General features: G+C 38.6%; 2 protein-coding genes and 3 pseudogenes across 2 annotated transcripts; 2 read left to right on the top strand and 3 right to left on the bottom strand.

The window, feature by feature from the left end:
* Nucleotides 1–11137: 11137 nt before the first annotated feature.
* Nucleotides 11138–102674, bottom strand: LOC119036730 (septin-2-like; annotated as a pseudogene).
* A 93282-nt stretch (nucleotides 102675–195956) lies between these two features.
* GMDS (GDP-mannose 4,6-dehydratase) lies at nucleotides 195957–907124 on the top strand. Its single transcript, XM_037128689.2, has 11 exons — nucleotides 195957–196276; nucleotides 335616–335660; nucleotides 349134–349221; nucleotides 350683–350792; nucleotides 495388–495580; nucleotides 496435–496539; nucleotides 524658–524785; nucleotides 754607–754725; nucleotides 808945–809041; nucleotides 906398–906466; nucleotides 906687–907124. Exons 1-11 carry the CDS (start codon nucleotides 196175–196177, stop codon nucleotides 906747–906749), a joined length of 1119 nt encoding a protein of 372 aa, XP_036984584.1. The 5' UTR covers nucleotides 195957–196174; the 3' UTR covers nucleotides 906750–907124.
* LOC119036727 (zinc finger protein 24-like) lies at nucleotides 508581–509695 on the bottom strand (annotated as a pseudogene).
* Nucleotides 756196–760799, top strand: LOC119036707 (60S ribosomal protein L4-like; annotated as a pseudogene).
* Nucleotides 907125–917019: 9895 nt separating the features above from the next.
* FOXC1 (forkhead box C1) lies at nucleotides 917020–921260 on the bottom strand. Its single transcript, XM_037128688.2, has one exon. The coding sequence runs from the start codon at nucleotides 920397–920399 to the stop codon at nucleotides 918762–918764; it is 1638 nt and encodes a 545-aa protein (XP_036984583.2). The 5' UTR covers nucleotides 920400–921260; the 3' UTR covers nucleotides 917020–918761.
* Between the last annotated feature and the right edge of the window lie 232173 nt (nucleotides 921261–1153433).

Genomic DNA, 1153433 nt, shown 5'->3' with positions numbered 1-1153433 from the left:
GTGAACACTGTCAGTTCGACTCCCAGTTGGGGCGCATGCCTGGATTGCAGGCAAGGTCTCAAGTTGCGTGTATGTGAGAGGCAACTGACTTTTGTTTCTTTCATACATTGGTGTTTCTTTCCGTCTCCTTTTTCCTCCCTTCCCTTCTTTCTTTAATTAAATAAATAAAATATTTAAAAAATAACTTTTGGATAAAAAAATCTCTTTATTTTTAAAAAAGAAATAATTTAAGCCAGTGTATAATTTCTCTTTGGCAACACTAGAATAACAATTAGCATAATTATAAAGATAAACACTCAGTAGCTACTTTCATTCAGGAGACTTTCTAAGATCTAGCTTACTTCTATTTAATAGGAAGTGCTGCTTTATTTTATTTTTTACTTTACACAAATACTTTTGGTTTTTCAAATGCGTTCTTGGATATATACATCCAAACTGTATCTATCTAGATAAATGGTAGATAGATAAATTAGTTCTATAGATCTATCTATGTTTATGTATTTATAGATATATATATAGATATAGATATAGATATAGATATAGATATATAGTCTATCTACCTCTATGTCTCTATATAAATAGAGATATAAATATGCATACATACATACATATATATCTTAGAGATATTGTGGGTTTGGTTCCATATCACTGTAATAAAGTGAATATTACAATAAAGTCATATGAACTTTTTCATTCCCCAGTGCATATAAAAGTTATTTTTATAATTTACTGTAGTCCATTAAGTATACAAAAGTATTCTGACTGAAATAACCATGTTTATACCCTAATTAAAATATACATTACTGCTAAAAAATGCTAACAATCATCTAAGCCTAGCAAATCATAATTTATTTGCTGGTGGAGTGTCCTGCCTCAATGGTGATAGTTGCTGACTGATCAGGGTAGTTAATGGTTGCTAAAGGTTGAGGTGGCTGAGCCAATTTCTTGAAATAAGACAACAGTGATGTTTGCTGCATCAATTAACTCTTTCACAAATTATTTTTCTATAGCATGCAATACTCTTTGATAGAATTTTACCCACAGAACTTCTTTCAAACTGCAATGATTCTTCTCAAAACCTGCCACTGCTTTACCAACTAAGTTTATGTAATACTCTTTATCCTTCATTGTCATTTAAGCAATCTTCACAGCATCTTTACCAAGAGTAGATTCCATCTCAAAGAAAAGTTTTCTTGCTCATCCATGAGATGCAACTCCTCCACCCTTACAGTTTTTTTAATACTCACCTGAGGATATATTTTAGAGAGAGGAAGGTAAAGAGAGAGAGATAAACATCAATGTAAGAGAAACATCAATTGGTTTCCTCCCATCTGCACCCCAACCAGAGGATCAAATCTGCAGCCTAGGTACGTGCCCTGTCTAGAACCTGAACCTGAAACATTTTGGTGTATGGGACAAATCTCCAACTAACTGAGAACCAGAGCTCATCCCTTAAAGTTTTATCAAGAATTTGTAGCAATTCAGTCACATTTAGGCTCCCTATCTAATTCTAACTGTCTTGTTTCAACCACATTTGCAGTTACTTCCATTTAAATTTTGAATTCTTCAAAGTCATTCCACAGGGTTAGAATCAACTTCTTCTATAATGTTGATATTTTTTACATCTTCCCATGAGTTATGGGTGTTAATGACATCTAGAACAGTGAATCCTTTCCACAAGGTATTAAATTTATTTTTCCCAGGTGCATCAGTGGAATCACTATCCATGGTAGCTATTGCCTTACAAAATGTATCTCCTAAATAATAAACTTCAAAGTCAAAATTACTACTTAATCCATGGGAGGTAGAATGGATATTGTATTAACAGGCATAAAAACACATTAATCTATTTAAATATTTCCATCAGAGTTCCTGAGTGACCAGGTGTATTGTCAATGAGAAGTAATAATTCAAAAGATCTTTTTCTGAGCAGTATGTCTCAAAAGTGGGCTTAAAATATTCAGTACAATGTTGTAAAGAGATGTGCTACTATTTAGGCTTGGTTGTTGCATTGATAAAGCACAAAAATGTAGATTTAGTATAATACTTAAGGGCACAAGGATTTTCAGAATGATAAATGAGCCTTGGTTCCAACTGAAAGTTACCAGCTGCACTAGCTCCTTACAAAAGAGTGAGCCTGTCCTTAGAAAATTTTAAGTGGCATTGACTTCTCCTCTTTAGCTATAAGTCCTAAATGGCATCTTCTTTTAATATAAGGCTGTCTCATCTTCATAGAAAAAATGTTCAGTGTAGTCGTCTCCAATGAGCTAGGTCTTTTTTATTATATTTTATTGATTACACTATTACAGTAGTCCCATTTTCCTCAATTAGTCCCCTGCACCCTACCCAATACACCCCCTCAAATAATCCCCCACCCACCACCCTGAAATCATCAGGCAGTCCCCACCTCCATTGTTGATATCCATGGGAAATGCATATACATTCTTTGGCTACTCCATTTCCTACACTCTATTTTGCATCCCCATGGCTGTACCATAATTAACTTTCTGTACTTTTTAAAAAGGTTTTATTTATTTATTTTTAAAGAGAGGGTAAGGGAAGGAGAAAGAGAGGGAGAGAAACATCAGTGTGTGGTTGCCTCTCACATGGCCCCCAGTGGGGATGTGGCCTGCAACCCAGGCATGTGCCCTCACTGGGAATCAAACTGGTGACCCTCTGGTTCGCAGCCCGCACTCAATCCACTGAGCTACACCAGCCAGAGCACCTTTCTGTACTTCTTAATGCCCTCACCTCTTTACCCATTCTCCCATACACCCCTCCCATCTGGAAGCCATCAAAATATTCTCCATATCCATGATTCTGTCTCTGTTGTTCACTCAGTTTTTTTAGATCAAATTATTGAGAGGTATGCATTTATTGCCATTATATTGTATATAGTTTTGATCTTATTCTTCTTTAAAAAGTCCCTCTAACATTTCACATAATAATGGTTTGGTGATGATGAACTACTTTAATTTTTTCTTGCCTGGGAAGCTCTTTATCTGCCCTTCAACTCTAAATGATAGTTTTGCTCAGGAGAGGAATCTGGTCTGTAAGTCCCTGTTTTTCTTTTCTTTTTTTAAAAATTAATTTATTGTTCAAGGTCTTTTCCCATTTTTCAATTGGGTTATTTGTCTTCTTAGAGTAGAGTCGTGTAAGATCGTTGTATATTTTGGAGATTAAACCTTTGTCTGAGGTATCATTGGCAAATATGTTTTCCCATACAGTTGGTTGTCTTTTCATTTTAATACTATTTTCTTTAGCCATGCAGAAGCTTTTTATTTTGATGAGATCCCATTTGTTTATTCTTTCCTTTGTGTCCCTTGCTCTAGGGGACATATCAGTAAAAAAGTTGCTGTGTGAAATATCTGAGATTTTCTTGCCAATGTTCTCCTCTAGGATTTTAATGGTGTCACGGCTTCTATTTGTCTTTTATTCACCTTGAATTTATTTTGGTGTATGGTGTAAGGTGGTGCTTGAGTTTCATTTTTTTGCATGTAGCTGTCCAGTTCTCCCAACACCATTTGTTGAAGAGGCTATCTTTACTCCACTTTATGTTACTGCCCCCTTTGTTGAATATTATTGATGGTAGAGAGTTGGGTTGATTTCTGGGCTCTCTGTTCTGTTCCATTGGTCTATGTGCCTGTTTTTATGCCAGTATCAGGCTGTTTTGACTACATTGGCCTTGTAATACAGTTTGGTGTCAGGTATTGTGATCCCTCCTACTTTGCTCTTCTTTCTCAAAAGTGCAGCTGCTATTCGGGGTCATTTATGGTTCCATATAAATTTTTGAAGTGTTTGTTCTATGTCTGTGAAATATGCCATTGGTATTTTAATAGATAATGCATTGAATCTGTATATTGCTTTGGGTAGTATGGACATTTTGATGATGTTAATTCTTCTAATCCATGAACAAGGTATATGTTTCCATTTGTTTGTGTCTTCCTTGATTTCTTTCTTCAGGGCTGTGTAGTTTTCTGCATACAGTTCTTTTACCTCCTTAGTAAGGTTTATTTCCAGATATTTTATTTTTTCTTTTTGCTATATCAAATGTGATTTTTTCCTTGATTTCTGCTTCTGCTGATTCATTGCTGGTATACAAAAATGCCTTTGATTTCCAGATATTGACTTTGTATCCGCTGTTTTGCAAAATTCATTAATTAGTTCGAGCAGTTTTTGGATACAGTCTGTAGGATTTTCCATGTACACTATCATGTCATCTTCAAACAGTGACAGTGTTGCTTCCTCCTTTCCTATTTGGATGCCTTTTACTTCCTTTTCTTGCCTGATCTCTGTGTCTAAAACTTCCAATACTATATTGAATAGAAGTGGTGAAAGTGGACATCCTTGTCTTGTTCCTGATCTTAATGGAAAAGCTTTTTGTTTTTGCCCATTGAGTATGATGTTGGCTGTAGGTCTCTCATATATGGCCTTTATTATTTTGAGGAATGCTCCCTCTATTCCCACTTTGCTGAGTGTTTTTATCATAAATGGGTGTTGTACCTTATCAAAAGCTTTTCCGTGTCTATTGATATGATCATGTGGTTTTTGTCTTTGCTTTTGTTTATGTGATGTTTTAATTTACTGATTTGCGAATATTGAGCCATCCTTGCATCCCTGGGATGAATCCCACTTGGTCATGGTGTATGATCTTTTTGATATATTGTTGGATGCGATTTGCCAATATTTTGTTGAGGATTTTAGTGTCTATGTCCATCAGCGATATTGGCCTAAAGTTTTCTTTCTTTGTTGTGCCTCTATCTGGTTTTGGAATTAGGATGATGCTGGCTTCATAAAAAGAATTTGGGAGTTTTCCATCCTTCTGGATTTTTTGGAATAGTCTGTGAAGAATAGGGGTTAGCTCTTCCTTAAATGCTTTGTAGAATTTTCCTGTAAAACCATCTGGTCCAGGGCTTTTGTGTAATGGGAATTTTTGATTACTGCTTCAATTTCTTTTTTTTTAACCTTTATTTTTTTATTCTTTGTTCTGTTACAGTTGTCCCATTTTTAAATTATTTATTTATTTATTTAATATATTTTTTATTGATTATGCTGTTACAGTTGTTCTATTCCCCCCCTTCATTCCCCTCCACCCTACCCCCCGTTCCCACCATTACCCCCCTTTAGTTTATGACCATGTGTCTCAAGTTCTTTAGATTCTATATTTTTCATACTATTCTTGCCCCCCTATTTTCTATCTACTGTCTATGCTACTTATTTTCTGTACCTTCTCCCCCCTTCTCCTCCTCCCACTCCCCTGTTGCTAACCCTCCTTGAGATCTTCATTTCTATGTTTCCACTCCTGATCTAGCTGTCCTTTTAGTTTGCTTTTGTTTTAGGTGTGGTTGTTAATAACTGTGAGTTTGTTGTCCTTTCACTGTTCATGTTTTTTTTAACTTCTTTTTCTTAGATAAGTCCCTTTTAACATTTCATATAATAAGGGCTTGGTGATGATGAACTCCTTGAATTTGATCTTATCTGAGAAGCTCTTTATCTGTCCTTCCATTGTAAATGAAAGTTTTGCTGGATAGAGCAATCTTGGTTATAGGTCTTTGGAATTCATGACTTGGAATACCTCTTTCCAGCCCCTTCTTGCCTGTAAGGTCTCTTTTGAGAAATCTGCTGACAGTCTGATGGGAACTCCTTTGTAGGTGACTGTCCCCTTAGCTCTTGCTGCTTCTAGGATTCTCTCCTTCATTTTAATCTTGGCTAATGTAATGATGATGTGCCTTGGTGTGTTCCTTCTTGGGTCCAACTTCTTTGGTACTCTCTGAGCTTCCTGGATTTCCTGGAAGTCTATTTCCTTTGCCAGATTGGGGAAATTCTCCTTAATTATTTGTTCAGATAAGTTTTCCACTGGTGGCTATGCCTTTCCCCCTTCTGGTACCCCTATCATTCCGATGTTGGAGTGTTTAAAGATGTCCTGGAGGTTCGTAAGACTCTCCTCATTTCTTTGAATTCTTGCTTCTTGACTCTTTTCTGTTTGGCCAATATTTGCTTTCTTCTGGTCCACTCCATTGATTTGAGTCCCAGTTTCCTTTTCATTGCTATTGGTTTCCTGTGCAATTCCATTCATTTCAGTTAGTTTTGCCTTCATATATTTGTCTAATTTGTGGCTATAATCAACCAGTTCTGTGAGGATCCTGATGACCAGTGTTTTAAACTGTGTGTCTGAGAGTTTTGCTATTTCTTCATTGCTTAGATTTATAGGCTCTGGGGCTTTGAGATCTTCTTGGGCCATTTTTGGTTTGTTTGCCCCCGTTAAGTATGAGGAGCTGAGCCCTGGACTCCCACGTCCCTGGGTTGTGACGCTGTATGTGGAGGTGGTGTCAGAGCGGGGAAATGGCAGCGCCCTCTGCCGCCACTTGCTGCTGGGGCTGCTGGCTCTCATCCAATTGCCACTCCCTCCTTGTCTATCCACACAGGAATGCGGTACCACAGTCAACCTGCAGCCCTGCTCCCTCGCTATTTCCCCGAGATTGCTTGCTGAGTTGCCCACCAGGTCCAACCCCGCGCCTGGGTTCCATGCACCCGAGTTCGTCTGACCGAATTTTTCTGTGCTACTCCACTCTGCCACCTGCTGGTTTCACCCCTCTTACCGGTCAGGCTGAAGAATTTGTTGTTATCAGACTTCCGAAAAGTTCAATTTTCTGTGTTCAGGCTGTGTTTTCTGTTGCTATCATTTAGTTGTCTCTAAACTTGGTTGTGCGAGGAAGCAAAGCGTCTCCATCTATGCCTCCATCGTGGTGGAAGTCTGATTACTGCTTCAATTTCTCTTGCTGTTATTGGTGTGTTTAGATTTTCTGCTTCTTTTTCATTGAGTTTTGGAAGATTGTATTTTTCTAGAAATGTGTCCATTTCCCCTAGGTTTTCAAATTTCTTGGCGTACAGTTCTTCATAGTAATTTCTCACAATCCCTCCTATTTCCGTGGTATCAGTTGCAATCTCTTCTCTTTCATTTCTGATTGTGTTTATTTGTGTCTTCTCTCTTCTTTTCTTGATGAGCCTACTTAAAGTCTTGTCTATTTTGTTTATCTTCTCAAAGAACCAACTCCTAGATTCATTGATCCTTAGAATTGTGCTTTTAGTTTCTGTCATCTAATTCTGCTCTAATCTTGGTTATTTCCTTCCTTCTGCCTGCTCTGGGCTGTCTTTGTTGTTGTTCCTCGAGTTCTTGCAGGCATAGGGTTAGGTTGTTTGTTTGAAATGTTTCTATCTTCTTTAGATAGGCCTGTATAGCTATAAACTTCCCTCTCAGGACTGCCTTCACTGTGTCCCATAAGTTTTGGGTTGTTGTGAGATCATTTTCATTTGTTTCCAGAAACGTTTTGATTTCTTCCCTAATTTCATTCTTGACCCATTCATTGTTTAATAGCATATCATTCACTCTCCATGATTTTGGGTGCTTTGGGTATTTCCTTTGTAGTTGGTTTCCCATTTTAGTCCCTTGTGATCAGAGAAGATGCTTGGTATGATTTCAATATTCTTGAATTTTTTGAGGCTTGTTTTGTGTCCTATCATGTGGTCTATCTTTGAAAATGTTCCATGTGCATTTGAAAAGAATGTGTATTTAGCTTCTTTGGGATGAAGGGCTCTATATATATCAGTTAAGTCCATTTCATCTAGGGTGTTGTTTAATGCTGCAATATGTTTGTTGATATTTTGTTTGGAAGATCTGTCCATTTTTGATAGTGGGGTGTTAAAATCCCCTACTATAATTGTGTTGCTGTCAATATCTTTCTTGAAGTCCTCTAAGATTTTATTTATATATTTGAGTGCTCCCGTGTTGGGTGCATATATATGTTGTTAATGTCTTCTTGGTGGATTCTTCACTTGAGTATTGTGAAGTGACCTTCTGGATCTCTCTTTTATGGCCCTTTTTTTGAAGTCTATTTTGTCTGATATGAGAACTGCTACCCCAGCTTTTTTTTCTTGTCCATTTGCTTGGAAAATTTGTTTCCAGCCTTTCACTTTTAGACTGTGATGGTATTTTATCCTGAGGTGGGTCTCTTGTAGGGAGCATATGTGTGGATCATGCTTTCTTATTCACTCAGCTGTTCTGTGTCTTTTTATTGGAACATTTAATCCATTTACATTTAAGGTTATTATTGATAGGTACTTATTCATTGCCATTTTTGTACCTGTGTTCCTCTCAGTCTCTCTCTCTTCCTTCCTTTACTTAAAGCAGTCCTTTTAGTATTTCTTATAGAGATGGTTGGTGGAGGCATATTGTTTTAGACTTCTTTTGTCTTGGAAGCTCTTTATTAGGCCTTCTATCTTGATTGAGAGCCTTGCTGGGTAAAGTAGCCTTGGTTGCAGGCCTCTGGTTCTCATTACTTGGAATATTTCTTGCCATTCTCTTCTTGCTTGGAGTGTTTCCATTGAGAAGTCAGTAGCTAAACTTATCGGGGTTCCCTTGCATGTTACTTCCTTTTTCTCCCTTGCTGCCTTTAATATTCTCTCTTTGTCTTGGAATTTTGCCATTCCAAGACAAAGGGGGTCTCTTTGTGTTTCTCTTGTTTGGGAGTGTCTGTGATTCCTGGATTTGTGTGACTTTTTCTCTCATCAAATTAGGGAAGTTTTCCATCATTACTTTTTCAAATAGGTTTTCTATCCCTTGTTCTTCTTCTTCTCCTTTTGGTATCCCTATTTTTCAGATATTATTATGTATCATATTTTCTTGATTTCATTCAATCCCTCTTCATTCTTTCTGAGCCTCTTTTCCTTTTTTTTGCTCTTTCTGGGAGTTTTTTTTCTATTTTGTCCTCCAGCTCACTCATCTGATCTTCTGCTTCATTGATCCTACTTTTGATTCCTTCTACTGTGTTCTTCAGTTCAGAAATTGTATTCTTCATTTCCTCTTGGCCTTTGCTGATAGTTTCTATTTCCTTTTTGATGTTGATATAGTTTGTGGTGAGTTCATTGTAGCTCCCCTGTAGTTTCTGGTAGCTCACTGTGAGCCTTTGAATTTCCTGATAACCAGTGCTTTGAATTCAATATTTGATAGTTGACTTGCTTCTATTTCATCTAACATTCTTTCTGAGACTTCTTCCTTTTCTTTCATTTGGGGATTGTTTCTTTGTCTTCTCATTGTTTGTGAGACTCTTCTTGTTAGCCTCAGCTTCTTAAATTGATCTGTTCTGACTTCCTGGGTTTATGGTGTGAACATCTGTGGTGAAATACCTGTGAAATTCAGTGGTGCAATCTCCTTCAGGTATCTTGATATTATCTGCTTCCACCTACTCATGTGTGTGTGTGTGTGTGTGTGTGTGTGTGTGTGTGTGTGTGTGACAGTTGGAGGGGGAAGCAAAATGGTTTATGACAGCTGGAGAGTATTTTATGGTATTTACAGTCACAGTCAGTAGAAAAGAGATAGAAGATCTTTAGGCTATATATAGTGTTAACCATAATCTTCAACCCAACTTGCCACTTTTAAGAAAGGATGGACAAAAATAAGTCTCTTGTTGGGGAGGGGAGGCTGGTGAGTTGGATCTAGAAAGCAGTGAGGTTGTGGGAGGTCAGATTTTGAGGTAAAGTAAGAGTAAAGAATAGTCAATAGGTGTAGTGTGTGAGCAAATAGAGTTAATCACTATAGTAATAGAATTCAGGAACCTGTAAAATGGGCTAAGATTTGGGAGATGTGAAGTATTTACAGTTGTATAGAACAGCTATTATTTACAATAATATTAAAGCAACACTCATATTACAGACTCTGTGTGGTCTGTCTGAATAGGGGTATAGAACTTTGGGTAGTGCACTAAAGGAAAACAAGTGGCGTGAATTATAGAAAATTAGCATGCAACGTGGAGGAGAGAACAGGGGAAACCTGTCAAATGATACAATATAACAAGCCAAGGCAAAGAAGCCTATACAGAAAGAGGAGGAATACAAAGATACTACTAAAATATAAACAAAGTGAGAATAATGAAAATAAAAATAATAATACAAATATGCAGCAACTTGTGGCTTCTCTGCTGTAGCACAGTGAAATTTGTCTCTCTGTCTCGACTGTTGGGATGCTCCCTCTTTGGGTTCCACTCTGGTCTTTTCACAGTTCCCAGTTGTTTGAGTCCCTTGTGGGTAAAAGAAAACAAAGCAACAAACAAACAAATAAAAGCAGGAGAGGGGAGGAAAAAGCATTAAGTTTGGGAAGAAAGGAAGGACTAAAACAGGAAAAAAGAAAGGAGAGGAACAAAGTACTGAAAGATAAAGCAATAATAAAATTTTAAATATATGAAATTACTAAAAAAAAGAAAAACAAAAACAACCCCCCCAAAAAAACCCCAAAACTTCCCTTCTTGGTTTCAAACTGTCCAAAATGGTTTTTCTGGTTGCAGCAGAACCTCTCTGTGGGCTGGGGTACAGGCGCGCACCAGTCAGGCTGCCAGACTGGGGTGCAGGTGCCTGTGCTCCCGCCAGGCTGCCTGGGTCCCGCAGGATCTGGCAGGGTCCTTCCCAGTCCTGTGGCGGGACTCAAATGCGTCCGCCCCTCCTCTGGATCGCTGCCATGCTGGGTGGGAAGCAAGCCAAGCTGCTCTTGCAGGAGAGTACCTCAGCCCACTTTCCCAAAAAAAAAACTTCTCCAGAAAGCCTGCCTCTCAGCCTAGCCCAATCGCCAGCCAGACTGGTGAAAGACAATGCACCTCTCCATTCTCCTGGGCTAGCAACCACAGAGTCCCCAGTTGAACACGGCCCTTTGTCCTTGTTACCTTCTCTGTAAACTCAAGCAGACAGGTCTCTGCCTGGTGTTTCCCAGCCTTGCTTATATGAGGAAGGAGGGAGCTGGTGACCCAGCTCTCTCCCCAAGGACTTTACAGCAGTCCCAAGGCTCCCAAAGAGTCTGCCATAGCCCCGCCAGGTGCTGAGCTCCTGAAGAGTTCTCTGTGGCCTTCCCACCGCCCCTCCCTGGCAGTGGTTGCCTACCGAGGCCGCTGGGTGCCCGGGCTTCTGTGGCAGACACCTCCAGCACTGGTCCCAGACCAATGCCTCTGGACCCCGACCTCGGGGGCAGCAGCAGGGCCATCTATCAAAGGGCGCCGGCCCCTGCCGCTCTTGTGTTTATTCAGGTCCCCAAGACTCCACTGACCTGCTGCTGTCTGGTCCTTCAGTGTCAGTCACAATCTCTAGTGTCTTAATTTCATAAATGCTGGGGAACTGTTGCTTGATTGCGCTGTTCCTTAGTAAATCTGCCAGGATTCTCTCCCATGTGTATGGGAGCTGGAATCTGCTCTTCTTCTGGAATCCCATCTTCTTTACCAGGAATTTCACAAAGCCCATTGCCAACACTAAAAGAAAATTATAATTATTACAATAATAATAATATAATTTGGAAAATATCATGGAGAACAGTACAATCTAGGGAATAGAATCGGGTGATGTCTACAATAGATCAAATAGAAAGGAAGTGGACCATTGGCAGCCTAACTTTCATGATATGGATACACAGCCAAAAATCTCAGGCCAGGTCTCAGACTGGCTTTCTGAGCTGAAGAATGTAGTCAGCATTGCTTAGTGTTAGTTAGATGCAGATGTATATATTAATATGGAAATACAGTTGATTCTTATTTTCAGTACACCTAGTTAGCCAGTACTGAACCCATGTGCGTGGGGTAAGGCAAGGGTGGGTTCCTCCACGCCTCTGGTAAAAATATTTTTGTCAATGGATCAACACATAACCTTGTTTTATGTGTGTTTCTGTTTAAAGACATCTCCTTTAGCAAATAGTGCTGATCATTGATTAATTAACATTGAGTTCTAGGCTGACAGCACTATAACTCATACCTAAATGAAGTTCATTTAACACTTGTACTTTCTCCTTGAGGTACATCAAAGCCTTCTTGCCCTTAGGAACACTAGAGAGTGCTCTGTGTGGGGGCCATTTTAAACAGTAAAATTACTACCAAAAAATTGCAAAAATGGAGCACTAAATAGACCATGAGAAGGACATTTGTTCACAGTGTGAGATGTGGGGGCAATTTTGCCTGCAAAGTAGCCCCATCTATCATGGATGAAAGTGAAACTACCAAGACATGATCTGCTTGGGGAGGAGAGGTGGTCAATCCCTCAGAGGAGAAAGACCAAGAACCTCTTCTTCAATGGCTTTTATTAGGTTGTAATACACAAGAATACAGGTAAAGCTCATCAATCAATGTCAGGTAGCAAGGATCAAACGATAAATAACATTTCAAAGAAATCTTAGGGCTTAATCTGAGTCAGTGTCTGTCGGGTAAGGGGGTTGCAAAAACTTTGGGAGACATACTCAATTCCTGCTCAGACCCTTATCATATGAATGAAAACACTCTCAGCAGAGCAGGCTTCACAGGACTTGGTGAATTCTTTTTTTATGCCCGATCACCCTGATCCTGCTCTATCCTACAAGGGGCTGCACCGCTTTCCCCATTATAGGTTTTTAGGCTTAAATGGATTAGAGCCAGGAATTGCTTCTCCCAGATGAAAATGGAGACTCAAGATATTTCAGAATAACTGGGGGGTGAAGGGTCATCACTCCCTCTTTGTTGCAGCCCCCTGAGTCCTTTCTTGATGGCCTCCCATGTGATCATGTCTGGCTTAGGTTGCCCCCACTCTGAGGGGTCTTACCCATCATTGACTAACCAACCAAGCACTGGGGGCCAGAGATGAATGAAGCAGAAGCAGAGCTTCTGCCAGGGAGATAAGCTTTTTCTCCTTAGTGGCTCACAGTCTGAAGGTCACTCACTCAGCCTTATCCATGGCAGGTGGTTACAACTCCTGAAAACAGGCAGACCGGTTCCCAACAATTAGGTTGATTCCTAGGCACTTTATTTTTCTTGTTGCTATATCAAATAGAAATTTTTTGATTCCTGCTTTTGCTGCTTCATTGTTGCTGTACAAAAATGCCTTTGATTTCTGAATATTGACTTTGTATTCCACTGTTTTGGCAAATTCACTTATTAGGTTGAGTAGGTTTTTGGTGGAGTCTGTAGTATTTTCTATGTACAGTATCGTGATGGGTAGACAATGACAGTTTGCTTTCTCCTTTCCAATTTGGAAGCCTTTTATTTCTTCTTGTTGTGTGATACTCCAATACTATGTTGAGTAGAGGTAGTCAAAGTGGACATTCTTGTCTTATTCCTGATCATAGTGGGAAAGCCTTAGTTTTGGCCCATTGAGTATGATGTTGGCTGTAGGTCTCTGGTATATGTTCTTTATGTTGAGGAATGCTCCCTCTATTCCCACTTTGCTGAGTGTTGTTATGATAAATAGGTGTTGTACCTTATCAAATGCTTTTTCTGCATCTATTGATATTATCATGTGATTTTTGTCTTTGCTTTTGTTTATGTGATTTATTACTTTCATTGATTTGCAAATATTGTAACATCCATGAATCCCACTTGATCATGGTGTTTGACCATACACCATGTATTTGCATGTATTGCTGGATGTGGTTTGCCAATATTTTGTTGAGGATTTTAGTGTCTATGTTCATCAGCAATATTGGCCATAGTTTTCAATCTTTGTTGTGTCTTCATCTGGTTTTTGGATGAGGATGATGCTGGCTTCATAAAAAGAGTTTGGGAGTCTTCCCTCTTCTTGGGCTTTTTGGAAAAGTCTCTGAAGAATAGGAGTTAGCTCTTCCTTAAATGTGATATAAAATTCTCCTGTGAAACCATCTGGTCCAGCGCTTTTGTGTGATGGGAGTTTTTTTTATTACTACTTTAATTTCATAGGCTGTTGTTGGTCTGTTCAGGCATACTGCTTTTTATTCATTGAGTTTTGGAAGATTATATTTTTCTAGAAATTTGTCCATTTCACCTAGGTGTTTAAATTTCTTGGCATATAGTTCTTCATTGTAATTTCTTACAATTCTTTGTATTTCTGTGTAATCTCTCCTCTTTCATTTCTGATTGTGTGTATTTGGGTCCTCTCTTTTTTTCTTGATGAGTCTGCTTAAAGACTTGTCAATTTTGTTTATCTTTTCAAAGAATGAGCTCCTGGATTTATTAATCTTTATATTTGTGCTTTTAGTCCCTATGTCATTTAATTCCGTTCTGATCTTGGATATTTCCTTTTTTCTACTTGTTCTAGGCTGTCTTTGTTGTTGTTCCTCAAGTTCAAGTCATAGAGTTAGGTTGTTTATTTGAAATGTTTCTATCTTTTTAGGGAGGTCTGTTTTGCTATGAACTTCCCTCTCAGGACTGCCTTGCCATGTCCCATGGGTTTTAAATTATTATGAGTTGATTTTTATTTGTTTACAGAAACTTTTTGATCTCTTCCTCAATCTCATTCTTGACCCATTCATTGTTTAATAGCAATCTATTCAATCTCCATGACTTTGTGTGTTTTTAGCTTTTTCCTTGAGGGTCATTTCTAGTTTCAGTCCCTAGTGGTCACAGAAAATGCTTGATATAATTTCAATTTTCCTGATTTTGTTGAGGCTTGCTTTGTGTCTTATCATATGGTCTTCCTTTGAAAGTGTTCCATGTGCATTTGAAAAGGATGTGTAATTTGCTTCTTTGCGATGAAAAGTTTATGTATATCAGTTAAGTCCATTTGATCTAATGCATCTTTCAATGCCACAATATTCTTGTTATTTTGTTTGAAAGATGTATCCATTATTGACAGTAGGGTGTTAAAATCCCCTACTATAATTTTTTGCTGTCTATATCTTTTTTGAAGTCATCCAAGGTTTTCCTTATGTATTTGGGTGCTCCTATGTTGGGTGTATATATGCTTATAATGTTTATGTCTTGTTAATGGATTGTTACCTTGAGTATTATGAAGTGTTCTGGGTCTTTTTTTATAGCCCCTTTTTTGAAGTCTATTTTCTCTGATATGAGTATTGCTACTCTGGCTTTTTTTTTCTTTCCATTTGCTTAGAAAATTTGTTCCCAGCCCTTCACTTTCAGACTGTGTGGGTCTTTTGTCCTGAGGTGTCTCTTGTAGGCAACATATATGTGGGTCATGATTTCTTATCCATTAAGCTATTCTATGTTTCTTTATTGGAGCATTTAATCCATTTATGTTCAAGATTATTATTGATAGATACTCATTCATTGCCATTTTACTTCCTTGGTATCTGTGCTCCTCTCTCTCAGTCTTTTTCTTCCTTTTCTTAAAGCAGTCCCTTAGCATCTCTTGAAGTGCTGGTTTGGTAGAGGTGTAGTGTTGGAGCCTTCTTTGTCTGGGAAACTCCTTATTTGGCTTTCTGTTTTAGTGGATAACCTTGCTGTAGGGAGTAGTCTTGGTTGCAGGCCATTGCTGTTCATTACTTGGAGCATTTTTTGTCATTCCATTCTGGCTTGTAATGTTTCTATTGAAAAGACAGTTGGTAGCCTTATTGGGGTTCCCTTGTATGTTACTTCCTGTTTCTCCCTTGTTGCCTTTAAGATTACCTCTTTGTCTTGGAATTTTGCAATTTTAATTCTGATGTCTTGAAGTGGACCTCCTTGGGTTCCTCATGATTGGGGCCCTCTGTGCTTCCTGGATTTGTGTGAGTTTTTCTCTCATAAAATTAGGGAAGTTTTCTCTCTTCATTTTTTAGCCCTTGCTATCCCTTGCTTTTCTTCTTCTCCTTCTGGTATTCCTATTATACAGATATTATTACATTTCATTTTGTCCTGCATTTCCCTTAGCACCTCTTCATTATTTCTGAATCTTTTTCCCTTTTCTTGTTTTTTTTTTCTGGGTGTTTTTTTTCTACCATTTCTTTCAGCTTGCTGATTTGATCCTCTGCTTTATCTAGCCTGCGTTTGATTCTTTCTACTGTGTTCTTCAATTCAGAAATTATATCCTTCATTTTCTTTTGGTCCCTGTTGATAGTTTCTATTTCCTTTTTCATGTTGATATAGTTTGCAATGAATTCCTTGTATTTTCCCTTTATTTTGATAATTCTCAGTGAGCTTATTGAGCTTCTTTATTATCATTCCTTTGAACTCAATATCTAATAGTTGACTTGACTCTATTTCACTTAGCATTCTTTCTGAGGCTTTCATCTTTCTTTTTGATTGGGGTTTGTTTTTCATCTTCTCATTGTTTGTGAGACTCTTGTTGTTAGCCTCTGCTTCTCAGATTGATCTTCTATGGTAGAAAACCTGTGAGATTCATTTGTGCAGTCTCATAATCTCTTGAACTTGCTGTTCTTTAAATACCATTTATGTTGGCTCTCTGGATGTAATTGGATTTTGATTGTAGTTGGATTGTTCTTTTGTATGTCCTTCTCTCCAGTTGGTTGATTGAGCATCACTCTGGTCACCATATCTTCTATGCTGTTGTGTAGGTGTTGCCAGAAGAAAACCACAAAGCCCAGGGAACAAACCCATATCCACAAAAATATCTCCACCCCCCTGCAATTTCAGTAACAGAAAATGAACCAGTATTAATAAGGGTGTAAAGAGATTGAGACTATTACCAAAAAAGGGGAGAATAATGTATAGTAGAAATTCTAGTGACTTAATATGCACAAACTTGCTGGACAAGCAATGAATGTAAAAAGCTATGCAGGAAATAAATATCACTAATCATGGAGAAGACCACAATGAATTTTGTCTTGGTAGCTTTTAGTATTTACCACTTTTTTTTTCTTCATCTGCCTCTGGTGGTGTCAGAGGTTGTCAAATATTAGTTGACCATAGAGATCTGAATTTATTTCTGGGCTCTCTATTCTGTTCCATTGCCAGCTCTTAAGCCAGTATCATACTGTTTTGATTATAGTGGACTTATAGTATAGTTTGATATCAGGTATTATGATTCCTCCTACTTTGTTCTTCTTTCTCAATATTGCTGAGGCTATTAAAGATTATTTTTAGTTCCATATAGATTTTTGAAATACTTGTCCTAAATCTGTGAAATATGTCATTGGTATTTTGATAGGGATTGCATTGAAGCTATAAATTGCTTTGGGTAGTAAAGAAATTTTAATGATGTTGATTCTTCCAATCTATGAATATGGTATATGCTTCCATTTATTGGTATCTTTCTTAAAATCTTCAGTGTTCCATAGTTTTTATGAGTACAGGTCTTTTACCTTCTTGGTTAAGTTTATTCTTAGGCACTTCATTTTTCTTGTTGCTATTGTAAATAGGATTTTTTTCCTAGTTCCTATTTCTGATATTTCATCATTAGTGTATAAAAATGCCTTCGATTTCTGAATATTGACTTGGTATCCTTCTACTTTGCCAAATTCACTTATTAAGTTGAATAGTTTTTGGTGAAGAATATAGGGTTTTTATGCACACTATCATGTCATCTGCAAACAATGACAATTTTAATTCCTCCTTTTCAATTTAGATGCCTTTTAGTTCTTTTTCTTTTCTGATCACTATGTGGCTATAACTCCCAATACTATATTAAATAGAAGTGGTGAAAGCTAACAGCCTTATCTTGCTCCTAATCTTAGGGGAAAACTTTTCGTTTTTGCCCACTGAGTATTATGTTGGAAGTAGGTTTCTCATATATGACCTTAGTGTTTTTTATTATAAATGGGTGCTGTACCTTATCAAATGCTTTTTCAGAGTCTATTGATATTATCATGTTTTTTTGTCTTTCATTTTGTTTATGTGGTGTATTATGTTTATGATTTACAAATATTGTACCACCCTTGCAGCGCTGGGATGAATCACACTTGATCACAATGTGATCTTATTAATGTATTACCAAATGTGGTTTGCCACTATTTTGCTAAGTATTTTAGCATCTATGTTCATCAGAAATATATTTATTTATCTTATTTAATTATGTATAGATTATTGTAGACAAGAAAATGAAAATTTGAGGGCTAAGTGACTACCTCAAATCTACACATCTAGGAGGTTGGGACAAGGGGTCCTCTGACTATGATTGTCCCCTCTCTATTTCTATATTGGATTTCAGTAGAGTGATTACATGTTTGCATAATTTGAACAATCGGTAACAATAATTCATTTTTTCATTGATTGTAATAAGACTAGGCAAAAAAAGACTGAGGAATAGACAAGTTGTAAACATTTAAATGCAAAGTTATTTTATACATTACCTGATTGGCAGTCAGGGAGCAGCAGGGTGGATATATACCTTCTTTTCTCCATGGATATACCTTCTTTATATCTATAACCTATAAATAAGCTTTCATCAACCCATTTCCCCCTACAGCTCATACTAACTTAATTATAACCTAGGTGCATGAAGCAGCTTTTTGCTTTGTTACAATGAGCACTGTGGGGCATGTAATTGAGTCTCCATGACATCTTCCTGCATTGATACCTAAATTCCATCCTCAATGAATGTGCTAAGGATGGAAGAAATTACACTGAGATAAAATGCAGTTATCTCAAATAACCCAGTCTAATTAATGTGAGTACAATGATGTTGGTCAACAGAAAGGAATAAGATGGTTCTGGATACCTTGTATCCACTAGGCCTTATCTATGTGTACATCAACATCAAAAGACAATGTTTGGCATTGAGAAAATTTAGTAAGACAAACTATAAGTATCCTATCCACACACACAAATTGTATGAGATGATTTCCCAATGCTTCTTTAACATATTACAGGTTCTGTATTAAGTGGTTCTCATTGTAAATAACTTTGTGATAGGTCACTTGTCAAATGAGTTCACTACCTGTCCTACCTCTGAGAGTGGCTGGGAAATGAAATTATATTTTAATAATTTTTAGTTATCATTATCATCATCATTAATGTATTATAACAGGCATGATACTTTTAGCATGGATCATATAAAATGTTTTATATGAATTCCTGTGTCTAGGTGATATCAACCCTTTAGGGGTTGAGAAAGATTTATAGCTTATTAAATTGCTGACACATGTTTATAAAAATGCACTAAGGTTCAGGAATGCCCTTATATCTCTTTGTCATAACTTTGCCCACTCTTCACACTTCCACACACCTAATAACTTTATTAAAATGTATCTTCCCCAAACCTCCCAGCCTATGGCAGGTGCTCAATAAACATTGCAAGAAGAAATAGACAATCTTCTATAACTTTCATATCCCTACTGTTGTGAAGGAAAATATTTAAGGAATTAGTTGCCTCAAGGGTACCCCAAAAAGGTCTTCCTTATGGGAACAACTTTAATATAGGATTAATAAGAGCAGCTCTGGAAATAATGGATCTGAGGTCAAGTTTGGGCAACACCACATATGCTGACCTCTGAGAAATAGTAGAGGCTCTGAGAAGTCTACTTAGTAGTTAAACCTGGAATTTACTGTAAGACCTTTACTTTCTTCTTCCCTTTCTCCTGCCCTTCTCTCTCCCTCCATTTTTACCTCCCTTCTTTCTTTTCCTTTCTCCATCTCTCCCTCTTCTTTTTCTCTTTCCTTACTGTCTTTATATTTTCAGCGCATAACACAAGACTAGTTGAGAAGAATTCTCTCTTTTTTGGAAGTTTTTAATTTTATTCTTTATTGAATTTATTGAAGTTAAATTGGTTAATGAAATTATATAGGCTTCAAGTACACAATTATGTAATACGTCATCTGTATATTGTACTGTGCGTTCACCATCCAAAGTTTAGTCTCCTACCATCACCATTTATCTCCCATTTATCTTCTTCTGCTTTCCTCCATTCCCCTTTTCCTCTGGTAATCACCATACTGTTGTCTGTGTCTACGAGTTCTTTTGTTTTTTGCTTAATCCCTTCACCTATTTCACTCAGTCCCCCAGTCTCATATCTCCCTCCCCTCTGACAGCTGTCAGTCTTTTCTCTGTATCTATGAGTCTGTTTCTACTTCCTTTGTTTATTTTGTTGATTATATTCTACATATAAGTGAAATCACATGGTATTTTTTTCTATGACTGGCCAACAGATATATGAAAAGATGCTCAACGTCACCGATCATCAGAGAAATGCAAATTAAAACACACTGATACATCACCTCACACCTATCAGAATGGCTATCATCAATGAATTAACAGACAAGTGCTGGCAAGGATGTGGGGAAAGGGTAACCCTCATGCACTATTGGTGGGAATGCACACTGGTACAGTCACTGTGGTAAGCAGTATGGAGTTTCCTCAAAAAATTAAAATGTAACTTCCTTATGACAGTCCCCCTTCACTTTGGGGGACTTATCCAAAGAAACCTGGAACACTGATTCAAAAGAACATAGGGTGAAAAGGTGAAGGGATTAAGAAATAAAAACCCTCATAGACACAAACAATGGTATGGTGATTACAAGAGGGAAAGGTGAGTGGGGGATGAGGCGGAAGAGGGTAAAGGGGAATAAATGGTGGTGGAAGACTTGACTTGGAGTGGTGAACACACAATACAGTATACAGATGATGTATTATTGAATTATATACTTGAAACCTATGTAATTTTATTAACTAATGTCACCCCCAATAAATTCAATTAAAAAGTTTTTTAAAAGAATATATGCATCATTATGTTCATTGTAGCTTTGTTTACAATAGCTACAATTTGGAATCAACAGAAGTTCCCACCAGTAGATGAGGGGATAAAAAAAAAGCTGTGGTAGGTACATTTGCACAACAGAATACTACTCAGCCATAAAAAGAAGAAAATCTTACGTTTTGTGACAGCATTGGTGGTCCTAGAGGGTATTGTGCTAAAAGAAGAACTATTTATAGAAGAATTCTAGTCTCATAAATGACTTGCTACACAAAAAGAACAAGGCCTCCCTCAGATAGGCAAAGACCTAACATCTCTGAGAAAGATCATGATGCATGTGTCTGCTTTCCCCTTTGTAATACTGGAGAGTACTTGCTTCATAAAGATATGAGGATGCACTAAGTTAGTACATGTATGATGATTAGAGCAGTAGTACCACACATGGTAAATACTCAATAAATATAAGCTATTGTTATTTGTTATTATTATCATCATTAATTACAGAGGGTACAGTGGACCAGATCTGAGTGTAACTGCTTTGAAATGCTAGTTGGCTTTATGTTCAGAATACTTTTCTTGGTGGCAAACATTTTTGAGTCAACAAAGAACTTGTGCTTTTAGGACTGGCTATTTTTAACATTTTTTTCAATGACCTCTTTCACTATTACATGGTGGGTGGGCAGCTGTTTGCAATTACTGCCTTCTCTGTAGTCCACAGGTAAGCCAGGGTTGAAGAATCTGGCTTTTTTCTAAATATTTTCAAGTAACTTGGCAGCTGGACCATACCCAATGGAAATATGCTAAAGCAGATGGGCAGAATGAGTCAGAGACACAAGGGTGACTTATATTCAGGAACTACCGTCACCACAGTTATTTTTTAATTGAATTTATTGGGGTGAACACTGGTTCACAAAAACCATGTAGGTTTCAACTGCACAACTCAATGGTAATTCTTTAAAAACCCTGCCTGGTCCACTCAGGGAGGGTAGGTGGTGAGGAGGAGTGTCTGGAGGCCATTTCAGTGGTCTGCTTATTGGCTTGTTGTTGAGAATGTTGTTTTTCTTTCCTGGGCTTCTCCATTCTTTACTGGTGTGGCCAGAAGATGAGTTGGTGCTGAACAGAAAGGCCTTCTCAACTGGATAGGAAAGAAAATGTCCTTCCTTGATTGCTACAAACCTTGAAACTGAAGCTTGAGTTCCACCACATAGGATCAGCCATCAGTGAGAATGTGTATGGATTTGAGGGGGGGCGTATTTTGCTTGGTTTTAAAATCATGAGAAATTTAAAACAAGGAAATAGTTAAGTAAAAGACTTCTGGTAAATATGCCTTCTTTTCACCATAAAAGGTATCAAGCTTTAAAATATGGAAGAGACAGTTTTGGAAAACTCTTTATTTGAAAAGAGCCCCCCACTCATTAAATCCATGGGCATTCATGTTTACTGTCACCTCCTGAATGTGTCTCTCTGGAGATTCCTGAATTTCCTCATCCAGCTGTGTGTGTGCTCACACAATTTCATGTACATGTATGAGGTATGTATGCCCACAAGTGTATATGTGGGAGGGTGTTGGATTGTGGTGTGCACACATATCTCTTATGTGTGTGTTGAGTGTAGTGAAGATGTGTGCTATGTGTACATGCATTGCATGTATGTACCTGTACATGGTGTATATATATTGTGATATGTTGGGGATGGTATGTGTTGAGTGTGTGTGATGTATATGTGTATGTGCAATGTGTGTATATAACAAAGGACAGATGTTCCTGGCACAAACAGGAAAGATTTCTACCCCCACCAAAAAATCTGGTAACTCATTTCTATGCCATCATCTATGGTCACTGCAAGGTCAAAGCTACACACTTACTACATAACACAAGGAGAAGATACCTACATATCCTATGGGCACACATTTGGGGAGACTAATAAAAAATACAGATTAACTGAAAGTTACCAACTGGTTTTTTCTGCATTTTCTGTTATGCTGGCTATGTCAGTGACTGTCAAATATTAAAATAGTATATATTTTCTTTAACTACTTTTTTCTAATTTGTCCATGTTTATTGCCTTGAAACAAATAAGGAAAATGTTGAGGAAAGAAGATAAGATGGAGAGAAGAGAAATATTTAAAACAGAAAACAGGGATTAGGCTAAGAAAACATTTGTTGGGCAACAGTGCCTGAATGTGCTACACTCTAACCACCAGAAACTCAGAACAATTGCCTGTGTGTAACTGAAGATAAATGAATTAATGGCTTTAGCACTGTCATCACCACCTCACTAATACATTCTTGCCTGTGGCATGTTGGCCAGCTGGGTTTGCAGGTTTAAACCTGGTGTGTATACCTATCCCCTGGTAAAATGTGTTGAAGTTTCCCCACATGCAAACTTTTACATAATCGTTGCATGCTTTTGTGCTTAATGAGAATAACAAGATATTCATGGAAAGAAGCCCCAGGTGATCTGAACAGTGGTTTTTCAGATAAGATCTTTTGGGGAGAAGTATTGTACATAATCTGTTAGACACAGCTCCTAAATTCATGACCCTATTCCCTTAGTCCTTATTTTCCCTTAATTCTTATTTTCTTTGAAATGAAAACAAATCTAATTATTTTTACCAAACAGCTGACTGGCATAAATGATAGTAGCAAGCATTCGAGAGATTTTGCAATTACGTTGATTTTTTCACAAAATGCTGCACTAAATAAATTCCCAATCTCCATTTCCACCTTCTAGGGATTTGAAAGAGGTTTAGTAGATTCATTCATGGAATGTTACAGCAAGAAGGGACTTTAGTGATCATCTGGTGCAAACACCTCATTTTTGGATGTGAAACTAAGGCCCAAATGTATAAAATGCCTGGATTGATGGGCCTCTGCAGGTTTGCAGAAAACTAGGTTGGGAACTGAAAACATACTCTCTGCACCCAGCTGCCAATGCACCTGTCAAGGATGAGTGCACAAGCAATGGAGAGCAAATGGGCTCAGGACAGTTTTATCAAGGTGGGAGGGGACCTCTATTACAGAATTCATTTAAAGAAATGCTTCTAAATGAACCCACTTGCAAGTATCCATCCCTAGCCACCTAGCATATACCCACCTTCTTGTACTAGTGCCAGAAAAGAGATTGTATGTGATTTGTCGTTAGCAAAGCTGTGAACAGGTGTTAAATAGTGTCTGCCCAAACAGATCTCACTCTTAATGTGTTTTCTCTAAAAATAAATATTTACAGAATAAGATACCCTTTTCGCTCTCATTTGAGGACATCTGTATCAAATTGACCTGAATGAGGAAAAGGGAGAAAGTATTATTAAGGTGGATTCTTGAAATTAAGCATTTTTAAACTCCTATGAAACTTGTGTATGCATTTTTCTTACTCATAGAAAAAAATGAGAGCAAAGTTTTCTTCTTTGGGGGAAGGAGAAATTAGCCAATATATTACAAGCTCAGAGCACAAGACAGTTTGCCAAATACAGACTGGTCTGTTTGCTTTATTGCTTTTGAGATTATGTGGAAACAATGTGGATGGCAAAGGGCAACTTCTTTCTGTGTTCTGTGCTGCCTAAAAAAGAAAAAACAACATGGCGTAAGAGCTGAATGTCAATATACCTCAATGAGCAATGAGCAATACCACAGAGACAACATTTAGATACTTTAATGTTGACCACAGGCCAAAAAAGAAAAACCTGAAAGGCAGAGTTTGCAAATATCTCAGTGATGATATACAACAACATATACATAGACATCTTTATTTTTTTATTCCTCAAAAGTTTCCAATAACTGGTCGCAGGCCTCATATTTTGCTTAGAATTTTTCTCCTATCCTCTTGGTTTATCTAATCCTACATATACTCAAGACCTCATTTCAAATGTGATTTTATCCCAGATGCTTTTTCTGCCCCTTTATTTAACCTAGGTTTCTCCTACTGCAGGATCTCATGATATTTGGTATGTTTCCCTAAATTAGCATAAAGCTATCTGCCCTGCTAGACTGGAAATTACCTGAGGGTAGGAAGCAGGTGTTTCCCATTCATGACTGTCTCCCAAACACCTAGAAGAATACCAGGCACATAGAAAACTCAGCACATATTAGTTGAATGGAAAGATAGATGCACACTCTCTCTAGTTTCAGAGCCTGTATTTAATATGCCTCCTATCATACCTATTTTAACAATTTCTCTCCACTGCAGCAGTCTTCAATAGAAACGTAGGAGTGTGGAGAATAAGGCAACCTGGCTGTTGCATTGGCAAAAAAGTTAAGATTTCCTACAGCATTGACACATAGAGAATTAGATATACCTTGACATAAATCTTTAAAATCTTGAGATAAAGTGGACCCCCAAATTCTAGCTGTACAAGTCTTTGAGTCAAGTACTATTTCTGTTTCATTTTAGATCCCTAGCAGATTTCCAATAACATTTTATTAGTGTTCATTTTTCTCAGACAAAATAAAAACACTTTTAGGACTTCTGGTCAACATGGCAGCATAGGCAGACATGGCCCACCTCTTCACACAACCACATCAAAATTACAACTAAAATATAGAACAACCATCACTCAGAACAATAAGATATAAAGTTGAATGGAACTCTGACAACTAAGGAATTAAAGAACCCACATCCATCCAATCGGTAGGAGGGGAACAGACAGGAACCAGGCTTTTTTCCACATATAGTAGATAAAAATTTGGGAGGAATATCTTGGGAGTGAGAGGTACCAGCCCCACATCAGGCACCAAAGCTCAAGATTCAGTGCCAGGAAAATAAGTCCCCACAACTTCTGTCTGCAAAAACCAGCAGGGATTGAGCCAGTGAAAGAAACTTCTGGAGCCTTGTGCAAATCCGCTTAAAGAAACCACACATAGACTCACCTACTCAGACTCACTCCCTTTGAGCTCTAGCACCAGTGTAGCAGCCTGAAAAACACCAGTGGTACACAGAGAGAAACTGAAGTGTCTTGCATCAAGGTAAGCAGAGGCCTTTGTACCTTTATTAAACCTTCCATCCACAGAGCCTGCAAGCTGATGCCATATCTAAGACTACATCAACTTGGCTAACATTGTTTGACCTGCATTGGAGATCCCCAGAGACTCCACCCTTCCAACTTATAGGCACACCCAGCTTCTTTTCAATATGAATGGCTGGTCTTGGCTCATGCTTCACAACTTTTTATATCCTCTCAAACAAACAACAGATGGCTTCAGTGATCCCCAGGCCCAGCACTAGCAGTAACCAGCCTAGATTCACAACTTGGCTTCACCTGCAAATCTCCAAGCTCAGCACAAATAGCAGCCATCTCAATTTGCTTTTTAGATCAGGCAGGGTGGTCCCGGACAAAACACAGGATGGGGCTGACCTTGGTCTGCACCACCCAGGAAACCCCAGGGCCTGCGCACTCAGTGGACAGCTTCATACCACGTTGGAATGCCAGAACCCTGCCCCTGCAGAGCTGATCCTCCAAAGAGGGCAGAGGTTGGTGTGGCCACAGCCAACCTTTGCAGCTGACTGGCCTGAATGAATACCTTTCATTGATCGGCCAACTGCAACCAAGAGGAGGGTGCACTCAGCACATATGAAAGGCATACCTCATGTACCCAGCTTGGATGATAGGGGAGGCTGTGCCACTGGACCCTATAGGACACTTATTACATTATCCCACACACTACTAAGACAAAAAGTCATAGCAGTTCTACCTAATATAAAGAAACAAACACAGGGAGGCTGCCAAAATGAGGACACAAAATTTCAAACAAACAAACAAACATGGCCCAAATGAAAGAACAGATCAAAACTCCAGAAAGAGAACTAAACAAAATGAAGATAAGCAATCTATCAGAGGCAGCGCTCAAAATACTGGTTATAACACACACACACATACACACACATATTGGTTAGAAGGATGCTTAAACAGCATCCTAAACAACATAAAAAAGACTCAGTCAGAAATAAGATACAGTAATTGAAGTAAAGAACAATTTACAAGGAAATGACAGAAGAATGAATACAGCCAAGAATAAAATCAATGATATGTAATATAAGGAAGCAAATCAGAACAAGAAGAAAAAAATAGACTTTAAAAAAAAAAGAGGATTGTGTAAGAAACTCCTGGGACAATTTTGGGATTTCCAACATTTGCATCATGGGGGTGCCAGAAGGAGAAGAGAAAGAGCAAGCAATTAGAAATCTAACTGAAAAAAATAAAGAAAACTTCCCTAATTTGGTGAGAGAAATAAACATGAAATTCCAGGAAACACAGAGTCCCAAATAAGATAGATGCAAAGAGGCCCAATCCAAGACACATCATAATTAAAATGCCAAAAGTTAAAGATAGAAAGAGAATCTTAAAAGCAGCAAGAAAAAAGGAGTTAGTTACCTACAGCAGAGTTCTTGTAAGACTTTCTAGCTGATTTCTCAAAAGAAACTTTGCACACTGGGATTGGCAAGAAATATTCAAAATCATGAAAAGTAGGGACTTACAGCCAAGATTGCTCTACTCAGCAAAGCTATTATTTATTTATGTATTTATTTAAAGCACATTTTATTGATTATACTATTACAGTAGTCCCATTTTTCTCACCCTTTATTCCCCTCTGCCCTGCACCACCCCTCCCACCACCATTCTCCCTACTTAGTTCATCTCCTTGAGTCATACATGTAAGTTCTTTAGCATCTCATTTACTATACTATTCTTAACCTCTCCTCATCTATTTCATACCTACAATTTATGCTTTTTATTTCCTATACCTTTTCCCGCATTCTCCCTGCTCTCTGTTCCCACTGATAACTATCTATGTGATCTCCATTTCTGTGATCTGTTCCTGTTCTCATTGTTTGCTTAGTTTATTTTTGTTTTTGTTTTTTTTAGGTTCAGTTGTTGATAGTTGTGAGTTTGTTGTCACTTTACTATTCATATTTTTAATCTTTTTCTTAGATAAGTCCCTTTACCATTTTATATAATAAGGGCTTGGTGAAGATGAACTCCTTTAACTTGATCTTATCTGAGAAGCACTTTATCTGCCTTTTCATTCTAAATAATACTTTTGCTAGATAGAGTAATCTTGCATGGACATCCTTGCCTTTCATGACTTTTAATACTTCTTTCCAGTCCCTTCTTACTTGCAAGATTTCTTTTGAGAAATCACCTGATAGTCTTATGGGAACTCCTTTGTAGGTAATTCCTTTTCTTGTTCTCTTTCTATCACTTCCCCTGCTGCCAAACAAGTAAACTGGGCCCTTGTGGTGCTGGTTCCCAGGTGGATAGGTTTATATACATTCTAGAACTCTGTGGGTCTCACCAACAAACTTCCCTTTGAGCCTGGGAGTTTCTTCTGCCAGAGCAACCCCCACAGATTTTAACAGCCAGCAGTTTTGAGGCTCTCTTTTCCCATGCCAGAACTCTGGGTTGCATCGTGTCTCACTCCCCAGTTGTCCCTCCTGGTTTATCTGCAGGAAAATGTGGAACTGCCCAGACTGCGAGCCACCACCTTGCCTGCCCCAGTTCTCCAGCCTCCACTTTGCCTGTCTGGTGATCCAGCTGCTGCCTTGCTATGTGTTCTCTCTGCCCTGGCTGTCTATCTCCACCCCTCCTTACCAGTCTGAATGAATGTTTCATGTTAACTCCTTAGTTGTCAGATTTCTATACAGTTCAATCTCCTGGCAGATTGGGTTGTTTTTTGCTTTTAGATTTGTTGTTGTCCTTCTTTTGGTTGTGCAAGGAGGCACAATATCTACCTGTGTCTACATCTTGGCCAGAAGTCACAAGGCTATCATTTATAATTGAAGGGCAGAAAAAGAGCTTTCCAGACAAGCCCTGGCTGGTGTGGCTTAATGGATTGAGCAACAGCCTGTGAACCAAAAGCCTGCTGGTTCAATTCCCAGTCAAGGTCACATGTCTAGATAGTGGGCCAGGTCCCTGGATGGGAGCACACAAGAGGCAACCACATATTGATATTCTCCCTCTCTTTCTCCTTCTCTTCCCCTTTCTCTAGAAATAAAGAAATAATTAATTAATCTTAAAAAAAGAGCTTCCCAGACAAGAAAAAACTAAAAAAGTTCATCATCACCAAATCATTATTATATTAAATGTTAAAGGGACTTTTGTAAAAAAAAAAAAAGTAGATCAAAACTCTGAATAATAAAATGGCAAAAAGTACAAATCTATCAGCAATTTAATCTAAAAAAAGAAACTAAGCAAATAAGAAGAACTGAGACAGAATCTTGGATACAAAGAGTGTTTTGATGGTTGCCAGATTGGTGGGAGGCATGGGAGAATGAGTGAATAGGTGATTGTAGTTACAGAATAGCCATGGGGCTATAAAGTATAATATAGGAAATAGAGTAGCCGAAGAACTTATTCTCATGACCCATGGACATGAACAATGGTGTGGGGATTGCCTGAGGGAAAATGGATACTGGGGCAAAGTGGTAAAATCAGGACAACTGTCATAGCATAATAAATAAAATATAATGTAAAATATTAAAAAATAAAATTAGGATTTTATATAAATATAAATAAATAAATAAATAAATAAATAAATAAATAAATAAATAAATGTGATAGTTACCTTGGACAGGAAATGGAAGTAAGAATGATGCTTCTAGTATACTCAGACATGAGAGAAATATTGTTTCTTCCTGTGAATTAAACTTAAATTTCCAAACAATAGAGGTCTGTAAATAAATGGTCTGTAAATAAAAAAGTTATCTGTCAAAAAAAACTCAACTTTATATAACATTAATTTTTGCAGGCCAGGTTTGGCTTATAATGTTAAAATTAGATAAATTATAAATTACCTTGACTTAGTCAATAAATTGTCCCCTCTAATATTATGTCAGTGCTAAACAACTAGTATCTGGTTGTGTGAAATGGTCTAATTACTCCAGAAACAACAATCATTCTCTGTAAATGTATTACAAATCATCAAGGGCCTCCCATAACTTCTGCATTGGGCTTTATGAGGGCATTATTGCCCAAAAGTATTACCTTAATGTCAGTGAACTAATAAAGGAACAAATTGATCATAGAAATAGGGGGACAGGCAAATTGTTTCTGTCAAGGACCAGGGAGTAACAATTTTAGGCTTTGCAGGGCTTTCAGATTATGTTGCATATACTCAACTCGGTCAACATAGTATGAAAGCAGCCATAGACAATATATAAATAAATAGGTGTGCCAGATTTCAATAAAATTTTATTTATAAAATCAGATTGCAGGCTATGTTTGGCTCATGGGCTATAATTTGTCCATTCCTGAACTGAACAGTCCATTGATCCAGACAACATAGGAAACTTTCACACAATTTTCTGGTAGTTTAAATAGAGAAATGATGGAAGTATAGACTCATTTTTCAAAAGATGCACATACCAAATTTTAAAAAAAGAAAAATAAACAAGTCTTAATTGTCAATACCATATCACACTGAAAGAATTAATATATAAATCATTAAAAATATAAATTTATACTTATACAATTCTATAATATACTTATCAAATTTGTAAGTAAAGGGAGTTTATGCATACCTGTGACTGTATTACAACAAAGGTCATTCATTTGAACTGTGGAATTCTGTGATAAATTTTTTCCTTTAAAATAATTCTATTTGGTTATTTCTTAAGGTTGAAGACAATGACCTGGATAAAATTTTTGAGGTTTTGATATTTAAGGTAGATTAGCTTCATAAAAAAAGAGAGAGTGTTAATTCATGACAAGCTCTGTTCTGGGCAGTGGAAGAATTCAATAATAAAATTAATGTATAAATGTATCAAATATCTTAAAGGCACAGATTATATTTCACTCTAAATATAGCATTCATTTGATGCTCAATATTTAATGGACTAAGTGGATGCATTTTTTACAGTTTGTAAATGACTTTTTCCTGAAATAAAATGAGGGTAGCTAGATCAAATATATTTAAACTCATCATAATGCAGCATTTTAATCAAATTAAGTATCTGATGCTTATATTTCTGATGAAGAAAAGAGAAAGTGTTTCATTTTTTCTATGTTCTGGAAAAGTTTGTGTAACATTATTATTGTTTCATTCTTAAATATTTGGCTGTGGCTGGTGTGGCTCAATGGATTGAGTGCCAGCCTGAGAACGAAGGAGTCACTTCTTCAATTCCCAGTCAGGGTACATGCATGGGTTGCAGGCCAAGTCTCCAATGATGGGGGAGTGCAAGAGGCAGCCACACATTGATGTTTTTCTCCCTCTCTTCCTCCCTCCCTTCCTCTCTCTAAAAATAAATAAATAAAATCTTTTTTAAATACTGGGAAGAATTGTCCAGTGAGAACATCTCGACCTAACTTTATTTCATATGAAGGATCCTAGAAATCATACTTCATTTATAAATGTAATAATAACAATAGTAAAATGTATACTATTATAATAGGACGAAGGTCTACATGATATCAGAGTCACCCACCTCTAAATACCCCACATTGTACCATCCAACACTCACTACTCACCCCCTCTTTTTATCTTATCCCTGTGAAGTAGAGCAGTATGGGACCCTAGTCTACCACAGCTTTACCTTGTAAATCCCCCAGCACATCTTAGCTGCATAATGAGTAATCATAGTACAGTGGAATAATTACCAAAATAGACTGTTTGACATGCATCCCTCTCAGCCTTGTATTCCAGAGATTTAAATCTTGTTAGAATAAAAGTTGCAAGGGCCTATGAATTGGTCAAAATAAATCACATTCTTACAGGATATGAAACAACCCTAGGATCTCAGGGACTCCCTCCATCAGAGATACTTCACTTGTTCACAGGGCATGACCATTTCAGGTCCTCTCCAGCTATGCTTTCCAGGCTCTTAAGGACTCAGACTGATGGAGCTGCTTTGCTTGGAGCTGTATCACTTATCATTAGCACAGAGTAAAGAGAAGCACAGGGAACTGTGTGCTGGCTGCTAAAGCTTCTGCCCAAAGCGGCACTCATCACTTTCATTTACATTTCTCTAACTGAAGCAGGACAAATCCAAAGACAGCCCATGAAAGCAGGGATCTACTTGTGACCAACAATACTCCCATCAGATTTAGAGCAGGGATTCTCAATGTCTTGGACAAGTTTCCTAATCTCCCTAGGCCTCCACTGTCTCAACTTCTAAGACAATAAAAATAGTATGCTTTTTACAGGGGTCCTTTGACTATTTGCATTTAAGGTGCATCATACCAGACATATAGTAAGCACTCAACAATGTTAGTTATTGCTATTATTTCTCACTGGATGCTATAATTCTTAATGGAGGTGGGGAGGTTAGAAAAGGAAAGAAGGAACAGATTGTGAACCTCTCTTCTACAGATTGGGGGTTTTCAGTGAAACAAAAGCATTTCCCACCAACACCACCCCTAACACTCATATGAGTGCACATGCATGTGCAAACACACACAAATATGGAACTTGGGTTCTACAGAAGGATTCTTTAAGTCATACTGCCTCTGGAATCTGTCCTAGTTCTGATCAGAGCTGCTATATGGGCCCAGGATTGCTTTAGGCCCCAGATCTTGCATATCAGACTGCTTATCAGAGGGCCCATATTCTTGTGCTGGAGCAATCTCACACCAGTGAAGAAGCATGTTTTCACTCCCCTTGACAGTATGTCATTGATCTCTTTCATTGAAAGAAAACACCTCAATAACACTACATTGAATGACTCCATCCAAGCCCTGCTCTTAAGTTCAATAGAGTGGTCTCTCTCTCCCTCCCCCTTTTTCTCTCTCTCCTTTTCTTTTCAATGCCTTTGGCTACTTTCCACACATAACACTTTTCCTTTTGGTGAAACAGTGAGTCTTCTGAGGACCACTCCCCACCCCTTGCCAAGTTGTAGTGCAGCCCCAGCTGATTTCACTGCATGAACCTGTCCCATTTCCAGGCATGACTGCAGAGAGTGCAACTAACTGAGACCATGGGGCTGGGCACCTCCATACTGGGGCTTCTGAGAAATAGGAACATTTCTCCCTTCAGAAGCACTACAAGGTATGAATCTCTTTTTCCCATTGAAGGATACGCTGCCACTGTCATTTATCTCAGGAACTCTCAACCTCAGCTCTATTGACATTTGGACTAGATAATTTTTTGTGGTGTGGACTGTCCTGGGCATGGAGGGATGTTGAGCAGCGTCCCTGGCCTCCACCCACTAATGTCATAGCACACCTTCAATATGACAATTCAAAAAATTCCAAGACATTGTCAAATGTCCTTGGAGACCAAATTAGCCCACGTGAGAACCACTGCTTCTGTGAGACAGTTCCATCAAAGTTTTCTGTCATTTGCAACAAACCGAAACCTGTTACAGAACATGCGAATGATATCCTTTGGTCACCTCTTAGAAATAGTTTGAAAGTGAGATGATATAAATTCAAATTCCATTTATGAACTTGATGTTTGCTTGTTCTTCAAGAATTCATTTTAAATAAAGGTAAAGTGGAATTATTTACAAGGTTCTAAAAGCAACAAAAGTTTCTACTTTGAAGACCATGTTTAAAATACTGATCTGTGCTGCTGTGAACATTGTGGTGCATAGGTTCTTTGATATTGATGTTTTAGGATTCTTAGGATATAATCCTAGCAGTGGGATTGCTGGGTCAAGAGGCAGGTCAATTTTTATGTTTCTGAGAAAAATCCATACTGTTTTCCATAATGGTTGTACCAGTCTGCAATCCCACCACGAGTGAACTAAGGACCCCTTTTCTCCACACCCTCTCCAACATTTGTTCTTTTGTTGATTTGTTTATGATAGCCATCCTGACTGGTGTAAAGTGGTATCTCATTGTGGTTTTAATTTGCATCTCTCTGATAGCTAACGATGTTGAGCATCTCTTCATGTGTCTCTGAATGTTCTGTATGTCCTCCTTGGAGAAGTGTCTGTTCAAGTCCTTTTCCCATTTTCTAATTGGGTTGGGTGTCTTCTTAGAGTGGAGTCTTGTAAGTTCTTTGTATATTTTGGAGATTAAACCTTTGTCTGAGGTATCATTGGCAAATATGTTTTCCCATACAGTTGGTTGTCTTGCTAATTTAATACTGTTTTCTTTAGCCATGCAGAAGCTTTTTATTTTGATGAGATCCCATTTGTTTATTCTTTCCTTTACATTCCTTGCTCTAGGGGACATATCAGTAAAGAATGTTGCTGCGTGGAATATCTGAGATTTTCTTGCCAATGTTCTCCTCTAGGACTTTAATGGTGTCACAGCTTACATTTAAGTCTTTTATCCACCTTGAATTTATTTTGGTGTATGGTGTAAGTCTGTGCTCAAGTTTCATTTTTTTGCATGTAGCTGTCCAGTTCTCCCAACACCATTTGTTGAAGAGGCTATCTTTACTCCATTTTATGTTACTGCCCCCTTTGTCAAATATTAATTGACTGTAGAGAGTTGGGTTGATTTCTGGGCTCTCTGTTATGTTCCATTGGTCTATGTGCCTGTTTTTATGCCAGTACCAGGCTGTTTTGATTACAGTGGCCTTGTAATACAGTTTGATATCAGGTATTGTGATCCCTCCTACTTTGTTCTTCTTTCTCAAAAGAGCAGCTGCTATTTGGGGTCATTTATGGTTCTATTTAAATTTTTGAAGTGTTTGTTCTATGTCTGTGAAATATGCCATTGGTACTTGAATAGGTGTTGCATTCAATCTGTATATTGCTTTGGGTAGTATGGACATTTTGATGATATTAATTCTTCCAATCCATGAACAAGGTATATGTTTCCATTTGTTTGTGTCTTCCTTGATTTCTTTCTTCAGGGCTGTGTAGTTTTCTGCATACAGTTCTTTTACCTCCTTAGTAAGGTTTATTCCCAGATATTTAATTTTTCTTTTTGCTATATCGAATGGGATTTTTTCCTTGATTTCTGCTTCTGCTGTTTCATTGTTGGTATACAAAAATGCCTTTGATTTCTAGATATCGATTATGTAACCAGCTGTTTTGCAAAATTCATTAATTAGTTCGAGCAGTTTTTGGATAGAGTCTATAGGATTTTCCCTGTACGCTATCATGTCATCTGCAAACAGTGACAGTTTTTCTTCTTACTTTCCTATTTGGATGCCTTTTATTTCCTTTTCTTGCCTGATCTCTGTGGCTAAAACTTTCAATACTATATTGAATAGAAGTGGTGAAAGTGAACATCCTTGTCTTGTTCCTGATCTTAGCGGGCTGTAGGTCTCTCATATATGGCCTTTATTATATTGAGGAATGCTCCCTGTATTCCCACTTTGCTGAGTGTTTTTATCATAAATGGGTGTTGTATCTTATCAAAAGCTTTTTGCATGTCTATTGATATGATCATGTGGTTTTTGTCTTTGCTTTTGTTTATGTGATGTATTACATTGAATGATTTGCGAATATTGAACCATCCTTGCATCCCTGGGATGAATCCCACTTGGTCATGGTGTATGATCTTTTTGATATATTGTTGGATGTGATTTGCCATATTTGGTTGAGGATTTTAAAGTCTATATTCATCAGTGGTATTGGCCTGAAGTTTTCTTTCTTTGTTGTGTCTCTATCTGGTTTTGGAATTAGGATGATGCTGGCTTCATAAAAAGAGTTTGGGAGTTTTCCATCCTTCTGGATTTTTTGGAATAGTCTGTGAAGAATAGGGGTTAGCTCTTCCTTAAATGCTTTGTAGAATTCTCCTGTGAAACCATCTGGTCCAGGGCTTTTGTGTGATGGGAGGTTTTTGATTACTGCTTCAATTTCTTTTGCTGTTATTGGTGTATTTAGATTTTCTGCTTCTCTTTCATTGAGTTTTGGAAGATTGTATTTTTCTAGAAATGTGTCCATTTCCCCTAGGTTCTCAAATTTCTTGGCATACAGTTCTTCATAGTAATTTCTTACAATCCCTTCTGTTTCTGTGGTATCAGTTGTAAACTCTCCTCTTTCATTTCTCATTGTGTTTATTTGTGTCCTCTCTCTTCCTTTCTTGATGAGCCTACTTAAAGGCTTGTCTATTTTGTTTATCTTCTCAAAGAACCAACTCCTGGATTCATTGATCCTTAAAATTGTGCTTTTAGTTTCTATGTCATTTAATTCTGCTCTAATCTTGGTTATTTCCTTCCTTCTGCTTGCTCTGGGCTGTCTTTGTTGTTGTTCCTCGAGTTCTTGCAGGCATAGGGTTAGGTTGTTTGTTTGAAATGTTTCTATATTCTTTAGGTAGGCCTGTATTGCTATAAATTTCCCTCTCAGGACTGCCTTTGCTGTGTCCCGTAAGTTTTGGGTTGTTGTGAGTTCATTTTCATTTGTTTCCAGAAACGTTTTGATTTCTTCCCTAATTTCATTCTTGCCCCATTCGTTGTTGAATAGCATACCATTCAGTCTCCATGATTTTGGGTGCTTTGGGTTTTTTTCTTTGAGGTTGGTTTCCAATTTCAGTCCCTTGTGGTCAGAGAAGATGCTTAGTATGATTTCAATATTCTTGAATTTGTTGAGTCTTGTTTTGTGTCCTATCATGTGGTCTATCTTTGAAAATGTTCCATGTGCATTTGAAAAGAATGTGTATTTAGCTTCTTTGGGATGAAGGGCTCTATATATATCAGTTAAGTCCATTTCATCTAGGGTGTTGTTTAATGCCACAATATCTTTGTTGATAATTTGTTTGGAAGATCTGTCCATTTTTTATAGTGGGGTGTTCAAATCCCCTACTATAATTGTGTTGCTGTCAATATCTTTCTTGAAGTCCTCTAAGATTTTCTTGATATATTTGGGTGCCCCTATGTTTGGTGCATATATGTTTACAGTGTTAATGTCTTCTTGGTGGATTCTTCCCTTGAGTATAATGAAGTGACCTTCTGGGTCTCTCTTTATGGCCTTTTTTTTGAAGTCTATTTTGTCCGATATGAGAATTGCTACCCCAGCTTTTTTTTCTTGTCCGTTTGCTTGGAAAACTTGTTTCTAGCCTTTCACTTTTAGTCCGTGATGGTCTTTTGTCCTGAGGTGGGTCTCTTGTAGGCAGCATATGTGTGGGTCATGCTTTCTTATCCATTGAGCTATTCTGTGTCTTTTGATTGGAGCATTTAATCCATTTACGTTTAAGGTTATTATTGATAGGTACTTATTCATTGCCATTTTTGTACCTGTGTTTCTCTCTGTCTCCCTCTTATCCTTCCTTCCCTTAAAGCAGTCCTTTTAGTATTTCTTGTAGAGTTGGTTTGGTGGAGGCATATTCTTTTAGGCTTCTTTTGTCTTGGAAGCTCTTTATTTGGCCATCTATCTTGATTGAGAGCCTTGCTGGGTAACGTAGCCTTGGTCGTAGGCCTCTGGTTCTGATTACTTGGAATATTTCTTGCCATTCTCTTCTTGCTTGAAGTGTTTCCACTGAGAAGTCAGTAGCTAACCTTATTGGAGCTCCCTTGTATGTTACTTCTTTTTCTCCCTTGCTGCCTTTAAGATTCTCTCTTTGTCTTGGAATTTTGCCATTTTGATGATGATGTGTCTTGAAGTGGGCCTCCTTGGGTTCCTCTTGATTGGGACTCTCTGTGATTCCTGGATTTGTGAGACTTTTTCTCTTATCAAATTAGGGAAATTTTCTCTCATTACTCTTTCGTATACGTTTTCTATCCCTTGTTGTTCTTCTTCTCCTTCTGGTATTCCTATTATTCGGATATTATTACGTTTCATATTGTCTTGCATTTCTCTTAATCCCTCTTCATTCTTTCTGAGCCTCTTTTCATCTTCTTGCTCTTTCTGTGAGATGCTTTCTACCTTGTCCTCCAACTCACTAATCCTATCCACTGCTTCATCTATCCTACTTTTGAAACTTTCCACTGTGTTCTTCAATTCGGAAATTGTATTCTTCATTTCCTCTTGTCTCTTGCTGATAGTTTTCATTTCCTTTTTCATGTTGATGTAGTTTGCAGAGAGATCATTGTAGTTCCCCTGTAGTTTCTGATAGCTCATTGTGAGCTCTTTGAACTTCATAATAACCAGTGCTTTGAATTCACTATCTGATAGTTGATCAGCCCCTATTTCATCTAACATTCTTTCTGAAGTTTCCGCTTTTTCTTTCATTTGGAGATTGTTTCTTTGTCTTCCCATTGTTTGAGACTCTTCTTGATAGTCTCTGCTTCTAAAATTGATCTGTTCTGAAACCCTGGTTTTATGGCATGAACTTCTGTGGTATGATCCTTGTGAAGTTCAGTGGTGCAGACTCCTTGAAGTTTCTCGATGTTCTTCATCTCCACCTACTCTCACGCTGGTCCTCGTGCTGGTCCTTGTGTTGGTCGCCTACCACTGCTGAATGTCCTGGCTCTAGTAGCTGCCTCCTCAAACACCCAGGCCCGTTACTACGGCTGCGGCACAGGGGCTGGGAATGTCCCGGCTACCATATCTGGCTCCTCTGCCGCCCATGGCCCTTGTTTTTGAAGTCTGTTTTGTCTGATATGAGTATTGCTACCCTGAGTTTTTTGTTTTTTGGGGTTTTTTTTTTGCCTGTTCGTTTGCTTGGAAAATTTGTTTCCAGCCCTTCAGTTTCAGTCTGTGTAGGTATTTTGTCCTGTGGTGGGTCTCTTGTAGGCATCATATGTGTGGGTCATGCTTTTTTATCCATTCAGCTATTCTATGTCTTTTGATTGGAGTATTTAATCCATTTACATTTAATGTTATTACTGATAGGCACTTATTCATTGCCATTTTTGTACCTGTGTTCCTCTCTGTCTCTCTCTTTTCCTTTTTTTCCTTAAAGCAGTCCTTTTAGTATCTCTTGCAGAGCTTGTTTGGTGAAGGCATATTCTTTTAGACTTCTTTTGTCTTGGAAGCTCTTTATTTGGCCTTCTATCTTGATTGAGAGCCTTGCTGGGTAACATAGCCTTGGTTGTAGGCCTCTGGTTCTCATCACTTGGAATATTCTTGCATTTTCTTGCTTGAAGTGTTTCCATTGAGAAGTCAGTAGCTAACCTTATTGAAGCTCCCTTGTATGTTACTTCTTTTTCTCCCTTGCTGCCTTTAAGATTCTCTCTTTGTCTTGGAATTTTGCCATTTTGATGATGTTGTGTCTTGAAGTGGGCCTCCTTGGGTTCCTCTTGATTGGGACTCTGTGATTCCTGGATTTATGAGACTTTTTCTCTTATCAAATTAGGGAAATTTTCTCTCATTACTCTTTCGTATACGTTTTCTATCCCTTGTTCTTCTTCTTCTCCTTCTGGTATTCCTATTATTCGGATATTATTCCGTTTCATATTGTCTTGCATTTCTCTCAATCCCTCTTCATTCTTTCTGAGCCTCTTTTCATTTTCTTGCTCTTTCTGTGAGATGCTTTCTACTTTGTCCTCCAACTCGCTAATCCAATCCACTGCCTAATCTATCCTACTTTTGAAACTTTCTACTGGGTTCTTCAATTCAGAAATTGTATTCTTCATTTCCTCTTGTCCTTTGCTATTTTCTATTTCCTTTTCATGTTGATGTAGTTTGCAGAGAGATCATTGTAGTTCCCCTGTAGTTTCTGATAGCTCATTGTGAGCTCTTTGAACTTCATAATAACCAATGTTTTGAATTCACTATCTGATAGTTGATCAGCCTGTATTTCATCTAACATTCTTTCTGAAGTTTCTGCTTTTTCTTTCATTTGGGGGTTGTTTCTTTGTCTTCCCATTGTTTGAGACTCTTCTTGATAGTCTCTGCTTCTAAAATTGATCCATTTTGACTCCCTGGGTGTATGGTATGAACTTCTGTGGTATGATACCTGTGAAGTTCAGTGGTGCAGACTCCTTCAGGTATGTTGATGCTCTTCTTCTCCACCTACTCTCACGCTGGTTCTGGAGCTGGTCCCGGCACTGGTCGCCTACCACTGCTGAGTGTCCCAGCTCCTGTAGCTGTCTCCCCAGGGCCCAGTCCCATCACTATGGCGACAGCACAGGAGCCAAGAGTGTCCCAGCTCCCGTAGCTTACTCTGCCGCTGTCTGGTGTTTCAGTGTTGGTCACAATCTCTGGTCTTTTAATTTCATAAATCCTAGGTAACCGATGGTTTATTGTGCTGTTTCTTTATAGATCTGCCAGGATTTTCACCCATGAGTACAGGAGCTAGAATCCGCTCTGTCCTACTTTGTCGCCATCTTCCCAGCATCTCCTATGATGCACTTTTTTTATTTCTCCTCCCACAAAGTGTGTTCCTTTTTCAAAGAATCTTTTGTTCACTTGATAGTTGAAGAAGAATATTTCTGGAAGGAACAGATGGAGGGGTATGAGAAAATAAGACTGGCATTCAGTTCACAAATGTTGAAGCTGGAGGATGGTTAGAGGTAGGGGAAGTTCATTGTGTCATTCTGTCTAATTTAGTACAGGCTTGAAATTTTTCATAGTGAAAAACTTGTTAAAGTAATTTCTTTGTACTAACTTTTCCAGGATCTGCCTATATAAATCCTTTTCATATTTTAATATTAAATTATTAAAACTTTTTTTATTGAGCCCTGGCTGGCATAGTTCAGTGGATTGAGTGCAGGCCTGTGAACCACGGGATCACAGTTCGATCCCAGTCAGGGCACATGCCTGGGTTGCATGCCAGTTCCAGGCAGGGGACTCACGAGAGGCAACCATACATTGATGTTTCTCCCTTCTCTCCTTCCCTTCCTCTCTAAAGATAAATAAAAATTTTTTTAAAAAGTTTTTCTATTGATTTATAAAGAGTATTGCAAACATACTCTTTATAAAGACTTACTTTTCCTTACTTAGGAAAGGAAGTCTTTGTAAAACAGTTCCTACATATTTTTCCTACTTCATTGTTTAACATTTGGACTTTTGAAGAAAATTATTTATCTGAACTTAACAATCTTTGTTTTATAAATTCTAAGTTTTATGTAATAATTATAAAGTCTGTTCCCGTGTCAAGGTTTTTTTTTTACTTTTCCATACTCTCTTTAGTACTTTCATTGTTTTAGTTGTTTTACATTTAAAGCTATTGTAGATCAAGAATTTAAATTGAGCTAATATTTAAGACAGGGATCCAGTTTTTAAATTTATTTATTCTTAATTATATTTTATTGACTATGCTATTACAGTTGTCTTGATTTTTCCCCATGTGCCCTCCTCTACCCAGCATGCCCCACTCCCTCGGGCAATCCCACACCATTGTTCAAGTCCATGGGTCATGCGTAGGTTCTTTGGCTACTCCATTTCATATACTGTATTTTATATACCTATGGCTATTCTGTAACTACCTATTTCTACTTCTCAATCTTCTCTCCTCTTCACACATTCCCCCATAATCCCCTCCCATCTGTCAACCATCAAAATGCTCCCCATATCCATGATTCTGTCTCTCCTCTTCTTACTTACTTTGTTTTTAGATTCAATTTTTGATAGTTGTGTATGTATTGACATTTTATTGTTCAGACTTTTGGTCTTATTCTTTCTCTTAAATAAGTCCCTTTATAATTTCATATAATAATGGTTTGGTGATGATGAACTCTTTTAGTTTTTTCTTGTCTGGGAAGCTTTTTATCTGCTCTTCAATTCTAAATGATATCTTTGCTCAGTAGAGCAATCTTGGCTATAGGTCCCTGCTTTTCATGACTTTGAACATTTCTTGCCAATCCCTTCTAGCTCACAAAGTTTTTGTTTTAGTTTTTGTTTTTTGAGAAATCAACAGACAGCCTTATGGAAATTCTCCTGTAGGTAACTAACTGCTTTTCTCTTGCTGCTTTTAAGATCATCTATCTTTAACTTTTGACATGTTATTTATGATGTGTCTTGGAGTGGTTCTCTTTGCATCTATCTTGTATGGGACTCTGTGTTTCCTGGAATTGCATGTATATTTCCTTCACCAAATAGGGATATTTCTTTCTTATTTTTTCAAATAGATTCTAAAATTCTTGCTCTTTCTATTCTTCTTCTGGCACCCCTATGATGTGAATGTTGGACACTTGAAGTTCTCCCAGAGGCTGCTTACATGATTCTTGTTATTTTTGGATTCTATCTTCTTCTTCTTCTTGTTCTGACTGGTTGTCTGTTACTTTTTTATGTTCCAAATAATTAATTTGATTCTTGTCTTCATTCACTCTACTGTTGTTTCCCTCTAAATTATTCTTTATTTCAATTAGTGTATCCTTTATTTCTGACTGGGTCTTTTTTATGCTGTTGAGGTCCTCACTGAGTTCCTTGAGCATCCTTATAACCAATATTTTGAAGTTTGCATCTGATAGATTGCTTATCTCCACTTCGTTCAGTTCTTTTTCTGGAGTTTTGATCTGTTCTTTCATCTGGGCCATGTTTTTGTTTTGTTTTGTTTTGTCTTGTCTCTTCATTTTGGCAGCCTCCCATATTAGGTAGAATTAGGTAGCCTCCTGAATTAAGTATAATTGCTATGACTTTTCATCTTGGTAAAATGGTCTAATGCAGTAGGTGTCCTATAGGGCCCAGTGGCACAGCCTCCCCTATCACCCAAGTTGGGTACTCCAGGTGTGTCCTTAGTGTGAGTCAAGTGCACCTTCCTTTAAAGTTGAGACTTGGTTGCTGTTGACAGATCAATGGGAGGAATATACCCAGGCCAGTCAGCTGCAAAAGTTGACTGTGACCACTGACCACCAACCTGTGCCTTCTGTGGAGGAACAGCTGTGCAGGGGCAGGATGGCGTTGCTCTGATGTGGTCTGTAACTGTCCACTGGGTGAAACTGCCCTGAAGTTTCCTGGGTGGTGCAGGCCAAGGTCAGCCCCTACCCATGTTTTGCCTGCAGGCACCCTTCCTCATCTATAAAGCAATCTTATATGGCTGCTACTTATGCTGGGCTTGGGGATTCTCAGGCAAAGCCAAGCAGTGAACCTATGCTAGTTGCTGCTAGCTCTTGGCCTGGGCCACTTAGCAAGAAGTATGGAGCCCAGGGGGGTCACTGAGGCAGGCTGTTGCTTGTTTGAGAGGATTTAGGAAGTTGTGGAGCATGAGCCAAGACCAACCAATCATATGGAAGGGAAGCATGGTAGGCCCTTAAGTTGGGTGGGATGGAGTCTCTGGGGATTTCCAGGGTGGGGAAAACAATGTTAGCTAGCTTGGAGGAATCTCATATATGGCACCCACCTGCTATGTGACTCTGTATGGTGAGGGCTCAGAACAGGGACAATGGTCTTTACCTGCCTCTCTGTCTGGGAGAAAGTTGTCCCCCAGCTCACCCCTTGATGCCAGGCTCTTCAATTCCTCCCTATATGCCACAGGTGCCTTTCAAGCTTCCACTCCAGTGCTGGAGCTTAGATGAGTGAGTCTAAGTAAGTCTGTATGTGAGTTCTTTAAGAGGAACTACCTGGGGCTCCAACAATTTCTTCCACTTACTCAATCCCTGCCAGTTTTTGCAGTCAGAAGAAATGGGGACTTATGGTCCTGGCACTGGATCCCTGGGCTGAATGGCCTGGTGTGTAGTTGGGACTCCTTGCTCTTGAGATATCCCTCCCAAATTTTTACCCACCACATGTGGGTTTGGGACCAGCTCACTCCATTTCTATGCCCCTCCCAAGAGTTTAGATGCATGTGAATTCCTTAATTTCATAGTTGTCAGGCTTCCATTGAACTCACTTTTTGACAGTTCTGAGTGATGGTTGTTTTATATTTTAGTTGTAATTTTGATATAGTTGTGTGAGGAGGTAACTTTGTTTACCTACGCCACCATCTTTACCAGACATTAGGGATCCAGTTTTACTTAGTGTTCGTTCATCCTGTTGTCTTTTTCTTTTTTACTTTATTTATTCTCTTGTTGTCTTAACATCACTTATTATATCACTCACTTATTCTTCATGGATTTCACATTCCTGTTATCAAATACTAAACTCCTGGTGGTATTAGAGGCTATTATTTCACCAATGCCTCCCACAATTTATCCACTTGGTATAGTTAAAACCCATAACTTCTTTCTCTTATCCTATTGCATTATCTATCAAAAACAGAATGCTAAATAATAATGCTGATTGTAGATATCTTTTTCTTGCTCCTAACTTTAATGAGAATATTTATATTCCCCATGAAGCAGTATGCTAAGTTTGAGGTGGAAACAGATATCCTTTTTTTTTATTAAATTTTATTTAGTTACTTTTCAAGTACATTTTTTTTAATCTGTTTCTCCCATCCCACCCCACCCCCCGCCCGGTCTCCCCCCACCCTCCCATTTCCCCCCCCCCCAGTCCTCATCTCTGTGTCTTTCATACTTGTTCCTCAAAATCCCTCCCCCTTTTTCCCCTTAAGTTCCCGTCCCTCTCCCCTCTGGTCGCTGCCCACTTGTTCTCTATTTCAGCGTCTTTGTTTTTATTCTGTTTGCTTGTTTGTTTTATTCTTTAGCTTCCTGTCAAAGGTGAGATCATATGGTATTTTTCCTTCAATGCCTGGCCTACTTCACTCATCATAATGCTTTCCAGTTCCATCCATGTTGTTGCAAAAGGTAGTAGCTCCTTCTTTCTCTCTGCTGCATAGAATTCCATGGTGTATATGTACCACAATTTTTTGATCCATTCATTTACTGATGGGCACCTAGGTTGCTTCCAACTCTTGGCTATTGTAAATTGTGCTGCTATGAACATTGTGGTGCATAGGTTCTTTGAAATTGATGTTTTAGGATTCTTGGGGTATAATCCCAGGAGTGGAATTGCTGGGTCAAAAGGCAGGTCAATTTTTATTTTTCTGAGAAAATTCCATACTGTTTTCCATAATGGTTGTACCAGTCTACAATCCCACCAACAGTGAACTAAGGTCCCCTTTTCCCCACACCCTCTCCAACATTTGTTGTTTGTTGCTTTGTCTATTATAGCCATCCTGACTGGTATCTCATTGTGGTTTTAATTTGCATCTCTCTGATAGCTAACGATATTGAGCATCTCTTCATGTGTCTCTGGATATTCTGTATGTCCTCTTTAGAGAAGTGTCTGTTCAAGTCCTTTTCCCATTTTTTAATTGGGTTTGATGTCTTCCTAGAGTGGAGTCGTGTAAGTTCTTTGTATATTTTGGAGATTAAACCTTTGTCTGAGGTATCATTGGCAAATATGTTTTCCCATACAGTTGGTTGTCTTTTTAATTTAATACTGTTTTCTTTAGCCATGCAGAAGCTTTTTATTTTGATGAGATCCCATTTGTTTATTCTTTCCTTTATATTCCTTCCTCTAGGGCACATATCCGTAAAAATGTTGCTGCGTGGAATATCTGAGATTTTCTTGCCAATGTTCTCCTCTAGGACTTTAATGGTGTCATGGCTTATATTTAAGTCTTTTATCCACCTTGAATTTATTTTGGTGTATGGTGTAAGTTGGTGCTCAAGTTTCATTTTTTTGCACGTAGCTGTCCAGTTCTCCCAACACCATTTGCTGAAGAGGCTATCTTTACTCCATTTTATGTTACTGCCCCCTTTGTCAAATATTAATTGACTGTAGAGAGTTGGGTTGATTTCTGGGCTCTCTGTTCTGTTCCATTGGTCTATGTGCCTGTTTTTATGCCAGTACCAGGCTGTTTTGATTACAGTGGCCTTGTAATACAGTTTGATATCAGGTATTGTGATCCCTCCTACTTTGTTCTTCTTTCTCAAAAGAGCAGCTGCTATTCGGGCTCGTTTATGATTCCATATAAATTTTTGAAGTGTTTGTTCTATGTCTGTGAAATATGCCATTGGTACTTTAATAGGTATTGCATTGAATCTGTATATTGCTTTGGGTAGTATGGACATTTTGATGATGTTAATTCTTCCAATCCATGAACACGGTATATGTTTCCATTTGTTTGTGTCTTCCTTGATTTCTTTCTTCAGTGTTGTGTAGTTTTCTGTATACAGGTCTTTTACCTCTTTGGTTAGGTTTATTCCCAGATATTTTATTTTTCTTTTTGCTATATCAAATGGGATTTTTTCCTTGATTTCTGCTTCTGCTGATTCATTGTTTGTATACAAAAATGCCTTTGATTTCTGGATATTGACTTTGTATCCTGCTGTTTTGCCAAATTCATTAATTAGTTTGAGCATTTTTTGGGTAGAGTCTATAGGATTTTCCATGTACACTATCATGTCAACTGCAAACAGTGACAATTTTGTTTCCTCCTTTCCTATTTGGATGCCTTTTATTTCCTTTTCCTGCCTGATCGCTGTGGCCAAAACGTCTAATACTATATTGAATAGAAGTGGTGAAAGTGGACATCCTTGTCTTGTTCCTGATCTTAGTGGAAAAGCTTTTAGTTTTTCTCCATTGAGTATGATATTGGCTGTAGGTCTCTCATAAATGGCCTTTATTATATTGAGGAATGTTCCCTCTATTCCCATTTTGCTGAGTGTTTTTATCATAAATGACTGTTGTACCTTATCGAAAGCTTTTTCTGCGTCTATTGATATGATCATGTGGTTTTTGTCTTTGCTTTTGTTTATGTGATGAATTACATTTACTGTTTTGCGAATGTTGAACCATCCTTGCATCCCTGGGATGAATCCCACTTGGTCAGCATGTATAATCTTTTGGATATATTGTTGGATGCGATTTGCTAATATTTTGTTGAGGATTTTAGCGTCTATGTTCATCAGCGATATTGGCCTGAAGTTTTCTTTCTTTGTTGTATCTCTATCTGGTTTTGGAATTAGGATGATGCTGGCTTCATAAAAGGAGTTAGGGAGTTTCCCATCCTTTTGGATTTTTTGGAATAGTCTGTGAAGAATGGGGGTTAGCTCTTCCTTAAATGCTTTGTAGAATTCTCTTGTGAATCCATCTGGTCCAGGGCTTTTGTGTGATGGGAGTTTTTTGATTACTGCTTCAATTTCTTTTGCTGTTATTGGTCTATTCAGGTTTTCTACTTCTTTTTCATTGAGTTTTGGGAGATTATATTTTTCTAGAAATGTGTCCATTTCCCCTAGGTTCTCAAATTTCTTGGCATACAGTTCTTCATAGTAATTTCTTACAATCCTCTCTATTTCTGTGGTATCAGTTGTAATCTCTCCTCTTTCATTTCTGATTGTGTTTATTTGTGTCCGTTCCTTTCTTTTCTTGATGAGCCTACTTAAAGGCTTCTCTATTTTGTTTATTTTTTCAAAGAACCAACTCCTGGATTCATTGATCTTTAGAATTGTACTTTTAGTCTCTATGTCATTTAGTTGTGCTCTGATCTTAGTTATTTCCTTCCTTCTACTTGCTTTGGGCTGTTTTTGTTGTTGTTCCTCGAGTTCTTGCAGGCGTAGAGTAAGGTCATTTGTTTGAAATGCTTCTGTTTTCTTTAGGTAGGCCTGTATTGCTATAAACTTCCCTCTCAGGACTGCCTTGGCTGTATCCCATAAGTTTTGGGTTGTTGTGAGATCATTTTCATTTGTTTCCAGAAACTTTTTGATTTCTTCCCTAGTTTCATTCTTGACCCATTCGTTGTTTAATAGCATACCGTTCAGTCTCCATGATTTTGGGTGTTTTGGGTTTTTTCCTTTGGGGTTGGTTTCCAGTTTCAGTCCCTTATGGTCAGAGAAAATGCTTGGTATGATTTCAATATTCTTGAATTTGTTGAGGCTTGTTTTGTGCCCTATCATGTGATCTATCTTTGAGAATGTTCCATGTGCATTTGAAAACAATGTGTATTTAGCTTCTTTGGGGTGAAGAGCTCTGTATATATCAGTTAGGTCCATTTCATCAAGGGTGTTGTTTAATGCCGCAATGTCTTTGTTGATATTTTGTTTGGAAGATCTGTCCATTTTTGATAGTGGGGTGTTAAAATCCCCCACTATAATTGTGTTGCTGTCTATATCTTTCTTGAATTCCTCTAAGATTTTCCTTATATATTTTGGTGCTCCTATGTTGGGTGCATATATATTTATGATGTTAATGTCTTCTTGGTGGATTCTTCCCTTGAGTATTATGAAGTGACCTTCTGGGTCACTCTTTATGGCTCTTTTTTTGAAGTCTATTTTGTCTGATATGAGAATTGCTAACCCAGCTTTTTTTTCTTGTCCATTTGCTTGGAAAATTTGTTTCCAGCCTTTGATTTTTAGTCTGTGATGGTCTTTTGTCCTGAGGTGGGTCTCTTGTAGGCAGCATATGTGTAGGTCATACTTTCTTATCCATGACGCTATTCTGTGTCTTTTGATTGGAGCATTTAATCCATTTACCTTTAAGGTTATTATTGATAGGTACTTATTCATTGCCATTTTTGTACCTGTGTTCCTCTCTGTCTGTCTCTTTTCCTTCCTTTCCTTAAAGCAGACCTTTTAGTATTTCTTGTAGAGCTGGCTTGGTGGCAGCAAATTCTTTTAGACTTCTTTTGTCTTGGAAGCTCTTTATTTGGCCTTCTATCTTGATTGAGAGGATTGCTGGGTAAAGTAGCCTTGGTTGTAGGCCTCTGTTTCTCATTACTTGGAATATTTCTTGCCAATCTCTTCTTGCTTGGAGTGTTTCCATTGAGAAGTCAGTGGCTAACCTTATTGGGACGCCCTTGTATGTTATTTCTTTTTTCTCCCTTGCTGCCTTTAAGATTCTCTCTTTGTCTTGGAAGTTTGCCATTTTAATGATGATGTGTCTTGAAGTGGGCCTCTTTGGGTTCCTCTTGAATGGGACTCTGTGAGATTCCTGGATTTGTGTGACTTTTTCTTTTGTCAAATTAGGGAAATTTTCTCTATTTACTCTTTCAAATATGTTTTCTATCCCTTGTTCTTTTTCTTCTCCTTCTGGTATTCCTATTATTCGGATATTATTACGTTTCATATTGTCTTGCATTTCTCTTAATCTCTCTTCATTCTTTCTGAGCCTCTTTTCCCTTTCCTGTTCTTTCTGTGAGATGCTTTCTACTTTGTCCTCCAATTCACTAATCCAATCTTCTGTTTCATCCACCCTATTTTTAATGCTTTCCACTGTGTTTTTAAATTCAGAAATTGTATTCTTCATTTCCTCTTGGGCCTTGCTAATAATTTCCATTTCCTTTTTCATGTTGATATAGTTCACAGTGAGATCATTGTAGCTTCCCTGTAGTTTCTGGTAGCTGATTGTGAGCTCTTTGAACTTCCTGATCACCAGTGCTTTGAATTCAGTATCTGATAGTTGACTTGCCTCTGTTTCATCTAACATTCTTTCTGAGGATTCCTCCTTTCCTTTCATCTGGGGATTGTTTCTTTGTCTTCCCATTGTTTGTGAGACTCTTGTTAGCCTCAGCTTCTTAGATTAATTTGTTTTGACACCCTGGGTTTATGGTATGAACTTTTGTGGTGGTATGCCTGTGAATTTCAATGGCGTAGCCTCTTTTGGTTATCCTGTTGTTCTCTGCTTCCACCTACTCAAATATGCAGCAACTTGTGGCTTCTCTCCTGCAACAATGTGCAATTTGTCTCTCTGACTCTACTATTGGGAGGCCTCTTCTATGGGTCCAGCTCTGGTCTTTTTATATTTTCAAGTTGATTGTGACTCTTGTGGGTAAAAGAAAGAAATAATAAGGAAAGAAATAAAAGGAAGAAAGAAAAAAATGGTAGGGGAATGGAAGAAAGAGCAATAAGTTTAGAAAGAAAAGAAAAAGAAATAAAGCAGAAAATCCGGGAAAAGAGGACAAAATTATGGAAAGATGAAACAGTAATAAAGTTTAAAAGAAATAACAGATTACTTTAAAAAAGCAAAAAGATAAAGAAAAGGAATGGAGAAGGAAGAAAGGTAAATAAAAAAAAGAAAGAAAGAATAAAAATAAAACAAAGTAAAAAAACAAAAAACGCACCAAAATAATCTCTCAAAAACAACCTCAGAAAAAGGAATGTCACTTGTTGGCTTCTAACTAGCCGAACCAGTTTTCTGGTTGCAGTTGGCTGAGGGTCGATTGTTGTGATTTTTTCAGCCAGCCCCTCTAAGGATCCAGACACTTGGCGCCTCTCCCCCAGCTCCCTACAATGGGGAGCTAGGACTTTCTCGCAGCGCTCCCCTTCCAGGGGTTACTGCCATAGTCTGGTTTGCTGTGTTTGCAGGCACCTGCACTGGCCTAGTTGACTGGTTCCCTTGGGATTGAGCACAGGCCTGCCCCCGTTCAGTTGGGAGGCCCCAGACCCTCTGCCCAGTCCTGGGCTCGCTGCCAAGCTGGGTGTGAAGCAGACCAGGCTGCCGTGTCTACTGGATTCAGAGCCCCAGGCTGCACCTCTGAGTTCTCCTGGGCTGGCAACCACAGAGTCTTTGACTGGGGCCCTTTGTCCTCCGCACCCTCTCTGTAAACTCTATCAAACAAGTCTCTCCTGGCCCCCCACCTTGCTTGGCCAGAAAGGGAGGGGGTTGAGGGTCTCAGCTCTTTTCCCAGGACCCTTCAGCGTCCCGGGCTTCCAGATAGTCTGAGGGGGTTAGACTGGAAGCCGGGAGCCGATCTGAGGACTGGGCGCAGACCTAGAAACTCTGTGTGCTCATCATGGCACGCTGCGTGGTGTGTATCCCTTCTGCTCCTGTGTTTGTCTGGGTCCCCTGGCCAACCTCTGGCAAAAAAAAACCCTAGGGATGTAGCAGCACCACGCCGGGTGCTGGACCCAGAACTGTGTGCAGGCTGAAATCTCCCTCTGCTCCCCTCTGGTTGGGTCTCTTGGCCGGTCCGGGCCCAAAAATCCTAGGGAGGGAGTTTTCTGGGCGCTGAACGTTGGCCTAGGCGCCCTCAGGCACTTGCCCAGACACACTGCGTGTGGAGCGACTAGTTTCCCAAATTGTGCGCAGGCTGAAATTTCTTCCACACCTCTTTGCCTGGGCCACTCGGCCTGCCTGGCAGAAAAATTCCAGGGAGGGAGCCGTCCGGGCGCTGAAAGCTGTCCCAGGAGCCTTTAGGCACTCTCCCAGACACAGTTCCCACCAGGCACTGAACCCCCGAGCTATGCACAGACTGAAATCACCTCTGCTCCCCTCTGGTTGGGCCACTTGGCAGGTCCCCGGCCCAAAAATCCTAGGGAGGGAGCTTTCTGGGCGCTGAACGTTGGCCTAGGCGCCCTCAGGCACTTGCCCAGACACACTGCGTGTGGAGCAACTAGTTTCCCAAATTGTGCGCAGGCTGAAATTTCTTCCACACCTCTTTGCCTGGGCCACTCGGCCTGCCTGGCAGAAAAATTCCAGGGAGGGTGCCGTCCAGGCACTGAAGGCTGTCCCAGGAGCCGTTGGGCTCTCGCCACAGGGCGCTGGTTCCCCTACCCTGCACCGGCTGTTTCTCCCTGCTCCGTCCCAGAGACTACTGTACCGCTGCTGTCTCCCTACCGTCTCGTTCCTCCGTGACCGATGAGGTTTCTGGTCTCTTATTTTCATATATGCTTGGCAACTGCTGGCTTGCTGGCCTCACCTCCTCCGATCAGATAGATTTCTGTCTCTTTTGTACTAGGAACTGGTATCTACTCCGTCCTAGTCCACCGCCATCTTGAAACCCCCCCCCCCAGATATCCTTTATATTAAGGAAGTATACAATTATAGCTCATGTCAAACTAAAGTATTCAACTATTGCTAATTTCCACTCCAAATTTTCAGTGGCTTAAACAAACAAAAATAGAGGTTTTGCTTTGTTTTGTTTTGTTTTGATTTGTTTTAATGACTCAAATGATAGTCTACCATAGATCATAGAACACTAGAAGGGCTCTGCTCTCTGCTGTCACTCAGGGACCCATGCTCCTCTATACTGATAATCCTATCTCTCAGAGCCTTAGAATCCTCCTGGAGTCTCTTCATCAGGATGCCAGAAAAGAGGAGAAACATGTAGGCAATTATATGATAGATGTTCACAGGCAAGGCCTAGAAATGGCTGATATCATTTCTTTCCACATTTCATTGAAAAGAATTCCTCTATGCAATGAAAGCTGAACAATGTTGCCTATCTTTGTGCCCAGGACAAAAGGGAACAAAGTTCAGTGATTTGTTTTTCCTATTACCATCCACCTATATGCATATTTATGCATATTTGTACAAATATGTGTTTCAATGTATCAATAAGGACTTGCTAGGTTACACAGCAGTAAAAGACAACCTAAATGCCTCAACTTCTTTCTACTATAGATCTATATACCAGTTGAGGGTCAGAGGACTGGCTCTACTCATCCCACTTATTCAATGACTCAGATTGATGCAGGAACCAACTAACATGTGTTTCTATGATAGCTTTAGTAGGTCAAGAAAAAGCTAGAAAATATGGCACAGCATTCTCTTGACTAAAGCAAGTCACATTGCCATGACTAACTGCCAGGACAAGAAAATGTGATTCCCCCATGTACTTGGATACAGAGAGGAGCCAAATATAAGTGAACAATGGAAGTATTGTCCCACTTAATACATATAAAACTATGAATCAGTGTTCTAAAACCCATATCACATCTAAACTATAACTGTTTTCATATATATATATATATACATATATATATATATATACACACACATATGTGTGTGTGTGTGTGTGTGTGTGGTTGGAAAACACTGAAATGCAGCTCACTCCAAAGATAGGATAAGGTATTTAAGAAAATATTAAAATCTTGCTTAACTTGGCCATTATTAATATCATTATTCACTAAATTCAACAGTCTGTCTAGAAAAAGTGTATCTGCATTTGTTTATTGTGAAATCCATAAGTCAACCTCAATGGATTCAGCTAAGCCATTCCACAAATCTCTATTCTTGGGACTAACATTTACCATGGCTAAAGATTTTAGTTCAGTTGGAATTTGTCAAATACCATAGGCCCAAACTAAACTCTGTTAGCAAAGGTCAAGATTTGTGGAAATTAAATACAAAAAATCATAAATAGCTACATTTTCAATAACCTTCTTCAAATTTTAGAAACTTGTTGGGAACTGCTCTGCTTGGTTTCAGGAGTTGTAACTACCCCCCCACCCCCCCAGCTAAGGATGAGCGAGCAACTTCCAGAATGCAAGCCACAGGAGACAAAGCTAGTCTCTGGTAGCAAACACTGCTTCAGCTTACTCCCCTGCCCCAAAGCATGGTCAGCTAATTAATGATGGGTAAGACTCCTCACATTCAATTTCTCTATTTGCAATCATTACTCAAGATCTAACCAGAATTTCATTGGCTGTTGGTTGAGCCAGAATAGGTCAGAATGAGTTCAAAGTGCTATATGGGCTTGATGATTTTACATTTGTCAAATACATAGGGGGTATATCATAGAATAATTATTACTTTCTATCAGTATCCTTCCCCCACATTTTGTTTCTTCATGAGTGATTTCTGGAAATAGTGACTCTGCTCTCGATCCTGGAGCACATGATCTGGGGTAGGCTATAGAATCTTCTGCTAAAGAGGGATGGGGAGAGCTTTGGGGGATTCCACCTTAATTTCTGGAACTCCATTTGCTCTCCTCTGCCTTTTTCTGGCCTCCATATGGTTTACCTATATCTGCAGTCTGTATTTTCCCCTTACTTTCCCCTTCAGCTAACATTTACTGAGAACAGCTATGTCCCAGATTCTGTGCCAAATCATGAAGATATAAAGCAGAAAAAAATGTACTCTACTTTTGAGAAAGTCAGAATCTAGTAAGAAAATGGAAATTTAAATGAACTCAACAAATAGAAATTGCTCCACAATGCTTGGAGCACTGCAAGCACTACCTCATTTACTTTACTTTTTCCAGATTTAATAAAACTAGCTCAAGTTTCACCTAGATTATCAGGAGTGGCAGGATCAAAAACATGTATTTTCTTGTCCTCTCCTGGATCATCTGAGGATCCCAGAAGTCTTCAGCACAGTCTTGTTTTGAGTAAGGAAAGCTTTGTCATCTGCCAGCTGGCTCTTCCTGGTGACCTGGTTCTCACTGCTCCCAACCCCCACTCTCCTTCAGTACTGGCCCCTCACTTGTCGGCATTGCTGATCTATGCTGCAGCCAGTGGGGTTCTTTGAGAGAGATGCTCTGCAGATTTCTCTACTTCCTCTGTGCTAAATCCACATGAGACCCCATTATCCAGTTTCCTATGGCTGTGGCTCTAGGTACTCAGGCCTTCCAGACACCCTTCCTGCATTCTCTTCCAAGATTCCACATCCCAGAGGCACACAGCTTCAGACCCTTCCTGGAGTCCACCGTGACTTGAGGATCCTTCTCAGTTCTAACAATACACTGGACTTATTTCTTCTCTTTTTCAAGCACTGTTGCTGGGACCGACCCAGATCTTTGGAATGCCTGGCAAGCAGGAAGACCTCTTCCCAGATAGTCCAGCAGCACATTTTGTGGGCTTGAATTGCGGTTATAGCTTACAGTTATGAAAGCAGCACATTGCACAACTTCAGGAGTGGGATGGCTGGGTCAGAGGACAAATGCAACACTTAATTTCACAAAGAAACTGAAGGCTTTCCAGAATGACTACACCAGTTTGCACTCCCATTAGCTACACTCTCTCTCCCAACATCCTTGCCAACACTTGGGTCATCCATCCTTCTAACTATTGCTATTCCAATAGGTCTGAAGTGCTTTTCATTACTAATATTTCCAGAGCAGAATGATCAATGACACTGGGCTTTTGTCATTTATGCATAGTCTGTCTTAGTCATGAATCTATGCCTTAGATAAATAATAATTTGGAAATAAGCTTAATCTATACAGTATATTTTTCATGATTTTTTATCGTTGCTCAAGTACAGTTTTCTGCCTTTTCCCCCCAACCCCAGGTCAACACCCCAGCCTCCCAACTCCAACCTCTGTTTCCACCCTCCCTCCTTGTTATTGTCCATGTGTCCTTAATAATTGTTTCTGCAAACCCTTCCCCTTTTCCCCTGAAATTCTCTCCCCTCTCCCCACTGGTTGCTGTCAGCATGTTCTCAATTTCAGTGTCTTTGGTTATATTTTGCTCATTTGTGTGTTTTGTTGATTAGATTGATTAGGTCAAAGCTGATATCATATGGTATTTATCTCTCACTGCCTGGCTTATTTTACCTAGCATAATGCTTTCCAGTTCCATCAATACTGTCAAAAAGGGTATGAGCTCCTCCTTTCTTTCTGCTGCATAGAATTACATTGTGAAAATGTACCATGGTTTTTGATCCATTCATTTACTGATGGGCACCTAGGTTGCTTCCAGCACTTGGCTATTGTAAATTGTGCTGCTATGAACATTGGGGTGTATAGGTTCTTTTGGATTGGTGTTTCAGTGTTCTTAGGATATAATCCTAGCAGTGGAATTGCTGGGTCAAAAGGCAGGTTCATTTTTAGTTTTCTGAGATAATTTTCCATACTATTTTTCATAGTGGTTGTAAACAGTCTGCAATCCCACCAACAGTGCACTAGGGTCCCCTTTTCTCCACAACCTCTCCTTTACTTGTTTGTTGCTTTGTTCATGATGGCCATTCTGACCAGTGGAAAGTGGTATTTCATTGTGGTTATAATTTGCATCTCTATGATAGCTAGTGATATTGAGCAACATTTCATGTGTCTCTGGATCCTCTGTATGTTTCTCCTTGGAGAAATGCCTGTTCAAGTCTGTTGCCCACTTTTTAATTGGGTTGCTTGTCTTCTTAGAGTGGAGTCATGTAAATTCCTTGTATATTTTGGAGATTAAACCTTTATCTGAGATATCATTGGCAAATATATTTTCCCATACAGTTGGTTCTCTTTTTACTTTACTACTTTTTCCTTCAGCCATACAGAAACTTTTTATTGTGATGAGATCCCATTTGTTTATTCTTTCCTTTATTACCCTTGCTCTGGGGGACATATCAGTAAAAATGTAGCTGAAATTGATCTGAGATCATGATCTATTTCATCAGATCATGAAATAGATCTGAGATTTTCCTGCCTATGTTCTTCTCTAGGACTTTAATTGTGTCATGGCTTATATTTAAGTCTTTTATCCACCTTGAATTTATTTTGGTGTATGGTATAAGTTGGTGCTCGAGTTTCATTTTGTTGCACATAGCTGTCCAGATCTCCCAACACCATTTGTTGAAGAGGATATTTTTACTCCATTTTATGCTGCTTTTCCCTTTGTCAAAAATTAATTGATCATAAAGACTTGGGTTTATTTCTGGGCTCTGTTCTGTTCCATTGGTCTATCTGTCTGTTTTTATTCCAGTACCAGGCTGTATTTGATTACTGTGGCCTTATAATACAGTTTGGTATAGGTATTGTGATCCCTCCTACTTTCCTTTTCTTTCTCAAAATTGCAGCAGACATTGGGGGTCATTTATGGTTCCATATAAATTTTTGAAGTGTTTGTTTCATATCTGTGAAATATGCCACTGGTACTTTAACAGGTATTGCATGGAATTTGTAAATTGCTTTGTGCAGAATGGACATTTTGATGATGTTAATTCTTCCAATCCATGAACACAGTATATGTTTTAATTTGTTTGTGTCTTCTTTAATTTCTTTCTTCAGTGTTGTCTACTTTTCTGGGCACAGGTCTTTTACCTCCTTGGTTAGGTTTATTCTTAGATATTTTATTTTTCTTGTTGCTATATCAAATGGGATTTTTTCCATGATTTCTGCTTCTGCTGTTTCATTGTTGGTATGCAAAAATGCCTTTGACTTCTGAATATTGACTTTGAATCTCGTGGTTTTGCCAAATTCATTTATTCAGTTTAGTGAGCAGTTTTTTGGCAGAGTCTATAGAATTGCCTATGAACACTATCATGTCATCTGCAAACAATGACAGTTTTGTTTCCTCCTTTCTCATTTGGATGCCTTTTATTTCCTTTACCTGTCTGATTGCTGTGGCTAAAACCGCCAACACCATGTTGAATAGGACTGGTGAAAATGCACAACCTTGTCTTTTTCCTGATCTTAGTGGGAAAGATTTTAGTTTTTGTCCATTGAGTATGATATTGGCTGTAGTTCTCTCATATATGGTTTTAATTATGTTGAGGAATGCTCCCTCTATTCCCACTTTGCTAAGTGTTTTTATCATAAATGGGTATTGTACTTTATCAAATGCTTTTTCTGCATCTATTGATATGATCATGTGATTTTTGTCTTTGCTTTTGTTTATGTGATGTATTACATTTATTGATTTGTGAATATTGTGCCATCCTTACATGTCTGAAATGAATCCCACTTGGTCATGGTGTATGATCTCTTTTATGTATTGCTGGATACAATTTGCCAATACTTTATTGAGGATTTTAGCATTTATGTTCATCAGCAATATTGGCCTGAATTTTTCTTTCTTTGTTGTGTCTTTATCTGGTTTTGGATTAGGATGATGCTGGCTTCATAAAAGAATTTGAGAATCTTCCATCATTTTGGATTTTTTGGAATAGTCTGTGAAGAACAGGGGTAAGCTCTTTCTTAAATGCTTTGTAGAATTCTCCTGTGAAACCATCTGGTCCAGGCCTTTTGTGTGTCAGGAGATTTTTGATTACTGTTTCAATTTCATCTGCTGTTATTGGTGTGTTCAGGCTTTCTATTTCTTCACTGAGTTTTGGAAGATTACATTTTTTTAGAAATTTCTCCATTTCACCTAGGTTTTAAAAAATCTTGACATATAGTTCTTCATAGTAATTTCTTACAATCCCTTCTATTTCTGTGGTATCAGTTGTAATCTCTCCTCTTTCATTTCTGATTGTGTTTACTTGGGTCCTCTCTCTTTTTTTCTTGATGAGCCTTCTTAAAGGCTTGTCGATTTTGTTTATCTTTTCAAAGAACCAACTCCGAGATTCATTGATCCTTAGAACTGTGCATTTAGTCTCTGTGTCATTTAATTCTGCTCTGATCTTGGTTATTTCCTTCTTTCTACTTGCTCTGGGCTGTCTTTGTTGTTATTTCTTGAGTTCTTATAGGTGTAGGATCAGGTTGTTTATTTGAAATATTTCTATTTTTTCTAGGTAGGCCTGTATCACTATGATCTTTGCTGTCAGGACTGCCTTCACTGTGTTCCATAAGTTTTGGATTGTTGTCAGTTGATTTTCATTTGTTTCCAGAAACTTTCTGATTTCTTTCTTGACCCATTCATTGTTTAATAGCATGCTATCCAATCTCCATGAGTTTGAGTGTTTTCCTTAAGGATGCTTTCTAGTTTGATTCCTTTGTGTTCAGAGAAAATGCTTGATATGATTTTAATTTTCTTGCATATGTTGAGTTGTTTTGTGTCCTATTATGTGATCTATCTTTGAAAATGTTCCAGGTGAAAAATTAGCCTGAAAGAAAGCCAGCCTAAAAAATCCGCAGTTTAGCCTGGCTGGTGTGGCTCAGTGAGTTGAGTGCCAGCCTGCAAACAGAAAAGTCACTGGTTCCATTCTCAATCAGGGCACATGCCTGAGTTGCAGGCCAGTTCTCCAGTTGGGAGGTGTGTGAAAGGCAATTGATCTATGTATCTCTCACACATTAATGTTTTTCTCCCTTTCTTTAAAAACAAATAAATTAAATAAAAAAACAAAAATATTCCATGTGTATTTGAAAAGAATGTGTATTTTGCTTCTTTAGGATGAAGGGCTCTATATATATCGGTTAAGTCCATTTCATCTAGGCATTGTTCAATGCCACAGTATATTTGTTGACAGTTTGTGTGGAAGATTGGTTCATTTTGACAGTGGGGTGTTAAAATTTCCTGCTATAATTGTCTTGCTGTCGATATCTTTCTTGAAGTCCTCCAAGATTTTCTTTATGTATTTGTGTGCTCCTATGTTCGGTGCATATATATTTACAATGTTTATGTCTTCTTGGTGGATTCTTCCCTTGAGTATTATGAAGTGACCTTCTGGGTTTCTCTTTATGGCCTGCTGTTTGAAGTTTATTTTTTCTGATATGAGTATTGCTACTCTGGCTTTTTTTTTCCTTTCCATTTGCTTGGAAAATCTGTTTCCAGCCCTTCACTTTCAGTCTGTGTAGGTCTTTTGTCCTGAGGTGGGTCTCTTGTAGGCAGCATATGTGTGGGTCATGCTTTCTTATCCATTCAGGTATTCTATGTCTTTTGATTGAAGCATTTAATCTATTTACATTTAAGCTTATTATTGATAGGTACTTATTCATTGCCATTTTTCGTACCGACGTTCCCCTCTCTCTTTTACTTCCTTTTCTTAAAGCAGTCCCTTTAGCATCTCTTGCAGAGCTGGTTTGGTGGAGGTGTATTTTTTTAGACTTCTTTTGTCTGGGAATCTGCTTATTTGGCTTTCCTTCTTGATTGAGAGAGAGCCTTGCTAGGTAAAGTAGCCTTGGATGCAGGCCTCTGGTTCTGATTACTTGGAATATTTCTTGCCATTCTCTTCTGGCTTGGAGCTTTTACATTGAGAAGTCAGCTGCTAACCTTATCAGGGCTCCCTTGTATGTTCCTTCCTGTTTCTCCCTTGCTGCCTTTAAGATTCTTTCTTTGTCTTGGAGTTTTGCCATTTTAATGATGATGTGTCTTGAAGTGGGCCTCTTTTTGTTCCTCTTAATTGGGACTTTTTGTGTTTCCTGGATTTGTATGACTTTTTCTCTCATTAAATTAAGGAATTTTTCCATCATTACTTTTTGAAACAGGTGTTCTGTCCTTTGCTCTTCTTCTTCTCCTCTGGTATCCTTATTATACAGATATTATTATGTTTCATGTTGTTCTGTATTTCCCTTAACCCCTCTTCATTCTTCCCTAGTCTCTTTTTCTTTTCTTTCTCTTTGTGGGTGTGTTTTTCTACCTTGACCCCCAGCTTACTGATCCCATCTTCTGCTTCATTGATCCTGCTTTTGATTCCCTCTACTGTGTTCTTCAGTTCAGAAATTGTATTCTTCATTTCCTCTTGGTCCTTGTTGATAGTTTCTATTTCCTTTTTCATGTTGATATAGTTTGCAGTAAGTTCACTGAAGTTTCCCTGTAGTTTTTGGTAATTCTCTGTGAGCTCATTGAGCTTCCTAATAGCCATTGCTTTGAACTCAATATCTGAGAGTTGAGTTGCCTCTTTCATTTAGTATTCTTTCTGAGGCTTCCTCCTTTTCTTTCATTTGGGGATTGTTTCTTTGTCTTCCCATTGTTTGTGAGACACTTCTTGTTAGCCTCTGCTTCTCAGATTGATCTGTTCTGACTCCCTGGGTTTCTGGTGTGAACTTCTATGGTAGAAGATCCCTAAGGTTCAGTAATGCAGTCTCCTTAATCTCCTGCTCTTGGGCTCTCATTTATGTTGGCTTTCTGTATGTCTTTGGGTTTTGATTTTTATTGGGCTTTTCTTTGGTGGGTTCTTTCCTTCAGCCGATTTATTGAGGGTCACTTCATCCACCATGTCTTGTATTCTGTTGTACAAGTATGGACAGGTTGTGTTGAAGCTGATTCTTCTGTGTGTACAATGTTTTGAGGCTTCTCTCTCACTCTTGTTCAGTTGTTTGTTGTGGGTAATTTCCCCGCCATTTAGTTGTATTTCCAGATCAGTCCTAGATTGAGGTCAGTGTGGCTTCCACTCCCTCCTTCACCTTCTTCCTTTGTTATTTGTTGGTGGTTTCTTTGTTGGTGGGTTTCCTCTTTCAGCTGGTGTACTGGTGTTCACAGCTCCCACCTTGAAGTACTCTGGATTGGTAAAGTAAAATTTGTCCCACTGTCTCAGTTGTTGGGATGACCTCTCTTTGGGTCTATTTCTGTTATTTTCACAGCTCCTGGTTTTATTGTCTCAGTTATAGGAAAAGAAGAAAAAAGGAAAGAAAGGAAGGAAAAAAGGAATAAAAAAGAAAATGAAGGAAGGAAGAAGAAATAAAAAATAGAGAAGAAAAGAAAGGAAGAAGAAATTTTAAAAGAATTTAAAAGGAAGGAAGAAAGAATAAAAAAGAAAGGAAGAAGGAATAAAAAGAAAGAAGCAAAGAAAGGAAGAAAGAATTGAAAAAGAAATAAAAAAGCCTTCTTCTGGCTCTAAACAGGCCAAGTCAGTTCTGCTGGTCTTCTTGGCTGCATCAGGCTGAGGAGGAATTGTTTTTGCTTTTCTCCCTTTCTGAGCCACACACTCTTCGCTGTTGTCCAGCCTCTAGCCCAGTTCCTCCATTCACTCTCAGGCCCCCAGTACCCTTCTGCACCCAACCTAGGCCTTCAGTCCACCAGTTGTCCTTGAGGTTCACCAATTAGGGGCAACTCACACACCACCTTCTTGCTTTTTGCTGTCCTAGATGCTAGGGACTCTCAACATCCCTTCGGCGTTGTTCATTCCTCACACTGAGTCAAGTCTTTCCAGGAACTGCCAACTGCCCAGCCCTGTACCACCCCTCTGTGGGGCATTTCCACCTTCTTCCTAGAGAGCCAGTCAGCCCTACAGGGCCCTGGGGGCAGGGGCTGGGTGGGAGGTCCTCCATCCCCAGTGCTTCAGGCATGGAAGTGACAGGCAGCCACTGGGCTATGAATTGGGTGCGCACCGTCCAGGGGCTGCAGGGGTAGAGGGACAGGAGGTGGGGCTGCTGCTGCAGAGAATTCCCCAAACAGCTTCCAAGTGCCTCTTTTTTCTCTTTATTTTTGAAAAATTCCTTCTATTCCAGCCCCTCAGTCCAAACAAGCACCTGGCCGCTCACACAGCCCAGCCTGGCTTTCTCCCAAGAATCTTGCAGCAGATCTGGTGGGCACTGGGGCTGGAGCTGCAGCCACCCTGGTCCCTGCACTGGTCCCAGGGACCTTATTGTCCTTGAGCACTCTCCTTACCATCTGATTTTTCCAATGTTCTCTACAATTTTTGGTCTCCAATCTTCATATATGTGGGGATACCATTGGTTGTTTACTCTGTTGCTCAGAAGATAGGATAAGTATTTTACCCATGCACAGGGGAAAGTAGACTTTGCTCCCACCTAGCTTGCCACCATCTTTTCTCTGTATATGATATATTTTAAAGTAAGAGATAGCTAACCCTGCCCCTTCTGGAACAAATATGAGTTCTTTTGAAGAACCCTAAGGGCATTGCTTCCTTGCATCTTACACCATATTCAGTGCCTTCCCACAACACACTCCTTACTGTGAGGTTAACCAGGAGCACTGCAGAGACAGGTGCTGAGGAGGAATGGGACAATGGGTGACATAAGCAGAGGCTTTGCACTGAAGTTCTAGAAATAAATAGTGATGGTGGGTGTGGAATAATTTGAGCACACTAATGCCAGTGAACTGTACACTTAAAAATGACTAAAGTCATGAACCTTATGTTATTAATATATTACAACAATTTTAAAAGTCACTGTGCTTGCTTTATGGAGAAGAGGCTGGGAAAGCAGTAGTGGAAGCAGAAAGACCACTTAGAAGGTGACTGCAATAGTGTAGGCAAGAAGCACAGGTGGACGTGGGCATGGTGGTGGTTCATTAAGATCAGGGGCCAGTTCAGGGTGTCCTAGTACCACCCACTTTACATCATTATGGTGTCCCTGAAAATGAAATGTTGTGTGCAAAAACACTAAGAGCCAATTTTCTGGAGTTTGTAAATGGACTTAAAAAGTTATGCTATGGAGTTCCAGCCAAGATGTGGGAATAGGTAGAAATGCTTTGCTTCCTCACACAACAAAAAGAATGATAAAAAAAACAATTTAAAAACAAAACACAACTGCCAGAATATCAAACTTCATGGAAGTCCAAAAACCAAGGAGTTAAAGAAACATTCATCCAGACTGGTAGGAGGGGGTTGAGATGGGCAGCCAGGCAGAGAGGACATATGACAAGGCAGCAGACCATGAGCATGAAGTGAGGGCTGGTGGGGCAGGTAGTCCCACATTCACATGCAGATAAACTGGGAGGAACAATCGGTGATCAAGACAGACCATGCAGACAAGGGTTTCAGTGTGGGAAATTAAACACTCAAAACCTCTGGTTGTAAAATTGTGTGGGGGTAGCAAAAGTCAGAGACACTCCCAAACTCACAGGAGAGTCCCTTTGAGAAGTCCACAGAGTCCTAGAAGATACACAAACCTACCCACCTAGGAATCAGCACATAAAAGGGAACAATCTACTTGTGGTATGCAAGGGAAATAACAGAAAGTGGGGCGAGAGCTGAGCAGTGGCATAGTTCCCTCCCCCACAGGCAGCACCACAATGCAGCAAAGAGGGTTGCCCTGCCCTGGTGAATACCTAGGGCTCTGCCCCTAAAAACATAAAAGGGGCACCAACACAAAGAAATATGGTCCAGCCCTGGGTGGTATAGCTCAGTGGATTGAGTGTAGGCTGCAAACTAAAGGGTTGCCGGTTCAATTCCCAGTCAGGGCACATGCTTGGGTTGCAGGCCAAGTCCCCCAGTGGGGGCCACATGAGAGGCAACCACACATTGATGTTTCTCTCCCTTTCTCCCTCCCTTCCTCTATCTCTCTAAAAATAAATAAAATTTTTTTAATAAAAAAGAAATATGGCCCAAATGAAAGAACAGATCAAAAGTCCAGAAAAAATAACTAACTGACAAGAAGATAGACAATCTATCAGAGGCAGAGTTTCAAATACTGTTAATCAGGATGCTCAAAGAATTAATTGAGTTCAGTTGAAAATGAAAGAAGAAATGAAGGCTACACAAAGTGAAATACAGCAAAATATACAGGGAACAGTGAAGGGAAGGAAACTGGGACTCAACAATTTGGAACGAAAGTAAGAAATAAACACCTAACCAGAACAGAATGAGGAAATAAGAATTCAAAAAAGTGAGGAGAGCTGAGGAACCTCTAGGACAACTTTAAATGCTACAACATCTGAATCATGGGGGTGCCAGAAGGAAAAGAGGAAGAGAAAGAAACTGAAAACTGATTTGAACAAATAAGGGAGTAAAACTTCCCCAATCTATCAAAGGGAATAGACTTCCAGGAAGTCCAGAAAGCTCAGAGAGTCCAAAAGAAATTGGAACCAAGAAGAAACACACCAAGGTACATTATAATTAAGTTACCCAAGATTAAAGATAAGGAGAGAATCATAAAAGCAGCAAGCAGAAAGGAGAGATTTATGTACAAAGGAGTGCCCATAAGACGATAGTCTTATTTCTCAAAAGAAACCTTGCAGGCAAGAAGGGACTAGAAAGAAGTATTTGAAGTCAGGAAAGGCAATGACCTACATCTAAGATTACTCAGCAAAACTATCATTTACAATGGAAGGGCAGATAAAGTGCTTTCCAGATAAGGTCAAGTTAAAGGTGTTCATTGTCATCAAGCTCTTATTATATGAAAATGTTAAAGGTATTTATGTAAGATATAGAAGAAGATAAAAAAAACAATGAACAGTAAAATGACAATAAACTTACAACTATCAACAACTGGACCTAAAAAAAAAAAAAAGGAAAGAAAACTAAGCAAGCAACGAGAACAGTAACAGAATCACAGAAATGGAAATCACAAGGAACAGTTATCAGTGGGGAGGGAAGGGGAAGAATGGGGGAAAAATACAGGGAATAAGAAGCAAAACAGGTAGGCATAAAATATATGGGAGGAGATTAATAATAGTATAGGAAATGGAGAAGACAAAGAACTTATATGTACAACCCATGGATATGAACTAAGGGTGGGAAGAATGCTGAAGGGTAGAGGTTTGTAGGGCAAAGTGGGGATAAAGTAGAGGAAAAAAAAACTGGGACAACTGTAATAGGATAATCAATAAAATATACTTTAAAATTTTTAAACATAAAAATATAAAATATTATACTACATGGCAACACTTATAATCCTGACAAATTTCCTAAAATATTATTACAACACAGTAAAATATGTCTATATATAAGTAAAAATATTAGAATGTAAAATGTTTAAAATATCCATTTATGATCTCTAAATAATTTATTTATTTATTTATTTATTATTATTAGCTGTCATTATTAACCATCATTTGTTAACTTGGTTTGTATGCTGTAACATATAAACAGTTTGTTTACATTGGGTCATGGCAAATACCATGCTGCAATGAATTCATTAGCTTAAAAAATGTAGACAAAATTTACAATAAAAAAATAAAGCTACTTCCTGCAGCTACCTCCTACAATAAACTGCTTCTAGTTATAGCCCCTGGCTCTTAGGAACTAGGGCATAGACATCTTGGGATTGGGGGCAGGATTATTCTGTCTACTACAATGCTGTAGATAGAAGCAGAGAACAATGGAAAGAACTTTAGTTTTTCACAATGACACTGTGCACTTAAGCCTGAATTTCTTACCTCTGGATTTTTTACTATGTGATATAATAAATTTTCAAATTGTTTAAGAAAAAATGTTTTTTTAAGTATTCATATTAAGTTACTTTATGGCTTACTTTGTGATATTAGCAATACCTTTATGCTGTCTGGTTTTGTCACACTGATAGTTCTCATGTACATTTACATTTGTGAACAACAAAGTACAGACAAAAAAATTTAGATGAGTTAGAGCAATGATCCCAGATAAATAGGGAAAGATGACTAGTTTTTTACAAGCTACCAAATTATGATAAATACTTAGAATATTTTAAAATTAATCTATACTATTTAAACACGTTTTTGAGAAGGAAGAATGACTTGCCATATATATTTAAGGGGTTGTGGTAAAAATGCAGGCTAGTTATATATGGGCTAACCCATATTAATTTAATATGAAAATATACTATATCATATTTTTCTGTTTGCTTTTTCTAAATATGCATCTAAATTAGATGTCTCAGGAGTCTTTAATAAAATATTGTGTTGCTTCTGAACAGAAAGGAGCTCTGGGGAATGATGCTGAAGAGAAGACAAACAAGGAAACTTCAGAGTGTGGTCTGCTTGAAAGCGGAATTAAAAATAGCCACAAGAAGAAAAATGAAAATTAGAAAAAAATGTAAAAGCATCTTTTTTCTTTAATCTCTCTGTTTTACCCTTTCCATATATTATTTAACACAGGTGTTGCCATAATAGGATCTCGATTAACACAGCAGATACAGAATGAATGAATGAATAAAAAAATAAATAAATGGTTAGGTGGCTCATCACTTGGAATCAGTTCTATGGACAGTAAAGAGAATAGGAGGTATTTTCAGGAGCATGAATAGTTTATAATAATTTACTTCCTCATCCTCAGCAACAGCCACACATCCCCATTACCCTTAAGCAGATCTAACTGCTATAAGGATCACCAAAGTCTAATTTGAGGCTATCTTTTAATGTAACCACATGAATTGTATTGGGTTTTTATTTTGTATATGTTATGCATCAACAGAAAATATAAAAATATATTTATATACCCAAAGACTATTTTTAAATATAGTGGAAACAAAGTAGACCAATTAATGTTTGAACAACAGTGTAAAAAAAAGTGCTCATTCAGTTAGGAAGTGGAGTCCAAATACACACTACTTATTTAGTCTTCATCCTAGTACTGACTCAATTAGAAACATGTTTGCATACTGTAGGCTATTTAACCATTCAGGACCTCCATTTCCTGGACCAAACAGGGTTGTTTCAGGTGGTTGTTACAGTATCTCTCAGTTAAAAAAACTGGCCACCATCACCTTAGTAATAGTTTGAACTAATGTATAAATAAATACAAATGCCAAGCATTCCAACTAGAAGAAACAACTAAGTACGAAATCCTGGGCTATTCTCCAAGATTCTTAAAACTTACTTAAGAGTCCAAGGAGACAGAATTGCTGAAAATAAGTTGTGTTGCCTTGTGGATGCAAACCAAAAATATGTTTATAACAAAAGTATTTGATTTCTGTGCTCGTACAGACATACTTCTAGCTATCTACCCCAACTTCCAATATTACAAAAATTATTTTAAAATCTAAATCTATAATTCATAGTTTTTTGAGGTTTGTTGGGGTAGGGTATTGTGGGGTTTTTCTTGGGGAGTTCACCTTGAAATTCTAAAATCTTGCCTAGGAATACAGACCCTGTCTTTGAGCGTTTGTGCTACTCTTTAACTTACATGCATTGAAACTTTAAATGTGGTAGTATCATTTTATGCAGGATTAGATATTTTAGCTAATCTAAAAACAAAAGTATACAAAATTTATGATTCCATGGAAATTTTCCTAAATCAACCTTCCCCCCATTTTAAAAGCATTTGGCTTACTGTAACAAATGGTGCTTATATGTATTTCTTCCATGCAGCCCTTATTGTTTCCAATCACTCTATTAAAAAAAACAAATGCAAAAGAAATGTCAAATACAACCCCATTCCAGAGACAATAGCAAAAACATTTGGCTAAATTGAGTTTCAAAATCAAATGTGTGGTTCTCAACACATTTATTGAAAAGCGAATGTTTGCAGTAAAAGCATATATACAAACATAAACATCAGGGTCTTTATTATTAAATCAATGTAACTACATTAATATAATAGTGTTTTGTCAATAAGGAATAAATTTAAAGTGCAATGAATCAGATCCTCACTTTAAACAGTAATATTAAACTTATTTTACACCAAACATTTAATGAATGCTTCCAACAAAAAGCTAATGTAAGTGTTGCCATTGTTCCTGAATTTATCTCCATATTTTAAAATATGGATATATTTTTTAAATTAAAGACAAAAAGTTGGGACCAGAGGTGGGGAGAAGAGAAGATGGCAGGGAGGTAGGAGGGAGCAGATTCCACTTCCCCCTACACACGGGGGAAAAAAACCTGGCTGATCTACAGAGGAACAGAGCAAATAGCCAACAGTACCCAGCATATATGAAAACAGGAGACCAAAAATTGTAGTGGACACTGAAAAACAGACAGTAAGGAGACTGCTGTAGAACAATAAGGTCCCAGGGACAAGTGTGGGGACCAGGGCAGCTGCAGCCCCAGGCCCACCACCCAGTGGGTCTGCCACAGAGTTCTTGGGAGAGAGCTGGGTCAGCTGCTCCCTCCCCAGGCAAACAAGGTTTGAGCAGCACTGGGAGAAACCTGGTTGCTTGAATTCATTCGCAGAGAGGGGAATAAGGACTAAGTGGCAAACACCCAGGGGCTGTGAGCACCCACTCATAGCCCCCTGGGAAGAGTGTGCACCTGAATTGTGTGACTAGAGGCAGCCTGGCCAAGTGCACCTGCAACTCGGGGAGAGAGTGCTTTGTGGAAGGCCGGGAGCCCACACCTGTAAACCCAAGGAGAGCATAAGCTCCCAGAGCCAACACCCAAGCCCCTGCAAAGAAGCTCCAGGCTAGCTTTGGGGAGAGTACTTGCCAGGCTGACTGAGTGCTGAACAGGGAGAAAAGCCATACCAATCACCCCTCAGCCAGCTACAGCCAGCAAGACCAGTAAAACCAGTTTGGCCAGTTTGAAGCCAACAAGAGGTTTTTTTTGTTTTATTTTTCTTTTAAAGTAATTTTTTATTTTTTAATTTTTATTATGTTTTTATCTTTCAATTCCTTTTGCTTCTCTTTCCTTATTTCTGCTTTATTGCTTCTTCCTTTCTTTCCATTTTTTCTTCTTCCTTCCTTCTGTTTCTTTTTTCTTTTTAAATACCCACAAGTGAGACAAAATAACCTAGAACTGTAAAAAGTGTCCGGAGATGGACTCAAAGAGGGGGCATCCCAACAGCTGAGAACTGTGAAACAAATTTCACTTTGCTATTACAGAGAAACTGCAAGTTATTGCGTATTTGTATTATTATTTTTTCATTATTCTTACATCTTTTATTTTAATAGTATTTTTGTATTCCTCTTTTTTCTGTTTAGTCTTCTTTGCTTGACTGGTTATATCAAATTATTTGACAGGTTTCCCCTATTCTCTCATTTAGAGTGTATTGCTAATTTACTGTCCTTCACTTCACTTGTGTACCATTAGCACACTTACTCAAGATCCTATACTCCCTATTCTTGTTGTCCAGATCTCATAGATTCTGTCATATGATTGTTACTCTAATATTATTGTAAATAACAGCTGTACCATACAATCATAAGTACTACCCAACACCCCTCCCAGACCTTAGCCAATTTCAAGGTTTCCTGAATTCTATTACTATAGTGTTAACTCTATTCTCTCACACACTACACATGTTTACTATCTTTTACTCTCACCTTACCTCAGAATATGACCTCCCACAATCTCACTGCTTTCTAGATCCAGCTCACAATCTTTCCCTGCCCCAAAAGACTTATCTTCTCTCCATCCTTTCTAAAAGTGGCAAGTTGGGTGGAAGATAATGTTTAACACTATACACAGCCAAAGGATCTTCTATCTCTTCAGTACCAGCTGCTAATGTAAATATCATAGAATACTCTCTTGCTCTCTTGAAGCATTTCCTCCTACCCCTCCAATTAATCACACAAAAAAGAGTAGGTGGAAGCTGTGAACACCAACCAGGATAACCAATGAAAGAGGAAACCCAATAACAAAGGAACCACCAACAAATAACAACAGAAGAAGGGAGTGGAAGCCACACTAACCTCAATCCAGGACCTGTCTGGAAATACAACTAGTAGTGGAGAAATTACCCAGAACAAACAACAGAACAAGAGCAAGAGAGAATCCTAACACCATGTACACACAAAAGAACCAGCTTCAACACAACCAGCCCTGACCGGCAAAACAGGATACAAGAGGTTGTAGACAGAATGATCCCCAATTAACCAGATGGTGGGAAGGATCCACCAAAGAAATACCCAACAACAATCAAAACCCAAAGACAAACACAGAGCAAACTTAAACAATAGCCAAAGACCAGCAAGCTTGGGAGATCAAGGAGACCACACCACTAAATCTCACAGGTATTCTACCACAGAAGTCTACACCATAAACCCAGGGAGCCAGAACAGATTAATTTAAGAAACTGAGGCTAACAAGAAGAGTCTCACAGACAATGGGAAGACAAAGAAACAACCCAAATGAAAAGGAGGAAGCCTCAGAAAGAGTGCTAAATGAAAGAGAGGTAAGTCAGCTATCAGATACTGAGTTCAAAATAATGATAATCAGGAAGCTCCATAAGCTCACAGCTAATTACCAGAAACTACAGGGAAACTACAATGAACTCACTACAAACTATATCAACATGAAAAAGAAAATAGAAACTATCAGCAAAGGCCAAGAGGAAATGAAGAATACAATTTCTGAACTGAAGAACACAGTAGAAGAAATCAAAAGCAGGATCAGTGAAGCAGAAGATAGGATCAGTAAGCTGGGGGGCAAGGTAGAAAAACATACCCACAAAGAGAAAGAAAAGAAAAAGAGGCTAGGGAAGAATGAAGAGGGGTTAAGGAAAATGCAGGACAATATGAAACATAATAATATCTGTATAATAAGGATACCAAAATGTCCATACTACCCAAAGCAATTTACAGATTCAATACAATACTTATTAAAGTACCAATGGCATATTTCACAGATATAGAACAAACACTTCAAAAATTGATATGGAACCATAAATGTTTATGGAACCATAAACGATCCCGAAAAGATGTTGCAATAAAGTCCTAGAGAACACATGCAGGGAAATCTCAAATATTTCAGGCAATATTTTCACCGATACATCCCCTAGAGTAAGGCACATAAAGGAAAGAATAAACAAATGAGATCTCGTCAAAATAAAAAGCTTCCGAACAGCTAAAGAAAACAGTATTAAAATGAAAAGAGAACCAACTGTATGGGAAAACATATTTGCCAATGACATTTCAGACAAGAGTTTAATCTCTAAAATATATAAAGAACTCACATGACTCCACTCTAAGAAGACAAGCAAGACAATTAAAAAATGGGCAAAGGACTTGAGCAGACACTTCTCCAAGGAGGACATACAAAGGATCCAGAGACACATGAAAAGATGCTCAGTATCGCTAGCTATCAGAGAATTGCAAATTAAAACCACAATGAGATACCACTTTCCACTGGTCAGAATGGTCATCATTAACAAAGCAACAAACAACAAGTGTTGGGGAGGTTGTGGAGTAAAGGGAACCCTAGTGCACTGTTGGTGGGATTGCAAACTGTTACAACCACTATGGAAAACAGTATGAAATTTCCTCAGAAAACTTGAAATGGATCTGCCTTTTGACCCAGCAATTCCACTGCTAGGATTATATCCTAAGAACACTGAAACACCAATACAAAAGAACTTATGCACCTCAATGTTCATAGCAGCACAATTTACAATAGCCAAGTGCTGGAAGTAACCTAGGTGCCCATCAGTAAATGAATGGATCAAAAAACTATGATACATTTTCACAATGGAATTCTGTGCAGCAGAAAGAAAGTAGGATCTCCTACCCTTTGTGGCATGGATGGAACTGAAAAGCATTATACTAAGCGAAATAAGCCAGGCGGTGAAGGACAAATATATGATCTCACCTTTAACAGGAATCTAAACAACAAAACAAATGAATAAAATATAACCAAAGACACTGAAATTGAGAACAGAATGACAGTGACCAGAGAGGAGAGGGGAGGGAATTTCTGGGAAATTTTGAGGGGAAAAGGAAAGGGTCTACAGGAACAAGTATAACGGACACATGGACAAAACTGGGGGGGGGGGGGGTGAAATGGAAGGAAGGTAGGGAGGGCTGGGTCAGTTGGCTGGGATGGGAGTAAAAGATAAAAAAAGTGTATTTCAACAACAATTAAAATTGTTAAAGCAGACACTTCAACAATTTTTTTAAAAAGTTGGGACCAGAGTTATTTACAAAAACATGTTAGCATCACAAAGATTTATAAACCCCATAACTTTCTTAAGTATATTGAAAATGATTTGTACAATACATGATCCTAATATATATCCACTCTTATTCAAAAAAAGTGTCACATATAAAGTCACATTTCTGTGTAAGTCATAGGCAAAGAGAAGACATTGAATTTTTAAATAGTAAATCTTTGCACCAGCCAGACATGTGATTTATTTTTATGCCATACTTACCATAAAAGACACAATGTTGGGCCTACTTTCTCCTGACGAGAGTACGCCTACTTGAATTTGCTTTTCCAGTATATTTTCCTAAGCTCCAAGGGCCCTTCTTTTGCCTCTGTAACTTATTTCTTTAGCTCATTTCTTCTACTGCTCACTTTTATTACCTCTGTAACTTTCTAAACAAACTTTCTCTTATAATTTGTGTTCTTGGCTTTAAGGTCTTTCTTTGTCAAACTAGAATCAAGGTCCAACTTCACCAGTAACAACTGATGCTGTTTTGTTACTGATAACATATGGTGTCATGACCCAGATCAGCTCATCACCCTCTCACAGCAGAGTCAATCCTTTGTTAAAATGTGCCCTGTCAACGCTGAGATGGAAGGTAAATCTGCCCTCTGGACATGAAGTCACCCACCCCCATGACCACCCCAGCGACAGGTGGGTGACCAGAGTTGTCTCATTTTGGGAACCCACCTTCATCTCCAACTCCTGAAATGAGACTCAGCGATTTAACTGAACTTATTTCTAGGACTGAACAACTGAGTCAATGAAATATGGGTCAACCTACCAACTTCACTTTTAAATACAATAATTCTATATCAAGATGATGATGATTCACAGATTCCAGCCTATCCCTACTTTAGAAAAATCAGCTAACCGTCCTTTGTTCCAGTCTTAGATACCATTCCCTTATCTCCCTTAGATTGGTCAGGGAGAGACTTCCATACCCTATATGAGCAGCGATGATGGCCTTTGTCAGCAGAAAGTAGTTACTGAGGACTGATCATCCTCTCTCATCACCATAAAAGATTTCAGGGATGGAAGTCTCTGAGGAGGAAATGAGACAGGCTAGTAAGCCAGGACAAGTGGAACGAAGAAACTGAGACAGATAGTTAAACAGTCAAGCAGTTTACAGCCATCTAGTAAATCACAAAATCCTATCTTCTGTAACTAAGGTCACTAAGAGTAAATAGTTTACACTTCAGCTCCCCAACCAGAGAGTAAATAAATCACCCTATTCAGGGAGACACAGAACAAAAATTCATCTATGCTATTTATGCCAACCACACCCAGTACAGATGAAGTTAGGGAAATAAATCTCATTCTGATAATCAGCATAAAACTGATGAATATTCTATTGAGATACTCCCCTAAACTCCTAGTTTTTAAAACTCTCAAGATGAAGAGCCCAATGAGCTAGCACTCTCTCTCTCCCCCTCTCCCCCTCTCCCTCTCTTCCTTTCTCACTTTCCTACTCCCTAGAGTATACCTGATCAAGAGTCTTCTTTTTGAGTACTTTCCTAAGCTTCAAGGGCCCTTCTTTTGCCTCTGTAACTTGTTTCCTTAGCTCAATTCTCATTCTCATAAAAATGAGTTAAAAAAGTAAACTCATTTTTACAATCTCTGTAACTTTCTAAACAGTCTTATAATTTGAAAAGAAAAATGAAAAAGGATGTGGACACAAATAGCCTTACTCAATTAGGCCACTAGGTGGTGGTATTGACTATACCAAAACAGCCTAACCCCGGTCTGTTCTTCTCATTGTTCCAAGGTAACTCCCAAGAAATACAAATGAGTTAATCTTAACTGTGTTTGAAAGTTTCAAAATCATTATTCCTTCCTAGCAGAGACTACTGTGAATGCCCTTTGAAAATACTTATGATCCATCTCTTTCTCTTAGCTCTGAGTGTAGCCTTTCATTTATTTATCTGATGATATGCACTTTATCTGTCCCTTAGTTAGAAAAGCACTACTGGGTTTTTTGTTTGTTTAATTATATTTTATTGATTATGTTATTTCAGTTGTACTGATTTCCCCCCTTTTCCCCTTACACCCAGCACCAGCAACTCCATCAGGCAATCCCCACACCATTGTTCAAGTCCATGGGTCATGGGTAGGCTCTTTGGCTACTCCATTTCATATACTATACTTTACATCCCCATGGCTATTCTGTAACTACCTATGTATACTTCTTAATCCCCTCTCCTCTTCACAAATTCCCCCACACCCCTTTCTATCTGGCAACCATCAAAATGCTCTCCATAACCACGATTCTTTCTCTGTTCTTCTTGATTGATTAGTTTGTTTTTTTAGATTAAGTTGTTGATAGTTATGTATGTATTGACATTTTATTCTTCATACTTTTGATCTTTTTCTTAAATAAGTCCCTTTAATTTATTTGGTTTGGTGATGAAAACTCCTTTAGTTTTTTTCTTATCTGGGAAGCTCTTTATCTACCCTTTGATTCTAAAGGATGGCTTCATTGGGAAGGTCAATTTTGGCTATGGGTCTCTACTTTTCATGGCTTTGAATATTTCTTGCCAATCCCTTCTAGTCTGCAAAGTTTCTCTTGAGGACTCAGCTGACAGTCTTATGGGAATTCCCCTAACTGCTTTTCTCTCTCTCTTTAATCTTTAACTTTTGATATTTTATTTATGATAAATAAATGTTTGACATTTTATTTATGATAAATAAATAAATTTATGTTTTGGAAAAATGTCCAAATGTCTTGGAGTGGGTCTCTTTGCATCCAACTTGTTTGGGACTCTGTGATTCCTGGACTTGCATGTCTATTTCCTTCACCAAATTAGGGAAGTTTTCTTTCACCATTTTTTCAAATAGATTTCCAAATTCTTGCTCTTTCTCTTATCCTACTGGCACACCTATGATGCAAATGTTGGAACACTTGAAGTTATCCCACAGGCTGCTTACACAATCCTCATTTTTATTGGATTCTACATCCTTCTTCTTGTTCTGATTGGTTGTTTTTTGCTTCCTTATCTTCCAAATCATTGATTTGATTCTTGGCTTCATTCACTCTACTGTTGTTTCCCTCCAGATTGTTCTTTAGTTCAATTAGTGTATGCCTCATTTCTGACTGGATCTTTATTATGATGTTGATATCCTCTCTAAGTTCCTTAAGCATCCTTATAACTAGTATTTTGAATGAATAGTTTGCTTATCTCCATTTTTTCTGGAGTTGTGATCTGTTCTTTCATTTGGGCCATGTTTCTTTGTCTCCTTATTTTGGTAGCCTTCCTCTGTTTGATTTTATGTATTAGGTAGAACTGCTATGACTTTTTGTCTTGGTAGAGTGGTCTAATGTAGTAGGTGTCCTGTACAGCCTAGTGACACAACCTTGATGCAGACCCTGGCTTGTGGGGTCCATAACATCGTCGATGAGACACAACAAATTCACACAAACTACCAAGTCCTGTGGAGGAAAAGGGATGGCATGGCCACTCTCTCAAGAGGAGAGAAACTTGACCCTTGCCTTGACAAGCTTTTATTGCTATTCTGGGCACATTACATGATGGTCCTCATTTACTATGCACAGGTTCACTTTAGATGGTTACCTTTTACAGAAAAAACAAAAAAAAGGAAAGAATGTTGCTAATTATTTCAAAGAGAAGGATGTTGCAGACCAAGGGGAAAAGTGGTTGAACCAGTTACACTCCATACTGGGGAGGTTTAGCACAGACTTTAGGAAGTTACAGTAAGAACTTTCTGCCTCAATTCAGGGTGAGGGATTTTTCGCAAAAAGCAAGTCTCAGTGTGGCATAGGTAAAATGCAGGCCTGATGCCCCACAGGAGAACCTATACATAGGTATTAGTCCTGTCTGGGCCCACACCACACAGAACAGTCTCCTATACAGCCTTCTCTATCACCCAAGGTGGGTACTCAAGGTGCACCCTTTATGAGGATTGAGTGCACCCTCCTCTTGTAGTTGAGACTTGGTTGCTGTTGGCAGGTCAATAGATAGGATTTATATAGGTCATTCAGCTACAAGGGCTGGCTGTTAACACTGACCACCAACCTCCACCCTCCATAGAGGATCATTTGTGGAGGGGGAAGGTGTGGTGCTCCAACGTGCTCTGTAGCTATCTACTGGGTGCACTGGCCCTGTGGTTTCTGTGACAGTGTAGGCCAAGTTCAGCCTCTACCTCTGTTTTGCCTGGAGTAACCCTGTCTGAGCTATATAGCAATCTGAGATGGCTGTTACTTGTGCTGGACTTGGAGATTCCAAGGTGAAGCCAAGTTGTGAATCTAGGTGGGTTGCTGATAGTGCTGGGCCTGGGGCCATTTAGCAAGAAGTATGGAGGCTGGAGGCTCACTGAGACCAGCCGATGCTTGTTTTAGAGGACTCAGAAAGCTGTGAAGCATGAGCCAAGACCTGCCATTCATATGGAAAAGCAGCTTGGGTGAGCCCATAAGTTGGGTGGTGCAGAGTGTCTGGTTTCTCCAGGACAGGGCTAACAGTGTTAGCCACTTTGGTGGAGTCTCAGATATAGCACCAGCCTGCCAGGTCTCTGGTTCTGTGTATAGAAGGCTCTGAAAGGGCTAACAACTTTTGCCTGGGAGAAAGCTGTCCCCCAGCTCTCACCTTCTTACCAGACCCTTTGTTTTCTCTTTGTATGCCACTGGTGCCTTTGGGATAGGCTGCTACCCTGGTGCTAGAGCTCAGAAAGAAAGAGTGAGTCTGAGTAAGTCCACGTGTGGGTTAAGAGGAACAGTTTGGAACTCCAGAAGTTTCTTCCACTGACACAATCTCCACTGTTATTTTATTTATTTATCTTTAGAGGGGAAGGGAAGGAAAGAGGGAGAGAAATATCAGTGTACGGTTGCCTCTCGTGCGTCCCCTTCTGGGAACTGACCTGCAACCCAGGCATGTGCCCCAACTGGGAATCAAACCGTGATCCTCTGGTTCACAGGCCCACGCTCAATCCACTGAGCTACACCAGCCAGGTCTCCCCACTGGTTTTTGCAGCCAGTAGTAATGGGGACTGATCTTTCTGGTACTGGAACCCTGGGCTGGGGGTACTGGTATGGGGCTGAGATTCCTCACTCCCCAGATATCCCTACTGAATTTTTATCTACCACATGTTGGTGTGGGACCTGCCTGTTCCAGGTCTTTGCCCCTCCTACTCTCTGGTTGCATATGGTTTCTTTCATTTTATATTGGTCAGTCTTCCATTCAACTTGATTTTTGGCAGTTCTGAGTGATGGTTGTTCTGTATTTTGATTGTTTTGATTTAGTTGTGCAAAGCGGTGAACCCTGTTTACCTGTGCCACCATCTGGACTGGGAGTTGAGAAGCAGCACTGTTTACATTGTCCAGGAGTGAGCTTTGGAACTATATGGAAATAGTCCTACAAATATGAAAAGCATCATATGCATTAGAGAAAAACAAGAACAAGTTCACATTTTGCGTAAGAAATATTAAAATACTACAGACTGTTTTTTAATTTTCTCCTTTTTTTAATTACCAAAGTTTTCAGGTTTTCTCTACATATGCCTTCTAGTAGACATTGTTAAAATGCTAGATCAGTTATTTATCCCTGTAAAGTAGAGCAATATTGGAAAACTTTTTAAAGAGCCAGATGGTAAGTATTTCTGGCTTTGAAAGCCAAAAGACAAAACTGAGGATATTATATGGGTTTTTATAAAACCAATTAAAAAATGTAAAACCATTCTTTGCTCAAGAACCATACAATACCCACTGGCAGGCCAGGTTTGGTCTGTGGTCTATAGTTTGCCAATCAGTTGTTAGAGAGTAAACACTATCATGGTATGTATGCATATTTTTCAGGCAAAAACCATAGACTATCAGAAAAATAGACTCTAGCCTGTATATTATGTTAAAATGTGCCTATTTAAATTGTTTTTCTGTTTAAACCCTGCCCATTGATGTATACAAGATCTGTCTAGAAGGTATCCAGCCATGTGATATAAAATATAGAGACATTTATTGAAGATAAAAGATAAAAAAACATTGTATATAGAGCAAGAATGCCTCATTCTACTTCAAAGTAGGCATCTTGCATCCTCACACAGTTCTCTCAGTCACCATCAGCTGCCCTATTATATTTTCCTTAATCTCATCAATGGTCTAAAATCTCTTCCCTTTCAAAGGTGCTTTTAGTTTTGGGAAAAGCAGAAGTCACAGGGTAGCAAATCTGGGCTGTAGAGGAACCGAGTCACCTGGGTGATTTGATGTTTAGCCAAAAACTGCACAAGAAATGATACATGAGCAGATGCGCTGTCATGATGAAGCTGTTAATCCTCAGTTGTTCATAGCTGCAGCCTTCTGAATCATCCAAATAGCTTCTGCCAAGAAATGTTCAAGATTAAAGCAAAATCTGATGCAAATTCATTGCTCTACTTGCTTAGTCATTTTGAATATGATGGTCTCATAGTTTACTTGCTGACTCAGTGGATTCTACTGCTCCCACTGACTAGTACAGTGAAATTGTCATTGTTCACATATGTGCATTCCAGTCCACTTTCCTTGGCCACCAGGTTACATAGATGTATCACAAACCATTCTCATTATATTAATAGTGGCTGGACTTTTTCTGGACAGACCTCATATATATTTTTTTGCACCTAAGTTAACACACCTTTGACATAACTTTTTTCAGATCTCTAGGAAGCTTAACCACCTTTAAGAGAATGCATAATCTTGTTGACTATCCTTTAATCCAATCCTGGCCTTGCATTCTCCCACCTCATGTAATTTTCCTATGTTCCCTCCTTAATTCCAAATATATACATGAGAAAAAAACAATTCAACTGTTATTCTAGGAAAAATTTTCTCAGTCTGTGAAGATCTGCTTCCAGTTGTGTTCTCTGCTTAGCTCAAATAAACTCATAAGTATTTTCTACAGATTTGTATAGTCTTACTTCAACAAGTTATATAGTAGAATTTAATACTAATTTTTAGATTTTCAAAGATGGCAGCGAGGTAGGTGGGAGTGGAGCCCACATCCCCCTGCACACAGGTAGAACACCTAGCTGATCCTCTGAGGAACAGAGTGAACAGCCAACAGAATCCCAGCATATATGAAGGTTGGAGGCCAAAAAATTGTAGAGGACATTAAAAAACAGATGGTAAGGAGATTACATTGGGACAGTAAGATCCCTGTGGCCCCCAACTCCACACCTGACTCAGGATCCTTGGACAAGAACCAAATCAACAGCTCCCTCCCCTGCCAAACAGGGAGGACAGAGTGGCACCAGGATGGACTGGATGCTTGAAGTCACTGGGAGGAATAGGGACAGAGTGGGAGATGCACAGGGCGTTGTTCACCCTGTGGGACTGTGGACACCAGCTGGGTCATTCCCAGAGAAATTGGGGATGACCCCAATTTCAGGTTACACCTGGAGAAGGGAGAAGAGTTGGGCTGTGATGAACCCTGACCCAGATAATGTCCAGTCTGGTTGCAAAGTTGGGCTGTGTCAGAGGCTGGGGGCTTGTTAAGAGTGGAAGGCTTGAACAGGAGGATTTTATTCAAAAAAAGGCTCTCTGTTGCTGTTTAGGCAGCATTCTCGCAGTGGCCACCCCCACCGCCATGGCTGTGCCCCGCAGCTGCCACCACAACTGAAGCTGTGCTTTCACTGACAGAGCCACAACCATGGCTAGCTTGCTAATAGGAAGGAGGAGGCACCCCCCACCCCCCGCAGAGAAGAGCAGCAGGGTTCAGAGTCAGCAATCCTCAGAAAGACTTAACTAAGTGGGGGAGCTGAACTATCCTGAAGAGACCTGGAGAGTGTCTAGAAACTAGGACAGCAAAGACTGAGAAAGTGGTGTGTGAGTTCCCCCTAATTAGAGCACCTCAAGGACAGCACAAGTGGTGGATTGAAGGCACTGGCCTGGCACAGAAAGGCACTGGGTACCTGGTAGGGAACAGAGGAATTGTGAAGATTGTGGCCCAGACATGGCCCCCATCCTCCCAAAAACATAGAAAAGGAGAAAAACAGAGTCCAACCCCCCTCAGCCTGAGGTACTCAGAAAGACCACCAGAACACGCTGGAAGGTTTAAAGTCAGCAGGAGGCTTTTTTCTTCCCCAGGTGAGACAATAAGACCTGGAGCAGTGAAAGGTCCTGAAACAGATCCAAAGAGGGAACACAAGGCTAACCCCAACACCTGAGAAACTGAGACAAATTTCACTGTTCTATTCCAGTGAAATAGAAGAGAACTTGCATGTTATTATTTATTTTTATTTTTTCATTATTTTTACTTTTATTTTACTAGGTTTTTATTTGTTGTTGTTATTACTGCTGTTATTTTAAAGCACAGTACCCTCTAGGTCCATCCATTTTGTCACAAATGGCAAGATTTCATTCATTCTTTTTTTTTTTGGCTGTGATATTTCATTATATACATGCACCACTTCTTTTTATTAATATATTTTATTGATTACGCTATTATGGTTGTCCCATTTCACTTCTTTATTCCTCTCCCACCTGTACACCCCCTCCCACCTACATTTCCTCACCTTAGTTCATGTCCATGGATCATATATATAAGTTCCTTGACTTCTACATATGCTAGACTATTCTTAACCTTCCCCTGTCTGTTTTTTATTTACAACTTACGCTACTTATTCCCTGTACCTTTTCCTCCATTCCTGCCCTCCATTTCCCCACTGATAACCCTCCATGTGATCTCATTTCTGGGATTCTCTTCCTGTTCTAGTTGTTTGCTTAGTTCATTTTTGATTTTTGTTTTTTAGGTTTGATTGTTGATAGTTGTGAGTTTGTTGTCATTTTTCTGATCATAGTTTTGATCTTCTATTTCTTAGATAAGTCCCTTTAACATTTCATATAATAAGGGCTTGGTGATGATGAACTCCTTGAACTTGACCTTATCTCAGCTGCCCTTCCACTCTAAATAATAGCTTTGCTGGATAGAGTAATTTTGGAAGTAGATCCTTGCCCTTTCAGGACTTCAAATACTTCTTTCCAGCTCCTTCTTGCCTGCAAGGTTTCCTTTGAGAAATCAGTTGATTGTCTTATGGGAACTCATTTGTACATAACCGTCTCCTTTTCTCTTGCTGCTTTTAAGATTATCTCCTCCTCTTTAATTTTGGGTAATGGAATTATGATTTGCCTTTGTGTGTGCTTCCTTGTGTCCAACTTTTTTCGACTCTCTGAGCTTCCTGGACTTCCTGAAAGTATCTTTCCTTTGCCAGACTGGGGAAGTTCTCCTTCATTATTTGTTCAAATAAGTTTTCTATTTCTTGCTTTTTCTCTTCTCCTTCTGATACCCCTATGATTTGGATGTTGGAAAATTTAAGGTTGTCCTGGAAGTTCCTAAGCTGCTCCTCATTGTTTTAAATGTTTGTTTCTGTTGCGGTTGAATGTTTATTTATTCTTTCTGGTCCAAACTGTTGATATGAGTCCCAGTTTCCTTCCTGTCACTGTTTATTCCCTGTACCTTTTCCTTTAATTCACTTTTCATAGCTTTCACTTTTTCCTCTATTTTGCAACCATACTCAACCAATTCTGTGAGCATCCCTATTACCAGTGTTTTGAATTCTGCATCTGATAGGTTGGCTATCTCTTCATCACTTAGTTGTTTTCTTTCATTGGAGCCATTTTTTGTCTTGGTGAGCCTGTTACATAGTAAGGGGCAGAGCCTTAGGGTAGGGCAACCCATATGACTGTGTTGTGGTGCTACCTGTGGGGTAGGGGTATAAGAGGGAACAGAGCCACTTGTTCAGGTCTCTGTAGGCTTTCAGTCACTTCTACCGCTACCAACAAGCAAATTGGGCCCTTCTGGTGCAGATTGCTGGGTGGGTGGTTTTGTGTACATTCTAGGACCCTATGGGTATCTCCAATAAACTCTCCTATGAGACTGGGAGTTTCTCCTGCCACCACAACACCACAAGTTTTTTTCAGTCAGAGGTTTTGATGCTTTATTTCTCTGCACCGAGACACTGGGTTGTGAAGACTATCTCACTCCCAAGTTGTTCCTCCCAGTTTATCTGCATGCAACTGTCAGACTGACCAGTCCACCAGCTGCCATCTCACCTGTTACACTAGCCACTGCCATGGCCATCCTGGAACTACAGCCGCCACCTTCCTGCACATCCTCCACCCTGGCTCTCTGTCTCCACCCCTCCTCCTGGTCTGGATGAATGTTTCTTATTTAACTCCTTGGTAGTCAGACTTCCTTGCAGTTCAGTTTTCTGGCATTTTTGGTTGTTTTTCCTTTTTAAATTTTTTGTTTTCCTTCTTTTGGTTAGTACAGTGTATCTACCTATGCCTCCATCATGGCCAAAAGTCCATTAAAGCCTAGTATTTTTTTTTTATTTCACTTCTTTCTGTTTGGTTTGTTTGTTTTGTTTGTTTGATTGCATTGTTTGACTGATTTGCCTAGTTCTGTCTTTCATCTGTATTTTAATTTTTCTTCTTTCACTTTACTTATGTTTCAATAGCACACTATTCTAGGCCATATACTTCCTATTCTTGTTATTCAGATCATATAGTTTCTGTCATATTATTCTTGTTCCAGTATTAGTTTAAATAATTGCTACTCTGTATATTGTAAATACTACACAGCACCCTGCCTGGATCTTAGCCCATTCCACTATCTTCTGGACCTTTATTACTGTTGTGGTTAACTCTATTGTCTTGCATACTGTATATATTTTCTATCCTTTTCTCTCACTATATCTCATAATATGACCTCCCACAAGTGCTCTGTTTTCTGGATTAAGCTCACAATACTTCTCCCCTCTAACAAGAGTTTTACCTCTTTTCTACCCTTCCTAAAAATTGGATAGTTGTATGAAATATCACAGTAAACACTATACTTATACAAAAGATCTCCTATCTCTTCTCTACCAGTTGGTACTTTAAATCCTATAGCATAGGATTTAACACTCTTTGCCTTCCCCCTCCAAATGATCACATAAAAGAGTAGGGGGGAGCTGTGAACAGCATATGCCTGCTGAGAGAGAGAACCAACCAAAAAAGAACTACCAACAGATAAAAATGAAAGATGGCAGAGTAGTGAGTGAAAGCTGTACTAGCCACCACCCAGGACCAGTCTTGAATTACAACTAAATAGTGGAGATATTATCTACAACAAAAAACTGAACAATGATGAGACAGAAGCCTTATAACATTGGAAAGACTGAAGAACCAGCTTCGATACAACCTGTAAGCACCTGAACAATAGCATGCAAGATGTGGTGGGTGGACTGACCCTCAGATAACCAGCCAGAAGTAAGGACCAACCAAAGAAAGACACAACAACAATTAAAACCCAAAGATATACAGAGAGTCAACATAAACAAAAGCCCAAAACCAGCAAGCTCAGGAGACTGCACAAGTGAATCTCACAGGTCTTCTACCATAGAAGTTCATACCAGAAATCCAGGGAGTCAGAACAGATTCATTTGAGAAGCAGAGACTAACAAGAAGAGTCTCACAAACAATAGGAAGGCAGAGAAACAATCCCCCCCAAAAAGAAAAGGAGGAAGCCTCAGAAAGAATGCTAAATGAAGAAGAGGCAAGTCAGTTATCAGATACTGTTTTCAAAGCATTGGCTATCAGGAAATTCAATGAGCTCACAGAGAATTACCAAAAATTACCAGGAAATTACAGTGAACTCACTGCAAACTATATCAACATGAAAAAGGAAAGCAAAGGTATTAATAAGGACCAAGAGGAAATGAAGAACACAATTTCTGAATTGAAGACCACAGCAGAAGGAGTCAAAAGCAGGCTAGAAGGAGGACAGGATTGAATCAGTGAGCTTGAAGACAAGGTAGAAATAGACTCCCAAAAGAGCAAGACAAGAAAAAGGACTCAGAAAGAACAAACAGGTGTTAAGGGAACTGCAGAACAACATGAAAGGGAATAATATCCATATAATAAAGATACCAGAAGAAGAACAAGAAATAGAAAACCTCTCTGAAAAAGCAATGATGGAAAACTTCCCTAATTTGATGAGATAAAAAAAGTCATACAAATCCAGGAAACACTGAGAGTCCTAATCAAGAGGAACACAAAGTGGCCCACTCAAAGACATGTCATAATCAAAATGGTAAAATTCCAATACAAAGAGAGATTCTTAGAGGCAGGAAGGGAGAAATTGGAAGTAACATACAAGGGAGCTACAATAAGCCTAGCAGCTTTCTTCTCAAAAAAAAATTATAAGACAGAAGGGAATGGTAAGAAATATTCCAAGTAATGAAAAACAAAGGCCTGTAACCAAGACTATTTTATCCAACAGGGCCCTCAATTAAAGTGGGAGCCCAAATAAGGAGCTTCCCAGACAAAAGAAGCCTCAAAAAATACACCTCCACCAACCTAGTATAACAGGGCACAGCCAAGAGGGGGCCTCCCAAAAAAAAGGATTTGGAATGGGGTCCAGAACTCAAGGTGTCCAGGAAATATTAAGATATCATCACCACCCCCCCAGGTGTCAGTTGGGAGAAGGGACCAATAGAGCAAGGCCATTGAAAGCTGTTTTGCATAGCAACAGTTTTGCAGCTAACCTCTGGAACGGTCATTTAATAGATCTATAACCTTTAACTGGTTTCATAGATATGTTAAATAGCTGTGATCATGCTTTGAGCCAGGGGGATGGATGTGACTTCCACTCAAGACGTAACTAGGGGCAGGTCCCCTGAATTACAGCCACTGTGTGAGAGCTTGGAGTTGATTGGCTCCACGCCATGGGGCCATGCCTGCCCAGACTTACTATTGCAGCCCAGTAAAGCTGGGAGAATATGGGAGTCCTGGCAGGTGTAACTGGTTGTAGGAGGAGTTGGAAATGGGCTGCAAAAGAGGACTGGTACGAGGATTTAAACGCAGATGTGGCAGCCATTGGAGAGAGGAGCACATGGTTTTAGGCAGAGTGAGGACCCTCTCTTGCCCCAGTGAAAGAGCGCCACACAGCTTTGCCAGAGTGGGGTCCCTTGCAGCTTTGGTAGAAGAGGCCCGTGCAGCTTTGGGGTGCTCTGTTTGGCTGTGTGGCCTGGGAAGCAGGAGAGACTTTGCCTGAAAAAATGGGTACAAAGAACTCTTGCCAGTGGACTGTGAGAAGGTGCCACATGACTTTGGACTAATTGCAGATCCTGCCTGGATAGTGGCAAAGCTGACAGTACCACCGGCCTGGAAAAACGGACATGTATTCTTTTCCTGATTTATGGTACCTGGAGTTAGAACAGGGGGAGAAGGGAGCACTGTGTGCATAGATGGATACCCTAAAGGACTTTGATATTTTAATGGAGATGTTAGGTTTAAATAGCATTAAATAAATATTTCTTTTCCTTTTCACAAATCTCTGACATTGAGAGATGTCTTTCCAATTGGTAGCAGACAGACGAGCCCAGTATTAGTATACCGTCCTTGGGAGGGGTCCCTGTTGTTCTGTAGCAGTTTTTGACATCCCTGGGTGGGTCGAGTATTGCCCCCGACCCTGACCTCTGTTCTGTAACACTAGCACTGCAAGAAATGCTAAAGGGACTGCTTTAAGAATAGGAAGAAAAACAGTGAGAGAGAAAGGAACAAAGGTATGAAAGCAGTAAAATGGCAATGAATAAATAACTATTAATAATAAATGTAAATGGATTAAATACTCCAATCAAAAAACAAAAAGTAGCCAAATGGATAAAAAATTATGACCCACAAATATGCTGCCTACAAGAGACCCACCTCAAAACAAAAGACCTACACAGACTGAGAGTGAAGGGCTGAGAAAAAAAAATCCATGCAAATGAACAGGAAAAAAGCTGGGATAGCAATACTTATACCTGACAAAATAAACTTCAAATCAAAGGACAGAAAAAGAGACCAAGAAGGATACTTCATAATACTCAAGGTAAAAGCCATCAAGAAGATATAAATATTATAAACATACATGCACACAACATAGGAGAACCCAAATACATAAAGAAAATCTTGGAGAACTTCAAGAAAGATATAGACAGCAACACACTTATACTAGTGGGGGATTTTAATACCCCACTGTCAAAAATGGATAAATCTTCCAAACAAAATATCAATAAGGATATTCAGGCACTGAACAATTCTCTAGATCAAATGGACTTAACTGATACATACAGAACCTTCTATCCCAAAGAAGCAAAATACACATTTTTTTCAAATGCATATGAAAGATTTTCAAAGATAAACCACATAATAGGAAACAAAACAAGCCTCAACAAATTCAAGAATTATTAAAATCATAGAAAGCATCTTCTCAGACCACAATGGCCAGAAACTAGAAACCAACCACAAGGAAAAAACTCAAAAACACAGAAAGTCATGTAGATGAAATACCATGCTATTAAACAATAAATGGGTTTAAAATGAGATCAAGGAAGAAATAAAAAACTTTCTGGAAGCAAATGAAAATGAACCCACAACAATCGAAAACTCATGGGACACAGGGAAGGCAGTGCTGACAGGTAAATTCATAGTGATACAGGCCTACCTGAAATGCAAAGAAACATTTCAAACAAACAACCTAATCCTACAACTACAAGAACTCAAGGAAGAACAACAAAGACAGCCAGGAACAAGTAGAAGGAAGGAAATAACCAAGATCAGAGCAGGGCTAAACAACATAGATACTAAAGAAACAACTCTAAGTGTCAGTAAATACAGGAGCTGGTTTTTGAAACGAGAAACAAAATCAACAGCATTCAAAGAGATTCACCAAGAAAAAAATAGAGAGGGCCCAAATAAACATAATCAAAAACAAAAGAGGAGAGATTACAACTGGCATCACAAAAATAAAAAACAATATGCCAAGAAATTTTAAAATCTAGGTAAAACGGACAAATTTTTAGAAAATATAATCTTCCAAAACTCAATGAATAAGAAGCAGAAAGCCTGAACAGACCAATAACAGCCCATGAAATTAAAGCAGTAATCAAAAAACACGCAGCACACAAAAGCCCTAGACCAGATGGTTTCACAGGAGAATTTTATATCACGTTTAAGGAAGAGCTAACCCCTATTCTTCAGAGACTTTTCCAAAAAGTCCAAGAAGAGGGAAGACTCCCAAACTCTTTTTATGAAGCCAGCATTCTAATCTTGATACCAGATAAAGATACAACAAAGAAAGAAAACTTCAAGCCAATATCGCTGATGAACACAGATGCTAAAATCCTCAACAAAGTATTGGCAAACCACATTCAGCAATACATTAAAAAGATCACCTACACCATGATCAAGTGGGATTCATTCCAGCAATGCAAGGATGGTATAATATTTGCAAATCAATAAGTGTAATACATCACATAAACAAAGAGAAAGATGATAATCACATGACCATATCCATTGATGCAGAAAAAAGCATTAATAAGGTAGTGCACCCACTTATAATAAAAATAATCAGCAAAGTGGGAGTAGAGGAGCATTTCTCAAGATAATAAAGGCCATATACCAAAGACCTACAGCCAATATCATACTCAATGGGAAAACAATAAAAGCTTCCCCACTAAGATCAGGAACAAGACAAAGATGTCAGCTTTTACCACTCATATTCACATAGTATTGCAAGTCCTAGCCCCAGCAATCAGACAAGAAAAAAAGCAAAGGCATCCAAATTGGAAAGGAGGAAACAAAATTGTTATTGTTTGCACATCACATGGAAGTGTACATAGAAAATCTTACAGACTCCACCAAAAAACTATTCAACCTAAAAAGTGAATTTGGCAAAACAGCAGGATACAAAGTCAATAGCAGAAATTAAAGGCCTTTTTGTATATCAACAATAAAATATCAGAAACAGAAATCAAGAAAAAAATCCCATTTGATATAGCAACAAGCAAAATAAAATACCTAGGAATAAACCTAACCAAGGAGGTAAAAAATCTGTAGTCAGAAAACTACACAACACTGAAGAAAGAAATTAAGGGAGACACAAACAAATGGAAACATATACCGTGCTCATGGATTGGAAGAATTAACATCATCAAAATGTCCATACTGCCCAAAGCAATTTATAGTTTCAGTGCAAAGCCTATTAAAGTAACCATGACATATTTCACAGATATAGAACAAATATTTCAAAAATTTATATAGAAATGAAAGACCTTCAATAGCCTCAGCAATTTTGAGAAAGAAGAACGAAGTAGGAGGGATCACATTATCTGATACCAAACTGTGTTACAAGACAACTGTAATCAAAAGTATCCTGGTACTGGAATAAAAACAGACAGGCCAATGGAACAAAACAAAGAGCCCAGAAATAAACCCAAGTCTCTATGGTCAATTAATATTCGACAAAGGGGGCAGCAACATGAAATGGAGTAAAGATAGCCTCTTCAACAAATGGTGTTGGGAGAACTGGACAGCTACATGCAAAAAAATAAAACTTGAGCACCAACTTACATCATAGACAAAAGTAAATTCAAGGTGGATAAAAGATTTAAAAATAAGTTGTGACACCATTAAAGTCCTAGAGAACACATGCAGGGAAATCTCAGATATTTCATGCAGCAATATTTTCACCAATACATCCCCTAGAGTAAGGCACATAAAGGAAAGAATAAACAAATGAGATCTCATCAAAATAAAAACCTTCTGCACAGCTAAAGAAAACAGTATTAAAATGAAAAGAAAACCAACTGTATGAGAAAACATATTTGCCAATGACATTTCAGACAAGAGTTTAATCTCTAAAATATATAAAGAACTCACATGACTCCACTCTAAGAAGACAAGCAAGACAATTAAAAAATGGGCAAAGGACTTGAGCAGACACTTCTCCAAGGAGGACATACAAAGGATCCAGAGACACATGAAAAGATGCTCAGTATCGCTAGCTATCAGAGAGTTGCAAATTAAAAGCACAATGAGATACCACTTTCCACTGGTTAGAATGGTCATGATTAACAAAGCAACAAACAACAAGTGTTGGGGAAGTTGTGGAGTAAAGGGAAACCTAGTGCACCGTTGGTGGGATTGCAAACTGTTACAACCACTATGGAAAACAGTATGAAATTTCCTCAGAAAACTTGAAATGGATCTGCCTCTTGACCCAGCAATTCTACTGCTAGGATTATATCCTAAGAACCCTGAAACACCAATCCAAAAGAACCTATGCACCCCAATGTTCATAGCAGCACAATTTACAATAGCCAAGTGCTGGAAGCAACCTAGGTGCCCATCAGTAAATGAATGGATCAAAAAACTATGATACATTTTCACAATGGAATTCTGTGCAGCAGAAAGAAAGTAGGAGCTCCTACCCTTTGTGGCATGGATGGAACTGGAGAGCATTATGCTAAGTGAAATATGCCAAGCGGTGAAGGACAAATACCATATAATCTCACCTTTAATGGGAACCTAATCAATAAAGAAATAATCAAGCAAAATATAACCAAAGACATTGAAATTGAGAACAGGCTGACAGTGACCAGAGGGGAGAGGGGAGGGAATTTTAGGAGAAAAGGGGAAGGGCTTGCAGAAACTAGTATAGAAGACACATCAACAATAACAAGAGGGGGTGGAAAGGGGAGGGAGGTGGTGAGGATTCAGGGGGTGGGCTACAATTAGAATTTTAAAAAGATGTTAATTAAAGAAAGAAATGCAATAAATAAATAAATAAATAAAAGTAAAAGTGTAAAACCTTACATTGCAGGAATAAAAACATCACACCTACCTTGTTAACCAGCCTACATTTCAAGTACTGGTTTCCTGAGGAAAAAAAATCACCTAACGCAAAAATGCCAGTTAAAATTAAATATTCCTGAAAACTTGCATCTGTACAAGTTTTTAACATGCTAGTTAAGAGGAAACAAACTTCTTTTGGTACAATTTCCTTTCTTGACACATTCAGTGAGGAACAGTGACAGTGTTAGGTAAAGTGATAAGATGAAATGATTTTGAAAATGTGTCTCTCTTTTTCTATTTGTAAAAGCAAGGCAAGTGTATTATAAAATACAACCTCAGAATCACTGTTGTTTACAATTGAATGGATTTAACATTAATTTTTCCTATGTGTATATTTTTAAATTATAAGTAGTGTAGCATACATACTGTTTAAATCTTGATTTTCATATTTAATCTACCGTGTTAAATTTTTAAAAACTACTTAATTCCAATTTATAGGTGTACGATAATTATTTAATCATTTCCCTATTTTAACAATATCTAGATTAGTCCATTTTTTCACATACATTTCTTTGAATAGCAAAAATAATTACCAATCTTTAATATTTTTAAAATATACAGGGTAGCACAAATAATGCCCCCTTTTTATTACAAAATCTCTTATTACAAAATCATAAGCATGCAATTCTGTAACATAACAATGTCACACTCAAGCACACTATATGACATTTTAGGCAAAATGTTCAAATTGCTATCCATCTCATGAGAGACATCCACACACCCTACTGAATGCACTTAAGCAGGCATTACTTCTGCCAGACCCTGTATATCATTATCAATAGGAAATAAAAATCCTGGACCTAAGATGAGAAAATTTGGTCCTAAACACATTCCTAATGCTGACACATGAGGGGAGTGAGGACTAAGGTGCTAGAGAGACAATAGTCAGAAACATCAACAAATAAATAGCCATAATGCTGTGCACAGTATGTGTTTTTCAGTAAATGCCTTAGTTAGAATGTCTTTAAAAACTCAGTGTTAATGAGTTTTCATTTACTTGTTAAAGCCTTTCCATTTAAAGTTTATAATTAAAAAAAAAATATTAGCACTGTAGGCTTTAAAATAAAGATTCCTCTTATTTCAGACTTTGAACTGTTCAGTGAGTGCTCCTGAGGCCAGGACAAAGAGGCATCAGGAGCTGGGCTGCTGCTGATGTCTCTCCTGTGTGGAGATTTGAGGGACTAGTGAACTAGTCTGTAGAAATAGCTTAGAATAAAATACAAATTTAGCTTCACAATTTCGTTTTCTTCCTTTTACCAGGATCATAGAATATTCTGCAAAGTGACTAGTTAGTAGGAAAGGAATGATATAAAATAACATTCTTACTCAATAATTATTTTATCTTTGATTTGGCAATATAGTCAGAAATATTCTCAAAAGCTTGGTTTTTAGAAATGAAAGAAAAAAACTTGAATAAGTATGCCTGTGTGTTGAGCCCTGATTTAGAGTTTGGAAGGAATTTTAATGTCATCCAATCCAATCTCCTTTTTCTACAGATGAATCAACTATGGCCTAGAGAACTAATGTGACTAACCCAGAGTCACACAGCAAGGAACTGACAGGGTGTATGCTTAAGACAAACTTTATAGCTTCAGGATTAGAGCTACAAACAAGTTATTTTTCTTTCAATGAATGGGTCTTTACATAGACTCACAAGATTAGGGTAAAATACAAGCTAATTTGAATGCCTTCTAACATTGTCCAGAGACCCATTAAAAATGGGAATTAAATGATACAAATCTCTCAACTCCAGGCAGGTTCTGGTACAGACTGTAGGGAGTTGTGGGGCACTAGCTTTGCTCACCCAGCCTGCAGATGCCCAGAAACATGAATCCTGCCTTCTCTGGATGGAAACAAGCCCTACTCTGTCCGAGGGTCTCCGATCATGGCACAGACAAGCTGCATGTTTCACTGTCCCAGACAGAAAGTCACTGGGCCCCACCTTTTGTGGAATCAAGGCAAAGGACAAAGGAAATCAGGTATTTCAGGGTGGGTTCTCTAAATACAAACAACAGACCTAAAACAGAAAATAAATAAAAGCCTCTCATACCTTTGCATATAAATACATCAGACTGCTTTATTATAGTCAAGTCGCATCAGCAAGTATTGTTTTTAGGTTTAGGGCTTTTACTTTATGGGGCACTCTGTGACCCATAAAATAAACTTGTAGTACACAGTGGTATCTGCTCAGTGGGGTTCCAGGCCACTAAAGTAGATTATCCGTGGGCCCCCTATTGAGATGGTCTCAACTTCTGGGTTCTAGGTGACTAGAACATTTTCATTCTACTAAGCCATGCCATCTTCTAACCCCAAACCTCTTATCTTTTAGCCTCCCCACTCACTGACCCATCTATTCCAGAAAGAAATAAAATAGGAAGATGAATTTTTAAATTTTCACATTACTTTAAAAATAATTTTCTAATATGAAAGCAGGAAAATGCCAACATTATGCCAAAAGCGAGGTGCAAACTGACTTGTAGGCAGCAAATACGGAACCATCCCCTGCCATCTGCCCCAGCAGGAAGCCCTCTTCTCTTCCACAGGGAAGGGAATCCATATGAACACTCACTAGTGCCCCCTAAAGTGGACAGCCATTATCCTATATGCCTGGAAAAGCACCTCTCTCTTCCGAAAAATATTAATTCAAAGCATGTAGCATAGTAGGGGCTGCTATCACAGTGTCCCACAATGTGTCCCTAAACATCAGCTGGGCCATCCAGAACCCATCCCAGGACTTTTTTTAGCTGCAGCTTTTTTCCTTTGGTTGCAAGTTGTTAAAGAACTGAGCCTGAAATTCCTCAGGCCCTAACACTGGCTCTATGATAAAGTCTGTCTGGAGTAGGAGAAAAATGTAGACTCAGAGATAAGAGTTGAGATATGAGAGAAGGAGAAAGAGAGAGAGGGGGAGACAAAAAGACAGAGAGGCCAAACAGCTCACAGTCCCTGATTCCAATAACCTCTGGCTTGGCCTTGACCTAGTCAGTAGTAAACTGATGATATCCTATATTGCTTAAGCAAGTGTGACTTAGAATTCCAGTCACTTGCAACCAAAGAATTCTGACTGAAACAAAAAATCCTGCAGGGGCCAGTCTGTCTATCATTGTGATGCAGGCAGGAGTTAACATGTAGTTTAAAAATATAGTAGTGTCACTCCCTGGACAAATAAAAGAAGAGAGTATACCTTATTCCTTTACACTTCCTATCGCAAGAGGTCATCTCAGCTATTGGCATTTAGGAGAGATGGTCTTTGCCACATGCTGGTCTTCTCTTGTGGGTCCCTGTGCCAGTCCACTAGGGCTGCCATAACAAAAGACCTTAGGCTGAGTGGCTTAAACACAGAAATTTATTTCTCATACTTCTGGAGGCTGGCAAGTCCAAGATCAAAGCTCCAACAAGGTTTAGTTCCTGGTGAGAGCCCTCTTCTTGGCTAGCCAGTAGCCACCTTCCTGCTGTGTCTTTACATGGCTTTGAAGGGAGGAAGGGGGGAGGGAGGGAGGGAGGGAGGGAGGGAGGGAGGGAGGGAGGGAGGGAGGGAGGGAGGGAGGGAAATAGACATATGGAGAGAGAAAGAGATGCACTTTAAGCCCTGATCTATTAAATAAGGGTTCCACCCTTATGGCATCATTTAACCTTAATTACCTCCAGAAAAGGCCCTCTCTACAAATATAGTCACATTGGAAGTTGGGCCTTGAACATATTAATTGTGGAGGAACATAAACAGTTGTGGGGTAAGTGATACAGAGATGAGACCAACTGTTGTTGAACAGTTTATTTCAACAAATACAGGGGGCAAAGTTATGGTCAAAACAGATACAATTTGATTATAATAGAAGTGTCCTCTGGGACCTCAAGAAACACTCCCTCCATTTGCAGAGTAAGTCTAAGTCTATCTATTAAAATTGCAAAGGTGCTATCACAGGACAGAAAGGACTGTTTTTTCAATCCAGGACAGGAGAGTAACAGGTAAGGGCTGTAAGATAAGAAAAACTGTGGGTTATTTGAAATGGCTACCTCCTGTGTGGTCAGTTTACTCTGAGGAAAAGGTTGACTACAGGTATCTGGTAGAGACTTCCACCAAGATGGAGGCATAGGTGGAAACACCGTGCCTCCTCACACAACCAAGTTTAAAGACAATAAAGTTTTAGTAACAAAAAATGCAGCTAAAATACAGAAAATTGAACTATATGGAAGTCCAACAACAGCGAACCCTTCAGCCAGACTGGTGAGAGGGGTGGAGCCAGCAGTGGAGAGGGGTCAGGCAGGAAAGATCCCCCAACCCAGGAGTGTAGGCAGCCAAGGGCAGATCCCAGGTGTGAGGTAGCAATGGGAGGACCCACTGAGGGCGCAAGGTGGCAGGCTGACCATGGTCACACATTCACATGCAGATAAACCAGCAAAGGAGCGAGCATTGAGACAGACCATGCAGGCCCCAGAGGCAGGAAGCAGCAGAGGGGACCACTATTGCCCCTCTTTGACCCTGCCCTGACATACAGCGTCACAACCCAGCAAGCTGGATGGCGCCACCCTGGTGAACACCTAGGGCTCTGCCCCTCATACATAACAGGCACGAACAGACCAAAACATGGCTCAGGAAGAACTCACAGCCCCAGAGCCCGTAACTCTAAGTGACCAAAAAATAGCCAAACTTTCAGATGCACAGTTCAAAACAATGGTGATCAGGATGCTCACAGAATTAGTTGATTTTAGTCAAAAATTAGAGGAACAAATGAAAGCTAAACCAATTGAAATAAAGGGAAATGCACAGGAAACCAATAGTGATGGAAAGGAAACTGGGACTCAAATCAAGGGAATGGACCAGAAGGAAGAAAGAAATGACCAAACAGAAAAATATGAAGAAACAAGAATTCAAACAAATGAGGAGAGGCTTAGGAACCTCCAGGACATCTTTAAACGCTCCAACATCGGAATTATAGGGGTACCAGAAGGGGAAGAGGAACAGCAACAAGTGGAAAACTTCTTTGAACAGATAATAAAGGAGAACTTTCCCAATCTGGCAAAGGAAATAGACTTCCAGGAAATCCAGGAAGCTCAGAGAGTCCCAAAGAAGTTGGACCCAAGGAGGAACACACCAAGGCACATCATCATTATAGTAGCCAAGATTAAAATGAAGGAGAAAATCCTAGAAGTAGCAAGAGCTAAGGGGACAGTCACCTACAAAGGACTTCCCATCAGACTGTCAGCAGATTTCTCAGAAGGGGCTGGAAAGAAGGGGCTGGAAAGAAGTATTCCAAGTCATGAAATCTAAAGGCCTACAACCAAGATTGATCTATCCAGCAAAGCTTTCATTTAGAATGGAAGGACAGATAAAGTGCTTCTCAGATAAGATCAAATTCAAGGAGTTCATCATCACCAAGCCCTTATTATATGAAATGTTAAAGGGACTTATCAAAGAAAAAGAAGATAAAAAGATGAACAGTGAAAGGACAGCAAACTCACAGTTATTAAGAACCATACCTAAAACAAAAGCAAACTAAGAGGACAGCTAGATCAGGAGCAGAACCATAGAAATGGAGATCACATGGAGGGTTAGCAACAAGGGAGTGGGAGGAGGAGAAGGGGGGAGAAGGTACAGAAAATAAGTAGCATAGACAGTAGGTACAAAATAGATAGGGGTGAGGGCAAGAATATTAGGGGAAATATAGAATCTAAAGAACTTGAGACACGTGGTCATAAACTAAAGGGGGGATGGTGGGGGAGGGGTGTGCAGGGTGGAGGGGAATAAAGGGAGGGAATAGAACAACTGTAATGGCATAATCAATAAATATATTTTAAAAAAATAAAATAAATTTAAAAAAAGGTATCTGGTGGAAAAAGTAACTATAAATGGCTAATGAGGATGAAAGATGACCATCTATATTTATGATAATTCATGTTCAGTGTTTAAGGATATGGCAGGCTATTGGGCCCTTTTTCCTTCTTTGGAGCACCCTCATTTATCTGAATTGAGGAGATTTTCTTTGTCTTCATGTGTATGTGTGTGTGTGTGAAAAAGAAAGAGGAAAGAGAGAGTGAGAAAGAGAGAGGATTTTGCAATTTTGTCCAGTTTACAAGATATACAAGTGTCCTTGTCAGTATATGTTTGGTTGGGGTAGTGATCAACTGACTATGTGTATCTTCCAGGCAAGTTGAGTTAGGATTCTGTCTTTTTTTATCTAAAGCCCTTTTCAAAATGTTCTGCCAGATGCTGTAGTCCAGCTAAAAGGCTAGTTCCCATTCCAAATTCTGTTTTTAAATTAGAGCTTCAAATTTAGGCTTAACTCTGTTGAAAAAAATGAGATGAGCACTTTGCTGTCTTATCATCATTTTATTTAACCCCCAAATGTTGTCCAAAGGCATTTTTAATCTCTCTTAAAAATCTCCTATAGTTTCATCATTTTTGTTTGCTTGCACAATTAAATTATGGTCCAATAGATTTCTACTGGAAATATTTCAGGTATGGCTTTTAGGAGACTTATTGTACATTTTTGGCCTTTTCTTCACCCTCAAGTCTATTGAGGAAAGAGAAACCCTGTAGGTCCACTTCTGGGTTAGTCGAATCAGCTTTTATCTTCCAGGATTCAGCATTTGAGGTGCTGGTCAACACATGTGCACATTGATATAGGTCAGGTAATCCTAGGTCGTATGCCCTCAAAAGCATTACAAATTCTTCTGTGACTGTTTGCTCGTCTTGTTTGGGTTTAGGGGAATCTTTTATTACAGTTATTCATTCATCTCTGGTTCAAGGTTTAAATTCTATAGTTGTCTGCTTACCTGAATTGTGAGAGAGGTGGATATTTAAAGGCAAATGGCATTTTGGGTGTTTGGACTGTTTTTGGACAAGAGGAAGATGATGGAGGAGTTGTCTGAAGCACAACAGGAAGGAGTCAGAAGGGAAACCAGGAAGGGAGAGCCGATACCAAAATGAATACTTTATTCTCGTTTCACTTTACCTGATTGCTCATTATTTTTGGTCAAAGAATCTTTAGTGAAGCCATTTTTGACTCAGCATTTTGTTTGGAGGCCTCTTCATACCAACCAAAAATGCTGCCCTTTGGGTATTAGAAATATTATTCCTCTTTGTTCTTCTCAAAGGAATCATTATATTCAAAGAAAATGTTCCTAAGAGTAGCCACTCAAGGTCCAAATCATCTGTGGTGAAGTTATGCCATTCAGAAAGGCAAGCACAAGAATTAACATTGTAGAGAGTGTATATAAGAACTGGAGTTTTTCCAGGTATAGGAGAGGATTTAGACTGAGACAAGCCCTTTAGAGCTGGCAGCAGTCGGTAGGAACATAACACTTATGCACCCCATGTCTCAAGCCCCCTGCCTGACATTGGCTGCCTCCAAATACAGATCCAACAATCTGTGTCCCCAGACTGTGTCTACAATCTGGGTCCCTTTGGCCCAGAAGGCAGAAAACAGCAAGAACACTCTCTCTGGGTCAAAGCTAAGCTCTCAGGACACAAAATCAAGACAGAAGGAAAACCTTATTCAATTTTATTGGTAATCCACAGCAGTTTGTCCAAGGAGATGCTGGTCTGGTGAGAATTGCAAAAACACTAGTCTGTGGGGTCAGTTCACACAACAGGCTTATAGGGTATATGCTTGGTTTTCTACCCTGTGATTCTTCTTATGACAACACAACACACACACACACACACACACACACACACACACACAGAGAAAGGGATGAAACAAATGGTTTGATTACACCAAGGATGACCAAAAAATAAAAATCAATAAGAAAACCTGAGTACCAACCTGAGAATAAACAGCCAAAAACTTAATGCAGAGAGAATGAAGTTTAGACCCAGTGCTAATTACCATGCCTTCGGTGTGAGCTTCAAGGCATAAAGGGCCTCTGGGCGTTCCATATGGCTGAACACTGGACCCACAGCAACAGTCAGTGCAGACCGCATCTCAGTGGTTCCTTCACTATAACTGTGGAAATAAACAAATGCCAAACAAATAAGAAAAGCAAAGACTAGTTATTCAGAGCTTGCTATAGGAAAGGAATCCGCCCCCATTATGTGTGTTTGACAGAAATTTGAGACAATCAGAGGGACAGGCACATTTTATAATGGAATAAAGTGAAGTCTTCAGGTGTGCCCTGATTGGAAGTTGTTGGCCTGGAGAAGCTGGAGCCAAACTAATGAGAAGTGGTGTATCCCATGTGATTGGTTAGAGGTACAGATTTGGATCTTTCTGATTGGTCCTAAATTGAAAACAGGGGCAAAAGTTATAGAAGCTGTCAATTATTAATCAAGTTCTGGCCATTTTTGGCCATTGCTACAGAGGTTGCTTGTTTTCCTGAGCTGGTTTCTGCAGGTTGTAGGTCAGAGATCTACTTTTATATCATTGGGTTGGGCCATTGGCCATTGGGTCAATATGTTCAATGTCTCAGCACGATCCTTCAATCCATCGATTCTGCTCCTCGAAATTTGTCCTACGTGGATGAACTGTGTACAAGGTTACCCATGACCACATTGCTTTGATAGAAAAAAGAGATTAAAAACTACCAAAGTATCTATCATCAGGGCACATGATATATAAGTGAGGGTACATCAGGGTAATGGACTACTAAATAAATGTCCCCTTTTTGGTATTCCCAAAGCCCATTATATATCGTTTATCTCCCACTACCTATTTATATGTCATGCTTTTTAATACATTCTTAAGGACTCAAAGCAAATTTAACTTTACTCAGCTTTGTGTCTTCTCAATAAATATTTGTCAGTTGAGATGAGACACAGGATAACTGTTCTCCAAACAGAGGATAGGCAGTCATAAAAATCAGTGCAGAGTTTAAATTTCTCTAATAGAAAAGCACAGTAAGTCACAGCACTGTTTCTGAGGAATATGTTTATTCTGCCATGATTTTGCATGTTAGAAAACATTTACAGAAAGCAATGTGGCTATTTAATTCAAAATAATAAGGTTCCTGGGATATTACTTAAATAAAGAGGTCAGCAGAGTTTGTCTCAAACATGTCAAGATGGTAAATATTTTAGGTTTTGAGGGCTACACTGTATCTGTCACCTAGTCTTCTTTGTTTTTGTTGTAGCTGTTGTTTATTTTGAATCACCTTCCAAAATTGTAAAACCTTTTGTGTTTCTGTCTGTATAAAAACAAGTCACAAGCTGGATTTGGGCCTAACAGAACCCTGTGTAAAAGCCAAAATTCACTGACTTTCTTTTATTCTGAAAAGAGTGTTTGGGAGAAATATCTAAGAGTGAATATCTAAATATCATTGGAAGGGCATAAAACAGACTTTTTCAGGCAAAGAAACAATACAAGAAAAGAAATTAAAATGACTGCTGTAAAAAAAAAAAAAAGAATCTCCAAACTTAAAGAAAAGTATTGTAAGGGTTTATTTCAGCCAAATTTTGAGGACATGTCCAGAAGCAAGATCTCAGCAAATTGAGATTGTGCTCCAGAGAATGGTAGTTTTACAGCTTATTTCACATATTAGAATTGAAGGAGGAGATGTAATGATAGTTACATGAAATCCCTTGGTAGTAGATTAAGGGGGTAGGAAAGAGCAAAGTGGGGAAATCTCCAGGATTGGATAAAAAAGAAAAATGGAGAAACATACTTCTTTTATATTGGTAGATACAGGATAGTTAATAACATTTGCAGCCCATAGAGATGGTATTTGGGGAAGAAGATAACAATGAGGGGTTCTGTGCTCTGTGCTATGGTGCCTGCAGTTGTTCCATCAAGGGGTCTTAAAAAAGAAAATTATTCTGACATTTTTTTCAACAATAGTGCTTTATTGATGAAAGGTTAGTTTTAATGGATACAAAATGGCTGTGTAAAATAAGTTTTCAAAATATATTTCTATAGGTAAAGAGTATCTCAGAGTATTCTTAGTAAGAGTACTAAGTATACTAAGAATACTTAGTATTCTTACTAAGAGTATTCTTAGTAAAAGAATAATTATCTAATAGCAAAAGTATTTCAGTTTGCTCAACAAAAGAAAAAGGGTGTAAAGGTGTAGGTCCACCCACACCCCACAGCTATCATTAGGTGCAGGCAGCTCCAAGAAGCAATTTTGCTCACTCACACGCACAGAGCTTACATAGACAATTTGCAAATACCCCCTGCCCCCTTTTATTAACACCATTAATAAATGCCAAAAAACCCAAGTAATTGGCCTTGAAGGTCTTTCAAGTCATGGAACACTTTTTTTTGGTAAAAACTTTGTGCAATGTGCCTTAACCTAAGGCTTTGGACCATTCACAGTTGTGTCATAGTGTTATAGAACACAGGCCCCGAGGCAGGTGACAATATCCTATTTATCACCGAAAGGACCCCTACCGGGTTCGTTATGTCCACTGTCAGATAGTAAAGATTTATAAAAAGGAAAGGAAATGTTTATTTAAAGCTATACAGACTTAAAGTAGTAACCTAATGTCTTCATTAAAATATCAAAGTCCTGTTTGGATACCCATAGATGCCCACAGTGCTTCTTTATCCCTCCCTGCCCTGATTCAGAATACTGTACCTGTGGAAAGGAAGTAAATGTCAAGGATCCAGGCTGCTGGCACCGTCAGCTGTGTTGCCGTCCAGGCAGGATCTCTGATTAATCCAAAGCCATGTGGCACCTTCTCACGGCCTACTGGCAAGAGTTCTTTCACCCTTCTTCCAGGCAAAGTCTCTCCTGCTTCCAGGCCACGAAGTCAAAGGCAGCATCCCAAAACCATGTGGTCCTCTTCTACCAAAGCTGAGAGGAGGTGGAGTCGCCACTCTGCCAAAGCCGAGTGGCGATTCTCCGCTAAAGCTGTGTGGTGATTCTCTCCACCCAAGCTGTAGTCCCCACTCTGGCAAAGCCAGGTGGTTCTCTTTCTCACAAGGCTGTGGGGGTCGCCACTCTGCCAGAAGCACATGGCTCTCTCCTTGCACTGCCACAGCCACGTGGTCCTCTCCCCTACCAAAGTTATGCATGGCTCTCTCTCACATGGCTGCCCAGTCTGGGTTTAAATCCTCTCACCAGTCCTCCTATGCAGCCCCATTTTCAACTCCTCCTACAACTGAATACACTTGCCGGCACTCCCATATCCTTCCAGCTTTACTGGGCTGCCACAGTGAGTCTGAGTAGGCGTGGCCCCATGGCATAGAGAGCCAATTTTCACCAAGCTCTCACACAGGCGCTGTAACTCAGGGACCTGCCTTCCAGTTACATCTTGGGTGGAAGTCACTTCCATCCCCTTAGCTCAAAGCATGGCCACAGCTATTGAACATATCCATGCATCCAGTTAAAGGTTATAGATGTGTTAATTGACCATGCCAGAGGTTAGCTGAAAAGCCATTGCTGTACAAAACAGCTTTTAATGGCCTGCTCCATTTGTTCCTTCCCCCAACTCACACCTGGGGGGCATCTTATATGTCTTTCTAATATTTTCTAGACACCTTGAGTTATGGATCCCATTCTAAATCCCTTTTGGGACCCCCCCTCTTGGCTTCACCATATTACAATAGTGAAGGGGCTAAGTTAGCAAGTGCACTTTTGTAACAAAAATCTTTTGACCTCATTTTATTTTTTGGCCAAAACAAAAAACCTTCTTCATCCTCAGATTAAGCATTTTCTCCAGGGGGTGGCATTTTTACTCCCTCCCCCAGTTACAGCAAAATGAAAACAGTGAACCAGCACCTATTCCTTCCAGGTTCCCCTTCATCTGTCGGTTTCTTTCTCAACTTCAGTAGAAATGCTGAAAAATAAAAGCAGGCCCTGGATCATCAGCACCCTCGGAGGGTGAGACAGAGTGAAGGACAGAGACATGCCTGGTGGGGAGGGAAGGGTCAAAGCCATAAAGCATAGAAAACCCACCAGTGGCGGCACCTGCAACCAAGCTGTGGTGCAGATTTGAAATGTCTTTCATTTTCACTGGATACATGGAGAAATTTGCATTACAAATAATGAAGGAACCAGTGGTGTGGCTAAAAATAGGGCAGACAGTCTGCACATAAAATAAAAAAGATCAGTGCAATTTGCCTCCCTTCAGAAAAACCATTAAAAAAGAAACAGTTAAAGGAAAGCCAAATCAAAAAAAAACCTGATTGGCACTTTGGGCTTCAGAGGACTGAAACCTCAGGATCTGTGACAGATCTGCATTTGGCACTCACCCACCAAAGGACGCTTGATTTCCACTGCTGAGGCAGATCTTCTGCACCTGCAGTTACAAAAATAGATTAAAGTACAGTAAAAATATACAAAGGTTAGTTTCTGAACAGATCAATCGCTAATTTCCTTTTAAAGGTATTTGTTAATATGAGCAAAAATAGTTTATTGATTTTGTGTTGGTAAGAATCTTAGTGGCACTGTGAAAACTGCAGCTCTTGGATACCCTTTTTCCATGAGACCAGTATTAGTGGAAAACACCACAAAAAGTGGCTATGGCAAGTTCTCTGTACAGTGGTTTAAAAAAATAACCTAGTGTAAGAATCCAGAGATTACTAAAATTTACCCCTAAAGACCTGTTTTTAAAACACTTTTAAAGTATAAACATGTATCTCATTAGATAATTCTATTGTTTCATTTGCTAAAAAGATATATGTGCAGATGAATGAAAGGTATTGAATTATAGCAGTAAAACTGGTTTTAGGTGTTGGTCTCAAACAGAAGCAAGGCTGGGAGGCAGGGAAATACCTCCACACAAGCTCTTGGGTGAGCAAATGATTCCATACCCTACTAAGTAGGGTGACAAAGAAATGGTTTTGTGTCACTAGGTCCATGTTTCTGTACTATACCACTCAGGAACATTCTGAGTAACTATGAATGTTCTGGAAACAAACCAAGAGTACTCCTCCAAGACTTGGTTAGGTCAGCCAAGTCGTATTAACATACTGCCTGACCCCTGGAAATCCATTCTAACTAATGTTAGTGGTTACATAAGGTGGAAGAAAGTGAAAAGGCAAAGTTCACTGACAAAATATAAAGTCTACCTTCTATAATGAATACAAATGTTAGAAGTACTTCATATAAAAGAACACATCAAAATTTTTTAAAAATTAAATTTTGACCTGGCTGGTATAGCTCAGTGGATTAAGCATGGGCTGCGAACCAAAGGGTTGCTGGTTCGATTTCTAGTCAGGGCACATGCCTAGGTTGCGGGCCAGGTCCCCAGTGGGGACCACATGAGAGGCAACCACACATTGATGTTTTTCTCCCTCTCCTTCTCCCTCCCTTCCTTCTCCCTAAAAATAAATAAATAAATAAATAAATAAATCTTTAAAAATAAATACATGAATAAATTGTCGAGCCATAGGCACTGTAAAGTGTAGATGGGCACCTCTCCAACAATTTCCTGAAAACACAGAACTGGATGATTCATTCAGAATATTTATCCAGACTTTTTCCAGAGTGTTTTCTCACACGTGGTGCTCCTACCGCAGGGTCGCCGTTGCTGCCCTGTATCTGCAGCTGGGCCTGCATCCTGGTGATCATCTCCTGAATGCCGTGGAGCTGAGCTTCCTTTTCTTACAAGATCTGGTCTTGGTTCATGTCCTCATTTTCCACTTTTCTGCCACCTCTCCTGAGCCTCTCAGAGCTGAAGTCCTGGGCCACCTCCTGGAGGTCCTGCATGTGAGTTATGAGCATTGTCCTCAGCTTCAGAAATCTGGGCTGGGTTCTCCACCTCCAGAAATCTTGTGCTCTGGGTTCTCCACCTCCACCATACCCAATGTGTAGAGGGGTTTTGACCTTCTTGCCTTTCCCTTCAATCAGTTGATTGGATCCAACCACACAGAAGGGGATACTGCCCTTGGGAAACCGGGTCTGCTTTTAAAAATCTTCATCTTCATCTGACTCTGCATCAGGAAAGTGATAAATTTTGATATTGTGTTCTTCGATTTCATCCAGAATCCTTTTATTTAAGTGCTCTTGTTCCTTCAGGGTGAATGTGTGGGCTTTGGCAATGACAGGCACAGTACTAACCTTATTGTGTATTGCCTTCATGAACGCAACATCTTAGGGCTTCAGTCTGTGTCCAAAGGGTGAGATGGAGTAGAAGCAGCAGTGTGCCCTGTTGTCCACCATGTGTCAATGGTTAAGGCTGCTCTTATCATGCAGGTACTGCTCAACTGCTCCTCGATGTAAGAGATGATGGTCTTGAAGCAATCCCTGCAACTGATGGTGTCACCATAGCCACGTATGTTTACCACTGTCAGGTGTAGCTTGACCCCTTGCTCTTCAGTCTCAACAGTTGAAACCTCAATTTGGACTGTTCTTTTTATTTTCTCTGAAGCTCTAGGTATGATTCTTTCTGGGTAGAGAGCCATCAGGAATAAGCTATTTATGAGTAGGTTTTCCTAGACCTGATTCGCCAACCACCATTAGTGTAAACTCAATACTTTTTTTCACTGATTTTCAGTGAACTTGCTTGGAAAGATTTGCAAACCCAACATAGCCAGGAGTTTCTGGATTTATAAACTGGGCTGGTTGTTGCTTACACATTTTTAATCAAGTTCTGTCAATCACAGAGAAGATGTAGAACAGGAGCCAACTGACCCCACCACAGACCTACCCAGTGCCTGCCATCTGCTCTACTCTGACATTTTAAGGTATGTTATCCTGGATGCATAAGAGCAAAGGACAGGGCTCACTTAAGGTAAGGTTAACCTTTGCTAAGTAAGCTGCAGGCTAGAAAGTGACTGCCCACCATGACCTACCCAGTTAGGAATTTGTAATCAGACCATCCTGTGTGGATGCTTTGGTCACTGGCTTGTCAAGCCTGCCATGAGGCCTGCTGAACCTGTTGGGTTCGTTACATAGCCCCTTTTTCATTCACACAACTGAAATTTTAGAATCAGAATCATCTGGAGGACCCATTAAAACCCAGATTGCTGTGGAAGCCAAGTTCCCAAGTGGTACTAATATTTCTTGTCCAGGACCACATTCTGAGAACCACTGCTGTACAGATGGAATTACCAAATGAAAGTCTTAGAGTTCCTAATTTTTTGCAATCTTTTATATGCTGTATCTCCCCTCAGAGATACCAGTGTATTAAGTACTTCACAGTCTCACCCAACTCACCCAACTCACGACAAAGGAAAAGAATGTTGACAAACCGAAAGCATCCCCAGAGGAACAGCCCTGGAATACAGCAAGATTTTAGGAGTGTGATCCCTTTTTCAACTGAGAATCTTTTGTACCCTGCTCTCCACCCCCAGCCCTGGTGTTAAAGGCTGCTGACCTGTAATGAACTGGAATGGAATATGGTGACAGTCTGTGTGTCCTCTGCAACTAGTTCAGCCAGTCTTCAAGGGCCCTAGGCTCTGAGATGATCTGAGTTTTGATCCTTTCTTTTTTTTCTATTTTACATGCACTTATTTTTATTCTATTTACATTATGCAATTATTGTACAGCCTATAAAAAGGACAAAAGCCTGATTCCTCCTCCAGTGCCAGGCCAGAGCTAAGCTGCACAAAAGAAAACAGTACAATAAGTTACAAGAAGAGTTTGTATATCCTGTATTAATCACAGTGCCTGGCACACAATGTTTTTAAAGCTGTATATAAGTGTATTACCATGGGGGAATCTCCTGTCTTTGAAGTAACCACACAGCTCCCACAGATGAGGCCTCCTTAGTTCAATATAGCCTTTTCTTTTGAGAACAGAAACAAGGAGATTTTGAACAGGTATGATATGGATTGCTTTTATTCGATAAAAGTGAAATTTTTTTTGGCATTTTCAACATAGTTGTTTGAAATAAACTTTATTAGTGCCAGAAATGCACCACACCTAGGCACTCTGCTATCTACTCTTATAATCTAAAAAACAGCCATATTTTAGATTCAAAACCTGGAAGTTGGGCTTCCCATGTGAATTGACAGCATCTCCCTGGCCTGCTTGCTCTTCTTTTCCTGAGGAATCATGGCAACTTCTCCAAGACAATATCCTGCTTTAGTTCCTCCTGACCTTGGCCTTGGTTGTGGTTGCTGCTGACTACTCCTCTGCAGGACCAGAAAGCTCCTTCCTCTCCACAGCCCATCAGGCCCCTGTGGCTAATCACTAGCTAACAGACTTCCCAGACTGGCAGGGCTCCTTTTAGCTCATACTGCTCCAGGGGGTTACCAGGTCCCAAGGAGCAAACACTACACCAACTTGTCCACCTAAAGACTCACCTGCCTGCCCAACTCCTCAGTGTTGGCTTTGAAGAGCCACAGGCTTAGGTTGAGATTCATCTAGGAGAGAATGGCCTTAATCATCTCCCTCTTGTACAACTAGGCTATAGTTGAAGGCATTCTCAAGCACCAGTAACCCCTGCCTGGCTAGGAAATTAAGGTGACTGGTATTTGTGCTCAGGCTGGCCAAAGGCAATGTGTTTTCATCGCTCTGGTACAAGCAGTAGGGAATACCATGAAGCTCTCTACCTACTCCACAGTGCCCAGGTGCAATATCCTGGTATGGTTTGTATCTTTGTTTTGCCTTCCACCTTTAATTGTCCCTTTTTTCTTCTAATTAAATTAGTCCTCAATTCCTTTTTGATGGATTTAGGTGTTGGAGTGACCTGTTAACACGTGGAACTTTTAGGCATCATCCTTAACCACACTGTATGTGGTTTTTTTTTTTATTTCCCCAGAGCCAAAGACCAGCCTATTTGTTTAGTTAATGTATATTAAACACTTAGAACAATACCTGGTTCACAACTTGTGCTATACAAGTCTCCTAAACACATGCTTGCTCACAGTATACTTTTGGAACAAATGAGTTCCTGTGAATACAGACAGAGAAGCAACTTTTTAAGAAAAGGATATTCCTTTAGGGTGTGCCTTAAAGCATAGGCTCAGGAAGTGGGTGGACAATTGTGTTTGTGTTCTACCCTGCAGTTGTGAGCAGTACTTCCAGTTAAAACAGCCTGGAGGGGACAGAAGTGTGAGAGTTGGTGGGGGATCATTTTTTAAGTATATTAAGCAAGTCATTTTTTTAAAAAATATATTAAGCAGCCAGTGGAGTGACAACATTGGTTATTTTCAGAAAAAAAATGCAGAGGGAATTAGCAGCAACACTGTATCTGCTCAGCAAGAAAGGTCTAAAAATCAGAGAAGCCACCATCACTTATAGGGAGGAGAAAAGAGGCTTAGAAAACTGATAGCATGCAATACCACAGAAAAGGACAGTTATCAGCTATAGGTAACACATGAATATATGAAAGTCTCCTGCCTTTCCCATACCTACAACCAATCTGACAGAAAGGACTGGAGCCTACCAAAAGAAGCAAAACTTTCAAAGCACTGGGAACCAAGTTTAAAATGAACGAGGGCTCATTTTAAATGATTTAGTTTCTATCTCTTTGATAATATTACTTTTGATGGTGTACTCAAATATCAGAAAATTTTTAGTTTCATAAAACAGCTAATAAGCTTAGTAATCAATGTATGTAAAAAGTGGTTGTTTCAGGAACTGAAAGTATGACCCACCTTGACTCTAGGAGACCATAAACAGTTCCATCTTTGTGCCTCAGGAGGACTGTGAGCAATTCAAGATGATATCTGAGCAATTGTACTCCAGAGTGAGATGACCACCACCCAGGACACAGATGAAAGAATGCTGAAGCTTTTCATCTGATTAACTTCTCCCCTGAATTCCAAACCACTTACATACACTTTTCTTCTCCACATAGAGTCAGTTTAAAATGGAATGTGAGATGGTCTATTAAGGTACAAACCCACCATCTTCTCAGATTGCTGACCTCAGATTGCCAACCACCTGAATAAAGCACCCATAAAGATTCAATCACTGTCTCTGCTTATTGAATCTGGTAGGTGACAGGCAGCACAAACACCAGCTTTTCCAGTTTCACTTTCTAGTTAATTAAAAATATATATGTGTCCAAGAACACTGTGAGGAACTGCAAAAGTAAGCATGGACATAATTGCTACTCTCAAAAACTGAGGCAAATTTTGCTCTTGCTTTCTCGGGAATCTGAATATCTCAATTGGTGTATACCTGGTATCATGCTTCCAGTCAGAAATTGGCCTTTTTTTTTTTAGCACCAGCACTGTAGGAATTACTGCACTCTAGTCCAGGTACCCTCTCCAGGCATTGTGGGTTGCAGCTGTTCAAGTTCAGACAGGTTCACATAGGATTCAGGCAGATGGAAGAAAATTCGCAGAGTCATCAGGATGCCTGACATGCCTTTATTCTGGAATTGCGTGGTCCATGCACACCTCAAGCCACATGTTGCACCACGTGTCACACCATGTGTTGTGCTGTGGGACGCCCCAACTCCCTTATGTACTAAACAAACATGAAGCTGGCAGGGTGCCAAGATATTATACAATAGAGCTTCATTCTATGCATTCAGGTTCCTACTCAAGGTTATACAAACACTGCTAAGTTATGTTTGCCTGGTCATCCGGGTGAGGGAGCCTGGCTAACTCCGTTTTCCCTATAATCTACCACATCAAGGTTCCTCTATGCAAGGGTGTCTTCCATAAGGGTTCCTTGGCAAGGAGGGCAGAGCCCTGCACCCAGCTGCCGCAGCAGCAGTACAAGTTGCAGCACCAAGCAGAAAATAAGGCCACGCCTGGGTACAGTGGCTGGTCCAATCCCCGGGCAAGTAAGGCCACCCATGTGAGCCACACCCCCAGTGGGCCCCAGTGGGAACTGCAGCCAATGCATTATTATGCTCCTCCTAGGAATGCTTTAGAGTGAGTTTTACACAGACCTGTCGGAGTCCAACCTACTTAGGCTTGTCCTTTAAGGTTCTTAATACAAAGGGGAGCTGGTCCAGCCAGCTCCATGGCCTCAGTAGTGAGCCACCATGAGCCATTCCACATGGAGGAGCCAACCAACACCGGGGGCCACTCACACTGCTGTTCTGCCCCAGCACAGATGCCCATCCAGATCACGTTCCACAAGAAATGTGTGTGCTGCTCCACTGGTGCTGTAACCAAGTCCAATTTGAGACTAAAGCAGGAGAGATACACCATGGGGGGGTCAGCTGACGTGCTCAGGAGGAGTTCAGTGCATGCTGATTGGTTAGCCACTGAGGCATAGGTATGAAGCCAGTCCATTAAGGTGTTACTTTGCACCCCAGGGGTGAAAAGACAAAGCAGTTATAGACACCAATAATGGCAAATTATGACACTCAGGCAATATACAAGCAAGCTTCTGGTCAGCTAATAAGACAGTGGCTGGAAGAGGGGGACTCCCTGGGTGAAAATACCACACCTTTTTGTGTCTCAACTCGGGGTTCAGCATTTACTTGCAACAACAGTGGAGAACTCATAATGGGCCATCAGGATATCACCAGGGAGAAGCATTACATGGTCTGCTGGCCCTGGGTATGTCACCTTTAAGATAGGGGCCATGTCCCAATCACCCAGGGCACTATTTGAAAGTTTATCTCCACTACTTGTCTCCGAGGGGCAACAAGAGCCACCCTATGAATGGGGGGGATTGATTTCCCAAGGCTACAACCAAGCGGCTATTGCCCTTGGGTGCAGACAATAGAATACTTCCTTATTTTCCCATGCCTGGTTTCAGCAAAGCATGTCCCTTGACAACTTTCAATGATTAAGAGTCACCCATAGGCAGCATGCAGGTTCTCCAATGCAGTGACCACCACCCTTTGATTCATGTGGCGCACACCCACACATGTGACCACATACGTATACCCCTCTGAACTAGGCAAGGACCCAACTATGCCAAGCCATCAGGTCAGCGGTACCCGTCCCTGTACTGCCTGCCCAGTAGTTTCTACAGGCCTCCAGTGATGTTCTCATGAGCAGGCCACATAGGTCTCACAGGCTTCCTGTACTTCTGCAAAGGTGACAGGTAATTCCTAAGCTTTTATGGTAGATCACATGATCTTCTGTTCAACATATAAGAGGCAATAGTATAGCCATTGTGCAATTTCTCTTCCTGATGGGCTGACATTCACCATTTCCAGCCATTGTACCTTGGCTAGAGTGTCAACCTTATCATTCCCAGGGTGTATGCCCAGTCACTTGATATACAGTGATTTGTTTCTAATGGCCTAATTCTCATAGGTCTTGCCATAATGCTTATCCCCAAAGTGGCCTATGCATATCCACCCATTTATTTGTATGCTATGTAGAGATCCTCAATGTTAGCCCCTGGTATACCACTCAACTATCTGTGCAAATAGTCAGGGGTGGTGCTTCATTTGTAGCCATGAGCCACATGGCCCATAGTTCTGCCTACAGGCTACTCCGACCTACTCCACTGCCAAACCAGAGTGTGTCTGTTTAACTACCATCACCATTCATGGGGATGGCAACTGAATGGGGTGATGCTCAGCATACCCCAGCAAGGAGCCTCAACAGACCCCCACAAAGGGCACAGGATACACTCAGGAATGGGAGACACCTAAACAATATATTCACAGGGGGCAAATGCCCAGTACTTAGGGCAAACCACATGTCCTTCACTTTTTCTGGTCCCTGCCTAACCCCTATTCAAATCTCCAAAGGATATTTCTTACCTCTACTTAGGAGGCTGGCACAGCCATATGGCCCTCCAGACACACAAGATGGGCCTCTTGGGTCACAGCCCTGGGATTTTTTCCTCATCACCTTTTTCTTCTGGGGCTGCAAGAAACGTTGTTTAGCTCGCAACCACACAGAGTTGCTCTTTAACTATGACACACAGGGAGCTTAAAACTCCTTTGCTCCCAACTGCTGCTGAATTCCCTTGGGCTGCTCCCAGCTGTCACAGGCTCTGCTGCTCCAGCCACTGCTGCCCCTGCTCCATCATTGCTGCCTGCCCCCATCACTGCTCCCAGAACAGAGCTTTCTGGGCACCAACACTACCACCCCCAGAGCACCTGAATTGGGCTGCAGTCCTTGGGCCCAGTTGCTCTTGGCAACTTTGTTTCAAGTCTGTACAAGTCAGGGTATTTGAAAGCGGGAGCTGAAGCAGAGATTTCCCTCCTCTTTCTCCAAATCATTCACTACAATTGGGAAGGGGGACCGTCCTGACTCTGCAGTTTGGAGGTCTTCCTCCAAGGCATGGACCCAGGCTTCCACACTCTCACAAAGTTTGTAGCTGCCCTGTGTCACAAAGTGCAGTTTCCATCACAGCTTACAAAGCTGTAAGAAACACCCAGCCCAGGGTCCTGGTGGCGGCCCTGGCACTTGGCTCCTCCAGGGTCTCCCCTACACCTGCAAGTCTTTCTCTACCCTGTCAGGTACACTACCAACATCAGGCCACTCCTGGGGTGGGGGAGCCAAGCTGCTAGGAACCCGGCCACCAAATACTACATGCTGGTGACTAGCCGCACTTCCAGGCCTCCCTCTGGGGGTCCCGAGAGCTCCTCCATATTCATATCAGACTGCCAGGAATCCTGCCAAAGGCACCAATTGTGTTGCAACCATTCAAAGCCAAACAGGTTCACGTGGTATTTGGGCAGATGGAAGGAAATTCTCAGAGCCACAGGAATGTCTGATATGCCTTTGTTCTGGGGTGGGGCAATCCACACTGTGTGTCGTGCTGTATGATGTCCCAGCTCCCTTATGTACTAAATGAACATGAAACCAGCAGGGTGCCACGATATTATACAACAGACCATGCATGTGGTCTATGCATGTGGGTTCGTACTGAAGATTATATGAACACAGTCAAGTTACGTTTGCCCAGACATCTGGGTGAGGGAGTCTGACTGACTCCATTTTCCCTACACACCGTAGGATTGATTGAGAAAAACTGAAACTAAATGATGATGTAATTTACACATGTTAGTGAACCATTAAGCAAACAATATATTTGGAAAATAAATACCATAAGCTTTTACTAACTATAAATTTTTTTGTATAGTACTAGTAAAACTGCCAAGAATAACCAGCCAAATATGGGTCTTTTAACAGATTCTTTTCTTCTATAATTATAGCACTCACTGATCAGAAACTGGAAACATTGGTGTTCGTGCTGCCTGTCACTACCAGAAACAATAAGTAAAGACAAGGATTGAACCTTTATGGGCACTTTATTTAAATGTCCAGCAATCTGAGGAGATGGCCTTGTCATCTCATTTCAAGCTCACTTTTTTATAAGAAATGGTAGATAAGGGGTTCAGAAAATAAGGTTAATTGGATGAGAGTTGTAGTCAGAGGTAATTTTCCTAGTACTACATCTGTTGGTCAACCATTCTTTATCTGCATCACAGTGTTCCCTCTATGGGAAAAATGGTTCAGATGCCATCTCCATCAAGGGCTGAATCGCCTGTTGACTTCCTGAAGGCATACATTCCAATTCCTAGAATAATAGCTTTCCACATACATTAATCGCTTAAGTCTATCAACTAAGGCTAAAATCGTTAACCTTTGAGTTCTCCTATAAGATCTATTTTCACTAATCAAACTAGAAAACTGAATTTGTGTTCCATTTGCCTGTATACACCAAAGCCCAATAAAAAACAAACAGGAGTGCCCTGGCTGGTGTTTCTCAGTAGATTGAGTGCCAGCCTGTGAACCAAAGGGTCACCAGTTCAATTCCCAGTCAGGACATATGCCTGGGTTGTGGACCAAGTTTCCAGTATGGGTCATGCAAGAGGCAACCATAAATTGATGTTTCTCTTCGTTTCTTTCTCCCTCCCTAAAAATAAATAAATAAGATCTTTAAAAAAAAAAGGAGCAGGACTTCCGCCAAGATGGAGGCATAGGTGGATAAGCCGTGCCTTCTCACACAACCAAGTTTAGAGACAACTAAATATTAGCAATAGAAAACACAGTCAGAACACAGAAAATTGAACTTTTCGAAAGTCTGTTAACAACAAATTCTTCAGCCTGACCAGTAAGGGGCGAAACCAGCAGCTGGTAGAGCAGGGTTGCACAGGAAAACTCGGTCAGACGGACTCAGGAGCAACTGAGCAAGCGACCGAGCAAGCGACCAAGCGAGCAACCACGGGGAAACAGCGAGGGAGCAGGGCTGCGGGTTGACTGTGGTCACGCAGTGGTGCACGGATAGACAAGCGAGGGAGTGGGCAATTGGACCAGGACCCAGTGGGTCCCAGCAGCCAGCGGCAGGGAAGGCACCGCCATTTCCCTGCTCTGACCCCACCTCCAAATACAGCGTCATAACCCAGCGACTCTGAGTGGCCCAGCCCTGGTGAACCACCTAAGCCTCTGCTCCACACCCAACTGTAAGAAACAGCAGAGGGGGCTGCCATTTCCCCGCTCTGACCATGCCCCCACATACAGCATCACAACCCAGTGACCTGGTAGTCCAAGGCTCTGCTCCTCACACTTAAAGGGCACAAACAGACCCAAAATGGCTCAAGAAGATCTCAAAGCCCCAGAGCCTATAAATCTAAGTGATGAAAAAATAGTAAAATTCTCAGATGCACAGTTTAAAACACTGGTGATCAGGATCCTCACAGAACTGGTTGATTATAGCCACAAATTAGACAAATATATGAAGGTGAAACTAATTGAAATGAATGGAATTGCACAGGAAACCAATAGTGATGGAAAGAAAACTGGACTCAAATCAATGGAGTGGACCAGAAGAAAGCAAATAATGGCCAAACAGAAAAGAGTCAAGAAGCAAGAATTCAAAGAAATGAGGAGAATCTTAGGAACCTCCAGGACATCTTTAAATGCTCCAACATCCAAATTATAGGGGTACCAGAAGGAGGAAAGGCACAGCCACCAGTGGAAAACTTATTTGAACAAATAATAAAGGAGAATTTCCCCAATCTGGCAAAGGAAATAGACTTCCAGGAAATCCAGGAAGCTCAGAGAGTACCAAAGAAGTTGAACTCAAGAAGAAACAAATGTACAGTATTGCAAAATAGGTGTGCAATGAAATTATACATGAACAGTTATCCTGGATCTTCAGGAAAAATTATCTTATGAACATGCAGATAATTTTCAATAAATCTCCATTTTAACATTTTAAAAATTTGTGAGGTATATATACAGGAAAACATAAATATATAGTACAGCCGTATTTGTGAAGTCAACTCCTATGGAATTCATTCTAGGTCATAAAACAGAACTTGGTTTGTACCCTAGAAGTTCCCTGTGTGCTCCACCCGATCATTACTTTTGCTTCAGACATTGTCTTCTTTTCTTTTACAGAAAAAGGAACTTCTCTGTGCATGTCTACACAGCAAAGTTTAGTTTTACCTCTTTCTGGTATTTACATGAATGGAATCAAAATGCATGTATTCTTTTGTTTCTTGCTTCACCTGCTGAGTCATGTTTGTGAAATCATCGATGTTTTAAGGAGTACCTATAGTAACATTATTATTTCAGCATTGGTATTCTGTTGTATGAATATATTATATTATAATATATTTTTTCATTCAAAAAAAAAAAAGAAGAAACACACCAAGGCACATCATAATTATATTAGCCAAAATTAAAATGAAGGAGAGAATCCTAGAAGCAGCAAGAGCTAAGGGGATAGTCACCTACAAAGGAGTCCCCATCAGACTGTCAGCAGATTTCTCAAAAGAGACCTTACAGGCAAGAAGGGGCTGGAAAGAGGTATTCCAAGTCATGAAATCCAAAGACTTACAACCAAGATTGCTCTATCCAGCAAAACTTTCATTTAGAATGGAAGGACAGATAAAGTGCTTCTCAGATAAGATCAAATTCAAGGAGTTCATCATCACCAAGCCCTTATTATATGAAATGCTAAAGGGACTTATCGAAGAAAAAGAAGTTAAAGAAACATGAACAGTGAAAGGACAGCAAACTCACAGTTATTAACAACCACACCTAAAATAAAAGCAAACTAAAAGGACAGCTAGATCAGGAGTGGAAACATAGAAATGAAGATCTCAAGGAGGGTTAGCAACAGGGGAGTGGGAGGAGGAGAAGGGGGGAGAAGGTACAGAAAATAAGTAGCATAGACTGTAGATAGAAAATAGATGGGGGGCAAGAATAGCATGGGAAATATAGAATCTAAAGAACTTGAGACACATGGACATAAACTAAAGGGGGGTAATGGTGGGGATGGGGGTGTAGGGTGGGGGGAATGAAGGGGGGAATAGAACAACTGTAACAGCATAATCAATAAAAAAATTTTTAAAAAGAGCATGCAGCAAAGAATATAAGTGCTTAGTTTTAGTAAGTGGCCATGCCCAGAGACATAGGTGAGCTAATGCTCAAAGACCTGGCTCCCAGATGGGCTCCAGGGGATGGATTATACAGGAGGAAAATTGTTAATCGTGGCGAGTAGTGTCCTGGTCAGGGTCCTTGGTCTCTACTGATTGGCTGGCACTGAGGTAGCAGGTGGTCAGTCAACTGGTCCTGATATCAGCCATGGGGTCACTTCATGCTGGTTTTCCTGTTTTTCTAGGACTTGGAGCCGAAACACAATTGAGGCCTAGATGTTATCTCTAGTTTGGCCAATGGCAGCACCAAAAGTTCTTTATTCATCATTGGCCCCCACAGGGTAAAGAACTCTGGAAATATCATGCATAGACCCACCAAATGTAAATCAAAATCACACACATCAGTGCACATACGAAAGCCATACTATGGGTCTTCATTAAGACAATCCTACCCCTTTGAAGTTCCAGAAATCAAAATATATAGTATGGCCTCTTGAACTGGCATTTATAAGAACTTTTACCTTCAGGAAATCATAAAGCATCTAGTGACTTATTTAAACCAGTTTGAATTCAATTAAATGAAATGTGGCACACTGACTATCAGGGATAAATCAGCCCTCAGTTTATCAAGTAATATAGGAAGAAGTCTCTCAGAAAGGATTTTAGAGTAATCTGTTGCTTGTCTGATAAAAAGGGACTTGCTCAACTAGTATGCACCTATTGTTTTTTGCTTTACACTTTTCTTTATTCTTTCTGCCCACAACATTGATGCGATGGCTAGAGGATAAGCAGCCATCTAAGTCCCTGAGAAAGGAAGCCACAAATTAATCTCTCTTTGGTCAAGCGTCTTCAGCTGGGTTTTATTGCAGCTGAATGTAATCTTAAAAGTCTCGGGCTAATTCTGTTTTTTCACTTCTTCTTAAGTCTATTTTGTTTATTTATATTTTATAGAAAAGAGTATTTTCTTTCAGGTTTTCAAACTAATTTGGATTATAGTTTTTACTTGATAGCATTTTCAATATCCCTATCTGGATTACCTTTATAAAAAAAGATTTTATTTATTTTTAGACAGAGGCAAAGAGAGGGAGAAAGAGAGGAAGAAAAATAGCAATGTGGTTGTTTCTTGTGCACTCCCTACTGGGGACCTGGCCTGCAACCCAGGCATGTGCCCTGACTGGGATTTGAACCAGCAACACTTGGGTTTGCAGGCAGGCGCTCAATCCACTGGGCCATAACAGTCAGGGCCCTTTTTTGATTCTATATATTATTTAAAAATTATCTCAGCTCCTGAGTCATCTACTCTTTTGATCTTTGCCAAGGATTAGCTCTTAGATTTATCAATTTTGTTTTTCTGTTTTTTAATTAGTTAATGTGTTTTTCTTTGCAATAATTTTATTCTGTTTTTTCTACAAATATACGTTCTTTTATAGATGCATGCATTGATTATTTGCTTTTAATATTCAGTTTCTTGTTTAATAATAGAATTATATAAGGCTATCTTATTTTTTGGCACACATTTAAACCCCAGTCATAATTTTTGATAACTAGTGTTTAAACTTTTTAAAACACATAATGTATAATATAATTTTTAAATTGTTTTTTAACTCCAAAATTTACTTGGCAAAATAATTTGTGTGTGTTTTTTCCTTTTGCATTATAATTAATTTCTAAGATTACTACTGCATTGGTGTCAGAGAATATGTCCTGTAGAAGTTCTCATTTAAATTTTATTGAGGTTTTCTTTGTGGCCTATTACATAATCAATTAAAATATTATGTAAACATTGGAAAGAATGATTATCAAACCCTAAAAATTACACACACACACAAAACTGTTAGAACTAATGAATTCATCCAAATTGCATAATACAAAATAAACATGTAAAAGTTATTTTTGTTTCTCTACCGTAACAATGAACAATCCAACAGGAAATTTAAAAAAATTATATTTACAATAGCATCAGAAAGAATAAAATACTTAGAAATTAACTTAAGAGGTAGAATACTAGTATACTAAAAACTACAAAACATTGCTGAAAAACATTTCAAACTACAAAAATATGCAGAATAACATCTATGTTCATGAATCAGAAGATTTAATGTTGTCATGATAATACTACTCAAAGCAATCTACAGATTCTATGTAAACCCTATCAAAATCCCAATGATGTTTTTGCAGAAATAAAAAACAATTCTAAATTGTTTTTGAAATCTCAAGAAACTCTAAATAACCAAAAACATTGAGAAAAAAGATGATACAGGATTGAACATAGGAATGAAGATATTCTTTCAAATCTGTATTTCAGGTTTCTTCAAATAAATTTCCAGAAGTGGAACTGCTAGGTCACAAAGCAGTTCCACTTTTAATATCTTGAGAAAACTCTATACTATTTTCCACAGTGGCTGTACCTGTCTGCATTCCTACTTTTCTTCACATCCTTACCAACTGTTGTTTTTTAATTTTTGATGATAGCCATTCTCATAGGCATGAGGTGATATCTCATTGTGGTTTTAATTTTCATTTCTTGGATGATTAGTGATGTTGAGCATCTTTTCATGTTTATTGGCCCTCTGAATGTCCTTTTTGTAGAGTGTCTATTCAGGTCTTTTGCCCATTTTTTACCTAGATTTTTTTTTTGGTGTTGAGTTGTTTGAGCTCTTTATAAATTTTGGATATTAACCCCTTATCAGACCTATCATTGGCAAATATGTTCTCCCATTTAGTGGGTTTATGGTTTCATTTGCTGTTGAAAAACTTTTTAGTTTGATGTAGCCCCATTTGTTTATTTTTGTTTGTTTATTTCCATTGTTTGAGGAAATATATCAGAAAAAATATTGCTTGAGAAATATCTGAGATTCATGCAGCACTACTTAACAAGAACCAAAATTTGGAAGCAGCCTGAGTGCCTACAAGTAGATGAGTAGATAAAAAAGCTGTGCTACATTTACACAATGTAATACTACTCAGCTGCACAAAAGAAGGAACTCTCACCTTTTGTGACAGCATGGATGGACTTAGATAGTATTATGCTAAATGAAATAAGCCAGTCAGAGATAGATAAATACATGATTTCATTGTTATGTGAGATCCAATGAACAAAACAAACAAACAAACAAACAAAATAGAAAAAGATTCATAGATACAGATAACAGACTAAAGTTGTCAGAGGGGAGGAGAATGAGGGACTTGCTGAAAAAGGTGAAGGGATTAAGAAAAAAACCTCATGGACTCAGACAAAGTGTTGTGATTACAAGAGGAAAAAGGAGGTGGGGGGAGTAGAAGCAGGTAAAGGAAGTTAAATGGAGATGAAAAGAAACTTGACTTTGGATGGTAAACACAGTACAATATACAGATGATGTATTATATAGAATTGTACACATAAAACTATGTAATTTTATTAAGCAATGTCACCCTAATAAATTCAAAAAAAGAAGATAAAGACTCAATATGTACTGTTTCTAAATTACTACAAAGCTATAGTAATAATCAAAACAGTGTAAGTACAGACAATAAAATACCAACAAAATAAAACAAAGAGCCAAGAAATGAACCCTGACACCTATGATCAGCTGATTTTTGACAAGGATGCTAAGACCATTTAATGGGGAAAAATAGTCTTTCAACAAGTGATTTGGGAAAACTGAATATCCACATGCAAAAGAATGAAGCTGTGCCTTACCTTATACTGTATGCCAAAAAAACTAATTCAAAGTGGATAATAGACCTAAACATAAACTTAAACTCTTAGAGGTAAACATGGGGGAAAGCTTTAAGACATTAGGCTTGGCAATGATTCCTTGGCTGTGACACCAAAAGCACAGGTAAACCAATTTAAAAATAGAATTAAAACTTTGGTTCATTGAAGAATGCTATCAGAAGCATGAAAAGAGAAACCAAAGAAAGACAGAAAATATTTTTAAATATGTACATAATGAGTTTCATATCCAGAATATATTAAAAAACTCCTAAAACTCAACCACACAGAAAAACAAGTAATACATTAAAACTGGGCAAAAGACTTGAATTGGCATTTTTCCAAAGAAGATACAGATGGCCAATGAGCACATAAAAAGATGCTCAACACTACTAGCCATTAAGGAAATTCAAATAAAATCACAATGAAATATCACTGCACATCCTTTAGAATGACTATTATATATTTTAAAAAAGGACAATAAGTATTGGCAAGGATGTGGAAAATAGAAACCTTAGGCATTGCTAGTAGTAAAATATTACAGCCATTGTAGAATAGTTTGGTGGTTCCTTAAAAAAAAGTTAAACAGAGAATTACAATATGATCCAGCAATTCCACTCCTAGGCATAAACCCCAAAGAATTGAAAGCAGGGATTCAAACAAATATTTGTAAGCCAGTGTTTATGGCATCATTATTACAATGCCCAAATTTAGAGACAAAATTGTTTATCAAGAAAAAATTGCCCTGGCTGGTGTAGCTCAGTGGATTGAGTATGGGCCTGTGAACCAGAGAATTGCGGTTCAATTCCCAGTCAGGGCACATGCCTGGGTTGCAGGCCAGTTCCCAGTGGGGGACACACAAGAGGCAACCATACATTGATATTTTTCTCCCTCTCTCCTTCCCTTCCCCTCTAAAGATAAATAAATAAATAATTTTTTTTAAAAAAAGAAAGAAAAAAATGAAGGGTGACAGTAGCAGCATCATCATGGTAGCATAAATTGTTTCTCTCTTCTCCCCACCCCACTTTTTATGACTAATTACACATCCATAACCAAACAAAAATAACTCTGCACATTACAGCAAGGGAACAGGAGGTTTCTAGTCCACCTGTGCATCAAAAAATAAATGAACAAGACCTTAGGAAAAAACTGAATCCAGGGGAGGGGTCAAAGCTGATCACATCCATTCACCATAATCTGGGGTTGGGGGTGGTGGGGGTCCCAGAGAGTGCAAAAGTGGGAAGATACCCATGGGTGAGAGAAAATTTGTGGAAGGCCAGCTTGCTGAAGGAAGATCCCAGCAAACCATCAAAGTGGAATAGCAACAAGTTTGGACACAGAGGAGAGGGAAGAACTAACCAAAGTGCCTTACCCCAGGTGACAACTTCTCCCATGGAGGAGATAAAAAACAAAAGTGGTGAGTGGCTACCCAGCTACCTACTCTAGCTGTGTGGATAGCAACTGAAGAAACCCATTTCTTTCCAGCAACATTTGGATCCCCAAAGAGGAAACTCCGTGACTAGAGGGTAAGGGAGAGAAGGGAGAGGAAGCAGTCAAGAACAATAAAGGGCAGAAAGGAACACATTTGCTGTTCTCTACTTCAGGATTTCAGCAAGGAGTCTACCCACAAACCTATAGATGTATCCCACTCAAGGATCCCCTACCAGGCATGCGGGTGCTCCCAAGAACCCAAGTGCTAAACCACAATTCCCCTTACTCTGCTGTCTTATGTATGCTCCAAAATGTCTCTACAAAAGCAAGCTCTAGTAGACAGTGAGGAAGTTTAGACAAGCCAAGGCCAGTAAGTAAGGGAGAAACTAGACATGAGCTATACCTCTACCCTCTGGAACACAAAAGAAAGCTTTCTAATAGCCAGCTATTGACTTCTAAAAATCCAAGAAGACATAACCCCTTAGTTAAAAGGTATCTGTTACTTCAAATGCAAAATTATAAATGCATACCAACAAACACCATGAAAAATAAAAAAAAATTTGATATCACAAAAAGAAAATTATAATTCTTCAGCAGCTGACCTCAAAGGCTCAAAATATTACAATCAAATAATAAAGAATTCAAAATAGCTATTCTAAAAAAATTTAGTGAGGTAGAAGAGAACTCAGAAAGGCCATTCAACAAAATTTTCAAAAATTAATGAAAAGGAGTTTTTTACCAAAGTAATTGAAATTATAAAAAAGAAAAACAAACTGAAATCCTAGCAGGGGTGTCCAACCTCTTGGTGGCTCTGTCTGTGCCAGACTGGAAGAAGAAGAGTTGTCTGGGGCCACATATTAAATACATTGTGACACATAATCACTAAAAGAAAAATCTCATAATGTTTTAAGTAAATTTATTATTTTGTGTTGGGCTGCATTCATAGCCATTCTGGGATCATGTGACCTGCGGACTACAGGTTGGACACCCCTATGTAGAGCATTATAAAAAGGGCAGATTAGTTGGGGGAAATAATAAATGACCTGGAGAATAGAAATATAGATAATTTAGTTAGAAGGTGACAGAGAACTAAATGTTTTTTAAGAAACCCTAGTAATCTATGAAAAAGGAGGTGAACATATACAATGGGGTAAAGACAGTCTCTTCAATAAGTAATGTTGGTAAAATTGAACAAATGTGCAAAAACAATTAAACTGGATTTTTTAAACACCATATATAAAGTTAAAGTCAAAATGTATTAAAGACTTAAATGCAAGACCCAAAAACATAAAACTCCTAGAAGCAATATAGGCAGTAACCTCTGACATCCCTCTTAGCAATGTTTTTGGATATGTCCCCTCAGGCAAGGGGAGTAAAAGAAAAACAAGTAAACAGTTGGGACTACCACAAACTATCAAGTTTTGTCCGATGAAGAAAACCATCAACAAAAGAAAAGACAACCTACAGAAAAGGAGAAGATATTCACAAATATTGCATCAATAAGAGGTTAATGTTCAAAATATATAAGGAACCTCTATAACACCAAAAAGACAAATAATCCAATATAAAAATGGGAAGAGGATCTGAATAGACATTTCTCCAAAGAGAGCTTACACATGGCCAGGAGACATATGAAATCATCACTTATCATCAGGGGAATACAAATTAAAACCACAACAAGATAGTACCTAACACCTGTCAAGATGGATGCTTGATAAATAAACAAATAACAAGTGCTACTGAGGATGTGGAGAAAAGGGGGTCCTTGGTTGGATTACAACTTGGTATAGTCCCAATGGGAAACAGTGTGGAGGCTCCTCAAAAATTAAAAATGGAGTTGTCATATGATTAAGCAATTCCACTTCTGAGTACTTATCAAAAGAAAACAAAAACAAAATGTAAATGGATTAAATGCTCCAATCAAAAGACACAGAATAGCTGCATGGATAAGAAAGCATGACCCACACATATGCTGCCTACAAGAGACCCACCTCAGGACAAAAGACCATCACAGACTAAAAGTGAAAGGCTGGAAACAAATATAACAAGCAAATGGACGAGAAAAAAAAGCTGGGGTAGCAATTCTCATATCAGACAGAATAGACTTCAAAAAAAGGGCCATAAAAGAGAGACCCAGAAGGTCACTTCATAATACTCAAGAGAAGAATCCACCAAGAAGACATTAACATCGTAAATATATATGAACCAAACAGCACCCAAATATATAAAGAAAATCTTAGAGGAATTCAAGAAAGATATAAACAGAAACACAATTATAGTAGGGGTTTTTAACACCCCACTATCAAAAATGGACAGATCTTCCAAAGAAAATATCAACAAAGACATTGCAGCATTAAACAACACCCTTGATGAAATGGACCTAACTGATATATACAGAGCTCTTCACCCCGAAGAAGCTAAATACACATTCTTTTCAAATGCACATGGAACAGTCTCAAAGATAGACCACATGATAGGGCACAAAATGAGCCTCAACAAACTCAAGAATATTGAAATCATACCAAGCATTATCTGTGACCACAAGGGACTGAAACTGGAAACCAACCCCAAAGGAAAAAACCCAAAACACCCAAAATCATGGAGTCTGAATGGTATGCTATTAAACAAAGAATGGGTCAAGAATGAAATTAGGGAAGAAATCAGAAAGTTTCTGGAAACAAATGAAAACGATCTCACAACAACCCAAAACTTATGGGACACAGCGAAGGCAGTCCTGAGAGGGAAGTTTATAGCAATACAGGCCTACCTAAAGAAGATAGAAACATTTCAAACAAACAATCTAACTCTGTGCCTGCAAGAACTCAAGGAACAACAACAAAAACAGCCAAAGCAAGTAGAAGGAAAGAAATAACCAAGATCAGAGCAGAACTAAATGACATAGAGACTAAAAGCACAATTCTAAGGATCAATGAATCCAGGAGTTGTTTCTTTGAGAAGATAAATAAAATAGACAAGCCTTTAAGTAGGCTCATCAAGAAAAGAAGGGAATGGACACTAATAAACACAATCAGAAATGAAAGAGGAGAGATTATATCTGATACCACAGAAATGGAAATGATTGTAAGAAATTACTATGAAGAACTGTATGTCAAGATATTCGAAAACCTAGGGGAAATGGACACATTTCTAGAAAAATATAATCTTCCAAAACTCAATGAAAAAGAAGTAGAAAACCTGAATAGACCAATAACAGCAAAAGAAATTGAAGCAGTAATAAATAAAACTCCCATCACACAAAAGCCCTGGACCAGATGGTTTCACAGGAGAATTCCACAAAGCATGTAAGGAACTGCTAACCCCTAGTCTTCACAGACTATTCCAAAAAAAAATCCAAAAGGATGGGAAACTCCCAAACTCCTTTTATGAAGCCAGCATCATCCTAATTCCAAAAGCAGATAGAGATACAACAAAGAAAGAAAACTTCAGGCCAATATCACTGATGAACATACATGCTAAAATCCTCAACAAAATATTGGCAAATCACATCCACCAATATATCAAAAAGATTATTCACCATGACCAAGTGGGATTCAACCCATGGATGCAAGGATGGTTCAATATTCCCAATTCAGTAAATGTAATTCATCACATAAACAAAAGCAAAGACAAAAACCACATGATAATATCAATAGATGCAGAAAAAGCTTTTGATAAGGTACAGCACCCATTTATGATAAAAAAAAAACCACTCAGCAAAGTGGGAATAGAGGGAGCATTACTCAATATAATAAAGGCCATATATGAGAGACCTACAGCCAATATCATACTCAATGGGCAAAAACTAAAAGTTTTTCCACTAAGATCAGGAACAAGACAAGGATGTCCACTTTCACCACTTCTATTCAATATAGTTTTGGAAGTATTGGCCACAGCTCTTAGGCAAGAAAGGGAAATAAAAGGCATCCAAATAGGAAAGGAGGAAACAAAACTGTCATTGTTTCCACATGACATGATAGTGTACATGGAAAATCCTATAGACTCTATCCAAACACTGCTCAAACTAATTAATGAATTTGGCAAAACAGCAGGATACAAAGTCAATATCCAGAAATCAAAGGCATTTTTATGTACTAACACTGAATCAGCAGAAGCAGAAATTGAGTAAAAAATCCCATTTGATATAGCAAAAAGAAAAATAAAATATCTGGGAATAAACCTAACCAAGGAGGTTAAAAACCTGTATGCAGAAAACTACACAGCACTGAAGAAAGAAATCAGGGAAGACACAAACAAATGGAAACACATACCATGTTCATGGACTAGAAGAATTAACATCATCAAAATGTCAATACTACCCAAAGCAATATACAGATTCAATGCAATACCTATTAAAGTACCAATGGCATATTTCACAGACATAGAACAAACACTTCAAAAATGTATATGGAACCATAAACGACCCTGAATAGCAGCTGCAATTTTGAGAAAGAAGGACAAAGTAGGAGGGATCACAATACCTGATATCAAACTGTATTACAAGTCCACTGTAATCAAAACAGCCTGGTACTGACATAAAAACAGGCACATAGACCAATGGAATAGAACAGAGAGCCCAGAAATCAACCTAACTCTCTACAGTCAATTAATATTCGACAAAGGGGGCAGAAACATGAAATGGAGTAACAATAGCCTCTTCAACAAATGGTGTTGAGAGAACTGGACAGCTACGTGCAAAAAAAATGAAACTTGAGCACCAACTTACACCATACACCAAAATAAATTCAAGGTGGTTAAAAGATTTAAATATAAGCTGTGATACCATTAAAGTCCTGGAGGAGAACATTGGCAAGAAAATCTCAGATATTCCACGCAGCAACATTTTTACCGATATGTCCCCTGGAGTAAGGAATATAAAGGAAAGAATAAACAAATGGAATCTCATCAAAATGAAAAGCTTCTGTGTGGCTAAAGAAAACAGAATTAAATTAAAAAGATGACCAATTGTATGGGAAAACATATTTGCCAATGATACCTCAGACAAAGGTTTAATCTCCAAAATACACAAAGAATTTACACAACTCCACTCTAAGAAGACATCCAACCCAACTAAAAAATGGGAAAAGGACTTGAACAGACACTTCTCCAAAGAGGACATACAGAATATCCAGAGACACATGAAGAGATGCTCAATATCGTAAGCTATCAGAGAGTTGCAAATTAAAACCACAATGAGATACCACTTTACACCAGTCAGGATGGCTATCATAAACAAAGCAACAAACAACAAATGTTCGAGAGGGTGTGGGCAAAAGAGGTCCTTAGTTCACTGTTGGTGGGATTGCAGACTGGTACAACCATTATGGAAAACAATATGGAATTTTCTCAGAAAACTAAAAATCGACCTGCCTTTTGACCCAGTAATTCCACTGCTAGGATTATATCCCAAGAATCCTAAAACATCAATTTCAAAGAACCTATGCACCACAATGTTCATAGCATCACAATTTACAATAGCCAAGAGTTGGAAGCAACCTAGGTGCCCATCAGTAAATGAATGGATCAAAAGGGAGGTGGGGAGACGGGGTGGAGGGGGGGTTGGGATGGGAGAAATGATTTAAAATAATTTTATCTAAAAAAGTGGCAAAAAATTGTGTTACATATACACAATGGAATTCTATGCAGCAGAGAGAAAGAAGGAGCTACTACTACCCTTTGCAACAATATGGATGGAACTGGAAAGCATTATGCTGAGTGAAATAGGCCAGGTGTTGAAAGACAAATACCATATGATCTCACCTTTAACAGGAAGCTAAACAACAAAATAAACAAACAAGCAGAATAAAAACAAAGACACTGAAATAGAGAACAAGGGGACAGTGACCAGCGGGGAGAGGGAAGGGAAGTTAAGGGGGAAAAAGGGGAGGGATTTGGAGGACAAGTATGAAGGACACAGAGATGAGGACTAGGGGGGGCAGGAAATGGGAGGGAGGGGGGAGCACATCGTGGAGGGGGGCTGGGATGGGAGAAATAGACAAAAAACTGTACTTGAAAAATAACTTAATAAAATTAAAAAAAGAAAACAGAAACATTATTTCAAGAAGATATATTCGCTCCCAGGTTTATTATAGTATTACTAATAATAGCCAGGATATGGAAGCAATCTTAATGTCCATCAATACATGAATAGATAAAGAAAAGGTGGCACATATATGGAATGAAATTTTAGCCAGAAAAAAGAATAATATCTTGCCATTTGTGACAGCATGGATGGACCAGGAATGTATTACGCTAAGTGAAATTAGACAGTGAAAGTCAAATACCATATGATTCCATTTACATATGAATCTAAAAATAACAAAATAGTATGGAATTATTTTAGAAAACTAAATGTGGAAGTGCTTTTTGACCCAGCAATTCTATCATTGGGATTATATCCTAAGAACCCTGAAACAACAATTCAAAAGAACCTATGCACCCCAGTGTTCACAGTAGCACAATTCACACTAGGCAAGTGCTGGAAACAACCTAAGTGCTCATCAGTAAATGAATGTATAAAAAACCATAGTACATTTATACAACACAGCAAAAAGAAAGAAGGAGCTCCTACCCTTTGAGACATCATGGATGAATCTGGAGAGCATTGTGCTAAGTGAAACAAGCCAGACAACAAAAGAGAAATACCATATGATCTCGCCTATAAGTGGAACATAATCAACAAAACAAATAAGCAAGCAAAATACAGCCAGAGACACTGAAATAAAGAACAATCTGAAAGTAATCAGAGAGGAGGAGGGAGAAGAATAATAGGGGATAATGGGGAGTGCATAAGAAACATGTAGGAAGGACACACGGAAAACACAAAAGGGGTGAGTTCAAGGGTGGGAGGCAGGGATGGCTGGGGCAGGAGGGCATGGTGGGATGAAATTTGAGAGAAATGTACTTGAACAACAATAAAAATAAATAAAAATAAATATTTGTTGGGATATACAATGAATTTTTAAAAAATTAATGAAAAATTAAAATAGCAAAAAATAAAAAACAAAACAAAATTGAAACCCATACATAGATATGAAGAACAAGCTGCTGGTTGCTAAAGGAAAGGAGGGTGGAGAATGGACATTTTTTAAATGATAGAGGAACAATATATAAATGAGTTCATTAATTAAATAAAATTGATATAAAAATAGAATAATCAGAGGGGGAAAAAAGGAAGATGGAGCTTGAACCATACAGAAAAAAATGAAGAAACCCTATGAGAGCTATGGGATTTGATCATAAAGACAAATACAAAGATAATAAGTAATCAAGAAGGCGAAAAGAGAAAGAAGTTGGGGAACTTGTTTTTTTAAAAAAGTGCTGAACTCTGGCTGGGTGGTTCAGTTGATTGGAGTGTGGTCCACATACCAAAAGGTTGCCAGTTCAATCCCTGGTTGGGGTATGTATGGGAGGCAACTGAGTGATGTTTCTCTCTCACATCAATGCTTCTTTTTCTCTCTCTCAAATCAATGAATATATCCTCAGGTGAGAATTTAAATATATATGTAAATATATATATATAATATGTATATTATATATATAATATGTATATGTAGTTATGTTGAGGACTTCCCAAACCTGGGGAAGGACTTCAACATACAAGTTCACCAAGCTAATAAACACCCTATTATCTCAATGCAAGCAGACATTCTCCAAGACACACTGTAATAAAACTGTCAAAAATCAGTAATAAAGAATCTTAAAGACAGCCAAGGGGAAAAAAGAAAGTAACCTACAAAGAAACCTCCATTAGGGTACTAGCAGATTTCTTGGCAGAAACTTTATAAGCCAGTAGAAAGTGGAATGACATATTCAAACTTTTGAAAGATAAAAATTGCCAGCCAAGAATACTTTATCGGGCAAAGTTATCTTTCAAATATGAAAGACAAATACAGGCTTCCGAGACAAAAGCTGAGGGGCTTACCTACCTTGCAAGAAATGCTTAAAAAGTTCTACAAGTTGAAATGAAAAGACACTAATCAGTGACATAAAAGTATATGAAAGTACAAACACTTTGGTAAAGATGAAAAATAGACAAAATGTAACTGTTAGAATTGTACACTAATCACTTCAGTATAAAGTTTAATAAAAACTATTAAAACTAACTGTATTTGTTAGTTTGTTCTATACAAAGCATAAAAATATAAATAGTCTATAAAGTTTAATAAAAACTATTAAAACTAACTGTATTTGTTAGTTTGTTCTATACAAATCATAAAAATATAAATAGTCTTTTTGCTCTGCACTTAATATTGCAATTTTATTTGCAGAGTAAGTCTCTCTATTAAAATTAAAGGGGTATTATCACAGGGCAGAAAAAAACTCTTTTTCAGTCAAGGGCCAATAACTGTTATTTTAAGCCAAAAACAGTAACAAGACACAAAGAGGTTCACGACATAATGATGAAGAAGTCAATATATCAGGAAGATATAACAACAGTGAATATATGCATACCCAATACTGAAACAAGTAAAAATACATTGCAAATACTAACAAATCTGAAGAGAGAGAGAGACAACAATACAAAGACAGTAGGAAACTTCAGTACACTACTATTAGCAATGGATAGGTCATCCAGACAGAAAGTCAACAAGGAAACATTTTAATTAAACCATACTGTATTCTAAAGGTACTTAACAAACAGACATATATGGAACATTACATATATCAGTAGCAGAATGCATATTCTTTTAAGTGCACATGTAACATTCTTCAGGATAGATTATATGAAAGGACCCAAAACAAGTCTTAGCAAATTTGAGAAAATTGAAGTCATACCACCTATCTTTTCTGGCCAAAAAGGTATGAAACAAGAACTCAACAAGAGGAAAGCTGGAAAACCTACAAATATGTGGAAACCAAAAAAAACACTCTTCTGAATAACCAAAGAATCAAAGAATTTTTAAAAAGTTAAATTGCCTCAAAACAAATGAAAATGGAAACAAAATGTATCATATTCTATGGCACAGGTGACAAGGCCCAACAGGCCAAATCTGGCCGTCCAGCTTGTTTTATCTGGCCCAGCACCTTGTTTCTACCCAGCGGCAGTGCCGAGCTCCTTGCCCCTAGTTAAGGACTAGTTAAATTTATACAGTACCTGGAAGGCAACAGCAAGGCTGATGTGGCCCCCGGTGAAAATGAGTTTGACATCCCTGGTCTAAGGGATGCTTCAAAACCAGTTCTGAGGAGAAGGTTTATAGCAATAAGCACATATATTAGAAAATTAGAAAGATCTCAAATAAAACTAATTTTATACTTCAAATAAATATAAAAAGGAAAACAAATTAAGCCCAAAGTTAAAAGGAAGAAAATAATAAAAGTTATAGTATAAATAAATATAATAGGGACAAGAAAAATAATAGAAAGGATCAACAAAACTAAGAACTGTTTTTTATTCTTATTTTTTAAGAGCTGTTTTTTTAAAAGATAAACAAAACTGACAAATCTTTAGCTAGACTAACCAAGAAAAAGAAGACTCAAATAAAATTCGAAATAAAAGATAGTACAGAAATACAGGGTCAGGCACACATACCACCCCTTTTTAATTACACAAAAATATTTTATTATAAAATCATAAGCATGTAATTCTGTAACATAACAATATTACAACCAAGTGCATCATAAGACACTTTAGGTGAAATGTTCAAATGTCCATCTCATGCAAGCCATTTACGTACCCTACCAATGACACACAATGGCGTTATTTCTGCTAGACCCTGTTGGGGACTGCTCTGCCTGGTCTCAGGAATTGTAACTACCTCCCATGACTAAGAATGAGTGAGCAACCTTTGGAATGCGAGCCATAGGAGATAAAGCTTGTCTCTGGTAGTGAATGCTGTCTCAGTTTCCTCTCCCTGCCCCTAAAGCATGGTTGGAAGTCAATAACGGGTAAGACTCCTCACAGAGAGAGGAGCAACCTAAGCCAGACTTGATCACTTGGGAGGACATTATGGTAGAACTCGGGGGGCTGCAGCAAAGAGGGAGCAATGGACCCTTGCCCCCTGGCTATGTGACATAGCCTGATTCCCTATGTCCTCTGGGAGAAGCGCTTCCTGGCTCTAATCCACTTAAGCCTGAAAACCTGATGGGGAGGGGTGCAGCTCCTTGCCTTGCTAGAGTGGATCCAGGGAAATCTGGCATAGAAAGAATTCCTAAAAAATCCTGCCTGCTTTCCTAGGAGTGTTTTTATTAATATGTTAAGGGTCCGAGCAGGAAATTAGTATGTCTCCCAAAGTTTCTGCAAACCGTCTTTCCTGACAGACTGACTCAGACTAAGCCCTCAGATTTCTTTGAAATGTTATCTACTGTTTGATCCTTACCACCTGTATTCCTGTGTATTACAACCCAATAAAAGCCCCCAGAGGAAGGGGCCCCTGGCCTTTTTACTCTGAGAAACTGGCCACCTCTCCTTCCCAAGAAGATCATGTCTCGGTAGTGTTTACTTTCATTCGTGGTGGACAGGGGGACTTGAGGGCAAAGACGTCCCCACAAGACCCAGTATATAGGATTATAAGAGACTACTATGAAAACTATATGCCAACACATTTGGTTAACTGTAAATAAGTGAATAAACTCATAACAACATATAACCTACTAACACTGAATCAAGAAGAAATAGGAAGTCTGAACAGACCAATAATAAGTGAAGAGATGGAATCAGTAATCAAAATTCTCCTAACACAGAAGACACACAGGACCGCAGAAGACTCCATAGCTGCACTGGTGAATTCTGGCAAACATTAATGAAAGAATTAATGACAATCTTTATTAAACTCTTCCAGAAAATTGGAGAAAAGGAAACACTTCCAAATTCATCCTGTGAGGCCAGAACTATCTTGATACCAAAGGTAGATAAGGACACTATGACAAAAGAAACCTATAATGTAATATTACTGGTGAATACAGATGCAAAAATTATAAACAAAATATTAGCAAGCCATATTCAAGAGCACATTAAAAAGATTACGTGCCATGAACAAGTGGCATTTATCCCTTGGATACAAGGATGGATCAACATACACAAATCAATAAATGTAATACATCACACTAATATTATGAAAAGTTAAAAACTACATAATTACTGTAATAGATGGATATAAAGCATTTGAAAAATTCAATATACTTTCATGATAAAAACCATCATAAGTATAGATGGCACATACCTCAACATAAAATGACCGTATACAACAAACCCACAGTTAACAATACGAGATCTGCCCAGAAGGTATCCAGCCATGTAACATGAGAGATAGAGACATTTACTGAAAAAGATACAAGATACAAGAAACATTGTACATAGGATAGAGACAACTCAAGCCCCTTCAGAGTGGGCACCTTGGGACCTCACACAGTTCTCCGAATCACCATCAGCTCCCCTGTTGTATTCTCCTGAATCTCACTGAAAATCTGAAATCTCTTCCCTTTCAAAGGCGATTTTAGTTTTGGGAAAAGCCAGAAGCTGCAGGATACCAAATTTGGGCTATAGAGGAGCTGAATCACCTGGGTGAGTTGATGTTTCACCAAAAAAACTCTTCATGGCACATGATGCATGAGGAGGCATGTTGTTGTGATGAAGTTGCCAATCGCCAGTTACCCATATCCATGGCCTTCTTAATCATTTGAATAGTTTCTATGGAGGGACATTCAAGCTTAATGCAAAATGTGATACAGATTTGTTGCTCTACTTTCTCATTTTGAATGTGATGGCCACACAGTACACATGATCACTCAGTGGCATTTACCACTCCCAATAACTAGTACAGTGAAGTCACAATTGTTCATACATACAAATTCTAGTCCACTGTCCTTGGCTGCCAGGTTACACCAATGCTGCACAAACCATTCTTGTTATATTAACAACAGCTGTACTTTTTCCAGACAGACCTCATCATATACTTAAGGGTGAAAAATTTAAAGCTTTCCCTCTAATATATGGAACAAGAAAAGGATATGCACTCCATCACTCTTATTCAATGTAGTATTGACAATCCTAGTGTGAACAATTAGGCAAAACAAAGAAACAAAAGGCAATTGTGTATCTAGAAAATCCCAACACTCAACCAAAAAGCTGTCAAAATTAACCAACAATTTTAGTAAAGATGCAGAATATAAAATCAACATGCAGAAATTAGTTACAGTGTAGAAAGACCTGGAGAACATTATGCTAAGTGAAATAAGCCAGTCAGATGAAGACAAATACTCTCTGATTTCACTCATATATGGTATCTAATGAAAAAACAAACTAACAAGGTAAATAGAGACAGACTGAGAGAGCAGGATGAAGAGGTTAGTGGGTGCAGGGATGAGCAAAAAGGAAAAAGGACTCATGGACTTGGACAACAGTGTGGTGATTGCAGTGGAGGGGGAGATGTGTAAGGTGATGAAATGGCAATGGAAAAAATGGTAAAAATATGAATTAAAAATTGTTTTCATAATTAAATTAAACAAAGCAGAATGGAAGAAGAAAGTTATAGACATAGACGCTTCTTTTAGTTCTAATTAAATTATAATGTGCTTTTGGAAAAAATTGGTTGCATTTCTGAACACTAGGGATTTTCAACTTTTTCATCTCATGGCAGACATAAACTAAATACTAAAATTCTGCAATACATCAAAAATATATTTTTAACCAATCTAAAAAATAAATATAATTTTGATTCACTCACACTGACAGCTATTGTAGTGTTAGCTATTGTTACTTTTTTATTTGACAGTTTAAGGGAAAACAGCTCAGTGCCCCTAACTAAATAGGTATTGCATGTTTTAAAAATCTTGTGGTACACCAATTGAAAATCACTGCTATACACCAATAATTAAACATTTTTAAAACAATGAATAAAAATATCCCATTCACGATACAATATTGTTTGTGAATATTTTATTCACAAACAATAAAATATATCAGGAATAAATTTAATCACAAAGTGTAAGATTGGTACAATGAAAACTACAAGACAGTTGAAAATAATTGAAGACACAAATGGAAAGGCACTCTGTGCTCACAGATCAAAAAAATTAATAATATTAAAATGTCAGTACCACCCAAAACCATCTATAGACTCAATGCAAAAAATAACAAAGAAACTCCTCAACATTGGTCTTGGCGATGATTTTTTTTTTTTTTGCATATGACACCAAAAGCACAAAAAATAAGAGCAAAAGTCAACAAATGGTACCACCTCAAATTTAAAAGCTTCTGTACAGCAAAAGAAATAATGAATAGGCCAACTACCAACTACAAATTTGTAGAACATTTATTCAAACCACTTATAAGCTAAGGGGATAATATCCAAAATATACAAGGAACTCCTACAACTCATTAACAAAAAAAATCCAATTTAAAAGTGGGCAGAGAAACTAAATAGACATTTTTTAAGGAAGATATGCAAATGGCTAACAAGAGCATGAAAAGATGCTCAATATCACTGATTATCAGGAAGACGAAAATCAAAACCACAATGAGATATTACCTCACATCTACTTGTTAGAAGGGTTATCAACATGAAGACAAGAGAGCAAGTGTTGGCAAGGATGTGGAGAAAAGGGAATCCTGGCATGCTGTTGGTTGGACTGTAAATTGATTCAGCCATGATGGAAAGCAATATGGAGGTTCCTCAAAATGAAAATGGATCTAGCATTGAACCAGCAGTTTCACTTTTGGGTACCCAAAGGAAATGAAAATGGATTATTGAGCTGTATGCACTTTCATATTTATTACAGCATTATTCATTATTCCCAATATATGTAAACCACTTAAGTGCCCATTGATGGATGAGTGGTAAAGATGTTTTACATATGTATACATTTTATTTATATACATAAATATGTAATATATATATATATATATATATATATATATATATATATATAATGCAGCCATAAGAAAAGACATCCTACTGCTTGAAAAACATGGTTGGAACTTGAGGACATTGTACTGAGACAAGTCAGACAAAGACAAATACTCTATTATATTACTTAAATATGGAATTTTAAAAGTTCAAACTTGTAAAAACAATAAAATTGTAGTTTTCCAGAGGAAGGGGGAGGAGGAGTTAGGATAGATGTTGTTTAAGAGTCTAAACTTACAATGATTAGTAAGTAAATTCTAGAGATCCAATGTAAAATATAGTGAATATGAATAACAGTATTGTATTATACGTAGCAAACTTCATAATGTTCTTATTCTGTACATCTTTTATTTTGCCTACTTGACCTGCCAAAATATGACATATTAGTGAAGCCTCCTAATACTAGTGTCTCCGTTTCTCTTTGTATTTATAAGTGTTTGCTTTATTTATTTATTTAAAACCTCACTGGAGGACATGCTTTCATCCATTTTAGAGAGTAATGTAAAGAGAGGGAGAGAGGGAGAGAGAGACAGAAAGACAAGGACAGTTGCCCCCAATAAGCACCCCGATCAGGAATCAAACTTACAACCGAGGTATGTGCCCCGACCAGGGATTGAATCTGCAACCTCCATAGCCTTTTGGTGTACCCAATGACACTCCAACCAACTGACCCACACACCAAGAGCTTCTTTATTTATTTTAATGTAATAATATTAAATGAAGTCAGGAAAGGTTTTTCCAGTGTGGAATAAAAACCCTTATCAATTAGTTTTAAATTAACTTATTTTCCTGTTTAAAGGTGTTGGCCAGAGGACAAATTTTTTTTATGGCTTTGAGAGAGAGAAAAAAGAGAAGAGGAGAGGTGACACAAGGAGAGGGTAGAAGAGAGCAGGAACGTCAATATGAGAGAGAAACATCAGCTAGCTGCCTTCTCGGTCACACCCCAACCAGGGATCAAACCCACAAGCTAGATATTGGTCTTGACCAAGATTTGAAACTGCAACCTTTTAGTCTACAGGAATATGCTCCAATCAATAGAGGCACACCACCTAGTGTAATTCTACTTTAACTTTTAATTGCAATCCATGCTTTTTTCTTTATGTCAAGGTAACCGATATTTTAAGTATTTTAATTTTATTTTTTGTCATTTTAAGTGTGCTTCTTATAAATAGCATACAATTGGATTTTAATTTTTAATCCTTTTTGAGACCGTCTTTTTGATAAAGAAGTTCAATTATTTATATTTATTGCATATGTAATTGATATACTCAGTTCCTTTCTGCAACCATGTTGTTTTTAATATTCTGCTATTCTTATTGTAGGCAATGTTTTGAGATTTTAAAAACTTATTTTTTATTTTGTGAGATACAGCGTGTAGAAAAGAAACACATACACAATTTAATGAAGCAACTATTGTTAGCATCATAGTAATCTCCATTATGTCACTTCCAATAATTTCCTCCCACTTCAACCAGAGGTAACCACTTTCATGATTTTTGCAATAATCAGTTTCCTGCTTATAGTTTTTTCCATATGTGTATGCACTGTTGAAAGACATCATTTAGTTCTGCCTGTTTTCAAAATTGTGTAAGTCAAATCACACTAAAAGTCTCTTGCTTTGTCTTGCTTGTCACACCTAAAAGTATGTTTTAAGATTCACTTAGGTTGTTATATAAAATTTCAATTAATTCATTTTTATTGCCATGTAGTATTCCATTGTATGAATATATCAAAATTTATTAACATACCTACACCAAATTTGTGTGTGTATTATGTGCAGGGTATATTTTTCCCTTTTTATTTAACTTTCCCTATCCTATGTTTTGAAAGTATTTTTATATTTTAAGTATACTTTATTGATGATGCTATTATAGTTGTTCCATTTTTTTCTCCCTTTATCCCCCTCCATTCTGCAACCCCCACCCTTTAGCAGTACCCAACACCCCCCTTAGTTCATGTCCATGGGTTGTACATATAAGTTCCTTGCCTTCTCTATTTCCTATACTATACTTTATCTCTCCCTGTGTATTTTCCACCTGTTAATTATGCTGCTTATTTCCCGTATATTTTCTCCCATTCTCCCCCTCCCCCTCCCCCTCCCTGCTGATAACCCTCCAAGTGGTCTCCATTTCTGTGATTCTGTTCCTCTTCTAGTTGTTGCTTTGTTTGTTTTTTTGTTTTGTTTTTTAGGTTCAGTTGTTGATAGTTACGAGTTTGTTATCATTATACCATTCATGGTTTTGATCTTTTTCTTTTTCTTAGATAAGTCCCTTTAACATTTCATATAATAAGGGCTTGGTGATGATGAACCCCTTTAACTTAACCTCTCTGAACAGCTCTTTATCTGCCCTTCCATTCTAAATAATAGCTTGGTTGGATAGAGTAATTTTGGACATAGGTCATTGCCTTCCATGACTTGGAATACTTTCCAGCCCCTTCTTGCCTGCAAGGTTTCTTTTGAAAAATAAGCTAGTAGTCTTAAGAGCATTCCTTTGTAGGTAGCTGTCTCCTTTCCTCTTGCTGCTTTTAGGATTGTCTCCTTTTCTTTAATCTTGGGTAACTTAATTATGATGTGCTTTGGAGTGTTCCTCCTTGGGTCCAACTTCTTTGGGACTCTCTGAATTGTCCTGGACTTGCATGTATATTTCTTTCACCAGAGTGGAGAAGTTTTCCTTCCTTATTTGTTCAAATAAATTTCAATTTCTTGCTGTTCCTCTTCTCCTTCTGGTACCCCTATGATTCAGATGTTAGAATGTTTAAAGTTGTCCTAGAGGTTCCATAGCCTCTCCTCTATTTTTTTAAATTCTTTTCCCCCACAAGTTGAATGTTTTTATTTATATATTATAATTTGTTTGGCACATTTTTTACTGTTGTTTAAGTACAATTGTCTCTATTTTGTCTTCACCATCCCCTGCCACCCTGGCCATCCCCACTTCCCACCCTTGATCCTACTCCACTTTGGTTTTGTCCATGAATTCTTGTTTCTTCATTCTGTTCTAGCTGGGTGCTTATTTCTTCCTTTTGTGCCAAATCATTGATTTGAGTCCTAGTTTCCTTCCCTTCACTGTTCGTTTCCTGTATATTTTCCTTTATTTCACTTTGTATAGCTTTCATTTCTTCCTTCATTTTGTGACTGAACTCAATCATTTCTGTGAGCATCCCCATTACCACCGTTTTGAACTCTTGCATCTGATAGCTTGGCTATCTACTCATTGCTTAGTTTTTTTTTTCTAGAGTTTTGAACTGTTCTTTCATTTGGGCCATATTTCTTTGTTTTGATGCACCTATTATGATGTAAGGGGCAGTTTTAGGTGTTTATCAGGGCAGGGTAACCCATTTGACTGGGCTGTGCACTGTATGTGGGGGAGGGGTCATAAAGGGAACACTGCCGCTTGCTCACTTGCTGATCTTTTGCCCCACTTTCTGTCACTTCCTTTGCTTTCCACAAGTGAATTGGGCCCTTCTGGGCCTGATTTCCAGTTTTTTGAGTTTGTGTTCTAGGATCCTGTGGGACTCTCCAATGGATTCTCCTTTGAGACTGGGAGTGTCTCTCACTTTTGCAATCCCCACAGGTTTTATAGCTCTGGGTTTTGAAGCTTTATTTCCCAATGCTGGAACCCTAGGTTCCTAGGTTTTTCTCATTCCCCAGTTGTTCCTCCCAGCCTATCCACATGTAATTGTAGGAAGTCCCATCCACCAGCTGTCACCTGGCCCACCCATCCACCACCTTGCCATGTGTCCTCTCTGCCCGGGCTTCCTGTCTCTGCCCTTTCTACCAGTCTGGATGAAATGTTTCTTCTTTAACTCCTTGGTTGTTGGACTTCCACGCAGTTTCATTTTCTGTCACTTCTTTTTGTTTAGTGTTTTTAAAATGGTTGTTATTTTTCTTTTGGTTTTGTGAGGATGTGAAGCCATCTTGGCTGGAATCCTATGCTTTTTTTCTTAAAGCTCAATTATGAAACAACACTAACTTGAGAAATTGCCTGCATTCCCTTGTTCATAGCAGCTTTATATATAATAGCCAAGGCATGGAAATAGTATATATGTAAATCAATGGGAAAATAGATTAAGAAAATGTGGCATATATACTGTGAAATATTGTTCAGCCATAGAGAATTAATAAATCCTGACATTTAGGACAAGATCACTGGATCTTCGGTTCATTATGCTAGTGAAATTAAATCAGACAAAGACAAAGACTGTATGATCTCAGTTTATGCAAAACCCCCCCCAAAAAAAAACACCTTGTAAAAAAGAGATTAGATTTGCAGTTACCAGAAGCAGAGTCAGGGCAAGGCAATTAGATGAAGGTGGTCAAAAGGTACAAGCTTTCAGTTATAAGGTAAATACATGTAGGGATATAATGTGCAACATTATGGCTATGTAACCACCACTGTATATCCATGAAAGTTGTTGACAGAGTAAATAAATCCTTTGTACCTATATGAGATCATAAATGTTAACTAAATGCTTTTAATTATAAATTTACTTTTAGGTATACACATATGAATTTTTATTTCTCCTTGTGTCCACTTGGTAAGCAATATTTTTCTAGGGGATTTCTGAATTTCACCAAAGTTGTAAATAGAATATAATTATTCATTGTATTCCTTATTATCTTTTCAATATCTGTATAACTTCATTTATGTCCCACTTATCCCCTTCATATTGGTATCTTTAACTTCTATTCATTGTATTAAATATATTTTATTGATTATGCTATTACAGTTCTCCCAATTATTTCCCCTTTCCCTTCTCCACCCAGAACCCCCATTCCCTCCAGCAATCCTCCCTCTTAGTTCATGTTCGTGGGTCATGCATAAAAGTTTTTTGGCTTCTCCATTTCCTATACTGTTCTTAATATCCCCTATTTTGTACCTACCAATTTGTGTTTCTTAATCCCTGCATTTTACCCCACCCCCCTTCTCCCCCTCTCCCTCCCAACTGATAACCCTCCAAATAATCTCCATTCCTATGGTTCTGTTTCTGTTCTACTTGTTTGCTTAGCTTGTTGTTTGGACTCAGTTGTTGATAGTTGTGAATTTATTACCATTTTTTGTTCATAATTTTGATCTTCTATTTATGATGGCATGCTAAAGGCTCTATTTTATTATTCTTTTCAAATAATATGCTTTGTGTTTTGCTTATTATTTCTATTGAACATTTGTTTCTGCTGAATGCATTTCTGCTTTTATATTTATTTATTTCAGTCCTTTTAATTCTGCATGTATTTTAGTTATTATAAGACATTAAATTATTGCTTTGTACAGCCAATATTTAGTCATATTTACCCTCATATTATCCCTTTTCATTTCTTTAATTACTGTCCTGTGTTTCCATGGTTCTGTAGTGTATCAGTTTTTTTTTCTTTCTGCTAAATTCCCCTTAGTATTTCTTTTAGGGCACACTTGCTAGTGATGAATATTTTCAGTTTTATTGCCTTCATTTTTGATGAATAGTTTTATTTGGTGTAGAGTTCTAGACTGGTCATTATTTTCATTAGCACTTTTCAAATGTTTTTCCATAAGTCTTTCAGCTTCCATTATTTAAGCTAGAAGTCAGTTATCAGTTTTTGGTTGCTCTTACAAGAATAGTGTTTATTTTATCTAGTTGCTGCAAAGGTTTTCATTTGGTCTTTGGTTTTAACAGTTTGAGTATAATCTGGTTAGGTATAGTTTTAAAAACTTATCTGCTTTTGGGATATGAGCTTTCTTTGTTATCTTTCATTAGTTTCAAGTAATTTATAGCCATTATTTATTAAAATATGTTTCTGACACATTCTTATACTTTTCTCTTTTGGATACTTCAATTGTAAGAATACATAATATATTCTTTTCTGTTTCGTTAACTCTTTTTGCACACTTTGCTTCAGTCCACGGATTTTGTATTTACTTTTCTTTTGGTTTTATGTCATGAATCAGCTTCTAAAATCATTTATTTAGTTCATAATTGCAGCTATTATATTTTCAGCTCTAGTATTTATATTTGCTTATTTTTATGGATTCGAATTCTCTGGTCAAATTCTCCATTTTTTACTAGTATATAGACATATTAATTATGGTTGTTATTTTAAATTTTATTTCCAATAAGTCCAATATCTGTGTTTTCCTTAGGACTGTTTTTATTGTCCTTTTTCTCTTGGTTTTTTTTTCAATCACAAGGTATACCATGCCTAGTAATTTTTTGCTGAATCTTGTGTCCATTGTGTATGAAAATTTTTAGAGGTTCTAGAAGAAGGTGTTATCTTCCTTCAAAGAAGATTTGCTGTTTCCTTTGCTGGCAGATAAATTAGAAAATTAATACTCTGTTCAGATTTGGAACCAAGGTGACTATAGGCTTAGTATACTTCTAGTTCACCCATCGCTCTTTGGGCTTAGCTTTCCAGGTGTTCCAGCTAAGGACCTGTGGGAGCCTGAACTATAACACTTCTCTCAGCACTTAATGATTACTAAAACATTTGCTCTACTTTCAGATAATTTTATTTGGCCCGTAGCCTCCATCCCAGCATAACCTGAGAATTTGTCAAATGTCTTGAGAAAAATCCAACAGAGTATGGGGATCAGTTTCCTACCTCTCTTTTTGCATAAAAATCTCATCTGTAAGTCTCTGATTGTGTCTTTGTAGTATGATACTATGAAAAGCTCTACTGGATTTTCTGTTGTTAATAGCAATCATTTCCTCAGTCCCTTTACCTGAATTCTCAGTCTCTCCTTCTACCCCCAGAATCAACAGAGGAAAAGAATGACTTCATACTGTCACCTTAGTTCTCTGCTTGGTCTTCCCTTCTCCAGGATTCTATCCCCTTAATTCCAATTTGCCTTAGTAGCACATTGCTGCTTTCAAACATATTTCTAAACTATGCATTTATCTGACTTTTCTAGCTGTTCTTAGATGGAGTATTGCTTGATTCAAACTATTCTGTCATACTTGGAAGCTGGTTACCTTTTTGAAACACACTTTATTATATTCTTCTCCTCAGTTCAACTTTCTTTTTTTTTAAGATTTTACTTATTTATTTTTAGAGAGAGGGGAAGGGAAGGAGAAAAACAGGGAGAGAAACATCAATGTGTAGTTGCCAGTCAAGCATTCCCCACTGGGAACCTGGCCTGCAACCCAGGCATGTGTCCTGACTGGGAATCAAAAAAGCAACGCTTTGGTTCAGAAGCCCACACTCACCAGTTATCCATCCACTGAGCTACATCCACTGAGCACCAGCCAAAGCTCAGTTCCAGTTTCTTATTGCCTACAGAATAAAATCCAAATTCCTTACCACTTCAGACTAGTTCCTTTTTACTATCTGGTGCTAGTATATAGATCTAGATTCATCTCCTTGTTTTTCATTTACACTATAATTTAGTCAAATGAGTCAAATTCATTAGTCAAATGAGTCAAATTCATCAAATGAGTCAAATTCATCAGTCCTCAAATAAATCATGCTTTTACTTTTTAAGCATTTTTATATGCTATATATCTTGCTAAAAATTTACTTTCCATTTTAACTCATCTAAAGTTAATATTGGCCATGAAGGCTTATCTTTTTAAAATTACTTTATTGATGTTCAATTACAGTTGTCTGCATTTTCTTCCCAACACTATGCCCCACCGCAACCAAACCCACCTCCCCCCCTTGCTTCCACACTCCCGCTTGGTTTTGTCCATGTGACATTTATAGTAGTTCCTGAAAACCCTTCTTCCCACTTTCTCCTCGCTCCTCCTCCCTGACTATTATTAGATTAGATTAGATTGAATTCTTAATTTCAATATCTCTGGTTATGTTTTGTTTGCTTTTTTCTTTTGTTGATTATGTTATAGTTAAAGGTGAGCTCATATGGTATTTATCCCTCACTGCCTGGCTTATTTCATTTAGTATAATGCTCTCCAGTTCCATCCAGGTTGTCACAAGGGTAGGAGCTCCTTCATTCCACTGTGTAAATGTACCAGTTTTTTCATCCACTCATTTACTGATAGACACTTAGGTTGCTTCCAGCACCTGGCTATTGTAAATTGTCTTGCTATGAACATTTAGGTGCATAGGTTCTTTTGGATTGGTGTTTCAGGGCTCTTAGGATACAAGCCCAGCAATGGAATTGCTGGGTCAGATGGCAGTTCCATTTTTAGTTTTCTGAGGATATTCCATACTGTTTTCCACAGTGGCTGCACCAGTCTACATTCCCACTGACAGTGCACTAGGGTTCCCTTTTCTCTGAATCCTCTCCAACACTTGTTTCTTGATAGGTTTATGATGGCCATTTTCACTGGCATGAGGTGGTATCTCATTGTGGTTTCAGTTTGCATCTCTTTGCTGGCTAATGATGCTGAGCATCTTTTCATATGTCTGTAAGCCCTCTGTATGTCATCCTTAAAAAAATAAGTGTTTGTTTAAGACTTTTGCTGGTTTTTTTTAAAAAATCATTTTATTTTAATTGTAGTTCAAGTACAGTTTTCTGCCTTTTACCCTCATCCCAACCCAGGCCCCCAGTCATCCCTGCCTTCCTCCTCTTTTCACCTCCCCCATGTTATTGTCCATGTGCCCTTTATACTTGTTCTTGCAAAATGTTCATCCTTTTCCCCTCTCCCCTCTGGTTACTGTCAGCCTGTTTTCTATTTCAGTGTCTTTAGTTATATTTTTCTTGCTTCTTCTTGTTTAGGTTCCTGTTAATGGTGAGATCATATGGCATTTGTCTTTCACCAACTGCCTGGCTTATTTTACTCAGCATAATGCTTTCCAGTTCCATCCATGCTGTTGCAAAAGGTAAAAGCTCCTTCTTTCTTTCTACTTCATAGAATTCCATTGTGTAATTGTACCATAGTTTTTGATTCATTCATTTACTGATGGGCATCTAGGTTGCTTCCAGCTCCTGGCTATTGTCAATTGTGCTGCTATGAACATTGGGGTGCTTTCGTTCTTTTGGATTAGTGTTTCAGGGTTCTTAGGATATAATCGTAGCAGTGGAATTGCCAAGTGAAAATGCAGATCCATTTTTAGTTTTCTAAGTAAATTCCATACTGTTTTTCATAGTGGTTGTACCAGTCTTCATTCCCACCAACAGTGCACTAGAGTTCAATTTTCTCCACAACCTCTCCAACACTTGTTTGTTGCTTTGTTTGTGATGGCCATTCTGACCTGTGTGAGGCTGTATCTCATTGTGGTTTTAATTTGCATCTCTCTGATGGCTAGTGATACTGAACATTTTTCATATGTCTCTGGCCCCTCTATCTGTACTCCTTGGAAAAGTGTCTGCTTAAGTCCTTTGCCCACTTTTTAATTGGGTTGCTTGTCTTCTTAGAGTGGAATCATGTGAGATCTTTATTTATTTTGGAGATTAAACTCCTGTCTGAAGTATCATTGGCAAACATGTTTTCCCATATGGTTGGTTCTCTTTTTATTTTAATACTGTTTTCTTTAGCCGTGCAGAAGCTTTTTATTTTGATGAGATCCCATTTGTTTCTTCTTTCCTTTATGTCGCTTGCTCTAGGGGACATATCAGTAAAAATATTGATGCATGAAAGATCTAAGATTCTCCTGTCAGTGTTCTCCTCTAGGACTTCAATGGTGTCACGACTTACATTTAAATCTTTTATGCATCTTGAATTTATATTTGTGTATGGTGTAAGTTGGTGATTGAGTTTCATTTTTTTGCATGTAGCTGTCCAGCTCTCCCAACACCATTTGGTGAAGAGGCTATTTCTACTCCATTTCATGTTGCTGCCCCTTTGTCGAATATTATTTGACTGTAGAGAGTTGGGTTGATTTCTGGGCTCTCTGTTCTGTTCCATTGGTCTATGTGCCTGTTTTTATGCCAGTACCAGGCTGTTTTAATTACAGTGGCTTTGTAATACAGCTTGGTATCAGGTATTGTGATCCCTCCTACTTTGCTCTTATTTCTCAAAATTGCAGCTGATATTCAGGCTTGTTTATGGTTCCATATAAATTTTTGAAGTGTTTGTTCTATGTCTGTGAAGTATGTCATGGTACTTTAATAGGTATTGCATTGAATCTGTAAATTGCTTTGGGTAGTATGGACATTTTAATGATGTTAATTCTTACAATCCATGAACATGGTATATGTTTCCATTTGTTTGTGTCTTCCTTGACTTCTTTCTTCATTGCGTAGTTTTCTACATACAGGTCTTTTACCTACTTGGTTAGGTTTATTCCTAAGTTTTTTATTTCTCTTGTTGCTATATCAAATGGGATTTTTTCTTGATTTCTGCTTCTGATGTTTGATTGTTGGTGTACAAAAATGGCTTCAATTTCTGGATATTGACTTTGTATCCCACTGTTTTGCCAAATTTATTTATTAGGTCAAGCAGTTTTTTTACCGAGTCTATAGGATTTTCTATGTACACTATCATGTCATCTGAAAACAATGACAGTTTTGTTTCTTCCTTTCCAAATTGGATGCCTTTTATTTTCTTTTCTTATCTGATTGCTGTGGCTAGGACTTCCAATACTATGTTTAAAAGAAGTGGTGAAAGTGAACAACTTTGTCTTGTTCCTGGTCTTAGTGGGAAATATTTTAGTTTTTGCCCATTGAGTATGAGTTTGGCTGTAGGTCTCTTGTACATGGCCTTTATTATGTTGAGGAATGCTTCCCCTATTCCCACTTTGATGAATGTTTTTATCATACATGGGTATTGTACCTTATCAAATGCTTTTTCCCCATCTATTGATGTGATCATGTGATTTTTGTCTTTGCTTTTGTTTATGTAATGTATTACATTTATGTATTTACAGATATTGTTCCATCCTTGCATCCCTGGGATGAATTCCACTTGATCATGGTGTATGATCTTTTTAATGTATTGCCAATAGTTTGTTGAGGATTTTAGTGTCTATGTTCATCAGCAATATTGGCCAGAAGTTTTCTTTCTTTGTTGTGTCTTTATCTGGTTTTGGGATTAGGATGATGCTGGCTTCATACAAAGAGTTTGTGAGTCTTCCATCATTTTGGATTTTTGGAAATAATCTGTGAAAGATAGGGGTTAGCTCTTCCTTAAATGCTTTGAAGAATTCTCCTGTGAAACCATCTGGTCCAGGGCTTTTGTGTGTTGGGAGTTTTTCCATTACTTCTTCAATTTCATCTGCTCTTATTGGTGTGTTCAGGCTTTCTGCTTCTTCTTCATTTAGTTTTGGAAACATATTTTTCTAGAAATTGGTCCATTTCACCTAGGTTTTCAAAAGTCTTAGCATATAGTTCTTGGTAGTAATTTCTTACAATCTTTTGTGTTTATGTGGTACCAGTTGTAATCTCTCCTCTTTCATTTTTGATTCTGTTTATTTAGGTCTTCCCTCTATTTTTCATAATGAGCCTGCTAAAAGGCTTGTCAACTTTGTTTATCTTTTCAAAGGACCAGCTCCTGGATTCATTGATCCTTATAATTGTGCTTTTAGTCTCTATGTCATTTAATTCTGCTCTGATCTTGGTTATTTCCTTCCTTCTACTTGCTCTGGGCTGTCTTTGTTGTTGTTCTTTGATTTATTGTAGGTGTAGGGTTAGGTTTTTTCAAATTATCTTTTTTAGGTAGGCCTGTATCACTATGAACTTCCCTGTCAGGACTGCCTTTGCTATGCCCCATAAGTTTTGGATTGTTCTGAGTTCATTTTCATTTCTTTCCAGAAACTTTTTTATTTCTTCCCTGATTTCATTCGTGCCCCATTTGTTGTTCAATAGCATACCATTCAGTCTCCATGATTTGGGGTGTTTTGGGTTTTTTTCCTTTGGGGTTGGTTCCCAGTTTCAGTCCCTTGTGGCCAGAGAAAATGCTTGGTATGATTTCAGTTTTCTTGAATTTGTCGAAGCTTGTTTTGTGTCCTATCATGTGGTCTATCTTTGAAAATGTCCCATGTGCATTTGAAAAGAATGTGTAGTTTGCTTCTTTCGGATTAGAAGCTGTATATATATCAGTTAAGTCCATTTCATTTAGGGCATTGTTCAATGCCACAATATCTTTGTTGACAGTTTGTTTGGAAGATCTGTCAATTTTTGACAGTGGGGTGTTAAAATCCCTGGCTATAATTGTGTTGCTTTCAATATCTTTCTTGAAGTCCTCCAAGATTTTCTTTACGAATTTGTGTGCTCCTATGTTGGGTGCAAACGTACTTATAATGTTTATGTCTTCTTGATGGATTTTTCCCTTGTGTATTATTAAATGACCTTCTGGGTCTCTTTTAGTGGCTCTTTTTTTTTTGTAGTTTATTTTATCTGATATGAGTTTTGCTACCCCGGTTTTTTTCTTGTTTGTTTGCTGGGAAAATTTGTTTCTAGCCCTTCACTTTTAGTCTTTGTAGGTCTTTTGTCCCAAGGTGGGTCTCTTGTAGGCAGCCTATGTGTGAGTCATGCTTTTTTATCCATTCAGCTATTCTATGTCTTTTGATTGGAGCATTTAATCAATTTATGTTTAAGGTTATTATTGATAGGTACTAATTCATTACCGTTTCTTCATACCTATGTTTCTCTCTCTCTCTTACTCTTCTCCTTCCTTTCCTTAAAGCAGTCCTTTCAGTATTTCTTGGGGAGCTGGTTTGGTGGAGGTATATTCTTTTAGACTTCTTTTGTCTGGGAAGCTCCTTATTTTGCTTTCCTTCTTAATTGAATGCCTTGCTAGGTAAAGTAGCCTTGGATGCAGGCCTCTGGTTTTGATTTTTGATCACTTGAAATATTTCTTGCCATTCTCTTCTGTACTTTGAAAAGTCAGCTGCTAACCTTATCAGGGCTCCCTTGAATGTTCCTTTCTGTTTCTCCATTGCTGCCTTTAAGATTCTCTTTGTCTTGGAATTTTGCCATTTAAATTCTGATGTGTCTTGAAGTGGGCCTCTTTTTGTTCCTTTTAATTGGGGCTCTCTGTGTTTCCTGGATTTGTGTGACTTTTTCTCTCCTCAAATTAGCGAACTTTTCCATCATTACTTTTTCAAGCAGGTGTTCTGTCCCTTGCTCTTCTTCCTCTCCTTTTGGTATCCCTATTACACATATATTATTATGTTTTAAGTTGTCCTGCATTTCTCTTAACTCCTCTTCATTCTTCCCTAGCCTCTTTTCTTTTCTTGCTTATTGTGGGTGTGTTTTTCTACCTTGTCCTCCAGCTCACTGATCTGATCCTGTGCTTCAGCAAGCCTGCCTTTGATTCCTTCTGCTGTGTTCTTCAGTTCAGAGACTGTATTCTTTTGTTTTGTTTTGTTTTAAATAAATTATATTGATTATGCCATTACAGTTGTACTATTCCCCCCCCCTTCATTTCTCTCTACCCTGCACACCACCTCCCCCACCATTCCCCCCTTTAGTTTATGACCACCTGGCTCAAGCTCTTTAGATTCTATATTTCCCATATTATTCTTGCCCTCACCCCTATCTATTTTCTACCTATCATCTATGCTACTTATTTTCTGTACCTTCTCCCCCCTTCTCCTCCTCCCACTCCCCTGTTGCTAACCCTCCATGTGATCTCTATGATTCTGCTCCTGATCTAACTGTCCTCTTAGTTTGCTTTTGTTTTAGGTGTGGTTGTTAATAACTGTGAGGTTGCTGTACTTTCACTGTTTATCTTTTTATCTTCTTTTTCTTCGATAAGTCCCTTTAACATTTCATATAATAAGGGCTTGGTGATGATGAACTCCTTGAATTTGATCTTATCTGAGAAGCACTTTATCTGCCCTTCCATTCTAAATGAAAGCTTTGATGGATAGAACAATCTTGGTTGTAGGTCTTTGGATTTCATGACTTGGAATATTTCTTTCCAGCCCCTTCTTGCCTGTAAGGTCTCTTTTGAGAAATCCGACTGGCAGTCTGTTGGGAACTCCTTTGTAGGTGACTGTACCTTTAGCTCTTGCTACTTCTAGGATTCTCTCCTTCCTTTTAACCTTGGCTAATGTAATGATGATGTGTTTTGGTGTGTTCCTCCTTGGGTCCAACTTCTTTGGGACTCTCTGAGCTTCCTGGATTTCCTGGAAGTCTATTTCCTTTGCCAGATTGGGAAAGTTCTCCTTTATTATCTGTTCAAATAAGTTTTCCACTTGTTGCTGTTCCTCTTCCCCTTCTGGTACCCCTATAATTCGGATGTTGGAGCGTTTAAAGACGTCCTAGGGGTTCCTAAGCCTCTCCTCATTTGTTTGAATTCTTGTTTCTTCATATTTTTCTGTTTGGTCATTTCTTTCTTCCTTCTCGTCCACTCCCTTGATTTGAGTCCCAGTTTCCTTTCCATTACTATTGGTTTCCTGTGCATTTTTCCTTCATTTCAGTTAGTTTACCCATCATATGTTCCTCTAATTTGTGACTAAAATCAACCAGTTCTGTGAACATCCTGATTACCAGTGTTTTGAACTGTGCATCTGAAAGTTTGGCTATTTCTTGGTTGCTTAAAGTTATTGGCTCTGGGGCTCTGAGTTCTTCTTGAGCCATGTTTTGGTGTGTTTGCACCCCTTACGAATGAGGTGTGAAGCCTAAGGTGTTCACCAGGGTGGGGCAACCCAGGTTGCTGGGTTGTGATGCTGTACGTCAGGGCAGGGTCAAAGTGGGGCAATGGCAGTCCTTTCTGCTGCTTCCTGCCTCTGGGGCCTGCATGGTCTGTCTCACTGCTGGCTCCTTCGCTGGTTTTTCTGAGCGCCAATGTGTGATCATGGTCAGCCTGCCGCCTTGCGCCCTCACTGTGTCTGCCCATTGCTACTCCTCGCCTGGGATCCAGCAACCACTGCCTGCTCCTGGGTTGGGGGAATCTTTCCTGTCCGACCCCACTCCACTGCTAGTTTTGCCCCTTTTACGGGTCTGGCTGAATGGTTTGTTGTTGCCGGACTTCTGTATAGTTCAATTTTCTGTGTTCTGGCTGCGTTTTTTGTTACTAAAACTTTGTTGTCTTTAAACTTGGTTGTGCAAGAAGGCACAATGTTTCCACCTATGCCTCCATCTTGCTGAAGTCTCCAGAGAGATTATATTCTTTATTTCCTTTTGGCTCTTGTTGATAGTTTCTATTTCCTTTTTGATGTTGATATAGTTTGCAGTGAGTTCATTGTAGTTTCCCTGTAGTTTTTGTTAATTCTCTGTGAGCTCATTAAGCTTCCTGATAACCATTGCTTTGAACTCAGTATCTTATAGTTGAGTTGCCTGTATTTTATTGAGCATTCTTTCTGAGGCTTCCTCCTTTTCTTTCATTTGGGGATTGTTTCTTTGTCTTTACATTGTTTGTGAGACTCTTGTTGTTAGCCTCCACTTCTTAAATTGATCTGTTCTGACCTCCTGGGTTGCTGGTGTGAGGTTCTATGGTAGAATACCTGTGAGATCAGCAATGCAATCTCCTTGATCTCCTGAGCTCACTGGTCTTGGGCTGTTGTTTAAGTTTGCTCTGTGTTTATCTTTTGGTGTTGATTGTTGTTGGGTCTTTCTTTGGTGGTTCCTTCCCTCTAGCTGGCTAACTGAAGGTCATTCCATCCACCGCATCTTGTATTCTTTAGTGCAGGTGTGGGCAGGTTGTGTTGAAGCTGGTTATTCCATGTGTACAAGGTTTTGAGGCTTCTCTCTTGCTCTTATTCAGTTCTTTGTTCCAAGTAATTTCTCTACCATTTAGTTGTATTTCCAGGTAAGTCCTGGGTTATGTTAGTGTTGTTTCCACTCTCTCCTTCACCTTCTGTTGTTATCTGTTGGTGATTCCTTTGTTCTTTGGTGTCCTCTTCCAGCAGGTATTCTGGTGTTCACAGCTTCCACCTACTGAAATCATCTGATTTTTCTATGTCTTTTACAATTTTTAGTCTCCAATCTTCATATATGCTGGGATACTGTTGGCTGTTGGCTCTTATCCTCAGAAGATCGAGTAGGTGTTTCACCTGTGTGCTGGGGGTAGTGGAGCCGGTAACCACTTATCTCACCACCACCTTCCTTGAGCACTTTTCAAAGTAGTTCTCCTCATTCACAGAACTCTAACCCTAACCAGGTCCAAGTGCTGCAGCACCACTAGGTGAGTTCAGGCCACTGCCATCACTCCTCAGATACACTTAAGCCTTATATTAAATGCCACTTTCTCTGTTAAGCTTTTTCCAGTGCTCCAATACAAGTTAGATGTTCCTTCCTTTATACTTCCATGATAATGCTTCTATCTTAACACTTGCTTTATAATATCTGTTAATGTATGTATATTCTCCAGTAGACTCTAAGATACTTGAAGGCAAGTATGTAATATTATGATTGCATATACCTTCAATGTCCAGTATAATGCCGAACATATAAGCTCAGATTTAGGAGACCTGGTTTTATATTTTTCACCAAAGCCTTTGATCTTTTTTCTACTTGTAATCCTAACCATTCCATTTCCCCCCTTGCCTTTCATAGCCAAACTTTTGCTACAAATTGTCTACTGCTGCATGTTAATTATTTCAGTTTCCTCTCTAGCCAATATTTTCACTCCTACTGAAATTTGGCAAGTGCCCTCAGTACTTTACAGTAACGATACTCTTGAAACCCCAATAATTTCATTGTGATTACATACCTTGTTTTAAAGTAATTTGTATGCAAGACATATAGTAGATAAGAGGCACATGAACATGTGTTCAACATTACTAACCATTAGGGAAATGTAAATCAAAACCACAATGAGATACCATCTCATACCTGTTAAATGTTTCTCATCAAAAAGTAAGAAATAACATGTGTTACAAGGATGTGGAGAATAAGGAACTCTGGTGCACTACTGATGGAAATGTAAACTGATGCAGCCACCATGGATGACAGTATGATGATTCCTCAGATAAAAATTAAATACATACATACCATATGATCTAGCAAATTTACTTTCCCACATTTATCTCAGTATTATTTACAATATCAAAGACAAAGAATCCATCAACATTTAAGGATGATTACATTTTAAAAATAAGATATTATATACATAACAAATTTCTCAATGGAATATTATTTAGCCATAAAATGAGAAAATGCTACCATTTTTGACAACATACATGAACCATGAGGGCACTAAATTAACTAAGATAACTCAGACAGAGAAGAACAAGTACTATATTATCTTACTTATATGTGATGTGGAGTCTAAAAAAAATAGAGCCCATTGATACAAAGAACAGATTGATGCTTGCTAGACATGTGAAAGGCAAGGCTCAAAATGAGTGAAGTAGTCAAATGGTGCAAACTTTCAATTATAAGATATATAAGTCCTGGGGATGTGACTGGTGTTTTATGTATTTGAAAGTCCAGCAGAGTGACTGGTGTTTTGTGTATTTGAAAGTTGTTAAGAGAGTAAAAGTTGCTGAGAGGTAAAAGTTCTCATTACTAGAAAAAAATTATAACTTTGTATGGCAATAAATGTTACCTGAACTTGTGCTAATCATCTCACAAAATATACGTATATCAAATCATTGTAAAGCAGACCTAAAACTAATGCAATGTAATACATCAATTATATCTCAATTAAAATCATTTGAATGTAATTTCTCTGGTAGACAGTTAAAAATTGATAGTAGAAACATAATGGATATTTACATCAGGCCTTACACTTACTAGGTTAGACAACAATTGAATGTAATCTTCAAAAGCCTTACCTCAGTCCTATCTCTCTCTGTCTTCTCTGTATCAGCTAAGACTGCTGCTGATCATCATCTTTACATCCCTTCCCTCAGATTGTAACAATACATCACTCTTGCACTATTTTGATTCCACTTCTATGTTAAATAATGTGGGAATAAAACAGACTTCAAAGGGTAAGTGATGAAAATATGATTGGCTGTGACCAGTTGAATAATGAGCAGTGCAACTGTAGTTTTGACCATGAGACAGCAACAGGATCACATTATAGCCTCATCACAAAGGTTTTCAGCTAGCCTGTTTATGGTCACAGGGAGTTTTGCCCTTTGCAATGTCCATGGTCAAAAGTAGAGGCTGAATATATGAGTATATCAAGTTACTGAGTGAAGAGCCCTGATGTCCATTTGGGATTTATAACAGGTAAAACCCAAATTATTAGAAGGTGGGGCTAGAAAAAAAAGCAAGTAGAAGAATGAGGAGGAAATTTCACTAGGTAATAAGCTAAAAGGTACATCAGTTGCAAATCTGAACTGTACATTGGTCACAATGATCAGACATAAGTCAGGAGGGAGTAGAAAGAGCTGCTCCATCTCACAGTGTTAGACATAAAATTGCTGATTGAAACTCCTAGTCCTACCTAATTCATTCCCACACCAGGATAGGTAATAGGATATGATCTGGTGCTGTGTACATTACTCTAGCTTCCCCTTTTCTTCCTATTCCAACTGTGGGTATTCTCCCAATTTCTCTATTTTTACCCCCTCCTCTTTTCATCACCACTCCTCAGAGTTTTATTTGCCTAGCTACTCTCAATTACCTCAGTGCAGATGTCTCTGTTTTGAAGGCTTCTAAGAGTCTTTGAGTTTATGAGATAGCCCAGTGTTTATCCCTGGCCTACTCTTTGTATTAAGAGTCATATTCTTCTAACTTCCTACTACATATTACCACCTAAATGTCCTTTTTTATATCAAAATTATTCTTTTCATCTTTTTCCTTTAACTTCTCCCGACTTCCATATTTCTTTTATTACTTAACCAGTCTGTGCTTTTGTTTTCTTATCTTTAAAGTAAATAAAATGTTGTTTTCCATATGAAGTTGTTATGAAGATGAGAAATAAACTATGTAAAACACCACAATTCTTGGCACATAGTCACGGCTCAACAGTGATTCCTATTAATAAAAGTAGTACATTTATTTTCTTGGTATCCTGATCATTTAAGTTTATAGTAACTTATCTGTGTCACTCGTTTTTTTACATTCAATTAGGTATGCCAAGATCTTTCACGACAAATAAAATACTACTAGCCTTAACCTCTGCTTCAGACTCTTTATCGTCCTGCATTTTACTATGAAAAAACTTAAGCATGAAATGGCAAATTTGAAAGAGTTTTATAGCAAGCATTCTCATACCAAACACCTAAGATTCTACTATGAACATGTTACTACACTTGCTTTATTATACATAACTTTTCATCCATCAATTTTTATATATTTCCAAGTAAATTACAGACATCAGTACACTTCCCTCTATGTACTTTGGTATGCATGTCATTAACTAGAGTTCTATATTTGTTGACAGTTTTCTTTCTGTGATAAAACTTGCATATGATTTAATATACAAATTCTATTAATACATTCACTAATATTTACAAATGAATATAATATTCAAGATATAGAATATTAGCATCACCCCAAAAACTTTCCTCATGTCCCTTCTCAGTTGTTCCCCACTTTTCATCCCAAAAGCAACCATTGTCATGATTGTTTTCCACTCAGAGATGAATTTTCTCCAGCTCTATTAATTAGTTCATATAGCAACCTAGATATTAAGTAGTCTTCATATTAGTTTCCCCGCCTCAACTGAAATTACTCTTCACCTATCATAATTCACCACTCATCTAGAAACTAATCTAAAACCTCATTTCCTCATGCTACCATACCAATTACCCCATTTCATAAACTGCCCATTGCCTGTGAAGTGCAAGATGCTAATAGAAGTCCTTCCCCAATGTGATCACAGCCTATTTTGAGCTTCCTCTCTATAACACTCCTGAATATAAAACTTTTGAACCTCTCTCAAGGACATATATACTGCCTTGGGTTTAGTTTGTTGTGAAATGTTCCCTGAAGCACCTTGAAGACTACAGCAATGTCCCAAACATCTTTATATTACACAATATGTGAGAATACTTCCTTGTACATAATCTGACAGTCAATAGATATTCATGAAATAAACCAATGACAAATTTAACAAAAAAAATGAATAAAACTGAAAAAGGGAATGAATGAATTGAAAAAGGATTTTCTTTAACTATCTGACACTACCCTGGCACTTGCATTAGTTATATTTACTGTCTGTCTTTTAAGAACATGGTGAGGAAGGCGTGCAAAAATTCCCCAAAAGACTTGTATAAAATTTAGAGACAAGAGAAAGAAAGACAGCTGGTGAGCAAGAAGGGGAATCCTTTGAAATTTTTTATTAGGATTCTAAAGTGTAATCTTATGCCACTGATATAAAGATTGAAAATTTTATTTTTCTAAGTTGTAAAGTAAAAACTAATTTTCTAGTTTCCAATGTAGAGCTCAGAAGAGTGGATCTCAACATTTGCCTGCATTTTAGAAGCACCACAGGAGCTTTTAAAATCTAATGTCCAGACTCCACCCTCAGCAATCCTAATTCCATTTGTCTAGGGTTCACCCAGGCATCAGTATGTTGTTAGAGCTCCCCAGGTGATTCTAATGTGGAGTCATCACTGCTAGATGAATGGTTCTTTACACTGAGATAGCACATTTACTGCCAAAGACCCAGTGGGAAAGGAAAGAAAAAAATTCCTAACCACAAAATAGAATTAGGGGCATTAGTTTTTACTATTTCTGGCAGAGTAGAGTATGTGTGCACCATGGAGAAGAAGGGTGGATTTTCCAACAGCTATAGGTTCTCAGAAAGCTGGGCCCTTACATTTAGAGCTGGAAGAAGCAGCCATGCAGGAATCACATGGACAGTTTCCTGCAAACACAATTGCTTCAGGCTGTCCCAGGGAGAGGCCATGAGGCTAGACTGTTCAGTCATGTGAGGAGTTATGAGGAGAGCAGGGTGGAGGCTTTGCAGGGAAAAATAGCATTAAACTTTTAAAAATATATAATCAGAACATTCACATAATGTATGTACAACATGGAGCTGGATCGTGGTTCATGGAAGGATACAGAATTGAATACATCTGTGAAATTTCTGTCGATATCAGTGCTCCTCAACCCTTTCATTCACTTCATGACAATACAAATAGTAATATAGTTGTCCATATACTGTGTAAAGTGAGAGATGATGAGAAGGCATCATTATAGCTGTTTCTTTTGAACTCCAGTGTTTTTTTAATACCCTTCCATAATATCATCAGTCCCTGCAAGGCTTATTGCTCCCTTATTCCAATCTCATTACATTCTGATCTGCCCCTCCTCCTCTGTCAAGCACTCCATTTCATTTATTGTATATATTTTTATGTGTATGTATGTATGTATGTATGTATGTATGTATTATGAAGTGTGCTGTGTTGCTTTAATTTATGTAAATGCCATTGTTATATATTAAATTCTATTCTTTTACTTTGTTTTCAGAAAATACTGTTTTCTAAACCCTATCCATATTGTTCTGTGTATTTTTTTAATCCTCACCCGGAATACTTGTCAACTGACTTTAGAGAGAACAGAAGGGAGGGAGAGAGACTGGGAGAGAGAAAAGGAGAGAAACATTGTCTTGCATGCACCCCAACCAGGAACCAAACTCAAAATTTAGGTACGTGCCCTAAGGGGGAATCAAACCTCTGACTCCACCTTTTGGTTTATGGGACAATGCTGCAACCAATTAAGCCACACCATCCAGAGCAGTTCTGAGTATTTTTAATCCATTAACCCATGGAACTCACATGCACATTTCACCTACCCACTTCCCTGCTGAGTGCTCAGATTGCTGCCAATACCTTGTCACCAGGAAAGATTACTCTTTTTCTGCACTTGAGGAAAATTCCTGTACTTTCATCAACCAGAATTCTTTTAAGAATACTTCTTTAAGTCTAACCATCTCTTCTTTTGAGTTTATTTTTAAATCTGTTGTTAAAAATACAAATGTTAAATCATAATCCAGTAGAATTTTTTATATCAAGTATTGTATTATTACAAAATAATAATGAGTCCTTTCCTCAAGCATACTCTCTAGTATACTTATTCTATTATTTTCAATAATTCCATTTAAGGACTCACATTATAACACTACTAAACTTATCCAGTGAACTTCATTTTATCCCATTTTTATGAAGATTGAAGTTTTGCTTTGAGTTCTTAAATTTTATCAGTGCATGATAATGTATATTTTCACACAGCCCTTAGAATTTTCCTGTCCCAAGTAAAAGTCACAACTTTCAACTTCCTTTGCATTTGATGCCTGATACTTACGTCTCTTTTCTCACCTGTGACAGATCAGACCTGTTGCAGGTTGGAAGTCCACTGTTGGGAAAGACAATAGTTGGTTTCTTCTCTTCCTTTGCAATTTGGCTTCTACCCTTCCTCCCCCATCTTGCTGACTGTGGTTTCTGATCCCTCTGAAAAGAGGATGGAGGAAAGAAAAGAAGAAGCAGGAAAAATTTGCCTTGCATGCTACTGCCAGAGTTGCATTGCTCTCTGTATCTAGCAAATGTTTAAAGCTGGATTCTTCTCATCTGCAGCTTCCTTGTTGTGGGTTATATACTTTCATTCTGCTCAAAATTAAGATTTTTGCCTCAGCCCCTGAGCACCTGGTGGTTCACTTGCAGACTCTTTTTGCTGAGTGCCTCTTGTCCCTCTAGGAAGCCTTTGGGTGATCTATGTCAGGTTCTCTGGTTTGCTCTGGCACAAGACCTACACTTGCTCTTTGGGTTCCACACATGCACCTCTTCCCTGATCAAGTCTGGGAGTGCTGTCTCAATCTAATGCTGCAAAAATCTCTGACTTGCTTTCCTGAAGTTGGAGATAACCAGCTCCCATGTCTCATATTGTCCGGATAGGAGGCAAAGGCCAGCCCTCTGTGTCACCTGTACTGCAAGGAACACACATCTCTGCTGCCAGTGATGCCCCTTTCTTAGCTTCAGGATAGTTTAGACAATCTCACCATTTTGGAATGAGATTTCCACTTGGAGAGAGGATAAGACTCACAAAACATTAGCAGTTCTCTCCAAAAATACCCTTCCAATTTCTTTTAGTCACCACTTAGTCCCTTTGTGGACTTGGTATAAGTGAAGTGCACTTTGTGCACTTGGGATTGAGAAGTCATCCAACTGGCTTTCTGTCTCCTCCCTTCTCTGTGTCTTACAAAGCTTCAGAATTCACTCTGGCATTTAGTGTCCAGGTCTTAGGGTATTAGCTGAAAGTGAGCTTGTAACATTCTGGTGCAGGTATGTTATGCTACACCTGCTGAGAGGCAAGTTGACAACTTTTGAGGAAAACAACAGAGATGACAGGAAAACAAATATACATGTACTGTGAAGACTGTAGTCCTGCTAGTGTATGATTGTACTGCTGGCACAGCCCCCACCTGAGGTCTTTCTCTGAATAGCATACTTTCTTTGAGGTCAACATTAAACATTAGGTACATCTCAACTTCTCTTAGCAGCCTTGGTGTAGCTAAGTTATTCTAAACTTAACTCATCCCTCTGAAGGCATATTCTATTTTTTTTTGCCAGTTTGCAGGAAGGAAGGAAGGGCCAGAGCGAGGTTTTATAGGAGTACTATCCTGGGCCTTCACCAGAACTGAAGACAGCGGAGGCAGTTCTGGCAACAAAGGGATGCCAAAGTGGAGCCATGAGCAAATGCAAGATCCAGTCGGGAACCACAAGGTCCTAGATGTTGTGAAGGAGCATTGCCAGGCTATTGGGAAATAATTGACAGGTATGGGAGACACTGAAGTTGACATATGAAGCAGAGCAGAGAATACGCAAACAAGAGCTTGAAATTAAAAATAAGAAAAAGAGGAATGACAGTTCTTTATTTGTGTGAATTATCTGGAGGTTAAAAATAATATAAGAATATTATCTTAGTATATTTTTGCATATTTTGATCAGTTTCTTAGCTGTACCTGTTTATAATCCTAGTCAATGCTACTTCTGTACAGAATTTTATTTGGTACTATTAATATTTTTTTTAAATTGCTTATAAACTTCTAGAAATAGGTGTTTTATGGTTAACACCCTTGAGAATGTTTTGAATCCTTCCATTGACTTTCTCTATAGATCATATTATTTCAAATTGAGAAAGTGTTGCTCTTTCCACGGGACCTGAGGCACCTGACAAGCTCCAAGAAAATTCTGTAAATGCTGGGCACTCTCAATTTCAGTTCTTTTAGTACTGAAATGTGGACATATTTTTAGTTACTTCGGTATTTAAATGTGTAAATGTTTCCAGGCATTGAGTTTTGCCCCTGTCCCCACCTCTCATGGCCTTGTCTATACCCTGAGCCTCAAGACCATCAGATCTCATCTCACCAGGCCCTTTATATGGCAGTGTGACACAGGCACAGAAATCTTCTAGAATCTGACCTCCATAACTCCCTGCGGATTCTTTTATCTAATTTTAATTCTCATTCTTTCAACCTCCTCAGCCCACTCCCATGTTCTTTTTAGAACAGCACTGTGCAGGGGAATGATAATGGAGCAATATATGTAATTTCAAATTTTTTAGTGTCCACATTAAAAAATTAAAATGAAACGGATGAAGTTACTTTTAATATATCTTAATTTGATATATTTAAATATTATTTCAATATAATCAGTATAGAAATCAATGAAATGCTTTATCTTTATTTTTATGCACTAAGTCCTCAAAATCCAATGTGTATTTTACCCTTACAACACACCTCAAAATGCTCAATAACCATATGTGGCTAGTGGGTCCCCTACTGAACACAACAGAACAGCCCTAGAACCTTGATACTCAAAGTATGGTCTACAGACTAGCAGCAGTGTGATCTGGGACTTTATTAGAAATATAACCAGAGGCATTGAAATTAAGAACAATCTGACAGTAACCAGAGGGGAGGTGGGAGGAAATAATGGGGGGAAGGGAGGAAGGGTTTTCAGGAACAAGTATAAAAGACACATGGACAAAACCAAAGGCAGGTAGAAGCAAGGGAGGGAGGTGGGGATATCTGGTGTTGAGGGGGAATGGGGGAGTAAATGCAGACCACTGTAATTGAACAACAATAAAATAATTAAATTTAAAAAAAAAGAAATACAGAATCCCCAGTTTGGCCAAGATTTCCTGAATTGAAATCTGCATTTTAAGAAGACTCCAGGTGATATGGCTATACATTAAAGTTTAAGAAGCTCTGGTCTGGAAGACACAGTTAGTCCTCAGTAAAACCCCCATTCCCTTTACTCATCACTTGGCCTTACTGAAACTTGGCCTTGATCTGTGGGCACTGCTTGCTGTGCAGCTCTCTCAGATGGTATGTTCTTTTGTGCCACATCTTTGTTCCAGTGGGCCTATAGGTGAGGTGGATTCCTCTGTCCTACCTCCCTAACCACTCAGAGCTTTGGATCTCATATTGGCAGAATATTTCATCCACATGCTCTCAGTGTTGCTGCTGCTGACTGAACCCCAGGTCACTCCTCCTCATTCCTGTCTCTCTGTGTTACTCCTGCATGACTTGGTGATTTTTTTTATCCAACAATCCATTCAATGCCCTGGCTCCTTCAGTTGTCTCTTTTTCTCCAAAGAGCTTGTCTTCTGTTCTTCCTCAAACACCTGTTCTCATGATTAGAGCCTATTGTACTTTCTCATCACACACACAAAAAAAACAAAACCCAAAACTCTTTTCACACCATAAACTTGTTTTCAAGCAACCCCTCTCTAGCTGCTGTTTCCTGTTTTCATTCTCTCCTCCTCTAGAACTCCAAAAGCCCTTCTACTTCACCAGGACCTACCATATATCTACTATCCCTCATTTAATCACTTCTCTCCTTGTCGCAGTTAATTGCATGGCTCAGCAGCAGCACCACATTATTCCACACAATGCCCTATCTCTCTAGCCTGGTCATATCTTCTTGCCAAAATCACAGTTCTTGTAAAATACAACACTCCACCTAGGCCATGCAATTAAACATGACCCAGGAAAAACATGTAATTATGCTGACTGGTCTTACTTTAAATACATGATAACTAACAGAGTGATCCTTTCATGTTGCCAGGCAATTTCCCTAGCCTATTCACTTTTTTCCTTTCCTGAATGATTCTCACACTCTCTCCTCAAGTTTTCAACACCCCTCCCCCATCCTCACTCTTAACCAATGGCCTTACTTTCTATTTAACTGAGGAAATGGAAGCAAACAGAAGAGAATTCCACAAGTCCCACTGCCACAAAACATGTATATCAATCTATGTGCACATCCTGTGTCCTGTTATATAGGCTAGTTGTCTAAGGTAAGGCTGGCTTATGCCTGTCTGCTCCCTGGGTGTCATTTCTCTTGTCTACTCAGGGACACCACTCTAGCAGATCTGCCTCCTCTCTCCGATGTCACTAGTTTGCTCTTTCCTACGTGGATCATTCCCACAAACTACAAATTTGCTATTATTTTACATCACCCTGTGTCTCCTAGTCTTTACTCCATTTCTCTCCTTCCCTTTATAGGAAATCTCCTGAACAACAACAACAAAAAAACTACCTCCACTGTTTTCAATGCCTATCCCCTTGTTTTTCTTTAACTCCTGTCAAGTACTACTCCATTGAAACTGTTTATGTCAAGATCACTATTCACTACCTTTTTGCTAAATCCAGTGGCCAGTTCACAGTCTTTATTGTATTCAAACAATTAGAAACAGTAGACAGTTGAGTACTACTTCCTTAAAATATTTTCTTTTCTTGGCTTCCAGGACACCACACTCTCTTGATGTTTACCTGTTGTTTGTTCCTCATTTCTCCAACCTGTTAATATTAGAAAACCTCAGATTTCAGTCTTCAGACAACTCTTTTCTTTCTATACTTATTCTTTTTTTATGTCACAAAAATAATAACTGACTATTCTCATCTTGTACCTCCAGCCAGTTCCTCTTCCCCGAACCCTAGACTTGAATATCTTACTACTTGCTCAACAGTTCCATTCAGATATCTAAAGGGCATCTCAAAATTTGTATGTTCCAAACTGACTTCATACCTCCCACCCACACTTATTCCTTCCCACAGTCTTCTCCAGCTCAGTTGACAGCAAATCCATTCTTCCATCTGATCAAGCCAAAACCTTGAGGTGATCTTTGACTCTTCTTTCTCCCCTCCTTATTTCTAATCCTTTATATATATATTTTTTTATATTACCAATTACCCACCTTACACTCCCCTTACCCCTAAAATCACCACTTGGTTGTCCATGTCCTTGAGACATTTTTCATTTTTGCTTGATCCCTCACCCCCCAGCCTTCTCCCCCACTAGCTGTCATTCTGCTATCTATGTATGAGTCTGTCTTTATTTTGCTTGTTATGTTTGGTTCATTCATTAGACTCCATATATGAGTAAAATCATGTCTTTCTCTGACTGGCTTATTTCACTCAGCATAATGTTCTTTCTTCATGTCCATCCATAGTGTTGTAAAGGGTAGAATTTCCTTTTTTAAAATTTTTTTATTGATTATGCTGTTACAGTTGTTCTATTCCCCCCTTCATTCCCCTCCACCCTACCCCCCATCCCCACCATTACCCCCCCTTTAGTTTATGACCATGTGTCTCAAGTTCTTCAGATTCTATATTTCCCATGCTATTCTTGTCCCCCCCATCTATTTTCTATCTACTGTCTATGCTACTTATTTTCTGTACCTTCTCCCCCCTTCTCCTCCTCCCACTCTCCTGTTGCTAACCCTCCTTGAGATCTTCATTTCTATGTTTCCACTCCTGATCTAGCTGTCCTTTTAGTTTGCTTTTGTTTTAGGTGTGGTTGTTAATAACTGTGAGGTTGTTGTCCTTTCACTGTTCATGTTTCTTTAACTTCTTTTTCTTAGATAAGTCCCTTTAACATTTCATATAATAAGGGCTTGGTGATGATGAACTCCTTGAATTTGATCTTATCTGAGAAGCACCTTATCTGTCCTTCCATTCTAAATGAAAGTTTTGCTGGATAGAGCAATCTTGGTTGTAGGTCTTTGGATTTCATGACTTGGAATACCTCTTTCCAGCCCCTTCTTGCCCGTAAGGTCTCTTTTAAGAAATCAGCTGACAGTCTGATGGGGACTCCTTTGTAGGTGACTGTCCCCTTATCTCTTGCTGCTTCTAGGATTCTCTCCTTCATTTTAATTTTGGCTAATGTAATTATGATGTGCCTCGGTGTGTTCCTTCTTGGGTCCAACTTTGGGACTCTCTGAGCTTCCTGGATTTCCTGGAAGTCTATTTCCTTTGCCAGATTGGGGAAATTCTCCTTTATTATTTGTTCAAATAAGTTTTCCACTGGTGGCTGTGCCTTTCCCCCTTCTGGTACCCCTATCATTCGGATGTTGGAGCGTTTAAAGATGTCCTGGAGGTTCCTAAGACTCTCCTCATTTCTTTGAATTCTTGCTTCTTGACTCTTTTCTGTTTGGCCATTATTTGCTTTCTTCTGGTCCACTCCATTGATTTGAGTCCCAGTTTCCTTTTCATTGCTATTGGTGTCCTGTGCAATTCCATTCATTTCAATTAGTTTCGCCTTCATATATTTGTCTAATTTGTGGCTATAATCAACCAGTTCTGTGAGGATCCTGATCACCAGTGTTTTAAACTGTGTGTCTGAGAGTTTTGCTATTTCTTCATCACTTAGATTTACAGGCTCTGGGGCTTTGAGATCTTCTTGAGCCATTTTTGGTCTGTTTGTGCCCTTTAAGTGTGAGGAGCAGAGCCTTGGACTACCAGGTCGCTGGGTTGTGACACTGTATGTGGGGGCGTGGTCAGAGGGGGAGGGGGAAGGGGGAAATGGTGGCACCCTCTGCTGTTTAGTACTGCTGGGTGAGGAGTAGAGCCTTACGTGGTTCACCAGGGCTGGGCCACTCAGAGTCGCTGGGTTATGACACTGTATTTGGAGGTGGGGTCAGAGCAGGGAAATGGCGGTGCCCTCCCTGCCACTTGCCGCTGGGACCCGCTGGGTCCCGGTCCAATCGCCCACTCCCTCTCTTGTCTATCTGCGCACCAATGCGTGACCACAGTCAACCCGCAGCCCTGCTCCCTCGCTATTTCCCCGTGGTTGCTCGCTTGGTCGCTGGTTCGGTGGCTCACTAGGTCCAACCCTGCGCCTGGATTCCACGTGCCTGAGTCCATCTGACCGAGTTTTCCTGTGCAACCCTGCTCCACCAGCTGCTGGTTTCGCCCCTTACCGGTCAGGCTGAAGAATTTGTTGTTAACAGACTTCCAAAAAGTTCAATTTTCTGTGTTCTGGCTGTGTTTTCTGTTGCTAATATTTAGTTGTCTCTAAACTTGGTTGTGTGAGAAGGCATGGCATATCCACCTATGCCTCCATCTTGGCGGAAGTCAAATTTCCTTATTTTTTATGGCTGAGTAGTATTGCATTGTGTAAATATCCCGTAGTTGCTTTATCCACTCATCTACTGATAAACACTTGGGCTGCTTCCATATCTTGGTGATTGTAAATAATGCTGCAGTGAATATAGTGGTGCTTATGCTCATTCAAATTAGTGTTTTGGGTTCCTTCAGATGTGGTCCCAGAAATGGAATCACTAGGTCAAAAGAAAGATCCATTTTTAATTTTTGAGGTATCTCCACACTGCTTTCCACAGTGGCTGCACCAATCTGCATTCCCATTAATAATGCAAAAGGGTTCCCATTTCTCCACATCCTTAGCAGCACTTGTTTGTTGATTTATTGATGATAGCCATTCTGAGAGGTGTGAGCTGGTATCTCACTGTGGTTTTTATTTGCATTTCTCTTACAATTAGTGACGCTGAGCATTTTTCATATGTCTATTGGCCATCTGTATGTCCTCTTTGGAGAAGTGTTTATTCATGCCCATTTTTAATTGGACTGTTTGATTTTTTTGGGTGTTGAGTTTTGTAAGTTCTTTATAAATTTTGGGTATTAAGCCTTATCAGATGTATCAGCAAATATGCTCTCCCATTCTGTGGGTTGTCTTTTTATTTTGTTGATTGTTGTGGACCGCTCTGCCTGGTTTCAGGAATTGTAACTTGACCCCCTGTGGCTAAGGGCAAGCGATGACCTTTGGTATGGGAGCCACAGGAGACAAAGCTTGTCTCTGGTAGAAAATGCTGCCTCAGTTTCCTCCCTGCCCCCAATGCTTGGTCAGAAGTCAATGACGGGTAAGACCCCTCACAGCGGGGGGCAACCTAAGCCAGACATGATCACTTGGGAGGCTATCATGGAAGGACTCGGGGGGCTGCAACTAAGAGGGAGCAATGACCCTTGCCCCCCAGCTATGTGACATAGCCTGATTCCCCATGTACTCTGGGAGAAGGGCTTCCTGGCTCTAATCCCCTTAAGCCTGAATACCTGTTTGGGAGAGGTACAGCTCCTTGCCTTGCTAGAGCATGTCCTGGGGAAAAATCTGGCATCACAAAGATTTCCTGATAAACCTATGAAATCTGCTCTGCTAAGAGTGCTTTCACTCATAGGTTAAGGGTTCAAACAGGAAACCCTAAAACTCTCTGCCTGACAGACTCTCAGACTAAGCCCTCAGATTTCTTTGATCCTTGCTGCCCTGTATTCCTGTGTATTACAACCCAATAAAAGCCTCTAGAGGAGAGGGCTCAACACCTTTTTCCCCTGAGAAACTGGCCACTGCTCATGGCCTTTTTCCTCTGGGAAAATGGCCACCTTTCCCACCCAAGCAGACCACATCATGTCTCAGTTATGTTTACTCTCATCCGTAGTGGCTGGGGGGACTTGGGAGGAAAGTCACTGCCAGTCGACGGATTCCTTTCCTGTGCAAGAGTTTTTAGTTTGACATTGTACCATTTGCTTATTTTTTCATGTTTTCCTTGCCTGAGAGGATGTGTCTGATAAAATATTGCTACGAGTAAAGTCTGAGATTTTACTGCCTGTGTTTTCTTCTGGGATTTTTATGATTTAGCGTCTAACATTTAAGTCTTTAATGCATTTTGAATTTATTTTTGTTTGTAGTGTAAGAAGGTGGTTTAGTTTCATTTTCCTGCATCTATCTGTCTAATTTTCCCAACACTATTTATTGAATAAACTATCTTTAGCCCATTGTATGTGCTTGCTCCCTCTGTCAAATAGTAATTGACTCCAGAAATAGAAATAATAGTTTATTTCTGGGTTCTCTATTCTGTTCCATTGATCTATGTCTGTTTTTATGCCAGTACCATGCTGTTTTGATTATTATGGCTTTATAGTATAGTTTCTCATTAGGTAGCTCAATTCCTCTAGCTTTGGTCTTTGTTTTCTGGATCACTATTGCTATGAAGGGCCTTTTGTTGCTCAAAGTAAATTTTTGAAATACTTGTCCTAGTTCTGTGAAATACATCATTGGAATCTTGATAGGAATTACATTGAATCTATAGCATTGCTTTGGGTAGCATGGAAATGATGTTAATTCTTCCTATTTATGAACACGAAATGTGCTTCCACTTAGTTGTATCTTCTTCAATTTCTTCAGTGTATTATAATTTTCTGAGTACAGATTTTTTTATATCCTTGGTTAGATTTATTTCTAGGTATTTTATTCATTTTGAAGCAATTGTGAATGGGATTGTTTTCTTAATTTTCCCTTCTGACAATTCATTATTGGCACACACAAATGCAACCGATTTCTGGATATAATGTTGTATCCTGCTATTTTGTTGAATTCATTGATTAGTTCTAGTAATTTCTTGGTGGAATCTTTGAGGTTCTCTAAATACAGTATCATGTCATCTGCAAATAAATAGTTTTACTTCTTCCTTTCCAATGTAGATGCCTTTTATTTACTCTTCTTGTCTGATAACTATGTTTATGACAATCAGTACTATGTTAAATAAGTAAGGTGAAAGTGGACATACCTGTCTTAGTCCCAGTCTTAAGGGAAACACTTGTAGTTTTTGTCCATTGAATATGATGCTGGCAGTGGTTTTTTCATGTATGGCCTTTATTATGTTTGGATATGTTCCCCATATTCCCACACTGCTGTGAGTTTTTATCATAATAGGTGCTAGAGTTTATCAAATGCTTTTTCTGCCTCTATTAATATGATCATGTATTTTTTGTTTGTTTTTTTATGATATGAACCCAGATTTATTTTTTTGGTGGGAATTTTTTACAATTGTTCTTCAAGTACAGTTTTCTGCCTTTTCCCCCTACCTCTCCCCACCACTCCAGCCCTCCTCACCTCCTTTTCATTTCTACCCCACCGTTATGGTCCATATGTTCTTTATAATTGTCCCTGTAAACCCTTCACCCTTTTCCCCCATTATCCCTTCCCTTCTCCCTCCTGATCACTCTCAGCCTATTCTCAATTTCAATGTCTTTGGCTATACTTTGTTTGCTTGTTCATTTTGTTGATTGGGTTCCTGTTAATGGTGAGATCATATGGTATTTGTCTTTCACCACCTGGCTTATTTCACTTAGCATAATGCTTTCCAGTTCCATCCATGCTGTTGCAAAGAGTAGAAGCTCCTTCTTTCTTTCTGCTGCATAGAATTCCCTTGTGTAAATGTACCATAGTTTTTGATTCATTCATTTACTGATGGGCACCTAGGTTGCTTCCAGCACTTGGCTATTGTAAACTGTGCTGCTATGAACTTTGGGATGCATAGGTTCTTTTGGGTTGGTGTTTCAGGGTTCTTAGGATATAATCCTAGCAGTAGAATTGCTGGGTCAAAAGGCAGTTCCATTTTTAGTTTTCTGAGAAAATTCCATACTATTTTCCATAGTGGTTGTACCAGTCTGCAATCCCACCAACGATGAATTAGGGTCCCCCTCCTCTCCACAACCTCTGCAACACTTGTTGTTTGTTGCTTTGTTTATGATGGCCAATCTGACCTGTGTGAAGTGGTATCTCATTGTGGTTTTAATTTGAATCTCTCTGATGGCTGGTGATACTGAGCATCTTTTCATGTCTCTGGATGTTCTGTATGTCCTCCTTGGGGAAGTGTGTGTTCAAGTCCTTTGCCTATTTCTTAATTGGGTTGCTTGTCTTCTTAGAGTGGAGTCGTGTGAGACCTTTGTATATTTTGGAGATCAAACCCTTGTCTGAGGTATCATTGTCACATATGTTTTCCCATACAGTTGGATCTCTTTTTATCTTAATACTGTTTTCTTCAGCCATGTAGAAGCTTTTTAGTTTGATGAGATCCCATTTGTTTATTCTTTCCTTTATGGTCATGTGGTCTTTATCCTTCATTTTGTTTATGTGGTACATCACATTTACTGATTTGTAAATGTTGTGCCAATCTTGCATTCCTGGAATAAATCCCACTTAATCGTAGTGTATGATCTTTTTGATGTACTGCTGTATTCCATTTGCTAATATTTTGTTGAGGATTTTAGAATCTATGTTCATCAGGAATATTGGCCTATAATTTGTTTCTTTGTAATGTCTTTATCTAGCTTTGGAATTAGAATAATACTGGGCTAATAAAATGAGCTTAGGAGTGTTCCCTCCTATAAAATTTTTTGAAATATTTCGAGAAGAAGATGTATTACTTCTTCTTGGAATGTTTGGTAAAATTTACCTGTGAAGCCATCTGGTCCAGGGCTTTTGTTTGTTGGGAGTTTTTTGATTACTGCTTCAATTTCACTAGGTGTAATCTGTCTATTCAGATTCTCTGGTTACTTGTAATTATTTAGTAAATTCTGATTACTCTTCATTTAAGATACCTCCAGGTGCAACTACTTCTCACCATCTCTACTCTAACCATTTTGGCCCATGTGTTTCCTGGATTATTTAAATAGTCTCTTAATTTTTCTTCCTGCTCCCTACTTCCCCCTATTCTATTGTAAACACAGCAGCCAAAATGACCTTTTAAAAGAGATGGAGTGAGAGAGACAGAGAGGCAGAGAGAGACAGACAGGATAAGTAAGATGGATGTCACAGTCTTAGATGTCACATTTCAACCTAGGTGCCATTTTTGATTTGTTAGAAACATGTTAATAAGTATAGCTACACTTAAAGGAAATGATCACAGAAAGGCAGAAATCCTAGGAGTTGGGAATCTGTGGCCACCTTGGAGATTGCCCACCACAGTGATCTTCACGCTCTCTTCTTTGGCTTCTTTTCTGTTTTCTGGGGAAGCCAAATATGCTGTCAACTCAGAGCCTTTGCCTTTGTTTTCCCTTTGCCTTGAACACTTTCAATCCAGATACCTGTATGGCTTACTCCTGTACTTCCTGTAAATTCTGTTGAACTGTAACCTTCATAGTGAGACCTTCCTAACCAAAAAAATTTACAATCACAGCCCTCTACCCTAACATCCTGATATCCCCTTCTCTGCCCAGTTTTTCTTATTGTTATCTAACATATTGTTTTACTTATTTATATTGTTTACTTTCTAAATCCTCTCACTACGGCAACATCCCCTGAATTTTCTCTTAGGCTTTCAATCTTGAACTCCTTTTGTAACCAAATGAGTATGCTATTAAAAAGGTAAATCTAACAATTATTGCTTCACATCCTAAAACTCTTCATTGACACTTGATAGCTTGACACAGTTGTCTTATCGGTTGGCATAAGACTAAACCTGGTTTGGTATTGACATCTAGAAAGACATTTAGAAATAAATGGCTATGCAGCAGGTAATGCTGGTTTTCTACTTATATTTCTATGCTCCAGATATTTCAATGCCATTTATTTTTTATTTTTTAAAAGTATACATTTCTCTTTTATTTTTTTCTTTTGTTTTATTTTTTAATTTATTTTTTTATTGATTATGCCATTATAGTTGTTCTTTTCCCCCCTTCATTCCCCTCCACCCTACCCCCCGTCCCCACCATTACCCCCCTTTAGTTTATGACCATGTGTCTCAAGTTCTTTAGATTCTATATTTCTCCTACTATTCTTGCCCCCCATCTATTTTCTATCTACTGTCTATGCTACTTATTTTCTGTACCTCCTCCCCCCTTCTCCTCCTCCCACTCCCCTGTTGCTAACCCTCCATGTGATCTTCATTTCTATGGTTCTGCTCCTGATCTAGCTGTCCTCTTAGTTTACTTTTGTTTTAGATGTGGTCCGTAATAACTGTGAGTTTGCTGTCCTTTCACTGCTCATCTTTTTTATCTTCTTTTTCTTAGATAAGTCCCTTTAACATTTCATATAATAAGGGCTTGGTGATGATGAACTCCTTGAATTTGATCTTATCTGAGAAGCTCTTTATCTATCCTTCCATTCTAAATGAAAGTTTTGCTGGATAGAGCAATCTTGGTTGTAGGTCTTTGAATTTCATTACTTGGAATATTTCTTTCCAGCCCCTTCTTGCCTGTAAGGTCTCTTTTGAGAAATCAGCTGACGGTCTGATAGGAACTCCTTTGTAGGTGACTTTCCCCTTATCTCTTGCTGCTTCTAGTTCTCTCCTTCATTTTAATCTTGGCTAATATAATTATCATGTGCCTTGGTGTGTTTCTTCTTGGGCCCAACTTCTTTGGGACTCTCTGAGCTTCCTGGATTTCCTGGAAGTCTATTTCCTTTGCCAGATTGGGGAAATTCTCCTTAATTATTTGTTCAAATAAGCTTTCCACTGGTGTCAATGGCATTTATTTTTGAAAAATAGTCCACAACCACAAACATAGTAGCAGTCTTCAAATAAGAATGAGAGAAATTGGAGTATAAATAAATACCCACACTCCCTTGTCCTCATGAAATAACTCTGAAGTGCTATTCTATGTTATTTCCCAGTTTTCCTACATGATTAGGCTCAGTCACCCACAGCAGTAGTTAGCTTGGTAACACACCTTTTATTTGTTGCCTTCTGTTCTATTACTTTTTCACTCCCCTACTGGTGTTTCCTGCACCTCTCAAATAAAATACTTGCATTCAAATTCTGTCTCAATATTTGTTTAAGGAAGAATCCTAACCAAAACAAGGTATTGGGAGTGTCATTACAACTGGGTATCAGGAGACTAGGTAGCTAAATGCCTTGCAGTGCATGGGACAGCACAACCCATCTGATAAATTGTGCCTCCCAATATTTCCATAATACAGTCTGCCTCCCTAAAATGGCAAATAAGACCTACCACTATCTTTTTTCAATTTTCCTTTCCAATCTCATTTCAAACTTAACTCGTTAGGTTAAATTCTTTGTTTTATCTTTGGATGTCATTTTTGTTTATTTTTTTTTAGATCTAATTCTGTCATTACAGATTAAATTTAGAGTGGCAAAAATAAAACAACCCAAAAAACAAAACAAAAACCAGTCACTCACACCTCACCTAGTATAATTCCTAGATTCATTCCTGAGACTGGTCCTCCAGGTCCTCCCTGATGATTCATATAGGGTTTCTGAAGAAATATAAACGTCTAGGGATCCTTAAAGAAGCCATCGTGCCTGGCAATTGTCTCTGAAACAGACTATCATAATTGCTCTAGAATGAAACACAATTGATCTAGTTTTATACAATGTGGGTTTTCAAATGGCAGAAAGACTTCACCATCATGTTCATTATTATTATTTTTATATAACTATCTTTTTTAGAAAGATTTTATTTATTTATTTTTAGAGAGGAAGGGAAGGAGAGAAGGAAAGAAATATCAATGTATGGTTGCCTCTCATGTGTCCCCTGCTGGGAACTGGCCTGTAATCCAGACACGTGCCCTAACTAGATATCGAACCATAGTTGTTTGGTTAACAGGCCCACACTTAATCCACTGAGCTACACCAGCCAGGGAATCACCTTCATTATTATTGTAGAGTTACAGCCAATTACTGATTACTATATCAAATTATGTTGTTCTTCACTAGTGCTTTATTTTATTTTATTTTATTTTATTTTATTTTATTTTATTTTATTTTATTTTAATTTCACTACTGGAAGGATAGGTAATAGAATGGTGCCCCTGGCTTTTTTTCACCCAATCAAATTTATGATCTTTTAACACTTCTTAAGGCAGAATGACTGAGATTTTTCCTGTCTTGACTTCTGATAAGTACAGAATAAGAATTAGAGTGTTGGAGAGCACCTTGAATTTTACCTTGTTCCATTTCTGTTTTTCCTGTTACCTCTTCAGGGTAGAGTTATCTTACTTGTCATCAAAGATCTGTAATGATTCATATGAAACTACTTCCTTTAGTAGTTCACTCCTGCAGCTAACAAAGCATTAACAGCTAGTTATTACAGTGCCTGGTATATAGTAGAAATTTAAACATATTTTCAGAGTAAAGGTTGACTAAATAAAATGTTCAAAGTTTAAGTTTAGGTCCCTTTAATCTTTCTGGGACTACAGCAAGAAAAAAATTGCTCAGCGTTTTTGTTAAAGCCCTTTATCAGGCTTGAAGAAAACCTTAACTGAAGAAGTCTTTTCTCGTGACAAGAGAAAAGACTTTTTAAAAATTATAATGGGAGTACTTATTTTGTTTTTAATTTTTTATGGCAATTCTTATTACAGTCTTTTTATTTTATGCTGGGAGAAATATTGAATACAATAAACTGAAAATGCTGCCATGAATAGAGTGAGGAAGAAGAAATAAGAACATTACTAAACTTAAATGCCATAATTTAAATGAATAAATTTTAAGCTACCCCCCTAAAATAAAACTAATAATTAGAATAACAGCACTGTCTGTTTCTCATCAACATTCAATATAGTAAGCATTTATTAAACATCTTTTCAATGTGTTTGGGGCATATTTAAAGAAGGAATATGCAAGTAGTGCTTTTGAGGAGCTAGTAGCTTCAAAAGTATTCTTCTTTATTAATAATTTCTTAATTCATTAAGAAATCAGTTTTGATTAATATAATCCAAGAAGTCTTTTGCAGTAAACACTAATTTCTAGTGTTTACAAACCTTACAACTTTTAATAAAGAGGCAGAGAAGGACAGTTGGGAAATTTTTTTAACTAAGAGTTTCCATTCACTTTAAACTGCCCCTTTCCATTGTTAATTCCCCCCCTAAATACTGTCAAAGGTCTATGCTGGATTCCAAAGGAGTTCATATAAATTTTCTGTGTGGAAATGGAATTCCCAGCCTAGTAGAGAGAGTAAATGCTTTATAACATTTTCCTTTAACTTATTTTCATGGCCATTTACACTCATTAAGTAGCATTTTATGTGACTTTTTTCAGCCATTTAAAAAAAGGCTACATCTTTTTACAAGTTGCAACAACCATTCTTAGATAACACATTAAAAGATTCTGAACAAAATTCTACTGTGGCAGTGGTGGAAAGGTTGTTCCAACGTTAGGTAGGTGTCCCAAAATTCAACTTAATTCTGACACTATTTACCAAGAGGTAACATCAGATTTCACAGGTTAAGGGTTTGGGCGCACAAGACTGTCCTCCATTTCAGACACTAAACACAAGCCTAGGTTGTTACCTACGATTCTGACCAACAGGTCGGATTGGAGGTTACCATGTTCACCTCCTTATTTTCAATTAATGGCCAGCATGGCTCACAGAACTCAGGGAAGCCATTTATTCATTGGATTAGTAACTGATCACAGTGCAGCTGCAGGTTCATACCATGGGTGATATCAAATGAACTCTTTTAAGATTCTGGAGGCTTTGCTAGAAATAAATGATAAAGATTTATTCAGGGGTCTTAGAGTTTGTAAACTGAAAACACAGCTAGGCAAAAACTCAGAAGTGTTCCAAAGGAGAAAGTGAAGAGTTCTTATGGTAAAAAAGGGCATTTTTGAAAAGAGTCAGTCCTGCATACTTAGCCCTAGGACTGGTCGAGCATGGTTATCAGACAGATATTGGGTGGTCTGGATGATGGATTCCGTTAGATGTCAGGTGATCTGGATATGTAAACATTTATTCCTTAGTCCTTTAGGGAGTAATTGGGTGGTTATCTGGAGTTCAACAGATATCCCAGGCTAGTTAAAAAGAGAATAGAATTGTTTCCTCATGCCTCAACCTATTTGATGTTAGTAATTTAGCAGGTTTACTATGGTTATCACATTTTATTTCTTTACTCTCTTCTTCAATGACTAGATAGTGATCCTGGGATCGAAGGTTCTTCATCCCACTCCCTTTAAACATTTCTCTTAATAAGCACATGTTTCTGTGATTCAGGGCTGTTCTAACAAATTCCATTTTATTGACAGCAAATAAAGATCTGGTCACCAATTCCAATGTGTGAAGGAAGAGTTTTCCCATACCACCAAGCAATTCTTGGACACCAGCTGGGTGTCCTACAATTCAACTCAATTCTGACACAATCTACCTAGAGATAGTATCAGATTCTACAGGATAAGGGTTCAGTTCTACAAGACTGCTTCCCCTACCTCAGCTTCAGACTCCTGTCTCAAGTCCAGGTTGTCACTAGTGCTTTTGATCAACCTGTTATAGATTGGAGTTTCCAGTGGCTTCTACCATGGGTTTGATCATTTTGCTAGAGCATTTCACGTAATTTCAAAAAACATTTTATTTGTTAGATTACAAGTTTATTATAAATGGGTATAACTCAGATGGAAGAGATGCTTAGGGCCAGCACAGGGAAGAGATATAAAGCTTCCATCTGTGTTCTTTTCTCCAGTTATACCACTCTCCTCAAATCTCCATGTACTCACCAACCTGAAAGTTCCCTGAATGTGTCCTTTGGGTTTTTATGTAGACTTCATTACATAGGCTTAACTGATGAAACCATTGGCCATTGGTGACTGATTCAATTTCCATACCCTCTCCCATCTTCAAAAATCAGGGGTGGAACTGAAAAATTCCAAACTTCCATTTGCAATTAGTTCTCCTGGCAACCACACCCAACCTTAAGTGCTTTCCAAAAGTCACCTCATTAACCCAGTTGTGGTGGAAAGGGGTTTATTATGAATAACAAAACAGCCATTTTACCTTTATATGGAAAATAAAACAAACTTTATGACAAAAAAATGCTCCTACTGCTCTTATTGGTCAGGGAATTTCAAGGATTTGGGGAGCTGTGAACCTGGAACCATGGATGAAAACCAAATGTATATGAGAAATATATTTCAGTCATCTGAATGACTAAATATATATTTATTATAAATCATAATATTACACACATTTAATGAGAAGCACAAAATGCAAACATTTTAAGGTATTCATTTTCATATTTTAGATCAGATTAATTTATGTTTCATGTGTAAATGTAAGAAACATTCAAACCTGTAGAGAATGTTTGTGAGCTTATTTGAGCTTAAATGACAACAACTGCCAGGTAGCAAAATTCATTGAAAAATGCTCTGGAAAAACAGCAGTTTTGCACCTTACTTTAAACATTACAATCAAAGGAGAAGGCATAAGGGGGTTACATGAAATCCACTGGTGATAGGCTAGATAGGCAGGATAAAGCAAAGCGGGAAATCTCTGGGACTGGATACAAAATAAAATGATAAGACACTTCTTTTACACAAGTGGGTACAGGACAGTTAACAGTCAACTATTGTCATGATAACAATAACAATGAGAGGATTTGTGGTCTCCCTCTGGTGCAGTACCTGTGCTTTGAGGGGTCCAGAAAAAAGAAATGTGACATTCCAGAGGTATGTTACTTTAGATGTAGTTGTAAAGAGACAACAGATACATACAGTTAAAGTAAAGACTGACCTTTGTTAGGGAAAAATACTGTCCTAGGACATGTCTACCTGTGGGGGACCCCATCCCACAGTGTCCCACGTGGTCACAGACGAAATGAGGCTACCAACCCAAGATCTGCTTGGGGAGAAAAGGTTGCCTAATCTCTCAGAGATGAGGAGCCCAGAGGTCCTTTCCCCTGAGGCGTTTATTGAGAATGACAGGTGCAGGGGTATGCAGCATGCATGCATAGCTCATTAATCAATGTGAAGGCTACAGTTAATGCAAAACAGATAATGTTACAGGTAACAATAGAAGGAACACAGAGATTAGCCTCAGGTTAGGGTCTGTTAGACATACTGACACTAGATAATCATTAAAGCAGGGCTCAGGAGTTGTCTTGCCTGCCTTGAAGTTAAACACCTGGTTATTCGTTATCAGGGCTGTAGCAGAGCAAGCTTCAGTGGATACAATGCATTCTTTAGGCCATATTTCCTACAGGAAAAACCTCGGTGCTAGCATGGGGTCATGCCAACCTCCCAACATTCTCCTCAAGATTTACTGGCTCTTATTCAAGGCCTGGTTCACCTGGGGTCTACAATTCCCGTTACCACACAAAGTGGTCTCCAACAACTACCCATCATGAACTGCTTTTAGTTAGACATTTTCATTTGAGACCATACTGGGGAGGAAAGGGCCAGAGGAGAAGGTTGCATAAGGCAATGGTAAACAGACTAGGATGACAGGGTGGGCTGAGAAGCTGAAAGCCTCCAGAGCACATGGAACTATGGGTGAAAAGACTTGGAATAAAAGAAGGGCTCTCATACGGGCTCTCTTTGGCTCTCGGACTCTTATTCCTCCAGGATACCTGGATGGTCATGCTGCAGCTGCCTATACTTCCCAATAGATGGTTTTTGGATGGAAAGGAACTCCAGGCACAGCTTAGGATAGGGCTGGCCAGGCAGAGGGTGGTGGCTTTATTCTTTGGGTGTTCTAGAGAAGACAGGTTCTGAGGCAGAAGCTTGTCAGTCGTGCACAATTCTGTAGCTTTTATATTTTGTGTTGTTTTAGTTTGTAAACTAACCCTATAGAAATAAGATAAAAAACTAACTGGGGGAAATGATAGAACTCAGTTGTTAAGAGTTTAGCTGTAATTGATGGGCTTAAGTGATTAAAGCTACAACTAAGAAGTTAAGGAGTTTAGCCTTAATTGATAGGCCTAAGTGACTGTGGTATTTTGCTGTGTATAATGCTCACTTTTTGCCCAAATTTTTGAGGGGAAAATAAGTATGTGCATTATACATGGGTAGTACTAGTTCCTTATGTATATAAATGTTTTAAATTCTTTTATTTATGCTTATGTGCTAAAACTGTGACTCTAGAAAACAATAATGATATCCATATTAAAAATAATACCCAGGAATGCTATGATTGAGTTTGTGTCTAAATATATTTAAATAAATAATTGAATTAAAAAATTAAAGGTTTTTTGCTGAGAGTTTGAGCCAAATATGTGGGTGGGCACTACACACAAGAGCACATCATACACAGCAAAATACAATAATTCATCTGGAAAAGCTGTTATTCTGAAACCGTGAAACTTTTGAATAAAGACTTCTCCTTTATCACCAAACCTTTGCCTTCAGAATTTTGCCTGGAGGGTAGCAGTGGTGAGCAGGACCCCAACTGCTATTTGGTAACAATCCTATGTGGCTACTTCAGGTCTCTAAGTTTCTAAGTCTTCCACATGGGCCTCCCCTGAGCTTGTCAGGTTTTGCCTTTGGCCCTTTTCTTCCATACAAGTAACATTTCAAAATACAAGTATTTGAGATTTTGTTGCTTAATTTAATACATGAGCTTCCCCCTGTGGAAGAGTTTAATGGAATTTTTCAGGATTAACTTGGAAGATATATAACATTAAAGGAAATTTGCAGTAATATTGTTAGCTTAGTATATCACAAAACAGTAGTAATGTTTGGTTTAATTTATGTCTTGGTTGATTCAAATTCATGCTAATTATAACTGAAAGGGAAATCTGGCTTCATCAGGAGGTAGACCATAATTTTTAATGAATGATCATAGTTTTCAGATTTAAAAAATAAAAAACAGTAATTTTTCCCACCACCCTAAGACCTTAGCTCTTTCAGGTGAAGGACTGTGTCTTAGTATCCATATGCTCAGAAAATAGGGCAGAGATGAGGTCCAGGGAAAGCATTTGCTTCCCATTTAATTGTGAGACAGTTAAGGATAAGGAACTCTTCTGAGATGACAACAAGGCAGGGTCATGATCTCAGATTTTCTGTATCCCTAATGAAATGCATTTTGTTCTCTTAAGCTGCTTCCTAATGGACCATATTTCTATTGGTCTATTAATGTTTCTTCTTAGGTAAAGAAGACCCACTTTACCCCACTTTTATTGCCCCTTGGTCCAATGGATGGATAGAACAGAACTTAGCTCCAAGTTTTTTTGGCCTAATATTTGAAGGAAACTTTTTTTTTTTTAAAGTCGTGTGTTTTTCTTTAGAAAGGAAGAGAAGGAGAGAGGGAGAGGAATGTCAATGCATGGTTGCTTCTCTGTGTGCCCTGCTGGGAACTGACCCCTGCTGGGAACTGGCCTGCAACCCAGGCATATGCCCAGGCATATGACCTGACTGGGAATTGAACTGCAATCTTCTGGTTCACAAGCCCATGCTCAATCCACTGAGCTACACCAGCCAGGGCATTGAAGGAAACTTTTGACTTCTACCTCTACATTTTTCTTCAGTCCTAGGGAGGAAGTCTGATGAATTTGATTGTGATTTGTGAGGAGTTACTGGTTTACTGTGCCTAACAGCAGGAGCTGGGCTCTTTACTTTTTCTTTCCCTCTGCACTCAGGCTTTGCAGGGTGTCATCTGCCTCCAGCTCCCTTGTGGTAAACATACCTGACAATAAACATCCCCCACCTTCTTAAAGCAACAGGGCAACCCACCATTATTTCTCTGTTTCAGCTCTGCCACCTCCTGCTGGGTGGATAAATTGGTGGGTAAGTCCATTCTAGACCAAGACTCCAAATAAGGAGGATGGACGGGGAAGGGGTGGATAGCAAACTTCTAGCTGGAACCAAATTTTTCTAACAGTTTTCTAGAACAGGGTTTTGTTGTGCTCCAATCCAAACATAATATGCTGCACTGGACTCTCATGTAATTGTTATCCTTGTCTGAGTGCTCTAGCAACAGTCAATGCTGGAAAAAAGGGAGTGACAAAAGATAAGCTACTCCAAATAACAGTTATAACTATGTCAGAAGAGTTATTTATTATTGTTGTTTTTAGTAACTTTGCAGTATGGACAATTTCACCATCTACAAAAACAAACAACATTTTTAATAAATCCCCATGTACTCATTCACAAACCCTGACAACCATTAACTGATGTCCAATATTTCTCCATCTGTACTTTTAAGAAGTCTTTAAACCATTAAATATCCTATTTTTTTCTAATGGCAAATGTAGCTGTCACTTTCTTAGGCCACACAGCCTAAAGTGGATGACAGTTAAAGCTTGTGGTTAGCAATAAGATCAATAAGAACACAGAAACATGACATCACCTTGTTCCCCTTTGCTCCCAATCCAACAGTAGCAATGGGATTCCAAGCCCCCTAACACTGGGATGACCTAGGAGGTTCATGTATGGTTTTTCTTACCATGGCACAGATGTTCTTCTGTCTCTTAGAGACTTTAAGGGACAGTTGCTGTTGCTGGCATCAGCACAAGCCTTTTTTAAATAATTAGTTTTTCAGACTCACAGCAATATTGAAAAGAAGGTATATAGACTTCCCATATACACCTGCATAGCTTACCATATGATCAACATCCTCCACCAGAGCTATAAATTTGTTAAAATTGATGAACCTATATTGACACATCATAATCCCTCGAAGTCCATAGTTTATGTTAGGGTTCATGTGTAGTATTGTACATTTTATGGATTTGCATAAAAGTATAATGATATGTATCCACCATTACAATATTATACAGAGTATTTTCACTGCCTTAAAAATCCTCTGTGCTCTTCCTATTCATTCCCTTTCCCTCTTCAACCCTTGGCAACCACTGATTTTTACTGTCATCATTGTTTTGCCTTTTCCAGAATGCCTTTCTGTATGTATGAGATCCTATGGTATGTAGCCATTTCAGATTGGCTTCTTTCACTTGTAATATTCATTACTCCATGGCTTTAATAACGTTCCTCCATGCCTTTTCATTGCTTGAAAGCTCATTTCTTTTTAGTAATGGATAATTTTTCATTGTCTATGTATACCAAAGTTTATGTGTCCATTGACCTATTGAAGGACATCTGGGTTGCTTCCAAGTTTTGGCCATTATGAATAAAGTTGCAACAAAAATCTATGTGCAGGTTTTTGTGTGGACATAAGTCTTCAACTTATTTAGATAAATGCCAAAGAGTGTGATTGCTGAATTGTATGGTAAAAGTATGTGGGCATCTGACCCTATCTATAAACATCGAGAATGAGAAGCTGCCAACACCAGCAGTAAACAGCTATCCCAAGACATAAGCAGGCCTGTGTATCTACAGGTTGTTGAACTCAGCAACCATTTTATTTGATTGTCTTTACTTGTCCACTAGTGATATTCATCAAAATGATGGTTATACATGGTCTTTTAGTTTTTCTGTATGATCCAACTGTTTATGATTATTGACCATGTATAACTGTTAATATCCATTTTATGGCTTACATAAATGTTATACTAGATACAGAATATAGAAAAGTGAGACAGATGGCAAAAATAAGATCATGATAGTTAGTTCACAGGACAGAAATCATCCACTGATGTGGACTCCAGCCAGTGGTGTCCATGGTGTTGTGGATGTGACAAACAAATACAGACTGCAGAAGTCCTGTGGAGAAAAGGGATGGCATGGCCACTCTCTGAGTGACGGAGCACCCTGATCCTTGCCTGGATAGACTTTTATTGCTTTTCTGGGAGCATTACCTCAAGGAAGGTTTTCATTCGTCATTGTCAGGCAGTAATGATCAAACAATAGATAAAATTAAAAGAACTATGAGGGCTTATTCTGAGTCAGTGTCAGTTAGCTAAAGGATCATAAAACTTTGGGAAACAAACTCATTTCATGGTTGGATCCTTATCATAAAATTGAGGACATTCTTAGCAAAGCAGATTTCACAGGATTTTATGCATTCTTTCTTAGGCCTGATCACCCCAGGGAACCACCTGTTCCTGCTCAGGGCTGTACCTCCCTCTGGCATTGTTTCAGGCTTAAGTTAGGCAGGGGAAGTAAGGCAGCCAAGAGATTAGCAGACTTCTTGCAGATAGAATGAGGACTCAGACTATGTCAAAGCCAAGGGGTGAGGGTCCATCACCCCCTTTTGCTTTAACCCCCCAAGTCCGACCATGCCTGTCTTAGGTCGTCGCTTTCTTGAGAAATCTTGCCCATCATTGGCTAAACAGTCACCAGCCCAGGCAAAGCAGGGTGAAATAAAAGGGGGCAGAGGCAGCACCCCTGCCAAGAAGATAAGTTTTGTCTCCTTAGTGGCTTATGGTCCCAAGGTCTCTTTACTCAGCCTTAGCCATGGGGGGTTACAGCTTCTGAAACCAGGCATGGCTGGTCCCAAGAATCTACTATGTGGGTTTGTCTGTTTTGCAATGAAGGGCCATAATACCTGACTGCCTTTTATTTACCTACCCTTCCATTTTGAAAAAAATTTAGCCTCAAGTCACATCCATGGTTAATGAATTTCACCACCTACAATGGTCCACCTTTAAACAACACAGTGTTGATACTGAGACTTCCTAGGAATGGGCCTTCCTAATGTTGTCATAAATTGATGCATCCTTTAGTTTGATTCATGACCCAAAGGGGAAATTGTGGACAAAAAGGAGGGGTCTATGGAAAGTAAACTTGCAGTGTTATCTGACTATAGATTCCTAACTGAACAATTCAAGGTGGATAGTCATGCCCCAGGCATACAGCTTCTTAATAAAAGGTATATCTTTGACTTCAGCAAACTCTGTCCATTGTTTTTGTGTATCTAGTTTAACACACCTTCTAAATAAGACTGTAACCACTGTCAAGAGAGCACACAGTCTTGTTAACTATCCTGTAACCCAATCCCTGCCTTGCTTTCCCCCACCTTCATGTAATTTTTCTTGTGTTTCCTTCCTACTCTCAAATGCATAAAAGAAACTATAAAATTATTATTCTCCAGAGCACTTGAGATTTTTAAAAAAGATTTTATTTATTTACTTTTAGAGAGAGGGAAAGGGAAGGAGAAAGAGAGGGAGAAAAACAACAATGGGCAAGAGATACATCAATAGGTTGTCTCTTGCACATACTCATCCAGGATCTGGTCCAAAACCCAGGAATGTGCCCTGACAGGGAATTGAACCACTGACCTTTTAGTTCACAGGCAGATGCTCAGTCTGAGCCATACCAGCCAGGGCAGCACTTGAGATCTTGCCTCCTGGCAACTGTCATCAGTTTTGGCTCGAATAAACTCATAAAAATTCCCTATACTTATAAGTGTTTCTTACAATGACACATATAATAAGGGAAGTTCTATAATCTTTCTGTGGTGAATATTTATATAAGTTACCAGTGAACTGTTGGCAGCACAAAAGAAAAGAGCCTAAGGGTACATTTGGGGATGTTAGATGCAGATAGAGAGATTATTAGATGATGAGGAAGGAGAATGGAAAAGGAAGCTGGATAAAGTTTTCTGAGGAAATGGAATTCTCTTGGGTGGACAGAGAAATCATTTGAGAGACAATAAAATCTTTCTTATCCAGACTTTATAACTTGGCAGCTATGATACTCACTTATTATTTATCACAACTATAAAAGGAAGAATCTCAAACTGATACCTGACTAAAAGGTCCAAGTTTCTGTGCACATCAAACCCAGTCAAACGTGAACAGGAGTTTGCAGCCAAGGAAACAAGTGGTTATTAGTCATGGAAATGGTACCAAGCCTGGAGACACAGGTGAGCCAGTGCTCTAAAACTTACTTCCCCATGGCGTTCAGGGTATAGGTTACATAGGAGGAAAAATTTTTTTAAAATACATTTTATTGATTATGCCATTACAGTTGTTCTATTCCCCCCTTCCTTCCCCTCCACTCTGCACACCCCTTCCCCACCATTCCCCCGCTTTAGTTTATGACCACGTGTCTCAAGTTCTTTAGATTCTATGTCTCCCCTACTATTCTTGCCCTCACCCCTGTCTATTTTCTACCTACTATCTATGCTACTTATTTTCTGTACCTTCTCCCCCTTCTCCTTCTCCCACTCCCCTGTTGCTAACCCTCCATGTGATCTTCATTTCTATGGTTCTGCTCCTGATTTAGCTGTCCTCTTAATTTCCTTTTGTTTTAGGTGTGGTCGTTAATAACTGTGAGTTTGCTGTCCTTTCACTGCTCATCTTTTTTATCTTCTTTTTCTTAGATAAGTCCCTTTAACATTTCATATAATAAGGGCTTGGTGATGATGAACTCCTTGAATTTGATCTTATCTGAGAAGCACTTTATCTGCCCTTCCATTCTAAATGAAAGCTTTGCTGGATAAATTAATCTTGGATGTAGGTCTTTGGATTTCATGACTTGGAATACTTCTTTCCAGCCCCTTCTTACCTGTAAGGTCTCTTTTGAGAAATCCACTGACAGTCTGATGGGAAGTCCTTTGTAGGTGACTGTCCCCTTATCTCTTGCTGCTTCTAGAATTCTCTCCTTCATTTTTATCTTGGCTAATGTAATTATGATGTGCCTTGGTGTGTTCCTTCTTGGGTCCAACTTCTTTGGGATTTCCTGGAAGTCTATTTATTTCCTTTGCCAGATTGGGGAAATTCTCCTTTATTTTTTGTTCAAATAAGTTTGCCACTCGTGGCTGTTCCTCTTCCCCTTCTGGCACCCCTGTAATTCTGATGTTGGAACATTTAAAAATGTCCTGGAGGTTCCTAAGCCTCTCCTCATTTTTTTGAATTCTTGTTTCTACATTCTTTTCTGTTTGGTCATTTTTTTTTCCTCTTTCTGGTCCACTCCTTTGATTTGAGTCCCAGTTTTCTTTACATTACAATTGGTTTCCTGCACATTTCCATTCATTTCAATTAATTTAGCCTTCATATGTTCCTCTAATTTGTGATTAAAATCAACCAGTTCTGTGAGCATCCTGATCACCAATGTTTTGAACTGTGCCTCTGATAGGTTGGCAATTTCTTGTTTGCTTAGATTAATCGGATCTGGGGCTCTGAGTTCTTCTTGAGTCATGTTTTGATCTGTTCGTGCCCGTTAGGTATGAGGAACAGAGCCTTAGTTGTTTATCAGGGTGGGGCCACCCAGGTTGCTGGTTTGTGAAGCTGTAGGTGGGGGGCGGAGTCAGAGGGGGACAATGGCGGTCACCTCTGCTGCTTCCTGCCACTGGGGCCTGCATGGTCTGTCTCACAGCTCCCTCCTTCACCGGTTTATCTGCGCGCAAATGTGTGACCATGGTCAGCCCTCAGTGAGTCCGCCTGCTTCTCCACACCTGGGATCTGCCTACAGCTGCCGGCGCACCTGGGTCGCACACTTGGATCTTTCCTGCCTGACCCCGCTCTGTTGCTGGCTCTGCCCCTCTTACCGGTTTGGCTGAAGGGTTCCTTATTGTCAGACTTCTGTGAAGTTCAATTTTCTGTGGTTTTGGCTGCATTTTTGTTGCTAAAACTTTGTTGTTTTTAAACTTGGTTGTGGGAGGAGGCACAGTGCTTCCACCTATGCCTCCATCTTGGCGGAAGTCCATAGGAGGAAAATTAATAATAATGGTGGCTGAAGGAGTTGGGTCATGGGCTTTGTTGATTGGCTGGGGCCAGGGAGTAGCTGATCATTGTGTAAGGTCCTGATGTCCTCCATGACGTTGTTCTCTCTCATTTCATGAGGATGTGGTTTGTACGATCATTCCACTTTCATGGACCTGTGCTGAAACACAACTGAAGGCAAGATGTTATCTTTAACTTGACTGAAACTCTTTTTTGTGGTCCACAGATCTGAGGCTTTGTTAAGACAGTTTGATGGCTGAACAGAATCTGATGTCCTAAGGACTTAATGACTAAGGAAAGGAGTGGACAAACAGAAAATAGAAAGGGTCATATTAAAGAAATTGAGTTTCTGTGCAATTACACATTTTCTAGAAAAGTTGGCTCAAAAGAAAGATATGTAAATGCTTAAAAGTTACTCAGCAAATAATAGCAGAGCCAGGGATAAAATTGAACTCTGTCTGACAGTAATGTCCATACTCTTTCTGTTTCCTAAAGTAATTTTGCATTAAGTCAACAAACAATTATTGCATGCCTATAATATGCCCAAATCTGGATGAGAGGATATGTTTCAATAGATGCTGCTAAACTACCTTCAACAAAGTAATAGTTTACATTTCCACTTACATTGCAAAAAAGTGCCTGATTCTCAAGCCTATTCTCAAACTCAATAGCCAAACTGGAATTCTTCAAAATTTTGTAAGTGGTATCCTGTTTTAATTTGTATTAAGTTGAGCACCTCTTTGAATAGATGTTTTACCATTTTTAAATTTATTTTTGTCAAAATCACCTTGTCATACATTAAATTGGGTGCCAATATGATATGTACAAGCCTTAACTTTGGGCTTCAGTGAATTTGACCTTATTTGAAAATAGGGTCTTTGTAGATGTAATGAAGTTAAGATGAGGTCAAACTGGAACAGTGCAGACCCTAAATCTAAAGTGACTGGTGTTCTTATACAAAGAAGGAAATTTAGACATAAACACACAGTGAGAATGCCTTGTGATGACGGGCAGATATTAGAGTGATGCTTCTCCAAGTCAAGGAGCCCCAAGGATTTCTGTCAAGTACTGGAAGCTAGGAAGAGTCAAACAAAGATCCTCTCCTAGAGCTTTCAGATAGAGCATAGCCATGCTAACACCTTGATTTCAGATTTCTAGTCTATTGTGAGAGTGTTCATTTATTTTAAGCCACCAATTTTGTGGTACTTATTAAGGCAATCCTAGATTAATATACTACAGGGGACTGTTCCATGTGGTATGGTGAATGTAGCCCAGCCCCTGATTTCAAAAAACTGAAGGGGAGCGAGGTTGGCACACAGCACCCACAGATAGGTTCTCCCATGGGGAATCAGGCCTACATTGTACCTAGACTGCTATGAGACTTGCGTTTGCTAAAACTCCCTCACCCTGAATTGAGGCAGGAAGTGTTTACTGCATATCTTTAAAGTGACTTCCTAAAATCTATGCTAAACCTTCCAAGGATGAGTGCAACCAGTTCAACCACTTTTCCCTTTGCAATTGCAAATATCCTTCTTCTTTGATATAATTAGCAACATTGTCTCCTTTGTTATTTGTAAAAGGTAACCACCTAAAGCCAACCTCTGCATAGTAAATGAAGACCATCCTCGATGTAACATACCCAGAAAAGCAATAAAAGCTTGTCCAGGCAGGGGTCAGGCCCTCTAGAGAGTGGCCATGCCGTCCCTTTTTCTCCACAGGACTTCTATAATCCCTGTGAATTTGTTCATGGCAGCCCTAACACACAAACCCCTTAGGCCAGTGTCTGCATCAATACACTGTTCCACAAAAGGTCACTTGACTGTAATTTTGGGCTTAGTAATAATCTATAGTACAGATGGAGGCAACACCAGGATTTAAAAAATAATTTAAAAAATAAATATGGATAAATACAATGTTAGTTCTCTACCATAAAGCCAGGCTTAGAAAAGGAGCAAATATTTAAGGGTTAGATGGGTAAAAAAAATCTAAGAAAACAAAACAACAAACTTGTTTTTTCAGGACACCTGGACTCAGGAAGGATAGTTAAAGGAGTGGATTCCCAAACGGTGAGCCCCATATGTTATACCTTTTCTGTCACTGTGCCAAATGATTGCATGCTCTTAGTGGCCATTAATGTTCTATGGCTACCAGCTTCCTATCCCCTCCACTGCTTGGTGGCCTGCAGATATATGTTAACAAGAATACACTGAGTTGTAAGTAGCAGAATACTCAGTTAAAATGGTTTAAAAATAAGAAAATTAATGTCTCACATAACAAGAAGCCAAGAGATAAGATGTTTCAGGAGTGGTTACTATAGCTGCTCATTATGGCAAGGTTCTCAGTCACTTCTCTACAATTTTTGGCTTTTTTCTCACAGTCATGAGATGGCTGCTGCAACTTCAGGCATCATATCCTCACATAACAATCCAAAAGCAGAAAAATGAGTTTTCCTTCGCCTATTTCTTTTCAGGGAAGAGAACTCTTTCCAGAAGCTTTCATCAAACTCTTTCTTGCGATAGGCTCTGAACTCTTTGGTCTTTAGTTATCAAAGACAATGTGATGATGCTTGTCTACGATTAGCCATAGTTACACGGTTTCGGAATGACTACATATGTTTGATGCCTGGCCTTATTAAGTAACCAGTGAATAAATAATGCACCAAAATAGCATTGATTGCTCAGTCAAAACTGCATCTGGAATCTGAATATGGATCTTATTAATATGAAATTATATAAAATAATTATGCTGATTTTTGAGGTTAACATATTTTATGTTTTAATAGTCTCTACAAATGACTCCCCTACTCAGCCATACATCTGAATACTCATCCTCTAGTGTATTTTCCACCCCTTGAATCTGGGCTGGCCCTTATGACTTGCTTTTGATTAATAGAATGTGACAGAAGTCACACTGCATGACACCTGCATGAACCTTGCAGCTTCCATCACTGTGAGGAAGCCCAAGCTGGCCACACAGAGAGGCTGCATTGAGAGAAAGAAATGCCCAATAAGGTCAAGCATGCTAGTCACATCAATCAGGGCATGAAACATGCGAGTGAATAAGCCTTCTTGGACTCGTAGCCCAGTCATGCCTTCAGATGATTCCAGCTCCAGATGCCATTTGACTACAACCAGAAGAGGGATTTTAAGTGGCAACTCACCATCTGAGGCCAGTCAACTGACAGAACTATAAGTGAAAATAATTTTTTTTTGTTTAAGCTACCAAATTTGGGGACTTTAAAAATGGGGTGTGGTGAACTGACCCTAGGGCTAATAATTTCCACCTCCTAGTATTTATGCCTTTATGGGCTCCCCTTTATGAGCTTTGATGCTCCACTGCATCAAAATGGGATCTGTGATTTGCTTCTAATCAACAGAATATGGCAAAGATGATGGGCTATCACTCCCTTAGGTTGTTATATAAGACTGTCTCTGAGCATACTGGAGTGAGAGATTCTTTTCACAGGTTTGATTAAGTGAAAGTCATGTTGAGGAAGTCCACAAAGCAAGGAACTTCACATGTGATCTCTAGGACCTCAGGCTGGCTTCTCTGACAGCCAGCAAAAAGCCAATATCCTCAGTCATACATCCAGAATGACATGAATTCTGCTATCCACCTAATGAACCTGGAAGCAGATTCTTTCCCTGTGAATCTCCCAAATAAGAACACCCCAGCTAACATCCTATTTGCAGTTATGTGAGGCCCTGGGCAGAGAACCCAGCCAAACTATGCCTAGACTCCTACCCAGAGAAACAGTGAGGTAGTAAATAGGTGTTGTTTTCAGCTGCTAAGTTTGTGGTGATTTGTTATGCAGCAATACAAAATTAAAGCAAGGGGTGAGTGTATTTTGCATGAGGAAAGGATGTGAATTGAGTGGCCCAAGGAAGTCCTGAGGTAGATACTTTCCAAAAAAAAAGCCACTATCAATTCCTCTGGTCACATTCATTGTGTTTCTTACATCAAGAGGTAGAATCCAGTTCCCTCTCCTTGAGTTTGGGTTGGGATTATTCAGTGTTTGTTTTGATCAATAGAGTGTGATGAAAATGATGTTCTGAGGCTCCAAGGTTGTCTTAATCTGCCTTGAAAATTCTTCCTGGGTCTCTTAGAATCCTTACTTTTGATATTCCTGACCCAATGTATAAGCATACTAAAAGGGCTATGTGGAGGGACCACATTGAGAGGACAGATGGAGAGAGGCCTGGTCATCTTAGATTCCAGCTGAGCCCAACCATCTAGACTTCCCTGCTAAGGCACCAGACTGTGAGTGGAGACTTTTTGGGACCTTTTAGACCATACTGACCATTATGCGAATACTACTGAGTGATTCCAGCTGATGTTACAAAGAACAAAACTGTCCAGCAGAACCCTGCTCGAATTACTGATTTACAGAATCATGAACAGTTTGTTACATAATAGTAAGGCAGGATATGGTTGGGTGTCTTTGAGATGGGCAGAGTACCATCAATACTAACATGGAATATCTCATGTGGTGGTTTGGGAGAGAGGAGGGGACTCAATAGCTGAATAATTTCACCGGTCACATATCATTGGATAGGCTTGCCTCACATGTCTATGTCAGTCCTTCACTGAAAAGGGGCATAAAATTATCATGGTAAGTTTGGACTAATCAACATTTACCCCTGGTGTTCCTTTCTCTGAATACTTGCTGAATACTCCTTCTGTTGGGAGTAAAACCATAGTGTCTACATAACAATTATCTGCTGCCACAGTCATTGTGCCAGGATAAAAGCTAAACCTGTTTTGTCTCAACTACCTTCATTGTTCACAGGCAGCTGAAGGTTCTGTCCCTGCCAGTGCTTGTTACTCTTCAGTGAGGTTCTCCAAGGAGCAGCTTCCTTTCTTAGAGCTTATAGTTTGCTGTGAGACCTTGGGAAAATAATCTCATAGCTGTGTCTGAGGATTATTTAAGGGATCCACCTTCAGTCATGTCAAAAGTGAGTTTTCTCACTGATGATTATTAGGGCATAATCCAGGGCACAACCTCCATACTCTTTAGCCATTCTTGTATTCTACAGTAGATTAATTCAGTCATGCCTCTCAGAGGTTGAAGGAAGTTCTCTCTTGGTGGGAAGGAAGGAGCCATTTAAGAAATTCACTAGTATCCATTTTACCGTTTCCCCTAAGAGGTCTAGCAAATTCTCTAATTCTTAGAATTTGTGGTTCTTGCCTTTATAATCCTGTGTTTCTGTTACCTATATAAACTGGGACCCCAGCCAAGACCTTTACTAGGCATATAGATCCTAGAAGGAAGATTGGAAGCTATTACTTGTTGAAGTGGACTCAGCCTGGAGGAGCATAACATTTAGGACAGCATCTTGAACATGTTAAACATGTTAGTACAAAAGGGTAAAGTTTCTCTGGAATGAAAGTGCTTAGAATTAGAAAATGAGACCTAGATCTTAACCTTGAGGGAATTTGACATATTATAAGGATCAGACTAGTAGCCAGGAACTGGCAAGTTTCCATAGGCAGTTAAAGGTGTTTTATTTCCTAATCTAATTTAAAGTATAGTGTATTACTTTATCTCTAGTGTTGGTGTCATTGGACACTTATTTGCTATTGACAAGGCTTTAGGAAATATTGCAAAGAGAAGAGTGAGCATGTATGTGTTCTCAAATCCGGAGAGGAAAATGCAGAAAATAGGAGCCAAGGAAGACTTACAGCTTCACATACTTTCCTGTGGGTTTTATGCCACTTATGGAACAACAATGTTTTATGCCTTAAGTGGTGATTGTAATTAGATAGTAAAACAATGATCCCAAAACTCTGCACCCTTGACATTTTGTGAATTAAGAAATTAAGATTATCAGTGTGAAAATGTTTCCTAATGAATTAGCTTTCTTTCTTTTTTTTTTTTTAAAGAAACTATCCAAAGACTTTAATTGGATCCTTGCCCTTCCCAGGCACTTATCCCCACATATACATACAGTGAACCAGACAGGGAGGAGAGTCTGTATTCAAGACAGCAGAGTCCATCCCAAAGACAAGGCATGAATTAGTCTAATGGACCATTTTCTGAAACTTGCATAACACTGCACTACTTATAGAGAGTTTTCACCGATACTATCTCATTTAGCTCTTAAAGAGGTCAGTCCTTGAGTAAAGAACAATAGCAGGTGCCACAGGTCTGGAAGATGGCCACACGACAAAAGCCCAGAGGCATGGGTTGAGGAACCACTACTGAGATGCAGCTGTGGTGACTACAAACTGTTTCAAAAGAGAAAGGGCTGTTGCCCTAAGAACATCAACAGAAGGGTCAACCTGGTCCTTGGTCACTCCTTGAAGAACTATTCTTAACGGGTGCTTCATAAATGGAGCCAGGCAAAGAAGACTCTCCAGGTAGTAGCCAATGCTGTGAAGGATGCTACAGTCAGGTTTCACAGATCCACCATACAGGAGGCCATGCTGATAATATAAGGTTGTTCCTGTTTGGCTTATTTCAATTTGAGAACCCTTTATTATTTTGTGCAACAGCCTTATGAAGCTTGCTTCAAAATCTCAGAGGCCAGGGTTTTCTCTGGCCCAAATCTCAGAGTAGACAGAACCAGATGCTGGTATAAGAAGATACAGCAGAGAGAGTGCATCTGAATTGCCACGTGTGCACTCTCTGCACAAGGCATGGGCGGCCAGGGGTGGGGGACGATGGCTACTTCAGACAGGTGCAGGGTTGCAACCTTATTGGCAGCGGTAGCAGCTGTGGGAATTGGGGTTCCCTCGCATAGCCCTGGAGCACCGCAGCCCCCACCACTCCTGCATGTCCACATGGTTTGGAACCTGAATTAGCTCTTTTATCTCTACAAGTATTACCTCAACTAAAAAATTGAAAGTTAAAAAAACAAAAGATGTGGAGGCAACATGACTTTAGGCATACGTGCTCTACTACAGATGGAGAATACACAGGACACAGAACTCATACTTCTTACACTCATTTGCTTGAAGAAAGAGAGCTCTTAGATGGAAAATTGTAAGAGTGAGGATATGAGAAGTACACGTGTTCAATTATTTTGAATACGTTTCCCCTTTTTAAAAACATGGTCTAAAAAACTTGCCATAGTGTAATTTCATTAGTGGAATGATATAACCCTAAATTGAGGTGACACATTTTGGAAAGTTCTTAGAAACTTTAGAGCTATCTCATCACCTTGTAATTTTGTTTCTAAAACTCTGGTGCTTCTGCCATAAATTCTGGGAAAGGAAACTTACAATTTAATTTTATTCCAGAGAGAAACATAGTGGAAAAGATGGGGATCTAAGTTGCTTCATCTGCAGTGGAGTTGGATTGTATTAGATTTTACTTAAAAATTTACCACTTCTATCTTGATTATGTCCTGAATTAGAAAACTGATATAAATTCTGAAGTGGAGGGGAAGTAAAAAGGAAATTTCTTCCCTGAATGTTTTCCATGCTACAATGCTTCTTTCTCGATCCTACTTACACACATGTAACCATTTCATTGATTCTTCAATGTTGGTTAAGAGCCCTCAAATTGGAATCTGAGTCTCGTGGGTACTGCTGTGCCAGAGTGTTGAGTGGGGCACAAAAACCACAGTAGGCATTTCAAGTAGAAAGAGATTTAGTTTGAGAAATTCTGTTTACAAACTCTTTGAAACAGCTTAGCATTTTTTTAGAAAACTAAACCCACAATTAACATATGTCCCAGTGATTATATTACCGAACAGAGGTCCAAGGGGGGGTGCAATACTGGACCCACCCAGGGATGCCAAAAACTGCTACAGAACAACAGGGGCCCCTCCCAAGGATGGAATACTAATATCTACTGGGCTCTTCTGTCCGTCGCCAATTGGAAAGACATCTCTCAATGCCAGAGATTTGTGAAAAGGAAACAAAATGTTTATTTAATGCTATTCAGGCCTAATGCCTCCACTAAAATATCAAAGTCCTTTAGGGTATACACCTACACACCCACACACCCACCCACCCACCCACACACACACACACACACACACCTCTCCCTTCTCCCACTGTCCCAACTCTGGGTACCATAAATCAGGAAAAGAGCACACGTCCATTTTTCCAGGCTGCTGGTATTGTCAGCTGTGTTGACCATCAGGCAGGATCTCTAGTTAATCCAAAGTCATGTGGCACACTCTCATGGTCCACTGGCAAGAGTTCTATGTACCAAGTTCCAGTCAAAGTCTCTCCTGCTTTCCAGGCCACTCGGCCATAGGGGGCACCCCAAAGCTGCATGGGCCTCTTCTACCAAAGCTGCAGGGGTCAGCACTCTGACCAAAAGTGTGTGGCTTTCTTCTTCACCTGGCCACAGGGATCTCCATTCTGGCAAAGCTGCATGGTTTTCCCTTTCACCTGGGAAAGAGAGGGGCTGCACTCTACCAAAACCACATGGCTCTTCCTCTCCTGGCCGCCGCATCTCAGTTTAAATTTCTGCGCCCATTCTCCTTTGCAGCCCCATTTCCGACTCCCCCTACAATCAGTTACACCTGCCAGTATTTCTGTATTATTACAAGTTTACTGGGCTGCCATCATTAGTCTGGGCAGGTGTGGCCCCATGGCGTGGAGCCAATCAACTCCAAGCTCTCACGCAGGCACTGTATGTAACTCAGGGGACCAGCCCCCAGTTACATCCTGGGTAGAAACCACTCCCTTCTCCCTGGCTCAAAACTTGGCCATAGCTATTCAATATATCTATGAAACCAGTTAAAGGTTATAGATAGGTTAAATGACCATTCCAGAGGTTAGCTGCAAAACTGTTGCTATGCAAAACAGCTCTCAATGGCCCTGCTCCATTTGTCCCTTCCCCCTGAGGGGTGGTGAGGACATCTTAATACTTCCTGGACACCCTGAGCTCTGGACCCCATTCCAAATCCTTTTCTGGGGCCCCCCTCTTGGCTATGCACTGGTACAATTATATTCTTGAGCAAACTGAAAACCATAGTCACACAAAAATGCTGAACATGAATGTTCATAGAAGCTTATTTGCAGAAGTCCCAGACTGGCAATGGCCCAGATAGCATTCAGTGAGTGAAGGGCTAACCAAATTATGGTACATGCACACCACAGAATACCACTCAACAATAAAAAGGAGTGCTCTATATCAACTTGAATGGATCTCCAGGAAGCGCAAGCTGAGTAAAAAAAGCCAATTCCAAAAGACTGAAAGCTGTGTGATTCCATTTATAATACTTTTTGAAGTGACAAAACTTTAGAAGTGTAGGACAGATTAGTGATTTTCAAGGGTAAGAGATGGGGTTATAGAAGGGCATCATGGAGCATTCTTATGTTGTCAGAGCTATTTAGTATTTTGACTTTGGGTGTAGATGAACAAAGCTACACATGTGATAAAACAGTATAGAAATAAACAGACACATACATGTACAAATAAGTCCAAGTAAAACTGGGAAAATCTGAGTAAGACTTGGTGAACTGTATCAAAGTCTGTATCCAGCTTGTGATATTGCATTATGCTTTTTGAGGATGTCACCATGGGGGAAATTGGGTTAAGGGGTACCTAGGATATCACTGTTATTTCTTTCAAACATATTTCAATCTACAATTATCTCAATAAAAAACTTCAGTTAAAAAATGTAGGAAGTGGGTGAATAGAAGCATGGGCTGTTGATGTCAAGGGCAAACCTATAAGGCAACCATATAGAACTAAGCCAGAATTTAGGAAATTGCTGCCACCATCCCTCCAGCTGACTCTGTACTTATGAAACTTGACACTAGACACACACTTGGAGTCTGGTTGGCAAAAACTCTCAGGTCAGTCTGATAAGAAGTGAAAAGATGGCTCCTGTTTCACTTACACCTGCCAGATTGAGGAGGAACATGTTTGATGGGCAGAACTCAGTTTGTTTCCAAAACACTATATGCAAAATCATGTGGGAAATGTGGGTTTTAGCACTTTAATTTTTTCCAAATAGAATATGGAATGGGAATTGAAAGAGCTAATCATGATAGTTACCATAACCAGCCACTAGCAATGTGACCTTGGGCAAGTTTACTAATCTTTCCAATTCTTAATTTCTATAAAATAGAGATTATAATCATACCTCATAGAATTAAATACAATATAGTACATCTTACATGCTCATTCAATGCATGCTAACCATCATCATTGATTTTCCAAACTGAGGTATGGTGAAAGAAGATTAGCAGATGTTCCACAAGTGAAAGATAACAAAAAAATAATTAGAAAGGAGAGAAAAAATAATTTGGAGGGGAAAGCAGAGGCATTACTTTGGAATAATTAGCATTTACTCAATGTCAAGAAATGGGAAACAAAGATGTGAAAAACACTTACTCAACATATTAAGTATTGAACAAAATGGTTGATGCTATGGACATTGTGTCCTTTCAAAATTCACAGGTTGAAGCTATAACCTGTATTGTAATGGTGGTGTTTGGAAATGGCAGTCTGGAGGTAGGTATATCATGAGAAGAAACCTCATGATGGGATCATTGCCCTTATAAGAAGATACAGGAGAGAACTATTCCTTCACCATGTGAGGAATAGCAAGAAGATGGCCTTTTGCAAGCCAGAAAGAACCAAACAGGCCAGCACCTTGATCTTATACTTCTCAGCCCCCAGGACTGTGAGAAATACATTTCTGTTGTTTAAGCCAGGGGTCCCTAATCCCTGGGCTATAGACAAGCACTGGTCCCTGGCTTGTTAGAGACTGAGCTGCACAGCAGGTGCGCAAGTCAGCAAGTAAAGCTTCATCTGTACTTACAGGCACGCCCCCTCACTTGAATTACCACCTGAGTTCTTCCTCCTGTCAGATTAATGGTGGCATTAGATTTTCATAGGAGCTTGAACTCTATTGTGAACTGCACAAATGAGGGATTTATCTAGGTTGCACACTCTTTATGAAAATCTAATGCTTGATGATCCGAGGTGGAGCTGAGGTGGTGATGCTGGACTGGGGAGTGGCTGAAAATACAGATCATCATTAGCAGAGAGGTTTGACTGCAGAGAGACTATAATAAATCAGTTGCTTGCAGACTCATATCAAAGCTCTATCAGTGAGTGGCAAGTGACAAGCTGCATCTGGTGGCAGGCTTTAAGCCAGAATCCAACACATATTAGTCCTCAGGTGGCCCACCCTTTATTTTATTTACCATTTCTGCCCATGCCTCTTTCCTGCACTGTGTACTTGTCTCAGTCACAGTTTTGTTAAGCCCACAAGGTAACCCCAGCCAAAATGAGTGAAAACAAGTATCACTGGAGAGCTACTTTGGAAAGGGGGAAAGACCCAATGATGAGATAACAGAAGATGCTAAGACTGCCAACAAAAAGAAAGCTGCATTTAAAAGAATCAGGAAAACTGAGTTGGTCAATTTATCAGCATATGCACAGATGGAGCATCTGCCGTGACTGCACAGCCTTCTGGTTTCACTACTTGGGCAATGAGGTCGCATCTGAATGTGAGTCTATGCACTGTGTCATCCATAGAGAAATGATGGCTAGCTGAAAAATGTCACCTGAACTTAACAATGTTTTGCAGGATGAGATTAAAATTATCAACCACATTAAAGTATATGTACTTAAATTACGTCTGTTAGTGCAGTTCTGTGAAGAGATGGATGCGGAGCATACACATTTTCCTTTATACCCAGGAGTGAGATGGTTTTCTAAAGGTAGATCTCTGGCCAGAGTTTTTGAGTTATGAGAGCTGCTCCAGAGGTTTCTTTTAGAAAATAAGTCACCACTGGCAGCACATTTCAGTGACATAGAATGGGTTGCAAAACTTACTTACTTGTATGACATATTCAACCTGCTCAATGAACTCAAGCTGTCACTTTAGGGGAGAACTACAACTGGGTTGAGGTCACCAGAGAAAGTAGCTGCATTCAAAGCCAAACTGGAATTACTGGGGTGATGTGTTAACATTGGGATTTTTGACCTGTTTCAAACATTAGCAGAGATTTTGAAAGAGACTGAGCCAGTGCCTTCTTTCTCCCAGCTGGTGCATGAAATCTCAGCTTTCAGAAGAGTTTGAGCGTTCCTTTCAACCACAAAAGACCTCTAAACTGGGAAGGAATAGAGCCATGACCCATTTGTGAATAAGCCAGGTGAATCAACTTTGTCCGTGCTAGAACAGGATCAACTGCTTGAGATCTCAAATGATGGTGGTCTTAAAAATATGTTTGAGATAACTTCAAATCTTCATACATTCTGGATTAAAGTCCATTAAAGGTGGAATGTCCTGAGATTGCCACAAAAGCGCCGAAAAGCCTGCTTGTGTTTCTAACATCCTATCTTTGTGAAGCAGGATTTTCTGAAGTGACAGCAATCAAAACAAGATTACAGAGTAGACTGGACATAAGCAACATACTTTGGGTGTCACTGTCTCCCATCACCCTCAGATGGGACTGTCTAGTTGCAGGAAAGCTCAGGGATCCCACTGATTCTGCATTATGGTGAGTTGTATAATTATTTCATTATATATTACAATATAATAGTAATAGAAATAAAGTGCACAACAAATGTAATGCACTTGAATCATCCCAAAACCGTCCTCCACTCTGGACCCATCTGTGAAAAAACTGTCTTCCATGAAACCAGTCCCTGGTGCCAAAAAAGTTGGGGACAGCTGGTCTAAGCCACCTAGTCTAACTTATTTTGTTTTAGCAGCCTGAGCTAAAGTTCACTTTTATCCATTAAGAGATGGAAGTTTGTGACCTTGCCCTTGTCTTCATATTTTCATCATGTTTAAACCAGTCCACCCCTTTCTGCCCCCTCCAAAACAAACAAAGAAGAAAAACCTCTCTTCCCTCTAGATGCTAGAGGGAAACATTCTCCTACCTGTTATGAATTTAACATCCCCCTGACTGTTATGAATTTAATTTTCGCTCTCCCAGCCCATTCATATGTTAAAGTCCTAACTCCCAATAACTCAGAATGTGACTATTTGGAGATAGGGTTGTTAAAAAGGTAATTATGCTAATACGAGGATTTAGGGTGGGATCCAATCTATTATGACAGGTGTCTTTATAAGAAGAAGAAATAGAGACATAGGCATACACATAGACATATATAGAGAATGCCATGTGAACATGAACATGGCCATCTATAAAACAAAAAGAGAGGCCTCAGAAGACACCAATCCTGATCTTGGACTTGGAGAACTGTGAGGAAATCAACTGTTGAGGAAATCAACTATTGTTTAAGCCTCCCAGTCTGTGTATTTTTATGACACCCCTAGCAAACCAAGGTACTGTCCTAACACCTTTCTTTAGAAAAGTTTTTAGAGAAATATCCTTTATTTTTCAACTTCTGCTGTATCTCTGAACTAGTTTCCCTCAATATTTTTTAATTATTTTACTTACAGGCCCTGCAATATTATCAATTTTCTTTTTATGGGTCTTCTACTGTCATTATTCTTACTACGCAGGTAAATGTCCAATATTCGGTAACATGATAGGAAGTCTCACAGCTGCAGGATAAACTTGGCATGTACTCCCATCTTTTCAGCAATTTTGGGGAAAATGTTGAATAATTTATCTGCAAGTTAATCTAGCAGATTTCAAAGATATTACTTGTTTATAGTGAGTTGCCCTAAATGAAAGTGTTTACTCTCCTCTACAGTAGGGCTTTTTCATTTATCACTTAGACAGCCTTCTATTGCTGCATGTAATACTTATTCAGTCGTTCTCTGTATGACATGAACAGAGAGGCAAGGTGTGAAACCAAAGATAAGACTATCTATACAGCTAAGGAGTACTCCTGAAAGGCTGAGGGGACAGAGATTTTTAGTTTAACTCTGAGATTTTCTGCTTTTGGGATTTAAAGTCTAATTCGTATGTTAGATTGAGTGCTCTCCCAGTTACTTAATCTGTGACCTGAAATAATGATATTATGTGCTATGAGCAGAGTAGTGGAGATAAGGAAGTTTGTCTCCCCGGGTCAACTGCTCAGGTGTACACACCTGCTATCTTCCCAGTGTCTTGACTCACCTCAGCTCTTTTCCCTGCTCCATGTGCTGTTGCCACATGGAAGCCAAATTCAATAAACTTCAAGCTAGGGCCCCACCTAACATTTGTATTGCTTTTTGTTTTTTTGAAGTTGGTTACCTTCAAATTTATTAACCCATGCAGTCTTTTTGGCACTTCCTTATTGTGTATGGGGGGGGGTAGGACCAGAGACTTTCTTGTGTCTTGTTAGTCCTCTGAACTAGAAGACTTTTAATACAGTCCCTTAACACCTTGGACCTAATTTCACACCTCTGGGAAATACGAATAGCCAAAAAGCTAGGGTAGAAGTGACATTAGTTATTCCTCACAATCGTAATTCCCATTCGGGGGCCTTGTAATGCTAGCGCCCTTCAAGGAACAAAGCAGACTCAATAAAAATTGCAACAGGTTTCCAGAAATAGTTTATCAAAGCCTTTGACCCAAGCCCATGATGTCCAGAGTTTGGAATTCAAGGTTTTCTCCTAACAGGAAGATCAGTCTATCGTTTCTTCCAGCACACTCCCTAGGCTAATTATTAGGATCCCTGGGAAATGCAGAAGGCGGCGAGATAACGTAGAAAGAAAAAATGTGACGTATGCGACCAGCTTTCAGCCCGCTCCCACCCGCAACGGCTAAAATCAAGTACCACTTCCGGTCCTGATGCTTCGGGTTAGCAGGACCTGGAGGCTCCGCCCTCCGGCGCCCCGAGCCGCTCGCGTGGCTCTCAACGGCGGGCGGGGCCTGCCGCAGGCACCGCCTGAGCGTCAACGGCCTACGCGGTGACGCGATGCGCCCCTGGATGCTGCCGGGCCGCCCAGCTCCTGGGCCCGCCTCCGTCAGCCCGGCCCTTCCCACTGGTTCTTCAGAGTTCTACAGTCAGACTGTGGCATCTGGCAGCGCGGAGCGCTCAGTTTCTGCAACCTCGGGGACGCAGCTTGCGCGCCGCCGGCACACCCCTACTTTCTTACCCCCGGCGCCGCTGCCTCAGCTCCGCTCGCCTTCGCGCTGCCCTGCCCTCTGCTACACGCCCTCAGGGACATGGCACAAGCTCAGGCACACTGCTCTAGCGCTCGGGGCTCCGGAGACGGCGAGATGGGCAAACCCAGGAAGGTGGCTCTCATCACTGGCATCACGGGCCAGGTGAGTGCGGAGGCGGGCGCCTGAGCCGGGCCTGCTGCTGCCAGGGCACGTGCTCTACCTATCCCCGTGCTCTGGCTTCCTAAGTTCCTGGAACAGCCTTTTCGGCGTCCCGGAAGGCGTGCTTTGCTCGAGAGGTCGGAGGCAAGGTGTGGCTTGTGGGGAGTGTGCTATTTGCAATGAATGTTTCTGATGCTCCACTGGGGTATGGGAGCGTATAGTCTGCGTGGGACGTGGTCCTCACACCTGAGCAATTAGTGGTGACTGAAGTCCTTGTTTTTACAAGTCCTCTCGGGTGCACTTGGAATTTAGTTCTTTGCGCATCCTAGTGCCTTGGAGGGAAAACCATAGTTTATTAACGTAGGGAAAAGTATCTGTATGTGTATGGAGTCACACTGGGGCTCCTTATCTGCTAATAGTTGGGAAGTAGGGAAGGAAGTTTCTTGCTGTTTTGGTTCCACCTCACCAGATTTTCATATAGAAAACAGAAAATGACAAAGTAGTGCTGTGGAGTTACAGACCAGGAAATGCTTTTTTCTTTTTTCAAGCATACTTCACAGAAACTTTAAAATTTCACAAACTTCTGAGATTCGTGTTCACACATACCAGGTTTCCATTTCCAAAGAAATGAGTTTTCTGACTGAGGTAATCACGAGAGGAGTCCTGAATGCCGGAACCTCACGTGCGGGGTGAGACCATGGCCAGTTTGTGACAGCCATCCCTTAGAAGTATTGCTACAGGTAGGGACTGAGTACTGTGTCCTGTCAAGCTATGCTGTTTTTCATTCAGTGGCAATGAAATAATTTTGTGTATTTTTGTTTAAAAAAATGTAATGGCTGTGCCCCCGGAGATCTGGCAGTAGACAGTGTTTCTGTAATAAAGGTGACGACAATAGCTAATACATATTGTACTTATGTTTTAGTCAACTGACTAATGTTATTAACTCATTTAGTTTTCACAACTGCTCTCTGAGGGGGTATTCTCACCTTACAGATGTGGAAACTGAAGCCATGGGAGTTTGATTTGCCTGAAGTCAAACAAGTTGCCTGGAGACAACTGGGAAGTGTCCAGTCAGGATTCAAACTGTGTTCTCAAAGCTCTCCAGCATTAGAGAGAAGTTGAAATTAGCCAGATGTAGAGTCAAAAAAGATTAGACAATTTTAAGGACTGGATATCTGATTAATTTCTGGTTATTTCATGCATCTGACTTTGTTTAAGGTAATTCCAATATTCAAGTATTTGAAAATGGTGGTTAGATTATGGATTTGCGGTTGAGAAAGAGAACCCTTAAATCAGGCAAGGGCTTACTACTGTCCATCTTTTTCTGATGCTGAGTACTCTTCTGCAGGTGGTTCCCCCTTTTCCGGTTTCTTAGATTAGGTCTGAAGCTTAAATGTTTACTAAGCTTACATGAGCTCTTGAAGATAAATTTTTTTTTTTTAGTATCATGAAGAAGTTAACATATTAATGTAAATCATTGGTATGACTTAACACCAATTTAAGTGACCAGCAGTATGAATCAATGCAGTTAGAAATGGAACCTTATTTAGAGCTTTGAACACAGCCTTCTGGTTAGTACTGAGTGATAAGAGATGTGCCCGCCCCCCCCCCCCCCCCCCCACCAGCTCTAGTCTGTCTTGTAGATTGCTAGGGGGACAGTCTTCCTTAAGCACATATTCAGCTTGCTACTCCCTGACCAGACATCTTTGGCTCTCCATATTATTTTCAGCTTTAAACTCTTGCTTGAGTTTTAGTTTCCTTTTAATCTCTGCACCAATCCCACATCCTTCCAGCATCCACCTTCTGCATTGTACCTTTACTTGTTGGGTGTTGTGTTGGCTTCTGTAGCCCCTGGTCTGTATGGAATTTTGTAGCTGCCGTATAAATCCTTGATGAAGGAATTTACTGCTCTGCTTTGCATTTATCTTCTAGGACACTGAGTTCCAATATGAGTATCAAGGATCTCTGGAGGACTTTGAAGTTAATATGAGGGGTCCGAAAATCCATACCTTGTCTATTTTAAAAATAATCTTGGTGAGGGCTTACTGAGCTACTCATTCTGCTAAACATTTGATATGTCTACTGAAGAGGCAGACAGTTTTTATCCTCATTCTTCATCTGGTTAAGTAAGGTTAAATACGTTCCCTGAAAGTACACACCTAATACCAATTGTCAGAACTGAGATTTGAACCCAGGAGTTGCTCTAAGTCATTTTGTTTGATGTGTGTGGTAAGCCACACACATTAAATTACAGCTGTGTGGAGGGGGGTAGGGGGGAGAGAGAGAGATTGTTGAGATTGAGATTGTTTTACTTTAAGAAGAGCCCTCAAAAGAGGTGGAACCTCTGCTCTGGCCCTTAAGGTTATCATGGCAATTGTGCCCAGACAGGCTCTTAAATGGATTTATGAATTCCCAAATGAGAAAAAGTGCAGATAGCCAGTGTGCCCTGTCTGTTCTACATCACTAGTATTTACTGTTAAGACTATACTTTCAGGGATCATTTCTATAGTTTGTTGCTAGTATTTACTCCCAGGCTTCTTAGTCTAGCTTTCTCTCTGCTATGTATTCTTGACAGAGTAGTCGTGCATCATTATCCAAAGTGTTTACCTTACTAAATCACCTTAAAGAAAACCAGTGTGTGGCTTTGCATTACAGCTCCATTGTCTAATTATGCTTGTTCTTTACTCATCTATGGAACTCGTACTGTTCTTTGAATACTGTCACCTTGTACATCATTGGAGTTGTTATCTTGTGACCAAACATCCTCACAAGTCTTACTCCTTTTAATTCCACTAGAAGCCTCTGCAAATGCTAATTCTGTTAAAAGCAGCTATTCTGGGAACTGTATATGTATTTATATATGCAATTCCAGTTGGCTACAGGTAATTTACTATCTTATTTTTTTTGTTTCTAAACTGCTTTAGGATGGTAACTCTGAATGGGCTTTCAAAAATGCTGAACTTTTCCTGTTAAAAGAACAGACTGTGTGTCTGTTGTGTTCAAGGCTTGTTTTGATGCTGCTGGGAATATGAAGAACTGTAAGATGTCCTCTCTGCCCATTAGAATTGCACATTCTTTGAGGAACTTAAGACGATGTACATGAAAAGATAATACACGTGAAAAAATCAGTATTGTAAAAATATATTAGGCTCTGAATGAATGGTTCATTCAACCTCAGGAGTCTAGGAGAAGCTATTGAATGCTAGAAATAGCAGGGACTGTTGGGAGTGAACAGCATGCATAGGAATACAGAAAAGGGAGAGTTTCGGGGGACACTGAGGAAAAAATAGTAAAACCAAAGGAAATTAAATTATTAGGTTATTTATGCATTTGCTCATTTTCAAAATAATTTTGAGGTGGCTTCAATAAAAATAACACATCACTAGACCATCATACAAAGAATAAAAGAAACAGGAATCTGCAGTGAAGGCAATAGAAAGATGCAGGTAGTGTACTAAAACCCAAAGCTGAGGATAGCTGCTGTCAGAAGGGCATAAAATTCATCTTTGACTTTCGTGACAGTTAAGACAAAGTGGGTAGGTGAGTGCAACATTTTATTAGTACTAAGCTCTCAGTGGAATAACAACAAAGTCAGAATAATATGATGCCCGATGTGTTCCATAGTAGTTTTTTCAAGTAGGCAGAGCCATCTTCTTAGGACACTCTTACTACTCCCTAATGGACAGTGAAAGCACACTTTTGGGTAGGTGGAGACTTCAAAGAATTAAATAGCTAGTGTTTGGATTTTCCCTTTTCTAATACTTATATCAAGCTGATGTCTGCCAGGAGGGCCGGCAAGTTGGAACTGTAGATTACTTTGTCTGGTATTTTTAATAGTAAGGTTAATGTTGGTGTTTTACATGGAAGCATATGACATGGTGAGGTCCTTCCCACCTGCAGGTAGGCCTAGAGTTTCCTTAGGAAGTGGTTTAGAGCTGGTCAAACATTTAAGCAAGTACCAATTCAAGGTTCTGGAGTTGTACCTTGATGCCTGGAGGACAAAACATTTATCTTTAAATAGTTGAGAGTTAGTCATGGTCAAGAGGAGTTAACTTGTCCATGGTTGGAAGACAAGTTTTTGGTAAAGACTTGCATAGATGAAAAAGATTGACTCTGAGTTATTACGGTTAGATTATTTAAACCATATTACTTTGTTTCAGAATTTTAATTTTATGGCTTTTTAAAATTTTCACTAATTTCACCGAGTTCTTCAGCTTATTCTAGCTGCCATAAAACAGTCTTTTAGTTACTGATGTTCATTGTCTTGCAGAAAACTTGCCTGGAAACTGTAGAAGTCTGTACAATTGGGAATAAAATGTTATGTTGTACTGCTTCTTAGCTGAGTAGTAGTAAGGCATTGTCAGGGGAGAATTGGATAGTATATACCTGACAGATAAATTGCAATTTAGGAAATGAAATGATTTGTTACAATTTCATATTTAAAGGACTTGGAATATACCCATTTCAGGGGAAGAAAATAATATGTCCAGTTAAGTGTGATATAGTTCCTACTATTTTTGTACTCATATTAACCACTAAAAGAAAAAAAGAAAAGATATTCCCTTTGCATACATGTTGTGATTTTATAAATGGAGTTGTTAATCACCATTATGTAGAGGAAGAAAGGAGACTGAAAAAGTGTGATTTCCCCAGGTTACAGAGCAAGTGCCAGAGTTAGGATTAAACCCCAGATTCTTGTCTTTACATTGTCTTAGGACTGTTCAGCACTGTCCTTCACTAACAACAAGAAAGAGAGGCTGCTTTGAGCCAGAAAAATTGGAGTAGAAGACTATGTAGTAGTAAAATGTATATTATAGAAATAGAGTTGCACAATAACAAATGTACATCTGGATGAGTAATCAAAGCTATTTCAATATTTAAGGCAAAGGTAACTTTGGATAAAATTTAACATCTTATTGTAACAATATGTGTAATTTTGAAAGATTATGAGGCTTACTGTAATTACATAAGAATCTTTAGTATTTGATCTACAGTGGAAAACTAATAACACTATAGGGACTAAACAGAGGTTAACTTTAGATAACCCATTCTTCGGACATGCACTGTTCATTCAAGGCCATATGCTGTCCCTGAGGTGGTAGCTTGTCTCTAGTTCCTTCAAACTTATTGAGCACTACCTTGTCCACTCATGATATTGAAAAACCTAGTGCTGCATCTCTCCATATTTGGCTGGACTCCAAGCTTTTTGGTCTTGAATGGTTTTCTTTGAGGTGTAGAGTTCTGAACTTGCCTGTCCTTTGAAGCAGTCTTTTCTGAACCTTTGTTGGATCAAAATATCACTAAACCTAACTTACTTGGCTGTGATTCCATGTAAAGAATTAGGCTGACTTATGGAGAGTTCCAGCCAAGATGAAGGTGTAAGTAGTTCCCTTTGCTTCCTCGAACAACCAAAAAAGGAGGATAACAACCAATCTAAAATCAATAAACAACCAAAAACACCAGAAAATCAAACTGCAGGGAACTCAGACAACCAAGGAATTAAAGAAGAAACCAACCACAATGACCAGACTGGCATGGTAAGGCGGACCGAGCTGGCTGACTCAGAAAAACCATGGCGAGGCGGCTGAGGGATGGGGCTGACTACAAAGATTGGCAGAGCTGCAGGGGAGGGACTGACTTTAGGGGTAAACTGAGACTCAGAGCTGACTGTAGGCTAAGGCTGGGGCTGCTGCAGTGGGAGATACTTCCAGTCTGACATGAGAGTCTGTTGGAAAGTGCTCTAGAGACAAGCAGACAAGCTGCATTATTCCCTCTCTGGCCCCTCCCCCACAGACAGCACAACAAGGAGGGTTTCCCTACCTGGGTGAATACCTAAAGTCCAACCCCTTACAACTTTTATCAGGTGTGCCAAGACAAAGAAATATGGCCCAAATGAAAGAACACAGCAGAACTTCAGAACTAAGCAGTGAGGAGATTGCCAGCCTATCTGATGGAGAATTTAAAGTCCTGGTAATCAAAGTACTCACAGAACGGATTTAGCTTGTTCGAAAAATGAAAGAAAAAAATGAAAGATACCCAAAATGGAATAAAACAAAATATTCAGGGAACCAAAAGTGACAAGAAGGAAACCAGGATTCAAAGTAATGATTTGGAACAAAAGAAAGAAATAAACATTCAACTGGATCAGAATGAAGAAACAAGAATCCAAAAAAATGAAGAGAGGCTGAGGATTCTCTGGGACAACCTGAAACGTTCCAGTATCCGAATTATAGGGGTACCAGAAGGAGAAGAACAACAGCAAGAAATTGAAAACTTATTTGAACAAATAATGAAGGAAAACTTACCTAATCTGGTGAAGGAAATAGACTTCCAGGAAGTCCAGGAAGCCCAGAGTCCCAAAGAAGTTGGACCCAAAGAGGAACTTCTTGTACCAAGGTACATCATCATTAAGTTACCAAAGATGAAAGAGAAAATCCTAAAAGCAGCAGGAGAAAATGAGACAGTTACCTACAAAGGAGTTCCCATTAGGCTATCAGCTGATTTCTCAAAAGAAACCTTACAAGCAAGAAGGGGCTGGAAAGAGGTATTCAAAGTCATGAAAGGCAAGGACCTACATCCAAGATTACTCTATTCAGCAAATCTTTCATTTAGAATGGAAGGACAGATAAAGTGCTTCTCAGATAAGGTCAAGTTAAAGGAGTTTATCATCACCAAGCCCTTATTATATGAAATGTTAAAGGAACTTATCTAAGAAAAAGAAGATAAAAAATACGGATAAAATGACAACAAACTCACAACTATCAACAAATGAACCTGAAAGAAAAAAGCAACAAAAATAAAAACTAAGCAAACAGCCAGAATAGGAACAGAATCAGAGAAATGGAGGGAGGGAGGGAGTCACATGGAGGGAGTTCAGTGGGGAGGGGCAAGGGAGGAATAGGGGGGCAAAAGTACAGGGAAGAAGCATAATTAGTAGGCATAAAATAGATGGGAAGAGATAAAAAATGGTATAGGAAACAGAGAACTCAGGAAACGGACAACCCATGAACATGAACTAAGGGCGGGGGGATGCTGCAGTGTTGGGGGGGGCAGAGTGGAGGGCAGATAAAAGGTGAAAAATTGGGAAAACTGCAATACCATAATCAAGGAAAAATACTTAAAAAAAAGAATTGGGCTTAGGGAGTGAGGCAGCATGTTCCTCTTTAACCAGGATTCTGGATACCTTTTAGAGAAATACTTGGGTGGAGGATACAGAAAAAAATTTACTGACATTGGTAGAATGAATATGTGTGCCTGGCAATGTACTAAGCGTTTTATATTATCTCATTTATCCCCAGGTGGTACGTGTTCATTCTTTTACCAGACAAGAAACTGAGACTTGGAGAACTTTGCCTAAGAACTCTTAATGAACTATTTTTTCCTCAGAATAGACTATTCTTCTCTCCCATGTCAAGTCAGACTAGCCCTGTTGGGTAGTTTGTTGACAAACAGCAGAAGTTCTCAAGAAGAAAGTTGCTTTTAAAAGCTGCTATGTATGTATATTTTGATTAGTGCTTTACCATGATCATGAAGAGATATTAACATTATTAGCTTGTGTGTCAGTATGAAATAAAGATGGGGGAGAGAGGTAGAAGGCTGTGTTTTCTGAGGTCTATTGGAGACTCCTGGTGGCTTCTTTCCCCAGCATTTTCTCAGTTCTCTGAGGATTTTTGCAGTAGGAGATGAAACTGGTTAGAGCAAAGTGCCTGTCTCATAAACCTCTGTGTCTTCTGGGTGGGGGAGGTGGTTGTCAAGTGCTGTTAAGACAATTCATGAAATCCAACAGGTACATTGCAGGGCCTGCAGCCTGGATGATGGGTTGCCTAAATGAAATTGACTGGAGAGCTTGCCCAGAGCCCTGATGAGCACATGGATAGTCCCAGTTCTCAGATGGTGTAGAAGGGCTTGTGACAGGCTGAGATGCTTGATTTTGTGGCTGCTACAAATTGTTCTGAAGGGCCCTACAAACCTGCGCACTGATTTGAGAATTATAGCTCCTAATTCATTTGCTATGCCCTTAGATTCATTACTTCCTTTCTTTTTCTTTAAAGTATATTTTATTACTTATGCTATAATAGTTGTCCCAATTTTTGTCTCTTCCATATCCCCCCTTCTGCATTTCCTCATCCTCGAGCTTCTGCTGTACCCCTTTGCCCCCTGCTGCCCTTAGTTCGTGTTCATTGGTTGTACATATAAGTTCTTTGACTTCTTTCATTCCTATACTATTCTTAACCTTACCCCATTTATTTTATGCTACCAATTATGCTTCTTATTCCCTATATCTTCCTCCCATTCTCTTCATCCCCCTCCCCACTGACAACCCTCCATGTGATCTGCATTTCTGTGATTCTGTTCCTGTTCTAGTTGTTTGCTTAGTTTTTGTTTTTGTTTTTTAGGTTCAATTCTTGATAGTTGTCAGTTTGTTGTCATTTTACTGTTCATAGTTTTTTATCTCCTATTTCTTAGGTAAGTCCCTTTAACATTTCATATAATAAGGGCTTGATGATGATGAGCTCCTTTAACTTGACTTTATCCGGGAAGCACTTTATCTGCCTTTCCATTTGCTGGAGAGAGGAATCTTGGATGTAGGTCCTGGCCTTTCATGACTTTGAATACTTCTTTCCAGCCCCTTCTTGCTTGTAAGGTCTCTTTTGAAAAATCAGCTGATAGCCTAATGGCAACTCCTTTGTAGGTAACTGTCTCCTTTTCTCTTGCTGCTTTTAAGATTTTCTCCTCTTTAATCTTGGGTAATGTGTAGGACACCATTCTGTGTGGCTTGGGCCCAGCCCCCAGTGGCAAACATTTACTACCAAGTAACTTCCTAAAATCCATGCTAAACCTTCCAAGGACCAGTGTAACCAGTTCAACCACTTTTGCCTTTTCATTTGCAAATATCCCTCTTCTGTGATGTGATTATAGGCCTCCTCTCCTTTGTTTTTAAAAGGTAATCACATAAAGCAACCTGTGCATAGTAAAAAAAAAAAAATGAGGAGCATCATGTAATATGCTGAGAAACCCAATAAAGGCCAGTCACGGCAAGGGCCGCGTTTTTGCTCCCCTTGAGAGAAAAGCGGTGCTGTCCCTTTTTCTCCACCGGACTCAGTAGTCCATGTGAATGTCTCATTTCACCCATAGTGATGTGGACACTGTGGGCCGGTGTCTGCATCATAATGTAATTATGATGTGCCTTGGGTCCAATTTCTTTGGGACTTGCTGAGCTTCCTGGAATTCCTGTAAGTCTACTTCCTTTGTCAGATTAGGGAAGTTCTCCTTTGTTATTTTTTCAAATAAATATTCAATTTCTTGCTCTTCCTTTTCTTCTGACACCCATGTGATTCAGATGTTGGAACATTTAACGTTGTCCTAAGAGTAGCCTCATTTTTCGGAATTCTTTTTTTATTCTGTTCTGGTTGGATATTTATTTCTTCCTTCTGCTCCAAATGGTTGATTTGAGTCCTGGTTTCCTTCTCTTCACTGTTGGTTCCCTGTATATTTTGCTTTATTTCACTTTGTGTAGCCTTCATTTCTTCCTTCATTTTGTGACCAAGCTCAGTCAATTCTGTGAGTATCCTGATGACCAGTGTTTTGAACTCTGCATCAGGTAGATTGTCTGTCTCCTCATTGCTTAGCTCTTCTTCTGGAGCTTTGATCTGTTCTTTCATTTGGATCATACTTCTTGTCTCGGTGAGCCAGTCTGGATGTATGTTTCTTTAACTCCTTGTTTGTTGGAGTTCCATGCAGATTGCTATTCTGGCAGGTCTGGTTGTTGTTATTATTTTTTAAGTGGTTGTTACCCTTTTTTTGGTTGTGTGAGAAAGCAAAGTGTTTCTACATATGCCTCCATCTTGGCCAGAACCCCTCTCAGTACTTCCTTTCCTCAATGCTACTGTCCTTTCTGTAGGGTGGGGCTTGTCCTTGCTGTTTCGGCCCAGATTAGATTTTTTTAGGAGACTCAGAAGTCCCCTATTCTAGATTTTTGTACCTGTATTATGAATAAAGAAGTTTGTCTAAACCTTAAAGTCTTTTGGCCTGCAAATTGCACTTAGCAAATACTTTTGACTTTTCTTCTGGTGGGTTAGTTTGATCTGAGGAGGTCCTTCCTTGACTAGAGAGTAGCTTCCCTTATCTTTTGCAGTAAACATTACATTTGGGCTATTAGCAGTTAATTGCTTCATACCTATCCTAAATTTCCAGGTAGCAATTTTATTCCATGCTTAATTAATTTTTCTGCCAGATGAATTACGTTGTGATGTAAGTCACCCTCTACTTAGTAGTAGAAGTACTAGTAATCATAATTAATTCATTCAACAAATGTTTGAGTGTCAACTATGTGTCAGGCACTCAGGATACAACAGTGAACAAAACAGACAAAACATTTTAATGTTGATGTTCTAGATGTTAATGGTGATGAGGATGATTATTATAGATTACAATAATTAACATGTATTGAGCATTTACTTCAGGCCTGGCACTATTCAAAGGGTTTTCCATTTATTAATTTACTGAATCAACAGCATACTCCCCAGAGATGATTTTATTATCCCCAAGGAAGACAGAGGTTAAGTATATTGGAAAGTCAGATTTGAAATGTAAATCCCAGTAATTTTATTTCCTATTGTTTGTAATAGTATCAAGAAATAAATTATAGGGAGAAGTTAGTATATTGTATCTCACATACGAAAACAGGATAATCAAGAGGTTGTTGCAGTTGTGGAAAGGTGGGTTATAGAAGTAAAATAAGTATGTATTCACTACTACATTATTTTATTTTATTTGTTGTGTCTTTTGAGTCATATCGCTAGTTAATTCTTTGGAGGGCCTGTATTGATGGCTAATGTTGCAAAGTTGCTGAAGGCCAAGATTCTGTGTTAGAGCAAGAAGAGGGGCATTAGTTAGATTTCTCGTCCAACTTGGGTTTATATTACTACTTAGTCACTTATGAGCTGCATGGTTTTGGGCAAGTTATTTACCTTTGCTACCAGGTTGGCATAGTAATCCCTACCAAATAGAAATAAACCTGGCGGGTAATACTGGCCTTTGCTTCATTTCTAGAGTGGACCTTTTCTTCACTGGGTTAACAAGATAATAAAAGTTGTCATGAATTCTATGAAAGGAAGTTGAATGTGGAGGGTACTAATATTTAGCTTTTCTTTGAACAGGGAATCTATTATCTAGGGACAGAAAGTTCCACAGCATTTGGAATCAACCATAAGGCCAAAAGATTTGACATCCTGTGAGTCTTACAGACTGAAGGTGCAGAGCGGATCTGGGAGCCCTATAAGAGGATTGTCAATGGTAGACTTCTCTCTAAATCTTTCTTAAATGGATTTGCAGTAGTGGGATGAAAGGTTTGGCATAATTGGAAATGGGAAAGATGCCTTAAATACTGTCCTACTTTGGCCCTGCCTGGTGTTGCTCAGTGGATTGAGCACCCAACTGTGAAGCAAAGGGTCACTGGTTCCATTCCCAGTCAGGGCACAGGCCTGGGTTACAGGCCAGGTCCTCTGTGTGGGGCATGTGAGAGGCAACCACACATTGATGTTTCGTTCTCTTTCTCCTTCTCTTCTCCTCTCTATGAAAATAAATAAACAAAACTTTAAAAAAAAATAGCTGTCTTACTTCGATTAAAGGCTGTTATGTGGTAGAAAGTTTTGTTTTTTTTTAATGTCCTTGCATTACTAGGTATTAATTGATTACCTGAGGAAAGAGCTTGGAACTGATGAGAATAAGAGGCTGGGTTTTAACAGCAGTTACTTATTTAGCCATAATTTTTGCTGGGTCTCATTATTAATCCATAATGGGAAGATGATCTCTAAAATCTGTTTAGAGTGTAAAGTGCCACAGCATTAAGATTGAACACTAAGTTATAACTGATTATGTGCAAGCCAGCCTTATATTGAAGCAGTATAATCATTTAATATCAATTTTAAAGATGAGGCCAATAGAATTAAAAAATGAAACCAATGACTATTAACTTTAGTAAATTTACAGTGAACTAAGAGGAAATTTAAATATGAGGGCTTTTTTTTTGCCAGAATTTGTAAGGTTAAAGTAAAAAATCTGAGCTGTCTGCTCTTTTAAGTTACACCAAATGAAATCCTCCTCCTTCCCCCCAAGGAAGGATTTTTAAATTCCTTCCTGTTATTTATTTATTTTCTGAGTGAAATTTTAGAAAATATAAGTATATTCTGATTTTAATGTTTAATAGTTGCGGTTTTATTTATTTAGTAAGTATTTGCTGAGATTTATTCATTGGTGAGCTATGCACTGGGAATATAATCACCAGCAAGATGGACCTGATTTTGTCTTCAGGGAGCTGATAGTCTACTGGGGGACAAACAATTTGACAAGTAATTTTATAACATGTTAAGTACTATGATAATAACAAATGAGTCAGTGGATCACAAGAAGACTATCTCTTTTAAAAAAATGTTCTGGCCCTGGCCAGGTAGCTCAGTTGGTTAGAGCACCATCCCCATATGCCAAGGTTGCAGTTCAATCACAGTCAGGGCACATGCAAGAATCAACCAGTGAGTGCATAAATAAGTGGAACAGTAAATTGATGTTTCTCTCCCTCTCTCCCTCTTTTTTTCTCCCTCCCTCTTTCTCTAAAAAAAAATCACTAAATAAAAATAAAATACTCTAAAGCAGGGATGTCCAACCTGCAGCCTGTGGGCTACATGCAGCCCAGGATGGCTGTGAATGCGGTCCAACACAAAATTGTAGATTTACTTAAAACATTATGGGATTTTTTTTTGTGAGTATGTGTCACAATATATTTAATGTGTGGGCCAAGACAACTCCTCTTCTTCCCGTGTGGTGCAGAGACACCAAAAGGCTGGATACCCCTGCCTGAAAGTAACATTTACTGAACATCACTCACCTTGGAAGTTTCTGGTTGTGTATGCCATTGTATTAAAAGGGTTAGTTGTGAGGTTTTTTTATGGGAAGCTGAGCTGCATAAGGACTACCAATGTGCTCTTTATTCTACTTTCTGACATAGAAATATTTTGCATTGTTTTATATTCAAGGCGTTACTATTTTTACTCTCATTTTGTCTGTCTTAAAAGCTGTATTTTCGGCATTTAACATTTATTCCAACTGGACACCTTACCAGTTGTGTCATCAGCTATATTTATGCATGCACAAAGGAATCATGTAGCCCAAGTGAAGAAGTGTTTGATGAGTTCTTATCTTGTGATGACATTCCCAGTATAGTCCCTAATGGTGAGTTAGTGTCAGCCTGGAATTAATATTTGTTTTATGGTTTTACAACCAATTTTTGAGCCAGTACAGTCATGAACTGATTAATGATAGGAATATGTTCTAAGAAATCTGTTGGTCAGTGATTTTCTTGTTGTGAAACATCACAGGGTACACTTACACAGCCTAGATGGTACAGCCTACTACAGTGTTAGGCCATATGGTATATAATCTGTTGTTTCTGGGTTACCAGGCTGTAGACTGTGCTACTTTCAAAGCATGAGATTAAATTGAGCACAAGAAAAATGATGCAATTAAGATATGTATGAGACTACTGCCAATGTAACATTGCATACTGTTTTATAGCAACTTTTTTTTAACAAATCCATTTCATGATTTACTTTTCAGTAAGTTTAAATGCTTCAGGGGGACAGAATTACATGATCTTGTGCAGTTGTCTGTCACTAGTCTCTAAGTGTGCTTGGGAAGAATATTCAAATTATTGGGAAGAATATTCAAATTATTATTGTTGTGCTGTTTCAACTATAACTTGGGAACCTGAAACTGAAATAAAATTTGGGGTAGCTTCTGAGTGGTGTGATGTGGCTTTGTGAGGTTGGTCAGTCTTGTGTATGTGGAAGAAAAAAGTATTGAGTGAATTTCTTAAGGGTGAATGGAAAAATTTGGGGAGATTGTTTTTGAGGGTATGTGATAATACATAATAGATATTTCAGAGAGTTTTGATTTACATTTCAATATTTACCTTGAAAAGGAGACATAGGATTTGGAAAAAATTGAACTGCCTTTATTGTTTTTTAATTTTCCCTTGGAGCTTTTTCATTAACTATATTGTGTGTGTGTGTGGTGTGTGTTTTTTACTTAGCCTCTCTCCATTTTGGTATTTTGACTAATTTAGAAAATTTTGAATAATTTTCACTTATATAGTATATTCTCTCCATTGAATTGTATTCTCATCTTTAGTGATGTGTGAACATACAGATTTTAAAGTGTTTAAGCATAGTCCAAAATTTGTACTATTGCCAGATTGTTATTATGGCTACTTTTTTATTGTAATTGCTAAAAGCAAGGGAGTGTTTTAAAGAATTTATTTATTTTCAGACAGAAGGAAAGAGAGGGAGAGAAACATCAATGTGTGGTTGCCTCTCATGTGCCCCAGGAACCTGCACATGGCCTGCACCCCAGACATGTGCCCTGACTGGGAATCAAACAGGCGACCCTTTGGTTCACTGCCTCTCACCACTGAGCGATACCAGCCAGGGAACCAAGGGAGTGTTTTAAAAGGAATTCATTTATCTGGACCAGGTAAATAATTGGTAGTCCAACTGGAAATCTTAGAAGATTCTCTGTGTATGGCACAATTAATAGTAGAGGGCTTAAGGTTGGGTCCAGGAAACCTGAAATTACTACTTAGCTCTTGGAACAGTGAAGATCACATAACCTGGGTTTTGTCTTTTCTTCTCTTAAATCTATTGTACATGTCAGGAAATAGATGTAAATATACATATAGAGATATCTAAGTGTTTTTGCTTTCCTGGGTTAAAATTTATAGCATGTGTAATGGGAACTAGGATTTAATAGGACATTGTTTGTGTTTGGGAGGGGTTTTAGGGATTAGCCTGCTGCAGGACCCTGAAGAGGAAGTCACCTGTTGGCTCTTGGAGTGTCATGAAGGCTGTCATGTAAGAGGTGGCAATGTTCCCATAGCATCTTGGAAAAATGGCTGTAGTAAATATGGTAGCAGAGGCTTCTCCTTAGGGGATCTGGGAAGGAATGAGCTTTTGAGGTTTATGAGATAGAGGTATATATTGGGTTACAGTTAGTTTTGTCTTATACAAGTATAACTGAGTATGCTTTGAAAGTTTATTTTATTTATGTAATTCGACAGCTTTTTTCCTGTTTAGTTGTAGTAAGGTTGTGTTAATATGCAAATATTTTTGTTAGGGATGATTTTGGAAAAGTATTTTAATCCTGGCCCTGAAATTGAGAGAGAGAGAGAGAGAGCTGTTCCTAAAGGAGAGGAAAGCCAGTTAAACATGGATTTGAATTCTGACCTCTGTACTTACTGGGGGCCACAGGCAAATTTCTGCATTTTTCTACACTCTTATCTGTGCTAGCAAGTAAGAACCTACTTTAGAGTGCAATGAGGATTCAATTGTAAGAAAGTGTATTGTGCAACTGCATTCAGGAGATGGGAGCATCATAATCCTAGAGGATCATTTGGTTTTAGGATTCAGAGTTCCTTAACTCCTGACACCTTATTGGATTATGGCACTTCTTTCTTGTTCCGCCCATATCTGCAGTGGAGCCACAGGCACCCGCACTGGCTTTCTGCTTCCGGGACTTGTGCTGTTCCCCTCTTCTTCCCCTGGCCACCCCAGCCACCGAATTTCCCCGGGAGTGTCTTGCGGCTGTGTGGCCAGTAGCCTGGCCCCCATTGTTGACTGGAGGCCCCTTTACCCCATTCCCTAGACATTATATCTGAGCACCCACAGGATGAAGCTGTCAATAAGAGTCTAGGGCTAATTCTGGAGGGCAAAGAGGGAGCTCTACAACCCTGCTCAGTGAGATCTAAGTAAGCCATTTGATGCAGAAAAACATTATTAAGGTTTACTATTAACACTACATATTATGGGATTCAGGAAGTAAATTTGTGTTCAACTAAGTGCTCTTTCTATGGAGAAATGGGTTGCAGGTTTCAGATTGTTGATTTGCAAGATATTTTTGGCAGGATTTGTTCAAGCATACTCTTTTGATCTGTTACTACCAATTCAAAAGCCCATCAAGCAGGTTGAAACATGACTGCTGTGGGGGGTGTGAAGGCTGCTTTCTTTCCTTTTTTTTTTTTTTCTTTTAATTGCACTCTGCTGCAAGTGGCTTCTTTATCTTAAACACAGTTTTTCCTTTTCCAAAAGGGCTCAGCTATGTAGACAGGGGTTGGAGTGGACAGTGAAGAAAGAGGGAGAGCTTATAAATTAGAAGAGGGAGAGAGGTAGAAGTAAAAATAGATCCTTTTAAATCGGTGATGAGATACAAATATTTAATGCTGGGTAACATTGGAGGTAAAGCCTTCTTATATCCAAGAAGAGCCAAGCACAAACAGGTATATGCCCTTTCTGGTTTTTTTTTTGTGTTTTTTTTTTAAGGAAAAGTGCTGAAGGTGAATTGTGCCTCTGCTACTAAGTGGGTACATTTTACCCCACTTAGTGAGGTGTCCAGGTTCAGCACCAAGTTTAAGTTGCTACTTGCTTTCCTTTTATATTGTGCTTCCCAGTGTAGATGCTTCACAGGCCTGGGCCATGCACTGAAGAGAAAAGGGCCTCATGTGGCAATGCCTTGGCTTTTACCAAAGTACAGAAGTGTGCATATTTCCCATATTGCTTGGAAATGCTGCCCCAAACCGAGAAGGTGGAAACAGGTGTGAAGGCCTGCATTTGGGGAGCTGCAGGTGAGTTCTGACTAGCCTAACACAGGTGGCCATGCCCAAGAGGGATCTGGCCCTGCCTTTTTCTCTCTTGCTTGTGTTCCTCTTGAGATGCATCTGCCACTGTGACCCAGACTGCACCTGTACAAAACAGCCCTGTTTTGTCCACTCAGTCCTTACTCGCTTACTTTACCCATCTTGGTATTTCCAGCTAAGGTTTCTTTTTTCTTTGTGTACGCTCTAGGAAGTAACTGAAATTCTCACCAGAATCTGCTATAACTCTACATTTGGAGTTCAACCAAAAGAATATTTTTTCTTTTTTAAAGATATAATCTTTATTATATTTTTTTCATTACCATTTAGTCCCCTTATACCCCCCTCCCCTCAACTTTGTTTTTCTTTTTGGTGTTTTGATCTTGAATTTTAATGCTCTCCAAAGAAATTCACCTTTGCAGCTAAAGTAGGAACCTGTAAAGCATAGATAGCTGTTGGTGTTGGCTGCACAGTAGAATCTTTGGGTAACTTGAAGAAGTCTTGGTTCTTCACCTATACAATTTAGTGGGTTTAGGGTGGGACTTCAATTGGGCATTTTTAAATAAGTTTCCAGTGATTCAAACGTAACCTTGGGTAGAGAGCTACTCATTTAAAGGAACTGTGATAATGACTTGAAGATAAAAGGATATTTTTCCCTTAACATTTTCCCAATTATTAAAAATAATAACACATTTCTACTACAGGAAAATTAGAAAATACAGGGTATAAAATGTCAGGGGAAAAAATGGAACCAATATTCTTAATCACAGTACTCAGAAATAATCACTGGCAGCATTATTATCTTTTTTTCACTGTTTTGACTAAACTGTTTCTGACTTGTTTCTCTGCTTTTCAGCAAATATTATTGGCCGGGAAGAGGATATGGATCTTATAGTGGATCTGGAGTCTTTCCTGAATGTTTCTTTAGGACTCAGCAAATACTGATTGAGTACAAGGGACTGTAGGGAACTGTGGAGCACACTTCTGGGTTCAGGGATGAAGAGAACCCCATCTTCAAGATCTCTAAACAAATAACCCATGTAGCACCATTTTGGCCTCTGTTACAATTATCATGGATGTTTGCTTGTATATTTAGTTCAAATGTTATTTGTTCTTATCAGTTTTATATTTTCAATGAGAATGATGTGATTTAGGGGAATAAATGCAAATAAAATAATAGTTTAATAATTTTAACATGTATGTAGAAACTTAAAAACCTGTGATATTGATTGAAGATTGCAATTTCAGATATTCATTGTTACTATTTCCTTCTGAGTGGAAGGTGGTTGTTTATCTTTGTGGTTGGGAATATTGCTGTGGGTATATTTTTCAGTTAACTTTTGTTAATGATGTCCTCATGAAAGCACTTTATTAACTTGATTTATCACTATTTAAATTTAACTATAACACAGTAATGGCAAAATTTAGTTGCACCTAAAAGGTTTAGAACAGGCCTTCCCAAGATGTGCCACTTTGGCAAGTTAATTATTGTAAGTTGAATGCAATTGAGACCCTGAGGGCTCACAAGAAACTTTTCCTTTTCCCTGAAAGAATTTAAATTAGGGTCCTTGACCATGATGAGTGATTGCCAGAGAACATTTTATGACCTATGTGTGAGGACCCTCCAAAACCAGAATTTTATTAAAAGTTGTATATTTATTCTTACATGTTTAAATTTCAGTTACCATCAGAGTACTCCCCACTTGATGTAACACACCTATGAAGATATTTTCCCCACTCCTCCAAATAGTTTTTAAACTTGTCAATTTTGATGATTTTAGTGCTTCTGCCTTTTTTTGTTTCACCTCCTTCATATAGGTAAAATATATATATATATATATATATATATATATATATATATTTTTTTTTTTTTAGGACTTTTTTCATTCTGAGAAACAAACAAAAAATGTTGCTAGGTTAGAGATTGGGTGACTAGAGAGGGTGGGGCATGGGATCATGGCATTCTTGGTCAAAAAATGCTGAGCACTCAGCTTGGTCTGGGCAGGTGTGCTTGTAACATACCCACCATGAAATGGTCAGACATGTTGAGTCTTCAAAAAAAAATTCACTGAAGCTGAATGCAGCCTCTTACAACAGCACCATCTGGTACACTGATACAGATGGCTTTGTAGATCACTCACCTAGCAGCAGCCCTACCTTCAGAAGACAATTCCATTTTGGGGGCAGAGGGGAGGTTCTCCCTTTGTATAGGGCCAGGCAAACTGCTAATTACTGAACATCTGCTGTTCTTATCCTGTGAACCTTCCTCCCCTCAGAAGTCCCAAGGTGCCTTACTTCATCCTTAGCACAGAATGTCATACATACTTCATTTTCCCTTTTTGTCTCTGAACCTCTCATGTATGTAGGATTCCCACATGAACATTTATAATGAAATTTGGTTAATTTCTTCTCACGTTGATTCAATTATTAGACACTTGCCAAAAGAACATTGATGGGTAAGGGGAAATTTTGTCCTTCTCTTTTTAATGGACAATTAACATGCAAATCTAACTCCTTGATTCAACTAGTGATTGTGATCTTACAGGTTTCCTTATAGCTTTGACATATTCTTCGAAAGTTTGTGGACTGCATTTGGATAGAAGAGACTCTAACTTAACAGGTTTTAAATTATCTCTACCCAAGAAGCACGATTCTGCATCCAGAGCCAGATCTGAGAGAAATCAAGTATGTTGGCAAGTACCTAGAACAGGGTGAGCACTGATTTCTCTTTTTCCTAGGTGGATAGAGATAAGAGACTCCTCACCTGGCACAAGGGTGAGGTTCTATCTGGATTTCTCAGTTGGTTTTCTGTTGAAAGTTGGTCTTGTGTTATGTAGACACTGTGAAATGTTGGAAAGCACTAGTTAAAAAAATAGGATATAAATCTTGACTGCTAACCTGGCTGGGGAAACTGGCTCTTGTATAATTGTTTTCTCTTCCCCTCCTCTTGTTTTCTTCCCTGTATTTTTTCTTTTTACAGTTTTTTTCTTTTTAAATCCCCCACCCCACTACTTTCCCCCACCTTATTTGGGTTAGGCCTGCAGGAGTTAGGAGTGGGAACAGCTTATCCTCTGGGCCCAGAGTTCATATGCCAGGAAGTGACAGTGACAGGAGAGCTGTAATGGTAGTCTTTGCCTTCCTCTGGTCCTGGATGATTGCCTTGTGGGTGGTAATTGTACCTTAGGAGAGTTTAGAAAGCAAACAGTGTAATCTTATTTAAATAGCTCTGGAAGGAACATTAATGGTGTTTGTAGGTCATGGTCCAGATGGAAATGGGTACTTTCTTGAACCCACCCCTCTCATTTCACCCTTGAAGCATTTCCTTATTCTACTGTTAGGCTTTCACATCATTCTCTTTAGATTCTTAGCTTAGTGTATAATTAAGGTACTTTTTTACTTCCTGTTCGGTGTTATATGGGTCATCATTGTTGTTCTGCAGCAAACACACTGATCCAGATGCAAGCTGGAGAATTTAAAGGTTAGCAAACAATTCATCACATCACACAGCCCATCAGAATGAGCTGTAGGAGACCTGTCATTTAGGGGCAGGGCTGCCCAACTAACAGAAAGTATAAAATAAGGGGTTATTACTTCTGCCCCTCTCTGTCCATTAAAGTCAACGTGAGAAAGACTGAAATTGTATAGATGTTCAGATGGCTTCTCTCCCAATACTTGGTTCTGTGGCTTTGAGGCAGATACTCTTTGGTCAGTCTCTTTGTGCCTCAGTTTTTCTTTTGTAAAATGCGAATAATAATTCTACGTACCTCATGAGGTGAGGGTTAGATGAGATAATGCATGTTAAGGACACAATGCCTGTTACATAATAAGTAAATATTATTTTTTTGACTATTCTGAACATTAGTGTACCTTGACTCAGGATTCTTTCCTTAAAGATATGCTATAATTTTGACAGGAATACTTAACTAACTCTTCATGTCCAAATCAACATGTTTTTATAAAGGTACTCGACATTAGTCAAATGTTGTACTCATTTTTTTCTTAATGAGCATTTGTTTTGACATACAATACCAAACTTGTACGCAAATATTTCTGTCCACCGATCCCTTTTGCTCCTGTAACTATGAATTTACATATAAAATAGTTAAAACTACTTGATAAACTTTTTTTATAATAAACATATTTCTCCTGTAAGAAGTATCATTAAGATTTTTAATCAAGAAGCAATTGGTTGCAAATTGAAAATACTCTTTAACTTTTTGGTGTGTTGCAACTTTCTAACATCATAGTCCAATGGAAAATGCCTGGTTGTTCAAGTCTAATAGCCAGAGGTCATTGTTGTCCCATAGTCAACAGTCTGTTTTAGAGATCCCTGAAGTGGAAACAGAATTAAGAAGAATTGCAGTAATCCAACATTTCTGTCAGTATCCAACATCCAACATTTCTGTCAGTAGGGGTGGACAATTTCTAGGGTTCAACAAAAGGCTCTTAGAAAAACTATTCCTCTAATTATTACTGTTGACTTTGTTGCAACTCGAGTTCAAAAGCTGTATGGAGGCAGAATCCTTACTTCATGGCTAATGCCTTTGACTGAGTGTATGTAGGGCAGGATTCAAAGAAGTTAAGGAAAAATCCCTCTCACCAGAACCCCCAACTCAGAAAACCGTTCAGGGAAGGAAAGCCTCTGCTGTGTTCTCAGAAGTCAACAAGGACTGGCTAAAACCAGATCATACTAAGATGGAGAAAAATGGACCAGAGACAGACCTCAAAACTCATTATACCATGATTATAATGAAAACTGACACCACAAGTAGAAGGAGAGGTTGCTGAGGGGGACAAATGCCATGGCACTTCCAGAATGGACCTTGTTAGGAGCAAGGCCCCCTCCCAACCAGAAGGTGGAGTCAGAATTTGATGCCACAAGGTTTAGAGACCCCCTGTACCTCCCACCTTTGCCCCCCCCCCATCTTGGAAACATAAAATTCCAAGAACTGACTGACCCTGCTCAGAAGTTATTCTTGAATTGGCCTGCATCTACTTGTCTGCATGCTTTTCACTTCTTTCACAGCACCTTAGCCTCTTTCTTTTTCTTTACCTGAATAAAACTTGCTTTATTTTCACTCTGAGTTGTTCTCACAATCTTTCCTGGGAGGGTTCAAGGACCTGGAGGTCTCTTGACATGCCGAAGGTCCTGGACTGTGCAGAGGTAGGGCCAGCCCTAGGCTTGGAAGCTGCCTTGTAACAGATGGAGTCCATTCACATAATGGAAGATAATTGCTTTATTAAAGTCTACTGATATGAATGTTGGCCACATTAAAAATACCTTTCTGGCAACATGTAGATTGGTGTTTGGCCAAATATGTGGGTACCATGGCCTAGCTAAGTTGACACAGAATTAACCATCACTGTGTCTTTCTCAACTTTATCATGTTCTTGTCTCTTCATATTGTCCCTTATAATCACTCTGGTGCTTGTTACATCCCGTCCTTGCGAGCAAGAAGGGTCGGAGACTGCTGGGTAGTCAGAGGTGTTTTATTGGCCAAAGTTTCAAAGTTTTACCTGCGCAGGGGCGAACTCTCGGGGTGCCTCCGGAGACACACGAGTGCCAAAATGACTGCAAATGAGAGTCGCACCAAGCGCTCACAGGTTAGGGCTCTTATAGGGGCCGGCAAGCAAGCGGGTTCACGGAAGCAAGGGTGGCGGTTAGCAATTGGCTCGGGGCTATGTCAGGGCTCGTGGTCTTTCTAATGAGTGGACCGTGGAGCTCGTGAGCAGCTCGAGCTCTTACTGATGATTGGATCGTAGAGCTCAGGCCATGTCTTGAGGTAAAAATTTTCCCCTAACGGGTGTCCGAGAGATTACTTCAAGGCCTTGGCTAAACTCCCTGAAACATCTGCCCACGGCCAGGTGTGGTTTTCTGCCTAAGTCTAAAAATAAACATCTAGTTTAAGCAAACATCTCGGCTCTTCTCCTCACCCCCTAACAGTGCCCACTGATCAACTTGAAAACTGCTTCTACTTGAATAATCAACTCTCAGTCTGCTCTGACCTTCTCAAGCAGTAGGGCATTTCTTTTTGTTCCTAATTGGCTGGTAATTGCCTCTATTAAAATATTATTACCTTGTTGATGAGCTGTCTTCATTTGCTTGTCTTACCTAATAGAATGAAAACACCTTTAGGAGTAAGCTTCTGCTTACTCCTATGTTCACAGTTTTCAGGGCTTACATTCATGATACATGCCTAGTAATTGTGTAATGAATTAATGAGTGAATGGAGATGTTTAGGCTAAAGAGTTTGAGGCAAGAAATGACATTGGAAACAGTTGGTGAGGAAGAAAGCACAGATTTGAGAAAGTTTTAAAATTGAGGAATCACCAGTCACAGCAATAGAGTAAGATCCCAGATTCCCAGGGGGAGGATTATAGATGCTGAGGGAAATTAGTTCTGCCCTTAGATTAACTAGAGCACTAGAGTGAACCTCTGGGAAGTCAAAAACTCAATACTATAGCATGCTTTCAGTGAGTGCTGCTCTGATGATTTCCTGAGAATTTGCAGCTCTGATATCATGACCCCCACAAAATGCGTTAGCTATATCTTATCACACTTTTTAGAAGATTAGATGCTTCTTATTAGTCAGTCTGGGCAAGTGAGCCCTGTCAGATGTCTGTCTCTTTTGTTTTTTCTTGGAGAAAAATTTAGGTGGAATTATAGTATAATTTTTTATTTCTTATTTAAGAAAACCTATCTCTTATACATTTTTTTCAACATTCATTTCTTTTCTTTTTTTTTTTTTGATGAACCTTCACATTGTTTTCTACAGTAGCCACATCAGTTTACTGTCCCAGCAGCAGAGGGGTCCCTTTCTTTACAACCTTTCTAACACTTGTTATTTCTTGTCTTACTGATTATAACCATTCTAACGTGTGAGGCAGTATCTTGTGGTTTTGATTTGCACTTCCCTTATAACTAGTGATATTGAACATTTTTTCATATATCTGTTGGCTATCTATATGTCTTCATGGGAAATGTGTCTGTTCAGGCCCTCTAATGTTTTGTCATGGGATTCTGTTGTTGATGTTGAATTATATTAGTTCTTTATAAACTTTAGATATTAGCCCCTTATAGAGATAATCCAGGGAGTGCTGGAGTACTGCACTCCCATTCTGTTGGTTGCCTTTTTGTTTTGTTAATGGTTTCTTTTGCTGTGCAGAAGCTTTTTAGTTTGATGTAGTTCCATTTATTTATTTTTGCTTTTTCTCCCTTGCCTTAGGGGTCAAGTTCGCAAAGACCTCTCTGAGACCAAGCGCCGTATGTTTAGTGCCTGTGTGTTCTTCTATGTGTTTCAGGTCTTGTATTCAAGTCTTTAATCCATTTTGAGTTAATGTTTTTGTATGGTGTCTGGTAGCAGTCTAGTTTTATTCTTTTGCATATGGCTTTCCAGTTTTCTCAACACCATTTATTGAGGAGACTTTTCTTTCTTCACTGTGTGTTTTTGGCTTGTCGAAAAGTAGTTGCTGTGTATGTCTTGTGGGTTCTTAATTCTGTTTTATTGGTCTTTGTATCTTTTTTCCTGCCAATACCATGCCATTTTGATTATTGTAGCTTTGTTTTGTAGTGTAGTTTGAAGTCAAGGACTTTGGCATTGTTTTTTCTTCATAATGACCTGGCTGCCTCTTAAAGGGGAACTGCTGAGTTTCTTGCTTACCCTGTTGTCATTGGCTATCAAGTGTGTGCTTTAATTTCCCTTATACTGCACAGCACATTCTGAAAGTAATATTTGTTCTGTTTTGTTTCTGCTTGGGATTTCTATAATGTTTCATAAGAGTTTCTAATTAATTCTTTTACTCATGTTGTAAAATTCACTAAGATCACTTTGTTAAAATAGCATTTTTGATGACACTATTTTAAATAATGTATAATTGTATTTAAGGGAGCCTGATGATTACTAGAAGATACAGTGCAATCAAAGTCAAATAGAGGGATAAATTGCGACATTAAGAGTGAGAACCAGAATTCTAAAGTCAGGCATAAAGCTGGGAAGTTAACTATATGCCACACTCCTATACCTCCTGTCTTAGAGGAAGTCCATGGGTTTTTCTTTAAGTTGTATTGCAGCCAAAACAAAGAGGGGAATGCAATTACTTACATAATTTATGGCATTTGAATAAAAAAAGAAGATAAACAGGCTGCTCAGAAGCAGTATTTGTTGTACAGATATCAGAGTGAACTTTTTCATTTATAGATCCCTGTTTAAATCAGTGCCCAGAGGTGTGGTCTGCCCACCATTGTGGTCCTCATGCTAACTGAGACTGGTCTGTGACGAGATAAGAGAGGATGAGAGTAACTTAAGCTTTTAAAACACATTGACATTCCTTTGACATTCACATATCTGATCATTTCCCTAGTAATTCACGTTGAATTATATTCACAAAAGAACCAGTTTATGATGAACTAGAAATTTAAAACGATTAACAAGACATACAGATTTCACCACAGCTGGTTGAGAAGCATTGATTTAGAGGAGACTGTGATGCGGGATCACAAAGTTGTCTTCTCATTGGACATACTGTGCTGTTGGCTGACAGTAGTACTCTGAAGTTAAAGCTGTTCTCTAGGGACTCAAGTTTGCAGGTCTCTTATAATGTGGATTTTACTGAGTTTTTTCCTATTTAAAAGTTATTTATTAATTTGAGTAGGTAATAGTTCACCAAATTTAAAATACAAAAAATCCAAATAGTCAGGTGTTCAGGGGAGTCCTTTCTACCCCAGCCTTTACCTCCCCATTTATTCTTCTCAGAGGAGTTACCTATGGCCTGTGTCTGTGTTAGCTGTATTTGAGTGTCAGAGTGAATGTACTTGGTATCCTTCAGACATTCCTTTGTGAGAACTTTTTGATGTTTGGATAAATGTGGGGAGCACTGTAGATCCAGAGTTAACTTTTCTATGTTGGTGAACAGATGTGTTAGTGGCGATGTGGGCTTTTGGTTCAGTAACTTTGGTTCTTGAGTTCTGCAAAGAGAGTTCAGAGCCAAGAACTATAATGCAAGAGCTGGTTTATTTAGAATGCAAAACACAAGTTCTCTGGAAGAGAAGATTCAAGGGTGCTGCTCAGAGAGCTGGGTATGCTTTTTAGAGCAGGGGTGTCAAACTCATTTTCACTGGGGGCTATATCAGCCTCATGGTTGCCTTCAAAGGGCCAAAATAATTTTAGGACTGTATAAATGTGACTGCTCCTTAACTGTTGAGTCGAAATTATGTTTGGCCCTTTGAAGGAAAGCAGCCATGAGGCTGATGTGGCCCCCGGTGAAAATGAGTTTGATATTCCTGTTTTAGAGTCTTAGAGGCAGAAAAAGTAAGCCAGCTGGGCTGTATGGGCTCAGGAAACAAGTTACAGAGACAAAAGAATGAACGGCCCTTAGAGCTTGGGAGAAAGAAAGCAGAGATACATGTCTGAAGAAGGAAGGTGCAAGCATGCTCTAGAGGGAGCACAAGCACTGGGTTCTTTGTCTTAAGGGTTTTTATATGTTTTTTAAAGACAGGGGTTTTAGGGGACATCTTGGGAGGATCTCAATAGAATAGAATCAACTTTCTAGGTGTGCCTTTTAATATGCTGATACATCGAAATGAGTGTATAGAGTCAGGGTCCTGTTCTCTACTGATTGGTCAGTGCTAGGGTAGGAGTTGCTGGCCATTTCATCTGATCCTGATACCAGCCTTGGCTTGGCTTTACTGGTTTTGCTGCTTTTCTGGGCCTGAATTTGAAACACCACTGAGGCCTGTTTTCTGTAGATTAACTAAAACACTGTCTCTGTGTTCAACAGACTTGAGGCTTTGTTCCTAAGATTACTTGATGCCGATCAGAACCTTTTTGTCCTGAGAGCTTAATCCAAATCTGGATGCTGATGAGACTAGTCTGACTCAGCTGTTTCACATTCTCTATTCCACTTGCCAAGGAATTGTCCTGCCTTCTTACTATCCTGCCTCATATATAGACCATTTTCATCTGCTTCAAATGAACAGTTCTCTTTTAAAGTAAATGTGAGAAGAAAGAAATTACAGTCTTTTGTTTACTCACTTACTGTTGTGAAAGTAGTAGACTCTGAAAGCTTACTGATTGGGATAAGCCACAGACCCAGAAGGGAGTTGGGTTCAAGGGCAGTCAGTCTCAGGTTTTCAGTGAGTCTTCACTGTGGCAAGTAGAAAAAAACTGGTCTTAAGACTCTATTCTAAGGCCCTAAATTTTGACTTAGAATATAGTTGTAGTAGTTTTAATCTAGAAGATTTTAAAAGTGAACTTTACATAATATTGGCTATGAAATAATCTCAGTGAAAACCTGTAGAGCATCTAATTTCGAGCAATTTAAATTCTTATTAATCTTTTGAGATTCACCCCCAAATGTCCTGAAATGTAGCCTGAGTAACTGAAGGCATGGGCTTGCTAAGTAGGGGAGTTAAATATTCTCTTTTAACAAGGTATTCTAACAACTATGATGATAATTAACAGGCTATGTATGCTGATGAAGCATACACAGACTGTAGAAAGTGGAATGGAAAGCAGCATCGTGTGAGATAAAAAGCTAAAGCTCAGGATTTAGGTCAGATTTTGGGACATTGTGACCTTGAATAAACTTTACTCTCTGTGAACCTCAACATCTTAATTTATCGAATGAGGATAATTAACATTGGGTTTATAATAAATTATGTGGCATTTATAATCTGAAATACTTTAAAATGAACATACATTAAAATATATAAACCATTGAAAATTACAAATATGTATATTAAAAAATTGAATGTATCACATAGGAAGGATAAAAAGGCAATATAATATACTCTACTGTCTGAGGTAGATTTAAAAAAAAGTACCTACTTTTCATTCCAGGATGTGAAAGTATTTGCAAAAGTGAAGCATTAATTTCTGGCAAAGATGGGCTCATAATCCAGGAAACAGAATGTAACCAAACTACTTTGTAATTTCTTAATGATCTGCTGTAACTGGTTTGCCTTCATCTTGCATTTACTGTGGGCCACAATGTTTCTGTTCTTTGTTTTTCCTCATTATAACTAAGATGAGAGGGAACTTACATTGATTTGAGGTACAGAAGGATGGGAGTTTTTGTGGTTGTTTATCATCTCCTTTAACCTTCTAATTTCCAATGGATTTTTCTGAATATCTTGGTATTCAGACGGACTTGTTATAACCTTTAACTTTCTTTCCTTTTTTTCCCCCCCGAGGTTTCCATTCCACCCCTGAAGATGTTTTTAAAAATGAGATAAGTGAGAAAATGGGTGGGGTGATTGTAACACCAGTGGGAATGTACCATTCCATAGTCCATGAGTTTGACGCTTCAAAAGGCCAGAGTTTACAGTGGCAGTGTTTGCAGTAAGGAAATTTACTGTTTGAAAGGGCAGCATATTGAGAAGATAGGAGTTCCAATCCTCAGATCCATCTTCAGAAAGTGGAGAACTCAGGCTTCTTTCATGTCAAGGCAAGGGAAAATGGGCAGGGCTGTTTTTGTAAGAACTCAAGCCCTAAGAACAACTCCTCTAATGATTAGTATGTTTAAAGCAGGGGCTACTAGCCTGAAGGCCATGGGAACAGCACAGGCCCAAACAGGATGGAGTCGGGCCAGCATTTCACCGTTACAGGAAGGGTGGTCTAGTGAGAGGTGGTGAGGAGACTTAGGGGTATCCCCACAGGCCATATGTAAATATTGAGTTTTACGAACCATTTCTCAGGTTTTTTTTAAACCTTAGACCATTTGTTTTCTATCAGTTTGTTTTTATGTCAATATATTTTATATTGACACAGCTAAGACCAGAGTCTAAATGAACTTTATTAAAATTGTGCTTGGTTTTTATTATCCACAGCAAAGCTGATTTTGTCTATCCTCCTTTCAAAGGAGAATGTGCAGAACTCTTGTTTCTTGGCAGGCTTTGGCTCCAGCTGAAAATATTACTTGAGCAGCTGTGTGTGCATGACCCTGAAGGGGCTGAAGAGTTTTGAGAAGACTAAGTTAAGATTCATCTTGCTGTCAGTGAACTCACTTCCTAGTACCAAACTGCCCTGAAATTTCAGTTATTAATACTGAAAGCCATTTTACTAATAATTTAACTACTATTAGGATTAATAATAGCACCTAAAATATATTGAGTGCTTTTATGTGCCAAGCTCTGTATGTGCTAAGATCTTTGCATATTTAATCCTCACAAGGCTGCCATCCTTTTCTGAGCCATTTGCAAAATTTTTATAGAAATAGTTTGATGATTACTATTTAAACCAGGGTTGGGAGATTTTTCTCCTACTTTACCATGGTAAAAGGTTTAATTTAAGAGCAGGTTGATGATAATGTATATAACCTTTAAAATTAAATAACAAACCACAAATATAAACGTTTACCTAACATTAAAATATTATATACAACATGGTATTATATTTTATTACATAAATTTTATGTTGTATTATAAAAACATTACAGTGTATTAAAATATACTACAGGCCTATATTATGGGATAACACATATTATAACAATGCTCTGTAGTTCTTGGTGTAGTTGAGATTAAAGTGAGCGGAAATAAAAAAAAATACATATAGAAAAGAAATCAAAGGGGAAGGGCATTTTTCTGTAGTAATGGAATTGGGATTGTTGTTGAGAACAGAAGAGAAGTAGAATGAAAGCAAAGGATAGAGAGGTAAGAGGGAGGTGGAACTAGAGGTTTAGAAGGTTTTTGAAGCAGATTAGGAGGTGTCAGTTTGGGCTTCAAAGAAACTAAACACATTGATTACTATCTTTTTCTACTGTTGAGCTGCTTACCTACTTACTACTTAACTCTCAGAGGCTTTCCATGGGACAGGAGTGGCACCTCTAATCCACATCCCTCTGCAGTGGGTGGAGTGCTGCCTGGCCCTCAGCAGTGTTTTAATGAACTGCTAAAGGCAGATGTGTCCTTCGAGGCTCCCAGCATCCTTGGGCAGATAGACACTACCTTCCTTGGTCTCCATGCACAATAAGAGTGGAATCAATATACAATTATATTTTATTACAGAAATTTTATGTTGTATTATAAAAACACACCTTTACTTACACTCACATACATACCCTCACATACCCCTCCATATAATCTTAGAGGTTCACAGGTTTCCTGAAGCACTTGCATATTCCTCTGATTAAGTTGGAATCTGTTTCATAATAACTTGAGCCAGTGGAGATGATGTTTTTCTTAAAATGTTCAAACTAAATCACCATAAATGTAGGAATTGTAAAACGATTATAGGGTATCATTCTCTTTACAGAATTGTAAAACATTGACATATTTCTGAACCTTAAATACTATAAAATTAGAAATTAGTAATGTTTCTATGGGCCCTAGGGGTATCCTGGTAGGAGTGGGAGGCATCTGGGAGCAGGTGATAGTTTAGGGCAATTTCTTTGAAAGAGGAGTAGGAATTAGCTGGCAACAAGGGCCTAGTGGGGAGGGGTCATGCAGTTAGAGGACTTGCACAAGGAAAAGAAAGGCAAGGTGATAAATGGCCATAGTTTGAACCAACTAGAGCAATTGAGTGTATTTGGAGCCTAAGTTTCATGCAGTGTGAAAGGGCCTCTTGAAATGGGATATGTGTGATTTTAGTGATCTTGTTTTATCCTTAGAAATAAAAATTTTATGTATGATAATTGACTGAGCAGATCTAAATGAGTTTCTTTTTTTTTAATATTAATTCTTCTTGGGTTACATACCCTTTTGACTCAAGCCTAGATTTTTCCCCATAAAAAAGCACGAGGGCAGTAAGTGCGTGCATCTGCATACATACACGTACACAGGCACACACACGTTTACTTACACTCTCATACATACCCTCACATACCCCTCCATATAATCTTAGAGATTCACAGGTTTCCTGAAGCACTTGTATATTCCTCTGATTAAGTTGGAACCCTGTTTCATAATAACTTGAGCCAGTGGAGATGATGTTTTTCTTAAAAATGTTCAAACTAAATTACCATAAATGTAGGAATTGCAAAATGATTATAGGGTATTATTCTCTTTACAGAATTGTAAAACATTGACATATTTCTGAACCTTAAATACTATAAAATTAGAAATTAGAAATGTTTAAAGATAGATATGTTCTTTTAAGTAGTATACATTGTCCTCTTTTAAAAATCATTTAATAATCCCAAATCCTTTATTTTTAAATATTTTATTTATTTATTTATTTTTAGAGAGAGGAGAAGGGAAGGAGAAAGAGTGGGAGAGAAACATCAATGTGTGGTTGCCTTTCATGTGTCCCCTGCTGGGAACTGGCCTGCAACCCAGGCATGTGCCCTGACTGGGAATCGAACCGCGATACTCTGGTTCGCAGGCCCGTGCTCAATCCACTGAGCTACGCCAGCCAGGGCCCAAATCCTTTATTTTTTATTTATATTGTCTTATCCTGAAGTAATTTAAGGCTGTTTTATTAAATTTTCAAATATATACCAGTGTAGAAATCATATTATTATAATGAGTCTCTGTGTACCTCTCACTTAGATGCTGCAATTATCAACTTGTAGCAAAATTTATTTTATGTATAGCTGTATATTTTTCCATGACCCACTCCTCAAGTTTTTTATGGTTAATTCTGGCATTATATAATTACAGATGGTTATATTTATTGTAGTATACAGTAAGTCCTACATACTCTTAACACTGTTGATAGGTTTTGCAACTTTTTGTGAAACAACCTATGAGAAAACCAATTTTAGCATAGCTTATTAAAATTCCCACAGCATCTTACCAATGTTATAACAAAACAACTTTGAGATCATCATCAGGAGCCATTATTCTATTAAAGGTTGCAATTTACTAGAAGTGGTAATTGGATTTTCTAATTCTTCTTTAGATGTTAGCTGAAATGCTTCTGAAAAGAGCAGCTTGTAAATATTTGGTTACTGTGAAGTTTGGGAAAGGCAAAATAAATGATCATTTCTTTTTCTTTACCAGTTTTTATTTTTATATTTATTTATTTATGAACAATCTTACCTACTCAAAGCATTTATTTATTTAAAAAAATTTTATTGTTGTTGAAATTTTCTGCCTTTTGTTCCCACCCCTCCCCACCACCCCAGACCTTCCCATCTTACTCCCCGTTTCCACCCCCACTTGTTGTTGTCCAAGTGTCCTTCATAATTGCTCCTGCAAACCATTTGCCCTTTTCCGACATAATCCCCTCCCTGCTCCCCTCTGGGCACTGTCAGCCTGTTTTCAATTTCAGTATCTTTGGTTCTATTTTGCTTGCTTATTTGTTTTGTTGATTAGGTTCCACTTAAGGGTGAGATCATATGGTATTTGTCCTTCACCACCTGGCTTATTTCACTTAGCATAATGCTCTCTAGTTCCATCCATACTGTCACAAAGGGTAGGAGCTTCCTTTTTTTTTCTTTTCTGCTGCATAGAATTCCATTGTGTAAATGTACCATAGTTTTTTTTATCTATTCACTTACTGAAGGGCACCTAGGTTGCTTCCAGCACTTGGGGATTGTAAATTGTGCCGCTAGGAACATTGGGTGCATAGGTTCTTTTGGGTTGGTGTTTCAGGGTTCTTAGGATAGAATCCTAGCAGTGGAATTTCTGGGTCAAAAGGCAGATCCATTTTTAGTTTTCTGAGGAAATTCCATACTGTTTTCCATAGTGGTTGTACCAGTCTGCATTCCCACCAACAGTGCACTAGGGTTCCCTTTTCTCCACAACCTCTCCAACACTTGTTGTTTGTTGCTTTGTTTATGATAGCCATTCTGACTGGTATAAAGTGGTATCTCATTGTGGTTTTAATTTACATCTCTCTGATAGCTAGCGATATTGAGCATCTCTTCATGTGTCTCTGGATCCTCTGTATGTCCTCCTTGGAGAAGTGTCTATTCAAGTCTGCTCATTTTTTAACTGGGTTACATGTCTTAGAGTGGAGTCCTGTGAGTTCTTATATATTTTGGAGATTAAACCCTTGTCTGAGATGTAATTGGAAATGTTTTCTCATACAGTTGGTTTTCTTTTCATATTAATGCTGTTTTCTTTAGCCATGCAGAAGCTTTTTATTTTGATGAGATCCCATTCGTTTATTTTTTTCTTTATGTCCCTTGCTCTGGGGGACATAACAGTGAAAATACTGCTGTGTGGAATGTCTGAAATTTTCCTGCCAATATTTTACTCTAGGACTTTAATGGTGTCACAACTCTTATTTAAATCTTTTATCCACCTTGAATTTATTTTTGTGTATGTGTAAGTTGATGCTTGAGTTTCATTTTTTTTTTGTATGTAGCTGTCCAGCTCTACCAACACCATTTGTTGAAGAGACTACTTTTACTCCATTTGTGCTGCTGCCCACTTTTTCAAATATTAATTAGTTGACAGTAGAGACTTGGGTTTATTTCTGGGCTCTGTTCTGTTCCATTGGTCTAGCTATCTCTTTTTATTCCGGTAGCAGGCTGTTTTGATTGCAGTGGCCTTGTAATACAGTTTGGTATCAGATATTGTGATCCGTCCTACTCTGCTCTTCTTTCTCAAAATTGCTGCAGCTATTCAGGATTGTTTATGGTTCCATATAAATTTTTTGAAGTGTTTGTTCTATGTCTGTGAAGTATGCCATTAGTACTTTAATAGGTATTGCATTGAATCTATGAATTGCTTTGGGTAGTATGGACATTTTGACAATGTTAATTCTTCTAATCGGTGAGCATGGTGTATGCTTCCATTTATTTGTGTCTTCCTTGATTTCTTTCTTCAGTGTTGTATAAATTTCTGAGTATAGGCCTTTTACCTCCTTGGTTAGGTTTATTCCTAGGTATTTTATTTTTCTTGTTGGTATATCAAATGGGTTTTTTTTCCTGATTCTGCTTCTGATGTTTGATTATCGGTATACAAAAATGGCTTAAATTTCTGAATATTGACTTTGTATCCTGCTCTTTTGCAAAATTCATTTATTAGGTCAAGCAGTTTTTTTGTGGAATCTATAGGATTTTCCATGTACACTATCATGTCATCTGCAAACAGTGACAGTTTTGCTTCCTCCTTTCCTATTTGGATGCCTTTTATTTCCTTTTCTTGCCTAATCGCTGTGGCCAAAACTTCCAATACTATATTGAATAGAAGTGGTGAAAGTGGACAACCTTGTCTTGTTCCTGATCTCAGTGGGAAAGCTCTAAGTTTTTGTTTTTTGAGTATGATGTTGGCTGTAGGTCTCTCATATATGGCCTTTATTATGTTGAGGAATGTGCCCTCTATTCCCACTTTGCTGAGTGGTTTTTATCATAAATGGGTGTTGTACCTTATCAAAAGCTTTTTCCGAGTCTATTGATATGATCATGTGATTTTTGTCTTGGCTTTTGTTTATGTGATGTATTAAATTTACTGATTTGCGAATATTGAACCATCCTTGCATCCCTGGGATGAATCCCACTTGGTCATGGTGTATGATCTTTTTAATGTATTGCCAATAGTTTGTTGAGGATTTTAGCATCTGTTTTCATCAGCATTATTGGCCTGAAGTTTTCTTTCTTTGTTGTGTCTTTATCTGGTTTTGGGATTAGGATGATGTTAGCTTCATACAAAGAGTTTGGGAATTTTCTACCTTCTTGGATTTTTTAAAATAGTCTGTGAAATATAGGGGTTAGCTCTTCTTTAAATGCTTTGTAGCATTCTCCTGTGAAACCATCCAGTCTGGAGTTTTTGTGTGTTGGAAATTTTTTGATTACTTCTTCAATTTCATCTGCTGTTACTGGTATGTCCAGGATTTGTGCTTCTTCTTCATTCAGTTTATGAAGACTATATTTTTCTTGAAATTTGTCCATTTCACCTGGGTTTTCAAAAATCTTGGCATATAGTGCTTAGTAGTAATTTCTTACAATCCTTTGTATTTCTGTGGTATCAGTTGTAATCTCTCCTTTTTCATTTCAGATTGTGTTTATTTGGGTCCTCTCTCTTTTTTTTTTTTTGATGAGCCTGCATAAAGGCTTGTTGATTTTGTTTATCTTTTCAAGGAACCAGCTCCTGGATTCATTGATCCTTAGAATTGTGCTTTTAGTTTCTATGGCATTTAATTCTGCTCCGATCTTGGTTATTTCCTACCTTCTACTTGCTCTGGGCTGTCTTTGTTGTTGTTCTTTGATTTTTTGTAGGCATAGGGGTAGGTTGTTTATTTGAAATGTATGTATTCTTTTTTTAGGTAGTCCTGTGTCACTATCAATATTCCTGTCAGGACTGCTTTTTCTGAATCCCGTAAGTTTTGAATTGTTTTGAGTTCATTTTCATTTCTTTCCAGAAACTTTTTGATTTCTTCCTGGCTTGACCCATTCATTGTTTAATAGCATGTTATCCAATCTCCATGAGTTCGAGTGTTTTCGAGTTTTTTTCCTTGAGGTTGGTTTCTAGTTTCAGTCCATTGTGGTCAGAGAAAATGCTTGGTATGAATCCAAATTTCTTGAAGTCGTTGAGGCTTGTTTTGTGTCCTAATATGTGGTCTGTCTTTGAAAATGTTCCCATATGCATTTGAAAAGAATGTGTATTTTGATTCTTTGGGATGAAAGGCTCTATATATCAGTTAAATCCATTTCATATAGGGCATTGTTCAGTGCCACAATATATTTGTTGATAAATTTGTTTGGAAGATCTGTCCATTTTTGACATTGGGGTGTTAAAATTCCCTACTAAAATTGTGTTACTGTCTTTTTCTTTCTTGAAGTCCTTGAAGATTTTTTTTTATGTATTTGGATGCTCCTATGTTGAGTTCTTCATATATATTTACAGTGTTTATGTCTTGGTGGATGATTCCCTTGAGTATTATGAAGTGACCTTCTAGGTCTCTCTATGGCCCTCATTTTGAAGTCTATTTTTTCTGATATGAGTATTGCTACCATGGCTTTTTTTTTCCTGTTTGCTTGGAAAATTTGTTTCTAGCCCTTCACTTTCAGTCTGTGTAGGTCTTTCATTCTGAGGTGGGTCTCTTGTTGGCAGCATATATATGGGTCATCCTTTGTTTATCTATTCAGCTATTCTATTTTTTTTTGATTGGAGCATTTAATCTGTTTACATTTAAGGTTATTATTGGTATGTACTTATTTATTGCAATTTCTTGGTACCTATATGCTTCTCTCTCTCACTCTTCTCCTTCCTTTCCTTAAAGCAGTCCCTTTTGCATCTCTTGCAGAGCTGGTTTGGTGGAGGTGTATTTTTTCAGACTTCTTTTTTCTGGGAAGCGCCTTATTTGGCTTTCCTTCTTGATTAAAAACCTTGCTGGGTAAAGTAGCCTTGGATGCAGGCCTCTGGTTCTGATTACTTGGAATATTTCTTGCCATTCCCTTCTGGCTTGGAGCATTTACTTTGAGAAGTCAGCTGCTAACCTTATCAGGGCTCCCTTGTATGTTCCTTCCTGTTTCTTCATTGCTGCCTTTAAGATTCTCTCCTTGTCTTGGAATTTTGCCATTTAAATTCTAATGTGTCTTGAAGTGGGCCTCTTTTTGTTCCTTTTGATTGGGGCTCTCTCTGTTTCCTGGGTTTGTGTGACTTTTTCTATCATCAGATTAGGGAAGTTTTTCATCATTACTTTTTCTAACAGGTGTTCTATTTCTTGCTCTTCTTCTTCCTCTTCTGGTATCCGTATTGTACATGTGTTGTTACATTTCATGTTGTCCTGCATTTCCCTTAACCCCTCTTCATTCTTTTTGAGCCTCTTCCTTTTCGTGCTCTTAGTATTTTTTTCTGCTTTGCCCTCCAGCTCACTGATCCGATCTTCTATTTCATGGAGCCTGTTTTTGATTCCTTCTGCTGTGTTCCTCAGTTCAGATATTGTACTCTTCATTTTCTCTTGGCCCTTGTTGATAGTTTCTATTTCCATTTTCATGTTGATGTAGTTTGCAGTGAATTCATTGTAGTTTCCCTGTAGTTTTTGGTAATTCAGTGAGCTCACTGAGCTTCCTGATAACCATTGATTTGAACTCCAAATCTGATTGTTGACTTGACTCTATTTTATGTAGCGTTCTTTCTGAGGCTCCCTCCTTTCTTTTCATTTGGGGATTGTTGTCTTCCCACTGTTTGTAAGATTCTTCTGGTTAGTCTCTGCTTCTTAAATTGATGTGTTCTGACTCCCTGCGTTTCTGGTGTGAACTTTTGTGGTAGAATACTTGTGAGATTCACTTGTGCATTCTGCTTGATCTTCTGAGCTTGCTGGTTTGGTGCTCTTGTTTATGTTGGCTCTTTGTATGTCTTTGGATTTTGATTGTTGTTGGGTCTTTCTTTGGTGGGTCCTTCCCTGCAGCTGGTTAACTGAGTCACTCCATCCACCTTGTCTTGTATTCTATTGTGCAGGTGTGAACAGGTTGTGTTGAAACTGATTCTTCTGCGTGTCTTATGTTTTGAAGTTTCTCTGTTGCTCTTGTTGAGTTGTTTGTTGTGGCTGATTACTCTACCATTTAGTTATATTTCCAGATCAGTTCTTGGTTGTGGTTAGTGTGGCTTTCACTCACTCCTTCATCTTCTTCCATTTTTATCTCTTTGTAGTTCTTTTGTTGGTGGGTTTCCTCTTCCAGCAGGTATCCTGTTGTTCATAGCTCCCTCCTATTCTTTTTTTTGTGATCAGTTGGAGGGGTAAGGCAAAATGGTTTTAAGACAACGGGCATGTATTCTATGGTATTTAAAGTACTGGCCCATAGAGAAGAGATTGGAGATCCTTTGAATATGTACAGTGTTAATAGTGATATTTCACCCAGCTAGCTACTTTTTAGAAAGGACAGAAAAAAAAAATAAGACTCTTTTTAGGGACGGAGGATTGTGAGTTGGATCTAGAGAGCAGTGAGCTTGTGGGAGGTCAGATTATGAAGTAAAGTGTCAGTAAAGGATAGAAAATAGGTGTAGTGTGTGAGAGAATGGAGTTAACCATGACAGTTATAAAGTTCAGGGTCAGTGAAGTGAGCTAAGATTTGGGAGGGGTGTTGTGTAGTATTTACAATTGTGTGGAACAGCATTTATTTGCAATAGTAATGGAGCAACACTCATATGACATAATCTATGTGTTCTGAATAACAAGAATCTAGTTTTTAATTAGTTGGTCTATACCATCTTCCAATGGAGACTTTTTTTAAAGGTATTATTATGGACTCATGGAATTAAATATTTTTTATTTGTTTCAGTCCACCATATCTAGGTCAACTTATGTCCAGTATAACTTTTTTTTTTTGGTGTCTGTGTTTGTTTGACGCAGCCTTAGTAGTCTTTGGTTCATTGCTTTCTGGTATGATGAGACTGTCCATGGATTTCTGCAACTCCAAATCTGGTATCAGTTATTTTTCCAAGGTACTTGAGGGCAGGTTTATTTTAATTTTGAAAGTCTTTTAATAAGTAATTAATGCTCAATGGTTTATGCTGCTGCTGCTAGAGTACTGATTTGGGTTGAAGATGCTCAGTGTAGGGAGCGTTATCTGTTTACCTCTTTGTCATACATTTAGTGCAGTGTTTTGCACATAATAGAAGCTTAATAGATATTTGTCAAATGATTGCGTGGGATGGTTAATTTGACCAAAACTGTATAACAGCAGGGGTTCAGTTCTTCTCCCCCTCTGACTTTAAGCTTGAGTTCTAGTGTCACTCATGTTTATTCTCAGTGATGACCTGCATACCGTAACTGAGAGAGCTGAGTCTGTTAGTCTTCCATATCTAGTGATTTCTCCATCACAAAATGCCTTTGCATCTACATGTTAAGAGTCTCTAAAATTACCCCAAAACCTTAGCCTGTCACTTCTCACTTCCTATTTAAACTACAGGGTCACCATCACAGCTTCTTGCTGATTATCATCCCAGGTTCAAATGTGATGGCATTGCTCACATGTGTATGAAAATGAAATAAGAGAAAGCCCCTAATTTTGGCCTTCCTGTGGCCTCTAGGAGGCCCCTTTTTACTTTCTAGGCTGCAAGAAAGAAAGGCTTCTGAGGCTGCCTCTTAGGGTTGCTCACCCTGTGACCCTGCTGTAGTGTAGCCCAGCAATCTCTTCTAGGCCTGCCTCAGTTTCATTTTGTATTTTTATACTCTGCATGTGCCCCCTCCTTATAATAGACCTATTTGTGTACCCCTATGACAATTAATTTTATTTGCTCTTTTATTTCAAAGTGCGTTCTCTTAAAATACTTCATTTAATTTTTATAACTGCTCTGTTAAGATCATTGTGTCTGTATTGTTACTTCATTTTGTAAATGAAGAAAATGGAAGCCCCAAAAGCTTAAATTGTTTTAGGCTTTCTGTTAAAGGCCTAATATCCAACCATTAGTAAATGACACATTAAGGAATTAGAATTTAGAGCTACAGAATTTTTTTACTGTGCTTCACTTACTACTATAAGTCAAAGCCCTCCTTCTGCAAAATATTTTGAGGCATTCTCCAGTCAAGATTGTCTGAAAGGGGAGAGGGAAGGGAATTTAAGGGGAAAAACGGGGAGGGATTTTGAACAACAAGTATGAAAGACACAGGGATGAGGACTGTGGGGGGGGGGATGGGAGGGAGGTGGGGAGACGGGGCGGGGGGGCTGGGATGGGAGAAATTGACAAAAAAAACTGTACTAGAATAGTAGGGGAAATACAGAATCTAAAGGAAAAAAAAAGATTGTCTGAAATGGCTGTACTGAGTTTTTTTTTGCCCCCCTTATGATGAGCTTTTTTGTTGGCATTAGAGTTTTATGAATTCTAAAGCAGTGGAGAAGGATTTGTAGTGAAAACTCATGCTCCCTATAAGTGCAAAATAGTGGGAAATAACACTTGGGGGCGACTTTTCCCGCACCCCCCCCCTCCGGACTGCCGCAGATGAAAATAAACAAGAAAAGATGTGATCCGCTTGAGGAGGAAAGGTGGCCAGTTTCTCTGAGGAAAAAAAGGCTGTAAGGCCCTTCCTCCAGGGGCTTTTATTGGGTTGTAATATTCAGGAATACAGGGGGCAAGGATCAAACAGTAGAGAGTCTGTCAGGAAGAGAACTTTTAGGGTTTCATGCTCGAACCATTAACATATGAATGAAAGCACTCTTAGCAGAGCAGATTTCACAGGTTTTTCAGGAATTCTTTGTGATGCTAGATTTCCCACCCACCCACACCCACACACATGCTTGAGCAAGGCAAGGAGCTGCATTCCTCCCTGTCAGGTATTCAGGCTTAAGCGGATTAGAGCCAGGAAGTGCTTCTGCCAGAGGGCATGGGGATTCGGGCTTTGTTAAAGGGGGGGGGTAGGCGCGCAGCGAGTGAGGGTCCATCACTCCCTCTTTGTCACAACCCCCCTGAGTCCTTCCATGAAGGCCTCCCAAGTGATTGAGTCTGCCTTACGTTGCCCCTGGATGTGAGAGGTCTTACCCGTTGTTGACTTCCGACCAAGCTTTGGGGGCAGGGAGGAAACTGAGGCAGCGTTTGCTACCAGAGATAAGCTTTGTCTCCTATGGTTCACATTCCAGAGGTCACTGACTCAGCCACAGGGGGTACAGTTACAATTCCTGAAACCAGGCAGAGTGGTCCACAACAATAACATATGGCGGGAACCTTAAAAATTCCCTGTCCCTGAGGTTCTTATGTCATCTGGAAAGGAAGTAACCTTAGGGAAGAGAAGTTAATGACAAGGTAAGTTAATTACATGAGCATACAGAAGAAACAAGACCACAACATATTTTTCTTTCTAAAATTTTTATTTTTATTTTTTAAATTTTTATTTATTTAGTATTAGAAGAGAAGGGAAGGAGAGAGGGATAGATACATTGATCAGTCGCCTCTCACATGCTCCTAACTGGGGTCTGGCATGCCCTAACTAGGGCATGTGCCCTAGACTAGTAATTGAACAAGCAACATTTGGGTTCGCAGGCCAGCGCTGAATCCACTGAGCCACACCCACCAGGGCTCTTTCCAAAAATTTTAAGTGATTTAAAAAAAAACAAGTAGTTATTCAGAAAATAACTGCTCTTTTTAGTTTTTAATCTGACACTGTTACAGTCTGAGGTCAGAGGCCATGGTGGACTGCATAAATCCAAGATTATTTTTAGGTTATTCTTAAGTAGTAAGGTCAGTGTTTCTAATTTAGTTTTTCAAAAAGTTAATGTAACTTTGGTATACTGAAAAAAGTGACAACTAAGAAAAAGTAAGCAGGCCTTTTTCAATGCAAAGGTTACCATGGATGTTTTCTCTAGCAATTACAATCTCTAGAGCAGTTTAATCATTTTTTATTTGCCAAACATAAGTTTGGGGCTGTGCAATTTTCATAGAATATGCATGTTTAAGCATACATTTTAAGTGTCTGAGGTGTATCCTGTAATCTGTGTTATTGTTTAGAAATTGTTCTTGAAATTTTGTCCCTTTAATTTTTTTTCCATCAGGCAAAATTCTTTGAAATGGTAGTCTTGCAAATGCTTGTTGCTAAACCAACATGTTCTTTAAGGAGGGAAAATCCTAAATTGGTAACATGGTTATATGCTTGCCTACTTAAGTCATTGGGAAAGACCTTTTTAAACTCTGAGTTTCCCCTAAGTAGAAAATAACATTCAAGCCACCTAAAGAGTTAGTTAATTGAGGTATTGCTATTTTTCAGTTGAGTCCAGATGTTAAAAAAATTCATATTGTATAACTTTATTATATCACACAATATCACATCAAGTTGTTTTTTTTTATTTAGTTGAATTACTGAGAAATGCAACACAGGTTTTAAATGAAAAACAAGTAGGTATTATAACATTAAAATTCCCTACACAATTCTATTGTTATTTAATTGCATGAACTGTAATTCAGAAGGGATGGGCTTTTCACCAAAGAAATATGTAACTTACAGGAAAGTTTTATGAGTTTATTTGAACCAAATTTTGAGCAGATGCCAAGTAGGAAGATCTCAATGGATTGAGAAAAATGCTTCAGAGAATGGCAGTTTTATAGCTTATTTTATATACTTAGTACCAAAGCAGAAAATACAAGGTTACATGAAATCTGTTTGATGGTAGTTTGATGGTAGTTTAAGGAGGTGGGAGAAAGCAAAGTGGGGAAATGACTAGTTTTGGATGAAAAATGTTGACAAACCTGTAGAGAATTTAATATGAGTTTATTATATGAGTCAAACAGATTGCACTTGCCTGGAAGCAAGATCTCAAGTGGTCCAGGGAATGATAGTTTGCAGTGTCTTCCATGCATTTGAAGTTCATGTACCTACGGAGGTCATGGTAAAAAAATTACAGTGTAGGTAGCATGTATCGGAGAGATACATTCACTACTAGAATGTGCTGAAATGTAAAAAAAAAATAATAATAAACACTGCCAGTTTGCATTTATTATATTTATATAACAAAATACATGATTTTCAGTTTTAATTACAATCTAGAAATTATTTAAAAAACTATAAAGACAAAAACAATTTTCAAATAATGGAAATATGGATATCACTAAAAAATACAACCCAAAAATGTCTACATTAATTAATCACAATCTTCAATAGGTGGCTTTGTAAACAATATTGCTATGATCAAGTCATAAATACTTTTCCAAACACTTGTAAGATGGTTTTGATAAGCAACTCATTTTAGATGCATAGCACTTAACATGTCTTTTGGTTATAGCATGTGTTATAACCAAATTGACAACTTAAACATTATGGCTTAACATTAGTCACATACAAACATGCAGCTTGTCATTACCTTGAACCTCTGCACCCAATATATATAACAATATTTAAGAAAAGAGTTTGTATATTTCAGATCAGCCAAGACCTTTGCATGGTTAAGGAGGGAACTAAGGAAGATTACATTGAAGTTGGAGAAAGCAAGGAGAAGATCAGATAACAGGGTAGTCCACAAGATTATGTGTTCTCTTATGGGTGGTCAAGCTTTAGCTAAGAGAGGTCTGAAAAGAGGTGTGTAAACTAGATGCATGGAAAAAATGGATAGGACTTGCTTACGGCAAAGATAAACCTTTTACCAAAGAAGTTTTATTTCTGGGCCATGACTACTTATTATGACCTACCCAGTTAGGAATTTATGATTACATCACCCTGTGAGGCTACTCTTCATAGAACCCCTTTTTTTTTTTTTTTGTCCAAAAATGCAAAATGGAGGGATATGTGCTTCCTTTACATTGGTGAGTACAGGAGAGTTAATACTTAACATTTACAGTACACAAAGATGGTATTTGGGCAACAAAATAGCAATGAGGAGTCTCATGTTCCACTGCCAGCATTTATGTCTTCGAAGGTGTCTGGAAACGAAAATTACTCCCATATTTCAAAGATATATTTTCCTAAATGCATAAGAACGATGGACAGGGCTTACTTAAAGTAAAGACTGATGTTTGCTAAGGAAGCTTGAGGCCTGGAATGTGACTACCCACCATGACTTGTCCAGTTGGGAATTTATTATATGAATTTATGATCTGACTACACTGTGGTTACTTTGGACCACTGAGCTTTTCAGGCCCTCCATATGGCTCCTCTGAGCTTGTCAGGTTTATTATATGCCCCTTTGTCATTCACAGGTTAAATGATCAATTATTGAGTGTTTAAATAAATTTTAAGGGATTAAACTTGGACAAGTGATAGGAAAGTTGTATTTTTTGAGTGATTATGAGTTATTTCTTACAAGGCTACTTAATTTAAGTCCCTACTTTGGCTTACCTAAAAGATTAAAGTCAGTACCTTAGTCTTGTTTTCCAAAGGAATAAATATTTTATGGGAATTTAGAATTTTGTAGTAACTTTTTTTGGACTCATTTTCATTGATGCCTGTTCTCTGATCCTGTACACCAGTTGGTTGTATGAATAATAACATGAAAAAAGCTTTTTAACTTTGCTTATTTTCTGAGAATTAAAAAAAATTGCCTATTGCTTTACTCAAGGGAGGGGTTTTACTAAAGCCCTATTTAAAACATGCATGGCTGCAGGCACCAGATGCTGCTGGGAACAATGCCACCTCAAGGGGGAGCCCTTGCACAGCGTCTCACACATGGTGGTTGAAGTTTATCAGAAAGGGCCAAGAGCATTCAATGCTCAAATACAGCAGGTGGAACACATAACCCACAAACTATACCCCTGGAGAATAAGCTCAGGTGATCTGGAAGATTGTGCCACTGAGCCCACCAAGACATCTTCATCATAAAACCGTCAAAGCAAGTTTGGGAAACATAGCACATCTACCTAACACACAGAGAACAGATGGGGAAGACAAAGAAAAATGTCCCAAACAAGAGAACAACAGAAATCCCAAGAAAAAGAAAAGAAATAGATAAAATGGAAACAACCCAAATACCAGATGCAAAGTTTAAAGTAATAGTTATAAGGATGCACAAGGACCTTTGGGGGAGAATGGATGATCTCAGGGAGAACTTAAAGAGATAGTAAGCATTAAAAAGGACATAGAAACTATAAACAAGAACTACTTGGAAATGAAAATTACAATATCTGAAATGAAGAATTCAGTAGAAGGACTCCACAGCAGGTTATGTGAAGGACAGGATCAGATCAGTGAACGAGAGGACAAGATAACAGTCTATCCAAAAAAGAAATGAAAAAAAAAGAAGCTTATGAGTACAACATCAAGTGTAATGATATCTGCATCATGGAGGTACCAGGAGGAGCAGCTAGTGAGCAAAGGATAGATATATTGTTTGAAGAAATAATGGCAGAAAATGCCCCTAACACGATGAAGAAAAAAATCACACAAGTTTAGAAAGGACAGAGAGCCCTGATCAAAATGAACCCAAGGAAACCCATACAAATTAAAATGGCAAAGAGTAAAGACAGAGACTCTTAAAGGCAAAGGGAGACAGTTAGTTACCTACAAGGGAGTTCCCATAAGGCTCTCTTCTGATTTCTCAACAGAGATACTTCAGGCCAGAAAGGATTGGCATGAAGTATTCAAAGTGATAAAAAGCAAGAAAATGCAACCAAGAATACTCTACCCATCAAGGCTGTCATTTAAAATTGAAGAACAAATAAAGAGCTTCAATGACCTCCCCCATGGAAAAAAAAATGAAACAAACAAAAAATAAACCTGAAGGAGTTTATTACCACCAAACCAGTATTGCAAGAAATGTTAAAGAGCCTACTTTTGGAAGAAGAAGAAATAAAAGAGTAACATAGGTATAAAAAGTGAAATGGAAATAAATACCTATCAATAATAACCTTGAATGTAAATGTATTAAATGCTGTAGTCTAAAGACATAGGGTAGCCTAATGGATATGAAAACATGATCCATATATATGTTGTTTATAGAAGACCCACCTCAGAACAAAAGATTTATACAGGCTGAAAGTGAAAAGATTGAGGGAAATATTCCATGCAAATGCAAAAGAGCTGGGGTAGCAATACTTAGATCTGACAAAAGAGACTTGAAAACAAAGGCCATAATGAGACAAAGAAGGTCATTACATAATGCTAGAGGGATCAATCCTACAAGATGACATAAGCCTTGTAAACATACAAGCAGACAATTTAGGACCACGTAAATATGTAAAGAGAATCTTGGTGGACTTTAAGGAAGAGATTGACAGCCAATCAGTTATAGTAGGGAATTGTAACACTCCACTGTCATTAATGGATAGAGCCTTCAGACAAAAAATTCAACAAGGAAACAGTGACATTAAATGACACACTGGATCAGATGGATTTAATTGTTCTTTACAGGACGTTTCATCCCTAAGCAGCAGAATATATATTCTTCTCAAGTTCACAAGGAACATTCTCAAAGATAGAACATATCTTAGGACACAAAGTAAGTCTTAACAAACTCAAGAAGATTGAAATCATATCAAGCATTTCCTTGGATCTGTGTGGAATGAAATTAGAAATCAACCTCAATAAAAAGACCCCAAAACATTCAAATACATGGAGGTTAAATAGCATGTTATTAAATAATCAGTGGGTTATGAGTGAGATAAAGAAAGAATTAAAAAATTACCAGGAAAGAAATGAAAGTGAACACACAACAACCCAAATGTATGGGACATAAGAGCAATTGGGAGAGGGAAGTTCATAGCATACATGCTTACCACACAAAGCAAGAAAAATCTCAAATAAAGAATCTAACCTTACACCTAAAAGAACTAGGACAGCAGCAAGAAACAAAGCCCAAAGAAACGCATTAATGAAGATCAGAGCATAAATAAAATAGAGACTAAAAAATCAATACAAAAAGATTAACAAAACCAGGAGCTGATTCTTTGAAAGGATAAGTAAGAATGATGGACCAGACTCATTAGGAAGAAAAGAGAGAATGCCCAAATAAATAAAATAAGAAGTGAATCAGAAATAACAACTGATATCACAGAAATACAAAAGATTGTAAGAAAATATTATGAACAACTCTACACCAAAAAATTGGACAACCTGAGTGAAATGAATAGATTTCTAGAAACATAATCTTCCAAAGCTTTATCAGAAAGAATCAGAAAACCTGAATAGATCAATAACTAATGAAATTGAAGTGGTAGTCAAAAAACTCCCAGCAAACAAAATACCTGAACCAGATATCTTCACAGGTGAATTTTACCAATCATTCAAAGAAGAACTAACACTGACATTTCTCAAATTATTTCATAAAATTCAGGAGGAGGAAAGACTTCCAAGCTCTTTTTGTGAGGCCAGTATTATCCTAATTCCAAAATCATATAAAGACACCACAAAGAATGAACATTATAGACCAATATAGAATGAACATAGATGTTAAAAATCCTCAAAAAAATACATTAAAATCCTCAAATACTAGTAAACTGGATCCAGCAATACATTAGAAAGATTATCCACAATGATCAAGCAGGATTTATCCTGGGGATGCATGTTTGGTGTACATTTACAAACTAATACATGTTATATATAACACAAACAAAATGAAAGATAAAATTCACATGGTCATAATCATAGATGCAGAAAAAGCATTCGATAAAATTCAGCACCATTTATGAAAAAACATCCCAACAAAGTGGAAATAGAGATATCATATGTAACTCAACATAATAAAGGTCATATGTGAAAAATCTACAGCCAACATCATACTCAACAGTTGAAAACTGAAAGTGTTCTTTTTAAAGATCAGAAATAAGACAGGGTTGTCTTTTTTCACCACTCTGATTTAACATAGTACTGGAAGTCTTAGCCATAATGAGTAGACAAGAAGAAGATATAAAAGGCATTTAAATTAGAAAGGTTGAAGTAAAACTGTCATTATTCTCATGTGACATGATATTATACATGGAGAACCCTAAAGATTCCACCAAAAAAAATATGAGGCTTAATAAATGAATTTGGCAAAGTAACAGTATATAATATCAATACTTAGGAATTAATGGGATTTAAAAAAATTTTATTTTATTTATTTATTTTTAGAGGGGAAGGGAAGGAGAGAGAGAGAGAAATATCAATATATGGTTGCCTCTTGTGTGTCCCCTGCTGGGAACTGGCCTGCACCCCAGGCATGTGCCCTGACTGGAATTAATGGGATTTTTATACACCAATAATGAACTGTCAGAAAGAGAAACTATGAAAGCAATCCCATTTACTATTGCAACAACAACAAAAAGTAAGGTACCTAGGAATAAATTTAACCAGGGAAGTAAAAGACTTATATTTAAAAAAACTACAGGACAGAGAAGAAAGAAAGAGGAAGACACAAGTAAGTGGAAGCATATACCATATTCATGGATTGGAAAAATGAACATCCTTAAAATGTCCGTGCTACCCAGAGCAACCTGTAGATTCAATGTAATTTCTATTGTTTGACAAATCTAGAACAAATATTCCAAAAATTTATGTGGAACCAAAAAAGAGCCTGAATATCATCAGGAATCTTGAGAAGAACAATGCTGGAGGTATCACAATGCCTGACCTCAAACTATACTACCTTCCCTGGTTGGTGTGGCTCAGTGGGTTGAGCACTGACCTGCTAACTGAAAGGTTGCTGGTTCGATTCCTAGGTTAGGCACATGCCTGGGTTGTGGGCCAGGTCTCCAGTTGCGGGTGTGGGAGAGGCAACCTATCTGTATAGCTCTCGCACATCCATATTTCTTCCCCTCTCTTTCTTCCACCCTTTCCCTCTCTCTAAAAGTAAAATAAAAATCTTGAAAAAGAAAAAGAAAAACCATACTACGAGGCCATAATAATCAAAACAGCCTGGTGCTAGCAGACGAACAGATATATAGATTAGTGGAATAGAACAGAGAGCTCAGAAATAAACCAATGCTTTTATGGTCAATTAATATTTGAGACAAGAGCATACAGTCTCTTCAATAAAGGGTGTGGGGAAAACAGGATTGGTACACGCAAAAAAAATGAAACTAGACAACCTACTTAAACTATATACAAGAATAAACTTAAAATGGATAAAAGACCTAAATGTAAGTCACAAAATCACAAAAATCCTAGAAGAAAACACAATATTTTTACTGATATATCTCCTTGGGCAAGGGAAACAAAGGGGAAAAACAAACAAACAAGTGGGGCTACACCAATTTAAAAAGCTTCTGCACTGCTAAAGAAACTATCAAAATGAATAGGGAACCCACTGTATGGGATAACATATTTGCCAGTAATACATGAGATAAGGGTATAATTTTCAAAATGTACAAAGAATTTATACATCTCAACACCAGGAATTCAAAAAGCACAATTAAAAAGTTGGCAAAGGACCTGAATAGACAACTTATCTAAAGAGGGCACACAGGTGGCCCATTGATATATGAAAAGATGCTTAGTACCACTAGGCATCAGAGAAATGTGAATTAAAACTGCAGTGATATATCAATTCACACTTATCAGAATGGCTACCATCAGTAAATTGACAAAGTGTTGGCAAGGATGTGCAGAAAAGGATAGACTTATGCACTGTTGGTGGGATTGTAGACTGGTAGAGCTACTGGGGAAAACAGTACTGGTGGGATTGTAGACTGGTAGAGCTACTGGGGAAAATAGGTTTTGGTAGACCTCCAAAACCTAAAAATGGAACAACTTTTTGACCCACCCATTCCACTTCTGGGAATATATCCTAAGCATCCAGAAATACCAGTACAAAAGACTCTATGCACACCTATGTTCATAGCAGTGTTATTTACAATAGTTAGTATCTGGAAATAGCTTAAGTGCCCATCAGGAGATGAATGGATAAAAAAGCTGTGGTATGTTTACACAATGGAATACTAATCCATGCAGCAATAAGAAGGAACTCTTGCCTTTTGGGACAGTGTGGATGGATCTGGAGACTCATGCTAAGGGAAATTTGCCAGTCAGTGAAAGTCAAATAGCATATGATCTCACTTATATGTGGTATCTAATGAACAAAATAAAATAATGAACAAAATAGAAAACAGAATCATAGACATGGAACAGAATGATAGCTGTGGGTAGGGGCAGGTTGTGGGGACTGGATGAAAGAAGATGAAGGGTTTAGGCATAGAACATATTACATATGAACTATGGACACAGGCAGTGGTATGGGTATTACCTGAGGGAATAGTAGACTGTGTGGAGGTGGTCAAATGGGGTAAAAGTGGGGACAATTGTATTAGAACAAACAATAAAATACAGTAAAAATAAAAATAAATATTTACACAATAGAGTACTACTGCACTTTCCACTTTCCCCTTTAGACACATAGCAGAGTGAGGGTTCTACTTTCACTGAGATTAGGCTCTTTTCTCAGTTCAGAAACACCAAAAACATCATGAAGAGTTAAAATTATTAATTCTACTAATGCACCTTTTAAATAATGGTCCTTTTCAAGAGCAGATGTTTATGAGTTTATGCTAAGGCATAGCAGATTGTTTTAGATTTATATTTTACGATAAAATATTTTCGTATGGTAAAAAATAATAACATGTAGGGCAGATATCACTATGAATTGGTCTTGTCTAAAGTATAAAATGCAAATTAGAGGATTATAGGAGAAAGTAATTGATAGTCCTACCACAACAATTTGAAAATAATCTGATGTTTTTTGAAAAAAAGATACTATATCAAATATTCTTGCCATGAAATAAGTTACTACTTAAAATAAGTTTATTTTAGTTACTCAAGCAAGTATTTGTTGAGCATTCACTATGTTCAGGCCCAGTCCTATGCCAGCAAAAGCCAGTGGATCCCTCGCTTTCAGTAATTAAGTACTCTGGCAAGGGACTTTACGTGTGCTTCTGAAGAGAAAACTTTTCCTATCACTTCTGGAATGGTGAGGTGTGGGGCAGGCATATAATAAATAAGTAAATGAACCATTTTGTTTACTTGTTTATTAATACTATTTAAATTTGTTATCAAGTTCTTAAATCTTTTTAAAAAGATTTTATTTATTTATTTTTAGACAGAGGGGAAAGGAAGGAGAAAGAGAAGAAGATAAAGATCAGTGCATGGTTGCCTCTCATGTGCCCCCTACTGGGTACCTGGCTCGGAACCCAGGCATATGCCTTGGACTGGGAATCAAACCAGCAACCCTTTGGTTTGCAGGTTCGCACTCAATCTGCTGAACTACACCAGCCAGGGCTTGGTATCAAGTTCTTGGAAAGAGATGAACCACATGTGTTATGAGAGGGAGCAAGGTATCTTTTCAGAAGCTGTGTCCAGAGATGAAAGTTTAGAAGGAGTGTCCTCTGACCCTATCTCTTTCTCTCTTAGGAGCAATAAAATGTTTTCAGAAAGCCCCCAGCTGACTTCCTTTCATGTCTCATTGGTCAGTATAGATACACAAATGTACTCCTACCCTATCCATCCATTTGGTGTTGAGGTACATTGGGTAGGAATGGATTAAACACATTTGGGATTTTTCTTAAAAATTTGATAGTGAAAAAATACCAACCACTGCACTTTTGTTTAATAATAGCTAAAACAGAGGTGTCAAACTCATTTTCACTGGGGGCCACATCAGCTTCACAGTTGCCTTCAAAGGGTCGAATATAATTTTAGGACTTTATAAATGTAACTACTTCTTAACTAGGGGCAAGGAGCTCGATATTTGGCCCTTTGAATACCACCTCAAGGATGATGTAGCCCCTGGTGAAAATGAATTTGACATCCCTGAGCTAAAAAGTATTAAGCATTTATTATGTGCCAAGCTAAGTGCTCACAGTACCTTATGTGCATTATTTCATTTAATCCTTTTAACAGTATGCTAAGGCAGCTGGAGAACCTGAGGTGTATAGAAAGAAACTTGGGCAATATTGCACCTTGTGCTAGGAATGCTCATCTAGCACTCCCATTCCAGACCTTGTGTTCTCCAAGTGCCACCAGTTGAAAATAAGAAATATATATTTGAAATACTCTCTATATATCTTAATATAATGAAAAAGGAATCGATCTAAATTGATCCAACTTCAGTAGCTAGAAACTCATTTATATTAAGCTTCTTGTTTCTCTACGGTGTGGAACAATTATCTCTGGAAAAAGTCCAGCTATTGTTAATACAACAAGCATGTTTTATGTTAAAATTTGGTTGACTAAGGTTGTATTTGCCAAATTTATCCAATATAAAGTTACCCTTTTGCTTTTTGTAATTAACAAGTAACTTGTGAGAATTTATTGGTATCCTGTTCCCCACCAATCTGTCACCCTATGATTTTAGTATCCATTCTTGCCTGAATAAATTATTACTACCTTGACTGACAAATGGTGATTATTCTATTTGAATCACTTCATAGTTATTATATGGTGATATTCTGATAAATTGTGTTCAAATCCCTAAGATAGATGTTCCCTTAATTTTAAAGTATATTTATCATTTTTTTAACCAATTTATAGAGGTTTGAACAAATGCACATGTTGGTAATAATATAAGTAATTTAAGCAGCAGAAATTTTTTTCAAGTTCATTTTTAAATTTTATGTGTTTGTATGTGTGTGTTAAAGATATATTTCAAAATTTGAATATGGTTGTTATCTTTTTACTTGGCATTTGTAGAATCTCAGAATGTACATATATTGGTACCTCCTTGTTACTGAAAAGGTGTTGGCTAAGGACACTGGCCTGTTGTGCAGAGACTGCCCCCTGCCTCCCCTAAAGGGAAAAGAAGTTCAGTAATGAGTCATAGAGCCTAGGAAATGTGAAACACCTTTGGAAGGCAAGGATTAGCAGTATCTGTCCCCACCTCAATATATGTTAATTCTAGGTTCAATACTGGGATATTTAAAATAAAACCAAAACCAACTAAACACAAACCTTGCCATAGGCTAGCACTAAATATTGCAATTACTTAATAAAAAGGATACTTTAACAGCAGAATTATTAGGAAGTAATCTGAGTGGTAGAAGATTTCATAGAAAGTTTAGTATTAAGCCATGGGCTTATCTGACATTATCTTTATTTCTTTTCTTAAATTTATTTTTACTTTTTGCCTGGTGCGAGTCAGGCACTCACACTGTTAAGGAGCACGTTCTCACTAATAGCTAGGGAGAAGGAGATTCAAAAGTACTGGTAATCTTGAAGTGACTGAAGGGGTTTCAAAAACTGGGTTTGAGATTTAGTTTGGTAAGATACTTGCTCTGGTCCTTGTGACAGGACTGCAGGGACATGTTAGTGATTGTGCCAGCAGCTACCACATAGTCATTTTCTATGCTATTGAGAACATCAGATCACCTTAATCTAAGACACCTTTTATTTCTTCAAATGAGGATGGTGACAGTGTGCTGATGGACATTTCTCAGCTTTCTTAATGTGGTCCACTCTATAGGACTTAGAATTCAGTTAGTGATAGTAATTTAACAAAAATGTGCAGGTTTTACTGAAGAAAATAGTAAAAAATGGTTTTCCTAAAATTGTGGTTTCTCAAATGACCATATCTTGGACATACTATTTTCTGAAGTGCTTTTGCTTCCCTTTGGATATTTCAGGTATTGCCAAGCTCTTCCACTTTCTGTGCTGTTATCAATGTATAGAAACAGTTATGTACACCATTCCCAATAAGCATCTAAGATTTGTGGGCTGTGATCAGTATCATCTCTTTGTGGCACTATAAACCAGTGAGAAAACTTGTATGCACCTCATTGGTTCAACACTCAAGGCATTTCTCCTCTGACTGTAGGATATGTGGACTAAGGATCAGGAGTAGTAGCTTCCTTTTTCATTTTGCTAAGAATTTCATATTTATCTCTAGATGAATTGCTCAGCCTTTCTTTGTGAGAATTTTGTCATCCATATAACTGGGAATAGTGAATGTTGTTAACTAGCCATACTGTTCATCTGTAATATAGCTGGAGAGAGAGTAGGTTATATTTTTAAGATGAAAGATAGATTCTTTCTAATGTGGTAAAGGGAATACTAGTCTACCTTCACCAGGTCACCTCTCCCCACCCAGGTCTTTCACGTTCCTGGAAAAAAAGCTACTAAATTGGCAAACTATATGCTTAACTTCTTGATTCCCTAGATTTTATTTTTGAGAAATGCTCTCAATTTTTTTCCAACTTAGAGAAATTTACCTATGTAACTCCCCTTAGTCCTTAAGAAAATTGCTGCTGGCACTGTTAATATTGTTGTCCTCCTGGGAGAACCTTCAAATGGGAAGACCTTCTATTGCAGAAGAGGAGTTGTTTTCATCTGACATGAAAACCACTTTTATTTTTATTTAATAATGGGATGTAAATTGTTCTCATGATTAGTATTCATTCCATCAACACATTTATTGCATATCTTCTAGGAACGAAGTAGTTCCAGCAGCAATGCAGATAAGGCAATAGACAGTTTGAGTCTTACTTAATTTTTGTAAGTTTGGTTGCAATTTGAAACAATGTCATTATAAGCTCAATATTTTGTTGTCATTGTGGCACAGACAGCGAGTTAGTTTTTTGTTGCTGTTTTTTACCATTTTTGTCTTCTTGCTAGTAAACACAATCCTTATTTTATTTAGAATCAGTTTTGTGCTTACTTAAAGGATGACATTTTCTAACTTCCTTTGTCTGACTGTACACCTTAATTCTGAGCAATGAATATAAGTGAAAGTGCTCTGTGTGACTCCAGGAAAGACTGATTAAAGGAAATTGGGAGAAATGCCCCTTACAGTCTTTACTTTCCTCTTTCCTGTGACCTAGTTAGTATGTGGATGTGATGTTTGGAGCTCCAACAAATATTTTTAAAAAATTATTGTTATTCTTTTACAGTTGTCCCAATTTTTCCCCATTTGCTTTCTTCCACCCAGCCCACCCCCCATTCCCACAGTCAACCCCCACACTATTGTCCATGTCCATGGGTCATGCATTCATAGATGTTTTTTAACAAGTGTTCTCCTTCTTTCCACCATTATCTCGCCCCCTTCCCTCTGGCTGCTGTTAGTCGGTTCTATATATCCATGGCTCTGGTTCCATTTTGCATGTTAGTTTATTTTGTTCATTAGATTACTTATAGTGAGATTATATGGTATTTGTCTTTTACTGACTCCCTTATTTCATGTAGCTTAATATTATCTAGTTCCATCCATGCTGTTGCAAAAAGTAGGAGTTCCTTTTTTTTTTTTCTGCAGCATAGTATTCATTATGTAAATGTACCACAGGTTTTTGTTCTGCTCATTTATTCATGGGCACTTAGGCTGTTTCTAGCACTTGGCTATTATAAACAGTGCTGCTATGAAGCTGCTATGAACATAGGGGCCATAGTTCTCTTGAATTGGTGTTTCTATATTCTTAGGGTATATTCCCAGCAGTAGAATAGCTGGTTCAAAAAGGAGTTACATTTTTAATTTTTTGAGGAGATTCCATACTGTTTTCCACTGTGGCTGCACTGGTCAGCATTTCCACCAACAGTGCACTAGGGTTCTCTTTTCTCCACATTCTTTTCAGCACTAGTTGTTTGTTGATATATTAATGATAGCCATTCTTCTAACAGGTATGCAGTGATATCTCATCACGATTTTATTTTATTTTTTTAAAATACATTTTATTGATTATGCTATTTAAGTTGTCTCAATTTTCCTCCTTCACCCCCCTATACCTAGTATCCCTGTACCCTCCAGCAATCCCCCTGCCACTTAGTTCATGACAATGGGTAATGCATATAAGTTCTTCACCTACTTCACTTCCTATACTGTTCTTAACAGCCCGTGGTCTAGTTTGTGTCTACTAATTTGTATTTCTTAATCCCTGTACCTTTTCCCCATTCTTCTCCTTCCCCCTCCCAACTGATAACCTTCCAAATGATTCCATATCTATGAATCTGTTCCTTGTCTGCTTGTTTGCTTAGTATGTTTTTTAGATTCAAGTATTGATAATTGTGAATTTATTGCCATTTTAATGTTAATCATTTTGATCTTTTTTCCTCTATAATTCCCTTTGGCATTTCATATAATAATGGCTTGATGTTGATGAACTCCTTTTGATTTTTTATGTCTGGGAAGCACTTTATCTCACCTTTGATTCTAAATAACAGGTTTGCTGGATAGAGTAACCTAGGTTGTAGGTTCATGCTTTTCATCACTGTGAACATTTCTTTCCAGTGCTTTCTAGCCTGCAAAGTTTCTTTGGAGAAATCAGCTGACAGTCTTATGGCTATTCCTTTGTAGGTAACTATTTGCTTTTCTCTTGCTGCTTTTAAGATTCTCTATCTTTAACCTTTGGCATTTTAATTATGATGTGTCTTGGTGTGGTCTTCTTTCTGTCCGTCTTGTTTGGGACTCTGTGCTTCCTGGACTTGTATATCTATTTCCTTTGCCATATTAGGGAAGTCTTCTTTTATTATTTTTGTCAAGGAAGTTTTCAATTGCATGCTCTTTCTCTTCTTCTTCCGGCACGCCTATGATTCAGATGTTGGTATGCTTGAAATTGTCCTAGAAGTTTCTTAGCCTATCCTCTTTTTCCTTCAGTTTTTTTTTTTAGTGTGTGTGTTTATTTTTAATTATTTTTTTTCTTCTTGCTGTTCTGATTGAATGCTTTTTCATCCTTATGTTCTAAAGTGTTGATTTGATTCTCAGCCTCATCCCCTTCACTGTTGGTTCCCTGTAAATTTTTCTTTAGTTCACTTTATGCAACCTTCATTTCTGTCTGGGTCTCTTTTAAACTGTTGAAGTACCCAGTGGGTTTCTTGAACATCCCGATAACCAGTGTTTTCAACTCTGCATCTGGTAGGTTGCATTTTGTTAAGTGTTTTTTTTTTTTTTTTTGGAGTTTTGTTCTGGTCTTTCATTTGGGCCATATCTGTTTTTTTCCTCATTTTGGCAGCCTCCCTGTGTTCGTTTTCATGTATTAGGTAGAGCTGCTTTGACTCCCTGTCTTAGTGTCTTGGTCTATTGTAGAAAAACATACCTGTAAGTTGTATGGGTGGAGACTTAGGTAATTGCCAGGGTGGGCCAACCTGTGTCACTGCTTTGTGGTTCTATGCCAGGGCGGGCTAGGAGGACAGGGGACATTGCTGTTGCCTGGCTTCTGGAGTTTTGCCCAGGAGGAAGCTGTTTCCTGGCACTCAATCTGTTGCTAGTCACTGTAGTTTCTTTCCTTATGCCACTAGTGCCTTTACAGCTGTTGCCTTGGTGCTGAATTCCAGAATGGGTGAGTCTGTGTAGGTCCTAAGTCTCTGCAGGCCCCTTAAGAGGAGTCTCCTGAGAATCCTGCAATTTCTTCCACCACCCAACACCCATTGCTTTTTACAGCCAGAATTTATGGGGTCTTTTTTTCCTGGCACTATAACCCTACACTGGGTGGTCTGGTCTGGTCCGGGGCTGGCATCCCTTGCTCCCTAGGTATCCCTCCCAATTTTTATCCACTACATGTGGATGAAGGACTGCTTGTTCCCATCTCTGTACCTCTCTGTGCCACTTTGTGTTTCTGGGTCTTTCCATGTGTCTCCATGTCTCCACTTGTCCTACCCATTTGGATGAATGTGGCTCCTTTAAATCCTTGGTTGTTGAATTTCTATATAGGTTGGTTTTCTGACAATTCTGGGTGATATATGTTTTGTAGTCTAGTTTTAATTTTTGCTAGTTGTGTGAGGATACGAGGTGTATTTACCTATGCCTCCAACTTGACCCTCTCACTGTGGTTTTAATTTGCATCTCTCTAATGGCGAGTGATATTGAGCATCTTTTCAGGTGTTTATGGGCCACTTGTATGTCCTCCTTAGAGAAGTATCTGTTCAGGTCCTTTGCCTAATTTTTAATTGTATTATTTGTCTTCCTGGTGTTGAGTCATATGAATTCTTTATATATTTTGGAGATTAAACCCTTGTTCGATGTATCGCTGGCAAATATGCTCTCCATACAATCAGTTCTCTTTTTATTTTGATGATGATTTTTTTAGCTATGTAGTAGCTTTTAATCTGATGTCATCTCGTTTGTTTATTTTCTCCTTTATTTTTCTTGCTCTAGGAGACATACTGGCAAAAGCATTGCTGTATGTGATATCTGAAATTTTATTGTCCACGTTTTCTCTTAGGACTTTTATGGTATCACAACTTATTTTTAAGTCTTTTATCCATTTTGAGTTTATTCTTGTGTATGGTGTAAGTTGGTGATCTAGTTTCATTTTTTTGCATGTTCCAGTGTAGTTCTCCAAATGCCATTTATTGAAGAAGCTATTTTTACTCTGCTGTTTGCTCCTGCCCCCTTTTTCAAATATTAATTGTCCATAGAGACTTGGGTTTATTACTGGGCTCTCTATTCTGTTCCATTGTTCTATGTGTCTGTTATTATGCCTGCACCAGGCTGTTTTGATTATAGTGGACTTCTAGTATAGTTTTATATCAGATATTGTGATCCCTCCAACTTTATTATTCTTTCTCAAGATTGTTGAGTCTGTTTGGGGTCTTTTTTTTTTCTTATAAATCTTTTCAGTACTAGTTCTAGATCAGTGAAATATGCCAATTGTATTTTAATAGGAGTTGTATTGAATCTATAGATTGCTTTGGAAAGAATGGATATTTTAATGATGTTAATTCTTCTAACCTATGAACATGGTATATGAGATGTGTCCAGAAGGAATCCAACCATATCATATGGAATATAGAGACATTTACTGAAGAAGATACAAGATACAACAAATATTGTATATAGGACAGTGATGCCTCAGTCCCCTTCAAAGCAGACATCTGGAACCTCACACAGTTTTCCCAGTCACCATCTGTTGTCCCATTGTAATTTCCTGAATCTCAATGATGGTCTGAAATGTCTTTCCTTTCAAAGGTGATTTTAGTTTTGGAAAAAAACCAGAGGTCACAGGGTACCAAATCTGGACTGTAGGTGAGCTGGGTCACCAGGGTGATTTGGTGTTTCTTCAAAACACTCTGCACAAGATGTGATGCAGTCTCCTTGTCATGATGAAGCTGCCAATCACCAGTTGCCCATAGCTGTGGCCTTCTGAGTCATCCAAATAGTTTCTATGGAGGAATTGTCCAGCTTAATGCAAAATTTGATGCAGATTTGTTGCTCTGCTCACTCAGTCATTTTGAATACACTGGCCACACATACACATGCTCACTCAACTGTGTCTTTTGCCTCCACTGACTAGTACAATGAAGTCACCATTGCTCATGTATGTGTATTTCAGTCCACTCTCTTTGGCTAAAAGGTTACATAAATGTTGCATAAACTATTCTTGTTATATTATCAATGGCTGGAATTTTTCTGGACAGACCTTTCATATGTTTTCATTTATTTGTATTTTTCTTGTTTTGTTTTTTAAGTGTTCTATAGTTTTCTGAGTACAGGTCTTTTACCTTCTTGGTTAAATTTATTCTTAGGTACTTAATTTTGTTGTTGCTATATTAAATGGGAGTTTTTCCTAGTTTCTCTTTCTGATAGTTCATAGTTGGTGTGCAAAAATGCTATCAATTTCTGAATGTTGACTTTGTATCCTGCTATTTTGCCAAATTCACTTATTGGGGTGAATAGTTTTTTTGGTAGATAATATAAGGTTTTCTATGTAGTGCATCATGTTATCTGCAAATAATGACAGTTTTACTTCTTTCTTTCCTATTTGTATGCCTTTTATTTCTTTTCTTATCTGATCTCTGTGGCTAGAACTTTCTGTAATATGTTGAATAAGATTAGTGAAAATAATCACCCTTGTCTTGTTCCTGATCTTAAGGGAAGAGCTTTTAGTGTTTGTGCATTGATTATGATATTGGCAGTAGGTTTTTCATATATGCCCTTTTTATGTTGAGGTGTGCTCCCCCTATTCTCATTTTGCTGAGTGTTTTTATCATAAGTGGGTTCTGGATTTTATCAAATGTTTTTTCAGCATCTATTGATATGGTCATGTGGTTTTTGTCCTTCATTTTGTTTATGTAGTGGATTATGTTTGTTGATTTTTGAATGTTGTTTCATCCTTGCATCCCTGGGATCAATTTCTCATGATTATGATGTATGAGCTTTGTGATGTATTGCTGGATCTGGATTGCGAGTGTTTTGTTGAGGATTTTAGCATCTGTGTACATCAAAGATATTTGCCTGTTGTTTTCTTTCTTTGTTGGGTCTTTCCTTTACCTGTTTTTGGAATTAGGATAATACTGAGCTTCTAAAAAGAATTTGGGAGGGTTCCCTCCTCTTGAATTTTTTAGAAAAGTTTGAGAAGGATAGGAGTTAGTTGTTCTTGGAATGTTTGGTAAAGGGCATGAGTCAGAAAAGCCCACCTGGGGTGAGAACCCAGAGCTATCCAATAGCAAAGGAAACGGCATTTTCAATGGGAACTCATATTTCAGATTTGGATATCTGTGCTTTTTATGTTCCCTGTTCTACTATCAAAATATTTGAATGAAAAATGGACAAGTTTCTTGAAAAAGAGAATTTGCCAAAATTGCCTCATGATGTAACAAAGCATATGAATAGAAGTATATTTCTATTAAAGAAGCTGATATTGTTGTCACAAACCTTTTCTCTTAACACATGAAAACATGCAAAAGCCTTCCTGAATAAACAAAATCGCTGAAGGTTTAGACTGAGCAGTGAAAAAGAATCAGCCATGTAATGATCTGGGAGAGAGGGTTTTACACAGGAGGAAACAGCCAAGTGCAAAGCCACCAATGTAAGAGCCTCCTTGGTGAGGTTGCTGATGTGTGCTGGGACCACATCTTTCAGGATCTCCTATGAATTTGGCAGACTGCATTTTATCATAATTTAAACTAGAAACAAGTGGAAGGTATTAACTAGAAGAGTATTATAATCTGATTGGAGATTTCACAAACCTATTTGGCTGCTGCATGGAAGATAGACTGCTGAGGGCAACCATGGAAGAAAGGAGACCACTTAGCAGGTTTTAGAATAGTTTGGACACAGGAAAATTGTGACTTGGACAAAGGACATGGTGAGAAAATGTCAGAAAATGGAATATATTTATTTTGGAGGCAGAACGTATGGGTTTTGCTATAGTATTGGGCTCGGGAGGTGAACTTTCTAATGAGGGTGTTTCTCATGCAGCTAATGGTGGCTTAAGCAGAGGATGAATAATGTAGTGTTTTAGACCACAGACCATACAACTCTGAGTTGGTTGCTTTAGCTCCCACAGTTATTAGTGGTGTGACTTTGACCAGGTTATGCTGTAATTTCAGTTTCCTCATTTGCAGAATGGAGATCCACCTTGAATGTGGCTGGAAGAATTAAATGAGAAAACGTACATTAAAGTGTTTACAACAATACCTAATGATCAAATAATAAATGGTGAATACATATTAGTCATTACTAATTTCCTAAGTAAAACATCACACATAAAAAATGTCTACATTAGAAAAAGCTTTTTGTCAAAACACACATACTATAGATCAACATTTATCATGGTCAGCATAACTTTAGGCCTTGTAGTACCCATGTAAGAGAACAGACAGCACCACCTACACACACACACACACACACACACACACACACACACACACACACACACACACAGAGTATGAGCTAAATAAGAGGGCTGCAGTCATGCTGTAGAGATATCTAAGCTGTTTGCCACATGTTGGCAGTAGAATAAGGAGACTGATTTTCTAACCTGACCCAGAACCGTCAAAACAGAAATTACCTCCATCTGCAGAAAGGACAACATAAAGGTGATAGGAAAATGACCTGTGCTATAGGCTAGCTCACAGCTGATGATAGGAACCTAAAACATGATGTATGCTCGGCACTTTTAGGGGAAATGCCAGAAATTATGAGCCTACCAAAACAAAGACAACCTAAGGTACTAGTTTCGTCACTGTGGGAAACAACTTTCTTTAAGAATGTATGTACTAAAATTAAGGAAGTTGAAAGTCAAGTTGTTCAGTGATATCTCAGCTGTACCTCAAGAGAAATCATATCCTCACCCCAATGCCCCCAATGTTAAATGCTGATATGTGTTAGTCCCATTATCTTAATATAATTTATATTTTTTATTTTTATAAAATTCTTTTTTCAAAAAGAAATTATGGGACTATTTAAAGATTCACATTTCTTGTGCTCTGTGCAGATGTTTCCCTCACCCTGCCTTCCACCCTACTGCCCTTGACATGAAAGGGCCACTGTAAGGGTTTCTAACAAAATGTATCATCTAGGAAGAAAATATGACAGAATCATTGGGATCAACCCAAACTACTTGCATTTCTTTGGTAGATCAGTTAAATGCTGTTTTAAAAACACAAAAAATTCATTTTAAAGTCAACCACTGTCTCCAGATCATTACAGAAAACACTGTAGGGACGTTTCAAAAGTTTTTTAAAAGCTCTTGACACATAAAACAAAAATTACAGTCTAAATGTCAACAGTGTTCACACAGAGCTTCACAGTGGGCCTACTGTACTATGTGTAAAGAAACTTGGCATTTTGTCTAAGAATAAGTCAATAACAGAAATGCAATAATAAATGCCTTGGTTTCTTGCTATTACAGGACTCTCTACTGCCGACTTGCACTGAACAGGAGCATGCAGGTTTAAATAACAGCTGGCAGCAAAATCTGACAGGGGAGGCAGTATTATTTTTAAATTGGAGAATTGTTTTTCATATATTTCTTTTCTTACATGTTCTTTGCCAATTTTACCATCATTTTTCATTCCAAAACTGAATACATGTCTTCAAAGTGACAGGGAAGTCTACATTGAATCAATAAATGTGACTCCCTCCAGCCCCCCATGGCCTCAAATAACTTTAGTACATAAGCATCAGCCTTTTATTAATTTGACAAGCCTTCAGAAATGAGAAAAAGTAATTTATGTTGGCAATTTGATTAACAGGCTTCCATGAACACGAATTCCTATAAAGTTAACAAGTATGAACCATTCAAGACAAACCAAGAAAAGTTCTTAGAAACCTTTCAAATGAAAAAAATAGAAGAATACTTTTGGCAAAGTGGGTGCATAGTCCTCATCCAGGTGCTTTCGCTACTTTATTCATGCTGACTTTCTGCAGAACCTGTTAAGTGTCTTAGGCCAGACTTGCTTCTGTAGGACTGTGCTCATGATTTGGGGAACCTTCTTCATTTCTTCCTCTGCTCCAACCACTCTATTTGCTATGGTGCAGCACAACTCATCTTGATTGGAGTAAGAGGAATTTCAGGTCAGAAGCAGTATATTCTATTGAGATTAATCACAACAACCTTGGTACCATGTTAAATTCAATAGCACTTTCTGTGCCTCCCTTTCTTTGTCAGGATGTAAGTCACAAGTCCACTATCTGAGCCTGTGGGCTATAATGACTATTCCTACCACACCTGATTTTCATCACTTAGCTCACACACTGACTGACACACTGACTGACACACTCCATGGGGGCCTCTGAGAGGCTGTTCATACTCCCTGTAGGGTATCTGTGCTTAACTCGTACGTGAATTCATGCATTTTTTCTTACTTTATTGGAAGCCTTGCCATTGGGGTTGTATTCCATTAAGAAAGATTGCTAGGTTATTTTGAATAAGTCACTTGCTTGTTATTTAAAAATATCCCCCTTTATTCTTGGTAATATTCCTTGTTTTGAAGTCTTCTTTTTCTGATAATAATTAACCACTCAGTTTTTCTTATAGATAGGGATTGCATTGTACATCTAAAAAGGTTTTTTCGTTGATTTTAATAACACACAGTGGCCTAATCTATTTATTTAGAAGTTAGACTCCTGGAAATCTTAGTTGTATGGAAAGTAGCTTTCACTTTTGGGAAAAACAGTTTTCTAAATCATTAAAGTAAGGGCTATATAACACAAGCACTTTGCCCATAGCAAAGACCTTCACTTCTGTCTCAGTGATGCCTAACTGGTCTCCCTGCTCCCATCCTTGGTTTCTGTGAGCTGTCTTTTAAGTGTCGATCATTGACTCTCTCTCCGTCTCTCTCTCTTTTTAAAATATATTTTATTGATTATGCTACTACAGTTGTCCCATTTTCTTTCCTTTATTCCCCTCCCACCTGTGCACCCCCTCCCACTCCATTCCTCCCCATTAGTTCATATCCACGGATCATACATATAAGTTCTTTGGCTTCTACATTTCCTATACTATTCTTAACCTCCCCATTGTCTACCTTCTTCGTATCGTTTATGCTACTTATTTTCTGTACCTTTTCTCCCTCTCTCCCCACTCACCCCGCCCCCCGCCCCCCCCCGCTGATAACCCTCCATGTGATCTCCATTTCTGTTATTCTGTTCCTGTTCTAGTTGTTTGCTTAGTTTGTTTTTGTTTTTGTTTTAGGTTTGGTTGGCTAATAACATGTGAGTTTGTTGTCATTTTACTGTTCATAGTTTTGATCTTCTTTTTCTTAGATAAGTCCCTTTAACATTTCATATAATAAGGGCTTGGTGATGATGAACTATTTTGACTTGACCTTATCTGGGAAGCACTTTATCTGCCCTTCCATCTAATGATAGCTTTATTGGGTAGAGTAATCTTAGAGCTAGATCCTCGCCTTTCATGACTTTGAATACTTCTTTCCAACCCCTTCTTGCCTGCAAGGTTTCTTTTGAGAAATCAGCTGATAGTCTGATGGGAACTCCTTTGTAGGTAACTGACTCCTTTTTTCTTACTGCTTTTAAGACCCTCTCCTTATCTTTAATCTTGGCTAATGTAATCATGATGTGCCTTGTTGTGTTCCTCCTTGCTTCCAACTTCTTTGGGACTCTCTGAGCTTCCTGGACTTCCTGGAAGTCTTTTCATTTTTCATTAAATTGGTTTTAGGAACATCTGATTACCAAAGAAACAATACCATGTATTATAGGCATGAAAGTTAAAAACACAAAGCAAATTAGACTAAATATTTATCCATTGTGACCAATAAGAAATGAACAATATTATATTTTGTAAAGTCTTTTATTCAATATAGGAAATTTCATTTTCAAATTTCATTTTAAATATTAAAAAATGGAAATTGCATTTGAAATGAATACATTGTTAGAACTTAGGATTCAACTTCATAAATAAGGATACTATGTTCTCTATTTAGGGTAGCAATGTCAAATGTTTGCCTGTATTATAGACTTTATAAATGATTCTTTTCTGTCTCTTCCCATTTTAACTAGGAATGTTCTTAGAAGTAGATAAAGGCACCTTACAGACTAGTAATAATTCTTCTGGTTTGGGATCCATGACCTTTGTTGTGTATGCAGATGTGAAAAAGTGTATATTGCTTTGTGTTTCACCAACTTGATGAGAAGTCTAATGTAGTATAGAAGGTATATTACTTCTAGTATTTTCCAGTTTCACACAGTCATAATTTTCTGATTCTGTATGTACATTATTATATCAGTACAATAAAATTTACTTTACTTATCCTTACCTTCAGCTCTACTTATCCTTATTGCTCAATTCCCTCATTCTTTTTTTCCCACCCAAGAATATGTTTATTGATTTTATAGAGAGGGGAAGTGGGAGGAAAGAGAGAGAAACATCCACATGGGAGAGAAAAATCAATTGATTGCCTCCCATATGCTCTCTGAGTGTGACTGCAACCCCTAAGGTTGGTATGTGCCCTGACCGGGAATCAATCCCACAACCATTTGGTGTATGGGTTGACGCTCTAAATAACTGAGCCACCTGGCCAAGGCTCTCAATCTTTGTTTCTAATAAAGTGATCTTTGGGACAGGATTAAAAGTTAATACAACCTTGGACCTTCTAGTCATTGCAGAGTCCTGTCATGCTTTCATATTGTAGCAAAAAAATAAACAGATTGAAATTGTGTCATTGAAGGGGAAATAATAACAGGGCCCTCAAAGGTGCTCTTAGTATTGTAGACATATATAATTTCCTAACAAGTACTTTTTCCTATTATGAGGCAGGTAATGATGAAATACCTGTTAACAAGATAGCTCCCTTTCCAGGAAATGTGAACATATCCCAATTTCTCCTCATGGTCAAGAAAACTGATCCTGTAGCTTCAGGTGAAAGTTCTGCATTCTTTGATCTTTTCTCAGCCAGTCCTGGTCACAGCTTCCAGTGGCTGCTGAATTTAGTATATTCCATGTTCCTTCTCATCAGCTGCTACGGGTGAGGAGCATGTGGGGAGATGGGCATCACTTCCATGTTACTCACAGGGACAAGAATGCTTGTGCAGCATCTCCCTGATGGTAAATATCAGAGCTGCAGTTTGAACCCATGCCTTCTGACTCTGAAGCTTACATCCTTCTACTAATACCCTTGTTATTTCTTATAGCAGTTTTTTGAAAAAATGAATGACTGAAACTTACATCTTTTGGCCCTGCAGAATGAGGAGAGATGAAGAGAAAGATGGCCTAGTTAAGCAGTATTTTACTTTGTTATCTCAACTTTGTCATAGAAAAGCAGTGTCAGGATTTGCACATATTGTGAAACGATCACCACAGTAACTTTAGTGAACACCCATCACCACACATATTTACAGAATGTTTTTGTTGTGGCGAGAACTTTTAAGATCTACTGTCTCAGCAACTTTCAAATATGCAGTACAGTTTTTAAAAAATATTTTATTTATTTATTTTTAGAGAGAGGGGTAGGGAGGAAGAGATGTGGAGAAACATCAATGTGGGGTTGCCTCTTGTGTGCCCCCTGCTGGGGACCTGGCCTGAAGCTGAGGCATGTGCCCTGACTAGGAATTGAGTCAGTGATCCTTTGGTGTGTAGGGCGCTCAATCTACTGAGCTACACCAGCCAGAGCACACAGTACAGTTTTTGTCAGCTATTGTCACATGTTGTACATTCCCATGTCTTATTTATTTTATAACTAGAAGTTTGTAGCTTTTGACTCCTCATTGTATATCTAAACTTAATATAATTTATTTGTTAATTACTGTATGTTGCTGTGCATAATGAGCTCCTGTGTATGATGTGCACCTGTGGCTTTGTGTGCATTATACATGGGATTACTATACCCATTATTATACCCATGGTATGCAATCATGATAGCATATATAATGCACATCCTTATTTTTCCCTCAAAAATTTGGGCAAAAAGTGCTAATTATACATAGCAAAATATGGTATATAATTTAAAGTGGCATTAAAGAGAAACAAAGTAATGCCATTGTTTCCCTCACAATGCTGTTTATTGCCTTTAAAGTACCTAGAATCAGGAAGTTTTTAAAATTAAAGCCTATTACCTTGGTTAGAATGTTTCAAAGAAATGGGACACTTTTTTTTTGTTGTTCTGAAGAAACGTCCGGTGACAATGTCCTGAGCCCATGTCTCACCTTTTGATCTGTTCACAGCAAAGTCAGAGCTTCTCAAGCCACAGTGTTTCCCTGTGAAGACAAATGGTGCAGAACCAAGCAGGTCTTTCTCCGGGATATGTAGTCGTTTTTATAGTCCTGGCCATTGGAGTGGTCAGGTTTAACAACTTAACTCAAGACCACACAGGGAGCTGGAGAAAGAGCTGGCAAAAAGAACGTCTGCCTTCCAGCCAAATAGTCTTTTCCTAAAACTATCTACCTTCCTCAGGAAAATAGTCTTAAAAGCAGCCTAACCTCCACCAAGAACCTGGGCTGGAAGATGAATACAGCCATCCTTTGAGACTTCTTATTCATTTACTGTTTCCACTGCGCAAATTGTGCACTCTGAATCACCAGGATGAGTCAGGAACACAGGGCACTTTGATGTGAGGGTGAGGAGTCTCTGAAGCCATGCCTAGTAGTGCACCTCCCAATAAAATCAGTAGTGAGGAGTAGTTGTTATAACATATGTGTGAGTTTGCAAATAGCTTTACTTTATTGTTCAGTTTTATTGGTTCTTCATTGAAGGGATCGCTGAAACTTGGAGGAAGTTGCTTCTCCTATGAAGGGTGTTGGACTGCTGCTGGACACAGAAGCTCACCTCCCTGACCCTTTTACTAGTTAAAAGGCTTAAACTGTCATTGATCTTTTGGCAAGTTCCATTTAGAGCCAAGTTTCTTTTATAATCCTCACCATCCTCATCATTAGGATTTTCATGCCAATTGTCTAATATTCTCTAGCTGCTAGGCTATATTTTAAGATAAAGGTTTGCTTTGTGCATATTCTGCTCTTACAGAATTTTGAGTACCATAACGATCTCTTCAGGAATTCTTTTGATTTACTAATTTAATGTCAAATAGAGAGTCATAAAGACTAGTGTTCTGTAAGCTTCCTCTTGTTACTAGAATATGCCTCCAAACTTTTTTGTTTTTAAACTGATGTCTTTGAGCACCTATTGCTACCATCCTGTTAGAAGTTCCATTTGCCCCGTTTTGAAGTGTCCAGACCTAGGCAAGAGATAGGTAAATAAACCACAGGCAAGCCTGCTGTATTCTACAGTTACTTTGAATTTTTTTTGGATTCATCACTTAGTGTAGGTGGCAAACACTGTTGAAAAGACAAAAAACAGTTATAGAAACCTGCTATGGTACATGTTCAGGAGTGATGTCCATGCTTAGCAACAGTGTATTTTTATAGGTGCTTCTGAGTGGACTCATGCCTTGTGATCTGTACAGAGTTAATAAATTTTGCTAAGTGTAAATTCTCTTTGGTCTTGGCACCAAAAGTAAAACAGTGTAGAATCCAAGGTTGTGTGCATAGAACAGGTGTTGATTAGTGCAGTGAGGGAACTAAACCACCAGGTGGCTCAAGTATATAGCATCTGCACTTAGTCCTTGATAATTACACTGAAGTTTTGCAATTGCTTTGAGCTTCACAGAGACCATATAGTAAACGTCACTGTGAGAACTGTTTTCTTTTCCCCACACATTCTTAGAATGTTAAAGTAAAAGATTGCCTATTTGAATTCTGTTACTGTTAGCATTTATAAATTTTTGGCTCCAAACACTGTTTTGCTTAGATTTACATGAAAGCTTGAACATTATTCCTGTTTTTGGCTGAAGTGCCCCAAACTGTTATCTTAGAATTTTATGATAATTTTTAATCTGTTTGTTGCCATATATTGTCCACAGTTAAAAATAAAATGAATGGGTATTTAATTTTACTTATGAAATTTAAACTGTCAGCATGGTTTATATTGACTTATTTTATGCTTCTATTATATAGAAAATAGAAAGACACACAATACCTGAGAAATTGAGACATACCTTTTTGGTAAATTTATTATTGCTCAAGAAGAATTTAAAAACCTGTTTTATTCCATGAGAAGGAAGTTGCTCAGGAGCTTTCCACTAACATTAGACAGAAAGGATTAAAATGCCAAAACATTTGCTTTATTTTAGAATATATGTGCAATAAAATTTAAATAAAATTAACCTTTGGGGTACATTTTTTTAAGCAGATCAAGACACAACATCTATTTTTTCTTTTTTAGTTCTTATGCTTTTTATTTTTCAATCACAAATTTCCTGGAGTTAGGCTTTTTCTTTCTGTTAAGCTTAAGGCATTGTGAAAAATAAAACACTTCTTCAAAAACTTAATATCTAGTTTTCTGTTATCTAGTTCTTTTTCTTTTTGATTTGACATTTTTTTTCAGACAAAGTCATTAGGTGCTATTATTTCTGTTACAGAATAGGAAAGGGGACAAGAAGGTGAAATTGAAATCAAGTTTTTTCCTTTGTACTAATTCCAGTTAGAATTTTCATGAAGATGAAATATGTTTTTAAAAACATGGTTTAAAATTACCACAATTTCTTTACTCTTGTTAACTCCAGGTAAGTATAATTACCCCAAAAAGGAAACCAAAGTCTTTACTGATATTATTAAACATGTTTTCTTGTCCTTTTCAGTGAAGCAAAGACTGATAATTCCAAAGAGTATATAAGGAGTAATTGTGACTAAAGAGTGGACATCATTGTACTGCACAGGGTCAGAAGCAGTGTTTACTGTGTCTAGAAAGTCTTGATATATGTTCAATAGACTATACTAAATTTCCCTTCTGTGTATGGTTAGCCATGTAATAACCAAGAGTCTTAAACAGCAAATCTTTGTTAAGGTATTAGTTTTTGACAAGGAAATTGATGTGATTTCAAAAAACTACTACTGTGTGTGATCAGTGCAGAGGAAACTGTGTGTTTGTTTTCCCCCACTCATAATTAGGAAAGTAAAACAAAAAAGTGTGTGTGTGTATAGCACTTTTTAGCCCTAGTTATTTTTTTATTTGTACTGGTAGCTTGCTATACAAATGGAATCTTTTTTTATCACAATGATAAAAGAATTGGAGATATAGAGCAAGTTGATTAATAAGTAAAACTGTTAAAAAAATACTTAAAGATATAGTTTAGTGTTATAATACTTTTAGATGCAATATTTTTTGGATTGAAGCAACTGTATATGTGTGTGTGCTTAAGGAATTTACATTTCATAATCATAGAGAATATTTTCCCCAACTTTATTTTTTATATTTCTTTTTAAATTTTTTAAAAATTAGTTTTGCTTTTTTGCTTCATAAATTACAGTGAACATTTCCATTAAGCTTTGATATGAAAAGAACTGAATTATAGAATACAAAAATATCTCGATCAATAGGTGCTTCCCTTCATCCACACAGTCGAAACTGCTCACAGAGTTGAGCTGAAGTCTGGATTTCCTGAGGTGTGGAACTACCAACTTAAATTGCCTTGCCTCATGTTGAGTTGAGAAAGAAAAGTCATATTTATGTACTTTTTAAAAAACAGTACATACACTAAGTTTCCACTATTTCAGGGGTCATTGTGGCCATTTCATGTATATTTGATGCCTTTCTAGTCTTAGAATGAAATTCATGGATAACATCTTAACTGAGCATGTTATTTTTATTAATCCATGTAATGTTTTTACTAAAGCCAAAAAAGAAATAAAAGGAAAGTGATTTGTAAGGAGAATTTGTTTCTATATATAAGTGTGTAGACACCGCTGCATTAGGACCTTTGATGAAGCACTCAGGTGCCTGCCTGCACCTAACATAGAATCCCAGATGTGCTGGCTACAGATGCAGTCTGTGACACCTGTGGGTGGCAGTGGCAGTGGCAACTCAGTTAATGCTAGTGGTAATGCTGTTGGTGACATCATTTTTTAAAATGGTCCAATTTCATTAAATTTGGAATAAAATTGTAGTTTTCCTTAACACATATTTTGTGCCTATTTAAAAACCTGTTAGGTTCCGTGCTCAGAAAAATTGCAAAAGCTTGTTCTTGTCCCCCCTCCCCCACTACAGGAATATCCAGCAGGACTTTTGAGAGTTATGAGGGACGCAAGACCATCTTTGTGTATCCCAGGCATTGAAGCACCTCTGACATTCCACCGGCTAAGCAGTAGCACTCCCCATTGATTGTGTAACCAGATTTCCAAAACCTCTTTTAGCACTATGGGAATGTAGGTTGAGAGGTCCTGTGGTAAATCTCTACCAAATTACCTGGCCATGTTCATTCAACAACATTGTTAAGAACCTATCTCTTAGGCAGTGGTAGGTGCCAGAGAGTAGAAGTTGAATGATACTTGTTTCCTTCCTGTGAAGTCTTGTGTGTGAGAAAAAATATATATACAGTGTAAGGGGAGGGGAGGTTATTTGGTCACTGGTGGGATCCAGAAAAAAAATCACGTGGATCATTTGTTTCCTCCTGCCATTACATTACTTCCCATGTATATTGTGGCGGGTCCTTAGGATCATGGCCAAGAGGACACTGCCATTAGGAACCATTGGGTGGGAGTTCCAGCTGTGCTCCTTACATGAAACGAGACCTCGAACAAAACCTTGTTCAAGCATGGGGTTGCTCATCTGTAGAAGTGAGGAAAATGAGATATCCTGTATAATGAGGTAACTGTAAAAATTAAATGAGAATTGCCATGTAAAGACAGCACAAAGTCTTATAGAAAATGAGTGTGTAGAGGATTGTCTTTTACCTTTTTCTTTTTTTTTTAAACATGACAATGAAAACCAGCAATAAATGGGGTTAGGGTTACTCTAATAGTAAACTGTGTGTGTGTGTGTGTGTGTGCGTGTATGTATGGTTTTTTTTTTAAATATAAATGTTTAAGAAATAAAATTCCCATGGCTTGCAATCTCAGGTTTTCATTCTGTCTTGCTCTTTTTCCCCTCCAAGATTATATTACTGGAAATAAGGTATAAATTAAAATAAAAAGCATTTTGTGCTTTTAATAAAAGTTGCAGGTTGAGTGTTTTCAGTTGGCTAAATTGCCTTCCTAAGCTTGATTATATCATGTCTGCCTTGAACCTGAGGAGGAATGGAGATTGGAGTAGTGGGAAGATTTGGAGGAAGAAAGATGCCTATTGTGAAATACATATGAAGCTTATTGAAGTCTGCAAAATATTTATATTTGGTTACATAAGTTATCACATAATATCACTGAGCTCCATCATTTAAAAAGAGAACTGCTAGCTAAATACTGTCATCAGCTTAGTTGTCATGGAATCATGAGTTAGCTCGGTCACAAAAAGTCTAAGCAGAATTGATCTTTGTGTTGTAGTGGTTGATACTTATAGTAGAATATCAAAGCCATTTCCCATAACCAGTGGGTTACAGATTGATTATTATTTTCAGATGTGAAAGTATTTTTCCAGTCCTCCAGAAGAGTGTACTTATTTCATATTCTGCAAATGCCATCAAAGTGAATATGTTCTAGAACTATATTCAGAGCTATAAAGGCAGGAGATTATGAACTGCCAAGTGAGCAGTGTGCCATAGAGCACTAGTTCCCATTCTTGGTTTCTAAATAATATGATTTTCTGGGCCCTATCCAGATCTACTTAGTCAGGATTTCTTAGGGTGGGGCCTGGGGTCTTTGTTTTGAATTGGCTCCCTGGTTGATTCTGACAGATGTAAAGATTGGGGAATCACCATTATGGATTGGAAAAGTAGCCCTCCAAAGGTAAGATTAGCTTACATTTCTAGTTGTCCATTGGATATTTCTGCCTGGCTGTTTTCCCTAAATCCTGAAGTCAACCCAGATAAAAAGAATAAAAAGTAACATCTATATTACTGACCACTCACCCTTCACCCCCAACTCCTGCTATTGGTTTAAGTTATTTCCTGTTGCCCAGGCTCAAATCATCCAGTCCCTTTGGATGGTTTTCTGCTCCCTTCTTTTCCTCAGACCAGTTTATCAACATAAATTCTGTGTCTTTCACTTTTTCTGCACCATCCTTGTCCCTTCTCAGCATCACATTTCCTGTTCACGTTCTTAAGTAACCTTCAGCTGGCCTTTGCAGTCTCACTGATTTCACTGGATTTAGTCTTACCACTAATTTATATAAATAGGAGGTCTGTGTTCTTAGAACATCATGCTGATAGTGGGTTAATATAAATGCTTTAACCTAGCATTTGAGCACTTCCAGAATATCATCACAGTTTTATCTTATTCATGTATCATAGCTTTGGCCATCATGGACAATTGACTATTCTTTCTCCCTGCCTCACCTTTTTCACATACCCACATTGTTTCTCCTGGGAGCGGTGTCCTTCTTGGGACCTCACCCTGTTGCTCTCTCATTTTGTCTTGATCCAGCTCAGTGTCAGGTACTTAAGGAAGACTTCCTGGTTCTTCCTTTATGAGATGTGGTGTCACCCACCTCGGAATCATCTGAAGTGTGTTATAGTTAATCGGTTGTTGGCTTATCCTTATAATTGGACATTAAACTGTTTGAGAACCTAGACTTGCTTATCTTGCTACCCCTGCAGCATTTAGTAAAGAATCTCAACCATTGTAGGTAAAGCAATAACTATTTGTTGAGTTCTTTATAATTGAAATTGCCTGGAAAATATTGTATTGTTGCAAAGAATAAGAATTGAAACCTCTTCCTTTTCCTACCTCAGTAATGAACCCAATTCATATCAAGGTAGAACATTTATTTTGGAACTTAAGGGGTGGTTGATTATGGGACCGCTATAGAATAGTTTCAGACATTTCACTGAAGCAGCTGGAGAAACTAAAAGAAGGCTCTTGATAGTGTTTTTATACAGTATTTTTTATACAGTAATTTAAAGGCAGCTTTAAATTACTTCTGTTTGACTATTGATGAGTTTTAACTAAATTGGACTTTGTGTTTGAGGAGAGAATTCTGAGCACTTAGGTAAAATAATCAAATCCATGCTTCAGTTGTGTGCAGTGCAAGGGCCCTCATGACCCCATCACTTTAAATCCTCCCTCTTCTGTGGAGATGGACATGTTGCCTCTAAGAATGTGGCAGGCTGTCAGCCTGAGAGAGAGCAGCCCAAGTGTATAGGCAGGTAATTTGTCAGTTATGAATGGACCAGGATTAGGGTGCTCTTTGTGTCAATACTAAGTTCAAACCTCTGTAAGGAGCCTGGAGACTTTCTTCTTTCCTGAGCAAGTTACTTTTGGGCATTGTTTTCTAGTGTCTTAGAGGCAAAAATTCAATTCAGTGAATCTACAGTGAGGGTGCTGGTTTCAGGTTTTAGTAATTGAAAACATTTAAAAAATAGTAACTCCTTTGAAAAAAGCAATTTCAGTTTGAAAACCATTGCTTGTTTCCCCTAATGTGGGTGCCATTTTATATTACTTATTACAGTGAAAGAAAGGCAGGTAAAGGTCACAGCCCAGGGCTTAAATCTCTACTGTTTTACTTGCTTCACACGTCATCATAGTCAGAGTCTTTTGAACTTCATTTTAATCAGTGTTCTCTTCTGAAAAAATGGGAATAATGAGGGTACTGCCCTCACAGGCCTGTGGGTGGATTAAACAGAATGGTGAACAGTGAGCACGTAGCACTGTAGCTTTCAGGAGGACCGAACCCTGCGAGACATTTTTGTGCTTTTTCCCACTTTGTGTTTTGTCTAAGGGCTTGGCACCTCTCCAAGGAGTGGCGTGGGTGTGCTTGGATGAGAGTCAGGCTTGTGACTGTGACTAATGGGACCACAGGTAAATAAAATCCAGATAACTATGAATGCTTGTCAAGTGATACATACAAAGAATGGAACTTGTTTCACAAGTACGTTATAGGTCTTGCTAGTCACTGTGATTTCATCCCAGACCAGTAGGGTGGAGCAGTAGAAGAATCTGAAGGCATGAAAAGTCTGTCCTTCACCTGTGTCAGGAGTGATTTACCAACTGACAAGCTGACCTTCTCTCCTGCCCCAGCGTGGAAAGAACCAGCTGAAACCAACTTATTTATCTGTTTCTTTTGTGAACTTGACTTGTGAATAAAGAATATCTCACGTCTTAACTGATGTCATTGAAAAATCAATGAAGCAGACATGATATGTAGTTATAAAGTACAATAAAGTTATAAAGTACAATAAGATTACTGAAAGTAGGAATCATTTAGGATATTTTAATGAGCTGGCAAAGTTTTTAAAATAATTATTGTTTCCAAACATAGAGTTTCACTACTGTTTAATAGCAGATAGCACTTTTAGTTTAAAGTATCATTTATCATATATATAACATTATATATGAATATGTATACATGGACATATATTTATTATGAATTGTGAAATACCCAAGTAAAGACTCTTTTAGTAGCCCATTTGGTTTGAACACTGACAGCTGGGGAGCACTAGAACATACCCACCAGTAATTTCAGTCCTGCACCTCGATTAGTCAGATCTTGATATAGACTCTTACATGTAGGCAGATGTGTGGTTTTTAGTTCTTGCTTGACAGAATGGATTTTTTTAAAAAATTAGTAAACAAACCTAAAGAATGGTAATCAGTGCATATTAGAGAAAATGCTTGAAGGCAGCTGGAGGGGACAACAAATACAGAGCTGAAGTTCTTCTAACATGTTTAATTTATTATAGGAAAGGCTAGCTAATACGTTGTTTCCCTAGAAGTAAGTAACTGTAAGGGCTTATTACAGATTCTTCCCCCTGTTCCCTTTCCCCCATCAATCCAACTTGATATTCAAATGCTTTAATGGAAATCTTTAAACAGTGCCCTTGGCATTATTTTGGGAATCAGCTGAACTGAATAGGTACACTTATGCCAAGTTCCACTGATTGACACTTTTGCTATTTTATTTTATTTATTTATTTTTAAATATTTTTATTTATTTATCTTCAGAGGGAAAGGGAAGGAGGAAGAGTGGGAGAGAAACATCAATGTGTGGTCGCCTCTCATGTGTCCCCTGCCAGGAACTGGCCTGCAACCCAGGCATGTGCCCTGACTGGGAATCGAAACGTGATCCTTTGGTTTGCAGGCCCACACTCAATCCACTGAGCTATGCCAGCCAGGGCCACTTTTGCTATTTTAAAGGGATAGGCCCAGTCCTACACTGCAATAATATAAACAAGTGACTTTTGAATTGCTATGCAATTGATATAACATCATACTTAAAACATTATAGTGGGTCCCATACACTTTGTAAGTGAGCAGCTTTAATTTTTCTACATTCTCTTCATATGCACACTAGGTTTTACATAGTGAAGTTCATTGGTTCCCAATGCCAGTGTGCTGTGTTAGAACCACCAGGCAGCTTTGATAATGGCTGCTTAGGTGACTTGAAGCCTATTAAGTTTGAGAATCATTGGTAAGGGTATAACCCTGTATTGAATAAATAAAGTTTTAAGAAATATATGTTAGTTTATTTAATTTTTTGATAGATATCTACCAAATTTATATAATTCTCAGTTTTTTTTCAAGTATACATTGGGAATAAGAACAATATGGAAGAGTTTTGGGGGACATGGTAAATTGTTTAAACAGGAGTGGTAAGAGTGTGAGTATATGTGAGATACTCTTAGACTCTTCCGTGTATAGATCTGCTCGTTATATAGATGTGGGCTAATGTGTTTTGAGTGGAACTTCATTTTAAATTACAAGCTGATAAGGCCTAAGGAAATTGAGTTGTGTATTTAATAGGTATAGTGTCACCATGGCCCCACTTGTCTCAAAACGGCCCTAGGTAGCGTATCAGCTGGAATTATCTGTGGAGGCATTGTCTGTTGGAAGAAATTCAGAGTATCTTTACTATTGATGGGGGAAGTAGATAGAATGCATGTAGGGTAGAATAATGGTAGCAGGAGAAATTTAATACAAATGTTGGTAGTTGTGGAAATGAATAAAAAAGGGCGTTAAAATATTGTTGGTTGAAGATGTAGTTTAATTCTTCTATCTGGTTGGATCCTCAAAGTTGATACCTCAATGGCTATCTATTTAGAAGTAAATTAGTTTGATAAAAATATTTGATCATTGCATAATATGAATATATCCAATTATAAAGTACAGTATTTTCAGGAACAAATGATGATGCATATGAACTTCACTGCCTAGGTAAGTGCTGAACATTTTTCAGAACCCAGGTAAAAGTCTTGAGTTAGCCTGAGTTAAAATTGGTATTGCCCAATCACCCACCCTCCTTGAGCTCCAACCCCCATAGAAAGGCAGGTCTGTGAGAGCAGGGACCTTGTTTCTTTCACACATATTGCAACTCCAGTGCCCTGAACAGTGTCTGGTACAGAGAGACACATAAATGGATGATTCTAGAATGTGCTAAATACTGTGAAAAGGAAAGCACTTAGTGGTGGTGTGCTGGAGCAGTGTCAAAGACTGGCCTGCTTACCGTTGTGCCATTTTGCAGTGGGACAAGTAAGCACAGAAAATGAGAGACTCTTACAGTAACATGATGGAGAACTTTAGAAAATATATTTTATTGATTATGCTATTACAGTGGTCTCCCCTTTATGCTATTACATTTTTTCTCCCCTTTATCCTTGTACTCCCCGCACTGTACCCTTCCACCAGCATTCCCCCCCTTACTTCATGTCCACAGGTCATACATATAAGTTCCTTGGCTTCTCCATTTCCTATATGATTCTTTACCTCCCCCTGTCTATTTTGTACCTACCATTTATGCTTCTTATTCCCTGTATCTTTTCCCCCATTCTCTCCCCTCCCCCTCACCACTGATAATCCTCCATGTGATCTCTATTTCTGTTCTACTTAGTTTAGGTTTTGGGTTTTTTTTTTTTTTTTTTTTTTAGATTCAGTTGTTGATATTTGTGAGTTTGTTGTCATTTTACTGTTCACTTTTTTAATCTTCTTTTTCTTAGGTAAGTCCTTTTAACATCTCCTACAATAAGGGGTTGGTGATGATAAACTCCTTTAACTTGACCTTATCTGTGATGCACTTTATCTGTCCTTCCATTCAAAGTGATAGTTATGCTGGATAGATCAATCTTGGATGTAGGTCCTTGCCTTTCATGACTGTAAATACTTCTTTCCAGCCCCTTCTTGCCTGCAAGGTTTCTTTCGAGAAATCAGCTGACAGTCTTATGGGAACTCCTTTGTAGGTAACTGTTTCCTTTTCTCTTGCTTCTTTTAAGATCCTCTCCTTCTCCTTAATCTTGGCTAATGTAATTATCATGTGCCTTGGTGTGTGGTTCCTTGTATCCAACTTTTTGGGGGCTCTCTGAGCTTTCTAGACTTCATAGAAGTCTATTTCCTTTTCCAGATTAGGGAAGTTCTCCTTCATTGTTTGTTCAAATAAATTTTCCATTTTTTGTTCTTTCCCTTCTCTTCCTGGCACCCCTCTGATTCAGACGTTGGAATGTTTAAAGTTGCTCTAGAGATTCCTAAGCCTCTCCTCATTCTTTTGAATTCTTGTTTCTTCATTCTGTTTCAATTGGATATTCATTTCTTCCTTCTGGTCCACACCATTGATTTGAGTCCCATTTTCCTTCCCTTCACTGTTGGTTCCCTATATATTTTTCTTCATTTCACTCTGCATAACCTTCACTTTTTCTTTTGTTTTAGGACCATACTGAGCCATTTCCGTGAGCATGCTGATTAACAGTGTTTTGAACTTTGCATCTGATGAGTTAGCTTTCTCCTCATCACTTAGTTCTATTTTTAGAGCTTTGATCTGTTCTTTCATTTGGGCCATATTTCTTTGTCTAGGTGTGACTTGTAAGGGGAGGATTCTGAGGTATTCACTAGGGTGGGGCAACCCATGTCCTGTTGTGGTGCTGTATATTGGGGAGGGGTCTGAGAGGGAATAACACCACTTGCTGGGCTGTTGGCTAGCTTTCAGTAACTTCCCCTACGACCCACAAGCAAGTTGGGCCTTTCTGGTGCTGATTCCTGGGTGGGAGAGTTTATGTACATTCTAAGACCCTTTGGGTCTTGTTAATGAATTTTCTTGTGAGGCTGAGACTCTCTCCCACCACTGCAATCCCCACAGATTTTTACAGCCAGGGCTGTTTGAGGCTTTATTTCCCAATGCTGGAAATTTGGGTTGCACAGTCTGTCTTGCTCCCCAGTTGTTCCTTCCAGTTACTGCATGCATATGTGGAACCACCCAGTCCACCAGCCATTGCCTGGCTCTAAGTCCTCTCTGCCCTGGCTGCCTGTCTCCGCCCCTGTTACTGGTCTGGATGAATGATTCTTCTTTAGCTCCTTGGTTGTTGGACTTGCATACAGTTCAATTTTCTGGCAGTTCTGGTCATTTTTGTTTTTTAAGTTTGTTGTTGCTCTTCTTTTAGTTGTGGGAGAAGACAGAGTGTATCTACCTGTGCCTTTATCTTGGCTGGAAATACTTTTGATTGAGAACATTTTTGACCATTGATGCTATAATTCAAATTTCAAGCTTATGTTTTGTAGCTTTTTTAAAAACCCATTTTTAAAGAAAATTGTTTTAACTGAATTTTACAAAAGAAGAGTTCATTGATAGATTGGAAATTGTTTTTAAATGCTCCATTCATCAAAGATCATTTGAGGAGCACTTCACTAGAAAGTAACAGATGGTGCCAGTATTTGTTTTGAAATCTAAAGGTATTGGAGAAGGTCTTTCTAGATAGAACAGACTGGAATAAATGCAAAAACCTGAAAGTGGCAACAGGCCTAGTTAGATTCTAGGACCAGGAAGAAGCCAGGAGCATAATGAGTAAGGGAGTCATGAGGGATGTGGTTGGGTAGTAGGCAAGGGCCAGATCCTTTTGGCATATTGACCTTGATAACAAGATTGGGTTTTGTTCTAAGTACTAATACTTCTTCTTTTCTTTCTTTCTTTCTTTCTTTCTTTCTTTCTTTCTTTCTTTCTTTCTTTCTTTCTTCTCTCTCTCTCTCTCTCTCTCTCTCTCTCTTTCTTCTTTTTTTGGCAAGGAAGTTGAAGGAGATCACTTTTACAACATGAATTTAAGGATTAAGAGTAGAAGGGAATGTACCAGTAGGAGACTGGTATAGTAGCCCAGGCAAGAGATGATGGTGGATTAGATAGGAGTATGGATAGGGGAGATGAAAAAAAGTAGACCAATCTATATTTTGAAGTTGAACTGATAGGATTTGCTGATGGATTGAATTTGGGGAATGAAAGGAAAGGGGGAGTCAAGGATGAATCCTAAGTATCTTGATCATTCAGATGAATAGAAATGCTACTTATTGAATGGAAAGATACTTTTTGAAGAGAGGGGTGGATGGGAATTAAGAATTGAAAAGTATTATCTTCCTTGTTTATATGTGTCTTTTTAATTAATCCCTTTGAAAGTGGTATTTCATAGATCTGTTTTATGTACTGTTATAAATGAGTTGGAGAGGAAATACCTAATGTAGTGGGCTTCTTGGACTCTCCAGCTGGTTTTAATAGTTTAAAAATATTGGAGAAATAAATCATTTTTGCTTATGAGATATTTTGGAAACTTCCAGAAAAATTCTTTGGCACTAAGGGGAGGATTTATTTATTCTAAAGTGGCATCCTGCTCTGTATTTATTTAATAGGCATGTGTTTATATCTCAACTCACTCTGCAAAGTTACTCAAGCAGTGAACTATAGATATGTGGGCAGTCACGTAGCTTTATCACCACAGTTGTCACTTTCTTAAAGCAGGGAGGACAAAAGGGAAGAATTCAACTTGCATATTAACTTTAAGTCCTGAACTTTATTTTCTTAACCATTTTTGTTTGCTAATACCTTTTTTTCTTACTAAAATCAAGTGATAATAACGTCAATTTAATGATCAAATTTGGGACTAGCGGCCGGCCTAGTCCAGGAGGACAACTGAGAAAATGGATTAGCTCTGGTGTACACTTTTTCTCGCAGCGTGAGAGTCTCTCCAGAATGGTGGAGGTGTGTTTTATATGGTCTGGGCTCTGGAAGGGGAGATCCTGATGTTATTCTTTTATTTCCTTGAAAGAGGTCCTTTCATATTTTGAAATGTGCCTAAATTTGTCCAACCTCTGGCATCTTTGCCTACACTGGTGGCCAGTTTTGACAGTTCTTTGACTTTCAGTGATTCGGTCCTGCACCTCTGAACAGTCCAGATGTGCCCCAGCTGCTGTCACTCAGACCCGAGACTGAGAGGAATTGTTTACTACTATGCCTGCAGTTAACCTGTGTTTCATGCTTCGCCTTTGTCAAGAAATTATGCCACTATTATATTGTGTCTTCCTCATCTTTAAGTGTGAGTAGGTGGGTGTGTCACCCACTCATGCTTAAATTTTATTTCTGTTTTTAAGTGAGAATTTAATTGACTTATTTACTTGGGATGTTAATAAAAAATTTGAAACAGAACCTTAAAATGATATACTTTTTTTTGTATAAATCTTTTGTACCCTCTGTGGACCTTGATACTACAACTTGCAATCAGATTTTAAAGATACTTTGAAGTTTCTTGTATAAAAACCACCTGCCTCTTTTTACAAAGGAATTATCATGGGTTTAAGTTGGAATTGTTCCATAATATTTGTGTCATATTTTATGCCTTTATGATAACCTTCTATGTATACTATAGTGGTTTGCTTTTATTTTTCATCTTTTGTTCTAGATGGGAGTGTTCTTGAAGGCAGTTAGCACTTTTATTCATTGTAGTCCACAGAGAGTAAAATCGTCTCTTGTACAAAGTAATTATTCAATGAAAGAATGTTGAAAGATTTCCAGTGATTTTGTTCTGATAATGGCATCTCATGGTATAGCTGTCTTTTAACAACAAATGTTTCCCAGGGTATGTTTTGGTGTCAGAACATCATTGTTAGTGGAGGAAGTCAGGGCATATGCATGTTCAGACAATGGAAAGGGCAGTTACGGGAAAATTCGGTTAAATCCCAACTTACGGTGCCAGCTATGCTTTTATCTATATCATTGTCCAAATGTTTTAGCTTCATAGCTTAAGATTGAAACCTATTCTACTTCCCTGATTTCTTCAGGTTTTACTACTGACCCATCCCTTTTAGCAAAACAGCTTTTTCCTGCTTTATTGAGACCAAGCCCGTCCTTAGGTGAATCATACCTTATCCCTTTAAAATCTCACTGTGGTTTGATGGTCCTTCTCTTCTTTGGTCCCTGAGGAGGAAAATACACCTATTTCTTACCAAGCTAGACCTCCCAGCTGTATTCTTTTTTTTTTTTCCAGCTGTATTCTTTTTACCCCAGACTGTTGTTCTCTCTGGGTTCTGCTCCATTTCTTTCATATCCTTTTCTATTGCTCTTCTTTCTACTTACCTACAAACTTTGTGAGCTTGTCCATCTTCTAAAATTAAATTACTTTCTTTGACTTTCCTCTCTGCTTAGGTTGCTTTCCTATTCCTCTGCTTGCCTGATGGCCACACCTTCTCAAGGTGTGCCCTCTGTGTCTGGCTTTTCACCTGCCTGGCCCTTGCTTCTGAGCCTTGCACTGTGGCCCATGTTCAGAGCTGCAAGCAGCCCTAGCCCTGGGAATTACTAGTCTTGGGAAAGGGGCTTCAGCATTTGCTTCTAGGCCCACTCCCACTTTAATTCCCTGGGGTGGGCATCTGAGAAGGAAGGGTGGGAGAAGGATCTAGCCTTAGGGTTATTTTCTCCCACTTTTTCTGCTTTCTCTTGGTACCCTCATAGTCCCCTCTCCTCACTCTAAACCAGGCAGATTAGGGCTGACTCTACATCTGGTCCCAAAGTAAGTCATTATATGGTTTCTGTGAATGTTCTCCTGCTTCCTAGGAACCTGAACTATTCCCTAACTCACTCCCAACCCCCCACCCGCACCAATTTCCTACAAAGTTATTTTATCAGACATTGTGTTAAGAAATTTATTCTTTAATATTTGCCCCACTTCTTGAAGATATGTGTACCCATGCCATAGGTGAAGTGCAGAAAAGTGGAATTCACAGAAAAGTTGAAGTCACACAGCCAGTAAAACTCAAACCTCTGACTTCAAAATCTGTGTTTTTCACCATTGTTGCATTGCCTTATTATAGTTTTCTAATACTATTCTCTTAATAATGAGATAAAATTTTAAAACAAAAGATTTGGGTAACATGTTTAGGAAAACCGCTAACACCAAATATAGTGAATCAAAAAACTGTACTTGAAAAATAACAATAAAATTAAAAAAGAACCTATTATGTTTTGATACTTTTTTTGTTAATTAGCAGAAATAAACTTTCATCCTGGGCTGATTGGGGTGGTGAAGTAGGCAGCCCTCTCCGTGATGGGGAGGCCTGTCAGAATCAAAGGTTACTAATGTTGCATTTTGCTTGGAGCCATATCTGTTGCCTTCAGCTGCTTGAGGACAAATAAAGCATATTTGCTCCAAGGCACTTTTGTGTGCTACGGTAATGTACTAGGCAGCTTCATGGGAATGTTGCTGTTGCCTCTGTTTCCTCATCTGTAAAATGAGGGTAAAAACAATACTATAACAGACGGAGGTAATGGTACTACAAACTTTGTAGGGTTGTTTTTGTGGACTTGTGAGTTAATAAGTATGAAGTGCTTAGAACATATTTTGAGCCTATTTAAGTGTTAGATATAAAATAATTATTACTATTATTTTTAATAGAGGCTGTTATTGGATATTTTATTTATGCCAGTTTTAGAGGGGCAGCATACCTTATTTTGTGTGTATGTTAAAACAAAAAGTAGGTTCACTTCTCAGGAGTTCTGTACCTCCAGGCTTGGATACTTGCAGTGTGAATGTGATAAGAAAGTCAAATTTGAGTGGGGCAATTCACTGAGTGAGATGATGCAGCCTCCGTGTCTGCTTCTTCACAGAGTTGAAGTGTGGGAATTCTGCTTTCTTTTTTTTTTTTTTTTTTTAGCTTCATTAGTGCCTTTAGGAATATTACAGAGTAGGGGGTGTGATGCTTGTTTTGCTTAGCATTCTTTACATGGAAACACCTGTCTCAGGTAGCACATCTCCTTGGCAAAGAATTTCCTCCAAGTTCAACAAGACCTGGATTTAATTCTGCCAAGCCCAGGAGCCATGTTTTTGCTATTCTTAAATTGCTTAAATTTGCTGGACTACTTTAAAGGTTAATAATATTTTACTCACTTAAACTTGCTATTTTTATATTGCTTAAGATGTTCTTTTTTTAGAGTTAATGTTTTTCAAATTAGCTTATGTTAATAACTAAAACACCTTTTTCAAGAAGCAAAAATACAGTTATTTCTTAGGTTCCCAAATTTAGCTACCACGGAATTGGGGAGGTCTCTGAAATGGTTGCATTGTGTCCTGTGTTACTTTGCTAGCCTGTAGGTGACCTTAGTCAGGAATTAGTTCTCTGGTGTGGCTTGGTTGAGCACAGAGAATCTTTTCACAAGGAAGGACTTTGTAGCCTGCCCACGGGTCCTATTGTCATCATTGTTGGACACTTGGACCCCAAGCCTTTGAAGCTTCTGCCCTCCCCAGAGACAAACCTTTTGCCATTTCCTATATTTTGCATATGTCATTGAGCTTTTAAAAACTGACCACCTTTCAGTTCTACTCCGATTTGTTACATTGCTCTTTGTCTATCTAAACAATATTTAAAATGAAAAGTAAAATAAAAAAATTAGGACAGCCATACCCTAACACAGAAGAATCTTATTTATCCTGAAAAACTGTGAAGCATTCTGCAGGTGTAGTGTGTTGTGTGTGTTTTAACGAAATGGGTGAGTTTGTACATGAAGTTCTAAATTTTTCTGTGTAAGACTTGAAGCTACCTTAGTAGGAAAGAATGGGATTCAAGAAAATGCTTTATCCTTTTTTAAAAGTACATTTTGTAAGCATTTTACTCATCTAATCCCTCAAACTTTTTGAGGTAGGTAGTTCACAATTTTGTTCATATTTCTGAGATCTGAGACCTCTGAACTTGTAGCATCTGAGCCAAGAACCTTGCACAGAGAAGATGCTTAATAGTTATTAAATGAGTGAGAGTCCAAGGTCATATGACTAGTTAACTGTTAGCCAGAAGTTTTTACTTTGTCTACACTTCATAATTATATTGTATTGAGATCTGGGATTGGAATCCTGATTTGCACCTTTCCTAGTTATATGGCCTGTTATGTAACCCAGTTTGCTCTTAGGCAATGGTCTTTAGGGTGAGAGGAAATATTACCCAGTTCTTGACACCCTCAGGTGCTTGAACTAATCTAGTGAAATGTTAGCATAATACTAAGTGTGTGTGGAAACCACCTATTTAATAATCTCAGAATACACGGTTTATTTTCCTTATGCAAACTGCTACTGCAGTAGTTCATAAACCTAGATATTTTCCTTTATTTTTGATCATGAGAATTACTAACAAATACAACCTTTATACACAATCCTGTCAGTTCTTTTTCCCTATGTAACTAATGTAAAACAGAACTTTCTGTTTGTACTGTCTGTATAGCTTCAGTGTTTGCCCAATCAGTTTGAATTAAAGTACTTAACATTAAGGGAAATGGGTACTTACATATTACACTTTCTTTCATGTCCTAAGTCTTTACTTTTTGAACGCTTCTAAACTTATGACTGTCTGCAGAGTAGTGAATCTGATGCTTTCCCACACTGCTTACCTCCTTTTAAAAACATGGAATCATCTGGTATTAGTTAATTTTAATCAGTCCATCAGCTGGGTGCAGGTGGCTCAAAACTGGTTCATTCCGAAGTGTTACCTTAAACTATGCACTTATGCCTTAACTCTTTAATTTCTTACTGTGAATGAAAATTTCTACCCCTTCCCCTTTTAAAGAAACTATAGTTATCAGTAAGTGGACATGAAGATGTTGTTTGTTTAATTCTGAAGGACTTTAAATCTATACATTTTTTTTAGAATATATCTGATTGTTTTCTAAGTGTTGATAAGTCATAGTCTTGTTATTTTAGAAATAACCTATAACTGCAAGATTTCTTTTCTTTTTTTTGCCCCATGAGTTATCCAATATGGTATTTTAAAATGTCTAATTTTTTATTGTTTAATATTAGTTCCTTGTTAGGAACTTTCTAAGGTTTTCTGTAGAAAGTGGTATATTATCAGTTTTTATAAATGTCCCATTGATGTTTAAAAGGAAGATCTACTTTTTATATATAAGTTACAAATTCTGATACGAATCCATTAACTCTATCAATTATATAATTCCAATCCTCTGTACTTTATAATTTTTTTCTATGGAATACTGAGAGGTGTATGCCCTTATAGTGCTGTTAGATTTTGTAGGACTGATTTTTCATGCACTTCTAATAACTTTTGCTTATTATTATTTCAGTTCTTTTTATTCTTTCAATGCAGTTATATGTAACACACAGAAGTTCATGACCGTTACATCTTAATTAATTGTTCCACTACGAAACTTTCATCTTAAAATTTACTTTGTTTTATATTAATATTGCTACCCCGCCTCTTCCTCTTTCTCCTAGTCCTCATTCTTCTTCTCTTCTTTTTAAAAATCTGGTTGATATATAGCCAAACTGGTTATTTTGAGAGGTGGTATCTGATTTTTCCTCGCTTAATTTGAGATTTTATCTTTGATAAAAGATAAAATCTGAATCTAAGCTGAGTTAAACTTAGCTCATTATAACAGATAAGTTTGGAGATTTTTCTGCCCACTAATATTTTATTTTCAATGTATTTTTGCCTGGTATGGGGGGTGGGAGGTTTGTTTTTCATTAAGTATATTGTCTTTTTTTCTTGTGTTTTATACAGTGTTTGAAAGTTACCTATGTTTAATTCTATAATCTGAGAAAGCCTCTCAAATTTGTCTGCCGTTTGAATTATTTTTCTCTTCTTTATTGTGTCAGTTTTTGCCTTCACTGCTCTCAGTGGGAATTTAAACTTTTCTCTTGCAATTTTTTTGTGACCACAAGCTTGCCAATTTTTTATTAGCCTTTTAAAAATATTTTTTATTTTGTTGATTATGCCATTACATTTGTTCTATTTCCCCCCTTCGTTCCCCTCCACCATGCACACCCCTCCCCCACCATCCCCCCCTTTAGTTTATGTCCAGGTGTCTCAAGTTCTTTAGATTCTATATTTCTCCTACTATTCTTGCCCTCCCTCCTATCTGTTTTCTACCTACTGTCTGTGCTACTTATTTTCTGTACCTTCTTCCCCCCTTCTCCTTCTCCTACTCCCCAGTTGCTAACCCTTCATGCGATCTTCATTTCTATGGTTCACTCCTGATCTAGCTGTCCTCTTTGTTTGCTTTTGTTTTAGGTGTGGTCGTTAATAACTGTGAGTTTGCTGTCCTTTCACTGTTCATCTTTTTTATCTTCTTTTTCTTAGATAAGTCCCTTTAACATTTCATAAAATAAGGGCTTGGTGATGATGAACTCCTTGAATTTGATCTTATCTGAGAAGCACTTTATCTGTCCTTCCATTCTAAATGAAAGCTTTGCTGGATAGATCAATCTCGGTTGTAAGTCTTTGGTTTTCATGACTTGGAATACTTCTTTCCAGCCCCTTCTTGCCTGTAAGGTCTCTTTTGAGAAATCTGCTGACAGTCTGATGGGAACTCCTTTGTAGGTGACCGTCCCCTTCTCTCTTGCTGCTTCTAGGATTCTCTCCTTCATTTTAATCTTGGCTAATGTAATGACGTGCCTTGGTGTGTTCCTTCTTGGGTCCAACTTCTTTGGGACTCTCTGGGCTTCCTGGACTTCCTGGAAGTCTATTTCCTTTGCCAGATTGGGGAAGTTCTTTATTATTTGTTCAAATAAGTTTTCCACTTGTGGCTGTTCCTCTTCCCTTCTGGTACCCCTATATTTCAGATGTTGGAGTGTTTAAAGATGTCCTGGAGGCTCCTTAGCCTCTCCTCGTTTTTTTTGAATTCTTGCTTCTTCATATTTTTCTGTTTGGTCATTTTTTCCTTCCTTCTGGTCTGCTCCCTTGATTTGAGTCCCAGTTTCCTTTCCATCACTGTTGGTTTCCTATGCATTTCCCTTCATTTCAATTAGTTTAGCCTTCATATGTTTCTCTAATTTGTGGCTAAAATCAGCCAGTTCTGTGAGCATCCTGATCACCAGTGTTTTGAACTGTGCCTCTGATAGGTTGGCTATTTCTTCATCACTTAGATTTATCGGCTCTGGGGCTCTGAATTCTTCTTGAGCCATGTTTTGATCTGTTCGCGCCCATTACATATGAGGAGAGGCGCCTTAGTTGTTCACAGGACGGGGCCACCCAGGTCACTGGTTTGTGGCTCTGTATGTGGGGGCGGGGTCAGAGAGGGAGCAATGGGGTCCTCTCCGCTCCTTCCCGCCCAGTCCGCTCTCGGTGGGGGGGGCGAGGCACACACCACCTGTTTATCTGTGTGCAAATGTGTGACTGTTGTGAGCCAGCCGCCCCGTGCCTTCCTTGGGTCTGCCGGTTGCTACCCACACCTGGGATCCGCGCCCTGTGCTGCCTGGGCATCTGGGTCAGGGGATCTTTTTTGCCGAAACAGCTCCGCTGCTGTCTCTGACCCTCTCACCAGTTTAGCTGAGTGGTTCACTGTTGTCGGACTCCGTCTTGTTCGATTTTCTGTGGCTTGGCTGCGTTTATTGTTAAAACTTTGTTGTTTTTAGATTTGGTTGTGCAAGGAAGCTAAGTGTTTCCACCTATGCCTCCATCTTGGCAGAAGTCTTCTCTTGCAATTTTAGTTTCCCCTTATTTTATTCACCTTCCTTTTTACTTTATCCTATTGTCTTTTTAAAGAACTTTTTATTCTTCAGCTTCCAGTTGATATTCAATATTATCTTAGTTTCAGGGGTACAGCCCAGTCATTAGACATTTATAACACTTATGAAATGATCACCTCAGTAAATCCAGCATCCATGCTGAATAAATTCATGTTGAACAAATTACTTAAATTCTTTCTTCTTCCCCTTTCCTTCTTTGTTTGTTATTATATTTTCAATGTGTGTAAGGTCTCATTACTCCATTTTATTAAGCTCATGAGACCCTGAAACCTGTGTGACATTATCATATACTTTACTCCTCAGATTAAAAGTACAGACTCCTGAATCAGGTACATGAGTTCTGAATTCCTTGACCAATGTGTTTTTGTAATTTTTAATGTTTTCTTTTTGACTGATATTTAATAGTAATAACTTTTGTCAGTCTGATACGTATTGATCTTTAGAATTTTAAGTCCTCCAAAAAAGGTAACTATACAAATGGGTGAATCTTAATGTAAATATGCTTTTTTACTTAGCTTAGAATATTTAGTAACAATCCAGAAGTAACAAGACTTTCTTACAATTACATTGAGAAAATAAGATCCCCTTTTCTATTGCACCATTAGACAGCACACCCTAAACTAGCCCAGGACTCTCCAGGCAGTAACTGGGAGTTGAGCATTGCCAAGTGAATACATGATTGAGCTTTCTCTGAGTCTGTATTTGAGGATGGTGTTTGGCTAGAGGGGGTGTGAGTTAAAAATAACAGGTCCTGACAACTGTTTTATGAAAGTAAAGGGAAAAGTAAGCTACTCTCAGTGGCCTCATTGAGTTATAGTTGTGATCATTAGTTTCTTGGTGCCTCTGTTTTCCCAGAAGAGTTTTTAAACTGTTTTTTTTCCCCAGTTGCTTGGTTGCATGTACTATGGTTGAGTGAGCTATTTCTTCTGATGATTTTAAGCTGTTTTATATATAATTATATGTGTGTGTATGTATGTGTATAAACTGAGCTTTTGGTGAACTATTTTTATAGTAATGTTTAGTTTCATTCTTCAGTTTCTCAAAGTACCTTCCAGTTCTTAACTTGTCCCTGATTTATGTCTAGTAAATGTTGCACTGCCTATGTTTGAAATTAGCCTAGATGTTAAGAATGAGAATGAACTTTATCTCCCCCTCCGAAAGTTGATTTTGATGTCTACAATGAAATCTACAGATTCTCTCAGAATCCCAGTAGCTTTTTCAAATACTTTATCTGTGACTTAAAACTTTCAGTATTCTCACCCTGTAGTCCCTATTTTCTACATTGTGTCTTGTTAGTATATCTAATAAATTAAAATATCAATTATTATTTTATTAATTTTTTGACTGTGAAGATTTATAAATTCATGAAAATTGAGAGTGAACTTTTTTCTTCTAAATAATCAGAACTAGAGGTTCTTTCATTTTGCTCTTGCCTGAAGTGATTGTATTAAATATATATTTAGAAAGAGTCCTTGTTTGCCATTTATATTGCCCCATTTTTGAGGGTTTCTTTTAAAATAAACAGTTGTGCCCTGGCTGGTGTAGCTCAGTGGATTGAGCGCGGGCCTGTGAACCACATGATCGCAGTTCGATTCCCAGTCAGGGCACATGCCTGGGTTGCAGACCAGTTCCCAGCAGGGGATGCACAAAAGGCAACCATACATTGATGTTTCTCTCCCTCTCTCCTTCCCCCTTCCCCTCTAAAGATAAATAAATAAAATCTTAAAAAAAAAGAATAAAAACAAGTAGAAATATTTAAAAAATAAAAATAAAATAAAATAAACAGTTGATGTTTTCTGGGTAGTATTCGAAGAATGCAACTGATTCATTCTATTTCAGAAAGTACAGGAAAAAAAAGAGAAAGCATAATAGAAATCTAAATTTGTTGTTCATGAAATTAGCGTAGTTAGGGATTTTTCTACAAAGTATCCTCTTTCTGAACAATATGCGAATACAATGTGCAAATTACTTCACATTTATATGTAATTCCATTGGCTAAAAGCTGGCAGGTGAGACATTCAAATTATGTAAATTTTCTGGCTCCACATTCTGAGGTTCATGTTTTATTATCAGTGAAATGACCCTTTGCTTCCCTCCCAGTTTCTTCTACTAATGAACATTAGGCCTTAAAATAGTACAAGTGAAGCTGTCAGTTATGAAGATAGTTTTGGTTTTATATACTGCTATGGTAAGTAGCAATCTTCATACTCTTCTCTCCCTACAGTTTGTAGAGCCTCAGCCTGAAAAGGGGAAATGGGAAGAATCAGAACATCAATATTGCTGATACCTGTGTCCTTCTGAGGAAGGAAGGAAAGAGGTGGAGAATGTAGAAAAAACAAAGATGGAAGAGGCACTCTATGCAAGTTTCTGCTCAGTGCAGGGGCAAGAAATGAGCCCCAGGAAGTAGATGCATGCTGTTGTCTCACTCCTTGGCTCAGCATTAGCTAACAGCTGCTTTATAGGAATTTCCCAATTGATGGGACCTTATAAATACTACATTCAAGGCTTGCTAGTCATTTGTCACTTGTTCATTTAAAAACTACTTATGGACTACTTGCAGTGTAAATCTAATATTTTTAGTAGGCATTGGAGATACAAAGAGAAAAAGACAAGAATTTTGTTCACAAGGAATAGACCGATGAAGAGAATTGTGTATTTGCAACTTAACAGAGTAGGATATTGCTGAAATGAAAGTATATGTGATTTCGATGGGAGCCAAAAGTGAAGAGCAGCTAGGGGAATTCTCTGAGAAGGAACACTTGGGTGAGTCATTCTACACTGGCTAGCTAGGAGTGTGCTAGTAGGAAGAGGATGCAGGTAAAGGTATGCGGAGTGTATTATGTGTGAGGAATAAGGGAATGCGATGGTAATATTACAGAAAACAACTCAGCCGCTTTCAGGTGTACAGAGTGGAAGTTTATTTTCACATGCATGTGCAGACCCAGAGGAGTCAGTCTCCAAATTCTGGGCCCCAATCAGTGGGGAACAATTGTCTATATAGGGTGAGGGGCGGTCTGCCACTCAGACCATTGTTTCTGGTGGGAAAGCAAGAAAGCAGAACTGCTGATAAGAGTTAATACGAATTTCTTTGTTCTTACTCCTCAGTTACTTAGTTATGTGCTTTCCCTGATCCTGTTGACTCAGCTGCGAGCCCCCTCCTGGGCAGGCTATTAGCCATTACATTCATACTATTGATTCAGCGGCTAGCTCCCCTCCTGGGCAGGCCAGACAGTAAGAGATGAAGTGCAATGGTCAGGGATTTGTATGTCTTCCTATACAATTATGGGTTTTTCGCTTGTTTTTGTATGGAGAACCATGAAGTTAAAGAGGGGTTGATTCTGATTCTGGTAGCTTTTAAAAGACCACTCTGGGAAGATTCTGGTTAGCGATGCATTAGAGTAGGGAATGAGACTATAGGAGAAAGTGTTACCGAACAAGAGGTCCAAGGCGGTTGGGGGGGGGGGGGAGACAATATTTGGTCCATCTAGGGATGCCAAAAACTGCTAGAGGACAGGGGCCCCTCCCAAGGACGGAATACTAATATCTACTGGGCTCTTCTGTCCGCCGCCAATTGGAAAGACATCTCTCAATGCCAGAGATTTGTGAAAAGGAAACAAAAATGTTTCTTTAATGCTATTTAGGCTTAATGCCTCCACTAAAATATCAAAGTCCTTTAGGGTATAAACCTACACCCACACAGCTCCCACTTCTCCCACTGTCCCAACTCTGGGTACCGTAAATTAGGAAAAGAGCACACATCGGTGTTGCAGGCCGCTGGCACCATCAGCTGCATCACCATGTAGGCAGGATCCCTCGTTAATCCAATCATGTGGCACCTTCTCACGGTCAACTGGCAAGAGTTCTTTCTACCAGGTTCCAGTCAAAGTCTCTCCTGCTTTCCAGGCCCCCCAGCCAAAGGGGGCACCCCAAAGCCGTGAGGGCCTCTTCTACCAAAGCTGCAGGGGTCCACACTCCACCAAAAGCATGTGGCTTTCTTCTTTACCTGGCTGCAGGGATCTCCATTCTGGCAAAGCTGCGTGTTTTTTCCCTTTCACCTGGGAAATAGGGGGTCCGCACTCTGCCAAAACCACGTGGCTCCCTCTTTCACCTCACCAAAAGAGGGTCCTCACTCTACTGAAATCGTGTGGCTCTCTCCTACATGACTGCAGGGGTCCTCACTCTGCCCCAAACCGCGTGGCTCTCCCCTCACCTGGGCAGTTACCCCTCATGTCCTGGAGCCCATCTTTTACAAGCTCTCACATAGCCGCTCCCACTCAGGGGCACAGCCCCTAGTTCCATCCTGAGTCCCCTCTACTCCCTTCTCCCTGCTCAAAACTTGGCCACAGCTATTTAACATATCTATGAAACTAGTTAAAGGTTATAGATATGTTAAATAATCATTCCAGAGATTACCTGCAAAACTGCTGCTATGCAAAACAGCTCTCAATGGCCCTGGCTCTATTTGTCCCTTCCCCCTGGGGTGGAGAGGGGTGAGGACATCTTATATGTCTCTCCAATATTCCTATACATTTTGAATTCTGGACACCATTCCAAATCTTTTTTTGCCCCCCCCCCCCGGCTGCACCCTATATCAAAAGGACTACAATAGTTCAGATTAAGGTTTACAAGACGCTAGAGAGGCAATATAGAGAAGAGAAGGGAAATAGGTGTGATTTAAGTATCAGGGAGACAGAATAGAGTTTATTGATTTATTGAAGGGCATAAAAGGAGGCATCTGGGATGACTTTCCTATTTTGTCTTGAGCGACCCGGGTGAGATTATTGATGCCATTAACTGCATGATCAGCCAAATGAAATATTGCAACAAAGATAAATTTTGAAAAAATGTCCATAAAATTAGGTATCTAGGAAGTCACTGATGAATTTTTAGAAATAGGAAAGGTTAATGAATCAGTCACTTTAAACTTGTGTGGGAGAAGCAGTGACCTAGAAGATACAGAATTGCTGAGCTGTTTTGATAATGCAGTTGAGATCTGATAATCTTTATTTGTAGAGGCATTGGGATTTTTTCTTGGTCTGTGTCAACTGTCTTGGGTTAGGAACAGAGAATGTGTATTAGAGGCAGGAAAGGAAAGAGTGGAATGGAGTTTTAGTCAGTAGGTATAGCATGCTGGCAAGGTCACAGAGTTTTGGAGAATCTGCCAGCATCAAAGACTAACAGTAAGCCTTTAATATCACACCATTCCCCCAGGTGATCAGTCAGCTGTCTGGTGGCAGATTGATTACATTGCATTGCTTTCTTTGTGGAAGGGCAACATTTACTGAAATATACACTTACTCTGGATACACATTTGTCTTCCCCGCACACAAAACTCTTGCCAAAACTACCATTCATGGAGTTGTAGAGTGCCTTATCCACTGTCATGGTATTATAGACAGCATTGCTTCTGATCAAGGAGCTCACTTCACAGCAAAATAAATTCAGCAGTGGGACATTGTTCATGGAATTCACTGAATTCTTTATGTTTCGCACCATCCTGAAGCAGCTGGCTTGACAGAAGAGTAGAATGGCCTTTTTAAAGACTCAGTCAGTCTGCCCTTTAAGTGCCAAAACCTTGCAGGGTTGGGGACACATTCTCCAGAATGCTGTATATATTCTGAGTCAGTGTCCACTATATTGTTGTGCGGAAATGAAGCGACCAGACACCGAGGGATTCTGGAGTACGAGGTTTATTCCTTTACGTGCACGGGCCCAGAAGAGTCAGTCTCCAAATTCTGAGCCCCGAACAAAGGATTCTTGGGGAATATATAGATCAGGGGTCTTCCTGTGTACGTGACAGACATGGGGTACAGAAACAGAATGTGATAATCGTTCTATCCGTGGGGGTGCTAGTTTCAGTCCTACTGACTATCCGGCTATTTGCTTTCCCAGTGGGGGTGCTAGTTCCAGTCCTACTGGCCATCCGCTCTCCAGACAGCCCCATCGCTCTCCTATTGCGCCCAGGGTCCTAGGCGAGCCAAAGTCTCCTGGGGCTTCCCCTTCAATATGATGCTGTTTCTTCCATGGACAGTATTCACAGGTCCAGGAATCCAGTAGTGGAAATGGAAGTGGCCTTACTCATTATTACAGTACCCTAGTATTTTCCTAGCAAAGTATTTTATTCCCATTCTTGTGACTTTATGTTCTGCAGCCTAGACACCTTAGTTCCATGGGAAGGAATGCTTCCACCAGGGGTTACAACAATGATCCCACTGAACTGGAGGTTAAGATACCCAACTGACCACTTTGGGCTCCTCATGCAAAGAGGGGAGCTATGGTCTTGGCTGGAGTGTTTGATTCTGACCACCAGGGGAAAGTTGTAACTGCTATTCCACAATGGAGGTAAGGAAGAGTATCTTTGGAATACAGAAGATCCCTTAGAGCACTGCTTAGTATTATCATACACTGTATTAAGGTTTATGGGAAACTACAATCCAATCCAGGGAGGACAGCAGAGGCCCAGGAATGAAGGTATGGGTCACCCTACCAGCTAAAGAACCACGATGAGCTGAGGTGCTTGCCCTGGGCAAAGGAATACAGAAGGGTTAGTGAAAGAAGGTAGTTGTAAATAGGCTACAATGACATGACCACTGCAGAAACAAGGACTATAATTGTTATGAATATTTTCTCCTTTTTTGTTACAAATATGTGTGTTCGTGTGCATGTGTATGTGCATAAACACATAACATGTACATATACATATATTATATGTAAAACATATATACTATATAGCAAATATTTTTGTTTCATCCATCTTTTATTCCATTATGTGACTTAAGATATATTGACTCTAAATCATAGTATTGAAATGTTAATTTTTTATCATACTATTTAACTTACGGACTATCCAGGAGAGAACAAGCCTTATTCAAGGATTTTATACCTCTTCTGGGGAAGGGTTAGTGCATTTTCAGTTGTACATAGTATAGTTGTTTTATGTTAGGCTAAATTATGACTTTATTATCTTTATATGGAGATTATTTAGGTTTAAGGACATGTGATATATATTGGTACCAACTTGATAAGGGGTGCACTTGTTTCTTTTTTCTCCCTTTTTATTGGATTTATTGGGATCACATTGGTTAACAAAATAACACAGAGTTTTGGGTGCACTATTCTACAACACTGCCCTATTCATCTGTACACTGGTTTGTGTGTTCACCACCCCAAGGAGTGCACTTGTGATGGTTAATTTTTATTTGTCAACCTGACTTGGCCATGGGGTGTTAAGACATTTGGTTAAACATTAGGTACATTTGTGAGGATATTTCTGGGTGAGATTAGCACTTGAATCTCTAGACTGAGTAAAGCAGATTGCCTTCCCCAATATGGTGTGTCCCATGTTACCAGTGTACGTCTTGAAAAGAACAAAAAGGCTGACCCTCTTGCAAGTAAGAGGGAACTTGAGCTGGGACAGCAGCTTCTTCTAACTTTGGACTTGAACTGAAGCATTGGCTGTTCTCGAGTCTTGAGCCACTAGGCTTTTGGACCGTGACTATAGTTGGTTCTACTAGGTTTCCAGCTTTCTGACAGCAGATCTTAGCACTTCTCAGCCTTCATAATTATGTGAGTCAGTTCCTTATAATAAATTCCTTTATACACACTCATATGCTTCTGTTTTTCTGGAGAACTCTGACTGATACAAGCTATTCAGTGTTTGCCTGCCCTGCACTTGAAAATTCCATATGAAATGGTTAGCTTGGTGATCTTACTTTTTTCCCTGGTTATTTTTTTCTATCTGAGAGTCAGAGTGTTACCGAACAAGAGGAGGTCCGAGGGAGGGGCAATACAATATTTGGCCCACCCAGGGATGCCCAAAACTGCTATACAACAGGGGCCCCTCCCAAAAACCAAAATACTAAAATCTACTGGGCCCTTCTGTCCGCCGCCAATTGGAAACACATCTCTTAAAGCCAGAGATTTGTGAAAAGGAAATAAAATATTTATTTAATGCTATTCAGGCCTAATGCCACCACTAAAATATCAAAGTCCTTTATGTATACACCTACACCCACACAGTGCTCCCTTCCCCCGCTGTCCCAATTCCGGGTACCGTAAATCAGGAAAAGAGCACACGTCTGTGTTGCAGGCTGCTGGCACCGTCAGCTGGGTCACTGTGCAAGGTCTCGAGTTAATCCAAAGTACTGTGGTACCCTCTCATGGTCCACTGGCAAGAGTCCTTTGTACCCAGTTCCAGTCAAAGTCTCTCTTGCTTTTCAGGCCCCGCAGCCAAAGGGGGCACCCCAAAGCCGCGTGGGCCTCTTCTACCAAAGCTGCAGGAGTCCGCACTCCACCAAAAGCATGTGGCTTTCTTCTTCACCTGGCTGCAGGGATCTCCATTCTGGCAAAGCTGCGTGGTTTTTTCCTTTCACCTGGGAAAGAGGGGGTCCACACTCCGCCAAAACCACGTGGCTCCCTCTTTCACCTCACCAACAGGGGGTCCTCACTCTGCTGAAACCGCGTGGCTCTCTCTCAATGGCTGCCGTGCCTGGCTCTTAAATCCCAGCACCCATCTTCCTCTGTACCCCTATTTCCGACTCCTCCCAAAATCAGTTACACCTGCCAGTATTCTGTATTAATACAAGTTTACTGGGCTGCCATCGTTAGTCTGGGCAGTAATCATCCCATGTCCTCGAGCCAATCTTCTCCAAGCCCCTACGCAAGCGCTGTAACTTGGGGGGACCTGCCCCCAGTTACATCTTGGGGGGAAGTGACTTCATCCCCCTAGCTCCAAGCCTGGCCACAGCCATTTAACATATCCAAGTGACCGCCAGAGGCTATAGATATGTTAAAAGACAATGCCATGGATTAGCTGCAAGGCTGTGGCTGTGCAAAACTGTCCCTTCCCCCCCAACTCACACCTGTGGGGGTGGGGTGAGGACATCTTATATGTCTCTCCATCATTCCCATACACTTTGAATTCTGGACACCATTCCAAATCTTTTTCTGGGGGGGCCCCCTTTGGCTGCACCCTGTATCAAGAGCAGATGACATAAGTACATATTCTTTTCCCTGGTAGTTTTTCTAGTCCCTGCTCATTGTTAGGATAGTTTTTTATTGACAATCTGGGCCACACACACACACCATCATTGAATACCATATTTCACCGTGTATAATGAGCACTTTTTTGTCCAAATTTTTGAGGGAAAATAAGGATGCGCATTATACATGGGTAGTACTAATTCTGTATCTATATAAATGTTCTTAATTCTTTTATTTATGCTTATGCATTAAAAGTGTAACTCTAGAAAGCAATAATGATATCCATATGCGTAACACCATGGAATATGATACTTGGTTTTGTTGAACTTGCAATGACAAGTCCAACGAACTTGCAAGGAAAGCAGTTTTGATTCAGCAAAATGGAACAAAGAGCAACTTATTGTTATCGACGGAGTAAGACAGATGATACTGATTGTTATCCACTTGATAAGATAGGTGATGCTGACTTTATTACTGTAGGATGAACAGCATGATATTTTTCTTCATACACTTTAGGCGGGAGAAATTCTTGGAAAATCCTTTGGAAAATGTCAAAATGGTTTTTGTACCCTGCAAGCTTTAAGATAAAAGTTTAAATATGCTAAAAAGCATGACAACAGAGTTGCCAAGAGACTTCTTGGACCTCCTCCCATGGAAAGTGCCATCAGATTGTGGAGGTGACAGGAAGGAAAGCTTCTTCAGATGCCAAGACAAGGCGGCAACATGAGGGAAACCTTCAAAGTAGCTGGAGGTGGAGCAGGAGGTCAAGACCTGGATCTGGAGCAGGGTTGTATTGGGATGTCTGTTTTGACCAAGATGATATAAGAAGAAGGTGAAAGGATTGCACAAGAAAAAAACATTAATGATTTCTCAGGGAAACCTAAGTGGTACTTTAACTTTATGAAGAGAGAAGGTTTAAGCATGAGAGCACAAATGAAACTTGCCCCCCAAATTCTAGCAGCCTATGAGGATCAAGTTTTGGAATTTCATTCTTATGTTATCAGTCTTCCAAAGACTTAAAACTTTGAGCTGTCCCAAATTGCCAATGTCGACGAGGCCGCACTCACATTTAGTGTACTATCAGATAAGACTGTGGAGGTCAAAGGAGCAAAGACCACGGATGTTAAGACTAGTGGTCATGAGAAAACACATTTCACTGTTGTTCTAGCCTGTTGTGAAGATGAGACAAACCTACCACCTGTGATCATCTTTAAATGAAAACCGTTTCCGAAAGAAAAGATTCCACGTAGAGTTACTGTCCATATGCATGAATGAGAATGGATGAATGAAGACAGTGTGAAAACCTGGTTTAACAAGGCCTGGTAATGAAGGCCTAGAAGATGACTTGAAAAACCAGCTTTGCTTGTTTTTGATAACTTGAAAACATATTTTATACAAAGTGCAAAAGCAATCACAACGGACTTGAAAACCCAAGTAGCTGCTATAGCTGGTGGGCTAACCAGTCAACTGAAACCTCTTGATGAGTCAGTAAACAAGGCCATTAAGGCCCTAATGAAGAAAGAGTAGATGTTGTGAATGTAGTCAGCTAGTCATGATTTAACACTTCCGGGCAGAGTTGAGGAAGCATCCATCACCCAGGTTTGTGATTGGATCCTAAGATCGTGGAACAGTGTAAAGAAGGAAGTGGTTGTGAAATTGTTTAAAAGATGCAGCATCAGCAATGCTATTGATGGAACTGAGAATAACGAAATTTACTGGGATGAAGAAAAGTGACTCTTCAGAAGACACCGGTAATGTGGAAATTGAAGAAGACAGTACTTCTGATATTGACAGTGACCAAGAGTTCTTGGCCTTCTATGATGTATAAATATCATATATTTGTTACCAGTACATACAATTTCTTGTACCTTGTATTTGTTCCTGTGTTTTGTAATAATTTGTTACCTAAAAGTTTTTGTACCCTAATATGTTAAAAATAAATGTTAAAATTTCTTTATAATATGAAATACAAGTATCTAAATATAAATAAAAATTGAATTAAAAAATTAAAGCAAAAGATGTTTTTCTGAAAGTTTGTGTACATTATACATGGCAAATACAGTACTACAGCTACACTAGCCTCACCCTGGCTGGTGTAGTTCAGTGGGTTGAGCGTGGGCCTGTGAACCTAAAGGATTGAGGTTTGATTCCCAGTCAGGGCACATGCCTGGGTTGCAGGCCAGTTCCCAGCAGGGGATGCAGGAGAGGCAACCATACATTGATACTTCTTTCCCTCTCTCCTTCCCTTTTCCTCTAAAGATAAATACATAAAATGTTAAAAAAAAACAAAAACACCTAGCCTCTGAAGCATGTGTTATAAGTCTTGATTGGACATCTGAAGAGCTCAGCATGGTCATGCTGGGATCATTGTAAAGATTAGAGAGTTGTATAAATTGATGGGTGTTGGTCCTATAATTTTTATAAGTTTTTTAAAATTTTTATTTGTTGATTTTGGATAGAGAGGAAGTGGGTGGAGAGAGAGAGGGGGAGGGAGAGAGAGTGTGAGCAAGAAATCAATTTGTTGTTCCACTTATTTATGCATTCATTCAATGGTTTACTCTTATATGTGCCCTGACTGGAGATCGAACCTGCAACCTTGGTGTATCAGGTCGATGGTCCAACCAATGGACCTTCCTGGTTAGGGCCTAATATTATATTTTATTTTTAGATGTAGTCATAGAGCATGTGGAGATCAGTGGGTGCAAGCACAGAATGTAGGAGTGAAGTGAAATTGCAGTGGTCCTGGAACCTGGAGATTAGGAGGGAATTGCAGGCCCCTGGGAAGCAGTATGAGTTAGGAGGACACATACATTACCTCCACAATTTCTGTCTCTTCTCAATGGGGGCTACTTTTTAGATGTTACTGATTTAGTAAGTTTCAAATCTGATCATGTAGCAGAGCACCAGGAAGATGTGTCTTTGTGTGTGTGTGCAGAACATGAAAATCTGGTATCTTTGATTCTGTCATTTGAACCAGGATTGATTTTACTAGCAATAAATATAACTATTTTAAGTGCGAAGTTTAATATTTTAATCCTAAATACATGAGCTTATAATATACAAAAACAAACCTACTCTTATCTATTAGCAATCTCTTTCTGCTTGCTTGTAGCAATAAATAGTTTCAAGCTCCAGAGGTATAAGAGAAAAAATTATGGGAAAGAACTTCGAGATCAGATGTCTGTTATTTTGATTCTCCCTACAGAAAACCAGTCTTAATTTGTGGAATGCTCATGTTCCTTGAGAGAATTTGAGAACCACTGAACTTACCTAATTAGTTCCTTTGCTCCAGTTCAAAAACTGGCCTCTCTACACTGACTTACTCAAGATTCAAAGGTCACATAGCTGTTGTTAGAACCATGACTAGAACCCAGGCATCCACAGTTAGTTAGGTGTGCTTTCCATCCTTGAAAATGGGCTATTTTTTAAAAAAATCAGCACTAGAATGTATATCGTAGTGTGGCTCTGGGGCCAAGTTCATGTCAAGATTTTCCCTCTGAAAGCAATGACCTGGTCAGGCATAGACAATTTCCTGTGTCATTAAGATGTTCCTTGGCACAATATTATTTTTCTTGGTGAATATATTGTGGTATAAAACACACAGAGCCAGCTATCTGATTTTCATAAGTAAATTAACTATATTATAGTTTATCTGTGGCAAATCTTGCTTTTAAGGTTACTGACAGCAACTCCTGTCATTAGTGACTTGTTTGGTGGAGGTCTTGGCTTTCTTTTCATCCTGGCAGCCTGAGTCACAGCTAGGAAGTTCTTTGAAACCAAACCTTTAGCCCTTATTTGTGTTTCAGGGTGAGTTTGGGAAATGGCAGCTTTGTGTAAAAGGATTCTTTGGTTTCTCCATTGAGGTCCCTTATCTTTTTACCAGCCAGCCCCCACATGGGTTCTTTTTCTGAGCAGAGAAGTTGGTCTGAGGGTCATGGTGGGTAACTGGGGTCTTCCCAGCCATCTCTGGGTCAGGGCTTCATATGTTGCTGGGTCAGCTTTGTTATGTTGAAAATGAATTTCCAGATCCTCAAGTATATCCAAATGGAAATAAAATCCTCAAAGAAACACTTCGAAGCCCCTTGAAGGTAGTGCTCTATCTGCCTTGTTTATAAATTATTTCCCATTGCTCATCCTGTTTAGGATAGTGGATACAAAAAGTTCCCTGTGAATACCTATCACCACTCATGTCATTTATTATTATTTAAATAGCTTTTTTCAGTCAATGGGTCAGTCAACTAACATTACATAGAATTAAAGATGAATTATACTCTAAAATCACCTTAGCATAATACTTTTGACAGTTTATTAAAAATGTTTTGAAGAACAATGGTCTCCTATTATTACATAGTTGGCTCCAGGATAATGTTTTTCATATCTCTTTTCTTCTTCCCTTGTAAGTTTTATTTTTAGCATGTGCTTAGATGTTAGCTAGCTAAGTCAATGAAAACGCCACTGGCAGTGCTGTTTCTGCTTCAGTGCTGGCTATTTCCCCCGTTTGGCAGTGGAGAAAGACTCCATAGGTTTAGTGTTTTCTCTAGTTGTCTTGCCTTCAGAACATACGAGTTGTGCACCATTACTGTCAGTTCACTTTGAGGTCTTCTCCTTAAGTTCTATGAGACTAAGTTAATAATAAAAGCAATTTAAGCTTAATAAAGGTTTCAGAGAGGTACAAGGTCTCTGTTTATTCAGATCGCAAGATTAACTAGCATTACATATTTAGGTAAATCATATTTATTAGAATATTTGTAGTCTGTGTTGCTTTAGCAAATTGAGTTGTCTTTAAAGAATTCATTAAAAAATATATATAAAATTAACAAATTTAGGGTTTGGCATCAGACATGGGCCAACTTATTTTTATTTGAGATGGTTTCCAGCTGTGAATGAGGCCCGTGTGATGCTCACTCATCAGGTCTTAGTGAAGATTAAATGAAAGAAGTTGTGTTTCTTACATGCTTGCACAGCACGTGGACACTCTCCATAAGTGTCAGCTGCTATTGTCATTCTTCTGGTGAAGAATCAGTGTCCAAAATTTTCTCTCTTCAGAGTTAGTTCAGATGTACTATCTTTACAAAAGCTGCACTGTGTAGAGATAGAGCTATTGTAAACTTTTTTTCTTTTGTAAAATTTTTTAAGAAAACACAGTACTGCTTGTTTTTTATAGGTAGAGACACTTACATTTGTCTTAAAGTTTATTTAAAGATACATTAATATTTAGGCTTAAGTAGATCATGTTACCTCTTATTAACTGTAAAAGGATTAAGTTATATTTGTAGTCAAAGAATTTTTTGTTGACTCTTACTCATTTATACTCCTATACATAGTTATAATAAAAATATGATGTTATAAAATTCCATATTTGCCTATTTGTACATATGCTTACAAAGAACTTTTTAAATTGATCAATTATTTATTTACTTTTTGGAGATGGGGAAGGGAGGGAGAAAGAGAGGGAGAGAAACATTGATGTGGGAGAAACATTGATCTGTTGCTTCTTGTAAATGCTCTGACCGGGGACTGAAGCTACAACCCAGGCATGTACACTGATTGGGAATCAAACCAGAGACTTTTCACTTTGTAGGACTTTGCCCAACCAATTAAGCTACACCAGTCAGAACACAAAGAACTTTTTACAATAACTTTTCGGATTACATTTAAAATATATCTTCAAAGTTGGGTTTGGTTTAACTTAATAGGTGAGAGATTTTTAACTTAACAGAAGAGATTTTGGTTGTCTTTTGTAAAGTGTCAGTATTCTACAATATTGAGGGAAAATGAATTAATTTTTAAAAAAACATGGCTAAGTACCTGTTCATTATTGCTTGCCTGGGGCCCATATCAGTGATCCTCCCTCCACCTCTTACTATTATTATTTATTATTTTTTTCCTGTAGGGTTACCTTGAAGATTCCTGATACAAACAGCTGTATTTGTCACAAATAACTAAGGACTTCTGCAGGACCACTTCATTATCTCTGACAGGATAGGGAATGAATTAAGATAGATGTGCTAAGGGAGAGAAGCACCCATTTATGGGTAGGAGAAGGAAAAGCCATAGTTACTGGGTCTACTGGTTTGAGTCAAAGGTTAAGGAGAGTGATCAGAAAGGATTTTGCTAAACCCTCATCCCTGCCATTTTTTCTCCTCACAGTGAAGGGAAGTCAGGGCAATGATCTTAGTAGCAATCAAATGTCAGCAGACATCCAATGGGAATTTTTACTGAGGATGAGGAGGGACATTTGTGATCTGTGATTCTTTCAGACCTTGGAAGTTCCTACATTGAGTCTTCTGAAGCATTATCATGTGTGAAGTACCATTTTATTTAGGCATCCACATGGTGTGTATTTGAGTTTAATTGGAAATTTTGCTTCAAACTTCCAATTCATTTTTGAGAGAGAAAAGAAACAGTTGTCCCAGGACATATATGCTTTACTTTGTGTTGTATTCCTACTGTACTCTAGAAAGTGTTTTCTTGCATACTTAAGGACTCCCTTCCAGAGTTATTTGAATATGAACTGAGACAGACTTGATTTCTGTGTTTCCACTATGAATACATAAAAGTCTGTTTGTTTTTTAATATTATTAGTACTCTGAAAGGATGATGAAATTTGGAAGGAGCAAGGTGATGAAAAAGGCCACTGTGGGAGTTGAACGTGAAAGAATGGAGCTTTCAAAGAGGAGGGAAGTATTGATGTGGTTTGAGGGCTGAGGTTTGTTTTTGTTTCAGCTACCATCTTAGAGACAATAGTGAATCAGAACTGTATCAGTCAGGCAGGTTTTAATGCCCATTTCCAAACAGAGATGTCTCTCTTAGATACATGGAAAGGCCAACATAGACAGCCTATTTGTTCTGCTTCTCATTTTACCCTTGTGGACTGAAGGAATCCTGCTGAACAGTGCCAGCTTTAGTTTAGGCTGAAACACATAATTGTATTGGGTAACAAAGGAATTTAAAAATTCCTGCCCCCCCCTGCCCACCCCATGGCTCTCTCTCACAAAACAGGTTCATGGTGAAATACTTTTGCAAGTGTTCCCATTCATCTCCAAGTGATGCAATATGTGTAGTGGCTTGCAGTTCTGAATTACTGAAGCCCTAATTCCTCTGGCAAGTTTGTCTTCTGCAGATTTCCTTTTGGCAGCAAAAGTACTCACATGACAAGATGAGCATTGGCATTTCTGGTCAAGACAATATCTGTGTGCTGAGATTTGCTGTAGGATGGGTGATCTTGTGTAGTCAGAACACCATCCTTGGTCAGTGGGCTGAGGTATTACTTGACTTTTTACCATTTGCTTGTTTCCTGGATCACTTAAAATCAGTCTGAGACTGATAGCACCCCTTGTACCACACGAATTACCATATCATAATGTCTGTATTCAGAAAGAAGAGAAAGAGTTTAAATGCTCTTGAACACTTGGAGCACTTGTCTTAGGGGAGGTCTCTAGAACCTTCCTGCCTTAAGTGTGGTTCACAGATGAGTAGTGTCCCTGACAGAGAGCGTGTTAAAAAATATTTAGGGGGTAAATATTACTTCTGTCTCTGTGCATGAGAGCGTTCTAATTTCTACTCTAAGATAAGAAAAATAATCTACTTTGTTGGTCACATGAAATTTTAAATTTTTTGATTTTTTAAAATATTAAAGTGTCAATATAGTCTTATTTTAATTATTATCAAAGATATATTCTAAGACTATATTTTGAAAAACCAAAGACTTAGTTTATCATGAAAATTGGTATTTGATTATGCGCCCAATTCTTGTTAGTTATTCATCGTTATATTGAGCATATGCTATAGAATGACATGGTAAAGCCTAGCTCTGTCCGTTTTAGGGTTTAGCAATCTTACTAGATTTTCTTAACTCAGAATGAGTGTTTTTATTATTAAAAACACTTTTTTCAAGTTTGCAGTAGTAGGTATATACATATCATTGAATTACCTCAGAAAGATATTTTTCGAGTGATTGAAAAATTTTTCTGCCCCTACTATTTGTCCTTCACACTTTTGACTTGAAATTATGACACAAGTTACAAATATGTGGGAGCCAGTTTTTAAGGTATTGAATAGTATATTTAATTTCCTAAGCCCTGGATCAGGAAGTGGTGTTGACTAAAAAGGTTTAAAGGAAGAAACATTGTACCATCTATTTAGATTTTTCTTAACGTTTGGCAACAACTTGTAAGGATTCTACCTTGAATCTTTTTTAGCTCGTTTGATTTTGTTAATGCATTGGTTTAAAATATCTTTTCAGATCTTTTCAAAATGTGCCCATTGTATTTAGTTTCATATACATAAATTTCAACTCATTTGTTAAATCTTCACAACCTTATTAAAAACACCTTTCAGCAGGAACACTTTTCTTACCCTCCAATACAAGAAAAACAACTTGATGAAACTGTTGCTTAAAAGGCAACTTTCATTATGGCTATTCTTCTTGCACTGCATTTTTCTTAAGGATGTGGTATCCCCACAGCTCCATAAATAAGGAACTCCTGAATTTGAAAAATTTGAGACAATTATGTTCTTATTTTCTGCTTGGGACACACTAATTTTCTCTTGCCAGTCAGCTGCAATTAGGTTGTAAGGTTGAGTTCTCATATATTGGTGGTAAGGAAGTCAAGTGCTTCCTTTTAAAATAGGGAAACCATTTATGAGAGAGATCCAAAATAAATTGTGGGTATTTGGCCACAAGGTTTAGCCACAAAATACATTTCACCTAAATGGTAACTACCTTTGAAGTCAGTCTGTTTCTGATTTAATTTTTGGAATCTGCCCAGTTTTCCAATCTCTTTATTAATTGTCAAATTAAGAGAAAAACAATCACTTTTTGTACTTTTTATTTCATTTTGTGTTTCATTTATTAAATATAACTGCTGGGAAATAAAAAAGGTAAAATCTTGGTTATACATGAACTTTTAATTGGTAATAATAAATAACCTTATGATTAGAATCATCCTTATTGTGTTATAGTAAACATATAGAACCTTATTTATATCAGTTAGTATTTTTTTTATGTTGACAACATTTACTGAGTGCCAGTGTTATGAAAGGACCTGAGACTAAGCATCCCACAAAGAAGAGCCTCACCTTTAGTTTGAGAAATTATTTTAAAAATAAAGTATGATTACATATAATATGAATTGAAAAAATGAAATGTTGTAAAAGAATCAGTTGAAGTAAGCAGCCTCTTTAAGGTTTAATGCTAGGTTGAGCTATATAAAAGAGGTAAAAAACCGTAGGTAAACTGCTGAATACATTTTATACAGTTCATTCTCTCAGCCTACTGGAGTACTCTTGGAATTGACTGGTTTGGTGTAAACTAAACTTTTTTTCCCCGTTTCCTCAATAAGAAGCTTTTATTGAACTCACTTTTAAATCTATAAAATTCATCATAGGTTTGGGTCTGGCCAGACGTTCAGGTTGCTAAATGATAAATATTTTGAAAAATTCAGCTTTTCTCTGATCATTCATGTAATTGTATTTCAGTGCATGCATTTATTGATGTAATTATTAGTCATAGCTATAAACTTAGAATTAGTTAAGAGAAGTTTTGGGTGACTCCAGACACTAAATGTTTGGAAGTTTAGTAGTCCGAGTTTAGGTGGAAAAAAATCTTTTAATGAATTTAAGTTGGAAGAAGAGTTGGTGCATACTTGTGGTCACTGACTTTCTTTTCTATTTTATGTGCCAAAATCAGAACTACAGATCATGACCACTTTCCAATATTTTAATTTAATTTGAATATAGGAGTGCTTTTCAAACATTATTTTTGTGTTAGTTAATGAAAGTTATTAACAGCAATCAGAACAGAAAATTTAATATGTCATTTTGATATTGGCCAGAATTTCAGAAATAGAGGTAAAAGATTTCCCAAATAGGATCAGTGTATATAATATATTCACAAGCCATTTTTTTCTTTTAAGTCCAGAAAAACATGAACAGGGCCAACATCTCAAGAAGAAAGACTAAATGTACTTTTTTCCCCCTGCTTTTGTATTTAAAGTCTACCATGAAATATAAAATTTTTTAATTTAAATTTTCAGTAAATGCGATTATGACTTGATGTATGCATCTTTGGGAAGAATAAAGAATACTTATGTTAAAAAAACAAAAGCAGTCTCAATAAGTTCTCTTTATACAAAAGTATTATATAACAAGACAAAAATCAAACTGTGTAATAAGTCGCTCTCATCACACTTACCTATAGTGCTCTATTCTCCTCTTAGAGTACGCTTTTTGGTGCATCTTTTCAGAAATATTTGTATGCTCATACCAGTACAGGTTCTTTTAAAATTTGCATAAATGTTATACTCTTCATACAATTTTGCCCCTTGCTGAAATAAACATTCTTGTTCACACACACATATAGGACTTAGCAAAAGTAGGTTTACAATTGTTTGTATGGAAAAAGACATGCAAGTTATGGTTATTATACTACCTTTCCTAATTCAGGAGAATGTCACAGTGGAACAGTGCACTTAGGTACAATCCTGTAAGTGCTCAAATTGCAGGCCTTTGTTACTTACATATTCTTGTAGTCTACTCTTTTTCTTGTACTCACAACTGTAAACCTGCATTTGCCCGCCTTTGTGTATAACTGGGTAAAAAGTATGGTACTAATTTCTCATTCCGATTTATGTTTATTTCATTTTGAGCAGTGCTCAATATCTTTGAATATTTATTTATTGCCAACTTTTACATGTATTCTTTGTTAATTGCCTGTTCATAATTATGTTTCTTTTCCCTATATGGACTATTTGTTTTTCTCCTTAGACATTCTTTGTATAGGTAGGAATTAGCTCTTTTTGTTATATTGAAGATACTTTTTTCCTTCATTTTCTCACTTGCTTTTTAGTTATTTGGTATTTTTGGCCCTATGAAATTTTTATCTTTTCTGTAGTCAGTGATCATTCTTTTCCTTTATAATCTGGATTTTGTATCCTGCTTCATATATTCCTTGCTCTAAGATTGCAAATACATTTATACATGCTTTTTCTAGTAATTTTAAGAGTTTATTTTTAACTTTTGTTTGCTCTACTTGAAGTTTATTTTTGTGTAAAGAATGAAGTAGGGCTGTGGCTTTAATTTTTTCTTAAAATGGTATTTTCCAGCAACATTTATTTAATAATACATCTTTTCTTCATTTGTTGAAATGTGCCTTTATCTTTTACTACATTTCTGTATGTATTTGGGACTATATCTATGTTTTGATTGTACCATTAATGTCTCTGTACTTGTATTCTATCTTTTCATAATACATAATTTTCATGACAGGATTCCATCTTTCCTACTAATCTTTTTCAGAATTTCCAGGTTATTCTTGTATGCTTATTTGACTCTAGCATATAATTTTGTCATCTTCTGTCCAAAGCTTATAACCTGTCATTGAATCAAATTTAAGGTTAGTTAGGATATAGTGAATGTCTTCATAATGTTAAATCTTATAATCCAAGGGCAAGGATTGATTATCTTTCAGTATCTACAAATACCTTCTGTTTATATATGATTGAAGAGCTTAAAGCAGTCTTTATATGGTTTCTATTAACATCTTGTTAACTTTATCTATAGATATTCTAATTTTGTGGCTAGTATAAATAGCATATTTCCCATAGTTTAATTTTCTTGCATGTTATTTTTCTAAATATATCTTATTGATAATGCTCTTGTAGTTGTCCTATTCCTCCCCTTTATTCCTTTCTACCCTGCACACCCACCCCCGCCCACCTGCATTCCCCCCACCTAGTTCATGTCCATAGGTCATACATAGAAGTTCTTTGGCTTCTATATTTCCTATACTTTCTTAACTTCCCCCTGTCTATTCTGTACCTACCATTTATGTTTCTTATTCCCTGTACCTTTACCCCCATCTCCCTTTCTCCTCTTCCCCAGAGATAACCCTCCATGTGATCTCCATTTCTGTGATTCTCTTTCTGTTCTAGTTGTTTGCTTAGTTCTTTTTTATTTTTTAGGTTCAGTTGTTGATGGTTGTGCATTTGTTGTCATTTTACTGTTCATAGTTTTGATCTTCTTTTTCTTAGATAAGTCCCTTTAACATTTCATACAATAAGGGCTTGGTGATGATGAACTTATTAAAGTTGACTTTACCTGGGAAGCACTTTATTATCTGCTCTCCCATTCTAAATGATAGCTTTGCTGGATAGAGTAATCTTGGATGTAGGTCCTTGCCTTTCATGACTTCAAATGCTTCTTTCTTGCTTGCAAATTTTCTTTTGGGAAATCAGCTGGTAGTCTTATGAGAACTCCTTTGTAGGTAACCATCTCATTTTCTCTTGCTGCTTTTAAGATTCTCTCCTTATCTTTAATCTTGTGTATTGCAATTATGGTGTATCTTGGTGTGTGCTTCCTTGGGTCCAACTTCTTTGGGACTTTCTGAGCTTCCTGGACTTCCTAGAAGTCTATTTTCTTTGCCAGATTGGGGAAGTTCTCCTTTGCTATTTGTTCAAATAAGTTTTCAATTTTGTTCTTCCCTTCTTCTTCTGGCACCCCTATGATTTGGATGTTGGAACATTTAAAGATGTTCCTAAGCCTCTCCTCATTTTTTTGAATTCTTGTTTCTTCATTCTGTTCTTGTTGGATGTATATTTCTTCTTTCTGGTTCACACTGTTGATTTGAGTCCCAGTTTCCTTTCCTTCACTATTGGTTCCCTGTGCATTTTCCTTTATTTCACTTTTCATAGTGTTCACTTTTTCCTCTATTTTGTGACCACACTCAACCAATTCTGTGAGCATTCTAATTATGAGTGGTTTGAACTGTGCATCTGATAGGTTGGCTGTCTCTTCATTGCTTGTATTTTTCCTGGGGCTTTGATTTGTTCTTTCATTTGGGCCTTTTTTGTGTGTGTGTGTGTGTCTAGGTGGGCCTCTTGCATAGTAAGGAACAGAGCCTTAGATATTTGCCAGGTTGAAGCCACCCATGTTTCTGCATATTGGTGCTGTATGTGGGGTAGAGGCCTAAGAGAGAACAATGCTGCTTTTCAGTCACCTCCACCACTATCCACAAGCAAATTGGACCCTTCTGGTGCTGATTCCCGGGTGGGTGTTTTTCTACATTTTAGTACCCTGTGGGTCTCTCCAACAAACTCCTGTGAGGCTGGGAGTTTCTCCAGCCACCTCAACTCTTATAGGTTTTTTTGGTCAGAGGTTTTTGAGGCTTTATTTTTCTATGTGCTGGAACCCTGGGTTGCACAGTCTGTCTCATTCTGCAGTTGTTCCTCCTGGTTTATCAGCACATGAATGTGTGACCATCCACTCTGCCAGATGCCCTGTAGCTTGGCCCCAGTCCTCCCACTTCAGCCTTGTAGTGAGACCTCTCCACCCAGCTGCCTGTCTTCCTCCTGCTACCTGTCTCCACCCCTCCTAGTGGTCTGGATGAGTGTTTCATCTTTAACTCCTTGATTGTCAGAATTCCATACAGTTTGATTTTCTGTCAGTTCTGGTTGGTTTTTTTTGTTTTAAATTTGTTGTTTTTCTTTTGGTTGTATGAGGAGGCACAGTGTATCTACCTATGTCTCCATCTTGGCCAGAAGTAATTTTCTTTCATATTATTTTTAAATTGGAAAACCCTTGATTTTGAATACCGTATTTTGCCATGTATAATGGGCTCCCATGCACAATGTGCACATTTTTGTGCACATTATACATGGGATTATCATACATATTATTACACCCATGGCATGTAATCATTACACCCATGTATAATGTGCATCCCTATTTTTTAAAAAAATTTTTGGGCAAAAAGTATGCATTATACATGGTAAAATACAGTAATAATTTTATAACCATCAATAAGAGTCTTGTTTTTAGGTATATAGTACATCATCTGCACTGTAATAATTTTATTTATTTATTTATTTATTTATTTATTTATTTATTGTCGTTCAAGTACAATTTTTCCCATTTCCCCCTCTCTCACCCCTCTCCCCCACCCTGTCCACTCCACCTCCCACATTCATCCCCTGCCTTTGTCTTTTTCCATGGGTCCTTTATACATGTTCCTTGTCTACCCTTCCCCGTCTTTCTCCTATTATCTTCCCCTCTCCCCCCTGGTTACTGTCAGTTTGTTCTATATTTTCATGTGTTTGGTTATATTGTGCTTACTTGTTTATTTTGTTGGTTAGGTTCCACTTACAGGTGAGATCATATGGTATTTGTCTTTCACCACCTGGCTTATTTCACTTGGCATAATGCTCTTCAGTTGCATTCATGTTGTCGTGCATGTAGGAGCTCCTTTTTTTCTGCTGAGTAGTATTCCATTGTGAAAATGTACTTTCTCATCTAATTGCACATACTAGTAGCAAGAAGCAACTCTTAGTCTTTTAAATACTTTCCAAATTGACCAATAAAGCATTCTGAATGCATTTAATTTGGTTATAAATAGCCTTTTTTTAGGACTGTACTCTTGAACTTTGTTTTTTGTCTAATAAAGGACTTTAAATACCATTCTTATAGAAATAAAACCAAATTATATGAAGGGAAAATATTAAATTTAGTTTTTAAAATAAAGATTTTTTTAATATATTTTTAGAGAGAGGGGAAGGGAGGGAGAAAAATAGGGAGAGAAACATCACTGCTGAGTTTCCTCTCACATGCCCCCTATTGGGGACCTGACCTAGAAACCCAAGCATGTGCCCTGACAGGGAATCAAACCTGTGACCCTTGGGTTAACAGACCAGCACTTAATCCACTGAGCCATACCAGCCAGGGTAGATTTGGGTAGTTTTTCCACAACATTAGTATTTCTTATTAGAAAACTACAGGGTCTGGCAGAAATAATGCCACAGAGTGTGGTTGGTAGGGTACATGAATGTCTTGTATGAAATGGATAGCAAGACATCAATGGATTTGGACATTTGACTGAAAATGTCTTATGGTGTGCTTGAGTGTGATATTGTTATGTTACAGAATTACATGCTTATGATATTATAATAAAATATTTTTATGTAATAAAAAAGGGGTATTACGTGTGCCGGGCCCTGCATGTTTATGACATTGACCTATCAGCTTGTTTAGGGCCCTTAAATATGGTGGATTTTTTATGAAATGATGTGAACTTTAATTTGGAAATGCCAGTTTAGTTCAGTGTTTCTCAAAACTCTTGATAAGAAATATTTTCAGAAGTACTTTTTGAATGAATAGTATGTATTTAATTTATCTTAGGAAAAATTATTTCCCCCATCTCTATTATGTTTTTATGTTTGACATTTAGTTAGAATAAGGTTAAAGGCAAAGCAAAATTATTAGGAAAAAAGTAAAAAAAAACCAAAAACCCTGCATAAATTGTAGAGCTCTTAATGAGTGAGAGAGGTTGATTGAAATTTGGAAAATACAGTTTTAGATTACTAATGTTGTACATAAAATTTTCAGAGATCAAGAGCAATTTTCTATGTAATTTTAACAGCAATGCTTAATAAATAATACTACAATAATAGTAATGCCAATGATTATTGTGAACCGAGATTACACTAAGAGCATTTTATATATCATTTCACATACAGATAAAATTTGTCTTTCACCCCTGGCTGGTGTAGCTCAGTGGATTGAGCACGGGCCTGGGAACATGAGTATCGCGGTTCAATTCCCGGTCAGGGCACATGCCGGGGTTGCAGACCACTTCCCAGCAGGGGACGCATGAGAGGCAACCATACATTGATATTTCTCTCCCTCTCTCCTTACCTTCCCCTCTAAAGATAAATAAACAAAATCTTAAAAAAATTTGTCTTTCTAGTTTTATAGTCTCAAAGAAATGATGCATCTTACTTGCACATGGTCATATAGCTAGCAAATGGCTATCCTGTGTGTTTATTGTAAATGTTATTCTCAAAATTCACTCTGATTATTTCATATTTACAAGACAAAATTGTGTTTTGAAAGTTATATTTCCATTTGATGACCTTCAATAAAAATAAAATTAAATAGCCTAAAGCTAATTTTACTTTATAGAGAAAACTTTACAAATGGATTGTCAGAGAACTCCCTGGTTCATCACTCAGGCATCGCTGAGGGAAGGTATCACTGTGCAAGCAGTCCAGTTATGTTCATAGTCAGAATGGCTGTATATTCAGAGTAGTTAGAAGCTGTGAACTTTAACTGTGATCTATTTTTTGTGGTAAGGAAAGAGATAACTTACATTAGCTATCATATAATAATTAATTAAAGAAGTCCTGCTATACTTAGAAATATTTGCTAATCATAGCACCTTTGAGTTTACTGAAGTGATTAGATTCAATAAATATGGCCAATATCTTAGCAAGTTTGCAGAAAGATTCAGTCTATTCAATATTAGTTAGCTTCAGTTGTGAATTATTAATCTGAAATAATTGCTTCTTATAGGTAGAAATAATTTCAGAATTTATTTCAAAGTTCTAATGTTATAGATGGGAAACTTAAAGCTAAAAGCAGTTAAGTGGTTTTCACACAGGATAGTGTAATTACTTCCAAGTAATGTCAGTTGGATGCTGGAATCCATATCTATTGAATTCCATGGAAATAGTTTTATATTGGTGGGGGAACTAGACTTCAGAGAGAGGGGTCCCACTGAGTAAAATTATTAATTTATTTTAACCTCTGCAGGAAGTTATGATTTCATAGTCATTCTAGTCCGTTTCTACCTAATAGTTAGTCTTTTTATACCTGTTTCTAAAATAAAATTATTGGTAATATATACTAGTTGGAAACAGCATTTTCTGGCAGAAATAACAAAATACAAAGTTTAAGAGTGTGTCATGCCAGCGTTTGCCTTGAGCACCTGTTATTATTAATAAAGTTTCAGGGCTCAACATATCTAGCAAACTGAGTTAGAGGATTATCTAAGTATTTCTTCTTATTCTCAGGATATAAGATAATTTCAAGACACTTTTAAAAAAAGGAAAGAAGGAAAACTCCCAAACCAAACAACCTTGGGACTTAGGTACCTCACACAGCTTTTGTTGGGATCTGCCTTGTGTACTCAATCTCCCCACAGCTTGTAAAGTCAGTTAAATATAGTCATAGCTGGGTTCTGTGGAACAGCAAATAGGAAAAGAAGGGAAAGCTGGGGGCGTGTTGGTGAAAAACAGTTTAAAGTAATTTATTTTGACACTTTTTAAAGGCTTCTTTGTACTTGCACTTTAAAATAGTAATTCTGTTTCCTTGAATCCATGCAAGAACATAAAATAGACTGGATCCAGGAGAGCTGGCGTGGGAATATTTTCAGCTTTGTTACCGCTGCTGTTGAGACAACTACTCCATTCTCCCCTGCACTATTTTTGTTTTTGTTTGTGTGTTTAATGGACCTAAATTCAGGTGACTGACATAATCCTTTAGTGCACCATCATTTCGTATGCCTGTTCATCCAAGTTTTGTTGTTGTTATACTGTCTACCTATAGGTTTCCAAACAGAAGGAATCACTTAAGTGACCCAATATTTGGTAGCAGTTTGGTTAATAAATAAAAAGGTAAACACATCTTCTTTTCCTTATATCCATTTTAATGAAATTAACTAAATTGTTTATCTCTTCAAACCAAACTCCTGGTTCTTCAATGATTCTTCACAATAAATAAGAAAATTATTATCTACTTTTTTCTTGTTCCTTAATTACTCAAATATAAAGCCTATAACCTCAAACTGAGACAAGCAAAAGAACAGCTTTTTAAAAATCTTTTCGTATTGTCAAGATTTTGGTTTCCTCAATGGTGAAGTAATTAGATCTAATTGGTCCCTGAGGCCCTCTCCATGTCTAATTTTATGATTCACGACTGTTGCAATGGTGCTTTGGAAGCCCTGTGTGCCAACAGTACCTGAGGTGTTGCATCTGAGGGGTTTCAGTGTAATCCACACAAGCAGTTTCTTATTTTCTATTGTGTTTCTACACATCCATGAATGTTGCTCTCATGGACTTGTCAACTTGGAGGTATTATTGATGCACAGTTCCCTAAACTCTACTTCTTTAACGAAACTAATGCAACACACCAGAGTATGTCAGCAGGTCTTTGAGAAACCTTACTCTCAACTACCAACTTCTTAGATGTGAACACAAACCCAGAGACCAGAGGATACTTTTAAGTTTTGTATTTATACTCTGCTGCCCTACTTATGACTTCAAAGTGCATGTTGAGTCACTGAATAGATCTATTAACTGGAGGTTTTCACACTACAAATCAGAATTTACCACACTCAGTGTAGTCACACAGGATTTAATTTATTTTGGATCACCCCTTCAGCAAGGAACTTAAGATTTTATTGCTCTAAATGCTTTTGAAACATTATTTACCCTGTTGCTCACTCCAACATCTGACAAAAATGTGAAAGTGCTTCCAGGAATAGTAAAAATCTGTTTCAAAACACTGGACTGAAACAGCAAGGTTAGTTCTATGGCAGGGGTGCCCTGCCTTAAGAATGTCTAATATACAACAGCCTTTATAGAGGCTTTTACACAGGATTCTTTTAAAAAGGGAATACTCCTAACATATTTCAAATGTTAGTCAATATATAAAATTTTATTACGACATCTTGTTAGCAACACATCTATTTCATTATGCATAAAATCTAAGTACTTTTAGTTTCTAAGTTGCTGAATTATCTAGTATGCTCAGGGGAATTTCTCTAAAGCATTTATTAACCAGGCTTGGGCAGTCTTTATATGTTTTTCAGGCCCTTAGAGAAAAGTTCTGTATTTGTAGCATGATCTGCTTTGTAAGCATCTTATTAAGAATTGGATTGTGGTGAAAAATACAAGATGGTTGCTATTCTCATTTGATAGTGGTGATGGCATGCGTATATGTGGGAAGGGCAGGTATAAATCCTTAAATGTAGGGAACTCCAGAATGATGACCTGGGAAGGATGCAGAGGTTTCTGATGTCTTAATGCCAGACTACAGATAATTAATTCTAGAACTTCAAAGTTATAGACATCTTATGTCTAGGTCTTTACTCCTGCTTTTGGAATATTAAAAAAAATAACTTAATACTTTTGGATTGGAAAGTTTAGGTTCAGAATCTCATGCGTCTTTTCTGTGCTAGCAACCATGATATGTACCACTGAAATTAGAGAATCTGAACATGTGTGTGTGTGTATTTGTGTTTGTGAGATTGGTTTTCTAATCTAATGAGTTTTCTAAACTAACCTGGAGCCAAACCTCTTGCATCTGGCCCTGTACACCCAGGAGACAATATTTCTTTGACTTGGCCATCCTAGGGCCTGATATCAGGCCTCTGGTGTCTGCTTCTAAAATTTAGAACCTGCTGAAATTATTCATAGTCAAACCTAACCTGCCCTACCCGCCTTGCCTTTTTTGCAAAAATGTCAATAAAGGCTCTAGCCTATGCTTTCCCTTTGCTCCTGCTTTTTGCCTTCTTATCTCCCTGAGGTTTTCCCATGTGTCCCTGCATTGTATGCTGAGCCTCCTGTTCCTAGGACCTGCAAGTATTAAACTTTTTTCTGAGACTTTCCTGTGGCTGCAGCTAACTGACCATCACATAAAAGATTACAAAACAGCTAATTTCACCGGTAATTTTATTGAAATATAAATAATATACAACACTGATTCAGTTTAAGGTTTATAGCATGATGGTTTGACACATATATATTTTGAAATGACTACCCTAAGTTTGGTTAACATCCATCATCATAATAGACCAAGAAAAAAAAGGATTTTTTTTGTCTTATGATGAGAACTCTTAGGATTTACTTTCCTAACAACTTTCATATCTATCATACAGCTGTGTTAACTATAGTCATCCTATTGTATATTATATTCTTAATACTTTTTATCTTATAACTGGAAGTCTGTACCTTTTGACCACCTTCATTCAATCCCATTCTCCCCCACCCCTTGCCTCTGGTAACCACAAGTCTAATCTCTTTTTTTCTATGAGCTTGGGGTTTGTTGGTTTTTTTTTTTAAGATCCCACACATAAATGGAATCAAACAGATTTGTTTTTATCTGACTTATTTCACTTAGCATAATACCCTAAAGGTCCATCCATGTGGCTATCTTTGGCAGGATTTCCTGTTTTTTATGTGTAAATGATATTCCATTTAATGTGTGTATATTACAACTTCCTTATCAATTTATTCATTAACAGATAGTTTGTTTCTATGTCTTGTCTTTTGTAAATAATGCAGCTATGAAAATGGGTATAGAATGTTCTTTAACATAGTCAAAATATCTGATTTTGAATCTATACTTTGCTCTTTTCCTAGCTGTGTGACCTGTTTCCTCATTCTTAAAATCGGGGTAACAATCATACCCTACTGATTGTTAGGGTTGTTCAGAAGGCTAATGCTTATAGAATATTTCTATTGGTTCTGCCCTGTGGTAAATATGGCCTGTTATTTTTATTATCAGTTATTCTTACATATATTACCACAGCTCTCTTATCTACTACATTTTCATTGCTTGAAACAAAATTAGTCTCTATAACCCTCTGACTGGACATCAACAAGTAATTGACACATGAATGAAGTAAAAAAATACATATGGCAGAGAAGATTGGAGGTAGGGTATGAAATGCCCATATTAAAAATACTTATTTTTCCCTGGTTAGTGTGACTCAGTGGATTGACCGAAAGGTTACTGGTTTGATTTCTGTCAGGGCACATGCCTGGACTGCAGGCCCAGTCCCTGGTGGGGCATGTGAGAGGCAACTAATAGATATTTCTCTCCCTTTCTTTCTCTTTCCTTTCCCCTCTCTCTAAAAATAAATAAGTACTGTATTTTGTTGTGTGTAATGTGTACTTTTTTGCCAAAAATTTTGAGTGAAAAATGAGGATGTACATTATACATGGGTGTAATGACTACATAACATGGGCTTAATAATTCTGTTTATAATACACACAAAATGTGGGTGTGCATTATACATGGGTGTGTATTATATACTGCAAAATACAGTAACATCTTTAAAAAAACATTTGTTTTCATTTGGTTAGGCTTTGGGGAAGGGAGGTGATAGTTCATTGAGAGTTTTGAGTTCTCTACTAGAAAGTTTAGGTTTAATCAGATGGACCAGTAATTTCTAAGCTGTTTTGAAGAGCCCCAGGTTGCCTGGAGGTGCATCAAGGTTTGTTAAGGGGCTCGAGTAGGAGGTGTGACACAGAGGAGAGTGGGAGGCCAAGTAATGGACGGAACACTCACCTCTCCCAAATCTCTCCACAGCTACCCCCACCCCAAAGCCAGACAGTTGTGTGGTAATCCCTTTTATGTGTTGGATTTCTGCTTAAATTTCATTGTAAGAAGAGTTTAGTTGAAGGAGCAGCACATCCTACTTACCCTGGTGTGCTGGGTGTATGATGATGGCGTAGACACTGGAGGCAGGAAGACCAGGCCAGTGACCAAATAAGGTGGGTAGAAGGAGATGGCAGCTGAGAATCTGAGAAGCACTCTAAAGGAGAGCTCACACGGCACCCAGGTTCACAAGAAAGAGTCTGTAGTGCTCTTTGATTGGTAGTGTGGGAAGGAAGAGCCCATTTGTGTTTTGTGTTTTAAGACAAGAGACCAAACTGATTACTAAGACAGGTTTTGATATATCAGTTGCAGATAGGGCATTGGCATGTCTGCTGGAGATTAGAACCTGTGAGATTAGAAACCCAAGGACATTGAACTTTATTGATCAAATATGTACTGCATGTCACCTACCTAACAGTGTGATGGTCATGTGAGTATGTTGAGCCTGTGGGTCATGATGAGCAATGCAATTGTGGTCTTGTCTTCCTGGATCTTGTAGTATAGTGGGGAAGGCAAGTAACCCATTGTCACTGGCACATAATGAGACATGTGACAACAGCTGTGAAGGAAAGAACTATGTGCTTTGAGTATTTCTGGCAGGAAGGGGATCTGACTCATAAGGTGGAGCAAATCAGGAAAGATTTTCTGCAGAAATGATTGTTGAACCAACATCTAGAATTATGGAAGTTACAATAGTGGATATGTGAGAGACCAGGATAGTCAGGAGAGTTGAGGAAGAGGGAGCAGCCTGTGAAGCTCAGGAAGGAAGGATTATGGAGTACAAAAGATGTCAGTGTAACTTGCTGGCAGAGAGCACTGGGAGGAAGGACAAGGTTGACCTTGAACCTGGTAGTTTGTGACAGCCAACTAGAAGTGCAAGAGCAGAAATTCTGTTTTCTGAACTTTTCCACACCAGCCTTGTCTGACCTTTTGTTTGCTACTCCTCTTTCTTTTGGGTCTTGTATTAGTTTTCTAGTGCTGCTTTAACAGAGCATCACAGACTAGATGGATTAAGCAACAGAAATTTATTATCTCACAGTTCTGGAAGCTAGAAATCTGAGATCAAGGTGTGAGCAGGGTTGATTCCTTCTGAGAGCCGTGAAAGAGAATCTGCTCCAGGCCTCTCCCTCCTTTGGTAGTTTATTGGCGATATCTGGCAATCTTTGGCTTGAATAAGCATCGCCTCAATGCCTGCCTTCATGTTCAAATGATGTTCTCTGTATGTGTGTCTGTATCCAAATTTTGTATTTTTGTAAGTCATATTGGATTTAGGATCTACCCTACTTTCATGTGACCTGATCTTAACTGATTTCATCTATAATTATTTTATTTCCAAACAAGGTCACATTTTGAGGTACTGGGGGCTAGGACTTCAATACCTGAATTTTCAGGGGAACACATTCAACCCATACCAGGTCCTATTTTTAGCATATCATTATGGTTTTAGAAAATGCTCTTCAAATATGAACATGAATTTTCCCCCTTTTTATATTAAAGCCTAAAAATGAAAAGATAAAATTGAAACTGGCTTGTAGTAAACACAAGTGAAATCTAGATAATAAGGTCTTTGTTCAAGTGCCATAACTTACCTCCACCTTAAAAGAAAATACAACTTCTTATTGTTGCCCATTATCCTATTAGACAGTTGCTGCCAAATGGATATTATTAGCTTGAAACCAGTGGAACCCAAATTTATGCTAGGGTAAGAAGGGTAGTGGGAGAAAAGGAAAAAGGAGGACACAGAGGCAAAGCATAGGATACAACCAAAAGTAAACCCAGACTTCCTGGCATGGAATTAGTATTTGCAGAAGGTGCCAAACAGACACTTGGAGACTGTGGTGCTACAGGGTGTGGCTGCTGGATCATAAAATAGCTGTTGGTAGGTTGTTGTCAGATGTCCAGTATGTGGAAGGTGGCTTCCAGGCTACCTGGTCATCTTCCTTTCCGTCTTGGGTTTCCCAAGACTGGAGACCTATTGTCAATTCATATGAACACTTTTTAAGTGCTGTTATTTTTTCCTCCTTCCTCTGTATTCCTGTCTACTCAGAATCTGTATTCAACTATAGTTCACTGTTAGTTTTATGAAAGCTAAAATTTATCTGGTACGTTTCCTCCTGTAGTCACATAAGCTGGTAGCCATTCTTGCGGGTTAGTGGCTATGCTACACAGGTTATTAAATGTTTTGAATTTCACCTCTAGTTTAACATAATTTTTTAAATTCAGTTATTATTCTAGTTATGCATTTGGGCCTAAGAAATAGCCTGTAGCCCATTTGGGGCATAGAATCTTAGGGTTGGAGGACGTTTATTAGTTTTTTGGGGCAACTTCTTCCTACAACGGTCTAACAACTGGTTATCCAGTCTTCCCAAGAGTATTCAAATCAACTAGGAACTCCTTACTGCAAAACACCATGGAGGGCTTTGTGCTGAGCCAATCCACCCCTTTTTAGTATTTTATTTTTGTTTTCATTGAATTCTTTGTAGTTCATTTTTTGTTTTATTTTAGCCCTTCAGTTACTTGAAGGTATGCTATTTTGTTTCCCCTTTGATTGTTCTCTGGGAACATTTATTTTATTTTTTTATGCCATTTCTCAATTGTCACCCTCTAAAGCCACTTTAGCTTGTTTCTGTCCCTGAGAAAACTTGAAAAAATTACTTTTTAGAGGTAGTGGATTCATCAGGGTAGAGTGCAGTAAAACACACTGCATTGTTTTAACTGGGATGGTAAGCTCAACTGGTTACTTGTTGTATTTTCCAAAGCATTGTATTCTGTCACTTGGAATCACCCAGAATTCAGGTTCATAGTGTCTTAATCACCTCACCTCAAATGACTTTCTTCTTGCAACATTTCTCAAAAACCTTCAGTTGTTTTGTATTGGTTTAATACAGTTTATACTTCTTTGCCTGAAATAAATGCCTTCTAGAATGTGTCTTAGGTCAGGATTTTCCAGATTTTGTTAGAGGAATACTGGGTCTGCCAGCTGTTAAAAGCTGTTCTCTTTCAACACCAGCCCTACCTCTCAGAGGAATGAGGATTCAACCAGAAAATAATTTGGAAAATGCTGCTTCTAGATCCCCCTCTTGCTGATTCACAAGGTACTTAAGGTTTTGAGAGGTCTTTCATACTTGTATTAGTTTCCTAGGGTTGAGGTAATAATTGGACACAAGTGGATGGCTTTGAACAACAGATTTATCCCCTTATACTACTGGAAGCCAAGTGTTGTTGGGACCATGCTCTAGCATGGTCCAAAGAATGGATAATCTATTCTTTGCTCTTCCATTGTCTGATGGTTGCTGGCATCCCTTGAAATGTGGTCACATCACTACAGTCTGTTTCTGGGGTCTCCACAGGGTTTTCACCTCTTCTGGATGTCTTCTCATCTATCTGTGTAAAATCTCTCTGTGTCTCAATAAAGATTAAAATAATTTAATCTTCGGACTTCCGCCAAGATGGAGGCGTAGGTGGAAGCACTGTGCCTTTTCACACAACCAAGTTTAAAAACAACAAAGTTTTAGCAACAAAAACGCACTCAAACCACAGAAAATTGAACTACACGGAAATCTGACAACAACGAACCCTTCAGCCAAACCGGTAAGAGGGGCAGAGCCAGCAGCAGAGCGGGGTCGGTCAGGAAAGATCCACCGGACCGACCCGGGCTCGTGACCCAGGTGCGCCAGCAGCCGTGGGCAGATCCCAGGTGTGGAGAAGTGGGCGGACCCACTGAGGGCTGACTGTGGGCACACATTTGCGCACAGATAAACCGGTGAAGGAGCTAGCAGTGAGACGGACCTCACAGGCCCCAGTGGCAGGAAGCGGCAGAGGGAACCGCCATTGTCCCTCTCTGACCCTGCCCCCACATACAGCATCACAAACCAGCGACCTGGGTGGCCCTGCCCTGTTGAACACCTAAGGCTCTGCTCCTCATACCTAACAGGCACAAACAGATCAAAACATGGCTCAAGTACAACTCAGAGCCCCAGAGCTGATAAATCTAAGTGATGAAGAAATAGCCAAACTTTCAGATGCACAGTTCAAAACACTGGTCATCAGGATGCTCACAGAACTGGTTGATTTTAGTCACAAATTAGAGGAACTTATGGAAGCTAAACTAATTGAAATGAAGGGAAATACACAGGAAACCAATAGTAATGGAAAGGAAACTGGGACTCAAATCAAAGGAGTGGATTAGAAGGAGGGAAAAAATGACCAAACAAAAGGATGAAGAAACAAGAATTCAAAAAAATGAGGAAAGGCTTAGAAAGTTTCAGGACATCTTTAAATGTTCCAACATCCGAATTATAGGGGTACCAGAAGGGGAAGAGGAACAGCCATGAGTGGAAAATTTATTTGAACAAATAATAAAGAACTTCCCCAATCTGGCAAAGAAAAAATAGACTTCCAGGAAGTCCAGGAAGCTCAAGAGAGTCCCAAAGAAGTTGGACCCAAGAAGGAACACATCAAGGCACATCATCATTATATTAGCCAAGATTCAAATGAAGGAGAGGATCCTAGAAGCAGCAAGAGAGAAGGGACAGTCACCTACAAAGGAGTTCCCATCAGACTGTCAGCAGATTTCTCAAAAGAGACCTTACAGGCAAGAAGGGGCTGGAAAGAAGTATTCTAAGTCATGAAATCCAAAGACCTACATCCAGGATTGATCTATCCAGCAAAGCTTTCATTTAGAATGGAAGGGCAGATAAAGTACTTTTCAAATAAGATCAAATTCAAGGAGCTCATCATCACCAAGCCCTTATTATATGAAATGTTAAAGGGACTTACCTAAGAAAAAGAAGATAAAAAAATATTAACAGTGAAAGGACAGCAAACTCACAGTTATTAAGAACCACACCTAAAACAAAAGGAAACTAAGAGGACAGCTAGATCAGGAGCAGAACCATAGAAATGAAGATCACATGGAGGGTTAGCAACAGGGGAGTGGGAGAAGGAGAAGGGGGGAGAAGGTACAGAAAATAAGTAGCATAGACAGTAGGTAGAAAATAGATAGGGGAAGGGCAAGAATAATAGGGGAAATATAGAATCTAAAGAATTTGAGACACATGGTCATAAACTAAAGGGGGGAGTGGTGGGGGAAGGGTGTGCAGGGTGGAGGGGAATGAAGGGGGAAATAGAACAACTGTAATGGCATAATTAATAAAATATATTTAAAAATAATTTAATCTTCATTTTTTTCCCATTATCATTTAGTCCACTCATACCTCCCTCCCTGCAGCAATCACCACAGTGTTGGAGGGACTGAGAGTGGAAAGGAAAAAGTACTCATGGGCAAAGACTGTATTTTGAATATAAGATAACATTCACACTCTCTATTGAGTAGGATGTGGCTGTGTCTTCAGGAGCCAGCAACATTATTTAGCATATCACAGTAACTAAACAGGTGGTCTTTTGTCCATTTGTGACCAAGCAGCACTTTGCTCATACTTGTTATAGATACTCCTCCTTGCCAGAAATAGCTTTTCCTTTTTATCTACAACTTTTATCTTTAAGCTCAAGTCTTTTACTCTTTCACATTGTCTTCCTATGAGTCTTGGCTTCTACATTTTTTAAAAGTACATTTTATTGATTGTACTATTACAGTTATCCCATTTTTTCTCCCCTTTATTCTCTTCCACCCTGCACTCCCCCTCCCACTAGCATTCCCCTCACTAGTTTCATGTTCATGGGTTGTACATATAAGTTCTTTGACTTCTCCATTTCCTATACTGTTCTTAACCTTCCCATCTATTTAGTACCTACCAATTTTGTTTCTTACTCCTTGTACATTTTCCACCCTTCTTCTTTGACCCCATCCCCATTGGTAAATCTCCATATGATCTCATTTCTGTGATTCTCTTTCTGTTGTACTTGTTTGCTTAGTTTGTGTTTGTTTTCTTTTTATAAGTTCAGTTGTTGATAATTATGAGTTTGTTGTCATTTTAGTGTTTGTAGTTTTGATCTTCTTTTTCTTAGATAAGTCCCTTTAACATTTCATACAATAAGGGCTTGGATGATGAACTTCTTTAACTTAACCTCATCTTGGAATCACTTTATCTGCTCTTCCATTCTAAATTGTAGCTTTGCTGGATAGAATAATCTTGAATGTAGATCTTTGCCTTTCATGGCTTGTAATACTTCTTTCCAGTCCCTTCTTGCCTGTAAGCTTTCTTTTGAGAAATCAGCTGGGATTCTTATGGGTACTCCTTTGTAGGTAACTGTTTCCTTTTCGCTTGCTGCTTTTAAGGTTCTCTCTGTCTTTAGTCATGGATAATATAATTATAATATGCATTGGTGTGTGCTTTCTTGGATTCAACCTCTTTGGGGCACTTTGATATTCTTGGACTTCCTGGAAGTCTTTTTCCTTTGCCAGATTGGGGAAATTTTCCTCCCTTATTTGTTCAAGTAAGTTTTCCATTTCCTGCTCTCCCCCTTCTCTTTTGACACCCCTATGATTTGGATGTTGGAACATTTAAAGTTGTCCTAGAATTTCCTAAGCCTCTCCTCATATTTTTGATTTCTTGTTTCTTCATTCTGTTCTTGTTGAATGTTTATTTCTTTCTTGTGCTCCAAATTGTTGGTTTGAGTCCCAGTTTCCTTCCGTTCACTGTTGGTTCCCTGTGTATTTTTCTTTATTTCACTTTTCATAGCCTTCACAGTTTCCTCTATTTTGTGACCATACTAAGCCTTTTCTTTGAGCATTCTGATTACCAGTGTTTTGAACTCTGCATCTGATAGGTTGACTATCTCCCTGTCACTTAGTTCTATTTTTGGAGCTTTGATTTATTCTTTTATTTGGGCTATATTTCTTTGTCTTGAAGTACCTGTTACATTTTAAGGGGCAGAGTCTTAGTTGTTCACCAGGGTAGGGCAACCCACCTCACCGCATTGTGGCACTGTATATGGGGGAGGGGTGCAAGAGGGAACAGTGACACTTTCTTGGCTCTTTGCTGGCTTTCAATCACTTCCCCTGCTATTTACAAGCAAATTGGGCCCTTCTGATGCTGATTCCCGGGTAGGTGGATTTGTGTACATTCCAAGACCCCATGGGTCTCTCTAACAAGCTCTCCTGTGAGGCTGGGATTTTCTCCTGCCACCTCAAGCCCCACAGATGTTTACAGTCAAGGGTTTTGAGACTTTGTTTTCCTAGTCTGGTACTCTGGGTTGTGTGGTCTGTCTCACTTCCCAGTTGTTCCTCTCAGTTTATCTGCACACAGCTGTGGGGCTGCCCAGTCTGCCAGCCTCTGCTTTGCCTGCCCAGTTCTCCAGCTGCTGCCTTGCAGTGTGACTCTTTGCCTGGGCTGCCTATCTGCACTCCTCATACCAGTCTGAGTGAATGTTTCTTCAACTCCTTGGTTTTCGGACTTCCATACAGTTCAGTTTTATGTCAGTTCTGCTTATTTTTTGTTTTTAAATTTGTTATTGTCTTTCTTTTGGTTCTGTGAGGAGTCACAGTATATCTACCCATGCTGCCATCTTGGCCAGGAATCTGGCTCCCTATTTTTAATTAGAAAGTAGTTTGGTTTATATTTTTGCGAACTCTTTGAAAATGTCATAAATTCCATAATTAAAACTGTTTAGTCTACACATAAAAATCAATGAATCACTGCCTGTTTACAAACATGTTGAGGAAAGAGAAGGCAGTGAAGGCAGTGAATGATTTGGGGCTCTTTGCCAGCACTCCCTGGATGAGTTTGACAAACATTTTTGTAATATTTTCTTTCCTATTTTAAACAAAAGGAATTCTTGTGAAACTGCAGATAAGGGGAGACTACTGTGCATACATACAAAGGATCATTTTTTTTTGGTATACTTAAAGGAGGGCTTATCTAAACAATCATTCTCAGTATGGATTATTCCAAAATTAATTGATGATACTCATTTAAAAATTATTTTGCACTAAAGTACATGTTTTATATACATTTATTAGTTAATTGAAAAGCTTTAAAAAACATTCATGGCCTCTTGTTTTGGTTGAAATATTTTTGTTGTAATTGAAGGAGAGGTATTGTTGAAATAACACTGTAGTTAGGATTAGACAAATTGATTTCATATTCAGCCAAGTTATCTAATACCTCTATGACCTTGAACAAAGGATTTAACCTTTCTGAACGTCAACTTTCTAATCCAGAAAAATGGAGATAACATACACTACCTCCCCAGGGTGTTGTGTGATATGAATGGGAAAAATATTTTAAGTACTTTGCAACCATAAAGAATTATGAAATATAACACTATTTTGATATAAATAATAGTTATTTCTTTAAAGAACATATACAGGTTCTGGCACAAGTAACATCACTTTTTTATTATAAAACTTTTTATTATAATATCATAAGCATGTAATTCTGTAACAATATCATACTCGAGCAGACCATATGATATTTTTGGTGAAATGTTCAAATTAAAATTGTATATTATTACCCCCATGTTATTACCCTACCAATCACACTCAAGCAGGTCTTACTTTTGCCAGACCCTGTATAGTATAATGTAAGGTTGACTTAACTACATCTATTAGAAGATGATAGTTTATCTGAATTTTAAGCCTAGTGTTTGGTAGAAAAATAATTTCAACTTCTCTTAATGTATGATTTAAATCTAAATAATGTAGTCAAATATCCTAAATAAGTCATAATATTAGGATTAACAATCACTGGGAAACAAAACAGTAATTAGATATTTAAGTATTATAACATTGAAGCAAAAGGAGAAAAGATGAGTGTGATCACATTAGGTTGAATTAGAGACACCTTGGCAAGGTGTCCTTCAGTCTAAGGTCCTGGCGAAATTGGAAATTTGGAACTGCGGCTGTTGTGACCAAGATGTGGAGTTATATAAATTCCTCCTTGGGATGGGCATTATTTTTCAGCTAGAAAATCTTCATTTCACTCAGTCCCACTCACCTCTGTCTGCCCTTACAAACTTGCTCTTCAGTAGAGTGTAATCTTGATAATGTTTTCTATCTGACCTATTAAGTCAAGATTTTAAAAGTGTATGGTTGAATAACAGCTATGCTCCATTGCTGTTTGTTATTAACAAACAACTTAAAAACAGACAACTGTTTTTAACAACTGTTTGTTAAAAACAAATAACTTCCAAATGCCCTATAGAAGTTTCAGCTGTCATCTGACAATTTCTTTTACTTATACCCTGCCTTCGTTTTTGTGTTAGGGCTAAAAGGCAGTGACACTAAAGAGTTGCAGGTATGATGGAGGCACATATTTTTATGTACTTCCCACTCCTTGCTCCCCAAATGGTTTTTGGTACCTTTTCTGAGTGTCAGAACCCTACTGTGCAATATATAAAACATAACAAATAGAGAGATCTCCTAGTCCGTGAAATTGAGTTTTACTAGCTAAACCACACCACAGTGAAATGAACATTGTTTGTAACTCTTCTGAACTCTGACTTACACTTACTCATTCCTGCAATACTCCATTCTTTATCTGTTCTCAGGCTCTGCATTTTAGTTAGCTTTTTAGTTTTATGATAGGCAGCTTTCTGAGTAGATGCTTACAAATTTCTCTATTTACATTTGTATATATATGTTTCATCTTTTGCAATGATTTTAAGTTATGCAAACCATAGTTCTTATTTTTTATCTTCAGTGGTTTGCAATGTCTCCAGAGTGGTGGGGACTCTTGTTACAGCAGATGAGATCTGCAATACACTAAGGAGCTGATAAGTGACATTTCTGTCATAGCACGCACATATTTTTTTTAAAAAGATTTTTATTTATTTACTTATTTAGAGAGAGGGGAAGGGAGAGAGAAAGGGGGAGAGAAACATCAATGTGTGGTTGCCTCTCACATGGCCCGCACTGGGGACCTGGCCTGCAACCCAGGTATGTGCCCTAACTGGGAATCGAACTGGCCACCCTTTGGTTCATAGCCGGAGCTATATCCACTGAGCTACACCAGGGCAGCACACACATATTTTAAGAACAATCTTAATTAGATTGTGCCAATGAATTATATCCTTGGAAGAAATTGGGGTAAAAAGAGCAAGAGTATTTGTGAATAGTTAAACTCTGTATGTCACCAACAGTGACATTTTAGTAGCAACCTGTTAAATGAATGTATAGTAAAATAGGAAAAGATATATAGTCTTCAATTTTTGTTCTTCTTATGACCTTTTAAAAAACTAAATGAAAGAACATTTGTTTTGTCTTCCTCCCCAAATCAGGACATAAATTATAAGAAGAAAAGCACAAGGCAACATGAATAAATCAAATAAAGAATAAAATTTCATAATTCTCTTTTCAGTAAAAACTTTTTTTTCCAATTTAAGGTTTTTTTTTAATCTTGGCCTTGAACACTGGACAAAGTACCTCTCTGTTTTAGTTTGAGTACCTGCAAAAAATCATTTCCTCTATCAATCACTTGGATGATTAGAACTACATAAGCATGTACTTTACAAAGAGACAGCCTTTAATTGCATGGTCTGTCACTTTGAGAGATAATGAGAAAAGGAAAAGGAAAGAAAGGATATATATTTTCAAATTTTATACAATTTTAATTTATATATACATATATACACATATATTTACTATAAAGGAATTAAAATTTTTATTTTTAATTACAGTTAACATAATATAACATTAGTTTCAGAAATATAACATAATATTAGGCATTTATATAACTTATGAAGTGGTCACCCAGGTACGTCTAGTACCCATTTGGCACAATATGTAGTTATTACAGTATTATTGACTATATACATCCCCATGACTACCTTGTGACAGTTATTACTTCTTAATCTCTTCCTCTTTATCACCCATCCCTTCAACCCCCAGCCCCCATCTGGCAACCTCAAAATGTTCTCTGTGTTTATGAATGTTTCTATTTAGTTTGTTCATTTATTTTGTTTTTAGATTCTGTATACAAGTGAAATCATATGGTATTTGTCTTTCTCTGACTTACTTCACTCAGCACAATACCTCTACATCAATTCATATTGTTGCAAATGTCAAATTTCATTCTTTTATATGGCTGACTAATATTGCATTGTATTTATGTACTACCTTGTCTTTATCCAAATCATTTATTGATGGGCACTTAGTTTGCTTCCATATCTTGGTAGTTAGCTTCCATAAATAATGTTGCACTGAAAATAGGGGTGTATATATCTTTTTGAATTAGTGTTTTGGATTTCTTTGAATAGGTATTCAGAAGTAGAATTGCTGGGTCATAAAGTAGTTGTATTTTTAACTTTTTAAGGAACCTCCACTGTTTTCCACAGTGGTTGCACCAATTTGCAATCTCACCAACAGTGCATTAGGGTCACCTTTTTTCCACATCCTCATCAGCACTTCCTGTTTGTTGATTTATTGATAATAGCTGTTCTGATAGATGTGAGGTGATAAGCTCATTTTAATTTTAATTTTAATTTTCCTGGTGATTTATGATGTGGAGCATCTTTTCATATGTTTATTGGCCGTTCCTAGGTCTTCTTTGGAGAAATGTCTATTTAGGTCCGCTGCCCATTTTTAAATTGGATTGCATGTCTTTTTGGTGTTAAATTTTATGAACTTTTTAAATATTTTGCACAATAGCCCCTTATCAGATATGTCATTGGTGAATATCTTCTCATTTAGGAAGTTGTCTTTTTTTGTTGTTGATGGTTTTCTTTGCTGTACAAACACTTTTTAGTTGATATAGTCCCATTTGTTTTTGTTTCCCTTGCCCAAGAAAAAATATCCAAAAAAGTATTATTCAGAACAATGTCAGAGAGTTTTCTGCCTATATTTTCTTGTAGGAGTTTTATGGTTTCAGGTTTTACATTTAAGTCTTAATCCATTTTGAGTTTATTTTGTATATGGTGTAAGAAAGCAATTGTTTCATTTTATTTTATGTATTTGTTCAGTTTTTCCAACATTATTTATTGAATGAACTGCCATCTTTACCTTATTGTACATTCAAGTCTCCTTTGTCAAAGATTAATCAACCATGTAAGTATGGGTTTATTCTCTGGGCGCTCAGTTATGTTCTACTGATCTATGCCTCTGTCTTTGTGCCAGTATCATGCTGTTTTGATTACTATATCTGCGTAGTATAATTTGAGATCAGGTAGCATGGTATCTCCAGTTTTGTTCTTCTTTTTCAAGTTTGTTGTGGCTATTCAGGTTTTTTGGTGGTTCCATATAAATTTCAGAATTATTTGTTCTAGTTCTGTGAAAAATGCCATTTGTATTTTGGTAGGTATTGCATTGAATCTACAGATTGCTTTAGAGTGTATGGACATTTTAACAATGTTAAGTCTTTCTATCCATGAACATAGTATATATTCTTCCAATTATTTGTATTTTCAGTTTTTTCTTTGTTGTCTTATAGTTTTCCAAGTACAGATCTTTTAACTTCTTGGTTAAATTTATTTCTAAGTTGTTTTTTTGATGCAATTGTAGATGGAGTTGTTCACTTAATTTTTTCTGATAGTTTATTATTGTTTTATAAAAATGCAACTGGCCTCTAAATATTAATTTTATATCCTTCTACTTGACTGAATGTATTTGTCAATTCTGATAGTTTTTTGGTAGAGACAATAAATTAGTTTTAATCATGACATTTACTGGTAATATATTATTAATTTTTCTGTAGATCTATATAAATCTCTATCCATTTATTTGGAGCCCTAAGTTTAAAAACTTTCAGTTAATATATTGTTCTCAACTTAAAAGGAGTTATTCACATCAGACTGAACTGGCCAGTAGGCAGACCTTTCAAAAGATTTTGGCTAAGATATACTTCTTGTATGTCCACTGTTCTTTCCTACCTTGATTTTATGAAGTGTGGTGATTTATTTCTCCTAGGCACTATTGCTTCTAGTAGAGAAGAGATCAGTATGGTAGTTTTTCTTAGCTCTTCTCTTATGCACACAGCCTTGGCACCTCTGTTCATTACTAATATATGTATTAGTGTTCCCTGATAATAGGTTATCTGGTTAATTTTTCATCCTGTCTTTCTGTGAGTTGGCTAATGCTTGTGAAATGTTGAAATCCAAGCCCCCATTGAAGCATAATTGTTTCTAGGGCAGGAAATGCCTGGCTTCTCAGATACTTTACAGAGCAATAGGGTAGGGACTAAATTTCTTATGTTCTTTCTGTCCTCTATTCCATAATATCTGTGATCCAAATAAATGTGATCCAAATAGTGATAAATTCACTAATCTGGAATACTTTGCATTGTTAATAAATTCTATAGAGACCACATTTTATATTAAAACACCTGTTAGCCCATCATTATGGAGTGATTGACCCCATTGGTGAAACAAATAATTAAAAAAATTATATATATATGTGTGTGTGTATAAATATATATATAATTTCAAATCCTTGCTCTGGCTGCTAAGATCTTGGGGAATTTCTTGGTCTTAATTAATCTCAGTTTGTTCATTTATAAAATGGAGATAATAGAGCATTTAGAACATGCCTTGTATATCCTCAATGCTATACATATGCTTACTGTTATTAGTATTACTATTACCACCATCATTTGTGTTAATAGTAGGTCATATTAGGACATTTGTTTTTCCTCTGAAGGATAAAAATATCGGTGAGTGTTGAGAATGGCAGAGTGGAAGAGAGAAAAACATGAGGTTCAAACTAAGGGAGCTTACATTTAAAAAAGGAAAGAAAATTCGTGGGATAAAGTATTCTTTGGGCATACTTTCATTCATGTGGAAATGAACAGGTAAGCTCACCCTTGATGTATCTTTGTATTATGTACACCCAGCACACATGTAGGCTGTTAATAAATGCCTTTAGGCTTACTTTTGAGGCTTTTAAAACATTTTGGGGACTATGTTTGGAATATCTCTTTGTGTGTGTTGTCCTCCTAATCATACAATTAAAAATTACCTTTTTATATCTTACTAAAAAGTGTTTACTTCCTACCATGTTGCTTTAACCTTTATCCCATTTTTCTTACAGCATGTGCCTGAACTACAGAAATTTGTTCTACTATGTTAATGGTATTTCCATGGATGTTGGGTTGTGCACATATACCTGGAGTTTAAATTGTGGTGTTTGCCTTCTTCCTTGCCATTTAAACTAAGAGTTTACAATAATCTTTAGCGACTCAAAGGAAATATTCATTTTAAATGAGGTTATTATGGAAGTTCTTCCACCGAAGATCTGCTGATGTGTTTCAAATTATTTTTGAATGGTTTTTACCGGAGATAAAAATTAGTAGATTTCATATATGTTTCAGACATGTATAAGAACAAATCAATTAGCAAAATACAACCTATTAGAAAAATGTATTAAAATTAAAGATAAAAATAATTCTCAAAAGAAATATAATAAATGGTCATAAACACAAAACAAACTCTTCAGTCTTAATACTAACCCAAAACTGGAAAGAAAAACATCATTTTTTAACCTATCAAATTGGGAAAACCCTTTTCTAAAATTAATCTTATAGGTCATTTCTTTTCTCTGTGATATCTTTTCACATGTAAATCTTTTAAAAAATTTACCATGGACATAAGACATAATATTACAGTCTTTGGAAATGTAGCATGTTTGTGGGTAAAGAATTCAGGGTAATGGTAGATCAATATGTAGGATGACATTCCAGCTCCTCATGATTTACTGGAAGGTCTTGTGTTTGGCAGCAGAGCCACTGTCATGTCTTATGTTCAAGGTGTGTGTGCAGCCCGTAAGCACCTGCTTCCCTAGCAAGCGTTCAGAGGGAAGGGTTGGTTATAGAAAGATTATCTGAACTGCTGTATACAATCAATTCTTTATTATTTAGAGGTTGTTGATCATGTTTCTGACTTACTGTATTCCTCTCTACCAGAAGGTAAATCAAAGCAAGTAGAAGTCAGTTCTTCAGTGACTGCAGCTTTTATGAAGAAATCATTTTCAACTTTGAAAACTATAGGAAATAGCAGTTCTTTATATGTTTGAAATATTTATGGTGTCCTTATTTCTTGTCTACCAGTTAGTCAGTTAATTGTTACTGTACTGATAACTGTTGGCTATATTTGTGTTTTTCACTCTGGTCATACCTTGGTATGTTTTACTTGGTTTTCAACTGTAGACATTAAACCAGTGTCATCTTAGATCTTTTCACTGTCTTTTCTAAGTGAAAAATTCTGAGGTCTGGGAGTCCAGAGACCTTTATCTTTGATGTTGTTGGTCTTTTGTTTTGGAGGAGGCAGGGGTACAGCTTGCACTTCTTTCTAACTGTGCCTGTACACTAAATATTTAACTGTTCTGAATCTCAATTTCCTGATCTGTAAAATGAGAGAGTTAGATTAATTAACCCCTGTGGTCTTTTGAATTCTGTGAGTCTGACAGAAATTTTATCCAATGATTTGTTTTACAAACATGAGCCAAGTTAAAATACTTCTCAAATATATTTTGCCTCTGGGCTCTTCACACTACAGTGGCTAATCTTCCCATTTGAAGTTTTTATTTTAAATCAAAACAGCATTTCTGGTAATTACTGAGGTTTGTATTTTTCTTTTTTTTTCAACACTTTATTTTTTTATTTTATTTTTTTACTTTTTATTTTATCGATTATGCCATTACAGGTGTACTATTCCCCCCTTCATTCCCCCCCACCCCTACTATTCCCCCCCTTTAGTTTATGACCATGTGTCTCAAGTTCTTTGGATTCTATATTTCCCATACTATTCTTGCCCTCCCCCTATCTATTTTCTACCTACCATCTATGCTACTTATTTTCTGTACCTTCTCCCCCCTTCTCCTCCTCCCACTCCCCTGTTGCTAACCCTCCATGTGATCTTCTTTTCTGTGGTTTTGCTCCTGATCTAGCTGTCCTCTTAGTTTGCTTTTATTTTAGGTGTGGTTCTTAATAACTGTGAGTTTGCTGTCCTTTCACTGTTCATATTTTTTATCTTCTTTTTCTTAGATAAGTCTCTTTAACATTTCATATAATAAGGGCTTGGTGATGATGAACTCCTTGAATTTGATTTTATCTGAAAAGCACTTTATGTGCCCTTCCATTCTAAATGAAAGTTTTGCTGGATAGAGCAATCTTGGTTGTAGGTCTTTGGATTTCATGACTTGGAATACCTCTTTCCAGCCCCTTCTTGCCTGTAAGGTCTCTTTTGAGAAATCTGCTGACAGTCTGATGGGAACTCCTTTGTAGGTGACTGTCCCCTTAACTCTTGCTGCTTCTAGGATTCTCTCCTTTGAATCTTGGCTAATGTAATGATGATGTGCCTTGGTGTGTTCCTTCTTGGGTCCAGCTTCTTTGGGACTCTCTGAGCTTCCTGGATTTCCTGGAAGTCTGTTTACTTTGCCAAATTGGGGAAATTCTCCTTACTTATTTGTTCAAATAAGTTTTCCATTGGTGGCTGTTCCTTTCCCCCTTCTGGTACCCCTATAATTCGGATGTTGGAGCGTTTAAAGATGTCCTGGAGGTTCCTAAGTGTCTCCTCATTTTTTTTATCTTGTGTCTTCATTCTTTTCTGGTTGGTCATTTTTAACCTCCTTCTAATCCACTCCTTTGATTTGAGTCCCAGTTTCCTTTCCTTTACTATTGGTTTCCTGTGCATTGCCATTCATTTCAATTAGTTTAGCCTTCATATGTTCCTCTAATTTGTGACTAAAATCAACCAGTTCTGTGAGCATCCTGATGACCAGTGTTTTGAACTGTGCATCTGAAAGTTTGGCTCTTTCTTCATCACTTAGATTTACGGGCTCTGGGGCTTTGAGATCTTCTTGAGCCATTTTTGGTCTGTTCGTGCCCATTATGTATGAGGGACGGGGCGGGGCCTCCAGGGCAGGGTCGCTGGGTTGTGATGCTGTATATGGTGGCGGGGTCAGAGTGGGGAAATGGCAGCCCCCTCTCCTGCTTCCTGCTGCTGGGTGAGGAGGGAAGCCTGAGGTGTTCACCAGGTAGGGTTGCTCAGGTCGCTGGGTTGTGATGCTGTATGTGGGGGCGGGGTCAGAGCCAGGAAATGGCGACAATCTCTGCTGCCTCCAGTCACTGGGACCCGCTGGGTCCCGTCTCATTGCCCACTCTCTCGCTGGTCTATCTGCGCAGGAATGCGCCAGCACAGACAACCCGCTGCCCTTCACCCTCGCCTGATTCACCCATTGCTTACTGGGTCGTGCTCACTAGGTCGCTCACTAGGTCGCTCACTGGGTTGGCCCTTTGCAACCCCACGCCTGGGATCCGCAGGCCTGAGTCCATCTGACTGAATTTTCCTGTGCAACCCTGCTCAGCCACCTTCTGGTTTCGCCCCTCTTACCGGTCAGGCTGAAGAATTCGTTGTTATCGGACTTCCGAAAAGTTCAATTTTCTGTGTTCTGGCTGTGTTTTCTGTTGCTAATATTTTGTTGTCTCTAAACTTGGTTGTGTGAGAAGGCACAGTGTCTCCACCTATGCTTCCATCTTGGCGGAAGTCCTGTATTTTTCTTATTGGAAGTAGAAATGACTTTCATATTGTAATTGTAATTACAATTACAATATGATAGTCATTTCTTACAGCTTACAATTATTGTAAGCTGAAAAATGCTTATTTTAGAGTAATTAGAATACATAGAGTTAAAGAGCATGAAAAGTGGTATAAGGCAGTGTTTTCTCCTCGTACAGAGAAGTATTCCATTTTCTGATGATTGAGATGATCTAGAAAAAGAAATTAATTTTATTATGGCATGATCTTTAGCCCAGTACTACTTACCTTATTCTGTTCAAAGAAGCTAACAAAAGGTGCTTAGGCAGAAACATACAGTATAATTTAGCATGCAGTTTAGGGGGACCAGAATCCCAAATTGCATATAAGAAAGTATCCTGTTTATTTGTCCTTCTAAGCTGTAAGTTTATCTGTGTTTGAACAGAGAAGAGAAATGCTAGTGTTTCCTTCTCTGCAGGAAGGTAGACTGCCTAGCACATACGTGTTTGGATGTGGGGTGGATACGAGGTGAAGGTTGGTCAGTGCTTTTTCAGCCTTCCATGGCCATTAAGAGAAGGGGAAAACTTTCTGTTCTTCGTTAGCTTTTAAAATTAAAGTTATAGGTGTGAATCTAAGGTAGTTTTTCTATTTTAGCCCAGATATAATATAGCTAATTTCTGGAATTACTCTTAATTTTTATGGCTGCTTAGCTGGAACATTTCTGAGTACTCACTTGTGAAAGGTGAAGAACAGAAATACCCATATATATGGGTTGTGGGTATCAGGCACACTGAGTCTGGCCCTTTTGGACCCTGGGCAGTGGCCCTGCCCCCTTGGCCCTAAAACCCAAATCATGCATCTACCGTCAATCCAAGTTCACCTCCAAACCACACTATACTGCTTCCCATGTAGTGCTTGTGCCCAAATGAGACTGAGAAATTTCAGACACTATGCCTGTCTCCTTTGAGCTCTGGAGTGTTCTAAAATTATGAGGCATCTCTGGATTTGGGTCACCTGATTAAAACTAGAAGCACTGTGTAATCCATAAAAATGCTTTGCAATGGAAAATGACTAAACCAATTTGCTTTATAATGAATCCACTTGTGTTATTTTATTATTTTGTTGGGTTTGGCTGTATTTTGGTAGGTCCCAGATAGAGAGAAGATTGTTTCCTAGGTCAAAGTAATGGGAGACAATGGATTCTAGTCCTGGCTTTATCTCTGGTGTGATATTAGGCAAATTGACTAACCTCCTTGTGCCTCAGTTATCTCAGATATCAAATGGCTGCTTGCCTTCTAGGCTGAGTTCTTGTAAAAATAAGAGAATATTTCTGTGTCTTGAAAATGTTAAAGCCATGGTGATTACTTTAAACTATTTAGCATTTAATATGAAATCGATACTCTTAATAACTCTGTGCAGAGTTAAATTTAAGAGTCACAATTGGGACATTATTTATCCAATTAAAAACTTCTTTATAACAAGGTTTGAACCTAGGCTGTATCAGATCATGTTCATAGCAAATGAGTTGGAAACTTAGTCCATTAGTTCATTCATTTCTGAGGAGTTACATGTCAGAATTTAATGTTGGTGGCAGGTTCTCAGTTACCATGACATTTTAGTCCTTAGTCTGATTGAAGCAATCTCTAACAGCCCTGTTCTAGAAGAGGCAGAAACAATAATCCTGCTGGTTTGATAGACGCCGCCTGTTTAGATATTGTGTCTCCAAGTGGAGTCCCCTCAGGGACCTGGGGAGAGGACTAAGGGAGGCCAGCTGGGCTCCCTGGGACAGAGACCAGGAGACCTCTCTCTGCTCCACTTCCCACTCATTGTGCTGCCCAGGCCCTATCACTTGAGAGACCTGGCAAGGAAGTAAGAAGGAAGTGAATGCCACTGCTGGTTCACAATGTTCCAGTGTGGTTGGAAAGTTTGAGAAGTGGCCTGGGTGAGAAGAACAAGACCTTATTGACAGGGTTCGGTCCTGGTTAGGCCTGTTTCACATCAGTTTTCTAAATAATCATAGCTCTCCCTGCCTTCATGGTTCTTGAGCAGCTTCACCTCTGCCTTAAAAAAAAACAACAACAACAAAAAACGCAAAACAAAAAACTTTCTGGGCAACTATGGTAGAGCATAAAGCATTTTAACTTTTTATTTCAGGAGAAATTATAAAATGTGAAAAATATGGTATTGGCTGCTTCAAAATGATACACCAACGAGATAAAACAAAACATACTTTCTAGGGCTTTCCAACCTACTGTACAATTATTCATCTTGTTTAAATGCTTTTTCTGTTAAGCTCTTTTCTCATTGATTTATTTATAAGACTACTGACTACTCGCATATTTCCGATGGTCATGTAGAATGACCTGGCTTATCCTGATCTGAATTATTTAGTCCTCTTACATGATTTAGTTTGGATATTGGGTATATAAAAATTACACAGTTGTATATATCATAAGATTGAAAGGAAAAGAAATGTGCCGAACCATCTTTCTTCTTCTCCACATGAGTTGTAAACTAGAATATTTATGTCAAGAAATCAGAGGAAAATCACTGGGGGTTTTAAAGAACCACAAAATGTGTCCCTTGTATACCTTGCTTTGTCATCCTGCTTGAATTTTATACATGACGTCTGCAGTAAGTAGGAAACACTCTTGGTAGTTATGTCATTTTCAGGACTCACCGTTGTCTTCAATTTCATCTCTAAGTCAATAATAATAATAAGGCTTCATTTTTCTTTTTCCTGGTATAACTCATAGGAACATTTGGAGGTCAAAGGGATATTTAAGCTTTTTTAAAAATAGCCCAAATATTCTCAATTACTTTTTATTATACAAATTTCAGTAGTTGGAGCCCCTGTTTTTCTGTGTCTGGATAGGATGGAAGGGACTTGCCTGGACTGAAAGCAGAAGAGCAGCTAAAGGATTGCTTGTGAAATGTCTATGCTACTCAGTGATTTCTCATACTTTCTGAACCTAGAAGTGACACATGAAATATTTTAGTTTAAATGGACCACTATTACCCAGAAATTTTTTAAAGAATTATTAAAAATCATTTGAATATCCCTGTTTAGACACTTTCACTTAATGCAGTGATTAACTGCATGGTTTTAAGATGCATACAAATGAAGTACTTAATATTTTATAAAACAGATAAGCACCTTCCTTTTTAGTTTGTGTGTATGTGCACATATATTCAGTGATAATAATACAAATCTGATCATGTCTGCTACCCCCTACCCTGACTTCCACCTCAAAATTCTTTCTTTAGTGACTTTAGAGAATCCCTGGATTATAGCAAACTCCTACCAGTGTGTGGAAGGCCTCCCAGCAAAGGCTACCACCTTCCTCCTCTCTACACTGGTGTCTTTTCCCAGTGATGTCAGCCCTCTGGTGTTCTTTGCCTCCCCCTCACACTTACCCTGCTCTCTCTGCAACTCCCATAGCTACCATCTCTTCCCTTCCTAAGAGATTCCTTTTGGCACCCTCAGAATTAGAGTTTTAAGTTCCTACAGTAGTACTAAGGCCTTCTGGTTTGCCTCACTTATGTTACATATTTTACACCAGTGATTTTCAATCTTTTTCATGTCACGGCACACATAAACTAATAATTAAAATTCTGCAGCACACTAAAAAGTATACATTTTCTACCTATCTGACAAGAAAAAATAAGTATAATTTTGATTCATTTACACCAGATGGCTATCGTTGTGTTGGTTGTTGTCATTTTTTAAATTTGAAAATCTAAGGGAGAAGAGGTCAGTGCCCCTGACTACATAGTCAGGTAGTGCATGCTTTAAAAATTCTTGTGGCATACCAGTTGAAGATTACTGTTTTACACAGCTAGTAAGGGACGAAATCTAACTCTAAATCCATCTGATTCTGAAGAATCATGTTCTTTCTTTTGCCCCATATTAAATCCCTGGACTTCTGTTTCTTTCTGTGTGAGCACTCATATGAAATAATGTCTATGAAAATGTATATTGAACAGTAGAAAAACATTTAGTGTTTACCATCATTACCTTGTTTGCCATTATTCTTACTTCGTTTAATTTGTTTGCCATCATTCTTAAGTTTATATTACTTCTTAAATGCTTTTCTCAAAACTCTTAGTCTTTGCTGCTTTCTTGGCTAGCCATGATGGGTCTGACATTTGTCAATTTTCCTTCTCTTCCCAGGATGGTTCGTACTTGGCTGAGTTCCTGTTGGAGAAAGGCTATGAGGTGAGTGACTCAGTGAGCAAGCACAGGCTAGTGGAATCACTTGGACACAGTGGCCTCCTGCTTCCTCTGCTGCCGTCCTTCTGTGTGTGTTTTCCACTGAAACTCTGATAACAAATCAAAATCAGGGGAAGAATGTGCCTTTTGGCTTGTAACCATGCCAGCTCATTGTACTGTTTATCTACTGGTGAGCACTGGTGGCTTCCCCCTGTTCCTTAGTGTTTAACTACTTTGCACGCTTCCCACATTTTCAGATAAAACAGCAACCTGTGTAAGCTAAAAGCTGTACCATTATTAGGGTTAATTTATGATGTGATATGTTACATAAAAAAGTCCCACTCACAGTGAAGTCATTTAATTCGGAAGTCATTTTATTGCACAGAGCAACAGAAACTAAGTTGATCTTGCAAGCTTAAATGAAAAATTAATGCTTATATATTTTGCTTTCTAAAAGGCAGCCATATATTTTATGGAAGCTGAAACTTCAGGATTCGCTGCTATCATCATTGTCTTTGTTGTGTTTTCTTCTCCTTCTTCTCCTTAACATTTTCTTTAAGATAAACAAGGGTCTCATATTTTAAATTTGATATAGCTTTGTTTTACCATTTTCAAGAACAGTTTTCAGATATGTACACCTATATAAATTCATATTATACAGAGAATGAAAATCTACACAGTAATCCATATGCCCTGGCCTGATTTGGGAGTATTTACATTAATAATTTGGATTCTCTGTTTATCCCAATTGGATGTGCATTGTTTTAAAAATGTGCACTGTGAACAAACGGACAAACACCAGCAAGAAATTTGGCATTTAAACACCAACAGGATTTGCTAAAAAGAAAAGTAGTTTGCTAAAAAGTAGTTTTTTACTTTAACCCATAATCTTTTCTGAGAGCCTACTTTTAGACTTTAAGAAGTAATAGCAGGTATGTTTAGTACCTCCTGTGCCCTTATCTAATAGCTAGTTTTGTATCTTACAATAATATCAAAATAAGGCAATGGAATTATGAATGTATTATATATGTACACATATGTTCATATAAATAGATTCCCACTATAACTGGGGGATAAATAACATATATTACAGGGCAGCAGATTTTAGAAAGGATTATATGTAGTGCAGAAGAGCTGGTTTCAGGTCCAGACTGATTTTTATTGAGGCTATATTAACATAATGTTGCAATAAATCCAAAAGAAAAGGTGTTACAGAGAAATGCTGGCTCAGACCAATAGGGCTTTAGAGAGGAATTAGTGATTTGGCTGTATATTGAGTAAACCAGGAGAAGGAACTAGCTGAGTAATAACTGGTGGGTTCAGGGCATGCTGCTCCAAAGTGTGGCATATTGGCATAATGAATATTTTAAGCTGAAGGAGTGTGAGAAAATGACAGAAGTTTCTCCTGTAAATCTGTCTTAGTTCTTAGTCAGTTTAATGTAGAGTAGGAAAAGAGTCCCTGGGTCTGAAAATTAAACTGAAAAGCATACAAATTTATTTAATACAAGTTTTACATGACAGAGAGCTTTCATGAGGAAATGAATATCTGAAGAAACAGTAAAGCCTAAGTATTTTTATGGTAAATTTGATGGAGAGTAGATAGTCCTGAAGTGTGAGGTAAGTGTAGTACACTAGGGGAAGCCTGGCAAGGTCTGTTTGTTAGGATTCTTCTTGGTGTCCCATTGTTTTCAGAGATAAGGATGCTCCATTCCTCTCTGTAGAGGGAGAACACCTCTTACTTGGGGGCTTTGTGACTGCTTCAGGGGAAAAGGCAAGGGGAGAGTCAGAGTGGCCTTCCTGTTTTTGCCATTTTCTCAAACTCCTTCAGCTTAAAATACTCAATATGCCAAGATGTCATATCTTGGAGTAGCATGTCCTGAATTCCATCGTAGTCATCACATTTTTGGAAGAGAGAGGTGGTATATCAGAAGGCATCCTGAGTCCCTCAGAAGGGACTGAGACCTGAGGTGAGGATGGTGGGAACAAGTCGTGTGTATAGCTAGTCCAGAGAAAAAGGTAGTGACAGTGTGAGGTGCGGCAGTCTTTTTGGATTAGTGATCAAGTCTGGGGTTAGTCTGGGTATGTTTGATGATAAATATTCTCAGTCATCAGGATGGTGCTATTAGTAGGAAGAAGACATGCATGGAGAAGCAAAGCTCCATTTAAGTGGCTTGTTAAGGAACTAGCAGACTTCAGAAGGTGGATAGTGAAGTTTATAAATGGACGAGAGACTTAGAAGTAAATGTAATAAGAACCTAGGACTGCCACATGAACTACAAATGTTTTTGTTCCATTGGCATTTGAAAATTTAAGAGCAGATTTTATTCTGATAAAGATACAATAGAAGGCTCATTTGGCATGTCAAAGTTAATGGGAGGAATGAATCATTGAAACAATGATTGGCAAGAGAAGAGAGGTTTAGGAGTGAGATCCATAACTTGATAGAAAGAAATGCTATAGACAATACAGGTGGAAGGTACGCAGTTACACAGTATAACCAGAGACGACTCCTTCTTTTAGCACAGGGGAAATATGAGTTTTGTAGGAATGCAGGGAATAAAAAAAGTGTGTTTTTCCACACTGTATTCAATTTTAAAAGGCTACTATCTTCAGTTTTAAGAGATTAATAAAATTGGAGGAAAAGCTATTAAGAGGAATCTCATGGTAGCACAGGCTTTATCTTTCTGTGCTTAGATCAAAGTAAATGTGAGTTATTTTTCGAAGAGGCTACATTGGAGGGTTTCCAGAGTTATTAGCCAGCATTCCCTGGTTGCTCAATACCATGAGCAAAATAACAGGGTAAATAGCATGCAGTAGGATTAGAGGGGGGTATACCAGTCCACACCTAAATTGACAGGGTCAACATCAGCAATTTTGGATGAGCACAGACTTCTAATTCAGCGGGTTCTCAACCTTTAATGTGCATCATAATCGCCCAGAGCTCATTATGACACAGATGGCTGACTCTGAGGTCTGGAAACTGCCTTTTTAACAAGCCCTGGTTGTTGCTGATGCTGCCCTCCTGGGTACTGCACCTTGAGAACCACTGGACTAAAGGTTCAAATGAGATAATTTAATCATAAGATATTGGGTTGGCCAAAAAGTTCATTTGTCTTTTTTTTCTGCAAGATGGCTCTAGTAAGTGTTTAGTTATCTTAACTTTATTTGAAATAGTTTTGTTAGATTGTATTGTGACAGCTGTTAGTGTGCATTTTAAAAATACTTATCAAAATTGTTGAATTTTTATGTAGCCATTTTAATATTGAAGATGGAAGAATATATTCAACATTTTTGCCGTATCATGCTTTATTATTTCAAGAAAGGTAAAAATGCAAGCAAAACACAAAAGAAGATTTGTGCAGTGTCTGGAGTAGGTGCTGTGACTGAACATGTCAGAAGTGTTTTGTGAAGTTTTGTGCTGGAGGTTTCTCACTGGATGATGCTCCATGGTCAAGTAGACCAGTTGAAGTTGATAGAGATTAAGTCGAGACATTACTTGAGAACAGTCAACATTATACCATGCAGGAGATAGCTGACATACTCAGAATACCCAAATCAATAAAGTTATTGGTGAAGATAAACAGTGTCTTTTAATTTATGGAAAAAACTATATGGACTTTTTTGGCTAACCCAGTAATTTGTAGGGACTTGCTTCTCTGAGCTCTCATATTATTTTGAATCTAGTCTTTGTATAAGGAATATCACCTCAAATTCTGTGAACAGATAATACTGAGGCTGAGTTCCTCTCAGAAAAGAAAGGGGCAGACTTTAATTGGTTAGCATGGCAAGGTCTTTCATTGTGAAAATGGGGAAGCAACAGTTAGCTGGAAGGAGGCAAGTGAAAGAGTAGACATTTGGCTGGGTAGTGATGATGGGGCTCCATGTGTAAGAACAATCTATATATAGAGTTAACACAGCACAATTAGATCTATTCTTTTACTGCTTTTTAGTTAAGAAAATAACTTAAAGGTATAAAAGCTTGGTGAGTCTTGAAGCAAAAACAGGCATTGATGAATGACTGGAAAAAGAATGTGTTTATTTATAGATTGGTTAGTCAATGTTAAATACATGCATGACCTCACTCATTAGATCCCTGAAGCCATGGGGCATGGTCATCTAATGTGGCCCCTAAATCCTCACATCTGATCATGTTTTCAATTAACTATTTTAATGGGAAAACTTTATTCGTGGTCCAATTCTCATTGAGAAGAGACTCTGTATAAAGGTATAAAATTACAGTTTTTACTATTGGTTGTTTCTTGAATTTTGCTCAAGATTAAAAATTAAAGCATAAAGAGAATTGATCTAATCCTAGTGCATCATTTTTGAATATCTATAGATGTCATTCATTATGAGGAAAGCTAAGAATTTCAGGTTTCATACAAAATCACTCTTTAAAATATTATTTATTTTTAAAATGATAGAGAAAAGATAAACATAGTTATAAAGAATAAAATGGCAATAGCTACATACCTAGCAATAATGATGTGAAATGTAAATGCATTAAAAGCTCCAATCAATAGACATTAGGTAACAGAATGGATATGAAAACAAAACAAGATCTATATATATGCCATCTACAAAAGGCACACCTCAAAATGAAAGACAAACTCACACTAAAAGCCAAAGCATGGAAAAATGTAACAGCAAATGTTCATGCAAATGGTAACAGCAACAACAACAAAGCTGAGATAGATGTACTTGTATCAGACAAAATAGACTTTAAAACAAAGGCTACAGTAAATGATATAAAAGGACATTACATAATGATTGAAGGATCAATCTAACAAGAGGATTAATTGTAAATATTTATGTACACAACATAGGAGTACATATATAAAGCAATCTTGATGGACATAAATGGAGAGATTGACAGTAATACAGTTATTGTCAGGGATTTTAACACCTCATTGGCATCAATGGCTAGATCTTCCGGACAGAACATCAATAAGGAAGTAGTGGCCTTAAATGACAAACTAGATAAGATGGATTTAATTGATGCTTTTTGAGCGTATTCAAGAGCACGGGGAACATTTTCAAGGATAGATCACATGTTGGAACACAACACCAGTTTCAATAAATTTAAGAAGGTTGAAATCATATCAAGCATCTCCTCCCACACAAAGGTATGAAAGAGAAATCAATTAAGAGGGAAAAAACTGGAAAAAACACATGTGAGCAAAATAACACATTACTAAATAACAAATATGTTATTTAGGAATAGGAAAAACTCAAAAGATATCCTGATACAAATGCAAATAAAAACAAGTGACCTAACAATCTAAGAGACACAGTGAAAGCAATCTTAAGAGGGAAATTCACAGCATTACAGGACTACCTCAGGAAATAAGAACAATGTCAAATAAAAAAATCTAACTTTACACTTAAAGGAAGTATAAAAAGAACAGCAAACAAAGCCCAAAGTGAATAGAAATAAAAACAAAGTCTAAAAAACAATACAAATGATCAATGAATACAAGAGCTGGTTCTTTGAAAAGGTAAACAGGACTGATGAATTTTTAACTAGATTCATCAAGAAAAAAAAAAGAGAGAACCCAAACAAATAAAATCAGAAATGAAAAGTGAGAAGCAACATTTGACAGCAAAGAAATACATAGGATTATAAGAAAATAATACTAAAAACTATATACCAATAAATTGGATAGTTTGAAAGAAAAAGGTGAATTCCTACAAACATGCAATTATCCAAAACCAAATCAAGAAGAAACAAAAAAGTCTGAACAAACTGATTACAACTAATGAAATTGAAGAAGTAATAAAAAAACTTGCAACAAAAAAATAGTCCTAGATCAGATGGCTTCGTGGGTGAATTTTACCAAACATTTGAAGGAAAACTAACACTGTACCTCAAACACTTCCGCAAAATTCAAGAAGAGGGAAGATTCCCAAACTCATTTTTCAAGGCCAGTATTATTGTCACTCCAACACCAGATAAACACAATACAAAGAAAGAAAATTATAGGCCAATATTCCTGATAAACATAGGTGCAAACATCCTCAACAAAATATTAGCAAACCAAGTTAGGTATGCTACCTGATATCAAACTATACTACAAGGTTATTGTGATCAATACAGCACGGTACTGGCATAAAAACAGACACGTAGTTTAATGGTACAGAATAGAGAGAGATAAATCTATGCCTATATGGTCAATTAAAATTTGACCAAAACAGCCCTGGCTGATGTAGTTCAGTGGATTGAGTGCGGGCCTGTGAAGCAAAGGATCACTGGTTCGATTCCCAGTCAGGGCACATGCCTGGGTTGCAGGCGAGGTCCCCAGTGGCGGACACATGAGAGGCAACCACACATTGATGTTTCTCTCCCTCTCTTTCTCCTTCCTGTCCCCTCTCTCTTAAAATAAATAAGTAAAGTATTTTAAAAAATAAAATTTGACCAAAACATGAGGAACATACAGTGGAATAAAGACAGTCTATTCAATAAATGGTATGTGAAAAATTGGACAGATACATACCAAAAAATGAAACTAGACCACCACCTTGTACCATATACAAGAATAAACTCAAAGACTTAAATGTAAGACTTAAAACCATGAAATTCCTACAACATAGTCAGTAAAATATTTCTAACAGCAGCATTTTTTTCTGACGTATCTCCTCAAGCAAGGGAAAAAAAGAAACAAACGGGGTTGAATCAAAACTAAAAAGTTTCTCACTTCCAAGGAAATAATCAACAAGATGAAAAGACAACCTACTTAATGGGAAACAATATTCTCCAATGATACATCTGACAAGGGGTTTATACGCAAAATTTATTAAGAACTTATACAATTCAACACCAAAAAATCCAAACAATTCAGTTTAGAAATGAGCTGAGGACCTAAATATACATTTTTTCCAAAGACTCCATAGACATATGAAAAAATGCTAAGTATCACTAATCATCAGAGAAATGTAAATTAAAACCATAATGAGATGTCACCTCATACCTGTGAGAATGGTGATCATCAATAAATCAACAAATAAGTTTTGGTGAGGATATGGATAAAAGACAACTATTGTGCACTGTTGGTGGGAATGCACAGTGGTGCAGCCACTCCAGAAAACAGTATGTAGAGTCCTCGAAATTAAAAATGGAACTGACATATGACCCTATGATTCTGCTTCTGGGTATATATTTGAAGAAACTAGAAACACTAATTCAAAAGAATATATGCATCCTTATGTTCTTTGCAATATTATTTACCATAGTTAAGATAAGGAAGTAACCCAAGTGCTTACCTGTAGACTAGTGAATAAAAATGTTGTGGTACATATATACAATGGAAGTATTACTTGGCCATAAAAGAGAATGAAATGCTACCATTTTTGGTAACATGGTTGAACCTAGAGGGTATTATGCTAAGTGAAGTAAGACAATCACAGAAAGAAAAATACTATATGATTTTACCTTTATGTGGAATCTAAAGAGTAACATAAATGAACAAACATACTCACTGATCCAGAGATCAGACTGTTTTCCAGAGAAGAAAGGGGTTGGGGTAACTGGGTGAAAGAGGTAAAGGGATTAGGAAGTACAAATTGGTAGTTTCAAAATTCACAAGGATATAAAATACAGCATAGAAAATGTAGTCTATAATAGTATAATAACTATGTATGGTGCCAGCTGTGTACTGAAAATATTTGGGAGGGTCACTTTGTAAAGTATATTATATGATTGTCTGACCACTGTTCTGTACACATGAAACTGATACAAAGTAATATTGAATGTATACTGTAATTGAAATGTAAAATTTAAAAAGTTAAAAATAATAAAATAAAAAATATGCAACAGTCCCTATTAAACAAAACAATAACTGTATGTATTTATTTCCACACATTGTTGAAGTGCAAAGGATAGTTCTCTTTTATACCCTGTCAGCCAGCTCAGAGCAAAGGAGAGAAAGCCCTTGGGCTCTGGTGCTGGACAGCCTGTGTCCCAATTCTCCTCTGCCACTTGCTGATTGTGTGGCCTTGGGCAGGGCACTGAACCTTTCTAAGACTTAGTCCCTTCCCATAGATGGGGATGATGGGTGTACCTTTTCCCCATAGTTGTCCTGAAAATTTGGTGAGATAATCTATGGAAGGCAGTCCTGAGGAGCTCTGTGAGATCTATAGGATTTGTTGATACTGGAGTGATAAAGTGACAAAGTGCTTGATGTTGACAAGCCGAGGGCAACAGAATTTGTAGCAGACTCCTTAGTCCAGTTCATAAAATAGCATTAGTGAAAGGTAGGCATGTTACACTGCCTAGGATCCTAGCGCTGTGTATATTCCTTCTCATCATGACAGGAGATCCAACAGAAGTGAAGCTTCTTGCAAAATTACATTCAAGTTTCCAGTGCTTTCCTAGTGTTGTTGTTAGCAGTTAGCGAAACAGCATACTTATGTACACCTGAAGCTAATGCAAAATAATATTGAGTGTAAATTGAACAAAATATAGAGATAAACCAGAAAAATGAAAGACAAAATTGAGCCCTTTAAAGACTGGAATTTAGAGACTTCTGCTAAGATGGAGGGGTAGGTGGAAACATTGTGCCTTCTCGCACAACCAAGTTTAAAGACAACAAAGTTTTAGCAACAAAAAATGCAGCCAAAACACAGAAAATTGAACTATACAGAAGTCCGACAACAACGAACCATTCAGCCAGACCAGTAAGAGGGGCAGAGCTGGCAGTGGAGTGGGGTCGGACAGGAAAGATCCCCCAACCCAGGTGTGCAGGCAGCCAAGGGCAGATTCCAGGTGTGGGGTAGCAATGGGTGGACCCAGTGAGGGGGCAAGGAGGCAGGCTGACCAAGGTCACACATTCGTGCACAGATAAACCAGGGAAAGGAGCGGGCAGTGAGACAGACCGCTCAGGTCCCAGCGGTGGGAAGCAGCAGAGGGGACTGCTATTGCCCCTCCTTGTCCCTGACCCCACATACACCTTCACAACCCAGCAACCTGGGTGGCCCCGCCCTGGTGAACACCTTAGGCTCCACTCCTCATTCATAATAGGCACAAACACACCAAAACATGGCTCAAGAAGAACTCAGAGCCCCAGAGCCCATAAATCTAAGCAAACAAGAAATTGCCAACCTGTCAGAGGTACAGTTCAAAACACTGGTGATCAGGATGCTCACAGAACTGGTTGATTTTAGTCACAAATTAGAGGAACAAATGAAGGCCAAACTAATCAAAATGAAGGAAAATGCACAGGGAACTAATAGTGATGGGAAGAAAACTGGGCTTCAAATCAAGGGAGTGAACCAGAAGGAAGAAAAAAATGACCAAACAGAAAAATATTAAGAAACAAGAATTCAAAAAAAATGAGGAGAGCCTTAGGAACCTCCAAGACATCTTTAAACGCTCCAACATCCGAATTATAGGGGTACCAGAAGGGGAAGAGGAACAGCCACGAGTGGAAAATTTATTTGAACAAATAAGTAAGGAGAACTTCCCCAATCTGGCAAAGGAAATAGACTTCCAGGAAGCTCAGAGAGTCCCAAAGAAGTTGGACCCAAGAAGGAACACACCAAGGCACATCATCATTACATTAACCAAGATTAAAATGAAGGAGAGAATCTTAGAAGCAGCAAGAGAGAAAGGACAGTCACCTACAAAGGAGTTCCCATCAGATTGTCAGCAGATTTCTCAAAAGAGACCTTACAGGCAAGAAGGGGCTGGAAAGAAGTATTCCAAGTCATGAAGTACAAAGACCGACATCCAAGATTGCTCTATCCAGCAAAGCTTTCATTTAGAATGGAAGGACAGATAAAGTGCTTCTCAGATAAGATCAAATTCAAGGAGTTCATCATCACCAAGCCCTTATTATGTGAAATGTTAAAGGGACTTATCTAAGAAAAAGAAGATAAAAAATATGAACAGTGAAAGGACAGCAAACTCACACTTATTAAGGACCACACCTAAAACAAAAGCAAACTAAGAGGACAGCTAGATCAGGGGCAGAACCATAGAAATGAAGATCACATGGAGGGTTAGCAACAGGGGAGTGGAAGGAGAAGAAGGGGGGAGAAGGTACAGAGAATAAGTAGCATAGGTGGTAGTTAGAAAATAGATAGGGGAGAGGGTAAGAATAGTAGGGGAAATATAGAATCTAAAGAACTTGAGACACGTGGACATAAACTAAAGGGAGGGAATGGTGGGGGAGGGGTGTGCAGGGTGGAGGGGAATGAAGGGGGGAAATAGAACAACTGTAATGGCATAATCAATAACATATATTAAAAAATATTTTAAAAAGAAGAATTTACCTGGGAATATGTGAAAAACCTGTATTATGTAATTCGGTAACAACCACACCAAAACATACAAAGAATTTAACATAAAGAATTGGTAAATTGTGGGTTTCCCTTCTGGGAAATGTAGTACAACTACAGAGATCAGGAGAACAAAAATAGTATGTAAAGCCTGTCCAATGTTATCTCTGATAAATTATTTGTTAGGATATGGAATTTCTTGGTCTTTGAGAATCTTTGAATTACTTTTTTCTGGGTTATTGCAAATCTCAAAATCAGTGGTGAAAAAAAGTTTTTATGGAATTTATTTTGAAACCATTCTGAGTGCTAGCATGATGGGTTGGGTCCAGTTTTTAATGCCACCACTTACTAGCTGTGTAGTCTCAGGCAGCATCCTCATCTGTAGAATTCATGTAGTAATAGAAAGGGTATTGTGAACATTAGGTGATTTAATATCTATAAAAAACAGTGAGCACATGATCACTGCCACATACATGTTGGCTATTGATGTTACCTACATGTACTTAGAAAAAAAAAACAACAAACAAACCAAGAGGTGTTAAATATCCCTGGAAGGCATCCTTACCTCCAGGAAGAAGGAGAATGCAGGAGAAGTTGAAATTCAGTGGTAAAAAGTTTTCTTGACTATATTAAATAAATAAGTAAACAGATAAATATGGACTGTTTTGGATGGAAGAAGGGAGAGAGAAAGGGAGCGGAATGGAGGGAGGGAAGGAAGGAAAGGAAAGAAAAGGAAGGAAGGAACAAACGAAGGGAAGATTTCTTCAAGTACTGCCTAATCTCACTCTAGGTTTTGAAGTCAAACCAACTTTGTTTTGACACTGAGAGTATCTGAAATTTTCCTTTTCATCACTTGGTTAAATGGTATATGACATGTATTTTTCAAAATACTCCCATTCAAGTCCTCAGTTTTTCAGAACTATGTTTTGTTTTAGAACTGCTGTAATTTAATAATGATTTTGATTAAGTTTATATGGAATCACATTTAGCTCATCTATGTTTTCACTTTGGTGTTCTAACTTCTCATCTTTTTCCCCCCTAAAATCCTTACAAAAATAAACAAAAAAATCCTACTTACATCCCACTTAACTAGATCATTCAGTTTGCATACATTTTGGCTTGTTTTAAAGTATGTATTTCACCTGTCACAGAAGCAGACAGACTTAGTTCTCCTAAATTCTTAGAACAACACCAGCTGTCATGGATTAAGCACTTGGCAAATCTTTCGTTCCCTGCATACATGTACCAAAAGTTGGGCATGAGGGAAAATTAAAGCACATTATTTGGTATTTAGAAAAAAAAACAATTAGTGCTTAATGTTTTATTGTCATACTTGTGTTATTTTATGCTGTAACCTTTTGTAGCTGCCCAATTTTCATACATCCATCAATATCATTAATTTTTTTATCAGAGCCTTATGTTTGTATACAGTGTGTATGTACGTGGCATTTCTTTGTTTTGAGTTGCCGTAATATATGACTTACCCACAATTAAACAATCAAGAGAAAAAATACACTAAAACACATTTTTATTGTTTTTTTCATTGTCAAAGTTAAATGATCTCTTTTTAGAACATATAAATTATCATCTACCCAATGAAATAAAGCTGAAAAATCTGTATTTCAAAAATAACTGTGGTGGTAAACAAATTTTCTATGTATAAGTGTATTTGTGAACTTGTTTTCTATTAACAATGTTTATTAGGTTTGTAGAGCAGATCAACTTTACAATGAAGTAACAATTTGAAAAATTGGAGAGACTATCTAATAGAATAAATCTTAAGTTTAATGTGCTATATTCTTTAGTTCTCAATTAAGAAATCGCTATGTATACCCAAATCTCAATTTAATGTTTCCTAGATTTTACCTCCTGAAATGTCAACCAAGGTTGTGATGTTCTTCTCTTTGCCAAATGTTTTCATGTTTACCGAACTTTCTTTGGTTTAGTTCTTTTGGAAAAAAGAACAGATGGATGCTTTTCTCTGTAGTTGACTACAAAACAACTAACCAACAGAATTATTAATTGTAGGTGTGTTGTATCCTTTTGCAGACGTAATTTTCTTGTGTGTATCATATAAAATGATGATGGCATTTCTTTCTGTTTGAAAAGTCTTGTGTAGTTATAATTTCCCACTGTATTTAGAATATTTGAGTCATGCCAAGGATTAAAATTTTTTTGGAATAGAAAACAATTGAGCTAAAATATAGAAGGGTATTCAGCTGCAAATGATACTATCCAACATTAGAAGTAACACTTCTGAAAAAAAGTGAAAGATTAACTCTGCCACCAGTAGAACTGGAACTTGTGTTGCTGGTGACTAAGCTGGTAATAGCATTGACTAAGACAAAGGGACCAGACTTGACAAGAAGGAAGTGGTACCAGGCCTTAAACAATTTATCTTATGTAACAGACACAAGTAGCTTTTTCTTCAGTATTAGACAGGTATGCATTCTTGTTTTATTGACTTATTTTTCCTCACAGTTTTCATTGTTATTCAAAGATAAATGTAAAAAAAACTTCACTTGAGTTTTCTTCATGTCTTTAGTAGCAGATAAATCTTGTCCCTAACCTGTGCTATTTAGCTTCCTTACTTTTCCACATAGCTGCGTAACAGCAGCTGCTCTCTGATGATATTCATGGACACACACACACACACACACATATATATGTTTGTGCATGTATAAATAAACAAACAAATACACAAAGCATATTAGGTGTAAGATACAAAGGTCTAAAGACACTGAAAAGATGTGGTGGCAGAGCCTTTCAGCTTTATGTTCTGTCTGAAAGAGGTCAACGGGGCTGTTTTACTGATATGGGCTCATGTGGTCTGTCTTCAGTTTCAAATTTAGGAGATATTTTTGTCAGCGGGAGGGCTGTAAGTGTGTGTACTTGAAAAAGGAGGCATTTGAGTATCCAACAGGAAGTGCTTGCTGTGAAGTCACGTGATTATCCAATGACTTTTGTTGAGATTGGCAGTAAAAACACTGGTGAAAAGTGGAGTAGGGTGCTGGTGGCTGGGGGGCAGTGGTTGGGGGGAATGTAAGCGGTGGAACTTGTTTACAATGTAAAAGCAATTTTTGTAAATAACAGTTATGTATTTTTTACAAAGCTAAACATTAGCAAAAGAAGTTCTGAGTTGCTCATTAATCTTCATTGTACATTTATAGTTTATTCTTATCTTTCCACACTATGAATATGCAGGTTCATGGAATTTTACGGAGATCCAGTTCATTCAATACTGGCCGAATTGAACATCTGTATAAGAACCCCCAGGCTCATACTGAAGGAAGTAAGTAATTTTCTTTTTCTAAAATCTTTTTCTATAACTTCCTGTACTACCAGGTATTTTCAAAGTTCTTTTTCTCAAAGCCCATTGAATTGCAGTGTGAATTACCTGTATTGAATGCTATCTGCCCGTTTTAAAAACCCTTCATTGCTTGCTTCCCCTGGGTCACAGTGTCATTTTGGTTAAATTATTACAAGGATACTAGTCAGGTCACACCACCGTAGAGACCAAGAGTAGACATCCCTTTGATCACCCTTTTTCTGGCGTTCCTATCCCTTCAAATAACATCACTTCCATATTCACAGAGGACTCTTTTGCTTTTAAAATTTGGTCCAATTTAAGTAGGTTTAAGCTCTCTTTGTACATTAAATTAATTTTAAAAATAATTTGTGAAGACAAGTCCCAAACCAAATAAAAACTGTACATAATTGCTATGTAGATCATTGTTAGTATTTACAGTTTTTTGCTACTTTTGTTAATGAAGTTGCCTGTAGGTAGTTCTATGGTTTACATAGTATAGTCACTGTGTTTTCTCATTTGATCTTTCAGCAGCTCCCAACGTTCTGAATGAGATCATTTTACAAAGGAGGAAATGGAGGCAGAGAGAGGTTATGACTTTTTAAGGCCACATACCATGTAAAAGACAGAGCTGGGACTAGGATGTAGAATTTTTTAACTTCCAAAGGATGGTAAAAATTTTTAAAGTTTATCATCCTTTGCTCTCCAGTTTTACTAGCCAGCAGGGATAATCCAGTCAGCTTGTAAATCATAAGTGATTTTATATTCACCTAAGAGCCTGGAATATTTGAAAACTTGAGTTACTTGTGCAGGTAGTGCTATAATAGAAAGATGACCTTGTTTGTAGTAAAGGCTTTTCATCTTATATTTAAGTCATTCATTATATCATCCTTAAAAGTTATTACCATTTTTGTGTAAAGTACAGAATGGTACTACCATGGATCTAGACATAAATCAATATTGTATAAACATAATGAAAAGATCAAGTTATTAAATTGCTCATATATATATGTCATTGCCTAATGAAGTCAATGTAAGGATCTGCTTAGATTTCGAGGTAGAGTAAGGCTAGTTGTCCTTTAATCAGTTATGTCACTATCTCAGGCATTTCATGGATCACATGAAGTCATCAGGACACATATGTAACACATATGTAACACTCTTGTGTAAAACTACCTGGGAGCTGTAAGATACGTTAATTATGTAATGTCTGTCATAATATTATAATTTTTTTAAAAACTTCATCTGAGTTTTTATAAATCCTGTAGAGACACAAGCAACAAATGTGACTATGTTCTTACTACTTCAGTGAGTTTTTAAGACTCTGCTGCTCTAGAACCAGTCTGGCTTTTAGACTTTCAGAATATGCATTTCAATTTTACTATTTTAGAAAATTGGGTTTATGTTATTTTCTTTTATCTAATGCTATGTTTTTGAATCCTAAAGATATGAAATTGCACTATGGTGATCTCACTGACAGTACCTGCCTTGTGAAGATCATTAATGAAGTTAAGCCTACAGAGATCTACAATCTTGGAGCCCAGAGCCATGTCAAAGTAAGCCATTTTTATTATTGTGGTTTCTTTGGCTGTGTTCCTGAGTTATTCTGAATTTTACTTTTTGTCTGTTGTTTCCTAATACAGTAATGCTACCATAGTCCTCAAATATGATCATCAATATTGGTATTAATGAATTCCAATAGAAATCCTCATACATTTTTTAAAAGTACATTCTCTGTTATTGAATGATATAATACAGTCTTACTGCTAACATTAAAATAGCAGTATTAATTTATTTTGGGTTGATCTTTCAGCAGCTCCCAACGTAATAGTGAGCCCCACTTGAGTATTTTCTGACATTTCAAATTATGTTGTAAAGAAGTGTTTTTGAGACTTCCAGGCAAGATGGAGGTGTAAGGTAAATTCGACTCACCTCCTCACATAACCATGGTAAAATTACAGCCAAACTGCAGCACAACTATTACTCAGAATAGACAGAAAACTGAGCTGTATGGAAGTCTGACAACTACAGAATTAAAAAATCATTCATCTAGACAGTAGGAGGGGTGGAGGTTGGAGACATGGAGAGGCATTATGGACTGGTCCCAAACCCATGTGTGGTAGATAAAAAATAGAAGAATAGTTTGGGAGCAAAGGATACCAGCCCCACATCAGAACACCCAGCCCAGGGTTCCAGTGCCAGGAAGATAAGTCCCCATAACTTCTGGCTGTAAAAAACAGTGGGCGTGGCCCAGCAGAAATTGCAAGATTCTCAGGCATCTCCTCTTGGAGGGCCCTGACACAGACTTACTCAGACTCACTCCGTCTGAGCTCTGACACCAGGGCAGCATCTTGAAGGGCACCAGTTGTGTACAGGAAGGAACTAAAGTGTCTGTCATAAGGGCAAGATCTGGGTACAGCTTCCTCCCAGACAGAACTGCAGACAGCAGCCATTGTGCCTTTTCTGAGCCCTCTCCCACACAGAGCCACAGTGGCTGCACCATATCTGAGTCTATCAACTTGGCTAATATGGTTAACCCTGCCCTGACTATTAGCTAAGGCTGTGCCCCAGCCAATTTACAGGCCCACCAAAGTTGATAACAGTGGCTTTTCCATATGAATGGCTGGGCTAGGCTCAGGCTTCAGACCTTCCTAAATCTGCTCAAAGGAGCAACAGTTGAACCCAGCCCTCCTTCTTCTCACAGGCCTGGTACTAGCAGCAGCTATCTGCTAATTGCTTTATAGTTTACACCAGAGGGTCCCAGACAGAACACAGGTGGTGCTCACATTGGCCTACACCACCTGGGAAACCCCAGAGCCTGAACACCCAGTGGACCCTTATAGACCAAGTAGGAACACCACCATCCAGCCACCTCCACAAGTTATGAAGGGAGGTGGTTGCTGGCCAGTGGTCACAGCCAGTCCTGACAGCAGTCAGAATCAACAAAAAGAGTAGGAAGTACTCAGCCCACACAGAGGGTGTACCTTGAGTACCCAGCTTAGGGGATATGGGAGGCTGTGCTCCTGAACCTTACAGGATACCTACTATATTAGGCTACACTACCAAGACACCGAGTCAAAGCAGCTCTACCTAATACATAGAAACAAGCACAGGGAGGCTTCCAAAATGAGGACACAAAAAAACATGGCCCAAATGAAAGATCAGAACAAAACTCTAGAAAAAGAACTAAACAAAATGGAGATAAGCGATCTTATATGCACAGTTCAAAACACTTACAATAAAGATGCTCAAGATAATTCAGTAGCATAAAAAATTAATGGAATCAGAAATGTAGGAGACATTAGTTGAAATAAAGAACAATTTACAGAGAACCAACAGCAGAGTAGATGAAACCAAGAATCAAAACATGATTTGGAACACAAGGAAGAAAAAGACATCAAATCCTTCAGCAACAAGAAAAAAGAATCCCCCCAAATTGAGGAGAGTGTAAGGAGCCTCTGGAACAACTTAAAGTGTTCCAGCATTTGCATAACAGGTGCCAGAACAAGAAGAGAAAGAATAAGAAATTGGAAACCTACTTGAAAAAATAATGAAAGAAAACTTCTCCATTTGTTGAAGGAAATAGCAATATAAGTCTAGGAAGCACAGAGAGTCCCAAATAAGTTATATCCAATTATACCATACCCTTGGTCCCGAAGGACCATACCAAGACACATCATAATTAAAGTGCCAAATTTATAATTACTTACAAAGAGTTATTGTGAGACTGTTGGCTGATTTCTCAAAAGAAACATTGCAGACTAGAAGGGACTAGCAAGAATTATTCAAAGTGATGAAAAGTAAGGATGTACAACCTAGATGACTCTATCCAGCAAAGCTATCCTTTAGATTTGGAGGGCAGATAAAGTGCTTCCCAGACAAGGTAAACGTAAAGGTAAAGGAGTTGATCATCATCAAACAATTATTATGTGAAATTTTAAAGAGACTTATTTAAGAATAAGAATTAGATAAAAACTGTGAACATTAAAATGGCCATAAATACATAACTATCAGCAGTTGGATCTGAAAAAACAAACTAAGCAAACAAAGCACAACAGAAACAGAATTGCAGATATGGAGAACGTTGGAATGGTGGCTGGTTGGGAGGAAGTTCTGGGGAAATGGGAGAAAAGCTGAAAGGATTAAGAAGTACAAATTGGTAGTTACACAACAGAGATTTTAAGAGCAAGTATAGGAAATGGAGTTGCTGAAGAACTTGTATGCATGACCCATGAACATGAACGAAGGAGGGAATCAGTCACTGGAGCAAGTGGGGGGTGCTGGATGAAGGGGACAAATGGGGAAAAATTGGGTGAACTGTGAAAGTATAATCAATAAAATTCAAAAAAAGTGTTTTGTTAAAATGTAATTCGATAAAACTTATATTTGAATATTAATTTTTGGTATTGGTTATATCACTGACTGGGGAAAATAATATTTTTGAGTTTCAATAATATGTTAAATTAACACAATTAACTTTTTTATTATATGAAGTAAAAAGCATTTCAAGAAAAACTTTTTAACCTTCTGTTTCCTCAATATGATACAGCTAATATTGATTTCTTTTTCTATATTCAGATTATTTGGTAGTCTATCTACCAGTCTTTAGGGTTTTTTTTGTTTTTTTTTTAAATTCTGGAATAAGTTGCAGTAAACCTGAGAAGCCTGTCCCCAGTGTTCTAACAGTTTGTTTATTTCAAGTTTTTGTTGCTAAATTCTAGTGCTTACTTCAGTGAGTAAAATCTGAAGCTAGGGGTGATATTACATCTATTTAGATAATTACTCAATTAGGGAAGTTAGTGGAGCTTTGAAAAAAAAAACAAATAAACTCTAAAACAGTCCATAAAATCTATAAGTATTTTTTACTGTTCGATGAATGAATTCAGCACCATTATTTCAGAAGGTATTAAAGGTGTTTTGTTATTTACTTTCTATTTTTTCATATCTCAACTTTGGGCAAAATGGAAGCTATATGCCTGTTTTCTATATATGATATTTTAAGGTAGAAATTATAAATTGGATCAAATGAAAGCAGGCATAGAACATACAGAAACATAGTTATAAGCCTAGCTTTTTAAAAAATATTTTATTTATTTATCTTTAGAGGGGAAGGGAAGGAGAGAGGGAGAGAAACAGCAATGTATGGTTGCCTTTTGTGCGCCCCCTGCTGGGAACTGGCCTGCAGGGAACTGGTCTGCAACCCAGGCATGTGCTCTGACTGGGAATCGAACCGCTATTGTCTGGTTCGCAGGCCCGCGCTCAATCTACTGAGCTACACCAGCCAGGGCTTTTCTTTTTTTAATTTTATTTTATTTTATTTATTTATATTTAGAGAGAGGAAAAGGGAAAGAGAGGGAGAGAAACATCAATGTGTGGTTGCCTCTTACACACTCCCTACCTGGGACCTGGCCTGCAACCCAGGCATGTGCCCTGACTAGGAATGGAACTGATGACCCTTTGGTTCACAGGCCTGTGCTCATCCACAGAGCTACACTAGCCAGAGCTATAAGCCAAGTTTTGTTACTGAAATTCAATGTAAAAATTGAGTGTAGATCTTATAATTATTAACTTTGAAGGATGACTATATATCAATCAGCAAAGATACCTCCTGTGATGTCTCAGAAAAAAAAATCAATTCCTTTCTTAATCGCTGATGATTCTGTTATATCCAAGCTTAAGCTTTGACCTGTGAAAGTTATCAAGGTTACAGCAGAGCTGTTTTTCTAAATGATTCTAAATGTATTTTCCCATTTTGAAGGGGTATCATGTACACCATATTTTGAGAAATTATCACCCCTCTGTCCTATAGAGAAATGGTGACTTTTTATCACTCTAAGAAGGAAGACTTTATTTACCCCTAAATGAAGCAGTCAGTCCATCTTTCACATTATAATTTATCTGGCTGTTTGACTTTCCTGACCAACCATGAGAGTATCTTCCAGACAAAACAGTGTTTTGGAATGAATGCACTGCTATTTAATTTCCTTAAGATTAAGATGTTTCCTCTGGGATTGTAGATAGTTTATCATCTCTAAAAGCTATAAACTGGTGTGGTGTGAGGTGACGGACATTTTATAAAGATTTATTTATAGAAGGCTCTCCCACTACCAAAATGTTTTTGTCATTCAAACAATTCAATATACTTTCCTTAACTTGAAGTGAGCCTAGTAGTACCTGGTTATCCTTCTGGGGTGATTGTACTTGAAGAATAGAAAGCATAGGAGATTGAATTGATTCCTTCTAAATTGCTATGTATGTGAAGTTGCCTGTTTTTATTGTGTTTCACCTGCTCCCAATGTCTGGTTAATTGGCAGAATGGTAGTTAATTGAATATGATTTTTTGCTTATAAGATCATTCACCATTTCAACAAATATTTGCATGCACAGGACAGTGGAGGACACAAAGATGTGTCAAACGCATTTCTGTTGCCGGGGGTCTCAGCTCTCATGGGGTGGTGTGTGGCAAGTGACAGAGGCTGCTACTAATTTGGGGGTCTTTAGAGGTGATTGAAAGAAAACTTTGGTTTGAGGGAATTACACAAGTTATTGAGGAGGTGTAGGAAGGAAATTTATAGACAAAGTTAGTAGAAACTGGTAGTTAATGAATGTAATAATATAAGGTCTAGAATCAGAAGTGAGAAAGCTTGGGGCATGCTTGCAATGTGATGACCATTCTAGATTAGCTGAGCAAAAAGTTTGAGGAGAAATTGAGATAAGGCTAGGTAGGAAGTTGGGCTGCATTTGGGCAGCTTCCACATGTTTTTGAACAGGGGAAAAATAGATTCAGAGGTGAGTTTTATAGTTGAGAGTTTTGAGGTAGGGCTTCAGAAGACGGGAATTGTTAGATGAAGATGGTGGCATTAGAATTGGGAATGCTGAGGGTGAAACTGGATGCTTGGCAGAGCTGACCCTTTTGCTGGCGAGATATGGGGAGCCAGAGAAAGAGAGAAAGTGATACTTCAGTGACCAGTGAGCCATGTACACAAAGAGGAGCTGTTGGAGTCAGGTAGAGGAAATGAGAAGTTCCCTCTTGGAAATGTTCTATTGGCAGTACTGGAAGGACATTCAGGTGAAGCAGGTCATGAGGTAGTTTAAAATATGTTGTGAAGTTTGAAAGAGATATGGGGAACAGAGATGTAAATTTAGCTCTGGAAGTTCTTGAGATGCCAAGGCAACAGCTAGAAAAGGAGGAGTAGAAGACTGAAGATTGATCCTTGGCGTCATCCACATATTTATATTGTGGAAGGAACAAGAGTAATTACTAATGACAGGAAATGGGAGATGGAGAGGTAAGATGGTAGAATTGTGTCGCAGAAGGAAAAAAACATTGGCCATTTCAAGCAGCGGGGGGGGGGGGGTGTCAGCAGTGCTAGATAGTGCAGAGAAGAGTAGGAGAGTAAGGGCCAGGAAAAAGTCATTGGCCTTGGCAGTTAGGTTAGAGTTGATTTGTGACTTTAGAAAAGATCATTTTAATGATATGAAAGAAGAGTTAGCTAGAATGCTGGGGGTTTAGAAGTTAGGAGGTTTTGAGGGAAATGGAAATTGAGTGAAGTCTTTTCTAGAAATATATTGATATAAGGAAGAGAGAGAATTTTATAAAGCTTGCTTCCCCGGAGTTCCTGATTTATTAGGTCTAGAGTGTGGTCTGAGAACTTCCATTTCTAGGACCTGTCAAGGTAATATTGCTCTTTGTTTGGGGACTTCACTTTGCAAACTACTGATGTAATGTTTCAGGTTTCTTGGTTTATCCATATGTAATGCAGGGATGGCGAAAAGTAGGTTTGTAGTTGTAACAAATAAATAATACAATAACTAATAAGTAATAATACAAGAATAAACTCTGTTTCATGTACTCACAACTATAGACCTACTTTTGCCCCACCCTATATATGTGCCTTAATGCATTCCTCTTAGGCCTTCTTCATTTAATGTATCAGCTTTAGAGTCTAATGTGGTAAAACCCTTTTCTCTGCCAGTTATGACTGTGTGAGCTTTTAATGCCTAAAACCATATCCTTACAATCAGCAGTGACAAGAATGGAAAGAATTTAAAGACAACCTGATATACTGTATGTTTATACGATGATTCTTCACATTTTAGAAATCTTCTTCTAAGCGGTGTGCAGTCCATGAGAATAAATATTTCTTGGGTACTCCTACTATTTTAGGAGAATAGTATGAATATAAGCCATTGTCAGAATCTCCTTTAAAAGCTCATGGACTGTGCCACTATTTCTGCTGTGATCTAATGTCAGATTGATTCTTAGTCACGAAAGAGTGGGTGTGGGGCAGAGGCCGGCATGATGGCAGCTGTTGATGACAGACTGCCAGGCTGCTCTGGAGACATTGCTGTGTTCCCTCACAACTCCTAAGCTCTGCGCATTGAGCTGCAGTTGTCTGTCTGTTCTCCTAGCAGCTTGTTAGGTATTAGGATGGAAAATACACATTTTTTCCTTCTAATTAATTTCTGTATGTTAATTAGCTTTGTAGGATTTATTGCATTTGTAGACAATAGTTTTTAAACTGAAGTTCTTTCTGGCAATGGAATGCTTGCAATAAGGTTAAATAAAATACATGTCTTATTATTTGGTTTGGAACTCTTTTGAAAGAAAGTTCTAATATTAGCACATTTTGTATTTAATTTTGAATCCATGACTTCTAGACTGGGCATTGTTTGTGTTGGCTTCTCTTTGCACAGAATAAAGTCTTCTATCACTCTCACTTCTCATTAATTTGATGTGGGCTATGGTATGCTAAAAGTAAGAAAAATAAAATAATAGGAAGTTGGTCTGGTTTCCTGTAGGAAACCAGTGAAGATGAAATTGGTTCTTGGAATAAACCCACAGCAGTCTGGGAAATACTGACTGAAGACATTTTTCTGAATCATAAACAGAAAAATTGTGACTCATGAAGTATAGGTCATTGAGAGGCTGATTTGATCGTATGTGGGAGAAAGTGACAGATGACTGAAATTTGCTAGTTATTAAAAGAAGTTAAACCTGGCATGATGATGTCATTTAAGTAGGAACAAATTATCCAATATATAGTGTTGCCTATATTGATAGGGAAATGTTTTGGAGCCTGTTTTACTGTTTTGTTTTGTTTTTTTCCTGTGTAAATAATAGTGGTTTTTAAAATTAATTTCTGTCTCAAATTTATCTGTTCAGCATTCCTTACTCTCATGTCTTTGATTTTTCTACCATTCCTCATGACTGCTTTGATAATTTTATGTCTCTTGAAGTCACAGTTTTGGACTAGATCTTTCTACAGTAAATGTAGTTCCGTGTTACTCCTTTCATCTCACAATGGTATGTTGGAATTGCCTTTATTTTTTTCAAAGAATGAAAATTACGCTATCATGAAATGTTCGAGTTAAAAGAAATTTTAGGAAGAATTTAATATAATTTTCACTAATATAAATGAAGTTGCCTGCTCAAAGCCACACATCTGGTTACTGGCCAGTATAGGCCTGGAATGCAGATCTTGACATTCTACAATTTGTTTTAAGGACCATTCAAGAAAATGATTATCTCTACTAGTAATAATTCTAATGTAAGATACCTTAAGAACTTCCTTTCTCTACGTATCTAAGTTTCTTCTTAAGCTTATTTTTCCCCTTGTATCTTTAGTAGAGAGAGGAAGTCATTTTTAGTAGGATTTTAAAATTCCTTTTCAGTGGTGAGGAACATTATTGAATTTATGAATTTATGAGTTAAATAAAGAAAATTATCTTCATTCAATTTTCTCTTATTCAAATTGAATAATTATATACTTTTCTTTAATTTTCTAATACTTTAATATCTTCATGGCTTTCCTTTTCTATTCTATATAAATTATCTGTTTCATTTGGTTTCATGACATAGGAAGCATAAATGCTCAGCTGGTAAATTGAGATGTGGCCAAGTGAGTGGGAGCTGGACTTTTCTATTCTGGTTGTGGGGGGCCAGTTAGCAGATTCTGAACATGGAAGCACAAAGGAGCTGCATATAAATTGTCCTCATAGTGGTACTTCCAGTTCAGAAAGCTAGGCAAGAAGCAGGGTTCATGGTGAGCCAAGCAGCTAGTGTAGTGGCTAGGCAAATATAGAATCAGGGAGAGATGAGACAGGAAAACCAGTTCAGGGAATGAAGCTGGGAATAAAAACATGCTTGGGAATTAAAGAGTGGCTCCTGGTAAGGGGACTGAGCAATTTTAACTTTAGTTAAAACATTGTCATCTCCAGTGGTTTTTTCCTGGCTGGTCTTGAGAGTTGAAATTTATAGCTGGAGCACTAATTCCCATATTTCTCTTCAGGAAGCCTAAACTTCTTGTGGCTGCTCTAATTGAGGGGAGGGAGGTGGGTGACTAAATGTATTGGGAGAATTGCTTATGCTTATGGTGAGGAAGAGCAGGTCCCTAGGTTAAACATTTGGTTAGTGCCTGAATAACCCAGTTATAGAACAAAATAAAATTGTAACGCAGTATGGCCCTTTACTCTGTAATTATAGCAAAGGTAGGGTGGCCTATTAAAAAACCAGACAGTGGAGAAGACTGTTGTTTTGTGTCCTTGCTCATTCTTTTATTTATTTTGGATCCCAGGGAGCCTGACGGAGAGGTGTGAGTGGAGTAGGAAAATTAGGACTGGGCGGGGGCATAGCTAGTGCTGTTAGAAAGGAAACTGTCAGAACATCCTTAAATCTGGGATAGGCTCTGGCCCCCCGTCCCACACAACTGCTTGTTAGAGTTCATTCCATCAAGTTGTGTTAGTACAGCTATCTTTCTATCTATGCTGGTTGCTACCTTTTTACCATGGTTTGATGCACAAAGAGGCTCACAGAACACTGTGATGAGTGTTACAGTAGATGACTCTGCCGTAGAATAGAAGGGTGGTAGGTTTTCATGAGACACTGTAATACAGACAAGAGTTTTCAAATCAGGGCACGCATCAGAATTCCCAGGGCACATTCTAAAACTTCATATGCAGGACCACCGCATAACCTGGACTTGGTAAAATACTGGCTTCAGATCCTGGCCATGTCACATACTAGCTGTGTGACTTTGGCAGAGTGCTCAGCTTTTCTAAGCTTCCATTTTCTCATCATTAAATGAGCATGCACTTTAGGGTTGTGGATCCCACGGCCTTTGCTATTGCTTTTGATGGTAATACTCTTCCCTAGGTGTCCACCTGCCTCATTCCCTTAATTTTTCCCAATTTCTGCTTAAATGTCAGTTTCTCAGCAAGGCTGTTCTGGCCATGCTATTTGCAACAGTAACTCTCCTGTGGCTGCACTGTTAGTCCATCCTGAGGGAGTAAAGTAGGCTAGCAATAAATGCTAGTAGGAGGTAGGGCAGAGGAGGGCAGGAAAAGCAAATTGGCTATTCTGCTGTTCCTTGACCCCCAATGCCTGTGTGCTCTCTGCTCATAATTTAGGCTAACGTAAGGAAATTATCCAGAGAAGTGAATGCACTAAGGTAATACAGTGAGTCAATGTGCCATTGACTTCTGCTACTTTATTGCTACTTCTGCCTGAGGTGGAGGCCTGCCCTTTGCAGCAGCTGCTGTTTGAAATTTTATGCAAAAATATTTTCCTCATTCATGTGCTTGTAGTTCCTGTCCCTGAAACTTAACTTGTTGTGACATATTATAAAGGGGAAAATGATGTTTTGGAGCATTATCTTTTGTTTAACGGGACATAGAATTCTGAGGTGAAAGAGATCTTGGCAATGAGCCAGCTCAAGCCCTTATTTCACAAATTGCTGCCTGGAACTTTCATTTGATCAGCAGCAGAGCCCACTATCTAGGCTGGAACCCAGATCTGACGCCACTTGGTTTTCTTGTCATACTGCTAATCTGAGAAGACCGAAGGGTGGTATGTCACTGAACTATGTATGAGGGGAAGATAACACAAGACTGCTGTTTGAGGTTTCATTTCTCTTGTCATTCCCACTACTTATAGTGATGTAAGGTTTCGATGCAATAGATTGAAATTAAAAACATTGTTTTTTCCTTGTTGGAGGAACTGGTTATAATTAAATACCATATGAGTAGTGTTTACACAGCTAGGAAGATCCCCAAATACAATAATGCAAGGTATAATGTTAACACACTGGTGATGAAATTTGTATATAAAGAAAATAGAAATCCATAGTACTAACTCATCAGGAATAATCAAAATCTTTTTGTATTAGGATAGTTCAGTTTAATTCAATATAAAAATTTTATATTGAGTGCCTATTCTGTCCTGATGTGTGAGTTTCCCTAAAAGCTATGGGAGGCAAATAATTGCTATTTATGTAATCAGAAGAATGAATAATTTAATAACCAGAATGAGTAATTTGTTCCTATTTATATACTTACTTTTTAAAAAGAAATTGCCAAGACAGTTACATAACTATACTGTCAGTTAACTTGTTTTAAGATTTAAAAATAAATATTTTGCCCTGGCCAGGTGGCTTATTCATTTGGTTATAGTGTCATCCCAATACTCCAAGTTTGCAGGTTCAGTCCTGGTCAGGTAACACACAGGAATCAACCAATGAGTGGAACAACAGATCTCTCTCTCTCTCTCTCATTCTTTCTATCTATTCATCCCCTCTCTCCCCCCTCCTTCCTTCCCTCCCCTTTTTCTCCTTCTCCTCTCTCGAAAATCAATACATAAAAAAATTTAAAGATAATAAATATTTTAAATATATTACAAATACATTTTGTTCACATATTAGTATATACACATTATAACTTCATGTTCGATCTCTGAAGATAACTTATTTTGCTTAATAGATATACAGACTTATGTATTTTATGAGTTTTAAAATTCTCGTATCTTCATAGATAATTCTTATATGTCCTCAGCACAACATAAAATCACTCATTAATAATTTGTTAGCACGTTATTAATGTTGAAATTATGCAGGTACCTATGGGCAGAAGGCTTTACTTGGCAAAGAACAATGAATATAACTTTGGGAACCTGAATATGAATAAGGTGTGTTTGCACTTAGACCTAATATCCATGCATATACAGTAATGTGTCTATTTCTGGAAAAATTAGCTGTCTTACAGGTTTAGTGGGTAAGGTGAATGCAGCAAATATTGGATGCTTTTGCTTTCTGTAGATAGATTGCTTGGGTGATAAAAACCTCTATGCTTAAGTAAATTGTGTCTTTGCTTGTTTTTGTTCTTTCTCTATTTCTCTCTGATTGATCTTGTTGTCTGTCACCTGTGTGGGCATAGAACCCAAGACATTTAATAAATTTGTTAACTACTTTTGTTTATCACAAGGTAAAATTATCACAAGGTAAAATTACAATAGAAAATCTTTCCATGATTTAATGTTGTGCTTATAGAGCATGAACTACCCTAGTGTAAATATGGCTTACCCACCCCTCTGGTTCTTAGTAAGAGGGTTAGCATTTTTTATCTTGTATCCATGATGGCAAAGTGGGACTGTGCACTGCTGGTGGGTCCCCTGTGTCTTTTGGTTCAAATTCTTCTTGGAAGTCTGTTATGGATTTGAGCAATTGAATTCAAATCTAAAACCACTTTAGAGTTCTTTATAGTCCATTAAGAATTTATATGAGAGAGAACACTCTATGAAAGTTCTCCTCTCCCGGTTCAAACAGATTGTTCTGTTTTATTAGATCTAGGTGGTATTGTAATTTTGATAACAGCTAATAATGTTTGGAATTTTGCTTATAATTAGTGGACCACACAAAGGTATGTTTGTTGGGTTTTGTACTTTTAATTCACTTATAATAGTGGCTTGTCTACTAAATAAAATCCAAAGTATTATTTTAGCTTTATAACAATTAAGGTAAAATTAGTGCAAATAGCTAAATGTACATATGTATCTTAACATCAATATCTAGATATGTTTATAAACACAAGTAGTGAACAAACAGTAAGATAGTGAAGGTACTGTGAGTGAAACTATTGGTCTTGGACTTTTAATGAGGAATGGAAAAGTGGTTTTGGGTCCCCAATCAGATAAGAATATGTAAGTTGAAAAGTTAAAATGTAGACATAAATAATGTCTGGTTTAATACCATGGTTACATGTATCTATTCCTCTTCAGCAACAACAAACAACAACAAACTTGTGTGCAAATGTAAGAATTTAAACTTAATAGCTCTTTTAAAACACCTAATAAAGTTTGGTCTCACGCATGATTCCTACTTTATCCTTTTAGTACAAGTAGAATTTATAAAATTCTCTTTGTTCAAGTTGGGTCCTTACAGTTGGAATAGTAAAATAAAATAGAATCTTTTCTATTTCAAAGAAATTTAATGCATAAAACATTTTTATTCTTTTACTATTTGTCATTGATTGGATACCTTACCAATCCTAGCAAGAAGTAAATTGTAAGAAAATTGTTTTATTTAGATTCATTTTTTGAAAAACTTCTAGCATTAAAGATTAGTAGATTTCATTATGTTACTCCTTTAGTAATATTCACATAATGTGTCCATTGTTTAGGGATGTTAATAAAAAAAATCACTCATCATGAATTTAAATTTGCTTTATTTACAAGTAAATATGCATGTAGACTTGGTTTTGCTTATTTAATTATGTTAAGTACATTGTGTTGGTAGCAATCACGCAGTTATTCTATATGGCAAACTGGTAGAGGGAAGGCAACCTTTTCATTTTGTTTGTTATGTCAGGGTAAAACCTTTCCCTGCGTCTCCCTTCCACTCCCACTCCTATATATTTTATTGGTGCCAGTTTATTTAACAATAAAAAGTGTGTTAGAAATCAGTAGTATTGACAAAATAAGCCTTTAAGGAGCATTCTTTAAGACTATTAACACATCATTAGTCCTGATTGGAAATATCAGTCTTTACCTTTACTCTGTGGAGTAATTGTTAATTTTTTTGTCTTAAAAGTTCCCATAAGTTCATACTGCCCTGTTTTCCTTGTTTGTTTGGTTTTTTTTTGACACTGACATTTGTCAAGACAGTTCAGAGCTAGTGCAGTCCATGCTTAAACGGAAAGGTTGAGAGGCTCTTTTGTGTTCTGATAAAGTTATCATCTTCCCTAGAAAAAAAGCACTAGAGTGTTTGAGAGAAATTTGTGGATTGTTAGGTTATAATATTAGAGTTTTTGGTCTTTTAAATAGTGTAAGTAATTACCTGTTTACCTGATTAGTGTACATTTACTTTATGTTAAATATTATGAAACTCTTTAGGCTTAGTGACCATTGAATCAGATCATTTGGCAAGATATTTAAATTGTGACTTTGCAAAAATTAGTTTATATTATTACTGTAGTTATTGAAGTGACTTACAACTTCCACTTTTCTTGTTACCCTTTTTCCAATCATAACTGTAGAAGTTGCCATATTAGCTAAATTTATATAATGGAAAAAGTATTGGTATTGGCTAATGTTAAATAATGTATCTTCAGTACTCTTTCAGTTTTAGAAAGTTACTTCACAAAGAAATAAATAGAAATTCCTGGTAATGTTCTACATTTTTGTGGAGAAACAAATTATTCCTGAAGCTCCCCTTGTCCTAGACAGAGACATGATTCTTTTTGGAAGGGGAAGTTTCTAGTGCTTAGAAGAGTGTTGTGCTCTTTTATACACGTAGATGGCAGCAAAGTGTTACAAGACAGCGGAAGTCAACCTTGGAGCTGTTATGAAAGATGAGTAACAATGTGAACTGACTTCTGTCAAGATAGATCTATCAAGATAGATGTCTGCATGGTGTAGCTAAATATAAAATAAGAAAGAAAGCCACTATTGATAATACAATAGTATAGGAGAAGGAAGGAGGCTATAATACACTAAACTTCTGGACAAATCCCAGGTGGGAAAACTTAATCTTCTGAGGTTTGTCATCCTCTCCTGTAAGATGATAGAAATCAGCCATAATAATATTCATGTCAAAATAAAAAGACAGTGAAGAGCTGGAGGGTGGAAGGCAAGGGGGAAATAAAAGAGAAACCTTGCACAAGTTGCAGCAGCAAGTAATGGCCTGCAGATACTGTAGAGTTTGGTCAGCATGTCTCCTTAGTTAAGCAAGTTACAAAGAGGAAATGTCAGTCCCTGAATCAGGCGAACATTCCATGGGAACATTTGCTCAAATGTCAGCATTTTAGAAAATAGAACTGCAGTCTATTATGGTCTGGTCCTCATACTGGATTTGCTATTAAATACACAAATACAAATATAATTTTATGTCTTAATTGGCATTCCTAAATAATGACATAATCACTGTAAGATATGACAGCCATTGTAATTAATATTGAATATGAGTCTGTTTCTGAGGACCTTTCTGTGGCTTCCCACAAATTTCCAAAGTAATTTTCAAGTTTTGAACTGAATTTGGTGAAATGGCAGACATGGGGATCTACTGAAATGAAATTGTATGTGTAAGAAATCTGAGATATGGAAACATGTTATAAAAAACAATTTATAACATGTTCTGAACTACCAAATCATGTCAGTGTCTTACTACTTATAAACATAATAAGGGCTCCTTAACAACTCTAGAGTAATGGTAATAGAGTTCAGGAAAACATTTCCGGTGCCCTTTAGTTTTTTTCTCATCTACTCTCTGGCGATTTAGTTCCATAGACTAATCTCTGTGTCACAAAGTTGATTCCAAAGGTGTGTATAACAACTTGCTCAAATGTAATGTCTGGCAAGCCTCTCTGTGACAGCAACTTATTTCTCACATAATTACTTTTTTTAGTAAATTTGATATCGTAACAACCTTTTCCCTCATTTCTGGGTTCAAAAAATAACACTTAATATAATTTATTTCTCATACTTAATAAAGGCTTACTTGAGAGTATATTGCTGTTCACTCTGTAGCTGCTTCAAGCAAATAAGGTTAGGAGGGAATGTGGTTTGTCGGGGGTGAGGTGGTTTCCAGCCCCATTTGCTGTGCACTGTAATGGGCCTCAATGTTGTTTTAATGGAGCATAAAACATATTCCGGTTGCTGCTTGTTACTTATTAGTGATTGAATGAATATACTGTGTTACGTATCAGTAGAAAAAGAAGATACATACACATCTGTTCTTTTTTCTGTTTTAAACAATCTATTGTGTTAATTTTGATTTGTATGTATACATAAATCTGTGTTACTCTAATATTTCTAGTAATATTTTTAGTAGTATGGGCTGTATAAACATAAGAACTAAGAGAAATTTAAGCTAATCAAAATTTGAATTTGATTTTAAACATGTAATTATTTTATAATTTTGTGGGCTTTCATTCTCATTGAATGGAATTTTATACTATGAACTTAGTCATCATTTAATTCTTAAAACCAAAGTCTAATGTGTTTGAATTAGTCACAGTTAAATATAATTTCTTTATAAATCATTTAAACATATCAAATATTTGTTTCAGAAATAGATAATATATATAATTTATTTTAGATTAACATATGCTCTTTGAAAACAACTTTTAACCAGAATACAGTACTTTGCGGGTTAAGGCATGCTTTTTTCCTTACAAATTTAATTCCTATTTGGCAGTCAGTAGATTCAGACTGCGCTTTTTCTTAACAGGATATTATCATGCAGATTATTTATGGGACATTTTCACCACCATACTTTTCATAAAAAGGACACCATTGCAACACCACTTCCTCCAACTGCTTGGTTTCAAAGAATCATCTATAAAGTAGGCAAATTCAACAGAAGAACATTGTTTTAAAACTTTAAAAAAAATCAATATATTGATTTTCTTAGTATTATTAGTACTGACACGTCAGTTTTCCCTATTAAAATGTAAATATTTTACATAACCAATTACATATTTAACAATTTTTTTCATTTTGCTCATAACCTTTTAAATGGATTTTAGGAAGAATGCATAGTGTAAATAATTATGTATTTTTCAAACTAGAAAAACAATGTATATTGGTTATTTTATTGGCACCTCATAACCAATTGTCATTTGTGGTGGCTTTACATTTAAAAAATGACTAAATCTTATAAAATCTTAGATATTTAAAAATTCCCCAATAGAATCACAGCTTGAGTATTTTTCTTAATTGTGTTCACTTTCATGTAATTAGTATTCCAGTTGATCAATAAAATAGAGCACACTCTATTGTTTGGAATTAATATTGTTAAAATATTAGTGCTTATAATTCTTAGCTTTTCTTTCTTATTTTGCCCAATTGTGCTTTTTAAAACGTCAATAAAAACATTTAAAAATATATACATATTTTAAAAATTATTTAAATTGATAGACGAGAGATTATAATCTCAAAGCATATTTTCTCTTGTGACCATTGTTTTTCATTAAGTTTAATAATCAGTGGAAATATTAATTTAATATAAATGCCCTAATTTCTAATTTTGGCCTCAAATTTATCCTTTAAAATTTTCCTTTTCTTTTTTATAGGATGCATTTTTTGGGGGGGAGGGATTGAACACTTAAGTTCATAAATGTATTGCCTATAGTTGTATTCTTTGAGGGATGATTTTACATAGATTTGATGTGCTCTTTTATTTTGTGGAGCCTTTTTTTTTATATCTCTGGTCCTCCCAATCCCTCTCCATTTCAGTTTCTTCTTGAGGATGCCACTTGACAAGCTGAACACCTTTTATGATGATGAGTCTTGGTGGTGCAACTTTATTTGCATAGGGTTCAGAGACAATCCATAAAACACAAAAGCCTCTACTGTCTGAAGGATTAACCTGTCTTTTTTTTCTGGAGTTTTCTCTTTTGACAAGGTTCATGAAAATTTTTTTGTTTTTTTGTATATTTCTCATGCTAATTATGAAAAAATTTATAGATACATCATTTGGGAAAAGATATATATTTCACTGACAACATAAATATCTCCGTTACATAGTTATTTTGTGGGAGATTTTAAATGGCAAACCAGGAAAAACTCATTTATTATAATGTAGTATAAATTTTATTTAGCATTTTCCACATAAATTTCTTAGTAAAATTTGACATTTTAACATTTTCATAGTTTTATATTGTTTTCATAATAAAATAGACGTTTACAAAGAGTTTCAAACATCTTATTTCCTTGCATTCTTAAAGAAAATACTAATACATTGAAAACTTTTAGTCAAATAACTCTCTGAGTAAGAATCACATTTCTGTGTACTATAACAACAATACAGTTCAGAGATTTAATGCTTGCCATTTCTTTCCAGGGGATTTCATTTTCTCTAGTCTAGTAATCTTAATTCCAGATGTTAACATGACAATTGTATAATGTTCTGGTCACATGTTTTCAGGTTTGAAAAAAATTACCTCTGTGACCTGATGCTGTTTGTAGTATCTTGATTTCTCAGTTATATAGATTTTGTTGTTGTCATTTACTTTTTATTTTCAGGCTTCCAACTGTTTAACACATATGTTTGTTGCCACATATCAGATCCTTTACTGGGGAACCTGTAGTTTATTTAAATTCTAATGTAGCTTTAAACCTTTATGAATACAAGTTCATAAAATTAAATAAAATAGTTTGTTGCATATGCAGATATTTTAATGGAAATATCACTATGTTGATGAAAATACTGATTGTTGAAACATTGAAGATATTAAGAAAACATGCTTAAACATGGCAAATGTCTGAAGATTCACAAAATGTTTATATCTTAGAAATTCGTATTAAATCTAAAAGCTAACTATGTGGTTGACACATGAACTAAGGATTCACTATATTGACAGTTTATACATATTATTTATTTAAATCAGTTTTAATTATATAATCTGCATTTACAACCTAATTTACCTTGTAACCGTGATCAATATATTGAAATGTACAACATTGTAAATGCTAGCACAGGGAATTTTTTCTTTTTGAGAAGAAATAAAGGGAAATACATTTGTCAGAGTCTTTGTCTTTTTAGTCATGTAAAGCAAAACTTATGGAAAAAACAGCTAACTTCTTAGGGTCTCAATTTCCTTATCAGTAAAATGGCGTTTGAGACCTTGGGAAGAAGGAAAAAGCTAGGGTGTATGTTCTCTAAAATCTCTTTCAACCCTAAAATTGTTTGATTCTATGATATATTTTTGCAGTGGTATTATGTTTATTAGTATTAATTATGTGTCTTGTTTAATCTAAATATAAGTATTAGTAAAAACTAAGGTTGAAAAGTTCAAACAATTTCTCTTAAAAATCATATTATTGGGGAAGAATAGACATTATATATAATGGTTTCCTCAAGAAATATTTGAAATGCTCATTTAAATTAGGTTTATACCTTTTTAGAAATTTAATACAGAATAGTGGAAACTCTAGGATGGAAAAAACATCACATCCAGTTTTGTCAGAAAATACGGACTGAAGTTGAGTACTCTGTGAGCTGTTGATCACATTCTTGCCATGGGAATGTCATATCTAGTGAAAATTAATATGTGAATGTTTTCTGTAAAATAGAAATTTGGATGAATAAAATAAATTGCTTTTCTGAATAACACATTCTAATTTTCCATATGTATGCATTTTAATAAAATAATTCTGAGGCATATAAATAAATAATAGGTGTCAGTTTTAGTTTGTTTCTAAATTTCACTTTAGTAGTTATGTCTCTATTTCTTAAAACTTTTAGACAATTGCAGTAGAATCTTTTGTATCCCAAGTTTGTTTATGAGAAAAAATATAAACTTATTTTTATGCCCTGACTATATCAAATATGCTGCTTTTAATTATGGAAACTTACCTTCTAAATATTGTAAATAACTTTCATTGAAGTACAGCTTTCCATAAATTTTAATTTAGTGAATTGTTTTTTGCTTTTGCAAGGTCAGGGAGTGGGGAAGGGATTTGTTTGGAGAAAAAAAATTAAAATGTATGTTTGATTTGCAGTTTAATAATAGAGTTTGCTACTTATCAGTATTGGCTACTCTACTACGTGCTAAATGAGACTTTATAATAGGAAATGTAGTGGTTAAATATAGACAATGATTTCAGAAAACAAAAAGTGAAAGTTTAAAAAAGTGTATCTTTAAAAGATAATATGGTACAAGTTTTACTAGCAATCCCAAATTCATCATCTGGCAGAAAAAAATGATAATTAAAAGTTTTACTTTCCAGAGGTTTATTTTTTGTTAATTTTTATTTGAATAAGGAATGGCCATTTATTTCTAGCATTTATAAAAGTCAGAAAAAAATACTACACACTAATACAACCATGTCTTTTTAGTTATTATTTTGTTTAAATATTAGATTCCCAAGTGTAAGATTCCAACATCATGTTGTAATAACCAGCATAAAAGTCAGTTTTTTTAATTCATCCACATTCCTTTTTCATATTGTATTATTTCATGCACTCAAGGTGGCAAACTTGTCCTTAGGTTGGTTTTTGAAGCTTGTAACCAGTCTTATTTTAACCCCAATTAGGGCATTTCTAAAATATTTATTCTGAGCTTTTGATAAGTTTTCTTATATGACTTGTGGAAATCTTAAAATTTTGTGCAGGAATTGCTGTAAGTGTAACTCAGGTAATCATGCAAAAATTAGAATCTCTCTATCTTTTTTGTATACAATTAAGAATTTGTTTCTAAATGAAGTTATAAATTACATATGAATTCTTAGATTGGTTTTTAACTTTTTCCATCTAAAATGAAAGCTAAAAAATTTCAAATTGAATACTTTATTTTGACTAAATTTTTATTATTTCAAGAGCAATTATAAAAATAACTGGTGTAAATTTATTTATTTTAAATTTTTTTCTTTATTTTCAGAGAGGGGAAGGGAAGGAGAAAGAGAGGGAAACATCAATGTGTGGTTGCCTCTCAGACACCCCATACTGGGGACTTGGCCTGCAACCCACACATGTGTCCTGACTGGAAATGGAACTGGCGACCCTTTGGTTCGCAGGCTGCTGCTCAGTCTACTGAGCCACACAAGCTATGGCAACTTTTTAACATAATTCTAGCTTATTTGGTTTTGCTAATATAAAAAAGTATTTAGTCAGCTTTAGATTGTTTTCTCATGCTTCTGGTAGCTTATTGAACTTTTGTATTTTTGTGTTTTTTTTTTTCTTTCTTAAGGTATGGTAGGAAATTTGGAAAATGCCTGAAAAGTAATTATAGATTGTAACTACAATCTATAATTTATTTAGATTATTTATGAGGCACAATTTATTTATTTGAATTTTTTGTTGTTGTCACTATTTTAACCATCTAAACTGGTGACTATCTTCTTATAACTGGAAGATTCCTCATCTAACTCTTTATCTTACATAGTAGATAACTGAAGCTCAAAAAAAAAAAAAAACCCTCCTTGCTTTAGGTTGCCCTAGGTCAGAGCTAGTTTATGTGGGGCAGAACTGGGACTAAAGTTAAGGCTTTGTTACTCTTTATTTGGAGGTAAGTCTTCTCTACTCATTGCTTCTCACTTGCTTTTTAAAATTATGACATGGATGGATTGCTTGAAATTCTTTCAAAGTCTTTCCTGTGTATTAATGATAGTAAAGATTTCAAGAATTTGTCTGGGGCCACTAATACATGTTGTGACGGTAGTTTAAGGGGGAAAGGTGGATTTATTACTAAAACAAATCTTATATTAAAGCCAAACATACTTTACATTCAGTTTCATCCCTTACTGCTCTACCTGCCCATTTTTTATTTAAACTCCCATCCTCTTTCTCTTTGCAGTCTACCTCCTCCTAGCCATCCTTTACACTGCCACGCCCTTCAGTAGATAGGTGGTAAACTCAAAGAGTTGTTGTAGGGTTTGACTGGAACCATCTGTTTTTCTCTCTCTCAACCTCGAAAAATCAATAGAACAGACATTATTCCAGGGTGTGTGTGTGGGGGGGGTCTTATGTATACATTTACCAATAACAGTAAAATATAAAAATAAAAATTTTGAGATTTCAAAAAATTACTAATCTGTAGAAGCCTCTTTTGGACCTTTGATTATTTTTGGAATTCTTTTTTTATTTATACCTGGAACTTGCAAACTTGTATAGTGTTTTTTCTTTTTCTGTCAAATAGCATTATTTTCTTTGTATTTTACTCATTATAATAACATTCAGATGAAACCTGCTAAATATATTTATATTGTCTGTCAATAATACTACACACTATGTATCTTCTTTAGTAACTGTCTTTCAAAAGGGTAAAAAACTAATTTTTTTACTCTTAGTTATATAGACACTTTAAAGTATAAAACTTTCACTCACTAACTTAAGTGACCTTTAGGTATATATATATATACAACTAAAATATGAAGTTGATGCTGGCTTTTTATGGCATGTATTCATTGTGACTTGACTGAGATTTTAATGAGATAACTGTATTTTAGAACTGTTAATCATTTGTCTGAGTCTGGAACTTTTTGACACAGGTCAGATTGGTTTTTACTGTTACAGGGCTAGTGAGAATTTTTTCCCCTTGCTTTGGATTAATCCTAGAATTATTGAACAATATGTGAACTTCATAGCTAGAAAATCTATTCAAATATTTATTAGAATTAACCATACATTGCTATTAATGATTTTGAATTGCACTTGATCTAGCAATGTCTGCTACCCAATTTGTCATTTTTTTCTTAAAATGGCATACCATTGGACAGGCATGAACAGATCAAAACATGGCTCAAGAAGAACTCAGAGCCCCGGAGTCCATAACTCTAAGTGACCAAGAAATAGCCAAACTTCCAGATGCACAGTTCAAAACACTGGTGATCAGGATGCTCACAGAACTGGTTAATTTTAGTCACAAATTAGAGGAACAAATGAAAGCTAAACTAATTGAAATGAAGGGAAATGCACAGGAAACCAAGTTATGGAAAGGAAACTGGGACTCAAATCAAGGGATTGGACCAGAAGGAAAAAAAATGACCAAACAGAAAAATATAAAGAAACAAGAATTCAAAAAAACGAGGAGAGGCTAAGGAACCTCCAGGACATTTTAAAATGCTCCCACATCCAAATTATAGGGGTACCAGAAGGGGAAGAGGAACAGCCACAAGTGGAAAACTTATTTGAACAAGTCATAAAGGAGAACTTCCCCAATCTGGCAAAGGAAATAGATTTCCAGGAAATCCAGGAAGCTCAGAGAGTCCCAAAGAAGTTGGACCCAAGGAGGAACACACCAAGGCACATCATCATTATATTAGCCAAGGTTAAAATGAAGGAGAGAATCCTAGAAGCAGCAAGAGAGAAGGGGACAGTCACCTACAAAGGACTTCCCATCAGACTGTCAGCAGATTTCTCAAAAGAGACTTTACAGGCAAGAAGGGGCTGGAAAGAAGTATTACAAGTCATGAAAACCAAAGACTTACAGCCAAGATTGATGTATCCAGCAAAGCTTTCATTTAGAATGGAAGGGCAGATAAAGTGCTTCTCAGATAAGATCAAATTCAAGGAGTTCATCATCACCAAGCCCTTATTATATGAAATGTTAAAGGGACTTACCTAAGAAAAAGAAGATAAAAAAGATGAACAGTGAAAGGACAGCAAACTCAGTTATTAAGGACCACACCTAAAACAAAAGCAAATTAAGAGGACAGCTAGATCAGGAGCAGAATCATAGAAAAGAAGATCACATGGAGGGTTAGCAACAGGGGAGTGGGAGAAGGAGAAGGGGGGAGAAGGTACAGAAAACAAGTAGCGTAGATGGTAGGTGGAAAATAGGGGGAGGGCAAGAATAGTATGGGAAATATAGAAGCTAAAGAACTTGAGACACATGGTTGTAAACTAAAGGGGAGGAATGGTGGGGGAGGGGTGTGCAGGGTGGAGGGGAATGAAGGGGGGAAACAGAACAACTGTAATGGCATAATCAATAAAATATATTTAAAAATAAAAAAAATACAATGGCATACAATTGATGTAGTTTCCACTATATTATTAACATTACAATTTTTATTTTGGAAATAGACACAGTGAGTGTTTCCCTTGTTGGGTGAAGCTTAAACTTTGCTCAAGTTCACAAGTGTTTTGTGTTTTCTTAAAACATAAACAAATTCTGATAATGAAAGAATAATCAATTAAATATATGTAATTTTATCTATGTCATAAAATATACTTTATTTCTCTATACAGGTTGGCTACTTAAAGACAGCCTGATGTGTAAAATGTTAATGGAAAATATTAAGATGATAACTTTTAACCATAAAATGAATATTTACTTTATAAAATAATTGATTTGGGTTTTTTTAAATAAACTTTTTGTGTTACTATACTGAATACTAAAATCTATACTTTTACTCCAAAAATGAGAGAACAATTGATAATGTCATAGCTATAACTCTGATTAATAATGGAGTCAAACTTTCTTTATATGGTTATTAGATATTCTGGTATTCCTTTTCTGTGAAATGTCTTTTTCTATCATTTGTTCAGTTCTTTTACCATTTTTATTGCTGATTAATAGGAATTTCTATCAATCTTTTATTAGTTATATATGTTGCTAATATATTCTTGTAATTTGTCACTGCTATGCTAATTTTATCTGTGGTGTCCTTCTCTGAACATAAATCTTAGTTTTTCTTTGAGGTTGAATCCTTTCTGGGGAGCACTTTATGTAATTTGTTTGAGAAGTTCTCTTTTGGATGGCATATTTTCTCTATTAGCTTTCATAGTTGCTGGGAATCTTCTTCCTTCTTTAAAAATTGCCATCCAGTACATCAGGTATACTGTTGAAATGATTAATATGTTTGATACGTTTGTTAGAACAAATGAACCCCAAGGTTCCTTCCAACTCTAAAATTCTGAAATTTTATTATATGACAAAATAAAAATAAAGGGCTGCTTGGTATAAAGTATGCACCAAATTTGAAAGAAACACATTGTGTTTCATTGAATCTAAGACATCACTGATTTTCAGATACAATATTATTTTATGTATTATTAGGAGAAGTCTAATTAAACTGTTATAATTTTTGTTATCACTGTAAATTATTTTATCCTTATTGAAAAGTTTATATACATTTATTGAGACATCTATTTGTATCATATTTTCCTTTGGTGCACAGTACTAAAAGCAAACTATAAGTGAAATAAATTGGTACTTTACAAGAAAATGGAGAATTGCAGACATTCCTCCAGTGACAAATACCTGTTTAAGTTAATACTAAAGTTGTGTGCCAGTGTGTATTTTTTAGTGTTTTTTTTTTTGGTGTGCAATAACTTCTTGTCTTAATGCTGAGTGATAGTATAATTAGAAGTAAGATGTGTATACTACTTGCAATGGCAGCATGAAGAATAATGACCATCTGTGCACATGTTCAAGCATTGACAATTACAGCGCAACCATCATCTGGTGAGTGCAGTGGTGTGATACCATGGATTGTAAAGTGCAGGCTGATTTTATACATTTTAATATATGAATAAGTGTCTTCTGCAGAGTGTCTGATATTCTGTGCTGTGTTGTAAGGCTAAATGCATGTGTTTTAAGGGAGTGTGCCATGTGCTTTACAGTTTCCAAATTACTACAGGAAATAACCACTTGTCTTATTTTTAATGAGAAAATTCCATATAGAATTCTGCTTTATTATCAGTGTTGGTATAGGGGTGGTGCTTGTTCTGTACCTTTGTTGGCTTAGCAAATCCCTAAATCTAGAAGTTGGAAGACATTTTACAGGGAGTCTAATTTTGTCTTTTGTGTGGTACAAGAGTCTTTCTGTAGCTTCCCAGACTATAAGTTCATTTACACTTCTGTCTGAACACTCACAGTCGTGGAGCTACCTGCTTTTACTAGCAGTCTGCTGTTTGTTTGGACTGCCTTCTTGTCAGAAAGGTCTCTATAGTGAACCCAAATCTGATGGTTTGGGTTCTCTATTCCACTGATTCCAGCTCTCCCAGATCCGCAAACTACACCAAAGTGTTTATTTCTTTTTTTGTATAATTTCAACTTAAAATTTTGAATATTGCCTCAAATCTCTCCTCTTTCTTCTCTGAGTGCTCAGTTTATTAATGTCCCTTGTACAAGATGAGCTGAGGAAACCAGGGCTACCTACCACCTTCTCTTTTTGTGCAGTCTGGAATCATAATTGCCTTATTGGCAGTCATTCTATGCTGTTGAGTAACAATTAAAATACCTAAGTTTTTCTCAGCTATTTGGCCCATTAGCTGTGTTTTTTACCGCCCTGCTCTTATAGTTTAATATTTGCACACAGTACAGTGTTTCAGAGTTACCTTTCATTAAAACTTTATTTATTAATTGATTTGAGAGAGAAATAGAAACATCACTTTACTGTTCCACTTATTTATCCATTCATTGGTTGATTCTTGTATGTTCCTTGACTGGGGATTAAACTGTATTGGACAGTGCTATAACCAACTGTGTTTACCTGGTCAGGACACAGATTCAGTTATTAGTTGCCATCTTACAGATTTTGTACCATATTATAGATCTAAGTAAAGTTCTTCCAGTTGTGATTACATAAATTTAAAAGCTTTATTTGGTTTTACAAGTGTCCAGTATAGTTGTAATCATTTCTATCACTATTCATTTCTCATGTGCTCAGCATGTTTTCTAAGCATGTGTCCACTTTACAATTGTATGTTGAACAGAACAGACCTGAGCAGAGAGCCCTTTTTTGCATCCAACAAAATCTTCCCCATAGTTGTATGTTGACATTGGTCTTTAACTTCCTTGGGTTGTTGTCATTTAGCCAGTTTAGACTCTCCCTGGTTGCTCATAAGGGACTGCATTTTATTATCCTGTCTACATGCATATCTTGAAAAACTTCATCAAAGCTTGAAGATTGTTGGGAATTGTCACAGAATTGTTTCCTGAGAAATCTATTGTACCTTAATTACTATTTTCCCATTATATCAAATCTTAACACTTTTTTCTTTGAGATAAAATTTTATTTTTAGATTACCAAAGTAACAGCATTATAGCATATTTAAAAACTGAAAAACAATTACCTAAATCTTAATACTGGAGCCTACATTTTAATGTTTTGTTTTGTTTTTCTTCATAGTCTGTTGACTTATGTGAATCAATAGTAGGTGTTCAATTTTGTATCTTATTTTACAATTAAATTTTACAAAACAATTTTTTTACAATAAGCAGCACTTTAATAGTTCGACAATATTATAGGAATCAATTTGAAAAATGAAGAATTATTTTCAATTTTACATTTATAATGAGCATTATAATTAAAATGCCTTCTTGTGCATTTTTATTATTTATTTGGATCCTTTCTCTGACTTTTTATAACTCGGTACTATTACAGCCATTACCTATTACCTATAGTTCAGGGATTAGGTTGAATCTGTGCTGACCATATCAAATGCCTTGGATGTTACTTTAGGCAAGTCCGTGGTTTTTAAATTTTTTTCTCATCATTTTTTCTTATTTTTACAAAAAGAATGGAGTATATAATGAAAAAAGAAAACCTCACAGTTTTTGTTCTATTTATTTGTATTATTTTCACTTTTGTGTGTGTGTGTGTGTGTTTTAAATATGAAAGAATATTATATGGACATGTAGACCCATTTTTCTTTTAACATAGAGATTTTTAAAAGCCTGAGAGGAGGGCCAAGATGGAGGTGTACATAGACACACTGTGCCTCCTGTCACAACCAAAATTAAGGGCAACAAAAATTTAGAAACAAAACAACAAGCAAACTGACAGAAAATTGAACTCTACGGAAGTCTGACAACCATTCATCCAGACTGGTAAGAGGAATGGAGTCAGCGGCCAGTGGAAAGGGGTTATGGCAGGAAAAAGCAGTGGCTGGTGGACCCCAGGCATACAGGCGGCAGGTGGCAGACCCTGGGCACGGGGTGTGGGGGGGCAATGAGCAGACCCAGTGAGGTGTGCAAGGCCACTGGCTGACTGCAGTCACACGTTTGCATGCAGATAAACCAGATGAAAATGGGCAGCGAGACAGACCATACAACCCAGGGCCCCAGCACCAGGAAATAAAGCCTAAAAGCACTGATTGAAAACACTTGTCAGAGTTGAGGTTCCAGGAGGGACTCCCAGCCTCACAGGAGAGTTCGTTGGAGAGACCCACAGGGTCCTAGAATGCACACAAGCCCACCCACCCAGGAACCAGCACCAGAATGGCCCAGTTTGCTTGTGGGGGATGGGGGAGGGGGACTGAGATCGAAGAAAGAGGGGAGCAAGCACCATTGTTTCTCTCTAACCCCACCCCCACATACAGTGTCACAAACCAGCAACCTGGGTTGCCCCACTCTGGTGAATACCTAAGGCTCCACCCCTCACTACATAACAGGTGGGACAAGACCAAAAAATGGCTCAAATGTAAGGAAAGATCAAAGCCCCAGAGCCAATACATATAAGCGACCAAGAGATAGCCAACCTATCAGATGATCAGTTCAAAGCACTGGTGATCAGGATGCTCACAGAATTGGTTGACTTTGGTCACAAATTAGATGAAAAAATGAAAGCTACACTAAGTAAAATGAAGAAAAATGCACAGGGAACTAATAGTGATGGGAAGAAAACTGGGACTCAAATCAATGGAGTGGACCAGAAAGAAAAAAGAAATGACCAAACAGAAAAGAATGAAGAAACAAGAATTCAAAAAAATGAGGAGAGGCTTAGGAACCTCCAGGACGTGTTTAAACATTCCAACATCTGAATTATAGGGGTACCAGCAGGGAAAGAAGAATAGCAACAAGTGGAAAAGTTACTTAAACAAATAATAAAGGAGAACTTCCCCAATCTGGCAAAGGAAATAGACTTCCAGGAAATCCAGGAAGCTCAGAGAGTCCCAAAAAAGGTAGACCCAAGAAGGAACACACCAAGGCACATCATCATTAAGGTATCAAAGATTAAAGAGAAAGAGAAAATCCTAAAAGCAGCAAGAGAAAAGGAGACAGTTACCTACAAAGGAGTTCAGGTTATCAGCTGATTTCTCAAAAGAGACCTTATAGGCAAGAAGGGCCTGGAAAGAAGTATTCCAACTCATGAAATCTAAAGACCTACATCCAAGATTACTCTATCCAGCAAAGCTTTCATTTAGAATGGAAGGGCAGATAAAGTGCTTCTCAGATAAAGTCAAGTTCAAGGAGTTCATCATCACCAACCCTTATTTTATGAAATGTTAAAGGGATTTATCTAAGAAAAAGAAGATAAAAAATATGAACAGTAAAAAGACAGCAAACTCACAGTTATTAACGACCACACCTAAAACAAAAACAAACTAAGCAAACAACTATAACAGGAACAGAACCACAGAAATGGAGATCACATGGAGGGTTATCAACAGGGGAGTGGGAGGAGAAGAAAGGTACAGAGGAGGTACAGGGGAGAGGAAGGAAAAGTACAGAGAATAAGTAGCATAGATGGTAGGTAGAAAATAGACAGGGGGAGGGCAAGAATAGTATGGGAAATGTAGAGGCTAAAGAATTTATGACACATGGACATGAACTAAAGGGGGGGAATGTGGGTGGAAGGGGTTGTGCAAGGTGGAGAGGAATGAAGGGGGGAATGGAACAACTGTAATAGCATAACCAATAAAATATATATTTTTTAAAAGCCTGAGAGGAGTAATATAGGCCAAATGTGTTTAAACTTTATTCTCAGTCCATTTAGTTGCATGTGGAAAGACTGGTCACAGTGGAAAAGAGTTAGTGGTGAGAGTATGTGTTGCCTATTTTGTCTTTTGTACTTTTGGTATATATATGTCATGAGCATGTTAAAAATATAGGCCAGAAAATAGAATAATAAAAATTTTTTGTTCTATTAATTTCTGTAATCTGATAACTATTGGCCTAATACACATATCTCTGTATTTTCTGACAATCATTCAGTACCTTTCCTTATCCATCAAACATTTTGCTTTATTTAGAATATCATTTATATTGCCATTAAGTTAAAAGCTAGTCTCATTAATGGGATGTGGAAAGTGCTCAGCTTCTACTGTACTGTAGAGTTCTGGATGAACTTTTTGTTTTTACTGTTGGGAGAAATGCATGTGGTTTTTAACCTCTGAATTCATTATAGGGTATGTTTGTAGTGTTATTTTCTTCCATGCCCACTTATAGGGATGTCAGTGATAGAACATCTTCTGCACTGGTAAGAGACCTTAAAAATATCTCTATACTTCCTAGAAGTATAGCATCTTAGTGTCTTAAAGTCATGTAGCCTGACTTTGCATCTGAGATTTGACAATTATATGCATTTCAAAACACATTTGTTGGCTATAACATGACAGACACTAGCTCAGGCATTACGTAGGTGCCAGGAAAAAAATTGTCTTCTATTACCACACTTTCGTGTTGGAAAATATTGCAGTAGAAGAACACAAAAAGTGCTGCAGGATCTTGGATGAGGGACTGATTAATTCTAAGGTTGGTAGTAGTTTGGAGGAAAGGGTGATATCGGCAAAAATTGCAGAAAGGGGACTACATTTGTATTAGAATGATTAAAGCTATATTTGGCCGGCTGGTCAAAGGACAGAATTGGCTCAGAGAGAATGGCACAAGCTGGGGCCTGGTCGCCTAGCATGTCATGGGATACTCAGTAGAAGTAGTTTATGCCATGCTGCTACTGGTCATGGCAGTCCATTTCATTCTCAGACATTTCTATGTGAAAATTTCTTTCTCTGTAGTTTGTTTTGCATCCATTGTTTCTAGTGTTTTCTTTAGGAATTCATGCAAAACAAAGTCCAATTATTTTGTTACATTTATACTTTCTTAATTTGGGAAGAGTTTTTATTCCCATGAAGATACCCTCCTCTCACCTCAGCCATATCCCTTTCCTATGGGCATACCCTCCTGTTTGTACAGCTGTCCTTTCCATTTGTGGGTTTCAGGTCCCACAATGCCCTGATTGTTGTCTGCCCAATATAGCCCATCTGTTTGCATCCTTCTTAAGGTGCAGTGCACAGGATTAAATACCATATACTAAATTGTGGCCTGACTAGTATAGAAAGAAATAGGGTTATCATTTTCTTTGTTTTAATGACTAAAATTTTGTTTTTCAGACCAGTATTGTGAAAGCCTGTCTTGGTAACCATATCCAACTCCTACTGTCCAGTCATATTAAACGTTCTTAAACTGTATTCATAACTCATTATCACCTGATGTTTATGGAGATCATGATATCAGTGAAAAAGGAAGAAAGAAGGGAAGGGAAGGAAAGGAATGGAAAGGGGAGGAAAGGAAAAAGGAAAGAAATAGGCAGGGGTGAGGGGAGGAGGGAGGGAAAGAAGGAGGGAGGGAGGGAGTCAGGAAGGAAGGAAGGAAGGAAGGAAGAAAGGGAGGGAGGGAGGGAGAAGGAAAAACATAATTTGAGTACCTGGCAATAAAAAAATATAAGAACTAAGCTCAGTTCCCTTGAAAATGTTATAATGTGTTCTCATCAGTTGGACTTGTTAAATGTATGAGGCTATGTATTATACAGCTAATGGTGTTTTGGATCTCCTTTTGATATGTGTTGATTTCACATCCATTCAAACATCTGGTGAGGATATTTCAGACCACATTGGGTTTTCTATCAGCATACTTTAAAAGTAAGCAATTCCAGCTAAACATTATGAAGTCTTCTATACTATAAACCAAGAAGCCATTTAGTTGGCAACTCAGAAGTGGAATGTGGAATGAAAATGAAATGAGATAAATTTCCCCCAGAGGCAGTCCACATTGTACACCCTAAAGGGATGAATGCTGATATTGTACATAAAATATGCTTTTATAAAAGCTTGGAATTTCCAAATATTTATTATGGCAGTGTTTTATACTTAAATTACATAGTGAATATAGTGTCATTTTTCCTTTTAGTTCTCTTAGGCTGAGAGTTTGAACTAATAAGTGATGAGACCTTGAAACTTCAGCTAAACCCTTCTTTGGTAATCTAGAGCATGTATTCGGCAAAACTTCGGTTTTGGAAGGTTGTTCAAATTATTTTATGCCATTATAAACATAGTGAGAGTTCAGATAATTTAAAAATTTTGTTTTAATTGCATTAGTATCAGTGTAAATCAAAATACCATTCCAAAAACTTTGGTTTTTATACCATTATAATTAAGATTGAAAACATTTTTTTAAATTTTAATTTTGTTGTTCTAGCTTGTGATTGAAATCCTAGAAAGCAATGTAAAATGTGTCATTTTATGAACTTAAGAGTTTTTTAAAACTTGTTCTTATTTATTCAGGTTGAATGTTGCTTTGGAAGTTTAAGAGATTTGTCGATATTTGTGATGTACATCATTAGGAGTGTTTTCTATGTAGTCATTGGTTGAAGTCCTAATAAATAATTTAGTTTTCTGTGATAAATGACTTTATAACTATCAAATTAATATGTTAATTTTAGTATTTCAAATACTTATTTTTTTTAATGTAGGAATTTATTCTACTTTTTCCCTCATATCCAGAAGATTTTGGACCAGGTATTTCCTTAATTTTCTACATTACTTTTTGCACATAGATATTTGACTTTATTGTTTTATTTTCTACATAGGGATATTGTAGACTAGATTATTTGGATCAAATATTCTATTGAGGATGCTAAAATATAAGGATAAAAAAATCTTAAATCTCCTTACAATAATTGAAGAACAAACAAAATAATAAACAGTTATTAGGGTAATACTTACTGGAAAGTAGGAGAGGTAAGTCATACATTCAGGCTGTTTTAATCCTGAGAACGTTTACCCATTTGGCAAAGCTGAACTTCCTTTTGACAGTCTTGTGTGACGAGTGTGACAGAAACCAAAGGGCTACCTAATTAAATTTAGGATGAATTATATATAAACCCTATCTCCTCCTCCCAGGGATTCCATAGGAAAATTGCTTTGATGCTAAGCAGAGAAGACTGGAGGAAAATTCTTGAGAAGAAATGACCATAAGCAGGCCCTCAAACACATTGTAATCCAAAATCTCATCACCTGGATAGTCCAGAGAACTTTAAGCTCAGGGTTTAGTTTTAGGAGTTACAGACTTTCAGAACCCATACATTTTTAACAGAACCTAGCAAAATTCCTCTGTGAAGAAAATTATCATGAATGAGCTTCCTAAATAACTTCACAAAAGCAATAGGCAGCACATAGTTAAAAAAAAAAAGCAGACACTCACATAAAAACAAAATCCTCTTTTCTCACATCCTTCTTCTGCTTCATGTACTGCTTATCTTTTCCTTTTTCCTCTTTTCTCCTTTCTTGCTATTTACTCTCTTCCCTCCAGTTTTATAGCGGCTTGGAGTATTTTCACTGAAAGTCATCCTCTGCTTTGTAAATTCTCAAAGGGTTAGTTTTTATACTTTATGCTATTGTTTCGGTTTAAGTCTTTTTGTCTCACAAATGGGCAAATGTTAGAGATGTCTGGTTGACTTTAATGTCATTTTTTTTTTTTTGCCTAAATTAAATAGCAGTGAAGGTTTGGGCTAATTATGTTCCTTCTCACAGTCTTTCAGCAGTTTTTCTATGAAAATTTCATTTCTTTCCCTTGATCTGGCTACAGTGAACCTTCCTTCATTAGATGAAGGTAGTGCTGAGGTATTAGAAACTGTAAGTGGTTGAGAGCCATTTAGTCCTATGATTAATTTCCATACTAGATCACTGTATTACAAGCTAACCTATACCTATGCTCTTGGAAGAATGAGAGTTCTTTTGTTTTGTTGTAGTATTGGCACTAGCTCTTCATATGGTAATTTATACATAATAGGTGTCTAATAAAAAAAGTTCTCTGAGTGAATTAATGGTTAAGAGAAAGCAGATAACTTTGCTGAAAGTATGAGTTATTAGGCAGGTGGGACTGATAGGAGGAATGCTACATTCACTGGTGTTTTATGGTTTACAGAGTATGTTCCCCAGGTGTTATCTATCTCCTTTTATCTTTATACCAATGTTATGATACAGACCAAGCATATTCCTGTTAATACCATTTTACAGGTAAGTTAACGTCTAGCTACCTGTTATCTTTGAAAATGAGTCACTTAGTTCACTTCCAGAAACATTAACTAAACACAATATCCTCCACACACTGCTCTTGACTGCCTTTTTTCTCTGATCCCTGCTATTATGACTAATCTAGCCTTGTAACCTTGGCAAGACACTTGACCTTTTCCTTCCATAGCATTCTCATTTGTAAAATTAATGTTTCATATCACAGCATTTTATTATAACTATTTCATTTTGATCTTGTTAACCACTCCTCTTTCCTCCACTCCAGTGTATTAATGTATTATATTACTTTGTAGGCAAGTAAAGTAGATAAACCCTGAATCAATTGTGAAATCCCAGACTCCTTTTTCAGCTTTTGTAGAGTTAGGAAAAACAAATACCTTACTTGCATAAGCAAAATATGTCAACAGAATGTACAAATTAATGCAATTAAGAATCTTAGGACACAAAACTTGAGCGATGTAGATAATTTACCTTGATTGCACAGATTTCACTGAATCTAAAATTTTGCCAAAATGGAAATTTTTTTTGATGTTGATAGTATTTAAGAATGAATAGTCAAGTTGTGTTAGGTCTTGGAATCATTAAAAGTTCAGGACACAGGATTTATTTTCAGTTCTATAGGGGAAGCAATGGCACTCAGGGGATAGTCAGGTCACATGTGGTTAGGTGCTGATGAATATAGTTCCATAAGGACAGAATTTATTGAGTGCCTACAGTTTTCATGTACTGAGGCTCAGCCTAGCAGTCTGTCCTTAAATTTGAAAAGTAAAGATGAAATCAAGGACCCAAATACAAATTCAGTCTCTTCCCTTGGAGATTTTCTTAGTGAGAAGATTTGCCCTAAGATTTGAGGGAATTGATGAATACCAAAAGATTTTATTTCACCAATGTTGAGCTAACCCTACAAGTTACTACTGCTAGTATCTTATTACAGTTAAAAGGCCAGATTCTTCCTCTCAAGGAAATCAATCTACAATTAGGATGATGGAAAGAAGGAAAACATACCTACATTTTTCATACACAAAAGAGATATGATCTTAATATCTTTAACTAAAGTGATAAGGGCTAGCTATTGGTTTATCAAATTTACTTTTATTTAGGATTGACTCATATAGTGCTCTTTCCTTGTCATTCTAATCTACCCTGTGAGAATTTCAAGGATCCCCTAAACCAATTCATTTCGGTTGGTGGGATCAGTGTCATATGAAGAACAATAGCAAACACGTGCTTATAGTGGTAATGGGAAAGGCTTTATGAGGCTGAGACACTCAGATGCTTATAAATTACATCTGTGATAATAATTCTAAAATATTTTAGTTCAACATTTCAACAAGTTTTTTATGCTAATATTTTATTTGGAGCAATATTGTGATTTTCCAGGTGATTTATCTTATGGAAACTCTTGAGTCCATGAAGGACACAGAAAATATTTCAGAGCTTTTTTTTAATACTTCAGACAGAAGCAAACACATGGCAACAATAATGTGCTAAAATGCAAACTTATCATCAGCCTAAACATTCTTTGTCAAAGCCGTCCTTTCATAATCTTGACCATAAAGGGCCTGGAAATGTATACCATTGCCTCTTCATTGTTGTATTCTCTGCCAGCACACAGTTCAGAAGGGAAATAAAACCCATTTAACTGATGTGCATCAGCAGAATATAGTCTATCAACACTGTCTTTAAAATGCCCTGTATGAGTTGAAAAGTATATAAATGCTGGGAAACAGCCATCCTCACTACTGGAAGAAGTTTCAGAGTCCCTGAGGTAGCTGCAGGATTGCAGGTTTGGGGAGGAACCGTGTTACTGTATTTTTTGAACTATAAGACATATTATTCTCCCCCTCCCCCCAAATTTGGGAGGAATAATGGTTGTTAATGCTGCTGTTGAGTTGTTTTTAAAATATTATGCTATTTATCTTATTAAATATTTTACCACATTTTTTTGCTTCACATTTTTTTTCCTATTTTCCTCCTCTAAAACCTAGGTGTGTCTTATGATCCGAAAAATATGGTACTCTGGTTGCTGTGGTTTGGTTATTATCTCCTGGCTTAAATGGAGATACTACATTGCCAGTGTTCCTTGAAAGGCCTAGATCTTAGTTAAGTGTCTCTATTGTATTTAGAATGATGGGAACCAAAGATGCATGGGGCATAATTTTCTATTGTGGAAGACCAGATTCTTCTTTGAATTGTGTCTTAGAACAAAAATGTTTCTAGTAGAGGGATGAAAAGAGGAAAGGCAAGTTAGGTAGGGTTTTCATGAGGCAGAAAGGTCAGTGCTCATAGAGAATTATTATTGCCTCAAGACATACAGTGCTGGGTAAATGGTCTTATACAGGGAGTTATAGACTTAGTGAATATTCTTCTTGGTGTCAACTCTAGAAGAAAAGGAAGCATGTCTTTGGGACAGTGTCTGTTTTCACCTGGGTGGATCAACTAAAACCTTTTAAATAGAGGAGGTCCTGAATTTTGAATACAGGTCTGTTCGACTACAAAAATGTCTACATTCCAGGGTATTTTATTCCTCTTCTGTTGAGTTTGGCATATGAGAAAGAGAAGTTAGAAGAAAGAACTTATGACTGCTAAAAATGTCAGTGTATAGGCAGTTAATTCAAGGATGATGTGATGATTTCCTCTTTATTTCCTTGACTAAGTAAAAAACAAGCTTGATTGATTTGCCAGATCTTCAGGTGAAAGAAAAAAAGGTGAGAGAAAAATGAAATAGTATAACCCATGTCACAGACACCTGGGGAAATGGATAGAAGGAAAAGAGAAAAAGATGGGGATACATGTGGGAGTGAAATTAAGGTTGTCTTAAAAGATTTCTAAGACAAGAAAAAGTATTACTCTTTTGCTTCTTTAAAGGAAGAGTGAATACTTTCACAAACTTAAGGATTTCTTGACATTGGTCAAACATAGTTGTAGAAAAGGCCAACTTCTCTAAATGTGAATGTGTTAGTTGAGGATGTTTTCCTAGGCTTCATTTGCTTTGCCTAGTAAAACTATTATAACCTTGAGAAAATGATAGTGTTGCTAGATTTGTACTGACTGCTGAATTTGGTTATGGTTTTTTGTAACTAATTGCAAGGCTAGTTCTTTCACTTTAATTGTGTTAGAAAGTCTCTGATGAAAGGGGTGGCTTTCTCTGAAGTTCATTCAAACTGTGTGTAAACCAGACTTCTTACTTATGAAAAGTTGAATTCGAGAATTTTATTTGGATTATTTTATTGTAGCCACTTGCTATGAAATGAAGGGTAATGGACTAATCCAGGGTCTGGTAGCATTTTTAGAGATTGGAAAATTATATCTCTGTCTGGCACTTGAACAGATAAGCATCATCTCAAAGTATATCCAACCAGTTTATTCAAAATGGTGTGTTTACAGTGCTGCCTCTTGTTCACTGGTTTATTATGGTCTATATGACAGAAATATAGGGTCTGGCAAAAATCCCCCATTTTATTAGATAAAAATTTTTCATTACAAAATCATAAGCAGTAATTCTGTAACATAACACTGTCACCTCAAGGACATCATTTGACATTCTAGGTGAAATGTTCAAATTGCTGTCCATCTGGTGCCAGATATTTGTGTATCCTACCAACCACATTCAGTGGCTTTACTTCTGCTGGACCCTGTATTTTTTCCCTCTAACCCCCAAACCCAGAAATGTAGGTACCTCTACATCAGGGGTGTCAAACTCATTTTCACTGGGGGCCACATCAGCTTTGTGGTTGTCTTCAAAGGGCCAAAAGTTATTTCACCTCCTTATCAGTTAAGGACTAGTTACATTTATAGAGTCCTAAAATTATTTCAGCCCTTTGAATGCAACTGGGAGGCTGATGTGGCCCCCGGTGAAAGTGAGTTTGATACCCCTGCTCTACATTATAGGTAGAGGTACTTGTATGAGAAGCATCCATGAGGATAAAGGAGAAGGTCGAGGTTACATGATTAAGTATAACTTTTATCATTTGACTTGTGACTTTTTCAGGAAAAGTAACTTACCTGAATTTGCCTGAAAGATAGAGTCTAGTACAGTATTTTATGTACGGACGACATTTGGTAAAATATTTGTTAATTTGATTTTCTCTATGCAGAACTGTCTTAAGACATATAATTTTGACTGACTAGCTTATGATTTATTATATCTTTTTAAAAGTATATTTTATTAATTATGCCATTACAGTTGTTCTATTTCCCCCCTTCATTCCCCTCCACCCTGCACACCCCTCCCCCACCATTCCCCCCCTTTAGTTTATGACCACGTGTCTCAAGTCCTTTAGATTCTATATTTCCCATACTATTCTTGCCCTCCCCCTATCTATTTTCTACCTACCATCTATGCTACTTATTTTCTGTACCTTCTCCCCCCCTTCTCCTTCTCCCACTCCCCTGTTGCTAACCCTCCATGTGATCTTTTCTATGGTTCTGCTCCTGATCTAGCTGTCCTCTTAGTTTGCTTTTGTTTTAGGTGTGGTTGTTAATAACTGTGAGTTTGCTGTCCTTTCACTGTTCATCATTTTTATCTTCTTTTTCTTAGGTAAGTCCCTTTAACATTTCATATAATAAGGGCTTGGTGATGATGAACTCCTTGAATTTTATCTTATCTGAGAAGCACTTTATCTGTCCTTCCATTCTAAATGAAAGCTTTGCTGGATAGAGCAATCTTGGATGTCGGTCTTTGTACTTCATGACTTGGAATACTTCTTTCCAGCCCCTTCTTGCCTGTAAGGTCTCTTTTGAGAAATCTGCTGACAGTCTGATGGGAAGTCCTTTGTAGGTGACTGTCCCCTTATCTCTTGCTGTTTCTAGGATTCTCTCCTTCATTTTAATCTTGGTTAATGTAATGATGATGTGCCTTGGTGTGTTCCTTCTTGGGTCAAACTTCTTTGGGACTCTCTGAGCTTCCTGGATTTCCTGGAAATCTGTTTCCTTTGCCAGATTGGGGAAGTTCTCCTTACTTATTTGTTCAAATAAGTTTTCCACTTGTGGCTGTTCCTCTTCCCCTTCTGGTACCCCTATAATTTGGATGTTGGAATGTTTAAAGATGTCCTGGAGGTTCCTAAGCCTCTCCTCATTTTTTTGAATTCTTGTTTCTTCATTCTTTTCTGTTTGATCATCTTTTTTCTTCTTCTAATCCACTCCTTTGATTTGAGTCCCAGTTTCCTTTCCATTACTATTGGTTTCCTGTGCATTTCCCTTCATTTCAATTAGTTTAGCTTCCATATGATCCTCTAATTTGTCACTAAAATCAACCAGTTCTGTGAGCATCCTGATCACCAGTGTTTTGAACTGTGCATCTGGAAGTTTGGCTATTTCTTGGTCACTTAGAGTTATGGACTCTGGGGCTCTGAGTTGTTCTTGAGCCATATTTTGATCTGTTCATGCCTGTTAGGTATGAGGAGCAGAGCCTTAGGTGTTCACCAGGGCAGGGCCACCCAGGTCACTGGTTTGTGATGCTGTACATGGGGGCGGGGTCAGAGAGGGACAATGGCAGTTCCTTCTTCCGCTTCCTGCCTGTGGGGCCTGTACAGTCTGTCTCCCCGCTCACTCCTTCACTGGTTTATCTGTGAGCTAATGTGTGACCTCGATCAGGCCTCAGTGGGTCTGCCTGCTTCTCCACATGTGGGATCCGCCCACGGCTGCTGGCACATGGGGTCGTGCGCCCAGGTCGGTCAGGTGAATCTTTCCTGCCTGACCCCGCTCTGCTGCTGGCTCTGCCCTCCTTACCAGTTTTGCTGAAGGGTTCATTGTTGTCAGATTTCTGTGTAGTTCAATTTTCTGTGGTTTGGCTGTGTTTTTGTTGTTAAAACTTTGTTGTTTTTAAACTTGGTTGTGCGAGAAGGTGCAGTGCTTCCACCTACGTCTCCATCTTGGCAGAAGTCTCTCAATTTATTATATCTTGAATATTATTTATTTTAGTATTAGCTGTTTCTCTTCAAGTTGAAATAATTTCTGTTAATGGGGGACATTGGAGTGCTTTACCCCTCATTAACTAGAATGGGTTGGTAAAAATAGACCTACAATTGAGTATATCTGTCAGGAATTACTAGTAAATGATAAGCATACCATAATTTTAAAACTACTTGATGGACTTTCCCAATACTATAGTTATATTTAAGACTACTCAAAATGGCATGAAGATTTATAAGATATATGAGACCTTATTGTAAAATCAAAGCGAAATTAGCTTTCTGAAGGCATAGACATGACCTTCAACTCCGAACTCTAAAAAGTGTTGAGGCTATTTACAAAAAAAAAACACAAAAACAGAATTAATCAAAGTGTCAAAAGAGATATATGGTTAATATTCTGAAGTGATACTTCAGTTTGAATATATGTGATTTGATTCTTACTTCCAAAACAATTGTTTTAGATCTTGTTTCTTTCTGCCCTTGGATTTAATTTTATAACCCATTAGAATAACTCAAGGTATGTCTGTGGTTTTTGTGTGTTCTTTGAGCTGTTATAGAGACTTGAAGAGTTAGAGATTATCTAATAATTCTAGATACAGCTTTTGGGCAGTTGGCTTTATTTTGTGGGAGATTTTCTATAATTTGGGTGATCTGGAGTCAGTCTAGGCTCAGGTAACATGATGGAAAAGTAAAGGATTTATGACTAGAAAATATATTAGCATTTGTTAAGTGCCTGACTTTGTAAAGTGTGAAGTCTTATGTAATATGTTTAATCTTGTATTGATAAGAGCTACAGTGTCTGGTTTCTAATCTCAGTTTGATTTAACCTTAGAGTCCAGATTTGCCAAGTTATTTGAAGAAATTGTTAATAATTTTTTAAAAATATTTTATTTCTTTTTTTTTTAATTTTTAGAGAGAGGAGAGGGGAAGGAGAAAGAGAGGGAGAGAAACATCAATGTGTGGTTGCCTCTCACATGGCCCCCACTGGGGACCAGGCCCACAACCCTGGCATATGCCCTGACTGGGAATCAAACCCTGATTCTTTGGTTCACAGCCCTCACTCAATCCGCTGAGCTACACCGGCCAGGGCTGCTAATAATTTTTTTATGTTCAAATTTCTGGAAAGTTTGTGAAATACCTTCATTTTGTGTTTTAGACAAATGCTGATATTGAATAGGACTTCAAAGAAATGAATTACAGAAATGGGATTGTGTTTTTTTAAAGACAGCTTATGAATAATAATTATATTGAGTATTTGTCAGTAACAAATTGTATAATTGTGGGTGTTTTAACCATTTTAACCTGTTTGTGTGTCTCAATTTTATTTTTTGCCAAATAAGGGTATTGGGTTAGATTTATGTTTTGAAAGTTTTTTCACTGCAACCCATAGTAAGAAATAAATTTCATAAACGATTCATTAAACAAGTGTGTGTTTTAAAAACCAGTATCCTCACAGTGTGCAGTATATTCTTTGTTTGAAATGACATTTATTAAATTAATTTCATGACCCACAGCTATCACTCTCAGTTTGGAACACACTGGATTAGATGTTCTTAGCCATTTCATTTTTAATATTTTAAATTAAATTTTAGACATCAATTTTATAATTTTTTTTGCCATAATGCGAGTTGAGTTTTGGCAGTGACAAACTGTAACCCTCACCCTAATGTGGAGAGATGAGTTGGGGAAAGCCGCACCTTGGCTGTGGGCGGTGTGGCACGTAGCAGCTCTCTGACTGCCGTGGTGCCCACCACACCAGGCAGCTGGGCATTGATCAGGCTGAGAGCTGTAACCTCTGATGAATGTCTTCCTCTGCTGGCTGTGACTCAACTCTGTCATTCCTTGGAACTGAAGTCATCAGAAATCATGAATGGAGAGTAGACTAGCAGATTGATCAGGCAGAAGTAGAGGTATATAGCATTTACATTTGTACTACCTTTTCCCCTCTGATTGTGAAAGAAAATATTTGAAGTGCATCAGGGGAAGTGGTAAATGAATGAAACCTCTGATAAATGCAATTCAAGCAATGGGTTCTTGGAAAAAGTGTGTATATTTTCTATGTTTGAGTCTTTGTGTGTATAAGTAGGGAATGCATTATATATGTGTTTTCACCTTTTTTCATGTTAAATGTTATTGCTGTGCATAGAACTTCTCATAGAAGGTGTGAATGGTATAAGTTGTTTTAGAAGAGTAAGGCAGTTCCCCACTGTGGCTAAATTTTCTGAAATTTGTGGCAGTTGTGAGATTGAGTTGGATGTTGGGTTAGTAGTTATAGCATACATTGTTCACTTGTACTACTCTATGTGTCAAATGTTTTTGAAGTGGGTAGTATGTTTGAGAGATGTCCTTTGTAGATATGTGGATATAACATTGGTTGGGGGGAGAGAGAGGGAAGATCTCAGGAATAAGCACATCAATATGTCAATTCTGGACTTACAAAGACCTTGAGGACAGATATAAGGGGGTTGGTCACAAACCTAGCCTGAATTTTACATGGTGAACATCCTCTAAAAAAAGAGGAGAGAGCTCCAATTTAACCAGTACTCTTCAGAGATCTATGAGAGTGAGTGGATACATTATGGCGCCTACTCCCTCATGTGGGCTGTGGCCTGTGCTCTTTGAGATTGTGCTTAGTCTTACTGATGAAAGACAAAAATGCTAATATTTTTGGCCTTTGAGGGTGGCCAGTGCCAGAGAAGTGAGCTGCCGAACTGGTTGATGAGTCCAAATAGTGATGTAATAGGAGGTCTGAAGGATGAGGATAGACCAGATCAGGAGGGTGGACGTGGATCAACAAACAAGAAGTGTGGTCTAGAGGAATCCAAAAGGGATGTGCTGAGGCCTATGATGGCTCTTTGTATAGTCTTTTCTAAGGTAGTCTAGGTATTCTGCTGATTTGCACAGAGAGGGGACCTAGCAGCCCACTGGAACTAAGCCCTCACTAGTATGCAGATTCTTTGTGTTGTGAATCCTGAGAACAAAGACACCTACTAAGAAGGGCTCCTGGTAGTTAACTGGGCTCACATTTAAAAAAAAAAGAAAGAAAGAAAGGAAAAGAAAACAGACCCTGGCAGCTATTTCTACACAGGAGCTTCTCCTGCAAACTGCACTTTAGGGAGAAGCCTGCACTGTACTACCTGTCTCTGTGCTGACTGCTTGCCTGCACTGTGTTCCTGTCGTCTTAGCCAGCCCTTATAAAGGAGTTGCTAGAATCCTATTTGAAGCAATAGGACCGAGGCTTTCCCATCCAATGGGAGATACACATCTCTGACCAACCAGAGCAGCTCTATTCTGTCCAGTCAGGGTAGTGCCTTTTGGACCAATAAAACTTAGAGACTTTGGAGTCCTCATTTACATGAGGACAGGCCAACCAGGGAAAGGGACTCTTGTCCATAAAACCAGCCCCCCATTGGCTCTGAGAAAACACTTTTCTTTTTACTGAAGACTTAAGGCTGCATCTCCTTGACTGAGCAGAAGATGTCTTCCCAGAACAGAGTGGAGCAGACCAGAGCAGACTGTCACAGAGTGGAGCAGACCAACCCACGACAAGGCAGACCAGTGCAGCACAAAGCAGATTGGCCAAGAGGAGACCATCAAGGAGCAGAGCAGAGCTGTCTAGCTGGAGAGTGGCCTGATCCTAGGGCCACCAGGCCCAAGGACCATCTCTCCCCAGGACTGCCTCGCAGCCTTGAGTTGTTTCGCATTGCATAAAGTTTCCTTCTTCACCATACCCCAAATTGGGGATTCCTATAGTGATTATCCTTTGACAGTATATAGCCAGAAACAGCCTTGATGTAGTTCCTAAGGGAATAGTTCTCTGTCCTGAGGGTTTTTTTTTTTTTTTACACAAAGTCCTGATTTTACTTTGATCTTTTTTTCCTCTTAAGAACTTAAAAAATAGAATATGGATTTCTCACTGAGAACCTGATATCCAACATTTACTAATATGCCTTATAAACAAAACATTAGTGAGAATGTTGAAATAATTGTGATATTACTACATGCATCCCCATACAATAGCCATATTAAACAGGGGGTGTTATCACAATTTTATAGAAAAACTAAGGCTCCTGTTAATTATTTAATTTAGCCATATGAAATTGCCATTTTATAGCCCCCAACAACTTGAATATCAGTGATATTAGATTGTTCAACCTAATAACTAACCAAAGATCAAATACTCAGGAAACCCATCTTTATTTTATGTACTGTTTTTTTTATTTCTTTTTGTGTGGAAATTACCACATTTTAAAAACTTACTAAATGAATAATGTAAAAAGCCAAACATGTCATTTCATCATGATGCAAAAGCCTAAGAACACATCCTGTATTGGTGCCAGAAAAATGGAAGAATGAAGATCAAAAGGGACATCTCATCCCATATGGTTTTGAATAAGTGACTCTTGATTGTAGAGGGAAGTGTAATTTTAGGGTTCCCTATATAATCATTTCTAAATTTATTTACTGAAGGTGAATATAGGATTAGAATCTGAAGCAGAATGCCATTTCTTCAGTACTAAATATGTTCCTTTCCCTTGTGTCTGCTGAGTGATTTTTTACATCCTGAGATTGGTGCTCTGCCATCCCCAAATGCCATGATGATGAAGAGTAACTAGATATGTTTAGAAAAGATGTCTCCCCAAGTCCAGAGCTATTCCTGAGATGCTCTTGTGTACTCAGCACTTAAGCAGCATGTGCAGAAGTTAACATGAGTTATGGCAGGTGGGAGCTATATTAATTTTCCCTGTGCACTGATTGTCTAATCTAAACATTCCAATGTTGAAAACAAAACTGATAGCTGATATTTCTAGGGAAGGGTCATTGAGCCTCAGATGGATAAAAAAGAATATATGCAAAAAGAAAACAGTATGTTAATGCAGAATATTTGAATCCAAGATAGAGGGAGGTTACACACTCATCTAATTGAAGGGGATAGAAATTCACAGATGTGTTTATGATTTTACCAGCTATAGAGATTTCATAGAATGAAATGGGTTTTGGAACAGGAAGATAGGGTTCAGATTAGAGCACAGTGAATAACGAAGTGAAAATGTTATTCTAGCAGCTTACAGATACTTCATTGTGTTTGCCTCTGCTAAATCCTGATGAAATGATCTTGAAAGAGTGGAACCTGTTGTTCTTGGCTTTTATTGATTTTGTTCCATGCAGTGTGAAGGATCTGCTGCTTGTCCCAAAATAATGAAATTGAGAGAAGATTGATTTTGGATGACTTCCAGTATCTTTCCTTAAACTTCACTTTGCAGAAATTGGCCACTCAAAAGTAAAACGTAACTCCCACAATTCACTCCCTACTGCTGTGAAACTGAAATTTATAGTTTATGCACCTAATAACTTTAAGACATTTGGAAAATGCAACCTATTTTTGAGCAATAACACTTCCATGTTTAATCAATTCCATTTAAAAACAACAAAAACAAAATGACTCGTAGGTCTTCAGACATTCTGAACTTTCTTGTTATCTTGCTTTTCTTCAAATGTGTCTTAAAGAGCAACTATTGGAATTTTGGCAAATTAGAGTTGGGGGTACAGTAGGGTTTCCCCCCATTCTTTCAATTTTAACTCTCTTAGAGGATCTAACTTGTAGAAACTAGGTAAGTTGCTTTTTAAATAAATTTTATCTTTGTCTTATGGCATGTATTTTCTATTGTTTAAAGGAAAAATTAAACAAAAGAATGTGTCCATGTCCAAAAACACATAGGCACTACCATCCCTCCTCTACTCATCCCCTACCCGTACCACGTACACACCCCCCTCCTGCCTGGCATGAACTTTCTGAGTCACATGTTGATTGCTTCATTAATAAAGAGTTCTACAACTTGACAGAGGTTTTGCTGTCATTTTTACCTATTTTTTTCCACTTAGGTTCTTAATGGAAATGAAGAAAATGAGCCCTGGGTGTGTGGTATGACCTACCCAAGATCACATTAAAAAGAAGACACAAAGGCTCTTTCTCACAGCACCTATCATTGGCTATTTTGTAATTTTCAACTATGGCAGTGCAGGCAAATGAGGGATTGGGGTTTGAGGGCTTAGCATTTTAGTTTCTTTTAAGTAAAGTATTCCATGTGTCATTATTTTTCATAGCATTTTTTTTAGTCTTCAGTTCAGAAATGTGGAGTGCTTATTCTTTGTAAGAGATCTAGCCCCTGTCAGATCTTTAGTTTCCTGTGTTTACCTTGTTGTTCTTTATTCATTCACCATTTATTGAGTTTCTGTGATGAAAGGCGATTGTGTGATATATGTAAATGTGTCTGATATTGTTTTTGTTTTCAAGTAATCCATTGTCTATTAGGACAGGTGGGCTCAGGGGAAGAAACCATGACTTTTCTTGCACATATGCTAAAGGAGTAAAAGGAATCCTGAAGATATCTTAGGTTCAACTCAGCATAAGAAAGATGTGTAGTCATGGGGAAGACTCTTAACATACTTTGTGCACTATATCTCAGAAATTTCTAATTTAGGTATTATATATAATTGAGTGGGGGTTTTGGGTTTGTGGTTTATTCTGGTTGGGGCTCAGTTAACATCTGGGATGTGGGGTTTAGGGGGTACACTTACTGGGAAATCAGATAAGAAAAGCTGTGTATATGGGGGCAATGACTAGAGGAAGGCATTGACAACAAATAGTGAGTGATCTTTGCCTCTGCTTGGTTGAAATCTGTTACTTGGGGGCCGAGGAAGTCATTTCTGAAGCAGCGGCATGATTTCTGTGGGTAGACAAAAGTGAGAAAACATTATGTAAGAGTAACTATGGTATGTGGTAGTTCAAGGTGGAGGCAAAGAAAACCAGTGAAGAATATATTAAGCAGTGTTCCATGAGGTACTGGTTCTATGATGCATACTCTGGTAAGAAACCTTTGAACATGTCTATATTCAAACATTGGAAAAATAATTAATGGAAGGAGCAGAGATAGTGGTATTAGGAGAGATAGGAGATACAGGTAAATGTGGGGTCTTAGAAGCAAAGGTTCAGGAAGTCCTGGAGGTCCAAGAGTGCCTATGAGATCAAGAGAATCGGGACTAAATAAAGTCTTTGCATTAGAGAGCCATTGGCGCACCTAGAACCGGCTTTTCAGATCATCTGACTTTTGTTATATGTTTTTTTCCTTCTCTTTGTTATCTATTTATTTATTTTTACTTCTTTTTATTTTCCCTTCCCATTTAGTCCCCTTACACTTCCCCCAGCACAATCACCACAATGTTGTCCATGTCCATGAGCCCTTTTTCCTTTTTGCCCAGTCTCTCCATGCCCTAACCACCCTGCCCCACCCCTTAGTTGTCATGCTACCCTCTGTCTATGAGTCTGTCTCTGTTTTACTTCTTTTTTTTTTAAAGATTTTATTTATTCATCTTTAGAGGGGAAATGAGAGAGGGAGAGAAACATCAATGTATGGTTGCCTTTCATGTGTCCCCTGCTGGGAACTGGCTTACAGGGAACTGGCCAGCAACCCAGGCATGTGCCCTGACTGGGAATCGAACCGCAATCTTCTGGTTCGCAGTCCTGTGCTCAATCCACTGAGCTACACCAGCCAGGGCTCTATTTTGCTTCTTAATTCTGTTTGCCCATTCGATTCCACATATGAGTGAAATCATACGGTATTTGTCTTTCTCTGACTGGCTTATTTCACTTAACATAATATTCTCAGATCCATCCATACTGTTGGAAAGGGTAAAATTTTCTTCTTTTTTTTATGACTGAGTAGTATTTCATTGTGCAAATGTCCCATAGTTGTTTTATCCACTTATCTACTGATGGACACTTGGGCTGCTTCCATATGTTGGCAATTGTAAATAATGCTGCAGTGAACATAAGGGTGCTTAAGTTCTTTGGAATTAGTATTTTGGGTTCCTTCTAATGTGTTCAGAGAAGTGGGATCCCTGCATCAAAAGGAAGATCCATTTTTAATTTTTTGAGGTATATCTAAACTTCTTTCCACAGTGGCTCCACCAGTCTGCATTCTTACCAACAGTGCAAAAGGGTTCCCATTTCTCCACATCCTCATTGACAATTGTTTGTTGATTTATTGATGATTGCCATTATGACAAGTGTCAGATGCTGTGTCATTGTGGTTTTTATCCGCATTTCTTTGAGGATTAGTGATGTTCAACATCTTTTCATATGTGTATTGGCCATCTGTATGTCCTCTTTGGAGCAGTGTCTGTTCAGGTCTTTTGCCCATCTTTGTCAACAGGCAAAAACTACAACCGTTCTCCTTAAGATCGGGAACAAGACAGGGATGTTTTTCTTTCACCTCTCTTATTCAACATAGTACTGGAAGTCCTAGCCTCAGCAATCAGACAAGAGGAAGAAATAAAAGGCATCCAAATTGGAAAGGAAGAAGTAAAACTCTTTTTATTCGCAGATGACATGATACTATACATAGAGAACCCAAATGATTCCACCAAGAAATTACTGGAACTGAAATGAATTCAGCAAAGTAGCAGGATACAAAATTAATATTCAGAAATCAGTTGTATTTTTATATGCCCAAAAGGAACTAACAGAAGCAGAAATTAAGAAAACAATTTCATTCATAATTGCTTCAAAAAGAATAAAATACCCATGGATAAGCCTAACCAAGCATGTGAAAGAGCTGTACTAAGAAAATTATAAGACAAAGAAGAAATAAAGATACAAATCAGTGGAAGCACATGTTATGTTTGTGGATAGGAAGAATTAACATCATTAAAATGTTCCTATTACCTAAAGCAATCTCTAGATTCAATGTAGTTTCTATCAAAATTTCAATGACGTATTTCACAGAGCTAGAACAAAAATTTCAAAAAATTTATACAGAACCACGATAGGCTTCTCATAACAACAATGATCCTCAGAAAGAAGAACAAAATTAGAGGAACCATGCTGCCTAATATTAAAACTATACTACAAGGCTATGGTAATCAAAACAGCATGGTACTGGCATAAAAATAAACACATTGATCAATGGAACAGAATAGAGAACTCAGAAAGAAACCCACAGCTTTATAGTCCATTAATATTTGACAGAGGAAGCAAGCACATACAATAGGATAAATATAGTTTATTCAATAAATGGTGTTGGAAGAATTGGACAGGTATGAACGAAAAATGAAAGTAGACCACCTTTACACACAAGAATAAATCCAAAGTGGATTAAATACTTAAATTTTAGATCTGACACCATAAAAATCATAAAAAAAAGAACAGGAGGCAAAATATTGGACAATATTTTATTGGATATATTTCCTCAGGCAAGGGAAACAAAAGAAAAAAATGAACAACATTAAACTAAAAGTTTTTACGCAGCAAAGGGAAACAACAAATTAAAAAGACAATCCACAGAATGGGAGAACGTATTTGCTGATACATTAGATAAGGGGTTAATATCCAGAACTTATAAAGAATTTATAAAACTCAACACCAAAAAAACAAACAATCTAATTTAAAAATGGTCAAAGGACCTTTGTTACCTATTTTAAAAGGCACTTAATATTAGCAATGTCTATAAACACATATAAAATGTATTTTTGGTTAGTATATTTTATTACTTCAGGTCTTGTATCTTCCTTCATCAAATTGCTAGACCTTAAATAAAGGAATATATTACTATATCATAAATTTACCTTTTGAAATATTTTGATGTTAGTATTTCAACAAAGTTTTCTTCCTTTGTACTATTATGTATTTTATTTTCTCTCTTTAAAAACATAATTCTGACAAAGGATCCCTAGGCCTCATACATTGTCAAAGAGGTCCATGGCACAAAAACCATGCCATCTGTGTTGTGTCCTTCTGTGTCCCTGACGCAGTGGCTTCATTCATACAGGTACTGAATAGGTATCTGATGAACGACTAAAGAATGGTGTATGAATAAACATAGAAAGCTTTCCTCTCCAACAGGAAAGATGTAATACAATTTCAGCTCTCTTAGTTACAATCATATTTGAGTAATGACTAGACAGGTTGAGCTGTCATTCACCAGAAACTCCCTAAGGAGGCTCTTTTACTCATTGAGAAGCTATATGTGGTTGGGGAAAGTGCATGGCCTCCAGCCAGAGACTGCCTGAATTCAAATCCTAACTCTGTTGCCTCCTAGATGAGTGAACCTGGACAAGATAGTTAAACATGGACATAAGTTTTCTGTAAAATGGAATGATGATAAAAAAGTACAAAAACCATAGGCACATTATGATTATGAAATATGTTTGTGAAAATAACTAATAAGTAAGCAAGAAGCTTGGAGTGGTAGAGAACTTGTATTAATATATTTTGTATATTCTATCTTCTTATAGAATCTCAAAGTTTTATAGCATCACTCATAAAAGACTCTGCCTGTTGTTAAATTGTTGGCAATACAGTTAAAACCATAACTTTTCATGGATTAACTTGCTAGGATATGAGCTTATTTTGAAGAAGTGTGAGGTGGTGTCCGGGGAACAATTTTCTGACACCTGTAGAAATCTGAGTGTGCTTTCATTTTGATAATAATCTTCCTCCTTCAGTAACTGTAATTGAAGAGGCCCCTTCACATTACCTTGTTCACCTAATTCAAGCTATACCCTAATAGATCTGTGCCTCTATACAAGTCTTGCTTTGAGTACATCTAGCACTTCATTTATACCATGATTATAGCAATTACAATGGTATATTATGATTGTTTATAAATTATGATTCTTTTAAAAAATAAAATGTGAGCTTCTTGTTACAGTAGATTGAGAAGTGAAATTTTTATCCCCAGTGATTCCTTTAATGCCTAGTATAGGGTGGGCATTTCGTAAATTTTGAGTGAATTATTTTTATCTAAATATGATAAGATATTTCTAGTTACAGGCTTTCTTCTCTTCATTCAGCCTTTGATATTGTCAGGTATTTCTTACCTTTGGAAAGTTCTGCATGTGTTATATTTAGGTGTGCCTGTTACACTTATTTTATAGTCATAATTCTCAAGTAACACAATAAATTTTCTCTTTTAACATAAATTTTTCATCATTCCTTATGTAAACACACCCTGTTGTTTCATCTATTTCTGACAGTCACCCAGAAACTCTTCACCCTGCATGTTCCCTGTGTTTCTTGCCGTGTTCACATACTTCTTTCTGCTCAGGCAGGATGTACATACAGATGCCTCCCCAAATCCAGCAAGTATTCCTCTACTTGTGTGACCTGACATCTTTTTAGCTTTAAAATTTTTCTACATCACCCGGAAAATACTGACGTTCTCTGGTCTGTAACACATTAAGTGTTTAGCTGCTATCAAATCATGTCTTTCTCTTCCTAGATGTGGAAATTTATATAATTATGAATGTCAGATGTTATATTTTTTCTTTCTTGTTTTGATCCAAAGCCATTTAAAATGGTTTGATTGATTGGTTTTACTGCCTACTCTGAAATCCAGAGAGGTAAAACATTACTACAACCATCTTCTCTTCAAGGGACTGGATTTTTTGTGCATTTATTTTATTTTTATCTGTTTTGCTTTTCTTTCATCTGTGTATTACGAGATTTGTATTGTAGGGGAGGCAAAACTTTTACCCTTTTTTGGTCTCTGGCTGGGCCTGAGAATTACATTGCTATAAGACAGATCAGCAGGAGAAAAGCAGACAGATTTTTACATGTATGAGGGAATCCCCTTGGGAAAATGAAGACCCCACCCCCACAGCCCCCAACTCCCCTAAAAGGGGTTAGGCTGTATATATACTAGGTTGAACAAAGAGAGGCAGTGTGGGAAAGTAACTGAAATATAAGGGAGATAAAAGTTATTTTTAACAGGGTTTGTTGCTTCAGGTGTTCCTTGGCCTTCACTCTCCATCTCTGGTGGCAAGAATGTTTCTTTTCCTACTGGTATCAGGAGTGCATGTTTTGCATGGGAGTTTTCCTCCTGCTTTCAGAAAAAAAAATGGGAGGTTCAGAGTGCCATTCTTGGATCTGCTGTTTTTCAAGCACCTTGGCTCAAAGTAGATAATTCTTATGCCCAAGTTATATATTTTGGGTGGAATATTCTGCCACCTTTCAGTGTCAATCTGTAATAAGTAAAATCATAAGAATTTTAATAGAAAATAATTTAAACCTCATTTTATTTGTTATATTTTCTTATTTCATTTGCTTCTGAAGCACTCTACACAGCATTTCAGAGAAGAGAGTTTCAGGGCAGTGGGGTACAGTGGTGAACACATGGAGTCCGAAGTTAGATGGCCTAGCTTTTGTGACCCTGGGCTAATCGTTTAGCCTTTCTGTTCCCTTAATTCCTTATCCATAGCACAGAGATGATAATGGCCTTTACTTCATAGGACTACTGTGATCTTTACAGCAATATAAATGAAGTGCTTAGAATGAGTCCCTTCTCAAAAACAAAGCAAAACAAAATAAAACCTCATTGTATAAGTGGAATAATGTAAGATTCCTAAAGAATTATCTGATGCGAAATAGGCCTAGCTTTTCTGAAAGCTGGTGAAGCAAGGCTTCCTTTTCTCTTCCCACACCAGCCGCACTGACCAGCTCAGTATCCCTCAATGCACTATGAAAACTTGTGGCTGGAAATGGAAATATAGGCAGCAGTGCTGAAGGAATGTGAAAGACTTGGCCTGAACTGGATAAATGAGGGGCAGGAGGGGATATAAAGCCAGAACAAATTGTGAGGATGAGAGAGTTAGTGGAGGGTTGGTGGGGGTGACTCAGGGCTATAGGAAAGGCATAAAAAAAAAAGACTTTCTCTAACTCCTGGACAAAATGTCTCTGCCAGCCATCCCTGGGAGGAAAACAATGGGAAGGTATTCAGCAAAATTCTAATTTGTTGGAGGTAAGTATAGTTGGTCAAAATATATTTTTTTTCCTCTCTTTTCTCTCCTGCCCTCTCCACCCATCCCCAACTCTGGTCCTCTCTCCTTCTCTTTCTTCCTTCCCTTATACTCCCATACCTTTTGAGTTATTATTATTATTTTTAAAAATTCCCTTGGCCTTGGTATATATCTTATCCTCATTAAGGATAAAGTATTTGTCTTATCCAAAAATACAAAATATTTGTCTTATCTAAGATACTTTGAGTAAAATTTTGACAAATTGAATAAATACAGTAATTACACTTATACAACTGTGATGAATTAATAGCAGTTTGATTTTTTTAAATGTAGAATACTAAAGTACTCTAAGCTTGAATTACCTTTTAAGCATCAGCTTGATGTATGAAAACATAATTTATGACAAGGTCTACTTTTCAGTGATGAAAAATATGAGATCTACTTTGTATTTTGAAAACTATTTCATGAGTTGCCATTTGTTGATGCTTTAAATTTTGGAGATATCTTTTCCACTTTTCCACGTGATCTGCAATTAATTATTAATTCTTGATATCTTGTAGGTCACCTATTTATATAACTCAACTTGTCTATCACCGGGGCATGTAGGTGCACTACTAACGTCCGTTAATCCATGACTATTTCTGACTAGTAACATTAGGGGCATTAATGAGTTTTATTTACTGGTGTTCTTTTTAAACCATTCAGAGTATTTGTAACCTTCAAACAACCTTTTCCAACTCATTCTCTCAATACATTTGACATGCAACAAAGTGACTTTTGTCTCGTTGTGGAAGTGGGCCAGATTGTTTGACATAACTACAGGTGGGATATTATTTAGAGCTGCATTGGGTTCCACTGGGTCTTTGTTCCTTCTGGGCTGTATTTTGACTTGCGTGTTCCTGACTGCTGTGGTGACATCAGCCTCTTTTATTGAATTTGGAACATGCCTGGGTGAGTAGCCTTATAAAGGTGTTTTTTATTGTTTGGTTTTATTAGCAGTACTAGAATTATATGTAGCATTTATTATGGTTTGGTTTTGTTTGTTTTTACATGGTTTCCCATTATGGAAAATACAACCATGTGTTTATGGTTGTGAATTTTTGTGCCTTTTGATTCCTTGGCCTTTTAAGTCACAAAGGATGGACTGTCTTGACATGTATTATTTGCAAATTGCAAAACATATAAGAAACTTCCACTATTTTAGATAAACAAATTTCTTAAGAAACTGAAGAATTCTTAAGGATAAGAATAATTAAGAAATTGAAATATTCCTTTTATTTATTGGATGTCTTTAATATCTGAAGTATCAGAGTCTATTATTAGACTAGAAAATGATGAAACAGATTATATTGATCCCAACTTTGAGGTATATTAAAATACTTTTTTCCTTCCAGTCAACAAGATATATAATAAAAACCTTTAGTTCCAGGCACTGTGTTATATATGAAGAAGGTAGCAGTGAATCAGACAGACAAACTCTCTAGCCTCTTGAAACTGTGGTCCTGGGTCATGTGTGTCAGCTCGTGTCCATTGTCAGTTGGGGCAAACACTGTGTTTATAAGATTTGACCAAAAACAGATTCTAAAGCAAATTTGTAGTAATAATCGCTATGATTTATTTAGTGGTATAGGCTTTGTATATAACACCTCTAACAGACTAAGACTCAGAAAAACTAATTTGCTGTACTTCACAGAGCCAATGTGGTGAATTTTAAAACTCTAGTCTATTTGTTGCCAGTTTACCCTTTCCACTGTGAATCATTGTCTCTAAATACAAGTTTTAGACTAATAATACTAACTTATTTTTAAGAGGAAATTGATACGTTGCAATTTCAAACTTGGTGATTTGGATTATTAACAAATAAATTATTATATTTATAACTTGATATTTTGGGTTTTAGATGAATGAAGGAATAATGGCCTTAAAATTTTATTTTTTAAATAACATTTTATTCTTCAATTACAGTTGATATATTATTAGTTTCTAGTATATTGAAACTAATATATAATGATTAAACATTTAGGCAATGTATGATGCAATCACCCAGATAAGCCTGTTACCCATCTGGCCCTGTACATAATTGCAATATTATTTAGTATATTCCTTATGCTGTACTTTATATCCCCATGACTGTTTATATAACTGGCAATTTGCACATTTTAATCACATCCTCTTTTTAACCAAACCCTTCCCCCCAACCCTCATCCCATCTGACAGTCATCAAAATGTTCTCTGTATCTATGAGTTTTTCTGTTTTGTTTGTTTATTTATTTTGTTTTCTCAATTCCACATATAGGTGAAATTATATGGTATTTGTCAGTTTCTGTCTGACAAAACTTCACCTTTTTACAGCTGAGTAATTCCATTCCTCAGCTGTACATATACAAATTCCATGTACATGGTCCTTCTTTGTCTCTTGTTATAGCATTTGTACCTATTTTGTCAAATTATAGTATTGCTTCCCCACCCTTTTTTTTTTTTTTTGCTTCCTTTTGTATACCTTTACTTTCAGCCTACGTGTCTGTCAACCTGAAGTGGGTCTATAGGCAGCATATGTGTGGGCCTTGTTTACTTATTCATTCACCCACACTGTGTCTTTTGATTGGAACATTTAATCCATTTACGGTAATTAGTGATAGGTATGTAATTATTGCCATTTTATTATTCATATTTTAACCTTTTCTTCTCCTTCTCTCCCCCTCCCTTTAATATTCCTTATAATACTGGTTTGGTGGTGACGAACTAACTTAGCTTTTGTTGTCTGGAAGCCCTTTATATGTCCTTCAATTCTAAATAATAGCTTTCCTGGGTAGAATAATCATGGTTGTATGTCCTTCCTTTGAATAATTCACACCTATCCCTTCTGGCCTGTAAACTTTCTATTGAGAAATCAGCAAATAGTCTTATGGGAGATCCCTTGAAGGTTCAAACCTGTGTTAATCAAGGGTAAACTGTATATTATTAAAGGTAGAAAGTGACCTAAAAGAGGGACTGTTGCACAGGGCTGGTAAGGCCTCTCAGGGTACAGGATGCAGATGCTTCTTTTGGGCTTTCTGGACCACTTCCCTAGTGCCATTGTGATGGCAGTTGTGAGATAGCAGTCCCTTAGGGCTCGCTGCAGGAACTATTTTGGCAGAATGCCTTCTTTGATTTCTTGTGCTTATCTAGGCATAGCTGTAGTCAAGAAAATACAGAGTGAATGATGAACATTTAGCTACCAAACTCCTAGAACTAGGAAATAATGCAAGCCCACCACCTTATGCTGTTTTAGCATTCCTGGTGATAGAGTCAAAATTCAAAGTTATAGAAACATTGAAAGCTTTTAATATACTGTGATGATAAAGAGTGACTAATGAGATAGAATCTCAATCAGTACAATTCCTCTATCCTCTTGTCCCTGTTGCTGCATTTGGGGCTGTAATAAGCATTCCAACAGAGATAGTTTCAATAATGTAGGTTAGTAAGCACTCAAGATTTTAATGCTGGTCAGTATACATCATTTTCACTTTCTAGAAAAATATACTATACTTGAAGATAGATTTTGGAAAACTACCAATTCATAGACGAATGTTTTCTTCTGTTTCCAAAATGCTGTGATCATTTCTTACTTGATGGCTTCTAGACTCAGCGGTGTGAGGTTAGGGATAAAGGATATGATTGTGGTCTGAGTAGATGGGACTGGCAGTGTACAAGCAGTGGTTGGATTCTGTAAGATTCTACAGGACCTGGCACTCTCATTTCCTACCACTTCTTCCCCTGTCCCTTGGTGCCAGCCACACTGGCCTTCTTGCTTATGCTGGGCACGCTGGTCATCTACCTCCTGCTGTTCCTTTTGCTTCCAGATGCCTTCATGGCTTGCTTCCTTCTTTTGGTTCTTACTTAGAAGTCACCTTCTCAGTGAGGTGTTCCCTTTCCCTGATTAATGTGCAGTCTGCCTATACCTATCTCCCTTCTCTGCTCCTATTGTTCTCCATAGCATTAATCATTATCAAACATGCTCTATACATTTGACATATTTATTTTGTTTATTGTCTTTCTCCCCTTACTAAAGTATAAGATCCATAAAGGCATAGATTTTTGCCTCTGTGGCACTTTCCAGGATGGATTATGTTAGAATGGAGTAGTGGTCGCCCATAGTAGGTGTTCAGACAGTGTTTTTGAATGAATGAATGAAGTTTTACACACACACACACACACACACACACACAGAACTGAGAAATTGGCTTCATTTGTTTTGCTGTTAGTTTTTTTTTCCAATTGTATTTAAACAAGAACCTGAAAATAGAAATATTTAAGATGTGCTTCTTGTCAAGTATTTAAGGGAAAATAATATCATCATGGAGGCCTTGTACTTGACTTTCATGGAAGCCAGCATAGCTAGGTAGTTGTGATGAAGAGCTGAAGTGCAGAGGGACAGAGAGTACTGGGATCTGGGAATCAGGATGCTCATTGCTACCCTTGCTTAGGGGGCTGGTTGCATGACCCCAGTTTTTTTGTGCATATCAGGCTGTGACTGATATCTGACTCATATTGCTTCTGTGATTTATTGCCCAGGGAGAACAGATTAGAAAATGGCAAACATAGTCTAGTGAAAAAATGAGGGGGGCTTGTATTTAGTGATTTTTTCTTGTTCTTTATGTTGAAAAGGTTGTGTTATTTTTGTCATTTCACTTTTAGAGCTTATTTTATAATTAAAAAAAAACACAGAGCAGCTAGACTAATGGCAGTGCTGAAAATGGAAATGTTCTATTTTCTTTCAAAAAGTATATTTTTTACTCTACAAGAGTTTTGGATCACTGACTCTGAGCTTTATTCTATCAGAATTATTTATGATATATTTGGAATTCATAAAAGGTATTCTAGAATGAAATAAAGCTCCTCCCACCTTAGAATTTGAACAGTAGTGCATTTTTAAGGTTTTATAATTAAATGAATAATTTTCTAGAACATCACGTAAGAAAGGGAATAATAATCAACTCTATAAATGAAACTATGTAGTATTTACTAATACTATTTTAATGATGAGATTTTCAGTCTGCCTCACATTCAAAGAAAATAATACTTCTGATAAATTACATATTTTCAAATGTAGCTCTCTTATTGCTCTCACAAGGAAACTCTGGACATGAGAACATGTGCAATAGACATCACTGCCAGGAGCTTAAGCTAACATTGAGAACCTTTCAAACAACTTAAAAAATATGTGACTGTCTCTTGTCCTGGACAGAATGGACTGATTGGAAGATCTAGATCTGCTACCAGGTGCATATTAGGTTTATACAACAGTGTTGTGAAAACTAGATTCTTTTCTTTTGAGATGTTGATCTCTACTTGGACTTATAAACTCTGAATTTGATGCTTTCACTCCACATACCTCTTCTCACTCCAAATCCCTTAACAGTGACACTGAATATGGTCTTTGGAGATACTCTTGAATATGTTTGGTAATACGAGACTCACTACCTTTTAAGATATTCAACCTACCTTCAGAGATAGCTCTATTTGAAAGTTTCCACCTTCTACCTTCATGCAACTGTATTTGAAAGCTCTTCTAATGCTCATAATCTATGTGCTTTTAAACTTTCCTAAGGAATAAGAAAAAATAAAACCTCCCACCTACTTTAGGTTTTTCTAGATATGACAATGATTATTATGTTCTATAATTATTTCAAGTTAATTACTCCTGGCCTTTTACTTTTAACTTCTTTTTCTCATGCATAGTTCAGAGCCTGCCAATACCATCTTGATCTGTCTCCATGAAACCTGCTGCAGTTGGAGGAGGCCTTGTTTTTGGTGTGTCACCCTCACTTAGTTCATAAACTAGGTGCTACTCACCAGCCTGGAGTGGGTAGAGTGGCCATTCATCTTCCTTTTGGAAAGCGCCTCTATCTATATATAGCTATGATGGCATTAATCTTTTGGGTAGTCAATATCGTATTGTTGACAATGGTGAACCTAGTTAACTAAAATCTGTTTTGTTTTCTTTGTTTTGCTTGTATACCAGTGAATCTATACCATTATCAACATATCATCATGATACTTTTTGTTTTTATTTCTCTGTTTTTGATTTGTTGTTTAGTCTTTAATATTCATTTTCATTAAATGTGCTAGATAAAAAACCTTGGTACCAGTCCTTTGTTTTAGGGCAATTATTCCTCCTAGCTTATTAATCTCTCTTTTCAGCTTGTTGTTACTGACATCCTTATTCTGAGGGCTTAGTAAAAATATTGACTAGGGGGAGGCTGGAGATAACACCAGTGGGGTATTGTGTATCCCTGTGTGTCTCTAGAACTGTACTGCTCCATATGGTAATTATGATGAATATTTACATTTAAATTTCAATTAAAGTTAAATGATATTAAAGTGTTTTTTAAAATTTGGAAATTTGTTTAGAATTTTCTTTTTTTCAATTTTAAAAATTTTTACTGTTATTGAAGTACAGTTGCCTCCGTTTTTACAGCACCATGCTCCCCTACCCTACCCATCCCCTCCTCCCACCCTTGAACCTACCTAGACCTTTGTCCATGTGTCTTTTATACATGTTCCTTGACAACCCTTCTGCTATTTCCCCCCATTATCCCTTTCCTCCTTCTCCTCTGGTTATTGTCAGTTTGTTCTTTATTTTCATTGTCTCTGGTTCTGTTTTGCTGTTTGCTTGTTTTGTTGATTAGGTTCCACTTATAGGTGAGATCATGCCTGGCTTATTTCACTTAGCATAATGTTCTCCAGTTCCATCCATGCTGTTGTGAAGGATAAGAGCTCCTCCTTTCTCTCTGCTGCATAGTATTCCATTGTGTAAATGTACCATAGCTTTTTATCCACTCATATACTGATGGGCACTTACATTGCTTCCAGCACTTGGCTATATTGTAAGTTGTGCTGCTATGAACATTGGGGTACATAGGTTCTTTTGGATTGCTGTTTCAGGATTCTTAGGCTATAATCCCAGCAGTGGTATTGCTGCGTCAAAGACAGTTTCATTTTTAGTTTTCTGAGGAAATCCCATACTGTTTTCCACAGTGGCTACACCCATCTGCATTCCCACCAACAGTATACTAAGGTTCCCTTCTCTCTACAACCTCACCAGTACTTGCTGTTTGTTGATTTGTTTACGATGGCCATTGTGACCGGTATGAAGTGGTTTTAATTTGCATCTCTTTGATGGCTAGTGATGCCAAGCATCGTTTCACATGTCTCTGGGCCCTTTGTATGTCCTCACTGAAGAAATGTCTATTCAGGTCCTTTGCCCATTTTTTAATTGGGTTGTTTGTCTTCTTGGAGTGGAGTTGTATGAGTTCTTTAAATATAATTTTGGAGATCAAACCCTTGTCTGAGGTATCATTGGCAAATATATTTTCCCATAAGATTGGTTCTCTTTTCATTTTACTGCCGTTTTCTTTAGCTGTGCAGAAGCTATTTACTTTGATGAGGTTCCATTTGTTTATTCTTTCCTTTATGCCCCTTGCACTAGGGGGTGTATCAGTGAAAATATTGCTGCATGGAATATCTGAGATTTTTGTGCCTGTCTTCTCCTCTAGGACTTTTATGGTGTTGCAACTTATGCTTAAGTTTTTTTATCCACCTTAAATTTATTCTTGTGTATGGTGTAAGTTGGTGAATGAGTTTCATTTTTTTTTTTGCATGTAGCTGTTAGATCTCCCAAACTATTTGTTGAAGAGACTATTTTTACTCCATTTGATGCTTTTACTCACTTTGTGGAATATTACTTGAACATAGAGACTTAGGCTTATTTCTGGGCTCTCTGTTCTGTTCCATTGATCTATGTGTCTGTTTTTATGCCAGTGCCATACTGTTTCGATTACAGAAGCCTCATAATATAGTTTGATGTCAAGTATTGTGATCCCTCCTACTTTGTTCTTCTTTCTCAAAATTGGTTTGGCTATTAGGGCTCATTTATGGTTCCATATAAATTTTTTAAATGTTCTATATCTATGAAATATGTCATTGGTATTTTAACAGATTGTGTTGAATTTATAAATTGCTTTGGATAATTATGAATATTTGATGATGTTAATTCTCCCAATGCATATCAAAAATTTAGTCCCCAGGCTGCACTAGCCACAAGTGGCTATTAAACAGCAAAAATATAGAACATTTCTATTATTGCAGCAAATTTCACTGAATGGTGTGTCTGTAACTCTGATATTCAACCATTAGTTACCACCATGAAACATAAAAAAGAATGCTGTGAATCATTTTTCCACATTTCCTTACACCGATACCTTTAATTATATTAGAGATTATTAAAGTGACACATTTTACTTGAGAGGATCAGAAAGGTTTTATTGGAAGAGGTATAATTACTGTTTTAAAGGATGAATATCATTTGGAGAGTGATATTCATTGTGGCATTGTTAATTTCTTGGGAAAACTGGGTAATATGGGTAGACATAATTCAACATTATTGGGGATTAAGTCATGTGAGATTATGTAGTTAGAGATTTACCTGGAAAAGGTAGTAGGGACATTATTAAGCTATATAAAGTATTTATTTTTATATATTATATACACTAATGTATATTATATATAAATTCTATTCAAATGTATATAAACTATATATATGTTGCCAAAGTATGAAATATGAATGAAGTAAAATAATGTTCATCTGTTCACTCATATATTCACCATGTAGTTGTTGAGTTCCTATTCTGTCTATTCTGTCCTGACACTGACCTATGTAGAGAAGATGTCATTGTGGGGTATCTTCCCTGTAGGGACTCAGAGATCAGTGAAGGAGATACAAGCAGAAGTGGGTTGTCGCAGTTTGCTATATGCTATGATTGGGATAGGAATGAAGTCCTTAGGACCAAGGCCTCTGGCCTAGGAAAGCAGTATCCTATGAGTAGTTTTAACATTGGTTAATTAAGGTGGAAGTTTGACGAAGACACTAATGTTGTTTCCTTCTAAATCACTTAATTTCATTTCTCCTGCCATGCGAGGCACTGCTATATTTCCATCCTCTCAACATGTATTAAATGTTATGTGGTAATGTCACATTTACATAGAAGTGGAGATTTCCATTCTCAACAGTTCCAAATGCATATGGAAGAAATTCTAAATTTTAAAAATATAGAGATACTTCCAGCCAAGCCAAGATGGAGGTGTAGTTGTATACACTTGGCCTCCCTGCACAACAAAAATAAGGACAACAAATTTAGAACAAAAATTAAGCAGAACTGACAGAAAATCTAACTGTATGGAGAAGTCCACCAACCAAGTAGTTAAAGAAGAAACATTTATCCAGACTGGTAGGAGAGACAGAGATGGGCATCTGGGTTGGAGAGGATTCATGGGAAGGGGGTAGCTGGCAGGTTGGGTGGTTCCACATTTGTGTGCAGATAAACCAGGAGGAATAACTGGGGAGAGAGATTGTGCAATCCAGTGTTCCAGAGTGACAAAATAAATCCTCAAAACCTTTGACTATAAAAACCTGCAGGGGTTGTGGTGGCAGGAGATACTCCCACCCTCACAGGAGAGTTTGTTGGAGACATCCATGGGGTCCTAAAACATACACAAACCTATCCACTGGGAATCAGCACTAGAAGCACCCAATTTGCTTTGTGGGTAGTAGGGGAAGTGACTGAAAGCCAGCCAAGAGCCCAGCAAACAGCATTGTTCCCTCTCTGCCCCTTTCTGACAGACAGCACCACAAGGCAGAAAAGAGGGTTGCCCTGCCCTGGCAAATATCTAAGGCTCTGCCCCTTACAATGAAACAGACACATTGAGACAAAAAAAAAAAAAATATGGCCCAAATGAAAGGACAGAGCAAAACTCCAAAAATAGAACTAAGTGATGAAGAGAAAGCTAACCCATCAGACACACAGTTCAAAAGACTGATAATCAGGATACTCACAGATGTGGTTGAGTGTGTTTGCAAAACAGAGGAAAAAGTAAAGGCTATGCAAAGTGAATTAAAGAAAAATGTACAGGGCACGAACAGTGATGGGAAGGAAACCTGGACTCAACAATTTGGACCATAAAAAAGAAATAAACATTCAGCCAGAACAGAATGAAGAAACGAGAATTCAAAAAAATGAGGAGAGGCTTAGGAATCTCCAGGGCAACTTTAAACATTCCAGCCTCTGAATCAGAGGGGTGCTGGGAGGAGAAGGAAAAGAACAAGAAATGGAAAACTTATTTGAACAAACAATGAAGGAGAACTTCCCCAATCTGGCAAAAGAAATAGACTTCAAGGAAGTCCAAGAAGCTCAGAGAGTCCCAAAGAAGTTGGACTCAGGGAAGCACACTCCAAGGCACATCATAATTACATTGCCCAAGATTACAGAGAAGGAGAGAATCTTAAAAACAGTAAGAGGAAAGGAGACAGTTACTTACAAAGGAGTTTCCATATGAGCAGCAGCAGCAGATTTCTCAAAAGAGATCTTGAAAGCAAGAAGGGGCTGGAAAGAAGTATTCCAAGTCATGAAAGGCAAGGACTTACATCTAAGATTACTCCATTCAGCAAAGCTATCATTAAGAATGGAAGGGCAGATAATATGCCTCACAGATAAGGTCAAGTTAAAGGAGTTCATCATCACCAAGGCCTTAGTATAATAAGTGTTAAAGGACTTATCTAAGAAAAAGAAGATCAAAACTATGAACAATAAAATGACAACAAATGAACAACTATCAACAACTGAACCTAAAAAAAAAGAAAAACAAAAATGTTGCTTGCTTTAAACTAAGCAAGCAACTAGAACAGGAACAGAATTACGGAAATGGAGATCACATGGAGAATTATCAGCAGAGTGAGAGGAGGGAGAATGAGGGAAAAAGTACAGGGTATAAGAGGCAAAATTGGTACATATAAAATAGGCAGGGGGAGGTTAAGAATAGTATGGGAAATGTAGAAGCCAAAAAACTTATATGTATGACCTATGAAAATTAACTAATGTGGGGGAATATGGGTGGGTGGGAGGATGCAGGGCAGAGGGGGATATAGGATAGAAAATAAAGGGGATAACTGTCATAGCACAATCAATAAAATATATTTTTAAAATATAATGAGGTTAAATTAATATTACATTAGTATCAGAATACTTTTGGGTGGTGTACAGGCAATGTTTATTATCTGGGTGCAGATTACTGGTGGTAAAAGAAATGGAAAGTTGCCTTGGTGGAAAAATTAAATAATCAAACATAAGATGGATTGGTTCTCAAAGCTGGGCATGCATCTGAGTCACTTTTGAAGAGTTAAAAGAAATGCAGATCCCTGTACTACTTCTGGAGATTCTAACTCAGTTTGGGGTTATTTTTTTGGTGTCTTTGGCTTTTTAAGCATCTGAAGTGATTCTGATGGTCAGTCAGGATTGAAAACCACTGGTCGCTTGTAAGGAATTTTCTGTGTTCAGTTGACTTGGAATGACTCTCTTTTTTTCAACAGTCAGAGCCCAACATTCTTGCAGAATTGAGCCCTATTGTATTGTTGAACATTTAAAGTTAATAAAATTACAGCACTCAAGAAAAACAGGGAAATTTAATACACAGTGGCTAATGAAGAACTCTGAAGCCAGGTTTGCTGCCTTTGAATCTTGCCTCACCATTTACCTACTTTGTGACTTCTGGTGACTTAACTTTATGAGCCTAAGTTTCTTTACCTGAAAAATGGGCATACTAGCATTTATCTTGTAGGACTTTGTGAGGTTTAAACAAGTTAATATACATGGCTTATTTTATTGATTCTAAGATGTACACGTTACCGTCTCTGGGAACGTTATTTCTGTGTGCTACATGAAATCAGAGTGTATCTCATAATTGGTAATGTCTTTGATTTATTTATGAAATGGAAATGATTGATGCACTAATTTTTGTTTTGTTTTAATAAAGTGAAATATCTTAGTATCTTCGTTAAACTTAATTATGATGGTTTTAATTTCAGTTAATTATCAGACACTTTCTGTGCCAGGGATGGTGCTAAGCACTTACTCTACATTACAAAATAATAATTGTAGGTATTTTTAGGTAATTATTTTGAGATAGCTAGAAAGTCACAAAACTAAAAATCAAACACATTTTGCTTTAAAACCCAACCTATTAAATACTGTGCTACATTTACTTTCTTTATATTTAACCTGCAGATATGTGTAATGCTCAGAGTTGGTTAGTTCTTTTTAGGTAACATGGAAGAAAGCAAACAAGCATATGTGCTGAGGGAAATCCAGGTTACTTTTCCGCTTAAGCAACAGCTTAGCCCTGCATGCTATCATGGCTCTCTGTTAGGCTGAAGGATGAAATGCTTGAGAAAGAAAAAAGAATTTTATATCCTCGAGGCAGGTTTCTGGGCTGTGCACATAGCAGAGTCATCATATCGAGACATGATAGCATGTAGAAGACTGTGTTGCATAATGAACAGTGATCCAACTGACAATTAGATCAATATCTTTTTATCATTGGTTTTCGGTAGACTGACATGCCTAGGGGTGGTTTTCTTTGTATTTTTCCTGTTTGGTGTTTGAACTTTATGGATTTTAAATTAGCAACTTCTACCCTATTGGGAAATTTTATTTCTTCTGTCCTTTTTTTGTGTGTGTGTTTTAATTTCTTTCTCTCTGGTAGCCTAATTACAGGGATGTTTTAATGTTGTGCAACAGGTTTCTAGGGTCTGTTCTTTTTGTTCAGTGTTGCTTTGCTCCATTCCTCAGATTAATAGATTTTATTTTTTTGAAGATATTTCTTTTCATTCATTACACTGATACTGCTTTTCATTCATCATGAGTGTGTTTTCCTATACATCCTGGATTAAAGTTATAGTAGTTGCTTCAAAATCTTTGTCTGCTAATTTCAGCATCTGGGATCATCTGAAGCATCAATCTTTCTTGATTATCTTATCTTTGGAGAATAAATCCGGTTGTCCATTTTTGATTCTGCTATGATTTCTGCTAATGGTGTTGATTTTTTTGTTTTTGTTTTTTGCAAAAAATTAACTTGGAAGACTAAACTGTAAACTCTGTCTTTGGGTAGTGTAGTTCAGGTCACAATTCAGTTCTTTCAGTCATCATTGTTTACATGTCAGTCAGAAATTTGGGCAGTGTTTAGACCCAGAAGCATGTACTGTTTTCTCTGTCTCTCTCTTTTCTTGGATTCCCTATCCCTGCCAACTTCATTTTCAATAGCTGTGGTTGTTCTAAACTCTTTCCTTTGGATCTTCAAGCTAGGAAAACAGTGGGTTTTCTGTAGGAGGTTTTGCTGCCTCTGCATGGTACAAATGGGAACCAGCCCTTAAGTTAAAATTCATGAAAACTAGAAAATTCACTTAGAGTAATTTTTAAAAAAAAATTTATTTATTTATCTTTAGAAGGGAAGGGAAGGAGAGAGGAAGAGAAATATCGATGTATGGTTGCTTCTCGTGTGTCCCCTGCGGAGAACTGGCCCCTGCTAGGAACTGGCCTGCAACCCAGACATGTGCCCTGACTGGGAATCGAACTGTGGTCTTTTGGTTCCCAGGCCCGTGCTCAGTCCACTGAGCTACACCAGCCAGGGCTTAGAGTCATTTTTTAAATCTTTATTGCAGATGCAAATCCCCTCCAGAATCTCTTTGCTTTTATATTCTGTCAAATACCTTTAAGAACTTGTTTTTCCTTCCAAATTTTTGTTGTCAGTGGTTGTCTGCCAGTGGTTTAAACAATAGGTATCTCTTTCTTCCATTGGAAGAAGATTCTTCTGGGCTGCTTACTTTTTAATACCTGCAAATGTATCTAGTGATAGAGACATGTATAAAGTTTATATTTTATGTTGAAAGAACGATGAAATTTTTGCTTCTCAATAAGCTAAAATTGGAGGTCTACAGCTTTTGTTTCACTTTCCATGACAACTGAATGTACTCTTTTGACACATTGGTGTCTTTCATGAATGTAACTTATTTTGAATTTTAAATGAGCACATTTGATCTCTTTCTTGTAGAAATTAAAAAGTTTTCTTTAATACATAGAAATATTTGGTTGCTTGTAAAAATACTAGTTTTTACAAATCAAGTGTAAAAAGCTTTGATTATTCAAGTAATTCTATGTAATATAATATGTGTGTATAATTGTATAATTATAGGAAAAGTGAACTCTGGTTAATTTCCCTTGATAATTGCCCCACTATTTACTTGATTTATATATCAACATCATTGGTAATGCATGTTTATCAATAAAAATATTCTATTTTGAGTTATCAAGTTTTTTATCCACTTGATCAGATTGAACCTGAAAAAATAAATTTTCTCAGTGTGTTTAATCTCTTGCTTCTCAAATAATGTTCTGTGAAATTTTAGTATGATATTGGGTTAGAAATATGTGCCTTTCTCTTCTGTAATTTTTTCAAATTTGAACTATTGTGATATGGATATTTGGTAGGGCAACTATCAAAAGTTAATAGATCCAAGTGAGTGTGGAGGAAATTATAAAAAATTTAAAAACTTAAATTTGCTTTTGTACTTGCTAATTTATTGAAAAAATCAAAGAGCCCTAATTCTTATGAAATGCCTCCTGCTGACTTACATTGTATGTGTGTTTGTTCCTGGGATTTAATTATACTTATTTTTATGTATTATTTTTAATTCTTTGTATTTCCACTTCATCATGACTAGACCTGGAAACTTTATTTTGAGAAAGAATTCCTATAAGAACGTTATTTTTAAAGATTATAGAATGGTAATATACACTTTTATGATAATGTGTTAATAGTTAAATTTCTTAATATTTTGGACTGTCATGAATATATATGTAATTAATGTTTTAGGAGAAAGTAAAAAAAATTGTGCAAAGATCATTTAATTTTGCAAATTAACTGTTCTTTAGAAATTTCTTGTCATTTTAAACAAGAAGTGGTTGTAACAGGATGCATTGGCTGCAAGGAGCAGAATACCTAACTTAAAAGCCATCTAAACAATGAAAAGTTTATAAACTTGCATAACAGGAAATCTGGGCACAGGGCCAGGTCCACAGTGTCAATGTGGACAGAGGCTCCTTCCATCTTTTTGGCCTGGCTGCCTTATCAGGTTGGCTTGCTTTTAGGGTCAGTTTCCTCATTATCACGAAATGGTTGCTGTAGCTCCCAACATCCAGATTTTCTTCCATGAATGTATTATTAGAGGGGAAAACCTTTTCATGGTGTTTCCTCATGTCTTCTTGGCTAGGGAAATAGAATTGTCATAGATGGCTTACAGCAATTATGATTTCCCTTCTTGTGCTAGACCACGTGTTTCCTGACCTCACAGAATAGTGAATACGAGAAGAAATTTAGGACTCTGGTGGCCAGCGAGGAAGGGGTGTGGGGTGGAGACTGCTGTTCATAAAACTTTTAGATAACAAAAATATTTTAGTTCCTCGAAAGTACCATATTCTCTCTTGCTTCTAGGACCTTTTCATTGCTTTTCAGAATTTTTCCTTCTATGCCTAGTAGTTGTCTTCATGTCTTTTATCTACCAGCTTAGATATAACTTTGTTGGGGAAGACTTTCTGAATATCAGATAAAAAGAAGTATTTAAGGGAAAAATCACTGCTAGGAAGAGAGATTCTAAACCTGTCTGCACTTTGCAACCTAGCATCAAACTTTAAAGCAGAAGTTGAGCAAACTAAAAGGGAAGTAGACAAGTTGTAATCATAGTAGGAGATTTTAGCCCACTTCCCTTAGAAGTGCTATGAGCCGGCAAAAAAAAAAAAAATAGACAGCACGATTAACTTACTTAAGCTAAGTATATATCATGTGACTTGATAAATATTTAGGTGAAGTTATGTAGTATCAGCCTTATACATACTCTTCTAAGGAATATGGAAGGAGGGAATACTCCCCAACTCATTTTATGAGACACTATAACATTTAAAGTTAATGAGACTATTAAGAGAAAAGAATATTACAGACCAATCTCACTTGTGAACTTTCATACAAAAAACTTATAAACAAAATAACTGCAAACCAAAGTCCACAATATATAATGAAGATAATACATTTCTAGCTGAGTTTATTTCAGAAATGTATTTAACATTTTAAAATAAATCAGTGTTTCATTATTTATTTGTTTGTTTGTTTGTTTATTATTCTATTAACAATTGTTCCAATTCCCCCCCCCCTTGTCTTCCTCTGCCCAGCCCATTGCCTGCTCCCACAGTCAATCCCCAGACCATTGTCCATGCCCATGGGCTATTCACACATGTTCTTTGACTAGTCCCTCCCTCTTCTTTCCACTATTATCTCCATCCCCCCTTCCCCTCTGGTCACTGTCAGTCTGTTCCATGTTTTCATGCCTCTGGTTCTATTTTCCCTGTTAGTTTATTTTGTTCATTAGATTCCTCTTGTAAGTAAGATCATATAGTATTTGTCTTCCACTGCCTGGCTTATTTCACTCAGCATAATATTCTCCAGTTCCATCCATGCTGTCCCAAAAGTAGGAATTCTTTCTTTCTGCTGTGTAGTATTCTGTTGTATATATGTACCACATTTTTTTGATCCACTCATTTACTGGTGGGCACTTAGGTTGTTTCCAGCACTTGGCTATTGTAAATAGCACCACTATGAACATAAGGGTACATAAGTTGTTTTGAATCGGTGATTCAGGATTCTTCAACATATTATTTACATAAAGGAGATAAATTACATATTTTCCTACCAGAAGCAGGTAATTATTATGATAATAATGGAACTTTTAAAATCTGCTATAATGTATATGTTAGTATCCTACTGCTGCTTTAACAAATTGTTATAAACTTAATGTCTTAAAACAACACAAATTTATTATCCTGCAGTTCTGGAGGTCAGAAGTCCAAAATGGGGTAGAAGAACCATGTTTATTCTGGAGGCCCTAGGGGAGAATTTGTTGTTCTGTTTTCCAGCTTCTAAAAGACTGCCTTGAATGGTGGCCTGCTATCACTCCAGCCTCTGCTTTTGTGCTCATATTTTATTCTCTGGCTCTGACTTTCCTCACAGAAAAGGGCCATAGTGTTTCTGTTGGGTCTACCTGGCTAATCCAGGATAGATTTTTTTGCTTTTCTTTTAGATTTTTTTCAGTTCATCTTTATCTTGAACATTTTTATAAGCAGTCAGGAGGAACTATCGTTCTTTCAAATTTTGCTTAGAAGTCCACTCAGCTAAAAATTTTATTTCTTTGGTAGCAAATTCTACCTTCCAAAAACACTAAAACACTTTTCATCCAAATTCTTTGTCCCTTTATAACAAGGATTATCTTTCCTCTAGTTTCCAATGACATGATCCTCATTCCCCTCAGAGACCTTACCAGATTCTTCACCCTTAATGTTCATGTTTCTAGCATGCACTTTAAACTCTTCCAGCCCCTCCTTATTACCCATTACAGAAAAATACAGTACTTGTCAGAGTAACACTTCACTCACAGCAACAAAATCTGCCTTATGCAGCCCATATTGGTTTAACAAAATAATGCTAACTAGGTGACTTAAACAGTAGAAATTTATTTTCTCATAGTTCTGGAGGCCGATTCAGTTTCTGTCTTGCAGATGGTTGCCTTCTCACTTTGTCCTCACATGGCAGGGAAGGAGAGAAAGTGAGCTCTCTGGTATTTCTTATAAAGGCATTAATTTCATCATGAGAATTCTACTTATGGACCCTCATGATCTCATCTAACACTGTCTATGTGGGAGAAGAAGAAACTTTATCTTTCACTTTTATAAGGATAAGGTAAGGTGCCTTGGTGTTTCAGAGGGGAGGAAAGTCATTGCAAGACAATACAAAGAACAGAGATTTAGTCGTTGTAGTTTGTCTTGTCCTATAGATAACCACAAATTTTTTTCTGGTGATAGTGTACCTCTGTGGTAGGCAGATTATTTTGAGCTAAAAGACCACTAACATCTGTGGCCTCAAGAGAAACTCCTGCCCTTCCTTTTAACTATCTAGAAGAATTAGTGGCCTTGCCTTGCACACAGTAAGACCACTAATTATTCTAGATAGTTAAAAGGAAGGGCAGGAGTTTCTCTTGAGGCCACAGATCTTAGTGGCCTTTAGCTCAAGATAATCTGCCTACCACAGAGGCACATCTTGGGGTGACTTATTCTGAATGTGTGTATGCTTCCTGAAGGCTCCCCCTCTAAAATATCATCACATTAGGGAACTAGGGTTTCAACATACGAAGTTTGGGGGCGGGGCACAGTCCGTTCAGTTCATAACAGGATGTTGCTGGATACAAAGTCAATGCTGTGAATAAAATCAGTTGTATTTCTATACAACAGCAACAGACAGAAAATAAAATATTAAAAAGACACTGTTAAATAGCAGAAAAATTTCAAATGTAGTAGAAGTATGTAACACCAAAATAGGATAAAAATTTTATTGATAGGAAATTACAAAAGGCCAAAACAAAAGGAAGTAATGCCATGCTTCCTATCAAGTGGGAAGTGGGAAGATGCAGTGTCATTAAAATGTAAATTCTTCCCTAATTCATCTATACATTTATATACAGTCCCAGCAGAGGTGTGTGTGTGTGGATGTGTATGTGTGTAAAGTAAGCTGATTGTAAAATTTATATGGAAATGCAAAGGAACAGAATAGCCAACACAGCAAACAAACAAAAAGTAGCCAACATACTCTGGAGAAAGAACAGCATGGTGGGAGGAATGAATGATAGCTCCATTAGTTATTACGATTTATTTTAGGTCATATTAATCACAACGCTGAGACTTTGCACTGAGAATAACAAAAGAATAATGGAACACAGAATTAAGGAAGGTGGGGAAGAGTCTCATCTTTTCACTAAATGGTATTATATCAGTTGTTTGGCCATGTGAGAAAAAACCTTACAGCATATACAATTGTAGGTCAATTACAGATCTGAATGTGAAAGGCAAAATAAGTCATCCTCTAGAACATTGTATAGTGGAATATTTTCATAACCTGAAGGTAGGGGAAGATTTCTTATATAGGATATAAAAACCTTATCAGCCCTGGCCAGGTGGCTCTGTTGGAGTGTTGCCCTATACGCCTGAAAGTTTTGGGTTCAGTCCCCCATCAGGGTGTATACCCAGATTGTAGGTTTGATCCCTGGTCAAGGTGTATATGGGAGGCAGTCAATCAATGTTTTTCCAATTGATGTTTCTCTCTCTTTACCTTCCTTTCTCCCTAAAATCAACAAACATATCCTGGGGTGAGGGTTTAAAAAAAAGGAAGTTTACCAGAATGGTTGTTTGATCTTTACAGTTTGAATTCTTGACTGCTGACTTTCAGAGAATAAGTAAATTAGAATGTGTAAACTTGAAGAATGATCATGACTTACTCTATACTAGTTTTAAGAGCTTCTGTACCATACAATTTTAGTGTTGTTTTTCAGTGTAAACACAATAGTATAAGCATTTAGTAAACATTGACAAACTTTATCTAAAAGTATCCATATTGCAAGTTCAGTTATCAAACTTTTGTATCCAGTTTTTTAAAACTACATGTAATTTGCCAGATAGAATATTCTTTGTAGGGTAACAATGAATTTTTTAAAAATATTCAATATGTATAATCTTACTTTTTATGATTTTATTCTTAAACATTATGTGAATGACTTGGATATAATTGAGTTTAAATAAAATTATGCCATGTAACTTGGTATTTCAGAGAATTGCATGCTAAGTTTGCTTTACAAAGGAAAAAATCCCTCTGGGACCCCAGTAAGCATGCCCTCTTTCCCACTCTTTCAATTCATTGTTAAATAAAATTAGATTGTTTGAGTTTATCAGGCTATTCCAAGACCTTAGTACTCAAATTTTACTACAACTCAACTATTTGACATCACGTAAAGAGAATTGCTGGCAGATTTGTGTTCTGGTGGATAATATCAAATGTCCATTACAACAGGAGTATAATCTAGGGTGTGAATTGTACATTGGTTTTAGTATATATTCAGACCGCTTCTTAGTTTTTAGTGTTGGAATTTATCCAAACACAACTAAAAAGGAAAATTTGTACTTAAGATAGCCAGGGTTTCTAGGAATTCTTATATTTGTGCAAACATGCATATGTACAGCACACACTCATAATATATACAAGTAGAAAAAATATTTTTGCTTCAACATAAAACAAATTCCTCAAACTGCCATTTAATGTAAGCAGTATGATGAATTGGGGGAAGGTCCTTTTAGTATTGTAATTACTGCTCACATTTCTTTATTACTCTTCCCCAAAGGTATAAAAAATTGTATCAGAAAATGAGTGGGCTTATACTGCTCTATTCAACTATTTTATTACATGTAATATGATAAAAGGTGTAGAAAAATTAGTGAAATGAATTCCAGGAAATTACTAATTATATAAATTATTAAAATTGATTCAAGAAAACCTAAGTAGACTACTAACATAGTACTTATTAACAATGATATATGTATATACCCCAGACACTCTTTTTCTAGACATTTTTATAAACCTTTAATGCATAGATGGTTCTTATGCTACTTAACTTTTGGGTAGTACCCAAAATGGTGAGATGGTTCTTAATCAAATCGAGAAACTATCAAAGGTCCGAAAGCAAAAAAAATTTTTTTAATTATAGGCTAAAAAAGTCTCAAATGAAAAAAAACCTATGTGAAATTATCAATAGATATATTCAATCACAAAACACTTGAAGTCTTCCTATTAAAAATGACCTTTCCTGTATTTGCTTTGACAATGTGCGTCACATAAAGACGCATTTATTTTTCATCTCAAACATAAGCAACTAAGCTAGAAATACAGTGTGAATATCATGTGCAATTTAAAACTTTCTAGTGGCTAAATGAAAGCAAAAAGAAACAGGAAACTTAATTTGAATAGAACATTTTATTTAATCCAGGATATACAAAATATTGTTTGACAGATGACAGTAGCCACATTTTAATTGTTCGTCTCAAGTGCTTAGTGACTTTTGTTTTGGAGAGCTCAGATGTAAACTGGTGCAGTGCCACATGCCCCGTCTGTAGCTCTGTATGGCTCCCAGTGCTCAGGCTTTGGTTTTGTCTCTCTCCATCCATCTTATCAAGGCATTAAGACTGCTGAGAGGAAAGTGGGGAGAAGAACTCTAAGATTTTATGAGGTATATTCAGATACTTTTTTTTTAATCATATTTCTTGAATTAGCAAAGATTTGTAGGAGTCCTGTTAAGTCACAGAACAAAGAATGTTTGGATATCAGACAACAAGGTCCAACTTGTGAAGCCAGGTTAGCCAGCTACGGAGTAAAGGTAATCACATTTATGGGTAATATATCTCCTCTCCTTAGGGATGCTTTAAAAAAAAGATTTTTATTTATTTTTAGAGAGAGGGGAAGGAAAGAAGAAAGAGAGGGAGAGAATACTGTTGTGAAAGGGAAACATTGATTGGTTGCCTCTCATATGCACCCCAACCAGGGACCGCATCTGCAACCCAGGCATGTACCCTGACCAGGAATAGAACTGGCAACCTTGTGGGATAACGCTCAATCAACTGAGCCAGACGAGTCAGGGTGACACTTTTTTTTTGTTTCCTAAAGATATTCTTCATTGTCTTTGTCTTCTTTCCATCCAGAATGCTAGATGTGGCATACTTTCTAATTTTCTTATCTGAAACTTTTCTAAGTGGTTCCCAATCTATGATTTTACAAATTCATATTAATTTTAAGAGAAAGAGCAAGAAGTTGAAAATCTATTTGAAAAAAGAATGAAAGAAAACTTCCCCAATTTGGTGAAGGAAATAGATACGCAAGTCCAGGAAGCATAGAAAGTGCCAAACAAGGTGGATGCAAAGAGGCCCACTCCAAGACACATCATAATTAAAATGCCAAAGGTTAAAGAAAGTATCTTAAAAGTAGCAAGAGAAAAGAAGTTAGTTACTTACAGGGGAATTCTGATAAGAATGTCAGCAGATTTCTCAAAAGAAAATTTGCAGGCTAGAAGGGATCAGCAAAAAATATTCAAAGTCATGAAAAGCAGAGATCTACTGGCAAGATTATTCTACCCAGGAAAGCTATCATTTAGAGTTGAAGGGCAGATAAAGACCTTCCCAGACAAGAAAAGAAATAAAGGAGTTCATCAGCACCAAACAATTATTATATGAAATGTTAAAGGGACTTATTTAAGATAAAGAAGATAAAAATATGAACAATGAAATGGCAATAAATACATATCTATCAATAATTGAATCTAAAAAACAAACTAAGCAAACAAGAAAAACAGAGATGGAATCATGCATATGGAGACCATTTTGATGGGTGCCAGATGGGACGGGGGTATGAGGGAACTGGTGAAGAGGTGAGAGGATTAAGAAGTACAAATAGGTACAGAATGGCCAGGAGCATGGAAGGTACAGTATAGGAGATGGAGTAGTCAAAGAACTTATACCCATGTCCCATGGACATGAACAAGGGTGAAAAGATTGCCTGAGGGAGTGGGAGGTGTTAGATGTGGGGGAAAAATTGGGACAACTGTAATAGCATAACCAATAAAATATAATTAAAAAATAAAATTGATGTTTAAAAAATTAATCATTAAGCATTATATCCAACAGAAACCCATGATCCCTCCTTATTCCTGAACCCTACCTCTCCTGCTTCTCCACTTCTCCTTCAGGCCCAAGGATGGCAATTTGAGGATCAGGGATGGGATCTACTATGTGTAGCACGTGTTAGAGGATAATGTTTTAGAAGTTGAAAATTCAGTGGTTTGTTTTCTTTAACACCAGTCAGAGTGGCCTTAGTATGAAAATGGCCCTATAAAAATGTCCCTGGCAAAATAGCTTAGTTAAATGGTTTAAGATAAATATCATAGGTGCTGTTATTGTTGCTTGCGGTCCTTTACTACTACATCATACTCTCAAGACAACTGAAGTAGTCACATTCTCTTGTGTTTCATTTTTTTCATTCATTACCTTTTGGGGGGCATGCCTAAAAAAGCAATATGCTAGACATTTTATTTCTCTACTTTTTTCATTCCTTAAGCAGGTTTTGCAATTATTAGAAATTCTATTTATATAGGCACACATGTGTATGGACATTTTTGTATATAAGTGTATATGCATGTTGACCTTGTGGAGTATCCTTTGGAGCATCTGTTGGCTTTCCACTTTAGATGCAGGGACTCAGAATTCTGCAACTAAAGTTGACTTCTATGACCTTTCATTCAATTCTCTACATCTCTTACAAGCTGCTGTATTTTACTTTAAAATACAGCAATGCATCAAAAAGATCATACACTATGGTCAACTGGGATTTATTCCGGGAATGCAAGAATAGTACAACATTCACAAATCAATAAATGTGATTCAGCACATAAACAAAATGAAGTATAAAAACCACATGATCACATCAATACATATAGAAAAAGCTTTTGATAAAATCCAGCACCCATTTATGATAAAAACTCTCAGCAAAGTGAGAATAGAGGGAACATACCTAAATATAATAAAGGCCATATATGACAAACCCACTGCCAGCATCATACTCAATGGGCAAAAACTACATGCATTCCCTTTAAGATCAAGAACAAAACAGGTATTTCACCTTTCTTATTCAACATAGTACTGGAAGTCCTAGCCACAGCAATAGGGCAAGAAGAAGAAATAAAAGTCATCCAAATTGGAAAGGAAGAAGTAAAACTGTCTTTATTTGTAGATGACATGATACTGTGCATAGAGAACCCCAAAGATTCCACCAAGAAAGTACTAGAACTGAAAAATGAATTTATAAAGCAGCAGGAAACAAAATTAATATTCAGAAATATGTTGCATATTTATATTATATTCATTCATTATTGAATGAACTAACAGAAAGGTAAATTAAAATAATCCCATTCACAGTTGCTTCAGAAAGAATAAAATATCTAGGAATAAACCTAACAAAGTATATAAAACACCTGTATATGGAAAATTATGACACTGAGGGAAGAAACTGAAGAAGATTTAAATCAGTGGAAGCATATACCATGTTCAGGGATAGAACAAATTAACGTCATTAAAATGTCCATACTCCCCATAGTACTCTACAGATGCAACACAGTTCCTATCAAGATTCCAATGATGTGTTTCACAGACCTAGAACAAAAATGCATATGAAACCACAACAGGACCCACATAACAACAGTGCTCCTCAGAAGAACAAAGTTGGAGGAATCACACTGCCTAATATCAGACTATACTACAAGGCCATGGTAATCAAAACAGCATGGTACTGGCATAAAAACAGACACATAGATCAATGGAACAGAATAGAGACCCCAGAAATAAACCCACAGCTTTATAGTCCATTAATATTTGACAGAGGAAGCAAGCACATACAATGGGCTAAAGACAGTTTATTCAATAAATGGTTTTGTGAGAATTGGACAGATATGTACAGCAAAATGAAACTAGACCACCTTCTTATACCACACACAAGAATAAACTCAAAATGGATTAAAGACTTAAATATTATACCCAAAACCATAAAGATCCTAAAGAAAACAGAGGCAGCAAAATCCCTGACATGGCTTGTAGAAATTTTTTATTGGATTTATCTCCTCAGGCAAGAAAACAAAAGAAAAAATAAACAAATGGGGCTTCATCAAATTAAAAACTTTTTGCACAGCAAAGGAAATTGTCAACAAAATAAAAAGACAACCCCACAGAATAAGAGAACATATCTGTCAATACAGGTCATAAGTTAATATCCAAAATTTATAAAGAACTTATAAAACTCAACACCGAAAGACCAAATGACCCAGTTAAAAACTGGGCAAAGGCCTTGAACAGACACTTCTGCAAAGAGGACATACAGATAGCCAATACACATATGAAAAGATACTCAACTTCACTAATCATCAGAGAAATGCAAATAAAAACCACAATGAGATATCATCTCATACCTGTCAGAATGACCATCATCAATAAATAAAAGAAAAAAACGATAGGTACTAGGAGGATGTGGAGAAAGGGGAACCCTTTTGCACTGTTGGTGGAAATGCAGACTGGTGTAGCCACTGTGGAAAGCAGTATGGAGATACCTCAAAAAATTAAAAACAGATCTGCCTTTTGACCCAGGGATCCCACTTCTGGAAATATATCTGATGGAACCCAAAACACCTATTCCAAAGAACATAAGCACTCTTATGTTCATTGCGACATTATTTACGGCGCCAGGATATGGAAGCAGCCCAGGTGTTCATCAGTAGATGAGTGGATAAAACAACTATGGGACATTTACACAGTGAATTCTACCTTGCCATAAAAAAAGGAGAAAATTTTACCCTTTGCAACAGTATGGATGAATCTGGAGAACATTATGCTAAGTGAAATAAGCCAATCAGAGAAAGACAAATATCATAGGATTTCATTCTTATGTGGAATCTAATGAGCAAACAGAACTAACAAGCAAAACAGAGACAGACTCATGGGTGGAGATCATGTGAGTGACTGCTAGTAGCGGGGGAGGTTAGGGGTGGAAGGATTGAGCAAAAGGGAAAAAAAGGACTCATGGGCAACAGTGTGGTAATTTCTGGGGGAGGGGGATGTAAGAGGACTAAATGATAATGAGAAAATATATTCATATATGAAATAAAGATTATATATTTTAAAAAATAAAAATGGGAGAAATGAATGCACATATCTGGAAGTAAAGAACATGCATAATGAATGCAAAGGTAATATTATTAATGTGTTTTCTATAGAGAATTATCTTTTTTGATAGTTAAGTCAAATAGATCATATAACTTTTCTAATACCTGTTCTGAATAGTAACCAGCTCTGTTTTTATACACTGATTGATTGTGTCTTTAAGTAGCATGCTTATAAAGTTATACTCACTTAAGTAGAATTTCACCCAGACGGACAATATGCACATAACTTGATAATAGTTAATGTTGATAAATGTTCACATTGGGGTGTCACTCTTGATTCTTTGGTTCGGTTAGTCTTGTGGACATGGCTGCCAGGCCCTGCTGTCAACCTCCTTTTTTCCCCTCTGTGTAGGGAGGTAAATGTGGTCTAGTGTGTCCTCTCTCTCAGGCAGTAAGGAACCACTTGTCTTACAAAAAAAAGTAGGTGAGTAGAATTCACAGCACACTAGAAATCTAGATGAGGGACATGTTTTTGAAGGAAAGTATTCATTAGGGTTAGTGTGGCATCTGTCTCCCATGCTCTCTGCATTTAATAAGCAACTCTATGTCCAGAGGTTACTTAGTAGTTTTAGCTTCAAAATAATCACATTTTTTAACTTCAAATTTTATTTTCTTCATAAAAGTTGGAGGAAATTCTGTGTTCCTGTGTTACTACTGATCATTGACCTGATGAGCGTATTTCTATGGCAGTGTTTTCTTTAATGTTGTGTCTGCTTATAAAGAGTGATTTGCATTAGGGATAATACTTTTGAGAAAAAGCTATATAAGGAGAAGGTTCCTTGCAGGATTTTTTTCTTTTATTAATATATTGGGTTGGCTAAAGGGTTTGTTTGTTTGTTTTCCATAAGATGGCTCTAGTAGTGCTTACTTGTGTTTAACTTTGTGTGAATCAGCCGTTATATTAGTGTGCCTTTAAAAATACTGTGGTGAATTCTTATGCGGCCACTTTAACATTGAAGATAGAAGAAAATAGGCAACATTTTTGCCATATGCTCTATTATATCAAGAAAGGTAAAAACACAACTGAAATACAAAAAAAGATTGGTCCAGTGTATGGAAAGGATGTTATGACTGATCACACATGTCAAAAGTGGTTTGTGAAGGTTTGTGCTCGAGATTTCTCTCTGGACAGTGCCCCATGGTGGGTAGACCAGTTGAAGTTGATAGCAAGCAAATTGAGACATTAATTGAGACCATTCAATCACATACCATGTGGGAGATAGCCGACATATTAAAAATATCCAAATCAATACAGTTATTGGTGAAAATGAGAAATGTGTCTTTTATTTTATGGAAAAAAGCTGAACAGGCATTTTGGCCAACCCAATATATATTTGTTTCCCCATATAAACAGGATATTACTCTGACATATAAAAGGCTTGCTCTTGCTGCAAGCTCAAGGAACACTGAAGCATACCATCCTAGTAGAAATTGTGGACCATGAGTAAATGCTAAGGATTTAACAATATCAAGGGGCTACTAAACAAGCCTGCATTTATTCCTCAGAGAGGCTGTTATGGCAGTCTTTCTAGCTTTTGCCAGTGTAGTTTGGTTATCAAAGCACTTTATCAGTGGGGAAGAGATGTAGGTTAACCACTTCACTTAACTTCAGTTTCCCAGTCACAGTATGTCAGCAAACAGCTGCTTTTCAGCATGTACGCCCTGTGTGGTTCAGCCGATGCAGCAGTGGGGACAAAACCAGCATTGTGTCAGAAAGAAGGGGGCTGGTCTTCAAGGAAAAGTGTCTGAGCCCAACTTTAGGTTTTAATATAAGGGGTTTTATTGTGATCCAGGCTTTCCCTCAAGGTTCAATATTAACTTTAAAAGTTCGGCTTACCAAAGCAGGTAAACTATAGATATATTATGACAAGCAGTGCTTAAAGCTTTTATTTTTGTAAGTCACTGTTGCATTGCTTATGTGGCTTTTTTCTGCCACTTTTTTTCCCTTCTACCTTTTCCCTGCTTTCCTCTCTTCATTTACTTGTTATCTTTCTGTCTTCGATTTAGGCTACTTTAGAAATAATGTTCAAGTTAGTAACTTGTAGACCTCAGTGGTGAGAGATACCAGCATTTGTGTTTGTAAACACTAGAGAGCAGCAGAACCAAATCCCAAGAGAATCAGATTCTCCTAGTCAGGAAATGCAGCCACTCTGTCACATCACGACTTAATCTGTAGAAATTTTTTTTTAATGTAGTTGAGCAATGTTACTGTTTCTGATGCGCAGTTTCCTTGTTCTAGCTATAAGGCAAGGTCCAGCCTCTCAACACATTTGTCTTCTGACAGTCATAAAGCCACTTTCCATGCTGCCCACCCCACAGTGTTATAGAAGTGCTTGTCAGGATGCAGCCTCCATCCCTGGGGGTCTGGGATGAGCACAACTTGACTTGGGAGGAACAAGCAGAACACATTCAGTGGGACTGTGTTATTTACAGCTTTTGTCACCATAGCATTGCTTTTTGACTGATGTCAAACAAAGAGTAGGAAGTTAATCTGGTTTGCCTACTTTTTGTACCATTTGTAAATCTCCAGTCAGATTTTCATCTTTCTTACCTTCTTTTTTTTTTTTTTTCCCAAAAAACCCCCACAAAAACCCCACCAGCCCTCCTCTGAAGGTGTGTCTGATGTGAGAGCTCTGTTTATTTGAGGGACACTGTTTATTAGAGAACTGTTGTTGATGATCATAACACTATCCAGGGTCCCTTTTCAATCTCAAGAGCCCATGTTTTTACCTCACTATCTTTCTACCTTCAAAAAATTATTCCAGGTAGATCAGAGGTAGAAATTGAGATATCTAGTGAATATTTATTTTATACCTTCTGAAAGGTGTACTTCTGAAAGTGTGTTTTTATGGCTCAAGATGTCATAGTGACCTGTGATAAAATTAATTTGGAGAACACTGTGCCTCGTCATTTTCGCAAGAGATATGAGCATATCAAGGACTCTAAAGTCTTTCTCTAAAACAACTTTTTTAAACCTTTTTTTACAGTTTGTTTTCCTATAGAATACTCTTTATGAGGTTATCTGCTTACCTTCATTGTATCCTATATTTAATTCCTGACATTTATAGGAAAAGAATGATCACTAATCAGCTTATATGATTTTATTGTTTTAAGCTCTCTTGGCATTTTGCCTAGACCTCTGCTTATTTGGAATAGGCAAGTGAATAACTGCAGGAGTATCTATTTACCTAGTATAGACAGCTGAGGCCTGGAAGAGAGGTAGTATTAAGGGATCTCTGAGACAGACCCTATTATGTTGGACATAGTTTGGATTTCTAGGTACCAATTGCTAATCATCCTGACTGGTGTTCAGTCATAAGGCACTGAAAAGCAATAGTTAGTTTCTAGTTAGCAAACATATTAAAGAATCAATAATCTAGTTATTCCTGGAATGTATGCTTATAAAATACAACTTCATAATCAGTTACACTAATATATTTAGATTTTTAGCCATCTAAAACCTAATTTATCAACACCTTGTTATCTTAAACACTTTATACAGAAGAGTCATAAATCCTTGTTTAAAAGGCTTTAATTTACCATTTTATTAAGTTTCCATGATTTCCTTCATTGACTTTAAAAGGGAGTAAAGGGTTGACTTGATTTCATTAGGCACACAAATACATAAATTAAACTCAGGTGAAAGGAGCACACTGTCCTCTAACTCTTAATAGCACAGTAAATTGAGGACAGAGACACTTCTTTAGGCCAGGCTGTCTAGGGCAGGAGATTACTCTTGGGGAGGAGATTTTTGAATCCTCTTTTGCTCTGTGTCCTGATATTTGCTGTTTCCTAAAGAACTTGATTATGAGTAGTAATATTGATATAACTAACAAATTTTAGCTTTTATTTAGTTCAAAGGACTAAATATTCAGAGAAACAAATAAAATGTAAAATAGAAAATGTTAGTACAATTTGAGACATAGTTGTGGGAGGTAAGATGCAAATGGGTGAGTCTTTGGGAAATAAAGGAAGACATTTTTGAGGAGGTGACTTGTTAGGTTCCCCTTGAAGATTGTTTAAAGTTTGAACTTTGAAAGATGAGGGAAAGGGCATCCGTGCAGATCAAATAAAGCATTCAAAAGTACCAAGGAAAGAATGCTTGGTGCATATGCATATGGGGAGAAAGTTGATTTGACCTCTTTGCTGCTTTACAATGAGGCCTTCCCTCTACAATGAATAACCTACATCAGCCTAGCTGAGACTAGACAGTATTGTATTTATGAAATCTGAGAGATGTGATACTGTATACATAAAGAATTTTATTCAGCTGTAAGTTATAGAAGCCTGGAAAACAGCTTAAATGAATTTATTTTTCTCATGTGATAGTCTTACTGGGCAGCCTCGTGCTGTTCCAGATCAGTTGGTGGGGTTCTGTTGTTCACCACCTAGAGGCGTAACTCTGGAGACAGGAGTTTGGTGAAAAGGAAAGCAGTTGCTTATGTAAAAGTTACATACTTTTGGAACAGTGATAGGTTTCTGCCTCAGATTCCTGCTCATTCCCTTTAAAATACCTGAAGACAAACAGCCCTGCTACTCACTGCCAGTCCAAGAGTGTACCTGAAATCCCTTTTCCCACTCCTAAAAGTACCATCCTTTATGAAATGCAGATAACTGCAGCAGGATTATCCAAGCGGCTTGTTAGGTTCCTGGTCTCAGTTCAGCTAGTGCTGCCACTTTCTGTGTGGGAGGGGTGCAGGGCCTTGGTGCCCAGCCATGCAGTCTCCTAGAAACCCTCTGATCTCAGGAACTCAGGCTCCAGGTTAGCCAGGGGAGGGGAAAGAGAGCACAAATCTCTGGCATTCCATGCATCTTGGCACATTCCGTTTTAAAGGCTTGGCCCAGAAATCCCTGTACTATGGAACATCCATAGCTTTTTAACCATTGCACACTAATATCTGCCATGTTTGCCTTTGCCCTTCTTCTGGTTGCATTTTGCGCTCCAGTGGGGTAGAAGTCTTAATCCAAGCCAGCTCTGTACGAGTTCCCTCCTCCTGAGTCAGAAGCTGCTCAGCTGCCTCGGCAGTCTCCCTTCTCAGGGGGCCCTTCTCTTTGCAAGGGAATCTTCAGTTCCACATTAGGGTTTTCTCCCCACCCATGCCTTCTCCTGGTGAACTTGCCTGACCCCTTTCTTATAGTAGGACGCTTAGAAGAGGAGCCTAGAGATAATAACAGCCATTCCACAATGCTTTGGGGGGTGGCAGCTGCTTCCGTTTTCCTTTCAACTATCAATCTGGACTTTCTTCCTAATGGTCTCATGGTGGCTGCTTCATTTTGGGTATTATGCCACATTTCAGACCAAAAAAAGGATTGCCTGGAATCTCATATTTGCCTCTGCATTTGGTCTGTTTCAGTACCACCTGTCATAAGCCTCTGGAAAACTTCACTGTACACGTGTGAGAATACAAGAATGAAAAAGGCAAATAAAGTCTTAGTACTTTATGATAAAAATTTTGACTTTGCATCCCCCTCGAAGTGTCTCAGGCACCTGCGTAGGTTTCTAGAGCGTATTTTGAGAACAGTTGCTATTGATAAGTGGTTGACGAACTATGGCCTGTGAGCCAAATGCAGCCCTGAGATAAGAAGAATGGTTGTTACATTTTTAATAACAGCTTTATTGATATATAAGTCACATATAAATGTAATTTACCCATTTAAAGTATAAATTTCAGTGGTTTTAAGTACATTCATAGTGTTTTGCAACCATCGTCTTAATTTTAGAACATTGTCATCACCCCCAAAAGTATAGCCATACTTGTTAGCTATTATTCTTCATTTCTTTCTTAACCCCTCTAACTGTTGGCAACTACTAACGTACTTTCTGTGTCTGTACATTTGCCTGCTGTGGACATTTCAAGTAAATAAATGATAAACATGGTAATTTTTGAGGGAAATAAATATTGCTCTAGTTTATCAATTTAAAAGCAGTATAATGTAACACTTTAGGAACTTCTCATTGAGTTCTTTACCATTAACTGCATAATTGGGTTTATGGTTTCTTTCAGCAGTTATTATTAATTGATTAATGAATCATTGATTCAGTGATTGTGCAAGTATTCCATGGGGCATATGGTTTGGCTCAAATTACTAATGAAGAAAATATCAATTTAAAGTAACCCAGAAATGGAAATGAATGACTTGAATTGCAAAGCCCTCAATCTTTCTTTTTCTGCATGATTATTCATTCAAGTGAATGCAAGATTTAATACATTCCTTCCTTTGAAGAAATACCAGTAACTTACCAGTTACTACCAGTAAAATACCAGTTTAATCACCTTACATGTTTTTTAATCTTACTTTCATTTTTACGACTTTTAATTTAGAGTTTTTGAAAATGAAATTTGAAAAGCCTCAAATTGGTTTTAAATTTTTTCTTTTCATTATCTTCTAGGAGTCAGTGAGTTATATAGCAAATCAGTAAGAGGAAATATTTTGTATCTGTCAAGATGGGTTACAGTCCTGATGTTTGCACTGTTCTTACTTTCACCTTGTGGAAGACATTTCCACTACCAGTGAATTAGCAGTTTTACAATGATGAGTGGGAATCTTGCTACTAATTATGTTGTTGGTTAAATCAGACTTTTTGTAAACTGGTTATTTTTATATGTTTGCTTGTATATATATATTACTTTTGTAAGTGTCCTAAGGGCAGGGATCTTTTTCTGATGTATGCAGAGCACCTAAAACAATATCTAGTACTCAATAAAAATTTAGCAAATGAATGGACTCCAGAACTTTAGAAAAAGATTTAAGGAAAGTTAAGGAGTGTGATCATATATACAATATGCCAAGAGAAAATAAATATTGGAAAATATGGATAGCAAAGTAAGATAGTACCAAGAATGAGATTAGAATATAGATTACATACATGAAATTCTATGGACTTCCCAGAGAAGGTTGATAGATTTAGTTCTGTGATTTCCAATTGTACAGTATTCTGTATCATAAAGATAAGAGGCATTTAGATTTCCTGTCTCTTAATGCATTCTTGACTTGGCCACTCTCCTTTCAAATACTTGACATTGATTACAAAGAGTCTGAGGACTAGATGTATGTCTCCAGTACAAACCTGTCATCACCGCTGGAAAAAGAGCTCACACTATATACCTTCCAGATGATGAACTAAAGACAACAGATTTATAGAGAAGGACGACTGAATATTATCTTTTGCTGGGATTTTATTTTATCTTTTGATCATTGAGAGATCCAAACTTTCATGCTTGTTCTTGGTGGGTCTTTCCATTCACACATTTTCAGTAATAAGTTCTGATCATAAAATTATAATTTCAATATCGTCAAAGAGATTAGAAAAATTAGGTAATGATAAAAATAGCTAATATTTTTATAAAGCATTTTATTAAATTATTTGTGTTTTCAAAATCTTAAAACTATAGAGGCCAGAAAGTATGACCACAGGCCTAATATTTTCTTAGTATATGACTACCTCTTTAGTATTTAAACATCTGAAGATTACATGTAAAGCATTTAGATATTAAGATGACCTACCAGTCTTTCCCGTGTTCACTTTCCTTCTCAGCCACCTGGCCTCCATACCAGTTCTGTATAACTCACGGGGAATGCTCTTATCCCATTTTTTGCACCTCAACTTTGTTCTTACCTCAGATAGCCTCATAATTGCCTTCTGCATCTTTTTAAGGGACTCAAATGTCATATTCTCAGTGAGACCATTCCTCGTCACCCTACCTAAAACTGTACACACATACCTTCCCCTCTCCCCAACACATACATTGTCCCTCTTTCACTTTTATCTTTTTTCTGCCACTAGCTTATACATTTTACTTATTTATCATATTAGGTGTCACTCTCCTGTTATTATGTTAACTATGAGGGTATGCATTCGTGTCTGTTTGGCTCACTACTGTATCTGCAGTGCCTAGAACACCTGGAACACAGAGAAGTTTCAATGAATGAATTTCCACCCTTTTTTGAGAATTTTGTTAGCACTGAGCTTGGTTTCATTCCTATGTGGGCACTATCATCTGGGATACGCAATAGGAATGGAAAAGAACTCTCCAGTTCATGCTTCTCAAGGACTTTCTTAGAAATGCAGAGTCTTGGGTGCCATGCCCGTACTATTGCTTCAGGATGTGCACTTAAACAGAGGGATTCCTTTATGTGCATTAAAATTTGAGAAGTAGTACATGACTGTACCACTGCCTATATCTGGCCTGCCTTGCTTATTTATATTATTCACTTGGCTTTTGAGCATTTCAATGGGTGACCCTGGTATAGAAAATAATGCTGTGATTTTTATGTGTGAGAGAGTTGACACAGTAATAATTGATTTTGTTTATAATAAAGAGATTGGAATAAAATCTTATTATTACATGATATTGGGTTATGAGGATAATACTTGTGTTCTAGACTTTTCACATAAGGGAAATGTGGGCTGGTTTCAAGCAATGTGTTTCGACCAGCAGTATATCTACATTTTAGTGAAGTGCTTTACAACAGTTTCACTGTGTTTGTCTAGTGCGTACTGCCTTGTTTGGCACCAATACATAGTTTTGGAAAATGTGGTACTTTAAAGAATGTATATCTATTACTTTTCTCATCAGAGAGTAATAGTTCCAAGGGAACTGTTCCAGTGAGTCCTATGAATTCTTCTCTGCACATATGTCATTCATCCCTGGAGAATAGTAGAGCCTTTGAGACTGATTGTGGTCAGGTCTGTTGTACGAACTCTGCTTGCTTCAAATCCTTGGGGAAATTTTAGATAAGAAACTATTTTATATAAAAAAAATAGAAACATATTTTATATGGAGCAATGTTCACATAAAAAAGAAATTGGGGCAACATTTGAAGTTGTGTGTCCTCCCTTAACCTCTCCCTAAAAATTCTCAGTTACTGAAATAAGAACAGCAAAGGGTCAGTGGCGGAGTAGGTAAATGCTGTGTTCACCTCCACCGCTGACCACATCAACATTACCACTAAATTACAGAACAACCATCATTGAGGACCGCCTGAACACTAGTTTAACAGAATCCCCATAACTATGAATATGAAGAAGAAGCCACACGGAGACTGGTTTATGTATTCATTTCTCCACCTGTCCGTTCATCCATTAATTCACCCTACTTTTTACCCATTTCAAAGTTCTTCACCTATATATCATGTGTTTGTTTTAAAAATGTTAGATCAAACTATTCACAATGAAGTGCACAGATATTAAATATGCCTTTGATGAGTTTGACAAATGTTTACACCCCTGTAATCCAAACCTCTATGGAGATACAGATTATTACTCTGTGCTCTTTTCCATCCTCTCCTATAGTTCCCCAGAGGTAGCTGCCGTTCTTATTTTTTATCATATGTAAAAAATGTATCTTCATTTAAATGGAGTCGAGTAATACATATTTTTTTGTGTCTGACTCCCTTTACTTTTAACATAATGTCATGGGGATTTATTTATGTTATTGCATGGATCAGCATTTGTCTCTTTTTACTGCTGAGTAATAGTCCATTGTATGAATAATCTTTCTTCTGTTGGTGGACACCTGAACTACTTGCAGTTTTTGGGTATTCTAATAAAGCTTCCATAAATGCTTTTGTACAAAAAAATGTCATTGAGGTCCTTTCCAAGCACCAGTTTTTTTTTCTTAGCTTTCCAACTTTACAAATGTGATTTGGGTATTCTCATGTACACCTTTACAAATATTGAGTTCAGACAAAATGAATAGACTCATGTAGAGAAGATGGACAGTAGCCAAGAGTAACAGGGAGCTCTTGCCTCAAGTGCAGAATGTGCTGTGGGAGAGACTTGGAGTTTGTCAGGATCCCTGTGTGAACATCCCATTTCCCTTCTCCTTCAAACTGTCCACCTGTCTGGACTGTCCTTGTGGTGCTCTTTATCTCTTGGGGAGAAATATAGTTCAACAGTTAGTCAGGGGTGTCAATCTTATTTTTACCAGGGCCACATCAGTCTCGTGGTTGCCTTCAAAGGGCTGAATATAATTTCAACTCATTAGCAGTTAAGGAGTAGTTACATTTATACAGTCCTAAAATTATTTCAGCCCTTTGAAGGCAACTTTGAGGCTGATGTGGCCCCCAGTGAAAGTGAGTTTGACACCGCTGAGTTAGATAAAATGCATGCAATATGTTTTATAATAGATGTTTGACCAGGACAAGATTAAAATCCTGAAATGATCTGAAGCATGGAAAGTAGTATTTTATGCTGCCTCCTCTACATCCCATCTAATTTAAAAAGACACAAAATTTAAAATCATGCTTAAATTTAAGTAGTTTCTTTAAAATATTTATGTGAAATATTTTTAGGTCAAAATTCTAAATAACTTTAATGTAGATAAACTTTTTTCTTTTGGGGTAGCATGTGGAGCCCCAAACATATATATTTTTTCAGCTTGTTATACGATTCAGCACAGGGTCAGCCTCACATCCTGCCAGGATACAATTCAATAATCCTGTGTAATAAACTGATGCTTCACACAAGTCTTTAGAATGAGCAAGTATTTGCCAGTTTTATAAAATTTGCCACTTATGTTGTATGGAGAGATTGAACTGAATTTAAGGTGTAATTTGTAGTCTGATCTCCCTTCATCATTGATGCAGTTCTTGGAAATCACTAATATTTTGGACAATTTGTAGTGAGTTTTTGCTAGAAAAGTAATTAATCTTCTTTTGCATGCCTCTTAGTTGAGGTGCTAGGAAACAGCAAAATCCCCAACCAAAGATTACCAATAGGTGGTGAGAAAGAATATGAGGCTATCAGAGGCAGGACTAGTAGATAAATTAGTCGTCAGCTGAGTAATTACATAAGGGTTTTAATTTATTTTACTGTAGTTGAAAAATATCTGATTAGGGTCAGGTGAGTCAGTGGGGAGGTTAGGTGGTGAGACTGAGACAGAGAGAGGGAAGAATCCAAAAAGTGATGGCCAAACTAAATTTAAATTAATATTTATTAGAATATTGATTAGATTTAATTTGTCTTGAAGAAGATTGAACTTTAACAAAATGCTTTACATTCTTAAACATTGACAATAAAATATTTTTTTTACAGTTATGGTAAATGTGTCAAAAAAATCTCTGCCTTCTTATTTCCTTTGGTTTAAAAAAAAATGACATAGCCAGCTAATCTGTCTTGTATAATTATCCTCATAAATCTCTGAAGTGTGCTTCTCTCCCAAAACATTATTGGCATTGATCCTGGTACACAGTCATCACACCAGTAATTACAGCTGTTAACTGGAATATAGTCATCAGGATTTACTAGACTCTATTATGAATGCATAAATCATTTAATAAAATGGTGAGTGTATACATTACTTGTCATTTTGTTTGTTAGGCATTCTCTGCAGGTATTCTACTACATGAAAGTTAAAGCAGTCTGAGACTTACTTGGTGGACTGTGCTTGTTGTTAATAGAAAGCAGCATGTGTGCATCCTGCAAACCCATTTCCTTATTTAAAGTGGGCATCCTTCCTTTACTGAGATGTGCTTCCTCTTTCATTACAGAACCGAAGACCAAGCCTTTGTAAACCCTTAAAGGCACATCCCTTCCAAGTGACCTTTTGTACTGAGCTACTAAGATGTATTGTTTAGTCCACTCTGAGTTACATGGGGTGTCTTAGGAATTTTTGTCTTGGTTAATTAAATTTGAAAAGGTGTTATTTTTCCTATTTAAAAATATAAATGAAAGTCCAGTCAAATTGATTTGAGAGTCTGGTACATGAAATCATTGCAAAGGATAAACTATTTAGGATTAAAAAATAATATATGTACCTTTTCTCCAGTAAGAACTTGGAATGTCTTTAAGTTACCCTTTATCTGTGCTTCTTTCCACTTACAAGTGTGTTTTACATCCATGGCAATGCTGAACAAATTCATCCTCATTAACTATACTAAATAGAATGAGAGCCTGCTTTAATAAACATATTCCTTTTATACTTAAATATATTTGTTAAAGAAAGCTAAAATTGAGATTTATAGCAGAGCCTACGAAACTATGTGAGATTCTGTTTTACTGGTTAGACTTATTTCTAAGCCCTTTATAGGAGCTTTCAGAGTGTTTTTTCTTTCAAAAAATAAATTTTTCCTTAACCATTTGAAAAAAATTTTTAATCTTTGTCAAAGTAGTATAGACACTAGAAATTGTTTGAATCTGAAAGTGTAGAAGAAAAGGACTCTGCAGTGGTCATAAGTTCATTAGTTGTATCACTATAGAAAGCCAATTTGATTATTCAAGTAATTTCCTGAAGTTCCTCCTTTTCATGTCTAAGTCTATTTTTAACAAAAAGAACTTTCATAAACTTTATGAAGCATACATTTATGACTTGTTAAATCTGTGGTATGACATCCATTTACCTTATTTTCCAATAACTATCATGTATTTTGTTGTCTTCATCCTGATTTGTTTACAGTTGATTCTGGAAGAATTCTGTAGTTTATTTGCCAGCCAGATATCAGTCAATTCTAGTTGTGATTTATGGTAATATGCCAAATATACTTACTATGTTGGGCATTCCTGTTCTCATCCAGACCCTAACACTTTTCTCTTGGACTTTATTTTTCTTTTAAGATTAACTCTCTCTGTGTCTGCATATCTTATGTATCCAAATAAGGCCATCTTTTTTAATTTTTAAGAAAACATCACCTAAGTTTCCTTTTGAGCATACTAGAAATCAAAGGAGAAGAAGAAAGACTAAATTCTGTACCTCAGAGCTTTCTACCTGCTAATCTCCCCATATTGGACTGCCTTTTTCCCCTCCTTATTTGTTCTCCCCACACAGTTGAGCTGACCTAAACTCCTTGCTCATCATGGGCTCACTCCTGCCCAGCCTTGCCCACTGCCTGTGCCCTCCTCATGAACACTGCTCTTCTCTCCAGTAAGTCAGAAGGCTTCAACTTTAAAAGGACCAATAAGGATCACCTCATGAAGCCATTTTAGACTAATTTCTCTTGACTTATACTGTATTCTCTGGCTTCAGCTCCTAGTTTACCCTGGTATTTTTATTTATATTCATGTTAATATGTATTCCATTGTTCCTGGGGTTATTTAACATTGGTCAATTTTTCTTTGATCTTATTGTCTTATTTCTTATATGGTCCATATTCACTGGAAAAATTATTTCCTGTGTCTCATTTTCTGTGTCTTGATTACATTTCAAAATTAGTACAAAGATCCTTCATAGACCACATTTAATAAACTAGTGAAGATATAACATCCATTTTATAAAATAACTAATTTAGATTTGGTTAATATGCACTAACATCTTACTTAATCTGGTGGCTAAGTAGTTGACTGCCTCATTCACCAACAAAGGTGCCCTAGGGAGTTCACTCGGCAACATATTCATATGCATTATCAAAATCATTTCTTCTGAAGGATTCCTGGGAAATACTGAGAGTGCATCTGAGCACTTTAGCAATGTTAATGTTTACATTAAACATTTTGCTGATAATGTGCACAAATGTATAAAGCACAAAGCCAGCAATATAGAATATAAAAATGAGCATTTCAGGTGCTCATGGTTTTGTATATTCTCATTTACCAAGCAAGTGGCGTATGTATTAACATTAAACCTTTTTTATGTTTCACATATAAATTGAAAAGTTCTTTCTGCATGATTTTTTTTAGATTTGTTATTGTCCTTATTTTCCATTTCGTAAACCCATGATGCATACTGAAAATATTTGTATTAGGGCTAGACAAGTGTTGCCAGCAATCAGCAAAGGAACAAGTGGAGCGTAGTGAATGTGGAGTGAAGGTGTGTCCTTGGGAACCAAGGCCTTCTGAGTTTGATATGAGAGAAGTTGGGAGAACCACCTAGCTAGAAAGCCCAGGGTGTGTAATTGTACAGGACCATGTGGTGATCCTTAGACCTCCCTTTGCCTTTTGACACTGTTTTTGTTTGGTAGCTAAATGGTGCTAATTAAACTTAAAGTCATTGTTCTGAGGGTTACACTTACATTAAAAAAATAGTAAAATGAACATTTGAGCAAAATGTGCAAAACAGTTTTAAAATTAATTGTATAAATTATTTTATGTCAGAAAACTGAGGACTATGTAGCAGCTTAAAATCTTCTAAAAATTTTTTAAAAGTAACATCTTTGAGTAAGGGAGACCTGGTAATTTAACATGTGACTAGTGAAATCTTCATTAGAAATCATCTTCTATCTTAGAAATATTTTCTATACTTCTCCTTAGCTACTGATTCAGAACCAGTTATTCAAGTGAACGTTATTTTTCTATGTAGCTTTGTTAGGATCAGGAACAAACTTGCCCATTTTTTTTTTATTTTGCATTTTCCAAATACTGGAGCTTGAAACTTGTTTTAGATTGTCAGAAAACATCTTGACCTGGCTACAGGCTGCTTGGAGTGCACTTTCATTTATTCTGAATGATCATTTATTTATTAATTTATAGATCCATAGGCTAAACTACAAGGGTAGCTTGTACACAGGCTAACTTATACAAGTACTTTGAGCCAGCAGAGTCATTTTTTATGCAGTGTGTTTGTTGAATTTACATGGCTAATAACAGTAGGTATATAGTTAAGTAAAAACTTGATTTGAAAAATTTGCAAGTACAAAAAGAAATTCTCATTTGTGTGTATGTGCCTGGGCATACACACACTTTAAGAATTTTAAGTATTTTTAGTAGGCTTTAAGCTCCATTTTATCCCAGCCATTTAATAGGCATTCATTAAATATTTATCACACACACACACACACACACACACACTCTTGTCAGATTTACAGAGCTAATAGTTTATTTTGTAATTCTTCCAGTACATGAAAGCAAATTATATTTCTTTTTCAAAATCAAAACAAAAATCAATTTTAATACATTCTGCTTTATTTGGGTACTTTTTCTGTTTCTTCTTCCATTGAATTAAGTCACTTATTTGTATTTTTTCCTAAATGATCATATTGAAGATTGTAATATTTCTACAAAGTATTAAAATCCCTCACTATCGTGATTTTTTCTATTTTTCCTTTTCATGATTGTCATATCTTTTGGTAGATGATGTTACCATTATGTACTGTACCTCATTATTTTTGATTGAAAGCAAAAATTGGTTAATATTACTGAATCAATTTTCTTTCTGTAAGCACTTATCTGGGATTTCATTTTCTATTCCTTAATCTTCAATCATAGTGTGTCCTTTTGCTTTCAGTATATATTTATAAAAATAATTAGGCATTCCTTTTCTGTAACATCAATTTTATTATCACTTTATAGGGAATTTAATGTTTATATTTATTTTTATTACTGATATATAGGTGCTTCTATCCTGTTAATGTGGTCCTTTTTGCTTGCATTTGGTTAGTTTGATTTTTTTTTTTCTTAATACCTTTTTCCTCAGCTACTGGCTCAGAAGTTATACTTTACATTGGTATTCTTTTTGCTGTTATGTTTAATTTTAAGACCCATACTTTATGAAGTTTAAATCTAATTAATAGTCCTCACTGCCTACTCAGAACACTTAAACTCTGATCTGCTGCCCCCATGCTTCAGTTTATTGTCCAATAATTTAATTCTGCCCTGCTTACATATCCTTCAAATTAATCATTCTTACTGTTTTTAAATATAGTTTGTAATTGTTTAATTTATCCATGTTTACCAATTTGTTTCTCACCCTTCTTCCATCCTGTTCTGCTTTTTGAGTTTAATTTTCTTCTTGTCAAAATAGGTCCTTTTGTGGTAGTTTCAGTGAAAGTGTGTGAGTTATAAACTGCCTACCTTTCTCTGAAAATATCTCAATTTTCCCTGTACCCTTGAGTGCTAATTTGGCCAGTTTTTAAACAGTTTTGTCTATTATTTACCCTACTGACTTATGCCTTTTTTTTACTAATACGGAATTTCTGTTTAGTGCTTTCTTCAAGTCCACTTTTTTTTTATACTCACCTGATGACATTTTTTTCATTGCTTTTAGTGGGGTGGTGGGGCATGGGTAGAGAAACATTGGTTGGTTTCCTTCTAGTGTAAGCCCCAACTGGGGATCAAACTTGCATCCTGGGTATGTGCCCTGATGGGAATTGAGACTGTGACCTTCTGGTCGGTAGGATGTCGCTCCAATCAACTGAGCCACACTGACCAGGGCCAAGTCCATTTTTTCTTTGTACCTTTACTTCTTTATTTTACCTCTTTGAATATTTCCAATATTCTCTTATTTTTCTTCTTGGATTGAAAATTCTTTTGTGTGTTGCAGCTCTGCTTTCTCTTGAATGTTTGTGTACCCTGTGCTGTATAAGGGTCTCTGAAGAGGGGTTTCACATTTGCTTCTGCCAGTGTTTCATTTTACCATTGTCAACAAAATTTTTATGTTTTGAATTCTGAAAATTATAGCACAGAAGTCTGTTTATCCAACAAATAGTTATCATGAGAATGGGACAGAAGTCCTGTTTTTTTGTAGTGTGTAACCATACTAATTAATGCTAATTAAAAGAGGTTCAATAAATATAAAAATGACAGGGGAACCTTTATTCTAAAGTCCAAACAAAAATGAATCTAACTTGATAGCACAAGTACATATTTAGGTAGCTGCTACTGTTTGAAATGTTACTATATTTACCTCTATGTTTGAATATAGTTTTAAATATAATTTAAAATGAAATTCAAGTTGGCTATTTGAAAAATGCCTAAAACACCTCTGGGAATACAGTTGGACAATTATTCACCTATATTCTGGGGTCTACATTAATATTGCCTGACATAGTTTGCTAATTAAGCTCAAGATTGTGTATGTAAGAAAATAAATTATAGAAGTGAATTATAAATAATTTTTTAAATATTCAAATTATATGTTGAGAACATGTAGTTCTTAGGAGATAAGTGCCTGAATCGTGTTGTTATTCCTCAGAATGAAAGCTGGTTGGAGTTTGGGGGATTCACTTAGTGTATTCTAAAGCTTCAAAATTATTTATCTGCGATGCTTTGTGACTGATTCCAAAATTATTTACATATGAAGTAAATCCTTATCTTATTTTGGAAACCTATTCTCATGAATAATCAAATATACGGTGAGAATCAGAAATACATATGTCAGTCTAGAGTGTTTCTGTGCACCAGCACCTATGGTAGTCACATACCTGTATTTTGTCATGTATAATGCACACCCATAGCACTACTTATGTATAATGTACATTCTTATTTTTCCCTAAAAAATTTAGGTAAAAAATGTGCATTATACATGGCAAAATATGGTAATAACAAATATTGTGTAGATGAGAAGCTGTTTTATACTTTGTTAAATGTGGTTGTGATTTTCATTTATAATCTGCATAATTGCTAGTAGATTTAATAAGTGATCTCATTTGTGATTTCTCCCCTCCTTTTAAAATTTAAATTTAAAAATTTTGAAGCTCTATATTGTTTTAAATAATGTATGCCATCAGTATACTTTTTAATTTATATTACAAATCTCAAAAAATACAAAGGAATAACAGAAAAGTGCCACAAAAATTCTCACTTGGCTTTCAGAACATGAGTTTCTGTCAGTTAGGGGTGAGAAGCTATTCTTTTCATCCACCTGTTTACATTGAGTACCTTGAAGGCTTGCCATGCATGATCTGGCTGATCTCTGCCCCACCAAACTATGGCATTAAAAGAACTTTCTTCCCCGTGACACCATTAAAGTTTTAGAGGAAAACATTGGCAAGACAATCTCAGATATTTCATGCAGCACCTTTTTTACTGATATGTCCCTTAGAGCAAGGGACATAAAGGAAAAAGAATAAACAAATGGGATCTGATCAAGGTTAAAAACTTTTGCACGGCTAAAGAAAACAGTATTACGGGACTTCTGCCAAGATGGAGGTATAGGTGGAAACATTGTGCCTTCTCGCACAACCAAGTTTAAAGACAACAAAGTTTTAGTAACAAAAAAACACAGCCAAAACACAGAAAATTGAAATATACGACAGTCTGACAACAACGGACCTTTCAGCCACACCAGTAAGAGGGGCAGAGCCAACAGGGCAGAGCGGGGTTGGACAGGAAAGATCCCCGGACCCAGGCGTACAGACAGCCATGGGTGGATCCCAGGTGTGGGGTAGCAACGGGCAGACCCAGGTAGGGCGCAAGGCAGCAGACTGACCACCATCACACATTCGCGCACAGATAAACCAGCGAAGGAGCAAGCAGCAAGACAGATTGCTTAGGCCCCAGTGGTGGGAAGCAGCAGAGGGGACTGCTATTGCCCCTCTTTGACCCCACCCCCACATACAGCTTCACAAACCAGCGACCTGGGTGGCCCAGCCCTGGTGAACACCGAAGGCTCCTCTCCTCATACATAACAGGCGCAAACAGAGCAAAACATGGCTCAAGAAGAACTCAAAGCCCCAGAGCCAATAACTCTAAGTGATGAAGAAATAGCTAAACTTTCAGATGCACAGTTCAAAACACTGGTGATCAGGATGCTCACAGAACTGGTTGATTTTAGTCACAAATTAGAGGAACATATGAAGGCTAAACTAATTGAAATGAAGGGAAATGCACAGGAAAACAATAGTAATGGAGAGGAAACTGGGACTCAAATCAAGGGAATGGACCAAAAGGAGGAAAAAATTGACCAAACAGAAAAGGATGAAGACACAAGAATTAGAAAAAATGAGGAGAGGCTTAGGAACCTCCAGGACACCTTTAAACGCTCCAACATCCAAATTATAGGGGTACCAGAAGGGGAAGAGGAACAGCCATGAGTGGAAAATTCATTTGAACAAATAAGTAAGGAGAACTTCCCCAATCTGGCAAAGGAAATAGACTTCTAGGAAATCCAGGAAGCTCAGAAAGTCCCAAAAAAGATGGACCCAAGAAGGAACACATCAAGGCACATCATAATTTCATTAGCCAAGATTCAAATGAAGGAGAGAATCCTAGAGGCAGCGAGAGCGAAGGGGACAGTCACCTACAAAGGAGCTCCCATCAGACTGTCAGCGGATTTCTCAAAAGGAAAGAAGGGGCTGGAAAGAAGTATTCCAACTCATGAAATCTAAAGACTTACATCCAAGATTGCTCTATCCAGCAAAGCTTTCATTTAGAATGGAAGGGCAGATAAAGTGCTTCTCAGATAAGATCAAGTTCAAGGAGTTCATCATCACCGAGCCCTTATTGTATGAAATTTAAAGGGACTTATCTAAGAAAAAGAAGACAAAATATATAAACAGTGAAAGGACAGCAAACTCACAGTTATTAAGAACCACACCTAAAACAAAAGCAAACTAAGAGGACAGCAAGATCAGGAGCAGAACCATAGAAATGAAGATCACATGGAGGGTTAGCAACAGGGGAGTGGGAGAAGGAGAAGGGAGGAGAAGGTACAGAAAATAAGTAGCATAGATGGTAGGTAGAAAATAGGGAGGAGGGCAAGAATAGTATGGGAAATATAGAATCTAAAGACACGTGGTCATAAACTAAAGGGGGGAATGGTGGGGGAGGGGGTGTGCAGTTGGAGGGGAATGAATGGGGGGAATAGAACAACTGTAATGGCATAATCGATAAAATAAAATAAAATAAAAACAAAAAACAACAACAAAAAGAAAATAGTATTAAAATAAAAAGAGATCCTACTGTATGGGAAAACATATTTGCCAATGATACCTCAGACAAGGGTTTAATCTCCAAAATATACAAAAAACTTACAGGACTCCACTCTAAGAAGACAAGCAACCCAATTAAAAAGTGGGCAAAGGACTCGAACAGACATTTTTCCAAGGAGGACCTGCAGAGGATCCAGAGACACATGAAAAGATGCTCAATATCACTAGCTATCAGAGAGATGCAAATTAAAACCATAGTGAGATACCACCTCACACCATTGAGAATGGCCATGATAAACAAAGCAACAGACAAGTGTTGGAGAGGTTGTGGAGAAGAGGGGACCCTAATCTATTGTTGGTGGGATTGCAGACTGGTACAACCACTGTGGAAAACAGTATGGAATTTCCTCAGAAAACTAAAAATGGACCTGCCTTTGACCCAGCAATTCCACTGCTGGGATTATATCCTAAGAACCCTAAAACACCAATCCAAAAGAACCTATGCACCCCAATGTTCATAGCAGCACAATTTACAATAGCCAAGAGAATGGATCAAAAAACTATGGTACATTTACACAATGGAATTCTTTGCAGCAGAAAGAAAGAAGGAGCTCCTATGCTTTGCAACAGCTTGGATGGAACTGGAAAGCATTATGCTGAGTGAAATAAGCCAGGTAATGAAAGACAAATACCATATGATCTCACCTTGAACAGGAAGCTAAACAACAAAACAAATAAGCAAGCAAAATAAAAACAAAGACACTGAAATAGAGAACAGGGGGACAGTGACCAGAGGGGAGAGGGGAGGGAATTTCAGGGGAAATAGGGGAGGGATTTAGAGGAACAAGTATAAAGGACATGAGGACAACAACTAAGAGAGGTGGAAATGGGAGGGAGGTGGGGAGCACTGGGGGTGGACTGGGATGGGAATAAAAGAAAACTGCACTTGAACAATAATTAAATTTAAAATATTAAAAAAAAAAAACCTTTGTTCTACTTCAGTTTCTTTTGACCCTGTTCCCTGTCCTTTTGGTATTGCATCTTCCTGGTTTGTGTATAGCTTACAAGTGTTGCCTCTGCCAAATTTTCATACTCTTCTGCCTTGCTAGGCTTAGGGAGCCTGTCAGACCACAAAATAAATGTGAAGTTCGGGTTTCAATGAAAAGCATTCATTTCCTCATCCTCAAGTCCAGCTTTTCTCATCTTTTGACTTAATAAGATTACACAAAGGCCATTTGATGTTGGGCTGGCTGTGTTAGCAATTTAATGATGTCGAGAAAGACATAGGGGCCAAGCCTTAATGAGACTCATTTTACGACCTCTGAATCAAGAGGATAGATACAGCTGAGGAATTCTGGCTCCTTGCCACCCTACCAGCTGAGTGGTATGTGCATTATTAGCATTACCTTACAGCCTCAGTGGAACTCCAGATTGAGGCTGTGTGGTGTGATGTGGTGGGGAGCTGTTCCCTGAGTGGGCAGGGATGGGAACTTATGTGGTCCATCATCATAGTGAATGTGACTATGTTCTATTCTTCCAAGATGTTGGTACCTTTCAGTAGCTTATTATTTGGGACTATAATTTTAGGAATTTACGTTAAGATAAGATCAGAAGTCTAAAAGAGTCATAGATATTTTACTTATATTAATTTTGAGCTCTTTTTCTCCTTATACCTTTAATTCTTTATTTACTGTTTTTTGGACTTATCCTTTAAATGCTCACTGTTTGTCTCTTGTTTTTAGGAAAAAGGCACCTTGGTCTCTTAGCCTGCTAATTTAATGTTTTAATGATTTTGAGACCTCTACAGTTGGCATCTTAGCTGATGATCACTACGATTATTATTTCAGATATTCGGTAGTAATCCATTTGTTTTTGCTGTATTTCTAAATTTTCAGTTTGGTAGATAAAGAGGGGGTCAGTATTTGGGTCTTGTAGTAGCTGATTATAAATAGATTGGAAAATAGCAATGAGCTGGGATACTGCTTTACTCTAATGTCCTTTTCAAACACTTAAAAGCAAATGATTCATCAGATAGGCTCACTGAAAGCAGAAACCTGCCCATTTGTAGAATCTGACTCCTAATCAGGGTGAGGCAACAGGATGTTGAGTTCCTGCTCTGCACCTGATTAAAGCCAAATGCACAAGGAACATTTGGGCAAAGGAGGAAGCATAAGACCATCTCAGCTGGGGGCAGAAGAGCTACATGATTTAAAAACCTTCCAGGTTTGTTTTATTTTTCCAGATCTGCATAGTAGATAAACACATATTCAATCTCAGGCTTTACATTTTTAAAGTAATATTCCATCTATGATTTAAGGAAAACAAATATATCTACGTATGGTTCAAACAAAATTTCTTCTGAATGGATGTGTTATTTTCAGACAGTTTTGTTGTTATCTGAATTTGCAAAATTTCTATTTAGCATTTATTGCAGCTTTTCAAAGAGTCACTTACTTTTACTTATATTAAATATTGGTGATTTCCCACACTGATTTCTATTTTATTATTTTTCCCATTAGGGTGCTCTCTGATTATTTTGATTTTTAAATTTTATATTTACCTAAATTCATTATAGTATTTTCTCATGATTGTGAAAGCATTGAAAATGTGTTCTCTATAATTATTTTGTTGTTTTTACGAAGTAAACTTAAAATCTGCTTTCCTAAAAATAATTTTTAACAACATTCTGCTACTCTAAATGAAACGAAACTGATAAAATATTTAAAATTAAGATGTTTTATATTATTGTTATTTATAAATCTTATTTAGTATTCTGTATTTTATCTCTGATAATTGATATATAAATGTGTGTACATACATATAGTATTTATTCACCCTTAAATTATAACCTTTAGGCATATATAATAAGTGTGAACATGTCTAAATAATAATACTTTATTTATTTGTTTTTAGAAAGAGGGGCAGGAAGGAGAAAGAAAGGGAGAGAAACACCCATTGGTTGCTCTCATATTCTCCCTGAATTGGGCGTGGAACCCGCAACCCAGGCATGCGCCCTGACCGGGCATCTGATTGGTGACCTTTCCCTTTGCTGAATGACACCCAACTCAGTTTGGACTCACTGAGCCAAACCAGCGAGGGCCTGACAAATAATTTTTATGTATATTTATGTTATTCCCAAGGGTAATTTCAAAAATATTATTTTCTTGGGATAAATGTCATGAATGTGTATAGCATTGGTTAGATAAACTCCTAAGATCGGCAGTTTTTTAGACTTTTGCTAGTTTAAGATTGAGGTAAAACTTATAATTTAAAGTATCAAGAAGCAGATAAAAATATCACAAGAAAAGCGTTATCAGTATCTCTCTTGAGTAGATGCAAAAATATTGAACAAAATATTCACAGACTAAATCCAGCAAAGATAAAGAGGATTATATACCATGACCAAACAGGATTCAGTGTGGGAATGCAAAGTTGGTTTTAACTTACAATATTTGATTAATGTTATTTAGTATATACATAGAATAAAGAATAAATTCCACATAATCTTCTCAACTGAGAAAATTCTCAAACTGAGAAAAACATTTTATAAAATCCAACTCTTTTTTGTGATGAAAACACTTGACAGCCTAGGAATAGAACTTAACCTGAAAAAGGGCATCTACAATGAACCCACAGCAAACATACTCAATAGTAAAAGACTGTATGCTTTCCTGCTAAGATAAGAATAAGAAAACTTCTTGGACTCTCCACTGCTGTTTAGCATTGATAAGAGTGACTAGACAAGAAAAAGAAAGAACATATTGGAAAAGAAGTAAAACTATCTTTTTTTAGCAGTTAATATGATTTTAGATCGTCTATAGATAATTTTAAAGAAAACAAAAAATGACTAGACCTCAGGGAGTTCAGGGAGGATTCAGGATATAAGATTGATATACAGAAATCATTGGTATTTTTATACATTGTCAGTGGCCAGTAAGCACATGAAAACATTATGTATCAGGGTAATATGAATCAAAACTACATTGAAATGCCACTTTAAACCCACTAAAATGTAATAAAAATAGATAATACCAAGTGTTGCTGAGGATGTAGAGAAATTGGAACACTTATACACTGCTAGTGGTAATGTACAGAGGGGAATGTCTATTTTGTTTTTATTTCTGTTTTATTTTTAGTAACAGTATTTATGATATTTCAATTTTCTCTTATCATATTTTATTTATACAATAAATACAGTGTTACCAACAAGAATCGCCATGTTATACACTAAACCACTGACCTTATTCATTTTATACCCCAAAGTTTGTAGCTTTTTACCAACCTCTTCCTATTTTCCTCACCACCTCCCAGTCCCTGGCAACCACTTTTACTCTTTGTTTCTACAAATTTGAACTTTATTTAGGTTCCACATGTAGGGTGATAGCATGTAGTATTGTCTTTCTCTGTCTGACATATCTCACAAAGCACAGTGCCCCCAAATTCCACTCAAGTTGTTGAAAATGGCAGGGTTTCCTTCTATCTCAGAGTCAAATAATGTTTCATTGCGTTTCTATATGTATCTATGTCACATCTGCTTTATCCATTCATCTGTTGATGCATACTTAGGTTGTTTCCATGTCTTGGCTATACTGAGTAATACTGCAGTGAACATAGGAGTACAAATACCATTTTGAGATGCTGTTTCATTTCCTTAGGATATGTATACCCCAAAGTTTGATTGCTGGATCACATGGTAGTTTTATTTTTAAATTTTTTAAGGAACTGTAATACAGTTTTCCATAGTGGCTGCACTAGTTTATATTTTCACAGTGTACAGGGCTTGCCTCTTCTCCATGTTCTTGCTCACATTTGTTCTCTCTTTTCTTTTGATGACAGCAATTTTAAAGATATAAGGTAATAGCCTACAGTGGTTTTGATTTTCATTTTCTAATGACTTGTGATGTTAGTAACTTTTGTGTACCTCTTGGCCATTTATATGCTTTCTTTGGAAAAATGTTTACTAGTTTTTCTGCCCATTCTTTACTTGTATTGTTGTTGTTTGTTTTTTTGCTATTGAGTGGTGTGAATTCTTTGCATGTTTTGGATATTAACCACTTACCATATATATGATTGTGAATGTTTTCTTTCATTCTGTAAGTTGCCTTTCATTTTGTTGATAGTTTCCTTTGCTGTGCAGAAGCTTTTTAGTTTGCTATAGTCTCACATGTTTACTTCACTTTTGTGCCACTGCTTTTCAGATTAAATCCAAAAATCATTGCCAATAACAATGGCAAGGGTATTTTACCCCCTATGTTTTCTCTGAAGAATTTTACAGTTTCAGGTCTTCAATTCAAGTCTTCAATCCATTTTGTGTTGATTTTTGTGTATAGCGTAAGATAGGGGTCCAATTTTAATCTTTTGTATGTTGATAGTTTCCTTTGTACCTTACATTTTGTTCTTTGGATCTATGTGTCTATTTTTATGCCAGTACAATACTGATTTGGTTATTGTAGCTTTGCAATGTAGTTTGAAATCAGGAAGTGTGATGCTTCCAGCTTTGTTCTTGTTTCTCAGGATTGCTTTGGTTGTACTGGGTCTTTTGTCATTTTATTTATTTTTAGGGATTTTTTTCTATTTTTGTGAAAAATGCCATTGGAATTTAGAGAGCAATAGCTTTGAATTCTGTAGACTGATTTGGGTTTTATAGATATTTTAACAATATTAATTTTTCAAATTCATGAGCATGGAATATCCTTCAATTTATTTTTGTCATCTTCAGTTTTCTTCCTTAATGACTGTCTTGTAGTCTTTAATGCATAGATCATTCACCTCCTTTTTTAAAAGTATTCTTAAGTATTGTATTCTTTTTGATGCAATTTTAAATGGGATTATTTTCTTAATTTCTCTTTTTGATAGTTTGTTGTTAATACATAGGAATACAACTAGTAAGGAAATTGGTAAGATTGCAGAATAGAAAAATAATATATGAAAATAAGTTTTGTCATGCTGTTATTTCAAGAGATAAACCTTCGTATGCTAATTGACAGATTCCTCTTTCTAGTTTGATGTCTATATGTTGTCATTTATTTGGGTATGGCTTGTAATTTCTCTGATTTGAAATATCCTGCTCATGATTTTGTTTTTCTGTTTGTCCTGAGATATCTGTATCTATATCTATGTCTATGTCTATATCTATATCTATCTATATCATCTATCTAATCTATATCTAATCTATTTTTTGCCTTTACCTCAGCTCTTAATACAATGAAAAATCCACCAATGTGTTTCTTAAAATTATTTAAATCAATTTGAAAAACTCACTGAGATCATACAACCTGTTTTTCTACTACCTTATTAATCTTTCAAGTCTGGTGATTGTTGTGTTAATTTGTGTTCTGTGTTTATATGCATCGGTGAATTGTTTATGGCTGCCAGTTTCCACAGAAGAGATGATTTTAAATTCATGACTGACAACAGAATGAAAATTTTTTTAATTCTATGAAAAACAGAGTGGTAAGTTGTTGGAAATCAGACAGTTGGGGAAAAAAGGTTTGTATTTACCCAGTCAGTGACTTTGAAATGATTAATAAGCTCTTTTAGCTCTCAGAACATTTATAGAGTACTATTTAAAGTCAGTGATACAGACAAAATTGAAAGGTTCTCTGGGCTGAGATCTAATGTATTCCCTCTATGTTTTTATTTTTATTTTTAATATATTTTATTGTTTTTGCTATTATAGTTGTCCCAATTCTTTCCCTTTGCCCTCCTCTGCCTGGTACCCTCCTTCCCTCTAGCATTCCCCCCACTTAGTTCATGTCCATGGGTTGTGCATACAAGTTCTTTGGATTCTCCATTTCCTATAGTATCTTAATATCCCCCTGTCTATTTTGTACCTACCAATTAAGATTCTTACTTCCTGTACCTTTTTCCCCATTCTCCTCCTTCCCCCTCAAAGCTGATAACTCTCCAAATGATACTGATATCTGTGATTCTATTTCTGTTCTGGTTGTTTCCTTAATTTTTTCTTTTTTTAGATTTAGTTGTTGATAGTTGTGAATTTGTTGCCATTTTAATGTTCATGGTTTTGATCTTCTTCTTCTTATATAATTCCCTTTAACATTTCACATAATAATGAGTTGGCGATGAACTCCTTTAGCTATACCTTGTCTAGGAAGCACTTTATCTGGTCTTTGATTCTAAGTGATAGTTTGCCCGAAAGAATAATCTAGGTTATAGGTCCTTGTTTCTCATTATTTTGAAAATGTCTTACCAGTCCCTTTCTGCCTGCAAAGTTTCTTTTGAGAAATTGACTGATAGCCTTACGTGAACTCCTTTTAGGTAACTCCCTGCTTCTCTCTTGCTGCTTTTAAGATTCTTTCTTCTTTTTTTTAAATATATTTTATTGATTATGCCATTACAGTTGTTCTATTTCCCCCTCCTTCATTCCCCTCCACCCTGCACACCCCTCCCCCAGCATTCTCCCCCTTTAGTTTATGACCACGTGTCTCAAGTTCTTTAGATTCTATATTTTCCCTATTATTCTTGCCCTTCCCCTATCTATTTTCTACCTACTGTCTATTCTACTTATTTTCTGTAACTTCTCCCCCCTTCTCCTTCTCCCACTCCCCTGTTGCTAGCCCTCCATGTGATCTTCATTTCTATGGTTCGGCTCCTGATCTTGCTGTCCTCTTAGTTTGCTTTTGTTTTAGGTGTGGTTGTTAATAACTGTGAGTTTGCTGTCCTTTCACTGTTCATCTTTTTTATCTTCTTTTTCTTAGGTAAGCCCCTTTAACATTTCATATAATAAGGGCTTGGTGATGATGAACTCCTTGAATTTGATCTTATCTGAGAAGCACTTTATCTGTCCTTCCATTCTGAATGAAAGCTTTGCTGGATAGAGCAATCTTGGATGTAACTCTTTGGATTTCATGACTTGGAATATTTCTTTCCAGCCCCTTCTTGCCTGTGAGGTCTCGTTTGAGAAATCTGCTGACAGTCTGATGGGAACTCCATTGTAGGTGACTGTCCCCTTAGCTCTTGCTGCTTCTAGGATTCTCTCCTTCATTTGAATCTTGGCTAATGAAATTATGATGTGCCTTGATGTGTTCCTTCTTGGGTCCATCTTTTTTGGGACTTTCTGAGCTTCCTGGATTTTCTGGAAGTCTATTTCCTTTGCCAAATTGGGGAAGTTCTCCTTACTTATTTGTTCAAATGAATTTTCCACCTGTGGCTGTTCCTCTTCCCCTTCTGGTACCCCTATAATTTGGATGTTGGAGCGTTTAAAGATGTCCTGGAGGTTCTTAAGCCTCTCCTCATTTTTTTGAATTCTTGTGTCTTCATCTTTTTCTGTTTGATCATTTTTTTCCTCGTTTTGGTCCACTTCCTTGATTTGAGTCCCAGTTTCCTTTCCATTATTATTGATTTCCTGTGAGTTTCCCTTCATTTCAATTAGTTTAGCCTTCACATGTTCCTCTAATTTGTGACTAAAATCAACCAGTTCTGTGAGCATCCTGAGCACCAGTGTTTTGAACTGTGCATCTGAAAGTTTAGCTATTTCTTCATCACTTAGAGTTATTGGCTCTGGGGCTTTGAGTTCTGCTTGAGCCATAATGTTTTGCTCTGTTTGCGCCTGTTATGTATGAGGAGCAGAGCCTTAGGTGTTCACCAGGGCCAGGCCACCCAGGTCGCTGGTTTGTGAAGCTGTATGTGGGGGCGGGGTCAGAGAGGGACAATGGTGGTTCCCTCAGCCGCTTCCTGCCACTGGCACCTGTGAGGTTCGTCTCACTGCTCGCTCCTTCACCAGTTCATCTGGGCACAAATGTGTGACTGAGATCAGCCTGCTACCTTGCACCCTGAGTGGGTCCATGCGCTGCTACTCCACACCTGGGATCTGCCTACTGCCTGTGCGCCCATGTAGGTCCAGTGGATCTTTCCTGCCCCACCCTGCTCTGCTGCTGGCTCCGCCCCTCTTACCGGTTTGGCTGAATGGTTAGTTCTTGTCAGCCTTCTGTATAGTTCAATTTTCTGTGGTTTGGCTGCGTTTTTGTTGCTAAAACTTTGTTCCTTTTAAACTAGGTTGTGAGAGAAGGCAGAGTTTTTCCACCTATGCCTCCATCTTGGTGGAAGTCCTTAAGATTCTTTCTTTATCTTTAACCTTTGGCATTTTAATTATGTATCTTGTTTTGTTCCTCTTTGTTTCCAATTTATTTGGGACTTTCTGTGTTTCGTGGTCTTGTATGATTATTTCCTTCACCTAATCAGATAAGTTTTCTTTCATTATTTTCTCAAAGAATTTTTCAATTTCTTGCTCTTCCTCTTCTTCTGTCATCCCTGTGATTTGGATGTTGGTATGTTTGGAGATGTCCCAGAGGCTTCTGATACTATCCTTGTTTTTTTTTAATTCTTCTTTCTTCTTGCTGTTCTGGTTGAATGCTTATTTCTTCCTTATGTTCCAAATTGTTGCTTTGAACACCAGTTCCTCCATTCAGTGTTGGTTCCCTGTAGAGTTTTCTTTTTTCACTTAGTGTAACCTTCATTTCTTACTTTACGTTACTCTGTGAGTTCTTTGAGCACTCTGATGACCAAGGTTTTAATCTCTGCATCTGATAGGTTGGTTGTTTATGTTTTGTTTAATTCTTTTCTTGGAGTTTTGTTCTCTTCTTCCATTTGTGCCATATTTCTTTGTCTCCCCAACTTGGAAGCCTCCCTGTGTTTCTTTCTGTGTATTAGGTAGACCTGCGTTGAATCCCTGCTTTAGTAGCATGACCAATTTTAGAAAAGGTAGCTGTAAATTGTGTAGGGTGGAGCCTTAGGTAATCAGCCGGGTCAGGCAACTTGCTTCACTGCTTTGTAGCTCTGGGAGGAGACTGAAGAGGGGACAGTGCCACTGCCTGGCTTCTGTAGGTTCACCTGGCACTCACCCCATTTCCAGTCACTTCATCGATGCCCCTATGCTACTGGCACTCTTCCAACTGATGCCCTGATGGTAAATCCCAAAGTGGGTGGGTTTATGTACATTCTGAGACCATGCAGACCCTTTGAGTAGAGTCTCCTGAAAATCCAGCAGTTTCTTCAGCCACTCTAACCCCCACATGTTCTTACAGCCAGAAGTTATAGGGATTTATCCTCCCAGCACTGAATCCCTGGGCTGTTTGTTCTGACCTGAGGCTGGGATTGCTTGTTCCCAAGGTAGCACTTCTGACTTTCATCCACCCCAGGGGAATGTAGAGCTACTGCGACCCATTCTGCCGACATTGCCTCTCTGTGCCACAGCATCTCCTCGCGTCTCCACTTACCTCTGCGTCTCCATCCCTCCTATTCATCTGTTGTGGTTTCTTTAAATCCTTGGTTGACTTTCTTTAAATCCTTAGTTGTATTACTTTAAATCCAAAAAGTTTGATTTTCTGACAGTTCTTAGTGTTATTTGTTTCAAAGTTTAGTTGTAAATCTCTTTGTGGTTGCCCAAGGAGGTAAAGCATGTCTGCCACCTCCATATTGATTGAAGTTCCCTCTCTTTTTAAAAGCATATCTTCATGGCACTGCAGAAAGTTCTTAGGACCTCAAGTTTGGAGTCTTGGATTATACTCTGATTTTGTCAGCAATTAGTGATAGAACCCAAAATCCCTGAAGTGTGGTTTTCCAAACAATTAGTTCCTAAATTTCACTTTTCTGCTGAAGATGATATTCCAAGGCCCCAACCCTCAAGTTTTTGATTTTTCACATGTCTAGTACAGTACTAAATAATGCCCTTTCCATACTGAGATTTGGGCTGGTCATTTCTTATTTATAGTTTCATAGAACGAGTGTCGGGGAGGAAATACAGAGTGTAGCATCCTTAGGATGTGTGACTGTACGCACAGGGAGTTTCATTTGGAAATAAAGGGCTAAAAATGTTTTTTCCAGATGCAGCTATCAGTCTAGAAGTGACATTAAAAAGAAACTTAACCATTTTTCTCATTTATTAAATTTGAATATTAATACTCACTTCATAGGGTTGTTATAAGGATTAAATGATACACTGGATATAAAACAATGACAGTAATAAATGTGAACATTTAATATACTTTCTATATATTTTTTACAAACTTGGTTCCCAATCAGCAACTTGCTTTTTATAGAGTAACTGGTGAAGTAAATGAGACAGAAAGCATAAGCCAATGTAGAAAACCAGACAGTGAGTGCCCTGCTAGGGCATCTAACACACTACAGTGAGCATCATGGAGGGGCTTGATGTGTGTGCCTTGGGCACGTGCCTAGACTAGTTAAGAAGCTGAAAAACCCTCTGGCGAGGTTCATAGGAGGAGCACAAAGCACTAGTTTGTCTAAGATTCATTCAAGATTTAAAATATTTTGGTGATTTTTCTAAATTGAGCTTTTTTCTATTGCCTTGGCCTATGATAAGCTTGAGGAAAATGTTAGCTAAACTTCTTAATTTTTAGTCAGTATCTATAAGATATGCTTCTCTTTTTGCTATTAATATAGAATAATAGCATTTTGGTCACTTATCTACAAGCTCAACAGTGAACTGGCAGTTACCCAGCTCTTGTCACAAGTTGATAAGTTGAGCAGTATTTGAAAGAGACAGCCATGGGATATGTTGATCAGTATCATCATATTCCAAAGCATACTTCATGAATATTAGCTCCACAGTCAGTGCAGAAATACACATATCATAAGTAAGTATGAGAAATATTGATTTAAATAGTTTTAAGTCAAAATGTATATTTTAATCAAGGATATAAGAAACAATCTTAATAAGAATATTGTATTCAGTAAAATTGTTCTAAATCGTTTTCTACTGTAATTTAGTGCTAAAAAAAAAGTTTCTTTCCTTGTGAAGACCTGATACAGAACCTCTTAAAGGTGAGAGAGAATGATATGGTTCCTAATCTACTTATTATGTTTTATTTCTAAAGTATTTTGGGTGTGAAATTGAGTATGAATTACAAATGTATATTTCTGAAAAAGCATTTTGGAGGTTAATGGACTAGAAATTAAAATTTTTTAAATATTTGAAACTAAACTGTAATAAAATGAGGGCATAGTATATTTTCTTTATAATGTATTATAATAAGACTTTAAGTTGTGATGTTAAATTTACAGATAAACCTGAAAAGATTTGTGTAACCAAATGCCCAAGAAATGAGAATGCATCCATTGTTACTGTTGAATTAACTGCTTTTCTCAGAATCCTACCATTATTTGAATAATTTCCTCCCAAATATAGCACTTTATAATGTTATCCACTTAACTTTGAAGAAATAGATGTTTAAACAGAGCAGATGACTTTAAACTTTAAATGCCAGCAAATGAAAAAATTAGGCTCTTTTGGGGGAAAATCAGGTAAATTGGAGAACCTAGTGAGTAAACAGAGTACCGAGCTATGTAATTCTCATATTCAAGAGAATGTGAATGAAAAACATAGAATTGGCAAGAAGAAGTTAATTAATTTAAAGGGTAAACTTCATATAGAATTTTTCATTATAAATAATTAGGGGGGATAATGTTCTCCAGAGGTGCATATGATTAGAATTGTGAAACAATGTCATTTTTTAAATTAGGAGCAAGCTTGTGGTTCATTACAGTGGCATTATTTGCTTTTGGTCTGGTGTTTCTTCAATGAGCAGTACATTTTGTTTGAGATACACACACACACACACACACACACACACACACACAGAGACACACACACAAAATGGGTGTGTGACATCAATGTAACCTGGCAGGCAAGAAGAGAAAACTGGAATGTGTGTGTGTGTGGACAATGACGACTTTACTGTACTAGTCAGTGGGGGCAGTAGATGCTATTGAGTGAGCATGTGTACTGTGTGATTATCTCATTCAAAATGACTGAGTGAGTATAGCAACAAATGTGCATTAAATTTTGTGTTAAGTTTCAACATTTCTCTATGGAAACTATTCAGATGATTCAGAAGGCTGCAGCTTGGATAACTGGTAATTGGCAGCTTCATCAAAACAATGCACCTGCTCATGCATAACATCTCATTCAGAGTTTTTTGGTAAAACATCAGATCACTGAGGTGACTTAGCCTCCTTACAACCCAAATTTGGCACCCTGGAGCTCATGGTTTTTCCCAAACCTAAAATCACCTTTGAAAGGGAAGAGATTTCAGACCTTCGATGAGATTCAGGAAAATACGACAGGGCAGCTGATGGTGATTGGGAGAACTGTGTGAGGTCCCAATGTGCCTTTAAAGAGGGCTGAGGTGTCACTGTCCTATGTACAATGTTTTTTGTATCTTCTTTAATAAAGGTCTCTTTTCATATTGCATGGCTGGAGACTTTCTGGACAGACCTTCATATATATATACATATATATGTATATATATAATCATATAGATTATATATGTGTGTGTATATATATACATATATATATATATATGTATATGAGGGTGTGGTTCATGGGATAATTGCACTCCTGAGGGAATCTGAAACACTTCATGTCATAGTGCATTTCATGACTTCAAGCTATCAAAGTATGAAAATTTTTGCACAAGTACTCCACCCCATCAAAACTTTATCAAATCAGTCCAGGTGTTTTTAAAGTAATTTGTTATTTTCTATTATATTTTTAAGAGTACAAAGACTACTCTGTATGAATTTTTTTTATCTTCTGTCACCTTTTTCCTATCCTGAAATTATAAGACAGAAAATTATATAACAACAGATTGGTATTTTCCTCTTACATAAAACTTACACTAAGCATATTGTGCAAAACACTTCTACATTTGAGGGCAAAATATTTTCAGTATGCCCTGGAAATGGTTTTTCTAACTGCTTTGAGCACTGTGACTGAAAACTGTGCAGTTTGGATTCATGTAAATTTATTTAAAGGTCAAAGTGATATAATTTATGGTGATTGATTTATTTGCAGGGGAAGTTAAATACCTTTGCTAACTTTTTGCTTACAGAGTGGAAAAAGCGGTAGAAGATTACTGGTGGGCAGACATAGTAGAATGATGTTTTAAAGTGTATTTTCAATTAATATAGAGAATATACATAAATAAAACAGAATAAAATACAACATTAAAATATTCATATTTAGGTTTATCTAGTGATAAAAGGCAAAGGTATTTTTTTCATTTTTTAATTTTGATATATTTTATTGATTATGCTATTACAGTTGTCCCATTTTTTCTCCCCATTATTCCCCTCTGCCCTGTACTCCATTTCCAGCATCATTCCCCCCACCCTTAGTTCATGTCCATGGGTCATTTATATAAGTTCTTTGGCTTCTCCATTTTCTATGCTATTCTTTACCTCCCCTATCTATTTTGTACCTACCAATTATGCTTCTTATTCTGTGAACCTTTTCTCCCATTCTCCCCTGACCCCCTCTCCACTGATAACCCCCCACCTGATCTCTGTTTCTGTGAATCTGTTGTTGTTCTAGTTGTTTGCTTAGTTTATTTTGTTTTTATTTTTTTAGGTTCTATTGTTGATAGTTGTGAGTTTGCTGTCATTTTACTGTTCGCATTTTTTATCTTCTTTTTCTTAGATAAGTCCCTTACATTTCATATAATAAGGGCTTGGTGTTGATGAATTTCTTAAAGTTGACCTTATCTGGGAAGCACTTTATTTGCCCTTCCATTCTAAATAGTAGCTTTGCTGGATAGAGTAATCTTAGATGTAGGTCCTTGCCTTTCATTACTTCAAATACTTCTTTCCAGGCCATTTTTGCTTACAAATTTTCTTTTGGGAAATCAACTGGTAGTCTTATGAGAACTCTTTTGTAGGGAACCATCTCATTTTCTCTTGCTGCTTTTAAGATTCTCTCCTTATCTTTAATCTTGTGTATTGCAATTATGATGTGCCTTGGTGTGTGCTTCCTTGGGTCCAACTTCTTTGGGACTCTCTGAGCTTCCTGTACTTCCCAGAAGTCTGTTTCCTTTGCCAGATTGGAAATTTCATTATGTTTCCTTTCATTATGTTTTCAAATAAATGTTTGAATTTTTTTTAAAGATTTCATTTATTTATTTTTATAGAGAGGGGAAGGGAAGGAGAAAGAGAGGGAGAGAAACATCGGTGTGTAGTTGCCACTCACGTGTCCATAACTGGGGATCTGGCCCACAACCCAGACATGTGCCCTGACTGGGAATCAAACCAAGGACTCTTTGGTTCGCAAGCCACTGAGCTATACCAGCCAGGGAAGTGTTCAAATTCTTGCTCTTCCTCTTCTCGTTCTGGCACCCCTATGATTCAGAGGTTAGAATGTTTAAAGTTGTCCCAGAGGTTCCTAAACCTCTCCTTATTTTTTTGGATTATTGTTTCTTCATTCTGTTCTGGTTGAATGTTTATTTCTTCCTTGTGCGCCAAACTGTTGATTTGAGTCCCAGTTTCCTTCCCTTTTCTGTTGGTTCCCTGTATATTTTCCTTTATTTCACTTTTATGGCCTTCAGTTTTTCCTCTATTTTGTGACCATGCTCAACCATTTCTGTGAGCATACTGAGTACCAGTGTTTTGAACTCTGCATCTGATAGGTTGGCAATCTCTTCATCACCTAGTTGTAATTTTTCTGGAGCTTTGATCTGTTCTTTCATTTGGACCATATTTTGTTTGTCTTAGGAAAGCCTGTTACATAGTAAGGGGTGGACCCTTAGGTATTCACCAGGGAGGGGCTTTCTGGTGCTGTATGTGGGGGATGGGTCCAAGAGGGAACGATCCTGCTTGTTCAGCTCTTTGTTGGCTTTCAGTCACTATCTTTCCTACCCACAAGCAAATTGGGCCCTTCTGGCTCTGATATCTGGGTGGGTGGTTTTGTTTATGTTCTAAGAGCCTGTGGGGCTCTCTGACGACCTCTCCTGTGAGGCTGGGAGTTTCTCCTGCCACCTCAACCCCCATAGATTTTTCAGTCAGAGGTTTTGAGGTTTTATTTCCACACACTCAAATCTTGAGGTGTGTGGTCTGTCTCATTCCACAATTGTTCCTCCCGGTTTCTCAGCATACAAATGTGGAACCACCTGCTCCACCAGCCTCTGTCCTGCTGGGTCCATCAGCTACTGTCCTGCCTGCCTCAGTCCTCCAACTGCTCCCTTGCTGCTAGTCCTCTCCACCCCAGCTGCCCATCTCCACCCCTCCTATGGGTACGGATGAATGTTTTTTTCTTTAACCGCTTGGTTGTTGGATTTCCATACAGTTCAGTGTCCTGGAAATTCTGATTATTTTTTGTTTTTAAATTCTTCATTGTCCTTCTTTTTGGTTGTGTGAGGAGGTAAAGTGTACCTTCCTGTGCCTGCATCTTGGCTATAAGTCTCAGGCAAAACTATTCTAATGGCTGTTGGGCATGCTCCTGGAATTCAGAAGATGATCAAATTAGTGATGAGAATTGGAGGTTATTGGTATAGTAAGTCCTAATAGGATGTGAAGAAATCAGTCTGATAGAGTGAGGTCTATGGGGAAAATAAAGATGGCATATTGGATAATAAGAGTTATGGGTGAGAGCCTATTTTCGAGTGATGAGAGAAGTAGGAGGAGAATTAGGAATGGACAATGTTTAGAAGCATGGTACAGTCTCATTGAGTGAAATGCATTGAAGGGAATTGTCAGGTGGTGATGATCCAGCTGAGTTTGCAATCAGCTGAGTTTATAACCATGTATTCACTGGACATGTGTGTCAGTTGGTATTATCTCTTGTTTTCTCTGTGAGTTTGAACACAGTTTAGGAACAGAGAAGACAAATGTTTAGGTTTTAATTGGATTAATGGAAGATCAGCAAAGTGAAGTATTGATCCTGATAAAGTAAGTAAAGTTATAGGCTGTGTGATGTAGGCTTTCATAAATCTTACCAAAATTTCTGATAGACAATAAGTCAATCAAACTGTTACAACTTGATTTCACATGTCAAAATGCCAGTTCACATAAGTTGTTAACTCCCATCTCTGTCCATGCCAAGCCACATAAATTTATCTCTCTTCTTTTTTTTTAAAGAGTTGAAATTAAAGAGAGGCAATTACTTTCTGTGGGGTAAATCACCGTGGTAGACTGACTCTGACTATAATTTTCTTGCCTCTAGCTTAGACCATATAGTTGAACTCCCTGATACTTAACATCTTTCACAAGGCCTTGTGTTTTTAGGTAATTTAAAACCTTATTAATCCAGTTCCCATTGAGTCAGTATTTGAGCAACTCCAGAACAAGGCTTATTAAAACTCACCGTAACAGTCTCTGAAAAAAGTTCCACTAAGCAAACTAATAGTGCTTTTAGCAGGAATGTTCAAACTACTTAAAACAGGACTTTGTTTATAAGCACCTGTAAGTACTTCTTAAGTACTTTAGGAGCTCTCACTTACTTATAAACTATCTATATACTCATTGCAAATCACTGTTATCTAGTTATTAAATCTATAGATTGAAACTGTGTAAGAGTTTATTAGTTTAATTCCAATGGCTACATTTTATAGACAGTTTTCAGGGGCTAATGCCAAACGTTAGCTCAAATAATTTTCTAAAGAGCAGTATTACATCCAAACACCAGAAACCAGTTTAAAACTGCTTGAAATTAGGGTCCAAATTGTATTCCATGCTATTTTATGCCACAGTCCTTATTGCATTACTTCTGTACTCTCCTCACACAATTTTAAGAAATGTTGGTATATACAGTGCTTAGGATTTCTTTTTCTATTGCCTGAGTGACAGTACCAGAAGTCCAGAACTTTGAAATCAGCCATGAGGCACAGGGATATTTTAGAAAGCTTCAGGATGGAGTCTTTTTATCAAGTCCCCTGTGGCTAAGCATGGGCTGTCAGAGTTTCCTGGTATAATATCTGTTATCATTTGGAATAATTTAAGATAAGCAAAAGTTTAATTTTTAAATTAGTTATTATTGTAGTAAATTACTAAACAATTTAAAAATAGCTAAATTCTGTTCTCAAACTTAGGGTTGTTTTGAAGTTATAAGCAGTTCATATTTAGGGGAGGGATTGTGAACAGTGGCTTTTCAGTGGTCTCCATTGCTCCTGATCTCCACAGAGGCCTACACCCAGAAAAAGTGCTTTGGAAATTTTGTTGCTTTAAATCTACATCTATTCTTTTAGGCAGTAGGTGTGATATGACATAAACAGTTTCTGAATTTTTGGTCTTGTAGATGGGCTTACCCTCAAGCCTTTTGGCAATGGACATTCTCTAAAAAGGTTAATAAATTTAAATGTCAAATGGCAAAATATAAATACCTACATTAGATCTTTATCAGAAATTTGGGCAAAATCATCTCCTTGGACAAACAGCATTAGAAATGGGGCCATAATAAACAGGATTTTGGTGCAGTGGCAGCTTAAATAAGTGGGATCTGGCACTAAGCCAGGGTAGTGCTATTCCCTACTTTCGAAAGGTATTAATTCTGTCTTCCCTACTGCAAGGTAGGTTGCAAATTCAAGAACTTGCTAAATTCTGCTTTATGCCAATTTGACTGTTTGGGATTGTAAGGCAGATATTTTTTGACCAAGGAAAATGTTAGATCCTGTGTGCCTCCTCATTCCTGTAAATCTTACCCTGAAAAATGCCCTTGGAATGTGCTGCTGCTGGCATTTGAAAATTTTTGCTTTCATTTTTGTCACAGATCCTTTTGGAGAGTGGGTGGGATAACAAAGAAAAGTGCGTTGTAATGGTCAGAGTGCTTCCTTGTCATGTAACTTGGCAGTGCTTTGACTCTAGAATTTTAACTATTTTATTTATGGTTTCCTAGTTTGCAGAACTGAAATCATGTATGTTCTCTCTCTATCTCACAGGAATGTAGAGGGTGTTAATAAGATAAAATCTAAAAATCTTCATGGAGTCCTGATGCTACATAAATATATGGCATCATCATACTCATCTGTCAACATTACCATCATGACATTTTCTATACCTAAATTAATTATGATTAAGCAGTAAACCATTCTGATTTTCATTTTGATACTCCTTTACAAGTACCAGGGAGAACCCCCCCCCAAAAAAAAAAACAGAATTATCTTCTGGAGGGCAGTCCTCTTGTGGTACTGGCTTCCCCCACTAGGTGAGTGATCTAGGAACCCATCTGTAATCACTGTATCAGCTGGCGTTGTTGTAAGAAGCTGTGCTCAGCTTCAGTGATTTTGTTTTGAAGACTCTTTCAGTGCATTCACCCATTTCATGATGGGTGATTTATGAGTGCACCCGCTCACATCACACTGAGTGGTATGACCCAAAATGGTGTGACCCCCTTGGCCCACTGTCCCTGTTCACCCTATCTTGCTTCAAGTGACTTTTTTTCTGTTTATCTGGATGAAAAGAGTCCTCAAAGGGAAACATTTTGCCAATGTAGAAGAAGCAAAACAAAAAACAGCAGAAGCACTAAAAGGTATCAAAATTGATAAGTTCAGAAACTGTTTCAAGAAATGGAAAAAATGGATAGGTGTATTGCATTAAAAAGAGAGTACTTTGAAGAGGACTGAAGTTTAAATATGTAAGAATAAATATATAATTTTTATAAATAAATTCTGTGTATTATAGGGTCCATCCCTCATAATATTAGCTTATAAAACATGTGCTTTATTGTCAAACAATTTTTAGCAAGTAGTCTTGCATTAGCCAAGATTCTTTATATTTAGGGACCTTTCATGTTACTATTATTTTCATGACTTTTGTTGGTTGGAAAGCAGGTTCAAAAATGCTAACTTTTCAAAATAACCAATACACCAAGAATTTTTTCAGAACCAAGTAAGAGTAATAAATATTTTTTGCATTAAAGTACCATCTTATTTGTGAAGATAAAAATACTGTATCGAGTTTGGATTTCTCTTTAGGTATAATGCTTTGAAAGTGCTAGACACTCAACTAGCTGTTGAATTTGTATTCTCCAAGTGTTTTTTAAAAATGTCTTGTATGCTCTTTGGGGTCAGAAGTCTCTGATATTTCTTTCAGATGTACTTTGAAATTATTATGAAATAGAGATGTACAGCCTAGAACCTTTTTGAACATTTAATTTCTCATATTAGTTAGGGTAGGATTCATGACACAGTATTTTCAACCTACAAATAATACTCATTGAAAGAACTGTCAGTCTTCAGATTAATGTCTTTTTGTGATATTCAACATTACATCTTAAAAGAAAAAAGTTTTAAAAAGTTAATAGCATTGAAGTAGATATATTTTTGACAGTGTGCTAAAATAAATTTTAATTGACTCTAAGTATATGCCTCATCTATTCTGCATTATTTTCATAATGCTGGTCACCAGCTGATACATAGTTTTTGCTGATAGTTTATGTCTCTCCACTGGGATAGAGGAGCCATGAGGACAGGACATGGTCTCTTTTCCCTGCTATTGTTTAACATATGGTACACACTCAACAGTATATGTTAAAGGGATGAATGAATAAACCCTTGGTTTTAGAAGATAGTAGAGCAAAGAAAATATGATCTGGGGACTTTATATAATTTCATTATTCCCTGCTAGACTATTTTAAAACAAATTTTAAACAGAACATAGGTTTTACAGCACCTAGGCACTCCTTTTGGAAAAACTGATTGAGAGTATAGTTTATCCAACAAATTGATGAATGAAAATAAAGTAAAGCTAAAGAACTGTGTGAAATAGGATATAGAACAGAATGTCGATGTTAACTATATTAAAAGAAAGTCCTATCATCTAATAAAATTGGGGGAGATGTTTTTATCTTTTAGCATAGTAGCCTTGACCTTTAAGTCATTGAGTGAACTGGCTCTTGCCTATACATTAACCTGTTAGATTCTTCATTGTTCACTTCTCTTCACATTACCTTCTTTGTTTTTCCCCTGAAATCACTAAAGCCTCTGCACTTCAGTAATCTCCTTATTGAAAATTCTTCTCCCAGATATTTTATATGTCCCATTTTCTCTCTAAATTTAGATCTCTGTTCACATAATGCCTCATTAGAGAGGCCTTTGCTACACACCATATCTACCTGTCACCTTTTCTTCCCTTACTGTACTTAGAGAGCCAAAACTATGTGGTAGAGAGCACAATGTCAGAGCCAGACTCCCTGGCTCTGCCATTCATTAGCTATGTTGCTTGACTTTTGGCAAGCAACTCAACCTCTTTGTGCCACAGTTGCCTTATATGCAAAATTAATGCTATAACTATATCTACTTCATAGAGTTGTCATGAGGATTAAATGAGTAATACAGGCAAAGCTTTTAGAACAATGCCTGGGTTGCAGACAGTGTCTTATATGTGTCATCTGTTAATGTTACTGCCTGACATTATAAATTTGTTGTCTGTACTCCCACCTGAATATAAGCTCCTGAAGAGCAGGTACTTCATATATTTTATTCTCTACAGTATTCCCCCTGCCTAGAGTGATGACTGGAACATGGTTGACTCACAATGAAAAACATGTTGAACAAATCAATTTTGTTTGATCACCTTATTTTTTAATTCTCATTTTATTAAATTCATTTTCTTACTATGAGACAGTTTGTTAAAGAAAAATTATTCTAACACTTGTTAAGGGAGATTTTATTTCACAGTATTGTAACAAAGGTATTGCAGTTTAGGAGAGAGATCAGGCTCAACTTTAAATACAAGAGGACAAGTAGAATTCATAGCCAAGGAGCAGAGAGAGGGGTCAGTGAATGGGAAATTATTAAGAGGAAGCATCAAGGGCAGCAGGATTCCTGCTAAGCCAACTTAACAGAATAATGAAATATGGTTCTAAAATATAGACAGAAATTCTATAGTATATTTTTGTTATAGACAGAAACTCCATCAGTATATTTTTGTTTTTTGCTTGATGATAATTCTTTACTTTGTGTCAAGATTTTATTTTTTATTTCAGTTTCTGCCTATAGCAAATGTTTATTGAGCATCTACTATGTGCCTTACCCTCAAGAGCCTCAAGCCTTGCACTCAGGGAGTCCACAAATCAGTGTAGTGGAAAGTGATATTGAAATTGATAATGTAATATCAAAAATGACACAGGAAGAAATATCTAATTCATTTCCTAGGATTTAGGGATTACCAAAAGAAGTATGAGATGGTCAGAAATTTACTGTGCGAATAAGGCAGCATTCTCTACAATGAAACAAACAAATAAAAAAACTAAGAGGAAATACACAGAAGTGAAACTATACATGGCTCATTTGGAAAACAAAGAGCAGCTTGGTGGACTGGATGTGTAGTGAGCAAAGCATGGGTCTGGGAAAGGTGAGACTAGAGGTTACAGTGGTAATGATAGGAGACATCCAGGCCATGAAGGGCTATGAGTGTCCTGATTGTACCTCTCATTGTATTACTCACCCGCTGCTTGGAATGGAAGATTGAAAATTTATTTCCCTTGCTTCTGCTGACCCTTAAATCAGTCAAATTGATGTTTATTGGATACATGTGTGGTATCCTTAATTACATGGAAGAATAAGGGCTGGAAAGGACTTTAGGAAAAAGAAACTGAGACTTAGAGAAGGTGATTTATTGGTTATTGATAAAATAAGGACTAGAGCTCCTAGTGTTTTAATTAATTGATATGAATAACTTCCTTTTTCAATGTCTTCCTGTCACAGGTGGGCACAGGTAACCAGGTTCTTGGTAATCTGGACAAAGAATTGAACTGAACACCCAGAGTTTATAGCAAAGAACATGGGAGCAGGCCTACTCCAAGCAGAGATTGACCTCATGGGCTTGAGGGACTTTATTCTTGTAAGACGGATCCTTCCTGGCTAGTTTTGGAGGGCTTTTACTACACATGTACAAGTAGTTGTATTACTTTAAAGCTACTGAATATGTGGTCTCCCATGGTTTTCCTGATTGGCCACGAGAGAAGAGGTTATACAATGTTACCTAATTGACCCCCCCTTCTCCTGGGGTCCCCCTGTACTAGGTTTGCCTTTCCCTTCACCAGAGAATTATAGCTCTCCATGTTAGAGATTGGTGAAAAGGAAAAGAATTATTTATTCAAGTTATACAGACTTAAGAGTAATGACTTAATGTCTTCATCAAAATTCCTTAGTCCCTTAAAAACACCCACAAACACACAGTTCTTCCTTCCTCCCTTTACCCCATCTGGGGTACTGCATCTCAGGAAAAGAAATAGAAGTCCATGGTCCATGGCTCAGGTAGTTCCCAGTTCCTCCCAGTAATCCATGCTCAGCTGGTAGGCCACTCTCGGTTCCTGGCACCATCAGCTGTGTCCCTGGGATCTCCAGTTCTTATTCCAAAATGACATGGCACCTTCTCATGGCTCCAAACAAGAATTCTTTCACCCCTTTCCTTCCTGCAGCATCTCTCCTGCATTTTTCTGAACTGCTAAGAGAGAGCCCTGCATTGCTGCTACATCTTGCTTTCTAGCTTCCTAAGCTGTGTGGCAAAGGGAGACCCAAAGCTGAGTGATTCTCTCCTGCAAAGGCCGTGGTTCTCTGCCAAGGTTGCGTGGCAATTCTTTGCTAAAGCCATGTGGTGATTCTTGTCATGGCTGCCGTACCTGGGTTTAAATCCCAGCGCTGTTCTTCCTCTGCACCCCAATTTCCCACTCCCCCCACAACTGGCTACACTTGCCAGCACTCCCACATTTGTCCAGCTTTACTGGGCTGCCATGGTAAATCTGGGCAGGCATGTCCCCCCTGGCGTGGAGCCAATCATCTCCAAGGTCTCACATAAGATCTGTAACCAGGGGCAGTTGCCTCTCGGTTACATCTTGGGCGGAAGTCAATTCCTTTTCCCTGGCTCAAAGCATGGCCACAGCTATTTAACATACTATAAAACCAGTTAAAGGTTACAGATATGTTAAATGACCATTCTAAAGGTTATCTTCAAACTTGCTATTCAAAACATCTCTCAATGGTCCTGCTCCATGTGTCCCCCCGCCTTAGACATGTGGGGGTGAGGACATCGTATATTTTTAATATTTCCTGGACATCCTGAGTTCTGGACCCCATTACAAATCCTTCTTTTGGGGGCCCCCTGGCAGCACCCTCTTACATCCCTATTTCTCATTTATCAAAATCACAGATGCAAAAACTTCTTTCCCTACTTGTGGGAATTACCTCCATAACAAATTAATATTTTTCTGCCTCTGAGGACTCTGAAGTTCTGATTCTTTGCAGGAGATAGGTTGTTTGTTTGTTTTTGCTGAACTCCAACTTGAATACTGAATATTTTTTCATATTGCTTTGTAACCAGTGTCCTTTTGTTCCTATTTCCTGTTTCCTGAAGTATTATAGGTGCAGCATCATTGTCTTCCAACCTCCTTTCCTCAGTGTCCATACTTTGCTCTCATCAGTTCACAAACCTCAAGGAAATAGGAATTAACCTACATTGCAGCAATATTCAAAAGAAAATTAGGCATATGTTTTGTTCAGTGTGACCTTTGTTTTCCTGCAAAGGAAATCTAAATTTTGTGCACACAGCGGTTTCACTTGGGAAAAATACTTAAAAACTCAGCATTCCTTTGTTTTCTAATTTTAAAAATATGTGGATAATACCTTCTTACATAGCTTTTTCTTTATAGAAAGGCACTGAACAAATACTAAAATATTTAATAATAGCATACTATTATTAATAATGTTTTCCTCTTAGAGAATACTTTAATACATCTTGCTGAATTGCCTTAATCTTAGGCTTATATCAGGTTTGTGGAAATGATTCCTCATTAGAACTAACTTGTGGAATTTAGAAAAAAAGGCATCTAGAGAGGGAAGAGCAATTTTGAAATCACTGTCTCTTATTTATTCATTTTTTCCAAGAAATGCCTTTGAATGCCTATTATGTGCCAGGCATTGGGCTGGATACACAGTGAGCAAGATGGAGATGATCGGTGTTAATTAACTTTGCTTCTGAAATTAATGCTTTCTTTTATGAATTATCTGCTTCTTGATAGAATGAGTTGCTCCAAATGGAGAAGATTAAGCAATTTGTATTTCAGACATCGTTGAGTTGAACACAGACTTCTATTTTCTAAATTTAGCACCTAAACAGAGTTAAATGAGGGGCATGCCTCATTCAAATTTTCCTGATCCCTAATCAGCTGGAATGAGATCTTTCTATTGCTAGCCTTTATCATTTTACAAAACCTTTGTCATCGTACACACTTCCTGGCTTAGCACTCACAAAACAAAGAATTTCAATTCTTTCTTTTCTTTAATTACTTTTTATGTTTTAAAATATATTTTATTGATTATGCCATTACAGTTGTCCTATTTCCTCCCTCTTCATTCTCCTCCACCCTGCACACCCCTCCCCCACCATCCCCCCTTTAGTTTATAACCACATGTCCCAAGTTCTTTAGATTCTATATTTACCATACTATTCTTGCCCTCCCCCCTATCTATTTTCTACCTACTGTCTATGCTACTTATTTTCTGTACCTTCTTCCCCCTTCTTCTCCTCCCACTTTCCTGTTGCTAACCCTTCATGTGATCTTCATTTCTATGGTTCTGCTCCTGATCTAACTGTCCCCTTAGTTTGCTTTTGTTTTAGGTGTGGTTGTTAGTAACTGTGAGTTTGCCGTCCTTTCACTGTTCATCGTTTTTATCTTCTTTTTCTTAGATAAATACCTTTAATATTTCATATAATAAGGGCTTGGTGGTGATGAACTCCTTGAATTTGATCTTATCTGAGAAGCACTTACTGGGACTCAAATCAAGGGAGTGGACCAGAAGGAAGAAAAAAATTACCATACAGAAAAGGATGAAGAAACAAGAATTCAAAAAAATGAGGAGAGGCTTAGGAACCTTCAGGACATCTTTAAACGTTCCAATATCCGAATTATAGGGGTACCAGAAGGGGAAGAGGAACAGCCACAGGTGGAAACCTTATTTGAACAAATAATGAAGGAGAACTTCCCCAATCTGGCAAAGGAAATAGACTTCCAGGAAGTCCAGGAAGCTCAGAGAGTCCCAAAGAAGTTGGACCCAAGAAGGAACACACCAAGGCACATCATAATTTCATTAGCCAAGATTCAAATGAAGGAGAGAATCCTAGAGGCAGCGAGAGAGAAGGGGACAGTCACCTACAAAGGAGCTCCCATCAGACTGTCAGCGGATTTCTCAAAAGGAAAGCAGGGGCTGGAAAGAGGTATTCCAACTCATGAAATCCAAAGAACTACATCCAAGATTGCTCTATCCAGCAAAGCTTTCATTTAGAATGGAAGGGCAGATAAAGTGCTACTTTTTCTGTCTTTTTTTTTTAATCCTCTCTTCATGGGATAGCTGTTCTGTTTTCTCAAACATTTTAGTTTGAGTTCTAAGTGACTTTTCTAAGATTATGAGGACTTTGTGGCCTTCCAGGGATGCAAGATTCATGGTCTTCTACAAAGGGACACTGCCTTTTGCTGCGTTTATTCTGCTTTTTTTTGAATTGACATTCCTCATTTTCTTGGCATTTTAGTGACAAACCAAAGCCTGATGTCTTCGGGAAATAGAACTCTAAGAACATAAGTCCAACCATTCTTTCTTCCCTTCCTGTTTTACATGCATTATCTTCAAATGGTTCAGTTTGAAGTGCATTACCTTTTTTTAATTTTAGATTTTATTTATTTATTTTTAGACAGAAGGGATGGAGAGAGAAAGCAAGGGAGAGAAACATCAATATATGGTTTCCTCTCACGCACCCACTACTGGTGTCCTGGCCCACAACCTAGGCATGTGCCATGATTGGTAAATGAACCAGCAATCCTTTGGTTTACAGGCTGATGCTCAATCCACTGAGCCACACAAGCAAGGGCAAAGTGTGTTACCATTTTAGAAGTGTTTCACGTAGCTCCATGAGATCTTATTATGTTGTATGTGAGTTTCCACTTTTCTGAAAAAATAGTGGAAGTTTTGAAGATTTTCATAGTGTGCCTCTCTTCCCAGATTGTTTTCAAAACATTAAACATGAATAGTTCCTAAACTAGCTACTGTCAGGATCTGTTTTTTGTATTTTGCTCTTTCAGATTGTATGTTTTTATTTCTACTTTCAGTGTTCTGTGTGTAAGTTTCTGATTGTGGTGGGGTGGAGATGCTGGAGATAGAGCTGGGAGTCCACTGTCAGTACTTACAAGAGAGGAGATTCTCCTAGCGGCAGAATTATTGTGATTACTTTGTTAAATGCACTTTATTATGGTACTTGTCAAGGTCTTTGACTATCTAGGTGAATTATATCCACAGGTTTCTCCCTTACTGCTCCTTGCCCATGTGCTTTTTTATCCATTAATAGTCACGAGGCAATACCAACTTTCACAAAGTCACCTTTATTTTCTACCATATATTTAACTATGCATTGATTCTGACCATTATTGTATTCTTTGCTATATTTCTTATTATGAAAGTGACATCCAACAGCATGGTGATTTGAGTTTTCCTCAGTTTGACTGTCAGTCACCTTTTTATGAATTAAAGTCATTTTAGTAATCCACTGGCATTCTCATCATAGTGCATATCGTTTTGCCGCATCACTCATGGCTTCATGAATGCTCTTCAACCTTAGTGATTTGTCTTCATTTTTTTTGTTGTTTCTTAGATCCAGAACCACTTGATATTTACCACTGTTCGTGCCTACATGCTTCAAATGGCAGTTTGAGAATCAGAGCCTCTCTGTGTTTACCAGAGCAAAGAAAGCACATTCTCACAGCTCTCTTAGGCCTCTGAATTTCTTGTATACTGGGATCTCCCAGCAGCCTTTTCTGTGCCTGGTTGCATTTCTTATTTACTTTAGATTTGTCCTTGAAACACACCTTATTCTTTCTTGAGCGTTATTTAAATTTTATTCTTGGTTAATTAATGAACCTTTCTTCCTATGTACCGTTTAGTTCTTGATTGTTTTAAGCTCATGGTTCTTCTTTCCAGGGCTTTCACTGAAATATTTTCAACAAAACATCTAGGTTTCTTGTGAGGGGTTGCTTATTTACATAAGACTTGTATATTTCTCCCTTGCCTTAGGTATTATTTTCTGTATTGTTCCTTCTAAAATTTATACATGTATGCTATTTGTGTATAGGAGTAGGTCAAGAGAAATGGAGGCACAGAAGGACAGAGAACAGGTTATAGGTATTGCCCACATTTCAAAAGTTCTCATTACATCACTTCACTCTTACAGAAGATCTACAGTAGTATTTGTTTTTGCTAACTGAAAAAAATGAAACTTGAGCACCAACTTACACCATACACCAGAATAAATTCAAGGTGGATAAAAGACTTAAATATAAGCCATGACGCCATTAGAGTCCTAGAGGAGAACATTGGCAAGAAAATCTCAGATATTTCATGTAGCAACATTTTTACTGATATGTCCCCTAGAGCAAGGAATATAAAGGAAAGAATAAACAAATGGGATCTCATCAAAATAAAAAAGTTTCTGTGTGGCTAAAGAAAACAGTATTAAATTAAAAAGACAACCAACTGTATGGGAAAACATATTTGCCGATGATACCTCAGACAAAGGTTTAATCTCCAAAATATACAAGGAACTTACAGGACTCCACTCTAAGAAGACAACCAACCCAATTAATAAATGGGAAAAGGACTTGAACAGACACTTCCCCAAGGAGGACATATAGAAGATCCAGAGACACATGAAGAGATGCTCAATATTGCTAGCTATCAGAGAGATGCAAATTAAAACAATGAGATACCAGTTTACATGGGTCAGAATGGCTATCATAAACAAAGCAACCGACAACAGATGTTGGAGAGGTTGTGGGGAAAAGGGGTCCTTAGTTCACTGTTTACAGACTGGTACAACCATTATGGAAAACAGTATGGAATTTTCTCAGAAAAATAAAAATCAACCTGCCTTTTGACCCAGCAATTCCACTGCTAGGATTATATCCTAAGAACCCTAAAACACCAATCTCAAAGAACCTATGCCCCCAATGTTCATAGCAGCACAATTTACAATAGCCAAGAGCTGGAAGCAACCTAGGTGCCTATCAGTAAATGAATAGATTTAAAAAATTGTGGTACATATACACAATGGAATTCTATGCAGCAGAGAGAAAGAAGGAGCTATTACCCTTTGCAACAACATGGATGGAACTGGAAAGCATTATGCTGAGTGAAATAGGCCAGGTGTTGAAAGACAAATACCATATGATCTCACCTTTAACAGGAAGCTAAACAACAAAACAGACAAGCAAGCAAAATAAAAATAAAGACACTGAAATAGAGAACAAGGGGACAGTGACCAGAGGGGAGAGGGGAGGAATTTAAAAGGAAAAAATGGGAGGGATTTGGAGGAACAAGTATGTAGGACACAGGGACAATAACCAAAGGGGGTGGAAATGGGAGGGAGGTAGGGTGCATGGGGGAGAGGTGGGCTGGGATGGGAGAAATAAACAGAAAACTGTACTTGAAAAATAACTAAATAAAAATTAAAACAAAACAAACAAAAAAAGAAATCCAAAGAGGATTTTTGCTTTTACAAAAAAGGCAAAAGGTGAGAATAGTGTTCAGCTTTTATTGTGCAGCAGCCTTTATAGAAGCGGCATGTACCCCAGAGAAGGAAGCGTGGCCCTGCCAAGCTCCCTCCCCCAATAACCACACACAGCCTCTCTGCGTCAAACCCGCAGAGTCTCCAACTGTGTCTATGAGCGTCTTTGCTTTATCTTGATTTATTTTGTGCACCCATTAGGTAATGTGTCATAAGGTAATTGCTTCTTCACTTTATGTGATTCAGGCTTACAAAAGGTTTCTTAGGAACACTCTACTTTCAGTTAGTTGGGCAAACCTGTATTACCCACATAATCTGTTGTTATGGTCTCATATATTGTGACTCACAAACATTTTCATATGCCAGGAAATTAAAGCTTTCTAAACTAGTTGTTTTTCCTGCCTAGAAGAGTTAACTCTGTTTCTTTCTTTTTTTTTTTTTTTTTTAAGGAACTGTCCCATGGGGATAACTGAGACCTTCAGTATTGATAACTAAGGCCATGTTGTAGCTTCTCAGACTTGTTTAACCATTTCATTGATGTCTCATTTTTTTGTTCAGATACTCAATTAACTAAAGAATGATTAGCTATTTAGATACAAAGTTAAGTATTCTGTTCCTACTTTAAAGTTATGTATAGTAATGACCATTCTAAATGTAATTATACTAGTCATAAGATAAAAGTCATGCTTTATAATAATTAAGAATACTACAATATTTTTGTTGTGTTTTAGTCTCCTTATACACACTGAACTTTTGTAACCCTTTTATTATTTTTTCTGTACAGAGGACACTCAAAATTACCATAATCTGAGTAGAAACTAGCAGCAAATATTAAATCCTATAATCATCTCTGTATTATCTGTAACATTCTTTTAATCCCTTAGTTTAGTATTTTAAGACTCTTGGTTAAATACTTCTGATTTAAGTAATCCCTCTAGTCACTCTGTGCCCTCTGCCAGCAGAGAGCTTGGAGAATGTTAGATCATTTTGTATATTTATGATCAAATTATTTAAAGATTAAAGTAGTTAAAATTATAAAATATATCTCCAAGCTAATTTGATTATTCACATTTTTATTTATATGTCCAACTGTATTGTCACATTAATGCCTCAGTGTATTTAAGGAGCTTTTTTCTTTCATTTTATTTATTTGCTTTTCAGTAACTTTAAATACTTGAAGGACACAGTATTACATGGAAGGCCACTGACCTTAGCAGGAAGGTTGCTTTGGAATTGAGCACGAACCACGCCACTATTTCCATGAGCACAGCTTACCTTTCCCCAGACTATCTTGTTCTATTCAGCTTGCCATCAGTAGTCACTGCGCTGTTCTTTGCTTTGCACGCATGAGCACATACCTTGCCTAGAAAGAATTCAGTTTCATTTTGAGTACAAACAACTTTAATTCTAAAAAGAGCTATGTACCCCTTCTGGAGACCCTGTGCATAGCCAGCAAAAATGCCCTTTGACCACAGCCTTCTAGACATATTTGTTGGTATAGAAGTACTGTTTCCAGCAGGCCTCCACAGGCCCCCAGATGGCAGAAAAAACCACTTGAGGAGTTTTGATACTTAGTATAGAAGTGGTCAGTAATCTATTGAATGATTCAGGCTATAGAATAATTGAGGATATAACAATAATGCCTTTAAGATATGTACATGCAGAACTAAAAGCAGCTGATGAGAGATTTTAGTGTTAGGGATTGGGTTCTAAGAGAGATTTAATGGCTTTTCTTCTTTTTGTTTTGTTTTGTTTTTTTCAATTTACTTAAACTAAGAAAAAGCAAACAAAGAGTTGCTCATTTCTCCCACCCTCTACTCCTTATCTCTTGCAACCACCAGTCTGTTCCCGGGATCTGTGAACTTGGTTGGTTTTCTTTTGGGGGGAAAGATTCCACCTATCAGAGAGATCATATGTTATTTTTTATTCTTTATCAGACTTATTTCACTGAGCATAATGCCCTCAGGGTTCATCCGTGTTGGTGTAAATGGCAACATTTCATTTTTTATTGATAAAATATATTTCATTGTATGTGTACACCACAATTTATTTATCCATTCACCTTCCAATGAATACTTAGGTTATTTTCATATGTTGGCTATTGTAAATAATGTTGCAATGAATATGGGGGTGCAGATATCTTTTCATTTTGATGTTTGTATTTTCTTCTGATGAATAAATACCCATAAATGGAATTGGTGGATCATATGGTAGTTACGTTTAATTATTTGAGAAACCTCCATCCTGTTTTCCATACCGATTACACCAATTTACATTCCCATCAGAAATATAAATGTACACAGGTTCCCTGTGTCCACAGTCTTGGCCATACTATTTTTTTGTCTTTTGATAACAGCCATTCTAAAAGGGGTGAGATGATATCCGATCATGGTTTTGATTTGCATTTCTCTGATGATTAATAGGCTGAGCTTCTTTTCATGTACCTGTTAGGCATCTGTATATCTTTGGAAAAATATGTCTATTAAGATCTTCTGCCTATTTTATAATTGGATTGTTTGGGGTCTTGTTGTTAAGTTATATGAGATCTTCATATATTGACAACTGACAACTGAGCCCATTGTCAGTTTCTCCTATTCCATATGTTACCTTTCATTTTTGTTGGTAATTTCCTTTGCTATGCATTTATTTGGTACAGTCTCACTTGTTTATTTTGCAATTATTATTTTTGCTTTTGGTATCAATCAAAAATCATCACTAAGACCTATGACAGGGAACTTGCTGCCACTTTTTTTTCAAGGAGCCTTATGGTTTCAGGTTTTACATTCAAATCTTTAATCCATTTAGAATTAACTTTTGCATATAGAGTAAGAAAGCAGTCCAGTTTCATTCTTTTGCTTGTAGCAATTTGTTTTCTACAGCATTACTGTAGAGACTGTCCTTTCCCAAATGTATATTCTTGGCTCCAGTTTTGTAAGTTAATTCACCATATATGTGTCAGTTTATTTCTGGGATATCTGTTCTGTTCCATTGATCTGTGTGTCTGTATTTATGTCTATACAGTTTTGATTACTCTTGCTGTGTAATATAATTTGAAATTAAGGAGTGTGATGGTTCCAGATTTGTTTTTCTTTCCCAAGATTGCTTTGGCTATTTGGGTTCGTGTGTGTGTGTGTGTGTGTGTGTGTGTGTGATTGCATAAAATTTCTAGGATTGTTTGTTCTATTTCTGTGAAAAATACCTTTGGAATTTTGATAGGCATGACATTGAATCTGTAAATTGGCTATGGGTAGAATGGCTACCTCAAAAATATTAATTATTTCAATCTATGAGCACAGAATATCTCTCCATTTATTTAATGCCTTCTTTGGTTTTTTTAATTTAATGTCTTGTAGTTTCATTGTACTGTATTTCGTTGTTGATGATGCACACTTTTTTGCCTAAATTTTGAGGGGAAAATAAGGATGCATACTATACATGGGTAGTACTAATTCCATATTTATATAAATGTTTTTAATTCTATATCTATTCATACCTTTTTATGACTGAATGATTTCATCATTTAAATGTATCACAGCTTTTTAAAATAAAAGTGTAATGCTAGAAATTAAGAATGATATCTATATGTAAAGAAATACCGTGGAATATGATATTTTGTTTTTAAATACAAATAAATAAAAGAATTGAATTCAAAAATTAAAATAAAAGATTTTTTTTCTGAAAGTTTGGGCCCAAAACATGGGTGCACATTATATATGGGAGTGCATTATACACAGCAAAATATGATACATGTCTTTTACCTTTTGGTTAAATTTATTTCTTGGTATTTTATTCTCTCTGATTTACATTTAAGTGCAATTGTTTTCTTAATTTTTCTTTCAGATAGTTTATTATTACAGAAAAAAATGAACAAACTTTTCTTTATTGATTTTGTACCTTGCAGTTTTACTGAAGTTGCTGACCAGTTATAGTTTTTTGTAAACTCTTTGATTTTTTATATATATAATATGTTATCTGCATATAGTGAAAACTTTACATCCACCCTTTCAGATGCCTTCACTCTCACTCTCTCTCTTTCTCTCACTCTCTCTCTTTCTCTCTCTCTCTCTCTCTGCCTAATTGCTCTGGATGGGACATCCAATACTATGTAGAATAACAGTGGTGAGAGTGAGTGAATATTTTTGTCTGGTTTCTGATCTTAGAGGAAAAGCATCCACACTTTTACCCTGGAGTATAGGCTTGTCATATATGGCCTGTATTTTTTTGAGCTACTTTCTTTCTGTGCCCATTTTATCGAGAGTACGTTTTTTATCATTCAAGTAGATGTTGAATTTGTCAGAGGACTTTGCTGCATGGATGGAGATGATCATATGATTTTTATCCTTCATTTTCTTAATGTGGCATATCTGATTGATTTGCAGATGTTGAACCATCCTTGCATATCTGAAATAAATCCTACCTGATGATGGTGTATGCTACTTTTAATAATAATGGATAATAATAATAATAATAATTCAGTTTATTCACTCAGTTTACTCATATTTTGTTGAGAATTTCTTCATTTTTGTTCACTTGTGCTAATTTGTGTGTGTGTGATCATTGTCTGGTTTTGGTATCAGAGTAATGCGGGTTTTTTGAAATGTGTTTGGAAGAATTACTTCCTCATTTATTTTTGGAAAAGTTTGAGAAGGCTTGGTATTCTGTTTTTAATGTTCTGTAGAATTTTCAGTGAAGTTGCGTGGTGCTGTACTTTTTTTTTGTTGGGATACTTTGCTGATTCAATCTCTTTGCTTGTAATAATTTTATTCAGATTTTCTATTTCATCAGGATTCAGGCCTTTATTTTTAATTTAATTTATTGGGGGTGACATTGATTAATAAAATTATATAGGTTTCAGGTATATAATTCTACAGTGCATCATCTGTGTATTGTATTGTATGTTTACCACCCCAACTCAAGTCTCAAGTCAACTTTACCGACTTTTGTCTCCTCTCACCTCCTCTTCCCTCTAGCAACACCATGCTGTAGTCTGTGTCCATGAGTCTTTTTTTTTTCCTATGCTTAATCCCTTCACACTTTTACCTAATCCCCAGCTCCTTCTCCTCTGACAGCTTTTAGTTTGTTCTCTGTGTCTATGAGTCTGTCTCCACTTTGTTATTTTGCTCATTAGATTTCACATATGAGTGAAATCATGTGGTACTTGTCTTTCTCTGACTGGCTCATTTCACTTAGCATAATGTTCTTCAGGTCCATCCACACTGTCAAAAATGGTAATATTTCCTACTTTTTAATGACTGAATACTTTCATTGTGTAAATGAACCACAGCTTTTTTATCTAGTCTTCCACTGATGGACATTTGGGCTGCTTCTAAATCCTAGATATTGTGAATAATGCTGCAGTATATGCTGGATGCGTATATTGTTTCAATTTAGTGTTTCTAGATTTTTTTAATTAAAAAAAAATTTTGGCTATATTCCCAGAAGGGGAATTGCTGAGTCATAAGGCAGTTCCACTTTTAATTTTCTGAGGTAACTCCATACTACTTACTACTTTACATAGTGGCTGCACTAATTTGCATTCCCACCAATAGTACAGGAGCATTCCGTTTTCTCCAGTGCTTACCTACATTTGTTATTTGTTGATTTATTGATGATAGCCCTACTGACAGGTGTGAGGTGGTATTTCATGGTTTTCATTTGCATTTCTTAGATGATTAATGATGTTGAGCTTCTTTTTATATGTCTCTGGGCCATCTGTATGTCCTCTAGAGAAGAGTCTGGTCAGGCCCTCTGCCCATTTTTAAGTTAGAGTGTTTGTTTTTTAGTGTTAACTTGTAAGATTTCTTTACATATTTTGCATATAACCCTTTATCAGATGCATCATTGGTGAATATGTTCTTCCGGTCAGTGGCTTGTCTTTTCATTTTGTTATTGGTTTTCTTTTCTATGCAAAAACTTTAATTTGATGTAGTTTCATTTTTTTTCTTTTATTTCCATTGCCTGAGATGGTATATTAGAGCAATATTTTTATGAGAAATGTCCAAGAGCTTACTTGTTGTAGACTGCTCTACCTGGTTTTAGGAATAGTATCTTGATCCCTTGTGGCTAAGGGTGAGGGACGACCTTTGGAATGCGAGCTGCAGGAGACAAAGCCTGTCTCTGGTAGCAAGCACTGCCTCAGTTTCCCCTCCTGGCCCCTGAAGCTTGGTCGGAAGTCAATGACTTGTAAGACCCTCACAGCAGGGGGGCAACCTAAGCCAGACCCAATCACTTGGGAGGCTTTCATGGAAGGACTGGGGGTAGGGGCTATAACAAAGAGGGAGCAATGGATTTCCCCCTCCCCCACCTTTGACATAGCCCTGGTCCCAGTGTTCTCTGGGAGAAGTGCTTCTTGGCTCTAATCCCCTTAAGCCTGAATACCTGATAGGGAGAGGTACAGCTCCCTGCCTTGCTAGAGCGTGTCCTGGGGGAAAATCTGGCATCACAAAGACTTGCTGATAAACCTGTGAAATCTGCTCTGCTAAGAGTGCTTTCATTCATATGATAGGGGTCCAAAAGGAAATGAGTATGTCTCCCAAAGTTTCTGCAACTCTCTTCCTGACAGACACTGACTCAGACTCTGAAGCCCTCAGATTTCTTTGAAGTGTTATCTACTGTTTGATCCTTGCTGCCCTGTATTCCTATGTATTACAACTCAATAAAAGGCTATGGAGCAGGGAGCTCAAGGCCTTTGTCTCCCCTGAGAACTGGCAACAGCCCACTCCTCCTCCCCAAGCAGATCTCATCATGTCTCGGCATGTTCATCCTCGTGTCTGTGGCACATGGGGGGGTGGGAATCGCGGAGAAATTGCCCCTACAGTTACCGCCTATGTTTTCTTCTAAGATATTTATGGTTTCAAGTATGACACTTCAGTCTTTAATTTATTTTGAGTTCATTTTTGTGTTGGTGTAAGACGGTTAATTTTATATGTCTGCACATATCTGTCCAGTTTTTTCAGCACCATTTACTGAATAGACTATCTTTAACCCATTGAATGTTTTTGCCGCCTTTGTCAAATACTAACTGATTATAAAGGTATAGGTTTATTTCTGGGCTTTCTATTCTGTTCCCTTCATTGATATGTCTGTGTTTATGCCAGTACCATGGTATTTTGATTACTATGACCTTGTAGTATAGCTTGATATCAGGTAGCATTATTCCTCAAACTTTGTTCTTTTTTATCAGGATTGCTGTGGCTACTTATGGTCTTTTGTAGTTTCATATAAATTTTTGGAATATGTGTTATAGTTCTATGAAATACACAATTGGTATCTTGATAGGAATTGTGTTTACTTTATGAATTGTTTTGGGTAGTATAGACATTTTATTGATGTTAATTATTCCTATTCATGAACAAAGTATATGCTTCCATTTATTTTTATTTTCTTCAATTTGTTACTTAAATGTCTGATTGCTTTTTTAAGTAAGACTGATCATGTTTTACAGATCTTTTACATCCTTGGTTAAATTCATTCCTATGTATTTTATTTATTTTTGAAATAATTGTAAATGGGATTGTTTTCTTAGTTTCCCTTTATTGGTATGTAAAAATGCAACAGAATCCTACCAGGTAGCTCAGGTGATTAGAGCATCATCCCATATACAAAGGGATTGAGGGTTCAGTGTCCAATCGAAGCACATGTCTAGGTTGTGGGTCTGATCCCCTGTCAGGCCACATATGAGAGGCAACTGATTGATGTCTCTCTCTTTCTCTCTCTCCCTTTCTCTCTCTCTAAAATCAATAAACTTGTCCTTGGGTGAGGTTTTTTAAAAAAAATGCAACTGATTTATGGATATTTATTTTGTATCCTGCTGCTTTACTGAATTCGTTTATTCTAGTAGCTTTTTTGTTGGAATCTTTAGGGTTCTCTACATACAGTATCATGTCATCTGCAAATAATGATAGTTTTACTTCTTGCTTTCCAATTCAAATGCCTTTTATTCCTTCTTATCTGTTGCTGTGGCTAGGACTTCCAGTATTGTGTTGGGTAACAGTGCTGAAAGCAGACTTTCATGTCTTCTTCCTGATCTTAAAGAAACTACCTCTAGTTTTGGCCCTTTTTGGATCTGTTTTTTTCATATATGGCCTTTATTACATTGAGGTATATTGCCTATATTCCTACTTTGTTGAGATATTTTAATAAGTGGGTGCCTAATTTAAGGAAATGCTTTTAAAAATTTATTGATGTTATCATGTGGGTTTTAGCCTTAATTTTGTTTATGTTGTGTATCACATTTATTGATTTTCAGATATTGTACCAATCTTGCATTCCCAGAGTAAATGATACTTGATCATTGTGTATGAACTTCTGAATGTATTGATGTATCTGGCTTGCTAATATGTTTTATTGAAAAATTGTGCATCTGTGGTCATCAGGGATATTGGCCTATAATTTTCTTTCTTTGTAGTGTCTTTATCTGGTTTGGGAATTAGCATAATGGTAGCCTTGTAAAGTGAGCTTGGGAGTCTTCCCTCCTCTTGAATTTTTTGGAATAGTTTGAGAAGGACAGGTGTTCTTTTAATATTTACCAAAATTCACCTGTGAAGCTATTTGGCTCAGGAATTTTGTTTGTTGAGAGTTAGTTCATAATATTTTCTTACAGCTCTTTGTATTTCTTTGGTGTCATTTGTTATTTCTCCTCTTTCATTTCTGGTTTTCTTTATTTGGGTCCTTTCTCTTATTTTCTCCATGAGTCTGGTTAAAGGCTTGTCAATCTTGTTTATATTTGAGATTTTTCTTGTTTCTCAGGTATGACAGTAATGCTATGAATTTCCTTGTTTGAACTGGTTCTTTCACTGCATCCTATGCCTTTCCATCTCCTTTCCTCCCAAGAGGCACAAACCCCCGACTCTCTTCAGGCAACTCTAGTCCTCTGTGCCCTCCCTGTGACAGAGTGTGAGTGACTGAACAAGATTTTGTGCTCTCGTTTTTTAAGAGGGTGCCTGTGTGTTCAGCAAACTCCATCTCTCTGTGGTAGACAGAATCTCTACTGCTTTTCACAGCCAGATGTTGTTTGGGTGCCTCTTGCTGGCTCTGATGCTCTGGGTTAGGGACCATGGCTTCACGTTTAGGCCCCACATTCTCAGGGGGAACCCCCACTGCAGCTGAAATATTCCTCTGGAACCTCAGCTGCTGCCCATGTGAGCAGGGCCAGCTCTTTTCACATCTCTGTCCTTTCTACCAGTCTCAGTGTGGCTTCTTCTGTAAATCCTTGGTAATAAGACTCATCTTTAGCTAGTCTTCAGTTGATTATTCAGGTTGATTGTTCTATATTTTTGTTGTAATTTCAGTTTGGTCCTAGAGGAGGTAAGTGTAACTTGTACCTAACCCGCCACCATCTTGAAATTCCCCCGCGATTCAGTCTTGAGAAGTTATATGTTTTAATGTCTTACTGAAAATCTTCATCCCAATGTCTTCATTGTCTATGATAAAATGATGTGTTTCTTGTCTAATCATACTTTTTGACCTGTTGGTACACAGCCCTGCTTTGCAATATTTTTTTACTTTTGTCAGAAGTCATTTCAAATAATTGCTACTTTCTTTTAGTAAGATGGTATCGTATGTATACCTTCAGTTATTGATACTTTTCCTACCAATTCCCACTCCCTGTTCCTCTAAATCTAGCCATGTTTTTCATCTGTTCTGCATACAGACTAAACAAATAGGGAAATAAAATGCAGCATTGCCTGACACTTTGCCTGTAGGAAACCATTCTATCTCCCTGTATTCTGTCCAGACAGTGGTTTCCTGTCCACAGTATAGATTATGCAGCAGGACAGTTAAGTGTTGAGACATGCCCATCTATTTTAGAACAACCCAGAGCTTTTAATGCTCCATGCACTCAAGACTTTAATCTGTGATAAATACAGTCTAACTTTTTCTGAAATTCTTTGTAGCACTGCAATATTCAATGGATGCGTACAAGTAGATATCAAATATCTTTTCCTTTTCTGAACATGGCTTGAACACCCAGTATTTCTTGCAGGTGGGAAACCTGTGTTACATCACCCTGAGGATCACTTTACTTGTATGGCAAATTAGAACATTGATCCTATACTTACTGCACTCGTTGACATCTTCTTTATGGAAGATTGGGATGTATATTTTTTCATATTTGTTGACATGTTCTTGTTAGGATTTTGACACATTCCATCTCCGTGGCTTGAAGTAATTTTATTGGTCTCCTACCCATCCCTTGCGATTTGTTTCTTCCCAGTACTTTCAGGGTGGCTTTCACTTCACTTTCTAGAATGAATAGGTTCTTCCTCATAGGAATATTCTTGAAAGGTGTCTGCCATCCTTTTGGCTGTCCTGTGTAGATTTACGGTGTGTTGTTTCCACCTTCCTTTATCTCTGTTGGTGAGATGGCGTTCTTCCTTGTTAGTCATTCAGCACTGCTAGTCTCAGTGCTGAGGCACTCCGGTCTAATAAAGAACATAAAATGAAAGGTTTAAATTTTCCTTTTATTTCTTGAGTTCTCTGGTAGAGATCTCTTGTTTTTTCTTTTGTATTGTTTTCTTCCGTCTACTTACAGTGATCATTGTGTTGCTCTCTTTATCCCTATGTGATAGTCATTGAAAACTTGTGTTTAGGGTTCTAGGCAGGCCTACCCAAGCCTTTTCCAGTGGCATTTTGTTATAAATAACCTGTCTTGGCTCATGCTGTGGACCTTGCTAAAATCTCACAAATGTTTACAAACTTCAAACAAACTGCATCTGGTCTCAGTGTGCTCTGTACCTTTTGCTCACTTGGCCCAGGCCCAGCACTACCAGCAGTTGGCCTTGGTTTTCAGCTTGGCCTCTTTTGGGGATCTTCAGGCCCAACACAAGTAGCAGCCATCTGCAGATCACTTTGTAGCTTTTGCCAGATGGCTCCGGGCAGGGCACAGGTGGCAGCTAACCTTGGCCTGCACCTCCCTAGAGCCAGTGTACCCAGTGGACAGCTTCAGACCACACCAGGGCAACACCCAACCACTTTCATGAACAACAAACTCAAATGACAGACTCATCAAGCACTAGAGCCTCACTGAAGCTAGTCCTCTCCATGGGGTCAGCCCCTGCAGAGCAGATCCTTTGCTGTGGCCATGGCTAGTCCTTGAAGTCAATAAGTCTAGGGGTAAATACCTCCAACTGGTGCGCCAACAGCAATCAAGACTTAATTACAACAGAAGGGTACACAGAGCCCACAAGGGGTATGAGACACCTGAGGTGCCCAGCTCAGGTGACCAGGGAGGCTGAGCCACTGGTTCCTACAGGATTCTTGTTATATAAGACCACTTTACCAAGACCAGGAGATATAGCAGCTCTACCTCATAACGCAGAAACAAATACAATCAAGTAACCAAAATCAGGAGACAAAGAAACATGTCCCAAATGAAAGGAAAGAACAAAACTCTGGGGTGGGAGAAGAACTAAACAAAATGGAGGCAAGCAGTCTACCCAGATGCAGAGTTCAAAACAGTGGCTTTAACAGTGCTCAATGAACTTAAGGGAAGAGTAGATGAACTTGGTGAGAACTTCATCAAAGAGGAAACATAAAAATGGAGATAGAAAATGTAATAAAGAATCAGTTATAAAAGTAAGAGTATAATGACTGAAATGAAGAATTCATTACAGGGAATCAATAATATAATAGATGAAGCAGAGGATCAAACCAATGACTTGCTAAAAAGGAAGTAGAAAATACCCATTCAGAGCAATAAAAAGTAAAGCAGCCCTGGCCAGTGTGGCTCAGTGGATTGAGCACTGGCCTGTGAATCAAAGGGTCACTGGTTCAATTCCCAGTCAGGGCACATACCTAGATTACAGGCCAGGTCCCCAGTTCTGGGGGGGGAGGGGGGTGCGGAGATCAAGAGGCAACCACACATTGATGTTTTCCTCCCTTTTTCTCCCTCCCTGTCTCTAAAAATAAACAAATAAAATCTAAAAAATAATAATAAGACAAAGGAAAAGAAAAACAGAATTTTTAAAAAGGAAGTAGTTTAAGAGACCCCTGGGACAACATCAAGTGTAAAAACATCTGTATCAGCCCTGGCTGGTGTAGCTCAGTGTATTGAGCACAGGCCTGTGAAGCAAAGGGTTGCTTGTTTGATTCCAAGTCAGGGCACATGCCTGGGTTGCAGGCCAGGTCCCCAGCAGGGGATACATGAGAGACAACCACACATTGATGTTTCTTTTTTTTTTTTATTTCATTTAGTTATTTTTCAAGTACAGCTTTTTTTTGTCTATTTCTCCCATTCCAGCCCCCGCCGCCCCATGCTACCCACCTCCCTCCCATTTCCTCCCCCCTAGTCCTCATCCCTGTGTCTTTCATACTTGTTCCTCAAAATCCCTCCCCTTTTCCCCCCCTTAAATTGCCTTCCCTCTCCTCTCTGGTCACTGCCCACTTGTTCTCTATTTCAGTGTCTTTGTTCTTATTCTGCTTGCTTGTTTGTTTTGTTGTTTAGCTTCCTGCTAAAGGTGAGATCATATGGTATTTGTCTTTCAACCCCTGGCCTATTTCACTCAGCATAATGCTTTCCAGTTCCATCCATGTTGTTGCAAAGGGTAGTAGTTTCTTCTTTCTCTCTGCTCCGTAGAATTCCATTGTGTATATGTACCACAATTTTTTGATCCATTCAATATACAGATTCAATGCAATACCTATTCAAGTACCAATGACATTTCACAGACATAGAACAAACACTTCAAAAATTTATATGGAACCATAAATGACCCTGAATAGCAGCTGCACTTTTGAGAAAGAAGAACAAAGTAGGAGGGATCACAATACCTGATATCAAACTGTATTACAAAGCCACTGTAATCAAAACAGCCTGGTACTGGCATAAATCAAAACAGGCACATAGACCAATGGAACAGAACAGAGAGCCCAGAAATAAACCCAACTCTCTACAGTAAATTAATATTTGACAAAGGGAGCAGTAACATAAAATGGAGTAAAGATAGCCTCTTCAACAAATGGTGTTGGGAGAACTGGACAGCTACTTGCAAAAAAATGAAACTTGAGCACCAACGTACACCATACACATTGATATTTCTTTCCCACTCTCTCCTTCCCTTCCCTTCTCTCTAAAAATAAGTAAATAAAATATTTTTAAAAATCTGTATCATATGGGTGCCAGAAGGAGTGGAGAGAACAAGAAATTAAAAATGTATTTGGAAACATAACGATGAAAAACTTCTCTAACCTGGTGAAGCAAATAGATATGCAAGTTCAGTTTGTGCAGTGTCTGAAAGTGAACTCAAAGAGGCCCATAGCAAGGAATATTGTAATTAAAATACCAAAGGTTAAAGATGAGAGAGGGGCAAGATAAAAGCAGTTGGTTATTTATAAGGGTGCCTCCATAAGAATGTTAGCTGGTTTCTCAACAGAAACTTTTCAGGTCAGAAGAGACTGGAGCAAAATATTCAAAGTGATGAAAAGAAATGACCTACAACCAAGATTACTCTATCCAGCAAGGCTGTCATTTAGAATAGAAGGAGACGTAAAGAGCTTCCCAGGCAAGAAAAAAAACTTAAAGGAGTTCGTCACCATTAAACAAGTATTATAAGAAATGTTAAAGGGTCTTCTTTAAGAAGAAGGAGGTAGGCAGGGAGATCAAAATATGTATAACAAAAAGGCAATAAATACATACATATCAATAATTTGTTTAAATGCAAATGAATTAAACATACAAATCAAAGACATAAGGTGGCTGAGGAGTAATTAAACAAGACCCATACATATGCTGTCTACAAGAGACTCGTTTCAGATCAAAAGATACACACAGTCTGAAAGTCAAGGGATGGAAAATATATTTCTGAAAATAGGAACAAACAAACAAAGCTGGAATAGCCATAAGTAGACCAGAAAAATATACTTTAAAACAAAGGCTATAACAAGAGACAAAGAAGAATCCAGTAGTTACACTTCTGTGTGTTCATCCACAGAAAATGAAAAACACTGAATCAAAAAGACATGCAGCATATGTTCAATGCAGCATTATTTACAATGGCCAAGATATGAAAGCAACCCAGGTGTTCATCAGTAGATGAATAAATAAAGAAGAAGTTGTATAAATATGCAGTGGAATATGACTCGGCCATAAAGAAGAATGAAATCTTGCCATTTGTAACAACATGGATGGATTCTAGAGGGTATTGTGCTGAGTAAAATAAGTCAGGAAGAAAGACAAATGCTATATGACTTCAGTTTTATGTGGAATCTAAAAAACAAAATAAATGGACAAGCAGAACAGAAACTGACTCACAGATACATTTTTACAGTTGTCAGATGGGAGGGACATGGGGAGATGGGTAAAAAAGATGAAGGGATTAAGAAGTACAAATTGGTAGTTGCACAATAGTCACAAGGATATAAAGTAAAACACAGGGATGTACAGTAAAATATAGTCAATATCATAGTAACTATGATTTCAGATGGGTCCTAAATTTATCAGGTGATCAGTTCATAAGTAATATAATGTCTAGTTACTGGGTTGTATACTTGAAACTGATAATATTGTATATCAATTGTAATTGAAAAACAAACAAAAAATAAAATACAAAGAAAGAAAATGAACAGCCTGATTAAAAAATAGGCTAAAAATCTAAACACACACCACCAAAGGTTTATAAATTGTAAAAATGTATATGAAATGATGCTTGACATGATGTCATTAGGGAATTGCAATGAAAAAAAAATAACTGTTCAGTATTCTGTCACATCTAACTTTTGTCTCTCACCTGTTTTTAATAATTTTTAATGTTTCTACTCTGGTCCATCTTGATATTTCTCTCCTTTTTACTTCTGGCTTTGTCTTTTCACATTCCTCCCTAATAATATTTTTAGCTTTAATTCACAGTTCTGGTTCTCAATCAAGTTTACAGCACAAATCTATTTTTTTCACCTGGACTTCAAATTTGTCAGAAGCACATTTACATTATATTTGAATACTCCAGCTCCTTTAGTGCTCTTCTTCAGCTTTATTTGAATGTTTGATATTAACAGTACTTGTGGTCAGCACCACAATCAGCTCCTGGTCTTGTTTTGGCAGAGAAAATGGTTTCTCCATATCCTGCTTCCAATTACGTAGTTTATTTGATTTTTTTATATTGGCCTTCTGGTGATGTCCATGTGTACACTCATCTGTTCAGTTGTTTGAAAGATGTGTTACGTGACTGACAAGTTGTTGGCTTTGCAGAAATACACGAGCTGATTTCTTTCCTCATTTCTACATTATTTTTACTTTTATGTTCTAATCACCTATTATTATCAGCATGTCTTGTTTTTGTGTATTGTCAATTTCTTCTTGGACACTTGCATAAAAGCTTTCAGTTTCATTAGCTTGTGTAGTGGGAGCATAGACCAAAATGTTGGTTATGTTACGAGGTTTTCCTGTAACTCTCATATATTATGCGGTCAGACCTTGCATTGCTGTTCCTGTCTGTCTGTGCTACATACATCTTGACTCAGTAGTAAAGCCATTTCATTTCTTGAGATAATTTTGCCTTTCTGTAAATTCATCCATGTAATTTTCTTGTTTCAGCTGAAAAGCTTGAAAGAAGTTAAGCCTTATTTATCAATTTGTTATGAAATTCTCTCTTTGTTTGAACATTTATTACTAATATTTTTATTCAAATACTTTTTTTAGTTTATTTATGCTTTAGGAGATAATAGTTCTGTTAACAGTTATAGAGGAGTTAAATATATATTTTATTTAATGCATCATAAAGAAATAGAAATAAATAGAACTTTTATTCAAATGACTTTGCATTTTTAGATTCCAGTTTCATTTTGACTTGTGTGTCATTCTGGGGAGTTTAATGGTGAGCAGAAACAGTCAAGGCTCTGCCCATTTGAAACTTACACACTAGATGTAAGGAGGGGGAGGGGGAGTTGTTTCAGTTTCTTCCTTTTGACTCTGGCTTGAAGTGAATTGCAGAATTTTTAAATGTGCATTCTTTTTTTATCTGTATTTTGAGGTTAAGAGTACAGTATGTAAAGAGAAAATATGAAGGAGACTCCATGGGGTGGGTAGTGCTGATACATTACTTGCACTGTTGGTGAGCATGTAAGTGATACAGCCACTATGAAAAACATTGTGGAGGTTTCTCAAAAAATTAAAATTAGAAGTACCAAATGACTCATCAATTCCATTTCTGGGGATTTATCCAAAGGAAATGAAAACACTCAGGTATATGTACTCCTATGTTTATTGCAGCATTATTTATAATAGCAAGATATGGAAACAAATTAAGTATCCATTGATGGAAAAAGAAAAAATCCTGCCATTTGGGACAACATGAATGGAACTTGAAGACATTATGCTAAGTGAAATAAGTTGGATAGAGAAAGTCAAATACTTATGATCTCACTCATATGTGGAATCTTAAAAAAAATGAACTCATAGTTAGAGAACAGTTTGGTTGTCGCCAGAGGCAGGGTTGGGCTCGGTGGGCAGTGGGCAAAATGGGGGAAAATGGTCAAAAGATACAGATTTCCAGTTATAAAATAAAAAGTCATAAAGATGTTATGTACAGCATGGGGCCTATATGTAATAGTACTCTATCTTAGATTTGAAAGTTACTAAGAAAGTAGATCTTAAAAGTTCTCAAGAAAAATATTTGTAACTGTGTTGGGTAATGGTTGTTACCTAGACTTATTGCAATGATCATTCCATAATACAGTTATCAAATCTCTATGCTGTACATCTGAAACTAATATAATGTCATATTTCAATTATATCTGAAGTTAAAAAAAAACATACCACACCACACCCAGTAGGATGTCTATAATAAATGAGACAGACTATACAAGTGCTGGGGAGGGTGTGGAGCAACTGGAGCCCTCATTACCTGCTGGTAAGAATGTGAAATGGTACAGCAACATTGAAACACAGTATGGCAGTTCCTCCAAATGTCAGACATAGTGTTACCAAATGACTCTCCTCCTGGGTACATATGCAAAAGAAATAAATACATGATATGTGAAAGCAGCCGGTCATGAGAGGACCCATATTATATGGTTTTACTTATATTAAATGTCCAGAATAGGTAACCTCATAGAGACAGAAAGTATTTTAGTGGCTGTCAGGGTGGGAATGGAAGATGGAAAACACCTATTGCTGATAGGTACAGAGTTCTTTTCGAGATGGTGAAATGTTCTGGATTAGATGGTAGTGATGATTGATTGCATAAAGCTGTGAGTATACTAAAAATCACAAGAGTCTTAAACTTTAAAAGGCTGAATTTTATGCTATGTAAATTTTATCACTATAAATTGTTATTTAAAAATAATAAAATAGCTCCAAATTGGGCTTTCCTGGCTTTGAACGTTTGTGGGCAAAATCCTTTTTCCTATTCATCTTCTGGCTGCTGCATGAGCTTCACTGACAGGACTGTACGATGAGCATCTAATGGTCTCAGCTAGCACTCTGGTTGACAGTGGTTTGAGTTCCTTACGAACTGTGGCTGTGCACAGACGAGGCTGCAGCTTCTGCCTGGGGGGCAGTCAGAACTGGGCAGGAGCTGAGACCCGTCGTCTCATTCACCCCAGAGCGGGGGTTTTCCTGGTGGTCACCGAGATCATTCAGGCAGGGAAGCTGTGCCTGGCTGTATTCACCATTTCCAGCCTGATTATTTTAGGTCATTTGAATATTAGATAAATTTGTTTATTGTACTCACAAGTAATTTAAGAAAAAATTATATCCATCATATTTATTTTTAAAGAAAATGTTAAAACTGCAAAATATTGAATCACCCCTTAATACCCTCTCCCTAGAAGTCATACAATTTAATATATATTAACAATTAGCAGTATTCAGCATGCCTCATAATTTAAAAAGATTTGTATATGTAATGTACTAAAAAGTCATTTTTGTATCTTAAAAAGAAAACAATCCTTTTGAAAATCAACTGTTCTAAAGCACATGTTCTCGGACTTCTCTTTGTGTAAAATCAGCAGGGACTTATTACAAATGTGCATTTCATAGGCCATCACTCCTCAGAGACTGGTCTCGTCTATATTTTTTAGGAATACCCCAGATGATGCCAGTGAGCAATTTGCACTTTGAGAAACTCTGCCCTAAGGGATCCAGTCTAGAATTAGGACGTGGTAGGTGTGGTTCTAATCTAATGTGCTTCATTTTTACCACACGTACTTATTTCTTAAGGTATTTTCCAGCCATTTGGTATTAGAAATAGATACTGTACACACTTTTATTCTATTAGAAAATATTTTCTCAGAAACATAACTTTTCTAAGTGTGTGAAATTGTGTAAAGTCGTTGTTAGCCCTGTTAGCATCTTTGTTGCTGTTACTCTTAATGTAGCACTGCCTTCTGCTATTTCCAGATTTCTTTTGACTTGGCTGAATATACTGCAGACGTTGATGGAGTTGGCACTTTACGGCTTCTGGATGCAGTTAAGACCTGTGGCCTTATCAACTCTGTGAAGTTCTATCAAGCTTCAACAAGTGAACTTTATGGGAAAGTGCAAGAAATACCCCAGAAGGAGACAACTCCTTTTTATCCTCGGTCACCATACGGTGAGAGTGCCGGCATGCAGACTTGTGCATGTGCTGCTTCCCCTGTGGGTGTTGGTGTGCATTTGTTTCTGCCAATTCTGTTCATGTCTCCTGGCTGAAGTCATTTGGGTGTGAGATTAACATTAAGATCAACTAAAGTGACTAGACTTGTTGAGAAGCATACTTTCATACATTGCTAAGTATAAATATTTGCTCCCATTCCCTCCAGGGTGAAATTACCACCTCACCTCAGCAATTCATGTTCATTCAACCTTTTCATACAGATCACTTTGAAAAGAAAATGAGACCAAACATGATTCTTTTTTCTGAAATATTGCACTGAAGTGATAAGGTTCCATGTTTTTTATCTCCCCGATGAAAGTCTTTCTGAGTTTAAACCCTTAAAAGAAGCAAAAAAAGAAGGAACAACAAAAAAGTTCTATTATATTTTTTATATTTGTAAAATGAATATTTTATGACTATGGAAAATCTCCAGTGACAAAATTTCTAAGCAGCTAGATATTAAGATCCCATAGTTTTCACTTTCTAATTCCTTAATGCTAAGGAAAAAGGAATAAAGTGTAAGATGATATATGGCACACATTACAGTTGAAATTAGCTTATGAAAGAAAGAATCATGGGTATTAAGAAAGTAAGAAATTCTTAATATTTTCTTGTATACCTGATTAACTGGCAAAAGAATGTTTGTCTTTGGCTGTTGACTCATTTTTTTCTATCTTAATACATCATAGAGTATAATTTTTCCAAGTTGTTACTTGTTAAAGATGACTGAAAATTGCTGCTTTTTAACAACAAGACACTGTCTTTCGTATTAATCACTGTCTTTTATTTGCTTTTAAAAATTATTTCAACAGGGGCAGCCAAACTGTATGCCTACTGGATTGTGGTGAATTTCCGTGAGGCATATAATCTCTTTGCAGTGAATGGTATTCTCTTCAATCACGAGAGTCCTAGAAGAGGTTAGTAAATATATTAATGGAAAAGAGAATTTTAGACTTTCCCAAAACAACAAAAAGTTGCATTTATATTTGGCATTTGTAGTATACAGACTGGAAAATTTCACGTTTTAACTATTATGCATGTCAGAAGTGATAAACGAAGAAAATCTAGCTATAAATTTTTAGGGTTTTTCCCCTAACAAATAAAAGCAAACATTTTTCCAATTTTAATTTGTTCAAGCCTCTTTTTAATTTAAGCATTAGGAATTTTTGTGTGAATGCAAAGAAATAAGTAGTAAACTAATACTTGTTTCTGGAAGTCACTCTTTTTAATGTAGACTTAACTTGTAGATTCTGTATATATGTTTCCTTCAAATCAGTTGGATGTTCAATAGTTTTTTCTTTATATTTCAGTTAAACAGGCATCCAGAATTACTATGCTTCTAGAGTATATTTTAAAATACATTTGAAATTATTTCTTTTTTTGAAAGAATACATTCTAAAATAATGATTAAAAATACTTATTAAATACAGAAACAAGTAACACAGTTGTTTATTATCATTGTCAAGTACCTAATTGTATGTGCTCTTTTGTTATATGACTGGCAGTGCAGTAGGCTTGCTTACACCAGCCTCACCACAAACATGTGAGTGAAACGTGCTACAACATCAGTAGTTGACAGGAGCTTCTCAGCTTTATTATAATCCTAAGGAACCATTGTATATGTCAGGGGTGTCAAACTCATTTTCACTGGGAGCCACATCAGCCTTGCAGGTGCCTTCAAAGGGCCAAATATAATTTTAGGATTATATAAATGTAACTACTCCTTAACAGTTAAGTGAGAGCTCAGTGCTGCTGCCAGGTAGAAATAAGGCGCTGGACCAGATAAAACAAGGTGGAGGCCTGGGTTTGGCCCGCTGGCCTTGTGTTTGCCACCTGTGGTATATGTAGTCTATCATTGACTAAAACATCAACAATGTCTTGTGAAAAAGTCATTTTGATGATTTAGTACTCTGATAGTAAAGACATCTTTGAATAATTTTAAGAACATTGCATTATCAGCCCAATTCAGTAACAGAGGAAAGAGCAGTAGAGAATAGGAAAACCTGGATGGTTGCTCAAACCATCAGATTCCTCAAACTCAAAACTCAAATGATACTGACATTAGCTGAGTGATCTAGATAGGACCCACAACCACACAGGGTCCACAACCTCCCCCACAAGGTATTATACCAGACTGTGATCATCATCATATTATGACAATTCAGGTCAGAAGAGCTGGATGACTCATTATCAACTATCACAGGAAGGAAACTACTAGTAAATTTCTATTAATGCAGCCCCCAACCATTTATATCCCAGGAGAACAGGAGAGGGCCACAGTCTCCTCCTCTGGTTAATCTAGATCTAGACTCCTGGCTGAATTATAGATTCCGTATTTCATAGGATATTTTGAAAACTGGAATATACTCAGAAGAAGCAAATCAGAATGGTGACCTGTTGTGAGAAGAATGTTATCCCAACCAGGAGGAGTTTAACTGGACAAGAAAGGGCTAACTGAGCATTCCCAAAGCAGACTGTTTTGTCAGCTGCTCCAGAAAAGAGGCAGGAACAAAGGTGGGAAGCAGATATTTGCTCGCCTCTGAGTTTCAAATAGTAGGACTGCCTCCTGAGGGAACCAGAAGTTTCCAGAAGGACTGGGTACCACAACACTGAAAATACTGGAAAAGGAATACTTATCATAAATAAATGACCTCAAAAACCTTCCAATTTCATGTAAGGAAATCTTAGTTATTCTGTGCATTTGATGAATACGTATTCTTAGTTATTCATTGTGTTTGATGAATACATATTCTTGCTTACAAATATAAGCAAGTAAAATTAACGGAATTGTAGAAATAAAAATCTCGCATAAAAAGAGGAATCTCTGCTTTGGATTGCTGAGCTAGAGTTCATGCACATGAACTCCATTTATGATGGGTAAATATGGGCAATGACATTTGGAATAAAATTTCAGGGGCCCAATGACCCAGTGGAAAAGCAGAAAAAACTAGAGTGAGAATACAGGGTGGGGCAAAACCAGGCTCACGGCTGTGTGTGAAACAGAGTTCATTCTTGTATTATTTATTTATTATATTATTTTCAATATGAACAACTGTAAACCCACTTTTGCCCCACCCTGCATATTAATCATCAATATCCTAAGTGAAGTTTGGTACTACATATTTAAACTAAATTTACTTAGATTCTAAATAATTTATCCACATATATTAATATGTTCTCAACAAACTCTTAGCAAATGCGAAGTCAGAGATATAGCTGTTCTTAGCTATTAAGGGTGGCTAATCTGAGAAGTTGCTGAGTGCTATCATTTCCAAAAGAAAAAGTGCTAGCATTTTTCTTTGTGTCTCTGCTACTAAGTGTAAGGCATCTTTTAAAAAGGCATCTCATAATTCTAAGTGCTCTTAGTATTGCTTTTGTAAAGAAGGTTAATTAACTTTTTCCAAAAAGGACACCTTTTTAAAGTAGGTCATCAGTCATGAAGCATTTTGTTCTTAAGTTCAGGGAATACAGAGGACTGAATTAGTTTCTGTCATCTTTGGCCATAGGTGGCCCACCCCTAGCTTCCAAATATTTTAGAATCATTATTGTGTTTTTGTGTTTGTTTTAAAAAATATTTGTTTGTATTGTCTTGTTGTTTTCACATATTTGTTCTTGAGACTGTTAAAAACATATGAGTCCCTTGTTCCAAATATTGGGTTTTAAATAAGAAATTGTTTATTACTATTATTTCTTATTTACTGAAGCATGACAAATCTTTATGAAACATGAACCCTCTTTATAATTTAAAAACTGTACAATCTAAGAATTTTTGTTAAATTTTACTGTCAGCCTTTTAGTTTGAGAATAAATGAGAAGTTCACCATTATAAGTTTTTTCATGCCCCAAAACTAGTAATGCTTATAGCTTTCTGAGTGAAATTTTGTATGATTATATAGCTATATAATTAAGCCAAGTCATGAAAAAAATTTCAAGTGACAGGTTCATAAAGGTATCTTTAGTGTCAGTACATTCTTATTTTATAATTGTGTAAGTTAAATGTTCCCATGATGTGCCATGAAAACATAAGAGCCTGGTCTGTCCTCTGTTGCTCAAAAGGAAAACAACAAGCAGCCAGTATCATTTTTTAAAAGTGAATTTTGTGGTTCTGGGTGTTCTTAGCAGAGTAAAAAGAGCAAGGAAGAACTTAGTGATTCTTGCTTGTAGCACTTGGTATAGGGGATGCTCAAGAAATCTGTTCAGATGATGTTCCTTTCCTCTTAAGTCATAAACATGTTTATACCTGTTGTTTGGATTTCTGTACATTTCTCTCCTTAACCTCTCCATCTGCAAAAAATAAATACAAGTCCATTGTTTCGAGTCATTGTGCTTTTGTTGCTAAGTTTCTTTGAAAGGCTAGTCAAGGCTCTGATGGTTTAAAACTGTTAACTATATAAATTAAAGTAGGGGAAAATATGATATTTTTAATTACTTTGAAGTAGCTTATGAATCAGGATATTAGAGTTTCTTTTCAAATATATTGTTTATTTGAAACAGTGAATTGTTTGTTAATCAAGCCATTGACTTGATTTTCTCACTTTGACAACTGTAGCACATAATATTGAGCTTTTTGTTTTCTTGCAATGTGACTTTTTCATTTTCAGTACGAGTGTAGAATGAGTGTCTTAGGTTCCTATAGTTAGGGTATGAGAGACTTCCCAGAGTCTTTGTCCTTCAGGAAAAAGCCCACTCCAGGAGTGTACTTGGTGGAAGTTCTCTGCTGTCTGGTGTTGGCAGGTGAGGTTCAAGTGTCTGCTGGTTCACAAGTGCAGCCTGTTTACTCTTGACTCTCATATGCATGCCACTAGTTTTGGAGGAGGAGGTAAATTTAAGAGTGCCAGTCTTTTTATGAGGATATTTTTCTTATGTCAGCTTATCTTTATGTGCCTTTAGGTAAATCTGGACAATATAGTGACCACTACTTTCATAATCAACTAAAAAAGTAAAGTTTGGCTAAGTAAACCTACCTCATTGTCACTAGTTTACTAGCAGTGAGTCACATGCAGTGATTAGCTTCGTCCCTTGGATACCTTTAGACTAAGTAAGAAATCATAGTTCATGTTAGTGTTATTTCTTCTATTCTCTTCCTCCCTCCCCCTCTCTGTAGTTTTCATCCCCCTCTTCTGTCCTCCTCCCCCATCACTCCCTCCTCTCCCTTCCCATCTCACCCTCCTCCTTCTTCTCTTCACTCTTCTTCAGTGTTAAGAATGGAACATTTATTCCGTTCTGTATGAAGTATTATCTCTTCGCAGTAGGTATTTTTCTTTTCATTCTCATTCCATCTTTGACTTCTAAATTAATCCTGCTTTGTTCCATGTGTGATAATGTAACATGCTACCTGCTCTGGGACGAGGGAGCCTTCTAGGGAAGCTTCATCAGTGCTTTCTTCCTTCAGGAGCTCTTCAGGTACTGGACTTCCTGCTTTCTCTTGAATTCCAAGAGAGCCTAATGAATACCGCTGAGAGACTGGTGCATGTTATGTGCTTAATTTATTTTGAATTTCTTTCTTAGTTCAGAGAAATTTTTTATAATTTCCCAGCTGAAGGAATAAGAGTAGTTTGGCAATTATCATCATCATCATCATCATCATCATCATCACAATAGTAAAAAATATACCCATGAGCTGTTTTTGTTGCATTTGACATAGTGAGTTAATACCCTGAAGGTACTTTTAGAGGCATTCTAACTTTTTCACTTACACTTTTTTATGTGTATATAAAAATATGCATATACTTTTATCTTTCTAGTTTTTTTATTTTAAAATATATATTTTTAGCCCTGGCTGGTGTGGCTCAGTGGATTGAACACTGGCCTGTGAATCAAAGGGTCACCGTTTCAGTTTCCAGTTAGGGCACATGCCTGGGTTGCAGGCCAGGTACCCAGCTGGGGGCACATGAGAGGCAACCTCACATTGATGTTTCTTTCCCTTTCTTTCTTTAAGAATAATATTTTTAAAATAACAATGTATATTTTAACAACATTGCATAGCTAATATTCCATTTTTGAAAGAGCTTTTAGGAAATAGACAGTTAGCTTCCACCTGTATGTATTCTATGCAAGTACCCTCAGAATTTATAAGATAGAAGGAATGTAAAGATCATTCCATCTCATTTATTTTGTCAATGAAGAAATTGATGAGGTTGAGTTGTCCAGGGTCACAAAACTAACATATATCAGCACCGAGACTAGAAATAATCCTGGGGAATGGCAGAGTGACACAAACATTCATATTTGTAGAATTAGCATATAAGTGAATTTTGGAGGTGAAACTAGAACAATTCTACCTTCTTTAGGCAGACTTGGTTACTTATACCATGGAATGAAGCAAATGAAGTTTGAAATCTATCTCAGTTGCTCTTACCTTTTATAAAAGATAATATTTATTTTGATTAAAGGCAATTTTTTCAGTTTAGCAAAAATAGTCATAATAAAGCATTAGTTTTGTAATCTTAAAATATAAATGTGGTATGAAACAAATAGTTTGAGTATCACCAAGAAGTTATCAATGAAGAGAAATAGAATTAATACAAAATACATTGAAAATCATATGGCAATAACAAGTTACCAAGTACTTTAAATGTACCCATCATTAACAGTTTAAAACTACTACAAATGGATAGTAACTACTATTGTTTAGATATTGAACCATTTTTAGATGACGCAGCACATTTCTCTAAATATGGGCTTCATAAGAAATCATATATATCAGTCTAAATACAGTATTCACCTGAGAGAATCTTGATGTTTTAAGGTTCATGAGGTTTATGGTTTTGAATTTGAGACTTGAGCTTTTTTCTAGCTACCAAGTGTTTTGCTTCTTAAAATCTTTAACTATATTTATTATCATCAATTAATCTTTATAGTTTTAAAACTATAATTTACAAAAAAGTTGTCATAGTAAAATTTTGGATATTATTCTCCAATTTTTCTACAGGGTTTTCTTTATTCATTGCTTTAAAGATAAGATTAATGTACTGGAGAATAGCAGTTTTCAACAGAGGGATTGAGCAATGACGATGGGGAGGGTGTCACTATGCCCCCAGAGGACAAGTGAGACTATCAGGAGATACTTTTACTTCTAATTATCACAACTGGAGATGAGGGGTGGTGGCAGCCAGGGTTGCTCCTGCACATCCTATAATGCACAGAAGAGCCTGACAGCAAAGGGTTACCCAGCCCAAAATACCAGTAGCGCTGATGGTGAAAACACTGCTGTAGATTTCACCCTCAAATGTTCTCACCATCTAGATGAATGTCATTTCTAAGACTAGGATCTTCTCTTTCTTTACATATCACTTGTACTTTGCAGTAAATCCTTTGTAGAGCTTTCACAAACATTTACCTAAACACAGGAGAAAAGCACTCTGATTTAAATACCTCCATGCGAACCTATTTAGGCCTTAAATATTCTGATCAAATGCAGGTCAAACCCAAGTTGGGGAACATCAGATAACAGGGTTGTTATTTCAGGGCTCTCCTAATCATTTGTACAATTCTCTTCAGTTACTCACCAGTCTATAGGACCAAGTCCAGGTAGGCCCATGACTCTCTCTTCATATCCAAAATAAATGGGCATAATTATTTTTTGTTATAAATTATAACAAGAACAAGGCTTTTCTTTGGAAATAAGTTGTAGAGTCTATGTTTTAGCTTTACTATAAGACAACCATTAAAATGGATTTGAAATCGTCTTTCAGTGCATAGGATTACAATAATATTAATGTAAGAGGTTTACTTTATTTGATACTTTTTTTTTAAATTCAAATTCACAGATATTTTAATGCTTTAGAGGATACTAGAATGCATGATATAAATCAAATAACTGGACTTTGTTTTTATTTAATACCAATAAGCAGAAAGTACTCTTCTTCCCTCCACCTCTCCGTCTCTCCCTCTTTCTGCCTGTGTGCCTGTGTGTGTACATACTCTTTTACAAATTACTGCATTAACATTTGCTAACCTGAGTAGCAAATTCAAATCATGCTGCTACACCAGTGTGAAGAAACAAGGAAACAAATATCAAACAGCCCAATATTTTATTTGTATTTCTATCTATTATAAAGGTACCCGGTGGTAGTTTGTTTTGTGTGTATGTGTGTGTTTTGGTGAGCATCATAGTCTTAACTTATTGGAAAAAAGTTTAGCTGGGAAATGAAGTAATTTCCTGTTACCGTTTAGCAGAACATTACAATTTTTAAACAATACCATTTGTCTGTGTGTAAAGGGTTAAATTATGGGCCACTCACCTTGGTCCCACCAGGTTCTAGGTGGCTTTTCTGGTTGGGTACAAAGTGACATCATCTGGTTTGTAGACTGTGATGCTTCACAGATGCCATGTACACTTGGAGATCACAGAGCTGTCTGCCTGTATCATTCTTTGTGGAGAGAGGAGGTGTAATTGTTAAACATGATGGACTTTTGAAGCAATACTTGGTCTCATTGAGGTGGTTATGGCCACTAAACAAAGTAAAAGCTTTTCCCACCTACCAAGGTGAGGCTTTCAGGATTGTTTTAGTACACACACAGGCACACAGGCAAAATACTAAAATTTTTTTTAGTATTTTGTAATGTCTGTGATATTTACATTTGCAACCAGACTGATAACCGGTCTATGTGAGACCCCCACAGTGTAAGCAGGCAGTGTCCACAGGGGTTAAGAGTGTGTTAAGGCACTCAGAGCCAGACTTGGATGGATTCAGCTTGGCCCTGTTATATACTCGGGCCTTGGTTTCCTCTCCTACATTGATGATAGTGCCCATCTACAAGTTGCATGATGAGGATCAGAGACAATACACTATAAAGGTGATATAAGAGCATACGTGACAAAGATTAATACAGTGCCTGGTAGATTTTGAACATTTGTTTCCTTTTCCCTCTTTTCTCCCCTCTTCCTGTATTCTCAGTGTTGAGTCCTAGAGGACTAGTTTGTTTACTTCTCCCTTTCTAAGGTGAAAGATGTTCAGAATCCTGTTTGTGGGACTCTGGTAGCTACTGGCATGAGATTAGAACAGTGAGAAATGTGAATCCAGGCAGGCCTGCCAATTACTGATGGTTCTGAACAGAAAACTGAGAATATATTAATGACATTCACAGATGAATTAGAGTAGTTACTGAGACATCCATGAATTGTGAAAAGAAAAAAATGTGAGCAGTACTGGAGAATTGCTGGATTCACATTTACAAATGAGGTTCTGGCAGTGTAACCAGTGAACATTTTTAAATTAGAGAAGGCAAAAAAGGTTGATGTGAATAGGTAAAGATGTGGGTAAACACCAAAGGTCTTTGAAAGACTCTTGGAAAATTAGTGAAACCTTCAAATATTTTGAAAAATGATTCAGATATTTGTATTAATAGTCCTGTAAGAATTATATGTTAAGTACAAAATGTTATTTTGTCAAAATAATTACAAACCAGAAAACAAAGCCACTTTACTTTTTGGCTATACTAAGAAAAAGCACTTAAGTACAATTATAACTTAAATTTTATTAATTATAAAGTAAACTATAATTTTTTTTAAATGGCATTCCTCCCCACCCCACTGAAATTTAGTTTGAGTCAAAGCTTTCTTTTTCACTATTTATTATGGAATTTTGTTCCCCCTTTTAATTGGTTCAGGTTCAGGTGAGGATACAGAAGTGTTCAGCTGCTTGGATTCAATCTAGGTCCATCACTTACTAAATGACTGGCTTTTGCCAAGTTTCTCAGTGTCTCTGAGCCTGTTGTTTGATCTGTGAAATGGGATAATAGCTTTCACTTTGGGTTGTTGCATATGTTATTACCACTGCAATTGCTAATGTAACTGGAGAAAGAGAATTAGTTTGTGCCACATCACAATTTAAAATGTAAAAATTGTTAAAAGGACCGATAAAATGGAAAATTAATAAAGAGATAAGCAAATTGTCTTTCCTGAGCAAGTTAAAAAGGTGAGCTTTCATGGCTTGGAATGTGCTCATTAAGGTAGATAAGGTGTGCTAAGGTGTAGATAAGGTGTTCAGTATTCACGGAATATTGAATGTTCACAGAATGTTCAATATTCTGTGAATATTGAACACGATGTTATCTGTAAGAATAATGTTCTTTCTGCACTTCTGTTGTTTATTTTACTTAAAGAGTTCATTTAAAGACTAAACTCTAAGCACAAAAGAGAGTTCTAGATGGAAGATTTACAATAAATTTAATCTGGCCTAGCTGGTGTGGCTCAGTAGATTGAGTACCCACCTGCAAACCAAAGGGTCGGGGTACCAAAGTCAGAGTACATGCCTGGGTTGTGGGCCAGGTCCCCAGGTTGGAGGCGCTCGAGGGGCAACCACACTTGATATTTCTCTCCCTCTCTGTCTCCCTCCCTTTCTCTAGAAATAAATAAATAAAATCTTTTAAAAAATAAATAAAAATTATTTCATCTGCTATACTCACCCTTTACAAAGAGGGGGAAAACACTTATTTTGTAAGAAAATACTGGTTACGAAGAAAGAAAAAGAAGATCACAAAAGAGCCACATTACTCCGGACCCACAGGCAGCAGCATTCTGTAATGCTCAGTGGAGGAATTAAAGCCTTGCATAAAAACCTGCTATTAATGACTTAGGGCTTGAAGAATGTGTTTGGCCATTGTGTAGGCTTTTACTAAAGTATAATGAGGGCAGACCAATCTGCAAGGGTCACAGTGAAGAGAGTCTGCCTGGAACAGCAGTTCCTTAGGTTAAGATTATTGCATGCCTATGTGTGTGTTAGGGAGTAAGAGAACATTGGATATTTTTACCAAAACTGCTGAACACCCTTCGTAGTTTGTCAGACAATTGCAAATACACTTACAGCAAATACATCTTAGCCTGAAGTAAGATGTAGAGTAGTATTGGTAACTTTTTGATGTTCAGACACTTAACCAGGTATGAGAAAGGAGAGGTGTTGCAAAGTGAGGGCAGTATAGGAATACAAGCTTTTTTTCTCCTAGAAATTTGTGAGACTAGGAACCTAGGGATGCAAGAGATACCTTTAGGGATCAGAGTATAAACTGAGACCATGAGTTAGGAACGGGGCATCTCCCCATATTTCATTTGTGAAGCATAACTCATTGAAGGAGGTGCATTGCCCCTTAGCACCTCAGGACCTGAGCAGCTCTGAAATCTTGGAGTACAGGAGCCCAAGTGGCAATTAGAGTTCTCATGGAGAATGCTGGTGACTGGTTCTTCTCTAAAGTAGTTCAGTGCTAGGAGGGTGAGAATTTTAGACAATTGTTCTTAAGAATATTTAACATTTCCCAGGAACTCCTAGAATTGTTTGGGAATCAGCAGGTAGGGGCATTGAGTCAGCAAAAGTTGGACCCTGATGCTGCTTCTGACCTCCTTTGTAGCTACAGGCCGATGGAGTACTGGGGCCTCAAGTTCACCTAAATACAGTTCATAAGTTGTATTTGGATCTTGTTAAAATGTGGGCTCAACCACTCTCAATAAATTCTTTTGCCATCTTGATCCTGTCCTGGTTTAATGAACATTTCCAGGTATTATACAGACATTTGTGGTCTGGACAGACCTGAATGATGGGTAAATTCCCAGAGCAAGCAAAAATTTATGTTAAAGAAGGCTTAGTACTGCCAGAATAGCAGATTATTATAATAAAACTTCTTAAACGTCTAGTGAGTTTTAGGTTTCATAAAAGGCACTAAAGCAGGATGTGCATGAGGATAAGTAGCCCATAATGAGATGCAATTAAGGAAGTGAAAATACAATCTGATCACAAAGAAACATTTCCTGACTGTGAGAAAGGTAAGTATGCAGCATAATTTTATCAATGGCATAAAGGAAACCCCAGGGCCTACAAGATGTCAAAGAAGGCTGTTTTGAAGTACACAGGAAACATCTCAGCTCTGGCCCAGGTGCCATTTAAGATCCTAACAATGAATTTGTATAAAAGAGCAAAATATTTTTTTAAGGAAGAAAAAGGAGTTTCTCAGAGGAACACTGATTAATTTCATTGGAGATAGACAAAATGAACATTGTTAAGAACCCGAATACTGATATACATTCTTGCACATAGCCATGGAACTATACACTCTCAGAGGTTTGTGGTAGACATTTAATCTGAAGTGCTAGACATTTGGGAGTGTTTCCTAAACCTTCAAAGGGAATTATTCCTTACAGGAGGTGAATATAAGGCAGGGAAATGAAAATATTAAACAATAAGTATAATCTACTCTTCTACACCAAGCAGTACAATGAACTAATATATGATATATGAAAAAAATGTATACCTCTCTAACAGATCAACAGGAGATTTTGGACTGATTTTTTAATTAAGACTGATGGTTATGGAAATGAAATCATTTTTCTAGAATGGATTTGCTGGTGGGGGATTCTGGGAGTTGAATGCTCCCCATGAGATACGCTTTAGGATCTGAATGTCACATCCACCAGTAGGAAGGGCTCCTGAGAGTAGTTACTGCTCAGTTTGAAGCCTTACCTACTTGTCATCCAAGGTGACTGCCCGGCCCCAAGGTCCTTTCCTCCAGCCTAGATGTGAACATGCCTTGTGGCCACTTGCTCCCTGGCCTCTGATAGTAGCTTAATGTTTTTTAGTATATGTCTTTTTTCCTGGGCTGATTTCTGAGTCTTCTAAGACTAGAATCTTTAAGCACAGATTTTTTTTTTTGTCTACAAAAGAACATTTTAAGAAGGGGAACAAGTAATTGAGATTATTTAGAAAAAAAACATAAGAATATAAATACCACATAGAAGATTTAGGCATTAACGCCTAAATTAAGGTTAAAATTTCAGTTTCTAGGCAGGTATGACACCACTTCTTTCAGGATGAAATAATGATGATGATGACAATTTTCTACATTTCCCAGTGGATTTTCTAACCTTCTTATAGGGAAACCAAAGTACTATGTATCATTTCATGTTTTTTTATTTTGTCTTCAGTTCTGAAGAAAAAAAACTAAGTGCTGACTTTTAAAAAAAAATTTCTTAAACTTTCACAACACTCAGAAGTTTTTCTGTACTGTGCCTTCACTGATGTCCAAAAAGATTTGAGCTTTGACTATAGGATTTCCCATGCTGAATGTATTTGTAAGTTTTCTCCCCAGTATGGATTCTCTGATGATTAATAAGCCCAGAATTCTGGCTATAGGCTTTTCAACATTCAAGACATTTGTAAGGTTTTTCTCCAACATGGACCGTCTGGTGTTGCATAAGGATAGAACTTCTGCTGAAGTTCTGCTGAAGGCATTCTGCTGAATGCCTTCCCACATTCAACACATCTGTAAGGTTTTTCTCTGCTCTGGATTCCCTGATGAAGAGTAAGGGCTGACTGAAGTGTTTTCCACATTCATCACATATATGTTGTTTTTTTCTAGAAGGATTTCTCTTTCTTTCAAATCTGTCCTTAGGGAAACAGGCTTTTCCATATTTAAAAATCTGAGGAACACCTGTATTGAGGGTGCCAGGAACTGCATGAGATTCTACTGCTGATGGAATCTCCTGCTTTGGAGCTAATGATCTATTTTCAGTCCTTGCATCATCCTCACAGTGCCTTAGGGAACGACGCTCCCAGGATGCCCACTTCAGCTGGTTTTCCAGAGCATCAAGGTCAGAATTTGGTAATCCCTGAGCTTCTTCTTGAGATACAATCTCCTTTACCAGCACTTCCTATTTTCGTGGATGGACAGAAACTGGCTGTCTAGGGTCATCTAGGTCACTCTCTAAATCCTCCAGCACCGTCCCTGCCTCCTCTCCATTCTCTGGATGATGCTTTCCAACCCAAGTCTGCAGCTCCTGGGGGAGGATGGCAACAAACTGCTCCAGCGCTACTAACTCCAGGATTTGTTCTTTTGCGTGTGTCTTTGGCCTTAGCCATAGATGGCAAAGTTCTCGAAGCTGGCTCACAGCTTCATGCGGCCCAGGTGAATCCTGGTATCCAAACCACCTGAATCGCTGTTGGAAAACCTCTTGGTCGGGTAGATGGTTATAGGGAATACCCGAACCCTCTTTACCATCAGGATCCTCCTCCAACTTACTCTCGGAATCTTTTCCTTTTCATCCAGAGTTGGGATGATAAGTATTGAATCTTCTTCCACTGACATTTTTACATCCTGATTTATAAATACTTCCAGAAAAAACAGTCAAGGCAGGCAGGATATAGGCCTCAGGGAAATTTCTCATTTTCTTCATAGGCAGTCGCTCACACCCTTTCCTCCACTCTTGTCCAACCTCTGACTCGGAAACTACAGCAGCTTCGCGGTGCAAGGCAGACACAGACACCTATGCACAAATCATTCTTAGGAAGTATGAAGGACTCCTGAGCTAATAGCTCCCATTTTTAAAAAAGTTATTAACATGTTGGCATTACTTATAATGCTAAGTAACAGCAGCTAACACTTGCTTGGCCCTTACCATGTGCAGGGTACTCTGTTTTTCACCCATGTCTTTTAGTTCCTACAACAAAACTCTTAAGAAGGTATGGTTATATTCATTTTATAGGCGAGGAGACAGAAATTTAAAGAGGTTAGATTACCTTCCCACAGAGAGTAAGAGCACAGGATTTGAACCTCAGCAGTTTGACTCTTGAACCCCTGAGTTTATCCTTTATATTATGCTGGCTCCTAAGGTAGCCTATCTCTTCAGCCACACTTTATTTCCTTTAGCATGCAAAGATGCTGCTTTTTCTCCCATCTTGAAATAAAATCCTCTCAGTCTCACCTCTTTACCACACGAGTATAGCACCAGTCCTGAAGGAAGTTGTCTATACTCCTCTTTAAAATCTCTCCTCCATTCTCTCTGGAACCCTCTCACCAACTGGACTTTTTGTCCACATTTCTCTAAATTGCTCTGAACAGAGTCACCAACCACCTTGGAAATGTCATAAACAGCTGTCATTTTTCCATCTGTCCTCTGTCTTCCTACCTGACCAGCAGGAGAGGTGATTAACAGCTTCCTGGTTATGCAATTCCAGGCTTTCAGGATTCTTCCACGCCCTTGTTTTCCTTCAGCCTCACTGCTTTCTCCTTTTTGGTCATCATTGCTGCTGCTCCCTCACCTGTTTGACTTCGAAACATAAGTGGATTCAGTTCTTGGGCCATTTCATTTCCTCACTTACTTTGCTCTCTTGGTGGTCTTAAGCAGCCTCCGGACTTGAAGTCCCATCTACACATCAGTGTTTCCCAAATGTGTCCTTTTCACCTAGACCCTCCTGGGGACGCCAGACTCATATGTTCACTTCGCCTTTAGGGGACTCTCACCCTGTCTCATCATGGCTTAAATATTTCATGATGATTAGTTCCCTGATATGTGGTCAGTGTTCAAATAGACTTAAAATAACACAGCGTATCTGTGGATAAGGTTAGCACTTACGTAATTTATTTTAATTTTGTGGGATTTTTCTTTGTTAGTGTTGATTTGTTTGACTAAGTCAGTGGTTCTCGAGGGGGACAGTTTGTCTTCCCAAGTAAAATTTGGCAAGGTCTGGAGACATTTTTGTTTATCACTAGTGGGGAGGAGGATGCTATTAGCATCTAGTGAGTAAAAAGCCAAGGATACTGCTAAACACTCTGCAACACACAGGACAGTCTCCAAGAAAAAAAGTAATAATCTAGCCTCAAATGTCAATAATGTCTGAGTTGAGTAACGCAAAATGAGGATTTATAAATTCGAATGATCTACTCTCAGTAGAAAAGGAATTATGCATATAATGCGAATAACAAAGTAGTTTGAATCTTTCTCTTTAAAACACATACTTATGAATAGTTTCCAAAAGTTGGTAGCTATTTCTAACAAATACACATTGTGAATGGTCCTCTTGTAAGCCTGAGATTCCTTTAAGCATGCCTGTTGGATTCTGAGTACCTGCAGCTAAGTAGTGTTGCTCTTGGCAGGACTTGGTGAGCAAATGAGGTATGAGCTCTCTGATCTCAGTAGTCTGCTCAGTCAGCCATGACCTTCCCAGTGTCTCTTCTTTCTACACCCTGTCCACACTAAGCCATGGCCCAGGCAGTTCTCAGTGGGGTGGCCAGAGGGGGAAAATGCAGGCAGAGGTTCATGTGGGGTTCAGGGTAATTGGAATGATTTCTGTTTTCCACTAAATGTTGTCCAAACTGTCATTGTAATTTAATGCCAAAAGACCTTTAAATCAAAAGCTTTTGGGTAAAGTACTGGGCAATGGAGTAGAATTTTTATTATAGAAACTGTGGTTACTTCAAATACTATTTGGGTTCTGATGAGAATAAATTTTACATACGTGTATGTGCACACACACAATTCTATGTACATGTATACATGCCAACAGTACAATTTGCCACATGTCAGCACTACTTTGCTTCTCAGAAGTTTGATAGTATAACTGCAGCACCATAATGAAGTATATGTCTGAAAAAGAAGTGACTTTGTTTAATGTGATAAGCAGGGGAACTGTCCCTAGGAGGACTTACTATATCTCTTTCAATGTTTCTTCCTTTAGTTCCACTTGATCATAATTAGATGTCCAATGTTGCATTTTGTATTTAAAAAATAAGACTCTATGGAAGTATTATATGTTGTGGTAAATTGTGATTTAGCAGATGAACTAATTCTTTCATTAAGTGTGCAACTGTACATGTCTTAAAGCTTGATGCTGGTAATTTAAGGTGTATGTTTTATAAATTTTGTCAATTCTTTCAGTTTCTGGTTTAAAGATATTTGACTTTGGAATATCATGCCGGCATACTTTATGATATTAGAGTAGAAAGTTTAAAACAAGGAATATGTGCACATGCACACACACACATTGATGTAAGGATTGGACACAAGAGCAGTGCCCGGAAGTTAGAGATTTGGCTCTAGTCCTGTATCTGAACCACCCCTGTGTGTTGATGGTACAGTGGTCTCACAGCAGGCCCTCATTATCTGTCCTTACAGGTGGTGAGGCCCAGGGGAAGAGCAACAGAGACAAGATGGTATTGTGTTCCATAATTTCATAGAGAGAAGAAGTATAGTTTTCCTTGTATACAAAAAAATTATTACAAATAATTATATTTGAGCCAGATAAATACTGTGAGCCAAACAATGAGACAAATTTCAGGTTTATTCATATGTTTTTATAAATACCTATTCATTATAAAGACAAACTCCATAGAAAATAAAACAAAAATCAAAATTTTCTTAATGTTTAATGTGAAAATAAAAACAAACATGTAAAAGGTGGCATAGTTATTAACATACATCAAGATGTGCAGGGCGAAAATTTTTTTTCTAAATCTGACTTCATCTTCTTTCCCACTGGTAGGTGGGGACCACTATAGACACTGAAGTGGTGTCCAATCCTCATTTAATATAAAGCTTTGACATAAAAAGGCCTTTGGGCACTGTGCCACTTCTGTAATTAGAAGGCTGAGGTATTGTCCATAGACAGCAACAAACTAGAATAGTGTAACTGTATTAACCTGGGGACCGTGGAAGGTGATAAAATGTCACCTGGGTTGGTGTCTCCCAGCTTCCATCAGAAAAAAAATGCAGCCTGTTTTTGGAGGAAACCATTCTTCTTTTTTTTTCTCTCTTAAAAAATTTTTGAATATATTTTATTGATTATGCTATTTTAGTTTTCCCAATTTCTCCCCCTTTATTTCCCCTCCACACTGCACCCCCAACCCTTCAGCATTCCCCACCCCTTAGTTCATGTCCATGGGTTGTACATATAAGTTCTTTGAATTCTCTGTTTCCTATAGCATTTTCAGCTTAACAATAACCCACAACCGTCGGACCAACTTGTTTCCTATAGCATTTTGAATCTCTTCTCATTTATTTAATGCCTACCGATTATGCTTCCTTTTCCCTATACCTTCTCCCCGCTATTCCTGTGTTCCCCCTCCCCACTGAAATCTCTCCGTGTGATGTCTATTTCTGTGATTCTGTTCCTGTTCTAGTTGTTTGCTTAATTTTTGTTTTCATTGGTTTTCTTTTGTTTAGGTTCATTTGTTCACAGTTGTGAGTTTCTTGTCATTTTACTGCTCATATTTTTTATCTTCTTTTTCTTAGATTAAGTCCCTTTTACATTTCATATAATGAGTGCTTGGTGATAATGAACTCCTTTAACTCGACCTTATCTGAGAAGCACTTTATCTGCCCTTCCATTCTAAATGATAGCTTTGCTGGATTGAGTAATCTTGGATGCAGTCTTGGTTGCAGCCATGAAAGGCAATCTTCCTTGCCTTTCATGATTTCAGATACTTCTTTCCGGCCCCTTCTTGCCAGCAAGGAGGAAACTGTTCTTCTCAAAGATATCCTCTGGTCTCTGGCAGGTTAAAATTAGTAAATATGAACTATTAATGTCACCAAATGCACAAGGGAACAAAGATGACTCACTTGTCAGAGTCGTCAGAAATAACAAAAATTAGTCTCTCAAGAACTTTAAATATTGGATTTATTAAATACAGATTATAAAATTAGTAAATCACATTTAAATTTAAAAAGTGATACATCTCCCTGGCTGGTATGGCTCATAGGATTGAGTGCAAGCCTGGGAACCAAAGGGTCTCTGGTTCAATTCCCAGTGTGGGGCATGTGCCTGGGTTGCATGCCAGGTCCCCAGTAGAGGGCATGCAAGAGGCAACCACACATTGATGTTTCTCTCCCTATCTTTCTCCCTCCTTTCCACTCTCTAAAAATAAATAAAGAAAAACCTCTTTTAAAAAAATGATGTATCATGATAAGTAAGCAAGAACAGAACATAAAAATATCCAGGCATATTTGAAAAAGAGAATGAATGTTAGATAGAAAAAATTATTAAAATAAACAATTAAACATCTTTCTTAAATATTAGACTACTGAGGGAAAATTAGGTGGATCTAAGTTATTCAGAATATGCAAAGAAGGATAAAAAGATGAACATTGTTAGTAGAGGGAGAGAGAGCATCTAGTATTCTTTTCCAGAAGGAAGTAGAAAGAGAAAATAGAGTGAAGAAGAGGTATTGTTTGAAGAGATGGTTGTTAAGAAATTTCCAGGCTTGATATAGGAGAAACAGATATAGAAGCATCATGCATACAAAGCAGAAAATCATATCTATACACATGGAATTGAAACTTCAGGATATCAAAGACAAAAAGAACATCTTTAAACTAATGAGGAGAAAAAAAGGTAATCCACAATGCCATGACAGTTAGACTGCACACTACTGACAGCAACAAAAGAAAACCTGATAAGACAGTAGAACAATACTTTGAGCATGCTAAGAAAAAATGATTTTCAACCTGGAATTGTAAAATTAGCAAAACTGTCTTTCAAATATTAGCCATACAATTTATCTACATTAGAGAAACTTCTGAAGAATTTATTTTAAGAAGAAAGGAAATTACATTAGAGGAAAGATCCAAAAAGAAATGATGAGGAACAAAGTTTACCAAAATTTTCTGTATACAGAACTATACACAGCATCTCTAGTCTAAAATTATAAATAGATATGAAGAAACACACCTAGGGAGCTGTTTCTATTAACTGAGACAAATTTGCAGAGCTTAAATACAGAGGAAATTTATTAGCAGAATCAAACTTACAGAGTTTAAATAGAGACAAAACTTATTTTATCACCTTTAATATTTTGCATTTGGAGACTATTTGACTACTGTGCTCATACAAGGTGTATTATTACCCCTAATGTGATATTAAAATAATATAATACTTGATTCATGTTTTATCATATTTCCTCAAATATTCTAATCTTTGATTTTCATAGTGGGCTGTGAGGATCATATCCTACTTCCCATAATTTGTGAATGTGACCTCATTCAGGAAAAGGGTCTTTGTAGATATAATTGAGTTAAGGATTTTTGGATAAAGAGATCGTCCTGAATTGCCAGGGTGGACTCTAAATCCAATGACTAGTTTTCTCATAAGAAACAGAAGATGCAGAGACACAGACACACAAAGCAAAAGGAAAATTGAAGGTGCAGCATTTTGGTGTACAGATAACATTCCAATCAACTGAGCCACCTGACCAGTACTAGGCCTTATTATTTTTTAAAGATTTATCACAGTAAAGATATCTAAGACAGTAAACTTTTATAACTAACAGAACTATTTTATGCTGATACAGTATTCTGAGATACAGCCTTTGACTTATATCTCATTAGGTTCTTAGTATGGATTATTATCCTATTTTACTGATAAGGCAACTAAAGAGTTGAAACACTTGCTTAATGGGTTGAGCACCAGCCTGCAAACCAAAAGGTCACAGGTTCAATTCTCAGTGAGAGCACAAGCCTGGATTGCCAGCTAGTTCTGCAGTTGGAAGCAAGTGAGAAGCAACTGATCAATGTTTCTCTCCCTTTTTTTCTCCCTCCCTTCCCCTCTCTCTAAAAATAAATAAATGAAACCTTTTAAAAAATAATAGCACTGATAAAAGTAATAGAATTATTATTTTAATATATTGTATTGATTGTGCTATACAGTTGTCCCTGTTCCCCCCCCCCACTTTATTCCCCTCTGCCCTGCACACCCCCTCCCACCCATATTCCCCCCTTTTAGTTCATGTCCATGGGTCATGCATGTAAGTTCTTTGGCTTCTACATTTACTATACTATTCTTAACCTCCTCCTGTCTATTTTCTACCTATTATTTATGCTACTTATTCTCAGTACCTTTTCCCCCTCTCACTCCTCCACCGATAACCCTCTATGTGACCTCCATTTGTGTGATTCTGTTCCTATCTAGTTGTTCGTTTAGTTCATTTTTGTTTTTGTTTTTTAGGTTCAGTTTATAGTTGTGAGTTTGTTGTCATTTTACTGTTCATAGTTTTGATCTTCTTTTTCTGTGGTAAGTTCATTTAACATTTCATATAATAAGGGCTTGGTGATGATGAATTCCTTTAACTTGATCTTATCTGGGAAGCACTTTATCTGTCCTTCCATTCTAAATGATAGCTTTGCCGGATAGACTGTAGTCCTTGACTTTCATGACTTTGAATACTTCTTTCCAGCCTCATCTTGCCTGCAAGATCTCTTTTGAGAAATCAGCTGACAGTCTTATGGGAACTCCTTTGTAGGTAGCTCTCTGCTTTTCTCTTGTTTTTAGGATTCTCTTCTTATCTGTCATCTTCGGTAATGTAATTATGATGTGCCTTGGTGTGTTCCTCTTGGTGTGTCCAACTACTTTGGGACTCTCTGAGCTTCCTGGATTTTCTGGAAGTCTATTTTCTTTGCCAAACTGGGGAAGTTCTACTTCATTATTTATTCAAATAAGTTTTTAATTTATTGCTCTTGCTCTTCCCCTTCTGGCAGTCCTATGATTTGGATGTTGGAATGTTTAAAGATGTCCTGGAGGTTCCTAATCCTCTCCTCATTTTTTTGAATTCTTGTTTCTTCATTCTGTTGTGGTTGAATGTTTCTTTTTTCCTTCTAGTCCACACTGTTGATTTGAGTCCCACTTTTTTTTCCTGTCAGTGTTGGTTCCCTGTACTTTTCCTTTATTTCACTTAGCATAGCCTTTATTTTTTCCTCTATTTTATGACCATATTCAACCAGTTCTGTGAGCATCCTGATTACCAGTGTTTTGAACTGTGCATCTGATAGTTTGGCTATCTCTTTGTTGCTTAGTTGTATTTTTTCTAGAGCTTTGATCTGTTCTTTCATTTGGGCCATTTTTTTCTTGTCTCGGTGTGCCCTTTACATATAAGGGATAGAACCTTCAGTGTTCACCAGGGCAGGGCAACTCTCGTTGCTGCATTGTGGTTCTGTGTGTTGGGGAGGGGTTCCAGAGGGAACAGTGGCACTTGCTCTACTCTCTGCCAGTTTTCAGTCACTGCCCCCATTTTCCACCATCAAATTGGGCCCTTCTGGTGCTGATTCCTGGGGGGGTGGGGAGGGATTGTGTACATTCTAGGACCCTGTGGGTTTCTCCAATGGACTCTCTTGTGAGGCTGGTAGTTTCTCCTGCTGCTGCCTCAATCCTCACTGGTGTTGTCAATCAGAAGTTTGGGGCTTTATTTCCCCACACTGGAATCCTGGGTTGTGTGGTCTGTCTTGCCCTCCAGTTGTTCCTCCCCATTTATCTGCGTGCCAATGTGGAACTGCCTACTCTACCAGCTGCTGCCTCACTGGGTCTGTCAGCCACCACCTCGCCACAGTCCTCTCTGCCTGACTGCCTGTCTATGCCCCTTCTACCATTCTGGATGAATATTTCTTCTTTAACTCCTTGCTTGTCAGACTTCCATACAGTTCAATTTTCTGTTCTGGTTGTTTTTTGTTTTTAAATTGTTGTTGTCCTTCTTTTGATTGTGCAGGGAGGCATAGTATGTCTGCCTACACCTCCATCTTGGCCAGAAGTCCAAAAGTAATGGAATTATTAATAACTCACCTGGTATATACCCTGTTTCCAATTTTCTGTCTGAAATACCTTATCCTTTGCTCAGATTAGATGTTAAACCTGAAAGCTATTTTCAGATTGTGACCTGGCATCATTAGGTTCTGCTCCCATCAGAGACCCCTTAGTGGCTGCCCATGACCTGTGCTCTGGAGCTTCCCCTTCACCTGGGCACTTCTTGGAGACTCAGCTTTGAATTTAAATACATTATAATTATATTTTGTTCACATTTGCTATATAGTTGAAACAGAAATTCTTTTCTTTCCATTCTTTCAGTACTCATGGTCTCAATCTTTGAACTGATATTCGTACTAAACTGCTTTTTAATTGATCTCCTTCTTAAGAATGTACATTTATGCGGGTACTCTATTTTTCGTAGGTTAACAAGTTTACATTGAAAAAGTAAGCTGTATTGTATGAGTCTGCATGCCTGCAGTTGGCTGTTTGTTTTGATTTGTTCTCAATCTCAGAAATTTAAAGTCAGAGAATTAAGAGACCTAGTCATAAAAGAACTAAGAAATCTGAACTTTTCATTGATGCTTAATTATAGATACTATTAACATTGTAATATAATAATAATACTATTAACATTGTAATATAATAACAGGTAATATTTATTTAGAACTTTTTAATCACATTACCTAGATGTTCTCACTTAAATATCAAAACTACGTGGCAAGTACTGTTGTTATTCTTATTTTATAAATAAGGACATGTTAATATTAATTCCTTAAATGTCTGTGGTGATTTATATTCTACAGTGTGATTTCATATACATTAGTGTACCTTTGAATTTGGAGTGTTAAATATTACTTTATTGGTAGTTTACTGAGGAAACTGTAACTTTAGAGTTATTAAATGGTTTTGCTATTAACTAACAGCAGGACTTCTGTCAGTTTGTTAGCTAACTATTCATTGCTTGGTCATCTTCATAGCTAGGGTCTTCTAGTTTAAGGTTCTTAGAAACCAAGCATGTATTTAAAATAATTATGGGAGTTCTATTTACCCACATGTTTTCTATTGCCCAACTACTTAAGCAATCTAGTCTAAAAGGAGGGATACCTCCTGCACTACACTGTGAGTCAGTGAAGACAGCGTGAAGTGGGTTAAGATAGGGGTCAGGTTTACTTATCTTTCTGAACACGAACAGTCGGTCAGCTTTTCTTTGCCTCTCTTTCCTCCCCTGCACATTTCAGATGATTGGACAAGGTGACCTCTAAGGTGTTAGCCCTCATGTATAATAATTTTATATCATTCTCTCCTAAGATAGAACTATATAAGGCTATATAAGATAGAACACCTCTGCCCCGGAGAGGTGTCAAACTCATTTTCACCGTGGGCCACATCAGCTTTGTGGTTGACTTCAAAGGACCAAATGTACTTTTAAAACTGTATAAATGTAACTACTCCTTAACTACAGGCAAGGAGCTCGGTGCTGCCACTGGATAGAAACAAGGTGGATAAAACAAGGTGCAAGGCCAGATTTGGCCCACGTTTGTGTTTGCCACCTGTGATATAAGGAGTAAAAATGAAGAGAGCAAAAATTTTTTTTTAAGATTTTATTTATTCATTTTTAGAGAGAGGTGAAGAGAAGGAGAATGAGAGGGAGAGGATCAACAATGTGTGGTTGCCTCTTCTGTGCCCTGTACCAGGGACCTGGCCTGCAACCTAGGCATGTGCCCTGACTGGGAATCGAACTGGCAACCCCTTGGTTCATAGCCCGCACTCAATCCATTGAGCTGCACTGGCCAGGGCAAGAGAGCAAAATTTTTTAAAATTATTTTAAGCCTCTCCTAAGAATTACCTTGTGAACCATATGGTAGCAATAATATTTTTTAAAATTAATCTTGAAATGAAAGTAAGAAAAGTTACATTATGAGATCAAAGAGAATATTACTTGGAAACAAATTTAACAAAAGAAGGGCAAAACATACTCTGGAAACTACTTAACATTACTGATAAACTTTTTAAAATACCTAAATAAATGGGAAGACATTTTGTGTTTATCAATTGGAAGATACGGTACACTTAAAACAGCAGTATTCCCCATATTGATCTACAGACTCAACACAATCTCTTATCAAAAAAATCCCAGTTGACTTTTTTGCAGAAATTAATAGTTGATCATAAAATTCATATGGAAATTTAAGGGTCTGAAAATATCTAAAACAGTCTTTAAAAAAAGAACAAAAAACACTCACACTTCTTGATGTTAAAACTTAATGTTAAGCCATAGTAATCAAGAATTTGTGGTTCTATCATAAGGATAGATACCTAGATCAATGGAATAGAATAAAAGTGAGAAATAAACTCACTGATTTACAGTTCATTGATTTTCAACAAATGATGTCAATTCACAGGGAGAAAGAATAACCTTTTTAACAGTGTTAGGACAACTGTACATACATATGCAAATGTAAGAAAGACCTAAATGTAAGAACAAAATCAATCAAATTTATTTTAAAATATAGGAGAAAATCTTCATGATCTTGGGCTAGGAATATCCCTCTTGGATATGACACTGAAAGCTCATACTACAAAAAAAATAGACAAACTGGACTTCTTTAAAATAAAAAAAAAAAACCTTTTGTACATCAGAGTTAGCATGTAGAAAGTGAAAATATAACCAATACAAGAGAGAAAATATTTGTAAATTATATATCTGATAAAGGACTTGGATCCAGAGTACCATATTTTCCTGTGCATAATGCACACTTTTTTGCCCAAATTTTTGAGGGAAAAATAAGGATGCTCATTTTATATGGGTAGTACCTGAAATACCTTGTATCTGTTCATGTGTTTTCTGATTATTTGTTATGTAAAATTTCTTGTACCATTCCCTGGCTGGTGTGGTTCAGTGGATTGAGTGCTGGCCTGAGAACCTAAGAGTTGCCAGTTTGATTCCTAGTCGGGGCACATGCCTGTGTTGCAGGCCAGGTCCCCAAGTAGGGTGCACATGAGAGACAAGCGCACATTGATGTCTCTCTCTCTCTCTCTTTCTCCTTCCCTTCTCCTCTGTGTAAAAATAAATGAATAGAAATCTTAGGAAAAATTACTTTAAAAATTTTTGTACTATAATATGTTCAAAAATAAATGCTAAAATTTCTTTATAATACAAAAAATAAGTAGCTAAATATAAATAAATAAATAAATAAATAATTGAGTTAAAAGATTAAAGCAAAAGTTTTTTTTTTTTTTCTGAAAGTTTAGGCCAAAAACCCTGAGTGTGCATTATACATGCAAAATACTATATATAAAGAACTCTTACAACTTGAATAATAAAAAGACAAGTAGCATAGTTTAAAAATGGGCAAAGGATCTGAACAGACATTTCTTGAAAGAGGATAAGGGAATGACCAATAAGCACATGAAAATAAAGATGCTCAATATCATTAGTCATCAGAGAAATCAAATCAAAATCATTATGAGATAGCACTCAATATCCAGTAGGATGACTATTGTCTAAAAAATAAGCCATAACAAGTGCAGGGGAGGATGCGGAGAATTAAGAACCCCAGTTCACTGCTGGTGGGAATGTGAAATGGTGCAGGCACTTTGTAGTACAGTGTGGCAGTTCCTCAATAATTAATCATAGAGTTGCCCTGTGACCAAGTAATCCCACCTTTAGGTACATACCTAAGAGAAATGAAAATGTCCAAATAAGAACTTGTCCATGAATGTTCATAGGAGCATTATTTACAATAGCCAAAAGATGGAAACTACCCAAATGTCCATCTATTGATAAACGAAGAGGTAAAGTGTGTTATATTCACATAATAGAATATTATTCAGCCAATAAGAAGTAATGAAGTACTAATTTATATTGTAATATAGGTGAACTTTGAAATATTATGCTAAGTGAGAGAAGCCAGTTACAAAAGACCATGTATTATTCCATTCAGATGAAGTGTTCAGAATAGGCAAATCTATAGTGACGAACAGTAGATTCGTGGTTGCCTCAAGCAGGAGAATTGGTGGAAAAGGAGGAGTGATTGCTACATGATATGCAGCAATGGGGTTTCTTCTTGTGGTGATGAAAATGTTACAGAATTCACTGCAGCTATGACTGCACCATATCTAAGTATACTAAAAGCCACTGAATTATACACTTAAGTGAATAAAGTGTATGGTATGTGAATTATATCTCAATACAACTGTTAAAAATATAACTAAAAGTAATTTTAAAGAATTGGAAATTTCAAATAAATTTGACTAGTTATCCAAGATAACTTTTGGATGAATGACTCCATCAGTCCTAGCATGCCATTGTAAATTCTGGTAAGGTGAGAGCCTGGGCTTCATAGTCACATTGACACTGACTTGAACCCCGTTTTAGAATGACCAATTTGCATAGCTTCTCTGAATCTCAGCTGCTTTGTCCACGAAATGCAGCCAATAATAATTCTTAGCTGTGGGTTGCTCTGAAAAATTAAAGAGTTTTTGCATCTAAAGAGGTTAGTACAGTGTTAAAAGCAGTGGCCATCATCAAATGTTTCATGCTTGTGGTCATCGCTGCATGAACTCAAAGAGAAAGGCCTGCTGAAAGGTTTCTCCCTATGATTGCACATTCTGATCCTTCTCCCTGGATCACTGTCCTTGTCTCACAACTTACTTACTCCCTTCATGACCTCACTGGGAGACTCATTCAGGCTTCTTTCTTGGTGGGTGTCTTCTGACCACGTGCAGCCACGGTGTTATAGGCCCTGACTGTTTCTGCCCTTGCAAAGCCTTTATTTCATTTCTGGCAGCAGAAATGATTGGTCTATCTTACCCTGTCTGTGCTGCTTGAGAGTAGGTACTGCTGCTTCACTCCTGGATCCCCCAGTGTTTGGTAGGTGCTCAGTTTATCCTGGTTGAAAGCATGAACATGACACTACAGGGCCTAAGTGGATTGCTTGAACTTCTTGTGCTTCCATTTGACTTCTAAACATTAGTTTGCTGGTAAATAGAATAATCTGAAATATTTTGTGTTGGGAACTTTTAATGATTTGGCATCACAGATTTATCTAGTATGCTTTGGGATGATAGTATAGTCCACCCATTAGAATGGAAAGATAGAGCCCTGGCTGGGTGGCTCAGTTAGTTGGAGTGTCATCCTTTGCTACACCAAAAGGGTGTGGGCTCAGTCTTCAGTCAGGGCACATACTTAGTTTGTAGGGTTTGATCCAGGGTCAGGGCCTGTTTAGGAGGCAACCAATACATGTGTGTGTGTCTCTCTCTCCCTCTCTCTTTTCCTTACTCTCTCTAAAATCAACAAACATATCCTGGGGTGAAGATTAAAAAAAACAACTGTTCCAAGTCAATAGAAAATCGCTAATCAGTGATAGATTGGAAAGAATTATACCTGATATTTCTTCATTTAGAAAGGTTCTTTTTTGAGTCAGAAGCTCTGTGTGTTGTATAAACTACCACAGAAAGTTGAAATTTTGGCTTTCTGAAAGTACTCTTTGAACTTCTAGGAGAAACTGAAAATGTGGATTTCCATGGAAGTCCTGTTGTCATTTTTAATAACATGGCGTTGGTTTAAATGTATATACTGTGTTTGTATAGTAAGTGAATCTAGTATATGTTTGAACTTGCACTGAGCCATATTCTTGCCAAAATCTACTTAGAAAAATTCCCCTTATTGTGCCAATTTCTGTAGAAACCAAAAGTATTCATCACAACATTCACCTTCCTGCTTCATCTGTAAAGGGACAAAGATAAAGTTATTGGTAAAGTATGATAATAATCTACCTAAACTGTGTGAAACCATTATTGACTAGTTCATATAGGTGTTATTACCTTGAGAATTTGGCATTACTTGATGTTTTGTGGTAACTTTACCTACATACAGAAGCATGGATAGAATTGTCTCCACAGTGTCTTCTAATTTTACCCTTTCTTTGTGTGTGTGACCTGTTAAAAGTAGATGGAGGTTCATATTAAAGACCAGAGAATATTAAAACAATTTCATTATTTTCTTAAATATGTGACACCTTTCAATCATTCATTTCAAATATTAATAAAAAATTCAGGAGCCCGTTTTTGCCAATAACACTTCAATGAAATTGGAAGCTAGCACTGCGGTAAGTATAGTATAGAGAAACTTTTGATTTAGACCTGTAACCTATTTTATAATTGGATGGCTATGCAAGCCTCTAAATAGAAGTGATCTTCTCTTGTTGACAAGTCAAATGCACTCCTTGTTTGTGACTTTTAACAGTTACATACCCCGTAAGCTAAGTTACTTTCTCCTCCTCCGCCCCAGGAGCCCCAGAATAGCTTTATTAATAGGAATATATGATGTTTATGTTCTTAAAAAATCAGGGTGGTCTTAGATGCCTGTCTTCCATTCTGGCACTTCCTTTATTATACAACCCTTTTGAATTTTCTGTTTAAAAACTGGCATTGTGGCGGCTTTTCCTTGGCCTAGTGCCTGGGTTACATATTGCAGCAACAAATTAGGAATGTTAAGACATAAGTCCCCCAAAGAAAAATGTTTGTTATGAAAGTAGAGCTGATGTGACACTTAGAATTAGGGCTTCTTAACTTGTCTAAATGGCAGTTAATGATCTTTTTCTTTTATTTTTCTTTCTTTTTTCCCCCTTAAATTATTACTTTAAAGAAGGGGAGGGAAAAGTTTTAAAAGGAGTGCCTAGAGGCTGAGGTTGGGTTTGGTTCACCAAACTGTTACATGTCAAATGCATTCTACTGATAATACATCTTTTGTCTCTTTTTAGGAGCTAATTTTGTTACTCGAAAAATTAGTCGGTCAGTAGCTAAGATTTACCTTGGACAACTGGAATGTTTTAGCTTGGGAAATCTGGATGCCAAACGAGATTGGGGCCACGCCAAGGATTATGTAGAGGTAGGAACTAACTCATGTTCTTAACAATTCCTATATTGATTGGTATTTTAAATCCCAGGCCTTTAGTGGCAAAGGTGGTAGCATATAAAATTTTGCTAATGCAGATATGTTTAAGCTCATACTGCTTTCAATTTAAGGCCGTTTGATCCACCAGTACATGTAGCTTATACTGAATGTTACTTGAATGAGAGAGCCTTTTTAAAAAAAATGTGTTGTTCATTGTTTTGGATGATGGAAGAAAAAAATGTTTGAATGGTGTTCTTCGCTTTCTAAAGGTTTTTTTTCAGCTCTTACTTTTTCCACCTTCTCCTTCTTTCCTTCCCAATTCACATATAACTAACTGTGAAAATAGTTTTCTGGTATAAAGGTACTGGTTCTCAGATCTTCAAGAAATACGGCCTGATTTCAATTTGTATAATGTAAGACCTTCACATTTTATTATTCTACTAAATTACTCTTAAGAGTGATATTCTTATATAGCTTTTGGTTTCTGTTGCTTAAGAGTCTGTTTATTGCCCTACACATTTCTTAAAGTGTGGCTTTTCACATCAGTGTACTTTGTCCATTAAATAAAGAGATAGAGATGTTAATGATGCTATTGCGGAATAATAGACATACTTAAAGGAAATTTAAATTGTCACGTTCGAGACTTATATACTACACATTAAAATTGGGTTTGTGCTACATATGTAAATAGTATAATCTTTCTTTAAATAAGTCATTGCATTTTACCTTGCCCTAGTTACTATGCTTTTAGATATCCATGGTGGTTCTGTGGCCATAGATCTGAATGAGCAGGTTCGTGACATTGTCATTTTCCCTGGCGCTTGCTTGTTCTTGTTTAGGTGCTTATAGATTTCCTAAGCTGTGGGGGACTGTTTCCGTCTTTCAGGATTCCTCCCTGGGAAACTGGGCCTGGCTTCCTTGTTCATTGATTCAGAAAGAAACTTGAACATTTACAAAAGAAAGCAAACAGGTAGTTCACTTGCTAACACAGAGGTTTGCTTAGGCATTTGTTACTATTTATGTTTATAACAATTAAAAATGTTGTATACTTGAACACCTAGCACTGATTTATATTATGAACAAAAAATAGCTCAGATTTTAAATTTTGAACATTACAACATTAAATACATTCAATATTTAATATATAGATTGAAAAATTAAAACATTTAGATATACTCTTATGAGCTTTAATTACAAAGAAGCATTTAATGACATTAGTCAGATATATTTTAAGAATGTTACATTAAAAAATATCAAAGGCCACACTTTCAGAAATTATTAGAAAATGGGAGGAGGGAGATATTAGCAGAAGCTGAATTTGTGTAACCTATATGACCTTACCTACTTAAAAATGTGAGGCAAGTTTTTAAAAAATAAGTACATCATTTCTTCAATAGTATCATTTTGATGTAAGCCTTCTAGCTATCTGAATATACTTAAGAGTTTTACAGAAGGCTATTTTGTTGTCTTTCTTTATCCAAACTCTTGTTCTTTGAATTCAGGAACTAAATAGATCACATTTCATTCTATTTTATTTTATATTTTTGCACTGGAGTAAAGCAAAAGTTTGTATCAGAATGCAAAAATAGATTTTGATAGGGAGAGAAACATCAAAATGTTAATGATGCTTATTACCAGTTATGTTTATGTTCTTTTTTACATATATCTGTTTTTCATATATTTGATGTTAAATATATATAAAGTTTTTAAATCAGGAAACAAAATAAATGACATTTTAAAAACCTACCAACAATGCATGAAACTGTTAAATAAATATATAAATAACTAGAAAGTCTTTTGTGAGCTTAGTGAATCTGGAAGAAGGACCCTGCTGTCATTTTATTCCCAAAATGCCATGGCTCTCACTGTTCCTGGGTATAGCTCAAACCTTGGTACAAAGGGCCCATATTTGTATTCATTTAAAATAAACATATTTTGGAAATATTTTGGCTCAGAGACTTCAAAAAGTTTTCCCTAATGATGTCATTTTGAAGAATCCTTAACAATATGGTATCAGTACAGCATACCAGAAGTCAAAACATTTGTGTAAAAGCAAGATATTCTGGCCTTACAGTAAAATACAAAATTTTCAAATTTTACAGAGGGACGCACATAAAAAATTAAGTCATTCTCATTGGCATTAAGACCTGATTTGTTCCACAATACAAGTACGTTTTAATATTAAAGATCCCCTTGGAATTCTGACTGTAACACATGTAAGGAGCATTGTATATGTACTTTTATGGGTTCTTGATTTCTAAAAAAAGTATCATTAAGTAAGAAGTCATAGTTTGCTATCACCATTTTAAGAAATATAAAGGGATGGTAAATATAAAGGGATGGTAATCCCTTGCCTTCTTAAATGTATTAAAATAAGATCACTTCATAGACTTACTACTAAAAGTAAATATTGCCAAAATTAAAATAAAAAAGCACGAGAATAAAAAGAGAAGCGTTGTTTTGTCTAAACTAGGCCTGCATCCTGGCAGTGCAATTGGCTTTGGAGTGAGGCGGCCTTGAGAGCACAGATCAAGACAGCTAGTACTAGCATCTCATCTATACACATTGTGACTGTGTACTCCCCTTCTTTATACACAAATGTATTGTGTTGGTAAGTCTTTAGATGAAGTGCCATACTTCTTTACTTATGGTTGGATTTCCATGATGGACAGCTGAGAGCGTTGGACAAACAGGGTGTAGGTGATCCAGGCTGTGTCAGTGATTTGCTCCTCAGCTTTAGACAGGTTTTATATCTAAATTTACCCATCTGTAAAAAGGACATAATAACAGCCCTGTAAAAATTAGCATTAATATGCTGTATATAACATGATTAGAATCTACCTCTGCCTTGTAAACATTTTTGCAACAGTTTATACAAAGCCACTTCCTGTTGCTGAGTCAGGATCATTAACATACATTTATAGTCTTGTTTCCTAGATCAAAGTTAGTTTTAAATTATTTGGGTGGGTAAGAAGTATTTCAATTTGAAATGAAGAATATAAAAACTATATTAAATTATATTATTGTGTTTCAGAATAAAAAGTTATATGCAGTTTCATCTTTTCCAATATTTTATTATAAACAACTTAAACATCCAGAATAGTTGCATGACTTTTACCAAAAATATCCTTATACTCACCAACCAGGTCTTATAATTAATATTTTTGTTACATTTTAAGGAACAAAAAAATTCATATTTAAAAATTGCTGTAGTGGTAATGGCTCAGAGCTATAAATACTCAATTTACACAAACACAGGTTATCAAAAATTTGCATTTCTTGTGGGATATAGTCGATTGGCAACTCCAATGTTTGAAATGTTTTTATCTTTTTATATAATTGTGATAACACACAGCCTGTTTTTATGCCTCCCCCTCCCTATATATTGAAGCAACTCCACATATTCATGAGAACACAGTGGGGTTTATATAACACATTCGGGTCCATTCTTGTCGTCAGCAGTAGTGCCTGAACACTACTCCGGGTGACATTGTTTCTTTAATACATCTTCTATGGAGTACTTATGGTCTTCTACTAGTTGCTAAAAATAGCAGTCCTCTAAATTTTGTCCAAAGTCAAATAGCCCAGCAATCACAAAGGTAAGCAAATTTCTTTATTGTAAGACTGACTTCTCAAAACTTATGATATGTGAATGTGCATCATAGCCTGCTAGGGTTAATAAAGGATTTCTAAAATGTATTTAGTCTTTCTGCCATTTTAATAAAAAGTAAATGGCATCATATGTTTAAATAAAATTAACGGAAACCATTTGGTTAACAAGGTCCCATTATGATTCCACCTTGATAAAACTAGGTAGAACACAACTGTAGCCAGAAAACATGGCTAGGCTAGAAGGATCTTTCAGCATTGACCACTAACAAAATGGTTCCTTGCTCTTGAGATGCACGGACAATCAAGTAACCTAAGTCTGAGCCCTTCTTAGTAGCACTCAGTGAAAACTCATCGCTGCCAACAGCCAACCAGACGGATGCTCTTGAAGAGTTCAGGTGCAGTCCAGGGGACATTCAAATTATTGGGTGAGGATGGACATTTATGAATTTTAATATCACATTCCCTCCCACACACCATATTCTTTTTTCCTCTGCTTTTTCTTTCTTTTTTTGTGGGGAGTAGGAGGTGGGGGTCAGGAGCCTAATTAGTAAAGAAAGCTACTTTTAGAAAAGAAAATAATAATTGCTGGATGATGGGCATTTGTTTATGTGCCAGAAACTTTGCTAAGGACTTTATATACATTGTGTTATATAATATGTACAACAATCCTGAAAGGTAGAGAGTATATCTCATTTTATGAAAAAAGGGACCGAGGTTAAGAGAGGTCAGATAACATATTCATCCCAAACTATGACCAGTTGAAATGAATGAAGCCAGAACTCCAGCCCTGGCTCAGTACCTAACCCACACTAACAACTACTTATTTTTAGTGAAGCAAGGAGAATAGGGACATTAGCAGTGGGATCTGCATAACTTTCCATTTTGCAGCAGGACAGAACATTAAGTTTCTGTCACTTTTCTTTTTCTCCCATACATAGTCCATGGGGAAAGACAAATATGTGGAAGAGACTGGCTGACTCAGCCATCAGAACTTTCTGAACTCACTATATTGGCTCTATCAGGCAACAAGGCAAAGGGTGTACTGGGGGAAATGGGTAGTTAGGTGGCTCTCTTTCCCTTTGTCCATTGGCTTCTTAAGTAAGGTAACTTTAATTCCAGCTTTCAGTTCTCAGCTCCTAACAGAAACCTTGGGTTAAACGGGGAGCCTCTGGCAGTGGGGAACAGACTGTTAGCAGAGTTGGGGAGAACCGACCATCGTTTCTCAGTCCTTGCTTTCTCATCTAGTCCCGTGTAGTCTGCTGTTAGCACTTTGCATTCTGTGATAGTTCACACAAATTTGGAAGAAAAGGGTGCCATTTGAACATTTGGGATTTTATTTAAGGGAAAGCATGCTTTCATGCAACATCAGAAACCTGTTCTTTTTCATATTTGGAAGACTAGTTTGATTTTTTATTTTGTTTTTCTCTTAAGTATTAATGGTACCAGAACCCATTCTTCAGTAAGGCCTCACTTAACAGAAATGCAGAAAGTCATAGTTGCCTATTTCCTCTGGCCAGATATTGATCCCTGAGAGTGGTCATGCCTCCAACTCCCAGAAACTGTAGGCCCTGTGCACATTGTTATCTCAATAAATGAAGCCTCCACCATCCATATTTCTAAATGGGTTATTTGTCAAATTTCCATCTACAGATAATTTAGAAACATGGAGGTGGATACATTTTTAAATCATATGCAGTTGGGTGAACTTTAAAAATAGAAACGTGAGCACCTGACATTAAATTTGAAAAGTAGTTCTAGGCAACTGTAGTATGTATATGTATGTGGAGAGAGAATGAAAATGAATACAGAGTGGAGTTGCATATTCAGTAGATACAGTGCCTGTGGAAACGGATTATGAAACTTTGTGTAAATGCCATTTATTTTCTAATGGCTGGCAATTAACCACATTAAGGTAGAAGCTTGTACTCCACCCTTTACTCACTTCTTTTGATGCCAAGTATCATCATACTATTGTGGATCACGAAATGGCTGTCTGTACCTAAGAGAGTATGGTTCTGTTCCTGGAAATAAAAGTCTGTGGAAAACAGTGTAGAAAGCTTTTTTTCCTCTTAGATTGTTATGCTCATTCCCTTACCTTTGAAGTGTACCATATGATTCCTTAAGCTCTCTCCTTCCACCCCCAGCTAAAGTGGCTATTTAATTTTTATAACAAGACTATACATATGATATGGACTTAATTACCTCATAAAATATGACATCATCTAAATTTAGTGATGATTTTGCCTATAGAAGGTATATATCTTCAATATTAAATTCTTCATTAGTACACTAATGTACCCTGTAAAGGACCCCCAAAAAAGTATTTGCAATCAAGGTAGTCTTTCTCCTATTTTCATTTATCCCATTCCTATGAACACCCAGAAAATAATATCTATCTCCTGTCAAAATCCTCATTTTTAAATTCATTCTAAAGTACTTTTTGTCTTTTTCCTACTTCTCAATGCTTAGTTGCAAGAAATTACTTTAAAAAAGTATGTGTTTTGTCCTCACAGAGCCTTGGCTCTGTGGCCCTGCTCTAACTTTCTCAGACCAGTTGAATGCTCCTTGCTGCTATCTCTGGAGCCCATGCTCCAGGTTCCCAGGCTTGGCCTTAGGGTCCCTTTATCACAAACGTGTTCATTTTGTCTTTGCTTCCAAAGCCCCAAAGTAAAAAACCTTTTCCAAATAGAATGCTTCCTAAACCAAAGACACCCATTTTATTTTCTGCTCCCATTTACTCTGTGCTAGAAAACATCTGCTTATTTTCTGCTGTGGAATCATTGAAGGGAAGTCTCAAAGATTCTTCTCATTCTTTTTTTAGGCAAAGAAAAACGTTTGATCCCCTCTGTGAGTGTTAGGTCATTTGCATTTGTAAAATATGTTATTTATTTTTCTACCTGTGGGCTTTAGTATTAAAGCCGGGATAACTGAGGCTTTGTAGAGCAGTTAGATCTGAACTTGAGGGAGCTCTCTGATGGGAACTTTAACCTGCCACACTGACTGTCTGCTCTCCTACTGCAGTCAGTGGCTGTGAGACCAGGAGACAGACACCTGCAGGAGAAGGCAATCTTTGGGCTCTTGTTTGAAATAGATATTGGGGAAGAAAAAAATGTTCGATACTTTGACTTGCTAGTTAAATAGCTATAAAATAGATCATCAACTTTGTTTCTTGTTCTTTACTCTGTGCCCTTTGGTAGTTAAAGAATATTCAAAAGCCACTATTCTCTTAGCACCAAATTTCCAAAGTGTTTCCCATATCGTTTCCAGAGTTGCTCCAGAAACTGTGGAGTTAACATGCATGCAAGCTAAACAGGCTTCATTGGATGCATTCAGGCTACCATGAACTGAAGATCCCCTTTTCATTTTACAAAAGAGAAAGATAGACTTGGGCTTCTACTAAACCCAGTTAATTCAAAAGTTCAGTTTTACAGCAGCAGGACTTTATCAATGTGAAATTGATAAACCACTTGCAAAACTTCAATCATATTGTTGATATAAGCCTCACATGGATATTACTAGTTAAGTTCCTGAAGAAAGAGATGAAATTACTTCTTAGTATAGTTTCCCCAGCTGCTTTTTAGAGTTACATAAAATGTTTGAGATCACTTTTGCTAAGTTTTGTTGTTATGGAGCGGTTGGGCTTAAATCGTCATTGTTCATTACTTTGTGTATAACCTAAGTAGATTGAGATCTCTGGAAATAAAATCACTCCTCCACAAACACAGATTATGTTGTGGTCAGTGATCTTGTGCCTGTATCTCTCAGGGAAGCTTTTTGAAGACAGAAGCTGGATGTCATTCCTCTTTATCGTAATTGTGTTTCCCAACAGGCCTGGAAGAGAACAGATTCCCAGTAAATACCTAAATTTAATACAATTTCCTTATCTGAACATTTCTTTATAAAATTTATATATAAAAATATATATATATGAAATGCATTTCACTTCTCTTACTATTAAAAGATTGGTTTTCTACTTAGCATAAAATATTTCTCACTGAATATCTTATCGAGTTTCAGTTTTAGTTTTGATGGGTTTCCATGATCCCAGCAAAATATTTTCAGGCAGTATTCTCTCTTACTGCATATGGGCCATAAAGAAAAAGTGAAAAGTATTCATATATTTTTATAGTATGGTAAGTTCCCCATTTATCTATAGATTATACTATTAGTAAGACTTTACTATTTTTGAAAGGAAGCTCTCTGAGCACATGGAAAAAAATAGGAAGAATGATACACTTGCCCTGATATATAAAACAAAAAAATTTAAATCACAAAACCAGCATTAGTTTAGAAAATCGAATGTCCCTCAGTGTGACTGATTACACTGATATCTGCTGATTCAGAAACCTCTCATTTGTGCGATCACATCTCCCAGTTTCCAAGAGTCTCATTTGATAGAGAATCCTCTAGAATAGAGCACAATTTCCATCACAAATTTACTGTTCTGGAAAACTTCCATTCATCCATTTCTTCCCCTCTCTCTATCCTCCTTCCAGTCTGGATCCCCTCCACTACCCCACATACACACACATAAATTAAGAGCAGGTTATTTTCTAATAGCAATAGTCTTCTTTTTCTTAATTACATGTAAATGTGAAGTTAAAGATTCCTAGAGGTATTTGATAGCAGTTGTAGAAAATCTATGCAAACTATGCAGTTGGAAGAAACATTCTGCAGTATCTTTTTTGGTTCTCTGAGTGTGTAATTTCGTTTCCTCCATTTGCTGCACATTAGCCAGATTCGGAACATAGATCCCTGTTCCCAGGTCCATCCTCTAGCACTTACTAATGAAGTAGAGAGGTGTGCTTCAGTCCGGGGGCTGGTGGTGTGTGGGTTACCTGGGTGGAGCCTGGGGGAGGCAGGTTACATTCCTGGAAGGTGACGGTGGTCTGGTCCTTGTCTCTTGGCCATTTTGTAACCACTTCCATACAATGCAGATACTCATCTGGGTGTGGCCATTGCGTCTCCCTCCTTTTCATTAGTGCCAAGGCACAGATCAGGATCCCAGCGGCTTCATGGTTTCATAGGTTTGTTTTCTTCTTATAGATTCTCTTTTAGTTAAGAATTACTTGATTTTCATTGTATCTTAAATTTCAAGTTTGAAAACAAAATGCAAAGCTTTCACCAGGTGTTTTTTAAACTGCTAAAGGTTATCCTTTTGTATTTGTGTTTGCTTTATCATTTCATCTTTGGATTTGATTCTTCTAACAAACTTCAGGCTGTGGTTTTGAGAGCAGGAATTATTGTTTACACTTTCTATAAGAGCCCCCCTCACTTACTCTTCAGTGCAGCCTCTTGTACTGTGATATAGCACAAGATTTCTGGGTCGACTGTTGGCATATTAGTCATTCTCCCGAGATTTTAAAGCCATTTTTTTTCACTGACTTGAAATGGTAATCCTTAAAGAAGGGCCATTACCCCTCACTAAGAATTACAAATAAACTAGTATTTTACTAATAGCCTTCTCTATCTGTCTTGTGAAACAAAAAACACAAATACGAGAAATTGAGTTAGAACCAAACTGTAAAACATTTGAAAAGCCAAAAGTTAAAAGGCCAGGTCAAATAGTAGGAGACTTCTTCTGAAGTATTAATTTAATAGTTGTACAATCATATAATTTGAAGAAGATACCAGCTCTGTACAAGAAATATAGGTTTAACAGAAATCATTTCATTTGATCCTTATCTTCAAAAAACTGAAGAAGTTTGAAGAAATGTCATAGGTGATTTAAATTCCATTGCCTTTTGTCAGTGGCAGCTGAGAGCTCCATTGTAGTTAACTATCTGCAAAAGCCACTGGGAAACCAAAGCCGCATTCACTGGCTGGGCCTAGTGAGTCATCTATTAAATTAGCCCTAATGAATGACCAGTTTGCTTGTTTAATTATGTGTGATATAGGGCTCTGGATGTTAGAAGTCTACTGGAGCTCAAATTGGATTGGCTTAGCTAAGCATTTCAGTAGGGTTTCCTAACTCACGGTAAACCACCATTCCTTCCCTTCCTCAGTCTCTCTCTCTCTCCTTCTCTCACTCTTTCTTTCTTTTTTTTATTTCAGTGTCCCTGTTGTAATTCTTACATTACACAAACATTTTTTTTAAGTGGGAGAGGTTCAATAAGGCATTTTCAAAGGCATTTTTTTCTACAGCTTCCCTGTGTCCCTAACCCTCCCTTTTTCCTTCCTTCCTTCCTTCCTTCCTTCCTTCCTTCCTTCCTTCCTTCCTTCCTTCCTTCCTTCCTTCCTTCCTCCCTCTCTTCTTCTCCTCCCCCTTCTCCCTCTTTTTCCTCCTTCTCCTCCTTCTCCCTCTTTCTCCTCCTCTTCTTTCTTCTTCTTCCTCTCTCTCTCTCTCTCTCTCTCAGTGGCTGGTGGATATTATCAAAAAACTCTTACCTGTGTTAACAGGAGTGTTAACAGTGTTTCGAGTATTAACCACCTGGTCTGGCATGATGAAGATCCTCTTAAAGTGTGATAAACTGCTGGTGATACACCCTTTACTTGTTATGTACCATGTACACAGCATTGTGTTGTGAATAGGTGGCTACTGGGCTTCCTCTCACCTTTCCTACAGCTGTTTTCCATATGCAATGGAATAGTGAAAACATGATAATAGAGGATCAAATTAAACCATGATCATCACATGTTTGTGTTAATATTTAATGACAGTTTTTGCACCAGCAAGAATTGTAAGATCTTCAGGTAGGGCTAACCTTTCCCTCTTTGTCTGTGTTTGAGAGGTATGTCAACATAAAAATGTTCAAACTGGTAAGAATTTTATGAGTTTATTTGAGCCAAATTGATGACAATTGCCAGGAAGCAAAACCTCAAGGAGTTGAGAAAATGCTCTGGGGATTGGCAGTTTTGCACCCTATTTCATACATTACAATCAAAAGAGGAGGCCTAAGGAGGTTACAAGAAATCCATTGGTGATAGATTAGGGAGGCGGGAAAAAGAAAAGCAGAGAAACCTCTGCGATTGGATGCAAGGTAAAATTATAGACACGTGTACACATTTGAGTGCAGGATTGTTACTAGTTAACAACTAATATGATAACAATAACAATGAGGGGGGTTGTGGTTTCTCCCTGGGGCGGTGCCCATGCTTTGAGTGTTCAGAAAAGGAAATCTGACATTCCACAGGTGTGTTGTCATAGATGCAAAAAGACAACACACAGGCTCAGTTAAGGTAAAGACTGACTTTCATAAGGGAAAAATGTCGGCTTTACACATGACCATCTGCCATGACTTAATTTTAGTTAGAAAGGTTTTAATTTTAAACGATCCTATGTGGCTGCTTTAAGTCTCCGAGTTTGTAAGGCTGCCATACAGGCCTCTTCTGAGCTTGTCGGGTTTAGTATGTGGTTCCTTTTCTTGCACAGGTAGCAGCTAGCCAGTCTGTTTGAATAGCTGAGAAAGCATAGCCTGCAGGACGCCCCCCTTTACTTTTTGAACTATTCTGTCATATGTTGTTTTTTTTTTTACAGGAAACATCTTTTCTGAATCTGAAATACCATTAATTAAAATATACTTTTGGCTTTTATTTCCAAGTTTAAGACCTTGCTGAGCATTGAGATGTATAAACTATTTGACACTCTTTACAAACTTTTTTTCACAGTAGAGATAAATGCTATTCTCCCTTTCTTCCCCCAAAAACAAAATAAAAAATATAAATAAGACTTGGATACATAAAATAACTTAGTTTGTCTCAGATCAGGCCTCTGTGCTGTGCATTTATCTGTCAGCCCTTCACTGAGAGCCTGCTCCATGCCCTGCACATTGGCGAGCTAGCTCTCTCTATCTTCCACACTGTATTTCATCTTATTTCTCCATAGAGACTATCCCAGTCTCCACCACAGAATAAAGTCTGGTGATTGGATGTCTACATTCAGGATCCTTGTCAGTGCCCCTCATTTCTTTTTTAAGCTTCATCTAGTCAAGCCCTTTGCTTCAGATATACCTGAATGCGCTCTTGCTTGGTGCCTGGTTCCCACTGGGTTTTGGGGCTGAACCAGCCTTGTCTCTGCTCATTTCTCCTCAAAATTCTGCTCCTTACCTGGCATCAGCCAGAACTACCTCCTCCTTTTACCCTTCTTTCTGGCCATTTAACCAGAATTGCCCATTTCCCTTGTAGTTCCATAGCCCTCTATTCCCATCTCTTCATGTCTCTGCCAAAGCCTCTATCCCATTTTGTCTGGGAAGCCACTCTCTGTGTCTGACCCCCTTTGGTAGCCCCCAGTATCCTTCAGAACACCTGAAACTTTGGCCTGATTGGCATGCATTTCTTTGCTTCACTGATTTATTTAACTTAAAAATGGAAGCAACTTCATACTATTATCCTATCCAGCCCCTTTATCTAGGAGGTGAAGCCATTAATTCTTTAGAGATATTTACTGACTGGAAGTAAAACAGATAGTTTACAGCCTAAACTTAATTCGTCTTTCATAGTCTTTGCACTGTAACATCCATCAGATCACATGACCAATGAAAGTGCTACAGGATGCATTTTGCCACAGCTGTGGAGATGAGTCATCTAGGTGATTCATGCATCAGTTAGGAATTATACTCAGCTGCAAATGACAGAGAGCCTACCTACTAGGGGCTCCTTTTTACTCAACAACAGATACCCTGGGGTAGGTGCAGGCTACTGTGTGATTCATAGATGCTGGGACCAAATCTCTGATTATTCCCTCTCTCATGACCCCAGGGTGGCAGCTGCCACCAACTGCAGCCCCAATGCCACATAGCCCAAGCTGTCCTGTGCAGTTCCCCTCATGCTTGTATCAGGGAAAAGAAGCCTACAAATTTCTGGGTGACCAGCACTAGCATTTTGTTATCCACAGCCATGACCCATGGCCACTCTGCTTTATAGGGGGGATCACGAAGCCAGATTTTTGGCTTCTTAGACCCTCTCTAATTGAGGAAGACAAGAGAGTGGGTGCTGTAGGAGACACATGCTTATGTCCAGGCGCGTGTTTGCAGAGCTGTGGTTGTGCTCTGGCCACAGTGAGTAAGGGAGGGCCTGAGTAGACGCAGAGTGTGAGGCTCTTTCTTTTCCCTGCCTCCCCCCAGAATATTGTGTCCATTGTGGTCTCACCCACATTTGTGTTTCTTGTGATTGTAAACAACTGCATTAATTGGATGTGCAAGAAGTCAGAGTATAAACTGTAGTTACTTTATGCTCTGTATTTAAAAGTTCATTTTTTAAAGTTTTTATGATAATTCATAGGTACTCAGTCTAACACAAATCATATGCTGTTGGTTTCCAAAATGTTGCCTCAGTGCCTGTTTAAGGATTGTAAGTAGCTTTTCTCCCTGTCAGGAAAATCATTCAAATCTATGGTATAGCTCTACTGTTTTATGCTATGTTCCTCTGTTTTCCCCCTACACCTGTTTACTGGTGTAAATGGAGGCATAATATACAATTATGCTTGCCTCATTTACATAACTCACCTGTTAGCTTTTCGTTTTACCATGTCTACACTTTTGTGTTTGACCTATTAGGGCTTTTTTGGTTTTATAAAGAGTAAAAGTGCTTCCCTCAGCAGAACCATCTGGCCTATTTCCTGTTCCTCAGCAACTATGTGTGTATTCTAGCAGGGCCAGGCCTGTGGTTTTTCTGAGTGGTGCCTTTACACTGGTGGTCTTAGAATTCAACGGGAGTAATGGAAAAGTTATACTATAGGCTTCTTTCAAGTGTAAAGTTTCCAAGGTGAAAAAAAAGCATATTATTGTCATTTTTGATATAGCATTTTTTTTCTGTAACTAGAAGTTACTCTTTTAAAAAGCATTACACCATTTTATTCTTTGAGGAAGCAAGGTTGATTTTAAAAGACCTTTAAATAGCGGGCTACCGATTTGGGCTACCAATTTTGCATGCCATTGAAGTGTCTAAGAATATCGTCAAGACAGGTTTACAACATATAAGTTTTCTTAAAGGGTCGATTAATAATAACTAGGTTTTTTATTTTAACTGAGATACAGTTGACATATTATATTAATTTCAGGTATATAGCATACTTGTATATATCACAGAATGACCACCACAGTAAGTCTAGGTAATATCTATCACCATATATAGTTACAAAAATGTTTTCTTGTCATGAGAACCTTTAAGATTTACTCTTTTTGTAACTTTCAAATAAACAATACAGTTTTATTTGGTATGGTCACCATGCCGTACATTATATTCCAGAACCTTTTTATTTTATAACTGGAAGTTTGTGTCTTTTAACCACCTTCACCCATTTCACCTACCCTTTACCCCTTGGCTCTGGCAACCACCAGTTTGTTCTCTGTGTCTATGAGCTGGAGGAGTGGAGGAGTTAGTTGTTGTTGTTTTAGATTCTACATATAATAGAGAACATACAGCCTGTGTCTTTCTGTCTGATTAATTTCACTTATCATAATGTCCTCAAGGCCCATTGATGTCACAAATGGCTACATTTCATTCTTTTCTATGGCTGAATAATATTCTATTATGTATATATAATAATGTGTTTTCTTAAAAAATGAAATAACAATTAACAATAAAGGATAAAATGAACAATAAATAATGTCAGTAAGCAAATTTTACAACCAAAGTACTCTCTATATTCAGTTCCTCTTTGGTATGACAAGGGTAAGGTAAGCCTACTTTGGACAGATGGTTTGTAATGGATGCTGCCTTGGCTTTTCAGTGCACTCAGGAATCCACTACGTATTACATATAGCTTCATAAAGCTATGTGCATGAGGAATTGAAATTCTGTATTTTTATGTGGTAACATTATACAAATTTTAAAAAATTCGTAATCAAATGTGCGCTTATTTTCCATTTTCTAAAATGCTACTTTTTATTGTAATGTTGTTTTTATAATCAAAACAAATCAAAGGCTTTTGGAATCAAAGGTTTTCATGTGTCTACCTCTTTCCTTCCTTCCAGGCACATCACCAATCACATAGTAGGTCAGATACACAGGCGATGCAAGGAGGAAGATCCCATGGCATTGTTTTCTTTCTTTTTCATAGGTATCATGTTGAATAAACAGTGGGTACTACATTTGACAAATGTTACAATAATAAATTTAAAGTGCTTAACCTAATTTGTCCAAGCACTTAGGAAAGACTCAAAGAAGTTAGAGCCCCTCCAAAATTATTAATTAGGTCACCTCTTTTTAATAGTTAGTTATGGTAGGCACTAAAATAATAGGAATATGAGATCTGTGATTCTTCCCATAAGTTTGAAAATGTTACCTCAGACTTACTATTTCTTATAAAGGGTTTAAAGACATTCAAAGAAACTCTGCACCAGGGAATGCAGTTCCTTGTGCCGCTTTCCCCCCACAGACCAGTCTGTGATCCCTCCAAGACCTTGCTGAGCCTGAATGCTTCTTTAAGGTATGCAGAGTTGAAGGGAATACTCTTTAAAAAAATTAAGAAGAATAGAAAGGTTACAAATTGAGACCAATAAAAGTTAATGGGGAACATTTAAATCCTTAAAGGTTCAATTTATGTTGCAAGTGAGTATGGTCTTTAGGGTCAGTCCTGAGTCTAGGACACATCTGGGATTTTAACCCCAGACCACTGAGTCTTAGATTTCTGCTCTCACCTTTAGTTATTTAAAAGTATGAAGAAGCAACATGCTACATGTCATTCACATCTATGTGCAACTGTGTGTGAGGAAATGCCTGTGGCAAAATGCCTACTTCTCCATATCTACCTTGTAGCCTTTGAGCTGAGAAGCAAACAGCTCACGGTTTCTATTGCTGAGTGTCTGTTTGAAGATTAGAGTGGGGGTCAGAAGAAGAGGAAAGAAATACCGCTGAATGGAATGACTAACTCTCCATGACCTCTTGACTCTTTTCTGGATGGTTCTATCATTAAAATTATACAGTCATTAATGACTTTATCTCATAATCCCAATTACATGCATCTCACAGACAGTATTTTATTTTAATAAATACTTTTTACCAAAAGAAATTCAGAGCAAACCTGGTCAATATTCATAAATTACATGCAAAAAGAAACCTTAGGTGAAACTTCTAAGAGAAAAATGTAAGAAAAGGAAAGTATAAAAAAGGTATAGCTCACTTATTGATTAGGCATTTTCTCTAGATATACATCATATTATTTTTAACCACATATTAATTTATTCAAAATTTTCTTTATTTATGTTTTTGTAAAATGTACATTCCTAGAGAGAGCAACCTGGCTCACAAGAAAGAAGGCTTTTTTGTTAGTGCTATGACAACCTTGCCTTGTGCAAGTGAATGTGTCATTGACATTTGGTTTTTGAAGTTATTGAGCTATTTATTGGAAAAATAAATATACTATATTCTACAAGAAAAGTGTTAACCTATTTTAGTTAAAAAAAAAAAATTCAAGGTAGAGCATTGCCAGGATAGTTCCCTTACTTCATCATTGTACTGGCCTAAAGTAGGTATCCAGTCTTTTATTTTGGAAACAAAACGTCTTTCTAAAATATTTTTTAGAAAATTATTTCTACTCATAGGTAGGTCACAATTTATTGCTTTGTGCCAGGTTTGTTTTTGCTTGTTTGTTTAAATTGTGCTATAACTCCAGTTTGAAAATTGATACACAGGACTGTGTGGTCCTTGGTTTGGGAGAACTCATGTCCAAGTTTGCGTGGTGGCAGTTAAAGTGATGCACATCAGATGCACATCAGATGCAGACACACATGCACTAACCTATATGCAGTCACCTTCCCTTAGAAGTCTGCAATCAAATGGCACAGAAACCATGTAGAGGAAAACAGAAAAAAATGGTGGAGGTGAGCTTGCAGGTACAAGGCAAATGGACATAATACCCTCAACCCCATCCTCCTGTTCACAGGCTGATAAAGAAAATGATGGAATCTGGTTGCATGTGAGCCAACAGCTTTTTTCATGTGTCTAAGCCCTCACACTCAATGGCCAGGCAGAGGGACACATGCCATCTGACTTCTGCCTTCTTGAAGAGTCGGGTCTGCCATGCATGGAGAGAACTCTGCCACAGGTCCTCTTCCCTTTCGTGCTACTTCATTGGGTGGATGACTGGCTAGTGAGAAGGACCTTGCAGGCTGTGTTTTAGGGAGCCTTGGACTCACAGAGAAGAGGAAAAGTTCTTTTCAGACCCCTTCACTCTTGCTGCTTCCTATGTTTCTTCCTCTCAGCCCAGAATGCTGCAGGAAACCCTAGGGTGCAGATCCAGGGTTCTGTATGTGCAGAACAGGTCTTCTGAATGTGCAGCATGTCTCACCTGGGCCTCCACAACCTCCCCATGGTCTCAGAACATCTTTGAGAAACTATATGAAAACAGATTGATTTCCAAAATCAGTAAGTAGAGTTATTCAAATATCTTTGACTTCAGGTTTGAAAAAAGACCATAAAATTTAGAATATGCTGGCTTCAATGACCCCCCAAAAATAGATTTTATTATGTAGTTGTTAATTTCAACTGTGCTTATTTAATTTCCAGCAATTCGTGTTTTGGCATGGCCTAAATCTTACTGAAGAATCTCAGAGATTCTTTGGATTTCAAAGTGCAAGACTCACTGCATACTTGGAACTCATCTACTGAGCTCTTACACACCACCCCTCTAAGTTGGCCATTGACCATTTGCAGAAACCCATATGACGGTATCTCTACATATACATGGTGTAATGAAGCCAGATCTGATATATGATGGCACTTCTGTAAGGTGCTGCATACCAAACAAATCTGTTTATCAACTTAAACTTCAAGTGTAATAGCTATATTAATTCTTGTCACAAGTGTCATTCATTCAGTAGTTTTTGCTAGGTAGAATAATATTATTGTATCTTTAGGAACAGCTTTCTGTGTGGCTCTGTGAAGAAAGAGTCAGTGAATACTTTCTGTGAATGACCAATGGTAGTTGCAGATACCTGGGCATTTCTTCTCAGAGACTCCTACACATCTGCTCACAGACATCCCTTCAGGGTCATTTTCACCAACCAACACCCAAAGTGTATGTCAGTACTATAGACTGCTACACAGATGAACATGGATACCTTTTCTTCCTCTGTCCCTGTCTCCTCATCTGTGTCCTCATCACCAGGAGTGCCCCGTGTCTAATACAGTAAAAGCTTTATAAGTGTTTCCTCTGCTCCTCAAAGCAGCCATGCAGAATAAGTATCATTGTCCCCATTTTGCCAATGAAGAGGAGGCTTAGCTTGCTTAAGTACTTTGCCCGGAGCACATGGAGATAGTAGCTGTAATGGAGTAGAAAATATGTGTCACCCATGCCAAAGCTTACGGCTTCCCACTCTTAGGCCATGCTACTTCTCTTTACCTCTTATGGCCTTATCCCCTTCCCTCTTATTTCTTTTGTAACCCATTTCTTCTACCATTTTCTCTCTTCAGGGAACTTAACTTTGCCTCTAATAGCTTTTGACAGTTCTCCTTTGTCACCCATGTTTTCTTCTGACACTAGGCAGGACCATGCCCTCAGGTTGTTGCTCTGCTGGGAGGAAGGAGAGCTTTGTCAGCAGTCAGAGACCCTGTAGTAGAAGCTCCTGCTCTCTGTGTTCTGGCCATTAGGCCAGGAGAGTTGAAGCTGTAGAGAAGCATCAGCTGGATTCTTATCTGTGCATGCTCAGGTGGCATTTAGGGTTACCATGTTGACGTGGCTATGCTCCATGAGGTGGCAGTGAGCCCAGCATGCTCCAAATTCTCCACCAGGAAAGGGTATCAGCGATAGCCTTCCAGTGACAGAAACAAATTCATTATTTAAGCTCACTAACTCTTTTGTCTTTGTTTAATTAAATAAATGTTCCTTCTTTGGACTTACTCTGTATGCCTGGGGGGAAAAAAAGCATGGGAAACCTATCCTTACTTAATTAGCCAAAAGATGTTTGGTGTTGCTGAGGAGGAATGACTTCCTGGAATATTTTCCTGCCAGCTAGAAAAGAGGGGCTTGCCTGGACCACAGTTCCCTGCATGCAAATGAGGGCTCTCATTAACACAGTGCCCCACTGGGAACTGTCCCTTCCCTGCTCCAATCAGTCAGCTCTTTCGGGAACCTTTTTCTCTTTAGGATAGCGTTTATTTTGTTTTATACTATATTGTGCCATTTAAATCTTACATTTAAAAAAATGGCTTTCTCAGAGGCTGTTCTGAACCGTTTGTCCTACAGCCCTCAGAAGTTGGAGGTCCTGTTCTGACATCACGTGTTCTGCATTCAACAGCGCCTTTCTGTTCTGAGCTTGCCCTTCTCCCCAGAGCTGAAATAAATCAAAGTTAGTTGAGACTCAGTCGCAATAAATCAAGACCTGTCCAGGACTGGAGCCTGCCCAGTCAAAATGTCATAGCTTGGCTTTCACTGAGGATTAATTAAAGGCCTGATATAAAGCCCAGATGTGCTTCAGGAGAGTAGTAAGCTGCATGGTGGCTGTGTCTCCCCAGGTTTCTGCCCACCCAAGAATATGCTGAAGGAGGATGGGAAAGGCATCCAAGGCTGGGAGGACACGGAGGGGGAGGGAGGCTCCCATCAGCACATCTGAGTGGACTTCATCTAGTTTCAAGGGAATAGAACAAGTTTGGCAATGTGGAAAAAATTCTGTCAGGCTGTGTATATACAGTATTTAAGTAGAAGGAAAATACAACTGTGCAAAAGTTTTAATTGAGGAGACAAAAAGAAAAAAAATGAACCAAGTAAAGGATCTTTCATTGTAAAAAAAAAAAGTATTGTAATAAAATTAATGTCTGGTTCACATTGAGCTTGTAAATTTTTTATACCGAAAAAGCTGTTCAGGTAAAACACTTTTGAGGTGTTTTTATTCACCGAAAGCTGAATTACATGGGAATAGCTTTTGGATTAGGATTTACCGCAAGTTCTTCCATCAGTTTTGTGTGATTCCACATATCCACCCAGAAAAGGGCCTTTAATTAAATGACCATTGAACAGATCATAGGAAAGTGAATATGCAACATGAACTAATTTTCCATATGTACAAACAAAACACTGCATTTGAAATAGAAAACAAGATATAAAATAATTTAGAACCATGAAGTAGTTGCCATATTTTTGTGAGACTTTTAATATTTACCACTGTGGAGAGAGACTAGATTCTAAATTCGGAAAGGAAGAAGAAGAAGAAGGTGGTACCATTAAAGACTGGTAATAAATACATCAACAGCCTTCTCTGTAGCAAAATGTACACTTTCCTTACTGAATATCTGAAAGTCAGTTGTTTAGAAACTTTATAAATAAAACCAAGTGAACCTTTTGATTGCTGTACAATCTATAATAGATCATTAGTGCTAGTAATTGGAATACTTTGACAGGAAAAAGTGAGGTTCATTGTGAGAGCTTGCTATTTTTACAGCATGTCTTTATATTAACATTCAGCCTTTATCAATGGAAAGTTTAGCTTTTCCCAGAATGGTGGATTTCCTGACTATACTATGTTGATGTTTACATTCTGGACCTAAAAACTTTGTTTTTTATTAACTTAAATAATTAAACAGTATATATAAAAAACAAATTTTAGAGAAACTTTGTGGTTTCAACTAAAGTAATCTGAATGGTTTATATGTATTATTTGACCCACATATTTAAATATATACCCATATCTAGTTATATGGATTTTTTAAATCTACTGAACTCTTTAATTGCCACATTATATGAGTTTGTACATAATTTCTTAGCATTTTTTATCCTATAATCTGGTGGCTGAAGTAGTAATTTTATCCTATAGCTTGTGACCAAAGTAGTAATTTAAATAGACCTTTCAGCATACTTCTGGAATTTCTCAGAAATAACAATTTCAGTTATTTTCCTGATTATGAGGTAACATATTTATCTTGAGATTACTGAGGACTAATAGATCATTTGGGGTTGTTAATAGCAACATGCTGTTGGGTTTTTAAGGCCTCCCTGAAGGACACTTTACTTGTCTTAGTTGGTTATCTAGAAAAAGATAATTCACCGTAAACTTACATTTTTATTAGTTCAGATAATTGATTTCTCAAAAAGATTGCTATTTCTTGCTTTATTGCTTAGTCCAAAAGTAACCTTCAAATTTACCATTGCTTTTTATTCTACACTTAAATTTTCCTGACACTCTGTGGGATTGAAAAGCCCAGGTCATTGTGTCTCTAGAGTGAAGATTGGGTTTTAAGAGCTGGGAAATTTAGAGAACAAACCTTCCCTATTGCCTATTTTAAATACTCTTGCACACTCAACTCTTAGTATACAGACTTTAATTACATGCTTCTAGAACTTTGAGCCAGTTTGCAGTTGATACATGACACAGCATGTGCTATGGAACTCTCCCTACCTGATTTTCTACTCCATTAAACTATTTTTTATATTTCAATTGGGAGTATTTTTATCATGAAATAAAATTGTGCTCTTTTATCTTTAGACTGTAGTCTTCTCAGCACCCATGATAAGCCTTCTGCCTTACCTGTTTTCTCAGTTCATGCAGCCTCTGGTGATTTATTACTTAGTTGTTTATGTGTCTGTCTATCCAGGCAGATTACAAATTTCTCAAGGGGAAGAGTGGTGTGTTTTATTTGCTTTCTTCAGTGTCTAACTCAGTAATAAGCACATCAGGATGAGGGAAATGGCCTGGGAAGGAATGAAAGGTTGCAGCATAACCTAACTTTCTCTAGTATAGTAGTGTGTTATTATAGCATATTAACCTAAATGAGTTGCCTGAAAAACTCTTTAAGTGATATCATCCAGAACACTTTCTTGAAGGTAGGCAGCCTACATTTCAGTGTATAACATTTTAGACTAGAAGGTACACTTAGAAAATGATCCAATTAGATGTGAAAATGAACACCAAAAAACCCACAAAAAACAGTCAATGCTTTATCCAATGTTGTACAGCCAGAACCAGAAAAAAAAATGTTTTTTTAAAAAAAAACCTGTTAGCTTTTTTTGGCTACTGTTTTTTTCTTTCCACTACCATCTTATATTGTCACATTATTTTAAAGATTGGTAGAGATTGACCATAAAACTTCATGATCACTTTCTGAAAATACATCTAGCCATATATTTATAATATGTGTACTTTTTAATTCGTATGTACTTCAATATATGTTATTTCAAAAGCAGCATGATTTATGAAATTTGACATCATACTTACTAGCATGAATTCTTTATGAACATTTTTAATGGTAATAAATGTGTTTAAAGCCGAGGGGGTTATTATAAAAATATGGCGTTGATTGCTGCTCTGTGTTATGTGCTAAAATATCAGACAGTTTTTCCTTTATGCATTGTTGGCAGTGTTCATTGTAGACTGCACATGATAAAAGTATTAGATTGTTCAAGTTTAGCACTTATCTACTGCATCTGCGCGGAAACCTCCTCCACTTGGGTGGTCATCCACCCCACGACTGCACTTCCCACTCCTGATTCCCCACTACCTCCATCTTTCCCCACAACCTGCTCACCCAGTGGGAGGCCCTAACTATTGAGGAGGGCTGGAGCCACTACTTTGGTACAAATAGGACTCCAGGCTCCTCAGCTATCTTTCCTAGGAAAAGGACAGTTCGTGAATAAATAAGGTGGCCAAAACCTTACATGTTAGCTAAAAATGTATAGGTGACTGCATGGACTCCCGGGGACTAACAGAGGGCGTCCTGTCACAGCTGACTGTGTTCCCTATGCCCAGCTTCTTCTCTGTGGCCAGACCCCAGCTGATGCTGTCTTTCATCAAGGTTAGGTCATGTTTACAAACAGTCTGAGCTAAGATTCTACTGAAGCCTTTGGAGATTGTTTTTTGGCTATAAAATTTAATATATTTTATAGTAAACCTATTAAAACTTAGGATATTTTCCATCATTTCCTGGAATGACCTTAGCATTTTCTCTGTCTTGGTTCCATACAGCCTTAGTACTGAGCTTTCTTAGTGAAAGTCTTCTGTCTTTAATGGAGGCTACTCTTTGAAAATCTCTTGGATAACGTTTATCCCACTTTACCCCATTGAAAATGGTCAACACTGCTCTCTTTGCTTGCTGTCCAGACGCACAGAAATAGTGGTTTTAAATTTCCTCTTAGTCATAGTCAGGTATTGTCAATTATTCCAGTTCATCAGTTTTGGAAAAAAACATTCAGAAAAAAATAACATTGGTAACATTTAAACCTGACAGTGTATTGTTCATAATGGATGTATTACCAGCTCCATAGACAGGGTAGATGGAGGAAGAAGGAAAGGAAAGAAGGGAGAAAAGCTTTCCTTCTAATTATGTTTTCCCACTGCCACTTCTAGTCCTCTTAACAAAAAGGAGCACTTGTGAAGAAAGTGATGGTTCATCAAACACTTTTTTGTACATTATTTCAGTCCTTTTCTTTCATGGCATTTATCACAATTATAACTAATTCATTAATGGTGTAATCCCTGGTGATCTGTCTCCTCTATGATAAGCTTCTTTCAGGCAGGGCCCTGTGTGTCCTGTTCACTCTGAAATCCCCAGTCAATGGTCACACTGTGGCCCATGATAGGCTAGCCATAGTATTTATTAAACAGATGACTGATGAGATTTGATTCTCTTAGCACCTGTACTTTAAGTGTGAATCTCCTAGTTATTCTGATCCCCCAGTCTAAGAACCCATTTGCATTGTGTTCTTTATTTTGAAACTCACAGAACCCTTGACATTAGTTATTAGAATCTTCCTTGCTAGACCAACAGGCTTGGCCTGTGTATGGTTCTTTATCACTAAGTCCCTAGGGCCAGAGTGAAGCACTGAGCACATGTTAATGCTTAGTCAGTGTTTGTTGAATGAACAAATAAGTAAACACCCTCCAGACACCATTGTTTCGCCCAATTGATAGAAGAGGGAGTTGGAACTTTAGAGAGTGAGTGGGTTGAGGGGGTCACTTGCTGTGTGGTGGAGTGTCACTAGCTGTTCTTCGACTTTATGTCCTGTACGTTTCCATTGCACCAGCCTGACTCATTAGCGTGAAATCCACCTCATGGCTGCTTTCCGAAAATGACAGTCTCCAGGACCCGAGGGGCACGGCTGCAGCCTAGAGGAGGGAGATCTGAAATTAAAGTTTAGCAGTCATGGCTGATTCCTCCTTCATGTCCTTCAGGAACAGATAAGTCCAAGTTTGCTGGATCAGGCTGACATGCTGCTCTGAGTTGTCTCCAAGAAGACTGAAGTGTACCTCACCTTAGGTTAGGTTTCCATCAGGAATTCTGGTGGAAACATTGCTGAAGGAGATTTAGGGCAGTCACTTCTTTTCTCCCTGGGGTGAAACTATTGTATATAAAAGTAATATTCAGGCACACATGCACACGTCCAAAAGTCCATCTATCTTAGAAAAAAATATTTCTTCTTTAAAATTGCTGAAGGGTTCTGTTCCCTGGTTGTAATAAACCCTCCTACTCAATAAATCTCACCTGTTGAAAACAATCATGAGGTTCACTGGGGCTTCCTTGGGAGTAAGAAGACTTCTGTTAACCTTCTGTATGGACACACACTGCCTCTACTGCTGGAGCTTTCAGGCAGAAGTCATCCACTTATCAAAAACTTACTGATGATTTATGCTGTAAAAAATGATTCCCACCCTCAGTAGCTTAGTATCCAGGAGGATAGAAGTTGATGGCATCAGTGCAGAGACTGAACTAGGTAAGTGTCTAAAATATCTTGTAATTCTCATTAAAAAAATAATTGAGAAGGTTTCTCTCCTTAGTTAGATTTGTTGTGGACAGAAGCAAGGGGAAAGGTCTTGAGAATCTCTTTGTGGGGCAGGGTCTGCTGTCCAGTATGAGCCTTGAGCAGAAGATAGGGCAGCAGGGCGCATGTTGTCCTGGGTGGGCAGGAGATGACCTTGGTAGGAATGCAGCCCGCACAAGGTATCAGATACCCTTAACTTTTAAGGAGTTTCTTTTTGTCGAAAGGAATCATTCAGTATTAGGACAAGAACACTGGTCCTGAGACAGTCCCTGGCTGGCTCACTAGTTAACCGGGGCTTTTTCATGAGGAAGCCCGAGATTATCAAATGGTGGTACTATCTTTCCACATGTGAATTCAAACTTCAAAAATGTTTCCTTTTAGGCTATGAGAATTATTTGTATAGACTTGGAACTGTGTCCTGGGGGAGGGGCCAGAAAAATGTAACAATTTGATTTACAAAGAGGTATATATACTTCTAAACTTAGGGAGTAGAAGTTGATTTTACAAAAGAACTCTCACAGGGTGCTTTGATACTGTGTGATCTCCCAGTACAGTAAAAATATAAAGCAATATCTATTTGATTTATACACATTTTGAAAGCATATACCCTTGCCTCTTTCTCTGTGCTTCATACAATGTCAGACTTTTGTGGTATTTCAATGGCCACATCCTGATGTAAAAAGTCCAGTTGCCTAAGAAAGCATCACGCCATAGAAATTGCTTCACAAACATGTTTTGCAGCACAGTGGTTGGCAGAAGGCAACTCACTTCAGTGAGTAGGGGCATACTGCCATAAAAACGCTCCAGCGTCCCTGTGATGAAGCCTTTTGTGGACCTGTAACTCATCTGTAACTTTTCACCACGCTGACACCGTAGGCTGCACTGGCTTCATGTCACAGTGTATGGCCATGGCCCTGCTTCTGCAGCACAACAAATGATCTTTTTTGCTGAAACTCAGCGGTCCTCCTGAACCTTTGTTTCTCGGAGGTATGCTCTAATATTTGTCTTTTTTGTCCTGCAGAAACTGTTCAGATAAATTTCCACAATGATAGAGCTGGGAAGGGAGCCTCATTCCAGCAGCCTCAAGACACCTTCAGATGAATTTCTGAAAAGTTATATTTCTTGACACTCGTCAGAAGATACACATTGAGGATATAAAATTGTCACCATGAAGGTTGTTATTTATGGTAAAATGTATGCTATGTTTATATGTATAGATTCTACAGTAATCAGTCTAGTCTTGTTTATATATAATTTTTTAGATGAGTGATTTTGATAAATCACAATAGTTAGAAGTCCACATGTACACACTCACTTCCTTTATAAAAAAACTAATTTAGTCAGTAACACAGGTATATTGTAAATGATTCAAACAACCTTCCATTCATGTTTGCTAGTTTAAAGTTTGTTAACTAGAGGACATTTCTTCATAATGTTCTGAATACAATACAATTACCCTTGAACTTTGTTTCTAGGCACCTTAATCGTACCTGTAATACCTAAAACTTTTAATATGGATAAGTATGCCTGAAGTCAAGCCACATTAAAATTATGTGCCATTTTAAATAAAATATATAAAATGCATATAATTTTGGTGAGCATTCTAACCACAAAGCAGTCAAGCCAAAGAGAAAGATTTCTTCATTAAATCACCTTTCTTGGTGTTTTCAAAAACTAAACTACTTGTCAACTTTGCATTTTTTATAAGTCTTTATAATACCTTTTTAATGTATACTACCTATGGCATAATGATTTTCTCTAGAGCCAAAAAATTCAAGCTCAACTTAAAAATTAAGCTATGAAAACAATTTCTTAGCTTCTTTTTTACTTTTGGTACTTGAATTAATATGAAAAGGCTTTCAGATTTTAATGTTGGCAAGTTATAGAATGAGGGGTAGAAAAAGTGTGCTTGCCTTTTTCTGACCAGGTTACTTTCATGAGAATTTTAAATGCAACAATATTTTTAAAAACATTACTAAAATCAAATTATTTTTTCAATATATAATATCATCTGGATAAAATTGTTTAGTGACTTTGATACAGTGTTTAATTTGTAATTATATGAGCCTCTGGGCCTTTGGGTAGTCCTAGTCAGCACTGATTTAAAGAATATTTTCTGGAGTTTCTCTCACATCCGTCCCTTTCATAATGCCTCACCTCAGGAGAGCTTTGTCCCCTTTCCAGATATTTATGTCTTCTGAACTCTCTGATAAACTGAAAATGTTTCAAAGCATAGGTTCTTTATGTAGTCTGCCCCCTGACACCTGGCCTGCTTAACAAGTATACCTCTGCCACAACCCAAGAAGCTCTTACCCTAAGATTTGTGGGGCCTACTTACTTTCATGGGGTGCATGTTCAAATGGGCCTTGAATCCATAACCATTTGGACCAAATAATTTTAAAATTTTCAATGGGGGATTTTGCATGCAGACCTCTGGGCTATATCAGACTTGCAAGACGGCTTAGGAAGGCTAGCTTTGTCACATTGAGGTTTTGGTGATGGTTCAGAAACTGATGGATACACACCTCCTACTCAGGGCACTGGTTCCTTGGTCTGTATAATGAAGCCCACATTCCTTGGCCTGATCAGCAAGGCCGTGAGTGGCTTGCCCTACCTTCACTTCCAGCCTTCCATTCAGGTTCTCAGCTGGGATTGGCCAGGAAAAAATCCTGTTCCTATGGTAAAAGGGCTTTCCCTCTTTTGGCCTGTGTGGCAAGACACCAGCAACACTCTCTACTTTGTAATATTTGTTTCTGCCTGCATGCTTCATCTACCCTACTAGGCTTTGTCATGAAAGCAAGGATCATGTTCCTCTATAGTGCCTATCAGGGTTGTATACACAGTTGATCCTCAGTAAAGTTTGATGAGTGAACAGGTGCATCCTCTTGTTAGTCTTAGTTGATCATCTATTGGTAGTAAATGACCAGAATTGCCCTGAAGTGTTTATAAAATGATAAGCAGTCCCTTCATGGTAGGGTTGCCAGATTTAGCAAATAGAATTATTGGAATCCAGTTAGTTTAATTTTAGGTAAATAACAATTTTTAATATAAGTGTGTCCCAAATGCTGCATGAACATAGTTATACTAGGAAGTTATTCATTGTTTACATCAAATTCAAATTTAACTGGGTACCTTGCATTTATCTGGCACTCCTGCTTTGTGGCCTTGGCTAAAGTAACACCAGGGCTACTTCTGCCCTCCAAAAATGTCATCCCTCCACCTGGTCATAGGCTTCAGATTTGTGACATTTCCTTTAGGTGCAACATAATCATAACTGAAGTCAAACCTATTTCTTCACAGATAACAACTTAACAAAAATTATCCCTATCCATCAAATACCCTGTACTGAGTACTGTGCCTGTTGCATGTAGGTCACAGTAGATGTGCTACCTAGCCTCTTGGTGAGAGGGCACTTTCTATGGGAAATGTTAGTCAGTGAGACAGCAGAGGCACAGTCATTAACCACAGTGAGCACCGTAAGAGAAGGTGCAGCCTATCCTTGGGCTGCAGCCCAATGCAGCCTTTATATTCCAGAGTGGTGTCTGAGTCAAGATCTTTCAGGCACAACCTTGTGTTTTGAGTCCTGTTGGTACAGCTCATTTGAGATGGCATAAGAAATCCACTGCAGCTCACATAAAAAGCTGATTGATGATGGTCCAAGTTAAGGCAAGCGACAAAGATTTGTGGGTCATTTCAGTGGGAATGAAGTTAAAGAATTACTGAAGTAATTCAAATACCTTTTATCCTAGGTTATTCATTCTCTTCACCACTGTGTTGCTTTGAGAGCAGCCCCTAACTCCTCATCCCCCTTCACTAACCTCCCAGTACATCCGGACTGAAGGTCAGACACTATCACCAGTAGAACTGAAAGTGCCACATCCACCAACACTTCCTATGACTTCCTTACTTATCTGCATTTAACCCCTTTCTTCCATGCATTCTTCTCTTTCCTTCTCTTTCTTGCTCCCTCTTCTTCTCTTCCATCTTTCCTTCCAGAGGAAATGGAAGGAAATGGGTGTGTCTCAAGCACCCATGAGGTGTAAGTTTTGTTCCCATCATTTGGGGCAAAAGCCATGGCTTGGTGGTGAATAAGCCACCAAGGTTGCTGCTTTTAGTGACCTTACACTTCAATGAGAGGAGACTTGCACTCAGAGATGAAAGACTGTCCCAGGAATTCAAGGCACAGTGCTGTGGTGAGAAGCTGAGGTCCTATATGAAGACCTGCCAATTAACCTGCGAGTTGGACAATGGAACAGAGCCAGCAAAGCAGAGAGTCAGTACAAGCACTTTTGAGACAGACAACAGCAACTGCAGAAGCCCTGAAGCAGGCATGGATTGGACTCATTTGAGGAACAGAAAGCCATAATTTCAGGGACAGAGTATGAAGCAAGTGAAATAGGTCATGTAAGGACAAGTGAGAAGATGGCTTGGCTATCTTGAAGCCAAAGAAAGAGGTCTTACCACAAACCATCCCTGCAGACATCTTAATCTTCAACCTCTGGCACCCAAAATTATAAGCAAATGAGTGTCTGATATTTAAGCCATCCAATCTGTGGAACTTTGTATGGCAGCCCTAGAAAATTAATACAGTCTTCTTGTCCTGCCCACTCTCCTTTCATAAAGCCCAGGCCATGGCTTCACCCAGCACTGTACACTGAGAATTTCCTGCCTCTCACTAGTTGAGACCTCCTCCCACCACCCTACTCCTTCTGAATCTAGCACCTTTGTTCACGTGACTACTGTATACATAGTTGCCCTTACCAAAAACTGGGAAATCATGCTAGACATCTTTCCTCTTCATCTTCCCCCAACCCTGCAGTGAGTCCTGTTTGCTTCACTTCCAAAGAGTTCAGTCAAATTCCTGTCTCCATATTTATTCCTATTAGTGTCACCTATATTTGGAATTTTGTTTGCCTTTACCTAGAAAAGGGCTCCTAACATTTTGTCTAGGTACTTGGTGGCACTTGCAGTTGTAGATCACACTTTGATGGCATGCAAAGTCTATACCACCATCCAAAATATCTGAATCATGTTATTCCCTTGTACAAGGGTTTTCACAATGAAGTCCAAATTTGTTACAACTTGCAACTTGGTCCATCATCATACCAACACTTTTCACAATCTCATTCTGCCTCCCTATGTCACAGTTTCTCCTGCCATTCACATCACTTTCTCCTCACAGCACCAACCCATTTACCATTCTGTGAAGTTCTTGTATCCCCCCCCATACTATTATACATGCTGTTTCCTCACTTGAAATTCCCTCCACCTGCACCCCATCTATTCACTCTCATTTCTACTAAAATGTTAAGCTACTTATTAACATGAGGACCATGTCCTTTCATCCTATTATCCAAACCAATTAGCCTTCAGTAGTTGCTCCATGAATTTTGTTGAGTAAATAAAGGAATGTATCCTAATGGCCTTTTATTTGCTCAGTGGTTTTTTTGAAAGGGGGTGATTTTGTCCCCCAGGGAACATTTGGTAATGTCTGGAGACATTTTTGACCATCATTTTAGTGGGCTAAAGCCAATAAATCTGCTAAACATCGTACCATGCATAGAACAAAAAAGAATTATCCAGGCCAAAATGTCACTAGTATCAATTTTGAGAAACTCTGCCTTAGCTTCTGTAGCTTAGGGAGCGATCTTTCCTAGCCGAGTGCCCTGTTCCCACAGCTCTGCTTGTGCCTTTGTTGTGTCTCTTAGGAAATGACTCTCTGATCATGGCTCTACCCTTTCATACCCTTCTTTGAGTGCTCCCAGAGGCTCCATTGTGCCTTTACTTCCTTCCCTGTTTCTCAGTAAATAATGATTGAATAGAAGAATAAATGAAAGAAATAAATGGTAGCAGATGCTAATGCAAATTTTGTCTTTAGCCCTGGCTGGTGTGGCTCAGTTGGTTAGAGTGTTATCCAGTGGTGGAGGGTCTAACCCACCAAAAGATTGTGGGTAAGATTCCTGGTCATGGCGCATTACAAGGTTGTGAATCACCTCTGTGGTGTGTGGCTAATAGAAGGGAGGCTTAGCTGGGCAGAGGTCAAAAAGGATGACAGGCAAGCCAGGCACCACCCTCCAGACACTTCTAAACTCACAACCCATGGAACTAAATTACTCCTGATGGCAAACTGAGCCCCAATAATGTGCTGTAAGGACTCCTAGAACCACTCTAACCTTTGAACAGATTTAGAGTGTTCCACTCTCAGATGAGGATGCATATAAATTAATTCCAGAAGTTATCAAATTTATTAATAACTTACAGAGCCTAATGGAGAGGACAGAATATCTTGTTTGGCATTTATTTAAGGGGATGTGATTTTTTTTAAATACGTTTTTAAAAGTTTTAATAAATAAAATAATCTCAGTCAGCAAATATCTTTTGAAATGCCTATTGCTATGATCCCACTATCAATAGGCATTGAAGGCATATTTGAGAGGACTATAAGACATAATCCCCCAAATCCATGGAGTTCACAATCTTTTGCCTAAAAATTTCATTTTTTAGTATGATTTTTTTTTTTTACTTCTACATTATTTCTCTCTAATGTTTTTGGCACAATACCCTTTAGTACTTGGTATATATTTATTCTCTTACTAGTGTCGACAAAAATTTGGCATCACCAATGAAATGCCAACAAGAGTCCCCAATTTGGAGGCTGCTGAGGGGAGAGATTGTATTTAATGAAAATGGCTCAATCAAAATGTAGCTCAGCTGGCCCCAGACAGGGCAGCCTGGACACGGAGGTCTGAGTGTTAACTGCTCCAGGGTAAACAGTGCAGCTCCACCAAGGGAACCACCGTCTTTGGTGGAAAATGAATGAGTGCCTCACCAAGACAGAGTTGAAGCTGGCTTATATAGAGAAGAGCCTCTCTCCCACCACCCACCCTCACCCACGATTGGTTCCTTCTCATGCAAATGAGGACTCCAAATCATTACAGTTTGAGTGATTCAAAAAGCACTGTCCTGATTGGTTGGAATGAAACTGCTCTGATTGGTTGGCAAATATGTGAGGCTATAGTTGGGAATCTCTGATTGGAGGCCAAAATCTGAGTCCTGTTGGTTGGATTTCAATCCTAAGAGCTCTCTTATAAAGGTTAATTCAGCCAGCAGGAGTACACCACAGGAGGCTTGGCAGCCCAGTGTATGGCCTCTCACTCAAATGCAGCAAACTTGAGGATCCTCTGTAAACAATGGCTGCTAGACTCCAGATATGACTTTGAGCCCAATTACCCATGAAGAGGCCTTACTGGCAGATATATTCTTCTTGGGGTTAATACTAGATACTTCATCATGGAAATAAAAGGACAAGTGTAATCATCTTACTTTCTATATAAGAGAAACATAGGTGAAAATGAGATAATGTGTTTTCACTTTCAAACTAAAGAAAGCACTTATCAATATTTGGTGTTTAATAACATTATTCCATCCTATTTTATTAATGTTTTAATGTTAAAATTAAATGGTTATTTAAGGGGAAAATTTTTACAGCCAGTTGATTTTAATAGAAAAAATATCTATATGTCTGTAAAATCCTTTGCTTGTAATTACATTCTCATTCTTCCAACTGGAATTCACCATGGCTTTTCTCAGAGTGGTAGCAAGATCAAGTTAGAAAGTGTGAGTAAAATATTATTGCAGTCAATTAAAGCATTAGGCTTATAAATTGATCAATAATTTTTCAAAAACATGATAGGTCATGATTTCTTTTCATTTTATTGAAGAAAATGTGATAGCTAAGATGAAAAGACATGTTTATTTTTGTGTCAGATATTCAGTGATTAGTTAATTTAATATTTTCATCAGTTAGGGTGACCACTTTTCTCTTGGATACATATTGATTTTCACAACTATGTCTCCATACTTCTGACTTCAGTCATTAGAAACCACAGTCTCCTCAGCCCCTTTCAGGCTCTGTCTTCCCTAATTTAGGAGCACCTTTCCAGAGACCTCCTTTGGAGTATCAATGAGCTTCCATGGTCTGTCTGAACCCAAAGGTCTCAGGTTTGCATAAAGATCCAGGGCAGGTCAAATATTTTTTAGTATATATTTTTAAAGGGTTTCTTGAGCTAATTTAATTTCTTATATTCATTAATTTCTCTCCTTCCATCTCCACTCCCTTCTGAATAAATGGCCCTTCACATGAATCCAATTTAGCTTCAATGCACCTTATTCACACTGCCTTTTATTGCAAGCCACATTCCAGCCAGCTGTAAGATTGCCTGGCTGCCTCAGGTTTCCCGATTTAGCTCTGGAAATGATTTCAACATGGCAAAAACTTTTCACTGGCCAATTTGGAAAACAGGATTCAATTTGTGAAGAAAGCCCAAAATGGCAACTGAAAATGAAAAAGAGGATGGAGAAGGTTGGGACAGGGAAAACAATCAAAGAAGAGCAACCTTTGTAATTATCTTCCTGGTGCTCTTTCCTTCTCTCCTGCCTAGGCCTGCTTCCATTTTCTTAAATTGAGGTAGGATGCAGAGGAAGTGGGGGTGGGGGTGGGGATTGGGAGTGCCAAAGCTGAAGTGTTTAGCCTTGCACTTTTGTCACTCTCCTTGGGGCTTTTCTTTTTGGCTTTGCTTTAATTGCAGTACTGGCATAAACAAGGGGCTAGTGTGGGACTAACTCTCCAGCAGCTGGAGGAAAATGGGCAGCAGTGGCCAGGAGGAGGTTTAGAGCCCAGGGGGAATCACATGTCTTATCTGGGAGTGGCCTGTATGAAGGGCAGAAAGTTTACAGCTGTGAGGGAGAATGCATGTCTAATCAAAGTAGGCCAAGGCATCAAATGTTCACATTTACACCGCAGGAGGTAGAAAAATAGTAACACTTCCCTTTTACAAACACTATTGAACTTAAAGCCACCTTGCTCAGTTTGAATTTGTCTCTTAGATCCAAAAGTTATTTTAAGTAATTCATATGGGGTGTTAAAAGGTTAATTAAAAGTGGGTTTAGTGTAGGCTTTGGTAAAAGATGTGTTACTGAAATGCACACAGGCAGATTGTAGATACCAAGGGCTGATTGATTTCAAAGTCTAGGAAAGACATACTTCTAGGAATCTAGGTAAAAGTTGTGTGTGTGTCCTTGCTTTTCTTTTTGGGTATATTCTTCAGTCTTTCCCAAGAGAAAAGGAATGTCATATTTAAATATAGGCATAGTTATATCTCTACTATGTTGCTTCTGTTATATGGAATTTGTGTTATCAAGATAAGCAAGTTTATTATTTGTAGTGGGTGGTTTTTTTGTAGAGAACACTAAATTTTGAATAATTTCAAAAGCCTAACATCTTCAGAAGTTAACCATTGACATCACAATTTATATATTATTTAGACATAGCTCCTCAATGTTGATAGTCAGTTGAATGTGGGGAGTTCTTTGGATTTACTAGGCATCTCAGCATCTAGGAAAGGTATTGATTGATGTAACCTCATATAACCTCTGACCATTCTCCAGCATTTGGGATCCTTGTCTCTGTCATCCTAGCCCAGAGATTTGTAAACTTCCATTATGTATCAGGAAGTTTTGGTAAAGCATAGATTTTGTAGGCCCTACCCCCAGAGTTTCTCATAGAGTAGGTTTGCTGTATGTACATTTTTAACAACTTCCCAGGTAATCCTGCTGCTGCTGTTCTCCGTACCACCACTGGGGAGTACAGTCATAGCCGTTACCCTACAGCCGGACCCCAAAATAGGAAAGTGTTTTTAAAAATTTAGAGTTCTGGAGATCTATTGTATAGCATGACGACTGCAGATAATACTGTATTGTATACTCGAAATTTGCTAGAAGCAGAGCTCTTAAGTGTTCTCACCATAAAAGAAAAGAAGAAAATGGCAACTATGTGAGGTGATAGGTATGTTAATTAACTTGTTTGTGGTGATTGTGTCACCATGAATAGATATATCAAAATATCAAATTCTATACCTTAAATGTATATAATTTTGTCATTTATACCTCAAGAAAGCTAAACAAATTAGCTTGCCTGACTAAATTAGCTCAAATATTTATACTAAGTTGATAATTTCTTTAAAATATTTTTGAAGTTTTTTAATCATGCAGTACCTACCGCTCCTAACATTTTTTTCAAATTAGCGTAATCCATTCTAGAAGTTCCAGGATTAGTATAAGAATAGGAGTGGGACTTGTTCTAGCTCAGCCATTCATAGCTCCAGTATATTCCATATTCCAGACCATTAGACTCTTCTACTTTGATCATGAAAGGAATGACAAGTTGCATGTAGAAGAGTTCAGTTTGCCAGATGAGATATGGATTTATATTTTAACTGTCCTGAAGCCAGCCATAGTGAGCATTTAGGACAACATCACTAGAGTGTAAAGGAAAGAATAAATGAAAATAACTTGTAGAAATGAAAACCACATGGCTTGATGTTTGTATATAGGTAACAAAGGAAAGACTCAAAGATGACTCCTCTAATCAAACCAGGAAAATTGATGGCAGTCCTACTTTCTTTTTTAATATCAGAAGTTGGCTTTGGGTTAGAAAGCAGGGCTTGATTTCTAAAATATTAGCCCATACGTTTAAAGTCAGTTGGTTTTCAACAAGGGTACCAAGACAAGTCAGTGGACAGAGACAAGAACAGCAGTAAGAATGAGTTCTATTGATTTAATCATTTATTTAAATTAAAACCCGAAGTTGGTGCAATAAGGTTTAGTGTTTCCTAGAGTCAAATCTAATCTCTTAATAGAACACCTAAATAGTACTACCTCTACTTGCAAAATTTAATCATTTTCCCTGTCATTGGTGTTGATAAATATGATAAAGTAAGTATTGCTTTTGTTCTTGATGCTGATTTTTTCAAAGTGTAATTAATGGAAATGAAATAGATAAAGTATGAGGTGAAATGGTCACTGCTCACCACAAACTCCAAGGTCAGAGTAAGATGCACTAGTAGGTGATCCTGAGTGCAGCTCTCATTTAGGATGCTGTTAACAAAGCACTGTGTTTTTCAGACTATAAGACACAAATTTGGGAGGAAAATGGGGGAGTGTCTTATAATCCAAATGTAGTGTGCCTGGCTAGTCAATGTAGTTTACATTTACTTTGGTGAAATATTATGTTATTTATGTTATTAAATATTTTACCACATTTTTTGCTTCAAAATTTCTTTCCATTTTTTCTCCTCTAAAGCCTAGGTGTGTCTTATGGTCTGGTGTGTCTTATACTCCTAAAAATATGGTAGTTATCAAATCTGTAGCCCACTGTGAACAAACTGTGCTAGCTGTAAAAAGCCTACATGTATTCACAATAGGGTTTCTAATTTATCTTTACCTATCCATCTCTGATACGTGATGAAGTTATTTATTGCAAAATAAAATCTGATAAAGGGCTTCTCAGATATAAGACCAAATTCAAGGAGTTCATCATCACCAAGCCCTTATTATATGAAATGTTAAAGGGACTTACCTAAGAAAAAGAAGATAAAAAAGATGAACAGTGAAAGGACAGCAAACTCACAGTTATAAACAACCACGCCTAAAACAAAAGCAAACTAAGAGGACAGCTAGATCAGAAGCAGAACCTTAGAAATGAAGATCACATGGAGAGTTAGCAACAGGGGAGTGGGAGGAGGAGAAGGAGGGAGAAGGTACAGAAAATAAGTAGCATAGACAGTAGATAGAAAATAGATAGGGGGGAGGGTAAGAATAGTAGGGGAAATACAGAATCTAAAGAATTTGAGACACGTGTTCATGAACTAAAGGGGGAAATGGTGGGGGAGGGGTATGCAGGGTGGAGGAGAATGAAGGGGGGAATAGAACAAATGTAATGGCATAATCAATAAAAAGTTTAAAAAAAAATAAAATAAAATCTGCCATTTCTGGTCATCCTCTTTCCATTGATATTTTAATGCTTGTGAAAGTGAAATTGCAACAGAATTATACAACTGAGAAAAATGATTTGATGGGTCTTCAATGCATATAACATGATGAATTTCTGGTAGAGAGTGAACTTCATGGCTGTATGTTAAGTTCTTGACATTGAAAATTAATGTTATACTTTTAGGGGACCTTCTTGGCATTGGTTTTACCTTTTGAGAGGAGGGAATGAGGACTATTATAACTTTTCTCTTTTTCTCAGACAAATGACCTAACAGGATATTTTTTATAAATTATGAAAACATTCATTTTGAATAGCATGCCTTGATTCCCAGATAAGTCACTTTGGTTCATCCTTTACTTCTTATTTCTGCAGACAGAAGTAATCTTATTATAGACAGCAGTAATCAAAGCAGTATGAGAATCAAACATAGTCTTTGTCAGTGGAAGCCAGTAAGTTCAGCACTCTCCTCTGTTTTGAAGTGTGGAACAAAAGTAAAGGTGAAGCTGGCAGCTCTTCCTTCCTAAGGCTGGATGGCTGTGCAGTGCCCCAGGCTGGCCTGCCAATGGAGTATTTAAACAAAGTATGTGGGCTTCGTTCTCCAGGCCAGAGGACATGTGTCTTAGGGAATGGTAGGTAGGTGATAACACTGGAGGATGGAAAGGACAGAAACACCGGGAGGGAAACAGGCAGCCCCCAGACTGGTAAGATGGACTGTATTTGCCCTTCCGACACCTAGTGAGCTTCAGAGGCTAAGGAACAATCATGATATTGCCTCATCCCTTTTCACTATGATCTTTTAAAACTAAAAACACAAGGGTATTTTTAACATATGAAAACACTACTTTGTTCCTTTGCCTGTGTAGTCTCCAGCTAATGTCCATTTAGATATAGTCTATGATTTCTTCTACTCTTCCATGGTATGAGAAAGTAACATAAAGTTCACATGAAACACTTGACTCATTTACTTGGATTTGCAGACACATTAATTTGATATATGACGAAGATAAACAAACAGAAAGAGAATGAGTGGGAGAATCCACTTATTCTAAGATAGTTTTTCTTTTTCACTTCAAAATGAAAAATAATTATATTTATCTCTGTAGCATGGAGATAACCAGGCTGTAAATTAATTTCCATGTAGGCTTTTCTAATAAATTACAGAGTTTCACTCTTTTCCAGAATCAGAAGTTTAATATTGCATTTCAGGGTCAAGTGCTCTGGGCCTTCTGACCCTATTTCTTTATAACAAGGGATTTATCCCCTTAAATCCATAAATTATTTGAAACATTCTTTTTTACTTCTCAGAGGAGAGGTGCCAGCTTGCGTAACTATTTCCTGTTTTATCAGAATTCTATATTCATTTTTCACTTGTTTCCATCATAGTTTCCTCCTTTGTTAAATCAGCATTTCAAAATTTAACATTGAGTAGGGAGCTTTCAGATAAATGATAGAATTCTGTGGCTTAAGTAGATAATTCCTGAGCTACTACCAGAAGGTAAATAACTAATTTCTAGTCAAGTAGTTGAGAAGTGATCAGCTGTGAAGTCAAGCAGCTCAGGGCACTGTAGCCTAATCTCTACTTTTTAATGAATAAATCATTGCTAACTGGTGCTTTCACATTTAACTCTTTTAAAGCATACTGCCAATGAGTTATGCCCCTAAAAAGCAAGTTAGGTACCCTAGGGGCCAGAAGGAGACTGGAAAGATTTACAAATAAGCATTACACTCATGTGAACCAGTGGATTATTTGCATTCCATTACTTCAGTTATCACTTAATTGGCTGCAGGCTCTGATGGCAAGCCTGTGGACTGCATTATGTTAGCCTCAAATATTATTGCTCATGTTTGATTTTTTTCACATTCTCCACCATATTTGGTAAATTGTACTAGTTTAGTGCCCTACAGACTGCCAAAAGTTTTGTTGGCAAAAATTCCACTTTGGCAAAGACATAACTGACCACCAGTTGTATTTGTAGGCTTTCCCTGCTTTAATGCTGCATCATTTCCTCCCCCAGAACTCTGGGATTTGTGTCTTGTATTAAGTTTGATGATTTAAATTATTTGAGGTCTGTCCCAAAAGTATCCAGCCATCTACTATGAAAAATAAAGGCCTTTGAAGAAGACACAAGATACAAGAACCATTGTACATAGGACAATGATGCCTCAGTCCCCTTCAAAGTGGGTACCTTGGCACTTCACACAGTTCTCCCAATTGCCATGAGCTGCCCCATTGTATTTTCCTGGATCTCATCAACAGTCTGAAATCTCTTCCCTTTCCAAGGTGATTTTAGTTTTGGGAAAAGCCAGCAGTCACAGGGCACCAAATCTAGGCTGTATAGGGGCTGGGTGGCCTGAGTGACTTCATGTTTAACCAAAAAACTCTGCATGAGACATGACATATGAGTGGGCACATCGTTGTGATGAAGCTGCCAATCACCTGTTGCCCATAGCTTTAGCCTTCTGAATCCAAATAGTTTCCATGGAGGAACATTTAAGCTTAATGCAAAATCTGATGCAGATCTGTTGCTCAATCATTTTTAATGTGATGACCACACAGTACAGGTGCTCACTCAACACCATTTACCACCCTCCCTGACGAGTACAGTGAAGTCATCATTGTTCAGACATGCACATTTCTTGGCTGCCAGGTTACATTGCTGATGCACAAACTGGTCTCGTTATATTAACAATAATTGGGCTTTTTCTATACAGACCGTATATAAATTGCCCTCCTTTATTATGTTTTTCTTTGTTTGCAGTGTTTTGATCTTTGGATAATTTTCATAAAGGAAGTTCTCAACTATATAAGTTTAATGAATTGTATTGATCTGATTTTCACATTGATGTTTCATTGGGTACTTGGAATATTTATTTATTTTTAGAGAGACGGGAAGGGAGGCGGAAAGAGACAGAGAAACATCAATGTGTGGTTGCCTCCCACATAGCCCCCACTGGGGACCTGGCCCACACCCAAGCATGTGCCCTGACTGGGAATCAAACTGGCAATCCTTTGGTTCACAGCGCACAGTAAATCCACTGAGCTATACCAGCCAGGGCCTCCAAAACTCCTTACTACTTGAAAATTGTATACTAAATATTATGGAGGTGGCCATGTTCTATCCATCAATTCTAAACGAAATGGAAGTAGAAATTGGAAATAAATTTTATTATAATATTTGAAAAAATATTTTGTTTTGATTAAATGAACATATAATAATGTCCTTGAGTCTTAATTTTATTTGGCTAATAAGAAAATATAAAACAGGTCAGGCCGGTCGGCTCTACAAGTACCTGGCAGAGACTGAGAGGGAGAGTGAGAGATTGAAAGAGGAGGGAGGAGGAGGATTCAGGGAGTAGGAGCTAGGGAGCCCTTCTGCACCACAGAAAATTTTTAAAGCATTGGTGAAGGAAGACTTTGTGAATGAAGAAGACTTTTTTAAAAGGAAAATGATCAATGGCTGGCTGTGGCAGTTATACTGTACTTGCTTTTCTTCCAGCAGCTTAATTGAAGGAGTACTCTGCTGATCTTTATTTCTCAATTCTTCTTTACCTCCTGTTTCCCACCCAAGACTCTTGCATTTGGAGAACTCTGTTGTGCTGATCCTTCAAGTCACCTTTGACCACAACAAGAGCATGCATATTCAACTGTTGGTTAGATTTGTGGATCAATAAAGTTCTTCTAAAAAGATAACACACTCACGAAAAAGGGAGTAGGTGGAGACGGAGAACATCAAGATACCTGAAGGAGTCTGCACCACTGAAATTCACAGGTATTATACCAAAGAAGTTCACACCATAAACCCAGAGAGTCAGAACAGATCAATTTTAGAAGCTGAGGCTAACAAGAAGAGTTTCAAACGATGGGAAGATGAAGAAACAATCCTCAAATAAAAGAAAAAGCAGAAACTTCAGAAAGAATGTTAGATGAAATAGAGGCTCATCAACTATCAGATAGTGAATTCAAAGCACTGGTTATTACAAAGTTCAAAGAGATCACAATGAGCTACCAGAAACTACAGGCTAGCTACAGTGATCTCACTGCAAATGACATCAACATGAAAATGGAAGTAGAAACTATCAGCAAGGGACAAGAGGAAATGAAGAATATAATTTCCGAATTGAAGAACACTGTAGAAACTTTCAAAAGTAGAATAGATGAGGCGGAGAATCGGTTTAGCGAGTTGGAGGACAGAGTAGAAAGCATCTCACAGAAAAGAGCAAGAAAATGAAAGGAGGCTCAGAAAGAATGAAAAGGAATTAAGAGAAATGCAAGACAATATGAAACGTAATAATATATGAATAATAGGAATACCAAAAGGAGAAGAAAAAGAACAAGGGATAGAAAACATATTTGAAAGAGTAATGAGAGAAAATTTCCCTAATTTGATGAGAGAAAAAGTCACACAAATCCAGGAATCACAGTGAGTCCCAATCAAGAGGAAGCCAAAGAGGCCCACTTCAAGACACATCATCATCAAAATGGCAAAATTCCAAGACAAAGAGAATCTTAAAGACAGCAAGGGAGAAAAAAGAAGTAACATACAAGGGAGCCCCAATAAGGTTAGTTACTGACTTCTCAATGGAAACACTCCAAGCAAGAAGAGAATGGCAAGAAATATTCCAAGTAATGAGAACCAGAGGCCTACAACCAAGGCTACTTTACCCAGCAAGGCTCTCAATCAAGATAGAAGGCCAAATGAAGATCTTCCAAGACAAAACAAGTCTAAAAGAATACACCTCCACCAAACCAGTCCTACAAGAAATACTAAAAAGACTGCTTTAAGCAAAGAAAGGAAAAGAGGCAGACAGAGAGGAACACAGGCACAAAAATGGCAATGAATAAGTACCTATAGATAATAACCTTAAACGTAAATGGATTAAATGCTCCAATCAAAAGACACTGAATAGCTGAATGGATAAGAAAGCATGACATATGCTGCCTACAAGAGACCCACCTCAGGACAAAAGACCATCACAGACTAAAAGGAAAAGGCTGGAAACAAATTTTCCAAGCAAACAGACAAGAAAAAAAATCTGGGGTAGCAATTCTCATATCAGACAAAATAGACTTCAAAAAAAGAGCCATAAAGACAGAGCCAGAAGGTCACTTCAGAATACTCAAGGGAAGAATCCACCAAAAAGACATTAACATCATAAATATATATGCACCAAACATAGGGGCACCCAAATATATAAGGAAAATCTTAGGGGACTTCTAGAAAGATATTGACAGCAACACAATTATAGTAGGGGATTTGAACACCCCACTATCAAAAATGGACAGATCTTCCAAACAAAATAACAACAAAGATATTGCGTCATTAAACAAGACCCTAGATGAAATGGACTTAACTGATATATATAGAGCCCTTCAGCCCAAAGAAGCTAAATACATATTATTTTCAAATGCACATGAAACATTTTCAAAGACAGACCACATGATAGGACACAAAACAAGCCTCAACAAATTCAAGAAAATTGAAATCATACCAAGCATCTTCTCTGAGCACAAAGGACTGGAATTGGAAACCAACCCAAAAGGAAAAAACCCAAAGCACCCCAAATCATGGAGACTGAATGGTATGCTATTAAACAACAAATGGGTCAGGAATGAAATTAGGAAAGAAAGCAAAATGTTTCTGGAAACAAATGAAAATGATCTCACAACAACCCAAAACTTATGGGACACAGTAAAGGCAGTCCTGAGAGGGAAGTTTATAGCAATACAGGCCTACCTAAAGAATATAGAAACATTTCAGACAAACAACCTAACCGTACGCCTGCAAGAACTCGAGGAACAACAACAAAGACAGCCCAGAGCAAGCACAAGGAAGGAGATAACCAAGATCAGAGCAGAACTAAATGACACACAGACTAAAAGCACAATTCTAAGGATCAATGAATCCAGGAGTTGGTTCTTTGAGAAGATAAACAAAATAGACAAGCCTTTAAGTAGGCTCATCAAGAAACGAAGAGAGAGGACACAAAGAAACACAATCAAAAATGAAAGAGGAGAGATTACAACTGATACCATAAAAATAGAAGGGTTTGTAAGAAATTACTATGAAGAACTGTATGCCAAGAAATTTGAAAACCTAGGAGAAAGGGACACATTTCTAGAAAAATACTATCTTCCAAAACTCAGTGAAGGAGCAGAAAACCTGAACACACCAATAATATCAAAGGAAATTGAAGCAGTAATCGAAAAACTGCCATCACACAAAAGCCCTGGACCAGATGGTTTCACAGGAGAATTCTACAAAGCATTTAAGGAAGAGCTAACCCCTATTCTTCACAGACTATTCCAAAAAATCCAGAAGGATGGAAAACTCCCAAACTCTTTTTATGAAGCCAGCATCATCCTAATTCCAAAACCAGATAGAGACACAACCAAGAAAGAAAACTTCAGGCCAATATCGCTGATGAACATAGACACTAAAATCCTCAACAAAATATTGGCAAATCACATCGAACAATATATCAAAAAGATCATACACCATGACCAAGTGGGATTCATCCCAGGGATGCAAGGATGGTTCAATATTCGCAAATCAGTAAATGTAATTCATCACATAAACAAAAGCAAAGACAAAAACCACATGATCATATCAATGGATACAGAAAAAGCTTTTGATAAGGTACAACACCCATTTATGATAAAAACACTTAGCAAAGTGGGAATACAGGGAGCATTCCTCAATGTAATAAAGGCCATATATGAGAGACCTACAGCCAACCATACTCAATGAGCAAAAACTAAAAGCTTTTCCACTAAGATCAGGAACAACACAAGGATGTCCACTTTCACCACTTCTATTCAATATAGTACTGGAAGTTTTAGCCACAGCTATCAGACAAGAAAAGGAAATAAAAGGCATCCAAATAGGAAAGGAGGAAGCAAAACTGTCACTGTTTGCAGATGACATGATAGTGTATATGGAAAATCCTACAGACTCTACTCAAAAACTGCTTTAACTAATAAATGAATTTGGTAAAACAGAGGGTTACAAAGTCAATATCCAGAAATCAAAGGCATTTTTATATACTAACAATAAATCAGCAGAAGCAGAAATCAAGAAAAAAATACCATTCAATATAGCAAAAACAAAAATAAAATATCTGGGAATAAACCTGACTAAGGAGGTGAAAGTCCTGTATGCAGAAAACTATACAGCCCTGAAGAAAGAAATCAAGGAAGACACAAACAAATGGAAACATATACCTTGTTCATAGATTGGAAGAATTAACATCATCAAAATGTCCATACTACTCAAAGCAATTTACAGATTCAATGTAATACCTATTAAAGTACCAATGACATATTTCATAGACATAGAACAAACACTTCAAAAATTTATATGAAACCATAAACGACCCTGAGTAGCAGCTGCTATTTTAAGAAAGAAGAACAAAGTAGGAGGGATCACAATACCTGATATCAAACTGTATTACAAGGCCATTGTAATCAAAACTGCCTGGTAATGGCATAAAAACAGGCACATAGACCAATGGAACAGAACGGAGAGTCCAGAAATTAACCCAACTCTCTACAGTCAATTAATATTTGACCAAGGGGGCAGTAACATAAAATGGAGTAAAGATAGCCTCTTCAACAAATGGTGTTGGGAGAACTGGACAGCTACATGCAAAAAATGAAACTTGAGCACCAACTTACACCATACACCAAAATAAATTCAAGGTGGATAAAAGACTTAAATATAAGCCTTGAAACCCTTAAAGTCCTAGGGGAGAACATTGGCAGGAAAATCTCAGATATTTCAAGCAGCAACATTTTTACCGATATCTCCCCTAGAGCAAGGAATATAAAGGAAAGAATAAGCAAATGGGATCTCATCAAAATAAAAAGTTTCTTCATGGATAAAGAAAACAGTATTAAGTTAAAAAGACAACCAATTGTATGGGAAAACATATTTGCCAATGATACCTCAGACAAAGGTTTAATCTCCAAAATATACAAAGGACTTAAACAGACGTTTCTCTAAGGAGGACATACAGAAGATTCAGAGACACCTGAAGAGATGCTCAATATCGCTAGCTATCAGAGAGATGCAAATTAAAACCACAATGAGATATCACTTTACACCTATCAGGATGGCTATCATAAACAAAGCAACAAACAACAAATGTTGGAGAGGTTGTGGGGAAAAGGGGACCTCAGTTCACTGTTGGTGGGATTGCAGACTGGAACAACCATTATGGAAAACAGTATGGAATTTTCTCAGAAAAATAAAAATCAACCTGCCTTTTGGCCCAGCAATTCCACTGCTAGGATTATATCCTATGAACCCCAAAACATCAATTTCAAAGAACCTATGCACCACAATGTTCATAGCAGCACGATTTACAATAGCCAAGAGCTGGAAGCAACCTAGGTGCCTGTCAGTAAACGAATGGATCAAAAAATTGTGGTACATATACACAACGGAATTCTATGCAGCAGAGAGAAAGAAGGAGCTACTACCCCTTGCAACAACATGGATGGAACTGGAAAGCATTATGCTGAATGAAATAGGCCAGGTGTTGAAAGACAAATACCATATGATGTCACCTTTAACAGGAAGCTAAACAACAAAACAAACAAGCAAGCAAAATACAACAAAGACACTGAAATAGAGAACAAGGGCACAGTGACCAGAGGGGAGAGGGGAGGGAATTTAAGGGGAAAAAATGGGAGGGATTTAGAGGAACAAGTATAAAGGACACAGGGACAATAACTAAGGGGGGTGGAAATGGGAGTGAGGTGGGCTGTTAGGGGCAGGGTGGGCTAGGATGGGAGAAATAAACAGAAAACTGTACTTGAAAAATAACTAAATAAAAATTAAAAAAAAAGAAAACATAAAAGTTCAATATTTGTTTTTGGTATATTTTATATTTAAATTAAATTAATAAAATTTAAATGTTAGTATTTTAATACTAAAACTTTTGAATTATTTGGCTTAATATACAAAATAATTTATAAGTGTTTAGATAGGAAGAAAAATACCAGGGTGCTGACTCTCAGTCCCAAATTTAATCCTTAATCTGTGCGTGTCTACGCATGTTTAAGACTCACCTAAAATTTTTCAGTAAGACAGGGTTTTAGAGTACATAGATAATACATCTGAAAGCTCTTCTAGCTTTCAAAATCTGTTTTGTAATACATGTAGAAAGATCTTGTTATTATTTAAAATAGTCTAAGGTATTTGTGTTTACTTTTTCTTTTTTTATTACTAACTTCTAAAATCTACTGATCAATAGGTTAAAAATAGATCAGTGGACAATTGTGATTAATTCCATAAAATTTGTTTTTCATAAATAAATATCTGACATATGCATTTCTTTTTAATGTCACAAGATATGTGTAAAAAAGTGATCCTTTTCTCTAGGTAATGGCCTTGTTCTACTACTGCCAGCATTGCTACCATTTTATGAGCTACTATGTACCAGGGTAAATGACGTACACTATTTCATCTAATCCTCACAGCAGTATGCATGATAGGTAGTATTAGGTTTGTTTTACAGATGAAAAAACTGGAGCAAAACTCAAAGTTATATAACTAAAGACAGGTGAACTGTGAGTTACATAATCCATGCTTTTTCTATTACATTAAGTTGCCTTACCCTTATAACTTCATTTTTGAGCATCATCACGTAATTAATTGAAGAGCCAAAGAATTTTAAAGTCCTCCTGTAGTCCTGTTAGTGCTTATTTCTAAAAATCAGCAACGAAAATTGTGTTGGGATTCTCTTGATCGCTAACTCTCTATGTGTGTAGGTTACTCACCAGATATTACTAATAATGTTGAGTTTACGTTTAAATTTTAGATATATTTCCTTGTCCTAAGTCTTTATGTAGACTTTCTTCATTTCATTGTTTTTTCTCTTCTTTTTAAGTGATCATAAGTCATAATTATTCTAATTGCAAAATATAGAATTTTTAGTCAACTCGTCATTCTATTCTAAGAGCATCCAAAGAGTACTTTTGATTATACTTTGGTTTATTTCACCACAGCCTTTCATTTACATTTTAGTATATGTGTACATTCATATGTGCACACATTTATGTATATGCTCAGCTAAATGGGATGATTTTAATTATAACCAATATTATATTGATAAGCAATATTGTATCTCCATTTAAAGAAGCCATTTAAGTAGTTCTGTTTGATCAACCTCAGGGGGAGTACCATGCATATATTTTCTCTTTCCTCCAGTTCTGAGAGATTTAGGGCAGTAAAGAATTTTTAGGTGCCTGCTGCCTGGTCAATATGCTTCATTTAGACAGCATGAATTGTATGTTTTAGTTAGAAAATGCTACACCATGTTTTTAAGCCAATGCTTCCCTTGGTTGATTTAGAAAAGAACTTCTAAGTAAAAAAAATACCATAAGGGGACTTCTGGTTAAGATGGAGGCATGGGTGGCCATACCGTGCTTCCTCGCACAACCAAAAGAAGGACAACAACAAATTTAAAAGCAAAAATCAATCAGAACTGACAGAAAATAGAACTGTATGAAAGTCCAACAACCAAGGAGTTAAAGAAGAAACATTCATTCAGACCGGTAGGCAGGGCAGAGATGGGTAGCCAGGTGGAGAGGACTCACAGCAAGGCTGTGGCTGAAGAAGCAGGCTGGGCAAGGTGGCAGCTGGCAGACCCAGAAATCCCACAATTGCATGCTGATAAACTGGGAGGAACAGCTAGGGAGAGAAAGATGGACATTGCAACCCAGAGTCCCAGTGTGGGGAAATCAAGCCTCAAAACCTTTAACTGAAAAAAACCTATGGGGTTTGAGGCAGCGGAATAAACTCCCAGCCACACAGGAGAGTTCATTGGAGAGACCTACAGGGTCTTAGAACATACACAAAACCATCCACATAGGAATCAGCACCAGAAGAGTGTAATTTCTTTGTGGGTCGTGGCAGAGGGGACTGGAAGCCACAGGGAGCCAAAAGGGTCTCATCATTCCCAGTTGGACCCACACCCAGTGCCACAACACAGCAAGTGGGTTGCACTGCCCTGGTGAATATCTAAGGCTCCACCCCTTACTATGTGACATGTGCACTGCAACAAAAAAAAAGGCCCAAATGAAAGAACAGATCAAAGGTCCAGAAAAAATACAACTAAGCAACAACGAGTTAGCCAATCTATCAGATGCACTGTTCAAAACACTAGTTATCAGGTTGCTCACAGAACTGGTTGAGTATGGTCACAAAATAGAGGAAAAAGTGAAGGGTATGAAAAGTGACATAAAGGGAACCAACAGTGAAAGGAACTGGGACTCAATGGTTTGGAGCAGAAGGAAGAAATAAACATTCAACTAGAACAGAATGAAGCAACAAGAATTTAAAAAAAAAATAGGAGAGGCTTAGGAACCTACAGGACAACTTTAAATATTCCAACATCCAACTCATAGGGGTGCCAGAAGGAGAAGAAGAAGAGCAAAAAACTGAAAACTTACTTGAAAACATAATGAAAAAGAACTTCCCCAATCTAACAAAACAAATAGACTTTCAGGAAGTCCAGGAAGCTCAGAGAGTCCCAAAAAAGTTTGATCCAAGGACGCACACACCAAGGCACATCATAATCACATTACCCAAGATTAAAGATAAGGGGAGAATCTTAAAAGCAGCAAGAGAAAAGGAGACAGTTACCTGTACAGACAAGAAAGGGCTGGAAAGAAGTATCCCAAGTCATGAAAGGCGAGGACCTATATCCAAGATTACTTTATCCAGCAAAGCTATCACTTTGAATGGAAGGGTAGATAAAGTTTTTCCCAGATAAGGTCAAGTTAGAGGAGTTCATCATCACCAAGCCCTTATTATATGAAATGTTAAATGGATTTATCTAAGAAAAAGAGTAAAAAATATGAACAGTAAAATGGCAACAAACTCACAGCTATCAGCAACTGAACCTAAAGAAGAAAAAACAAAAACAAAAAAACCAAACTAAGCAAACAACTAAAATAGGAACAGAATCACAGAAATGGAGATCACATGGAGGGTTATCAGTGGGGAAGGGGAGGGAAGGAATGAGGGAAAAGGCACAGCGAATAAGAAGCATAAATGGCAGATAGGAAATAGATAAGGGGAGGTTAAGAATAGCATGGGAAATGTAGAAGCCAAAGAACTTATATGAACGACCCATGGACATGACCTAATGGGACTGGGCAGGAATGCAGGTAGGATGGGGCATACAGGGTAGAAAGGAATTAAAGGGGGAAGTGGGACAATTGTAACAGCATAATCAATAAAATATATTTTTAATTAAGAAAATAAAATAAAACAAATAGTACCACAAATAAACCTAATTATACTCATATTTGAAAAGGATAGTCATTTTGATTATATTTTGTTGGTGAATTTTCCTTGACATAGGGCCTTATGGGGGAAAAGAATCAAACTTTTTGTGTAGCTCCAAGAAGAATCACATACTTCTTTCCTCCCTGCTCTTTCTTTCTTGGAAGTTATGTCAGTTTGCTTATACTTAATTTCTTGCCAGATCTCTTTCTGACTGTTGATCTTCTTGCCAGATCTTAAGTCATATCTTTCACTTCATCCTGCTGTGCATTTTGCAGGAAAGCAGATGCTCTTGATCATTTGAGTAATCTGAATCCAGTTATTTGCAGAAACTCAGTAGGATTTCTGGGATGGAAGTTGGAGCAGTCCAGCTGAAACTCTGAGAATGAGAGATGAGAGGTTCACTGAGAAACAGAGCAAGCAATTTTTTTCGTGGATAAATTTGTCTCATTTACATGGCTCTTCTTTTAATCTCATCTTTGCAGTTTTAAGATGAACTCATTATTTCTTCAGATTCCCTTCTTTTGGCTGTGTCAGTATTGCCCTTCTGAAGTTACATGGCAGAGAGATTTATAATGATGTATTTTAGGGTTTACATAGAATGACTTTACTTCAATCTGTATTCAAACTTCTTTTTCTAGAAAGTACGCCATCTGATTTTCAGTCTCAGTTGTTTAGTTGGTTTTCTTCAATCACTTAATGAATTTAAAAAGTTTTTGGTCTTGTAAGTATGATTTTTAAGACAGCCTTGGGTGCAAATATGTTTAGACTTAGCCATAGAATATTGTTGCTCTTCCTTTGGTTTCATCTTCTTATTCATTTCTCCTGTATTCTGGATATACATTCTAAGTTTATTGTCCATATCACTTCTTCCATTTCTGTGGGAAATGCCTGCTTTTCTAATGTGCTTGGTCTATTTGATTTCTCTATGCCACCCTTTCCTCTTGCCTATTTTTTTAACTTTAAATAGATGGTTTTCTTCTTCAAGAATAGAAAAATATCTATTTCTAAAATTTCCTCTTTTTATCTATGAAATATACTTCAGGAATTATTTTACCTTTGGTTCAGTCTAATATTTTCAAGGTAATGACATTTTCTTTTATTTTTTCTCCATCCTTGATTTCTACTGTTATATCTCATCAACAATTCAGTGTTCATCAGAATACAGATAGAGCCCTTGTTATAGTTGGGCAATATTTGAGATTTCCAAATGGATGTGGTGCATGGTTTCTGCTGCTGAAAGTTACCTTATTTCTTATGATTGTCTATGTATATTAATGGAATTTGTCTGGCATTGGGGATATAATGAAGCCATTATATTTCCACCTATCTCTACACTGAAAGATACCATGTAAGTATACATTTTGTAGTTATCCTGGCAGAAATAACTCTAGCAGAGGCTGGGACATTAACCGAAATAGCTGGTATGCAAAGCAATGCACCTGCAGTGCGAGGCAGAGCAAAGATTGTAAGCAGCATTGGATAAAACAACAGTAGTAAGTCCAACTTAACCCAGTTAAGTTTTTGAAATTTTCTCATAACATTATAATGCTTTTGCACATTTTCCTTCCCTTCCTTTTTACTCTTATTGGCTTCCTACTACTGGTAATACAAAGTCTATTTAAAAAAATATATCATCACTAATCATTACTCACTCTCCCACATGTTAACTCAGGTATTTGGTGAATAATAAAAACAGTTCACTGTCTCTCTGCTCATATATTTATCAAAGTGCTGTCCTCATCTCAAATGTGTAATAAGGTCCTATGTCCTTGTAGCAAAATGAGTAGAGCCTCCACAGACCCTTTAAATACAGTACTAGGGTCAGCAGCGTTGTTACCTAAAAAAATTCTACTGCTGATGCCTATTGTACTTTCCTCTCTCAGAACACTCTCTTAGGCCTGCTGCACAATATCTAGATTAGAACTCAGGACATGAAGACCATTCTTAAGAGATGTCTTAGAAATACAGTGCATTTGTAAACTGACCAACTGAAGCCATCTGTTCTGTGCTAGACCTGGTAAGTTAATAAATCGATCTATCAGAATGTGTACTATCAAGTCAAAGTTTTTTTTGCTGCTTAAACACAGAGAAGTAAAAATGAGAGAAAATCTATACAGTAAAAAATCTATGAGAGTGAAAGGAGCTTCTCTATATTATCACAACAGGAAAAAAAAGGGTAATATGCTGAAAAATAAGAATATATTTTTCTCTTCAAGAAATATTTAGTTTTTTACTTAATATAAAAATGCCTAACTTCCACCAAGGTGGAGGCATAGGTGGAAGCACTGCACCTTCTCACACAACCAAGTTTAAAAACAATAAAGTTTTAGCAACAAAAATGCAGCCAAACCACAGAAAATTGAACTACACAGAAGTCTGACAACGACGAACCCTTTAGCCAAACCAGTAAGGGGGCAGAGCCAGCAGCTGGAAAGATCCAACTGACCAACCCGGGCGTGCCACCCAGGTGCCCCAGCAGCCATGCGGATCCCAGGTGTGGAAAAGTGGGCAGACCCACTGAGGGCTGATCGAGGTCACACGTTCCTGCGCAGATAAACCAGTGAAGGAGTGAGTGGGGAGACAGACCGTACAGGCCCCACAGACAGGAAGCAGCAGAGTAAAGTGCCCTTGTCCCTCTCTGACCCTGCCCCCATGTACATCGTCATAAACCAGCCACCTGGGTGGCCCTGCCCTGGTGAACAACTAAGGCTTTGCTCCTCATATGTAACAGGCACAAACAGATCAAAACATGGTGCAAGAACAACTCAGAGCCCCAGAGCCGATAAATCTAAGTGATGAAGAAATAGCCAAACTTTCAGATGCACAGTTCAAAACACTGGTGATCAGGATGCTCACAGAACTGCTTGATTTTAGTCACAAATTAGAGGAACATATGAAGGCTAAACTAATTGAAATGAAGGGAAATGCACAGGAAACCAATAGTGATGGGAAGGAAACTGGGACTCAAATCAAGGGAGTGGACCAGAAGGAGGAAAAAAATAACCAAATAGAAAAGGATAAAGACACAAGAATTCAAAAAAATGATGAGAGGCTTAGGAACCTCCAGGACATCTTTAAACGTTCCAACATCCAAATTATAGGGGTACCAGAAGGGGAAGAGGAACAACCACAAGTGCAAAACTTATTTGAATAAATAATACAGGAGATCTTCTCCAATCTGGCAAAGGGAATAGACTTCCAGGAAATCCAGGAAGCTCAGAGAGTCCCAAAGAAGTTGGACCCAAGAAGGAACACACCAAGGCACATCATCATTATATTAGCCAAGATTAAAATGAAGGAGAGAATCCTAGAAGCAGCAAGAGATAAGGGGACAGTCACCTACAAAGCAGTTCCCATCAGACTGTCAACGGATTTCTCAAAAGAGACCTTACAGGCAAGAAGGGGCTGGAAAGAAGTATTCCAAGTCATGAAATCCAAAGACCTACATCCAAGATTGATCTATCCAGCAAAGCTTTCATTTAGAATGGAAGAGCAGATAGATAAAGTGCTTCTCAGATAAGATCAAATTTAAGGAGTTCATCATCACCAAACCCTTATTATATAAAATGTTAAAGGGACTTACCTAAGAAAAAGAAGATTAAAAAAGATGGACAGTGAAAGAACAGCAAACTCACAGTTATTAAGAACCACACCTAAAACAAAAGCAAACTAAGAGGACAGCTAGATCAGGAGCAGGACCATAGAAATGAAGATCACATGGAGGGTTAGCAACAGCGGAGTGGGAGAAGGAGAAGGGGGGAGAAGTTACAGAGAATAAGGAGCATAGATGGTAGGTAGAAAATAGACGGGGGTAGGGCAAGAATAGTATGGGAAATATAGAATCTAAAGAACTTGAGACATGTGGTCATAAACTAAAGGGGGGATGGTGGGGGAGGGGTGTGCAGGGTGGAGGGGAATGAAGGGGGAAATAGAGCAACTGTAATGGCATAATTAATAAAATATATTAAAAATAAAAATGCGTATACTGGCTCATAACTATGAGATCACTTGAAATTTACTCACCTAGCCAGTATGCTTCCTTAGAAGGTCAATATCCAAATTTCCCAAGGAATGCATTTCAAAGATTTCTGAGAATTTTGAGAAATTCTAACACCTTCAATTTTAGTAGTTTTGTCCCTCCTTTAGTCAAGTAGTCCTTCTCACGTATCTAAGTATTTTTTTATGTTTTGTTCTTATTACCTATTTAAATAGAAAATCATTTACATAGGTATTATTTAAATACCAGTTAATTATTTTCTCTTTGGTCTTTATAACTGAAGTTTAGAAATAATTCTTGAAATCCTTTCCCTCTTTTTCTTTGTTCACAACTTTTTATTATTATTTAGCAGATATTTCTTGAATAACCACCTTTTATTGAAAATTTATTGATTAGCACTAGGGATGGATGACAAGATGTATACAATCCAGCGTCTGACCTCCCAGGGCCCACTGTGTAACAAAGAAACATGCTTACTGGGATCAATTACATACAGTAAGTGGTAGTGAGTGTGATGATAGCTCTGAGCCCAGATACAGTTAGAAAAAGTTAGGGCTATTCAAACCCCACTTTCCATCATTTGCTCTTTTGAATTCATATCTATTATGGGAATACTCAGCCTTTAAGAGTCTTTTAAGTTTTATTCAGTAATGTTATTTCCCATATATCTAATCATTAGATTCTGCAGAAAAAGCACATTGGACTCATTTATACTTCAGTTCACATTTCTAGGGATTAAGTCATATCTGTTAAGAGCATTACCATGCACATTGGCATTTTCATCTTAACATTCCACAATTCTGTAAATGTAACTTTCTCTTCTCATACAGAATTCTGTGTGACCGGTAGAAATGTTAGAGCCTAGCCCCACAGGACTAGCTGCCATATGCCCACATCTGTGCACACAGAGCACATCTGTAGAATCAAGAAGTCCCCAGTGGTTGGGGGTTATATTTTTGAGGGTTAACACATCATATCATCCTTTAGAGTATCTGTAGTTATGAAAATGGAAGGTCATCCTGGAGGAATAAGCTAATGTAGATTGTTTTTCATAACTAACCTAAGGGTTTTTTGAAATATAATATTTCTGCATATAGTTTTGTGTTACAGCTACTGGGAAGTAGATACAGCCAGTCACATAGTCAGGTAAGCTGAAATGTGTGAATAGGTATGGCCAACCTCTAAATTATGAAAGTTTGCTTCAAAGAGCAACAGCATTTTGCTTATAGATCTTACAGTGTATGTAAATTTATTACCCAAAGGACACATCCCTCAAAAATGTGGAATTGCTCTAAACCCCACAGCCTGGGATATACATAGTGAAGTTTTGTTATGCCAGGTGACAAGTGAAACAGTTTTAAAACATGAAATTAGCATGTTATTCTTACTTTGAGCAAATTTTACTTTGTCAAAAGTTTGCTTTGGCATATTTGGTGACACTACAAGAAAAAAAACCATTTAGAGTATCTTGTGGTACAGTACAGTGATTTTAGGAATAGCAGTAAAGATTCCGTATTCTGAAAGTTTCTTAAGATTTCCAATCCATCTATGTAATTCTGGTGTTTGGAGGTTTCAAGACAGTAGTAGAGTCCCCTGGGTTTTATTTTGTGTTTGTGTATATATGTGTACACACGTGGGTTTGTGTGTGTAGATTAAATGTCTGCAATCTTTATAATGTATCTTGTGGCATTTATGTACATTGACAAACTTTCTTCATTTCAGTTCTCAGACATCATGTTGGTGCATTTCCTTCTAATCTCTGTGTGTTTTTATGTATATGTATATAAATAGAAAAAGACTGGAAAATGAAATATATTTAGTTAAAATAAAAATATTCCAGTAATTTCTATGTCTAAAATTGAATCAAAACCATCAAAATTAATGTTTTTGTAAATTAGTTCAAGTTCATTACTCTGAAATAAATTTTAAATGCAACTTCTTTGGATATTCTTACACTATTTTACAGTTTTGTATTCTTTTTATTTTGAATTATATATGTCTGAGAATAGGTAACCTTATATATGAGACAGTTTTATATTTTCCAAAGAAAAGAAATAAAAAAATACTTAAGCCAACAGAATATTTAAACATTTAGAAATGGGGACAAAATGGTCAAATGACCATAAATGTTTAATTTACTAAATTTAAGTACATATGCATATTTTAAATAGCATTAAATACTGGGGGGCGGTTTGTTTATATTTTATAAAATGATTTTGTTCAGTATTCTCAAACACATTTTTGACAACATTTTGAGTCATGTGTTTTCAGGGCTTTTGGATCCATTGCTGGTGCTGCCATGGGAATGTTTACTCCAAGCCACAAGTCGTCAGTGAATAGATTTTTTACCTCTCCTTTTCAAACAGATGTTTTCACAAGACTCCCTGAAGCATCAAAACTAGGATTTGTTAGTGTTATTTGAAAGTAATGTTTTTCCTCTCACCCTGCCACTCCAACACTGCCATTAGTTGTTCAAAATAATACAATTGAGTCTCCCCCATAGTACTCAGGATATTGTTAGGACTCAAGTATACATTGATTCCAGTTTTGCTGAAGAGTATTGGAAGAGAGATTTGAAAGTTTAAAGCACAAGTAGAAAAAAATGTCTACCTCTCCTCTGTTTTTTTTTCTCTTTCACCCCTTGAATGTCTTGTTTAAGCTTTTCTATATAACCAAAATAACAAACTTGACATTCTGTCAAGCCAATGTGAAAAACTAGAGTCAATTACCAGAATGACTCCTAGCACTGGTAGCTGGGGTGCTGTCCTCTATGGGGTGGCATACTTCCAGGCCCTATGGGAGACAGTGGTTACCCCTTCCCTTGTTTGTCCGCCTGCCTCCTTTGAGCTGAAATTATAGCATGGCTTTAATACAGCTGTGGCCGTTGGGGACTAGGAAAGCACAATCAATTGATTGTTTTGTTTGAATAAAGCAAGTGTATGGTGTAAGTAGATTTAATGAGTCCTTGTGGTTGCTGGTACTTTGGAAGAGGTCGACACTTGCCGTTTCTTAAGAAACTGTGGCCCCTCCAAACAAGGCAGGGTGCTGTGTTTTCCTGCTGTCGCCAGCTTTTCTTATCAATTCAGTTTGCCTCTTTTACCAGGCACCCCTTAGTTGAAACCACAGATAAAGAGGTAGGACTTTTCTCACTTAAAAATAAGTATTCTGCTTCCATGTTCAGGTTTCTCAGCTTGTTATATCGTAAACTTCTTTAGCCTGTCTCAGTCCTCGATTTTTTTGCTTGTTTCTTCAGTGCTGACTGAACATTGGGTGCATCAGCTGAGTCATCATTTCTAAGTATCTAAATTTGTGTGCTGTGTCATGTTTCCAGGGAAAAAGTGGCCCCAATGTAGGTGTCTCTCTGGGACTTTGTTGATTAAAACTACTTTATTGAACAGTAAAGTTGTGACACCACATTCTTCTCCCAAAGGTTGGCAGGATGGCTGGTCGTAGAATTAAGGATGTGGGTGCTGATCCAGCCCAAATGAATATTGTTTTAAGGAAAAGTGGTGTGAGGAATTTAAAATGCAAAACACCATCTGACACACATAGTTAATGTTGTAATAAATGATAAGCATCTTTAGGACTTACAGAGCCAAAGCATCTTACTAATGTTTAGGTAATTTTCCCAACACCCCTGTAAGATGGATTATGTTCACTTTTCCTATAAAGAAACTGAGACAGAATAACTGATTTACCTAAAGGTACCATGGCTACCCTCACTGTCTAAGTATCTCCCTGTCTTTCCTCTGCGGTGAAATAACTCACCCAGACCCATAAAACTGTAGGGATTTCAGCAGTTCCCTGAAACCTGTGAGATGCAAGAATTTAATGGCACTTGTTGCTCTTGCACAAGCTGTGCTGCCCGATTCTGCAGCACTGGAGCCGCTTACAACAGTCAAGCCAGAAGGAAAACACACAAGCAGCTGCTGGGGGGTGGGGGCCAGCCATTCAGAGGCCGCGTGTAACAGAATAGGCTGCCAAATTCTTGGCTGCCATATGTGCTGTGTAATACTTGTCATCCCAAGTGAGTCATTAAAAGGTTTCCCCTTAATGGGGCTTTGAAGTGCTGGGACAGCTTGAGCGCATCTATAAATTGCCACAAACAGCCCTCTAACTGAGTTAGCTAATTGCTTGCTCTTTGACTTATTGGGATCAACTGAGTTAAATAATTTGTCACATGTATGGCTCATAATAAATAATGTGACTAGCCAGTTTCTGAGCTGTTTGGGTGATATATTGTACCCCTTTTGGATGCTGTCACATGTAGCTAGCAAATGTGGGCTATTTTATCCATGGGACTATCATGTCCTTGCAAAAGTGTCTGACAGAGTCTGCCTACAAACAAATGTGCTTCTTCTTCAACCTATCCATAATGCATTTCATTGTCATTTTTCTTGATCATTAGTCATAAATATCACACACATTCAGGTCATAGGCAAAGGAATATAAATAATAAGTATTAAATTATTATTATAATTAATATGATCGAATCATTACAGTATCCCTGGTGGCCACAGCACAGTCCGCTTCAGCACTGCCCCCAGGCCAGCATGCAGGCTGTGGGCATGCGCTGGGCTGGGTGCCGTGGCCTCTGCCACAGACACTGTTGTCCACTGTTAGAAGACAGAGAATAGGAATGGGAAGAGGTTGGATTATGGGCAAGGGAGAGATTGATTTGTAAAAGGGGATCTGGGAAGATAATTGTCCTGTCCCAGGAGAGGGGGTATGGTTTACTAGCTAGTTATAATTAAGTACTTCATTTGATCAATCAATAAATAATCTGTTGCCTTAAAGGTACTCACTGCATCACACAGAAGAACAGTGTTGCCCACATACCTGAGCTATCTGGCTTTGATGTCAATATCATATATTTGTTTCCATTAGAAAAAGTAAGAGGGCAAATGGCTTGTTATATTGTTAATCTTAGTCTGGACTATGTTTTTGGAGAAAGTACAAAATTACTAATAAGAAAACAATTCAACTGTTTGTAACTATTTTTTTTAATCTTTAGAAGAATGGGTTGTAATTGGCTTTCCTTAGGTATCTGCAGAAGCAACTTAGAATAGCAATTCTATGCAATACAAATTTTATTGTATTTAGCATGGAATAAGTAAATCTGATGAGGATAGTTATGCTCTTCTTTTATAAAATTGGTAGATTAGTTCTCTCACAATTTCATGAGGAAGTAATTCTGTAATAGAGAAAGATGGGAAAAGTCCACCTTACTAAAGTTTTCTTTTACCTTTCTATTTCATGAAATGTCATTTATAATTCATTTATTTGTCTGTACTCCCCAGAGCACTCAAATGAAATAATAATAGCTTCAACAATTTATGGCAATTTTAAAAATTAAAATATTGAGTTTTGTTTACATGTTACTTCAAAATTAATGTTCTTCTGCCATTTTCTCTAATGACCTATTCTTTTTTTTTGTTTGAATATATTTACATAGGGTTTTACTATCTCTATGCTTACACAAGGTATCAAACAGTGAGGCCAAGAAGTCACAAACAAACCCCAGCTGGAGTGTTTTCCTTCTTGTTCGTTTTCCCTCCACCCCTTTCCTGGCCACCCTTTCTTAAGCCATGGTACTTGGTTATTCCCCTTTTGGGTGCTTATGGTGTAATTAGGTAATGTTCAAAGTGCGTATGTGAGGGGGTTGTTAGGAGATAGTGATATGGATAGCTATACTCAGTTTGGAGAGGATTGGTATCTACTCTCTCAGAACGGGAAGCCACCCAAACCTGGATTTGTTTCCTATGCAAGACAGTAAGTGTCTGTGGCCAATCCTGACCTTTATTTATCCAGCATATGTAACAGGAGACATTTCAGTTCCATGAGCCCTATTCATGTCTATTTTTGCTTACAAAAATTAATTGGTTGATGCAGTCTCTGAGTATATTATGTCTGTCTTCTCTGAGAAGTAGTATAAAAATGAAATTATTTAATACGGGTCAATTTAACTAATAGTGTGTGTTTTACATTTGTTTTGAATACTTTTCAAAGAAGTCCTAAATGACTTCTTAAACTTCATAGATGTGTCTTGGGTGTTATGAAAATAATGATTCCATTAAAAGGAGCATGTGTAAGGAAGAGTGTATTTATCTTTAGGTAACTGGCACTGGAGTATATTTTCTCCTTAATAGACAAAATTTGCCAAGTTTGCAAACATGCAGCCAATCTGAGGCTTCCCATATCACAAGCAAAGAGCCACAGTGATGAATAGGCTTGGATTGGTTTGTAGTTGTGCTATGCACAATGTGTGTATGTTTGAGGGTGGGGAAAAAGATTGAGAGTATGGATTGATTGGCACAAGCATATCTGCTTGTAAGAACTGGGTGCATAATCGTCACTTAAAGTACACACTGGATGAAGTGTCTACCTGAGCTCTTCTCAACTGTGTACAATGGCAGGTGTGCCCTGGCTTTTTCAGTCTTTGTCCACTGACAAAGCATGGACTGCAAAATGCACTGTTCTATACAGATGTGTCTTACCAGTGAGAAGGTTGTCACTGGCACTGAGGAGCAAGAAGGGACAGAAAGAAACCAGCATTGATTTCACTACTTATTCCTGAAGAAAAGACACTAGAAAGAGGCCACTGAATTAAACTTAAGTGCCAAATATGGCATGTTGGCAGAAACACAGCAGTACGTGGTTGCTTGTCATGACCTTCTTCTCCTCTCTGCCTAGCAAAGCAAGCAGCAGGTGTGACCTGCTCCTCCCCACCTATGAGAGAGTAGGCACCACTTATTCTGGGTGCAACAGGTGGCAAATAAGGATAATCAGAGACCACCTCAACCCATAGCACCTACCCTGTGGCAGAACATTTTCCAGGGTCCTGAGGCCAAATGGCTGCCATCTCCTGTGATTCTGATAGCAGCACAGCAGGAGGAAGAGCAGGCAAGAGCTGAGGGAGGACACTACCCTTTGCATCCCTTTGCAGGTACGCTCCAGAGGATGAAAGGGGAAATAGCCCATTAAATGTTCCAGGACAAAATTGTCTCTTTTCCTGCAGTCTAGTTCCAAACATTGGGTTATATGGTTTCTTTTTCTGCAGCTCCTCAGCTTTTTAATACTTTAACATTAAAAATTATTTTCCACCTATAAGCTTTCTGCTACCTACTTACCTCCCCTGATGAAAAGCAGAGGTAAGATGGTCCTAGATTTTTCAGTGTTCCTAACCCTGTCGGAAATGTTACTGCATGAATATCTAAATGCTGTGGCTCTTACACATATTAACAATTCAGAATTCGCACATACCAGACCAGGGGACAAGGTCTTGACAGTCTTCCAGCTTCTGCTAAACCAGTTTGAAATCATTGCTGTTAAAAGAATGACACCGTGGCACCCTCTTTTTTGCTTTATAAGCCTTGTATCTGTTTCAAACTGGGTAACCATGGAGAAACTACATATACATTATCTCCCCCACCCAGACAGCCTGCCCTATGTTATGATTTATGTATGCCTTTGCATTTTATGGAGGAGTGCTATTTAAAAAACATGCAAGACAAAGACCAAAGAAATACTTCAAAAATATGCCCCCTTGTGTTACTCAATATACATGTATCAGAATCCACGTACCACAGCAAAGCAACCCTGAAGCATTAGTATTTTCCTTTTATTCAAACAGCATGAACTATAAAACCCTTCCTGCTTCAGTTGCTGTATCTGCTTAGAGACCGAGAAAAGCTTCATGTTTACATGCTTTCCTCCCACTATCACAATATGGTTTCAGGTCCACATTTCAGTATTTCTTTTTCATATTATAATTTCAGTTGTAGGTGTTCACATTATAAGGTATCTAAAATCATTTTAGAAAGAATGTAGATATAATTATGAGTAATTAATTTAAAATGAACATTTTTAAACTTAACGTACTTAATCTATTCCTGAATTATTTTTTCAGTTTAGTTGAGATATAATTTACACACAATAATGTATAAGTTTATGATGTTCAGTATGATGACATTATCCACATATATTGAAAAATATTAACACAATAAGTTTAATTAACATCTATTATATAGATACGAAAAAAGAAAATTTTTCCTTGTGATCCAGTCTGTTAGCAACTTTTAAATACTTTATACCACACTGTTACCTATAGTCATCATGTTTCACATCATTTCCCCAGTATTTATGTATCTTGTAACTAGAAGTTTGTACCTTTGTACTTCTGATTTCAGATAACATACAAATAGTGCTTTATAAGAGTCTCAGTTATCCAGCCATGTTACCTGGATATTAAGTATCTGGGTATACAATCTTATATAATATATTCTGTACCCTCTACAGTTACTAAGCATTTATTTGTAACCTTTGCAGCAGGATACGGGGGGAAAAGCCCTCAACTTAATTTAGAGATTTAGGAATGAATCCCAACCCTGCCACTTTTGACACCTCTGAGATAAATTTCACCATCTGTAAAATTCAACTCATGGAGTCTTAAAAATTATTACATGAAGTAAGGAATGTAAAAATACCTACCTCAGTGCTCTGCAAAATAATGTTCTTAATTTCCTTCCATCCTTTTGTGTTGCCTGGGTTCAAGGTACTCTTCAGATGAAGTGTACTCAGTTTATGAAACTTAAGTGCATTCAATTCAAATTATCACAGTCTCCTTTGGGTCATCTGTCTGTATGTTCTCCCCATTGTCACTTCATCCGTATAGAAAAGTATTTCCCGGCTTACCTGGTTACCCATTTAGAATAAATTGGTAAATAAATTTACAAGCAAAGATCTACTTATAATTAAAAAAAGGCTCTAGGAAATAAAATTAACATTTTAGGACACTCCCTTCCAAGAACTGACTCATTGGGGAGAAAATGTCCCCAGAGGCATGCAGGGACACCTACAATAACAGGGACTGATTTGTGATAGTGTCTCTCCCACCTCCAAATATTCTGCCTTCTTTTATCAATATTCTGAAGGTGTGTTTTCTTCATAGCTCTTCTCTTGGTGAATTCTGTTCTGACTTGTTTTGTTTAGACTTTTCTTTTGATTTACTGACTTATTTTTACTAAACATCTTAAAATCATACTTATTAATAATTCAAAATTACTCAAGCAATAGAGGGATATTTCCTCATGTCTGTGTTCTTCAAGATGTATGTGCACTTGTCTCTAGAAATCTTTGTGGTAGAGACCTGGTATAATGTCAGGGAGGGCCCTCAGGTTTTCACCTTTAGTAGTTACTTGGTGGGTGTTGGTGTTCTGGTGGTCTGAGTGCACAGTGTTGTAAAATCCAGAGATTTGTCAAAATTATTTATCTGTATATTTGCCCACTAACCTTACCGAATCTCTCTCAGATATAACCTTATTGTTACCTTTTAACACTCATATCTAATTGCTTGTATTACCCAATAATAGTATAAATAAAATGTCTTCATTAACATTTAAGAGAAGACAAAAACCTTTTCTTTATAGAAAACAGGTAAAGATTATTTACCACTTTTAAAGTAATCTGTATTTTTAATCTATTAGCATGTCCTCAATGAAAATGCAGTATGTGAATATTTTTACTTTAAAAATTGTCACAATTTACAACTCTTTTGAGTTCAAAGTAATTTTTTTTATTAAAGAATTGACCAGAACCAATACATCAGAAGAGAAGGCATAGAAACTCTATAAAATTATTTTAAGTAAATTGAGAAATATGGTGGAATATACCCATGAAATTTGTCAGAAGCCTAATTTTGAAACATAACACTTACTCTTGGTTATCTTTACTTGGTATTAATTAAAATTTAATAAAACTATCAATGTATTATAAATTAAAAATATATTTATGTTATCTTTTGACGAGTGTGATATGCTGGATGGGTTTTCTTCCTGAAGATGACCTTGGCAAACCATGTCAACCATGCAGCAAGTGCTGCCCACAGGGACTTATGGTGCCCTGAGGGCTCCTGGGCAGAGTGTGTGCCACACAGTTCGCTCCCACTCTGGCTGAGGATGGCAGTGCTGCAAGTACGGCTCAGAGCTCTTAACCAAACACAGCTCATTGCTTTGCCTTTTCAAAACTTAAGAACAAAACCTCTGTCTATTATATTCAGTAATTAAAAGAAACATCTTTTCTTTTCTGTGGTCTCAGCAGGTTCTAGTTGTTGAACTTCAGCAAGCAAGTCAGAGTGACACATTGAACTCACTGCTAGTGAGGAGTAGACTGAGGCCTGTATGCCCTTTAATAAGTAGAAAACCAAACTATTCGCAGCAGAATTAGCTCATACTCACTGCTAACTACCTGCTTTCTGTATGGCACTCAGTAGCTCCAGCCACTTAACATTTTTAAGCCTTTTTTCTCCTCTGTAATATAAACTCTGAAGCTCAGGCTTTTTTAAAGCATATACCCTTCACTAAGGAAGCTTGATACAATAAAATCTTTGTTCTCTGCAGCATGCAGATTCATATATGTATATATACACATGCACTGTCTAATATTTATCTGGTCTGGAATAAGCATTAATCTTTAATTACTATATAAACATTTTAAACAGGTGTGGAATAACTGCACTCTCAAAAACGCAGTGTTTATCTCCTCACTGCCTTGATGGCATTGGCCCCACTGGCTGATGGCTTTCACCTCCCTGGGCTTGAGGTGGAAATGGAGAGGCAGTTGGTAAAGGGCAAAGAAATGCCCCAAATCCCACATGAATCAGAAATTTCCAGTTATAAATTATGCACCACCATAACATCCTTTACCACAATTTGTGAGCCAGGAATTGAGTTTGAGGTAGTTTATAGCAGAAAAATGTGTTTTTCTGTATGGCGGGGTCGTGGTGAGGGGGTAAAGGGTTGTGTATATATCCTTGCCTTTTTTTTTTTCCGTCCTGTGGACTGTGCACTCTCAGCCGCCTTTTCTCAGGGCTGTGCATGGAGCCCGTGGTGTGAGGAGATATAAAGCAGCATTTTTCTAACTGCCTTTGAAAACAATAAGGGCTCTGTTAACAAGAGCCCAAACCTCTGCAGACGGCCTCACTGGTTGGAATGACTGGCAGAGACCAGGTTCAAAGCCCTTGGTCTCCAAGTGCTTTAATTCAGCATTATTTTTGATTCTGTAGCCTTTTTTTCTTTCTCTTTTTTCTCTTCTTTTTTTTTACTTAAATCTTCTGAGGACTCCTTGTTTGTTACGGAACTGAGCAGTGACTTTTTATAATTAGATTAAAGTTAATCAAATGAAGGTTTGGATATTTTAAAATGTCATTTAATCTCCTCCTTTTCCCCAATGGATTTATCACTCTAGCTAAATTTATTGTAAAATTTCATCTCATTTTTGCCTAGTTCCAGGTTTTCCAGTTTGAAAAATTAGAGGAAAACAGGTATTTTCACTCATCTTTGTTTTTCCTTGAAGCAAACACAACTAGGTTGTGTACTAGACATGATACCAAATACTTGTGATCTTTCTACTACTTTTTTCTACTATTACAAATTTACCAATTGGAGAGTAAAAAGGAGATATAAAATAAAAGGTTCTACAATCAAGGACAAAACAGGAAAGAAAAGGTTAAGGAAACCCTCAGTTGAGAAATATTTTTTATAGAAGGCAGTTTATGTCTGTGGTAAGTGCTGACTGATGACTTTAGGACATTTTGGCTGATGTAACATGATAATGCTGTAGAGAAAGAGGTATTGAAGGGTGGAACTGATGAGCACAAATGATGGAGTTTCTATCATTCTTTCTTGTCCAAAATTCATATCCTCTGCGTTCTGTTTTGCAAATGGAACTTGAAAACAAGGCAAAGGAAATAGTTCAGAAATATTTCCTACATCCAATATTGTTGTAAACTCTAAATGCCATATGAAACTTCACTTTATTTAGGTTCTTCTGTGCATTTTGGTCTGGGGACTAGGCAACAGAGTGAGGCATCAGGAGTTTGCCTCCTAGCAAGTGACTTTCTGCTGGGATGACTGGGAGATCAGGTTTCCAATTTGTTAGGCTGAAGGCAAGGGGGTGGTGTGCTGATGCATCTGGTTCTGATTTTTGAGTGGTGTTAAAAAGGTCAAGGTTCAGATTTTTTCCATTTTATCCTGAGTTCATCACCAGCCAATCTACATTTACCACATTTAGTAAACACTACTAAATGGGGGAAGACCAGGGATGGGGATCATAAATTTGTTTTCATCCCTGGGTATTTGCTTATATAAAAAGGAAAATTCATGTCATTATAGATTAATCCATTGCTTCATAATTTTGATTGGTAGTCTGGTGATTAAAATGTTTGTTTATAGTAAGAAAAATAATTTACTACTTCTAACCTTTGAAAATGAGTTGAAATCTATTTTATCAGTTCATCATTTTTTCTTTGTCACGTTTCTTTAAATTTATACTTCTATTTTTTAAAAGTTTGATTAAGAACTATGTTATGCAAAAATATATGGTATTGAAATTACCTATCTATTCCTCTAATATAGCAGTTAATAATATCTTTCTAATCTATGCTTGGAAACATTAATCAAAGTATTGTTCCTATGTAGTAAGAGCAAAAATAATAAGAAAAGTTTATATAACTCTGGTATCTATGCTTTATCTTCTACGGATTGTTTGTGAACTCTTATTCAATAGGAAACAGCACATTTCTTATTTTCATGACAAGTGACTTAAAATTTTTATAAATAAAATGTTATGACCTACTCCTCTTAGATAATTTAATTTTTTAATTGAATGAGATTTGCTTTTTGTCCTGCTGGTTGATTGGATAATTTGTTTGAAATTGGTTGATGTCTTTTTAAACGGTGTATACTAACTAGAAAATGTTAATCCAACTGGTTCCTTTATTTTATGATAATTTTAAAGGTTAGTGATTTGTGTTGGTAAAATGTACCAATATATAGGAATGTACGTGTATGTGAGGTGTGTCCATTGTGTTGATAAATCTGGGGGTTGGGAAGAGTAGGTCTGCAGTTGTGAGTATGCAAAGTACAGTTCATTTTTGTACTATTATTTATTAATTATTGCATTATTTATTTACATTATTTCCATATGAACAACTGTAAGCCTACTTTTGCCCATCCCATATATACTTTACAATAGTGGCAAAGAAAAAAGTGATTTATAGATTATCAAACTGCTGCACTTTTTAGACATCTATATAAAGATGTTCTTATTTTATGAGCTGAAGTAAACTTGTAAACATGTCTAAATTTTTAAGAATGAACTTAGTTTATTTAAAAGAAGCTTCTAAGAGATATCAGAATCTTTAAATTACTTCTAATAAATAGCCCATTTTCATGCTGTAGAAGTTTTCTTTGAGAAAAAAAGCTATTCAGACACTTTATGGAAATTTATAGGTATTGAATAGGATATTTTCCCTCCCTCACTTATTTATATTGCAACACACACATACACACAATGTTTTCCTGTGTTTAGAGGTACTATTTAAGGAATTAATATGTGGACACATTACATAACACTTTAAAGTTTTATAGCCAAGCATTTGTGGGTGCTGTTTCCAGTTCACTCTCCCTTCACACAAAAATGTGTTAAAGCAAATAGGAAAAATATACTGTCAAAGGTAAAATCCTAAATCCTTTTTTACTTGTTAGAATTTTTCCTATGGTGAGTTTTTCTCAATATGTTGAAAGAAACTAATGGTTGTGCGTGATTGTATACCACATAAGAGACCATTGAGGTCTCTGCAACATCTTTTACAGTCACACAGGTAATAAAGGTCACTGAAGCAACAGATAACGAGCAGAACCTTTTGAATTTAATGTCTAAAATCACATTTTCTACAAACTCTCAGCTCTGTAGAGTGAAAATACAAGCATCATTTCTTACATGTTAAAAAGAAGAATGAAGAAATTAGCTTCTAAGCAGTTACTACTCACAATAACGTATAACTTCAATATTTAACTTCTCTAACTTCAGTGGCATTTTTTTTTCTTCTCAGTGCTTTGTGTGAGTTGTTTATGTAGGTTTTTATTTGGAAGAGAGAATGCATCTTGAAAAGACTTTTTAACAATGTTATAAACATTGTATGCATAAAAATTATCTCTTCCTCACTGGAGTTCATGTTATGTTCATTATTTTAGCCTAAAGAAAAGAGTCACTCAATGATACAAAGTAACAAAACCACAATTTTTTACTGAGGAAAATATTACATGAATAAAATGTGTGACATTTTCAAGTTAATCTGACATTGTTATCATCCATGATCTTGTTGGGTGCAGGTGGCAGAGATCGATCAGCACAAATTATAGGAGGTTGTGGAAATATAGAAATCATATACTTTTTAATGAAAGATTTTAATATTTGTTAACCTTGTTCTAGCTAATGCAAAATACTTCATGGAGACACACATTTGGTATATTTAGCAAATTCTTTTTAGTAGTTTGACGTCCTGTACTCAGCACTTAATACAGCAGTGGTGTGTGTTGCTAATACACTTTCGTGATGTTCTTCTGGAAGCCTGGAGCAATGGCGGCGGGGCTCCATGTTCTTTCCTGTTGTCTCCTGTTCAAAGTGTGCATATGTAAAAGGAGAACCACTGCTTTAGTTTGAAATATTAAACAAATTTTATTTCTGTTTCATTTCCAGACTCTGAAGTAAATAAATGAGGTTATTAACTCATCAAACAAAACATTGTTTTTATTGGTCTGTTTTAGGAAGTGTGAGAATTTCTAGCATAGAAATATCTGTTCTTTCCTGTTCAAGATATTTTCTGTAAATTCCAGTTGAATACACAGAGGTTTAACGTGTGACTAAAACTTAGATTGTTGGGAAAGTGGTTGAAGCAAATGTTATCTCTGAAACTTTTTTATTTTAAGGTTTATGTAATATCTCTTTGTTTTTAAACTCATGGAATGGAATCTCCTTTACAATTGGAATTTTAACAAAAATAATTTTAGTATATTATATAAAATATATTTTGTTTTTGTTATCTAGACTAACTTTTCAAAACACAAGTCAGATGACCAAGAAAACTTCGTCAGACCAAGTGTGTTTATCAGCCCCTAGACTCATTTGAGATCAGAGCCTAAAGTACACCTGCTCAGGTTCTCTCCACCAGCTTCCTAGAGAGGAGGCCATGGCAGCAACTCAGAGGGTATGGAGTGCCAGATTAGTAGCGGCCATTTAGGCAATTTTCCTGGGACCTGTAGGCACCTCTTTGTTTTTTCACTATTTTAGGGGAGAATTTCTACCTTTAGCCACTGACATTTCTGCTTTATGCCCTGAAATCAGAGGAATTGGATCACCCTGTTTAGAGCTAGCAATCCAGTCCTGTAGGCTGCTATTTTCATAGGAATCAGGTTCTCTCGATTTCCTTCTAAAGAGCAGGGCAATGCTTACCCCACTGGCTGTGTTCCATAGGGGGACTAAGCTGACTGGCCTTTCCTGGTTCCTGCTCTTTGCTCCCTGCTCCCTTGACTGGGGTGATATCATTGCCTAGGATAACATTCTGAGCCTTCTTGGCTTCAGCTTTTAGAGATTATGCAACCTCTCAGCTCCTAGGGTTTCTAAATGATGCAAGGCTGACTTGCTGGCCACCACAGAGAGGTGAACAGAGAATTACCCTTTTGGTGACTGAAGATAAGTAATCACCATCATTTACTGATAATTTTAAATATTGCTTAGAAACTACTTTACTATATCTTTTGACCTAAACCAGAAACCCTGCAAGCTACATTTTCACATTTGAGAGACTGTTATTTAATAGAGGAAATAGAAATCAGCTATATTGTTCTAGAGGTCAAAATAACATAAGAAAGATTTTAACAACCAAGGTTATTAATACTGGCAAGGGCTAACTCAGGTGCAAGGGAAACATTAATCTTCTAGTTCTAGGACCCTTGGATTCTCAGTATATTGTTAATTATGTAGTTTTTTGTTTTATTTAAATATATTTTATCATTGTTTCCCATTTTTGTATTTACTATGTTTTCCCCTTGAATGAGCATAAACTCAACATATGAATGATGAACCCAGAATTTCAGAGGTGTCAGTCTCAGACATTCAGGGATGTTAGGTCCCTTCAAATATTGAGGGTGCCTCCACCTTGTGTGCATTTTACCCTGCAGGTGAATGGTAAAACTCTTCTGCAGTGATTTACTAAAAAGTAGACATCTTTTTAAAAAATATATTTTATTTATTTACTTTTAGACAGAGGAGACGGGAAGGAGAAAGAGAGGGAGAGAAGCATCAGTGTGTGGTTGCTTCTTACATACCACCTACTGGAGACTTGGCCCAAAATCCAGGCATGTGCCCTGATTGAGAATTGAACCAGCGACCCTTTGGTTCGCAGACTGGTGCTCAATCCATGGAGTCACACAAGCCAGGGCAAAAAAACAAACAAACAAACCCAGAAGCAGACATCTTATTTAGTTTAACAGTACAGTAACTGGAAGGCAAAGAAAAGAGAGATCTTGTTTTGTAAATTATATACTAGATATCTCATTGCCCCAGTGATGGGCTCCGGGCTAAGATGCGTAATTGTGAGTGTGCTGCTGACTGACAAGCAGCTAATGTGGCAGGATGCAGAAAGGCACCTTGTCCAGGTGAAATAATTATAATAAAGGCTGAAAGGTTCAGATTCTTATCTCCTTCCCATCAGTGTTTGGTTGCTCTGAGCTCAGCAGGTTGGAGACCTTAACTTACTTAACCTTCTGAAAATAATATTGGATTTTATTTTCCTAATCAAACTCCTAAACATCTAAACCTGTGGACCAAACCTTTTCTTTCACAAATGACAGCATAAGATCTTAGATTCTTCCTGTCCCTCTTTTGGACAGTACACATATATTAGAGAAAAATATCAGCTGATCTTTTTGAGTAGGTTTATTGACTTTAACTCACATACAGTTAAGTTTACCCTTTTTGGTTTATAGTTCTTTGTTCTTTTAAATTGAATTAATCATGTGATTATTACCATTATCAAGATACAGAACAATCCATCACCCCCAAAATTCCATTTCTCTTTGTAGTCAGTTTCCTCCCCTTTCCTTAACCACAACCACTTGTAATCACTATTGTTTTCTGCCCCATAGCCATTTCTTTGACCAAATTCCACATAAGTGTAAATTATACAGCAGGTACATTTCAGAGCCCAGTTTCTTTCATTTAATGTAAGCATTCGAGATTCATCCTGTTGTTTTATATGTGTCTGTATACATATATATCAGTAGTTTATTTTTTATTGCTGAGTAGTAGTCAATTATATGGATCAACTTTTTTTTTGGCTGTACAGAGAATTTTTAAAAATTTTAATTAAATACAGTTGGCATGAAATATGATGTTAGTTTCAATGTTGTGGTTCCCCATTTATATACCTTTTAATATGATCACCATGATTAGTTTAGTAGCCATCTGTCACTGTGCAAAGTTATTACAATATTATTGGCTCTATTCTCTGTACAGTGCACTATATCCTGGGCTTATTTCATTTTATAACTGGAAGTCTGCCCTTCTTATTCCTCTACATCTTTTTTAACCATGTCCCTACACTACTCTCCTCTGTAGTTATGAGTCTATTTGTTTTTTTGTTTGCTTTGCTGTTTTAGATCCACATATAAGTGAAACCAAACAGTATTTGTCTATCTCCATCTGATTTGTTTCACTCAGGAAATACCTCCAGGTCCATCCATGTTGCCACAAATGGCAAGATCTCAATTTTTAAATTACATACAACACATCTTCTTTATCCACTCATCTATTGATGGACATGTAGTTTGCGTCCATGTCTTGGTTATTGTAAATAATACTGCAATGAATATAGGAGTGTATATATCTTTTCAAATTAGTATTTTCATTTTCTTTGGATAAATACCCAGAAATGGGGTTGTTGGGTCATATGGTAGTTATATTTTTTTTATTTTTTAAAGTCTCTATTCTGTTTCCATAGCAGCTACAACAATGTGCATTACAGTGTACCAAGGTTACCTCTTTTCTACATCCTCACCAGCACTTGTTATTTGTTGACTGTTTCATAATAGCCATTCTGGCGGATGTAAATTGATATTTCATTATGGTTTTGATTTGTATTTTTCTGATGATTAGTGATATTGAACATTTTTTCAAATGTGCATTGGCCATCTGTATTCCTCTTTAGAGAAATATCTGTTCAGGTCCTCTCCTCTTTTTTTAATCAGATTGTTTATTTTATATTGACTTAACTTGAATTCCGTACATATTTTTAATATTAACCACTTATTTGTATATAATTTACAAATGCATTCTCCCATTCTGTAGTTGTCTTTTCATTTTGTTGGTGGTTTCCTTTGCTGTGCAGAAGCTTTTTAGTTTGATTTATTCTCCTGTGCTTATTTTTGCTTTTGTTGCTCTTGCCTGAGGAGCCATATCCAAAAATATATTACTAAGATTGATGTTAGAGTTTACTGCCTATGTTTTCTTCTAGTTTTATGGTTTCAGGTATTACATTAAGTCTCTAAACCATTTATTGAAGTTTATTTTGTATACAAAGAAAGTGGTAGAGCTTCTTTTTCTTTTGCATGTATCTGTCCAATTATCCTAACACTGTTTATTGAAGAGACTATCTTCTCCCATTGCATATTCTGGCATCCTTTCTTGTTGATTAATTGGTCATATAATCTAGGGTTTATTTCTGTGCTCTCTATTTTGTTCCATTGAGCTATGTGTCTGTTTTTGTGCCAATTTTGATTATAATAGCTTTGTAGTATATAGTTTGAAATCAGAGAGCATGAAACCTCCATCTTTGTTCTTTTTCAAGATTGCTTTTGCTATTTTTTAACTAAAAAATATCACAAGAAAGTTTTCTAACGAAAAAAGCTTTCTCATAACATTTTAATTATATATCTCAATAACTTATTTGTAATTCATGTATTTCTTTTTGTAACACATTACTATGTAGGTATTTTGGTGGGTTTTTTTTTTAATTCTCATTGGCTTAATTAGTCTCTATTTCTCACTAGAATATGAGGTCTGGATGATATGGGGAACGCAACAGTTTTCTGGTCAATATGTTACGGGAAATGAAGTGACCAGACACCGAGGGATTCTGGAGTACGAGGTTTATTCCTTTTACGTGCCCGGGCCCAGAGGAGTCAGTCTCCAAATTCTGAGCCCCGAACAAAAGATTCTTGGGGAATATATAGATTAGGGGTCTTCCTGTGTACGTGGCAAAGCAGGATACAGAAGCAGAATGCGGTAATTAGTTCTATCTACGGGGCAGAAGCAGAGTTCAAAGGCTAAATGTGAAAATTGGTTCTATCTTGGGGGTGCTAGCCCTAGTCCTAGTGACTCTCTGGCTATCTGCTTTATCTGCTCTTCCTAGACGGCCTTATTGTTCTCCTATGGCGCCTGGGGTCTTGGGTGAGCAAAGGTCTCCCAGGGCTTCTCCTATCAAATACAGGTCAGTCTGTGTCACCCTTGTAGTCCAATTGTATTAAACAAGATTTTCTAATCTCTAAACCTTGTACTTAATGCTATTTTTTAAAATAAGGATTGAATATATTTGAAGGCATTTGATAAGTGAATTATGATATTTGTTTTTTGGATACAGTTAAGTGTTATGATTTATAATTCCAATCCGACTTTTATAGAGGCTGTAGAAATCATCTGGGAAGTCCCTCTGATCTTGCAGAAGAGAAATTCAGAGGGTACAGGAGCCATTCAGCCATCTGCTTGGTAAGAGGGCAAGAATGGTGAACTCTAAATACTATCTAACCCTCCTTCAGAGGGTTGTGGTCTTTCACAGACCATTCAGAAACAAAGCTTTAGGATCATTTCTTCTTCATTAAAAGCAAAACAAAAATGGCAAGAATTTGAAGTTCCATATCATGATTAGGCATAAACTAATTAAGTCAGTTGGCGTCATTTCATTGCACTTTTGTGGCCATTACAGCTAAAATTTTGCAATTTTACACCAAGTTGAATTTGTTGTATTAATATTTTTTATACAGCATACTACAGCCTAGTCCAATTTGACCTGCTGCCTAAGAAAATTGTTATTTTTCTAAGTCATGAGATGGATTTTTTAGTAATTAGTTTGTAGATTGCCTTTCTATTAGCAAGGACATTTAAAGAAAGCATTTCATGCGCTGGCCAGGTGTAGCTCAGTGGATTGAAGTGCAGGCTGTGAACCAAGGGGTTGCCATTTGGGTTCCCAGTCAGGGCTCATGCCTGGGTTTTGGGCTGGGTCCCCAGTGAGGGCCACCTGAGAGGCAACCACACATTGATGTTTCTCTCCCTCTATTTCTCCCTCTCTTCCCCTCTTTCTAAAAATAAATAAATAAAATATTTAAAAAATAAAGCATTTCATCAACAGAACTGAAACCACACAAGGGATCCTAGTTAGATTTCTGTTTTCTGATCAGTTATGTCAGTATCTATGGTTGCTTTTCTGGGTAAGAGCTATATCTGGATGTAAAAAAAAAATACACGTAGAGTGTGCTAGTCAATAAATCACTGTCAGGGCCTAGATTGACTTGTCATTTTTACACAGGTCTGAGGACAAAATTTATAAAGTATGAACCAGTAGGACAAAATGTGTCTCCTCAGACTTGAGAATCTAACCACAGTGTTGATTTCATCTTAGTTTTATGTTTAAAAAAAAAGCAGTGAAATGTGGCTGACATTTTCTCCTTTAATGTAGTCTGCCAACACTTGTAAATGATCTAAAGCCATTAAAATCTCTTTTAAAAACTTGAATAGACTTTAACCTCCCAGGAAGCAGTAAGGAAAAAAAAGCATAAAAATCATCTTTGTTGAATTCTTATAAGAACAATTGATAATCTTAAAATATCAATGACACCAGGAAGGCCTACAGAAATGTTAATATCTCTATAAACTTGTGAGTGAGAGTGGTAGTGGAAGTTAAAGCATTGACTCTGGGTGTTGGAAATGAACATTTTAATTTACTCTTCTTTTCTCTCCATTATGTTTCTTTTTCTGTTTTTATTTCTATTCATTAATATATAATGCATTCCTCAGCAAAAATAACAACCAAAGAAAGTAATTGGAATACGTAAAATGTAAACCAAATACTAGTGTGAAGTAGTAGAAAAAACGAAATGGAAATCTAGTGACAAGCAAAGCATTGTTATTGAAAGGTTTTGGAAAAAAGCCTCTTTCAGGTTGCTGGCCCAGTTAGGAAGTTTGGTCCCTGGTACAAAGCCATACAGCTGCACACAATATAAAGGAAGGTTAACAGCATATTTGGTGCGTTTATAACTTCCCTGGGGCATTTTAACAGTAAAAATAGTGATTGTTAACCTAGTCCATCTGAACTTAAATATGAGCTTACTTTGCAAGAAATGAGGGGTAACATCTAAACACTTTTCTCTAGGTTTCATTATTGTTTGAAGATTCTGCATTATGACTCTTTTTTTCTGTTTTTATATATTTTGTTCAATGTGCTGAGGTATTTGGAGTCATAGGCTAGTAAGATACAAGGTTCCCAACTCTCAGCTCTGTAACTTGACTCTTACATAGTATGACATAGATCTTCATAAATATATACACTTTATTGGTATATGGTATGACATGTTCATAAATACAACACAAGTTTGTGATGGATGTGACAGTAGTCTATCTTAAAATTAATTTGGTGAATTTTCCAAGGTGATGATTATAGATGGATGCCCTAGTGTATTTTGCTTGCAATTACAGAAATGCAATTCCTAACAGTGACAACATGTATTGTAGACTATCAAAATGGTTGCAGCCATATTTATAATTTAATTAACAAACAAGCCCTGGCTGGTGTAGCTCAGTGGATTGAGTGCCGGCCTGCAAACCAAAGGATCAGGGTTCAATTCCCAGTCAGGGCACATGCCTAGGTTGCAAGCCAGGTCCCAGAAGGGGATGCATGAGAGGCAACCATATGTTGATATTTCTCTCCCTCTCTCCTTCCCTTCCCCTCTAAAGATAAATAAAATCTTAAAAAAAAAAAAAAAAAACAAGAAGTCTGCACATGCATCACAGCTCAGCCCTGTTATAATGTATGGTGAATAACTGAAATACTTATTTTTATATTCCCAGTAATGCAAAAAAAAAAAAAAGTAGAGGCATCTGTCTTCTCAACTTTTCAGGACATTTACACTCTGCTTGATAGTTCTCAGACTCACAAACAGGAAACCAATATAATCAACCTTAAGAGGGCATTCCCGATAAAAAGAAGTTTAGGAACACTTTCCAGATTAGCCTCTACTGTGACCCTGATCAAGATACTGTTAGCCAGAGTCAAACCACCATTTTGAAAGTGTTAGTTCGAGACACTGGAATGGACATCCCTCCACAGTCCAAGTCCAGAATAAGCACACACTGCAGTCAGCTGTCTCTGGGTGTCCTCATGCCTTATTCATTGTTTGTGGGTATTGGAAGCTGTGTGAGTAATCCTGTGCTTCTTATTTCAATGCTGAAACTGAACTGAGCATATAGGACTGTCAAGTGATTTTTTTTATTGTTTCTTTTTTTTTATTGTTGTTCAAGTACAGTTTTCTGCCTTTTCCCTAACCCCACCCCACCACCCCAGCCCTCCCCACCTCCCTTGCCTGTTTCCACCCCCGCTCTGATATTTTTGAAGTGTGAAAACAGCAACACCCAGTTGCATTTACTACAGTGAATAACATGTATATGTTTTCCTCCATACAGTTTCTAAGACCTGGTCATTTTCATACTTTTCACTTGGTAGCGAAGTCAGTATTTTCTAAGACAAAAGCCTTGGGCTAGAGGATAGAGCCACATTCTGAGCACTGGTGCTACTGTGTATGTACACAGTAGGTTTATTCCCTTTGGAAAGCACCACGAACTCTAGAGAGTCAGAAATGCATTAGCATGTGGTACAACTATATGCACTGTGGGACTGATTTAATCGGTTTACTTTCTTAGACTATTATGTCCCTCACCTCCAAGATAGACATAAGGAATGAGTCTGTCCACTTCCACATGCCTGTGTCATCAGTGAACTGGTTGGTCACAAGAGTGAAATAAAAAGGAAGGAATATCAAAACTTCTTGGCCTAATAAGTTAAGCTCTTTTAAGCTAGTTGTTGTATCCAGGGTGGAGCCCCCTACCTGTTGCACCCTGTTGAGATTAAGATACTATACTCTGTTGCATTTTGTCCAAATGAGCTTCAGCTGTTAATGCTCCAAGCAGCATTGCAGCAGTCTGTCCTGAGTAAAGCTGGGTGTCCACATTGTGGTGTGAGTGGAGTCAGCTACCACTACAGAATATTAGAATGCAAACTGCACAAATAGGTTAGTTCTCAGCCCATTGAAGTGCTAAAATCTACACCAGTGGCAAAGTCTGCGACTCCATATGGTAGTTAATAATGTTTTTAGGGCCAGAAGGAGTTTCTTGATTTATGGAAGTAAAAGGAGAAAGTGTAGGTGCTGAGTAAGTAGGAATAGGTTGAGGCAACCTCTGGCAAATAGGTTGGAGTGCAGTTTTCTGTGATGTGGCATCAGGCCTATATGAATTAAGAAGAAGCTTTTCATTTTCAGCAACTTATTCATCAGAACCAGGAGATGACCATAGTTTAGGTATTTTAAACATGTATCCACCACCTTTATCACTATCACCACCACCAGCGAACATATGTGATCCTCACTAGCCATACTCTGAAATATAAGACTTATCCCCTAAGGCAGTCAGTCTATGCACTTACAGGGAGGCTTGGATTTCCCAGAAACATTCGAGTGTTTATTGCTCAACCACTCAGAATTCAGGAGTATGTTAAAACTATTCTGGAGAGATTTTGTTGTTGAGAGATAGATACACAGACACACATAGTCTGTCTGTATGTTTGTTTATAAATCCAATCTTGCAACTCCAAATCTCATTATAATATACATGCATGCGTCTGTACACTCATATTGCAGGAATATGTGTGTGACATAGTAGCAATAAGAGTAACAGCAAAGTGAACAAAATAGAATATATGATACAACATCTAAAGTTTGTTGGGAGGGTAATTTAAATTCCATTTTAAGGTTTTAAAATTATGGAAGGGTGAATCTGTGTATTTTTTCCTGAAAATACTGTTTTCCTGTCAGTCTGGTAGTTGGCCTCCTGTTTTCACACTGTATTTTGGTTAACACAAGTATTATTTTTATAGCTTACTCCAGTTGACTATTTTGTTTATTAACAGGTTATCCTTCAGTTCTTTTTTTCTCTAGTATTTAATGTTATTTGTTACTCCCTCATGACAACTATCAAGAAAATAGATAAAAGAAGTCTTGATACCATCCTGGCTGTGCCATTTAGGGGAAAGGTGCCAACCAACTCTGAACTGGTGAATTCTAGACTCTAGATTTTGACATGGTCTGTGTCTACTCTAAAATAGAACTCTGTTTTGTTTAGTGCTATCTGCTAAATCTGCTCAGCTTCCAACTTCTTTTTTTTTAAATCTTTAGTTAATAAATAGACCTTCCTGTCAATGGCAAAAAATAAGGAAGTACAGGAATCAAAATTTGAATTACCAAAATATATTACCTGATATTGATGGTTTTAGCAAATGGATGGCAGCTGGAGAAGAAATTGACACTGATGGCTAAAAATGAAAGTAGGAATTTTCTTTGAATATATGGGATCTGTGCCTTCCTTGTGCAGTTCCCATAGTAGATCATCAAAGCACATTGAGCCCTGTTTAGTATCTGTCCTAACACAAGGTGGAGAGGTTGAGTAATAGATAAAATATGAAGTTTGTATTTGTCATAGGTAAACACAGTGAATCATTTTTAAATGCCAAGTGAGTACCTACTATGAACTTAGACATTTGGGGGTTTTTTTTAGACAGCTCCACACTCTGACCCAACAATACTTCCTCCTCTGTAATGAAAATGTAAAAAAATAAGCACGAGTTTCTAGCACAGATCCACTTATTTTCATCTTTATTTTCTTTCTTTTTTTTGTAATTATCTGGGCTTTGTAAAAAGTCATTCTTAGCAAGTAAGTATAATAAAGGAAATAGTCCAGCGTGATTACTATGTAAACTTTAAAAGAAAGCACACAAATGAACATTTCAGGACGGGGATATAAGGTCATTTGCAAATAAGGCCTACCTCCTTACCATATTAGAAGTTTGCTAGGGGCAGGGAAACCAAGCATGGGAAAGCTTTTAAATACGTAATGTACTCACACTGAATGAGGTTAGTGCTACAACAGAAATAACTTCTTGGAAATAACTTCTAGAATAGTTTCTCAACCTCACCACTATTGATATTTTGGGCCATATAATTTAATCTTTTCTGTTTAGTAGGGCCCCTTGTTCCTACACTCTAATAGCACACTTACAGCTCGAGTTTGACAACCACAAATGTTTCTAGACATCGCCAAATGCCTCTTGGGGGACAAAACCTTTCCCACTTGAGAACCACTGTTCTATAAGGATGGATGGAGGTTAGGCAGCACTGGAGGACAGTATTAACAGAAGATATTGGAGGTTTGTCATGAGACTTATCATCTCTGGTTCTTATAAGAACAAAATCTGAGTTTTTAAAACTGACATCCCAATTTGGTACATGGTATTTTTGCCCTTGATTTCAGGAAAATAAAGCCACCAGGGTACAACTCAAGGTCAATGGCCTCATGCACACATAGATACACATACTCATCTTTCTCTAAGTTTTTTTTTAACCCATATACTTTAAATGTAAGACTTTCTGAACAAGCACATTTTTCAGTTTTACAGAATTAAATTGTTTATGCTACCAAAGTTTACCTGGGTGTGAACTTTTACAACTGAAATATTAATCCTCGAGAAGAGATTTTTATAATGGAAATGCTGACACAACCTTAGCTGCCCTGCTTCAAATGGATTATTATATTATTCCACTCTTGACCGTGTCTGTGTTCTGAAAACAGTGCTGGCATTGTCTGCCTCTGAATGGTGCTAAAGGACTGAGGAGGGGAAGGATTTGGCACTGATATCAGAGTGGGGGAAATAATTTAAAACAAAAAATACAACTTATGTGCATGACTCATTCATTCAACTCACAGGATTTTCTAAAATGAATAACTAGGTTTGATCCACAAAGGGTTTGTATGTTTTACCACCTGTAGCATATCAAACTTGATAATGCCTCTGGTTACATCTTCCACCATCTGAGTCTTGAACTGCTAAAATGATTGTTCAATTATGAATGTTCTCTTTAGCAAACCAGTCACATCGATGTAGTCTAATGTTTTAATTTCCTGGTAGGCTCTTTAGCTGTAAGCAAAGCAGATGTGGACAGCTTGAAAAAATGTTTTTTCTTGTTTCGTACATATGGTTGTCCCGGTGTATGCACACTCCCAATCACACACATACACCTGTTATCTCTTTGTGTAATCTTGAGAGAACTTTTTACAAAAAGACACAGTGCTTTGTGCTTGGTGTTGGCGATGTTGCATGTCTTGCATACTTTTCAGGAGTTTCCAATGTGTACTTGGTGAAGAGAAGAGAAGAGAAATGGAAGGAATTTTAGCAAGGCCCACCTGTATTTCCCCTTCCTGTTGGCAAGGACAGAAATGAGAACCTTCTGTAAGTGATAAACAGACTTTGAGGCAGATGCCCACTTCCTACTGTTTTTCACCATCACCAGGAGCAGAAAAAAATAGTTGTGGGTAGTTAATAATAAATGTCAAGAGAAAAATTGAGAATTGGAAAGATAAAATGCAAAAATAACAAGAGCATGGATTATGAGAAAAAAACATCTTTTAGTGAAAGGAAAAGATTGTGGAAAAACATGAGAAATTATTACTTTTAAACTGGTTTGGTACAGAGGACAGAGCAGAAGATGTATTGCTGAGTCGAGAATGGAAAAGGTAGCAAAGTTTTTCTGTTTTTGATTTTATTCATTAAGCAAAAAGTTTCTGTTATGAAAAATGTACTTGAAATCTTTGTGACCAAAAGGAGCATAGTACATTTCATTTATTATTATATTTTAAGTTCTTGGCACATATACTGCACATTTATGTCTATGCCTTCACTCCTGGGCATCGTGACCCCATGGGTACAGAGTGCCCCCCTGACTCTTCATCAGCTGCCTCTGCTTCAACACGTGACAGCTTTGTAAGACACATGGTTCAGAGCATCCACTGTGCCACAGAAGACAACACATCATGCTACCTAGAATCATGCCTTTTATGTCCCCCTTACTCCTTTCAAAGGCTCTACCTGGTTATCAGTGGAGCTTCATGGCCTCATTCCTATCTGCTGGTGATAAGGGTTGGAGACAATGGGATGAGCTGGTAGACACAGCATGAGTGATGATCGAACATGCATGTTGGTGTGTACTCTCTACTGTCTGCAGAGTAGCCTACCATTCTGTTTACATTTGAAAGTGTTAATCTCCCCCAATAGAAGGTGCTTGTTCTGAATGAGAAACAGAAGAGGCACTTGCATGAGGGAGATCTGTATGTCATAGAAATGACAAACACAGTTGCCTCAGATTCTCATTGCAAGGATACAATGTATAGATAGTTCTCAAGGGCAGCTTTTCCTTTTTTATTATTATTATTTAAAAAAATACAGTGATTTGTAAACACCGGGGTAAGGGAAAGCTCTGTAACACTTTATTATTGTTGATCACTTTCTTGTAAGTTGGCCTATGTTTATAGCCCTACAAACACATTCCCCTTATTAAATGCCTGTATTCTGCCATTCAGTGTGGGGTCTGCTGTACAATATGTGTGCTTTCAAACAATTAGATAGCAGCACAGGCAAGAAGTGAATTCCTGCCCCGAAGCTCCTAACTTTAATAAAGTATGTTATTTCCAGTAAGCCCCTTAACACGAGTATAATATTATTTATTGTTCACCAAATGTGTTTAAATATTTAAATGTTTAAATGACATCAGCAAGCACCTAAAATTTATTTCCTGTTGCAATAAAATATATATGCTTTCTCAGTCTTATAATGCTCTATACTAATAATAATTAAAAGGTCAGAAGACAGACTTAATTAGAGCTGATCACGCAGCATTTCCCCTCATTGTTTGCAACAAACATCTTTTTTTCCTCTAAATATCTTAACCTGGCTGTTTTATATTCCATTATTCTGTTTCGTTTTTAATCTAATGCATAAGAAAGAGCATTGGACTGAGAGCACACCCCCTTCCACAACCTCTCCAGTAGATCAAAGTTCCTAACCTTGGACAGCCTGCTTGATAGAGCATTTGCCATTGTTTATAGTCTGTGATCCCTGGGATTGGCTTTCCATGTAATAATAAAGTACTAAAAATCTCAGAGAGTAGGATCCACTTGGGTGTTCTGCGGTTTGCATGGTGGTTGTTAGCCTCCTTCCCACAGCAGAGAAGGGAGTTGGAGGGGAGCATCATAAAGAACAAGTTAGTGGGTTGCCAGCTGAGTACAGCCCTCCCTGTGAACAGGTTTAGGTAATAGCAATATTTCTAAAAAGGCAGGCGGTGACACTTAAGTGAGGTTGGTCCTAGGAAGCAGTTGCAGGTCTGGATCCAATAATCTATCATTGACTGCGTCTGGAATAAATCGCCTGAATAAATTGAGTGAACTCTTACCCTGCTGGGAGCTTTTTTGCTGTGTGCTCTGTGCTTATTAGCCTCCTAGCCCCTACTTTGACCCTGTTCCCTTTTTAAATTAATGCATCTCCAATTCCCTAATCTAGACATTTTTTTTAAATCTCATGTTTCTTTGTTTTCTTCCAATTTGAGGAAATAGCTGAGGAGTTTTTAACTGTTTACCCGGAGGCAAAATTAACAGGTGCATTCAGGGTTATTGTAAGACTCATCAAATACACTGAGGGCCTGGCCCAATTCCAGTTCTGATAAACAAGTCAGCATTGTAAATTAATTGAAAACTGATGAAGATAAAAAACATACTTAGGGGCCCAGATAAAAGTTTTACTGTGCGCATGCAGAAGAGCCTGACTGGAATGGGTATTTTGACATATGTCCATTGTAATGAGTTCCTAATAAAGAGAACTTGGGTAATAGAAACTGAAGCTGAACCAAAAAGGGCCCCATTTTTAACATAGTCTGGGAATGTATTTATATCCGATAGCAGCTTGGCACAACTATTGAGAAGTTTGCCATTGGTTTGCTGCCAGCTTATGCCTTTATTTGGGGCAGAAGGCCCATAAGCTGGCATGTGTATGGATGAGGAGAAATAGGAAGAAAATATACTGGGAAAAATAGGGTATCTCTAATAGTCTGCATTGAAACGTATAAGGGTCATTTACAGGGAAACAAATGGTATTTTACATGCAGTGAATGTCTCCAGGTACAAAAGCTCTTTGAGACCCAACTTCCTTATTATGTAAAACAAACTTAATATTTTGCAAAGAACACCCACTTTTTCTGAGCAATCTGGCTTCCAAAAAGTGTTTTGAAAAGTTCTTTGTTAGATGGGGAAAAGAGATTGCAAAATGGTGTCATAATCATACTGATGGTGTTGCTGTTTTTTAAAATATGACAAAGAACTTCAATCTGAACTTGCTGATTCTCTGGACATAATAGGGCAGTTCTTCGTGTGTACTCACTCTTCTTAAAAATGAGGAGATTATAATAAAATTTAAGAATGTCAAATTCAGGGAAAATCTACAGCAGTAGCAATTCTAGCATTTGTTTGTATAATAACAATATTACTCCATAAGATGAGAACATTCACTGAGTATTCATAAGTTATTCACAAATAAGAAGCCTGCATGTTCTTGTGCTTTTAACAAGTTAACCAACTTTTCTGCATATGGAGAGTAAAGGCAATAACATTGGTATTTACCCTATGTTATCTGCTTTAAGAAAGACCATCATATAATATATCCAGTCACTATTCCTACTTCCTGGTATTGTCTATTCATCAGCACATGTAACCTGTGGGTGGATGAGTGTAAAACTATTTAATCTACATGCTTCCAGTGATATTCCTTTATGAACACCCATTACCAGATTTTTTTCCTGAAATGTAACATTTTTCCATGTATTTACCCAATATGCATTCAGCATCTAGCTCAGCCTTTAGTACTATCACAAGTGCCTTATACACAAAGGATGCTTACTAAATACTTACTTAACATTTAATTTATATCAATGAATGACTAAATCACAGGAAGAAAAAAACATACTTAGAACCTACACATGGATTATAGGACTTCCGGCCAAGATGGAGACATAAGTAGATATACTCTGTCTCCTTGTACAACCAAAATAAGGACAACAACAAATTTAAAAACAAAAAATAACCAGAACTGCCAGAAAATTGAACTGTATGGAAGTCCAACAACCAAGGAATTAAAGAAGAAACATGCATCCAGACCAGTAGGAGGGGCGGAGACAGGCAGCCAGGGTGGAGAGGACTCACAGCCAGGTAACAGCCAGAGGACTGGGGCCAGCAGGGCAGCAGCTGGCTGACCAGGCAATCTCACATTTGGGTACAGATAAAATAAGAGGAACAACTTAGGGAGCAAGACAGATGTGCAACCCAAGGTTCTAGTGAGGGGAAATAAAGCCTCAAAACTTCTGTCTGAAAAATCTGTGGGGGTTGAGGTGGCAGGAAAAACTCTCAGCCTTATAGGAGAGTCTGTTGGAGGGACTGACAGGGTCCTAGAACATACAAAAAAAACACCCACAAAGGAATCAGCACCAGAAGGGCTCAATTTGCTAGAGGGTAGCAGAGAAAGTGACTTAAAGCTGCTGAGAACTGAGCAAGTGGCAGTATTCCCTCTCTGATCCCTCCCCTACATTAAGTGCCACATGCAGCGAAGTGGGTTGCCCCACCATGGCAAATACCTGAGGTTCTGCCCCTTACTACATAATAAGCACACTGAGACTAAAAAATGTGGCCCAAATGAAAGAACAGATCAAAGGTCCAGAAAAAATACAACTAAGAGATGAAGAGATAGCCAGTCTATCAGATGCAGAGTTAGAAACACTGGTAATCAGCATGCTCACAGAAATGGTTGAGTATGGTCTCAAAATAGAGGAAAAAGTGAAGGCTAAGAAAAGGGACATGAAGGAAAACTTACAGGATCCAACCATGACGGGAAGGAAACCGGGACTCAAATGAACTGGAACAGAAGGAAGAAATAAACATCCAACCAGAGCACAATGAAGAAACAAGAATTCAAAATACTGAGGACAGGTTTAGGAACCTCCGGGACAAATTTAAATGTTTGAACATCTGAATCACAGGGGTGCCAGAAGGAGAAGAGGAAGAGCAAGAGACTGAAAACTTATTTGAAAATATAATGAAGGAGACATTCCCTAATCTGGCAAAGGAAATAGACTTCCAGGAAGTCCAGGAAGCTCAGAGAGTCCTAAAGAAGTTGGACCCAAGGAAGCACACACCAAGGTATATCATAATTACATTACCCAAGGTTAAAGAGGAGAGAATCTTAAAAGAAGCAAGGGGAAAGGAGGCAGTTACCTACAAAGGAGTTCCCATAAGCCTCTCAACTGATTTCTCAAAAGAAACTTTGCAGGCAAGAGAGGGCTGGGAAGAAGTATTCGAAGTCATGAAAGGCAAGGAACCACAGCCTTGATTATACTCTATCCAGCAAAGCTATTGTTTAGAGTGGAAGGGCAGATAAAGTGCTTCCCAGATAAGGTCAAGTCAAAGAGTTCATCATCACTGAGCCCTTATAATATCAAATGTTAAAGGGATTTATGTGAGAAATAGATGAAGATCAAAACTATGAACAATAAAATGACAAGAAACACAACTATCAACAACCAAACTTAAACAAAAATGAACTAAGCAAACCATTCGAACAGGAACAGATTCATAGAAATAGAGAGCACATGGAGGGTTATCAGTGGGGTGGGGACAGGGGCACTGAATTGGGGTAAAGGTACAGGGAATAAGATGCATAAATGGTAGGTCCACAATAGACCAGGGGAGGTTAAGAATAGTATGGGAGATGGAGAAGCCAAAGAACTTATATATATATATGACCCATGGACTTGAACTAAGGTGGGGGAATGATGGTGGGAGGGGCTACAGGGCAGAGGGGAATAAAGCTAAGAAAAAATGGGACAACTGTAATAGCATAATCAATGAAATATATTTAAAAAAATTTTTTAAAAGTAAACAAAAAAGGAACCTATGCACAGAGTAGTTCTCAACCATTGTTGATTTGTATTCCCCAGAGGATATTCAGCAATGTCTAGACACAATTTTTGTTGAGGGCCAGAGTGGAGAGGCAGCACTACTGGCATCTAGTGGGTAGAAGCTACACACCCTACAGTACACAGGACAATGCCACAAGAAAAGCAACCCAGCCAAAAATTTCTATAGTACCAGTGCTGAAAAACTCTGCTGTTATATAAAACAAAACATACATGCACCCATCCCCACCTACCAGCTCTGTTGGCTATACTTTACACACTCTCCCAGGTTGATTCCTTCACTCTTGTAGCTCCCATAGCCATGGACACTGTAGTTCCAAATTTTTGTCTCCAGTGCTGACCTCTCCCTGCATCCAGTCCTGTATAGCTTCCTCTCTAGACAATTCCACACCATAGTCAAAGGCTATTTCAAAACAGAATTAATAATCTTTCCTCCAAACATTTGCATATACTAGTCTACTAGGCACATGGTTGACACTCAAAAAAAGAAAATGTTTTGATAAGTTAAATTGCATAAGTAATGCAAGGCAGAAAGTTGTAAAATGTCAAGAAAGGGTACCAGTATTGATGGGAGGTCAGATAAAGTGCTTCCCACTTTAAAGGCAGTGAGGATTTGGAGTGGATTGGTAGGGGCAGAGGTCCACAGAAATGTTTTAAGGAAGGTGCCATTTCAGCTGGGCATTGAAAGATATGTGGCAATGAGACACCTGCAATTCTGGGTATATGAAACAGATGAGAAAGGTGTAGAAGCTGTGTGACCTGATAACACATGGTAAAATATTCTGTTTGAAACACTGCATACTTAAAGGAAGCAGTAGATGATGTAAGTGGAAAGTTAAATTGGTTCCCAATCATGGAGAATTTAGCAAAGCTAAGAAGGCTGCACTTCAATGTGTAGGCATTTGGGAGCCACACAAATTGAAAATGGACAAGATTTGAAGCAGATTTCAGGAAAATTAAACTAGCAGTGCCTGGACTACAGACTGCTTTTCACCTTACATCCTCAATTTCAGTGTCCCTCCAGAGAGTCTTCCCCAATTCTCAAGGCTTGGCTTAATGTCCATGCTACACACTCTCATAGTATCTTCTACTTGTCTTCTGTAAATCTGGTCACACTCTTTTCTCCTCCTGTAGTGCTGTCTTCCCCTGAGACTGTAAACTCACAACTCAGAGACGTCTGTCTTACTCTTCCAGAACACTTGGACTAGCACAAATGAAAATTTCAGCCCTGGTTGACAGAGACATTGCCTAGGAAACAGTAGAATTTACCACCTGATTAATAATAGGGCAAAGTAGAAGACCAACCAAAGATGGCTTCTGGGTTCTAAGACCTAACAGGGAGCATATGGTTCATGAGTAGGGATAAGAAACAAGTGGGTTGACAGATGTCCAGCCAAAAAGAAGCTGCATTCCAAATTGCACATGCTGAGATGGAAGTGCTGATGTGTGGTTAGTGTGGAGAGATTTAGCAGGCATGGGAGATGTGGACAAGATCTAGGGATGTAGATTCAGTTGCAAAAGTCAATTATAGTGGTATTTGAAAATATGGAATAAACTGGGTAAGCTTCTGTTATTTTGATCTTTTGAACATTGCCAAGAGTGGAAATTCCATCACTGTGCTTATTATCTTTTTTGCTATATTCTGGATTTCTTCAGGAACTTTGCCATCTTTCCAGTAAAAGGTAAACAGTAATGCTTATTAATGACATCCAATGAGGCAGGAATGATAGCAGCTGCTTTTCTTCCCTTAGACTTTTTCCCATGATAATTTGTTTTGCCAGAGTTTTCACCTCCTTGGATCAGTCAAGTCAAAGTTGATAAATCTGCTACATCCTAAAAGATACAAATTGTAAACACTCTAAATTGTAAAACATATCTGCTCATAAGCAGGAACCTGGGGCTTTGCTACACTGTGCGTGTGACCTTGCTTCTGGCTGCATCTCTGATTTTCACTTACTCTCTTCACCCTTGTGCCCTGTCTTGCCAAGCCCATTTTCCAAAATACAGCTTGCAAATTTAACAGTTCAATGGAGGATACAGAGGTTTGTAATGTAGAATTTCAGAAGATAAAGAGAATGTTTTCTCTCTCAAGATTCCCACATGCCTTCTAAACTCTGTTCCACCATGACTTTCAGACTCATAGTTTCCCCATCTTTCCTAATCCCCATGGAAAGAGACATATTTGTCATGTTTTTATAAACTATGATTCACTTTAACCCCATGTTGGAGTAGTTTTGTGTCTTTTCATTGATTTTTCAAATTTTAGAGACAAAAAGACATTAGAAATCGTGGCGTCTAGTCCCTTCTTCAATTCCCCATTTATATGATCAAGGAAGCCACAGGGTGAGTGGCTGTCCCACTAGCTCCCACTGCAGGCCTGCAGTCCAAGCCAGCCCCACCATGTCATCATGCTTGAATATTGCTGTGAGGTGTTAGAAGTTGCCCTGTGAACAGACAGTTTGTAATCTAAGAAGTAGATAATAAAGACGCATCTGAATAGGCCTCTATTATGTTAAATATCTATTTAATATTTGTAAGCAGAGAAGTGGCTGGTTAATCAACAAAATTACAGGCCAGCATATTATTCTTCTATGATCTACATGCATTTTCTATGAGAATTATGTTTATATATATGTATGTGTTCTATGTATACATGTGTATATCTATATGCATCATGGATAGATTTTTTTAATTTAATTATTTTTCAAGTACAGTTTTCTGTTTATTACTCCCATCCCAGCCCACCCCGCCCAGTGCTCCCCACCTCCCTCCCATTTCCACCCCCCTTAGTTGTTGTCCCTGTGTCCTTTATACTTGTTCCTCTAAATCCCTCCCATTTTTCCCTGAAATTCCCTCACCTCTCCCATCTAGTCACTGTCCCCCTCTTCTCTATTTCAGTGTCTTTGTTTTTATTTTGCTTGCTTGTTTGTTTTGTTGTTTAGCTTCCTGTTAAAGGTGAGATCATGTGGTATTTATCTTTCACTGCCTGACTTATTTTGCTTAGCATACTGCTTTACATTTCCATCCATGTTGTTGCAAAGAGTAGTAGTTCCTTCTTTCTCTCTGCTGCAAAGAATTCCATTGTGTATATGTACCATAATTTTTTGATCCATTCATTTACTGACGGGCATCTAGGATGCTTCCAACTCTTGGCTATTGTAAATTGTGCTGCTATGAACATTAGGGTATATAGGTTCTTTGGGATTGGTGTTTTAGGTTCTTAGGATATAATCCTAGCAGTGGAATTGCTGGGTCAAAAGACATATTCATTTTTAGTTTTCAGAGGAAATTCCATACTGTTTTCCAAAGTGGTTGTATCAGTCTTCAATTCCACCAACAGTGAACTAGGGTCCCCCTTTCCCCACAACCTCTCCAACATTTGTTTTTTGTTGCTTTGTTTATGATAGCCATTCTGACTGGTGTAAAGTGGTATCTCATTGTGATTTTAATTTGCATCTCTCTGATAGCTAGCGATATTGAGCATCTTTTCATGTGTCTCTGGATCCTCTGTATGTCCTCCTTGGAGAAGTGTCTGTTCAAGTTCTTTTCCCATTTTTTAATTGGGTTAGTTTTCTTCTTAGAGTGGAGTCATGTGAATTCTTTATATATTTTGGAGATTAAACCCTTGTCTGAGGTATCATTGGCAAATATGTTTTCCCATACAGTTGGTTGTCTTCTTATTTTAATACTGTTTTCTTTAGCCACACAGAAGTTTTTTATTTTGATAAGATCCCATTTGTTTATTCTTTCCTTTATATTCCTTGCTCTAGGGGACATATCTGTAAAAATGTTGCTGCTTGAAATATCTGAGATTTTCCTGCCAATGTTCTCCTCTAGGACTTTAATGGTTTCAAGGCTTATATTTAAGTCTTTTATCCACCTTGAATTTATTTTGGGGTATGCTGTAAGTTGGTGCTCAAGTTTCATTTTTTTGCATGTAGCTGTCCAGTTCTCCCAACACCATTTGTTGAAGAGGCTATCTTTACTCCATTTGATGTTACTGCCCCCTTTGTTGAATATTAATGGACTGTAGACAGTTGGATTTACTTCTGGGCTCTCTGTTCTGTTCCATTGGTCTATGTGCCTGTTTTTATGCCATTACCAGGCAGTTTTGATTACAGTGGCCTTGTAATACAGTTTGATATCAGGTATTATGATCCCTCCTACTTTGTTCTTTTTTCTCAAAATTGCAGCTGCTATTTGGGGTCGTTTATGGTTCCACATAAATTTTTGAAGTGTTTGTTCTATGTCTGTGAAATATGCCATTGGTACTTGAATAGGTATTGCATTGAATCTGTAAATTGTTTAGGGTAGTATGGACATTTTGATGATGTTAATTCTTCCAATCATATGCATCATGGATAGATGTTATAAAGAAAATCTAGATACAGCTTTGTTCCACTAAAAGCATAAACAGGAGACTGCTGTTCAAGATGGCAGAGTAGGTAAATGCTATGCTTGCCTTGTCTCATGACCACATCAAAATTACAAGTCAGTTATAGAACAACCATTCTTTAGAATCACCTGAAATAGTTGAACAGAATTCATATGTAAGAATATAAACAAGAAGCCACATCAGACTGCTAGGAAGGTGTGGGGGTGCTCCACCCACAGGGCCTCTCCAGCTGCCCCAGATGAGAATAAGTTTACCAAGACAGGATCTGCTTGGAGAGGAAAGATGGCAGATCTCTCAAAGGAGAAGGGCCAGGAATCTGTTCTTCAGTAGGCTTTATTGTGTTTAATTTGATAGGAATACAGGGTGTATATGTGGAGCTCATCAGTCATTGTCAGGCAGTAATGATCAAAGAATAGGTAACATTCAGAGAAATCTGAGGGCTTATTCTGAGTCAGGATCAGATAGTTAAAGGGCCATAAAACTTTGGGGAACAAACTCACTTCCTGCTTGGACCCTTATCATTTAAATTGAGGGTATTAGCAAAGTAGATTTCATAGAGTTTTATGCATTCTTTCTTAGGCCTGATCACCCTAGGGAACCTACCCTTTCTAGAATAGGGCCATAACCACCTCCAGCATTGTTTCATGCTTAAGGCATTGTTTCAGGCTTAAGTCTGGCAGGGGAAGTAAGGCAGCCGAGAGATTAGGAGGCTTCTTGCAGACTGCATGAGGACTTAGGCTATGTCAAAGCTGAGAGTGAGGGTCTATCACCCCCCTTTTTCTATAGCCCCCCAAGTCCTTCCCTGAGGGCCCCTTTATGATCATGCCTGTCTTAGGTTGTGCCTCCTTTGAGGAATCTTACCCATCTAACCAGCTAACCGGTCATCCACTCCGGGCCAAGCAGGTGAAGTGAAGGGGGCAGAGGCAGTGCCCCTGCCAGGGAGATAAGCTTCATCTCCTTTAGTGGCTTAGGATCTCAAGGTCAGTCACTCAGCCTTAAGTCATGGGGCGTTACAGCTTCTGAAACCAGACAGGGTGGAGAACGGAAACAAGTTGGTTCCATACCAGTGTGATAATTAAAAATCAGAAAAGATATCTTGTCCTAGAGGTCCTCCTAAGGAGTCAGGGGTCCACCGCCACAGCACATTCCCCAGCCTGAATCAACAGGGCCAGGAAGGAAAGCTCCAACAACATCTGGCTGTGCAAATCAGTGATGATTCCTTAAAGCTGAGACAGAAGGTTGCTGAAGACACAGGAATCCTTTCTAGGGCCTAAGCATAGACTTACTCACTCACAAACACTTGCACTAACCTCCACTGAAGGTAAAGCAGCTCAAAAAGTATCAGGGATGTATGGGATGAAATGTATTATTTGGCTTCAGGATAATGGCTCAAAGGGCAGCTTTCTCTGGGACAGAACTGCTAACAGATGCCATTTTTGGTTTGTTGAGCCACCCCTCACATAGCCTGCAGGTGCAGATCAGAGCCAAATGTGAATCTCCATTATGATTCCCTGAGAATCTGTCCCATCTAACTCACGCACAGGCTCCAACATCTTTTAGCCACTGTTCCTCAAAAGGTGCAGATATCAGCCCACACTGCAGACTTTCTTAGAAATTTCTCAAAGGTTCACAAACCCCAAACAAGCAGTGTGTGGTCTAGGTATGTTCCATATGTTTTACTAAGGGGCCCCAATGCCAACGCTAGTAGTGGCCCACCTTGGTTTGCAGCTTATTTTCTCCCAGATGGTTCCAAGCCCAGCACAGGTGACAAACATCTTCAAATCCCTTTGTAGCTCTTACCAGGTAGCCCAAAGTTAGGCAAAGGCAGCAGCTGACCTGGGTCTGCATCATAGCACTTCCCAAGAGACTCTAGAAACAACACATCCAGTGGTCAGCTTCAGACCACAAGAAAGCACCACTCAGTTACCTCCACAAACAAAACACTCAAAGGGTATGGCATCTTAAGCAGGAACCAGAGCATTGTTAAAAAAGAATCCCCCTTTCTGTGATCAGCCCCTGCATAATAGCTTATTCTCTATAGACACAGTCATTCCTCACAGCCAGGCAGCCTGAAGGTGTTCCTCCCACTGATATCACAGCAGTCAAGGTTCAACTACAACAGAAGAGTACATACAACCCACACGAGGAATACCCCTGGAGCACCAAGCTCAGGTGACTAGGGAAACTGTGCTACAGGGCCCCACAGGACACCTGCTATAATGCAGGAGCTCTAAAACAGGGAGCTGGACTTGTGTTCGTGATATTCTGAAAACACTAGTTGGAGGACCAGCAGATGTGAACATGCTATTTATTACTCATATTACAAGGGAGTGCACTGATGGGGGCAGATTGGTGTCAGAAAGACTGCACCCCGTCTCCAGCTTTGATGCTACTTACAAGGTTAGAAAGGGAGTAGAATGTGAAAAATTCTACAATTTTGTGATAAAAACAGGAACCTTGAGACACAGGAGCCTGAAGAGGGCTGAGACATCCAGATATAGACTGTTTCCCTCTTTTCTTATGGCTGCTGGCCAATCAGCCATCTGTTCAGTAAGGATGTGGAGGGGTCATGTCCTGAGTTATCCCACACCTACTAACCACATAAGGTCACTCTCAACACCAGAAAACATAGCAGCTCTACCTTATACATAGGAACAAACACAGGGAAGCAGCCAAAATGAGCAAAGAAACTCCAAGTGAAAGAACAGGACAAAACTCCAGAAAAAGAACTAAATAAAAGAGACAAGCAATTTACCACATGCAGAGTGCAAAACACTGATTATAATGATGATAAATGAATGGAGAAGAATAGATGAACTCAGAATTTCAGCAAAGAGATAGGAAACATAAAAATTGAGAGAAAAGGCATAAAAATCAGCCAGGAATGACACATATAATAACTACAACCAAGGACATGTTAGACAGAATCAACAGTAGATTAGATGAAGCAGACAATCAAATCAGTGATTTGGAAGATAAAGGAGCAGAAAAGACCCAATCAGAACACCGAAAAGAAAATTAATAAATGAGGATAGTTTGAGGAACCTCTGAAACAACATCAAGCATACCAACAGTTTTATCATGGGGATTCTGAAAGAAGAGAGAAAGCAAGAGAATTAAAACCTATTTGAAGGAATAATGACAGAAAACTTTCCTAGCCTGGCAAAAGAAATAGACATACAATTCCAGGAAGTGCAGAGTCCCAAACAAGATGAACCCAAACAGACTCACATAGGGCACATTATAATTAAAACGCCAAGGTTTAAACACAAAGAAAAAATAGCAGCAAGAGAAAAACAGTTATGTACAAGGGAGCTCCCATAAGACTATCAACTGATTTCTCAACAAAAACCTTGCATGCCACAAGACTGCCACTAAATATTTAAAGTGTTGAAAAGCAAGGACCTATAACCAAGACTACTCTATCCAGCAAAGCTATCATTTAGAATCAAAGGAGAGATAAAGGGCTTCCCAGAAAAGAAATACTAGGGAAGTTTATCACCACCAAACCAGTATTACAAGAAATGTTAGAGGGACTTCTTGAGGAAGGAGGAGGAGGAGGAAGAGAAGGAGAAGAAGAAATATGAATAGTAAAATGACAATAACTTCATACCTATCAAGTCTCACTTTAAATGTATATGGATTAAACGCTCCAACCAAAAGAGATAGAGTGCCTGAATAGATAAGAAAATAAGACCCATATGTATGGTAGCTACAGGAGACCCACTTCAAATTGAAAGACACAGAAACTGAAAGTAGAAGGATGGAAAAAGGTACTTTTTTCAAATGTAAACAAACAAACAAACAAACAAAAAACCTGGGTAGACAAAGTAGAATTTAAAACAAAGGCTATAACAACACACAAAGATATACATTTTATAATGATAAAGGAATCAACTCAAGAAGAGTCTATAACCCTTGTGAACATTTACATATGCAAAGTAGGAGCACCTAAATATATAAATATTGATAGGCATAAGGGAGAGAGGAATAAGTAATATAGTAATAATAGGGAGCATTAGCACCCCATTGACATCAATGAATAGGTAATCTAGACAGAAAAGCAACAAGGAAACCATAGTCTTACAGACATAGCAGAACAGATGGATTTAATAGATATTTTTAGAGCATTTCACACCAAAGCAGCAGAATACATATACTTTTCAAGTGTACATGGAAGGTTTTTTTCATGATAAACCACATTTAGGCCACAAAACAAGACTCAGGAAATGTAAAATTGTATCAAGTATCTCCTCTGATTACAATGATATGAAACAAAAAATCAATTACAAGAAAACTGAGAAACACAAACCTGTGAAGACTGTATAAGATGCTACTAAACAATGCATTAACAACAAGATAAAGGAGGAAATTAAAAAAACACCTTGGGAGAAAGAAAATGAAAACACAATGAACCCATCTATGGGACACAGCCAATTCAGATCTAAGAGGAAAATTCACAGCAATTTAGGCCTCCTCAAGAAACAAGAAAAATCTCAAACAATCTCACCTTACACCTAAAGGAATTAGAAAAAGAACACACAAAACCCAAAGTGAATAGAAGAAAGGAAATAATTATCATTACAATGGAAATAAATGAATTAGTGTCTCAAATAACAATAGGCAAAATTAATGAAACCAAGAGCAGCTTTTTTTCTAAACATAAACTGGACTGACAAACATTTAACCACATTCATCAGGAAAAAAACATAGGGACCCAAAAAAGTAAAATCATAAATGAAAGAGAATTTTCAACTGATACCGTAGGAATACAAAGGATTATGAAAAAATACTACAAAATTGTATGCCAACAAATTGGAAAACCTGGAAGAAATGAGTAAGTTCCCAGAAACATACACTCTTTCAAGACTCAATGAAGAAAATCTGAAAAGACCAAAAATCTGAACATATCAAATCAGTAATCAAAAAACACTCTACAAAACAAACATTCTGGACCAGATGGCTTCACTGGTGAATTTTACCAAACATTTGAAGAGGAATCAATACCTATTCTCAAACTATTCCAAAAAAAAAAAAAAAATGGAAGAAGAAGGTAGGCTCTTGAGTATGTTTTAAAAGGTTAGCATTATCCTGATTTTGAAACAAAACAAACACATTAGAAAGAAAAAGAAAATTATAGGCCAATACTTTAAATGAACATAGACTTAAAAATCCTCAGTAAAATGTTAGCAAACTGAATTCATCAATACACTAAAAAGATTATTCACCACAATTACATGGGATTTATTCCTGAGTTGAAGAGTTGGTTCACTCTCCATAGATAAGTTAGCATGATACACCACATAAAAAAATGAGCATAAAATTTTTGTGATCATATCAATAGATGCAGAAAAAACATTTGAAAAAATTTTGTATCAATTTATGGTAAAAACACTCAACAAAGTGAGGATAGATTGAACATACCTAAACAACATAAACGCCATATATGACAAAGCCACAGCTAATATCATACTGAATTGTGAAAAGCTGAAAGTATTTTCCTTAAGATCAGGAATAAGACATGCATGTCCACTTTTGCTACTTTTACTCAACATAGTGTTTGAAGTCCTAGCCAGAGCAATCAGACAGGAAAAGAAAAGAAAAGGCATCCAGATTGGGAAGAAAAAAGTAAAACTCTCATTTTTTGCAGATGACATTATTTTATTGGGTTGGCCAAAATGTTTGTTTGGTCATTTTTTCATAAGAAGGCTGTATTAGTGCTTAGTTGTCTTTAACAATCAAAACAATTTTGTCAATCAAACTATTTTGTTAGATTGTCAATCAAAACAATTGTGTTAGATTGTATTGTGACAGCTGTCATATCAGTGTGCATTCAAAGAAAAACTTATCAGAGTTGGTAAATTTTGTATGGCTGTTTTATTACTGAAGATGGAAGAAAAATGTGCAGCATTTTCAGCATGCTTTATTAGTTCAAGAAAGTTAAAAATGCAAAAAAAAAAAAGATTTGCACAGTGTGTAGAGAAGGTGCCATGACTGATCGAACATGTCAAAAGTGGTTTGTGAAATTTTGTGCTGGCGATTTCTCACTGAAAAATGCTCCACAGTCAGGTTGACCAGTTGAAGTTGATAGCAATCAAATTGAAACATCGAGTAAGAACAATCAATGTTATACCACACAGGAAGTAGCCAACATGTTTAAAATATCCAGATCAATAAAGTTATTGTTGAAAATGAAATACGTGTCTTTTATTTTATGGAAGAAAACTAAGTGAACTTTTTGGCTAACCCAGTATATAGAGAGAACCCTAAAGACTACACCGAAAAACTACTAGAAATGATCAATGAATTTAGCTCAATAGCAACACACAAAATTAGTAGTTAGAAAGCTGTTGCATTTTTAAACACCAGTAATAAACTGTCAGAAAGAGAAAGTAAGAAATTAATGCCTTTTACAATTGAATCAAAAAATTAATAAATAAATAAAATTCCTAAGAAGAAATTTAACCAAGGACTTAAATGACCTATACTCAGAAAATTATAAGATGTTGAAGAGGGAACTGAAGAAGGTACAAATAAATGGAAGGATATACTGTGCTCATGCATAGTAAGAACTACCATTGTTTAAAATGTTTATACTACCCAAAGTGATCTATAAATTCAATGTCATTTCTTTCAAAATACAATAACACTTTTTACAGAACTAGAACAAATAATCCTAAAATTTAATGGAACTACAGAAGACCCCCTATAGACAAAGCAATCTAGAGAAAGAACAAAGTTGGAAGTGTCACACTACCTGATATCAAACTATACTACAAGTTTATAGTAATCAAAGCAGCATAGTACTGGCATAAAAATCCTCATCAAGGAAACAGGATAGAGAACCCAGAAATAGCCCATGCCTGTAATTCATCTATGCTAAAGGATTAATCTATGATAATCATGATAAATTAATCTCAAGGAGGCAAAAATCTGCAATAAGGTAAAGGTACTCTCTTCAAATAATGGTGTTGGGAAAGCAGAAAAGATACATGTGAAAAAATAAAACTAGACCACTTTTTCATACTACGTACAAGAATAAACTCAAAATAGTTTAAATATTTGAATGTAAGACCCAAAACTATAAAACTCCTAGAAGGAAACATAAGGAGTCAGCTCTGACATTGTTCTTAGTGATAAATATTTTGGATATGGTTCTTCATACAAGAGAAATAAAATAAAATATAAACAAATGGGATTGCATCAAACTAAAAAACTATCAACAAAACAAAAAAGACAACCTACTGAAGGGGAGAACCAAGGATATATCCAATAAGGAGTTAATATCCAAAATATATAACAAACCCATACAATTTAACACCAAAAAAGACAAAGAATCTCATTTAAAAATGGGCAGAGGATCTGAATACACATTTTTCCAAAGAAGACACACAGATGATTAATAGACACACAAAAAGATGCTCATTGTCACTAATCATCAGAAAAATTCAAATTAAAACCACAGTGAGTTATCACCTCACACCAGTCAGAACATCCATCACCAAAAAAAAAAAAAAAAAAAATCAGCAAACAGCAGATGTTGGTCAGGATTGGAAGAAAAGGGAATGTACATGTCCTGTTGGTAAGACTGCAATTTTGTGCAGCCACTGTTGAAAACAGTATGGAGGTTCCTCAAGAAATTAAAAATACCTGCCACCAGTCCTAACTCTGTGTATGTACCTGAAGAAATCTAAAACACTAATTAGAAAAGATGCATGCAGTATTATTTACAATAGCTAAGATATGCAGGCAACCTAGCTGTTCATCAACAGATGGTTAAAGAAGTGCCACACATAAAATGGAATATTAGCTCAGCCATTAAAAATATAACTTTACCATTTGAGACAACATGGAAGAATGTAGAGGGTATTATGCTGAGTGAAGTAAGACAGAGAAAGACAAATACCATATGATTTTATTTACGTGTGAAAACTAAAATACAAAATAAATCAACAAATAGAAACAAATTCATAAATACAGAGAACAGACTGGTGGTTGCCAGAGGGAAGTGGATTTGGGGGACTGGTGAAGCTTTTGGAAGAACAAATTGGCAGTTACAAAACAGTCACTGGGATGTAAAGTATAGTTACTATAGTCAATATTAAATAACTATGTATATGGTGCCAGCTGCATCTAGACTTACCACAGAGAATTGTTTTCTAAATTATATAAATGTCTCCTCACTGTGCTATACATCTGAAACTGATATAATATTGAATGTAAACTGTAATTGAACTTTTACACAAAATGTAAGTAAATAAAAGCATAAATACAAACTCAAGTATGGGATAATAAACTGAATATAAAATCCATCATGCTTCCTGCTATTAACTTAGTCTACGAATTTATATAAGCCACATATTTAAAATATAAATACAGAAATCACTGAAGAGTCAGATGATGACACGAGTTACCTTAATCTCAGATGTTAAATTCTGTGTGATATGAAATAATCTGTCTTGCCATTATTGCAAATGGTTGTACTTTTTTTGGTAACTAATCACATTCAGATTTAATTTGAACTATAGCAATATATCAAGAATACATTTTCAAATGTATTTAACTTTACCAATTTTTATTCAGTAGTACTGTAAAACCTAAAGGTTTCTTCTGAGGCCAAATTTCCATTTTATTTAAAGAGAGCAACTTAATTTAGTTATTATCTATTCATGTTAACAAGCATTTACCTTAAGATTACAAATGCAGTTCTTTGTTATTAATTTCTTCTATTTAAATGTATTAATCTGAGAGAGAAGTTAACCTGTTTATAAAAAAAGTTCATGATCGAACTCGGGCTAAAAGTTATTTTGAAATGTAGTTTCACATAGTAATGCTACTGTTAAGTTGCGAGGTAGTATATGTACCTCGTGAACATACCACAGGCAGCTTGTACATCCATTATCATTGCTGTATTTCCCAACCAAGATATTTTATATGACAACAATGACAAAATCAAACTTTTCTCAGATCCCTCCAGAAAAAAAGTATAGGTTGTTATATTTCTTGCTACAAAGTTAATAAAGTTTCTGATAATGAAGACTATCTTTCAGTGACTTTTGGAAAATTCAAGCTAAATGTAAAAAATAATACCAAGCATTTTTAAGTTTCAAAATTTTAGTTAAATATGTTAATATAGATAATGTTTAGTTAATTAGTTAATATAAGAAGTATGGTGTAGCAATAATTATAAGTTTCATTCTGAAATAAGTAAAAAGTGTTTGCTATAATAAGTTTTTAAAGACCAACTTTGAATGTTCAACATATGGCTCAACTACAATACATGCAATTCATTTAGCCTTCAGCAAAGACAAAAACCCTTTTTTTGATTTGAGAAAAATTCCTTCTATTTGGAGGTTGTTGTTTTTCTGTTGGTTTGTTTTTCATCTTAGCCTCTTTTTATTTAGGCAATATGCCAGACTTGGAAAAAATACAAGATTTAAAGCAAACTTGCATTCAAATCTAGCTCTGCCACTTAACTACTTTGTGAGCTTTGTGGGTAGTAATCCATGCAAGTCAGTTTATTGTGAGAATTAAATCTGTGGTGTATATAAGGCAACTAACATGGTGTCCAGCACATGGTAGATATTCAAAATTGTAGTTATTGCTTGTGGGATTATCTGTATGCTCGTATTGAAAGCAAAACCTATGAACAAGGTTTTGCTGAGAGTGAAAAAGGTGCTGGGAGTGAAAGTCAAAATAGAAAGCTGGCATCATAGCTTAACAGTATTGCAGACTTTCTGAGTAGATACATTGGTATCTGCCCAGCTCCCCATTCATTGCTGGGAAGAGCCCTGTGTGATGGGCACAGCTTAGTTGCCTTCTGTTCAGCAAGGCAGGCTTTAACTACATGGTCCTTGCACTGGAGAGAGCTGCTATAGAGCCCTGGTCATTGTGATTCTGTTGCTTTCCCACCTTAATTGTACATAAATGTAGTTATCTTATTTTCTTTTTTTAAATATATTTTTCTTTTTTTAATTAACATTTTTATTGTTGTTCAAGTAGTTTTCTGCCTTTTCCTCCCACCCCTCCTCGCCACCCTAACCCTCCCCCCTCCCCCCTCTTTCTATCCCCCCTTGTTATTATCCATGTGTCCTTCATACTTGTACCTGCAAACCCTTCACCCTATTCCCCTGTAATCCCCTCCCCTCTCCCCTTTGGTCACTGTCAGCCTTTTCTCAATTTCAGTGTCTTTGGTGATATTTTGCTTGTTTGATTGTTTTATGGTTTAAGTTCCTGTTAAAGGTGAGATCATATGGTATTTGTTCCTCACTGTCTGACTTATTTCACTTAGCATAATGCTCTCCAGTTCTATCCATGCTGTTGTGGAGGTTATGAGCTCCCTCTTTCTCTCTGCTGCATAGTATTCTATTGTGAAAATGTACCATAGTTTTTTGATCCACTCATATACTGATGGACACTTATGTTGCTTCCAGCACTTGGCTATTGTAAATTGTGCTGCTATGAACATTGAGGAGCATAGGCTCTTTTGAATTAGTGTTTCAGGATCCTTAAGGTATAATCCCAGCAGTGGAATTGCTGGGTCAGAAAGCAGTTCCATTTTTAGTTTTCTGAGAAAATTTCATACTGTTTTCCACAGTGGCTACACTGGTCTGCAACCCACCAACAGTGCACTAGGGTTCCCTTTTCTCCACATCCTCTTCAACACTTGTTTGTTGATTCGTTTATGACCTTCATTCTGTTTTCAAATAAGTTTTCAGTTTCTTGCTCTTCCTCTTCTCCTTCTGGCACCCCTATGATTCAGATGTTCAAACATTTAAATTTGTCCCGGAGGTTCCTAAACCTGTCCTCAGTATTTTGAATTCTTGTTTCTTCATTGTGTTCTGGTTGGATGTTTATTTCTTCCTTCTGCTCCAGTTCATTTGAGTCCCGGTCTCCTTCCCGTCATGGTTGGATCCTGTAAGTTTTCCTTTATGTCCCTTTTCTTAGCCTTCACTTTTTCCTCTATTTTGAGACCATACTCAACCATTTCTGTGAGCATGCTGATTACCAGTGTTTCTAACTCTGCATCTGATAGACTGGCTATCTCTTCATCACTTAGTTGTATTTTTTCTGGACCTTTGATCTGTTCTTTCATTTGGGCCATATTTTTTCACAAAAATCAAGAGACATGGAAGGGTTAACAGATACCTCCTGTTGGCCCACCTGGCCATGGCCTGCTTTGTGCATGAATGGACCTGCCTGATTGAGGCTATACCTCCTGCCACTCTGAGGGCTGCCCATTTGGCTGTGGGCATTGGTACTGACACATTGGTATGTGGTTCATAATCTGTATCGGTCCATTCTCTACTACACTGGCAGAGTGTAACCATGCAGGGGAGCTAGATATTTTCTTAAAAAAAAATATATATATATATATATAGATATAGATATAGATATAGATATAGATATAGATATAGATATATAATTTGAGCTTCTGTATCTCATTGCAACCTTTAAAGGCAAGAAACACTAGATAGTTGATCACCTCCCTCCCCACCCCCACCTCACATCCCTAATTTGGATATTTTTAGCTTCAAGTAATAGAAATTTTTAATCAAATTGGCCTTAACTGTAAGGAAATATATTGTTGCCCATGACCTGACATTCAGAGGTGGGCTGGGCTTTACTGTTGACTTACCCAGCATTTTCTAGGGCTCAGGCTGTTCCCACACTGCCATGTACACTGTGTACCTTATCTCCGGGTGGGTCTCTGAGATGTTTCTAGGTCAGCTGCCAGTAGCAGATACAGCGACATTCTTCTCCATCTGAAGAAACAGTTGATGCCACCTGGTTTTCCCAGAAGTTCCCAGCATACCTGTTCCATCTCACTGGCTCCTGTTGCATCTTATGCCATTTCTGAGCTCCATGATAGTCAAATAAGTGTGATTTTTCTGATTGTATTAGACTATAGCTGTAGGCAGCCTCAAAGGCACACTGGTGAGGATAAAACATGAAAACCATACTGGGGTTCTTTGAGGAAGGGAGCAGGTAGGAAATCACTCAGGCCACTGCAACAAAGACACCACAGGAGACTGCCTGGAGGTGGGGATCTTTGTCCTGAGTTTTAACAAAGAAGTAGAGTTAGAAGGAAAGGGAGAAATTTTAGGTAGATGGAACAGCATGTATAGAAATTTCAGAAGTCTGAAATAACATATTTTTCTCTTAAGGGGACCATAAGTACTTGACTACAGACAATGAGAGATGAAATATGAGTGTGAGCAGGAGGTTTTTATCATCCGAGCTTACATGCGATTCTGAATTATAGGAATACTAGACTAGATATGAGGAAGGTTCTGAATTAACATAATGATAGAGAAAGTGAAGAGGAAATGATCTTTAGAGAAATACTTCAGAAGTGAGGTTGCAGGACTACTTGGGCAGTAGGAGATGAGGGAGTGATGGGAACTGAACAAATCCTAGGTAACAGCCTCTGCAGTCACCTGTATCAGTATCACTCCTCATGCTGTGCCTCTCTTTCTCTCTCTCATATAGACACAGAGGCCTGGAATTTCTATGCCACTGACATTGCAGCAAAGCTAGGGACCTGTTAATTTTTCATGTGTTCTCTTCCCCATTCTGATATTAATAGCTTCCACCACCCCAATTTTATTCATTTGAGGTTGCAAAAAAGTGATTTTTTAAGAAAAAAGATTTTGTGATTTTTTTTGTTTTTCTCCCCCTCACCTGAGGACATTTTTCCATTAATTTAAGAGAGATAGGGAGAGAGACTGACAGATAGGCATACAGGCAGACATCGATCATGAGAGAGAAACATTGATTGGTTGCCTCCTGTACACACCCTGACTGTTACAGAACAAGAGGTCCGAGGGAGGGGCAATACCATATTCGGCCCACCTAGGGATGCCAAAAACTGCTATATAACAGGGGCCCCTCCCAAGGACAAAATACTAATATCTACTGGGCTCTTCTGTCCGCTGCCAATTGGAAAGACATCTCTCAATGCCATAGATTTGTGAAAAGGAAACAAAATGTTTCTTTAATGCTATTCAGGCCTAATGCCACCACTAAAATATCAAAATCCTTTAGGGTATACACCTACACCCACACAGCTCCCTTCTCCCACTTTCCCAACTCCAGGTACCGTAAATCAGGAAAAGAACACACGTCTGTGTTTCAGGCCGCTGGCACCATCAGCTGTGTCACTGTGCAGGATCTCGAGTTAATTCAAAGTACTGTGGCACCTTCTCATGGTCCACTGGCAAGAGTTCTTTGTACCCAGTTCCAGTCAAAGTCTCTCCTGCTTTCCAGGCCACGCAGCCAAAGGGGGCGCCCCAAAGCTGCATGGGCCTCTTTTACCAAAGCTGCAGGGGTTCACACTCCACCAAAAGCATGTGGCTTTCTTCTTCACCTGGCTGCAGGGATCTCCATTCTGCCCCAAACGGCGTGGCCATCTCCTCACCCGGGCAGTTATCCCCTCATGTCCTGGAGCCCATCTTTTCCAAGCTCTCTCGCAGGCACCTCACTCAGGAGCGCAGCCCCTCGTTCCATCCTGGGTCCAAGCCACTCCCTTCTCCCTGACTCAAAACTTGGCCACTGCTATTTAACATATCTATGAAACCAGTTTAAGTTTATATGTATGTTAAATAATCATTCCAGAGGTTAGCTGCAAAACTGTTGCTATGCAAAATAGCTCTCAATGGCCCTGCTCCATTGTCCCTTCCCCCTGGGGGGGGGGGAGGACATCCTATATGTCTCTCCAATATTTCTATACACTTTGAATTCTGGACACCATTCCTAATCTTTTTTTTTTGGGGGGGCCCCCTGGCTGCACCCTGTATCATGACCAGGGATCAAACCATAACCTAGACATGTTCCCTCACTGGGACTCAAACTGACAACACTTGCACGTACAGAGTATTTTGATGATATTATAATCAAGTAAGCCCCATAGCCAGGGCAAGATTTGGTGATTTCTAATTAGCTGCATAACTGATCTTTAGAAAGACTATCATTTCAAAACCTCAGTATTTTGTTCTCAGCTACTTGTAAATTTGTTGCATATTCTATATAAGTTTCATTTGGTAGTTAGACTTTGGGAGAGGAAACATACTATTTTCAGTATCATGTTTCTTATAAATGCCTGAAATATACTTAGTCAACCTCCTCCCTGCATACAGTTCACCTTTGAGATAAGACTATGTGAGTAAACTAAAAATAAGGAATGCCTTGAAATATATGGGGATGTTCTGAAAGCAAGGGATTATATGAGAAGGGGTCCATTTCATTTTAGCACTTCCAGTACTTTAGCACTCCCTAAAGATAAATGCCACAAGAGGTATTGGCCTTATTCTTTTATTACTTAGATTTTTTTTTTTTTTTTTTTACTTTACCAAAACGCTAGTTAACAAAACTTGGGAAAAAATTCAGGGATTTTTAAATGTATAACTTGTTAAGTCTCCAGTACCAAAATTCTGTATAATATTTATTGGTTTGTGAACCTTGGCGAACTACAAAAGAAGTTTGACTCATAAATTGCTCTATCTTTTTCATTTGTATTATGTACCACAGAGTAATTTCATTAAGCAGCAGTCCACCACCTGCACAAAGTCAGAACCTATCCTGTGAGTGCCAAACTGTCACTGAGGCAGTATACTCAGAATGAACCCTGCTAAGATTACACTGAAGACCACACATTATGGCTATTCTGCAGATGTTTTTTAAGTCCAGCTGATTCACATGCCTGTTTTGGCTCCTTACAGAAAACAGGCTTCTGGATCAGCTGGACATCAGAGCCCAAAGTCTCCATTCAGTGTTCTACTTGGAAGTGCAGCTGACCTAGACTTCAGTTCCTTAAAGTAGCCAAAAACTAGCATCTGGCCCTAATTTAGACTCAGCTTATGGGCTCCCCACTAGTAGCAAATAGTTCTCTCACTCTTTCCTCTCTGGCTGGGACTGGGCTGAGGGAGGGTTGGGGGAGGGGCTCAGTGGGACCTGCTGCTTTTTTTCTGTCTCTGATTCTCACTTCCAGTAACATTCTTCTTCCTCCTTACAGGAACCTGTTAGACATTTCTGGTTGGCATATCTGTTTTGGTAAAGCTGTTGTTATGACTGCCACCTTTATTTCATACCAATTCAGATAGTTCTTGAGTACCCAGTACCTGCAGGCACATTGCATTCAGTCTGGAAGCGCAGTGCTGGAGCAGGTAGGGCACATGGGCAGTGTTCTGGTCCCTGAAGTGAAGGCCTGGTTGCACCTTCCAGGGGTGAGGTCGTGAACAACATGTATTTTATCCTTTAACATTTGGTATTTGCCTGATTAGGGCATTTTTTTTAATCCTTTGGATCAAAATACATTTCTGAAATTCTGGCATTTAAAGAACACTTGTTTTGTATATTATATGCTTGTGGGAATTTTAAGCAAAAGTAGAAAAATTCAGTCCCTGCTTCACGGATGCTGTTTTTATCCATGTGTCTGCCACCTAGGAAACCTGGGAGGAGTTTAAAATATACAGTTCCCAAATCATACCTCAATAAAGTTGATTTCAAACAAATGACTGAAATAATTCCCAAAATATTTCTTTCATTGTGAGCTAAAGATGAAATTGGCTCTAAAACATCCCCACAAAGGCTAAGAGCTCACTCGAGTAAAAAAAAAAAAAGCAGCCCACAGCCACTCAGCCTGCTGCCTGCTTGTCACACTTGTCACTGAGACTCATGACTAGTAGCCCACCCTGCTCTTTCCATAGTTAGCTTCTAGTGACAAATGCTTTCAGCTTTTTCTGACAGAGCTCATTGTGAAACAACATGGTTTTATTTCCAGTTCCAGGGTGAAAATTACAACATCAGTTGGAATAGTATGTCTGATTTGGAATCGACTAGAGTGGTTGAAATGATGGATCTGAGATATACTTGAAGGGATAATTGTACACAACCAGTTTAAAAGCTGGTAAATATTTGAGGGTCAGGGGTTAAATGTCAAAGCCACAGTGCTTGGGCTCAGCTCCATAAAGTATGCAGAATGACTGCTAATTAAATCCAGGGTATATTTCACCAAAGGGAAATAAATTTGACAGCTAACAAGCAATACTGGATTACCACCTTAAAAGGTTAGGGATCATGCTAGTAATTGTAGACGGTTTAGTTTTTAACCCAGTAGTAATCTGGAGAATGATTGCTTACAGTTACAGGTTACCACACTAAACAAAGTTAGGTCTTGTGAGTAAAAAATAAGTATTACTAAAAGGCATATATAGCTGGGTCCCCTGGCTCACTTTTCGTTTAAAAATAAATGCCCTGTGGCTTTTGCATAGCAAATCCCTAAAATAAATGCACTCACAAGACATGTTCACTCTTTTTTCTAAGCTGAAAAAATTTTTTTCTGATTAGTAATTACCAACCAGGCCCTGGCTGGTGTAGCTCAGTGGATTGAGCACAGGCCTGCGAACCAAAGAATTGTGGTTCAATTCCCAGTCAGGGCACATTGCCTGGGTTGCAGGCCAGTTCCCAGCAGGGGATGCATGAGAGGCAACCATACATTGATATTTCTCTCTCTCTCTCCTTCCCTTCCCTTCCCTTCCCTTCTAAAGATGAATAAATAAATAAATATTTTTTAAAATGTGTCTAAAAAATAATAATAATTACCAACCAGTGTAATAACCAACTATAAAATTAGATGAATTTGATTCCCAAACCAGTACAGCAAACTGAAAGGAGAAAAACATCCGCTAAAGGTAGAGTAGTTGCTTTCCTAGTCCTGCTTTTGTTGTTCTACTTAGATGATAAGATATTTTGCTTAACTTCAGCATTCTTAGATGGCCCTGTAATTTGGATGCCCCACCTCAGAAAAATCTGTTGGCTTTAAGATGAGATATACCTTATGAGCACTAAGCAAATAGAGTAATTGCAATATTTTAATAGCTGTGTTTACATGCAGATCTTGAGATTATTTCTGCATTAGGTGATTTATAGGGCTATATTAAGCAAATCACACTTGGAATGCTGCTGCAAAGGATGAGTCACAAAAACACTGCCACTTCCCCTTTCTCCTTTCAATGGAGCTCAAAGGAAAGAGACAGCAAAGGAATTCCACCACTCCCTACACTAATCTTGATGTTAATCAAGAAATCATCCCATTTAAGTTAGCATTTCAGTGATTTTTGATGTTGATTTCTATGGATATGTCTGTTTAAAGTCAAATCGTAAAATTTCACAGCAGTAAATTCATGTAGAAAAAAAATTGCCAAAGCCATTATGGAAAACGTCATCATCCCTAATACTCCAACTTCTGCAGGTTGAACTAATTACTACCTAATCTTTACTTGAGGTTTTGGTTAAATCAATTAAGTCCTTAGGAGTAATTTCAATAATGCTAGTGCTTGAGAGAACTACATAGCAAACATGATTCGCCTTAATTAGACTTTTAAATTCAGAGTTCTATCTAACTAAGTCTGGAGCCAAATGCTCTATTTTGAATCTCTCTGTATTCATTTAGTTAACTATAAGGATAAATTTTTTGATATGTCTGGATCTAAATAATTAGTTTGCAAATGTGTAGTGTGAGATGTTGTAGGAGTAGAGTTTGGGAAGGAAAGCAAAGCCTCCTCCCTTTTCATTTTATTAGATTTTTCTGTATCTGGAGACTTCCTGCAAGGATGGAACATTCCTTTAAGTTCAACTCGTGGGAGGTTTGCACCAATGGCATAAAAAAACCTCTAGCCAGGTACATGCTACTGACCTTCATGTACCTTTTGCCCATAAAAAAAAAAAAAGTAGTGCTATTTTTTTGGTCAAGCCTCTCAGAGCTTTCTGTGGGCAGCCAGCTGAGTCCTGTGGAACCTGAGTTGTATCTCTCTCCAGTCCTCCTGTCTCCTCCTTCCCTGGGAGACAGGAGTCTCCAGCAGCTGCCCTCCATGCAGGTCTTCCTCTCTGAGTGTAGATGGTGAGCTGGAGATCCTGTTCAGACTTGTGGGAAAGTGCACAGAGCACCAGCTATTCATACCATTCCTTTCCCACTCACTGGGAAAGGAACTCCCTACAGGAAGGTTTCATTAGCCTGAAAGAACATTGCTCCTTAGTTTTAACTCTTTGGTTCCTATAGCAGTAAATCCGTTGAGGGCAATATTCACATTTCAGTTTTGTAGTTTTTTCTTTAAAGAGTCATAATTACTTTGCTTCCACAGACAATTTTTTAGTAACTTCCTTTACCAGACAAGGGTTAATCATAATGCATTCCTTCCCATAGAAAGTTCAGACTGTAGTAATGGGGTCCATCACACTGGTCAGAATTTTGAGCAACGCTGTTAAGCATCATCTGTGCAAATAACATTAGCAATCTGAAAGGTCACGTGGTATTGAAATTTGATTCCTCAATGATGTTATTTATTTAGGTTTTTCCATTGTTCGAAGTTACTTGTCTGGTTTTATGGTAACTTGTGTATATTATGAAGAAATGACTATGTCCCCTCCATTACAAAGAGCTGTCTATCTTCACCCACCCTCCTTACCTACAGTTTTGAAAGTACCCTTACCTACACTTTTGAAAGTACAGAAGAATCACCACTATAATGACATACAGTGATAGTAAACATTAACAATCTTTGCCATCCCAGGTTTATCTTATCATCTAAACATGTGGTGAGCCCAAAGAGGTTAAGTGTCTTTTCCCTAAGGTGCAATATTTCTACACTTTTGAATTCAATTTAAATTTTATTTTTAAAGTCTTACAATGACACATTTGAACATTCTGAAAATTAAACCTTGTGTGAACATAATTGCAAGTTAGGGAAAATTGAACTAATGAAATATAAAGACTTCTACTTCCTGTATATGAATTTTTAGCCCTTTCCCAAACTTTCTCTATTGTAAACTTAAAACAAAGTCTTATCAGCAAGTAACATAGAGTAGCAGCTGGATATCATTAAACCCCTCTGTCTAAGGCTATTCTTCTTCATTACCTTTTTCCTGTCAAGCTCTTGCTCTGCACAGAAAATGTAACTTTGTGATCGAGATTTATGTAACTCAGGTGTCTTCTGTTTTGAATGAAAGCTTGGCGGCAGAAAAAAGGAATTTGCAAGAGTCCATAGAATTCTATAAGAAGCAAAGGGAGAACTTAACAAAATTCAGTGAAGAAACACAGAATTTTATCTTATATAATCAGTTCATCAACCATTTCACCCAATCTTCCTTTTATAGGTTATTTTCGTAATAAGAATAGTTTTCTACAAACTGAAATAACTAGTAGATTTTATTCTACTAATGCTAGAAAAGTTGTTACTGTAACCATAATATACACAGCAGTACTCTCCAAATTCTTTCAGAGTAAGTGAAAAATGTCTTTAGTAAGCAACATAATGGAAAATACTGACAGACCTATAACCATAAACACTGATTAGAACAAGCAATACCGATTCTTTTCTGTGTTTATGTTTAATGGCATAAAAATTAAGTTAGTGCTGATGTTGTAACACACACACCAATCTGAGCATTTAATTTGGTCTCTACCGGCTTTCATACATCAAAATCTAAGTTCAGTTATAGGCAATTTTTTTTCAGTGATTTAAGAGAAACACTGAGAAAAAGAGACTTTATTAAAGGTGATAAGACCCTACTGCAGCAACTTTCAACCAAAGCACCCCAAGAAGTTTGCATGTTTAACACATGCAAAACCTGACTAATCAAGGGCACTGACCTCTCTTCTCTTAAGTTGTCAAATGAAAAAATGATAGCAGTGAGCACAATAATAGCTGTCCGCTATGAAAGAATCGAAATTATACTAATTTTTTTTAGATTGGCAAAAATGTATACATTCTTTGGTGTGCTGCAATATATTAGTAATTAGTTCATGTGTGCTGTGAGATAAGTTGAAAATCACTGCTCTAGGGAATCAAAAAATATATTTAAGAAATAAAGCAAATGAAAAAAAATCCCTGGTGAACCTCTGGAACATTAAATTAATAGTCTCTTTTTTTCCCTGATATAATACTTATTTTTTACTGTATTACCAAATTCATATCGTTAAGTATCATTGTAATCAGGCCCCCGGCCCAGTAGCTTAGTTGTTAGAGCATTGTCCTGATATGCCAAGGTTGCTGGTTCAGTCCCTGGTCGGGGCACATATACGAACCAGCCAATGAATGCATAAATGGGAGCAACAAACCAATGTTTCTCTCTCTCTAAAATCAATGGAAAAAAAGGAATTGTTGTAATCAAAAAGCGACTACTATGTGCAATTTTATCCATGATTCCTCACAATTGATTATTCGATTGATATTTATGACCACCTGCCTGCACTTACTATTTGAATTAGAAAAACAAAAAATTCTAAGAACTTATAAAATTGACACACCAAACCTAAAAAGATATGAATCTAATTAGTGATTTAAATGTGAATTTTACTCTGATGATTATTATAATGTGATAGTGACATATCTCCTCTTATTTCACCTTTGTTTCACATTATTTTTTGTGAAAGGAGGGTAAAAATTCTCAGAATTTAACAACTCCCCCAAAGAATAAAACTGAAAATTTCATTTAGCAATTTCATTGCCACTGCCACTGCCACAAGGACAGAGAGTACAAAGTGCCACACTGGACTCAGCCAGCTTCAGCATGGACCAGCTCCAGCCTTTCCCCAGCTGTTGGCCCCTGTGTGCTCTGTTGGGCTGATTTCTCATATCTTTCAGCTGGTTTAGACGTCATATCTTCAAGATGTCATCCCTGACAGTTGTCCCCTATCCAACACTAGGTTCTGTTCCCCTCCTGTGCCCATATCACATGTCATCTCATCTAAGCACCTAACACTTGCTATTATCCTCTATCTATCTATGATTCCCTCTATCATTGAAAGTTGTATGCCAAAAGAACTTCTATCCTGTGTGTAAGGGGTCGTCCATCTACCAGAGTTCAGAAAGACCTCTGTCACGTATTTGAGCTCCATCATCTCTTGGGAAACTGGTAGTGTGATCTCATTCACTCCTCTTAGTAATTATGTGAAATGGAAGAATACCCACTTGGTATATACAAAGAAACTCAGAAAAGTTGAGAAGAACTTGCCTGAGATTATACAGATAGTAAATGGCAGAAGTATACATTTAAACCGAGATATTTCTGACTAAATCATCTGCTATCTTAAATGATTAACAATTTTTTTTTTACTAACTTACCTAGGAACATCTAAACCCATGCAACTATTGTTTTGACACCTGGTCATGTAGTGCTTTGGACTCATTTAGAGTTATCTGTATGGCTTGTCATTTTAATGACATTATAAGCCCCTAATGAGCACTGGTGATTTTTTAAAATTGCTTCCACTTGCTCCTGCTCCTGCCTCCACTTGATAACTAGGGGGTACCAAGAGCTAGATATATAATAGTAGCTACTTAATAAATGCTTGTTGAAAATACAAAAATTAGAAATAGAATATAGTATTCTTTATAACAAATAGATGACAATCTTTGATTTTGGCTCAAGCTCAAGGACCAAAAAATGAATCCAAGTGATTAGATATACAGGGGCAAAGAAAAGTAGGTTCACAGTTGTGACTATGTGAAGCACGTGTTAATAAAGCTATTGTAATTATTATAATCTGCTTGTCTTTTTCCTTATGAACAACGTTAAACGTTAAACCTATTTTTCCCCACGCCTATACTTGGAGCCATGGAACAAGATTTTAAAGTCCAAAAATACTTTATTTTTATGTATTTGTTTTTAGTGAGAGGAAACCTATGTTTGTCCAAAGAGAACTAATTAATATCTAAATTAAAGCACTTAAATAAATTATGATAAATCTATAATATGGTTTGCTTGCAGCTATAAAAAAGAGCAACAACATTCTCTGAAACAGAAATACCACTAAGTTATGTTAAGATGAAAAAGAAAGACCTGAATAGCAGCATATACAATGTAATATTTAAAAAGTGAGTGAGGGCCCTGACCTGGTGGCTCAGTTGGTTGCTGTTTTGTCCCGTACATCAAAGGATTGTGAATTCAATTCCTGGTCAGGGCAGGTATGGGAGACAGCTGATCATTGCTTCTCTCTCCTCTGCCACCCTCCTCTCTCTCTCTTTCTCTCTCTCTCTCTCAAATCAATGAGCATGTCCTCAGGTGAGGATTTGGGGGGGAAAAAAGATGGGTGAAGGGGATAAGTATATTACTATGGTTGCCTGGTTGGGGAAACAAGGGAAATGGTCAGAGGGAGTGTTGGGGGACTGGATGAAGACAATTCAATATATGCCTTGTTAATTTTTGAGATTTTAACCATATGAATACAATCTCTGATTTTTTAAAATTCTGCCATTATTGTATATGATATAGCTTAAGAAATTTCTTTTCCATCCATTTTCTGTAAGAACAGAGTGTTCAAATTAAAAGCATATTAAAAACGAATCCAAAGCACTGTAAATGAAAGGTTTTGTTGTATTTTATTATTAAATGAAAGAGGGAGTTGCTGACTCTCCACACAGATGTCATGCGCTCAGAAAAGATGGATCCCAACTGGGGCCAACAGACAGAAGATGTATCATGGTCCTTGTGACCCTCAGTGACCCCAGGAGCCCTGGGACCTCAGAGCAATTGCTCAGGGAAATGCTGCATTGTAAGTCTGGGTCTGTCCTGCCAGATGGAAATTAGTAACTTGAAATAGCCCAACATTTTTTTTCCACCACAGAGAACATTTTAAATGGAATCTCTTTTAGATTTAAATGTTTTTAAACCTTCAGTGGATCCTTAATCAAACTTGTGTATCTCTTAGTGTTTTTTTTTTTTGCTACGATGCATTAATATCAGCTGGTTTAATTTCAAAGCACACCAAATAATTTAACCTGCAAGTATGTGATATTTCCCTTTTCAGTTTTACCTACTAGATTTCAAAATATTAACCCTTTATAATATCTTTAATTTTTAAATAAACTTTAGCTAAAGCCTAATCTTCTATCTTGATGATTCAGTCATGTTTGTGGATACAAGTCTTAATCTTTTAATGAGCAGGAATACTGCAACTGTTCTAAGGATTTGAATGAATGTGTACGTTGTGATTTTAAGGGGAGCATATTTCCCATTTAGACATTGACTAGCAATCAAGAAAAGCTAACCAGCTACCTCTTAATTTACTTTTTTAATAAGCAATTTGGGTTGCTGTTAATTTCTGCATCCATAAATTACCTTGCCCTTGAATAATGAGGATTTTTTAACCCACTGCCCTTTCACCTGAAATTTGATTTTTAAATAACCTTGGCTATAGTTTTCTACTTTGTTGGGAGAACTTGGTCATCCAAAATAAAAGTGGGGTGTGAAGTTTTGTTTCTGTGCAGCAGATCTGCCACAAGTTCAAACATTTGTCTCTCAAGTAATTTATCATTTAATTACGTTGTGTTATTTTCCCAGAGGAAGGGGAGAAAGGAAGAAAACTAAACTAAACTAAAATAAAATAAAAGTTTTAAAACGTGTACTTCATTCAGGGTTTAGATTTCACCTTATAAAGTTTTTATTACAGTGTCCTCCACTCATTGTGCTGTGAAACTGAATCACTCATATTTGTCTCTGAGGACAAATGGTGTTCTCATGTTTTATCCTGACACCTCTGAGGTGAACTTTCCATATGAAGAGAAGGGAGGACATTTGATGCTTCTAGTGTTGTTCTGGAGCCTTCCCTTTTCTGGGAGTCGCTGACACATGTAGTCTAGGCAGTGAAGCCCAGAGGCAGGTGACATCAGGCCAATTTTCCTGCTGACTAATGTGCCTGAGGATGCCTACCACCTTGTGCCCACTTCCGATGTATTGGTTTTAAAGAAGGAGCCTTTCATATACCTCACCACTGCCTGTTCTGGGCAGAGGTCCAGTGGCACCAGACTATGATCACTCAATAGGCCAACCCCAAGAAACCGACAGTGATCTCACTTAGTTCTGCTAATGATCTTCAGTAGCTGACGACTTCCTTCCTTGTGTGGCCTGTGCGTTTTATTGTGTGAGTGTGTGATTTAGAAACAGGCCACAGAGGTACAGCCTGATAAAATTCACTGTAGGCATCTCACCTCCATGGCCAGCGTTTTCATGGAGCTTGTCTGATCTGTACTAAATGAAGTTAACTTTCATTAAAGGATTTTTGCAGCTGTGCTTTCTAAAATGTGAAGACTCACTTTGTTAGTTCTCTTACTAACTGAATGTTCACAGTCAAGCTAACAATTAATGTGGCAGACTATTTTTAAGTTCAGAGAATCTTTGGCTCTCTCTTATCTTACCTTTCTTTTCCACTTTTTTATCCTGAACTTGCAGTGAGTACTGGCCACCAGGTTGTTTTTGGTATTGTTTGCGTGATAGGCAGACGTCACTTTAGCACAAAAAAAGTCATCACTTCAACTCTAGGGTCAAATGCTACAAATAAAAATTAAACTCTAGGAGTTTTTTTACTCTATGCTCCCATCTTCACTTAGCTGTAGCCAAACCATACAACATAGTAGTTTTCATAGATTCATTACATATATGAAATTATTTTCAAAGCTTACTTCTACTTATTTGTCCCAGGACCCAAACCATAAATAAGCTGTTTATTAGAATTATTTTTTTAAACAAAAACTCTCAGAGATAGAAATGGTAAAAGTAAACTCACTAGAATTGACCTGTGGCCCTTGCACCCTGGCTGCAGGGAGACTCTGTAGTCAGTGATTAACGTGGGCCTGACCTAGGCATCTACACATCATTCATCTCATTTTCAATATGCTAGTTTGCTCTCACAAAACCTCCTAGGAGTGAGTTCCAATTATTTAAATAAATCCCCTATAGGTACTTAAAAGTTTTCAAGATTTTGTCTAAATCCTGAAAAGGATAGGAACATCTTTGTGCAGATGAATCCTCAGAAAGCTAGAATAAGACACTTGACTGTATGCTGGTGACGAGGTGTTTTACAGTATCTGGGTGTTTTTTTTTTTAAGTTTAATTGTTCAAGTACAGTTTTAAGTATCTGTTTTTATTTTACTTAATTTTTAGTTTCTCTAAGAACTGCCTCTGGGATTTATAAGTATCATCAACATGTGCCCTTCCCTAGTCTTTTTGTTGAAAACCACATAACTGTATCAAAAGTAAATAAAGTAAAACTAGCATCTGTTTTATTTTTTCTACTTGATAAAGACTTTCCCTTCACTCACCCCATAAAGCAGGAATTATTATCATAGTTCATCATTTTACTGAAGAAACTGCTAAGTGGCATTGATAAGCAGCATTGAGACTCATGGCTTTCTTGCTTATGTTGCCTCTCAAAAGTAGCAGAAGAGACGCAGCCACCGATTTCTCCTTTGGTGTCCGAATGGGAGGGCTTCAATCTAATGTCAGGGAGGCCAGTGTGCCCAGTGGAATGATTCAGAGGGAAGATAGTCCTCTTAATTCTTCCAATCCTGTAAGTTGGTCATGCATTGCTAGCCAATCAGGAAACAATTTTTTAAAAGCCTTAACAGAATAAGTCTGCTGGTTCATTCTGATTTGGATATATTAAACCTGTATCTATATTAGTGAAATATAGCCAACATGACTGCATTGATGTTTGTGGAATTGTGTTTGAAGGATAATTTTAAAATTTGTAGTACTTCTGACAAATAATTTTTTAAAATATGAGTGAAAGGGGGCTACATTTTCTTGAGTAACTGGTAAAAGGTATTCTCAAAGAGAATCTAACGATTATCTCTATTTGTTATCTTTTTAGATGCCCTGGTATAGAGCAGGGGATTCAAATTTACATCAATTATCATATAACATTAATATTTTAATAATTATGAGGGATTTATTTCTAAACATATCAGGTATAGTTGATCGTATACTTATCTTCTAGGCAAATATATCAGAGTATATTTATTGTTGTTTTATCAGAGAAAATTTAGAGTGGAAAATACTCATTTTGTAGGCTTCTGCTCCCTTTCTTTCTTCATTTCTAAACATTCATTGAGCCTGCAGTGCACCAAGAGCTCTGATGGAACCAAGAGCTTGGTTATATGGAATACAAAGCTGAATAAACATATTCCTTTTTGTAAAGATATCTAGGGTCCAGAATGCTGGTTCTCCATCAGGAGCAATGTCTGGAGAAATTTTCGGTTGTCACAACTGAGGGGATACTATTGACACCTAGTGGGTAGAAACTGCTAAGCATCCTTTATTGCGTAGGACGGCTCTCCTTCATACCCCTCCCCAAAGAATTATCTGATACAATGGTCTTTAGTGCACAAGTTGAGAAACCCTGAGTAAGAGCAGCTCTATTCAGTAGGACTTTCACTGGTGATGATGTTTCCATGTGTGCTGTCCCATGTGGCAGCTACTAGACGCAGGTAGAATTTAAGCACTTGAAATGTGGCTCCTGTAACTGAGGAACTGAATTTTTTATTTTATTTAATTTTTATTAATTTAAATGTAAATTTAAAAGCTAGTTGTGGCTAGTGGCTACCATACTGGACAGTGCGAGTCTAAACAAAGAGACTAATGAATTAATTGTGATTACAGCTCCATATAAAATAACCTTTGCAGCCAAGGCTGCTGAGAAGTATTATGGGAACACGGAAAACAGAAATCTGAGTTAGTCCAAGGCAAGAGTCCCTCTCCGGGAGCATACCTCACAGAACTTGAGCTGAGTGTTAAGGAATTAAAAATTACTATGCATGCCCACATATAAAGTAAGTTGAATATAAAATGATTTTCCCATTTACCTAATGAGAAGATTCACTGAAAAAATGGGTTCAGGGCATAAAAAACTTTTTAGGGGAAAATATGTACTTAAAATATTTAGTATTTTTTATTTTAGTTATACAAATATTTAAAGCCAGATATATGTACATATCTGCATAAATATATATATATATTTATCTTTTCTAAATTATACATGTGTTATGTTTTTTTCCAGTCTTAGATTTTCTGATATTCTCCATTTTCCAGCTCTTTGTTTTCTTCTCTAGTACAGCTACATCAACTCAGCCCCCTGAGCTGTCTACAGATTCCCTCAGAACACACTGTCTCACAGCCATCCAAGCTGTTGGAGGTAACAGCACTTTTAAAAGTCTGCCCCTAGGAATATATTCTATATTATTGGTACCCACTAGCATGACATTGGGGTAGCTCTTTTTCCTCCTTTTATCATTTACATATTCTTGACATCTCTAAGATAATTACCTTCTGTATTTCTTTTTTAAGCCAATTTTTAAAAGATTGTTTTCAACATCTAACATTTACAATTATGAGGCCGTACTTTCATGGATACAAATGACATTTTTATTAAATTTGCCTGCTTTGTTAAAAGTACTAACAATTGACCTGTATAATGGCATTTAGAAGTAATACTGAGTGAGGCCTTTCAAGCTATTGAAGTTTCCTTAAAGAATACTTTGACATTCTAAATAAAGTAATTCAGAGAAGGTCCCATAATAGGAGAGGCAGGATTCCAGTTCAAGAATGTGGTATAAACATGTGCCTTTGTTTCTACTATGGTCTTAGGCCCCATTAAAAAGATAATAAAAAGATAGAAGATTTGTATGTTCAAAACATCAAAGAGAAGAGCCAATGAGGGATTTTACATAATTTCTTTTTTAAGCATATTTTATTGATTATGCTATTACAGTTGTCCCAATTTTTACCCTTTGCCCCCTTCTGCCCAGTACCCTGCTTTCCTGCAGCAATCCCTCCCCCTTAGTCATGTCCACGGGTCATGCATATATGCTTCTTCATTTCCTATACTATCCTTAACATTCCTTTGTCTATTCTGTACCTACCATTTATGCTTCTTAATCCCTGTACCTTTGCCCCCATTCTCCCCCTCCCTGCTGAAAACCCTCCAAATGATCTCCATTTCTGATTCTGCTCCTGTTCCAGTTGTTTGCTTAGTTTGTTTTTGTTTTTGTTTTTATTTAGATTCTGTTGTTGATAGTTGCTTGTCATTTTAATGTTCATAGATTTGATTTTTTTTCTTAAATAAATTTCTTTAACATTTCATATAATGACGGCTTGCTGATGATGAACTCCTTTAGCTTTAAGCTTGTCTGGGAAACACGTTATCTGCCCTTTCACTCTAAATTATAGCTTTGCTGGATAGAGTAATCTTCGTTGTAGGTCCTTGCTTTTCATCACTTTGAATACTTCTTGGCAGCCTCTATCTTGCCTGCAAAGTTTCTTTGGAGAAATCAGCTGTCAACCTTAATGGGAAATTCTTTGTAGGTAATGTGCTGCTTTTCTCTTGCTACTTTTAAGATTTTCTGTTTATCTTTAACCTTGGGCATTTTAATTATAATGTGTCTTGGTGTTTTCCTCTTTGGATCCAACTTGTTTGGGACTCTCTGTGCTTCCTGGATTTGTATGTCTCTTTCCCTTAGCAAATTAGGGAAGTTTTCTTTCTTTATGTTTTCAACTAAGTTTTCAGTTTCTTGCTCTTCCTCTTCTCCTGGCATCCCTGTGATTCAGATGTTGGCACATTTGGAGATGTCCCAGTCTTCTTATACTGTCGTCGTTTTTTTTTAATTTCTGTTTATTCATCCTGTTCTGGTTGAATATTTATTTCTTCTTTATGTTCCAAATCATCTGTTTGAATTCTGGCTTCCTTCCCTTCACTGTTGGATTTTTCTGTAGAGTTTTTCTTGTTTCACCTAGTGTAACCTTTATTTCTTCCCTTATGTTTATGTCATACACAGGGAGTTCTCTGGGCATCCTTATCACCAATGTTTTGAACTGTGCATCTGATCTGATAGGTTGGCTAGCTCCATTTCATTTAGTTTTTTTTTTTTTTTCTCCAGGGGTTTTGTCCTGTTCTTTCATTTGGGCCATATTTCTTTGTCTCCTCAGTTTGGCAGCCTCCCTGTGTTTGTTTCTATGTATTAGATAGAGCTGCTTTGTCTCCCTGTCTTAAGGCTCCAATTAAGTGATAAGGAGCAGAGCCTTAGGTGTTCTCCAGGGTGATGCAACCCACTTAACTGCTTTGTGGCACTGTAGGGGAGAGAGTTTGGAGAGGGGACACTTCCACTGCCTGGCTTATGGAGTCTTGTTCAGCACTTGCCTCTTTTCCAGTCAATTCACCCACTTCTCATATATGCCTGGCACCCTTCTAACTTCTGCCCTGGTGATGATTTCCAGAGTGGGTGGGTTTGCATACATTCTAGGACTGTGGTTTAAACAGACTCTCCTGAGAAAATGGCATGGCAGTTTCTTCCACTGCCCCACCCCTGACTGGTTTTTATAGCCAGCAGTTGTGAACCTTTATCTTTCCAATGCTGGAACGGTGGGCTGCCAGTTTTGGCCTCAGGCAGGAATCACTGGCTCCCAAGGTATCCTTCCCAATTTTTATCTACCACACGTGAAAGTGGGACCACCCCTGCCTCCCTGGCTGCCTCTCAACCCTACGCTGTGATCTCTCTCTGTCCTGGCTCCCCAGCTCCACCCCTGGTGCCCATCTGCATGCATGTGGCTTCTTTAACTCCCTGGTTTTGGACTTCCATATAATTTGATTTTCTGGCAGTTCTGGCTGTTTTTGTTTTGAGGTCAGTTGTGATTCTTCTTGGGGTTGCGTGAGGAAGTAAAGCATATCTACCTATGCCTCCATCTTGACCAGAAGCCTAACCTAATTTCTAAATACAGAGCAGATTAATGAATGTTAATGAACTAAGCAGAGCATAAGACATTGTGATATAAAATAGCACTTTTCAAATTTTAACTTGAATGTGAATAGCTCTGAGCTCTTCAGTGGGTCTTAGATGGGGCTGAGGCTCTACATGTCTGGCACAGGTTCCCAGGTGACATGGATGCTGCTTATCAAGGCCTAGAAGCCATAAGGAGAGATCCTGTTTGCCAGTAAATCTAGAAAATTCTTACATTAGACATTGACCCTTATATGTCACTTATCACTCAGGGATTAACTAAAGGTCTGTATATGAAAATGCCTTTACATACCTGCTCTTACCTTGTAAAATGAAAACACTTTTCTCTAAAGTATCTGAACCAGCTCCCTGGGTAGAACCAGCATGGTTGAAGTAATTTGGATTTGCAAAACTGAGTCCTCATTATTCTAGTCTTTAGAGGATCCTCAGTATAATAGCTGGCTTCCTAGTAACTATAAAACAAAGCTCACCATTCCTGCAGCCTAGCTTCATATACAGATCAGTCACCTGGCTTTGTCCTTTCTTCATTTCTATGTAGTATCTACAAAGAGATTCAAGAAGACTATCTCTACAAAACAATACTTAAATATAGGGGAAAAATAAAAGGCATAATGGATAAATTCTCAGAGGTCTAATTTCTGACTAAAAGTCATAGGAGAAAATTTTCCATAATTTCGAGGGAGCTAAGAGTCTTTAGGTTGAAAGCACTTGTGAAATGCTGTTGAAGATGAATGAAAAAGGCCCCCACATTTATCATTGTAAAGGTCTAGAATAAAGAATAAAGAGAAGATCTAAAAAGCTTCTAGAAAAATAAATACAGCACACCTACAAACCAAACAAGGATCATACTTACACTGGAATTTCCTATGAGCAACAATGGATACTAAACAGGTGTTGAATAAGACCTTCAATGTTGAAGAGAAAAATTATTTCTAATTAAGTTTTTCTTATTCAGCTGCAATGTCAATCAAGTAGGAAGGCTGAAGTCAGTTTTGAGACATCTTCCTCCTATACCCATAACTCCCATACCCAAAATGAGAACTCAAAATGAAAAATGTATGCTATAGTAAATAGCACAACATCCAATGAAAAGAGTCCCTGGTCTGGTGGCAGTGATTGAGCCTATTATGTGTTCAGTGTTCAGTACACATTAGAGTGGACTCAGTGAGTTTCAAGGAGAATGTCTTCAAAGAGACTAGCATGAAATCCAAGCAGTAGATAAAATAGATGAGACAATGAAGGATCTAAGGGTTGCAGTGATATTTTATTAGTTTCTAAATAAAAACTTGGAAAAACAAAAAGCCAAAATAGTCATAATCAAAATATGAAGCAAGCTAAAAGAGAATTCACTTTAATTTTTTTATTTTAGAAAATTTTAAACATATAAAGTTGGGCAGTATCCATAATGAACTAACTCTGAAGTACCCATCAACAGTTTATCAAGTTATAGTCAGTCTTGTTTGGTTTATACTTTTACCTACTTCTTTCATCTTGTATTTTTTAGAAGCAAACCCCACGCATGATATTCCATTTGATGTTAATGCTAGGAGAATTCTTGTCTTGAGAGACACGGGCTTCCTGTGCCAATCTACAACCTTAGGAAAGGAAGTGTGATCAGAGCACATTACCTGGCTCTGCAGAGAGCACCCTTTTCATAACTGTCATAGTATGAAACTGATTTTTGGTTTTCATGTTTAGAGTTAAACTATCACAGTGCCTAGACTACTTAATAATGAAGAACAGAATACAAATGTTTCTAACTTGACAGTGAGAAATTGGAATGTGGAGGTGGATAATGTATCCTCTGCTGTATATTCTGAAACTACTGCTCATCTTCATTAGAGAGGGTTTGGGTCCCTATCTCTTCTACCAGGGAATTTGGTGTTTGGTACTCATCTTTAAAAAAAAATTGCCCTGTCCAGTGTGGCTCAGTTAGTTGGAGCATTGCCCTGTAACTGAAAGATTGTGGTTTCAATTCCCTGTTAGGGCATATTCCCAGGATGTGGGTTCAATCCCTGGTCCTGGCACCAATGATCCTTGGTCTGGGCAAGTATAATTCCCTGTCTGGGTGTGTATGGAAGGCAACAAATTGATGCTCTTCTCTTGTATCAGTGCCTCTCTCTCTCCCTTCATCTCTTTATAAAAGCAATGAGAAAATGTCATTGACTGAGGATTAAAATTTTTTAAGAAGTAATTTGTGTCATTAAATTGGTTTCACTAAAATATTTTTAATTTTACTACAAATCTCTGAGTCATTTACAGCTTTTCTAATTGTACTAGTAGGCTTAGTCAATCACATTGACCCCTTTATTCATTTCATTGCTTTGAGAATGTAAGTATGTAAGTCCTTGTGTGGAATTCTAAAAGCATCTTTGTGAAGAGCACATCCTCCATAGGCATAACCTCCAAAAGGTTGCATGACATCCACTTTCTCCTCTACTCAAGAAAACATATCCAGGTGTGGGGATGGCCCTGAATATTCCCAGGTTTGGTTTCATATGTTTTTTCAACTTTTTTTGTTGTTGTTCAAGTATAATTGTCTTCATTTTCCCCGCCCCCACTCCCACCATCCCAGCCATCCCAAATCATTTGCAAACTTAATAGTACAGCTTTCTAGTGAATCATCTAGGAACTAATTTTATCCCACTAGGGGCACATAACTCCTTGATTGAAAATAGCTGTTCTAAGGTACATTATTACATAGTTGTTTCAAAGGAGAGAGGTAAATTAATACTTCATCTCCTTTTAGGATTTATGTTCAAGGATATATTAATGCAGATATATGGAGATTCCTCAACTACTACCATGAGAGCCACAATATTAAAAATTGAATGTGCCATTACTAGCTGAAAACAGTAAAATATTTTCTACTGATGAAATACCACTATTTGTAGCATTGATTAGAAAAGGATGAGGCTTACATATCCCCTTTTTATAATATAAAGAAAATGGAGGAGCATCAGCATGGATAATACAGACATTAAAAATGCAGGTTAAAGTAAGACAATGTCAATTCCAATAAAGTGTATTTTCTCATCAGTCACCCAGAATTCTTTATGGATAGTTAATTTTTCTAAGTGTTTTACTTATATCACATCACTTGGTACTCACTCTGACTCTGCGAAGTAGTCATGACAGGTGGTATTTACCCTAATTGTAAGTAAGGAAACTGAGATTCCAATAGGCTAAGTGGCCAGCCTAGAACCACATGGTTAGTAAACTGCAGCACTAGTATCAAATTCTTATCTTTTACCTTCTTACTTTCCTTTGTATATGTTGTGTAGATATTTTCTTTATGGCTACCATGGGAATTATAATTAATATCCTAAAGTTATAACAATCTAATTCGAACTTATGCCAAGTTAAATTCAGTACAACTCTGCGAACATACTTTTCTGTCTTTGATGTCTATCACAGATTACAATCTTTAAATGTTGTGTCCCCAATAACATAGATGAATGATTTTTATACACTTGCCTTTTAAATAATTTCAAAAATAAAAGGTAGAATTACAAACCAAAATTATAATAACACTAGCTTTTACAATAGCTGTGTATTTACCTTTACTGGGGGTCTTGGTGCCTTCATATAGCTTTCAGTTACTGTCTAGCTTCCTTGCATTTCAGCCTGAAGCATACCCATTAGCATTTCTTTCAGGACAAGTCTAGTGGCAATGAACTTGCTTGGCTTTTGTTTACCTGGGAATGTCTTAATTTCTCCCACATTTTTTAAAGGACAGTTTTACTGGATATAGAATTCTCAGTTGTTAATGTTTTTCTTCCAGAACTTTGAATATATCAACCAGTGGCCCTTTGGCCTTCAAAGTTTCTGATGATAGTTTGATTACATGTCTTGGTACATATCTTTGAATTTATCCTACTTGTTCATTGAGCTCCTTGAATTGTTGATTGTCTTTTATAAAATATGGGGAGTTTTCAGCCATTATTTCTTCAAATATATTTTCTGTTCTTTTTCTTTTTGCTTCCTCTGGGGCTCCCACAATGTATATGTTGTGCCGCTTAATGATGTCCCACAAGTCATTTAGGTTCTGATCACTTTTCTTCATTATTTATTTTCTTTCTGTTCCCTAGACACAGTAATTTCACACCTTATCATCAAGTTTGCTGATTCTTCTGCTTGCTTAGATCTTTTGAACCCTTCTATTGCATTTTTCATTTTAATTATTTGCTTTTCAACTATAGAATTTCTTTGTTATCCATTTTTATAATTTCCATTTCTCTCTCTCTTTTCAATCCTTACCTGAAGATATATATGTTTGTTGATTTTAGAGAGAGAAAAGGAGAGAGAGAAAAATGCATCGATGTCAGAGAAACATTGATCGGTTGCCTCCCATATGCACTGCAACCAGGGATCGAACCCACAGTCTTTTGGTGTAGAGACAACACCAACCTCTTTGTTTCTTTGTTTATTGTTATAGGTGTGGCAGAGCCAGGGATCATCCTAAAATGAAGATTAAGTCTTCCCAGATTTTTTCAGAACCAGCACTTTCCCTGGGGAAGCATGGTGGCTCTCTAAATTTCCTATGCATGCAGTTATTTTTTAATATTAAAACAAAAACAAAAATAGGTTCAATTCCTTTAAATCCCCTGGAAGTTGTTTTAGCTGATGGGGGTTGAAACAATGACAACAAATCATTATGTTTTGATGAAACGAATTTATAAGACTGTTAAGTCAGAGATTCTGCCTCAGGACTTTTTTCTAATCCTATGATATAGTGCCTTGAAGTTAGTTTGTATTCGGTAGATTTTTGTTAAATTATAATAAACAATGGCTCTGCAGGTTCTTTATTTTATACATATTAAGTTTCTAATGTGAAATGATTTCAGATAGCAATATGAAGTTTATACAGGCTTAGTGCATTCTTGATAAGACCTCAAAATTTAAAAGCAATCACGTATGTGTAGTTAAAGTCAGGCTATTTTAAACTTGCCTCATTTGTTCACATAATTTTAGTAGCCTCTATTTGCACAAAAACGATTTGCTACTATAAATTGCATAGTTATATATAAATATAGATCTCATAGGCTCTCTACTTAGAAATATTCCATGATAGGCTTATCAAATTAGATAAGCTTTATTTATTCAGCCAACTTTTAATTTATTTGTCTGCTATTTTGCAAATCTGAAGTTTAGTAATACATTTTGTCTCGTATACTTTTTTGAAATTTAAGGATAGGTATGTTTGGCAAAATTGTTAGGTTTTCTGTGTCTCCTATGAACGTGTTCTCACAGAGTCAGATATTTTGAAAGAAACTATACAAGTTAAACTTTAGTAGTTATATTCTCAACTGATGCTTTACTTTGGAACATGTAAAAACCTTAGGCATTGTGTCCTATGTGCAGCTTCACAAGGGGATTTATTTATTTGCAAGTAAAGGATTTAGATATATATCTGAGTTGTTAAAAGCCCTCTGTGGTTCCTCTTTCTCCCTTCTGCTCCAGCTCTTTAATTTCTGGCCTCCTAAAAAAGTGAATCAGAAACAAATAACCAAATATTTAGTAAGCACCTACAGTGTGGAAGGCACTGTGCTAGGTGCTTAGAGTGATTTAAATGTAATCATGTCCCCAACATCTAAAATCATATTTGAGGTATGGTTAGAAAAAAGAAAAACAAAAGTACAGTACTAGAATCTAAAACAGAGGATAGAGAGAGCAAAATTACTACTTAGGAATAAGGATTTTCAAATAATAGCTAAAACGTATTAAACACTTTCTTACAGGGCTGTGAGTGTGGAGAATTTAGGTAGTTTACAGAAGCCTGCTGGGGCAGCCTGTGCTAGAGCTGGGATTTGGAACTGATGCTGTGTGGACGCGCTTGTTACTGCAAACACTGTCCTACAGCAAGCCTTGGAAGAAGCACAAAGAAGCAAGGTCTCCGGGCATTTTGAGAGTCAAGGATTTAGTAGTGTATTTCTAAAACAGAGGGATCGGCAGGAGTTGTGGCACAAAGGCTTTAAAAAATAAGTGCTAATATATTCAGAGACTGTGAATAATTAATTGTGGAAGAAGAGCAGATGTAATAGACAACAAGCTGCAGATGGAGGTGTCAAAGATGCTGTGAAAGGCAGAGTGTGTACCTGCATTCTTGTCTATGTGCACAGCCCAGGAGGCTTCCTTCACGTTGTATGGGGAAGTATTGCATTTACATGTATGGAGAAGTATTGCAGTACCTGACATGAGTTGTAGCCCCTTGATTTGTGCATCAGTGGTTGTCCAAGATAGGGAGATAGTTAGGGGGCAAACTCATCACAGACTTCAAGGGTCGTGGGCCAATGAGGTGGCAGTGGAAACAGAGAAGAGTATTACATAGAAGCCTCTGGACTCTGGACTCACACCTAATTGAAGTTGTTGGATGACAGTGAAAGGAGGAAAGTCTCAGAGGGGTGGAATTTGGTAATATCATAACCAAATAGGGGACATGGGAGAAGTAACTTTCTCAGGATATGGCAAATAATGAGATGCGCTGGTATTTGAATTAGTGGTGATACTGTGCCATTAGAAATGATGTGGAAAGGGGATTTTTTTGTTTTCATTTTGTCTTTTTTTTAGTCATGAATCATTTTCAATGAAAATTTTAGATTCTTAACAAAAATGTACATATTTTTTATACATTTAACCTAATTTCAGGAGTTTAGTAGATCCCTGAAGTCCATTCATAGACCTTCTGTACCTAGGTTAAGGATCCTTACACCAGTAACTTAGACTTTTGAGGCCATATTAGTAGATGGACATACTACAAAACAGAAAGGAAAATGAAGGAAGATAAGGTCATAACTTTAGGAAGTGCCTAAATTTGGGTGTCAGGAAGTAAAGGAGCAGAGAGTGGGTAGGAGAGGGAGAGAGAAGTACCCGGCAAGTACAGTTCTTAGAAACCCTAGAGAACTAGCTCTTCAGAGAACACAGCAGTGAGCTGTTTAAAGGTGATACAATTAGGAAGGCAGTATCTGAAAATATTCAAACTCAGTGTATACATAGTTTGACATTAATTACTATTCCTGTTTTTTAAAAGAACTGCATGAGAAGAGAGCCCATTTTAAACTGTAAAGAGAAGGTACTAAGAAATTAGAGATAATATAGAATTTTATTAATTTTATGTGAAAATATATAATGAGCATTTTTCCCAGTAATGCTTGACCCAATAGAAAAAGAATCAAATATTTAGTAGGGATTTACCATTCTATGTTAGTTTATACAAGGTATTTAAATATAAAAGTCAGTTAATTTATATATATTTTACAAATAAGTAAGTTTTCTATAGAAATAACATTTTGCCAAATGTTTTACATACTTCTAGTATGCATACCAAATCTTTTTAATTAGCTTTAAATTTTAAAAGTACAAAAAGTCACTGAAATTGAGAAGATGCCTAGAAAAATGGAAATCTTGTGGTATAAATCACCTAAATATATAATATTTCACATTAGAATAACTACATTGAAATGTTTTCCTGTTGCATTTTGTATTTAGGGGGAAACTTGTTGACTTTTTCTTTCAGACTTCTCCTTATCAGGGAAATTTTTAAATATTTATATAACAAAAAATAAATATACTTGTTATATTATAGATAATCTCACAAGTGTATTTTATTACTTTATAAATAATTTGAAAAGTTAAAAGTAATTAAGTAATTAAAATATTAGAGAGGCATTTTACTGAGATAAAAATAGATCGCTGTAATTTAACTTACTATCTAATATAAGAAAAAGCAAATGAAATATAAGTAAATCTCTAACATGCTTCCGCTTTTGGTTTATTTGTGCATTTATCACAAAGTTTTAAACATAATTCTGTTCCTCCTTTTTTATTCTCTCCCATCTATCTGAACTATTAAAGTAATTTTTCAAGTAATTTTGCTTATGTATAAGCTGATTGACATTTTTCTTTTGTTTCTTTGATTCTTTTTTGTCTCTTTGAGTTTGTCAAATTGTTATTGGTTTGGAGTTTTTTCTATTAGTTTTCCCCTCTCTTTAGTCTTAAGGAACTCTCTTCCTATGAAAATAATCAGGGCACTGTCATGAAACCAGGAATATATGACCTAAAACTTACCCTAGTACTTCTCAGAATGATGAGTTTCTTAATATGTTTGGGCTTTGCCAAAACATCACATACTTGAAAAATATAGCCGTGGTTTTGAATTTCCAAATGCATTTACTTTAAATAATTTTGTAATATTAATAAATGGGAAAATGTGAACTGGATCACATGCTTGCTTTTTCCATGTCCCCTTCAGCTCAGGTAATGTGGTGCATTATTTCATTATGCAAAGCTCAATGAACAAGAAATCACTTGTCCTAGACATGCTTCCTGGCTGTTTACACACCAGAAACTGAAATCTGAGAGCAGTACTTAAAGGAAAACAAAGAGCTTTACAGTATTTTTTTTTCTTTTCAGGAAAACACACAGAAGCTAATTTTAGCTTCTTGATCAAATTGACCCAGCCTTTAACCCTGGCAAACATTACCACAGCACACTTCCAATAGACAATAGTTTGCATACCAGCACCACACTGGAAACAGATGTGCAGGCAAAATTGGCCCTTTTTTCCCCTCTGAAGACTGAGCCTGCCACTGTAGTGAAAGCTAAAATGTGCTCCTTTCTTATTGGGGTAAAGGCTGAGTCTTCTTTCAAATTTCAGACTACAAGCTTTCCTGACTTCTTAAAATTTATTATGTCACAGTTATGTTTTGAACACAGTTTCAAAATATCATTCACTGGAGAAACATCTCTTGGCTTCAGCATGATTTTTATCCTGAGGAAAAAAAAGAAAAATTGTTAGCAGCTGTGCTATTCATGAGTGATGGTTACACAGTTTATATATTAAAATATTTGGAATGCGAACAATTACCTCTTTTATTTTCTCACCAAGTCTCCTATACTTCATATAAATTACATTTTTATTACTGAAGAAATGTCTATCTTCCCCTCCTCCTCCCTGCAGCCCTGCCTTTGCCAGGCAGTTCCCTGAAACGCCTGCCCACCAGTAGCCAGCTGCGCCCACTGTCCACCATCAGTGCCTTCTGGACACAATGCAGCTCCAGTTACTGAAGCTTTCCAGCTAGGAAGTAACAAGCAGAGTTGCCTCAGCTTAGGAGCATTTAGCATAGGCTGTTCTTGAAACCTCTAGGGGGACACACAAACTCCAAAATGCTAGAGACTTTTCCATTTTTGCCAGGAGACAAGAAACAAATATGTGTTTTCTTCAGAAATGATAAAGAACATTTCCTGTCTTGTTTGCTATAATAATTGCCTCTGCAAGACATCCTTTCACTTTGGGACAGCTATAATTGGCTGTAATATGTGTGTTCATATAGAGAGTTTATGCATGTAAGACGCAATGAGATTACATTCTTTCAGTACTTTCTGTAACTGTTTTTGTAAATTCCTGTTTGAAATATATTGGCTCTGTGACCTCACTGAAGTCCCAAAGTGAGTTAATGACTGCAGTCTGAGCTAGAACCCCAGGGCCGGGCTCGCAGCTGAGGCCCTTACCCACATGTGCAGAATAGCCTAGTGACCAGTCACAGAGGGTTCTTGAGGCTTACAGACAGAGAAGTTCTAACAGATAATTTATATCTGTAAAATGTAAATTTAGAGGAACCCGAGGTTTTTTTAAAACTGCAGACTTTATGTTATAGGGCATTATGTAAATTATAGTGCTTATCAGAAATTTAGAAATTAAGTGAACTTACTTTTCAATGCATAAGTAACTTATCCCCATCTTTAAAACATTCTTCTCTCTTAAAAATAATCATGAACACCACTTATCCTTTCAGGTGAATTGTTTATATTAAAACTGAAATAGAATTCTAAGAAGAGATTATAATACATTTATATGGAATTACATTCAGTAAATATATGTTAGACTTCTATAATGATAATTGCATATCAAATGTATTAAATGCAAGTATAAAGGACACATGGACAATAACGGGGTGGAAATGGGAAGGGCTGGGGGTAAAAGGCAGAAAACTGTACTTCAGACCTGGCTGGTGTAGCTCAGTGGATTAAGCGCGGGCCTGCGAAGCACATGATCGCGGTTCGATTCCCAGTCAGGGCACATGCCCGGGTTGCAGCTCGGTTCCCTGCAGGCCAGTTCCCAGCAGGGGATGCACAAAAGGCAACCATACATTGATGTTTCTCTCCCTCTCTCCTTCCCCTCTAAAGATAAATAAATAAAATCTTTAAAAAAAAAAAAAAAAAGAAAACTGTACTTCAACAACAACTAAAATAAAAATAATAAATAAATACATACAAAAAACATTCTAATTTTAATAGGGTACATAAGCAATTATTGTTAGATATCTATCTATAACAAAATATTATTTCTTATATTTGCAGGTTAATAACCAGTTATTACATTTACACTTTCTAAGAGGAATTTACACTATTTTGCTGCAATTTTTTCTTGACCGCCAAAGGGGGAAAATTCTCACTACCTTTTGATTGTGAAATTTAATACTTTTTATGTGTATGTTTTTATTACCAAGAGATTCTTTCTTTTGTTGATTATGCCATTACAGTTGTTCTATTTCCCCCCTTCATTCCCCTCCACCCTGCACACCCCTCCCCCACCATTCCCCCCTTTAGTTTATGACCACGGGTCTCAAGTTCTTTAGATTCTATATTTCCCCTACTATTCTTGCCCTACCCCCTGTCTGTTTTCTACCTACCATCTATGCTACTTATTCTCTGTACCTTCTCCCCCCTTCTCCTTCTCCCATTCCCCTGTTGCTAACCCTCCATGTGATCTCCATTTCTATGGTCCTGCTCCTGATCTAGCTGTCCTCTTAGTTTGCTTTTGTTTTAGGTGTGGTTCTTAATAACTGTGAGTTTGCTGTCCTTTCACTGTTCATCTTTTTTATCTTCTTTTTCTTAGATAAGTCCCTTTAACATTTCATATAATAAGGGCTTGGTGATGATGAACTCCTTGAATTTGATCTTAGCTGAGAAGCACTTTATCTGTCCTTCCATTCTAAATGAAAGCTTTGCTGGATAGATTAATCTTGGATGTAGGTCTTTGGATTTCATGACTTGGAATACTTCTTTCCAGCCCCTTCTTGCCTGTAAGGTCTCTTTTGAGAGACAGTCTGATGGGAACTCCTTTGTAGGTGACAGTCTCTTGCTGCTTCTAGGATTCTCTCCTTCATTTTAATCTTGGCTAATATAATGATGATGTGCCTTGGTGTGTTCTTTCTTGGGTCGAACTTCTTTGGGACTCTCTGAGCTTTCTGGATTTCCTGGAAGTCTATTTCCTTTGCCAGATTGGGGAAGTTCTCCTTTATTGTTTGTTCAAGTAAGTTTTCCACTTGTGGCTGTTCCTCTTCCCCTTCTGGTACCCCTATAATTCGGATGTTGGAACGTTTAAATATGTCCTGGAGGTTCTTAAGCCTCTCTTCATTTTTTTTGAATTGTTGTTTCTTCATTCTTTTCTGTTTGGTTGTTCGTTTCTTCCTTCTGGTCCACTCCCTTGATTTGAGTCCCAGTTTCCTTCCCATTGCTATTGGTTTCCTGTGCATTTCCCTTCATTTCAATTAGTTTAGCCTTCATATGTTCCTCTAACTTGTGACTAAAATCAAGCAGTTCTGTGAGCATCCCGATCACCAGTGTTTTGAACTGTGCATCTGAAAGTTTGACTATTTCTTCATCGCTTAGAGTTATGAGCTCTGGGGCTTTGAGTTCTTCTTGAGCCATAATGTTTTGCTCTGTTCGCGCCTGTTATGTATGAGGAGACGTTTGAGGGGCACAGCCCTAGGTGTTCACCAGGGCGGGGCCACCCAGGTCTGTGGTTTGTGACGCTGTATGTGAGGGCGGGATCAGAGAGGGACAATAGCGGTCCCCTCTGCTGCTTCCTGCTGCTGGCTCCTGTGAGGTCAGTCTCACTACTTGCTCCTTAGCAGGTTCATCTGCGTGCGAATGTGTGACCATGGTCAGCCCTCAGTGGGTCCACCCACTGCTACTCCACACCTGGGATCCGCCTACGGCTGCCTGCGGGCCTGGGTCGTGTGCCTGGGTTGGTCTGGTGGATCTTTCCTGCCAGACCCTCTCCGCTGCTGGCTCTGCCCCTCTTGCTGCTGGCTCTGCCCCTCTTACCAGTCTGGCTGAAGGGTTCGTTGTTGTCGGCCTTTCGTATAGTTCAATTTTCTGTGGTTTGGCTGTGTTTTTGTTGCTAAAACTTTGTTGTTTTTAAACTTGGTTGCACGAGAAGGTACAGTGTTTCCACCTACGCCTCCATCTTGGTGGAAATTCACCAAGGGATTCTTTATCCACATTTTTTTTAATAAACTTTGTGCCTCTTCGTTCAATGTCACATGACTAGCAGAGACTATCTTAAGTTCTTTTTCACCATTTACAATTTATACTAAATTTGTTTTCAGGTTTGTACATTTTATTTCATTAATACTGAATCAAAGATACATAGCTTATAAACTATAACAACGGATTAAGAAGTATGCAATTTTGTTAAATAATTGTGACCTTACCCAAGGGCTGGTATCCAAGAGTTTTGTGTGATGCCTGTACTTACTGTTGTGCACGTTACAAGTACTCAGGACTGCAGCAGTGGTTCTTGCTTAGCACACAGATTTCTGATTTGCAGTGTAGCATGCTATTTTATTTTCTTTAGTGGTTTCATTATCACAGTGGAACAAGGAGATAAACATTACCCCAAAATCTTCTACCTGTCATAATCTACTCTTTATGAGAAATCTAGCCCACAGTACAGATTTTAAAATGGGTATAAAGAAATGCCTTTCAAGAAGCAAACTGATTCCATGAAAACTTCCTGATGTGACAAGGTTACAATCAGGACTTTTCACAAGAAATACTGGAATGCTTGGAAGAGAGCTCCCTTGGATTATTAGAATAAGTACCTACTGAGTACAAGGTACAGCACTAGGACATTACCTGCCTTAATTTTTCCTGTCTCTCAGTAACCCAGTCATATGAATGGTGTTCTCCTCCCTAGTTTGTGGCAAAGAAAGATGAAGTGACTTACCTTTAGCTGTGTAAGCCCAGGCTCCCCACCTAAGTCCAAAATGCACTTATTTTGATGATCTACTGTACGTGTACATATATGCTGGACATATGATATGAGTTACATACATAATATAAGTGTGTGTACATATTTATGTGTGTATACTTGTACATAACAATAATCTGTCCTTCATATTCTTAATTTTAAAATTCATTACCTGTGTTTTTTCTTGGCTAATACAGTTCAATTTTCCCAGTTGTGTTTCCCGGAAACGTAACAGATCCAGGAGATACATTCATTTTAGGTAACATTGCTGTCCATTATTATATTTATACCAGAAGCATGTATTAATGCATTCCTGTGCATTTGAGCAATGCATTTATGTTCTCTAATTTTCTGTAGTTTATAGTTTTCTGATGGATTAATGATTATGATAGATATTTTAATACCAACTCTGTATTTTAGAAAACTAAATAGTAGATTCACTTTTTTCCCCTTTTGTTAGCTTTTTACAACATTACAATTTTTCTTTTACAGTTTCTCGGGGGGAGAGGAGGGCGGGAAGGGAGGGGACAAGAGAGGGAAGGAGGGAGAGACGGAGGGAAAGGAATGAAGAAACCCTCTCATTTCATTATAGCCTCCTTTAGGATTTAGGGCATAGGTTGTCCTTTCTCCTGTTAACCAGGCTTTGCCTCTCTTCCAAGGTTCAGGTCCTCTGATGTCTTTAAGAGAGTCAGGGTGAGTGACATCAGGTTGTAAGCTCCCCAGAAAACTACTGTGTTCTCCTGACCCAGCTCCATCAAAGAGCTGTTTGCCCTCACAAGGACAGAAGCAATTAAATTGTTTGTTCTGCTAAAAAGTAAATGGCCTGCTGAGAACTTGTTTGTATTTTTATATGTTTTTACTGTTAATGTTTTCAGTGGCCTATGTTATAAAGTAAACCATAACTACTTCTGTAAGCATGTTACAGTATTAAAGCAAAACTGTATATCCCTAGATATTTATATCACTTCACTCAAAGCCTTGGAGTGAAACTTAAAAAAAAAAAAAAAAAAGATTTCTTCCCAACCATTTCAGTTAGAAACTCAACTTCAGATCCTTGGCAGTCTTATGTATAGGCTTTCTTGCATGATTGTTGAATAACATGTTATTATACATGGGGGAAGAATAGTTCTTTTGTTGGCTGCATTACATTTTGTGGTGAAATTGGAGAAAACAAATCATTAAGGAAGTCTATTTTGGTTCAAGACATTACACACTTATGACGAGTCTGTTTTTTAACCTTGCCAAGTTAAAAGAAAATGCAGACCCATTTGTACTGGAACAGGAAGTCAAGTTCAAGATGCAGTCCATGGGTAGCACCGCGCATGCGTGTGTGCACACACACGTATGAAGGGAGGAGATACAGTAACTCTGAGTTTGTACACACTGTATATATGTGTATAGATATATGCTGCTATTTTTATGTGCTGTCACTGTTAATTTACTAATGACTGATTTTCTAGATACTGTGTTAGAAGAAGGGGAAAATTTTGATGAAATGTTAAACTCTCATAGCCCCATGCAGACCTGCTTTCCTCTGGCAGTTTCCATGGCCTTTCAAAATTGTTATCACCACCCCTCCATTGAAACTCTTATTGAAGCGTCATCCTGTTGTGAAAAGACAAAAAGAAAAAACTTTAATGACTTAAAAATGTCTCTGTGTATCTATTTGTTGCAGTTAGCCTGAGTAGAGAAAAGGGAAATGCAAACATTAAATCTCATGTGAACAATCTTACTGATTTTTTAAAATAAGTGATGTTTGAAAGAATGTGGGCCATCACAAAGGAGGAAAACAAACAAAAATTCGGACTGTTTTCTCTTAGTTGTCCAAGAAATGGCCTTAATCACTGAATGGAAAGAATGTTCCCTTTCAAATCCATGTATAGCAATTGCCTATGTCAGGCAGTTTCACATATAGTCAGTAAGGTTGGGGCCACAAGTAGATTTCATTTACAATTTAATATCAAAAACAAAGACTGAATTTTTCTACCACAACTCTTTTTCCAAATATAAAGAAGTTATCTAATATTTATTTTATGAAAGTATCATTTATTTTATACCTGTCCTCATATAATAACTTATTTGGTTAAAAGGTTATTTATAAGGTGACTCATACTCTAAATATGCTTCATACCTAAGGTTAACTGGTGAATGCTTTAATTAAATGAATTGCATTTTTATTGCAGGCAATACATACATCAGGCAAAATTATTTTCTTAATTGATCTACTATTCCTGTAACCAAACAAAAATGAAGGTCCGGCTACCTCTTGCCATTAAAGCCAAACTCGAGAGGCAAGTGCCTTTGCGAGAGAAAAGAGGTTTATTCTGGTGCTGTACAACCTAGGAGAGCAGTGGACTCCTGTCTCGAAGACTATCTCCATCCTCCTCTTAACCTGCAGGCCTTATAGGAATAGGGAGGGGAGGGCCTCCTTCCTAACCCAATTATTTTTCTAGCATTTGGTACACTCAGGGCCTTATATATACAGCTTTCTTTTTTTTTTTTCTCCAACATTGGGAATTACCATTAAAACACAAAAAAATCTTTGCCAGTGTTATAGATGGAAATGGCATCTCCTCGCTCTAGTGTGAGTTTGTAGTGTGGCCTTGGTGTTGATCTCCGTCAACTTCTATTCATCTGTAGCGTTCAGCACATTCAGGCCGTATCCATTGGTGGTTCTAGCTTTTGGCCCACTCATGTAAGAAGAAGCTCTTCCTGCTGACATCTTGCACAATGGGCAGAGACTTTGGCTCTGGCTGTGTTACCATAACAATTGCCCCCTTCAAAACTTGGAACCCTTGTTATCTTATAAGGGTAAATGGAGGAAGGCCTCATTCTTCTTTTGGTCCTTTGTAAGTGAGGGCCCTTCAAGTGTGGTCTAATAGGGTCCATTAAAGCATCTGTTCCATAATTCGTCTCTTTGTGTAGGTGTTTGAAGATGGGATACTCTAGATTTTCAGGGAGTAAGATCATTGCATGAGTGTTGATCTTACATACAAAATTAGGGTCAATACTAGAAACCCCATTCACAGGCTTATTTCTCATCTCATTCTGTGTAATGGGGTTTAAATGCTGACAAGTTCAGGTGGGGAATCAAAGCCCCAAGAGGTGGCAGCCCTTGGAATGCTTGTCTTGCTGTTTCATCAGCATTTTGGTTTCCTGGCTTGTTTCAGATCTGTTCTTCTGGTATCCTGGGCAGTGCATTATGGCAATCTGGTTTGTATAATCCCTAGCCTCTAGCAATTATATAATCCCTTCAGCCCATTTGATATCCTTATTCCCTGAAGTTAAGAACCCTCTTTTTTTTCCCCCCATATTGCCCATGGGCATGGATTAACATGAAGACATAGTTAGAGTCACTGTAGATGTTAACATTCTTCCCCGGGACAATTCTAAGGCTCTTGTGAGGGCTATCAGTTAAGCCTTTTGTGCTGAGGTTCCTACACCAAGGGCCTGGGTTTCTGTTACCCAGTTTATTGTTGACCATTCTTCATGAAGCTGCTCCCATCTGTATAGAATTCCCAGTCAGGTTCTGTCAGCAGCTGGTCCAATAGATCTGATCTGCTGGAATAAACTTGGTCAGCGATTTCTAAGCAATCATGCTGGATGTCTGAGCCTTCCTCTGACTCCAGGAGTAGGATGGCTGGGTTTAAGGTAATGGTAGTCTGTACAGTAATTTGAGTTGTCTAATACAATGACGTGTTATTTTCCAATGTGCTCTGCCATCAGCCAATACCCTCCTTTCAGTTATAATGGGGTTAGGAGCTAGTGTTGTGTAAGTACCATAGTAGCCTGCCCCAGAGTGAATCTCTCTGCTTCCTGTAAGATGTCACAAGTAGCTGCTACTGCCCAGAGGTGTGGTGGCCATCCCTTTGTTCTGTGATCCAGTTTCTTTGAGAAATAGGCTATGGGTTGAGGGTTCTTTCCCAGAGTCTGGGTTAGTAACCCCAGTATGATTCTTTGTCTTTCATGAATGTATAATTTGAAACATTTCTGTAAATTGAGCAATCCTAATACAAGAACAGAAACAAGTTTTTCCTTCAAGGTGTCAAATGCCACCTCACAGTCTCTTGTCCATTCAAAAGATTCGGAGTCTAGTCCTTTCAAAGAATGATACAATAGCTTTGGTATCAGTATGCAAATTAGGTACAACTGTGTAATCTCTAGGCATCTTCTGGTTCTCTGAGATTGTTATTGTAGCAATGTCTTGTTTTTCATCAGCCATCAAGCTCTTGTGGCCTTGTTTCTGTTGGAATCCTAGGTTGTCACCTCCTGTTTGCAAATCTGGGCCTCACGAAGCAATACTTTATATCCTCCTTTTGCCAAATGATTCAGGACTGTGATGATGTTGAACGAATAGTCCTCTTAACTATTGCTTGTTATCAGTAAGTCCTCTATGTATTGTAAAAGAACAAACTTCACTTGGACATCCCTTAAGTCTTTTGCTGGTATTTCCCCAAACATGATTAGGGAATTCTTAAATCCTGTGACAACGTAGCACAACAGTATTGGAGCATGACTTTAGTTCTAGGCCCTGAAACTCAAAGGCAAATAATAATTGAGCCTATTCATCTATTGGGATGCAGAAGAAAAGACATCCTTCAAGTTTAGAACTGGAAACCATTTGCTGTCTCTAGGCACAGTGGTCAACAAAGTATAAGGGTTGGGAACCATAAGATGAATGAATATCTTAGGTAGTGTCGTTTATGGTCCTAAGATCCTATACAAAACAATATTTATCAGAGTGAGGCTTTCTGTCAAAATGGGAGTGTTATAGGGAGACTAGCATGACTGAATTAGTCCTGATTTTAAGAACTTCTGTAATAGTGGTTGAATTCCCTCTAAAGCTTCATTTTTTAGAGGAAATTTTTTTCCATGGGATCTGTGCCCCTTGTTTAGGTTGATTCTTATAGGTCAGATGTTAAGTGCTCTACCTGGAGTTCATTGGTCCAAATGGTTTGATCAATCTGCTCATAGACCTTGGTGGGGAAGAGTTCACCTCCCAGTCATTTTGGGCAAATCAGGAGTACCTGGCACTTGAGAGCATGTTCCAGCAGGACTTCCACACATAATAGCTGCTTCTCAGAGAAAAAGTTATTTGTGCATGCAGTTTATAAAGTAAATCTCAGCCCAGACATGCAGTGGGGCAGTCTGGCATGTAGAGAAAACTATACATAAAGGTTTTGATTGCAAGCTGGCGCTCTAGAGGTTGAAGGAATGCCTGTTTTTGTAATTGTCTGGTCACTTCCGTAACTGTTGCCGTTTCTTGGTTAGTTTTGTATTTAGCACTGAGCATGTAACTCCCCTATCTCCAAAGAAATCAATTAGCTTTTTCCCCACTGTAATTGTGCCCAGGGCTCCTGGGGGGAAATAGTAGTAGGTCAGGAGGTGTCTCGGGGAGCCCCTGGGCATCCTCATTCATCATCAGATGTGTCATTCTTTTCTAACATTTCTCGGTGAGGGTTTCTAGCCCTTTTATTTTCCTTTTAAGTTCTGGGCAGTCCTTTCTCTAGAGGCCTACCTCTTTGCAACAGACACATTGATTGGCACCTAGTGGGTCTTTCCCTTTTCCTTTTAGGTCTAGCCTCTCCTTCTGGTTTTTCTGTACTGTTTCTACAAAAAAATTGGTCTGTTTTAATTTCCAAGTTTCCTCAGTGGGGTAAGGCTTAAAGGCTGTGTCCACCAGCTGGGAGGAATTCATTCCCAATGCCTTTTCTAAACATTGGAGCTTCCTTCTAATATTTGGGTTACTTTGTCCAATGAAAGTCATATGTAGTATCCGTGCTATTCCTGGTACCTATAGGTCAGCATCGGTTTGCTTTTGATAGGCATAATGGATCCTTTCTAAAACTTCAGGAGGATCTTCTTTTGGTGTCTACTAAATGGTCCATGTCATATTCAAGCTCTTTTTGTTTAGGCACATTTTTCTTAAGCCCTTCTAATATGCACCTTTTTAATGTTCTAGAAAGGCTGGGTTCCCGCTCTTCAGGTCCCAGTTTGTCTCTGTCAAGGGAATTGTACTGGCTGCACCAGGAGTCCCCTTGGTATTCTCTTGATGGAGATAATGAGCCTCTTCAATAGCTTCATTTATAACTAGCCACAATTTATCTGCTGTTATCGGGATGTTAAGGAGAGCCTATACAACTGCACAGTTTGGATGCTGAGAGGCCAAAATTGAGGTGATAAGATCTGACATTGTCTGAGGATCCCTAGATGAGGCGTTGTAATTCTTCTAATTCAGTAAATCTGAGTCAGAAAATAGAGTATGGGCCCAACAGTAGCCAGAGGGCTGGCCTTCCTAGCTTGTTCCGCCTATAGGCCACTGCCTCAAAGGGAATTGTCCTGCTTTGAATAGGTATGTTCCCTGGCCAAATTGAGTACCCTGCTGAGTCTTTTAGGGAGAGACCATTCCTTCTTCACAAAGAGATGGGACTGTTGCCTGTCTTGGCCCTGTTTCAGGGGCATGTAGCAGCAGGAGTAGTGATAAGGGAAGTCTTTCTGCTGCTCATCCTGTATCCCCCAGGTTCCAGGCATTAGAGAGACTTATTTCCTCATTTTATTTTTCCTCCTTTGTCTTGCTCTCAGGGAGGGATTTTGAAGCCACTCCCCTTCTCTGCATCATTAAGTGGTTCCCTTTCCTTGCCGATTCTTTATTGTGTAAAGACATCAATGCTTGGACATAAGGGATTTCATTCCATCTCCCTGATTGTTGACAAAATAATTACAATTGCATGATGGTGAACCATTTAAGGGTTATTTTTCCCATAGTGTAAAGTACGCATAGGCCAAGCGGTATTAAAATAGAAAACCAGTTCCTTTGCAGACATTGGAGAATCATTGCGCACAGACCAATCTGCTAAAATTAGGCCCAGCAGGCTCCCAGCAGGTGAAACAGAACAACACCTGGTGGCACAAAATTATAAAACCAAAACTGTAACCATGACAGGAAACCACACAATGGGAACATATAAATAAAACTTGAATCCGCAGTTGCATTATTCCAAACAAGTGCTCACAAGCAAGTCTTAGTATCTTATCTCCTGCCTACTGATACCACAAGCAGTCCTAACAGGACCCTAATGGCACAAAGTCCAATGGTAGGGAAAGAGGACCCCTACTGTACATACTGGCTCAACTCACCCAGTTTTGGAGTCCGTTTGCTCTTGAGCCCTGTTTCCTTTCACCAGCTGGGCACTTCAGGCAGCTCACACCTCGAGCAGGAATGAAGGGAAATCCCCCGAGACTGGGATATCCCCACAGTCCTGCTCTCGGGATTGGACTGTCACAGGCAGCTGAGAGCTGAGCCTGAGCCCTCTGGGACTTACTGAGGTCCACACAGTTCCATCTTCTTTCTCCAGAACTGTTGCCAATCAAAAACAGAGGTTTGGCTGCCTGTCACCACAAAAGCCAAACTCATGAGACAGGTGCTGGTGCGGAAGGAAAGAGGTTTATTCCAGCTGCACAGCCTTGAAAAATGGTGGACTCCAGTCTCAAAAACCATCTCACTTTCCTGTTTAAGCCCTCAGTTCTTATAGGAATAGGGAGGGGAGGACTTTTTTTTTCCTAACCTTTGGCATGCTCAGAGCACTATCCATTAATTTTTTTTTAGATTTTATTTATTTGTTTTTATAGAGAGGGGAGGGAAGGAAGAAAGAGAGGGAGAGAAACATCAGTGTGTGGTTGCCTCTCATACACCCCAAACAGGGGAACTCCTCCACAACCCAGGCATGTGCCCAGACTGGGAATCAAACCAGCAGCCTTTTGATTGACAGGCCAGCACCCAGTCGATTGAGGCACAATAGCCAGAGCCCATCTTTCTAGATTTTGGCATGCTGGTGTAAGGATCTCACCCTGCCACCATATTAGCCAATGGTGTAGAGACTCCCTTGGCTCTCTGACTGTTTTACAGTAGCATTCCAGCATGCAGAAAAGATCCATTTTTATTTATTTATTTATTTATTTATTTATTTATTTATTTATTTATTTAAAATGATTTTATTGTTGTTCAATTACAGTTGTCTGCGTTTACTCCCCACTGCTCTTCCACCACCTCAGCCAAGCCCTGCTCCCTCCCTTGCTTCTACCTCCCCTTGGTTTTGTCCATGTGTCCTTTATAATAGTTCCTGAAAACCCTTCCCCCCATTATTCCCTCCCACCTCCCCTCTGGTTGCTGTCAGATTGTTCATAATTTCAATGTCTCTGGTTGTATTTTGCTTGCTTTTTTCTTTTGTTGATTATGTTCTAGTTAAAGGTGAGATTTTATGGTATTTGTCCCTTACCACCTAGCTTATTTCATTTAGCATAATGCTCTCCAGTTCCATCCATGCTGTTGCAAGGGGTAGGAGCTCCTTCTTTCTCTCTGCTGCATGCTATTCTATTGTGTAAGTGTACCACAGTTTTTTGATCCACTCATATACTGATGGGCACTTAGGTTGTTTCCAGCACTTGGCTATTATAAATTGTTCTGCTATGAAGAACATTGTGATGCATGGGTTCTTTAGGATTGGTGTTTCGGGGCTCTTAGGATATAATCCTAGCAGCAAAATTGTCAGGTCAAAAGGCAGTTCCATTTTTAGTTTTCTGAGGATATTCCATACTGTTTTCCACAGTGACTGCACCAGTCTGCATTCCCACAAACAGTGCACTAGGGTTACCTTTTCTCCACATCCTCTCCAACACTTGTTTGTTGATTTGTTTATGACAGCCATTCTGACCAGTATGAAGTGGTATCTCACTGTAGTTTTAATTTGCATCTCTCTGATGGCTAGTGATGTTGAGCATCTAGAAAAGATCCATTTTATTTGAAAGAGATGAATTATATTATGTATATGAAGGATTTAACCCACAACAGAATTTCACCTTAAAAGGAAATATTTTATAACATGATTATGTATATTTTGTCTTAGAATTTATTATCTTTTTTTTGCATGTGTACTATTTTTCCAAATTTCACCTAATTTTTCACACCTAATTTAAAATAAAGACCTTTGTTTTTGTTGGTACAAGTCCACTAAGTACAGAATTGTTCATCCTATCATTTTTTTATTGTTATTCAATTACAGTTGTCCCAATTTTCCCCCATTACTCTCCCCTGCCCCGTCTCCACCCCACATTCAATCCTCACCCTGTAGCACAGGTCTATGAGCCATTTATACCTGTTCCTTGACTAGACCCTATCCCTTCTTTCCTCCTTTATCCTCCCACCTCTCTGGTTGCTGTCAGTCTGTTCCTTATTTTGATGCCTCTGGTTTTATTCTGCTCATTTGTTTGTTTTGTTCATTAGATTCCTCTTATAGGTGAGGTCATGTGATATTTGTCTTTTGTCACATGGCTTATTTCACAGAGCATAATGCTCTCCAGTTTCATCTTTGCTGTCACAAAAGGTAAGAGTTCTGCTGCATAGTATTCCATTGTATAAATATACCAGTTTTTTGATCCACTTATTTACTGATTGGTACATAGGCCATTTCCAGCACTTGGCTATTATAAATAATACTGCTATGAAAATAAGAGTACATAGGTTCTTTTGAATTGGTATTTCAGGATTCTTAGGGTATAATCCCGACAGTAGAATCACTAGATCAAAATGCAGTTCTGTTTTTAGTTATTTGAAGAAATCCTATACTATTTTCTACAGTAGCTTCACCAATCTGCATTCCCACCAACAGTGCACAGGGGTTCCCTTTTCCCTACATCTTCAACAGAAATTGTTGTTTGTTGATTTGTTAATGATAGCCATTCTGACTGGTGTGAGCTGATATCTCAAGGTAGTTTGAATTTGCATTTCTCTGATGGCTAGTGATATTGAGCATTTTTTTATATGTCTATGGGCCCTCTGTATGTCCTCCTTGGAGAAGTGTTCATTCAGGTCCTTTGCCCATTCTTTTAATTGGATTGTTTGTTTTTCTGGTATTGAGTTTTATGGGTTTTTTATACATTTTTTGGATCAAACCCTTGTCTGAGCTATTATTGGCAAATATATTTTCCTATATGGTTGGTTCCATTTTCATTTTGATGATGTTTTATTTAGCTGTGCAGAAGATTTTTAATTTGATCGAGTCCCATTTGTTCATTTTTTCCTTTACTTCCCTTGCCATAGAGGATATATCAGTGAAAATATTGCTGCATGCATAGAATAGTTGAAGTTTTATTTTCTGTGTTTTCTTTTAGGACTTTTATGGTACTATAGCTTATATTTAAGTCTTTTATCCGTTTGGAGTTTATTCTGGTATATGGTGTAAATTCATGCTCTAGTTCCATTTTTTTTTTTTTGCATGTACCAGTCCAGTTCTCTCAACACCATTTGTTGAAGAGTCTATTTTTACTCCATTTTATACTTCTTCCCCCTTTGTCAAATATTAATTGACCATAGAGGCATGGGTTTATTTCTTGGCACTCTGTATTATTCCATTGACCTGTGTATCTGTTCTTATGCCATACCAGACTGTTTTGATTACAGTGGCCTGGAAAAATAGTTTGATATCAGGTACTGTGATTCCTCCTACATTGGTCAAGATTGCTGAGGCTATTGGGGGTCATTTTTGGTTCTATATAAATTTTTGAAATATTTGTTCTAAATGTGCGAAATATGTCATTGGTATTTTAATGGAGATTGTGTTTAATCAATAGATTGGTTTGGGTAGTATGGACATTTTAATTCTTCTAGTCCATAAACATGGTATATGCTTTCATTTATTTGTATCTTTCTTAATTTCTTTCTTCAGCGTTCTCTAGTTGTCCTAGTACAGGTCTTTTATCTGCTTGGTTAAGTTTATTCCTAGGCACTTTAATATATCTCCACCAAACCAGCATTGCAAAAGATAGTAAAGGGACTGATTTAAGAAGATTAATAAAGAGAGAGAGAGGAGGGGACTTCCGCCAAGATGGAGGTGTAGGTGGACCCACCTCACTTCCGTGCACAACCAAATCTAAGAACAACTATTTTTAACAACGATAATTACAACCAGACCACACAGAAAATCGACAATACGGAGTCCGAAAAAAATAAATAAATAAAGGACGAAATGCTCGGCTAAACGGGTAAGCCAGCAGCGAAGCCGGTTGACTGAAAAGATCCCTGACCTGGTGGTGCGCAAGCAGCTGAAGGCGCGGATCGGATCGCGGGCTCACTACGGGCGCACACAGGGAAGAGGCGCACACAGGGAAGAGGAGCGGCTGGCTGTCTGCGGTAGGTCGCGCATTTGCGTGCAGATAAACCAGTGAAGAGGCCAGTATTGAGACCGCAGGGCGCGGGGCAGCAGGCTCCCACAATTCTGCTTGGATGAACAGGCTGTGGCAGTGGTGAAAGGGGACGGACTGGGCTAACGGAGAGGACCGCCATTGCTCCCTCTCTGACCCTGCCCCCACACGCAGTGTCACAAACCAGCGACCTGGGTGGCCCCGCCCTGGTGAACAACTAAGGCTTTGCCCCCCTTACTTACCAGCGCAAATAGACCAAAAATGGCTCAAGAAAAACTCAGAGCCCCTGAGCCAATAAATCTAAGTGATGAGGAAATAGCCAAACTTTCAGATGCACAGTTCAAAACACTGGTTATCAGGATGCTCACAGAACTGGTTGATTTTAGTCACAAATTAGAGAAACATATGAAAGCTAAACTAATTGAAATGAATGGTAATGCAAAGGATACCAATAGTAATGGAAAGGAGTCTGGGACTCAAATCAATGGAGTGGACCAGAAGAAAGCAAATATTGGCCAAACAGAAAAGAATGAAGAAACAAGAATTCAAAAAAATGAGGAGAGGCTTAGGAACCTCCAGGACATCTTTAAATGTTCCAACATTCGAATTATACGGGTACCAGAAGGGGGGAAAGGAACAGCCACCAGTGGAAACCTTATTTGAACAGATAATAAAGGAGAATTTCCCCAATCTGGCAAAGGAAATAGACTTCCAGGAAATCCAGGAAGCTCAGAGAGTCCCAAAGAAGTTGGACCCAAGAAGAAACACACCAAGGCACGTCATTATTACATTAGCCAAGATTAAAATGAAGGAGAGAATCCTAGAAGCAGCAAGAGATAAGGGGACAGTCACCTACAAAGGAGTTCCCATCAGGCTGTCAGCTGATTTCTCAAAAGAGACCTTACAGGCAAGAAGGGGCTGGAAAGAGGTATTCCAAGTCATGAACACCAAAGACCTACAACCAAGATTGCTCTATCCAGCAAAATTTTCATTTAGAATGGAAGGACAGATAAAGTGCTTCTCAGATAAGACCAAATTCAAGGAGTTCATCATCACCAAGCCCTTATTATATGAAATGTTAAAGGGATTTACCTAAGAAAAAGAAGATAAAAAGTTGAACTCACTGTGAGCAAACTCACAGTTATTAACAACCACACCTAAAACAAAAGCAAATTCAGAGGACAACTGGATCAGGAGTGAATCATAGAAATGAAGATCATGTGGAGGATTAGCAACAGGGGAGTGGGAGAAAGAGAAGGGGGGAGAAGGTACAGAAAATAAGTAGCATAGACAGTAGATAGAAAATAGAGAGGGGGAGGGTAAGAATAGTAGGGGAAATACAGAATCTAAAGAACTTGAGACACGTGTTCATGAACTAAAGGGGGGAATGGTGGGGGAGGGGCATGCAGGGTGGAGGGGGGAATAGAACAAATGTAATGGCATAATCAATAAAATTAAAAAAAAAGAGAGAGAGAGAGGAAAACAGGTACAGGGGAAAATAGCAATGAATAAGTACCTATCAATAATAACCTTAAGAATAAATACATTAAACTCTCCAATTAAAAGACATAGGTATCTCCACTTTACACTGGTCAGGATGGCTATCATAAACAAAGCAACAAACAACAAATGTTGGAGAGGTTGTGGGGAAAAGGGAACCTTAGTTCACTGTTGGTGGGATTGCAGACTGGTACAACCACTATGGAAAACAGTATGGAATTTTCTCAGAAAAATAAAAATCAACCTGCCTTTTGACCCAGCAATTCCACTGCTAGGATTATATCCTGAGTCCTAAAACATCAATATCAAAGAACCTATGCACCACAATGTTCATAGCAGCACAATTTACAATAGCCAAGAGTTGGAAGCAACCTAGGTGCCTATCAGTAAATGAATGGATCCAAAAATTGTGGTACATATACACAATGGAATTCTATGCAGCAGAGAGAAAGAAGGAGCTACTACCCTTTGCAACAACATGGATGGAACTGGAAAGCATTATGCTGAATGAAATAGGCCAGGTGTTGAAAGACAAATACCATATGATCTCACCTTTAACAGGAAGCTAAACAACAAAACAAACAAGCAAGCAGAATAAAAACCAAGACACTGAAATAGAGAACAAGGGGACAGTGACCAGAGGGGAGAGGGAAGGGAATTTAAGGGGAAAAAAGGGAAGGGATTTGGAGGAACAAGTATGAAGGACACAGGGACAAGAACTAAGGGGGGTGGAAATGGGAGGGAGGTGGGGAGCACGGGACGGGGTGGGCTGGGATGGGAGAAATAGACAGAAAACTATACTTGAAAAATAACTAAATGAAATTTTAAAAAGTAATAATAAATAAAAAGCTTATAAAATTGAAAAAATAAAGAGCTTATAAAATTGAAAAGAAAGACATAGGTGTCTGAATGGAGAAGAAAACATGATCCTCATATATGCTGTCTACAAGCGACCCATCTTAGAAGCTACATGGACTGAAAGTAAAGGGATGAAAATAAATATTCCAAACAAACACACATGGAAAAATACTGGGGTAGCAATAGTTACATCAAACAAAATAGATTTTAAAACAAAGTCCACAAAAAGAGACAAAGGAGAACATTACAGAATACTTAAGGGAATAATCCATCAAGAAAATACAACCTTTGTAAACATATATGCATCCAACATAGGAGCACCCAAATATATAAGGAAAGTCTTAGAGGACTTCAAGAAAGATATTGACAGCAACACACTCTTAGCAGGTTTTAACACCCCACTGTCAACAAAGGAAGATCTTCCAACCAAAGAATCAACAAGGGTATTGGGGCACTGAACAACACTCTAGATCAAGTGGACTTAATTATATATACAGAAACTTTCACCTCAAAGAAGCAACATATACATTCTTTTCAAGTGCACATGAAACATTTTCAAAGGTAGTACACATGGTAGAACACAAAACAAGCCTCAACAAATTCAAGAAAATTGAAATCATATTAAGCATATTCTTGGATCACAATGGCTTGAAACTAGAAATTAACCTCAAGGGAAAAAACAAAAACACTGAAATTTATGGAGACTGAATAACATGCTATTAATAATGAATGGGTTAACCATGAGATCAAGGAAGAAGTAAAAAACTTTCTGGAAACAAATAAAAATGAACACACAGTGGCCCAAAACCCATGGGACAGAGCAAAGACAATCCTGAGAGGGAAGGTCATAGCAGTACAGGCCTGTCTAAAGAAGATAGAAAAATCATGTCTTTTTCTAACTTTTTCATTGATATGAGAGAGATTGGTTTTGGGTTCCACTTATTTATGCATATACTGGTTGATTCACGGAGATGCCCTGACCAGGGAGCAAACCTGCAACCATGGCATCTTGGAATGATGCTCTGACCGACAGAGCCACTCACCTAGGGCTATCCTGCAATTTTTACTGGAAATTGAAATATTCAGAAACTGAAGTAACAGGGACTTTTACAAAATCATAAAATAAATGCCAGTAGTTTAATTGATTTTGTATAAAGAAGTTTAGAGACTGATTTATAAAGCAGGGTTGTTTCATATTCATCAACTTTGAATATATGTAGACACGCACACACGCACACACTCGTGCTGTTTTTTTATAAAATCATTTAATACAGAATGCCTTTAAATTAAGTCTGTTCATCTTCCACTTGAGTTTTTTAATCTATAGACATTAAGTGACTCTTTTATATTATTGAATCTTACATTATTTACATCTTTCTAATATCTGCATGTTTAAATTCCTCTTCCACCTCATGTGACACATTGACAAACTTACAGAATGCAGCTTGGGTGGTCTCTGAATGTTCCAAAGGCAGCTGCACTGCTTTTTCCCCTCTGGGTACCCTTCCTTATCTTGGGTATTAATGTTGAAAATGTTGTAAGACTTTTCATAATGTTCTAATCGTCTTTCTGGTCCAAAATGTACACTTTTTTCAGAAAGATAAAAAGGGCCATTCTTGTCACAGTTCTTTGAAAGTGAGATGCCTTTTTTCTTTTGTGAAAAAAGTTCCTGTCTCTGCTACAAACAGTCCTATGAATGAGGAGGTTGAAAACCTACCCATTCTTGATGCTGTCTAAAAACCTTCTGGCAACCAACATACATTTAATCATACTGTTATGCTAGCAATGATATACTGATTTGGTTTAAAAATGTGCAGTTAACTTTTTTGTATCAGTATATGAGAATCTGCTGAAATGATAATGGAAATGCAAAAAGGGCAAATAGGCTTCAAGTTGCATTTGAGGGCTAAGCTTCGTTTTGAGGTACAGCACAGCTTCATAACACCAGATTTGCAAAATTTGCCAGTGTGAAACAATTATGTTTACTCATTTTACACATTTCTGTATATGAAACCAAATATTACTGTTTATATTAAATAATACATAGATTTTATTGTTATTTTTGTAATATTTCAGTTTTCAATTATAAAACAATTATATGAACAATTTTGTATTTATAATATTTGTATTTAAATACCTGAATTTATAAGTTTACTTAAGATTTAAAAAATTTAAAGTTTTTGTTTTAAATCATACATAAGAGCATAAGTTAGTAGAGATACCATTACTAAAGAAAAAGTCAGTGAGTTGCTTCTCCTCTCCTACTTGAACTTCTCATGGGGATGCTGTGATCCTTGAAAAGATGCTCTTACACAAACCTCTGGAACTTTCTCAATCATACATTATTAGCTATCTAGAACTAATTTCTCCCAAGGCACCTCTTTAGGGGTTATGGTTCTCTCTGTCTCCTGGCACATCATGGAAGTTTTCAGATGAAAAAGGAAGCCCATAAGAGGTCTTTTTTTTTTTTTTTCCTGAAGTCAAATGAAGTCAGGAGTGACTTAGAAATAGTAGTTCCTAAAATAACTTCACATTGGCTGTTGAGCTCCGGGTTTCCCTTCTGAACTTTCATCTAAAGAAATCTTTAAAATGATTCATTTATTTATTATTTTATTATTTCCCAGATTTTAAACAGATGTTAATACTTAATATCTCTTAAGAAGCATATAGTTACTGAGAATTATCAAATAAATAAAGCAAAGAAAGTTCTAGCAAAACAAGTTCCCTTCCCCATGTGCATTCTTTTTATATTGGATTCTCAGAACTTTACCTCAAACTGAAACTTTTTGTTTGTTTAAAAACAGATTAAAAGCAGAGTCTACCTCTCTCCCAATGGGTCTGAGAATTCATACCAAGATGCCAAACCTAGCTGCCCACCCACATTAGCACTGCATTGCCCTAGTCCCCTCTCCTGTAGCGTCTACGTCAGCCCTCCTGGGTTTGGGGACTGGAAATGTAGTTGTCATCCTCCCCCTATTAATGCCCGTGCCCTGTCTTTTCTTCTGTATATTTTCTTCTCCTCTCAGTCCTTCTCTTACCCCAGCTGTTGTTGCTCCTCACACTCCTCATCCTCTCCCTTCCTGTTCCTCTGCCCTTTCTTCATTTTCTCCCTCATAATCCTCTACTGAATTTTCTAAAAGATTCTACAACTGCTAACACTGGAACCCCTGGTTTTCTCTAAGTTTCTCAATTCACCATTAGCTATAGAAAGTCCTAAGTCCTCAATAAGTTATTATCTGATCCCAATTTATTAACTCAAATCTCCATTTTCACGTTCTTTTCATATGAATCACCAAGAGTACTGAACATTCCCTTACCCTACTCTGTACTTTCAACGTTGCATTCCTTTGTCCTCCCCGTTCACCTTGCCTGGGCAATACCTCTCCACTCTACTAGATCCTCAACTGAAATCTTACCGCTGTGCATTTTGTACCAACCCACCTTTTATCTCATTTCTCTTTTTATTGATTTTTGAGACAGAGGGTTGGAGGGGAGGGAGGGACAGAGAAAGAGAGAGGGAGAGAGAAAGAAACATTGATTTGTTGCTCCATTTATTAATGGATTCATTGGTTGATTCTTGTATGTGCCCGGACCGGAGATCAAACCTGCAACCTTGGAGTATCAGGATAAAGCTCTAACCAGCTCTAAGCTTCCTGGCCAGGATCTAAGCAGTACTCATTTTTAAATTTATTCAAGGTGTTTTTAATCACCTACCATGTACAAAATACCACTCAAAGTATAAGGAACCATGTTTTATTCATAAACATGAATAAAACTTAGCTGATAATACATGACTTGTTTGTCAAAATGACTATTCAGGGCAGTTCAAACTTCATAAAATTACACTGAGTAATAGGAAAGTCCTCAAGACCGTATTCTTACATGGCTTCTATCAAACAGAACATTTTGGCTGGGCCAAAAAGTTCATTTGTTTTTTTCTGTAAGATAGCTCTAGTGGCACTTAGTTGCCTTTAACTTCATTCAAAACAATTTTGTTAGATTGTATTCTGACAGCTGTCATAGCAGTGTGCATTTATTAAAAAACTTATCAAAGTTGGCAATTTTTGCTAGCAATTTTAATATTGAAGATAGAAGAAAATATACATTATTTTTGCCATATTATGCTTTATTATTTCAAAAAAGGTAAAAGTGCAACTGAAACACAAAAAATGATTTGTGAAGTGTGTGGAGAAGATGCTGTGACTGATCAAATGTGTCAGGAGGTGGTTTGCAAAGTTTTGTGCTAGAGATTTCTCGCTAGACAGTGCTCCATGGTCAGGTAGACCAGCTGAAGTAGATAGTGATCAAACTGAGATAATAATTGAAAAAAATTAACATTATACTACACAGGAGATAGCCAACATACTCAAAATATCCAAACCAATAAAGTTATTGGTGGAAGTGAAAAATGGATCTTTTATTTTATGGAAAAAAAAGCCCTACACACTTTTATACTGGCCAACCCAGTATTTTTCTTTGACAAAGGTGAAAGTTTTAAAATAAGTATTTTTCATTTCAGCCTCAGTACGTGAGTGTTTATCCAGGAGGGCACTGTCTTTGCAATCAGTCCAAGTAACCAAGAAACCAAAAGATTTCAAGACCTATTGTCTTAACATTGGACAAACTAATCAGCAAGATTTTATTTCATGTTATCAGAATCTTCTTAACACTGTCACAGATAATTCTGTAGCATAATGAAGGGGCAAAAAACATGAGAGGAGAAAGGACATCAAGACTTGTGAAAAGCAAAACACCTCAGCGTGCATGGAAGCTTTCGTTGTGAAGTGGACACCTTCCATTTCCACAGAAAATAATTGTGCATGTAAGAAGAATATTACCAATTCTTTTCTGTTCTAATTTTCATAATTAATTGCCACAAAGATATTTTTTAGTTTCCAAGAGTATTTTGTTTAAAAGCTAAAAATGCTTCACTTTGATCATTAAATGCTGTCATAATGAAGTTAGCTACAGTGATGAAAGAATCATCTATCTAAATGCCAATCTGATCTTGTCCTTGCTTTGCTTGCCTAAAAGGTAATGTCCACTCTTCTCTTCGGCAGTGGAAATTCCTTGTGATAACCACTTCTCACCTTTGCTTCCGTACCTCTCCTTATCTGTTCCCTGGACAGACCAGGCTCTTTATGCCCCTTTTATTCACCTGGTTTCACATGCCAAGGAAACTATTTCTCCATCCTTCCCCCACTCCACGCCTTAGTTTCCTCACTCTTGTTCTGCCCAGCACTGCTGACCCTGCTTTTTCCATCTCCAGCCGAGTTAGATGCCCTTAGCCTGCGCCATCCCATGCTTGGGACCTCTGTCAGGTCAGGGAGTGCAAATGTGATTGCCAATGTAACCATCTCCCTCTTCTCCCAACTGTGAGTATCTGCTGGACTCTGTCTCCAGTGGATGGCAGGACTGTGCCTTGTTGATTTCAACCCCTGGCCTAGAGGTGAGCAGGCAGCAATTGCCCAGTACTTGTGTTAGTTACATAAATGAAAGAACTATTAACTACATTTGAAAATTGATGTTAGTTATTAAAAATAACCTTCCAAGGTTTATCTTTTTGCCACATGTTAGGTATTACTGTTTACCCTTTGATGCATTCAAATAAGACAGTGAATATAAAATATGTTTCAAGGTTAACCTGTGTTTTGCCCTTTGAAGTCACCAGGTGATGGTTCAATTATTTTAACACATTGTCCCTAACAGCAAAATTGTTCCACGAGTGATTTTTGCACCACTTTCCTTCAATTTCCCCCTTCTCCTTTAAGAGTTACCATGATCTTTTCTTAGAGTTTCAGTATTCTTTTACTAGCCCTCTTCTTTGTCACTACTTTTTTAATTTACACATTTGGTTGGCTGGTTCCTGTTACTCGGCCTACAAATCTGTCCTATGTCATCTCCTTTGAGTAATTTATAACCTCCATAAAATGCCATGTAGAGGCACTTTTTTGCATTTTTGAGTAATGGCAAGAAAGAATTGCCCTGGGAATCAAAAATCCAATGAGTCATAGATTATTTTGTTATTTATGACCAGAGAGTGGTCATTGACAATATTTGGCAATTTTACAGCTATGAACCTAGGCTATTGTGCTTTAGAATGTAATTTATTAAGCAAATAAAACTCTTAACTGGTAATGGGTCCTGTTAAAGCTGAGGAACCATGTGAGCTCCAGGCCAGTACAGCTGTGGAAGTTTCATAGTAGCCACATACATCTCAGATGTCTGGACACTAATATTTTACACTTACTTCATGGTTTTATTTATTCAGTTGCCTTTATATTCTTGATTGGATTCTGACCAACCATTTCGGTTTAAGAAGTCATCAGCTTTGAGTAGAGAGGGAGGAGCCTGGAGAAAATAAAATGAATTTATGCTGAAATACCATAAATCCTTCCTTCATTAGTTATGACATTTAGTAAATTCAGGCTGTAAAGAAACACCAGGTGTATTCATGGAAAATACTGATGTAAAAATCATCTTTGAAAAAGAAAAAGACAAGGATCTAAAATTTAATTAAGGTACCTGAAAGAGTGGTAATACAGATACAGAAATAGGTAGATGTGTATATATTTAGTAATGTTGTCTTCAGATTAATTCTAGCCATTCTCACCTTTTAATGTTTGAAGAAAACGATAATCTTGAAAACTTCAACCAAATAAGTTGATCTCTTTCTAAATTCAGTCCTGTGCTGCTTAACCATGCAGATTCTGAGAAATGAACCATTAGGCAATTTCATCAGTGTGTGAACATCGTAGAATATACTTATACACACGAAGATGGTACAGCCTATTGCTCCAAGGCTACAAGCCTGTAGACCATATTACTTGACTGAATACTGCAAGCAGTTGTAGCACAATGTTAAGTATTTGTATATCTAAACAGTTCTAAGCATAGAAAATGTACAGAGAAAGTATGGCAAAAGACAAATAGTAGTACATATGTATAAAGCACTTACCGTGAATGGAGCTTACAGGACTGAAAGTTGCTGTGAGTGAGTGAGTGGTGAGTGCATGTGGAGGCCCAGGACATTACTGGGCACAACTATAAACTTTGTAAACACTGTACATTTAGTCTGTGCTAAATTTTTAAAACAGTATGAGATTAATCAAGCACAGAAGAAATGTTTCAATCAAGAGACAGTTCAATAGATGCATGAGACTGCTGTAGGCATGAGTAGCATACTGTTTTTTTAGGAACCTTTTTATTTTAATAAGTAGAAAAGAGTACCTTCTAAAATAATGATAAAAAGTATAGTGTAGTAAATACATAAACCAATAGCAGAGTCATTATTGTCATTATTAAGTACTACATATATACATAATTGTATATGCTTTACTTTTAAATGACTATAGAATTGATTGTGCTATACTTTTATATGACTGGCAGCACAGTGGGTTTGTTTACAACAGCATCACCACAAACACATGATTAATGCCTTACACTGGAATATTGCAAAGGCTAACTACTTTACTAGGCAATAGGAATTTTTCAGCTGCATTATAATCTTATGGGACCACCGTTGTATCAAAATGTCATGATGTGGCACATGTAGCAACATTAGTTAGTACTTAGTTGTTGTTGTTGGTTAAAGCCAGAAATGTACCTTTGGTATAATTATCACACATGTATATCTGACAACATCTAAGATTAGAGAAATTCAGTTGTATACTTCACAGTACACAACACTGCCAAGAAGCTGGGTATCTAAAGCCAAACTCCAAATACTGATCAGTGAGAAAATTCTAAAAATGTTTCTTCCTTTTGAAAGTAAGTGCTATATGTCACATTTATCCATTCATTCCACAAGTAATTAACTAAACCTCACCATGGTCATTGCCTCATAACTCTGCATAAAATAGAGATAGGCTAGAAAGACTTAAGTGTGTGTGATAGATGTGGCACTAATAAAAATAAGATTAGAAAGCAAACTAAAAGGACAGCTAGATCAGGAGTGGAAACATAGAAATGAAGATCTCAAGGAGGGTTAGCAACAGGGGAGTGGGAGGAGGAGAAGGGGAGAGAAGGTACAGAAAATAAGTAGCAAAGACAGTAGATAGAAAATAGATGGGGGGGGGCAAGAATAGCATGGGAAATACAGAATCTAAAGAACTTGAGACACATGGTCATAAACTAAAGGGAGGTGATGGTGGGGATGGGGGGGTAGGGTGGAGGGGAATGAAAGGGGGAATAGAACAACTGTAACAGCATAATCAATAAAAAATTTGTAAAAAAAGTGAAAAATATAAAAAATAAAAATAAAAATAAGATTAGAAGGAAATGAAACCAGTTATGTAACCTTCGGGCCTGCCCTTGCATTTAGTCACACTCCTCTAGGCGCTCACTGCCATTGTGCACTATGTTATAACTTCCTACTTACATTTCTGCCTCCCTGATTAAACACAGAGCTTCTTGCCATTTAGTTTATCAACTGTGTGTACACAGTTCCTAACACAGGATCAAGTATGAAGAACATACTTGAATGAATGCAACACATTACCTCCCTGCTAGTTGTTTTGCTGCTGCTTCTCAGGACAAACAATGGTGCTCAATCAGAAAATTCTTATGCTCTTGGCTTTTCTTTATTAATTTTAGGAGTTCTGTATATAGTCTAGAAATGTATTTTCTCCCATGCTATAGGTTGCATTTTCACTGTCTTAGTGGCTTTTTTGTGTGTGTGAGCAGTTTTTGTCATCAAGTCCAATTTATCATTTCTTTTTCTTTTATGGTTATTGCTTTTTCTGTCTTCTTTAAGAATTCTTTGCTTATCTTTATGGTCATGAAGATATTCTATATTTTTGCAATAAGCTTTAGATTTTTAGTTTTTATATTTAGGCCTGTGATCTACCTAAAATTAATTTTGTATATGATATAAGAAATAGGGGTGGAGGTGTCTTCTTTTCTATTGGATATCCAGTAACTCTAGAACTGGGGAAAAAAACTGAAAGAAAGAAAAAACTATATCCATTTGAACTGTTTTGGTGACTTTGCTAAAAATGTGCTTCTGTGTCTTTGTTAAAAATTAAAATAACATGAGTTTTTAAGATTCATTCTTTCATCCATGAATTTTTCTAGTGTGTTTTAACTGAATTTGTGTCATTGTCATTGTCAAAATGGGAATGAAAAACAGATTCTGTTTCTGCTCTCGTAGGGTTTACAGGCCATGGCTCTACCTTTTGACTTAGACTAAAGAAGGGAAGGGATAGTATAGGAGAGTAAAAAAATCTGTCTTTATAAGCACAAGATCTCTGCCTATAAATCTCACTTCCTATAATCTGTTCTTTGAGTTTTAAAAATAAAATATTGTGACTAAAACAAAACAAAGTACACTCTCCACCAGTATTAAGATTGACTGGTCTTAATGAAGACTAAATATGCAGATTATATTTATATCATCATGACTGAATATATCAGTACTTAACAAGGCTTGAGGGGCTGAACAATGAGATTTCTTTTGTTCTCAGCTACATAGGACTGAACAGTGGCTCTCAACTGGAAGAGAGAACTATTTGCTGATTTGTGAATTTAAGTGGTATTTATGGTTCTATTTTTGAATGATAACAATTGCTTAAAGAAAATCCTATGCTGCAGTTATAGATATCAGTGTATGAAAACATCAACAGGGCCTTTTTCCTGTTTTGAAATTTAAGAATGCTAAACTTTTACCTAGGCAAATTCAAATCTTTTATATATTATGGACAAACACTAATAGCTGTAATAACTGAAGACTATCTACCAGAAAATAAACTGAATAGAGTTGGAAACAGTGTTTCCAATGCCCTTATTTGTTAAATTTCAACTGGACCTACCAGACTTAGGTCTTAGTTAATGTCGTCCGCATTCCCAGTTTCTTTTGACAGTGAATGGAGCGCCCATGACCATATTCAGAAACTTTTTCTAAATTATCTATAATTACATTAGCACTGTAATCCCTAATCTAAAAGAATATGCCTCTTGGATCCAAAACTAAGGTTTCAATTTGTAAGAACAGAATTCCAAATTTGTAAGAACTTTTGGTGGTGTTTATATTTTAAGTAGCAAATTTGACAACCTATTTTTTTTTAGTAGGAATAACTTTGGAAGTCGATCTTTGAATTGCTAAACACATTTTCAAAAGTAACAGGTAAATCTGAACTTGGAACAAAAGCTGGTTATCAAAATGCATTTTTCCACACAGACTCCAGTTACATATATCCACACTTTCATACAAAGTGAAGCTACACAATAGATGAGTCTCAAAGTGAAAGTCTAAATACCCTATAGCAGAGTTTCTCAGACCATTTTTGTTTCAGAACCTCATGCCACTCCTCTGTACAATCTTAAAAATTACTGAGCATCTCAAACTACTTTTGCTCATGTGGGCTATTTCTATCAACATTTACCATGTTATAAACTAAAACTGGTTTGTGACAGATTTATTATTCTTTAAAAATAACTCATTTTTATAAAAAATAACTGTTCCAAAACAAAAGGTTGAGTGACATTTTTTCACATTTTAAAATATCTCATTAATGTCTGGATTAATAGAAGACAGTTGAGTTCTTTTATATGCTCTAACAGCCTCTTGAAATATGTCAGGTAGTCTCTAGAGAATTATATACTTGGGAAAGAATGATGGCAAAGCTATGATGGTTTTGTATTATTAGCAAAAGTGTTGTCCTCAAAACCAAATGAGAAGGTGTCAGGGACCTCCCCGGGTGCCCAGTTGATTCTTTGAGAACTGCATCCCTGTAATGTCAGAAAGCTTATATGACAGCATTGGCGTGGCTCCAAGTGGCTTGTGTGTGAATCCCTTTAGAACACAGGGGGATATTTTTGATGATATGTTCCCCAACCTAGAGAGCAGTGTGGTATAACATTCAAAGACATATAGAATACAGCAGGAAAAGTAAAGAATACATTTCAGCACTTAATAAAATCAAACATCTTAAAGAGCAAAACTACTAACATTATGACAGTCTGAAAATATGAAGAGAGAACTATAAGTTTTATGTGACAAAAAAGAGATCATCATTTCTAAAAATGAGATAAGACAGGGAGGAAAGTTGATACTCTCTTACAGACAGTAAGATGCCTGTTGTAATTTGCCTTTGAAATAGGAAGCCTCTCAACTTGTTCAGAAGGTTGGCTACAGGATACTTGTAGACCAATACTTCCTCAAACAACAACTTTGATTTTGTTGAAGCACTTGGAAAAATATTCCATTGAGGTCCTATAGATCTGTACCTTAAGGTGTGGCAGAAATGACTTTAGCCTAGAAAGTGTTTAAAAGTTATAGAAAAACACAAAAGAAAATAAGCACATTTCTGCCATGTAAAAAAAATGTCGATGAGGGTTAGAGATGAATTTCTACTAGGTTTTCAGAATTTTCTGTTTATTGCTTTTTCTGTAAACTTTATTATATTAATGAATTTCTATAATTTCAAATGAAAGGATGTACTCTTCATGATAAATAAGAGATAAATATGTTCTTTGGTGGCAGGGGAACTGGTCAGCGAGTATAATCAACTGAGAGGACCAGCTGGCACTAAAGGTCAGGTTCATTGGCAGAATTAATAAAGCAGCACTCCTAATGTGAAATCCCAGAAGTAACAGAAAGAAAAGCAGATTGATAGCAAAGTGTAGGTGGCAGAAGGTGGCACAATTACTGTGCCTATGGGAGGGCCAGCCTCAGAGGTGGGGGTGGTCAGGTGCAGCAGGCAGAGGCCATTGCCAGGCAGCGTGGCCTGAGGCTGGGACATCCGTGGCTCCACTGGGTCCTGGTTTGAGACTGAAGGAAGGGAAGGTCATAGGATTAGAGAAAGACTTGTATTAGAAACAAGTTTGTATGGGAACGATTAGGTAGCCAGCTTGTGCTGGCAAGCTAAGTAAAAGGTTCTTATTGTTCCTGCTTCTTTAGAGAAAATGGTTTTACTAATCAAACTGACCATAAAACATTTAAAGAATGAAGACAGTAAAGGAAATGACTGAAGAAGTAATGGTTAAAGTCACATCTCAGGCTTGTGTATTCCTTGTCACCCATTTTGTTCTCCTTATGAGTGGTGAAGTTACACTCTTCCTTTTATTGAAACCCTTAGGATTGGAGCCACTCTCTCAAAATATGTACTAAAAATCAGACACTAAATTATACCTGTGAGCTTAAAGCAGCAAAAATAATTTACTGACCTTATTCACCCCTTCAACTGCAACAAACTCTTTATATGTCTGTACCTCGAGTGAGGAGAGTGGTTTTTTACTCTGAACCTCTTGCTCTCTCCACCTCATTGCCCCTCTGTGTAACCGGACACTTTTCAGCAACTGGAGGCCTAAACAATCTTGTTAACTTAAAAGTTTTCCTTCAGATTTATTGACCCAGCGGAGTTAAACAGGGTAAGTGTTGATCAACACCTCTCAGGTATTTCTTTAATTACTGTGCTGGCATCTCCAGGGCCTCATAAAAGTTTGCAGTGTGAGTTAGAAATAAAGCAACTATTTTATTTATTGATTGATCTATTTATTTCTTTATTTCTGTATTTATTTATTTAAGGGGAGGGGGAGCTTGGAGTTTTCTAAAGGGAGCCTCCACCTTTTGTCATAAATTGTAGTTGTAGCCTTAATAATACTTTGTTTGAACAATAAGGTCTCCAGAGCAGCTTGCTGAGAGAGATTAATCTGTAAACTACACTATGAGTAAGGGGGGGTGGAAAAAAGAAAAAAAAATTGTGGTTTTCATAAAGCAGAAAATAAATACACTGACTGGTGTTTACAGCCCAGAGACATTTTTTGCCTTCTCAAGTACAAAACAGTCTTATTTTTAACTAGCCAAGGTTTTGCAAGAATGCCGTATCAATCCCACAGTTCTGTTCTTTGAAATAATTGCACCAGGCTGGTCCCAAACCAGCAGTAACTAACTGAAAAGCAGGAGGGAACATTTCTCAAACATACGGTGCCGATGAAATTTGCCATAACGCTATGAATTATGTCGGCTGCTGCCTGTATGAAGTTCCACATAATGGGAAAAAGAATTTAACTAGATCTTAATTGAACATACAGCTACATAATATCCTTTTGTTTAGGCTCAAAAATGGATTTTTTTAAACCTTCTTATCAGTGCAGCTATTAAATATTGTGGCTCTCCAGCTATCAGTCTCCGATCAGCACAGTTAGTGCATTTTACCTTCCAAGGAAGTGCACTCTGAGCCAGCTGGAGCACGAGAACTGTAGGAGCTGGAGAAAGACGTAATTGAAACAGGCGACTGCTTCAGTACAGACAGGAAATAAAAGGAAGACTGGCCCTCCAACGGATTAAATTAGATGTTTCAAATTCAGACAGTATCAGGAAAAAGAAGACTGATGTTAGGGGAAAAAAGGTAACAGTAAGTTCATTCAGCTGAGTACCCCCCTTCTCCCCTCATAACACATGTTTTTGCTGGAATCTCACCATGCTGCCTGTAGGGTAGAATCACCCAGGCCTCTCTCCTGGCCAAACAACAGAGTAGCAGGTCCCTGTGTTAATGTCACACTATCCTTTCCCTCCTGCCTGCCCTCTCCCTTTCAGAGTCCTTTGGTATTCTATTTCCATAAATTAGGCGTGAAATTACGTTGGGCTGAGGATGCATGATTTCAGCTGTTTTATACTTGGAAAGTAAAATCTTTTAGACCTAAAGCAAAAACATTTTAAAATATACTTCCTGCCTATTAGTTTGAGATATGCCTATGATAGAAAATACTTGCTTTGTAGAAACTTTCTCTTTTTTTGTTTTAATCTCACAGAATTATGTCTTGTCCTTTGGTTTGAGTCAAGTAACATTTATTGAGTACCAACTATATATAAGGCCCTGGGCTAAATTGTGTCTGATATTGATACATTCATTAATGTATGTGCAATTCACATTCTCAACTGAAGACTTATATCAGTAGATTTTATTTTGCACTCAAATAATTGACTGAAACTGTTGCAGTGTATTTTCCCTTTCCTTATGTGAGTATGCATCTCAGTTTTTCTGTAAAAGCAAAATGTAAGCTTTTGTTTAAAATAGTTTGTTTAAAGATCCAAATCCAAAGTCTGTTGTTAGCAGTGCCTGAGATGCTGCTTCTTAAGGTCAGTGCCTATTTCAACATTATAGTATCCAGTGCCATTCATATATAGGGAATAGGGAGGTTTGGGTATGTGTTTTCTCTGAGCCACATACACAAACACTGAAGCTAACAATATTGTAGCTCTCCATTGTCCCATCTTGACAGCTGATAAAGTTGAGCATTGCTAGTGGATAGAATTCCAACTTTAAAGATTGAAAATGCCTTTGTTTTTCTACACTATGGCTCTCTGTGTTTGTAAACCACAGTCTTAGAGAAACGTGGGGTTGCCCTCCTGGTCCTGGCCTAATTTGCTCAGGTGTACTCACCATTTTAGCTTCTTGAATTAAGCCCTGGGAAAATTCTCATGCAAACATCTGCTTCATTTGCCCTGCCTCTCCAACAGGAGTGAGGTGGGGTAGGGAATGCATCATGTGAGTGTGTTTTGCATGGGAAATGCTGTAGGTTGCTTCCACTGCAGCTAGACAGCTTTATATAACTATAAACCTTTATTGCTTCATTAAGGTTCTATTCAAAGGATATGAATCTCTTATATTCATGGTCCAACAAAACTTACTAATTACTTATCTACTGAACAGCTACCAAGATTGGCAACTTGAGCAACAATAATCTATGTACTTAGTATTCTCTAACAAGGGATCATTCTTGTTCATGTAAGTCGAATGGCGTTCATTTTAAAAACTCAAAGGAGCAGACTAGAAATGTGTACCTGTGTCCCCCATAAAAGCCACTGCACCTTTGCTTCCTCACCAAAAACATATTTCTCCCTTCATGAAAAGTAATTTCAACATCTGCCTCGAAGAATTGGGACACTTCATAGAGAACTTTGCATTCTAAGCTTAAGGGTAGGCTGTGCTGACCACCGGGTCTGATAGCCAAGGTTGACTGTTCCAGAGAGTGCCTGGAAGTAGACTGTGTCCTTGGCATGTACCTTTTCAGGAGCAGGGAGGAAATGGTAGCTGCCTGCTGCCAAGATCTGTGACATCCATAGAGCTCTAAACCAGGACATACCCTTTCAGGAATTACCAATCTCCAGAACTCCCTCCTGCAGCAGTTTCCCCCCTGAAGTTTGCTCCCATACTTCAGCATCTTCTGGTGTGACTCTGTGGCTCTGTTCTTGGAGGCCAGTCCCATGTCTGTGCATTCATTTGCAAAATTACATCTATTTATTGCAGCTGTGTGACATGGCTGTGTCTGCTTAACCAGGTCCCAAGGAGCTGATGATTATTGTGCAGTACTGTAAAGAAATGAACATCAGTAGGAACCATGAACACATTGTGCTAACCTACTAATGTCACCTCCTGAGACAGGATGATATTATCCACATTTTAGAAGTTAGTAAACTGAAACAATGAGAGTTGAAGGAATTTACCAAACAATACAACTGGTGTGTGGACTTGCTAGGATTCACGCCCAAAGTTCTCAGGATCAGAACTGATATTTCCAGGTATCACATATTTTATACTAAACCATATTTACTTTGAAAACCTAGTCAAGAGAACTTGTTGTTCAGAAGGAATGGTTTCCAAAAGACAGCCAACAGAGCATCAAGCAACCCTAGTGAGGAAGGAAGAAAGAGAGAGAGAGCTGGGAAAGAGGTAAGGATTGACCCTGAGCGGGTGAATACAAGAGCATTTTACTCTATTCTTCTAGCCTCCTGTTCTCTTTCCCAACAGCAAAGTTCTCAGTTACTGAGACTCAGCTAATTGTGATTTTAATTATTAAAGAAAAATTGGCACTAGGGTATGAATGATCTACTAACTTAAACCTTGGAGAGTTTGTTAATTCAAATAAATGCCTGTTGTAAATGTGTGGGAAGTATTTGAAATCGTGGGTGGGTTTTCTTATCTGTTCAAAGAGGGAGTCCCCAAACCGGTGTATTTAGACATTAAAGTCCACAGGGTTTGTTAGTAGGATGAAACTCTGAAATCAGTGATTGCGTGTTAATGATAATAGCATTAAATAAATAGCATATACAAGTACTCAAGAACTATTTTTTTCAGAATCTGTTTTCAATTTTAATTCTCCTTCCCTCCCCAACCCCCTACTCAATTTCTCTCAACTTTCTCCCTTTGCTTTCCTTTACTTGTCCACATTAGGGTTGTGTGAAATCTCTTTATTCCAGAATGTGACTAAGGAAGGAGAATCAAAGTTTTATATTTTTGCCTTCTTTAGCCTATTCTGACAATAATAAAGACCTTTAAACTTGAAATAAAAGTATATCTTGATCATAGTTTTCCTGTTAAAAATATACCCATCAGAGGTGTCACAATTTAGAAAGGAGAACTAGACCAAAGTTGCTTAGTTTAAGTGTATCCGGGCTGAGAGTCACATGTGACATGTCATACTTTGGTAAAAGGCACTCCCTTGCCAACATGTAGGGCCTTTTCAATATGCGCAGTCTGGGCCAACACATCAAGGTCACATACTTTTATCATTAGGGATGAAGTCCTGAGAAATTTGACATTTTAAAGAGAGCCTCTTTTTCATTATCTGAACATTGAGGGGCAGAAGGAGGGGACAGCTGACTCTTCTGCCAGTAGGAAGCTCTGGACCTGGACTAAGCATAAGGAATCCGCTGTCAACACCCCGACCTCCTCACCTCCATTTTCTTTTCCATTCTTCTCCTCCAGCTCCAACTGCTCAGTTCCACATCCCTTCCCTCACTCATCTGTGAAATGAAACCATGTCCTGGGATTGTTAGGTACAGAGGTTATCGAAGTTCATATTTAAAAATAAGTAGGGGTAATTAGAATGACTTTTCCAGCCCAGAATACCATATGTGGGACAGAAGTAAAATTGGGGATTTCCAAGTTATTTGCATGCAGTTCCTTCCTTCCTAAACATGTAGCTACTTCCCACGAGTTAGAAGTATGTTTCTGAGTAGGCAAAATGCAGTTTGGTGTTGCCACAGATGTGTCATAGCCTGCAGTTCACACCCTCAGTGTAGGTGTCAACAAAGCTGTCTCTTACACTTAGAGGTATATGGTGCCAAAACCAGAAAGTGGGATCTGATTGCAAGGAAGGTGCTGGCAAAACAAAATATTATAGTGCCTGGTTCAGTTTGACATTTAGGGGACATTGACTTGGAGAACTCCCAAACACATAATACACCAAGAGGGGATATACTTTCTCTTGAAGATTCAGTGGGTGTCTGGCTGCAGGGAGAATTATAAAGCCCTTCTGATCAAAAGGAGACTCTTGCTACTACCAGTCCACATGCTCCTCATTCACACTCCAGCTTCCAGGAAGCCTGGTGCTGTTCCAGAGCCCCTGACAGGAAGGGTTTGTACAAGACTTGGTGGATCTACAGGTTCTGTTCTTACCTGAGAACTAAGTACAGGAAGACTTACTTAATACGTCCTTAAAGATCTGATTTCTTTCAAAACGATCTATTACAATCACTTATTGAAAATCAGAACACAGTGATGTGTAGTTCCATTCTTGTATAATAGGTGTTTAAGTCTTTAAAACTTTTCCCTTCAGGTAGGTGTGTGCATGTTGTGTGTGTGTGTGTGTGTGTGTGTGTGTGTGTGTAATTGGTGATTGGAATTAAGCTCTTACATCAGAATTTAGGCAACATTGGCCTCTTTCAGTATGCAGTCGCAGTTGATGAATTTTTTAGAACTATGGAATGAGTACTTTTCTGAAGCTGATACCGGGATTGAAACCAAAACTGGGAAAATGTGAAAACTTTGTGCCCTTTGACTACTTTGTAAAAGAATTGCAGGAGGGCATTTCCTAGGAGTACTTGTGAGTATATAAAACCAGGAAATAACTATGTGGCATTTTAAGCATTGATATACCCCCAAAAGAGTCAGAGGTAAAACTGAATCAGGAAACTGTAGAGTATCCTGCCTGTCATTGAAGAAAACATATTTTTACATGTTACCAAAGTTGTCCTGGTATATGAAAACACATGGGATCCAATGATTATAAAGGGACATGAAGGCAGTACTCTGACTGAGGACCTCAAGTGCACAACTCTTCTTGCATTCTATATGAATGATATCCTGTGGAGCACAATTCCAGAGCATCAGCCTAGGAGCCAGACTTCTGAGATCAGATACTGGCTTTTTTACTTCCTAGCTGTGAAATGCTGGGGTCCCTCATAAGTTCTTTGTGCTTCACTGTCTCCATTTGTAGAATGAACATAATAATAGTACTTAACTCATAGGATTTCACTGGTGATTAAACACAATGTATGTTAAATGCATGACACTGAATATTTGAAAATGTCAGTAACTAGGAAACTGTAGGTGATGGCAACATTATTAGCATGCACTTGCTACCATGTTTTGCATCACACAAGTTAGATCACAGAATACTTCCTGAGGAGGAGCTTTCAATACCTTAGAAAGTCAGCATAGATAGAATCAAGTGTGTTATAAAACTCATTACCTAAACTAAAGAGGGAAGTGAGAGAATTCTCTTTACCAAATGTACTTTAATCATTCCAACTGTACAATTTAAATTATGCTTCAGCAAAACAGAATTGTGAGCCAGTGGTCATTTGATGTGGATATAGTAATATCATTCTTTCTATCTTCTAGAGCTATTTGAATAAGCATTGCTCATTGGAAGTGAAATAAATTTTCTCTGACTTTAGTGACTAGAACAAGAACCCCTGTGGACATATCAAATGAGTAAAAATCACTACAGTGTGAGGAACATACAAGATCTTTGCTAGGTACTGAGGGAGGAAAACCTTATTCTCAACTTCCCTGAGTTTTTTTTTGCTATAAAAACAGGGACATTTGTATGGAAGACACAGCAAATGAATATTTTATGTTTGCTATTTTTAATTGAAATGAGGAGGAGCAAATACGAGGTAGGTGACGTAGTTTTACAGTTGTTAATGGCATTCTCTTCAGTTAATAAAGCAATTATAATAATCATAACCTCTAAGTCTTTTTCCATACAAACAAGTATGAACCTACTTTTACCCACCCTTCTATCTGTAGGAATTCAATATTTCAGACTGACATAACGTTTGAGGATTATGATTTGAGAATTTAGTATCCCATGGAAGTTTTCCAAAATGGCATCAAATTTAAAATCCCAAACATGACTTGATTGTTAAGAGCACTTGGGGACCTTTATAAAACTAGAAGTTTGCAGGCCCCTCACCAACTCACCTAATTGCAATCTGCAGGAGTGAGGCCTGAGAATTTGTATTTTTTAAAGCACCCCAGGTGATTCAGAATACACATGGTAAGAGTGTAGCTTATAACAGAACCATCTTTAACTCTATATCTATATTTGGGGGTGCTGTCCTAAGAAAAAAATGACAAATTACATACATTTTCCACATATCTTTCTACATGAGATAAAAAGAACATGGACCCCAGTTCTCTGTAAACCTCAAGGAGAAAATTTGAGGCTGGATGACTTCTGGAGCCAGTGTTGCTGGAGTTTCTTTCCCTGGAGCCCTGTTCATGGTTGATGGCTGCAAAGCCCTCTTGGGGCCTGTGATGATTAATAAATAGAGAGGTGTGCATACACCACAGTGCTTATACTCAGACAGGAACATGTTCTGGCTGAGGTCACAGCTCTAGTTACCTTTTCCTGTTCTGCTGCAGACATCACACTAACTCCATGTAGAAAGAAGGGAGCTGGGCAGGCCCTGCCTTTCTCCCACCCTGGCTTCACTGGCTATTGGAAATCAAGCCACTGTAATGCAGACTGTGTACTTAGGATAAATTCTCAACACACATACAAGTGCTTCTCAACTGTCTTGTTGGCAGATGTCTCTTACATATCTTTAACTCAGAGCTGTTTAAATTGAGTACAGTGAAATGTGAATGAGCTGCTTTCAGAGAAAGAACATCTATTTACATGTGCTTTATATTGCAAAGTTCGTTCCAATATTTAAACACTTCATGTGGACTTTATGTTTAGACATAATTGGTCTTCAGGTGTTTTTGAGTCCAAGGCATAACTCATCCTAATTTGCACATTTATCACTGCATGATTACTATTTTTAAATCTAAAAGTTTTCTTTCAGATTTTAATTTGTCTCCAATGAGGAAATATAGTACCTAGATTTTCTTTCTAATAATTGATCTGAAAGATAAATATACACAAAATTATATGTATGGAAATATATATAAAGATTGGCAAAAGTAGGTTTATAGTTGTGAGTACTGAAACAGTTTATTCTTGTATTATATTTTTAATAATTGTATTATTTAACATATGGACAACTGTAAACCTACTTTTGCCTGTCCCTCTGTGTGTGTGTGTGTGTGTGTGTGTGTGTGTGTGTGTGTGTGTAAAAAGAGATAGGAATATTTGGAAGGAAATTCAGTTCTTAGATTCCACACAGCCTTTTAAGAATTTGGACTAACATTGTGTGCATTAGTGTACTTTCAATGCCTCATGGGTTTTATACATAACTGAAAATTCCTTAAAAATACAAGAAATCACTACATCAGTATTTGGGATCGTATAAAATTTATATAAAAATGTGACAAGTGCTAGCGAGGTTGTGGAGAAAAGGGAACCTTAGTGCACTGTTGGTGGGAATGCAGACTGGTGCAACCACTGTAGGAAACAGTATGGAATTTCCTCAGTAAACTAACAGTGGAACTACTTCTTGATTTGGTAATTCCACTGCTGGGATTATACCCCAAGAATCCAGAAACACCAATTCAGAAGAACCTATACACCCCATTGTTCACAGCAGCACAATTTACAATAGCCAAGTGCTGGAAGCAGTCTAAGTGCCCATCAGTAAATGAGTGGATCAAAAAACTTTCGTATATTCAGAAAAAGAAATACTACACAACAGAAAAAAAGAAGGAGCTTCTACCTTTTGCAACAGCATGGATGGAAATGGAGAGCATTTTGCTAAGTGAAATAAACCAAGTGTTGAAAGATAAATACCATATGATCTCACCTAAAACAAGCAAGCAAGCAAAATATAACCAGAGACATTGAAATTAAGAACATAGTGACAGTGACCAGAGGGAAGGGGGATGGGGATAATGGGGCAAAGAAGGGGAAGGGTCAAGTCAAGGAACAAATATTAAAGACCCATGGACAAAGAAAATAGGGAGGAGGATTGAATGTGGGGGTGGGGGATGGGTATAGAGAGAAATGGGGACAACTGAAATTAAACAACAATAAAGTTTTTTTAAAGAATTTATATAAAAATACATTTATTTAGATCATTTAGAACATTTAAGATATTATTAACATCAAAAGACATTTAGTCTGAAATTAGACATTTCTCTCTCCTTTTCAAAGGTTCCAATGAATTTCATATACTTGGCATAAGGATGACAAGTCTGTCTTATATAGTACATATATGCAAGTGCTTTCATTAAATACATATCACTTTTAATCAGTGTATAAAATGATTTGGGGACTATTTGGGGACTATTCAGAGTTCATAGGGAAGTTTGAAAATGATATTTGATGTATTAAACAAACAAACAAAAACTTTCACAGTTGGAAGCTTTGTAAAAGAAAGGGCTATTGAAACATGTGCTAGCCAGAAACAGACCAGGTCTTGGGACATGAAGTCTAACCAACAGCAGGGCTGGTGGAGAAGGAAAATATGGCAACCATACTGGAGTTGATGGGGCGTTTCATACATTATGTTTGGGGGGGGGGGATTGTACGTTGTTTTGAAAGAATTTACATTGGTTACAGATAAGGGCAGTCAGGAAAGATGATGCAGATGGGGCATTTCTATGATAGTACACAGTCTGTAAATAAGAAATATTTACTACTTTTGGTTACAGACAAGAGCCCTGAAAGTCCGCACATGTGCAGGATGCGGTGTGTCTGATGGCCACCACAGAAGTGATTCAAAGCTCCAGCTTACCTTCAGGAATGTGATCAGTCTATTGTTAGTTGACCCACAGCTATTAATTGGTTAACTACTCATGTCCATATCCCTCACTCTCCAGCCTGTTGTAACTTAATGTAGAACATCTCAAAAGTTTTCTCTTGTCAACCTTTCTTTCATCTAACATAACAGTATTAACCTTACTCTTTTATAAAGTCAAACTAAGGCCAAATTCTCCCAAAGCTAGTATATTTTCAGTAGCTTACCTTTAATTCTTAGACATGGAGCCATCATAGATGACCACTTCATGTTTCCAACCTACACACACACAGCTGTCACTAAAATGCCAGGTTCCTTTCCCTGTAATTTTTGCTGATGCATTAATCCAAATGCTGGCATCACCTCAACAGTTTATATGGTAGTACAGTTTTCCCAGTTTTTTTTAACTGAACTGCTGTTTTAGGGAATATCTTAGATTGAGAAAATTTTAGAGTAGATGTAAATATTAAAAAATGGGATTTGAAATGTTATTATTTAATTGTTGGAACTTCCATGGATTTATCATTTTTAGAATAGGGGAACTCTCTAGGTGTTAGTTATGGCATTGAAAAGTGGCTTGTCATCACTTTAGAAAGTTAGTATAAACTCATATAGATCTAAATGCTGTATTTTTGTTGGTTTTGTTGTTGCTTTGTTTCATTTTTCTTCTCATTAAAACATGCCCTCCCGCGATTATTATTCAGTTCCTCGTCCTTTGTTAAGACCCATGTAAAACTCAGCCATTCCCACAAAGCATATAATAAGCCCTTACCATCGTTTTACTTTCTATCATCCTCGGACACCCCTTGTCCTGCCAGACTTAGGTATGTTATACTTTAAGGTGAGTAGAGACATCTCTTCATTTTTGGCTATGAACTGTCCAGCTCTGTTCCTTTAAATCTTGAGTATTTTGGAGAAGCTCTGAGACTTGAGGCAGAGAATTTGCTTGCCTTCAGGAATACTAGGCAAGTGAGAGAACCAGAATTCCAGGTGACCATAAAATTGCAGAGCAGGAGGGAAAGGATAGTAATTATCCCCCAGAGGAGGTTTTAACTTCCTTTGGCATTTTAAAGTAGGAAGATTAGCTGCCTTTCAAATATACTATATCTATCACCTCTGTATGTGAGGCACCCCCAGCCTTCACCTAGAACAGTTCAGAAGCACCCATCTTTCTTGGAGTTGGCTACATTCTCTTAACACAAGGACAGACTCATCGAGTCCATGGATATCTTAAGGGTATACATGAGGTTTTCATTTCATGAACTTCTAGAAAGAGGTCATTTATAGTGTTCCACACTGATTCAGACCTACTTTAAAGAGGCATAAGGAATTTCAGTTTACCTAAATTTCTCGAAACTGTTCTAAAGACAGCTGGAACTTTTAGGCTTACCTTAACCCATATTTGTACCCCCGGAACACCTTCATAGATTCCTAAGCCATTCTAGGGTAGAGAAGTTTATCACAAATACATAGTCATTTTATCATGGGTTCTGAGACTACTATAGAACATGGGATACTCAGAATATATGACCCAGGAAAATGGCCCACAGTTCTCCCAGAGGAAAAAAATAAATAAATCATTTTTTCTGTTTTTTTTTAACTTTAACATATATTTTATTTAACTCAATTTATCCAAAATATTATCTTTACACTTGGTAGATGTTATTTTGATATCAGTATCAACAATCTTGCTATTGTGATAAATATTATTATTTCAACTTAATAAGACCTCATTACTAGTGAGGTAAGTGAGGCAGTTTACATTCTTTTTTCTGTCCCAAGTCTTCAAAATCATTTGCAGATTTTACACTCACAGTACATCTCAATTTGGACTAGCCCCTTTTTCCTTGGAAATACTCGATCTTATCATTGAAAGAGCAAATTACGTACCCAAGCTGTCCCAAACAAAATTTATTTTATTTTATTTTATTTATTTTATTTTTTATTTTATTTTATTGTTGTTAAAGTACAATTTTCTGTCATTTACTCCCATTCCAGCCCACCCCCTCACTGCTCCCCACCTCCCTCCCATTTCCACCCCCTCTTAATTTTTGGCCATATGTCCTTTATACTTGTTCCTGTGAATCCTTCCCCCTCTCCCCTGAAATTCTCTCCCCTCTCCCCTCTGGTCCCTGTCAGCCTGTTCTCTATTTCAGTGTCTTTGGTTATATTTTGCTTGCTTGTTTGTTTTGTTCTTTAGCTTCCTAATAAAGGTGAGATCATATGGTATTTGTCTTTCATTGCCTGGCTTATTTCACTCAGCATAATGCTTTCCAGTTCCATCCATTCTGTGACAAAGGATAGGAGCTCCTTCTTTCTTCTGCTGCATAGAATTCCATTGTGTATATGTACCATAGTTTTTTGATCCATTCATTTACTGATGGGCACCTAAGTAGTGTCCAACTCTTTGCTATTGTAAATTGTGCTGCTATGATCATTGGGGTGCATAGGTTCTTTTGGATTGGTGTTTCAGGGTTCTTAGGAATTGCTGGGTCAAAAGGCAGATTCATTTTTAGTTGTTTTAGAAAATTCCATACTGTTTTCCATAGTGGTTGTACCAGTCTGCAATCCTACCAACAATGAACTAAGGTCCCCTTTTCTCTACAACCTCTCCAGCACTTGTTGTTTGTTGCTTTGTTTATGATGGCCATTCTGACTGGTATGAAGTGGTATCTCATTGTGGTTTTAATTTGCATCTCTCTAATAGTTTGCGATATTGAGCATCTTTTCATGTATCTTCTGTATGTCCTCCTTAAGAAGTGTCTGTTCAAGTCCTTTGCCCATTTTTTAATTGGGTTGCTTGTCTTCGTAGAGTGGAGTAGTGTAAGTTCTTTGTATATTTTGGAGATTATACTCTTGTCTGAGGTATCATTAGCAAATATGTTTTCCCATACAGTTGATTCTTTTTTTTTTTATTTTACTACTATTTCCTTTAGCCACGCAGAAGCTTTTTATTTTGATGAGATCACATTTGTTTTTTTCTTTCCTTTATGTCCCTTGCTCTAGGGAACATATCAGTAAAAATGTAGCTGCATGAAATATCTGAGATTTTCCTGCCAATGTTCTCCTCTAGTATTTTAATGGTGTCACGACTTATATTTAAGTCTTTTATTCACCTTGAATTTATTTTGGTGCATGCTGTAAGTTGGTGGTTGACTTTCATTTTTTTGCACATAGCTGTCCAGTTCTCCCAACACTATTTGTTGAAGAGGCTATCTTTACTCCATTTTATGTTGCTGCCCCCTCTGTCAAATATTAATTGACCATAGAGATTTGGGTTTATTTCTGGGCTCTCTGTTCTGTTCCATTGGTCTATGTGCTCATTTTTATGCCAGTACCAGGCTGTTTTGATTACAGTGGCCTTGTAATATAGTTTGGTATCAGGTACTGTGATCCTTCCTACTTTGTTCTTCTTTCTCAAAATTGCAGCTGCTATTTGGGGTCGTTTATGGTTCCATAAAAATTTTTGAAGTGTTTCTTCTATGTCTGTGAAATATGTCATTGGTACTTTAATAGGTATTGCATTGAATGTGTAAATTGCTTTGGGTAGTATGGACATTTTGATTATGTTAATTCTTCCAATCCATGAACATTTTATATGTTTCCATTTGTTTGTGTCTTCCTTGATTTCTTTCTTCAGTGTTGTGTAGTTTTCTGCATACAGATCTTTTATCTCCTTGGTTAGGTTTGTTCCCAGATACTTTATTTTCATTTTTGCTATATTGAATGAGATTTTTTTCTTGATTTCCACTTCTGCTGTTTCATTGTTGATATACAAAAGTTTCTTTGATTTCTAGATATTGACTTTGTATCCTGCTGTTTTGCCAAATTCATTTATTATGTTGAGCAGTTTTTGGGTAGACTGTACAGGATTTTTCATGTACACTATCATGTCATCTGCAAACAGTGACAGTTTTGTTTCCTCCTTTCCAATTTGGATGCCTTTTATTTCCTTTTCTTGTCTGATTGCTGTGGTTAAAACTGCCAATACCTATATTGAACAGAAGTGGTGAAAGAGGACAACCTTGTCTTGTTCCTAATCTTAGTGGAAAAGTTTTAGTTTTTGTCCATTGAGTATGGTGTTGGCTGTAGGTCTCTCATATATGGCCTTTATTATGTTTTTATATATTTTATTGATTATGCCATTACAGTTTTTCTATTTTTCCTCCTTCATTCCCCTCCACCCTGCACACCCCTTCCCCCACCATTCCCCACCTTTAGTTTATGACGAACACATGTCTCAAGTTGTATAGATCCTATATTTCTCCTACTATTCTTGCCCTCCCCCCATCTATTTTCTACCTACAATCTATGCTACTTATTTTCTGTACCTTCTCCCCCCTTCTTCTCCTCCCACTCCCCTGTTGCTAACCCTCCATGTGATCTTCATTTCTGTGGTTCTGCTCCTGACCTTGCTGTCCTCTTAGTTTGCTTTTGTTTTAGGTGTGGTTGTTAATAACTGTAAGTTTGCTGTCCTTTCACTGTTCATATATTTTATCTTCTTTTTCTTAGATATGTCCCTTTAAATTTCATACAATAAGGGCTTGGTGATGATGAACTCCTTGAATTTGATCTTATCTGAGAAGCACTTTATCTGTCCTTCCATTCTAAATGAAAGCTTTGCTGGATAGATCAATCTTGGATATAGGTCTTTGGATTTCATGACTTGGAATATTTCTTTCCAGCCCCTTCTTGCCTGTAAGGTCTCTTTTGAGAAATCTGCTGACAGTCTGATGGGAACTCCTTTGTAGGTGACTGTCCCCTTAGCTCTTGCTGCTTCTAGGATTCTCTCCTTCAATTTAATCTTGGCTAATGTAATGATGATGTGCCTTGGTGTGTTCCTTCTTGGGTCCAACTTCTTTGGGACTCTCTGAGCTTCCTGGATTTCCTGGAAGTCTATTTCCTTTGCCAGATTGGGGAAGTTCCCCTTTATTATTTGTTCAAATAAGTGTTCTACCTTCTCTTTCTCTTTCTCTTTCTCTTCCCCTTTGGTACCCCTATAATTCGGATGTTGGAGAATTTAAAGATGTCCTGGAAGTTCCTAAGGCTCTCCTCATTTGTCTGAATTCTTCTTCATATTTCTCTGTTTGGTCATTTTTTTATTCTTTCTGGTTCACTCTCTTGATTTGAGTCCCAGTTCCCTTTCCCTCACTATTGGTTTTCTTTGCATTTCCCTTCATTTTGATTAGTTTAGCCTTCATTTATTTCTCTAATTTGTTACTAAAATTAACCAGTTCTGTGAGCATCCTGATCACCAGTGTATTGAACTGTGCGCCTGAAAGTTTGGCTATTTCCTGGTCACTTAGAATTATAGGCTCTGGGGTTCTGAGTTCTTCTTGAGCCATGTTTTGGTCTGTTCACCCCTGTTACATATGAGGAACGGAACCTTAGGAGTCCACCAGGGTGGTGCCACCCAGGTCACTGGGTTGTGACTCTGTATGTGGGGTCGGGGACAAGGCGGGGCAATAGCAGTCCCCTCTGCTGCTTCCTGCCATGGGGCCTGCGCAGTCTGTCTCACTGCTCCCTTTTTTTAGCTGGTTTATTTGCGTGCGAATGTGTGACTGTGGTCAGCCTGCTGCCTTGTGCACTCACTGGGTCTGCTCATTGCTATCCCACACCTGGGATCCGCCCATGGCTGTCTGCATGCCTGGGTCCAGGGATCTTTCCTGCCCGACCCTGCTCAGCTGCTGGCTCCGCCCCTCTTACCTGTCTGGCTGAAGGATTCATTGTTGTCGGACTTCCGTATAGTTCAATTTTCTGTGTTTTTGTTGCGTTTTTTGTTACTACAACTTTGTTGTCTTTAAACTTGGTTGTGCAAGGAGGTACAGTGTTTCCACCTATGCCTCCATCTCGGCGGAAGGCTGCCATTACTATATTGAGGAATGGTCCCTCTATTCACACTTTGCTGAGTGTTTTTTATCATAAATGGGTTTGTACTTTATCAAAAGCTTTTTTCAAATCTATTGATATGATCATATGATTTTGTTTTTGCTTTTGTTTATGTGATGTATTACATTTACTGATTTATGAATATTGAACCATCCTTGCATCCCTGGGATGAATCTTACTTGGTCATGGTGTATGATCTTTTTAATTTATTGTTGGCTGTGGTTTGCCAATATTTTGTTAAGGATTTTAGCATCTATGGTCATCATTGATATTGTCTTGAAGTTTTCTTTCTTTGTTGTATCTTTATCTGGTTTTGGGATTAGCATAATTCTGGCTTCATAAAAAGAGTTTGGAAGTCTTCCATCATTTTGGATTTTTTGGAATTGCCTGTGAAGGATAGGGGTTAGCTCTTCCTTAAATGCTTTGTAGACTTCTCCTGTGAAACCATGTGGTCCAGGACTTTTGTGTGTTGGGAGTTTTTTTATTACTGCTTCAATTTCATCTGCTATTATTGGTCTGTTCAGGCTTTCTGCCTCTTCTTCATTGAGTTTTGGAAGATTATATTTTTTATAGAAATTTGTCCATTTCGCCTAGGTTTTTAAATTTCTTGGTATACAGTTCTTCATGGTAATTTCTTACAATCCTTTGTATTTTGTGGTGTCAGTTGTAATCTCTTTCACTTCTGATTGTGTTTATTTGGGTCCTCTCTCTTCTTTTCTTGATGAGACTGCTTAAAGGCTTGTCAATTTTGTTTATCTTTTCAAAGAACCAGCTTCTGGATTCATTGATTCTTACAATTGTGCTTTTAGTCTCTATGTCATTTAATTCTGCTCTGATCTTGGTTATTTCCTTCCTTCTACTTGCTCTAGGCTGTCTTTGTTGTTGTTTTTTGAGTTCTTGTAGGCGTAGGGTTATGTTGTTTATTTGAAATGTTTCTATCTTTTTTACTTAGGCCTGTATTGCTATGAACTTCCCTCTCAGGACTGCCTTTGCTGTGTCCCATAAGTTTTGGGTTGTCGTGAGTTCATTTTCATTTGTTTCTAGAAACTTTGATTTCTTCCCTAATTTCATTCTTGACCCATTCTTTCTTTAATAGCATGCTATTCAATCTCCATGATTTTGGGTGTTTTGGGTTTTTTTCTTTTGCGTTGGTTTCCAGTTTCAGTCCCTTGTGGTCAGAAAAAATGCTCGATATAATTTCAATTTTCTTGAATTGTGAGGCTTGTTTTGTGTCCTATCATGTAGTCTATCTTTGAATATGTTCCATGTACATTTGAAAAGAATGTGTATTTAGCTTCTTTGGTATGAAGGGCTCTCTCTATATATATATATATCAGTTAAGTCCATTTCATCTAGGGTATTGTTTAATGCCACAATATCTTTGTTGATATTTTGTTTGGAAGATCTGTCCATTTTTGACAGTGGGGTGTTCAAATCCCCTACTATAATTGTGTTATTGTCAATATCTTTCCTGAAGTCCTCTAAGATTTTCTTTATATATTTGGGGGCTCCTATGTCGAGTGCATATATATTTATGATGTTAATCTCTTCTTGGTGGAGTCTGCCCTTGAGTATTATGAGGTGACCTTCTGGGTCTTTCTTTATGGCTCCTTTTTTGAAGTCTATTTTGTCTGATATGAGTACTGCTACCCCGGGTTTTGTTTTGTTTTGTTTTGTTTTGTTTCTTGTCCTTATGCTTGGAAAATTGGTTTCCAGCCCTTCACTTTTAGTCTGTGTAGGTCTTTGTTCTGAGGTGGGTCTCTTGTAGGCAGCATATGTGTGGGTCATGTTTTCTTATCCATTCAGCTATTTAATGTCTTTTCATTGGAGCATTTAATCTGTTTATGTTTAAGGTTATTATTGATAGGTACTTATTCATTGCCATTTTTGTACCTGTGTTCCTCTGTGTCTCTCTCTTTTCCTTCCTTTCCTTAGAGCAGTCCTTTTAGCATCTTTTGCAGAGCCGGTTTTGTGGAGGTGTATTCTTCTAGAATTCTTTTGTCTTGGAAGCTCATTATTTGGTCTTTTATCTTGATTGAGAGCCTGGCTGGGTAAAGTAGCCTTGGTTGCAGGCCTCTGTTTCTCATTACTTGGAATATTTCTTGCCATTCCCTTCTTGCTTGGAGCGTTTCCATTGAGAAGTCAGCAGGTAACTTTATTGGGGCTCCCTTGTATGTTACTTTTTTTTTCTCCCTTGCTTCCTTTAAGAGTCTCTCTTTGACTTGGATTTTGCCGTTTTAATGATGGGAAGTCATTTGTTGAGAATCGAAGAGAGCGCTACTATAGTGAGTATAGATAGAAAAAAGGGAGCATACCCACATGAAGGTTAAATGTGTGAAAACCAGAGGATGTATTGAAAAGTGAAAGCATCTGATAAGAATTTCATAATGAGAGAACATGGAAAGTAGAAGGAAATTATTAAATGGTTATTTGAAGAAAATTTTCCAGGACTGAAGAATATGCATCTTGAGATTGCAAAAGCTATGTGAATGTCCAGTGCAATGAATGAACAAAGACACACATTAAAGACCATTACTGTGAAATTTTCACATTAGTATTAAAGATGCTAACACTTGCAGGAGTATAAAGATAGAAATGACCAAGAATAAAAATGGCATTGTGTATGTATGCTCCAACAATTAAATATGAAGGCAATGAAACAGAGCCTTCTAAATTTTAGAAAAGATTTTCAATGTAACGTGAAATTTTCGACATGAAAATTTCAACGTGAAATTCTAATCTCAATCAAAATACTACAGACATTTTCAAACATGTATAATTTTGAAAGAAATTTTCATTTGTGCATTTGCCTGAGAAAGTTCCTGGAAGTTATTATCCACCAAAACAAGGGAAGTAAGCCAAGAAAGATGAAGGTATAGGGCTTAGGAAGTAGGGATCCAACACAAACAGATGAGAAGGGGGTTCTCAGGACTACAGCAAAGGAAGTCAACAGCAGTAAATCTGAAACAAACAATCAGTAAGTGAAGGTGTAGGGCTTCAGGAGTATATCTGTAGGATAAAAAAATAAAAGGAACCAATTAGTACTCTGCAAGTTCGAGGGCATGGACAATGAAATTGAGATGTATTATAAAGAGTACAAGGGTGTAGGAAGACTCAAATATACAAAGAAAACTAATTAAATGACAAAAATTCAACTGTTATTAAGTATCATGGGGAGAAGGAAGGGCTTTTTAAGAAAGAAACTGGAATTATGATCCACTCGTTGATTTGGGGGTGAATAATATTTATTTAGAAATTAACAATGGGTACTATGAATGTAGATTTAACAAAAATTAAGAAGTAATTATTTTGGAAAGTAGGGTGAGAAAGTGTGTAAAGACACAAAAAATCTCCTGCAGCTGTATGGAAGTCTATCATTAATGCCCAAAATGGATTAATCAGGAGAGAAAAGAATAGACACATCATCTAGCAAACTGTTATAAGTGTAGAAAGGGACTGTGGGAGTAGCAGGATACAGAGGAGTCTTGTTTATTATCATAAGTCTTTGGCACTATTTAATTTGTATATTATTTACATGTAATGTTTATTAGTTTAAAATTTAATGTAGAAGCAAATATAATTTGACTATGTTATGCACAGTATTGAAATTAAAAATATATTCAGTTTTCATCTGAATGCACACTATATTCTAGGAACAGAAAGTAAGATATTTTTATTTTGTTTTTTATTAAAATATTATTGCTAGTTAATTACATTAACTTCAAGTGTACAACATAATAATTTGATATTTTTATATAAGGTGGGGCAAAAGTTGGTTTATACTTGGAGTACTGAAACACAGGATTTATTCCTGTGTTAATTATTAATTATTGTATTCTTTACCATACAAAAAACTGTAAACCTACTTTTGCCCCACCCCATATATTGTGAAATCACAAAAAGTGTAGTTAACATTCATCATCATGCAAACTTATGATTTTTTCCTTGTGATGAGAACTTTTAAGATTTACTATCTTAGCAACCTTCAAATACACAATACAGTATTATTAACTATAGTTACTATACTAAGACGTTAATTTCATTTATCTCAAGAAAGAAGATGGCAAAGAATTGTATTAACTTATTGCTGCTGTTACCAATTACTACAAACTTAGTGGCTGGCAGCAACACTGCTATGGACTGATTGTGTCCCCCTAAAATTTTTGTTGAAACTGTAACTCCCAACATTTGGAGTAGGGCCTTTGGAGGATAATTAGATTTAAATAAGGTCATGAATGTGGTTTCTATACCACATTAAATCACAATGAAAAGGCTGCCATCCACTAGCCAAGAAGAGAGCTCTCACCAGGAATTGAATGTGGTGGCACCCTGATCTCAGACTTCTAACCTCCAGAACTGTATGAAAATAACTCTATTGGTTGAGCTATCAAGTCTGTGGTATTTTGTTCCTACAGCCCAAGCTAAGGCAAACACAAATAGGTCAAAATGAAGGTGTCTGCAAAACTAAGTTCCTGGGGGGAATCTGTTCCTTTCCTTTTCTAGATTCTAGAGGCTGCCCATGTTCCTTGACTTATGGCCCCTTCCTCCATCTTTATAGCATAACTCCAACCTGTTTTGTCCTCACATCACTTTGTCTTCTGTGATCCTCCTGCTTGCCTTATAAAGACTTGCGATTACATTGGGCTCACCCAGATAACTAAGATAATATCCCTTACTGAAGATCCTTAATCACATCTGCAAATGACTTTTGCCAAGTAAAGTAACATATTCACAGGTTAGGGGATTAGAGCATGAACACCTTTGAAGGACCATTACTCAACCAACCACAAGAGATCAAGCAGGTGTGAACAAACAGAAATTCTTTATACTTAAGCCCCGAGTATCAGTATTATTGGCAGTGAATTGAAATTTGTTTAAAACCACATGTTCCTTGTTATAGTCAGATATAGATGAAAATTCAAATTTAATATTAGAACAACTACTGAAAACCTTGATATTTAGGGAAATTTCATAGATAATTTGCCTTGTCAGATCATCTGCATTGAAACAGATAAAATCAATGACAGTTAAGACTTCAGATGTTTGAGTCAAAACAACTGAGTTTAAAACCCAACTGCACCACTTTCTGTGTTAGTTTGGACAATGTACTCAACTTCTGTGAATCTCAGTTTTCTCATTTGTGAAACAACTACAATAATCCTACCTACCTCATTGGGTAGGTGTAAGACTTTGCCTCCTAACTCATTGAAGACATTCAATAATACAAGTTCTTGCTTATTATTATTATTATTAATTACTGATCTATCTTCTAGTTGACAAAAGGGGTTTTTCTATTCCCCATAAACCCTGAAAACTTCTTCCTGAGCCGTCACACTGGAGTGACACTGTTTTACATCTGGCTTTGTGAACAAGTGTGTAGAACTGATAAAAATTGTTGACAGACTGAGTGAGATTTTTTAGTATGACCTTGAAAATGGGAGAAGCATTTCATAAAGACAATAAAGAATCTATCTAGGGACTCATGGTGTGTCCCTAGAGCCTTAGGATGAAGCTGGTCCTGCTGGAAAGATGAACCGCATGATTAGAGGGTCAGAGCCTAAGCCATGTGATGTCAGACCAACCTCCTGCTGTCTGGGGAGAAGGGGGTGGGTTATTACATTTAACCACATAGCCAACAATCTAATTAATCGTATACATGATGAGCCCCCAGTGAAAAGCCTGGACACCAAGGCTCGGTGGAGCTTTCTGGTTGGTGACCATATAGATTTACTGGGAGAGTTTTGTGTCCTGAGGACACAGAAGCTTTGCATTTGAAACTCTCCCAGACCGTACCCATGTCCCTTCATTTGGCTGATTCTGTTTTGTATCTGTTTCACATGTATCATGCCTTACTGAGTTTTGTGATTAATTCTAACAAATTATTGAACCTGAAAGGGCATCATGGGTACACCCTGAATTTATGAACAATTCATCAGAAATACAGTGGCCAGGAGACCTCCAAAGTTGTAGCTGGCATCAGAACTGAGTAAAGTCTTTTTGGGAGGGGCTGTGCCTTTTAATCTGTGGACTCTAACTCTGGGTGATTAGCATCAGAATTGCACTGAAATATCAACTAACAAATTGAGGGAGATGAAAGAAAGTCCAGAAACCTAAGACAGTTCATTAAAAGCAAACATGTTTTATTAAGGTGTGAAAGTTATTTGACCTAAAATATAGAGTGCTAAATTGAATCAATAGCATTTGAGCCAAGTGGAGCTTTGATACTTCTTAAATTGCTAGGTTGAAGTTTGGTCCTAAATGAGAGGTTTGTAGAATTCTGACAGAAGCTCTTATTGTCTTCCCTAAAGTAATGATGTCAACACCTGCAGCCCTTGTCGCTCTCCTTCTGTTGCTGGTTAAGTATCAGAGACCGCTCCTTTTCTTTTTTCTACCATTTCCATCAAATCTTCTGAGGCATTTCTGCCAAGAGGCCCCTAGCATAGTCACCCCATACCTGTAAATGAACTGACCAAGGCCTCTTAGGAACTAATGAAAAAAAAAGGCCCAAATGAATCCTTGTGTGCTACACCCCTGCCCTGCTTTTTTAATTTTGGAGACACTGAAGAATCTTGTGGCATAAGCAGTGTAAATGAGGCATTCTTTACCTGTGTGATTTATCTCTGGATCCTTGGATCCTTTTGCCCCATTTCTTCACCCCATCTTCTGAACTCTGGGTCTCTCTCCTATCTGTGGCCTTGGTAGTGGTCACCTGGTCCCTGCTTCATGACTCATGGTGTCTTCTCTATGCCTGCTTTTGGCTGGCTTGCCATGACTTTTCTTGTTGCCTGTTCTAACCTCTGGCTATTAATATTCCAATTTGACATCTGAGCAACTGAGACTTAAAGAGGGTAAGTAACCTGCCAAAGTTGCAAGGTCAGCACATGGCAGAGCTGGGCTCCCAGCCTGTCTGCATCCAAGCTGCGTTCTCTCTTTTCTCCCACATGGCCTTTCCCCCTGGTTGAACCTTTGCTACCAAGTAGAGGTCTATATTTCAATCCTATACTCAGTCCACTTTTAAAATGGTGTGTCAGCTACTAAAACCTTACGAGTTAAGAAGTTTACGAAGGTATGTGTGCTCGGCAAAAACTATTCCAGCCCTTGCTTGGTGGCTCGGTTGGTTGGAGCATCTCCTTCTGTGCACTAAAAAGTTGCAGGGTATATTCCTGGTCAAGGTACATACCTAAGTTGCACATTCAGTCCCTGATCGGGTCATGTATGGGAGTCAACTGATCAATGTTTCTCTCAAACATCAATCTCTCTCTCTCTCTCTCTCTCTTTCACTCTCTCTCAAATCAATAAAAATATTCTCAGGTGACAAATGTATGTGCACACACACATATATATATGAGATCTGTGCAGAAAAAGTCTAGCCACTGTTAATGGAAGGAGAATAATTTGCACAACGTTGATGTAACCTGGCACCTGGCAAGGTAGAAGAGTGAATGGGAATTCACAAGCATGTGTACAATGAGGACTTCACTGTACTAGTCAGTGAGGTCGGTATGTGCCCTTGAGTGAGTATGTGTGGCTGTTGCATTCAAAATGACTGAGTAAAGCAATGAATCTGCATCAAACTTTGTTTACGCTTTAACATTCCCCCACAGACTTTTTGGATGATTCAGAAGGTTTTTGACATTGCTGCAATGAGTACAAAGCAAATAAAAGTGTGGCACAAACATTTCAAAGGTGGTTGAGAATCTGTTGAAAGTGATCCATGTTCTGGAAGGCCTGCAACAATTAGCACACCTGAGAATGCTGAACGTGTGCAGTCTGCAATCAACAGAGATCAGCAACTGAAAGTACAAGAACTAGAAGCTGATTTGGGGATTCCAAAAACTACTGTGTCCAAGATTTTGACACAGACTTTGGCATGAACCGTGTCATGGCAAAATTCATTCTGCAGCTTCTGCTACCAGAGCAGAAGGAATATCATGCTGCAGTTGCTAATGACTTAAGCCAGTCATTAGAAATGAACCAGCTTTCCTCAAGAGGATCATAACCAGAGATAAATGGAGATGAATCCTGGGTTTACAGCTGTGATCTGGAATAGGAGACACAGTCATCCCAATGGAAGTTCCCTGGTTCTGCATTCCAGAAGGCCCCGCAAAGTCACAGCAAGATCAAGACCATGTTAACTGTGTTTTTTGATTGGGAGTGTATTGTTCATTACGAGTACACCCCCCCCAAGTCCAAACAGTTAATAAGGAGTACTAGTACTACCTCAATGGTATTCACTGGTTGATAGATGCAGTCTGACAAAAAAGACTGCATCTATGGGCAACTGATTATTGACAGCCTCATCACAACAATGCACTCACTCACGCATCATGTTTTGTGCAGAGTTTTTTGCAAAACATCAAGTTACCCAGGTAACTTAGCCAACTACAGCCCAGATTTGGTGCCCTGCCACTTCTGGCTTTTCCCAAACTAAAATCACCTTTGAAAGGGAAAGGACTTCAGATTGTCAATAAGATTCAGGAAAATACAATGGGGCAGCTGATGGCAATTCCAAAAAGGATTTTGCAGAGTGTTTTGATTAGTGGAAGAGACTCTGGGAGAACTGTGTGGTCTCCCAAGGTGCCTACTTTGATGGGGACTGAAGCATTCTTGCCCTGTGTCCCATGTTTCTTGTATCTTGTATCTTCTTCAGTAAATGTCTATTTTTCACATTACATGGCTAGATACTTTCTGGACAGACCTCATGTATATGAAAAACATGTACATATATTCCAAAGAAAATGTGGCTGTTTTCTCTATCTAGTTATTACAGATAGCTTATGAAGTTTATTTTGGTTTTATTTATACTTTAAAGTCTAAATTCTTTTTTTTTTTGGTAATTAGGAAAATGTCTTTACACCTTTTCCCCTTTAAAAATATTTCAAGTATCTGGGACTTACTCTCCTTCCCTTTTCATGTGTTTGGGTCTAAAGACTTTACCCATTTTTTTTTTTTTGAAAAAAATAGAGTCAAACCAATTAATGTTTAAACTTAAAAAAAAAAAAACTTAAATCCAAAGGAACATCTCAAGATCTGTGTTTTCCTAATTGTAAGTGAAATCTTCTACTGGTGGTATCCTGGACTGAACACCAGTAGAGAATGGGGCCTCTTGTTTGCGGAGATGGACTTATCACATGGTTAGCAGCTGGGATTTATGTGGAGACTCATTAAATAAAACAGCAGTGGCAGCTACCTCCTGCTGCAATACACTTGGAGGTACGGTGCATGAATTTTCCCAGTCCAAGGTAGTCTTTTATACTGTTTTATGTCTCTCTCATTTTTCTGACTGTTCTTGACATTTTCTGACCTCACAGTACTTTTATTATTATTTTTATTGCTACTATAACAATGGTGACTTAAGGGTCTGATTTATATGATGGCACCTCAGCCAAGGGGGAGATTATGGCATACCCCAAAAACATGCAGTTAATGTTCAAGTCTATTAGCCTTTTATTTTTATTAAGTGGGAATTTTTTGTTTTGACACACATGAGTTTGGAGAGCTGTGGGGAATTACAGGGTTATACTTGCTGGGGGCACATTGCTGCAGGTCTGTGAGCAGGTGAAATAATGGAAGACATCTCAGTATACCTAAAGCTGATGCATCGTAACATGACACTCAATTTACTCAAGTTGTTAAATAAATAAATAAATAATAAAAAGTATCAGCACTGCAAAGAAAAAAATTACTCAAGTTTTTTTCTTTTGTAATTGATGGTCTTTTTTTGTTCTTTCTTACTTTCCAAAGTAAGTAAAAGTAAAGTAATTATACTTTATAGAAGACAAAAATGCCACAAATTATTGACACATTTTCTTACTTGTAATGATTTCAATATGTAACTGGATCATTAGGGAGATGCCATAACCTCCTGCACTCACAACAAACAGTCTCTTGTGAGGGTGGGTAGCACTGCTCCTAGCACCTGGCCCAAGGCTTTCAGTCTCTGTGTGTGCTCAGTGTGTAGGCACAGGACTGTTCCGTTCTCATGTTGGTCAGAACCTGAGCAATCACTCAGTTTGCTGGCCAGAGACCAGGGCGTGCACCCTGAACATGATTCTGAGGTCACGCTCCTAGGCTCTGCTGTGCTTGACCAAGACAGATGATAAAGCCAGTGTTGGAATGTTAGGAACATAAATTTCAGAATAAGCATGTGGTGTGCCCTGCTAGAGAGGAAAAGAAAAAATTGGAGGTTTCTACTCTGCCTGGTTTTCCAGATCCTTGTTCCTCCTTCCAGTTGTTGCTGGAAAGCAACTGCTCTGCCCTAACCCACACCTCCTCATCCCCTTGCATCCAGTGCCTATTCAGAACGGAATGATGTGTTGGTTCTGGGTCTTCTTCCTCTTTTTTTCCTGTTCACCACTCAAGGTGAAGGTCTCCAAGTCCCTAGGGGATGGAAATATCCAAAGCTGGAAGTACCTTGCTCCCTGAATCAATACATGAAAGATTGTTTTAAACACCCAGTTAAATCAAGGAAAGCAAGGATAAAGAGGGAATTCTATTGTGTTAAAACCTAGCTATAATGTGGATATTAGATTAAGTAACTTAAAAATTCATTTCACTCATTTCTTTTTATTGTGGCTACTAGAAATTTGTAAATTACCTTTGTGGGTGATAGTGTATTTCTGGTAGACACAGCTGTGTTGAGACACTGATATTTCAGTGTGTGTCTGTTACAGTATAGCATGCATTACTTGAGCAAATACAGTGGTGCTGTTCAAAGGTGTGCTGTTGCATAGTCGCCCAGACCAGCTGCAGGTGTCACCCCTATGATAATAGTATCCTGTTTTCTTAGAATTTTATTTCTCCAGAATGATATGTTGTCCACGTTGTTAAAAGTTAAAATTAAGCATTTTTCAGCACAGCTTTTCTGTGCTGTCATCAATGAATAAGAAAGTTCTACAAAATAGCGTCATGGCATTCAGTCGCTGTAGTCATAGTTAAATTACTCTCTTTAAGGAAATGAAGCCTAATGACACAACCTATTACAGTTGCATTCAACATTAGGACTTTCATCTGATAAAACTATCTTGCTAGTTGCTAGGATTTTTCTTAACCCACCATCTATACAGCTTTGTTTTTATTTTTTTATACTTCATGCTAGAGATTTATTAAAAACACAAATAAAAATAAGTCTTTAATTCTCTTTTTCAATTATAAACCACCTGGATTTATTATGGCCACATAAAGAATGTCGTGAATTATATTCCTAACCCTGTTTAGCTAATGTAAGATTCTGCTGGAAAAAATAATGGGTCAAGTTCTTCGGACTTTGACTATGAACTGTAGCTTTATTCAGCACATTTTTTTTATTTTGATCCTTATTAGACTAAAAAGTCATTCTCTATGCTTTTTTAGAGAAAAATGTATGCTGTAACACAGATTATTTCTATGTTAAAACTACTCTGGATAACTCTCTTTCTGAGTAGTAATGTTTGAAATAGAGTTGCAAAGTTTTTAACTGATGTCAGTATGCAGCAGTGACTCGTTATTCAGATCTGCAGAGGCACATCTGTGACATACTAGAGAATGAAGTCAGTCTGTTTTACATGTGATGCAAAGGAAACTAGGCTGCTGACTGGTCAGTTACACATCCAAAAGGAGCAAAAGCCCAACTCTACAGAAGCACTGAAACATGGTTTTATTCCTTTTTGCAGTGTTTAGAAGAGGCAGCACAGGGATACCAGTCATGGGGCACAACGCAGTGAGCCCTAAAGTTCATCACCTATCTGTCCAAATGCCTCCAATATCTCCCTGCCTCAGCTCCAAACTTTCTGCTCTAAAATTTCACCTAAATATGACTCTCCTTGCTTCCATCTCTGGCCTCTTTGCTCTCATCTTCAGCCAGCATTCCTTCCAGAGAGTCCACATAGTCCTAGGATCAGACAAACTGAATGTCCTCAGGCAGGCAAAGGGGAAGGAAGTTTGTGAAAACTTGCAAATGAATTTTTCTGGTTTCTGTCATATCATTATACTTAGAATTTTTAATAGCAATCATAAATACCCCATCTGTAACATACATACAACTTTTAATTTTATTTATTTATTTGAGAGAGAGAGAGAAACATTGATTTGTCGTTCCACTTATTAATGCATTCATTGGTTGATTCCTGAATGTGCCCTGACCAGGGATCAAACCCCCAAACTTGGTATATCAGGATGATGCTCCAACCAACTGAGCTACATGGCCAGGGCACAAAATACAGCACATTTAACATCCTAATATTTGGTGTCAGGACCCTAACTGCAGTTAAAAAGTTTTTATGTTTTTATTCTTTTTTTAAGGCTGGCCCATTTAGCCTGACTACCTACCCAATTATAAATCCAGAGCTGTTCCTAGACTCACAAGAAAGGGAAAAGACCTTGTACATCACCCAAACTAACCTTAACATGTTGACATCTGAGATTTTCTTGCCAATGTTCTCCTCTAGGACTTTAATGGTGTCACAGCTTATATTTAAGTCTTTTATCCACCTTGAATTTATTTTGGTGTATGGTGTAAGTCTGTGCTTAAGTTTCATTTTTTTGCACGTAGCTGTCCAGTTCTCCCAACACCATTTGTTGAAGAGGCTATCTTTACTCCATTTTATGTTACTGCCCCCTTTGTCGAATATTAATTGACTGTAGAGAGTTGGGTTGATTTCTGGGCTCTCTGTTCTGTTCCATTGGTCTATGTGCCTGTTTTATGCCAGCAATTCCACTGCTGGGATTATATCCTAAGAATCCTAAAACATCAATATCAAAGAACCTATGCACCACAATGTTCATAGCAGCACAATTTACAATAGCCAAGAGCTGGAAGCAACCTAGGTGCCCATCAGTAAATGAATGGATCAAAAAATTGTGGTACATATATATAATGGAATTCTATGCTGCAGAGAGAAAGAAGGAGCTACTACCTTTTGCAACAACATGGATGGAACTGGAAAGCATTATGCTGAGTGAAATAGGCCAGGTGCTGAAAGACAAATACCATATGATCTCACCTTTAACAGGAAGCTAAACAACAAAACAAACAAGCAAGCAGAAAAAAAAAAAACAAAGACACTGAAATAGAGAACAAGGGGATAGTGACCAGAGGGAAGAAGGAAGGGAAGTTAAGGGGAAAAAGGGGGAGGGATTTGGAGAAACAAATAGGAAGGACACAGGGATGAGATCTAAGGGGGGTGGAAATGGGAGGGAGGTGGGGAGCAAGGGGAAGGGAAAAATAGACAAAAACTGTACTTGAAAAATAACTAAATAAAATTAATTTAAAAAAATAATTAAAAAGAAAAATGTTGACATTTTTTCTGTCACTAAGTACCAAAGACCCTCAGGTCCTTTTAGTGTGTGTATTTGGAGCTCTTTAAAAATGAATGAATGAGCTGCATTGTCATATAGTTTGTGCTGTTTTTACTTTTCTCTCTTTGGTGTTTTCTTCAGTAGTAATACAATTGCCACCTCTTAAAAATGGCAAGGCGGTATTTATTTCAGCAGCATTGTCATTACCTATGTAAAACAGGGCTCTTCTTAAGGAATAAAATACATTTTATTATTTTTATTCACATCTTTATTCAGATTTTGTATTCTAAAGGGTAAAAAATACTATTCCCTCCTTTTGGATTCTTTTGGACACGTGGATTGTGACCTCAGTATTTGGTGTGTGTCTGCTATTTATTAAGTGCTGAGCTACAGTGCTGAGAGAAGCACACTACCACCCTCAGCATAAGTACAGTAAACAATTAAATATCAGAGTCCAATAAGTATCAGCACCCCATACACCAGCACCCATAAACCTTAGGGACAAGACTTCCAAAAAGAAGGGATGTTAGGGGTGTCTGAGCTCCTGTGCTATGAGTTGAGAAATCAAGTCCTCAGTGACTCTCCCAGTCAAGCCTCTCTGATCCTGGTTTTTTTTATTATATTTTATGCTATTACAGTTGTCCCGATTTTCCCCTTTTGCCCCTTTATACCTGGTACCCCCCTTCCATCCAACAATCTTCCTCCTTAGTTCATGTCCATGGGTCATGCATCCGAGTTCTTTGGCTTCTCCATTTTGTATGTTATTCTTAACCTACCCCTATTTTGTTTCTACCATATATGCTTCTTAATCCCTGAACCATTTGCTTATTGTCTCCCTTCCCAGATGATAACCCTCCAAATGATCTCTGTATCTGTGATTGTGTTCCTTTCCTGATTGTTTGCTTAGTTTGTTTTTTTTTTAGATTCAATTGTTGATAATTGTGAGTTTGTTGCCTTTTTAATGTTCATGGTTTTGATCTTCTTCTTTTTCTTAAATAAGTCCTTCTAACATTTCCTATAATAATGGCCTGTTGGTAATTACCTCCTTTAGCTTTTCCTTGCCTGGGAAGCACTTTATTTGCCCTTCCATTCTAAATGATAGCTTTGCTGGTAGAGTAATCTAGGTTGTAGGTCCTTGTTTTTCATCACTTTGAATACTTCTTGCCAGCCCCTTCCTGCCTGCAAAGTTTCTTTGGAGAAATTAGCTGATAGTCTTTTGGGCACTGCTTTGTGGGTAACTGACTGCTTTTCTCTTGCTGCTTTTAAGATTCTCTCTTTATCTTTAACCTTTGGCATTTTAATTGTGATGTGTCTTGGTGTGTTCCTCTTTGTGTCCAACTTGTTTGGGACTCTCTCTGCTTCCTGGATTTGTATGTCTCTTTTCTTCACCAAATTAGGGAAGTTTTCTTTCATTATTTTTTTTAACTAAGTTTTCAGTTTCCTGCTCTTCCTCTTCTCCTTCTGGCATCCCTACGATTTGGATGTTGGCACATTTGGAGATGTCCCAGAGGTTCGTAAGATTATCCTCATTTTTTAAAATTCTCATTTCTTTTTTTGTTGTTGTGGTTGAATGTTTATCTCTTCCTTCTCTACCAAATTGTTGGTTTGAATCCCTGCTTCCTCCCCTTCTTTGTTGGTTTTCTTTGGATTATTCTTTATTTCACTTAGTGTAGATTTTGTCATATGCTTTTGCCATACTCATTGAGGTCTCCAAGCATCCTTATCACCATTGTTTTAAACTCTGCATCTGGTAGGTTGGCTGTCTCCATTTCGTTTAGGTTTTTTTTTCTGGGGGTTTGTTCTGTTCATTCATTTGGACCATATTTCTTTGTCTCCTCAGGTTGGCAGCCTCCCCATGTTTGTTTCTGTTTGTTCGGTAGAGCTGCTTTTACAACTTGTCCTAATAGCATGACCTATGTAGAAAAAGCACCTATAAATTGTGTGGGGCAGAGCCTTAAGTAATTGCTGAGGCGGGGCACCTGCTTCACAGCTTTGTGTCTCTGTGGGGAGGACTCTGAGAGAGGACAGTGTCACTCCCTGACTTCTGGTGGTTTTCCTGGTATTTGCCCTTTTTCCAGTAACTTCCCTCCTTTCTCATGTGCAACTGCCACCCTTCCAGCTACTGCCTGATTCCAGGTTTGTTGATAGGGAAATAGCAGTGCCTTCTTTTCATTGTTGTTCAGAGAATTAGACAAGTTAAAATGTGGGTGTGGGTAGTGCCTAGAACATTGTATGACTTTAGTAAAATTACTTTATAAATATTTTATTTCATTTTGATCGACATTGCCATTTTGCCCTCTTCATTAGTTCCTGGTAATTCCTAATGTTTCTCTTTGCCAAGACTGAATTAAAGTCAGTAAACTGAAACGATCACACATTTAGCCATGGTGCATTTTTGTCCAAAGTCTCTTGATACAGAGCCTTCATCCTTTGGTGGGTAATACAAAATTTATGTTTGCTGATGTTCCCATTTTCTCTAAATTCATTTTTATTGGTAGTAACAAAGTTGGTTTTAAGGCTTAGGCTTGAAATATATTGTTAGAAGGTTAAGGTTTTAGAGCATTGTGTGGCATCTGATGAGATTTGTTTAAATGTATCTAATCGTTCTTACTCAAGATAACTAAGAAAATGAATGTTCACAAAGCTTGAATTGAAGATTATTGTGTTTGTTTGGTTATGTGTATATAGAAACAGTGACTCTTAGAACATACCTAGGTTTGGGTAGGTGGGGCTGGGAGTTTTAGTTTTCCTCCTTGCTTTTTAAATGCATGTAACTGAGTCTTTTGCTAGAAATTTCTTTTGGGCTATGTTGGAATATGGAAATAAATGAAAAAATTGGACCAAATTCTGTGAGTCTGGATTAAGCCAGGCCAAATTCTCTTTCCCCCATGCAGTTTCAATAGAATTCTTTTGAATTAATTTTACTCATAATAAAATCAGTTGCATTTCAAGCCTGCCTGCAGACTCTCAGGTCCTTTTGATCCAAGCACAACAGCCTGTTGCTGTGCAGTCTGTTGAACTTGGCGGTGAGGGGTGGTGACAGGGATTTGTGTTTGAAGTGAGCCCATTCTACCCCTGCTCATCAATATTTCAGTACAGCTGGGATTCTCTGAAAATCAACTTCAGTCAAAAAATAAAATAAAAAATGTTGTTCTGAGAAGATTGTGCTACTCCTAAATTATTATTCCTACAATACTATAAAATTGTAAAGGCTCCACAACCATTAAAAATATTGGAACTCGGTGACTCATCTTTCAATACTAAGTTGAAAGGAAAGGATGTTATGGCCAGCAGGGTTCATTCCAGAGGATATTCACAGTGGGACATTATTCTCTGAACTGACAATGCAGTAAGGGTTCAAGGCTCTGTGGAAGAGCTGCCAACGTATCTCACATGAGATGACCCAGCTTGGGAATAAGGGAGACAGCAGAGGGAAACAGGACCAAGATCTTGGACCCCACACTTAAGAACTCAAACCTACCTGAGGTCAATTCTGAGTGAAGCCATTAAGGAAACAATCAGGAGGCTGTGCAGGCCACTTGAGGAGCACAGGGTTAGGAACACACACAAAGGCTGAGTGACACCATGGCAGGAATTGATGCCAGAGCCTGGGCAGCTGAGTGAGTCAAGCCTGGACACCAGCAACAGCAAGAATAGAACTCATATGGAGCTTTCTGTCCCTCACAAGGGACCCAGATCAGCAGCAGTGACACCTGGAGGAGGGACCATGAAGGCAGGGCACTCCTTTGTAAGGTTCTGCCTCAGGTCCTCTAAACAAAGTCATTTTTTCACTGTTGGTTAGCAAAGAGCTCTTTCTAACCAGCCAGTTGTCTTGTGCCTTTTCTGATTTCTGCATCTTCCTGAATTAGGGACTTACCAAGTAAGACAGTGCTCGTGAAGTCAATGATTTCACAGCACAGATCAGTTTTGTCCAACTGCAACAGCTGCAGAAAAAGAATCTCACTTCCTACAGGTAATTCTTCAAACTCAAACTGTATGTAAAATGAGATATGAAATTAAAAGTAAAAAATACCTGGTTCTAGGCTTTTAAAATTTGAAGTTTCTTTCCTTGACATGATGGTTTAAAATTTATACATTAAAATAAAAAAGATGCAGAGAGATGATGCTGCATCATGTCTATACCAGATCAGATCACTCCATGCACTTTGTACTCATGAGTCTAAGGTTGCAATTTAGTCTTTCTGATTAAAAATAAAAGTCACCTGGATGTATTTCCAATATAATAGTGCAAAACAGGACAGGAGGGGCCTTTGAGTCTGACATCCTGTCAGGCCCTTGAGCTACTGTAGTCACAGGAGTGAGATGAGTGAGCTGTGAGGCTAGGGGAAGTGACCGTGAGCTATATTGGTGCTGATCCTCACAAAGAGACACGATGCAGGGCGGTGAGAGGCTGCTGCTCCCTGGGCCTGGCTTCGCCCCACAGCTGGGGTGAAGGGAGGGAAAGGAGATGATTTATATCTGACGGCAATAGGCTCCTAGTGCCCTGGAGGGCCTGCATATTACAGGGAGCCTTTAGACAGAGGGGTGGAGACACTTCTGTTCCTCCTCTCTCTCAGGTCAATGGAGACAATCCCCAGGAAGCCTCAGGGCCACCTTTGCCACTCTTTAAGATTTTCAAATAATAGCAGTTGTTGCCTTTTATGAAATATATTCTGTATCTCTCACCATGCTAAATATTGTAAATTTAATCCTAACAAGAACCTCTGTGCTACCACATATTTTCATCTTCATTTTACAGATGAGGAAACTGTGAATCAGAGAAGTAAGTGACTTGCCCAAAGTCACACATTTCCAAAAGATTAGAAATAATTATTTAGAAAATGAAACTTTTACTCATACATGCTCAAATGCAGCTACTAAACTATCTTTTTATATATATCAACAACAAGCTGCAAATGGAGGGAGTGTATTAAATATGCTTCTCTCTTTTTTATTTATTTATTTTACAGGGAGAGAAAGAGACACACTGATTTCTTGTTCCACTTACTTATGCATCCATTGGTTGCTTCTTCTATGTGCCCTGACTGGGAATCGAACATACAACCTTGGCATATCAAGCCGATACTTTAACCAACTGAGCTACCCAGCTGGGGCCTTTCTTCTCTCTGTTATATTCAGAGTTTGTCACTAGCTCCTCTGAATGGTGGTTATTTGTGTGTGACCTGAGGAAGCTATTTGGTGGGATGTGTTCTCAAAAGACTAAACTCAACTGGAATCAGCAACTGAGAGAGGACTCTCGAAGTGATTCTTTCCAGCTGGTTCGGTAATTGCCTGCTTGTGCCTGCTGTTCACTAAAATATACCTGATACTACAGTTACAGGGCTGGCTCCCTTTCAGGATTCTGAGCAATTAAAAACAGACACTTAGTTTAATTCATCTGTGACCCTCAATAAATTAAAGAAGAAATTGAATTTGATCGGTGGTGTTTTTATTTTATCACTATCAATTAGAGGAACAGATTAGCACACAATATTGAATTATGCTTGTCCAGCTGCTTATACACTATTCTTCAGGGTGGAGAGGGGAGTAAGAAAAGAACATTTTGAGGACATTTCCTGTCAGAGGACATTCCTATTTACATAGACATGTACTCATCAAGAAGAAGACAGATGTCTCCACAGGGGTCAGATGTACTGTCTCTCACTGGAAAATTGTGGGCTGGGTCAAAAAGTTTCCTTCCAAAGCTATAATCTCTAGAAGTTTCTCAAGTCATTCAGGGTTCTTTGGTTGTCTTTGGAGGGAATTTGGAGGAAGCGGGCCCGGGTAGAATCCCAGACTGTTAGCTCACCAGATGTGTGACCTTGGGCCTCAGTGAATTCATCCAGAAGCAAAGGGAGTACTCCTAGCTCCAGAAGCATTGGTCAGGAAACTATGTCATCAGGTCTGTGTCAAAAAAGACAGAACTGGGCCCAGGAGTTAGAGAGGAGCTCTGGGAGGAATGAGTGACCCATTTCTGGAGTTTCCCATCAAGTGGTATCTTGGGTCTGGGACAATCTGGCTCCCAGCATTGACCACAAGAGAGACCTGCCAGGGAAGGGCAGACCCGAACTCAGAGGAGGCATGTGGATTGCAGCATCCCACCTCTGGCCTAACTCGTAAACAGACTGGGGCTTTTTTCCCCTGTGACCCTGGCCAGGTCTGATCCTGGGAGCAGCCTGGGAGGCCGCGCCAGCCTTTGCAAGGTGACAGGACAGGCCCTTTGAAGGGCCAGGCACAGCAATAAGAAACCTGAACCGGGAGGGCAGCAGGGTGTTGAGGTTGGAAAAACATTTTCAGGCATTTTTCTGCCTTAAAGGGGGGAAAAAAAAAGAAAGAAAATGCAAGGGGCCAAGTTTTGCCTGTGGAGCTGGTACAGCCCTGGCCCACACTGGTCAGGCCACTGCTGTCGACGTACTTTGAGGTCTGAACTGCAAACGTCAGCAGGCTTTTTCCTGGCTGGCAGGAAGGGAAAGTTCCCTCCAGTGACAGACAAAAATAATGGATTTGAGGCAAGTCTGGGCCTTCAGAGGTTACAGTGAAAATTAATGAAGGGCCACATTAACTAATGTTACTCTAATCCTGCAGTTTGGGGCAGTGGGCTAAATTTCTGTTTTATGACATGTTTTACAAACTAACCTATTTTAGATGTTGGAACACTCCAGGCTGGAGTAAGTTCCAGGTCAGGAAACTTGCCCCTCCTGTTGAATTCCACAGTTCCTAGGCCACTCCTTGGTGCAGTGCCTGTTTCACTTGTCTGCTATCTCCGCTGAACCTTTAACATCAGCTCATTTATCTTTCAGGTGTTATAATCATTGACTTCAATCAGTATTCCATTATCCTAAACAGGCAATTATCTACATTGTCACTTTTGCCTTTGCTCTTTTGACCTAGGGGGTCACAGAGTCCTGAGTGTAACTGAATCCAGGAAAATTATTCCCTTACCTGTCATATAAATAGTCATCCCAGCAAAATGAGACCCAAGGGGGCTTTTTGAGAGGTGTTGAGAAGGCCAGTCTAACTCAATCCTTTATTCAGCTCTTTAAGGAATGCAGTACTGTTTTGGCACTCTATCAAAATAAAACAAAGTTCCATTTTTCAGCTTCTTTATTTAAAGTGTGCACCCACGAGCTTACAAATGCTTCTTTGTGGCCTTCTTTATTGAAATTTCCATTCAAGTCTTCCATCTGTTAGCTGTGTTTACCACTATTTCTAGGGAAAGAATTCAGTGTTTTACCTTTATTTGGGGTGTAAGGTCATAAAACTGTCTGGATTATTTCAGCTATATTTATACCAAACTTAATATTGCTTCTTTAACAGGTTTAAAGCTTGTAATTCCCTGGTTCATTATTCACGGTGAGCAGTCTGAAGAGAACTGTGTTTTAAAATGAGGAAAATGAGGAAGGCATTTTATACCTTCTTGCTATCCCTTTACCATCCCCCAAAGAGAAAGTGTTCTGTAAAAGTGGATTTCATCCAAAGAATATCTAATGAAACTTCAGTTCTGTCCCCTATGATGGCTGCTGACTTGCACATTATTGCATTTCAGGAGCAGAGACTTGCTCAACATTCCCCATTTTCCTAGAAATATTAATGTCACTGCAATCTTAGAAAAGTCCTTTAAGACTCACAGTTGTAACACTGTTGGAGCAAGGTCTCCCAGATGGAGCTTGTGTGTGTGTGTGTGTGTGTAGATGTGTGTGAATGCATGTGTGTGCACATACATGTGCCTATATGTGGATAGTGCCTGTGTGTGGATATGTGCATATGTGTACATGTATATGTGTGTATGTAAACATGTATGTGTACATGTGTTTTTATAAATATCCATTATATATTTAAATTTCTCAAAGCAAGGTGACCTCAGTCTTCAGCAATAAATTTGGAACTCCATCAAAAAGAAACACAGAAATAATATAAAATTAAACTGCAAGGAATATTTTTCTTTGTAGAATTGCCACATAAATTTTTTTTAAGTTTTACACATTTCCCATAACAGCATCCACTTCAAGGAAGCAGTGTGGAGTACTGAAAAGAGCACCACCTTTAAAGTGGGTGAGCAGCAGATCAATTCTCAGGCTAACTGGAAGTGATATGACATTGGTGCAGTAGTGCATCTGACCTTCATTTTTTCTGCTGTCCAATAGGAGCAACACAACCTATCTAAATGTGAGAATTGAGGCCAATGTGAAGTGCTTGTATGATGCCTGGCACACTGTAGGTGATCCTCATTGGTGGGCTTTATTATCATTATGCCAGATTTCCCAGGGCAAGAGGTTTATAAAGTATGTGTCTAAACCATTTGTTTTCCCAGTAGCAATTGTCTGACACCTATCATCCATGACTTTCTGCCAGATGACCACATCAGAATGTTTTGTGTTGTTGCTTCCTAGGTTATGAGCTTCAAGCCACATCCCCCCAGGACTTTGCAGCACTTGCTGGAGAAGAGTGTCAGTCTTCACCCTTATATTTATTTCCTGTGTTAAACAGGCACTCAGGGTAGACAAGTCAAGAGCCAATGTAGAAAAAGCTAAGGCAGTGCTTTGGAGATTTCATTAAATGCAAGTTCTGATCCCATGAGTCAGAGGTAGAACCTGAAATTATTCCACATATTGGACTCTCAGGTGATCCCAGTGCTGCTTCTCCACAGACCATTTTTGAGTACCAAGGATCTAATATTCCTCAGATGCTGTGTGGGTTATAAGGCTTTATAACAACAAATACTTTTCATTTAAATGGAAATCTATATATTGAAGATAATTTGTTTTTTAAAAAGGCAACACCTGCCCTGTGACTTTTCAGACTGAAAGGAAATTTCACTGCCCTCCCACGAACAGTTTAGAAAAGTCCCTGTCTTTTTCATCATAATGTGTTGTCAACTGAACATTATGTATGGCTCAGTACACATACTGATGGAGGTACTGATCTCAGAGCCCAGCTGGTTTGCATCCCTAGCCGCCCTTGTGATTCTGGGGTGGTAGCCTTATAAAGGTATGAAGTCCTTGTATGCATAGCATAGGAATCACAAAACATGCACAGTATTGTTCAGTACAATACTGGCCATAAGACCCCACATACCTCCCAGCTCCCCTTTCTTTATGTTTTAAAAACAAACTTTTCACTATGAAGTTAGAAAAAAGTATGCATTTATTTTAGAAAATTTGAAGGAAAAATACCTATCATAAGAAACAGCCATCTATTATTCTAATTTTTGAAAATTGTAAGATAATTTCTCTGTGTTCTGGAGAACAATATTTTAAGTTGTAAACAACGTGATTTTATAGAGGGAAATAAAATGTGCCAGCCACTCCTCTCATCTCAAGCCTCCTTCCATTCCTGAGACTGGGAGCAGGGCATAAGGCCCAACAGTAAATTGTCTGTGTACAGAGACTTCAAATACTGTATTTTGCCATGTACAATGTGCTCTCATGTATAGTGTGCACCCATGCTTCTGACCCAAGGTAAAAAATTCTTCCATTTTAATTCAAATTTTTTCCTTATATTTAGAAACAAAACTGATTATCATATTCCAGGATATTATTTTGCATATAGATATCATTATTGCTTCCTAGAGTTACATTTTTAACACATAAGCATAAATAAAAGTATTAAAAACACTTATGCAGATATAGAATTTGTACTACCCATGTATAATGCACATCCTTATTTTCCCCTCAGAAATTGGGACAAAAAAGTGCATATTATACACAACAAAATATGATAAGTGCTGTGCGTTGGCCCTATTAAACATAAGATTAGAAAGCTTCAAAGTATAGTAAGTTTAAATTCATCATTTCCAGTGCAGATGCCCTTCTTTTTTGAGAGCTTTAATTTGCAGCTGGCAGTAGAGAATTCTATTGTAACAAACAACATATTAATACAACTTTTCTATAAAAAGGAAAGGGCACCTTCTCCTAATGTACAGAAAGATGTCTTTTGAGCTAACAGCCATACTCAGTGGTAGTGGTCATCTTAATTAACATTTACATCTTTGGAAACAAAGTTAATCCATAAGGTCTTACTGTGGCTGCTCATAGACCCCACTGACCTTAAGCTGGGCATTAGCTTGCTGACAGAATTCTCCACTTCTCTGAAAGATTGGTATTCCTGGAAAACCTCTCTCCTGGGTCCCTAATTTGTTTTATTTACTTATTTCTACTTATTATATTAGGCATTATGGATTTTAATTAAGTAATTTTCTCTGATAGACGTGTTTCTTTGGAAGAAGCCAAAGACAACAGGCCATTCAGTGGCCTCAACTTGGAAATTCCTAGAACTCTGCCCCTAGTCCCAGAAAAGGGCAATGATTGCCTGGCCCCAAAGAAATCTCTCTTCATTCACTCCTACCTTTGCCTCAACCTTGCTGCTCTGTCTTCAACTCTCTGGGATTCAGATTCCTTTTCTTAATCTAAGATCATCTAAGGTCTGCTGATCCTCTAGAATTATATACACCTATGATCTGATCAGAGTTGCTGCTAAAGACAACTGCAGGAATTAAATGTGAAAATTTTCTTCTTTATGAGCACAAAGAAAAATTTTGGAAGCTCTTTCTTTTTTAGTTTGATTCAAGTAATTTCTACCCTGACACGACTTACCATGCTTTAAAAACTCTAACTTGCTGCACATATGTTTCTAATGTGAGCCATAGCTTAAAACATCTTTCCTAGATTTTCGGTGAGAGAGAAGGACACAGTATGTGTGTGTGTTTCTGCCTGTGTTTGTCTGTGTCTGCACATTTACACACAGCCATCATTGGGGATGCTGATGGGCCCTAATCCACTTTTAATAGCCTAGTGAGAGATTGCATCATGTTCTGTTTTACAAAATATGAAAACTATCTGCAGCTGTGAAGGGATAACCCTCATAATTCATCTGAGAGACTGCCTCTCTTACTTGTGGGATCTACTCCATATCTCATATCAACTCATTACCCTATGTATGCAGAAAGACTGCATGATAGATGCTGTAAAACAAGGATGTTATTTCCACAAGAGGGGGAGGTTAAACCCTGTGATACAGAAGTGATGAGGCACAAGTGAGTTAAGAAGACAGTATATCTCTCCACACCAGATAATATACTATCTTTATTCTGCAGCTATATTTATATTAACAGTGCAGCTAAGAGAAGAGATGAGAGAAATAGAGTTCTTATGTTTTTGATTCATTTCTTTATGAGGCCTTGCCTCCAACATTTTTGGTGTTCTTTAGGAATTTTGCAAGAAGCAAAAATGGCTATGACCTTCTTCTTTCAAGATTTTCTTCAATTTTTGTATGTCATTCTATTGTTGATTTTTAATAAATGTAGTCATTTCTGTGTTTTAAATTAAAACTACTATTCAAAAATTCAGTCTAGTTTTTATTTTTCAAAAACATATCATGTATAGTGGTCTCAACTTCTGACCCAATAATAATATTTGAACTCTAAGATACTCATAAACTGTTAATGGATTTGATATTTCTTAAATACAGGCTGTCCCCTTTCATGTTAAAAATCATCTCTGTTCTTTCCGAGGAGACTGAAATCTTAATTAACTCATTCTGGGGATAAGACATGACTCCCTTAATAGAGTTTCTTCTCCACATTCTCTCAAGAGAAATTGATTACATAAAATTCATGTGTTTGACATTACTAACTGAGAGCTCAGCGAGTATAGGCCATAGCACTTAGTCAATAGCTGACTGATCTTGGAGTGAATTGCTCACTTCTCTTGCCCATGCTGTGAAGCTGTCATGCCATGTATACTCACATTTTCCTCTGATGTCATACATACTTGTCCAAGTGTCAGCCCTCTTTCTTTATTTGTATGATTTTGCTTAGAGGTGTGGTCCTGAGCCACCCAGAACCTTTATTGTGAAATAGGTTACTGCAAATAAGTGTTTCATGTCCAACATTTGACTCTGTAGCACTAAACCATTCTGAGCAATGGATGGCTTTCCTTACCATCTCAATGAAAGAATATAGAGTTGTATGTGAGGAATTATTACTTCAGTAGAGGCTAGTACTTTCCAATGAATATCCTAACTATCAAGAATGACCTTGGTTAACCCAAATAACTTAGCTATTTTCTTAAATAGCACATTTAACTTGAAGACAAAATAGTGGACCTTCACTGAGTTTTATAAGTACCCTGCATAAAGTATAAAGCTCATGCTCTGTTTTACTCTTGAACTTCCCCTGCATTCTTTTTTAAATCATCCACTGAGATAGCCTATATTTACCTTCCCATTTGCTTTAACCCTGATGTTTGAGCCCAGTATTTACAATTAGGGGTTGGCAGGCACTGCCATTTACAAATGAAGAAGAATGTAGTTTTTCAGTATTAGTCCCAGCTAGTGATCATCAGAAGCTTTGTTGTATGATCTTTATACCTATATTTTGCTCTGAAATATAACTCCTAGCTTAAACATGAGAAATATCAAATGAAAACATAGATATAGTGTTTTCAGTAAAACCCTCCTTCCAAACACTAGTTGTTACTGACAAGCTGCCACCTACAGAGAAGTTGAGAGTAAATAAATAATATTTGCATCTATTTTCACATTTAGTATTATCTTAGGTTGTACAATAGACTCTACCAATTTTTCCCCCATTAGGCATTCCCCACAGCCACCAGCCTATTGACTTATAAACTACAATTCTTATAAACTAATCTCCAATGATATATAATGCTTTGTGTTCTGTTCAGTCTAGGTAATCTAGTCCATGATACTAGATGATGGTGCATCCCAAATTAGTGTCTCTGTCCTGAATCTCTGCCCAAGCTTTTTTCAATACAATTTGCAAAACATTTAACTGCCTCTGAAGGTACAGTCCCAATACTCATCCACCGGAACACTTTAAAGTCCTCTTTTGTATTTGAAAGGTGTTTTTTCTTATTGATACATAGATTTAAAATATCAATGCAAATGACTAATTATGTTCACTGCATACAGAGTGAAAGGACTCAGGAAATTATGTACACAAGAATTTCTCTGCATAGACACAAGCACTTCTCAATTACAAGGGGAGATGCAAAAAAAAAAAAAAAGGCAAAATTATCTTCTACAGGGCAGGCCCCACAAAGTACAGACTTCCCATGCTAGGTGAGTGTTCTAGGAACCCATCTGTCTCAGTGAACCAGTGTGGTGTTGTTGTGAGAGGCTGCATTCAGCTTCAGTGAATTTTTTAAGACTCTTTCAGTGTGTTTGCCCATGTCATGATGGGTGATTTCTGCCCACAGGGCACTGAGTGCCCAGCACTTTTTAACCAAAAAACAGCATGACCTGCATGACCCACCCTTCATTTTCACTCAGTCTGGCCCTGAGCAATATTTTTTTGTTTCCCTGGATGAAAAAAGTTCTCAAAGGGAAACATTTTGCTGAAGTGGAAGAGGTAAAACAAAAAACAGCAGAAGCACTAAAAGACATCCTAATCAATAAGTTCAAAAACTATTTCGAACAGTGGAAAAAATGTCTTGTTAGGTGTATTGCAGCAAATGGAGAGTACTTGCAATAAGGCAGTGCACACCTTAACCCACTGTTGTGCTGTTTTTGTAAATATTGTTCTCCCAGGGCATATCAAGCCAATCTTCAATAAGACTTCAGTAAGACTCTAGGCAAGGCTGGTCTTTCTGTTGCTGTTAGAAGTCAACAGGAGCATCTTTGCTTGTTCTCTCTTTTCTTTCTTACTCTCTTAAGTTTCTCTTGAAACTGGTTATGTCCCTATTATATGTCCACACTTTCCAGATAGCCCTTCTCTTTTTTTCATTTCCTGAATATTTACAATATTAATAGAGCTAGCTCAGATATCACATTGTACCAACAGATTCTGCTATCATAGGGTTCTCTCCTTGTTGGACATACCGGATGTTATAACACTGTTCATTTTCAGCTTTCTCATGTCTTTCTTATGGTACAGTATGACTTCAGCAAGTCAGTTAACATTTCTCATTCATTGTTTCCTCATTGGTAAAAGAGAAATAATAATACCTGTTTTTTTTTAATTCAAAATTATTGTGAGGATCAAATGACATATTGTAAGGGTGTTTTATAAAACATATAGTGTTCTGTAACTAGGGTATTTGTGCCTGATTTACTCAGACTGAATGGCATCATTAATGCAAATTCATGTTAACTACCATTTTATTGATCTGCTACTATGTGCCAACTATTGTTACAGATACTTACACACATTTTCTCACTTATTTTTTTAAAGCCTGCAGAAGAGGCATTGTTATGCTTATTTTACAGTTGAAGCAATTTGCCCAGCATTCTAGGCATTAAGTAGCAGAGCTGGGATTCTAACCAGGATCTGTCCAATGCCACAGCTTTCCTCATGGTTCCTCTCTGCACCCTAAATTAAGAGAAAGTGAAAGCAAAGGGAGATATCCTCAAAGCCATCCTCATTGGAATACATTTGAAACTGATTATAGTCTGTTTAAATGTCCTGCAACTGACCTGCTCCAGAGTCATCATGTTTTCGAGTTTAGATCTCTTAGCTCCAAAAGCATACAATGCTTGAGAGCCAGCAGAGGGGCAAGTGTTTTAGTGTGTAAGGTATGAGAAGTCAGTGAGTATGAAAAACTACTATACCTTATAAACCTTTTACCTATTATATTATTTAATTTTATTAATGGATCCTATGAACCAAATAAGGAATGCATTGACTGAGTCAGAGCCCTGTGCCACACACTCTAGCAAATGCTTCTTCATTTATTACCATGACAGCTTTATATATTAAAGGATCATCACTTTAAAAAATCTTTTCAAAAAGTTGACTGGATGCTTTTGATAAAATGATCTATCCACATTAAGAATACCATTATGGATACTTCTAATTAATTATTTCTAATTTTCATTTTTCTGGTATAAACTTTGTCTTTACTACTCAATGGTTGGCTCTCAGAACAGGAAGGCAAGTTTGACTTCATAAAGTCAACAACTGACATTTGCACAGTGGTTTACCATTTACAAAGAGAGCACTGTTCACCACCATTGTCCCGCTCTCCATACTGAGGGTCACTGTCAAAGGATCCCATCTTACAAATGAGGAAACTGCCATCCTAGGAGTGCTCTGGAGAGATTGTATTGACAATGTCTATGGTTCATTTTATATCTACTCTGTGGTCAGATTCTTCGCTGCAGAGGCTGTGTCCTCTATTCCCTGTGCTCCAGACAGCTCTTGGTATAGTGCCTTAAGCCAGATCTTTAGTAAATATATGCTACGTGGAAGCATGAAAGAGTGAAAAATTCATGGAAATTGTATTGTTATCTCTGTAAGTCAAAAATTTTCGAACCTCCCATCCAAGGATAGCCTTTAAGTGACACCTGTGAATCTCTAAAATCTTAGGCCAGAATGTGCCTGTGTGCAGGCTCACACATACATTGTCAGTGAGGAGGGTGTCCTCCTTATTTTTCGTCAAATTCTCAAAGGGGTCCATGACTCAAATAAAGTTAATAATCACTGTTTTAAAAAATTAAGCAGGTAGCCACAAAATGTTTTAAGATTTTATTCACCATTCATAACAAAAGATAGAAATCATCAGGAAGTTCAATTTAACCTCTGTGTTACCTGAACAGTAACAACATTTCATGTCTAAGCTGAATAATTTTGGTTTGTTAGAGCTTAAAACAAATGAAGTTGAACCTTGGGCTTCAATCTTCCTATTGGCTAATAGCACAGTTCTATGACCATAGATTTCACTGAGTCCTACCAGCTATCCTGAAAATGCCCATGATGAGTTTAACAAAAAAGAAAGACAGGATCAATTTCCTCATTGCATTTTCTGTATTGTCTGTATGTTCATAACTTCAGTCTAAATATCACTGTACTTCAGCTGAGAAGCTCCACAGGCTAATAAGGTATATGTGTATGTGTGTGTGTGTATAGATATATGTGCATGTATATGTATGTGTATATGTATGTGTATATGTATATATGTATATATAAATAATTTTCTTCAGGCTTGAGAGACTTTCTTAACCCAACTTTTTACATTCAGGAATTTTATTTCCTTATAAGTTACTTTCTGATACTTTCTGCTACATTGGATACCTTTTGAGAGAAGGGCCCATTTCTTTTTATTTCTATAAATATAAGATACAATGCCATTTTATAATATGTATTCTTGTAGTGTCAGTGATTGTCATGAGGCTTCAGTGAAGTAGTAGGGGGCATATTGCACAGAATTACTAAGTCAAAATAGAGAACTCTTTTTCTAGGAACTAATTACATCAGGTCACCTAATATAAAGTACAATACACTAGCAAATAACTCTTATTACTGAGTACTTTGCTGTGTATTGTAGAATGTATTAAAACCAGACAAAGTAAGCCATTACTCCTCATCTGTGGCATATTACTTAATACCTTTTATCTCTTACAATAGTCAAGGAATATCAAAGGAATCCAAAGTAAAAAAAAATGTCTGAAATTGCACAAAAATGTTTAAATATGCACAGCATAGCTTTTAGTCTGCAAAATGTCAATTGATAAATACTGGTTTATAATAGTTATGAAATGCCAGCTTTCACTGATTATGAATATTCAAAAGAAAATATTTTCAAATCAAACCATAATATACACGATGGTATAGTAGCTAGTAAGAAACATTTATCAGCTAAGAGCTGAAGCAGAAAGAATTCCAATATATGCATCCAAGTCTGAATTCTTGATATTTTATTGGTCATATTTTATAAGTAGGCTACACTGATACCTTTCCTAAATTTATACTCCCCATTAAATGTTTTTTAAAGCAAGTGATAAAATGGTCATTCTTGTGCTTTTTGAACATATCTCATTAATTATACTATCACTCCAAATATTTGTGTGTCCTTTCAAACGTCTGCAGCTATAGTAGAAGGCATGTCTCTATGACATTGTATGCCTCACTAAATTAGATATCCCATGTTTACACACATACATATGGTTAATGATTCATGTCACCTACTGAAGTTTCCTCTTTCCTGATTTAAAAGATATTTAAAGGTTGAAATACTGAAATGTTTATTTTGACCTCAGGATCTTACTGCTTTATATAGTAATATATAAACAGGCTAAATGCTTATTTTAATACTACCAAACACACTTTTTACCTTCATTATAAAAGAGGTTTGGTCAGTTAAGGTCAAATTGGACACCCACAGCATCACTGGCATTATAGTTGGTGGACTTGGTCACAAAGAGGAGAGTGAAATGTAAACACTGAATGTTTCTCTGGCAGCTTAGAGCTGGGATTAACTTGGATCACCTAGTCTTCTGCTTTTAATGAAATTCCCTCCCTTGTATTTTCATGTTTGGAAGAGAATCCAAAGTTATCTCATGCTAATTCAGTCAGGCAGTGCCCTCCGGGGATGTCACAGGCTTCCCTGACCTCTCCAGAGAGAGAATCAGTGAAGGGATGAGGAGAATTAAACATTCCTGAGAAATTGGAAAGCAGCAACCCCCAGAGAATTTGCAGAGAAACTCACTCCAGACTCAGCTGCCAAATACTCAAGTCACCTTTTCAGCACTTGCTTGATGTCTCTCTCAGTCCCATCTGGCTTGACTCAGAGGTCAGTCTGGGGACTTGGGAAAGGTGGCAGCTCAGAGAAGAATTCAAAGGAGGTCTACAATAGCTTCTTCTGTCTTTGTCATTTGTTGTTACTTGAAGTGCATTCAAAAGGGTGAACAAAGCATAAGGTGGAAGTAGTACTAGATTTTGCTTGGCTATCTTTTTTTTTTTAATCCAAAATTTACTTTAGATATTTACTTTAGATGAACTGGTATTTTTAGTTGTCAATAATGAGCTCCCTGATTTTTGACAACTGAAATTTAAGGGTTGTTGTTATTTTTATCATGTAAGACTTCTGCAACTAATTATTTTGTAATTATATTGGCTATTTTACAAAGGATGTTTTCTCTTGTGCCTTTAATGAAATTTGGGGTGGCGGAGAGGTTAGAAAATATGTTTCTGATTTTAAAATTATATTCTCTTTGTGGTTTACATTTTCTATTGAAGCATTTCAAAAAAGCAGGAAAATATGAGTGTTCATAAATATATCTGTATTGTAAACAAACTAAGAAGCTACATTTTATAGTTTGTCCATTGTATTTTCTAGTGAATTGAACAAAGTGCAGTGATGTTGTGAATAGATTTGGAGATTTGATTCCTAAAGAAAAAAACCACTCTATCGGAGTCCTAGTTAGACTGGATAGCTAGGCAGGCAGGCGTCACTGCATTTGATCTAGCCAGCCCCCTGGCATGCTCTGTTTAGTCCAGGCAAAGTTTTACGTTTTTTAAAGCCTAACAGTCAGAATTTGAGAGATTTTGTTTTCTTTTGGGGGGATAGTTTTTGGGGGGAGGTTAGTATAACTCTTGGTTTTTAGCATTTGAGATGAGAATTGTCTGATAGAGTGAAGTGTATATTTCCCCTTCTAGAAAGAGGTGTACTGTCTACATGACACCAAAGTAAGCCCAGCTCTTTCAGGGGTGCCCTGAAAGCCCTAAAATTGTGAACCCTGTCTGAGACCCTTTTTTCAGTACCTTGTTTAAAAAGAGAAATCACTTTTCAAAGTATTTTCATTCACTAGAAAGTTATTCCTAATTTTGGGGTAAAAGCAGATAGACAAATATTATGCTCATTTCTTCATTGGCTTACATGATGATTCTCAAGATATTTTTATCTCCTACATGGTGACCTAGAGGGTTGGCCTGGAAAATGGAAGGTGTGGGCCCTCATGCTGGGCCTGTCATTAGCCATCTGAAACATCTTGCTGGACCCCAGTTTTCTTATCCTTAAAAACCAAATTAACCTGCCAACTTTCAGAAGTTCTCTGATCTTTGTTACCGTTCACTTTCCAGTGATTCAGTACATAATAACAGGTTTCCTAACTTCCCTAGTTTCTCTGTCAAAAAAACAAAAAACGAAAACCTAAAATCAATCATGCTGATGCACTAAAAGTGTAATGTATATAACAAACCATGTAGGATCCCCTCTGTAATGGTGAGAATCATTCAAATAATCACTCTGCCATATCATCTCCAGTTAAGAAGTGCAGCCATTCTGAGCACAGATATCTGCACTTGATATCTAAAGTAGAGTCGTTAAAGAGGGGATTTAAGGATATTTCAAAGGACCCAAGCTAAGGCTTCAAAATCCTCAACCCTTGGTGTTAAGGCTGAAAGTGGAAAAGGGAGGAGGGTCCTGTGTTGAGTCTTCGAAGTACACACTCCAGGCCCTCTCATTTTATGGTTGCTCCCTACATCAGTGTGTGCTGAAAGAGTTAAAGGGCTGCAGGCTCCAGCGTACCATCGGGGAGTGTCTCGGGCACTGTAGAGAATCTGGCACAAAGTATGTTTTCATGGAACTGCTTATCAAAACTAAGCCTCTGCCGGTTCATTTAGATGGGTGGGTTGGGTGGAAAACTGGCAGAGGGATCAGGAAATCTGCCTTCTGTTCCTCCTTCTGCTGCCGCCTGACCCTTTTGCAGGTCATTCCCCTAGCATGTCTCAGTTTCTCTATCCGTAAAATAAGACAGTGAGATTTATATTCTTTATAAGAAATGTTAGAGAAAATTTTTGGATTATTTTCATCAAAACTATGGCAAATGAATATTTTCATGGGGGCTCTGCCTTGATCCATTCTTTAGCTTACTATTGTATCATACCTTTTTATCTCTTTGGAGGGGCTTTTCAGACCATAGCCTTCTTGCCGCCTATTAATGGTTGTGCTCCCACCTAACCTTCACGTTAACACCACCCCCAACTCTAGGAAGAGAGACAGACAGTGGAGGTGGGAGCTCTTTGTGCCAAAACAAACAATAAAGTTTAGAAACGTTTAGACTAAGATAACTAGGAAAATGATGTTGAATAAAAGCATTAGACTTATGCTTAAGTCAGAGTCTAGTTCCAAAAAGCACAATCTCCAGTTAACTGATGTGTTTATAAAGGTTTGTTTCTTTGTGTTTTTAAAGATTTTATTTGTTTAAGTTTGCTGATTACTCCTCAGTTCAGTCTCTACTTAAGATTTCTTTATTCATTGAGAAATCATAATGGAAAAAACATCTATCAACAACTGTTTACTATTCGGGAACACTGTTTAACAAAGGAATACTATCTAACAATAATTAATAAAGCTAACTATTCAGAAAAAAAAGACTTAAAGCTCCTCTGAGATATCTAACTGTATAATGCAAATTTATTTTCCTGAAATAGGAAAAAACCACATATAAGATAAAAATATAAATTATCAAGATTTTTATGCTCTTTTAAAACTTGAATATAACTAACCTATTCAGGACAAGGAATCAGAAATTTTTAGAGATAAAAATACTGAAACCCCAAATTTCATTCTAAAACATTTTATTTAAAAAAATTAATGCTCTGGAAAAAATGCTGTGTTTCTGTGTTAAGTATGATAATGGTCTGAGGAATTATCACATCATATCTCAGAGGTCCTTATGGGGCACTGATCTCTTAGGCCTGGAATTTTCTCCAATAATATTATCATTTATAATAGCAATAACATTTAGTAGATCACACAGTGCTTTTAAACTGTTATCTAATATGATACCTAAAACCATTAACCTGTGTAAGAAAGTCAGAGGTAAAATAAGTGACTTGTTTTAGGACTTCCATCTGAGCTCTTTTCACTGCATAACATTGATACTGTCTGTTATGACTGCCTATTTTCCTGTAAAAACACTTCATTTGGAAAGACGAATAAACATGTGAGGGCTCCATGTCTTGGCTCTGTGATTTTCTCAGCTCTCACATTCTGCATACGGCTTTGGATTTTCGTTTTGAGTGTGTGTCTTTGTATTCAGTCTCGCACCACAGGCTCCCATTACATAAAAGTACACAAGTGATCACAGAAAGAGTTCTTAAGATACCAGCACTGTATTTATTGCTGGGAACTAGATCTTTAAAAAAAGGGTAACAAAACATTTTCTTCTTCACTCTTTCACTCTTAACTTCCACCTCCAGTAGTACTAGGAGAAATTGAATCAGATGAAAAAACAGGCAGTTTTGTGATGCCTGGCTCTGTTCTCTTACAGAGCCTCCAAACTAGGAGGTGGGGGCTGGAGAAGATGCTCAGCTAAAGAGATTGGTGTTTCAGCAGGTGGTACTGTTTCCCCCAAGGGATCAGACATCTTTGCCCCCCAGCTGGGAGCCACTGTTCACTCTTAGGAACAAATATCTAATGTTTGTCCTTGTACTTAGTGGTTCTAGCAAAGTTTTAAACTAACACCAAATTAGAAACAAAAGTGAGTCGTGCAAACCGAGAAACTGGCTCTCATTGCTTTGTAGATCATCATGTCACCATGATGTCTGGGATATTCCATTGTTCCCCTTTGAGCAAACCTGCAGTCCACATCACTGTTAGAAATACAACACTTGATTTTTTTTTTCATCTCTCTTTGTTCTGGAGTCAGTCACACATAGGCAATCTACAGGAAAGAAAAAAGGCAGGAGCAGCTGTGTAACTGTCATTCCCTCACTGACCAAGCTCTTTAGTATCTGTGAACACATGAATCTGGAGGCCCAACCAGAACATAGTGAGGACAGTGCATGGGGAGCCACTAGGATTTTGTCTCCGTGACTTAGAGGATCAATTGACTGGATTTTCCTCCCTCACTTTGAGGACAATTTTTTATTGCTTTTAGAGAGAGAGGAAGGGAAAGAGAAAAACATCAATGTAAGACAGAAACATCGGTTCGTTGCCCACCCTCTGCACTGGGGCTGGGGATCAAACCGGCAACCTAGGCATGTGCCCTGACTGGGAATTGAACCCACAGGCTTGATTAGGGGCTGACACTTCAACCAACTGAGCCAACTTCAGGCCAGGGTGACTGTTTTCTTAAAGACTCAATTCATTGATTCTTCAGGTCACTTGCTTAGTCCTCTCACTGTCTCTGTACTATATAGGTTCTTTTTCATTTTATTTAAGAGGATTCATTCTAGAGAACACCTGCCTCCGAATAATGGAGCTGGCTAGTGGGAGAGGACTCATTAGTTTATTGTCACATCTGTGGGTGACCGAATGACCTACATTCTCTAGCATCTTAGAATATGTCCTAAAGCTCTGACAGCACAAGTCACCCTCACCCACTTTTGTTTTTCTTTCTGTGGTTTCAGAAGGATTTAGTAGAAATAGAAACTGAAGATTTGGTGTAGATTGTCACAAACAGTGATTATACACTGGCTCATTTTCAAGAGCAGTAAAGGTATACTAAATATTCTACCTGCACACTTTAAAATGACCAGTTCTTAAATTAACTTATGATTTTTACAGCAAATATGTTCAATAGCCATTCTTTAAATTAATAATATTGATTTAAAAGCAAAAGTATCAACATTACCTAGTGTCTCAGTGAAGAAAAAAATTTAGGGAAACATTTAAAATTTAGTTTTGATATGTTACCAATTTGAAGTTTTTTAAATGCCCTTTTAGTTAGCACAGTAGGAACACTATCATGGTCTTTCAAAAAATGAATAGGCATATGAATGTAATGGATTTTGTATACTTCATTTTGGAGACCCAGCACATTGTATATCTTCCTAGGAAGGTTCAAATCATGAAGTTAACATCTGTGTTTGTAAACACTCCTCTCAAGTTCTCTTTCTCTAAAAGCTGGAGGCTGAAAGAATGAAGCACAGATCTTCCCCAGGCCAACAGTTGCATCATAAGCCCTTTGCAATCAATAAGAACATTGTGGTGGTTATTTCATACCTGATTAACTTATATGTCTACAAGCCAACACTTGCCTTGAAAGGCTGGTCTGGTTTCACGGGGTGTGAGCATGGCCTTTACTAGCCTGTTCTGGCACTGAGCTCTAGAACTGCTCTTTCCTGATGGCAGCCAGGGTCCAGGCCTGCAGTTTCGTAGTGAGTAACCCATCAGCTGGAGCATGCTTTTTTGTGAAAGGGCATTTTGTGTATTCAGGCAATACCACAATGGCAAGATAATTAGTGTTAGAAAGAAAAAAAAAACAATTGAAAACCGCATCAGATACCTGGCTGTGTACTGTTCAACTTTGAAGAGACAGAAAATGTGGTGGCTTTATTTTTCTTAATAACTGGCGTAAATGCAAACAAATACAGGCAATTGAGCATTTAATGATGAGTTAATACAGAAAGACATAAGAATAAAAGTTGCCTGTATGTTTCTCATTCCATTGTTGAAAAGCTGCATTTCTTGGCTTTTCTGTAATTGGTTTACATGGTATTGTATTTAAATTCATTATAAGATCTTAGAAGTTGCTTTCAGAGTTTTCGTATTCTTCCTTGCAGGCTCTCTGTTTCATTTTTAGGGAAATGGAATCCTTGTGTCTTATACTTCAAGTATTATTTTAGGTGTCTGACATTGCTTTTAATTTCACCAGTTGTGGGGTAAATAAACCATTGTGTATGTACTTGGGGAAAAATTGGCAGAAAAGCAGACTATGTCAAAGACTCTTGCTTATCATTCCTAGTAAGGTTTCCCAACTGGAGCTTCTCTGTTTTATTTTGCCTCTGGCTAACATCTAAAGATCAGTAATAAAGCTCTATGCAAATACTTTAATGTAGTAAAAGAACAATATTTTGACACTCATTGACACAAGCAAAAAATACAGCACTAAGTTAGTGTTCAGACAACAATGAAGACATTGTTCATTTATATGAAATGAATGTAGAAAATGTTGTGTTACAGTAACAGAAAAGATTGCTCCTCAGTTCTCGACCTTTAGCATTTGCTAGATGACATTATTTATGCTGCTCTGTAGTAATAGACAATTGTTTATTGTGAATAATGGGTCTTGAGCAGTTATTGATACTTGTCAAGCTACTGAAAATTTTAGTAACCAAAATAAATGCTTATTCTTCTGGGTCTGGTAATTTTAGTTAAGCTTATCTATTTTTTAAAATTTTTGAACATTTTAGAATTTTTAAATACTTAATAAGTTAAATGTTTAGAAGGTGTTCATTCAGTTTATCAAAGGCTTGTCTGTCTAGATTTTATCTGGAGATATAAAGACTTCCATCACCATGTATGTGTTTTTAAAATAATGGAACGTTTAGGGGCTCTTTTGATTTTTTAAGTATATTTTATTGATTATGCTATTGCAATAGTGCCAAATTTTCCCCCTTTTTATTCACCTCTGCCTTGCACCCCCCTCCAGAATTCTCTCTCCTTAGTTCATGTCCATGGGTTGTACATACAAGTTCTTTGGCTTCTGTATTTCCTATACTATTCTTAAACTACTCCCATCTATTTTACGCCTACCAATTATGCTTCTTATTCCCTGTACATTTTCACCCTCCTTTTCTTCCTTACCCACATGGGTGACCCTCCATGTGATCTTTATTTCAGGGATTCTGTTTCTGTTCTAGTTGTTTGCTTAGTTTTTGTTTTTGTTTTTTAGGTTCAGTTGTTGATAGTTGTGAATTGTCATTTTGTTCATAGTTTTTTATCTCCTTCTATTTCTTAGATAAGTCCCTTTAACATTTCATATAATTATAGCTTGGTGATGAATCCCTTTAACTTGACCTTACCTGGGAAGCATTTTATCTGCCCTTCTGTTCTAAATGATAATTTTGCTGGACAGAGTAATTTTGGTGGTAGGTCCTTGCATTTCATGACTTTGAGTACTTCTTCCCAGCCCCTTCTAGCCTGCAAGGTTTCTTTTGAAAAATCAGCTGATAGTCTTATGAGCACTCTTTTGTAGTTAAGTTTCTCCTTTCCTCTTGCTGCTTTTCAGATTCTCTCCTTATCTTTAAGGAGATAAGGATATATCTTGGCTGATATAATTATGATGTTCCTTGGTGTGTTCCTCCTTGGGTCCAATTTCTTTGGGACTCTCTGGGCTTCCTGAATTTTCTGGAAGTCTGTTTCCTTCACCACATTAAGGAAGTTTTCCTTGATTATTTGTTCAAATAAGTTTTCAATTTCTTACTCTTCTTCTGGAAGCCCTATGATTCAGATGTTGGAGTACTTAAAGTTGTCTCAGAGTTTCCTAAGCCTCTCTTCATTTTTTAAAAATTCTTGTTTCTTCATTCTTTCCCAGTTGGATGTTTATTTCTTCTTTTTGTTCAAATCATTGATGTGAGTCCCGGTTTCCTTCTCTTCACTGTTGGTTCCCTGTATATTTTTCTTTATTTTGCTTTGCTAAACCTTCATTTCTTCCTTCATTTTGTGACTGAGCTCAATCAGTTCTGTAAGCATCCTGATTACCAGTGTTTTGAACTCTGAATCAGATAGGTTGTCTATCTCCTCTTCGCTTAGCTGTTCTGGAGTTTTGTACTTTTGTTTTTGTTTTTAATATTTTATTGATTATGCTTTTACAGTTTTCCCAATTTTTCCCTCTTTATCCCCCTTCCATACTGCACCCCCAACCCTCCAGCATCCCCCCACCTTACTTCATATCCATGGGTTGTACATATAAGTTATTTGAGTTCTCTGTTTCCTATACCATTATGACCTCTCCCAATCTATTTAATGCCTACCAATTATGCTTATTCCCTATACCTTTTCCCCCATTCCTCTCCTCTCTCACCCCACCGAAAACACTCCATGTGATGTCCATTTCTGTGATTCTGTTCCTGTTCTAATTGTTTGCTTTGTTTTTGTTTTCATTGTTTTTCTTTCTTTTATTTTTTTAGGTTCATTTGTTGATAGTTGTGAATTTGTTGTCATTTTACCGCTCATATTTTTTGTCTTCCTTTTTTTAGATAAGTCCCTTTAACATTTCATATAATAATCACTTGGTGATAATGAATTCCTTTAACTTGACCTTATCTGGGAAGCACTTTAACTGTTCTTCCATTCTAAATGCTAGCTTTGCTGGATAAGAGTATTCTTGGATGTAGATCCTTGCCTTTCCTGACTTCAGATACTTCTTTCCAGCCCTTTCTAGCCTGCAACGTTTCTTTTAAGAAATCAGCTGATAGTCTTGTGGGTACTGCTTTGTAGGTAACTGTCTCCTTCCCTCTTGCTGCTTTTAAGACTGTCTCTTTGTCGTTAATCTTGGGTAACTTAATGATGATGTGCCTTGGTGTGTTCCTCTTTGGGTCCAACTTCTTTGGGACCCTCTGGGCTTCCTGAACTCCCTGGAAGTCTATTTTCTTTGCCAGATTGGGGAAGTTCTTCTTCATTATTCATTCAAATAAGTTTTTGATTTATTGCTGTTGTTCTTCTCCTCTGGCAACCCTATAATTTGGATATTGGAACAATTCAGATTGTCCCAGAGATTCCTCAGCCTCTCTTCATTTTTTTGGATTCTTATTTCTCCATTCTATTCTGGTTGAATGTTTATTTCTTCCTTTTATTCCAAATCATTGCTTTGAGTCCTGGTTTCCTTCCTGTCACTGTTGGTTCCCTGAATGTTTTGCTTTATTTCACTTTGGGTATCTTTCATTTGTTCTTGCATTTTTCAACTAAGCTCAATCAATTCTGTGAGCATTTTGATTACCAGGGCTTTAAATTCTCCATCATATAGGTTGGTTATATCCTTCTCACTTAGCTCTCTTTCTGAAGTTTTGCACTATTCTTTCGCTTTGGCCCTATTTTTTTTCGGGGCCCCTGATAAGTTGTAAGGGGGTGGGGGGATTTAAGAATTCACCCAGGCAGGGCAACCCTCTTTGCTATGCTGCCATGCTGTCTGTGGGGGAGGGGCCAGAAAGTGAACAATGCAGCTTACCTGTTCATCTCTAGCACACTTTTCAATGGATTCTCATGTGAGACTGGGAGTTTCTCCCACCACAGTAACTGCCATAGTCCACAGCCTCCTCTGAGTTCCAGTTTCCCCTTAAATCAGCCCCTCCCTTGCAGCCTTCTGCCTCGAGCAGCTAGCTCTGCCCCCACAGTCCACTACCTCACTGACGTTTCTCTCCGTTTCTCAGTCTTGCCAGTCTGGTTGTGCTGTTTGATTGTTTCTTTAATTCTGTGGTTGTCAGAATTCCATGCAGTTTGATTTTCTAGCACTTCTGGTTGTCTATTGATTATAGATTGGTTGTTTTTCTCCTTTTGGTTGTGGAAGGCAGCAAAGGGTTTCTACCTACACCTCCATCTTGGCTGAAACTCCGATAATCTTTTTCTGAAGTTTTGATGTTTTTATATGTGGGCCATATTTCCTTGTCTCAGTGCACCAGTCTGGATGAATGTTTCTTTAACTCCTTGGTTGTCAGAGTTCCATGCAGTTGGCTATTCTGGTAGGTCTAGTTGTTTATTGTTTTTATATTGGTTGTTATCCTTATTTTGGTTATGCGAGAAAAGGAAGAGTTTCTACCTCCACCTCCACCTTGGCTGGAACTCTCTCTCTCTCTTTCTCTCTCTCTTAGATTGGTGCACATAAAGCAGCTCTTTGTTTAATTTTCAATAGTATGGGTGTCCTTATTGGAGGTGAAGTTGTCTCTAAATAATTATTTTTATATGCAGTGGTATTTCTTTCCTCATATCAGTAGGCTCAAATGTTACTGTTATAATAATTCTTTTTCTTAAATAAAACTGGCTTCCCTTTTCATATCTTTCAATCAAGGGTATTACAAAGGCAGCGTCTAGGAAATAATTGTGATAACAGAAACATTTTGCTCATGGGTAAGACCAAGTCAATAAGAGCAATTTGACCTCTCTGAAGAATAAAGCTTATGTACCATTTATATTGGGGTATTTTATGTTTAACCAAAAATTAAAGGCAGAATGATTAAATCTAAAACTATTCAAGCGTGGTTTTAAGAGTGTTGAGTAGAGAATAACTTTTCAGTTGAAATCCTGATTTTTGTGAATGAGGACATTGTGGGAAAACACATTTGAAATGAATTTAATTGAGTGAATTGAATGAGGCACTAGTTTCCCATAACAAAGATGGTGCATGTGTCTCAGCCTGCAATCTTCAGAGGAGCTAAAGAATGGGTAGTGTCAGTGTTCTTTGCAATTAAAGACAGGTAAGAATCCTACAAAGCTCTCCCACTCCACTAGTGTGCATTGTCTTTTCCTTTGTGCTCCTAAAACTCCTTTCCTGCTAGCATTTATCCCATGGGCCTGTGTTATATCTGTTGCAGTGGACAACCAGCAGTCTTTCCTGTGGTTCTGTGGAAACAGGTGGTGCCTTATCCCCTGGGGAACTGTCTTCTCAGCTGTGAGAACAGAGCCTGATGCATGATTGGTTCTACACACTCAGACTCTGCTAAGTTCTGGAAATATTGGTCTTCAGCTCTCTTCTTCTGAGCTTGTTGGCTTAAGGAGCAGAAAGCACCTCAAAGGAATTCAAATAAGAAGTACAGGGATACTTCCCAGGAACTAGGAAGTGAAACCTGCCTTCCTGTGTATTTGTGCATCTTTCCCCTCATACCCCCTCAAGCCTTGTAGTCCCCCTTTCCCTGCTCTTTTCCCCAGGTGGGTCTCCTGCTTGACTCTGCAGCACTCCTTCTGTAGGCCTCCCCTTGGCTTTAGCAGTGCCAGTGGACCTCATGTGACAGCCATATGTATATAGCTCCAGTGGTCATTCAGTCTCTAGGTGTCTTAGTATAGATTTTTTTTAGTCTAATTGGCCCAGAATATATCAAGTGTCAGGAGGAAGGGGAGGCACAGGAACAGGTTACCCAGTTTAAGCCTTGCTGTTTTGGTTGACTCCTTCAGCAAGAGCTGTGGATAGGAATAATCTTGCTTAGAAGGAAGGTTTTGGAAAGCTTCTATGCCTGATGTCTTCTGCAAATGACCCAATTTATGTATCAGAAGTTCTTACTTATATCAAATGTTGAACTTTAAAAATCCTTTTCTATATAAATATTGGAAGTCCATAACCCAGGAAGGCACAGTGTTTACCTTGTGTATTTCTACCCGGCATAGTCTCAGACTCTTAACGTAGTGCCTGGCACCTTGCCAGCATTCCATATATGTTTAAAAACTGACTGATCAGGTCCTCAGGTTAGCCCACAAAAGTCCATGCAGCTATTCGTAACAACCATTTATAACAGAGTTTCTACAGGAAAATGCATCCCTAGTCATAATCAGTAGGAAAATGTTAGTGTAATGCAATAAAAAGAATACTATAAGGGAAATCCAGGTTCTAGTCCCAGCTCTGGCAGTAAATTGGTGTGTGACTTTCAGTGAGTCATACATTTTCTCTGGTTTCATTTGCTATGTCTTTAAAATGAATAGAATTGAATGAGAACATCTCTGAGGTCCCTTCCAGCTATAAAGCTTTGTGGCTCTAACAGAATAAGGATTAAATTTACTCCACCCTTTCAGTCTTCCTTCTTCCCACTGCCATACCTGCTTACAAGACTTTGTGGAGATCAACTAGATCCTCAGGCACCAATAACCCTCTCAGGCTACATAATTGCCACTGTCATCATCATCTAGATAAATAATAGTACTTGAGTGCTTATTATGTGTCAGGCACTCTTCCAGGCACTTTACATACATTAACTAATTTAATCCTAAAAATAGTCCTGTGAGGTAGGTACTATTATTGTTCTCATTTTCTGAGGCACTGGAAAATTAAGAGATTTGCCAAAAGTTACCAGGAAATTCCAGGGCTGGGGTTTAAACCCAGGTGGTCTGATTCTGAGTCTGAGCTCCAACAACAACAAGTACCAGTTGTCAGTGTGGTCCTCACACAAGGAGCTCCTGCTTCCCCATGGAACTTGTTAGAAATGCAAATTTTCAGTCCCCAGCCCAAGCCTACAGAGTCAGGGACTTTGGGGCGAGAGGAACAGCAATCTGCTTTAACCTTTCAGATGGCTGCAATGCACACTAAAATTCTAGTGCTCCTGCTTCCTCTCTTCAGCACTGCCTTTCAACATACCGATAAGAAGTTCTTTAGGTTTCTAGTCCCCAGATATTCCAGTTGGGGAGTTGGGGGTGTGGTATCATGGCCCAGTTATACATGAACAAGGCAAGCATTCAAATGTCAGAGGATCATAAATTAGGATCTAGTTATACTACTTTTCAAGCTCTCTTTCTCCTAGTTGGCATCACTGATGAAATCACTCCAGGAAAAGTCAGGAGGAGGAGATAATTACAAAGGAGGGAAATGTGGCCTTCTCCATGAAGCCCCAGCACAATCTTTGACAGGTTTAGCAAACAGGATTAGGCAGTGCATCATACAATAGGTGCAGACCCTCCTTCCTTACACGAGGCCTGCTCTGGCCTTGATTGTGCATGCCATATCCATGAGCTGCATGTAGTTACTGAGCACTTGAAGTGTGCCCAGTCTGGATGGGATGCGAAATATACACTGCACATTGAATACTTAATACGTGGAAAAATAATGTAAAATGTCTTATAATACTTTATATTGAAATGATAGTGTAATGAGTATATTTTAACTCTATACATTAAATAAGACATTGTTTAACTTTACATTTTCTTTGTTCTTTTATTGTGACTAAATAGAAAATTAAAAATTACACATGTGAGTTGCATTATATTTTTATTGGCAGCACTGTTTTCAACTAAGCTTGCCAAGTCCTATCATTATCTACCTTAATGCATACTATGTTGTATGTATAGATTTTATTTTTTGTTAATGATGATTATCAACACTGGAACTGAGAGATCTGTGGCAAGGTTAGGACCTGTTTTTCAAGGAAGCCAGGAACCGGCCCAGAAGTTGGATTCCAAAGGTTAGAGTCAGACAGAGAGGCACAACCAGGTGGTCAGGAGCAGCTTGAGGGGTAAAGTCACAGAGATGTCAGAGCTGGCTTCCCAAGAACATGTTTAGGCAGCACGGCTGGGAACCATGAGTTAAGGACATGGACAATCAGGTGGTCACAAGTGTAAAGTAACTTCCTGCTGCATACCCAGAGCTTTTATATTTTTCCTGCTAAGCCAGAGACTAATTCTAGAATGGCTTACCTGGGTATGCAAGTGGGTGCAGGTAATTGGAAACACCTGGTTGACGTAGGCGGCTGGGCATGCTCCAGGAAACAGCCACTTCTGGGAAGAATGCTGTGACAGTAATGATGTTGGGCTAAATTAGAACGTTTGTTAAATTATTAAATTAACTTGAAAGCAAGTTTCTATGTTCCATGTGTTGGTCTGAATTACTGGTGCCCTTATTTAAACCTATCACTGCACAATGTTAAAGGTAGACAGAGCCTTACATAGAAACCACAAGCTGAAACAATGATTATATTAAAGGCAAAAATATTCATTAAGAATATTGAATCAATCACTTGATATTATAATCGTTACAGGACAGATTATTTCCAAAGATGGCTGCAATAATCCCTCTCATCCTGCACACCCTTCCGTATTGTGACTTTACCTCTCTTGTCATAAAGGGACAGAGTCTGTTTCCCTTTTTTAGAATTTGGGCTGACCCTATAACCAGTAGTATACAGAGGAGTGACACCCTTACACTTTTAGGCTGATGCCTTCTGAGTCCTTGCAGCTTTCGTTTTGTAAAGAAGCTTGGACTAGACAAGTAAATGAGAGACCATGGGGGTGAAGGCATGTGGAGAACTGAGGTGCATCCGGCAGCGAGGACCCAGACCTGGGAGGAAGGTCCTCTTGATCCTGTAACCCCAGTCAAATCACTTCAGCCAGCACCACAAGAGTGCAGCTGAGCCATCCGGCTGAGCCATTCCACCAAGCCCTCCTGAACTACTAACTCACAAAATCCTGAGCAATAAGAAGGTTTAAGCCATTAGATCTTAGGGTGACTTATTAAGCAGCATTGAACAAATGAAACATCCTTTATTTGTATGTGCATTTTTCATTGAGGTTCTCTCACATTATTTACATGGTCACATAACTTTGAGATACATGTAATTGCTTAAAATAATTCTTTATACACTCACTCAGAGTGTATTAGGCTGAACATATATACATGCATACAGTCTATAGATTTTGCTCCAATTAATTTGGAGTACTAGGAGGCCCATAAAATGATATGACATAGGAATGGGGATTATCCTTATTAGAGAACCACTTTTATACTAATCCTAATATCAGGAAAGTGTTGCTGAAGGAGAGACCCATTGTACCATCTGTGTCATGGTCTCCTGGCTGAAGGGCAATGTAGACTTTGATCTGGGGGAATGCAGAGAGGAAGAATGATTGCCAGATAGCACTATAGTGGCCACGTTATTTCTGGCTATTCTGTGAGCCACACTAACCAAGTGCTGAAAAATCAGGGCAAACCAAGTCTTGGGTTTGGTTCTGGGTTTTGAGAGTAGTTGAATTGAAGTTGTAGTCTGCCCTCTGTGCAGTTCCCTGTTCTTCCTCATATGATTCCTTCAGCAAACATCAGCCTTATTCAAGTAGTCATAGCATGCCCCATGATCTCTATCTGAAGTAGGAGTAGGGAAGAGGGTTCCAAGGGAAGAAAAGGAACGATAATAAAACAGACGAATATCACATGTTACAAGGAGTATTATTCAAAGATAAAATATGTAGCTGGAGTTAATTTGTCTCCATTGATTCAAAAAAATACAGGCAACATGTTTTTGTTCAGTTTGCTAAATGCAAAGGTAGGCAAATGACAGGCCATGGGCCAGTTGCCTGTTTTTGTGAACAATGTTTTTTTTAGACATAGCCATGCCCGCTTGTTTTTGTATTGTCTGTGGCTGTATTTGCACTACAACAGCAGACTTGAGTTAGTTGTGTTGAATATCATATGGCTCGCCAGCCTAAAACATTTACTGTCTGACCTTTTAAGAAAAAGTCTGCGGATCCCTGGCTTAAAGAAAATAAATGAGAGTTAAGTCGGAAGTAATCGGGAAAGATATGGAGGAGAAAAAGAAAGCAATTTCAGGTATTAAGGTCTCATTGACAATGACGTTTAAAATAAACATCACTAAAATAATCAGGTGAACAATAGGAAGAAATCATGTAAAATTATAAGGATAAGAACAAACATTAAAGTGGGTAGATAGGGTATAATAGATATAGAAAGGAGAAGAAAAGAGATGCAACCTATGCATAATTGGTGTTCCTGAGAAAGAAATAGACTAGAAGAAATAAAATATACTCAAAAATTAATAAAAGAAATAAACAGATAATTTGAATCTGCATATCACAAGAAAAACAGTATCCCTGAAAAACGATTCAGAATTATTAGTACAAGACTGAGAGCTTTCGGGTTTTGTATTGTTTCCAGACATGAGAAAAAATAGCCCCCAACCTTTGAATTTGTAGATTGGTATACCTGGCTAAAATAAAAGAATACAGGGAAAGGCAGATTTTGACATGGCCTCTTTCTTTCTGTATATGATATCAAAGTAGATATGTTAACAGCCAAAGAAGCAAGGGCTTTATAACTTTCTAAGCTGTGTTTTATTATTTTTGGTGTTTTTATTGATTTGTTATCTAATAATTTTTACTGTTCAATATCTTTGTATCTTTAAAATGTCTGAAGAGCCCTTAATCAAAAGAATATACAAACCACAGTATTTTTGCCCAAGAAGAAAATTAATAGATTCAGAGGGCCCTAAGGCCAGCCTTTGGTTATATCCTAGATGGTTTTCATGATATAGTTTTGTTCGTTAGTCATTTGGCACCTGCTTTCCAACTAGGTTATATTAGGGGTACTCCCCACCAGGCTAACCCTCGGAACTTTCCACACAGGCCCCACCAAACTGGAGTCCTGGCCTAGCACAGGGCCACTTGAAGCCTTGTGAGGCCAGGCTGTCGTCTGAAACCAGCTGCCAAACAAAGCTACAAGACACAGTGCATGTGAATGGGTCCACACTTGTTTCCTTCAGTGGAAACTCCAGTTGCCGTTAGTTCAAATTCCTATGATTTTTATTAGAATTATTTCATAGACTTTCTCCCCTGAAATATATGTATATATAGTTCTCCTTTAAGATGATTTTTATGACAGCAGCACATAAAGCACGAAAGTGCAGAGCTGAAAAAACAGCAGTCAAATAACATAGTTAAACATAACCTTGATTAACAAATCTTGTTATTCATGGGTGACAGCTCAGTTAATAAGTGTTTGTGGCTTGGATACTAAACTGGAAGTTAATGGTGAGGGGAAGCAATTGTAGAATCCAGATTTTTAAGACAAATATGCATCATGCCCCAAAAGGCATGCATGGAATCAGGTGTGTAGTTAGTCGGCTGTGGTGATGTACTTCAGGTGTTCTCCTTCACTGGTCCAGCTGTGAATGCCTCCAGAACCACCAAGCCAAGGAAGGAGGAGTGACCCTTCCTGCCCCACTTCCACATGCATGCTTTGAATGGCCAAAGAGTAGCTTGTGAGAAAGGAGTATTTTCATTTGAAAAATTTTTAACTAAAATTTTATTTCAACTTCTCTAAATTAGCTTTGTAGAATGCATAGATAAATTATATAGTTCCAGGAGAGCATGTATCCAAAATTAACCAATATTTATAAGTATCTAAGTTGGCCTTCAAATGTCAATGGTGTGGAGTCAGATTTTCCCTCAACATCATGTGACTTAAAAACAAAATGAATGTGAGACATGATTTGAAAACTGTACTGTTTATTTGATATTAAGTGGCATTCTATGTTAAAGAATCTGAAGCATTGGTACATTCCTTAACTAATTCTCTTTCCTCCCTGTGAAATGGATTAAAAAGTGGGAGCTGTTTCCCCCACCACCACTGGTGATCCGGTCAGGGCTGAAAGTAAATAAGTATCTGAGGAAATGGATAAAGCAGTCATATCCTTAAAGGACACTAAAAAAATGTGGGAAATTTGTCTTTTTCCTTCTTCATTTTTTGAGAGACAGAATTGATGTCTAAAACATGTAACCTTAAAATCCTTTCTACAGTCAGAAGCCAAAGCTGGGGGGCAATTTGATCACAGATTGTGCCCTGGTGGTGTCATGGGTCATATGTTCAGCATGTGAACAGGAAGGTGAGAAGTGGTGAACTTTTGCCTCAGTTGTGCCATCCATCAGAGAACAAATAGACCAAATCAACGTGTGCAGCTGTATGAGAAGGGGAATGGCTGAGTACTTCTCACACAGGGGCCTTTGTGTCCTGGACATGACCTGGCATTATGATGGGATGCACTGGGCCTGGGCTTTGTGGCAAATTACTAAGCCATTATCACATAAGAACACAAGATCATTTATCTTCTAATCCAGAGTGTCACCTGTTCTTCATTTACCAGTCAATAACCATTAATTATGCTCAATGGAAATTTAAACAAAGCCCTTTCCCTCTGTAAAACGAGTAAACTATTCAGTAATAACAAATAAATCTGGAGTTGTATATCCTTTCCCTTCCCATTCCCAGACCGGAGTCTGGTACAATATGAACTTTAGAGGAAATGCCTAGAAATTGATAGGTCAAAGGCTTCAGATAGTCTTATGGAAAAGAAAGGAACAGATTCTTGGCACTGAACCTAGTGAAAATGAGAGGCTCCAACTGATCCCCAGATTCCTGTTGAGGAACAAAACAAGCACCAGGGAACTCGTGCCCAGTGTTTAAAGTAATCTGCTATTAACCAGTAATCATATTTTCTCCTTTTATTTTTAGCAAGCCTTTTCTTTTTTCACATGACTAAAAATATGATTATTTTCGAAACCATTCTAGCACAACATAGCATTTTAAAAGAAATAAAATAAAGCTGAGCAGTCCTGAAAGACCTATTTGAAATGTTATTTTTAGAATGGAACTTTGAGTAAAATATACTTACATACATTAATCCTACAGAAAAATGTTCAAGTCGAAATTCTAACCAAGAGCATAATTTGATTTTTCCTAAAAACTTTTCAAGTATTTTGAAGAAAGCCAAAAATATTTGCATGTGTTCATGTGCGTGGGCGCACTCAGGAGACATGGGAGGGTCAGCCTAGTTAGAAGGTGTGGCCAAAGAGCAGGCTAAGTACGAATGAACTCAGCCATGCTGTCTGCCATTGATGACAGGAAATTCAAGTTGATAACAGGAATTTGTTTTAAGGACTAGGCCTGGGGCCCTTGCACATGGCACAGGGGTGGCCAATCCTTTGGCATCTCTGGGCCACACAGAAAGAACTGTTGTCTTGGGCTATCCATTAAATACATTGCAACACATAATCACAAAAGTCTCATAATGTTTTAAGTAAATTTACGATTTAATGTTGGGCCACATCGCAGCCATCCTCGGCTGCATGTGGCCCATGGGCCTCAGGTTGGACACCTCTGGTAGAAGAAGAGGCCAGAGTTCCCACACAGATGAGGGAAACAAGCATTCTAGGCCCCGGGAATTGTACCTGCGAGTCACGGACATGAAGAGCAGGCCCCTGAACCAGTTTCTGCTAGAGCCAGCACCCATTACAAAGAGGCACCTCTCTGAGGAGCTTAACAATGAAGGGTGCTGGGCATAGGGCTTGACCACAGACCTGGGCTGTGTTTCAGACCACAGTCCTCGGCCTGGAGGGGATAATAATGTGCAGGGGCCATAGAGCCCAGGGAGCTACAAAGCATTAAAGAGAACATCTTGTATTTTGTGCCTTTTAAATAATGATTTAGCTTTACTATTAAATAATTAGTATAAAATTTAGAAAGTATTATAATTAAATTCATTAACTATGAACTCATAGTACAAAATGAAACCAGATATTTCACTAAAGTGAACAAAACTCTCTCCTAGCCAAGACAATTTCATTGGTTACTTTTCAGTATATCATTGACCTCAACTTAGTGCCATTGTTTCACCCAGTTGCCACATGTCCAAGGCCTGTATAATTGCCCAAAATATCATCTTTTCTAGAACAAAAATATGATTTAAAAATATCATGTAGCCCTGGCTGGTGTAGCTCAGTGGATTGAGCACGGGCCTGTGAAGCAAAGGGTAACCGGTTCAATTCCCAGTCAGGGCACATGACATGCCTGGGTTGCAGGCCAGGAGAGGAAACCACACATTGATGTTTCTCTCCCACTCTTTCTCCTTCCTGTTCCCTCTCCTTAAAAATAAATAAATAAAATATTTTTTTAAAAATCACATAATAGGCTAAAAATACAAGATATTCATAAGAAGTAACTTCAAGTAGAAGACAAATATTTACCTATTTTTTATTTTTAGAAATCTACCACAAATTCAAAGAATAATGAGGAATTAAGCATTTTTGGTTTCATTTTTGTAAGCTGCCCTGTTGAAGTCAGAAAACTATTTTTTCAACTTATCCAATAGCAGCTAGGGAGATACTGACTAAGATAATTTTCTTTAAGTGTTACAACAAGTGCTCAATTCACATAATATTAGGGACTGTGCCTATTATTTTTACTTACTATATTTTGAAAAAGTGGATAGGAGTAATTAAAAAACATTGATTTGTCACTTGCTTGGATTGTTCTTAAAGACACATGTCAAGGGCTGGGGAGAGGAGGAAATGGGGGAGTTATTATTCAATGGATATAGAGTTTCAGTCATGCCAGATGAAAAGGTTCTAGAGATTTACTGTGCAACAGCATGCTTATAGTTAATAATACTGTACTGGATACTTAGAGTTGTTGAGTAGAGCTCATGTGTATTTTCATGATAACAAAAAATTGCAACTAATTAATAAGTTTGGCAAAATACAAGGTCAAAATGCAAATATAAATTATAATATCATTTGCAATGAGCAATCCAAAAAGGAAATTAAGAAAACAATTTAATTTGCAATAACATCAAAAAGAATAAAGCACTTAAGAGAAAAAAAACAGAGAGATATGTCAAATACCAACTATACTTATTTTTTAATATGCATCTGCTGTGTAAACAAAACCTGTACAATTAATGTGCAGTTCCCAGCTATAGAAACTATAGGCCTGTATGCTATTGACAAAAGATGACATAACTGAGTGAACTCAAGCTGCAATGGCTGCCACAGTTTGTGTCTTAGACATGCAGCTGCATTGCTGCCCAACTAGGCTTCTCATTTCCAGTGAAAAAGTGCATCTGTGGATACTCCCATTGACAAACTGACCTTGAAATGCTGATGATGAAATCCTAAACTGGTACAACACTTTTCATTGCCTCTCAGAGAACCATTTTATAAGCATTAGTACTATTCATTACGTGATTGTTTTTCCATTAATGATTTTTTAAATTTAGTAGAGATTTATTTTACAGGGTTTGATTGTATCTTGTTTTTGTTGGAACATAGAATTGGTAACCAGTGAAGGCTCTAGAAAAAGCATTTACAGATAAGATGCAGAGGAGCAGTATATAAATTTTTAGTATTGCTCTTGGAAGAGTAAAACCTAAGCTAGGTTGGTTATCCATAGAAGCACTATCTATAGAAGCTGGGGATCTTTAAAATTTTTGAGCAACTGGAAATCAGGATCCATAGTTTAACATAGTAGACTTAGTTATGTTTATTGAGAATGGTAGTGGGGGAGTTGTTGAGGTCTTAGAATACTTGTGAAGTCTGAAATTCTGTTTAGGATTCAATATTCCCTTCTAATCATCATTTCCTTTGTGCTGAATACAAATCATCTCATCTTAGTTGCAATTCATACTAGTCTAAGGGGTAGTGGCATTCTTTCAGTTTCAGAGATAAGGAAATTGATTTATAGATCAGTTATTGCATCTCAGGTTTTGGAATCCAGTTTACACAGTATCAGCAAAGTGCAGGCCAGGTGGCTCAGTTGGTTAGAGCATTGTCCCATACACCAGTGGTCCCCAACCTTTTGGGCATCAGGGACCAGTTTCATGAAAGATAATTTTTTCATGACCAGAGAGTGGGAGAATGGTTTCAGGATGATTCAATCACATTGCATTTATTGTGCACTTTATTTCTATTGTCTTACTTGTAGTATATAATGAAATAATTATACAACTTAGCACATGCTAGAGTTAGCATGTGGGTTTACCAAAACTGTGAATATGACAGTGTATAGTATAGGAAAGAGAGACACAGACAGAGGTGGTAAATAAAATAATGGGCAGGCCACACACAGAGTACAGTAAGTGTCGGATTCTGGCTTAAAGCCTGGCACCAGATGCAGCTTAATTGTCACTTGCAACTCAATGATAGCATTTTGGTATGAGTCTGCAAGCAATTGATTTATTATGGTCCCTGTGCGGTCTAACCCCTCTGCTAATGAGATTATCATTAATCTATTTGCATCCACTCCCCAGTGCTAGCATCACCACCTCAGCTCCACCTGAGATCATCAGGCATTAGATTCTCATATGGAGTGTGCAACCTAGATTCCTCACATGAACAGTTCACAGTAGGGTTTGCACTCTTATGAGAATCTAATGCTGCTGCTGCTGATCTGATGATCTGACAGGAGGCTGGGATAGGCAGTAATGTGAGTGATGGGGAGCAGCTGTAAATACAGATGAAGCTTTGCTCACTTGCCCTCTGCTCACTTCCTGCTGTGTGGTCTAGTTCCTAACAGACCATGGACTGGTACTGGTCTGTGGTCTGACAGTTTGAGACTCCTATTGTACAATAAGAGGTTGTAGATTCAATTCCTGGTCAGGGAACATAACTAAGTTGCAGGTTTGATCCCCAGTCAGGGTGCATATGGGAGACAACCGATTGATGTTTCTTTCCCACATTGATGTTTCTCTCTCTCTCTCTCTACCTCCCACCCCTTTCTTCCTCTCTCTCTAAAATCAATAAGCATATCCTTATGTGAGGATTAAAAAATAAATATAAATGAACAATATCAGTAAGTAAATAGTAGTGGATTAAAAATGTTTTCCCTTGGGCTTTTTTAATTACTTTTTTTTTCAATGACAGTTTATATACCCTATTATATTAGTTCAGGTGTACACCCAGTGATACATTATATAACTTACTAAGTGATTATCCCAATCTGATACCCATCTGATCATACATAGTTATTAAAATATTATTGACTATACTCCATATGCTGTACTTTACATCCTCATGGCTATTATGTAACAATCAATATGTACTTCTTTCTCCTCTTCACCTTTTTTCCCCATCCCCCCAACCACCTTCCCATTTGTCAACCATCAAAATGTTTTCTGTATCTATGAGTCTGTTTCTGTTCTTTCTTGTTTGTTTTGTTTTCTTAGATTCATTTCTAGATAGACATGTATTTATTGCCATTTTATTATTCACATTTATTATCTTCTTCCTCTTATTCTTCTTAAAGAAGACCCTTTAACATTTTAGAAAGTACTGGTTTGGTAATGATGAACTCTCTTAGCTTTTTCTTGTCTGGAAAGCTCTTTATTTGTCTTTTAATTCTAGGTGATACCTTTGCTGCAGAGAGTAATCTTGGTTCTTAGTCTTTCTTTTTCTTCACTTTGAATATTTCTTGCAGGTCCCTTCTGGCCGTCAAAGTTTCTGTTGAGAAATAGAACTGACAGTCTTATGGGAGTGCCATTGTAGATAACTAGCTGCTTTTCTCTTTCTGCTTATATACCCTGCGAAGGTTATGGCTGATCTGAGAGATACAAACTAACTCTTTTCTTAAGTATTTTACATATATCAGGTACATATGTTCAAGGTCATGACTAGCTGCATGTTTGTACATGATTAATGTTAAGCCATAATGTTTAAGCCAGTTTGGTTATAAGTCTGTTTTGTAAGGATGTGTAACATTCAATAATAAATTGGACCTGAGAGATGACGTGAACTCTGAAGTCAGTGTTGGTGTAGTTGGGTTCCCCACCCCCCACCAGCAAACTTCAAAGTCCGTGTTTTTTTTTATTTACCATTGAAAATGGCTGAAAAAATACATATATCAATTTAATAATCCAAGAGATGTTGAAGAACTTCAGCAAATGCTATTTGAATCTGATGACAATGATAAAGGTGAGTATGAAGATAAAAGTAATTTAGTAGATAAAGATTATGTGGAAGTTTGTTCAGGAGAGTCAGATATCAAGCAAGATATTTCTGGTGAAGAAACTAAAGATGAATAAGACATGAATGAAGAGTATTTGGGGGGAAAGAAAAAATCAGAATGTGTTAGGTACTATGCATCCAAAATGAGTCACTTATTAAAATAGTTTTGCAAGGGTTGTGGACAGTGCGTATGCCTTGAGCACGGCAGTGTTGTTTGCAATGCCCGTTACAAATGTTTCGCAAAGCCAGCTATGGAAGATTCTGATTAATTAATGTTAAAGACATTTTTGGTTCTATTTTGTAATAATATTCATGTTTCTGGTTTTAGAAAAAATTTATTTTTTGTGTTTTTATATCTCTGTATTTAATAATTTCTAGATTATAACTGAAAATAAATAAAAATCATATATTATTATATAAATATAATAAACACAAATTTGTAGTGTTTTAAATTCTTTTGCATTTCAGCACATAGTAGTAATGAATGTACTGTTGGATATACATGAACTACACTGTAATATTTTTTACTGTGATTTCCATAGGGTTAATGTTCTTCATTTTTAACCTTTTGCATTTTAATTATGTTGTGTCTTGGTCAGAGCCTCTTTGGGTTCATCTTGTTTTGGACTCTCTGTGCTTTCTGTATGTCTATTTTCTTCACTGGGGTAGGGAAGTTTTCTGTCATTATTTTTTCAAATAGGGTTTCAATTTATTGCCCTCTATCTTCTCCTTGCAGCACCCCCATGATTCAAATGTTGGTACACTTGACGTTTTCCCAGAGGCTCCTTACACTGTGTATATTTTTTATTCCTTTTTCTTTTTGCTGTTATAATGAGGGTGTTTTTTGCTCCCTTATATTTCAGATTGCTGATTTGAGTCTCGACTTTTTTTTATTTAAAGTCACTAAAGCTGGGCACTCCAGGTATACCTCACACCCATGTGAGCTGTGTACATCCTCCTGTTGTAGTTGAGCCTTGATTGCTGTTAGCACATCATTGGAAGGGATTTACCCCCAGGCTGATCAACTGTAAGGACTAGCTGTGACCACCAACCACTGCAGAGGATTTACTGGCAGGAGCTTGTACCCACAGAGCAGAACTTACCTCACTGGGGCTCTTGTGCCTACTGAATCTACCCCCTTGAGTATGTGGCTGTGGAAGTGCTTCTGTGGTGCTTCAATGTAGTAGTCTGAAGCTGTCCACCGGGTGCGCTGTCTTTGAGGCCCCTCCCCCAAGAGGTGCCTGCTAAGGTCAGCTGCCACCCGTGTTCTCCCCAGGGCTGCCTGGTTTGATCTGCAAAGTAATCTGCAGATGGCTGCTACTTGTGCTGGGCTGGAGGTACCCAGGAGAGACCAAGCTGCCAACCATGGCCTCCTGCTGCTGCTAGTGCTATACCTGGGACCACTTAGCAAGCGATATGGAGCAGTTTAAGACCAGAGACAGCTTTTTGAAAGATTTTAGAAGTCTGAAACATGAACCAAGACAGGCCATTCATATGGAAAAGCCCCTGGAAACTGCTTGGGTAGGCCTACAAATTTGGTGGAACGGGGTCTCACTAGGGAATCACCAGAGAGGGGCAAACAGTGTAAACCAAGTAATGGAGACTTAGATATTGCAACTGTCTGCTGGCTCTGGGTGCTTAGTGAAAGAACAGTAGCCTGTACCAGCACTGTTATCTGGGAGAAAGCTGTCCCCCAGCACTTGCTCTGTTGCCAGATAAGTCAGTTCTTCCCCTATGTCCTTGGTGCCCTTTGAGCTGTTCCCCTAGCACTGGAGATCAGAGGGAGGGATTCGAAGTAAGTCTGTGTGGGGGCCCTTCAAGAGGAATTACCTGGGACTACAGAAGCCTTCCATCTCTTTCAGCCTCAATCCCTGGTGGTGTTTACAGGCAGAAGTCATGGGGACTTCTCTCCCCAGCACTGGCACCCTGAGCTTGGGGGCCTGGTATGGGGCTAGGATCCCTTGCTCCTCAGGGCAGACCTCTACAGCCATGATTGCCCTCCTGATATTTATCTGCTATATGTGGGTGTGGGACCAGCCCATTCCACAGCTCAGCCCCTCCTCCCAGGTTTGATATGTCTTCTTTAAATCCCCAGTTGTAGGACTTCCACTCAGGTAGATTTCAGGTGGTTCTGAATGGTGGTGGTTCTGTATTTTAGTTGTAATTTTGACATGGTTGTGTGAGGATATGAATATTACTTAAGCTTCCATCTTAACTGGAAGTCCATTAATAATCCTTGATTATTTTGCTTTTTGATGTCACCACTTTGGTACATTTTCACCTTATTGTTAAGAAACTTTGTTCTACTTTTAGTATAAACATCTATCTTTAAAGGACTTTTTCTTCCCTTTTGTCCATAATATGAAAGTAAATTAGACAATGGTTTTTAAACTCTTCTTTTCTAAAAAAAGAAAGGTTATTTGCCACATATACTCTTCAATATCTTGTTCCTCTACATTGTAGTCCAAGCATCTGCTGCATGACAGTCACCTGGGATGTTAAAGGTTTAGATATCTAAAGCATATTCTCTATTATGTCCACTTATGTGACTGTGGCCTAAGCACGTATACTGAGTTGTTCCCCGCATGACTATGATATACATTAAAGTTTGAGAACCACTACTACTGTAGTGGTGAGAATATTGCTTTAAGTTCATGGTTATTTTCTAGCTGTACATGATCGAAGTACTTAAACACGGAGACTGCTTAAACAAGTGGCTGTTAGACTTACCGTAGGTGATTCTAATGCCTTGGTAGCCCACATAAGCAAGCCAAACCTAAGGCACTTCACTTGAATCAAAGAAAATGAAACTTAAGAAAAACCAATCACAAACAGCTTACTTGGCTTTCCCAAGTAAGGCCACTGCATAAACTATAACCAATCTAATAATTTCTTTGCTTTGCTTTGTTTTGCTTTGCTTCATTTTCTGCTCTGTGAAAACCTTGCCCCTCTCTCTTATGGAGTGCTCCTAACCACCTTTGCTTTAGCACTACTCTATTCAAGTGAAGGTATGAGCAAATAAACTCCTTTTTAAAAAAAATTTAATATGCCTCAGTTTACCTTTCAACAATGTCCATACCCAATTATGTGAGTTTGATAACATATTTCCCAAGTGGCAGGTGGCTGCAACTTTAACTGGGGTTTGCCTGTCTCTCTGTAGGCTATGTGGCTGATGTTGCAGAAGGAGGAGCCAGAGGATTTTGTCATAGCTACTGGAGAAGTCCACAGTGTCCGGGAGTTTGTAGAGAAGTCATTTTTGCACATTGGAAAAACCATTGTGTGAGTATAACTGAGAGCTGATGTCTGGTCATTCATCAGACATTTGCTAGCACATTTGTATAGGTGCTTCTTATTCTGCCTTGGTTTTGTCTTTTTCCTTTTTTACTCTATTATAAAGCAATGTAGTGAGTTTCAATGTAGAGCAGCAACTTTGTTCTTCACTGTGTCCAACCCCAGTTATAACTTATGTGAAATACTTGTCACCATCTAAAGTCTTTTCAAATTTTCTTCTTTCTGTTTTAATTTTTTTTAATATTTTTCCTTTATGAAAGGTTTTAAATTTTTTAATTTAAATTTTTATTATGGTTTATATATGGTGTACTTTGATATTACTGTAGCTAATTGTACTCTCATTAGTAAATATGTTAACATCACACCTTCTTTTTTAATTCTTTCATTTTATATTTAAAATTTTTTTAACCATTAAAAACTTACAGAAAGTTTTAAGTACATTACAGTGTTCTTTTCTCTGAACCATTGAGAGTTGGTTGCCATCCTGATGTCCCAACAGCTACTACTTTTGTGTGTATTTCCTATAAACAATGACATTTTCTCACATAGACACAATTCAAACATTAAAATCAGTACATTCACTATGATAAAGTACTACTGTCTAATTATCAGACCTGATTTCATTTTTGCCAGTTGAGTGAATGCTATACTGTATATAAAAATGATTTAATTGATACTCATACACTGCATTCACTTGTAGCATTAGAAAATTTTGAAAGCAGATTTTTATTGGAATATTGGAAAGATTTGTGGGAAATCCTTCATTATACATGGATAATTAGAAGATTATTTTGGCCATTGTTTTTTACTGTGGTAAAATAAATACATAACAAAATTTACCTTTCTATACATTTTAATTTTATTTTTAATAATTTATTTTTTCATTGCACTTGAAATTCAGTATTATATTAGTTTCACATGTACAGCATAGTAATTAGACATTTATATAATTTATGAAGTGACCCCCCTCAATAGTTCTGGTCCACATTTGATACAATATATTATGATTCTGATAATGATGACTACATTCCCTATGCTGTACTTCTCCATGATTGTTTTCATTGCTTCTTATGAAGTTATGACAATTGTACTTCTTTATCCCTTCACCTTTTTCACCCATTCCCCCAACCTTCTCCTGCCTGGCAGCCATAATTTTGGTCTGTGTATCTATGAAATTGCTTGTTTTGTTTATTTGTTTATTTTGATATTTAGATATCACATATAAGTGAAACATATGATATTTGTCTTTCTCTGTTTGACTTTTTCACTTTGCATAATGCCTCTAGGTCCATCTATGTTGTCACAAATGGTAAGATTTAATTTTTTATGGCTGACTAATAATCCAATATATATATATGTAACACTTCTTTATCTAATCATGTATTAATGGACTTAAGTTGCTTCTATATCTTGGCTATTTTAAATAATACCACAGTGAGAAGGGTCAAGTTAAGGAACATGTATAAAGGACCCATGGGCAAAGACATCTGGGAGGGGGATGGATTGAAAGTGGATGGTGGGAGATGGGTAGGGCAGAAGAGAGTAATGGGGAAAACAGGGACAACTGTGATTGAACAACAATAAAAAACACAAAAACATATAATACTTCAGTGAACATAGGAATGCATATATCTTTTTGAATTAATGTTTTAGTTGTGTTTGAATAAATACCCAGAAATGGAATGTCTAGGTCATATGTTAATTCTATTATTAATTTTTTAGGAATTTCTATGCTATTTCCACACAGGCTAAACCAATTTACAATTCCTTGAACACTGCACAAAGGTTCCCTTTCCTCCACATCCTCACCAATACCTGCTGTTTGTTGGTTCATTCATAATAGCTATTCTGACCAGTATGAGGTGATATCTCATTGTGGTTTTATATATTTTGCATGTCTCTGATGATTAGTGACATGAGCATCTTTTTGTATGTCTATTGGCCACCTGTATGTCCTTTCTGGAGAAGTGTCTATTCAGGTCCTCTGCACATTTTTTAATAAGGTTGTTTGGGTTTTTTTGGTGTTAAGTTGTGTGTGTTCTTTATACATATTTGGATATTAACTTCTTATCAGATGTATTTTTTCCATTCAGTAGCTTAGCTTTTTGTTTTGTTGGTGGTTTCCTTTCCTATACGGAAACTTTTTAATTTGAGGTAGTTTCATTTTTTGTTGTAGTTGTTGTTTTTGTTTGTTTGTGTGTTTTTATTTTTACTTCCCTTGCCCAAGGAGAGATATCCAAAAAATATCATTCAGAGCAATGTCAGAGAGTTTACTGACTATGTTTTGGGTCTTTCATTTAAGTCTTTAGTCCACTGTGAGTTTACTGTTGAATGTAGTGTAAGATATTGGTCCAATCTTATTTTATTCCATGTGTCTGTCCAGTTTTCCCAGTACCATTTATTGAATAGATTGTTCTTAACCCATTGTAATTTCTTGCCTCCTTTGTCAAAGATTAATTGACTATGTAGCTGTGGGTTTATTTTTGTGCTGTCTATTCTGTTCCATTCATCTATGTGTCTATTTTATGGTAATATCATACTGCTTTGGTTACTATAGACTTATAGTATAGTTTGATGTCAGGTAGTTTGATACTTCTAACTTCATTCTTCTTTCTCAAGAAGAAGGTTGCTTTCAGTTTTCATGGTCTTTTGTGGTTACCCATGAATTTTATAATTATTTATTCTAGTTCTATTGAAAATGCCATCTGTATTTTGATAGGGATTTCACTGAATCTGTAGGTTGTTGTGGGTAATCTGGACATTTTACAATGTTATTTCTGCCTATCCATAAGCACAGAGTACTTTTTGATTTATTTGTATCATCTTCAGTTTTATTCTTCATTTTCTTACAATTTTCTGAGTACAGGTAGGTCATTGACTTCCTTTGTTAAATTCATTCCAAGGTATTTTTAATGTAATTGTAAATAGGATTGTTTCTTAATTTTCCTTTCTGATAATTTATTATTGGCATATAAAAATGCAACCAATCTCTGTATATTAATTTTGTATCCTGCTACTTTATTAAGTTCATTTATTAGTTCTAATAGTTTTTTTGGTGGAGTCTTTAGGGTTGTCTATATGCAACATCATGATATCTGCAAACAATGACAGATTTACTTCTTTTCAAGTTTTTATTACTTTATTTTTCTTTTCTAAATGCAAGAATTTACAATACTATATTGTATAAAAGTAGTGAAAGTAGACATCTTGAGTATAAAGTTAGTTGTGACTTTGATATATTGCATTTCTAACGTTGAGTTATGTTCCCTTTACTTCAATTTGCTGAGAGTTTTTATCGTAAATGACTAGTTTGAGAAGGATAAGTGTTAGTTCTTCTTTGAATGTTTGGTGAAATTTACCTGTAAAGCCATCTGGTCCAGGATTCTAGTTTTTTGGGAGATTTTCAATTACTGATTTGATTTCATTAGTATTAATAATTGTTGGCCTGCTCATATTTTCTCTTTCTTCTTCATTCAGTCTTTGGGAGATTATGTTTCTGGAGATTATATGTTTCTAGGAATTTAATCTATTTGGTTTTTTTATAAAGATTTTATTTGTTTACTTTTAGAGAGGGGGGAAGAAAGGGAGGCAGAGAGGGAGAGAAACATTGATGTGTGAGAGAAACATTGCTTAGTTGCCTCTTCCATGCCCCCAACGGGGGATGTAGACTGTAACCCAGGCATGTGTTCTGATTGGGAATCGAACTGGCAACCTTTCAGTTCATAGGCTGACACTCAGTCCATTGAGCCACACCAACCAGAGTGAATTTATCTATTTCTTCCATGTTCTTCATTTTGTTGGCATATAATTATTCATAGTATTTTCTTATCATTTTGTATTTCTTTGGTGTCAGTTGTCACTTACACTTTTTCATTTCTGATTTTATTTGTGTCCTCTCTATTTCCTGAGGAGTTGATTGTATTTATCTTTTCAAAGAACTAGCTGTTTGTTTCATTAATCTTTTGTATTTTTTAGATCTATTTTGTTAGCTTCTGCTCTGATCTTTTAGTATTTTGTCTCTTCTTACTCTGAGCTTTGTTATTTTTTAATAAATTTTTTTAATGTAAGGCCAGATTATTTTAGGTTTTTCTTGTTTCTTTGGGTAGGCCTGTGTTGTTATAAATTTCCCTTTTAGAACTCCTTTGGCTGTGTCCCACAGATTTTGGATTCTGTTTAACTTTCACTTCTCTCAAGGTATCTTGATTTCTTCCTTGATCTCATTGTTAACTCATTCATTGTTGAATTGCATGAGCCTTTTGTGTTTGTGTGGTTTTTAGTTTTGTTATTGTAATTGATTTTTAGTATCATACCATTATGTTTAGAAAAGAAGCTTTATATGATTTTGGTCTTCTTAAATTTGTTGAGACTTGTTTTTTGACATTATATATGGTCTATTCTGAAAAATGTTCCACATGCACTTTAAAAGAATATATATTTTCCTGCTTTGGGGTAAAATGTCCTACAAATATTAATTAAATCCATCTTGTCTAATGGGTCACTTAAGGCCACTGTTTTCTTATTGATTTTCTGTCTGGATGTCAATGGGGTGTTAAATTCCCTTGCTATTAGTATATTAGTGTAGATCTCTCCCTTTATGTTGTCCAATATTTGCTTTATGTATATATTTACATACTCCTACATTGGATGCATAAATGTTTACAAGAGTTATAGCCTCTTTTTGGGTAGATGCATTTATCGTTAAGAAATGTCCTCCATTGCTTTTCCTGTGAGAACCACCAGATTGAGAGGATTGCATCTCTCTTCCCCTCCACACCACGGTGTGTGCTGATCTATGGATATCATTATACTCCAAAAAAAGGGAATCATCTTGCAAAAATGTCACTTTACCAGCTGTGTTCAAGGTTCCCATTCAGAATGATATTGTTAATTTTGTTCACACCACCTTGCACAAAAACAATAGACAGCTCTATGCTGTCAGTGGATCAGCAGGTCATAAAACTAGTCAACTAGTGTTGACTTGAGCTGCTGGCAGAGCTATGTCTCAAATTCCCAGAGTTCAAGATGATGTAACTCATCAATCTGGCCAGGATGCTTTTGGAAATATGTGTTGTGGGGGCCACATGTGTACACTAACCAAAACCTGACACCACTAGCAACCCAGAATGAACTCAACATAGAAATGATATGCCATCTGTTCTTTCCTGGCTGCCTCAATCAACCTTACCATCCCTGGTCATGTCTAAAGGTCATTGTATTGAGGAAGTTCCTGAACGTCCTTTGGTGGTTAAAGATAAAAAGTTGAAGGCTACAAGAAAACCAAGGAGGTTGTTATGCTTTTTTAGGAAACTTAAGGCCTGGAATAATATCAAAAAAAGTTTATGCCTATCAGCAAATGGTAGCTGGCAAGGGCAAAATGAGAACCCATCATCATATCCATTGCATGTGACCTTGCATCATCTATAATGAGGACAATGATATTATCAAAGCCTTTAGAAGCATTCTTGGAATTACTCTGCCTAATGTAAGCAAACTGAACATTTTGAAACTTGCTCCTGGTGGGCATGTGGACTGTGTCTACATTTGGACTGAAAGTGCTTTCCACAAGTTATATTAACTGTATGGCACTTGGGATAGAGCTGCTTCCCTCAAGAGTAACTACCTACAATCTTCCCATGCACAAGATGCTCAGTACAGACCTTAGCAGAATCTTAAAAAGTCCAGAGATGCAAAGAGCCTTCCGAGCACCAGACAAGAAGATTCATCACAGAATCCTGAAGAAGAATCCACTGAAAAACCTGAGGATCATGTTGAAACTAAACCCATATGCAAAGACCATGTGTCAGAACACCAATCTTCACCAGGCCAGAACCACAAGCTCCAGGTGGGTAAAGCAGCAGTGGCATTAGAAGACACATCAGATGAGAAGTGGGTTTGTTCTAGGCAAGAAGTATTTGGCAGGGAAGAAAGGAAAGAAGGAATTGGTGCTATGAAGCGGAAGAAGCTTTGGCTGGGAAAAAGGGCTGCAGTTACCAAGAACCCAGAAGCTGAGAAGAAAACTGCAGAAAAGAAACCTAACAGAAGAAAACAAGGCTGTGGCATAAACTTAAATTTCTTTATTCCATAAAGGTCAAATCACTGTGGACAGCTAATTTGGAATAAGAATATGTCAAAGGCAAAATGAGAGAGAAAGTGAGTGAGAGAGACAGAGAGAGAGAGAGAAATAATATTTTTCTTTGTGTCCTATTATAAACTTTGTTTTAAAGTCTGTTCTGTCAAATGTGTACCTTTCAATCAAGTGAGTCTGTTGTAGGCAGCATATGCATGGGTCTTATTTTCTTATCCATCCACCTACTCTCTCTTTTTATAACTGAATTCACTTATATTTAAAGTGATTATTGATAAGTATGTAGTTATTGCAATTTTGTTATTTATATATTTTATCTTTCTCCATCTTAAATAAGACCTTTACTATTTCTCATAGTACTAGTTTGATGATGATGACCTTTAACTTTTTCTTGTCTGGGAAGCTTTTTATCTGTCCTTCAATTTGAAATGAAGCCTTGCTGGGTAGAGTAATCTTTTCATGTTGTTTTTATTCCCTTTTTATGGTATATTTTTTCCATATCAGTTATCCCCCCAATACCCTCCTCCACCTCAACCCACTCCCCTCCTCACTACAGTCACCACACTGTTGTCTGTGTTGCTCTCTATCTATGAGTCTGTCTATATTTTGCTTATTAGTTCAGTGTTCATTAGATTCCACATATGAATGAAAAAATATGGTATTTGTCTTTCTCTGACTGGTTTATTTCACTTAGTATAATGTTCTCCAGATCCATCCATGCTGTCGGAAAGTGTAAAATTTTCTTTTTTATGGCTGAGTAGTATTCCACTGTGTGAATGTACCATAGCTGTTTTATTCATTCACTTACTGATGGACACTTGCACTGCTTCCAAATCTTGTTAATTGTAAATAATGCTTCAATGAACATAGGGGTGTGTGTATTCTTTTGAACTAGTTTTACAGGATAAATTTCCAAAAGGGGAATCCCTAGGTCATAAGGTAGTTCCATTTTCAATTTTCTGATGTACCTCTATACTGCTTTACAGTGGCTGCACCAGTCTGCATTCCTACCTACAGTACATGAGGGTTCTCCTTTCTCCACATCCTTGACAGCACTCGTTTTTTGTTGATTTATTGATGGTACCTATTCTGACAGGTGTAAGGTGGTATCTCATTGAGATTTTAATTTGCATTTCTCTGATGATTAGTGATGTTGAGAATCTTTTCATATGTCTATTGGGTTATCTGTTGTCCCCCTGGAGAAGTGTCTATTCAGTTCCTTGGCTCATTTTTTATTTGGACTGTGTTTTTTGGTATTAAGTTTTATAAGTTGTTTTTTAATTGTTGTTCAAGTACAATTGTCTCTATTTTCCACCCACCTCTCTTATAAGTTACTTTTAATAAATTTTGGATATTAACACCTTAGCAGATGTATCAGCAAATATATTCTCTCATTCAGTGAGTTGTCTTTTCATTTTGTTGTTGGTTCCCTTTGCTGTGCAGAAACTTTTTAGTTTGATGTAATCCCATATGTTTAATTTTTCTATAGTTTCCCTTGCCTGAAGAGATATATCAGAAATAATATTACTATGAGCAGTATTTGAGATTTTACTGCATATGTTTTCTTCTAGGATATTTATGGTTTCAAGTCTAACATTTAAGTCTTTAATCCATTTTGAATTTATTCTTCTGTGTGATGTGAGAAGGTGATTTAGTTTCATTTTTCTGCATGTACCCATCCAGTTTTCCCAATACCATTTATTGAATAAACTCTTTAGCCCACTGTATCTTTTTACCTTCTCTATCAAATATTGACTATAAAGATGTGGGTTTATTTCTGGGTTCTCTATTCTGCTCCATTGTTTTTATGCCAGTACCATGGTGTTTTGATGACAATGGCTTTATAGTATAGCTTGATATTAAATAGCATGATTTCTCCAACTTTGTTCTTCTTTCTATACATTACTATTGCTATTCAGGGTCTTTTGTGGTTCCATATAAATTTTTGCATTTTTTTTCTAATTCTGTGAAATAAACCATTAGTATTTTCATAGAAATTGCACTGAATCTGTACATTGCTTTAAATAGTACAGAAATTTTAATGATGTTACTTCTTCTTATCCATGAACTCAGTATATACTTCCACTTATTTGTATCCTCTTCAAATTTATTCTTCATCATCTTTTAATTTTCTGAATACAGGTCTTTTACATCCGTGGCGAAATTTTTTTGGGGGGGGAATTGAGAATGGGGCTTTTTTCTTAATTTCCCTTTCCGGATAGTTTATTATTGGCATATAAAAATACAACTGATTTCTAGGTATTAATTTTGTATCCTGTTACTTTACTGAATTCATTTATCAGTTTTAGTAGTTTCTTGATGGAATCTTTAGGGTTCACTGCACACAGTGTCATGGCTGCTGCAATGAATGACACTTTTACTTCTTTCTTTTCAGTTTGGATGCCTTTGATTTCTTCCTTTCTGATTGCTGGGGCTAGAACTTGCAGTACTATGTTGAATATAAGTGGTGAAAGCAGACATCCCTGTCTTGTTCCTGATCTTAAGGGGAATGCTTATAGTATTTTGCCATTGAGTATGATACTGGCAATGGGTTTGTCATATATGGCCTTTATTGCGTTGAGGTATGTTCCCTCTATTCCCACTTTGCTGAGAGTTTTTATGATAAATGAGTGCTGAAGATCAAATGCTTTTTATGCATCTATTGATGATGTGATTCTTATCCTTCATTTTGTTAGTGTGATATATCATGTTTATTGATTTGCAAATATTGTGCCAACTTTACATGCCTGGAATAAATCCCACTTGTTTCTCGCATATGATCCTTTGCATGTATTGCCGTATTTTGTTTGCCGATATTTCATTGAAGATTTTAGTATCTGTGTGCGTCAGGAATATTAGTTCCCAGTTTTATTTCTTTGTAGTGTCTTTGTAGTGTTTGAGATTACGGTAATACTAGCCTCATTAAATGAGCTTGGGAGTCTTCCCTTCTCTGCAAGTTTTGGAATAGTTAGAGAAGAAGAAATAGATGTTAGTTCTTCTTGGAATTATTGAATTTTGTTTACTGGGAGTTTTTTAGAGAATTTCATCAATTTTAATTGTTATAATCTGTCTATTAAGATTTCTGATTCTCTCTGATTTAGTTTGGGAAGATTATAAATTCCTAGGAATGTATCCATTTCATCCAGGATGTCCAGTTAGTTGGCATATAGTTGTTCATAATATTTTCTTATACTACTTTGTGTTTCTTTGTTGTCAGTTGTTACTTCTCTTTCATTTCTGATTTTATTTATTTGGGTCTTCTCTCTTTTTATCTTGATGAGTCTGGGGAAAGGTTTGTCAACCTTGTTTATCTTTTCAAAGAACCAGTTCTTGGATTCATTTATCTTTTGTATTGTTTTTGTAAACTCTAGTTCATTTATTTCTGCTCTTATCTTTATTATTTTCTTTTTTCTACTCACTGTGGGCTTTCTTCAGTGTTCATTTTCTAGTTCCCTTAATTATAAAGTTAATTGATTTGACCCTTTTTTTTGTTTATTTGAAGTAGGCTTTAATGCTATGAATTTCCCTCTTAGGACTGCTTTCCCTGTGTCCCAAAGATTTTTGTTTGTTGTGTTCTCATTTTTTTTGTTTGTCAAGTTATCTTTTGCTTTCTTTCTTCATCACTTTAATACATTCATTGTTTAATAATGTTATATAACTTACATGTCTTTGTATTTTTCTCAGTTTTATTCTTGTGATTAATTTCCAATTTCATAGCATTATGGTCAGAAAAGATAATTGATATGATTTAAATTTTAAATTTATTGAGATTTGTTAGTGTCCTAACATATCATATATCCTAGAAAATGTTCTGTGTGCACTTGAAAAGAATGTATATTCTGCTGCTTTGGGATGAAATGCTCTGATGTCAATTAAATACATTTGCTTTAGTATGGCATTTAAGTCACCATCTCCTTGTCAATTTTTCTTTCTAGAAGTTCTATCCATTGAAGTCAATGTGGTCTTAAATACCCTACTGTGAACTTATTTCTGTTGATCTCTCCCTTAGTGCCCATCAAGTTTACTTTATATATTTAGGTGCTCCTATGCTGGGTTCATAAATATTTATCAGGGTTATATGCTCTTGTGGAATTGTTCTCTTTGTCATCATTTAGTGTCTTTCTTTGTCTTTTACTATGCATTCTATTTTAAATCTATTTTGTTGGATATAAGTGTTGCTACCAATATTTTAATTTCTATTTGCAAAAAATATCTTTTTTTCATTCCTTTATTTTACTGTGTATGTATCTGTCATTCTGAAGTGGGTCTGCTGAAGACAGCATATGTATGGGTGTCTTTTTCTTCCTGATTTAGCTACCCTATGTTGTTTGACTCGAACATTTAAGCCATTTACATGTAAAGAGATTATTGATAGGTACTTATTTATTGTCATTTTGTTCTTTAACTATGTTCCTCTGTTTTCTTTTTCTAAAGCAAGCCCTTTAACATATCTTGTAATACTCTTTTGGTGATAACAGACTCCTTTAGCTTTTCTTGTTATGGAAACTCTTTCTTTTTCCTTCAATTTTAAATGATAATCTTGCTGAGTAAAGTAGCACTGGTCATAGGTTCTTGCTCTTCATCACTTTGAATATTACATGCCAGTCCCTTGTGGCCTGAAATATCTCTGTTGAGAAATCGAATGACAGTCTTATGGAATCTCCCCTGTAGGTAATGATCTGCTTTTCTCTTGCAGTTTTTAAGGTTCTTTCCTTGTCTTTAAGATTTGCCATTTTATGTATAATGTGTCATGGTGTGGGCCTCTTTGGGTCTATCTTATTTGGGACTCTGCACTTCCTGGACTTGTGTGTGTGTTTCCTTCAATATATTAGGGAAGTTTTCAATCATTATTTCTTCAAATATGTTCTCAATCCCTTCCTCTCTCCTCCTTCTGGTATCCCTATGATGCAGATATTGTTACCCCTCATACTGTCCCAATGGTCCCTTAAACTGTCTTCATTTAAAACATCTTTTCTTCTTTTTGCTGCTTTGAATGGTTTTTTTCCCTACACTTTCTTCAGAATCACTGTTTAAGTCTTCTGCTTTATCTAACCTATTGTTTATTCCTTCCACTGTGTTATTGATATTGCATTCTTTCTAACTGATCCATTTTTATTGTTTCTATGTCTTTTTTCATGCTGTTGAGCATCCTTATAGTCATTACTGTGAACTCTATATCTCATAAATTTCTTGCTTCCATTTCACTTAACTCTTTTTTCTGGAGAATTTTCTTGGTTTTTTTGTGGGGGCTGTTTCTTTGTCTTCTCATTTGGCTGTCTCTTTGTGTTTGCTTCTATGTATTGGTTAGATCGTCAAAGACTCTGCTGCAGCCCTATATCATATATGCATGTGAGTGGCCCTAGGCAACATGTTTGGAGTTATTAGTGATCCATAGCTTGTGGTTCCCTCTGCTGGGCAAGGATAAAAGGACCAAGCTGCATACCAAAACCCACCTTTACCAGCACTGGGCCCAAGGGCAAGGTAGCTAAAATCTCAAATTGCACTGAGACTAGCCTCCTTCTACAGGGTGCCTGTGTTAGGCTTAGTCACTAAAAGAGCATCTAGGGTTGAGCAAGAGGAAATTCTTCAAGTGGGACTATTCCCTCCCCCAGGCTGATGCTGCATGAGGGGAGTGCTCTGCCTAAGAAAGATGGCTTCTGTAGTATGAGCAATGACTGCAAGAATCCTGGCATCTGACCCTTCAGTTCTAGCCCCAGAGTCACCACCCCCAGATACTCATCAAATGGCTCTAGTCCTCTCTGTCCTGGAGCCCAAGATAAGTGGCTGCAAATGAAATTGTATGTGTTGGTCCTTTAAGAGGTTGGCTGCATCTCTAGCCATCTCTCCATGGCAGAGGGACACCCATTGCTTTTCACAGCCAGATGTTATGTGACATCTTTCCCAGTTCTGGTGCTCTAGGCTGGGGAGCCAGGCTTAAGGTTTAGTCCCCACACTTCTTAAGGGAACCCACTCAGCTGCTGAAATATCCCTCTGGAACTTCAACTGCTATTCCTGGAAGCCCGGGCAGCCCTCTCTCACCTTCATACTTCCTACCAGTCTTGATGTAATTTGGTTTCTTCTGTGAGTCCTTGATTATAAGGCTTCTCTATAGCTAGTCTTCAGTTGCTTTTTTAGGATGACTTTTCTATAATTTTGTCATTTTAGTTATGATGTCTTCTGTGGACCTCTTTGGGTTCATCTTGTTTTGGATTTTCTGTATTTCCTAGTGTTGTGTGCAAATTTCCTTTACCTGGTTACAGAAGTTTTCAGTTACTACTTCTTCAAATCAGTTTTCAATAGTTTATTCTGTCTCTTCTTCTTCTGGTGCCCCTATGATGTGAATGTTGTTATTGTTGATATTGTCTTTTAACCCTGCAGAGGTCACACTCGAAAAAATTACAGCACAGGTTGTATATCCGAGAGACACATTCATTACTAGTGGTGCTGAAATGTGAAAAAAAAATTTAAAACACTGCAAATTTGCATTATATTTTATAATAAAATACATGATTTTTTTCAGCTATAGTCTAGAAATGATTAAACAAAGAAATTTAAAAACATAAAGAATAAAAATTTTTATTTTCAAACAACAATATTGATATTGCTAAAAAATAGAATGGAAAAAAGTCTTTAACATTAATTAATCAGAATCTTCAGTAGCTAGCTTTGTGAAACACTTGTATAACAGTCATTGCAAACAACACTGCTCTGCTCAAGGCATATACACTGTCCACAACACTAGCAAAGATATTTTGATAAGTGACTCACTTTGGTGCATAGCACCTAATGCATCTTTTTCTGCTTGTCAAAGGAGCTGTATCTATGTCATCATTAGAATTTCCTTTAATTTGTATTTGAAATTGATGAAATTGCAGGTGTGAAGGCTTATGCACACATATAGAGATTTATGGATGCCATTCTATTTGTGTCTGGCACTAACTGCATTACAAGATTTCTAATAAATGTTCTGTACCTTATTTTCACATTGCTGCTTAGCACATGAATAGTTCGAGCATTTATTCCTTCAATATTCATAGTTGTGTAGAATGTAACCAGAGGCCATTTTTTGGTGTCCCTAGCCACATTATATGTACCTGTCATTTGGTCCACAGTATCAGCCTCTGACTTCATTCGATTGTAATATTCTATTATGTCAGGCTTCTATGTCTAAATCTGTGGCATCATCGAAATGCATACTTGAAACTAAAATTATGGTTTTTCCTATTTTGGGTATATGAGATACCCAAAAGTGTATCTCATATACTTTTCGGTATATGAGATACCCAAGTGTGAAATCTGCACCAAAAGCAAATAAGTTGGATATTTCAGGCCTGGTTTTAGAAAACAGAAATTCAGGGAGCTGTTCAGATTTACCCTTATAAACAGTATCTACATATGAAAGTTGCTTCTTTTTCGAGTCAGAGATCAGATTTATATCAGTGAAAAAGTTATCTGCTCAGCTGTTACGTGCTATGAGTAAAGGGTTTCTGTAAGTGTTCCAATAACATCCACTGGTTTATTACTGATCAAGTAAGGATCTCCAGTCTCCTTACTGGCATATAACTCAAGATTTCCTGTGTAAAATACTTTTGAATTGACCATAGCAAAAATTTTTATACAGTATTTATTGGATTTGGATGGAATATATTGTCTAAACCCACATTTGCCTCTAAATTGAGGTAACATTTTGTCTGTTGTTAACATTCTGCCCAGTACAATAACATAATTTATAATTTTCTACAATGCTGAGAAAATGTTTCTCACAGCCACTAATTTATCCACTTTCAGGGGTCCTGAAAGCACGTAAGTTTGTCATCAAACCTGATATGGTCATGAATAAATCTAAATCTCCATAAAGATGTCATAAGTCTAAAAAGTTCAATCCCACTACCATCTGTAGCCCATAAATCCTGCAAATTTAGCCAATTGCTGCAATGTAAACCAGCTAGATATAAGAGGCCTAAAAATGGTTACAATTCAGTTTTGTTTATTTGTTTAGCATCTCTTTCTCATGAAAACTGGCTCAAGATAGAATCAATGTATTCATCTGCATATAATAAGATTATATCTAAAATATCATTTGTAATAAAGCAGTTCTAAATTTCAAATTTTGTCTTGGCATTTTTTGTGTTTGGCTAAACTAACAGAAGCTGACACAAAATATTCTGTGACTGTTTTCTAATTTGTCTTCTTACTGAATTATTTCTCCATTTTGATTCTTTATCCTTTCCAAAAAATACTCTTCATTTATCTGTAATTCATCTTCATTTTCTTCACTAGAAATACCTTACTGAGTATCCAAATTTTCTGAACAAACTTCCACATAATCTTCATCTTCTAAATCACTTTCATTTTCACACTCGACTCCATCATTTTCATCATCAAACTCAAGTAGCATTCACTATAGTTCTTCAACATCTCTTGTATTATCAAATCAATGTATTTTTCCAGCCATTTTCAATAGTAAATGAAAAAAAGTAACACTGACTGAAATTTATGGGAAAAAATAACTACACCAACACTGACTTAGGATTTTGCAGTATCTCTCAGATACAATTTACTATCAAATTTCACACATCCTTACAAAACACATGTTATAAACAAACTAATGGCCTAAACTTTATAGCTTAATATTAGTTATGTACAAATGTGCAGGTACTCATGAACTTGAACCTATGCACCCAATATATGTAACAATATTTAAGAAAAGAGTGAGTTTGTATCTCTCGGATCAGCCGTGAGCTCCACAGAGTTAAACTATTCTCTTTTTTATTCTGTTTTCTTTTTGCTTTTCTGACATGGTGTTTTCTTCTATCTTGTCTTCCAAATTGCCGATTCAGTCCTCTGCCTTAACTAATCTGCTATTAATTTTACTTCATGTATTCTTCATTTCTAACTTGTTCTTTTTTATGATTTCTCTTTTTGTTGAAATTCTCACAAAGATGATCTGTTCTTCCCTTAAGTTCATTGATCATCCTCATAACCAGTGTTTTCAACTTTGTATCTGGTAGATCACTTGTTTCCCATTTTGTGTAGGTATGTTTCTGGAGTTTTGTCTCATTCTTGCATTTGGAACACTTTTTTCTCCTCATTTTGGCTGCATCTCTGTGTTTGTTTCTATGCATTAGGTAGATCTGCTACATCTTCTAGTTTTTGAATAGTAGCCTTATATAGTAGGTATTCTGTGAGTCCAGTGACAAAGTCTTCCTGGTCACCTGAGCCAGGTGCTCCAGGGGTGCCCCATGTGTGGGTTATTGTGCCTTCTTGTTTTACTTAAGCCTAGATTGCTGTTGGCACATCCGTGGGTCAGATTGACTAACCTACTGTGAGGATATGCCTGTCTACAGCAGAGGAGCTGCTGTGCAGAGGCTGACAACATGGGGTGAAATCCACTTTTGTAGGGCTCTACTGCCTACCAAATTCACCCTTTGGTTGGGGTGTCTATGGCACTAACTGGGTGGTGCTCTGGTATGTTCTGAACCCAGCCACTGAGTTTGTTGGTTCTTGGATCTCTTGGGATCTGCTCCAGTGCAGGCTATGGTCGGTTCTATGTGTACCTAGCTCAGGACCACCTAGAAGGAACTACAAAGTGACTTTTGGTTTTTAGCTGCCTGTGCCAGGCTTGGAGCCACCTGCTAGAGGCTATGCTTCAAACCAATCCCAGCTACTACTAGTGTGGGCTTAGGGCTGCTTAGCAAAATGTACATGGCACACTGAATCCAATTACTTCTTTTTAAGGGCTGTGGACCTTTGAGGGTTTGGGGAAAGTCCACAGTATAGGCCAAGGCTGTCCCTGTGTGTAACAGACCCTGTAAGAGTTGGGCTGGGCCAGGGAGGGTGTCCCAGGAAGTCACCAGGATGTGGTAAGTGGTATGAGCCAAATTAATGAGAATTCAGATTTGTCATTTGAATCTGCAGACTGTCTGTGGAAATGTCTCCTCAAATGAACAATGGCACCTGCCAGTACTTCTGTCCAGCTCTTGCCCTGAAACCAGACAATTCAGTCCCTCACCCTAATTCCCTGGTTCTTTTCAAGCTACCATCCTTTTGCTAGAGCTTAGGGTAAGTGTATGAGCAAACGAGTTGTGCTCCAGCTCTTAAAGAGGATGCCTTGGTGTACAGCAACCCTGTGCCTCGCCCAGATGAATTTCTGCTGGTTTTCATAGCCAAACATTATGGAGATTCCTATTCCCCACAATGATGCTCCAGGCTGGGGGACCCAGTGTGGGTCTGGTACCTCTCACTCCTTAAGGGGAAGACCCACAGCTGAGATATTCTTACTATTCCCAATTCTTAATGTTCCTTAACTACCACATGTGGATATGGGATCAGTCTGCTTCATGTTTCCATTCCTCCTACTAATTTCAACATGGATTCTTCTTTATTTCCTCAGTCATAGGAGTTCTGTTCAGCTGGTCTTCACATGTTTCTCAAGGGTGTTCTGTAATTTAGTTGTGATTTTGATGTAGTTGGAGGAGGCAAGCCCGACATTTACCAACTCTGCCATTTTAATCATTTTTGTTATATAATTTAGTGTCATTAAATGCATTCATAATGTTATGCAACCATCACCACCATCCATCTCCAGAACTTTTTAATATATTCCAAATGAAATTATGTACCTGTTAAACAATAATTCATCATTTCTTCTATTTCCCTACTCCTGGCAACTACCATTCTACCATCTTTCTCTATGAATTTGACTGTTCTAAATACCTCAAATAAGTAGAATCATACAGTATTTGTCTTTTCTGTTTGCTTTATTTCACCTAGCCTAATGTCCTCAAAGTTCATCTATATTGTAGCATTTACCAACCTTTCATTTCTTTGATTTCAAGGCTGAGTAATAATTCATTGTGTGTATGTGTGTTATATTTTGTTTATCCATTCATCTGTTGTTGAACACTTGGTTTGCTTCCAAGTATTGACCATTGTGAATAATGCTACTATGTGTACCTGCATGTACAAATGTCTGGGGCCCTGCTTTCAGTTCTTTTGGGTATATACTTAAGAGTGGAATCCTGGGTCATATGTTTAACTTTTCAAGGAACTGCCAAACTGTTTGACATTTATTTTTAAATTATAAGAAAAGACATTCACTTCTACCTATAGTTAAACCTTCTATCTTTAAAAAAAGCCAAAGGAACTACAGAAAATATATTAAACCATTATTTTAAATATCAGGAAAAAGGCAGTGTAGGACATTGATTCCTGTTAGAAAAGAAACAAATGAGGTGACTCTTGCAATCAACCTGTTCTTCTTCCTGGGGAATAAGTCTTAACCATGGAGTATTGGAGAATTCCAAGCAGAGAACAACTGTGTTGCTAAGTTCAGGAGGAAAAGATCAGGCCCTCACAGTCAGAAACCAGGCAGAAAACACATTGGGATCTGAATAAAGCTTAGAAGGCCAAGGATAATATTGTACCTCAGTAACTCATAGTTTTATTACAATTTGGGGAAATATGCTTTTTATAGACCTTAAGGAGTACACACCTCTTTCTCCCAATTATGCAATTTTAATTTCTTTATTACTTGACTTGGCCAGTTCCATTCCTAAGGCACTGATCCTTATGTATACATAGTGTGGCATAATATGGTGTGCCATGAAAGTACAGTCCAGTGCCACATTCCCTGGGTTTGGATCCCAGCTCTGCAGCCTCCTAGTGGATGCATCCATCCTCACTGTGTCTTCATTTTCCCAACTGTAAAATGGGGATTTCACAGCAGTGGTCTGAAGATTAAGTGGGCTAATATCTGTGAAGTACCTAACATAGTGCCTGATTTTATCCTGAGCTCTATATAAGTGTTTGTACTTAATGAAATGAGTGATTGAAATGACATTTGTCAACAACAAATACAAGAGGTGAGTAAAATGTAGACACTGTAAGATTGGGCAATTGATTATATTTTGGGGGACAAGAAAAGATAAAGAAAGTCACACTAATGTGTGACCAGAAGGAATTTAACAGAGATACTTAGTAGAGAAAGGTAACTGTAGAGGGAAGAACCAGCTTGGTCAATTGTAATTAGATAGAGGTTGTGGATCTAATGTGATATCTCTTTGTCTCAAATATATCCCTTCTGAAATATAACACCTTATTCCTGAATCTCTCTCCTGTAGAACCATGGTTATCAAACTTCAATTTTCTGTGAATCACTTGGAGATCTTGTTAAAATATAAACTGGAATCAGTAGGTCTGGATAGGGCCTGAGAGTCTGAATTTTTTTTCTTGTTTATTCTATTACAGTTGTCCCAATTTTCCCCCCTTTACCCTCTTCTGCCCAGCCCATCCCCGGCTCCCAGTCAATCCCCACACTGTTGTTATGACCATGGCTCACTCATACATGTTCTTTAACTGATCCCTTTTTTTTTTTTTTTTTTTTTTTTTTCCCTTTTGTTCCCCCCTTCTTCCCACCACTCCCCTCCTCCCTCTTCCCCTCTAGCAGCTGTCAGTCTGTTCCACATGTCTGGTTCTGTTTTTCTGGTTAGTTTATTTTGTTCATTAGATTCCTCTTATAAGTGAGATCATATGGTGTTTGTCTTTTACCGAATCACTTATTTCACTTAGCATAATAGTCTCCAATTCCAACCATGCTGTCACAAAAGGTAGGAATTCCTTGTTTCTTTCGTCTGCGTAGTATTCCATTGTGTACCACAGCTTTTTAATCCATTCATCTACTAATGGGTACTTGGCCTGTTTCCAACACTTGGCAATTATGAACAGCACTACTAGGAACATAGATATGCATATGTCCTTTTGAATTGGTGTTGTGGGCTTCTTAGGGCACATTCCTAGCAGTGGAATCACTGGGTCAAAAGGCAATTCTGTTTTTAAGTTTCTGAGCAAATTCCATACTGTTTTCCACAATGGCTACACCAGTCTGCATTCCCACCAACAGTACACTAGGGTTCCCTTTTTCCCACACCCTTGTTGTCTATTGTCTGCCAGCAATTGTTGTCTGTTGATTTATTAATGATGGCCATTCTGATCTGTGTGAAGGGGTATCTCATTGTTGTTTTAATTTGCATCTCTCTGATGGCGAGTGATGCTGAGCATCTTTTCATATGTCTCTGGGCCCTCTGTATGTCCTCCTTGGAAGAGAGTCTATTCATATTCTTTGCATATTTTTTAATTGAATTGTTTGTCTTCCTGATGTTGATTGTATGTGTTCTTTATCTATTTTGGGGATTAATCCCTTGTCTGACATATCATTGGCAAATATATTCTCCCATACTCCCATATAATCAGTCCTCTTTTCATTATGATGATGGTTTCTTTAGCCATGCAGCTTTTTAATTTGATGTAAAAATATAAAGACTTATAAAACTCCAGGGTTTCCCATGAGAACTTGAGCACCTGCAACTAGCTCGGTTCATTTTCCTCCTTTTTTCTCCTATTCCTTGAACCCTTAGAATTTATAACATTAGTAAAATATCAGTTACATTTAATTGCAACTGGATCAAATGCATTATCAGATAAATTAAGGTAAAAAGAGTTCTCTGGACTTTCCATTAATAAGCTCAGGAATGCTGTCAGAGGAGATGAAGAACTCTAAAACACAGCAGTCATACTGCCTACCTTTTTTCTTTCATATGGTCTGAAGGAGGTAAAGCAAATGAAGACTGGAATCTCCAAATTATAAAACAGTTTCTGGAAATGGCTCCTGGTTCAGCCATAACTAAACCTATCTCTAATCTAAGATGCTATCTTTGATAATACAAGTCACCTTAGAGCTTAACGTGCACTGTAGTATACCCAGTAATTATGTATTCAATCCCACCAGGTCTTGATGAGTCATGTTCTTTCAGATGAACTAACAATTCAATTCATAACATAGTTTGCTCAGTTCAGAAATTATACAGAAGTGGGTAGTGGATGAAAGAGAATGAAGGGATTAGCCAAAGACAGACACAGACTGCTGATGGCCAGAGGGAAGGGGTACTGAGGTCAGGAGGAGGGAGCAAAGGACGGGGGTCAATGGGGACATTTGTAACCATGTGAACAATAAAAATAAAGAAAATTAAAATTAAAAAATCCAAAAAATCTATAATAACAATCTGTCAAAATAACCTTGGAAATTGGAAAATGCCAAAGAGTTTATGTTTTCAGAAATGTTTAACCTGATTTTTTAAACTTAAATTATTTTATTGTTGTTCAATTACAGTTGTTCGTATTTTATCCCCACCTTCTCCCCCCACCCTCTCCAAACCCACCTATCTCCCTTGCTTCCACCCTCCCCCTTGGTTTTATCTATGTGTCCTTTACAATAGTTCCTTTTCACTGTTCCAAAAACCCTTCTCCCCACTGTCCCCTCCCACCTCCCCTCTGGCTATTGTTAGATTGTTCTTAATTTCAATGACTCTGGATATATTTGTTTGCTTTTTTCTTTTGTTGATTATGTTCCAGTTAAAGATGATATCATATGGTATTTGTCCCTCAACGCCTGGCTTATTTCACTTTGCATAAGCTTTCTAGTTCCATTCATGATGTTGCAAAGGGTAGGAGCTCCTTTCTTTCTGCTGCATAGAATTCCATTGTGTAAATGTATCATACTTTTTTGATCCACTCATTTACTGATGGGCACTCAGGTTGCTTCCAGAACTTGAGTATTGTAAACTGTGCTGCTATGAACATTGGGGTACATAGGTTCTTTTGGATTGGTGTTTTAGGGTTCTTAGGATGTAATCCTAGCAGTGGAATGGCTGGGTGTCAAAAGGCAGTGCCATCTTTCATTTTCTGAGAAAATTTTATACTGTTTTTCATAATGGTTGTACCAATCTGCAGTCCATCCAACAGTGCATTAAGGTCCCCTTTTCTCCACAACCTCTCCAACACTTGTTGTTTATTGCTTTGTTTATGATGGCCATTCTGACTGGTGTAAAGTGGTATCTCACTGTGGTTTTTATTTGTATCTCTCTGATAGCGATATTGAGCATCTTTTCATATGTCTCTGGGCCCTCTGTATGTCCTCCTTGGAGAAGTGTCTGTTCAATCTTTTGCCCATTTTTTAAATTGGCTTGCTTGTCTTCCTACAGTGCACTCATGTAAGTTCTTTGTATATTGTGGAGATGAAGCTATTGTCTGAGGTATCATGAGCAAATATGTTTTCCCATATGGTTGGCTCTCTTTTTATTTTAATACTGTTTTGTTTTTTTTTTAGACAGGCAGAAGCTTTTTATTTTGACGAGGTCCCATTTGTTTATTTTTTTTCTTTTATGTCCCCCTTACTTTAGGGGACATATCTGTGAAGATGTTGCTGTGTGAAATAACTGAGATTTTCCTGCCAATGTTTTTCTCTAGGACTTTAATGGTATTATGGCTTATATTTAAGTCTTTTATCCACCTTGAATTTATTTTTCTGAATGATGTAAGGTGGTAATCAAGTTTTATTTTTTTGCATGTAGCTGTCCAGTTCTCCCAACACCATTTGTTGAAGAGGCTGTTAGTAGTCGATTTTATGTTGCTGCCCTCTTTGTCAAACATTAATTGATTGTAGAGACTTGGATTTATTTCTGGACTCTCTATTCTGTTTCATTGGTCTACATGCCTGTTTTTATGCTAGTACCAGGCTGTTTTGATTACAGTGGCCTTGTAATATGTTGGTATCAGGTATTGTGATTCCTCCTACTTTGCTCTTCTTTCTCAAAATTGCTGCAGCTATTAGGGGTTGTTTATGGTTCCATATAAATTTTAGAAGCATTTGTTCTATGTCTGTGAGATATGCCATTGATACCTTAAATAGGTATTGAATTCAATCTGTAAATTGCTTTGGGTAGTATGGACATTTTGATGATTTAAATTCTTCTAATCCATGAGCATGGTATATGTTTCCATTTGTTTGTGTCTTCCTTGATTTCTTTCTTCTTCAGGGTTGTGTAGTTTTCTGGGTACATGTTTTTTAACTCCTTGATTAGGTTTATTCCTAGGTACTTTATTTTTCTTTTTACGATATCAGATGGGATTTTTTTCCAGATTTTTGTTTATGAGGCTTCATTGTTGGTATACAAAAATGCCTTTGATTTCTGGATATTGACTTTGTATCTTGCTCTTTTGCCAAATTCATTTATTAGGTCCAATAGTTTTTTTTTTAGTGGAATCTATAGGAATTTCTGTTTACACTATCATGATCTGCAAACAGTGACAGTTTTGTTTCCTCCTTTCCTATTTGGATGCCTTTTATTTCCTTTTCTTGCCTAATAGCTGTGGCCAATACTTCCAAAACTATATTGAATAGAAGTGGTGAAAGTGGACATCCTTGTCTTGTTCCTGATCTTAGTGGAAATACTTTTAGTTTTTGCCCATTGAGTATGATATTGGCTGTAGGTCTCTCATATATGGCCTTTATTATATTGAGGAATGCTCCCTCTATTCCCACTTTGCTGAGTGTTTTTTTATCATAAATGGGTGTTATACCTTATCAAAAGCTTTTTCTGCATCTATTGATATTATCATGTGGTTTTTGTCTTTGCTTTTGTTTATGTGATGAATTACATTGACTGATTTGTGAATGTTGAACCATTCTTGCGTCCCTGGGATTGAATCCTACTTGGTCATGGTGTATAATCTTTTGGATATATTGTTGGTTTCAAATTGCCAATATTTTGTTGAGGATTTTAGCATCTATGCTCATCGGTGATATTGGCCTGAAGTTTTCTTTGTTTGTTGTGTCTTTGTCTGGTTTTGGAATTAGGATGATGCTGGCTTCCTAAAAAGAGTTTGGGAGTCTTTCATCATTTTGGATTTTTTGGAATAGTCTGTGAAGGATAGAGATTAGCTCTTCATTAAATGCTTTGTAGAATTCTCCTGTGAAACCATCTGGTCCAAGACTCTTGTGTGACGAGAGATTTTTTTATTACTGCTTCAGTTTCATCTGCTGTTATTAGTCTTTTCAAGCTTTCTGCTTTATTGAGTTTTGGATGGTTGTATTTTTCTAGAAATTTGTCCATTTCACTTAGGTTTTTGAATTTCTTGGCATACAGTCTTCATAATAATTTCTTACAATCCTTTGTATTTCTGTGATGTCAATTGTAATCTCCCTTTTTTTCATTTCTTATTGTGTTTATTTGGGTCCTCTCTCTTTTTTGTTGATGAGCTTGCTTAAAGTCTTGTCAATTTTGTTTATCTTTTAAAAAAAACCAGCTCCTGGATTCATTGATGCTTAGAATTGTGCTGTTAGTCTCTATGTCATTTAATTCTGCTCTGATCTTGGTTATTTCCTTCCTTCTACTTGCTCTGGGGTGTCTTTGTTGTTTTTCCTCAAGTTCTTGTAGGCATCGGGTTAGGTTGTTTGTTTGAAATGTTTCTATCTTTTTTAGTTAGGTCTGTATCACTATGAACTTCCCTCTCAGGACTGCCTTTACTGTGTCCCATAAGTTTTGGGTCGTTGTGAGTTCATTTTTGTTCTTTTACAGAAACTTTTTGATTTCTTCCCTAATTTCACTCTTGACCCATTCTTTCTTTAATTGCATGCTATTCAATCTCCATGATTTTGCGTGTTTTGGGTTTTTTCCTTTTGTGTAGGTTTCTAGTTTCATTCCTTTGTGGTTGGAGAAAATATTTGGTATGATTTCAATTTTCTTGAATTTGTTGAGGCTTGTTTTGTGTCCTATCATGTGGTCTATCTTTGAAAATGTTCCATGTACATTTGAAAAGAATTTGTATTTAGCTTCTTTGGGATGAAGGGCTCTCTATACATATATCAATTAAGTCCATTTCATCTAGGGCATTGTTTAATGCCACAATATCTTTGTTGATATTTTGTTTGGAAGATCTGTCCATTTTTGACAGTGGGGTGTTAAAATCCCCTACTATAATTGTGTTGCTGTCAATATCTTTCTTCAAGTCCTCTAAGATTTCTTTATATATTTGGGTGGTCCTATGTTGGGTGCATATATGTTTACAATGTTTATGTCCTCTTGGTGGATTCTTCCCTTGAGTATTATGAAGTGACCTTCTGGGTCTCTTTTATTGGCCCTTTTTTTGAAGTCTATTTTGTCTGATATGAGTATTGCTACCCTGGCTTTTTTTTTCCTGGCCGTTTGCTTGGAAAATTTGTTTCCAGAACCTCACTTTCTGTCTGTGTCAGCCTTTTGTCCTGAGGTGGGTCTCTTGTAGGCAGCATATGTATGGGTCATGCTTTCCTATCCATTCAGCTATTTTATGTGTTTTGATTGGAGCATTTAATCCATTTATGTTTAAGGTTATTATTGATAGGTACTTATTCATTGCCATTTTTGTACATGTGTTCCTTTCTGTCTCTCTCTTTTCCTTCCTTTCCTTAGAGCAGTCTCTTCAGCATCTTTTGCAGAGCTGGTTTGGTGGAGATGTATTCTTTTAGACTTCTTTTGTTTTGGAAGCTCTTTATTTGGCCTTCTATCTTGATTGAGAGCCTTGCTGGGTAAAGTAGTCTTTGATGCAGGCCTCTGTTTCTCATTGCTTGGAATATTTCTTGCCATTCTCTTCTGGCTTGGAGTGTTTCCATTGAAAAGTCAGCTGCTAACCTTATTGCAGCTCCCTTGTATGTTCCTTCCTGTTTCTCCCTTGCTGCCTTTGAGAGTCTTTCTTTGTCCTGTAATTTTGCATTTTAATTCTGATGTGTCTTAAAGTTGGCCTCTTTGGGTTCCTCTTGATTGGGACTCTCTGTGTTTCCTGGGTTTGTGTGACTTTTTCTCTCATTAAATTAGGGAAGTTTTCCATCATTACTTTTTCAAATAGGTTTTTTATGCCTTGTGTTTCCTCTTCTCCTTCTGGTGTCCCTATTATACAGACATTATTATGTTTGATATTGACTGGTATTTCTCTTAATCGCTCTTCATTTTTTCTGAGCCTGTTTTCCTTTTCTTGCTCTTTCTGAGTGTTTTTTTCTTTGTCCTTCAGCTCACTTATCCAATCTTCTGCTTTATCAATCCTGCTGTGTTCTTCAGTTCAGAGACTGTATTCTTTATTTTCTCTTGGCCCTTGTTGATAGTTTATATTTTCTTTTTTCATGATGATATAGTTTGCAGTGAGTTCATTATAGTTTCCCTCTAGTTTCTGGTAACTCACTGTGAGCTCATGGAGCTTCCTGATAACCACTGCTTTGAACTCAATAACTGATACTTGAGTTGCCTTTATTTTATTTAGCATTCTTTTTGAGGCTTCCTCCTTTCCTTTCATTTGGGGACTGTTTCTTTGCCTTCTCATTTTTTTTTGTGAGACTCTTCTTGTTAGCTTCAGCTTCTGAAATTGATCTGTTTTGGCTCCCTGGGTTTATGATGTGAACATCTGTGGTAGAATACCTGTGAGATTCAGTGGTGCAGTCTCCTTGGTCTCTAGAGCTGACTGGTCTTGGTCTGTTGTTTAAGTTGGCTCTGTATTTGTCTTTGGGTTTTGATTGTTTTGGGGTCTTTCTTTTGTGGGTTCTTCTTACCAGCTGGTTAACTGAGGGTCACTCTGACCACCACCTCTTGTATTTTGTGGTTCTGGTGAGGGCAGATTGTGTTGAAGCTGGTTCTTCCATGTGTACAAGGTTTTGAGGATTCTCTCTTGCTCTTGTTCAGTTGTTTGTACTCTATAGTTTCTCCACTATTTAGTTGTATTCCCAGATAATTCCTGGATTGAGGTTTCTGTGGTTTCCACTCCTTCCTTCACCTTCTTCCGTTGTTATTTGTTGGTGGTTCCTCTGTTGTTGGGTTTCCTCTTCCAGTGGTTATCCTGGTGTTCACTGCCTCCACCTACTCTTTTTTGTGATCAGTTGGAGGGAAAAGGCAAAAAAGTTGTTTAAGACAGGAAATGAGTATTCTATGATATCTGCAGTAGCAGCCGGTAGAGAAGAGATAGGAGATCCTTTAGCTATATATACTGTTAACCGTGATCTTCCACCCACCTAGCCAGTCTGTAGGAAGGATAGAAAGAAAATAAAATTCTTGTTGCGGAGGAAAGGATTGTGAGTTGGATCTAGAACGCAGTGAGATTGTGGGAGGTCAGATTCTGAGGTAAGGTGAGAGTAAAGGATAGTAAATAAATGTAGTATGTGAGAAAATGGAGTTAACCACTACAGTAATAGTGTTCAGGAAACTGTAAAGTGGGCTAAGATCCAGGAAGGGTGTTGTGTATTATTAACAATTATATTAGAGCAACAATCATATGACAGAATCTATGTGATCTGGATAACAAGAATAGAGACTATACCACCTTGAGTAGTGTACTAATGGAACACAAGTGTAGTAAAGGACAATAAATTAGCAATATACTATGAAAGAGAGAACAGGGAAAACCTGTGAAATGATACAATGTAACCAGCCAAGCAAAGAAGACTATACGGAAAGAAGATGAATACAAAAATACTCTTAAAATAAAAGATGTAAGAATAATGGAAAAAAATAATAATGCAAATATGCAATAACTTGCAGGTTCTCTGTAGTAGCAAAGTGAAATTTGTCACACTGTCTCAACTGTTGGGATGCCCCCTCTTTGGGTACAATTCTGGTCTTTTCACAGTTCCAGTATTTTCTTTCTCACTTGTGGGTCTTTAAAAAAATAAGCAGATGAAGGAAGGAAGAAGAGAGAAAATTGGAAAGAAAGGAAGAAGGAATAAAACAAGAAAGAAGGAAAGAGAGAATAATGATATTGAAAGGTAAAACAATAATAAAAATTTTTAAAAAGATTACTTTAAAAAAAAACAACACCTTTTGTTGGTTTCAAACTGGCCAAACTGGTTTTTCTGGTCTTGCTGGCTGCAGCAGGCTGATGGTGTGGCTTTTCTCCCTTCCTGGTCTGCACTTAGCCAGTCTTGCTCTCACTTTCCCCAGAGCTGGCCTGGCGCCTCTCCTTGTGAGCCTTGGGTGCGGGATCCAGGTCTTACCGCTGTAGACTGGGGTGCAGGTGGGCCAGGCTGTCTAGGCCCCAAGGGTTTGGGCGCACACTCTTTTCAGTGCTATGGGGGTGCACAGGACCTTCTGTGCAAACTTCCGTGCAACCTGGGGATTGCTGCCTGGCCGGGTAGGGAGGAGGCCCAGCTGCTGTTGCAGGAGACATCACAGTTTTTCTTTTTGAGAAATTTCTCCTATTCAAGCCTGCCACTTGTTGTAGCCCAATTCTCCAGCCAGACCGGTGACTGTTGGAGTCAGTGTGGGTCACTGTGCGACTCTCAACTCTCCCAAGCCTGCGTCCACAGACTCCTGGGGTGATCCCAGCCCCTGTGTGTTTGCCACTTTTAAACGTATTTCCCTCTCTGTGAATTCAAGCAACCAGGTCTCTCCCAGTGCTGCTTCAGTCTTGTTTGGCTGGGGATGAAGTGAGCAGTTGACCCAGCTCTCTCCCAAGAACTCTGGAAAACCTGGCTGCAGGCACTGGGCCTGGGGCTGCAGCCACCCTGGTCCTGAGCTGGTCCCTGGGACCTCATGTTACTGAAGCACTCTCCTTACCATCTGGTTTTTCAATTCCTGCTACAATTTCTGGTCTCTTATTTTCATATATGCTGGGGTACTGTTGGCTGTTTGCTCTGTTCCTCCACAGATTGGCCAGGTTTGTCTCCCATGTGTAGGGGGAAGTGGAATCTGCTCCCTCCTACCCCATTGCCATCTTCCTCTAACCTGATTTTTTATAATAGTTTGCATTTTAAAACATTTGACATTGCTTAAATATCAACAATAAGGGAAAGTCCATAAACCTATAATCAATATCCTGTTTTGTAGTAGTTTTAAGGTAATTTTATTTCTGAATTCTAGTATGTAGAGAAAAAATTTTAATTAGAAGTTCTTTACATGTCATTTTTTATTCACCTACACTTCTTCCTTACCTAGCTACCTGACTTATAAATTGGTTTTATATAAAATATTTGTGCAAGAAACTAATTATATTAATTAGAAAAAAATTAAGAATGGGAAGACAAAATATGGTCTTGATGCCGGGGGTTGAAATATTGAACAAAAATTAAAAGCAGGAGGATATTAAATCATCTTTACAATGCAATTTAGTTATCTACATTATCTTTATGCCTGCTATTTCATTATTTAAATAAGATATTTCACATTTCAAGGAAATTATCCTTATTGTTTTGTGGACTTTAAAGTGTATTATAGATTGCTTGCGTTGAGATTGAGTTTTTTTAATATCTTTTTAAAATAGAATTCATATTGCTTTTAAATAACCCTCCAAAATTAATATTGAAATGTATATACTTTAGAATAAATGAGTACACCTCCACCGTACAGTGGAGGCAACTTAACACATTATTTTCTAAGACTAGATACCCTTTTTGTGTGGATTTTCTTAAGAAATCAGTTATGATGTTTTATTATTAGGTATGTTTTATTGAACTCCAAAAAATTATGATGTATGATATCTATAAATTCTTATTTTTTAATGTGTGAAACATCCATGCTAATAAAACAAAGGCTTAATTAAGTATAATGAAAGTATTTGTATTAGAAAGAAGAGAAAAGTGAATGAACATTTTTACTAGTGAATTCTTTTGTTTTTAAGGGACTTAAACTGAACTCAGTGTAGCCTCAGGAACACTTGTCCAGGATCTGGAGCTCTGTGGTGGTTCTTGGCTTTTTGGCTCTGCTGCTCTTGGAATGCCACCTTCATTCTCTTAGCATGGCCCTGTGACAGAGTATATCATTGACAGTGTTTCTGGGGACATACCCTTAGACAGTCAAAGAGGAACAGAACCTTTTTTGACAGTTATCCACTTAAGAGAAATCTTGAAGAAGGATTCCAACTCACCTTACTGGGCCCTGTGATCATCTGTAGACCAATCACTGACGTCTGAGTATGGGGTAGGCTTTTAGGCCTTGTTTTGTTGCCAGGGAGAGAGAATTCTGTGCTTGGAACCCACAAAAATCCATGGTTTGAGTGGGAGAGAAGTGGGGGCCTCCACCAACAGGGAAATGAAACAACGTGTTCACTGTATCCCAAAAGTGTGTTGTGAATTGCGTGCCTATTTAGTTTAATTTCAGGGCTGGGGATACTGTTTCACAGAGAAGGAAAGAGGCACAGTGAAGGTAAGTATCCTCCAAAAGTTACTTAGCTGAAGAGTGATAGAGCCAGAATCTAAACTAAGTATTTCCTAAACAAAAGGCCTTAATGCTGCACTTTTCACCCTCCCTGTTTATGTCCTTTAAAAATATATATTTGTGATGTGCTGGTTGCATGCAAACAGTGGAGTCCCATTAGAAGCAACTTGCCAAATTAGCCCTACTCCTGCATGCCTTTGGGAAAGACAAGCCCCAACCCTAATGCAAAGAGAGTAAAAGATGCCGAACCTTGGCTTTTGAACATTCAAGAGCCCAAGTTCTGATGGAAAAAATAAGATGAAGAATAATTTTCACCGTATGTAATTTTGGTCTGTCACTCAAAGTTTATTTGCTCTTAACCTTTAGCACAACCCCTAATTCCTTGAGCATATCCTGTCCTTTAGGATCTGCAGCTGTAAAGGAAGGAGATAGTACTGGTGCCTGTCTCCTTCCCTAGCGCATCCTCAGTGCTCACAGCAGCTGGCCTGCACGGGGTAGCACTTACTCAGTTGAGCCCAAATGGATATCCAGATGTCATCTAGCCCAGAAAGACCTTCCAAGAATGCCATCGATACCCTAACTTCCCCAGGTTAGGTGAGCCTGAACTCCTTCAGCATCCTTCCTTCCTTGATAGTGATGACAGCTCCAGGGAAGCCACCATGCTTTCTATATCAGCAGGCTATTAAGGATGAAAGGGATCTTCAGTGACACAAAGGCATGGGGAAATGGAGAGGAGGGACTGACCCAAGGAAGACAGAATCCACAGAATTCAATGAACAATTGGATTTAGAGTGTAAAGGAGAGCTTAATTAGTGGGGCCATTAAGTAATACAGAAAACTTTGCTCTCTTCCATCATTTTTACCTGTTGTGTTTTATGTGCTTAAAGAAAGGTGAAGGGCATTTTCTCTAAACTTCTGTACTTTCTCTAACCTCATATTCTTTTGTGTTAAACACATCAGTCAATGACTGGAACACTCTCACTTGAGCTGTTTTAAGATCTGTTGTCACCTTCCATTTCTGCTGCCGTTTTTGAAAAGATCTGTTGTAATTTTTACTGGAAAAGCTTGTCAAATGTGTTGCTATCTATATATTAAGAATTGGCACAAATGTCTTGAAGTCTTTGACATCATTTAAGTGAATTTTGCTTTGAATTTGTTAGAAAATAGCACATTTGAGTTTGGTTAAGTAGGTGATATTTTGCAGTACAGATCAGCTGCACACACCATCCTGATAAAATTTAAAGTAATGTTTGACAATTAAATTCCCAATTGGTCATTGTATTTCAAAGGACCCCTTATGACCACAAAGGGTTTTTCTAAGAACATTATAGGGTGTGTGTTTATTCAAAGGAGGATGCAGTATCAATTTTGTTGTGTGTGTGTATTATATTTTGCTTTTTACTTTTCCATCAACTTTTACTGAAGTTGTGAAAAGGAAACATTTTTCTCCTACAATTAAAGTGATAGTAGCATAAACCAAGGAGGCAAATTCCCTTTCTTAACTAATATTCTGTCATTAATCTTGTTAGATTTTGAAAAGAAAGGTGTAAGAATAGCCTGCAACCATTCGAGAACCATTATCTGCTGCTTGGGGTGAGGGACAGAGATTTTAGCCAATGGAAGTATTCATCATAGTTTGTTATACTGCGTCTACATTTTCAATAAAAACAACAAAGGCAACAGTTAGTATACATTTACAAAGAAACTCATTTCTAAAATCGTCCTAGCTGACATAATATTTTGTGTTCAGGCATAGCCTTTCCTTAGTAAGGAATTGTTTTGTGGAGGGTAGGATTTCTGGCCCCTGGTCCTGAGGATGGGCATGAGGAGGACTCTGAGAAAAGGAAGCCAGTGTGGAGAAGTTCTGGGTGCGAATCCTATATTCCTGTGACTGGGCCTATGACTGTTAGATTGCATTATGGGAAAAGCACATCCTTCCAGTCAGGCCTTTTTAATGAACAGATTTTCCTATGAGGCACTTGTAAGGGTTCTCAGGGGGAAGAAGGGAAGGAAAATCACGGGCTCTACATGTTTCCTTGGGGAAGACTCTCTAACTTTCGATGTGCACAGGATTATCTCTTCCTGGACTACATTGCAGCCTATGTTTTCAGACTAGCTACCTCTAAGCCCCTAATAGCTTAAACTCCCACTTTATCACCTTGCTACGTGTTTCTCCGATGTCTGTACTGCGATGAGTGAAATCTTAGCTAGTGAGTGATAGAAATGTAACTCACATTCAGTCATCCGCTACTTAGATTATGTCATTAGATCCAGAAAAATCACTCACTGTGAGGAAGCCTGCATAGAAACCTATGCCTGAGTGTAGGCAGTGTGAGAACTTTCTAGAGACTCTGAATGGAACTATGCCTTCAAAAGTGTATACATAACATTTAGTGATAATAAAGAGATTGGGACCTTTCTTTTTTAAGAGAGTGAAAGAGAATTTCTCCCCCTCCCTCCTTTCTTCTTTGTCTTTATCCCCTTCCTTCTCTCTGTGGAAATTTGAGTCCTACTTATATTTATAGCTTGGGGTTTTAAAGAAACTTGGGGTTTGAACCTATGAAAAACAGACTATAACAGCCTAAAGTAGTGTGAACCTTTATTGAAGCAACAGGTTTTGTAATTATTGGTATATACAGAATCTAATCTGAGCTCTGATGTCATACTGTTTCTGGAGGGCTGAGGCAACCCTCATTCCATTTCACACACAGTTGATGCAGTTCACTGGGTAGCAGGTCATTTTAAGTTCTTTCACTAAGGATTCATTAGATCTTCAAAATAACTGCTGCCTCTATATGTTACCTAATTAAACAGCCAGTATAGTAGCTGAGACATAGTAGATGCTCAATAAATATGCTGTCTGCCCACTTCATTTTTCTCTCAATGCCAAACTTATCTAAAACAATCAAAAGGCATTTTCTTGTCCCTGGGAAGTGTAGGCTCTAATTGGGTAAAAATAAGAACATATTGTTTACAAATATATACAAATAGATAATGGTATTGTGCAAATTTATTATATCAGTACTGAAGTGATAACAAAAACAGTGATCAAGATTGAAGTGGTATCTGTAGAAAGGTAGATTTAAATGGGCTTTGGCCCAAGTGGGAGTTATGGCTTGTAGTTAAGAAGAAGGAGCCCTGCTCTGGCATGGCTCAGTGGATTGAGCACCAGTTTGCAAGCCAAAATGGTCACTGGTTCAATTCCTGGTCAGGGCATATGCCTGGGTTGTGGGCCACATCCCCCATTGGCGGCTTGCAAGAAGCAACTGATCAACATTTCTCTTTCTCCTCCCTTCTCCTCTCTTTGAAAATAAATAAAGTATTTAAAAAAAGGAAGGAAAGTGTTCCAAGTGGGTGGAATGGCATGAGAAAAGGCATGGAGGCAGGAGTTATTAAACAGTATGTGGGCGATGGGCAAGCAGATAAACTGGGTTGGACCAGCCTGACCACATTGGAGACAAGAGATACCCACACCTACTATAACTTCTGCCTCCCAACATTCATTCTCTAGGTCTTAGCTTATACAAGGCCAACACCCTGCCTACACCCAGGTCTAGCCAGGTGCCCTTCTGGTCCTCTAACACCTCCCTCTCTACCTTCTGCCATTATTGTACATGACATTATGGTGGCCACTGCACTTCAAGCCTCTTAAGGACAAGTACCATATCTTGCTTACTCATGCATATGTTCTTAGCATCTGGCTTAGCTTAATGCCTAACACTTAGTAGGTACTCAGTGCAGATCCGTGGGAGGAGGAGGGGAGATGCATAGATAAGGTTGGCCAAAGAGAGGAAGTACAGATTACAGAAGGCCCTGAACTATGGCTGAGACTCTCATATAGAACCTGAGCACTGGTCCTTAAATTGCTACCTTCCCACCATGGCCCCTTAATAAGACTTCCATGTATTTTGTTTACTCTCTTAGAGCAGGAGAAACTCCACCTACATTCTTTGAAAATGGGACACCTTAGCTGAGTTAAAATAAATTAAAATAAAGCAGGTGGATAAAACACTGTTAGCGATCCATGAAAAAGACAGTGTAGAAATATAGAGGCTCATGTAAAAGCTAGCTGTGCATTTCACTATCCTTACCCTTCTATTTCATAGCTGAGGAGAACAACCTCTGGTCTTTTTTTATTTTTAATTTGCTTTCTTGAGCTACCCTCATTCTGCACGACCATATAGACTTTTACCTTGAGTTAATTTTACCAGTCTAATTTCCTAATGATAAAGCATAACAAAAGACAATTTAAAAGTAGAGCCTCTCTGGTTAGTAGTTTCTCAATGACACTAATAGCAAGAAGAAAGCAAAGGAAATATTGACCAACTGACAATTCTCGGTTTAATCATTTCTCAGTGATACTGATAGAAAGAAGAAAGCAAGAGAAATATCAGCCCATTGACAACTCTTATGGGAAACGTTTGGGGAGCCTCCCTATAAAAATGACTGTGTCCTTTAAGAGGGCACCCCGCCCATTCTGCTCATTTAAACCTTGTGAGATAGAAGGGAAACTCCTTTTCCCTCACACAGAAACTACAGATGGTACTACCTGCCTGACTCTTGGTATGGGGATTCATTAGCTGACATTTACAAGGGGCCCATTATGTCGAGAGCACAGAAGAAAGGTCTTCATTACTCTAACAAGTAATATCAATAGCCTTCTGCATGAATAATGTGTAATGACTTAATTTTACTTTTTTGTTGTAGTTATTTATTAACTACAATAAGGGCTGGAAACCCATCATTTAATGTTAGCAATATTGATATAAATAAAATAGAGAAAAAGACTGAGCATGAATGGAGACAAAGGAGTTTCCATTTCTATAGCAATCTGAAAGACCTGTGCACAACTTAAGTTTTCGTATGTGCACAGTACAACCTTTGTACTACTGTTGTTTTTTAAAAATTAGAGTAGGTTTCATGATTAAAACAGTAGTCCCTGAACCTAACAGTTATACCCTGTTCTCTCTCCTATTCCACCCTCACTCCTTCCAGGAACAGTGCCTCCACCTGCCTTTTTAAGAAACTATCAGTTATCCCTCTCATTCTCTGCCTTCAGCCCTTCCCCACAGCTTCTTCCCATCAACATTCTGACATTTTCAAACCCAACCATCTTTCTAAAATGTACCCCCACAAACACTCATTCTCTCCAGGGCCTGCCCTTCCTCTCACCTCCCTGCTCTGCCAAAACATGTCAGAGAGTTGCCTCTCCTCTATGTCTCCCTTTCCCCAGGTCCCTTCCCCCCAGCTCCTTTCCCCCTTCACCGCATACCAGTCTGCCTCTGCCCCATGGACCCCATCAAAGCTGCTCTTCCTAACTTCCCCAGGGACCTAAACCTGATGGACTTGTCTCGGTTCTTGAGTCCTCTTAGATATTTCCCCAGCCTTGTGGACACCCCCTCCTCCTTGACACACAACTCATCACCCATTCTTCAGCAGTCTATGATTGGCCTACCTCTTCCCAGTTTGCTCCTCTTTGGCTTTTGCACACTTGATCTGCCTGCCCTGTGGCTGGATTCCTCTATGAAGGATATGGCGGCTGGAGTGTCAATGGCTCCAAACATCAGCTTTTCTAGTTGCCAGGAAGGCAGAGTGCGAGGATATCTAGGGGAAGGAAGCCCTGGTTTTTTAGGGGTGATGGGCAGCACAGCCTTGGAAGGCCATGTAGAGGGAGCTACTGGGGAAGCCCTTGGTCAGTCAGTTTTTGGTTTGTAATGCTTGTGTTTGCCATGCATTTTTCCTTCATTATTGTTTGTTTCCAGTTAATTTAGCACACAATTTAAATACCAATCATTCCATAGGAATTGTCAGAAAACCCAGCAGGTTTCCACCTCCCACCCTCCCCACCCCACCTCCGTTTTCACAACCTATCTGCTGTTTGAGAAATTCTGTGTTTTTTTCCATCTGAGATGTGTGCTCTTCTCTCTGCTCTGGTAAATTGTCTTGATTTATCTCAAGATAAGAATTTGCTCTGCTCTACATTTTTCTGTTCTTTCTGGAAATCTCTTTATACTTTGTTACACTGTTTTAGCTGATTAGGTTGACATTTATCTCCTTGTTTCTAAATAACATATTTTTATTTCTTGCTCTTGATTTTTTTCTTCTAGACATTATCTATTGGCTTCCTCTTATTCAAAACAAGAGTTTTGTTTACTTTTTCTTCCCTTGACTCATACCTCCTCTCTTAATACTCTGTTGTTATATTTTAATTGTAGGTTGGCTTAGTGTCACATCATCATGACTGATTACTTTTTCTTTTCTGTACAGTTGTCATTTTTTTTTACTATAGAGCTAATAATTGTTGTCTTTCTTCATTTATCTTATTATCTATATATTTACCATTAACTATCCCAAACTTTGCCCCAGGTATCTAAATCACCTTTGAATCAGCCATGGGTTATTTTATCAGTTATGCTTTTCTATAGCAGGCCCTCTAGAACCTTCTGACCTGATCTGCCTTCATGCCCATCTGGAGGGTCCTCTTAGCCACTCCCCTGACTTGGATCCCCTATTTTCTGGTGTCTTTTTAAAAAGTCCTTGATTTAGTAAAGCGAAATCTTAATGATTTTCCTGATAATGGTCCACAAAAAGCAAATATTTTTTGACCAAGTACAGTAAGTCCTCACTTAGTGTCCATAGGATCTTGGAAACAATGACTTTAAGCAAAATGACATATAACAAAATCAATTTTACCATAAGCTAATTGATATCAACAAAAGTTCCTACAGCTTATTTGTGGTCACGAAAATATCAGTAAACTTCTAAATAAGACCTTAAAAACTTCTAATATTAAAGAGTGAAATAACAGCCAGCTCTACAAACATTTAAGAAAGATTAATAAAAACATATAAAATCATTATTTTCTAACTCACTCATTCCCGTTCAGGGTTGCAGGTAGCAGACGCCCATCCTGGCAGCTGAGGGTGCAGGCAGACCCCACCCTGGATGCACTTCTATCACAGGCACCTCACACATCTCACACTCACAAAGAAGGGACAACGTAGACACATGCACAGCTCTAGGGTGTGGGAGGAAACCCAAGTTCCCAGAGAAAACCTTACAGGCATGGGGACAATGTACAAACCCCAAACAGACAGTGATCCTAGCTGGTCATCAACTTTTTAAACAATGTTATAATGAAACATTACTTAAGGACCTGCTATGTATCAAAAAATATCTTTATTCTGTCTACAAAATTAATAAGGTAACTGGTATATATTTCTAGATCAGAAATAATTCTCCTTCAGAATTTAAAAGGCATTGCTTCGTTGCCTTTTAATTTGCAGAGCCATTCTGACTTCCTGCAAGTCTGTCAGACTTCCCCTTGTCTCAGTGTTCTGAAATTTCATGGGATGTAGGTCTAGTCCCATTCTTTATTTGGGACATTTTTGGTGGCAGGAGGTGGTCCCTTCCTGTTTGGAAATGTATGTTGTATTGCTCTCATCAATTTTCTTGATTTATTTTTAGGTAATTATTTGCTCCATTTTTTTCTCTACTCTCTGGAAACCCTATTATACTGACCTCTTGAGGCCATCTTCTGATTTTTTTTATCTTCCTCTGGTGTTTCATATCTATAACTTTTTGCTCTACTTATTAGGAGAGTCTCAATTTCTCAATTTACCTTCATTTTTTTTTTTTACTTTTATTGAATTTAATGGATGACACTGGTTAACAAAATTATACAGGTTTCACATGCACAACTCTACAGCATAGCATATACACTGTACTGTGTGTTCATCACTGCAAGTCAAGTTTTCATTCATCACCATTTATCTTCCCTATATTCTCCAATTCCTTCCACCCGTACCTCCCCGCAGCAATCACCTCACTGTTGTACATGTCAGGAGTTTTTTCTCCTTTTTATTATTTTTTTCTCAATCCCTTTACCCTCCCAGGTCCCCCAAAACAGGTGTTAGCCTATTCTCTATCTGTGAGTTTATCTCTGCTTGTTAGTTCATTCATTCATTGGGGTCCACATATGAATGAAATTATATGGTATTTGTCTTTCTCTGACTGGCATATTTTACTTAGCATAATATTCTCCAGGCCATCCACTCTGTCATAGAAGGTAAAATTTCCTTTTTTTATGTCCTAGTAGTATTCCATTGTGTAAATGTTCCACAGCATTTCTTTTAAAGATTCTATTTATTTACTTTTAGAGAAATGGAAAGGGAGGGAGAGGGGGAGAGAAACATCAATGTGAGAGAGAATCATCAACCTGTTGCCTTTCTCACACCCCCAAATGGGGACCAAACCCTCAAGCCAGGCATGTGCCCTGACCAGGAATCAAACCAGTGACCTTTCACCTATAGAAGGATGCCCAGGAGACTTCCGCCAAGATGGAGACGTAGGTGGAGGAACCACCTTGCCTCTGTGCACAACCAAATCTAAGAACAACTATTTTTAACAGCAGTCACAACCAAGCCACACGGAAAATCAACAATACGGAGTCCAAAGGACAACTAGATACTCAGCTGGACCGGAATGAGGAGCGAAGCCAGCAGCAGAGCAGGTTAGCAAGAAAAAATTCCCGGGTGGTGCGCGGTACGCGCACAAGCAGCCGAAGGCGCTGATCGTGAGCGAGCTAGCTACGGGAGCGGGAGCGCACAGGGAAGAGGCGCGGCGTTGGTCGCGCATTTACGTGCGGAGAAACCAGTGACAAGGGAAGCCTGCACAGGGCAGCAGCCTCCCACAATTCCAATCGGATAAACAAGCCCAAGCCCCAGGCGTGTGGTGTGACTGGACAGGCTGGGCTAGCGGAGAGGACCGCCATTGCTCCCTCTCTGACCACGCCCACACACACAGCGTCACAAACCAGCGACCTGGGTCTCCCGGTCCTGGTAAACAACTAAGGCTTCGCTCCACTTACTTAGCAGCACGAATAGACCAAAAATGGCTCTAGGACAACTCAGAGCCCCAGAACCGATAGATCTAAGCGATGAAGAAATAGCCAGTCTTTCAGATGCACAGTTCAAAACACTGGTTATCAGGATCCTTACAGAACTGGTTGATTTTAGTCACAAATTAGAGAAACATATGGAAGCTAAACTAATTGAAATGAATGGTAATACAAAGGAAACCAATAGTAATGGAAAGAAAATTGGGACTCAAATCAAGGGAGTGGACCAGAAGGAAGAAAAAATGATCAAACAGAAAAGAATGAAGAAATAAGAATTCAGAAAAATGAGGAGAAGTTTAGGAACCTCCAGGACATCTTTAAACGCTCCAACATCCGAATTATAGGGGTACCAGAAGGGGAAAAGGCATAGCCACCAGTGGAAAACTTATTTGAACAAATAATAAAGAAGAATTTCCCCAAGCTGGCAAAGGAAATAGACTTCCAGGAAATCCAGGAAGCTCAGAGAATCCCAAAGAAGTTGGACCCAAGAAGGAACACACCAAGGCACATCATCATTACATTAGCCAAGATTAAAATGAAAGAGAGAATCCTAGAAGCAGCAAGAGCTAAGGGGACAGTCACCTATAAAGGAGTTCCCATCAGACTGTCAGCTGATTTCTCAAAAGAGACCTTACAGGCAAGAAGGGGCTGGAAAGAGGTATTCCAAGTCATGAAAACCAAAGATATACAACCAAGATTGCTCTACCCAGCAAAGCTTTCATTTAGAATGGAAGGACAGATAAAGTGCTTCTTAGATAAGACCAAATTCAAGGAGTTCATCATCACCAAGCCCTTATTATATGAAATGTTAAAGGGACTTACCTAAGAAAAAGAAGATAAAAAAGATGAACAGTGAAAGGACAGCAAACTCACAGTTATTAAGAACCACATCTAAAACAAAAGCAAACTAAGAGGACAGCTAGATCAGGAGCAGAACCATAGAAATGAAGATCTCATGGAGGGTTAGCAACAGGGGAGTGGGAGGAGGGGAAGGAGGGAGAAGGTACAGAAAATAAGTAGCATAGACAGTAGATAGAAAATAGATAGGGAGGAGGGTAAGAATAGTAGGGGAAATATAGAATCTAAAGAATTTGAGACACGTGTTCATGAACTAAAGGGGGAAATGGTGGGGGAGGGGTATGCAGGGTGGAGGGGAATGGAGGGGGGGAATAGAGCAAATGTAATGGCATAATCAATAAAAAAGAGTTAAAAAAAGAAAAGGATGCCCAAAAAACTAAGCCACACCAGTCGATGCTGTACCACAGCTTTTTTATTCACTCTTCTACTGATGGATACTTGGGCTCCTTCCAAATGTTGGCTGTTGTAAATAATGCTTCAATGACCACAGGTGTGCATGTAGTCTTTCAAATTAGTGTTTCAGGTTTTTTTCAGATGCCCAAGAAGTGGAATTGCTGGTTCAGAAGGCAGTTCCATTTTTAATCTTTTGAGGTAACTCCATACTGTATTCCACAGTAGCTGCACCAAGATGTATTCCCACCAACAGTGCACAAGGATTGCCTTTTCTCCACATCCTCACCAACACTTGTTTTTGTTGATTTATTGACAATGGCCATTCTGACAGGTGTGAGGTGGTATCTCATTGTGATTTTTATTTGCACTTCTCTGATGATTATTGACATTGAGTATCTTTTCATATGCCTATTCACCATTTGTATATCCTCTTTGGAGAAATATCTGTTCCAGTCCTTTGCCCATTTAGTAATTGGATTGTTTGTAGGCTTTTTTGTGGGGGTTTTTTTGGTGCTGAGTTTTATAAGTTCTTAGTAAATTTTGTATATTAACCCTTTATCAGATATATCCAGTAATATGTTCTTCAGTGGTTTTCTCTTTTCAACTTGTTGATGGTTTCTTTTGCTGTGCAAAAAAGTTTTATTTTGATGTAGTACCATTTCTTTATTTTTTTCTTTTCTTTCTCTTGCCTGAGGAGATATATCAGAAAAAAATTACTGTAAGCAGTGTCAGAGATTTTACTGCTTATGTTTCTTCTAGGATTTTTATAGTTTTAAGTATAACATTTAAGTCTTTAATCCATTTTGAGTTTATTCTTGTGCATAGTGTAGGAAGGTAGTCTAGTTTCATTTTTTTTTTTGCAGATATCAGTCCAATATTCCCCACACTATTTAATGAATAAACTGTCTTTATCCCATTGTATGTTTTTGCCTCCTTTGTCAAATATTGACTATAAAGTTGTGGGTTTATTTCTGGAATCTCTATTCTGTTCCACTGGTCTTTATGTATGCTTTTTCACTACTACCTGTGGTTTATATTACTGTGACCTTGCATTATAGTTAGATAACAGATAGCATGATTCCTCCAACTTTGTTCTTTCTCAGGATCACTGTTTCTATTCAAGATCTTTTGTGGTTCCATACAAATTTTGGAATATTTGCTCTAGTTCTGTGAAATATGTCATTGGTATCTTGATAGAAATTGCCTTGAATTGATAGATTTCTGGAGTAGTATGGACGTTTTAATGATGTTAATTCTTTCTATCCATGAGCACAGTAGATACTTCCACTTTGTTCAGTGTCTTATACTTTTTCGAGTACAGGTCTTCTACATCCTTGGTTAAATTTATTTCTAAGCATTTTATTTTATTTTACTTTATTTGAAAGAATTGGGAATAGGATTGTTTTCTTAATTTTCCTTTCTAATAGTTCATTATTGATGCATAAACATGCAATTGATTTTGGGAATTAATTTTGTGTCCTGCTACTTTACTGAATTCATTTATCAGTTCTAGTAGTTTCTTGGTGGACTCTTTAGGGTTCTCTACATACAGTATCATGTCATCTACAAAAAAGGACATTTTTACTTCTCTTTTTCTAATTTGGATTGCTTTAATTTCTTCTTCTTCCCTGATTGTCGTGGCTAGGACTTCCAGTACTACGTTGCATATAAGTGGTGAAAGCAGACATCCTTGTTTTGTTCCTGATCTTAAGGAATATGTTTGTAGTTTTTGCACATTGAGTATGATGCTGGCAGTGTGTTTGTCATATATGGCCTTTACAGCATTGAGGTATGTTCCCTCTTCCCACTTTTCTGAAAATTTTTATCTTAAATGGATGCTGGAATTTATCAAATGTTCTTTGCTGCATCTATTGATTTGATCGTGTAGTTTTTAACTTTCATTTGTTTTTCTAAATTATATTTTATTAATTATGCTATTAGAGTTGTCCTAATTTTTCCTCCTTTGCCCCGCTTCACCCAGCATCCCTTATTCCCTCAAGCAAGCCCTCTATCATTGCTCATGTCCGTGGGTCATGCGTGTAAGTTCTTTGTCTACTCCATTCCCTATACTGTACTTTACGTCCCCATGGCTATTCTGTAACTACCTATTTGTACTTTTTAATCCCCTTACCACTTTACCCATTCCCCCATACCCTCCTCCAACCTGGCAGCCATCTGGTAACTAACTTCTTTTCTCTTGCTGCTTTTACGAGTCTTTCTTTATCTTTAACCTTTGGCATTTTAATTATGATGTGTCTTGGAGGGGGCCTCTTTGCATGCATCACGATTGGGACTCTCAGTGCTTCCTGGACTTACATGTGTATTTCCTTCACCAAATAAGGGAAGTTTTCTTTCACTATTTTGTCAGATAGATTTCCAATTTCTTGCTCTTTTTCTTCTTCTGGCACTCCTATGATGCAAATGTTGGACCTCTTGAAGTTATCCCAGAGGCTGTTTATACTATCCTCATTTTTTTGGATTCTTTTTTTCTTCCTGATGTTCTGCATAGTTGTTTTTTGCTTCCTTACGTTCCAAATCATTCATTTGATTCTTGGCTTTATGCATTCTACTGTTGTTTTCCTGTAATATGTTCTTTATTTCAATTAGCATATCCTTCACTTCTGACTAGATCTTTTTTATGTTGTTGAGGTCCTCACTAAGTTCCTTATAACCAGTGTTTTGAATTCTACATCTGATTGCTTATCTCCATTTCATTTACCTCTTTTTCTGGAGTTTTGATCTGTTTTTTATTTTGGGCCACGTTTCTTTGTCTCCCTGTTCAGTAGCCTCCCTGTGTTTGTTTTTATGTATTTTTATGTATTACATAGAGCTGCTTTGACCCATGGCTTGGTGCCATGGCCTAATGTAGTAGGTCCAGTAGGGTCCAGTGGCACAGACTCCCCTATCACCCAAGCACAGTACTAGAAGTGCGCCCTTTGTGGGGGCTGAGTACACCCTCCTCTTGTAGTTGAAACTTGGTTGCTCTTGGAAGATCAATGTGAGGTATTTACCCAGGCCAGTCTGCTGCAAGGATTGGCTGTTACCACTGACCACCAACCTTCACCATCTGTAGTGAATCATTTGTGCAGGGGCAGGGTGGTGGTGCTCCAGCGTGGTCTGTAGCTGCCCACTGGGTGTGCTGGCCCTGGGGTTTCCCAGGTGGTACAGACCAAGGTCAGCACCCACCAGTGTTTTACCCAGGACACCCCATCTGAACCCTAAAGCAATCTGAGATGACTGTTACTTGTCCTGGGCTTGGACATTCCCAGTTGAAGTCAATCTGTGAATCCAATCTGGCTTCTGCTAGGGCTCACTGAAGCCAGCTGTTGCTTGTTTGATAGGATTTAGGTGTCAACACCAGCCATTCTTATGGAAAAGCAGCTTGAGTGGGCCTATAAATTGGGTGGGGCAAAGCCTCTGGGGGGTCTCTATGGTGGATTAGTGTTAGCCAAGTTGATGGAGTCTCAGATATGGCACCAGTTTACCTGCTCACAATGGTCTCTACTCACCTTGATGTCAGACACTTCAATTCCTCCCTTTATGCCACTGATGCCTTTCAAGCTGCTGCCCCAGTGCTGGAGCTCAGAGGGAGTAAGTCTGAGTGGATGAGTCTGTGTGTGGGTTCTTTAAGAGGAACTGCTTGGGGACCCAGCAGTTTCTTCCGTCAACTCAATCCCCACTGGATTTTGCAGCCAGAAGTTGTGGGGACTTATGTTCCTGGTACTGGAATCCTGTGCTGGGGTTCTGGTGTGGGACTCCTTGCTCTTGAGATATCCCTCTCTAATTTTTATCCACATGGGTGTAGGACCAGCCAGTTCCTCAACTGCGCCCCTCCTACCAGTCTGGATGGATGTGGTTTTTTTAATTGCATAGTTGTCAGACTTGCATTCAGCTCAATTTCTGACATTCCTGAGTGATAGTTTTTCTATATTTTAGTTGAAATTTTTATGTGTTTTTGTGCGAAGAAGCAAGCCATGTCTGCCTATGACATCATTTTCCAAATCTATGCTTCATTTTGTTTGTGTTGCATTGTGTTTACTGATTTGCAGAAACTTTATGAACCTTGCATCTCAGGAATGAATCACACTTGATCATGGTATATGATCTTAATATATTTATGAATCTGATTTCTAATATTTTGTTGAGGATTTTAGCATCTATGTTCATCAGGGATCTTGGCCTACAATTTCCTGTCTTTGTAGTGTCTTTATCTGGTTTTGGAAATACAAATTGTAAAGTCAGCTTTGGAGTCTTCCCTCTTCTGGAACTTTGTGGAATAGTCTGAAAAGATAGGTGTTAGTTTTTTTGGTGGAGAATATTTGGTAAAAATCACCTGTGAAGCCATCCAGTCCTGGACTTTTGATTATTAGGTTTTTTTATTACTACTTCAGTTTCACCCATTGTAATCTGCCCATCAGTTTCTCTGATATGTCCTGATTCAGTTCTGGAAGATTGTATGTTACTAGGAATTTATCCATTTCCTCCAGGTTGTCCAATTTGTTTGCATATACTCATTTGTAATTTTTTTTACAATCCTTTGCATTTCTTTGGTGTCAGTTGTTACTTCTCCTCTATCATTTCTGATTTTATTTATTTGGATCCTCTCTTTTTTTATCTTGGTGAGTCTGGTTAAAGGTTTTTCAATATTGTTTATCTTTCCAAAGAACCAAGTCTTGCATTCATTGAACCTTTGTATTTTTTTAGACTCTATTTTGTTTGTTTCTGTTCTGATCTTTATTATTCCATTCCTTCTGTCTATTTTGGGCTTTGTTTGTTGCTTTTTTTCTAGTTTCTTTAAGTGTACACTTAGATTGTTCATTTGACTTTTTCATGTTTCTTGAGATTTTCCTGTAATTCTGTGAATTGCCCTCTCATTATTTCTTTTGCTTTGTCCAATAGATTTTGGGTGCTTTTGTTCTTATTTTCATTTGTCTCCAAGTAATTTGATCTCATTGGTAACTCAATCATTGTTTAGTAATATGTTATTCAGCTTCCGTGTCTTTCTGGGTTTTTTTCTTTCTTATGATTGATTTCATATCATTATGTTCAGAAAAGATGCTTGATTTGATTTCAGTCTTCTTAAATTCAGTGAGACTTGTTTTGTGTTATAACATATGGTCTACCCTAGAAAATGTTCCATGTGTACTTTAAAGGAATATATATTTTGCTGCTTTGGAGTAAGTGCTCTGAACATAATCAGTTAAATCCAGCTGATCTAGTGCGTCATTTAAGGCCACTGTTCCCTTGTTGATTTTCTGTCTGGAAGTTCTATCTGTTGAAGTGAATTTGAGTGTTAAAATCCCCTGCTATAACTGTATTACTGTCCATCTCTCCATTTACATTCACCAAGATTTGTTTTACATATTTAGATGCTCCTGTGTTGTGTGGATAAATGTTTACAAGGGTTCTATCCTTTTATATCCCCTTCATCATCATTAGTGTTCATTTTGTCTCTTACTATAGCCTTTGTTTTAAGGTTTGTTTTGTCAGATATAAGTACTGTTACCCAAGCTTTTTTTTTTTTTTTTTCATTTCTATTTGCATGAAATAGCTTTCCTTTCCTTTACTTTTAGTCTGTGTGTATCTTCTGTTCTGAGGTGGGTCTCTTGTAGACAGCATATAGATGGGTCTTGATTTCTTATCCATCCAGCCACCCTATGTCTTTTGATTGGAGCATTTAAGCCATTTATATTTAACATGATTGTTAAGTACATATTTATTGCCATTTTATTCCTTAAACTATGTTCCTCGGGGGGTTTTTTTTATTATTATTTTTCTTCTCCTCCTACCTCTTCCTCTCCTCTTCTTTCTTCTCCTCTGTGTCCTCCTCTTCCTCCTTCTTTTTCTTCCTCAATCAGCCTTTAACATTTGTTGTAATACTGGTTTGATGAAAACGAACTCCTTTAGCTTTTTTTTTTTTTTTTTGGTCTGGGAAACTTTATTTATCATTCAATTTTAAGCGATAGCCTTTCTGGGTAAGTAGTCTTGGTTGTAGGGACTTGGTTTTTTTATGACTTTGAATATTTCATGCCAGTCCCTTCTGGCCTGAAATGTTTCTGTTGAGAAATCAGCTGACAGTCTATGGGAGCTCCCTTGTACATAACTGTCTGTCTCTTGCATCTTTTAAGATTCTCTCTTTGTCTTTAACTTTGCCATTTTAATTATGATGTCTCTTGGTGTGGGCCTCTTTGAGTCCATCATTTTTGGGACTCTCTGCACTTGCTGGACTTGTGTGTCTTTTTTCTTCAGCAGGTTAGGAACATTTTCTCATTATTTCTTAAAATACATCCTCAAAATCACTTAAAGTGTTCTCATTGTTTTTATTCTTTTTTTCTGCTGCTCTTACTGTTTTTCCTACCTTGTTTTCCAAATTGCTAATTTGATCCTGTATGTCATCCAACATAGTCTTTATTCTTTCTTGTGCATTCTTCATTTAAGATATTGTTTTTCTCATTTCTGACTGGTTATTTTTATGGTGTCTATGTCATTTTATGTGTTGTTGAGCATTTTTATAACCATTGCTTTGAACTGTATATCTCATAAATTGCTTGTCTCCATTTCAGTTAGCTCTTTTTCTGGATATGTCTTCTGTTCTTTTATTTGGGGCCTGTTTCTTTGTCTCCCAATCTTGGTTGCATCTTTGTGTTGGAAGGAGTTCCTATGTATTAGATAGATCTTATGTGACTCCCAGTTTTTGTAGGATGGCCTTATATACTAGGTGTCCAATGAGGTCCAGCAATCCAGTCTCCTTGATCACCTGAGGTAGGTGCTACAGGAGTGTGCCTTGTGTGGGTTATGTGTCCCCTTCTGTTGTAATTGACTCTTGATTGTTATTGGCCTGTTCGTGCATTGGATCAACCCTCAGGCTGGCTAACTCAAGGCTCGACCACAACATGGTATGCAAGCTGCTGCATTGGTGTTGACCATATGAAATGGAATTTGCCTCATTAGTGTTTGATGCCTCCCAGGACTGAAATTACAATTGCATTATAGAAAAATCATCCCGAATAACCAACTGAAGGCTAGCTGAAGAGAAGTCTTACCACCAAAAATTTACAGAAGCCACATTAAGACTGGTAGAGACATGAAAGGTGCTGTGCCTGCTGAGATCTCCCTGTGGATATGCTGCTTGTGAACCTTATTGGATCCTCCTCTCATACTGTCTGAAGCTGGTCACTTGGTGTGTTAGTTCTGGGCCTCTTAGGAAGGACTCTGTGTAGGCCAATATAAGACATTGCCTGTGACTCATCCTGGCAACCTGATTGGAACTTTAAGTGACCCACTGTTTGTAGCTGCCTCTGCTGGCCCAGGGTGCACATGGGAAAAACCAAGCAGCTACCAAAGCAAGGTTTTATCATCACCAGTCCCATAGGCTGGTCAGGAAAAGGCCCAAGGCACCCAAAGCTCCATCTCTGCCTGGCAGCTACCTGTTAGGCTAAATCACTAAAAGTGCATCTGCCTACTTATCAGGGCATAAGCTCCACATGGTGTGGCAAAAGGGAGTTGAGAAGGTGGAGCTATTGCTCTCTCCCAGGCTAATGCCATGTGGAGGAGAGTGCTCTAACCAAGAATGATGAGCCTTGGCTGGAGTGGCTCGCTTTGTTGGAAAATCATGCCATACACTGAAAGGTTGCAGCTTTGATTCCTGCTCAGGGCACATACCTGGGTTGCAGATTCTATTGCCAGTTGGAGCATGTACATAAGATAACTGGTGGATGTTTCTCTCTCATGTCAATATTTCTCTTTCTCCTGTCCTCTCTCCATAAGAGTGATTTTTTAAAAATGTCCTTGGGTGAGGAAAAAAAATAAATAAAAAGAAAAGAAAGATGATATCCACTGCCTGAGAGAGGGACTCAGCACAGGGATCCTGTCAGCTGATCCTCCTCAGCTGTCCCTCCTCCAGCTGAGGAGGCCAAAAGAACAAACCCCAGACTCTAGTTATGCTCTGATCTCACTCCATGGTACCCCAAATTGAGTGGCTGCAAATAAAATTTTGTGTATTGGACCTTTAAGTGCGCATCTGTGTTTCTAATGGCCTCCTGTCTCTCCCTGGTAGACAGAAACCCCACTGCTTTTCACAGCCTGATGTTATGAGCACCAGGTTCTGGTGCTCCAGACTGAGGAGCCTGGCTTGGGGTTTAGATCCTATGTTTCTCACCCCCTGCAGCTGAGATATCCTTCCAGAACCTCAGCTGCTGCCCTCTGGATGAGCAGGTACAGCACCATTCATGTCTCTACCAGTCTTAATGTGGCTTCTGTAAATTTTTGGTTATAAGACTTCTCTTCAGCTAGCCTTCAGTTGGTTATTCGGGATGATTTTTCTATAATGTAATTGTAATTTCAGTCCTGGGAGGAAGTGAATGTAGCTTCCACCTACTCTGCCACCATCTCGGGTATCTATCCTCAAAATCTCTTGAATGTTTAATTTCTGACTTTTCTCAATTTCTAATTTAAAAAAATTTCCTTTGTTATATAATATCTTACTTTTGTTTCTTTGATAATGTCCCTTATGTCTCTGAAGACATATAGGAAAATATGTCTTTTTCCTATTTATTAGACATATCTAAGAAATATGTCTAATAGTGGTATATGTGAGTTTATGTTTGTTTTAATTATCTTCCCTGTTTTTTTCAAGTGGCTATTTTTATCGATTTGTTTGTTGTGATTTCTCTCTTTTATATATGTGAGGAAAACCACATATATAAAAGACAGAAATCACATCAAACAAATTTAATCCTTGGTCTGTTGATCCTTGGTTTTCTGCTCATGTTTAAAGTGGGGTTTACAAAGCTAACTGGGAATTTCTGAGAATATATAGCTGCTCGATTGTGTCACTACACGAAGACTTGACAGGGCCATTTAGTGATGCCTAGAAAAGAGTCCAGTCTCCTCCCTAGACGGAGATAAGCCTAACAGCCAGCACCCTAGGGCTGGCTGTGGAATCTCAGCATGTAGCCATGCATACTTTTTCCTTATTCCCAGTTCAATGACCTCATCCTTCACTGGACCTACTAACCTTTAATTTTGGGACCTTCTTCTCCAGAAAAGGTGAGGTAGTTGCCAAGTATATGGTATCTCAGAGGAGACTGGGCATCATATTACTTCCCAAGCAGAGTTGTAATCAGCCCACACATTTGGGGGATCCCACGAGTATAAATTGGGTTTTTCCTTGGCTTTATCACTTTTGACTTAGGAGTCTGTTTTCTAAGGCTCCTGCCAAGTTCTTTAACACTCATCCATCTACTTTCTAGTTTCCAGAATTTCATTTCTCTCTTTTCTTTCCTGTTCTTTTAGCCCTTTTGAGTTTACTCCTTTTTTGAAAGGAGTCTTGGGAAGAAGCAAAAGTGTATAAACAACCATCTTAATCCAGAACCTAATAATTTTTCCAGGATTAGTTATGTCATTTGCTAAATTTTAGACTCTGGTACCCATTTCTATGCCTGTGTTGTAATGAAATAGCATTTCTTAAAATAATTCCTGAGAGCTTTTGTGATTTTTCAGGTTACTACAAGGAGGACATTTTTTCCTCCCCAGCTTTAGATGTGTTTCTTAAACTTGACTTACCCAGTTGACTTTGCTTTTGTTCATTAAAGGGATTTCTAGTTGAGAGTTTAATAGCATCTCATCATGCCTTATTGTGCTTAAGTCTGCTATTCTTCAGTGCTTTCTATTTCTTTTTAATGAAGAAGTCAACAACTTATTTTAAAAATCAGTTATACAGGATTCTTGCTCAGTGAGCCGTTGATCCAAATTATTGGTTAGCAATTCCTGTTAATTAGCTAAATCCTCTACTCCCTGTCAAGGTATTGTCATTTCATGAAAATTGCAGCTCTGCTTTGAGTCATAACATAACTTGTTAGCACAAGTTAGCTGTTACTTTCTACTTGTTAATACAAGTGTTTCATGTATTGTTATTACTGAATGTTTTTTGGCCCTTGGCTGAAACTTTTGCTTACTGCCCTCATGTAGATCCAGTGCAAATTAGAGTGTTTTTTGCCAACTTGTTTCTGCTTTGAGCCATTTCCTGGTTATAGTTGATTACTCAGAGCAGCTATATTTATTGTAGGAGTAATATCATGTCCTTAGAGATGGTTTGGACTGTAGACAGCCTTAGCAAAATGGCAGCCCAGCAGACAGTATTCAGACAGAGACAAAGAAGGCCTATGTGCAGGGAACTCATACCCGCAAGTGTCTAAGTAGCATCAAACTTAAGTCAACTTGCAGATTCCTTCCTTCAGTCTTTTTCCATTTCAGCTACTGTTAAAATTTCAAATTTCCATTTCAGCTACTGTTAAAATTTCAGAACATAGCAAAAAGACTCAGTAGTAGAGAGGAAAATTCAGGCTGGTTCAACAATGCAAGCTGTTGGTATGAAAAGGGATTAAATGCTATTCTTTAGTTGATGGTGAGGCTATATCATTAACTCATCTTTTAAAGTAGGGTGGGCAACCTATGGCATCTAGGCCAAACCCCACCAGAGGCCTGATTTTTACTGACCTCAAAGGACACAGTTGTAATGGGTGGTTTAAACAAAAATGACAATGAAGAAGAGAGAAAATAAGGAAGAATAGAAAGCAGAGGAGGAAGAAAATGTTACAGATGCTGTATGTATGCGATCTATAAAGCCTAAAATATTTACCGTTGACTCTTTACAGAAATAGTTTGCTAGCCTGTGGTCTACACACCACTGGGTTAGCCTCATCCCTTTCCTGTCCACATGTTCCTTCTCCAGTCATGGAAAGTTCTCCGAGTTTTTCCCAAGACTTTAGCAACTTAAATACATATGTGTGTTCATTCATAGTTTCAGAAGAATTTAATTATGGGTAGATTTGAATCATCAGTTCTGAAGTTGGTGACATCTAAGCAGGTTTGCCACCCTCAAAGATTGTGCTGTAAGTATGTGCGTACCTAAATCAGCACGACCCATTACAGATTACATACCTACAGCTACAATTTGAGAAAACAGCAAAATTATAAACTGTATTTTTGTAAACCCTTTTGGCTTTTTATCACCCAGTTGGAGATACTGCCCTAGAGGTATATGTTAAACTCATTTCTCTCTGTGAGTATGAAATGTAAAACAAAATTAAAACACTTATGTGATACAAATATTCTCTTTTTTGCTGAAAGCCTAACCAAAGAAAAATTTTCACTTGTACAATTAACCGTAGAATTAAATGGATAAATTTTAAAAATTATGACTTTACCAATTATTCTTCCTTACTATGTATATTAGTCCAAATTTGGTCTTTATCAATAAGAGATGTACAGCTGTCATCATTACTTTAGTTTTCCCATTTTACAGCATCTTTAGTCTATACACTCTAAAGCATCCACATACCATTTCCAGATGAATTTTCCAAAAAATTAGCTCTGATCCTGCCAAATCAGTATAGTCAACATTAAGAAATTAAACCAAAGAAATAAGTTATTAAACATTACTTTTTGAGTCAATTAATATGAAGTCCCTGGAAAAATGCCACTGGTACAGTTTTATATTGTTCAACATATTGTACTATAGTTCTCTCTGTATTATGGGATATTTTCATATTTGCCTTGAGTCCATTGGCAAATTTAGCATTCTTATAAACTCAGTATTCCTCCAATGATGAAATATTATCCCTATGCTATCAAGCTGAATTGAGAATAGAACATTTAGATGATTACTCAGAGATAAAGCTGTGAGGCCAGTTTATGTGTCTAATACTCAACCTATGTTCAAAATGTAAGGATGACCAATATGTACCTCCTTCTAGGTGCCTGTGAGTCACATAGTTGAGTAACTAATTTATTGATCCATTCTTTTTTAAAGTATACTTTATTAATTATGCTATTACAATTGTCCCAATTTTTCTCCCTTTACTGCCTTCCACCTGGTACCCTCCTTCCCTTCAGCAACTCCCCCCCACTTTATTTCATGTACATAGTTGTGCATATAAGTGCTTTGGGTCCATTTTCTATACTATTCTTAACCTCCCCCTATCTATTTTCTACCTACTATTTATGCTTCTTATTCCCTGTACCTTTTTCATTATTCTCCCTATGTGCCCTCCCCACTGATAACCCTCTAAAATTCAGGGGGTCCAAACTTTTGGTGTCTCTGGACCACACTGGAAGAAGAGTTGTCTTGGTCCACACATTAAATATACAAACACTAATGAAAACCAAAAAAAAAATCTCATAATGTGTTAAGGAAATCTATGATTTTGTGTTGGGCTGCATTCATAGCCATCCTGGGCCACATGTGGCCCATGGACCACAGGTTGGACACCCCTGCTGAGTCCAAATGATCTCCATATCTATGGTTCTGTTCCTGTTCTAGTTGTTTGCTTAGCTTTTCAGATTCAGTTGTTGATAGTTGTGAGTTTATTGTCATTTTATTTTTCATGTTTTGATCTTCTTTTTCTTAAGTCTTTTTAACATTCCATATAATAAGGACTTGGTGATGATGAACTCCTGTAGCTGCACTATGTCTGGGAAACAGTTTATCTGCTCTTGATTGTAAGTCCTTGCTTTTCAACACTTTGAATACTTCTTGCCTGTCCCTTCTTGCCTACAAAGCTTCCTTTGAGAAATCAGTTGATGGTCTTATGGGAACTCCTTTGTAGGTAACTGACTGCTTTTCTCTTGCTGCTTTTAAGATTCTCTCTTTATCTTTAACCTGTGACATTTTAATTATGATGTGTTTTGGTGTGGTCCTGTTTGCATCCATTTCATTTGGAATTATCTGTGCTTCCTGGACTTACATGTCTATTTCCTTCATCAAATTAGGGAAGTTTTCTTTCATTATTTTTTCAAATAGATTTCCAGTTTCTTACTCTTTCTCTTCTCCTTCTGGCACCCCTATGATGCAAATGTTGGGACACTTGAAGTGGTCCCAAAGGCTCCTTACACTATCCTTGTTTTTTTTTATTATTATTTTCTTTTTTTGTTTTCTTATGTTCCATTGCACTGCTCTGATTCTTGGATCATCCAGTCTACTGTTATTTCCTTACAAATTGTTCTTTATTTCCATTAGTATATACTTCATTTCTTCCTGGGTCTTTTATATGTTGTTGAGGTCCTCACTAAGTTCCTTATAATCAATGTTTTGAATTGTGCATCTGATAAATTGTTTGTCTCCATGTTCTTTAGTTCTTTTTCTGAAGTTGTATTCTGCTCTTTCATTTGGGCCATATTTTTTTGTCTCCTCAATTTGGCAGCTTCCCTGTGTTTTTCTCTGTGTATTAGGTAGAGCTGCTTTGATTCCCTGTCTTAATGCACCTGTTAAGTTGTATGGGGTAGAGCTTTAAGTATTCACTAAGGCAGGGCAATCCATTTCACCCATTTGTGGCTCTATATGTGGGGGAATGGTTGGAGAGGGGTCAGTGCCACTGCCTGGCTGCTGGAGGCTTGCTGGGCACTCAAACCATTTCTAGTCACGTTACCCACTTCCTGTGTACAACTGGCACCCTTCTAGCTGTTGCCCTGGTGTTGGTTCGAAGAATGGATGAGCTTGTACACATTCTAGGACTGTGCAGGCCCTTTAAACAGACTCTCCCAAGAGACTGGCAGTTTCTTCCACCACCACAACCCCCACTGGTTTTTAAAGCCAGAAGTTAAGAGGCATTATTTTCTCAGTGCTGGAACACTGGGCTGCATGGTCTGGCCTGAGGCTGGAATCACTTGCTCCTCAGGTATTCTTCCCAATTTTTGTCTGTAACATGTGAATGTGGAACCAGCCACTGCTGCCACCTCACCAGTGCCACACAATGTCCTCTTCACCCTGGCTCCTTGTCTCTCCTTCTTCTACCCATCTGGATGAATATGGCCTCTTTAAATACTTGGCTGTCAGACTTCCAGAAAGTTTGATTTTCTGACTGTTTTTTGTTTTGTTAGTTGTGATTCTTCTTATGGTTTTATAAGGAAGCAAAGTGTGTCTAACTATACCTCTAACTTGACCAGAAGTCTATTGCTCCATTCTTTTCTTTAATCCCCATTATGACTGATCCAAGGGGCACACACAGAAAATCCTGTTGTCGTAAGATTCATTTCTAGCTATATAGCATTGAAGTCAAACATTGCTTTGTAATGCTTTTTCTTTCTTTGCCAAAATGGCTCATCTATATAAATAATTTTAATTATATAGTATTTTCTGTTTATTCTATTAGATTTTGAAAGTACAGATGTCAACATTAAGCCACTGGCTTTATTTCTTTTAAAAATGGTAACATAGAATGGAATTCCAGTGAAAAGGTTGTCCTGAAGCTCATGAGCTCATCCTGTGCAGTGTGCATTGTGGACTAGAGGGGCCATTATTTGGGGCCTTAACCATTTTCAACTATAGATGTTTAAGGAAGGAATAACATCATAGCTGAATCAAAAGAGGTAGAAAGATGCTAATATACCCTCTCTTTAAGGAAACCAACTTTTTGGAGATTTAATCATCTGATTTTTGTTAATGAGACCCAGTGCTGACTAGGTAGAGTAAGGGAATTTATATATAATCCAGGGATTAAATGAATGGTTAATTAAGATATGAAGCTTATTGTATACTGGAATGCATTTAACTTATAACAAGTATCCATAAAACTACAAAAAAATAAAGAAGGGGGAGACAGAAGAAATTAATTAATTCAAATTAATTTATTTTATCAAGAATAATGTAAAGAATTGCAAAATATTTAAATTCTCCATAAGTTGCCCAAATCCTTATTTTGAATAATCTGTTCATTTCTAAAGTCTCAATTCTGAGCCTATCATGATTTTCTTAAAAAGAAAGGTGGGGGGAGCCCTATCTTTTCTAAACATATCTGGAAAAGGTTTGAAAGTCGCTGTTCCCCTAATAACATGGTTAAACTTCATCCTGTGTTCCTGTGGTTAATGAGCTCATATATTCCTGCAGGGAAAAGCTGAGCTATCCTGAGGGACAGCATGGCCAAATGCTTCTAAGCAATTACAGGCTAATTAAGTGTGTATTTTCTTTACAGGTGGGAAGGAAAAAATGAAAACGAAGTGGGCAGATGTAAAGAGACCGGCAAAGTTCACGTGACTGTGGATCTTAAATACTACCGACCAACTGAAGTGGTAAGAATTCCTGGCCGCCCAGTGTGGGGCCACATTTGGCAGCTGTCTGGGAAAATACTATCACTGAATACCCAAAGACAACCTTCAAAGCTCTCCATTGGGCTCTCTGGCATCTTTCTGTGGGCATTTACCAAACCAGAATACAGTGAATTGAATTTGAGATGTTATTCTCACCACAAAAATCTAATGCTTTAAAAAGGAAAGCAAGGGTAAAACACACCCAAGGAAATAGTTCATTTCAGAAATGGAGATTCATACCAATGGAAGATCTCATCATGTTAGTCCCCTGCTTTAACTGTTGACCCCAGATACCTACAAGGCCCCCCATAACCTGCAGGATCTCAAGATCTGGAAGGCTGCCTACCTCCTCAACTCACCCATGCACTCGTACACACACAAATGTAAATTGTAATGGTCTCCCTATACATTTTTTAAACACTCAGCTCAAGTACTATCTTGCCTTTGATTCCTTTTCTAGATAATATCCCACTACCACTGAAATTTCTACTACTTCCTTTTTATCTACATTATGTGCTACATATAATTATATTATAACATCTATTATAATTTATTACGTTGATTTGTTTACATGTGTTTTTCCCTTTACTGTACTGTGAACTCTTTCAGGGTAAGAACTTTTTAAAAATGTCTTTGACTATTACAATGTACAATAGTGCTTAATAAATATTGATTGATGGGTAGATGGATGCATTTCTAAATACAGAGGTTTCTGTATTAAGAAATTGACCTTTGTTTGTTAGAACATAACATCCTCCTTTCCTAAACTTATAAAAATTTATAGCTTGGTATTGTCACTTTAATGTGGTCCACCCTCACTATGGTGACAAAACTCAACATGTTAAGTATACCTAAGATAATAAAAAGTGGCATTTTCAGACAGAGATATTCAAATTGATGGTTAATGACATGCACGTTAACTGTGAAAATAGGACCCTGCAAACCTGTTTTACCTGTGTTTTGAACCAAATCCCTGTGTATTGTACAGCCTTGCAGAGATTGGGAAAACCCCAGTGAAGAGAGCTTGAAAGTGCAATGTCATCAGTAACTACCCTTTGAAATACCTTGTTTCAGATGAAAGAAAAACTTCATTTCATGCACTTTTACACACAGGAGGAAATAAAAAAAGGGGAAAAAAAACAGTGCTTAGTGACTAGGACTGTAGAGTCAAAGCATTGTCCTGGCTCAGGGTGTGGCAGGCTCTTTGACACAAGGGAACAATGGTTCCCTGTGCTAATGGCAAGTGGGTGTGCCAAGGAGAGGATGTGCTCTGTCTCTGTGGGAGGAAGATACCAGCACAGTCCTGCTGACACAGCAAGGAACGCCTGTCTGGGGCCCCTAGCCACTGGCAGTCATTTCCCTGTCCTAAAGAGGTGCTACAAGATATCATTTTTTCTGGAACGTTGTGCAGATCACACAACAGGCAAAGTTGTTTCTATGCTAACAAGAATTGTCATATCAGAGTGGAAAATATACTGAGCCAAAAGAAAGCTCAATCCTCATAACAATTTAAACATGGTCTCTCTCTGACACCAAAATAGTTTCAAAAGCTAGGAAGTCATTAAGAATGGCTCGTCTGTCATTCTCACTTAGGCAAGGTGTGGGATTGATAAGAACACAGAACAAAAGAATTTGCTGAACAGGAAAAGGACCCTTGGACTAACAAGACAGCTCTTAAAGTCCAGCTCTATCGACCCCTTTTCCTGTCCTGATACTACATCCCTCCCTAGTTCTTTTGTTCATTCAAATGTCATTATCATACCTGTTCTGCACCTTCATTCACACTGACGCTGTTTGAACCTGGTGGTATCTTATTTTCTGTACTTGCTTTATATGTTCACTGATGTAGTCCCCACCCTGGATTCCCTTTACTACTTCAGTTTGGATGTTTAACTGCATTTCATCTTTCTAAGCTTCTAGGCTGCATTAATTTTGTTTACTTCAACTGAGTATTAGGCAAGCTCTTCTTGTATAGTGAGATTAAACTTTTAACCTCATTCCTCAGAATAAGGAGTTTTCACAAAACTGGGATCAGCTTTACGTCCTTCTGTTCGCTTGCCTCTGTGGAGATAGTAGTCCTCTTCCGGTTGAAAGGTGACTGGAATTGAACACTGACTTGGAAATAAGCTTTTAGTCAGGTGGAGACCTGAGTAGCCAACACATCTAGAGAATCACTGGGCATGAATCCTGAGAAGCACCAAGCTTCTCTGAAGTTTATCAGCACTTAATGTAGTATAGACATGGAATTAATCCATGTCCAAATTGTATCCTTCCCCACTCAGTGTCTAAGTTCATCTTGAAAGTTCCAAGACTTCTTTTCAGCCTTCCTCAGATTCTGTAAAATCTTGTTCTCGTGATTAGCTTTAATCATGTGTATTCCCCAACATAGGGCACTCCAAAGGCAAAAGCATAAACTATTGAATGGATCTTCTTAGCACCAAATGGTTCCAAAATTGACTGATTTAAAAAATATAAAGAAAATTTGAAAAGAAAAAAAGTAATGAGGACATATCAGGTCTCAGAAAACCAGTATTGTAAAGGAAGACTAAAGGCATGTAGAGCTTCATGTTGTTGTTTTTTTGTTTGTTTGTTTTTTTAGTAAGATTCAGACTAGTCTCAAGAAAGTCTCCTTTACTCAGCATAGGCCAGCACTAACACAGAGGAGGCCACTGGAGATTCCATAGAGAATGTATCTGCACATACACCAATAATTTCTATCCCCGTTGATGTAGCCGCCACAAAATCTTAAATCTTGCTTGTGTACCAAAATGAAAAGGTCTTAAAAGTGTTCGTTTTAAGCTAAGGACTCCAGAACTGAATGGAGTCACATTTTTCGCTTCTTTACTTACGAACCAGTCAGTTTCCTTTGAATGTTTAGGAGCTTTTGATACTGTGGAGAGCTTAATACTGAAAATTAGACTTTTAATTTCACATTGCCTCTGAATTGCAGCATTTGGTGATGGTGTTACCAATATTTAAGTTCCATGCCTCTTAAAACTCCTGTCTCATATGTAGTTTTCTATACATATATACATTTACACATAGATTCATTGCATTGTGCATTTATTCTTAGAAAAGTAGGGTTGGGCTTAAGAAAGTGTCAATTACTAGCCACAGCTAGTAGGCAAGTTACTTAACTTCTCAGTGCTTCTGTTTCCTTGTCTTTAAAAATGGTTTTGGTAATAGAACTTCTTTCAGAGTTGTTGGATATTAATAATTGGGCATATAAAATGCTTATTAGAACAGTATCTGGTACACAGTAAAACACCCAGTATTGATGCTGTTATTGTTATTTATTCATTTATTCAGTAAATATTTACCAAACACTGTGTTACGTTCTAGGGAATACAGTATAAACAAGATAGACACATCCCATGCCCTTGTACAGACAGACTGTAGATATAGGGGTCTAAATCAATTACTTAAATCTAGTACCTTTTGAAAATTAGAATGGCACCATTGGTGAATCATATAGATTAACCAATAAAAGGTAGGTAACAAATTATAATCAAAGCTATTAGCAAATACTAGTATGTACTTTGATTATTTTATTCTTGTTTTATCTTTTTTTTAAATTTTTATTTAGTTATTTTTCAAGTACATTTTTTGTCTATTATTCTTGTTTTATCTTGATTTCATCCTTTCTGATCTCTCTGAAGATTAAATAAATATTCAGTAGTATGGAAGCATCATGCAAATATAAGAAAATTGATATTGACCTTATTACTTACTTTAAAATAACCACCTAGGTATCTTTTTTTTTGTTTGAGAATGTTTACCTTGGAAAATTTATAGATGTTGAGTTAATTAAGTATTCATGCTAATGTGCCAAATTTTTAACCACACCAAATGGAGAATCCACTTTTTTTTTTTAAAAAGGTAAGGTTTCCTTTCAGTGAAGCAAACAAAAATTCCTTTTTTTTTTTTTTTTGTCTGCAGAACATTTTAGGGAAGGCCTGGAGGACACATTTACAGACTAAAGTGAAATCATATTTTTCATAAAAAAATATCTTGACTTAAACTCTGGTAGACAATGTGAATTAATTTTTTTTGGCTATATTATTTGTCTTTAACATTCATTTTTCTTGCCATTGAATTTCTAATGTCCTCAATTGTGATTGGTTTTTGTAATATTTGCTTAGATACTTTATGTTTATTCCCATTCTTTATAGATATGAGAAAAATATGAATTAAAATCTAGAATGGAGAAAACAATAACTTTAAAGAAGTCCCAACAAAGAAGTAGTCCACCATCTTTCAGTAAAAACATGTGGTCTGTTTCTAATCAAATTATCATATGCTTGTCAAGTTGTGCCCTCTGCAAACTTTCTAATATTTTTCTGTAAATGATATCATTAAGTTCAGTAGCCCCAAATTGCTTGCCTCTATCTCATAGCCCTGTTTAGAAGAATGCTATGTATCACTCTTCAGACCTCAGGAATCTGATCTGTCATCAAAGGACTTGTATAATTAACAGTTAGACCTTCCTTTAGTTGTATCTCTGTGTATTGGGGGTCTTGAATTGTCCCTTTACTCCCTGATCTCACCATATTCTCACACTTCCCACTTGTAGGAAAAAATCAGATCCTCTCTACTCCATCCTTTCATCTTCTCTAGGTCTGTTAGAAGCTACTGATCGCTCTCTCCCTGTCCTGATTCTTCTGACCTCTAAGACTCTAATCCTACCCCCTCTACTCCTGCTCATTGTTGTTTCTTGTTGTGACCATTGGGAGCCTGGGTAGGAGGGATGCAGAGTGATCAAATCTCTTTCTTTCTGTATTCCTCAACATGTGTAAGGAGAGGCTAGACTACTTGTTCTGTAAGGCTTCTTCCAATTTTCATATCCTCGCCTTTCTGCTTTTATAACTGTCAGACCACACTGGAATGCTGTCACTAATGCCTCATCAGAATGTTTCTTCTTTTGTAATTATTCTATGAACTTTTTACTACTTGTATGTTATACTTTATATCTTTAAATCACTGTTTTTACATTTTGAGCCTCTTTCTTAGTCTCCTTATAGTAATCTTTATATCCTTCCTCAATCACATTGGCCTTTTATGACCTTTTTCTTCCTTGGACTTAACCGAAAGAGCCTTAAGTTTCGATCTCTTTGGTTGATTCTCAAATACTCCACTGTATGTTTTCCATATTTTGTAGGATCCCACACAAAACCCCCAGGAGTGTATAACATTCCCGCTCAAGCCTGTGTTCTTTCCTTGGCTGCTGTCCCTCCACGAGCATTTCATATCTAATGAAATAGGTTTGTATCCTGACCGTAATGCCCCCAACTTCCTTTTGATTTTCCTTGATTCTTATGATTAGATCCAGATTAGCATTATGCCATTAAAGAGTCAAAAAAATGATGAGTGTATAAAACTATATACATTTTCTTATTAAAAATATTTTTTGTATTTATTCTAAAAACTTTCTGGTATCCTTAATGTAGATGGTTTTACTCCTTGCATGAATAGGGAATTCCTATGAAATCTGTACTTTTTTCCTTAAAAGAAAAAAAAAAGCTTTTCAGGTAGTGACTACCCTCATTTATAATTGTGGTGTTGACCTCTTGACATCTATGAAATAAATCCCAAAGTGTTGGAAATTTCTCTTAGCCTATATGTCTACTTTCCTTAGGAATAGCAATTAGTACTTGAGCTCAGCTTCTACCTAAACTAGCTCTTATGCAGGTCACTCAACGTACAGAATTACTTAGGGGGAGACCCAGCCATCACTGGCGTGATTACCTGCTCCTTCTTCATTTTCATCTAGCCAATGAGATCTATTTTCTGGAATTTTAGAAATCACTATTTGCTGTTGGTTTCGTAAGCAACTCAGTAATGCTTTTCTGTTCTATCAAGCCATATTTACCTTCTAAAATAACTATCATTCAAAAATCTTTATGCATGGAGATTTCATAAACAATATTATCCATGGTTTTCTTCCTCCACCTATTACAACAAGGTAATAATTTCTGCCCAAGTTTTATTTTTTCCTAGCACATTATTCACTGTTGTCACCAGATATTCTGGTCTACTAAAACTTAATCCATGCATACCGACTTTAGTCTCCTATCTGTCTTTATCTTACCCTAGAGACTTCCTCTTGACTCACACCCCAAAATTTTGGCTCATGGCAAACTGGTTTCTTCATTCATTGTTACATCTACTAACAAAGTGGAGAGTTCAGGTGATTGCTTTGTCAGAAACTGCAAGTGGATATCCACAGTTATGGTCTTACTTCCTGATTTAGTAGCTCCGATTTGCCTCCTTGACAGTCAGTCACACTTCATGCGTTTGGCCTGCCACTAAATACCTGCTGTCATTCAGCTGCTGTTAACCATAGGTGGTGTATTTAATACCAAAATCAAGTTTGTATATTTTGTAATGCTGTGATAAATTCATAAGTTTCTTGGATAAGTCAGATGCATACATCATGAAAACCTGGTGTGAGAATATTTAAGCTAAGACATGGCAGATGTCTAAGTACTAAATGATTCTCTAACTTTTAAGATTCTCTTTAACTAAAGGAGTCCTTTATAGAGTACATTCATCATGTACATTCAAAATACAATTTTTATTTACCTTAGCTTCTCAGAAATATATCAGTACATATGCAATAAAATATCCTTATATGATTAAGGTCTTAGAGATTCAATTAAAAAATAAAGTTTACTTCTGGTCAAGTGGCAACATAGGCAGATATGGCTCAACCTATTTGCCCAACCACATCAGAATTATAACTAAAATATAGAACAACCATCACTCAAAACTGTCAGAAAGCAAGTTGAATGGAAACTGACAAATACAAAATTAAACAAACCACATCCATCCATACTGGTAGAAACACAGACACAGGACAGGCCAGTCCCACACCCTTGTGTGGTGGATAAAAATTTGGGAGGAATATCTTGGGAGCAAGGAGTCTCAGCCTCACACCAGGCTCCCCAGCCCAGGATTCCAGTACCAGGAACATAAGTTTCTACAACTTCTGGCTGCAAAAACTAGCGACCGGCAGGATTGAGTCAGAAGAAGAAACTGCTGGAATCCCAAGTAGTTCCTCTTAAGGAACCCACACATGGACTCACCTACTCAGACTCATTCCCTTTGAGCACCAGCACCTGAGTAGTTGTTTGAAAGGCACTTGAAAGTGGCATAAAGGGAGGAACTGATGTTTCTGGCATCAAGACGAGCAGAGGCCATTGGCCCTTTTCTAAACCCTCCCCACACAGAGTTAGCAAGCTAGTGTCATACCTATGACTTCATCAACCTGGCTAACACTGTTTGATCCACCTTAGAGATCCCCAGAGACTCTACCCCACCCAACTTATGGACCTACCTAAGCTGCTTTAAATATGAATGGCTGGTCTTGGCTCATGCTTTACAAATTTCTAAATCCAAACAAGCAACAGCTGGCCTCAGTGAGCCCCCGGCCTGGCACTAGCAGCAGCCAGCCTAGATTCACAGCTTGGCTTTCCTGGGAATCTCCAAACCCAGCACAAGTAGGAGCCATCTCAGAATGCTTTACAGCTCAGTCAGGGTGGCCCTGAACAAAACACAGGTGAATTCTGACTTTGGCCTGCATCACCTGGGAAACACCAAGGCCAGCACCCAGTGGACAGCTACAGACCACACTAAAGCACCACCACCTGGTCCCTGCATGGCTGGGCTGATCCTTCACAGAGGGCAGAGGTTGAGGGTAAGTAGTCACAGCCAATCCTTGAAGTTGACTGGCCTGGGTAAATAGCTCCCTTTGATCTGCCAACAGCCACCAAGAATCAACTACAAGAGGGGGGTATACTCAGCCCACACTAAGGATGCACCTCAAGTACCCAGCTTCAGTTATAGGGGAGGCTGTGCCACTGGACCCCGCAGGGCACCTACTATATTAGGCCACACTACCAAGACATGGAGTCAAAGCAGCTCTATATAATACATAGGAACAAATACAGGGAGAATGCCAAAATGAGGAGACAAAGAAACATGAACCAAATGAAAGAACAGATCAAAACTCCAGAAAAAGAGCCAGACAAAATGGACATAAACAATCTATCAGATGCAGAGTTCAAAACACTGTTTATAAGGATGCTCAAGGAACGTAGTGAGGACCTCAGCAGCATAAAAAAGATGCATCAGAAACAATGGATACACTAATAGAGATAAAGAACAATTTACATGGAAACAATAGTAGAGTAGATGAAGCTAAGAATCAAATCAATATTTTGGAACATAAGGAAGCAAAAAAACAACTAATCAGAACAAGAAGAAGAAAAAAGAATCCAAAAAAATGAGGATAGTATAAGCAGCCTCTGGGATAACTTCAAGGGGTCCAACATTCACATCATAGTGGTGCCAGAAGAAGAGAAAGAGCAAGAAATTGGGGATCTATCTGACAAAATAGTGAAAGAAAACTTCCCTTATTTGGTGAAGGAAATAGACATGCAAGTCAAAGAAGCTCAAAGAGTCTCAAACAAGATGAATGCAAAGAGATCCACTCCAAGACACATTGTAATTAAAATGCCAAAGGTTAAAGATAGAGACTCTTAAAAGCAGCAAGAGAAAATCAATTACTAAACTATAGGGGAGTTCCCATAAGACTGTCACCTGATTTCTCTAAAGAAACTTTGTAGGCTAGAAGGGATTGGCAACAAATATTCAAAGTCATGAAATACAGGAATCTATAGCCAAAATTGCTCTATTCAGCAAAGCTATCATTTTAAATGGAAGGGCAGATAAACTGCATCCCAGACAAGAGACAACTAAAGGAGTTCATCATCACCAAACTATTATTATATTAAATGGTAAAGGGACTTATTTAAGAAAAATAAGATCAAAACTATGAATAATAAAAAGGGCAAAAAAGACAAAGCAAACAAGAATAACAGAGACAGAATCATGGACAGAGAGTGTTTTGATGGCTGCCAGTTGGGAGGGAGAGATGGGGGAATGAGTGAAGAAGTGAGGTGACTAAGAAGTACAAATACATAGTTACAGAACATCCATGGGGATGTAAAAGTACAGTATAGGAAATATGAATTTAAATTGAATGGCTGGTCTTGGCTCTTGGAGTAGCCAAAGAACTTCCATGCATGACCCATGGACATGAACAATGGTGAGGAGATTGCCTGAGGGAGTGAGGGGTGCTTGGTGGGGATGGGGCAAAGGGGAAAAATAAGGACAACAGTAATAGCACAATCAACAAATTATAATAATAAAAATAAATAATGTTTACTGTGTTCCTACTGAGGACATAAATCCTAGTAGTGCTGTGAATAATATAAAGATGGATGAGATAAGGTCCTTGTTCCATAGTAACCCTCAGACAGATGAGGTGGGGAGCATCTAGGAAGCTACTGAGACAGTCACAGGCAGGTGTAACAAGAACTAATTAAACCAGAACAGTAGAATGAGGACAGTGACAGATGCCAGGACATTGCAGAGATGGAGACCCCAAGATTAGATATCAAATCAGATTGTCATATGTGGAAGATAGACAGGAACTGAAGGTGACTCCCTGGGGTAGAGGCTCAACAGTGAAGTGTGGTAGGCAGATAATGATGTCACAACTGACCTGAGAGATGGAGGGACAGGACTCAATTTGCAGGGGAAGGAGTAAGGTCTGTTACATTTACATGCCTTAGGGATAGCCATGTAGCAATATCAAGCAGGAGTGTAAGCTGGAGGCCTGGTGTAGAAGATAGAAGTGAGGTGTGTGGATTAGATGTGCAAATAGTGAGAGTTGAAGCCCTGAGAGGAGCTCCTCAAAAGAGAACATTTGTGGTATGAGCAGGGAGAAGAGAAGATCATGAAGGCTAGTCACAAAGCTACACAAGTTAATTCCAGGTGGTAAGTCTCAGAAACACATTTTGAAAAAGTGGGTTAAGAATTCAGAGTTTACAAATTAAGCATTTGTATTTCAGGATCTAGGGCCAGAGTAAAGTACCTCCCATCCTACATAATTATTCCTGCCCTTCAAGGGTCCTTAAAGATTTAAAGGGGAAATACCAAAGAGTTTACATTAACTGACAGATGATTACTACATTGCAATCATCTGAAAACTGAATTTCAGAGGTAAGCAAAGACCTAATTTTGAATTGGTGTGTCCTGGAAGTCAGGTTGCAAAGCAGTTTTAAAGTCATAAAGATCAAAGGGCTTATATAAATACATGGTACTTTGCACTGCATATTACCAGTTTTATTACTGTCACTATCATTAATTATCATCACTATATACTTCTGTAAAATCGTTACTTACCAAAAGGCATCTGAAAGAATACTTGAGCTCTTCAACTCCTGAGATTTTTCTTTCATTTAAATATTTATTTTGTTCTATAGCTATGCACCTTCATGCAGAAAAGGCTTTACTTCCCCAGCTGGTGTGGTTGGGCATCATCCAGCACACTGAAAAAGTTACGGGTTATATTCCCAGCCAGGGCACAGGCCTGGGTTGCAAGTTCAGTCACGAGGTGGGGCACATACAGAAGGCAGCCAGTTAATGTTCATCTCTCACATCAATATTTCTCTCCCTCTCCTTCTCCTTCCTTTACCCTCTCTCTAAAATCACAAATAAAAAATACATTTTTAAAAAACATACAATTTTTAAAAATACTGTACTTCTTGACCCAGTGGTATAAGTGATCATGGTAAAAGATGGGAAGATAGATTGTTGACCTTCTCTTCTGACTCTGCCTAAACTCTAGGTCTCTAGAGGCTATAACAGGACCTGACATCCAGCCAGTTCTGTGGCCACGCCCCTAAAATTTAAGTGTCCCTAACAGGCTAGAGAGCAGCCACCAAAGATAAGACATTAGTCCATCATCCATGTTCATATTTACTACCAACCAATCCCTTCACTCCTCCCTCAGAAACCTTGATGCAAAAACCTTTGTTCTTGTTTCTTAGAGCCTACGTGTCACTTTTCTCATCTAAACTCTATGTTGGTGCACTAACCACTGTGGCTCAGTTGGTTGGGTGACATCCCACAAACCTAAATGTTGTAGGTTTGAGTCCCTGTCAGGATACATACCTGGTTTGTGGGTTTGGTCCCCAGTCAGGACACATACGAGAGGCAACCAATTAATGTTTCTCACATCAATGTTTTTCTTCCTCTCCTTCTCCCTCCCTTCCCCTGTCTCTAAAAATAAGTAAATAAAATATTTTTTAAATAAATAAATAAAATCTATGTTGGTTTCCTATTGCTGCTATGACAATTATCACAAGCTTAGCAGCGTAAAACTACAAATTTACGATCTTATAGCATTCAGAAGTCTGAATTGAGTTTCACTGGGTAAAATTAAAGGGTTGATGGAGCTGTGTTCCTTCTCAAGGCTGGAGAGTTCTTGGACTGCAGGATATTCTATTGGCAGAGAGTACTAAATTAATCCCTTTAAACCACTGCTGGTTCAGTGTTTGGAAAGCACATTATTAAACACTTTGAGGAGAAATAAGAAATGGAGGACTCTAGTTAATTGTCAGTTCATAATATACACACTCAAAAATACCATTAACGTGCACTTAGGCAGTTATAAACGAGAACAAAACATAGGTAAGTCTGAAGTAACACTGGACAAAGGGACACAAAAGGCATCCTAAATATTAGAGCTTCAGAGGAGGGTTTTAGAAAAATGTGTGGTTTAAAAGAGAGAAGGCACTCCAGGTTGGGGCAGAGGGGCCCTGGGAATGAAACTTAAGGCAGAGACTGTCATGTGGAGAGAGGGCTCAGCACCACAGATGTTCCTTCCCATCCCTTCCACTGGCCAGGCAGTAGTCCTCTGCCCCTGCCTCCACACCCCCAGCCTAGCCACACAAAAATTCAGCTGCTCTTCCTCCGTTATTTTGTATTCTTTTTCTCCCTTTATTTTTACCTTCTCTTTTCTTGCTGTCACAAGTCTGGAAAGCAGCCACGTGTCACCCTTATGCTCCGTGTAGGCACCATTCTGTCTGACACTGCCAGCCTGTCTTTTGTCACATGTCATCCAACCCCTGACTGTTTCAAGTTCTGGAAGTGTCCCCTCACCTCCTTTATTAAGTTAAACAAATTTTGTGTTTGAGGTGAACTCAAAGAGTTCACAGTTGTTTTAGTGATTAAAAGATAAAGTCAGGAATAAAGAAGAGCTTAATTTCATATAAGAGATTTATTTATCTCATCAATATGTGTTCTTAACAGTCATTCCAAGAGGATCAAACTAAATATGCTTTTTAAAAGCATGTGCTTCTCAGTTTCTCAAACTCTTCCAAAAAATTGGAGATGAGGCAACACTTCATCATACATTTTATGAGGCCAGCATAACCCTGACACCAAAATATGGCAGGAATGGCTCTGGCCAGTGGGGCTTAGTTGGTTGGAGTATCAGCCTGTATGAGGTTTCAAGTTCAATTCCTGGTTAGGGCACATGTCTGGATTGTGAGCTTGTTCCCAGAACAACCCATTTATGTTTCTCTCCCTCTCTCTTTCTCCCTCCCTTTATATCTCTCCAAAATCAATAGGCATGTTCTCCATGGAGGATAAAAAATAAATAAATAAAAATTAAAATATGGCAAGGATAACACAAAAAAAGAAAACTACAAGCCAATAATCTCTGAAGAATACACATGCAAAAATCCCAAATAAAATACTAACAAATTGAATACACTAACACATTAAAAAGGTAATACATCACAATCAAGTGAGGTTCATTGCAGGAGCACAAGGGTGGTTTGACATACACAATTCCATCAGTGTAATACACCACACTAACAAAAAGAAGAAAAATCATACAGTCTTAGCAATAGAGTCAGAAAAAGCATTGTATAAGATAACAACAAACACCTATTTGTGATAAAAAAAAACATGCAATAAAATAGGTATAGAAGGAAAGTACATCAACATAATAAAAACTACATATGACAAATACTCAACTAACATCATACTTAATAATGAAAAACTGAAAGCTTTTCCTCTAAGATCAGGAACAAGACAAGGATGCCTACTCATCACTCTTATTCAGCATAGTACTGGAAGTCATACCCAGAGCCATCAGGCAAGAGAGAGAAATAAAAGACATCCAAATTGGGAATGAAGAAGTAAAAGTATCACTGTTTGCAAATGACATGATTCTTTATGTAGAAAACCCTAAAGGCTACACACACACACACACACACACACACGCAAAAAAACTATTAGGAACAATAAACAAGTGCAATAAAGTTGCAGGATACAAATCAGTGTACAAAAATCCACTGCTTTTCTATATAATAACAATGACATTTCAGAAAAAAAATTTAAGTTCCTTTTGTGATTGCAACAAAAAAAATAAGATACTTAGGAATCAGCCCTGGCTTATGTGGCTCAGTGGATTGAGCACCAGCTTGCGAACCAAAGGGTCGCTGGTTCGACTACCAGTCAGAGTACATGGCTGGGTTGTGGGATAGGTCCCCAGTGGTAGGCACACAAGAGGTAACCACACATTGATGTTTCTCTTCCTCTTTCTCCCTTTCCCTCTGTCTAAAAAGAAGTCAGTAAAATCTTTAAGCTTACTTAGGAATCAACAAAGGAAGTAAAAGACCTATACATATGCTGAAACTACAAAAGCCTGTTGAAAAGAAATATTTGTGAATCACTTTTATTTTTGGAAGATTAGAGAGTGACAAATCCCCTCATTGGAATTATAAAATTAAAAAAAACAATAGTGACAATTTGGATATGTCCTACTGGCTTACAGTATAAAGTTAAAATGTATAAGTCTCGACACTTTTTGCTCCTAGCCCTCAGACTGTTATAAATCTTCTTAAAGCTCTGAAGCTCCCCTTCTGTGTTTCTACTATAACATAACAATGAATATTTTCCCACCAGTCTTAATGGACATATTGAAAAAAACTGATGAATTAATTACTAGTCTCAAGGCCCTTCCTAAAGGTCAGCCCTGGTGAGCCTTCTCCTATTTGCTCAAGCAGAGTCAGCACCCAGCCCTTTTCAAGTACTTGCCCCCTGTATTGTGATGGTTTGTTTCCACCTGGGACCCTGACAACAAGACTGACATCTAATGGCCTTGGATCGGACCTAGCACATAGTAGGGGATAAATTAATGAATGCATGTATGACACATCAAAGAATCATTCTTATGCTTTTCATCCATCTCTGGTATGAAAAAATTACTTCAACCCAATATAATGAACTTAATTAAATTCTAAACAGCAAAAAAGTTATAAAATATGTTTTCCCTTCTTCTTTCTATTTGATATTCCATGGCAAGATGAGTATTGAGTTTACAGTTCATATCTTTGTACCAAACCTTTAAACAAAATTCATATTCTGTATCTATCTTTTTTGCTGTGTATTCCCTTTTTACTAGTTCTTTATCTTCTGCCCCCCTTCTTATCTTCTCCTGTTTTTGCTGATGTTCCCTCCTTTTTTTCCTATTTTCTGAAATTCTCTTTTTCTTAAGTTCTGATTGTTTCCCTGCCCCACTCCCCTCCCTGCAGCTTCCTTTTTAATCTATTCCAAGCATCTTAAATGAGCTCAACACAAGAGTTATTTCCTGGTGCCTCTTTGTAGGAAGCACTGGTAATGGAGATATTACAACCTGACCTAGAGCAAGGTGCCTCCGGGAAGCCACTTGGTGTGTTATGCTCTCCCCATAGGAGAAACCTCACATTGTCTGAAATCTTGAAAGGACTGCATAGTAACATCAGACAGACATGCAAAATACATCCTAGGTTGCTTCTGTCTGCAGAAAGTACATCTGCCAAAGAGAGGTATTTTTAACTATCAGCTGCTAATTAGAAATGCCCCCACTGGCAGCTACCATCTTTCTTTACCTACTCTAAGACGGTATCTGTAGAGCCGGGTATCATATAGCATAAGAGACATTTTATTGTTCCTTTAGCTTTGTCCACCACATATGTTCTTCTGCTGTTCCATCTCCAAAACTTAGTGAATAAAACATGAGAAGTATAGATCAGTGAATCACTCTAATGACTGATATTTGGAGCCAAAGTCTACTAGAAAATTAGTGGCATTTTATAATTTCCTTTCCTCACTTCAAATCTTCAGTTTTTTCTTCTGTTAAATGCAGACTAAAATTTGAACATATCATTGTATAAGATAAATGACAGTCATTTAGAACAATATTTTTTAATTTCTGAAATGTGTTAAGGTTACAGAGAAGATTTTCCTGGTAAGACTAGCAGTGTCTTCCTATTTGTGAATCTATTTTGGTGAAAAATTTATTCCAGTGCAGTGGAATAGGCTTTGGATATACTTTCTAAAACAGGTATCTAAAATATAGTTTTCTTTAATAGTACATTTCTCAGATGAAGAGAAGTGCCCTGATTGAGTATGGCTCTCTTGCTAAAAAGGTTAACTCACAGTGAGGATGTGAAGAAAGAATTCCAGTGGGTCCATGGATCAGATGAATAGGAAAAAGTTAAGAGAAGAAGTGTGGATCTAAACAGTTCCTACTTTTCCTTTTAGGTCCTTGTGTTGTGTGCTCCCAAGGTGAGATGATGAGAAGCCCTTTACACGCAAAGGGCACATCTGTCAAATGCAGTGTGCATGTTAGGGAGGGGACAGGGAGGCTGTGGATATGAAATATTCTCTTTATGAATCAGCAACTCCCACTTCCCCTAAAGGTGGATGGCTGTCAACACAATGCTTTGTCTCCTGTTTCAGCTAGTGAGGGAGGGCAGTGGGAGGCAGCATGGCTAAGAGAAGCAACACTGAACAAACAGTGGCGAGCACCTGATCCTGGTGTGGGTGGGTGGGAGGCTCCCAGTCATCCCACGTCATGCTGAGCAACCACCAACTGATCCCAGGGAGGAAGTGGAAAGATAACACACACTGGAGTCCATCAGCAACACCAGGACATTTCATCCCATACGGTTAGCCATGGCTAAGGGAATGGTTTTCATCAAAGTTTCCTTCACCATATTTATGAAAAGGCTAGCACTTCAGGTCCTGTCACATGGCTTTACCTGGGAAATGGAAAACAGTCAGTTGCTTGTAAACTTAGAGCACCCACAATGGTCACATTTCTCCTAACTTATCAGTCTTATATCCATGACTTGGTCTATAAAGTCTTGTGTTTATAGTTCTATTGCTTTGTAGCTTTCTTCAGCCTAAACTTTATACACCTGCCCCACTGTCCCCATTGTCAATGTGTATTTGTCAGTCTTTCAGATTCAGCCTGCTCTCTTCAGCCCTCCCTTAGCTAAATACCCCTATTATTGATTGTTCTGCTACCAACCTCTATCGAAATCTAAACTAAACAACTCATCGGTTACTAGAAATGATCTTCTTTCCTTTTCTGAATTTTTCACAATGTTACTCTTTTTTTTAGTAACTCAACCTCATTTCTTTTTTTCCTCTATCCATATAATTTTCCCAAGCAGCTGAACTTCATTTGTGGTACCCTTATGGTTTGTGGTCTGCATGACAGACTTAAAAGTAAAGCATATATTTGTTTTTAAACATTGAGTTGGTGATAAGTCCTTATTTCTTCTATCTGTGTGACATTCTGCATCACAACTCTCACTGTAGACAGTAGGTCAGGAATGTGTGAATGTGTATTTGCAGTTATTGTTGTTTATGTAAACTATTGGTAATGACATTAGTGTCTTCATCTGAAGTAAACCACATGGAAGAACACTTCAGTATGGTCATTAGGAGCCACCAAAATAGACTGCAGTGTTTGAAAGTTGTGCACTTAGCTATATACATCTTCACCATTACACATCCACTCAGTGTCCCTGTCTTCTAAATGAAGGATGATTGTGCTAAAATTCACAAAAGTACAAGGCAGTTAAATTAATGTTGGTGAAATGTTTTGAGATCTGTGATCAGAGATAACATTATCATCGTCATCACCAATAATCATCATCAATAACATTGATGTGATTATTACCAACGAAAACTTCTCAAACAAGGAATTGGGATTAATCTGAACTAATCAACATCCTCTATATATGCTGTGAAGCCCCAAACCTCTGATCTCTTAGAGTTTTTTCTGTCAGTCCTAAAGTCTGTTTCTAGATGCTAGAGAGGATTAAAGAGTAGGTCATGGCTGTGGAATTATAAACAGAAGAATTGAGTCAGGTGTTAGTGAACACTCAGGTGAGAGGTCAGACTAGTTTTGTAGGGCATGTTCTGTGGGTGACAGCAAAGCCACCCAACAGACACCTGCTGGCTAGTACATCATGTCAGCACTAATGTTCACGGTGGTATTTATTACTCCCTATTAATGGTCCCTTTACCCAACTCAGCCCATGTGGGACTTTGGCTGATATGGCATGGAATCTGACTAAAAAGATGGCTTTCCAAAAGATTCCCAAGTCACTTAAAGAGCAGGGGGAGGGGTACATAGGTGCTTAGGAGTCTCCTAGATAAAGATAGACTGTCAGATAGAAAAACACAAAGTGGATCAAAAAATTTATACCTAGGCCCTGGCTGGTATACCTCAGTGGATTGAGTGCGGGCCTGTGAACCACATGATCATGGTTCGATTCCCAGTCAGGGCACAGGCCTGGGCTGCAGGCCAGTTCCCGGCAGGGGACTCACAAGAGGCAACCACACATTGATGTTTCTTTCCTTCTCTCCTTCCCTTCCTCTCTAAAGATAAATAAATAAAATTTTTTAAAAATTATACCTAGATGTAATGTGTGGAAGTCGTAGATGCACAGCCCACAACTGCGGGCTGTGCGTGCAATGGTTTCAGTGCAAACAGTGGTAGATAGATCTCTCCATTTATTTCCTGCTTGCTGTGTTTCATTTTGAATGTAAAATTCAGAGCTGGCATGGATGCACCAGTTTCCTGTACTTAGACAAGTGGCCAAAGACCCACTTCTTACCAATAAGCCAAATTACAGGCATGTTTTATTAAGCATGGCCACCCTAGTCCATGTTTCTCAAACCTGGTGCATTATAATCATATAGAAAGCTGAGCCACAATCTCTGAGAGTTCAGGACTCTTTACAGGCCCACTGAGGCAGCCAGACTTGAGCCAGGCCACATGTCCACAGGTGGGAAGCTGCACCCTTTGTCTGCAGTCAGAGTGATGCAGATAGCTTAGTTATCCCTAACATTTTTTATTTTGTTGACCTGTTTGAGAATCAGATGAAATCTGATTCCTCCCAAGGGAAAATTTGCTCAGAATACACCATTTATTATATAATTATCCCCATAATTATACAAATCATCATTCCTTTCCAGTCATCAATACTAAGAAAAATCAAAATTGAAGTGTGAAGTCTAGCCCCTTTCCTCTTTATCTAACCTCAAGTTTTAGCTTAGCAAAAGTACCTTTTTATTAGCTATTTTATTTTCTAAATGCTCATTTGGAGTGATTAAAAATTTTATCTTTATAATCCAGTGATGTGTAATCCACCCTTTACATATCTGTAATTAAGCCCTTCGCAAATTCACATCATTGCTTCAGAAGAGCATGACGTCCTCCCCAACACAACAGAACATGAAGATCTTTTGCCTGTCAAGGAAGGATGTTCCTCGGACCTTCACATTGCACTTGGCAACTTCAAAAGATAATTTGCTGATTAACATTAAATTGATGGTAGAAATTTAGAAGTTGGGATTTTGTGTGCAGATAGCCTCAGTATTTCCAACCTCATCTTCAAGGAGACCCAGCTCAAAGTGAGCCATATCCCAGAACTTCCAAGGTTTACTTTGATGTGTCTGTGCAGATGTGTGTTGAAACTCTGTCAGATCTGACAGAATGACCTGTTTATTCCATGAGTGGCCATTGAGTGCTTGATGAGTGAATGAATGCTGCCGAAATACAGAGAAAAAAATCAGTAATCCATCAGCTGTTTTAGGTATCTGATCAATCAGTTTGATTGGTTTTCTTTACCAAGTCAATGGATATATCTGCTATGGTCTTAGCCACGATGAGGTCAAGCTTCTCAGGTACATACACATATACAAATGTTTTTCCCTGTCCAGTGGAGTGTGGGAATATAAGCAAAGGGTTTGGAGACAAACTCAGTTTGATGAGCATGGAGGTGAAAAGCCTGACTGCTGCAGGACTGCTGGCAATGAGCAGTGATTCTTGGGACCAGACTTCAGGGAATTAGGCAATATAAAATAATTCTTTAAGGTCTGAAATCATTTACATAAGCGCACTTGTATGAGTTGAGGTTTTGTTATCATTTTATATACAAATGCAGTTTTTCTTTATATACAAAATGGAGAAATAATTCTACAGTTGAGCCAAAAGCTGTTGCTCGAGGTGCGAGCTCTCCATTCTTGGTGGCTCTGGGTAGCTTTTCAGCTCAAAGACCATTTTCATTTAGAAAAGAGACATTTTCCTTTCCCCAGACTTCACATTCTGGTTTTAAGACCTAGCTCTCAGTCCCAACTCTAAATGCAAGTTACAGCATGAGTTCCTGATGATTTCCTTTTTCCCCTTATTCTCTAATGAAAGACGTCTCAATGCTGTGCAGAAGCAGCTCAGAGAATCGGATTTTTGCCTTAGGAAACAAAAAAGGAGTCAAGGCCGTGGCCCACATCAGTTGTTCATTTCTGCATGCTCCTGTGAAGATTGGCTCAAAGCATTACGCACTTCTCTAGGTCTGGGGGTGGGGGGACAGGCAGCAAATCCTCGCTTTGAGGTTATCGTCTTTGTCACCTTTTCAAAGGTGTGCAGCTGGCCTCTGCCGCCTTGTGGTTCCCTGATTTCTCCACCACAGAGCCTCGCTGTCACTTCTTACAGCAAGCAGCCAGGAGCCTTATCTTCTAGGTCGTCATTTCAGATGGGGAAACTGGGGCAGCAAAAGGCCAAGTAAGTTGTCTAAGATCATGCACACTACACTGCATGGCAGTGGTCCAGCTGGTTTCCAGGCTTTGGTTCCCCATTAAGCCTCCCTTTCTTTCCTCCAGGGTCATGTGACCCAGGTCACCCGACCCTTGGCCTCGGGAACACTTGCTGTCCATGTTTCAGCAAGGTCCCTCTGCTGTGGCACTAAAGTTTGACCGACACTTTGATTCTTTGAAGGTCTTCCCTGGCCTTTTCTCAGTGCAGCTTTTCTTTGTTGTAGTGGGTGTGTTTGCACCTAGTGATGGCTGAAACTATAAACTTAGTGGATAAGTCAGCGATGTGTTCGTAGGACATAAACCTGCCCTACCATCTACAGAATTGAGGCATTGTGAACTGTTCACAGGCCATCAGAGGGGTTATACAGATGGCTCAGCTCTCCCCCAGTGGTTCTGTAAGATTATGTACAAGTGGGAGGGTCATGGCCCAGCTGGTGCTCATCGCTGTATCACCTGACAATGACCCTTTGTTCTTGTAGTTTGTGACTGGCATACATTTTACTTACCACATAAAAAAGTCTTCTTGAGCAGGTTTATGTTTGGAGGAAAAAGTAAAGCTGTGACATGCAGGGTGGTAAGATGTGACTGCTGGTGGCTTTTTCAAGCAACAGTGTGCTTACCCTGGGTCTCTAGGGAATGTTAGCAAGGCCAAAGGCCTACCTGGCAGTCACGGTCCTTTCTTCAATGTACCCTTGTAATTCTTAGAGGACTAGAGTTTCATTTAAAAGGAATATCCTAACAAGGAGTTTATAATAGGCATAGTTTGAGGAAAAGCCAAATCTGCTTTTCCCATGATCTAGACCATTTTATGGACCACTTGTCTGCTGGTGTAATGGGACGTTTTTCACAATACCTTCTTCATACCCACATTGTAATATTGTTAATATCAGACCTCACTGCACACTCACTTATTTCTGAGCAGTTCAGATTCAGAACCATCCCAAATGGCATATTTTTCCTCGTCATTGTCACCGCACCGACAGTGCACCCAAACGGGTTCCACCTGCAGACCTGTTCCTCAGTGCTCCCTTCCCTTTCATCTGCCTTTTACTTCATGGAGCTTGAAGCTGCTGGGAAAGGAGCCTGCAGGAGTGACATCTCCAGCATCTGCAGAGTTACACATTTTTTTACCTGTGAGATAGATGAAGATGCCACATTTGTTCCCACATTTTCTCCTTGTGGCCACCCCCCAAGCCTTTTAAAGCTGTGGATGGGCACCTTTCCCACTTGGTACTTGTGGATGTTTCCTCATTAAAATTGGATGAGTGATATATTTGTTTATTTTTATTTCATTTTTATACCAGTTTCAGAAAATGTTTTAAGAAAATGTAATTATCTGTGTAAATAAAAAGGGTGCAGCCTAAGCCTACTGTGTGAAGCCTTTAGTGCAGTGACAGAGCTGACACCCGAAAACATTTTTCTCCCTTAGAGCATGTTTTAAATGAGATTAGGGCCCCACCACTTCCCAACAAAAGCCCATTTTCTCAATAATGGATCTAAAATACTGATAAAAAATACTTTAACTACACCTAGTTATAAAATTGTTTTTCTATGAAAGCACATGTTTGGAATTCCAAGTCTGGGAACCAATAACGTGCATCTTTCAGGATGAGAGGGGTGGGCGGGAAGGACGGAGGCCCAGCAGAAGCTCTGTACACATAGCTGTGTGTGGTCAGTCTGCTCGAGGGCCACCCTGGGCGAGACAGAGGCCACTGCCGTCTGATGCCTCACCCCTGGGCAAGGTTAGAGGTCTCTGAAACAGAGCCTTTGAGAGAGTTGTCCTCCTGTTACTTCTCTCGACTACACGGCTGTTCAATCTACACTTAACAAGCCTTCCTTCCTCTTTCTATGAGGCCTATACTTATTTTTAAGGAACAGACAGGTAGATGGATGGGAAAGATATTTGTTAAAATCATAATCTCTTCAGCCCATGTTTTGACCTCAAAACCTTAGGACTCTGTTTTGCTCCCTGAAGTCACATAGAAAGTATGGTTAGCAGAGACATGGTTCTGGTGGGCACAGTGGAGATGTAATTTTAATTCCTTTTATTCCCAACCAATAATAATATTGAAATTTGGGGTAAACAACATTTGAGAGGTACTGAAACTTGAGATTCACTTAACTGCTAAAATACTACTCTGTTATTCACAGACCACCAGTTATAAATGTTTCCATGCCCAGTTCAGTTGACAGCAAGAGGATTTGGAAGGCTTTAAGCTAGGAACTAGTAAAAGATGCCAAATGCTTCTTTGCCTTCCCTGAAATATTGGCATGAGAGTTTGCCTTTAAAATAATTTTCTTGTGTCTAGAGGTCTGTCGGACAGCATAATGTCTACTTATCAAGGATAATTGCACATGATACTTCAAATTGACCCAGTGCAAAGAAGCCATTAGAAACTGCATTCATTCAGACCATGGATACTCAGGAAAATGTTTGAGATAAAATGTAGAGTGAGAAAAGCAGTATCACAAAATGTACAGTATGATCACAAGCATATAAGAACACCTACACACAGGTGAGAAAAAGTTGGAAGGAATTATCTCCTATTTCCAGCTGAAATGTTAACATGGTGTTTTGCTGATGGGCCTGTAAGGGGCTTTTCTAATGTTCTATGTTTTCCAGATGTTCACTGACAAACATATATTACCTTACAGTGAAAATTAAATTAAAAAAAAAGAAGTGCCTTAGTCACAGACTCAGACTTGTTTTCATCAGTTGAAATAAGGAAAAGCATGAGGCAAGAGACAAGTATTTTCACAGGGCCTCAGGTAAGAACAAATCGGCAGAACAAAAAACCTGGATGTTTCCCTGGACTTCACTCCCTCCACCGCAGCCTCCCGCTTCTAACCAGTCCACAGGCCTTCGATGCTGCCTCCCGAACATTCCTGAAGCTCAGCACCCCTCCCGTGTGCCACCCTGGCCTCCTGCTTGTGTTCCTGCCCCTGGCCCCTCCCCAGATTCATCAGCTGCAAAGCTGCCAGAACATTTCTTTTTAAAGTGCAAATCTTACCATGGGCTTTCTGGCTTAATGCCCTCCATTGCTCAAAAAGGCCTTTCCTTCCCTGTCTGACTCTGCCTGGGATGACTGGGGGTTTCATGATGCCTCCCAGGACTTAGATGTGACAACCTTTCCATCCACCACTCCAATTTCCAAACTCCCGCTAAGCTAAATTCTCCTCCTCTCTGGGCCCAGGGGCTCAGGGTTGCTGCACTTGGTCCAGGAACCTCACTCTACCTTCCAAGATCCAGCGAGGTATCCCTCTTGCATTCTCTGTAACTCCTGCATTTCATCAGGTGGTAATTACTACCCTACACAGTCCACAGCCCCTACCCAGGGTTTCAAAATCCATAAAGCTTTGGAAAAGCAAAACTTTTCTCATAACTCGTCTAAGTAGCAAATTCTTCTCTGGACTGACACAAGATAATTTATAGTGTCTTTATATTATTTATTGTGAACATTCAAGGTTTCATACGTTTTTGCTGAAGAAATTTTAATTTTTCTGGAGAAACATGAATGTGTTTGTTTGTGGAGATGTTAAAAAAGACAGGGTTACAGTAGCCATATATTCACCATTAAACTTTTGAGAGTAGAAGGGAGCACTAGCCAGGTGCAGCACCGGGACAAGTATAGACGGGGACGCCGCCAGACAGGCTGGAGCAGATGTTCACCTGTGTGTGCTACACATATCGCATTGTCCTCCCCAGAGCCAAAGATATATATTCCAAAATTCTCCCTAAAATTTCCACATAAGGGATTGTGCACCTGTGTTCTAATTGGTGGTTTCTGTGTCTCTTTCTGCCACAGTATTTTAAGCTCCTAAAGTCCAGAGAAGGTGTTTTGTTTCACTTGTATCCCCACTGCCTTTCTAGACTTACAGTAATCCATCAGTATTTATTGCTTGAATGGAATTTAAATATTCATCACTTTCCCTTTTAGTAGTATTTAAGAATTATTTGTAGAACTAGCATCTGATTATCAAAAGTCATTGAGCTGTTAATGTAAAAACTTCTGCATGGGCTTTGTTCAGCATTTTAACCATGTGTTTTATCATTAAATGCTTTGATACCAAAGCCACTTGAACTTAACCCTCTCAAATGACAGAAGAACTGCTGTCCTGGCCAGATAGCTGTAACGTTAACCTGCAAAGCAAGCTTAATGCAGGCAGAGGCTATTTAATTCACTTACTTTCTATTGGTTTGCTCTCTTCTCACACATGGAAATGGTAACAACAATAGTAGTTCTGTTAGGTAGTGTTCACTGGGCACATGTCTATACTAGGCAGTATGCTAAGCACTCTTGTGTGTTTTCTCATTGCCTCTCTTCAGTAGCATCATGAGGCAGACATTTTTATCCCCCCATTCATCTGTCCATGCCTTTCCTCTTCTTTTCTGGGGTGTTCCTTTGATTTTCTGCATTTCTTTCTAGCTGGACTCACTACCTCAATCCTCTGCCTTCAACAACCCATCTTGAATAAGAGCACTACATTCATCTACCTTCCTTACAGGCACATTCTTTCTTGCCTGGTTACCTGCAGTGATTCTCAATTGCCTACTTCATGTAGCCCACACTACTCTGCCCAGTCTGCAGAGCTGCCCCTTCACCACCCCCAACAATTGCCCCCTCCTGGAACCTTCTATGCCTTCTTTCAGACTGACCCTACCCCCTGGAAGGCTCATTCTCTGTTTCATGGCCCTATTGTCATTAGAGCCAGCAGGGCAAATTTAACCCTTGTGGATAACCTTTTGGTTCTGGCTGATTATATCATCAGTTCCCTTAGCAAAAATGTTAACTTGTTAGAGTCGAGGACCATGTCTTATCTCGCTATTATATCATCCATGGTGCCTGTCATGTAACAGACAAATGATAAGTGATTAAAACTGTGATTGATGGGACCTTAGAAAGGCAAGGCACACTGGTGTTCAGAAAAAAATCTCTCATGAGAAGATGACATCCTTACACTATTTTTTACAAGAAGCCTGTACCAAAGATGAAAGAAAAGGAGAAGAGAAATTTGTAACTTCAAGTCCTAAACCTTGATCTAGAAACCAAATTACAGAAGAGACAAACAGTAGAACAGCACCTAGGAAAAAACCTTGGCATTGTAACTATCTGTAAGCTCAGTGTGATCCAAAAAAGTGCTCTGGGGTCCTCAGAAATACAGTTCTGTCCTGGGCCACTTTAAAGGCAGTGTGATGCTCGGGAAGAGTTTTTCGGTGTCCATACACACACACACACACACACACACACACACACACACACTCCACCTTCCTGTTTGGGCAGAACATGGCTACAGATGCACTGACAAACACGCCTAGGGACAGTGGCCTGGGTGTGGGGAAGAGGGTTGTATTTCCTTCTTTATACAAAGTAGTTTTTAATCAACTTCTAACCAGTACAGGAAAAGACATATACAAAAGCAACTTTTAAAAACTTTTTTGAGTGAAAGTTCCTAAATATATGAGCTACAGGCTCCTTTTGGTATGACAAGACATGTTTGGATATGTTACATTACCACTTTAGGGTGGAACTGGAGATAGGAAATGTGAACTCAGGTAGCAACTCCCTGCCTTCAGAATATTTACAGATTATCAGTTAAAAAATCTGCTCTCCCTCTGGAAGAGAAAGTGAGGGAGGGAAGGAAGGAGGGAAAGGAGAAGGAGAGGAGAGAGAGAGAGAAACAAAGGAGGCAACAGGACTCTATACCTGTGACACTTCCCCCACCTGCCCCCCTTGGCTGCCAGCTCAGTTGCTCAGGAACAGTTAGCAGAGAAGGAACTCACTTAACATGCATCATCCTTATTATGCTTGGGGAAGATTTTGGCTTTCTCAACCAAAATACACTGCTGCAGCTGTAACTCAGGGCATACATTCAGTTTAACACTTCAACTTATCGTTGTCTGTGTGGGCTCTCATCCAACTGCTTTAGGAAGTTCTCCATGGATAGCAATCTGGAACATGAAAACCGGCACTCATAGTCAACACAATTGTCTCTCTTCTCATTGTGCACTGAGATAGACTTGTCACAGAGACTAAATCTTTCATGGGGAAGTGATTTCTCCCAGAGTCAACAGAAGAGCAATGAAGCTGTATGTCTATCTGCAGTTCAGTGTTCTTGAGTCTACTGTAAGCCTCAAGTGCTTATAGCTTACAGGCATCAGCCTGGAAACCTCCAGGAACCTCCCCTTGGAAGTTCTTAAAGCTGTCATTCCCCAGGTCCACCATAGACAGATGCCAGCCTGATTGACAAGGCTGTTAAGAGGGCCAGAGAAAGACAGAGTGTCTTCGCTGTGGCTTCTCTCAGAGTTACCTGTCTTCCTCCCTAGGGAACATGATTCAGTAATATCAGTTACAACCCTTTTGGATGCTCCTTTCCCGGTTTGCCTAACTATTCTTCCACCCCACGGTGAAACTGTAAAACATAACCAGGGTCAATGTTGTTAGGAAAGGGTTCAGCACATTAACCTCCTGCGTGGACAAAGGGTATTTTAATTAAAAATTTTGGGGTGAAAGAGTAGAAGGTGCTGTAATATTTTAGTCCTGGCTCTGCCACCAGCAAAATGTGTGTTTTTCTAGCTTTGCTCTGCCTTAGTCTCCCCATCTGTAAAACTGAGGGGCAAACCAGGAGTTTCTACTGCTCTGAACATCTCTACTTCTGGTCAAAGGTTCTCCAGCAGTGCCTGAGGTAAGGCATACCTTTCCAGATAATCGGGCCAGGCAACTCTTGTTAAAACATGAGACTGTGTCAGGAATTACTGAGAAAACAGCTCAGACCACGGTGCACTGTGGCACCTTTCCTCAGACTCCATCTGGTATAAAAGCGGAATTCCAGCATCAAGGTTGATAATACCCCAGAGATCTATGTCATTGAAAAAGAATCTCTCATACCCCCATCTCAAAAGTCTTCCACACTGATATTTTATAACATCATGTCTCCCTACAGAAGACAAACTCCCAGCTTGTGAATCAGCTTTTAGCCACTTTGGGAGAATCGTTCTCTTTGAATAAGAACATGTTTTACTCCAAATAAAATTATTTGTCATAGTTGCCATCAGTAACCAAAAATAACTTGTTTTATAGGAATTTATTTTAAGCTTATAGAAATGGAAGAAGCATTTATGGGGTATTAAAAGGAAGAGATATATGAGTAAATTTGTTACTTATAATTAATATATATATAATAAGTAAGACCTCTCTTCTAGTGATCATAAATTTGATGGCCTAATGTATGGAAAAGGAATGGATTAAATTGTTTTATTTTTAATTTTACCATCACAAAAAACACAAGAGAACATAAGACATTACTAATTTCTCAAAAATCTGAATATATATATATATATATACATCCTTTAAATTGGAAAGACTTGTCTTTAGGTTCAAAGATTGCTTTAGTTAGAGAGTGAAGTTGCTCTATGGACAACTAGAGTGACTGTTGAAGTAGACATGGGTCTTGACCTTGAAACCTGCCACTGGCAGTGCTGAGCCAGGTGGAGAAAGCATGCTTCATAGAGAAGAGGGAATTACAGGAAGAGACATCTATATTTATTTTATTTTCCAGGGCAGGGAAATACCTGAAATGTTCACAATGAAAGAAAGGTTACCTGAGGTTTTGAGTAATAAATACAATGTATATGAAGAACTGGGGTCAGTTGGTTAATTAAAACCCAAAGCTTAGTAAACATAGTTCATCCCTTTAGTAGAATGATGTTCTCTACTCTACCTGCCCACCAAGAGCTCTGCTTTTAAAGATAGGGTCATGGTCGGGTACCTTGACCCTATCTGCCCAGGTCAAGGGTGGTATCACCAGAGATTCTGCCCAAGATTTTGTACTTTGCTATTCTGATTTATGAACAGGATAAGTTATGCCTGAACTTTGTAACTCCTGCCTCTGTTTGTCCATTATCTTGAAGTACAGTAACAGTCTCAGATTTCAAGAACAGGGATGGGATGGATTTTTGTATCTAGGGCACATATGTGCCCAGAGTCCAGTGACAGGCAGTAACCCCTGCAGGATGCTACCCACAGGTGGAGAGGGTGGGCCTTAGGGGCGTTGTGCTGGCAGCTCTACAATACAGAGCACTTATCTGCAAGAGAGCTGGGCCACAAAACACCAAGCACAGATACTGTTGCCTTATGTCTCCATCTTATTCCTCAAGTCAGTGTCCCTAATATCCAGGCAGTCTTTAATTAATATTTTTGGCCTCCCGTAAGAATTTGAAATGTGATGTAGACTCTTTCCTGTGCAGCTTCTGACTCCTTTCAGAGTGACTATAAGCCAAGACTATAGATCTGCTTTCCCCCCACAACAGTAAAAAGTAATAATTTGGAGTTTATGAAACTGACTTCACGTTCTTCCTGCCCTCCCCCTCCCAGTGTTCAGTAGTACTGGGGAGTACTATTTGTTGTGAATATCAGATTTCCAGTTTTCAATTTTTTTGTGTGACTACATGAAAATAAACTTAAATGATTGCTGATTTTTTTCCTAGCAAGGATAATAAAATTTAGAATAAAACCTTTCAAAGAGTAGTTGAGAATAAAAGTTGAGAATGTTATTTAGATAATAATAAAATTTTATTATTATCTAAAATAATAAATAAAAATTTTATAGTTGGGTAAATTAGTGGGACCAGAAAGACTTTTTCTTAAAGAAGTATTCCTTTCCTTGTATGTCTATTCAGTGTCATATTTCTGCCACATCATTAAACACAAAGTACTTAAATTGAACAGTAGCTTCTGACTGAGAGTTTTTTAATAGATGGGCAAATAGTTCTTGTGGTAATTTTTACATTTAGGGGCCTCTCTTACAGAAAAGAATATAAAAATATTCTGATTTTTAGAAGTTTTTGACAGAAGCATCAGGTCATATGAACCATTGCAAGGCCCCATCTGGGCCTCTTAAGTGCAAGGGAGGGTGCTGAAGCCTCGTTACGCTGGGCCGACCTGCCACTGTGTGTTAGGAAGCTGTGTCTGCTTCTCAGCTGCTTCTGGGCAGACGGGACACTGGCCAGTGCACAAGGGTCCTTGTGATAATGAAGCTGGAGGCTCACAGTCAGCAGAGATGTGATCACAAAAGCAGTGGCTACACTGATAGGAGGGAGGGACCACAAGCCAAGGAATGCCTGCAGCCTCTAGAAGCCAATAAAGATGAGGCAATGAATTCTTTCTGCCCTGAAACCTCCAGAAGGAACCAGCCCTGCCTACAACCAGGGCTGTAATGGGACAAGCCCCTAAATCTGTGGGGATCTGTTAGGCAATCCTAGAAGCACAAAGGAATCCCTGGCTGCAGTATTACCTTCCCTTTCTGGCCCCTCCCACGCACTTCTCTCTGTGGAGCCTTTTCTGAAAGCCCCTATTGGCTGCCCCGGGCCCTGTAGCCCGTTAGTCCTCCCTCAGCCTCTTACCTCTGGCTTCTTTTCCTCTTCCCTACTCCCATTTTGTTGTTCTTTCCATTCTCAGAATATAAGCCTTAGGGTTCATTTTTCTAGTCTGATGAGCAATTTTTCTTTTCTCTCTTCTATTTCTCCCCTGATTAGATCCTTAATGGGAAAGCAGTATAGAATGTTACTTTTTAACACTTCAGGCAACTTCTCTTGCTCAGGCTGGTTGTTTTTTTAATAATACACAGAGATGAAGATAAACTGAGCCTAAAGAGCACATGGGATTAACATTTTTTAAAGGTCCCAACTGTGAGCTACCTGTTTATTTCACATGAAAATCAAGATCAGTAGTTTTTATCACCCCACGATTATGGGCACGTGTGCCCGTGAATCCTAGGGGCACTGTCTGTTCAGAGCACTTTTGGAATTTCCATTTGGCCAGGTGACAAGAAAGCATTCACAATCCTAAGGAGTAACCTATCTACTCCTTCCTGAGGAAATATGCACCCCCACCACAAAGCAAAGGAAGCCAGGCTCCAGAGTGCCACGGAGGCAGCGCCCCTCATGACACAACACGTGTCCCTAGGTGCTCACACCAGACAGACGCAGCCCCGGAGGGCCAAGGACCAGCACCCACCTTTCTCAGTGCTAGGCACTGTCACACTAATTGCTTTTCCACCTCAACTCCAACTTTGTCCACTGGACTTTAAACGGCAACCCTGAATCATCTCATCTGCTGGCCATCACATTTCCTTACTCAGGAAATCTGTAATTTTATGTATTTTTCTAATAAGCAAAGTCCCCAGAGATAAAAGAAGCTACCACAAAATACTCCACTCTTTCTGGAAACAAAAGAAAGGCTCTGCTGACCTTGTTTGCAGGGAGGAGGGTTTTCCTGATATGCATGTGTGTTTTTACCACACTGGGGTGGAGGGCAGTTCAAGAAGATCGAGATCACACTTAGAAGAGCTCAGTTCTAACGTCAGAGGCCTTGCCCACCCATCCCAGACTTCATCTCCAGTAATATTTCACACATATATCATCTATAAATACTGTAGCATATGTATATTGCTTATGTACACAAAGCTAAAGTATACATTAACCAAGATAAACTGTGTTTGCCAGGCCTTTCATCTCCTCAGGAGGCTGTTATTACTGGATGCAGGCCCCAGAGCACCAGCTGAGGAGAGGAAACTAGACTCTGGTGTGCAGGGTCTGGGAGGAATAGTTCTTTGTCTACTCTTTTCTCTTTAGAACAGATGCGAAAATAGCATTTGCATGTGGCCCCCGGAATGCAATATGTCTGACTCATCCCTGATGCCTCTCTTGTCAGTGTGTTACTTTCTAGAGGTACTTTACACTTGATCATCTCTACATAATATCGGATTACTATGGAACAAGGGAACGGGAAGTGCTTTCATAGTATTTTTTCAGTTCAGTGTAAGTAATCAAATGGAAGTAAATGATGTTTAGTCACAGAGACTTAGCTGGTAATAAAACAAAAAACCTAAACAACTTTTTATAAAATATTCCTACACAGAAAATAATGCAAAACCATGGGCCTCTGCAACCTCATGTTCAAAATCAGTGGTTCCCAAAGTGTGATCGACAGCAATGGAATCACCTAAGAACACGTTAGAAAAAACATATTCAGGGGCACTGTGCCAGACATGACAAGTCAGAAACTTCAGGGTGAGGCCCAGGAACCTGAGTTTGAACAAGCCTCTGGAAGATTCTGATGTTTGCCCAAATTTGAGAACCTTGGGTCTACACCGTAAGCTAAACTAGATGCCAAGCAAAATGAAAACTCATGACAGAAAACTTTTTCCTGAATGGCTTGTTTCAGGGACTCACACAGAAAGGCCCTTTTCACATGGCTCCTTCCTCCCAATGAAAAGACTGTGAATGTGCTACCCTTGGATTTTACAAGTGAAGTAGTAGAAGTGGTGACACAACTTGAGTGAAACCTGCCATTAAAGCATAGGGATGATGTTTAGAGACATTAATTAGCCCTAATGAGGAGTGTGTAGGAATCACAACCACTCTAAATGTGCTGACTTGTGGCATTGAGGCTCACATAACAAAACAGCTATTACAGTCTTGAATTACATATGTTGGGTACCTACTATGTGACAGACATACTGCTATGAAGTTTTTATGCAGTAGCTTGTTTCATGCTTCCTATAGCCTTACCAGGTAATCATCATTATTTCTGTCTTTCAACAGTGGTTGCTTAAATAAACCATTATTTATCCCAGGGTCACAGATCTTATAAATGGCTGAGCCACATGCAGGTGAAACACTTGTCCTTTGACCATGCAACCCTAATGAACATTAAATATGAGTCTTTTTACAGTAATCACTATTCTTCCAACTGCTCACATTCTTTGACTTTTGTGGAGACAAAACACTTTCTGAGGTAGAGAGCGGTGGACCAGGCATCAAGATGCTTGGACTTTTGTCCTGCTTTTCTCAGCTCTGAGCTGCATAACTTGGATTAAGTCACCCCTTTAAACTTCACTTTCCTTGTCTGTGAAATGGGAAATAATTCCTCCCTCACCTTCCTCCTTCATTTCTCTGGAAGAGCAGTAGAAATACTGCTTCTGAAGCTGCTGATAACCTGTTAAAGTGCTAAATAAATGTGCTGATACTTATCACGCCTTCTGTTTTTCCAAAAGAAAGATCAGGCCCTTCCTCAAGGAATGTTTACTTAAGTGGAGAAAAAAACAAAGCAAATTAACGTAACCATTACTAGCCAAGAACACAAGAAAATTCTCATGGAGAAAAGGGTTCTTCAGTTGCAAGGATTAGCAACTCGTGGGACCATCCCTGAGCAGCCAATTCAGAGAAATGGCCTTGGCCAGCAAGAAGGAGTAGGCAGGGTGGGAGAGGCAGGCCGCCTCCTTTGTGAAACAGTCTTTTGGGAGACACAGACTACAGGTGTGTGTTAGTAGGCCAGGCCTGAGCTATTGCTTCCTCGGTGTTAAAGGATCTCATTACATTACTTTTTTTTTTTTTTTTTTTTTTTTTTTTTTTGCTTAAAGCATTAGGAATTCTAGAGTGCTGAACCAAGAGGATGATAAGCATGCATTTGTGAATATGTTTGCTTCTGACTTTCTTACTTTTCTGTTTTCCTTCTTGTTTCTCTGTGTGCATAGATTTGGCTGCCTGTAGCTTCATCATCTAAGTTAAATCATGTCCTATCATTTTCTCTAGCATTAATTTTCTTATCAAAGCTTCAGCTTCAAAAAAAAGCATATGATTTTCTTTCTTTCAGATTCAGCTTGCTTATGGAACCACAAGGTGTCCTCGGCACTGTTTTTTCCCAGCTACTGAATTTGAGCCAGGGGAGGAGGACATGGGACTCAGAATGGCAGGGCAGGTTCCCTAGGACAGGAACCTTCCAGAAAGAAGCACACACATGCTCACAACCTTGGGGGTACGGTCAGGAGCTGCTTCCAGATGCCATTTGTCATGACCAAAGGTGTTGACGTTGACTTCAAGGAAGGTCGATATGTTAGACATTATCATCTACCGTAAGAGAATTACCTGCACTCCCTAGTACCTAGCATTTAGAAAATCTGCTCCCTGAATATCACTGCCACCCCTTACTCTTCTTAAATAGGAAGTATAATTAGAATATTGCCGATGTAAGATTTCAAAGGGAGTAACATTTCATTCTGCTATTTCAAAGGCATTCATTAGTTCAGCGGTTTTACAGAAGACTCATATCTATCTATTTCTGAAATTAACTAACTATTGATATTTATAACTCTGATCAGAAATGGGGATCCTGGACAATAGCCTGACCTTTCAGTGGTGTTCACATTGCATACTGCACCAGTGGTGGCCTGTGGGTCGGCTGTCTCTGGGTGGTTCGTGACAGGCTGCAGTTATCAGTCACAGGAAATGACCAGCCTCTCACTTTCACCTGCAGGGAAGTTGTTTTTTTATTTGTTCATAGGAGTATGAATCTGTTCTCTGATTGTTTTTGACACAAGAGAGGGGCAGAATTAACAAGACAGCAAAAAGAAGTTCTCTTGGGAGCAGAATCCTCCCCATGTGGTAGTGTAAAGAGTCATTCCTTCACTCAAGGGCTTTAGACAATTATACTGACTAAGCAGAGTTTGACTTGAGCCTTTAACACACTCCAACTAAGTAAAAATGTATAAAAGCAATAGTTATTTTTATTTGAACAGTTGTATGTTCTACTTTAAAAAATGGTTTATTGCCACAGTAAATAATCTTTAAACTTTTTCTAAATTTTTCTAAATTCATGACATAGTTGTTCATTCACTAGATTGCGGGTGGATGAGAAATTTCATTCTGCCAACATTCACGGATCCCATTTCCACCTGTCACCATCTGCTACAGCAGATCTAACTCCCAGGGTGCTCTCGGGGAACACATGCATGAAAGTACATGCATTCACATACACACATGGGATTAACAGGTCATTAATAAAAATGTAATAAGACTGATTTTTAAACAAGTATATAAGAAATAGCAAAAGCCCCACACCACCATTTTCTAGCTGTGTAACCTTGAACATATTGCCGACTTCTCTGAGCTTTAGTGTCTACTTGTATGAATTATAGGCTATAATGCCTACTTTATAGTATTTTTGAATCAAATGAAATAATAGTACATACTAGGTACTGTAAATAATACTTTACTGTTTTATTAATTTTAACACGCATTTTAACAACTTTAAAATTGAAATCCATATGACTCTATATATGTATATATTTGCATGCATACACACACACACACACACACACATATATATGTGACCCCAAAAACATTAAGTCTGAATCTTTAAATTTTATTTTAGGTTAATTTTTGTTAAGTTTTTATTTTATCTATCCTTAAATTTATGGCACTGAAAACACTGTTTTAAAGGGCCAGTTTTCCTTTCTCAGAGGTGGACAAAATAATTCTGCCTCTCACCATCAGGAGCATCTCAGAACCAGTGAAGCACAGTGACCGTTATCATGCTTTCTCTGGTCACCAAGGAAGGTGCTATACGCTCCTGTGTTTTAATAGTGCTCTCCTTGTTCCAATAAGTTTTTGGTGGCCTGAGATCTTCTCTTCAGTTTGCTCAGAAGTGCAGTGAATAAGAACAAACTTGGTTTCGGCTCCCAGCCTTACCACTTATTATTTATATTTTAACCTTGGGCAAATTGCTTGACTCTTCATGTCTCAGTTTCCTCATACGTAACAGGGGAGTGGTAGTATTTACTTGAAAAAGTTGTTATAAAGATTAAAATAAGATAAGGTGCATAAAACATAGCATACTTGTAAGGTATGTAGTGCATTCTCGGGTAATGATAAAGGGGAAAACAAAATAGAAACCATGCTTGCTAGTGACAGATCCTTTGCAATTTTACTTGATTTTTTTTCTGAAGTAGGCAAAAGTCATCCAAAGTCCACCCTCATCAAGTCAATGACCATGTTGAGTGGTAAAAAAAAAAAGCATAGAGGATGTCCACATCCAGCCAAGATGGAATGACAGAGACCAGATTTACCATCCTATCCAGAACAAGACAAAACAAAAAATACAAAATATATGGGGAAAATGATTTTTGGTGCTCTGGATTTCAGGCAACAGAGGGTATGATTCCTGAAAAATAGGAAACGATTGAGGTGAACCCTTTAAGTGTCCCAGTCACTGCCTTGAGAGAGTATTTGGGATACAGCTGGAAACAAGAGTCAGGCATAGCCCGGTAGAATTCCCTAAAATGAGAGAGCAGAGATGAGAGTTCGGAGAGGACAGACTAGCAGAAGCACACAGGACAGAGTACCAAAGAGGAGAGCACTGCACAGATGGCTCCAGAGAGCTGCAGAGACCTCTCCTAGAGCATTTTGGAGAGTACCGACCATCAGTACATATGAGGAAGCCATCTAGGGCTGGAGAAGACCCACCCAGAGGGATTAGAGGGAACAGTGTCAAGCATGTACACAGGGCTGAGAGTATTGCCTGCTCCCACCAGCCAGATTGGAAAAGTTCAAAATCCAAGGTGCTGGCTGGAGTGTTCAGAGGAGTCTTGCCTTGGTTGTAGGGATTTATTAGCCCTGGCCTGGGCCCTGCTCCTGACCTGACTCAAAAGTCTTAAAGGAAGCCCCAAAAGGATCACACTGTTTTCAAGTAGGTTAACTGTGCCTCCACACAAAGTTCAAGAGTACTTATAAAAATACAAAACTACCACCACCACGCAAGGTGAGTTTCACAATGTGTGGCATCTGATCAAAAATTACCAAGTTCGCAAAGAAACAGAAAAGTACATCCCATAATTAAGAGAAAAACCATCAGTAGAACAGACATAGATATTAAAACTGACATAGAATGGACATAGATGTTAAAATTAGTGGCAGGGACATTAAACCAATTTTTAGAACCCTATTTCAAGTGTTTAAAATGTTAGATAAAAAAGGAAGGTATAAAGAAGACACCCAAATTGAATTTGTAGAGAAGAAATCTATGCTGTCCTACATGAAAATTATATTGGATAGAATTAATGGTATACTAGACATTGAAAAAGAAAAGATTAAGGGCCTTGAATACATAGCAATAAAGAACTATCCAAAATGAAACATAGAAAGAAAAAGAATTTTCAAAAAAAGAAGAGTATCAGTTCTGTAGGACAACTTCAAGTGCCCTGATGTACATGTAATTGGAGTCCCTGAAAACAGGGTAGAACAGAAGAAGATATCTGAAGAAACAATGACCAAAAACTTCCCAAACTTCATGAAAACTATTTTCATAAAATACACCAATCCAAGAATCTCAACAAATCCCAAGCACAAGAAACAGGAAGAAAACAGCACTGAAATGCCTCATAATCAAATTGCACAAAACCAGGGACAAAGAAAAAAATGTTAAATGACCCATGACACACAGAAGCAAAGATAAGGATGACAACTCATTATTGCATATTAATTACAAACCTTAATAAAGCTGTTAAAGCAAAACAAATAAAAATACTGTAACTATACCGTAGAACTGGTTCTCAAATGTGACTTGTAGATTCACTGTCAGGGCAATTCCCAAAGGGACACTCCAGAACAGTTAAGCAATATTAGACTCCAAGATGATTTCTTTAGAAGAAGGGATGCTCATTTCACTTGTATATGTAAATGTGCAACAGTTTCATTTTATTTTAAAAGGGCAATCGTATCTCTTGATCATGTTTTATATATTATTCCATGTGTTTCGGTCTGCTTTGTTGGCTTTTGAAAGCCAGTTTGAACATTCATTTAAGATTAGGTCAGGTAGGATCCACTTGATTTAAGGAAATCCTGGCTTTTCTTTAGCTTTAGTTCAATTTCTCAGAAGGCATTAGGGAGGACCACACTTGAATGACACTGTGGGACATAAATCCCCTGCTCCCATGGCTGGCAATCTAAGACAGCCCTCCAATCAATCTTGTAGGCTAGAGGTCCCCAACCTTTTTTGGCACCAAGAACTGGTTTCATGGAAGACGGGAGGGGGGTATAGTGAGCTTTGCTTGCCCCACTGTGGAATGGGGAGGGGCCAGAGGCAGAACTCAGGTGAGCCTCACTTGCCCCACAGGGAAGGGGGAGCTTTGCTTGTGGCCCAAAGGGTTGAGGACCCCTGTTGTAGACAATGGAAAGGCAGCTTGGATAAAAACACTGGTGTTACAAGTCTACTTGTGCAGGGTTGCCAGGAACATGTTTACTGCTAATATCCAGTGTCTATATCAGAAGATATAAATGTATCTAATTCAAAGATGTGGGTGTAGTTTTTAAATCATACCTCTATTCAGTTCTACACTATTTGTGACTCAGGAGGAGTGGCTCTAGGTTGCTACATTGCTGGCTGACATTAGTCATTAGTTCATTCAGAGAATAAAAAGTTACTTTATAATAGCTAGTGAAAGCTTTTAAGTACTCATTGCAAAGTAGTTTTAAAGGCCAGCACTTAAATGCTTTTATGGGCTCTCTTGGCTCATGTCTGCAGTCATTGGATGCAGAACAAAGTCAAGTGAAGAGGAGAGGGAAGTGGTAAACAAATCCTGCCATAATTGTGATTGTATCCAACTCAGTATGAAATATGGAATCCCACACAAGCCATTCCTCCCATATCTCTTCAGTATTTAAAAGTATATGTATCTGACACAATTAACAGTTTGGCTTATTAAAAAGACTGAATACTTGTGTGTCTATGTAATAGGCTATTAATGGTGTTGAAGATGGTGTAAAAGTGTAACTTGAAAGCACCATTTTTCAATGCACCATGTATAAGAAAGTAATCTTTACAACACTGACCATGTAAATACACATTTTCTAACATTGGTTTTGGGTGATATCCAGTGCGAATGATAGTATGTTAAAGTCCTATCATTTATTTACCCTCTGAAGCTTATGTATATATGGAAAGCTGACATTTTTTATAAACTCTTGTTCCTTGAATAGATGCCAGAAGTTGGAAAAAGCACTACCCCCAAAATCTGCTTACATTTACGAAGTGTTAATTGCCTATCTGTATAGAATTGCTATTTCGTTCAATAGTGTTTCCTTAATGAAGACTATTACAGCAGTATCTTAAAAACACTAAGTGCTGCATAGGAGTATAAAAGTCCCTGGACAAACTCTTCCGTGTGGGCTGGTATCTAAGGTAGGAGCCTTAGAAGCACTGTGGTAGATTTGTGACTCAGCAACTAAAGATATGCATGAAGATCATAGAGAAGTTTCAGAAAATCTTCAGAGAGGATTTGAAGTGGAAACACACATATGACTTTAAAAGTTAGAGGGAACCAGAAATGCTTGATCCCTAGGGGGAGATTTAAGTAGGACAAAGAAAAAGTTCTGGAGTCAAATCTGTATTCTGTTCACCACTTTGACTCTGAGGTCACACCTGTGTGACCTCAGCAAGCTATGAATTTGTCTAAGTCTTTTTTTCATCTGTATAATGGGAGTAATTCCTACTTTTCTGAATTTCTGAGACTAGTAGAAATAATATCCTGACACATAGTAGGTACTCAACAAATGACTTTTTTTTTTTGCTGAACCCTTAAACCTCAGAGTCACCTTTGACTCCTCCTTTTCTCTCACACCCCATTAGCAAACTCTGTCCACTGTCCTTTGGAAATATACATCCAGTCTCCAACTGCATCTCACTACCTCCCCATCACCTCCTTAGACTAAGCCACCATCCTTTCTGCCATGATTCTTCCAATAGCATTGACACTGCTCCTATTCTTGCCCCCAACAGCTCACTGTCAATACAACAGCCAGAGTGACACTTAAAATCAAGTGATATCTTACTACTTCTCCCTGAAAACCCTCACTGTGGCTTTCCATCTCATTCAGAATTAAATCCTATGTCATCCCACAGCCAGCAAGGCTCTCCATGATCTGCCTTCTTCCCACCTCACTGAGCCTAGGCCCTGCCCTCTCACCTTGACTCACCTCTCTTCAAGCACACTGACCCTTCATTCTTCACCCCAGGGCTCCTTCCCTCCTTCCAGCTCTGTGTAAATATCACTGTATCAGAGGAGCTTCTGTAAAACAGCAAGCCCCCATCACAGCCTCCCCTCCACCTTTTTGTGAGTCTCTCTGCTCACTGTGTTCACTTCTGCCTCCCTAACACCTGGAACAGTACCCAAAACAGAGCTGCTTACCTGTTGGATGGAAGAGTTAGTATAGACCCTACATGCACCACTGAGAGAGAGACCTAGAATGCAATGGAAGGAGATCTGGGCTAAAATTCAGAATACCTGGGGCCTGAATTCAGGTCCTAACCTTGATATTCTCCACCTGTCTGACCTTGAGCAAGATCTAGACACAGAGCATGAGTTATGTTCTATTTCTCTGTGAAATGAAAGCCTGGGCCACTTCCAGCTCTGAAACACGGTGACGCTGTGAAGTGCGTGCTGTCCAGCTTTTCTCACCTCCCGTCTTTCCTGATGGTAAAGCCTCAGGAAATGCATGGAAGTCAAAGCATGAGCTTTAGTTTTCTGCTCAGAGAAAAATTCTGTCCATGAGATGCTTAGTAAACATGGCAGGTTACTGATGTAGGTAAGAACTTTACAAATATCTCTTTTCCTCTCATCTTGGAAAAATGTAGTTGTGATTTTTCCTAAAACTTAAGATTGGACTAAAACCCTATAGAGTTCTAGTTTTATCTGAGATTTCAAATGTTTGTATGGTGCTATATATGTATTTGGGGTTAGAGAAAAATGAAGTTTTGTAATATTTCAACAGATGGCGCTGCTGGTAGCTATTATCTGACTATAAAAAATAAATCTCAACTTTATAACTTAAATAATGTCATCTTTAAAATTTTTATTGCATCCTAGAATGATATAGTAATTTGTTTAGCCCTTTATCTTACTAATACCTCAGAAAATGAATGGTTTTTAACCATTTTGTTTAGTGAAGCCAGCTCTAAAACATGGAGTAGCTCAATTCCAAAAGTTGCCTGCATGAATATATTGTGTGCTTTTACCCAGAGCTATCATTAAAAATAGAACAAAATACTTTAATTAGAAGAAAGAAATCATTTGCACAGAAGTGCTGTCCATTTCAGCTTGACATAAATGCAAATCAATCAGTGGGATGAATTTATCAGTGGGGTGCCTTAAATAGATACAAATACTGTCTTCAGTGACTGCATGTACAAAGAAAAAGATTGTGATTAATCTGGAACATAAAGACACATGTCCAGTACAATCTAAGGAGACAATGTGTGGAGAAGGATAGCCAAAGTGTGAGAGGTGATGTTTATGCCCCTTCATGAGCTTCTTCCACCCCTGACCAATGTTTCCATCTGCTCTTCGAGCAAGATCATTTTAATTATTCAGCCATACACTTGCTTCTGGGTGTGGTTTCCCTGATTGCATACTTCAGCACAGAATACAAATATTTGGCAGGATTCCTCCCTCTGTGAGAACCAGACAAGTTACAACACCAAATGAACGCTTTAGACTGTTATGCAGGAAAGAACCGCGTCATCTTGGGTTTCAGAGTGCAGAGGCTGAGAAACTGCTATAGTTCTACTCTCCCCTAACAGCCATGTGCCAGAAGCCAAGAAAGGGCCTTAATTGGAGTTACAGGCTCTATTCTACTGACTCCTCCTGACAAGACCCACAGTCATCAAGAACTGGCCCAGGGGTCCCCAACATGGAGCAACGTTTTGTTTCAGAAAATGACTTATTATCTTCTTTACAGCATGACTACCCAGAATGGGAGAGAGAAATGGAGATTCGAGTATGAACTAAAAAAAGTCTTCAGTTTGTGATATTTAAGAGCTCACTTATAAGATCAAGAAGGTTGTCACAAATTGTTAGCTTTTAAAAAAACTTAAAAACATTATTTAGTGAAACCAAGAAATGCTGAGTGAAACAGTCACAGTTTTTCCTTCATCGTGAACCTAAAATTTTTACTCTGTGTGCCTCTGGTTCCTTTTTGCCTCCTTCCCCCTCTTCTTGCTGTTGAGTGTTCATGCCTGTGTGCCTGCCCAGTCCCCACCTGTGTTCAGCCCCAGGACTGTGGTGAGACTTGACCTTTGGGGTTAGGAACATGGAGAACCAGTGAGGCCGTGTGGCTCCCAGGATTCAGGCACCCGTGGCATCAGTAATCTGTCAGCATAATTGGAAATGAGGCATTTATCATCAAATAGCCCTTTAATTACCTTTTAAGAATAAACAGGGTTGTTGGGGTTTTTTTAAACTTTTTTACTAATGTCAATTAGCAAACAAAGAACCGTACTATTTGTATACTTGAAAAGAAGAGTAATAAAAACACCTGGCACTCCTGTATCACTTTTTGTCCAAGTGTCCCAAGGCACTTACTTTACAAACGTTCAAGTCTCAGTGCCCTCTTTTTTTTTTTTTCCTGAGGTAGAAGGTAAATTAAAAAAAAAAAAAAAACAGGCAGGGAGACAGTTTTGTGTCAGAAGCACTTGAAGAGGAAAAGCAACACTTAAGGTTAAGAGCAGCATGGCTTTGCTGACAGGCAACGTTAGCACATGTAGGCACAGGATTATTCTAGCTGACAGCTAAACAGGAAGAGGACTCACAGTTTACCGAGAGTATTTACTCATTCCAGGTACCACATTTGGCTTCTCCCTCTCCCAACCCAGGTGTAATTTATTTAAAATAAAAGTCACTCACTTTTAGTGTATAGTTGGATGACTTTTGGCAATGTATACAATTGTGTAGCCATCACCATAACCAAGATAGAGACATTTCTCTTACCTCAGGAAGTTTTCTCTTGCTCCTTTGTAATCAATCTTTCCTTCCCCCTCCACTTTTTTTTTTGCCACCATAGCTTTTCCTTTTCTAAGATGTCATAGAAAGTGAGTCATTCATTTTTAGTTTTTTTTTGTTTGGCTTCTTTCACCCAATATAGTGTCTGTGAGAATCACACATGTTCTTCCGTATATTAGTAGGTCATTCCTTTTCATTGCTGAGTAGTATCCCACTGTGTGAATATATACAATTTACCCTCTCAGCAGCTGAAGTCATTGAGCCGTTTCCTTCTGGAATGATATGAATATTGCTGCTATGAACATTTACATACAAGTTTTGTTTTCCAAACTTACTCTGCTTTCCAAACTTACTCTATCCTTTGGCCTTCCCACCAGCAATGTCTGAGAGTTGCAGTTGCTCCGCACCCTGTTATTTATGTATCATTTCAGCAACACTATGAAGTTAAGTATTACTGTTATTATTCCCATTTTACAAATAAGGAAACTGAGGCCCTAAAGAGATCAAGTGACTCGAGAAAGGTACATAGGTGATAGATGGCAGATCCAGTTTATATTGAACCAGGTCTATTGTTGTTAAAATTCACTCTTTTTCTATTATAAAATGTGCTGTATTTAAGATTCACAAAACTTCTGTTGATAATCTAGAAGATTTTAAGACACATGAAAAATGATTAGTTACATGTCAGAATCCTATTTTGTCTCATAAGATGTAAATACAGAGTTGAGCGCAAAGGAATTAATTAACTGAAAAGCAAATTTAGGGAAAACACGAGTGAGATCAAAATACCTCGTATGTCTTAAGCTTTTATTCCCCTCGATCAGTGTATCATGTCATTTGTATTTGATACCTGCCCCCTATGCTTGAAACCCATGAGGGTCAATGGTTGTGTCCTGTTAGCTAAAGTTAGGAGAAAAGCCAGCAATGGAGCCAGGATTCCTGGGCCTCCAACATCAGCCGTTCAGCCAGAGTTTTTTGGGTTGATTTTTAAAATGGAACCATCTGTGGGGCAAAATGTATATTATAGGGACCAATCTCAAACATAAAAGAACTTAATGAAATAAGCACAGTGAGGTTTGCATGCATTCGCCATGCAAGTCTTTTCTTTCCATCCTCTCCATTACCCATCTAGAGGTCTCAAATCAGGAAGCTCCAGACAGAACTGGTCCAATAGAAGTGTGTTTATTAATTGAATTTAAATATCAGAAGATTTCACAGAAAAATCCAGAATCCTTCTTCTGAGAAATCAGAAGACCTTCAACATTTGGTGCACACTCTCTTGCTGACATTGTCTGGCATGTTGTGACTCTGGCCCACATGTTTGGAGAAGCTGGCAGAGTGGCCAAAGATCAAAAACCTGAATGTGTTTCATTGGCGAGTCTTTGTGAACCTGACCAGAATATGGGCTGTCAGTTTGGAGGAAATGGAAGTTTGGGGAGAGGAGTTAAAGGAGAACTCTCTTGGCCTCTAACACAATTCTAGCTTTTTCCTACCTAAAATTGTGACATTGCAAAAAGTGTGCAAATTTTTTTTGTATGTGGACTCTTTTTTCCTTTGCATTTGCCTCAGAGTAAATTATAAATTAAAATAAATGAATCCCATCAAATGACTTACAATTGCATCTTCTTTAGAAGGCAAAATGTAGGTGTTCAGAAACTGTCAAAGTTTTGGAAGAAAAATAATTTCATAAACCTAGAACATACCAAATACTGAAGGCTGTAAGGTTTGCAAGTGAAGGTTCCATAATTTGGAGCCAAGTCTTCTAACTCCCATAATCTTTTCATTAGAAAAGGAGGAGAAATTTCTATGTGAATGTGCTAAAGTGGTACTGTGACAGTCAGACTCACAGCATTCCCTTTATTCAACTTGCAGTGCTTTATTGTGATGTTTAAGAAGAACAGAAGGGCTGGTGGGATTGCACAGGTCCCTGTGAAGCCCTTGGTGAGCACCTCTGTTGAAAGCCCTCTCTAGCAGTCACACAGCCTCTCCTCCTCACTCAGAGCCACGCTGTGTCCTGAGTGAGGAACCTTTCGTAATTTCTTATAACTTCAGATGCTGAACACTGTAGGGCTACTTTTTCTCTACCATTTTGGAACCCTGCATGCTAGAACACAGCTGACTGGAAAATGAATGACTTATCCAATAATGTGACAGAATTTGCAGAGTGATGTCATGCATGTCAATCAAACAGAACCTTTTGTCACATTTGGATGAGTACCAGCATGTCCAGGTGGCAAGATACCGCCAGGCAGCAGAGGTGCAGATGCATTCCTTTCTCTGCATTGACACACACCCTGTACCCATCACCTCTTTCGGGAAGACGGGTATCTGTGTATCTGTGTATCTGTGTACATGTGCATTTTGCTTTTTGCTTTTTAGTCTCCCTCCTAAAAAGGCAGCAGCAGTGTGAACTGACAGAGAGAACAAACCTAGAGTTAAATGATCTCTGCCCACTTATGTGACTTCTTTAGGGAACATCATTCCAGGTGATTTGTCATGAAAAACAGCTTTTTAGGTTACTTACATTAGTTTCAGAAATGGCAAGCCCTTGTGCACCCATCCTGGGTAGACATCCTCACAGACTTATTTCTATAGTTTGCCTGAACTGTTTTGTGATTCTGACAATTCAGATATTGTATCTAGAATATATGGTATCCATGACACTTTGCCTTTATAAGTCCCTTTAATAAGAGGATCTCAAGGGACCTTATCAGTGTAAAATGTCACATTATAATGTAATGTAATGCAGATTTGGGACAGCTCCCTGGGAGGAAGGCCAGAAGACAGGCATCATTCCTGATTAAGAAATTGAGCCACAGTAAAGAATCAGCCAAAATCTGATCTGAGCCTTAGGTTGTATAGTACTTTGGAAGACAGAAGGTGTAAGAAGAGAAATCACTATCACAGGCAAAGGGATTTCAATATTTAGGATTGGGACCCCAAAACATTTCAATCCTGGCATGAGTCAAGCCCTCATTTATTCACTGTAGCTCACCTACCTGTGCTATTCTCTTACCTAACTGTCCAGAATTAGGTCTTATCACTTTGAAGCATGCTGGAAGAAGTTAGGTTGGTGAAGAGCCCACACATTACGAATTTGTGTTTGCCACAGAAAAATGCTTCAAGAGTGAAGGTCTCCTCTGAGGCTTGGTGACAAAGGTCCATTGAACAGCTGGTTGTTAAACACAATAGGTTTTCTTAGGCAATAGAATCTTCTCTCTGCAACCAATTGAAAATGAAATCTACAGAGTGGGTATAATTTCAGTATATGACACCTAGCTTGTAAAATTACAGACTAGTCCAAATTTATGATCAATTCAGTGCAGGTATTTGTGCAGAATGACTTGACTATGGTTGATCCATGCTACAACATCTAAGAACAATATATTCCATTGTCAATTTTTTATTTTGTTTTCTTTCTTTTTTCCCCCTGTCTCCAGGAGACCAATTAATTGTTCAAAGGTAATATATAGGGGAGATTTCAAAAGCATTTACTTTGGCACAGTCTCTGCCCCTCTGTGGTCTGGCTAACAATTAAGCTGAAATTTGTTTTGTAATGATGGTTCTAGTTGGACTGGAATTCCTTTGAAGTTCTTGCAGTTTGCTGTTATGAGAACTCAAGATATTAATTGACTTCAATAAAACACTCTGTACATTATCAAAATATGGTGCACACTGAATTGTAGCAACTTACAGTGGCCAAACTCCTTCTGGGAGGTGTTCCACATGAGTGAAGCACATAGCACCTCAAGATGAGCCCTTGTCTACATCCACTAATCTTCTGTCATTATTCTATGGACAATTCATGGACCTTAAACTCCCTGCAAGTTTGATATCAGCAAGTATGGGGAGCAAAGAGCAAATCTGAACAAATAGATGACTTTAACCATGACACACTGGCCTGGTCTGATAAGATAGAGAACCATGCCAACTGGTGTAAATGTTCAGCTTCTCAGCTCTTGCATTAGGTGACCTAAATTATTTAATGCTGTTGTCACCTCTAAATAAATATAGTCATTGTCCTGCTCTCTGTTTATACTTTAAAACTCTTTCCACCTACCCCTAAGGGCTGGAACAATCCATATGCTTCAGTGAAGGAGGGCATACCAGGGCCGCCTGCAGGTTTGGATCCAGTGACAAAGGTAGTCTTCATAAAGCTTACTGCTCCACTGAGATGTAACAATCTAGAACATCAGTGCAGAAGTATTTGATAACCACTGTCCATCTGCTTTTGACACAGGACCCACATGCAGAAATGGTGTCATCCTTTGTTTTCATAATGAGTGTGTACATGTATATTCGACAAAGAGAGTATTATGTGTTTGTGTGTGTGTGTGCACAAAACTGGGATAATATAAATAATTTGAAAAGCGGTTTTTTGTCTAGGGCTGTTTTGATAAACAGCATTCATTTAAAAAATGTGTTGCTTTCCTATCAGAATTACATTTAGGTACTAGAATGTGCTGTGATGGGTGCTGGTTTTAAACAAATAATGGAGTCCTTGTAGTACTTACTGACAAAGCTGACTGGGCCATGTTTCATTGCTTGTGTAAATAAAAATATTTAAGTAGTTTTTATGATAAATTTAAGTAATTTAAACAAATGCCTGAAACTATATTTTGGCAGAGGGAAATTCCTCCTTTAGGAATTTACAAATATGTGACGTAGAAGAATAATTTTAATAATCTATTTTAATCTTTTACCTCTGAGTCTTAAGTTAAAATGTTCTGCCTGTGGTTTTAGCACTGTCCCTGCCTTATGTGTTACTTTCCAGGTTTGATCTGAGTCACATTTAGTAGAAGAGAACAATAATTAAAAGTCCATTGAACTCACTTCCGGTTTCCGTTCTAACATGGAAGGAGTGGGGAAGTCTTTATTCCTTTCCTCAAAACAAAAAGAAAGTGGAACAAGCTGAAAATCCACAATTCTTCTTAGATTCATCAGAGAATTGAGGTCATGGGGCAAAATGCCACCCCCAAAATTCAGAGAGAGACATGAGTAGAGAGAATCAGAAATTGTTGAGAGCAGAAACTTCTACTGGGCCAGCACCAGGTAGCAACACATAAAGGGCAGTTGACTCATTGTTGCAAGCTAAGCATGGACTGGCTTAAGAGATCAAAACTCTTAGGGGTTCAACATTAGGGGGACCCCACACTGTCATGAGTTTTACCTCCAGGAGTCCTACTAGATTCTCAAAGAGAAGATCAAAGAAAACTATCCTGATGCTTTTGTAACCATTTTGGAATATGTTCAAAGCTCTCTGTTGTCCTTAACAAAGTCCTTCATAGAGTCTAACTGATGTAGAAGAAGGCAGATACTCAACTCCAGCCCCCTCCAGCCCTCTTGTCTCACATAGGATGGTGAGGAGGAAAGCTGGAAAGCACTTGTGGTAGTCATAGCACAGGGACACGGACCAGGTAAAGATATAGGATTTTAGAATATTTTCCCTGCCTTCACACTTTAATATCACATCAACATGCTTTCATATTATTATGAGGATTACAGCTGAAAGAATACAAGGTTCAGACTCTAACAAGGATTCTATAGGGAAACCCAAGGACAAAAGGGGGGAAAAAACAACAGGGACACTGGAGGAAATTTTAGCCTCTGATACAGCTAAAGAATATGATAAATATGGCTAACTCCTACCAGATAACATCAAACCTCACATTTAAGTCCCACTTACCTCAGTTTCTTTTCTCTGATACATCAAGTCTGACTTTCAACTATAAGACATGTTAAAAGGCAAAAAAACTAACTGAAGATATAAAGCAAGCATCAGAATCATATACAAAAGATTTAGAATTATTCATTTTTAATGTAAGTTATCTATGATTAATATACTAAATAATCTAATGAAAAAAAGTGGTCAACATGCAAAAACAGATGGATAATGTAAACAGACAGTTGGAAAACTATAAGAAAGAATCAAAAGGAAATGCTAGAAATCAAAAGCAATGTAACAGAAATGAAGAGTACACTTAATGGACTCATCAGTAGGCTGGACATGGCCAAGGAAAGATTCAGTGGGCTTAAAGATGACAATAGAAGCTTCCAAAACTGAAAAGTGAAGAGAAAAAGAAATGGAAAAAACTGAACCACACTATCTAAGAACTGTAGAACAATTGTAAAAGGTGTAACATACACAAAATGGGAGCAGCATCATGAGAAGAAAGAGAGAAAGGAATAAAATATTTGAAGTAAAACTAGCTATAATTTCTTCAAAATTAGTGATAGATGCCAAACTACAGATCAGGAAGCTTAGAGAACTCCAAGTACAATAACTACCAAAAATTTACAGTTAAGTAAGTCATATTTGAACTGAAAATAATTAAAGACAAAGAACAACTCAAAAGAACTAAAAGAGAAAAAAATACCTTATCTTCAAAGAAATAGGGGTAAGAATGATGTTAGACTTCTCTTCAGAAACCATACAAGCAAGAAGAGAATGAAACAAAATATCTAAAGTGTTAAAACAAAAAATGAAGAACCTGAAATTCTTTATCTCATGAAATTATCCATTAAAAGTGAAGAATAGACTTTCTCAAATGAATAGAAATTAAAGAAATGTGTCCCCAGTATACTTACCTTGCAAGAACTGAAGTTAAAAGTTCTTCAAAAAGAAGAAACATTGTATAGGATATTTTTGTAGATATTTAAAAACTATAAATAATTCTAAAGTTTACATGGAAAGGCAAAACACACCAAATAGCCAACATACTACTAAAAAACAAAGTTAAAGAACTGATATTACCTGATTTCAAGACTTAGCATAAAGCTATAATATCAAGATAGCATGAAAAAAAAGAAACTTGATCACCAACTTATGCCATACACAAAAATAAATTCAAGGTGGATAAAAGACTTAAATATATGTGTGACACCATAAAAGTCCTAGAGGAAAACATCGGCAGGAAAATCTAAGACATTCCACGTAGCACCATCTTCATTGATATGTCTCCTAAAGCAAGGGACATAAAGGAAAGAATAAACAAATTGGACCTCATCAAATTGAAAAACTTCTGCATGCCTAAAGAAAAAGGAATTAAAATGAAAAGAGAACCAACTGCATAGGAAAACATTTGCCAGTGATACCTCAGACAAGGGTTTGATCTCCAAAATATACAGAGAACTCACACAACCTCAGTCCAAGAAGACAAGCAACACAATTTAAAAAAGAGCAAAAGACTTGAACAGACTATGTCCTCCAAGGAGGATATACAGAGGGCCCAGAGAAATATGAAGAGATTCTCAGCATCACTAGCTATCAGAGAGATGCAAATTAAAATCACAAAGAGATACCACTTTACACTGGCCAGAATGGCCATCATAAACAAAGCAACAAACAAATGTTGGAGAGGATGTAGAGAAAAGGGAATCCTAGTGCACTGTTGGTGGGAATGCAGACTGATACAACCACTGTAGAAAACAGTGTGAAATTTCCTCAAAAAGCTAAAGATGGAACTGCCTTTTGACCTGGCAATTCCCCTCCTGGGATTATATTCTAAGAGCCCTGAAATACCGATGTTCATAATGTTCATAGCAGCACAATTTACAATGGCCAAGTGCTAGAGGCAACCTAAGTGCCCATCAGTACATGAGTGGATCAGAAAACCATGGTACATTTACACAATGGAATGCTATGCAGCAGAGAGAAAGAAGGAGCTCCTGCCCTTTGCGACAGCATAGATGGAAATGAAGAGCATTATGCTAAGTGAAATAAGCCAGGCAGTGAGGTACAAATACCATATGATCTCACCTTTAACTGGAAGATAATCAAGAAAACAAACAAGCAAGCAAAATATAACCAGAGACATTGAAATTAAGAACAATCTAATAATAGCCAGAGGAGATGGGGGAGGGAACAATGGGGGGAAGGGTTTTCAGGAACTATTATAAAGGACACATGGATAAAAACCAAAGGGGAGGGTGGAAGCAAAGGAGGGAGGGAGGTTTGGCTGTGGTTGGGGGGAGTGATGGGGAGTAAATGCAGACAAGTATAATTGAACAACAATAAAATAATTTTAAAAAAATTTTTAAAACATAGCATAGTATTCACAAAATAATAGATCAGTAGAACAGAATAGAGAGCCAAGAAACAGATGAACCCAAATATGGTTAGCTGACCTTTGACAAAAGAGCAAAGGCATTTCAATGGATAAAGGATAGTCTTTTCAACAAATGGTACTAGAACAACTTAATATCCACATGGAAAAATTTAAAAAATGAATTTATACACAGACCTTGCACCCTTCACTAAAATTAACTCAAAATGTACCACAGACCTAAATGTAAAATGCAAAGCCAAAAACTTCGAGAAAATAGCATAGGAAAAAATCTTGATCATCTAGTGACCTTGGAGTTTAGTTACAACACTGAAGATGGCCTTGTTGTATTTAGGTATACCACCAAAAGCACAGTCCATGAAAGAAAACACAAATAAGACCTTATTAACATGTAAAACTTCTGCTCTGTGAAAGACACAGTTAAGAGAACAAAAATAAAAAAAAACAAAATAACAAGCCACAGACTTTGAGAAAAATCTTTGCAAAACACTTATCTAATAAAGGATGGTAATCCAAAATATACAAAGAACTGTTAAAATTCAACAATAAGAAAATGAACACCCAATTTAAAAATGGTCAAAGGATCTAAACAGACACCTCACCAAAAAAGACATACAGATGGCAAATAAGCATATGAAAATAATGTTCTACGTGAAATGCAGGGAAATGCAAAATTTGAATAATAACAAATACCATTATACACCTAGTAGAATAATGAAAATCCAAAACACCCCAATGCTTGTGGCAATGCAAAATGGTACAGCCACTTTGGAGGAATGTTTGCAATTTCATAAAAAGCTAAACATAGTCTTATTATATGATCCCAAAATCTCACTGCTAAGTATTTACCCAATGGAGCTGAAAACGTAGGTCTGCATAAAAGCTGCATAGGAATGTTTATAGCAATTTTATTCATAATCTCCACACACTGGAAGCAAGCGTGATACCCTTCAGTAGGAAAATGGATAAAATATGGAGCATTTATACAATGCAGTATTATTCAGTGATAAAAAGAAATGAGGTATCAAGCCACAAGGAAAAAAAACTGATGGAGGAATCTTAAATGTGTATTACCAATCTGCAAAGGCTACATACTATTATGAGTTGAACTGTATGACATTCTGGAAAAGACAAAGCTGTGCAGACAGTAAAAAGATCAGTGGTTGGCAAGGGTTCAGGATGAGACAGAGAGGGTTAAATAGGTGGAGCACAGGGGGCATGGTTTAAGGCAGAAAAATGTTTCTGTACAATACTGTGATGGTGAAGACATGACATTATACATTTGTCAGTACCCTTAGGGTTGTACAATACAAGGAGTGAACTCTAATGTAAACTATAGACTTTAGTTAAAAATACATCAATATTGGTTTATCAATAGTTACAAATATACCACTCCAACACAAGATAATAAATAATAGGGCAAATTGAGCAAGAAAGGGGGAGGAATTGGTATATGGGAACTCTCTGTACTATTTGTATAATTTTTTTATAAAGCTAAACTGCTCTAAAAATTAAAGTCCGTTTATTTAAAAAATAAAAGGCCCTTTGATACTCTATTGAAGAGAAGTCATAGTGAGAAACTTGGAGTCTTATCATGCCAGGAAAAGTGGTGGGGAGAGGAGAAGGGATATAGCAATGCCTTGATCACTTGGCCCTGTAATTTCTGGGAATCCGGCAGCCTGTGGATCTGGGCAGGCATCTGTCTGCTGGGTGAGCAGAGTGGATGGTCTGAGATGTTAGAGAGAAAATAGAGTCAGTGTTAGTGATGGCCTGAAACTGGAGAGGTTCTCTGAAATCCTAACCCTCATTTGTTTTCACCAAAGTTCAAGCCACGGTGGACCTGCTTGATTTTCTGCCAGCTGCTGCTGGCTGATCGATGGTTTGTTTCACGCTGTGTTTAAAAATATGGACTTAGGAATTAGGTGGTACATTCTGAATCCCTGCTGAAATGTCTGGCTGGGTGTGGTAGGGAGTGTAGACCTAGCAGTAAGTTGTTTCCTGACATGCCCAAAAAGGACGCCAGGGAACAAGCCTTCTCCCTGGGCTTGCGACAGCCCCACTGCTAAGCGGCAGTTCTCAGAAAGCCTCCTGAGACAGGGTGAGAGGAATACGGCATGAGACAGGGCATACCAATTCTAAGAAATTAACCTCTGGAATTTGCACCACCCATTGCATTGCCTGGTGAGGTGTTTGAATCCTCCTGAGGCCCTTTTTACCTTCTGGAAGATACTTAGTCTGGTGGCAAAACAGGTCCTCTCCTTATGTTCCCCTGTAAAACTTCTGCAGTCTGTCATTTCTTGAGACCTTTTAACCAATCTCAGAATTGTCTTTCAGTATCTGATTTTGCTTACTAAGGAAACTAAGAATTGTGAAATGCCTCTTTTGACAGTACTCTTAAAGACTAAAATAATTACAGAGAATGTTAGGCAAAAAACTGGAAATTTCAGAGATACTTTTGTTTCTAAGAATTATCACTATACTGCAAGAATTACTCAAAACTCTAGGTCTCTTCTTGCTTACACATGCCTACGTGTGTGTGCACAGACATGGGGCCACCTCATCAGTTGCCAATGGACTACTTTCACAGCCACCCTCTTTCTTTTCCCCCTTGCATCTCCCTGTCTTCCACGGCGTTTTTATCCTGCCATTCACCATCCTCTGCCCTCCAGTTCTTTCCCATTCTCTTTTCATCCCATCTTCTCCCTCATTCAGTCACCGTGAACTGGGTACCAGACCACCTTTGTCATTTCAGAGAACATAACAAACATGGCAGTGGCTTCAAATTGGCAGTACCTCTCAAATTACCCATGCCTGACATCCCTGAAGCCAGACCCAAATGCGATTGTACTGTGTGACCACCGGCATTTTTTAGTCCAGGACAACACACAATGAAGAAGTATGTGGTCATATTGAATCTGTGATTTTGCCCATTTTAAATTTATCTTACACATATTTAGGAGCATACAAAATGCTTGCCTCTTAAGCCATCAGAATGATGTCATTCATTCAGTGTTTCTGTTTATTTACTTAATGGCTTACATTCATATACATTTGTGACTTTAAGCCTAGAAGATAAAGATACCTTTTTTAAAGAGTAGTCTTTGGTGGTGGGGTGGGGTGGGGTGTTGGTGGTAGTGTTGCTTTTGGACTCATACCAGTGGCATGCCATTCATTTTCCTCAACACTGTGGTGTTTCACAGAAGAACAAATGAAGAGGAAAGCTGTCTTTGTTTGCTTGCTTACTCTGAACAGGACATAGAGTGAGAGGGAGCCTTTAAACACATGCACGAACATGAATGTGTCTGAAAACTCATAAATAGGAGTGATTAGTCTGCCACCAAGCTTCGACAGGCTGGCATCTCTGTAGGTCACAGGTTGCTTAGGGAGAGTAAATGCAGTGCAGCTGAGTGACACCTTGGAGTAGTTGCATGTGCTGGGGCCTTTGTAAGTTCCTGTGGTTTGCAGGATGCTACCTACCATCAGACCTTCATTCCCAGTTCAAGACTGAAGCCTTCTGAAAGCCCCACAGTTGCTTGCAGAGAGGTAACACGGAAATGAGCTCCATTGTCTAGAATTTCAAAAGGCCCTGCAGCTATGTGGTGACAGCAAAATTCTGAGCCAGAGTCTGCCCTGTGAGTGAGGAAGGATGAGCAACTTGTAAAGAGGTGTGCTTCACTGAACCCAGCCTCAGAGCAAGAGTTTTCATGTTTGCAAAATGAAGACACGTTTTTGTAAGAAGTATGAGGTACTCACCCCAGGCCATGGTCTGACCTGCAGATGACTTCAGCTTTTGGAACCATGGAATGTAGAATGAAAATGAAAAACATAGCTGAAGACAAAAGACACAAGTACATGATTATATCTCTCTAGCACCGCTGAACTGTTTCTTACCTTAGGAATATTATGTTTAGAAAATATATCCATTTAATTTTCCTCATTTTTTAAAGATTTTATTTGCTTATTTATTTATTTAGTTAGTTAACTAGTTATTTTTAGAGAAAGGAGAAGGAAGGGAAAAAGAAAGGCAGAAAAACATCAATATGCAACAGAAACATTGATCAGTTGCCTTTTGCACACCTGCAACCAGGGACCTGGCCCACAGCCTAGGCATGTGTCCTGACCAGGAAACAAACACCACCTTTCAGTTTGCAGGATGATGCCCAATCCACTGAGCCACGCCAGCCAGAGCACATAATTTTCTTCATTTTAAATGTTTTTTAAATTATTCAAACTTAGAAAATACTCTGTTTTTTCATGTTAATGTATTTTTTCTCTGTCACATGCCAATATGGATAAACCAATTACATTTAAATATCTGAGCTGCTTATTACTTAAGAAAAACTAAGAATTGATTACCAGTCTTATATTAATGGTTTAGAAACTTGCAAATCCCACATTCCAGCATGTGTTTCATCAAGTGAAAAAAGATCCTCAATTGAGCACGGGTCTGCGAACCAAACAATCGTGGTTCGATTCCCCATCAGGTCACATGCCTAGGTTGCAGGCCAATTCCCAGCAGGGGCCAGTTCCCAGCAGTAAATGCACCAGAAGCAACCATACATTGATATTTCTCTCCTCTCCTTCCCTTTACTTCTAAAGATAAATAAGTAAAAAATTTTTTTAAAAAGGATCCTCTAATTACCACAATATTTCCCAAAGCATTCTCCTCTCTCTTTTAGTTTAGGTGTAAAAAGAGAACAAACAGGAACCCTTCATACTGAAATAGCTTTTTGAAATCAAAGCAAGAGATGTTGCTCCTGAGAGTTATCACAACACCTACACACAGGCATGCCCATCTTGTCTTTGGTCCTCATCACAAATGTTTAACACCTTCTCCTTTCTGAACCATCTTGCCCAACAATCCCAGAAGGCCACCCAGCACCTAATGAGGTTTCCTCATTCTCACACTGTGTCTAGTGCCACGCATTTCATTTTTCCTGGAGACTTGGTGGGTCTAAAATATTGTTCAACTTTTCCCCTCCCTTGTAATGTGTAGGGGCAACTTTTCTGGCACGTCCCCCCAGCCGCCACAGATGAGAGTAATTATGACTGAGACATAATGTGATCTGCTTGGGTAGGAGAAGTGGCCATTTTCCCAGAAGAAAAAGGCTGTGAGCAGTGGCCAGTTTCTCAGGGGAAAAAGGCATTGAGCTCCCTCCTCCAAGGGCTTTTATTGGGTTGTAATACACAGGAGTACAGGGTGGCAAGGATCAAACAGTAGATAACATTTCAAAGAAATCTGAGGGCTTAGTATGAGTCAGAGTCTGTCAAGAACAGAGTTTTAGGGTTTCCTGCTTGAACCCTTAACATATGAATGAAAGCACTCTTAGCAGAGCAGATTTCACAGGTTTATCAGGAAGTCTTTGTGATGCCAGATTTTCCCCCAAGACACTCTCTAGCAAGGCAAGGAGCTGCACCTCTCCCCAACAGGTATTCAGGCTTAAAGGGATTAGAGCCAGGAAGCCCTTCTCCCAGAGAACATAGGGACTCAGGCTTTGTCAAAATGGGGGGGGGGCAGTGAGAGTCCATTGCTCTTTGTTGCAGCCCCTGAGTCCTTCCATGAAGGCCTCCCACGTGATCGAGTTTGGCTTAGATAGCCCCCGCCCACTGTGAGGGGTCTTACTTGTCATTGTCTTCCGACCAAGCTTTGAGGGCAGAGAGAAGAAACTGAGGCAGTGTTCACTACCAGATACAAGCTTTGTCTCCTGCGGCTCACATTCCAAAGGTCGTCCCTTGTCCTTAGCCACTACGGGTCGAGATACAATTCCTGAAACCAGGCAGAGTGGTCCACAACAGTAATGCTGACTGTATATTCCAGAGAACCTCACAAAATCATGTGGTGGGAGGAGGGGCTTCTGTGGTCTTTGCAATTGCTGGGCCATTATCAGACAGATCATGATATTTCTTGATGGCAAACCTCCACTTCTAAATGTAGGTTTCATAAACTCATTGAAGAGCTCTGGAATGTGATGACATCATTTCTCAGTACCTCCATTGAAATAACAAAATGCACAATGCATATTTCATTTTACTTAAGTAACAGAGGAAGATGCTATTCATGAAGTATATTTTTCTCTCTAAGCAAATGCTTTCTACATTTATTGAATCCTAAAGATGGAAAGAGCATTAAAGATCATAGAATCCAATTGCATCCCAGAGAGAATGTGTACCTCGGAAGAACAGAACCATAATTACAGACCCTGAAAGAAGAGCAGATGCCGTCCCCTGTGAAGTGTGCTTTCAGAAGGGCAAGGCCAAACCCTAGAGGCTCATAAAATTGTCAGAAACTAACTGTGACAGCACCAAGCATAGGCCCCAATCTTCCCAAGGAACTATTTCAGTGTTTTCTCTTTATCCCATGAAATAAATGTCTTTTCTGTTGCCTCCTTCTGAAGAAAAGAAAAACATTATGACTCTTTTAATCAAGGTAGCAAGACATTCAACCAAGTTTTCTCAGGTCTCAGTATCAGATGTTAAGGTTATGGAGTGTTCTTCCTTCGCTAGCTGATCTCTTCACGGTGTTGATTTAAATTACACATACATTCCCTTAATCTATGACTCTTCACTAATCTCGGTGTATATGAGGTTTATATGAAAATTCCTTTTGGTAATTCACTGGCATTTGTTGTTTTAAGCTGATACCCTGGTACTTGATTGATTTGACAAAAATCAGATGATATGTTTCTAGAAGCAACACATCTTCCAAAAAACTATGTCTAAATTGATAGCATTGTTTCCCCTGAATGGAGAATATTCTGTTTGATGCTTGCATTCCTTTTTTTCCCTGTATCACTTAAAATATTTCTATTTTCTGGTTTTTAAAATTTATAATTTATAATTCAAAATTTTTATCTTATTAAGAATTTTTAAAGTAATTTGTATTAGAGTTTATCATCTTATATTTATATTTATTTGCTTACCAGTGTAACTATTATGGCATTTTAACAGGAAGTGACACTATCTTACTTATTTGGAAGCTGAACCACAAAGTGACTGAAAACTCTTTTTATACAAAATTTTTAAAAATTAAATAATTCCAAGGCTGATCTTCTCTTTTGAAATAGCCTTATATTGGAATATATTTATTTATAAGTCATATTCCTATATTTTATGATAGCATTATAGAAGATGTTTGAATAGAGAGTGGGTCCCAAGCTTCATTAGAAACAGACTTAATTAGGACTAAAATACATTCAGTTCCTCTCAAAATGCCAAAGGTACTGATAAGTGGGACAGATTTTTTTTTAATTTTATTGAAATGGCCACATCAGAGTAAACATTTGAGAAAAAAGAAAAAACTAATAAAATTATGTCACTTAAAATAATACAGAAGTTTTCAGACCAACTCTCCTATCTGTCCCTATGCTGCCATTACTACCAACTGGTCTTCAGAAAAGACTGTCACCATCAATTTTTCATTTTTAAAGGATTTTAATTCTTTCAGCATGTTCATATGGTTTTATAAAGCCCCAGATACCCAGTAAATCCCCTTGGTGTTGTAAGACAAGATTGCTGTTAAAAAATGTTTAGGCTTAGTCAGCTTCTTCTCACTGCTGACTTCATGAGGAGCTCTGGGAAATGGTGTTTATACTAAGCTTAAATTGATAGGGCAAGTTTAATGCAGTCAGGTCAAAGGTACAACTGCTTAGCTGGTCTCATCAAACACTCAAGTTTCAGCATTGGTTTATAAAGAAAGGTCTGTAATGATAACATCTGGCTGCTTGAGCGTGACTGCATTTTGCCTACTATGATTGAATGGAATTTAATGGTGGGGAGGAGAAAACCTAGGGCAATTTCATTCTTGAATTATGGTTCCAAATAGATAAGACAAAATGGCAGACTTTGATCAATCTGGGTCTGGTCGTCTAGCAGTTTGTTGAGCAGACTTGCTTCTTTAATCTCTACCACCCCTCCCCTGCTCCCCTGTAAGACAGCCATCCTTGCTGAGTCAGTGGCAGGGGCCCAGGGTGGGCCCAGCTGCAACCAGGCTCATGTTAATATGTGTTCAAGGCCTGCTCTTTGGCCTTGCTTATATAGTTCTGACTTGTTCTTCTGTGAGGACTGCATAGGTACTTGTGCTCAGCAGAAAACACAGTACCCTTCCCTCATAGGGTGCTCCATAAATGGCTGTTCACCAACTGGGAAGGTTGATTACATTGATTGCTAAACAGAAATTGCACAGCTTAATTCATGTTCTCAAAGAAAGGAGATGAAGTTAGTTCCTGATCTCCACCGTCATTCCAGTTGGCCTACTTTGTGCCAAGGTTACAAGGGCACTGATCTTAGGTACCCAAAATGTAAATGTGTCATTAATCAGTTATAGACATTATGGGAGATACCTTCTATGCATATCTTCCAGCAAGGGACCAATTCAAATTGTACACCAAGACCCCAAGAGTTCTGTGCATTCTATGGATACTCAGTAAATTCCATTAACAATCACAACACCATAAAAGGCTAATTGTATAATTATAAATTCATGTTCCTTAAGGTCTTTTAAAGTTTTCTTAACTTTACCTTTGGATCAATGAGTATCTGTGTAACTTTTTTAGTTCGCAAGAACTTTTTTTAATTAAACAAATAGGTAGACAAAAACTTAAGTAAATCATGGCAGAGACTTACCTCCCTAGTACTATAAGGCTGAGAAAATGGAAAAAAGAGGCAGTTCTCCAATGCTTAACATTTATAATATTTGCTCACAATGTTCTCGGTCTTGGTGCATCTTCAGGACTAATAGGAGAGGACTCCAAACCCACCAGATCCATAGTGTAAAATGAAGAGGGTGTAGAGGGAGACACATTTATTGTGGTGCAGGTGAGAGGAACATGGGACAAGAATTTGATTCACAGTTTTAGGACCTCATAGCTGTCAACCTTAGAATTCTCACAGAACCTGTGTTTCTTTATCCTTAACATGGGACAGATGTCTAATCTACTTACCTACCACATACATATGCCCTGGGGCTTATAAGAACCAAAAGCAGTATATGTGAAAGTCCATCTGTAGCCTCCCACCATATCTGAAAGGAAGTGTCATTATCACTTCTCCATTGGTGGTCTATTTTACTGACTCCTGTTTGTGCGACCAGAGGTCAAGTTTAACCATCTATGTCACTGAAATTAGAAATAAGGTCCTTAGAAGGAGGACTTCCAGCCAAGATGGAGGTACAGATAGAGACACTTTGCCTCCTCACATAACCAAAAGAAGGACAACAAAAAATTTAAAAACAAAAAACACCCCTGGCTGGTGTAGCTCAGTGGATTGAGCGGGGGCCTGTGAACCAGACAGTCACAGTTCGATTCCCAGTCAGGGCACATACCGGGGTTGCAGGCTGGTTCCCTGCAGGCCAGTTCCCAGTAGGGGACGCACAAAAGGCAACCATACATTGATAAACTTAAGTGGGGAATGGAGTACAAAGGCTATCTGGTATCTGTAGATGGCTATATGAACATGCAGCTTGCAAACACAGAAGAATACATAGATGGAGCATTGTCTGGACACCTGGGTGAAGTTTTAATAAGATGTAATAATGTCCTTTATATCAGGGGTGTTGAAGAAGAGGAAGAAGATGGGGAGATGAGAGAATAGCATCTTTTTAGGGAATTTTTTTTTATATTTGTTTCTAGATAATAAAATATATGCTTGTTTTTCATCTTGAAAAAATAAAAATAAAAACAAAAACAATCAGAACTGCCAGAAAATCCATCTGTATGGAAGTCTGACAACCAAGGAGTTAAAGAAGAAATATTCATCCAGACCAGTAGGAGGGGCATAGAGGATGCCACTGGAGGACTGAGTGGGTGAGGCGGCAGCTATTGGACCTGGCAGTCCCACATTTTCATGCAGATAAACCAGAATAAACAATTGAGGGGTGAGACAGACCTGCAACCCAGGGTTTCAGTGAGGGGAAATAAAGCCTCAAAACCTGGCTGTAAAAACTTGTGGCAATTGCAGCAGTGGAAAAAACTCCTGGCCTCACAGGAGAGTTCATTGGAGAGACCCAGAGGGTCCTAAAATATACACAAACCCACCCACCCAGGAATCAGCACCAGAATGGCCAAATTTGCTTGTGGGTAACAGGTGAAGTTACTGAAAGCTGGCCAAGAGCTGAGCAAGCAGCATCATTCCCCCTCTGACCCTCCCCCATATATAGTGCCACAGTGCAGCAAGGTGGGTTGCCCCACCCTGGTGAGTACCTAAGGCTCTGCCCCTTACAACATAACAGTTGTGACAAAATATATATATATATATATATATATATATATATATATATATATATATATATGTCCCAAATGAAAGAACATATCAAAGCTACAAAAATAGAACTAAGCAATGAAGAGATAGCCAACCTATCAGATGCAGAGTTCAAAACACTGCTGATCAGTATGCTCACAGAAATGGTTGAGTATGGTTGCAAAATAGAGGAAGAAGTGAAGGCTATGCAAAGGGAAATAAAGCAAAATATACAGGGAACCAACAGTGAAGAAAAGGAAACCAGGGTTCAAATCAACAATTTGGAGCAGAAGGATGAAGTAAACATTCAACCAGAAGAGAATGAAGAAACGAGAATTCAAAAAAAATGAGGAAAGGCTTAGGAACCTCTGGGAAACCTTTAAACATTCCATCTGAATCATAGGGGTGCCAGAAGAAGGAGAGGAACAGCAAGAAACTGAAAACTTATTTGAAGGAGAACTTCCACAATCTGGCAAAGGAAATAGACTTCTAGGAAGTCCAGGAAGCTCAGAGAGTCCCAAAGAAGCTGGACCCAAGGAAGCACACACCAAGGCACATCATAATTACATTACCTAAGGTTAAAGAGATGGTGAGAATATTAAAAGCAGCAAACAGAAAGTAGACAGTTACCTACAAAGGAGTTCCCATAAGACCATCAGCTGATTTCTCAAAAGAAACCTTGCAGGCAAGAAGGAGCTGGAAATAAGTACTAAAAGTCATGAAAGGCAAGTACCTACAACCAAGATTACTCTATCCAGCAAAGCTATTATTTAGAGTGGAAGGGCAGATAAAGTACTTCCCAGATAAGGTCAAGTTAAAGGAGTTCATCGTCACCAATCCTTTATTATATAAAATGTTAAAGGGACTTATCTAAGAAAATCAAAAATCTGAACAGTAAAGTGACAACAAACTCACAACTATTAACAACTGAACCAAGGGTAGAAAAACTAAACTACTAGAACAGGAACAGAATCCCAGAAATGAAGATCACTTGTATGATTTTCAGCAGTGAGGTGGTTCGGGGAGAATGAGGAAAAAGGTACAGGGAATAAGAAGCATAAATGGTAAGTACAAAATAGACAGGAGGAGGTTAATGATAGTATGGGAAATGGAGAAGCAAAAAAATTTGTTCATGTTCATATGTATAACCCATGAACATGAACTAAGGTGGAGGGGAGAATGCTGGTGGGAGGGGCTTACAGGGCAGAAGGGAATAAAAGGGAGAAAAAATGGGACAACTGCAGTAGCATAATCAATAAAATATATTTTAAAATAAATAAATATTAACCCCTTTAAAAAAAGAAGAGAGTCATCAGAAGGAAATAGTCTAACAACTATATAACTTAACTTGATATAACAATCCCAAACATAACAAACAGATGAATTAAAGAAAATATTTAGAAAGTAATCCTTATTTTAACTCAGTGGGATTTATTTTAGAGAGCAAGCTTCCTCTAGGCATTTCAGACATTGTGTGTAAAACATTCTATTTTTCTATAGCAATAGCCATATGTGATGCAAGGCAGGTGTATATCCTTCTCTCCCTTCTCCATCATCCTATCTTTGTCATTCATTTGTTTCTACTCCAATCTTAACCCTGTAGCCACTGAACAAAGCACATCTCCAGATAAAACACAAGTCAGGAGTGTGCAATCACCAAAAGGAAGAAAGAGGCCCTCGATTTGTCCCAGTAAAAGAGGGAAAACCGGGACACCAAAAACAACAGCAAAACTTTCTACCCTGTTCTTCCCTATCAGATTCTCATATCTACCCTAGAAGAAAAATGGGTGAGAATAATGTATAAAATGAGCCTAAGATGAGTTTGATTCTTTGCACTAAAAGTCAATGATATACCCTTTTTTATTAATATTTAATTATCACTTTTAATTTCTAGACTGGCCCATTACCTCTGTAGGACATCGAATGGAAACCCTGTAAAGTAATTGCAACTATACATTTTGTGCCCTTAAATGTATAAGCCACCACCCTGACTGGTGTGTGTTGTCCTACGAACTGAAAGGTTGCTGGCTCAATTCCCAATCAAGGCCCATGGCTGGGTTGTGGGCCAGGTCCTTGGTGGCAGGCATGCGATGGTCAACTTATTGATGTTTCTGTCCGTCTCTTTCTCACTTCCTTCCCCTCTCTCTAAAAAGTAAATAAATAAAATATTTTAAAATAAGAAGTATAAGCCACCTATAAATATATTGGAAAAACAAACAACTGCCAATTCATGAATCCTGCAGTCCACAGAACCTGCAAATGAGGAAAACCAACTTTGTATGTAGAAGGATGTATGTATTTACACAGCACATATGTCATGTATAAGAAATTATGTTGGATGCTATTGAAGTAAAACATGTTAGTTCTACAGTTAGAACTATTTTAACTTCAATTTTAAAATGTTGGCCCTGGCTTGTGTAGCTCAGTGGATTGAGCGCAGGCCTGCAAACCAAAGGATCGGGGTTCAATTCCCAGTCTGGACACATGCCTGGGTTGCAGGCCAGTCCCCAGCAGGGGACTCATGAGAGGCAACCATACATTGATATTTCTCTCCCTCTCTCATTCCCTTCCCCTCTTAAGATAAATAAATAAAATCTTTTAAAAAATCTTTAAAATGTTTTTACTGCCCTGTACCTTTGATATTAGTGAGGTAAAGTGATCTCTACCCATATGCTCAGCCTCTTTACTTCTATACTAGGATTTTCTAAATTAAATGTTATGCATAAATATTTGCATTTTTCTCTTAATCATTAGGCTAGAGCTGCAGCTGATCAGGAAATAGTTTTCATGAGGCTCCAACCCTTCAATACTGGCTCATAAATGAAAAGTCAGGCCAGACCGTGGAATAAGAGCTCTCAGGAGAATGAGACACTCATTCGTCCAAGGCCCCTCTAAAGAGGAATGAGTTCTTTCCACTGGGGAAGAAAATGCCCAGTCTTCTATATGAGTGAACAGTGAAGTTGGAAGAACACACTTTGACATCACCCTTGGTAGCACAAGTCAGTGGGGTTGAGGGGGAATCAGCAGGTGAGGCAGGGGTCAAGGGACAAAGGGTGTGCATGCTTGGTTCAGAAATCTCTGTGGCCAGCAGATTGGCCCACACTCTCACTGGTTTTGACTGAAGACTGATACAAAATTCAAGTAGGAAAAAACAGATTCTTGATCTTAAAAAAATTATTAAGATTCAGAATTGGTCCTTTGGAGTAAGAATATATAACATTTCAGAATTAATTTGATGAAAAGAATTGCCAAAGCAAAACAATTCATTGGATTACCTTTTTTATTTTAAGCAAAATTTAGCCTAACTATTGTAAATAAACTATAATAGGTGGAACATGCAAGTATTAAGCATTTGTCCAACAAACTCTTACTGGGTGCTTAACTATGTGCCAAGCACTGCTCTAAGTGTTGGAGGCACAAATGTGTAGGATGCTTACCTTCTAATGAGGGGACAGGAAGACACAGGCAGCAAATAAATGACTATATCAGGGGAAATACATGCTATGAAGAAAAATAAAGCAAAGTAAAGAGTGATCAAGGAAGGTATCTCTGGTAATGAGACAGCTGAACACAGCAGTAAAGAAGTGAGGGAGAAGGGCATGCAATCTTCAATGGATACTCCATGAGCACAGCCCTGTGGCAGGTGCATGCTTCGCCAGTTGGGGAACAGCATAGGGGCCAGTTTGCCTGGTGCAGAGTGAGCAAGGGCTGGGAGTAGAGGAGTAGTTAGGGAGACAGCTATGGGCTAGTCACAGAAGGCACTGCAGCCATTGCTAGAGTGTGGGGTTCTAGGGTATGTGAGAAGGACAGCCATGGGGTTGTTTTTGGATAGGAAGAACACCGAACTCTGCAGCAGTGCAACTTGCATTCACAAAGCATCATCTGGGGTCAGGGGGCAGAGAGGGGCATGGCACGGAGAAGTCTGTAGGAGGCCTGAGTAGAAGCAGGGGAAAAGCAATGTGGTTTCCTACTCTTGTAGAAACTTGAGGGGGTTTCAATTAAATACGCTAGAAGAAGAGACATTTGGGGTGTTTTGGTGGAGGGGGTTCCACAGTTTAGACTAGACTGGGTCCATAAAGGGAAGCCATGCCTGCCTTTTCTGAGCCAACACCCTCAACTCTACTTCTGTGTGCTCTACCTGAACAAGTTTCCATGCCCTCGATGCCCATCTTTTCCTAGTATCCCCAACAAAGGTTTCAAAGACATCCTAAGGTGCATTTCTGAACCCTTCGTTACCCAATGCACACTCTAGAAAAGCAAGAAGATACAAAGAAAAGCTACAGTCTAGTCTTGTGCACTGAATTCTATGAAAATAAGAAATTTCACTATTACCTTAGGTTTTTCCTCTCCCCATAAAAGGAAAGGTCATATTTAAAAGGAAAGGGTTTGACCTCTCTCCCAATATCCAAAAGAGGGCAGGGAGAATAGAAAGCTTTTAGTAAAATAATTAAATCCAAACCTATATCCTCAATCTGACAGTCCCATTGCAAGGATTTGTAAACTGAAAGTTTTGCTGAGTCCTCATTGAGTCACTCTTCCTACAAATGTGCATTCATCCCAAAGCAGCATTCCTCCCAGCTGACTGCCCTCAGCATCTGGGCAGGAGAAAGCATAAAATGCTACTCAGGAGTAACCTCCCAATTCACACTGTCATCAAGTAACAGAGGGAATATTGGAATGATTTTTTCAGGTATTTTTTAAGTCAAGGCTCTGATAACAATATATCTAAATTAATATAATGCAACTGGGGGTGCACCACTTGAATGTTTCTCTTTCGATATTCCGATGAATTACCTAGACTTTACTAGATTCCTATGACTGTAACATGGCCCTAGACCTTCTAGAGGTCCACACAAGCCTAGATCCTCCTTCACCTCCCAAGGTTCTCTCTACTTTCCCATGACTGTTCTCAAGTGAACTGGAGTTCCTCCTGTGGGAGCTATAACCCACAGCCGCAGTATTGTGGAATTCCAAGTCAAACCCCCAGCACTGTGCCACTCTCACCTATGTAGCCACTCCCAAATGTATACCTTCTCCCAGTTCTTCCTGGAGACCTCCTGCCTTTCTGTTTATTGAAACATGCAGAGTCCTTCCCTGACTCAGATGGCACAGGATTATCATCTTGATCCAGACCAGATTTGAATTAAAACTCTGCCTAAAAATTGGTCATTGGTACCACAATTTCCCATTCCTGAAATAAGGATAAAAATGAAGCGATAGTCACCTAGTGCAGTCAACTTGAGGACTAAGTAAGTGAATATTGTAAAGCTCCTGGTACACAGGAAGCATTCAAGCAATGCTGGGTCTCCTCTTTTCTCTGCCCAGCCCCCACTCTCCTGGCAGCCATACAGCTTTCTACCCTGTCTCACCACCTCAATGTCCAAGGCAATTCATTCTTCACAGTCTTCATTCTCCCTTTGCAGTATTTCTTTTGGTTCTCAGTTATCCACTCCATTGTCCCAGTGCAGGATTCCATGGTTGTTGCCCTTATCATTTATGATGACTCAGGTGATAGTCTTCTCCTGCCTGTGTTTGCTCTTTTCCTCCATTTTTTCCTCCCTCTATCACCTACTCTTTTTTAGCTACCTGATCTGTCTGTGCATTCTCCTCTAGCCAGCCCTGCTGGTGCACTTGCCATGTGGCAGGGAGTGAGAAATCGGAGGCCTCCTTCTCTCCACCCACCGCAGCTGCCCAGCAAGGAATTACCCAGAACATAGCTCACACTCTCTTGCTCTCAATCAAACTCTTACCATTCTGGGTTGCACAATGATCAAGGAGTGGCATGACTGGGTCCAATGGGATAGGGTCTGATAGCCAGCCTGGGGGTTTGCCTCCTGACACTTATCAGTGGGTCTGCTGCAACCACAGGCCCTCAGAGAGAGGCACTCTCAGCTCAAATGTAAGGCCCAGGTAGTGCAGTGAGCCAGCTGACATACCACTAGCACTCTTGGGTGGGAATTTGGATCAGGTGCTTCTAATTTAAATTCTCAGACCCACTCTGGGCTTATTGTGTGGACTCAAGCGAGCCACTTAACCTGCGTGTTTCCTTATATGTCAAATGCAGATAATACTTAACTACATCACAGGGTTGTAGTGTATATTAATTAATTAATGTTTGTCAAGTGCTTTGAAGATGCAAGCCTGGTTAAGTGCTTAAGTATTCTGATGATAGTTCTTGCTTGTTATTAGAAGCCTCTGAGGTTCCTGGATAATCACGTGCTGATAAGACTAGGTTCTAATAGCACCTGCTGTGCCATCCACTCAGGGACCTAAGACATGGGCCTTGCGAATTTATCCCAAATACATTCATATTTTGAAAAAGATGCTAGTGAGGCCTATGCCCAAACATTGGGCCAGTTACTGGGCTCCTTGCAGTTTCCCAGAAGTTGAGAGGACTACATCATGGTGTATGCTACAAATGGTGCCTGCTGTAATTCCTTTCATCTTTTATGTGGCACTGCTCAAATACAGACTGAAACTGCTTGCCGGGACTTGTGGTCTCCTTGGGCTTAATCTCAAGGTCCAGAAGGAAGAAAATGGGGACTATGGTATGCCCAGCACTGCTTTATTTACAAACCCATAAAGCCTTGCTGGAAAAAATGAGAGGTCCTGATATACTTGTCTTCCAGGCAGCATTCTGAAAGATTACAGTGCTGTGCATGAATATCTTTGCCACCCCACTTTTGTAATTGTGTCCATTTTTTAAATTTTTAAAGTATATTTTATTGATTATGCTATTACAGTTTTCCCAATTTCCCTCCTGTGTCCCCCCTCCACACTGCACCCCCAACCCTCCTTATTTCATGTCCGTGGGTTGTACATGTAAGTTCTTTGAGTCCTCTGTTTCCTATACCATTATGACCGCTCCCCATCTATTTAATGCCTACCAATTATGCTTCTTCCCTGTACTTTTTCCCCTCATTCCTCCCCTCCCCCTCCCCCTGAAAACCCTCCATGTGATGTCCATTTCTGTGATTCTGTTCCTGTTCTAGTTGTTTGCTTAGTTTGTTTTTGTTTGTTTTTTTAGGTTCAGTTGTTAATAACTGTGAGTTTGTTGTCATTTTACTGTTCATAGTTTTTTATCTTCTTTTTCTTAGGTAAGTCCCTTTAACATTTCATATAATAAAAGATTGGTGATAACAAACTCCTTTAACTCGACCTTATTTGGGAAGCACTTTTTCTGCCCTTCCTTTCTAAATGATAGCTTTGATGGATAGAGTATTCTTGGATGTAGTTCCTTGCCTTTCATGACTTTAAGCACTTATTTCCAGCTCCTTCTTGCCTGCAAGGTTTCTTTTGAGAAATCAGCTGACAGTCCTCTGAATTCTCCTTTATAGGTAACTGTCTCTTTTTCTCTTGCTGCTTTTAAGGTTCTCTCCTTATCTTTAATCTCTGCTAATGTAATTATGATGTGCCTTGGTATGTTCTATTTTAAAAGACTATATTGGGATTTGGATTTTAGATGTGCTACCATCCTCAATAATGTCATATTGCTTATGTCTCACAAAACAAATAGGTAGTTTGAATTCAGGTAGCAGTCAGCTAATAATCAGAATGTAAAGAATTCATTTCCAGCCTGGTTAGAGATGTGGCCCTTACATAGTTGATCAAAGAGGTGAAGAGAACAGAATGTGTCCCCATAGTTTACAGCTTTGATTCAACATATGTCTTCATTTCTTTCCTACTAGAAATTCTATTTGTGATCCCTTACATTCTTATTCTTCTCAGTCTTTCTGGAAAAACACATGCTATGTCTGCAATATTTGCAAGGTTTCAGAAAACTGAAATGGTTTTCTTAGATTTTCTGGGCAGTTTGTGTATTTGTTTCTTTTGGATGTTAGGTGCTGTAAACCCAATCACTAAGCCCCATGCTTCAAAGTTTTGTATGAAGTATAAACTCTAAATTAAGATTTTCAGATTCCTGTAGCTGAAGTGTTAGGCTTCACCTTAAAAAAAATTATTCCAGTTTCATTAAGGGCCCTGGGGTTTTAATTGGCACACAGATGGTAGCTTTGCTTTGCCCCGCCCATGATTGCCCTAGATATGGTTAGCAGGGGTTTTCCAGACAGGCTACAGCAAGAAGTGTGACAGTGTGTGTAAAACAGCAAGCATCTCATTTTATTCAGGGTGCTACTTATTTGCTCACCTTAAGAGCACAAGCAGGGTGGGTCCTGGAAATATCAGTGGAAACACTTTGTACGTGATTTTCTGAACTCTATGCTGCGCACCTGAAATTTATACAAAATAATATTAAAAAATAAAATAAAGAGCACAAGCAGGGGCTTTGGGATGGGGGAGCAATATGATGCACTTTGGCATGGGCCTGCAGAGGGCATGGGCCTGCACTCTGCTCTCACAGAGTGACCCTGTGCAGACCACTGACAGTTCTTTGGGGATGCACCACAGGGGCCCAAGTTTAAAAAGAACTCCCTTTTCCTGGTGATTCTAACATGTTAGGGAAATGAAGTGGGTTTAAAATGGCTGCTATGCTTTTTAAAAAGGGACATTACAATTATGATCATCTTGTTGCTAGCAGCTAGCTTGTTTTCTGAATAACAATGTATTTTACAAGTGAGTATTCTTCAAGGCTCTCTAAAGTATACTATGGCAAACTGTCAGGGTGCAAGTGTCCACTACTGCCTTAAGCCAATTTATTATAACTGAAACGTTATATACAATTGAGCAGGGCCATTGAAAAAGTAGTATACTCTTTTCTTCTTGCCAAACCTCAATGACTCTAGCCCCTTGTTTCACTCATGGACTTCCTGTCACCCACCTGCCAGTCTCTTCCTCTCCATCCAGCCCCCTCCTTCTCTCCCTTGTTTTGTGGCACAGCACCCAGTGCACCCACTGTGAGGTGCTCAGGCTATGATGCACAACATTATGGTTTGACATGTATGATACGCACCTCACTAGACAATTTTGATCTTAGAGACGAGCTTAATTAAAACAACTTCCCATGCAGGATCCTACTGAGGCAAAAATGTTATAAAACTGATGAATGGTGATGGTTGTGCAACATGGTAGAGCAACTAAACATCATTGAATCATACAGTTGAGATGGGTGAATTATGTGCAACAGTAAAGTGAGGAAGAAAAGAGGGAAGGAGGGAAGGGACGGAGGGACGGAGGGAAGGAGGGAGGAAACTGCCCCATAGGCACTCACAGCATGCAATCCCCCATGTTCCTACCCTGCGCAGCAGTGGGAATTGTCAGCCTCCTGCCCAGTGCATAGATCCTCACATATCCTCACAGAGGCCAAGCAATGTCTGTTTTGCCCCAGTGACAAAGGCTTGGTCACTAGTTCACAAGGCAGCTTGTTCCACTGTCGGAATGCTGATGTTATTACAAAGTTATTTTTTCTGTTAATCTAAAACCTGCCTCCATGAACTTCTACATTTATCTACCTTAAACAATTCTAATCCCTCATTCATATGAGTCTTTCAGATATTAGAAGACAGCTCTCAGGCTTCCCCCAGCCTAGATCAAGGTTCTCTTCTCTAAACAAACACTATAACTCACCTTCTTCATTCCTTGGACATTTTTAACAATGGGTTGGGCTGAGGTGACAACACCATGCTGCCAGTGTGACTTGGGTTAGAGAGTGACCTCCCCAGGACAGGTGCTTCAACTTCTGGTCTATAAAGAGGAACATTGATCTAAAGCAGGGGTGTCCAACCTACGGCCCACAGATTGCATGCAGTTCAAGATAGCTGGGAATGCAGCCCAACACAAAATTGTAAATTTACTTAAAATATTATGAGATTTCTTTTTGTGATTATGTGTCTCAGTGTATTTAATGTGTGGCCCAAGACAACTCCTCTTCTTGCAGTGTGGCCCAGAGATGCCAAAAGGTTGGACACCCCTGAATCTCTCAGGTGCTTTAAATATTCCAGATTCTATAGTTTTGAGATGAAGAACTATGAATATATATACTGATATTGTTAGTCTTGCTCTTTTTTCAAAAAAATTTGCTTTCGTCTTCATGATCAGTTGACTTGATATGATTGACTATACCATAAAGTAGATGAAGCACTGGGTGGAATGGACAGTGAAACTGCCACTTGCCCTGTGATGCTCCCACAAGTCCCTACCTCATACAGGTGGTTATGTCTCTGGGTTCTCCCAGAGGTGGAGCAGGCCTGACCCCAGTCAGCACAGTACACTCTACTCATTTCATGGAAAAGCTATCAATAAAATGAGATTTCACAAACTGTGGGTTCAGCTTGGAAACAATGAACAAGTCAAAGTGTGCTTATTGGAGAAGCAACTGCTGGATAATAATTGACATTTTCCCCTAAATCCACATAAAGAGGTACTACCACATACCTTTGGTGTGTTAGCGGTACTAACATATACCTTTAATATGAACAATAGCAATATTTGTAAAAGTAGTTCATGATGTCTTTCATGAATAATGTCTTTCAGTTTAAAATTCAGTGGCCCATTTTCTAGATCATCATTTGGATATCCATGTGCAAACACATACCCTTTGAAGTCCTAGCCTCCAAGTTGTTCCATCAGAATTCTCCAGAAATGTGTAAGGCACAATTGAAGATACCCCAGTTCCGTGGCCCTGGGTCAGTGTTCCACTGTCCACAGAGCTCACTCATGCTTTAAAAAAGGCAGTGGGGGGCATGGCAATGGGCATTTACTTATAAGTATTATGTGAGTTGTTTGCTTGTGTGTAGAACTTTGTTACAAGACTACTTTCAAAGAGTAAAGAATAAAAGTAATGAAAGGGAATTTTGCTTAACTCTCAAGGGAGAGAGAAAGCAGTGGGACAGGAATGAGTGAGCATAAGGTGCCTGCCCTCAGCTGTCACTTTGGATGGAAACATTTTGCAGCACCCAATTGGTTACTGCTCCTGAAAGAATACTAAGGACAAGAAATTTGGTCTCATTTCACAAACTAAGGTAGTGAAAGAGCTGTGTGAATACCACTTAATTAAATGCATTGGTCTGTTTTGAACAATGCAGAGTATCAGTGTTCTGTCTGAAAGCATTCCTAAGCTAGTCAATGTTGTGAAACAATACAGAAAATGGACACTTTTATTGTGACATGAGTTACCATATAGCAGTTATCTACTGGTTCATTTGGTTCTATGATCCCCAGTGTAGCTGTCATATCAAGACTCAACCAGCATCTCTCATTTCAACACTACCTTAAGTGCCTCAGTGCGCCTTACCGCAGGACCCTCTAATGGACTCTGTCTGCAGGCATATGCCAGACAAGCTCAGTCCTGGCTCTGTCCCTTCACACCTCACTCTGGGGTTTATCTGGAAACACATGCATGAGGCAGAGACTTCACCGCACCCATGCATATATCTGGCCTTCATGCTTGTCAGGAAGCTGATGGTATCTTGGTCAGATTTCCATAAGTCACCAAGAAAGTCAGGCCCACAGGGAGCCAATACCCCTCCTGTCACAAAGCAAACCCTCTCAAGTGTCCCCTTCACCGAAGGAGCACGGTGTGGCTGAGTGGTTCAGGTCATCATAGAGGAGCCACTTGACTTTGCCTGGTTTGGGTAGATGAGGGGCTCAGGCTCAAATGGCCCCTCTCTGCTAGCTGGAACAGCCCTCATGTGCCCCATGGGGGAGATGGTCATGCCTACAGTCCACCACTACACTGACATACAACTGTCAGATGAAATAATTAATTCAGCATTTTAAATCATTCTTAGAGCAATATATAGTCCAATTTGAATGATAGACAAATTAAATAAGTCAAGAGCATAGATGAGAAGTGACACCAGGTGAGTGCATCAGGAGTGATACCATGAGGGTCTGAGGAAGAAAGCATGTCTACCCAGCATTAGGATCATTGCAACACTGCCATGAGTGGCACAAACCAAGGAATGAGGCATGAAAGCCAAGATTCTGAGGGGTTGGTGACCTGAGGGCCAAAAGTGGACTATATGGCTCAAAGAAAAATGAAGCGAACCTGAGAGATCAAGGGGGAAGCTTAAGTAGGAGTGGGCAACCTAGCAAAGGGTAGGAACAAGGCGAAAGCTGTACCCACATGTGTGAGTAGCAGCCTATACATATCCAAGAACAGAATATGGACAAAGAGACCTTACACAATGTCTGAGCTGGACGAAAAAACTGAAGTCCCACATCTGTATACACTTTCTCCAAGGTCAGAGATTGGGGAGGGGTAACAAGTCTGGCCTCAGCTAAATCCAGGCTTCAGATCCAAGTCTACTTCTAGGCCCTGACCACAGATAGCCACAGCTGTTCCTCTACTTAAAGTACTAGTTGTCCACACAGTATGGTTGGAGTCTTGGTGACATAGGACACAGAAATTGAGGCTCACAGAGCATCTAGGAAGGGAGTACCAGGAGAATATTTTCTTTCCTCTCTGCCCCTTGCCTAGAAATGTGAATCAAAGAACATGTTCATAGGACAGCACATGAGAAAACTGCACTGGGCCTTAGCCAGTCAATCTAGGGTGCTCTCTTAGATCAGTCTAACTTTTCAAACATGTCTTTGAGTGTTTCTAACTTGTATGACAGGTGTGAGCTAAGACATGGTAAGAACAAGCCATGGGGTGTGTGTGGGTTACTGCCTACGTACCACAGCAGGCACAAGGCCACCAGCCCCAAAGTGGCTCCCTGCCCAAATAGATCTAAGGGAAGTGTGCACACTGTTAGTGGTGGTGAAAACTATCATGGCCTTAATTATTTAGATAAGGTGTTCAAAGAGGAATATGTACATGTTGAATGCCAAGCCTAGTTTTCATCCCATGAAGGGTCTAGGAAAGCTACTCTTCTGTCTTCATGGTTGATCTGGTTCTGTTGCAGGCAGAAGAGCTGGTCTTGACAGGGTAGTGGTGTATTTTTCTGTTTCATTCATTTGTTCATTTTTTTTAATTTAAGAAGACTGTCATAATTTTTTTCAAGATTCAATCATCTCTGGCCACAGCATTGATTACAGCATTGTCCCCATAGGTTGCAGGTTCAATCCCTGTTCAGGGCACACTCAACGATCAGTAAGAATCAATCAAGAATGCATAAAGAAGTGGACAGACAAATCAATCTCAATTTCTCTCTCTCTCTCTCTAAGTCAATAAAAAAGAAAATGTTTAAAAAACCATTTAATCAGTAGACATTAAGAGTTAAGAAGAGTTTTCCCCTCTGTACTCCCCTGTGTACTTATATTTTATTCTACTTGGTAGTTAAAATGAAATCAGAATTGGTAGGAGAATCCTTTAAGTATTTCTTATTCTGCCTGGGTACAAATGGACTGTGGCATAGCTCACAGATTTTTAAATAGGTGCCACTGTCATAAACCATCTATCTGATGGGACACTCTGGAAGAGTGTTGCATCACTTAAAGGAGCATCTTCCCAGTTTTAAAGAAACAAATTAATGTGTAATTACTGCTTGGTTTCTTTTTTTATGTTTTTTTGGCATGGAGTTTGATCCTTAAGAAAGATTCCAGAAGAGCACTGTTAGAGCCACATGCAAAAGTTAATCCTTTTGGTCTTTGCTAGGCTCATGGTTGCCTTGAGAATTAAAATGATTTCTGCTGCAAGTGCAATTGTTGACATCGTTGACACTAGTCTCCACAAAATGATATGAGGAAAGGAAAAGGCCAAAGTCTCAGAGCTGTAGAGCCAAGAGAGTCCTCGGCCATTAAATTCAACTCTCCCACTTCACAGCTTATAAAACTGAGGCCCACAGAAGCTGTTTCAGGGTCAGACAGCTAGGCAGTTACTTTTGACCCTTTTTAGAAGATAAAGTACAGATTTACCATGCTAGAAAATTCCATTCTCTTCTTTTTAGGGCTCTCTGAATTATGAATTTGGAAAACTCTATGAAACCAGGAACCAGTCACCCACAGAGAGAAATAAGATATGTTAGAAGTTAAAGAGCCATTAGGCCCATCATATCTAAGTGATATCTTTGATGCACAATAAAAATATTTCTATTAGAGAAGGTTACCATAAACTTTTCTTCAAAAATAAGAAGAAATAGCTTGGGGAAAAAAGAAGAAGAAATTATTTGGAAAGAATAACCTGCAGTAACTGGCCATTTGTTTGGGGAAGAGTTGGACTGCACCAAAAGGAAAAGGTGCCCTTTGGCCTGCACTTGAGGAAGATGTAGTAATTAGGGCAACAACATTTGGATCTGTTGCATTTGTACCTTGTGCAACATGCTTTCATATTACAAGATGCAATAAGAGAGAATTTTTTAAAAGAGAGAGAGAGGATTTCCATTCCTTTAGGAATCTTAGTTTAATGGATATATTAGGAAAATTAAAATGTGTTATTAAATGTGCTCTGAAAAAGGCTAGATATTACAAATATTTTTAATGCTGTTGACATAAGTGTGTGTTAAATTTAAAGTTTGGGAAATTATCAGATATTCTGATCTCCCACATTGACCTCTGAGGCTGTTTTCCCACCTGTTGAGAAGAGTGAATAAATGACACATATTTGAAACATGGGTTTAAGGTGAGTCATAGAAAGACTATATAAAACCCCACAGAGCAACACTCTCATTTCTTCTGGGTACCCAGGTTCATTTCCTGAGAGTACATAATAAAATTATTCTAAAATAGGATCCTGTGGCTTAAAAGGGTTAATGCACGCCTCCCATACCAGTGAGACCCAATATTATGGCAAGTGACCTTTAACATAACCTGACAACTTCACATGTGAATAGTATTTTGTAGACAATATTATAAGTTAACATTTTTTAAAAATAATAATTGTAATTCCATTTGTGCATTTTAAAAGATTATTGTAAAATAACCTTATATTATTATTATTTCTGATTGGGTATAGCATTGTCTTTGCAGCCATTATGTGTATTTAGAAGTATAGAGCAATAAATTCAAGAACGAGATCTGAGGAGAAGACTGCTAAGATTATAGATTCTTGATCAAGAAGGTCTCTGCTATAGCCAGTAGAAGAATTAAACAAGAAGCCAGCAGGCACTGACCACCACAATATTTTTACACTTAGACCAATGAGATTCAGCTATTTTGCAAAAATTATTTCATTTAAAATTGTTAACAGTTACAATGTTTTGTTATTTGGGAGTGGTAAATAGCTAGACTACCTATGAATTAAAGTATTATAAAACTAACAGATCTGAAAATTCTCTGTGCAAAATAACTTTGCATTTTTATTGAGGAAGCAAAAGCCATACTTTTCCTTGTGTAAAGGAAAATTTAGTTGTATATTCTTAACATGTGTTCAAAAGTATTTCTTACTACAACAGCAAGGAATAAGGGTTTAGCAGAAATGGGGCTTATTCTATGTTTCTCCCCTGTAAATTCAGTAACATTGTGTTGCTAGTTGTAAAATTATACCATGCCTTATGGAGCAACACTTAGACCCTCCTGTGTTACTTAGTGCAGCTCACAGACAGCTTTAATATCTAAACAACTCAGAAAGTATGATACTGCAGAGAAGGGATTTTTCAGGTCAAGATGATCCTAAAATGTGCAGATATGTTAGAGAGGTGAGATCACATCCAAAATTACTTCCTTTGATTATCTTACACACAGGATAACCACACTGCTTATATTGTCACTTCTAAAGAATAATAATGGGAAATTTTTGAAAAGATGATACGATGAACCATTGTCCAAATGACAGAACTCCAGACCTATTCCCATCAAACCAAGGAAAAGAACTTAAAACAAGGAATTTGGTCACTGTCCCCACAAATACATCTTCAGCACTCAATAAGAGGAAAAATATGGACTAAGCATGAATGGGGTGGATAATGACTAAGAGTTCCTTCCTCCTTGGGAAGATTCTGTGAGGGCAGACACCAGTGCATCGAGGATGCTGGAATGAGCTATGTTCAGTGAGAGGAACACAGAGCTGCCCATGTTCCTGGGAAGACCATATCACTTAGGGTCAGCATGCTCTGGGAGGAGATGGCTTCTAAGCTGTCTCTTGAGGTATGGGTATGATGTTGGTAAGTCCAAGTGGAGAGAAGGGTGTTAGAAGACGAAGGAATGGCTTGTGCTTCCCACTGTGGCATGAAAAGGTTTCCAGGATTCCTCAGGACTCAGCCCAGGCATCCTGTCCTCCATAGAGCTTTCTCCATCCCATGAGAGAGCAGGTACCTACCTCTCTCCCCTTTTATCCTCTACTAATAATCTCTGTCAGTGTTCTCATCAAACTGATTGCAGTGACTGGTTTATGTGCCCAATATTCCTGCAAATTACTGGCTTCAGGGAATGTCCTGCATCTACTGAACTCTCCATCCTTGCTCTCCATCTCCTGCATCTTCCATTTCCCATATCACATAACAAGTAAGGTCTTCTGTAATTGAAAGGATTTAGTAGGAAGGTTATATCTTAGTGAATAAAACTATTTAAAATCACAAATTACATAGTCCCATTCTCCAAAGCCCATGGTCATTAATCTCTGTACAGCACAGGTCCCCTTGGGAGAGTGGTCTAGCTTCTCTTCCTCTGGAACCTGCCCAGCTCTCCAATGAGGTCTTGTCACCTTTATGCAGAGCGGTTTAGCCCTTTCCTACTAGAATCCCTTCTGCCCAACCAGGCCAGGGAAGGAGTGAGCCTGACCTCCCACACCCAAAGAAGTCCACAAGATGGCCTGCTTAAGACACAGGCTGACAAACTCTCTGACCTGGCTTGTGAAGTAACCTCCCTACTTCAGACCCATGACATCTAGCTGTGTGTATCCAGCATCAGGTAACTGGAATGTGGTAACCATTTAATTATGCTTCTTCACTGAGTTTCTAGATATGTGAAGGTGGAAACAGGAGTTTCCAGCATACATATGCTTCCTGGTTCATCCAACTTGTCCCGAATGCATGGTATGGTTGGAAAGGAATGGGAAGTAAACCTGGAAAAGTAGGTTGGGATCAAATTGTCAAACATGTTGAAAATGTGAGCGAGAGTTCAGATTTATTTGGCAAGTAATAGAGATTTCTGGCTAGGGGAGCTCCAGGATGAGTGAGCAGCATCCCAAAAGAGAAGGGACCCTGCAGCAGGGGAGAGGGTGCTTTGTGAAGAAGTTACTGTCATCACCCAAGGGCACATGAACTGAGAGTTAGGAAAGAAAAGCTGGCTGCAAAAGACTGTAAAAGATTTGGGAATGAGTCCCAAATCTTTTACTGGTGTGGCAGTGGACTGGTGAGCACCAGCCTACAGACCAAAAGTTTGCTGGTTCAATTCTGGTCAGATTACACGCCTGGGGTGTGGGCCGGGTCCTCATTTGGGGGTGTGCAAGAGGCTACCAATCGATGTTTCTCTCCCTGCTTTCCCTTCTCTCTAAAACAAATAAATAAAATATTTTAAAAAGTATTTGGGAATGAATAATGTGGGCACAATATGGAAGGAGACAAAGTTGACCACAATTTTAATACTGAGTGTAGGAGGGAGGATAGTGGAAATAATTCAATAGGAAAGGAAACAGGTGCATTTAGTTGGGGTGGGGGTGGGGAGATGCTTTGACTTCAGTTTTAAGCATTCCTTTATCATTCAACAAATACTTATTGAGTGCCTACTGTGTTCCAGGCACAGTGTTAGATCGTGAAAAGAGCAGTAAATAAGATTAAGTGGTTCTGGCCCTCATGAAGCTTACATTTTAGGGAGGCAGACAAGAGAACAATAAAGTAATTGACAAAGTATGTAATCACAGACTGTGAAAGGGCTGGAAGGGCCCTGGCTGTGTGGCTCAGTGGATTGAGTGGTGGCCTGCAAACTTGGTTCAATTCCCAGTCAAGGCATGTGCCTGGGTTGTGGGCCAGGTTCCCAGTAGGGGATGTACAAGAAGCAACCACACAATAGTGTTTCTCTCCCTCTCTTTCTCTGTCCCTCCCCCTCTCTAAAAATAAGTAAATAAAATCTTTTTTTAAAAGTCTAGAAGAGAACATTAAGAGGATACTGTGATAGAGAAATGCAGGGCTATATATGGAGACTTATTAAGGGGAAGGCCCTAGGTGGGTGTGGCAGCTGCAGCTGTGAAGCAAGCAAGGAAAAGACAGACCGGAAACCTGGGCCAAAGGTGAAGGTAGAAAATGTAGACAGTGGTGTCCTTCATGGTAAGAGATGAAATCATTGGTGGAAATGGACCTGCCCATAGAGAGCAGAGAAGATTGGCCAAGAACAGAATCTTGAGCTTAGAGGTGGGCAGAGAGGAGGAACCAGCCAAGGAAGAGCTAGAAGAGTGTGGGAAACCAGGAGAGGAAAGAGTTTCAGGTTGGAGGGGGTGCCCAGTGCCCCAGACACCAGTAAGAGAGGTCAGAGTGCCCAGCACCAAGAGCAGAGTGGTATAGGAGTCCAAGAGAAGGCACTGCTTTGCAGAGTGATTGAAAGGTACTATTTCTGGTCAAGACTGCTTCTGTAACTGATTTTTAAAGCTGCTGTGTGCAGGAAGCCATTAAAGGCATCCCATGTATCATTGCAAATAGTCAAGAGACAGTTTCTGCCCACGCGGGGCTTTCTTTTGATTTGGAAAGGGAAGTACAACACTTAAGAATTAGATCACAGCCTATGAGTCAGGAGACTAACACCAAATCAAAATTCTTCATGACCTTTTAAAATGGATAGGGGCCCTGACCAGCATGGTTTAGTTGGTTGGGTGTCATCCTGCAAAGTGAAGGGTCGTCAGTCCAATTCCTGATCTGGGCACATACTTGGATTGCAGTTCAATCCTTGGTCAGGGTGTGTTCCAGACACTACCAACCAATGTTTCTCTCTCACACTGATGTTTCTCTCCCTCCCTTCCCCTCTCTAAAAATAAATAAAATATTTTAAATGCATAGGGAACCTGGGAAGAGAGGAAAAAGTGCACAGTAGTGAGAAAAGCAGGAACAGGACAGCCAGAGACAAAGCCTTAAACTTACTCAGGATTTCAAGGTATCTATTCTGTGGGGTGTGTTTATGGAAAATGGAGTAGAGAAAGTCGGAAGGCTTGGGCAACTGTGCTGAAGGGAGACATGGGTGCCCAACTACAAGCATCTGGGTGGTAATTTGACAGTTTGGCTGATGGAGCCGCATGTGTACCTAACTCACATGTTCCCTGGAGGTGAGCTCAGTATCACCTGCAGATGAGGGCCTTCCTGAAGATGATCCCTGGGGGAAAGACAGCATGTCCCCAGACTCAAGGCTGCAGGCTAAGCTTCGGTGCTGTGGAGGGGGAGTGGGTGCCTGCCAGACCCAGTCTGCACAACTGGGGGAGTGTCTGGAAGCAGCTCCTGGTTGTTGGCAGAATAGGCAGAGATAGAATTCAGGGCCCAGCATGAGGCCTGTCACAGGCTGGGAGGAACTAGGAGAGACTGGGAGCCCTGTGAGGAGTCCTCTGAGGCAGAACTAGAGCAGGTATCCTTTGTTCTTTCTCAGTGTTTTAATGGGACTTCTGCAGGCTCTACCTGCCTCTTGATGCCAAAGGGAGTCTAGAGGGAGATAAAGAACTTGAAGCCCTTTGGAGACAAGAGTAATTAACAAAGCAAGAGAACCTTAAGGGATAGGTCAGACGTGGAAGTGTCCAGCTAAACTGTGGAATGTCTGAGCTTCATCTTAAGGAGAGAGGCCATTTTTCTTATAATATCTACTTTCTATGCAGCAATGGGCTGTGTCCCAGAGACACCAAGATAAGTAAATCATTCCCCTGCCCTCAAAATGGGTGTGGTCTGAGGAAGCAATTTTAGAACACTTTTTCTGAGGACCCTCACTCAGAGTTTCTGATTCGTTTGGCCTGGTGAAGGCTCCCACCAACTTTATATAATATGTGCAGAATCACTTACCTCTCTGAGGAGACAGAGGTGGAAAAAAGGAAGCAGATGAGAAAATTAAAGGAGGTACTGGTTCGATCTGCCTGATGCCCACCTCCTGAGCAGACTCCCTAAGATGTAGCTGTGTCCACTCTGCCAAGACTGGGGATGGGGGAAGTTAAAAGCTCCTGAGGCATCTCCATAAGCAGGTATTTTAAAATAGGGAAAAATTAAATGACAGAAAAATATGGAAAAGATCAGGGATAGGAAAGGGTGAGAGTCAAAGGTAAGGGACTGCATGTGGCCAGCTCTTCCTTGTGTGCATTAGGCTATGAGACCTGCACCCCACCCTGAGCACTGCCGAGTCCCACCAACTTCCTGTGGGACTCTGAGGGACAGAGCTTGCTGGTCCCTGGCTCCTCCACCTCCTATTGGGACCAGCACAGCTGGCCCCCTACATCTTTCAAGGAGATACTACAAACAGAGGATGAAAGCAGGGTTTATAAAGTCAAAATATTATTCTGTGGTTCTATTCATAAGGATGACTAGACACACTTTATTTATAACTCAAGACTGGTCACTGTGAAAGCCAGTTCTCCAGCCTAGTGGACAGGGCTAGATTGGCCTTAACCTTAGGGGAGGGGGATATTTTGAAGGTATAAAAGGATGAGTTCATTTTCTCTTCCACAACCCCAAAATTTCAGGCAGTCCAGAATAAGAGTTATTGAACTGATGACTTTGGAGTGGGTTTAAAGTCTGAAACCAGCCAGATTTCAACAGAAATTAAACTTGTTACTGTCCACTGATATCTGAAGAGCATGACTTTCAAGCAGAGATAGGACAAGGCCAAAGGAAAGAGCGATGCAGGATGGTGCCAAGGCCGAGTGACTGATGAGAAAGGACAGGGGAAGTCCCAAAGAGGTAGGTGAAGCAGGACCTGCTTCTAGTTCTGAGGAATTTTCTAATGTGTTCTGCACCATTTAGTGGAAGAAGGAGTGCATTTCTTTTTTCCTCTTTCATGAAGGTAAGCCAGGGAGATGCAGTAAGTCTGAAAGAGATATGCAAATAATTAAACAGAAAGTAGACCAATATATAAAAGCCGTTGCTTTAAAAAAATGAATCCTTCAGGAGGGAAGGAAAGAGAAGAGAAGGCTAGGAGAGAAAGAAGGTGTTGAAGAGAAGGGAGCTGTGAGCAGTGCATTGCTGAAGCCCAAGCCTGTCTTCTGGACCATGGCTGGCGTGGTTGGGGGTTGTTTTCCACAGACGGTCTCTGTACTCTGAGGATCCTGTGTTATTTTCAGAGTGCCAGTCAGAGAAGTGATGTAAGAAGAGTTGAGTCACCTGATAAAGATCAAAGTGGCCCTTTGGGTTCTGCCACAGGCTGGGGTTAGTTAGGCCCTCACAGGAGGAGAGGTGCCCTATCAGTCAGTTGTGGCATTTACCTCCTCTGACAGGAAGAAGGTGAGTGTTTTCTCCTGAGAGACCTCCTTGTTCTTTGACCCACAGTGCCTCTCATAACACTCTCTGTGTGCCATCAGTTGGCCGAACATACTTCACTCCATTTATCTTTGCTAACATGGTGACCGGGATGTAGGTTATTTCTGATGAACTTAATATGTCAGACCCCACTCCCTCTTCCAGGGACCCCTGGGTGGGAGCTAAGAAGTAGAAGCAGATCTGCGTGAGCTTCAGGGCTTTCTCCAAGGCCTCTAGGCTTTAGAACTACTAACAGCAAGTGTCTGTACTGTTCTGGTCTCTAGCCCCTTGCCAGGATGTCCTGAAATCAATCCCATCTAATCACCAGCCCCTGGATGTCCAAAAGTTTCCCCAGGGGAAACCCAAGACACCTGTGGGCAGAGGATCTGATAAATATCTGGAGGAAAATAGGTATCCAGGGATCATTCTTGGTAAAACTATGAATCGATACATCTTAAATTCACTGCCAGCTGTGACAACTTCTGGTTTGTGACCAACCAGCCCTCTGCCACCAAGAGTCCCCAGCCCAGACTGCTGCCCTTCCTGGAATGGATTTCCCACAGTTGGCTCCCCCTTGTCAATCATGACTGCTTAAACATCACCTCAGCAGCATTATTGACCCCCATTACTGTTTTACTTTCATCATGGCTCTCATTACGACCTGATTTCTCATGTGCTTTTACAGGAGTATGGTTTAAATAAATGAAGAGGAGGAACAAGAATATTTCAGGCTATCGGAACTCACAGTATGATGAAAGACAGCTGCTGATTGCTCTAATTAGAGGATTCTGTAGGGGCTGTTGGGCAGCAACATTGTCGAGCTTGCACAGACACCTAAGGGACTGTGCTGGGTTCTCCAGGCCCCGGTGGAGCCATGCCATTGCACACTGATACTGGCGACCGTTTATTGAGTGCCTCCTCAATGCCAGGCACTGTCCTAAGCTGATCTTTATTGTTGGTGGAAAAAAATTAACAAGTTTATAAATGAGGAAACTGGAACCCAGTGAGTAAGTGATGGAACAGGGATTCATCTAGGTTGACTCCAAATTTCATGCCAAACTATCGCTGACTGCTGGCTCCTGGGGGTCCGCAGCCAGCAGGAAGGGGTTTTCCCCTCTGCCCCCAGCCATCTTGAACTGCAATTCCTGGAAAATTTTCTAGCACCAGTGTGCCCTTCAGCTCCTGTTCCTACACCTAGACTTTGCCTTTGCTCTCTGTGTTTCTACTGTTTAGTCATTCTTCACCACCCAGCTTAGGGGTCGATCAAAAAATCCTCTCCGAAGGATTTTGAGGCTTTGGGCCCCTGCTGGGCTGTGGGCCCCTGCTTGGCTGCAGTCCCCTCCTCTGTCCCACTGTGAAAGTGGCTTAGTCCTAGCACTTTTCCAGGGGTGGGGGTGCTAGACAGTCCCCCATCATTTATTTATGCAAGCACTTCTGTGACATGCTTAGCACAGGGCACTTATAAGGCTGACCACAAAGCTCATTCACCCCTTCTCATATGGCCCTTCAAGTAAACCCTCTTCCTACTCCCTGCACTCATTCTAACTTCCTTCTCTGTTCACCTACTCTCTGTCATTACCCCATACTGTGACATGCATCAAATATTGCCATTTGCTTATTGGTCTCCATCATTGGACCTTGAACTTCTTGAGAACCAGGTGATTGTGGCTATTGAGTGCATGAATGACTGAACATTGCCAGGATTACTTGAGAAAATAGATTTAGAGAGTCCTTTTTAAGTAGTAAGTGCTGTTGTTTTTGTGATAGCAATTACTGTCCTTACTATTAAGGTGGTCATGAGAGGTATCCCTTTCTTTCTGAATTCTCACTATTAAACTCAAAATGAAGTAAATTTGGATATAGTCTTTATAAGTCCCGTGTTCTCCAGACCTGCTGTCCTTATATCCAGGTCCAGTAGCAGTCTCCTTAGCTGCTTGAGGCCCTGAAACTGAAAAGCTCTGCCCCATAAAGAATAGTGTCTTTCCATTTTCTGTTAGTAGTGCTCATAGCAGTGGCATAAATAAGACCAGACTACTCTTTTGAATTCTGTGAGTTGAAGCCTTTTCATAGAAAAGGGTGTTCTGAGGGGGTCAGATAGAGAGCAAAGGTCTTTTGGAAGTTTCCCAAACTCACAAAATTCCCATGTCAGGGTTCACTTTAGTATTCCTTGCCATTCTAGAAAGCAGTGTGGCTCCTGGAAGAATCCACCCAAAAGTCTGTATCTGCCAGAGGCAGTCACCTGGGTGTCTGACCTAGTAGCATCAGGAGAAGAAGAAGAAATCCTTCCACTGGCAAATGGCCACTGGTCTGGGTTTTAGCCATTCATAAGTAGAAGGGTCATTGTCCTGACCATTCTTGATAGTACTTAAAGTGATATTTATTTTTGAGAAAACTACATTAATTATATTAACCAAAGCAAGATACTTTATATCTAGCCAAAGTTCCCTCTATAAAACCTTTCACCTCCGGCTGGATAAAAGCCGTGAATTCATTTTCACTTTCAAATACAAGGCTGGATCCAACCTTGTCGCAGTATATAGCTTTGATGAAGACCTGTGTGTTCATGTCAGCCTGGTTTCTCTTGACATGCCCCCTTTTTTTCTGACTTAGATTTCTACTCCTTTATCTGCTTGAATCTATCATCAACATAGTAATCCAACTATGTTTTAGTGTTTCTGCACCTCTGTAGAGTGAAAGCATAGTCTCCTCTTCTGTCTTTAATCTGTTCTTCAGGGCTTGACTTCAAGCTCATCAAGAGTGTCTCCTTGACTGGAACAGGTCTTGTTGCCTAGCTTTGTTCTCTTCTATTGTCAGCCTGCTTACCGAAGAGAGCAGACCCTAAGGGAGGGAGTATAGGTAAATGAGATAATTACCTTGTCTTTAAGTCAGACAAACCTGGATTTGAATCCACACTGCTCTGGTGAGGCCTACTTTCCTCTTGTACCACAGAGGATCTTTGAGGTTAAACAGTGAGGTATGTGAAGTGTTTGGCAGAATGAGAGGGCCAAATAAAACGATGTTGTCATTGCTGGCTTTAAGGGACCCCCAGCTCCCCTGACCCTTAAACCAGTCATCACGCCTCATGGATTTCTGAGGCCTATGACAGCCAGGAGGCCTGTCACTTTTGAGTCCTGAATCGATGGCCATGGGAGGGGGCAGGGAGGCAGCGGAGGTGGCTCCCTAGCCCACTATAGAGGGAACCTCACTGAACAGCCCTCTGAGTGGAGGCCTACTAAGCCAGCAGCAATCTCCAATAGGTCAGTGGAAAATCTGCTTCCCCATTGTCACCACTACTTGGATGCACATGTTTCAGGGACATAGGTAGCCCAGAAACATAAGGTACCACAGTTATCTGCTGTACAGCCACAAGGTAACTGAAGCACTCAGTCTGACTGGTTGTGTGTAGCTACCTGAATGTCCAGGGATGATTTCACGGAGAGGTTTGAAAGCCTAGCTCCCTCAGGGCTGGGTATAGCACATCACCCTCTAACTCAGGCTCCCACCCTCAGAGACTGGCCCCCTGCCTAGTGCCCTATGCATAGAGCCATCCAAGAAGCATGTGCCCAATCCCCCTGGGCACAGATGCTATGGGAGCAGGGCCAGGAGAGGCCTCCCGCCACCTATTGCCACCTGACTGTGTGCTAAGTCACCCAGCTCACCTTTCCACCCAGCTTTGTTCAGGAACAAAACTCGAATGCAGTGCTAAAGCTAAGCCAGACCAGATCCACAGGCATTGACACAAGACACACAGCACCTGATCAAGCACCACAGTACTAGCAGAGTGGCAAACAGTAGCCTAGAACAGCCACCTTCAGATTCTTCTAGTCCCACCATGCACTCATTTACAGATGAAGAAAGCTCGGTTACAACTTCTGGCAGGGCAGAAGCTGGGCCTCCCTCTCTTCGCTCTCTTCTCTCTCTTCCGTATCATTCCTCTTCCCTGTACAGAATTCTGGGCAGATTGGGCATGAGCAGGCATTTTCACTTAAGAAATCAAACTTGGGAGGATGTAACAGTGGTGTGGTAAAGGCTGCTTCAGGTGGCAGCAGATGGCCTCCCTCCTAGGTTGGTAGAGTCAGGGCCCAGGCTTTGAGCTCCTTCAGCTTAGAGACTGTCACCTCCACGGTGGTCATGCTGAGCACCAAACTTCCAGGAGCCTTCACAGGGCTGTGTCTACTCATGTGAATCTTGAATCCTATGACTAGTCTCTGTACAGAACACTTGAAGTATGGCAATAAAGCATAGTGAAAGTTTCTTTGAAAGTTACCAAGTCCCTAATCTTCATTTTGCCCACCTTCCAACCCAGACTAGCCCTTTGTCAGTCCTCAATCTTTAGAACACTATTCTTCCCCAAAACTCAAGAATCCTATCACCTCACAGTTGGCATCACCTTGCAGAGACAGTCCTACTTTCTAGGCTAACATGCTTTTGTAGGATTGATAAGTTCAGAATTCTAGAACCACCCAACACTACTGTTTAGCTTTGTCCTTTCCTGTGTTTATTTGCAGAGCACATCATGCACATCAAAAAAGACAAAGTTCCTGCTTGGCGGTTTTATCAAATTACTGAGAAAGAGAAACAATGTAGAGATGCAAATATTCCCCCTTGTGGTGTGAGCAATTCATCCCTTCATTTCCTCTGACACTTTGGAGTGTCTCTTCTTTGTCAGCTCTCAGCCCCTTAGTTATTAAGAATGATTGCACAGTGACCTTCGACTCTGGAAATACTACATAGGAAAGAATTCTGACTGCAGAGTTGTGTCCTAAACGTGGTCCTAGGGGAGCAGAGAAGAACAGGTCAATGGCTACAGTATAGGACATATTGTGGCTTGGTGTTACTGGTATAGTAGTGGATTACGTAACAAGAGTGTGATGTTTATATTTTTGCAATCAACAATTTCTCACATCTGGATAGACCTGTCATTTCCAAAACATTTTCACATACACTGAAGTGTTGTTTTAGGCAAGCTGGCAGAGTGTGAGCCAAACTCTTGCTTTATCTGTGCACATTGAAGCCACGCTTCACTGTGGGCAGCAGTGAGCTCAGGCTTGCAGCCTTGTCAGCGAAGGCCTCTCTGAGTGCAATCAGAGCACCTGCCAAGGGTTACTGTGCAGAGTGTCACACTCGGGAGTCCCTACCGTAGCTTTCATCAAAGTCAACCTGATTATTTTCCACTGCATTTTCCTGAAAGGATGTTATGATTTTCTAGATGTTTGGTGGCTGGTGATAAATCAGGCTTTTATGATGTCATGTGAAAGGCCACCTCTCGGACTTCCTCCTGCAACAAGCCATAGATTAAAAGCAGGACGTGCTGGTTGGCATAGTGGACATGGTCTGACTTAACCCTTTCCTTGCTTGTCCTAAGGCACAGCTAAAGCTGTCTACTAGCTAGGGCCATGAAATAAGGTGAGCTGCCTTTCCTGCACCTTCCTTTCACATGAATACAGGTGGAGCCTGTGGACACTGAGCTACTTTCTCTGAAGTCATCAGACTTCCTCATTTAAGAAGCTTTGGCTTCAAATCAAGACTCAAAGCAAGAGAGTATGTTCTGTTGAATGGTATAAGAGATCATAGGTAATTTTATAAGAGTAATATTTTAAAAAGAGTCTCTGATTCATAATCATGAAAATGAGAGCTTTCCTTGAAAAGGAGATAGTAGCTAATGCCAGTGGGTTGTGATAAAATGTTATACTTTGCTGGTAGCAGTGAAAATCCATACCTTGTATTTGAAAACAATGAAAAGATTCTCATTCAAGCCAAAATCCTACAAGTTCTCTATGAATTCTCTCTTTCCCTCACCCCAACATCAGCCTCTCAGCAAGTCTTCTTTCCACTGTACCTTCTGAGGAGATCCCAAGTTTATCCATTTCTTTCCATCTTCCCACGCTCACTGCTGCCCCTCCAGTCCAGTCGGCTGCCATCGCTCATTACATCCGTGGCCACTGTCTCCTCTGGTCTCCTCTCCTACACTGCCCCTCTCTAACCTAGCACAGTACCCACAGTGAGGTCTGAAATGTCCAGCAGAGTGTGTGCTTGCAGTTCTTAAAGCCTCCAGTGGCTCAGAGCAAAATCTAAGCTGCAGATGTTGTGTAGCAGGCAGATAAAGACTGTACATGTTGAAGTAAAGCAGGTTTTTTCTCTGTAGATGAGTGGATATTTACACACACACACAGAGGGAGGGGAGAGAATTTGGTAAAAACTTTTATAAAATCCAAGCAAGTTTCAGTGCTATGTCCCATTTTTTTGAGATCTTGTGGAGAAGAGAAGAGGCTCCTTAGTCAGGAGGGTAAGTGTGTGGTTACAGTTTCACTCTAGCCAGGATTCAGCTTACGCAGAAGGAAGTAAAGGATGGGACACCATCTCAGGAGCCCTCAGGAGGTTGAATGTGTCCCCATTTGTCCAGGAGAGGAACAACCTTTCCACCCCATACCCCAGGAGCTGCCAGAGCAGCAAGACAGGCCACTGACCTCTGGGCCCTGTGTCCTGGACCTAATCCCTTCAAGAGTAACCATATATTTCTAGGTTGGGTGGCCCAAACACAACGAAGAGTGGCGGATTTGTCAGGAGGGAAAGGGGTTGTGCATTAGAATTGGAGCATGGTAGGCAAAAATAACTCACACACCCTTTTCAAAACATAGCTAGAAATCAGTCTCATGCTTACTTTCAAAAATTATATTAGTGTCAGCAAAATCAGACATCGAACTATGTCAAGTTGAGTTAACCAGATTTATAATGGTGGCCTACCAGCTATACGTGCTCTAAGTCTTACAGTTGAAGAGACAATCAGTGATGAGAGAATAAAGTTTGTGACAACATGTTTTTGCCAAGAAAGGCCTGGGCTACATGAGAGAGATTACACAGAGGGCCAGATGTAATCTGACTGACCATTGTTACCACTCTGACCTTGTCTTGGGCTTTGATCCCCTTGATCACTCTGTGCAGACTCAGCAGCCTTTTCTCTGCTCCTTAGACTGAGTGAATTGCTCCCTAAGGCGTCAGTCCCGAAAGGACCCTCCCACTGTGGGTCTTTATGTGACTGGCTTTTTTTTTTTCTTGTCATTTAAATCTCTGATCAAAATCTACCTCTTTAGAAAGGCCTTCCCCACCCAACCCTCCCACTCTTAGTCAAGTTCAGTTCCTCTTCAGTCTTCTGCCAAGTGTTTCCCCTGTGTCCCCCCCCCCCATCGAGTGGAAATGGTCTTATTCATGTCTTCTGTGCTCTTGACTTGTCTCTCCCTTCTGGAATGTAAGCTCATAAGAATGGCCTCATCTTGTCCATGGTGGTTTCCCCAGTATCTAAAGGAGTAAATGTTTGGCAGCAAACAGTCAAGAGCATGTGAAATGATTACAATAATTGGGGAAAAGCAGAATACAAAATTGCACACTCTGGTTACCACTATTCAAAATGATTTAAAAATAGAAGTTGGGTTGGAATGCAAGAGTAAAAGTAACATGTAAGTATAAAAAACCCACAAGACAACCCATGTTTTCATCTGTTATGTTACTACAAGAAATTAAGAGAATAGCTTTTTCTACAACTGAGTGATAAAAGCAACAATAGCTAGCCCTAACAGGAAACCTGTATGTAATGAATTAGAACTACTGCTAGCACCTTTCCTTGTGCAATCTTGAATTCTCATAACATCCCTGCAAGATAGGCTGTTTTCCCCATTTGACATATTTAAACCCTGAGTCTCAGAAACATTAAGGAACTTGCCCTCCAAAGTCACATAACACAGTGGCTGAGCCACGATATGAAGCCAGTGATATCTCTGTTGTTGGTTTCTAGTCATCCTTTCTTGTTAAGCTAGAATTTATATAAAGTGAAATGCTTAGATCTTCACCACATAGTCTGATCTCCTTTGACAAATATGTTCAGTCCTGTACCCTATACTCTTATCCACATAAAAACACTACCCAAAAGTTCCTTCGTGCACCTTCCTGCTGATCCCCTTCCTTCACCTCCTTTCTATCACCATCAATTTGATTGCCTGTCCTGCAACTTCCTATTGTATGATACATTGAATCATACACTATATACTTTTCTCTGTCCATCACTTTATTTTTTTTAACATTTTTAAAAGTTTATTTAATTGTTGTTCAAGTACAGTTTTCTGTCTTTTACTCCCATCCCGGCCCAGCCCCCCAGTACTCCCCACCTCCCTCCCATTTCAACACCCCCTAGTTTTTGTCCATGTGTCCTTTATACTAGTTCCTATAAATCCTTCCCCTTTTCCCATGAAATTCCCTACCCTCACCCCTCTGGTCACTGTCTGCCTGTTCTGTATTTCAGTGTCTTTGGTTATATTTTGCTTGCTTATTTGTTTTGTTGTTTAGCTTCCTGTTAAAGGTGAGATCATATGGTATTTGTCTTTCACCGCCTGGCTTATTTCACTCAGCATAATGCTTTCCAGTTCCATCCATGTTGTTGCAAAGGGCAGGAGCTCCTTCTTTCTCTCTGCTGCATAGAATCCCATTGTGTACATGTACCATAGTTTTTTGATCCATTCATTTACTGATGGGCACCCAGGTTGCTTCCAACTCTTGGCTACTGTAAATTGTGCTGCTATGAACATTGGGGTGCATAGGTTCTTTTGGTTTGGTGTTTCGGGGTTCTTAAGATATAATCCTAGCAGTGGAATTGCTGGGTCAAAAGGCATATTCAATTTTAGTTTTCTTAGAAAATTCCATACTGTTTTCCATAGTGGTTGTACCAGTCTGCAATCCCACCAACAATGGATCAGGGTCCCCTTTTCTCCACAACCTCTCCAACACTTGTTGTTTGTTGCTTTGTTTATGATGGGGTCCATCACTTTAATTCAGCATTGGAGTATGTTGGTATTTCTATATGTTCATGTAGTCTTTCTCATTCAGAGACCTGTTTGCCACTCAAACTAATGTAGCATAAAGTATATTGTTTAAAGACTTTCTAGGAAGGGTTTATCCTACTGAGCCTTGTGAGTGCTGGACTAGGAACCAGAAACCCTGGGTTTTAGTCCAAAACCCTACCATGGCTTTGTGACAGTAATCAGTATCTCCATAGATGCATCTCTGTGTAGATGCATTCAGGTATAGGATTATGTTTTTCTTATACAAATACAAAAGAAAGAATGCCAGGTAACCATGCGGTACAGATACCTGGCGGCCTAGTAAAACTCTCTATTAACAATGATAATAGGAAACCAAATGCATAAATAAATAAAATTATAAAAAGCCTAAAATCCATATTAATATTCATCTTTTCTCCTTGCCTCTCCAAGGCCTTACCTCCAAGGCCAACAAATCTCATAATCATTGTCTTAATTTTCCTTCAAATATAAAAGCCCTCAGAGAAACAACCAAAAAGCAAGAATTTCTATGTGGTAAGTTCCCTGGTTAGTCCTAGAGTTTAAGTTACTGAGGGAATGAACATTAGGATGTATGTTTGAATTACCCTGTCCTGTCATTTCTGTTTTGGTCGAGGAGAAGGATGGGTGGCTATGGTTGGATGGCTAGATGGCAGAATGGGAGGGAGGGAGAGAGAGAGGGAGGATTATTGAAGTGCGGTTTCTTGAATTTGAATGACCTAATATCTAAGTTCAGGAAAACCCCAAAGGAAAAAATACCCCATCTGTACAATGGAGGTATTCATATTATTCACAATATTCTTTAGTACTAATGTTCAAAGGGAGTGGGGGAAACTTTTCTAAAGGGTGGAGTAGATTTCCTAACTGGAAGGTTAAGGAAAATCGCCGTCGTCTTGTGGGATCCGAGGTCACCTGTGGCCTGCGCCGGACTTCCCGGATGAGAAGGTCCTTGCCTCAGCGTGCAGGCTGGAGATAAGCCAAATGACTGAGTCGGGTTGGAACCCCCACAGATACTTTGTACAGCGCTTTCATCCTAGGAAATAGGTCACCTGACACAGATACAAGATCTCTTAAGTTGCATTATGAATGTGAACATGTGGAAGTTAATTAGCTGATGTATGTGAAGTGGTCTGAGGATAAAAAGTACTAAGTGGCAAAAGAAAAGTAGCTCACGTCTCATGCTCCAGAATGCCACTTGCCAATTATGTCACAACGATCTTTAATCAGTCCACTTAAAGGTGCTTAATCTCCTTTCCTTGGGGTTTGTGTCACCTCCTACCAGCCTGGGTAAGTGTTTACACCCTGGATCCAGCTATTAACTGTAACCAGTAATTTCCGAAGAAGACGGTGCTGGCTTTGAAGCCTGGAATGCTAAGGTCACTAACAGTCTTATCACCCTCTCATTAACTGGCCCTGCACTACAACTGTGAGTCAGCCCCCATGTCAGCTGGTTAGGGAAGAAATCAGAACCGGGAGGGCCCCAGGTACTAAACTTAATTTGGCCTTCCCCAGGTTGATACTCTTTCAAGCACCAGGGATCAAGAAATAACACTAACCAAAAAAATTAACTCTAAATTATAATTATAGATAGAGAACAGGAACAGAAAGATCTGGGACCTCACAAATATGTGTGATATAAGACTACATCCTCCAAATCTTATTTACTTATTTTATTTAAAGTTCCTATTAAACACCTACCTATAAGTAGATATAGCTCCCCCAAAGCCACCAGGTATGGCTTCTGAAAAATGCTTTTCTGTCTCTGCCCAGCCCACTCAAACCAGAGCCTGGTTGAACAGGACAGGCCCCAAAGGCCTGCAGGGCCCAATGGTGCCAATGGCTGGAGTGTTCCTGGCACTTTGCTCAAGGCCGCCCTGCTCCTCCGCCCATCAGGGGGAGAGGCTAGGCTTCAGTGTGGCATAAACTGTAGGAGTACATGTGTCCACAGAGGATAGTACACCACTGTCTTTGTCTCCACAAGTCTCAGGCACGTCTGCCTGAAAGGAGTTCCTCCAGAATATTTTAAAAACTCTTATTTAAAAGGAGATCGAGGTGTTCGTGTCCTGTATCTCCCCTATATGATTGTGCTGTGTGTCTCATAGAACCCTTTTTGCCTCAGTACATTACTCTGTTTATGCTAACCATATTTTTAAAATACAAATGAAAAAAATGTGTCTATATGTATGCTGCATTAAAAGTGACATTAATTAGGTTCTCCCTTTATAAAGTGAATCCTTTTTTAAAAAAAAACACTAGGCTCTATTTACAAGTGGACACATAATGAAGACAACATTCTCATTCTCTTTCCAAGAAAGCTCTACCATGCCAGGCAGGCTTTTTCATTAGTGTCTGTGGCATATGTGTAGGGGGATTTCTTTCCCTTTGGTAGCTCTTAATAACCACTGACTCCAAATGACAAATTCTACCAATTGAAACTAAGTGGTTCCCAGCCAAGAAAAATGGGATCAAGTGAGGGGTCACAGGATCCTTGGAGACCCCCACCCCTCAGGCACTAACCAGGAAGTCAGCACAGCACATCCTGAGTCATAACTGAGGGGGAGGGGGCTCGTGTTTGAGGCCACCAGCAGAGGAGACAGTGTCACGATGTCAGAACTTGGCCAGGGAACACATATGTTGCCCATGCTGGTCGCTTCCCCAAGGCCTCTGCCTGGGTAACTGAGGATGGGGACACCATGCAAGGCAATCTTACTCTGTTGTTCTCCCTTTGCCACTTTATCTCCACTGTCAGAATGCTCATTGGAGCCGGTGCTGACCGGCTCAATTTCCCTGAGGTTGAGCCCAAGCATTGTTTGTGCTCTGATGGCATTCTGTCGGCCCTGCTGATGGACAGTCCCACTGGTCCAGCTTCCTGAGCAGACGAGACGGCCCGCTGCTTTCTCCTTGTCTCTTATCACTCCTTGTCATTAAAGGAGATGCCTGGCTTCAACTTCAATTTGTGCTGAGATACAGCAGTAACTGGGAAGAGAGAAGGGAAATAAATGCTCCTTACCGTTCATTATTAAGGCCACTGCATTTCTTACTGCTCTGAGGTTTGCTCCCTCTTTGGGAAGGTTTCAATCAAAGGATATATTTATGAGCATCTGGATTGCAACTGCACGATAAGAGACAATATATTGCACCACTTTCTGGAGGAACTTTCAGACTTCAGTTTTCCCGTTCTTACTGACTCTCAGCTGCGTACTTCAACCTTGAGTGTGATATTCTTTGAAACTTTTTCCATTTTACTGAAGCTTTTCAGTATTTTTTTAGCAGTTTTGTCTTTCTAAAAAGACATTTCCCCAAGAGTAAATCTTTCCAGCTCACTCTCCATTAGCATAAAGTTAGATCAGTAACCAAATTCATTGGCATTCTTTTATTCCCTTGGAGCCTAAACTATTCCACAATTTTGCTTTTTTAAGAAAAGTAGAAGGAAAGAAACGAATGCCGAGTGTGCTACAGCTCCATAGCTTAGATTCTTGACGATGTTTAACCAGGGTTCTCATCAGTCTTAATTTTCCTTATTAACATCCCCTGTCTATACATCTTCTCCTTTTTCATAGCACTTGAGTCAGTTTCTTTCAATATGCACATTATAAATTTAACAACATCCTGCCAAAAAAGCTCACACTCTTAAAATACTTCTCCACCTAAACAGATGTCCTTTGCAAACCTTACAAGCAGACCTGTCAAGGGAATGTGGTATCCAACACATAATTTGAAATAAATAGTAAAATTTTCCCAATGCAATCTCAAAAGAGAAAGAAAAAAAAACGAGCCCATGAACTTTGAAAGATATATGATACAATCTATTTAATAACATTACCCACAAAGATTTTAGGGAAAGTGGGTGGGTATCAAAAGGATTTAATGTGTAAAATAATAGTCCAAATAAAATAAAATTGGGGGAAGGAAAGAAAACCAACCAGTGTCATTTAAAGATATGTTGTTATCTTGATGTAGATGAAAAGGTGCCCAGGAGACTTGAGAAGGGACTGTAGTTAGAGTGGAAGATAATGGCTCAGCATGGTCTCTGCTTTCCTGGACGTCACGTTAACTACTGTGGGTTCAGAAACTGGCTTAATGACTTTCCCAGGATTTGGCCTGGTCCTTTATCGGTTCACTATAACAAGAACATAAGCCAGGAGAGCCTGAAAAATTGCTGCAGCAAAACATTCCCTCCTGCTGCTGCTGTTCGAAGCTTTGACCACCGGCCTTGGCCTTTAGGGTTTATGCCTAGATAGAGTTAGAGGACAACTCCTAAAGGTCAAACAAGTCAATAGTAGTTAGGGACTCTGAGAAAAAGAAAGGGGGCTCTAGGCATCTAGACGTACATATTTCTCTTGCTTATGCTGTTCGCTGCTATAAAATGCTTGGCTAACCATAATTGAATTTGACAATAATAAATCATGTTGAAAGTGTAGAGCTCACGTAAAGAATAGCGTTGGAAATGGTGAAGACACCAGAAGCCAGAGTTCAGGAAATGTCATACTCACATAGAAATGCTTCAGATTTTTCTCAGAGCTTTATTGTCTTATTTATAGAAAGGCTCCAGACCACCCAGTGCACAAAGTCCATCCTGGAAACTGTACATAAAATCATCACTTTAATTCAGCTTTTGCTCCTGTTGTCATACTGTAGCTTTAAGTCTATAAACAAAGAAGAAACTGAACTTTCAAAAAAGAAGAAAAGAGTAAAACAGATGAACTCATGTTTCTTTCTCATCCTTAGTTGCTGATCACACCCTAGTGGAGAGGACTTGTGAAATTTAAAAGGAAACTATGTTTCGGCCTTATTTTCCTCTTACCCCACCCCACTGCTCTACACAATCCTCTGAGAAGAGCAGTCCCTGGTGTCCACAACCTTATTTCTCTTCAGGCCAGCGGAAGACTTATTTAAAGAGGCCTTGCCATGCCCTTGCTGTCATTCCAGAGCCAAGTACACTCCTATGCCAGGCCCTCGCCATGCCACCTTTTAAGGACACCTGGTGCCCCAAGCCTTGCAAACCAAATCATTTACTATATCTTTTATTTGAAGGACACACAGAAAGAGGTAAGAAGGTCTTTCAGGAGGAATGAAGTTTCAAATAGGTTGGGATGTTTGCAATCTTCCCCTAAAAGCTGACTAGGGCACTAGCACGGGGCTGCTCAGTCGCATCTGGCATAAAGAGCCGCTGTTTTGTTTTGATGGAGCTTCATCCTTTCCCTTCACGAGGTCTTTTGGTCTAATTAAATTTCAGGGAGACAGAGCCTTGGCAGGAGGTTAAAGTGAGCTGCTAGACTGGAATGTAGGAGTTGGGCTCAAAACTAAATTGGGAAGTTTAACTGGGTGCGTCTCTGGTTTCAATGAAATACTTTTACAGTGTATGGTAGCAATGTCTGTTTCTAAGCTTTTGAAAACCATTTTTCTTTTTCCTTAATTGTAGTTCCCTAGTTGTTTTTATATTACGAGCTACTTGTAGAAAAATACAGGAAACATAATTACAATACAAAGCTCCCTTTCCCAAGCCTACTGAGGTCATTTGCAGCCAAACTTGGTTTTAGGGTTTTGCTAACCATAAGTTCAGAGCCATGAATTACATCCCATGCAATACTGGTTGATTTACAACAAGTGTTATGTGATTAAACAATAACTATGTTTCTCCAAGCTGTGTTACTGCTATAGAATTGGAAGGCCATAGTGCTTCATGATGCCACATTTCCCAGCTCCCTCTGGGGAGAAAATGGGTATCTTTCTGTGACTCCTACCATGAAATAGAAGTATTGTAGAAGTACGTACCTGTTTATTTAAAGTAAGGAAAGAGAAATAAATTCATTCATTTTTCTACTTTTATTTCCAGTTCTATGTAGCACTGGGTTAAATTGCTAATTATTAATTTTTGTAACCTACCTTTCCTGAAGAATCTGTATATGGACTTACAGGCCAGCAGAAATAACTCGTTTTACTATTATAATACTCTGGAGAGGAAATCAGTACTTCATCGTATTGTGAAATGGAACGCCTTTGGGAGTTTGATTTATTCAACGCTAAAAAGTCGTGATAAATGATTGAGAATGAGAGTTTTGAAGGTACTCTGTTGAAGCACAATTTCAGGCAAACAGTACAGATACTCAGAAGTGCATCCAGACACCCTATGGCAGGAAAAGTATACCAGGGAAGGTGAACAGGCAGAGTGCCCTGCAGAACAGTGCCCTGCTTCTCCTGGCATTTCCACTGTGAGTCCATAGCAAATCTCCTAGGGCTGCCTCCTTCAGGGGATTCTGAGAGAAATGAGTGAGCAAGGCTTTTAATTGCAGCCTGATGATCTGTTACTTTCAGTTGACATAACTGGTAGTGAAAATAGTGTCTTAACGAGATATTTATCTTGTTTAAAGTTCAGCGATTTTCATATTGCCTCCACGGTCTTCTGTTTTGAGTATTCATATCTTATGTACTATTTGGTAAATGCATTTGTAGATGGAAAAGCCATGCGTTTTTCTTTTCTTCTCTCATTCTTTCTTGCCCCCTGCTCCTTCCCTCCCCTCCTTCCTTTCTGCAAGTCATCTTGAAATGCTCACCTCAATTTTCTTCAGAGAGCTGTAATATGAAATTGGTGAGTGAGGGCTAAGATGCAGGGTTAATTTATTCTCCTCTAGTTTTCTTTGAGCAAATTTTCCAAGGAAATCTTTTAAATGGATGGAAACTCTCTCCCTTAAGCCCCCGTACGTTTGCAGTTTCTGCTCACTGGTAACAGCTGAGTGAACGGACCCTACCAGTCAAGGACAAATTGTTTGATAGTTTTTAGTATTTTGATAAGGCCCTGTCAGATGGGATGAGAAACTCAATTATCAAGCAAATGGCGGCCCCAGCGTCTTGTACAGGAGCTGGAGGTTCGTATGAAAATTAACCTGACCCTCCAACGGAGCGGTCAGGGGACACTGTGCAACGGCAGTGCTTGTCCTTCAGAGCAGTGTTTTTCAAACTGCCTGTTGCCCGTCGGTAATGGGTCGAGATGAGCATTTTCTATGAAATGGAACAGAACCGAACAGAATAGAAAATACTGTGGCTAGGGCCCCTGGAAGTCAGGGTGAGGTCTGCTTCGTGAAGCTTCGGTTCCATTGGAAAGAACTGCGCAGCTGGAATTAACGCAGCTGAGTAGTAAAAGGGGCGCACAGCCCCGCCTGGAACGACATCTCCAGACCGCGTCTCCACGCCCTGGCTGGTGGCTCGGGGCTGACGCGGGCGTCCCTGCCCAGAGAGGGGCTGGTGGGGGTGGGGGCCGGGGCTGTGATTTACTCACTTCTCTTTCTTCTCGCCTGAGAAATGTAGTAATTCAAAACAATTCTTACAGTAGCGTTCCTGTCAACTTCATGTGTATATTTTAAAGTCACTGAGCGTCCGTGGGACGCAGTGCACGGGAGGGCTGCGCTGGCTGTAGGTGGAGGGCTGTCACCGTCCTCACCGGCTGCGCAGCGCATTCTTAACCCCAACCTTCCCATGATTTATGGCTCCAGAGCCAAGATGACGTGCCCTGAGGGGGACAAAAGGAGGGAAGCGGGAGCCTTGAACGCAGACAGTCTCCGGACTGCCACCCCAGACTAGCTTGTTTTTCCCTCCGCCCTTTAGGACTTTCTGCAAGGAGACTGCACCAAAGCGAAACAGAAGCTGAATTGGAAGCCCCGGGTCGCTTTTGATGTAAGTGTTCTTTTCACAGTGGGGCCCGTGGGCCCGCTTGCCGCAGGGCTAGTCCGCGTTCAGCCCCACAGGAGAGTGGCAGCCTAGAGGCAGCTGGGTGCCAAGGTGCCCAGGGTGGAGGGCGAGGGGACCGGGTGGAGGCTGCCACGGGAGTGGGGCTGTCGCCAGGAAACAGACAGAAACCCTATTCTCACTGCCCACCTCCTGTCCTGGGTCCCAGGAGCTGGTACGGGAGATGGTGGACGCCGATGTGGAGCTCATGAGGAACAACCCCAACGCCTGAGAGCGGCTGCCCGGCCCGGACCCGCCCGGCTGGCCTTCGTCCGGGTGGAACCAACGCAGGCCGGGTCGCAGGAGTCGTCCTGGAGGGCCGGGGGTGAGCTGTGCGCCCTTCTGACGGTTGCTGGAGACCCCCGCTGCCACTATGCGGTGGTCCCACCAGCAAGACTGGTTTGCAGCAGCCGGGAGGGAAGTGGCACTCCCGGTTCAGCCCACTTTTTTTTTTTTTGTCTAGGCCTCTTCTGAATGGTTTTATGAAATCAACTAGATGTTTTAATCACATGTTCTCTTTACTCGAAATTATGTCATTAGACAGCTGAAATCGTGAGGCTTCCAAATGGTTTTTCTTTTTTCTTATTAAAAATGGCCTTTCTATGAACCAGCAGTGGGAGTCAATGTCCATGTTTTCTCAAAGTTATAAAAGCGGCTATAAGGGGCCCCAAACAAAACAAAACAAAAACCCCCGATCCGTGCCTTGGAGTGAGATAACTTCCTTCAGGCCTGCCCCCATTTGAGAGAGCCCCTGCTGGCAGAACCCTGCCGGGCCTGAGTAGGACTTGGCCAGAGCGACCTCCTGAGTCTCTGCCTGGGACATTTCTTTCTCGCTCTCAGTGACAATAAGCCACTCTATGCAGCCGATTTGGAAACCCAGTTCCTGCAGAAAGAAGGTATTCACACCCGCTCTGGTCTCAGCTGACTATAATTAGAACTCGCGGGGCTCCAGTCATCTCAAAAGAAGGCTTCAGAAATAGAGGGGGGTTAGAAGAAGAAACTTGGAGGTAAATAAATATTGTTGGAACATTCCATGCCAAAGCCCCTGGGTTACCGAGAGGTCTCTGAGCCCGTCCTTGTTCTTGTGGTCTAGGATCTTACACAATACTTATTTCCAACCTCTTCTCAGTGTGAGATCACTTTTTAAGTCTAATTTTGATTTAGTCCTTCAACCCATTTACATTAAGTGGCGAACATATGCCAGATACTGTGCCCTTCAGCTGTATCAGTGTTAATTAGAAATAATAATGAAGAGGCTTTAAAGCTGGGCCTCAGATCACTGAACCCAGTTTCAGACTACATCATTTAGGTGGCCTGGCTTTGACCACAGGTATGTGCTGCTGAGCCATGGACAGTGTATATGTACAGCTTAAGACAGGTGGACACACAAACATAAGAAATGGACAAGCAGCAAGCAAGGATCTGTGTACAGGTGGATACCTTTGCATGAAATACAATATTTTGCCATAGAACGAATTAGGTGAGGACTCTTCTTCTTCCCCTCCCTTCCACTCCAAGGAAAATAAAGTAAAACTTTATAGCAAATGGAATTGCAGCCTTTGCCCGTGGTCCTGTGAGTGTGGGTGAACTGTTTCTGAATGTCTTCACCAGCAGGTTTATGGTCTAGGGGAGGACCCAGGCTCAAATGGCTGGCGGCTGGAGGCAGGAAAGAGGGCTCTTTGTGTGGCTGCCCCGAAGTTGCTGCGACAGCATGCTGGCCTGGGCCAGCCTCAGCTTTGATGGAGCAGAACTAGGGTGACCTGAGCTAGCCACCCCCACCTTCCTTCTCAGAAGCTGCCCCAGGACGGGCCTTCTCCCAATCGGGGATGCTGCTAATTGGAAACAGATGGTCCCTGGCAGACTGAGCCTGCAGGACTAGGCCTGCTGGTGGGCACACACACACACACACACATACATACTTATACACTGTCACTCACAGAGTTCAATACATACATACAAACATAAACACAAATACACACCTATAAACACAACATCTCATACACATTCAGTCACTCACTTGCAAACCCAACTCGCAAACCTCCTATCACACACTGTCACATGCCTACTCACAAAATCTCACAAATAAAATACATTCATACACATTCCCCTTAGCCTTGACTTGGTAGGCACCTCCTCTCCTCCTCTGACCCCCTGAATCCTCCACCTCATCTCATACCCAGGCATAGAGACTGTTCTAGGGGCTCTAGGGCTTTCAATGGCCCCATTTAATTCAGTGTGTTGGGGCTTAATAGCCTAAAGACATAAGTTCTTCAGTGAAGAAGAGGAGAGATTCTAGGTAGGGGTTTAATGGGACTCCAGTGAAGTCATAATACTAAATTATTCTTCTCAAAATGGCCTGGAGAATTCGTTTTTGAAAGACACAAAAAATATTGGTTGCAACCTTTCTATTCCTGAATCCTCAATGGGGGGCAGGGAGTGGGGAGTCATTTGTCTTCTGGGCCTCACTGTGTGTATTTAAAAGGAGAAAAAGAAAACAAATTGTTTATTTCTGTGTTTTCTGTGCTGTGAATTTCATTTGGACATTCTTCAAGACAAATTCTTCTATCTTAAATCTCAACTCAATTTCAGTGAACTTATTTTCCCTTTTTTTCTACTGTGCCAACTTTGGCTATTCATTTTAGATGTGGTAAAATATGTTCCACTTCGATTTTTTTAAGTTAAAAACTAAGAAAGTTAAATTTTCAGTACACTCATATAATAGCAAAGCAGTCAAATACCAAATTTGTGCCCCCGATGAGCCACAAGGAGCACAGATACAGGGGCCACACAGCAACCTCACTTTTCATCCCACTTGCCTGCCAGACTCTGTCCTGGACTACATCTGCTGCCCTTTGTCTTTGAGGAATTAAGAGGGAGCTAGGTCAGGCATAATAAACCTGACACACCTTTACAGCTATTTACAAGCAAAGGCCCACCCTGACCTTTAGGGGAAGTGCTAAAGCGCTTGGAAGACAATGCTAGGTGCAAGAGGAGGCCTTCAGAAACTCGGTTTCGGTCTGTGACGGTTGCTCCAGTAAACTAGCATGAGATTTGGTAGAATCCTTGGCCACACTGGTGGGTTGCTGGCAAATGAGGCCTTCCCTGTGTTGTCGAAGGTCGTGGCAAGAGACAACACTGAAATTTCATTTCAAAATAACCCTAAACTTACTGTTTACAAATAACTTTCTAAACCCCAAGAAAAAGCCTCAAAGCATCCCAAGCATCTTGTTTGTATACGGGAATTCCAACCAGGCATAGTCAGTTTGAAGATGTATCCCAGTAAGTCCAGTCACACTCGGATTTTTCAGAACCTGCACCGCAGCCTTCTGTGGATGATGGCATGAGGAGTGGGCGGGTGTGCGGAGAGCCCCCACTGGGTTTTACAAAAAGATCGTATGTGTATGTATGTGTGCGCACGTATCTTACAATCAGATCTATACATTCTGGGATGCCACCGGCACCTCCCAAAATTGTGTTTTAATCTTAGGGATGTCGAGAATTTTCACAAACAGCAGTGACAACAGGGACACAAAGCCTTTCTGGGGCTCGCTTACCCTCCGCAGTCAGGGGTTTCCGCTCCGTGGGTCCTCAGTGTCCTGTTACAACACGCGGGGAGTCGTCGGGGTGCTGCGGCCCTGTCCCAAGCAGACTCCAAGCCAAGATCTCCCCCCCCCCCTTACCTCCCAGCCTCTCTCCCCTCCCGGTGCACACCCGGAGCGGAGCGAAGGGAGCACATTTTGAGGGAGCGTGCCCTTAGGACTATTACTCGGGACTGGACCTCTGGCCGTTTCGCTCTCCCGAGCCTGGGAGGCCACTGCTCCCTCCCCCAGGCCCTAGCTGTGGAGCTTCCCGCAGCTCTGGCCCTCATTCCCCCAGCCTGTGCTCTATCCCCAAAACCTTCCAAGGCCCCTTTACGAATACGAAGGCAGGGCTCCACTTTGCCCTCAACCATTTCCTCCGCCAGAGTCTCGGTTAGGAGGCCGACCGCAGGCTGACCCCAGGCCCCGCAGCCTATTCTGTGTCTTCCGCCCTTCCTCCAAGGTCAGGGGTCACACACAACTGATGCCCCGGACGCTCTGTTCTCAGCTTCCCCTTTTGATCTTTAAACTCGGGGGGCCGAAATGCCCGCCCGTGTGTACGCCCCCCCCACTGAAGGCTGCAGGCACTGGGACCGCTTTGCTGGTGTGAGGCAGAGCCCCGACTGCAGCTGCTAAGACCTAGGCTGGCCAGCCTACCCAGCTCGCTATCTCCGAGCCCCTGGCGAGCCTCTAGGGCTCCCAACTTGCAAGCTTCGGCAGGGACTGAGGACGCTGTTGGGACCCCAGACCACAGGGGACTGTGCGGCCCGGCGCCGTGCCCCGTGCGCACCGCCCGCCTTGCGTCCCGCCGCCCTCGCTGGGCTAGAAGGTCCGACGCACTTGTAGGAGCTCGTACAACTTCACCCTCCCCACCCAGGCGCACCGGCGGGGAGCTTTAGAGGTGATGGAGGAATGTTATTAAGAAGGAAAAAAACCTCCATATTTGTAGTCCTGGCCTCACTAATGCGCCGGGACACTCAGGGTGCACGCGGGACTGAACACTCAAAAGCCTAAGGTCCAAAGAACAAGATCTTGGGTGACCTTGGGGAGAAAACTGTAACTAGGGCTCCCAGACTGCTGTCGATCTGACAGGAGACTGTGGGCCCCGTTGGCCTGAGAGGGGAAGCCATGCAGCCCGAGGCCCGGGCCTGAGCTGCTGGCCCAGGGCAAGGGAATATATATTTGGAAGAGGTCAAGACCTCGGCTGGAGTCTGACTTTTTATGGTGAGGAAGCCGCCTGGGAAGGGCCTCCTGGTGAGGCTTTCCTGTTGTGCCACTTCTCCCCGGCAGCGGCAGCGCCAGGAAGAGAGGGAGGTGTTATCCCTGCGGCACCTCAAGGCCCTGGCTCCACGGACTGTTTCCTGGGGACTGAGTCAGTGGACAGCCCTGCCCAAGGGACCAGCTAGCAAACGCAGAGCAAAGTCACATTATCTTACTGTCACCAAACACTTACTGTAAGTTGTTGCCTTGTGCCTCCCCAATATTCTGTGGAACCAGAGCTGAAGTGGAGTGGGCGTGCAAGAAGCCCCCCCAGGGACCTGGGACTGGTGACCTGGGACATCACCCCATCAACTTCTCTCCGGGAATTTCTAGCACTTAGATAGCCCTTGGCTGTGGGAATAACGATGTGACCAAATTTCCTGTCTCTCACCAGGCCACTGAGGACCGGGGCTCAGAAGGCACCTTCACACACAGGCTAGTCCACACCCGTCCTCTTGTTGCAACCCAAAAACCCAGCAACCCTACGAGGCCTGGCAATTGTCCACCGGTGTCACCTGTGCATAATAATAAAAGTCCTCTTTGGAACCTCAAGAAAGCTCTGGACACCCCCAGAGCAGGCTCCAGAAAGGACCCTGAGGCACTGAGGACCATTTGGGTGAATCAAAGGAGCCCCCGTGACAGGCTCCAGGGACAGGCGTCTGCTGCCCTGTGCACCATTGGGGATGCTGATTTTGCTGCACTAGGAGGATAGAGTTTTTGTTTTTCCTCCACTGGCAGATTTTTTGGAATCTGATCACTGCCTAAACACGTGCTCTCCACCCCTGTCTGGTTTCACATCTATACCATTAGTAAGACCCCAACCCAGACTTCAGCACCAATGACCTGCTTTTATACTGAAGGAAATGTGAAGGCCTTAAGAGTTAATGGTGCTAAATGTGTTGGTTTTCCTCCTTTTCCCCTGGGGTAAGTAATGGCAGAGGTAAGGCCTCTCCCCCTCTCAATCTATATTGTCCTCAAAGCCGTAAATCAAAACTCCTTCAGTCCCCAACCTCCAGTCCTGGGTATCTGAAGAGCCACTCCCTGTCCCTACTTCCTACTGGACTCCCACCACTCAGGTCAATAAGGAGGCCCCACAGGCTGGTCCTGGCTTCCCACCCACTGCTCATTCCCCGGGCTCAAAAATTGCACTCCCCTGACCACCCAAGTAGCACCAAGTTGTGTTGACTTACTGGGCAATGAGCAGCCTACAGTCAGTCTCCCTAGCAGCAACCTGTAGAGACAGCCAGGAGAAGAAGATGGGCAGTTTAGTCCAAATGACCAGCAGTGCTAGCTGCCGGGCTTGGAGGAACCGAAAAACGAACCAGAGAAAAAAGATGCTCTTTGGGAGAACAGAGGGAGGTGGCATCTGGAAGAGCAAGAGGCCTGGAGAGGCAACCCTGACTGAGATTTCTGGGGTCACCCTCTTGACCCCAGGTAGGGGTATATTGTTATGATCTAGAAGCAATGCCATGCCCTTGCAGGACCACGCAGAACCTCCTCTCCTCTTGGGCTGTTTCTGGTGGAAGCTCCACCCTTCTCTCCTGTTTGGAAGACCCTGGCCTATAGGCAAGGAAATTCCAGATCCTACTGCATCTCTCATAATATGCTCAATATGCTGCAAATTAGAAATCAGTGAAGGAAAAAATCAAGTAAACAAAAAAAATAATATAAAACAGAGGGTTTCTTTTGAGCCAGGGTTTGATGGGAAAGGGGCACAACAAAGGTCCTAAGTCAGGCCTGATGCTCTCTAGGCCATATTTTGATTTTCAATGAGGTGGACATGGTACATTTTGCTCAATTTTCCACCCCTAATCATGTTTAGAACATCATGGAGAAGGGACTTTCATTCTCCTGGATGGATTTTGGAGCTGGAATTTATTTCAGTATTGCTCTTTCCCAACCTGACTCGGACCTGGAACCTGCCATTCCTCCTCCTTTATGCACCAGGTCTTTCTGAGGACTGGGAGTAAGCTCGGGTCCCTTGCATCAGGCCCATCACCCAAAGGGCTCAGCATCTGGGCCTGCAGGCCACCAGGGAGTGGGCTCAGCTGGAGTGGGGACAACCAGGAGAAACTTCAGGTCCTCAAGGCCTTCTGCAGGGGAGTTTGGAGGAAAAGTTGTGAGCAAAAGTGAGAGATAAAGAGGGGGACTAAGGGATGGAGACACAGAACTTAATGATTATATTGGATTCTCACTCAAAAAGGGGAGATGAAGTAAGGTATCAGGCCACAAAAGTTCTGCCTGTGAATATAGAGCCCCAATACTAAAGAAAGGCCATTAATAAAAGCTTTTTGCAAGGAAACTCTTGGCCTCATTATAAACTGAAACAGGAGATTTCAGAAAAGTGGGGTTTCTGTAGCTGGCATTTAGGGTTCCATGGCAAATCTCAGTGGGTTTTTCCATGCCTGTGGCCACTGTCTGAATCGATTAGGCTTTGCTCATTGGAAGCTCTCCTGGGCTTAGGGCTAGCCTGCTCTCTAGCCCCTACTTCCCACAACATGGTGGGGTGAGCACTTTGCTCAAGTCTCTTGATTCCTTTTCTCCCTGCCTCCCCCTAAAGCTCTCTGCTGGCTGAAGAATGACTGCCCAGCAAGAATGTATTCTGCCTGGCCAGCTTTATTACATGGCCACCATCAATCTTGCCCCTAACGTGACATTTGTTTATGACTGGGTGGGAAGGGCTAATGGCTTCATGAACTGGCTCTGAAATGAGTCTAGAGGAGTTTGAAGAGAACGCCCTGTTACACACCAGGCAGGATCCAGTGGTGGGAACTGGACTCAGAAGCAAATGGGACCACTCCACATGGTGTGGAGGTAGAAAACAACTGTCTTTCCAACCAGGCTCGCTTTAGGTGCCACTAATAGTTAGAGAGACCACTAGTATCCAAAGCCTGGATCCTTTATGGATGTCGCTGGGCCTTCTTGGGCAGTCTGTCCAGGCAACCTGGGCCAGCAGAGAGTTCAGGACCTCTGTGGAGTTTGTACCATTAAGAACAAAACAAATGGCCTTCCACCTTAAAAACTGACACCCCTCTAGAGGGAACTGGGTGCCAGAGAAAAGAGCTGTCCCTTCTTCTCCTATCAAAGTTCAGGGGAGCCTAGTAGGGGTATGAGACACTTTTGTTTCCTGACCCCTGTTTCTGACCCCACAGGAAACAGCCAAGAACTTATGGGCGACCAGCACAATCGATCTTTTTTCCTCTAAAAACATCGATTATAAATGACAAACTCTGTGGAATGATAAATTGTAAAATGCATGCTGTTCGCATGCAGCCTGGTGAAAAAAGGCCTGGTAACTACACACTTTGGAAACAGTATGCATCCCTCCTAGACATGCAATATGCCAAGTGCGAGCTTCCAGAGGGCATGTACTATACTGGTGTTTACCTGCTCATGGTAGAAACTGCTAAGAGAATAAATGTGACCACTGCTGCATGAGGGACAAAATGCTACCCTAAAGCCTTCTACAGAGGCTAATTTCAAAATTAGCCGAGTCACCATCGCTGGGTTCTGCCTGGTGTCTCGGGCTAATTTGAAAATGTACTGTGTTAGTTAAAATACGAAGTTTTCTTATAATATCTTACAGAAAAAAAAATGATACTTGTCTCTCAAAAAGTGCAGATCAAACGTGAAAACCACTAAGTAGTAAGTAGTTCTCCCAGGTTAAATACGGTTGGCAAGGATTAGTTTTTCTTAAATTGGATATGAAAATCCAAATGCAAATATAGTGACACCAGAAACCATTACATATGTGGTTTTAAAAATAAGAATAATTTGTAAATTTTCTGACCTTCCATTCGAACATAGGCAACCCATGTAGAAATAACTATCTTTGCTATATACGTGTAACACAAGCACCTTCCTGAACACACGTGCCTTCCATGCCTGATTTTCAAATGCTGGAATACAAGAGGGCAAAAATGACTGCTAAGAAGCCTCTCCGCCCCCCCCCCCGCCCCCACAAGCACTTAAAAGTTTTCAGGAGCTATGGCCAGGGTCTCATCTCTGTCCGCTGAAATCAGATCATCGTATTCATACCCGGTTCTTGGTCCAGCCACAGAGACTCCGGACTCAGGAAGAAGAAACAAGGGGCACCCAAAGCCCACACCCCATCCTGGCGGGACCGGGAAGAACTCACTCATCGAGTCCATTCCAGCTAGAGCTGCCTGCGCTCCCTCAGGGCGCCCGGGCTGACCCCTCCGGGCTCCACGGCCTCTCGTTCCCCTGCCAGCCAGACCGGCCCCCCACCCCGCAGCCCACCACTCAGGGATAAGCGGTCCAGTTCTGCAGGGCCAGGCAGGGCTTAGGCCCAGGGCTGGCTGTAGCCGCGATGCCCTGGGGCCACAAATCCGAATTCGGAGAAGATTCAGAGGATCAGGGGCACGTGGACCTTTAACACTCCGAACCCGCTACCTGCCTGCACGCCTCTCTTCCCGTCCTGTCCTTTAGGCTGAGCAAATCCTGCACGGGGCCACTGCCAAGTGATTTGTGGCCTCTGTCAACCAACTTCACACACTACGACGACGCATCCCTGCCAGGGAGGCCGCCTGAGGCCCCAGCGCTGGACCGAGCATGTCCGCGGGGCCAGGCTGAGGGGCGCGGGCTGAGAGGTGCTCCTGCAAACCTGTGGTTGTCCGGGCTGCAGGCTGGTGCGGGGAGGGCTGTCACCGCGGAGCAATGGAGTGCCCATGACCTTCCCACCCAGGCTGAGTTCCTAAACACACGTGAGTCTTCAAAACAAAGGCGAGAAAGAGTGTAACCGGGAAGGGCTGCTGTCCCCGCGGCGCGAGGGGAAGGAGCAGAGCCCTCCGCCTTTCCCCGCGCACCTCTGCCCTTTGCTACCTTCCCAGCAACGCGGTCTTCGCGGCACCTACGCTCCAACCCCTACACCCGGCCGAGGTCTTCTTGGACTCTATTTTTCTCCCCAAACAACCGGTTTCGGGGGGGGGGGGAGGCAACCGAGGAGCCAGGGAAGGGGCGGGGCGGGAGCGACGCGGGGTAGGAAGTAGCTCCAAACACAAACAAGCCTGGCAGGGCTGCAGCGGGTAATTACAGCTAATTAGCTGAAAAGCCCACAGTCCCAGAGCCGCGTCGGGAGTCCAGCGTCGGGCCGCGGGAAACGCGCACCGGAAAGCCCGCGGTGGGCCGCAAGTCTGCACTCGCCATCTCGCGTTCTAAAAAGTTGAACCCGGCACGTAGGAAAGAGAACTGTCTCAGGCTGCCCGAGCGGCCGGGGCGGTCTGAGGATTCGTCACCCAGCCCGAAAGGACTGGCCCATTTGGTCACCTGCTGCCACTTTCCTTCCAGGCCTAGACAACGCATCTCTCAGGCCACCGGACCCTTATAGTCCTTAAATCCCGGCTCACGCTCGGCTCGCAGAAGTGGACCAGTGCACAAACTTCGCGATCTTTGTCAATGGATTCTTTCCCTTCACCATCCACCCAAAGAGGGGAGGGGGGGACCCGAGGAAGCTCGCGGCAGCCCCAGGACCCAGCGCTGCTGTAAGTTCACTGAGCTGAGCAGGGAGGCCCGTTTCAGCCGACTTGACCCGCGGAGACATCCGTGCTGTGGGCCGCAGCATTCTTCCCTGGCTATTAGGTTACGACTCTGAGCAAAGAAGACCCGAGTAAATCAGAGGCCACGTAAAGCAGGTTTTGACTGAAATTAGAGTGTATTTATTTGCAGCAATCCATTAACAATGATCAACTTTTGACAACAAGCAACAGCAATTACTGCTAAGTGTTGCCTCTAGATAGGAGCGGCAGATAGCAGGAAACTGTATTATCTTGAAAACAAACTAAAAGGCCCTGAATGTCTGTAATCAAATTGCCATCTCCCCAAAGTCTGATTGACAGGGCTGATCACTCTAAGATAATGAATTTATTACATTTCCTGGGTTATTTACAAAGGGGGAGGGCCAATCCAATTGCCCCCTAGGTTTAACTGTAAATTAGCAAGAAAAATTGGATTGGAAAGAAACCACCCTAGACTAAAATGTTCGCTTCCCTCCTTCCTTCTTTTAGCTTTAAATCTTTTTCAGAAATAATCGTTCTACACACATATCTTCTAAGTTTTCCAAAGGTTAAACTTCCCTTTCCATCCCACAGTACATTTTTTAGAAAATTCAATCCTTCTAAGTAACACAAGATGGATTGTAAATGTGAATGAATTATATACATTTGCATGGTTTATATTTCCTTTTTCATAAAGCAGTGAAAAAATAGGAAAACCATCTATCCAGCATTTTGTTCACAAGGATGTATAACACATCCCAATTTTTTTTATGTGCTACACAGGCCGAGTACCTCTGTGTGTACCTGGAGGCACATGCCCCTCCCTCTGTACACGGGTGTCACTGCGATACGGGTTCACGGGCTAACAACTTCCAAATTGTGCTCTGTCAGTACTGAGAAAATGTACTTATGTATATGCCAACGCAGATCTGTTTAGGAAAATATGTTTTTACTAGTCACGAAGCAAGCTGACTATATAGTACATTTTGCAGGAGATGCTGCAGGGAAAAAACTAAACCAAAAAAAAGGCTTTTACATTAAATTTGACAGGAAATAGAGGGTTCTCCATTTTTCAGAGATTCAGAAGGAGAATAAGTCATTTGTTCTGTTTTAACCTGAAATTTTTAATCTGAAATTTTTAATAATAATTAAGACTGCATTAAAGTATCCAGACATATAGGCATCATTCAAACTGAATGGTAATTTATTAACAAACAAACACTGAATATGTTCAACAAAAAGAAAAAGATGATAGAATAAGATTAATACAGTTTCCCTTTTATAATGAAAAAAAGGCACAATGTAAGTTTCGGGTAATTTAACGTCAGATTTTGGAAACACTTTCTGGCGTTTGGTCCACGACATCCAACTACAAATTAAAAATAAATTACTATGTTGAAATTTACATTTTAAAACAAGTCCATGAATAAAAAGAAAGCGATTTCCACACACGGGGACTTCCCCCTCCTTTCAACATAGGATAAAATAACATTTTACAGGTGAGAGGTGAAGGAAGGAAAAGGGCAAGGGAACAGGAGAGAAGGAAGAGGAAAGCGTGCTCTCTGAAAAGCAAGAAGAAACTTACGTGTTATCTGCGGTAACACTGTCCTTTAATAAACCATGATTTTGCTGTCTTTGTAAAATGGTCTAAGGTTTTGTTTATTTAGATAAGGCAAAGTGGAAGTGGCTCTGAATTAATCTTTAAAAAATAGTGTTTCTTGTTTTTGTGCTGGTGAATTGAATTTCTGGAGGGATTCTTTCTGTTCGCTGGTTTGGAGAATGTTTTTCAAGATCTTAAAAACCGGATTTTTTGTTTCGATTTTGCGTTGATGGTTCTTTAGGCTGTTCCTATTCTACGGTTCGATTCAGTTCGGCTTTGAGGTGGCGGGGGTGTCAAAACTTGCTACAGTCATACACGAAAGCCCCGGACGTGCGATAGAGAGACTGGCTGGAAGGGAAGGCCATCTGACAGCTACTATTCCCGTTCACCGGAGAGTTGTTCAAGCCGATCCTCTGTGACTCGAACATCTCCCGCACCGAGTGGAAGTTCTGCTGCTGGCTGGGGTAGCCCGCCGCAGCCGCAGCCGCAGCCGCACTGGCCAGATGGCCCAGGTCTCCGCTCGCTTGGTTCAGGTACCACGAGGTGAGGCGACCTTGGTGGGCTGCAGGGTGGTGGCCGGCCTCCTGGCCGCTGCCGTGACTCAGGGAGGAAGAGCTGCTGCTGGTGACCGGGGGCATAGAGTAGTCGGGTAGGGGGTCGTCCACGGCTGCGCCGCCAGCTCCCCCGGGCGCGCCCTGCAAGTGGCCACCGCGTTCCCCGGCCGCGTACAAGCTCATGGCCTGCAGGTTGCAGTGGTAGGTCCCGGCGCTCCCGGTGCTGCTGCCCCCGCCGCCGCCGCCGCCCCCTCCGGAGCTGCCGGCGCTGGAGCCCTGGCTGCAGGGGGAGCTGTAGAGGGAGCTCTGGCCGGGCGAGTAGGCGCCCAGCGCCAGCGGGGGTGCGATGCCGGGGCGCGAGGACCCAGCCGCGGAGGCTAGGAGGCCGGAGCCGAGCTCCGCCGCCGCGCCCTGAGGCGACCCCCGCAGAGACGTCATGATGTTGTCCACGCTGAACCCCTGGCTGTGGTGCGGCTGCGGCGCCGGCTGCGCGGGCGGTGGCGGCGGGGCGGACTCGGCGCCGTCCAGGCTCAGCGGCCGCGCGGACGGCAGGCTGCCCGGGGGGCTGCTCCCGCTCGACAGGCTGCTGCTGCTGCTGTCGGGGCTCTCGATTTTGGGCACCGCAGCGGCGTTGCCGCTGCCCAGGGCGGCGGCCGGGGACAGGGGCTGGGGCGGCGAGGGGCACGTACCGTTCTCGGTTTTGATGTCCTGGATACGCACCGGCGGCGGCTGCGGTCCGGGCGCGGCGCCGTCGGTCGGCTCCGGCGGCGCAGGCGGAGGCTGGCGGCCGGGCGGCGGCTCCTTGAGGTGCAGCCGGTCCTTCTCTTCCTTGTCCTTCACGGCGTCCTTCTTCTTGAAGCGCCGCCGCCGCCGCAGGAAGCTACCGTTCTCGAACATGTTGTACGAGTCCGGGTCCAGCGTCCAGTAGCTGCCCTTGCCCGGCTTCTTGTCGTCGCGGGGCACCTTGACGAAGCACTCGTTGAGCGAGAGGTTGTGGCGGATGCTGTTCTGCCAGCCCTGCTTATTGTCCCGATAGAAGGGGAAGCGGTCCATGATGAACTGGTAGATGCCATTGAGGGTGATCTTCTTGTCGGGGGCGTTCTGGATGGCCATGGTAATGAGAGCGATGTAGCTGTAGGGCGGCTTCACCATGTCCTTGGGCTGCGGCTGCGGCGTGTAGGGCCCGTAGGCGCGGGCCATGCCGCCGGGATACTGCTCCGCGTGCGCGGGGTGGGAGTACACGCTCATGGGGGCCGGCATGGCGGTGTAGCCGCCCCCGGCCGCCGCCGCCGCCGCGCGGTAGTAGCTCTGCTCGCCGCCGAGGTAGGGCACCACTCCCAGGGAGTTGGGGCTGGACACGGAGTAGCGCGCCTGCATGGCCCCCGCTCGCCGCCGCCCCGCGCCGCCCGCCGCCCCCCACCCTCGCTCCGGTCGGCCGCGCCGCGCCGGCCGCCTGGTCCGAGTCCGGGCCTCGCGGAGCCGCCAGCTGCTCGCGGCCTCCCCTTCGCTCGCTCGGGCTCCCCGTGCGCCTCCGGCCACTTCAGGGCCCGCGCTGGCCGCGAAGGGGAATCGGTGCTACGGGAGAGGGCCGGGCCAGGACGCAACGACCGGCCTTGAAGAAATTCGCGGAGCCACTTCCAAGCAAGAACGGCCAAAAAAAAAAAAGCCAAAACTAAAAACAAGAAGGCGCTCTTCTTGCTACACTACCTACGCCTTCCAGGAGGCTGCCTCGAGCCGCGGGCGAAGGCGGCCAAATCACCAGGGCGGGGGGCCGCGCGCCGGCCGCCTTCCCCGGCCCCGCGTCACCTTTTTTTTTTCAGTCTCTCGCGCGCGGCCGCTTAAGGAAGCATTGGAAAACTTCTGAACTTTTGAGCATCCGACACCCAGGCGAAGACTTTTTTACGCAGTTACATTTTTTTCCGGGCAGCGGAGCCCCGCCCTACCGCAGAGGCAGCAGCCAATGAGAAGTGAGAACCGCCTCTGAATGAGCCGGAGGCCGAACCCCGCCGGGCCGCGCGGGACCGCGGGAGGACCGCGGGAGGACCGCGGGGCTGACCACACGCGCGCCGGCCGGCTGGGTCCAGGGCTCGCGCCCAAGCCGTGGCCCGTGCTGGCAGCCGGCTTGTCCGCCCCACCTGCACCCCGCACCACCGACGCCAGGCACTGTCTCCCGCCCCGGACCGTGCACACGGATGTCCATTGTTCTCGCAGATTTTCTGGGTCTTCCTGGGCCCCACACAGACCCTTCCTCCGTCCACCGCTCCCAGACGCCACTGACTCCTGGAGCCCTAACTCGCGCTGGCTCTCTCCTCATTCCTTGACCGCTATGGCTGCCTCCAGCTCGGGATTTCCCTGTCGTCCCTCCTTCTTTCCCCCCTCACCTTTCCTTTCTACCCACTTCTTCCTTCCCCTTCCGATCGACCAGTAAGCTCACTGGGTTCACAGAGGTGTCCTGTTTCTCCCCACTTGGAGGTTTACCTGTCCTGAGCTCGGTTACAGAGTTTTAAGGAGGGCTCGGTCACTGTCGTGCTCTGTTACTGGTGGACAAGAAGTTGTCGACCCCACCTCACCGTCCCGTGACCCCTCCCAGTAGAAATAAGAGAGGAGGAAAAGGGGCTCTGCCGGGAGCTTCCGGCAGTGGTTCGCCCAGGTAGGCTGTGTCCGCCCCTCTGCGGGACGCTCAGCTCCTCGGTCCCCTGGGACCCTGGGCGGACCGAGCGTGCGTTCGGCGCAGGCTGCCGAAACCAGGAGGCTTCCCCGCGCTGCCCTTCAGGGACCTTGCGGGGTCCCTTAGGTTCACAGCCCACCATCCTTTCTTGCCAGGTCCGACTCAGAGGAGGGGTCGTCAGGCTGCGGGCTCACCGACAGTAGCAGGTGTAATGACAAGAAGAAGAAGAAGAAGAAGAAAAAAAAAAAAAACTCGGAGAGCATAACACGTCCCAGTCCAGGCTCTAAAAGCAAACGGGCAGAGTTGCGGGGCAAGCGAGATAACGGGTGTTTGGGAGGAATGCTCAGAACCGCACCTGCAGGGGGACAAGTTCAGAGAGCGTGTCCTTGTGCACACGCCTGAGACGTGAAGTTTCTGGGCGACTGGATGGAATGGGAAGAAGAGAAATGAGAGGGAAAGAAACGAAGGAAAAGAAATGACACGGGCCTGTCTTTGCTTGCAGCGCGATTCTGCGTTTGGGCAACTCCAGAAAAGACCCTCCTGGAGACTGAACACCAGATCCTTTACTAGAAGCTGGGGAAACCAACGAGCTTAGGAAACTGTGAAGAAGAGTAACATGACGCATTTAACACCCACCCACCCCCAATTTCTGACAATCTTTAACTTCAAAGACGTGTTGGGAGCCCCTTTTGGCTTTCCGGTTGCAATCTCGGCTTCCCCTGCACAAAAATTCTAATTGCAGCTTCAGTTGTCAAGGACGCTGACTTAGGTAGCAGTCACAACTCCGTGACACGTTCAAGTTAAAAAAATATAATGTATTTCAGAGTGGATGTTTCTTGGAGAGAAGAAGAGGACCTGCTGCTGCTAGAAGTAGTCTAGGGGGTTGCCCGGAAGTTCCGATTCCTAAGGCCTCTGCCTCCTGGCCTGCTTTGCGCTTTGGGCCACTGAAACTCCTTTGCCAGAGTGTTCACAAGGCCGAGTCGCTGACTGGTTGCAAGAAACATTTATCAGGGGAGGCTCCGTACTTGGTGGCTCCTAAACACTTGCAGGAGAAGGAGGAGGTGGAAACCCCAACACTTGTAAAATGAATTCGTGTCCAACCTCCAGTCCTGTACCCCAACCTCCAGTCCCGTACCCCAACTTAATCAGCTCCTTTGGCTGAGGCTTCATGGGACGCTCTAGCTGCAGCCTGGAAGGCAGTTAAATAAGTGTTCTCCCTAAACACCTCAGCGTTTGGTGAATTCGGTCTTTAAAATATGTTTCTAGTGCTTGCAGTGCGCGGGGCAGAAACAGAGACAGCGACTCGTTTGTTTTCTGAATGTAGGAAATGCCAGCGGGCCCGGGTTTTGCAACAGACAGTCCTGCTCCGCTGCCTCTCCCTTCACTCCCTCCCTCTGTCAGCCGGGAGAAGTGTAAACAGCCTGTTATGTAAATGGCAAATCAAATAACCGTGAGGGTCTGGGTTCCCTGCTTTGGAAATAAAAGTTGCCATTGTGAAATTTGTATCTGGATTGGGGGGGGATTTGGAGGGGTGCAGTTTTATAAAGATCAAGTTTCCATGGTTTAGCTCTGGACATTCGCTAGGAAAAGATATTTGTATTTGTGTTTATAAGCTTACTCGGAAGCAAACCTCTAGTAAACGGCTTGATTGCATTTCAGGTATTTATTATTATCGTTGCTAGCGGCGTCATGCGAACATTCAGGCGCAGTTATGAAGTCTTTGGAGGAATGGGCTAAAGTTCTGTTTCCAGATTAAAGTTTTTGATGCCCTTTTTCCCCTAATTCACGGGATAGTTCAATCACCCGTCCCCTCAACCCCTGCAACCCTTGACTGCATTGGCAGAAATGCCCCGCAGGCGACAGCGATAATGGATGTTTGGTGGGACTGTCGCTCGGCGCATTCCCCCGACCCCCATCCCCTCCTTGACCCGCCAGGCCGGGTTACAATCCCCGGGGCCCACTATAGGGTTCTTAGTTCTGAGGAGAGGGCGTGACTTCACAACGATATTTAAGACAAGGCCTTCCCGGGACCCTAGAGTAGAAAAACACCGGGAGCGGAGATGAAGGGAGCACTCCTGGAAATGCCCGGTTTCGGGAACTTAGTGACGACCTAAGGAATGAGTGTCCAAGGGCGGGGGCGGAGATGGTGCCCTAACGCAGATCACCAGGAGGCAGGAGTTCCTTTTCTTTTCGAGTCCAGAAGGGTCCGGCATCGGGTGGGGGGAGGGAGGGGGCGAGTCCAGGAAATGAGTGCCCCGGGCGGTGGCCCAGTCTTGGGTGCAGGGACTGTCCCTGCTGTCGGAGACCCCTAGGGAACTTTCCAGCGTCCCCCTCGGCGCCGGCCAGCCTAATCGCCCCCACGGCGTGCCCCAACCCCTCCCCGCCCGCGGGTCCGGCGTGTGCAAACCCTCGGCTCCGAGGTGTACCCAGGAAGCCAGCCGGTGGCGGGGCTACGACGCCCGTGAGCGAGCTTTGGCTCGGGGGTGGGGGTTTGCCCCAGGATCTGCTGTAACGGGGACCTCAGGCACAGAAGATGGGGGAAGGGGCTTCTCCTACTCCGGACGGTGCAGCGAATCCTGGGGGTTCCACAAACCCGGGAGGGAGGCTGCCGTTCCACAGCCGTCTACCATTCCCCCCTTCCCCAGCCGGAGTAGAAGTTGAAGATTAAGACAGTTACCCCGACAATGCGACTTTAAAACTCCTTCTGGAATGAAATCGCAAACAATTGGGGCCACTCCGTTTGTGGGTTGTATTTGAGCTATTCAGAGAAGTGGCATAGTTCTCCGTATGGCTTCGTTTGCGTAGACCGGAGGCCCAGGGAGAGGGGGAAATATCCCGGTGCCCAAAACCGTTATTCGTTATCGAACTGTCAGTCCGTACGGCACGTAATGTTTGTCATAGGTGTGACTTTTTAGCTAAGGGAGGAGGCGGAGAACAAAGGTCTGGGTGATCCCGACTCCGGAGATCGATTTCCTTCTTCTCTTAGTTGGGGGTTTCTGAGTAGAAGTTCTGTAGAGGCAGCCCTTCTAATCGAGCCCCCTCCTTTGTAGAAAAACAAATCCTACAATAAATAAGAGTGTTTGTTTTTCGATTATGTTTTAAAGACAAAATGATCCACACTGCCTGTCTATATGATTTTACTAATTGGATAGTTGCCCTCGTAGGGGCAACCCTTCCCGGGAAGTTTATAAGATGGGATAAATTAATGTCATTTTCAAAGTCCCTAACGCGGGTCGTCCCACTAATCACTTACACCGGAGAGAATGTGCCAACATCTGCTCATGGTTATCCCCTCGGGTGGGCCCACCTGTCGCCCCACTGCAGGAAAACCCCAGTTTCCCCGAGGGTTTCTGGGGCTCAGAGCCAAGCTGAGTAGCAAGGAAGGGCCACGGGGCTTTCGGGAAGTTAATCTTTAACTTTGGTGCCTGACTAGGAAGACACCGTGCTTTCTTTCTCCAAGCAGAAGTGCGTGGCTATCCGAACTGTCACTTTCATTAATCCAGGACAAGCGTACAGTTTGTAAAGGGGAGGACGAGTTGTGTGCGTGTGTGCTAAGGCGCGCCTCGGTTTATTTCCACCCAGGTCTCCAGCTGACTCGGGCGCAGCCGCAAGCCAGGGCCTGGAAAGGTAGAGGCCCCGCCGCCTCCCAGCTTCGCAACTAGGACTCAGTTGGGGCGCGCGCCGCGCGGTCCCCTGCTGTCCTCGAGCCTCAGAGTCTGCTAGCGCGCACAGAGACTGCGGGTTCGGGAGGGCGTGGACAGTCAGAGGACAGAGGGGCGGACGTGCCTTTCCTGGGCTGGAGTGGAAAGCGCACGCTCCCGCACAGATGTGCGGTGGCTAAGGGCTGTTAGAAGCAAGGATTTCATTAGCGGAGAGACCCACAAGCAGCTCGGAACCGCAGGCGGGGTGAGGCCGGCTGCACCTTGCTGGTTGCTGGGCTCGTATTCCTCTGGCGGCGAGCACTTCCCTGAGTTTCTGCCCCGCCTCGCCGCCGACCCGCACGCCGGAGCTGCCGCCGGCCCTTTTCCCTGCCCCAGAGCGACCTTCGGGGAGCCGGAGCCTCGACGACCCCTCCCCTTTGCGTGCCGGGGAGACTTGTGCCCTTCGGAAGTCCCTCACCACACACCGGGGCCTCATCCGACGCGGGCGCGAGGCTGGGCCTGCGGTGCGTAAGGCGCGGGCACCCGCGCAACTTGGACCTTGTGTGGAGCAGCCGCGGAGCACTTCGCAGGAGCCAGCTGTTTGCACCACTACGGGCAGGGACAAGGCCAGCAAGCCGACTCGGTGCAACAGGTCTCCCCGGAGGGCAGCTGGTCCTCGGTGAGCCTGCAGCTGGTAGCGGTAGTCTGGTGGTCTGGGCCCCTTCCGCTCTCAACAGGCTTCCCGTCCCTTCCCTCCAGCTCAGAATAGAGAAGGGAAGGTATGTAAGGAAGTCCTGAAGGGGCTGCGGGCTCAAGGAGCTGCGGGCGCAAGTGCTCGACCAGTCCCAGGCCTCTGGGGTCCTGAGCCTACGCTCAGGGCACGGACACTGGGCCCTGCTCTGGCTCCGAGCGCCCCCTGCCGCCCACAACTTCATCTTGGTGCGCCTCTTCAGTCGTGGGAGCCTTGTGTCGGCCTCAGGCCTGCGCCTTCTAGAGCCTTCCCTGGGAAAAGGGCTAGGAAGGAAAAGGTCGCTGGGGAAGGCCAGCCTGCTGGACTGGGACCCCGCAGGGACTGGCTCCTATTTTTCACACCCTATAACCTACCCAGGGTCCAGGCCGGAATAGTCTGGTTGTGAAATCCAATGGAGAGATCATTTCAAGCTCCCAGGCACATACCAGGGACATTTTCGTGCCTGAAGCTGGAGGTGACTGGTACTGAAAGCTAGCCACTGACTACATTCCTTCTAGAAGACCCCTTTTAATTGATGTGCACATTACAGAAAAAGCAAGGCCGCTTCATCAAGTAAATTACATTCTGGGAGATGCCAAGGAATGTATTTACTGGCAGCCAGGTTTGCCAATAAAAGTTGCAAATGAAGACTGCTGGTTTGCCGGAAAATGTACTTCTGTTTTTTAACCACCCCTTAGTCTTAATTATGAAAAACTTCACCCCCAAAGAACTGGTTTAGAAAAGAGGACTGCTGAGTGCCAGTGATGGCGGCCGCTAGTGCAGTCTCACTCCCCCACACTCATTTACACACCCCAGTGACACCATAGGACAACACCAACAGTGCACACTGTGGCTCTACCCACTGAGAGACTTGCCAATGTTTACATACACTGCAGACACAGACATAAGGCTAGACGTTGGCCGGCAGAGAGGTATGCATTTGGATTAGTGCTATTTAGTTTGGAAGCGAAGATATAAGAAAAGATAAACTATGGCAAATAAAGAGGCAAATTTCCACAGAATATTAAATAGAAGTAAATGTATAAAGGGGAAAAAGGGCACTTGCTCTGTAGTATTAAACTATAAATTACGAACAACAGACAGACAAACCCAGAATTGACTTTTATTGAGGTCCTCTTTTGCTCGGGGTCACAAAGACTCCAGTTGGAATGAGAAAATTTCTCCACTCACCAAATGGCACAGCTCTTTGTTCTCCCCAAAGCTTGGCTCCTCCTGTAGACACTTGGTTTGGGGTAGAGTGTGAATACTCACCAAGGGCGAATGTTTGATACATTTTTCTAGTCTTAACCGCAGACCCTTACACAGTAATAAGATGCATGGAGCATTTAGGTTGTCATTCTGCCAAGTGCTTTAAGTAATCATTTTATTTAATCCTCACAAGGCCCCTGATGTGGATATTATTATCTACATCTTATGTAGGAGGAAACTGTAGTTTTAAGAGAATAAGTAACTTGCCCAAGATTACACAGCCCTCATAATTTTACTTTGCTGTGTCACAGTGGATCATTTATGTGCCATTGAGACAAGGAAAAATTAAACTATTAAGCAACATCAGTGATCTCATCTCTGAGATGTTGTAATATGCATTTCAGATCAGTGGTACATTAACTAATTCATTTAATCAAGAAATGTATGGAAGCTGTGTATGTTCAACATTATTCTAACAGCTGGATATATAACAGCATACCCTTTGCTAGACATCTTTGTGAAAGTAAATACTAATAGCTATCTACATTAAAGCTTGGGTCTATTGTATGTGTTTAAATATACTTACATGGGGCTGGTATATTAGCACACATATGTTCTAGAGATGCTCACAGTAGTGATTATGATATAAGTACATGTACAGGAAAATGCTATACATGTGGCATAATCATTTCTCAATAAACTAATAGAGGTCCTGCTGGCTGACTCATTTGCTCTCATCCCGACTGCCATATGATGACTCTTCTTCTGGGCTTTCCATCTGTCGAGCTGTTCCAAGGAAGATTCTTCAGGAAATACGGTCAATGGAAAAAGAGATGCTCTCTTGGCCACCTCCCCCCATGCCTAGACCTACCCCTATCTTCCACCCTGGCCCCTGCTTGAAGATTATCTAGACAGATAGGACCTTGCAGGCTAAGAAAGTTTAGGGAGCTGCAAAGAAAACACGAACATTTCCATTGTCTTCCCCTCACATGATTCAGGAGGAAGGAGGCTGGGGGAGGGACTGGTAAGCAGAAGTTGGGTTTCAGGGTGGGGTCATCTTCAGGACCCTGTAAGGGGACTGTTCTGCAGTCATGGAGCTCATGCTTTTCACACAGAGAGGGAAACGGAGGCTCGCTGAAGAGACTTTGTCTGAGGTCTCACGTCTAGTCTGGACTTCCCTCAGCATGCCAACCTGGTCCTCAGCCTGAAGTCCCACCAAGGCCCTGGTGTCTAAGGCAGTGGAAGCATTTAGTCTTGTGTTTTAGAGGGGCAGTGGGAGGCATGGAGAGGGACAGGGCGTTTTTTTTTTTCTCTTTCTAGGAATTCCTACCTTGCTCATCTTGGACTTGGTCTGAGATTGGAAGATTGATCTAGAGTCCAGTAGTGAGATAGGAAAAAGATCACCTAGGGTATGGAACCAGAGGCAGACCTAAGACCTCAGCCAGCCCTGTGTGTAGGTCAAGGGGGTCTCTGGCCCAAGGGACTCTTCTTTCTCAGGGGACAGGGCAACATTGTGTCCCGGACCCCTCAGTGGTATCCAGGGGGCCTGCTGCACCAGTACTTCCCATATCTTCCCAGGAAAACCCAGGTATGTCCAGCCCTGGCCATTGGGTCCCCTCAGCTAATAGCCACAGCAGGTGATGGGCTCCACAAGCCAGACTCTCCAAGAACTGCCCCAACCCCCTCTTAGCTGTGGCGACAGTCTGGGACTGTCCTGCTTCTCTTCAAGACCAACCTTTGTGGGTGTCTGGTCTGCCTTTGTCTGTCCCTACAGCATTCAGAGGAAGGTTGTTTTAAAGGCTGGGCTGTTGTGTTCACACAGGCGCACACACGTAATCCTGACCCAGGTCCTGTGTTTAGTCTATCTCCCTGACGTCCTTCCTGAACAGATGGGAAAAGGAAACGATTCTCTTAGCCATTTTTGCCTTCACTGTACCCGGGCTCATCCATCATTTTCTCACCCACTGTCCCTGGGAGGACGTGTCTGCATTGACTGCCCTGCAGCAGAAAGTCTGGGAGGCAGCTAACAGGAGTGGCTGGCCGCCACCCACTCGCCCCTGCTTTTCCTTCTTCCTCTAACACAAAGGTTTACATTATGGGATATGCCAATGATGAAACAGGCTTCAGATTAGATAAGGTTAAATGACACTTTTATAAGGAGTCGTATCGGCTTAGGAGACATTCTCCTTTTATTTGTGAGTGTGCTTATAATAATAGTTTGTTTTTATACTTCCCTCTCTTCTAATGTAGACAACACATATACGCACCCTGACTTATTAGGAAGAGGACCACTCAGTACCCAAAGGGGTAGAAGCCAAGAAAGAGCAAGTTGCTAAAAGTCCTGACTTCTGGGACCTGGCCCAACCATCTAGGCAGAACTGTTTGGCTTTTGTGTGTGGTAATTCTGCAGAGTCCCTGGTGCCATCTTAAGAAACACCCCTTCGTAGTTTTCATTGTTTGCTTTTATGAGTACTTGCTATCAAAGATTATTTGTTAGGTGTATTTGTTTTAGTAAGAAACCAGTCCAAAAGCAGGCAAAGGTGTCCCTGGGAAAATGTCTTGGGCGAAGTCTGGCAGGAGTTTTACATAATAGGGAAACATACAGGACTCCACCCACTTCACATCAAGGCAAACACAGTCCCGTGTTTTGTTTAATACCAGTCACATTGTCTGCTGTCTGCTGGAAGTAGGTTAGTTTTCTAGTAAACATCACTGTCATCACTGTCAACTGTTTTTTTTGGAATGGTCTCAGACCCTGATACTTTGCCAATTTGAGTTTATCTTTGGGTATTTTAAAACAGAGAATTAATGCATTGCCATAACATTTTCTTTTACTTTTAAATGCATTTAGAAAAATATGTTTTATATTTCTCCTCAGTTTGGCATATTTGACTTTCCCTTGATTATACATTAAATGGAGAAAAACAAACATGTTTTTCTGGCTGTTTTCTCCTTTTTCTTGCTGGTTTGTACATCAGCTTTCCTGATGATCTCTATATAGCTCCACTGATTTCAAGGAGATTCAAAGATCAGATGGTGTCAACAGACTGTTGTAAAATCTCATGAAAAGAGAACTGTATTGTGTCTTCTGACTGTGCCTACCCTTTTCCAAGTAGGTATTTGGAACCCAGAAATCACCTCCTAGCAGATCAGAGAAATATTAAATAGAGGTCAAGTGCTGGATCAAAAGTTTTTGGCAATGTCCCTTTAAAAACAAATTTCTCTGATATGCTGAGAGCTGCTTTTCCACTATTAGCATAACTCTCAGTTTTATCCACTAAAAAAATACTGTTAAGTGTCTGCATTTGGTGGAAAAAGACAATGATGGATGAATAATTTGTCCTTTCTCTCAGGAAAAGATTGAATGTTGAATAATTCACTGTAATATAAGTCTTGATAGTTTCAATTCATTCTCCCCCACTTTGCGCTACTTCTGGACATTTAATATGTTTAAATGTCGAAGTTAATTAAGTGTGGGGCATGGGAAGAAATAATGGGGGTGAGGGTGAGAAAAGATATCAAACTAAGGACCAAAATTTTGAAGAAAAAGTTTGATGGGTATTTTATTGATACCACTTTCTCTTAGAAAGCATGATTGAGGTTATGAATTCTATCATACTTTGCATGCCTTATTAATGATCATATGGCGCAGAATCGACATGATAATATGGGGAGGCCTCCTAATCCTCTTGCCTGGGTTTAGTCTGAGCCCTGCTGGGAGCCCACAGCTGTGTTCAGGAGACAGAGATGCATCCTTTGCCTGCTGTGTGGATGTGTGTGTGTGTGTGTGTGCATGTGTGTGTCAAGGGTAGGCTTGTTTCTATTCAAGCACAAATCCTCTTTGTTTTTTTGTTTTGTTTTGTTTTGTTTTGAAATACATGAGCTCCGAGGTCAAAAGGCAAATCCATTTTTAGTTTTCTGAGAAAATTCCATACTGTTTTCATAGTGGTTGTTCGAGTCTGCAATCCCACCAACAGTAAACTAGGGTCCCCTTTTCCCCACAACCTCTCCAACACTTGTTATTTGTTGTTTTGTTTATGATGGCCATTCTCAATGGTGTGAGGTGGTATCTCACTATGCTTTTAATTTGCATCTCTCTGATAGCTAGCGATATTGAGCATCTTTTCATGTATCTCTGGATCCTCTGTATGTCCTCCTTGGAGAAGTGTCTGTTCAAGTCCTTTGCCCATTGTTTTAATTGGGTTGCTTGTCTTCTTAGAGGGGAGTCATGTAAGTTCTTTATATATTTTGGAGATTAAACCCTAGTCTTAGGTATCATTGGCAAATGTTTTCCCATACTGTTGGTTCACTTTTTATTTTAATACTGTTTTCTTTAGCCGTGCAGAAGCTTTTAATTTTGATAAGATCACATTTGTTTATTCTTTTCTTCATGTCCCTTGCTCTAGGGGACATATCAGTAAAAATGTAGCTGCATGAAATATCTGAGATTTTTCTGCCTATGTTCTCCTCCAGGACTTTAATGGTGTTATGGCTTATATTTAAATATTTTTTTCACCTTGAATTTATTTTTGTATATGGTGTAAGTTGGTGGTCAAGTCTCATTTTTTTACATGTAGCTGTCCAATTCTCCCAACACCATTTGTTGAAGAGACTATCTTTACTCCATTTTATGTTGCTGCCCCTTTTGTCAAATATTAATTGACCATAGAGGCTTGGGTTTATTTCTGGGCTCTCTGTTCTGTCCCACTGGTCCAATTATACCCTAAAATCCCTGAAACACCGAACCAAAAGAACCTATGCACGCCAATATTCATAGCAGCACAATTTACAATATCCAAGTGCTGGAAGCAACCTAGGTGCCCATCAATAAATGAATGGATAAAAAAACCATGGTACATGTACACAATGAGATTCTATGCAGCAGAAAGAAAGAAGGAGCTCCTACCCTTTGCAACAGCATGAATGGAACTGGAAAGCATTATGCTGAGTGAAATAAGCCAGGTGGTGAAAGACAAATACCATATGATCTCACCTTTAACAGGAAGCTAAACAACAAAATAATCAAACAAGCAAAATATAACCAAAAACACTGAAATAGAGAACAAGCTGACAGTGTCCAGAGGAGAGAGGGGAGGGAATTTCAGGGGGAAAGGGGAAGGGTTCACAGGAACAAGTATATAAGACACATGGAGAAAAACTAGGGGGTGTGGAAATGGCAGGGAGGTAGGGAGGACTGGGTGGGTGAGCTGGGATGGGAGTAAAAGAAAGAAAACTGGACTTGAACAACAATTAAAATAAAATTTTAGAAAACTTTATACATTGAATAATGTCAGCACCCTGTTGAATCCTACTCATTCCTAAAGACAGATTAAAGACTCATTTTGGTTTTGGAGTAGTTATCTTACAAATTATATTAAATAAAATTGACAGCACTGAAAAAAAATACAGGAGCTTCCTAACACTTCAGTGCAGATTGTTTCTATAGCTTCCATTTTCCTTTATTACAGATCCTGTGCCCTTGGGGAGGAGAAGAAGAATGGGGGACTGAGAGAAGGCCACTGATGGAGGAAGAGTGCTGAAGAGATCTGCATTCCTTCACCACTTTCCTACCGCAAGCCAGTTCGGGGCCCTGTGAGGTCACTGCCATGGAGTTGGGTGCCTTTGAAAGCAAGTGTCTCAAGAAGTTATTTGCAGTGTGAAACCAAGCCTCCTGGCAGGAGCAAAGGAAAGTCAAGAGAAGGAGGCCTCTCCATCTAGCTGCCCTGCCAAACGTAGGCCCAGTTGTGTTTAAGCCTGAAAGAAGGCTGAATTTGTACCAACATTTAGGAACCTTCTGGGAGCCTTCTCATTTCAGCCACCAAAGAGGGTTAGAGACATGCAAAGTGTGGTCCTGAGAAGGAGTTGCCACATACCTGCTAGGAGGCAGGAGCCAGCAGCCCACCTGCCTGGCCTGCGCCCCCTTTCCCCTGTAGGCAGGGTCTCTCTGGGAAAGGACAGTCCACTCCACCTCATTCTCTACCGAGTCCTCACCCTCTCTGAGTTGAGTGTGGGTGTTCTCCATGAACATTTTCCATCTCCATGCAGAGTTACATGTCTGCCCGTTCCAATTTCTGCCCACATAAGGCACACACCATGAAAGGCCATTTTTCTTTTTGAAGTAGATTCCAAATAATACACATGACGAAGTGCAGGCAGGATGCCTGTGGGAAAAAAAAATACAAACTTCTCCAATTATTTCAATAGAACAAAATGGTTGGGCTCTGTGAGCAGAATCTGACGGGAATGAAACCTTTCTCCATTTCAGGTCAATGCATTAGGCACACAGTGTAGCCAAGGGGAACTCGGGCTGGCTCACGGCCCCAGAGCATGAGGGCCACTGCAGGGCCCAGTCACTCCAAGCATCCCAGGATGTCTGGCATGAGGTGCTTAGCTGTGCCTCAGCTTACCTTGTTTTCAAGAGAATAATAGCCGTCTCTTAAAAGTTAAAAGAAGGATTTTTATGAGATGATCTTATTGGAGAATGTTGGGAATGCTTTTGAAAAAAGAATCTGTGTAAGTGTAGGAAATTAAGGAATGATGATCATAAATAGTAAATGATTGAGCATCCTGGTGCTCTGAAATGTCAGTTCATGTCACATCACTGGAGTTTCAGGTTTCTAACCTGACCAGCAAACACCACCAGGAGTTGTATGTTATAGTCTGATTCTGCTGAGAAAGGAAGCTGCAGATAAAGAGACTAACAGCCTCATGGAGAAATGGGTTGGGCCGGAGGGGCCCAAGGAAATGCTATTCTCAGAGAGTGCTTGCCTGCACCTCATTGTTGGCAACGGTTTGTGTATGAACCAGCTCACTGAGCTTTAGAAGAAATTGTGTTACCGTGGGAAACAGAGGGAGCTATGAGGTCGGGGGAAAAAAGTCCTTTACATACTGCATTTCTGACTTGTAAATATACATAAATCACATAGACTACTCCAGTGTAAATTGTGTGTTTAACACAAGTGAGGTTTCTGATAGTGTAAATTCTGAAGCAAAAACTGTTTGAAGTAACTTTTTGGAGCAAATTTGATGTCCATTAATGAGATCAACTTATTGGAATTGTGAACAATCACGATGAGGACCTTGCAGAGCATGTTGATGACACTACCCACAGAAAACAGAAAGTGTAAATGATCATCAGGGTAGTGGGATGACTCTCTCTTTTATCTAATCACTTCTTTAGTGTACAACTACACAGGTTTTTAAAGTATACAGGGAAAATGGAATGTGGAAAGGCATTGTTTTCAGTTTGAGACACACAATCACATCACGAGAAGCCTCTTTGGAAAGTCCTCCAGCTGGCAGCTGGGCCTGGAAATTCCCTGTGAACAAGTAGGGGACAGGCAGAGAGTCTTACGGGGAGGGGGGTGGAGAGAAAGAAGTGGTGTTGGTGGGAGAGAAGGAGGTGTAAATGGCTCAAAGAAATTTGGTGTGCGGAAAAGACAAACAAGATAATTTTGGTGTGAGTCCAACCCCCCTGAGAAGGCAAAGAAGTAGCCTCCGCTACTCCCAGTACTGTGGGCATTGAGTTTCACATAAAGCCCTTTATCTTCATCTGCTCTGATGCTATCTCATCTTTAAAATGCTAAATCATTTCTGTAAGATTTGCTGATTCACAAAATGAAGGCACTGAAAATTGACATGAAGACAGAGTGGAGCAGCTGCGGAAAGTATTGATTTCCCTCTCATTTTGCATGAATCTTATCTGTTGGGCTTGTGTGTATATGTGTGTGGGGGGGTAGTGTAGGAATAGGGAGAAAGCTGAGTGCTGTGAAAGAGGGAGGCAAATGAAGAAGAGATGAGCTGATTGCTTATGGGCTGTTCTTCCAGTTTTTCTTGGCTGGTGTGCGTGTGTGTGTGTGTGTGTGTGTGTGTGTGTGTGTGTGTGTGTTTGGGCGCCTTGGAAGCTCCAGGGCAAATGGCTCTGTCTCCCCAGTGAGAGATTTTCATGAAGACTCTGTCTCTTGGCAAACTTCACTCTGGTGCTGTTACCTGGGGAAGAAGAGCCTGAGTTCTTATGTGATGTCAGTCTTAAGCAGAAGAAAGGTTCTGAGAAAAGAAAAGGGCAAGAAGGAGCAAGAAGTTTGCTGTGTTCAACAACAGCCAAGACAGTTTCTATTGCTTTTTAGCATTTATGAAAAATAAGTTATTAAAATATGCATAATCAACTTGTTTTAGGCATAATTAATGTATTTAGTGATGCTTTTATATGGAGTTAAAAATTAAAGGTAGATTCCATATTTTGTGCTTGTTGAGTTCCGATAAACTAGAATGGAATCTCAGTTTTAAAGATGGAAGTTCTTGCTTGACTCCGTAAGAATGTTTCAACACCAGTTACTTCCGATTTTCCCCCTACCCTCCACCCCCAAAACTTTCTACCCTCATCTGGCTTTTTATTTATTTTCTCCAGGAATGCAGACGGTGGGTCTTTTAATACAATAAACAGTCTGCAGGGACTGTGATGGATCTCTCCTGCCATCTAGTTGAAATAATGAGAAGTGCACCGCGGGGCCTCAAGCTGAGGAAGTTTCACACTAGCAAGGTGAGAAGACGCGTTTGCCAAGTCAAGTCCTTGAGCTTTATGACTAAATGTTCGCAAGACAAGAGCCTTCTCAGTGTACTTGGAATAGCAGTGTACTGCATAAGCTTTACTGCTGGGTTCTTAGATTGACTCTAGCCCCTTAAGGAAAAAGAGCAGCTGAATTACAGTGTCAAATTAGGCAGGATCTGTCTTGATGAGTCTGTTTCGCTATGGTGGGCAAAAGTCAATCAATGAACTTCAATTACCTTGCTTCTTTCTGCTTTGGTCTACCCAAGTCCAAATCCAAATGTATCCATGGGAGGCAATGGGGGAAACATTCAGAACATGTGGTGGGTTCCCAGCTCTGCGGGCACACGTGAGGGCTGTGCCTTCTGCACTTCTGCACTTCTGCCCACATATCTCTTAAACTGATATTGACAACACTCCTCTTTAAAGAAGGCCACACAAATCCAGCTGTCCTCTGTTACATGTGTGGTGGAGGGGAGGGGAGGACTGACGGTGGGGTCAGGGAAGGAGGTCGCAGAGCCCTGAGGAGCAGCCCAGGCAGATGTTTTAGAGAAGCAAAGGAACTAGAAGTTGCGTTTCCTAAAACACTCAACTCCAGGCACCTGCTGGAAAGTCTTTGTGGGGCACCAGTGGTCACTGCTCTGAGCCCTTGAGCAGGGTATTTGAGGGGGACTGGCTTTATCATTTCCCTGATGAAGCACGCTTCTTGAATTCAGAGCAGACCTGGTGAGGCTGCTGTGCAGGAGGCGGGTGCAAGCACACTGAGATGCAGGCTGTGCCTAGCAGGGGCTGCCTGCCTCAAGGCAACCCAGGGAATAAGGCCCCACTGATGGGCAGGCACCCCTTGGGGAGGCCCCCAATCCAGCCAGCTGACATTTTCTAACCATCCTGGTAGCTGATGATTGGATGTGTTACCTACAAATTCAGCTCTTGGGAAACCTCAACTGTGGGTCAAATGAGTGGACATTACAGCCAGATGAGTTAATTTAAATAACTAATGAATAGAATTATTAATACTTGAGAATAATATTGATATATTAATAAACAATTTAAATACAACATAACATTCATAAGTGTCTCAAATAATTCCTTGGAATGATGTAAAGCTCATCCTCACCTATGAGTGCATTAATTTAGTCTTTCCCGGTCATTGGTTCATTTTGACAGAGTGTCCTCAGTAATGCTTCCTCAGCTTCAGCTCTGTTGTGCAGACTTCCTTCTCTCCTCTACTTGGCCTGATGCAGAAACACTGTGGTGGGGACAGGGACGGACACTTTTGGCCGAGTGGGACAGTCCATGCTTGTAGGTGGTGCTAGTGAGAAAAATTGCTGCTTTGACTGAGAGAAGGATGGGGTGTGACTAATCCAATCTCTACTATGAGAAGGCTGGATTCACATTGGAAGGTTTTCAGAGTACATTTTGAGTTTTAACTTCTAAGTCCCAATGCTTTCTTCAGTAGTGAGAGACTGACTTGCATGGCGACCATGGTGACCATAGTGTCTGGGTGACTGCCCCTCTCCCCTCTGCCTTCTCATGGACCCAGGTTGGCACTGTGGTCTGATTTCCCGGTGGGAAAAGGAGCTCATGGATAGGAGTTTTCTGGGACACAGGAGCAGTCTGACTGGACTGTGCTGCAGTGCCAGGTAGAGACACCACTGGGTGTTGGGAGGTGGTATAAACCGGGGCATCTGCTGCCCTGGGGATGTGGTTATTTCCCCGAAGACACTTCCTGCCCTGTAGTGCCTGAGCGAAGTTATTTAAAAAGTCTTTATGAGCTGGGCAAGATGCGTAATTTATTCTGGAAGAATGTAAAGCTTGTTGTTTTTCTTCAGTGTGGGTTACTTAGATCAATTTGTCTGTTAAGAGTGCTCACTACTTTGTCTCATTTCCATGGGTAAATTTTACATAGTTTTCAGGTATGCAGGTTTAGACAACAGAATTTTAGTCCTTTAGTAAAGAAAAATAAAATAGAGCTCCAACACACACACGATTTTTAAAAAGGGGTTTTATTAAGGACTAACCTTGACAACTTTCCTTGTTTCCTATACATTTTGAATCATATAGAATTCATAACACAACCTGCAAGTTTATTTTTTAATCAGAAGCATTCAGTTATGTTCAAAGGGAGACTTTAAATGCAAACACTTTTTCCAACTCATCCTGTCGGCTCTCATGTTGGTAGACTTGTAACTCTCAGAAGAAGATGGGGGCTGATTCAGCAGACATCTTCATAGGGACAGTCCCCAGCTGAAAGCAAGTTCTTCTGGTGGCCTGAGTGCCCTGTGGGCAAGTTAAACTGTCACGAGAAAGCTAGTATCTATGTTAACCTACACTTTTCAGTCATGTTTTATGCCTTTGTCTGGCTTTTTTCTTTTTTGAAGGAAACAAAACAAAAACATTAAAAAATCAGCTTACACACTCACTTGTGTGCACACACAGGTCTTCATTCATCTGACAACCTTTGTGGTCCTCACCTACCCAGCAGGTTCAAGTGCCAGCAAAGTGAATAGCAATCAGGTGAGGGAATATTTCCTTTTCCTACAAAGACACCCAGCACCCCAGCAATTTGCTTTTGTTAAACTTCCAAAGGAAGAAAGAACCCTCCAGAAGCCCCCTCATTTGCTTCTTTCCCAGAGGAAAGCCAGCTCATTTTCTTTGTCATGTTCCTCTCAGGACAGTTTCCTTGGCTGCCAGTGGGGCCAGAAGGAGGGGCTAGCTGAGACTGGTTAAGGCAAGAACCTGGGACTTCCTTCCTGTGCATCAGGACTCCAGTCTTGCGTGCCCTCAGAGGCCAGTTCCTCTGGACAAAGATGGCAGGACCTGGGCATCCTTTGGTTTGACCGTGAAGTGTGTACAAACACAACAGGTGACTACGTAGGTGACAGCAGCCTCACCTGGCTTCCAGAAAACTCTCCTAAGGAGGGAAAGATCCTCCTGAGACAGATGAACCTGAGGAGACAGTGTTTGCACCTATTTCTCTTGTGTCCATTGTGTGTTTGCACAAGCCAACCAAATCTCTCATGAATCACTTCGCACCTTGCATACATTCAGCACAGCTCTCAGAATTGCCCAAGGGTCTTGTCATCAGTTCAAAGGAAAAACGTGCTAGTTCGGTGTATAAATGCATGTCTTTATAGCTATAGAATGGTCATGTCATGAAACAAGCGTGCTGCACCAAAGGGGTTGGGGGTGCCCGATCATAAAGGCTTATTTTTATTTTAGGTATGCATTTTCTACTGAATATACTGTAAAATCAGAGTTGTTTGGCTATAACCTCTTCATGGGCTGACTCTAGAAGCATGTACTTTCTGAAAAACAGAAGAAGATTCATCTTGCTGAAGGTGCTGCGTGTGTTGGTGTAGAGTGGGCACAGAATGTGCAGGAAACAAATAGGTACATAGATGCTGAGCTTGTCTTCCTTCCGACCTGAATGTGGGCTACTTTGGCTGCTGTGCAACTCCATGATGGTTGAAATGCAACATTTGACATTGTCTGTGAGCTTTGTCCTGGGGGCCAAGCAGCTCCTACATGTTAGTGACTATTCTCTGGAGTCAGTGCAAGTGGTATGTCAAGCCAGGTCAGGCAGTCTGTGGATGATACAGCTGGGACAAGAGCCCACTGAGGCCTCATCAAGCAATGATCTTGATCTCCTAGAGTCTTTTTCTTTTCTCTCTCTCTCTCTCTCTCTCTCTCTCTCTCGTTAGAGAGAGGGCAAGTGAGGGGGAAATAGAGACAGAGAAAAACATCTATCAATTAGTTGCCTTTTGTACATGCCTCAACCAGGGACCAAACTGGTGAACTTTCGGTTTGCGGGTTGTTGCCCAACCACATCAGCCACATGGGGCCTCATTGGCCAGGGCTCTCCTAGATTCCTTGGAAGAGAGGGTAAAGCTACATTGTCTGAACAATGTTTGATGATGTCAGCAAATTCTTATGAGCTTGTAATTGTAGTTGCTCTTGATTATCATGATACTTTTTTTAAGAGAGAATATTTTTAAATTTATTTAATTATTGTTCAAGTACAGTTTTCTGTTTTTTACTTCCATCCCAGCCCCCCCCCCAGTGCTATCCACCTTCCTCCCATTTCCACCCCCCTTAGTTGTTGTCCATGTGTCCTTTATACTAGCTCCTGTAAATTCTTCCACTTTTCCCCCTGAAATTCCCTCCCCTCTCCCCTCTGGTCACTGTCCCCCTGTTCTTTATGTCAGTGTCTTTGTTTTTATTTTGCTTGCTTGTTTGTTTCATTGTTTAGCTTCCTGTTAAAGGTGAGATCATATGGTATTTGTCTTTTAACACCTGACTTATTTCACTCAGCATAATGCTTTCCAGTTCCATTCATGCTGTTGCAAAGGGTAGGAGCTCCTTCTTTCTTTCTGCTACATAGAATTCCATTGTGTATATGTACCATAATTTTTTGATCCATTCATTTACTGAAAGGCACCTAGGTTGCTTCCATCCCTTGGCTATTGTAAATTTTGCTGCTATGAACATTGGGGTGCATAGGTTCTTTTGAATTGGTGTTTTAGGATTCTTAGGATACAACCCCAGCACTGGAATGGCTGGGTAAAAGGGCAGATTCATTTTTAGTTTTTTTTTTTTTTTAGAAAATTCCATACTGTTTTACACAGTGGTTGTACCAGTCTGCAATCCCACCAGCAGTGAACTAGGGTCCTCTTTTCTTCACAGCTTCTCCAACACTTGTCAGTTGCTTTGTTTATGATGACCACTCTGACCGATATAAAGTGATATCTCATTGTGCTTTTAATTTGCATCTCTCTGATAGCTAGTGATATTGAGCATCTTTTTGTATGTCTCTGGGCCCTCTGTATGTCCTCTTTCGAGAAATGTCTGTTCAAGACCTTTGCCCACTTTTTAATTCGGTCCCATGTCTTCTTAGAGTGGAGTCGTGTAAGTTCTTTGTATATTTTGGAGATTAAATCCTTCTCTGAGGTATCAATGGAAAATATGTTTTCCCTACAGTTGGATCTCTTTTTATTTTAATACTGTTTTCTTTAGCCATGCAAAAGCTTTTAATTTTCATGAGATCCCATTTGTTTATTCTTTCCTTTATGTCCTTTGCTCGGGGGGACATAGTGGTAAAAAAGTTGCTACGTGAAATATCTGAGATTTTCTTGCCGATGTTCTCCTCCAGGACTTTAATGGTGTCACGGCTTATATTTAGGTCTTTTATCCACCTTGAATTTATTTTGGTGTATGGTGTAAGTCAGTGCCGAAGTTTCATTTTTTTGCACATAGCTGTCCAGTTCTCCCAACACCATTTGTTGAAGAGGCTATCTTTACTCCATTATATGTTGCTGCCCCCTTTGTCAAATATTAATAGGCCATAGAGATTTGGGTTTATTTCTGGGCTCTCTACTCAGTTCCACTGCTCTGTGTGCCTGTTTTTATGCCAGTACCAGGCTATTTTGAGTACAATGGCTTTGTAATACAGTTTGGTATCAGCTATTGTGATTCCTCCTACTTTGCCGTTCTTTCTCAAAATTGCAGCTGATATTCGGGGTCATTTATGGTTCCATATAAATTTTTTGTTTTTTTAAATATATTTTATTAATTATGCCATTACAGTTGTTCTATTCCCCTCTTCATTCCCCTCTACCCTGCACACCCCCTCCCCCACCATTCCCCCCCTTTAGTTTATGACCACGTGTCTCAAGTTCTTCAGATTCTATATTTCCCATACTATTCTTGCCCTCTCCCCTATCTATTTTCTACCTACCATCTATGCTACTTATTTTCTGTACCTTCTCCCCCGTTCTCCTCCTCCCACTCCCCTGTTGCTAACCCTCCATGAGATCTTCATTTCTATGGTTTTGCTCCTGATTTAGCTGTCCTCTTAGTTTGCTTTTGTTTGAGGTGTGGTTCTTAATAACTATGAGTTTGCAGTCCTTTCGCTGTTCATCTTTTTTATCTTCTTTTTCTTAGATAAGTCCCTTTAACATTTCACATAGTAAGGGCTTGGTGACGGTGAACTCCTTGAATTTGATCTTATCTGAGAAGCACTTTAGCTGTCCTTCCATTCTAAATGAAAGCTTTGCTGGATAGATTAATCTTGGATGTAGGTCTTTGGATTTCATGACTTGGAATACTTCTTTCCATCCCCTTCTTGCCTGTAAGATCTCTTTTGAGAAATCCACTGACAGTCTGATGGGAACTCCTTTGTAGGTGACTATCCCCTTATCTCTTGCTGCTTCTAGGATTCTCTCCTTCATTTTTATCTTGGTTAATGTAATGATGATGTGCCTTGGTGTGTTCCTCCTTGGGTCCAACTTCTTTGGGACTCTCTGAGCTTCCTGGATTTCCTGGAAGTCTATTTCCTTTGCCAGATTGGGGAATTTCTCCTTTATTATTTGTTCAAATAAGTTTTCCACTTGTGGCTGTTCCTCTTTCCCTTCTGGTACCCCTATAATTCGGATGTTGGAACGTTTAAAGATGTCCTGGAGGTTCCTAAGCCTCTTCTCATTTTTTTGAATTCTTGTTTCTTCATCCTTTTCTCTTGGTTATTTTTTTTCCTCCTTCTGGCCCAATCCTTTGATTTGAGTCCCAGTTTCCTTTCCGTTACTATTGGTTTCCTGTGTATTTCCCTTCATTTCAATTAGTTTAGCTTCCATATGTTCCTCTAATTTGTGACTAAAATCAACCAGTTCTGTGAGCATCCTGATCACCAGTGTTTTGAACTGTGCATCAGAAAGTTGGGCTATTTCTTCATTGCTTAGATTTATCGGCTCTGGGGCTGTGAGTTGTTCTTGAGCCATGTTTTGATCTGTTCATGCCTGTTATGTATGAGGAGCGGAGCCTTAGTTGTTCACCAGGGCGGGGCCACCCAGGTTGCTGGTTTGTGATGCTGTATGTGGGGGCGGGGTCAGAGAGGGACAAAGGCGGTTCCCTCTGCCGCTTCCCACCGCTGGGGTCTGTGAGGTCTGTCTCACCACCGCTAGCTCCTTCACTGGTTTATCTATGCGAATGTGTGACCACAGTCCGCCCTCAGTGGGTCCATCGCCTTGCACCCTCAGTAGGTCCACCCGCTTCTCCACACCTGGGATCTGCCCACAGCTGCTGGGGCACCTGGGTCTCGTGCCCAGGTAGGTCCGGTGGATCCTTCCTGCCTGACCCCGCTGTGCTGCTGGCTCTGCCCCTCTTACTGGTTTGGCCGAAGGGTTCATTGTTGTCAGACTTCTGTGGAGTTCAATTTTCTGTGGTTTGGCTGCATTTTTGTTGCTAAAACTTCGTTGTTTTTAAACTTGGTTGTGTGAGAAGGCAAAGTGCTTCCACCTACGCCTCCATCTTGGCAGAAGTCCTCCATGTAAATTTTTGAAGTGTTTGTTCTATGTCTGTGAAGTATGTCATGGTACTTTAATAGGTATTGCATTGAATCTGTAAATTGCTTAGGGTAGTATGGACATTTTGATGATGTTAATTCTTCCAATCCATGAACATGGTATATGTTTCCATTTGTTTGTGCCTTTCTTGATTTCTATCTTCAGTGTTGTGTAGTTTTCTGCATACAGGTCTTTTACGTCCTTCATTAGGTTTATTCCTAGGTATTTGATTTTTCTTTTCGCCACATTGAGTGGAATTTTTTTCTTGATTGCTGCTTCTGCTGTTTCATTGTTGGTATACAAAAATGCCTTTGCTTTCTGGATATTGACATTGTAACCTGCTGTTTTGCCAAATTCATTTATTAGGTTGAGCAGTTTTCGGGTAGAGTCTATAGGATTTTCCATGTACACTATCATGTCATCTGCAAACAGTGACAGTTTTGTTTCCTCTTTCTGATTTGGATACCTTTTATTTCCTTTTCTTGTCTGACCGCTGTGGCTGAATCTTCCAATACTATATGGAATAGATGGTGAAAGTGTACAACCTTGTCTTGTTCCTGATCTTAGTGGAAAAGATTTTAGTTTTTGCCCATTGAGTATGATGTTGGCTGTAGGTCTCTCATATATGGCCTTTATTATATTGGGGAATGCTCCCTCTATCCCCACTTTGCTGAGTGTTTTTAACATAAATGGGTGTTGTACCTTATCAAAAGTTTTTTCGTATCTATTGATATGACCATGTGGTTTTCGTCTTTGCTTTTGTTTATATGATGTATTACATTTACTGACTTGCAAATACTGAACCATCCTAGCATCCCTGGGATGATTCCCACTTGGTCATGGTGTATGATTCTTTTAATGTATTGTTGGATGCAGTTTGCCAATATTTTGTTGAGGATTTTAGCATCTATGTTCATCAGTAATATTGGCCTGAAGTTTTCTTTCTTTGCTGTATCTTTATCTGGTTTGAGGATTAGGGTGATGCTGGCTTCATAAAAAGAGTTTGGGATTCTTTCATCATTTTGGAGTTTTTGGAATAGCCTGTGAAGAATAGGAGTTATCTCTTTCTTAAGTGCTTTGTAGAATTCTCCTGTGAAACCCTCTGGTCCACGGCTTTTGTGCTTCGGAGATTTTTGATTACTGCTTCAATTTCATTTGCTATTATTGGTCTATTCAGGCTTTCTGCGTCTTCTTTGTTGAGTTTTGGAAGATTATATTTTTCTAGAAATTTTTCCATTTCACCTAAGTTTTCAAATTTCTTGGCATACAGTTCTTCATAATAATTTCTTACAATCCTTTGTATTTCTGTGGGGTCAGTTGTAATCTCTCCTCTTTCATTTCTGACTGTCTATTTGGGTTCTCTCCCTTTCTTGATGAGCCTACTTAAAGGCTTGTCTATTTTGTTTATCTTTTCAAAAAAACAGCTCCTGGATTTATAGATTTTTAGAATTATACTTTTAGTCTCTATGTCATTTAATTCTGCTCTGATCTTGGTTATTCCCTTCCTTCTACTTGCTCTGAGCTGTCTTTGCTGTTGTTCCTCACGTTCTTGTAGGTGTAGGGTTAGGTTGTTTGTTTGAAATGTTTCTATCTTTCTTAGGTAGGCCTGTATTGCTATGAACTTTCCTCTCAGGACTGCCTTCACTGTGTCCCATAAGTTTTGGGTTGTTGTGAGTTCATTTTCATTAGTTTCCAGAAACGTTTTGATTTCTTCCCTAATTTCATTCTTGACCCATTCATTGTTTAATAGCATGCTATTCAATCTCCACGAGTTTGAATGTTTTGGGTCTTTTCTCTTGGGGTTGGTTTTCAGTTTCAGTCCCTTGTGGTTGGAGAAAATGCTCGGGATGATTTCGATTTTCTTAAATTTGTTGAGGCTCGTTTTGTGTCCTCTCATGTGGTCTATCTTTGAAAATGTTTCATGTGCATTTGAAAAGAATGCGTATTTAGCTTCTTTGGGATGAAGGGTTCTATATATAAATATATAAAATCAGTTAAGTCCATTCCATCTAGGATGTTGTTCAAATCCACCATGTCTTTGTTGATTTTTTGTTTGGAAGATCTGTCCATTTTTGACAGTGGGGTGTTAAAATCCCCTACTATAATTGTGTTGCTGTCAATATCTTTCTTCAAGTCCTCTAAGATTTTCTTTATATATTTGGGTGCTCCTATGTTGGGTGCATATATGTTTACAATGTTAATGTCTTCTTGGTGGATTCTTCCCTTGAGTATTATGAAGTGACCTTCTGGGTCTCTTTTTATGGCCCTTTTTTTGAAGTCTATTTTGTCTGATATGAGTATTGCTACCCCGGCTTTTTGTTTTTTTTTCCTGGCCTTTTGCTTGGAAAATTTGTTTCCAGAACCTCACTTTTAGTCTGTGTAGGTCTTTTGTCCTGAGGTGGGTGTCTTGTAGGCAGCAAATGTGTGGGTCATGCTTTCTTATCCATTCAGCTATTCTCTGTCTTGTGATTGGAGCATTTATTCCATTTATTTTTAAGGATATTATTGATAGGTACTTATTCGTTGTCATTTTTATACCTGTGCTTCTCATTGTCTCTCTCTTTTCCTTCCTCTCCTTAAAGCAGACCTTTTAGTATTTCTTGCAGAGCCAGTTTGGTGGAGGTGTATTCTTTTAGACTTCTTTTGTCTTGGAAGCTCTTTATTTGACCTTCTATCTTGATTGAGAGCCTTGCTGGATAAAGTAACCTTGGTTGAAGGCCTCTGGTTCTCATTACTTGGAATATTTCTTGCCATTCTCTTCTTGCTTGGAGTGTTTGTATTGAGAAGTCAGTTGCTAACCTTATTAATGCTCCCTTATAGGTTACTTCCTTTTTCTCCCTTGCTGCCTTTAAGATTCTCTCTTTATCTTTAAATTTTGCCATTTTAATGATGATGTGCCTTAAAGTGTGTCTCTTTGGGTTCCTCTTGACTGGGAATCTCTGTGGTTCCTGGATTTGTGCGACTTTTTTTCTCATCGAATTAGGGAAGTTTTCCATCATTACTTTTTCAAATAGGTTTTCTATCCCTTGCTCTTCTTCTTCTCTTTCTGCTATCCCTATTATTTGGATATTATTACATTTCATATTGTCTTGCATTTTTCTTAATTCCTCTTCTTTCTGAGCCTCTTTTCCTTTTCTTGCTCTTTCTGGGCATTTCTTTCTCCTTTGTCCTCCAACTCGCTGATCTGATCTTCTGCCTCATCGATCCTGCTTTTGATACCTTCCACTGTGTTCTTCAGGTCCGAAATTGTATTCTTCATTTCCTCTTGGCCCTTGCTGATAGTTTTTATTTCCTTTTTCATGTTGATATAGTTTGCAGTGAATTCATTGTAGCTCCCCTGTAGTTTCTGGTAGCTCATTGTGAGCTCTTTGAACTTCCCGATAACCAGTGCTTTGAATTCAGTATCTGATAGCTGACTTGCCTCTATTTCATCTAGCATTGTTCTGAGGCTTCCTCCTTTCCTTTCATTGGGGAGTTGTTCCTTTTGTCTTCCCATTGTTTGTGAGACTCTTCTTGTTAGCTTCAGCTTCTTAAATCGATTTCTTCTGGCTTCCCGGATTTATGGTGTGCAGGTCTGTGGTATAATACCTGTGAGATTCAGTGGTGTAGTCTCCTTGATCTCCCCAGATTGCTGGTCTTGGGCTGTCCTTAATGTTGGCTCTGAGTTTGTTTTTGGGTTTTTGTTTGTTCTGGGTCTTTTTTGTGTGGGTTCTTCCCACCAGCTGGTGAACTGTTGGTCCCTCTGTCCCCTACCCATTTTACTTTGCTGTGCTGGTGAGGGCGGGTTGCACTGAAGCTAGTTTTTCTGCATATACAGGGTTTTGAAGATTCTGTTTTGCTCTTGTTCAGTCGTTTGCCCTGGGAAGTTCCTCTGCTGTTTAGTTGAATTTCCAGGTAGGTCTTGGGTTGAGGTTTGTGTGGTTTCTACTCCCTCCTTCACCTTCCTCTGTTGTTATCTGTTGGTGGTTCCTTCGTTGTTGGGTTTCCTCTTCCTTTGGGTATCCTGGTGTTCGCCGCTTCCACCTATTCTTTTTGTGTGTGTGTGATCAGTTGGAGGGGAAGGCACACTGGTTTATGACAGCAGGAGAGTATTCTATGATATTTACAGTAGCAGCTGGTAGAGAAGAGACAGGCACTCCCCCCGACTATGTACAGAGACAACCGTAATCTTCAACCCACCTAGCCACTTTTCAGAAAGGGTGGAAGGAAGATAAGGCTCTTATTGGGGAGGGAAGGCGTGTGATTTGGATCCAGAAAGGAGTGAGGTTGAGGGAGGTCAGATTTTGAGGTAAGGTAAGAATAAGGGATGGTAAATAGGTGTAGTGTGAGAGAGAACAGAGTCAACCACTGCAGTATTATTGTTCAGGCAACAATGTAGTGGGCTAAGATCTGGGGTGGGTGGTGTTGTGTAGTATTTACAACAGCATGCAACAACCATTATTTACAATAATATTAGAGCAACAATCATACGACAGAATCTATGATATACCAAGATTAGGGAGTATTGGACTTTCAATAGTTTGCTAACTGGGCAAGAGGAAGTAAAGGACAGTAAATTAGCAATACACTATGGATGAGGGGACAGGGGAAACCTGTCAAGTGATACAATATATCCAGCCAAGGTAAAGAAGACTACAGAAAGAGGAGGAATACAGAGATACTATTAAAATAAAAGATGTAATAATCATGAAAAAATCATGAAAAAATTCAAATATGCAGTAACTTGTACTTTCTCTGCCATAACAAAGTGAATTTTGTCTCTCTGTCTCTACTGTTGAGATGCCCCCTCTTTGAGTCCAACTCTGGTCTTTTCCCCTTTCCAAGTCTTTTGTCTCACTCTTGTTGGTTTCCATTTGGTCAAGCCTTTTCTTCTGGTCACACTAGCTGCAGCAGTCTGAGGGTCAGTTAGTTCTGCCTTTATTCCTTGGTGACCTCACCTGGTTTCATGATTGCCCTCCCAAGATCCTCTTCTCAGCACCCCACAGAGTAGACTTGCCCCAGGATTTACAGTCCTTGCCTGGTGTGTGGACGTGCATTCTGGCCTGGCTTCTCTGGTCCTGCCAACTTGGGTGCAAACCCTTCCCAGTGCTATGTGGGAACTCAAAGGCAACTCTCTATTCTCCCAAGCTGGTGACCACAGACTCCACGTGTGATCAATGCTCTCTGATTTGCTTCTTCATACCCACTCCTCTCTCTGATAATCCTTACAAACAGATCTCTCCTGGAATTTTTCAAACTGTGCCCAGATGGGTAGGGAGGAATAAAATACATTTTTTAAAAATAGACTTTTTAGTTAAGTGCAACCAGGTAGCCAGTCAGAAAAAAAAAATTGGATCCATCCCTCACAGATTATACCAAAATGAACTCCAAATGTATTATAGATTTAAATGTAAGAAAATGCAACCATAAAAAGTACTGGAAAACTCCCAGACAGAAATCAAGGCTTTTATAACCATGAATGGGAAGTTCTTTTTAACTAAGAGTAAAAAAATCAGTAGTCATTAAAAAATAGATGGGGATAGGTTATTATAAACATATAAAAATTAAAAATGCTGCCCTGGCTGTTGTCGCTCAGTGAATTGAGGACTGGCCTGTGAACCAAGGGCTGTCCAGTTCTATTTCTAGTCAGAGCACATGCCTGGGTTGAGGCCTAGGTCCCCAGTAGGGGGCGAGTGAGATGAGGCCACGTATTGATGTTTCTCTCCCTCTCTTTCTCCCTCCCTTCCCCTCTGTCTAAAAATAAATAAATAAAATCATTAAAAATAAATACATAAATATTAAAAATGCCTGTATGGCAAAGACATCATGAGCTATATGAATATTAGATTATATTAGGGAATTATTGTTCATTGTTTTGGGTGTGTTAATGATATAACTGTATATGAGTACGGGAATGTCCTCCTTTTAGGAGGTGCATGCTGAAGTGCTGTGGTTTCAAGACATACTGTCTTATCTTATGTATGCAGTGCTCACACCTGTGTGATCACATACCCACACACTGACACAGGCACAGCTAAGGAAAAGGTAGGTACTCCTATCAATTGTAAATTTAAGGGGTGGATATATAGGTGATTTTAATGAGTCACCTATGTACTAAAAAACACTGTTCTTTTGATGATTTATTTATTCATAATCAAAAGTTGAAAAAAATACCACAAGCAAAGTCAAAAAGCAAGTTGCAAACAGAAAACTAGTTGTATAGCTCATATGATAGACAAGGAATAATCTTTCCAAACCATAAAGAACTTCTATAAATTAAGGAGAAAAATTCCAATAAACCAATGAAAAAGTGGACAAAAATAGAACTAATTCACACAAAAAGAAATATGACAGATGACCTTGCTGGTAGGAGAGCAAGATGGAAAGATGACAGTGGACACATATTTTATATTTATCAAAACTATAAAAGCATTTACTTTTGACCTAACAATCTTGACTTCTGGGAATTTATGCTGTGGCTATTCCTGCATACATATAGAGTAACAGACTTCCAAGTTGACTTGTTTGATCATTGTTTATTACAGTGAAAGACTAATAACAACGTAGGCATCCATCTGTGTGGGCCAGTGAAATGAACCTTGGCATAGCCACCCACAGGTAGAACATCAGGTAGCTCTAAATAGGAAGCTACCTGTGGACTAAGGGAAAACATCAGCATTGTACAATGTTACGTTAAAAAATATCTGGTACTTTTGTTTAAAAAAGAAGAATATGTACTTTTTATTTCTTTTTCTACAATGAAACACTAGAAGGACTCAGCAAACACATATATTCCCCCTGCCCAACACACACAAACTAAAGTAGTTACATTAGGGGCTGGGTTTGGGGAACAGGAAGACAGAGGCCTGGACGAGAGGAAGACTGCTCAGTGTTTAACTTTTCACATCTTTTTCTACTTAATCCATATTGTATTGCCTATTCAAACAATAAAATTTAATTTTAAAAAGTCCTCGCCCTGGCTGGTGTAGCTTAGTGGATTGAGTATGGGCCTGTGAACCAGACAATCACGGTTCGATTCCCAGTCAGGGCACATGCCTGGGTTGCACGCGGGTTCCCTGCAGGCCACTTCCCAGCAGGGGACGCACAAAAGGCAACCATACATTGATGTTTCTCTCCCTCTCTCCTTCCCTTCCCCTCTAAAGATAAATAAATAAAATCTTAAAAAAAATAAATAAAAATAAAAAGTCCTCAAGGACTTCTGATTTCTTAAATGTTGATTGATGATACTTGTTTTAAAGATTATGATTTCTCTGGTCAACACCTTGATTCCCAACATTCTCCATGACCTCGGTCATCTCTTTTTAAATTGTGCAAGTTAAAAAGCTGACTACTTAACTGGTGAATTTGGCCCTTGTGGAGAGCTAACCTTAATAATTCAGAACAACAACAACAAAAAGTTCTTTCTTCAGGAACTAACAACAGGGGACTTGCTCTAAATGATTCTATTAGCTCTCCTACAAGGTTCTGCTTGTGTAGACAAAGCCTAGCTTCTCCCAGGTGCCTCTGGGTACTATCCATCCCAAGAAGCTCATAAATTCTCCTTTCCAGATAATTCATAAACAAACATAAAGGTGAGAAAATCCACAGTGCAAGACTACTGGCTGCTGTTCAAGATGGCTGGAAATCAGCATTGCTACACATGCATCTCATCCAAAACCCAACACAAAACACACCCCACCCTCTGGAGCCACCCAGATGCCAGAAGGCCACACGTACTGACTCTATTCATGCCAGTCTGTTTGTAATAGAGAATAGCCAGAGTATTTGAAATGGCTACACTGTGTGCGAGGAACTCTAGGAACTGTTTGAAACCCACCACCCTCTCCCAGAAGCTAGTTGCTCACCATGAAAACAGTACTTTGCAGAATGTAGCTGCCGGCTAAAAGGCCCTTCCTGGACTGCCATGCTGCCTCGAGAGGTGATGTGGTGGGGAAAGGGGCTCAGGCAAATCTGCTGAGTATCTGAGTACTGGAGCCGAGTGTCTCCCAGTCTCCACACGTTTTGACACACTACAGCATGACTTTGTACATGTGAAGTCAGCTCAGAAGAGAAAACACTGTTCAGTAAAAGCACATACAGCCTGAAGTGATTGTGGAGAGGAGGAGGGGCATTTTCTTGGAGAGCAGTGGCTTTGGGACTGTCTGTAGGTCAGTGGACTGCTGGGCTGCCATAGAGACAAAGGCAGAGGCAAAGTCAACTCATGATGACAATTGCCCTGGGGCTCACTGCTCAGTGCTAGCACACAGGGCTTCTGAGCACATGGTCTGGACCATCACCCGACTTTGCCACCAGCTTCAGGGTGAGCTATTCTTGGTTTCCCCCCAGGGACTAGGACAGGCACAGGCTACCTGCCCCTACAACAAACCTGCCTCAACAATTTTTCTTCTTCAATACATCTTCCGAAATCCTTTGGCCTTTTCCTCCTGTGCCTTTGGCTTTTTCTGTTTTCCTTTCACTAAATAAAATTATATAAGGCAATAAGATGTTTAAAAACAGAAAATGAGACCTCAGGTTTTTTCAAAATCAGGTAATGTCAGTCAAATTTTTATTCAGAGCCTTTCTGAAGAAAGCTCCAGGCTATGAAAAGGGCTGTAAGGAAGGGGCTGTTAGTCCTGGTCCTGGATCCTGTAGAACCAGAGCTCTCACTGACTGGTGATCACACACTGATGGACTATTGAGGTGTGGAGGACACTGAGGACAGCACCAGGCAGCCTGTCACTTACCTCTGTGACTCTAGTATAGCCACAGGTATCTGCTTCTATCCTCATTTCTAACAGCTATTACTTTCTCCAGGGTTCTAAGTACAGGTTCTTTGGGACTAGACAGGCATGGCAGAGGTCAGGGTCGGGGGAGACCTGAATGACAACAGGGCCAAGGGGGGTTCCCTTCTCCCCAGTTATGACCAAAATGTTCAATGAACATGACTGAAGGGTTAACCTTCACTCCTGGTGTTGCTGTAGCATTGCCTCCAAAGGTCCTTCTCTGATTTGTTTCATACTCCTAATTTTGAAGTAGCAGGCAAATGAGTGCATTTGTTATGCTTGAAAATTACCAAGGCCTGATGAATTTGTCTGTCCTGTTTCCCTTCCTTTTCTGTTACATACATATAATGAAGTACAGAGAGTCTTGGTTTTCTACAAGGAAAAAATGACCTTTTGGCTAAGGTTTTGTGTCAGCCAGACTGAGAGTGTGGCCATGTGTGGAATGTATGTGGGAGTGTGTCAGGGTGAGGCTGTGTGTTAGATGTGCAACTGTGTAGTGTGAGTATATGTTGGATGAGAGTGTGTGGTTTGTATGTGTCAAGGGACTGTGTGTGGGAGTACGAGAGTATATGTGTAGGGTGAGTAGATGCTCTTGTGTGTCAGTGTGTGCAAGTATGTGGCATATGAGTGTGAATGTGTTTATGTGTAAGAGAGAAAGAGACAGAAAGAGAGAACTTCTCTTGTGTGACTGGGTTAAATTTTGAATTCCCGGTGAACTGAAGCCAACTAATTCAAATGAAGAATTTCTTTCTTCATTGACTCAAGAAAGACTTAATAGCTCTGGCAGAAACTCTCCAAAACAATTTTACCTTTGGGCATACGTGGCGCAGCACCAGACAAGAAGTTTCAGCCCCAAAGAATTTGGCAGAAAGTTATGAGCAAGTGAATAAAGCAGCTGTGAAATGTGACTCCACTGCTCACTATAACCAGCCAGCTGCTCCTGCTGACAGCGGGAAAGGCCACTTGTGCAGCAGGGGAGGCCACTTCTGTAGCCTTTGTCCAGGCACTATCAGCAGGGACTGGCTTGCCTGGCTTGGTGGCTGCAGAATCAAATCCCATAAAGGGGTTTGTGAGCTTATGTTGAGCAACATTTATGGAAATAGCATAGACTGTAAACTTCATAGAAAGGTCTATATACATGTCCTAAAGCCATCTCCTTTACTTAGAACCTTGCATGCCCAAATTACCATAATAATCCTCCCAATAAAATACACACATATAAGAGCATTTTTGTCATTAAGTTCATGGTGAGAATTTGTAATGTTCCAGAACACATGTTGTGTTCCACAACACAACATGCCAATACACAACATGAAATAAATGGAAAGTGAGGCCATTTTCTAGGTAACATAGGACCCCAAAATACTAGTGGCTGAATTATCTAGATAAAGCACTGAAATATATGCCACTGGCTCAGTTAATCAGATTGATTCTTCATTTCAATTTGCAGGTGTCATTAATTCCCCAAATAATCAAAAATAAAAGTTATTCTAAAAACTAAGAGTACAGAGAGAGAGGAAGATGGTGGCAGAGTAGGACAGAACGTACTGCAGCTCCTGTACACGTGGGTGAAAAGCCTGGCCGAGCTACTGAGAAACAGCGTAATTAAGTAATAGATCCACAGCAGTTATGAAGTTGGGAGAGCAGTGACTGTGATTGTGACGGTCACTGAGGTTCCGGTCAGTGGCAGGTTAGTGGCGCATACGGGAGTTGAGTAGAGACAGGAGCAGCGGCTGGGCAGCCCCGAGCCACAGCGTGGTGGAGCTGAGACCCGTGCAGGAAGCTTCCTCCTTGGGAGCGGGGGCACCAAACGGCCCCAGTAGGCGACCAATGTGGGTCAGCAGTTTTCTCCCTCCCCGTCTGGGCAGCGCCAGGCAGAAGCCTGTGTGATTGAGTTTACACAGAGAACAGAGAGCAACAAGAACAAAGGGCCATGTTCATCTGCGGACTCTGTGGTTGCCAGCCAGGAAGAATTGAGAGGCGCGTGGTTGCCACCAGTCTGGCTGGGGATTGGGCTGGGCTGAGAGGTAGGCTGTCTGGAGAGGCTTTTATATTATTATTTTTTTGAAAGTGGACTGAGGTGCTCTCCTGCGATGGCTTGGCTTGCTTACCACCCAGCCTGGCAGCGAGGAAGTATTGTGCCAGAGAGCAAGGGAACCAGGCAGCCTGGCGGGAGTGCGGACGCCCACATCCCAGCCTGGTAGCCTGGCTGGCGCGGGCTGGCAACCCAGGCCACAGAGAGGTCCTGCTGCAACCAGAAAAACCAGTTCGGACAGTTTAAAACCAACAAGGGAAGTTTTTTTGTTTTGTTTGGGGGGGGGGGGGTTAGTAATCCTATTTATTTTGAATTTTATTGCTGCTTTATCTTTCAGTACTTTGATCCTCTTCTTTCTTTTTTCCTGTTTTAGTCCTTCTTTCCTTCTTTCCAAACCTACCGCTTTTTCCTCCCTTCTCCTGCCTTTTTTTGTGCTGTTTTCTTTTGTTTGTTTATTGCTGCATACTTGTATTATTTTTTTCATTATTCTCACTTCTTTTATATTCTAATAGTATCTTTGTATTCCTCCTCCTGTATAGGCTTCTTAGTCTTGGTGGGTTATATTGTATTATCTGACAGGTCTCCTCTGTTCTTTCCTCCACAATGTATTTCTAATTTTCTACACCTCACGCCTCTTGTTTTCCTTTAGCACACTACCCGAAGCTCTACACTCCTTATTCAGACAGATCTCATAGAGTCGGTCACATGATTGTTGCTCTAAAACTATTGTAAATAATAGCTGTTCTATAAAACTGTAAACACTTCACAACAAATCTTTCAGATCTTAGCCCACTTTACAAGTTCCTGAATTCTATTACTGGAGTAATTAACTCTATTTGCTCACACACTACACCTATTTACTATTCTTTACTCCCACCTTACCTCAAAATCTGACTGTCTGCAACCTCACTGCTTTCTAGTTCCAACTCACAAGCCTTCCCTCCCAACAAGAGGCTTATCTTTTGTCCATCCTTTTGTAAGTGGCAAGTTGGGTTGAAGATTATGGTTAACACTATATATAACCTAAAGATCGTCTATCTCTTCTCTACCGGCTGTGATTGTGAATATCATAAAATACTCTTCTGCTGTCATAAACCATTTGGCCTCCCCCTCCAACTGATTATACACACACGAAAAAAGGAGTAGGTGGAAGTGGAGAACATCAAGATACCTGCAGGAGTCTGCACCATTGAAATTCACAGGTATTCTACCACAGAAGTTCACACCATAAAAACTAAGAGTACAAAAGTGACCTCATATATATTCTGCTTTGCTGAGTAGTCATTGTCATCTCTTTTAAATTGCCATCACTCTTCAAGAAACATTTATTGAGCATCTGTTCTAAGGAGACCAAGGTAAGTAAGGAGCAGACATTGTTTTGTGTGACAGTTATGATGAATAAAGGCTACTTTTCCTACCCTCCTACCACAAGCCCGACACTGTCCTAGTGCTTTACTGTCACTTTCACTTAAGCCCTCAAAATTGTAGCCAGTTCCATTAAAAAAAAATTCTTCCCCAGACAATGCCAGCAACATCAGAGTTATTGCTCAGGGCAAATCTGTGAAGTTCCAGCGTTGGATAGAGAGTGAGTAATTGAGAACTGACTGGTAGCTGTAATTGTTACTATTTTTTAATTATAAATTCAAGGCCTTTTTTAAATTGAGACAGGAACCAATCTCATTTATTCTACTGCCTAGTACCTAGACCATACTTGGTACATACAAGATGTTTAATAAGAACTTTTTTATGCTTTTCTCACCTACAAAGATGACCAATTCTGAGCTTCAAATTACACAAAGTAAAAGAGGGATGTTGAGAATGTTTTAAAGTTATTATCATTATCCAGTTGTTGCACGCATGATGCTGTCTCCATAAGAAATGCAAAAAGAAAAGGAAAAGCCACAGTATTTCAACAGCAATAGTGACAAAATTGGTATCTGCTACACTTATGGGCAGTCAGGTCCAAAAAGCAGTGTGCATCTGGGAGGCACTGTCCAAAATATTTGTATTTGATAACTGAGATCGAGATGGTTATTGATACAACATGAAAAACAAGATCCAAGGGAAGTCACTCTACTTTCTCTTTTCTTTTGGCAACTCTAAGTCCCATTCACCTTTTCATCACCCACCCCTAGTTCAGCCCCTATTCACAGTCAGTGCTCAATAACTGCATCTTGCAAAATCACATACAGAGAGCAGCATGTCCACGTCAGTACCTACAAGCCAAGAACAAACCCCCAGTAGTACTGAGAGAAAAAGAAGAAGCACATGGTTTCACTTCCCCATTGTGGTCTGTCCCCACCGCTGCCATCTGACCGCCCCCTGCCCTATGGGAGCAGCAGAGAGCCCCCATGCCAGCACAGATCCTCCGCTGCAGATATGCCCCCACAGTCTGTGCGCCCTGGCCTCTAGAGCACTGCTTCCCTAGAGGGCACCCAGAGAACAGCAGTCTGGAAGATAATTCCCTGGTCCACAGTGTGCGGAACATACTACATATGTACCTCATGGAATTTTAAAATGTACATTAGCAGCTAAAGGCTCTGAGAAAGGCTGCAGTAGAGAAACAAATGTGACTTTACTCAGAATTTCTGGAATTTGTCCAGTTGCATCATCCACATCAGTAGTGCTCTATGGCACTCATTGTAGGAAATGGTGCCTTACAGGGAAAATTTCATAATCTCACTTTGGGGAAAATTGGTAAGCTTTCTTTGTCATGAAAATATGAAAAGGATGCTTGAAAGTGATCCTTCACTTGAAATATTTTTTCCCAATATAGCTCCAAAGGTCAAAAACACCATCTCCAAGTGAGATAATTTACACCTCCTAGTACATTGAATACACTCATATTCAATAGTTCAACAATCTCATCTTTAGAACATCCCAAAACTCTATCACTGGTGACTGGCAAAGGAGGCTAATATGAGGGCCAGTCACATCCAGAAATGCAAAGGGTATTTGATGAGTTGATGGGTATAGAAAGAAGAGACAGAAAGGGATCATTAACTTCCATTGGAGAGAAAGGTAAAGAGTTATTTTCAAACTATGAGTTTTTATTAACAAAACTCTGTATAAATACAGTTAACTTTTTAATGTGAATTGTGCCCTGGCTGGTGTGGCTCAGTGGACTGAGTGCCGGCCCATGAACCAGTCTGATTCCCAGGCTACAGCACATGCCTGTGTTGCTCCCCTCTCTCTAAAAATAAATTAAAAAATATTTTTTAAATGAATGAGAATTATTTTTGCATTGACATTAGACAAAACCAAAAATTAACTTCTTAGATAACAAAATAATCATTACCCAGAGTCAACAGATCTTAAAAATGCATGTTGAATTTAACAATATACTTGTACAGTTGATCCTCACTATTCACAGAGTCCGTGTTTGAGAATTCTGCTTGGTAAAAAGTTATTTGTAAACCCAAAGTCAACACCTTCATTGTTTTTACAGTCATTCACGGACATATGCAAACAGCAAAAGATCGAAGTCTCCCTACACGTTCCCAGCTGAGGATAGCAAGGTTATGTACTGATCAGTTAACAAAAATATTGTACACAGAGGCTCACAGGAACCCAACCCTGTATTTCCCCCAGAAGCCATGGTCCAGTGTTTGCTAATTCAGAGTTCATGGCAACATTGCAGAGTTCAACGCCTGTGAAGAATGAGAATCAACTGTATTATATTTGGGGAACAATAAGCAGTTTCCTTCGAGAAAGTTTTACTGAAGTTGAACAGGATGGCTTCAGGAAGCTGACCAAGCTGCCCATCAGTCTGTGGACTACAATATGGCACACCTTTGGATCAGCCTAGAGCCTCAGGCAGTAGCTGGGTGGCCCTCGCTGGCAGAGCACAGGAAAACGTGCTGTTGGAAGGACATCTGCAGCTTGTGCGCTGACTCAGGGCTGTGTGTAAATCTCTTTGACTCCTACCCTCAGCAAAGTTTGCTTTAAAGCCTGGGTCAAAACAACCAAAAGATGCCCTAGAAGGCAGAGTTTATCTGGACGTTGACTCAGCTGGTCTAAATTGTTGCTCTTATCTGAGCTTTTTTAAAGTTGAGATCTGGTGTAAGTTGGTGCTCAAGTTCCATTTTTTTGCACGTAGCTGTCCAGTTCTCCCAATACCGTTTGTTGTTGAGGCTATTTTTGCTCCATTTTATGTTGCTGCCCCCTTTGTGAAATATTAATTGGCCGTAGAGTCTTGGGTTTATTTCTGGGCTCTCTGTTCTGTTCCATTGGTCTATGTGCCTGTTTTTATGCCAGTACCAGGGTGTTTTGATTACAGTGCCCTAGTTCACTGTTGGTGGGATTGCAGACTGGTACAACCATTATGAAAAACCAGTATGGAATTTTCTAAGAAAACTAAAAATGAATCTGCCTTTTGACCCAGCAATTCCACCTTTCGGATTATATCCTAAGAATCCTGAAACACCAATCCAAAAGAACCTGTGCACCCCAATGTTTATAGCAGCACAATTTACAATAGCCAAGAGTTGGAAGCAACCTAGGTGCCCATCAGTAAATGAATGGATCCAAAAACTATGGTACATTTACACAATGGAATTCTATGCAACAGAAAGAAAGAAGGAGCTCCTACTGTTTGCAACAGTATGGATGGAACTGGAAAGTATTATGCTGAGTGAAATAAGCCAGGCAGTAAAAGACAAATATCATATGATCTCACCTTTAACAGGAACCTAAACAACAAAACAAACAAGCAAGCAAAATATAACCAAAGACACTGAAATAGAGAACGGACTGATAGGGACCACAGGGGAGAGGGGAGAGAATTTCAGGGAAAAAGGGGAAGGATTTACAGGAACTAGCATAAGGGACACATGGACAAAAAACTAATGGGGGGTGGAAATGGGAGGGAAGTGGGTAGCACTGGGGGGGGTGATCTGGGATGGGAGTAAAGACAGAAAACTGTACTTGAACAATAATTAAATAAAAAAACTATTTAAAAAAATAAAGTTGAGATCTGCTGGTTTTAAAAGTATCATGATAGGGATCTTTGGAGGAGTGCAGTGGACAGCCAACAGGAACCCAGCATATAGGAAGGTAGGACTCCAGAAATTGGAGCAGACTCTGAATGACCAGAAGGTGAGGAGAGAGGGCTGCAGGTCAATAAGGTCCCAGGGACCAGCGCAGAGGCTGCAGGCCCTCCAGTGGGCCATGCTGGGGCCAGGCTGTGCAGGGGCCCAGGCTGTGCCAGGGCCCAGGTTGGTCTGCCTCAGTCTCTGGGAGCCGAAGGCTGGCTCAGGTACCTTGGGAGAGAGCCAGTCACCAGCCGGGCGCAGTTTGAAAAAATTCCCTACCCAGCTGGGTGCAGTTTGAAAAAACGCCAAGAGAGATCTGTTTGCTTGGAGTATCAGGGAGAGGAGTGGGTATGAAGAAGCAAAACAGAGAGCTTTGATCACACGTGGAGTCTGTGGACTCTGACTTGGAAGAATTGAGAGTCACCCTTGCGTCCCCCATTGCACTGGGCCTGGGCCTGGTCTGCAGGGTCTGCCACAGACTTTGGGAGCCTAGGAATGACTGTAAGGCCCCTGGGAGAGAGCCAGTCATCAGCTCCCTCCCTACCCAGCTGGCGCAGTTTGAAAAAAGCCAGGAGAGATCTGCTTGATTGGATTGTCAGAGAAAGGAGTGGGTATGAAGAAATAAATCAGAGAGCATTGATCACATATGGAGTCTGTGGTCGCTGGCTTGGGAGAATAGAGAGTTGCCTTTGCGTTCCCACATAGCACTGGGAAGGGTTTGTGCCCAGGCCAGCAACAGGGAAGCCTGGCCTGAATGCATGTCCATACCCCAGGCCAGAACTGTGAATCCTGGGGCAAGTCTGCTCTCAGTGGGGCACTGAGAAGAAGATTTTGGGAGAGCAATTGTGAAACCAGCTAAGTTCACCAAGAAGGGAGAAAGACAGCACTAATCGACACTCAGATGGCTGAAGCTAGTGTGACCAGTAGAAAAGACTTGACCAGTTGGAAACCAAGAAGAGGTGTTTTTTTTTTGTTTGTTTGTTTTAATAACCTTTTATTTTTAACTTTATTATTGTTTTATCTTTCAATACTTTTACCATCTCTCTTCTTGTTTTATTCCTTCTTCCTTTCTTTCCAAACCTACCACTTCCTCCTCTCTTCTGTTGTCTTTTTTTTTCTTCTTTCTTTTCAATCGCTTCCCCTGCAAGTGAGAAAAAAGACTTGGAAAGGGGAAAAGACAAGAGTTGGACTCAAAGAGGGGGCATCTCAACAGTAGAGACAGAGAGACAAAATTCACTTTGTTATGGAAGAGAAAGTACAAGTTACTGCATATTTGAATTTTTTCATGATTTTTTTCATGATTATTACATCTTTTATTTTAATAGTATCTCTGTATTCCTCCTCTTTCTGTAGTCTTCTTTACCTTGGCTGGATATATTGTATCACTTGACAGGTTTCCCCCTGTCCCCTCATCCATAGTGTATTGCTAATTTACTGTCCTTTACTTCCTCTTGCCCAGTTAGCAAACTATTGAAAGTCCAATACTCCCTAATCTTGGTATATCATAGATTCTGTCGTATGATTGTTGCTCTAATATTATTGTAAATAATGGTTGTTGCATGCTGTTGTAAATACTACACAACACCACCCACCCCAGATCTTAGCCCACTACATTGTTGCCTGAACAATAATACTGCAGTGGTTGACTCTGTTCTCTCTCACACTACACCTATTTACCATCCCTTATTCTTACCTTACCTCAAAATCTGACCTCCCTCAACCTCACTCCTTTCTGGATCCAAATCACACGCCTTCCCTCCCCAATAAGAGCCTTATCTTCCTTCCACCCTTTCTGAAAAGTGGCTAGGTGGGTTGAAGATTACGGTTGTCTCTGTACATAGTCGGGGGAGTGCCTGTCTCTTCTCTACCAGCTGCTACTGTAAATATCATAGAATACTCTCCTGCTGTCATAAACCAGTGTGCCTTCCCCTCCAACTGATCACACACACACAAAAAGAATAGGTGGAAGCGGCAAACACCAGGATACCCAAAGGAAGAGGAAACCCAACAACGAAGGAACCACCAACAGATAACAACAGAGGAAGGTGAAGGAGGGAGTAGAAACCACACAAACCTCAACCCAAGACCTACCTGGAAATTCAACTAAACAGCAGAGGAACTTCCCAGGGCAAACGACTGAACAAGAGCAAAACAGAATCTTCAAAACCCTGTATATGCAGAAAAACTAGCTTCAGTGCAACCCGCCCTCACCAGCACAGCAAAGTAAAATGGGTAGGGGACAGAGGGACCAACAGTTCACCAGCTGGTGGGAAGAACCCACACAAAAAAGACCCAGAACAAACAAAAACCCAAAAACAAACTCAGAGCCAATGTTAAGGACAGCCCAAGACCAGCAATCTGGGGAGATCAAGGAGACTACACCACTGAATCTCACAGGTATTATACCACAGACCTGCACACCATAAATCCGGGAAGCCAGAAGAAATCGATTTAAGAAGCTGAAGCTAACAAGAAGAGTCTCACAAACAATGGGAAGACAAAAGGAACAACTCCCCAATGAAAGGAAAGGAGGAAGCCTCAGAACAATGCTAGATGAAATAGAGGCAAGTCAGCTATCAGATACTGAATTCAAAGCACTGGTTATCAGGAAGTTCAAAGAGCTCACAACGAGCTACCAGAAACTACAGGGGAGCTATAATGATCTCACTGTAAACTATATCAACATGAAAAAGGAAATAAAAACTATCAGCAAGGGCCAAGAGGAAATGAAGAATACAATTTCGGACCTGAAGAACACAGTGGAAGGTATCAAAAGCAGGATCGATGAGGCAGATGATCAGATCAGCGAGTTGGAGGACAAAGGAGAAAGAAATGCCCAGAAAGAGCAAGAAAAGGAAAAGAGGCTCAGAAAGAAGAGGAATTAAGAAAAATGCAAGACAATATGAAATGTAATAATATCCGAATAATAGGGATAGCAGAAAGAGAAGAAGAAGAGCAAGGGATAGAAAACCTATTTGAAAAAGTAATGATGGAAAACTTCCCTAATTCGATGAGAAAAAAAGTCGCACAAATCCAGGAACCACAGAGATTCCCAGTCAAGAGGAACCCAAAGAGACACACTTTAAGGCACATCATCATTAAAATGGCAAAATTTAAAGATAAAGAGAGAATCTTAAAGGCAGCAAGGGAGAAAAAGGAAGTAACCTATAAGGGAGCGTTAATAAGGTTAGCAACTGACTTCTCAATAGAAACACTCCAAGCAAGAAGAGAATGGCAAGAAATATTCCAAGTAATGAGAACCAGAGGCCTTCAACCAACGTTACTTTATCCAGCAAGGCTCTCAATCAAGATAGAAGGCCAAATAAAGAGCTTCCAAGACAAAAGAAGTCTAAAAGAATACACCTCCACCAAACTGGCTCTGCAAGAAATACTAAAAGGTCTGCTTTAAGGAGAGGAAGGAAAAGAGAGAGACAATGAGAAGCACAGGTATAAAAATGACAACGAATAAGTACCTATCAATAATATCCTTAAAAATAAATGGAATAAATGCTCCAATCACAAGACAGAGAATAGCTGAATGGATAAGAAAGCATGACCCACACATTTGCTGCCTACAAGACACCCACCTCAGGACAAAAGACCTACACAGACTAAAAGTGAGGTTCTGGAAACAAATTTTCCAAGCAAAAGGCCAGGAAAAAAAAACAAAAAGCCGGGGTAGCAATACTCATATCAGACAAAATAGACTTCAAAAAAAGGGCCATAAAAAAGAGACCCAGAAGGTCACTTCATAATACTCAAGGGAAGAATCCACCAAGAAGACATTAACATTGTAAACATATATGCACCCAACATAGGACCACCCAAATATATAAAGAAAATCTTAGAGGACTTGAAGAAAGATATTGACAGCAACACAATTATAGTAGGGGATTTTAACACCCCACTGTCAAAAATGGACAGATCTTCCAAACAAAAAATCAACAAAGACATTGTGGATTTGAACAACATCCTAGATGAAATGGACTTAACTGATTTTATATATTTATATATAGAACCCTTCATCCCAAAGAAGCTAAATACGCATTCTTTTCAAATGCACATGGAACATTTTCAAAGATAGACCACATGAGAGGACACAAAACGAGCCTCAACAAATTTAAGAAAATCGAAATCATCCCGAGCATTTTCTCCAACCACAAGGGACTGAAACTGAAAACCAACCCCAAGAGAAAAGACCCAAAACATTCAAACTCGTGGAGATTGAATAGCATGCTATTAAACAATGAATGGGTCAAGAATGAAATTAGGGAAGAAATCAAAACGTTTCTGGAAACTAATGAAAATGAACTCACAACAACCCAAAACTTATGGGACACAGTGAAGGCAGTCCTGAGAGGAAAGTTCATAGCAATACAGGCCTACCTAAGAAAGATAGAAACATTTCAAACAAACAACCTAACCCTACACCTACAAGAACTTGAGGAACAACAGCAAAGACAGCTCAGAGCAAGTAGAAGGAAGGGAATAACCAAGATCAGAGCAGAATTAAATGACATAGAGACTAAAAGTATAATTCTAAAAATCTATAAATCCAGGAGCTGTTTTTTTGAAAAGATAAACAAAATAGACAAGCCTTTAAGTAGGCTCATCAAGAAAGGGAGAGAACCCAAATAAACAGTCAGAAATGAAAGAGGAGAGATTACAACTGACCCCACAGAAATACAAAGGATTGTAAGAAATTATTATGAAGAACTGTATGCCAAGAAATTTGAAAACTTAGGTGAAATGGAAAAATTTCTAGAAAAATATAATCTTCCAAAACTCAACAAAGAAGATGCAGAAAGCCTGAAGAGACCAATAATAGCAAATGAAATTGAAGCAGTAATCAAAAATCTCCGAAGCACAAAAGCCGTGGACCAGAGGGTTTCACAGGAGAATTCTACAAAGCACTTAAGAAAGAGATAACTCCTATTCTTCACAGGCTATTCCAAAAACCCCAAAATGATGAAAGAATCCCAAACTCTTTTTATGAAGCCAGCATCACCCTAATCCTCAAACCAGATAAAGATACAGCAAAGAAAGAAAACTTCAGGCCAATATTACTGATGAACATAGATGCTAAAATCCTCAACAAAATATTGGCAAACTGCATCCAACAATACATTAAAAGAATCATACACCATGACCAAGTGGGAATCATCCCAGGGGTGCTAGGATGGTTCAGTATTTGCAAGTCAGTAAATGTAATACATCATATAAACAAAAGCAAAGACGAAAACCACATGGTCATATCAATAGATACGAAAAAACTTTTGATAAGGTACAACACCCATTTATGTTAAAAACACTCAGCAAAGTGGGAATAGAGGGAGCATTCCCCAATATAATAAAGGCCATATATGAGAGACCTACAGCCAACATCATACTCAATGGGCAAAAACTAAAATCTTTTCCACTAAGATCAGGAACAAGACAAGGTTGTACACTTTCACCATCTATTCCATATAGTATTGGAAGATTCAGCCACAGCGGTCAGACAAGAAAAGGAAATAAAAGGTATCCAAATCAGAAAGAGGAAACAAAACTGTCACTGTTTGCAGATGACATGATAGTGTACATGGAAAATCCTATAGACTCTACCCGAAAACTGCTCAACCTAATAAATGAATTTGGCAAAACAGCAGGTTACAATGTCAATATCCAGAAAGCAAAGGCATTTTTGTATACCAACAATGAAACAGCAGAAGCAGCAATCAAGAAAAAAATTCCACTCAATATGGCGAAAAGAAAAATCAAATACCTAGGAATAAACCTAATGAAGGACATAAAAGACCTGTATGCAGAAAACTACACAACACTGAAGATAGAAATCAAGAAAGGCACAAACAAATGGAAACATATACCATGTTCATGGATTGGAAGAATTAACATCATCAAAATGTCCATACTACCCTAAGCAATTTACAGATTCAATGCAATACCTATTAAAGTACCATGACATACTTCACAGACATAGAACAAACACTTCAAAAATTTACATGGAGGACTTCTGCCAAGATGGAGGCGTAGGTGGAAGCACTTTGCCTTCTCACACAACCAAGTTTAAAAACAACGAAGTTTTAGCAACAAAAATGCAGCCAAACCACAGAAAATTGAACTCCACAGAAGTCTGACAACAATGAACCCTTCGGCCAAACCAGTAAGAGGGGCAGAGCCAGCAGCACAGCGGGGTCAGGCAGGAAGGATCCACCGGACCTACCTGGGCACGAGACCCAGGTGCCCCAGCAGCTGTGGGCAGATCCCAGGTGTGGAGAAGCGGGCGGACCCACTGAGGGTGCAAGGCGGTGGACCCACTGAGGGCAGACCGTGGTCACACATTCGCGTAGATAAACCAGTGAAGGAGCTAGCGGTGGTGAGACAGACCTCACAGACCCCAGCGGTGGGAAGCGGCAGAGGGAACCGCCTTTGTCCCTCTCTGACCCCGCCCCCACATACAGCATCACAAACCAGCAACCTGGGTGGCCCCGCCCTGGTGAACAACTAAGGCTCCGCTCCTCATACATAACAGGCATGAACAGATCAAAACATGGCTCAAGAACAACTCACAGCCCCAGAGCCGATAAATCTAAGCAATGAAGAAATAGCCCAACTTTCTGATGCACAGTTCAAAACACTGGTGATCAGGATGCTCACAGAACTGGTTGATTTTAGTCACAAATTAGAGGAACATATGGAAGCTAAACTAATTGAAATGAAGGGAAATACACAGGAAACCAATAGTAACGGAAAGGAAACTGGGACTCAAATCAAAGGATTGGACCAGAAGGAGGAAAAAAAATAACCAAGAGAAAAGGATGAAGAAACAAGAATTCAAAAAAATGAGAAGAGGCTTAGGAACCTCCAGGACATCTTTAAACGTTCCAACATCCGAATTATAGGGGTACCAGAAGGGAAAGAGGAACAGCCACAAGTGGAAAACTTATTTGAACAAATAATAAAGGAGAAATTCCCCAATCTGGCAAAGGGAAATAGACTTCCAGGAAATCCAGGAAGCTCAGAGAGTCACAAAGAAGTTGGACCCAAGGAGGAACACACCAAGGCACATCATCATTACATTAACCAAGATAAAAATGAAGGAGAGAATCCTAGAAGCAGCAAGAGATAAGGGGATAGTCACCTACAAAGGAGTTCCCATCAGACTGTCAGTGGATTTCTCAAAAGAGATCTTACAGGCAAGAAGGGGATGGAAAGAAGTATTCCAAGTCATGAAATCCAAAGACCTACATCCAAGATTAATCTATCCAGCAAAGCTTTCATTTAGAATGGAAGGACAGCTAAAGTGCTTCTCAGATAAGATCAAATTCAAGGAGTTCACCGTCACCAAGCCCTTACTATGTGAAATGTTAAAGGGACTTATCTAAGAAAAAGAAGATAAAAAAGATGAACAGCGAAAGGACTGCAAACTCATAGTTATTAAGAACCACACCTCAAACAAAAGCAAACTAAGAGGACAGCTAAATCAGGAGCAAAACCATAGAAATGAAGATCTCATGGAGGGTTAGCAACAGGGGAGTGGGAGGAGGAGAACGGGGGAGAAGGTACAGAAAATAAGTAGCATAGATGGTAGGTAGAAAATAGATAGGGGAGAGGGCAAGAATAGTATGGGAAATATAGAATCTGAAGAACTTGAGACACGTGGTCATAAACTAAAGGGGGGGAATGGTGGGGGAGGGGGTGTGCAGGGTAGAGGGGAATGAAGAGGGGAATAGAACAACTGTAATGGCATAATTAATAAAATATATTTAAAAAAACAAAAAATTTATATGGAACCATAAATGACCCCGAATATCAGCTGCAATTTTGAGAAAGAACAGCAAAGTAGGAGGAATCACAATACCTGATACCAAACTGTATTACAAAGCCATTGTACTCAAAACAGCCTGGTACTGGCATAAAAACAGGCACACAGAGCAGTGGAACTGAGTAGAGAGCCCAGAAATAAACCCAAATCTCTATGGCCTATTAATATTTGACAAAGGGGGCAGCAACATATAATGGAGTAAAGATAGCCTCTTCAACAAATGGTGTTGGGAGAACTGGACAGCTATGTGCAAAAAAATGAAACTTCGGCACTGACTTACACCATACACCAAAATAAATTCAAGGTGGATAAAAGACCTAAATATAAGCCGTGACACCATTAAAGTCCTGGAGGAGAACATCGGCAAGAAAATCTCAGATATTTCACGTAGCAACTTTTTTACCACTATGTCCCCCCGAGCAAAGGACATAAAGGAAAGAATAAACAAATGGGATCTCATGAAAATTAAAAGCTTTTGCATGGCTAAAGAAAATGGTATTAAAATAAAAAGAGATCCAACTGTAGGGAAAACATATTTTCCATTGATACCTCAGAGAAGGATTTAATCTCCAAAATATACAAAGAACTTACACGACTCCACTCTAAGAAGACATGGGACCGAATTAAAGAGTGGGCAAAGGTCTTGAACAGACATTTCTCGAAAGAGGACATACAGAGGGCCCAGAGACATATAAAAAGATGCTCAATATCACTAGCTATCAGAGAGATGCAAATTAAAAGCACAATGAGATATCACTTTATATCGGTCAGAGTGGTCATCATAAACAAAGCAACTGACAAGTGTTGGAGAAGCTGTGAAGAAAAGAGGACCCTAGTTCACTGTTGGTGGGATTGCAGACTGATACAACCACTATGGATAATATCATGGAATTTTTTAAGGAAACTGAAAATAGATCTGCCTTTAAATTTTTTTTAGTTTCATTTTTTTATTTTTATTTTTTAAATTTTATTTAGTTATTTTTCAAGTATAGTTTTCTGTTTCTACCATCCCAGCCCACCCTGCCTCGTTCTCCCCACCTCCCTTCCATTTTCACCCCCCTTCGTTTTTGTCCTTGTGTCCTTCATACTTGTTCCTCCAAATCCCTCCCATTTTTCCCCCTTAAATTCCCTCCTCCTCCCCTCTGGTCACTGTCCCCTTGTTCTCTATTTCAGTGTCTTTGTTTTTATTCTGCTTTCTTGTTTGTTTTGTTGTTTAGCTTCCTGTTAAAGGTGAGATCATTTGGTATTTGTCTTTCGACATCTGGCCTATTTCACTCATCATAATGCTTTCCACTTCCATCCATGTTGTTGCAAAGGGTAGTAGTAGCTCCTTCTTTCTCTCTGCTGCATAGAATTCCATTGTGTGTATGTAGCACAATTTTTTAATCCATTCATTTACTGAAAGGCACCTAGGTTGCTTCCACCTCTTGGCTCTTGCAAATTTTGCTGCTATAAACATTGGGGTGAATAGGTTCTTTTGGATTGGTTTTTTAGCATTCTTAGGATATAATACCAGCAGTGGAATTGAGGGGTCAAAAGGCAGGTTCATTTTTAGTTTTCTTAGAAAATTCCATACTGTTTTCCGCAGTGGTGTTACCAGTCTGCAATCCCACCAACAATGGATTAGGGTCCCCCCTTCTCCACATCCTCTCCAACACTTGTTGTTTGTTGTTTTGTTCTTGATAGCCATTCTAACCGGTGAAAAGTGGTATTTCATTGTGGTTTTAATTTGCATCTCTCTTATAGCTAGTTATATTGAGCATCTTTTCATGTGTCTATGAATCTTCTGTATGTCCTCCTTGGAGAAATGTCTGTTCAAGTTCTTTGCCCACTTTTTAATTGGGTTGCTTGTCTTCTTGGAGTGAAGTCCTGTAAGTTCTTTTTATATTTTGGAGATTAAACCATTCTTTGAGGTATCATTGAAAAATATGTTTTCCCATACAGTTGGTTCTCTTTTTATTTTAATGGTGTTTTCTTTAGCCGTGCAAAAGCTTTTATTTTTGATTTGATCCCATTTGTTTATTTTTTTCCTTTATGTCCCTTGCTTTGGGGGACATACATAGCAGTAAAAAAGTTGCTGCGTGAAATATCTGAGATTTTATTGCCAATGTTCTTAATTAGGACTTTAATGGTGTCACGGCTTATATTTAAGTCTTTTATCCACCTTGAATTTATTTTGGCGTATGGTGTAAGTCAGTGCCGAAGTTTCATTTTTTTGCACATAGCTGTCCAGTTCTCCCAACACCGTTTGTTGAAGCGGTATTATTGCTCCATTTTATGTTGCTGTTCCCTTTGTCAAAGATTAATGGGCCGTAGTGATTTGGGTTTATTTCTGGGCTCTCTGTTCAGTTCCATTTGTCTATGTGCCAGTTTTTATGCCAGTACCAGGCTGTTTTGATTACAGTGCCCTAGTTCACTGTTGGTGGGATTGCAGACTGGTACAACCATTATGAAAAACCAGTATGGAATTTTCTAAGAAAACTAAATATGAATTTGCCTTTTAATCCAGCAATTCCAACTGTAGGGTTATATGCTAAGAACCTTGAAACACCAATCCAAAAAAAATGTATCCACCCCAATGTATATAGCAGCACAATTTACCATAGCCAAGGGTTGGAAGCAACCTAGGTGCCCATCAGGAAATGAATGGATCAAAAAACTATTGTACATTTACACAATGGAATTTTATGCAACACAAAGAAGGAAGGAGCTCCTACTGTTTGCAACAGTATGGATGGAACTGGAAAGCATTATGCTGAGTGAAAAAGCCAGGCAGTGAAAGACAAATACCATATGATCTCACCTTTGACAGGAACCTAAACAACAAAACAAACAAGCAAGCAAAATATAACCAAAGACACTGAAATAGAGAACAGGCTGACATGGACCAGAGGGGAGAGGGGAGAGAATTTCAGGAGAAAGGGGGAAAGATTTACAGGAACTAGTATAAAGGACACATAGACTACAACTAAGGGGGGTGGAAATGGGAGGGAATGGGGAGCACTGGGGATGGTGGGCTGGGATGGGAGTAAAAAACAGAAATCTTTACTGAACAATGATTAAATAAATTTATAAAATGGTTTCAGAATACAAACAATTGCATTTTAAAAGAAGGTTTGTGGCATTCAACAATATGGGTGTCATGTAACAACAATGTTGAAGATATATGTATTGAAAACTATAAAAATTTATATTTGCTTAAAGTAAAAAATAGATATATTTTATTGATTATGCCATTACAGTTGTTTCATTTTTCTTCCATTTATTTTCTTCTGCACTGTATGCCTCCCCCCGCACCATCATTCACCCATCAGTTCATGTCCGTGGGTCATACCTATAAGTTCTTTGGCTTCCTCATTTCCCATATTATTCTTAATTTCCTCCCATCTATTTTGTACCTACCATTTATGCTTTTTCCCTGTACCTGTTCCCCAATTCTCCCGCTCTGTCTCTCTACTGATAACCCTCCATGCGATCTCCATTTCTGTAATTCTGTTCCTGTTCTAATTGTTTTCTTAGTTTTTTAAAAAAATTTTTAGTTTTGGTTGTTGATATTTGTGGGTTTTTTTTGTCATTTTACTGTTCAGATTTCTGCTTATATTCTTTTTCTTAAATTATCTCTTTAACAATTCATATAATAAAGGCTTGGTGATGATGAACTCCTTTAACTCAACCTTATCCTGGGAGCACTGTATCTGCCCTTCCATTATAAATGAAAACTTTGCTGGATAGAGTAACCTTGGATTAAGTCCTTGCCTTTCATGACTTCAAGTACTTCTTTCTAGCCCCTTCTTGCCTGCAAGGTTTCTTTTGATAAATCAGCTGAAAGTCTTATGGGCACTCCTTAGTAGGTTACTGTCTCCTTTTCTTTTGCTGCTTTTAAGGTTTTCTCCTTAAAAAGTTAAGATCTTTAATCTTGGGCAATATAATTATGATGTGCCTTGGTGTTTGCTTCCTTGGGACTCTCTGAGCTTCCTGGACTTCCTGGAAGTCTATTTCCTTTGCCAGATTGTGAAAGTTCTCCTTCATTATTTTTTCAAGTAAGATTTCAGTGTAAGTTCCCCTTCTCCTTCTTGCACCCCTATGATTCAGATGTTGGAATGTTTAAGGTTGTCCCAGATATTCCTAAACTTCTCCTGATTTTTTTAAATTCTTGTTTTTTCATACTGTTCTGGTTGAATGTTTATTTCTTCCTTCTGTTCCAAGTCATTGATTTGAGTCCATTTTCTTCTCTTCACTGTTGGTTTTTTGTACACTTTCCTTTATTTCACTTTGCATAGCCTTCACTTTTCCCTCTATTTTGCCACCATACTCAACCATTTCTGTGAGCATAGTGATTACCAGTGTTTTGAACTGTGCATCTGATAGGTTGGCTATCTTTTTTTTTTTTTTTGCTTAGTTGTATTTTTCCTGGAGCTTTGATCTGTTCTTTCATTTGGGCCATATTTTTTTTTTTTTGTCTTAGAGTACCTGTTAAGTAGTAAGGGGTGGAGCCTTACTAATTACTACTACTAGTTATTTGCCATACTTTTAGTCACTCCCTCCTCTACCCACAGGCAAATTGGGCTCTTCTGGTGCTGATTTCTAGGTGGATAGGTTTGTGTACATTCTAGGACCCTGTAGGTCTCTCCAATGACTTCTCCTGTGAGGCTGGGAGTTTTCCTGCTACCTCAACCCCCACAGGTTTTTTCAGTCATAGGTTTTGAGGGTTTATTTCCCCTCACTGTAACCCTGGGTTACACGGTCTGTCTCACTCCCTAGTTGTTTCTCCTAGTTTATCTGCACACTAATGTGGGATAGCCTGCTCTGCCAGCTGCCACCTTGCCTGCCCCAGTCCTCTAGCCACCACCTTGGCAAGAGTCCTCTCTACCCTGGTTGCCCTTCTCTGCCCCTCCTACTGGTCTGGATGAATGCTTCTTCTTTAACTCCTTGTCAGACTTCTATGCAGTTCAATTTTCTGGCAATTCTGGTAATCTTTTGTTTTTAAATTTGTTGTTGTTTTTTGGTTATGTGAGGAAGCAAAGTGTATCTCTCTAAGCCTCTGTCATTGCTGGAAGTCCCTTTTTTTAAAAAAAGATTTTATTTATTTTCAGAGGGAGGGAAAAGGAGAGAGAAAGAGGGGGAGAGAAACGTCAATCTGTTGCCTCTCACTGGACCAGGCCCACAACCCAGGCATGTGCCCTGACAGGGAATTGAATTGGCAACCTTTTGGTTCCCAGGCCAGCACTCAACCCACTGAGCCACATAAGCCAAAAAAAAAAAGTCCACCTTTATTGCCACAGATTTATGTGTAAGATGTAGCCTTAATCATATACTTATTTCACATATACACTTAATTTTATTTTGGGGCTTTCTAACTTTTTTCTACTAGTCTTTCTTTCAGTTTTCATTTTAGATATTTAGAATATGTTTGATAACTTTTAGGGCTGGCCCCTTCTCACTTTTCTGTATTTCCACAGTTTTTTTTGATTTTCCTTCCTTTTTTCTCCATATAGACTTTAGAATTACTTGTCTAGTTCCAGAAAGTCCCCTTTTTACAATTGAACTGGTATTCACATTTAAGTAAATAAACATAGAGAAAGTGGACATCTTTTCAGAGTCATACTTGTCAAGAACATGGTATGTCCTCTCCTAAAAAAATTCAACTTTTGAATTCTTCAGGAGCATTTTGAAATTTTATTCTAAAGATTTTCACATTTCTTCTTAAGTTTTCCTAGATGTGTTGTTTTTATGATTGCTTTTAAAAATGGCATGGCCTTTTCCACTCTTTTTCAAAGGGGAGTTGTATACATGAAGCTGTTAATTTCTTTGTTTTTTAATACAACAACATAATAGTTATTTATTTGTTTATTTATTGTTCAAGTACAGTTGTCTCCATTTTCCTCCCACCACTTTCCCCCACCCCACCCACTCACATATCTCATGCTCCATCCTAGCCCCCTTTGGCTTTGTCCAGGGTCTACTCCAGGAAGACAAACAATCCAGTTAAAAAATGGGAAAAAGACCTGAACAGACACTTCTGCAAGGAGAACATACAGAGGGCCCAGAGACATATGAAAGGATGCTCAGCATCATTAGCCATCAGAGAGATGCAAATAAAAACCACAGTGAGATACCAATTCACACTGGTCAGAATGGCCATATAAATAAGTCAACAAACAACAAGTGCTGGTGAGGTTGTGGAGAAAAGGGAACTCTATTATACTGTTGGTGGGAATGCAGACTGGTGTAGCCACTGTGGAAAATAGTATGAAATTTTCTCAAAACACTAAAAATGGAACTGCCTTTTGACCCAGCAATTCCACTGCTGGAATTATACCCTAAGGAGCTTGAAACAACAATCCAAAAGAACCTATGCACCCCAATGTTAATAGTAGCACAATTTACAATAGCCAAGTATTGGAAACAGCCTAGGTGCCCATCAGTAAGTGATTGGAAGCTCTTAATTTCCATGTGCTAATTTTATGTCTTACTCCTGAGAGTATGCATTTGTGTATCTGCATCATTGCCCAAGGCTGAGGAGCATGGGGCTAGAACTCAGCAAACCCTTCTCCATAGAGTAGCATGCTCATGGGACTTGGGTCAGGAGACAATGCAAAGGTATGGTAGAGGCTACTCTTGATTCTGCCTTTACCTTCCTGAAGTAGAGTTTATAGTAGTTTTTGTTGATTTTCTTAATGTTTCTTGGTTGCATCCATTAACAATAAGAGTTTCACTTTCCTGTTATATATACCTTTTATACCTTTCTTTCTCATATCTAACGGTTTTGGCTAGCATCCCAATATGGTGTTACGGCAGTGATAATAGTGGATGTCCTTTTTTTTTTTTTTTAACTGATGTAAGCAAGAATACCTCCAATGTTTGCCCAAGTTCACTTTTTAAAAAAATCTTAATCATTTTTAAAATTGTGATAAATTACACAAAACATAAAATTTATTATTTTACCATTTTAATTGTACAGTTCAGTAACATTCAGTACATTTACATTATTGTGCAATCATCACACCGTCCATCTACTCTTGGCTACTCTATCTACTTTGTAGCCATCGACTTTGGCTACTCTATCAGAACTTTTTTTTTAAACTGACGCTGTCCCCATTAAACATTAATTTCTCATTCCCCTCCCCCAAGTCCCTGGCAGCCACCTTTTATTTTGGCTCTATAAATTTGCCTACTTTAGGTACCTCACATGAGTGAAATCATACAATATTTGTCCTTCTTGTGATTGGCTTATTTCATTTATCATAATATCCTCAAGCTTTATCCATGTTGTAGTGTGTGTCAGAATTTTTTTTTCCTTTTAAAGGCTGAATAATAGTTCATTGTATGGATGTATCACAACTTGCTTACTCATTCATCTGTTGATGGATCCCAGTTTTATTTTTGCATATTGATGAAAACAAGCTGCTCTTTCTCACTGCAGTTTGCATAGCATGTAACATAGTGCCAGGCACCTAGCAAGCCAAAAATGGATGTTCACTAAATGCACAGGTAACAAACCCATATCCAGCTATAGGCAAAACAATGAGATAGGAGTTTATAAAGTTACATCTGCCATGTATGTGCTGCTTTTGGGAATTTAAAGCATTTAAAATATATATTCATTTTAATTACACAACAACCCTTTGAGGTAAGTAAGAGTTATTACTCCCATTTATACTCCCATTTATATATTGTATAGATAGGAAAATTGAGGTTTAAGAAGGTTATATGTTTAGCTTAGGGGTTTACTAACTGATAGAGGTGGGAATAGAACTGATGGATTTGTCTCCAAATTCAATGATTTTTCTTCCTTCACCCTTCTTTTATTGTGAAATAGAACATATATGCTGAAAGTGCTTCCCTGTAGATGTGTAGCTTAGTGAAACCACTCCCAAACCAAATGGAACATTCCAATATCTCACAACCTCATGCCATCTCTGGGAGAGTGAGCCATGGACTCTCCCAATTGAGTCTTTATATCACTTCTCTGAATATTCTTGCTTTTTAAAAAATATTTTTACCACCTGGATATAATTCCTCAACAATATATGTTTTGTGTGGTTTTTGGCCTGTGTTTAAATTTTTTTATGTAAATGCATTCATGTTGTTTATTTCTTTTGCTTTTGGTTCTCTTCAACATTATGCTTAGGGAATTGATGCTTTTTATTGTATGCAACTATAGTTCATTGCTTCCACTGCTTATAATATTCCTTTATACTTACTATTTTTAATATAAATTATATTTTATTGTTTATGCTATTATAGTTGTCCCAATTTTCCCCTTTGCCCCCCCACCTAGAACCCCCACTCCCTGAGGCAATCCCCACACCATTGTCCATGTCCATGGATCATGCATACATATTCTTTGGCTACTCTATTCCCTATGCTGTTCTTTACATCTCCATGACTATTGTAACAATCAATTTGCACTTCCCGATTCCTTCTCTTTTTGTTGCCCATCCTCCTCACCCACCTTGCATTTGGCAACCATCAAAACATTCTCTGTATCTATTATTCTGTTTCTATTCTGTGTATTTTTTCTTTTAGATTAAATTATTGATAGATAATCTATTTGTTGCCATTTTGTTGTTCATAATTTTTATTATTTTTATTGTTCAAATACAGTTTTGTCCATTTTCCCACCAACACTTTCCCCCGTCCCACCTCCATCCTTTCCCTTTTGGCTTTGTCCATGGGTCCTTTATACAAATTCTTTGATGACCTTTTCCTATCTTTCCCTTGTTAATCTCCCTGCCTACTCCTCTTTGATTACTGTCAGTTTTTTCTTTATTTCAATGTCTCTGGTTGTATTTTGCTTGCTTGTTTGTTCTGTTGATTAGGTTCCACTAATAGGTGAGATCATACGGTATTTGTTTTTTACCACTTGGCTTACTTCACTTAGCATAATGCTCTCCAGTTCCATCCATGTGCTGCAAAGGATAGGAGCTCTTTTGTTCTCTCTGCAGCATAGTATTCCATTGTGTAAATGTACCATAGTTTTTTTATCCATTCACTTACTGATCGGCACCTATGTTGCTTCCAGCACTTGGCTGCTGCAAATTGAGCTGCTATGAAATTGGTTGCATAGTTTTTTCTGAATTCCTGATTACTTCTTCAATTTCACCAGTTGTTATCAGTCTGTTTAGGCTTTCTTCTTCTTGATTCAGTTTTGTAAGATTATATTTTTTCTAGAAATTTGTCCATTTCACCTGTTTTTTAAATTTCTTGCCATACAGTTTTTTGTAGTAATTTCTCACAATCCTTTGATTTCTGTGGTATCAGTTGTAATTTACCCCCTTTCCTTTCTGATTTTATTTGGGCCCTCTCTCTTTTTTTAGTGATGAATCTGGTTAAAGCCTTCTCATTTCTTTTAATCTTTTCAAAGAACCAGCTCCTGGATTTACTGATCCTTTGAATTGTTCTTTTAGCCTGTATGTCATTTAATTCCTCTGAGATTTTGGATATTTCTTTCCTTCTACTTGCTCTGGGCTTTGTTTGTTGTTGCTCCTTCAGTTCTTGTAGGCGTAGGGTTAGGATGTTTATTTGAAATGTTTCTATCTTTTTTAGGTAGGCCTGTATTGCTATGAACTTCCCTCTCAGGACTGACTTCGCCATGTCTCATAGGTTTTGGACTGTTTTGTGTTCATTTTCATTTGTTTCCAGAAACCTTTTGATTTCTTCCTTGATCTCATTATTAACCCATTCATTGTTTAGTTGCCTGCTATTTAGTCTCCATGAGTTTGAATATTTTTTAATTATTTCCTTGAGGTTGGTTTCTAGTTTTAAGCCCCTGTTGTTTGAGAAAATGCTTGATATGATTTCAATTTTCTTGAATTTTTGGAGGCTTGGTTTGTATCCTATCATGTGGTCTATCTTTGAAAATGTTTCATGTGCATTTGACAAGAACGTATATTTTGCTTCTTTGGGATGAAAGTGTGTGTATATTATATATGTATAAATATTATATGTATGTATGAATGTATGAATATTACATATGTGTATAAATATTACATATGTATAAATTGTATATATATATATAAATTAAGTCCATTTCATCTAATATGTTGTTAAGTTCCACAATATTTTTGTTCATACTTTGTTTGGAAGATCTATCCATTGTTAACAGTGGGCTGTTAAAATCCCCTACCATAATTGTGTTGCTGTCTATATATTTCTTGAAGTCCTCTAAGATTTTCCTTATATATTTGGGTGCTCCTATGTTGGGTGCATATATGTTTACAATATTTATGTCTTCTCAATTGATTCTTCCCTTGAGTATTGTGAAGCGTCCTTCTGTGTCTCTTTTCATGGCCTTTGCTTTTTAAAGTATGTTTTATTGATTATGCTATTACAGTTGTCCCAATTTTTTCTTCATTTTATCTCCCTCCTCCTTGCACCCTCTGGCATTCTTGCTCCCCCACACAATTCATGTCCAAGAGTTGTATGTATAAGTTCTTTGGTTTCTCCATTTCTCATACTATTCTGACCCCCCTGTTTATTTTGTGCCTACCTATTCTGCTTCTTATTCCATGTATCTCCCCCTGATGTTGTCCCCATATCCCTCTCTATTGATAACCCACCATGTGATCTACATTTTGTGGATTCTGTTCCTGTTCTAGTTGTTTGCCTAGTTTTTGTTTTTTAGGTTCAGTTGTTGATAGCTGTGGGTCTGTTGTCATTTTATTGTTCATAGTTTTTGAATTTTTATTTCTTAGAAAAGTCTTTTTAACATTTCATGTAACAAAGGCTTGGTGATGATGAACTCCTTTAGCTTAACCTTATCTGGGAAGCACTTTATCTGCCCTTCCATTCTAAATGATATCTTTTCTGGATAGAGTAATCTTGGAAGCAGATTCTTGCTTTTCATGACTTCAAATACTTCTTGCAGTCCCTTCTTGCCTGTAAAGTTTCTTTTGAGAAATCAGCTGATAGCCTTTTGGGAATTCTTTTATAAGTAACTCTCTTCTTTCCTCTTGCTGCTTTTAAGATTCTTTTCTTATCTTTAATCTTGCATAACTGAATTATGGTGTGCCTTAGTGTGTGCTTCCTTGGGTCCAATTTCTTTGGGACTCTCTGGGCTTCCTAAATTTCCTGGAACTCTATTTCCTTTGCCAGACTGGGGAGGTCTTCCTTCATTATTTGTTCAAATAAGTTTTCAGTTTCTTGCTCTTCCTCTTCCAGCACTCCCACTGTTTGGATGTTGGAATGTTTAAATTGTCCCAGAGATTCCTAAGCCTCTCCTCATTTTTTTTTGCATTCTTATTTGTTCATTCTGTTCCAGTTGGATGCTTATTTTTCTCTGTTCCAAATCGTTGATTTGAGTCCCAGTTTACTTCCCTTCACTGTTGGCTCCCTGTATATTTTCCTTTATTTCACTTTGTGTAGCCTTCATTTCTTCCTTCATTTTGCAGCTGAGCTCAATCAATTCTGTGAGCATCCTGATTAACAATGTTTTGAACTCTGCATCAGATAGTTTGTCTATCTCCTCATCACTTAGTTCTTTTTCTGGAGTTTTGATTTGTTCTTTCATTTGGACCATATTTCTTTGTCTGAGTGTACCTGTTACATATAAGGGGCAGAGCCTTAGGCATTCACCAGGGTGGGGCAATCCTCCTTGCTGTGCTGTGCTGCTGTCTGTAAGTGAGGTGTGAGAGAGGGAACAATGCCATTTGCTCCACTCTTGTCCCACTTTCTGTTACTTCACTCACCTCTCACAAGTGGTTTGTGCCTTTTATGTACTAACTTTTAGGTGTGTGTGTGTGCACATTTTAAGACCCTGTGGGTCTCTCCAGCAAATTCTCCTGTGAGGCTGGGCGTCTCTACAGTCACCACAATCCCCATAGATCTTCTCCACATCCTGTGGTTTTGAGTCTTTAGTTTCCTACATAAAAACCAGGGTTTTGAGGTCTGTGTCACTCTCTCAGTTTTTCCCTGGCTTTTTCCCTGCCTGGTCCTCCAGCTTCCACCTTGCCACCTTCTCTCTGCCCTGCTGCCTGTTCCATTCCTCCTGCAGTCTGGTTAAATATTTCTTCAACTCCTTGATTGATGGACTTGTATGCAAATGTATTTCTGGAAGTTTTGATTGTTCGTTTTTAAATTGGTTGTTTTCTTTACACAACGCTGAAGGAAAAAATTAAGGAATACACAAACAAATGGAAACATATACCGTGTTCATGGATTGGAAGAATTAACATCATCAAAATGTCCATACTACCCAAAGCAATTTATAGATTCAATGCAATACCTATTAAAGTACCAATGGCATATTTCACAGACATAGAACAAACACTTCAAAAATTTATATGGAACCATAAATAAACCTGAATAGCTGCAGCAATTTTGAGAAAGAAGAGCAAAGTAGGAGAGATCACAATACCTGATACCAAACTGTATTATAAGGCCATTGTAATCAAAACAGCCTGGTACATAGGCAGGAAAATCTGAGAGATTTCATGCAGCAAAAATTTTACTGATATGTCCCCTATAGTAAGAAACATAAAGAAAAGAATAAACAAATGGGATCAAATAAAAAAAAAGCTTCTGCACAGCTAAAGAAAACAGTATTAAAATAAAAATAGAAGCAACAGTATGGGGAAACATATTTGCCAATGATACCTCAGACAAAGGTTTAATCTCCAAAATATATAAAGAACTCACACAACTCCACTCTAAGAAGACAAGCAACCCAATTAAAAATGGGCAAAAGACTTCAACAAACTTCTCCAAGGAGAACATACAGAAGGTCCAGAGACACATGAAAAGATGCTCAATATCGCTAGCTATCAGAGAGATGCAAATTAATAGTACAATGAGATACCACTTCACACCAGTCAAAATGGTCATCATAAACAAAGCAACAAACAACAAGTGTTGGAGAGGATGTGGAGAAAAGGGAACCCTAGTGCACTGTTGGTGAGATTGCAGTCTGGTATAGCCACTGGGGAAAACAGTATGGAATTTTCTCAGAAAACAAAAAATGGATCTGCCTTTTGACCCAGCAATTCCACTGCTAGGATTATATCCTAAGAACCCTGAAACACTAATCCAGAAGAACCTATGCACCCCAATGTTTATAGCAGCACAATTTACAATAGCCCAATGCCCATTAGTAAATGAATGGATCAAAAAGCAAGGTATATCTACACAATAGAATTCTATGCCCCAGAAAGAAAGGAGCTCCGGCCCTTTGCAACAGCATGGACGGAACTGGAAAATATTATGCTAAGTGAAATAAGCCAGGTGATGAAAGACAAATACCATATGATCTCACCTTTAACAGGGACCTAATCAACAAAATGAACAAGCAAGTAAAATATAACCAAAGACACTGAAATTGAGAACAGGCTGACAGTGACCAGAAGGGAGGGGATTAGAGGGGAAAAGGGTGAAGGGTTTGCAGAAACAATTATAAAAAACATATCAACAATAAGCAGTGGGGATGGAAGCAGGGGAGAGAGGTGGGGAGCACTGGGCGGTGGGGAGGGGTCAGGAGAAAAGGCAGAAAACTGTATTTGAACAACAATAAAAAATGTTAAAAAATAAATTGGTTGTTTTCCTTCTTTTGGTTGTGTGAGAAATCAAAGCTTTTCTGCCCATACTCTCATCATGACTCCATCCCCTCTATGGCCTTTGTTTTGAAGTCTACTTTGTCTGATATAAGTATTGGTACCCCAGCTTTTTTTTCCTGTCCAATTGCTTGGGATATTTTTCCCCAACCCTTTACTTTCAGTCTATGTAGGTCTTTTGTTCTGAGATGGGTCTCTTGTAGGCAGTGTATGTGTAGTTCATATTTTCTTTTCTTTTTTAAAGATATAATACTTTGATAGATTTTATTTATTTATTTTTAAAGAAAGGGAGTAGAGGGAGAAAGAGAGGGAGAGAAAAATCAGTGTGTGTTGGTCTCTTGTGCACCTCCATCTGGGGATCTGGCCAGCAACCCAGGCGTGTGCCCTGTTTTGGAATTGAACCAGTGACCCTTCGATTCATAGATCAGGGCTCAATCCACTGAGCCACACAAGCCAGTGCTGTTTTTTATCCATTTAGCTACCTTATGTCTTTTAACTGGAGCATTTAATTTATTTACATTTAATATTATTGATAAGTACTTATTCATTGTCATTTTACTACATTTGTACCTGTGCTCCTCTCTCTCTCACTGTTTTTCTTCCTCTTTTAAAATATATATATATTTTAAAGATTTTATTTATTTATCTTTAGAGGTGAAGGGAAGGAGAGAGGGAGAGAAATATCAATGTATGGTTGCTTCTCATGTGTCCCCTGCTGGGAACTGGCCTGCAACCCAGGCATGTGCCCTGGCTGGGAATCAAACTGTGATCCTTTGGTTCACAGGCCCGTGCTCAATCCACTGAGGTACACCAGCCAGGGTTCTTCCTCTTTTTAAAGTAGTCCCTGTAGCATATCTTGCAATGCTGGTTTGGTGGACATGTATTCTTTTAGCCTTCTTTTGTCTGGAAAGCTCCTTATTTTGCCTCCCATGTTAATTGTGAACCTTGCTGGGTAAAGTAGTCTTGGTTGCAGGCCTTTGCTTGCCATTACTTGGAATATTTCTTGCCATTACCTTCTGGCTTGTAATGTTTCTGTTGAGAAGTCAGCTGTTAGCCTTATTGTGGCTCCCTTGTATGTTACTTTTTGTTTCTCCCTTGCTGCCTTTAAGATTCTCTCTTGTCTTTGAATTTTGCCATTTTAATTATGATGTGTTTTGGCATGGCCTTCTTTGGGTTCCTCTTGATTGGGACTCTCTGTGCTTACTGGGCTTGTGTGGCTTTTTATCCCATCAATAAGAGAAGTTTTCCATCATTACTTTTTCAAATAGATTTTCTATTCCTTTCTCCTCTTCTTCTTCTTCTTGTATCCCTGTTATATGGATATTATTATGTTTTATGTTTTCCCGCAATTTCCTTAACCCCTCTTCATTCTTTTTGAGTGTTTTTTCTTTTCTTGCTATTTCTGGACATTTTTTTCCACCTTGTCCTCCAGCTCTCCTTCATCTAGCCTGATTTTGATTCCTTCTATTGTGTTCTTCAATTCAGAATTTCTGTTCTTCATTTTGTTTTGGCTCTTGTTGTTTCTATGTCCTTTTTTAATGCTGATATAGTTTTCAGTAAATTCCTTGTAGTTTTACTGTACTTTTTCATAATTCTCAGTGAGCTCATTGAGCTTCCTTATAACCATTGATTTGAACTCAATATCTGATAGTTGACTTGCCTTTATTTCATTTAGAATTCTTTCTGAGGCTCCCTCCTTTCCTTTCATTTGGGGTTTCTTTCTTTGTCTTCCTATTGTTTGTGAGACTGTTCTTGTTAGCCCCTGCTTCTTAAACTGATCTGTTCTGACTCCATGAGTCTGTGGTGTGAACTTCTATGGTAGGAGACCTGTGAGGTTCAGTGGTACATTGTCCTTGATCTCCTGCCAGACAATTTTTTTTGTTTTGGTTTAAAGTATTTTCTGTGTCAGGCTTGGGCACCTCTCTCTGTCACCATTTGTCTACATCATAGGGTGAAGTATTGCCTCTCTAATTGAAGGGTCACTTTGGAGCTTCCAGCCCATGGTGCTCTACCTGGGATCTTTGTGACTCACCTTCATAAGCTGTTGACATTTCATCTCTTCTGTTCTGGCAACCTCCAGGCAGACAGTGTCCTCTCTAGGTCCTTGGGTTGATTTATCTCCTCTTCATTATCTCATAGGACATTAGCTCTTATCCACTATGTGTCTGAATTTCTCCGGTGAGTTGGAGACCCTGGTGTACATGCCCATTATAGCCCAACCTCTACCAGAGGCTGGACTCAGATCACAGAGGGAGAAAAAAGGCCCATTTTGGTGGGGTGAAAGTGGAAGTGGCTGCAGGACAAATGGATGTACAGGTAGGTCAAAACTTTGCTAGAGTGCACTTACACACACACACCCTAACTAAATATTGAATGTTGGCTGCCCTGTTTGCTTTTCCACTCATCTCCATTCCATGTTTGGGGGTCAGCAGATGTTCTTTTTTTTTAAATTTTTATTTAATTATTTTTCAAGTAATTTTTTTGTCTATTTCTCCCATCCCAGTCCCCCTCGCTCCGTCTCCCCACCTCCCTCCCATTCTGCCCCCGTCCTCATCCCTGTGTCTTTCATATTTGTTCCTCAAAATCCCTCCCCATTTTCCCCCTTAAATTCCCTTCCCTCTCCCCTCTGGTCACTGCCCGCTTGTTCTCTATTTCAGTATCTTTGTTTTTATTCTGTTTGTTTGTTTGTTTTATTGTTTAGCTTCCTGTCAAAGGTGAGATTATATGATATTTGTCCTTCAATGCCTGGCCTATTTCACTCAGCATAATGCTTTCCAGTTCCATCCATGTTGTTGCAAAGGGTAACAGCTCCTTCTTTCTCTCCAGCAGGTGTTCTGCCTTATGTTCATATATCAAAGTCAACTCAAGATCACAACAGATGAACCTGTGACCTTGATCAAATCTGAATTAGAGAACAATTATCATGTTTATAAAGATTTTCTAAGGCAGAAATGTAAAAAAAGGGTAGGAAGATTCTTACCTCCCAGGGTGTGGGGGTCCTAGGGTGGCCCCTAGTTTGAACAGCAGCATGATGGTACTTAACAGACTTCCCTTCAAGCCAGGCAGGACCTCACATCACTAAATACTTCTTCCTTCAGATGTGCTGGCTAAGGAAGTTTTCTCTACATTGGTTTATCACTTAGTGTAAAATTATACCTTGTTCTCAGTCAACATAGTATTATTTAAAAGAAAAAAGAAAGAAAGAAAAAAAGAAGACTCCTCAGGAAGCTTTTCCCAGCTGAAACATGAGTAATTCATCTCTAAATGGTTCCAGGTAACAGCCATATTAGTGTACCTAAAAGCCTTTTTCTTGGATCATTGATTTCAAAGACAGAAAATGTCAAGTAACTCTCTCATATCTTCTTGCCTCTGCATTTTTTGTTTTGCTCTATTTAGAGTAAGGAGTTGTGCTTTTCAGGGAAGTGGAGGACATACACACAATGCCAGGAACTGACCTGTGCTACTTTTAGTGCTCCAGGCTGGGCAAAAAGTTCATAGCAGGGTAGGACTGAAGTAGAGGAGAACTGTAGTAACCTCTACACTATCTTCCATGACCACCATTTGTCTGCTAGACTCCCCATCTTTATAGACCCTCTCATCATGCAGGTTAATGTGCAGAGTGTGAGTATACCTTAAGGGTGGCTTATTTTATAATCTAATTTTCTCCTTGGGCTGGAGAAGCTGACATAACAGAAGGCCACCAAGGATCACTGCACTGGGGAGGAAAGGAGGAAGGCACAAGGAAAAGAGAAAAAGACTTTGATGAAAGGAGAAGTAAGGAGAGGGGAGAGCACCCTAATCCCAACTGAGGTCCCTCACGCTGTTCCTGGAACCACATCTGCCTGAGTTTATCACACCTCCATGGAACCATGTCTCCCATAGCTGACATTGCTAATTTAGTACAGGCAGGACAGCAACCACAGTCCCTAGAAACTGCAGGTTATAAATATATTGTTGGTTCTTTGGCTGAGAGCCTGAGTGTGGTCTGCAGCTGCCTAGGTCCTGGTCCTAAGGAGAATGGAAACCTTCTTCCTGGGGGAGGCCTGGTGATTATTTTTAGGTTGTCCCTGCCCTGGTTGACTTATAGCTGCTGAACTTACTCAGTGTTTTGTGCTATTGACCTGCCCTTCATTGCTCAACCTTTTGCAGCCTGTAACTCAACTTTGTGGCTCTTTTCTGGAAGGCTTCCAATGTCTCAATGTTCCTCTGTGCTTGAGGTACTTCAAACTGTCTGCGGTCTTCTTTAAGACTGAACTAAGGGTTGGAATCTAAAGAATAAAGAAAGCCTTGTTACCTCTTAAGCACACAGTGTTTGTCCTCTTTGTATACACCCAGTGTATCATAAGGTTAAAATTTTTTTGTGACTGTATTACATCATATATTTATAAGTACTTCACTGATACACCTAGACCTTTCCTGGAATCTTTGCTTTCCCTACATCATACTTCAATTGTTTCTCTGTCTATGAGAGGAACAGGAATTAACTAATAATGATGTGGTTCCTCTCCTTTCCAGGGACATTTAATTTTGTGATAAGGTACATTCTTCTCAGGTGAAGATGTGTCTAACACAGGGTCTCTTCCCATCTTGGGGGAGGATACAGTTTAGGCCAAACTGTCTTTGTCTAACAGGGGTGTTAGACTCAGGCAGTAACATCTCTCTATAAATTAGAAAGGCTGAATTTTTATTTCAAAGCAAAGAGGGATCACTCTTCCCTTGGATTATGGGAGATTGAGCTGTCTGTTATCTTCTTAATCAATTTCTCTTTAGTCTTTTCTCTGCATTTCTTCCAAGATATTGTCTGATCTTTGCCTCTTGTAGATCATATGGAGTTTTACAGCAGGAGGGCTATAGGAACTAATCTTAGCAACCAGACATCTGAATCCCAGAAGAATTGTGACTCAACCAGTCACGGTTAGTTACGGGTGGACTAACCAGAATCCAGGAAGGATAAATTTTCCGGATTGTTCATCAAAAAAGCTAATAGATGATCAACGAAACTGGATGTAAGTGAGAAATTACTGTTGTTTTCCCAAATATCTAATTCTAAACTTACAAAGACAGAATTTCTATAATTTTTCCTGTGCAGGGCCACTAGGCTTAAATTCATCATACCTTGCCTAACCTTTGTGAAAAGAACTGTGGTAAAACTATGACTAATTCATCAGTAGATTTATGGTCTGTTCAAAGCCCACATAAGAAATGGAAAGAACCATGACCATTCTGTGACAACAGCAGGATTTATTTGGTATGAGATGGTTACCATAGAGGGACTCTTTACAATTTTTTGCATATGAGACTTTTGAAATGGAGGGATTTTGGACATGTGGCCCTGTTTTTGGAAAAATGGTGGAATACCCCACTCAATTATCTGTTGTGCTTAGATGACTAATAAAATTCCAGCAAAGAAGTGCAGAAAACAGAATGGTAGGTTTTCTTCTTGAAAACATTGGTTAGTGCTTCAGTCCCTCCCGGCCTCCTCATGTCTTACTCATTTCCCTCTGTGATTCCTTCCTTGAGTTGTTCAAAACCAGGATTTTTCTACATAAAATAGTGAAACATAAGTGTTTTTTAAAACCCACAGATGGTTTTGAAAGTCAAGGTTTCTCTGTTCCTAAGTGTTGGCTTCACTTTTAGAAGTTGGATATCACTGTTGCATGCTGGGCATGTAGTCTCCTTTGGGCCAAAAGTCTCTTGGTGCTTATTCCTGCATTTACCCTCAGGACTCACTGTTCCTTTTTTCCAGGGACAACTTGACACAAATGGTACCCAAGGTTCTTTCTGTAATTACTAGTACAGTTGTTCCTTACACTGTAAAGACAACAATTTGAAAACCAATCTCAGGCTTTGAGGCATTTCCAAATGGTTGGACAACTAAACTCTAGTTTATGACCATTTATTCCTCTCCCTTTGGTGCCAATTTTCAGATATTCTTCCTTATTTGGAATTTTGACCTGTCTCTGGTCCCTGTCAGACACTGTGGTTGGTGTAACTGCTCTGGATCCAGAAGAGAAATGTGTGGTTGTATAGCTGCTCCTGGTTGAGGTGGAGTGGGTTAGGGGACTGGCTGCCTCAGGTTGCTGTTGTTTTGAGAGGCTGCTCAGAAGCCCATGAATGATGGCATGTGACCAGCCAAAGAGCTCAGCTTTGTTTCCAAGGCACAGATTTCCACATCACAAATCTTTCCCAAAGCTGGCCTCTGGTGGCCTGGGGCTCCTGCAGTGCAGGAGTGGACAAATGGACATTCTGACACCACACACTGTCTCCATTCAGCAACCTGGCCACAGGCCCGGAAGGCCCAGGTGGTGAGTTGTCCTGGGAGGAGGATGAGTGGCCCTTCATGTCTGCAGGAGGTTATTACTAGCACTGAGTCTTCTTCTGCAGATGCTAGAAGGGCACTGGCCCAGCACAGTGTCAGAGGGAAGCTCCAACCAAAGAAAGAGTGGGATGAGGGTGGGTGCTGGCCACCAGGAGCACACCTCCCACTGAAACTTTGTTTTTTTTCTGTTTGCTATTTGCCTAATTTATTGTTTAGTGTGACTAAGAACCCATTTTAAATAGTTTTCCTCACAGAACTCTGAAGTTTATTTAAAATGTTTGCAATTTCATTGCTCTGCATCAAGTATGTAGAGTACATTCCATTTGCTGTAGTCCTGGGCTCTGAAACCCAGAAGCTCCTGGTGGCCTGGTGTGGCAGCTGGGTGAGTGGAGCTCACTGAGGGGACAGCTACTCCTAGCCTCACAGGCTGCTGTCATGTGGGATGGTGGGCCCAGTGCAGCTTCATTTTCCAATTAGAGGAGAAGACAGGGAAACAGATCTGTAATTGTGATGTCTTGGCTTCCAATGTTAGCAACTAATTGAACTCTTTTTTTCCTCTTTTTTTATTGTGGTAAAATATACATATAAAATTTACCATCTTAATCATTTTTAAGTATAAAGTTCAGTAATGTTAAGTATGTTCACACTGCTGTACAACAGATCTCCAGAACTCTTCATCTTGCAAAACTGCAACTCTGTGCCCATTAAACAACTCCCCATTTCCTTTCCCTTAGCCCCTGGCAACCACCATTCTGTTTCCTGTCTATGAATTTGAGACTGTACCTCATATAAATAGTAATTCAAGTTTAAAAAAAACAACGAAAGCCCTGAGAGTCAAACAAGACCATTTGTGATCTGTTTGCTTTCCTGGAATCACCAGTTTTCTCTAGAATCCATCCCTGGTGCCAGTGAGAGACACTTAGCTGTTCATTCCTAAATAGCTTTGTTTTCCCCAGTTACTGGTAATTATGTTATCCATTGAGCAATGATTGATTTTGAGCTTGGCTGTTTTTTTCAACTTCTCTTCTTTCATTTATTGCCAGGATTGATTATTTTGCAGATCACTTTATAAACCAAAAGCACAAGGCTTGAAGAAATACACAGTAGAAGCACAAGGCTTGCTATTAAAATTATAGCATGGTAGAATTTGAGAGATGAAAGTCCATGAAGTCAGGGTTCATGTTTAAGTGTGAAAGTACCACAGAAATCATTAGGTAATTTACAGATTGAAGTATTTATGTGAACTTGTGACTTTTGGGATGTTTAGTAGGATTTTCCTACCTGCACCATGTCACTGTCATGAAGAATCACTTTGCCATACCTGATTATGCCTTTGGTGCTTGCTTCTGTCATAGAATGAATCCTAGGCTGGTTGACTGGCCTTGAATATAGCATTTCAGATCTTTTTCACAGATAAGGGTTTTCTAAACCCCAGGTCATGACCCTTTACTGTTGTGGATCACAACTAAAAATTAAAATGAAGTTTTAATTTCCTTTTCCACTGGGGCCAGAAGTTCAGAGAAAACAAGGCTGGCAGATAGCTCACTGGCAGCCTTCTTTTCTCAGACCTCACCCAGAAATGTCTTTCACAAAGGCTGTTGAAATGCACACTTTAATCATCAAAACTGCATTTTCCAATTGTGGGGAGCCACAACCCTGTTTTCCCATCAGAACAAGGCCAGCTTTTCATTGCCAACTGCAAGTGGGATGGGGACAGTGCTGTCTTTTCCTGCATAGGCCAAGGTCTGGGTGTGAAGAAAGGTTTCAAAATAGGGCATCTGGGTTTGCCATTTTTGGAAGGAGAATGTTTGGTGTTCCTGGAATTGTTTTTTTTTTGAAAGCAAGCAAATAGAGACTTTGAAACCCTGAGCCTGGGCCCCTGCAGTCCTGTGGGGGAGGAAGTGTTATGACTGGGCTGAGGCTGGTGTGGAGCTGGTGCTTCACTTTGGGATGCTTTGGGGATTATTGCTTTCTTCCTGATAGAGCTAAATTATTGTCTTAATCTTCTGGTTTCCCAGGTAGAAATGCTATTTCCTGTGAGAATGTCTTTCAAGAAGTTCTTTCCCCTCTTTTTTTTTTTTTTTTTTTTTTCATTTTTTCTGGTCACAGAGTCAAACTATGGGGGAACTGTCAGCTTGTTGTGTTTTCTGAAAACCAGACTTGTGCTTTTAACATTTCCCAGGGGAATGCTGGGCCACAGTATACATTAGCTGTGAGGTGACATGGCTTGGTGGGTTGACAAAGAGCCTGGGAACTCAGAGGTTGTGAGTTTTATAGTGTCAGCTCCACTCCCTCAGTGAAACCCTCAGGGTCTGTTAAGAACTCCAGTTCCCACACCTACAGAAAGAAGCCGGACAGGGGAGGAGGCTCGGAGTGGGGAAACATGCAGACCAGACCAGAGGCCCAAGGAGGACTCCAGGCTCCCTTTGTGCTGGTGGGTGGTCATTATCCTGATATCACAGGACAAACCCCAGGGTCTTAATGGGAGCTTTGCCTGAGTGACCAGTGGGGAGTCCTGTTGAGATAAAATCTAGTAACAAGGAGTGGGAGGAAGGGAACTCAGGTTTATTGAGTTCTAGCCAGGAACCATGATTAATACTTCAAGGTACAAGGAGGAGGCACCTAGTGAGCTCAAATTCTAAGTCACCTTTCTCTGCATTTTCCAGATACTTAAAAGACCCCGGGAAGGGATTGCTTTTATTTTTTCCACAGATGAGAAACCTGAGACTCCAGTAGGAGAAATGCAGTCCTCAGGGACAAGAGCTGGTAAAGATTGGGAGTTTGCCCCAGGTTTGTTAAATCTGAAGACTGCATTTTCTACCATGGAAAAGAACTTCTCTGTATCCACCAAGAACATTTTCTGAACAAAAATATCCATCACAATCTAATGAAGGAACCAATCATTCATAATTGAGACTGCTCCAGAGAACTGAGGCTCTTGTAATCAGCCAATTATGGGGAAAGGATGAGACCTTGGTCATGTGTCAAAGCTGTTTGCTGTGATGCTGGGTCCATTGAGTGTGCAAGGTCTGCAGTGAGTGCAGAGGGACTGGGCAGCTGGGGCCATAGGGAATGCAAAGAAACCTTTGACAGGAGAGGAACAGACTGAGAGAAGATCATTCAAAGTCAACTTTTCCTGTTCCAGGTTGTGAAATTTGGCTCAGGTTTGGGGATGGGTAAGGTTGCTTTACTCTGGTTAGCTCTTGAAGGAGGAAATAAGCAGTGAAAATATGAATGAGGGCTCTGCCTGCTTTTGAGTATCTCCCAGCCCCAAGTTCTTTAGCCTTGGCAGGTTCTTTGGCATGGGTCATCTGCCAGATTGGAGGAATGCTGAACTGTGTGCTTACTGCCTCATGTATTTACGGTGTCATCAGCACCAGAAAAAACAGATATGACCATAGAAGGCAGATCTTCAGCTTCTCAGCAAGCAAGTCCTCTAAGCCTGGGCTGAGGGGCACTGTGGTCTCTGTGTGTTAGTTCTGGGCTGCCTCCCTCTATCTGGGTCTGCAAGTTTGCCTCTGAAGTCTGGTAGGGCCTTTCTGTGAACAGGCCTGGCTGTGACCACAGGCCGTAAGGAGACCTGATTTTTCACCCAGACATTGCAACCTGGCAGCCAGCAGGTCAGATTCATCATGATGATATGTTTTGTTGGACCCACATGGTGTCACCAAATGTTCTGAGTCATTATTTTTTTAATAATAAATTTAAAAAATAAAACCTGGATTTCTGACATCTTTTCCAACAAATGGATGATACTGTGCTTACACCCTCCATAACAGGAAGCAGCGAGGCCTGTCACCTAAGGAAAGGCATTACATATCTAAAGATTGTGTGTCAGTGAGAAATAGAGCAGCACATAATAATGCCTGTCCCTGCTCGGTTCACCTTAACCTCTGCATGGAGCTGGAGTTACCAGCTTGAATTTAATCCCTGTTAAATATTTGCATTATTTTGTAATACCTTTTGCTTCTATCCTTTGGTCACCAAACTTCTGGTGACTATTCATTCATCTTCAACATCGTATCACCTGGAATAAGGGAAGGCATGTAGTGATTTTTCTCATTGTAAATCAGTAGGTTGCCCCTTGGTCACTTACCTTTTGTGGGCTTGGCGAGTGCTGACCATTCAGGTTTGCAGATCCACAAAACTGAGCACCAGATCTCTGCACTGTGGTGAACTCAACCAGGTCAATGTTAGCTTGTACATCTCTTCAACCCCCTACCTTATTGTATCCCTTCTTTTTGGGATCTGCAACTGTAGGAGCTGGAGATAATTCAGGTATTTGAGGGGCACAGTCTAAGGTCACTTGAAAGAACTGCTCTAATATGTGTGAGCCCACTGGGCTGAGAGATTCATCAGCATAATGGCAAGTGGACCTAGATCTTCCTTATATCTCACAAAGCTCTTATTAATTTTGACATGCTGACCACAATGTATAGGAAAAGGAAACAAATTGGAGTACAGAACTCTTATTGGAACACATCTTGAATGTTTCCTCCTATCAGTCACCTACTTTTGTATAATGAACCACCCCAAAATTAAAGACATAAAACAGCTGTTTTATTATGCTGAAAGATCCTGTGGGTTCAATTCTGGACTGAGCTTAGCAGGAACAGCTTGTATTTGTTGCACAATGTCTAGTGTCTCCATTGGGAAGACTTGAAGAGCTGGGAATGACTTGAATGTTTGGAGCTGGCACCTAGGCTGAGATGACCTGATGGCTGGTCTCAGCTGTCTTTCTGTATAGCTTGGACTTCCCAAGTGGTAGCTTTTGGGTAGTCAAATTCCTTCCAAGATGACTTAGGAAGGAATTTAGTGAACATTAGTGGACAAAGGCAGAATAGCAAGTCATTAGTGAACAAAGGCAGAATCTGCAGAGTCTTACAATCTAGCTTTGAAATTGCTTATTTTTATTATTTATTTTAAAAGAAAAATAACATATTCCAATATCCAATACAGATAAGATTAAGTGAAAGTAATTTTATCTTTCCCTTTATGCTTTCATATGTAATTTCTTGGTTATTCCTGCCTAAGAATTCTTATGCTTATAAGCACATATGATTGATTCGCTTCTGAAATGGTTGTGTGAGAAACTCTGTACATCTCTTCTCCAACATAACAACCATAATTAATAAACACTATTTTTTAAAAGCTTAATCATTTAAATCTCTGGAAATTGTACTAAGAAAGAGAGAGTAAACAAAAAATATTTATTCAAGAAGCTCTACTAGATCTCAGTAAGAAGAGGAAGAGTCTGTGGCACTGGACCACAACCTGCTCCCCCATCAGCTCAACAAAATGGAAGCTACACTGCAGGTGAGTGTGCCCAAGAATTCAGGGCTTCCTTTTCCTCCATCTCAGTTAAGGCCTATAACATCTCTTTAGGAGGGCTAACCCTCCAGAATTTCTTACCTCCTGCAGTTCTGTGTTGAATAGGCTGAATTCCAGTTGAGTGAGGCTGAGTCAAGAGCTCCCTTCCTGCATTTGTAGAATGGAAGCTCTACCTCAGAGGGCAGGGCACAAGCACTGGGGTCTACACTGACCTCGCCCAGAGGACGTATGTTCCATGCTGAGGGAGGCAAGGTAAGAAGACCAGAGGCTACTGACCCTGCCCAGCATGCTGATCCTAAAGAGAGGGGGTTGCTAAAAGAGAAGTATACCACTGCCCTTGCCCCAGCTTACAGCAGTGACATAGTGATTATGGCTAATAAGAGTGGTGGGCCTTGGGAACAGAGATCTCCAAAGTTATCCCCAAATGAGCTTATTTTCTTTAAAACAGACTGGCAAAAGTTCAAGCCTCAGAGAGTTTCAAAAACAATCAAGATCCTGCTGGTAAGCTACTAGGAGGAGGCTGGTAGCTTAATGAGGGCAACAACCTAAATTGTAGGCCAGCTAGTTTATCAGAGAGCCATGGGAAGAAATAGCTAAGAAGAGTCCTTGGGGGCATCAAAACAAATCTTGAAGATTAGCCTTTAAAACTACCCCTGTAAAAAGGTATAATTTTAATTGATTAAGATTACAGAGAAATTTATGTACCAGGACATTATAAAAAACAATAGAGCAATCAGCAGGCAAGTAGTAGAACCTAATAACTGAATGTGATATCAACAAAAGCAAGTGCCTTTGCTAATAGATTGGGGTAAGAAACAGTGAAAGAGGACCCTCCTAAAACTGCTGTCATCCCAGTTTGACTGTGTACATATCCAGGTTGGCTGTGCTTTTTGAGGAGCAAAATTAGAAGTTTCACACTGCAGGGGAAATGGAAATTACTCAATTAGCCCAGCCAAACCCCTAAACAAATGAATGAGCAAATGACAACAATTCCCAGAGAGGAGAAATCAGTATCCTGAGTTGCTATACTGTATTATCTGAAATGTCCACTTTTCAACAGCAACAAAAATGGAGACTTTCACATAGACAGTGTGACCCATATGGGGTGTAGAGGGTTAGAAACAAGGAATAGAAACTGCCTATGAGAGAGTTCAGACATCAGATTTAACAGCCAAGGACATCAAAGCAATCATTACAAACATATTTAAAGAACTAAACGAAGCCATGTTAAGTGAAGTAAAGGAAGATATAATGATAATGTCTCATCAAATAGAGGAAATCAATATATAAAAATTGTAAAAGAGATCCAAATAGAAAAGTATAACAACTACTTTGAAAAATTCACTGCAAGAGCTCAATAGTCAATTTGAACTGCCAGAAAAAAGAATTAGAAAGGTTTAAGATTATGCTATCTGAAAAGCAGAAAGATAAAATATTTATAAAAATGAACAGAACTTCAGAGAAAGGCAAATCACTGTGAAGTACACCAACATATATGTAACAGTTGTTCAAGAAGAGGAGAGAGAGAATAGAGTAAAACAATATTTAAAAATGGCTGTAACTCCCAATTTGTGATGCAAAACATTCATCTACATAAGTTTTGAGTAGTATAAACTCTAGCAGATCCACACCTAGACACATCATATTAAAAATGTTGACAGGGATTCATGGATTTGAACAATTTATCCAAGTTCACCTGCTAGAAAAGTGAAGATGACAATCTCCAACCAGGCTTCATGAGATTTTGTTAATAAGTATACAAAGAAAATGTTGAGCCACAAAAGAACTAACAGTTGACTTCTCATTAGCAGCAACAGGGTCCAAAAAGTGATGGGATAACATTCAAAGTGCTAAAAGAAAAGAAAGTCAGTAAATATTGCATCCAGTAAAAATGTCATTCAAATATGAAGATAAAACAAAACTATTTACAGATAAATAAGAACAGAAAGATTTGTTGCTAGCAGCCTACTCACAAGAAATACTAAAGAGAAGTTTTTCAGATTGCAAACAAATGACTCCAGATGAAATTTTGAATTCACATGAGGAAATCAAAGAGCACTGGTCAATGTAATTATACAACTATGAAATACACTAATATAATGCATATTTTCTCATTTCTTCTCATTTAAAAAGACATTATATAAACAGTATGTCATATAATTGTATTGTTCAGCCAATAATATATGGAAATGTAATATATTTTACAAAATGTGCAAAGGAGGTGATTATAAGCAAAGCTGAATTAGTGTAAGAAAACTATAGCAGATGGTAAATGGAACCCACAAAACAAATAGAGTAATAAATAGTAAATAAGAAGTTAACTTATACAAACTCTATAAATTTAAAATTGTTCTTTTTTCTTCTCTCAACCTCTTTAAGTGATGTAAACTTTTATAACAATAATTTATAACAATGTATTGTTTGGCTTATAGCATATATAGATGTGAATTATACATATCAATAGTAGCACAAAAAGGGAGGAAAAGAAAGGAGCTATGTAGAAGTAATGCTTCTATATTTCACTAAAATTAACTTAGTGTAAATGTAAAGTTGATTTTTGTAAGTTAAGATGTATATTATAAGCCCAAGAGAAATCATTAAAAAATAACTAAAGGAGTAGAGGAGAAATCATTAAAAGAATCAAAATCCTACACAAGAAAATATTCACTTAATGCAAAAGCAAAAGAAAGCAGTAGAGGAGGAACAGAAGAACAAAAAGACATAAGATATATAGAAAACGGAGTCCTGGCCAAGACGGAGATCTATGTAGAAACGTTTTACTTCCTCACACAACCAAAAGAAGGATAACAACCAATTTAAAAACAATAAACAACCAGAACTGCCAGAATATCATGCTGCATGGAACTCGGAAAATGAAGGAGTTAAAGACACATTCATCCAGACTGGTAGGAGGGGTGGAGATGGGCAGGGGGACGAGGAAGACCCAAGCCAAGATGGCAGACATTGCAGGTGAGGTGGGGCTGGCTGACTGGGAAAATAAAGACTCAAAACCTCTAGCTGTAAAATACTGTGGGAGTTGTTAAGGCAGGAGAAACTCCCAGTCTCACAGGAGAGTTGCTTGGAAAGTGGGGCTAGGCCAAAACCAGTAGCATTGTTCTTTCTGACCCCTCCCCCACAGACAGCACCACAACCAGCAAAAGAGGGTTGTCCCACCCTGGTGAATACCTAAGGCTCTGCCCCCTTACAATATAACAGGTGCACTGAGACAAAGAAATATGGTCCAAATGAAAGAACAGAGCAAAACTCCAGAAAGAGCTAAATGATGAGGAGATAGCCAACATATCTGATGCAGAGTCTGAAAGCACTGGTAATCAGGATGTTCACAGAAATGGTTGAGTATGGTTGCAAAATAGAGAAGAAAAGCAAAGAGATACAAAAAAATTACAAGGAACAAACAGTGAAGGGAAGAAAATTGGGACTCAAATTAATGATTTGGAACAAAACAAACATTCAATTGGAAGAGAATGAAGAAGCAAGAATTCAAAAAAATTAGGAGAGACTTAGGAACCTTGGGACAACTTTAAGTGCTCCCACATCTGAATCACAGGGGTGCCAGTTGGAGTACAACAAGAGCAAGAAAATGAAAACTTATTTGAACAAATAATGAAGGAAAACTTCCCCAGTCTGGTGAAGGGAATATACTTCCAGGAAGTCCAAGAAGCCCAGAGATTCCCAAGAAATTGGACCCAAGGAAGCACACACCAAGGAACATTGTAATTAAGTTACACAAGATTAAATAGAAGGAGAGAATCTTACCAGCAACAAGAGGAAAGGAAAGAGTTACCTACAAAGGGGTCCCATAAGCCTATAAGCTGATTTCTCAAAAGAAGCTTTACAGGCAAGAAAGGGCTGGAAATTAGTATTCCAAATCATGTAAGATAAGGACCCACATCCAAGATTACTTTATTCAGCAAAGCTTTCATTTAGAATGGAAGGGCAGATATAGTGGTTCCCAGATAATGTCAAGTTAAAGGAGTTCATCATCAACAAGCCCTTATCATATGAAATGTTAAAGGGAGGTATCTAAAAATTGAAGATTAAAAACTATGAACAGTAAAATGACCACAAACTCACAGCTATCAATAAATGAACCAAAAAAACAAAAAAGAAAGAAAGAGAAAAAGAAAAACAATGAACACAAAAACTAAGCAAACAACTAGAGCAGGAACAGAATCAGATACATGGACATCACATGGAGGGTTTTCAGTGGGGATTCGGGGAGGGGAGGAATGGGGGGAAAATACAGGGAAGAAGAAGTATAATTGGTAGGCATAAAATAGACAGGGAGAGGTTAAAATGGTATAGGAAACAGAAAATTCAAAGAACTTATACATACAAATCATGGACATAACCTAAGGGGGAGAATGCTAGAGGGTAGTGGGTGTTCAGGGTGGAGTGAGGATAAAGGGGAAAAACTTGGGACAATTGTAATAGCATAATCAATAAAATATACTTAAAAAACAGTGAGTACTTGGTATAAATTTTAAAAAAGAAATGAGAAACTTATACACTGAAATGACAAAGCATTGTGAAAGAAAGCCTAAATAAATGAAAAGATATTTCATATTTATGGATAGGAAGACTTTATATTGTTAAAATGGCAATACTTCCTGTAGAAGACTATTCTGCATGGCATGGGCCCAGCCCCCAGTGGCAAATACTTACTGCAAAATAACTTCCTAAAATCCATGCTAAAGCTTCCAGGGAAGAGTGTAACGGGTCCAACCACTTCTGCCCTTTTCATTTGCAAATTTTCTCTTCTGTGATATGATTAGCTACATTGGCTCCTTTGTTTGCTGTAAAAGGTAACCACCTAAAGCAACCTGTGCATAGTAAATGAGGACCATCATGTAATGTGCACAGAAACCCAATAAAGGCCAATCATGGCAAGGGCCACGGCTTTTGCTCCCCTTGAGAGAAAAGCCATGTGCAAAAAGCTTTTTCTACCCATGGAGAAAAGCTGTCCCTTTTTCTCCATCGGACTTGGTAGTCCATGTGAATGTCTCATTTCATCCATAATCACGTGGGCACTGCAGGCCAGTGTTCTCATCAACTTCCCAAGCTGAATTATAGAGTTAAAGTAATTTATATCATCATAATACTAGCTGATTTGTTTGAAGAAACTGACAATCTGATTTTATAATTCATATGGAAATTCAAAGTGCCCAGAATAAACAAAACATTAATGATAAAAGAGAACAATGTTGGAGGGCTCACACTTCGCAATTTCAAAATTTATGACAATACTACAGTGATGAACACAATGTGGTACTGGCATAAGGATAAATGTGTAGAACAATAGAATAGGATTGAGAATCCAGAAATAAGCCTAGCCTTGCGAAGGGAAGTGCTGGAGGAGAGTGAGCACTGACTGCTCGTGGGGATGGAGTTTCTTTTTTGGCATGATGAAATGCTCTCAAATTGATTTTAGTGATGTTTTCACAACTCAAACTAAAAACCTTTGAATTGTACATGTTAAATGAATAAATTTTGTGGCATGTAAATATCTCAATGAAGCTGCTATACTAAATTTTTTTTAACAAAAGGAACTAAAGAGTACATATACAGGAGGCTTAAAATGATTTTTCCCCCTAAGAAAATAATTATCTGCCACATGGAGAAGTTTCCTGGAGACGATTTTAACAGTGTTCATGATGCCTATGATGGAAGGGAAGGGTTTGATTCTTCTGCTTTTGCTCAAGGTGCTGTAGTGAAGAGGGGCTTATGTGTGGGAGGAAGTAATTACTGTTTTCCTGAGCAGGCTATTCAGTTCATCAACAGTGAAGTACTTCCTCATGCTATGGCTTGTAACCAAAGGTATATTTCTTCAAACCGGCCTCCAGTATCTATTTTTCATCTTTCCAATGTTCTTCATTCTCTACTGTAGTTTAATATTTTCATCTATGATAGTTTTTCTTCAACCCAAAAAACTTCCTTTAGCATTTTTTTATAAAGATTTTTAAAAATTTCTCTGCACCTCAGCTTTTATTAAAAATTTTTATTTAGTTATTTTTCAAGTACAGTTTTTTTTGTCTATTTCTCCCATCCCAGCACCCCCCGCCCCGTTTCCCCACCTCCCTCCCATTCCCCCCACCCCCAGTCCTCATCCCTGTGTCTTTCATACCTGTTCCTCAAAATCCCTCCCCATTTTTCCCCTTAAATTCCCTTCCCCCTCCCCTCTGGTTGCTGCCCACTTGTTCTTTATTTCAGTGTCTTGATTTTTATTCTGTTTGCTTGTTTGTTTTATTGTTTAGGTTCTTCTCAAAGGTGAGATCATATGGTATTTGTCCTTCAATGCCTGGCCTATATCACTCAGCATAATGCTTTCCGGTTCCAGCCATGTTGTTGCAAAGGGTAGTAGCTCCTTCTTCCTCTCTGCTGCATAGAATTCCATGGTGTATATGTACCACAATTTTTGATCCATTCATTTACTGATGGGCACCTAGGTTACTTCCAACTCTTGGCTATTGTAAATTGTGCTGCTATGAACATTGGGGTGCATAGGTTCCTTGAAATTGATGTTTTAGGATTCTTGGGGTATAATCCTAGCAGTGGAATTGCTGGGTCAAAAGGCAGGTCCATTTTTATTTTTCTGAGAAAATTCCATACTGTTTTCCGTAATGGTTGTACCAGTCTGCAATTCCCACCAACAATGAACTAAGGTCCCCTTTTCCTCACAACCTCTCCAACATTTGTGGTTTGTTGCTTTGTTTATGATAGCCATCCTGACTGGTGTAAAGTGGCATCTCATTGTGGTTTTAATTTGCATCTCTCTGATAGCTAACGATATTGAGCATCTCTTCATGTGTCTCTGGATATTCTGTATGTCCTCTTTGGAGAACTGTCTGTTCAAGTCCTTTTCCCATTTTTTAATTGGGTTCGATGTCTTCCTAGAGTGGAGTCATGTAAGTTCTTTGTATATTTTGGAGATTAAACTTTCGTCTGAGGTATCATTGGCAAATATGTTTTCCCATACAGTTAGTTGTCTTGCTAATTTAATACTGTTTTCTTTAGCCATGCAGAAGCTTTTTATTTTGATGAAATCCCATTTGTTTATTCTTTCCTTTATATTCCTTGCTCTAGGGGACATATCGGTAAAAAAGTTGCTGCGTGGAATATCTGAGATTTTCTTGCCAATGTTCTCCTCTAGGACTTTAATGGTGTCACAGCTTATACTTAAGTCTTTTATCCACCTTGAATTTATTTTGGTGTATGGTGTAAGTCAGTGCCGAAGTTTCATTTTTTTGCACATAGCTGTCCAGTTCTCCCAACACTATTTGCTGAAGAGGCTATCTTTACTCCATTTTATGTTACTGCCCCCTTTGTCAAATATTAATTGACTGTAGAGAGTTGGGTTGATTTCTGGGCTCTCTGTTCTTTTTCATTGGTCTATGTGCCTGTTTTTATGCCAGTACCAGGCTGTTTTGATTACAGTGGCTTTGTAATACAGTTTGATATCAGGTATTGTGATCCCTCCTACTTTGTTCTTCTTTCTCAAAAGAGCAGCTGCTATTCGGGCTCGTTTATGATTCCATATAAATTTTTGAAGTGTTTGTTCTATGTCTGTGAAATATGCCATTGGTACTTTAATAGGTATTGCATTGAATCTGTATATTGCTTTGGGTAGTATGGACATTTTGATGATGTTAATTCTTCCAATCCATGAACACGGTATATGTTTTCATTTGTTTCTGTCTTCCTTGATTTCTTTCTTTGTTGTTGTGTAGTTTTCTGCATACAGGTCTTTTATCTCCTTGGTTAGGTTTATTCCCAGATATTTTATTTTTCTTTTTGCTATATCGAATGAGATTTTTTCCTTGATTTCTGCTTCTGCTGATTCATTGTTAGTATACAAAAATGCGTTTGATTTCTGGATATTGACTTTGTATCCTGCTGTTTTGCCAAATTCATTAATTAGTTTGAGCAGTTTTTTGGGTAGAGTCTATAGGATTTTCCATGTACACTATCATGTCATCTGCAAACAGTGACAGTTTTGTTTCCTCCTTTCCTATTTGGATGCCTTTTATTTCCTTTTCCTGCCTGATCGCTGTGGCCAAAACTTCTAATACTATATTGAATAGAAGTGGTGAAAGTGGACATCCTTGTCTTGTTCCTGATCTTAGTGGAAAAGCTTTTAGTTTTTTCCCATTGAGTATGATATTGGCTGTAGGTCTCTCATAAATGGCCTTTATTATATTGAGGAATGCTCCCTCTATTCCCACATTGCTGAGTGTTTTTATCATAAATGGGTGCTGTACCTTATCAAAAGCTTTTTCTGCATCTATTGATATGATAATGTGGTTTTTGTCTTTGCTTTTGTTTATGTGATGAATTACATTTACTGATTTGCGAATGTTGAACAATCCTTGCATCCCTGGGATGAATCCCACTTGGTCATGGTGTATAATCTTTTGGATATATTGTTGGATGTGATTTGCCAATATTTTGTTGAGGATTTTTAGCATCTATGTTCATCAGTGATATTGGCCTGAAGTTTTCTTTCTTTGTTGTATCTCTATCCAGTTTTGGAATTAGGATGATGCTGGCTTCATAAAAGTAGTTTGGGAGTTTTCCATCCTTTTGGATTTTTTGGAATAGTCTGTGAAGAATAGGGGTTAGCTCTTCCTTAAATGCTTTGTAGAATTCTCCTGTGAACCCATCTGGTCCAGGGCTTTTGTGTAATGGGAGTTTTTTGATTACTGCTTCATTTTCTTTTGCTGTTATTGGTCTATTCAGGTGTTCTACTTCTTTTGCATTGAGTTTTGGGAGATTATATTTTTCTAGAAATGTGTCCATTCCCCCTAGGTTCTCAAATTTCTTGGCATACAGTTCTTCATAGTAATTTCTAACAATCCCTTCTATTTCTGTGGTGTCAGTTGTAATCTCTCCTCTTTCATTTCTGATTGTGTTTATTTGTGTCTGTTCCCTTCTTTTCTTGATGAGCCTACTTAAAGGCTTGTCTATTTTGTTTATCTTTTCAGAGAACCAACTCCTGGATTCATTGATCCTTAGAATTGTGCTTTTAGTCTATATGTCATTTAGTTCTGCTCTCATCTTGATTATTTCCTTCCTTCTACTTGCTTTGGGCTGTGTTTTTTTTTGTTTTTTTTTTTTTTTGTTCCTGGAGTTCTTGCAGGTGTAGAGTAAGGTTGTTTGTTTTTATCTTCTTTAGGTAGGCCTGTATTGCTATAAACTTCCCTCTCAGGACTGCCTTTGCTGTGTCCCATAAGTTTTGGGTTGTTGTGAGATCATTTTCATTTGTTTCCAGAAACTTTTTGATTTCTTCCCTAATTTCATTCTTGACCCATTCATTGTTTAATAGCATACCATTCAGTCTCCATGATTTTGGGTGTTTTGGGTTTTGTCCTTTGGGGTTGGTTTCCAGTTTCAGTCCCTTGTGGTCAGAGAAAATGCTTGGTATGATTTTAATATTCTTGAATTTGTTGAGGTTCGTTTTGTGTCCTATCATGTGGTCTATCTTTGAGAATGTTCCACGTGCATTTGAAAAGAATGTGTATTTAGCTTCTTTGGGCTGAAGAGCTCTGTATATATCAGTTAGGTCCATTTCATCAAGGGTGTTGTTTAATGCCACAATGTCTTTGTTGATATTTTGTTTGGAAGATCTGTCCATTTTTGATAGTGGGGTGTTAAAATCCCCCACCATATTTGTGTTGCTTTCTATATCTTTCTTGAATTCCTCTAAGATTTTCTTTATATATTGGGGTGCTCCTATGTTGGGTGCATATATATTTATGATGTTAATGTCTTCTTGGTGGATTCTTCCCTTGAGTATTCTGAAGTGACCTTCTGGCTGTGTCTTTATGGCTCTTTTTTTTGAAGTCTATTTTGTCTGATATGAGAATTGCTACCCCAGCTTTTTTTTCTTGTCCATTTGCTTGGAAAATTTGTTTCCAGCCTTTCACTTTTAGTTTGTGATGGTCTTTTGTCCTGAGGTGGGTCTCTTGTAGGCAGCATATGTGTGGGTCATACTTTCTTATCCAGGCAGGTATTCTGTGTCTTTTGATTGGAGCATTTAATCCATTTACATTTAAGGTTATTATTGATAGATACTTATTCATTGCCATTTTTTTACCTGTGTTCCTCTCTGTCTGTCTCTTTTCCTTCCTTTCCTTAAAGCAGACCTTTTAGTATTTTTTGTAGAGTTGGCTTGGTGGCAGCAAATTCTTTTAGACTTCTTTTGTCTTGGAAGCTCTTTATTTGGCCTTCTATCTTGATTGAGAGCCTTGCTGGGTAAAGTAGCCTTGGTTGTAGGTCTCTGGTTCTCATTACTTGGAATATTTCTTGCCATTCTCTTCTTGCTTGGAGTGTTTCCATTGAGAAGTCAGTGGCTAACCTGATTGGGACTTCCTTGTATGTTATTTCTTTTTTCTTCCTTGCTGCCTTTAAGATTCTCTCTTTGTCTTGGAATTTTGCCATTTTAATGATGATGTGTCTTGAAGTGGGCCTCCTTGGGTTCCTCTTGATTGGGACTTTCTGTGATTCCTGGATTTGTGTGACTTTTCCTTTTATCAAATTAGGCAAATTTTCTCTCATTACTGTTTCAAATACATTTTCTATCCCTTGTTGTTCTTATTCTCCTTCTGGTATTCCTATTATTCGGATATTATTACGTTTCATATTATCTTGCATTTCTCTTAATCTCTCTTCATTCTTTCTGAGCCTCTTTTCCCTTTCCTGTTCTTTCTGTGAGATGCTTTCTACTTTGTCCTCCAATTCACTAATCCAATCTTCTGTTTCATCTACCCTATTTTTAATGATTTCTACTGTGTTTTTTAATTCAGAAATTGTATTCTTCATTTCCTCGTGGCCCTTGCTAATAATTTCCATTTCCTTTTTCATGTTGATATAGTTCACAATGAGATCATTGTAGCTTCCCTGTAGTTTCTGGTAGCTGATTGTGAGCTCTTTGAACTTCCTGATCACCAGTGCTTGAATTCAGTATCTGATAGTTGACTTGCTTCTATTTCATCTAACATTCTTTCTGAGGGTTCCTCCTTTCCTTTCATTTGGGGATTGTTTCTTTGTCTTCCCATTGTTTGTGAGACTCTTCCTGTTAGCCTCAGCTTCTTAGATTAATCTGTTTTGACACCCTGGGTTTATGGTGTGAACTTCTGTGGTGGAATGCCTGTGAATTTCAATGGTGCAGTCTCTTTTGGTTATCCTGTCATTCTCTGCTTCCACCTACTGAAATATGCAGCAACTTGTGGCTTCTCTCCTACAGCAATGTGCAATTTGTCTCTCTGACTCTACTATTGGGAGGCCTCTTCTATGGGTCCAGCTCTGGTCTTTTCATATTTTCAAGTTGATTGTGACTCTTGTGGGTAAAAGAAAGAAATGACAAGGAAAGAAATAAAAGGAAGAAAGAAAAAAAATGGTAGGGGAGTGGAAGAAAGAGCAATAAGTTTTGAAAGAAAAGAAAAAGAAATAAAACAGAAAATATGGGAAAAGAGGACAAAAGTATGGAAAGTTGAAACAGTAATAAAATTTAAAAGAAATAACACATTACTTTATAGAGGCAAAAAGATAAAGAAAAGGAATGGAGAAGAAAGAAAAGTAAAAAAAAAAAGAAATAATAAAAATAAAACAAAGTAAAAAAAAAACAAGAAACAAAAAAAACAAAAAATGCACAAACAAAAATATTCCCTCAAAAACAACATCATACAAGGAAATGTCACTTGTTGACTTCAAACTAGCCGAACCGGTTTTTCTGGTTGCAGTTGGCTGAGGGTCGATTGTTGTGATTTTTTCAGCCAGCCCCTCTCAGGATCCAGACATTTGGCGCCTCTCCCCAGCTCCCTACAATGGGGAACTAGGACTTCCTCACTGCGCTCCCCTCCCAGGGGTTACCGCCATGGGCTGGTTTGCTGTGTTTGTGGGTACCTGCACCGGCCTAGTTGTCTGGTTCCCTCAGGATTGAGCACAGACCTGCCCTCGTTCCGTTGGGAAGCCCCAGGCCCTGTGCCCAATTCTGGGCTCGCTGCCAAACTGGGGGTGAAGAAGACCAGGCTGCCTTGTCTACTGGATTCAGAACCCCAGGCTGCACCTTTGGGTTCTCCTGGGCTGGCAACCACAGAGTCCTTGGTTGGGGCACTTTGTCCTCTGCACCCTCTCTGCAAACTGTATCAACAAGTCTCTCCTGGCACCCCACCTTGCTTGGCCAAAAAGGGAGGGGATTGAGGGTCTCAGCTCTTTTCCCAGGACCCCTCAGCGCCCGGGGCTTCCAGATAGTCTGAGGGGGGTGGACTGGAAGCCGGGAGCCGATCTGAGGACTGGGCGCAGACCTAAAAACTCTGTGCGCACGTCATGGCACGCTGTGTGGTATGTATCCCTTCTGCTCCTGTGTTTGTCTGGGTCCCCTGGCCAACCTCTGCCAAAAAAAACCTAGGGATGGAGCAGCACCACGCAGGGTGCTGGACCCAGAACTGTGTGCAGGCTGAAATCTCCTCTGCTCCCCTCTGGTTGGGTCTCTTGGCAGGTCTGGGCCCAAAAATCCTAGGGAGGGAGCTTTCTGGGCGCAGAATATTGGCCTAGGCGCCCTCAGGCACTCACCCAGATATACTGCGTGTGGAGGGACTAGTTCCCCAAATTGCGCGCAGGCTGAAATTTCTTCCACACCTCTTTGCCTGGGCCACTTGGCCTGCCCAGTGGAAAAATCCCAGGGAGGGAGCCATCAGGGCGCTGAAAGCTGTCCCAGGCGCCATTAGGGACTCTCCCAGACACAGTTCCCACCAGGCGCAGGACCTCCGAGCTATGCACAGACTGAAATCACCTCTTCTCCCCTCTGGTTGGGCCACTTGGCAGGTCCCCAGCCCACAAATCCTAGGGAGGGAGCCGTCTGGGCGCTAAAGGCTATCCCATGCGCTGTTGGGCTCTCACCACTGGGCGCTGGTTCCCCTACCCTGCACCGGCTGTTTCTCTTTACTCCATCCCAGAGACTACTGTACCTCTGCAGTCTCCCTACCGTCTGGTTCCTCCGTGACCGGTGAGGTTTCTGGTCTCTTATTTTCATATATGCTTGGCAACTGCTGGCTTGCTGGTTTCACCTCCTCCGATCAGACAGGTTTCTCTCCCTTTTGTACTAGGAACTGGTATCTGCTCCATCCTAGTCCACCGCCATCTTGATAGCCTCTCCCTTTAGCATTTCTTACAGTGCCAGTATGCTGGTGATTAATTCTCTCAGCTTTTGTCTGTGAAGTGTCTTTATTTCATTAATTTTCGAAGAAAATTTTTACTGAGTATCGAATGCTAGGTTGGTTTTTATGTACTTTAAAGATGTCATTCTGCCTTGGTTGGTGTGGCTCAGTGGATTGAGTGCTGACCTGTGAACCAAAGGGTCTCTGGTTCAATTGCCAGTCAGGGCACATGCCTAGGTTGCTGCCCAGGTCCCCAGTAGGGGGCATGTGAGAGGCAACCACACACTGATGTTTCTCTCCCTCTCTTTCTCACTCCATTCACCTGTGCCTAAAAATAAATAACCGAAAAAAAACTTTAAAAAAATTTTTAGAAGATGTCATTCTGCCCTGGCTGGTATGGCTCAAGTGGTTGGAGGACGGTCCCGTACACCAAAAGGTTGCAGGTTCAATCCCCTGTTGCCATGTCTATGGAAGGTATGAAATCAATGTTTCTCTCACATTGATATTTTTCTCTCTCTTTCTCAAATCAATAAACAAACATTAAAAAATCTTTCATTCTACTGTATTTCGATTTCCATAGTTTCTGTTAAAAAGTTAGCCCTTGTTTTACTGTTACGTTCTGAAGATCACGTCTTATTTTTTCTGTAGCTATTTCTCTGATTTTCATTTTTCTCAGAATCTTTCTTTGCCCAATGGATTCTTAATTTTAGATATTGTGTTTTAGTTTTGGAATATCCATTTGATGATGTTGTGTATGTTCTAATTATCTGTTGAATTAACAATTTTTTGTTGATTTTTTCCATCTTTTCCTCTACTTTAGATAATATGTTCATTTTTTTTAAAGATTTTGTTTATTTATCTTTAGAGGGGAAGGGAAGGAGAGAGGGAGAGAAATATCAATGTATGGTTGCCTCTCGTTTGTCCCCTGCTGGGAACTGGCCTGCAACCCAGGCATGTGCCCTGACTGGGAATCGAACTGCAATATTCTGGTTCGCAGGCCTGCGCTCAATCCACCGAGCTACACCAGCCAGGGCTATGTTCATTATTTTAATATTCTTCTCTGTTAGTTCCAAAATCTGGATTTTGTCAAGTCTGCTTTTATTGTTTGTTTTTGTCATGTTTATAGGTCACATCTTCCTATCTCCTCCTTGTTTTACAACTAACATTGTATATAAAAGAATCATAGTGACTTTGTATATCTTTCATCAGCAAGGGCCTTTATTTTTTCAATGTTCTACACAAGATGCAGGGATTGAGCTGGGTTTAGCCTGTGTTGCAATTTCTGTAAAACTCAGTTCAGCTGTGGTATATCCCTGTCTCTTGATTGTGACTCTTCTTGACTTTGAATTCTCTTTCTTTTTTTTTTTTTTTAAAGATTTTATTTATTTATCTTTAGAGGGGAAGGGAAGGAGAGAGGGAGAGAAACATCAATGTATGGTTGCCTTTCGTGCGTCCCCTGCTGGGAATTGGCCTGCAGGGAACCTGCCTGCAACCCTGGCATGTGCCCTGACTGGGAATCGAACCGCGATTGTCTGGTTCGCAGGCCCGCGCTCAATCCACTGAGCTACACCAGCCAGGGCTGAATTCTCTTTCTATTCAGATTTGGAAATATTGCTATTCAGAGGTTTTAGTTTAGGTCTTTCCTCCTGTTGCTACATATAGCTTCAAAATCTGCCAAATGTCTATATTGTTTGCTTTAAGCTTATTTTTTTCCTCTATGACTTACCTTCAAAACACTGTGATACAGCAGGAGATTTTATTATGCCTTTCTGCCCAAGTCTCCCAACTTTCTGCATGTTCTCAGCCAATTACAAGTGAGGAAACCAGTCTATATCATACTCAAATGGTTTTTTATTTTAACTGCAGGTCTCTTGTTTTTTTTTTTTTTTCTATGAATTGCTTGAACTAGAGAAGCTGCCTGAAAGGAAGACTTCACATTACTCATAGATCCTAGATTTAAAGTTGGAGTGAGTATATTTCATGTAGGCATAATCATCTCAATTCATGACGATATATATATATATAATTCATGACAAGATATATATATCTTTATATATATATGTATATATTAAAGTAGATGCTTTAATGAACTTAAAGTTCTATTAAAAGGAAATAAGCAGAAAGACAGCAGTGGTAGCAACAGTCCATCCTTTTAACTTTATAAAGTGGTATTTGTCTTTCACTGCCTAGTTTATTTTACTTACCATATTGCTTTCCAGTTCCATCCATGCTGCTGCAAAAGGTAGGAGCTCATTCTTTCTTCCTGCTGCATAGAATTCCATTATGTAAATGTACCATAGTTTTTAGATCCATTCATTTACTGATGGGCACCTAGGTTGCTTCCAACTCTTGGCTATTGTAAATTGTGCTGTTATGAACATTGGAGTGCATAGGTTCTTTTGGATTGGTGTTTCAGGGTTCTTAGGATATAATCCTCATAGTGGAATTGCTGGGACAAAAGGCAGATCCATTTTTAGTTTTCTTAGAAAATTCCATACTATTATCCATAGTGGTCGTATCAGTCTGCAATCCCACCAACAGCGAACTAGGGTCCTCTTTTCTTCACAACCTCTCCAACACTTGTCAGTTGCTTTGTTTATGATGGCCACTCTGATGGATGTAAAGTGGTATCTCATTGTGCTTTTAATTTGCATCTCTCTGATAACTAGAGACATTGAGCATCTTTTCACACATCTCTGGGCCCTCTGTATGTCTTCCTTGGAGAAATGTCTGTTCAAGTCCTTTGCCCACTTTAATTGGATTGCTTGTCTTCTTAGAGTGGAGTCATGTAAGTTTTTTGTATATTTTGGAGATTAAACCCTTCTTTGAGGTATCATTGGAAAATATGTTTTCCCATACAGTTGGTTCTCTTTTTATTTTAATGCTGCTTTCTTCAGCCATGCAGAAGCTTTTTATTTTGATGAGATCCCATTTGTTTCTTCTTTCCTTTATGCCCCTTGCTCTAGGAGACATATCAGTAAAAATCGTGCTGTGTGAAATATCTGTGATTTTCCTGCCTATGTTCTACTCTAGGACCTTAATGGTGTCATGGCTTATATTTAAGTCTTTTATCCACTTTGAATTTACTGTGGTGTATGGTGTAAGTTGGTGCTCATTTTTTTGCATGTAGCTATCCAGTTCTCCCAACACCATTTGTCGAAGAGGCTATTTTTACTCCACTTTATGTTGTTGCCCCCTCTGTTGAATATTAGTTGCCCATAGAGACTTGGATTTACTTCTGGGCTCTCTGTTCAGTTCCATTGGTCTATGTACCTGTTTTTATGCCAGTACCAGGCTGTTTTGATTACAGTGGCCTTGTAATACATTTTGGGATCAGGTATTGTGATCCCTCCTACTTTGTTATTCTTTCTCAGAATTGCAGCTGCTATTCGGGATTGTTTAAGTTTCCATATAAATTTCTGAAGTGCTTGTTCTATGTCTGTGAAATATGCCATTGGCACTTTTATAAGTATTGCATTGAATCTGTAAATTGCTTAGGGTAGTATGGACATTTTGATGATGTTAATTCTTCTGATCCATGAACAAGGTATATGTTTCCATTTGTTTGTGTCTTCCCTGATTTCTTTCTTCAGTGTTGCGTAGTTTTCTGCATACAGGTCTTTTACATCCTTGGTTAGGTTTATTCCTAGGTATTTGATTTTTCTTTTTGCTATATCAAATGGGATTCTTTTCTTGATTTCTGCTTCTGCTGTTTCATAGTTGGTATACAAAAGTGCCTTTGTTTCTTGGATATTGACTTTGTAACCTGCTGTTTTGCCAAATTCATTTATTAGGTCAAGCAATTTTTTGGTAGAGTCTATAGGATTTTCCATGTACACTATCATGTCATCTGCAAACAGTGACAGTTTTGTTTCTTCCTTTCTGATCTGGATGCCTTTTATTTCCTTTTCTTCTCTGATCACTGTGGCTAAAACTGCCAATACTATATTGAATAGAAGTGGTAAAAGTGGACAACCTTTTCTTGTTCCTGATCTTAGTGGAAAAGCCATTAGTTTTTGCCCATTGAGTATGATGTTGGCTGTAGGTCTCTCATATATGGCCTTTATTATATTGAGGAATGTTCTCTCTATTCCCACTTTGCTGAGTGTTTTTATCATAAATGGGTGTTGTACCATATCAAATGCTTTTTCTGAATCTATTGATATTATCATGTGATTTTTGTCTTTGCTTTTGTTTATGTGATGTATTACATTACTGATTTGCAAATATTGAACCATTCTTGCATCCTTGGGATGAATCCCACTTGGTCATGGTGTATGAATTTTTTAATGTATTGTTGTATTGTTTTATTAATGTGTTGTATTGTTTTAATGTATTGGTTTGCCAATATTTTGCTGAGGATTTTAGGGTCTGTATTCGTCAGCGATATTAGTATGAAGTTTTTTTTCTCTGTTGTGTCTTTACTTGCTTTTGGAATTAGGATGGTGCTGGCTTCATAAAAAGAGTTTGGGAGCCTTTCGTCATTTTGGATTTTTTGGAATAGTCTGTGAAGAACAGGGGTTAGCTCTTCCTTAAGTGCTTTGTAGAATTCTACTGTGAAATCATCTGGCCCAGGGCTTCTTTGTGTTGGGATTTTTTTTATTACTGTTTCCATTTCATCTGCTGTTATTGGTCTGTTCAGGCTTTCTGCTTCTTCTTCATTGAGTTTGGAAGATTCTATTTTTCCAGAAATTTGTCCATTTCACCTAGGTTTTCAAATTTCTTGGCATATAGTTCTTCATAGTAATTTCTTACAATCCTTTGTATTTCTGTGGTGTCAGTGTAATCTCTCCTCTTTTATTTCTGATTTTATTTATTTGGGTTCTCTCTCTTTTTTTTTTTTTTTGATGAGCCTACTTAAAGGCTTGTCGATTTTGTTTATCTTTTAAAAAAAACCAGCTCTTTAATTTATTGATGCTTAGAATTGTGCTTTTAGTCTCTATGTCATTTAATTCTGCTCTGATCTTGATTATTTCCTTCCTTCTACTTGCTGTGGGTTGTCTTTGTTGTTGTTCCTAGAGTTCTTGTAGGCATAGGGTTAGGTTGTTTCTTTGAAATGTTTTTACGGTAGGCCTGTATTTCTATGAACTTCCCTCTCAGGACTGCCTTCGCTATGTCCCATAAGTTTTGGGTTGCTGTAACTTCATTTTTGTTTGTTTCCAAAACCTTTTTGATTTCTTTCCTAATTTAATTCTTGTCCCATTCATTGTTTAATAGCATGCTATTCAATCTCCATGATTTTGAGTGTTTGGGGTTTTTTCCTTTTGCGTTGGTTTCCAGTTTTAGTCTCTTATGGTTAGAGAAAATGCTTGGTATGATTTCAATTTTCTTGAATTTGTTGAGGCTTTTTTTGTGCCCTATCATGTGGTCTATCTTTGAAAGTGTTTCCTGTGCATTTGAAAAGAATGTGCATTTAGCTTCTTTGGGATGAAGGGCTCTACATATATCAGTTAAGTCCATTTCATCTAGGGTGTTGTTCAATTGCACAATATCTTTGTTGATATTTTGTTTGAAAGATCTGTACATCTTTGACAGGGGGGTGTTAAAATCCCCTACTATAATTGTGTTGCTGTCAATATATTTCTTCAAGTCCTCTAAGATTTTCTTTACGTATTTGGGTGTTCCTATGTTGGGTGCATATATATTTATAATGTTTATGTTTACTTGGTGGATTCTTCCCTTGAGTACTATGAAGTGACCTTCCTGGTCTCTTTTTATGGCCATTTTTTGAAGTCTATTTTGTCTGATATGAGTATTGCTACTTAGGATTTTCTTTTCCTTTACATTTGTTTGAAAAAATTTGTTTCCAGCCCCTCACTGTCAGTCTGTGTAAGTCTTTTGTCCTGAAATGGGTCTCTTGTAGGCAGCATATGTGTGGGTCATGCTTTCTTATCCATTCAGCTATTCTCTGTCATGTGATTGGAGCATTTAATCCATTTACATTTAAGGTTATTATTGATTGGTACTTATTCATTGCCATTTTTGTATGTGTGTTCCTCTCTGTCTCTGTCTTTTTCTTCCTTTCCTTAGAGCAGTCCCTTTAGCTTCTCTTGCAGAGCCAGTTTGGTGGAGGTGTATTCTTTTAGACTTCTTTTGTCTTGGAAGCTCTTTATTCGGCCTTCTATCTGATTGAGAGCCTTGCTGGGTAAAGTAGCCTTGGTTGAAGGCCTCTGGTTCTCATTACTTGGGATATTTCTTGCCATTCTCTTCTTGCTTGGAGCATTTCCATTGAAAAGGTAGATACTAACTTTATTGGGGCTCCCTTGTATGTTCCTTCCTTGCTGCCTTTAAGATTCTCTCTTTGTCTTGGAATTTTGCCATTTTAATGATGATTTGCCTTGAATTGGGCCTCTTTGGGTTCCTCTTGATTGGGACTTTCTGTGTTTCCTGGATTTGTGTGACTTTTTCTCTCATCAAATTAGGGAAGTTTTCCATCATTACTTTTTGAAATAGGTTTTCTATCCCTTGCTATTCTTCTTCTTTTAGTATCCCTAAGGATATTCAGATATTATTACCTTTCATATTGTCTTGCATTTCTCTTAATCCCTCTTCATTCTTTCAGAGCATCTTTTTTTTTCTTGCTCTTTCTGTGTGTGTGTTTTTTTTTTTCCTACTTTGTCTTCTGGCTCACTGATCCAATCTTCTCCTTCATCAATCCTGCTTTTATTCCTTCCACTGTGTTCTTCAGTTCAGAAATCGTACTCTTTATTCCCTCTTGGCCCTTGCTGATAGTTTCTATTTCCTTTTTCATGTTGATATAGTTTACAGTGAGTTCATTGTACTTCCCCCGTAGTTTCTGGTACCTCATTGAGAGCTCATTAAACTTCCTGATAACCAGTGCTTTGAATTCAGTATCTGATAGCTGGGTTGCCTCTATTTCATCTAACATTCTTTTCTGAGGCTTACTCTTTTCCTTTTGTTTCAAGTTTGTTTCTTTGTCTTCCCATTGTTTGTGAGACTCTTCTTGTTAGCTTCAGTTTCTTACCTTGATTTGTTCTGACTTCCTGGGTTTCTGGTGTGAACTTCTGTGGTAGAATACTTGTGAGATTTAGTGGTGTGGTCTCCTTGATCTCCCAAGCTCACTGGTCTTGGGCTGTCCTTTAGATTGGCTCTGTATTTTCTTTGGTTTTTGATTTTATCAGGGTCTTTATTTGGTGGGTCTTTCCCACCTGCTTGTTAACTGATGGTCCCTCTGTTCACCACCTGTTGTAATTTGTTGTGCTGGTGAGGGCAGTTTGTGTTGAAGCTAGTTATTCCATGTGTACAAGGTTTTGAGAATTCTCTTTTGTTCTTGTTCCATTGTTTGTACTGTGTAGTCTCTCCACTTTTTAATTATATTTCCAGATAGGTCTTGGATTGAGGTTTGTGTGGTTTCCACTCCCTCCTTCACTTTCTTCTGTTGTTATCTGTTGGTGGTTCCTTTGTTGTTGGGTTTCTTCTTCCTTTGGGTATCATTGTGTTCACCGCTTCCAGCCACTCTTTTTTGTGATCATTTGGAGGGGAAGGCAAAATGGTTTATGATAACAGGAGAGTATTCTATCATATTTACAATAGCAGGCAGTAAAGAAGAGATGGGAGGTCCTTTGGCTATGTATAGTGATAACCGTAATCTTCAACCCAACTAGCCACTTTTAATAAAGGATGGAAAAAAGATAAGACTGTTGTTGGGGAGGGAAGGATTGCGAGGTTTTGGGAGGTCAGATTCTGAGGTAAGGTGAGAGTAAAGGATAGTAAAGGTGTGTAGTGTTTGAGAGAATAGAGTTAACCAGTACAGTAATAGAGTTCAGGAATCTGTGAAGTGGTCTAAGATCTGGGAGTGGTATTGTGTAATATTTACAATAGTATGAAACAGCTATTGTTTACAATAATATTAGAGCAACAATTGTATGACAGAATCTATGTGATCTGGATAACATGAATACGGGGGTATAGAACTTTGAATGTGCTGAAGGAACACGCAAGTGACATGAAGAATCATAAATTAATAATACACTGTGAAAGAGAGAACAGGGGAAACCTGTCAAGTGATGCAGTATAACCAGCCAAGCAAAGAAGATTATACAGAAAGAATAGGAATAGAAGAATACTGTTAAAATAAAATATGTAAGAATAATGAAAAAAATAATAACAAATGTATGCAGTAACTTGTACTTTCTCTGCCATAGCAAAGTGAGATTTGTCTTTCTGTCTCTACTGTTGGGATGCCACCTCTTTGGATCCAACTCTGGTCCTTTCACAGTTCCAAGTTTTTGTCTCACTTGTGGGTAAAAAAAAAAAAAAAAAAAGCAGGAGAAAGGAGAAAGAAGAGATAAGTTTTGAAAGAAAAAAAGAAATAAAACAAGAAAGAAGTAAAGAGAGGAAAATGGTATTGAAAGATACCAGTAATAAAATTAAAAAAATAAAAGATTACTTAAAAAATACCTCTTGTTGGTTTGAAACTCATCAAACTGGTTTTTCTGGTCACTGGTCACACTGGCTGTAGAAGGCTGATGGGCAAATGGTGTGGTCTTTCTCCTTTCCTGATGTGTACTCAGGCCAGTCTTGTAAGTACTTTCTCAAGAGCTAGTCTGGTGCCTCTCCCCTGCACCCCACACAGGGGATCCAGGTCTTCTTCAGAACACTCTTTCCCCATGGGTCAAGGCCATGGAATGGGGTGCGGGGGTGCATGCTCAGCCAGGCTGTCTTGGTCCACAGGTTTGGGCGTGAAACTTTTCCAGTGCTATGAGGGAACGAAGGGCCTTTCACCTGGCTGGGTGGGGCGTAGGCCGAGTGACTCTCTTAGGAAAATCCCCCAAACAGTTTTACTTTTTGGGAAATTCCTCCTACTTAAGCCTGCCACTCAGTACAGCCCATTCTCCAGCCAGACCCATGACTATTGCTGTCAGAGCCCGAAACTGTGACTCTCAACTCTCCCAAGCTGGCAACCACAGACTCCGTGGGTGATCGTGGCCCCAGTGTGTTTGCCTCTTTGTCTTTATTTCCTGCTCTGCAACCTTAAGCAACCAGGCCTCTCCTGGTGTTGCTCAAACCCTGCTTGGCCAGGGACAGAGGAAGCAGTTGACCTGGCTCTCTCCCAAGGACTCTGTGGCAGGCCCTCCCTCCCAAAAAGTCTGTGGTAGACCCAGTGCCCCTCATCTGGCATGGGCTGAGGCTACTGTTGCCCCTGTTAGGCCCACACCCCTATCCCTGTGCTGGTCCCTGGGACCTTATTGTCCTGCAGCAGTCTCCTTACTGTCTGTTTTTTCAGTGTCCACTACAATATCTGGTCTCTTATTTTCATATATGCTGGGGTACTGTTAGCCTTTTGTTCTGTTCCTCCATAGATCAGCCAGGTTTTTCTCCCATGTGTAGGGGAAAATGGAATCTGCTCCGTCCTACTCCGTCACCATCTTCCCAATCTTCTGGGATAGAGAATTCTTTTTTTTTTTTTGATTGCTGACATTTCTTTATTTATTTTAATTCTGATTAACACAGAGTTTCTTTCTGTGTTTTTTTTTTGTATGACCAATTATTTATTTATTTTAAATTTTATTTAGTTATTTTTTAAGTACAGTTTTTTTTTTTTATCTATTTCTCCCATCCCACCCCACCCCCCCACCCGGTCTCCCCCCTCCCTCCCATTCCCCCCCCCCAGTCCTCATCTCTGTGTCTTTCATACTTGTTCCTCAAAATCCCTCCCCCTTTTTCCCCTTAAGTTCCCTTCCCTCTCCCCTCTGGTCGCTGCCCACTTGTTCTCTATTTCAGCGTCTTTGTTTTTATTCTGTTTGCTTGTTTGTTTTATTCTTTAGCTTCCTGTCAAAGGTGAGATCATATGGTATTTGTCCTTCAATGCCTGGCCTATTTCACTCAGCATAATGCTTTCCAGTTCCAGCCATGTTGTTGCAAAAGGTAGTAGCTCCTTCTTCCTCTCTGCTGCATAGAATTCCACATTGTGTATATGTACCACAATTTTTGGATCCATTCATTTACTGATGGGCACCTAGGTTGCTTCCAACTCTTGGCTATTGTAAATTGTGCTGCTATGAACATTGTGGTGCATAGGTTCTTTGAAATTGATGTTTTAGGATTCTTGGGGTATAATCCTAGCAGTGGAATTGCTGGGTCAAAAGGCAGGTCAATTTTTATTTTTCTGAGAAAATTCCATACTGTTTTCCATAATGGTTGTACCAGTCTGCAATGGGATAGAGAATTCTTGACAATTTCTTTGCCCATGGGAGGTTCATAGTTGGGAAAGTTGGAAAATGATTAAGTTATGAGGTTTTAAAATTTAGTTTACAAAGCAGTATCAGAAGCTGAATATTGTTCTTTTCCTCTCCTAGCAGCAATTATCAAATTATATAAGCAGTTCAGTGATGTTGATGTTGGTTTCTAACATGTGCCCCAAAAAGCTTCTCAGGCACAAAGTATATCTGTTTATTTTCTGATTCAGTTATTGATCATTTCCATGAAAGTGAACAGGGCCTCATGGTGATGTGGGGTATTAGATCCCTTTGTAATCCTGGTGCCATAAATTGGAGTCTTATGGTTAACTTGGCCCTTCCGTTTCATCCATATAGTAACTGAATTCTGTCCTCAGAACTGACATAGATAGATAGCTAAAATCAACCTGGGGAGTGATTGCTTTTCTTTGGTATTGTCTTTGTTTCCCCTGTAATTCATTTGAAGTTATTTCTGTGGCTTAAGCCAAGAACTAGCAGCCCATTTACATTTACAAATACCCTAGATAACTTTATAAATTTAATAATTAGGCTCTAGTGACATTTTTGTTTTGTGTTAATCAGTATTTCATTCGGGAATGAATAAAAATTTGGCATTTTAATTTTTTCTTTCAATAAACACTGATTGAGCACAATATTTCAAACACTTTGTCAGGATTTGAGATATAGAGACAAAAACCACATTTTATACCTCTGTCTGCTCACTTCATGAGAAACACTAATATCTGAACATAAGGGCAAATCTTACCAGTTGTCCACTAGAGTACTATTTGTAATAAGAAAAGAATGGAAGCAATCCAACTATCCCTCAGTAGGAAAATGGCAAAATAAATTTTGGTTTGTTCATATAATGGAACCCTGTACATCAATTAAAATTAATTTAAAAGAGTCATATTATAGCAAGGATAAATACTATAAATCTACAAATCAGAAAAAAGCAAGTAACAAAAAAGATACATATAGCCTGATACTACTTACATAAATCTTAAAAACACAGTAAATATTTACTGTGTATTTTGATTAGAAATTCATACATATAAAATAAGTACAAAATAATCTAAGAGGGACATTTCTTATGGCAAGGAAAGAATGGAGGAAGTATGGGGTGAAACTGTATCTGGATCAGTAATATTATTATTTTTTACACACAGAAGGATGAAGCCAATTAGATAAAATAAGTCTTGGTTAGTATCAGTAGTGGTTAAGTGTTATTTTTTCTGCATTTTTGTGTATGAAATGTTTTAAAATTAAAACAATTGAACACGAAAGAAAAAAGTAAAGGTTGCAATACTACCAGTCAAAATAGACTTTAAAACAGAACTTATAATAAGAGACAAAGAAGGACACTGCATGATGATAACACAGCATGAGGCTTGACTCCAGTGTAAGAGCACTTAAATACACAAAGCAAATATTGATGGACAAAAAGGGAGAGAGCAACAGTAATATAGACATAGTAGGGGATTTTACATCCCACTGACATCAGTGGATAAGTCATCCAGACAGAGAGTCAACAAGATAACAGTGAATTTAAATGACACATCAGGCCAGATGATTTTAATTTATATCTTTAGATTATTTCATCTCAAAGCAACAATATGCACTCTCTTCAAGTGTACACAAAACATTTTAATTCTGGAGAGACCACAAGTTAGGTCACAAAACATCTATCAATAAATTTTTTAAAAATTGAAATTGAGTCAAATATCTTCTCCAATCACAATGGTATGAAACTAAAAAATAATTAAAAGAAGAAAAGCGAAAAATATACAAACACATGCAGACTAAAAAACATGTTATTAAACAATAAATGGTTAATAACATCAAGGAAGAAATCAAAAGATATCTTGAAACAAATGAAAATAGAAATACCATAACCCAAAAATCTACGGAACCTAGCCAAAATAGTTTTAACAGGGGAATTCATAGCAACATAGACCTACATCAAAAAACAAGAGACTTCCAGCTAAGCTGGAAGGCATAGGTAGATACACTTTGTTTTCTCACATAGCCAAAAGAAGAACAACAACAAAATTAAAAACAAAAAATAACCAGAACTGCCAGAAAATTGAACTGTATGGAAGTCCAACAACTGAGGAGTTAAAGAAGAAACATTCATCCAGTCTCTAAGGAAGGGTGGAGACTGGCAGCCAGAGTGGAGAGGACACATGGCAAGACAGTGGCTGGTGGACCTGGGCCGGAAAGGTGTCAGTTGGTGGACCAGTGAATCCCACATTTGCATGAAGATAAGCCAGGAAGAGTAACTGGGGAGTTGGACAAATAGTACAACCCAGGACTTCAGTGTGGGGAAATAAAGCCTCAAAACCTCTGAATGGAAAAACTGTGGTAGCAGGAACAACTCACAGCCTAACAAGAGAGTTCATTGGAGAGACCCACAGGGCCTTAGGACATACACAAACTCACCCATCCAGGAATCAGCACCAGAAAAGCCCAATTTGTTTATGGATAGCAGGGGAAGTGACTGAAAACTGCCAGAAATCCCAGCAAGTGGCATTGTTTCCTCTCTAACTCCTCACCCATATACAGCACTACCACACAATTTTACCCAACCCTAGAGAATATCTAAGGCTCTAGCCCTTACAATGTAATAGGTGTGCTGAAACAAAAAAAAAAAAGAAAAGAAAAAAGAAAGGTCCAAATGGAAAAACAGATCAAAGCTCCAAAAAGCAAAAAGTAGAAGTAAGTGATGAAGAGATAGCCAACCTATCAGATGCAGAGTTAAAAACACTGGTAATCAGCAAGTTCACAGAAATGGTTAAGTATGGTTGTAAAATAGAGGAAGAAGTGAAGGCTATACAAAGTGAAATAAAAATATATAGGAAATAACAGTGAAGGGAAGGAAACTGGGATTCAAATCAACAATTTGAAACAAAAGGAAGAAATAAACATTTAACCAGAACAGAATGAAGAAAAAAGAATTAAAAAAACTGTGGAGAGATTTAGGAATCTCTGGGATTACTTTAAGTGCTCCAACATTGGAATCATAGGGGTGCCAGAGGAAGAAGAGGAAGAGCAAGAAATTGAAAATTTATTTGAAAAAATAATGGAGAATTTCCTAATCTGGCCAAAGAAATAGACTTCAGGAGACCCAGGCAGCTCAGAGAGTCCCAAAGAAGTGGGACCCAAGGAAGCATACATTAAGGCACATCATAATTACATTATCCAAGGTTAAAGATGGGATAATTTTAAAAACAGCAAGAGAAAAGGAGAGTTACCTACAAAAGGGTTCCCATAAGACTATCAGCAGATTTCTCAAAAGTAACTTTACAGGCAAAAAGGGGCTAGAAAGTACTAAAAGTCATGAAAGTCAAGGACTTACATCCAAGAATACTGTACCCAGCAAGGTTATCATTTAGAATGGAAGGGCAGATAAAAGTCAACCTTATCTGCTTCCCAAATAAGGTCAAGTTAAAGGAGTTCATTATCACCAAGCCCTTATTATATGAAATGTTAAAGGGAGATATCTAAGAAAAAGAAGATAATAAAAAATCTGAATAGTAAAATGACAATAAACTCACAACTATCAACAACTGAACCTAAAAAAATGAAAACAAAAACTAAGGAAACAACTAGAACAGGAAGAGAATCACAGAAATTAAGATCACATGGAGGGTTATCAGCAGGGAAGGGGGGAATGGAAAAAAGTACAGGGAATAAGAAGCATAAATGGTAGGTAGAAAATAGACAGAGGGAGGTTAAGAATAGTATGGAATATGGAGAAGCCAAAGAACTTATATGTATGACCCACGGACATGATACTTAGGTGGGGGAATGATGGTGAGAGGGAGGTTGCGGGGCAGAGGGGAATAAAGGACAGAACAAAATGGGACAACTACAATAGCATGATCTGTAAAATATACTAAAGAAAATAAAAATTAAAATAGAAAAAGAAACAAGAGAAATCTTAAATATAAAATTTAACTTTAGCCTTGGCTGTTGCGGCTCAGTGGATTGGGCACCAGCCTGCAAGCCAAAGAGTTGTCAGTTTTTTTCTTGGTCAGGGCACACCATGCCTGGTTTGTAGGCCGTGTCAGGTCCCCAGTGGGTGGTGTGTGAGGGGTGGCCACACATTGATGTTTCTCTCCCTCTTTCACCTTCCCTTCCCTTCTGTCTAAAATAAACAAATTTTAAAAATGTAATGTTATACCTTCAGGAACTAGACAAAGAACAAACAAAGCCCAAAGTGAGAGAAAAAAAGGAAAGAAACAAAAGAGTCTAAAAAAAATACAGAAAATCAATGAAACAAGTGGTGGTTTTTTTAAATAATAAGCAAAATTGATAAACATTTAACTAGACTTACCAAGAAAAAAGAAGAGATAACCCAAATGAATAAAAACATAAATAAAAGAGAAGTGACAACTGTCACCATCAGATGTATGAAAAATATAAGAAAATACTGTGAACAGTTATACACCAAGAAAATTGGCAGATTGGAAGAAATGGATAAATTCCTAGAAGCATACAATCTTTCAAGACTGAATAAAGAAAAAGCAAAAAATCTGAACAGATCGATTACTACTAACACAACTAAATTAATAATAAAAAAACTACCAGCAAACAAAAACTTAAACTACCACATTTTTGAGGCCATAATATGCACTTTCCCCACCTCTGAATTTGGGAGGAAAATGCAGCGGTGACCCTGCTCTTGCCTCCTGTGACCCCAGTCTACCACCATGTGCACCCCACCCACAGTGAGCCAGGTAAGCTACATTTGGACTATAAGACACACTCCCCTTCCCTCCCCCCAAATTTTGGGGGGAAAGTGCGTTTTATAGTCCAAAAAATATAGTAGTTTCCTAGGTGAATTTTACCAAATATTCAAAAAGGATAACACCCCATCTTCTCAAACTATTCCAAAAGACTCGAGAGGCAGAAAAGTGCTCAAGTTTATTTTACAAGGCCAGAATTACCCTGATTTCAAAACCAGACAAAGTCATTACCAAAAAAAAATTATAAGATAATATACCTGATGAACATGTATGAGAAAATCTTCAACAAAATATTAGCAAAGCAAATTCAGCAATACATTAAAAGTGCATATGCTATAATCAAGTGGAACTTATTCCTGGTATGCAAGTTTGGTTCAACATCCACAAATCAATGTGATACAGTACACAAATAAAATGATGAATAAAAATCAAATCGAATTAATGGATGTGGAAAAAACTACAGATCAGATCAAATTAATGGATGTAGAAAAACATTTTAAAAAACCTGACATGGATTTATATAAACACTCTCAGCAAAGTGGGAAGAGATACTATGTTTATCACATTTCTCAATATAATAAAGGCCATATTTGACAAGGCCATAGCCAACAGCATACTCAGTGGTAGAAGGCTAGAAGTGTTCTCCTTAATATCAGGAAAAAAACAAGAATGTCCACTTTCACCAGTTTTAGTCAACAGAGTATTGGAAGTCCTAGTCACACAATTTAAACAAGAAAAAGAAATAAAAGGCATTTATATTGGAAAGGAGGAAGTTAAACTGTTATTATTTGCAGATGACATGACATTATATAGAGAGAATCATAAAGACTTCACCAAAGAATGATTGTGATTGATACATGAATTTAGTAAAATAGCAGGACACAAAATTAATACTCAGAAATTGGTTGTGTATTTATACACCATTAACAAATTATCAGAAAGATAATTGGAGAAAATTGCAGGACACGAAATTAATACTCAGAAATTGGTTGTGTATTTATACACCATTAACAAATTATCAGAAAGATAATTGGAGAAAATAATCATATTTATAGTTGCATCAAAAAATACCTGGGAATAAATTTAATCAAGGAGATAAAAGACCTTTACTCAGAAAATTTTATGACATTAAAGAAAGAAATAGAAGAAGATGAAGATAAATGAATAGGAAGAATTAATATTGTTAAAATGTCCATATTTCTCAAAGCAATCTATAGACTGAATGCAATTCCTATCAAAATACCAATGGCATTTTTCATATAACTAGAAAAATAATCATAAAATTTATATTGAGCTACAAAAGACCCTAAATGCCCAAAGCAATTTTGAGAAAGAAGAACAAAGTTGTGGGTATTGTGCTGTGGGGGCGACTTTCCTCGCAAGTCCCCCCATATGCCATGGATGAGAGTAAACATGACCAAGACATGATGTGATCTGCTTGGGGAGGAGAGGTAGCCAGTTTCTCAGAGGAAAAAGGCCTTGAGCAGTGGCCAATTTCTCAGGGGGAAAAGGCCTGGACCCCTTTCCTCCAGAGGCTTTTATTGGGTTGTAATACACAAGAATACAGGGTGGCAACGATCCAACAGTAGATAGTCTGAGTCAGAGTCTGTCAGGTAGAGAGTTTTAGAGTTTTGTGCTTGAACTCTTAACATATGAATGAAAGCACTCTTAGCAGAGCAGATTTCACAGGTTTATCAGGAAGTCTTTGTGATGCCAGATTTTTCCCCAGGACACTCTTGGGGAAAGAGTGCTGCAAGGCAAGGAGCTACACCCCTCCCCATCAGGTATTCAGGCTTAAAAGGATTAGAGCCAGGAAGCATTTCTCCCACAGAACATTGGGACTCAGGCTTTGTCAAAGCCAGTGGGATGAGAGTCCATTGCTCCCTTTTTGTTGCAGCCCCCCAAGTCCTTCCATGATGACCTCCCAAATGATCAAGTCTGGCTTAGGTTGTCCCCCACTGTGAGGGGTCTTACCCATCATTGACTTCCCACCAAGCTTTGGGGGCAGGGAGAGGAAACTGAGGCAGCATTTGCTACGAGAGACAAGCTTTGTCTCCTGCAGCTTGCATTCCAGAGATTGTCACTCACCCTTAGCCACAGGGGGTCTAGTTACAATTCCTGAAACCAAGCAGAGCGGTCTACAACATTATGCTACCTATGATCAAACTATTTTACAAGACTTACAACCAAAACAGCATAGTACTGGCATAAAAAGAGACGCATACATCAATGGAACAGAATAGAGGGCGCGGAAATAAAGCCACACCTATATGGCAATTGATCCATGATGAAGGAGACAAGAATAAACAATGGAGTGAAAAGAGTCTCTTCAATAAATGGTCCTAGGAAAACCAGAGAGATACACGCAAAAAAACAAAAACAAAAACAAAACTAGATCACCAATTTATACCATCTATAAGAATAAGCTAAAAAGGATTAAAGACTTAAATATGAGACTTGAAACCTTAAAACTTCTAGAAGAAACCGATAGGCAGGAACCTCTCTGATATCTATAACAATATATATATTTTTTTCTGATAGAAAAACATATATTGGACAAGGGAATGAAAATAAATAAACAAATGTAACTTTATGGAACCAAAAGGTTTTTGCGCAGCAAAGGAATCCATCAATAAAATGAAAAAACAACTTACTGAATAGGAGAAGGTATTAGCCAATGATACATATGATAAGGGGTTAATGTCCAAAGTTTATAAAGAACTCATACAACTCAGAATTTAAAAAAAACAATTCGGTTAAAACTTGGCAGAGGATGAGGATGCAAATAGACATTTTCCCAAAAAAGACATACAGATGGCTAATAAACCTATGAAAAATGCTCAGCATCACTAATCATCAGAGAAATACATATCAAAACCACAGTGAGATATATCACCTCACCCCTCTCAGAATGTCTATCATTAATAAATCAACAAATAAGTGTTGGCAAGGATGTTGAAAAAGAGGACCCTTGTGTACTGTTGGTGGGATTGCAAATTGGTCCAACCTCTTTGGAAAACAGTATGGGATTCCTGAAAAAATTAAAAATGGTAATACTTCAGGATTTAGCAATTCAACTTCTGGGTATTTTTTATCCAAGGAAATTTAAAACATTAATTTGAAAATACACATGCAAGGGAGGAAGGAAGATGGAGACAGAGTAGGACAGAGCATATTCCAGCTCCCGTACATGTGGGTGAAAAATCCTGGCAGAGCTACTGAGAAACAGTGCAATCAACTAACAGATCCACAGCATTTATGAAATTGGGAGAGCAGCGATTGTGATGGACGCTGAGGGTCCGGTCTGGGACCAGCGCCGGAGGCGTCATCCATGGGAGCTCCGGCACACAGCGGCCTCTGTAGGCGACGAGCGCAGGTCAGCAGCTTTCTCCCTCCCCATCTAAGCAACGCCAGGCAGAGGCCTGTCTGCTTAAGTTTACACAGAGAGCAGAGAGTAACAAGAACAAAAGGCCATGTTGAACTTTGAACCTTGTTCAACTGTGGACTCTGTGGTTGCCAGCCTGGGAGAATAGAAAGGCGCATTTTGCCACCTGTCTGGCTGGGGATTGGACTGGGCTGAGAGGCAGGCTGTCTGGAGAGGGTTTTTTTTTTGTTTGTTTGTTTTGTTTTATTTTGTTTTGTTCTGGAAAGTGGACTGAGGTGCTCTCCTGCAACGGCTAGGCTTGCTTCCCACCCAGCTTGGCAGCAACCCAGAAAAAGGGTGGAGAGATTTGAGTCCCGCCACAGGTCTGGGAAATACCGTGCCAGAGACTTGAGGGACTCAGGTAGCCTGGCAGGTGCGGGGCTCCCCCACCTCAGTCTGGTAGCCTGGCTGGCTCACACTGGCAACCCAGCCCACAGAGAGGTCCTGCTGCCACCAGAAAAACCTGTTTGGACAGTTTAAAACCAACAAGGGAAGTTTTTTTGTTTTGTTTTGTGGGTTCTGTGTGTGTGTGTGTGTGTGTGTGTGTGTGTGTGTTTAGTAATCTTATATATTTTTAATTTTTTATTGCTTTATCTTTCAATACTTTGATCCTCTCCTTTCTTTTTTTCCTGTTTTAGTCCGTCTTCCCTTCTTCCCAAACTTACCACATTTTCCTCCCTTCTCCTGCCTTTTTTTGTTTGTTTGTTGCTTTGTTTTCTTTTACCCACAAGAGACATAAATAACTGGGAACTTCGAAAAGACCAGAGTGGGACCCAAAGAGGGAGCATCTCAACAATAGAGACAGAGAGATGAGAAGCCACAAGTTGCTGCATACTTGTATTATTTTTTTCATACTCACTTCTTTTATATTCTAATAGTATATTTGTATTTCTCCTCCTTCTGTATAGGCTTCTTAGTCTTGGCTGGTTATATTGTATTATTTGACAGGTTTACTCTGTTCTTTCCTCCACAATGTATTTCTAATCTATACCTCACGCCTCTTGTTTTCCTTTAGCACACTACCTGAAGCTCTACACCCCGTATTCAGACAGATCTCATAGAGTTGATCATATGATTGTTGCTCTAATACTATTATAATAATAGCTGTTCTATACAACTGTAAATACTTCACAATAAATCTCCCAGATCTTAACCCACTTTACAAGTTCCTGAATTGTATTACACGAGTAATTAACTCTATTTGCTCACACAGTACATCTATTTACTATTCCTTACTCTCTCCTTACCTCAAAATCTGACCGTCTGCAACCTCACTGCTTTCTAGTTCCAACTCACAGGCCTTCCCTCCCCAACAAGAGGCTTATCTTTTGTCTATCCTTTCGTAAAAGTGGTAAGTTGGGTTGAAGACTATGGTTAACACTATATATAGCCTAAAGATCATCTATTTCTTCTCTACCAGCTGTGATTGTAAATATCATAAAATACTCTTCTGCTGTCATAAATCATTTGACCTCCCCCTCCAACTGATTACACACACACATCAAAAAAGGAGTAGGTGGAAGTGGAGAACATCAAGATACCTGCAGGAGTCTGCACCACTGAAATTCACAGGTATTCTACCACAGAGGTTCACACCATAAACCCAGGAAGTCAGAACAGATCAATTTTAGAAGCTGAAGCTAACAAGAAGAGTCCCACAAACAATGGAAAGACAAAAAAAAAAAAACAATCCCCACATGAAAGAAAAGGCAGAAAGTCAACTATCAGATATTGAATTCAAAGCACTGGTTATCAGGGAGTTCAAAGAGCTCGCAATGAGCTACCAGAAACTACAGGGGAGCTACAATGAACTCACCACAAACTATATCAACATGAAAAAGGAAATAGAAACTATCAGCAAGGGATAAGAAAAAATGAAGAATACAATTTCCAAATTGAAGAACACTATCAAAGTATCAAAAGTAGAAAATATCAAAAGTGGAATCCATGAGGCAGAAGATCAAATTAGTGAGTTGGAGGACAAAGTAGAAAACATCTCACAGAAAGAACAAGAAAAGGAAAAGAGGCTCAGAAAAAATTAAGAGGGATTAAGAGAAATGCAAGACAATATGAAATGTAATAATATCCGAATAATAGGAATACCAGAAGAAGAAGAAAAGAACAAGGAATAGAAAACCTATCTGAAATAGTAATGAGAGAAAATTTCCCTAATTTGATGAGAGAAAAAGTCCCACAAATCCAGGAAACACAGAGACTCCTAATCAAGGGGAACACAAAGAGGCCCACTTCAAGACAAATCATCATTAAAATGACAAAATTGCAAGACAAAGAGAGAATCTTAAAGGCAGCAAGGGAGAAAAAGAAAGGAACATACAAGGGAGCCCCAATAAGGTTAGCTACTGATTTCTCAATGAAAACACTCTAAGCAAGAAGAGAATGGCAAGAAATATTCCAAGTAATGAGAACCAGAGGCCTACAACCAAGGCTACTTTACCCAGCAAGACTCTCAATCAAGACAGAAGACCAAATAAAGAGCTTCCAAGACAAACGAATTCTAAAAGAATATGCCTCCACCAAACCAGCCCTATAAGAAATACTAAAATGAGTGCTTTTTATTTTTTATTTTTAATGTATTTTATTAATTATGCCATTACAGTTGTTCTATTTCCCCCTTCACTCCCCTCCATCCGCACAGCCCCTCCCTCACCATTCCCCCCTTTAGTTTATGACCATGTGTCTCAAGTTCTTTAGAGTCTATATTTCCCATACTATTCTTACCCTCCCCCTATCTATTTTCTACCTACCATCTATGCTACTTATTTTCTGTACCTTCTCCCCCCTTCTCCTCCTCCCACTCCCCTGTTGCTAACCCTCCATGTGATCTTCATTTCTATGGTTCTGCTCCTGATCTAACAGGCACAAACAGATCAAAACATGGCTCAAGAACAACTCAGAGCCCCAGAGCCGATAAATCTAAGTGATGAAGAAATAGCCAAACTTTCAGATGCACAGTTCAAAACACTGGTGATCAGGATGCTCACAGAACTGGTTGATTCTAGTCACAAACCAGAGGAATATATGGAAGTTAAAATAATTGAAATGACTGCTTTAAGGAAAGGAAGGAAAAGAGAGAGACAGAGAGGAACACAGGTACAAAAATGGCAATGAATAAGGACCTTAAATAATATCCTTAAACGTAAATGAATTAAATGCTCCAATCACATGACAGAGAATAGCTGAATGGATAAAAAAGCATGACCCATTAACATTTCATATAATAAGGGCTTGGTGATAATGAACTCCTTGAATTTGATCTTATCTGAGAAGCATTTTATCTGTCCTTCCATTCTAAATGAAAGTTTTGCTGGATAGATCAATCTTGGATGTAGGTCTTTGGATTTCATGACTTGAAATACCTCTTTCCAGCCCCTTCTTGCCTGTAAGGTCTCTTTTGAGAAATCCGCTGACAGTCTAATGGGGACTCCTTTGTAGGTGACTGTCCCCTTAGCTCTTGCTGCTTCTAGGATTTAAAGAAACATGAACAGTGAAAGGACAATAAACTCACAGTTATTAACAACCACACCTAAAACAAAAGCAAACTAAAAGGACAGCTAGATCAGGAGTGGAAACATAGAAATGAAGATCTCATGGAGGGTTAGCAACAGGGGAGTGGGAGGAGGAGAAGGGGGGAGAAGGTACAGAAAATAAGTAGCATAGACAGTAGATAGAAAATAGATGGGGGGCAAGAATAGCATGGGAAATATAGAATCTAAAGGACTTGAGACACATGGTCATAAACTAAAGGGGGGGTAATGGTGGGGATTGGGGGGTAGGGTGGAGGGGAATGAAGGGGGGAATAGAACAACTGTAACAGCATAATCAATAAAAAAATTTAAAAAAAAGCATGACCCACACATTTGCTGCCTACAAGACACCCACCTCAGGACAAAAGACCATCACAAACTAAAAGTGAAAGGCTAGAAACAAATTCTCCAAGCAAACAGACAAGAAAAAAAAATCTGGGGTAGCAATTCTCATATCAGACAAAATAGACTTCAAAAAAAAAGACCATTAAGAGAGACCCAGAAGGTCACTTCATAATATTCAAGGGAAGAATCCACTAAGAAGACATTAACATTGTAAATATATATGCACCCAACGTAGGAGCACCCAAATATATAAAGAAAATCTTAGAGGACTTGAAGAAAGATATTGACAGCAACACAATTATAGTAGGGGATTTTAACACCCCACGGTCAAATATGTACAGATCTTCCAAACAAAATATTAACAAAGATATTGTGGCATTGAACAATGCCCTAGATGAAATGGACTTAACTGATATATGTAGAGCCCTTCGTTCCAAAGAAGCTAAATACACATTCTTTTCAAATGCACATGGAACATTTTCAAAGATAGACCACATGATAGGCCACAAAATGAGCCTCAACAAATTCAAAAAAATTGAAATCATACCAAGCATTTCCTCCAACCACAAAGGAATGAAACTAGAAACCTACACAAAAGGAAAAAACCCCAAACACCCAAAATCTTGGAGACTGAATGGTATGCTATTAAACAATGAATGGGTCAAGAAGAAATTAGGGAAGAAATCAAAAAGTTTCTGGAAACAAATGAAAATGAACTCACAACAACCCAAAACTTATGAGACACAGTGAAGACAGTCCTGAGAGGGAAGTTTATAGCAATACAGGCCTACCTAAAGAAGATAGAAACATTTCAAACAAAAAACCTAACCCTATGCCTACAAGAACTCTAGGAACAACAACAAAGACAGCCCAGAGCAAGTAGAAGGAAGGAAATTACCAAGATTAGAGCAGAACTAAATGACATAGAGACTAAAAGCACAATTCTAAGCATCAATGAATCCAGGAGTTGTTCCTTTGAAAAGATAAACAAAATAGACAAGCCTTTAAAAAAATCTTATTTATTTATTTTTAGAGAGAGGAGAAGGGAAGGAGAAAGAGTGGAAGAGAAACATCAATGTGTGGTTGCCTCTCATGTGTCCTCTACTGGGGACCTGGCCTGCAACCCAGGCATGTGCACTGGGAATCAAACCAGTGACCCGCTGGTTCACAGGCCTGTGCTCAATCTACTAAGCTACACCAACCACAGCTGGGATTGCTACTTATTACAGCATAATTTAATTTAACCTGACTAGTTTTATTGGGAATGAAGCCAAGTGACAGTAATAAACCTGTGGACTGGGAGTTAAGAGTCCTAGATTTTAGATGCCACTAGGGAAATCATGGGCTCTGTTTCTTTGGGCTTTAGTCTTCTTATCTGTAGATGAAGGAAATTGAACTAGGCTTTCCCTCAGTCATCTTATAATTGTGATAGTCTTTTCTTCCTCTGTCTCTCTCTCTCTCTCTGTCTCTGTCTCTCTCTGTCTCTCTCTCTCTGTCTCTCTCTCTCACACACACACACACACACACACACACACCTATTCTTACTTTAGAGATTAAAGTAAATGACTTAATAAAACATGATATTTTTACTGTAGTCTGAATGTTTGTGTCCCTCCAAAATTTATATGTGATAGTGTTAGTAGGTGGAGCCTTTGGGAGGTGATTAGGTCACGATGGCATCAGTACCCTTATAAAAGAGACCCCAAACTGCTCCCTGGACCCTTCTACTATGTGAAGACTAAGAAGTCAACAATTTGCAGCCTGGAAGAAGGCCTTCACCTAGCCCTGCTAAAACCCAGATCATGGATTTCCAGTCTCCAGAACTGTGAGAAATAAGTTTCTATTGCTTACAAGTTATCTAGTCTGTGGTGTTTTTTAAATAGCAACGAAAAAGGATGAATGCAATTTTCACAGAATTCTACCCTTATATTCCACTTACCATATGTAGTTAGCTTAAAATAAGTGAGCAAACTCTGTTACAGGCTTTTCCTGAGATGAAACTATTTCTAAGATGAAGAAGAATCAATATTTTTGTTCTGTAAAAGCCTTGTATTTTTTTGGTGGGCCTTGCTTCATTTTTAATTTGCACACAGAAAGGTAAATAAGGAGCTTTTGAATTTGGATTAGACAGCTGGAAAAGCAAACATATTCTAATCAAAATAGTTTTGTTCCTCTTCTTACACTCACTGTATCAAAAAGAAACTTTCTCTTACTGGAAGCTCGGTTCCTGACAGATGGACAAAAAGGAATAGGAAACTGGGGAAAATGTCACAACTGAATGACATGGCAACCTTGGGGTGAGAGGCTTCATCCAAAATAGAGATGCATGCAAAAAAGTGAAAACAAGATTTACAGGATAAATTTACATTGTGGAAAGCAATGACCAGGGAAAATCTATATGGTGTAACTGTGTAAGGAATCTGGCAAGAAAAGCATAATTTTTATCCTGTTGCAAGAACAAAGGGCCACAGGCTAAGATTCTGGGGTGACAAGGAATCCCTAGATAGAAGGGGAATTTTGCTGTTGGTTATCAGGTAATGGATCATTTTTGCTTGAACAGCTGGGAAGGTGGAAGTTAATTGGAATGGTGTACAAGAAATACCAACAGAGTGTCTCAAGTAAGATTTGGCTCCATTTTCTTTTGTTAAGATTTGGTTCCATTGCTTATAAAAGAAAATCTTATATAACAGTGATTTAAACATGTATTTATTTTGTTATGTAGAGCACATCCAGATATAGGCATTCTTGGACTGATATGGCAACTTCACAATGTCAGCAGAGACCCAGGCCTCTTCTGCCTTTCTGCACAGTTCAACCTCACACCCCAAGGTTGCCCTCAGTGCATATATCCTCAGTGCATAGCTCCTATTTTCAAAGTACCCTTATGGTCCAAGATGGCTAGTGGAGCTCCTATCACATCTACATTCCAGACAGCAGGACTAATGAGCTATGAATGGGCAAAATGGGCTCACTATCTGAGTTAGTTTATTTAAGAAATCTTCTCAGAAGTCCCACCACCACTGTCTCACTGGCAGAAGTGCTTATTTGGCAATACCTAACTACAGGGGATATTGGGAAATATAGTTTGTTAGTTGGGCATGTTGCCCCTCCCAGGATTCTTTGATTAGAAAGGGGGAGAAGGAATATTATGAGGCATTTAACGCCTTCTGCCACCTTATTTTTTCCATCTTTTGTCTATGAGATGGTTTTGGAGATTAGTTATATGTTCAGAAATAACAAAGCATAGTCAGTTATCAGTTGAGAAAATGGTGTTTTGGACCTAAATTCTGAAATTTCTCATGTAACTTCAATAAGGAACAATTCTATACACACACACACAAACACACACACATTATTGCTTTTCAAGTACAGTTTTCTGCCTTTTTCCCCCACACCCTCCCCACCACCCCAGCCCTCCCCACCTCCCTCCCCCATTTCCACCCCCTTGTTGTCCATATGTCCTTTATAATTGTTCCCGTAAACCCTTCACCCTTTTCCCCCTTTATCCCCTCCCCTCTCCCTTCTGATCACTGTCAGCCTGTTCTCAATTTCAATGTCTTTGGCTATACTTTGCTTGCTTGTATGCTTTGTCGATTAGGTGGCTATTAAAGGTGAGATCATATGGCATTTGTCTTTCCACCAACTGGCTTATTTCACTTAGCATAATGCTCTTCAGTTCCATTCATGCTGTCCCAAAGGGCAGAAGCTCCTTCTTTCTTTCTGCTGCATAGAATTCCATTGTGTAGATTTACCATGGTTTTTGATCCATTCATTTACTAATGAGTACTGGGGTTGCTTCCAGCACTTGGCTATTGTAAATTGTGCTGCTATGAACATTATGGTGCAGAAGTTTTTTTGGATTGGTGTTTCGAGGGTTCGTAAGATATAATCCTAGCAATAGAATTGCTGGGTCAAAAGGCATTTCCATTTTTAGTTTTCTGAGAAAATTCCATACTGTTTTCCATAGTGATTTCACCAGTCAGCAATTAAAGCCAATAGTGTGCTAGGGATCTCCAAACCCTCTCCAACATTTGTTTGTTGCTTTGTTTATGATGGCCATTCTGATTGGTGTGAAGTGGTATCTCATTGTGGTTTTAATTTGCATCTCTCTGATGGCTAGTCATGCTGAGCAACTTTTCATGCGTCTCTGGGCCTTCTGTATCTCCTCCTTGGAGAAGTGTCTGTTCAAGTCCTTTGCCCAATTTTTAATTGGGTTGCTTGTCTTAGAGTGGAGTTGTGTGAGTTCTTTATATATTTTGGAGATCAAACCCCTCCTGAGGTGTCATTGGCAAATATGTTTTCCCATACAGTTGGTTCTCTTTTCATTTTAATGCCCTTTTCTTTAGCCATGGAGAAGCTTTTTTATTTTGATGAGATCCCATTTGTTTATTCTTTCCTTTATGTCCCTTGCTGTAAGGGTCATATCAGTGAAAATATTGCTAGATGGAATATCTGAGATTTTCCTGCCTATGATATCCTCTAGGACTTTAATGGTGTCAAGACTTATATCTGAGTCTTTTATCTACCTTGAATTTATTTTTCTGTATGGTGTAAGTTGGTGGTCGAGTCTCATTTTTTTGTATGTAGATGTCTAGTTCTTACAACACCATTTGCTGAAGAGGCAGTCTTTGCTTTATTTTATGTTGCTGTCCCCTTTGTCAGATATTAATTGACCATAGAGACTTGGGTTTAGTTCTGGGCTTTCTATTCTGTTTCATTGGTTCATATGTCTGTTCTTATGCCAGTACCAGGCTGTTTTGATTACAGTGGTCGTGTAATACATTTTGGTATCAGGTATTGTGATCCATCCTACTTTACTCTTCTTTTTCAAAATTACTGCAGCTATACAAGGTTGTTTATGGTTCCATATATATTTTTGAAGTGTTTGTTCGATGTCTGTGAGTAGTATGGACATTTTGATGATGTAAATTCTTCTGATCCATGAAGATGGTATATGTTTCCATTTGTTTGTGTCTTCCTTGATTTCTTTCTTCAGTGATGTGTAGTTTTCTGAGTACAAGCCTTTTACCTCTTTGGTTAGGTTTATTCCTAGGTATTTTATTTTTCTTTTTGCTATATCAAATGGGATTATTTCCTTGATTTCTGTTTTTGTTATTTTATAGTTGGTATTCAAAAATGCCTTTGATTTCTGGATATTGACTTTGTATCTTGCTGTTTTGCTAAATTCATTTATTAGGTTGAGCAGTTTTCTTCTGTAGTCCATAGGGTTTTCTATGTACACTATCATGTCATCTCCAAACAATGACAGTTTTGTTTTCTCTTTTCCAATTTGGGTACCTTTTATTTCTTTTTCTTGTCTGACTGCTGTGACTTGGACTTCCAATACTATGTTGAGTAGGAGTGGTAAAAGTGCACAACCTTGTCTTGTTCCTGATCTTAGTGAGAAAGTTTTTAGTTTTTGTCAATTGAGTATGATGTCGGCAGTTGGTCTCTCATATATGGCCTTAATTAGGTTGAGGAATGTTTCCTCTATTCTGACTTTGCTAAGTGCTTTTATCACCAGAACAGTTCTTAAAGACTTTTTTATTATGGGCCGGTGCATCCTGAAATATATTCTGATAATGAGTTTCATGGGCAGTCAGTATCTGTGAATAGTTGTCTCAGGTACAGTTTGAAAAAAACAGTTCTAGCAACAACCTGGAACTTTTAACTGTTCCAAACACTGAATTTTTAAAATGTTTTTTTCCCCAAGATTTTAATATGAAAGTGTGCTTTGTGACTTTCCAGAGACAATGCTTCCCAGAGTTATTTGACTACTGATCTCTTTCCCTCTGAGCATTCTCTGGAATTGCTGCTCCATGGGACATACTTTCTGAAATGCCCTTATAGGTCATAGGCTCGGGGAGGACATCTTAATTGCAATCTTCTAACAATAGGATTGGAAACACTGAGATTGTAAGCTTCTGAGGACTGAGACCTGGTCTGCCATTTCTTTTTATACTACACGTTGCTTGGAATATTGGTTGCTCACTGCAGGCAATCTCAATATATTTGCTAACTGCTGCTCAATGAATTGGGTGATTATGGTCATTTAACTGGGGGCCCAGAAATAAAGAACTTTTGCTCTATGAACAAAGACAGATTGGAGCTATGTGTTTTAAAACATAGGTTTTATTCTTACTCAGGTGTGGTGAGACCAACAAATCAAGACACAATTGCCTTTGAGAAAATAATTTATTAATCACGAATCCCGAGTGTAGGAGCAAGCATTGCCATGTAGGGCCACATAGAAAAAGCACCAGGGTCAGTCAGGAGGCCAACAGAATGAGAGGAAAGCATGGACCACAGCCTTTCTTGTGGTTTCAGCAGGAAGGAAAGGGCAAGTAGGAGTGAGCAAGTTTATGATCAGCCACTTTGAATAATTTTGTTTGTCTCGGGGGCACAGGAATTATCTCTGACTGTCTAGTACTTGGCCTTGAAGGTGACTGGGGCAGAGGAATTATGGGCCAGAATATGAGAACTCACATAGGAGGTTGTGATGGTGTGGGCTCTGGATTGGTTGTTTTGCATATGAAAGGTGCACTCACAGGTGAATCCTTTGCCACTTCTAAGAATTAGCTAACCCTGAGAGGGGAAGTGTCTCCCCATCAGTTAGTCCCTAGATATGAGACCATAAGGACTACAGAGAATAAGAAAATTTAGTTAATATGTCATGGGATGAAGTGAGGGCCCCTGCCACCTGTTCCCTCCTCCTCTCACCTTTCAGGCCTATTTTCTGAGCACCTTTCAGTTCACAGACCTAATCTGTCCTGGGGATTTGGTGTCGAAGACTCCTTCTCCTAACATTCTTCGTCATGAATTCTTACACACTAGTTGAAGAATGTAAAAAGCAAACTTATTAAAAAGGAATTATCAACCCCCTCTATCACACATCTGAATATAGAACATTCTAACATAGACCAAAATGCTCAGTATGTCTAACCAGCCTTACCCTTCACAAGACATAAGGTGGAAAGTCTTAGGGGAAAGTCATGGGAAAGATGGAAAGTTTGTTGCTTGTTTATTACTAATGAAGGCTTCCTGGATTGACTTCTGGAGTCCTATGTGAAGGGTGAGAAGATTATTTTCTTTTCTAGAGTAGGAGAGGATGATACGAACTCTCAGCTCAGGCATGTTCTTGGTAACGGACTCAGGTGAGTTGAGGATCTGGAAAAGATCCCTTCCTTGCTGCCACCACCCACCTGTGTTTCTCACTCTTTTTGGATTACTGTGGAACAGAATGTGACCTCTCCACTTCTTCAGTGCCCTGTGAATGGCATAAATTACATACACGTAATTTTAGGGGCCAGTTGAGAAAGCCAATTAGTGAATCAGTTGGGTGAGGACAATAGGGCATAGAGGGATTTGTGCTTAACTGGAGGGAACATCACCTGCTTGTTTGGTTCAGGTTTTAAAAATTTAAAGCACTGTGTTATTCAAATCAAATACATCCCTGCTAAGCTGGCCAAAGAGAGCTTGAGTTTGTGGCCTTTTAGTTAATATATATTATTTTATTTTCTTAACCTTCCTAAGATGGCATTATTCCCATGGTAATAATGAGGAAACAGATTTAGAGTAAAGGCAGAGTGGGTTTTTGAGTTGAGCAGATCTGTCTTCCAATTCCCTCTCTTGTTAGGTTTGACCCAAGATGACTTCAGTTTTGTCTCCATAAAATGGCGTGGGACCACCTAATTCACAGGATTGACATAGTGAAGAGGACATATGGAGGCAATTGTGTTTGCCTCAAAAGGTTGCTGTAATGGTAAGAAATAATAATTAAGAAAAGCACCTTGTATAGTTTCTAGAACTTAGTAGGTCCTTAGCAAATAGTACATGAAATTATTAAACCAAGTTATAAGTTATATTTTCAATACCATATTCCTTTTTTATTGAATTCATTGAGTTGACATTGGTTAATAAAATTATATAGGTTTCAGGTATACAGTTCTATAATACATCGTCTGTATATTGTATTGTGTGTTCACAACCCCAAGTCGCATCTCCTTCCATCACCACCCCCTTTCTCTCTAGTAATTATCACACTGTTGTCTGCACCTGTGTGGGTTTTTTTTTTTTGCTTAATCCTGTCACCTTTTCCACCCAGCTCCCCAACCCCTTTGACAGCTGTCAGTCTGTCCTCTGCATCTATAAGTCTGTTCCTATTTTGTTAATTTATTTTGTTCATTAGATTCCATATGTGAGTGAAATCAACAGTACTTGTCTTTCTTTGACTACCTTATTTCATTTAGCATAATACTCTCCAGGTCCAGCAAAACATCTGGCCATTGAGAATATAGCACAATGTACATAGTTTATAACTTTATACTTGGGAACATCTGGAAAGTTTGATATTATATATGCTGAAATGCAGAAAGGTTAAGTGAATTCTTTGGGGTCCTATAATAGTAAAGAGAGCTCTGAGTGCTACATGGCCTTGAGGACTTTGAGCAGCCTTACTTCTCTGGTACAATAAGCATGGAACTAGCCTTACCTTCTTTTGCAGCAGCCATAGCATGGAGTGGATTGACCTGCCCATTGTGTCTTTTGGAGAAGATAGAGGGACTAACTCATCCACCAGAGGGTATCTCCCACTTAAAATTACAGCAGTGAGAACTGAGAATAATAAATTCTGGCCACTGTCATCGTGTTCCTTTAAGGTGATGTCTTTTCAAGCAGGAACAAAGTGCGCTGTGATTCTCTCCTCACTGAAATCCCCTAATCAGTGATCATCAGACGGAGGCAGTGGAGGAAACAGCATTTCTTTAAAGCTGAAGTAAGCTTAATGGAGAATAAAAGATCAAGGAACTCTTTGACATGATTGGTGGTTTGAATAATAGCTTTGCACCAGTAGACCAGCTTGGCCTTGTGGTCTTAAAGATGGGGGCTGTACTTCCGCCAAGATGGAGGCATAGGTGGATGTGCCGTGCCTTCTCACACAACCAAGTTTAGAGACAACTAAATATTAGCAACAGAAAACACAGCCAGAACACGGAAAATTGAACTTTTCGGAAGTCCGTTAACAACAAATTCTTCAGCCTGACCGGTAAGGGGCAAAATCAGCGGCTGGTGAAGTGGGATTGCACAGGAGGTCTCAGTCAGCCGGACTCAGGCGCGGAATCCAGACATGCGGAATCCGGACGTGTGGAATCCAGGCGCAGGGTTGGACCTAGTGAGCGACCTAGCGAGCCACCAGGCGAGCGACGGCGGGGGAGACAGCGGGGGAGCGGTGCTGCGTGTTGACTGTGGTCGTGCATTTGTGCGCGGGCGGACAGGCGAGGGAGTGGGCCGTTGGACCGGGGCCCCGCGGTCCCCACGGCAAGCAGCAGTGCAGGGCGCCGCCATTTCCCCGCTCTGACCCCACCTCCACATACAGCATCATAACCCAGTGACTCTGAGTGGCCCGGCCCCTGTGAACCACCTAAGATGCTAATCCAGCAGTGAGAAACAGCAGAGGGGGTAGCCATTTCCCCACTCTGACCACGCCCCGACATACAGCGTCACAACCCAGTGACCTGGGAGTCCAAGGCACCGCTTCTCACACTTAAAGGGCCAGAACAGACCAAAAATGTCGCAAGATCTCAAAGCCCCAGAGCCCATAGATCTAAGCGATGAAGAAATAGCAAAACTCTCAGACGCACAGTTTAAAACACTGGTCATCAGGATCCTCACAGAACTGGTTGATTATAGCAACAAATTAGACAAATATATGAAGGCGAAACTAATTGAAATGAATGGAATTGCACAGGACACCAATAGCAATGAAAAGGAAACTGGGACTCAAATCAATGGAGTGGACCAGAAGAAAGCAAATAATGGCCAAACAGAAAAGAGTGAAGAAGCAAGAATTCAAAAAAAATGAGGAGAGTCTTAGGAACCTCCAGGACATCTTTAAATGCTCCAACATCCGAATGATAGGGGTACCAGAAGGGGGAAAGGCACAGCCACCAGTGGAAAACTTATTTGAACAAATAATAAAGGAGAATTTTCCCAATCTGGCAAAGGAAATAGACTTCCAAGAAATCCAGGAAGCTCAGACAGTCCCAAAGAAGGTGGACCCAAGAAGGAACACACCAAGGCACATCATCATTACATTAGCCAAGATTCAAATGAAGGAGAGAATTCTAGAAGCAGCAAGAGAGAAGGGGACAGTCACCTACAGAGGAATCCCCATCAGACTGTCAGCAGATTTCTCAAAAGAGACCTTACAGGCAAGAAGGGGCTGGAAAGAGGTATTCCAAGTCATGAAATCCAAAGACCTACAACCAAGATTGCTCTATCCAGCAAAACTTTCATTTAGAATGGAAGGACAGATAAGGTGCTTCTCAGATAAGATCAAATTCAAGGAGTTCATCATCACCAAGCCCTTATTATATGAAATGTTAAAGGGACTTATCTAAGAAAAAGAAGTTAAAGAAAACATGAACAGTGAAAGGACAGCAAACTCACAGTTATTAACAACCACACCTAAAACAAAAGCAAACTAAAAGGACAGCTAGATCAGGAGTGGAAACATAGAAATGAAGATCTCAAGGAGGGTTAGCAACAGGGGAGTGGGAGGAGGAGAAGGGGGGGAGAAGGTACAGAAAATAAGTAGCATAGACAGTAGATAGAAAATAGATGGGGGGGGCAAGAATAGCATGGGAAATATAGAATCTAGAGGACTTGAGACACATGGTCATAAACTAAAGGGGGGGTAATGGTGGGAATGGGGAGGTAGGGTGGAGGGGAATGAAGGGGGGAATAGAACAACTGTAACAGCATAATCAATAAAAAATTTAAAAAATATTTTAAAAAAATATGGGGGCTGTTGATAGATGGTTTCCCACCTTGGGACTTGAGTTTGTAGTTAAGACTCATGGAGCCTGCTTGAGCCACGGGGCTTGGTTTAGGAGCTGAGCACAAACTTCTCGAAGAAGCCTGGTTGGCTGAACCTAATAGAAAAGGAAATACTTGGGTTTCACTTGAAGAAGTTTATGTGGGGAAGGGGCCAGGACTAGGAGCAGGAAGAGAAGAATGGCCTCTTTCAATGGGGACAGATACAGTCTGGCTCAGAGTCAGCCCCATTTCAAAAATAAGAAAAAAAAAGAAAGAAAAAAAAAGCCAAGGGGCCAAATAACACACTTTCGAAGTTTATTTTACATGCTACACAACAGTAGACAATACACATGATGGTTTTCCCATCCTGTGAATATGGAGAGCCTGTCACCTCCCAAAGCCTTAGCAGGTATGCAGATACTCATGTGCTCATGTTCTCTTGGGTGTGTATGAAACACCTACAGATATCAGGTACATATGCACATGTTGCCCTCAGCACACATATTTTCACCCCTTCCTCAGAAAGCTACGAGCCTAAAGTTGACCTAAGTTTGGCATGAGCTGAAGGCTGTACTTGGAGCAGCTGCTCAGACTGTTTCTGAGCAGGGTGACAGGCTGGCAGCTTGTAAGAAAACAAGTGACCTTTTTTTATCCTGCTGTAAATGAAGATGGTGGTTGTTAGCTTAGAGACCAGGGTAAGTTTGGGACCCAGCCATGACATGGTCCTTAAAGCTTCATGACAGAATTGTTTTGCTCATAGGCTTCTAGTGTCTAAGTGTTCACTCCATGGTGAGAAAATGGCGTGAGATTCAGCTGTGGGGTTTACAAGGCCTGGTGTGGGCTTGCTGCTGGATGTTCCCAACCTTGAGTTCTCCCCTATGCCCTGGAAGCTTATTTGGGTGTTTGGCATGCCACTCTTGGCCGAGAGAGGCCAGGAGAGGCCTTGGCGCACCTGACTCTGGGGCTGGGGGCACCCCTGGGAGGGTAAGCTGGGCCTGGGTCACAGGGATGTCTCAAGAAATCTGGTGCTGACATCCACCTCCTACAACTGCTGCCTAAATAAAGATAAAACAGTTCCAGGGCAGGTAGTTCTGTGGGCTGGTGGGCTGCATGGCCTGAAGCAGCCCTAAGGTGGGCAGAGATGAGCAAGTGCCATGCCCATGGGTCTGTTCCTTCACCTAACCTAGCCACTAGGAAAAATTAGAGGAAGAGAGAGCTATGGGAGGAGGTTTCCTGAAGGGCTGTGGGTGAGACTGGCTGGCATTAGCGATGTCCTATCTATGGGGTGGGAGGCAGAGTCCCAACCACAGCTGCTGCAGGCTATGTAGAATTAGAGCAGGAGCTGAGGAAGCAGGCCAGGGCTGGAGTATTTAGTTACTCCCAAAACATTCTTCCTAGAGAGTGTGAGATGTTCTAGGAGAGAACAAGAAGTTGGAGAACCTGCGCCCTTCCTGAATCTCCTCTTGCCTCTGACTGTGTCCTTTTCTAAAAAGGATATGCTGGGCTGGTCTTCTTCCTTCTGGAACTCTTCTGCTTTCTGTTCCGGTTCTGTGTGTACTAAACAAAGCATGTTGTACCAGACCATTGCTCAGAAGGGTGGATCTTGAAGGGCCCTTAGGAATTATGTTGTTCAACCTTCTCACTCATCAGTGAGAAAACTGAGGCTCAGAGAAGTTGTGGGACTTCCCTAAGGTGACATAGGGACCTGAGAACTGGGTCAGAAAGCCAGGTGTCACCAAGTGGTGCATCATTCATTCTGCTGCTTCTCACCACTGGTTTGGGGGGCAAGGCTGTCTTGAAATTGGAGAAGTTGGGTGAAGCACTCTGTCGAGCAAAAATATTAAGAAATGCATGTAAACACTCACTCTGTAAATAGAAGGAAAAGTAAGAGTAGAAGGAAAAGGAAAGGCCAGGTCAACACACTGTAAGCCACCTTCCCCTGCCTACTTGCTGGCTCTTTCTACAGCTGTTCCTCACCTCCACCCTTATGCCCAGGCCAGGTGTGCTCAAAAAGGAGTCTGTATCTAGAAAGAACTCTGGTGCCAAAGATCTGTAATGTGTCAGGGCCAGGCTAGTGTGGACAGGCATTCCTCTCTTTGCCCATATGTTTCTCTGAGATTAGGTAGGAGAGATTGGGAATTAGCCACCTTCCATATTTTTTTTTACTGTGGTAAATACATATAACAGAAAATTAAACATTTTAACCATTTTTAAGGGCACAGTTTAGTGGCATTAAGTATATTCACATTGCTGTGTAACCAACACCATGTCCATCTCCAGAGCTGTTTTCACCTTATAAAACTGAGCTCCCTGTTCCCCCAGCCCTCTGACACCCACCACCAACCTTCTGTCTCTATGAATTTGACTACCCTAGATACTTCATATCAGTGGTATCATCCAGTATTTGTTCTTTTATGACTGGCTTATCTCACCGAGTATGCTGTAAAAGTTCATCCACATTGGAATACAGCCACCTTTGATTTTAAACTCCCTATCTTTTGTTTCCTCCAGGCCCATAGTCTTAGACCATGAAGTAACACACTGGTTTGCTGGAAAGGAGTGGCTTTGTGCTGGAGTCCTGGAGTGCTGCAGGGTGCTATGGTGGGTTTCTGAATCTCTTTGCTCTTGTATTTGTCTGGTTAGCAACAGATCCCCCAATGAGGCTCCTATTTTACTGAACTTACAGAAGAAGGAGAACTTAGACTCAGAGCTAGTGAAAGTAAAAAGCTACTTGAGGGTAGGGGTTTTCACACCCTGTTGTAAGATTTAGAAAGCTGATATGGCTTTAAACATATTATCTGGTCTTCCATAAGCTAGCACTAAGTATTTTAGAGAAAGTAGTTTAATATAGGCACTTAATGCCAGGCCTTGACAATGCTTACCTGTGGAGTTTCCCAAAGACTGCCCTATCACTGGTGTAGCTCAGCACAAGGATGACTTCAGGTGAAGGTAAAATGGCCCTACCACTAAAACAAAACCCGAATAGCATTTTTTTTCCTCTATAGTTTCTTTTTACTGTGTTTCAGACAGTACCGGGCCTCTTCACAGCCCCTGAAGACCACCAGATGTAGCCAGATCAAATTGGTTCCAGAGGCTTGAGCAGGTGCTGTTAGCAACCAGTTGGTCACCAAAGCTGACTTGAGAACACAATGGAACCAAGTTTTGTGGAACTCAAATAGTAACAGTGCCATTGTTTGACATTTGGAACCTTTAAAAAACTCATATTGATTATGATAAAAACAAATTCAAATAAAATTAATAAAATCAAAATTTTACTGATTATGTTTTTACAGTTGTCCCAATTTTTCCCTTAGTCCCTTTCCACATAGTATCCCTCACTACCTCAGGCAAGCCCCACACCATTATTCTTTGGTGACTCCATTTCCTATACTGGACTTTACATCCCCATGGCTATTCTGTAACTACCAATTTGTACTTAATCCCCTCACCTCTTCACCCATTCCCCCACAACCCCTCCCATCTGTCAAGCTTTTCTTAAATAAGCCCCTTGAACATTTCATATAATAATGGTTTGGTGATGTACTCATTTAGGTTTTTTTGTTTTGTTTTTTGTTTTGCTGGAAAGCTCTTATCTGTCCTTTGATTCTAAATGGCATCTTTGCTGGGTAAAGCAATCTTGGTTATATGTCCCTACTTTTCATGACTTTGAATATGTCTTGCCAGTCCCTTCTAGTCTGCAGAATTTCTTTTGAGAAATCAGCTGACACCTTTAGGGGAATTCCCCTGTAGGTTACTAACTGCTTTTCTCTTGCTGTTTTAAGATTGTCTCTACAGATTCTATCTGTAACCTTTGGTCTTTAAATTATGATGGTTTGTGGAGGGGGCCTCTTTGCATCCATCTTGTTTGGGACTCTCTGTGCTTCCTGGACTTGCATGTCTATTTCCTTCACCAAAATTAGGAAAGTTTTTTTCCATTATTTTTTCAAATAGATTTCCACTTTCTTGCTTTTTCTCTTCTCCTTCTAGGATGCAAATGTTGAAATACTTGAAACTGTCCCAGTGGCTCCTTACACTAACCTCATTTTTTTGGATTCTTTTTTTCTTCCTGTTGTTCTGACTGGTTGTTTTTTGTTACCTTATATTCCAAACCATTGACTGGATTCTAGGCTTCCTCCACTCTACTGTTGTTTCCCTATAAATTGTTCTTTATTTCAGTTAGTGTATCCTTCATTTCTGATTGGATCTTTTTTATGTTGCTGAGGTCCTCGCTAAGTTCATTGAGCATCCTTATAACCAGTATTTTAAACTCTGCATCTAATTGATTGATTATCTCCCTGTTATTTAGTTCTTTTTCTGGAGTTTTGATCTGTTCTTTCATTTGGGCCATGTTTCCTTGTCTCATATTTTGGCAGCCTCACTATGTTAGTTTCTATGTATTAGGCAGAGCTGCTAAGACTCCCTGTCTTGGTAGTGTTGCCTAATGCAGCAGGTGTCCTGCAGGTCCAATAGCACGGCCTCCTCTATGACCCAAGCTGGGTGCTCAAGGTGCACCATTTGTGCAGGCCGAGTACTCCCTTCTTTTGTAGGTCAGCCTCGATTGCTGTTAGCAGATCAATGGGAGGGATTTACTCAGGCCAGTCAGCTGCAAGGACTGGCCCTGAGCGCTGACCACCAACCTCTGCCCTCTGTGGAGGATCAGCCTGGTAGATCAGTAAGCACAGTCAGCAGTAAATCCTGCCATTTTGTAGATATTCCAAAAATTTGTTGCTGTACTACATGTAAAAAGATAACAGACAGGTTCAGTTAAGGTGAATACTGACATTCATCAACAAAGATATCAGCCTCACACGTGAATATCTGCCATTTAGTTAGGAAGTTTTAATTCCAGATCATTCCATGTGGTTACTTTGGGTCTCTAAGTTTGTACGGCAGCCATGCAGGCCTTCCCTGAGCTTGTCAGGTTTAGTATGTGGCTTCTCTTTTCTCCACGTTAGGATGGCTATTAATTCCTAAACAAAAGAGAAAATAACACATGTTGGTGAGAATGCTGAGAAATTGGAACCCTTGTGCATTGCTGATGGAAATGTAAAATGATATAGCCATTGTGGAAAACTGTATGGCGGTTTCTCAAAAACCCCAAAGTAAAATTACTGTGGGATGTCACAAATCCACTTCTAGGTGTTTTCATCCAAAAGAATTGAAAGTAGAGACATCAGGAGATATTTGCACACTCATTTGCTTGCAGCATTATTCACCATAGTCAAAGGTAGAATCAATCTAAATTCCCATTAACAGATAAATGGATAAAGAAAATGTGGCACACACATACAATAGAGTATAATATTGCTCAACCTTAAAAAATTAATCTTGCTATATGCTATAATATAGATGAACCTTAAAGACATTATCCTAAGTAAAATAAGCCAGCTACGAAGCACAAATAATGGGTAATTCTACTTATTTGAGGTACCTAGAATAGTCAAATTCATAGAGACAGAAAGCAGAATGACAGTTTCCAGAGACTGGACTGAAGAGGGCACAACCAGTTATTGTTTAATGGGCACAGAGTTTCAGTTTGGGCAGATAAAATATTTCTGGAGATAGATGGTAGTGACAGTTGCACCACAATGTGAATATAATTAATGCCAATAAATGGTATACTTAAAATGGTAAAAATGGTAAATTTTATGTATGTATATTTTTACTAGTCAAACACAAAACAGGCAAGATTGGAGGTCAGTTAGAGTAAAGACCAACAGTTATTTTTGTTGCAGGCACCTGAGTGCCAAATAATGGTGGTGGTTCAAACCAGTTTCAGGGAGAGCAATAGAAGGATTTGTGACACAAAATAGACAGGATTACATGTGAGGAAGGTACAAGGCTCCTTGCCTAAGTTTGCTTTTTATTTGGGCAACAATGTCGTACCATTTGCTAAAATGGCAGCAAATGGGGAAGGAACTGAAATAGAGAGAAAATAGAGAATACATAAAATGAAGTCATTTTAAGCAAGCTGCTAAAACTGTTAGCATTATGAAGGTTGAGCCATGAGGAAAGATGCCATTCCTGTTCTAACAAACCTGCAACCTTAACCTTTTTTGAACTTTCCAGTCCTGTATCAATGCCTAGATATACATCTAGACCTTTAGGTAACCCTCTAACTGTCCCCTGATGTGACCTCACATAGCCAGGCCATCTGATTACTCCCTGAAGAACTCACGCATATATTCACCTGACAGCCATTATACAGACCACCAGGACCACCCGGCATCTATCATCCTGACTGCCTGACATCTGACTGATAACTATTCTGAACCAATCATAGGGCTAAGAAGAAGGGACTAATAATTCTCAACAATGTATTTTTTACTGTAAGAACTTTTAACTTCTCCTTTTTTCTTAGGAACACTTCTACATTTCTGCCTAGCTGTATACCCAGTTTGCGAACTCTAAGACCATTGAATAAATCTCTATCATTTATTTCTAGCAAAGTCTTGAGACCCTTTCAGAGCTTGTTTGACAGAACACATTCAGGGGAAAAAAAGCAAGTGTTTGTTTTTGTACATACTAACATTAAAAAACATTTTATTAATGTATAATCAACACACAACAAATTAGAGATATTTAAAATGTCTGATTTGATAAGTTTTGACATAAGTACATACTAAATTTGAGATGTATGATATTGTGATATATATTTTTTGTCTTCATCCCCTGGCCTTCTTTTCTGGCACAGAGCTCCTGAAGCCCTTGGAATTTCTTATGATGGGAGTGAGAGTGATAGAGGTGTTTTTCTTATGTTAATGGGGTGGCTTTTGTAAAACACCTGGGGAACCCATCATGTGCTTAGAGGATTGGAACTTTCAGTTCCACATCCCTGGTTTCTAGGCAGGTGTGAGTCAATTGCCAATTGTCCATGGTCTAATCAACCATGCCCCTGTAATAAAGCCTCTATAAAAACTCCAAAAGATGGCATTTATTTAGCTTCTGGGTTGGTGAACTTGTGGAGATTAAGGGGTAGGGCCCTCCCAGAGAGAGCATGGAAGCCCTGCACCCTTTCCACATGCTTTATTCGCCTTATGCACCTGCTATTTGACTGTTCTTGAGTTATATCCTTTGTAATAAATAAGTAATCCAGTAAGTAAAATGTTTCTCTGGGTTCTGTGAGCTGCTGTACTAAATGAAATGTACTCTAGGAATGTCCAAACTATATAGTCAATTAGTCTGAAACACAGAAGATAACCTGGATTTGTGATGTGGCATCTGAATTGGAGTCAGTATTGTGGAATGTAGTCCTTAATCTGTGGAATCTGATGCTATGTCCAGGTAGGTACTGTCAGAATTGAGATGAATTGTAGGACATTGATTGGTATTGTGTAGAGGAGAGATTATTCCATGATATGACTGCTATCTGATACTCAGACTGGATTAGGCCAGAACAGAGATTGCTTCCTGTAAACCCTGCTAAGACTGATTAATACGTCCCCCGGGCCTTAGGTATCTTGGTTCCTGGAACAGGCTCTTGCCCCAGGCAAGCATGTAAGCTGTTTTCCCTTATCTAAAATGGGTCAGGCCCCAGTACCCCTATCCATCCTTTCTGTCTTACATAATTTCTTAGCACTCACCATGAGGCACAGAGGACACCTATATCCACTTACCACAACCCAAGATGTGCCTTGAATGTGAATGTAAGTTCTCTTAACAAGGTCTTGATATGATGAAGGAGTTAACCTTGTTCTTTGATCTCTTGGCCCCAGGAAATTTTCCCAGCATTTTGGTGAATTTCTTGGTAAGGGGGAAAAGTCCACACACTCGAAGTAGGATCTGAATTGATGTCAGAATCATAAGATGTCTGCTGAATATCCAAGTGGATATGACAAAAGATTGGTTGTATATTTGGATCTGGAACTCAGAGGAGCATTTGGAGCTGATACTTTTGTAAATGAGCAGCACATAGATGGTATTTAGAGATGTAAGAGAGCTTGTTAGAAGTAGGAATAAATCCAGGACTTCCACCAAGAGGGAGGCATAGGTGGAGACACCGTGCTTTCTCACACAACCAAGTTTAGAGACAACAAAATTTTAGCAACAGAAAACATAGCCAGAACACAGAAAATTGAACTTTTTGGAAGTCCGATAACAACAAATTCTTCAGCCTGACCCATAAGAGGGGCGAAGCCAGCAGCTGGCGGAGTGGGGTTGCACCGGAAAACTCGGTCAGATGGACTCAAGTGCGTGGATCCCAAGCGTGGGGTTGCAAAGGGCCGACCCAGTGAGCGACCTAGTGAGCGTGACCCAGTGAGCGACCAGTGGATCCAGCAAAGGTGAAGGGTGGCGAGTTGACTATGCTGGCCCATTCCTGCGCAGATAGACAGGTGAGGGAGTGGGCAGTGAGATGGGACCAAGCGGGTCCCAGCGACGGAAGGCAGCAGAGAGGGCCGCCATTTCCCGGCTCTGACCCCACCCCCACATACAGCGACCCCACCCTGGAGGCCCCACCCAGCCCCTAAGGCTCTGCTCCTTATACTTAATGGGTGCAAACCGACCAAAAACGGCTCAAGAAGATCTCAAAGCCCCAGAGCCCAAAAATCTAAGTGACGAAGAAATAGCAAAACTTTCAAATGCACAGTTCAAAACACTGGCAATCAGGATGCTCACAGAACTGCTTGATTTTAGTCACAAATTAGAGGAACATATGAAGCTAAACTAATTGAAATGAATGGCAATTCACAGGAAACCAATAGTAATGGAAAGAAACTGGGACTCAAATCAAAGGAGTGGACCAGAAGGAGGATAAAAATGACCAACCAGAAAAGAATGAAGAAACAAGAATTCAAAAAAATGAGGAGAGACTTAGGAATCTCCAGGACATCTTTAAATGTCCCAACATCTGAATTATAGGGGTACCAGAAGGGGGAAAGGAACAGCCACTACTGGAAAACTTATTTGAACAAATAATAAAGAAAAATTTCCCCAATCTGGCAAAGGCAATAGACTTCCAGGAAATCCAGGAAGCTCAGAGAGTCCCAAAGAAGTTGGACCCAAGAAGGAACACACCAAGGCACATCGTAATTACATTAGCCAAGATAAAAATGAAGGAGAGAATCCTAGAAGCAGCAAGAGCTAAGGGGACAGTCACCTACAAAGGAGTTCCCATCAGACTGTCAGCTGATTTCTCAAAAGAGACCTTACAGGCAAGAAGGGGCTAGAAAGAGGTATTCCAAGTCATGAAATCCAAAGACCTACGTCCAAGATTGATCTATCCAGCAAAACTTTCATTTAGAATGGAAGGACAGATAAGGTGCTTCTCAGATAAGATCAAATTCAAGGAGTTCATCATCACCAAGCCCTTATTATATGAAATGTTAAAGGGACTTATCTAAGAAAAAGAAGATAAAAAAGATGAACAGTGAAAGGACAACAAACTCACAGTTATTAACAACCACATCTAAAACAAAAGCAAGCTTAAAGGACAGCTAGATCAGGAGCAGAACCATAGAAATGAAGATCTCATGGAGGGTTAGCAACAGGGGAGTTGGAGGAGAAGGAGGGAGAAGATACAGAAAATAAGTAGCATAGACGGTAGGTAGAAAATAGATAGGGGGAGGGCAAGAATAGTATAGGAAATATAGAATCTAAAGAACTTGAGACACATGGTTATAAACAAAAGGCGGGGAATGGTGGGGTGGGGGGTGCAGGGTGGAGGGGAATGAAGGGGGGGAATAGAACTGTAATGGCATAATAAATAAAATAAAAAATAAAATAAAATAAAAATATACCTTTGAAAAAATAAAAAATAAAGTAAAAAAAAGAAGTAGGAATAGTTCCCATTTCTTGAATACTCTTGCCAGCTGAGCACGTGTAATCTAATTTACCCTTAGCACCAATATTGAGAGGAGTGTATTATTACCTTTGTGTTGGAAAATGCTAGTCATAAATCAAAATCCACACTTCCCTTTATTTATACAATTAAATTTTGGTTGAGACTTAGACACCAACCAGGTGCTACCTCTCCCAGCCCTCTTTGTGGTACATGGGTCAACATAACTAAGTTTTTTTGTGTGGGGGGTATTAACAAAAATAATGTGGGCCACTCTTAGACTGGGGCTCATGAAACAATGATTTGCATTGTCTGTGTTCTTTATGCTCTTTCTATTGACAAAAATGGCAATGACCACATCTATCTTGGAAGCCATGAGCTAAAGACGGTAGAGATGATCTCAGTCTGGGTTCCTGAATGACTGTATGGGACAAAACCACCTGCCAAACTGGAACTCTCACTTTGGACTATTATGTGAGAGAGCAGTAAACCCCTTTATTCTTTTTTTAAAATTATTTAATTGTTGTTCAAGTACAGTTTTCTGTCTTTTATTCCCATCCCAGTCCAACCGCCCCCCCAGTGCTCCCCACCTCCCTCCCATTTCCACCCCCCTTAGTTGTTGTCCAGGTGTCCTTATACTAGTTCCTGTGAATCCTTCCCCTTTTCCCCTGAAATTCCCTTCCCCCTCACCTCTGGTTCCTGTCCACCTGTTCTCTATTTCAGTGTCTTTGGTTACATTTTGCTTGCTTGTTTGTTTTGTTGTTTAGCTTCCTGTTAAAGGTGAGATCATATGGTATTTGTCTTTTGCCACTTGGCTTATTTCACTCAGCATAATGCTTTCCAGTTCCATCCATGCTATTGCAAAGGGTAGGAGCTCCTTCTTTCTTTCTGCTGCATAGAATTCCATTGTGTAGAAATACCATAGTTATTGAATCCATTCATTTACTGATGGACACCTAGGATGCTTCCAACTCTTGGCTATTATAAATTGTGCTGCTATAAACATTGGGGTGCATAGGTTCTTTCAGATTAGTGTTTCAGGGTTCTTAAGATATAATCCTAGCAGTGGAATTGCTGGGTCAAAAGACAGATCCATTTTTATTTTTCTGAGAAAATTCCATACTGTTTTACATAATGGTTGTACCAGTCTGCAATTCCCACCAACAGTGAACTAAGGACCCCTTTTCTCCACAACCTCTCCAACATTTGTTGTTTGTTGCTTTGTTTATGATAGCCATCCTGACTGGTGTAAAGTGGTATCTCATTGTGGTTTTAATTTGCATCTCTCTGGTAACTAACGATATTGAGCATCTCTTCATGTGTCTTTGGATATTCTTTATGTCCTCCTTGGAGAAGTGTCTGTTCAAGTCCTTTGCCCAATTTTTAATAGGGTTAGATGTCTTCCTAGAGTGGAGTCGTGTGAGTACTTTATATATTTTGGAGATCAAACCCCTCCTGAGGTGTCATTGGCAAATATGTTTTCCCATACAGTTGGTTCTCTTTTCATTTTAATGCCCTTTTCTTTAGCCATGGAGAAGCTTTTTATTTTGATGAGATCCCATTTGCTTATTCTTTCCTTTATGTCTCTTGCTGTAAGGGTCATATCAGTGAAAATATTGCTAGATGGAATATCTGAGATTTTCCTGCCTAGGATCTCCTCCAGGACTTTAATGGTGGCAAGACTTATATTTAAGTCTTTTATCTACCTTGAATTTATTTTTCTGTATGGTGTAAGTTGGTGGTTGAGTCTCATTTTTTTGCATGTAGAGGTCCAGTTCTTTCAACACCATTTGCTGAAGAGGCAATCTTTGCTTCATTTTATGTTGCTGCCCCCTTTGTCAAATATTAATTGACCATAGATACTTGGGTTTATTTCTTGGATTTCTATTCTGTTCCATTGGTTCATATGTCTGTTCTTATGCCAGTACCAGGCTGTTTTGATTACAGTGGTCATGTAATACATTTTGGTATCAGGTATTGTGATTCCTCCTACTTTGTTCTTCTTTCTCAAAGATGCAGCTGCTATTCAGGGTCATTTATGGTTCCATATAAATTTTTTGAAGTGTTTGTTCAGTGTTTGTGAAGTATGTCATTGGTGCTTTCATAGGTGCTTCATTGAATCTGTATATTGCTTTGGGTAGTATGGACATTTTGATGATGTAAATTCTTCTGATCCATGAACAAGGTATATGTTTCCATTTGTTTGTGTCTTCCTTGATTTCTTTCTTCAGTGCTGTGTAGTTTTCTGCATACAGGTCTTTTACCTCCTTGGTTAGGTTTATTCCCAGATATTTTCTTTTTCTTTTTGTTATATCGAATGGGATTTTTTCTTGATTTCTGCTTCTGTTGTTTCATTGTTGGTATATAAAAATGCCTTTGATTTCTGGATATTGACTTTGTAACCAGCTGTTTTGCCAAATTCATTTATTAGGTTGAGCAATTTTTTTGTACAGTCTATAGGATTTTCCATGTACACAATTATATCATCTGCAAACAGTGACAGTTTTGTTTCCTCCTTTCTGATTTGGGTGCCTTTTATTTCCTTTTTTTCTCTGATCGCTGTGGCTAAAACTGCCAATACTATATTGAATAGAAGTGGTGAAAGTGTACAACCTTGTCTTGTTCCTGATCTTAGTGGAAAATATTTTAGTTTTTTCTAAAACTAAAATTTATATCCCATTGAGTATGATGTTGGCTGAAGGTCTCTCATATATGGCCTTTATTATCTTGAGGAATGTTCCCTCTATTCCCACTTTGCTGAGTGTTTTTATCATAAATTGGTGTTGTACCTTATCAAATGCTTTTTTCTGCATCTATTGATATGATCATGTGATTTTTGTCTTTATTTTTTGTTTATGTGATGTATTACATTTACTGATTTGCAAATATTGAACCATCCTTGCATCCCTGGGATGAATCCCACTTGGTCATGGTGTATAATCTTTTTAATGTATTGTTCAATGTGATTTGCCAGTATCCTTTGTTCTTTAAGCTCCTGCATTTTGTTTCTCTCACTCTGTCACAGCAGTTTGTTCTTCTTATCTAATATTTTTATTTTATGAATGTTTGGAGGAGTTAAGATATCAAGTTCACAGAGCTATAACCCAAGTATTATTCCATATAATTCCAATACCTTGATTCATTTATAGTCTCAGACCAGTAAAGGCTGTAGCTTGGGAATATTAGGGTGTCCAAAACAGAGCCAGCCTGGTATGTCAGTGAGTACAGACAGCAGCCAATCCTGCCATTTGGTAGACATGATTTAAGAGTATGTAGTTTGTACAACACATGTCCTAGTGAAACTTTTGCAAAAAGTTGGAGGTCTTCACATACCCATGAAGGCAATATGTTGCTTGGTTTTTCACATCATGTATGGAAAAAAGACCCTGTAGAAGTCATGGACATTGAGCTTTTTCATATTCCAAATTATTCATTCTCTCAATTTTTCAGAATTTCTGGTCAACTTGATCCCCCAAATCTCTTTTAAGAGATAAGCTTAAATCACTTGCTCCCAACCCCAAACTGGATATACAACTAAATTATGGAGCAATCAGCCTGAATAACCGACCAAAGGCTAGCTATATAGAAGTATTATAAACAAACATTTACAGAAGAAGCCACATAGAGACTGGAAGAAGTGTGGAAATATGGAAAGGACTAACCCCCACACCCAGGTGTGTTGGCTGACAGCTGAGAAGCTGGAGGGATATCATGACTGCAAAACTCCCTCTCACCAGTAGGGGGAACTGGGTGAAAGAAGGTGAAGAGATTACGCAAATAATAGATATGCATAACCCTTAGATAAAGGCAACAGTGTGAGGATAGCCAGAGAAAAGGAGGAGCAGGAGCTGGTTTGAGGTGAACAAAGTGGGCAGGTAGGGCGGAAGGAAATAGAAAAATCTGTAATAGTGTCAATAATAAAATTTAAGTTAAAAACACTCCTTCCTCCCAGGAGTGTGAGAATCCCCACTCAGGGATCCCCAACTCAGAGCAACAGAGATGGGAAGAAAGCCCTGTATAACATCTCATGGTGAAAATTAATGGGGAATCAGTCTGCCAAGGATACTCAGATGCCACCTCCACAGGATTGAGCATTCCTATTGTTACAATATCAGCCTAGGGAGTGCACTGCCTCATCTCCAAATGATGGCAAGGCCACTCTGCCATACTCAGGTCATGTGGAGGGGATCTGCTGATTGCACCTAGCAATGACATTTAGGGCTCTCTTTTCCTGGGAAGGCTCTTGGAGGAGACTCACACAGTGACTAAACTGCATAACTTAGCAAAGAGGTCATTCCCCCACATTGAGTAGTCAGCACCCTTTCCTCAACAGGCTGACTCACTTGGGCAGCCCTACTGTTGAGAATAGCTATTTAGGAGGAACAAAGTTTTTTGGACTGTGTCTCCCAGAGAAGCTTTTGTTTGGGAACTAAATGGGTGAGTTCTAGGGTGTTTGGCTACATAATGGTGGAAGGGTAACTCCTATCTTCCCCATGTGCTACCCTGGGAAGGAGAAGAAATGCCTACACCTTCTTACATGCCTGTGGGCACCGCCACCAACAGGAGACTGTTCAGTTCAGTTCTGCCAAATCCTGGTTACCCTGCCCTGCTGGTCTTAGTTCTGCAAGAAGAAGGAAAAGCAGTTAAGAGCTGGGACATTCAAAGTGTGAGTCCCTGGGAAGCTATTGTCTGGGACTTAGCCAAAGAACTCAGCTACCTCTGTAGGCTGGGCTGGTATTACCGCCAGTAGGAAACTCTTTTGATCTGTCCCCTTGAATCTGGGGTGGCTGAACTTGCTCCTGTAGAAGAGATAGCTAGCTGTACCCAACCTGAACCTGCAATGTGCCCCTCCAGGGGGAACTAGAGTTGGAGACTCTGGCAGAGACTGAGTGGTTTGGCTCTAGAGTAGGGGTCACTTTCTCCTCATTGAGTGCCTAATTCATGTACCCAAGCAGGGGACCCACTAATCCTATTCTCCTAACCCTGGCTGCCCTGCCCTAATAGCTCACAACCTGGGGAAGGGGCTAAGGTTTGCAGCCTGTCTGGGCCCACTCTATAGTCTTCCTTCGAAAGGCTCTAGCAGGGATGTCAAACTCATTTTCATGGGTGTCCACATCAGTCTTGTGGTTTCCTTCAAAGGGCCTAATGTAATTTTAGGACTGTATAAATGTAACTACTCATTAACAGCTAAGTGAGAGCTCAGTGCTGCTGCTGGGTAGAAACAAAGTGCTGGGCTGGATAAAACAAGGTGGAGGGCCAGATTTGGCCTGTGGGCCTTGTGTTTGCCACCTGTGCTCTAGAGGAAGACCAGGCAATCTCAGGGGAGGTAGAGTGGTTGAGAGGTGGATGTGGATGTCATTGAGCCTTGGTCATTTTACAGATCTGTCCCCAGCTCTAAAATAAAGGAAGCTAACCCTTATACAGATCGGCCCCTCCCATGCACACCCATGTCCAGTAGATGCAGCCACAAATAGTCAATAGTGTGGGGCCTCCAGACAGGTAGACTAAGGTTGGCTATACACAGCATCTGACATTGATCTGAACCTAAGCTCCACCTAAGCAAACCCAGAACAAACACAGCTAGTGGTGAGTTTCAGACCATATCAAAGCTTGACCCAACTAGTCACACAAGCAGCACACCCAGAGGGATTCCATCAGCCACTAGATCCTGTTGGGAATAACTCCATTTTGGAGGGCAGCCCCTGCACAATGTCTCATACGTGGTGATCAAAATTATACTAGCCAGACTGAAGGATTAACTCCACCCAAGAAATGACTAACAGCATTGAAAAAATGCTGTATCAGCTACAATAGGAGAGTAGATAAAAATGCTGTGGTACATTTACACAATGGAATACTACACCAAATTAAGAAGAAATTCTTACACTTTACAACGGCATGGATGGACCTAGAGAAAATTATTCTAAGTGAATTAAGCCAGTCAGTGAAAGAAATATACCACATGATCTCACTTATTCGTGAAATCTAATGAAAACAATAAACTAATGAACAAAATAGTAACAGAAGCTTAGATACATAAAACAGACTGGCAGCTGCCAAAAAGTAGTAGGGGGCAGGGATGGGATAAGATGGTGAAAGGATTAGCCAAATGACATTTATATACAACCCATGGACCCAGACAACAATATGGGGATTGACTTAGGGAGGAAATAGGGTGGGGCTGGGTGGAGGTGGAAAAAGGAAGAATAAATGGGAACAACTGTAACAGCATAAACAATAAAAAAAATAAAAAGAAATATTCCTGAAGCATGGAGCTCAGATGATCTGGAATATTGTGCAACTGAGTCTAACAAGACATATTCATTAGAAAGCCATCATAGTAGACCTACCTAATACATAGAGATAAAATGGAAAGACAAAGGGCTATGCCACAAATGAAAGAATAAGAGAAATCCACAGAAAAAAAAAAAATGAAATGGAAGCCACCAAAATATTAAAAGAGGAACTTAAAACAATGGTTCTAAAGATGCTCACAGACCTTAAGGGAAGAGTGGATGATCTCAGTGAGAACTTAAACAAAGAGATAGTAAGCATTATAAAAGACATAGAAACCATAAACAACTAGTCAGAAATGAAGAATACAATATATTCAGTGAATACATAAAAAGTAATCAACAGCACATTAAATGAAGCAAAGGGTCAAATCAGGTGATCCTCTAATCAGGTGATTAGAGGACAAGAATAGTAAGCACCCAAATAGAGCATGAAAAAGAAAAGAGAATTAAAAAAAATGAAGAAAGTCAAGGAACATCTGGGACAATATGAAGCATAACAACATCTACATCATAGGGGTACCAGCAGAGGAAGAGTGTAAGCAAAAAATAGAAAACTTATTTGAACCCTGGCTGGTATGCTCAGTGGACTGAGTGCTGACCTGCAAACTGAGGGGTTGCTGAATTGATTCCCAGTCAGAGGTATGCAGTTGGGGCCATGGGAGAGGTAACCAATCAATGTAACTTTAGCACATCGATGTTTCTCTCCCTTTCTTTTTCTGTCCCTTTCCCCCTCTCTAAAAATAAATAAATAAAATATTTATTTTTAAAAAAATATTTTATTGATTATGTGATTACAGTTTTTCCATTATTTCTCCCCTTTATTCCCCTCTGCCATGCACCCCCTCTCCCACCACAATTCCTCCACGTCCATGGGTTCATGTCCATGGTTCATACATGTAAATTCTTTGGCTTCTCCATTCCCTATACTACTCTTAACTACTCCTGTCTATTTTGTACCTAACATATGTGCTTATTTTCTGTATACTTTTCCCCTTCTTCCCCCCTCCACATCCCCGCTGAAAACCTTTCATGTGATTTCCATTTCTGTGATTCTGTTCCTATGCCATTGTTTGCTTAGTTTGTTTTTGTTTTTGGTTCAGTTGTTGATAGTTGTCAGTTTGCTGCCATTTTACTGTTCATATTTTTGATCATTTTCTTTTTCTTAGGCAAGCCCTTTTAACATTTCATATAATAAGGGCTTAGTTATGATGAACTCCGTTAACTTGACCTTATCTAGGAAGCACTGTATCTGCCCTTCTATTCTAAATGATATAGCTTTGCTGGATAAAGTAATCTTGGATGTAGGTCCTTACCTTTCATGACTTGGAATATTTCTTGTCTGTAAAGTTTCTTTTGAGAATTCAGCTGATAGGCTTATGGGAACTCCTTTGTAGGTAACTGACTTCTTTTCTCTTGCTGCTTTTAAGATTCTCTCCTCATCTTCACTTTTGTGTAACTTAATTAGGATGTACCTTGGTGTGTGCTTCCTTTGGTCTAACTTCATTGGGACTCTGGGTTTCCTGGACTTCATGGAAGTCTATTTCCTTTGTCAGATTGGGGAAGTTCTCCTTCATTATTTTTTCAAATAAGTTTTCAATTTCTTGCTCTTGCTCTTCTCCTTTTGGAACACCTATGATTCAGATGTTGGAGTACTTAAAGTTGTTCCAGAGTTTCCTAAGCCTTTCTTTATTTCTTTGAATTCTTGCTTCTTCATTCTGTTTCCATTGGATGTTTATTTCTTCCTTCTGGTCCAAACCATTGATTTGAGTCCCAGTTTCCTCTCCTTCACTATTGGTTCCCTGTGTATTTTCCCTTTTTTTTTGTTCTGTTTAGCCTCTGTTTCTTCCTTCATTTTGAGACTGAGCTCAATCAATTCTGTGAGCATCCTGATTACCAGTGTTTTGAACTCTGCATCAGATAGGTTGTATATCTCCTCACTGTCTAGCTGTTTTTCTTGAGTTTTGATCAGTTCTTTCATTTGGGCCATATTTCTTTGTCTTGGCACACATGTTATGCTTCAAGGGTGCAGAGCTTTAGGTGTTCACCTGGTTGGGGCAACCCTCTTAACTGTGTTGTGGCACTGTATGTGGGGAAAATGTGAGAGAGGGATCAATGCTGCTCACTTGCTCCTCTTTAGCTCCACTTTCCAATGAACTCTCCTGTGAAACTGGAAGTTTCTTCCACCTTCACAACCTCCCACAATATTTTACAGCTATAGATTTTGAGTCTTTAGTTTCCTGGTCAGCCAGCCCTACCTCACCCCTATAGTCCGCTGCCTTGCCATGGGTCCTTTAATCCACCCTGCCCATATTTATCCGTCCTACTGTGGGGGCAACTTTGCCTAGATGTCTCCCCATCCACCACGAATGAAACTAACACTACCAAGACATGATCTGCTTGGGGAGGAGAGGTGGCCAGTCTCTCAGAGGAGAAAGGCCAGGAGCCCCTTCTTCAGGAGGCTTTTATTGGGTTGTAATACACAGGAATACAGGTGGTAAGGATCAAATAGTAGATAACATTTCAAAGAAATCTGAGGGTTTAGTCTGAATCAGTGTATATCAGGAAAGGGGGTTGCAGAAAATTTGGGAGACATACTCATTTCCTGCTCAGACCCTTAACATATGAATGAAAGCACTCTTAGCAAAGCAGACTTCACAGGACTTTTAGAAATTCTTTCTTATGCCTGATTGCCCTGGATCCCACTCCAGCTGGGCCAGAGGCTGCACCTCCTCCCCCACCACATGTTTTCAGGCTTAAGTAGATTAGAGCCAGGAAGCACTTCTCCCTGAGGACAAGGGGACTTGGGCTATGTCAGAATAGCTGGGTGGGGGGGCAAGGCTCCATCACTCCCTCTTTGTTGCAGCCCCCCAGTCCTTCCATGATGGCATCCCAAGTGATCATGTCTGGCTTAGGTTGCCCCTCCTCTGAGGAGTCATACTGGTCATGGACTAGCCGACCATGCATTGGGGGCAGGGGAGTAAGCAGAGACAGTGTTTGCTACCAGAGACAAGCTTTGTCTCCTTAGTGGCTCGCATTCCAGAGTTTGCTCACTCATCCTTAGCCATGGGAGGCAGTTACAATTCTTGAAACCAGGCAGAGCAGTTCCCAACATCCTACCAGTCTGGATGAATGTTTCTTTAACTCCTTGGTTGTCAGAAAATCAAATGTAGTTTGATTTTCTGGCAGTTCTGGTTGTTTGTTGTTTTTAAATTAGTTGTTATCCTTCTTTTAGTTGTGAGGAAGTGAAGCAGTTTTACCTACATCTCCATCTTGGCTGGAACCCTCAATGCAACTCCTATTAAAATACCAATGACATATTCACAGATTGAGAACAAGTATTCCATAAATTTTTATTTTAGCAGTAAAGACCCTGAACAGCCTCAGCAATGTTGAGAAAGAACAGCCTCAGCAATCTTTAGAAAAAAGAACAAAGTTGGAGGTATCACAGTATCTAATGTTAAAGTATACTACAAGATCACTGCAATCAGAACAGGATGGTACTGGCATAAGAACAGGAATATAGATCAGTGGAAAAGAACAGAAAGCCCACAAATCAACACATGTCTCTATGGGTCAATTAATATTTGATGAAAGAAGAAAGAGCATACAATGGTGTAAAGACAGTCTGTTTAATAAATCGTGCTGGGAATATTGGATTGGTACATGCAAAATAATGAAATGAGACCACCAACTTGTACCATACACAAGAATAAACTCAAAATGGATAAATGACTTAAACGTAAGTGAGGGAACCATAAAAATCCTGGATGAAAGCATATGCAGTAAAATCTCAGCATCTATCATAGCAATATTTTTGCCAATATATTTCCTAGGGCAAGGGAGACAAAAGAAAAAAAAAATAAACAAATGGGACTACATCAAACTACAAGATTTTGAACAGCAAAAGAAATGATCAACTAAGTGAAAAGGAAACCCACTGTATGGGTGAACATAGTTGCCAATGATACATGTGTAAGGAATAATTTCCAAATATATAATGAACCTATACAACTCAACACTAAGAAGACAAACAATCCAATTAAAAAATGGAAAAATGTTCTGAATAGAGACTTCTCCTAAGAGGACATACAAATGGCCAATAGATGTATGGAAAAAAGTTCAACATTACTAGTTATAAGAGTTTCAAATTAGAACACAATGAGATATCACCTCATACCTGCCAGAATAGCTATCATCAATAAATCAACACATAAGTGCTGTGAATATGCAGAGAAAAAGGAACTTTCATGCACTGTTGGTGGGAATGAAGATTGGTGTAGTCACTGTGGAAAACTTTATGCTTAAAGTTTATTTTTTTAAATTTTATTTAGTTAATTTTCTTTTTTTAAAATTTTTATTTAGTTATTTTTTCAAGTACATTTTTGTCTATTTCTCCCATCCCAGCCTCCCCTGCCCTGTCTCCCCCCTCTCTCCCATTCCCTTCCCCCAGTCCTCATCCCTGTGTGTTTCATACTTGTTCCTCAAAATCCCTCCCCATTTTTCCCCTTAAATTCCCTTCTCTCTCCCCTCTGGTCACTGCCCCCTTTTTCTCTATTTCAGTGTCTTTGTTTTTATTCTGCTTGCTTGTTTGTTTTATTGTTTAGCTTCCTGTCAAAGGTGAGATCATATGGTATTTGTCCTTCAATGCCTGACCTATTTCACTCAGCATAATGCTTTCCAGTTCCATCCATGTTGTTGCAAAAGGTAGTAGCTCCTTCTTCCTCTCTGCTGCATAGAATTCCATTGTGTATATGTAACACAATTTTTTGATCCATTCGTTTACTGATGGACACCTAGGTTGCTTCCAACTCTTGGCTATTGTAAATTGTGCTGCTATGAACATTGTGGTGCATAGGTTCTTTGAAATTGATGTTTTAGGATTCCTGGGGTATAATCCTAGCAGTGGAATTGCTGGGTAAAAGGCAGGTCAATTTTTATTTTTCTGAGAAAATTCCATACTGTTTTCCATAATGGTTGTACCAGTCTGCAATCCCACCAACAGTGAACTAAGGTCGCCTTTTCCCCAGAACCTCTCCAACATTTGTTGTTTGTTGCTTTCTTTATTATAGCCATCCTAACTGGTGTCAAGTGATACCTCATTGTGGTTTTAATTTGCATCTCTCTGATAGCTAATGATATTGAGCATCTCTTCATGTGTCTCTGGATATTCTGTATGTCCTCTTTAGAGAAGTGTCTGTTCAAGTCCTTTTCCCATTTTTTAATTGGGTTAAATGTCTTCCTAGAGTGGAGTCGTGTAAGTTCTTTGTATATTTTGGAGATTAAACTTTTGTCTGAGGTATCATTGGCAAATATGTTTTCCCATACAGTTGGTTGTCTTGCTAATTTAATACTGTTTTCTTTAGCCATGCAGAAGCTTTTTATTTTGATGAGATCCCATTTGTTTCTTCTTTCCTTTATATTCCTTGCTCTAGGGGACATATCAGTAAAAAAGTTGCTGCGTGGAATATCTGAGATTTTCTTGCCAATGTTCTCCTCTAGGACTTTAATGGTGTCACGGCTTATATTAAGTCTTTTATCCACCTTGAATTTATTTTGGTGTATGGTGTAAGTTGGTGCTCAAGTTTCATTTTTTTGCACGTAGCTGTCCAGTTCTCCCAACACCATTTGCTGAAGAGGCTATCTTTACTCCATTTTATGTTACTGCCCTCTTTGTCAAATATTAATTGACTGTAGAGCGTTGGGTTGATTTCTGGGCTCTCTGTTCTGTTCCATTGGTCTATGTGCCTGTTTTTATGCCAGTACCAGGCTGTTTTGATTACAGTGGCTTTGTAATACAGTTTGATATCAGGTATTGTGATCCCTCCTACTTTGTTCTTCTTTCTCAAAAGAGCAGCTGCTATTCGGGCTCGTTTATAATTTTTGAAGTGTTTGTTCTATGTCTGTGAAATATGCCATTGGTACTTTAATGGGTATTGCATTGAATCTGTATATTGCTTTGGGTAGTATGGACATTTTGATGATGTTAATTCTTCCAATCCATGAACAGGGTATATGTTTCCATTTGTTTGTGTCTTCCCTGATTTCTTTCTTCAGTGCTGTGTAGTTTTCTGCATACAGGTCTTTTACCTCCTTGGTTAGGTTTATTCCCAGATATTTTATTTTTCTTTTTTGCTATATCGAATGGGATTTTTTTTCTTGATTTCTGCTTCTGCTGATTCATTGTTTGTATACAAAAATGCCTTTGATTTCTGGATATTGACTTTGTATCCTGCTGTTTTGCCAAATTCATTAATTAGTTTGAGCAGTTTTTGAGTAGAGTCTATAGGATTTTCCATGTACACTATCATGTCATCTGCAGACAGTGACAGTTTTGTTTCCTCCTTTCCTATTTGGATGCCTTTTATTTCCTTTTCCTGCCTGATCGCTGTGGCCAAAACTTCTAATACTATATTGAATAGAAGTGGTGAAAGTGGACATCCTTGTCTTGTTCCTGATCTTAGTGGAAAAGCTTTTAGTTTTTGTCCATTGAGTATGATATTGGCTGTAGGTTTCTCATAAATGGCCTTTATTATATTGAGGAATGTTCCCTCTATTCCCATTTTGCTGAGTGTTTTTATCATAAATGGGTGTTGTACCTTATCGAAAGCTTTTTCTGCGTCTATTGATATGATCATATGGTTTTTGTCTTTGCTTTTGTTTATGTGATGAATTACATTTACTGTTTTGCGAATGTTGAACCATCCTTGCATCCCTGGGATGAATCCCACTTGGTCAGGGTGTATAATCTTTTGGATATATTGTTGGATGCGATTTGCTAATGTTTTGTTGAGGATTTTAGCGTCTATGTTCATCAGCGATATTGGCCTGAAGTTTTCTTTCTTTGTTGTATCTCTATCTGGTTTTGGAATTAGGATGATGCTGGCTTCATAAAAGGAGTTAGGGAGTTTTCCATCCTTTTGGATTTTTTGGAATAGTCTGTGAAGAATGGGGGTTAGCTCTTCCTTAAATGCTTTGTAGAATTCTCCTGTGAATCCATCTGGTCCAGGGCTTTTGTGTGATGGGAGTTTTTTGATTACTGCTTCAATTTCTTTTGCTGTTATTGGTCTATTCAGGTGTTCTACTTCTTTTTCATTGAGTTTTGGGAGATTATATTTTTCTAGAAATGTGTCCATTTCCCCTAGGTTCTCAAATTTCTTGGCATACAGTTCTTCATAGTAATTTCTTACAATCCTCTCTATTTCTGTGGTATCAGTTGTAATCTCTCCTCTTTCATTTCTGATTGTGTTTATTTGTGTCCGTTCCCTTCTTTTCTTGATGAGCCTACTTAAAGGCTTGTCTATTTTGTTTATTTTTTCAAAGAACCAACTCCTGGATTCCTTGATCTTTAGAATTGTACTTTTAGTCTCTATGTCATTTAGTTCTGCTCTGATCTTAGTTATTTCCTTCCTTCTACTTGCTTTGGGCTGTTTTTGTTGTTGTTCTTCGAGTTCTTGCAGGCGTAGAGTAAGGTCATTTGTTTGAAATGTTTCTGTTTTCTTTAGGTAGGCCTGTATTGCTATAAACTTCCCTCTCAGGACTGCCTTGGCTGTATCCCATAAGTTTTGGGTTGTTGTGAGATCATTTTCATTTGTTTCCAGAAACTTTTTGATTTCTTCCCTAATTTCATTCTTGACCCATTCATTGTTTAATAGCATACCATTCAGTCTCCATGATTTTGGGTGTTTTGGGTTTTTTCCTTTGGGATTGGTTTCCAGTTTCAGTCCCTTATGGTCAGAGAAAATGCTTGGTATGATTTCAATATTCTTGAATTTGTTGAGGCTTGTTTTGTGCCCTATCATGTGGTCTATCTTTGAGAATGTTCCATGTGCGTTTGAAAAGAATGTGTATTTAGCTTCTTTGGGGTGAAGAGCTCTGTATATATCAGTTAGGTCCATTTCATCAAGGGTGTTGTTTAATGCCGCAATGTCTTTGTTGATATTTTGTTTGGAAGATCTGTCCATTTTTGATAGTGGGGTGTTAAAATCCCCCCAGTATAATTGTGTTGCTGTCTATATCTTTCTTGAATTCCTCTAAGATTTTCCTTATATATTTTGGTGCTCCTATGTTGGGTGCATGTATATTTATGATGTTAATGTCTTCTTGGTGGATTCTTCCCTTGAGTATTATGAAGTGACCTTCCGGGTCACTCTTTATGGCCCTTTTTTTGAAGTCTATTTTGTCTGATATGAGAATTGCTACCCCAGCTTTTTTTTCTTGTCCATTTGCTTGGAAAATTTGTTTCCTGCCTTTCACTTTTAGTCTGTGATGGTCTTTTGTCCTGAGGTGGGTCTCTTGTAGGCAGCATATGTGTGGGTCATACTTTCTTATCCATGATGCTATTCTGTGTCTTTTGATTGGAGCATTTAATCCATTTACATTTAAGGTTATTATCGATAGGTTCTTATTCATTGCCATATTTGTACCTGTGTTCCTCTCTGTCTGTCTCTTTTCCTTCCTTTCCTTAGAGCAGACCTTTTAGTATTTCTTGTAGAGCTGGCTTGGTGGCAGCAAATTCTTTTAGACTTCTTTTGTCTTGGAAGCTCTTTATTTGGCCTTCTATCTTGATTGAGAGCCTTGCTGGGTAAAGTAGCCTTGGTTGTAGGCCTCTGTTTCTCATTACTTGGAATATTTCTTGCCATTCTCTTCTTGCTTGGAGTGTTTCCATTGAGAAGTCAGTGGCTAACCTTATTGGGATGCCCTTGTATGTTATTTCTTTTTTCTCCCTTGCTGCCTTTAAGATTCTCTCTTTGTCTTGGAATTTTGCCATTTTAATGATGATGTGTGTTGAAGTGGGCCTCTTTGGGTTCCTCTTGAATGGGACTCTGTGTGATTCCTGGATTTGTGTGACTTTTTCTTTTGTCAAATTAGGGAAATTTTCTCTCATTACTCTTTCAAATATGTTTTCTATCCCTTGTTCTTCTTCTTCTCCTTGTGGTATTCCTATTATTCGGATATTATTACGTTTCATATTGTCTTGCATTTCTCTTAATCTCTCTTCATTCTTTCTTAGCCTCTTTTCCCTTTCCTGTTCTTTCTGTGAGATGCTTTCTACTTTGTCCTCCAATTCACTAATCCGATCTTCTGTTTCATCCACCCTATTTTTAATGCTTTCCACTGTGTTTTTTAATTCAGAAATTGTATTCTTCATTTCCTCTTGGCCCTTGCTAATAATTTCCATTTCCTTTTTCATGTTAATATAGTTCACAGTGAGATCATTGTAGCTTCCCTGTAGTTTCTGGTAGCTGATTGTGAGCTCTTTGAACTTCCTGATCACCAGTGCTTTGAATTCAGTATCTGATAGTTGACTTGCCTCTGTTTCATCTAACATTCTTTCTGAGGATTCCTCCTTTCCTTTCATTTGGGGATTGTTTCTTTGTCTTCCCATTGTTTGTGAGACTCTTCTTGTTATCCTCAGCTTCTTAGATTAATCTGTTTTGACACCCTGGGTTTATGGTATGAACTTTTGTGGTGGAATTCCTGTGAATTTCAATGGTGCAGCCTCTTTTGGTTATCCTGTTGTTCTCTGCTTCCACCTACTCAAATATGCAGCAACTTGTGGCTTCTCTCCTACAACAATGTGCAATTTGTCTCTCTGGCTCTACTATTGGGAGGCCTCTTCTATGGGTCCAGCTCTGGTCTTTTTATATTTTCAAGTTGATTGTGACTCTTGTGGGTAAAAGAAAGAAATGATAAGGAAAGAAATAAAAGGAAGAAAGAAAAAAATGGTAGGGGAATGGAAGAAAGAGCAATAAGTTTAGAAAGAAAAGAAAAAGAAATAAAACAGGAAATCCGGGAAAAGAGGACAAAAGTATTGAAAGATGAAACAGTAATAAAGTTTAAAAGAAATAACAGATTACTTTAAAAAAGCAAAAAGATAAAGAAAAGGAATGGAGAAGGAAGAAAGGTAAATAAAAAAAAGAGAAAGAAAGAATAAAAATAAAATAAAGTAAAAAAACAAAAAACAAAAAACGCACCAAAATAATCTCTCAAAAACAACTTCAGAAAAAGGAATGTCACTTGTTGGCTTCAAAGTAGCCGAACCGGTTTTTCTGGTTGCAGTTGGCTGAGGGTTGATTGTTGTGATTTTTTCAGCCAGCCCCTCTCAGGATCCAGACACTTGGCGCCTCTCCCCCAGCTCCCTACAATGGGGAACTAGGACTTTCTCGCAGCGCTCCCCTCCCAGGGGTTACTGCCATAGTCTGGTTTGCTGTGTTTGCAGGCACCAGCACTGGCCTAGTTGCCTGGTTCCCTCGGGATTGAGCACAGGCCTGCCCTCGTTCAGTTGGGAGGCCCCAGACCATCTGCCCAGTCCTGGGCTCGCTGCCAAGCTGGGTGTGAAGCAGACTAGGCTGCGTGTCTACTGGATTCAGAGCCCCAGGCTGCACCTCTGAGTTCTCCTGGGCTGGCAACCACAGAGTCTTTGGTTGGGGCCCTTTGTCCTCCACACCCTCTCTGTAAACTCTATCAAACAAGTCTCTCCTGGCCCCCCACCTTGCTTGGCCAGAAAGGGAGGGGGGTTGAGGGTCTCAGCTCTTTTCCCAGGACCCCTCAGCATCCCGGGCTTCCAGATAGTCTGAGGGGGGTAGACTGGAAGCCGGGAGCCGATCTGAGGACTGGGCGCAGACCTAGAAACTCTGTGTGCTCGTCATGGCACGCTGCGTGGTGTGTATCCCTTCTGCTCTTGTGTTTGTCTGGGTCCCCTGGCCAACCTCTGGCAAAAAACAAAACAAAACAAAAAAAACCCTAGGGATGTAGCAGCACCACGCCGGGTGCTGGACCCAGAACTGTGTGCAGGCTGAAATCTCCTCTGCTCCCCTCCGGACGGGTCTCTTGGCCGGTCCAGGCCCAAAAATCCTAGGGAGGGAACTTTCTGGGCACTGAACGTTGGCCTAGGCGCCCTCAGGCACTTGTCCAGACACACTGCGTGTGGAGCGACTAGTGCGCGCAGGCTGAAGTTTCTTCCACACCTCTTTGCCTGGGCCACTCGGCCTGCCTGGCAGAAAAATTCCAGGGAGGGAGCCATCTGGGTGCTGAAAGCTGTCCCAGGCGCCTTTAGGCACTCTCCCAGACACAGTTCCCACCAGGCGCTGAACCTCCGAGCTATGCACAGACTGAAATCACCTCTGCTCCCCTCTGGTTGGGCCACTTGGCAGGTCCCCGGCTCAAAAATCCTAGGGAGGGAGCTTTCTGGGCGCTGAATGTTGGCCTAGGTGCCCTTAGGCCCCCCCCAGACACACTGCGTGTGGAACGACTAGTTCCCCAAATTGCGCGCAGGCTGAAATTTCTTCCACACCTCTTTGCCTGGGCCACTCGGCCTGCCCGGCAGAAAAATCTCAGGGAGGGAGCCCTCTGGGTGCTGAAGGCTGCCCCAGGAGCCGTTTGGCTCTGGCCACAGGGCGCTGGTTCCCCTTCCCTGCACTGGCTGTTTCTCCCTGCTCCGTCCCAGAGACTACTGTACCGCTGCTGTCTCCCTACCGTCTGGTTCCTCCGTGACCGATGAGGTTTCTGGTCTCTTATTTTCATATATGCTTGGCAACTGCTAGCTTGCTGGCCTCACCTCCTCCGATCGGATAGATTTCTGTCTCTTTTGTACTAGGAACTGGTATCTACTCTGTCCTAGTCCACCGCCATCTTGAAACCTCCCTCTATTTTGATTTTCAACAGCATATTTTTGTGTCTCTAAATCCACATTTAAAAAATATCCCTAAAATCTAGACATGGGTGATCACAGGGTGAACTGCCCCTCTTTGGTTAGTTGTATCACCCATTCCTGCTTTCTTCTGTTTATCTGGATGATGGAGGGGTGAAGTTGCAGTGATACTTTGAGATAGGTGACTGACTCTGGTCCTTTTGTTCTCAAAACCAAATTTATTGACTACACCCCTTCTTAGCCTGTCTTATCACTAGAAAATTGATGAACTAAAATCCCGTTGCTCTTGGCATTCCTAGTTAAATGGCTTTATCTTGAGAACCTCTGCAAACCCGCTGTTTTTGATCACTGGGCAGGACCTAACCATGCTTTGGGGTCATTGTTCCCCAATCTTGCCTTCTGCATATCTCCCTCTTGCTGGTGTGCACCTTGAACTCCTGCTGGAAGTACTGCTGTCTTGGGATAAGGATTCCAACTAGACAGAAAATGGATACTTTGCTTTACTTTGAAAGAATTCTTTTGCAACATTGACTTTCTTATAATATAGACCCTGTTGTGTGCATGCTGAGGGCTGTCAGTTTGTGATTAGTGCTCAATAAATCCCATGCCCCTGAGTTGGCTCCACCTCATAAAACTCCTACTTGATGAAGTATGACACATGCAATTGGAAGCCTCTGCTGAGGCCCACCAGACCTGAGTATGTATATGTGCTCTTGCCATGTCTGTGTCCTGAGCCTGGTGCCCTCACATGGCTGCAGAGAGAGTGTGCCTTCTTTGCCCCACTGAAACACTGTCCCCTAAGGTCATGAAAAAGATGCCTGACTATTAGAGGCCTCTCCTGCTCAGTCAGAACCTAGCACTTAGATGTCTCTGAGGGGCTTGTTTTTGGCAAATTGTGTTTCATAAATTTTTAAATAATTAAAAATAAATAACAAAAACATATTTGATTGGGAGAACTGCCAGGTCATTGATGATTTAGAAATACTATTTAATATGTCCTTTGTTTTAGCAGAGCTTTGAGCAAAGGGGAATCTGACATTTGATCCTAATCATCTTTGTTAAAATGAGCAGATTCCAACTTTTCTAGTGATAGCCCTAAATACTAATAATGAATGTCAGGTGCTTCCAAATGTGTACTTCTGAGCATCAGTTAAAAGGAAGAACTTCATGATTAAAAGTTGTCAAAAAAGAAACTCATGAAATGACAATAGGGCTACATCTTAGCTTGGGGCCAAGAGAGGGGGTGGCAAAGAACTGCTGCTGAGTCAGACAAATTACAAGGATCACCATGATCTTCTTGGATGCTAAAAACCTTGGATGCTAAGACCTTTTTTTTTCAGTCAACACAATAAAGCCTTAATTCCGTTTGTTTGTTTATTTATTTCTCTATTGAAATTCAGTTTAAACACTATAGAGTCTAACATAAAATGTGAGAGGCTTTTCCTGGCTTACCCATAGGCTCTTTCACTATAAAGACCTTTTAGGGCACTTAAAATAATAGGTTTTTTCCTGGATAATATGGCATAGGTTATAAAAAGAACATGAGCATTGCATAAAAACTTACTGGTCATGTGACATTAGAGTTACGGTCCCTTGGTATCCTCAGGGAGTTTGTTCCAGGACCTCTGTGGATATTAAATTTTGAGGATGCTCAGGTTTCTTATAAAATGGTGTAGTATTTATAGTATTGTAGTATAGGCATAAAACTTATGCACACCCTCTCATATACTCATACTTTTAATCACCTCTAGATTACATATAATGCCTAATACAATGTAAGTGCTGTATAAATAGTTGTTAAACTTTATTGTTTAGGGAATAATGACAAAAAGTTCACATATGTTCAATACAGATGCAACCAACGTACGCTTAACTAAATAATGCATAATCAGTAATAATATATACTCCTCTCTTTCCCCTAATATTTTTAATCCACAGTTGGTTGAACCCCAGGATGCAGAACCTGTGGGTACAGGGAGATGACTGTGCTTCCTCTCTAAGTGTCATTTCCTTGTCTCAAAAATTTCTTTCCTTATGAGATGACAGTGAAGTTTAAGACCTAACATGACAAAAAATGCATGTGACACAAAATGATTATTTTAAAAAATATGGTGGATATCTCCCTGTCTTCTGGGATGGAGGCAGAATAATCTTCTCTAATCTTTCCCCCTCTTACAGATGTGGCATGGAGGAAAGAGTGATGAGGAATCATCTTTCTCAAGGAGCAGCTCTGTCACTTTTTGGTTACAGTTCTGGCACTCTGTCCAACTTGTTATGGAGTTGGATGGGAACTATCCTGGGCCAGAGCTGGGAGCTATGATAAATGACAGGATCAGAGATAGAGCTTCACAGCTGGAGGTGGTGGCCATAAACTGCATCCAGTCAATGGGTTACCCTGCTGTGTACCAGGTGTGCCAGCCACTGTATCAGGCTCTGGGGATACAGCATTGCATAAAATAAATGAAAACCCCAGTCCTCTTGGTCTTTACATTTTGATGGAAAGTAACTGAAATGTGTGATTCCATAAGTAAATATTTGTTGTCTTGAACAGGATTATCTACCTGTGGGTATCACCACTCCTGAACAAAAGCTCTGTATTTACATTACTCTTCATTCTGCTCTGGCTCCTCTTTGAGTTGGGTCCTTAAGATTTTAGGTTGGGGTAGGGGGTGGATCTCATTTTGTGGATACCTGCTGAAAGGTAACATAATGTCCCCATGCACATAAGCCTTTAGACTCCACACAGAAAGCTACTTTCATAGAGCAAGTCCTTGGTGTGGATTACAAAATGAGTCCCAGGAGCAGGATGTCTAATATGATGGTGTGAGGAGCTAGGAAAACCCTGTTCACAGTGAAACAACAATTTAACTGGTGAAAATTATTCTAAAAAATAAAACACAAGCCAACAACTATTTAAATCCTCCAGTTATCATTCTAAGGGCACACATCAAAGAGACAATCATTTGAGAAAATCTTAAGGTCCCTAAGGATAGCAAGAGTCTGTGGCATTTAAGCCATGCCATGCTCCCCTCACCTCCACCTCAGGCTCTGGGTGATGATAGCTCTACTCTGGGCAGGAGGAGCACAGAGGATGGGGTTCCCCAGCTCATAATCTAGGCTGCAGTTTACCTCAGGAGGGGCAGATAATCTTCATTTCTCATTTTCTTTAGCCTTGTGTTGTGGAAGTCATGTTCCATATGGGTATGGTGTTGAGAACTTGAGCTCTCTTCCCTACATAACACCTGTTTGTAGGCTGAGGGTTTACCATGAATACTGGGGCCTGATTGCACCACTACAGCCTGTCCATGGGTGGAACCAAGACAACCAGGGACCACCATCCCTTTTGGTGCGTGTTCAGAGAGCAGGGGCATCCCTCTGTGCCCTAGGGCCAACTTGAAAGCAATTCCTGTGCCACACATAGACCTATCAAGAAGGGGTTTAAGCACAGCCTCTGACCAAACTAAAGGGGTGGCTCCTAGAAAGCCAAGTATAAAATGCAATCACACTTATTCCTGGTTGTCCGTATGACTACACATGCCTCAGGCTGCACCTTCTCAGGAAAGAGATACTGAACTGCTAGTCACAGGCTGAAGACATCATAAACTGCCTGAACTGTGACAGTGTCTGCAAGTCACACACCCATCCCACAGTAAATTGTGAAAATCTAGGTGGCTAGGGGAGGGGCTTAACTACACTTTTGACAAATGAGAGGTTTATGTGGACACAGGATGACCCCTAAGAAGTCAGCTAAATGACACAACAAGAAAAAATATCTGAAGAGGAACATTAGACACTACACACAGATTTAGCCCAGCCAAATCACTAACCTATTAAACAACCAAATTAACAAGAAAATCAGTATCTTGAATCCAATATGATATCTAAATATCCAATTTTCAACAACAAAAAAATATGAGCCACACAAGGAAACAGGAAAGTGTGGCCAATATGCAGGAAAAAAAGAAGCAGTAAAAACTGCCTTGGAGGTGGCCCAGACATTGGACCAGGTTGATAAACACTTCAAAGCAGGCATTATAAATATGTTCAAAGAACTAAGAAACCATGTTTAAAGAATCAAAAGAGAGTATGATAAATGGAGAATATCACTGAAGGGGTAGAAATTATAAATAAAAACCAAGTGGGAATTCTGGGGTTGAAAAACAGAAACAAAAATGAAAGTTCAATATGGAGAGGCTCAGCAGTAGATGAGAGTCGGTGGAAGAAGGAGTAAGTAAACTTTAAAGATAGATAGATAAAAATTATGTAACATGAAGAACAGAAAGAAAAAAGAATAAATAAATGAGTAGAGTCTCAGAGAAATGTTGGATATATAAGCACACCAACACGCATTTAATGGGAGTTCCAAAAAGTCTATGGAAAATCTTTCTTGTAGAACTGTTCAAACAGGATTATTTTAGTCTCTACAGGGTAACTATAACAGGTGTGTCAAAGTTTGTTGACTGAGACCTATGATAAGCAATATATTTTACATTGTAGTAGTTGACCACATATGTGGATATGCCTGCTGGAAACGGAAATTTCATGAAATAATAACCTCATTGTATATAATTTACTTGAATTTTTAAAAGTTTATTTTATTAAAAATTTTTTATATTGATGGTTACAGCCCACTGAACTGATCTCATGACACCCTAATAGGTACCCTGCTAAATTAAGAAATATGAGGGAAGACAAAAAAAAAACAACAAATTTATTTATAAAAAGCTGTGTATTTATTCTTACATGTTTAAACTTCAATCATCTTCAAAGTACTTTCCATTTGATGCAATACACCTATCAAAATGTTTTTCCACTGATCAAAACAGTTTTTGAATGTATCAATTTTGATGCCCTTTAGTGCTTCTGCCATTTTTTATTTCACCTCTGCCACATTGGTAAAACAAATGGGTAAACAAAAAAAAAGTTGCTCAGGGTGAGGCTGGGTGAAGACAGAGGGTGGGATATGGAGGTCATGCCATTTTTTAGTCAAAAACTGCTGAACACTCACCACAGAGTGGGCAAGTGCACTTGTAAATCCCCCATTGTGAAATGGGCAAGTGGATTAAAAGAGCCTTCAAAAAATTCACTGAAGTCGATCTCGTAGCCTGTAACAATGCCAGCTGGTACAGATGGCTTCCTAGAACACTTACCTAGCGGGGGAAGCCTGTCCAACAAGGTGCCCCCCACTCCAGAAGATAATTCCTTTTCTGGGAGTTTACTCCTTGTATGCCTAGCATAACCAGTAGGTTCTTAGCATTCCCCTTCCTCTTTTGATGTGCCTCTATTCTGCTGATATGCAGAGTTCATTCAATATTTATTCATTCCCCAGTGAATGTATAAGGCAGTGATTTATTGAGTACTAATGGTATACCAGACATACTCTAGGCTCTGAGGATCCACCATTGAATAACATAAACCTCTGCCTTCTTGTTCCTCACATTCTGGTTGAGTGAAACAAATGTTTAAAAATATTGATAAGTGAAATATGTAGCATGTTAGATGGTAATAAATGCTATGAAGTCGTATGAAGCCAGGGAATGAGTATAAGGAGGGTTCGTGGAAGCACTTAAGTACAGATCTGAAAGAGGCGAAGAATGAGCCATGAAAATATGTTGTGGAAGAGTTTTATAGGTGGAGGGAACAGCAAGTGCAAAGGTTCTGAGGTGGAGGCATGCCTGGAAAGCTCAAGAAATAGTAGGAAGAGCAGAATGTTTGGGGTGTTTGGGGTGGATTGATGAAGAGGAATATAAGAGAGGACATCAGATAGCAAGAGATTATGTGGGGCTTTGTAAGGCTTTTTTTTCTGCGTAAGATGAGAAGGCATTGGAGTATTGTGAGCAATATGGTGACATGATGTGACACACACTTTAATAGGATCATTCTGGCTGCTGAGTGGAGATTAGATTGAAGAGGCAAGGAAGGATTCAAGAAGAATGATTAAGAAGCTTTGGTAGTAGTTTTGTTACCAGAAAGTGACTGGGCCCTGAGTGGGTCTGCCTCAGGTTGGCTAGTAGTATGTGGGTTCTTGGCCTAGTCCAGTAAAGATTTCACAACAGGAGTCCAAGTGATTTAAGAGTTTATTAAAGCTGGGGACAGTGAAACAAAGTGTAGAAAAAGCAACAGGAGAGAGACCAGGTGGTACTCGGCTTTGGCTTTCTAGAAATATTAGAGCAAGCTCAGGGAGTTAGCCTGGGATGAGCTGCCACTCTCTGCTGCTCCCCTGATTGCAGGTCTCATGGAGTCTCTTAATGTTTAGGAGAGAAAAGTAAATATACACACCTGAGAGGAAAGAAAGACATGAGTGTGCTCTAGAGTGAGCCTGCGTTGGGTCTTTGTCTTGACGGTTCTTATCTGTTTTCTAAAGTTGGAAATTCTAGGGGAGTTCTTGGGAAAAGATCTCATTAGAATATTCATTAGGTTTATACTGATGTGCCAAGATGAGATTTATTCCACTAACATCATCAGTCTTGGGTGTGGTTGGCATAAATAGGACTAATCGGATTTCTGTGATTTAAGCTATTTACCTTCTGGTTGAAGAGAAGATGTGTAAACCATTTACTCTTAGGTACTCCAAAGATAATAGTTTTGCAGCTTCTTTTATGCACTTGAAATTAAGGAAGAAATGTAAGGAGGATTACATGAAGGTAGGGGAAAACAAGGCAGAGAGAGACTGGATTATAGTACAGTTAATATTGTGTTCTCACATTTTAGAAGGAGGTGTAAGAGTGGTCATGTGAAAGAAGGAAGGGGGCATTTCAAAAGTGTGTTCACCTAGATACACAAAAACAATGGACAGGGCTTGCTTAAGGCAAAGATAAGACTTTTACTACAGAAATGATAAAAGTCTACAGTGTAATTCCCCATCATGACCTGCCTAGTTAGGAATTTACGATCAGATCATCTTGTGAGATTACTTTCCATAGAACATCCCTACCTTCTCCTCTTCTCTACACATGACCTTCCTCAAACACTAAGAGCTCATCTTGTGTCCCATGCTCCTAAATATGATTTCAGCTGGTTGGAGATGAGGGAGATATTTATGTTAAAATAGATGATATCTAAAGACCAGGATCCTACATCCATTAAAAAAAGAAGATGAAGAGCTATGATTCTGATAGGTGAGACAGTTGGGTCAGATACATTGGAGTGAAGCCTCTGTCCTTATGCCCTTCTCCATCCTTAAACCTCATGTTTCTGGCACTCTGATGGTATCTATCAGCCTAGCCTTACATCCTTGACAACCATGATTTCTGCCCTATTTGTTTAATCTGAGCAAAAGTGAACTGATTAGAAGTTGGGTTTGTCCCCATTGGTTCCCTGCTTCATGTCTGGACAGAGGAAAATCTCCTCTGCATGTTAGGACACTCTCTGTGTCCACTTTCTGCTTTAGTCCTGTCTGCTCATTTCTGTAGAAGGCAGCTGAGTATTACAGAGGCAGGGAGCTGGGGGTTGTCCACCAGTGCATGCTAATATCGCCCCCTGGTGTCTCAGCACTGCCCAGGAGCGTTTGGGCTCTCTGTGTCCCAAGTCTGATTCTATGGAGACAGGTAACCTTAGTTCTTCCTCACTCAGAAAGACTAGGAGGAGAAAGGATGAAGTTAGTGCTTTACTTTTTCATTTCTGACAGCCTAGTTTAGTTGACATTATTTTCAACAAACATCATGCACTTGTACTCTGAAGAAAGCACCTTTACACAGCTAGCAGAACTAAATGAATCCTTTCAGGGACTGAGAATAGCTTCCCCATAACATGCTTACACACAATTTCATTTTTAAGTCTGTAACTTTTTCTTCATTGGTGCTTCCCCTCTCCCCCATCCTTAAACATTTTGCCTGTGCATGGAGGGAGCCATGCTCTTAAAGATGATATTACTGAAAATGATTCTCTCTCCTAAGTCTCAGTAAACAAGCTACCTATTTATGAGTGGATGAGATTACCCACCCTGCATGTCATATAAAACACACAGAGTGGACACTTTTTGCTAAGTAGAAAACAGACTTCAGCCATGAAAAGCTTTGTAAAGAAAGCTGCATGCTACAGTTTACAGGCAATTGATATCTTCCTTGGAGGCTGCCTTTGTTTCTGGCTTGGGCATGCTGATACATCAATGCCACATTGGTCAGCCCCACTCAAGGATTCACAGGGAAGGCATGATCTCCAGGGAACATTGCTTTTGCACAATCATAGTCCCAAATGACACACTCCTTTCTCTTACTTCATTAGTGTTTTGAATGGGGTGGTCCTTATTTGTGGGTTTGTTGAGTAAATTTTCCTTTAGATGGATGGGTCAACACTAATCCAATGAAACCATTCTCAAATCAAAGCCTCTCTGAATAATGTTTTCCCCCACCCTGTGGAATACATCTTTCTGTAACTACATGAGATGTTGCAGTGATTTGTGCACTGATGCACCTCGCCTAACTGGACAGATTAGAAAAGAGGGATCCCTGCAGCTGAGGGTCCCCAGATCCTCTGTGGTTATTACTTAACTCCTGAGATAGAAAAGAGATGTAGACATCTAGCCAAAAATGGTTTTCAGAGCCCAGCATCTAGGATTTTCTTCTTTTTTATTTTTGAATCGACTTTGCTTATTTTGGCAAATGCTTTTTTACTTTCAACACAGTGCATTTACAAATAATAGAGGGAATTGGGACAAGGGAGCAAGTGTTTCCTGATGATATCGTCAGATTTCATTGTTAAGGATACTACCCCAGTGAGACAATCATGTGTTTTTTGCCCATGCATTATTTCTATAATATGTTTTTGCCCAGTGAATTAGTAGCACATGGAGATAGAAATTACAAATGTGTGGGTCTATGCATTTATAAATGTTTCACAAACTAAAATAATTTATACACTACAGAGGATCATTTAAAAATTATTAGAAAGAAAGTAGCCAAGTGCAGAGAATAAAATATTTTTAAAAATCAAGTATACAAAAATATCTTATTGGAATAGTTGGCAGTAAATTTAAAACAATAAAATAAAGATGCTTTCATATTCTTTTTTGGGGGAGCCACTGAGGCTATATTGTTTGTTGCTATCTATAAATAGCAAACAAACATAGCAAGTTTGTGTGCAGTCTAGTCTTTTCCTAGCATGGTAAGTCTAAACGAGATGGTTTGTTGTGCAATTAGAGTGACAAAATATTTTGAAGACTTATGCTGGTGTTATATTGGGTTGACCAAAAAGTTTGTTTAGTTTTTTCTATATGGTGGCTTAGTTGCCTTGAAATTCATTTGAAATAATTTTGTTAGATTGTATGCTGACAGCTGTTATATCAATGTGCATTTAAAAACAACTTACAAAAATTATTCTTTTCAAATGCACATGGAAAATTTTGAAAGATAGACCATGTGATAGGACACAAAACAAACCCCAATAATTCAAGAAAACTGAAATTATATCAAGCATTTTTTTCAGATCACCAGGGCCTGAAACTAGAAACCAACCTCAAAGAAAAAAACTCAAAAACACTCAAACTCATGGGGATTGAACAGCATGCTATTAAACAATGAATGAGTTAATAATGAGATCAAGGAAGAAATCAAAAAGTTTCTGGAAACAAATGAAAGTGAACACACAGCAGTTTAAGACCAACAATGAGACACAGTAAAGGCAGTCCTGAGAGAGAAGTTCGTAGCAATACAGGCACGCCTGAAAAAATTAGAAACATTTCAAATAAACAAGCTAAATGTACATCCACAATAACTGGAGGAACAACAACAAAGCCCCAGATCAAGTAGAAGGAAGGAAATAACCAAGAGCAGAGCAAAAAAAATGACATATAAACTAAAATAACAATTTAAAGGATCAATACACTCAGGAGCTGTTTCTTTGAAAAGAACAACAGAATCTACAAGGCTTTAAACAGACACATGAAGAAAAAAAGAGAGAGGGTTTAAATAAATAAAATCAGAAATGAAAGAAAATAAATTACAACTGACACCACAGAAATACAAAGAATTGAAGAAATTACTGTAAGAAACTATATGCCAATAAATTTGAAAACCTGAGCAAAATAGAAAAATTTCTAGAAAAATATAATCTTCCAAAAGTGAATGAAGAACAAGCAAAAAGCCTGAACAGACTGATATCAGCAGTGAAATTGAAGTAGTAATCAAAAAGATCCTGGCACACAAAAGCCTTAGACTGGAAGGTTTCACAGAAGAATTTTATGAAACATTTAAGGAACACCTAACCCCTATACTTCTCAAACATTCTAAAAATCCAGGGAGAGAAAAAACTCCCCAACTCTTTTTATGAGACTAGTATCACCCTAGTCCCCAAAACAGATAAAAACAGAAAAAAAGAGAGGCTATTTTCTATATTTGCCAACAACAAATATAGAAAAGTACAGGCCAATATCACTGATGAACATAGATGTTAAAATCCTCAAAAAATTATTGGCAAGCCACATCCAGCAATACATTAAAAAGATTATACACCATTGTGTATGATCAAATGGGATTTACTTCAGCCATGCAAGAATGGTAGATATTCTTAAATCAGTAAATGTAATACATCACATAAACAAAAGCAAAGACAAAAGTCACATTATCATATTAATAGATGCAGAAAAAGCATTTGATAAGGTACAGTACCAATTTATGATAAAAATATTCAGCAAAGTGGGAGTATAGGGAGCATCCTTCAACATAATAAAGGCCATATATGAAAAACCTACAGCCAACAACATACTATATGGGCATAAACTAAAAGCTTCCTCACTAAAATCAGACAAGGTTGTCCACTTTCACCACTTCTATTCAACATAGTATTGGAAGTCCTAGCCACAGCAGTCAGAAAAGAAAAAGAAATAAAGATATCCAAATTGGAAAGGAGGAAGCAAAACTGTCATTGATTGCAGATGACATGACAGTGTACACAAAAAACCCTATAGAGTCCACCAAAAAACTACTTAACCTTATAAGTAAATTTGGAAAAACAAGGGGATATAATGTTAATATTCAGAAATCAAAGGCATTTTTGCACACCATTAATGAAATACCAGCAACAGAAATCAGGGGGGCCCTGGCTGGTGTAGCTCAGTGGATTGAGCGCAGGCCTGTGAACCACACGATTGTGGTTCGATTCCCAGTCAGGGCACATGCCTGGGTTGCAGGCCAGTTCCCAGTGGGGGACTCACAAGAGGCAACCATACATTGATATTTCTCTCCTTCTCTCCCCCTCTAAAGATAAATAAATAAATTACAAAAAAAGAAATCAGGGGGAAAAATCCATTTGCTACAGCAACAAGAAAAATGAAGTACCTGGGAATAAACTTAACCAAGGAGATAAAAGATCTGTACTCAGAAAACTATACAACACTGAAGAAAGAAATCAAGGAAGACACAAACAAATGGAAGCATATACTGTGTTCGTGGATTGGAAAAATTAACATGATTAAAATGTCCATACTACCAAAAGCAATTTATAGATTTGACACAATCCCCACTAAAATATCTATGACATATTTCACAAGTATAGAACAAACATTTCAAAAATTTATGTAGAGTCACAAATAGCCACAGCAATTTTGAGAAAGAAGAACAAAATAAGTGGGATCACAATACCTGATATAACTATATTACAAGGCTGCTGTAATTAGAACAGTCTGGTACTGGTATAAGAACAGACACATAGATCAATGGAATAGATTAGAACCCAGAAATAAACCCAAATCTCTATGATCAATTAATATTTGACAAAGGAGGCAGCAAATCAAACAGAGTAGAAATAGCCTCTTCAACAAATGGTATTGGGAGAGTTGGGCAGCTACATGCAAAAGAAATGAAACCAAGTTACACCATACACAGAAATAAACTCAAGATGGATAAAAGACTTAAATATAAGTTGTGACACAATAAAAGTCCTAGAAGACAATGTATGCAGGAGAATCTCAGATATTCCACTTAGCAATAGTTTCACTGATATGTCCCCTAGAGGAACATATAAAGGAAGAATAAACAAATGAGATTTCATCAAAACAGAAAGCTTCTGCATGGCTAAAGAAAACATCAGCAAAATGAAAAGGGAACCAAACATATGGGAAAACATATTTGCCTATGATACCTCAGACAAAGGTTTGATCTTCAAAATATATAAAGACTCACATTACTGTACTCCGGAAAGAGTAAACAACCCAATTTAAAAAATGGGCAAATAATACAAGCAGACATTTCTCCATGAAGACATACAGAGGAACCAGAGGCATATGAAAGGATCCTCAACAACACTAGCCATCAGAAAGATAAAATTTAAAACCACAGTGAGATAGCACTTCACACTGGTCAGAATTACCATCATAGACAAATCAACAAACAAGTGTTGGTGAGGTTGTAGAGAAAAGTGAAACCAGTGCACTGTTGGTGGGTTGCAGACCAGTGTAGCCACTGTGGAAAACAGTATGGAATTTTCTCAGAAAACTAAAAATGGAACTGCTTTCTGACCCAGCAATTCCACTGCTGGGATTATACCCTAAGAATCCTGAAACACTAATTCAAAAGAGCCTATGCTCCTCAATGTCCATAGCAGCACAATTTACAATAGACAAGTGTTGGAAGCAGCTTAAATGCCCATCAATAAATTAGTGGATCAAAAACTGTGGTACATTTATACAATGGAATACTATACAGCAGAAAAAAGTACTCCTGCCCTTTGCAACAGCATGGATGGAACAGGAGAGCATTATACTAAGTGAAATAAGCCAGTTGGTGAAAGACAAATACCATATGACTAAATGGAACCTAATCAACAAAAGGAGCAAGCAAAATTTAACCAGAGACATTGAAATAAAGAATGAACTGAAAATAACCAGAGGGGAGGTGGGAGGATATAATGGGGCAAAAGGGTGAAAGGTTTTCAGGAACAACTATAAAGGACACGTGGACTAAATAAACCAAGGTGGGCAGTGGAATCAGGGGAGGAAGATAGGAATGGCTATGGTCAGGGGGAGTTGTGGGGGGAAAATACAGACAATGGTACTTGAAAAACAATAAAAAAGAAATGTGAAAATAATAAAGGAAATAATAATAAATAATAATATGAAAAAAATAAAATATCTTTATTTTTCCATAGTATGTGGCTGGATACTTTCTGGGCAGTCCTCAATGCATGCTGGCAATACTATTTTTACCTTAGTTGAAAAGTAATTTACTCATATGTTTAAATTTATTTAAAATAGCAACATAATTATGATTTCAGTGTAATTATTGATACCTTGCTTTTATTCAGGTAGACATATCATATCAAAATATTAAAAACTGAACAGAACTTTTAAATAATGACTTTATTAGCTACCCCGGGGGAAATGACTTGGAGACCCAGGTTTTATGTCGAAGATGTTTAATGTTATTATTTAGCTCCTCCTTATTGTTTCATCTTTTCAATGCCCTGCTCTACATTTTATTTGTTAAAATCTCCTAGAGTGGATTCTTAGAAATCCTCTCCATTATGCCCAACACCCAGTACTTTTTTCTGCTGTATAGTATTCCATTGTATAAATGTACCACAATTTTTGATCCACTCATTTATTGATGGGCATTTAAGCTGCTTCCAACACTTGTCTATTGTAACTCAGGCTGTACTCCCCTTATCAGCTTGGTAGGGTACACCTAGTCCTGGTGGAAGCGGTTTAATGACTGAACAACCAGAATAATTAGAAGGTTCTTATTTATGTTGAATTGGGTTATGACCCTCTCTAATGCCATAGATTTTGCCAGTTAGTAATCTCTCTGTATGACTTCTGAGTCCAACAGAACAGGCACAAGTCCATTTCCACAGCCAGCTTATCAGGAACTTGAAGGCAGAAAATCACATTGGCCAACGTTTCCTTCCACTGCCTTTCATTATACATTCTTTCTAATGTGGCATGATTTCCATGTCCTGCCCTGGCCTGGTCTCCTTCTCTGGATCTAGAAAGCCAATGCTGTTTTTCAGGGTGGAAATGATAGACACTGAGGCAATGTATCAGCAAGGATCCAATCAGGAGACACACTATCTAATCATTTGAACAGGGAAAGTTCAATATAAACACAGGGAGGCCTGAATGATTGGTTAATTAGAAGAGAACTCTAGAGAATAAAGGCACTTCAGATATTTAAGGAATGGCTATCATCCCAAGAAAGGGCTACTAGTCTCTGACCTGAGGCCCAGACCTTGTTAGAAAGGTCATGGGCACAGATCCCTAAACAGCAGAGCTACACATGGCATGTTGTGTTAGTGAAACTTTCTGGAAATCCATCTTTCAGAACATGCTGAAAAGTTGCTGTCTAGCAGCTAGAGAAAGCTGTTTACAAGGAGGCATCTCATTAGAGGTGCTCTGCTCACAAACCACCAAGGTGGGGGCTGGAGGGGAGCTCCTAGCTACAGGACTGTTGGACCTGCTTTTAGAGAAACTGCATGTGTGCTGGGAATGTGACAAGAGAGCACACTGAAACCAGGAAGGAAGATTCCTTCCCTCTGTGGTGTTTCCCAATGTCCCTGGCAAGCAAAACATTTAACAAGCCCAGCTCCTTTTTCATAGGCTATTCATGAAAGGTAAAGCAAGGGAGCTATGGATGAACTGACAATGGGAACAAGCAATTCACAGGCAGCTTGGTGATATTCCTGATGTTTGCCCTGCATCCCTGCTTCTGTTAAGGCTGACTCACATTTGTGTTGTGACCAATCTAGGCAGGAGGGAAGCATATGGAGTGGGCAAACTCTCATAGTGAAAGGACATGAGGTGTTGTTGCCTGGGGTGGTGGGCTGTGAGAGTCATATGGCTCACAGTGCCCAGGTTGACCTGTGTAAGGGAAAGAGTACTGGATTATGTACCCACATCCCTACCTCACTTTACCCTGGCTACCACACACCTAGTTTGATAACTTTGGAGTACCTAAATAAAGTACCTTTGTAAAATGAAGAAAGTTTCTGTTCTGCTTAAGTCCCAAATGTAAGGGTCAAGTGAGATAGTGAGCAAGAACATGCAGGCTGCTGGCATGATTACCATTTATAATACTGAGCACCCTTAAATGGCGGTTGGTATTGACAGATGGCTTCCTGCTTCTGGGGATATGCCTATGGCAGAGACAAGCCCTCATGTATTGAATAAACTGATTTTGACAGACTTAGACATCTTTTTCCACTTGCCAGTTCTTTAGCCCTTTTCATTTCATAAAGCACACATATGTCTAACAAACTTCTGGTAGCAGCACAGGCCTCAGTAAGAGTAGAGACTGACAGACAGGACTTTGCTGATCTTGAATGAGAAAATCTCAAGACACCTTGACAGTGAGTGTGGTACACTCTCAAATGCAGCTGTGACTGGGGCATCCTCCAGGCACCTGAGGTAGGTCTGGCCATATGGCAGGAGGAACCTGAGATCATGGCATAGAAAATGAAGACAAGGTTAGAGCCAGAATGTTCACTTCTTTTTGCAGAGTTTGGTAGCACAGTGAGAGCATGGCAGAAACTGAAGCTCAGAGGCAAAGGGGCCACCTGAGGAAGGTTCATTATCAAAAACAACTGAGATAGGTATGAAGGTATAAGGTGGCCTGACAGAGGAAGGAGAGCTTTTATAAAAAAGAAGACCTGGAGGTGGGGAATATTCAGTTCTGTTGACACTTACACTGGTCTGCCTTTTTCTCCAAAAAAGAGACTTTCTCTCCGCTTGCTGCTTCAGTCCCTCCTGGCTACTCCTGGACACACACCCCTGCAGTCTGGGCCTGGGCCATGTTCCGAAGCCTGGGCCAAGAGAACTGCTTGCCAGTGGTTTTCTTGCTCTACATAAAGCAGACTTAGGTCTGCTTGCCAAGACCATGTTTGCACGTGGAGTTGGGGGCTGGGGCTTAAATCCAGGCTCTGGAGAATTGAAGTTAGTATACTACTCTGCTGCCCACCCCATCCCCAGTACAGTATCACACCCATAATTAATGACAGGAGCTTGCCGAGCAGTAGGTAAAATATGAGTTCCTTAATGGAACACTGAGTGTCCTGTTTGTCCATGTTTGCAGCAGGTAGGACTGATGCCTAACCCAACAGCCTGATCACTGGAGACAGTCTCACAGAGGAGCATTTGTGCTGGTGCCAGAAAAAGCCCTGGTGGATTTGGCCCTCCCCTGCCATACCCCACTGCTGCCCAAGCAGCCTGGCTTCCCATCCCAGTGGCCCAGGCATCACATAGCACAGGTGTGACTGAGGACTTCAGCCTGCTTGAACAGTCATCATGGCCCTGAAGCTTTTTATTTTCTTCACCATCACAGGAGGTGGGCCCTGTGTCCCATTGTACATCAGGAAACAATTCATATAATCATAACTGATTTTCATTCTTGTCTGTGTATTTTATTTCAACTTCAGTTTAGGGTATATTATTATTGAGTGATATAGGCAAGAGTGTGTAGTGAATTTTTTCTATTAGAGCAGTGAGAACTGAATATTTGAGGGTATGAATGATATACAGACCGTTCTTCCTTTTAAAGAGGTTGTGATATTGTGATTTATAGTAAAAAAAAATGCACATTTGTCTTTGTCCAGGGTTCCTGCCTCATGGTTTCCAAATCCTTTAGAATTTCCTGAGCATAAATAAGAGCAATGGGAACATCTTTCATGATAATATTTGGTCTTTTGTCCTCAGGCCCTGAAATCGTTTTAAAGTCATCAAAGTAAATTGGGTTTCTTTCTCAATAACAAGCTTCTTTCTTTCCATAATAAGCCTCTTTCCACTACAACTAGGTTTATGTTAATCAGATGACTTTGGAAAGCACCTAAGGTTCGGTGCTAGTTGCCAGGGAAACCAACCAACGTAGTGGGCTAGAAGTGTTCCTCCCACCCCCTAATTTCCAGGGAGAAGTGAAGGACTAAAGATCAAATCAATTGCCAATGGCCAATGATTTAATCCGCATGCCTATGTAAGAAAGCCTCCATAAAAACCCAAAAGAAAGGATTCAGAGAGCTTCTGGGTTGGTGGACATGTGGAGATTTAGGAGGAGTAGCCTGCTCAGAGAGGGCAAGGAAGCTCTACATCATTTCCCCATGCCCTACCCTATGCATAATTTCCATCCGCCTGTCCCTGATTCTGAGTTATGTATGGAACTCAGAGAACTTTCAGGTTAGGGGACCAGAATGCTTCTTCATGCCACTGTACTGAGACCCATATCCTTTTTTCCGGATCTTGCCCTATGTATTTCTTCATCTGGCTATTGATTTGTATCTCTTAATATCCTTTGTATTAAACTAGTAATCTAGTGTTAAAAAGGAAATAGGCCCAAAATAGTCATTTGTCCCAACAACAACAAATCAAAACTTAACTGCAGTTTTAACCTCCCCCAGGATTGTGATGGTTATAATTTGTATGTTATCACCCTTACCATTCCCTTCTCCCCAAAAGATGTCCCAGCTTGAAACAAACCTTTATTTTTCTTTTGCTAATAACTTTCTTGACCCACCTTTTTTCTGCCTATAGAAACCTTCCGTGCTGTAGAGTTCTTGAAGCACCTCTTTACTTGCTAGATAGGATGCTGCCTGATTCATGAATTATTCAATAAAGATACTTAGATCTTCAGATTTATTTGGTTGAATGTTTGTTCTTTAATACTAGTGAGTGAAATGGATTTCCCCAGCTCTGTAAACTGCTGAGATGCTCTCCAAATTAATCAAACCTAAGGAGAGGGTCATAGGAACCCCTGATGTCTAACTAGTAGGTCAGAAGCACAGGTAACAACCTGAGCTTGTGATTAGCATCTGAAGGGTAGGAGGGGCATGGGGAGTGATATACAGTCTGTGGGACTAAAACCTTAACTTGTGGAATTTGATGCTATCTCTGATTAGACAGTGTTAGAATTGAGTTGAAATGTAGGACACCCAGATAATTGTTCAGAGAATTGTTGGATGTGTGAGGAAAACGCTCATACCCCCACAGTGGAGTTAGTGTCTAGAACAGTTTAAAAACTGATGAGTGTGTCCCCCTTCCCATTCATATATTAAATCCCACTTCCCAAAATCCCCAGGATCTGACCTTATTTACAGATAGGGTCTTTAAAGAGTTAATTAAGATAAATAAGGTAATGAGGGTAGACCCTCATTTAATATAACATGTGTTCTTATAAGAAAATGAGGACACAGATGCACACAGATGGAAAGACATGTGAGGACACTGGGAAATGGTGGTTGTCTACAAGCCAGGCAGAGTCCTCAGAAGAAACTACTCTGCCAATACCTTAATCTCAGAATTTCAGCCTGAGGAACTAAGAAATAAAGTTCTGTAGTGTAAGCCACTTAGTGGTACTTGTGGTACTTTGTCACAGCAGCCTTAGCAAACTAATATGAGAAGTCAAGCAGTGTTCTAGTTATTTATTTTTAAAAAATTTGTGGATATAAAACTTTAATTTAATTTTTATTTTTAACTTCATTTCTATTGTTGATACTATTACAGGTGTTATCCCTTTTCCTCTACTTTACCACCTTCACACAGCCCCATCCCCTCTTCACTCCGGTCTGTGTTCACACTGTTATCTGTGTCCATGGCTTAGGCATATAAATGCTTTGTCTAGTCCCTGCACTTTCTTTCGTCCACTCCTCCCTCTCCTGTGCCCTTTGACAGCTCTCAGTCTGTTCCATGTACCCATGCCTGTGTTTCTATTTTGCACCAGTCTGCATTCCCACCAAAAGTGCACAAGTGTTCCCTTTTCTCCAAATCCTTGCCAGCACTCGATGTTTGTTGATTTATTAATGATAGCCATTCTGGTTGTTGTGAGGTGATCTCTCATTGTAATTTTAATTTGCATCTCTATGATGGCTAGTGATGTTGAGAATTTTTTTTTATATGCCTGTTGGCCACCTCTATGTCCTCTTTACAGAAGTGTCTATTCAGATTCTTTCCTGTTTTTCAATTGAATTTTCTTCTTGGTTTTGAGTTGTATAAGTTCTTAATATGTTTTTAAAATTAACCTCTTTGGGGTTACAAGATATTGGCGGAGTAGGAGGATATATCATTCACCTCCTCTCAGAACCAAAGTAGAAATAAAACTAAGGAGAGGAATAGTCACTTTGAAATAAACTGAAGACTATCCCAAAAAGGGGCTTTTAACCAAGGACAGGAAAAATCTACTACAAGACAGGTAGGAAGGGTGAGGCTGTTAAAGGGGCTGGCTCCACTCACGCAGGCCACAATGTGGCTGTGGAAGCTTTCCTTTGAAAGGAGAGAAGCCTGGACCACAAACCAAACTTCCAAGCACAGAGCACCAGTGGCAGAATCAGGTGATCACATAGCATCCAGCAGTGAAAGGCTGAGGGCTTTTTCTCTGCTGTGGAGGGACTAGACCTGCTAGATATAAAGCCACTATTTTTTTCTTAACTTTTAAAGGGACCAAAGTACAGGTTGTGTTTGCAACTACTCACCTTGGGCCTCAGTGAAGGGAGGGTAGCATAGTCTAGAGTTGCATAAGAAGAGCCTAGAATGAGAGGCACTGGGGTCAGACATAGGGTAGTGGCCTTGGGTTTTCTGTGCCCAGATATACCTGGATTGCCTGGTTTCAGGAGTTGTAACTGCCCCCCATGGATAAGGCTGAGTGAGTGACCTCTGGCATGTGAGCCACTAAGGAGACAAAGCTTATTTCTGGCAGCAATGCTGCTTCTGCTTCTTCCATTTCTAGCCCCCAATGCTTGGTTGGTTAGTCAATCACAGGTACGATCTCTCCGGGGGCAGCCTAAGCCAGACATGATCACTTGGGAGGCCCTCAAGGAAGGACTTGGGGGCTGCAGCAAAGAGGGGGTGATGGACCCTTGCCCCCAGCTATTCTGACACAGCCTGAGTTCCTATTTCCATATGGGAGAAGCGCTTCCTGGCTCCAATCCACTTAAGCCTAAAAACCTATGATGGGGAGGATGGTGCAGTCCTCTGCCGGCTAAAGTGGGTTCCAGGGTGATTGGGCATAAGAAAGAATCCACAAAGTCCTGGGAAGCCTGCTTTGCTAAGAGTGCTTTCATTCATATGATAAGGGTCTGAGCAGGAAATGAGTATGTCTCCCAAAGTTTTTGCAACCCCCTTACCTGACAGACACTGATTCAGATTAAACCCTCATATTTCTTTGAAATGCTATCTACTGTTTGATCCTTGCCACCTGACATTGATGGATGAGCTTTACATGTATTCCTGTGTATTATAACTTAATAAAAGCCATTGAAGAAGAGGTTCTTGGTCCTTCTCCTATGAGAGATTGACCACCTTTCCTCCCCAAGCAGATCATGACTTGGTAGTGTTATTTTCATCTGTGGTGGACAGGGGTACCTGTGGGCAAAGTTGCCCTCACAGGCAGAAATGAAGTTTACACCAAGTGAAATAAAGAATAAAATTACAGGGAATCAATAGTGGAGTGGAAGAAGCTAAGAGTTAAATGAATGATATGGAACATAAGAAAGAAAAAGCATTCAATTATATCAGTAAGTATAAAAAAGAATCCCCCCAAACAAGGACAAGCTAAGGAGCCTCTGGGACAACTTCAAATGTACCAATATTTGAATCATAGGGGTGCTGGAAGGAGAAGAGTAAGAGCAAGACATTGAAATCTATTTGAAAAAAGGATGAAAGAAAACTTCCTTAATTTGGTGAGGGAAATAGATATGCAAGTCCAGGAAGCACAGAGAGTCCCAAAAAAGATGGGCACAAAGAGGACCATACCAAAGCACAACATAGTTAAAATGCCAAAGATTAAAGACAAAGAGAAAATCTTAAAAGCAGCAAGAAGTATGAAGATAGTTACTTACAGGGGAGTTCCCATGACTGTCAGATGACTTCTCAAAAGAAAATTTGCAAGCTAGAAGGGACTGGTAAGAAGTATTGAAAATGATGAAAAGCAAGGACCTACAACCTAGATTACTCTATCTAGCAAAGTTATCATTTAAAATTGAAGGGCAGATAAAGTGCTCCCCAAGGTAAAAATAAAGGAGTTCATCATCACCAAGCCATTGGTGAAATGCCATATAAGAAATGCCAAAGGGAATTATATAAAAAATAAGACCAAAATAATGAACAATAAAGCGGGAATAAACTCACAACTATCAAGCATTGAATCTAAAAAAACAAACTGGGACTTCCGCCAAGATGGAGGCATAGGTGGATGTGCCGTGCCTTCCCACACAACCAAGATTATAGAAAACTAAATATTAGCAACAGAAAACACAGCCAGAACACGGAAAATTGAACTTTTCAGAAGTCCGTTAACAACAAATTCTTCAGCCTGACCGGTAAGGGGCGAAACCAGCGGCTGGCAGAGCAGGGTTGCACAGGAGGACTTGGCCAGACACACTCAGGCCCGCGGAATCCAGGCGCAGGGTCAGACCTAGTGAGCGACCCAGCTAGCAACCAGGCGAGAGACCGAGGGGGAAACAGCCGGGCCCGGGGCTGCGTGTTGACTGAGGTCGCGCATTTGTGCGAGGGTGGACAGGCGAGAGAGTGGGCGGTTGGACCGGGCCGGCAGGTCCCCACGGCAAGTGGCAGTGGAGGGCGCCGCCATTTCCCTGCTCTGACCCCACCTCCACATACAGCGTCATAACCCAGCGACTCTGAGTGGCCCGGCCCAGGTGAACCACCTAAGGCACTGCTCCTCCGCACCCAGCTGTGAGAAGCGGCAGAAGGGGTCGCCAATTCCCCGCTCTGGCCACGCCCCCACATACAGCGTCACAACCCAGCAACCTGGGAATCCAAGGCGCCGGCTTCTCACACTTAAAGGGCCCGAACAGACCAAGAATGGCGCAGGAGGATCTCAGAGCCCCAGAGCCAATAAATCTAAGCGATGAAGAAATAGCAAAACTCACAGACGCACAGTTTAAAACATTGGTGATCAGGATCCTCACAGAACTGGTTGATTATACCGACAAATTAGACAAATATATGAAGGCGAAACTAATTGAAATGAATGGAATTGCACAGGACACCAATAGCAATGAAAAGGAAACTGGGACTCAAATCAATGGAGTGGACCAGAAGAAAGCAAATAATGGCCAAACAGAAAAGAGTCAAGAAGCAAGAATTCAAAGAAATGAGGAGAGTCTTAGGAACCTCCAGGACATCTTTAAACGCTCCAACATCCAAATTATAGGGGTACCAGAAGGGGGAAAGACACAGCCACCAGTGGAAAACTTATTTGAACAAATAATAAAGGAGAATTTCCCCAATCTGGCAAAGGAAATAGACTTCCAGGAAATCCAGGAAGCTCAGAGAGTACCAAAGAAGTTGGACCCAAGAAGGAACACACCAAGGCACATCGTAATTACATTAGCCAAGATTAAAATGAAAGAGAGAATCCTAGAAGCAGCAAGAGCTAAGGAGTCCCCATCACACTGTCAGCGGATTTCTCAAAAGAGACCTTACAGGCAAGAAGGGGCTGGAAAGAGGTATTCCAAGTCATGAAATCTAAAGACCTACAACCAAGATTGCTCTATCCAGCAAAACTTTCATTTAAAATGGAAGGACAGATAAGGTGCTTCTCAGATAAGATCAAATTCAAGGAGTTCATCATCACCAAGCCCTTATTATATGAAATGTTAAAGGGACTTATCTAAGAAAAAGAAGTTAAAGAAACATGAACAGTGAAAGGACAACAAACTCACAGTTATTAACATCCACATCTAAAACTAAAGCAAACTAAAAGGACAGCTAGATCAGGAGTGGAAACATAGAAATGAAGATCTCAAGGAGGGTTAGCAACAGGGGAGTGGGAGGAGGAGAAGGGGGGAGAAGGTACAGAAAATAAGTAGCATAGACAGTAGATAGAAAATAGTTGGGGGGGCAAGAATAGCATGGGAAATATAGAATCTAGAGGACTTGAGACACATGGTCATAAACTAAAGGGGGGGTGATGGTGGGGATGGGGGGTAGGGTGGAGGGGAATAAAGGGGGAATAGAACAACTGTAACAGCATAATCAATAAAAAAATAAAATAAAAAAAAACAAACTAAGCGAACAACAAGAACAGGAACAGAATTGCACATGGAGATTATTTGGAGGGTTACAAGTTGGGAGGGAAAGAGGGAGAATGGGAGAAAAGGTGCAAGGATTAAGAAGTACAAGTTGGTAGGTACAGGGTAGACAAGGGGATATCGAGAACAGTACAGGAAATGGAGTAGCCAAAGAACTTATATGCATGACCCGCAGACATGAACTAAGGTCATGCATGGGTCATAATACATGCATGGCCCATGGGGATTGTAGAAGGGAATAGAGGGTACTGGGTGGAGAGGGGCAAAGGGGGATAATTGGGACAACTGTAATAGCATAATCAATAAAATATATTTTAAAAAAGAAAATCTCAAATAATCACTCTAACTCTACACCTAAAAGAACAGGAAAAAAAAACAACAAACAAAGCCCAGAGTAGAAGAAGGAAATAATCAATATCTCAGCAGAAGTAAAGGACATAAAGATGAAAAAATAATTTAAATCAATGAATCCAGGGGCTGGTTCTTTGAAGAGATAAGCAAAATTAACAAGCCTTTATCCAGATTGATCAAGAAAAGAAGGGAGCAGAGCCAAATAAATAAAGCCAGAAATGAAAGAGAAAAAGTAACAACTGACACTACAAAGATACAAAGAATTGTAAGAAAGTACTATGAACAACTAACTATATGCCAAGAAATTGAACAACCTGGGTGAAATTGATAAGTCTGTAGAAACTTTCCAAATTTTCCAAAACTGAATCAAGAAGAAGCAGAAATATGAATAGACTGATAACAGCTAGGGGAATTAAAGCAGTAAACAAAAAACTCCAGGCACAGAAATGCCCTAGACCAAAGTCTTCACAGGTGAAAGCTACCAACCATTCAAAGAACTAACACCTATGCTTTTCAAACTATTCCAAAAAATTTCAAGAAGAGGGAAGACTCCAAACTCTTTTTACAAGATCAGTGTTATCCTAATTCCAAAACCAGGAAAAGAGACAACAAAGAAAGAAAATGACAGGCTAGTATCTCTGATGAATATAGTTGTTCAACTATTCAACAAAATATTAGTAACTGAATCCAGAAATACATTAAAAAATCATACATTGTGATCAAATGGAATTTATTCCAGGGATGCAAAGATGGTGTAATATTCACAAATGAATAAATGTGATACATCACATTAACAAAATGAAAGACAAAACCACATGATCATATCAATAGATGCAGGAAAAGCATTTGATAAAATCAGGTATCCATTTATGATAAAAATACTCACCAAAGGGTGAATAGAGGTAGCATTTTCAATGCAATAAAGGGCTGATACAAAAAATCTACTGCCAACATCATACTCAATGGGCAAAAACTAAAAGCATTTCTCTTAAGATCAGGAGCAAGACTGGGATGTACTCTTTTACTAATCTTATTCATTGTAGTCCTGAAAGTTCTAGCTACAGGGATCAGACAAGAAGAAGAAATAAAAGCATTCAAATTGGAAAAGAAGAAAAACTCTCATTTTCACAAACAACATGATATATTACATAGAAAATCCTATAGGCTCCACCAAAAATCTCCTCGACCTAATAAATGAATTTGGCAAAGTTAATATTCAGAAATTGCTGGCAGTTTTATACATCAATAATGAACTATCAGAAAGAGAAACTAGAAAAACAATCCCACCAGTTTGTGCCTAGAAATGGGTACTTAGGAATAAATTTAACCATGGACATGAAAGATCTATACTCAGAAAACTATAGGACACTAAAGAAAGAAATCGAGAAAAATACAATAAGAGGAAGCACATATATGTTCATGGATTAGAAGAATTAACATCACTAAAATATCCATATTACCCAAAGCAATCTATAGAGTCAATGGAATTCCTATTAAAATGCCAATGGCATATTTAACAGATCTAGAACAAATATTCCAAAAATTTATATGGAACAGAAAAAGACCCTATAGCTTCAGTAATCTTGAGAAAGAAGAACAAGTTTGGAGGGATCACAATACCTGATATCAAACTATACTATAAAGCCACTGTAATTAAAACAGTCTGGTATTGGCATATGAACAGACACATAAATCAATGGAACAGAATAGAAAGTTCAGAAATAAACCCATGACTTTATTGTCAATTAGTGTTTGATACAAGTAGCATGAGCATACAATGGAGTAAGGATAGTCTCTTCATAAATGGTGTTGGGAGAACTGGACTGGTACATGCAAAAAAAATGAAATCAGACCACCATCTTACACCATAACCAGAATAAATTCAAAGTGGATAAAATATTTAAATATAAATCATGGTACCATAAAAATCCTAGAGGAAAACATAGGCAGAAGAGTTTCAGTTATGTCGTGTATCAATATTTTTTGCTGATATATCTTCTAGGGCAAGGGAAATAAAGAAAAAAAATTAAAAATGGACTACATCAAATCAAAAACTTCTACACAGCTAAAGAAACCATTATCAAAATGAAAATGGAACCCATTGTATAGGAGAACATATTTGCCAATGATACATCAAACAAAGGTTTAATCTACAAAATATATAAGGAACTGATATGACTGAACATCTGGGAGACAAACAGTCCAATTACAAAATGGGCAAAGAGCCTGAATAGACACTCCATCAAGGAGGACATACAGAGGATCCATAGATATATGAAAAAATGCTCAACATCACTAGCCATCAAAGGCATGCAAATTAAAACCACAATGAGATATCATCTCTCACCTATCAAAATGGCTATCATTATGAATCAACAAAAAACAGTGCTGGAGAAAATATGGAGAAAAGGAACACTAGTGCACTGGTTGTGGGAATGCGGATTGGTGTGATCGCTGTGGAAAACAGTATGGAGTTTCTCCCAAATATTAAAAATGCAACTACGTTTTTACCCAGTGATTCCACTGCTGGAAATAACACCAAGAACCCCAAAACACCAATTCAAAAGAATTTATGCATCCTTCATGTTCATGGCAGCAAAATTTACAATAGCTAACATTTGGAAACAGCCTGAGTACTCAGCAGTAGATGAGTGGACTAAAAAAACCATTGTACATTTACACAATGGAATACTATGCTGCAGAAAAAAGGAAGGCATTCCTTCCTTTTCTAACAGCATAAATGAAACTGGAGATTATATGCTAATTGAAACAAATCAGTCAGTGAGAGACAAATACCTTATGATCTCACTCATAAGATGAATCTAATGAACAAAATTAATGAGCAAAATAGAACTGGAGGCATAGAAACGTGGAACAGACTGATAGCTGTATGAAGGGAGGGCAGAAGTGAGGACCTTTTGAAAGAAGGAGAAGGGATTAGTCAATAAAACATATACAAAGGACACTGAACATGGACAAAGGTATGGGGACTAACAATGAAAGAGAGGTGGGCTAGCTGTACAAAAGAGAAAGGTGAAAAAGTGGGACAACTGTAATAGCATAAACAATAACATATCTAAGAATAATAATAAAAATAAAATTTACAAAATTTGGGAAATGTTTCATCCTGCAATAAAAACTAAACAAAGCAAAACTCTTATAAGAAAATGGAATGCAAACATCCTTTTAATTGTCTAAGTAATTTGAGTACTTTGGAACTCATGCTGTGAAAAAAGTAATAAAATAATTAAAGGTAAGAAAATATTAACTGTTTATCAGATATATCATTGGCAAATATGTTACTCATACAGTGGATTCCCTTTTCATTTTTTTGAAGGTTTCTTTAGCCTTGCAGAAGCTTTTTTAGCTTGATGTAGTACCATTTGTTTATTTTTCCCTTTGTTTCCCTTGCCCTAGGAGATATACCAGCAAAAATATTGCTGCCCTTGGATAATATGGCTCAGTGAAATGAGTGCTGGCCTGTGAATCAAAAGGTTGTGGATTCGATTCCTGGTCAGGGCACATGCTTGGGTTGTAGGCCAGGTCCTCGATTAGGGGATTTTACTTCCTCTCTTCTCCCTTTATGCCTCTTTCTCTGAAAATAAATAATCTAAAAAATATTGCCATGAAAATGTCTGGGCATTTACTGCCTATGTTTTCTCCTGGAATTTTTATGATTTCACAATTTAATATCTGTCTTTTATCTACTTTGAGTTTATCCTTTTGTGCAGTGTAAGTTAATAGTCTAGTTTCATTTCTTTTGCATGTATTTCTCCAAGTTTCCTAACACCATTTATTGAAGAGCCTGTCTTTATTGCATGTTCTTGCCTCCTTTGTCAAATATTAACTGATCATACATGCATGGGCTTTATTTCTGGGCTCTGTTCAGTTCTATTGATCTATATGCCTGTTCTTATGCTAGTATCAGGCTATTTTAATGCCTTATAGTATACTTTGATATCAGGTCCTGTGATACCTCCAACTTTGTTCTTTATCAAGGTTGCCAAGGCTAAATGAGATCTTTTTGGGTTCCATATGGGTTATCAATTTGGGTTTAACCCAAATTTTGGGTTAATTTTGTATCCTGTTGCTTTGTCTAATTCATTTATTAGGTCTAGTAGCTTTTTTCTGTGGCATATTTAGGGTTGTCTATGTATAATATGCTGTCACCTGCAACTAATGACAATATTACTTCTTCCTTTTCAATTTAGATGCCCCTTTTTTTCTTTTTGTCTGATTGCTGTGGTAAGGACTTCCAATACAAGGTTGGATAAGAGTGGTGAAAGTGGTTATCCCCACCTTGTTCCTGATCTTAAGGGAAACACTAAATTTTTGCCCATCGAGTATGATGTTGGCTGTGGGTTTGTCATATATAGTGCTTATTACATTGAGGTATGTTGCCTCTATTACCATTTTGCTGTGAGTTTATTATCATAAATGGGTGTCAGACTTTATCAAATGCTTTTTCTTCATCTATTGATATGATCGGGTGGTTTTTATTCTTAATTTTGTTTACATGTGGTATCGCATTTACTGATTTGTGAATATTGTACCAACCTTGCATTCCTGGAATAAATCCAACTTGATCATGATGAGTGATATTTTTAATGTATTGTTAAATCTGGTCTGCTAATATTTGGAATAGTTTGAGAAGGATAGGTGTTCTTTGAATGATTATTAAAATTCATGTGTGAAGCCATCTAGTCCAGGACTTTTATTTGTTGAAAGATTTGTTTCTTTTATTATTATGTATTTAATTAAACTGGTTGTAATCTGTCCATTCAGAGTCTCTGATTCTTCCTGGTTCAATTTTGGAAGATTGTATGTTTCTAGGAATTCATGTATTTCTTCCAGATAGTCCAATGTGTTGGCATATAGTTGGCATAATATTTTCTTACAATTCTTTGTATTCCTTTGATGTCAGTTGTTTCTTCTACTCTTTTATTTCTGATTTTATTTATTTGGTAATATTGGTAAAGTTTTATTAAAGGGTATTTGGTTTCCTTAAATTCATATGCTAGTTCAACTTTGTGACTCAGTTTGTTTACTTTAAAATGAAAGCAATGACAAAAGTAAGCTGGCCAAAAAAAAAAAAAGGAATGTGAATTATGATCAAATCCCTCAAGACAATTTCAGCAGGGTTATATTCAGAGGGTTATACAACCACCTGGTTATCAAACTTTTTATTTTATCAATGTTTTTAATTTTTTTATTTTTTAATATGTTTTATTGATTATGCCATTACAGTTGTCCCATTCCCCCCTTCATTCCCCTCCACCCTGCACACCCCTCCCCCCACCCCCCTTCAGTTCATGTCCATGTGTCACAAGTACTTTAGATTCTATATTTCCCATACTATTCTTGCCTTCCCCCCATCTATTTTCTACGTACCATCTATGCTACTTATTCTCTGCATCTTCTCCCCCCTTCTCCTCCTCCCACTCCCCTGTTGCTAACTCTACATGTGATTTCCATTTCTACAGTTCCACTCCTGATCTAGCTGTCCACTTAGTTTGCTTTTGTTTTAGGTATGGTTGTTAATAACTGTGAGTTTGCTGTCCTTTCACTGTTCATGTTTTTTTAACTTCTTTTTCTTAGGTAAGTCCCTTTAACATTTCATATAATAAGGGCTTGGTGATGATGAATTCCTTGAACTTGACCTTATCTGAGAAGCACTTTATCTGCCCTTTCATTCTAAATAAAATCTTTGCTGGATAGAGTAATCTTGGATGTAGGTCTTTGGATTTCATGACTTGGAATACTTCTTTCCAGCCCCTTCTTGCCTGTAAGGTCTCTTTTGAGAAATCAGCTGACAGTCTGATGGGAACTCCTCTGTAGATGACTGTCCCCTTATCTCTTGCTGCTTCTAGGATTCTCTCCTTCATTTTAATCTTGGCTAGTGTAATTATGGTGTACCTTGGTGTGTTCCTCCTTGGGTCCAATTTCTTTGGTACTCTCTGAGCTTCCTGGACTTCCTGGAAGTCAATAGACTTCCTTTGTCAGATTGGGAAAGTTCTCCTTTATTATTTGTTCAAATAAGTTTTCCACTTGTGGCTGTTCCTCTTCCCCTTCTGGTACCCCTATAATTCGGATGTTGGAATGTTTAAAGATATCCTGGAGGTTCCTAAGCCTCTCCTCATTTTTTTGAATTCTTGTTTTTTCCTTTTTTTCTGTTTGGTCATTTCTTTCTTCCTTCTGGTCCACTTGATTGATTTTAGTCCCAGTTTTCTTTCCATCACTATTGGTTCCCTGTGCATTTTGCTTCATTTCACTTAGTGTAGCCTTCATTTTTTCATCTAATTTGTGACTAAAATCAGCCAGTTCTGTGAGTATCCTGATCACCAGTGTTTTGAACTGTGCATCAGATAGGTTGGCTATCTTTTGGTCGCTTAGAAATATTGGCTCTGCGGCTTTGAGCTGTTCTTCTCGAGCCATATAGTTTTGGTCTGTTTGCACCTGTTACATGTGAAGGGCAGAGCCTTAGGTGTTCACCAGGGCGGAGCAACCCAGGTTTCTGAGTTGTGACGCTGTATGTGGAGATGGGGTCAGAGAGGGGCAATAGCGTTTTTTCTGCTCTCCCTCAGATTTCTGTCCCTTTTGCCACTTCCTTAAAGCAAATTAGGCCTCTCTGGTGCTGGTTCCTGGATGCGTGGGCTTGTACACCCTTGAAAACCCTGTGGGTCTCTCCAACAAACTCTGTGAGCCTGGGAGCCTCTCCTGTCACCTCGACCCCTGAAAATTTTTCCAGTTGTTGCTTTTTTCAATTGTTGCTTTATTTCCCAGTTCTGGGGCCCTGGGTTGCACGGTCTGTCTCACTGCTCGCTCCTTTGCCTGGTTTATCTGTCTGGATGAATGGTTTGTTGTTGTCGGACTTTGGTACAGTTCAATTTTCTCTCTGTTCTGGTTGTGTTCTGGTTTCTAAATCTTTGTTGTTCATAAACTTGGTTGTGGGAGGAGGTACAGTGTTTCTACCTACACCTCCATCTTGGCTGGAAGTCTCAATAAGTTTCATAGAATTAGCCAACTGAAGACTTTACAGTGGGTAATTCTTTACTCTTTGGTGTTTAGGGTTAATAATTGAAAGTGACACAGGGCAGTTTTGTGTTGGTTAAAAGGAATAACATTTGAACAATTAGAGCTGGTCAGAACTGAATGTGCTTCCCTGAGAGGAAGCAGAAGTCATAAATGGAGCTTGTCAGTTGACTCCTAACGTCCTATCTTACTACAAGAGTTCATTATTCTAACTCCCACCCTCAGCTTTTCTCCTTCTAATATATCCTTTGGATCCAAGACAATGGGAACTACAAACCCTTTCTGCAATTCCTTCTAAAAGGTTCTGGAGCCTGAGAAATATCAATTTAATCATAACTGTGTGTGTATGTACCTTCGAATCACAAATATTGGTCTTGCATGGGTCTGAGCTTTTCACTTGTTCTTTTGGTGAAACCTTTGCAATGTGATAAAGTAAACACATCCCAGAGGGTGCTATAACACAGCAATAGCCACTCCACAGACCTGGAGGGAAAAATTATATTGCTGCTCCCAGGGAGAAACTGGGCTCCACATGCAATGTGTGCCATGGATTTTGTTTTCTCTCACACCTGGCTGGTGAGTCTGTTCCCATACAGTAACTTTCAAACATCCTGTACCACAATGTACATTAAATGATGCATTTTATATTTCAAGCCAGTACTCACCAATATACATAACTAAAGCTTATAAAATAATACTTTTATTTCTTACCATTTACCATTTAAAGATAATTTTTTAAATTTATTTTTAGAGAGAGAGGAAGGGAGGGAGAAAGAGAGAAAGAGAAATATCTCTGTAAAAGAGAAACATGGATAAGTTGCCTCTTGTATGCCCCCAATGAAATACCTAGCCTGCAACCCAGGTATGTGCCCTGACAAGGAATTGAACTGGCAATGTTGTGGTTTGCAGAAAGATGCCTAAACCACTGAGCCACATCAGTCAGGACTTAGCACTTACTCTGATATATTCCCAACCTTATTTTCTGTTATGTGTGATTATATTCTACCTCATTATAAACCAATGCTGGTCACAATCCACTAAATTAATTTTGTGACCCACAAATATTTGAAAACACTTTTTGTAGATTAAATTGTGAGGTAAACCTTAGTATTTAAGTACACTTTTAGCCCCATTTTATGGATGAGAAAATCAGGGCTCTGGTATTAATCAGCTTTCCAAAAGCTTTCAAGTTTGTCAACATTGCTTAGAGAAATAAAATCCAGAAAGCTGAGATGTATGTATGTAGGCATATATTCTTTTGTGCAAAAAAAATAGTTGTTTCAATTCTATGGTTTTTATGTGCCAGACACTGCTAGACTTTATGGATACAAATACTAGTAACTCTTATTTTTTTTCTCCTCAAGAAGCTCACAATCTGGGAGATGAAAACCAATTCAAGATTAAACTTTTTTTTCCTAGAGTTCCCTGAGAATTATTTTGGGAAACCTGACTTCCATTTTTAGAACAGGAAGGATGATTTTTGGTCAGTTAGTGTCCTACTTGCTTTTGCTGGATTTTTACAAAATAAAAAACCTCCAAATGTGGGCCAGCACATTTAGAATTCTACCTCTCCCCTCTGGGATACAAACATGGTGCAGGAAGAGGGGAGCTGCTCCTTCCTTTGACAAGGTCCTCCTCATTTCTGTCTCTTGTGCCCAGACAGAAACCAGTGGCTATACAGGATTTTCTGAGATGCACTAGGAAAGAGGTGGGAAGCCTCTGGCCACTTTTGGTGAGTGTGTCTACCAGGCAGTACCCATAGGTGGCATGGCTGTAGGGGCCATTCAGGGACAGACAAGTAGAGTTAGATCTTCAAGGTGCTTGGTTTTCTTCTCCAATGAGCTTGTTACATGAAGAGCTTAACTGGAAGTTTCAAAAAATACAATAATAAAAATACTAGGCCCCAGGTTCTTCTGGTACTTGAACTAACCCACACAACAATGCTGGCAGAATGTATGCTGGGCCCATTTGAAAGATGAAGTGAATAGGGGCATGATAACCAAGAAGTCACAGCTGGTAAAAGGCAGTTAAGATTCAAGCCCATATCTGTAGGATTCTGAGGTCTGTGGTCTTAGACTTGCCTGTGACAGGGACTGTGGGCTGCAACTGATCCCCAGGAAGGGAGGAGCATGAAGGGAAAATGATAGTTGGTTACGAAACTCTTGAGAAGGGGAGGCAGGGTCTTTACATCATCACCCTTTCCTCTGCTGCTCTCTGTCCCTTGCCTCAAGATGAAGCTTAGAGCCAGGGCCAGCAAGCTTGGGGACGAGGAGCTAGCTCCACTCTGCACATACTCCTGTTCAACTTGCAAACAAAAGGCACTTAGTCTTGGCTCTCGGCCTGAGCAGCTTTCTGCCAATTCTCCAAAGTCATACCTTAATTCAGAAAACTGCATTAGTGGGGCCCCAGATGAGGATCAGACCTGCAGTTCACAGAAAAACTGCCCTTGTTTTCCTGGAGATTCTGCTTCAGGCTCTGCTCTTACAAATCCCGGTGGAGTGAGGATGAGTTTGATCTATGGCAAGGCCACTGCAAAATGACTTAGCCTGTGGGCTGATGTGGTAGGCTGCAGATGTGTGGTCCGTGGAAGGAAGGCTGGTTCTTCTTGGGTCCCTTGCCTGTTTCTGTTGTTCAGTTTCTCCCTGACTTGTAATGGTATCAAAGTTCAGGAATACCTGGACATATGTTCCTTATGAAATGTTTATTCTAAAGCATCAGTGATATATAAGTACTCTTTTATTTCTACATCAAAGTGGAAACAGACACAAAAGAAATATCTGTTCCTCAGGAGACTATAAAATTAGAAGCCAGAGCCCTTTTCCATTTCCCACAGGTAGTTAGCTTTGCCAGGGCCTTGCCTAAGAAAATGGGTCATTTCAGATTCTTAAGTCTGCATTTTTTGGCCCTTTATCAAACTAATATGTTTAATGTGAGAATCAAACCATTACTGCCAGGCAAGAACAACTGGTCTAAGTCCTAGACAAAGCCATATAGAATTTCACAGATGTGAGCCAGCCTTATTCAAAGTTGAACACCCCCACCTTTAATTCAATTTATTTATTCAGCTGAGGACTTGGGGAATATAAAATTTAAGTTGAAAAACAAGACTATAAAGGGTATTATATATCAATCTGGTTACCAAAAGAGGAGGCTAGAGTTCAGCTTCTCCTTGACACCATGTGGCTTTCTCCAGAGTCCTGTATGTAAATCCAGTAGTCTTTGTGATGACAAAGCTTTCTGATAAGATCAGCTTTAGAACTATGAAAAGTTTACTAGGAAAATTAGAAAAACTTTTGTTGTGAATATGCCATGAGTTTTGAAGAGGCCTCTCCATTATTGTACAGAAGCCTGGAGAGAAAGTTCAGAAGCTTAAAACTTTGAAGAACTTAGCTGGTATGCAGTTTGATACAAGTAGATCTATATTTGTGTGAAGTGACTTGCAAGGTCCTAGGTAAAACTAACTCTCTCTTTGTGTTATGGGTTGAATTGTGTTCCTTCCACATATCTCCCATATGTTGAAGTCCTAAACCTTAGTACCTCAGATGTGACTGTATTTGTAGATAGGGTCTTTAGAGGGATAATTAAGTTAAAACAAGGTCTTCAGGGTGGGCCCTAATTCAATATGATGGTGTCATTGTAAGAAGAAGAGATTAGGACACAGAAACAGAGGGGAGACCATGTGAAGATATAGGGAGAAGATGGCCACCTATAAGCCAAAAAGGGAGGCCTCAGAAGAAACTGACCTTGGCAACAGAACTATGTACAATTAACTGAATTATTAAAAATTGATGTCAAACTTTTAGCCTTCAGAACTATGAGAAAATAAATTCCTTTTGTTTAAGCCTCCCAGTCGTTGGTATTTTGGGTTGGCAGCCGTAGCAAACTAGTACACTTTGTAATAAAGAATGACCTTTACTAACAAGTTCCAACAATAACTTGAGACATCTTGAGTTGACCTAGAAAACAAATAATTTTGGTTTCAGCTCAAAAAGAAATTATTAAAATATATTCAATAAAAATATATCCTGTCTTCTTTCCTGCCCCATCGCTCAGGAGAAGGGATAGAGTGGGTTCAGATGGGATGAAGGTCCTGGGTAAAAATGGGTACAAGATCAGAAATGTCTCCTGGACACTTTATTTGTATAACAAGTGTGAATCTAAAATTACAAACACAGATGGGAAATGTCACTTTTCTTTATTCCTTTCAAATCAAATCAAGTAAAATCAAATCAAATATGACCCTGATCTGTTATCCTGCCAAGATGGTAGAAAATCCATACCAGTCATTAATGGGGCAGTAACTAAGAATTTTATGATGGTGATAGCAATTTTCAGGGCTCCAGAGCTTCAGGAAGACATTCTAGTCAGCACTGTTGCCCTGTTACAAGTGGGCATGGGCTCTGGAAGTCCAGTAGCCCTGTAGCCCCCAAAACATGGGAATCTCTCCAAGGGCTGAGAGCAAAGGGCCCAGGATTCAACTTCTTTAAATGAATCATGCAATCACTCCATGAAGGCCTGCCACCATCTTGAAGCATGGCCACAGAGAGGACTGGTCGGTTTGCAGAGTTAGTATACTTTCCTTTCCCTCCTGCCCTTCCAGGCATGACACATAATCTTCTCAATGAGTTTATCCCAGAAGCCACAACTGGGCTCTACAACTGGATGCATTTCACAAACATGTTTTGGTTGGCTCACACAGAACTTAGCTCTTGTAATTAAAACCTACCTCAAGCAAGCAGCTAGACGAATGGACAGCTGAGCATCCTGCATTGCCTCTTTCCCAGTGGGCACCAGTTGGCTGGTTGGTGCTGGGTAGCCACTGCATTCCAGGGACTGAGCCTGCCATTTGCTTCTTTCCTTTTTTATGGGCCACCCCTGTAGGTCTTTGAATTGACCACCCAGAGTAGGTTTTCACAAAGGCTGAAGAGAGGGGGTCTTCTGTTAACATCATTCAACTCTGAGACACAAATTCATCACAGGCAAGAAGTATGTGGACTTGATGACTTGCTTGCAATGTAGTGCTGGTAAAAATACTGGGAGAGCAAAACATGAACTTCATTTTCCAGAATTTATATTGTCACGCAATATTTCATACATAAGAGAGCAAAATAAAATAATTTAACATTGCTTGTCAAAAGCTGTTATAATGCCATTGTTTCAAACTACCTGTACTTTTTCTGGCTTCTGCTAGTCCAACTCACTGACAAAGAGAATTAAGGTTGTCTTGGAGCTAGGATGAATTCTAACATAGGCATGGGGAAAAATGTATCAATGGTAGGCTATTCATAGGTCTTGATATTTCTTGAATTCTAAAGATGATATATAGGTTTAGGTTGCCTGTCCATCTGTAGACTTAGTTGTTGTTATGAGCAGCAGATGAAGAAGTCAGAGTGAAGACTAATCCTGAATAATAACAACAATGGCTGCCATCTTTCAGCACTTGCTTCTTCAGGTAAGATTAGCATGTCCACATATAATTCTGGTGACTACCATTCAGGAGCAGAATGGAAATACCAGGATTTTGGTATTTATTCCACCTATCAAGCCTGCTCTTTTATTTTGTTAAAAATTTTAATGGGCTTTTTGAAGAGTTTAGTGGTAGTTCTTCTACTAATTTTGCTCCATTGTCTTCATATCAAAATTGAGCCAAAATACAGAGATTCCTCACATTCCCCTTGTCCTGCTTATATGTAGCATCTTCCATTATCAACATCCCCACAATGTGGTGTATTACTTACAATTGATGAACTTGTATTGGCACATCATCACCCAAAGTCCAGAGTTTACATTAGGGTTCACTCTTGGCATTGTATATTTTATGGCTTTGGACAAATATATAATGACATGTATCCACCATTATAGTATTCACAGAGTAGTGTCATGGTAAAAAGTCCTCTGTGCTCTGCCTATTCATCCCTCCCTCTATACAACCCCCCTTTACTGTCTCCTTTTTTTTTTTTTTTTTTTGCATTTTCTGGAGTGTCATATAGTTAGAACCATACAGTCTGCCATTTTATTTTAAAAGTAACATACAGGCACCATCAAGTTTTTAAAATTAAATTATAGTTGACATACATTATTATATAAGTTCCAGGTATGCAACTTAAATATTAGTTGGTAATAAAAAGAGTGAAATCTTGCCATTTGTGACAGCATGGATAAACCTAGAAGGTATTATGCTAAGTTATTTAAATCAGAGAAATATATTGTATAGTTTCATTTATATGTAGAATCTAAAAATAAATGAACAAACAAAATGAAACAGAAACAGAGCTATAGATGCAGAGAAAAAACTGATGGCTGCCAGCAGGGAGTGGTTGGGGGGATGGGTGAAAAAGGTGAAGGGGAATAAGAGGTATGAGCTTCCAGTTATAAAATAAACAAGTCACAAGGTTATAATGTACAACATGGGAACATAGTCAATAATATTGTAATTACTTTGTTTGATGACAGATGGTTGCTAGATTTATTATGGTGATCATGTCATAAGGTATGTAAATGTCGAATCAGTGTGTTTTTAGTTTGTCCTTATATGCTTGTTCCATTTGAGAGAAGGTGAAGGATTCAACCTGAAGTTCCACTGTCTGTCATCCTAGAGACTCTCTAAGTAGAATGATTGAGGGAGGAAAGTCTTGGTAAAAACAAAATTTCCTAAGGAAGGAGGTGTCAGGGCTTAGGAGAAGATTAGGCCCTAGGGAAAAGCTAATGGGAGAATGACCCGGATAAAGGGCCGGGAATTGCTCTTGGGGACCTCATGGCCAGGTTTCTGCCTTCTTCTTTCTCTGTACTGCACCTATGTGATTTCCTGAATACCAACCACCCTAAGAAAACCTCATTGGGGATCCCTGCAATTAGATTGGACTAGCAGAGTGGGGAGTGTGAATGACTAACACACATAAAAACACACCAAACACACCAGGAGCATAAAAGTCTGAAAGATGAAAATAAACACAGAGGAGGAAGAAATAGATGCTGGGCACCAAAACTGACAAATACCCAAAGCCATGTGTAAATATCTCTAATGATGGCTGGGGAAACCTAAAACCATAAAACAAGAAAACAGACATGGTTGTCTCACACTGTTTTCATCATCTCTTGAAGCTAAGAAGTCAAGATGATGTTAGAACCATTTTAAGAATAGGCACTAGAGGATACTGGTAGAGTTAGGTGGAAGGTACATTCACCTCCTCCCACATGCAAACTGTAATTACAACTAAAATACAGAGGAATCAACCTAAATAATCAACTGAAGACTACCTGAACAGAAGTCTTATAACCAAAGACTTACAGAAGAAGCCACATTGAGAATGATAGGAAGGGCAGAAACCCAAAAAAGACTGGCCCCATTCCCACAAGCAGTGGCTGAGATATTGGAGGAATATCTCAGCTGCAGAATTGTGCTTGAGAGGTATAGGGTCTCAACCCTATGCCAGGTTCACCAGCCCAGAGCACCACAGCTAGGAAGAGGTGCCCACATATTATCTGGCACTGAAAATCAGGAGGAATTATGTCTGCCAGGGAGAGACAGAGTCTGCTAGACACAGGTGTCCTCTAAAAGTGCCAACGTACAAAGTCTTGTTTGCAGCAACTCATCTTGGGCTCTGGCAGAAGGAAAGCAAATAAAACTATAATTGTATGAGAAAATACTGGGGTTTGTGGCTCTTGGAAAAGAGCTCAAGGGACAGCTGCCAGGGCCCCTGTACTGAGCCCCTTTCCACAGTGAAGATACCATTTTTCTTGGGAAGAGCACTCCCCTCCTAAAGCATAAGCCTAGAAGAAAGCAATAGTGTTACCTTCTGGAATACTTCCCACTCTACCCTGTGCAGCTTGAGCCTTCTGGAAAAGTCAGCTGCCTGGATTGGGGTGTAGAGACCTGGGTAGTCAGGGGTTGTCAGTGACTGAGTTGTGTGGCTTTGTGGGGGCTGTTCCTCCCACTTTCCTATGAACCTGACTAGTGCTTCACTTCACAGGAGACCTGATAGCCCCTCCATCTGGGTTCCCAGTGGTCCCACCATGCCAAATTCTGGTGGCTCCACTAGGCTGAGTTTGGGTTCCCTGGGAGGTCTGGGAAGAATCTGGGCCAAAATGAGTTGTGTGGCTCTGGGTAAGGAGTCACTCTCCCTACTTTCCCTTAAGCTTAAAGGTGCCTCCTCCTCATGGGAGATCCACTATTCCTACCATCTCAACTCCTGGTAACACTGCTCTGCTGAGCTCAGGCTCTCATCAGAATCTGGAACAGACTGAGTTGTGATACTCTAGGACGGGGAAAATTTTTCCCTTGCCCAACTGGTGCAGAGCCTTCCATCACAGGCCAAATCTTAATCTTTTTGGTCTGATAAACTCTGCTGGCCCCATCATTATGACTCCCTGAAAACCCACCTCAGCACAAAGATCTGCAAGCACCTGGTAAAGGGCAGCTAAACTTTGTATATACTGGGAATTTTTATGAGTGGCCTCAAACCCAGCAGTGGCTCCAAGATTGAACCTGTGTCAATCTGGTGAATACGTCATCCTACCTACATGTACCCATGCCCAGCAGAGGCAACCACAAACTTTTATTTGTATCACTAAACAGTTTGCTGAGGTCACTCACAGACAACATATTACACTGGCCTGCACCAGAATCCCTCCCAAAAAGCCCAGTACCAATATACCCAGTGTCCAACTTTAGACAACATCAGAGCAGGATCCAATAAACTTCACAAGCAACATATCCAAAGGGAGGTCTCAGAGAATACCAATCCTTGCTGGGGTGAATTTTGCTTAATGTGGATAGAACTTGGACAGCAACTCGCACCCTGTAATCAGGACTGATCCTAAGTCAGTAAGATCCTAAGTCAATCCCATGCACAAATATGCTAATAATGACCAAGACTCAACTACAACCAGGAGACCCCACATAAACCACACAAAGAACATTCCTGGAGAGTCCAGCTTGGGTAATCAAGGAGACTGTGCCACAGGACGCCTATTACATAAGGCCATTTTACCAAGACTGGGAGCCATAGCAAGAGAAACAAACACAAAGGTGCATCCAAAATGAGGAGACAAAAAAACATGCTTACAATGAAAAAAATAGAAGGAATATTCAGAAAAATTGCTAAATGAAATGGAGACAAGCAATTTATTAGATATAGAATTTTCAAAAAATGGCTATAAGCAGGACGGTGGCCATGGAAGTTGGAATCCGCTAAGGAGTGTGTAACAACTCACCTGCTGAATCAACTAGCCCTGAAAATGGATGGCGCTGGAGCGTTGGGCCCACACCCGGCCATTGCCAGCAGTCGATATGAGAGACCTACAGCCAATATCATACTCAATGGGAAAAAATTAAAAGCTTTTCCACTAAGATCAGGAACAAGACAAGGATGTCCACTGTCACCACTTCTATTCAATATAGTATTAGAAGTTTTGGCCACAGCGATCAGGCAGGAAAAGGAAATAAAAGGAATCCAAATAGGAAAGGGGGAAACAGAACTGTCACTGTTTGCAGATGACATGATAGTGTACATGGAAAATCCTATAGACTCTACCCAATCTCTGCTCAAACTAATTAATGAGTTTGGCAAAACAGCTGGTTACAAAGTCAGTATCCAGAAATCAAAGGCATTTTTGTACACTAACAATGAATCAGCAGAAGCAGAAATCAAGAAAAAAAAATCCCATTCGATATAGCAAAAAAGAAAAATAAAATATCTGGGAATAAACCTAACCAAGGAGGTAAAAGACCTGTATGCAGAAAACTACACAGCACTGAAGAAAGAAATCAGGGAAAACACAAACAAATGGAAACATATACCTTGTTCATGGATTGGAAGAGTTAACATCATCAAAATGTCCATACTACCCAAAGCAATATACAGATTCAATGCAATACCTATTAAAGTACCAATGGCATATTTCACAGACATAGAACAAACACTTCAAAAATTTATATGGAACCATAAACGAGCCCGAATAGCAGCTGCTCTTTTGAGAAAGAAGAACAAAGTAGGAGGGATCACAATACCTGATATCAAACTGTATTACAAGGCCACTGTAATCAAAAGAGCCTGGTACTGGCATAAAAACAGGCACATAGACCAATGGAACAGAACAGAGAGCCCAGAAATCAACCCAACTTTCTACAGTCAATTAATATTTGACAAAGGGGGCAGTAACATAAAATGGAATAAAGATAGCCTCTTCAACAAATGGTGTTGGGAGAACTGAACAGCTACATGAAAAAAAAATGAAACTTGAGCACAAACTTACACCAGACACCAAAATAAATTCAAAGTGGATAAAAGACTCAAATTTAAGCTGTGACACTATTAAAGTCCTAGAGGAAAACATCGGCAAGAAAATCTCAGATATTTCACGCAGCAACTTTTTTACTGATATGTCCCCTAGAGCAAGGAATATAAAGGAAAGAATAAACAAATGGGATCTCATCAAAATAAAAAGCTTCTGTGTGGCTAAGGAAAATAGTATTAAATTAAAAAGACAACCAACTGTATGGGACAATATATTTGCCAATGATACCTCAGACAAGGGTTTAAGCTCCAAAATATACAAAGAACTTACACTACTCCACTCTAAGAAGACATCTAACCCAATTAAAAAATGGGAAAAGGACTTGAACAGGCACTTCTCCAAGGAGGACATACAGAATATCCAGAGACACATGAAGAGATGCTCAATATCGTTAGCTATCAGAGAGATGCAAATTAAAACCACAATGAGATACCACTTTACACCAGTCAGGATGGCTGTCATAAATAAAGCAACAAACAACAAATGTTGGAGAGGTTGTGGAGAAAAGGGGTCCTTAGTTCACTGTGGTGGGATTGCAGACTGGTACAACCATTATAGAAAACAGTAGGGAATTTTCTCAGAAAAATAAAAATGGGCCTGCCTTTTACCCAGCAATCCCACTGCTAGGATTATATCCTAAGAATCCTAAAACATCAATTTCAAAGAACCTATGCACCACAATGTTTATAGCAGCACAATTTACAATAGCCAAGAGTTGGAAGCAACCTAGGTACCCATCAGTAAATGAATGGATCAAAAAATTGTGGTACATATACACAATGGAATTCTATGCAGCAGAGAGAAAGAAGGAGCTACTACCCTTTGCAACAACATGGATGGAACTGGAAAGCATTATGCTGAGTGAAATAAGCCAGGTGTTGAAAGACAAATAGCATATGATCTCACCTTTAACAGGAAGCTAAACAACAAAACAAACAAGCAAGCAGAATAAAAATCAAAACACTGAAATAGAGAACAAGAGGACAGTGACTAGAGGGGAGAGGGAAGAGAATTTAAGGAGGAAAAAGGGGAGGGACTTGGAGGAACAAATATGAAGGATGCAGGGACGAGAGCTGGGGGGGTGGAGATGAGAGGGAAGTGGGGAGCATGGGACGGGGGGCTGGGATGGGAGAAATAGACAAAAAACTGTACTTGAAAAATAACTAAATAAAAAAAATAGGACTTCTGCCAAGATGGTAGCATAGGTGGAGGTACCATGCTTCCTCACACAACCAAGTTTAGAGATAACTAAATAATAGCAACAGAAAACACAGCCAGAACACAGAAAATTGAACTTTTCGGAAGTCTGATAACAACAAATTCTTCAGCCTGACCAGTAAGAGGAGTGAAACCAGCAGCTGGCAGAGCGGGGTAGCACAGGAAAACTCTGTCAGACGGACTCAGGCGTGGGGAATCCAGGCGCAGGGTTGGACCTGGTGGGCAACTCAGCAAGCAACCATGGGGAAACAGCTGCAGGGAGGGAGCAGGGCTGCAGGTTGACTGTGGCCACACATTTGTGTGTGGATAGACAAGTGAGGGAGTGGGCGATTGGAAGAGAGCCAGCAGCACCAGTGGCAAGGGGCAGCGGAGGGCACCGCCATTTCCCCGCTCTAACCCCGCCTCCATATACAGCGTCATAATCCAGTGACCTAAGTGGCCCTGCCTTAGTGAACAACCTAGGGCTCTGCTCGTCACTCAGCTGTGTGAAACAGCAGAGGGGGCCGCCATTTCCCTGCTCTGACCCCGCCTCCACATACAGAGTCACAACCCAGTGACCTGGGAGTCCAAGGCTCTGCTCCTCAGACTTAATGGGAGCAAACAGACCAAAAATGGCTCAAGAAGATCTCAAAGCCCCAGAGCCTATAAATCTAAGCAATGAAGAAATAGCAAAACTCTCAGACGCACAGTTTAAAACACTGGTGATCAGGATCCTCACAGAACTGGTTGATTATAGCCACAAATTAGAGAAACATATGAAGGCGAAACTAATTGAAATGAATGGAATTGCACAGGACACCAATAGTGATGAAAAGGAAACTGGGAATCAAATCAATGGAGTGGACCAGAAGAAAGCAAATAATGGCCAAACAGAAAAGAGTGAAGAAGCAAGAATTCAAAAAAATGAGGAGAGACTTAGGAACCTCCAGGACATCTTTAAACACTCCAACATCCGAATGATAGGGGTACCAGAAGGGGGGAAAGGCACAGCCACCAGTGGAAAACTTATTTGAACAAATAATAAAGGAGAATTTCCCCAATCTGGCAAAGGAAATAGACTTCCAGGAAATCCAGGAAGCTCAGAGAGTCCCAAAGAAGTTGGACCCAAGAAGGAACACACCAAGGCACATCGTAATTACATTAGCCAAGATTAAAATGAAGGAGAGAATCCTAGAAGCAGCAAGAGCTAAGGGGACAGTCACCTACAAAGGAATCCCCATCAGACTGTCAGCAGATTTCTCAAAAGAGACCTTACAGGCAAGAAGGGGCTGGAAAGAGGTATTCCAAGTCATGAAATCCAAGGACCTACAACCAAGATTGCTCTATCCAGCAAAACTTTCATTTAGAATGGAAGGACAGATAAAGTGCTTCTCAGATAAGATCAAATTCAAGGAGTTCATCATCACCAAGCCCTTATTATATGAAATGTTAAAGGGACTTATCTAAGAAAAAGAAGTTAAAAAAAACATGAACAGTGAAAGGACAGCAAACTCACAGTTATTAACAACCACACCTAAAACAAAAGCAAACTAAAATGACAGCTAGATCAGGAGTGGAAACGTAGAAATGAAGATCTCATGGAGGGTTAGCAACAGGGGAGTGGGAGAGGGAGAAGGGGGGAGAAGGTACAGAAAATAAGTAGCATAGACAGTAGATAGAAAATAGATGGGGGGGCAAGAATAGTATGGGAAATATAGAATCTAAAGGACTTGAGACACATGGTCATAAACTAAAGGGGGGGTAATGGTGGGGACGGGGGGTAGGGTGGAGGGGAATGAAGGGGGGAATAGAACAACTGTAACAGCATAATCAATAAAAAATAAATTAAAAAAATAATAATTTAAAAAATGGCTATAAGGATGCTCTTGGAACTTATTGAGAACTAAAACAGCATAAAAAGGACAGAAACCATAAAAATGGACCACTCAGAAATGAGTACAATACCTGACATCAAGAATACACTAGAAGGAATAAACAGTAGTTTGGATACAGCAGAGGATTGAATAAGCAATTTGGAAGACAAGGTAGGAAAAAAAAACCCACTCAGTCAGAGTGGTAAAAAGGAAAAAGAATTAAAAACAATAAAGATAGTTTAAGGAACCTTTGGAACAACAGGAAGTGTAAAAGCATCCACATCATAGGGGTACAAGAAGGAAAAGAGAGAGAGAACAAGGGATCAAGAAACTATTTGAAGAAATAATGATTGAAAACTTCCCTAACCTGGTGAAGGAGAAAGACACTCAAGTCCAGGAAGTGCAGAGGGTCCCAAACAAGATGAAGCTCATAAGGCCCACACCAAGACACACCATAATTAAAATGGCAAACTAAAGACAAATAAAGAATCTTAAAAGCAGCAAGAGAAATGCAGTTATCTATGAGGTGGGAGCTCTCATAGATAGGACTGTCAGATGATTTCTCAACAGAAACATTTCAGTCCAGAAGAACTTGGCATGAACTATAAAAAGTGCTGAAAAGCAAGGACCTACAACCAAGACTAATTTACCAAGCAAGGCTATTACTTAAAAGTGAAGGAGACATAAAGAGCTTCTGAGACTAGGAAAAGCTAGAGGAGTTCATTACCACCAAATCTGCATTACAAAAATTGTTAAAAGGTCTTGAGATTGAAGATAGCTGTGGAGTAGGTAGATATTACACTCACCTCTTCCTGGTGCCAAAACAGATTTACAGATAAAATATAGAGCAATCAATCTGAATAACCAGCTGAAGGACAGATGAACAGGAGGGTTATATCCAAGAATTTGTAGAGGAAATTACACAGAGAACAGTAAGGATAGAGATATGGAGAAGGCTTGCCCCTGCACCCAGGTGTGGTGGCTGAAAAGCTGAAGGGGTATCTAGGCAGAAAAAGTCCCCCCTTAGGAGAATGAGATCTCAACCCCATGCTAGGATCCTCAAACCAGAGCACCAGAGCAGGGACGAGGAGCCTGCATAGCATCTGACAGCAAAAATCAGTAGGGACTCTGTCTGCTGAAAAGAGGAATATGTCTGCTAGAATTCCAGGTGCTTTCCGAAAAGGGCCCATGCACAGCACACACTCTTGGGCACTCACCCAGGGCTCAGGTAGAGGGAAGGGAACTCTGGGTATTCAAAATTCCTTGAACAGGTGAAGTAGCTCCAGAGAGAGAGAGAGAGAGCTGAATGGCTGGCTATTGAGGTCCTAGTCCTGAGGGAACATCCCACACCACTCTCAGGCACCTTTGTCCAGGGTTGGCCACTCCTATTCTTACAGCACTAGCTGGGGAAAGCACACAAACCTGATTCTCCAAATACTGGCAACACCACCCTGCCAATTTCAAGTCCAGAAAAGAACCGTTGGCTGCACCCAACAGAGACCTGAAATGAACTTTTTTTCTGGAGAGTCTATAGGCAGACAGATGATCACTAACTGGAGTGGCTTTGGAACAGGGGCCAATTTTTCACCTCCCCCCCGCCAACAAAAGATTATCTTTCCAGGATATATGACAGCATGCAGCTGCAGAGTAGGGAGAGACATGCAGTCTGCTTCACTTCCACCAGCCTGTACCACCTCCATTGGAGGGCTGCTTTGATTTTGATTCCCAAATCTCAATGGCCCAATTCTGCTAAGCTCTGGTCTGTGAATAGAAAGGAGCACAGCTCAGAGCTGGGACCTTTGGTGGCACCCCTTTGGAGCCTCCCCTCAGGTTCTCTAGTGGCATGCTGTGGAACTATAGGGAGGCCAGCAGCTCGTTCCCCACCCTAGGGCTGATATGACCCCCCAGTAGAGGGCTGCCTTGATTTGTTCCTGAAAGTCCCACAGGTTCTGTCCTGCTGAGCACAGTTCCACTGAGGGAAAGGGATCAAAGAGCACATCTTGGAACTGGGACCTTTGGAGTGTGGCTCCGTCAGGGTCTCTGATGGCATGGTTGTGGAGCTAGGGGTAAGCATGCAGCTTGCTCCCTTCATATGGGTCAGTGCCACCTCCAGTGAAAGATTACCTTGATTTGTTTTTATGAGCCCTACTGGCCCCATCCTGCTGGATTCAGTTTTGTAGCAGGAAGGCAGCTTTACTCAGAATCAGTACATTCAGAGTGCATTTACCTCAAAGGCTCCAGTCCAGGGAGCTCAAGCAGGTGTAGCTATAAAGCTAAGGAGGAGTACAGCTTTGCCCCCTTCTGCATCCAAGCCAGTGCTACCCCAACACAAGATTTCCTTGATTGGTTTGCCCAAGTCCCAGTGACCTTGTCCCATTCTGTCCTGTCAAGTTTTCTCCTGCAGTGGGGATAGCTGACTGACCCAAATTGAACTTATAGTGTGCTCCTCTTGGGGGAGCTATAGTTGAAGACTCTATCAAAGACTGAATGATATGACACTGGAGTAGGGGCCACATTCTTCCCATTGAATGCCTGACCACATTACATCCAAGTAGGGGACCCACTAGCCCCATCTTCCTGAGCTGGTCGCCACTCCATACTGAACTTGCACACTGTAGAAAGGTTAGTGGGGCCTGGCCAGCTTGGGCTCATGCTATAGCTTTTTTTTTTTCATAAGATACTGGAGAAGGTACAGGAAACCTTGAGGAGGAAGACAGAGTAGCTGACATGTGGACATCAACCTCAGGAAGCCTTGGACTTTTATTGATCTGCACCCAGCTCAGAGCTCCAGAAAACCAGTCCTGGAACACAGCCTGGCCTCTTCCACATACACACAGGCCCAGTGCACAGAGCCACAAACAGTGAATAGCATGGTAGTTCCAGATGGGTATTTTAAGGCCAGGTACATAAAACATCTGACATCAATCTCCACCTGAAGATTTGGCCAGGGTGACCCCAAATTAATACACACCAATGGTGAAATTCAGACCATACTAGAGCTCAGTCCAACTGGTCACACAAATGGCACAGACAAAAGAGACTCTAGCAGACACCAGACCCTTCCAGGAACAACTCTTTGAGGGGCAGCCACTGAACCATGACTCATACATGGAGAAAAAAGTCTACCCTTGCATCCAGCCAGCCTGAAGGTGAACTCTATCTACAAATGGGCCAACAGAATTCAAGTCTCAACTACAACAGGAGAGGGCACATAATCCAATAAAAAGTTATTTATGGTGCTAGGAAGAGTTGGGGTGGTGGGGAGGGGTTGGAGGAAGGCAGAAAACTGTACTTGAACAACAATAAAAAAGTCATTTATGGTATACCTAGCTCAGGTGATGTAGAAGACTGTGCCACTGAACCCACAGGCATCCATATGAGAAAGCCCTTATAACAAGGTTAGAAGTCATAGAAGATCTATCTAATACACAAAAACAAACACAAAAGGCAGAAAAGTGGGGAGACAAAGATATATGCACCAAATGAAAGAAGAAGAGTACTCTTCAGAAAAAGAATTAAATTAAGTAAAAGCAACCAAAATATCAGTTGCAGAATTTAAAACTATGGGTAAATGGATGCACAGGGCATTAGGAAGATTTATTTTGGGGGGAAATTAAATAAAGAGAGACTAAGCTGTGAAAATGACATAGAAACTAAAGAAAAGAACCTGTCAGAAATTTTAAAAAACACACTAGGAAGGACAGATAAAGTGCTTCTCAGATAAGAGCAAATTCAAGGAGTTCATCATCACCAAGCCCTTATATTGTATGAAATGTTAAAGGGACTTACCTAAGAAAAAGAAGATAAAAAAGATGAACAGTGAAAGGACAGCAAACTCACAGTTATTAAGAACCACACCTAAAACAAAAGCAAACTAAGGATAGCTAGATCAGGAGCGCATAGAAATGAAGATCATGTGGAGGATTAGCAACAGGGGAGTGGGAGAAGGAGAAGGGGGGAGAAGGTACAGAAAATAAGTAGCATAGATGGTAGGTAGAAAATAGATGGGGGGAGGGTAAGAATAGTAGGGGAAATACAGAATCTAAAGAACTTGAGACACGTGTTCATGAACTAAAGTGGGGGAAGTGGTGGGAGAGGGGTGTGCAGGATGGAGGGGAATGGGGGGAATAGAATAAATGTAATGGCATAATCAATAAAAAATAAATTTAAAAAACACACTAGAAAAATCAGCACTAGATTACATGAAGCAAAGGATCAAATTTGTGAATTACAAGACAAGAAACAGTAAGTACCCAAGCAAAGAATCAAGGAGAAGAAAGAATTAAAGGAAACTTGGAAAGTCTAGGAAATCTCTGAGAAAACATCAAGCATAACAACATCTGCATCATAAAGGTACCAAAGAGAGAAGAAACTGAACAAAGAATAGGGAAATTTTTTGAAGAAGTAATGGCAGACAATTTTCTTGGTAATAGAAAAAAATCACACAAGTTCAAGAAGCACAGAGAGTCCCAATCAAGAAGAACCCAAAGAGACCACAATGAGATACATCGTAATTAAGATGACAAAAATTAAAGGCAAAGAGAGAATTTTAAAAAGCAAGAGAGGCAGTTAGTTAACTACAAGAGAATTCCCATAAGGTTGTCAGCAGATTTCTCAACAGAAACACTTCAGACCAGAAGGGTATGGCATGAAATATTCAAAGTGATGAAAAGCAAGAGCCTGCAACAAAGACTATTCTATTCAGTAAGGCTATCATTTAAAATTGAAGGCAAAATAAAGAACTCCCAAGACCAAAAAAAAGAAAAGGAAAAAAAAGGGCTAAAGGAGTTCAATAGCACCAAACAAACATTGCAACAGATGTTAAAGGACTGCCTTAAGAAGAAGAAAGAGAGGGAGGGATAAATATGGGTATCAAGAATAAAGTGACAATAAATAAATACCAATCAGTAGTAATTATAAATGTAAACAGATAAAATGCTCCAATCAAAAGACAGGATAACTGAACAGATAAGAAAACATGACTTGTATACATATACTGTCTACAAGACACCCACCTCAGAACAAGGTAGACACACAGACTGAAAGTGAAGGGATGAAAAAAACATTCCATGCAAATGGGTACAAAAAAATGAAAATGAAGAAGAAGAAGAAGAAGAAGAAGAAGAAGAAGAAGAAGAAGAAGAAGAAGAAGAAGCTGGAGTAGCAATCTTATATCTGACAAAATACACTTAAAAACAAAGGCCATAACAAGAGACAAAGAAAGGCATTACATAATACTAAGAGGGTCAATCCAACAAGAAAATATAACTCTGATAAACATATATGCACCAAACACAAGAGCACCTAAGTATATAAAGAAAATTTTGGTGGACATTAAGTGGAAAATGGAATAATGGGGGATATTAACATCCCACTGTCATCAATAGATAGATCTTCCAAACCCCCAAAATATCAACAAAGTAATGGTAACCTTAAAGAGCACACTGGATCAAATTGATATTTACTGAACATTTCATCTCAAAGGAGCAGACTATACATTTTTCTCAAGTGCACATGAAACAATTCTCAAAGATAGAGCATATATTAGAATACAAAATAAACCTGAACAAATTAAAGAAGATTGAAGTCATATCAAGTTTTTTCATATCACAATGGTATGAAACTGGAAATCAACTATAATAAAAAAACTGGAAAACATTAAAAACATAAAGGCTAAATAGCATGTTATTGAACAATGAATGCTTAAACAGTGAGATCAAAGAAGAGATCAAATAAAAAATTACCTGTAAACAAATGAAAATGTATGATAAAAACACTCAGCAAAATGGGAATAGAGGGAACATTCCTCAATATAATAAAGGCCATTTATGAGAGACCTACAGTCAATATCATACTCAATGGACAAAAACTAAAAGCTTTTCCACTAAGATCAGGAACAAGACAAGGATGTCCACTTTCACCACTACTATTCAATATAGTATTAGAAGTTTTGGCCACAGCGATCAGGCAGGAAAAGGAAATAAAAGGCATCCAAATAGGAAAGGAGGAAACAAAATTGTCACTGTTTGCAGATGACATGATAGTGTACATGGAAAATCCTATAGACTCTACCCAAAAACTGCTCAAACTAATTAATGAATTTGGCAAAACAGCAGGATACAAAGTCAATATCCAGAAATCAAAGGCATTTTTGTATACAAACAATGAATCAGCAGAAGCAGAAATCAAGGAAAAAATCCCATTCGATATAGCAAAAAAAAGAAAAATAAAATATCTGGGAATAAACCTAACCAAAGAGGTAAAAGACCTCTATGCAGAAAACTACACAGCACTGAAGAAAGAAATCAGGGAAGACACAAACAAATGGAAACATATACCGTGTTCATGGATTGGAAGAATTAACATCATCAAAATGTCCATACTACCCAAAGCAATATACAGATTCAATGCAATACCTATTAGAGTACCAATGGCGTATTTCACAGACATAGAACAAACACTTCAAAAATTTATATGGAATCATAAACGAGCCTGAATAGCAGCTGCTTTTTTGAGAAAGAAGAACAAAGTAGGAGGGATCACAATACCTGATATCAAACTGTATTACAAAGCCACTGTAATCAAAAGAGCCTGGTACTGGCATAAAAACAGGCACATAGACCAATGGAACAGAACAGAGAGCCCAGAAATCAACCCAACCCTCTACAGTCAATTAATATTTGACAAAGGGGGGCAGTAACATAAAATGGAGTAAAGATAGCCTCTTCAGCAAATGGTGTTGGGAGAACTGGACAGCTACGTGCAAAAAAATGAAACTTGAGCACCAACTTACACCATACACCAAAATAAATTCAAGGTGGATAAAAGACTTAAATATAAGCCATGACACCATTAAAGTCCTAGAGGAGAACATTGGCAAGAAAATCTCAGATATTCCACGCAGCAACATTTTTACTGATATGTCCCCTAGAGCAAGGAATATAAAGGAAAGAAGAAACAAATGGGATCTCATCAAAATAAAAAGCTTCTGCATGGCTAAAGAAAACAGTATTAAATTAAAAAGACAACCAACTGTATGGGAAAACATATTTGCCAATGATACCTCAGACAAAGGTTTAATCTCCAAAATATACAAAGAACTTACACGACTCCACTCTAGGAAGACATCGAACCCAATTAAAAAATGGGAAAAGGACTTGAACAGACACTTCTCTAAAGAGGACATACAGAATATCCAGAGACACATGAAGAGATGCTCAATATCGTTAGCTATCAGAGAGATGCAAATTAAAACCACAATGAGATACCACTTTACACCAGTCAGGATGGCTATAATAGACAAAGCAACAAACAACAAATGTTGGAGAGGGTGTGGGGAAAAGGGGACCTTAGTTCACTGTTGGTGGGATTGCAGACTGGTACAACCATTATGGAAAACAGTATGGAATTTTCTCAGAAAAATAAAAATTGACCTGCCTTTTGACCCAGCAATTCCACTGCTAGGATTATACCCCAAGAATCCTAAAACATCAATTTCAAAGAACCTATGCACCACAATGTTCATAGCAGCACAATTTACAATAGCCAAGAGTTGGAAGCAACCTAGGTGCCCATCAGTAAATAAATGGATCCAAAAATTGTGGTACATATACACCATGGAATTCTATGCAGCAGAGAGAAGGAAGGAGCTACTACCTTTTGCAACAACATGGATGGAACTGGAAAGCATTATGCTGAGTGAAATAGGCCAGGCTTTGAAGGACAAATACCATATGATCTCACCTTTGACAAGAAGCTAAAGAATAAAACAAACAAGCAAACAGAATAAAAACAAAGACGCTGAAATAGAGAACAAGTGGGCAGGGACCAGAGGGGAGAGGGAAGGGAACTTAAGGGGAAAAAGGGGGAGGGATTTTGAGGAACAAGTATGAAAGACACAGAGATGAGGAATGGGAGGGAGAGGGGAGACCGGGCGGGGGGGTGGGGTGGGATGGGAGAAATAGATAAAAAAAATGTACTTGAAAAGTAACTAAATAAAATTAAAAAAATAAAAAAAAAAGAACTGTAAATGAAAAAAAAAAAACAAAAAAGAAACAAATGAAAATGGACACACAAAACCCAAAATATGGGACATAGTGAAAGTATTCCTGAGGGGGAAGTTCATGGTATTACAGGCTTACACCAAGAAGCAAGAAACATCTCAAAAAACAAAATAACCCTATACCTAAAAGAACTAGAAGAAACAACAAACAAACCACAGAGTAGGTAGAAGGAAGGAAATAAAAAATATCTGAGGGGAACAAATGATATAGAGACTAAGAAAACAATACAAAAGATCAATAAAACCAAGAGCTGGTTCTTTGAAAAGAAAAATAAGATTGAGAAACCTTTAATGAGATTCATCAAGAAAAAAAGAGAGAGAACCAAAATAAATAACATCACATTGAAAAAGAAGAACTAACAACTGACATCAGAGAAATACAAAGAATTGTAAAGAAATACCATGAATATACCAACTAATTTGACAACCTGGGCGAAATGGATAAATTCCTAGAAATATACAATCTCCCAAAACTAAACCCAGAAGAATCAGAAAGCCTGAACAAACAGATTATAACTAATCAAATTGAAGCAGTAATCAAAAAACTCCCAGAAAACAAACAACCATGACAGAATGTTTCAACGGGCAAATTTAACCAAACATTCAAAGATCAAAACCAATCCTTCTAAAACTAGTCCAAAAAATTCAAGAGGAGATAATGCTCCCAAGATCCTTTTACAAGGCCACTATTATTCTAATTCTAAAACCAGATAAAAACACTATAAAGAAAGAAAATTACAGGACAATATCATTGATGAATATAGATGCTAAAATCCTAAAAAATATTAGCAAACTGGATCCAACAACACATTAAGAAGATCATACACCATGATGAAGTGGATTTATTCTGGACGTGCAAGATTGGCACACTATCTGCAAATCAATAAATATGACATACCACATAAACAAAAGAAGAATAAAAATCACATGATCATATCAACAAATGCAGAAAAACATTTGATAAAATTGAGAACCCATTTGTGATAAGAACTCTCAACAAAGTGGGAATAGAGGAAACATGCCTCAATATAATAGAGGCCATATATGACAAACTCACAGCCAACATCATACTCAATGGGAAAGAACTAAAAGTGCTTCCCTTAAGATCAGGATTAAGATAGGGATAACCACTATCAGCATTCTTATTCAACATAGTACTGAAAGTCTTAGTCATAGCAATCAGATAAGAAAAAGAAATAAAAAGCATCCAAGTTGAAAGTGAAGAATTAAAACTGCAATTATTTGCAGATGACATAGAAAACCATAAAGAACCTACAAAAAACTACTAGAATTGATAAATGAATTCAGTAAAATAGCCAGATACAAAATGAATATCCAGAAATCAGCTGAATTTTTATACACCAACAATAAATCATCAGAAAAGGAATTCAAAAACAATCCTACTTACAGCTGCATCAAACAATAAATACCATATGATCTCACCTTTAACTAGAACATAATCAAGAAAATGAAAAAAAGCAAACAAAAACATAACCAAAGTCATTGAAATTAAGAACAATCTAACAATAGCTAGAGGGGAGGAAGGAGAGGACAGTGGGGAGAATGGTTTTCAGGAACTGTGACGAAGGACATGTGGACAAAACCAAGGTGGAGAGTGGAAGCAAGGGAGGGAGGTATGTTTGGAGGGGGTTGGGGGAGGGCTGGAGAGAAAATACAGACAACTGTAATTGAACAACAATAAAATAATTTAAATAAAAAAACAGTAAATTACCTAAGAATAAAATTCTGAAAACTGTAATAAGACTTTTACTCACAAAATTATAAGTAACTGGAAAAAGAAATTGAAGAAGATACAAATAAGTGCAATCATATACCATGCTTATAAATAGGACAGACTAACATTATTAAAATGGACATTCAGTCAAGATGGAGGCATAGGTAAACACAGATTCCCTTCTTGTACAATCACAGCAAAAATTACAAGGCTACAAAACAAATATCACCCAGAATTTTCAGAAAATCTAGGTGTATGAAAGTCCAACAATCAAGGAATTAAAGAAGTCACATCCATCCAGATAGATAGGAGGGGCAGAGAAGCAGAAACATGTGGAAAGGCATGGAGAGACACAAAGATGTGGAACAGGCAGTCTCACACCCATGTGTGGTACATAAAAATCAGTAGGGATTCCTTGAAAGGGAGAGATCTTAGCTTCACACCACACTACCCACCACAGGGTTCCAGCACCAGGAAGGTAAGTTCCTGTAACTTCTGGCTGTAAAAATCAGTGGGGGTTGGGGCAACCAAAGAAACTTCAGGATTCTCAGGAGTCTCCAAATAAAGAGCCCACTATAGACCTAGGACTTACACAGACTCACTCCCTCTGGAGTTCAGGGAAACAGCTGGAAGGGCACCAGGGGCACACAGGGAGAAATGGAAGTGTCTGGCATAATGGCAACTGCTGGAGATATCTTCCTGCAGAAAAAACTCCAGAGTCCAGGCAGCAGCATTGTCCACTCTCTGAGCTCTTGCCCACACAGAGCCACAGAGTGGTGACAAAGATTTCCCTGCCCTGGCAGTTACCTAACACTCTGCTCCATCCAAGTTATGGGTGTGTCTCTCTGCAATAGGCCAAGCTACTAAGACAAAGAATAAGAGGAGTTCTATCTAATACATAGAAATAAACATAGGGAGGGTGTGAAAATGAGGAGACAAAGAAGGAAAGAATAGAAAAAAACTCCTGAAAAAGTACTGAATAAAATGGAAATTGGTATTTAAACTATCAGATGCATAGTTTAAAACACTCATTATTAGGATGCTCCAGGAACTCATCGGGTACTTCAACAGCATAAAAAAGACCCAGGCAGAAATGAAGGCTACACTAAGTGAAATAAAGAAAAAAATACAGAGAACCAACAGTGGACTGGATGAAGCCAAGAATCAAATCAATTATTTGGAACATGAGTAAGCAAAATATTCCTTCAGAACAGCAAGAAGAAAAAAGAATCCCCCCAAATGAGAAGAGGTTAAGGATCCCCTGGGACATCTTCAAATGTACTAACATTTGAGTCATAGGAGTGTCAGAAAGCAGAGGAGAAAGAGTGAGAAATTGAAAACTTATTGGAAAAAATAATGAAAGAAAATGTCCCTAATTTGGAAAAGGAAATAGACATTAGAATCCCAAACAAGATGGACACAAAGAGGACCACACCAAGACACATCACGATTAAAATGCCAAAGGTTAAAGGTAAAGAAAGAATCTTAAAAGAGGCAAGAGAAAAGCATATATTTACCTACAAAAGAGTTCCCATAAGGCTATCAGATAATTTCTCAAAAGATACTTTGCAGGCTGAAAGGGGTTGTCAAGAAATAAAAACCAGATCCAGAAATACATTAAAAAGATCAGACACCATGATCAAGTGGGATTCATCACAGGGATGCAAGGATGGTGCAAAATATGCAAACCAAGAAGTGTAATACACCACATAAACAATATGAAAGACAAAAACCACATGATCAAATCAATAGATGCAGAAAAAACATTTGATAAGATACAGAACCCATTTATGATTTAAAAAACTGAGTAAAGTGGGAATAGAGGCCACATACCTAAACATAACAAAGGCAATATATGAGAGCTAGAATAAGGTCATATTCAATGGGCAAAAACTAAAAGCTTTCTTCCTAAGATGAGGGACAAGACAAGGTGTCAACTTTCACCACTTCTATTCAACATAGTATTGCGAGTCCTAGTCACAGCAATCAAATAAGAAAAAGAAATAAAAGACACTCAAATTAGAGGTTCTGGCCAAGATGGAGGCATAGGTGGAAACCCTTCACACAATCAAAAGGAGGATAACAATGAATCTAAAATCCATAAACAACCAAAAGTGCCAGAAAATCAAACTGCATGGAACTCTGACAACCAAGTAATTAAAGAAAAAATCAACCAAATAAGGCAGTGGACCATTTAGGCTGACTCAGTAAAACTGCAATGAGGTGGTGGGCCAGGTGGGTGGGGCAGCTGAAGGTGAAACTGAGACTCAGAGTTGACCATGGACTACGGTGGTTGCTGCAGTGGGAGAAACTCCCAGTCTCACATAGAGTCCATTGGAAAGGGCACTAGAGATAAGCAGGGGAGCCACACTGTTTCCTCTCTGGCCCCTCCCCAACAGGAAGTGCAGCAAAGATAGTGCTCTACCTGGGTGAATACCTAAGAGCCAGCCTTCTTTTAACTTAGCAGGTGTGTCAAAACAAAGAAATATGGCCCAAATGAAAAAACAGAGAAAAACCTCAGAAAGAGAACTAAGCAATGAGGAGATAGCCAACCTATCTGATGGAGAATTTAAAGCCCTGGTAATCAAAATGCTCACAGAACTGATAGAGCTTGGTCAAAAAATGAAAAACAAAAGAAGGATACCAGAAGTGAAATAAAGCAAAATATTCAGGGAACCAACAGTGACAGAAATAAAACCAGGACTCAAAGAAATGATTTTGAACAAAAGGAAGAAATAAATATCTAACTAGAACAAGATGAAGGAACAAGAACTCAAAAAAATGAAGAGAGCCTTAGGAACCTCTGGAACAACTTGAAACATTCCAATATCTGAATTATAGAGGTGCCAGAAGGAGAAAAACAACAACAAGAAATTGAAAACTTATTTGAACAAATAATGAAGGAAAACTTCCTCAATCTAGTGAAGAAAAGAGACTCCCAGGAAGTCCAGGAAGCCCAGACAGTCTCAAAAAAGCTGGACCCAAAGAGGAACATACCAAGGCACATGATCATTAAGTTATCCAAAATTAAAGATAAGGAGTTAATCTTAAAAGCAGCAAGAGGAAAGGAAAGAGTTGCCTACAAAGGCGTACCCATAAGGCTATGAGCTCATTGATCAAAAGAAACCTTACAGGCAAGAAGGGGTTGGAAAGAAGTATTCCAAGTCATGAAAGACAAGGACCCACATCCAACATTACTCTATCCAGCAAAGCTGGATACCCTTCCATTCATTTAAAATGGAAGGGCAGATAAAGTGCTTCTCAGATAAGGTCAAGTTAAAGGAGTTCATCATCACCAAACCCTTATTATATGAAATGTTAAAGGGACTTGTCTAAGAACAAGAAGATAAAAAATCTGAACAGTAAAATGACAACAAACTCATAACTTTCAACAAACGAACCTAAAAGAAAAGAAAAACAATGAAAACAAAAGCTAAGCAAATAATCAGAACAGGTACAGAATCAGAGAAATGGACATCACATGGAGGGATTTCGGTGGGGAGGGGGAAGGGAGGAATAGGGGCAAAAGGCACAGGGAAGAAGAAGCATAGTTAATAGGCATAAAGTAAACAAGGAGAGATAAAAAATGGTATAAAACAGAGGACTCAAAGAACTTATATGTACAACCAATGGATTAGAACTAACGTAGGGGTGGTGAATGCTGGAGTGTTGAAAGGGCAGGGCAGAAGTGGGTAAAGAGGGAAAATTAGGAAAACGGTAATAGAATAATCAATAAAAATACTTAAAAAGCAGAATAAAAATACCTCATAAAAAAGAAAAGAAATAAAAGGCATTCAAATTGGAAATGATGCAGTAAAGCTGTCACTTATTGCAGATGACATGATAATGTACATGGACAACCCTATAGACTCCACCAAAAATCTATTCAACATAATAAATGAATTTGGCAATACAAGGTCAACATTCAGAAATTGAAGGCATTTTTTTTATACCAACAATGAAATATCAGAAGCAAAAATTGGGGAAAAATCCCATTTACTTTAGCCACAAGAAGAATAAAATACTTAGAAATAAACTTAATCAAAGAGGAAAAAGAACTATACTCAGAAAACTACACAACATTGAATAAACAAATTAAGGAAGATACAAACAAATGGAAGCATATACCATGATTATGAACTGGAAGAATTAACATCATTAAAATGTCCATACACCCAAAATGACCTATAGATTCAAAACAATCTCTATCAAAATACCAATGACATGTTTCACAGAACAAACATTTCAAATATTTATATAGAACTGTAAATGACCCCAAATAGGACAGCAATTTTGAAAAAGAAGAACAAAGTAGGGGGGATCATAATACATGATATCAAACTATATTACAAGGCCATGGTAATCAAAACAGTCTGGTATGCCAGTACTTACGATGGCATGAGAACAGACACATAGACCAATGGAACAGAATAGAGAGCCCAGAAACACACTCATGGCAATACAGTAAGTTAATATTTGACAAAGGGGGTAGGAACATAAAATAGAGTAAAAATCACCTCCTCAATAAATGGTGTTGGGAAAGCTGGAAAAATATGTGCAAAAAATGAAATTCCATCACCAACTTACACCATACACAAAAATAAAGTCAAGATGGATAAAATACTTAAATATAAGTAGTGACACCATAAAAGTCCTGGAGGAAAACATAGGCAGGGAAGTTTCAGATATCCCAAATAGCAATGTTTTCATCAGTACATCCCCTAGGGCAATAGATATAAAGGAAAGATTAAACAAATGGGGCTACATTAAACTAAAGAGCTTCTACATGACTAAAGAAAACATTAAAAAAATAGAAAAGGTACCAACCATATAGGAAAACATATTTTCCAATGATACTTCGGACAAGGCTTTGGTCTCTAAAATATATAAAGAACTCACATAACTTCACTCTAAGAAGACAAGCAATCCAATTAAAAAATGGACAAAGGAACTAAACAAACATGTCTCCAAGGAGGACACACAGAGGGCCCCGGAGACATATGAAAAGGTGCTCAGCATCACTAGTCATCAGAGAGATGCAAATTAAAACCACAATGAGATACCGCTTCACATCATTGAGAATGGCCATCATAAACAAAGCAACAAACAATAAGTGCTGGTGAAGTTGGGGAGAAAAGGGAACCCTAGTACACTGTTGGTGGGAATGCAGATTGGTGCAGCCACTATAAAAAATACCATGGAATCGCCTTAAAAAATTAAAAATGGAATTGCCTTTTGAACCAATCATTCCACTACTGGGATTACACCTTAGGAATCCTCAAACATTAATTCAAAAGAACCTATGCACTCCAATGTGCTTAGCAGCACAATTTACAATAGCCAAGTGCTGGAAACAGCCTAAGTGCCCACCCATAAATTAGTGGATCAAAGAACTATGCTACATTTACACGATGGAATATTATGTTGCAGAAAGAAAGAAGGAGGCCTTACCGTTTGTGACAGCATGGAGGGAACTGGAGAACATTATGCTAAGTGAAATAAGCCAGGTGGTGAAAGACAAATACCATAAGATCTCACCTTTAAGTGGAACCTAATCAACAAAACAAACAAATGAGCAAAATAGAGCCAGAGATTTGGGAATAAAGGTCAAACTGAGAGTGACCAGAGGGGAAGAAGGGGGAGGCTAATGGGGGAAAGAAGGAGAAGGGTCAAGTCAAGGAACACAAATAGAGGACTCCTGGGCATGGAGAAATGTGGGGGATTGATTGTGGGGAGCAGAATGTGAAACAATGGGGAAAAAGGTGGGAAAATTGTAACCAAAAAACAATAAATAAAAAAGAAAATGATCAAAACTATGAACACTAAAATGACAACAAATTCACAACTATTACCAACTGCATCTAAAATACTAAAACTTAAGCAAACAACTACAACAGGAACAGAATCATATGTATGAAGATCATATGGAGGCTTATCAGTGGGAAGGGGGAATGGAGAGAATGGGGGAAAATACAAGGCTTAACAAGCATAATTGGTAAGTACAAAATAGACAGGGAGGAGTTAAGAACAGTATAGAAAATGGAGTAGACAAAGAATTTATATGCATGACCCATGGACATGAACTAGGAAGGGATTGCCAGTGGGAAGGTGGGTACAGCGTGGAGTGGGGCAAAGGGGACAAATTTTGACAACTGTAATAACATCATCAATAAAACATACTTAAAGAAAGAGGATTAAAATACTAATTTAACAGCTATCTGTTACAAAATTCTCCAAGTCAGTCTTTCTCCTATCAGAGATTATGCATCAAAGTCAGATTATTGGGCATTTTAGTCCATAATAATCCACAATTCAGCAAACCCTTACTTAAGGAATTTAACTGATTTCAAATATGCACCTTGTTGATATTTCTTGCATTTTTACCTAACTTTACTCTTTGTGTTTACTTTGGCTGATGCTTCATCACATAGTTAGAGGAAAGGAAATGGATCTATGTGTTCTAAGTTGTTAACACTTAGGAGAGCACTATTCTTTTGAATATCTTAAGAAGGAATCCAACTTCAAGACATGTGCCAGCAAGCACATGGATTCTTTGTGCTTAAACTTTGAAGAATCATGTTCGCTGAAAAGCACAATTAATGACTGGAAATCACAAATCAGAGTTAGACTGACTTGTTTCACCATTTGAAAATCAGCATTTGGTACTATTTTTAGAGATTCTTGTGCCACTTGAGAAGTGTGCTTCTTTTTTCTTCCTGGTTACTATAATAACAGGGATAATATTTTTAAATGTAAAGTATATCCATTTATTTCTTTCTATAAGTATTCTGCCAAGAGATTTTAGATTCATAAGCTCATCCAATTGTTCAAGAAATCTGTGAGGTGGGTGAGTGCTTTGCATAGTTCCTGACACAAAGAAAGTGCTAAAGAAATATGAGGTATAACTTTGATTACTATAAAGTTCTGGCCTCAAAAAGTTAAGTGATATGCTTTTGGTCCCACAGCTAGTGAGTGTTAAAGCCAGAACTCAAGTCCAATTCTATGTGACTCTGATGCCCACTTTTCCATATCAAAAATGTTCCCTTTTGACAGTAGTTTACACTTATACTGTTAGTCAAAAAAGAACTAGTATGGAACCACTCTTATTCCATTTCCAGATCCTTTTGGGACCAGGGAGGTGAAAGAACATTCCACAGCCTCAAGGGACTGCACTTGGAAGCTTGGATCCATCCAAGTAAAACTAGAATCTAGCTGGAGCCAACTCTGGGGGAAAACAGGTAACTGGTAATTCCCTCCTGCATGCAAATACGTGTGCAAACATATGCATGTGCACTTACACAGCCATATCTCCATCCACACATCTCCAGGTCTTGCATTTCTCTTCTCTCAGATTACCAAGGTCTATTTTTCATGGTTCCTAACAACATTAGGATTGGTAGTTAGAAAAATCCTATGTTCAGTAGAAAGGCTCTGGATAAGATCACAGGGGGCATTACTGATCTGCAGCTTCAGCAGGAGTTGATGTAGTTTTACATGAAGAATAAGCTCATCTCTGAAGTCCTGGAGAAGATGCCACTTCTTCATAACATAGTTCTTGACTGAAACTATTCTGTTATATCTTATAGTTTCCACCATATGTCTATTAGCTTCTAGACTTTTTTAGAAAAAAAAGAAAACTTTTTATATTGAAATAATTATAGACCCATAGAAAGTTGAAAAAATTATACAAAGAGATTGTGTCTTTCTCTTATCTTCACCCAACAGGAACATCTTATGTAATTTTACTGATATCAAAGCCAGGAAATTCACATTAACTAGACTGAAGACCTTAAATAGATCTCATTAGTTTTTGCCTTTTCTCATGTGTGTGTGAGAGTGTGTATACATCTGTGCATTTTCATCCAAGGTATAGATTCATGATGACAAGCAAAATCTGAACTGTCCTACCCTCACAAACTCTCTCACCCTGCTTCTTTTACCTCCTCATAGTCAAATCATGCTGCATACCTTCCCCAACTCTGGGTTCACTAGAAACCACTAATTTTTCTTCATCTCTTTAATTCTGCCATCTTTATAAATGGAATCATTCACTAGTGTAGTCTTCCAAGATTGTTTCATTATGAAGCCCAGGTGATCAAGCTATTGTATGTTTGTTTTTTCCTTTTTATTGCTGAGTACTATTCCATTGTTTGGAGATACTACAGTCAAACCATTCACCAGTCAAAGGACATTTGGGTTGTTTTCATATATGCATTATTACTAATAAAGCTGCTGTGAACATTTGTGCGCACACTTTTGAGTGGATATATTTTTCCTTCTTTGACATAAATGCTGAGGGCAATTGCTGCCCCCTATGATAAGTGTAGGTTCTGTTTTACAAGACATTGCCAAGCTATTTTCTTTCTTTAAAAAATAATCTTTATTGTGCTTTTTCCATTACCATTTAGTCCCCTTATTCCTCCCTCATTTCAGCAGTTACCACACTGTTTTTCATGTCTGTGAATCCTTTCTTCCTTTTTTGCTCAATTCCTCTACTCCCTCACCTCCCCCACCCCCAACACCTGTCATCCTCATCTCCATCTGTGAGTCTGCAGGTGGCTGCAAAATTCTACATTACTACTAGAAATGTCCCAGTTATTCAGTGTCTCTGCCTCTTTGTCAACATTTAGTAACGTCACTATTTTTTATTTTAGTGGCTCTAATTGTCAGTAACGTTATCCCACATTTCTTATAACTAATGATGTTGAACAATTTTTCATGTACTTACTGGTCACCAATATATACTTTTAGGTAAAATGTCTATTCAAGTCTTTGCTATTTTCTAATTGATTTTTTTGTTTATTTACTATTGAGCTGTTGAGTTTTGAGTGTGGGATTTTATTTTTTTCTTAGAGGGGAAGGGGAGGGGGTTATTTGGTTGCTCCTTCTGGGCCTGCTCTCTGGCTGAGGTATTTTTTAAGAAAAAAAATTCAAAATGTCCACCACAGTGTCTAGTTTAATATCTGTCACCATATGTTGCTATAATTTTTTCTTGTGGTGAGAATTTTTAAGATCTACCCTCTTAACCACATTCAAGTATTCAATACAGTATTACTTTTTAAAATAAGTTTTCATTTTTCAATTACAGTTGACATACAATAGTATATTAGTTTCAGGTAAACAACATAATGATTAGACATTTATGAGGCCTATCCAAAAAATGTCCAGCCATTGTTAATATAATGAAAACGGTTTGTATGACATTGATATAATCTGGCAACCAAGGAAAGTGGACCAGAATGTGCATGTGTGAACGATGATGACTTCACTGTACTAGTCGGTGTGGCAGTAGATACCATTGAGTAAGCATGTGTACTGTGTGGCCACCCCATTCAAAATAACTGAGTAGAGCAATGAATCTGCATTAAATTTTGCATTAAGGACTTCCGCCAAGATGGAGGCATAGGTGGATGTGCCGTGCCTTCTCACACAACCAAGTTTAGAGACAACTAAATATTAGCAACAGAAAACACAGCCAGAACATGGAAAATTGAACTTTTCGGAAGTCCGTTAACAACAAATTCTTCAGCCTGACCGGTAAGGGGCAAAACCAGCAGCTGGTGGAGCAGGGTTGCACAGGAGGACTCGGTCAGACGGACTCAGGCACACGGAATCCAGACGCGGAATCCAGGCACAGGGTTGGACCTAGTGAGCGACCCAGCGAGAGACCAGGCGAGCAACCGCGGGGGAGACAGCGGGGCAGCGGGGCTGTGTGTTGACTGTGGTCGTGCATTTGTGCACGGGCGGACAGGCGAGGGAGTGGGCGGTTGGACTGGGGCCTGGCAGTCCCCGCGGCAAGCGGCAGTGGAGGGCACCGCCATTTCCCCGCTCTGACCCCACCTCCACATACAGCATCATAACCCAGCGACTCTGAGTGACCCGGTCCAGGTGAACCACCTAAAGCGCTGCTCCTCACCCAGCGGCTCGTAACAGCAGAGGGGGTCGCCATTTCCCCGCTCTGACCACGCCCCCACATACAGAGTCACAACCCAGCGACCTGGGAGTCCAAGGCACCGCTTCTCACACTAAAGGGCACAAACAGACCAAAAATGGTGCAAGAAGATCTCAAAGCCCCAGAGCCTATAGATCTAAGCAATGAAGAAATAGCAAAACTCTCAGATGCACAGTTTAAAACATTGGTGATCAGGATCCTCACAGAACTGGTTGATTATAGCCACAAATTAGACAAATATATGAAGGCGAAACTAATTGAAATGAATGGAATTGCACAGGAAACCAATAGTGATGAAAAGGAAACTGGGACTCAAATCAATGGAGTGGACCAGAAGAAAGCAAATAATGGCCAAACAGAAAAGAGTGAAGAAGCAAGAATTCAAAAAAATGAGGAGAGTCTTAGGAACCTCCAGGACATCTTTAAACGCTCCAACATCCGAATGATAGGGGTAGCAGAAGGGGGAAAGGCACAGCCACCAGTGGAAAACTTATTTGAACAAATAATAAAGGAGAATGTCCCCAATCTGGCAAAGGAAATAGACTTCCAGGAAATCCAGGAAGCTCAGAGAGTCCCAAAGAAGTTGGACCCAAGAAGGAACACACCAAGGCACATCATCATTACATTAGCCAAGATTAAAATGAAGGAGAGAATCCTAGAAGCAGCAAGAGCTAAGGGGACAGTCATCTACAAAGGAGTCCCCATCAGACTGTCAGCAGATTTCTCAAAAGAGACCTTACAGGCAAGAAGGGGCTGGAAAGAGATATTCCAAGTCATGAAATCCAAAGACCTACAACCAAGATTGCTCTATCCAGCAAAGCTTTCATTTAGAATGGAAGGACAGATAAAGTGCTTCTCAGATAAGATCAAATTCAAGGAGTTCATCATCACCAAGCCCTTATTATATGAAATGTTAAAGGGACTTATCTAAGAAAAAGAAGTTAAAAAAACATGAACAGTGAAAGGACAGCAAACTCACAGTTATTAACAACCACACCTAAAACGAAAGCAAACTAAAAGGACAGCTAGATCAGGAGTGGAAACATAGAAATGAAGATCACAAGGAGGGTTAGCAATAGGGGAGTGGGAGAAGGAGAAGGGGGGAGAAGGTACAGAAAATAAGTAGCATAGACAGTAGATAGAAAATAGATGGGGGGGCAAGAATAGCATGGGAAATATAGAATCTAAAGAACTTGAGACACATGGTCATAAACTAAAGGGGGGTAATGGTGAGGATGGGGGGGTAGGGTGGAGGGGAATGAAGGGGGGGAATAGAACAACTGTAACAGCATAATCAATAAAAAAAATTTTAAAAAATAAAAATTTTACATTAAGTTTGAACATTCCTCCAGAAGGTATTATTATGATTCAGAAGGCTGCAGCTATGGAAAACTGATGATTGGCAACTTCGTCATGACAGCTCACCCCCTCATGCATCACATAGGGGTGCAGTTTTTTTCTGAAACATCAAATTACCCAGGTGACTCAGGCCCCCTACAACCTAGATTTGGTGCCATGTGATCGCTGGATTTTCCCCAAACTAAAATCACCTTTGAAAGGGAAGCAATTTCAGACTGTTGGTGAGATTCAGGAAAATATGACAGGGCAGCTGATGTCAATTGGGAGAACTGTGTGAGCTCCCAACATGCCTATTCTGAATGGGACTGAGGTGTCATTGTACAATGTATCTTGTATCTTCTTCAATAAATGTCTCTTTTTCATATTACATGGTGGATACCTCTGAACAAACCTTGTGTATATAACTTATGAAGTGATAAATCTAGTATATGTAACTATATTGTACTGATAAATCTAGTACAATCAGATGTCATGCATAGTTATTATATTATTGACCATGTTCTCTATGCTATAATTTATACCTTTGTGACTATGTTATAACTACCAATTTGTACGTTTAATCTTTTCACCTTTCTCACCCATTTCCCCCATTTCCTCTTCTATCTGGCAACCATCAACACAGGTAGGGACTGAACTTAGTCTGCACCATCCAGTAACCCCCAGGGCTAGTGCTCCCAGTGGATAGCTACAGACTTCCTCAGAGCACCACCACCCTGACCCTGCACAGCTGATCCTCCACAGAGGGCAGAGGTTGGTGGTCCATGATCACAGCCAGTCCTTGCAGCTGATTGGCCTGGGTAAATCTTTCCCATTGATGTGCCAACACCAACCAAGGCTCAACTATAAGAGGAGGGTGTACTTAGCTCATGCAAAGGGCACACCTCGAGTATTTAGTTTGGGTGATAAGAGAGGCTGTGATACTAGACCCTTTGGGGCACCTACTACATTAGGGTACACTAGCAAGACATGGAGTGAAAGCAGTTCTGACTAATCCATAGAAACAAAGACAGGGATGTTGCCCAAATGAAGGCATAAAGAAACAAGGCCCAAATGAAAGAACAGATCAAATCTGCATAAAAAGAGCTAAATGAAATGGAGATAAGCAATGTATCAGATGCAGGATTCAAAATACTGTTTGTAAGGATGCTCAAGGAACTTAGTGAGGACCTGTTGAGGTGCATGAAAGTGATCCATGAGGGAATGAAGGATTTACTAATTGAAAAATAGTCCACTTATTGAAAAATCAAACAATTTACAGGGAAACAACAGTAGAGTAGATAAAGCTGAGAATCAAATCAATGATTTGGAACATAACAAAGCAAAAAAAAAAAAAACAACCATGAAGAACAACAAGGAGAAAAAGAATCTAAAAAAACTCCCACAAAAACCTGAGGATAGTGGCATCTGGGAGAACTTTAAGAGGTCAAATATTTGCATCATAGGAGTGCCAGAAGGAAAAGAGAAAGAGCAAAAAATTGGAAATCTATTTGAAAAAATAAGGAAAACTTCCCTTATTTGGTGAAGAAAATAGACATGCAAGTCCAGGAAGCACAGAGAGTTCCAATTATGGATTCGAAGAGACCTACTCCAAAACATCTCATAATTAAAAGGCCAAAGGTTAAAGATAAAGAGAGACCCTTAAAAGTAGCAAGAGAAAAGAAGTTAGTTGCCTACAGTGTAGTTCCAATAAGACTGTTAGCTGATTCTCAAAAGAAACTTTGCTGGCTAGAAGGGGTTGGTAAGATGTATTCAAGTCATGAACAGTAGAGACATATAACCAAGATTGCTCTACCCAGCACAACTATCATTGAGAATCAAATGGTAGATAAAGACCTTCCCAGACAAGAAAAACCTAAAGTGGTTCATCCTTACCAAACCATGCTATTATTGCATGAAACGTTAAAGGGACTTATTTAAGAAATAGAAGATCAAAACTATGAACAATAAAATGGCAAAAAATACATATTTATGAACAATTTAATCTAAAAAACAAACTGAGTGAACAGGAAGAACAGAGATAAAATCATAGATACAGAGAACATTTTGATGGTTGCCAGATAGGAGGGGTGTGGGAGAGAATGGGTGATGAGGTGAGGGGATTAAGAAGTACAAATAGGTAGTTACAGAATAGCCATGCGGTTGTGAAGTACAGTATAGGAAATAGAGTAGCCAAAGAACTTACATGTATTACTAATGAACATAAACAATGGTGGGGGTATTGCCTGAGGAAGTGAGAGGTGCTGGGTAGAGAAAACTCAAGACAACTGTAATAGCACAATCAATAAAATTAATTAAAAAAATTAAAAAGTCCTCTCCTAGAATCTCAGTGTTCCAGAAGCCAGTAGCAGTGTCCAGCCTTCCAACCAATAAGGACCAATATTGGCTATATTTGCCTTTGCCACTCTTCCAGCCACCATGTTCTGTAAGTGGGGGGAGTCTCCAACTAAGCATGCTCTATACAAGCTCCCTTTTGCCAAGTCATGAGCTGCTTGGTTGCCTTGGGCAGTTGCCCTTCTCTGGTGGCCCCTTTTTTAGCAGGAAGGGCAAACCTCTTCTAAACTTCAATTCTGCCATGGGGTGTTCTCCCTGCCCCTTGCCTTCTCCAGCATTTTGGCATGACCACTCTGTCACAAAAAGGAAGTTCCATTTTTAGTTTTTTGAGGAAATTCCATAGTTTTCCACATTGGCTGCAGCAGTCTGCATTCACACCAATAGTACATTTGAATTCCCTTCTCTCCACATCCATTCGAGCACTTGTGGTTTGTTGATTTATTGATGATAACCATTCTGTGAGGTCATATCTCATTGTGGCTTTAATTTGCATCTCTCTGGTGATTAGTTTTATTGAGCATATTTTTCATAGGTTCCTTTATATGTTACCTTTGCAGAAGTGCTATTCAGGTCCTTTGCCTATTTATTAATTGTATTGTTGTCTTTATGGTTTTGAGTTGTAATAAGTACTTTATATATTTTGGAAATTAACCCCTTACCAGATTTTTCATTGGCAAATATGTTATCTCATACAGTGGGTTCCATTTTATTATTATTTTTGATTGTTTCTTTTGCTATCCAAAACTTTTTAGTTTGATATAGTTCCATTTGTTGTTCACTTCCTTTGTTTCCTTTGCCTTAGGAGGTGTATCAGCAAAAATAGTGCTATGGGAGATGTCTGAGGTTTTACTGCCTAAGTTTTCTTCTAGGATTTTTATGGTTTCATGACCTACATTTAAGTATTTTGTCCATTTAGAGTTTATCTTTGTGTATTGTGTAAGCTCATGGTCTAGTTTTATTTTTTTGCATGTACTTATCTAATTTTTCCAAGAACATTTATTGAAGACTTTATTGTATGCCCTTATGTCCAACTTTGTTCTCCCTTTTCAAGATTTCTGAGGCTATTTTGGGTCTTATTTGATTCCACATAATTTGTTTTGGAATATTTGTTCTAGATCTATGTTATATATCATGGGTGATTAAATAGGAATTGTGCTTAATCTATAGATTGCTTTGGGTATATGGACATATAGATGTTAATTCTTCCAATCCATGAATATGGTATATTTGTGTCTTTCTCAGTTTATTTCTACAGTATTATGTACTTTTCCAAAAACAGGTCTTTTATCTCTGTGGATAAATTTATTCCCAGGTACTTATTTTTTGCTACAATTATAAAGGTGATAGTTTTCTTAGTTTCACTTGCTGATAGCTCATTACTGCTGTATAAAAATGCCACTGATTTGGGAATATTAATGCATATTTTGCTACTTTGCTGAATTCACTTATTGGATCTAGTAGTTTTTGATAGAATCACTAGGGTTGTCTATCTATTCATCTGAGAATAATGACAGTTTTAATTTTTCCTCTCTAATTTGGTTGCCTTTTACTTCTTCTTGTCAGATCACAGTGCTAGGTCTTCCAGTACTAATAAGAGTGGTGGAAGTGGACATCTTGTCTTGTTCCTGATTTTAAAAGAAACTATTTTTTGCCCATTGAATCTGATGTTGGCTGTAGGTTTTTCATATATGGTCTTTATTATATTGACATCTTATCTCTCTATTTCCACTTTGCTGAGAGTTTTTATTGTAATTTGATGCTAAATTTTATCAAATGCTTTTATGCCTCTGTTAATATGGTCATGAGATTTTTATCTTTTGCTTTGTTCATGTGTTGTATCACATTTATTTACTTGCAAATATTGTACAGACCTTGCATTCCCAAAATAAGTCCCACTTGATCATACTATATGGCCTTTTTAATGCATTGCTGGACCCAACATGCTAATATTTTGTTGAGAATTTTAATGGACATCTAAAGATATTCATCAGAGATATTGGCCTATAATTTTGCGTCCTTGTAGTATCTTTTGTCTGATTTTAAAATTAGGATAATACTGGTCTTATAAAAAGAGCTTGGAAGTCTTCCCTTGTCATGAATATGTTGGAATAGTTTGAGGAGGATAAGAATTAGTATTTCTTTGAATATTTGGTAAAATATGCTTGTGAAGCTATCCAGTCCAGGCCTTTTATTTGCATGGAGATTTTTTGAAAGATTTATTTATTCATTCATTTTTAGAGGGGAAGGGAAGGAGAGAGGGAGAGAAAGATCAATATTCAGTTGTCTCTTGTGTATCCCCTGCTGGAAACTGGCCTGCAACCCAGGCATGTGCCCTGACTGGGAATTGAACTTTGGTCCTTCAGTTCACAGGCCTGAGCTCAATCTACTGAGCTACACCAGGCAGGGCTGCTTGGAGATTTTTTATTACTGCTGCTATTTCATTTGTTTTAATTGGTCAAGTCAGGTTTTCAGATTCTTTCTGACTTATTTTTAGAAGATTGTATGTTCCTAGGTGTTTGTCCATTTAACCCAGGTTGTCCAATTTGCTGGCATATAGTTGTTCATAGTATTTTCTTCTAATCTGCTGTATTTAGGGTTTCTTTTCAGTTTTTAAATTTACTTTATTTTATTCATCTATTTTTTTCCATTTTTTAAATTTCACTGTTGTTCAGGTACAGTTGTCTGCCTTTTCCCCCACCTCTCCCCTGCACAACCCGAGCCATCCTCACCTCCCTCCCCTGCTTCCACCCACCCTTGGTTTTGTCCATATGTCCTTCATAGTTCTTCCTTAAAACTCTTCATCCTTTCCTCCCATTATCCCCTCTGGCTGCTGTCAATTTGTTCTTAATTTCAATTTCTCTGGTTATATTTTGCTTGCTTGTTTGTTTTGTTGATTAGGTTCCAGTTACAGATGAGATCATATGATATTTGTCTTTCACCAATGCTCTCTAGTTCCATCTATGCTGTTGCAAAGGGTAGGTCCTGCTCCTTCTTTCTTTTTGCTGAGTAGTAGTTCATTGTGTAAATGTACCATAGTTTTTTTATCTACTCATTTACTGATGGGCACTTAGGTTGCTTCCAACACTTGGCTGTTGTAAACTGTGCTGCTATGAATACTTGGGGTGCATAGGTTCTTTTGGATTGGTGTTTCAGGGTTCTTAGGATATAATCCTAGTGATGGAATTGCAGGGTCAAATGGCTGTTTCATTTTTAGTTTTTTGAGGAAATTCCATACTGTTTTCTATAGTGGCTGCACCAGTCTGCAATCCCACCAACAATACATTAGGTTTCCCTTTTCTACAAATCCTGTCTTGTTGGTAATTGCCCTGCCTGGATTCAGAAGCTGTAACCCCCCATGGCTCAGGCTGAGTAAAAAGACCTTGGGATCATAAACCACAAACCACTAAGGATACAAAGCTTATCCTCCCAGCAGGGGCACAGCCTCTGCCCCCTTTAATTCACCCTGCTTGGCTCCAGGCTGATGACTGGTTAACCAATGATGGATAAGATTCCTCAAGGGAAGGATGACACTGTGCCTAAGATGGGCACAGTGCTGAAGGGGCCACCAGGGAAGGATTTAGGGGACTATAGAAAAGGGGTGATGGGCCCCCGCCCCTCGGCCTTTCAAGGGTCTGAATACTCATTCTGTTTGTAAGAAGTCTCCTAATCTCTTAGCTGCCCACACCCACAACCTGACTTAAGCCTGAAACAATGCTGAAGGGTAGTGCATCCCTGGGCCTAAAAGGGCAGTTCCCTGGGGGCAATCAGGCTTAAGAAAAAGTTCATAAAATCCTTTGAAATCTGCTTTTCTAAGAATACTTTCAATTTAAATGATAAGGGTCCAAGCAGAAAATGAGTTTGTTTCCCAAAGTTTTATGGTTCTTTGGCTGTCTGATCCTGACTGAGAATAAGCCTTCCTAGTTCTTTGAATGTTATCTATTGTTTGATCATTACTTCCTGACAATGACTGATGAGCTTTATATATATGCCTTCTATTCCTATGGAAAGTAAACCAAACAAAAGCCAAATATAAGGAAAAGGCTCAAGGTCCTTCTTCTCTGAGAGAGTGGCCAGCTTTCTTCCCCAAGCAGTTGATGTCTTATTCTCAACTGTGGTGGTCTGGATGGGGGCTCGGTGGGCAGAGCCACCCTACACTGTCCAACACTTGTTTGCTGCTTTGTTTATGATGGCCATAGTCACTCATGTGAAGTGGCATCTCACTGTGGTTTTAATTTGCATCTCTCTGATGGCTAGTGATGCTGAGCATCTTTTCATATGTCTCTGGACCCTTTGGATGCCCTCCTTGGAGACATGTCTGTTCAAGTCCTTTGCCCATTTTTTTAATTGAAATATTTGTCTTCCTACAGTGGAGTCCTGTGAGTTCTTTATATACTTTGAAGATCAAAACTTTGTTGGAAGTATCATCGGCAAATACGTTTTCCCATAAGATCGGTTCTCTTTTCATTTTATTGCTGTTTTCTTTAGCTGTGAAGAAGCTTTTTATTAGAAGCTTTTTGATGAGATCCCATTTGTTTATTCTTTCCTTTATGTCCCTTGCTCTAAGGGACATATCAGTGAAAATATTGCTCCATGGAATATCTGAGATTTTCCTACCTATGTTCTCCACTAGGACTTTTGGTGTCCTGACTTATATTTAAGTCTTTTAACCACCTTGAGTTTATTTTTGTGTATGGTGTAAGTTGGTGATCAAGTTTCATTTTTTTTTTGGATGTAGCTGTCCAGTTCTCCCAATACCATTTGTTGAAGAAGCTATTTTTACTCTATTTTATGCTGCTGCCCCCTTTGTTGAATATTAATTGACTGTAGAGACTGGGGTTTATTTCTGGGCTCTTTATTCTGTCCCATTGGTCCATGTGTCTGTTCTTATGCTAGTACGAGGATGTTGTGATTACAGTGACCTTGTAATACATTTCGATACCAGGTACTGTGATCCCTCTTACTTTGTTCTTCTTTTTAAAAATGGCTGCAGTATTAGGGGTCATTTATGGTTCCATATAAATTTTTGAAGTGTTTGTTCTATATCTGTGAATATGTTATTGATATTTCAATAGGAATTGTGTTGAATCTACAGATTGTTTTGCGTAATATGGACATTTTGATGATGTTAATTCTCTTAATCCATGAATATTGTACATGCTTCTATTTGTTTGTATCTTCTTTAATTTCTTTCTTCATCATTGTGTAGTTTTCTGAGTACAGGTCTTTTACATCCTTGGTTAGGTTTATTCCTAGGTATTTTATTTTTCTTGTTGTTATATCTAATGGGATTTCCCCCTTGATTTCTGTTTCTGAAATTTCATTGTTGCTGTACAATAATGTCTTTGATTTCTGAATATTGACTTTGTATCCCCCTGTCTTGCCAAATTCATTTATTAGGTCTAGTAGTTTTTGGGTGGAGTCTATAGGATTTTCTTTGTACACTATCATGTCATCTGCAAACAATGGCAGTTTTGCTTCCTCCTTTCTGATTTGAATATCTTTTATTTCTTTTTCTTGTCTGATTGTTGTGGCTAGGACTTCCAATACTATGTTGAATAGACGTGGTGAAAGCAGGCATCCTTGTCTTGTTCCTGATATTAGTGGGGAACCTTTTAGTTTTTGCCCATTGAGTATGATGTTGTCTGTAGGTCTCTCATATATGGCTTTTATTATGTTGAGGAATGCTCCCACTTTTCCCACTATGCTAAGTGTTTTTATCATAAATGGGTGCTGTACCTTATCAAAAGCTTTTTCTGCATCTATTGATATGATCATGTGATTTTTGTCTTTGCTTTTGTTTATGCGATGTATTACATTTACTGATTTGTCAATATTGAACCATCCTTGCATCCCTGGGATGAATCCCACTTGATCATGGTGTATGATCTTTTTAATGTATTTTTGGATGTGGTTTGCCAATATTTTGTTGAGGATTTTAGTGTGTATGTTCATAGTGATATTGGCCTGAAGTTTTCTTTCTTTGTCGTGTCTTTATCTGATTTTGGCATTAGGGTGAGGCCAGCTTCATAAAAAGAGTTTGGGAGTCTTCCATTTTCTTGAATTTTTTGTAATAGTATGTGAAGGATAGGGGTTAGCTCTTCCTTAAATGTTTTATTGAACTCTCCTGTGAAACCATCTGGTTCAGGGCTTTTGTTTGTTGGAAGTTTTTTGATTACTTCTTCAATTTTATCAGCATTATTGGTCTGTTCAGACTTTATGTTTTTTCTTCATTGAGTTTTGGAAGATCCTATTTTTCAAGAAATTTGTCAATTTCACCTATGTTTTCAAATTGCTTGGCATATAGTTCTTTGTAGTAATTTCTTACAATCCTTTCTGTGATATCAGTTGTAATCTCTTCTCTTTCATTTCTGATCGTGTTTATTTGCATACTCTCTTTTTTCTTGATGAATTCACTTAAAGTCTTGTAGATTTTATTTACCTTTTCAAAGAACCAGCTTCTTCATTTATTGATCCTTAGAATTATGGTTTTAGTCTCTATGTTATTTAATTTTGCTCTGATCTTGGTTATTTTCTTCCTTCTACTTGCTCTGGGCTGTCTTTGTTGTTGCTCCTTGAGTTCTTGTAGGTGTAGGGTTAGGTTGTTTATTTGAAATGTTTCTATCTTTTTTAAGTAGGCCTGTATTGCTATGAATTTTCCTCTCAGGACTGCCTTCATTGTGTCCTATGTATTTTGGATTGTTGTGAGTTTATTTCCATTTATTTCCTGAAACTTTTTGATTTCTTTCTTGATCTCATTCTTGATCCATTCATTGTTTAATAGCATGTTATGAAATCTCCAAGAGTTTGAATGTTTCTTACTTTTTTCCTTGAGGGTGGTTTCTAGTTTCAGGCTCTTGTGGTCAAAGAAAATGCTTGATATGATATAAATTTCTTAAATTTGTTGAGATTTGTTTTGTGTCCTATCACGTGGTCTACCTGTGAAAATGTCCCACATGCATTTGAAAATAATGTGTATTTTCCAAAGGGAATGAAAGGCTCCAAATATATCAGTTAAGTCCATTTGATCTAGGGCATTGTTCAATGCTGCAATATCCTTGCTAATATTTTTTGGGGGAAGATCTATCTATTTTTGACAGCGGGGTGTTAAAATCTTCTGCTATAATAGTGTTTCTGTCTATATCTCTCTTGAAGTCCTCCAAGGTGTTCCTTATATATTTTGGTGCTCTTATGTTGGGTACATATATGTTTACACTGTTTATGCCTTCTTCCCTTGACTATTATGAAGTGTCTTTCTGGATCTCTTTTTATGGCCCTTGTTTTGATGTCTATTTTGTCTGATATGAGTATTTCTACCCTGGCTTTTTCCTTGCACGTTTGCTTGGAATATTTGTTTCCAGTCCTTCACTTTCAGCCTGTGTAGGTCTTTTGTTCTGAGGTGCATTTCTGGTAGGCAGAATATGTATGGGTCATGTTTTGTTATCCATTCAGTTACTTTATGTCTTTTGATTGGAGCATTTAATCCATCTACATTTTAGGTTATTATTGATTCATATTTGTTCATTTTCTCCTTTTTGTACCTGTGTTTCTTTCTTTTTCACCACTTTCTCTTTTTATAATAGTCTCTTTAGTTAATCTTGTAGGCCTGGTTTGATGGAAATGTATTCTTTCAGCCTTCTTTTGTCTGGGAAAATCCTTATTTTGTCTTCCATTTTAATGGAGAGCCTTGTTGGGTAGAGTAATCTTGGTTGCAGGCCTTTGTTTTTCAATACTTGTTATATCTCTTGCCATTCTCTTGGATTGGGGTGTTTGTGTTGAGAAATCAACTGCTAGCCTTATTGGAGTCCCTTTGCATGTTACTTCTTATTTCTCTTACTGCTTCTAAGATTCTTTAATTGTCTTTAATACTTGGCATTTTAATTATGACATATCTTGGAGATGGCTTCTTTGGGTGCATCTTGATTGGGACTCTCTGTGCTTCCTGAACTTGCATCATTTTTTCTCTGTCCAGGTTTGAAAAATTTTCTGTCATTATTTTTTTCAAACAGGGTTTCTATGCCTTGTTCTTTTTCTTCTCTTTCTGGTATTTCTATGATTCAAATGTTGTTGTGTTTCATGTTATCTTGGAGTTCCCTTAAGTTATCTTCATATTTTTTGAGTCTTTTTTCATTCAGCTGCTCTGCGGGGGTGGTTCTTTCCACCTTGCCTTCTAGCTCATTAATTTGGTCCTCTGCTTTATCCAGCCTGCTGGTAATTCCTTTTTTAATGTGTGTGTATTTTTTTTTAATGTCTGAGATTTTATTGTTCATTTCTTCCTGGATTTTGTTTATAGTTTCTATTTCCTTTTTCATACCGTGTAGTTCTCACTCTGTTCCTTGTAGTTGTCTTGAGCATCTTTATAACCATTATTTTGAATTCTATATCTGATAGTTTGCTTATGTGCATTTCATTTAGCTCTTTTAGTGGGAAGTCTTCAATTTTTTTTTTATTGCATGTTCTTTTTTTGTCTCCCCATTTTAAGTGACTCCTTATGTTGGTTTCTGCACTTCCTTTTGTTTTGTTTTGCAGCTGTCTTTGTAGGGTGAACCTCTATGTTAGGAATTCTATGAGATTCAGTGGTGTAGTCTCTTTGATCTCTGTGTCTGGATGCTGTAGGTTTGCCCTTTATTCTGTTTGTGTGGGTTCTCTTGTACTTGGGTTTTTACCTTTTGGTGGTTCCTTTGTTGGTGGGTTCTGTCCTCCAATGGGTATACTGATTTTCACAGCTCCCTTCTACTCCTGTATGTGATCAGTGGCAGTAGGTAGACAAAATAGATTAAGACAGTGGGAGAGTATTTTATGGGACTTAAAATACCAACAAGTAGAGAAAAGATAGGAGATTCTTTAGATAAGTATATCATTGACCATGATATTTCACCCAACTAACTACTTTTTATAAAAGGTGAAAGAGAGATCAGACTCTCATTAGAGGGGGAAGGATTATGATACAAATCCAGAAAACAAAGTTCTTGCATAAGATTAGATAATGAGATATAGTGAGAGTAAAGGATAGAAAGTAGGCATAGTGTGAAAGAGAATAGAGTTAACCACAACAATAATAAAGCTCGGGAATAAAGTAAAATGGACTAAGATTAGGGAGGGGTACTGTGTAGTATTTACAATAGCATGGAACAACAATTATTCACAATAGTACTGGAATAACAATAATATACAAGAGATTTATGATTTGGGTACAAGAATAGAAAGTACACAATCAAGAGTAGTGTGTTATTGGAACAGGAGTGTGTTACAACCACTCAAGGCAGGGCAGATCTGCTCTTGCCTTTTGGTAGATGGAAGAAAATGCTCAGAGCCATGGGATGCTTGACATGCCTTTATTTAAGGATGGGTGAGCCACGCATGCCACAAGCTACATGCCTCACTAGTGGGAAGGCCCTGCCTGTTTAAGTACTAAGGGGAACAAAGCTGGAAAACTGCCAAAACCTTACCTAAAACTTTATATAGTTCTGCGCATGTGAGCCCACTTTATGTTATGGGAACTGTTTATTGGACTCAGTCTCAAGGTTTTATCAGTGGTTATCAGGCCCCTCCAAGGAAATGGAAATGGTACTCCTCTTAGTTACCCAGACATCTGGGCAAGGAAGCCAGACTGCTTCCACTTACCCTACAATGAGTGAAATGAAAGAAGGAAAATCAAAATAGAACATGAAAGAGAGAATAAGGAAAACCAGTCAAACAATGCAATTAAACAGAGAAATAAAACAAAGAAAACTAAATCAGAAGAAGAGAAATGAAAAAAAAATGAATAAAAAGGTAAAAATAATAAAAAATAGTAACAATACAAATAAACAATAGAATGCCAGTTTTATGGGATAGCAAAGTAAAATTTGTCTCAGTTTCTCAGTTTTGGGGGTTAGTCTTGTGTTCCCACTCTGGATCTGTCTCTGAATCTTTCACAACTCCAGGTTTTATTGTTTCACTTAGGGGAAGGAAAAAAAAAAAGACAAAGAGAGAAAAGAAAAAAAACTAAGCCTCCTGCTGACTTTAAACCTGTTGAGCCAGTTCTACTGGTCTTCCTGAATGCCACAGGAAGAAGGGGGCTGGGCTTTGCTTTTCTTCCTTTTGTTTTGCAAGGATGGGGTCCAGGTCTGGCAGTTGCCCAGCCTCCAGCCCTGGTCCTCCATTAGCCTGCTCAGTTCAAATCACCCTCAGGGCAAGACAGCTACTGTAAGAGAGTTCCTTACTTAGCAGCTGTGAGTTTTTTTGTTTTTTGTTTTTTTCTTTTTTTTTAGTAAAAGCCTCTTGTTTAAGTCTACCGTTCTTAGCATCTGGGTTTTCACACAGCCCAACATTCTAACCAGACTGGAGACTATCTGGGCCATGGTCTGACATTGCCCAACTCTTCTCCCTTCTCAAGATGTCACTGGCTCCCCAATTTCTCTGGTAATTACCTAGCCAGTGTCCACAGTTCCAGGGGGTGTACACTGCCTCTGTGTGTCTCCCACTTTGTCTCTATTCCCTGAAGCCACTTCAAATATCCAGGTCCCTCTTGGTGCTGGGCTTCCCTCCTCTTGTAGAGGGGGGAGCTGATGATCTATTTCTACTCCAAGTATCCTGCAGCAGTCACTGGGTGGGGGGACCACAGCAGCCTAGGTCCCTGCACACATCCCAGGGACCTTAATGTCCCAACACAATCTCTTCATTGTCTGTTTTTCAATGTCCTCTACAATTTTTGGCCTCCAAACTTTATATAAGCTGGGATTCTGTTGGCTATTCACTCTGTTCCTCAGAAGATTGACTAGGTGTTCCAGCCAGGCACAGGGAGAGCTGGGCTCCACTCTTACCTACCTAACTGCCATCTTCCTATATAATCTGTTGTATTTCTGTGATGTCAGTTTTTTATCTCCCATTTCTGATTTTATTTATTTGGGTCCACTCTTTTTTTTCTTGATGAATCTCATTACAGGTCCATTAATCTTGTTTATTTTTTCTAAGAACAAACTCTTGGTTTTACTGATTCTTATATATATTTTTAGTATATATATCAATTATTTACACTCTGATTTTTATTAATTACTTTCTTCCACTTACTATGGATTTCCTTGTTCATTTTTCTAGTTCTTATAGGTGTAGGGTTAGATTGTTTATTTAAGATTTTTCTTGCTTTTTGGAGTAGGCCTGAAATGCTATGACCTTTCCTCTTAGGATTGTTTTCACTGTGTACTGCAGATTTTGGGTTGTTGTGTTATCATTTTCATTTGTTTCAAGGTATCTTTGATTTCTTCCTTGATCTCATTGTTAACCCATTCACTGTTTAATAACTTGTTATGTAGCCTCCCTGTCTGTATTTTTTTTCCAGTTTTTGACTGAGCTCTAGATTCATACTATTATGGTTAGAGAAGATCCTTTGTATGATTTCAATCTTCTTAAATTTATGGAGACTTGTTTTGTGTCCTAATATGTGGTCTCTCCTTGAAAATGTTCCATGTGCTTTTGGAGAGAATTTATATTCTGCTGCTTTGAAGTGAAATGCTCTGAAGATATCATTCATTTGCTTTTAAATATTTTAGTATTTATGCTATTGCAGTTGTCCCAATTTTTCATCTTTTGTCCCCTTCCACTCATAACTTCCCCTATTTCCATAGTCAGTCTCTTCACAATGAAGTCCATGTCCTTGATTCATGCATATATATTCTTTAACTATTCACATCTTCTTTCAACCAGTCCCCACATCTTCTTTCAACCAGTCCCCACATCCTCTCTACCCTCTTATGGCTGTCTTTCTGTTGCATGCTTCCATGCCTCTGATTCTATTTTTGTCATTAGTTTGTTTTATTCATTAGATTCCATTATATGTAAGATCATATGATATTTGTCTTTCATTGACTGGCTTATTTCACTTAGCATAAGAGACTCCAGTTTCATCCATACTGTCACAAATGGTAAGGATTGCTATTTTTTCTTGCAGCATAGTATTTCATTGTGCAAATGTACCAGAGCTTTTTTTCCCCTTTTTTAAAAATTTTATTTAGTTATTTTTCAAGTACAGTTTTTTTGTCTATTTCTCCCAGCTTTTTTTTTTTTATCCAATCATCTACTAATGGGCACTTAGGCTGTTTCCACATCTTTTTGAGGAAATTTCATACTGTTTTCCACAGTGGCTGCACCAGTCTGTATTCCCAATGAACAGTGCATTAGGGGTCCCTTTTTTCCATATCCTTGCCAGCACATGTTTTTTGTTGATTCATTAATGAGAGCAATTTTAGCAGGTGTGGTGTGAGATCTCATTGTAGTTTTGATTTTTATCTCTCAGATGGCTAGTGATGTTAAGCATTTTTTCATATGTTTGTGGGCCCTTAGTATGTCCTCCTTAAAGAAGTGTCTATTCAGGTCCTTCACATATTTTTTAATTGGATTTTTTTCTTCCTGGTGTTGTCATATGGATACTTATATATTATGAGGATTAAACCCTGGTCCAATGTATCATTGGGAAATATGTTTTCCCGTATAGTAGGTTCCCTTTTCATTTTGATAATGGTTTCTTTAGCTGTACAGAAATGTTTTAGTTTGATGTAGTCCCATTTGTTTATTTTTCTTCCTTTGTTTACCTACTCTAGGAGGTATATTGGCAAAAATATTGCCTCATGAGATATCTAAAATATTACTTTCTATGTTTTCTTCTTGGATTTTTACAGTATCATGACTTATATTTAAGTCTTTTATCCATTTTGAGTTTATTCTGGTGTATGATATAAGATGGTGGTCTAGTTTCATTTTTTTTTACAAGTACTAGCCCAGTTCTTGCAACACCATTCATTGAAGAGACTACTTTTACTCTATTGTATGCTCTTGCCTTCTTTGTCAAATATTAACTGACCATACAGGCATGGGTTTATTTCTGCTCTCCATTCTGTTTCATTTATCTATGTGTCTGTTCTTCTGCCAGTACCAAACTGTTTTCATTACAGTGGCCTTATAGTACAGTTTTATATCAGGTATTATGATCCCTCCAACTTTATTCTTCTTTCTCCAGATTGCCGAGGCTATCTGAGGTCTTTTGTGGTTCCATATAAATTTTTGGAGTTTTTATTCCAGCTCCCTGAAATATGTCATTGGTATTTTAATAGGAATTGCATTGAATCTATAGATTGCTTTAGGTAGTATGGAACTGGAGAGCATCATGCTAAATGAAGTAAGCCAGGCAATGAAAGACAAATACCATATGATTTCACCTATAAGTAGAACTTAATCTACAAAACAAACAAGCAAGCAAAATATAACCAGAAACATTGAATTAAAGAACAAACTGACAGTAACCAGAGGGGAGGAGGAGAAGGATAATGGAGGAATATAGGAGAAGGTCCATCAAGGAACACGCATAAAGGACATATGGACAAAGCCAAAGCAGGTAGGTTTGAGGGTGGGAGGTGGGGATGTGTGGGGTGGGAGGGGTCTGAGGTGGGGTGAAAATGTAGACAACTATATTTGAACAACAATAAGTAAAATAAAATAAAAATATAGAAAAAAGATTGCTTTTGGTAATATAGATATTTTAATGATGTTAATTCTTCTAATCTGTGAACATGGTATATGCTTCCACTTATTTGTATCTTCCTCAATTTCTTTCTTCAGTGTCCTATAGTTTTCTGAGTACAGGTCTTTGACCTCCTTTGTTAAATTTATTCTAAGTTACCTTATTTTTTTTGTTTCAATAGTGAATGAGATTTTTTCTTAGTTTCTCTTTCTGATAGTTCATTATTGGTGTATAAAAATGCCACTTATTTCTGAATATTAACTTTCCTGATACTTTGCCAAATTTGTTTATTAGGTTGAGTAGTTTTTTGGTGGAGACTGTAGGACTTTCTATGTACAATATGGTATTACCTTCAAAAATAAGTTTTACTTCCTTCTTTCCAATTTGGTTGTCATTTATTTCTCTTCATCTGATCACTGTGGCTAGGACTTTCAGTACCATGTTGAATAAGAGTGATGAAAATGGACATCCCTCTCTTGCTCCTGATCTTAAGGGAAATGCTTTTAATTTTTGCAAATTAAGTGTGACGTTAGCTGTAGGGTTTTTTTTTGTATATGGCCTTTATTGTGTTTAAGTATGAGCCGTATATTCCCACTTTGCCATGAATTTTTATTATAAATGGATGCTGGATATTATCAAGTGTTTTTTCTGAATGTATTGATATGATCACGTGATTTTTATCTTTCATTTTGTTTATGTGATACATCACATTTATTAATTTGTGATATTGTACCAGCCTGCATCCCCAAGGTAAATCATACTTCATCATGGTGAACGATCTTCTTAATATATTGACGGATGTGATTTGCAAATATTTTGTTGAGAATTTTAGCATCTATGTTCATCAGGTATATTGGTCTAAAGTTTTTGTTGTTGTGTCTTTACCTGGTTTTGGAGTTAGGATAATACCCACGTCATAAAAAGAGATTGGAAGTCTTCCCTCTTCTTGAATTTTTTGAAATAGTTTGAGGATAGCTGTAAGTTCTTTGAATGATTGGTATAATTCACTTGTGGAGCCATTTGTTGTAGGAGTTTTGTTTGCTGGGAGTTATTTTTATTACTGCTTTAATCTCACTAATTGTTATTGGTCTGTTTATATTTCTGCTTCTTCCTGATTCAGTTTTGGAAGATTATATGTTTCTAGTAATTTCTCCATTTTACCCAGGTTGTCTAATTTCTTGGCAGACAGTTCATAGTATTTTCTAGTCATTTTTATGTTTCTGTGATAACAGTTGCAACTTCTCTTTTATTTCTGATTTTATTTATTTGGGTTCTCTCTTCTTTTTTGTTGATCAGTCTGGTTAGAGTTTATAATTTTTAAAAATCTATTGAAGAACCAGCTCCTTAATTCATCAGTCTTTTGAATTGTTTTTTAAATTTCGATATCATTTATTTCTACCATTAATTTCCTTCCTTACACTTATGGTGGGCATTTTTTCTTGTTTTTCTAGTTCTTTAGGTATAGGGTTAGATTGATTTTTCTGTCTTTTTTAGGCAGTCCTGTAATGCTATGAACTTCCCTCTCAGGACCACTTTTGCTGTGTCCCATAGTTTTGGGTTGTTCTGTGTTCAGTTACATGTGTTTCCAGATACTTTGTTATTTCTTACTTGATATTATCGATAACTCATTTATTATTTAATAATGTGCCATTTAGCTTCCATGTATTTATATGTTTTTGAGAGTTTTTAAAAATTGAAGTTGATTTCTAGTTTCATGCCATTGTGATCTAAGGCTTTATATGATTCAATTTTTTTTTAAAATTTGGCGAGACTTATTTTGTGTCCTACCATGTGGACTATCTTTGAGAATGGTCTATGTGCACTTGAGAAGAATGTATATTCTTCAGCTTTGAGATTAAACTTTCTGTAAACATCAATTCAATCCATTTGATTTAGTGTGTCATTTAAGCTCACTGTTTTCTTGTTGCTTTTTTGCCTGGAAAATCTATCCATTAGTGAGAATGGGGTGTAAAATCCCCTACAATGACCATATTGCTCTTCTTTAAAGTCCTCCAATTTTTTCTTTATATATTTAGGTGCTCTTATATTGAGTGCATATATGTATGCAAGAGTTATATCTTCTTTTTTAAGTATATTTTATTGATTATGTTGCACTTTTCCAAAATTTTTCCCTTTTATCCCCTACTCTGCCCTGCATTCCCCCCTTAGTTCTGGTTCATGGGTTGTATTATAAGTTCTTTGAATTCTCTATTTCATATACCATTTTGAACTCTCCCTATTTTACACCTACCAATTATGCTTCTGCTTCCCTGTACCTTTTCCCCCTATTCCTCCCCTCTCCCTCCCCACTGAAAACCATCCATGTGATGTCAATTTCTCTGATTCTGTTACTGTTCTAACTGTTTGCTTAGTTTTTGTGTTCATTCTTTTTCTTTTTTTAGGTTCATTTGCTGATAGTTGTGAGTTTGTTGTCATTTTACTGTTCATAGTTTTTGATCTTCTCCAATTTCTTAGGTAAGTCCCTTGAACATTTCATATAATAAGGGCTTGGTGATGATGAACTCCTTTAACTTGACATTATCTGGGAAGCACTATATCTGCCCTGCCATTCTAAATGAAAGCTTTGCTGGATAGAGCAATCTCGGATGTGGGTCCTTGTCTTTCATGACTTGGAATACTTCTTTCCAGCCTGTTCTTGCCTATAAGGTTTCTTTTGATAAATGAGCTGGTAGCCTTATGGGCACTCCTTTGTGGGCAATTCTTTCCTTTCCTCTTGCTGCTTTTAAGATTACCTCCTTATCTTTAATCTTGGGTAACTTAATGATGATGTGCCTTGGTGTATTCCTATTTGGGTCCAACTTCTTTGGGACTGTCTGGGCTTCCTGGACTTCCTTGGAGTCTCTTTTCTTCACCAGATTGAGGAATTTTTCCTTTATTATTTGTTCAAATAAGTTTTCACTTTCTTGCTGTTCTTCTCCTTCTGGCACCCCTATGATTTGGATATTGGAATGTTTCAAGTTGTCCCAGAGGTTCCTAAGGCTCTCTTCATTTTCTTTTTTGAATTCTTGTTTTTCAATCTGTTCTGGGTGGATGTTTATTTCTTTTTTTTTTCTTTGTTCCAAATCATTGATTTGAGTCTTGGTTTCCTTCCTGTCACTGTTGGTTCCCTGAATATTTTGCTTTATTTCACTTGGGATATCTCTCATTTTTTGACCAAGCTCTATCAGTTCTGTGAGCACTTTGCTTACCAGGGCTTTGAACTCTACCTCAGATAGATTGGCTAGCTCCTCATCACTTAGCTCTCTTTATAGAGTTTTGCTCTGTTCTTTCATTTGGGCCATATTTCTTTGCCTTGGCACAACTTTTAAGTTTTCAGAGGGCAGGGCCTTAGGTATTCACTGAAGCAGGGCAGCCCTTCTTGCTGTGCTGTGGAACTGTCTGTGGGGGAGGGGCCAGAGAGGGAACAACATAGCTCTCCTGCTCAGCTGTAGCCCCACTTTCCAATGAACACTCATGTGAGACTTGGAGTTTCTCCCCCTGTGGAAACCCCCACCATGGTCCACAGTCTGCTGTGAGTCTCAGCTTTCAGTTCAGTCAGCCCTGCCTGCACAGTACATGTCTCACTGCAGGTCCTTTTAGCCAGCTCTGCCCACACTGTCCACTGCATTGAGGTAGGTTCTGTTTTACTGGTCTGGTTAGTCTAATAGACTGCTTCTTTAATTCCTTGATTGTTGGAGTTCCATGCAGTTTGATTTTTCTGGCACTTCTGGTTGTTTATTGATTTTGATTTGGTTGTTATTCTCCTTTTGGTTGTGTGAGAAAGTGAAGAGTTTCTACTTGTGTCCATCTTGGCTGGACTCCATGAGTTATATCTTCTTATTGGATTGATACCTTAAGTATTATGTAGTGACCTTCTTTGTCTCTTGTTATGGCCTTTCTTTTCACGCCTATTTTGTCAGATATAAGTATTGCTACAACAGCTTTTTTTGTCTTTCTTTGCATGGAATGTTTTTTTTTCATCCCTTCACTTTCAGCCTTTGTAAATCTTTTTTTCTTAGGAGGGTCTCTTGTAGACAGCATATATATGGTTTATGTTTTCCTATCCATTGTGTTACCCCATGTCATTTGATTAGAGCATTTAATCCCTTTACATTTAAAGTTATTAGTGGTAGATTATTCACTGTCATTTTATTCCTTTATACCTGTGTTCCTCTCTTTCTGTATTTCTTCTTCTTAACATTCTCTTTTTAAGCATCCTTTATTTCACCTTTGTTTTTAAATGATAGCCTTGCCTGATAGAGTAGTCTTGGTTGCATGTCCTTGCTATTCATCACTTTGAATACTTTATGCCAATCCCTTCAGGCCTGAAATGTTTCTGTTGATAAATGAGCTACAGTCTTATTGGAACTCTCTTGTAGGTAACTGACTGGTTTTCTTTTGCTGTTCTTAAGATTTTTACTTTGTCTTTAACCGTTGCCATTTTAATGATCATGTATCTTGGTTGGGTGTCCTTGAGTTCATCTTAATTGGGACTGTCTTGCTTGATGAACTTTGTGTTACTTTCTTCTTCACCAGATGAAGGAAGTTTTTTGACATTATTTCTTCAAATGGGCTTTCTATTCCTTGTTCACTTTTTGTCCTTTGGTCATTCCAATGGTACAGATAGTTATTTTTCACGTTGTCCCAAAGTTCCCTTAAACTTTCCTTGTTTTTTTAAGTCTTTATTCCTTTTTGTTGTTCTGATTAATTTTTTTTCACCTTATCTTCCAAATCTCTGATTTGACCCTCTATTTCTTTTTTTTTTTTTTTAACTTTCCTTTTTTATTTTATAATTTTTTTTAAAAAATTTTATTTAGTTATTTTTCAAGTACAGTTTTTTGTCTATTTTTCCCATCCCAGCCTCCCCTGCCCCTTGTTCCCCACCTCCCTCCCATTTCCTCCCCCCCCTTAGTTCTCGTCCCTGTGTCCTTCCTATTTGTTCCTCCAAATCCCTCCCCCTTTTTCCCTTTAACTTCCCTTCCTTCTCCCCCTCTGGTCACTATCCCCTTGTTCTCTATTTCAGTGTCTTTGTTTTTTGGGGTTTTTTTTTCTGCTTACTTGTTTGTTTTGTTGTTTAGCTTCCTGTTAAAGGTGAGATCATATGGTATTTGTCTTTCAGCACCTGGCCTATTTCACTCAGCATAATGCTTTCCAGTTCCATCCATGTTGTTGCAAAGGGTAGTAGCTCCTTCTTTCTCTCTGCAGCATAGAATTCCATTGTGTATATGTACCACAATTTTTGGATCCATTCATTTACTGATGGGCACCTAGGTTGCTTCCAACTCTTGGCTATTGTAAATTGTGCTGCTATGAACATTGGGGTGCATAGGTTCTTTGATACTGATGTTTTAGGATTCTTGGGGTATAATCCTAGCAGTGGAATTGCTGGGTCAAAAGGCAGGTCGATTTTTATTTTTCTGAGAAAAATCCATACTGTTTTCCATAATGGTTGTACCAGTCTGCACTCCCACCAACAGTGAACTAAGGACCCCGTTTCCCCACAACCCCTCCAACATTTGTTGTTTGTTGCTTTGTTTATGATAGCCATCCTGACTGGTGTAAAGTGGTATCTCATTGTGGTTTTAATTTGCATCTCTCTGATAGCTAATGATATTGAGCATCTCTTCATGTGTCTCTGAATGTTCTGTATGTCCTCCTTGGAGAAGTGTTTGTTCAAGTCCTTTTCCCATTTTCTAATTGGGTTGGGTGTCTTCTTAGAGTGGAGTCGTGTAAGTTCTTTGTATATTTTAGAGATTAAACCTTTGTCTGAGGTATCATTGGCAAATATGTTTTCCCATACAGTTGGTTGTCTTGCTAATTTAATACTGTTTTCTTTAGCCATGCAGAAGCTTTTTATTTTGATGAGATCCCATTTGTTTATTCTTTCCTTTACATTCCTTGCTCTAGGGGACATATCAGTAAAGAAGTTGCTGCGTGAAATATCTGAGATTTTCTTGCCAATGTTCTCCTCTAGGACTTTAATGGTGTTATGACTTACATTTAAGTCTTTTATCCACCTTGAATTTATTTTGGTGTATGGTGTAAGTCTGTGCTCAAGTTTCATTTTTTTGCATGTAGCTGTCCAGTTCTCCCAACACCATTTGTTGAAGAGGCTATCTTTACTCCATTTTATGTTACTGCCCCCTTTGTCGAATATTAATTGACTGTAGAGAGTTGGGTTGATTTCTGGGCTCTCTGTTCTGTTCCATTGGTCTATGTGCCTGTTTTTAGACCCTCTATTTCATCCAGCCTGTTTTTAATTCTTTCTATTCTTCATTTCAGATATTGTGATCATCATTTCTAACTGGTTCTTATTCATAGTTTCTATGCCCTTTTTCAAACTGATGTAGTTCCCACTAGTTCCTTGTAGTTCTCACTAAGTTCCTTGAGCATCCTTATAACCATTATTTTCAACTCTATATATAATAAGCTACTTGCCTCAATTTCATTTAGCTCCTTTTCTGGGGATTATTGTCTTTCATTTGGGGTTGTTTCTTTGTGTCCCCATTTTAGCTGACTCTTTTTGTTTGTTTTTAAGTATTAGATAGGTCTGCCTTGACTCCCTGTCCTCATGGGGTGGCCTTATGTGTCAGAAGACTGTGGGATTAGTGGGGCAGTCTCCTTGATCCTGAACTGGGTGCTCTAGGAATGTTCCTTGTATGACTTATGCAGGCTCTCCTGTTATATGTGAGTGTTGATTTTTGTTGACCCATTCCTTGATGGCATCTCTCCTCCATCAGGCTTGCTGCGAGGCTCAACCCTACAACATCTTGTATGCTGCTGTATAGATGCTGACTGAACAAAACTAACA

Source organism: Artibeus jamaicensis, unplaced genomic scaffold, assembly GCF_021234435.1.
Source record: "Artibeus jamaicensis isolate MK-2021 breed Jamaican fruit bat unplaced genomic scaffold, CSHL_Jam_final contig_594, whole genome shotgun sequence".
Lineage (NCBI taxonomy): Eukaryota > Metazoa > Chordata > Mammalia > Chiroptera > Phyllostomidae > Artibeus > Artibeus jamaicensis.
Note: the sequence above shows the minus strand (reverse complement) of the source record. Positions and strands in the feature narration are given on the sequence as shown.

Coding starts and splice junctions, on each gene's coding strand:
- GMDS (XM_037128689.2), top strand. CDS start 196,175: ATGGCACAAGCTCAGGCACACTGCTCTAGCGCTCGGGGCTCCGGAGAC. Junction 496,540..524,657: donor TCACGAGAGTCCTAGAAGAG/GTTAGTAAATAT, acceptor GTCTCTTTTTAG/GAGCTAATTTTGTTACTCGA. Junction 524,786..754,606: donor ACGCCAAGGATTATGTAGAG/GTAGGAACTAAC, acceptor GTCTCTCTGTAG/GCTATGTGGCTGATGTTGCA.
- FOXC1 (XM_037128688.2), bottom strand. CDS start 920,399: ATGCAGGCGCGCTACTCCGTGTCCAGCCCCAACTCCCTGGGAGTGGTG.